The 1,153,433-nt window shown below is 46.2% G+C and overlaps 1 protein-coding gene and 1 pseudogene across 4 annotated transcripts; both read right to left on the bottom strand.

The window, feature by feature from the left end:
- Positions 1-316,672: 316,672 nt before the first annotated feature.
- AKAP1 (A-kinase anchoring protein 1) lies at positions 316,673-852,966 on the bottom strand. Of its 4 annotated transcripts, XM_078679726.1 has the most exons (12): positions 852,830-852,946; positions 750,561-751,043; positions 718,396-721,367; positions 654,248-654,384; positions 616,804-616,930; positions 605,011-605,132; positions 522,687-522,864; positions 514,945-515,095; positions 409,016-409,083; positions 408,316-408,389; positions 318,519-318,584; positions 316,673-317,967 (listed from the first exon to the last, which is right to left on the bottom strand). In XM_078679726.1, exons 3-12 carry the CDS (start codon positions 721,343-721,345, stop codon positions 317,905-317,907), a joined length of 3,936 nt encoding a protein of 1,311 aa, XP_078535852.1. In that variant the 5' UTR covers positions 721,346-721,367; positions 750,561-751,043; positions 852,830-852,946; the 3' UTR covers positions 316,673-317,904. The 4 variants fall into 4 exon arrangements, with proteins under 4 accessions (XP_078535852.1, XP_078535848.1, XP_078535849.1 ...); XM_078679722.1 differs by lacking the exon at positions 750,561-751,043 and having other exon boundaries at positions 852,830-852,966; XM_078679723.1 differs by lacking the exon at positions 750,561-751,043 and having other exon boundaries at positions 852,727-852,946.
- On the bottom strand, positions 435,633-435,918 carry LOC144824495 (large ribosomal subunit protein eL37-like; annotated as a pseudogene).
- Positions 852,967-1,153,433: the final 300,467 nt, after the last annotated feature.

Here is a 1,153,433-nt window from a genome sequence, read left to right as displayed (position 1 = left end):
GACCGTTACCTGCTTCAATAAATGGCGAAATTATAAGTCTAAGGCGTGCCAACTGGGTGGGAGCCAGGCCAAAGGATAAAAATGGTGATGTTATTATCATCAATTTTAAGGATCATAGGGCCGTGAGGCACATTGGGGATTGGTTCGATGCTAGTAGCAGCGATTCCATCTCCACACACCTTCTTTCCTATTTTTATCCCTATGCACCCCCAAAAAGTTTTAATAACTGGGGCAGGGACAGGCAGCTTATTAAGAAGCCAGTCCATCAACGACGGGGTTTTGGAAATGTAAGTCCATGGGATAGGGTTGGGCCTGGGGGAGCACAGTCTATGCAAGGTAGCTCTGGTTATGCAAGTGATCAAGGCCCCTCTTTCTATACTCAGGGGCCGGAGGACTTTTACTTCAGAAATGATTATCAGGTCTATCAACATCCTCCTCCCAGTAATCTTTACCCACGATACCTGGGACTCACCCCTATGCAAGGTAGACCATGGAATAATAGAGGACAGTTGCCACATAGGTACAATCTACCGATCCAAAACCGTTACCAGATTTTTTCTGGTTTAGATGGGGTGGATTGACAGCAAGCTCAGATTCCCATCGAATCTGTGGCTGGGAAAAAGCCCTCTCTCCCAGCTTCTCTAGTTGCCACTAGGGGTGGGGTTCCCCCTAACACCATTGAGGTCCTCATTGAATCAACTCAAGAACCTCCCATATTAAATAAGTCTTGCACTCCCGACAGGTTGACACCTTGTGACAGTGTTTTCCGGGAGCAGATGCAGTCTAACATAGGTGATAATAATGGGAGTAGAGAAAAGACAGGTAATGGTTCTATACAGGTGAAGAGTGACCTTTGTCAACTGCTTTTCTGGAACGTAGCTGGGCTGAGGCAAAAAATCACAAACCCAGCTTGGGAGTCTGTAATAAGCGGTCAGGATATAATGGCTCTGCAAGAAACATGGACCCAGGACCCAATCCATGTAAATGGCTATAGGACCATTTTTACCCCAGCAATTGGAGGTCATTTTGGAAGGGCAAAGGGGGGTTTGACTACGTTTGTTTCAAACCATCTTAAAATTAAACAGGTCCAATGTCTCTACATTCTAAATATTTCCAGCTCATAGTTCTTAGAGATCTCAAAGGAGCAAAGGTGATTATTATCAATTTCTATAACAATGTCCCGAGGGAAGATATTGTGGTTGAGATGAAGCAGCTCAAGGAAGTAGTTCAGTCAGAGGTATATAAAAACGACAGAGATCTGGTAATTTTATGGGGGGGGGGATTTTAACTGTTCACTCTGTTCCAAAGGGAGTCAGGGCCTATGTGGCCTAATGACAGAGAGAGATATGAACCTGACCCATTTCGACCATACTTTAATGGGGGATCTGCTTAACGAAATATTATTCATGTTTGACTTAGGGTTTGCAAATGAAATAGCGTTAAAACCCACACCCTTTGTCCCGACCTTTGTTGGTAGAGGTTTGGAGTCAACCATTGACTTCATTATCGCCTCCGGTAATCTTAATCATAGGGTTGTGGGGGTCACAAATATCCTATTGCCCATAAGTGATCATCTCCCACAATGCCTCAAGGTAGTAGAACTATTCCCAGACCCATCCACGGCCGCGCCACCTGATGAGGCAGCGGTTGATGTGGTTCTTGGGAGACAAAACGGGTATACACTTAACTGGAGCAAAGTAATCCCCACAACATTCTTTAAGGAACTCTGGGAGGCGTGCTCTACTAGCTTTTTGACCTGTTTGGGACAGAATTCTAGTAGTGATCAAATAATTGAGCACTTTGGTATTATAGCTACAAACATAAAGAGTAGCCTAAGGGTGGAGTCTAAGCGTAGAGGTATGGGCTCCAAGAGTTGGTTCGATAATGTATGCACTAGGGCGCTGAAAAATCTAAAACATGCAGTGCACAGAAACCCCAGGGACATAGGCGAAATAAGAACATGTAGGTCTGCATACAACCAGGCCCTTAAAGTAAGGAAAATAACGTTGAATAAGGAGGCATTAGATTCACTCTGCGAGGCTTCAAAAACCAAAAATCCCGCCGTATTTTGGAAAGTAATTAACACCCCTTTCCCTTACGAAACTCATACGGCGCGAATTGAGATCGCAATAAATGAGGATAATTGGGTGGATCCTTTCTCCAATCTTTACAAGGCTCAGGATGATACCCGTAGTGGAGGTCCTCAGACCAGCTTGGACTTACAACCAGGTCCAAACTTGGTTGTTACACTTGATGAGGTAATGCTTGCCTTAAGAGCTACTAAAGGAGGAAAGGCAGCTGGGCCTGATGGGATCCCTGCAGACCTATTTAAAGTAAATCCCGAAATCTGGGGCCCAATGTTGGTACAACTTTTTAACGCGGCATTTGCGAGGGGCTTAAAAGATTCTTGGTTCACCTCTGTCATTGTCCCTATTTACAAGAAGGGGGACAGAAACAGCTGTGCCTGTTATAGGCCAATCTCCCTTCTTGATTCCTCAATAAAGATCTTGGGATGAATAGTGTTGGCAAGACTCCAAAGCTGGGCGGAGGAAAACGAAGTCTTGAGCGACTTGCAATATGGTTTTCAAAAAGGGATTGGCTCAATCGAGCAAGGCCTAAATTTGATGTTACTGCAACATAAATATATAAGGATTAAGTCGGAACGCTTGTATTTTACCTTTGTGGATCTTTCATCTGCGTTCGACTGTGTGTCACACGCTAAATTGTGGGCAGTAATGAAAAGTTTGGGAGTGGATAACATCATTATCTCTTTCCTGAGGGAACTTTATAGTGGAGCCACAGCTTCTGTTCGCTACGGTAGAGGGGGCGAATGCTCCAGACAATTTAGTGTGGGTCGAGGAGTGCGTCAAGGTTGTGTACTAGCACCTTTTCTCTTCCTCCTCTACATTAATGGGCTTGAGCATCATCTGCTGCATGAGTGCAGGGATATGCCCAGGGTGGGGAGAAGGGCAATCCCTGCGCTCATGTACGCGGATGATGCTGTGCTTATGGCACGTACACCTCAAGCTCTGCAAAAACTAGTAGTAAGCTTTGAGAACTTTATGTTGAACCTAGACTTGCAAGTAAATTGTAGTAAAACTTTTACAATGAACTGTGGTCCTAAATCAGGTAAACCGATGAGACGGATGTTTTTAAATAATGTTCCATTAGACAATACCTCAACCTTTTCTTACCTGGGCATTCTATTCCATGAATCAGGTTCTTGGACAAGTGCAATTAAGGCGAGAACTCTTTTATTTATGAAAACGATCATGGCTTTAAAGAATTTTGTTAGAAAATTGGGCAGAAAGCCGATAAAAGAAATGTTAACCATTTATAAAGCAACATGCTTATCTGTGGCTATGTATGGCTCAGGCTTGTGGGGGTATGCAAATGTTGATCCAATTCAGGTGGTGGAAAATAAATTTATGAGGGAAGTCCTTGCAGTACCACAGTGTGTTGCCACATTTAATTGTCACGCTGAACTTGCTCAACCCCACATAACAGACATTATTAAAATCCAACCTATCCTGTTGTGGCACAGGGTATGGACTACAAATGAATGTGTCACGAATCGGGCCATATTACAGGATACCCTCAGCTTGGACCACGTGGAGAGATCACAGTGGCTGGGATATGTTAAGTGCTTCCTGACTGACATTGGGTGCTATTCTTATTATTCGGATCCATCTACAATGGACAGCATCTCAAGGAGCACTTTGAAAGCCCTCTGCCTGGACCATCTTGAGGATAAGAGGAGGAGAGTTGAAACTTTGAAACATTCAGTATACGCACACCTCCTTACTCTGTGGAATTTTAGTTTGTGTACTAAACATCATCTACGCCATCTTGCCGATTCACGTATGAACATACACGACAGCCATTTTAGGTACCATGGTCTCCCTGTTCACGATCGCCCGTCAGCACACTTCCCTGAACCTTGCAAGCCTTCCCCGCGCCTCCTGGCTGCCCCCGCGCTCACATGCACAAGTCATGAACCCCCCCCCATGACTCTGTCTCAGGGAATCACACCCCGCGCCTGACCAACACCTCCTTTCCGTCCATGAATACCCCTCCTTTGATGACCCCTTCCTCTGAGCCCGACTGCCTGTACAAACCGCTGGTCATCCCTTAGCCCGAGGATACAGTTTATTGCCCACTACTGTATGCACTCGCCTCTCCTGAAAGAGACCACTATTGATCATGACGTCCCCACCCCCTGAGATTCGATCAGGCGCACACATTCCAAAGGAATCGGCAGAACACTCAGCTGCGTGATAACCCCCTCCCAATCATATGAGGGGAAAGGGCTTCTACTGTTGTCATGTGTTGGAATGGGCCGGAACTGGGGGGGTGCCGGGGATGTCGTTCTCATACTTCACAATGCCCTTGTTGTAATAAAGAGCGTTCACATGTCTTAACCCAGGGGATAAAAGACCAGGTCTCAGAGAGGTTGAGAGAGCACCTCGAGACGATACCTTGTTGTCTGATCTGATGTGTTCTACTCCGACGGAATAAACTTGTTTCCTGTCTTCCTGTCTTCCTGTCTCCAGCGCCTGCCTCTTTATTGAATAACTTCGTATGGTATTAGAGGCGTTTTACGCCGGGCAAATTTAACTTAGGAAACATCTACTGAAAGCGCCTGACCATTTTGAAATTGATCTTTATCAATTGGCGTCCCAAACGCGGGGCCCATCAGCGACACGTGGATCCAGTGGGAGAGGTCCCGACGACAGAGTGAACAACTGCAACGATCGGGAGAGCTCCTGTCCGATAGACCCTCGTCTGACAGCCGATCATCTGAACTTCACTGATTCCGAGCTGACCTCTCCCGAGTGATCTACGGTCCTGACTGGGAACCACCAGGAGTGCCGCGATAGCAACAAGAGAATAGAGGACAATCGGGCGCTGGAAGCGGAAGACGAGAAACTGTCCATGCGGTCCGGGTAAGGTCGTGACACACGACAAATTGCGAAATTGATTGATTGATTGTTTGAAAATACTAGTATTACTTATTGACTGTTTCTGAGAAATTCTCTATTTGCAAACAAGTACAGAATCGCCATAATCTGTTTAGTCTTTGCAGATAGTGAAGGGTAGGCAACGCAAGCCTTTAACACGTCGTGCCTATTTTTCTCCTCATTGAGTGATTGATTGAATCGAGCATTGAATTGTTCGAAGTTGGTTCTCTTAAGGATCTTCTCTGCCTACAAACGGGGAAGAATAGGAATATTCTCTCTCCCTTTGCAGATAGTGAAGGGTAGGCAACGCAAGCCTTTAACACGTCGTGCCTATTTCATTCCTCATTGATTGATTGTTTGTCCAAACATTGACTGTTTGGAATTGGTTCTTTCTGGAGGTATTCTCTGTTTGCAAATAGCGTAGAATAGAATATTCTGTCCAGTCTTTGCAAATAGTGAAAAGATAGGTAGTGCAGGCTTTTGCCCCCCATTGTAATCCGTCATGCCTATCTTCTCCCCATTGGTTAATAGTTGGGTCAACCCGGACCGCTTATTAGAGATGAACCATCCAGCTCCACTGGAAGGCACCCCTAATAAGGACATGTTTACTAAGCAAGGACTAGTCGCTATAGCTTATAGTAAGTTATGGCATAAATATACAAAAAAGGATCCTGAAAGTCAGTGGCCACTGATAGGTTCTTTTGATGAAAATAAAATAAAAACACTAGAAGCAGCTGTAAAAATAAACAAGGCAACGCCCACTATGCTCGATAGTATTGGCATGTGGCGCAAAAAAGCAGAACATCGAAGGAAAAGAGAAGAAGCAAAAATAGTGAAAGAGTTACGAAAAGCAGCCCATCTGGCCGCAAAAGAACTAGATGAAGAAATAAGAAGAAGAGAGGAATTTAAACAAACGCAAGAATCAGGACTGGCAGGCCAATGTCCTGTCAGGACCACCTCTGCGCTCTACCCGGAGATGCCCTCCAAACAGCGGGCAAATGACGAGTTACTGCTCGGTCCTCCAATTATCTACATGCCTCCTCCTTATGCTCCCAGCCAGCCTCTAGCACAACACTCACCAGTTCAAAGTGCAGGTGTGGGTGACCCTAGCGCTAGTGCCCCGGCTTTTACGGCCTTCGCACCACCCGCATTGGTAACAACAGCAGATGAACATGAGACTAGCAGGCACCTAACAGCCAGACCAAATAGGTTGAGCAAAGATGAGTGGGATGGAATCGACAAGATAGCAAAAACATTGGTAGAACGGAAGGAGAGCGAAGAATATACGATGAATATGCACAATTCACATGCCGGTAGTCACAGACGGCATTTCATCTTACGGTTCAGCTACCACACCCTGAACGCGTATGAGGATAGGTACCGGAATAAAGGTCCTGCTAAATTGACGGCTCTATATAGAAGGGTCGATGTTGGAGATGGAACTGAGAGCGATGTGACGGACCTCTTCATGCAAACGCTTGAGGTCTTCCGCCACCTCGCGGAACAGAAACCAGAGGTCAAGATCACAGTCCCTGAGACGATTGAGTCCTCATTAGAAGCAGCCAACACGATGATGCCTATCAGAGAAGCCGCCCCCTATTGGGTTCCCCCAAGAGGTCAGGGAACAAACGATGATATCAACCACGCAGATGCAAAAGGGAGGGTTGTGTACAACTGGGTTTACCAACCATGGGATCGGCAAGATATTTTAACTTTTAGGCAAACCCTGCCCGATCTACGAAAGAACCCTACAGCATTTTATACAGAACTAGGCACAGCCTTGGGCTCAACCATAATGACTCTATCGGACATTGATTTGTTTTTCGGGTTGTGTCTGCCGGCTGATGTGTGGAAGCAAATCCGGAAAGCCGACCACACAGACCTGTTCGGACACACCTGGAAACAACTCGATGACCTAGATAGGCAGCGAGAGCCCGGAAAGAAACCTGTAAAAGACATACTGGAACTCCCCGACAAAATAGTACAGAAGCTAAAGACGTTCATCCCAGAAAAGAAGGTAGACTGGTCGTAGTCACGGCTTGTCGTCAGAAACCTCAGGAAGATGTATCAGAATATTTCTCCCGATTTGAAACAGTGTTCTCCGACTACAGTGGCCAAGACATGACCACCGCAACCGGACAACACCTATTCGTGCAAAACTACGTAAAAGGGCTATCGCAAGAGGTCTCCCAAAAGTTACAGACGAGTGAGAGTAGTTGGGGAGCCTCCAAACCTGCAGCTATCCTTCAGATGGCTCAGTATTATGAACACCAAAAGAACGAGAATGAGAGGGCGAATGAGAAAAAGAAAAAGGACTTAAAGGAACGAGTGATGATTGCTCAATTGCATGAAGTGACTACAGGAAGGGAACGATATAGGGGAAACTACCAGTCGAATGCCCCTAGGAATTCGGCCCCTAGAGACCGCAACCCCACACCTGGCGCTCCACGAACCGACCTCGATGAGAACCAGTGTGCATTTTGCAAAGAATTTGGGCATTGGAAGTCTCAATGCCTGGCCCTTCGGGAAATGATTAAAAATAAAGAAACAAGGGACATGACAAATGGCTCCAAAACTGGAGGGCAGGGACGAGGGCAGACCCGCGACACCACCAATGACCGATCTGGCAGACCAAACACATTTGACCGCCCCCGACAGAATCAGTGCCAACAGTCCGACTGCAACAATGCTCACGACTCTGCATAGGACTGCCAGGGGCAAGGGAGGGATCCAGTCGAGCTCTGTGTTGACCAGCAAGGTCCTTACGTCACTGCTAAGGTCCTGGGTACAAAGTCTCCATTTTTGGTAGACACTGGAGCGACACGTAGTGTATTATCAAAATGACTGATTCCAAGGGCACCCTTGTCTGGCTCACACATTACCTCGATAGGTTTCGATGGAACGCCCTCTACTAATCCCCTGTCTGTACCTATCTCCTTTGACCTAGGAAACAATCCCACTGACACAACATTTCTGCTCTCCTCCAACTCCCCTGACGCCATTATGGGTATTGATTTACTGAAACATTTCCGAGCTACTATTAGGTGTTCCCCGGATGGAGTCCGAGTCATCCTGTACGACAACCCGAGCATGTCCAGACCCTACCCCGCACGACATATGTACGCCATAACAGATGCTGACCTATCCTTGCTCGATACCCTACCCCTGTACCTATGGGCCAGAAACGACTCGGATGTAGGACGAATGATGATCGATCCTGTACACATAACGGTTCGACCAGATGCAATACTCCCGAAACTCCCACAGTACCGGATATCGCCCGAAGGCGAGAAGGCATTGGTAGCGATTATTCAGTCCTTGGTAGATGCAGGAGTGGTAGAGGAAGTGGTTAGTAATGTCTGCAATAGCCCTATCCTACCCATTGTTAAGAAGCAAGGTGAGGGAGATGAGAAAGCGTACCGCTTCATCATCGACCTGCGAGAAGTCAACAAAGTGGTGGTACCACAGTACCCCGTAGTCTCAGACATCGCCACCATCCTGACTCTCATCCCGTCCACTGCCACCACCTTCACCGTTATTGATCTTAAAAATGCATTTTTCTCTATCCCCATCCATCCAGACAGCCGTTATCTCTTCGGCTTCACTTTAAAAAACCGTTCATACCGATTTTGTAGAGCTCCCCAGGGCTACACTGAAAGTCCCAGCATTTACAGCCAGGCCCTCAAAAGACAGCTGGACGCCGTCCTGCTACCAGATGGAGTGGTGTTGATCCAATATGTTGACGATATCCTTTTGGCTGGCCGACACCACTCCACTTGCAATCACAGCCACTATCCAACTCTTGCACTTTCTTGCGGAGAATGGCCACAAAGTCTCCAAAAAGAAACTGCAGTTCTGCCAGCCCCAAGTAACATACCTAGGCCATCTCCTGTCCAAAGAAGGGAGGAAACTTACGCCCGACCGAATCCAAACCATCCTAGACACCCCCATTCCAAAAACACAAAAGCAAGTCCGTTCATTAGTGGGCCTTACTTCTTTCTGCCGACAATGGTTACCAAATTTCAGTCTCATTATAAAACCCCTACTTTCCCTGTTGGCCAAAGATGTTCCGTTCCCACTCCCGTGGACTCCCGAATGCCAAGCATCCTTTAAGGAGTTGCGGGATGCCCTTTGCTCGGCACCCGTTCTAGGAACACCAGATTACTCCAAGCCCTTCTCCCTCTTCACTCACGAAAGGGAGGGATGCGCATTGTCTGTTCTAACTCAGCCTATCGGCGCCAAACAACGCCCTTGTGCCTACTTCTCTGCCACTCTTGATCCAGTCGCCAGAGCTCTACCTACCTGCCTTCGAGCAGTAGCCGCTGCTGCTGTCTCTATCCGCCAGAGTGAGGGAATTGTGCTTTCAAACTCCCTCACGGTATTAATGCCCCATGCAGTTGACACCCTTTTGAACCAGACTAAGACTCAACACCTGACTGGCGCACGACTAACAGGGTACGAATTGACTCTACTTGCACCCCACATCACCCTGAAGAGATGCACGACATTGAACCCTGCGACACTGTTACCCTTGCCTGAAAATGACCCCGATGTGCCCCCTATACACGACTGTGTGACCCTCACGGACGAACAGACCAGGAGTAGAATTGACCTCCGAGACATTGCTTTCACAGATCCTGATGGAGAACTATGGGTAGATGGCTCTTGTATCAAACTCCCAGACAGCACCACCTCTGCTGCCTATGCGGTGACGACAGCTCGAACAGTTGTCGAAACAGCTCGCATCACACAACGATCTGCACAGGCAGCAGAGCTAATTGCCCTCACACGAGCATGTATCATAGCAGCAGGAACCACGGCAAACATTTACACGGACAGCCAGTATGCCTTCGGGGTGGTTCATCATTTTGGGCTCCTATGGAGGGAAAGGGGATTCCTGACGTCCCACGGTACGCCCATCCTTCACGGAGATTTAGTCTCCGCCCTGATTGAAGCAGTTCTTCTCCCCAAATGATTAGCAGTGATCAAATGCCAAGCACACAAGAAGGTGACAGACCTAGTCGGACAGGGAAACGCGCTGGCCGACACCACTGCCTGAACCACAGCTGAGAATAGGACAACGACACGCATGTATGTGACCAGGTCACAAGCAGAAAAATGGACCGACGCTAGGGAAACAATCAGGGACATCCAATCGGCCAGCACACCACACAAACTGACTGAGTGGGCGCGGGTGGGTCTAAGGGACGATGAGGACTGCTGGCGGACAAAAGACACGAACAAATGGTTGCTGCCTGATGCATACTTGATCCCCATACTGACCATGGCACACTCCCCTGCACACATAGGTTCTGCCCCCATGATTGAACTCATCTCCAGAGTCTGGCACAACAACAAGATCCCCGACTCAGCCAAACGCCTGGTCCAGCAGTGCCTTATCTGCCTACAACACAACCCCGGGAAAGGAACTGTGGTACCCCGGGGAGGGTTTGGGATCCCCGACCACCCCTTTGAGGTCCTCCAGATGGATTACATCCAATTAGAGAGGTGCCAAGGCTTGAAGTACGTATTGGTCATTGTATGTGCCTTCAACAAATGGGTGTAAGCCTATCCGACCCGTGATAACACTGCCATGACTACTGCCAAAGTACTACTGAAAGAGTTTTTCCCTCGCTACGGCCTTTGTCGAATTTTATGGAGCGACAATGGCCCCCACTTCATAGCTGAAGTTATCCAACTAATCCTGAAGGGGTTGGGGGTAAAACAAAGGTTCCATGCGGTCTTCCACCCCCAATCCGCTGGCCTGGTTGAACGACACAACGCTACACTGAAACTGAAACTGTCAAAAATAGTGGCCACCACAGGACTTAAGTGGCCAGATGCCCTTCCACTGGCATTACTATCGATGCGCTCCACTCCCACTAAGCACCACTTGACCCCCTACGAAGTTGTGTTTGGGCGGCCTATGAACCTCTGGACTGCCCCCAAACCGACCTCCATTCACGACGTCCCCGACGTCCTGCTGTCAGATTATTTATACAAGTTAACTAAAACATTGTCTGTCATTCATCAACAGGTGCAGCAGGCCATCCCCGATGCTTCCAGGGGTCCCGGTCACGATATCCAACCGGGTGACTACATCCTAGTCCGGAACTTTCAACGAGCGAAGAGTCTGGAACCCCGGTGGACGGGCCCCTGGCAAGTACTGATCACCACTCGGACGGCTCTTCGAGTGGAGGGGAAGAAGCACTGGCTGCACGCCCACCACTGCAAAAAGGTTTCCTCGACCCTGGCCACGACAGACAACGTCAGCACCCAAGAAGAGCTCCTGAACAAAGACCGACCATCACTGAACTGCTATCCTGATACCGAGGCACTTGAACTTGCAAAACACTCTGATCCCACTGTGCCATCTCGAGAAGGGTATTTCCTGCGTCGAAAGGAGGGAGCTTCGGCTAAGTAGGCCACTGACTAAGTTAAAAATCTCAGAACGGTGACCCAAAGCAACCAAGGGTTACCCGGAGAGAAGCTAAACAAAGTCTGTGGTTCTGCCTACTACCGAGCACCTTGAAGATGAAGATGATGGAAGCGCCAGATAAGAAGATGATGGAAGCGCCAGATAAGAAGACGTCGGAAGCAACAGGAAATACCCACTACAGGAACCCAAAGACTGACAATTTGCACAAATCAAAGACAATCGCTTTCTTCATTGTCTTCCTCTTTTGCCTCTTCCTCATGACTTCCTTCTGGATCTTGGAGGAAAGCACACCCGCTCACCAGATGTTGCCAACCACTGTCCATCCAACCACCATGAAAGAGCACCACCTGATCACCCTTTCACCTCAGCTCCGAGAAAGGCGTAGGGAGTTCTGGAACAATTCCTTCGTACAACTGTTGCACCAGCACAATCTTGCTGCAGATGCCACGAACTGCTGGATCTGTGGGTTGCTCCCACATGCTACCGGACACTCCATCCCCTTCATCCCTTCTCCTTTCTCAGTTCACGGCTCCTGCCTCACCTGGTTGATCCTCATGCAGGAAAGCCACAAGGACAACGCCGCTTCTGGTCAAACAGTGTCACACTTCTACTATGGGTTCTGGCTGAACAAAACAGGAAAGACGTCTGCTCCCTTTTGTCCTGCAATTTCAGGTTCAACCTTCCTCACGAACATCCCTGCCAAAGAAAGGGTCGAAATGCAAGTGCTCCACAATCCAGCCAGACCCACCTTCTCCCACCTGCGGAAACAAACGGCTGCCACCCTGACCGTGGCCCTGTCTGTCATCAATGTCACAGGACTCGTATGCCTCGAAGGACAAGGAACGCAGATGGTGGGTCACAGTTCTTGTCGCATCACCAAAACATTGGTCTCAGCTGACCCCCCCTCCTTTGTTGCTTCCCCGAATATGTACTTTGTTTGTGGCACCAAAGCTTACACTTGGCTCCCAAGAGGCTGGAGGGGTACGTGCTACATCGCCTTCATTCTTCCTCCCACGTATGTGGCTTCAGCCAACCACCACCGGCAAAAGCGCGCCGGAGATGTTGAACAAGCCGACTCTACCGGAGCACAGTTCCTGGATGCAGCAAAGGGACTTGTTCCTCTGTGGGGACCAATGGCAAATAGCCGCGCTATCCGACACCTGACTCAGGCATTAGAAACAACCATTAACATCACCGCTGGCATCCTCGCCAACAACACGGCTGAGCTTCAGGCCGTCCGCCTGGTGGCTCTTCAAAACCGTCTTGTTCTAGATGTGGTTCTGGCCGACCGCGGAGGAGCATGCCGCATCATCGGCTCCAGCTGTTGCACCTACGTGCCAGATAACTCACCTTCAGTCTACAAAGCAATCGAACACCTCCACAGACTGTCCTCAGAGGTTTACCAGGAGCAGGAAGGATGGTCACTTGGAGGCTGATTCTGGAACACTTTGAAGAACTGGGGATGGAGATTGTTCACGTTTTTATTGATACCAATCATGATACTGTGTGGGTGTTGCCTAGGTATTCAATGTTTACCACCTTTATGTGCACTCATTTCCAACTGTATGTGCCCAAAGACTTTGAACTTTAAACCTGAGCACATGAGTCCCCTATACGAGATAGAGGTGCGTGGTCTCATGGGGATCGATCCGAACTGACAAGCTGGCGAAACATGTTAAAGGGAGGACTGTGGAATTTTAGTTCGTGTACTAAACATCATCTACGCCATCTTGCCGATTCACGTATGAACATACACGACAGCCATTTTAGGTACCATGGTCTCCCTGTTCACGATCGCCCGTCAGCACACTTCCCTGAACCTTGCAAGCCTTCCCCGCGCCTCCTGGCTGCCCCCGCGCTCACATGCACAAGTCATGAACCCCCCCCATGACTCTGTCTCAGGGAATCACACCCCGCGCCTGACCAACACCTCCTTTCCGTCCATGAATACCCCTCCTTTGATGACCCCTTCCTCTGAGCCCGACTGCCTGTACAAACCGCTGGTCATCCCTTAGCCCGAGGATACAGTTTATTGCCCACTACTGTATGCACTCGCCTCTCCTGAAAGAGACCACTATTGATCATGACGTCCCCACCCCCTGAGATTCGATCAGGCGCACACATTCCAAAGGAATCGGCAGAACACTCAGCTGCGTGATAACCCCCTCCCAATCATATGAGGGGAAAGGGCTTCTACTGTTGTCATGTGTTGGAATGGGCCGGAACTGGGGGGGTGCCGGGGATGTCGTTCTCATACTTCACAATGCCCTTGTTGTAATAAAGAGCGTTCACATGTCTTAACCCAGGGGATAAAAGACCAGGTCTCAGAGAGGTTGAGAGAGCACCTCGAGATGATACCTTGTTGTCTGATCTGATGTGTTCTACTCCGACGGAATAAACTTGTTTCCTGTCTTCCTGTCTCCAGCGCCTGCCTCTTTATTGAATAACTTCGTATGGTATTAGAGGCGTTTTACGCCGGGCAAATTTAACTTAGGAAACATCTACTGAAAGCGCCTGACCATTTTGAAATTGATCTTTATCAACTCTATGTGAGACTAAGTCTGTACAGCCATACCTATCTCTGCCCATGACAAACTATGACCGCTTTCTTTTAACTCGTTTTAGATTTTGTATATTTTTTAGATTGGTGTCCTTTCCCAGTATGAATTCATGGAATCGTATATTGCCCACCTGCCCATGTGATGGCAACTCACAACAATCAGATATCCACATCCTTTTCTTCTGCAGATTTTATAGTGCCTCTCGTAGTGAAATCATTGTCCCTTTTTAAAAAAATATGAATTTAACCAGATGCCACCCAGCTTTTTTAGAGGTCCAGAGAATGTATACGGTTTTAACTGTAACTGTGGTTTTAAAATTTTTAAAAAGTGTTTCTAAATTACGGAAACAAACGGTTTTGGAAATGGTATAAACCATTTCCTACTGAATAACTGTCTACTGATCTCCCTGACTGAACACCCATTGAGAGTTGTAATCATTGTAACCTGTCTTTTTTATGTCTGTTACTTTTATGGTTATTTGTTTTTAACCGAATAAAGTACTTTGAATGAATGAATGAACAACACAGATACACCCAGATAGACAGTGAAAATGGCCTTGAGCACATGCGCACAGCTATTTTTATTGGCAGGGTCACATGTCCTGCCCTCAGGGAGTGGCTGTGGCATGCTGACAACTAGACCTGTGATCAGCAGATCACTACAGGGAAGACCTGGGACATGTAGCGTTGTTGTCCCCCCCCGCCCCCGGTATGCGTAAGTGGAGTGGGCTGGCCTGGCGTATGCCAGTCCAGCATAGGGTTGTGAACAATGACTCCGGGACTCTAGGCGTGGTTCCGTCCAGGGCTGGACAAGGAAGTAACTAATGCGTGTGTCCCTTAACATGAGCAACATGGACATAAGGGGGAATCACTGACCCTACCTTCATCCATACTTTCACACTTGAATGATCATAGACATGACACATCTGTGTGAATATGAATGTTTCATGCACATTTAGTGGAGTGATGTAGCTGGAGCAGTACAGGGCCATGCAAACCCCACTTTACATTGTTGCCCCGTGGAGGGCCAGCCAGAGTCCTTTAGGGAATGACAAGTTCATCGGAAGAGGAAGAGTTCAGTCCGCAGTCTGATTGCTGTGCCATTGGTATCCAAACAGAATATGGCAGTCCATGTCGAGGTCTAAGGTAAGTGCCGCAGAGTGTATCGGGGGACAGTGGAAGGTGATGATGCAGAGGGCAGAACCAAGCAGAAACAGGCCATATGGCGGAGACGAATGCTACTGCTTCCTTCTTACCAGTAAGGCACATTCATCCTCATCTTCGTCCTCTGCTGTTTCATGTGCCTCACATGTGGGTGGTGGTGTTCTGTCACCAGCACTGTGTGGCAGTGACACATCAGGGACCGGAGGTGAAATGTCTGCCACACTATGTGGCACTGACACCTCAGGTGGCGGAGATGTGGATGGAGTGGTAGCAGCAGCATTCATCCGCGCCAGGCCTTGTAACAGCACTGACTTGATGAGGGTCTGCAGGGCATGGAAGAACCCAGCTACCTCTCGCTGGTGTGCAGCCGTGGCAGCCACTCTTTCTGCCTGCGTCAGCTCCATGTTCTCCATGATCCTCCGCATGTGTCCCAACTCCCGGGTGACATCGCTGGAGCCACTCTGACTAGACAGTTGTTCTTGTCTCAGAGTCAGGACTCCAGCGATGTCAGCCATGGATCGTTGGAGAGCATGGAGCGGACTGTGGGTGTCCATTAGGGACTGTAAGTGGTCTCTGATGTGACAGACACCACATATGGCATCTAGTTTGGCTGCCATGAGGTCGGACCCAACCGCACTTGATCAGCCATCTTCTCCTGGCACCCCAACACACGACATTGGAAGGCCATGTGTTGTTCGTGGGCGTCCAGGGAGGCAGCCAGGGTGGTGGGTGCTGCCTGCTGTGTGGTCTGTACAGGGAGGGTCTCCTCGATGCAGCTGGGTTGCCCTGCTCCTGGAGGTGGGGTGCAGAGGCTGTCCATGAGCTGTTGGAGGGCGTCGGGGTCGAAGGTGGCGAGGTCCTCTTCGTCATCAGTGAAGCGTTGTTGGGTCTGCTCTGCAGGAGGTGTTGATTCTCCCTCTGCAATGTGAAGGGGAGATGCAGTTTATCATTGTGTTCACATGTATGTTGATGCATTGTACATGTTTACATACAGACTGCATGACAGTGTACATTGTGTTGACTGTTTGGAAGGAGCTACCTATTTGATGCGGGACAGTGGACATTTCGACAACATCACAGATGTGTGTTTGTACTTGTACATTATCAACTCACATTTCCCTGCCATGCCAAATGTGATTGGCCAGTTTCTACACACAAGCGGCACCAGTTGTGTCCTCTGTTCTGTTGTGAACTTGTTGTGGTTTGTACCACATTGTTGTCAATGCTCATGTGCTCTGCATGTTATGTGTGTGTGCTGCATTTTGGGAGAGTCACCCCTGCAGCTCTTATTTTGCTGCCCTTTATTCCTTTCATGTGGTGTGCCTTTGACTTCTGTGCTTATACAGTGCTGAGATGTTGCAGACTTGGGTACATTGGGCTCTTGGTGGGAGTTGGGAGTCTGGGGCATGGTTTGTGTGCAGATGTGTTGCTGACGTCAGGGGTTGTTTGTGCACGTGGATGTGTCAGTGTGTGTATCAGATCCATTCTGGAGCCACTGTCGCAATTTTGCGACATTTTCCTGAGACCAATCGTACAAAAATCTCCATCATACCTCAAAGACAAGAAGGATGTCCTGTGCCACCTGCGAGATCTGAAAGTCAACAACAATGAGCATCTCTTCATAACTATGGACATCGAGGCGCTCTATATGAGCATCCCACAAAGAAGCACCCTGGCAGTCGTCGAACAAATCTTTTAAAACCAAGGCTGGATTTTCATGACCCCGAGGCATTTCATTATGGAGTGTGCAGAGATGGCACTGACTGAAAACGTTTTCGAATTTGATGAGGTCATGTACCACCAGATCAAGGGCACGTCCATGGGCAGCACCTTCACCCCGAGCATGGTGTGCCTCTATGTACTCAAAGATCAGTTGAGGAGAATGGATCACTTGAAACTACGATACCAGGGTTTTTTATGGTTCTAGGCGACCCTTATAAAAAACCCTCCTACAGGCACGTAGGTGGTGTGTTGATATATCTTGGTTCCCTGCCAATTTACGTTGCGTGAGTGCATCATCATAGGGTTTTTTGTTGTTGTATGCAAACCGCCACCCGGAAGTAACCACTGGATGCGTAGTAGTGTCCAGAGACCAAAAATTGCTAATAAAATAGTGAGTTTAAAAATTCTTTGAATCATCACAAAAAAAGGTATTCTATTGGAAGAGAACGTTTCAAGAATTATTAAAAAACGATGCTGTGTAGATTTGGATCATGTTACTGGATCCTCTATATAAAGAAATAGGCCGACATGTTTCAGCCCCACTGTGCCCAGCCGGGTCTATGGGGCTTTCTTCAGGACAGGAATGACATTTTAAAAAATTTACTCACACAAGTTGTGTAGCACCTTTAGGTGGTTCAGTACTCCACTCTCATTAAGTTGAGGTCAGTAGTACCTGTAATTATAAACAGAAACAACAACACTTAGATATCTATTTATCTATTGACCCTATCTTTAGGTTGTAGCTTTATTTATACATTAGTAGCTATTAGCTGTCTTTTATTAGATATCTAGGGGGAACTAGGATGGTTCTACTGAGGACTGTAAGTTTATCTCATCTCTAATTTACATATTCAGAACATTCCTTGATCGTGAATTTGTCTTATCAGTGCTTTCACTATCGCGTTTTACACGCCGATTGTAAACCCAGGGATTATTGGTGTACAGATGGAATTGTACTATGATAACATGCATGGTTCCTTTTATATCTGATAGTCGTTTTATCTACAGTATAGCGTGACTACTACGTAGCATTTCTAGTCCGTTTTGACTATGAACTATGAAGGTGTGCGTGTTAATAAATGGTGCCTGAACTAACATTCAATAATTCTAATGCACATATAATTCTCTTGTAAAGCGTTTTAATTAGGAAAAAACTTGTGACGCGTTTCAGTTTAAAAAGGCATTGTATGGAGGGGAAAATGTCTGCAATGTTAATGCTCTTGCGCTTGAATACAAACATAACGCTTGTTTGTTATGATTTCAATATAGTTAGGCTGCCAGTACCTCAGAATCTGTGGTAATCTCTTTCCTCGGGGGACTAGAGAAAGTCTCTCTGTATCCTGTGGTACAGAAGAGAATATTAGTAGCCGGTCTTACTTGTATTTGACGATTGTATCACTCTCTGCGTTCTTTCCTTACCAGCAATGTGGAACTTCTCGCTTGTGCTGTCTCTGCCCCCGGAAGTCAGGAGGGAGACTTCGCTAGTCCTTTTTCTATCATAAATGCCGATGACAACAGAAAAAAACTATACAATTACTTCTATAGTCTTTTTTCAAGTGAAAAGTCACAAATGTTACATTTATTCACAAATGTTAAAGTTTAATGTATATAAGGTGCTAGTGTTTGGAGAATCACTAATTGTGAAAAAACGATAGAGAGTGTATTTTTGGTTACTCTGCACATTGTGATGATTTTGGTGCTGAAAAAAGACTATAGAAGTAATTGTATAGTCTTTTGTCTGTTGTCATCGGCATTTACGATAGAAAAATAAATAGCGAAGTCTCCCTCCTGACTTCCAGGGGCAGAGACAGCACAAGCGAGAAGTTCCGCATTGCTGATAAGGAAAGAACGCCGAGAGTGGTATGATCGTCAATACAAGTAAGACCGGCTACTAATATTCTCTTCTGTACCTCAGGAGACAGAGAGACTTTCTCTAGTCCCCCGAGGAAAGAGATTACCACAGATTCTGAGGTACTGGCAGGCTAACTGTATTGAAATCGTAACGAACAAGCATTATGTTTGTATTCGAGTGCGAGCGCATTAACATTGCAGACATTTTCACCTCCATACAATGCCTTTTTTAAACTGAAACGCGTCACAAGTTTTTTCCTAATTGAAACACTTTACAAGAGAAATATATGTGCATTAGAATTATTGAATGTTAGTACAGGCACCATTTATTAACATGTACACCTTCATAGTTCATAGTAGAAACGGACTAGAAATGCTACGTAGTAGTCACGCTATACTGTAGATAAAATGACTATCAGATACAAAGGAACCATGCATGTTATCAGAGTACAATTCCATCGGTACAGCAATAATCCCTGGGTTTACAATCGACGTGTAAAACGCTATAGCGAAAGCACTGCTAAGACAAATTCACGATCAAGGAATGTTCTGAATATGTAAATTAGAGATGAGATAAACTTACAGTCCTCAGTAGAACCATCCTAGTTCCCCCCTAGATATCTAATGAAAGGCAGCTAATAGCTACTAATGTATGAATCAAGCTACAACCTAAAGATAGGGTCAATAGATAAATAGATATCTATGTGTTGGTGTTATTTATTTTTTCAATTACAGGTACTACTGACCTCAACTTAATGGGAGCTGAGTACTGAACCACCTCTAGGTGCTACACAACTTGTGTGAGTACATTTTTTAAAATTTCATTCTGGTCCTGAAGAAAGCCCCATAGACCCGGCTGGGCACAGTGGGGCTGAAACATGTCGGCCTATTTATTTGTAGAGAGGATCCAGTAACATGATCCAAATCTACACAACATAGTTTTTTAATAATTCTTGAATCGTTCTCTTCCAATAAAATACCTTTTTTGTGATGATTCAAAGAATTTTTTAACTCACTATTTTATGAGCACTTTTTTGGTCTCTGGACACTACTATGCATCCAGTGGTTACCTCCGGGTGGAGGTTTGCATACAACAACAAAAAACCCTATGATGATGCACTCACTCAACGTAAATTGGCGAAGAACCAAGATATACCGCCACACCACCTACGTGCGTGTATGAGTTTTTTTTTATGAGGGTCACCTAGAACCATAAAAAACCCTGGTATCGTAGTTTCAAGTGATCCATTCCCCTCAACTGATCTTTGAATATATAGCCTGGAAGTTGAATGGATCCATACTTCTACCTCCCTCACTTTGATTGATAGAGTGCCTCTATGTACACCAATTTGAAGAAGACCATATCTTCAATCCAAACAACCCCTATGCACCACAACTGAAGACCTGGAAGCGTTACATAGATTATTTTCATCGTATGTCATGGGACACCAGAAGAAGCCACAGCAGTTGTCCAGTGGGTTGATAGTAAAGACGAACACCTTAACTTCACTCCTACTAATGAGAAAAACCACACTATCTTCGTAGACCTGTATATTACTCTGACAAATGAAGGGATCGCCACAAAAGTACACAACAAACCTACTGATAGGAATAGCTTACTCCTGTACGAAAGCTATCACCTGAGGGCTCTGCGCCAGAACCTGCCAGTGGGACAATTCCTCCGGTGGGAGATCCTTCTCCCACCTCTCCGCCAAGACATGGAACACCCTCCCACTGAGCCTACGACAGACCCAAGACCTGCTCACTTTCAGGATACTCAAGACCTGGCTGTTCGATCAGTAGCCCACCTCCCCAGCGCCTTGAAAGCCTCGCAGGTATGTAGTGCACTTTACAAATGATTGATTGATTCCTTAGGATCCGGAGAAACTGCTCTGACATAGAAATGTTTAAGGAACAGGCAGTACAGCTCAAAACCAAATTTCTGGAACAACACTATCCAAAGAAAAAGATCAGGAAGCCAAGAAAAGGGCAAGAAATAACAACCGGGAAGCCCTGCTGGACACAACACCCAAAGAGAAACCAGAGAGGATGGTATGCGTAACAACATATACCCCTGTATCAAACAGTCGAAAACATTATAAGGAAGAAATGGTCAATTTTGAAAAGTGGACAGAGACAATGGGAACTCACCCACTTCGCTTTCAAGAGAATTAGAAATCTCCGTGATGATTTGGTACATTCTAAGATTGAGCACCATGTAGAAGGGACCCAGACCACACTCTGGAACTAACCAAATCCAACAGGACATTTCCCTTGTGGAAACTGTGTAACCTGTGCATTGACCTAGACCACTAAAGAAGTCGACATCAGTACAAACAACCCGTGGAAACTGAAGGATTTCAGCATCTGCAATACCAAGAATATAGTTTACCTAATAACATGCCCATGCAATGTCAGGTACATGGGGATGACCACGAGGACAGTAAAGACACGTATCAACGAGCACCGAAGCACTATCATTTGCGGGAAAACAAATACCAAACTAACTAAACATTTCTTAAATCTCAACCATAAAGAATGTGATCTACAATGGGTAGTCCTGGAAGTGATGAAAAAACAAAAAATAGACATCACAAGGAATTTACATATCAGGGAACAACGCTGGGTATATCGCTTACGCATCCGGGACATTAGTCTAAATGATTAAATCCCATGGTTGCAGATGGCACGATAGCACCAACCGTATAGTGCACCCTACACCATTACAATGCTTACATTATATGCAACCATCAGCATGTTATGATTAATCACAGATCTGAAAGCTAGTAACCTCACATCCCACGGTTACCACCCCACGGCAAATAAAACACTTACTCCCTAATAGGGTATTTAATCCACCAGACAGTGTAGTCCACATCGTTGCTGTGCCCACATTATGTATTAACATCAGCACATTCTGCAAGCTAGTGCACCCCCGCCCTACGGGTACCACCCACCTTGTGAATAGAATTGCTGCACACTCCTATGACACCTTTCTTATTTAAAGGCATGGAATTTGTAAATACCCTTTTCAAGTCATGGTAACTAGTGACTGCAGTTCCGTTTAAATCACAGAACTCAAGGGTGCCCTACCTGCGCAGGGCTACATTAATAGTGACCCTGCACATCATCATGGCACGATCTTATCTGTGAGAGTGCTGCATTCGAATAAGTATCCGTGTCTGACTGGAAATATTAAACACCAGTCCCGTCAGCACCACGGGATATTAGAACACTTCCTGTGACTACTTTTCACATAAAGTAATGAGTCCTTCTAAACCTGATACGAGTGACAGGGGACCAGGCATTGCCTGACCTTGTCCAGCATCTAATACGTACATTTACTTAGCGTCTGGCGGCACTACCATGACTCCGCCCGACCACACCCACCTATCGGTCAACTTCAGTGCGAACTCAATACGAGAGTGATCTCAGCCGGAAGCTACCTACACATACTTCCACTGAGGCGATCGGAGTCAGGCTTATCATAAGCTCAGTGATACGGGGACACCGGCTCTAACTGGGGAGCCCACCAAGAACACCCATAGTCAGGAGGACAGGAAACAAAAACAAGTCTGGTAGCGGGGACACTGGATCCCACCCAGGTGATACCAATATAACCTAAATTGGCACCAATTACCTACGATGGAGTACTATATAAGACCCCGCCAAGCCCACTTTCATTCATCGACGGGGAGGTGGAGCGGACACAGCTAGGTTTCTCTATGGAAGACGCACCCAGAGACAGTAAGAGTATGAATGTTGGTGTGTGTGGATGCGTTTGAAACACAGAAGGAGGGTACTCCTTTGTTTCTTCAAAATCCTTTGTTAAAGTAAACCTGCATTCATGTTTAAGCCTGATGGAACATCAACTGGTTTTGTTTTTCCCTACTTTCCCAGACTGACACTAGAGGGGCCTTCCCCCACACCTCCTATGGAGAAAGTAGTTTAAAGTCCTTGGGTAAGTGGTGAGAGACATTTTCTCTCTCAGTTTTTGATGAGTGCACACACGTATGAATGACACGTGTCATGCACTTTCAAAACCATGCACGCTAAGCAGTATAGTGATGGATGGTTACTTGCTCAAAAAACAATGAAAACCTACATATTATGTCTATGTTTGTCTTTTCATTTTTCTACAGGCTAGACTTTGAGTCCCATATTAGTGGGGTGAGCGACAATCCACACCCCACCAAGTGGATGATCTTCATTATTTATAAAGACAGAGCCCATTATATATATATATATATATATATATATATATATATATATATATATATATATATACATATATATATATATTTTAAGAAAGGTATATATATTAAGAAAGGTCTGGATGAATGCCGCGTACCCTGTTGGGACATTAGCCAGAAACATCTTGACCATATATGTCACGGTGAAGGGGTAATTATTTCCCCAAGTCACCGCTCACTTCTTTTAATACCATACAGTTGCACAATTTATTAAAATGAGTCTGACAACTGTAATGGTTTTTAGATCACTTTCACTATCCATGGGCCCTCACTTAGTTTAGAAGTGTATCCCTGTTATCAGGTGTATGCCCGCCCTCTATCAAACCAAGTTTTTAGAGGGCGAGGACGGCCTATGATGAAGCCTGACCCCAGGCGGTGTATGAGGCCAGTCATCACTTTTTGTAAGATGCCCCCGCCAATCACGCATCTCTGAGCACCTGTAGATCACTTCACTAGGAGCAGCCCCACATGTGCTTAACAATGTGTCAGAGTGTGACCTGCTCCTTTACGGATGTGGTCCACACTCAGCCACCTCAGTGTTGTGGCGTGCAACATTTCATGATATATTGATTGCAGCAATGCTATTCGTCATGCAGTGTCACTTGCATTGTCAGTGTTGCTCACAGACATGCCACATTGCTGGGTTTAGCACATGTGCATGGGTTAGTTGTGAGATTGGTAGTGTGTGGGAAGGGCCCCCTCTAGGCACATAGTCGACGGGAGCTTACTTGCTGTTTCTAGGTGTGCTGCAGTGTGGACACCATTTCCTCCATCTCATCCAGCTCCTCCTGTGGCGCTGGACTCCCACCTCCAGTCTGCATTGCTGCCTTCTGGTTGTTGGCGAGTTTCTCTTTGGTTTTGCGCTTCACATAATTCCAGCGCCTCTTGACTTCTTCCATTGTCCTCCTCAGCACTCCGACTGCATTCAACTGGTCCACGATGGACTGCGATATTCCATTTTTTGTTGCCAATGGCACAGTGGAGGTGACGAACTGTAGTTGATGGTGTTCTATCAGGATCCTGTTTTCCTGCAGACTGAACTGCGTCTTCCTCTTCCTCTTGTCCTTGCCCTTCCCTGATCCCGAAGTCCCAGGCTGGTCCTCCGTGGGGCTTGTGCGGTTCCGGTTGTCCTCTGTACTTGCTATGGCTTCCTCCATTGTGCTTCGCAGTTATTTTGGTTTTGTTTGTGGGTTCTTTTCTACTTTTATAGTGATTTTTCCCACCTGACGTGTGTGAATTGCAGGCCTGGCGAAGATTATCACAGATTTTTTTATCGCGGTTGGGCCCATCGCAAATCTTTTCACTTTGGGGTTTAGATTTTTATCGCCGTCCCGGTGACTTTATCGTGGACATTTAACGCGTTATCTGGAAACTAACGCATGTTACCGCTGTGTTGTGAATAGGACGTTAACACAGAGTTATTGTCCCACAATAGGCGGCAATATGAAACATTGAGTTAACCGATTTTGGTGATGATTATCGCACGTTCTTGAGAATATTCCCCTCTGTAGATCAATGTCAGTGAGAGACAAAGTGTTCCTCTATCTCACTCCAACTCCGTCTAATTTGTATTTAGAACCCCTTGTGGCTATCCTCAGGAAGTCTGGGTTTCGTTATCATCAATATACAGTTCTATTTTATAATTTCATTGCCAAATGGTCTTGAAAAGATCTATTTTATGACTGTGCCCCTGAATGACACTTCTTTACTCTGCATCACCCTGGAAAACATCCAAAGATGGATGACTACTCAGTTCGAAATGTAACCCTCCAAAACAGAATTTCTGGTAAACTTCCCAGAAAAATGCCAAACTGCCCACCCAAGTGTGAACTGAAATGTTCTCTCCTGGATTGTAATCTGGCACTTTTAGATAATGCCTAGTCCCTGGATATTCACCCTTTGCAGCAGGCTAAATCTAAAAATGTCAAGGTCTGCTCTGGCCAAGAGTGAACGTTATCACCCCAGGCTGCTTTGGAGTATCGGGCAGTCTCACCCACATCAGGACCATAAGACTTTAGTTCAGGCACTTGTTATTTTCAGACTGGATTATGGGCCTTTGCTTCTCACTACCCTGCCAAAAGTTCACCTAGCACCCTATAAACTTTGCTATGGGCGGCGCTTGCTTTGTTTCAGGATGCAAGAAAACTGACCACATTGATCCTCTACTTGTAACAATCCAGTGGGTTCCATTTGAAGCAGGAACACAATTTAAATTTCTGCATCACTCACAAAAGCCCTACACGTATCCACATCTTCCTGTTTACCATATAACTTAAATTGACGATTTACAGGGCTTGAGATATGCAGAATTTCTCCTTCTTGAGCCACCTTCATTCAAACAAGAGAAGTGAATGAACAAATCCGTCTCACTAACCTTGTGCCACTCGTCGAAAAGTGCTTTGACGCCTCGTCAGGGTTAGTAAGTTCTTTATATATCCATTTATAATTACAATTTACAATTACAGCAAGGCCAGAAGAATTTGGGGTTCACTTCCATCAGCTATAAGTACCACTCCTTATCTTGCAGCTTTCAAACATAATCTTACCATCCTCCTGTTCCACGCACACTTTGAGTGAGACTGAGAGCATGATCTACCCTTCTAATACCTAAGGCCGTTCACCTAATTCCGCAGATGGGCCACATCAGGAACCTCCCCACCTTGCTGTCCCAACTCAAGGTTTTCCACTTTTCTCTATTTTCCTTCTGAGAGCCTTTTTTGGTTTACTTCTTCTTTTCTCTAGGTTCTTATTGTGTCTTTTTGGGAAGACTTTTACCAGTGGTGCACTTTAAAGCACATTGGCCTAATACAATAGTGCAAAACTGAACTTGCTTTTAATCCATGATAGAGATTATCCACTAAAGGAATGTGGTGTACATTCATGATAAAATGGTGTATTTTGGGGTACACACATGCATGAACCAACATCAATAACGAATCTCACTCTAGCCTTTTGGGCAAGTGCAGTGCTTTAAATGGGCAGGGATTGCCCGGTCCAGAGTATACGAACCTCTTTAGTTGGAAAGGGAAAGTACCTGTACTTCTCAGCACTTCTGTAATGCATTTAAGGGGAGACTACCGCCACTTCTCAGGAGCAAATGGGTACTTTAAATAATGACTACCCGCACTTCGATATTTCCATATAAAGGACGGTGCAAACCCTGTTGGGTTGCCCTTCTGCCAGATAGGTCAGCCCAAGCCTCAACTCAGGAGCTGCACTGGCCCCCAAACCCGTTCTGTGCAAACTTTTAAATTCTGCCTGTGGGTATGTGAGGCCTGGTCGATTAGTGGTCGCTCAATGTAATAGCATCAACCATTTATGTGACACATTCCACAAATTATACTGTTGGTTGATACTTCAATAACACCTAATACTTTTACCAAGTACGGTGGTACTACCCGCGGCCGGTAGTAGGTGTAACTGCAGGGCGGTGACGTGGGGAGGGGGAGGTACAGGGTGGGGGGTAGTAATGTATGGATTACGGACTTTAACAGGTAAGTAAACATATAAATAAATAAAACAAATTTTGTTGTGTGCACTGCATCACCAAATGCGATGCAGTGCACGCAACAAAATTCGTTTTATTTATTTATATGTTTACTTACCTGTTAAAGTCCGTAATCCATACATTACTACCTCCCACCCTGCCCCTTCCCCTCCCCACGTCACCACCCTGCATTTACACCTACTACCGGCTACGGCTAGGGTGGTACTTATTTTCTCAGCATCGGCAGGATTTATTGGCCCTACCATGATTGCTCCTGCTGAATTACAGACTAAACATGAATCTAAGAAGTAGGCTGGCAATGCACTCCGCAATCCATGTTAACTTCCCAGTCTTCCAACCACAAAACACTGTAACTGCTCCATTTCTGGGTTACATCTCGTCTGGCCACTATTATAACTATGTTACAGAATAGATAGGTGTATTTGTCCAATTCTTGTTTTCCCCAGATGCCAAGCATTATTAATTTGGGCATGAGTTCCAACGGTGTGTTTACAGCCGCGGTTGGCAGTAGGAGTTCCTGCAGGGCGGTGACGTGGGGAGGGGGAGGGGCAGGGTGGTGGGTAGTAATGTATGGATTACGGAGTTTAACAGGTAAGTAAACATATAAATAAATAAAACGAATTTCGTTGCGCGCACTGCATCGCATTTGGTGATGCAGTGCGCGCAACGAAATTCGTTTTATTTATTTTTATGTTTACTTACCTGTTAAGGTCCGTAATCCATACATTACTACCCCCCAACCTGCCCCTCCCCCTCCCCACGTCACCGCCCTGCAGGAACTCCTACTGCCGACCGCGGCTGTGTGTTTAGGACCTCAGAAACCCTAGTCCGAACACTGGTCCAAAAGGATCTCCACTTGGTACACTCCCACAGTGGGTGCAGTAACATACCCCGGTGTGTTAATCCCCTCGAGCCTCTGTCGATGGTCATCTATTCAAAGCGAAAAACTGCATCCTTGTGAAATATGCCCTATGGTGTATTTTGAGCTGGATAAGCCTAAATTTTGCCCTTGTCGCCACCTCCCCGGGGTAACAGCATGCTTCCCCCCATTCACCATCTTTCAATCTGCCCAGATCACCCTCTCATCTGTCTATTAGCTAGTAAAGTGTTAGATATTGCTAATATGGAGTGTCTGTGCAATGGGGCACATCGCATCCTAAACTCTAGGGGGCTCTACTCGTGGATCTCCTCAGTCTGGCCTATGCAGCCACCGAGGAGGTATCTGATGTGCACGTATTGCAATTACTGGCTCTCCGCTAGCTCACCTAACTATAACATCACTTTAACTTTTTTTTTCAGTGAGTTTCACATTTTTTTAATGTAAAGTAAGATATTGTAACCATACTTAACTATAACATCACTTTAACGTGTGTGTGTGTGTGTGTGTGTGTGTGTGTGTGTGTGTCTGCGTCTGTGTCTGTGTCTGTGTGTGAGTGTGTGTGTGTGTGTCTGTGCTTCTGTCTGTCTATCTGTCTCCTTTGGGTGTTCTCCTCACGAACACCAGATCCAGCGGTAACACTTATCCGGGTCAGTTGTTCAATATTTATTTAATTATTTTGTTCTCATTCAAGGCATGTTACACAGTCCTTTTTCCATCTATAAGAATGGACAGGCGTGATTCTGCGAATTGCCTTCTATATATATATATATATATATATATATATATATATATATATATATATATATATATATATATATATATATATATATATATATATATATAACCTACTGGTGGTCTATAGTGGGTAGTTATAGTTAGGTCTGCTTTTCCATAGCTGGAGCGTTTTTTTGTTTGCCCCATTTGATGAATCTTCACAAAACTTTCTAAAAAAAAAGATCATTCACCTCAACTCCTTCCTGGAAAGTTTTGGAGTGATCTGTCCAGTGGGGAGCTGAGAAAAAGGGGTGGGGGGGGGCACAAAATGTAAAATCTCCATGTATTTTCCAGATTTCTTTAGATATGGCCACAGCAAAAATGGCTGAATGGATTTGCACCAAATTTGGCAGGAAGACCTTGGTCAGCAGATTGTGATTTTGGATATTTTATGTAACTCCGTTCAGTCATTTTTTTGATATATTAGGGGTAAAAAATAATTGTATATTTTGGCAGTTGGGCTTGCAAGAGTCCTGGAAGCGTCCCGCAAGAGTGCAAAATAAAAAATAGAGCCCAGTGATTGTCAGAGAGGCCTGTTTTACCTGTGAGCCTTCATCCTTTTGTGGGAGCGAGAGGCTCCTGCGAGTCCCACGAATGCTCTGATTGGCTGGCTGTTGGAATGTTAGAAATGAAATGGATGCTGTTTACTCTGAAAAATTGGAGGTGTTGTGGAAATTAAATTAAAAACTATATATAGGGGGGCAGCAGAAAAAAGCATGCTGTTCCCCTGCATTTAGAATGGATTGTCTAAGGGATGACTACTGTGAAGAAAATAAATGTATATTGCGGGATCGTGAATAGTAAAAAAAAGAGTACATGAGTTCTCCATATACTCCATGAGTAAGAATATATATTGTGGTGGTTGTTTTTGAAACGAAGTGTGTAACATATAAGTACTGTGATGAGTAGATGGTAAATTCTTATTTTTATAAAAGGTTACGATTTTGCCAGACTCTTGTGGGTTTGTCAACAGTAGAAAGGAGTAGATCTTTGAATAAACCGTAATATGCACACTTGCTACTGTGGGAAGGATGCTTACTGGAGATACTGTTTATCAAAGTGTACTGTTTACACCCATCTGCTTTGTAAGAGTTGTGAGTAGAGTATAGTCTCTTCCCACACCCTACTATGCACACCCGTTTTCAGATAGATGGGTGTTAGTAGGGAGGACAGTCCCTGAACAGAGCATAGTATGCACAACTGTAATCCAAGAGAGAGGTCTCAGTGGAGAGTCCGGTCTCTCTCCACACTGCCTAGTGTGCACACCTGTTATCTGAGACAGAGGTCTTACAGAAGAGGTCAGTTCAGGTACAAGGCCTAATACGTATACCTGTCATGTGAGAGAGAGGTCTGACAGGAGAGGCTAGTCCATGTGCACACCCTAATAAGATCAGCTATCATTTGAGAGGTCTGACAGGAAATGGTAGTCCCTCTCCACTCACTAATATGCACACTGTCATCTGAGAGAGATGTCTGTAGTTCTAGAGGCACTCCCATGTAATGAAACCACGTTATGACCTTTGACTTCCATTATTTTAATTGACTTTTGGTGTTTTACTTTACCCTAGCCTGAATGTACAAAATCATGTTTCCTGCATGTGCACTTTTACTTGAAGATTTCTTTTGTGTCTTCTTGTAGCTGCAGAGGGGGAGAGCTTTCACAGAGTAGAACAGCCTTGCCAGGAACAGAACGTGCATTTGAAAACATGAGAGAGAGAGGTGTGGAATGTACTTCTTGGTCTCGAAGTGCAGTGTTATAAGCAGTGGTTCTCAAATGTGCATTATGTTGTACATTGGGATGTGAAGTGTGTGATGCTATAGGCAGTGGTGCACAAATGTGCAGTGTGTTTTACATTAGGAAGTATTATGAAGTTCTTACTATTGGCTTTGACATGCCCTCATGCCATCTTGAATTCTGTCAGCTAGCTTGAGATTTTGCGCACACAGGCAGCCCCCCAGATTACTGAAGTTGTTTCTGCTATTCACATTCAAAGTTGTTTGTAGCTGTACTTTTGGATATTGTTGACTGTACTGCTGGAGACTTTCGTAGCTGGAGAACTCTTTTGCCTTTGGAATGCCTGCATGGAGAGTGACCAACTCCAGTAAGTTTCCTTGGCGCAGATGAGGGCCTCTCAGAACCTTCTATTGTGTTTTGAGATTATAAAGCTGGGGTTTGTTGATTTAGAGACTGGGATTTTTTAGAGTCTGAATGGGAAGGGACACCTCTACTTCAGCAGCAGCTCCCAGTTTTGCTGAGTGCCTTGACCCGGCTGTAAATCCCTTAATCTGGAAAGGGTCAAGATGAAGTTTGCAGCTGGTGATGTGTTTTATTTTTGATTATTGACATTGTAATGTGTGAGGGTGTTTGAGTGCACATTCAAGTCTGCGGTGGTTATAATCATCTGAGGGGTTTTCATTGTGATGTGTGTCGGTGTGCACATTCAACTCTTCAGTGGTTGTAATCATCTGATGTATTTAGTGTATTATATCTTCCTGGTATCATGCAGCGGACGACGATATTATTATCTGCTTGTATTTCATTCCATATTATAACAGTTTAATTTGCCGAATTAATAAGTGTGATATTATAGCTTGCACATATATATACATATATATCTCTATATACATTTGAATGTTGTTCATTTGACATCTGGGAAAGCCTTTTTGCATAAAGAAAAACTTCATGCCTTACTCTGAGAACAGTCTTTTAATGTGTTTCATTTTTATAAAAGTGAAATACCTTTCCTGGTGTTGTTTTGTTTTTATTGCTTCATAGTGTTTGAGCCTCCGTGTGGGAGGGTGGTATTTTCTATTATTTGGCAGGGCGAAGCAATACCGATGTCTCAGAGTAGAGGCCAGTGTCTCTCCACACACCCTACTATGCACACCGATCATCTGAGAGAGAGGATGGGAAGGAGATGGTAGTCCTTGTACACATCTAACTACACACACCCATCTTCTAAGAGAGAGAGGTATGACAGTAGATGCCAGTCCATGTACACACCTTAATACGAACACCCGCCATCTGAGAGATCGGTCTGACAGGAGAGCCAAGGGCATGTACACATTCTAATATGCAAAAGAGATGTCTCAACAGAAGCTTTTTTTATAAATCTAGGTGATATATTTTTTCCCTACAATTATATAATGGATTGCATTTCATAAACGAAAGCGCCTGTTCGTATTCTGGTGTATATACATTTTACTTACGACATCAGGATATATTCAGTGCACATGCAAACTCCATTATAAAAAGTACAAGAGGCGAGAGAGAACTGCCTCACTCAAACAGCATGCAAGGGATTGCCTCCCTGGCTCCCTCAAGCGCTCGCACACTCTTGTTAGAGGGTCGCAGGAGCAGCTGGATAGGATGGGCTTCTCTGGCTCTTGTAAGAGTCTCACAAGTGATTTTAAGAACAAAAGAAGAGAAACAGAACAAAACAAAATACATGATAAAAGTAGAGAGTAGCTCTCAAAAGACCTGTGTTAGTTAACAGTTTAGAGGCTCTCATGAGAGTAATAAAGCCTTAAAAATAAGCTGCTGGTATCATGGGTCCATAAGAGAATTACAAAGAACTCAGCACATACACATTCATTATTGAAATATTGAATATTTATCTGTTTAATTCTCACACATACTCACACAATATTTTCCAAACATTTTGCAAAGTTTATTGTTTGCAAACATTTTTTGAGCTCTCCCTAGAGGGAGGACTAGGGCTGCGAGCTACCTGACGAGCAGCATTGAGTCTCTGCTGTACCAGCGCTGTTGAATTGTGCTTTTAGATCGCGATTTTAGAATTTATGCATTTTTATTCTGAGGGGGGCTTTTATTCTCAGAGTTAAGTGGGAATTGTTTTTTAGGAACTCTAACACCCCTACACACGCTATACTCTTCGGTGACAGCCTCGCCCAGCCATTTTACTTCCCGGTTGAGGCGGCGGCGGTGCGCCATCTTGGGTGTGGGCTGGGGCTGCGCTCTAGTAGCGCCGGCCTCCCGCCCTCCCAGACTACTTAGCAGGGCTTCTCCAGCTGCTCGCTGCCTGATAGAGCTCTCCCTAGAGGGAGGACTAGGGCTGCGAGCTACCTGACGAGCAGCATTGAGTCTCTGCTGTACCAGCGCTGTTGAATTGTGCTTTTAGATCGCGATTTTAGAATTTATGCATTTTTATTCTGAGGGGGGCTTTTATTCTCAGAGTTAAGTGGGAATTGTTTTTTAGGAACTCTAACACCCCTACACACGCTATACTCTTCGGTGACAACCTCGCCCAGCCGTTTTACTTCCCGGTTGAGGTGGCGGCGGTGCGCCATCTTGGGTGTGGGCTGGGGCTGCGCTCTAGTAGCGCCGGCCTCCCGCCCTCCCAGACTACTTAGCAGGGCTTCTCCAGCTGCTCGCTGCCTGATAGAGCTCTCCCTAGAGGGAGGACTAGGGCTGCGAGCTACCTGACGAGCAGCATTGAGTCTCTGCTGTACCAGCGCTGTTGAATTGTGCTTTTAGATCGCGATTTTTGAATTTATGCATTTTTATTCTGAGGGGGGCTTTTATTCTCAGAGTTAAGTGGGAATTGTTTTTTAGGAACTCTAACACCCCTACACACGCTATACTCTTCGGTGACAGCCTCGCCCAGCCGTTTTACTTCCCGGTTGAGGCGGCGGCGGTGCGCCATCTTGGGTGTGGGCTGGTGCTGCGCTCTAGTAGCGCCGGCCTCCCGCCCTCCCAGATTACTTAGCAGGGCTTCTCCAGCGGCTCGCTGCCTGATAGAGCTCTCCCTAGAGGGAGGACTAGGGCTGCGAGCTACCTGACGAGCAGCATTGAGTCTCTGCTGTACCAGCGCTGTTGAATTGTGCTTTTAGATCGCGATTTTAGAATTTATGCATTTTTATTCTGAGGGGGGCTTTTATTCTCAGAGTTAAGTGGGAATTGTTTTTTAGGAACTCTAACACCCCTACACACGCTATACTCTTCGGTGACAGCCTCGCCCAGCCGTTTTACTTCCCGGTTGAGGTGGCGGCGGTGCACCATCTTGGGTGTGGGCTGGGGCTGCGCTCTAGTAGCGCCGGCCTCCCGCCCTCCCAGACTACTTAGCAGGGCTTCTCCAGCTGCTCGCTGCCTGATAGAGCTCTCCCTAGAGGGAGGACTAGGGCTGCGAGCTACCTGACGAGCAGCATTGAGTCTCTGCTGTACCAGCGCTGTTGAATTGTGCTTTTAGATCGCGATTTTAGAATTTATGCATTTTTATTCTGAGGGGGGCTTTTATTCTCAGAGTTAAGTGGGAATTGTTTTTTAGGAACTCTAACACCCCTACACACGCTATACTCTTCGGTGACAGCCTCGCCCAGCCGTTTTACTTCCCGGTTGAGGCGGCGGCGGTGCGCCATCTTGGGTGTGGGCTGGGGCTGCGCTCTAGTAGCGCCGGCCTCCCGCCCTCCCAGACTACTTAGCAGGGCTTCTCCAGCTGCTCGCTGCCTGATAGAGCTCTCCCTAGAGGGAGGACTAGGGCTGCGAGCTACCTGACGAGCAGCATTGAGTCTCTGCTGTACCAGCGCTGTTGAATTGTGCTTTTAGATCGCGATTTTAGAATTTATGCATTTTTATTCTGAGGGGGGCTTTTATTCTCAGAGTTAAGTGGGAATTGTTTTTTAGGAACTCTAACACCCCTACACACGCTATACTCTTCGGTGACAGCCTCGCCCAGCCGTTTTACTTCCCGGTTGAGGCGGCGGCGGTGCGCCATCTTGGGTGTGGGCTGGGGCTGCGCTCTAGTAGCGCCGGCCTCCCGCCCTCCCAGACTACTTAGCAGGGCTTCTCCAGCTGCTCGCTGCCTGATAGAGCTCTCCCTAGAGGGAGGACTAGGGCTGCGAGCTAACTGACGAGCAGCATTGAGTCTCTGCTGTACCAGCGCTGTTGAATTGTGCTTTTAGATCGCTATTTTAGAATTTATGCATTTTTATTCTGAGGGGGGCTTTTATTCTCAGAGTTAAGTGGGAATTGTTTTTTAGGAACTCTAACACCCCTACACACGCTATACTCTTCGGTGACAGCCTCGCCCAGCCGTTTTACTTCCCGGTTGAGGCGGCGGCGGTGCGCCATCTTGGGTGTGGGCTGGGGCTGCGCTCTAGTAGCGCCGGCCTCACACCCTCCTCTCCACCTATAATATGTGTGTAGGGAGCAGACGGCGCAGCGGGCTGGCGCAGCGGGCGCGCCGGACGCGCGCCGAAGCCGCGCCAAAGCCAAGCCCGTCTGCGCCCATCCGCGGCCGACCGGGGCCAGGGGCCCTGACCCCTACATCTCTGGCGTGCCACGGGAAGTCCTACACAAGTAAGAGGCTGCGAGACCTCTGCCCCCCTCCACTCACGGCCTGCTGCCACCTGATGGAGCCACTTGACCTGGGTCCATGTCCACATTGTACATTCAATGGGAGGTGTTTATCGCCGGTTGTCCCTGACCCTAAAGCGATTATTGTTAATGGGGGGCTCCTAAACTGTAGATCCTTCAGTAAACATTCCCTCCAACTGTGGGATCTCTTACAAGATGAGGCCCTGAATTTATTATTTTTAACAGAAACCTGGTTGGGAGAACATTCGATCCAGACATAGTGAATACAATTCCGCCAGGTTACACCCTCCATAGACTCGATAGAGAAAAGGGAAGGGGAGGTGGTATTGCCATCATTGTCAAACACCCTTTTGAGTGTGCTTTAAAACCAGTAAAAATTGATAACAGCGAAGCCGGTGAATTTAACATCAAGTTGACCCAACACGAGGCAATTTCGGGCATCCTAATATATAGACCTCCTGGTTCTCTGGGCAACTTCCGAAGTAGCTTATTGGAAGGGGTCACTCAGACTGCGATCAAACACAATAAAGTACTGGTGTTGGGGGATCTGAATTTACATCTAGAGGATCCTCTACAGAAGGAGGCAGAGGATGTCCGTCTAGTTCTACAAGAATTACAACTGGACTTGCTAAGTGTTGCTGCCACACATGAGAGGGGTCATTGTTTGGACCCCATCTTCGCCAGTTGGGACATGATAAAGGCACTTACCCCCTGTCAGCTCCCTTGGACCGACCACTTCTTGGTCCCTTTCCAATGCTCTTACCAGCCATATAGGGCCGCTGAGAATGGGATTAAGAATGTCATGAGACGTAAATGGAGACAATATTCTCAAGAGAACTTCATATGCGCCATCCAGAAAGCGCAACCACCGCTTGCCACGAACAGTGATCAGGCCAATAATGAATTTAATCAGCTTGTGACTGTCACCCTGGATGAGATAGTTCCCATGAGTAAGGGTAAAACCAGAGAAGGTAGACAACGCACTGCCCCGTGGTTTACTCCGGAACTCCAGCAAATCAAGTCTAATTGTAAAAAACTTGAAAGGAGCTGGAGAAGGAACCCGAGCGAACTGGGTAAAAACAATTATAGCTTAGCACACAGAAGCTATCAGTACGCGGTGCGTAGAGCTAAAGCCAAATATTTCCAGACACGCATTGAGGCCGCCGAGAGCTCCTCACGCGAACTGTTCAAAATATACAAGGAAATATCATTAGTCTCCAGCTCTAACACCCCCCTAAGGGCTACCGTGGAGGGGTGCAATAGAGTTGCTAACTTCTTCTCCAACAAAGTCAAAACCATTTATGCCTCCTTCACCCGACAACCAGGAAAGGGCACAGACTTTAGAGCAGGCGGTTCGCCGATGGCTCCTGACTCGTCGTTGCAAACTTTCGAGGTACCTGCCGCTGACAGGCTAATAAATATCTGTCGCAGCGTGAAGTCCGGTTCCCCCAACGACCCGGCACCGGCCTGGGTCATCTCAGAGGGTCTTGTAGCCCTGGAACCATATATCAGACATGTCTTACAGACCTCCTTTTCCACTCAACGAGTCCCGGAGGAGTGGAAAAAGGCCATAGTACTGCCAATAAGGAAAAAACCGAATGTAAGCATCGAGGTGCTGGAAAACCTCCGACCTATTTCCTTATTGCCATATGTGGCGAAAGTTGCTGAGAAGTTGGTCAACGCTCAGCTCATTGAGTACCTGGAGAGCGGGAACCTACTTCATCCCTCACAATCTGGATTTAGGGCAGGCTACTCAACTGAGACAGCCCTCCTACGTGCTACTGAGACTTTAAGAGCAGGGGCGGATGCAGGACATACAATGGCCCTGATCATGCTCGACCTCAGCGCGGCTTTTGACACCGTAGCGCATTCCATCCTGCTACGGTGTCTGAATGAAGCTGGGGTCGCTGGTCCCGCGCTGTACTGGTTACAATCGTTTCTCACAGAAAGATGTTTCCAGGTACAGCAAGGGACATGTCGTTCGGTAGAGATGCCACTAGACCAGGGAGTGCCGCAGGGCTCAGCTCTGAGCCCTACTCTTTTTAATCTTTACATGGCCTACCTGGCGAAGGTGGTACAATCATTCGGAGTGGAATTGGTATCATATGCCGACGACACCCAGTTGTTGATTTCTCTATCGCAGAACACCACCAACACCCCCACCAACTTTAAGTCCTGTATGCAGGCGCTAGCTGAGTGGATGGACTCCCACTGCCTAAAACTCAATGGCTCTAAGACAGAGGTGCTGGTAGTGGGGGGAAAAAGCAAAAGCTGGTCAGCCGAGTGGTGGCCTTCGTGTCTTGGCCCTACTCCTGTACCGTGTGAAGAGGCTAAGAATCTAGGAGTTTGGATCAACCCCTCCCTCTCCTGTGATGGCCACATAAGGCGTCTTGTGGGCAAATGTTTTGGAGTATTGAAGACCCTAAACAAAACCCTAGACCTCCTACCCATAGCGGCCAGAAGGACACTGACGCAGGCATTGGTGACCTATCGGATGGACTATGGAAACATCTTGTTCCTAGGGTCCAACGAGGGCTGCCTTGGTCGCCTGCAAGTTATCCAGAATTACGCCGCTAGACTGGTGCTAAGAAGACCCAGGAGAGCAAATTCTCAGAAGGCTCTGGATGCGCTTCACTGGCTGCCTGTGAAGAAACGCGTGCTGTTCAAATGCCTCCTCTTCTGTCACCGAATTGTCTGGGGCAGGTCGCCTGCCTACCTTAGGGACTTAGTCAGCCGCTACGAACCAACAAGGACCCTCCGGTCGGTGGGTACCGGGCTGCTGACAATTCCTAGGATAAGGAAGGCCAGAATGGGTGGACGATCTTTTGCTTTCCAAGCAGCTCAACATTGGAACAAACTCCCTCCTGCTCTGAGACTGGAGAGCAGCGAAGCGATGTTTAGGGAAAAGCTAAAAACACAACTTTACACTGAGTAGGGACACAGGCTCATATTGGTGATCGTTTAGGAGCTCTTAGCGCGGGGACACGCCGAGATGGCGTTACTGGGCGCTTTATAAGCTCTTTATTATTATTATTATTATTATTTGCATACTCTGTTATATTACAAAAAAACATTATTTTTACAAAATAATGTCTGAGCACTATATACATATATATATTACAGTATCATTCTACCATTCATGGAGAGACATAAATAATTCATTTATTTTATAAAAACCCTAGAAATTCACAGAAAATCAAAGGTTAAAGTAACATTATAGTTAGGTGATGAAATCATCCAAGCTTCGTTTTCCAGCACATTGCTGTATAAATTGCAATGGCCTTATACATAGCATAGTTCACTTTAACAATCAATCACAGATATATGGGAAACCCCCATAGAGTACGGTGTTCAGTCTATATGCAACTGCTCAGAGAAAACCAAAACAGTGAATGCCAGTTCCACAATAATGCCCTTCTGAGGACAGCATGTATCTGTATCGAACCCCTGACACCACTGAACCTACATTAAGAAATGAGGTTCAGATCAGTAGAGAACTGAGAATTGTAAACAGTGTTTACACTATGGAGAGAGTTCATTCTATACCACGATGTTTGCAATCAGTGAAACTCTAATGAGAAATATACCACAGAGTATTCAAAATAATCTACTAAGAATAGTGTACATTCTATGCAACAGTTGTCAAAAAAGACATTATTTGATAAAAATAACAGTGCTCTGAAGGTGCTAAAGATCATAAGACCTGCATCCTCTATACTGTGGTGTAAAACCATACAGATAGCCCTTCTTGTGCTGCAAAACATGCATGCGTATCTAGGTTAGTACCTGGTGCACACACTCTTCCATGTTAAGTATAAATTATTATGCTGACATGATTCTCACTAATAATGCCAGGTTGCTTACAAAAGTTAGGTTCTACTATGTAGAATTTTCTCCCGTCTGGGAACTGTTTCTGCAGAACCAAAAAGATCTGTGGAGCATAATCAATACAAGTCATTATCACCTGCATGCAGAGTTACTCTTGAATGCAAACATTTATAACATATTCAATACCTTTACGTGCATTAGGAGCCCAAGCATTTTGTAAACACTTAGAAACAAGCAGTACAGGAAGACATAGAATTTATAAGGTTGTTACTCGCCACTATGTAAACTGTAAAAAAAAAAGCACACTCATTGAATGATATCATCAGTGATGTTATAAATGATGTACAAGAACATGTAATGAGTGATGTCGTATGTGAGGTCATAAGCAGTGCATGGCGGGGCAAAGGCTATAGTTAATGCTGCTAACTATAACTGGTGAATTTCTGTGGGTTTTTTTTGCTTTCGTTCAAAACATTAATGCTGTCACTGACAAATTCACCTAACGATAGCGTTACTTTAACCTTTGTTTTTTCGGTACATTTCTGTGTTTTTTTAAATCCATGAACAGATCTTTTTTCACACCTATTTCACTGAAAAAAACACTGGTTATAGAAGGTTCAGATTTGACACACACAAAACCACAGACATACAGCAGTTATAGGTATGACTATCTCAAGAAGCTATTACTTGTGCCCTAAGTAACTGAACTCGCCCTCCCACCATGCTGTTTTCTCATCAAAAATGTCACTGTAAATGTTCCAGTGATATTATCAATGAAGAGATGCAATATGTGGGGTAATTAGCAGTTCATAGCAAGGTTTGTGTTTACCTTAGAGCACAAGTTATAGTTACTTTAAGATAACCAGAACTGTTTTATTTCTATGGTTTAGTGTCCGTAAAATCTGAACCTAACTATAACATCCTTGTAACCTTTGTTTTTTAGTGAATTTCACTTGTTTTTAAATATAAATTGTACTACTATTTGACTCATAAGTTAAATTTACTAATATACATTTTCACAAGTTTATAAACACATTATTCACACATTTATTCTTATTATATATTTAAAAATTAAAAATGTAAAATGAATGTAAGGTACCTTATATAGTCTTTCTATAAATGCAATACACCAAGTCTTTCTTTAAAAAACAATTCATTTTATGGATTTGTGGATCCGTTGCGAATCCTTGGACAAATAAGGGGCCTGTCAGTTACATTGCACACATTCAATGCCAAAACAACAACATATTTATGCAATTTCTATGGTGTATCACTGCCTGTTTGTGGGAGTGGGAGTAACTGTGTGGGTGTGTGAGTGGCTATATTGGTGTGTGAGTGGGTGTGTAAGTGACTGTGTGGGTGTGGCTGTGTGAGTGGTGTGGGTCTGTGAGTGGCTGTATGAGTGGGTGAATAGATGTGTCAATCAATCAAGGGGTTTATAAAGTGTGCTACTCACCCGTGAGGGTCTCAAGGTGCTGTGAGTGGCTGTATGGGTGTGTGAGTGTGTAAGTGGGTATGTGATTATGTGCGAGTGGCCATGTGGATCTGTGAGTGGTTTAGTGGGTCTGTGAGTGGGTGTGTGAGTGGCTATATGGGTGTATGAGTTGGTGTGTGAATGGTTGTGTGGGTGTAAAAGTGGTTGTGTGAGTGGCTGTGTTGGCCTGTGAGTGGGTGTGAGTGGGTTTGTGGGTCTGTGAGTAGGGGTGTGAGTGGCTGGATGGGTGTGTGAATGTGGGAGTGAGTGTTGGAGTAGGTGCATAGGTCTGTGAGTGGGTGTATGTGTTGTTTTTAATGGGTGTCTAGATCTACCTGAATCCATAAGAATCAGTGAGGATCCGAGCGGATCCTCACATGCCTAAAAAACATTTTGGACAATTTCTTGCCCATGTGGGTTCCCTCACATACCCCTCTATCAGTCCCATGGGGTCAGGGTAACTATTTGCCCTGACCCCTTGTATCACTTTTACATTTTTCCCCCGGCAACCGTGTCCAGATGCACGAAATGGCAGTCACAACTTTCCTCTCAGGTTGCGGCGAGTCCATAAAAGCACTGCTGTTGGCACATGGATCCGCGGCGGATCCACATTACTAGATATACAAAAATCTTTTTACTTTAATAACTCCAAAACTACTGAACAGATTTAGACCAAATTACAAAAAGCACTCTTTCTGGACCACGACCCAGCTTTCTGCCAAATTTGGTGTAATTCCTTTCAACGGTTCCGGCTGTAGTCATGTCTAAAATCCCTTTTGGAAATTGCACCTGGAAAACATGTTTTGAGACCCCGTTTTTCTTTGTTGCCACTTGACGAATCAACTCAAAACTTTCAGGCCAACACCTGAAGTGACTGGAACACTAGTGTTGAACATTTCGTGAAGAATTGTCAAACAGCACCAAGGTTATTAGCAAAAAAAAAACTTTTTCCAATGGAAACTAGGTCCTAACTTTAAATACTTACTGGCAGAAGGTAAAAGAAATATATATATAAATATACACACACACACACACACACACACAATAGATAGATAGATAGATAGATAGATAGATAGATAGATAGATAGATAGATAGATAGATAGATAGATAGATAGATAGATAGAGAGGCACATACATACATAGACAGAGGGTTAACTTACCGTAGCTATAATTAACTTGCATGGTAAAGGCAGGCGTGGTAAAGGCATGTGTGTGGTAAGGGCATGGGTGGTACAACTGCCTAAATGTAATAACAGTACAATTGGTGATAAAATACTTTTCCACCAGACAACATACTTGGTTGCTGTGATATTCTGCATTACCACCAACAGTGTGGAATTACTGCTGTGGTGTACTGGTAGGCAGTGGAAGATATTTTTTGTTGCCAGTAAATAATAAATACCATGTGGAGCTATTTCTTGCTGCAAATCAAAACATGGGTTATGTGTTTTACCCTCTGAAGATGAGATGAGCCACTTCATTTGGGAAGTAATTTTCAGCACTTTTGGTTGGTATTTTGCTCTGTAATGCGGATGACTGCAATTCATGAAGTACAGCAGCAGTAATACCCCGGTTACCTACCAGGAATCTCCATTGCTCCGAGTATTGTCTTCTCGACACATGAGTTATGAAGTGAACTTCAGCGCCACACCAGAACCCTCCAAAGCAATTTACGTTCTATCCCTCCCATCCCTCCCCAACATGGCCGACCACCATTACCCTTGACACAGTACAAGAGGAGGTATGACCCACCCCTCTTCCTGTAGAACTACCAAGCCCCGAAAGCAACCACATGAAGTCAATAGTAAAACAGGGAGGGCAGGATGGGAACTCATTTGGTGAGTAAGACAATACTCAGAGTAATGAAGATAACCGGTAAGTAACCGGGGTATTACCTCCTCGTAAGTCTTCCTCCCCACTAGAGTTGCGAAATGAGCATATACTCAAGGCAAGTGGCTTCATGGGCACCCCCAAGAAACCACAGGCCAAAGGATGATGCAGACACTAAGTTTTAATCCAAACAATACAGAGGAAAAAAAACAAGCAAACGCCCAAAGAAGGTGCGTCATTCAAGAGTAAGAAGCGCCAGCCAGGAGAACAGCCTCAGTGAAACTCCCCGCTGCAAGACCACCCAACACCACTCGATAGTGGTCCATGAATATGTGAGGGGATGCCCACGGAGCGGCCCTACAGATATCCTCAGCCCAGGAGACAGACACCCCAGGTAGACCGACCCTGAAACTGGCCCGAGAACTCTGATCCCTGGGAACCATAGGCCAGAAGGATCGTCTGCTTAATCCACCTAATCAAGGTGGAGAGAGAAGGATTATGACCCGATCTCATGAGGCCAAAAGTGACAAACAGACTTTCACAGTTGCAAAAAGGCAAAGTCCACTCCAAATAAACCAACACCGCTCACCGGACATCCAGCACGGAGAGACCAGTGTCCATCCCGGACTGGAGCGGACCGGAGCAAAAGTTGACAGAATAACCTCCCTGGAACAGTTGATAACCAAAGGGACTTGCGGCAGGAATTTAGGATCGGGTAAAAAGGACAACCCGATCCGGTAAGACACACACAAAAAGGAGGAGACCGCAAAAAAGAACCCCAGCTCCCCAATCTGACCAGCCTATGCAATGGCCACCAGAAACACTACCTTCATAGTCAAGAATTTAACCTCCACAGACCCCAAGGGTTCAAAGTGAGCCCCCTAAAGGGCCTGCAACGGGAGATCGAGGAAGGGACAGGACAAGCCACCCTAGGACGTTGAAGAAATCAACCGGGCCACCAAAGGATCCAGTCCTTCCAACTGAGGTCTGCGGAATGTCCGCAAGGCCACAAACTGAACCCGAAGAGTAGAATGAGCCAGGCCCAAGGCAAAACCATCTGAGAGGAAAGCTAGCACCCTCATCAAGTCCACTGAAGCAGAGTCAATCAATCAGTACATTTGTAGAGCGCGCTACTCACCCGAGGGTCTCAAGGCGCTGGGGGGGGGAGGGAGTGCCACTACTGCTTGAAGAGCCAAGTCTTGAGGTGTTTCCTGAATGTGAGGTGTTCCTGGGTCAGTCGTAGGTGGGCGGGGGAGTTCCACGTCTTGGCCGCCAGGTAGGAGAATGATCTTTCTCCAGTGGTGGTTCTGCGGATCCATGGGACGGTGGCGAGGGCGAGGCTGGCAGAGTGGAGTTTGCGTGCTGGAGTGTAGAACGTGAGGCGGTTGTTGAGGTATTCGGGACCTATGTCATGGAGTGCTTTGTGTGCGTGGGTGAGGAGCCCGAACGTGATTCTTTTGTTGATGGGGAGCCAGTGCAGGTCTCTCAGGTGGGCTGATATGTGGCTGTGGCAGGGGATGTCGAGGATGAGTCGTGCGGATGCGTTCTGTATGCGTTGGAGTCTTTTCTGAATTTTGACTGTGGTTCCTGCGTATAGGGCGTTTCCGTAGTCTAGCCGGCTGGTGACGAGGGCATGGGTGACCATCTTTCTAGTTCCGATAGGGATCCACCGGAAGATCTTACGGAGCATGCGCAGGGTATTGAAGCATGAAGATGAGATGGCGTTGACTTGCTTGGTCATCATGAGAGAGGAGTCCAGGATGAATCCCAGGTTGCGTGCATGGTCAGTGAGTGTCTGTGTGGTGCCCAGTTCTGTGGGCCACCAGGAGTCGTCCCAGGCGGATGGGGATGGCCCGAGGATGAGGACTTCCGTCTTGTCTGAGTTCAGTTTCAGACAGCTGAGTTTCATCCATTCAGCGACGTTTTTCATTCCTTCCTTGAGGTTGAGTTTGGCGGTGGCTGGGTCTTTGGTGAGGGAGAGTATCAGCTGGGTGTCGTCGGCGTATGAGATGATGTTGAGGTTGTGTTTGCGTGCGATGGTGGCGAGGGGGCTCATGTAGATATTGAAGAGGGTTGGGCTGAGCGATGAGCCTTGGGGTACGCCGCAGATCTCGGTGGCTGCGGAGCGGAAGGGAGGGAGGCGGACTCTCTGGGTTCTGTCGGAGAAGAACGAGGTGATCCAGTCCAGGGCTTTACCTTGGATCCCGGTGTTGTGGAGGCGGGTTATTAGGGTGCGATGGCAGACTGTATCAATGGCGGCTGAGAGGTCTAGGAGGATGAGGGCGGTTGTTTCCCCATTGTCAAGCAGGGTCCTGATGTCGTTGTGACCTCGAATACTTCCCCTACCACACCAGGCTGCTCAGACTCTACCCTACATACTGAATCAAGCCATCCGAATCCTTGTAACACATGTTATTGGTGGTGATGAGGACTCTTGTTTTAAAAGATTTTCCCACATGCACCCCAACCAGTGCACTCCACCCAAAAAGTGCCCCCCTGTAACCCTGAGGAGCACTCAAAATTCCCCTTGGCCTAAAGAAGCCATTGGAGTGTGCTGTAGGGTCTCCATTTCTCATATCTTCTGTATAAGTCATGGGAACTCACTGAGAAAATAGGGGCCCTGGACCAATAAATTGTACTGCATCATATAGCATCTTATAGCACCCCTTCTAGTGCTTCTTTCTCCTCCTCTCTCCCCTTCATTCCATTATAGCACTTACTTACTCCATTCTAGGATCTTATTTTTATAGGTCTTGGCATATTGTGTTAGGTATATACCCTACCACCTTGCTGTAACAAGGCTTTGGTCTCCTCACACTGTGAATGAAATGCATTCTGTTATCCCACATGATCTTCAGTGTCGCTGGGAATTTCAGCTGTGCAGTCGAACTCCCTAAATTTAGCCATATTGGACACCATACTCCACTCTCTCTCTTCTGTTGCTTAACCCACATCTGACCTAATGGAGAATGAGAGTGCCACTAAACATAGATTACAGGGTTTTGGAAATAATCGCCTGCTTCACCTGGAAAGAGCAAAAGTTCACCAAAATGTTTCTGGGCTTCACTCTATTCTGTCTTATTCTAAACGGCTCTCTATGTACCCTTTGTATTTCAACACCCAGATCTTCATGGAATGCCCACTCAAATGAGCCCTAATTAACCAGCTTGATAACAAATGCCTTAATGTGTGAGTCTTCAGCTCCTTGTGGGATGTTCATGATCCTGATATTGTTGAGCCTTGCCTGATTTTCTAGTATCTCTAAAATCGTTTATGTCGATTTATTCTGCAGTTTAAGCTTCTCTAGCCCATGGGAGTTCCTTTCCACGTCTACTGTCATCTTTGCCATTGCGCCCTCTGAGGTTGTAGTTCTTAAAGCGAACTCATCGTTTTTATCTGAGAGTCTCTGGCACATATCCCAAATCTCTCTCTGGTTACACTCTGATACATCAAATCTAAGTTTTACTTCTTTGGCAAGGTCCAATAGTCGTCTCTCAGTTTCACTTCTATACTCCATGACTTGGGGCATCTGAAATTATTCAGGACTAATTAAAGGAATTTAAGACAGAACCTGAGGAATTGGAGCCTGCACAGAGTCAAAGACATTCTCATGACTTCCTGCTGCTGACAGAGGGGTCAACTCGTGGGGCAATACCTGCATTTCTGCTTCTAAGTTCACCTGAGTTATTAAAGCCGGCCTACCTTTTGTCTCTGACCCGACCGACCTGGCTTCCTTTTCTAAACTATAAAACCTATTGGCTGCTGCAATTGTTCAAACCTCGCTGTTACCCTGGGGTGCTCATGAGGTTGACTTATCATGGCTAACGGGGCCAATCACTGGGTTTAAAATTGGTAAATAAGGCATATATTATGTTTTTTTCTGGGATACTTGAAAAAAAGAGCGTAGGGAAGGAGTCGGCTTCTGAAGTTTCGCTACCGTGGGGGTTTAATAGGTCTAGCAGCTTTCGATTTTTGATTCTTATTCAATATGCATACTTCCTCGACTTCTTAATCTACCCAATAACTGTCCCTCTCTCATTTCCCTTTGGGTCAAGAGGCTTGCTGTACACTGCTTTCTTGCATTTTATTGGAGTCACCAGGGAGAGGGTGTGTCCATACACCAGACCTAAACCGACATCCCCCTTGTAATTTGGTAAAGCCTTGCCCTCCACCTTATGTCCACTCAGAGAGTACATAAAGCTTCCTCAAGAGTTTAGAAAGTTTTATAATGGGCGCCTGCAACGCCTGCTTGTCCCACTAAAGCAATAGAAAGGCACAGTGGAACTGAGTCTCCGCCAGCCAAGACACTTGCCTGGGATAAAGAGGCGGCAGCTTTGTCTTCTGCACCAAAAGAAGCTCTGCGCTGCCCAACTACCCTTGTACTGCACTCCAACCTGGAGCTGCATCGCTGACTTGTACTGGCGCTATCTCTAGCACCCCGAAAGGAAATCCTCCACACTACCCAAAGATCCCTTCACAGGCTTGCGACGGCTATAACGACTAGGGGTCGCATGCTCACGTTTGAACCCATCCACTTTTTGGCTAGGTGGGGGTCAAAATTTTCAAAGGAAAGTGATCAGTTACCATATCTTGTTAAGGTGAGTAAAGTGGGTCAGGAGGGGAAATAGAGCGGTTGGGTTCCGTAGTGAGGAGAATGGGACTCACTCACATCCACGGCCGTGATTAAGCCCTCTGCCATGTTTCTCCCCAGGCTGCTGGGGGCACCGATCAATGATGGACTATAACATAGTGACGTGCAATGAAAGGGGCAATCGGTTCTCTTATTTAAAGCGAAGAGGCAAACACATCACTCTGTTGCAAGAAATGCACTTTATGGCCCAGGAAGCCACTCGGCTCCAAAGAAGATGGTGTGCCCGGTTTATTCCACTGGGTTTTCTGCCTATGTAAGGGGAGCATTAATTTGGATGAGGGCAGGTACCCCATTCCAACTTCTTTTTGTATGGATGGCTTGATGGATCCTCCACTGTCTTTATTTGCATTTATGCCCCTCACAAGGACCAGGCCTCATACTGGGCCTCTTTATCCTCACCTATGGTGCAGTAGGCTGATTCACCTTGGAGAGTGGGAGGGAACTTTAACTGTGTATTAGATAGCACACTTGTTAGATTTTTCCCCCTTTCCTGCAAGCCCACCAATATTTAGTGGTAATACCATAGCACACTGGCTTACACATCAGACCCTCACAGATGCATGGCGGCATCGCAACCTCACCCACAGTTTATTCTTTCTCCTCCCTCTCATGATTTACACGCATAACTAGACAGGAGTTAATGCTCCACCCAATTAAGGGGCACATGTACGACCGCCAGATTTTGCGAGTGACTAATTGCGACTTCTTGTGACTCGCAATTAGAAAGTCACAAAATGCAATGTATCAATGTGTCTCAGATACATTTAGCGATTCTAATGAGGTCACAATTGACCTACCTCATCAATATTCATGAGGTAGTTCGCAATTTGTGTTCCACTGGGAAACACTAAAGACACAGGCATGGTAACCTGCGGGGGCAGCATACCAACATGTCTGTGTTTTAAATAAACCAACATTGTTTATTTTAAATGCAGCATGTTTACCTTAAAGGAAAAGGGGATCCGTTTAAAAAATAAAAATACAATGTTTCATTTTCCCTTTTTAGGAGCTCCTGGCACCATTGCCTGCTCCCTGAGTGTTTTCATCACACAAGCAGATTATTTCAGTCAAAATATATCCGATCATAGTCTATTGCAAGTGACCCTTAGCTGGGCCGACTTTCTGCACTTGTCCCAACTTGGCGCATGCAGGCCGAGATGCTAGAAGATGTGGCGTACTGCTTCTTGCTGTGCATGGTGATTGTAGATTTCTTATCACTGAAACTGGATGCAGCCTCCTCTACAGCCACAGAGTTGGAGGCTGTTAAAGCCTTTCTCAGGGGCAGTGCTAAGGTCCCTAGGTAGGTTTGCGGTACAAGCTGGAGATGCAATTTAGCAGTATCGAAGATTCTATTGCTCCCCTTGCGAAGGAGCAATTAGAGACAGGACACACAAATCCTCGCCTACTACAGGCAAGCATCCATCACAGGGAGCTTCTAAAGCAGCTCCGCTGTATTCATGTAAAGGCATACATGGAGCATACACACTCAGGTGGATAAGCCTGGCACCCTAGTGGCTGGGCTGGTTTGATAGGACCCAACCCAACACCCATCATGCCCAGCAGAGCAGGCCCAGACTCTTTCCTCACATTACAGGAGATCCACTCGCCCCTTCGTAACTCACTAACACGGCCTTTATGTCTAGCCTAATTCCACAATGGTCTCCTCAGTGGGCCGCTATCTAAGCAGTGTACTCCTACCAAGCATTATTTCTGAGCCGCGTCAGTCCCTGAATGCACCCATTCCTGTAAAAGAGAATAAGGAAGCTGTACGCTTGTTGGCCACCAGGAAAACTCTAGCCTTTACAATTTTATAGTACCTTTACTGATATACTAGTACCCACCTAGGAACGTTTTACAACACTGCTGTCGACTAGGGGATCCTTCCTGCCTTGTCACGAAAAGGTGGCACTGGTGTCCATCCCTAAACCAGGCAAGGATACTTGAGACTTGGGTCATATGTACAAAGGAATTGCGCCACCGCAGTCACTTTTTTTCAACACTCCAGTGGCGCCGTGTCCTGCACAATATATACAAAGCGGCATTTAGCTACTTCGTACGGCTCAATGCCGCTTTGTATGTATGGTACGCTTTGATACTGGTATCTGCATGCACCCATTTCTTTTTGACGCTGCAAATATTGATTTTTTATGTTCAGGAAGTGACACCTTCTTGCACATAAACAATCATCCCTACAACGCTGGAACCCTTGCACTATGGTGCAAGGGTGTCTTTGTTCCCGCAAGCCAGCTATTTTTAGTGCCAGCACTAGGGGCAAACACAGCAGTACACCGTATTCTTGTAAATACAGAGCATTCTTGCATTTTGGAAATGATGCAGTGCTGCACTGCAAAATTTGCTGCAGCCACGAATTGTGACATTTCCTTGTACATACGCCCCTTAGCTTCCTATCGGCTCCTGGCACACAGGTTGGCCTGTTTCCATCTTACTTGATCCATTGAGAACAAAACGGTTTTGTGCCAGGGTGCAGTACATCCTTAAATATCCGCTGTTTGTTCCGGGTCATTGAGTTCGCCCCACAGGCTTACACCAGATTTGCATTCCATATATTGGACCTGGAATAGACCTTTTATTCGTTAGACTGGACATATCCCTTTAGCCTTCTCCCCGTTTTATCTTTGGTGATCATCTAGCTTGGCTTATCCAACTACACTAAACGCACTCTACAGGTGCGGGTGCGGATTGGTTAGTATGTATCAGGCGCACTCCAAAATCAAAGTGGCACGTGTCAAGGCTGTCTACTCTCTCCCCTTCTCTTCGCTTTGGTGATGGAGCCTGTTGCGATATGGCTGAGCTGAATTGGAGTAGTTTGGGGTATTACTCTTGAGAACAGGACACATGTTGTCTCTCTCTATACGGACGACATGCTGCTATACTTGTGTGACGTCACCAAGAGCTGCCAGCACATAATGCTAACCCTGAGGATGTTTCATGCGGTCTCGGGCTTGATGTCAACTGCCACAAGTAATGCCTCTTTCCTCTCTGCCATCAAGCCCTAGAGATGCAGCTGTCTATAGGACAATCAGTAGTGAACTGGCAGCTCCACGCTTTTCGTTACCTAGGATTACATATTTATCATTCACCGGTACTTACTTGATGGAAACATCATGCATGCAATTATGGCCATTCGCGGATGGATTACCTTTTGGATCACTCTACCATTGCCTCTAACAGGTAGGATTGCATTGTCTAAAATGATCATGCTACCCCGTTTACTTAATCATTTTGCAAACCTCCCTCTTTATTAACCAGATAGGTTATTGAAGATAGAGGTAAAAAGGTCCCAATCCCTTACTAGCCATAAAATGAGCTAGAGCCTTTGTGGTTACGTGCCCTGGACAGGGGAAAAACTCTGACCCCCTAGTGTAAGTAAGGTCATAGGTCCCTTTTCCCTCGCGGCTGTTTTTCACTAGCACGGATATAGTGAACACATCATTAAAAAAGCCACACAAATGAACCAACTTATTATTGGAATTTTCCACAAAACATATAGACACAAATCTTGCCCAGACAATCCTGTTCTGGACCTTCCTAACCAGATAGGTTCTTCTGTCACTTAAACTTGATGCTGGTCGAGCTAATATGGACTAGAGGCCAACACCGGGCTGAATTCCTGGAACGAATTAGGTTGCTTGAATGTAGGGCTGAAATGATGAGGGCAGGTCGTGTGCGCAACTTACATTTTTTATAGGGGTCCTGGAGGGGAGAAAGGGCACTGATCCTGTGGCTTTCATAGATGACTGGATTAGAACCTGCCTTGGGGTCAGAAGGGCTAACCGACTTTTTTGCAGTTGATAGAGCCAATCGGATATCAATTGCCTTCCTACACAAGAAGATCCACCCAAAACGTTCGTAGTGAAGATGCTTCACTTTAGAGACCAGGACCCTGTTTTGAGGAAAGCAAGGGAAAAGGGACCTATGGCCTTTGAAAACTCCAGAGTAATGATCTTCCCTGACTATATTGCAGTAACTCAACAGCAATGTAACTCTTTCTGGGTGCTCAAGATCAAGCTCTACAAGCTCGAAATCTGAACGTTTTTCAGAAAAGGCAACAGTACTAATAGATGCATATAAGGCAGAAGAGTACCAGATTAAGGACATTTCTCGGCCACTGCATTTGGGAGGTATAAGAGGTCCCATATCTAAAGGAGCGAGCGAAAAAAGATATGTAAACAATTTGTGTTTGTATTGTGAAATTGCAGAATATTTTAAAAAGAGTGTAGAAGCAAATCCAAAACTTAAGAGTCAGGGAGCAGTGACACTACCTGTTGATAGGCTGTGGCCATGGGAAAAGAAGATTCTTTGACAATAAATGGACTATGCCTGGGTGGAGTTCACGGGGTTCCGCTATGCAGAACTCCGCAAAGTGACCAAAAAACTTCACTGCGCTACGTGGAGTTCTGCAAGAGACAGAGTGCGTTAGGTTGCGCCGGTTGCGCTGATTTTTAGCACTGGGTGTTTTTTTTCGGACCTGGGAAATCAGCGCAAGTAGCACCACGCACAGAGTAAGAGGCGCTGCTTCTTTTCAGCCATTCGAGTTGATGTTCTACTCAAGCAGCAGCTTCCTCAACGAAAACAGAAGGTTTCTCAGCGCGAGTGGTCACAGCCATTTGCGACTGCTTGCACTGCGAGCGCAAGCGAGGAAGAAACACTGCTCCACTATGCGGGTTGAATTTCACGCCCAGGCCTAGAATGGACCTGCCTTGTTGACTGAAGAAAGTAAGTCAGTTTTAAAAAGGGTTATGTACACAATACAGTCAGTTGTGGCTCTCATGATAATTCTCATGAAAATGGTTTTGCTAGAAGAACTAGAAAAGGTGATTTCAGGACTTAGATTATGTAGCTTCAGGTTATTGTAGGTATTACTTGGTCTTTGCGAATTTCAGTAACAAATGAAAAGATTTCTGAGGCTAATAAGGCAGTGGGTGCTTCTAACAGATCTTCAGTTTTGGTGAGATTCCATACACATATGATTTCTCTTGTTTGTTTTGGAAATCAACAAGAGCCAGTTTGTTTTTATTTCATTGATTCCCTCTCAATTTAAAATTATTTGGGGTTTTGACAATTTTTATAGGAGTGATTGGTTAACCAGCTTTCTGAAACTGTAAGACCCTTTGTCAAGTTACGAAGAAAGAAGTTGCTTTTGTTTGTTCAAAAGAAACAAATTAATTGGTTTGTTATTTGAAGGGAGTGATTCAGTTCTTCAACATCCTAATGTGGGGCACCCTTTCATAGTTGATACCGGTGCTTGTTATCATGTGATGGGAGATGCTTCGTCTCAGAGAAAGCCAAATGCTGGCCAGGTTCACCCAGTTAAATACTTTTCTAAGACTTCTTGCCAGCAGAATTAAATTGCACCATCACTGAAAAGGAACTTTCGGCAATTAAAAATCCTTTGAAGAATGGAAGTGTCATTTATTAGGGGCAAAACATTCATAGAAGTGTGCAGAAATCACAGAAATCTGCAGTTTTAAAAAAATCGGCCTGAGCCTTTATGCCTAGACAACTCAATAAGGTGGGATTTGGTTTTCTCCGATTATGATATAGCAGTAAATTATAGACTAGGTCTAATGAATGAGAAGGCTGATGCCATGTGAAAATATCAGTCAGAGAAAGAAAATTAAGATTCGCAATTGATCTTGTCTCCTAAGGGTTTATGAGACAATTTCACTACTTTGATTATTGTAAATACATTTTTGACCGTAGTACATATAGAACATCAATTTATAGATAAATATGCTTGGCTAAAGGAGCAGGATTTGGTGGCTCAGTGGACTAAATCATCTGCGTTTGATCACATGTTTACAGGTTCCCATCACAGTGAGTTAACCTAGCCTTTCATCTATTAATATTGAGAACATGAGTATCATTTACCCCCAGATTCATCATGCTCATGTTTTGCGAGTCCTTAATAGCGATTTTTAAGGAATCGCTATTAAAGACTCGCAAAACGGGATTCATGTAGAAATCGCTATATATTTTGCGATTTCTACTGCTTCCTTATTTGCGATTCGCTAATTGCTAATCATAAATAAGGAATAGCTTCCCCATTCATTCCTTTGGGCCTAAAGGCCCATAGGAATGAATGGGGAGTAATTCCTTATTTGCGATTAGCAATTAGCGAATCGCAAATAAGGAAGCGATTTCAAGGGTGCCTGGGTGTCCAAAGAACACCCTGTAGCACCCCTGAAATGGTAATGTACACTGGTGTTGCACACACACATGTCCAAAGGACATGTGTGTGTGTAACATACAACTTAGAAAAATGCAGTAAAGTGCATTTTTCTAAGTTTTCGCTATTTACCATGTAGTCAGACTTCGCGGTAAATAGCGGCACCAGATTGCGAATTCGCAAATTTAAAACGGTTCATGAATTGCATTTAGGGAATTTCAAATTGAGATTCCTTAAATGCAATTATTCGCAAGTTAGCGATTTCTAAAACTGCGATTATTGCATTTGGGATGATGAATCCCAAATGCAAAAATAGCGCTCGCAAAGGGCCAGATTCTCAGAATCTGGCCCTTTGCGAGCCGTTTTGGGCTTGATGAATCTGGCTGTAAGTCTGGTAATAATAAACATTTAGTACTCAGTGCTTAGATGCCCCAAGGTGTGAACATGTGCTACGCATATATGCATATGACTTATTTTACCTTGATAGACCTGATAGAACTGTATATTTATCAATCATAAAAGTAATTAAGAGATCAGGCTAGGGACTTGCCTCATGACTACAAGGTGGCTGGGTAATCCAGAATCACTAAGACTTTGTCAGGAGTGAGAAGGTATTTTTGGTTACAAAGTTTAAGAATTACCCCCATGTGTCAGACTGGATCTGGAGAATTTTTTCTTAGCAGTACAACTGTGCGTCGGTGGGTGTCGTCGGTCGACTTTGTGTTTGTGGTCGGTGTCGTGGTCGCCGGCATGATGTTTCGATGTCTACTTAGATGCCACCCCTGCATGCTGACGTGAGTTGTGACACGACTTTCCACGCCAGAAGCGCAGAGCCATGAAAGACACTGACCACTGGTGCGGAACAACTAGGGGCCTGCAAGGGAGTCCCTAACCCTAAAAGTCAGTTCGCAGAGCAAGGAGGATGGGTGTGGTGGTAAGGAAGTTATAATTAACATATGTCTCTTACAGATACATCGTTACTGAAGGTAAGTAACTTGTTCATCTGTAAGAGACAGTTAGTTATAGATCCCTTACATCAGAATAGATACCCAGCAATACCAAAGCTAGAGGAGGGTCTGCAAACCAAGTTCACACCAGAAAGTCCTGGAGGACTGAACGGGCAAAATAGCCATCCCTCCGGACTTGTCTGTCCAGGTAGTAATGTCTGGTGAACGTGTGCAAGGATGCCTACGTGACTGCCTGACAGATATCAAGAAGTGGGTCTCTACATGCCAATGCAGTGGTTGCTGCCACAGCTCTTGTGGACTGAGCACGTAGCCCCACTGGTGGTTCCTTTATTGCTAAAGCATAACAGATTTTAATACAACCCATCAAGAGATGGTGCCATTTTGAACAGCCTGGCCTTTCTTGACACCTACATAGCCAACGAAGAGTCGATCATCCCCCGGAAATCTTTTGTGCGGTCAAGGTAGAAGGATAGTGCACGTTGGAGTCTCTCTTCCTCCTTGGAAGGGTATGGAGGTGAGAAAAAGGTGGGCAAAGTGATTGTTGACTCCTAGACCTCTGGTCCAGGTCAGCACTCTCCCCGGCAGCTCTGTGTGTTAGGACAGCGTCATGAGCCCTCCTGCAGCAAGGTGTTTGTGCCTGCAGCTCACACCCAGCGGTACCTTTCCTTCAGTGCCCTGTGTGGTTTTTTGCCTCTAGTGCCCCTTTTTAATTTAATTTACCTCTGCCTCCATTTGTATTGTACACTTTTATCTTGTATTGTTTAGTGCCCGGCTACTTGGGCTTCGTGTTGTATCTCTCCCCTTCTCCCCTCTACCGCCACTGTTCCCTGTGGCCCACTCCCGTCTCAGCCCTGTTTCCCACCTCCATATGTACTGTCCCGCCCCCCTCCCCTACTTAATATCGCCGCTGCGGGGGAGCACTTGTGACTCCTAGACCTCTGGTCCAGGCCAGCGCTCTCCCCGGCAGCTCCGCATGTTAGGGCAGCGTCCTCAGCCCTCCTGCAGCCTGGTGTTCATGCCTGCAGCTCGCACCCAGAGGTACCTTTCCTTCAGTGCCCCTTGTGTTTTTGTGCCTCTAGTGCCCCTTTTTAATTTAATTTACCTCTGCCTCCATTTGTATTGTACACTTTTATCTTGTATTGTTTAGTGCCCTGCTACTTGGGCTTCGTGTTGTATCTCTCCCCTTCTCCCCTCTACCGCCACTGTTCCCTGTGGCCCACCCCCGTCTCAGCCCTGTTTCCCGCCTCCCTACCTACTGTCCCGCCCCCCTCCCCTACTTAATGGTGGCCGCTGTGGGGAAGCGCGTGTGACTCCCAGACCTCTGTTCCTGATCAGCACTCTCCCCAGCAGCTCCACGTGCAAGGGCAGCGTCCTGAGCCCTCCTGACGCCTGGTGTTCGCACCTGCAGCTCGCACCAAGTGGTACCTTTACTTCAGTGCCCCTAGTCGATTTTTGCCTCCAGTGCCCCTTTTTAATTTAATGTATCTCTGCCTCCATTTGTATTGTACACTTTTATCTTGTATTGTTTAGTGCCCTGCTACTTGGGCTTCGTGTTGTATCTCTCCCCTTCTCCCCTCTACCGCCACTGTTCCCTGTGGCTCACCCCCGTCTCAGCCCTGTTACCCGCCTCCCTACCTACTGTCCCGCCCCCCCTCCTCTACTTAATGGCAGCTGCTGCGGGGAACACGTGTGACTCCTAGACCTCTGGTCCAGGTCAGCACTCTCCCTGGTAGCTCCGCGTGTTAGGGCAGCGTCCTGAGCCCTCCTGACGCCTGGTGTTCGCATCTGCAGCTCGCAACCAGCGGGGCCTTTACTTCAGTGCCCCATGTGTTTTTTTTACCTCTAGTGCCCCTTTTTAATTGAATTTATCTCTGCCTCTATTTGTATTGTACACTTTTATCTTGTAATGTTTAGTGCCCTGCTACTTGGGCTTCATGTTGTATCTCTCCACTTCTTCCCTCTACCGCCACTGTACCCTGCAGCCCGCCCCCATCTCAGCCCTGTTTCCCGCCTCCCTACCTGCTGTCCCACCCCCCTTCCTCTACTTAATGGCGGCTGCTGTGGGGGAGTGCGTTTCACTCCTAGACCTCTGGTCCAGGTCAGCACTCTCCCCGGCAGCTCCGCGTGTTAGGGCAGCGTCCTGAGCCCTCCTGACGCCTGGTGTTCGCATCTGCAGCTCGCACCCAGCGGTACCTTTACTTCAGTGCCCCATGTGGTTTTTTGCCTCTAGTGCCCCTTTTTAATTGAATTTATCTCTGCGACCATTTGTATTGTACACTTTTATCTTGTAATGTTTAGTGCCCTGCTACTTGGGCTTCATGTTGTATCTCTCCCCTTCTTCCCTCTACCGCCACTGTTCCCTGCGGCCCGCCCCCGTCTCAGCCCTGTTTCCCGCCTCCCTGCCTGCTGTCCCGCCCCCTTCCCCTACTTAATGGCGGCTGCTGTGGGGGAGCGCGTGTGACTCCTAGACCTCTGGTCCAGGTCAGCACTCTCCCCGGCAGCTCCGCGTGTTAGGACAGCGTCCTGAGCCCTCCTGACGCCTGGTGTTCGCGTCTGCAGCTCGCACCCAGCGGTACCTTTACTTCAGTGCCCCCTGTGTTTTTTTGCCTCTAGTGCCCCTTTTTAATTGAATTTATCTCTGCCTCTATTTGTATTGTACACTTTTATCTTGTATTGTTTAGTGCCCTGCTACTTGGGCTTCATGTTGTATCTCTCCCCTTCTCCTCTCTACCTCCACTGTTCCCTGCCGCCCGCATCCATCTCAGCCCTGTTTCCCGCCTCCCAACGTACTGTCCCGACCCCCTCCCCTACTTAATATCGCCGCTGCGGGGGAGCGCGTGTGACTCCTAGACCTCTGGTCCAGGCCAGTGCTCTCCCCGGCAGCTCGCATGTTAGGGCAGCGTCCTCAGCCCTCCTGCAGCCTGGTGTTCATGCCTGCAGCTCGCACCCAGAGGTACCTTTCCTTCAGTGCCCCGTGTGGTTTTTTGCCTCTAGTGCTCCTTTTTAATTAAATTTATCTCTGCCTCCATTTGTATTGTACAGTTTTATTTTGTATTGTTTAGTGCCCTGCTACTTGGGCTTAGTGTTGTATCTCTCCCCTTCTCCTCTCACGCCACTGTTCCCGGCCGAAAGAGCTCGCATAAGGAAAGCCCATCTGCGACCATCCGTGACCGGACCGCGACCAGCGCCAGGACCCCTGGCCCCCACAAACACCACGACGCCAGGCGCCGCTACGACACCAACCTCCTCCACGCACTCAACACCAGCCGATCTGCCGGCTGCTTCCAGGCCACCCCGAGGCACTCCCATAGACCATTAACCTGCCAATACTGCAACTTCACCAGCCAGCATACACCAGCACATCCTACACCCCCACCAAAGCAGGCAACAACCACCTCAGATGCATACTGCTCAACACCCGCTCCGTCCAAAGGCACGCCGTTGAAATCTGGGACCTGCTTGACTCATCCTCCCCAGATGTCGCTTTCAAGACAGAGGCCTGATGAACACCTCATCGGCGCCCGTCGTTGCCATAGCCATCCCGGATGGTTACAAGGTTACACGCAGGGACCACACAGACCAACAGACCGGGAGGAGGAATCGCCATCGTCCACAGAAACACCCTCAGAATCTCAACCAACACCAAAGACACCCTCAGCACCGCCGAACACCTGCACTTCCAGATCCACATCAATCCCAACACCACCCTCAGAGGAACCCTCGTGTACAGACCCCTGGACCCCGGCCACAGTTCATAGACTCCATCACAGACGTCATCAGCTCGCACGGCCTGGCCTCCTCGGAGACCTGAACTTCCACCTCAAGAACACCAACAACAGCAACTTCACTGCACTTCTGGACAACCTCGCCAACCTCTGCTTCAAACAGCTCATCATGACACTCACCCACTCCGCCGGACACACGCTCGACCCGATTTTCTCCACCAGCAGCCATGTCACCTTCAGCCACACCACTGAACTCCACTGGACCGACCACCGCTGCATCCACTTCTCCTACATGAAAACCACCACACACAACCACCAGCAAAGAATCCCCCACCGCAGCTGGAACAAGGACACCGAAGAACAGCTAATCACCACCCTCGCCCAAGACCCACCAACCGACCATACTGACACCGACACAGCCACCCGCAACCTCAGGCAATAGATCGTCGACTGCGCCAGCACTCTCGCCCCTGTCAAGAAACCCTCAAACAGACGCATCGAAAGAAGAGCCATCTGGTTCAAGGCAGACCTCCAGACATCGAAGCACACCTGCCGAAGACTAGTGAAGAAAAACCGCCATGAGCAAACACCGGGCAACCATGCAGCCCTCAAGAACGCAAGCCGCAGACATCACAATCTCATTTGAATGGCCAAAAGGACCTCCTTCAAGGAACGCATCGACAACAACGCACACGACCGCAAAGAGCTCTTCAACATCGTGAAGGAACTTGCCAACCCCAGCTCCAGCTCCAACGACATCCTGCCGTCACAAGACCTCTGTGACTCTCTAGCAACCTTCTTCCACCGCAAGATCGCAGACATACGTGACAGCTTCACTCCCAGGCCTCTCCCACAGCCGCCGACACCCCAGACTCACCGCCCCCCCAGTCACCCCAGACTCACTGCCCCCCAGTCACACCAGCCGCACCGCCCCCCCAGTCACACCAGCTGCCTGGCCTCCTGGAGCCATGTCAACGACAAAGACACCATCAAGACCATGAACACCATCCACTCCGGATCACCATCAGACCCCTGCCCCCATCACATCTTCAACAAAGCGAGCTCCATCATCGCACCCCAACTCCGTAACATCTTCAACATTTCCTTCAAGATCACCACCTTCCCAGAAAGCTGGAAACACGCAGAGGTAAACACCCTACTCAAGAAACACAAGGCAGATCCAAAGGACCTCAAGAACTTCCAACCTATCTCCCTGCTTCCGTTCCCGGCGTAAGTCATCGAGAACATCGTCAACAGACAACTGACCCAATTCCTTAAAGAGAACAACCCCCTGGACTAGACCCAATCCGGATTCCGCAGCAACTACAGCACTGAAACTGCCCTCATAGCTGCCACCGACAACATCAGGGCCCTGCTGGACAACAGCAAAACCACGGCCCTCATCTGCCTGGACCTCTCGGCCACCTTAGATACCGTCTGCCACCACACCCTTCGCACACGCCTCTATAATGCAGGGATCCACAACAAAGCCCTGGACTGGATCACCTCCTTCCTCACCTACAGACCCCAGACAGAGAGTACGCCTCCCCCATTCCGATCCGAAGTCACCAAGATCACCTGCGGCGTACCCCAAGGATCATCCCTCAGCCCAACCCTCTTCAACCTCTACATGACACCGCTTGCCAACATCGTCCGATTGCACGACCTCAACATAGTCTCATACGCCAACGACACCCAGCTGATCCTCTCCCTCACCAAAGACCCCTCCACCGCCAAAACCAACTTCTACGAAGGGATGAAGGCCGTCGCCGAATGGAGGAAGAGCAGTCGCCTGAAACTTAACTTGGACAAGATGGAGGTCCTCATTCTCGGCTCCACCCCCTCCGCCTGGGACGACTACTGGTGGCCGGACTCGCTGGGAATGGCGCCGACACCCACCGACCACGCACGCAACCTGGGGTTCATCCTGGACTCCTCTCTCTCAATGACCCAACAAGTCAACGCCATCTTTTCCTCCTGCTTTACGCTCTCCGCATGCTTCGCAAGATCTACAGATGGATCCCCACCGGAACCAGAAGAACGGTCACTCAGGCCCTCGTCACCAGCAGACTGGACTACGGCAACACCCTCTATGCAGGAACCACAGCTAAACTCCAGAAGAGACTCCAACGCATACAGAACGCCTCCGCACGCCTGATCCTCGACAGCCCCCGCCACAGCCACATCACCGCCCACCTGAGGAACCTGCACTGGCTCCCCATCAACAAGAGGATCACCTTCAAGCTCCTCACCCACGCTCACAAAGCACTCCACGACACCGGACCAGCATACCTCAACAAGCGACTCACCTTCTACACCCCCAACTGCCAGCTCCGCTCCGCTGATCTCACCCTCGCCACTGTCCCACGCATCCACTGAACAACCACTGGTGGCAGATCCTGCTCCCACCTCGCCTCCAAGACATGGAACACCCTCCCCATCCACCTACGACAGACTCATGACCTGCTGGCCTTTAGGAGACTCCTCAAGACCTGGCTGTTCGATCAGTAGCTGCTCCCCCCTCAGCGCCTTGAGACTCACGGGTGTGTTGCGCGCTTTACAAATGTTTGATTGATTGATTGATTGATTTGTCCTATGTGAAATGGTGTAACCACTTAAGGAAGGAACGAGGGCCTTGTCCTAAGTACCACTTTGTTTGGATGCACAGAGAAGAAAGGGGGCTTAGAAGAAAGAGCTTGAAGCTCACTCAACCTGTGAGCAGAGGTGATGGCAGCAAGGAAGGCAGTTTACAAAGTGAGGCGCCTGATAGGACAGTTATGAAGGAGCTTGAAGGGAGCGCAAATGAGATAAGTAAGAACAAACTTCAAGTCACACTGGGGCATTACAAAAGGAGATGGAAGAAAGAGATGAGTAATGCCCTTAAAAAAATCTATTGACAATAGGGGACTTGAACATGGAAGGCTGAACGGGCAGCGGAAGGAAGGAAGGAAGAGATCGCCGCAAGATAGCCTTTAGGAGTGCCCAGAGCAGAGCCCTGCTAGGCCAAAGAAAGTATATACAAGAGGATATCTGAAAGAGGGGCAGAAAGGGGATCCATAGCCTTTGCTGGGCACCATGCCACAAACTTGTATCTACAGGCGTATACCGATTTAGTGGAGGGACACCTGGCTGCCAAAATGGCATTACAGACTTTGGGTGGAAGGCCAAAAGCTTTCAACTGTTGCCGTTCAATCTCCACGCAAGGAGGTGGAGGCTGGACAGGTTCGGATGTAGAACCCTCCCCCTCTAGATGGAGCAGTCTGAATGGAGGATCGATGGCCATGCTCAGGAGCTCTAGGTACAGGACTTTTATGCCGAGTCCGGAGCCACAAGAATAACTTGGGCCTGGTCATGCTTGATCTTCTTCAGCACTCTGGGCAGAAGTGGTACAGGTGGAAAGGTGAACAGGAGGTCACCGTTCCACTGACAACGAAAGGCGTCGCCAGGTGAGTGCTGCCTTGGAAACTCCAACGCGCAGAATTTCTGACATTGCGCGTTCTCTTTGGTGGTGAACAGATCTAACCAAGGCTCTCCCCACAGCTGACAATGACCTCGGAGTGAAGACGCCATTTGTGATCTACCAGGCACCGACGACTGAGTTCATCCGCCCTGGTGTTCCGAGAATCTGCCAAGTGTTGAACCATCAGGGTCCAGCCCTGATGTTCCACCCATGTCTAGAGGCGAAGAGCCTCTTGACAGAGGGTCCACAACCCCACCCTGACCTGTTTGTTGCAGTACCACATGGCGGTGGTGTTGTCCGTCAACACTTGTACCACTTTCCCCTTGAGAGAGGGAAGGAATGCCTTGTTTGAGGCAGCTCCAGCAGGTTGATATGGAGCCCGGACTTCGCCAGCGACCAGATTCCTCTGATCTCTGCCTCTCCCAGATGGCTGCCCCATCTCAGGAGTGACGCATCTGTCACTACTGTGAGGTCTGGTTGGGGAAGGGAGAGGGATAAGGATCTGCCTCTGACCCAAGCTCGGTTCATTAACCACCACTGCAATTGTTGTGCATTTTCCTCCGAGATCTGGACGTAGTCAGAAAGGTTCCCCTGATGCTGCTGCGGAACTTCATGTCCCACTGCAGAGCCCGCATAAGCCATCTGCCATGATCCACTAGCAGGATGCAGGAGGCCATTAGGCCCAGCAGCCTCCGGGTTGATCTCACCAAAATCCAGGATAGAGGCTGAAACATCGATATCAGAGCCCGAATATCCTGGACTTGCTGGTTCGGGAGGATAGACCCGAAACTGCACTGTGTCCAGAACAGCTCTGATGAAAGGGAGTGTCTGAGAGGGAGTCAGATGTGACTGCGATACGTTGATAGTGAACCCGAGCGAATGCAGGAGGTCTGCCGTAGTCTGGAGGTGGTAGAAGACAGCCTGGGGCGAGCCCGCCTTCAACAGCCAGTCGTTGAGATAGGGAAAGACTGCAACCCGTGATCTGCGCAGATGAGCTGCGAGCAGCACCATCACCTTTTTGAACACCCGAGAGGCATTGGTAAGGCCAAAGGGGAACATGGTGAACTGAAAATGGTAGTGTCTACTATGAACCGTAGGTAGCGCCTGTGGGCTGGCAGGATGGGGATGTGGATATAGGCATCCTGCAAGTCCAGTGCCACCATCCAGTCTCCAGGGTTCGGGGCAGACTGGAGCCAATGTGAGCATTCTGAACTTCTCCTTCCAGAGGAAGCAATTTAGGGCCCTGAGGTCTAGAACAGGACATCACCCGAAAAGCCAGATGTCCTCAACCAGGCGTAGCACCGAAGGGCTATCAACATAGCAATTGTTCTGCCCAGTGAGTCAGTGGTATCCAGTCCACATCTAATTGTGAATTTGGTTGCGTCCCTCCCATCCACCACTGCCTGGTAGAGAATGGCTCAGGCCTCCTCCAGGTACTGAGGCAGCACCTGCGCAACTGAGTCCCAGATTGTATGGGAGTTTCTGCCCAAGAGGCACACGGTATTGACAGACCACATTGCGGAAGGAAGAGAACATGTGCTTCCCAAGGTGACCCAGCTTCTTGGATTCCTATCTGGGGGAGCAGAAGGGAGTGCATCCTTGAACGAAGAGGCTTGGACCACCAAGCTCTCGGGGGAAGGGTGTTGGGTGAGGAAAATTGGGTCACCCAGAGTTGGGCAATGCTGGCAGGTGATCATCCTTTCTACAGGAGCCCCTATGCTGGGCTTGGAACAGGTGCCCAAAAGGACATCAGTGAGGACTGAAGAGCAGAAGGGGTTCAGAGGAGGATGCCGCAGGCTGAAGCACCTCTGTAAGGAAGTTAGTCCTGACCGCCACTGAAGGAAGCTCAAGGCCCAAGACCTCGGTCGCCTTTCTCACCACCACAGCATATGACACTCCCTCCTCCATAGCCACGGTAAGGGGAGAAAGCATGCCAGGGTCTGGAGAAGTGTCCAGACCACTGGCGTCACCCAGGTCCTCTCTCCAGTCCGGCTCTTCTAACTGGTCTGCTACAGGGTCCAGTGACCCCCTCCAGTCCTCAGCACCACCTTCAGTGTGATAGGGAACACCAGGGATGAACAGGGGGACAAATGTACCCTCCAGCATCAGCTCTGATGTCGGCTGATGTCGGTCCAGCTCCGGGTCTATCTTTGGGATGGGGACATGGTCGGCATCAGGATCGATGGAAGGTCGAGTAAGATTGACCGGCATCGGTCCGGACCCAGGCCTGGATCCGCGCGGCCCTCCAGCATCAGAGCCACCGGCATCGTAAGCCAGACCCCCGACTGGCTCCGCGGGACCTAAAGGCGCGCCAGTGAAGTCGGGCATCCCAAATATGCAGTGAAGGGCTTCGTAAAATGTACCAAGTTGGGCAGGGGTTGACCAGGCTCTGGAAACAGGGGGGGCACAGAGTCATCCCTGAATCAGGCACCGGATGCGGCGTCTTTGAGTGACTATGCTCCCGGTCCTGAGTCACATCAGCCAACTGATGAGGATAGGTGAAGAGCGCTAGTGCTTCTTCGCCTTCTTCTTCTTGGACTTACCCAAAGACCTCGAATGCTTGGAGTGCAAAGAGGTGTGGTGGGTCCACGAACAGTCTCGAGACCTTCCTCTCGAATGAGACCAGGAGCGGGAACAGATGCAGAGATGACCACTGGGCCTCCAGTCGCATTCGGGACCACTCCCACAAAGACGTAGGATTCATGGCCCGGCAGTCGGAGCACGACTTTGGGTCGTGGTCTTGCTCCGGAAACCAAAGGCACACGAGGTGTGGGTCCGTCACAGACATCAATTTGTGACAGGCGTCGCAAAGCTTAAAGCCTGTCTTGTGTCGGGACATCCCTACGAGCACCAGGAGTCAAAAGACTCTGAAAAGAGGTCGACAAAACATCAAAAAAGTTTAGTCAAAAAGTGACTAGGGGTAGCTCTCGCCGGATCTGCACTACGCTGGCGCATATAATAAAAGAACTGATGTCAGCACGCAGGGGTGGCGTCTAAGTAGACACTGCAATGTCATCCCAGAGACCACGATGCCTATGACGGACGCGGAGTCAACCAATGTCACCTACCGTCATGCGGGAGTACTGCTAAGAAAAAATTCTTCAGATCCAGTCTGACGCCTGGGGGTAATTCTAAGGTAAGGAATCTATTACTAACAGTCTCTTTCTGATCTTAGGTTTGTTGATACTGTTGCCCTTTTGGTTTAGACTGTGCCATGTGGTGTCAATATATTTTTATTGCTGAGTTACCCAAGAACCAAGGATCTACAGTATTTCTGGTGACTGTTTCTTTTGACTAAAATGGGTTATTTTATATCTGTGGCAAATTGGCATCGCCCATGGGTTCTGCCCATTTAGTCCTCCAGGAGTTTTCGCAAAGGAGTACCCACTTTTTGGACTTTTACTGTGAGCAAGTCACACTACCTCAGTCTCACTCACAATAAATTCATATTAATTGGACTGAGCATGTTAACCACCAGTGTCTGCCTTTCAAGATTAGGCCACTGATATGCTGCTAGGTTAAAAGACTCTGGGCTAGGTACACATGAACACGTGTGACACAAGTGTGCAAATGTGAGCGGGCTGCACATGTGAGACTACCATTGTGCGCACCCCGAAATGTGTGCAGAGGTAGCCTGTCGCAGAAAAGACTCTGTGGTAGGTCTTATATTATAAGTAAAAGACACACAGTTGATGGACGGAATGCAGAACAAATCAAAACATTCAACCCCAGTCAAGAGATCTGGGTTAAATCCATAATTCTTTTGCTCTCCATGCCACCGCAGTTTAGACCTAGCCATATGCAAATCAGCATTGACCATGTGCCTCATGGGAACAGTCTAGCCCGAACTGCCAAGCCAGGTCCTCCCTGGACCAGAAACAAACATCCTAGGACTAGGTTTGGGGTTTCACCCCTCATCAGCCAGAATAGCTTGAATCCAGTGGCCCAGTCGTGGGTCCTGTGCTCTCCATGGCACTGGAGTCAAGCTATCCTGGCTGATAAGGGGTGAAACCCCGAAACCGGTCATAGGATTCTTGTTTCCAGTCCACAGAGGACCTGACCAGGCAGTTTAGGCTGGACTGTTCCCATTGGACTCAGGGTCAAGACTGATTTGCATATGGCTGGGTACATGATTTAGGCCCAGATCTCTGTACTCAGGTGTATTGGGGTGAATGTATGATATTGTTCTGCATTCTGTCCATCAATTGTTCTTTTTGCATTTATATTATAAATGGGCATACATAATATAGGTCTGCAGTGTTTTTACTTTATTGTACATTATATGCAAAATCTGTCCTAAAGTATAAGGTACCAATATGGGGATAAAAATGCAATCTGAGTTGGAATCTGCAGTCCCCAATATACTACATCTACACATTATGGCATATTAAGACTTGTCTGGGGGTGTGTGAAATTTGTATAATTTTCTTTTGCTTAATTAAGAGAAATTAATGCAAACGTATGCAAAATTAATGCATAATTATGCAAAACTGCATGTAATAACATGAAATGTAAATCCGTCATTTTGTACCATATTTTAGTGCAAAATGCATCCTTGTGTCAATTTTTACCTAACCATAACTTCGGTCGTTTTTTGGTTTTAATTAATAGGTGTGACTTCACTTTAACTCTAGTAATGCGAATGTGCATTTATTAGCACAGTTGCCCTAAATATCAAAAATATATTCATACCATGGCAGTGAAAATAAACCATAAATGAGCGGATAGGAGGAGGGCCGTCATTAACGTACAAAGATTTCGAGGTCTGGGTTGATAATGCATTATTAAGCCAGACCTGTTAGCAATGCCAATGCGTGTCTCTTTTAGTTGTGTGATATATCCACACCTTTCGGAATTGTTCCTACCTGTAGCCTAGGACTGATCAACAAGCCTGCCTTTCCCTTAGTAAATTTGTTTTCCACAATACAAAACGCTCAAATCTGGTAGAACCTGTACATTTTTAAAATGGCAAGAAAAAAGTCTAACACTTGATTATCCAATGGCATTTCATAAAGAATTGCAATGTAAGTGACAGAATTTGTGGGTTTCCTGCTAGTGAAGGTATGATTGATTTCAAGCCCACCCAACACCTTTTTCAAATGCCACTTTCTCAAAAAATAAGGGCCTCATTTACAAGGTTTTGGCGCAGGACAGCGCCGCAAGGAATCTTGCTGCACTACCCTGCGTCAAAAGAGATATAGTGAATTCCTGTCCTATCCTCCTGCACTGGCGCATAAATGGCTGCCACAGGCCAATGCAGGCACCCAGGAGCCATGGTGCAAGGCTTTCTGCATTGTGATTGTTTTTGTACAGGAAGGGAAACCATCCAGCATAAGAACAATCAATGGCGGCGATTTCCTCTTTCTATGTGTGCTTTAGAATGCAGCATACATAGAAAGAGGAAAAAACAAGGAGTAATATTGTTATTTATACTCGTTGCGCCTCCCCACACCACCCCTGGGAGGCGTAAGATTTTGATTCATTCCTAGGTTTACAAAATCTCATGAATCTGGGAATGTGTCAAATGCCATGAGTGTTACATGGGAACACACACCGTAATGCCCATGGTATGCCACCCTATCGCAGGGTGAGGCAACAGAGCGCATTGCGCTAAGTTAACTCAGTCCATATTTACCCGGCCATTAAAAGCCACTCAGGGTGGCTTTAGGTGGCTTTTTAGATGCGGCCCTGCAGTGTACGCCGCTGGACCGTCACTAAAAGTGATGTTCCGGTGGCACACAATGGTTTGTAAATTAGTCCCTTACTGAATAGATTTATACCAGACTACAAAAAAAGCACACTTTGAACTTTCACACTAAGTTTGTTATAAAAAATTTTAACAGCTTTTCTGTAATGGAAGCTGAATGGGAAACACTTTACTTTTTTCTGCATGAGCGTATCTTCACAATACTTGTCTTGCTGAAACTCAGCTAGATACACTAAGTGGGTGCCAAATTTCATGCAGGCTCATCAAATGGCAACAAAGTTCCAGGCTAAGCAAAAAATGTTTTAATGGAAAGTGCACTGAATTATATCTACAGTCACTTTTGCCAACTGTAATTAGTTTGTCAGTAAAAAAGTTGCAAGAGAGTTAAGGTTAACAAATAAATGTATAGTGGTTTCGCTATTGAAACTAACAAGATCATTTGTTATGTGTATTTGGAAAGTGCATTATTACCCACATGGGTATTCTGTTACTGAGCTTGAGACAGTTGGCTTTTATCCAGTTAATGACTTTGTTCATAAAGGCGGTGACTTTGTTTCTTGTATTGAGGGTCTTGTCCGAGAGGGATAGTATGAGTTGCGTGCCGCCGGCATGAGAGAGGATTCTGATATTAATTTTAGGGTTTTTTAGGGAGAAATTGTGCAGTGCACTGAATGTTTTTAGGAATCATTGTCACATATGCAGTTTTGCAGAATTGGAGGTGCTAGCATTAACTAAAGCATTTCTTTGAGAGACATTTAAAAGATGTTGCAATGAGACAGTAAAGACTCGCACATTAGCACTGGGACCGTCCAGCTGAGAGGTTCATACCCAATCCAGTTGGAGCAGAAGCAATATTTGACCCTAATAAATAGATACAATAGCCATTTCTATGATTCTGCTTTAGTACTTTGGGGACAAATTGCTTCTTTGTATATTTATATAGTACACAACTTATGAATGAATGAAGTAAACAAGATTTATATAGATAGCGCGCAGCTACTCCTAGGAGTGTCCCGGAGTGTATCCTGGTTCTGAAGCTGGAGCTGTATGGGCCAAGCTAGTCTTCAGTTTCTCTTGGATTTCAAAAACTGAGGAGGAAACTCTGATATGGAGGGGGAGGTTGCTTCAGGCTTTAGGAGCAAGGGAGGAGAAAGTACCACCGCTGAGTCTAGTTCTGCTTATGTAGGGGATGTGTGCAAGTAGGAGTCCAGCTGAGTGGAGGAGTCTGGTAGACTTGAGGACGTTTATGTGGTTGTTGAGGTATGTGAGGCTAATGTTGTTTAAGGCTTTGTATGTGTGTGTCAGGAGTTTAAAGAGTTATCGTTTGTGGATTGGGAGCCAGTGGAGAACTTTAAGGTAAGTGGAGATTTAAGTGCGGGGTGGGAGGTTGAGGGTGAGCCTGACGGCTGAGTTTTGTATGGTCTGGAGTATTCTGGTTGGTTGAGTGTGGATTCCATCATACAAATGCATTGCTGTAGTCCAGCTAGCTGTTGATGAGGTCTTGGGTGAATGTTCTGAGAGTGTTGGTGGGAAGGCATTTGAAAATCTTTTTGAGCATCTTGAGTGTGTGTAAGTAGGAGACAGACAGCATTCCCTTGGCTGGTCATGGTGTGTTGGTTGTTGATTACTATTCCGAGGTTCTTTGTGTAGGTTGATGGGATTGGTGTTAGTCCGAGTTTGGTTGACCACCAGGTAGATTCCCAGAGTGAGATGTTTTGCCGGCGATTACTACTCCCATCTTGTCTGTGTTGAGCGTAAGCCAGTTGATTTTCATCCATTTGGTGACTTCAGTCATGCAGGCGGAGAAATTGGTCAGAATGCTTGGCGTATTGTTGGAGAGGAAGAGCGTGAGCTGGGTGTTGTCAGCATAGGATATGATGTTGATTCTATGGGTGTGAGTGATGCTGGACAGAAGGGTCATGTAAGCATTGACCAAAGTTTGACTGGGTGAGAATCCTTGTGGAACAGCGCCTGAGGTGAACGGGCCAGGCTGACCAACTGAGTGTGTCCTATCAGGAAGGAGCAAATCCAGCGAAGAGTGGACCTCTGATGCCGGCTTCATACAGCTGTTGGATAAAGAATGGAGAAAGATCCATTGGGATGAGGGCTGCACTGTAACCATTTTCCATGATCATCCAGATGTCATCCGTGGCAGTAATGAGGGAGGTCTCTGTATCTGGTTGGGCCTGAATCTAGATTGAGAGGTGTTGAGGAGGTTGTTGTCAGGGAGGTGGGTGGCTAGGCATTTGCTTATCATTTAGTCCATGACTTTTGCTGAGTAGGGTATGAGGGTGATTGGCCAATAGTTGAGTAGTGTCTTCGGGTCTGCAGACAGTTTCTTTAGGAGGGAAGAGTACTGTGGTGTATTTCCAGACATCCAGGAAGTGGCTCTGATTATTGAGTCATCCATGACTGTGGTGTGGGCTGCGCTGATAGGGTCCAGTCCTTTTAAGAGGATATAGTGAGGGCAGGGGTACGGGGGTTTTCCCGAGTGTGTGGACTGCATGGTCTTAGAGTTTCTTGAGTGGTAATGGTGGGCCAGGTGGTCAGATTGGTCCTTTGGGTATTGGTAGAGATGGACAGGAGGGCTGAAAGGGTGGAAGGGTCTTGTTGGGGCTCCAAGTTTTCGTAGGCAATGAAACTGAAGTTGACAGGAAGGAGTTGAACATTGAGGACATGACCACTTGTCATTTTGCTTCCATTAACAAAACTCAGGCTGTACTGATGTAGCAGAGATACCTGTCTGATTTGAAAGACTGATCCAGAGTAAAAGTAGACATCTTAGGCTCCCTAAGAATCAACAATCTGAATGAAGAACTCATATAGTGTACTGTTGAGCCAGCATCACTCCAAATATTTAACTCTGTATATTACTTCATTAGCTTATGTGTCGGTAGCTATCTCCTTTGCCGCAAACGTCTGTTTTATCTTGGTTTACACTGTTGTACTGTTTGCTTGAAAATGTCAATAAAACCAGGAAAAAATAGTGCCAATGTTGGACTTTGAGGAAGTTATGTAAAAGCTCCTGCAAAAGCATATAGATTACCACCAGGTATATTGGTTTTAGATTAAGGGCAGGGAAGGTTTGTCGGGTGCCCAGAGGAGACTTTCCATTACCTAAACAGTATAAGAACGTCAGCATCTGGTGTTATTTGTGTGTATAGTTTGAGCGGGGGGAAATGGTTTGAAACTGCATCTGGTGACATGTCATTTGAAGTTTCCTATACCTGCAATAAGGCAAGTGCAATTTACGTATTTGGGATCTTGAGCAATGTTTTGCAGGGTTTTGAATAAGGCCTTTGAATAAGTTTGAGGGCTGTGATGGGATTGAGCCATCTTGGTGGTGCCAAATTTGTGCCTGGCACCAACGAGTGTGTGGGGGAGACTCCTGCACACAGCCTAATAAATGGGTTAAAATTGACCAGAGTCAACCCTTCCCACTGTTTCAGTAGTACCTGTTTGCCTTACTGCAAACAGGCCCAAAATGCCATGTGTCAGGGTATTTTCAAAATGGTAAAAGTCTTCAGCCACACTAAACTTCAGATCTGAATGATGGGTGTGTGCTGGGAGTGTTCAGAGGTATTATAGTGTCCTCCCACATATAATACTATAATTAATTAGGCACTGTACCCACTCAAATCCAGAGATGAAGTCTGGTAGGAAAAACAGCAAGGTCTGTCCTCACCCAGACTAAGAGATTCACAAGAATTGTCTTGGCATCCTCCTGTTCTAGACACATTCAGATCCTGAGAGGTCATTTCATAGAGCTTTTATTCCTGTGCACTTCAACAAAGATTTCCCCAGATGGCCAGACCCCTCCTCTCTCGTATTACTAGCACAGAGCTATTGGAACCGGAGTAGACCAATTTGACAGATACAATGGAAGAATATCTTTGAAGGTGGTGGGAATGTTATCTTTGCTCAAGCCAAGATAAATCTGTTTCTTAAAAATTTCTCAGATGGAACTGTATTTACAAGAAATCTGGGTTGATTTTGAGCAGGAGGCTGAATGACCAGTGACGGCTGAACTCCCAATGCTTGCACGTGAGCTTTGGGATGCGTAGAACAATGCCTTACACTTTTCAGATATTAAGTAGTGTGTGGAAGACAGAAGCACCTCCCCCAAAAAGACAGGTAGGCACAGTTTGCCTACCAAATTGTATTAATTAGGCCTGGGCAAAGCACTACGCTACGCTCGCATAGCTTGCGAAGTTTGCGCTACTTCGCTCTATGCGAACTGCACGTAGCAGAGTGCAAACACGCGAAGCGTAGCGGTGATTTTTTGCTTGCTCGCGGTCAAGTTGCTGATTGCGAGCATGGAAAATAAACCTCCCGGCGAGATTCTCAACGCGGGGAGGTCAGGTTTCTCATTGCGAGTGGTCGCGTATGCTAGCGACCGCTCGCGATGAGAAACTACCAGCCCGCGTTGCGAAAGCTGCTGCTCGAGTAAAAATCTACTCGAGCGGCAGAAAACTACAGGTTGCACTGTGCAAGATGCCGTTTTCAATGATTGCACAGTGCCGGATGCTTGTCTGCAGTGTGCAATAATTGCAAACGGCATCAGGCACAGTGCGAACATGCTACTACGCAGTTCGCATAGTGCTACGCGTAGTGCGAAGTGCACTTTGCATAGCTTCGTGAAGCGCTACTTCGCTAACTACGCCCAGCCCTAAATCATATATGAGGGGTGTAGTCACCTGCTGATGGTCTCCGTTATCTCTGTTGTCGTCTAGCCCTGCCTAGCCTTGCCTTGCCTGACAGACCCGACCAGCCGATCGCGGAGCGCCGAGCAGCCTCACACACCACGGACCCAGCGGAGGAGGAGAGCGCCGGTCCGTTTGGAGGAGGACGCCTATCAGAAATACACCGGTGAGCCCGGATTCCCCTCAAGCCACTCTAGCCCCCCCGGACACGCAGCGCGTGACATACGCGTAGTATAGTGAGGGGGCGGAGTAGGTCTGGGGATTGCCTGGGGACCGACGGTGCGTCGCAGCAAACGACGTGTAGCCACCCAGGAGCGAACTGGGAGCCTCAAGGGGGCGAGAACATTAGCATCCTGCACCCCGGACAACCGGAGCGGAGTGCGGGGCAGTGCAGGGGCAGCGTGGGGCGCAGTTTGGGAGAGCACCCTAGTCACCCCTGGCTGCATTGGAAAGTACAATACCAGGCACCCGTGAGCACCTATCTGGTATTAGGCAGCTTCCAAACCCCACGGAACCACAAGCGGACAGTCTGGTGAATAGGAGGCCCAGAAACCACCAGAGATACTGCTGTAAGGGGGGAAGAAGAGAGGGAGCATCAGAGGAAACGTAAAAACTGTGAACTTTGAAAATTAAAACGTGAGTGGAGAACCAGGCGAGGAAAAAGCTAAAAGACACCGCAAGAGAGGATAACAGAGGCGGCAGGCAGGCTAACCGGTGGGCATAAGGCACAACAGAGGTAAGTGTAAAGTTACAGCTACTCCTTTTTTTAAACTTTTAAATCTGAGAAACGACCGCACGAAACGAGAAATAGCTGCATTACATATTAGGCAACCTAATCGAGAAATGAGACCGAAAAAAGGGCAAACCATGCGCAAAGAAGATAGCCCAGAGAAGAGCAAAATAACAGAGGCCTCATTATCTGTGGAAGAGAGCCAAGAAAGCCAGGCCTCACATATAGAGAATAATAAAGGGCGGCGCAAGAAAAGGAAAGTCAAAAGGGTAAATAAAAACGCCAAACAGGCTAAAAAGGATGGGGACCAAACAAATTCTAAACAGAAAGACAATACGCTAACCTCCAAAGCTATAAAGGATTTTGTAGGGAAACACTACAAACCTTTAGAGCCAGTAATAAGACCGGACCCTGAGGAAGATACGGAAGAACTTGGTGCGGAAGGAGTAGGAAGGTTAGAAGCAGGAGTGGGGAATCCCGAGATGGAAGTAGGAACGGAGGATTCCGTATTAATAAACCTGACGCTCCAGAGCCAAAATACCCACATCCCAGCTCCCCGGCTCTCATCGTCACCAAAACTTTTTTCATTACAGTCACTGGGAAACGAGGAACCAAGGGGTAATGGAACACAGAGCCAGAGCCTAATCTGGGGCGGGGAGCCAGCCCATTCCCCTCAACAATATGGTACCAAAAATGTAATCCAACAACAAGAATCTACAAGAACAGGTCATCATACAAACCCAGGTAGAGACCACTCACAGGACCCGGAGTGTTCCGCAACATCCACTCCTTCATTGGTGGACCTGATATTGATACTACAAAAGACGTTACAAGGAATCCTTGAAGTAACCCTATCAAATAATGGAGTATTGAAAGCCCAGAAATCGAACCTAAAAAGGATCGAAGTGGAACTAGTGGGGATAAAGAACCAAATGCCGAGGATGCAAAGCACTTCTGTCACTGAACATTCGATTGATGAAAGGGTAGAGATGGAACTGGTGGAGGTATCCGCGGGAAGTCCAGTAGGATCCCCACATCCAACAAACCAAAAGACATCAAACGACTCTATGGAAGCATCTGAAAATGTATACATCTCCAGACGCCCAATGTTGATAAAAAGGCGCGGGGTGTTTACAGGGGCCCCCCATAAGTGTAGGGGTAGAAAGAAGAGAGAACAAGCCTTAAAAGTAAAGAAAAATGGGAGGACAGCAGGGAGGGAAGCACAGGCACAGGCAGACCTAAAATCAACAGCCCAGATAGATGCACCAAATAGACCAAGGCAAAAGGAGTATAACCCAAGAACGACCCCGATAAACCCAAGAAAAAATGGGAGAACAAAGGTCATAAAAGAGAAGCCATTAACACCCTGTGTTACGAAACAGAAAGTAAGAGTAGCCTTAGGACATCCTAATAGGGGTAATAGAGCTATAAGCCCTCTAGTCCAGGTAATTCCAAGAACGGGAAATATCGGGCGGCGATCAGAGGGTCCAAAGGCAAGACAGCCCCAATATGACACCCCTAAAAAAGTTCAAGAGAAAGATAAAAGTAAATGGGTGTATTTGGACCATATACAGTCGGGGGAAAGGGGTAGTACGAATGGGAGTACGAACAGGAAAAGGAACCCCCTGAACAGAGCACAGATCCTGAAAGTCTTTGCAGAATGTAGTAGCCTTAGTGGGATCAGTACAAGCGATCTCCGGCAAGTTGGCTTTGTAGAGACCAGAAATGGTAAAGAAATAACAAAAGTATCATTACATTCAGTCATGGTAAAAATGGCAATTCTCAAAGCAACTAGCGAGATAAACCACCTGGGAATAAGAATAATCCCGGAGAGGGAAGTAAAAGCCCCCAATGACAATACCTTCCTAAAACATCATGCAGGTTTAGGGAGAAGACAGGTGAGATTATATAAAGACGAGGAAGGGAACCAAAGCTGTCTGAATATAGAAATAGACAATACAGGAAACGAAGTCCCATGGGGTAATTGGTCACACTGCAGCAGCCCAAGGTTCGATCTAAACAGGAGTCATACGGAGGCCGAGGGAGATGAGGGAGGTATGAGTGAGATAGATTAGGATGAGGGGGTGTCGCAAAGTCTAGGTCTCCTGTCATGGAATGTAAACGGGCTAGGCAATGAGAAAAAGAGAGAAACTATAAAGGAGATAGTAAATAAAGTGGACATTGCCTGCTTACAAGAGACCTGGTCATGTGACGAAACCCCGTTTAATGAAGGATACCTACAACTAAACTGCCCGGCCAAGAAAAAGAACTTTGGTCGTCCGTCGGGTGGTTTAATGACTTTGATTTCAACGAAAGTGCTCAGAGAAGTAAAACTGATAAAAATGAAATGTAAATGGGTTCAGACTAGCAGAATAGAATTATTGTCAGTGGACAAGAAGTATAAAATGCTGACTATAATGAATGTATACATGCAGTGGGAGAATGGGGCAGAGTATGAGAAGGAGATGAAGCTGTTTAAAGAAGATGTAGATTCTGTTGCAGAAAAATATGTATTGGATACCGTGATAATAATGGGGGATTTCAATCATAAACTTAACCCAAAAAAGGCGGATATCTGGAACAGAGAAATGCTAGAGGTGTTTGGTATAAACCCAGCAAGGTTCCCAGTAGGGGAGATATCAAAACATGAAGCAGCTCTGGTATACTTCCTAGGAGGCAGGGGTTTCCAATGCCTGAATGGAAGAATGAAGAACGACTGCCCAGCAGGGAAAACTTTTAAAGTAGGCTCCCAGAACTGCCCAATTGATTATATGTTTTTACATGCCTGGAACTTCCCCCAAGTACAGGAATTTAGGTTGGAACAAAAAGAGATTAGCGACCACATCCTTCTATATCTAAAAATACAAGGGGGAAGAAGCCCACCCAGAGATAAAGTGATCACCCAGGAGGTGGAGTACCCTAGACGTGTGACGACACGACTCACGGAGGAATATCAGGCAAAACTGCTAGCTATGCAAATTAAAATAAAGCCGGAAAATCTTGAGAACAAAACCATGAACTGGTTCATAGGTAAACTAGAGGAAGTTGTCTGTTGTTTAAGAATTGAATTGAAAAGGGTCAATAATACAAGTCGTAAACCACCCGGTAGAGTAAAATGGTTTTCAGTAGAGTGTCAAGCCAAAAAACGAGAGATCCGGGCAGCACAAAGAAAACAAAAAAAGAACTTTAGCCAGGAGAGACAAGATCAGGTAACCCGTTTAAAAAGAGAGTATAAAAAGATGGTAAATGACGCTAAAAGGGCATTTAAAGAGAAATGCTGGTCAAACCTGCTGGAAGCGATTGAGGATAAAAACCTAAGACAATTTTGGAAATTGGTAAAGGCAGCATTTAGCCCCCCAGAAGGGGAACTAAAATGTGTAGTTAGTGAGGCCGATTGGGAAAAGTATATAAGGGAATTGTATGGGGCAAGACCCACCACAAACCAGGTAGTGACAAATAAATGGCAGGAAATATCAGCAGACCTAAAAGCTAAATTTAGCGTAAAACAAGTAGAAGATACAATAAGAGAGCTGAATTTATCCAGAGCAGCAGGTCCGGACAACCTCCCAGCAATAATTTTAAAGTCAGACATAAACTGGTGGGCAAGATTCTTTGCTCAGATGTTTGGTACAATACTAACAGAAGGCAAAATGCCAGCCAACTGGAAGGGGGCTATAATTAGGCCCATCCATAAAAAAGGTAGCATGGAGGCACCTCAAAACTACCGCCTGATTAACCTCCTTGATATAGGAGAGAAAGTTTTCTCTAAAATTGTATTGAAGCAACTCAACATATGGGTAAAAGAGCGCCAGATTGTCCCTACAGAGCAAGGAGGTTTCAGGGAAGGGCACTCGACTATAGACCATGGGTTTGCACTGTGGGCATTGGCGAAGAAGTCAACGGAACAAAATGGCAAGTTGTGCTGTTGTTTCGTCGACTTCCGAGCCGCATTTGACTCGGTTGATCGCGCGTGCCTATGGGAAGCATTACTTAAAGTAAACATCCCGAGTGACCTCCTGACAATAATAAAGGAACTACATAATGAGAACTGGGCGCAAGTCATCAAGGATACGGAGGGCTCCTTAACGCAAAAAATACCCATCAGAAACGGCCTAAGACAGGGGTGTGTGTTAGCGCCGCAGTTATTCTCCTTATTCCTGTCAGACCTCCCAGCGCATCTAGAGGTCGAAGGTAGTGCAAGTCCCAGAATGAACGGAAACAAGGTGGCCTGCCTACTGTATGCAGACGACCTTGTTATTGTAGATCAGACAGAAATAGGCCTCCAGCGTAAGCTCAATGCCTTCAACGCATACTGTGCTAATAAATTTCTTATTGTCAACCTGGATAAAACTAAAGTACTTTGCTTTGGGAAAAAATTAACCAGATTCAATTGGTACCTAGGGGAGCTCAAACTGGAGACGGTGAATGAGTATCGCTACCTAGGTATTTGGTTCGACAAAAGCCTAAAATGGGATATGCATTGGGATACACAAAAAGCCAAAGCACACACATCGATATGTGGTCTAAAAATGTTCAACAGGGATTACGGTGAGATGTCGCACAGACCAATGCTAAGGGCCTTTGAGGCAATGATACCTCCCCAGGTGCTGTATGGGGCAGAAATCCTTTATTTGAGCGGTAAAGGAGCCTGGGACTTGGTGGAGGGTAAATGCCTCAAAGGTCTCCTCTCTCTCCCACAATCTGCGATGGTGCAAGCCATAAGAAGGGAAATAGGCACAAAGTCCTGGGAGACATTAACTCAAATGGCAATACTTAGACTTTGGAAACGTCTGGAAGACCCCGAGGGACAAAAAGTAGCACAATGGTGCAAGAAGGAAATCCAAACGAGTAACCTAAAATGGGCAAAAATGTGCAGGGAAAGAGTTACGCAAATCTGTAAAAAACTAAAGGTAGAGGTAAACCAGGAAACTCATCAACTCCTTTGTACTAGGAGTGAGTTGAAATCAAAGGGGAAGGAAATATCGGGATTGTCCGATATGGAATATCTAGCGAAAAAGAAATCAATAACATATATGATGGGCGCATGGCTAAATGAAAACTGGTTCCCCTACCTAGACATCCTACCCAACCGCGGACTTAGGCAGGAGATCTTAAGGCTGAGGGTTGGTCTAAACCCATTGTTAACAAATAAAGATCTGAAAAATAAATTGTTAGACAAAAATGGATGCTGTAAATGTAATCTGGGGTGCAAAGGAGACCTGGTACACATCCTACTTGATTGTCTGTTTTTACTGGAACAGCGGAAACTGTGGTTACGTCCCGTGTTCCTAAAATATGATATAAGCTCTAGAGCGCAGGCAGCCAACCTGTTAACTGAAATACCCACTATCGACATTGCGATTGCTCTTGGGAAATATATAAAAGCAGCATTAAGTGAGCTAAGGAATCGGGAATAACAGGTACATTCTAAAGCACTTTAAATCAATGAAACTAGCCTAGCTGAAGGAAGTAGCATGGGTTTTTTATTTTTTTTTTTTTCTTTCTCTCTTTTATTCACAACTGTGGAATGTTAACTAAAATGCAATTTTAAGGGCGTCGATAAAGGATGAAGCGTGTGTAAGAGTTTTAACTAATATGTGATGGATTTTATTGGGACAATGTTTTAAATGATTTGAGCTCATTGTTTTAACTTTTTGATACTCGCTTGCACTTGTTTAAATGACTAAGGTCATAATAAACATACCTTTTGACTTGATATATGAATTTATTAGTCAAAGACGTTTGGTGGTTCATGGGGCTTTGTTTGTTGAATTGTCAGATTCAACACAAGAGACCACATTGAGCCTGCCTCCAACCACTTTCGCTGATAAAATTATGTTGGTTACCATTCTAAAAGGAAGACAGTTTATCTGGTTCAGCAGGGATCAAGCATGCTTTATTACCCAGTAATACACAACTTTAAATATTATTGACTTTCCTACAAGTTCTAGCTAAGATAGACCGTTAACCTTTAGCCGATCCACATATGCCATAGCTGACTTTCATTGTCACTGGTCACTCAACAGAGCGGATTGGCGCAACAGGATTAAAGTTTAAATTTTGTTTACTTTCGGGGGTAATCCATTGCATCGGTTTCCTGCTTTCTTCTGCTGTGAGAGCCAGGGGCAAGACAAACAGAATAATTTCAGTAATATGGTCAGTCGACAGGGGCCCCAAAGATGGTTATTCTCCCGTCCTGTTAATTTTTTAATTGATTTCAGAACCGCTTGCCTTAACCGCATCGCTGCGGCGGCTATTCCGCCGCAGCGCTAAGGGGGCGGGGCGGCCGCATGCTGGTGATGGAACCGCTACGTCATCAGCCCGGTTGGGCTGTGCTCATGACGGAGCGGTTTCGTCATGGCCCCGCCCGCTCAATAGAACGCGCCGCGCAGGCGTGAAATCAGCGCTGCGCAGGCGCGGCGGCCGGGCCATGACGGGACCGCTCCGTCATTAGCACAGCGCCACCGCAGCTGATGATGGAGCGGTTCCGTGCCCTGTTCCCTGGCGCCAAAGGCCTCCAGCGATCACACGGGACCCAGTATCACCCCGATGCCAGCAGCTGGTGGTCGCAGGGCACCGCTGCCTCCAGGCCCCCTCCAGACATCGAGGCATCAATTCACGGGGAAGTCCAAGTCCAACCTCCCCTCCCCGCCGGTGGGCCACAAGCTTCACAGCGGTCCCGCCTCGCCATTAGCACTGTCTGTGCGGGATGGAGCGCCTCTCCCTTCAGACGTCCCTGATGCCGCTCTCCAGCTCAATTCGCCAGGTAATCAACCCCTTCAAAAGGTGTGGGCCGACCGGGGGGGGGGGTCTTCCACCCCGTTATCTTGAGCCCTATTTTCACTATTACCAGTACAATAGTGCTTGCACAATTCCATCCTTGTTATCCAGCTATCCATCTAAATTCAGACATCCCAGGTTGCATACTGTGCACAAGCCCGCATCTTCAGTGCCTCTTCTTCGTAAGTATAATGACATCAGAAACAAATAAAGTAGGACTACATGACTTGTGTGTGACCACCTGAGTCCCATTCACTCTTGACAATGTATTAATTCCTTTAAATATTTATTGAGTGTTTTTGAAATAAATATTTTATATTACTGTATTCATTTAAACTATAATTGTTTGACATTTTGAGCAATATTGTAAATATGTTCCGGGCATGTGATTCGAACAGTGGTGTGCACTTGTATAGAGTTTCCCATTTTCTTTGAATAAAATGTATTCATTTTTATTGCAATACCTATATTTACTAGCTTTCTTGTAATACATATATTTACTAGCTTTCTTATTTTAAAAAAGATCTTAATTTTTTAAGTATATTAAATCTGTTTATTAGACTTCATTGAGTTTAATTTAATCAATTCCTGTGTTTGTGGTTTTTCAGATTAACATTTAATCAGATTGACATTTCCTTAAAAATGCTTTTCGTAGAGGATTTTTGTTTTTGAGGTTTTCTTCACATTGTTATTTCATCAGAATGATAGTATACCATATCTTCACATAATTGAGCGATATAATAAGTACAGTCAACCAACAACCCAATTTCTCACACACAATTCGGAAAGCACTTATGCACTTCTCACATACTAGCAGTTTTGTTTTACTGGCAGCTCTTGAAATATGACCACATCACTGCTGTCCTGATGTAACTAGCACGAAAGGAGTTAAAGATTATTACATTATGATGCAGTAACACTACACAGACCAGTTGTCACTCTTAACGCATGATGACGGTGTCTTTGACTCTGTCCCTGTACAGCATTCTGCTGCCTTTTGGCTAAGTTTGCACTATATAAATAACACATACATACACAATGCTTATTTACATTTTGTGCTAAGGGTCTGCTCCAAACATACTTGAAATTTTACCAGTATAATATTTTAGTTTGGGGGAAGAGGGGTGATTTGCAAAATGGGATATGCACTTAATTTTCAATAACACTTTTTATTTAGTTATTTCATATGTGAAGATCTCAATCAAAGTTACAATAAGGTTGAATTGCACAAAGAGTAACAAATCCATTGACCACAAGAGCAATATCCTACGTGCAGCATAGAAATATTAGGAAGTAAAGCATTTCAGGGTATTAGAAAGTTTAGGGGCTCAAATGTTCCAGTTAAACAAGTCATGTTGGACACTCGATCAGCCCAATGAAGTAGAAGGCCAACATGACTCAGGATTCAAAAGAAAACAGGGACACAGAAATGGGAACAATTAGGAGGAGTCCATAAGGCACTTGTTTAACTGGGAACTTTGCCTATCTTTGGGCGGATGTGATTATCTGGGTGCTTGTTTACTTGGCTGAAATTTGATTAGATATCTGTCCTGGACTATGATGTGGAGAAACCAGACCATCTTAGAGAGGGTGATGGGATGAATCAATAAAAGTACCAGTCTATAGCATCCACTTTGCAAACACACTTCAACTCAAATTCAAAAGTTCATTCACAGAGGCTATTCATGCGAATGCCATTGCCCAGTCCATCAAATAGCCCCAGTCTCTTCTGCCTCCTGCAGTGCCATATTGTGCTCAAATTAGACTGAAATCTAAAGCATGGAAGGTAGTGTTCCCCATGCTTGCTAGGACTGGAGTGGTGGGTGGGGGTTGAGGTATCAGAGGTGGAATCCCCAGTGCCGGGCACTGCCCGCACCAGACTCCCATGTTTACAAACCAACCCGTTCCAAGTTTAACAGGCTCCTGTGACACTATGCTTGCAACCCCTGCTCCCAGTCATCTCAGAAACTAGACACTTATATTTTTTTTGTATCCTGTGATTCCTTCTGCAGCACACAAGGATTCCTGATTGTGCAACACAGTTGCCCTTGCATTGTGATGTATTGCATCTAAGGCAATCACTATCGCTGCCGCAAATCAGGAAGGACCTCAAGACCTGGATTTTCGACAACCGCAGATCCCCTACCCTCACTCAGAGCCTTAAGACCTTTATGGGTAGGTAGTAAAGTTTTATAAGAAACCTGATTGATTGGTTTAAGCTACGAAGTAGAATACAGCAAAGAGGGCATTTCAGCGGGTTATTAATCACCAGGCCTAAGTAGGCAGCGAGTTGAATTCCTAGCTGTGACTATGTAATAACCATGAATTTCAATTGCCAGCTTTCACTGGGGTAAGCCATTTACTGAATCTGTATCTACATCCTAAGCAGAGGATCCACCGCCTTCAGGCCATGCATTTTTAATCCACGCTCCTCCTAACTTAAAAATCCTGATACAGCTGCTTTCATTTGTAGACTCTCATATACACAAGCTTCTGCTGCACTGAGCTGACCCTTTATGACAAGACATGCTTTTGTACCCTTGCAGCAACCGGAATCAGCACATGCTGAGGGTTAGAGGGCAATCTGAGTTACTTAGACTTGAGGGGAAGAGAGATACATGAGGTAAAGGGATGGGTTAGCAATGCAATTTCCTTATAGATAAATCAGTTTTTCAAAGACATCTTCTAGTCCACCAAGCAGTTTGTGGATATACACATTTTTAGGGCTCGCCCCTAGTGATGCAGTGCGCAGCAAGAGCCCTTTTGTGGAGGGTTCCAAAACGACCCAGGAATCGCACATGCTTGTGCGTGTGTGATTCCTTTTGGTCCACGGTATTGGCATTTGCGGTCGTCTTTTTTTAGAAAGACAGCACGCAATAGGCCAAAGGCGGTCGCGTTGCTCCGCCCATGGCCTGTTGGTGTCTGTTACCCGCAGGCCGACATCTGTTTTCAATTATCATGCCCAGACACGGGCGCGATAATTGAAAACTGATCGCTCGCTGTGGCGCGCACACCACTCCCATGTTTTAAGTACGCGAAAGTAGTTATCTTTCCTATTTATATTCTAATGCGCTGGCTAGCAATTCAGAACCCAGTACTGGAGTTGCGAGGCTCTTGCACCCCCCCCCCTTCTTTTGGCGGGATCTGTAAGTGCTCATCACATTCAAATGTCGCTCTTTCGTAACTTGCCCCTGTCAGCTGCAAAGCCTTTCCCGCGTCTCCTTTGATCTCCCAATCCGAGGTCTCTTGTAAACCCAAGAATGCTCCTGCATCACTGCCGCATCACCGGGATTTGCTCTGAGCTCTGGTCGCCATTTCAAGGAAGACATGGCGGTTATTTTGGGGCCGCGTGCCTCGTGAAAGCGGTTGAAGTGTGTGCTCGGCTATGCGCCACACGCCGCGCTCTGCGGGATTTCACCGTTTAGGAAAAGAGGGAATGAGCTTCCTTGATATTGTTTAGTCAGGTGTATGAACCAGGTCAAAGAAGAAGCCGAGGGTCCTTCGAGCCAAGCAGACGTCAACGAACAGGAAACATCCCTTCGCCAGCGGCATGACAAACAAAATGTGCTCAGTATGTATTCAACATTGTTGATGTTTGAATAATCACATTTCACTGCGCCCTCCTGAAATAAGGTAGCGAGCTTGTGTTGCCTTTGTTCTCAGCAATAGTCTTTCAATTTATCACTAAATCTGTGCTTTGAATGGTTCTTCTCAGGGCGGCAGCTGCCTTGTGGTGGGTTCCACTCATCCAGGTCCACGGACATGTCCAGAGGGGAAGTTGCCAAGGTGAGGGTCGGTAGATTTTACTCTCGGACTTCCTTTTTACAAGCTTCTCTTAGCTCATAGTATAGCGGTCCAATGACACTCTGAGTTTGGTTGCACTTGTCAGCCAAGGACTTGGAACCAGTCTCGAATGCTACAAGGTCATAAGGTTTCCCTGTGCTGCAAGGTCATCATATTTGGCAATGAAAGAGATTAGTTTGGAGTAACTGGGTAACAGAGTTGATGAGTCCCGGTCAGCCATTTTCCCAGACCATGGTGCTGCCACTTGACGCTGAGTTCATCCTTGTATTTTTAAAGTCCTGACTCTCCTGGGACATAGGTCATTGAAGACAGTAAGGGCTTATCCTTGTTTTTTTTTAGTTAGACTCTACCAGGCATAGGGGATTAAAGACTGCTAAGGCTCATCCCAGTGTTTTCAAAGTCTTGATTGTGCCAGGCACATGGTATTGAAGAAAGCAAGGACTCACTCAGCACAATCTTATTTCTGTTTTCTTGCAATTGAAGTTGTGTGGTGTTGCCTGTCCTGCCACTTGCAAATCACATTTTCGATAGGCATAAAGTCCATGACTAAGTAGGATTTTTAGCTGCTAGAGTGCAGCAGTAACCAGAATTGGTAGGTGGTGTAGACGTGTTATGCTGTGACTTTTTTCAGTATGACCACTAGCTGTTTTGGTGGGTTGAGACCCCCCACCCCCTAACCCCATATAATTGCTTATGACTGCCTACGCCCTTGCATTCTTCCGAGCTCGATGGACTGATTTGGGCAATAACATCAGTAATTAAAGCACTGAACAGTAAATCCCTTTCTCTTCTCCTTTCCTCCCTATGCCATTCCTCCCTTTGCCATTCCTCCCTTTCTTCCCTTTTGTCATTCCTCCCTTTCCTTTCATGATACTTTTTTCTTGAAGTCTCTTGTGTCTATAAAAACACGGTAGCTTGTCTTTACGGTCATAGGTCGTCTTTGCTTGCATCTCTCCTCTCGAAGATGGGTTTGATGACTACTAATCCAGCATATGTTAAGGTACCTCAAGTATTTTGTCAAATTCTGTGTTTCCAAACACTAGCGGTTGTTACTGTACTCTCGTGGGCTAATGAAAAGGCAGCGGGAGTAACAACACAACACAACCATTAATTCTTCTTGACAAACACTGTGGGTTGCATAATAATGATGCAATATATGCACATCGTATGCAAAGACACTGGAAGAAACTGCTTTGATCATGAAAATTATCTGTATAAAAAAGTTTGCACTTACTTTCCAAAAATCAGCCTTCAGCGCTCGTGTGTGGGGGTCACTCTAAAGGTGGTGGTGACCAGTGGTCGCTGCAAGCTGATCTCCGTGACAGGGTCCATAAGCAAAGGGCATAGGGTGTTTCTGCTGCTGTTTTATTACATCTCACGCATACATGATTAAGGAGAGAGCTTTGAGAATGAGCACCACTGACACTCAACATGGATGCAGTTTCAACCCGTGTGTGATTTTGGGATACCAGCAGGGTGTTCTTAGAGCAGGAACTTTTCTGTAGAGCCAGTGCTTAATTTGAGCCGGTGGGGGCACTGGCACTTATTTTTGGGAACCTGCACTTTTTTTTCATCTATAGTTAATTACAGAGAGCAAGAGAGTGAAAAATGCACAAGTCAAAAAGACGGATGAAGAAAAAGAACAAAAACATTCCAAAGGGAGAAATCAAGAGTGAACTAAAGGGGCGAGAGCCCTTTTGTGGAGGGTTCCAAAACTGACCCTGGAATCCCACACGCGGGTAAATTCTACTCTTCCTTCTTCCAAATTTCCTGTTTGTTTTCCTGTCTTTGTGACATGATGCTATCTTGCTTGGGCTTTGGCCTTCGGAGATCTGCAGCAGTCTTGCTACCTGAGACATTGTGATGACAATTCTCTGTGCACAAACAAGAGGTGTGGGCACCAGGTTCAATGTCAGGACATCCTGAAGCTAGAGTGGGGGTTTTGCCCTAGCTGCATAGGCTACAGCAAGCTCTCATGGACAGATGAAGAACAAGCATTTGCAATACAATCATTCTCGCATTATTAAAGTTTGAGCTATTGGTGTTGCATTATTTAGCAATGCCAATAGCTCAAACTTTAATAATGTGAGACCTATTGCAGTGCAAATGCTTGTTAGTTAGAGGAACAATCGCTCAGGAAGCAAATGAAGTTGCGCAAACGTTTTAAAAAAAAATTCTGGAAGAAGAATTGGTAGATTGATAAAATAAACGTAATAAGAAGAACCCGGAGCATAAAGGTACGCCTAAGTAAATATTAACGAAGAAGACAAAATTACTAGAGATAATTGCAGTCATTTCAAGTAAATTCATTTTCTGTGGGTGAAGAAGGAAATATGAACGTGAGGGAAATAAGGAAACGTGTTAGGCCTCCAGAGATGCTGGCTAGAACATTTGAAAATTACTAATTTGTTGGCATAATAATTCTTTTATTACAGAACCTATTAGTAACGCAATTGGGTGAAAAGGAATCGCACACATGGCAGCACTCCTGAATAAATAAGCAGATTTCAGCAGATGGCTTTAGCAGAGTCATCTTTTGACTAAAAATGACACAGTACAGGCAGATAAAGAGCCTACATCATCAATCAACATCGATCAAAGTATTTACTGAAATTAGACATCGGACTAGAGGTTAGGTGCACAAAGATCAGTTCCGTTTTATTCAATGAATAAGATTCCATCTTCGGTTAACACCGCAGAGCGTCAGAGTATGCCATTAGCAGTCACGCTCATAGATGAAAAAAAGGACACGTGTCAACGGGAGCTGGTCATTCTTGCTGCTAAGGTGACGAGAAATATAATTTCCTGGGAATTTCACAACCACATTTCAAGCGCTCTATAAACAAGCAAGAGCAGGTATACTGCTGAATCAAAAGGGGAAATATAGATTAACGTCGCAGGGTTGCCACATTTCTTCTTTTGTATCTGTCTTTAACTTAAGACTTTAGTAACAGCAGTGCAACCTTTAGCGGTGATCTGCTCATCTGGTGATGCTCAAGGCGCATATAAAGACAAAGCATAATCAGATGACCTTTTGGTACTGAAATAAACCAGCATGGTTAGTACCGGTTATGCTGCTATCGGCTGAAAACGCTGGTGCTAATACAGGAAACAAATTGAATGAAAACAAAATGAAAGTTATGTGCTAGTACTGTGAAGAAATGGAGTCTTAAAAATATATTCAAGTATAACAATGACAATCGTTGAGAAACATCCAGAAATTGATAGTGGAAAGAGAAGCCAATAACATAATAGGTAGATTAAAGCAGTTAATGATTAGTCTAAACTGATAATGCTGTTTGCAAATTTGTAAGAAGTAGATCTTGATGCTTGAAGTCAGATTAACTACATATTATCTGTAACAATAAAAATCACAAAATCAGGGAAAAGCGCAGCTCAGTAACGGCTAAGTGTCCCACTACTAGGCCACATGAATTTTGCAACAAATTAATTTGAGGAATAAGATTACTTGCTTAAGATACTAGCCCGTAGGCAATGGACCAGATACCAGCTGTTCACTATCTGGCTGAAGAGTTGAGTCCAGTTCCTAACTCATCACTCTGTGTGATCATAGATTCAATCCTCTCCCTAGGCCCCGAAGGGGGCAAGGTCATGAAAAGTAAAAAGGAACATTTTACATGTTAAGATAAAATAGGTTTTAATTGCACAATTACTTAGAATCATTGCAATTATTTTCATTAAAAAGTCACATTAAGTATCATTTTGTAAAAACAAGTATTGCTTTATAATCCAATTTCTCGTCAGATCCACAGTATTAAAATCTCAGTCCAAAGTTTTAAAACGTCGCCTGTGCTCATATTTAGGGTGTTTAAGATTCTTAGGAGGGTTCAGATTTTACCAAAGTTGTTGCCACGGTCACAAATTTCATAAAGCAAGCAGCCAGTTGTACTGAGTCACCTCTCGTGCACTCTCCTAGTGCCTCTTTGCAGGTCCGAACGTTTAAGATGCTCTGTGTATTAAAAATATGTGCCAATTTGTTACTGGGCTATTTATGAATGTCCAGATAGGACTCTTGAAAGTGTGCCCCCAGGCCTATTTGGCTTTCAGACAGTAGAATACAAACCTGCCTTTTAGTAGCCATTGCTGTATTGTCAACCTGAATTCCATAAGGATTTGGGCATGAGAAGTAGAGATTGGCAGCAAGAACACTCTGCGATAGCAGGCGGACTGTGCTCTGTCCAGCTTGGTTAACATTTTATCTTTGATCATTGCACTATAGGCCACAGCTAGTAAAATGTTTGTGCCCATTACCTTGAGAAGGGGGGGTAAATCTGGTGTACTCATGGATTTTCTCACTCTGCAAAATGCCCCCTCTAGGGAGTTTTCTACCCCCTGCTAGGTGGTGATGTGTGCAGCTAGTCGTCTCCTATGGTCGAGCCAGACTCAGATACTTGTATGTGGTCACTACCTCAATGGGTTTCCCCTCCATGTGTCAAAATCTTTTTCTGGCAAGTTTGTCTAGTGACTATCATCACCTTTGTTTTTACTGTATTTATTTTCAGACAGTTTACCTTACAGTAAGATGTCAAAGCGGTCAAGAGCCTCTGGAGCTCCACCGGGGTTTGATCCAACAATATTGTGCCATCCACATACTTCATGGATTGGATTTTGGTTTCAGAGAATTTTGGGGGAAATGCTCTATCATGAGCTAAATGCTCTGGGAAGTCTGCCAGGTACAAATTGAAGAGTACCAGGGCCAAAATGCACCCTTGTTTTAGTCTTTTGTTGATTTTAGTTTTGTTAGTAGTGGCCGATCCAGAGGTGACTCTTATTTTCACCCAAGTGTCTGAATATAAGGTGATATTCGCTTTTAGTAGAGTTTGGGGGATGCCACAGTTGTTTAACTTAACCCAAAGTCTTGGGCGGGATACACTATAACCTCGCCATGCGGGTTGAAAGTCAGTGTTTCCTTAATACAGGGCCCTCCCTTTATTTGCTAGCGTGTCCTCTATCATATGGGATATGCAGATCAGGTTATCTTCAATGTGGCAGCTCTTTTGGAAACCTGTTTGCCTGTAAGGGGGATCAGCTGTCGCTTTTCCACCCAAACCATCAGCTCTTGGTGTAAAATACTTGCATAGCACTTCCCCTCAACATCTAGCAGGGCGATCAGTAGATAATTTTCATGGCTTGTCCGGGAGCCTTTTTTGTGAATCAGGACTAAGAGTGAACCTCGCCATGTTTCTGGAATGCTTCCTCCCAATAGACATTCCCAGAACAAGGGTGCCATGATTGTGCCCCTTTTTGCACTGCCCCTTTGTCAACCATTGAGATGCCATTTAGGCCGGGCGCACCACCTGATGGCATTTCTTTACTGATATATGCTACTTGGGCTGATGTTATTTTAGCAGTTTCGCTATCTCCCTTATCTGGTTTCAGGTTCATTAGTTTGTTGTTTCTTTTCCTTGTGTTGTTTCTTTCACCGTTATCACTGGTGGATTCCATAATAAAGTGCTTGGATGTAAGTTTCCCAGGCAGTAGTTGCAATGTTTGAAACCGTTGGCAATTGGTTTGGCTTGAAGCATTTATTCATCCAGATCCAAAATCTTCTTTGGACCTTTGGTTTAAAATTTTGTGTGGGTTTTCCCAACATTAATCTTCAATCTTCCTCTTATAGGCGTATCTAGCTTTGATGTATTTCTGATGCGTTGCCGTGAACTTTGTACATTATTTTATGTTTTCACATTTGTCTTTGATGATCCTGCACATTAAATTTGTTTGGTGATCCAGGGTCACAAAATGGGTGTTTAAATCGGTCTTCATGAGTTTTGCATTGAAATCTCCCATTATTATCCACAAGTCACCTGGAAACTGCGCTGAGAGTTCCCTCATAGCTGGGAGCATGCTACTTGACATTGCTTCCAGTTTTACCCTACCCTGATAGAGATAAATGCAGCCTAAGAGCACTGTAATTGTTTACTGGTTTGTTTTGCCTGATTTTGTAATCGATGCTTTAATCTCATCGCTGCTTGAGAGTTTCCCCTGCTGTGCTGAATAGCAATAAAAACGGGTGTGGTCATGACGAGCTCAGCTCGTCATAAGCACACGAGCACTGTGCTGCATGATGAGCTGAGCTCGTCATGAGCATGGAAGGGGTTAAGGAATATGTAATCGCCGTGACCTTTGCTCAGTAGTGTGACTTGTGCTGCAAAGATATTTTTCACAATAATTGAACCCCCTCCCCCGAGGCGTGGCCCCTTGCTTAAGAGGCTGTTGTGTTTGATTTGTAAGCTGTAAAAATCTGAACAAGGTTTTCATTGCAGGGCTAAGGTTTCTTGTAGCGAGATGAGATCAAAGCTCCTCAGTTGGTGTATCAATAACGTTTTAGCTTCATTGTTGTTTAACCCACATATGTTCCAGGAGCAGATTTTTAGATTAGGGATGACAGTCTCTTTTGTGTTGTTATACGCTGGCTAGTTAGCGAAGGGGACCGAGGGCCCCTGTGGGCCAGGTCCAGTCTTGCAAATTCTTCAGTTTGATAATGCATTGGCGTGTGCCCCCTACTTTGCCCATTATGAGTTGTAAGGATCCTGGTGGCGTAGTTCTCAACCCTTCTCTGGCACCAAGTAAGATGGAACTTGCTATGGACCTTATTATGTTTTTTAGGATTGCTGGGTATTTCCGTGGCCACCTGTGGGTGGTCAGACCACTACTTGATTAGCCTCCAGATCTCCCTAGCTAGCCGATCCACGCACCCTCCCCCAAATGGAAAATGGCGCGTAGTTGGAACAAAATTGAGGAAAAGAGCCTGGGGGACACTCTGCGAGGCGACTCACCATGGAATACTTGACCAGAGGGTCTCGAAGACAGGCGTGAATCCATCTACAACCAACTGGTAGTAGCCATCAACAGGCTGGCGTCAGCCCATAAAGTAAGAGTGGAAAACAAGGGGAAGGGAGCTCCCTGGTTCACGGAAAAGCTAAGGGGACTGAAACGCACCCTCCATCAGTACGGAAGACAATGGTGCAAAGCCTATGAGCTGCAGGCGCTCACAGAGTATAGGTCCATACTTACCACCTACAAAAAATCTATCATTAGAAGATAGGATGAATTCTATGAATGTAGGATTATGGAGGCAGACAAACAAAAAGACACCTTCAAAATTCTGAAGGTGCTTAGCCAAAAGCAGATGCAAGAAGCTCCCACCAGCTAGGAACACTGTAACAGGTTCCTGACCTTCGTCCTAGACAAAGTAAAAGACATCCTAGCAGACATACATAATACCCGAATTAATCAGCATACCTTGGCCAGGACAGAGCTACACAGTGACATGGTAGAATCGATCACCTCCTTCCCAAAGCTGGACCATGAGTCTCTGCTCAACATTGCGACCAGAATCAAGTCAGGCTCACCCGCTGACCCTTGCCCACCAAGGATTTATAACCTAGTCCTCCCTGCGATAGAAACAGGGAAGGCCCCCAGGAATTTTAAGGAAGCCAGAGTAATCTTCCTATTCAAAAAGATGGGAGCAGACACCACCAACATGGCTAAAATTATGGAACACCACGTCCTTAAAACTTTATTGATGTTTATGGAAGAACATCAAGTACTTGGGGACAGGCAAGCATACTTTAGAGCCCACCACAGCACCGAGCTGGTCTTGCTGTCAGTACTCGACGAAATGAGGCTTACAGCTGACAGCAAGAAGCTGTGTGCGCTGGTCCTCTAAGACCTGTCGGCGGCGTTCGACACAGTCAACCACTGTCAACTCTTTTTTTTTTTGTAAACAGATTTTTATTGATTTTTCAATGTGACATCATGGGAAAAACAGCCCAGAGGGCACAACAAATGATCAAGCAATTCAATTAAAGTCCAGTACATGTGTCCCACCCCACTCTTTTGGTAAGGTCCTGCTTCCCTTCTCAGCGTCAAACCTCCCATAGGCTGGGCAACAGGTATGTCTGCTCACTGGACCACCTCCCCTCCCCATGTCTGGTTGCGTATGATTGCCCCCAGAGCGCCTCCCATAATGAACATCCCAATGGCATGCCTCGTGCGAATGCCACCTGTAAAGAGGATTCAGTACAAATGAAATTGAATTCCAAAGACATATTATTACACCACCTACTGCCCGCTTTCCCCGCACCCCCTCTTCCCAACCTCTCAGGAAACGCCCACCATGCCCCCACTCCCTCAATCATGCCGCTCCCTCAAGAAAATATCCGTTCATGGCCACCTAGTCCATCCACCATGTCCCATTTCCCTCACATCCCGGACGTCAACCACTGTCAACTCTTGACAAGAATCCGGGACATTGGCATCTGTGGGACGATACATCAATGGACTGCCTCCTTCCTGTCAGATTGTACCCTAAGAATTCAGATGGGTGATTGTGTGTCCGACAGGGGGTCGATAATCTGCGGAGTCCCTCAAGGGTCAGCACTGTCCCCACTTGTTTAACATCTATCTCAGACCGCTAGTGAGGCACTTGGCCCAGATGGACTGCCAGTTGTTTAACCTCCCTTACGACACAAATTATTTTACAAATTGACAACACCCCACAAGCCCACACACATGTGCAAGACACACAGACATGGGGTAAACTGGATGACGGCCAACTCACTTCAGGCCAACCCAGATAAAACAGAGGTACTGGCCATCACTACGGACAGCAACCAGTGAACCGACCCACTCTGGCCACAGGAACTGGGAGACACACCGCCTACAGACCCAGTGGTAAACAGCCTGGGTATTAGAATAGATGTCAAACTCTCACTGACCAACCAAGTGTCCACCGTGATCGGGACCAGTGTGGGCCTGCTAAGGCAGTTAAGGAAACTATCATCCATCCTCTCGTTTTCAACCATGCGGACAGTGGTGACTGCATTGATCATGTCATGACTAGATTTCTGGTAATGCACTTTACTTTGGGCTACCGGACAAGTTGCTAGGCAAACTACAGTTCGTGACAAATGATGCTGCCAGTCTGATCTTCAAGCTCCCCAGATGCACACGGGCCACTCCCCTGCTGCAAAACCGTCACTGGCTCCCCATCAAACAGAGGGCTAGATTCAAGGGCCTTTGTATCACCCACAAGGCCCTGTATGGACAGGCCCCCAAGATTCATCGAAGAGCGCCTGGGGAAATACGTCCCTGGCCGCACCCTTTGGTCATCCATGGGTGGCCAACTCACCTGCCCATGGTTTAACTACACGACTAAAGGAGGGCGAGCCTTTTCTGTCCTCCTCCCACGACTTTGGAATATGTTGCCGGGCCACCTCTGGTTCGAAAAAGCCCTTCTTCCGTTCAGGAAGAAACTGAAGACCCTCCTCTTCACTGAGGCCTGGGCATAATGCAGATCAATCAGGGGTTAACATTCACTTGTGTGGACTGTGGCTATTCTCTCTCAGCGCTTAAAGACCCACCGGTATTAAGCACTTTACAAATCACAATTAACATTAACATTTATGTCGCCAGGGTCTGGGGCACAGAGGGCCACACTATTGATTTTCCCTAAACTTGACAGGTGTGAACAAAGCTTTAGAACATTCCCTTTGTTGAGAGTGTCCCATTTCCCTTGTGAAATGTACTCAGGATATAATAACACCTTTAGATCTTCTGGATTCGCTTTTGTCTTCTCATTTTGCCATGTCTTGTCTTGTTGTACTGGCTGTCTTTCCAATGGGCCATTTTCATCTGCTCTATAAACTGGGACTGGACTTCTGGGGTTATATGCTTCTTCTCGTGGTTGGTTGGTCGGTGCTTGTGGGGATAGTTGGTCTCCCTCTATCTTATTTTGGGGTTGTTGTGCATTGCTCCAGCTTTCCCAAGAGGCATTGGTGCCATATGGTTTTGGTTTATTCAAATTAAGTTGCCTGATTTTACTTGGGTTGCTGCCACTTGGGTGTCTATTTTGGGTTTTTTGCAGGCCTAGGCGTAATTAGCAGGTCGCTCCCCATGCCGCGTGTCTCCCCAGGTGCCTGAGTGCTGCCGAGGGCTCGCCGCTGGTGTTCCCCCGGTTCCTCTCTCTGTCCTGTGTTGTTTCCCGTAATCTGCTATTGGTGACTGTATTCAGCTTTGTGGTCTGCTTAACTGTATTTAGATTTGTTTTCGCTTTACTGTATTTAGCTTTGTTTTCTGCTTAACTGTATTCAGCTTTGTTTCTGCTTTACCGTATTTTTCAGGCGCTCCCTTCGCGCCCCTTCCTTCCGTGCCCCCTCTACCCCCGCTTCCAGCCGCTGCTCCTTCGTGGCCCCGCCCCCTTCTTTTCTTCTGTAGCCCCGCCCTCGCCCATTGGCCACCCCGCTACCGCCTCCCAGCTGCCCCTCCCTCCCACTTCCCCTCTTATGGAGGCCGCGCAGCGAAGGTGAGCGTGACCTGACCCCAGGTCGCTCCCCACGCCGCGCGTCTCCCCAGGTGACCTAGTGCTGCCGAAGGCTCGCCGCTGGTGTGCCCCCGGTTCCTCTCTCTGTCCTGTGTTCTTCCCCGTAATCTGTTATTGGTGACTGTATTTAACTTTGTGGTCTGCTTAACTGTATTTAGCTTTGTTTTCCGCTTTACTGTATTTAGCTTTGTTTTGTGCTTAACTGTATTCAGCTTTGTTTCTGCTTAACTGTATTCAGCTTTGTTTCTGCTTTACCGTATTTTTCAGGTGCTCCCTTTGCGCCCCTTCCCTCCATGCCCCCTCCCCCCCGCTTCCAGCCGCTGCTCCCTCGCGGCCCCGCCCCCTTCTTTTCTTCTGTATCCCCGCCCTCGCCCATTGGTCGCCCCGCTCTCGCCTCCCAGCTGCCCCTCCCTCCCACTTCGCCTCTTCTGGAGGCCGCGCAGCGAAGGTGAGCGTGACCTGACCCCAGGACGCTCCCCACGCCACGCGTCTCCCCAGGTGCCCGAGTGCTGCCGAGGGCTCGCCGCTGGTGTGCTCCTGGTTCCTCTCTCTGTCCTGTGTTCTTCCCCATAATCTGCTATTGGTGACTGTATTTAGCTTTGTGGTCTGCTTAACTGTATTTAGCTTTGTTTTCCGCTTTACTGTATTTAGCTTTGTTTTCTGCTTAACTGTATTCAGCTTTGTTTCTGCTTTACCGTATTTTTCAGGCGCTCTCTTCGTGCCCCTTCCCTCCGTGCCTCCCCCCGCCCCCCGCTTCCAGCCGCTGCTCCCTCGTGGCCCCGCCCCCTTCTTTTCTTCTGTATCCCCGCCCTCGCCCATTGGCTGCCCGGCTCCCGCCTCCCAGCTGCCCCTCCCTCCCACTTCGCCTCTTATGGAGACCGCGCAGCGGCCGCGCCGCTGGCGCGCCAAAGGCAAGCCCATCTGCGCCCGTCCGCGCCTGGACCGCGCTCAGCGCCAGAACCCCTGGACCCCGTGCCCTCCGCAACACCAGAGTGTACTACGACCCCAGCACCCTCCACGCACTCAACACCAAACGAGACCACCCCTGCTACCAGGCCACCCCGAAGCACACCCAAGGGCCCTTCACCTGCCGGACCTTCAGATTCACAAGCATCCATCCCGCCAAACCACCAACCAGAGAGCCCAACCACCTCCGTTGCATCCTGCTCAACACTCGCTCCGCACGCAAACACGCCATCGAACTCTGGGACCTCCTAGACTCCACCACCCCGACGTCGCCTTCCTGACGGAGACCTGGCTGACCGCCACCTCAGCACCAGACATCGCCATAGCCATCCCACAGGGCTACAAAATCTCCCGCAGAGACCGCACGAACAGGGGAGGAGGGGGAATCGCCATCATCCACAAAGACACCATCAAAATCTCGACCAACACCGACAACACCCTCACCTCCGCTGAGCACATGCACTTCCAGATCCACACCGACCCCAACACCACCCTCAGAGGAACACTCGTCTGCAGACCTCCCGGACCTCGACCACAGTTCAGCGACACCATCGCCGACCTCATCAGCACCCACGCCCTCGCCTCCATGGACTACATCCTCTTCGGAGATTTGAACTTCCAGCTCGAGAACAACAATGACGCCAACTCCACCACCCTGATCGACAACCTCGCCAACCTCTTACTCAAGCAGCTTGTGACGGAACCCACCCACACCGCCGGACACACGCTGGACCCCATTTTTTTCCACCAGCCCCCACGTCTCCTTCAACCACACCACCGAACCCCACTGGACCGACGACAGATGCGTCCACTTCACCTTCAGGAAATCCACCACTCATCACCGCACCCAACAGCTGCCACGTCACTGCTGGGGCAAGATCACCAAGGACCAACTGACCACCACCCTCGCCCTGAAACCACCCGCCGACCCCACCGACCCAGACACCGCCGCTACCAACCTCCAACAGTGGATCAACGACTGTGCAGACACCCTCGCCCCTCTCAAAACTTCCATAACCTACCACACCAACAAAAAAGCCACCTGGTTCACCGAAGACCTCCGGATCTCCAAGCGCACCTGTAGGAAGATGAAGAAGAAATGGCTCCACGACCAAACACCAGACAGCCACACAGCCCACAAGAACGCCACCCGCAGACACCACCAACTCATCAAGACCACCTAGAGAACCACCTTCAAGGACCGCTTAGACAACAACGCACACAACACCAAAGAGCTCTTCAGCATCGTGAAAGAACTCTCCAACCCCAGCGCCAACACCAACGACATCCCACCATCACAAGGCCTGTGTGACTCCCTGGCCGCCTTCTTTTACCGCAAGATCACCGACATCCACAACAGCTTCAACTCCCACACCCCTGCACCCACCACCCCTGCGACCACCACCCGCACTAGCCGCCTGACCACCTGGTCCAACGTCAGCGACGAAGACACCATCAAAATCATGAACTCCATCCACTCCGGATCCCCCTCTGACCCCTGCCTTCACCATGTCTTCAACAAAGCCAGCACAACCATTGCGCCCCACCTCCGAAAAACAATCAACAGCTCCTTCGAGACAGCAACCTTCCCGGAAAGCTGGAAGCACGCCGAGATCAACGCCCTCCCGAAGAAGCCCAAGGCGGACCCTAAGGACCTCAAGAACTTCCGGCCCATCTCCCTGCTCCCGTTCCCAGCAAAAGTGACAGAGAAGATTGTCAACAAACAGCTAACCCGCTACCTCAAAGACAACAACATCCTGGACCCTCCCAATCCGGTTTTCGCAGCAACCACAGTACCGAGACCGCCCTCATTGCCGCCACTGACGACATCAGGATCCTGATGGACAAAGGAGAAACAGCCGCTCTCATCCTCCTGGACCTATCAGCAGCCTTTGACACAGTCTGCCACCGCACCCTATCAGCACGCCTCCATGACGCCGGAATTCAAGAGAAGGCCCTGACCTGGACCACATCCGTCCTCTCCGGCAGAACCCAGAGCGTCCACCTCCCACCCTTCCACTCCAAGACTACCGAGATCATCTGCGGCGTCCCACATGGATCCTCCCTCAGCCCGACGCTGTTCAATATCTACATGGCACCGCTCGCCCACGTCGCACAACAACATAACCTCAACATCATCTCCTACGCCGACGACACCCAGCTGATCATATCCTTCACGAAGACCCCCACACCGCCAAAGCCAACCTCCACAGAGGAATGAAGGCGGTAGCCGACTGGATGAAGGACAGCAGACTGAAGTTGAACTCAGACAAGACGGAAGTGCTCATTCTCAGACCCTTCCCTTCAGCCTGGGACGGCTCCTGGTGGCCCACATCACTAGGCACAGCCCCGGAACCCAGAGACCACGCACGCAACCTAGGGGTCATCCTCGACTCCACCCTCTCCATGACCAGGCAAGTTAACGCGGTCTCCGCATCCTGCTTCAACACCCTCCGCATGCTCCGCAAGATCTTCAAATGGATCCCTCCCGACACAAGAAAAACCGTCACCCAGGCCCTCATCACCAGCAGGCTCGACTACGGGAACGCCCTCTACTCAGGAACAACAACCAAGCTCCAGAGACGACTCCAACGAATCCAGAAAGCCTCGGCACGACTGATCCACGACATCCCCCGACACAGCCACATCACACCCCACCTGAGAGGCCTGCACTGGCTCCCAGTCAACAAGAGGATCACCTTCAAACTCCTCATCCACGCACACAAAGCCCTACACAACGCCGGACCCACATATCTCAACAACCGTCTCAGCTTCCACACCCCCACCCGAAACCTCTGCTCAGCCAACCTCGCCCTCGCCACAGTTCCTCGTATCCGGAAGACCAACGCCGGCGGCAGATCCTTCTCATACCTCGCCACCAAGACCTGGAACGCTCTCCCCACCAGCCTACGACAGACACAGGACCTGCTGGCCTTCAGAAGACTCCTCAAGACATGGCTCTTGGACCAGTAGCGGCACCCCCGTGCCCCCCCTGCCCCTTGAGACCTTCACGGGTATGTAGCGCGCTTTACAAATGCAGTGTTTTATTGATTTATTTACGTGGAACTCCACAAAGTGACAAAAAACACTATGCGGTGTTCCCCAAGTGGCCGAGTTGCAGTAAGAACTGCAGTTCGTGCTGACCTTCCTGCCGCTCGGGTAGAAATTCTACCCGATCAGCAGCTCGCGCTCGCCAACTTACCACTCGCGACCTGGGAAAAAACTCTGCTGCACTACGCGGAGCGGAGTTTTCTGCACTACGCGAGCTCTGCGGAGCACAAAGTGCAGAAAACTCCATAAACTCCGCAAATGAATCGGAGTTCACTTCCCAGCCCTAGTTTTTTGCCTTTCCCTCCTGTGTCAAGTAACTACGTGAATCTTGGTAAGTGTTGCATTCATTTAGGTTACTGCCTTCTGCCCGTAATCAGTATGAGGTTGGGCTTGTGGCCACCCTCTCAGCGTTTCTGAGATACTTCGTGACTTAGCGGCATTTTCTTCAGTTTCCTGTGAGGAATTTCGTCCATACATTTTGGGTTTGGAATTACTTTTTCCCACCCCTTTCCTTCACTGGATGCTTTTGCTCTATCTTCTGCATTGTTTGCCACAGGTATGGCTCTTTCCTATTCTGATTTACCTCGTCCTAATATTATGCATTTTTGCCGTTCTACTATTGAACTTTGTGTTTCCCCATCTTGCTCTATCTCTCTTCCACTGCGGTTTAGACTTGTGCAGAGATCTGTTTACTCTTTACATTCCTTGTTTTCATTTTGGAGCCAATGTAGAAGGGGTCCTTCTTTGCCTTTCATGCTCTTGTTCAATTTTTTTCTTATTCTTCTTATTATATATTGTTCATTGTTTGTTTTCTTTTGTTTGGTGTCAATTTCTTGCTTGTGACAACGTGGCCCACTCGAGCTCCTCCTCTTTGCCTTTAGTCTTCTGTTGTGGTGAAACGGGGGTCTCTTGGGTGGTTGTCTGGATTTTTCTCCGAGTTTCTCCTACGTTGTCTCCGCTATTTCCTGGCTTCAGGTGTGAGATCTCTGTTTTTAACTTTGGCATGTTTCATATGAGTTTTGTTGTTGCTGTGGAGCGGAGTTGATTCTGTATGGCCGTCTATTGCCTCCATCTTCAGGTCCTCAATTACGAAGCTCATGATGTACTGTAGTGTTTCCAATGTCTTTAGTACTGGGCTACAGTGACATACCTCATGCTTTTGGGTCAGCTCAGCTGTGCCCTGTGCTCTGTGTATCAAGGAGTTCAATCGATCTAGTTTGCCGTCTATTCCAGAGATTAGACTGGCCACCTTGGCCATTGTGCCCAGAGCCGTTTTGGTGGTTGTTAAAAGGTTATCGATCTTGAGAGCAGATAAGACAGAGATCTCTTCCCCCCTCATTGTTCCTGTTATGGGGGCCTCATTGCCCTGGATGACAAAACATGGGTTCAAAAGATTTGAGCTCCAGCCTGCTAGTGAACATCGTCCTCCTTGTTGTTCATCTTATTCCTTATGATGGCGCATGGTTGATTTGCTATTATGTCCTATATTGTTTCTTGGCAGTGCTGGGTAAGAATTCTCAATTAAGGTATCGGTTGTACTGGTCTTCGTTTGGATATGGCTTGTCGCCTTCTATATTTTTTTTTAACCTGTTGGTTGGGAGTGTCTTGGCAAAGTACAGCTGAATTTGGCCTCAGCCCGGTCTGATATTCTTGACTGATCATTCCTGATTGGTCACTTTTTGGTTCTATTACCTTGATGCTGCTCGTTGAGCTGCTCATCATGGATGATTAAACCCATATTGGTGATAAATTATTTATCTGGAGATCCTTGTGGTTCTAGGGCCATCTGAGGATGTTGAATATCCCCTATATATTCCTTGTTGTTGGAAACTCTAGCTGTGTCTTTAGTTGGTGCCCCCTTTAAAGTTTCCTTCGGTCTGCTTTTCCCCATTTTCCTTGCTGTTGTTCCTTGGTCCAGTGTTGCTGCTATTATCCCATTCCCTAAGATGATTACTTCATGGGACAATGGTATTGGTGGGGGTTCTTGTTTGCGCCTCCCTCCTTTGTGGGTGACTAATGGGCTCTTTGTTTCTGGGGGAACTATCTAAAGGCTGTACTTCCTGTTGTTTCTTGCTTGTTGAGGTCAGATAGAACCTGATGTCTCTGCTATCGGTTTTTAGCTGGGGTCAAGAGTGTTACTGATGACTGCTCCGCCTGTTTTCTGTCATGTGGCCACGTTAGCGGTTTTCCCCATCTTCTTCTGAGGGGAAATAACATCTTGTCTTTTTGAGGTCTTGTGCAGGCACTGATCTGATTGAAGCTGAATCTGCGTAGAGGTTTGTGTGCTCATAGTTTCTTTTCTTTTAATGAGGTTTTTCTTTTTCTTTTAATTTACCTCTGCTATCTAATTTAGGGGTTGTCTCCTCTATCTCCACAGAGAGTAAGGGCAAGCACCCTACTAAGTTCCTGTACCAGAGTAGTCCGAGTACCCTGTAGTGTTTGGTATCCCCTGAATTGTTTTCCAGGCAGGGCGTGTGGTGTGAAGAATGGGGAGGGTCAAAGGCTACACCCTTCCCCAGCGGCTGTGGTGGTGGACCCCTGAAAACACCCTGAGGCCAGACAGAGGGGGACCCACTGGCCAGAGCATACTTACGTTGCCTCATTCCGTCAAACAATTGCCAGCTATTTAATACTACTAACCAGCCAAGTGAGAACCAGCCCCAGAAAAGGTCAGCTTGAGGCAGAAAGAATAAGAAGAGGCTTACATTTATTCATGCTATGCTCTTGCGCTTGGGTATTAGGTTTTCCGTAATCACCGCAATTGATTTTGTGAACACTCAAAGGGTACTGATAAGGCCAAAGGGGAGCAGAGCAAATTACAAATGCTACTGGCCCAGGTGTGGAACTGCAGGATGGGTACATGAAAGTTGGTATCCTGCGGGGCCAAAGATACTATGCAGTTGCTTGAATCTATGGCTGAAAGAACCTGGGCCAGTGTGATCATCCTGAATTTGTCCTGCCGCAAAAAGGTGCTTAGCGGGTGGAGATCTAGAATAGGACAAAGACCTCTGACCTTCTTCATCACATGGAAATATTGGGCATAATAGAAAGCCACTATTTCCTTGAAGCAGGATGGACTGGTGCTCCTCTGAAAGATGTTCTGATATGGGAAGACAATGTGGTGGGTTGAATAGAAATGGCAGAGTATAGATTTGTTTGACGATCTGAACCCACCTGTTGGATGTTTATTTTGCCACCCTTGAAGGAAATATCTGATAATTAAGTATTTTGGAGGCTGCTGTCGTGGTGGTGGAGGCGAGATTCATCGAAAGGCATGTCTATCAGAGAAGCAAGCATGTCCCAAGAGAAGCCCGTTGATCTCATCTGAGAGGGCCAACAAAACACCACGTTAGTTACAACTGCTTGGCACCAGCAGTTGGCAGTGTCCAATCCAGAACAGATTACATCGTTTGAGGCATCCTGACACCCTAGAAGCTTTGAGTCAGATTTGACCGAAATGGTCTCCCAACTATGTCCCATAACGTAAAGATATATCTATCCAGGAAACAGCCCCACACACACAACCACAGGAAACAGCTGGCATTAACTGACTGGAGGGCTGTACTAGCTAAAAAGAACATCTGCTTCCCAAATGTCTCAAGCTGTTTTGACTCTCTGCCTGGTGGACTCATGTAGAATGAATTGGGGTTCAACCTGCAGGTGGAAGCCTAAACCACCAAGCCGTCATGTGGAGGATGCCGTATTGAGAAATTAGGGTCACATGGTGCTGGCCTGTGGCATCTGGCAACCTGCCTATTTTCTAGCAGACTGGAACAAATCTTAGACCTGTTCTTCATAAGAGTTTCAAAGACCGGGCTTCCTTGATTGAAGTAAAGGCTTGGATGAAGTTTGTCCAGGTTGCAAAACGTCTGTCAGTATGTTAGACAGTTGTAAATGCAATAACGGAGTGGCCTGTCTTATTACCACAGCAAAGGAGGCACTCTGTTCTGATAAAGATTCAGGGGGAGCACACAATCCAGTGTCTTGTGATGTATCCAACCCACAAGCCTCATAAAAGTCCATAAATACATTATCATCATCATAGTGTTGGAGGAAAACCATTCCCATCACCTCCCAATATAATCTCCAAAGGCTGGGTGGCTCTGATCAGAGTCCAAACTGAGCAGATGTTGGAGTTCTAGAGTGCGGCTCCAAGGGAATGGCATGGTTCTGTCTGAGTCAGAATGAACTGGAGCCGAGTGCTTCTCTGTGGCTTTGGAATGCAAACTCAGTCAGGGATGAGATGAATTTGACTCAGCGTCAGATAGGATTATAGGAATGCAGTCTTCATCCTACACTGTTGGCGTCAGGGTCAGCATCAATGCCACAGGAATTGGTGTGGATTTCGCTGCCAGCTTGGAAGTTGGCTCTGGTGTGAGAGCAGAACATGAAGTGGGTTTAGAAGATACAGAGTGGTGGGCAGACCTGCTGGTGGTAACCTAGACTGGAGGCCTCAGTGGATCCTTAGGAGCCAAAGGCATGTCAAAGAGAGTGGGAAGAGTGGCAAACATTTTCATCATGGTCTCCCTAAAGACCTCAATCTGTTGCAATGTCCCTGATGGATGCATCAGGATCAGTTGCAGGATTGGCTCCTCGATAGTGGACTGGGAGCGAAATCGTGAGACATCCCACGTCCTCGCAATTTCTCAGATTGAGTGGTGGGACTGGGACAAATCCTGCTTGTCCCTCCTAGGCTTTACCTTCGACTTACCAGAAGACTTGGACTCAGACAGGGACCTGTAGAGGGAACGAGCTCGAGAACTTCAAGTACAATTGGCACTTCAGAGATGTCTTCTGTGCTGCGACTGCCTTTAGATTCATAAGGGCACATTCCTTGTAGGACTTGGAGTGATGCACTGAACCCAAATACCAAGGGTACATGCTGTGGGACTCTGTCATAAACATTTTTTTGTGGCAGTCTGTACCAGGCTTAAACCCTGTAGTTTTAGAAAGGTACTTAGTTCCCTTGCTCACTGGGAAAAATAATTTTGTAAGAAACACTCATTGACTGACAAGGAAAAAGTAGGGCACAAACTTCAAATCCTCATACAAAGGCACAGAAGGAAAGTAACTGACATTTATGCGCATGGGTGGCAATTATATATGGCTTCTTCATCCTTTCCGGGGTGTAACGAAGTCAACGCATAGCTGCAAGGTGGCACCTGTTATGTTGGTGGGTTCATCCACCATGTTAACACATAGAGGTGTGTTCATGGTTTTGTCCCTTCCAGTCTGGACGGAATAGTTGAGACCATGACGTAGGGACCAAAGGAAATAAATAGCCTTGGGGGTCATGACCCGAGGCAGTGAAAACCAAGCACCAAGTCCTGTAGTTATTTGCCAAATGCAGACTGCATGCCCACCTTGCGTCTACGGGCCGCTTTTTATTAGGTGAGCGTGCAACAACTGGCGACAAAGCGAACTTAACACGCCACCTGACCTTACCCTCTGCCTCATCTTGAAATGATGGGCCTCCACTGCTTTTCCTCGCTCAGTGGTATCAGCCTCTCTGGGTTGGCTGTGCAGTGCTGCCGGTGTGGTGCTGGGTTGCTGGTGTGATCGATATGCTTCCTTGACATGTGTATCCAGCCGTCTGTTCTCCTGCTCTGGCTTGCATGAGGTCCACATGCACACGCCTAGGTGTGTCACTCTGCCCTTCCTCAATCTTTCTCCGACAAGGTCTCGCTGCTTGTGGCCTGCCGCCCTGATGCTGCTAGGGGCATATACTGCTCATGTGGCTGGCTGCGGTGTCCGGTGAGTCTCCCTTCCTACCACGAGTCACACAGGAGGTGTGGGATTTTCAGTACTCCTCCTCTGCCGGGCTGTAGACGGTCCGTGTGGGTCTGATGACTGCCTGCACTGGTTGGGCTCCCCTAGTGGCCATTCGTGTCTCTGCAGCTGCTCTGCAGCCCTCCAATTATTCTACTAAGCGAGCATTGCTTGCAGCTCGCTTAAAGCAAAGATGAAGACAAGGATAAAAAAAAGTAAATAAATAACTTAATAAATACAAGCAACTACAAACAAACAAAACACGCATTTGCAATGCAATAGGTCTCACATTAATTAAGTTTGAGCTATTGGCATTGCTAATATTGCAACACCAATTGCAACAAAAGTCTATAAATTGTAGGCCAAAAAAAGTGTATTTATTTTTGTAGCAATGGTGGCATGCTGCGCTTTAGATGAAAATGTTTAAAAGTAAAGTGCGGCATACTGCGATTGCTACAATAGTTAATTGTGGATGCGTTAACAATTGATGTGTGCACTGATGGCTGGTGGTGTGTGTGCCTGTAGAAATTGTGCACTGATGGCTGGTGGTGTGTGTGCCTGGTGGAAGTGTGCACTGCCGGCTGGTGGTGTGTGTGGCTGGTGAAAGCGTGCACTGATGGCTGGTGGTGTAAGTGTGCGCCTGGGGAAAGCGTGCACTGACGGCTGGTGGTGTGTGTGCCTGGTGAAAGCGTGCACTGATGGCTGGTAGTGTGTGTGTGCCAGGTGAAAGTGTGCACCGACGTCTCATGGTGTGTGCCTGGTGGAAGTGTGCACTGGCGGCTGGTGGTGTTTGTGCCCGGTGAAAGCGTGCACTGATGGTTGGAGGTGTTTGTGCCCGGTGAAAGTGTGCATTGACGACTGATGTTGTCTGTGCCTGGTGAAAGTGTGCACTGATGGTGTGGTTGTGTGTGTGGTTGTGTGTGTGGTTGTGTGTGTGGTTGTGTGTGTGGTTGTATATGTGGTTGTGTGTGTGGTTGTGTGTGTGGTTGTGTGTGTGTGTGTGTGGGTGTGGGTGTGGTTGTGTGTGTGGTTGTGTGTGTGTGTGGTTGTGTGTGTGGTTGTGTGTGTGGTTGTGTGTGTGGTTGTAGTTGTGGTTGTGTTGTGGTTGTGTATGTGGTTGTGTGTGCGCTTGTGGTTGGGTGTTGTCGTGTGTGTGTGGTTGTGTGTGATTGTGTGTGTGTTGGTGTGTGTGGTTGTGTAGGTTTATGTGTGTGTGGTTGTGTGTGGTTGTGTGTGGTTGTGGTTGTGTGGTTGTGTGTATGTGTGGTTGTGGGTGTGGTTGTGCATGTGTGGTGGTGTGTGTGGTTGTGCATGTGTGGTGGTGTGTGTGGTTGTGCATGTGTGGTGGTGTGTGTGTGGTTGTGTGTGTATGTGGTTGGCTGTGTGTGTGGTTGGGTGTGTGTGTGGTTGGTATGGTTATGTGTGTGGTTGCGGATGTGTGTGTGGTTGTGTCTGTGGTTGTGGTTGTGTGTGTGGGGTTGTGTGTGTGTGTGTGGTTGTACGTGTGGTTGTGTGTGTGTGGTTGTGTGTGTGGGGTTGTGTGTGTGTGGTTGTGTGTGTGGGGTTATGTGTGTGGGGTTGTATGTGTGGTTGTATGTGTGTATGTGGTTGTGTATGTGGTTGTGTGTGTGGTTGTATGTGTGTGTGGTTGTGTGTGGTTGTGGTTGTTTGGGTTGTGGTTGTATGTGTGCTTGTGCTTGTGATTGGGTGGGGTTGTGTGTGCGTGGTTGTGTGTGTGGTTGTGTGTGGTTGTGTGTGTGGTGTGTGTGGTTGTGTGTATGTGTGGTTGTGGGTGTGGTTGTGCATGTGTGGTTGTGCATGTGTGGTTGTGTGTGTGGTGTGTGTGTGGTGTATGTGTGGTTGGGCGTATGTGTGGTTGGGTGTGTGTGTGGTTGGTGTGGGTGTGTGTGGTTGTAGTTGTGTGGTTTTGTGTGTGGTTGTGTCTGTGTGGTTGTGTATGTGTGGTCGTGTGTGTGGTTGTGTGTGTGGGGTTGTATGCGTGGTTGTATGTGTGTGTGGTTGTGTGTGTGGTTGTATGTGTGTGGTTGTATGTGTGTGGTTGTGTGTGTGTGGTTGTGTGTGTGTGGTTGTGTGTGGTGTGTGGTTGTGTGTGTGTGTGTGGGTGTGTGTGGTTGTGTGTGGTTGTGGTTGTGTGGTTGTGTGTATGTGTGGTTGTGGGTGTGGTTGTGCATGTGTGGTGGTGTGTGTGTGGGTGTGTGTGTATGTGGTTGGCTGTGTGTGTGGTTGGGTGTGTGTGTGGTTGGTGTGGTTGTGTGTGTGGTTGGTATGGTTATGTGTGTGGTTGCGGTTGTGTGTGTGGTTGTGTCTGTGGTTGTGTGTGGTTGTGTGTGTGTGTGGTTGTATGTGTGGTTGTGTGTGTGGTTGTGTGTGGGGTTGTGTGTGTGTGGTTGTGTGTGTGGGGTTATGTGTGTGGGGTTGTATGTGTGTATGTGGTTGTGTATGTGGTTGTGTGTGTGTGTGGTTGTGTGTGTGGTTGTATGTGTGTGTGGTTGTGTGTGGTTGTGGTTGTTTGTGTTGTAGTTGTATGTGTGCTTGTGTGTGTGCTTGTGATTGGGTGTTGTTGTGTGCGCGTGGTTGTGTGTGTGGTTGTGTGTGGTTGTGTGTGTGGTGTGTGTGGTTGTTTGTGTTTATGTGAGTGTGGTTGTGTGTATGTGTGGTTGTGCATGTGTGGTTGAGTGTGTGGTGTGTGTGTGTGGTTGGGCATGTGTGTGGTTGGGTATGTGTGTGGTTGGTGTGGTTGTGTGTGGTTTTGTGTGTGGTTGTGTGGTTTTGTGTGTGGTTGTGTCTGTGTGGTTGTGTATGTGTGGTTGTGTGTGTGGTTGTGTGTGTGGGGTTGTATGCGTGGTTGTATGTGTGTGTGGTTGTGTGTGTGGTTGTATGTGTGTGGTTGTATGTGTGTGGTTGTGTGTGTGTGGTTGTGTGGTTGTGTGTGTGTGTGTGATTGTGTGTGTGTGTGTGGTTCCATGTGTCTGGGTGGTTGTGTGTGTGGTTGTGGTTGTGTGTGTTTATGTGTGTGTGGTTGTGTGTGGTTGTGTGTGGTTGTGGGCGTGGTTGTGCATGTGTGGTTGTGGGTGTGGTTGTGCATGTGTGGTTGTATGTGTGGTCTGTGTGTGGTTGTGTGTGTGTGTGGTTGTGTGTGTGGTTGGGTGTGTGTGTGTGGTTGTGTGTGGTTGTATGTGTGGTTGCGGTCGTGTGGTTTTGTGTGTGGTTGTGTCTGTGGTTGTGTGTGGTTGTGTGTGTGGTTGTGTGTGTGTGGTTGTATGCGTGGTTGTATGCGTGGTTGTATGTGTGGTTGTGGTTGTGTATGTGTGTGTGGTTGTGGTTGTGTATGTGTGTGTGGTTGTGTGTGTGGTTCTGTGTGTGTGTGGTTCTGTGTGTGTGCGTGGTTGTGTGTGTGCGTGGTTGTGTGTGTGTGTGGTTCCATGTGTCTGTGTGGTTGTGTGTGTGGTTGTGTGTGTGGTTGTGTGTGGTTGTGGTTGTGTGTGTTGTGTTTGCAGTTGTGTGTGTGGTTGTGTGTGTGCTTGTGTATGTGCTTGTGGTTGTGTGGTTTTGTGTGTGTGAGGTTGTGTGTGTGTAGTTGTGTGTGTGGTTGTGTGTGTGTGTGGTTGTGTGTGTGGTTGGGTGTGGTTGTATGTGTGGTTGTGTGTGTTTGTATTTGTTTGTGTGTGTGGAGTGTGGTTGTGGGGTTGTGTGTGTGGTTGTGGGGTTGTGTGTGTGTGTGGATGTGTTTGTGCTTGTGTGTGTTGTGTTTGTGGTTGTATGTGTGGTTGTGTGTGTGGTTGTGTGTGTGTGTGGTTGTGTGTGTGGTTTTGTGTGTGGTTGTAGTTGTGGTTGTGTTGTGGTTGTGTATATGGTTGTGAGTGCGCTTGTGGTTGGATGTGGTCGTGTGTGTGTGGTTGTGTGTGTGGTTGTGTGTGATTGTGTGTGTGTTGGTGTGTGTGGTTGTGTAGGTTTATGTGTGTGTGGTTGTGTGTGTGATTGTGTGTGGTTGTGGTTGTGTGGTTGTGTGTATGTGTGGTTGTGGGTGTGGTTGTGCATGTGTGGTGTGTGTGTGGTTGTGTGTGTATGTGGTTGGCTGTGTGTGTGGTTGGGTGTGTGTGTGGTTGGTGTGGTTGTGTGTGTGGTTGGTATGGTTATGTGTGTGGTTGCGGTTGTGTGTGTGGTTGTGTCTGTGGTTGTGTGTGGTTGTGTGTGTGGGGTTGTGTGTGTGTGTGTGTGGTTGTACGTGTGGTTGTGTGTGGGGTTGTGTGTGGGGTTGTGTGTGTGTGGGGTTGTGTGTGTGTGGTTGTGTGTGTGGGGTTATGTGTGTGGGGTTGTATGTGTGGTTGTATGTGGTTGTGTATGTGGTTGTGTGTGTGTGTGTGTGGTTGTGTGTGTGGTTGTATGTGTGTGTGGTTGTGTGTGGTTGTTTGTGTTGTGGTTGTATGTGTGCTTGTGTGTGTGCTTGTGTGTGTGCTTGTGATTGGGTGTGGTTGTGTGTGTGGTTGTGTGTGGTTGTGTGTGTGGTTGTTTGTGTTTATGTGAGTGTGGTTGTGTGGTTGTGTGTATGTGTGTATGTGTGATTGTGGGTGTGATTGTGGGTGTGGTTGTGCATGTGTGGTTGTGTGTGTGGTGTGTGTGTGTGGTGTGTGTGTGGTGTGTGTGTGGTTGGGTGTGTGTGTGGTTGGGTGTGTGTGTGGTTGGCTGTGTGTGTGGTTGGGTGTGTGTGTGGTTGGTGTGGTTGTGTGTGTGGTTGGTATGGTTATGTGTGTGGTTGTGGTTGTGTGTGTGGTTGTGTCTGTGGTTGTGGTTGTGTGTGTGGGGTTGTGTGTGTGTGTGTGGTTGTGTTGGAAAGGCGATCCCAGGGGAGGCAGAAGATGTCTGACTGCCCGCCCCGAGACTCACCTCTCTCTATGAAATAGGCCGAGCGCCGTAGGGAGGCCTCCTTGGCAAGGCTCCTCTCCTACAATCGTACCAGCTGAGCAATCACACTACTACAGACGGACACCACACGACGGGATATTCACAAGTATCTTTATATACGAAATGAAGGCACGTTCTTAGCAGGTTAGCAGGCAGGGATCGAGGGATCCTTAAAGTCGTGGTTTCGGGACTAGTGGGGTAGCGGGACAGTCTTGGCACCGACTAGTGCGCGGATAGTTCAGGGGGTCAGGCCGCGACAGCGTCAGCAGGGCCTCGAAGGTGGTTCCGCTTGGTCGGGCCGCGACAGCGTCAGCAGGGCCTCGAAGGTGGTTCAGCTTGGTCAGGCCGCGACAGCGTCAGCAAGGCCTCGGAGGTGGTCCAGCGTGGTCAGGCCGCGACAGCGTCAGCAGGGCCTCGAAGATGGTTCAGCTCGGTCAGGCCGCGACAGCGTCAGCAGGGCCTCGAAGGTGGTTCAGCGTGGTCAGGCCGTGACAGAGTCAGCAGGGCCTCGAAGGTAGTTCAGCGTGGTCAGGCCGCGACAGCGTCAGCAGGCCCTCGAAGATGGTTCCGGTGCATGAGTTCGGATCAGGATCAGCCGCGACAAGGTCAGCAGGGCTTCGACTCCAAGATACAACTGGAGTCCTAATCCAGGGCTGGCCCAGATATAGGACTGGAGTCCTTTGATGTCCGGACCCTCGCGCCTGGGGGTCAGAGGGGCCGGGATGAAGGTGTCCAGACACCCAGCAGGGGGGTGGAGCCAGGGCCCAGGGAGGCTGGAGGGCGATCGATACCAGGCGTCCAGGGATGGCTGGAGGCCCATCGAAACTCCCCTCCTCCGGGATCCGCCAAGTGGCCACTCTTCCACCTGGGAGGATCTTGGTGCCTCGATGTCGGGGCTTCGCTGGGGCCGGGGACAGGGATGGCTGCGGCCACGTGCTCGGGACGTGATGGGCCCAAGATGGAGTCGGGCCGGAAGGGTGGCCTGGCATTGTCGCCAGACCGGCAGTGTTGGCGAGCAGGGTCCGCTGGGGTCCCAGGGGGGAAGAGCCGTGGGTCTCGTCAATGGTTCGTGTTCAGGGGGGTCGACGGCGGGTCGACGTAGGCCGATGTCGTCCCGGGCCCGCCATGCGGGGGGGGTAGGCCACGCCACGAGGCCGGGTCCAACACACGTCCCCTCCAGCTGAAGGCGGGGAGAGTCACCCATCTTCCTGGGTATTCTCCTCGTCGAAGCGGAAGAAGCGGGACAGGCCGTCAGCGTTGGCGTGGTCGTTGCCAGGGCGATGCTCCACAGTGAAGTTCATCCCTTGGAGGGAGATGGACCATCGCAGCAGCTTCGGGTTTTCGCCACGCATCTGCATCAGCCACCGCAGGGGCCGGTGGTCAGTCTGGACCCGGAAGTGGGTGCCGAAGAGGTAGGGCCTGAGTTTCTTGAGGGCCCACACGACGGCGAAGGCCTCTCTCTCAATGGTGCTCCATCGCTGCTCTCTGGCCAGCAGCCGCCGGCTGATGAAGGCCACAGGATGGTCAATCCCCTCGGGGTCAATCTGAGATAGGACCGCCCCAATGCCGTGCTCCGAGGCGTCGGTCTGGACTACGAACTCCCGGCTGTAGTCAGGGGCTTGGAGCACAGGGGCGGTGCACATGGCTGTTTTCAAAGTCTCGAAGGCCACCTGACACGCGGGTGTCCATGGTACTTTCTGTGGCCGGTTCTTCGAGGTCAGTTCAGTGAGGGGACCCACAATGCTCCCATAGTTCTTTATAAAGCGCCGATAATATCCAGTGAGCCCCAGGAAGGCTCGGACGGCTGTCTTGCTGACCGGGGGCTCCCAGGCCATGATGGCGTCAATCTTGGGTTGGAGGGGAGCCACGTGGCCGCTCCCCACTTGGTGTTCCAGGTAGGTCACGGACCCTTAACCTATTTGGCACTTGCTGGCTTTTATTGTTAGTCCGGCCCGTCGGAGGGCCGTCAGGACCTCCCAGAGGTGCTTCAGGTGCTCGGCCCAGTGGAGGCTGTACACTGCAATGTCGTCTAGATAAGCGGCGCTGAATTCTTCTAGCCCCGCCAGCACTTTGTTCACCAGCCTCTGGAAAGTTGCTGGGGCGTTTTTCATGCCGAAGGGCATCACCTTGAATTGGAAGTGGCCATCGGGTGTGGAGAAGGCCGATCGCTCCTGGGCGCCAGGGGTGAGGCCGATCTGCCAGTACCCGGCTGTGAGGTCGAAAGTACTGAGGTACTTGGCGGCTCCCAGGCGGTCGATTAGTTCATCGGCCCGGGGGATGGGATGTGCGTCGGTTCTGGTAACAGCGTTTAGTCCCCGATAGTCGACACAAAACCTGAGTTCTGGAGGGGTGCCAGGTGCGGCGGCTTTGGGGACCAGGACAACTGGGCTGGCCCAGGGACTGTCAGAGAGTTCGACCACCCCCAGGGCCAGCATTTTGGTAACTTCTGTCTGGATGCAGGCCCGAACTTGGTCGGGAACTCGGTAGGCCCGGTGTCGCACTGGGTGGCTGTCCCCGGTGTCGACAACGTGGACACACCACTGGGTAACCCCGGGGGTGAGGGAGAACAGGTCCGTAAATTGTTCCAACAGCTCTTGGCAGTCTCGGCGCTGTGCGGGGGTCAGGTCGGAGGAGAGAGAGATTCCCTCGACGGAGCCGTCTTGCTCAGCGCACCTTAGGAGGTCGGGCAGGGGCTCGGAGTCGTCTTCAGCCCCATCATCGGTAGCTAGCAGCAGGCTCAGTTCTGTGCGGGCAAAATGAGGTTTGAGCCGGTTGGCGTGCAGGACCCGGAGGGGGTTTCGGGGTGACTCCATGTCCACGGGGCTCTTGCGCTCGATCACTTTGAAGGGGCCCGACCATTTCTCCTGGAGGGCACAAGGTTCGACCGGGGACATGACCCAGACCTGCTGGCCGGGCTCGAACTCGATGGATGAAGCGTTCTGGTCATACCAGCGTTTCATGTCTTCCTGGCTGGCCTCAAGGTTGGCCTCGGCAAGGGCCCGGAATTTCCGAGTCTGGCTTCTGAGGGTCAGGAGATACCAGTAGACATCCGGGGGGGCGTCTTGGACTGTAGTTTCCCAGCCTTCTTTGACCAGGCTGAGGGGACCGCGGACAGGGTGCCCGTACAAGAGTTCGAAGGGGCTAAATCCCAGGGATTTCTGTGGTACCTCCCGATAGGCGAACAGGAGGCAGGGCAGCAGGACGTCCCATTTGCGGCGGAGGGGTTCTTCTAGGCCCTGGATCATCCCCTTGAGTGTTCGGTTAAACCGCTCCACAAGTCCATTCCCCTGGGGGTGATACGGGGTGGTGAACTTATATGTGACCCCGCACTGTTGCCACAGGGACCGCATATACTTCGATATAAAGTTTGTGCCCCGATCACTCACGACTTCTCGGGGGAACCCCACTCTGGAGAAGATCCCCATCAGTACTCGGCCCACCACGGGAGCCGTTATGGTGCGTAGGGGGATGGCTTCGGGATAGCGGGTGGCATGGTCCACCAGGACGAGGATGAAGCGATGCCCTTGGGAGGTTCGGGGGTCCAGGGGCCCCACGATGTCGATCCCCACTCGCTCGAAGGGAGTGGTCACCACTGGAAAGGGTTGGAGCGGGGCCTTCACCTTCCCCCCGCTCTTTCCGCTGGCTTGGCATGTCGGGCAGGTGCGGCAGTGGTTATGCACATCGTTGCGCATTTTTGGCCAGTAAAAATGGGTCACCAGGCGGCTGTAAGTTTTGTCCTGCCCCAGGTGCCCGGCGAGGGGCACATCGTGTGCCAGGTTCAAGAGAAAGTCTCTGAATCGTAGGGGGACCACCAACACTCGGCTGGCCCCCAGCTCGGCAATTTTCTGTTCACTGTATAGGTTGCCGTGGTCCCAGTATATCCAGTGGGACCCTGAGGTGTCCCCGGCAGCTTGGGCTGTGGCTTGCTGTCGGGTCCCCTCGAGGGAGGGGCAGGCCTTCTGTTCCTGCCGGAATTGTTCTCGGGTGGGACCACCCTCCTGGCGCCATTGGGCTAGTTCGGGTATGTCGCTGAGTTCGGCGCTGCCTTCTCGGTCATGCTCTGATGGTTCGGGCTCGGATTCTTCATTGACTGCGGGAGGTGGTGGCGCGGGCCACTCCGGCTCTTCAGTCGAGGTGGCCTCGGGTGCCGCCGGAGCCCGGGCAGTCATAGATCGGGTCGTAGCGCAGACCCACTCTGGTAGTCCCATCATCCCTAGATGTTCTCTCCGCTCGACTTGGGCCCAGGGAGAGCTCTCGAGGTCGTTTCCGAGGAGGCAGTCCACGAGGGCGTCGTCCCGGACGGTCACCTTGAGGGTGCCCGACACCCCCCCACTCGAAGGGGATTCGGGCCATCTGACACAGAGTCTCGGAGTTGTCAGCGGCCCTCACGGGGCATCGCACGTGGGGTATGATCTGGTCGGGGGTCACCAAGTGGCAGCAGACGGCCGTCACACTGGCTCCCGTGTCTCGGAGGGCTTCGGTCCGTCGTCCATTGATGTGGACCCACTGACGGTATTTTTGAGTGTTGCTCGGTAGAGGGGCTTGGGGGACCATGCCTCTTTCGCCCAGGCAGGCTAGGGCCATGGCGGCCAGTTCATACTCGGTCTGATCTTCATCGTAGACCTCTTCGCCTTCTTCTCCCTCTTCCCCCAGGGCTGCAGCAGCGAACTGGCGGGTCGGAGGCCCGGTGGTGCCGGGACGCTGGTTCATGGGACAGAGGGGGTCACTGGCATAGTGACCGGGCCGCTGGCATCTGTGCAAGTAATGTTCGGGCGGGGCCCCGGTCGTGCTGGAGGGGGTCCTCTTCTGGTCAGGGTTGGCGAATGTTTATTCTGGGGGGACCCCCGAGGCGGGCTCCGGCCCGGGCCGCCGGGAAGTCTCGGCTACTGTTCTGGCCTCCTCCGCCGCCACGCTGGCGGGGGTGCCCCTGGCCGTTCCGTCCCGTTTCTCCTATCGGGGTCCGGGGGACTCGGGTGCTCACCCATCGATCAGCCTCGACGGCGAGTTTTCGGGGCTCGGTCAGCTTGCTGTCGAGGAGATGCTGACTGAGCTCGACAAAGCAGTTGTTGGAGAGGTGCTCCCAAACGATGAGGTCGAACAGCTGCTCGTAGGTGGACACTTTGCTGCCCTTTATCCATCCTTCCAGGGCCCGACTATAAAAGTTTACGTATTCCACCCATGTGGTACCGGGGATTTTTTTGCAGTCTCTGAACCTCTGTCGGTACATCTCGGGGGTGAGGCCGTACCGGGTGAGCAGGGCGTCCTTCATGTGGTCATAGGAGGACATCACTTCCTCGGCCAGTTCGAGCAGGGTGTCCCTCCCTTCGCTGACAAATCTCCCCCATAAGCCGGCACCCCAATCTTTTCGCGGGATGCGGTGCGCGGTCATGGCAACTTCATACGCCTTGAACCATTGCTGGATATCGTCATTCTTGTAGTATTCCTTGACGATATCTTTGGGAATATGGACCTTCGGGTCGGCAGGAGGTGGAGGGTTCCGGGTTATCGCGGCGCCAGCCTCTTCGGTCTTGGACTTGATTTCTAGTTCTTTGAGGCCGCGCTCGTGTTCGTACGTGAGCTTTTTTTCTTCCAATTCCCTTTGTCTCCGCCTCTCCTCCAGATCTCCTTCTAATCGTAGTTGCTCAATGGCCATTTTCTTTTCTGCTAATTGAAGTTCTCCATCCAGCCGGAGTCGGGCGAGCTCTAGTTCATGGAGCCGACTCCTCTCTCGCTCCCGAGCGTCTTCGTGGGAGAGGCCCGGTTCTCGGTTGGTGGTTCTTTCTTCCACGGGGGCTATGACCGTACTCAGGGGTACTTCTAGGACAATGTCATCGTTAGCCTGGGGTGGGGTCGCTCTGGTCTCCACCCACGTTTGCAGCACGTTTTTGAAATCGTCTTTTGTGTTTAGTCCGGTGGTAGCGATACCCAGGGCTTTGCAGAATTGTTTGAGTTCTTTATGGGTGTACTCCTCTAATCGTTCCTTCTGGAATTCTGTGGTCGTTCCGGCTTCTTTAGTAGTCATCGTGGTTGTGGGTCTCTGTTAGTAGTGGCGAATTACTCGCTGTACGATTTGCGCGGGCTCGGATCCCGTCGCTTGCCACCAAAGTTGGAAAGGCGATCCCAGGGGAGGCAGAAAATGTCCGACTGCCCGCCCCGAGACTCACCTCTCTCTATGGAATAGGCCGAGCGCCGTAGGGAGGCCTCCTTGGCGAGGCTCCTCTCCTACAATCGTACCAGCTGAGCAATCACACTACTACAGACGGACACCACACGACGGGATATTCACAAGTATCTTTATATACGAAATGAAGGCACGTTCTTAGCAGGTTAGCAGGCAGGGATCGAGGGATCCTTAAAGTCGTGGTTTCGGGACTAGTGGGGTAGCGGGACAGTCTTGGCACCGACTAGTGCGTGGATAGTTCAAGGGGTCAGGCCGCGACAGCGTCAGCAGGGCCTCGAAGGTGGTTCAGCTTGGTCAGGCCGCGACAGCGTCAGCAGGGCCTCGAAGGTGGTCCAGCGTGGTCAGGCCGCGACAGCGTCAGCAGGGCCTCGAAGATGGATCAGCTCGGTCAGGCCGCGACAGCGTCAGCAGGGCCTCGAAGGTGGTTCAGCGTGGTCAGGCCGCGACAGCGTCAGCAGGGCCTCGAAGGTGGTTCAGCGTGGTCAGGCCGCGACAGCGTCAGCAGGGCCTCGAAGATGGTTCCGGTGCATGAGTTCGAGTCAGGATCAGCCGCGACAAGGTCAGCAGGGCTTCGACTCCAACATACAACTGGAGTCCTAATCCAGGGCTGGCCCAGATATAGGACTGGAGTCCTTTGATGGCTGGACACTCGCGCCTGGGGGTCAGAGGGGCCGGGATGAAGGTGTCCAGACACCCAGCAGGGGGGTGGAGCCAGGGCCCAGGGAGGCTGGAGGGCGATCGATACCAGGCGTCCAGGGATGGCTGGAGGCCCATCGAAACTCCCCTCCTCCGGGATCCGCCAAGTGGCCACTCTTCCACCTGGGAGGATCTTGGTGCCTCGATGTCGGGGCTTCGCTGGGGCCGGGGACAGGGATGGCTGCGGCCACGTGCTCGGGACGTGATGGGCCCAAGATGGAGTCGGGCCGGAAGGGTGGCCTGGCATTGTCGCCAGACCGGCAGTGTTGGCGAGCAGGGTCCGCTGGGGTCCCAGGGGGGAAGAGCCGTGGGTCTCGTCAATGGTTCGTGTTCAGGGGGGTCGACGGCGGGTCGACGTAGGCCGATGTCGTCCCGGGCCCGCCATGCGGGGGGGGTAGGCCACGCCACGAGGCCGGGTCCAACACACGTCCCCTCCAGCTGAAGGCGGGGAGAGTCACCCATCTTCCTGGGTATTCTCCTCGTCGAAGCGGAAGAAGCGGGACAGGCCGTCAGCGTTGGCGTGGTCGTTGCCAGGGCGATGCTCCACAGTGAAGTTCATCCCTTGGAGGGAGATGGACCATCGCAGCAGCTTCGGGTTTTCGCCACGCATCTGCATCAGCCACCGCAGGGGCCGGTGGTCAGTCTGGACCCGGAAGTGGGTGCCGAAGAGGTAGGGCCTGAGTTTCTTGAGGGCCCACACGACGGCGAAGGCCTCTCTCTCAATGGTGCTCCATCGCTGCTCTCTGGCCAGCAGCCGCCGGCTGATGAAGGCCACAGGATGGTCAATCCCCTCGGGGTCAATCTGAGATAGGACGGCCCCAATGCCGTGCTCCGAGGCGTCGGTCTGGACTACGAACTCCCGGCTGTAGTCAGGGGCTTGGAGCACAGGGGCGGTGCACATGGCTGTTTTCAAAGTCTCGAAGGCCACCTGACACGCGGGTGTCCATGGTACTTTCTGTGGCCGGTTCTTCGAGGTCAGTTCAGTGAGGGGACCCACAATGCTCCCATAGTTCTTTATAAAGCGCCGATAATATCCAGTGAGCCCCAGGAAGGCTCGGACGGCTGTCTTGCTGACCGGGGGCTCCCAGGCCATGATGGCGTCAATCTTGGGTTGGAGGGGAGCCACGTGGCCGCTCCCCACTTGGTGTTCCAGGTAGGTCACGGACCCTTAACCTATTTGGCACTTGCTGGCTTTTATTGTTAGTCCGGCCCGTCGGAGGGCCGTCAGGACCTCCCAGAGGTGCTTCAGGTGCTCGGCCCAGTGGAGGCTGTACACTGCAATGTCGTCTAGATAAGCGGCGCTGAATTCTTCTAGCCCCGCCAGCACTTTGTTCACCAGCCTCTGGAAAGTTGCTGGGGCGTTTTTCATGCCGAAGGGCATCACCTTGAATTGGAAGTGGCCATCGGGTGTGGAGAAGGCCGATCGCTCCTGGGCGCCAGGGGTGAGGCCGATCTGCCAGTACCCGGCTGTGAGGTCGAAAGTACTGAGGTACTTGGCGGCTCCCAGGCGGTCGATTAGTTCATCGGCCCGGGGGATGGGATGTGCGTCGGTTCTGGTAACAGCGTTTAGTCCCCGATAGTCGACACAAAACCTGAGTTCTGGAGGGGTGCCAGGTGCGGCGGCTTTGGGGACCAGGACAACTGGGCTGGCCCAGGGACTGTCAGAGAGTTCGACCACCCCCAGGGCCAGCATTTTGGTAACTTCTGTCTGGATGCAGGCCCGAACTTGGTCGGGAACTCGGTAGGCCCGGTGTCGCACTGGGTGGCTGTCCCCGGTGTCGACAACGTGGACACACCACTGGGTAACCCCGGGGGTGAGGGAGAACAGGTCCGTAAATTGTTCCAACAGCTCTTGGCAGTCTCGGCGCTGTGCGGGGGTCAGGTCGGAGGAGAGAGAGATTCCCTCGACGGAGCCGTCTTGCTCAGCGCACCTTAGGAGGTCGGGCAGGGGCTCGGAGTCGTCTTCAGCCCCATCATCGGTAGCTAGCAGCAGGCTCAGTTCTGTGCGGGCAAAATGAGGTTTGAGCCGGCTGGCGTGCAGGACCCGGAGGGGGTTTCGGGGTGACTCCATGTCCACGGGGCTCTTGCGCTCGATCACTTTGAAGGGGCCCGACCATTTCTCCTGGAGGGCACAAGGTTCGACCGGGGACATGACCCAGACCTGCTGGCCGGGCTCGAACTCGATGGATGAAGCGTTCTGGTCATACCAGCGTTTCATGTCTTCCTGGCTGGCCTCAAGGTTGGCCTCGGCAAGGGCCCGGAATTTCCGAGTCTGGCTTCTGAGGGTCAGGAGATACCAGTAGACATCCGGGGGGGCGTCTTGGACTGTAGTTTCCCAGCCTTCTTTGACCAGGCTGAGGGGACCGCGGACAGGGTGCCCGTACAAGAGTTCGAAGGGGCTAAATCCCAGGGATTTCTGTGGTACCTCCCGATAGGCGAACAGGAGGCAGGGCAGCAGGACGTCCCATTTGCGGCGGAGGGGTTCTTCTAGGCCCTGGATCATCCCCTTGAGTGTTCGGTTAAACCGCTCCACAAGTCCATTCCCCTGGGGGTGATACGGGGTGGTGAACTTATATGTGACCCCGCACTGTTGCCACAGGGACCGCATATACTTCGATATAAAGTTTGTGCCCCGATCACTCACGACTTCTCGGGGGAACCCCACTCTGGAGAAGATCCCCATCAGTACTCGGCCCACCACGGGAGCCGTTATGGTGCGTAGGGGGATGGCTTCGGGATAGCGGGTGGCATGGTCCACCAGGACGAGGATGAAGCGATGCCCTTGGGAGGTTCGGGGGTCCAGGGGCCCCACGATGTCGATCCCCACTCGCTCGAAGGGAGTGGTCACCACTGGAAAGGGTTGGAGCGGGGCCTTCACCTTCCCCCCGCTCTTTCCGCTGGCTTGGCATGTCGGGCAGGTGCGGCAGTGGTTATGCACATCGTTGCGCATTTTTGGCCAGTAAAAATGGGTCACCAGGCGGCTGTAAGTTTTGTCCTGCCCCAGGTGCCCGGCGAGGGGCACATCGTGTGCCAGGTTCAAGAGAAAGTCTCTGAATCGTAGGGGGACCACCAACACTCGGCTGGCCCCCAGCTCGGCAATTTTCTGTTCACTGTATAGGTTGCCGTGGTCCCAGTATATCCAGTGGGACCCTGAGGTGTCCCCGGCAGCTTGGGCTGTGGCTTGCTGTCGGGTCCCCTCGAGGGAGGGGCAGGCCTTCTGTTCCTGCCGGAATTGTTCTCGGGTGGGACCACCCTCCTGGCGCCATTGGGCTAGTTCGGGTATGTCGCTGAGTTCGGCGCTGCCTTCTCGGTCATGCTCTGATGGTTCGGGCTCGGATTCTTCATTGACTGCGGGAGGTGGTGGCGCGGGCCACTCCGGCTCTTCAGTCGAGGTGGCCTCGGGTGCCGCCGGAGCCCGGGCAGTCATAGATCGGGTCGTAGCGCAGACCCACTCTGGTAGTCCCATCATCCCTAGATGTTCTCTCCGCTCGACTTGGGCCCAGGGAGAGCTCTCGAGGTCGTTTCCGAGGAGGCAGTCCACGAGGGCGTCGTCCCGGACGGTCACCTTGAGGGTGCCCGACACCCCCCCACTCGAAGGGGATTCGGGCCATCTGACACAGAGTCTCGGAGTTGTCAGCGGCCCTCACGGGGCATCGCACGTGGGGTATGATCTGGTCGGGGGTCACCAAGTGGCAGCAGACGGCCGTCACACTGGCTCCCGTGTCTCGGAGGGCTTCGGTCCGTCGTCCATTGATGTGGACCCACTGACGGTATTTTTGAGTGTTGCTCGGTAGAGGGGCTTGGGGGACCATGCCTCTTTCGCCCAGGCAGGCTAGGGCCATGGCGGCCAGTTCATACTCGGTCTGATCTTCATCGTAGACCTCTTCGCCTTCTTCTCCCTCTTCCCCCAGGGCTGCAGCAGCGAACTGGCGGGTCGGAGGCCCGGTGGTGCCGGGACGCTGGTTCATGGGACAGAGGGGGTCACTGGCATAGTGACCGGGCCGCTGGCATCTGTGCAAGTAATGTTCGGGCGGGGCCCCGGTCGTGCTGGAGGGGGTCCTCTTCTGGTCAGGGTTGGCGAATGTTTATTCTGGGGGGACCCCCGAGGCGGGCTCCGGCCCGGGCCGCCGGGAAGTCTCGGCTACTGTTCTGGCCTCCTCCGCCGCCACGCTGGCGGGGGTGCCCCTGGCCGTTCCGTCCCGTTTCTCCTATCGGGGTCCGGGGGACTCGGGTGCTCACCCATCGATCAGCCTCGACGGCGAGTTTTCGGGGCTCGGTCAGCTTGCTGTCGAGGAGATGCTGACTGAGCTCGACAAAGCAGTTGTTGGAGAGGTGCTCCCAAACGATGAGGTCGAACAGCTGCTCGTAGGTGGACACTTTGCTGCCCTTTATCCATCCTTCCAGGGCCCGACTATAAAAGTTTACGTATTCCACCCATGTGGTACCGGGGATTTTTTTGCAGTCTCTGAACCTCTGTCGGTACATCTCGGGGGTGAGGCCGTACCGGGTGAGCAGGGCGTCCTTCATGTGGTCATAGGAGGACATCACTTCCTCGGCCAGTTCGAGCAGGGTGTCCCTCCCTTCGCTGACAAATCTCCCCCATAAGCCGGCACCCCAATCTTTTCGCGGGATGCGGTGCGCGGTCATGGCAACTTCATACGCCTTGAACCATTGCTGGATATCGTCATTCTTGTAGTATTCCTTGACGATATCTTTGGGAATATGGACCTTCGGGTCGGCAGGAGGTGGAGGGTTCCGGGTTATCGCGGCGCCAGCCTCTTCGGTCTTGGACTTGATTTCTAGTTCTTTGAGGCCGCGCTCGTGTTCGTACGTGAGCTTTTTTTCTTCCAATTCCCTTTGTCTCCGCCTCTCCTCCAGATCTCCTTCTAATCGTAGTTGCTCAATGGCCATTTTCTTTTCTGCTAATTGAAGTTCTCCATCCAGCCGGAGTCGGGCGAGCTCTAGTTCATGGAGCCGACTCCTCTCTCGCTCCCGGGCGTCTTCGTGGGAGAGGCCCGGTTCTCGGTTGGTGGTTCTTTCTTCCACGGGGGCTATGACCGTACTCAGGGGTACTTCTAGGACAATGTCATCGTTAGCCTGGGGTGGGGTCGCTCTGGTCTCCACCCACGTTTGCAGCACGTTTTTGAAATCGTCTTTTGTGTTTAGTCCGGTGGTAGCGATACCCAGGGCTTTGCAGAATTGTTTGAGTTCTTTATGGGTGTACTCCTCTAATCGTTCCTTCTGGAATTCTGTGGTCGTTCCGGCTTCTTTAGTAGTCATCGTGGTTGTGGGTCTCTGTTAGTAGTGGCGAATTACTCGCTGTACGATTTGCGCGGGCTCGGATCCCGTCGCTTGCCACCAAAGTTGGAAAGGCGATCCCAGGGGAGGCAGAAAATGTCCGACTGCCCGCCCCGAGACTCACCTCTCTCTATGGAATAGGCCGAGCGCCGTAGGGAGGCCTCCTTGGCGAGGCTCCTCTCCTACAATCGTACCAGCTGAGCAATCACACTACTACAGACGGACACCACACGACGGGATATTCACAAGTATCTTTATATACGAAATGAAGGCACGTTCTTAGCAGGTTAGCAGGCAGGGATCGAGGGATCCTTAAAGTCGTGGTTTCGAGACTAGTGGGGTAGCGGGACAGTCTTGGCACCGACTAGTGCGTGGATAGTTCAAGGGGTCAGGCCGCGACAGCGTCAGCAGGGCCTCGAAGGTGGTTCAGCTTGGTCAGGCCGCGACAGCGTCAGCAGGGCCTCGAAGGTGGTCCAGCGTGGTCAGGCCGCGACAGCGTCAGCAGGGCCTCGAAGATGGATCAGCTCGGTCAGGCCGCGACAGCGTCAGCAGGGCCTCGAAGGTGGTTCAGCGTGGTCAGGCCGCGACAGCGTCAGCAGGGCCTCGAAGGTGGTTCAGCGTGGTCAGGCCGCGACAGCGTCAGCAGGGCCTCGAAGATGGTTCCGGTGCATGAGTTCGAGTCAGGATCAGCCGCGACAAGGTCAGCAGGGCTTCGACTCCAAGATACAACTGGAGTCCTAATCCAGGGCTGGCCCAGATATAGGACTGGAGTCCTTTGATGTCTGGACACTCGCGCCTGGGGGTCAGAGGGGCCGGGATGAAGGTGTCCAGACACCCAGCAGGGGGGTGGAGCCAGGGCCCAGGGAGGCTGGAGGGCGATCGATACCAGGCGTCTGGGGATGGCTGGAGGCCCATCGAAACTCCCCTCCTCCGGGATCCGCCAAGTGGACACTCTACCACCTGGGAGGATCTTGGTGCCTCGATGTCGGGGCTTCGCTGGGGCCGGGGCCAGGGATGGCTGCGGCCACGTGCTCGGGACGTGATGGGCCCAAGATGGAGTCGGGCCGGAAGGGTGGCCTGGCATGGTCGCCAGACCGGCAGTGTTGGCGAGCAGGGTCCACTGGGGTCCCAGGGGGGAAGAGCCATGGGTCTCGTCGATGGTTCGTGTTCAGGGGGGTCGACGGCGGGTCGACGGAGCCCGATGTCATCCCGGGCCTGCCATGCGGGGGGGTAGGACCACGCCACGAGGCCGGGTCCAACAGGTTCTACGTGTGGTTGTGTGTGTGGGGTTGTGTGTGTGTGGGGTTGTGTGTGTGTGGGGTTGTGTGTGTGTGGTTGTGTGTGTGGGGTTATGTGTGTGGGGTTATGTGTGTGGGGTTGTATGTGTGGTTGTATGTGTGTATGTGGTTGTGTATGTGGTTGTGTGTGTGTGTGGTTGTGTGTGTGGTTGTATGTGTGTGTGTGTGGTTGTGTGTGGTTGTGGTTGTGTGTGGTTGTGTGTGTGCTTGTGATTGGGTGTGGTTGTGTGTGCGTGGTTGTGTGTGTGGTTGTGTGTGGATGTGTGTGGTTGTGTGTGGATGTGTGTGGTTGTTTGTGTTTATGTGAGTGTGGTTGTGTGTATGTGTGGTTGTGCATGTGTGGTTGAGTGTGTGGTGTGTGTGTGGTGTGTGTGTGGTTGGGTGTGTGTGTGGTTGGTGTGGTTGTGTGTGGTTGTGTATGTGTGGTTGTGTGTGTGGTTGTGTGTGTGGGGTTGTATGCGTGGTTGTATGTGTGTGTGGTTGTGTGTGTGGTTGTATGTGTGTGGTTGTATGTGTGTGGTTGTGTGTGTGTGGTTGTGTGTGTGTGGTTGTGTGTGTGTGTGTGTGGTTGTGTGTGTGTGTGGTTCCGTGTGTCTGGGTGGTTGTGTGTGTGGTTGTGGTTGTGTGTGTTTATGTGTGTGTGGTTGTGTGTGGGTGTGTGGTTGTGTGTATGTGTGGTTGTGGGTGTGGTTGTGCATGTGTGGTTGTGGGTGTGGTTGTGCATGTGTGGTTGTATGTGTGGTCTGTGTGTGGTTGTGTGTGTGTGGTTGTGTGTGTGGTTGGGTGTGTGTGTGGTTGTATGTGTGGTTGCGGTCGTGTGGTTTTGTGTGTGGTTGTGTCTGTGGTTGTGTGTGTGTGGTTGTGTGGTTGTGGTTGTGTGTGTGTGGTTGTATGCGTGGTTGTATGCGTGGTTGTATGTGTGGTTGTGGTTGTGTATGTGTGTGTGGTTGTGGTTATGTGGTTGTGTGTGTGGTTCTGTGTGTGTGTGGTTCTGTGTGTGTGCATGGTTGTGTGTGTGTGTGGTTCCATGTGTCTGTGTGGTTGTGTGTGTGTGTGTGTGTGTGGTTGTGTGTGTGGTTGTGTGTGGTTGTGGTTGTGTGTGTGGTTGTGTCTGTGGTTGTGTGTGGTTGTGTGTGTGGTTGTGTGGTTGTGTGTGTTGTGTGGTTGTGTGTGTGTGGTTGTGTGTGTGTGGTTGTATGCGTGGTTGTATGCGTGGTTATATGTGTGGTTGTGGTTGTGTATGTGTGTGTGGTTGTGGTTATGTGGTTGTGTGTGTGTGGTTCTGTGTGTGTGTGGTTCTGTGTGTGTGTGTGGTTGTGTGTGTGTGTGGTTCCATGTGTCTGTGTGGTTGTGTGTGTGTGTGTGGTTGTGTGTGTGGTTGTGGTTGTGTGTGTGGTTGTGTGTGGTTGTGGTTGTGTGTGTTGTGTTTGCGGTTGTGTGTGTGCTTATGTATGTGCTTGTGGTTGTGTGCGGTTTTGTGTGTGTGAGGTTGTGTGTGTGTAGTTGTGTGTGTGGTTGTGTGTGTGTGTGTGTGGTTGTGTGTGTGGTTGGGTGTGGTTGTATGTGTGGTTGTGTGTGTTTGTATGTGTTTGTGTGTGTGGTGTGTGGTTGTGGGGTTGTATGTGTGGTTGTGGTTGTGTATGTGTGTGTGGTTGTGGTTATGTGTGTGTGGTTCTGTGTGTGTGTGTGGTTCTGTGTGTGTGCATGGTTGTGTGTGTGTGTGGTTCCATGTGTCTGTGTGGTTGTGTGTGTGTGGTTGTGTGTGTGGTTGTGGTTGTGTGTGTGGTTGTGGTTGTGTGTGTGGTTGTGTCTGTGGTTGTGTGTGGTTGTGTGTGGTTGTGTGTGTGGTTGTGTGGTTGTGTGTGGTTGTGTGTGTGTGGTTGTATGCATGGTTGTATGTGTGGTTGTGGTTGTGTATGTGTTTGTGGTTGTGGTTATGTGGTTGTGTGTGTGGTTCTGTGTGTGTGTGGTTCTGTGTATGTGCGTGGTTGTGTGTGTGTGTGGTTGTGTGTGTGGTTGTGGTTGTGTGTGGGGTTGTGTGTGGTTGTGTGTGTTGTGTTTGTGGTTGTGTGTGTGCTTATGTATGTGCTTGTGGTTGTGTGCGGTTTTGTGTGTGTGAGGTTGTGTGTGTGTAGTTGTGTGTGTGGTTGTGTGTGTGTGTGGTTGTGTGTGTGGTTGGGTGTGGTTGTATGTGTGGTTGTGTGTGTTTGTATGTATGTGTTTGTGTGTGTGGTGTGTGGTTGTGGGGTTGTGTGTGTGGTTGTGGGGTTGTGTGTGTGGATGTGTTTGTGCTTGTGTGTGTTGTGTTGTGTTTGTGGTTGTACATGTGGTTGTGTGTGTGGTTGTGTGTGTGGGGTTGTGGGTGTGTGGGGTTGTGTGTGTGGTTGTGTGTGTGGGGTTATGTGTATGGGGTTGTATGTGTGGTTGTATGTGTGTATGTGGTTGTGTTTGTGGTTGTGTGTGTGTGTGGTTGTGTGTGTGTGTGGTTGTGTGTGTGGTTGTATGTGTGTGTGGTTGTTGTTGTTTGTGTTGTGGTTGTATGTGTGCTTGTGTGTGTGCTTGTCATTGGGTGTGGTTGTGTGTGCGTGGTTGTGTGTGTGGTTGTGTGTGGTTGTGTGTGGTTGTGTGTGTGGTGTGTGTGGTTGTTTGTGTTTAAGTGAGTGTGGTTGTGTGGTTGTGTGTATGTGTGGTTGTGGGTGTGGTTGTGCATGTGTGGTTGTGCATGTGTGGTTGTGTGTATGGTGTGTGGTGGTTGGGTGTGTGGTGGTTGGGTGTGTGTGTGGTTGGGTATGTGTGTGGTTGATGTGGTTGTGTGTGGTTGTGTGTGTGGTTGTGGTTGTGTGGTTGTGGTTGTGTGGTGTTGTCTGTGTGTATGTGGGGTTGTGTGTGTGGTTGTGTGTGTGGGGTTGTATGCGTGGTTGTATGTGTGTGTGGTTGTGTGTGTGGTTGTGTGTGTGGTTGTGTGTGTGGTTGTATGTGTGTGGTTGTGTGTGTGGTTGTGTGTGTGTGTGGTTGTGTGTCTGGGTGGTTTTGTGTGTGGTTGTGGTTGTGTGTGTTTATGTGTGTGTGGTTGTGTGTGGGTGTGTGGTTGTGTGTATGTGTGGTTGTGGGTGTGGTTGTCCATGTGTGGTTGTGGGTGTGTTTGTGCATGTGTGGTTGTATGTGAGGTCTGTGTGTGGTTGTGTGTGTGTGTGGTTGTGTGTGTGTGTGTGGTTGTGTGTGGTTGTATGTGTGGTTGTGGTCGTGTAGTTTTGTGTGTGGTTGTGTGTGGTTGTGTGTGGTTGTGTGTATGGTTGTTTGGTTGTGTGGTTGTGTGTGTGTGGTTGTGTGTGTGTGGTTGTATGCGTGGTTGTATGCGTGGTTGTATGTGTGGTTGTGGTTGTGTGTGTATGTGTGTGTGGTTGTGTGTGTGGTTGTGTGGTTGTGTGTGTGGTTCTGTGTGTGTGTGTGATTCTGTGTGTGTGCGTGGTTGTGTGTGTGTGTGTGGTTCCATGTATCTGTGTGGTTGTGTGTGTGGTTGTGTGTGTGGTTGTGTGTGTGGTTGTGGTTGTGTGTGTGGTTGTGTGTGGTTGTGGTTGTGTGTGTTGTGTTGTGTTTGCGGGTGTGTGTGTGGTTGTGTGTGTGCTTGTGTGTGTGCTTGTGGTTGTGTGCGGTTTTGTGTGTGTGAGGTTGTGTGTGTGGTTGTGTGTGTGGTTGTGTGTGGTTGTGTGTGTGGTTGGGTATGGTTGTATGTGTGGTTGTGTGTGTTTGTATGTGTTTGTGTGTGTGGTGTGTGGTTGTGGGGTTGTGTGTGTGGTTGTGTGGTTGTGTGTGTGTGTGTGTGGATGTGTTTGTGCTTGTGTGTGTTGTGTGTGTGGTTGTGTATGTGGGGTTGTGTGTGTGTGGTTGTGTGTGTGGGGTTGTATGTGTGGTTGTATGTGTGTATGTGGTTGTGTATGTGGTTGTGTGTGTGTGTGGTTGTGTGTGGTTGTATGTGTGTGTGGTTGTGTGTGTGTGTGTGGTTGTGTGTGTGTGTGTGGTTGTGTGTGGTTGTGGTTGTTTGTGTTGTGGTTGTATGTGTGCTTGTGTGTGTGCTTGTGATTGGGTGTGGTTGTGTGTGTGGTTGTGTGTGGTTGTGTGTGGTTGTGTGTGGTTGTGTGTGGTTGTGTGTGTGGTGTGTGTGGTTGTTTGTGTTTATGTGAGTGTGGTTGTGTGGTTGTGTGTATGTGTGGTTGTGGGTGTGGTTGTGCATGTGTGGTTGTGTGTGTGGTGTGTGTGTGGTGTGTGTGGTTGGGCGTGTGTGTGGTTGGGTGTGTGTGTGGTTGATGTGGTTGTGTGTGTGGTTGTGGTTGTGTGGTTTTGTGTGTGGTTGTGTCTGTGTGGTTGTGTATGTGTGGTTGTGTGTGTGGTTGTGTGTGGGGTTGTATGCGTGGTTGTATGTGTGTGTGATTGTGTGTGTGGTTGTATGTGTGTGGTTGTGTGTGTGTGGTTGTGTGTGTGTGGTTGTGTGTGTGTGTGGTTGTGTGTGTGTGTGTGTGGTTCCGTGTCTCTGGGTGGTTGTGTGTGTGGTTGTGGTTTTGTGTGTTTATGTGTGTGTGGTTGTGTGTGGGTGTGTGGTTGTGTGTGGTTGTGTGTATGTCAGTCAGTCAGTCAGTCAAAATACTTTATTTCGATAAATCTATATCATAAAAAGACAATAGCACTATACAAAAATTTACATATACTAACATACATAATTTATACAAGATAAAATCACAATTGATATACACAGTAAGAAATATGTGCGAAAGTTATTTTAAAATTATTACCCTTTAGAAATACATTAAAAATACATTAAAAAAGAGGTCAGTTAAAAAGAACACAAAGTAACAGACATTATTGGTTCCCATATTTCAATATCAATCATCAAACAATCCCGTAATGTAAACATAGTACTCGGATTCATCCATTATAAAACAACATTATAGGAGTTATTGGTCATCTTCCTATTCTTAATCCTAGCGGCTCCCACTAAGAAACTGGCAACATGAAACATAATCCTAGGGGTCTGCAGTAATTGTAGAAACAAAAGTGCTGGCTTTACTTGTATAAACCCAGCCTCCTTTAGTATAGGGATCAGATATTTCGCCCTTATAGCCGAGTAGTGACCACAGAACATTAAAAAGTGCATTGTATTCTGGATAGAAAAGTTGTCACAAGAACACGGCATTGCATTTTCAGGGGTACTCCAAGATGGAAAATTACCAAGGTTCAGATGAATCAAGTTAAGACGGAATCGAGTTAAAAGGAACCGGTGATATGGTCGATTCACAATGGTTAAATACAATTCAGGGCCTTCTTGGGTGCTCATAATGATATTAGCCCTCACCGTAGGTTTTTTTAGTTCCATTTGTTCCTTCTCCATACTTAGCATTTCTCCCATTGTACCCTTAATCAGAGCAATGTCCTTTGTTGTTATAGACTCTGGGGATGAAAAAAGCTCTGGTCTCCCTAATTTAGCAAAACTGCCTTTAATGTATGCTAGCCACAAAATTTTGTTAGATCTATCTAGCTGTAAGCAGTCTCTCAAAATAATATGATTAAGGGGAATTTCCTGATTCAACCAGATCTTCAACCATGCTAGTAGAGGGGCCATTTTTATCATGTCTGAAATAAAGCCTACACCAAGTTCAGTGTGAATTGTATATGATGGGGTAGACTGTGGTACAGAGAGAATAGCTCTTAAAAATGTATTCTCTGTGGTCTGTATACTATCCAGGGAACAATATCCCCAAATTGAGCTACCATATGTGGCCATCGCAAGGCATTTTGCTTTATAGATTTTCATTAATGTTGCTATTGGCCTTGCTCCCAATTTTTTCAAGAAGCCCTGTAGAGTGGAAGATGTTCTTGCAAGGGAGATATTTCTGTTTTTTAACTGTGGTCCCCAGTTCCCTCTCTCATCAAAATTGATCCCTAAATATGGGAAAGTGGCTACTCTACAGAGTTCTTCTTTACCACAGGTAAATGTTTTTAGGTTCTTATTCTTTGTGCTCCTACCCATTATCATGATTTGTGACTTCTTGACATTTATCTTAAGGTCCAGAGAACCCATAAAATTCTCAAATACATCCAGGAGGCGTTGTAACCCAACCCCGGTCCGCGAAAGCAAGACCGCATCATCCGCGTATAGGAGAACTGGAATTCCAAGTTTTCCTACATGCGGGATGTCAAGGGAAGCCTCTTTTAATGCTGGTTCCAGGGCATTTATATAAATAGTAAATAGGAGGGGTGCCAGAATGCACCCCTGCCTAACACCCCTTTCGGAGTTAAAATGACTAGTGCAACGGCCATCCGAGGTAGCCCTGACGGACGCTAAAAGCCCAGAATGTAAATCTGCCAGGAGATTAACTAAAGCCTTGTCCAGACCCATATCAAGTAGGATTTGCCACAACTTTGATCGGTTAACAAGATCAAAGGCTGACGAGAGGTCCATGAACCCCAGGTACATGGACCCCTCCTTGGCCCTGGAATATTTATCCACTAGTAGGTGCAAATTGAGGCCTTGGTCTAGCTTGCTCCTCTTTGATCTAAATCCATACTGGACATTTGATAGGACCCCTTTCTCGTTCACCCATTCATTCAGTTTGGATAAAATAACCCGTCCCAGTATTTTCACAGAGGAATCGATTAGAGAAATGGGTCTATAACAGGAGGGGTCTTGCCTGTTACCCTTTTTATAGACCGGAATGATAATAGATTTTTTCCACGACGCCGGAATATTGTCATGGGATAAAGCATTGAAAACATTACATAAGATTTTTGACCAAAATTTTGGGGCACATTTAAAAACATCGGCCGGGACCCCATCGGGGCCAGGTGCCTTGTTTTTCAGGGTCAGGTCTATTGCCCTTTCCACTTCTGCAGCCTCAAAGGTTACAGCAGTGCCCTCGTTATTATACATGATGGCCTCAATTTGCGAGTCATTACTAGTATCTGAATAAGTTTTACTAAAATGTTGAATCCAAACCTCGTCTGTAATGTTTGCCTCGAGAGGGGAATTCTCCTCCCCCGAAAATAGTGGTTGATTTATAATTTTCCAAAATAAACCACTATTTTTTAGGGTATCTGGGTCAAGTAGTTGAGCCCAAGCTTCGTCTTTCAACTCCTTTTTTCTATCTAGGATGTTTTTTTTATATATGCTCCTTAAGCTAGCTATATGAGCACGATTTTTTGGCGTAGCCTTCAGGGCTTTAAGTAAGTCTCCACGTGCTTTGGAGCATTTTCTATCGAACCACCTTTTGCCTTGAAGCGGCTTCTGACTTATACCAGCCTGTAGGCTATGATTAATTTCAATGCAAATGTTATCAAAAGCAGGAATAACATCTTTATTTTGTATCCGATTAGCTAGGCATGTTGCCACTTCATCCTCAACCTTATTCAGTACCTCTTGCAAGAATGTTTCAGGGACTATATTTGTCCATTTTAGCCTGCGCCCTTGATCTTTGACGGACACATTTAGTCCCCCCCTATGAGTCACCGTTTTCAATTAAAGTAAGTCTGTGTACTTTAGTTCCATTAAAACCGGATTATGATCACTAAAAACCGAAACCTCTGTGTTATAGTTTAAAACCTTGCACAACATAAAAGAAGACATAAAGATATAGTCAATAATAGTGCCATCGTCTTTACCCTTGAATGTAGGGGACCTCATTTTACCATCCCCGCAACCTGACTCATATAGGTTCCATCTGGCAAGGAAGTTTTCTAAATATTCCCCCCGTCTAGTGTGTTCCAGATGGATAAACGAGAAGAGGGGCGGAACTTCTTCCTCGCGGCTAATACATGGTAGGGTGCAGGGGTGGATGTTAAAGTCCCCAAGAAATATTATTTCGAAAGTATTTACATTTACACTGTAGGCTGACAAGAATTTGTCCAATACATCCAGATTATGACCTGTACACTCATTAGCGTTTGAATTATAAAAGTTTATAAAAAGAATCTTGGCCTTATCCTGAGTAGAAAGTTCAACAATTAGACAATTATCACAACCTGAGTTACACTGTGTTATTTTGCCTTTTACATCTAGTTGAAGTAAGATTAATAAGCCGTCCTTGGCTCTTCCTGCAGCACTACTAGTTGCAGGAATGCAAAAGAGACTATAACCATCCAAAGAAAAGCTGTTAGCTTGATCCCATCTCTCTTGTAAAGCAATAATGTCAAACGTTTTTAGTGTATTAAGCCACTCAATATTTCCAACTTTGGCCTTAATACCAGCAATGTTCCAGGTTACAATTTTGAAGGTGGGTGTGGGGGACTGAGCTGCAAACCTGGGTTCGAATGGAAGTCAATCATTTTCCTCCAATGAGGATAAAGGGGTATAGCGATTAAATAGTGGTAAGACTTGATCAAATTGGTTATACGTGCTAGCCAGCTGGTAACAGTAGGGATCCCCTGTGTTTTGATGTTGATGAACATTTGCCACTGAACAGGCAACTCCCCTTCTGTATCCGTTGACTGGACGCTTATGCTGATGTAGTTGTGGACGTTGGGTATTATCAAGATGGTTATAGAAAACCCCAAGAGGCCTAGCACATACAAGATTATCCACTGTGGGTAAGGAGGCTGCTCTAAGGAGGACTGTGGCAACATGTTGGGGGTGCTTACAATTTACAATAATGCAATCCCCTCTTGTGTTCTTTATAGTGTTACCAATCCAGCTGACTCTTCGAGTAGAAATTATGTCATTTGAAAAAGCAGAAGGAAATCCACAATTCCTATTTAACCATGCTAGTGTTTTGTTTTTTAGAGCAGCATGGGTTTCTAACCTAGAATCAGTAAGGCAAGAATCAACCTCAGGGACATTTATTAAAACAACTGTGTATGGGACGCACTCCGGTGGGAGGTTAACTATATTTCTTCTCCTAGGCATACTTCTCCCACCCTTGTCTCCCCCAGCTGTAATATTCTGGCTACCAGTATTTGATGGAGATGGATGAACTACTGGAGCTGGCAATGATGGTAAGTTGATGGGTGGTGCCTTCTGTGGTTGAGTAGCTGGTGGGTTTTGTGCGGTGACCGTTGGCCCATTTCCCCCTATGCCAGCAGTACTCGCGACCCCTATTGCATTATTAGTGGGACTCTTATGTTAGACCGGGTTATATGTGATTCTAGGAGGCCCCCTAGTCTAGAAACCTCTTGGGTAACCTGGTCTAACTTAACAACAAGAGGTCTGATCATGAGTTCTAATTTTGACTCAATGATACTTGCCAAAAGCTCAATATGAGCAGGGGGCAAATTATTCAGCTCAGCGTTATTTGTGGGTTCTGATACACTTCCAGATCTAGTTGATATAGTCCCTGTCTTTTTTGACTTCCGTCCCACCACCCACTTGACAGGTGCCTTCCTACATGCCCGCACAGCTCTCCGGACAGGCGATTGTGCTGGTGAAGGCATAGAAGAGGGTGTCGGGGTCACACACAGGATAGAATCGGTTATGACTTCCCGCTCTTCCTGTGTCACTGCTATGGATACGTCATTGATGTCAGTAACAATAGGGTCTTCAATACAGCTATCCGCCTGATCTGTGGGAGCTGAGGGCGCAATCGAACTTATAGGTGAGGCTACTGGCCTTACCCTATTTAATGAGAGTCGCCTCTCCTTGTTAAGCTTACTAACCACCTTCACAAGATAATTATCCATTGTCCTGATCTCATTCATTGCCGATGTTTTTACTGATCTCACTTTCGACATTTAAAAGCTGCTTCAGCTAACAGACTCAAAGATAAAGGCTCAACCAGGAAGTTCATATAGTACAATATCGTTGATAGGACCAAGGAACAATACAATATAATACGTGTTATATTATCTCACAGTTTTTGTAGAATCCGGGAGAAAGGAGCCAAAGTCCGTGGCCCAGCCCAGCCTCCTCTGGCCTCTGACGGCCGCAGACGGCCCCGCCCTTGTCCTGGGCTTCTCCCGGGCACGCCCGCGCGCGTCCCGTGGGACGAGGAACCAAGGGAGCCTTTATGCGCCTCCAGGCGCTTCCAGGTCGCGTCAGCGGCGTCCTTGCCGCGATGGGGCTGCTGGGGATTGTAGTGCAGAGAGGCCTGGCGGAGCTAAGCCCGGCCCACAAGCACCACACCGGAGAACAGGAGATCGGCGGAGCCAAGCCCGGCCAGGGAAACACAGTGGAGCCAAGCCCGGCCGTCAGCAGCACTCCAGGTCAGCAAAAGAAATGGCTCCCCCCAGACTCCACACCAAGGGAGCCTTTATGCGCCTCCAGGTGCTTCCAGGTCGCGTCAGCGGCGTCCTTGCCACGATGGGGCTGCTGGGAATTGTAGTGCAGAGAGGCCCGGCGGAGCCCAGCCCGGCCGGACCACGAGCGGAGCTAAGCCCGGCCCACAAGCACCACACCGGAGAACAGGAGATCGGCGGAGCCAAGCCCAGCCAGGGAAACACAGCGGAGCCAAGCCCGGCCATCAGCAGCACTCCAGGTCAGCTAAAGAAATGGTTGTGTGTATGTGTGGTTGTGGGTGTGGTTTATTTATTTATTTATTTGCTGGTTTTTATAGCGCTATGAATAGACTCCCATAGGAGTATCTCCGCGCTTGTGACAGCAGGCCTGAGAAACTATAGAGGTGGCAGAGAAATTGAATTTTGATTTTATTCGTTCAAGACAGAATCCGAATAAACGGGAATTAGCTAAAATAAGCTAAACAAAAACGTTTTTAGATTCTTTCTAAAAAGAAGATGGTTGGAGCATTGTCTCAATGACAGTGGGAGCATATTCCAGTAATTGGGACCCACCACAGACAAAGCCCTACCGCCAAGCCTGGTTTTACTGATCTTAGGTACATTTAATAGCAACAGTTCGCTGGACCTAAGGGTACGGACAGGAACATATGGGACAACTTTTTTTGACAGATATTCAGGTCCTAGTTCATAAAGACCTTTATGAATAGTACAGCAGGTCTTGAACTTCACTCGTAGACGTATGGGCAGCCAGTGAAGTTTACGTAATAGAGGTTTAGATGGAGATCTGGGGGGTGCATTAAGCACCAACCTGGCTGCTGTATTCTGCACTACCTGCAGACGGTCTAGAACCTCTTCATTAGCGCCTGCTAACAGACCATTGCAGTAATCAAGACGGCTGATCACTAGAGTCTGAACTAGAGTTCTTCTGTGGGAGTCAGGGAGGAAAGGGAATATCCTACGGAGGAGACCTATCACGTGGAAACAAGATCCCACAGTGATGTTGACATGCTGTTTCATGGTCAACTCCGGCTCCAGACGTACCCCCAAGTTCTTGATTACTGATTTGGGTTCAGGGACTGGGCCTAGTTCCAGAGGCCACCAATCAGGGGACCATTGGACCCTGGCTTTACCGAAGAGCATCACCTCGGTCTTCCCAACATTACATTGAAGAAAGTTGGAGGACATCCATCGCGCTACTGCCTTCATCCCATCGGAGAAAGATTGTATAATCTCCGAAGTAAGTTGTTTAAAGGGGAAGAGTAGCTGCGTATCGTCAGCGTAGGACACTGGGCAGAAGCCAAAGGCTCTGGTTATTTCTGCCAAGGGAGCCACATAGGTATTAAACAGGGTCGGGCTTAAACACGATCCCTGTGGGACCCCCTTGGTGATCTTAACCTCCTCAGACCTAAATTCACCCATGGTGACGCTTTGGGTGCGGTTGAAGAGGAAGCTTTTAATCCAGTCCAGTGCCTTACCGCCGATGCCACTCACAGACAGTTGTTCGATCAAGATGTTGTGTGAGATGGTATCGAACGCTGCCGATAAGTCAAGTAGCACCAGGACAACGGAATAACCATTGTCCTGGTACATACGTAGGTCGTCCGTTATCGACAGCAGGGCCGTTTCGGTGCTGTATTTTGGCCTGAAACCTGACTGTGATGGATCAAGGCTGTCTGATTGCTCAAGGTAGTTGGAAAGATGTTTATTGGTGTGTTTCTCAATAATTTTCCCTAAAAATGGTAGCAGGGAAATCGGCCTGAGGTTAGACATGTTGGTCCAGGGGAAAGAAATATTTTTCCTAATTGGTCTAACTAAGGCAGTTTTCCATTGCTGAGGGACATTAGCTGTTTTAATTGAGAGATTCACCAGTCTCTGAATATCAGGACCAAGTGTTGTCCCTGAAGGACCCATAAGCCTAGCTGGAAGTGAGTCGGCCGGGCTCCCACTTTTGATGTCCGTAAGCAGCTTCTGAACCTCTTGTAAGGAGATTTCAGGGAAATCATTAAATGTGTGAGAATTGGTAGGCACAGTAGGTGCCGAAGTTTGATGAGCCTGGCCAGTCGTGGCAGGGATAAGTGCCTCTATTTTATCATAAATGGCATTGATTTTTTCAGTGAAAAAGTTTGAGATATTATCACAAAGGTGTTGTGACGCCATGTCTGCACTTTCACATGCTACAGGTTTTAGAAAAGTGTTAACAATCTGGTACAGAACTTTAGAATCGTTGCCAGCTGCCTCCAACTGTGAAGTAACATGGTTCTTGCGTGCAGATCGTATAGCCTTATGATATATGCTTAAGGCCTTATGATAATTAGTTTTATCTTCGTTCAAGTGGGATTTTCTCCATGTTTTTTCTGTCTTTCGGGCCTTTCCTTTGAGGCTACGTAGTTCTTCCGAGAACCAGACCTCTTATTTCCTTGCAGGTCGCTTTTTAAAGGTTTTTATCGGGGCAGTTTTTTGTACCGCTGTATTAATGGCTAGATCCCATTTTGAGAGAGCGGTATTTATATCATCTGTAGGCAAAATAAGAGGAGGAAGATAATTCTGTTCAAAATTGGTGTTAGTGATTTTGTGCCATTGCCTACGTTTAGATGGGATTTGGACAGGGGGGATGGAACAAACACCCTTCTCAGGCATAGTGAACTCAAGTACAAAGTGGTCTGTCCAGTGGTACTGTTTGGGGGCGTAGCATACAATACCAGAAAAATTAGATATTATCATATCTAAAGTGTGCCCTGCTTGATGTGTGGGTCCATAGTTACATTGTTTTAGTCCCATTAAGGATAAGTCAGTTAGAAAGGATTGTACCTCACTATTATTTACTTCCTCGCTATGGATGTTAAAATCCCCGAGCAGCAAAAAATCTTTATCTGGGCGCACATGAGGAGCTAATGCTTCCACTAACTGTTTTGAGGTGCTTTTTATGGAGCCTGGGGGACGATAAACCAAAGCTCCTTTCATACTGTGTTTGGCTGAAGAACTGATCCTAAAGATCATCATTTCAAAAGCCGTGTTGCACCATTGATCAAGAACCGAAACTGAGATATCTTTAAATACAATAGCTATTCCCCCACCGACTTTTTGGGGTCTGTCCATTCTGATTATCTTGTAACCCTCCGGTATACCAAGGGTGATGGCTGGAGTAGAGTGGGGTTTAAGCCATGTCTCCGTTAGGAAACACAAAACAGGTTTATGAGTAGAGATAAGATCCCAGACTTCAATATAGTGCTTTGCTAAGGATCTTATATTGCAAAGTAAGTTCTTTCCTCCCTGAACTATAACAGTAGGAATATTAGCAGTATGTTTTTGGGGGGATGTATCTTTTTCTATTTAAATTGAAAATGGCAAATGGTTGTGGATGTGTGGTTGTGTGTGTGGTCAGTGTGTGGTTGTGTATGTGTGTGGCTGTGTGTGTGGTTGTGTGTGGTTGTGTGTGTGTGGTTGTGTGTGTGTGGTTGTGTGTGTGTGTGTGTGTGGTTGGGTGTGGTTGTGTGCTGTTGTGTGTGTGGTTGTTTGGTTGTGTGGTTGTGTGTGTGTGGTTGTATGCGTGTTTGTATGTGTGGTTGTATTTGTGGTTGTGTATGTGGTTGTGTGTGTGGTTGTGTGGTTGTGTGTGTGTGGTTGTGTGTGTGTGTGGTTGTATGCGTGTTTGTATGCATGGTTGTATTTGTGATTGTGTATGTGGTTGTGTGTGTGGTTGTGTGTGTGTGGTTGTGTGGTTGTGTGTGTGTGGTTGTGTGGTTGTGTGTGTGTGGTTCTGTGTGTGTGTGGCTCTGTGTGTGTGCGTGGTTATGTGTGTGTGTGGTTCCATGTGTCTTTGTGGTTGTGTGTGTGGTTGTGTGTGTGGTTGTGTGTGTTGTGGTTGTGTGTGTGGTTGTGTGTGCTTGTGTGTGTGCTTGTGGTTGTGTGTGGTTTTGTGTGCGAGGTGTGTGTGTGTGTAGTTGTGTGTGTGGTTGTGTGGTTGTGTGTGTGGTTGGGTGTGGTTGTATGTGTGGTTGTGTGTGTGTGTGTGTGTGTGTGGTGTGTGGTTGTGGGGTTGTGTGTGTGGTTGTGTGTGTGTGTATGTGTTTGTGCTTGTGTGTGTTGTGTTTGTGGTTGTGTGTGGTTGTGTGTGGTTGTGTGTACTTGTGTGTGTGCTTGTGTGTGGTTGTATGTGTGTGTCTGTGGTGGTGTGTGTGTCTGTGGTGGTGTGTGTGTCTGTGGTGGTGTGTGTGGTTGTGTGTTTGTGTGGTTGGGTGTGGCTGTGCTTGTGGTTGTGTAGAATCAGAATCAGAATAAGCTTTATTCGATATTACAAAGAAATATCATACAAGCATACAATAACGGAATAAAATTAAAACAATACATTTAATCAATTTCATTCAAATAAATGAGTACGGAAGAGTAAATGTAAAGAAAGAAATGATTATCATTTAAGAAGGAGAATCAGAAGGACCAGTGTCAAATTAATAAAAGATTAAAAAAAGGTCTAAAAAGAGCAGTATATTTAGTTAGGACCTTGCAAAGATATCCTAAATTTGATCGACATGGGAATTTTCGAACAAAAGCTTATCTCAATAACACTCCCTGATAGCAAGGCCAATCTAATAAAAACCAAATACAGCATTACAAGCAACCAAATACAGTAAGGCAGGATCCCAAACATAATTAGTTCTTTTCCACCCCAGGGTAGAGATGGTAACATAGGAGTTAAAGTTAGTTATTACGAATCCAAGTGTTTCCCAAAAGGATTATGATGTATTTTATGAGTCCGACCATGTAAGGTATGATTTCAGAAAAGGGGGAAAACAAGGAATTGAGGGATAGAAGTCATATAAGTCCCATATAGATATTGGGCCGTCTCTCTCTTGTGGCGGCCAGGTTTTCAAGTAAGGGACAATGTTTCTGGCTCTGAATCTCACGAGTACCAGGTCCCCAGGAACATCCTTAGGAAGAGAACCCAACCAGTCCACCCTCCTGACGCTTCTTATTGCTCCATATAAGTGACGAGGCAGTGGCCTATTTTTTGACAGCCAAAATTTGGTTTTGTTAACTAAGTCATGTTGACTCTCAATTTTTCCAGGTGGAAGAGCAGGGACGCCCGCAAGAATGCACACATATGGGGCCGCTTCCGGTGGTAAATGGATAGAGTTAGCCTTGTCATGAACTACTGTAGGTGCCGTCAACTGGGGAAAGGAGACATTTAGAGGGTGTTTAGTTACTTTTTGCCCTACTGTACTAGGGCTAGTTAATTGTATTTGGCAGCTTTTGTCCCGCACAGATGGTTTAGAGCCTTCATGAGTAGGAGGTGACTTTGGGCGGTTGAATGTGTCACAGCATTTGTCAGCCGACAGGTTTAACTTGATGGCTGACTCTATTCCAGTGAGCCTATCCCCTAAAAAGTTAATTTTTTCCAACAACGGAGCTATCAGAGAACTAAGCAGTTGTTCAATGAGCGGTAATATATGCAGGTGTGGAGGAGGGGGTAAGGGATCTGGGAGCTCAACAATCGGTGGAATCATAGGAGAGTTAACAATGAGTGAGCTTGGGGACAGTGTTTGAATCCTTTTCACAGATGAGACCTGAGGGGATGAAAGTATGGACTTATCTGATTGTATGATATCGCTTTTGAGCGGAAGGGGAGTTTCTGATATAGCATAGGTGGTTTGACATAGGAGATTTAGCTCGTTTAACCAAGAGAACTTTTGCTCAGTTCCTGCTACGCTGGCTGAGTAATCCACTTTTGAAGTCATGATGATAAGGGGATATAGACAGATGGGTGAGAAAAGGTCTTTACCTTCTAGATGAGATACGATGTGGCAGCCAAGGGGGGGTGGCCCGACCCGTCCTTATCCGGCCTTTGAGGGCCTAAGAGGGCCCGCCCTTTGCCCGGGCTTCTCCCGCGCGCGACTCGCGGGGCGAGTGGGCGCTCGGTGATTTGTAGCGCCTCCAGGCGCTATGCTGACGCTTGTCAGCCGCGCCGCCCCCGAGTTTGCTGAGGCTGCTGGGGATTGTAGGCTGTGGGGAAGTCTCCCGGTGCTCCCCGTCTCCCTCTGCCCTGCCGTTTCCCTCACGGCGTGGTGCGGCGTCAGGAGCCGATGCCCCTTCTCCGAGTGAAAGTTTTTCACAATAGGTCCCCCTGGGCTCACGGGCGCTCGGTGATTTGTAGCGCCTCCAGGCGCTATGCTGACGCTTGTCAGCCGCGCCGCCCCCGAGTTTGCTGAGGCTGCTGGGGATTGTAGGCTGTGGGGAAGTCTCCCGGTGCTCCCCGTCTCCCTCTGCCCTGCCGTTTCCCTCACGGCATGGTGCGGCGTCAGGAGCCGATGCCCCTTCTCCGAGTGAAAGTTTTTCACAATAGGTCCCCCTGGGCTCACGGGCGCTCGGTGATTTGTAGCGCCTCCAGGCGCTATGCTGACGCTTGTCAGCCGCGCCGCCCCCGAGTTTGCTGAGGCTGCTGGGGATTGTAGGCTGTGGGGAAGTCTCCCGGTGCTCCCCGTCTCCCTCTGCCCTGCCGTTTCCCTCACGGCGTGGTGCGGCGTCAGGAGCCGATGCCCCTTCTCCGAGTGAAAGTTTTTCACAATAGGTCCCCCTGGGCTCACGGGCGCTCGGTGATTTGTAGCGCCTCCAGGCGCTATGCTGACGCTTGTCAGCCGCGCCGCCCCCGAGTTTGCTGAGGCTGCTGGGGATTGTAGGCTGTGGGGAAGTCTCCCGGTGCTCCCCGTCTCCCTCTGCCCTGCCGTTTCCCTCACGGCGTGGTGCGGCGTCAGGAGCCGATGCCCCTTCTCCGAGTGAAAGTTTTTCACAATAGGTCCCCCTATGGTTGTGTTTGTGATTGTGTGTGTGGTTGTGTGTGTTGTGTCTGTGGCTGTGTGTGTGTGTGGTTGTGTGTGTGGTTGTGTGTGTGTGGTTGTGTGTGTGTGGTTGTGTGTGTGTGGTTGTATGTGTGGCTGTGTGTGTGGTTGTGTGTGTGATTGTGTGTATGGTTGTGTGTGCAAAGATTAAAATAGCATGGAGCACTCCTAGAAATTCGCTTATATTAAGTATTTGAAGAACATTCCTGCATGATCCTCGGTTCCAGGTGTTACTTCCTGGTGAAATTATCCTTTAAAATGATTCCCCAAGGGAGAATATTCTGGCTGTAAAAGAAAAGGAATGTTATCCATATGTTGGTCTTGAGATACCACTAGAAAGGATCAAGTTCACGCTTATTTTGGAAGCCAGGATCCTTCAAACCAAAGATATAAAAGCAACGTTTGAGTCTTTGCATAGCTAAATCCCATATACAGAATGGTAAACCAAAAAAAATACTTTAACCTGTTGTCAGAGTAATACTCAACGGGTAGTCCGTAGGTATAGATGAAAGCATTATGCTCACACCTCCTTCGTCACAAACTGAAGAACCAGGCCTTTAAGGGCCTAGCGGCGCAGGGCATGCCTAAATCTCCGAGTTCACCTGCTTTGTCATACAGAGACACGGGACACTCTGTTAAGCGTAGACAACAGGATTTATTAGCTGCAGCTATGCATAGTGATCCTAGAAGTACACCAATGGTATGTTCTCGGGAGACTGCCCCTTTACTCCGGGGCTCACAGTCTTTTATATTCTTTTACATTTGCCTAAGAACACTCCCAATGCGAAAAATTTAAACCAATGAAAAGATATGTTTTTGGGGAAAAACAAGACGTCACATGATTAGATTTGCCACCCCCTAGACCATGTTTTGACTAACCCCACAGGTGATTTAATAATGGTGTCCCTGAGTTAATCAACAGTGATAGACATGTTTGTGTATTGCAAAAGAAGTCAATTTGCAAAGCAGGATAAAGCGGGAAGAAGGACAATAAAAACCAACAAATGGCCTGAAACAAGGATTAGTGTGTCGAGACAAGAATACTGAAGGCCAACAGACGGTTTGGATAAGGATTAGTGAGTCGGACTAGTTCCTGGAATCGACTTTACCTCAGGATAGAGGGGTTATTTGATACGTGGCAGTATGAAGGGCAAGAGTTTTCTGTCTGCCAAGCTGCCTGAGTGAGGGCAACACAAAATGGCGGTGAAATACAAAATGGAGTCGGAATCGAATTTCCTCAAAACCAGGACTAGAACATGATCTGCTATGCGGCCAGGGTGGCTGTGTCGAATCCCATTTGAAAATGATGCCTTCGGCAGTCAAAGAATGAACAAGGCTTACTCTCTAAATAGAGATTTTTCAGTTTCTCTAACTTGATATTGTTTGTGAATTTTTCCCCGATGCTTGTGAATTAAAGGCACACGAAGTGCAATAGTCACGTATCCTAGGTGGTCAAACGTAAGTCCAGGATGGCCAGATCCACACCAGATTTTCTCAATTTTCACATACAATAAATGTAAATGTAATGAATCTGAAGGTAACTCAGCTACAGGTTTTTTTTAAAAACTGGGATGGATACACGGATGTACTCACTCCATCCTATCATGACCCCTTTCCAGAAACATGGGAAGTATTCACCTGGAGGCGGGTTGGCAGATAATTCACTGACATTAGTGGCTCTCCCACATATGGATTTAAAGCGCCTGCTAAAAGTTGGCGCTGTAACAGAGCGATAACTACTTTCATCAGTGTCAGTCTTCTGGAATATGGACGTATGGAGCGAGAATGAGATCTCGGCGCTTCCTAATTCACATTGCAGCTTGACTGGGCAAGAACAAGGCTACCATCCAGTGTTACTCAAGCAGCTGACAGCATATTAGAGGCATAAAACTCGAGAAATGTTCTCCATATTTCCGGTCTTAACATCGCGCATGTGTTTCACAGTGCATACAGATGTCCCATCAGACGCAGGCAGCAGCGAGAATGTCTTCCTCGTAGGTGACTGCTGGGGCTGGCATGCCAAGCAGTCATCTTCAAGAGGGCACAGCTTAAAACACAGCCCCCTCTTTAAAGAACACCCTCGGAGCTGGACCAGGGCTGGCGGGTGCTGCAGTACCCCAAGATAACCACAAAGGAAATCACTTTGAAAATGGACAATAGAGGACTTTGCACTTTGTCCTACAACATATATTGTTTTTCAAAGACAGGGTGTCAAATGTCAGAGGCTTCTTTTCATCCGCTGCTGATAATTCCTTTAACAGTGTTTGTTTTCCTTTCTTGGACTCAAAAAGTAGAGCATGTTGTATCTTGCACTCCTGCTGATGCACAGGAGGGCGAAACTGAAGGCTATATGTAGTGTTGCACTGTTTTTTAGCATCGATATAAATAAAAACATTTGTTTGGAAACCAAGCGGATCTTTTCAACTATCTAAACAAGCCAAGCCACGAAAGGGAAAGAAAGTGATCGGACGGAGGCAGAGGGGAAAGCAACTTAATGACCCGTGACGGAGGAGACAGATGGCGGCTGCGCACGTGCACGCACGTGCACTCAAGCTTCAGGCCAGCAAAACTCTGGTAGGTAGCACTTTTTTTTGCCCTTTACTAAATTTCGAGCAAGCAGCGCATGTGCTGCTCTAGGCTCAACCTAAAAAAGGGAAGAGGACATTGTAGACGCAAGAGTAAAAGGAACATTTTTGAGGTTGGGTGCTGCTCGAGGCCCACCACCGGCTATCCGGGAACATTTCACTGACATTAACCCAAAGTCTGGTTTGCCTCTGTTGGTTCAGGGAGAAGAATGAGGGATGTGCGTCACATCTAGAGCACTTACATCCACGATCCTGAGCCGCCACCATGACAGCTATACCGCCTGTAGAGCCATTTCTGATTTATGGTCCCACATTCGCCCATGCAGCAAGATGAAGAGACTAGGTAGAATGTTTGGAGACCTACTTTGCAGCTATTTACCTGGATGTGGACAGGCGATGCCCCATGCTTCTACATCTGTGTGGACCTGCCATACATAAACAGGGAAAGTCAGTTGCTGAAGCGGGACCTCCTCACACATACGTCATGCTCAGACAGGCGTTAACTGCCTATTTCGGACCCCTCGTAATCCTGAGGATGAACGTTTCCTACTACGTTAAGCCAGGCAAATACCAGATGAATCAGTTGATAGCTTCTATGCCTGCCTGCAGGAGCTACCGAGCACCTGCATCCTCCCAGATGAAAATGATGAAATCCAAGCTTGATTCATTCAGGGTAGTTGACAAAGCTCAGGGGAAATATCTTCCAAGTCCCGGGAATGCCCATGTTGGACATGTTAACCTTGGGTAGGTGCAAGGTGCGAGAGGCTCAAATGGAAGAGGCACTGTGAGAAGTTGGCCTGGTATATGGTGTTCACTATTCTAGTGATCACTTTGCACCAGTCCAAACAACCCTTATGGTGATGGTTGTAAGTCAACCTTATAGACCAGCTATCCTAGTGGTAGCGTGGACAGAACAGTCTTAGGCTAAAAGACTCTTGAGGGCGTGTAAAGCCAGCTGTTTTACCATATGTAACCCCTTGAAAGTCAAATGAAAGGACACCACACAGGATATATATAAAATATATATGTATTTATTTACTAACACTCCTCTGAACTCTTTATGAGATCAGAGGCCGAAGCACATAACAAGATACTTAGTCAGAATACGTTAAGTTGCCCAATTTACGGTTAGGCCCTAGGGGCGAAGCAAACCATATATTAAGAAAGTGGTATAAGTACCACGTCACGAGAAAAGGAAAGGCCTAGGGCCTAGGGAATCGCTGGGGCTACACTATCTGAACAATAGTTTAGGAGTAGGAGGCCCACAGGCGGTGCGTGCAGTGTCTTTACACAAACGCGTGAGTCAATGCAAAGTCAATGGGAACTTAGAAGTTAGATTTAGAAGGATTTAGGACAATTCTGGTTTAGCTAGGAGGAAACAACTAAAGACTTAGACACTTGGATAGTCAATACCCTTGGGAGCACCGAAGTACTCGCGTTACCTTACCCACGGACGGCGGGTGCATAGGTGTGAAGATGTGTCGGGTTGGGTCGTTGAATCCTATGGAGCCTTGAAGAAAGATGCTGCAGGCGACCAGGAGGAAGATGTCCGGGTGGATCCAAGGGTGGATCGAGGATGAAGAGGACCTGAAAGCAGAGGGGACAGAGTCTGGGTCACTAGTCAGTGACCGGTTGGAACCAGGAAGGAACCAGACAACGTTGAGGAGCAATCAGGTGCTGTCTTGAAGCTTGTCTTGGCAGCCACGTGGACCAGGAGGCGTCGACGATAACCAGGTGCTGGAGACGGGCTGTCCCACGAAGGATCTCGGAGATGGAGGGGTCGACTTCCGGACTGGAGTCGAAAAGCCTTGGCGAAGGCAACCTACACAGGATACAACAAAGGCTTCTGGTGCAGACCAGCAAGGTCTGAGGTGCCTCACCTTTGCAGGGAAGCAAGGGCCAGTTCGGAGCAACCAGACCAGCTGGGTGGTTCAAATGGATTGTCGTCACAGAGGCTACTAGCCAATGGGCCAGCAACCGGACAACGCGTCGAGCAGAACAAAAGCAGAAGGGCCCCACGCAGAACTCGTGGAGTGTGGGGGGCTGATCTTCGTCACAGTTTGAGCTCGGGATCAGGGCTTCTCAATCCCCAGTGTACAGCTTTGAGGGTACCTCAGGAGCTGCACAGGTAGCAAGTTGCAAGCTCTTCAAGATGTCCGGTCCCACGTGTCTCGCCGCTTCCACGGATCTCAGCTATGCTGCAGTCTTGAAGAGAAGGTCAGAGAGGTCTGGAAGTCTGGGTCTTGTCAGGCTCTGTGCTCAGGTTCCGGCGGGAACGTAGACAAAGCAAGCTGTTGATTTGCTGGATGGTGCCTGGTTGCCCAGGGTGGTCACTCCTTGGCCACAAGGGAGATTCTTCAGTCTTCAGCTTCAGCAGAATGTCGAAGGTCCAGAGTTTCGTTTCAAGTTTACAGTTCAGGATTAATCTAAAGTCTCAGGACTCAGCTCCTACCTTTATACAACTAAAAGGGGCTAGATTACTTTCTAGGTCCCTCCTATGGGTGGGACCAGGAAGGGGGGTGGTTACACCCCCTTTCCTTTGTCCAATTTCGCGCCAGAGCTGGGGCTGGAGTGCCCCAGCAACCGGTTTGAACCGGGGTATGCATGGAGCACCTAGGGTGCTCCAGTCAGTGTCTCATTCTATTCAGCCCTCCCTATCCCAATACACAAAGTTCTGTCTGGGGTGGTGCTCGCACCTCCCCAGGCAGGAAACCTATTGTCCAAACCTCCGTGACTGGAAAGTCTCCCAGCAGCAGGAGGTCAGACTTGTGTCAGTGGCAGCAGCGTCCATTTTGTGACACTGGGGCTCTGGTTAACTTTTAACCGGGATAGTCAGCAACAACATGTCTTCTCCCTCTACAAGGGTGAAATGATACCCCCGTCGCCAGAATTGGCAAGGGGGTAGTATTCCAAAGCGTATGACACCTTACACGCCATGTTTGGATAAAGCCAAACCAAAGTTAGCATTAACGGCAAGAATTATAATGCACTTAAGAGTATATGGTATTGCGATATCATAGAACAGCTATAAGGACATGGTTCCGAAAGCTGCAGATAGGCTCAGCTCATGCTAGAGCACCATCTCACACATAACCAAGCACTCTGCCTCCAGGATTGTTAAGGCCTGCCATAGGAGTGACTTATAGGTTACTGTGTCTCTATATATAAGGGTAAATATAGGAATACTATACCTAAGCAAAGGGTGATTACAGGACCTTGCCCCAGCTGAGGGATCAGCCAGTTGTGTCAGTTTGGATGGCCAGCCATGGGTGGCATAATACATTCTGCAGCCCCTGGTAGGCCTTGGTTGCATCTATGCCCTGGGCACCTATGGTACACTTGTACAGGGGCTGATAAGGTGAACCAATTCCCAATTGTGGATGTACCTATAGTACATGGTGTAAATTTAGAGAAAGTGCATCTGGGCTGTGGGTCTGATCAGCAGGCCCACAGCCACATCTAAGTCAAAAACCAGAGAAGCAAAAGCAAAAAGTGGGGGTGACCATAGGAAGCAGACCCTACTCTCCTACACAACCCCCCCCCAAACTTAGGGACATTAAACTAACCTTGACCAGTTAAGTCTTCATGTTCTAAGTGGAAATATCTGGAGAGACCATCTGCATTTGCATGGTCAGTCTCAGGTCTATTTTCCACTGTAAAGTCCATCCCCTGGAGGGAAATGGACCACCTAAGAAGCTTGGGGTTTTCACCCTTCATCTGATTTAGCCATAGGAGGGGCTTGTGGTCAGTCTGAATCTTGAAGTGAGTGCCAAACAAGTATAGCCTCAGGTTCTTCAGGACCCAAACCACAGCAAAAGCCTCCCTCTCTATAGCTGACCAACGTTTCTCTCTAGGGGTCAGCCTTCTGCTTATGAAAGCAATGGGCTGGTCTTGACCATCTATATTCAGTTGTGAAAGTACAGCTCCCACACCCAACTCAGAAGCATCTGTTTGGACTATGAACTCTTTGGAGTAATCCGGACTTTTCAGAATAGGTGCAGTACACATGGCCTGCTTCAGGTCATCAAATGCCTTTTGACAACTAACTGTTCACTGAACTTTCTTTGGCATCTTTTTGGAAGTTAAGTCATTCAGTGGTGTCACAATGGACCCATAGTTTTTAACAAACTTCCTGTAGTACCCAGACAGGCCCAAGAAAGCTCTGACCTGTGTCTGGTTGATTGGAGGAGTCCAGTCTTTGATGGTCTGGATCTTGCTCTCCAGTGGTTGAACCTGACCCCCACCTACCAGGTGGCCCAGGTACACAACCTTGCTCTGCCCTATCTGGCACTTAGTCGCCTTGATAGTGAGGCCTGCCTTCTGCAGGGCCTCCAAAACATTCCTCAGGTAGACCAGGTGATCCTCCCAGGTGGAGCTAAAGACAGCAATATCATCTAGATAAGCTGCACAATAGTCATCCAGTCCTGTGAGAACTTGATTCACTAACCTTTGGAAAGTGACAGGTGCATTCTTCAAACCAAAGGGCATTACCATAAATTGATAATGTCCTCCTGGGGTCGAAAATGCTGTCTTGGCTTTTGCATCCTCAGCTAGTCTGATTTGCCAGTAGACTGCTGTCAGGTCAAATGTGCTCAAGAACTTGGCAGAAGCCAATCTATCAATGAGCCATCTGCCCTGGGGATGGGGTGGGCATCTGTCCTAGTGACAGCATTGAGACCTCTGTAGTCCACACAAAACCTCATCTCTCTCTTACCATCTTGTGTGTGGGGTTTTGGCACCAGGACTACTGGACTGGCCCAAGGGCTCTCTGAGGGCTCAATAACTCCCAGCTCCAACATCTTTTGGACCTCTGTCCTAATGCAGTCCCTGACATGGTCAGGTTGCCTGTAGATTTTACTCTTGAGAGGCAGACTGTCACCAGTGTCCACCTCATGGGTGCACCAGCTTGTCTGACTTGGGGGTCAGGAAAAACAGATGTCTGAAGGACTGAAGAACTTGCCAGCAGTCCTGTTGCTGACGTTCAGAGAGGCTGTCACCAAAGACTACACAATCTACTGAACCATCATCAGGGTTCTGAGTAAGCAGGTCTGGGAGAGGGTCACTCTCTTCCTCCTGCCCCTCATCTGTAGCCATGAGCAAGCCCATGTCTGCCCTGTCGACAAATGCTTTGAGTCTGTTGACATGAAGCACCCTGTGGGGGCTTCTGGGAGTTCCACGGTCCACCAAGTAGGTGACTTCTCCCTTCTGTTCAACTATTGTGTGGGGCCCAGACCATTTGTCCTGGAGTGCTGCTGGGGCCACTGGCTCCAACACCCACACTTTCTGTCATGGCTGGTACACAGTCAGCATAGCCTTTTGGTCATGCCAAGCTTTCTGAAGTTCGTGGCTAGCCTCAAGGTTTTTAGAAGCCTTCTCCATATACTCAGCCATCCTGGAGCGGAGACCAAGTACATAGTCCACTATGTCATGCTTAGGCTTTTTAAGAGGTAACTCCCATCCTTCCTACACAAGACATAGGGGTCCCCTTACAGGATGCCCAAACAAAATCTCAAAAGGGCTGTAGCCAACCCCCTTTTGTGGGACCTCTCTGTAAGCAAACAGAAGGCAGGGTAAAAGGATATCCCATCTTCGCCTCAGCTTTTCTGGTAACCCTTTTATCATCCCTTTGAGGGTCTTGTTGAATCTCTCCACAAGCCCATTGCACTGTGGGTGATAGGGGGTGGTGAACTTATAGTTGACACCACACTCCTTCCACATTGCAGTTAGATATCCTGACATGAAGTTTGCACCTCTGTCAGAGACAACCTTCTTTGGAAGCCCCACTCTGGAGACAACTCCAAGTAGGGCCCTTGCCACAACAGGAGCTGTTGTGGTCCTCAGGGGAATAGCTTCTGGATACCTGGTGGCATGATCCACTACCACTAGTATAAATCTGTGACCAGCTGCTGTTTGGGGGTCCATTGGTCCAACAATGTCTATCCCCACTCTCTCAAAGGGTACCCCACCACAGGTAGTGGTATGAGGGGGGCCTTTGTTGTGCCACCTGATTTGCCACTGGCTTGACAGGTAAAACAGGAGCGCCAAAACTCCTTGGTATCTTCTTACATATGGGGCCAGTGAAAGTGAAGGACAAGCCTGTCCCAAGTCTTGTTCTGGCCCAGGTGTCCTGCTAAAGGAATATCATGGGCCAAGGTAAGAAGGAAGCCCCTGAATTGCAGAGGTATAACCAACCTCCTGGAAGCACCAGGTTTGGGGTCTCTAGCCTCTGAATAAAGGAGCCCATCATCCCAATACACTTTATGGGTACCTTGAACATTCCCAGCAGCCTCAGCAGCAGCCTGCTGTCTGAGGGGTTCAAGAGAGGAACAGTCTAATTGTGCCTGCCTCAGATCTGCCCTTGAAGGTCCCGCTGTCCCAAGAAACTCAACCTGGTCAGGCTCAAGCTCTTCTAGGACAGTTCCCTCTTGGGTCTCAGAATCATCCTCCTGGGAGGGCTGATCCTCAACCTGAGGCAGGGGGGAAGGCACTGCCTTAACCCTCTTGCTCGTTCTCTTGGGTGGGGTCTGGTCTATTGTTCCAATATCCAGCACCTGTTCAGGTAAGCACTTTTTGGCCAGTGACCTGGTCACAGCAAGGACATGTGCTGATATTCCCAGCATTTCTGCATGGGTCCTATACTCCACCTCAGACCAGACTGAGGTTTCAAGATCGTTTCCTAACAGACACTCTACAGGAAGGTCTGAACTCACTACAACTCTTTTGAGGCTAGTTACTCCTCCCCAGGAGAAGTTAACAACTACCACACTATGGGAGGTAGTGGCATTGCTAGCGTTGGTCACTAGGTACTTCTCACCTAGTATGACCTGTTCAGGGTCCACAAAGTTAGGTGTCACCATGGTGACACTGGCATATGTGTCCCTGTAGGCCTGAGCCATCTTATCATTAATAAAAGGCGTCTGCCTGTACTTGCTCAGATTACTGGGACTTACAGTAGAGGACATTGCTATGTCCCCATCACAGACAAGAACAGCCTGAGTTGGTACTCTGGCTAGGCCAGAGTCCACCTCAGTTCCCAGGGTCAACCCTACTACACCCTTTTGCTGGGAACCACCAATAACAGCTGGACTAGGGGGAACAGTTGCCTTAGGGGCAATGGTGGTTGGTGCTGTGCCCTTCTTGGTGCACTCACTAAACCAGTGAGAGACTGATTTACAGTATCCACACCAGGGCTTCTTTGGGCCTTCTTGTTTCTGTGTTGTTCTTTTTGGAGCCACCCTTCCCCTGTGCCTTTTGGGGGCCTGGTGAAGACTTCTGGTCTTTTGGTTTCTTCTCATTACCCTTCTGGTCTGCTTTTTTCTGATCACCGCCCTGGTTCTGGTTTTTCTGCTTAATCCTGGTTCTGACCCATTTGTCTGCCTTCTTTCCCTATTCTTGGGGAGAGGTCAGATCAGAGTCAATCAGGTACTGCTGCAATAACTGGTTTTGACAGTTGTTAAGGATTTGCTCTCTCGTGATCAAATTATACAACCCTGTATAGTCCTTAACTTGACTTCCCAATAACCAGCCTTCCAGAGCCTTAGTGGCACAATCAACAAAATCAGTCCAGTCCTGAGTCTGTGTCTTCTGGGTAACTCTGAACAACAACCTATATTGTTAAGTGGTTAGGCCAAACCCATCAATCAGAGCCCTCTTCAGGACAGAGTAGTTGTTAGCATCCCCATCACTAACTGTGAGGAGCTTATCTCTACCTTTTTCTGAAAAGGAGAGCCATAAGATTGCTGCCCACTGACTTTGGGGTACCTGCTGTACTTTGCAGGCCCTCTCCAAAGCAGTTATCCATTTGTGGATGTCATCCCCTTCTTTGTAGGGGGGCACAATCTTGCTTAGGTTTCTATTCTCATAGGACCTATCTTTATCCTTAGGGATATTGCTGCCACCAGTGGGTTCTAACCCACTCTCTCTGTGTTCTCTAGGACGAGCAAGCTTCTCTTTGGCCAAGGCAACTTCAAGCTCTTGCCTATCAATCCTCAGAGCAGCCTCTCTCATTCTGGCCTCATGTTCTCTTCTCTGAGGATAGGTCATCTCTCTCTGAGTAGGGCCATGAGAGCCATTTGAAGCATGAGATTGGAGAGATTCCCTTGAGTGGGATCTTCCTCTCCTCTGCCTCTGGTTAAGCCCACTTGGGGGTCTGTGTGGGGGCTGCCCACACTGACTCCCATGCATGCTTAGGTTAGCCTGGCTAAGTCTTCTGACTGGGACCTGGCTGTCTACCTCAAGATCAGAATCTTCCTCCACTACCTCCTCTTCTTCTTCTGGTTCAATAGTATCATCTGTGGAGGGAAGGACTTCATCTGCACTACCTGAAGCACCTGAGTTAGGTGTCTGTTAAGCATCATACTCTTCTAAGAGCTCAACCAGGAATCTGAGGGTAGGGTTTGAACCCTGTTTTAGCCTTCTGGAAGTACACAGTTGTCTCAATTCTTGGAAAGCTAAGGCTTCATATCTCGAAGCAGTCCTCAAGGGATCTGACTCTGCAGGCAGGGAACCACTGGGGTTCACCGTCTGAGACATGGTTTCTAGTGAGGTGTGGTGTTGCACCTACCTACACTAGTTGGCCTGGTATATGGTGTTCACTATTCTAGTGATCACTTTGCACCAGTCCAAACAACCCTTATGGTGATGGTTGTAAGTCAACCTTATAGACCAGCTATCCTAGTGGTAGCGTGGACAGAACAGTCTTAGGCTAAAAGATTCTTGAAGGCGTGTAAAGCCAGCTGTTTTACCCTATGTAACCCCTTGAATGTCAAATGAAAGGACACCACACAGGATATATATAAAATATGTATGTATTTATTTACTAACACTCCTCTGTACTCTTTATGAGATCAGAGGCCAAAGGACATAACAAGATACTTAGTCAGAATATGTTAAGTTGCACAATTTACGGTTAGGCCCTAGGGGCGAAGCAAACCATATATTAAGAAAGTGGTATAAGTACCATGTCACGAGACAAGGAAAGGCCTAGGGCCTAGGGAATCACTGGGGCTACACTATCTGAACAATAGCTTAGGAGTAAGGGGCCCACAGGTGGCGCGTGCAGTGTCTTTACACACACGCGTGAGTCAATGCAAAGTCAATGGGAACTTAGAAGTTAGATTTAGAAGGATTTAGGACACTTCCGGTTTAACTAGGAGGAAACAACTAAAGACTTAGACACTTGGATAGTCAATACCCTTGGGAGCACCGAAGTACTCGCGTTACCTCACCCACGGACGGCGGGTGCATAGGTGTGAAGATGTGTCGGGTTTCGTCGTTGAATCCTATGGAGCCTTGAAGAAAGATGCTGCAGGCGACCAGGAGGAAAGTGTTCGGGTGGATTCAAGGGTGGATCGAGGATGAAGAGGACCTGAAAGCAGAGGGGACGGAGTCTGGGTCACTAGCCAGTGACTGGGTGGAACCAGGAAGAAACCAGATGACGCTGAGGAGCAATCAGGTGCTGTCTTGAAGCTTGTCTTGGCAGCCACGTGGACCAGGAGGCGTCGACGATGACCAGGTGCTGGAGACAGGCTGTCCCGCGAAGGATCTCGGAGATGGAGGGGTCGACTTCCGGATTGGAGTCGACAAGCCTTGGCAAAGGCAACCCATGCAGGATACAACAAAGGCTTCTGGTGCAGACCAGCAAGGTCTGAGGTGCCTCACCTTTGCAGGGAAGCAAGGGCCAGTCTGGAACAACCAGACCAACCAGGTGGTTCAAATGGATTGTCGTCACAGAGGCTACTTGCCAACGGGCGAGCAACCGGACAACGCGTAGAGCAGAACAAAAGCAGAAGGGCCCGACGCAGAACTCGTGGAGTGTGGGGGGCTGATCTTCGTCGCAGATGGAGCTCGGGATCGGGGCTTCTCAATCCCCAGTGCACAGCTTCGAGGGTACCTCAGGAGCTGCACAGGTAGCAAGTTGCAGGCTTTTCAAGATGTCCGGTCCGACGTGTCTCGTCGCACCCACGGATCTCAGCTATGCTGCAGTCGTGAAGAGCGGGTCAGAGAGGTCTGGAAGTCTGGGTCTTGTCAGGCTCTGTGCTCGGGTTCCGGCGGGAACGTAGACAAAGCAAGCCGTTGATTTGCTGGATGGTGCCTGGTTGCCCAGGGTGGTCACTCCTTGGCCACAAGGGAGATTCTTCAGTCTTCAGCTTCAGCAGAATGTCGAAGGTCCAGAGTTTCGTTTCAAGTTTACAGTTAAGGGTTAATCTAAAGTCTCAGGACTCAGCTCCTACCTTTATACAACTAAAAGGGGCTGGATTACTTTCTAGGTCCCTCCTATGGGTGGGACCAGGAAGCGGGGTGGTTACACCCCCTTTCCTTTGTCCAGTTTCGCTCCAGAGCTGGGGCTGGAGTGCCCCAGCAACCGGTTTGAACCGGGGTATGCATGGAGCACCTAGGGTGCTCCAGGCAGTGTCTCATTCTATTCAGCCCTCCCTGTCCCAATACACAAAGTTCTGTCTGGGGTGGTGCTCGCACCTCCCCAGGCAGGAAACCTATTGTCCAAACCTCCGTGACTGGAAGGACTGCCAGCAGCAGGAGGTCAGACTTGTGTCGGTGGCAGCAGAGTCCATTTTGTGATGCTGGGGCTCTGGTTAACTTTTAACCGGGATAGTCAGCAACAACATGTCTTCTCCCTCTAGAAGGGTGAAATGCTACCCCCGTCGCCAGAATTGGAGAGGGGGTAGTATTCCAAAGCATATGACACCTTACACAACATGTTTGGATAAAGCCAAACCAAAGTTAGCATTAAGTTCAAGGATTATAATGCACTTAAGAGTATATGGTATGGCGATATCATAGAACAGCTATAAGGACATGGTTCCGAAAGCTGCAGACAGGCTCAGCTCATGCTAGAGCACCATCTCACATATAACCAAGCACTCTGCCTCCAGGATTGTTAAGGCCTGCCACAGGAGTGACTTATAGGTTACTGTGTGTCTATATATAAGGGTAGATATAGGAATACTATACCTAAGCAAGGGTTATTACACGACCTTGTCCCAGCTGAGGGATCAGCCAGTTGTGTCAGTTTGGATGGCAAGCCAGGGGTGGCATAATACATGCTGCAGCCCCTGGTAGGCCTTGGTTGCACCTATGCCCTGGGCACCTATGGTACACTTGTACAGGGGCTGATAAGGTGAACCAATTCCCAATTGTGGATGTACCTAGAGTACATGGTGTAAATTTAGAGAGAGTGCATCTGGGATGTGGGTCTGATCAGCAGGCCCACAGCCACATCTAAGTCAAAAACCAGAGAAGCAAAAGCAAAAACTGGGGGTGACCATAGGAAGCAGACCCTACTCTCCTACAGGCACTACAGCACCAGTTCAAAACAGAACCAGTCAATGCAGTCACTTTAGGAAACCCTGACAAGAAGAAATCCCGTACCAAGACAAATACCGCATCTAAGACTTGCTATGGATGCGTAGGTTCCTACTCACATCAAGGGGCTTGTCCGGCACAAGAGAAGCGATGCTCAGCATGTAACAAGCTGAACCATTTCACCAAGGTCTATCATTCGTTGGCACCCCCAAAATGTCAGAAGCACAAACTGGTTAATGCCCTACACACACCAGATGCCCCAGAGGATGAAGGGGATGTGGACGATGATGACGTTAAAGGTGCCATTCAAGTAATACATGCCATGCAACCTGATGGACGCCCCCAAAACATATTCTGAGATGCAGTGTTCTCTTGGGTGGTCACCTAGTACAGTCGCTGGTTGACACTGGGGCTTCCATCAACATAATGGCCTAGTCCTTGATGCACACACTTCCTGTACCAACCACTACAAAGGTGTTGACCCATGGATCCACTTCTCCTCTTCCTCTAGTGGGGGTATTTACAACCGACATTGGTCATGAATCTTGCTTGACTCGTGCTAAAGAGGGAGCGAGATGTTACTGAGTTGCCGAACACCTTCAACTCGTTTTCACTTTCAGCATACATCAGGAAAATGTAGAGGATCTGGTAACTCTGTTTTCATCATTGTTTGAGGGCATATGATGCCTCACAGACTGTTTAATATGCCTACACATTGATAAATCAATCCAGCTGGTGGCCTTGAAACATCGGAGGTAAATCAATCCAGCCGGGGGCCTTGAAACTTCGTAGGATGGCCTTCCACCTCAGGCAAAAGCTGGAGGAAGAATTGATCAAGCTGGAACAGGTGGATATCATTGAGAAGGTTGAAGGCCCGACGCAGTGGGTGTCCCCAATTGTTGTAGCTCGCAAACCTAAACAGCCAGGAGAAGTCAGAATATGTGTGTATATACACCTACCTAATTTGGCTATCAAATGGGACAACACTTAACACCCACCATTGACGATATTGTGTCCAAAGTCAGTGGATCACACTGGTTCTCAAAGATGGACTTTAAGGGCTGGCTATCACCAGCTGATGTTGGACCCAGAATCTTGAGTGATCACCACATTCTCCACTTATGTGGGGTTGCGAAGGTACAAGCGTCTCATTTTTGGAATCTCTAGTGCAGCTGAAGTCTTTCAGGACACCATTCGAAGTGTACTGGCTGGCCTAGGTGGCATCCTTAACATCAGTGAGGACATTCTGGTCCAAGCTTCGACACTTGAACTACACCTTGATCTGTTGAGAGCACCTTACAATGCCTCAAAGAAATGGTCTAACCCTTCATTTAGAAAATTTTTCTTTTCTCCCAAAAGAAATATTTTTTTTAGTTATCGTTTCTCCCAAGAAGGGTTATTACCGGACCCTGCCAAAGTCCAGGACATACAAGCCACCCCCGCTCTCCCCACTGTGAATGGAGTCCGCAATCTCACAGACCTCACTGTCCCCTTGCTAGAGCGGACAATAGTCAACAGGAGGGAGTATTCCAGGTCACAAAATGAGCTTTGTTGGCTGATACGACTTTAGTTTACTTTGACCTCGCCAAAGACTCTTAGCCATCTGTTGATGCCAGTCCCGCAGGTCTCGGAGTAGTACTATCCCAGAAACAGACCAACGGGGAGTGGGCTCCTGTGGCCTATGCCAGCCGAGCGCTGACGGAGACTGAGCAACGCTATTCTCATATAGAGAAAGTAGCCATTGCCATGCACTAGGATACCGTATTTCATCTATATCTGTATGGTCATCCTTTCGTGGTGCACACTGACCACAAACCCCTCATCCTTTTGTTCATGGGAATCTTCATCCAAAGCCCCACCTCAGATTGAAAAATGGATTTTACAATGGCAAGACTATAATTTCACAGTGCTTTATCGCCCAGGTGCTCAGACCCTGCGGACTGCCTCTCCAGGCATTCCAGGCCTGTGACGGAAGATGTGGAAAAATATGTGCGTTTTGTCGTGGAACGCTCCCGACCACTCCCCATCTCCCTGGAGGAGATCGTCAAAGCCACACTGACTAATAAGTGTCTCCAGCTGGGCATCTCGGCTGTGCGATATGGAAGGTGGTGCACCTTACTGAACAAGACCACATTCCTTTCGGACGATGCGAGGTTGATGTTAACCTTGTTGCACAATGTTCACATGGAGCTAGTGGTGTTCCCAGAAGGCTGTCTCATGAGGGGTCCCCATCTGGTGATTCCGGCGACCTTGCAATGATGAGTGGTGGACCTCACTCACTTGGTCCATCAAGGAGTCGTAAAGACCAAATCGCGGCTGCAATGCAAGGTTTGGTTTCTTAATCTGGATATCCTTGTGGAGTAGACGGTGCGTTATTACTCTCTATGCCAGGCTGATGGCCCTTCAGAATCACCTGCACCTATTATCACGGAAGACATCCCACCGTTTCCCTCGCGACAAGCCAGCGCTGACTTTGGTAGCCTGCCTGATGGTCGACACGTTAGTGATTATCAATGATTTTTCAAAGTTCCCCGAAGTTAAGTTCATGGAGTCCCCTCCACCCCTCTCTTATTTCTCTCTCTGGTGATCACTACTGCTGAGATTGTACTCTAAATTTTGTTTTCTTTCATTTGTGGGTAAAGGAGGAGGAATGTTATGTTGATGATGTTGGTGAGTTCAACTAATGTTAACACGTAGAGGAGTGTTCGTGAATTGGTCCCTTCCCGTCCGGTCGGAATAGCTGAGACTGTGAGGCAGGGACCGAAGGAAATAAATAGCCTTGGGGGTCAAGACCCAAGGCAGTGAAAACCAAGCACCACGTCCTGTAGTTACTTGCCAATAGCAGGCTGCTGCATGCCCATCTTGTGTCTACACGCCGCTTTACAATAGGTGAGCGCGCTACAGCACCTACCACCTCACGAGCAATGGAGTTAGAATCTTTTGGAATTGGGATCCAGTCTAGAACCTGGGGTATTCTAAAGCTGAGGAATCTGCAGTTATAAGTATCCACAAGAAAATACGGTTTCGCTTGATAACGTAAACTATTGAAATTTCACCACTAGATGGCAGCAGAGATTCATTAACGCTGAAACTATTCTCCATCACAGTTCCCTGCTACAAATGGCGGTGTCGCAGATAGCAGCTCTTTGCTGAGAATGCTGTATTCCACCGAACACAGTCGGCGATGTTGTGTGAGGCCCGAGGCCCTTCGGTGCGCCTGCCGCTGCGTCCTGTGGGACACCCAAGCGGAGCAGCTGCCGTGGAGCTCACCGGATAAGGCTGAAGCTGATGTTCTCAGTTCTGTTGGTTCCACGGTCCCTGCTGAAAGATCTTACCAGCAGACTGGGCTCATGTGTCAGCGAGCGCTCCTCACATTCCAGCACTATTACGAAACAAGTGATATCAGATAGGCGCAGGTGCTTTCGGTGCTGGGCACCAGCACTTAATTGTCAACAGCAGTGCTTGTGACAGTCTGCCACAAGGAGGCGCTGTCTGGCTAATTTAGAAATGACCACAACAACAGTTAATTATTAATTCAATATACATTAATAATGACTATTACCTGTCACCCTACCCATTCTTATAGCCTTGGGCGCCTGGAATAGTCCGAAGTGTCACACTTGTATAAGTGTGATTGTTAGTTGTGTTGGTACTATCACTGGCAGCGCTGGTAGGGGCAATGGGCGGTACAAGCTGCAGTGGCCTCCTGTCGAGAACCCTGGCACTTATTTGGTTACAAATTAAGCACTGATGGGAGTCAAGGGCGAGTGGGGGACGAAGGAATCAAGTAGGGAAAAAAGATTCTGCTTTAAAAATGGTATCAATTCATCGGTGCCTGAGCCACAGAACGAAAAGCTCCGCCCTCTTGAGTATAACAGGTTAAGTTCTGAAGCCATGTTGCTACTAACACTGCTAGACTTACATGAAGGCGACGAAAGGGTGACCGTCCGTAATTGGGACCTCACATCCGTTGTCCGTGATGATCCCTTTTACGGACGCATTTTGTCCGTAATTTTGGCCTTTGGGGAACCAGCACTGTTCCCCTGTGAGAATCCTCAATGCCCTGATGGGGCCGCCTTGCACTCCTCTGAGCGCAAGAGCAGCCCAACCCCGCCCATTTTCATTCTGTATGCAGGCTGATTACCACATACAGAATGACAGTCTGGCTGGTAAAGCATGTGGTGGGCCTCCTCGGGCATCCTGTCAAAAGCAAGAAATGTAGGAAAACGCCCATGCTGCTATGAGAGAATCCAGTTAATCAAAATAAGGCGGTGAAAGAAGTAAAAAAAAAAGTTATAGTTCTTTCACAGTCTCATCAATTTAAAACTGATGCATGTTATATTCAAGGAAGCTATGGTTGCTGCTTTTTTATTTTATGCCACTAACAACCCTTGAGAAAGCCTATAGTGCTGGCTTGTTTTAGGTGTAACATTACTTGCTGTATTATATATCCGAATGCAATGACAGAAGCAGAAAAATACCAGTCGGGCGGATAATTATGCTAAGCACAGATGTTTAGCTTAGATGTTTTAAGCTATGCCCTTAATTACATCGAACAACCCCTTTGGAGAGACCCCACACAGTTTTGTCATCCCACTTAAAGCCTTGGAAACAACACCATACCACAGTCACCTCACGTCCTGGCACTGTGCATCATGTATGACTCATGACTTCCAATGTTTCTGGTTGACTATGTGCAGGGGCAGGGCCGTACTGGCTACCGGGCGTTTTGGTGTGCTGCAGAGCTAGGGGCTGATTTCACTGTGGTGGGGGCTGATTTTGTTGATGGGGACCTGCGTGTGCTCCTAAATAAACAAAGCAAAACAAATGATTTTAAGCACACGCAGGTCCTCGTCATCAAAATCAGCCACCAGCTTGGCAGCACACCAAAACGCCCGGTAGCCAGTCTGGCTCTGTGCATGGGCATCTTGAACCCCTCCCTTTGCTTTAGGAACTACAGCGAGGGGTGAGTTCCTGATTGATGGGTCTCTTCTTTTTGCAACTCTGCAGACAAAGGCTCAGCTCACAATTAACCCCTTGCATGCTGCCGCGATCCTGCGCGGCAAAATCGCGAGTGGGCAGGTTCATGACGGCCCCCAGCCGTCATCAGCACACAAACGCCGTAGTGCATGACGGATGGGGGCTCTCATCAGCATGCAAGGAGTTAATGTGAAAAGGTGGGTGAGAGTAAGTGAAGTGATGGGTGGATGGCTGGATGGATTACTGAAAGGGAGAATGGATGAATGAAAGCGTGAATGGATGATAAGAGAAAGAATGGGTGGATGAATGAGTGAAATGATGGACGGATAGATTGATGAATTGATAAGTGAAAGGGTGAATGGATGGACAGATGTGTGAAATGGTGGATGTAAGGATGGATGAGTGAGTGAAAGGGAGGGTACATGGGCAAAAGGTTGGATAGATGAGTGAAGGAGTGAAAGGGTGGATGGATGAGAGAAAAGATGGATGGATGATTGAAAGGATAGATGAGTGATAGGGTCAATGGATGGATTCATGAGTGGATAAGTAGATGAATGGTTGGGTGGATGGCTAAGTGAAAGTCAATGGAGAGAGAAAGGGAGGATGGATGTGTGAATGACTGAAAGGGTGAATGTGTGGAAGGATGTGTGACTGGGTGGATGGATGAGTAAGTGAAAGGGTGGCTGGATGGGTGAAATGGTGGAAGAGTGGATGGATGAGTTTGCGGATAGATAGGGTGAAAAAGATGGATGGATGGATAATGGATGGAGGAGTAAAAGGGTGGATGGATGAGTGAAATGATGGATGGAAAGGTATTTGATGGATAGGTTTGCAAATGGTTGAATATGTTTGGATCTGTATTAGCTGCATCTTATGCTTGCCACTTTACATCTAACAATGTCTAACGGAGCAGATCTTCCCGACCATTTCTCTCACCAAACATGCCTGCTCAGGACCATGAATTGTAAACAAAATATCAGACTGGACAACCCAGTGCTATAACCATATATATATAGATAATTATCATATGAAATACCACAAGAAGACCTGCACAGTTGATCAAAGCTGTGTGCATTCTGAAAAACCGTGAAGCACACGATTGTTTCAACCTAATATAAACTTATTTTGACTAGTGCCTAAATGGTTGTCTATTTACTTACTTACATACTACTGTGCAACCTCCTCTGATGGGTCTGTAAAACTTACCTTTTGTCCAGAAGTTTTTTTCCTGAATTTTTGCCCTGAATTTTGACCCTTTATCCTGAGTTTTTACACTCACTGTCCTGAATTTGCACCCATGCCAGTTGGTCACCCTAAGGCGAGGAGCTGCACGACAGGAGCACAGAGGGCGTGAGGCGATGCGCAGGTGCCAGTCAAGTGGAACGGGGACTCCTGCTATAACCTGGAACCAACATCACTTCACTGGTTGAACAAGTACCGGCACTGGGGAACATAAGCCTGCTCAGAGCTTTAGGGGTGTACTCGTAAACGTGGATGCAGATTTATATAAAGATGACAGATGGAGGGCGCTGCTCTGCCAGGTGCAAAGTCCTCCATATTAATCTGTGTTGCTGCGAGGCAGCCTTCATCATGTGAGGGACACGGAGTCCAAACGGGACTCATTTGACAGGGTGGAGATGACCTGGGGAGGGAGTGGAAACAACTGTGTCTAAGGGGGATTACACTGCTTCTTAATTCAACTTATGATGTGTGACATTGAAGTGTTTTGGTGGAGGTGAGGGGGAAAGAGAAGGGGACAGAGAGAGTCTGACATTCCGGCCTCAGAGCGAGGGAGCAACTGGCCTGATACAGAATGACTCACAAGTGACAGAGACTGACCTGGGAGAGACAGGCAGTAAGACTGGCTTAAGAGGGAAAGCTAGACATGGCCTGAGAGACACTTGCTTGAGGGGGACAGAGATGGGCCTGCCTGAGACAGGTGACTAAGAGTGTGTGTGTGTATGTCCACTGGGGTACGGGGGTGTAATAAATGTGAGTGAGTCTGTGATTCACGAGGGCCTTCCATGACACACTGTAAGCTTTGATAGAAATCTAATTCTAGCTGTCTCCAGGAAACATTGCCCAGTCCTTAACATTTTTTTGGCCATTCTTGCACGTTCCTTTGGTATATTGTCAGAGTTGTTGACTTAACAGTTGATTGCAGTTGCAAAATGTGGCCCTGCGCCATGGTACCCAATCTTGTTCTTTAAATAATAATTAGATCTCTGGTATAACTGTGATGAAAATCCATTCCGTGCGACTGGCTTCCTCGGTATTTGATGATGTTAAATGGAGATGAACGGCAGAATCTGTCTGTGAAATCCCCTGCACTGTCTTTTGTAAACACTGGCAATCCCATATCTTCGGAAACGTTTTGGGGCCCAAAATGTCTAAACACTGATAAGTACTGATCTCCAGAAGTTGGTATAACACGGACAAAAACCCACTGGAATTCCCAACCAATAAATAATGAAAACAGGAAACTGTAGAAATGGTTGAATCTACCTTTTCTTGCAGGGCACATTTTCGTCTGCCAAAAAATATGTACTTTGCCGTCTCACATTCGGCTGGGAGTGCCATTAAGTTATCAATATGCCACTGAGATCATGTGATGACTGCCACCTGCCAGGATGTGATGTGTAATCTGTTACTTGCATCAAAGCGGTCTTTCTTACTGTGTGCACTAACCTTTGTGCTCACAATGCAATGGAAGAAATGCTCTTTCTGTCTCTCACTACCTCCACCAATGTATATGTCATGTCCTTGTAGCCGGACTGCCGATACACCACACACGGGACACAGGTGAGTACATGCAATCTTCTTTATTATATTTGCAGCAGCGAGCCTCAGCACGTCCCGTCCCCTTGGTCAGTACTCTTGTCTGTGTCCCCTTCCTGTCCCCTAACAGGATGTGGTGTCCAGTGACCTGGTCACCTCCCTCATGACCCACAGGGTCCTAGTGTCCCGTCCTGTCCAGTCGCCCATCTGTCAGGTCACTACACCTCCCCCCTTGTCGCAAACAAATCTTTGGTACATACAACAAATCTTTGGTACATTTCACTAGACATTGTCACCCCCTTTTATGTTGACAGTATTTGCTGATGCTACTGGAGAGGTAGAGAGAGAGAGAGAGAGAGAGAGAGAGAGAGAGAGAGAGAGAGAGAGAGAGAGAGAGAGAGAGAGAGAGAGAGAGAGAGAGAGAGAGAGAGAGAGGTAGAGAGGTAGAGAGGTAGAGAGGTAGAGAGGTAGAGAGGTAGAGAGGTAGAGAGGTAGAGAGGTAGAGAGGTAGAGAGGTAGAGAGAGAGAGAGAGAGAGAGAGAGAGAGAGAGAGAGATAGACATTGATATACGGAAAAGTGTGTCCACAGGTCTCCGTTTCCTTGCATCTCCTCAATCAGTCTCTTGGGCTTCTTGCCTTCTCTTTTTGGTCTTTGTTCTATTAAATCCTCTTGTGCTGTTTCCCCTTTGGCGTCTTTCTTCAGCCCATGTTTCGGCCGCTCCTCTTCTTTTGTCTTCCATTCTCTAGAGTACGACCCATTCCTGGTGATGTGGTATTGTCCTGCTGACACCGTTATCATTTGCCCTTTCACTTCCGTTACCGTCAGTGGGTCTTTTGCGAAAGTGCTGTCTGACTTCCGTTGTTGTCTTTGTCGGACTAGCGCGGTGTCTCCTTCTTTCACTTTCGCATCTGTTGCAGGTCTCTTCCGATCAGCATACGCCTTCATTCTTGCTTTCGCTTCTTTGTCTCTTTCAGCTATGTCTTTTTGTTCTACCCTTTCCACTTCTTTCACTTGGGGCAACCTCGTTCTACTTGATCGCCCCGACACCAGCTCCGCAGGGCATCTTCTTGTGGGGCTGTGAGCGGTGTTTCGACAGTCTCTCAGCACCTGACATAGTGCTTGTCCAATTGAGATCTGTGTTAGCTTGTTGCTCTGTATTGCCTTTTTGATCGTTCCCATAGATCGTTCGGCCATTCTGTTTGCTTGCGGCCACAGAGACGCTATTCGTCGATCGTTGATCCCAATGTACTCCATGAACCTTTTGCATTCGTCACTAGAGAATGGTTGTCTGTTTGTTGTGTCTACGGTGACACCCATGCTGCCAATATGTCATCCAGAGCCGGCAAAGTTGCGTTAGCTGATATTGATGCCACTTGTCTCACTATGGGGAATATGGATAATTCATCTATTACTACCAGTAGGTAATTTCCTGCTTTCAAATGCCCGTAGAAATCAGCTGCCAGCTCTGTCCATGCTGCTTTTGGAAATGCGGACATTTGCAGTGGCTCCTGCTTTGATATTTGGCAGATGTGACAGTGCATCACACTTTCTTCTCCCGTGTTGTCAAGTCCCGGGAACCATACTTTTTCCCGCACCATTTTTTTTGTTGCCACAGTCCCTCTATGTGACTCATGTGCCAATTCTGCTGTCCTTCTTCTCAGCGTCCGTGGTATTACTATCCTGGTGCCTCTCATCACTATTCCGTTCTCGGTTTCTGATGGTTCTTCGCTGATCTTTTTGAACGCCAACAGCTCTTCTTTCAATACTTTTTCCCCCCCAGCTGCTGCTGTTGTTGTTGTGCTTCCACCTTTGCTGTTTGGTCACCTTCATTATGGTCTGCATGGTGATGTCTTGTTTTGTCTCTTGTTCTAGTTCCTTTATTGTTATCGTTGCCGGTGTGTTATGCTTTAGTGCAAAGTTTAGATGTTCCTCCGCCATGGTTGTCGCTTGGGACACTTGTGGTAGGGTTTGCTTTGACATATCGTCTGCTGTGTTGTGTTCCTTCCCCGGCTTGTGTATCATTTTGAAGTTATAATCCATCAGCCTTGTCCCCCACTTCTCTATCCTGAGCGGTCTCTTTCCGTTTGGGTGTCCGTATGTTGTCATCAGTGCTTGGTGATCTGTTATGATTGTGAACAGCTTTCTGTGGATGACCATGTGGTAGCGTTCACACGCCCACCATGCCGCCAAGCTCTCTTTTTTCGGTTGGGAGTATCTCGGCTGTGAGTATCCTTCTACGTTTGATAGACTTTTGCTCCCATATGCCACCATGTGTCTTGGGGAATCTTTTCCTGGTTTGTGTTGTGCCAATATTGCTCCCGGTCCCACTGGGCTGGCATTTACAGTCAGTTCAGTGCGCTGCTTGGGGTATTGTTAGAAAGGCGAACCCGGGGGAGGCAGAAGGTGTCTGACTGACCACCACTAGGTCTACCCCTCCTTCAGAGAAGGGACCGAGCGATGTCGAGAGGCCTCCGACGGGAGGGCCCTCTCCTAGAATCGTACAGCAGAGTAACCACACCACTACAAATATACACCACACGTAGATAGAGTTTTCAATCTTTATCGGGCAATAAGTATCGTTTCAATATATACAGCAGATCCCGACATCTGGAAAGTCTCGTGGCAAGGGGCAAGGTAGCGGGACAGTCTTATAGATGGTCGGTTGCAAGGAGACCCTACGCACAGCCCTCAATCCTCGAGCTGGGGGGTTCCGGAAGGTTGGGCCGCGGCAGCGCCAGCAGGCTCCAAGATGGTTCAGCGAGTGTGGACCGCGGCAGCGCCAGCAGGTCCCAAGATGGTTCAGCGAGTGTGGACCGCGGCAGCGCCAGCAGGTTCCAAGATGATTCAGCGAGTGTGGACCGCGGCAGCGCCAGCAGGTTCCAAGATGATTCAGCGAGTGTGGACCGCGGCAGCGCCAGCAGGTTCCAAGATGGTTCAGCGATTGTGGACCGCGGCAGCGCCAGCAGGTTCTGAGATGGTTCAGCGAGTGTGGACCGCGGCAGCGCCAGCAGGCTCCAAGATGGTTACAGCAAAGATGGACCGCGGCAGCGCCAGCAGGCTCAAAGGTGGTTACAGCGAAGATGGACCGCGGCAGCGGCAGCAGGTTCCAGGTAGAGCAGCAAGGGGAGTTCGTGTCAGGGTCAGCCGCGACAGCGTCAGCAGGGCTTCTCGACTCCGGGATACAACTGCCGTCCTACTCCGGGGCTGGCCCAGATATAGGTCTGGAGTCCTTTGATGTCCGGACCCTCTCGCCTGGGGGTCAGAGGGGCCGGGATGATGGTGTCCAGACACCGAGCAGGGGGTGGGGCCAGCACTCAGGGAGGCCGGAGGTCGATCGAAACCAGGCATCCGGGGACGGTTGGAGAGCCATCGAAACTCCCCTCTCCTCGTCTCTGGTTGAGTGGCCACTCTACCACCCGGAGGGTTCTTGGTGCCTCGATGGCGGGCTCGCTGGGGCCGTGGCCGCGGCTGGTCCGGGACCACGTGTCTGTGACGTGATGGGCCCAAGATGGCGTCGGGCCTGGAATGTGGGTCCGGGGTGGGCACCGGACCGGTAATGCTGGGGCGGCCCGAGTGTGCCGTGTCAGTGGTTGTGGGCCGCCGGGTGGCGGATCTGGTGGTTTGGAGGGCGTGCAGAGGTGTGCCCGAGGCCGACCCGGGCTGGATGGAGGGCCGATGTCGTCCGGGGCCCGCCATGTGGGAGGGGTAGGACCACGCCACGAGGCCGGGTCCAACAGGTATTCTTTTAGGATGCTTCTTTTCTCTGGCATGGCCATGGGACCCATTGTTTGAGCTGTGATGATGCTCAGCAAACATGGCGCCGCGATGTCGCCCTTCAGCACATGAATGTCCTCTTTGATCTTTTGGTCTTCGTGTGTCGGCTCTTCTGTTAATTTCCCCATGTTTGTCACTTGTTTCCGTGACCCCCAAGTGAGAATCTCAACTCGGGACAGTCTCGACGTCTGCTTTCTCTTCATCTTTTCGTATTCCGATATACACATGATGTTACATGTTGCACCGCTGTCCAAAACAAACTTTGTTTTGTGTGATCCTACTCCTATGGTCACGTGCTCTGTCTTTTTCATTTTGCTTTTGTCCACCAGGCACCCTCTTTTTCCTTTTTCACCTTCATCCGTTGACTCTGTGGTAACATCCGTCATAAGATAGAGTCGTTCAGTCCTTTCTTCTTCTTCTTCTTCTTCCGATTCTAGTGATGAGCTCCTTGTTCCTGTTTCAACATGTCTATTTGTTGACACTTGCAATCCCCATAGTCTTCCTCTGTCGTTCCTGAGCTGCACCCCTTGGCGTGCGCTGGCATATTCAGTTCTCCCGTTCCATTTCTTGCATGTCTGGCCAAATGTTAGGCATGGGCCTCGATGTGGAAATTCAAATCCACACCTGTAGCATGTTCCTTCATGGTGTTTCCTCGTGGCCTGTTTATTCCTGTCTTTTTTCCAGCTGCCCGCGCGATCTTGTTCCATTCGTTTGTCTGTTCCTCGCTCCATTTCCTTAGCGTGTGCTGTCGCTCTTGCCTCCGCTCTTGCTAGCGACGGGATCTTCTCTAGTGACGTTGGTTCTTTAATTCCTACTTGTGGCTCAGACAACTTGAAGGGTGGCGGTCTTCTGTATTGTGCACTTTGTCTTTCTGGTTTAGTTTCTGCCATCTCTTCTATTCTATGTGCTCTTCCTGGCACTCTTCTATTCTAGGTGCTCTTCCTGGCACTCCTTTGTTGTTTCCCGTGCTCTTCCTGGCACTCTTCTGTTCTCTGTGCTCTTCTTGGCACTCTTTGTTTTTTTCCTGTGCTATCTCTTCTTTTCTGTGCTCTTCCTGGCACTCTTTCGTGTGCTCTTCCTGGCACTCTTTTGTTGTTTCCCGTGCTCTTCCTGGCACTCTTCTGTTCTCCGTGCTCTTCCAGGCACTCTTTTGTTGTTTCTCGTGCTCTTCCTGCTACTCTTCTATTCTAGGTGCTCTTCCTGGCACTCTTTTGTTGTTTCCCGTGCTCTTCCTGGCACTCTTCTGTTCTCCGTGCTCTTCCAGGCACTCTTTTGTTGTTTCTCGTGCTCTTCCTGCTACTCTTCTATTCTAGGTGCTCTTCCTGGCACTCTTTTGTTGCTTCCTGTGCTCTTCCTGGCACTCTTCTGACCTTTTTCTCTTTGTTGTTTCTCCTTTTTAATTTATTTTTTTATTGCATTTGCCTGTGCTTTATTGCTCCATTGGTGCTTAAGTCGGCACTTTTTGGCCTTTCTCTGAACCTTTCTTTAGCTTCTCTTGCTCTGATTTCAGTCATTTTTTTTTTATTTGTTTTTATTGCAGATTTAAGAACAACACATCAATGCAGTACAACCTCTATCCCCCCTCAGTATATGGTATTATGTTGTCTCCAGATCGTACACGGCCCTTCAGCCCACATCCCGGAGGCCGGGCGGCGCAGCAGCGAATTTCTGCATAAAATCGTCAAGAGTGTTACAGAAGGGTTTCCGGCCATCAATACAACGAAGTATCTGCTTTTTTATTCACCCCCCCAACAACTCCCTATCTCCTCCCCAACCATCCCCAACTGGGATCGTCCCCCCCCCCTGATGGCCACTCTCGGACCCAATGAATCTATGCAGAATGTCTTCGCTAGTATCCTCCCAGGATGGCCACCCATCAGCCCTCATCACTCAGTTCCCCCGGGAAGTCCCCACTCAGTGACCTCGTCCCTCTCTTGCGGGCGCCAACTACGTCCCTCGTCGACGGGTCCTAGACCATCCCTATCAGGGAGATATAAGAACACCCTTATGTCCCTCCCCCCCTCCCCCCGCTGTTGTTGATGTGGGTTGCAACTGTGGTTCACGACAGGATGGCCCGCTATCAGTAAGTATGAAGCCTACATGTTCCTGATTTCATGGACCCCCTTGTGCAAGAAGTCTTTCATCCTCATCTTCCGTCAAACAGTCACGCAACGCCTGTACAATCATCTCCCATGCTCTAGCACTCTCTAGGCTCTTCTCATTACCCGTTCTGGTGGCTTGTCGCATTCTCAGCACACTTTCGCACGTAGACCATTTCAACAACTCGTTTGTCCATCTCCTGAGAGAAGGGCCCTCCTTGGATTTCCAGCGCCATGTGATCTCTCTGTGGGCCAGCATGAGCCCCAGATCGATAAACTTGCTCATGATTTTCGTTTTCGCCGTGTGGGGAAACCAAAGCAGCAGGCATGCCGCCATATCAAACTCCACTTCTCTATCCGTGATCTCATTCAGAAGCTCACCCACCTCCGGTCAGTATGTGCCCAGCCGTGAGCAATCCCACAACATATGGTCCAGCTCAACTCCAGCCGTCGAGCACCTTGGACATGCCGCCTCCTGCACCTGAAAATGTCATCGGAGTTTCCCCGGGGTCAGATAGGCTCTATGCAGTATGAAAAAGTGCACCTGCTGGAACCTGGCGTTTCTACTACCCTTCCACGTCCGCTCCAGTATGTGGCCCCAGTCCGTATCTGGAATGGGCCTGCCTACACTGTCCTCCCATTTTGCCTTCAGCAGCGAGAGTGGTTCTAGCCCCTCATGCAGCATCCGCGATTGGAAACAAGTGACCGCCTTAATCATGCCCGCCGCCATCACCACATACTGGCACGCCATAGTCGTGGCCGGCTCCCTTAGTCCAACCTTCCAGTGTTTTTGCATTGCAGCAGAGATCGCCGCGTGCAGGAGATAACCCCCGTCCGAGAGACCAAAGTTTTCCTGCAACACCCCAAACGGGACCATCTGCCCTTCCGCATAAAGATCTCCTACCACCTGCAAACCCAACTCCTCCCACTCCAACAGCGGTGACCAGTCGCCTCCATGAGGCAGGGCTGTCAGCATCCCCAGGGGGATCTCCGGAGCGTAAGGTTGCGTCACCCGCGCCCTCTTCAGGCTCCTATGCCAGCACGACCGGAGGGCTCTCTCCTCCAAGGTGAGCTCTCGCAAGCCAAGTTTCTGTTGCATAATGATATATGACAAGACGTGTCTCCGGATACCCCTCCCCCGGTCCTGGTCTGGGCCTCTGAATTCACGCGCGACGTTTTGAGTCAGAACCTGGAGCTGGGCCACCAGGTAATACAATTCGAAGTCGGGCACCGCCATCCCCCCCTCAGGTTTGGGCCTGGTCATATTATGCAACGCCACCCTGCGTCTGCCATGTCCCCAAAGAAAATCAATGATCATTGATCTCAGGTCTCTAAAGGTCCGCTGAGGGATCCAGATCGGCAACGTTCTAAAATAATATAGCAGTCGCGGTAGAGCGACCATTTTTAACAAGGCCACTCGACCCTGGACCGATAGAGGGAGGGAGGCCCAAAAGGACATGCATCCCCTCAATCCCCTGATGCAGCGACCTATGTTACCTTCCAGGAGACTCGCGGCATCATGATAAATTCTGACTCCTAGGTACGTAAAACACCTGTCTTCCCAGGCCACTTCTACCGTCAGAGGGGGGTAAAGCACATCTGTTCGTAGTGGAAAAACACATGTCTTAGCCCGGTTCACCTTAAGTCCCGACAGGCCGCCGAAAGCTGATAACATCTCCATGGCTCCACTAAGAGCCGCCCCTGTGTCCTCCAGATACAACAGCAGATCATCCTCATATAACGAGATGTGGTGAATATCCTCATTACAACTAATCCCTTTAAATGAAGCTCCCGCTCTAGCCCGAGCCGCCAGTGGTTCCATCGCAAGAGCGAACAGAAGAGGGGACAGCGAGCATCCCTGCCTCGTACCCCTGCGTACCGGATAAGCAGGCGATATGACCGACCCCAATCTTACCCTAGCAGTGGCAGCCGAGTACAGAACTTTCGTCCAGCGCCCAAAGCCTCCACCGAGCCCGAACTTCTCTAAAACCATAGCTAGATAACACCATTCAAGGCTGTTGAAAGCTTTCTCAATATCCACCGAGAGTACGGCCGAAGCATGGTCCGAACTCAAGGCGCCATCCAGAACGCGGATCAGCCGGCGGGTGTTAATGGTCGTGTTCCTGGTAGGAACGAACCCCGCTTGATCTTCATGCACCAGCACGGTCATGTGTGGCAGCAGCCTGGTGGCCAGGATACGGCTCAAGGTCTTGTAATCAACAGTCAGCATTGAGAGGGGTCTATACGACGTCACATCCAGCGCATCCCTACCAGGCTTCAACAGTGGCACCATCAGTGCCTCCCTCATGGAGCCAGGAAGGCGCCCCAGAGTCTCAGCCTCCGAATACACCGCCAACAGCCTGGGTGCCAACACATCCATATACTTCACATAAAACTCAATGGGGAGGCCGTCCACCCCCGGTGTCTTATTCCTAGCCATCTTTTGGATAGCCCCTCGAATCTCCGTTATAGTGACCGGACCGCCCAAGGCCTTCGCCGTTTCGTCATCTAGCACCGGTAGCTGCACGGTGCGTAAATATTCGCCTATTAATGCAGATTCCGCTTCCAATTGGGTATCATAAAGGCCCATATAGTATCTCTGAAAGCGCGTCAATATGGCCGCTTGTGAGTGGACCACCTCCCCCGTCTCAGTTCTGATACCCATAATAGGGTGCGCCGGGTTAGCTAGTTTCGCAAGCAGCGTGCCCACTTTATCTCTCTCCGCATGCGCCTTAGTGATATACAGCTTGTAGTCATAGCATCTCAAGCGCTCTGTTTCTCTCGCCACCAGTTCTTTCGCTTCCAGCAGCTGGCCCTGTAGGTCCGGCCTTTCAGGCCTACGTCGTTCAAGTTCTCTCAGCACACATTCCGCCTTTTCCAGATCCGCCAGAACCGTTGTCCTCACATTCGAGAAGCTACCCATACAGACCCCCCTCACCACCACTTTCATCGCATCCCATTCTACCGATCTCGTGGCTGCTGACCCCCCATTCTCATCGAAGTAAAGCGTCACGCCCTGGAGGATCCCGTCACTAAACACTGGGTCTTCGAGCGTATCAGGCCTGAGCCTCCAAGTCGGGATCGCCGACCTAGTCTCCTGCCACAGCATCGCTATCAATAAGGGGTTGTGGTCGGAGATGGTCCTAGCAAGGTACTCAGTGCGCGAGACCATGGCAGCCAGGGAACCGCTACACAAGACGAAGTCAATTCTGACGTGCAGAGCGTGCAGTGCTGAGAAAAAGGAGTAATCCCTAACATTAGGATGCTGTGCCCTCCATACATCTATCAGGCCCCACCTCTCCTGCCAGTCCTTCCTATGCGCTGCTAGCCTACGCACCGGGGAGTCTGCCAAAGGCGGGTGCGACCTATCCCACGCCACATCAGTGATCGAGTTAAAATCCCCTCCCAGTACAATGGGGCCTGTCAGGAAGTGGGCCAGCGAGCCTGTAAGAGCATCAAAAAATCGGGCCTGGTCGACATTGGGGGCATAAACACTACATAGGACCACCTCCCTACCATAGAGCCTCCCTTCCACCACCACAAACCTACCCTCTGGGTCCACCAATTGACTCGTGACTTGGAATGGGATCCCCGCTCTGACCCATATCAGCACCCCTCTCGCAAACGCCGAGTAGGAGGTGCCAAACACTTGTCCCCTCCATCTCCTTTGCAGTGCACCACATTCCAGTTTGGTCAAATGAGTTTCCTGCAACAGTGCTATTTGGATGCCCCTCCTCACCAGATAAGCGTGCACCTTGTACCTCTTTGACATTGTCCTGAGTCCACGAACATTCCATGTGAGGCACTTCAGATCAGGTAACGACCCCATCGCAGCCACCCCCTCCCCACTTCAATAGCATAACATTACTCCCCACACCAGCACAGCAGTACCCCAACCCCAAAACACCCCAACAAACGAACCCAACCCCACTCCCCAGGACAGGACCTAACAACACTGCTGTCGCCCCCATCCAAACCTTTAACTTATCGCACTATGCACTAACCTGTGGTAGTCACCACAGAAAGCCTTAAGGGCAATGAGGGTGTGTCCCGAGCCGACCTGGGGCACGCCCAGCCCTCACTCCACGCCCTTGATCCCACATAACAGTTACAACAGAGTACCTGCTAGTCGCCAAGCCTCAGGAATTGCCTGCCCCAATATAGAGCCAGTACGTTGTCCCAAAACTATTCATTGAACAAGCCATCCGCTGTCTGTGGTGTGGCCGCCGGCCCCGCAGAACTGTCAACCTCCGAAAGTTCTCCCCCAGACCTCTTCTCTCCATCCTCCGAGCCCGACCCCTCCGACAACGTCTCCTGTTGCGACCCCGTGATAATTGCCGTTGCCGCCAGAGCTCCCTTGAGGTCAGCAGCCATCAGGTCCGTTTCCAGTGTCCTCTTCAGTTGGTTGCGTTTGCGGATGCGTTGAGACTTTCGAACCCGGACTGGTCTCTGCTTCTCCTTTCCTCCCCTAGTCTGGCGGTCCGTGCCCGCTCGGTATAGCTCCAGCCAGGACCATGCTTCATCCGGGGAGTGGAAAAATTGGGTCGTGCCATCAATGATCACCCTTAGTCGAGCCGGAAAGAGCAGTGAATACTGTATCCCCTCTTCTCGGAGCTCCTTCTTCACCGCCAGGAAGGTTGCTCTGCTCCTTTGGACTTCCTGGGTGTAATCCGGGAAAATCGTCACCGAGCTATCATCCACCTTGAAGGGCCCCGTAGCCCGTGCTCTTTGTATCAATAGGTCACGGTCTTTGAAATGCAGGAGCCTAACTACCATCGGCCTGGGGGGTCGGCCCTGCATGGGCGGGCGGGCCGGGACCCTATGTGCCCTTTCAATCGAAAAGAACTGAGATAGCCCGTCCGGGGCAACCACCGATTTGAACCATTGTTCCATATATGCCACTGCATCGTCCCCTTCGACTTTTTCCGGCAGGCCTACCACCCGTACGTTGTTCCGGCGGTTCCGGCCTTCGGAATCTTCCGCCCATTTCTCCAGCGTCGCCAGTCGGGCAAGTATATCGGACAATGTATGCTCCGCAGTGACCACCGCTGGTTTTAACTCTTGGAGCAGCTGTTCGTTCTCCTTCACCCTATCAGAAAGTTTGGCATGGTCTGCCTTCAGGAGGCCCAGTCCCGTAGCCACCTGAGCGATATCCTGATGCAGAGTTTCTTTGGTCGCAGTAATCGCTTCCAATATGCTGTCCAGGTGTGTGTTCAGTCTACGTTCCTGTGCAGAAGTATCTGGGCTCTCCTGGGGCGTGCTATCCACGGCCGACACCGTCGACCGGTCCTGTTGCCGCTCTGCTCCCGCTGCGCCCCCGATGGCGGCCATCCCGGACACCAGGCGTGGGGTCCTAGTAGGTCTCCAGGCGTGTTAATCGATTGTAACACCCAATCGCCAGGTAGAGACAGTTCCTGGGCCCTCTGGATCACCTACACGGGTTCCCCGGGCCGCTGCCCCAACTCCGGCGTGCTGTCCGCTCACAGCTGGGGGGCTCAGCGCCAGAGTCCAAAATGGCCGGCCTCCTTCTAATCCAATCGATAATGGCCCACCCAGCTCCGCCTGTTCCCGGGGACCCCACCTGGCGTCCCGCACCGCTCCGTGCCAGGGTCGGTCTGCCTGTCTCCCCGCGGTAGGCGCCTGGCTGTCTCCTCCTCGGTGTGTGTTCGGCAGTAGGGCAAGGAGCGGGGAGAACAAGCTCGGGGTCCCCTTGAGACCGGTGAGAAGCCGCCTCCAACCAATCCCCTACGCCGTGCAGAGGTCCTCAATCACCAATTGCTGCGGTCGCTAATGCCAGCCGGGTTTTCTCATCCCGTGCGCAGCGCTATGGCATCCCCGCTCCGGCAGCAGCCTGCAATCGCCGGTTGTCGTAGGGACTAGTGGCGCCCACCGGGGCTCCCCCTGCGCCACTGCTTCTAAGCTCTTCTGGTCCCTGGGGCTCCACACCGGTCCGCGCCAGTCCCCAGCGCAGCCCCTCCAGGAGCGTAGTCGCGGCCACCAGCGCCCAGGCGCCGCCTCCAACCCCGCATGCAAAGCCGCCGGGCAGCTCCACTCACAGAGAGCCTCTGTAGTCTGCGGTGGGGGGGGATGGGCTTCCCGGTCTCCGATCCACAGCACGGACGAGAGCCCTCACTTCCTCCTTCGCCGTCAGCCGCTTCCAGGGATCCGGCTCGTTCACCGCGGGTACCGTCAAGCAGCCGTCCCTGCTTCACAGCAGCCTTCCATCGCCGCGCTCTTCCGAGCCGCCTCCACCAGTCCGGGTAGCCGCCATCTTTGCTCTTTGTCCTCGGCTCCACGGGACCACTGCGTCGGCTCCCTGTTTAACTGCGGGCCATCTGCTCGCCCCCCGGAGTGCTCCGAGGTCGGACCGGTGCGACAAGTTATCTGTCAAGTTTTCGCCGACCCTGGAGCGAGGAATCACAGGAGAAATACGGGATCCGGCACGGAGCTACAGGCTCACGTCGCCATCCCTGTCGGCGCCCAAGCCACGCCCCCTTGCTCTGATTTCAGTCTTAACACCTTTCCTTCTTTTTCTTCTTTTGCCTGACTCTGGTATGGCTGCTCTATCGTTTCCAATGCCCTTCTCTTTTGATGTCTTCTTTAAAATGGCCGCCGCTCTTCTCGCGAGATTTCGCGCTCGAAATCTCGCTCTCGCCTGACTTTAAAATGGCCACCCACCACACTCTCGCCTCCTATTGGTCCAGCCGCCTGGATCTAAAATGGCCGCCGAGACTCTCAGCCTCTCGCGAGAGCTCGCACGTCTAATTTCGAAGCTTCGCGCTTACCGCAGATGTTTCTTTACTTGCTTCAGAGGCGGTCGGGTGGGCTCCGATATCGCTCCTCTCCCGTTTCTTCTTTGAACAGCTTATCCAGGGTGGGCACCTGGTTACTCCTGATGGCAAGGTCAGCATGCGAACGTCGATCCACGCGTCGATCTACACGTCGATCTGCGCGTCGGCTCGTTTCCCTTCGTCGCCAGTTGTCATGTCCTTGTAGCCGGACTGCCGATACACCACACACGGGACACAGGTGAGTACATGCAATCTTCTTTATTATATTTGCAGCAGCGAGCCTCAGCACGTCCCGTCCCCTTGGTCAGTCCTCTTGTCTGTGTGTCCTTCCTGTCCCCTAACAGGATGTGGTGTCCGGTGACCTGGTCACCTCCCTCATGACCCACAGGGTCCTAGTGTCCCCTCCTGTCCAGTCGCCCATCTGTCAGGTCACTACAGCATACATACACAGGGATATGTGCAAATCAAAGAACAGTTCGCCAGAACCAAGATCGCCCCTCCCGCCTTATCAGCCGTTCATCTGGAATCCAATATGGAAAAGAAATATTGCGTGCGCAACTACTGCACCCGCTGTTTCAAGAGGTGCGACACCTAAAGGGTCAGAGAAGTTCAACCAATGTATGTGAAGTGCACTGCACAGTTATTATTACAATTAATCCAATTCCATTTTGTGTTGTTCAAAGTATTCTTTATATTTTGAAAGAAGCAGGACAGCCTACACGTTTTGTTCACTACATGTAGTTCCTATTACTTTACGAAACCGATCAGTGAGACATCGAACAGCACTTATCAAGGTCGCCTATCCTTTTCTTACAACAATGATAAGGCAAAGCATTCGCCCTCAAAATATGGGGTATTATTGAATAGGAATTAATCACATATATTGGAATTCCTTACTGATTATACATATACCTTCAGGGATAATAGTCAAGCCCAGATGAAGTTCACATGTAGTGAACGAAACGCATTGGCTGTCCTGCTTCTTTCGAAAAATAAAACAACATAAGACGGAATTGGATTAATATTTGTGAATAATAACTGTGCGGTGCACTTCACATACATTGGTAATACACAGGAATATGACAACCAGTAGCAGAAACAGGAAAAGAGGACTGAGTTTAGAGGGAACACAGGACTCCACCACTGACTCATCAATTCTGCTGTTCAGGTGTGTAGCGGACCTCTACAAAACAAGAGATACCTTAAGTAATGTACCATTGTAGTGCCAATGCATTTGTGTATTTAACGGCGGCGCAAATTCTCCCACAGTGCGAGAGAATTAATGGGTGGGCGGGGCTGCATCGGCCTACAGACGTGCGCAGCACCAGCGAGGTAGTGCTTGCGACGGCCGTTGGCCAACGCGAGCACAGAACGGGTTATCACAAAATGTGCATTATTAATGGTGTGAGGAGCAACTAATTTACACTCAAATTTACATGTATATGATTTCAAAACAAAATTCCTATACACGTTAGAGTGTGTTTTCCTGACTTATGTTAATCAGCCCTCCCTCAATTAGGTCTCAACGCCATCTTGGTCAAAATGAATATCAACGTATTATATTTGTTCTTTGTTTGTGGTGCTGCTACAGGTAGTTAAGCAAGACATATTTTGCGAGCCAGATGCCGTGCGAGCAGAGGAGAGGAGAGGCTACGGTTGTGGTTGGGCGTGAGCGCTGATCAAAGCGCTGTGAGAACGCTGCCGCCCCCCCCCTCCGCCGCCACCGCCGCCGCCAGAGAAGCCGGAGTTCAGAGAGCAGCTGCCAGGACAGCAGGCGAACAGGGTCACGGCCCCGATTCCGATGAGTCGTTTGGGATGATGTCTGGAAACGGCATTGGGAGCAGGGACCAGGAGGAGTAACGGAAGCTGCCGGCTGCTGGCTGTCGGTCCCGGTACCCCGGGCTGGTCCCCCGAGCCTGTGGATCTGCTCTAACTCTCAACGGTAGTGCAGCAAACATTAAATCGCCGACTACAAAGCCCCATCCCTGCCTCATTCCTTGCTCATATCTTGCCCTCACACGCAATCTCTTAGCCTGAGCCAGCACCTCTACCTGCTGTAGTGTGAGGGGGTTGGCGCCGGAGTCCTTTTGAGTCTCAGCGTTTGTGCAGCCCTGCGGCTTGGACGAGATAAGGGACACGGTTGAACAATTGAACACAGTGGCTGTGGATGGTGGTGATCTGTACACTGGCACTCATTAGCTTTGAACATGCACACAAGAGCCCCTTCAAACCGCAAAAACTACTAACCTTCAGAGTTGCCGTACGGTAGAATTGTGTGCTGGGAGGAATACGGTGACTCAGGACTCAGGGCTACTGAAGTACAAGACCCTGAGGACCTGGGAGGAGTTATATCGATCCCCCTCAGTAGCCGGTGCAGCAGCAATAAACATTTATTTCTCTGGCGACAGGAGCTGAAAACGCTTCCCCCTAGCCCCTCCAGACTCGGCCCCAGACGGGGGTCGGTGCGCGGTTCTCGAACCCGCCACCGAATCGCCCAGGAACCGGGTGAGGCGAGGTGGTGTATTCTTGCTGAGAGAGAACGCAGGTCGTGATTGTTGCCGTAACTGGCACTGAAGTCTAAGGCCCCCTTGTATGCGCCAGCTTTCCCTTTCTTACGCTGGTCTCAGTGGGAGCTGTGAGGAGTCCCGAATTGTTTTATAAAATTGTATAAACATACAAGAAACGGACTTAGGGAACCGGAATCGGGCGCCAGTGCCGTTGTTGCAGGAGCGGCACATCGGGCACGGCCCCCGAAGCCTAAACTTCCTGACTGCATCAACTGGAAACAGGCCGGAGCTGCTCCTCTTTCGCGAGTCAAAAGTAGGGAGCAGAACGGGATAACCTATAAAGATTTCGCCCTGTTAAGACCCCTAAGTAACAACTTGCCAACTCCAAAAGATCTACTACAGTGTAATGGCTTACAAGAAACTCAGATCTAGAACCATCTTCATGAAAAGAATGGGAACAGATGAGGCAATTAGAAAAAGCACCAACAAGGCCGTAAGAAATGGAAAGACAACAGTAACCCCTGGAATCAGAAAGTACTTTACAAAACTAATCTCAGATGAACAGGAGCAAAAAGTAAAAGATCAAACAAACATGGAAATAGTAGATATTTCTGAGGATGGAAAAGGTGCAATATATCTAACTCAAGATCAAACCCATACAAATTCTGAAGCAGAGCAAAAAAGTACCCTAAATAACCAGGAGGACTCACTTTCAGATTTAACGACAACTGGACTACAAACATCGGATTTTTTTAAGATACAACAGTCCCCCGAGTGCTATTTCATTTGCCTAGATACTAACATTAAGAACGGAGTATTTCAAATGGGATTACAAACGGAGACCGATAACATACAGAAGAGCACTCCACAAAAATCTCCGGATATAGAGGGTCTCCTCGAAAATTCACCAGATCTCTCTATCTTCAATACTACTGGTTTGATCAACAACCAAACTCCAGTATCCAAGTCATTGTTTACCTTGCAAACTATTCTGGAATCAGTTCTTAATAATTTAGGCAACATATTGGAGAACTCTGACCAAACACTTGACGTACAAATAGGAATTTTAAAATTTCTAGTCGAGGAAAAAAAGAAGAAAGAACAATTCAGGTCAACAAAAATAACAGGAACTTGTGGCAAATGTAAAGGGGAAATTGGTGATAACTTAACAATCAAAATCAACAACGAGCCATTTCCCCTGAAGAAAGAAATTGCAACACAAAGCGGAAGGAAATCATCCGGGGAAATTGTGGGTAAGCAGGGAGATACCATCACATATTCCCCTAGAAACTTATTTAAAGAGGGAAATTATCCCGAACCACACCAACACTCTGTGGCTTACTACACAATTTTTACAAAAAACAAAACTAAAACTAATATGATCAGTCCTGCAATTGACCCTGAAATAAACGTCAATACCGGTCTAAACAGCGAGGATGCACAGAACTTGGAAAACACAAAAAAGAAACAACGGCAAAGAAAGATAAAAAAGAGAAAGACGATAAGAAGATTTAAAAGGAAGAAGGCTAAGAAAATCAAATTTCAGAACAAGACTCCTCTACCAAGTGCTTCATCAGAACATGAAGGAACGCCAGAACTGTCCCTTACACCGAGGATAAAGCACCAGAAGTCACAGGAGAAAACCGGAAACAAAAATCTCTATCAACAGTCTACATTAAATCCAAAGGCTACTAAATTTTCATATGGTCCTGTAAGTCCAACATTAAGCGGGACCTCTAAAGGACTTTCAGAATCGCAGAGAAAAGGATTACAACTAGAGGAGATAAGATCCAACTATCTACAAATCACAGAGCTATTCCCTACTGATGAAGCTCCACTCAATCGTGGTCGAATCATTAATCTTTTACAACAGATTCAGCCGCTACAATCCTTAATGCGAAATGAAATTAACCTAGTAATGTTCCCAGATAAAGCCAAAACAAAAACTGTTTAGAATTCTGGTCTCCAGTCTTACCAGGAATTATCTTAAAGGAGAGTGAGACTCTCCACAAACGTGGTTACGACTTGATCCCAGTACAAAAAAATGAAGTTCACAATATGATGCATCCGCTTGAAGGATCTCAAAAAACGCACCAACTTATAAACAAAAAGACCTATTCCTTAGACCACTCTGCAGAAAATATTTATATCTCCATAAAGAATGGCGAAAGGGAAATCTGGAGTAAAAACACCCTTAACAAGGAAGTAACTACAAGGGATCAGTCATGGAATTGGATCGCTGAGACCCTGAATAATAATAAACAAACTAAGGATACCAAATCTCCTGTTTAGCACAGGTCTAGTGATATCCTCCTGGAATACAGCGGGAAAAACTAAAGAAAAAATGGAAGAATTAATAAAAAATTCACCCGCTATTGTGGCCTTACAAGAAACATGGACTACACAAAACTTTTATCAGGAAAGATATATTACATATGATATCCGTGCTTTGCGGGTTGAGCGAGGTCATGCGAAGGGTGGGATAGCGATCCTACTAAGTGAAGAGTATAACTGGGCCCAAGAAATAGTCCCAACGAAATCACGTGATTATCAATGTATCAAGATCAAGTGCGGGATAAACCCTTTAGATCTCTTAAAAAACCTATTAATATTTAATGTATACATTCCTCCTGGAGCAAAAATTGATGGTCTGTTAATAGAAATTTTGGAAGACATCGAACAAATCATCGAAAGTCAAGATTATCCATCATTTCTTATTATGGGTGACCTTAATGGAAAACTATCCAATGAGGAAATAAAAAAATGGGCCAATTGGTACAAAGAAGAGGCGCTGGAAATTTCCGTACCGTTATTTCCTATAGGGAACAAGGCGGATAAAAGAGGAAATATTTTACTAGCATCACTTCCAATGTTAAATGGAATCTTGCTAAATGGGAATGTGGAAGGCGACATTCCCGCCTCAAACACGAGACAGGGAAATAACAGCTCCTCAATTCTAGATTATATGATATGTAGCCTTGACTTGTTTGGGTTCGCTTCACAACTCCAAATTAATTTCGTCCATGGAAGCGATCATGCCAGTCTGCTGTTACGCACAGAATGGAAAATATATCTATGTCCAACTAGCCACATCATGTACAAGCACAGTACAGTTATGGTAAACCATAAGCAAAGGCGGATTCATTGGAACTCAACGACACTTGATAAGATAACTACCCTAATAGACACTAACCAGCTTCTTCAAACAATGCATTCTACAAACCCAATAACTAATTTTGAAATGATCATTAATAAACTAACGAAAAAATTGCAGGAAAAGTTGAAGCAATCGAGACCTATAAAGACCCAAAACAAAAATTCAAAGCTAACCACCAGTACAAAGCTTCTAAATAAACTGATAAGAGCACAGTTCCTAGAAGGTTCATCGTCTAGACAGGTAGAAATTAATAAATTAAAGAACCAACGCAGGAGGGAAAAACAAAAACATAAGAGAACAGCCCAAGATAAAAACTGGGTGGATCTGTAGATAGCAGCAAAGCATTACAACCAACGTGTCTATTGGTCCATAATCTCCAAAGAAACAGGCACAAAAAAGCACTACAAGCTATCCCGGTTCCCCCAAAAGAATGGAAAACTTATCTCGCTAATCTATATAAATTAAATACCACCTCAGAAGTGGCCTATACGTTCTCAAGTAACCCAGAAATTAAATCTTTAAATAGTAGAACATCTACCCCCTTTTCCATCGAGATGCATATAAGAAAAGCGAGATCAACAGGAGCTACAGGCCCTGACCAAATTCCAATCAAGGTCCTCCAGTCCGACCCCAAAGGATGGAGCAGGATGCTTTCCCCCCTTTTTAACTACATCTTTAGCACTGGGGAAATCCCGAAGTCTTGGAAGGGGAGCATCATTATTCCTATACACAAAAAGGGATCAAGACTCCAACCTGGTAACTATAGACAAATAGCTCTTCTGGATGCCACAGGAAAGATCTTTACGGCAGAGGTCCTGGACCGACTTAAAAACTGGGCCTTTTCATCTGGACTCATCCCTCTATACCAGGCATGCTTTAGGCCAAAGCATTCAGTCACGGACAATATCGCAGTGCTGCAAACCATCCTAGACAAATATGTGTCAATTAAATCCCAGATTGTCTATGCAGCCATTATCGATTTTTCGACCGCGTTTGATAGCGTGGACAGAGGAATGCTTTGGAAAAAACTTAGTAAAATGGGTATCCCAGATCAACTATTACGAATATTAATCTCTCTGCACACAGACACCTGGTGCCAGGTTCAAATGGGGAGGGAAAAGGGCCTAACTAGCCCTATCCCGACCCCTAATGGCCTCAAACAAGGATGTCTTCTCGCCCCCCTATTGTTTTCACTCTATCTTAGTGACATGCCTCAATGTTTCCAGCAAGTACGTCATTTTCCACCAAAGATAGCCTCCCATAATATACATACACTGTTATATGCAGATGATATGATCATTTTAGACCTAACCCCATTTGGTCTACAAAACAATCTTCAGGCACTGCATAAATACACGGAGGAAAACTACTTAATCCCTAACATCACTAAAACAAAAATAGTCTCGTTTTCGGGGAGGAAAAAGAGCCCGAAATATTGCTGGACCCTTGGGGGAGAAAAGGTGGAAGAGGTGAAGGAATATACCTATCTAGGCAGAATTTTCTCCAACACTCTACAAAATCTGCCACAGATTGTGAATTTGATCAGGAAATCTGATGTGAAATGAAATGAAATGAAATGAAAAATTACACTTGTATAGCGCATAACTGCCCTGAGGCCTCGCAGCGCTTGATGACTAAATTGCTTAGCGCAGGCTCAAAGCAGATCAGTAGGATTTGGCGAACAAGTGCGTTTTCAGAGCTTTTCTGAAAGACAAAAGATTACTGTTTCCACGAATGGAGAGGGGTAGGGCGTTCCAGAGTCTGGCCGCCGAATGGGAAAAGGAGCGGCCGCCCCAGCGGGCTCTCTTAATTTTAAGAGAGGTAGCCAGCTGCAGGGTGCCAGAGCGAAGGGGGCGAGATGGAACATAAGGCGTAACCATGGAATGCAGAATCGCTGGGCCTACTCGATGAAAGGATTTGTGCAAAATACACATAGCCTTAAATTGCACTCTGGCAGCAATTGGGAGCCAATGGAGCTCTTTCAAGGCCTTCTTTGCTGACTGCCGACGAGGCAAGTTGAACAGTAAGCGGGCCGCACTATTTTGGGTGACCTGAAGCCTCTGTGTCACCGAGGCCGGGGCTCCCAAATAGAGAGCGTTCCCATAATCCAGGCGGGAGAGTATCAGGGCCTGGACCATGATCCTCCTCGCCTGGAAAGGGAGCAGGGGAAGTACCTTGCGGAGCATCCTCATTAATCCAAAGCAGGTGGCAGCAGTCTTGGTGGCCTGGACCGAGAAGTCAAGTGCGGTGTCGAGCCAGATCCCGAGGCTCTTTATCTGGGGCCTTGGGGCAGGAGGAACGCCTAGACATGGTGGCCAGATGGATGCAAGAGCAGACGGAGGAGGATTGCCAAGAAGAATAATGTCTGTCTTCTCCCCGTTAAGTTTCAGACAGGAAGCTTGCATCCACCTGGCAACAGCCTCTAGACAGGGGCCTAAGGTGTTGGATGATCCTTCTGAGTGGTCTAAAGAGACCACCAGCTGTGTATCATCCGCGTAGGTGACAATACGCACACCAAAGGGATGGACTATCCTGTCTAGAGGTTCCATGTAGGCATTAAAAAGGGTCAGACTCAGGGAGGAGCCCTGAGGGACCCCGCACCTGAGAGGATGTTTGGGAGAGGCTACCTCACCCTCAAAGACCTGAAAGAATCGCTCACTCAAAAAGGATGCCAACCATTCCAGGGCCGCGCCGACACGCCCATGCCAGCCAGTCGATGTAATAGCATGGCATGGTTTACCATGTCGAACGCGGCACTAAGGTCCAATAAGATGATGGCCACCTTTCCTCCTCGATCCAGTACGGCTCTTGCTTCTTCCGTTACCGCTAGAAGAGCGGTTTCGGTTCCGTGTTGCGGACGAAATCCTGTCTGGGAGGCACGCAGCAGACCATTAGATTCCAAATAGTCAGTTAGGATGTTATTAACGTGCCTCTCCAGCAGTTTACTCAGCCACGGGAGTAACGAAATAGGGCGATAGTTGGCCAAGTTACTCTGGTCCAGGGTGGGCTTTTTCAGCAATGCCCTCACCATAGCACACTTCCAGGAAGGTGGAACAGATTTGGAAGCAATGGAAGTGTTTAGAGTTTCTAAGATGACCGGGCGGATAACGTCCAGGACCTTAACAAGGATCTGGGGGGGTGCTGGGTCGTTGGGCGACCCAGAGGTGACCTTAGAGATTAATCTATCTAGACCACAGGCATCGAGGAGCGGAATTATGTCCAACCTGCAAGGAGCCAGGGAGTCAGATATTTTGTGTGTAGCAGAGCCTGCATCGTCCTTGGAATTACTAAAAGAGGAGTATATGGTCTGAATTTTTTCCGAAAAGAAAAACGGCCAACTCATTGCAACGGTCTTGTGCGCCTTCAGCGGAGGGACGCTCAGCAAGAGGTGAGATGAGGGACTTTGCTATCTTAAAAATTTCCCTGGGCGTGTTGGCTGCTGCATTAATTTTCCCTTCGTAGAAGAGAGCTTGTGCCCTCTTGATCTCTGATTTATAAAGCTTTATTGTGTACACGCGGGAGCTCTTTTAAGGTTATACGCAGCCTCGGGACACAGGCACTTCTCTTCCCTGCTTAAGGTGTACAGTGTCAAGATACCACCAGTACTATCATATGCCCTGGAATATATTCGTATAAAACAATGGAGCTTCCTAGACCGAAAAGAAGGGAAAATACTACGGAGATTAATGAAGGTGTCTCAGGCTGTCCCAGTACAAGCTCTCCGCCTCGAGTTTTCACTAACCAGCTCTTATTCCCGAGGAACCGCTAATATCATCAGGTGGGCGTACAATCTCCTACATGCGGAGGAAGGAACACTCAGATCCCTGCTCAAAACTGAGACCTTTGACCGAGACTCGTCTAAACATGTATTTTCTAAGAACATGTCAATAGCTTTTAAGCTAGCAAAGACTAACACCAATTTGCTGCTAGCTTGGATACCAGCCCAGTTGAGGCTCTTTTTAAAACATTACACTTCAAGATTTAGCTTTGAACTAGACTCCGCGCATTGCTCTAAACTAAATGTATATAAGAATTTTATTGAATTAATAACATTTCAGAAACCACAGCAGTATATCGCTTTTAATCTAAATCATGGTGTTAGGAGAGCGATTGTTCTGCTCCGGTTTGACATATTACCAGTCAAAACCGTAACATCTAAATGGCACTTAAAGGAAAGCTCTATATGTAACTTGTGTAATGGCGGAGAGCAGGATTTAGAGCATTTAATGTTTTATGCCCAAATCCAAAAGTGGTAATGGCAAGGAAAAAGTTTTTGCAATCTATATATGTCAAATGTAGAATTAACTCAGCAAAGGAACGGATCATTTTATGCAAATTTCCCCCAAATGAATTTGTCTGTCATAAATTTTACAAATTTTTAAAACCAATTTTAACTTTGTATTAACATGAGAAATTTTAAATGGCGCAAAAACTTAATTTTATGTTTAAAATATTTGTGGTCCTCAGTTGAGTATCAAAGCAAATAAAAATAAATAAAACCTGTAAACTTGTAATGTAACGGTTGGTCAAAAACATTCATTCGCGATGTTTATCTAACTATTTTGTTTCGACATCTCTGGACTACATTAGGTAAGAAAGACTTAATCAATATTCCTGTAGTGAGCTAATGCTAAAATGGTAGAACTGTATGACGATTTTAAAACCTGTATTCTGATTTGATGAAAATGCATTTCTTTGCACACATCATAACATGCAGTCCTATGTTTCCTCTATGGAGGAAATGGCTATATAAACCCTTGAATTGAGGGGGTGGGTGGCAGATCTTTTTGAGTCTCTACTAGGGCTATTTCCCAATTTCTTACTGATTTCTACACAATTTGGACATAGCATTTCTGTGATTTGTCATTATTTTGCATTATTCTGCGTTGATGGCCCTAATGGCAATTGACTTCTATGTAACCCAGCAGGCTCCGCATTTCTATTATTCTGTATTGTACTTTTGTGTAATAAACCTTCATAATTTTCCTAAATTCTGCTCTGGAACTCAGTTTTTTAATCAGCCCTTTCTTATTTGACTGTATTTTAGTGATGCTGTTTAGTACCTTTTCTCTTGGACACTCTGCCTCCAGAAATCCCTATTCACTCCACTCCTAGGTGTGCCACTGAGGTGTAAGAATTAGGGGTACAGTGCAACCATACTAGCCTTTACTGCAACATCTATGTGTAACCAATTTACTGTATTTTAATGTCTAACTTTTGATTCCTGAAAACTAAACGCAAAAAGAATAAGCACCTCAAATATGTATCCACTGACACTTCTCTCAATGAATTGAAAAAATATCTAAAGTTTCAGTCACTATGCACTCTTATGTGGAAGACGAGTAATAATGTCCACTTGATGTCTGTTGAACAGCAATGTAAACAACCATGCTAACATTCTATCGTCAGGGGCGGCTTCTCCGTTTGAGAGGAGGAGCATCACCCCACAAACAAAAGCCCCAGGTCAGAGCTGAAAAATAGAATGGTAATAACGTTTATTACCAATTTATTTTTCAGCAACTGACCCGTCCAGAACAGAGGGTCAGGAGGGGCTGGGCCATTGCTGCTGAGTGGCAGCAGGGAGCTTTGTGCGCTCGAGTTTAAAATGCGCATGTCTCTTTAGCCGGCCGTCTTGTGACGGCCAGGCATGCACTTTTTAAACATCTCTGACCAAGCAGGGTTAGAGAAAGCAAAGGCCTCCAGTGCTCTTGTGGGCACTGATAGAGGCTGCTCCCACTAATCCTAGTGCTGCTTTCATGCTGAATGGGAGCAGCACCATGATTGGCTTGGGAGTCGGAAGCCTGCCTGCCTGCCTCGAGAGAAGGATCGAGGAGGACGTCACGCTTATAGAAAAGTGAAGTGCCTTTTATTTTTTTATGTGCCCACCACCCTCGTGAGATGCTAGCTGCCATGGTCTATGGTTCTCTAACCATAACAATTCATATATGCAAACTAGAACTTTAATATCATACGCATGACATTCACATATGCATGCAAAACATAGTCTAAAGGTCTGTTTATTGGTAGAACATTACATGGGGTCTACTAGTAGAGCATTACATTGAAATCCCTGCTCAAACACGTGTTTGCACAGGGATCACAAATGCAAGTGATGCAATGTTTATCCCACCCAATAATTATCAGTAGTGATAAAGATTGAATCCTTTGTTTAATTTTAGTAGGTCAAACCTGTCCGAATTTAACAACTGGAATAGCCCCAGCATTTATTAGGGCATTCAAATGTTGATGCAATTAGCATGTTATTACCCAGAAACGCTGAATATGTGATAATTCATACAGCCAATAAATACCATAACCTCAGCGTAAAACTTTTATCAAATGCAATAATCATCACACTAAACAGGGCCTACTTTTAGTAAGGCTGCAAAAACCCATCCTGTTCTGTCACAGGAATAACTTTAGAAAGAGGTAACAACCTCCACTCTTAGGAGAACTCATATAAATATTTAGGAAGTATTTCAAAGATCACCTTCATTAACACCATGACTTTATGAATATTTCTCTGGATTCTCAGCATCTATAGGCAGCAGCAGGTGTTGATAAGGAAATGTGAGATCTGTTTACCGAGGTCATGGTCGAAACAACATTATATCCTGACTGCCTAGTAAAGCTGCCAAGAGGGAAGTTGTAACCTGATATTAAAGATGGCTACTGTCACTCCACAACACAGGGGGGGGGTTCATGACCTTGAGGGACTTGTAATTCACATTTAGAATGCTGCTGCTAGCCCCTTCTCTACTTGTACACAAAGTCCTGCCAAACTTGTGTTCTACTGCATCTGGATCTTGATAGACGACACGGACTACGAGGACATTTCTGTGTCAGAGTCTGAAAGCAAATGATGAGAACGAGATGGTGTTGGATGTATTGGTGTGTCACTGTCCTTCACTCCTTGTTATGGGAGTGAGGAAAGCCCTGACCTCTTCTGAGATGACCTCAAAACTGAGCCTACACTTTTTGTGTTCAGCTGGGCTGTGCAAAGATCAGCCCTGTGTCCAGGTGTACGTAAATGGCAGATTTCTGTACGTCTTTTGATTCATCAGGGCACATGTGGGACCTCAGGAAGAGAGTCAGGTCCCACACCTCACTCTCTTTCTGCAAATGTGGAAGCCGTGTCCGTAGTGGAAGCTAAGGACCCACTAAGCTTTGATCTCAACTTAAGCGCTGAAGGTCTGCTCACCGTTGAGACTCCTCTGGAGTTGCACCTTCTTTTCGACGTCAAACTGGGTCAGGCACCATACTTTTACTCTGCTTAGACTGCACATTTTTCAGAGGTGCTTCCTCAGCCAAGCCATAGTGTTCTTTTTGATGCCAGTCCTTGATTTGAAGTGGAGACTCTCCTGGGAGATCCCAATGAGGGCTGATCCTCAAAGGGCTTATGATCAGGGTCTGTCTGAGATCAGAGGTCCTATGGCTGGTCCTCAGTGCAGATGCCTGGAACCCAAAGTGTCATCTTTGTACTTAATTCAGGCTTCACTGGAGGGTGCTGGAGAACATTGCTCCCCTAAGTTGGATTCTGTTGGAAGATGTGTAATTGGGCTAATTTCTCCTGGGATGCCACGTTCCCACATGGGTGCCCAGAGTGCTATCACACTCTAATCTCCGATGTCTTCAGCAACTGCGCTGTTGGGGATTTCGTAGAATGTTGGTGCTGCATGATGGCATCTTGTGCCAGCCTTCAATTCCCTTCAGGGCTAAATAGTCTCTGCAACAAAAAGCGGTGCTCACTGACAGGTGTCTCTGTAGACAGAGGCTTGCAGACGGCGGTCTGGGCATGAAAACTTATTATGGCAAGTAGGGGAGTTATTTTTTACATAGTGTTTTTCATAGTCCCCACAAATCTGTACAGTATGGCGGGTCAAGGGGCAAATCAACAAGGTATGTGCCATGACTATGGGCTAGATAATACATCAACAATTAATATGGAGAGTGGCATGTGTAAGGAGATTATTACCACTGTGAAAATGTGTGATTCCTGTCTTGATCTGAATTCTATTTTAGAATGTATAAGTTGTAATCAATTAGTAACTCTGCTGTGAGGGCTTCGCACAAATGGGGCACCCGGTCCTAACTGGCTACCTAATGCCTTGTTTCCTGCCAATGCTGACATGTCGGCTGATATCCTGCACAAATTGTATAATGAAGTACTGACATTGGAAATTGTGCCAGCATCATGGCAAGGTAGTATATTGCAGCATATATATAAAAGCGGTCCGGTTAACAATCCCGCTAACTATCGTTTAATCTCGTTAACGGATGTTAATGCTAAAGTTTTTGCCTCAAGTCTATTGGGAAAATTGGAAAAATGGGCTGCGCTGGAAAATATCATTCAGTTTAGCCAAACTGGCTTTCGGAAGGGCCAATCTACCACTACCAATCTGTTGGCACTAGCTTTACTTGCAGAGCGGGCTGTCTTAAAAAAACAATTTTATTTATAGCCTTTATTGATCTAAAGGCAGCTTTTGTTTCAGTGCCTGGGAATCTGTTATGGAAAAAATTGCTTGGCTGGGTATCCCAGGGAAATTGTTGAGGGCTATTATTCTTCTGTATACGGATACCTGGGTCCAAGTCAGGTTGGGTGATGGTACTTCTTTATCAAGGAAGATTAGTACATCTAACGGCCTAAAGCAAGGATGTGTTCTTGCCCTCTGCCTTTTTAATCTATTCTTATCAGATCTCACTCAGCATTTAGACTCTGTAAATGCTCACGCACCAAGGTTGGGGAAGAGCAAATTAGTTACCTCCAATATGCTGATGACACTATTCTTCTGAGCCCCACACCTATTGGTCTCCATCGACTTATAAATGCTTTTGATGACTATATATCTTAAAAAATAGCCTCAAATTGAATGTTAAAAAGACTAATATCATGAAAATTGGACCTGCTAAACAGAGGTTTAATATTTGGAGAACCAGATCAGGACCAATTGAAGCTGATAAAACAAACAGATACTTAGGGGTGGTGTTCGACAACAGAGACTCTTTTAAATTTCATTTTAAAGACCTAAGGGCAAAAACGGTGGTCCTAATTCATGCTTTGAATTTTTTTTTAATTGTTGAATTGTCAATCGTATGATTATATCCTTAAAGTCATGAAAGCCAAGTTAGAACCTACTCTTTTATATGGCTCACTCATTATAAGGGGAAAAGATGCAAAACGTCTGGATTTACTGGTGGTCAAGGCTTTTAAATCAACTTTTCGGATCCCCAGATCAGTAGGGCATGCAGGAATAAGACTGGAGTTTGGTCTCCAAATGCAGAGCCTGGTGGCAGCAGGAGCTTTTTTGAAATGTATGTTCTCTATGTTTTCTTCTGCCCCTGCCTCACTAGCAAACTACTGTTGGATTGAAATAAATACGTCTGCTTACACTTATAAATGGAGATCTCACATTTTAGCATGCTTAAGGGACATTGGTCTGCAAATAGCACTTCAGGAACTGATAATGCCCAACTATAAGTTGAGCTAAAAAAAACAAATTAAAGTTGAATCGTTTAAGTTGGATAAAACCACATTAGCAGGGACAAATCATGTATGGTATGCGATTAACTCATACCAGTCATTACGTATTCAGACCTATCTGACAGCATATTTCTCTGCTAAATAAAAAAATAGCTTTCTAAATCTATGGATTGGAATAAATCCGACAAAAGAGTGTATGCAGCCCTGGATTGAGCAGTGGGCAGATACCAACTGCAGTTTATTCTGATGGCCACAAGAATCATTAATTCATATAGTATGTGTGTGCCCTAAATTGATTACCATTCGGCATATTTTTTTTAAAACCCTATTTTTGAAGTTTGGGGTTAGATCAGCACACCAGGCACTTATTAGGTCTCTATCTGGTGGGTCGATTCTGCGGTTATGCCGGCTGATAAAATTTTTACATGCAGCTAAGAAATATTTGGTATCGCCAGTTTGATTGTATTAAATATGCACCACTTGAACTTAAGAGATCCTCTGCGCAGATTGATGCCCAGTGGAACAAAGTGTATAGTCTATTAGGATATTAATCAAGCAATGTTCTTATTAAAACTAATAATAATAATAATAATAATAATAATAATAATAATAATCCACATTTGTAAAGCGCACAATCACCCGTAAGGGTCTCTAGGCGCTGGGGGCCGTCGGGAAGATTAAGCAAGCTATTGCCCAGAGTCACATGGTGCTGGGCTAACCTGCTGCCGGTGCTGGGGATCGAACCGTGATCCCCAGATTCCGGAGTCAGTCGCCCTGGCCGCGGCGCCACACCTCTTCCACCTTGGGTCAGTCACAAATGATGCATTTTATTATTGTCCCTGAACCAAGGAACTACTTATTACCGCACGTTGGCATTTTTACACGCAACATGTACAATATCTTTGCTATAGTAACTATTGACGTTTGAACAAAAAAAAGTTGATTCCTCAATGAAATTATTATTTATTGCATGATTTATATCACTTGAATTTAAGAGGTCCTCTGCACAGTTTGATACAGAGTAGAACAAAGTGTATATGCTACTAGGGTAATATCTAAGCAGCGTAATTACAGAGACTATATTGGGACAGATTTAATTAATGCACTTTATTATTGTCCTTGAACTAAGAAACTACTCATTTTGGCACATTAGCACTTTAACCCGCACTAGGTGCTATAGTAATCATTGATATTTTTAAAAACAATTGTGTCTTCAATGGAATTTCTATTTATTGAATGATCTGGTCCATGTTTGATTTTATGATATATTTATGAATGTATTAATACAATTGTTAACAATATCTGCAGTACAGAAGCTTTCTGTGTTTATATATTATGTGATTGTGTAGATGTTTTGATTGCAATGATTTTTATTAGTCACGCAATAAAGAATTTAACACTAGTCCCCCCAATGAGTCACTCTCATATGACCTTGCTCCAGGTTCTTCAGCGCGATCAGTTCTGTAAGTGCCAGTGGCAAAGCCATTGAAGTGAGCTATGGCTCTCCAGTGTCAAACATTTCACTTGAGGTGCAGCATTGAACGGTGCGCATCTCAGCAGATGACAAAAACATCTGAGGTAAAGTCTGCGTCCAGGTGCATTGTGGGTGACAGGGAAGGTGTCACAAGTCACCTCGTACCGGAAAGCACTTTTTCAAAGATAACTTGTAGCGTTGTAAGCTCAACATTAGACAGCAGGAGTGTGTAAAGAATGCGATCTACCACAACACATGCAGCAATCTAAGAGTAATATGCAGCCATCTTGAATTCCATATGGTCCTTAAAACACAGCTCTTTGATGCACCTGGATACCCTGTTGGATGATTAGTGCACTAGACAAATCAACATAACATATAAACACTATGTTAAAATCATTTAATGGCAGATATCCATATGTGCAAAGTGTCCACTCCCACAGTATACCGCAACACTTAATCTTTAAGTGCAGTGACACATGTTTAGAGCACAATTCCAATCCTCATGCACCTCAATGGCCCCATCTACATAATCATTTGACAAACACCCACTTCAACCCTGGCACTCCAAAATGATACCCAGGATCCTAATGCAAACCTAAGCGCTGTGAGAGCCTGTACGGTTATAAAGTGCTATATACAGAATGCAATATTTAATATCATTGAAATTTGCACATACCTATCAGCATTACTGGGCTGGTGAGGGGCAGCGTATCTTAGGAACTGAAGAGACAATATTAAAATGTAAATGAAGATGCATAAAATTAAAGATTTTAAGCCACAAAAACAAAGTTTCAAAGCAGCTGTTGGAAGTCCACCTTTTCTGCGTGGTCACCCCAGATTTTGCACCTTTTGCTGGACCCTATATCTTTGCTAGCTTTAGAAGTCTGTGTACTTTACCCCTGCTAATCAGTAATAAAGTGCATGTGTTCCACCTTTAAACATGGTCATATTGACATATACCTAAATGACATTTGTAATTTACCTAGAATCCCTAGTATACCCAGGGCTTGGAAGATCAATGCCACCAGTGGGCTGCAGCACCCACCGTGCCATCCACTAGAGTGGCAGTAAAAAACATGGCTTTAGGACTGCCAGTGTACCAAAACAACAGTCCCTTGCATACGCCAACAGTATATATTATGTATCATTGACAATAATAAAAAACTATTTTTCCTCCAGTTTAATCTTGGGATCCTTAGCCAACATGTGTTTCGTCGCGCTTAATTGATGTGCGCAGCGACTTCTTCAGGGCTAAGAAACAAACAAGTGTATAGAAGTTGGGAGTAAAAGATATCCATCACTAACATCAGATGTCCGTTACCATTTGTGACAGTATGTCTATCGCAGAGAGCAGCTCAAGTATAGTCCTCGAGCCTGTGGAAACCCATGCTGTTTTACTAAAACATTTCAGCATTGCTGTCTCTGGACAAATTTGTGTAGTTAAAAGATGATCGCTATTACAATCAAAAATTATCAAATGAAAAAAGCCCCCCCTGCTGTTTTACTTAAATCACTTTAGAAGAGTCACTGCTAAATGTTCGGAGATTGGATGTCACCAGAAACAGGCTTATTTTAATTTACCTACAATTTTTGTTTGGAATTGCGATCATCTTTTAAATGCACAAATCTGTGGCACGTGCAGATTAAGGGTCTGATTACGATCCTGGCAGATGGGATACTCCGTCACAAATGTGACTTATATCCCGTCTGCATTATTACAAGTTCCATTATATCCTATGGAAATTGTAATATGGAGGACGGGATGTCCGTCAGGATTATGATGGAGTATTTCATGTGCCAAGATCACAATCAGGCACTTCGTGATTTGCCCACAATCACAGGATGATGCACTGATGCCAAGAATTGAACCGGGATTCCCAGCTCTCGAGTAGGCAGCACTGGCGCTGCGCCACATCCTGTCCCCTAAATCGATAAGGGCATATCCAAGCACAGCGCACCCAATGTCTTTGGACAGGTAAGTAACACTCCTGTGTTTAATAGATAGTTCACCAATGGCTGCCAATGTTGATCAAATTTATAGCACCTTTATTTAGTTCCCATATCAGTTTTTCCATGGACAGGAAGATCCATGGTTTCTCTGGCCACACCTGGGCGGTCGGATTCAATGCAGGGACTTTCATCTTTGGGCTGTAGTGTAGTTCCTATCATCCCAATAGGCTCTGCGCATTGGAATAATATCTTCAATAGTATAGACGTAGGACAGAGGTTAACTAGGTCTTCTACTGTCGATATTAGACTTAAAGTTTAGTGTTTGCCAGCTAGCTCAGAGTTCACTAGAAACTTTCTCGAATAGACAAGGAGGAGTTTAACTTCCCTGGATAGACAAGAAGGGATTTAGTTTCTGACAACCATAGAACATGACAACTTTGCTCTCCCCTAATCAAGAGTGTATCTCTAGAGTCGTGTGAAAACAAAAGACAACTTATTTTACTCAGTCAGTTCAGTGCATTCTTAGTTTCACCAGATTGTAGAGAAAAGGAAGAGACAGGCGTGTTCAATAAAAAGATGTCATTTATTGATCAGTCTCTTTTCTCATACAAGAGAAATGAATCGCTATTATTGCAATACTTAGAGTTAAGTAAAGTGCATACAGTAATAACAGAATTATAAAATAATACTGTAAAAGCATTGATATGGTTTCTTGGCCATATGATACTTAAAATGGATAAAATAGATACATACATATATACATTGACTAATCGTACTCAACTGGTGCTTCTAACTACACCTACCCCAATGTACCTGACCTAAGCCTAATACGTGGCGGGAGTAGATAAGTAGCAGTTTAAGTTAAGTTTGTTTTGCCAAGGGTCTGCTTCAAGAATTCTCTACAAAGGATGATTCAGTTCAGTACCTGGGATTTAGAAGGCTGGAGGGCTGGTATCTCTATCTCAGGTCTTGATATTCCAGCTGCCTGCGAGGGCTGCTTGGAAGCGCCGGAGCTGGATTTCTCGGCAGGAGAAAAGGCAGCGTCTCTCTCTCAGCGCGTCAGAAAGGAGGGGCAGCGTCTGTGGGCTTCGCTGTCAGCTGGGCTCCTCGGCAAGTCTCGCTGCTCCAATCTTGTCACCACTTCGTGTGTTTGCTTAAAGCAATGTCGGTATTATTTATACCTGAAAGGTGCCGGGATTGACGTAAGGATGGACATAAATACGTCAATAAGGATGTCATACGAACTTGATCGTTCGCACATTCTTTACTGAAGTTCTCGGCTAAATCAAAACAATGGCTGTGGGGATTTCCCAGATCGTGGTAGGTTTGATTTGTTTTGAGAACACCGTATGCCTATTAGGGGGCTGGAGGAATAGTGCTTGCCTAATGATGGCATGCGCTATGACCTAATCAGATAACGGGCTTCTGTGCCGTTGTGTGGCTAATCAGATAACGGATTTCTGTGCAGTTGAATGGCTGCTAGTTAATTATTAACCAGACAAGGGTCAGAAACAGGGGGATCGATACAGTACCCATAATAAATACACCACACCCACTCCACGTAGTCTATGTCCATATTTACAAGTCTAGGCATAGTAACCATACTAGTAGTGCATGTGTATACCGAACCACCCCAAAATACAATCATTTGCATAATGAAATTTGGAAATGCGAAATACACGAAAAGATGAGTATAATTACTATATGCACTTCAAGCAGTATAATAAATGCTAAATCTAAACGCATATTTTGAAATAAGCATGAATGAAATGCGGAAATTACACATGAAATGGCTCTTAATACAGAAGAAAAAGTCGAGACCATCTCATCACAAATTCATAATACTCGTGAATATGCTAGAGGGTAGCTAAAGTGTCTTGAGTAGCTAAATATAGAAACTTTGTTCTCTAAGAATAGTCTTACTTTAAGCAGAAGATAAGTGTCCCAAAAAATCGTAAATATTTTGGAATGGAAAGGGAAAAATGTCTCGCTCTCTGTAAAAACTGGTGAGAAAATTTCTTATTGCTTAATTTTCAAAGTTGAAGGCCAAATTCAGGGTGTAGGGAACGCCGTGTGCTAGTTTGTTCAAAGTCATTCTTTCTGCTCTGGTGAAAACATCATATTGTTGAGACTTTCGAAAAAACTGTCAACTGCTTCTTGTGAAAGTTCCACTAACTCGGGTAAATTTTGTAACATGCGTTCATGAGCATGATTGCCTTCATTGATGTTTCGATCAGCATAGCTGACAGAAGGTTGTACCTGATCGATGCTGCTTTCATCTTGTACTTCACAACTCTTCAATCGTAGTGGTGAAGTCTCCACGAATGCCGTCATCAGGATTGGTAGCCGCTGGGGACAGCACAATGCATGAGCCGTTACCGGACCCAACAAAGTCTCTGCGTCCATTGGCACATCTGATTGTAGTGTCAGACAGGTGTCCAACACGCATTCTTCGCCGCATAGCAAGCACCTTAATACAGGCATAACACAACTTTGCCACATCGGTCTGAATGAAAGAAACCAAGTCATGTTCAAATCTCGTAGCCGTGCTAGTCCAAGGACTTTAGTTATGCGGTCCCGGTAGCCAATAGCTCGGATTGTTTCTTCCATTATCGCTGGTGTCTTGTCTGTGACGTGGTTTGCCATAGCGAAGTAACAGGATCAAAAATAGGATGCCTGCCCCTAGTCCCAAAAGGAGAGGAAGTCCGCCAAAGATGGAATGGACAATTTCAGGAAAAATACCCAGGATGGCTTTGAATGGGGTTAAAGCTCCTGAAAACACTGTCTTAAATACACTCGCGATTCCGCTTGTATCAGAAATATTTAAGATTTCGCTCAGTATTTCTGCGAAATGTATGGGGGAATTGGTTGATAACAGTGAATGAATCTAAGCAGTTGTCCTTGCAACTTGGAGATCATACGTTTCTTTTGATGACGTTAACATGGTTGGTGTCTGTAGGAGCACTGTCTTCATTCTGCTTAAAGTATCAATTCGAATAGAAGAAATTTTCAAACTGGGCCACAACCTTGCCTCCCTGTCTCGGGCATCGTTCGGGAACAATACTCGTTCACAGCACATGACCTTCCTAGTCACGGTTATGAGATAAGGTTTTCCGGGCAGCAGACTGCAACATCTGCGATCTACAATTAGAATGTAACTCCCATTCAAGAGTCTCTAAAAGAATGGTTCTATTTGTGTTGCAGGTGTGCCTAGCTGGTGACATGAAAGGTTATTTGAGTTCCCTTCACATGCTCCATGTAAACTAATACCCTGACACAAAAGTGTACCGCTTAGTGACCTTTCACAATTATTGCCACTAAGGAACACACTTTGTCCTTTATTACTAACACATGCGTGTGTGTATAGGGCAAGTTCCATGTTGACTTAATGTATCCTTTACCCAACCTTTCATACTGGCCTGCCTGTATATATTTTTGGCAGTATTGAAACTGGAAAGTTGTTATCGGAATATTTATTATCCCATGTATTATCCATTCAATGACAGGTCGTTCTGACATTGTCAATGGTAATCTCTCAAGTTTTTCAATGCTCAGAATTGTATAGTCCTAGAGCAAAAGGAGTTAGGTCCTGGGTCGTGCAGGGGGCTGGACCATTAATTATAATATAAACATACAATTTGACCCCCACACCTGTGCTTGGAACTCGTTATTTAGAGAAAAACAATAATCAGGACAATTTCTGATTATGTAGGCTTATTTATTTTAGCCCTTGCTTTTTTTCAAAGGTATTTCAAATTTAAGAGTTTTGATATGTACAAGAAAAACACTACACAAATAGTCATAAACCAAAAATTTTTGACAATTCCACATTCTTTTACAAATACACAAAGTCATACAATACAAAACATTTTTTTGCACGTTATTTACAGTGATAATGTATCTTAAGGTGGTGAAAAAACAACAAAAAGTATTTATACTAATAACACATATCAATCATGAAACAATACAGTGATTCTAATGAGAAAAAGATTTTTTACAAGAAGGCGAATGGATATAAATAAATTAATATTATATCGCAATCATTTCTTCGTATTTTTTAAGAGGGGCCTTCTTACTGCCGACGCGTTTCAACCGGTTAATTAAATCAACACGGTCTCATCAGGGCGTTTTCACTTTGTTCCTTGATCTGAAGGAATTTTGTGCAAAAAAAGGAAAAAAGAGAAAAACGTCTTATTCGTGTTCTATTCTTTCAAGACCATTTGTCTGTTTCTAAAGTGTGTCTGTGACACTAGTATACCTTATGCACGAGTGTAGCTGGATCCTGCCGGTTCAGCAGCTCCCTTTTTCCTATTTTATGTTGATTCCTATGTAAAAAGAGTAGTATTTCAGTAAAGCGTTTGGTGCCTGAAAGGTGCCTGTACTGATGTTTTAACACATATCAGTTTCCTACCTGTGGGCAGGGCCGTGTGTCCTTGATCGGAAGTCCTATTGTTCTTAAAGTCTTTTAGTCTGGGTCCAGTGTGGTTATTAATATGCGCGCCTGGGCGCCCCTACATAAAAGGAGAGCATAGTTTTGTACTTCTGTGCAAAATCTAGTGCTGTCATACTTTTTAATGAAAAGGGGGAATTTTAAAGTACCTTGTGGGGAGAGCGAGCGGCCCTCGCTCAGCGAGTGTTTCTATTTTTCAGATGCCCACACCGTTCAGCTTCAATCTGCTGAATAAAAAAGCGGGGCTCATTACTACATGTTTCTGCTCGCATAGCTTTTCAGAAAAACGTGGTATCAGGCGACTGATTCTTACCTTTAGGTAAAACAAAGAATGAATCAAAGTCCAAGGATCTCACAGCGCTCTGTGCTTCTCTGTGCAGCTAGCGTTTTGCAACAGCCTCCATGTTGCTGTGGGCGTTGCATATAGGTTTGGTCACATGACCCGAGGATTCTGGGACATGTAGTTTTTGCATAACTTTTTAACTTTTGAGGGAATGCATTTATGAGGGATATCCACCACCCACATTACTCGCGCAGAGCACCATTTCATCGTTAATCTTGCTTGTCAGACTGGTGTGACTCAAAACATGAATCGCAGGAAAAAACAATTACAGTCTAGAGACCTCCGACAATGTATTAAGCCCACTTTGTGTGCTATTGAATTTTAATATCAAGTATGCTTCTTTAGTAAGGAGCATTTTCTCAATGTCAGGCGGGCACCTGCTTTGGTTGATGCTATATAGCACTGTCCATTTAAACTCTGTTTCGCGGTGGTTAGTCTCTGTAAAATGCTGGACCATGGGTGCATTTGCCACTTTATTTTTCAGTCTTGATCTGTGCTGGGTGATGCGAGTGTTTACTTGTTGGCAAGTCTTGCCTATATAAATTTTGTCACAGGGACATACAATCGCATACACCACATTGCGAGACCGACAATTGGTAAATCCGACATTTTTCCATTTGATGTTATGGTGGGTGAAATCGCTGCCTTCTATCGTTGTGTCACATGAAACACAATTGCCACATCTATGATGGCCAATGATTGGTTTCAGACCCCATTGCGCCAACAGGTCACTCTTGGGTTTTTGTATTCGCACATCTGCGCGAACCAGTTGTTGGCCTATACTTTGGTTCTTTTTGTAGGCGAATATAGGCCTGGGAAATGGGCATTCCAAGTCCTCCAACAAATGCCAATTTTGGAGGATCATTTGTCTCACTTTATGAGTGTCTGGGCCAAAAGTGGTAACACAGACCATCTTGTCTGGTTCAGATTTTTTCTTGTCTTGTGTTAACAAACACTCCCTCGGTGTATATCTAGCTCTTTTGTAGGAGTGCTTGAGCAGCTTTTTGGGATAGCCTCTGTTGGTCCTTTCCCCACAAAATGTTTGAGCATGTCGGTCATAGTCAGTTACCTCCGAGCAGTTCCTTCTGATTCTAAGGAGCTGTCCATAAGGGAGGTTTGCCCGGAGGTTTCTGGGATGTGCACTTCCATGGTGGAGAATCGTATTTTTATCGGTTTTCTTTTTGAAAAGTGACGCTTTTAAATGACCACCTTCATCAGAGATTTCCACATCCAAGAAAGTCATCCTGTTGTTACTTGATTCAATAGAGAATTTTATGTCATGATGTTTATTGTTCAACCAGTGGTGAAATTCCATTAATTGAGTGTGGCTCCCCTGCCACAGGAGCCACACGTCATCAATGTATCTCAACCACTGTTTGATGTGCTTCTTGAAAGGATTATTATTTTCAACAAATTTATGTTCGTATTCTGCCATATACAGTACTGCCATTTCCGGCGCATAGGGACATCCCATGGCCGTACCCTTGATTTGAATAAAAAACTCATCGTTGAAGCGGAAGTAATTTTTCTTTAACGTTAGTTCCGCTAGTTTGAGAATGTAAGCTGTTGGTACACGATGGGGCCTTTCTCTAGTCTCTAAATACATTTCCATAACCTCCAAGGCTTCCTCTTGGGGGATTTGAGTATAAAGGGACGTGACGTCCATTGTCACCATAATCTCAGTTTGGGCATTAAATTCTGTGCCTTCCACTTTGATTAAAAAATCGGTGGTATCTTTGAGGTACGAGTTGACTTTACTTACAAATGGCTTCAAAAAATAGTCCACGTATTTGGAGATCGGCTCTAGGCATGAGTCGCACCCCGAGACGATTGGTCGTCCTGGGGGATCATCTAACCTCTTGTGGATCTTTGGCAAGAAGTATAAGATGGGTGTCCTGGGGCATTTTTTGACCAAAAATTCTGCCTCCTTTGGTCCCACATAGCCATTGTCCACCCCTGTCTGAACCAGTTCCGTTATCGTGCCTTGAATTTGCCTTAATGGGTCTTCCTGGAGTTTTCTATACCACACCTGATTGTATACCTGAGTAGCACCCTCCGCTAGATATTTGTCACGTGGCCAAATAACCACGGCCCCGCCTTTATCGGCGGGTTTAATTATAATTGACAAGTCCTCTCTCAGATTTTTTATTGCCACTTTCTGTCCTTTGCTGATGTTCTGCCTAACATATTTTTTGTCTTTTTCCAATTTATTTAAAGAGGATAAAAGGACCTGTTCAAATGCAATTACCTGTTTGGGGATGTTATGACTGGGGCAAAAAGTTGATTTATTCCTCAGGCCTGTCGTTTCCTTTTCGATACTGGGTGGTTGATTTGCAAAAAATGCTTTGAGTCGTATTTTGCGACAAAAAGCTATTGCCTCCATTTTAATTGTTTTTTGTTGTTCAGCAAAGGACAGAAAGTGGCAATAAAAAATCTGAGAGAGGACTTGTCAATTATAATTAAACCCGCCGATAAAGGCGGGGCCGTGGTTATTTGGCCACGTGACAAATATCTAGCGGAGGGTGCTACTCAGGTATACAATCAGGTGTGGTATAGAAAACTCCAGGAAGACCCATTAAGGCAAATTCAAGGCACGATAACGGAACTGGTTCAGACAGGGGTGGACAATGGCTATGTGGGACCAAAGGAGGCAGAATTTTTGGTCAAAAAATGCCCCAGGACACCCATCTTATACTTCTTGCCAAAGATCCACAAGAGGTTAGATGATCCCCCAGGACGACCAATCGTCTCGGGGTGCGACTCATGCCTAGAGCCGATCTCCAAATACGTGGACTATTTTTTGAAGCCATTTGTAAGTAAAGTCAACTCGTACCTCAAAGATACCACCGATTTTTTAATCAAAGTGGAAGGCACAGAATTTAATGCCCAAACTGAGATTATGGTGACAATGGACGTCACGTCCCTTTATACTCAAATCCCCCAAGAGGAAGCCTTGGAGGTTATGGAAATGTATTTAGAGACTAGAGAAAGGCCCCATCGTGTACCAACAGCTTACATTCTCAAACTAGCGGAACTAACGTTAAAGAAAAATTACTTCCGCTTCAACGATGAGTTTTTTATTCAAATCAAGGGTACGGCCATGGGATGTCCCTATGCGCCGGAAATGGCAGTACTGTATATGGCAGAATACGAACATAAATTTGTTGAAAATAATAATCCTTTCAAGAAGCACATCAAACAGTGGTTGAGATACATTGATGACGTGTGGCTCCTGTGGCAGGGGAGCCACACTCAATTAATGGAATTTCACCACTGGTTGAACAATAAACATCATGACATAAAATTCTCTATTGAATCAAGTAACAACAGGATGACTTTCTTGGATGTGGAAATCTCTGATGAAGGTGGTCATTTAAAAGCGTCACTTTTCAAAAAGAAAACCGATAAAAATACGATTCTCCACCATGGAAGTGCACATCCCAGAAACCTCCGGGCAAACCTCCCTTATGGACAGCTCCTTAGAATCAGAAGGAACTGCTCGGAGGTAACTGACTATGACCGACATGCTCAAACATTTTGTGGGGAAAGGACCAACAGAGGCTATCCCAAAAAGCTGCTCAAGCACTCCTACAAAAGAGCTAGATATACACCGAGGGAGTGTTTGTTAACACAAGACAAGAAAAAATCTGAACCAGACAAGATGGTCTGTGTTACCACTTTTGGCCCAGACACTCATAAAGTGAGACAAATGATCCTCCAAAATTGGCATTTGTTGGAGGACTTGGAATGCCCATTTCCCAGGCCTATATTCGCCTACAAAAAGAACCAAAGTATAGGCCAACAACTGGTTCGCGCAGATGTGCGAATACAAAAACCCAAGAGTGACCTGTTGGCGCAATGGGGTCTGAAACCAATCATTGGCCATCATAGATGTGGCAATTGTGTTTCATGTGACACAACGATAGAAGGCAGCGATTTCACCCACCATAACATCAAATGGAAAAATGTCGGATTTACCAATTGTCGGTCTCGCAATGTGGTGTATGCGATTGTATGTCCCTGTGACAAAATTTATATAGGCAAGACTTGCCAACAAGTAAACACTCGCATCACCCAGCACAGATCAAGACTGAAAAATAAAGTGGCAAATGCACCCATGGTCCAGCATTTTACAGAGACTAACCACCGCGAAACAGAGTTTAAATGGACAGTGCTATATAGCATCAACCAAAGCAGGTGCCCGCCTGACATTGAGAAAATGCTCCTTACTAAAGAAGCATACTTGATATTAAAATTCAATAGCACACAAAGTGGGCTTAATACATTGTCGGAGGTCTCTAGACTGTAATTGTTTTTTCCTGCGATTCATGTTTTGAGTCACACCAGTCTGACAAGCAAGATTAACGATGAAATGGTGCTCTGCGCGAGTAATGTGGGTGGTGGATATCCCTCATAAATGCATTCCCTCAAAAGTTAAAAAGTTATGCAAAAACTACATGTCCCAGAATCCTCGGGTCATGTGACCAAACCTATATGCAACGCCCACAGCAACATGGAGGCTGTTGCAAAACGCTAGCTGCACAGAGAAGCACAGAGCGCTGTGAGATCCTTGGACTTTGATTCATTCTTTGTTTTACCTAAAGGTAAGAATCAGTCGCCTGATACCACGTTTTTCTGAAAAGCTATGCGAGCAGAAACATGTAGTAATGAGCCCCGCTTTTTTATTCAGCAGATTGAAGCTGAACGGTGTGGGCATCTGAAAAATAGAAACACTCGCTGAGCGAGGGCCGCTCGCTCTCCCCACAAGGTACTTTAAAATTCCCCCTTTTCATTAAAAAGTATGACAGCACTAGATTTTGCACAGAAGTACAAAACTATGCTCTCCTTTTATGTAGGGGCGCCCAGGCGCGCATATTAATAACCACACTGGACCCAGACTAAAAGACTTTAAGAACAATAGGACTTCCGATCAAGGACACACGGCCCTGCCCACAGGTAGGAAACTGATATGTGTTAAAACATCAGTACAGGCACCTTTCAGGCACCAAACGCTTTACTGAAATACTACTCTTTTTACATAGGAATCAACATAAAATAGGAAAAAGGGAGCTGCTGAACCGGCAGGATCCAGCTACACTCGTGCATAAGGTATACTAGTGTCACAGACACACTTTAGAAACAGACAAATGGTCTTGAAAGAATAGAACACGAATAAGACGTTTTTCTCTTTTTTCCTTTTTTTGCACAAAATTCCTTCAGATCAAGGAACAAAGTGAAAACGCCCTGATGAGACCGTGTTGATTTAATTAACCGGTTGAAACGCGTCGGCAGTAAGAAGGCCCCTCTTAAAAAATACGAAGAAATGATTGCGATATAATATTAATTTATTTATATCCATTCGCCTTCTTGTAAAAAATCTTTTTCTCATTAGAATCACTGTATTGTTTCATGATTGATATGTGTTATTAGTATAAATACTTTTTGTTGTTTTTTCACCACCTTAAGATACATTATCACTGTAAATAACGTGCAAAAAAATGTTTTGTATTGTATGACTTTGTGTATTTGTAAAAGAATGTGGAATTGTCAAAAAATTTTGGTTTATGACTATTTGTGTAGTGTTTTTCTTGTACATATCAAAACTCTTAAATTTGAAATACCTTTGAAAAAAAGCAAGGGCTAAAATAAATAAGCCTACATAATCAGAAATTGTCCTGATTATTGTTTTTCTCTAAATAACGAGTTCCAAGCACAGGTGTGGGGGTCAAATTGTATGTTTATATCAGAATTGTATAGTCAGCACCCTTCTGTGCCAAACTGATTTGTTTATCAGTAAGGTTAAAGATATTAAATAGTGACGTTGTGTTGATTAAACGCCAAGGCACATAGCCTGAACGCAGATTTTGTAACGTCCAGCCAAGCTGTACAATAGAACGCAATTGGGACTGACCGTGTTGTAACATCAGTAAGTCTTGCGAAATTATATCGATTGCTGAAGATACAATACTGTCCAGTGAATATATTCTGGAGGACAGAGTCATTAACCCATTGTCCACAACAGAAAGTGATTTTTCCAAATTAATACGGTCAATTTCCCGTATTTTTTCTGCTGTCTCAATTTGAGTTACTTTCCAAACTTCATTGTAAGCTGCATATATAGAGGCCGATATAAAACGTTTTTGACGCTGTTTGCGTGGTCCCATAATGAAATCACGCAAGTCAGCACCTTCTTGAAGTAAAGTTAGGTGTTGCTTAATTTCTGCCAGTGTGGATGTTTGTAGCCATTGAAGGCAGAGCTTGCCCACACTGTAAGTAGTTACTATCCCTGGATGTTGTCTTTGGGAATATCTAGGGTCTGGCCTGGTCAATTTGAACCCCTGTATTTTGTTCAGGAATCTGTCTTGACAGTTATTTGTGTCTGTGGGCCAGATCAACCATTGTTTCCAATCAGGATGTGTTCTGTTTTGGTTTAAAATATGGTTTACGTCTATCTCAGCATCTATAGAGCTATTACTGTGCGTTGTTGGCTTTGGAATAGACGGTTTGTTTAAGTCTTTGATTTTGGCTAAGCCAAGACAGGTAGTTTGTTGAATAGTGTCATTCAAAAATATAATTTGTTCTGGGATCATGCAGGCTCTGAACAATGATTCTATACCTTGTACTTGCCAATCTTTTGTACCCCAAACAGTTTTTGTTTCAATGTTACTGTTCCAGAAATCAAAACCAAATGTATTCATTTGCTCAAAAAGTGAATCTGAATATATCAATTTTGTGTTGGTAAGCATGGTCTTCATACTTGTCTTATTTGACAATTTGAAATAAAATGTTTCTGCATTACTTGTGTTAAACCCTGAAAAGTATGAATATTTATCATAAAATGTTTTGGAACTACCCTTTGGTGGAGTAGCACAATGTTCCCATTGGTTATAATTTAAAACATTTCTAGGTTGTGCAGATTTATGGAGATAATGGTTACCATAGTGGTTATAGCAGAACATTTGATCATAATTAGATGAACCCTGCAAATAATCATGTTCTGTAAATTTAGCAGACATTACTAGGTCAGACATCATATCATTAATACTTTCAAAGTCCCAATCATCAGCAAATGTGCTTGGTTTTACAAAGTCACTTAACGAGATCTTAAATTGGTGTGGATACTTCAGGATTTCAACCGGGCCATAGATTTCATAATCAGTATTGTCCCATGCTACACCGCCTGGTATAGGGTTGGCTGTGAAGTTCACTGAAGAAAGTTCTCTTTTCTTGACGTGTGAAGTTGTGTGTGGTTTAAGGACCAAGTTGATTTTCTGGCTTGCTGTGTCCATTTTAGCATATTTTCCCTCAATGAAATGTCCCAAGCATAGTACCATGACGAGCCAAAGTATGAGGATAAATGCACCTAATGTCACCCAAATTTCAATCCATGGAGAAGTCAGATAGGTTCTCTTTAGTTGATGAAAAAGTTCCTTTGCTTTGTCTTTAAAAGTTTTTGTTGATGGCTGTACTTCTGGTTCGCATTGTTCTTCTGAAAAATCATCGAAGTTGATGAAGTAGCCGGATGCTGTTCTGTCAATTGTTCCAATTGCTTCTGGATTACTTTTTGCTTTTGGCTTTTGCTTTGTTTCATTAGAAAACTCTGTAGTTACATCATCGTAGGTTGTTGTTTCTTGATGAAAAGCTTTGATTTGGGTTTTAAGAGGTTCAAGTTCCATTGCTTTGTTGCATAGTCCTTGTTGTTTCACTGTAGATTTTCCAAATGTGATCAATCTTTCAGTTTGAACCTCTGTGGATGTAGCAAACTTTGGTGTTCTGCTACTTCTTGGGAGTCCACTTGGCCTACTATTTGTTATCGGTCACATGATTGTGGTTTAACCAGGTCGATGGATATGACTCGGTTCTCCTTTTTACCAGCAAGGGGCGGTAGTACTACTGATCTTGTCCCGTTGATAGACAAGACAGGAACTGCTTTTCTATAAGAAGGCCCAAATTCCTTCTTTACCGCGATCTTTTCTCTGACCAGATCCCCGACTTTTGGAATCCAGACAGGCCTTGCTGGGACAGGTGTTTTATCTTCAGTGGTTGCTGGCTGCTGTTTCATTTATGTTGCTCAGGTCTTTTCTTGTTTCATTTAAGTCCTGTAAAATAGCCAAGCGATCTTTGATATCAAAGCATTTTTCTTTAACCACTGAAGTCTGACTATCTAAGTCCTGGATTAACATTCTAGTCCCAAACAATAGTTCGTACGGACTGAGTCCTTTCAGAGAATTTCTTGGCAGGTTATTTAGACTACGTTGGACACTTATTAAATGTTTGACCCACCCAGCTCCCGAACCTAATACCTTTGCTGTTATAGATTGCTTTATGCCTTGGTTTTTTCTTTACACCATCCCGTGTCCCTCAGGAAGGAAGTGAGAAGAGTCCCGCAATGCAATGTTCATTCTGGCCAGGCACCCCCCATAAGCTGTTTTTAGAGCTAGAGTGAAGATTTTGGTCAGAACGTAACATGCTTCTTGCGTATATGCCATTATAGACTCGCAAATCTTTTATAACAGTTCTGGCGTCAGCCGAAAGTTGGGGTCTACATTATAAGTGAAAATAGTCTCTTCATGTTAATACGACGCATTTTCATACTGGGTTCTGTTTTTTTGTTGATTTGATACCTTCTGGAGTGAAACGCCATGGTAGTAAACCGTTTCTCTCGCCACTGCGATCCCTGATGCAGTCTGGGCAGTTTTTTACAAAAATGTGACGATGCAGGCTCATGCCTGGCCACCAGTACACTGATTGTAATTCTTCCAGAGAATCTTTTAGCTTAAGGTGTCTGAGACCCTCACCCATATGTGCTTCTGCTATTAACAAGCCTCTCCTGTCCATGTTTGGAATTACTCTATCCCCCACTCCAGGGATTCTAGCAAAAGGAACGGAGTTTGCATCGATTATGTATGTATAATTGAGTGGATAATTGATCGGTAGTGCAGAGCAGTCGCCTTTTGATGACGTTTTTACTGCCAGCACAGTTTCACCGTCAATGTATTTTACTGCACGCTTTTTTGTAGCTACGGAAGCCGATTTAGTTGCTACCGCTGTGGCTGTCTCAGCCAATGAATTCCCTGCAACGTGAACGCCATCACGCTGATGACTCAGTGAGTGTATCACGTGAGTTTTCGGTAGTTCTTTCTGTAAAAGAACTACTTGTTCCCAAAGCACTTTTTGCTTTATTGTTGCACCTGTGTCATCTTTGTAACCGTTTTGAATCCATTTCTGTAAATCGTTATTGTATGATTTGACGCAGTAATACGAATCGCACACTATAAGTGTCGGGAATTCGCGATCGGCATTATCTAGCGCCATTTTTAACGCTATTAGTTCAGTTTGTTGTTCTGAATTATTTTCCACTGAGTGTGTTTTTGTAAGTAGAGGTCTTAATTTACCTCCGCGCCACACTTCTTTTACAATTTCGCATGTGGCGTTGTAAGCCAGCTCTCCCCAAACTGAGGGTTGAGCATGTCCGTCTGTATATATTACACAGGCGTACTGTCGCAAAGGCAGAATATCGATCGGCAGAGGGTATTCTCTCTCATATTCTAGATATTTTAATTCTTTCATTTCCGGGTCAAAATAGTATTTTACTTTGTCTGTAGCAACAGAATTTACCCATCGTATCCATTCTGGATTCAGTGCCGTTGTCGGTAAATTACATGGTGTTGTTAATGCCTCAAAAGCTGATTCTGCTGTTCTGACTGTAACCTGTCTACCGTCGGCTTGGTATTTCTCTTTTGCTACAGCTGTTTGAACCGCATGAACAATGTTTTCCTTAATGCTGAACCTTTTTTCAGCTTCTGTGTACAAATGTGATTTGTATGCTATTGGTACCTTCTCTCCCTCATTAGAGGTCAGGTATGTGAATCCGCATCTTCCTGGGATGACTCGAATCACAAGGTTGCGTGTGTTGTCACGTGTTTGTAATTTTGTTTTAACTAACATATCTGTTTGTAAAGATCTCAAAATTTCTGTGTGTTTTTGAGTCCAATTGATTCTTTTAAAATCTGGTTTTATAAGGTCATAGAGAGGTTTAACTCTCTCTGCATAATTTATAATGTAAGTTCTTCCGAAATTTAGGAAACCTAGAATTGATTGTACGTTTTTTATTGTTCTAGGTGCTTGGATTACAGCACATTTCTCTAGGAAATTGTCAGCCAGGCTTTTGCCTTCACTTGATAGTTCATATCCTAAAAACAGGACAGTTAGATGGGCAATTCTTGACTTTTTAAAGTTGAATTTGTAACCCTCTGCTGCGAACCCAAGTATTATGGTGTTCACTCTCTTCAAGTGAGTATCCAAGTCATCATCTGTTAGATAGATGTCATCGACATAAGATAATGCCTCATCATCATATATTTGTAGTAACTCTGTTACTCTTGCTGAGAATAATCCTGGGCTATTCTTAAACCCCTGGGGCAAACGACAGAAATTTTTTTGCGCGCCATTTATTGAGAACACGGTCAAATATCTGCTCTCTGGTGCTATATTTTGACAGAAGAATCCATTAGAGATGTCTAATGTTGTTTTGTATTTTTTGCGCACTATGTTATTCATTAATGCAGCATTATGCGAGTTTTGTACTGCAAAGGTTTTGCAACATGAGTTAAGGTGTCTGTAGTCCAAAACAAGACGATATGAATTGTCTGGTTTGGAGACAGGAAACAAAGGATTATTCATTTGTGAGGTGCAAGTTTCAATCACCCCCTGGTATTCAAGTTGATCTAGGATCTCTTTTACCCGTTTTCTAGCTTCTTGCTTAATTGGGTACTGCCTCTGAGCAGTAGGTTGTGATTTTAACTGGATTTTGTGGGGAGGAGAGTCCTCATCCCATCCCACATGGTTTTTATATAATGCAGGAGCTTGGGCTACTGCCCACTTTCTTGCAAGTGTATATTTTTTATGAATTGGAATATGATTTGAGAAGGCAGGCATAATTATTTCTTCGCCATGAGGGCACTCCCTGACAAACTCTGGTGGCCAGTCTCTTTCAGCTAGAAGGATATCATAGCCCTTGGAGAGATTATCCCAAAAGAGACCCCTTATTTTTCTAGTCTTATCCCCCTCTATACGCAATGTTATTTCATATATTTTATGAGGTTTGCTAACTCTGGTATCTGCAGTTTCCACCTGAATGTATTCATTCGTGTCCACTGTCTCCAGATGATTCATAAGGATCTTGCGAGGTATGCTCACTTCTGCTGCGCTGTCTAGCATTGTCTGAGCCCATTCTCCGTTTTTCAGCTGTGTCCTCAGTATTCTCGGCATGGTTGATTACTTTAATACTGGCTACCTTCTTTTTTGGAAACTGTAATTTTTTATTTTGATGAGCAGGTTCCTTGTCTTTGGACTTGACGTGCTCTTCCCTGTGTTCTGACCGTCCTCTTCTTTCCGATTTCTGCAAGGAAGTCTGAAAAGATCGAGAGGGACGTGTATCAATATCTTGATATCTATCAGGTTTTTTTATATTATCCCTATTTCTAAGGTTGTATTTTTTCTCAGAGGGCTCCCTTTGGGGAGACTTGTGTCCTTGGTCCGGAGATCTTTCTCTCCGCCGAGGAGACCTTCCTCTGGACTGGAATCTTTTTTCTTTAGGAGTGGATTGTTTATTTCCATCCCAGCTCTTTTTTTGAGTTTAGATTATTTTTAATAAATATTTTTTCAGGTTTTTCAATAAGTTGGGGTTTTACAGGTATTCCACCCAAACTATCTCTTCCTAGTTCTTCATAGGATTTTTCTATGATTCTGGCAATTTCAAATGGTTGGTCTGCTATATCTGTCTCTTTCAACCTCTGGCGGATCGCCACATTTGCTGCTTCTCCCTTTATATTGGCTAGTAATATTGCCGAGACCTGCTTGAAGTCTTTTAGTAATTTCATACCAAGAGTTAAAGCAGGTTCTGGACCGTATTCATCTTGAATTTGTTTTAGCACATCTGGTATTACTGACATGGATGGAACACCATGTGTTTTTGTGTAAATGGAAGCAAAGACTGTACCCCAAGTGTCACAGTCCTCCACATGTGGTGCGATTCCCATTGGAAGACAGATAGTCAGAATCCGGTGTTTCTCAACCGGGGTGGTATCTGGAAATACCGCCTCTATTTGAGTGATTTTTTGTGCTAACCAGAATAGAATTTGTTCCCGTTTTGCGGGTACTTTACCTAGACAGGACTGTATGTTCTGTGGTGTAATTTTATTTGTGTTCCCCTGGTGAGGGATCAGCTGTGGAATTTTAATAGCTGGTAGGACTGTTGAAGTCTGCATTACATATTGGACTAATTGTCTGTGTATTTTAATTAGTTGTTTTAGCTGTGCTTAAAAGTTCTGGTGCAGACATTTCTTCAATGTCTGGATGTGGTGTGTATCCGGATAGGACCGGCCACGTTGCTCCTGGTCTACCTAGTGGACCGAGCCTGGTGATGTGATTATTATGTTTTAGGGCGCCATTAAAACAGAGCAGGTGCTATTGGTATTTGAGTGGTATTTCCACCTCCTCGAAAGGAGTGTACTCATTTGGAGGTTCCTCTATTTTGTAATAGTGGAAGTCCTTTGTTACAGCGTTTGCTGCTGGAAATTTTATCCATGAATAGAATACCTCTGTCTGCCGATATTCATGTGCCTCGATTACGAATATGACTGTACCACCTCTCGGTGTCAGACCATTTTCTATAAGTTTTAAAGTTATAGATTTCCTTATGTTGACCGGGATGAGTATTGCCTCCGGGTCTTGCTGTAGGAGACTATTGTCAGCTGCTATGAATTCAGCTGCTATTCTAGCTGTCTCCCTTTCTTCTTCAGTTTCTGACATTCTAATGTCAAGAAAATTATTTTATTTATTTGCAGATCAGGTTTCTATGGAAACAAAGATTAGATGCACAATATTTTGGAACAGTGTATCCTTCAACGTTGAATAAACCAAGAACCATACATAGGAGTCTCCTCCTACTAAGTTTGGCGGATTTAACCTTTCACCCACTCCAGACGTCTTTCGAGTATTATGGGGAAAAGGGGTCTGTGTGAAAAAGCACGACTGAGTTACTCTAATGTCTTACGTTAGATTTATCGCCTATCCAAACCGTTGGGCGCCATGTAGTGTAGTTCCTATCATCCCAATAGGCTCTGCGCATTGGAATAATATCTTCAATAGTATAGACGTAGGACAGAGGTTAACTAGGTCTTCTACTGTCGATATTAGACTTAAAGTTTAGTGTTTGCCAGCTAGCTCAGAGTTCACTAGAAACTTTCTCGAATAGACAAGGAGGAGTTTAACTTCCCTGGATAGACAAGAAGGGATTTAGTTTCTGACAACCATAGAACATGACAACTTTGCTCTCCCCTAATCAAGAGTGTATCTCTAGAGTCGTGTGAAAACAAAAGACAACTTATTTTACTCAGTCAGTTCAGTGCATTCTTAGTTTCACCAGATTGTAGAGAAAAGGAAGAGACAGGCGTGTTCAATAAAAAGATGTTATTTATTGATCAGTCTCTTTTCTCATACAAGAGAAATGAATCGCTATTATTGCAATACTTAGAGTTAAGTAAAGTGCATACAGTAATAACAGAATTATAAAATAATACTGTAAAAGCATTGATATGGTTTCTTGGCCATATGATACTTAAAATGGATAAAATAGATACATACATATATACATTGACTAATCGTACTCAACTGGTGCTTCTAACTACACCTACCCCAATGTACCTGACCTAAGCCTAATACGTGGCGGGAGTAGATAAGTAGCAGTTTAAGTTAAGTTTGTTTTGCCAAGGGTCTGCTTCAAGAATTCTCTACAAAGGATGATTCAGTTCAGTACCTGGGATTTAGAAGGCTGGAGGGCTGGTATCTCTATCTCAGGTCTTGATATTCCAGCTGCCTGCGAGGGCTGCTTGGAAGCGCCGGAGCTGGATTTCTCGGCAGGAGAAAAGGCAGCGTCTCTCTCTCAGCGCGTCAGAAAGGAGGGGCAGCGTCTGTGGGCTTCGCTGTCAGCTGGGCTCCTCGGCAAGTCTCACTGCTCCAATCTTGTCACCACCTCGTGTGTTTGCTTAAAGCAATGTCGGTATTATTTATACCTGAAAGGTGCCGGGATTGACGTAAGGATGGACATAAATACGTCAATAAGGATGTCATACGAACTTGATCGTTCGCACATTCTTTACTGAAGTTCTCGGCTAAATCAAAACAATGGCTGTGGGGATTTCCCAGATCGTGGTAGGTTTGATTTGTTTTGAGAACACCGTTTGCCTATTAGGGGGCTGGAGGAATAGTGCTTGCCTAATGATGGCATGCGCTATGACCTAATCAGATAACGGGCTTCTGTGCCGTTGTGTGGCTAATCAAATAACGGATTTCTGTGCAGTTGAATGGCTGCTAGTTAATTATTAACCAGACAAGGGTCAGAAACAGGGGGATCGATACAGTACCCATAATAAATACACCACAGGGCAAGCAGTTGCTTAGCCCCAAATAACATTTTAGTTAGAAGCCCACAACCAGATAAGGAAGGGTTAATAATCTAAAAAAAACTTTTTTGTCAAAACCTCACTTTAAATATTAACAAGTCACCACTATGTAAGCCTTGTTGCCCACAAGGCAGGGTGCATGTTATCTGAATGAAAGAAACGTAGAAATTTAATGTTAACATATCCTTACAGTGACTAGCACCCAAAATGTATTTTCCACTTTAGCTGGCCTAGCTGCCCCATGTAGAAATTCAGTGGCATATTCACCAGGCCCCTGTGCCACAGAGCGTCACTTTTTTTGACGCTTCAAATGCGCGTGTGCCGACCCATATTAACAAGGCCACGCCAAGCCACCCAGTATGGCTTTTTTCATGGCTTTGTAAATGTGGCCCCCTTTCATGCATTATTCTGCGTGAAAGTGGCTAGGAAGCCAATTGTGCACCAGCACAAAGGACAGCAGAGGAATGTGTCGTATTGCTGTAAATACGATGCATCCCTACACTTTCCTAATGATTTAGCTTGGAGCAGCAAGATGGATTGTAGTGCTGTGCTTGGTTATTTTCTAGTAAATATGCCCCTCAGAGTACAGATTAGAATCAAAATATTGTATTTTAGGAAAGTGAAGTTTGATTTTTAATAAATATAAAGAAAAGTACATTTTAGAAAATACCCTTTTCCTGCCTAAAGTTCCAGGGGGCTAAGTTTGCATTTATTCTCCCACTTCTGCCAGCCAGTAATTAGCATTTGGATAGGTGTGAAAAAAGCTTCAAATGTTTCGTGGGAGCTTAAAATAGGCTGACATGACTTGGCAAGGATGACTCCTCTGAACATCATCGAATATGTAGGCAATGAGCATCATTTGTGACACAACATTTGTTTGTGTGTTGAAGCCTACTTGACAGGTCTGATGGGTTTAAATATGATGTTTTGAGGCACACTGGAAAGGAAGGGAAACAGGATGTCAAACAATTCTTGTGCATCTACGGAGTGGTTGTTGGAAAACCCTACTTTTATTCTATCAGACTTGTGGCTCTGGATTTATTGCGAGTTATGTGGCTGCCACAAACTGGATTTTAGTGCTAGGCGCTAGGGAGCCAATTCCATGCCTTACATCCTAGGACTTAGAAGGATTTACCACCTCTGGCCTGTAGAGAGGTGTCTTGAGAAGATTTGTGTGGGAGACTCTCAGAGTGCTTGTGGTTGTGTGATGAGTGAATCTGGCAGTCATGCATTTAGGACCAGATTCTCTGAAATCTCTGAAGACCAGCAGAAGGATTTTAAAGAGGATTCTTTTGTGTACCGGTAACCAGTGTACAGTTTTTAGAGCAGCGGAGGCCAAACTCCTTCTATGGAGTTTTAGCAAATGTCAGGCTGCTGCATGTTGCACAATTTGGAACTTATGAAGAGTGAGTTTTGATGCTCCTACATAAAGGTTGTTACAGTAGGCGAGTCTGGAAGTGATGAGAGCGAAAGCGGCTGTTTTCCTGGTGGCTAGTTGGAGAAGGACGAAAAGTTTTGTGAGATTTGATTGTCGAAACACATTCCTGTCACGCAAGAACTTGAGGCTAGAACAAGAGGGAGGTATCCAATTTAATTACTAAGCTTCTTGTCACATCAACCATGACAAGTGGTGGGGGCGCAGCGATTGGCCACCATTGAGTTGGGGAGAAGGGATTGGCATTGCCAAATAATAGGATCTGTGGTTTATCTGTGCTGCATTTCAGATGATTTGATTGCATCCACAGGATAACTTCAGTGAGACAGTTTTTGAAGTTTAATTCTGACCCCCAGAATTGTTTATCCAGGGAAATAATTAGCTGTGTGCCCGCATAAGATGTCTGTCAATGCCAAATGAAGCTATCAGGGAGATTAGGGGTCCCTTGTATATATTGAATAGTGCAGGGCTAAGCGATGAGCCCAGTAGAACACCTGATGCTACTGATCTTTCTGCAGAGGAAAATGGTCCAACTGTGACTGTTTGTCTACGGCCAGTTAGGAAAGATTTGACCCAAGCTAGGGCTTTATGGGAAACCCACAATCCTTGATAAGCTGCAGGAGTATGGTAATGAGCACGGCGAAGAGATCCAGTAAAATCAACACTGCACTGTTTCCCATGTCCAAGGTCAATTTTATGGTATCAGAGACTTCCAATAGGTCTGATTCTGTGGAATGTTTTGGGCAAAATCCAGATTGGCGAGGGTGTAGTGGATTGGAATGTTGAAGAAAGAAGATTAGTTGGGCATTAACAAACTTTTTAAGCATTTTGCTGAATGCAGGATGTAATGAAATGGGACGGAGGTTAGATAGTGTGGAAGGGTCTGAACTGTTACTTCATTGGTTAGGGCAATGCCAAGAGTCATTCCCACCTTCTAACTCATGCCAGGCATAAATGTGGCACCTCCAGCCATCCATTTCAGAACAGTTCTTGGACCTGTGGAAGGTCAAGAGAACACTGTTGGACTTGAGGAAGAACAGAAGAGGGCTGGACCTGCTTCCTCAAGGACGACGGATAAAGATTTGGACTCGAAGGGTCAGTTTGTTAACCTTTTGTTAAAGCTACAGGGACACAACAAGCTACAATAAGTCTTGTCCTGCAACTGCCCAGCTGACCAATGGTACCTGGACTGTACCCTGCTTTGGCTTCTTTCTGACACCCTGCGTATCTCTAAGTGCCTCCCCTTTACAAGTGTATTCCTATGGTGGACTGGAACCTTAAAGGACTAAAGTCAGAAGGTAAAAACTTTCACCAGGATGAACCTGGTTGGTGCATCCTACTTACGCTTGATCGCAGTCAGGATCAAATTGTCAATGGTCACAGTAGACAGCGACCTAGGTGCAATCATTGGCAGTGGATGCTTCTAGACTCTATTCCTACTTAAAACGTCAGAAATTTACATCTTCCGTTTTCCTTATTGGATGTTTCTCATTTTGGTGTCATTTTGTCTATTATACTTTTTTCTACTTTTTCTAAATCATGTTCGGGTTTTTATTGTTTTGCATTTTGACTTTAATACGGTTTTGGTACTGCATGAATACTTTGCACATTGCCTTGAAGTTAAGACTGTCTCCTCTGTGTCATGGCTCACAGAGAGTAGAGCTCAGGTTCATTTAGTGACTTTAGTGGTTCACCCTGACAAGGGATGTGATCATTACTTGAGGAGGGTAGTCACCCATCCTGTTTTATAATCCAATTTCTTACAGTCCAAATCACCCTGTTCCTATATTTTGAACTCAGACAATACTCCAACGGAGGTTCATCTCATGTGTAAAACGTATGAATTTGCTTACAGAACTCCTGAAATAAATTTGCATGAGTGAACAAAAGATGGAAGGAAGAGATGCTGAAAATGGGGGCAAGCATCTGGAAAGAACCGTAGTAATGAATGACCACCACAACAGCACCAATAGAAACACAAGGAAGCATGTTTTACATTTCAAAGGCGTGCCAGTACACCAGCTCAGAAGAACATATTCAACACGTCCTAAACAAAGAAATGCTCCAGAAGCAAGAATGACTGGAGTTCAATAGATGTTCAGTACATGCCTAAATCATTTACAGTTCTGGAAAGCAATAAAACACCATTTACAATGCCAAATTGGTGCACCATTACCATAGTTTGAACACTTAAAATATTTGGGTGCAATAACTGGATATCTGCCTTATCCCACAAAGGAAAACTAATTATATACAGCGCTAGAAATGAAGCAGAAACACTTAGAAACATGTCTAGGAAAGCTAACTCTACTGTAGTTGAGAGAAGGATTTAGCAACGTCATAATAACAGAAATGTATTATATTATACAATTAGAACAAGGTGACAAAAATCTTCATGTAGCTGTAGATAAAGCCCAACTAGGAGAATAATTATAGTCATGTTCCGCTTCTTGGTTGACCAGTGTGTAGTACCAAATGGAAGCAAATACTAATACTTCGAAAACCAACAACATTGACCGTCTCAGAAGACAACACATTATCCTACCTATCTGAGCAAATGAAGGATGCATTCCAGACCAATGAGATTACAGTGGGTGAAGGAACAAAATAATGAATACTTACGAACAGGGAGAAGGGTGAGTGTTACACCTGACTTCCTTAGAGTGGTCTTTCCCACAACTTTTTGCCTTGCTCCTCCACTTTTTTTGCCTCGTTTTTGCTGGTATTAGGACTCTGCGCACTTTGCCACTGCTAACCATGAATAAACAAAGTACTGCAATAGTGTAATAGGCAGACAGGGATTGGGGATCGTATAGCTGCCTATATCAACATAGTCAGAAGAATTGAATGGGTTGGGCACACGGAAAAAAACACAAGGGAGGAATTATGTTGTTGTTCACTTTGATCAGACAGATTGTGCTACACATTTATGTCAAGTCTCACAGATTAATCCTGCTGAGGCAGGAATTGGGATTTTACCCATAAGTTACTTTTACCCACCAAATACCCCTGAGAGACCCTTTGTAAAGTTGTCAGGGTTACAGGTGAGTCAGCAAGTTGGGATTGATTCTATACAAGTGGAGAATAGATTTGAATTATTAAGTAGCCTCAAATGTAATGACTGACTTACCCTGATACTAATGTACCTGTGATACAGGGGAGTGTAGATGGATTGCTGCCCAGCCATTCACCCGTAATACCACATAAAAGGAGCACCTTTTTAAAATGTTTTGAGTTGTAATATTGCTGGCCTGGCCCATAAGCAATCTGATGGTTGAACCAGTTACTGTATAACCATATTGTGGATCTATAAGACACTTGGAATACAGGTACAACTTTTTATTTGGGTAAGTACACTTCCTTTTTTTTCCCCAGGACATCCCTTCTTCTAGGGGTAGAGCAGCGGGTGGCCTACTCACATGGATTTCCCTTGATATTCCCTGTAAAGTTTCTAAAGCCAATACAGGCTGACAGTTTTTATTGGAGGTTCACCTGACATTCACAACATCGCCCAGTTTATTACAATTACATTTTTACAATTCCTAACTGCAGAATACCCCTTCCAATCATATATTTGCTCTGAACAAGTTTCTTGACAGATATTTGAAAAAGGAGTTTAATATTCATGTATGTTCTCCACCTTGTTTAGTCGGAGAGGAGACACCTCTAGATGTTTTTTTTTTATTTTTAGCACGCAAAACAAGGGGATCTACATAGCAGCATTATGGCTGACAATCTGGTACTCTCTAACCATACAAAGGTGAGGAAGAACTCGCAGAAGCCACTCCTACCTTTATTGGACAAACTCCATTATTGATCACATATTGATTTCTGCCAACTTAGTCTACTTCATCAAATATTAGGCCATCTGGAGTCAAATAATGACCACAACCCACTTTAATTATTTGCTGAATGGAGTCAGGGGAAATACATCTGGTCTAGAACAGGTTGTGAGGTGTTGGACCCCAAACCAGTAGCTTACGGTCATAGATTGAAGTGGTCAAAGGTTGCGTCACAGACCTTATTGGGAAACTTAACTCTCAGGTGTGATCAGGACATTTGCATTTGTTCAGAGGCCATTACTGACTCCGATGGATTGTTACTTACATTCCACGGGTAAGTTCATTCCTTCCATCTGTAAGTTAATCTACGAGAGCATAACCATTATGGGCGGGAAATCTAGGACCTCGAAATGTAGATGGTTTGGCCACAATTGCACAAAGTCTCACCAAAACTTGCTCTTAAGAAAATCCCACGAAACAGCAAGGAAGCTGCCCTATGTGGAAAGGCTTACAAGATTGCACTTGTCAAAATGCTATTAGTAAAGAAGCATGAGATCAACTTCTTCAGGTCTATACTTTTCAAAATAGTGCCAGATTTTGGGAGATAGTAAACTATGCATATTTTACAGGTACCACCATTTGTTTGTTGGAGACTTGGGTAGATCATTTTCAGGCGGCATATGGCTATGACTCTGCTGATATATCAGACTCTGCAGTGAAGGTTATGTATGGTAAATCTAACTTAGTTTTCCACGAAGAAGAGCTAACTGAGGCAATAGTGTGCATGTCTAAAAACAAAGTGCCCGGCCCAATGGTGTACCCGCCAATTTTGTTTTAAAACAGATTCTGCTTAAATGGGCAAAACAGTTGACTAATGTTTTAAATTAATCAGTAATAGAAAGCATCTCTCAATTATGGTCTAGGTCAATCATAATTCCTGTGTTCTAAAAAAGAGAAAGAAATGACCCACACTGCTATAGACCAATATCACATGGGAAGAGTCATTCTCGCTAAGTTTTCATGGTTGGAGGAAAATAAAGTTTTGTCCGATTTACAGTATGGTTTTAGAGCGGCAGAAGCACCCTGGACCAAGGCCTGAACTTGCAGTTGATTATAGGGAAATACACTATCCCAAAGGGGGCCAATTACATCTAGCCTTTATAAGCCTTGCGTCGACTTTCAACAAGGTCAATAGAAGTGGACTGTGGTCTATTTTTCTTACCATGGGTCTTGACAAGGATGTAGTGTATTTTTGTCCACGGACTTTATAAAGGTCTGTCCACAGTAGTTGGATATAATCAGGCTGGGAACATCACTGCACCATTTCAGGTCTCCCGGGGACTCAGACAGGGATGTATACTGTCCACCCTCTTATTTACATTTAATATTAATGATTTGGGGAAGACCCTATGTAGAGCCTGTAAAGCCATCCCCTACCGGGTTCCCATTTCATTCCCACTCACATGTATGCTGACGATGCAGTGTTGTTAGCAAGGACTGCGGTGGGTCTGCACCATCTGCTCAATTCATTTCGTAGTTTTATTAATAATTTGGACCTGTGTACAACGTTAGTAAATCACACCCCATGCTTGGTACCTGGAGTAAACATATCCTGGAAGGGGCGCAAGATTTCTAGTGTAAAAGCCTTCCCTTACCTCATGCCCCCCACACCTCTTACTAAGAGCTAAATGGAATGCTATGGCCAGGGCAGTAGCCGTGGTGTTTGACTTTGCCAGCCACTAGGCGGTCAAGCCTATCAGTGCACTGATTAATATCTATTCTACTAAATGTTGTGCTGTGGTATCTTGTGGGCTATAAAAAGGCATCTGAGTTACAAGTAACCAGGAATAGGTTTTTGAGATGTCTAATTTTGGTACCTCAACATGTGGCCTCTTTTGTTGTGCAGGACGAGTTAGGGGGTCTGATATATTTCTGATGTGTTAACCCTACAACCCTTACTCAGATGGGTTTCAGTATAGCTTAGTCCAGAATTGGAGCTGAACAAGGCAATCCAGAAGGACTGTATGCATCTGGATAAGGCTGGTCGTTTTCCTTGAATTAGTTTCATCAGATCAGCCTTTATATCTCCATAGTGCAAGCATTTAGGGAGAGAATGGAGCTATGTAACCCCTCCATGTGAGCTTATGTTATCACAAACTCTTGTGGGTACATAGATCCCTTCCTCACAGTAATTACAAACCCTCACCATTGCTTACTATTAACAAGATTTAGGATGAACCTGTTGCATTGGATTTTGGCTGAGCTGGTGGGCTGGAATAAAGTTGAAAATTTGCCTTAGTGCAGTTGGGACTGTTCTTCTGATCAAGATACAATACATTTTGTTTTATTCTGTCTGTGAATATTGTAGTACTCTCTGTAACCAATTTATTTTGCCACTTTTGAGAGAAAAGAATTCTCACAAGCAAGACCTGCCTTCAATTTCTTACAGATGCTGCAGAAATGAATACATTTGCCTGAATGTTGCCAATTTTCTAGTAGGTGCCATTAGAGCCAAAAAGAGAAGAGGTTGATAGAGATTTTATGGGATGATTGTTCATGTGTTTAAGAAGGCGGCGTGCTTTCTTAATTTTTTTTCATGACTAGTATGATTTTTAAAGGATTTTATCGATCATTCAGTATTTATGTATCACATTGCGGATTATAATGTGTTGTACGCACCTTTTATGGTTTTAAGTAACAGAATAAAGATTATTTTAACTGACTGACTTTGTCCCAGTCTAGTGCAACCAGATATCCCTGATAGCGATTTTTGCTTCTTAGTGCTATTCTACCTAAAAACTTTGAAATTCAGTATCTCCAGTTCTACCAACTGGATTTTTGTCGTTTGGGTCTTGCTTAATTTGTTAAATTAGGCTCTAGTCTATTGGTATAACCTGGTGTGGAATCTTTTTGTGTGGTGTTTTCACTGCTTTACTATTTGATGTGTTGAACAACTACTTTACATATTGTCTCTAAAGTTAAGCCTGACTACTCTGTGCCAAGCTATCAGACAAAGGTTGATTTAGGGTTTGTCTGCTTCTTACCCTAACTAGGATTGTAGTTGCTGCTCGACGCAGGCTCATATCCCAGTCAACCACCAACCCAAGTTCTAACAGTGAGTACCAGATTTCTGAGTCCCCTTTGTTTAGCACTGGTGAACGTGTCAGACAAAAGGCCTGAAACAATGGATGTAACTCAGGGGATCAGCGTGGTTGCTGAAAGGTGGTTAATAAAGACAGTTTTTAAAGGCCAGAACATAGTAGTTGAGGTTTTATGCTGTCATTTCTTTGAGCTAGTGTGACAAGATATCAAAGGGTAAAAAAAGGTGCATGGTTCAGTCTAAAAGTAGGAACAGAAAACAAGACATTGACTTGCTGATAGGTCTATGTCAAGGCTATTCCTTAGGTTTTGGATGGAGGTTCTAGCAAGGTGGGAGCCATGTAGATTAAACTCACCGTGGTAGGTGGATGGTAACCATACTAAACACTGTTGCCGAGAGGGATACAAGAGATATTGTCAAAGTTTGTAGTAACTAGGGAATGGTAGAGGAGGTGAATTACATTTGGCTGGTAAATCAAGAAATTCATGCTGGAGCCACAAGTGAGATGTGGGTAAAGAAGAGTCGTGTTCTAGTTCTATACCCATTTTGCTGTTTGTACTCCATAGATGGGACTAAGAAATGACTTTGTAAACATGGTTGACTTGCTTTACACTGATACCTTCACCCGAGTCCGGAAAGGCAATGTTTGTGACCCCTTTAGAATAAGTAGCGGTCCGGGACAGGGATGTCCCCCTCTCATCTCTGTTTTTTGCCATTGCCATAGAATCACTTGGTTCCTTATTTAGGGAACGGTACATGTGAGCATTTCTCCTATCATTACATCACCAGCGATGGTTCCTTTTACGGGGCAGAAGGGCATTGACCCAGTACTTTCAAGCACAACCCACGTGGTAATAAAATACATCAGTCTTGACTGTGAATTCTAATTTCTGGTGCATTTAAAAACTCACACTTATTGGGGCTTCATACTGAGGTAGGGTTGTGCTGCAATTACTTGTATTGGAAATCCCATCATGAAGGGAGGGGGCATAACTGTTGCCATGGAGAGCTGTAGCGCTCTGTAGCTAAAGTGCACATGGCAGACTGATTGGCCTCTGGACGTGGTCAGCCTGACATACGTATTTCAGGCTTCGAAGCTCTAAATGCACTCTGCCTGGAAGGCAGGGACTTGGCCAGCTGACGCAACGCTCCATTTCTTCAGCCGGGCGCTGTGTTGCCTTGTCCATCCAATCCCCGCGCAGCTCTCTTGTTATTTAATATAATAAATATCATAACTGCTACGTCGCATTGGCACTTTGGCACACAGGAACCTCCACGTTCTGGCAGAAGAGCCAGATAGGGCAGGGGCGGAAAGTGTGAACAACATGGGCAATTGTAATGCCGCTTTATTTGAAAGAGCTCGATTGGCCATTTTCTAGTATCCTTTTCTGGGCTTCCTTCAGGATGTATGTAGGAAGATACGGACTACAGTAGCCCGTTCTGAGAGCAGAGCTGTGCTAGTGCCGGGTGCCTCGCCAACGTGTGCCACCACTGTGTACTTGTCTGCAGTGTGCGTCACCTTGTAGAAAAGCAAGCAACGCCGGCACACATTGGCGGGGCATCCGGCACTAGCACAGCTCTGCTCTCAGTACGGGCTACTGTTGTCCGTATTTTCCTACATACAGCCTGAAGGAAGCCCAGAAAAGGATACAAGTACACAGTGGTGTTATTGTATATAACACCACTGTGTACTTGTCTGCAGTGTGCGTCACCTTGTAGAAAAGCAAGCAACGCCGGCACACGTTGGCGGGGCATCCGGCACTAGCACAGCTCTGCTCTCAGTACGGGCTACTGTTGTCCGTATTTTCCTACATACAGCCTGAAGGAAGCCCAGAAAAGGATACAAGTACACAGTGGTGTTATTGTATATAACACCACTGTGTACTTGTCTGCAGTGTGCTTCACCTTGTAGAAAAGCAAGCAACGCCGTGTTGTCAGATTGAAAAGGGGGGGCCCTCGGCCCCACCGCACGCATGGCGGCGCGGCGATCGTCGCCCCCCCTTTCCCCTTTGTGATCATTCGGCGGTGGGGGCGTGCCCTGGGGGTGCGGCCCACCGCCGATTGGCCGGCGGCCTTCCTGACCCGGATCCAGTTTAGTGGGTCCGGGTCAGGGGGGGCGGGCGATAGGAGGGGCCGACCGGCCCCTCGGGAATAAGAAGTAGGGAGCGCCCAGGAGACCCCCTTGTCCCTGGACGCTCCCTCGCTGAACGTTGTGCCCCGCGTTCGGGGCTTCTTTGTTTTTTAACATTTTCCCGCTTTGTTTTTCAGGTCCTAACATAGGAAATACGCGAAGGATCTCCCGCGTCGTGTTCGAGCGCCCAGGAGATACGGAGGGCAGCGCGGGGCTCCTTTGTTGCTTTAAAATTTTCCCGCTTTGTTTACAGGTGCTGGCGCCGGAAATACGCGAGGGATCACCCGGGTCGGAGCGCCCAGGAGATACGGAGGGCGTCTCTGTCGTGTGCGCGAACGAGCGTTTGCTTAACCGACTTGTGTGAGCAGGGGGAGGCACCAGGCACAGAGCATCGCTTCACCGGGTGCCGCGAGTGGAGACCGGTAGTAGGTTGGTGGCGAGGCGGCCCATCTCCAAGGACTGCAAGGTATCGTGGGGGGGGTGGGAGCGATTGGGATCCAGAGAAGGGAGAACGTGCACTTAGGTAAGCGCCGGCCTGGGACAGAGTCTTATATGCTGAAAGAAAGTAGCGTTCTGTAGGGCATCGTGTACAGGCAATGTTGGCGCGCATTGGATAACGTAAGGCGGAGAGAGCGCGTGCTACAGAGGGAGGTTAAGCAGGGTTGACCAGGGCAGCACCTGGGTGGGAGAGCCCTGTCGAACTTTACAGTTATGAGAAAGGAATCGTTCTAACAACTGCGTCACGGTGTTGATTATGTGATATATGTTCATTAAATTCCGGGTCATTTCTTTGCCTAAAAAACGATTTATTGATTAAGTCGGTCCATAGGGTGCATCTATCTGATTGTTTCAGGCAACACCGCAGTGTTTGGGTAGAATTCATTGTACCAGGTGGGACACTAAGTGTGCAATTTACTGAAAAGAAGGTGATGTTTTGGAAAGTTTTGTTTTTTCAATGATGTAATGTGGGTTCCTCAATAATATAATGTGGTGATTTTTTACTCTTTGAGTAATTTGGTGTACATATCCCTACAGTTCTGGAGATTGAGGGCGGGATTGTAATGCCCTAGGACGGAGTGGTATTGGTGAATCTCATTTATTCACGTGATAACAAAATAATTTTAATTCTAGGCAATTGTACGACATTATTGACATCCGGCACAGGAAGGGGTGTCGACCGGAGCCGCGGACTGATATCGCAGGCAAGGACAAAGGACTGGTCGGTAAGAGGGGTACGGGGGGCTAGAATTTCATCGCTCCTGGTGGCCGCCGGGTGGGTCTACATTAGGTTTACTCACCCCCTTACATAAGCGGACAAGCCGCTAGTGTTGCGGTCGCCGTTGCATGGTGCTGACAGCCCCCTGGTGACCCTCCACCTGAAAGGTACAAATAGTTGACCTGTTGTAATATTGAGAGAGTAGGCTGCGGTTGTTTGGGGGTAGCATCATGCCAGGACCGCGGGGTGGTAAAAGGGGGTCCAACATGGAGGCTATGATGCGGGCCATGATGCGGGAGATGAGTGAAATTAAGCAACAGCTAGGAAAAGTTAATGAGCTGGAAGCAAGGTTTAATGAGAGAGATGGTGAGGCCCCGGGCCCATCCGGTAGGCCGATCCGCAAGAGGGTGGCACCAGTGCCAAGGGGGGATTTTGTCACCCCACCCGGGAAACCTAAGTCCAAGAGATCCAGGGACGCTGCCCCCATCCCGGGGCCAGTAGAACCGGTACCTGCCGCACCGCCGGCGGACGTCCCGCCCCCGCAGATACCTATCCCTACACCCCTTGCCCCCGTGGTGCCGGTGCCGACAGGTCAACCAGTAGACGCTGGGCCTGCTCCGATACCGGTGCCCACAATTCCGGGCACAGGCGTGCCACACCCGGCGCCCGCCCTGCCAACTGCACCAGTACCACCGGGAATAACCCCAGTGGTACCTGTTGTCCCGGGGGGTAATGTAGAGTCCATGCCCCCTGAATTGTTATCCCAGATAACTGCTTTGATGCCGTGGCTCCAAAAAGGGGGAGCTTTCCCGAATTCTGCAGACCATGCAGCAGAGGCGGCGAAGTTTGTGGAAAAGATCAGATCGGCAGCGGTCGCCGACAGTGTTGCCTTGCCAATATCTTCTCCCCTTGCAGGTCCAAGTGTTCCCCAGCTGGACGGAGTTAAAGGGCAGCCGCCCCCGGGGCCCGCACTTGGTAAGGAAGTGGCATTGCCACTCTTAGGGGACGGTGTTCTACCTTCTAGGAGCGAGAATTTGGCTCAGCATGTGTCATTAGCTGTGAAAGAGATGATTTGGGCGGATAAATACGTGTACATTTATTCGTTGTTGTTAGATAATAGGGAAATGGAGCAGGCAAAGGCACTAAAAGAGTGGATGCTTCCAAGCGAATGGAGGGCGCAGTGTACTAGGTTTAGGGTTGAGGAAACTCTCAACAACTGGATGCAAGCATGGGCTGTATTCACTGCAATTAAAGCTGAACGTCCTCCAGATTTACAGGCAGCATTGGCATGCTACTCGAGCAGGATTGTGGGGTGGAGTGGACAGTACTCTGGGGAAGCATGGAAGGGTTATGATGTCAATTTCAGGAAGGCATTGGAATTCAATAGATCATTGCCATGGGACACGGTAGATTCCATGGCTTGGCACAAACAGTTCTCTGATACTGCACCTCCCCCTCAGTTCGGGGCGGTCAAAGTGTTCACCAGACCGCAACAGCCCTTTCGGCCCCCCCAAACGAGCGAGGTACCTGGGAAGTTTAGGGCAGGTGGGCCAGAGAAAAAAGGGGTGTGCTGGGATTTTAATAGGCGCACCTGCACAAGGGCCGCGTGTAAGTTTAGACATGCATGTTCCTCGTGTGGGCACCCCTCCCATCCAGAAACTGCCTGCAGGTCCAAGCAGGGAAACACGGGTCAGAGGGGTAGGGGAAAGCCACTATAAAACAGACAGGTTAAGCCCCCCCACTCCAGTGGATGTGGTGGCAATGATTCCATGGTTGAACAGATACCCGGACCACACATCAGCCACCCTACTACAGGAAGGTTTTTCTAATGGCTTCAGGATCCCGGCCGCGGGATACACAGGTAGTGCGCACTGTAGAAACCAATTGTCAGTCAAGCATAATCCGGCGGTGGTGGCAGCCAAAATTGACAAGGAGCTGTCATTGGGCAGGATATCTGGCCCTTTCTCTGAAGTGCCAGTACCCAATTTTGTGTGTTCCCCACTAGGAGTTGTCCCCAAAAAAGAGAAAGGACAATTCAGATTGATCCATAACCTGTCAACACCCAGGGGGGCGTCACTGAATGATGCCATTGACGAGGGTATTTGTAGTGTTAAATACGCCTCCTTTGATCAGGCTGTTAACCTATTACAGGCCACGGGACCCGGGGCGCTGATGGCAAAATCAGACATAGAATCAGCCTTTCGCCTCCTTCCAGTCCACCCAGCGGATCAGCATCTGTTAGGTTTCACTTTTGGGAATATGTTTTACATGGACAAATGCATGCCTATGGGTTGTTCTATATCTTGCGCTTACTTTGAGATGTTTAGTTCCTTTCTTGAATGGGCCATGAGACAAGTGACGGGCCATCAGGGGGTCATGCATTATTTAGATGATTTCCTCTTCCTCGGTAAAGCGGGATCTCAGGAGTGTGCACTGGCATTGCAGGAATTTTGCGTGCTCATGCGGGCTTTTGGGGTCCCGCTTGCGCCCGGGAAGACAGTTGGCCCGACCACCTGCTTAGAATTCCTCGGCATTGAGATTGACTCACTAGAAGGATGTTTTAGATTACCTAGGGACAAAGTGGACAAATTCAAGTCAGCTCTGCATTTATGCCTCCGCAAGGAGAAGGTCACTCTACAGCAGCTACAGGAGGTGGTAGGCCAGTTGAATTTCGCACTGAGAATCATCCCCATGGCTCGCCCTTTCTCTCGCTCCATCGCTCAAGCGATGAAGGGGCTGAAGGAAAAGCACCACCGCACTCGCCTATCGGCTGAAATTCGCCAGGATATGCTTATTTGGATGGCATTCCTGGAGGATTTTAACGGTAGGGTGGTCTGGCCCGGCCCGCTCACAACATCAGCGGAGTTGGGCCTATGGACTGATGCGGCCGGTAGTGTGGGCTTTGGCGCCATCCTAGGGAACAGGTGGGTCGCTCAACAGTGGCCGGAGGAATGGAAGACATGGGGGCTGACCAGCAACATTGGCTTCCTTGAACTCTTCCCGATATGGGTGGCACTGATGGTCTGGCCCGAACACCTATGTAACCAATCAGTGGTGTTTTGGTCAGATAACATGACAGTGGTAGAATGTATCAACTAGCAGGGGGCACGGTGTCCTTTCATACTTCGTCTGGTCAAAGAAATTGTTCTGCAGTGCCTTAAGCTGAATGCTAATTTTAGGGCCAAACATGTCCCTGGTGTTCTAAACAATGCGGCTGACTCCCTCTCTCGCTTCAAAATGCAGGTTTTCAGGGAGCATCTTCCCACAGCAGACCCCTCGCCCGCACACTTCCCACCAGTACTTTGGCAGATTGGTGCCCCAGATTACAGGACCTCGTGGTCGCTAGCCTAGCCCCCAGGACGAAGACGGCTTACGAAGGGGCGTTTCTGTCTTATTGTTCTTTCTTGGGGCCACAATGGGAAGCGCTTTGGGCGGAGGAGGATGGCTTTGCAGCCTATTTAGAATGGATGCATAGGGAGGGGCGCTCGGTGGCAGCTGCAAACAGACATAGGGCAGCGGTGTCATTCTTCGCTCAAGCTAGGGGCTTCCGGGATCCCACTAATACCTTTATGATACGTAAGGCTTTAAGGGGATGGCGCCGTATGCAGGGACACCAGAAGGATAAGAGAAAGCCCATTGGATTGGCCCGGCTGACAGCCTTACTGGGCACGCTGGAGACTGTTTGTAGTTCAGAGTGGGAGGTGCTTCTTTTTAGGGCGGCATTCTCTTTGGCGTTCTATGGGGCGCTGAGGATTAGTGAACTTGTGGCAGGTTCCAAGTCGGACCTACTGGGCGGCTTGCAAAAGGCTGGTGTGACGATAAGGGGGGACACCATGTGGGTAATTATCCAGAAGTCAAAGACCGACCAGGAGGCTAGGGGTCACACCATAGTTCTGCAACGGGCCCCCGCCAACCCATGCTGCCCGGTGAGGCACGTAGAAATATTACACGGAAGGTTGTTAGGCTCAGAGGGCAGGGCATTGCTCTGTCACGCCGACGGGAGCCCCTTGACCAGGTATCAATTCAGGAAAGTATTGGAGATGGGGGTTAGGAAAGCAGGTCTTGACCCTAAAGATTTTGGCTCTCATTCCTTCAGGATTGGGGCAGCAACTGAGGCGGTGGCAGGGGGCCTCCCAGTGGAAAGAGTGAAGACAATTGGGAGATGGTCTTCAGACTGCTATAAACGTTATGTTCGGATTGACATGCTATGATTACACGTCACTCACGCCTGGTTTCTTTCCGCTCTCTTACAGTTTCTCAGACCTGTTACGCAGGGGAGGAATTTGTCGTCGGGCACCGGGAACATACATCAACACGGAGCGGCGACCAGGAAACAATGAAGAAAAATGTCTGGATTGTTGGTCATTCATATGTGAAGCGAGCGGAATGTGTCTTTATGTCAGGTGACAAGAGGAAAAGGGCGGCACAATTAGGGTTGGACATCACGTTCTTTGGCAGAGGGGGGTTGTGTCTTCACGAGTTTAGGGGATTTTTCCAAGGGCTTTTAGCACGCCAGCAATCTCCACCGTCAGTGGTGATACTTCACCTTGGGGAGAATGATTTGGCAACACTGGGTAGGCGCATTCTGATTGAGGAGATTCTTTCAACGGTGGGTTGGATGGCCAAGACCTGCCCCGGTTGCACATTAGTATGGTCACAACTCATACCTCGATTACAGTGGCGGGGGGGACATTCGGTCAGGGCGTTGAATCACTCGGTAAAGAGGATCAACACACGGTTGGATAGGTTGTTTCGGGCCCCCTTGTTACAGTCGATACCTCATGGGTGCATCTGGGGCGACAAGTATTACTTGAAAGACGGAGTTCATTTAACAGAGGAGGGTAATGTCCTATGGTCTGATAATATCTGGGCCTGGCTAGAGGGTTTTGAATGCAGGAGGGTGTCCTTAGGCAGGGGCTAGAGGGGGGAGGCCAGATCGTCGGTTAACAATGCTGGCCTGTGGCGGTAAGGTCATTATCGGTGAGCACATATTTGAGGTCTGAGGGGGCGGGCATCATCCTATGGAGGTTCCCGCCCAGGGGGAGGGGCCTGCGGGCCACTCCCAGAACTCCAGGGGCAAGGTAATAGGCAAAGGAGCGCGGGTAGGAGTAGTTCACGCTTTCCTTAGGCTGGTAGCCACCCCGCGCGCGTGGACTCATGACGCCACCGGCGCAGAGTAAGGGCCCTCCTTTAGTGGGTAAATGGAGTTTAGGGCGTAGACCGGGCAATTCCCGGGGTAACACTGCGCATGCGCACACCTAAGGGGGGAGGCGCAGCTTGTAGGACCTGACACCGGTAGTGACCCTGCCATATGGCCAGAAATGTACAAAAATCAAGTTTAGGATGTTTAGTCTAAGTTAGGAAACAACATGTATTAGAGTTTTGTTAAGGTCAGGCTCTCAAACTTGTTGATAAGAACTGTATAACTAAATGTCCTGCTGATTTTTGTATTCATTGTTGATTATGCAATTAAAACCTTTTTTAATTTCATACTTTAATAAATACGGCCGGGCGACTAGCGCCCGCCTTCCAAAAAGTAAAGACGTCTCGTGTCCACGTTCCTGGGTGTGGGGTGCCGGATTGGGGGGGAGGGGGCAGCTAGTCGCTGACCATGTGAAAAGGGGGGGCCCTCGGCCCCACCGCACGCATGGCGGCGCGGCGATCGTCGCCCCCCCTTTCCCCTTTGTGATCATTCGGCGGTGGGGGCGTGCCCTGGGGGTGCGGCCCACCGCCGATTGGCCGGCGGCCTTCCTGACCCGGATCCAGTTTAGTGGGTCCGGGTCAGGGGCGGCGGGCGATAGGAGGGGCCGACCGGCCCCTCGGGAATAAGAAGTAGGGAGCGCCCAGGAGACCCCCTTGTCCCTGGACGCTCCCTCGCTGAACGTTGTGCCCCGCGTTCGGGGCTTCTTTGTTTTCCCACCCACCATCCCTTGGAACAAAAGTCTTGTAGCAGTTTTATGTCTGGTTGAATGGTAAGTTTTAAAGGTACGGTCCACAGGAGATATGGATCTGTTGGTGTATTTTGTGATGGGTTTGTGTAGGAATTTTTTCCCCTTTCTAGCGAAACATGTATGAAGTGAATTGTATCTGATGCCATGTGTCTTTAGGCCTTTTTTCCCTTTGTAGCTATACGCTGATACTGTTAATTTTTAGCCAGTGTAGCTGTCCTTTAGAATTTTTTCCCATAGGTCGTCGTATTTATTAGGTATGGGGCATGCGGTAAGGTCATTATCGGTGAGCACATATTTGAGGTCTGAGGGGGCGGGCATCATCCTATGGAGGTTCCCGCCCAGGGGGAGGGGCCTGCGGGCCACTCCCAGAACTCCAGGGGCAAGGTAATAGGCAAAGGAGCGCGGGTAGGAGTAGTTCACGCTTTCCTTAGGCTGGTAGCCACCCCGCGCGCGTGGACTCATGACGCCACCGGCGCAGAGTAAGGGCCCTCCTTTAGTGGGTAAATGGAGTTTAGGGCGTAGACCGGGCAATTCCCGGGGTAACACTGCGCATGGGCACACCTAAGGGGGGAGGCGCAGCTTGTAGGACCTGACACCGGTAGTGACCCTGCCATATGGCCAGAAATGTACAAAAATCAAGTTTAGGATGTTTAGTCTAAGTTAGGAAACAACATGTATTAGAGTTTTGTTAAGGTCAGGCTCTCAAACTTGTTGATAAGAACTGTATAACTAAATGTCCTGCTGATTTTTGTATTCATTGTTGATTATGCAATTAAAACCTTTTTTAATTTCATACTTTAATAAATACGGCCGGGCGACTAGCGCCCGCCTTCCAAAAAGTAAAGACGTCTCGTGTCCACGTTCCTGGGTGTGGGGTGCCGGATTGGGGGGGAGGCGGCAGCTAGTCGCTGACCATGTGAATGGCCGAATCATGAGATGAGTGTGCGCGCTGCAAATAATTAAACACCAGCTGAGTCGGAGTGCCTTTTAAGAAAGAAAAAAAAACTGTGTGTGTAACTGGCACCGTGAGAAATCCAACTCAACATGTTCAAACGTTTTCACCAGTTGCTTCATGGAAAATTAGTCTACGGTATGGGCATGTTATGGAGCGCGTGACAGAAAGGAAGCAAAAATAATGTGCAACACCAATAACAAAACGTTTATAGCTGGCCTAATTTCAGGATTTCTTTCTTTACCTGAGGCATTTGGAGCCAAGAGAAAGATACAAAAAACAAAAGTGCTCAATGTTGAAGTAAACGAGATGAGATAAAGTGTTCATTTCAATTTAGAGACAAGTAGAGCCTTTATGCATTACAATCTAGGGTTGTGTACATTTTAAAGAATCAGCATGTGGCAATATTATTCTGGGTACAGCTAGCATTAGACCATGTGGTAAAGATTTGAAAAGCACAGCTTTTTTGTAAGTGCAACACATTTTGGTGTAGTGCAGTACGGGCATTCTACTCCCAAAAGGATTGAAACATTTTTCTCTCATAATAGCGCACACACAATCATTTCATTTGACAGTCCCAGCCACTAATTAGCATGGACTGCGACACAAAACTTAAATTCACTCCAATATCAGTCATAAAGAGTCATTATCAACAAAAAGTGCTGACTTTAAATAATATTGGTATGACCGCAGGAGAACCGTAAAATTCAAAGAAATATTAAAGTATTACCTTGATATTTGTGTGTAAAGTGCCTCTGCATGCATTTTCCTGCCAGAGTAATGCCAAGACCATGTCCTTTTTTATTTTACATTACCTTAAGCAATGCTGCCTAGTTCATGAACTAGTTAGTTTTCTCTAGATTAAAAATTTTCTTTTTGCCACAGTGACCAACTGCTCACTCACAGACGTCTGTAACCACATCAGAAACAGTATTGTACTGTCTCTACCAGTGTATGGCATACTCTCTATAGCTAAACTGGTACGCAATTAATGTGTAAGTCTAAGGACACTATCCTATGCATGTAGTAACTGGGTAAATGATGACAAAAGACTAAATGTTATCCATTATTTGTTTAAATAAATAGCAATTACAATTTGCTTCTCACCTCTTCAGAATCATGTTTTGGGATTATGTTAGTGTTTAGCCCATCTGCATACGTTTGCCTGCCTAGTAAATGTGGAGACAGTGGGCATCATTACGATGGCCGTCAGACGAGCAGCCGAGTGCCATTACCTCGGGCAGATATTCGACCGACTACATGTAGGTGGTTCCAACTGCCCAATTACAATGCGTCCGCCGTGCAGGCATTCGGAAAACTGCTCTTTTCCATTGCAGCTTGTGCTGCGGTCCTAGAAAAGGGCTGCAGCCTAAGCAACAGTAGAAAAGGGCAATTTTCAAACATCCATGCACCGTGTGCCAGGCACCATATGATACCTGCTACACGGTGCATGGATGTTGGGGGGGGGCACCATATGTGGCCCACCGGTCCATAGCGGAGGCCCATGGGGGACGGGCACCCTGCTAAGGGCCCCAAAGTCTCATTCCGTCTGCCTTCACCTGGCGGTCGGACCGCCATATAAAGAAGGCAGAGGGAAGAGGGTAATCGTAATCCCTACGGCAGTACCTCCGCACCAATTGTAGGGAATCCGCTCTGACCGACGACATGACAGGCTCCTTGAGCCTGTGGGAGATGGTTGTCGGTTCCTCCGCCTGCTGCACTCCGATCGACCGCATCATTATGCAGCGGTCGGACCGCAGCCTGAGATGTCAGACAGACCGCCCAACATCATAATTGGGCCTAGTATCCTCCCCACTTTCAAACCCCTCCTGTGGAAGGTATGCTAAATCGTCCCAACCCTTTCCTTAGGGTACTTAAGGGATTACCTGGGGGTGGTTCCATAGATTCGTCATGGGACAAGATTCAGATCTGAAACTAGTTCATCTTCAACAGTCTAGGCACTATGGACTTCGCTGGCCTTCACTTTAAGAACTGAGACTGCATCTGGGAAGACTCCTGCAGCTCCTGGTTCCATCGTCCTGTTAGTCTTCTGCGTCGTCTGTGCCTGGGCTCCGTATGGGTTCTTCTACAGGCCAGTGGACATCCAAGACACCTGAAGGAATCTCCCTTGAAGTGAAGGCGCCACTTCCCTGCATCTGCAGGCACCGCAACAAAGCTGTCCGGTCTGCTGTTCCTGCTCTCCAACGGACTCTGAAAGTTTCAGCAACACAGGTGGTGGTACTGCAACTCCCTCGAGGCCTGCATTGTCTTCACAGCAAGTGTGACACCAGTATCCCTCGTCCGAACAGCTGGAGCAGTATCCATGTGCACTGCGTTGACTTGTCATTGACAAGGCTTGACTTTCTTCACCAGAGATTTTCGTCCTCTAAGAAGCTACAGCCTCAAGCATCTCCTGCAGCCAAGATATTCGCCTGCACTCCATCCTCTGCTCCGTGGGCCTTCATCTTTTGGTGAGCTGCCCGAGGTCCTCTTGAGACTCCTGTGCCTTCAGCCCGTGCGTCCTCTTGAGAGTCTTCTTTGGCCCCAGTCTGCTCCCCTGCTAGTACGGGGCCTACTCTGACTTACCTGCTCCTGGTGAGTCGTTTGGAGCTTGCTGGTCCCGACACTGCACCTTTTGCTAATACTACATTTGTTGCTGTTGCCAATGATTGTTGGTGCTCCTGCCACCGACCCTGTTGAGGTTCCTTAATTTTGACTCCATTTTACATTTGTCATCATTTTATGTTGCCTTTACACAGGCTGCATGGTTCACGAAGTGTTTTTGCCCTTTGGACTGCAACGTGTTGAAAACTCCCTCTGTCCTTGTTTTGAAACTCATCTCAGACACCAGCTGGCTTAACTAATTCTTGTCTGGACCACCTAATCCCTGTATCAACTATCTGTTAGCTTTTAGCATTCTTCTCGTGCTGTATCTTATCTTTTGGCCTTCGCTATTCTCTCCCTGTGTTTTCCTATTCCACAACCTTTTCCTTTGAAGCACGCAAACATGTTCTGCCATTACTGATTGACCTATAGGTGCTGTCATAGATTGACTTATCGGGTTGGGCAAGAGCACGACTCAAGAGGATGTTCTGGTTACATGATGCCTTGTTTTTAACATTTGCCTATTCGCTAATATTTGGCAGATCTTGTATGACCATATTAGGTATTTTGCATGCTTGCAAAAGCTAGGACTGTCCCTTTCTTTTATGCTGAGTTTGTAACCCTAAGCATATAAAAGGCCTCTGTGTTCTGTACTCTTTAGACTGCCTCATTCAGTTGCTACGGTTTCTGTGTGACGTAGCCTCACTTAATTAAGTTTAACAAAGATGTCTTCTCATATTTCAGCTTCTGTGCCAAGTTCTTTATTATCAAGTACCCCTGAGAATGAAGATTTCAGTTTCTTCAAATGGCGCCCAACAACGTGGCCGTCATCAGAGAAGTGACTTTCTGAAGGAGTGATCTTGTCAGGAGACTAAAATTTACTAAGGAGGACAGGACGGGACTCTACTACTCTGTGCACAAGGATTCTGGAGATTCTTTGTCTTTGCAGCCCGGTATATTTCTGATCTTCCTGATTTTGATCCTCCACATGATGTCACTCCTGACTGAGAACCTTTTTGGCGTGAGTATTCTAAAAAAAAAAAAAAAGGACCGTTAGGTCATTTAGAACTTGCCAGTTAGAATTTGAATAACGTTTTGATTGGTAAGAGTAAGGTAGTTTAGTAACGCTTACTGTAGCTTTGGAATCTTTGGAATTTGTGTTGGCCAACTTTGGATATGTATTTGATATGCAAATTGCAATTTGTGTGGACAGGCAATGAGGAGATTTTTCTCTATCTGGTTTTTGTTGAAACGGTGCACGTATGAAAAATACATTAAGCACTACTTTTGATAATAATACTTGCATATTCGGCAGTATTTTTGGAATGCCTGTTTTCAAGCTCACATTGAAGAATGTGTTTTTATATGAAGTAAATTAGCCGGCTCCCCTAAAAAGGGAATACTTAAATAGGTTTAAGTATACAAACATATTTCTTCCTTGGTGATTCTGTAATCCCCAGGGAATTAAAATATGACAAAATACAAACAAGGATCCTTTGTTCTGTGCATTTTTTTTGTTGATATGTAGAACGATTTTTGGTGTTCTGCTAGCCAAAGCTAGTGAATTGAGTGTATTTTCACTTCTTGGACATACATCAGTCTGCTGGGCTGTTTTTGAAGTCTTTTAGAACACTATTGAAAAGCGCTTCTTGTAAATATGACTTACAACTAGTATTTGCAAATGGTTTGGTTTAAGTACAGTCTGTGGGCTGTCCTTGGTTTCTGTCCTGAGTATTGATTTGTGGGTTAAATGTGTGTTTACATGTCTATGTGGTTTTCCCATTAGTGCAATTTCTGTAAGTGAATAGCGAAAGCGCTATTCACGAAATAAGGCTAAAGCGCGCCGTATTGTGTGTCCTAAATGTTTGACCCTTTCTGTTTATGTCTGAAATGAGCTCAATGTTTGTTCGTGGGTTTCTTGATGTTTTCAGTCTATTAAGAAAAATGTCTAAATGCTTAAAAACAAAAATTACAAATTCACATTCACTAGTAATGAAAAAAGGCCTCAAAAACGAAAATTTTGTGTTATGTAGAAAAATAAACTTATAGCATTTTTTTACTTACACACATTGTATTAGATATTACCAGGCAAACACTTCAGCTGAAGTAAAATTTTTGCTGAACTCAGACGCATTGATATGTCTTCGTTTGAAAAAAGACTGCCACGGTGCTCATGTTAAAACTGAGTGGAGAGCTTTTATTACCTCTGAGCAAAAAGCTGCTGTCTTTGCAGGTCACAGAATAAACAGGAGTATTTACTCAGCCAGGACTTTGCCCTTAGCTAAACACGGGTGAATCTTTGCATTTCAGAATAGTGTTTAAAAAAAAAAAAGGTTACAAACTAAGGTTCATTTTTTTGTAGTACAGGAAGACATTTCAATTAAGGGTTTTCCTCTCTTTAAACATTTTTGTACGCATATTCTTGGCTTTGTTGCTAAATAAAATTGTCCTTTTTAGAAAAAAAAATGTGCCGCCAAATTCTGTCATGTTTCAAATTAGGGTTCTGTGCTTAGACTTATAAATGAATGCGTCTAAAATGATAGGCAAGGGATGCAGCTTGCTTCTATATGTGAAATTATCAAAAATGATTGGATTTATTAAAAATAATTATTAATTATGAAAAATAATTATTAAAAATAAGTGCTACAAAATTTGTTTTTTACTATTCATAAAGCTGAATGCTCATACTGTGTCCTCCTAGCATTATAATTTAATTTAAGTTGTGTTGCACTGCATAATGAGGACATTAGCATATGAAATTTCACTTAGCGCAGGCGTAAAAAAACTCATTTTTCTAAGGATTTACATGAGATATGTCTAATGTCTAATCTCTGTAATGTGTAAAGAACATTCGGAGGATGATTAATATGTAACATAATTGTAGGATATTTATTTTTAAGTGCCCCAAATATCAAAGTCGAATTTGGGTATTCTTGCCATTTAAAATAGCTTTAAAGTGCCTTAGGCTTCAGTAAATGCATACATTTAGGTATAACACAAATTTGTAGGTTGTTCCAATTTGGGGTTGCTTTTAATGGCTCAGTGAGCCAATGTGCCTGGTGCAGAGGTTTGAGTTAAATATCAGGGTTTAAGGTTTTAACTCTAAGCTGGACCTACTTAAACGTTCATCTATTTAAGGTTGATGAGCTGAGTACTGTTGCACAGGGTAGTAACACACATTTGTTCTAAAACTGGTATGTTATGTTATTATGTTCTGCGAATTATTCACAGTAACTGTTTTAGTAATCCAAGTATAGAAATAAATTGTAACCCCTAACAAGAGTAATATATATAACAGGTGTTTTAAATAGAGTGAATTATTGCAGGTTAGGAGGAATTAGGAAGGCCTTTTTTCTTTGACAAACTTCTTAGTGAGCAGAAGCTGGGGGCTAGGACAGCTGCAGAGGCTGGCTCGAGTCGCGCTGCGTTGTTATCTTTAGTTTCCCTGTAAACAATGGAAGCAGGCTGTCATGTCGACATCTGTAACATCGTAAATTAGGGCCTTGTCTCTGCGAAGTACAGAATGATCTTGCTAAAAGGGCCTCTAAAAGGAGGGTTTCTGGTTTGTCCATAAGAACATCAATAAAATTAAAGAACTTAATTCCAAAGGGAAAATATGAAAAAGGGTTTGTTTTTTTGAAAGTCTCAACATCATGCTAAATGTTCTGCAAAAATGATACATTTGTATCTCTGCTCTAAAAAAAATAATAATAATAATGTCCGCTAGTTGCTTTATTTTGACAGAAAATGAGGTATTGCATTAAGTCTTACACTGAAAATAAGAGGAAGCTCTTTATTAAAATTTTGAAGGCTACATGCCTAAGTGAGAACGATTTGTCAATAAAGAATTATTTTTCACAGTGGAAATTGTGGCGCAAAGGTTAACATGGAATGTCAGTGAAAAAATGTTACTCCTAGAAAAGTTAAAATGGCTTAATGTTGCAAGCTGACTGACAAGATGGTAACAGTTAAGTAATGGAAATTTATTTTTGTGTCTGTTAATGTGTATCATGCTTTGTCTTCTGATTACAAGTTATAGAGGATATTTGTTTGTTATGAGAAATGTCTCTCTTTTGTGTGTTGTGTATTTATTTATTTTTTTGCTTCTGCCCGCAGATCATTCATGGATTGTTCTGGGTGATTTTAAGGCTGACAAGACACGTGAGTTTGGTTGGTTGAAAAGAGATGTGTTTTTGCGTAACTCCTTTGGAAAGGAATGTTCTGGTGGTTTTCATGTTTCTGTATTTGGTCTTGATGGTCCTGTATGTCAGAAGTGACAGTAGATTGTATTGCCAGCCGATCACGACTGACTAGTGATCAGCTGTCAAAAGGAGGGTAAGGAAAGTAAGCAGGCCTGAATAATAGGTTTTGGGCTGCACGTTCACAGTGCATAAAGTACATATGCTATTATTTGTGCGTCACCGCTCATTCACATATGCTTGATATACAGCAAGTATATTTGATGGCTTGACATGTCCGTTTTGTGCGTTTTTATTTTATGCATGTTTTTGTTTTATGTTGTTGCTTTAGATACTATTACAAGTTCACCTGTGTTGTGAAGGGTTCTACATGACGATGTGTATCGCTGCACAACAGTTGGGTGAATTTGCACAAAATTTCACAGATATGATATTTTTTCATCCTGTGAGCAAGACAGACAACACTTCACCAGTGCATGTCTATTTTCGCTATATAGTATTGAAGTAAAATAAAAGAGATATACAGGAAACAAGGTTTCACCTACAGTTAGTCACGATACTGCCCCCTTTCCTGTAAGGAACAGGCAGCCCTAAATTTATGTATGCGGATTGGACGTAAGGATAAATTATAGATCTGTGACTTTTGTGCATGGTGACCTAATTTTTATATTACATTAGTCAGTTTTGTTCTGCTTCCTGAATAGTGTATGGCTTTGCACCATAAAGGAAACAAGGTTTAATTTTTTTCCCCTGAAAAAGGAACTGGAACATTAGCTGAGATTACCGTATATGGTGTAGAGGCCAGCGGTAGAGCTAACGTTCGTGAACTATTTTGATTTTTATGTATCACCCCCACTCTTGGTGTTGTGTCACATGCCTGACTATCACCCAAGTAATTTCTTGTTCTTCCTATAGATTTTTCTTTCGTCACTTCTCCCCTGATTGATGTTGCATCGTGCCTAGTAATTGGGGATTTTTGCTGTGTCCTAGTCCCATTTTCCCTTTTCCATATTCCTTTCACCAGTTAGCCTTCTTTTATTATTATTATTATTGTATTAGGTTCACACTTCCAGATTGCAGTAATGTACCAGAGACCCCCATATTATGTATAACTCCCTTTTGTATAACCAGACTGGTTTTTAAGAATTTTCTTTAGGCCTACCTCGATGTTTTCCAGTCTTACCGTCATGGTAATGATGGACTGGTTAACTGACTCAATGCTATTATAAGACAAGTTTCCACATTTTGATCATTAGCCTGTGTATTGCACAGTGCACATGATGCACAGTTATTAAAAGGGAGGTATCTACATGTCCCTGATAATCTGTATCATGTGATTTCTCTTTTGAGATGTTCTAGATAAGGAATTTAGGAACACCTAAACTTAATCATTGAGAGAAAAAATATGTTTACCCCATTAGACGATGTCACCATGCGTGAGGACATCCATTCAGATAGAATTCCAATGTCGCTATCTACCCTTAGATGGTAGAGGATATGCTCTTACATGGAAAACCAATTGAAGAGGCTAGAGGCACTGTTTTGCCTACTGCCTTTGTCTTTGTATTGCCTTTGAGAATGACAGTGTGTTCTAGACCAGAATTGTCTCATGGCGTATGGCCACTCCCTCGCAGATTGCAGGCCACCTGCTTGCAATCTTCTTGTTAAAAACAAACTGTTTTTGTACTAAATTGAAGGAAACTAACAAATGTGTCCCATTTCCTACGTCACTAGGTTCTGCGAGATTAAGTCATAATAACCTGCGGACCTTTGATGAAAAGCTAATTCCCATCAGTGACAGTCTCAGCACCCAGAAAAGCAGCAAGGCTGGACAGCGATCGCCAGCGCGCCATCAATGATATCTCCAAAGCATCGTACTTGCTCCATCAGACGGCATTGGACATCACAGAACCAGTTTCAGTGCAAAAGAGCAAAAGAGAAGGATCCCTGTTGCTTCGAGACTTCAGTTTTTCACCTGTCATGTGCTGGTAACCTCTGACAGTATGCCGTCCATTGAGCCCCTTGGCCTGAGTTTTGGCCACACACCCCTTTTCTTTGCTCCAACGGAAAGGCAGTGCACCGGAGGATCCAAGATTGGAAAAAGGCACTACATTGTGGTACCTATGATTAAATGAAAGAGCAGCCCGAGCATCCTCTGACACTGAAATGCGAGTGTTGGAGCCTCAAAGTGCTGCTAGTGTGAAAGTCTGTTGCTCTTTCCTGATTAATAGTACTTGGGTCTGCATGAGATGATCTATGCCCATGATCAATGAAGAGCACACTATCTGTAGTGCCTGCCGCAGAGGAGAGATATTGGTGCACTGCCTTGAGACATTGAGACTTTCAAATAAGCTGCGAGTGTTTGCCAGGAGGGCACGCCAACGGATACTGAGAAGGACCATTTTCATGAAAGGCCTGAATGAAGAGGCCTATGCGGAAGAAAACAACAGAAGCGGATTTGATGGACAATATAAGCCTGCCAGAGAGGCTTGGACGGACTCTGGGTATTTCCCGTGCGATTGCATAAAAGGGGTGTTAGGAGACTGATTTTTGTTGTTTTGCTGGCATTGTTTTAAAGTAGTATTCTGTTTAGTAAAAGCAGAATAAAGTCCATTCCCTGTGGAAGAGTATCCCTTTTCATCTGAGAGCTTTGATAAGGATCGCCACTGTTTCACCTGAGTATATAATACGTTTCTGAAATACAGAGGAGCCCTAAAAATTTTACTAGATAATTTTAGGATTTGCTTTTGCTTAGTGTTGTGAAAATTATAATTTTGTTTGTAATAGTGGTCGTTACTTTCTCCTGTTGTCTATATGTTAATTATGACCCAATGCCTTGTTCTCTTTGTATTCCGGCTCATACCCTTAATGAAATGTTTAGAATGGAAAATGCTTACCTAGCAATGAATTAGGATTTGTCTGTGTCATGACAAAAGGAGGGTCTGAGGTTCCTTAATTTTGACTCCATTTTACATTTGTCATCATTTTATGTTGCCTTTAGAAGTGTTTTTGCCCTTTGGACTGCAACGTGTTGAAAACTCCCTCTGTCCTTGTTTTGAAACTCATCTCAGACACCAGCTGGCCTAACTAATTCTTGTCTGGTCCACCTAATCCCTGTATCAACTATCTGTTAGCCTTTAGCATTCTTCTCGTGCTGTATCTTATCTTTTGGCCTTCGCTATTCTCTCCCTGTGTTTTCCTATTCCACAACCTTTTACTTTGAAGCACGCAAACATGTTCTGCCATTACTAATTGACCTATAGGTGCTGTCATAGATTGACTTATCGGGTTGGGCATGAGCACGACTCAAGGGGATGTTCTGGTTACATGATGCCTTGTTTTTAACGTTTGCCTATTCGCTAATATTTGGCAGATCTTGTATGACCATATTAGGTATTTTGCATGCTTGCAAAAGCTAGGACTGCCCCTTTCTTTTATGCTGAGTTTGTAACCCTAAGCATATAAAAGGCCTCTGTGTTCTGTACTCTTTAGACTGCCTCATTCAGTTGCTACGGCTTCTGTGTGACGTAGCCTCACTTAATTAAGTTTAATAAAGATGTCTTTTCATATTTCAGCTTCTGTGCCAAGTTCTTTATTATCAAGTACCCCTGAGAATGAAGATTTCAGTTTCTTCACTGTGGCTCTTGACATTGGAAAGGTAACTGCATGCTTGCGCGCATTGCTGCTGTAATTTTATTGCACAGCGCTGCCTATTTTAAAAATTTTCGTTTTTATACTTATCTCTGCCTAAATTGTATTTTCCTCTGTTCTACAGTGTCATTTGTGTGCCCCCACACTTGCACTATAATCGGGCCCCCCACCGCGTTTTGAGCGGACTTTTCACTTTCTTACCTGGGTGTTTGGTGCCTGGTCGCCATCTTGGTGGTGGCGAGCGTGGAGTGTGTTTGAGCGCTCTAGCGCTTCATAGGAGCACAGGTCAGAGACTATTTAATGCTCGCTCTACCCGCGCAGCGGTGACGCGCAGCGGTAGCGCCGGACTCGCGCCGGAGTCAAGCCAGAGTCCTGCCCGTCTGCGCCCGTCAGCGTCCCGGAGGCGGGCGGAGCGGCGGGTGGGACTCTACCATCAGGGATGTGTCCCCCTGGGACCCCCGTTTTGCGCTATTCCCCTAGCGAACTTCGCACTTTCCATCCTCATGTCTCTGGCTGTCGCACTGTTTTTCCCGGTCGATATCATGGGAAGTCCCGTTGCCCGGGTTGTGGCTGGTACCCGACCCGCTCGCTCACCTTACGGTCGAGCAATGACACCTTCAGGATGGGCTTCGGATGCATGCTATTAAACACCAGGTCAGCATGCAAACATGCGCAGGACATCTACGAGCTTCTCGACATAGAGAAGCCACTATGCCTCATGCTTACTGAGACATGGTGGACCGACTCTTCTAACCCTGACGTTGCTATGGCAATCCCGCCTGATTATAACATCTTCAGAAAGGATAGAGCCAAGGGAAGGGGGGGTGGAGTGGCGTTAGTGGTCCGGAAAGGAACCCCCTGTGCGATCCTGCCAGCTATTGACATTCGAGGCTCTGAGACCCTAGCCTTCTCTATCACTCTATCGCCCCACCAATCCTTTAAGGGACTGCTCATATACAGGCCACCTGGTGCACCCGGCACCTTCTTTGAAGATCTGGATTTGGTGCTGGTTGAGTTGGCCCTGAAAGCTGAACATTTCGTCGTGGCTGGCGATCTCAACTTTCGGTTGGATGATCCATCCGATCCGGCTGCTACCAAACTCTCTGAGGCGCTAACCCCTCTGGGACTTATCCCTTACCTTCGGGAGCCTACGCATGAGAAGGGGCATACCCTTGACCAAGTTTTCTCGTCTGTACCTCTTGAGGGTATAGAGGTTACTCCTGTCCTTTGGTCAGACCACTTCCTTGCCAAATTTGTGATCAAGGGCATAGGTAAGTCAGTGCCTACCCCGGCACATCAACAGGGTCGTGTCCATAGGGCATTCCATCAAGTAACCCCAGAGATGCTGGCGCAAGCAGCTGTGGCCTATCCCTGTCTCCTTTCAGGCGATCTAGACAGGGATTTGCAGACCATGCAGGACTGGTTTTTGGACAGGCTAAACGATCTTGCCCCGGAAGTAACATCTCGCCCGACACCGAAACGGGTCTCCGCGCCTTGGTTTACCGCTGCACTGTCGGCTACGCGGCAGCAGTGCAAGGTAGCCGAAAGAGCTTGGCGGGCACAATATGACACTGTTGCCAAGCTGACCTATAAAACGGTGGTAAAGGCTTATCACCGGGACATTCGCCTGGAAAAAAAAGCGTATCTAGCCAGGAGAATTGACGCTGCTTCCAACTCCTGCAAGGAGATATTCTCCATCGTGAGAGAATTCACCTCACCTTGGTCGAACACTTCGGACCAAAAACCATCTGGTACCTGGGCTGCGGATCTTGCTGACTTCTTTACGAGCAAAATCCAACGCATCCAGGAGTCATTCCTGGTACCAACGTCTGTGGGTCAAATTGAACGTGACATCATCACACTGCCACAGGCGGGGCCTAGGGCGACGTTGAGTGTGTTTCCTCCAATCTCTGCTCCGGACTCCCTGGCTCTAATGGGCAATTTAAAATCGGGTTCTCCCCTTGACCCATGCCCGGCTAAATTTCTAGCGAAAGTCGCGGATGTGATCAACCCGTTGGCTAATCCGCTTTTGAATCTTTCGTTGAGGCTAGGTGAGGTCCCGCAAACCTGGAAGCAGGCGATGGTGATTCCCTTGCTTAAAAAATCTGGCCTAGACCCGAAGGCCCCAGTCAATTATAGGCCCATCTCCCTGCTGCCGGCCCTCATGAAGATTCTGGAAAAGCACGTTCAAGGCGTGCTTTCCAATTTCCTTGAATCTAATGAGATCTTGCACGCCACCCAATCGGGCTTTCGTCCCCATCTTAGCACGGAGACTGCGCTCCTGGAGGTTTCGGAAACCATTAAGGGGGTTCTGGACTCTGGGGGCAAAGTCATGCTGGTGATGTTAGACCTGTCGGCGGCTTTCGACACCGTTCCCCATGATGGTCTTCTCGCAAGACTTCGCGAGATAGGCATACGGGGGACGGTGTTCGACTGGTTTTCCTCCTTTCTTGCCGACCGCCGGCAAACGATCTGGGCCCCGCCTGATTCCGCCGTGATGCCGCCTCTGGGAGTCGGGGTCCCTCAGGGCTCTATTTTGAGCCCGACCCTCTTTAACATCATTATGACCCCGTTGGCGGCACTGGTGGAGTCGCATGGTGCCCAGATCGTATCTTATGCGGATGACACCCAGCTCCTCTTCTCTTGTACGAGAGGAGGCGACTTTGATGGGGAGAGTATTCGGGATTGCCTTGGGGCTGTTTTTCATTGGTTCCATCTAAACAGCCTTAAGTGCAATTCCGACAAGTCCGAAGTACTTTTCTTTGGGTGTGACATCGAACCTGACTGGCAGACTTGGTGGCCACGGGATATGTTCCCTCCATCCTGCTCCTCTCAGGTTGCAAAGAATTTAGGGGTGAAGTTGGATAACAGGTTAACCCTGAAATCTCAGATCCTGGGGGTGTCGGGTATGTGCTTTGGCATCCTCAGGATGCTGCGGAGGTTCCTTCCTTTGTTATCCGTGGAACATAGGACGCTGACAGTTCAGGCTCTGATTGGGTCCAGGTTGGATTATTCCAACATTCTCTACCTGGGCCTTCCAGAGTACTTGCTGCAGCGCCTTCAAGTGGTGCAGAACGCCGCGGCCAGGGCAATCTTCGGCCTTAGTAGGCGCTCCAGTGCCTCGGGCTTGCTGGCAACGTTACATTGGCTGCCCATCCGCAAGAGGATCGCCTTTAAGGCTCTTACCTTGGTCTATAAAGCTCTTCACAAGGGGGGAGCTAAGTACCTCCAAAAGAGACTGGTCTTCTATCATCCGACCAGGTCTCTGAGGTCAGAAGCCCTGCACCTTGCTGTTGTCCCTCGGGTAAAGAAAGCGCGCCTTGGCGGGCGCTCTTTTGGATTGCTGGCATCTCAGCTATGGAACTCCTTGCCGCTGGCCCTGCGGGGAGCCACTAGCTTGCTGGCTTTTAGGAAAGGCCTTAAAACGTGGCTTTTTACTCAGTAGCCGCTCTCTCTTGAACTCCTGGCTTACTGTTCTTTTAGTCTTTCATTTGGTGTTATGTTATTATGTTACAGCTTGTTTGCCTTCTCCAAGAAAAGCGCCGGGACACTCTTTTTGAGTAGCCGTGCGCTATAAAAATGAATAAATAACATAACATAACATAACATAACATTCAGTGTGGGACAGCTTTTAAATGGCTCCTAGTCTTCCACAGCATCACCTGGTCTGCACAGCTGCAACTTCACGGGCACCTCTCAACTTTACTGCATCTCCGACACCCGTGGGCATTCGACTTCCTTGCCTCCTGGTCACTATTGAGTGGCATAGACTCTGTCCCCTCTGCTTGCAGGTACCGCTCATCTTGAAACCACCTTTGGGTTCTACTGGACTCTTTCACCTTCTTCACCAGCGGCATCTTCACTGAAATCCTCCATTGTGGTCTACACCGGTTTCCAACGTCACTTCGTTTCACTTGTGGGTTTGGTAAGTTTTCCTAGATGGCCGCTGAGCCTGTGGCCAAAAACCCAGGTGACCCCCCCTTGCAAAACCAGGTTGTTTTGTAATAGGTCATTGTGATGGCTCCACAATACGTTTTGGGCAGTTTCCTGTCCCGGGCATTAGGCATACCCACACAAGTGAGGTACCATTTTTAGGCTTTGGGGAATGCGGTGTGGGTGGAATATTGTGGATCCACACAGGTTCCAGAACTTTCCATCACAGAAATGTGAGGAAAATGTGTTTTCTTTTACAAAGTTTGCGGTTTGCAAGGGATTCTGGATAACAAAACCTGGTGAGAGCCAGACCAGTCACCCCATCCTGGATTCCCCTGTGTGTCTATTTTTCAAAAATGTATATGGTTTCTAGGTTTCCCTAGGTGCCGGCAGAGCTAGGATTCAAAATCTACAGCTTGGCACTTTGTTAAAAAAAGGGTTAGTTTGCACTGTAAAAATGTGGTGTGCCCACATTGCGTTTTGAGCCATTTCCTGTTGTAGGCAATAGCTCTACCCACACAAGTGAGGTACCATTTTTATTGGAAGACTTTGAGGAATGCAGGGTAGGTAGAATTTTGTGGATCCACACAGATTCCAGAACTTTCCGTCACAGAAATGTGAGGAAAATGTTTTTTTTTTTTACCAAGTTTGAAGTTTGCAATGGATTCTGAGTAACAGAACCTGGCGAGAACCAGACAAGTCACCCCATCCTTGATGCCCCTGGGTGTCTAGTTTAAAAAAAATCTATAGGTTTGCTAGGTTTCCCTTGGTGCCGGCAGAGCTAGGGTTCAAAATCTACAGCTAGGCACTTTGGAAAAAAGGGTCAGTTTTCACTGTAAAAATGTGGTGTGTCCACCTTGCGTTTTGGGCCGTTTCCTGTCGCGGGAACTAGGCCAACCCACACAAGTGAGGTACCATTTTTATCGGGAGACTTAGGAGAACTCAGAATTGTAGGGCCACTGTTATTACCTATTGACTTTCTATGCATTTCTGCCTTCCTAATGTAGTCAATGTGTAAAAAGAAGTCCTACAATTCACAGGCTAGATTTGGTAACCACAATTTCGGAGATGTGCATATATCTCCTGTTCTAAACTCTATATTTTATTACAATTTTGGAAAAACATAGTTGTCTTTGATACTCTTTTCATTTTACCAAATTAATTGCTATATACTCGGTACACAATGAAAAACCACTTCAAGACGCTGCTCAGTTATTGGCTCTGGGTTACTCAGGTTCTTTTTAAACGTGCAAGTCCTATATATTCCCACAACCAGAGGGTCCAGCAGATGTAACGGTATATTGATTTCAAACATCTGTCATAATTAGAAGTTACAGGTGAAAACGTTGGCACAAAAGTCTGTTTTTTAACTCATTTTCAATTTGTCTGATTTTCAACTGTCAGTTGCTATAACGAAACCTTGAAGGATCTACACAAATGACCTCTTGCTGAATTCAGAACTGTATCTACTTTTCAGAAATGTATAGCATTCCGGGATCTATTATTGCTTTCATACACATTTCTACCACAAACTGGAAGGAGCTTGAAAGCGGAAAAAGGTGCAAAAATAGGCTATGTCCCAATGAAATGCCAAATCTGTGTACAACATTTTGGTTTTCTGACAAACGTCTGCTTGTCCCTAAAAGCTGGGAAGATGATGATTTCAGCACCACAAACCCCTTTTTGATACCATTTGCAAGAGGAAAAAACAGACTCTTTCTTCTGCAACACTTTGCCCCCATTTCCCACCCCCCCCAAAAAAAGGTTTGGTGTACTTTGGCTAATTTCTGGGTCCTCCCCAGGGGAATCTACAAACCCTGGGTACCTTTAAAATCCCTTTGATGTTGGAAGAAAAGGACGCAGATTTGGTGTGGATACCTTATGTGGACAAAATGTTACAGGGGCCTATGAGCGAACTACCCCAAATAGCCATAAAAAAGGCTTAGCACAGGGGGAGAAAAGGCCTAGCAGCAAAAGGGTTAAGAGAAAGTGAAGCACATGTGAGTTTACTGCAAGAAATTATTCTATTAAGACAAGAATGTAAAGCTGTCATGTTAAATCAAAGATGAGTGAAGCAAGTTGTTGCCACTAATCAAGAGTACTGTACTAAATATGTAGCTGTTATTAGGGTACGTACATGAGTTGAGATAGTATACTTTAAGTCTGACAAGTGTGGGAGATAGTGCACTATAAGTCTCAGAAGGGAGGTGGTTGGGTAATTGCTGAGATTAAAGGAAAGCTCAGCAAAACTTTGTTACACTGGTTGCCCACTATGGCTTCAATGTTACCTGCCTAATGCAACTTTTTACTATCTATTAGAATTTAGATCATGTATAATTATAGGGTGAGATTTTAATATTCTACTAAAAACAGTTTAGGCAGATCATCAGATCGATTCAAGTTCAACTCCCCGAAAGCACTGGCTTACTTGTTGTCCATGATAGAGAACCTAATTGTATGTGATGTATGGCAGAGGAAAGAGAATAAGCATACTCTCTTATTAATGCAAGGAGATAGACAAGGTACAGAAGATAAAACACATTCCTATGCATTTATTGCATCATGCGGCCATATATCTGCAAATTAAACTGCTAGGTTAGAATACAAATACGAGATAAACTCTTGATAGAAAACTCCTTCTTTAGTTAGAGGTGGTGTTGGAGGCACAAAGAAAACCTAAAGATTTTTTCAGTTTAAATCTAGGGTCAGCACAAATTAATGTCGTTTGGAATGCATATAATTCCTTTTTGAGAGGGATACTGCAAAATATATCAGTAGCCCTGAATTAAAAATAGAAACAGGATATGGTGCAATTAGAGAGAGATTGCCAGTTGCCTCACTTGAAAATAAAAAGTAATAGATGTCAGATAATCTCTAAAGGACCTTGAGTTTAAATTTAGAATAAAATGGAGGAGAAGGTGAGACAGCAGTGGAAGGTAAGCAAGATTAGGAATTTGGAGTACATAGAAATGTGTGGAAAGCTGCTGGCAAGGCAGGTCAACATGGATAGAAACAGGAATTAGATTAAGGAGATAGTTGACAAAATAAACAAAATTGCATTTGGTGGGATAATTAGAGTATTGAAGAAATATTTGTTCACATTTTTACAAGAAGTATATTCAGAAGACACTAATCCGAACAGAGAAAAGTTAGAAAGTTGGTTAAAAGATAGACAGGTACCTAGGTTTACCTTCAAACAACAGCAATTTCGGAGTGGAGAAATACCAGGTACAAAAATATTAGTAGCAATTAAGAAACTTAAGAGAGGGAAAGCAGTGGGAACAGATGGGATCCCCTGTGAATTATATATCCAAATAAGGAAAAAAGTGATCTCTATCTGTCGAAGACTATTTAACTTTATTCTTCTGGAAGGCTCGCCTCCACCACCATCATGGAGAGAGGCAACTCTCTCTTTGATATTGAAGCCTGATAAAAACCCCAACGAGTGCCAATCATAGCGCCCTTAAAAACTGCTAAATTGCAATTACAAGATTTTTTTTAGCATTTTAGTTAATCACTTAAACAAGGTGGTGGGTAATACATGAAGATCAAAGGGCTTTTGCCTGAGAGGTATTTGGAGGAGTCAACACATATGTTTATTGGTATGACTGATTAAGCAACTGCAGATTCTGCCCCCTTAGCTACATTAACCCTAGATGCGTCTTAGGGTGCTGACCGAGTAAATTTGGAGTATTTAATGATTGTTCTAGATCACTTTGGAATAGGGGAAACATTCTGAAGAGTACTGCTGATGATAAATAGTTCCCCTAGGGCGAGTGTACTAATGAATGATAGTTTAACCTCAACAGTGCTTGTGACTTCATCCAAGAAATATTGGCCTCAATAAACAACTAGAATCTTTTTTAGATGCACTTCATTCTGAGCTCACAGCCCAGGTCAGATTTGGAGCCAACGAAGATCTTCTGAACCTTTTAACCTAGAACAGGGGTGTGTCTTGGCCCCTATTTTATTTATTTGATATATTAATAATCAATCATTTTTGATCAAGTCTTGGCAGGTTATTCCGACAGTGCGTTCTAGGTTGATCCCAGTTCTGCTGTATGGTGATGACGAAGTCCAATGGGCTGAAAATATTAGTGAATGTGTTTTAAGAGTTTTATGGGTGACCTTGATCTTATGACACATTTTAATAAACCTCTGTAGGAGGCTAGCTTAGTAAATGGTGCTCACTTATGTAAGTGTAGCACCCTGCACTAATCCAGACGGCCCATATGGTGATTTTAGTGGTCTTAGACAACCGTGGAAAGCTCTTTAAGTGGTAGCTGTGGAGAGCAGCCTTCAGGCTTAGTCCAGAAGGAGTGTAAAGCAGCTTCTTTTACGAGTACTTAATCTTATACTGTAAGTTAAGTTTCTAAAAACTAGACACCCGGGGGAAGTACAGGGAGGTATGGTTTGTGTGGAACCCCCAATATTTTTCTACCCAGAATCCACGGCAAACCTCAAATTTAGCTGAAACAAATCACCTTTTTCTCACATTTCTGTGTGGGACAGTTGTGGGATCACTGGGCTGACACAAATTTCCTACCACCCAGCATTCCCCCAGTTCTCCCAATAAAAATGGTACCTTACTCTTGTGGGTGGCCCAAGTACCCGCGACAGGCAAGGGTCCAAAGATTATTGAGGAGACATCAAAATTACCTATCACAAAACAACCTGGTTTTGCAAGGGGGGGGGAGGGAGAGGTCACCTGGGTTTTTGGCCCTGGGCTCAGTGGCCATCTAGGGAAACCTACCAAACTCACAAATGTTTGAAAACTAGACACCCGGGGGAGTCCAGGGAGGTAAGGCTTGCGTGGACGCCCAATGTTGTCCTACCCAGAATCCCCTGCAAACCTCAAAGCTGATATAATCCCTTTTTTCTCAAATTTCTGTGTGGGAAAGTTGTGGGATCACGGGCTGTCACAAATTTCCTACCACCCAGAAGTCCCCTAGGTCTCCCGATAAAAATGATACCTCACTCGTGTGGGTGGCCCAAGTACCTGCGACAGGCAAGGGCCCAAAATGTATTGAGGAGACTTCAAAATCACCTATCACAAAACGACCTGGTTTTGCAAGGGGAGCACCTGTGTTTTTGGCCCTGGGCTCGGTGGCCATCTAGGGAAACCTACCAAACCCACATATTTCTGAAACCTAGACACCCAGGGGAGTCCATGGAGGGATGGCTTGCATGGATCCCCTGTTTTTCTACCCAGAATCCCCTGCAAAACTCAAATTTAGCTAAAATATCACTTTTTTCTTACATTTCTGTGTGAAAGTTGTGGGATCACAGGGCTGACACAAATTTCTTAACACCCAGAGATTCCCCAGGTCCCCCGATAAAAAACAGTACCTCACTCATGTGGGTGGCCCAAGTACCCGCGACAGGCAAGCGCCCAAAACGTATTGAGGAGACATCAAAATTACTTATCACAAAATCGCCTTGTTTTGCAAGGGTTGTCACCTGGGTGTTTGACCCCATGCTTGGCGGCCATCTAGGGAAACCTACTAAACCACAAATTTCTAAAAAATAATAGACACCCCGAGGAGTCCAGGGAGGTATGGCTTGCATGGACCCCAACATTTTCCTACCCAGAATCCCCTGCAAACCTCAAATTTAGCTGACAAATCACTTTCTTTCTCAAATTTCTTTGTGGGAAAGTTGTCGAATCACCGGGCTGACACAAATTTCCTACCACCCAGCGTTCCCCCAGGTCTCCCGATAACAATGATAACTCACTCGGGTGGGTGGCCCAAGTAGCCGCGACAGGCGCTAAGTGGGTGGATCCCTGCTTGGGGGTCGCCCTCCTGGGATGATCCTCAAGCAGGGATCCACTACGGAGGAGTTCCATAGGAAAAGGGAGATTCCCTTTCCAACGATACTTCTCCTGACTTTATACATGCTCAGGGGGCTGAGATAGCCCCCTGAGCACATAGAAAGCAAAAGGGAAATGAGCCTCTTGGCTCATTTCAGTTTCGGTTTCACTGAAATTATGTCAGCTTGACATGCGCGCTGATTGTCATTTCAGTGAAACAAAACAAACAGCCTCAGGAGCCCCTGAGGCTGTTGGAGGGGAAAGGGAATCCCTCTGGTGCCCGCACCAGAGGGATTCCCTGTGCCCTGTGATCGGACGGCTGGGGGCCGTCCGACGCACCAAAGGTGTTAAGTGTTTCAAAATCGATCTTTGTTTTAGACATGCAAACCATTCACATTCCAGCTTAGTATAGACAATACTGACAAGGCTTTATTTCATTATCAGTACTCATATTTGCGGCTTAAAACTAATCTGTTCTGGGGCATGCCTGACTTCAACTCATCACTATTTGACAACTTTAAAAAATATATATATTTTTTTTCCCCACGTGCTCCCTACCTTTTTTTATACCACCCTTGGGCACCCTGCCGAATCTTTTTATAGAAATAAACTATGCCCTTTTCAGTTCTTCCTTTTGGGATTTTCATAATTCCAAGCCTTTATTCTAAATGTTTCCTCCCACCTGATCTAATGTGCAGTATGAATAAGTCAATTTCTCCCGTTTCAGTGGCACCTACACATCAAAAACGTATGACACACAACAACCTAGTAATCAAGCTGAACCAGAGATAAAACCATGCTATCATACACAACTCGTACTCTAAAAAGAACCGATAACAGGTTAATAAAAAAGTTAAAAAAATTCAGACAATACAGCTATATGTTTCAAAATAAAAAGTATTAATTATGATTTAAGAATGCTGGTTTGGGAAGAAAAAACACAAGCAAAACAAACACTCTAGGCTAAAACATTGTACACAAGTAAGAAGAACAACTCAAGATATTTCTGAAAACTGATAGACAGTCAAGAGATAGCAAAATGCCATTATTGTCTTAATTAAATGAACCTGTCTGGATAGAATTTTAACAACGCACCTTAATAGTAACCTGGTAATTTCACAAAATGATAACACGTTTAATGGGGGGTGTGGCTACGGAGCCGATGGGTTCAGACACGTGAGCTCGGAGCTCCGCGCCTAACCCCGATTTTCATCCTGTGGTGGGGGCTTCCCGACCCCCCCCCCCCGAGCCTCTCACTTGTTGCCAGAGGGAGTCCTGAGGTGCAGGAACCCCGAAGTGTGGCCGCCGGCAGCGCGGACGGTTGTCCTGGGCGCCTTGCAGACTCCGCTGACGCTGCAGCGGACTCTCCCCTAAGATGGCGCCCTGACCACGACCCGAGTGACCGAAATCGGGTTTCGCGGAGGCCGGCGAGGGCAACTGTGGTGATCGGCTGGGTTATGGACTCTGGAAGATCCGTGGGCTGGCAGCGGACCTAGCGGCTGGAGCGCTGGGGCTCCGAGAGGTGGAGGCGGCGACCCGAGGTGCCTGGGGCGGTCATTTTTAGGTGGCTTCTTTGAACTGAGCCCCAATGTCCGGGACCTGCTGGATCCGGGCAGGATTGGCTGTTCTTACTGCCCCGGAGCTGATGGCGGTGAGCGGCCCACACATTGCAGCCTGACCTGGAGTTGCTACGCAGCGCTGACAAGTGCTGGAGGAGCTGAGGGAGGCTGCACTTCTGGCGGATTCAGCTGGGGACGAGCTGGGGCCCCGACGGGAGGTTGGTGACACCGGGCTTGGCGGCCCACGGCGACCATTTGGCGTCCAGTTGCCCCCTGCTTGTACACTGTGGGCCTGCTGCTCCGAGGTGAGAGGCGGGCGATCCGGTGCCCAGGCGTTACAGATGGCACTGTGAGGGGAGCTTCGGGCTGGTGGTTGAGTGCCCCCGCCCTGCGCCTATTGGTTGAAAGCACCTGGCTTCCTACGAGAGGAAGCCCATGAGACGAAGGCGGGTGAACCACGACGACCCTGGTGGATCTGGCCCGGATTTGCGGTTCTGGAGTTCCCGACCTAGCTGTTGGGGGGCTTGAAGCACTAAGGTGGGGGTGACGCAGGAGTAAGGGGCTCCGCCATTGTTGCGGACCACTGGAGCCAAGGAGGTTCGGATGAGCAGAACTTGGTGACCCCTCTCAATAACATTATCCTCTGAATCCACGGCGGGGGTGCTGCCGGTTGGTGATGCTGCGATGACTTCTGGGAGTTGACCTTGCGGACCCTGTGGGAGCTGCTTGTTGTTCCTTTAAGACTACCGGCGAAGTGAATTAGTCTTACACCCAGTGGGGTTTGGTGCTGGCCGCCTCAGGGAGTTGTAGCTAGCCCTGTGGTGCCACTCTGTACTTGCTGGGACTGTCTGGACCTCCCCACCATGGGTAAGCCACGGGGTCGCCAGGAAGGTGACCCAGCTCCATCGGACACGGAGTCCCCTCCTGTGGAGAATAAGACGGAACAGGAATTACCATTGAACTCGGGCCTCCAGACGCAACTGGATAGGATTTTGACTGCCATTGCGGATACTCGAGCGGCCCTCCAGCAGGATATTGCGCAGGATACCACTGGGCTTGGCTTCTTGTGGGCAGATCATTCAAAGCTTGTGGACCGCGTGAAGCAGGCTGAAGACACATTACAGGAGGTCGGCCCTGCTCAGTCTGCGCTGTCGGCCTCCGTGGCGGGGGTCTTGGATCGTATTGCTGTGCTGGAGCGGCGCGCTGAGGAGGCGGAAGGTAGGAACAGGCGCAACAACATCCGCGTGGTGGGGCTACCGGAGAAAGTGGAGGGATCAGACATGGTGGCGTACTTGGAGGAGTGGTTGCGTTCTCTCGTTGCACCTGAGGGCCTGTCGAACTTTTACACCCTGGAACGGGCACACCGGGTTCCTGCTACGCCGCCGCCGCCGCCGCCGCTGCAGGGCTGCCCCCCCCCACGCCCTGTGGTCGCGCACCTATTGCATTTTAGAGACCGGGACTTCCCTTTTGCGTAGGGCTCGCAGCGATGGCCCATTTCAAGTGGATAATAGTAATGTCACCTTGTTCCCGGACTATTCATTCGATACGCAACAGTGCCGCATGTCGTTTCAGGCAGTAAAGAAGGAACTACGTATGGAGGGGATTCAATACTCCGTTTTTTCCCCGGCTAAGTTGCGTATTGTGTTGGATGGTAACTCATTTTTGCGACACGCCGGAGGCGGCCTAGGAATGGCTGGAATCCTACAGGGCGGGGACGGATGGCCAGGAGGCGGAGGCGCGTGAATTGACTAGAGACTCGCAGCCTCGCAGGTCGCAGCGCCTGAGGCGCCGCAAGCGTGGTCTGTGGAAGCTGTCAACCTCACAGACTGCCGTGGAGCGTAAGGAGGCACTGGATGCGGTGGTGGCTATCTCTGGTGAGCTGTTGCATGCCACACCGGAAGTCTCCGAGCATGGCAGCGGAAAGGACCATTCGGAGGGAGAGTCCTCGGGGTCGGATGAACAGAGACTGCCACCGGCAACCCCTGGGACAGCGGATGAACTTTTGGATGAGCTGGTGGGACGGGACCTTGCTTTTGGATTGGATTAGATTGTTGGTAGCTATGGAATGGCTGTGTGGCGGGGTGACTGAGTGTGGGGGACGTTGTTTGGTTGGATTTGTATGGGTTGACTGTCGCGGCGGATGTGTTGAGTGAGAGGAGGGCTTGGGGGGAGGAAGTGTTTTTTGGGGATTGGGGGGGCGGACGATAAGAGCATATTTGTGTTTGTTGCATTCGTGTCTTTGGCTCCTGCCGCGCTCCCACCGGATGGTATTGTTTAGTTTGCCTTGACCTTGCATGATGTGTGCAGTTGGGGTGGTTTGGATGGGTTTTGCTCTGTTGGTGCCTGTTCTTGGGGGGTGGTGGGGGGAAGATGGGAGAGGGGGGATCGTTTGGGGCTGAGAATAGTTGTTTTTGGTTGTTTTTTTTTTTGCTGACGTGCCTTGATGTTGGTCTGGTATTGCCACTGATTGGTTATTGGACTGTATGTGTCCGTGTTTGGCGTTCGAGGGGGAGGGTGGCCTCGGATGAGAATTTTTTGGGACATTATGGGGCAGGCTCCTGATGTTAAGTGTATAACCTGGAACGTTAGGGGGATGCACTCTATGCAGCGTAGATACAAGATCCATTCCTATTTAGTTCGTAGGGGAATACAGATCGCCTTTTTGCAGGAAACGCATCTCACAAAGTCAGAGGGGTAAGCGCTACAGCGGAGGTGGCGCGGGCAGCTTTACTATACAACATATTCGGCCTTTGCGCGTGGCGCTTTGATATGGGTTTGGGCTGGGGTCCTTTTTCAGATGTTGGACCTTTTGGTTGATCCTGGGGGCCGCTACGTCGCGGTCCGGGGCCGATTGTATGGTCGTGAGGTGACACTTTGCAGTGTTTATGCCCCTAATGTTGAATAGGCCCAGTTTCTGGAGACGATGTCCTCTGCCCTAGCCGGCTATCTTACGACGCCCACCCTGATGGGAGGCGACTTAAACTCTGTAGTTGACGTGGCCGTGGATAGGACGCATCCTCCGTTGCCTTCAGCACCGATTAATAAGTTGGCTGGGATTCGCGCCCGGTGGCAGGATAATTGGGGATTTGTTGATATCTGGACAGCACACCACCCGGTAGATAGGGACTATTCTTATTATTCGGCTCTACATGACCTGCATGGTCGACTTGATGCCATTCTGTGTAGTGCTGGCCTGGCCTCATTGGCGGTTAGCAGTGAATATTTGACACGCACCGTCTCAGATCATAACCCCCTCTTAGTGTCCTTTTGTTGGACGGCGGAGAGGCCCAAGATTCCTTGTTGGCGGTTGCACCCCGAGATGTTGGAAGATCAGGTGTTCTTTGCGGACCTGGGGGAGGGGGTGGAAAGATATTTTGCTGACAATACGGGTACTGCGTCGACGGCGGCGGTGGAGCGGGACACCTTTAAGGTGGTGGTCCGCGGAGTTTGTATAGCTAAATGGGAGGGGGTGCGGACATTGCTTCTACGCGAGATAGACACGGCGGATCTTGCGTGAGGCTGAGAGGGCTCACTCAGACGGCACTGGATCGCGGGATGGAGTGCTAGTTCAGAAGGAGGTGGTGGCCGGGATTGTCGAACGGCACCGGTGTTTCGATTATAGGTTGTTTGTATCCCGAGCCCACGCGAAGCGGGACAAGGTGGGTAACTTGTTGGCCTGGCTTGCGAACCCTGTACCCCGTTGTATGCCCATATTGGCACTGACCTCCCCTGCTGGACGGGTAGAGTATGATCTGCAGCGGATTAAAGGTTTATTCAGTTCCTTCTATGAGGGCCTATATGCCAGCCAGTTGGAACCAGATAAGACGGGTTCCAGAGCATTCTTGGAAGGCTTGGAGCTCCCTTCTGCAGGTGAGGAGGAGGCAGAGCCGTTAGGGTAGGAGATTACGTTGGCAGAGATCCGGTGCGCAATCAAGCAAATGGCGCGGAATAAAACGCCAGGGAGCGATGGACTTCCTATCGAATTTTACTTGACTTATATCGACCAGCTAGCACCGCGACTGTTAGTACTGTATCGGGAAGCTAGGAAAGCGGGGAGATTGCCGGATTTGACTAGAGAGGCCATAATTGTGCCTCTACTTAAACCAGGGAAACCGGCGAGTGATCCGGCCTCATATAGGCCTCTTTCCATGCTTACCACGGATTATAAGATATTGAGCCGGGTGCTTGCCACTATGCTCCTCCCATTGATGACACGATTAGTGCACGCTGATCAAGCGGGCTTTATTCCAACGCGCAATACCGCTGGTAGTGTCCGAAGGATACTTGATATCCTGGATGGGGGGTGCGAAGAGAGGGGGTCCGCTTTGATCCTTTCAGTGGATATCGCAAAGGCGTTCGATAGCTTGGAGTGGCCTTATTTGTATTCGTTGATGACAGCGTTTGGGCTCGGAGCTGGTTACATTGGTTGGACTCAGATTTTGTATTCGTCTCCTACGGCTCGGGTTCGGGTGGGGAGAATTATCTCTTACTCCTTCCCAGTTGGTCAGGGAACTCGGCAGGGCTGCCCACTCTCCCCGTTATCGTTTGCCCTGGCGATAGAAGCGTTGGCGGCTCGCGCGCGGCTGGGGGAGGCTTATCGGGGCCTTTGGCTCCGGGGCCGAGAAAATCATATCTCGCTATACGCGGATGACCTTCTTATGTTCTTGGTGGATGCCGGTGATGCCCTGAAGGGGGCACGGAGTCTGCTTGATGGATTTGGAGCAGTGTCGGGCCTGCGGGTTAATTGGATGAAGACTTGTGTTTTTCCGGTATCACGGGAGTGTACTCCGACGCCGTTGCCGGCTGACTTGATGTGGGAGCCACATTGCTTACCGTATTTAGGCACGCGAATATATCATACACAAGTAGACCTTTTTGATGGTAATATTGGTAGGGCGATGACAGGGCTGAGGGGCAGTATGCGGTTTTGGGAGTCACTCCCTCTGTCGGTCATGGGACGAGTTGCATTGCTGAAAATGGTGGCGCTCCCTCGCTTTTTGTATTTTTTTAGGACTCTCCCGTTGCGAATTCCAGCGGCATTCTTTCGCCAAATCAGATCGGCAATGAGTGCCTTTATTTGGGGTCAAGTCGACGGCGTGTGGTCTTGGACACCCTAATGAGAGCACGTGAGGAGGGGGGTCTAGTGGAGTGGAGTGGTGTGGCTCACTGGTTAGAGGCGGCAGACCCAGGAGCAGAAGTCGGCCGGGACCAGGGTTCAATTCCCAACGCGGCAGGGTCGTGGACTTGGGTCAGCGGACTCGATAATTCTTGCTTTGGTGCCTACTCTAATCAGGGGTTCCACTCGGCAACTCTGGGCATTAGCTTGCCTAATCTCCACAACGGCCCCACCAACGCCGGGGATGCCTGGCTCCACCTTGGGGACTCCCAGCAGGGACCATCCCACAGGGAAAGCCAGGACGGGTTCCCCAGCGTTATACAGCGCCAGGAAACCTACGGGTAGCAGTGCGCTTTACAAGCTCAAACATTAATTAATTAATTAGCCGCTCCGGATTTTGAATTGTATTACCTGGCGGCACAGTTTCAGGTCCTGACCCAGGCAGTGGCGCTGGAATTTCGGGGGCCGGTAGGAGAGACAGTGCCTGACGTGCAGGGGCATGTTTTGTCTTTTATTGTATTACAGCAGAAGTTGAGGTTAGCGGACTTGACACTGGCGGAAGGCAACCTGCGTTATTGCTGGAAGCGTTATCATAGTAGAATGGGGATGCACTGTCCTTATGCGCCTGAGATACCTGTAGGCATGTGTACAGCATTACCGCACGGGGGTGACTGGTCGGGTTTGGCGGATTGGGAGGAGCTGGGTTTGCAAATGGTGGGCAACTTGTTTGCTGAGGGTACGTTACTGCCATTTGATGTGCTGCACGACACTTTTGGTCTCCCGCGCGGGCACTTCCTGTTACATGCGGCCTTGAGTGCGGCCCTCCAGAAATATTGGGGTACAGGTTTGTCTGAACCCCTGGTTGGCGGTGTGTGCCAGTACATGGTGATGGCGGCAGGCACGCACAAGGCGATTACGTGTCAGTATAAACGTATGTCGGGAGACGGCCTTGTCCCATTGCATAAGCTGCGCGAGCAGTGGACAGAGGACCTGGGGAGGGAGATCCCAGATACTGCTTGGTCGCAGATCCTTCGTAGGGCATGGAAGGGCACTAGGAACGCTCGGTTTCAATTGATCCATTTTGTTTGTCTTGCATAGGGCGTATTTTACACCTGCTAAAATTAACCAGTATTTCCAGGTTACTACGGCGAGGTGTCCCCGTTGTAGGGTAGAGGGTGCGGACCTGTGCCATATGCTGTGGGCTTGCCTACAGCTGACCACCTATTGGGCGGAGGTACTTGGGGCACTAGGTAAGGTAACAGAGCGGCAGCTAGAAAGGGATATGGGGGGGTGTCTTTTGCACTGGTTTCCGCATACTACTAAGAACAAGATAACTAGTAAATTCCTAGACTTGGGCCTTATATTGGGCAAACAGGAGATAACATCGCATTGGAAGGCAGTGACTGGCCCTAGCTATCTTAGATGGAAGGCTGCACTACTACTGTGGGCAGGGGGGTGAGAGTTCCCTTAGGACGCAGCAGGCGCACAGATCTCATAATGACAAGGCGCTGGAGGCGGCGAGGGAGTGGGAGACCCTGGTGCTAGGACTCCGAAGTTTGGACACTGATGGGGACTCGGACTCTGGTTCTTCGGCAGGGGAGGGAGGGTCCTAGCCTGCACTTTTAGCATTAGGAGGTGAGAGCGAGTAGAGGATCCCTTTAGCATGACGGGTGGTGCGAATTATTGCAATTGAGAGTGTGATGACCCCTGTACCTACTATTTTTTCCTTTTTTTCCCCTTCCTTTCCTTTTGATATAAGGCTACGTCAGTTGAAGGGGTGGGGGGGAGTTAAGGTGCATTAGGGGACATGGACGGAGTTCGATTGGAGCAGATGTGGCGGGGGGGGATTTTGTGTCTGATGGTTATGTAGATCGGGGAGTATTGGAGGGAACATTAATGTGGGATCGACTGTTGTTGCCTCCGGGAAGGATTGTTGGGTCTACTCTGATGGCTATATGGTGATTTATGCTCTGTCCAGTTGTACCATTTGTGCGGGTTATTTATTTGTTTTTATAACAATAAAAAGATTTAACAACAAAAAAATGATAACACGTTTAATGGTATAGGAATGAAAAAAAAGTATTTGGGAAAGCAAACTAGATATACCTGAAAATCAAGGATGTAAACTTATTCATAAACTAAAAGATGGTGCCCCAGACCCTAAAGGGATTCCATTTGCCTTATACAAAGAAAATCCTGCTCTTTGGGCAGAATATATTACGAAAGTATTCAAGAATGCCATTGAGTCATCATCAGTACCAGAAGCATGAGAGGGCACGTTAATATCACCTATATACAAGAAAGGAGACTGGGCCCTCCCCGGTAATTATCAATTAATTACTTTACAAGACACAGATGCCAAACTTTTTGCAGGAGTCCTACTATCGAGACTATCTACATGGGCTACTGAGAAGCAATAAATAACACCTAATCATACTGGTTTTATTCAAGGCCTGGAAACTTCAACAAATAGATTAGTCCTGTCAGTTCTAATAGACAAATACCTACTAAAGTAGCAACCATTATATCTGTGTTTTGTCGACGTTAGATCGGCCTTCGATTGTGTACACAGGCAGCAACTTTGGGAAAAGCTGAAGATGCAAGGAACACCATGTTCCCTTCTGAAACCGATCTAATTACTATATTCAAGTACTTGGGTTAGAGTACAACTAGGTCATGGTTCATGTGTCTCCAAAAATAAATTCAACAATCATGGGCTTAAAGCAAGTGTGTGCACTCACCCCTTGCCTTTTTAACTTGTTTTTATCAGATCTATCACAAGCCATGGATGAGGAAACGCTTATCCAACGAAATTAGCTGGTAGTCATATATCAATATATATATATATATGCAGACAGTGTTATCCTATTAAGTCAAACAAAAGTAGGGTTACAACTTCTGATTAATAGGATATCAAGTTACTCCTTAGCAAATGGCATGGTTCTAAATGAGACTAAGACAAAAATAATGGAAGTTAGCAAAAACACAGTGACAAAGTATAAGCACAAATTATATCTTCAAGGCTGGCAATTAGAGCAAGTAAAAACATATAAATATTTGGGAGTACTTTTTGATGACAAAGGATCATTCCACCCACACAAGGCTGATATGTAAAGGAGAACCAACTCTTTGTTGACAGCATTTCAAACTTTGCAAAAGTCTTTAGGGGGACCTAGTTATCTCCTGCTTCTAAAAGTGGTATCTGCAAAATTATTAGCAGGTCTGACATATGGTAGTGAAGCAGTGTGCGGTAAAGATGCTATAACCATTAATAATGCAGTGACTAAAAATCTTCAAATCACTTTGATACCCTCCACATAATGCATCATCTGTTCAAATTAGATTGGAATTTGGGCTACCAAATCAGCTAATTGCTAGGAAAGGCCCATTTATAAAAGTGTGGAAAAGAATTAAAATAGATAACTCTAACCAATTGTGCAAATTGTTATGGGAGAATATACAAACAAACCAGAAATCTCAATTTTGGAAGTATTTACAAGTTGCCCTAGATGAATACACAGCACATGCAATTTGGAATATGCCTATAACTACAGGATCTTTAAAAAAACAATTATTAATATAACATGTATCGTTTCATAAAGATAAAGAATCCCTTGTAAAAAAACACGTGCATGGGCACTAATGAATGAGTACAAATCTATCAAGGCACACTCATATTTAGAAACACCTTGATCCTTCAAGCTGAAAAATACTTCTTTTAAAACACGATTTGGCCTTTTCCCAGAATCATGTCACGCAATGCCACGGCTGCGTACAACAGAACGAATACCCTGCAGATTATGTAAAACAGGAGAAGAGAACATTATCCATTTGCTTTGCATATGTTAAAATTGAAGGAAGAATGAAGAACAACACTTAAGTGGCATTTTAATACCCGAGGAATTCGGACTTGCAGACAAGCACTGATAAGGTCTATAATCAAACAACATAGTTTTGAACTCTGCATTTGTAACATTTATACTAATGATAAAAAAGAAATAACCCCGATGATTTGATCGAAGAGAATGCATAGGACGTATTTAACAGTTAATCTGTACAATACGTTTTGCATTACTCAGATTTGCAATACTTTAAAATGTGTAATGAGTATTTTTAATCCTAAAAGTACGTTTTTACCCTAAATGTATCTGTTATATGAATTATCATTTTTATCTATTGTGAAAATGTAAATATTCAAAGAATAACAAATTATACTTCTGTGGAACGTGAAATAGTGGATCTAACAGAAAAGCTAATATCCTGAGCCTGGAGGTTCTTTTCTTTTAAAGCAGAATCATGAATATTTTCCTTTGCAGCGTATGACAAAAAACTTACCAGCATTTTTGAATTTTTTTCACACAGGGTTTTACCCTGTATACCCTGCTTTACCACTATATATTGTCTGAATCTCCTGCATGAGTTAAATTGAGGTGGCAATTGCTTTTTTACAAATATTCTCTATTGAAGAGCTCCAAGTCACTCCCTTCTCCCTGTGCGTAGCATTTAAAATTCTAATGTTATTCCGCTTTGTGTTATTCTCAAGCTTTTTAAGATTGTCTGAGAACTCTTTCCCATTCTGTTTCAACCAGTGAATTAATCTTGTATTGCAGCCAACCTCCACATTAAGCTCCTGGATGGTGTTTCTTCAAGTACTTCTATGCATTGGGTTAGTCAATCTATTTTTTCTTTTAACTTAGTGCAGGCTTCGTGAATTTCTTTTTTATTCATCTCAGAGATGTTCTTAGTTTCTGTTGATCAATTCACTTTCGTTTACTGCACCCTTTGTAGACCTTTTGAACCTCCACTCCAGTCATTCATAACTTCAAGTAATTTCTGCATGTTCCATTGGACATATTTCCATGCCTTTTTCTGAGCCTGAGGCTGCTTCATCTCCAAGATATTGTACTATGAGGTGATCAAACCTATTTGCTGTAGATATTTCTTGGGAGATAGACACACACTCCACCCTTTCCCCTACCTCAGCATCGATGTTTACTGTACTCACTGGCTCCTTACCCATATCACTGTAGCCCTCCATACTGCTTAAAGGATGGAGTAACGTGCTTTTTATAGCCTGCTTAGTTGATTTATCCTCCAAAGCCCGCCCTCCCTTTGATGGTACTTTCCCTATGGGGCACTTTTAGAAGTTTCAAGTTCGGCTTGGTTGTGGTTAGTATGTAGACCCCCTGCAATGGTTTGCAGATCTTAAAGCATATCTTCTCACTGCAAGCTCACTTCCTCCCCTTAGTGGCTTGGTTGTTTATTAGCCTGTACTACCCTTAGTGGACTTGTTCCTCCCACAGGTCTGGTAGCTGCTGCCCCCTTCTGCTGCTGGCACCTCTGGCCCGGAGGTCAGTAGTTTGAGGCTCTCCTCCACCCGCAGGTTCCTGCCTGAAACTCATCCCTGGTGGTCCAGTGGTAGAGCGTCACCGCCCTGCTGCTGACAGCCCTCTATTTTGCTGTTTTCTGTCCCTCTCTCCGTTTCTTGTCTTCTTTCTGCCTCTGCCCTTGGTTTTTCTTTCCTCTTGCTTTCTTTTGCTTTTATGCGCTTTTCCCATTTTATTCCCTTTCTGCTGCCCTCTCCCTCGTTGCCACTGCAAACTCCCGCAGCGCTGCCCACCCCCTCTGAACTTTTCCCGCTCTGTTTTCCACCTCCCAGCTGTCCAGCCCCCCACAGCACTACTTAATGGCGGCCAAAGGCGTACTAAAAGGCAAGCCCGCCTGCGCCCGTCCATGCCCAGCGCCAGGGACCCTGCCTCACAGACCCCTTACCGCTTCTACACCAGCACCCTCCTCGCCCTCAACCAGGAACAAAACTTCGACTGCCATCTAGCATCACCAATAACCCATGGAACAATTGCCTGCAGGAACTAAAACCACAACTTCAGCCACACCTTCATACCAGCTCCCCTCTCCACTCAGCCAAAAGACAGTGCACCTGTCCACCTCAACTGCATCCTTAACGGACGGTCCCTCCACAAACACCACAGGAATCTGGGACCTCCACGATGCCATCTATCCGGACACTGCTTTCCTCACAGAAACTTGGACAAATCCCTGCTCCAGACCAGACTTTGCAATTGCCATCCTGTCGGCTCCAAGATCACCTGCAAGTACCACCCCAACCACCAGGAGGAGGCATCACCATCATCCACAGAAGCACGCTCCGACTGACCACGCACTCCAACGACCCAACAAAGACCATGGAACACCTCCACTTCCAGATCTGGACCAACCCCAATACCACATTCTGCTGCACACTCATCTACAGGCCCCCCAGGCCCCCAACCAACATTCATCAACGCCACCACAGACGTCATTGCACGCCAAGGCCTCGATTCCACTGACTACATCCTAGTCGGAGACTTCAACTTCCACCAGGACAACATTAGCAATCAGAACACCGCCCTCCTTCAGGAGAACCTCCCCAACATCGGGCTCAAGCAAGTAGTCACCGCACCAACCCACACACCCGGACACACACGCGACCCAGTCTTCTCTGCCAGCAGGAATGCCCACACCACGAACTCTCCTGGACCGACCACCACTGTGTACACTTCACCTTCGACACACCCACTGCACACCATCATCATCATCGCCCCCTCACCCAGCCACAGCTGGACAAAGGCAACCAAACTATACCTTGTCAACTCCCTAAGCGCAACCACTCCGCTAACACCCACAGACGCAAACACCGCAGCACACAACCTCCATTAATGGATCTCCAACTGCGCTGACACACTGGCACCCTCAAGAGAAAACCAGGTAAACAACGCTCCAAGGCAGCCAGCTGGCTCACACCTGCCCTCCAAGAGTCCAGACGCACCTGCAGATGCCACAAGAAGAGAGGGAGGAGCAACAAAACCCCGGAAACTCACGCAACCTTTAAATCCACAGTGAACACACAGAACCTTCTCCTGAAACCCACCAGGAAAATGGCCCTCCAAAACAGAATCAACTCCAAAGTACACAACAGCAAAGGACTCTTCGCCATCGTCAAGGAGTTTGCCAGGCCCAACAGCGAGACCACAGACGCTCACTCCTCCCAAGACCTCTGTGATAAACTAGACACCTTTTTCCACCACAAGATCAGTAAGATTTACGAAAGCTTCGACACCCTAGACCCTCCCGCCACCATCTCCCACAACCAGGCATACCCTCAACAGAACATGCTTTGCTGGACCCAGCTCACAACAGAGAACGCGCTCAAGACCATGAACAGCATCCACTCAGGGGCCCGACAGGCCCATGCCCGCACCACATCTACCACAGAGCAGCCGCTGCCATCGCCCCCCAGCTCCACCACACCACCAACTGCTCCATCGAATCTGCCACCTTTCCCAATGACTAGAAACATGCCAAGATCAACCCCATACTGAAGAAGCCATCCTCAGACCTGTTAGACCTCAAGAACTTCAGGCCGACTTCCTTCCTAAATGAACCACATCCTGGACTCCTCTCAATCCAGCTTCTTAAGCAACCACAGCACAGAGACTGCCCTGCTCAGCACCACAGGCTACATCAACTCCCTCCGTGACCGGAATGAGACCGTAGTCCTCATCCTACTAGACCATTGGCCGCTTTGGACCCGGTCTCCAACCACACCCTAAATCACCAGACTCCACGAAGCCGAGATACGAGACAAGGCTCTGGACTGGATCCACTCCTTCCTCAGCGGCCAGACCCAGCAAGTCATATTACCACCTATCCTCTCAGAGGTCAGCTGTGGAGTCCCCTAGGGTTCCTCCCTGAGCCCCACCCTATTCATCATCTACATGGCCCCACTCACAGCCATCATCATAGGCCACAGACTCAACATCCTCTCCTATGCTGATGACACCCAGCTGATCCGCTCCCTCATCAATGAACCGACCACCAGAACCAACTTCCACAGTGGAATGAAGGCCCTCGCAACATGGATGAAAGACAGCTGTCTCGAGCTCAACATGGACAAGACCGATGTTCTCATCCTGGGACCCACCACATCAGCCTGGGATGACTCCTGGAAGCCAGCCATGCTGGTCGCTCCTCCCAACCCGGCAGACCACGCATGCAACCTTGCCATCATACTGGACTCTTTGCTCTCAATGAACCACCAAATCAACACAGTTTCCTGAGCCTGCTTCCACATGCTCCGCCTCCTCCGAAAGACGTTCAGATGGATTCCCACCGAATCCAGAAGGACGGTCACCCACACACTCATATGACGCAAGGGGACTAGACTACGGCAAAGCACTCTAATGCGGCGCCACCCAGAAACAGCTCAAGAAAGTTCAAAATATCGCTGCCAGACTGATCCTTGACATCCCCCGCCGGCAGCTACATCACGCAACACCTCCGACAACTCCAGTGACTCCCAGTCAACAAGCCAGCCACCCTCAAGCTCCTCACTCATGCCTACAAGGCCCTACATGACGAAGGAACAGATTACCAGAACCACTGCCTCACCTTCCACGTACCCAAAAACTCTGATCCTCCCAACTCGCCCTCACCTCCATCCCCAGGATCTACAAGACCAGAACCAGAGGAAGATTGTTCTCCTACCTCGCTGCCAAGACTTGGAACACCCTGCCCCTGCATTTCAGGCAATCAGCATCACTGACCCAATTCAGGAAGGACCTCCAGACCTGGCTCTTCGAATGTTCCTCTCCAGAATCAGTCTAGCATCCCCCCACCCCACCCTACAACCAGCGCCTTGAGACCATCACGGGTGAGTAGTCGCGCTTTACAAGCCCTTGATTGATTCTGGAAGTTCCACAACTCCTCAAAATATTTCACTGGATTTAGAGTACTTTATCTGCCCCAAGATACTATTACCTTCTTCAGCACCCCCCTCGGCTGCAAGATGGTGGCTGTCTGAATGCCTCCCTTCTCCTTCCTCTCCGTCATGTTAGCTGAACTCAATATTGGGCTCTTCGCGCCCTCCTCTCTCAGCATGGGAGCTTTGCCGACTCTGAAGGCACTGCAGCATTTCGACAGATGCAACACAGCTTGGCATTCTCTGCATAGCTCCCACAACCAACTCAGCCCAGGCACCAGCATATACAAACTTTAAAGGGGTTCAGATGACTTAATGGATAACAAACATTGACCACAACAAAAGGATGTACATTGGAGGGGGGTGGGGGTTGAGTAGTGTTAACTCCGGAGAATATGTAATCTAACACTGGATTACAACCCCAACCAAAGAAAGAAGGAACAGCAATGTCCGTGCAATCCTCCGATTCAAAGGCATTAACTAAATACCTTTGAATAACATCTTAAAACGGTTCACCCGCAGGTCAGACAGTGACTCAAAAATATAAATGCAACTAGAATTGTCAAGTAAAAAAGTGATTGTACATAGTTTGTCATCTAAATCACTGCATAACATTAAATTAGTAGCAGTTACTTCTAGCTTAGCTGACGAGAACAGGCTATCAAAGTAAATAAATTAAAATTGCAGTTACCAATCGGATTATGAACATCGTTATAAAATTTAGATGAATTCAATTTTACAAAAAACATTTCACTGTGATGTACATCAATTTGACATACAAGACAAAGTAGCTTTACTGTATACCAGGTCGCTAATTTTCCCTTGGCTCTGGCTGAGTTAGAAGGGGCTGTGGAATTAGAGGAACATACAAACCCATCACAAATAATCTCCGAGACACCCCAAGCCTGAAGATAGCAATGAAGATAGGTGGAAACTGAGACTTGCAGAAAGAAAATGGAGACACCACCCATCATCCCCCCAGCTGAAAACTCAGAAAAATCAGAAACGAGTACAACAAAAGGATCCTCAACTCTAAAAAGGATTTTTTTTAGATCGGACCTGGACAACGCCAAAAATAGAACACAGAAATTATTTGAGATGTTAAAGCAACAATCCAATAAGTTGGCCAAATCTGCCCAAGAAACTACTAAAACTCAATTGAGCTGCGAGGAATTCTCAACATTCTTCACTGACAAGGCAAACACACTAGAAAGAGAGCTCAGAATGGCAGCCGATAACCTCTCCAGCCAACTACCACCAGAGAACTATGCTCCCACGACAAACAATCATGATAGATCGAAAAACAATTTACAATGGGCAACCTTCAAGTTATATGACCAGAATAATACTGCCAAAACTCTCACGGATATCAAACCTAATAATCACTACAATGAAACCCTCCCCTCTAAATGCCTAAAAAGAATCAACCATATCGTCGTCCCAATATGGACAAAAATAATAATGCCCAAAACATATTATAACATGGATGAGAACAATAAAAACATATGCATTTCCTATGTCATATTCAATTATTAGTTCTTATTAGTTCTTATATGACTATTTTTGTAGTAGATACACGAAGAAATCCCCATTGCATGTATATACATTTTTATGATGTAGCTCTTAGACAAAGGATAACATATACTTTCAGGGAAAAGGTTTTTCCCCTTTCACTTTTCCCTGAAAGTATATGTTATCCTTTGTCTAAGAGCTACATCATAAAAATGTATATACCTGCAATGGGGATTTCTTCGTGTATCTACTACAAAAATAGTTATGTTTTTATTGTTCTCATCCATGTTATAATATGTTTTGGGCATTATTATATGCATTAAACATTAGGCGGTACATCATGCAACTTGAATTATTTACTGGCGTTAGAAATTTGGCAAACTGTATTTAACATAAATGAACTGCTTCAGTATTTAGAGAATAAACAGTAAATTATGTTTACAATGTCGTCCACAGCACCATGATGGTAAAGTCCTGATGAAGACACAGTCTACGTGTCGAAACGCGTTGACAGGAAACCATCCACTATTTATATTGTATTTTTTTAATTTTTTATCTATGTATACATATGCAACGATGCAATGATGTTTTATCAAATCTTATCAATGAGGTAATGATTTTATCAAATGATGTTTTGATTGTATGGAATTAAAATGCACTTTATATCCTAAAGCAGTTGGATGCCATTATTAATTATGTTTTGTTTTGCCTTTTGAATTGTGCCAGTAGCCACTTAGCGTGCCTGGGTGTGTTAGTTTACATACATTGTTTACCCTGACCCAGGAGCTTGATCCATATCAGGGTGTCCTGGTTTTTTTCACATAGTGAGGCCTTAAAAGTGTCATTACACTGGTTAACTAGCAACCATCTGAAACTAAATGCACACAAAACGGAATTCCTGTAAATATCACCACCACAGAACCCCACAGAAGTGAAGGAATGGACCAAACTGATCACAGTGCAAAACTGCACCCCTACTGTAGTTGACTCAACTAAATCACTGGAAATCACACTTGATAAGAACCTAGACATGAAAGCCCACATCAAATCAATGGCAAAAAGTGCCCAGTTTCACCTGAACTATATTAGAAAAATGAAACCACTCATTTCTACAGCGGATATCAAATTGGCAGTCCAGTCCTTAGTTATTTCAAGGATTGAATATGGATGTACAACTCTAGTAGGTCTATCAAAAATGTCGACAGCACCACTAAAAGTATGTCTCCTTGCGGCCTCAATACTGGATCTAGAAAATACGACCATATCTCCCCATACTTGAAAGCATTAAACTGGTTACCATACAAAGCCAGGAATCAACTTAAACTGGCATTTACTACCCACAAAGCGCTCCACTACAAAACACCCAGATACTTAGCCCAGAAAATGGACATATCAGGGGGATGCAGACCAGCCATGAGTGCCAGTGAGCTGTTGCTGAAACCACCCATCTTTCAGAAGAAGAAAACGTATGACAGAGCTTTCTCTGGAGCAGCCCCCAGAATCTGAAACTCCCTCCCTCCAAACATTAGAAAAATTCCACAGGGCAACATTCAAGTGGGAAGCGAAGATCTTCCTAATGAGCACCTTCCTTCCTTAGGCAAGACTGCTCATCATCAGCATTGTGATCAATAGCCAAACGTCAATCGAGAATTGTTTTTGATGTAGAACTCATGGAAAAGACACATCGGAACCATTTGTATAGCAATACTGTTACACCTTGTACATTAAACAGTTCCTAAAATTGTTATTACTGAAATGGCTAAGAAAGACATGTACCGGAATATTATATATATTATTGCTGCTATACACGCTGTATTCCAAAAATGTACCTCACGCAAATGTGAAGCGCTCTGATACATAAGGGTCACGTTCGCGCTTTATAAAACTCTATAAATAAAATAAAAAGCCTCATGGAACAGTAAAGAATCGAATTCATTAATAAATCCTACTTAGTCATTTGAGCTTAATTACAAATGAATGCCAGCGGTATACCTACTTAATAGTGATAGATTGCCGTAGGAACAATTAATGTGAGGAAAAAAAAAGAGGCTTTTCACACTTTACAGCTAGTTAACATAATGGGATTTATGAACAATACAGCCGATTGATTAAAAAAAAAACAGTGGCAGCCCCTAAATTAAACTAGAGTTGCCTTCCGCATTCACCGGTTGGGACAACAATTTAATTGAGCAAAATCTACTCCTTACAATGAATCCAATACAGTCACCAGGTGAAGAATTCATAGAGGGGACAATCCAGGCCACTCTTCTGACAAGTAAAATTTGATAAACATTGACTATGATAAAAATTAATATATTGGATAACCAATGCACAACCTTATTTTTAAGTTGCTCCGAATCCTCAGATGTCTTGAATTGCAAAGGTGGCACACTCTCTAAAATACACATAAAGGGAAAAGCAGCAGGTGGCAAATTAAGAGTTGTTGAAGTATTCCCCACAAATTAAGTTTGACCCTTTGGGTGGCCTCAGTTTCCGGCCAGTCTGTCGAGTATGTGCACAGGGGAAACTGAGAGACTCATGTGTCTCAGTAGATTAAGGATAATTGAGGGCAAAATTTTGGAAGTCAGTCCAACCTCTGGGCTGGCAGAGTAAACCCTCAACTCAGTGGGTTACATATCAGATGGCAAGAGATGAGGAGCATGTGTTGGAATCGAAGGTGGAACAATCACATTCCGAAGAGTGCAGACCTGATCTCTAACTGGATTCAGAGGAGTAAACCAGATGTATTAAAAGGAACAGAATTCAAAACTGCCGGACTTAAAACTATGTCTAGACACTTCTCAATGTTTTAACCCACTCAACAATGGGTGAAATTACTTTTTTCAACCATTTCACCCTAGTTCAGATAAGTTTTTTGAGAACGATGTGGAGAAGGAAGAGCAGAAGTAGCCAGGGATATGCTAACAAATGTATAACATTTATTAAATGGAATCGCTGTTTTCCTTTGAGGATTACTAGCCGGGCCTGGAGGAGTGCGGGATTATTCAAAGAAGAGGCAGAAATCAGCAGGTCAACAGATTTTAGTGTAGACAATTCATGATCTGTAATACACCGATTGATTTGCTGCAATCCACCATTGTCGTCTGAGTAAACTAATCAATATAAAGGAGATGTTCTGCTAATTCAATCTCTTTAGATAGCACCCTTGACCCTTTCCAGAAAGACATTGATGGAAGAGCCCTTGGCTCGAACGGAAGAGTTAGAGGTACGACTGACAGTGGTCTTGTGCTAACCCATCTAGTCATTCTTCAAAGGGTAGCAGAGCCGAGTATCTTCCGGGCTTTGAATTGAGCAGACAGGCCTGCTGAGGGGGGAAGCGTGTTGTTCTGCATGCATGCTGGCCCCTCTTGGTCCAGCTTTGTACACACAGAGGGTTATGGACTAAGCGGTCCTACCCTTGGTAGAATCTGGAGTATTTAAACCAGAATAAATGTGGACAAAATGATTGAGCAAATCTGGTGAATTGCACCTTCCTTAATTTGTTAGTGACTCAAACTGGAAGTTCAAATCAATTCATTCAAGTAATACAGTGTGAACTCCTGCTGATTCAAAGTATGGTCACTGCTTAAACTCCGTAAAACACAAGATGTATATCACCTCGGGGACTGCTGCATTCAAAGTCCTTCATATCTGAGACACTGAATCACCGAATCACCTACTTCCTTCCAGCGATACACAGACCACCGCCACCTGCACCCACAGGTTGCCAAAGATATGTTGGTAAAAACACAGCCACTGAGAGCTTTAGATTTTCTGCACTAATCCATAATATTTGCAAGCCCCCCTCAACCTATCGGTGGGAAGACATCGACACCGCTCTGCTGCAGGCTCTACCTCTCCTGACTCCCAGAGAGGCGAGCTCAGTAGAGGCGGCTGTTGTCCCCTGGAACAAAGGGACCAGGCGAGCCAGGCTTACACAAACAGGGCTTTATGTGGGCCGGGTCCTGACTCAGGCCAGTGCTCAGAACCGACAGTTCCTAAAAGCAGTTGCCGAGACAGGTCACTATCAGGCTCTCCATTTTTGCCCTCACCGTCCAGATGAAAAACATATCTTAACTCAGCAGCAGTACCACTCTTCTCTGTCTTTGATTTAACTTCGAAGAGACTCAATGTAGTTCTTTCCGTCTCATCATTTCAGCACTCAAGCATTTTTAATATTCTATACAACGAAGCCATAGTTGTTGCTTTATTTTTTATTATGCCACTAACAACCATTGACAAAGCCAATAGCCGTGGCTTGTTATAATGTTACTTGTTTAATTTCCTCTCTTCGGGAAAGGAAAGTCGTGACATACAATTATGCAGATGACCTTCAACTAGTTTGACATTAACCCCCATCCATCTTCCGTGTCTCATTTTCAAGACACCATGATTGAGTGATGAATGAAAAAAACAACTGCAAACCCATGGAATTCCAACTTCTGGCCATCTACGTTAGGCAACACTCCCCGTCCCGGCTAGCTCAGCCAAGAGTTTATGTATAGTGGTAAGCAATGATCTATCAATGAAAGCGCAGATCAGCTCGGTGGTTTCTGCTGGGTTTTTTCAACTATGCAGAATTAAGAAGATTAGCAGATTTCTGTCTCAGGAGGCTCTGGCCTTGGTCATCTCCCGACTGGACTATTCCAACTCTCTTTATGTTGGTATCCCTGCCTAACAACTTAAATGCCTCCAGCTAGTCCAGAATCAGGCTGCCAGATTGATCTTCCATCAACCTAAATGGCACCGTATCCGGCACCTGATGAAAAGCCTTCATTGGCTACCTGTGGCTATGTGTGGCCTTTTTAAGGTGGGATGCACGATCTTTAAAGCTCTTCATGGTAATAGCCCAGCTTTTATTTCATCTAAGATCCTAGGTTACATCCTCACTCGTAAACTATGATCTTCCCATCTGAACCTGTTAGTCACCTCCACCTTTAATCGCAAGAAACATGGAGGTTCTCGATTTATAGTTTTGGGCACCTCCTATGCATCGTTAAGAAAACAGCTGAAGACATGGCTGTTTTCCCAAGCATATGATAACTAGGTCTCTTTTCTCTATTGCTGCTTTACGTCTCCCTCAGTGCCAAGAAACCGTTGGAGAACGAGCGCTTGATAAGTTCCTTATAACATAACATTATATATCTGGAACCAATGACAGAAACCGCAAAATACCAGTCGGGCAGCATGCTATGCTAAGCACACATTTTTAAGCCACACCCTTAATTACATCAGTCACACTAATTTAGAGACTCCCACCCATTTTTAAATCCCACTTCAAGCCCTGTTTACAACCCCAGCCGATCAGTGGCACCTAAGACTTCCCCCAGCAGCAACAGCATCCAACTGAAGGGGCAGAAGAGCTGAGAAAGGCAATGAAAGAACAAGCGGAGGAGGGCCAGGAACTAACTGGGACCCCGCAGTGACGGATCACCCAAAAAGTACAGGTCCAAGGACCATCAGGGTCTGGGCAGTGATCTGGCCATGACGAGGCCACACCCCTGCTCAGCGCTCCAGCCTTTGAGAAAGATGAAGCAAAACTGGAACCAGGAAGGCGTTCTGGGTCCTGCACGACCTGTGGCCAGGCACCAGCAAAACAGAGAAACCGCACGAGAGGGTTGTGCACATCATACTCGGCTGATGACATTTTGCATTTTCATAAGCATCCCAGCACGAATCATGGATTTATTCTACAAGACAGAATACAAGTTGGAGACTTTTCTGGACCCCAAACCAACTGGGGTAAATCGGATAGGTTCCCATTACGGATTCCACCAGTAAACCCTTTTGAATAGCACTCTAAATTAGAGGGAAGATGCTGTTCGATATTTAGGCATGAAGATTAGCAGACAGTGTGAGCAGACTCTCAGAGATAATTAAGGGGCCTGCTGTAGATAAGCTGGCCACCCAAGTAAAGTAATGGAATTAATTACCCCTTTCCATAGTTGATTACATAACACTCATCAAAATGCTGATGCTACCTAAATTTATTTACCTCTGCCATTATCATAAATCCACCTGGTAAACATATGTTTGCTAGAGTGGTTTTTCTGACAAGATTGGTTTGGGGTGGGGACAGATCCTGTGCTTCGATCGGGCCAAACAGGTAGAACTATGATCAGGGCAGGTTTGTGGACCCAATCTTGAGTGAGAAATATTTGCAGTACAGTCCCACTTCACAAATCACTGGATCAACCCACGGAGCACTGCTCCTCATCTGCTAAAATGAGAGGGAGCAGACTGAGATAAGATCACTGGATAGGTTGCCTTAAGGTAGGTGGATTCATAGAAACAGTTAAAGACACAGATTGGAATATATGTCGGTCGCCAGGAAGTCACGTACGCACTCTATTCACCAGAACTACCCTTTGCTAACTGCATTGGGCCAGTCACTGGACAGGTTGGTGAAGTTCACCCTTGGTCGTTTGTCTTTGTTGAAGCTAGATGCACTATTCTTGGAAGGCCTGTTCCTCACTCTGGGACAATATTGTTGCTGTGGTGAAACCAATACCTTAGATATACTAATCTTTTATAGGCTGTCAGGCCGTCGTGGCATGCTGAAAGTCTTGCCCCTCTGAGCCCAAGCGCTTTGCCCCATTGACAAATGCTTTTATCCCCCACAATGAGGCTGGGCAGTCTTAAAGCTTTACAAACTATATGGGGGGGGGGGGGTTTACATCCTCCTGATCATAGTGTTAAAACAAGCGAGGAGGCTAGAAGGCAATCTTGATTGAGGTATGTGTGAGGAGCGGTTTATTATATGGTATTCGTCAGAACCCCTTTCAGAGGGCCAAAAGGCACACAGGGGCATCTAGGCACAAGTGAGGTGGTAGAGGCTGCTTGATGTCCCGAGGACTGCCCTACTAAGACTCCTGAGCAACTGGGCCAAGTACCCCTTTACTGCACTTGACTCTAGGTGGTAGCTGTGGACGAGCAGTCAAAGGCTACTTCAGGATGGAAGAATCAATAAGGGTTAGTGAACACGACTCCTAACTTAAAGTGCACTCAGTACACTAAGTCATGTGAATAAGTTACTGTCCAGTCAAATACTTGGCTTTTATATGAAAAATAAGTATTTTATTTCGAATTCTACTGTAGGAAGCTGGCTCTGTATATACCATATAAGATATAGTGTGCACAGTCGAGGGAGTCCGCAGAGGCTAAATTAGGTAAGTACTAACAGCTCTCTTTGTGGTAGTGTGGGCGAGCAGTTAGGCTTATCCAGAGGGTGTGTTAAGCATTTATTGTATTCATTCAATCAAGACTGATGCACACCCTTAGACACTGAATCCAGACCAATTGGATAAGTATAGAAAATAGGTATACTTTTATTTTCTTTCTATAACCAAGCAGGACTTTCTAGGTAGGTAAGATGTACTTGGAATGCAGGATTTCACAAAGAAATGCAGTTATGATTGAATTTTGCAATAGTTACAGTTTGGTATTGATTCAGAAAGCAGTTTGTATTATACAATAAATACTTTTAGAATACTTTTTAGTTATTTTTATATTAGTGGAGGTGGTATGCCTAGATACCACTCTTAAGGATCTCACAATACAAGGTAAGTAAGACTTTTTATACCTTGCAGTTTAGTTATAGTTTGTTTTTTATTCAGAAAGCAGTTTGCATTATACAATAATTAGCTTTTAGAATAAGTTTCAGATACTTTTAGATTACTTTGAGTACTAGGGGTGGTATGCCTAGATACGATCCTTAAAGCGCTCACAATACAAGGCAAGTAAGACTGTGGTATCCTGTTTAACTATTTATGAGTAGGTCCTTACTGTGTATGTGTTTAGAATGTTGGTTTGTGGAGTGCCGTGGTTAATGAACGCCAAGGAGTCCGTTACTCGTTGAATCTCTTATGGATGAGACATTTCTGTATACCTGGCACTTCAATAAAGAAACTAATCTCTTCGTGCATGGTTTGGAGTGTACTTCACACTGGAGAGGAGCTGGAGGATATCGAATAGGAACATCATCCTACGAGCGTCAAAGAAGAATCTAGGCTAACCCTGTTGAGCAACCACAATTCTACAGGAAACGCCTCAACATATTTTTCGGAGATACGAATGTTTATAAGGTTCTGTTCAGACATTGTGTAACCCCTGAAGTACTCAGCTTCATTAAGCTACTATGTGTGATCAATTGAGCTCTTGTTTTTAAATAACTGTTCCTAACCCCGTGAGCGTCATATGAATCTCTCACTGCTTTCAGTGGGGCCGCAAGAGCACAACGCTTCAGTACACTTCAAAGATTATGGGCATTCGAATTCAAACACATGCGAACATTTCTCACGGAGCTTGGTAGAAGCCTTCAACGCTGCTTCTTCTTACAAGAAAAGAACATCTGACGTATGACATCACGTTCTACGTCAGTAACGACGTCGGACATCTCTTTCGACGTCAGTCACAAAGCATCACATTTTGAAGCTAGGCACTGTGTATTTCTGTATTCTTGGTTTCACTGACAACACCTGTGTCTCTTGCGCGCGGCGTCTTTTCCTGCGTAATGTTGTGCAACTTGACACAACGGTCCGCATCATGGGAGACGTGTAACTCGAATACATAAGGACCTTGGTCTTGGCTCTGTAGTGTTTTTTTTTCTCTTTTAGGTAATTTTTTTACTTTGTTCTAATTAACACACTGGAGTGCTCGGGTATCGCGCACCGGTGAAGCATACGGTCTATGATGTTCGTTCTACTTAATCCTGGAGTGCTTGGGTGTCGTGCACCGGTGAAACATACAGTCTCGGGTGTGGCATCGCACACAGGGGAGTCATACAGTTTATGATCTGACATTCCTTTAAACTGTCACACATCTTCTTCATTCCCAGTTAATTGGAACTGCAAACCTCAGCAGTTTTGTTCATCATAATAATTATTATGTACACATTTGACAACACATTCTGACACAGTTTCCACACCTGCATTTTGGTATTGTTATCCTTACTTTGACTTTTGCAGTAGCCATGCTGAATGTTACACCACTACCATTTTTTCTATCTTCCACTGGTGAACCAAACAGTAGTTGGTCAAAATGGAGAAAAGTGTTCTTATGCACAAGTTTGTGTAGTGTCCTTAAGTGCATAAAGAAAATAAATCGGCCTCGTTAATGCACAGTTTGGTGCCAGAGGCCAAGAAGTATTTGAGAATCATTCTGCACTTAGTGAGAGTGAGTCTGATGATCTGAATGAGTTTGACATAAGTTTGAAAAAACTAGACACATTGTTTTTTTTTTAAAGACAAACGTGTAGAATAGGTCTTTCTAGAGAGTGAGAGTGAGTGTTTGATGAATTACATTGTGGACAGGTGTGAGAAGTTGGCCTGGTATATAATGTTCACTATTCTAGTGAACACCTTGCACCAGTCCAAACAACCCTTATGGTGATGGTTGTAAGTCAACCTTATAGACCAGCTATCCTAGTGGTAGCGTGGACAGAACAGTCTTAGGCTAAAGAGACTCTTGAGGGCATGTAAAGCCAGCTGTTTTACCATATGTAACCCCTTGAATATCAAATGAAAGGACACCACACAGGATATATATAAAATATATATGTATTTATTTACTAACACACTCCTCTGAACTCTTTATGAGATCAGAGGCAAAAGCACATAACAAGATACTTAGTCAGAATACGTTAAGTTGCACAATTTACGGTTAGGCCCTAGGGGCAAAGCAAACCATATATTAAGAAAGTGGTATAACCGCATGCGTGCGGCATGATTTCCCCCCGTACGCTGGATTTTCCGCATTCGCATGTTACGTGACGAGCTGGGCTCGTCATGAGCGTGCCAGGAGGCTACCTCATGACGAGCCCAGCTCGTCATGAGCGTCGAAGGGGTTAAGTACCACGTCACGAGAAAAGGGAAGGCCTAGGGCATTGCTGGGGCTACACTATCTGAACCTTAGTTTAGAAGTAGGAGGCCCACAGGCGGCACGTGCAGTGGCTTTACACAGACGTGTGAGTCAATGCAAAGTCAATGGGAACTTAGAAGTTAGATTTAGAAGGATTTAGGTCACTTCCGGTTTAGCTAGGAGGAAACAACTAAAAACCTAGACTCTTGGATAGTCAAAACCTTTGGGAGCACCGAAGTACTCGCGTTACCTCACCCACAGACGGCGGGTGCATAGGTGTGAAGATGTGTCAGGTTTCGAGGTTGAGTCCTATGGAGCCTTTGAAGAAAGATGCTGCAGGCGACCAGGTGGACGATGTCCGGGTGGATCCAAGGGTGGATCGAAGATTAAAAGGACCTGAAAGCAGAGGGGACAGAGTCTGAGTCACTAGCCAGTGACCGGGTGGAACCAGGAAGGAACCAGACGACGTCGAGGAGCAATCAGGTGCTGTCGTGAAGCTCGTCTCTTTAGCCACGCGGACCAGGAGGCGTCGACGATGACCAGGTGCTGGAGAAGAGCTGTCCCACGAAGGTGCTCACAGATGGAGGGGTCGACTTCCGGATTGGAGTCAACGAGCCTTGGAAAAGGCAACCCACACAGGATTCAAAGAAGGCTTCTGGTGCAGACCAGCAAGGTCTGAGGTGCCTCACCTTTGTAGGGAGGCAAGGGCCAGTCTGGAGCAACCAGACCAGCGATGTGATTCAAAAGGATTGTCGTCACAGAAAACTACTAGCCAACGGGCCAGCAACCGGACAACGCGTCGAGCAGAACACAAGCAGAAGGGCCCCACGCAGAACTCGTGGAGAGTGGAGGGCTGATCTTCGGTGCAGGTGGAGCTCGGGTTCGGGGTTTCTCAGTCCCCAGTGCACATCTTCAATGATGCCTCAGGAGCTGCACAGTTCGCAAGTTGCAGGCTTTCCAAGATGTCCGGTCCCACGTGTCTCGTCGCCTCCACGGATCTCAGCTATGCTGCAGTCGTGAAGAGAGGGTCAGAGAGGTCTGGAAGTATGGGTCTTGTCAGGCTCTGTGCTCAGGTACCGGCGGGAACGTCGACAAAGCAAGCCGTTGATTTGCTGGATGGTGCCTGGTTGCCAAGGGTGGTCACTCCTTGGCCACAAGAGAGATTCTTCAGTCTTCAGCATCAGCAGAATGTCAAAGGTCCAGAGTTTCGTGTCAAGTTTTGGTTCAGGATTAATCTAAAGTCTCAGGACTCAGCTCCTACTTTTATACAACTAAAATGGGCTGGATTACTTTCTAGGTCCCTCCTATGGGTGGGGCCAGGAAGTGGGGTGGCTACACCCCCTCTCCTTTGTCCAGTTTCGTGCCAGAGCTGGGGCTGGAGTGCCCCAGCAACCGGTTTGAACTGCGGTATGCATGGAGCACCTAGTGTGCTTCAGGCTCATTCTATTCAGCCCTCCCTGCCCCAATACACAAAGTCCTGTCTGGGGTGGTGCTCGCACCTCCCCAGGCAGGAAACCTATTGTCCAAGCCTCCCTGACTGGAAGGACTCCCAGCAGCAGGAGGTCAGACTTGTGTCTGTGGCAGCAGCATCCATTTTGTGATGCTGGGGCTCTGGTTAACTTTAACCGGGTACAGTAGTTTCAACATGTCTTCTCCCTCTAGAATGGTGGAATGCTACCCCCGTTGCCAGAATTGGCGAGGGGGTAGTATTCCAAAGCGTATGACACCTTACACGACATGTTTGGATAAAGCCAAACCAAAGTTAGCATTTAACCGTGAGGTTCATAATGCACTTAAGAGTATATGGTATGGCAATATCATAGAACAGTTCCGGAAGCTGCAGACAGGCTCAGCTCATGCTAGAGCACCATCTCACACATAACCAAGTACTCTGGTTACTATGTGTCTATATATAAGGTAGGTATAGGGATACTATACCTAAGCAAGGGGTGATTACACAACCTTGCCCCAGCTGAGTGATCAGCCAGTTGTGTCAATTTAGGTGGCCAGCCAGGGGTGGCATAATATATGCTGCAGCCCCTGGTAGGCCTTGGGTGCACCTATGCCCTGGGTACCTATGGTACACTTATATAGGGCCTCACAAGGGTGACCCAATATCCAATTTGGTAGGTACCTACAGTACATGGAGTCCATTTTACAGAGAGAGCAGATAGCCTGGGGTCCTGAATAGCAGGATCCCAGGCCAACTAAGTCGAAAACCAGCTAAACACTAGGCAAAAAGTTGGGGGTAACCATAGTCAGGTATCCACCTTCCTACAACACGTGGTACTACAGATCGGACAGAAGAAGTGTCAGAGTCCCATTGATGATGGCAAAGTAAATGAAAATAGTATCAGAATGCTATTTGATTTGGGGCAATAATTTCTCTAGTCCCAAAAGACTTTTATGATAAAACTTTGAAAGAGAAAGTAAAAGTTTTCAAACCAGACATCAAACGCTTAGCGTATGGTGGGCAACCTATAACATTGTTTGGTTACTTTTTGGGAGATCTAGATTGTAAAGGGAGATTAACAGCAGGTTACATTTCTTGCAGAGGCAATAGTGTTGTCAGTTGGATACATCAGGATGACCTGGGTGTGTTTTTAGTTCCTAGTGGTGATCCCTGTATAGTTCTCAAAAACATATGTAGTCACAAGCCTTCTGTGGATGTCACTCTTCTGATCCCAATGTTACTGATGGTAAGTTTGACTTGCGTCGTGTATTTTAACAGGTGTTCAGTGAGAATTTAGGGTGTCTCTCAGAATATACTAATAAGATCACACAATAGTGGTGCTACTTTGGTAACGTGTAAGATACGTGGTGTACCTTTAGCCTAGAGGGAACCCATGCGCGCTGAGCTTAAGAAATTAAAGGATGAAGGCACTATTGGAGAGGCCTAAGCGACTGAATGGCTCGCTCCAGTAGTCCATGCACGCAGTTACAGAAGGGAGACTATGTGCAGATCGCAGAGCTCTCAACCATGCAGTTGTCGCTGATAGATATCCTCTCCCGAACATTGCCGAGATGTTAACACAATTAGAAGGTGCTATTTTTTCAACATTAGATCTCAAAGCCGCATATCACCAGATTAGACTTGATGACAAATCCACAGATTTGACGGCTTTCATTACTCAATTTGGGATATACAAATTCAACAGGTTACCACACGGCTTAAATTCTACTGCCTCAGGGTTCCAGCATGCAATGGAGCACGTCTTGGGAGGACAGTCCAGAGTTCAAATTTATTAAGATGTCTTGTTATATGGTTCGTCTCAGCAAGAACGCAATAACAGGTTAAGATCTGTCTTAGAAAGGTTTAGTGTTCGAGGTCTCACTTTAAGAGAAAATAAATGCAGGTTTAATCTTTCTGAAATAGAGTATCTAGGTCCAAACTAACCAAAGGTAGAGTTAAGACTAAAGATCAACTTGTAAAAACCATTGAAGATCTTCCTGTACCTAGATCAAGAGATGATGGTCACTTTTTTAGGTATGACTGAATACTATAAGTTTGAACCTCAGTTTGCTAGCCGTACCTTTGTGTTGAGGGCTCTGCTAAAAAAAAAAAAAAAAAAAAAAAAAAGGAGTAAACTTTCAGTGAAGCTAAATTTGTTGATATTAAGAAAGCCCTTAGTCATGCGCCCTCGCTACAGAGTTTTGATACCTCTGCTCTAACCATTTTGATAAACGGCACGAGTTCCAAAGGTTTAGGGGCGGTTCTCAAACAAGTGACTGACTGTAAGGAGGAGACCATCATGTTCTTATTCAGGGCACTTGTTGGCCCTAAAATACAATACTCTGAAATTGAAAAGGAGACCTTGTGCATTTTTTGGGCAATCAGGAAATTAGAGAAATTTCTCTGGGGGAGTTCCTTTGTTGTCAGGTCCAGTCACAATCCCTTGAAGGATGTATTTTGCAAAAAGGCTTGGATTCCATCTCTTAAGTTTGTAGGTGGGTGGTAGCCTTACAAGATTATTGTTTTGTGGTACTATACACCAGGTACTGAAAATGGAGTTGCAGGTTGCCTCTCAGCTGGTTACCAAACAGTCGGACTGTGAGATCAATGACCCTGAGGAGTAGTGGGAAGATGATTATAAGGTGTGTGAGGACATGGAGGAGGCCGTCAGTGAAGAGGAATGGAGAAAGGTAATGAAATCTGATGTTGAGATTTGTGGTGTTTATAACATGATGACCAAGGGATGGTGTGGACTGAAAGATGTAAGTAAGAATGTTCGCAAGTACTGGAATGTACTGAATGAGTTGTCAGTGAGTGTGGGCTTGCTAAACTCAGTCCCCCTGTATCACTCAGAACGAAAATAATCCAGTTAGGACATCAAGGCATCTCAAAGACCAAAGAGAGGATCAGGTTACACTTCTAGTGGACGGACATAGATGTTCAGGTTGAGCGGGTGGTGAGAGATTGCATGGAGTGCAATGTGTGTGATAACGTGTGGAAGACGAGAGAACAACACATGGTGATGAGAGAAATTCCCAAACGAAGTTGGCAGGAGGAGGCATTAGGCATTTTGGGGCCGGTCACTTACAGAACATGTCAGTGATATGTTCTTGTTTTGATGGATATGTTCTCCAAGTGGCCGGAGGTACAGGTTACACAGAGCATTGAGACAAAAGATGTAAACGTTTTTGGACGGCATTTTCAGTAGAGAGCGGCTACCTGATTGCTTGTTAACAGACAATGGTGTTCAACTGGTCTGAAAAGAAATGGATGAATTTTTAATGAAGATAGGGATCAGACACAAGCGTTGCTCACTCTACCTTCCCGAGACTAACGGTATGGTGGAGAGATTCAGTAGAGTCTTAAGGAACCTATCCAAATTGCAAAGTCCCAGTGCAAAGAATGGAAAGTTGAGATTTTGGAGAGTGTGAAGGTATACTGACTGACACCTGACTCAGTCACAGGGAAAATGCTCTTTGAATTGTTCAGGGGCAGAAGGCCCAAAAGACAGATGATCCTAAGGTAGAAACGTGGAAAGTGGCACAAGACTTAAAGACCATCAAAAGAAAAGAGAATTTTGACATAAGACATGCTACTTAAAAAACTAATCTGTGCGTGGGTGATGGTGAGTGAGATATCCGCAGAAATTTGGAGCTCATAATTATTCACCGCCTTTTTAAGTAGTGAAATTGTTTCAGAATGCTGTTAAGCTAGATGACATCCGAATTTGGAATCTTAGCAGGACTGCAGTGGTTCGCCCAGGAGTACAAGCTAAGAGAGGTTCCCCTGATGAGACACCAGATTTGTGGTCATCACTGTGTACGAGCTCATGTCATAGGCTGATGTGCATTTGAGTTTAAAAAAATGTTTTTATATAATTTGGTATAGTTTACTATTCTATCGTAAACTTGCGAGTCTTTCACCTGTAATATGCTAGACTTTTGTTTGTTGAGGGGGGGAAAGGGAGATGTGTGGTATCCTGTTTAACTATTTATGAGTAGGTCAATAGAACTGTGTATGTACTTAAAATGTTGGCTTGTTGGAGTACTGTGGTTACGGAACTCCTAGGAGTCAGTTACTCTTGTAGCACAAGTTACTTACCTTCGGTAACGATACATCTGTAAGAAACATTAGTTAGTGTTAGATTCCTTACCTTAGAGTATCCCCAGGCGTCAGACTGGATCCGGAAAGTTTTCGTCAACAGTACCCCTGCGCGTAGCTAGGCGTCGTCTGTGGCTCCGCATCCGGGATCGGCGGGATGACGTCTGAGTACTTCGACAACGCCCTCGAGCGCTGAGGTCAGTTCTGTACATAGCTTTCCGCGCCAGTAATGCAGAGCCATGATAGAAACAGACACTGGTGCCATGATCTCGTGCCCTGAAAGGGATGTCCTTAACCCTAGATATCGGTTCGCAGAATGGGGAGGATGGGTGGGGCGGTAAGGAATCTAACACTAATGTTTCTTACAGATATATCGTTACCGAAGGTAAGTAACTTGTGCATCTGAGAGAAACACGTTAGTGTTAGATTCCTTACCTTAGAATAGATACCCCAGCAATACCAACCCCGGTGGTGGGTCTGCGAACCAAGATCACACCAGAAAGTCCTGGAGAACAGAACGGCCGAAAAAGCCATCTCTCTGGACTTGGCTGTCCAGGCAGTAGTGCCTAGCAAACACGTGCAGCGAGGCCCACGTAGCTGCCTGACAGATGTCCTGCAAGAGGACCCCCCCCAACCCAGGGCATTAGTAGCCACCATGGCCCGAGTGGAATGGGCGCGCAGCCCAACAGGAGCCTCCTTTTTCGCCAAAGAGTAACAGACCTTGATGCACCAGACGACCCACCGAGAGATGGTCCGCTTGTGCACCGACCGTCCCTTCTTAGCGCCCACGTAACCAACAAAGAGTTGGTCGTCCACCCGGAACTGGTGTGTGTGTGTGTGTGTGATCTAGATAGAAGGAGAGCGCACAATTTGGGTCCAGACGGTGGAGCCTCTCTTCCTCCTTCCAAGGATGCAGAGGCGGAAAGAAGGTGGGTAAGGTGATGGACTGCCCGATGTGAAAGGCTGTGACTACCTTGGGCAGGAAAGAAGGACGAGTCCTCAGAACAACTTTGTCCGGATGGAAAGAGAGGAAAGGAGGTTTTGAAGATAGAGCCTGGAGCTCACTCACTCTCCTGGCAGAGGTGATGGCAACCAGGAATGCAGTTTTAAGAGTCGACGAAGAGGACAGTTATGAAGTGGCTCAAAGGGAGCGCACATCAGATATGTCAGAACAAGATTCAAGTCCCACTGAGGCATCACGAAGGGAACAGGAGGAAACATGTGTGTGATGCTTTCAAGAATCTATTTACAACAGGGGACTTGAAAAGAGAAGGCTGATCAGGAAGGCTTAAGGCGGCTGAAATGGCCAATAGGTAGCCCTTAAGAGTGCCCAGAGAAGAGCCCTGCTGGGCAAGAGACAGAAGGAAGAGGAGAACCTCTGAAAGGGGGGGGCAGAGGGGATCCACAGTCTTTGCTGTGCACCATGCCACAAATGTGTTCCACCTGCAGGCGTATACCGATTTTGTTGAGGGACGCCTGGCTGCCAGAATCACATCAGAGTTCAAGAATCAAGTCAAATGGCCTCAACTGTCGCCACTCAATCTCCACGCATGTAGGTGGAGACTGGACAGGTTCGGGTGGAGGACCGTCCCCTGCTGCGGCGACAGAAGGTCCTCCTGAGGAGGCAGACGAAGCGGGATCAACTGACATGCTGAGTAGCTCGGGATACCAGTATCTTCGTGCCCAGTCCGGAGCCACAAGGATGACTTGGGCCCGGTCTCGCCTGATCTTCAGCACTCTGGGCAGAAGTGGTATAGGTGGAAAGGCGTACAACAGACCGCAACTCCACTCGCGACGAAAAGCGTCTCCGAGCGAGTGCCGCCTTGGAAATTCCAACGTGCAGAACTGATGACATTGCACGTTCTCTTCGGTGGCGAATAGATCTAACCAAGGCTCTCCTTACTGCTGAAAGAGGCCTTGCGCCACGTCAGAGTTCAGACGCCATTCGTGATCCATCATGCACCTGCGGCTGAGTTCGTCCGCCCTGGCGTTCAGGGAACCTGCCAGGTGTTGAACCACCAGGGTAACGCCCTGGTGTTCCAGCCATGTCCAGATAAACCCGAAACTGCGCAGAGTCCAGAACCGCTCCGATGAAAAGGAGCTTCTGAGAGGGGCACAGGTGTGACTTCGGCCCATTGATGGAGAACCCCAGCGAGTGGTGGAGGTCGGCCGTAGTCTGGAGGTGGGAGACGACTGTTTGGGGCGAGCCCGCCTTCAACAACCAATCGTCAAGATAGGGGAAGACTGAAACCCCTAATCTGCGCAGATGAGCTACGACCACCGCCATCACTTTCGTGAACACCCGTGGGGCGCTGGTAAGGCCGACGGGGAGCACGGTAAACTGAAAGTGCTTGTGGCCTACCGTGCACGGCAGGTAACGGCGGTGGGCCGGCAGGACGGGGATGTGGAAATATGCGTCCTGCAAGTCCAATGCTACCATCCAGTCTTCTGGGTCCAGGGCAGCTAGGACCTGAGCCAAAGTCAGCATCTTGAACTTCTCCTTCCGGAGGAAGCCATTGACGCTCCGTAGGTCCAAGATAGGGCGTAGGCCTCCTTTGCCCTTCTTGGGTACCCGAAAGTAGTGGGAATAGCAACCACGTCCTACTTCTGGCCCAGGAAAGCGTTCAATGGCCCCCGTGGCCAAGAGGGCCTTAACTTCCTCCTGCAGAAGTTGCAAGTGATCCCCCAACATGCGGTTGTACTGCGGTGGCATGGCTGGAAGGGTCGCCTCGAAGGGGAGGGAGAAGCCCCTCTGGACGATTTGCAGCACCCACCTGTCCGACGTGATGGTACGCCAGTGGGGGAGGTGATGGGGGATCCTGCCCCCAACTGGTGACTAATGGGCCTGAAATGCCAGACTAGGAAGGCTTAGAGGCAGATGCTGCAGGGGCGGGTGTGGACTGACCCTGCCGGTGTCCCCCGGCAACGCCATGGCGGTAACCACGTCCACGTTGAGCGTGGGTCTGCGGCCTGTGGCTGGCTGGACATATGGGGATGCCCTTCCCTGGTCACGAAAGGAGCGAAAAGCAGAAGTTTGCTGGCGTTAGCCTAGGCCCAAGGACTTGGCCGTAGCCATGGAGTCCTTGAAATGCTCCAGCGCACTGTCCGCCTTGTCGCCAAAGAGGCGACAGCCATCAAAGGGCATGACAATGAGGGAGGCCTGGACATCCCCTGAAAAGTTAGCAGATCTCAACCAGGCGTGGTGGTCGTTGCAATTGCCCTACCCAGCAAGTCTGTGGTGTGCTGTCGAGTCCACACCGTATTGAGTAGCGTGCTGCATCCCGCCCTTCCGCCAGGGCTTGGGTGAGCTTTGCCCGGGCCTCCTCCGGGCACTGTGGCAGCACCTCCGCAACCGTATCCCACAGAGAGTGGGTGTAACGGCCTAAAAGGCAGGCGTTGTTGACAGACCGCAGCCCCAAACTCAGGGAGGAGAACAGTTTCTTGTAGTTGAGCTTATATAGCGCACAGCTACCCGAAGTGGATGTCCCGGCGCTTGCTTAGGGAACCCTTCCTGGTATTCCCCTGTGAGATAGCGGGTATCCACAAGGTGAAAGTCAGGCATCCCGCCGCGAGAGGCCGTTGTGGAGATTAAGCAAGCTATTGCCCAGAGTCGCAGAGTGTGAACCCGTGAGTCGAGGAGGCACCGGGGCGAGAATTATCGAGTCCGTGGAATTTTTAGCCCAAGACCCGCCGAGGCGGGGAATTGAACCCTGGTCCAGGACCGATCTCAGCTTCCGGGTCTGCTGCCTCTAACCCCTGAGCCACACTTCACACTTTCTTCACTAACTGATCGAACCTTTTGGATTCCCGATCCGGAGGATCGGTCGGGAATGCGGTCTGGGATGTAGAGGCCTGGATCACCAGGCTCTTGGGGGTGGGGTGAAGACAGGAAGCTAGGGTCACCCGGAGCCGGGCGGTGTCGTCGGGCCACGTTCCGATCCACAGGGAGGCCTATGGAGGGCTTGGACCAGGTGCCCAACAGAACGTCGGTGAGGGCTTCGTTGAACAGCAGTAGAGGCTCCGAGGAGCTTGCCTGCGGTTTGAGCACATCAGTGAGGCGGTTAGTCCTCACGGCCATGACAGGGAGATCATGAGCCAAGGCCTTGGCCGCCCTGTTCAACACCACACTGTAAGCAGCCCCCTCCTCCGAAGCCATGGAGGGAGGAGAAACGAATCCAGTGTCAGGCGAAGTGTCCAGACCACTGGTTTCCCCTAGCTCGTCTGCCCAGTCCTGGCTCAAATGGCACTGCAGTGCCAGAGGATCCTCCAACCCCTCCCAGTCCCCCTCGTCATCCATCTCCTGATAGTCAGGGTAAAATGATGGAGCCGGGTCATAGGTGAATTGCTCACCCATCGGCGCCGGTCCGACACCGGACCCGGACTGGTGACGGCGTTGTCCGGGGAATGCGTCTTGGGCGACACCCTCTGGGTCGGCGCCAGCGGAGGAGTCGTAAGGTCGACTGGCGATGACCCAAATACAAGCCTGGATCCTGACGGGCCCTGCGGCGTCAGGACTGGAGTCGACGACAGTGCCAAAGCACGCGACGGCGCCGGGCCGGAGCCGCCAGCCCGCTAGGGCTCCCAGAAGGACCCGCGGGGCCCGAAGGCACCTTGACAGGGTCCGACGGAGGGAAGTGAATCCTCATGGCCACGAGGAAGTCACGTATCTCCTTCGGCGTCGCGTGCAGTCCAGGGACCGGCAGGTGTGGAGCTGGGCGTGGCGCTTGCGGTTCCCGCGGAGCAGTGTGGGCGGTGTTGCCCGAATCCCCGGCCGCTTCGCGCGAGCGTCGATGAGAGTCAGAAGAGCGATGAGGCCTCTTCGACTTTTTTCGAGTGGCTCGACTTACCCGAGGACTTGGAGCCTGACGAGTGGCGGTGATACGTCGAGCGGCGATGACTGCGGCTCCACGACCAGTCCCTCGACTACCTCCTAGACCGGGACCTCGAGCGGTGCCGACTGCCGGAGCTGGAGCCGCTTACGGGACTGCTCCCGTCTAGCCTTCGAGGTCAAGGGCCAGCAGTCGGGGCACGACTTGTCATCGTGGTCGGTCCGAGACAGTAAAGGCAGTCCTCGCAAGGTTTAAACCCAAGCATCCCTACCGGCACCACGAGTCGAAGGTCGATTCGAGAAGTGATCAAAATAGTTTTTAAAAAAAGTTAGTAAAAAAATGATCTGAGCTTGCTGGCGCGGAAAAAAAGAACTGACATCAGCGCGCAAGGGCGGCGTATAAGTACTTCGAAAACGTCATCCCGGCAATCACGATGCTGACGACTGACGCGGAGCCACAGATGACACCTAGCGACGCGCAGGGGTACTGCTGACGAAAACTTTCCGGATCCAGTCTGACGCCTGGGGATATTCTAAGGTAAGGAATCTAACACCAACGTGTTTTTTTCAGATTAAAGAAACAAATCTCTGTGTGCATAGATTGGCGTGTACTTCTTCACAAATACTTTTTATACTTTGAAGTTTAGTTAGGTTTTCTCCATACAAACCTTAGTCTACCACTTTTTAGGCCCAAAATCTCATAATATGAGTTTCTAAGGGAGAAAAAGTATTAGCAGTTTCTCAGGTAAGTACACGACTTTCGAGTGGGCGTTTGGGGGGTTAGGACCAATGTTCCCAAAGGTCTAGCTGGGCACTCAAGTTGCCCTAGCGGCACTGGGGCAGCCAGGTGCAGAGTGCAGGGGCCCAATGTAAGTCAATAGGGATAAGAAGGGCCTTTGGTTCAGGGCTGCTGATGAGCAGGCCACTAGGGTGTGGGAGCAGAGCTCCTGGAGTTAAGGTCAGGACTGCAGGGGCCAACGACCAGTACAGGAGTTGCACCACCAGCAGCACTGGGAAGGTTGGTGCAGGGTGCCAATAAGATGTCGGGATCCAGTGCTTTTCAATGGAGACCTTCAGGTCAGAGAAGTTGCTGCAGGCTCGGGCAAGGAGGCATCTTGAAGGCCTCCTTGTGGTATTGGGCCACTAACTCAAGCTGTGGGGGTCGGGTGCAGAATTGCGGAGTCACCTGACTCCAGATTCTGGTCTTGGATTCTTTCTTGAGCAAATCCGGTGCTCACCGGAAACAGAGTCCGTAAGGTGAGAGAAGGGCAGGTCCTCCGGGCTTTAGGTTGCTGGATAAGTGGTTTCTTCACTGTAAGCAGGTTGGAGTCAGGACGGGCTGGTAGGGCTCGGGCAAAATCACTAGGTGTCCTCTTGTTTCTAGATCAGCACAGCTCTTTGGTCCTTCTTTCTTCTTTGAATCGGAAGATGCAAGGTTCAGGGTTGCCCCTAAATACTAGATTAAGGGGTATTTAAAGGGGTGTGCAGGTCAAGACCAATGAGTCCAAAATTGTGGGTACAAAAGAAAGTTTTGAGAAAGAACATAGGCCCTGTGAACCTGAATGGCTGGGAGCGAGGTCCAGTGGGAGCCCTACCGCGAGGACTGCTGGTGTGAGGAGACTGCTGTGTACAAATAGGGCTGGTGCCCTGTGCAGGAGTGATGCAGTGACCTCCGCATGCCAGGAGAGGGCTGTTAAGCATCAAGTGCCCTGCGGGGAGTGCCAAGCCATACCATATGCCAGAGGAGGCCACCATAGAAGTGACTGTGCTGACAAAGCGCCAAAACGTTTGTGAACATTAGCTGCGATCCAGTATGTCAGAAGGAGCCACCATGGTATCGGTGATTGCACAGGACAACGCCACGCCTTGCCAGAAGCCTCGTATGCTGAGGGGCAGTCGGTACTAAGAAGTTTGCAAGGGATTATGGGTAAAAGGATCTGATGAGTCATAAGTTGCCCCAACCTGTATTCCCCCAGGTGTCTAGTTTTCAAATATGTGTAAATTTGCTAAGTTTACCTAGGTGCCAACTGAGCTAAGGCCCACAATCCACAGCTATCCACTTTGCAAAAAAAAAAGTGTCAGTTTTGAGTGGAAAAATGTGATGCATCTACGTTGCATCTTGGCCCGTTTGCTGTACTGGGCACTATGCCTACCCCACACAAGTGAGGTATTATTTTTATTGGTAGACATGTGGGAGCATAAAATAGAACATTTGGTATTACCAATCAGATTTTGCTGCATTTGTGCCTTCCGTAAGCCAGTGTGTAAGTAGAAGACATTTTGAAAATACCCTCTAAATCATACGCTAGTACGTGAAGCCACAAATTAAGAGATGTACAAATAACCACTGCTCCTAAACTCAATATCTTGAGCACATTTTAGAAAAGCATAGGTTTCCTTGATACCCAATTTCCACTCTACATATTCCACCACATGAATTGGTTGATACACTGTACACAATGAAAAACCATTATACAGTGCAACTCAGTTGTTGGCTCCGGGTACTTTTCGTTCTTGGAGAACCTGCAAACCCTATATATCCCTGCAACCAGAAGGGTCTAGTGGACCAAATGGTATATTGCTTTTGCAAATCAGCCATCGTGACAAAAAGTTACAGTTGAAAAGGTAAAAAAATGGCTATTTGTTTCCTACTCATTTTCAATATTTCTTTATTTCAACAGTTTGCTTCTTCGGGAAAGCCTGGAGGGAACTAAACCTATGCGCCCATGCTAAATCCAGAATTTTGCCTACATTCCAAAAATCTATAGCTTTCCTGGATCACCCATAGGCTTCACATTGGTTCCTACCACGAACTGGAAGTAGGTTGAGAGCACGAAAGTTAGGAAAAATGGGCTACCTCTGAAAAATGCCCAAACTGTGTTGAAATGTTTTCTTTTTTTATCAGCTCTGCATTTCTCTGGAAGACCGTGATTTTACCACACCAAGCCGTTCGTTGATCCCATTTTTTTGGGGGGAAAAACCAGACATCTTGAGCATTTTTTTCCCCTCCCAAAAAAACAAAATGTTGCTATATTTTGCCTATTTTCTCAGTCGCCACAGGAATCCACAACTGTGGGTACCTGTAGAATTCTCTGGATGTTGGGGAAAAATAAAGGACACAAATTTGGCGTGTATAATTGGGTAGAAACAGTTATGGAGCCCTAAGCACAAACTACCCCAAACTGCCAAAAAAAGGCTGAGGACCGGGAGGGAAAATGCACGCCAGTTAAGGGCGTAAGTGAGGTAAGTGTCACTATAAAAAGTGATCTTCTATGACTGGAACTGCTTGTCAATAAGAGTGTAGTAGCGGAAACAGAGGTGGTCTAAGTCTTGTTAGCACAACATTGAGCTACCATATGGCGGGAGGGGGGGGGCTTGAAGCTGTAGGAGGAATAGTCCCTCAACGATTTTATGAGCTCTTAAACAAATGCGTTTCCTATTTTGCATGTATGCTACCACAACAGCTAAATGTACCCAAATACAAGTTTATGATAGTCCTGCTTTTTGCAGGTGCAGTAGGCAATACATGATAGCCTAGTCTGATGCATTTAGAGATTCCACCTGTTTTGTTGAACAGTACTGGACACATTTTTTAAATGTGGCTGCGAAGCACATCTACATGGTGGGCTTGCACGCCTTGCATATGATTTGGGCCTCCCAAGACTTACAGTGTAGGGGGTTTGCTATTGCACAGAGGACAACGAGGAGACCAGGACAGGAGGAGGGCAGCCTGGGCACGGCGGAGAACACCAGGCCCAGGTAAGTCCTGTAGTATAAAGCAGGTGGCAGTTTGGGGTCAGAAACACTCCAGGTCTCCTGCGTGCATCGAAGGGTGGAGCGGAGCGGAATCCCAGAGTTTTTCGGAAACTCCGTGGAATTCCGCGTAATGGTACTCCGCCAACTCCGTCCACCCCTGCTTATTACTGTCCTCACAGTTAAGAGATAGTATGTCTGAAAAAGATTTACTAGCATTTAAAATGCCATCAACCTCTTAGTTTGGGTTGGCCTTGCCTGTGATTAATACCACTACCAGAAAAGGTTGGATTGTTGGGGTCTAGGTAGGACTATTTTGCATTAACAGTGAACCCAAAACTTGTGTGATAGAGACATTGCCTCCAGAGTGTGTGACATGCATTGCTATTGGCTACTGCTCTCTAACAGATAACATTCCGATATGGAAAGACATGAGTGACACAGCAGCACAGATATGCTGCTACCACTGCTAGACACTTCTTGAACGGTACAATTTCGAATTAGTAGTGATACCACTTACAACAAAGTGGAGGTAGTAGTGATGTGCCAGATGTATGGTGTTGTAGAAGTAGGAATCATTGAGGATCACCATTGTAATTGTAAGCATACTTATAGAGCGCAGCAGTCACCCAAAGGGTATCCTGGCGCTTCGATCATGTGATCTGTGCAGGGCAAGTGTTGATTCCCTGTAGGGTTGTGATCTTGAAGTGCACCAACATGACCTAGTGAGACACCTGAAGTCAAGAAAAGCTTACCGGGTACAGACTTTCCTGGAATGAAAAAGTCGAGGTGATGCACTCTTTGTACTGTTTGGTGGGGGGGAGCCAGTTTGATGGCGCCCTTGCTTACAAGACCCTGCACTTTTTCTCTTAACAGTCACTGCGTCTCTGATTTGACTGTGTGCTGACGGGGTGGTATGTTTTGTGGTGTACAATTCTAAGCCATATCCCAGCTGAAAAAGACAGGACCCACTTGTCTCAGGTTATGCCCTCCAATGTCGGAAGAACAACCGGATTCTCCTGACAGGAGTTGTGTTATTAAGGCATTTGGAGGGCAAGTCACTGGAAGTTAAGGTGCCCTTTGCTTTTGTAACTAGGTCAACTGTACGTTATGTATTTCCTATCTGAAAGGATTGCTGCAGTTTGAATCCTGAGCGCTGGGTTGTAGCCGCAGCCTTAGCCCCTCTTGTTTGCTGCCTAGGATACCCAGTTTTGAGGGAATAGGATGCAACAGCTTTAGTTGCTATCTTTATTGATCTTCTCAAGCATAGTATCTACTCGGAGGCCAAAGGTGTTCCCACTGAATTGCACATTAACGAGATGCTGTTGGACCTCAACGTGAAAGCCCAAAATGCATGACAGAGTATAACTCCTTAGTTTACCTCCATGGAGGCTATGTCAGATGCATTGAGTGTGCATTGAATATTGGTATTTGATATCATCTTGTCTCCTTGGTCTTTCAGTATGCCTCTGGCAGGTGTTTTACCAGTTACTCAGTTTATGTCCAGAGACAGGAATCATAGCAGGAAAGCAGCACTACAGAGTTGGCAATTTCCACCTGGTTTGCGCTCTCATAAGCGCGCTTACTAGCAGCATCTATCTTGTTGCTTTCCTTGTCGAGACATGAAGCATCTCGAGTAGCCGGAGCAGGAAACATCCTAAACCACGCAGTCAGAACAGCGCGTGGCTGAACAATTCAGGTGTAACCACGGACGTCTAAACCAAACATATGCCTTTACCATCAAGCATATGCGCGGTTTAGATGTCCGTGGTAGTTGGCGCTCTAGTCAGTGGGTGGAGGAGATCTGGGCGGAGGGTCAGAAGTGAGCTGGCGAGTAGGAGAACTAGGCAGAGGGGAGCTGGTATGATTTGTTTTGACTGGAAGGTCGTTTTCAGGGTGGGGGGCTGGATAGTTGGGACAGGGGATATTTTCTTGGCTGGGCAGGTCAGGGGTAGTTTTGTGGACTGGGGGTGGGTCAGTGGTAGTTTTGTGGGCGGGGTGGGTCGGGGTTAGTTTTCTTGGCTGGGGTTATTTTCTTGGCTGGGGGGGTCGGAGGTAGTTTTCTGGGGTGGGTCTGGGTAGTTGAGGGCTCAGGGTGGGATCCTGGGATGTTTTTTAAATATGGGGTCATGGTTTAAGGGTTTAAGGTGGGAAGAGTCAGTTTTATGGCTCAGGGTGGGGGTGCTGGGTGGTTTTTTTCAGGTCTGGAGTTAAGGGTTTAGGGGTCAGGGTGGGATGTTTTTTTAGGTCTGGGGTCAAAAATGTAGGGCTCCGGATGGAGGAGGGTAGGGGTTTGATTCTGAGTAGATTTTCAAGGCTTGGGCTGGGTTTGGGGCTCCGGGCACAGGGTGGGAGGGCTGGGGGATTTGTGTTTTAGGGCTGGGATCCGCTTGGATATGTTCGGGCAAGGGGGTTGGGCTACTTTTAGAGCTGGGGTAGAACTCTGGGCATAGGACTGGGTTTTAGGACTCAGAACGGGGGCTAGGGCATAATCTTAACCATGCATATAGGACTCAGGGCAGGGGCTAGTGCATCATTTTAATCACGCACAGGATTTTATCAATCATGCCATTACAACTAAATGAGTTGCAAAAGGCATGAGTGGTAAAGGCATGCATGGTTAGGACGCAGTCGTTAAGGCAGGCATAGTTAGGGAATTTGTGATTCCGATATTCAACCGCTGGAGTACATACCCTCTACTGACCATGTGGGCAACTGGGGAATTTGGTGGCTTATGTCCTCAAATATATAGGTGGTCATCAGAGGTGGTTTTATTTTTTAACTCTTCCCTCTGGTCACCACTCATAACTTGAAAAGTTACTTAAAATTCTCAGTGACACATCTGATCATGCTTTTAAGCATGGGTAGAAACAGCACCTCCCAATTGTGGACAGCTTTCCACAATCCCACCCCAAAATAAATCTTGCACTAAATGAGGTTAGACTATCGGCCCTCTATATTAAAGCGTGGTATGCTGTAGTTTCATAAAAAATCAACGCCTTAACCAGTTATGGCTTCAGGATGCTGTTTTTCTGTTCCACATTATAATCTCCATCCCAAAGTGGTGCAGGATCAAAGTAGGGGTCTTGAGGGTAATAGTAGTTACTATGATCTGCGTCTGAGTGATTGGAATGGACTGTCTCCAGAAGAGACTGCTATGGTGGCTGCGTTGATGGTGGTGGTGCAGGCTGGGCAGTTACGATGGCAGAAGTGGTACAGGGATTGTGGTCTTGCCCCTGTTCTTTTTGAAGATGGGATAAAACCTCAACTGCTCTGAAACTCACTCCTAAAAATCTAACTATATGTTCTTCCAAGAGAATGCCTCTAAGGTTTGTGACTCTTGTGGATGTGTGTTCAGGGAGGGGTGTGTGTTCAAGGGAGGACAAGCATTGTCTGGAAGGAGAGGTGGGGATGTAGATCTTTTGTTGATTGACATAAGGCACCACCGGCAGCTCGTGACTGGTGACTGTTCACTCACCTCATATCTCGGCTTTAAACCTTTTCACAAAGGTGGCTTCAGTGGTAGCTTTCAGATGGTCTTAGAGATTCATTTAGATTCCAAAAATGTCCTGTCTTTGGCTCCGGGGGAGGAGGGGTTTGGGTCAACTGAAGAGGAGGAGTATAGTCCTTGGCTCCAGGCCCTCTGGAGCTAATCTATTGTCCGTTCTTAGAGCTTCACAGTCCTCTTGGAATTTAAGGTAACCAAACTCTTTAAGATCTAAAGTGCCAAATCGCCAGGTTCAATTCTTTGAGCTTTGGGTGTCTGTGCTGATCCAGATGCCAAGTTAAGCCTGGTCAGATCCATTATTTTTCACTTGAATCGAAACCCAAGTTAGTGCAACTAGAATGAGGGTCTTGAAAGTCAAAATCATTTTCTTCAGTACATATGGGATCAGTGGTAGTGGAGGAAAAGCGTAAGGATCTCTGACCAATTCTAAGTAATGCACTACCCATAGGCTGTAGGTACCTGAAGGTGAAGCTTTGGCTTTTTGCATTTGACAGTGGCAAAGAGATCAATTGTGGTTCTGCCCCATCTTTGAAAGTACAGTTAAAGTACTTTGGGATTCATTTTCCATTTGTGGACTTGTTGATGTGTTGTCCTTAAGGGGTCCGTAAAGTCCCACAAGTGTTCTGCTAAGAGGTGGATGTGACTGAAATTGGAACAAAGCCTAATCTTTTTGGCTAGTGTTAACAATTGGGGCGAGTGAGCACCCTTCTCCCCCCCCCCCCGCTTTTAGATGTAACACAAGGACTCGTGCTGCCTGTTTTTATTTAAATAAGGGTGTAAAATGAACTGCAAACCAAATAGATTGCGATGAGCACCATGTAGTTACTGTGGCAACTCTGTTGATACGGTGTCTAGGTACCCTGAACAATTATGTTGTTAAGGTGTGCTAGATGAACAAAGTGTCTGTGGTAATGGTCACTTGTGCTTGATGTTTAGAAATGGCCAGACCATAACAAGTTCCTTTTGTTCGACCGGTTTATGTTCTGTCAAGCACTGGTCATCACCAAAACTAGGTCTTTCAACTGACCCTCTGATTGGGACCCTTGTATTGCCAGACACCAGAATAATGGGCGCATATGTAGTATTGCAAGAGGTACAATTGTCATACATGAGGACATCATTCCCCAAGTTATTTACTTTTGGTAACGCTCTTTCTGATGAATACTCTAACAGCACATTACTAGTCTTGTGAATTTTCCCCCGGCACCAGACTGCATCGGGAAAACTGAAAAGCAGTGCTCCTGTGCTCTGTAAGGTGGAGTCTTGTGACTCCACGTCGAGCCATTCAGCTCCAGTAAGGACGCAGCTCGAGACTAGGTTGTCTCGAAAAAGGGTAGTATATAGAAGTTGGACTAAAGGGGCCTGCAGTTTACCCACTAGTCGTGTAGATGTTATCACAACTGCATAGACTGTTTTAAGGTTGAGTAGGTGAAATTGCCAACTGCGTATTGGTAGAAAAGGGGTAAAAAGTAGAAACCTGAGGACCAGATTTAAGTCAGACTGTGGTACCACAAAGGACTAAGGTGAAAACATAATGTAAACCTTTCAGAATACACATTGCAACCGGTGATTTGATTAAGGACGGCACACATACAAAGGCTGAAAGTGCAAACAGATTACCTTTACCTGTGCCCAGATTAGAACATGCTGGACTAAAGCAAAGGACACCATATCCAACAGTTTTGCCTGCAATGGGTTCAACTGAAGGGTACTGCATTAAGCTTGTCCCAGTGTCCACAGTTTTTGTTGAAGGACACCTGGCTGCTAAGATGACAACTACCCTGGGAAGAAAGTAAAAGAGCATCAACTGTCAATCCCCACACATGGAGGTGCAGGCTGTACAGGCTTGGGTGCAGGACCCTACACTGCTTTTGCAACAAGAGGTGCTCCCAGAGTGAAAACCCGATCTGAGAATGGATGCTGAAGCCCAGATGCTCCGAGTATCAAACTTTTGGCCCAATCTGGAGCCACTAGAATAACTTGGCCCGACTGTTCCTGACCTTCAGAATTCTGGGTAGAAGAGTTAGCAGTGAACAGGCATATAGGAGAGTCTGGTGTTCCACTTTAGGCAGAATAAGTCTTAGAGCACCTTCTTAGGAACGCCAGCATGCAAAAATGATGACATTGCATGTCCTTGGTGGAAAAGAGATTGAGACAGGATTTCCTCATTGTTGGCAGACGCGCTGTGCCACCTCTGGGTGTAACAGTCATTCGTGGTTCACTAGGCACTGCGGGCTAACTTAATGTGAACTAGAGTTTAAAGATACTACCAGGTGGCATACCATCAGAAATACCCAGATGATTCAGCCTGCTCCAGAATGGAAAGACTTGGCACAGAACCCTAAACCGCCCTGCTTGTTGCAGTACCACATGGCAGTGGTGTTGCATGTGAGACTGCACCAGCAGTCTCTTGATTGAGGGCAAGGCGGCCTTCAAAGTCAAATCCGGCATCCTGATGTGGAGTCAGGTCTCTGCTGGACACCAGAGTCTTCTGATCAACTCTCTCAGATGACCTCCCCAAACTAGTAGCAACACATCCATTATCACTTTGGGTAGTTTAGGGAGGGGAGTCTGCCACTGGTCCAACTGCAGTTGAGCAGCCACCATTTCAGGTCTTTTGCAGCCTCTTCCGAAACCTGGATAGAATCAGACATGTCCATGGTACTAAACACACAGACTTGAGGTCCCACCACAAAGCTTAGATGTGCAATCTAGCATTGTCAGCAAGCAAAAAGCAAGAGGCTAGTAGGCCCAAAAGCCATCCCCACCAAGACCTAGGACATAACATGAAACATCAGAATCGTAGCCCCAATGTCTTGGACTCGTTGATCCAGAGGAAAGGCCCAAAAGCACACAAAATTTAGGATGGCTCTGATGAAGGTGAGCCCATGTGGAAAACATCAGGTAGGACTATAGCAGGTTGATTGAGAACCCCAAAGAGGAGGTGTGCTGTTGACTTGAGGTAGTCTGTGACTATCTGCTGCAAGCCTGCTTTTACTACCCAGTCATCAAGGTAGGGGAAAACCAGTACCCCCATCTTTCAAAGATAAGCAGCAACCACTGCCGTTACATTTATAAACACCTGGGGGCCACTGGTAAGGCCAAAAGGGAGCACAGAAAAAGTGCTCATAGCCCACTGTGAATCGCAGGTACCGTCTGTGAGCTTGCAGGACAGAGATGTGAAAATAAGGGTTCTGCAGGCCAAGTGCCCCATCCAGTCTCCAAGATCCAGGGCACAGAGAACCTGTACCAGCGTGAGCGTTATGAATTTTTCTTTGCACAGAAAGGCATTGAGAGGGTGAGGATCATGGATATGGCAGAGCCCTTAGTCCTTCAGAAATAGGAAACTAGCAGGAATAACACTCAGTCTCTAGCTCCAAGGCAGATTCCTTCTCTGTAACTATAAGAGCCTGTACCTCCTGGTATAAAATGGACATGTGGCCCTGTGACCTGTCTAAAGTAGGTGCGGTGGGTTGAAAAGAAATGACCGGGCATAGCCTGGTTGAATAATCTACAGGGCCCATTTGTCGGATGTGATTTGTTGCCACCCCTGCATGATGTGCCAGATCCTGCTGTATCTCACTGTGCTGGTATGGACGCACTAAATGAGGTTGTAGGTTGTGGCTGGAGGGGCAGAAAAGTGGGATGAATGCTGCCCTTGGTGGCCAGGTTGTCGTCTGTTGGGACCATGTCCTAACCTCAAAGGACAGGGATGCCCGTCGAGCGAGCAGTGGAGCCTCAAGTTGCTGACAGATCAAGTTCCCTGTCATATCATTGAAATGGACAAAATTGTAGGAGGGTGGGGGGAGGAGGGGTCTGACTAACAGGAGCCGAAAGGTCTAAGGAGCGTCCATGGCCCAGCTCTGCTTAAAATGCAATGGGGCATATCAGCCTTCTGACACATGGAAGCCATCAAAAGACGTCCATCAGGACACCTGACTGTCACCGGAGAAGCCAGTGGAACTCGTACAGCCTTTGCATCGAAGTACCACACAGGTTCCTATAGCTCTGCCCGGACAATTCATGGTGTCTGGGCCATAGGGCATGACAAAATGTGACTACATCACAACCATCCTGAACAGTTTGGCCCAGAGAAGTCCTTAAGTGTTCGGGAAACTGACAAGGTCTCACCCACCATGTCACAAAGTGTGTGGGTATAGCTGCCTAATAAACAGTTTGCACTGACTTACTTGAAGGCGAGGCTGGCTGTAAACATACACTTTCGGAATATGTCCACTAGTTTTCCCAGGTCAGGGGGCGTGGTAACAAAGATGTTGACTAACGGTGGACGTCTGGACCACCAGACTTTTAAGTGTTGGGTGATGTGTGAGCAAGTCCATGTCTTTTGGAGCAAGCTTAGGGTGGCTGAGGTACAAGAACATAGTTCTGAGCAAGTGCTAATAAGGGTGTCCGTGAGTGCTTCATTGAAGAGCTTAGAGGGTCGGTGCCTGGCCAGGCTGCAGAACCTCTGTCAACATAAGGGGGAGGTGTAGATCAAGGGCCTCAGCAGCCCTCATTACTGTAGAAAATGAAGTGCTTTCCTCAGATGGTGGCCGCAGGAGGAAACTAGTTCAGTTTCAGTTGAGGTGTCTAGTCCACTGGAATCCTATAGCTCCATGTACCACTTATTAGAGGGGGGAAATCTTTCCTCATCCCTACCACCATTGTATCACTATTGTCTGTGTGAGTCTGCGCGACTGGAGAATGGTCTCTTAGTAAGATGGGTTCATCAGAGGCTGGGGCACATCAAGACCTGGATACGGGCGAGGTTGAGACTAAGCCAGCTTGCAGTTGGACACCACTAAAAGTTGCGGATCTTTCTTTGGCATTGATCCTCTAGGAGCTGCACACATTTCAGTGCCGGTCCAGATGCCGGCACAGAACCCCAAAACAAATTCAAGAGGGCCATACTCCACTGAGTGCAAATCTGCCAGAGGTTACTCAACTAGTAGTCCCTGCAGATCCTTGAGGCCCAAAGGCACCCCAAAGGGAGCTGGACACATGTCAATAATATACCCAAAAGGCCTCCCTCTCCTGCAATGTTGCAGATGGAACTTGAGGAGCATTAGTACCAGAGATGGCTCATCCGTGGGAAAGGAGTAAAACCTGGAGGCATGGTGATGGCCACATGCATTCTCTGGAGAGAAGAGCGGCACATAAGGGCAGAGTCCCCCTAGGACTTCTTATGTTTCTTTACGTAGTGAAGAAAGGAGGAGACAACCTCCAGATTCATGTCTTAAGGTGTGGAAAGAAAGTGACAGTCAGTGCACAGGAGTGGCATTTATATAAGGCTCAGTTTCTAAAGTCCCAAGCAAAATGGTGTTAACAAGGAGTTCCAGATCACCACATACCATGGCACAGGAGCACTGATTTTCAGTTTTCCAATTTCCAGTCCTAGCGCGTGAGAGAATTCCCAAGAAGTGGAATCTGTGTTTAAAAATATACACCAGGAAGTTTTATTACGGTCCTTGCAGTAAGACTATCTGGAAAAGAGGCAGCCACTTTTGAAATGCCATTACTCTTGTTTTAGGTAGACATGCCCTTCGTTGTTTAATAAAACTCCTAGCAAATGTGTGTGCAGGGGTTGAAGATGCAACTTTCTCATTAACAGTGAAGCCTAGCCTGCGCAACAGCGATACTAATGTATGCGTGCATGCTTGGTTGTCAACTGTTGTCAGCTTCTGCTCTTAATCAGCCAATTGTCTAAGTATCGAACACATAAGGAATATGCTACTTACCAGTATGCATCTGTTCTTGGCATGTAGGGCTGCTAACATTCATATCGTGTGCATAGATCGCCGCCTAGTGTTGGGTCCGGATGATTGCACTTTGTTGTCCTGGGAGAGTCTTCGAAGTATCACCAGATAGGTGACTCCTCCCCTGGACTACAGTGCGCATGGGCATCTTCTCCATCCTCAGATTGTTTTTCGCCATTGTGGCAAAGATTGAGTATAGTAAATAAGAGACGGCCATGCAAAAGAGAATCCTGCAGCTGCAACAGGCACTGGGGAGGAGGGTCTCCGATATGAATGTCAGCAGCCCTACATGCCAAGAACAGATGCATACTGGTAAGTAGCATATTCCGTTCGAGGCATGTGGGTTGCTGAATTCATATATTGTGCATAGACTGTATAGCAGTATCTCCTCTAGCGGTGGTTACCTGTACCAGCTGCAGCAGTCTGAAAAAGAGTTTTAAGGACAGCCTGGCCTACCGCAGCTTGCTGCTTTGACTGCACGTCTTCACAATATTGTTTAGTGAAAGTGTGTATGGTAGACCATGTAGCTGCTCTACATATGTCTTCAAGGGAAATATTCCCTAGGAAAGCCATGGATGCCCCCATTTTACGCGTAGAGTGAGCTTTTGGGGGAACAGTTAAAGTGCGTTTAGCTTTTTGATAACATATTTGGATGCACTTAACTATCCATCTGGCTATTCCTGACTTTGAGATGGGATTACCTTTATGTTGTGGTGAAAAAGCAAAAAACAGTTGCTTTGTTTTACGAAATGATTTAGTCCTGTCCACATAATATAGCAGAGCTCTCTTTACATCTAGTGTGTGTAGGGCTCTTTCAGCCACTGACTGTGGGTTTTGAAAGAAGACTGGCAATTCTATGGATTGGTTGATATGGAAAGTGGATATGACTTCTGGCATGAACTTAGGGTTAGTCCGAAGTACTAGCTTATTAGCATGTATTTGCATAAAAGTTTCTTGGATGGTTAGTGCCTGTAGCTCACTTACTCGCCTGAGGGAGGTAATGGCAATTTGAAATGCCACCTTCCATGTTAGAAATTGTAACTCACATGAGTGGAGTGGTTCGAAAGGAGGTCCCATAAGTCTGGTAAGCACTATATTTAAGTTCCAGACTGGTGAAGGTGGGTGCTTTGGAGGGATTATCCTTTTAAGACCTTCCATAAAAGCTTTGATTGGTGGTACCCTAAACAGAGACAGATGTTGTCTGTTTTGGAGATATGCTGCAATAGCAGCAAGATGTAGTCTTATAGAAGAGTATGCTAGATTGCATCTTTGAAGGTGCAAGAGGTAACAGATAATGTTTTGGATGGATGCATCTAATGGATTGATTTGGTTACTGTTGCAGTAAATTACAAATCTTTTCCATTTAGCTGCATAGCATGCTCTAGTAGTTGGCCGTCTTGCCTCCTTGATAATGTTCATGCAATCAGGAGGTAAGTTAAGGTATCCGAACTCTAAGACCTCAGGAGCCAGATGGCTAGGTTCATCTGATTGGGATCTGGGTGCCTGATTTCTCCATGGTTCCGAGTTAAAAGATGGGGCGCGAGGCGCAGTCTTTGGTGGGGGACTACCGAGAGTTTCAGGAACGTTGTGTACCATGGTTGTCTCGGCCATGTGGGAGCAACCAGGATCATTGTGAGTGACTGCTGACGTAGTTTGCGTGCCACTAGTGGAATCAGTGGAGCTGGTGGAAAAGCATACACAAATCTGCCTGACCAGTTCATCCATATCGCATTGCCCTGTGACTGTGGGAACCTGGCGGCAAAGTACTGGCATTTTGAGTTTTCGTTTGTGGCAAACAGATCTATTTCTGGCTGACCCCATTTTAGGAAGAATGGTTGTAGAACCGGAGGGTGAATCTCCCATTCGTGTAGCTGTTGACTGTCTGCTTAGCAGATCCGCTACTTGATTGTCTTTTCCTGGCAGGTGTTCTGCTAGTAGAAAAATGTTTTTGGGAATTGCCCATTTCCATATGTTCTGTGCTAAGTGGGACAGTTGTGGAGAGTGTGTCCCACCTTGTTTCTGAATGTAGTACATGTCTGTCATGTTGTCTGTCCGGATCAACACAGCCTTGTTGCACAGGTAGTTTTGGAATGCTTTTAGTAATAGAAATATTGCTAGCAACTCTAATTGGTTGATATGCAGTCTCCTTTGTTTGATTGTCCAGAACCCTTGGACTGTGTATTGTACTAAATGGGCTCCCCAACCTGTCAGTGATGCGTCCGCTGTTAGTACTACTTGTGGAACCGGCTCTTGGAACAGTCGCCCCTTGGAAAGGTTTTGTGGGTTCCACCACTGCAGAGAGTTGCGAGTGCGACTGTCCACCAACACTAGGTCTTTAATTTGTCCCTGAGCTTGGTTCCACTGCCGTGCTAGGCATTCCTGTAGTGGAACCATTTCAAGTCGGGCAAGGGAAACTATGAATATACAGGAGGCCATCATTCCTATTAGTTGCATGAATACTCGAGCTGGCAAAGAGTGTTGTGGCTGGAATTTCGGATATTGGCTATCCTTGATTGATTTGGATATGCCTTCGCTAGAGAGGTATTTATTGTAGCCCCCAGATATTCTTGTATGTGGGAGGGTTGTAGATGTGATTTTGGGTAGTTCATTGAAAAACCCAGGCTGTGTAGCAGCTGGAGTGTCTGAGACATATAGCTTGCACACTGCGCGTACGAGTTTGCTTTTATGAGCCAATCGTCCAGGTATGGAAACACGTGGATGTGTTGCCGTCTGAGGTGTGCAGCTACTACTGCTAAACATTTTGTGAACACTCTTGGGGCCGTGGTTACCCCGAAGGGGAGAACCTTGAAATGATAATGTTGACCTTCTATTGTGAACCTGAGGTATTTCCTGTGAGCTGGATGTATAGGTATGCGAAAATATGCGTCCTTGAGGTCTAATGTTGCTAGGAAGTCGCCTTGCTGGAGTAATGGGAGAACTTGTTTCAGAGTGATCATATGGAAGTGCTCTGAGTATGTATTGATTTAGAGGTCTGAGGTCTAATACTGGTCTGAGGGAGCCGGCCTTTTTGGGAATAAGGAAGTATAGCGAGTATAATCCTGTTCCTTGGAGTTGAAAAGGTACTGGTTCTATGGCTCCCTTTTCTAGCATGGACTTGACCTCTTGCTGTAGCAGGGTGATATGTTCTTCGGACATAGGACGTTGTCTGGGAGGTATGTTGGGTGGAGTAGAAGTGAGTTCCAGGCAATAACCATACTGGATAATTTGTCTCACCCACCTGTCTGTGGTAATTGCATTCCAGACTGCTAGGAACAGATTGACTCTGCCTCAGACTGGTGTTAAATGGTCTGGAGGGAGTGTGATGAAGTCACTGTTTGGTGGCAGTGGAGATTCTGGTGTTATTGCCGCCACGGCCTCTGCCCTTGTTGTTATTGCCCCTGGAACCTCCCCTGTTGGAGACCTTATTGAAGGAGCTTTGAGTGTTGCTTTTGTATGTAGAGGAAGTCTGTGAAGTGTTGCCTCTTGCAGCGCCTCTGTAAGAGGACCGACGAAAGGAACCTCTATGTTGTTGAAACTGCAGCACGCCCATAGATTTTGCAGTATCTTTCTTCATTTTGTCTAAAATGGTATCTACTGCCGGACCAAAAAGGAAGTCTTGATTAACTGGTTGGTTAAGGATGGTGGATTGCACCTCGTTTTTAAAACCAGAGATGCGTAGCCACGCGTGTCTGCGTAGTAACACACTAGTGTTAACTAACCTGGCTGCTGTGTGCGCTGCGTCAAGTGCACATTTAATGGAAGCATTAGTTATAAACTTGCCTTCCTGTATGAGGTCGCTAGCTTGAGCTTTGAAAGGTTCTGGCATGTGTTGCAGCAAACTTTCAAGCTGGTCGTAGTGCGCCCTATCATAGCGCACTAGGAGAGCCTGTGTGTTTGCGATTCTCCATGAATTAGCAGCTTGTGAGGCCACTCTTTTGCCTGAGGCCTCCAATATTTTAAACTCTGTCAGGAGGTGGAGCGTCTCCTGTCGTATGCGAGTTGGCTCTTTTGCGAGTGTTTGCTACTACCAGTGAGTCTAAAGGCAATTGTGATTTAATGTAAGTAGGGTCTGTAGGGGCCGCCTTATATTTTTTCTCAACCCTGGGATTGAGCACCCGTGCCCTGGCTGGATCCTTGAATATGTCTGGCGTGTGTTTTAGTACCCCTTTTAGCATAGGAAGTGTCCTGACATTTTTCTCGGCGGTTGGAAAAGTGTCAAATAGAAAATCTTCTATTGGGTCAGTGTGCATGTCGACCTTGTGGTATTTTGCTGCTCTGTCTAGCAGTTGGTTAAACATAATGGTGTCGTCAGTAGGCGGTATGGGGAGGTGTCAGGGATGGGTTGTGTGTCATATGGATCATTTTGATCACCCCATGTGTCATCCTGAGGCTGTGGATCCTCTGGGTCATTAAAATCTTCCGGAGGATCTTCCCCCATGTTGTCCTCATCATTGTATTCTGAGTGTGTAGGAGAGTAGGGCACAAAAGGCATATTACGATAGAAATAAGGAGGAGTAAAAGGCCTAGAGGGAGATGTCCCTAAGTCCTTTTTTAGGGCTCGGACTCCTCCCCACTGTAAGTGGGAGGAGTTAGAGAACTAATGTTAAAGGAGAAAAAAAAGAAGTATCTCCTAGGGCTTTGGCCGAGAGAAATTCCACACATTCCTTAGCGTGTTCTGTCATCTGGCCAGTGATTCGTCTTCGTTGTGTTGTCGTTTTAATAGGCTTGAAGTGATAGGGTAAATGTAGTTTTGTTCCGCCATTTTGGGCATATTTCGTTCGTGCTCGCGCAAAGAAGTACATTAATTATAATTAGGAGCTGTCAGGGTGCCTCCGTAAGTGAATCCAGATGGCCGGGCGCGTTCACCATTCAGCCTTACTGTTCGGCTATGCGGTCACTAGATGGCGCTGTGGCGAACAAGCTCGAAGTTGCTGTTCGAGGAAGTGAAGGCGACGTGGATGTGTGAGCGAGGATGAGAGAAGCGTTTGTTTCCCCTGTTACCACCCATCCACGGATGGGTGTAATGTCGTGATCCGCTGGAGAGGTCAGCAGGGGGACGTCTGCCGGCTCTTATGGGCTGGATCAAGGTTTGTAAATTTTTATATTTTTTTGCTGTAAAGTGCCTTGATGGCTGTGTAGCGTAAAAAAACCTAAGCGCAAATTTTAAATATTTGCTATTAACAAGATGCCTCATTGTGCTTTCACCGTGCTATGTCACTTGTCTGCGCCCATTTATTAGGACTGAGGCCTACTTACCTCAATGTCAACACAATGAGGCGTGTGTACACTCGGAAGGCTGGATGTACACAAACACCTCGCTTGTGCCCCCGGCCACGCCTGGCAGGAGTAGCCTGCTTTGCCCAGCCGGGTCCACATACCGTGCCCGGCCAGCCAGACACCACGCCCGCCGGCCCAGAGGGTTTTCTCCATTAGGCAGAGCAGCCGGGAAGGCCGAAGAGAGGCCCCTTCTGTGCACACAGATGGATGTCTGCTCTCCGGAGGCGCTGAAAGGGCTGGGTAACCGAGAGCAGGTCTCACACCCGAGGATTAACACGAGAACCTCACACCTCCAGGCTAAATATACTCAGAACCACGCGCCACCCTTGGTATGGAGCGCGAGGCCCGCCACACGACGGAGTGCGCGGGGGCAACCAAGCCACAGCTCCACTGTGCTCAAGATCACACGAGGAGCTCCCCCGAGCTGAGGGTGACCCCTCGCGGTCCGAAAAGGAGCTGGGAAACCAGGTTCGAGTCTCGGCGGCAACGGCTCACCAGCCTGTGATTCTGGGAAAATCACTTCCTCTCCCCGTGCATCCAAAAATGAACGTGTAAGCGCCCCAATACCTTTGGGTCGAGTTCGCGCTATATAAAACTGCAAAAAACATAGAGATAAAAAAAGAGCAGACTAGATTGAAAATTGCAATTCGAATAACGACGCAAGACTGGTTCAAGGTCTGCACACCAAAAAGAGTCCGAGGTCGGCCATAAATACCAACATTAATGAAGTGTGTGGTGTACAAGGTATGCCAGTGCTTCTTGGCGTAGGCATGTGCACTGCACCACTGCAAGGTGACACTTCCCATATAATTTTTATCGGGCACCCCTAAAGTTAACATGTGCATAGAATATGTGTTTAGTATATCCAACACCTGCACTTCGATCTGGGGGTGAACCCCTTCCATTTGGGATAGGCCGGGTGTGACGGATCAGGGAGAACGAATACTCACACCTGCAGGTTACAGCTCATGCTTTTCGTACAGTTTTCCCTGCTCACTATTCTGCTGGAGTGTCTAGAAGTGAAACACGCCCATGACTACTGAACGTATGAGAGAGGTACTTGCATTTCACTGGTGTGATGGGTCCGCGGCCTCACGCATGCACCTCGGGGGTCTGTGTTGGAACCCAGGGTCGCAGGCTGAATCTGCGTGAATTCACCCTGCCTTTCATCCTTATGAGGTCGATAAGAAGAGTACATTGAGCTGAACACCACGCCCTGTACAATGACACATGATATGTTAAAGTTGCAGTGTGTGTGGGGGGGGCGGGGTAAGGGGAGATTAAGTGATTTGCCCAGAATCACAGGATGTTGAGCCGAATACCATTTTCTACTATAGGTAGGCGCATACCTCTGTTGCAGCAAGAACCTTCAATCATTTAAAATGCGATGCGATGCCCAGTGCAAGTTGAGTCACAAGTAATATATAGGCTATCGGATAGTCTGTGTTTCATTGATAAAATCACATCGACACATTATTTATATATTAATAATACAAGGTTGAATTTAAGTCTGTGGAGATACATGCCTATCACACAGCTCGCGTGCCATGGACACTCTCTTCAGATTCCCCCTCACAAGCAATGTACCCACACGTGTCATTACACCAGTATTGGGGGGGGGGGGGGGTTGTTACACAAAAGCATATGTTACCTGCAGGGGAATGGGCGTGTCAGTCAGAGTGAGTATGTCTTGCAAAGTAAGTGAACATGGCAGTATTCGAACAGCACCGCCCCGTGCCCCATACAATTTGAGTTTTACTTCTTTCAAGGACAGGAGTAAATTAGTATGTAGAACACAACAAGGAATGACTGACTACCCCACACTGTATGGTGATCTCGAGGAAGCGGGTTCCCTTCTCTTTGCAAAGTGTTCGGACATTTCTAAAATGCCCGCGATACTCCTTCGACAAAGAAAAGCGAAGCATTTGCAAAAGAATTCCAGAAGTACTCCTGGAAACCACGACATGACAACCTTCAGCGCCTGGTCACGAGTAGGAAGCGCTATATAAAAATACACGTGAAATCTTCCCACAAGCGCCCCGCTACCCTCTGAGAATTTTAATCTCCTACAAACACAGGAGTAAATATACAGGAGTACTTTTTTTTTTTAACCACAAATCGAAGCCTGCAGATCTACAGCGGGGTACACATTCCTGCGTTGTCTGTACAGAATTGAAACATTCCTCTGCGGTGCGGGGCTCTGCCAGCACAAGCGTTGGCATGCGGCGGCCAATCGAAAACAGAAATGTTATACACGGCATAATGACAGCTCCATTCCGCGCAATTAGCTGCTCTCTAAACTGAAAGAAAAATGTCAACAAGAGGCGCATACTTGAACTGTGCTGTCAGGGTTAAAAGGGCGCCATGATGGTTCCGCGTCTCCCGGGCTGATGGCTTCAAGCCAACACCCAGTTACAAAACCAGCACATGTCGATGCGGCTGATAAGGGATGCCAGAGGTCTCAGCGCCTGGAAAACAATAACGGACCGGTGCGCTACTGACGACGAATCCCGCGTCAGACAACTCAAGTTTCCAGGTCCAATGAACGACTATCTCTGTCAAATCAGATGTCTCTATGTTGGAAAAAAAAAGTCAGATGTCTCTGCGTTTTGTTTTGTTTTTGCAGTTTTTATTTGCAGTTTTCTATAGCGCTGATTCGACCCGTAGGTATTGTAGCGCTTTATACGAGCACCAGCTACTTTACCCAAGAACACATTAGGGACACAGCCTGCTTTTCTGTACAGCGTTGTCTTGCGACAACGCCACGCCACAGTGGTAGTGAGTCTACAAACACATAGAGGCAGATTTACAAGCTCCCTGCGCCACTTTTGCGTCACTTTTTGGGAAAAGTGGCGCAAGGGGCTTGTAAATAAGCCCGTGGGTATACCTAGGCCGTCTCTTCCGGAGAGTTGAGGTCTGTGAGCGAAGACCTCTGTGTCTCCTGAAAGAAACACGATCCAGGAAGGCACACACACCTCCAGCCAGCAGTGCACGCTTCCACCAAGCGCACACACCACCATCCATCAGTGAACAATTTCTACAGGCACACACACCAACAGCCATCAGTGCACACATCAATTGTTAACGCATCCACAATAAACTATTGTAGCAATCGCAGTATGGTGCACTTCACTTTTAAACAAATTCATCTAAAGCGCAGCATGCCACCATTGATACAATTCCAATCCAACCCACATATTTCTACTACACACCACATGCATACACTCCATAACACATGGATAAAAGACATTGCCATTTACAATGCCATTACCTCTAACTCAAATAAATCCGAGACCTATTGCTGACCTATTTGTAACTCCAATCCAGGAATAAACCACCTGCTCCTGTGAAACTGGGCTCAGTAAAACCTCTTTGAAGGTAGGCTGATGCTCCAAGAGAAGACTTTGACAATAAAAGATGAATGTGACATTTGTTCAATACTGCCCTTTAATGCACTAAAATAAAGCATCTTACATGAAATAACTCAACAAATGCTCAAATATGTGATTAATGACATCGCCACAAAGCAAGGCCTCTTTAATGAATATGATTAAGAGATATCTAGGTCAGATAGACTCAAAACACAACTTCTAGTGAGCCAGAAGAACTCCACCAACACATTGGCATTTACAATGCCATTAGCTCAAACTCAAATAAATCCGAGCCCGATTGCATTTCTAATGCTTGTCTTTCGTGGTACAGGGCAAGTAGTGTCTGTGTCCAATGGTCTCTTTTTCCGGTAATAGATGGTTACTTTGCCGGTTTCAGGATTTATGTATAGTTTTGATTGTTCCTCCGATTCGGGATCAGGGTGGAAGAGTTCTCCTTCCACTGTCCGTGGCGCCGATGTTTTTGGCTTACTGACTTGCTTGTGACCTTTTGGCTCCAGGGCCTTTGGTTCTGGTGTCTTTTTAGGCTCGACTGTCGGTTTGGGGGTCAGTAACCTTTTTCGGTTCACCGTCTTTTGTCGGTTTGGCAGTCTTTTTTGGTTCGGCGACTTTTTTTGGGTCGATCCTCTTTTTAGGCTCGATGCCTTTTTAAGGGTCAGTGTCTTTGGTCGAGTCGATGCCTCTTTTCGGTTCGACTGTCTTTGGTTTAGTTGCACTCTTTTTAGGATCGGGTGCTGTTTTCGGATCGATGACCTGTTTAGGGTCGAGGCTTTTCTTTGGATCGATAGTATAAGGTTCGATCACCTTATTGGGATGTTGTGGTTCAACCCCTTTCTTCGGCTCGACACCCTTTGGCTGGTCGACCTTTTTTTGTTCGACGACCTTTGGCTCGACGGCCTTTTTTTGAGTCGGTGACCTTTGGTTTGACAACCCTTTTGGGTTCGAGGACCTTCTTGGGGGGGATGTTTACTTGGTCCTGGGCTTTCGGAAGGCTTCGATTTGGACTTCTGAGCCGACCCGCTGGCGGGGCTTCTGAAGGTGTTTTTCGATCTCGGCTAAGGCCCTTAGGCGATGCTTCGACTGGGGCCTTCGGTTTCGGGATAAGCGGCATTGGGGGCTGTGTACTCACGATTTGCCCCGGTGGGATCTCGTCGTCTAAGTCAGACTGGTCTTCGACTAACTATCTCTAGGTCCAAGTCCGCCGCTTCTGGGAGGTCGGGTTCATCGAAGATGTTCTCCGGTTCCGGTGCCGACCGCTGCATCTCTTGCCTAGCGGCCCGTCGAATCCGGATGGTCTTCGAACGGAATTGGACACACGCTGTGCAGTTTTGTTTGTTGTGCTCCGGTGATAAGCACTTGTTGCATAATGCGTGCTTGTCAGTATGCAGGAATTTGGAGTGGCATTGTGGGCACCTTGTGAATGGGCTCCTTTCCATCGACAGCAGACCCACGTGGCGTCGAAAAGGCCCAACAGCCCGCGTCGACGACCGGATCAAGATGGAGAGGTTGGTCGAGTCAAGCAGTACCGAACGAGAACAACACCGACGAAGTCGAAGGCCTTTTGGCCTTTAAAAGTAGTTAGTTTCGGTTTCCGAAGTTGGAGTAACGGAATAACATCCGAACCCAATGGTGGAAAAAAATAATCTGAGGATGGAGAAGATGCCCAGGTGCACTGTAGTCCAGGGGAGGAGTCACCTATCTCGTGATACTTCGAAGACTCTTCCAGGACAACAAAGTGCAATCATCTGGACCCAACACTAGGCGGTGATCTATGCATAAGATATGAATTCAGCAGCCCACATGCCTCGAACATGGTGTTATGGTGCAGATGAGTTGCCCCGCTACTGGTAAGCATCTGGTGAATACCCTTAGGGCTGCTGTGGCCCTGAAAGGTATAACTTTAAATTGGTTGTGTTGTCCATTTACCGCAATGTGCTGGTAGCAGGGATGCACCGAATGTGTGAGGATGTGAAAGTTGGTGACCTGTAGGTGGAGGGTCGCTATGTGGTCTACTGATTAGAGCCGCAAAATTACATCCAGCAGGGTGGCCATTTTGAATCGCTACAACCATTAGTTTAGGTGAAGTGGCCTGAGGTCTAGGACAGGTTTCTTTCTTGGTAAGGAGCAGTAGTAGGACGTCCTCGCTCAGTAGAGCTTTTACTTTCCATTACAATTGCCATAGGTTTTATTGGGTATCGACTAGGTGGAATGTCGGTGGTGTGGAGCTCTAGTCGATACTCCACCACACTACTGAGGTTAATTTCATATAGACGCAGAAGAAATACCCCTATTCTGCCCTGGCAGCTGTATTTTGATGACTGGGGATGGAGGGTGAATCAATAATGGTAGAGGTGCTCCTACAAGAGCCCACTCTACCTCTCCCACAGAGCTACCTGTTCCACAGGGTTTGGACCAGTGTCCCTCACGAAACTGCAACCATTGCTGGTATATCAGTCATTGTAGTGAGATAGGTTTGTTTGTCCCTCTAGTTTGCTTCTTACGAAAAACAGACCTGGGTGTTTGTATCTGCAGGGCAACCACAGTTTTAGCAATATCCATGACCTTTTAATTTTTTCAGGCATCCGAAAAGATGACCCGTTAAAGGGAACATTCAAGTCAAGTCTAAATTTATATAGCGCACTACTCACCCAGAGGGTCTCAAGGCGCTTGAGGGAGGGTGGGAGCTTTACTTGTCAAATATCCAAGTTTTAAGTTGTTTTCTGAAGGAGAGGTGGTTCTGTGTGAGGCGGAGGTGGGTGGGGAGGGAATTCCAGGTCTTGGCCGCTAAGTAGGAGAAGGATCTTCCTCCCGTGGTGGATCTTTGGATGCGTGGAATTACGGCGAGGGCTTGATTGGATGATCGAAGGTGGCGGGTGGGGGAGTAGAAGGACAAGCGCGTGTTGAGGTATTCGGGTTCTAGGTCGTAGAGGGCTTTGTGTGCGTGGGTGAGGAGGCGAAAGGTTATTCTCTTGTTGACGGGGAGCCAGTGAAGGTCTCTTAGGTGACCGGAAATGTGAGCTTGGCGGGGGATGTCTAGGATGAGTCTGGCTGAGGTGTTTTTGATGCGTTGGAGTTTTTTCTGTAGTTTGGCTCTGGTTCCGGCGTAAAGGGTGTTTCCGTAGTCTAGTCGGCTTGTAATCAGTGCATGGGTGACCGTCTTTCTTGTTTTGGTGGGGATCCAGCGGAAGATTTTGTTGAGCATTCGTAGGATGTTGAAGCATGATGATGAGACGGCGTGGACTTGTCTGGTCATCGAGAGGGAGGAGTCTAGGATGAAGCCCAGGTTACGTGCGTAGTCTGTTGGTATGGGTGCGGTTCCCAGGGCCGGTGGCCACCATGAGTCGTCCCATGCGGAGGGGGATGATCCTAAGATGAGGACTTCCGTTTTGTCTGAGTTAAGTTTTAGACGGCTGTTCTTCATCCACTCGGCTACTTCTTTCATCCCTTCGTATAGGTTGGTTTTGGCGGTGTTTGGGTCTTTGGAGAGGGAGAGGATCAGCTGGGTGTCGTCTGCGTAGGAGATAATGTTGAGGTTATGTTGACGCGCGAGGGATGCGAGGGGACTCATGTATACGTTGAAGAGGGTGGGACTGAGTGAGGAACCTTGGGGTACGCCGCAGATGACTTCAGTGGCCACTGATATGAAAGGTGGGAGGCGAACTCTCTGGGTTCTTCCGGCGAGGAACGAGATTATCCAGTCTAATGCTTTTCCTTGTATTCCGACGTTGCTGAGGCGCTGTATGAGGGTGCTATGACAGACCGTGTCGAAGGCTGCGGAGAGGTCGAGTAGGATGAGGGCAGCGGTTTCTCCGTTGTCCAGTAGAGTTCGAATGTAGTCTGTTGCTGCGATGAGGGCGGTCTCGGTGCTGTGTTTGGCTTGGAAGCCGGACTGTGAAGGGTCGAGGGATTTGTTGCATTCGAGGAAGGCGGCGAGTTGACTGTTGACAGCTTTCTCAATGACTTTGGCAGGAAAATGGAGGAGCGAAATGGGGCGGTAGTTTTTAAGTTCAGTGGGGTCCGCTGTAGGTTTCTTCAAGAGGGCGCTGAGTTCGGCATGTTTCCAGCTTTCCGGGAAGGTGGCAGAGTTAAGGGAGCAGTTGATGACGTCTCGGAGATGGGGTGCGATAATGGAGTCTGCTTTGTTGAAAATGTGGTGGGGACATGGGTCGGTTGGCGATCCTGAGTGAATGGTGTTCATCAGGCAGATGGTGTCTTCCGTGGTGATTGGGTTCCAGGCGTAAAGGTTGTTGGAGGGGGGTTTTGGTTCGGAGGTTGGTGGGGTGGGCTGGTCTCCAAAGCCGTTATGTATGTCGGCGATTTTGTTGTGGAAGAACGAGGCAAGAGAGCCGCAGAGGTCTTGGGATGGAGTGATGTCGTTGGTGCCGGCGGAGGGGTTGGTAAACTCTTTGACGATGTTGAATAGTTCTTTACTGTTGTGGGCGTTGTTGTCGAGTCGATCCTTGAATACTGATTTCTTGGTGGATCGTATCAGTTGGTGGTGTTTGCGGGAGGCGTTCTTGAACGCGGCCAGGTTGTCAGTGGATGGGTTTTTACGCCAGGCTTTCTCGAGGGTGCGACAGATCTTCTTGGATTTCTTAAGGGCATCATTAAACCAGGGGCCTTTTTTGCTGCCTCGTTTGATTTGGTGGTTTTTCAGGGGTGCTAATTCGTCAGCACTGTGGGTGATCCATTGTGTGAGGTTGGTGGCTGCTTGGTTTGGGTTCGATGATTTTGCAGGAGGGTTTTGGTGAAGCGATGTGAAGAGCTGTTCGGTGGTAATTTTATTCCAGTTTCTCCGGGGAATAGGTTGTGGGTGGTTGTGGTCTTTTTGTAGTTGAAGTGAACGCAGCTGTGGTCCGTCCAATGGAGGGCTGTGGTGTGATTAAAGGAGATGTGCTTGCTGGAGGTGAAGATTGGGTCGAGCGTGTGCCCGGCCAGGTGGGTGGGGGTGTCGACAAGTTGTTTGAGTCCGAGATTGGCGAGGTTGTCTAGAAGGGTGGTGGTGTTGCTGTCGTTGTTCTTTTCCAGGTGGAAGTTGAGGTCTCCCAGTAGAATGTAGTCCTCAGAGGGGAGGGCGTGAGGGCTGATGAAGTCAGTGATGTCTTCGCTGAATTGTGTGCGGGGTCCTGGTGGCCTGTAGATGAGGGTGCCTCTGAGAGTGGTCTTAGGGTCGGTGTGGATCTGGAAGTGAAGGTGTTCAGCGGTTGAGAGGTTGTCGTCGGAACTGGTCGTGATGCGGATGGTGTTCTTATGGACGATGCCTCCTCCTGTTTGGTTGATGCGGTCCTTTCGGATGATTTTGTAACCGTCCGGGATGGCTATGGCGATGTCAGGCGCTGAAGAGGCGTTCATCCAGGTTTCAGTAAGAAAGGCGACGTGCGGCGATGTGTCGAGTAGGTTCCAGAGTTCAATGGCGTGTCTGTGGACCGAGCGGGTGTTGAGTAGGATGCACTTCAGGTGGTTAGTGTCGGAGTTCTGTTTGGAGTCTTTGGATTTGGTGTGGGACCTGATGCAGTCGAGCTTGCAGGAGTGGCAGGTGAAGGGTCCATGGGTGTGTCCTGGGGTGGCTTGGTAGCAGTTGGGAGTCGGCCGGGGTTAAGTGCCGAGAGGGTAGCGGAGTCGTACGTAATGCGGGCGGAGAGGAGTTTGCGGGGGCCAGGGGGTCTGGCGCTGGGCGCGGGCCAGGCGCGGACGGGCTTACCTTTGGCGCGCATAGGGCGCGCTCGCTGCGCGTGAACGCTGCGTGCAAATGCGCCTGTCATAAGTGGATAGTGGAGGGGGCGGAGCGAGGGAGGAGCAGCTGGGAGGCGGGAGCGGGGTGGAGAGCCGGGCAGGGAGGCACAACAACAAACAACAAAATCGCAGCAAGCCAAGAGCCTAACAGGACGAGATTGGGGCAAAACTTAGATAATGGCTAAGAAATGGCCAGTGGCACCGGCAGAATCAGGTACAAATGAGCAACTCTGGCAAAGGCAGCAAAGCACAACCGAATGTCTATCAATGCGCACCTCAGCAACACAGCGCTACGATATAAATGCAATCAGCGCTACGATATAAATGCGATCAGCAATCAGGCACAATTGTAAGCAGGAGCAATGCGAGTAATGCGCTATGGCTTTAAATTGCGCTCTGGGAGTATAGCGCTACAATACCAGTCGGGGCCTGGAGCAGCGTGAGGAGCGACCGCTTCTGATGCGCTCAGGACAGTCACAGCACTTGTACAGGAGGGTCGAGCCTAAACTTTCAGTGGGAGGGAGGAGCAGCTGGGAGGCGGGAGCGGGGTGGAGCAGCGTGAGGAGCGACTGCTTCTGATGGGCTCAGGACGGTCATTCAAGGTGTGTTGCCAAAGTCTGTCAAACTTGGGGATCAACTGCATAATCCTCCAAGGGGCCATCACCATCCCTCAGTGCAGGGGCTCTAAATGTGGGCCCCGTTTATCTTAAGGACTGTCGTGATTCAAACCGGTTTGAAAAAAGTGGACAGATCATTGAGGTGACAGAGGAGGTAGCAGCATGTGCGGTTGTGGTGGAGGTTGGGGCACGAGAAGTGGAAATAGAGGTGGAGGATGAGTGCTAATGTACCCACATGATTTTGGAGTTGGATAGAATTGTTACTTTGAGACCTGCTCCTCCGTAGTGAGCTTCCTCCTTTCGTTGGGTGGTGCGTTAAGTTTCACTTGATGGGGTGGCCACATGCAAGGCCGTAAATAGATTATACCCTGCTTGCCTTCTTAACTCCAATCTCTGTGGCAAGATCTTTAACCATCACTGGCATCAGTTTCAGAGTCGGCTTTAGGGAGGGTGGCTTGCTGGAGACTCTGGGCGGACACAGCGTTGATGGGTTTGAAGACCAGGACCCTTAGCCAAAGGCTTATCAAGAGCGGATTGGATTTCTCAGGAATAAAAGGTCTTGGAATCATAGGACGGACTTGAAGGTTGGTGCTTTTTGTGGCTGGTCTTGAGACTAATGCCCAACTCCCTGCTGAGCGGCAGTGAGCCTCAAATTGAGGCAGATTTTGCGGTCGATCCCAGGACAGACAGCAAGGAATAGTGGTTCTGGGAGTGGTCTCTGTCCTGGAGCAAGGAGTCTCCTCCAGAGTAGCAGGCTATTCCTCAGCGTCACAGCACCAGTGATAAAGTTTCTCAGCTCGTCGCAAATAGCAGTTGACAAGTCATTGATATCTGGGCCTTGCATCTGTTACTGGGTCTAATGATCCTCTTTCCGAAGGCATATGGTTGTTTTATTTTTGAACACTTTAAAGCTGTGAAACACCTCCAAGAGGAGTATTATAAGAGGAGCAAAGAACAAATCGCAGAAGAAAGATCAGGTCTAATGCCAAAATAAGATGTGCATAAATGCTGCTGAAATTCCCCTTAAAGAGGTAAACAAAAGCACCTCCCCCTGCTCTAACTCCCTCGCCATGCCTGGCTTAGAGGGTCTAGGTGCAAGCTTGAGGTTCAACAACATTTTGCGATTGTTACATTTGACGGGGAGAATATTTTTTGCCCACAAGGAGAGGAGATTGCTATAAAATGAAACAAAGCATGGAGGCTTCTAAAGCTGGAGGTGCCCTGCAGACACAAACTCTTAGGTCTGTTTTTTGTAAGAAGCCAACAAGAAGGGCCACCAAACCTGCCATCTCACTACAATGACCGAGATGCCAGTAGCAATAGAACTCTATGTTGTCTTGGAGGAGGCAAAGGTTGCAGACTCTGATCGAATTACACATCAGGCAGAACTTAAATGGTTGTTTACTCCATAACCCTCCCCTCAGGTGCCCTGGTCATATGACCCAAGCAGACACAGTAATAGAAGGTATTTTCTGATTCATCAAGTTGATCGAGGTGGGGAGCCAAAATGATCATGGATAATCATACAGTCCCAAAGCTCCAGATGCACGTCTTAACTCTATGGCAAAAAAAAAAAAAATCAATCTGAGGTGACGTCATCTTTGTCATGGTGCACTTTGGGCTAAGGGAGGAGTCACATGATCGAGACCAAAACGGTCTTTAAAGATAAACCTGCAAATGTCTGCATCAAAGTCTAGGACTCAGGAGTATGCAGAGCATGCGATCTACAGTAGCACAATACAAACACTAACTTGTATCGTCCCTCGCCACCACTAATAAATACTGCTAGGTGAATGCAGGTGTGAGAAACCATGACAGGCTTGAGAAAAGTGGCTAATTGGAGGATTCTTGGTCATAATACCAACTACACATCCTTGTTTATGTTGCTGTCAATAGCAAAGTCCAAAGACAAAGGAGGATTCCTCAACCCACCACTGCAAAAAAGGCTAACAGATAGCCAACACCAGTTCTGTATAGGCTTTACTCTGGCAGATGTCATGATACAGATTTACATTAAAGTACCAGGACTTCACTTCATGTCACACAGGCATGATTTAATTATTGCTCCATGAAATCACACATCCCTTACCTCTATCTCTGGAGAAGCACCTTTGGTTAATTCAGGTGGTTAAAAAGCTAATTTGTGGGAGCTGGAACAGGTTTTTGACACCTGCAAATAAAGGTTAATTGGTTTAACGCTGCTCTTAAAGTCCGAACAAGCCATGTTTGCCACAAAGGATTAAGATGAGCTCTATATCAGAACCTGGAATCAGTTTCAAAATTGCAGGATCTTTGGGAGGCTTTGAATGTTTTTCACTTCTAATCTTGCATTGCTCTGCTTGACCGCTCTTCATATTCCTTTGATTTGTCTCTTTTTCGCAGGCAGAGATTCAAAGAAGCAAATTTGCACTTTAGCAACTGAACTGTGTTTTTGTGAAATGTATGATTAGGTTTCATTTGTTACTGGCAGCCTTTTCGTTTAATAACGTTCTTCCTTCCCTGCCCCAAATAGACTGCAGGAGCTCAGCAACGCAAATTTAGTCAAGACTTTGCTCAGTGCATTTACAGATGAAGGTGCACTGTTGCACCCAAAAGATCCACTCCTGGAACCAATGGAACAGGTAAAGATATTGTATGCATCAGATAGACAGTGCAATTGCTTACCAGTTGTGATTTATTGCCACTAATTTTCTGTCACACACAGAAAATGATCTGAAAACATGTAGATTACAGACTTTTTACAGATAAGTTAAATTTTCATTGGACATTTTAAAAAAATCTGTATTTGGTACCAGATCAAAAAAACAAAATATATTTTTTAATTTAATCAGAAAGAACGTCACTGCAATATTAGTTTCAGTTTTTGTTACTTTTTACAGTACTGTACAGCAAAGTAGCAAAAAATTCATTGATTACAATTAATCATACAATCAACAAAATATAAAATAAAAAGGGAGCGGGGAGTGAAGAAACCAAATCTGAAATGTACATAGCGATCTGTCATCTGCAAAGAGCTTGACGCCGAACAAGTATTGCTACTCTATGCACGCCAAATTTTTCCTATCAAAAAGATATTTGGTGTGAAATGTTCCCTTTCTATACTGCAGTTTCTTTTACAAAATATTACAGTGATTTGATGTATATTTACACACGGTTTTGCACAGATAGAAAAATCATTATAAATTACAATAAGGCTTGGCAATCAAGGATTTTTACAAATGTTACAGTAATATGGTTACTTACTGTATGCCTAGTGTCAGGATTCGTGGCTTAGACCACGGTTCAAGTACACTAAACTAAAATACAGAAAGCAATATGCGCCTTGGTAAGTGCCATGAGCACAAAAACACGTGATCTGTCTTTACAAAGCAAAAGATCAGACAAATGCTGGATGTGCAGTTGGAAACCATAAAAATCTCCAAAGAAAAAAGGCCTGCTTTTGAAGTCATATTAATAATTTGTTTTTAAATTGTTACATTAGAGAAAAAACTCATTTAAACATACTTCAGATCTGAGCCAGCTCTAGATGCTAAAGTGGCTCTAGCCAGTACCAGCAACTGCTGTTTGCCTGACGCAACATTTGCTCCACTTACAGTGGTAATATTCCCTTCGTTTGCCTTTTCCCCCACTACAACTAAGGGAAAGCTACATATAATTAAAGCTCTAGTTTATGGCTTGTTTTGCATAGTGTCTGCCTTTGACAGGGATGAGGTACACATTTCATATTTTAAAGTGACATGCAAACAGGATTAGCAGGGAAAAAGAAAATCCTCAAACGAAACATTTTGAAAATGTGTAGACACGTTCTCCCATCAAGTGCCAAGCCTAACATCAATACAGTGCAAAAGTGATTTAAGAAAATGATCGCCTTAGACATCAACAACTTCTTTAGTAACCATCTATCCACTGAGCAAACCCTCTTTCCACCAGGGTTCGGTTTATCGATACCACCTAAGGAAAAAGTAAAACAAGTATAAATCAGAGTGCACATACAAAGCTTTATAAAATCTTACCCCAAATGAAAGGAAGAAGTACGATGGAAAGGAAGAAGTGAGAAATGGAATAGAGCTGGGCTGGAGAGGAAGGAGGAAAAGGGTGGGTGGGTTCCAAGTTCAGTGGCATAAAGTAAGCACATCTGGGGAATGGAGAATGTGGAAAGGAAGAATTGGAATGTCACAGACATCTGCCTAGTGATCAGCTCAGGTAGAAGCAAGTTTGCGTGGCTTGAGTGCAGGGCAGAAACTCAAATTACGAGTAAATAATTAATATAACCAATACGAAATATATATGTACAAAAAAAAGCATGCACATTAATCAAAACCTTAATCTAGTTGTGTCTATGGTCCTCTGGCAATAAACTAATTAATCTTCTGCAGCAGACTTTCTATTGAACTCTGTATAAAGGGTAAATAAAGACTGCAGCTTTGCATACATGCTTGTAACCTCCAGTGTACAACCCTAAATGATAAATACATGAACAAATGAACTGTTAATTTACATACCTCTTCCCCCAGCATACTCCATAGTTGAATCAGAGGCAGGCCAGTTGCACCATCATAATTTGTAACCTGCAGGTTTAGAATAAATTACATTAGCTTTACTTCACAAACATTGTACAGGTGTTTTGGTAAGTAGCTTGTATATTCATGCTAGCAATATAGTAAGCCCATGGTGAATCACAAGAATGAGACTACTGCGGGGAAAACCTGCAGACTGACACAGACTAACATACGAGTACGGAAGAGAAGGCACAGCAAAAATATCACTTGAGAACTTGATATGCTCATCAAACGGCTCAATTATATTACAAATACCATCTGCAGAAAAAGTGGAGCAAACAATTCTACAAATAAAGAGGTCTTTAAATAGTCTGTTGATGCACTAGCCATCTTCTGGGTGACAGACCTCAAAACAAGAGTGAACAGAAGCTGAAAACAAAGTACATTACACTCGTGATGCACTTTACAGGCAACTGCTTCGACCTAAACCTAAATTGCTTCTCCAGTATTGCATTCAATGGGGAATTCAAAGCCCTGATCAAAGTTAGTCTTAATAACTGAGGACCTCATACAAGCCCTCACGAATCTCTCCCATCCATGGAAATGTTATAATGGATGATATTAACTTAAGAAACCAGTTACTTACATGTATTCATGGATTTGTAACTTTAAGCTCTCCTATATTCATGTGCTTTTCACAATTCAGCTGTCTAGTGGTATGGCAATGAAAAACAAGCTACTTACCTTCGGTAACGCTATAGCTGTAATAAACATAGGTTAGTTATAGATTCCTTACATTAGAATATCCCCCAGGCATCAGACCGGATCTGGAAATGTTTTAGTCAGCAGTACCCCTGCGCATCGGTAGGTGTCGTCGGTCAACTCTGCGTCCGTAGTGGACGCGTTCAAGTCGCGGAAGTTATAGACGCCGCCCTCGCGCGCTTACATCAGTTCTGTACACGACTTTCCGCACCACAAATACAGAGCCATGCAAGACACTGACCACTGGTGCACAAACCCAGTGCCCTGATAGGGTGTCCATAGCCCTAGAAATCAGTTCGCAGAACGGGGAGGATGGGTGGGGCGGTAAGGAATCTATAATAAACTAATGTTTTACAGATATATCGTTACCGAAGGTAAGTAACTTGTTCATCTGAAAGAAACAGTGAGTTATATATGCCTTACCTTAGAATAGATACTCCAGCAATATCAACCCCGGAGGTGGGTCTGCAAACCAAGATCACATCAGAAAGTCCTGGAGAACAGAACGTCCGAAGAAGCCGTCTCTCTGGACTTGGCTGTCCAGACGCACAAGTTACTACTTGTGTAACAATATATCTGTAAGAGACATTAGTTAGTGATAGATTCCTTACCTTAGAATATCCCCAGGCGTCAGACTGGATCCGGACATTTTTGCGTAGCAGTACCCTTGCGCATCGGTAGGCGTCGTCTGCGGCTCCGCGTCAGTCGGCGTCGTGGGCGCCGTGATGACGTCGGAGTACTTAGACGCCGCCTCCGCGTGCTGACGTCAGTTCTTAGACACAGCTTTTCCGCGCCAGAAGCGCTGAGCCATGTTAAAAACCAACACTGGTGCCATTGAAACTAGGTCCATGAAAGGGGATGACCTTAACCCTAGATATCGGTTCGCAGAACGGGGAGGATGGGTGGGTCGGTAAGGAATCTATCACTAACTAATGTCTCTTACAGATATATCGTTACACAAGTAGTAACTTGTGCATCTGAAAGAGACACGTTAGTGATAGATTCCTTACCTTAGAATAGAAACCCCAGCAATACCAACCCCGGTGGTGGGTCTGCGAATCAATAATCACATCAGAAAGTCCTGGAGGACGGAACGGCCAAAGAAGCCATCCCTCCAGACTTGACTGTCCAGGCAATAGTGTCTTGCAAACTTGTGCAGCGAGGCCCACGTAGCTGCCTGGCAAATGTCCTGCAAGGGCACTCCCCGGCCCAGGGCAGTTGTAGTCGCCGTGGCCAGAGTGGAATGAGCCCGTAATCCAACAGGGGGCTCCTTTTTAGCCAAGGAGTAACATGGCTGGATACACAAGATGATCCACCGAGAGATGGTCCGCTTGTGCACCGCCTTTCCCTTCTTAGCGCCCACGTAACCAACAAAGAGTTGGTCATCCACGCGGAACTGGCGTGTGCGATCCAGATAGAAAGAGAGCGCACGTTTTGGGTCCAGACGCTGGAGCCGCTCTTCCTCTTTAGAGGGATGCGGTGGCGGAAAGAAGGTAGGCACGGTGATAGACTGCCCGATGTGGAAGGCCGTGACAACCTTGGGCAGGAACGATGGCCTAGTCCGCAACACAACCTTGTCCGGATGGACAGAAAGGAAAGGGGGTTTAGATGAAAGAGCCTGGAGCTCACTCACTCTCCTGGCAGAGGTGATGGCAACCAGGAAAGCAGTCTTCAGAGTAAGAAGGCGGAGAGGGCAGTTATGAAGTGGCTCAAAGGGAGCGCACATCAGAAATGTAAGAACAAGGTTCAAGTCCCACTGAGGCATCACAAACGGAACAGGAGGGAACGTGTGTGTGTGTGATGCCCTTCAAAAACCTATTTACAATTGGGGACTTGAACAAAGAAGGTTGATCAGGCAGCCTCAGAAAGGCTGAAAGGGCAGAAAGGTAGCCCTTGATAGTGCCCAGAGCAGAGCCCTGCTGGGCAAGAGAAAGAAGGAAGAGAAGAACCTCAGAAAGAGGGGCAGAAAGTGGATCCACAGCCTTTGCTGTGCACCATGCCACAAACTTATTCCACCTGCAGGCGTATACCGATTTTGTGGAGGGAGGCCTGGCTGCCAGAATGACATTACAGACTTCAGGAGGCAAGTCAAATGGCCTCAACTGTCGCCGCTCAATCTCCAAGCATGGAGGAAGAGACTGGACAGGTTCGGGTGGGGGACCGTCCCCTGCTGCTGCGACAGAAGGTCCTCCTGAAGAGGCAGACGAACCGGGGGATCGACTGACATACTGAGTAGCTCGGGATACCAGTACCTTCGTGCCCAGTCCGGAGCCACAAGGATGACTTGAGCCCGGTCGCGCTTGATCTTTTTCAGCATTCTGGGCAGAAGTGGTATCGGCGGAAAGGCGTACAACAGACCGCAGCTCCACTCGCAACGAAAAGCGTCGCCTAGCGAGTGCCGCCTTGGAAATTCCAACGCGCAGAACTGATGACCTTGCGCGTTCTCTTCGGTGGCGAATAGATCTAACCAAGGCTCTCCCCACTGCTGAAAGAGGCCTTGTGCCACGTCCGAGTTCAGACGCCATTCGTGATCCATCATGCACAGCCCTGGCGTTCAGAGAACCTGCCAGGTGTTGAACCACCAGGGTCATGCCCTGATGTTCCAGCCACTGCCAGAGGCGCAGAGCCTCCTGGCAAAGGGTTCACGACCCCACCGGCCCTGTTTGTTGCAGTACCACATGGCGGTGGTGTTGTCCGTGAACACCTGCACTACACTCCCCCGGACAGAGGGAAGGAATGCCTTCAGTGCTAGACGAATAGCCCGCAGCTCCAAAAGGTTGATATGGAGCCGGGACTCCACCGGAGACCAGCGGCCTCTGATCTCCGCCTCTCCCATGTGGCCTCCCCAGCCCTGGAGGGACGCGTCCGTCACAACTACGTGCTCCGGTTAGGGAAGGGAGAGGGATCTGCCGCTGACCCAATCGCGGTCCGTGAGCCACCACTGCAGCTGTCTCGCAGTGCCCTCCGAAATCAGGACATGATCGAATGGTTGCCCTGATGCTGGGCCCACTGAAACTTCAGGTCCCACTGCAGAGCCCGCATCCGCCACCGGGCGTGATGCACCAGAAGGATGCAGGAGGCCAGAAGCCGCAGCGTCAACCTGACCGAGACCCGGGATAAAGGCTGAAAGAGTGGAATCAGAGCCTGAATATCCCGAACCCGCTGCTCGGGAGGATAAACCCAAAACTGCGCTGAGTCGAGAACCGCTCCGATGAAGAGGAGCCTGTGAGAGGGGCACAGGTGTGACTTTGGCACATTGATGGAGAACGCCAGCTGGTGCAGGAGGTCTGCCGTCGTCTGGAGGTGACTGACGACTGTCTGGGGCGAGCCCGCCTTCAACGTCAAGTCGTCGAGGTAGGGGAAGACTGAAACCCCTAACCTGGGCAGATGAGCTGCCACCACCGCCATCACCTTTGTGAACACCTGTGGAGCGCTGGTAAGGCCGAAGGGGAGCACGGTAAACAAAGTGCTCGTGGCCAACCGTGATCTGCAGGTAGCGCCGGTGGGCCGGCAGGACGGGGATGTGGAAATAAGCGTCCTGCAAGTCCAACGCTACCATCCAGTCTCCTGGGTCCTGGGCAGCTAATCAATCAATCAATCAGGTCATTTGTAAAGCGCACTACTCACCCGTAGGGTCTCAAGGCGCTGGGAGGGGGGGGTGCCGCTACTGCTCGAACAGCCAAGTCTTGAGCTTCTTCCTGAAGGAGAGGTGGTCTTGGGTCAGGCGCAGATTGGTGGGAAGTGAGTTCCAGGTCTTGGCGGCCAGGTAGGAGAAGGACCTTCCTCCTGTTCTCTCTCTTCGGATGCGGGGGACGGCGGCGAGGGCGTGGTTGGTTGATCTGAGGAGGCGGAGCGGACCTGCGCGGGAGCACGAAGTGACGCCACCATAACAAGACCTAAGCCAGTGTCAGCATTTTGAACTTCTCCTTCCAGAGGAAGCCGTTGACGTTCAGTAGGTCCAAGATAGGGCGGAGGCCCCCTTTGCCCTTCTTGGGTACCAGAAAGTAGTGGGAGTAACAACCACACCCTACTTCTGGCCCAGGAACGCGCTTGATGGCCCCCTTGGCCAAGAGGGCCGGCAACCTCCTCCTGCAGAAGCCGCAAATGATCCCCTCATACGCGGTGGTATTGCGGTGGCATGGCTGGAGGGGTCGTCTTGAAGGGGAGGGAGTAGCCCCTTCGGACGATTTGCAGCACCCACCTGTCCGTAGTGACATTGTGCCAGTGGAGGAGGTGATGGCGAACCCTGCCCCCCACTGGCGACACATGGGCCTGAAAGCACGGACTAGGAGGGCTTTGAGGTGGATGCCGCGGGGGAAGGTGTGGACTGACCTCGCCATTGTCCCCGACCGCCGCCACGGCGGTTTCCACGGCCGCCACCGCGTTGGGTATGACCGTGTGGTGCGTGGCTGGCAGCACGTGTGGGTACACCCCTTCCGTGGCCACAAAAGGAGTGAAAGGCAGCCGATTGCTGGCACGGGGCTGAGAGGCCCAAGGACTTGGCCGTAGCCCTGGAGTCCTTAAAGCGCATGGTCTGCCTTGTCGCCCAAAAAGGCGACGGCCATCAAACGGCATGTCCATGGGTGTATTCTGGACATCAGCCGAGAAGTTGGCGGATCTCAACCAGGCGTGGCGACGAATCGCCACAGTCATTGCCATCACTCTGCCCAGTGAGTCGGTGGTATCCAGTCCACACCGAATAGAATAACGTGCCGCATCTCGGCCTTCCACAAGGGCTTGGCCGAGTTTAGCCCGTACCTTCAACAGGCATTCTGGCAGCTCGTCCGTGACCATATCCCACAGAGACTGGGTGTAGCGGCCCAAGAGGCATGCGGTGTTGGAAGACCGCAGTCCTAAACTTAGGGAGGAGAATACCTTCTTGCCGTATTGTTCATACCTCTTGGATTCCCTGTCAGGCGGAGCCGACAGGAATGCGGTCTGGGAATTGGAGGCCTGGATCACCAGGCTCTCAGGGGTGGGGTGGGGTGGGTGGACAGGAAACCAGGGTTGCCCGGGGCCGGGCGGTGGCGTCTGGCCACGTTCCTATCTACAGGCGAACCTGTAGCGGGCCTGGACAAAGTGCCCAAAAGAACGTCGGTCAAGGCCTCATTAAACGGCAGCAGAGGCTCAGCCGAGCTTAACTGCGGTTTAAGGACCTCAGTGTGGAGGTTAATCCTCACGGTCGTGACGGGGAGTTCAAGGCCTTGGCCGCCCGCGTCAGCACCACACTATAGGTAGCCCCCTCCTCCGTAGCCACGGTAGGAGGGGAGACAAAGCCAGTGTCTGGTGATGTGTCCAGACCACTGGCATCCCCAAGTCCACCTGTCCAGTCCTCCTGGGACTGACACTCCTGTGTCAGAGGGTCCTCAGACCCCTCCCAATCCTCATCACCCATCTCCTGGTACCCAGGGGTGTCAAATGATGGGGCCGGCTCATGAAAGGTGAACTCTCCGAACGGCGTCTGAAGGGGCGCCGCGCCAGAGCCGGATCGAGGGAGGCCTCGGGGACGGCGCCGCCCGAAGACGGCGCCGGGGGTGACACCTGAAGGACCGGCGCCGGGGAGGTCGTTAGGTCCACCGGCGACGACCCGGATACGGATCCAGTGGGGCCCTGCGGCACCGGGCCCGAAGGCGCCGAGGCCGAAGCCCTCGACGGCGCCGAGGCCGAAGCCCCCGACCCGCTAGGGCCCCCAGACGGGTCCGCTGGGCCCGAAGGCACTGCAGAGCCCATCGGAGAAGAGACCTCATGGCCATGAGGAACCACTCGATCTCCGGCGTCGCGCGTGGCCCAAGGACTGGTATGGGGCCGGACGCGACGCCTGTGACTCCAACGGAGCCACGTGGGCGGTGTCAACCGGAACCCCGGCCGCGTCGGGGGGAGTCGGAAGAGCGATGACGTCTCTTCGACTTCTTGTGCTTACCTGACTACTTCGACCCAGAGGAGTGATGTCGACTCCCGGAGCTACGATGGCTCCGCTCCCGGTCCCTCGACCTCCGTCCGGACATCTCTCGGCACGGGGCCGACTGCCGGAGTTCGAGTCGCTTGCGGGACCGCTCCCGCCTAGCTTTCGAAGTCAGGGCCCAGCAGATGGAACAGGTCTTGTCGTCGTGGTCGACGCTGAGACAGTGGAGACACCGATGGTGAAGGTCGGTGACCGACATCAGTCGGTCGCAATCCTCACAGGGCTTAAAACCTGGCATCCCTACCGGCACCATTCAAAGACTCGAAAAAGAATGATCAAAAAGTTTAGTAAAAAAAGACTAAGGTACCACTTTTTCCGGATCTGCGCTGCTGGCGCGGAAAAAAGAAGAACGGACGCCAGCACGCGGAGGCGGCTCTAAGTACTCCGATGACGTCATCACGGCGCCCACGACGGACGCGGAGCCGCAGACGACGCCTACCGACACGCAAGGGTACTGCTACGCAAAAATTTCCGGATCCAGTCTGACGTCTGGGGATATTCTAAGGTAAGGAATCTATCACTAACATGTCTTTCAGATAGTAATGTCTCGTAGACAGGTGCAGCGATGCCCACGTGGCTGCCTGACAGATGTCATTTAGGGGGACTCCCTGTCCCAAAGAAGTAGCATCTGTCATCTCCCTGGTAGATTGGGCACTCAGCCCCACAGGAGGCTCCTTAGCCAAAGAGTAACAGGCTTTGATGCACAGAACGACCCACCTGGAGATGGTCCGTTTGTGCACGGCCCGACCTTTCTTAGTGCCCACGTAACCAACACATTTTATTTATTTTAGAGGTTTTATAAAGCGCTAGCTTGACCCAGGGGTATCAGAGCACTTTACAGAATTAAGAGCAAGGCAACAATCAATGGAACAGGTTACATACGAAATGGCAAAGGAAATGAAAGAACAGCACAGATTTTGGAGCAAGGCAATAAACTTAAGATCAATAGTTACATACGCTTAAAAATAAGGGACGTGGGGGGCGTGGCTTGGACGCCGGTGAAAATGGCGGCGTGATTCTGTCCTCCTCCAGGCAGCAACGTCCCTTCGTATCCAAAGGGCTGTAATTCGACCGCCTCTCCTGATCCAAGGAGGATAGTGATGTCGGAGCCCCATCCCCGGTGACTCTGAAAGTTTGAGTCAATTCCGAGCCCGGGAAGAGGAGAAAAACAGTCTTTGTCCTGGCCGCCGTACACTGCGGAGCGGATCGGAGCTCGGACCCGCCTACATCCTCGAGGCCTCCCGGAGCCTCCCGGATCAACTGCCTTGCCCTACCGATGTGCGAGAAATGCTGTTAAAGAGGTGATGATCGCAGGAGGGTATACTTCAGCGGCTGAATCGTGAGTACATCGCGATCATAGAAGAGGTATATTTCGACAAATGTAAGTCGAAAACGGCGCGAAAATTGCCGTTTAAAATGGTGGTTGGAGTACACGCATAGAATACCCTGCGCCCTCCGCGCTACTAATAGCAGGCTCATATGACACTTTACACGCAGTTTATGCTCCCTATGCTGCTTATCATGTGTACACGCTCTGCACTAAGCGTAGCGCTGACTTCAAAGATATGACGAAAACGAGTGAAAACGAGTAAATATCTAACCATTACACGTTGTGCGCTGTACCGCTACATCACCAGCGAGCTACCCTCGATGTAGGATCTAGATTGGCCACAAGAACACTGGAGATCTATGATCAGTGTATATTTCTGCCCTATATGCAATTTTGACAGGGCTTTCAACAGTAGCCTGCAAGGAAAAGACGCGACGTGAGATGCTCAAAATGGCGGCTCCTAAAGCTGTCCCTCAGTGTGGGGACATGCACCTTGGATGTCTGTAATGTATACATAACCTCCTCGTAAACATAGCGCAAATCACTATTCACGAATCCCCACTAGACAGACATAATTGCGCGCTATGATACTCACTATGATCATCACTTGAAGGAGCTCAGTCAATTTACGCGCTATCCGACACTGACGCACCACGACCAAATTGCAGCGTTGTGAGCTTTGTAACCCCAAAGTAATAAGGAAACAAGCGTTCATCTGTAGATAATACCCTACGCTGCACGCAGACGGGGGCTCCTACTGCAGTACTTCCAGACCTGCAGCACTTCCAGACCTGACCAACCAGTAAATATTAAGGCACTGGCAACTCCCACCGACCAGCTTCAAAATGGGAGACAAAGACAATGGAAAAACTTCCAAACGCCTAAAATCTGACCCACCGACACCAGTCAAGGGGAAAAAAGAAATAGCCTAAGCAATGGAGACTATCTTGAGCCGACTGGAGGAAGTTAGAGACCTAGCTAAATCCACCAAAGAAGAAGTTGTTGCAGTTCGACAAGACATCAAGGACATTAATTCGAGGCTGATGGAATCCGAAAATAGGATAAGCAAACTGGAAGACTCTGAAAAAACAACCTGTGGAGCCATCAAGAAACTCACCCTGTGCTCGGACCACCTTGTGAGGAAAGTTGCGGAATTGGAAGATAGAAATGGGAGAGGGAATATGAGAATTTTTGGAATACCGGAAAAAGCGTAAGAATCACTAGGATCGTGCATAGCCTTCCTTGAGCAGTGGTTTACACAGGCTACAAACCTAACTTTCACTCAGCCATTAGAGTTCGATAGGGCACATAGGGTGCCGGAGCGAATCACCAGAGACCAGAAAGGCCCGAGAGCGATAGTGTGCAAGCCGCTAAGATATCAACATACAGAGCAGATACTTACCTTCGTCCGTAAAAATAACCATGTACTATGGAAAGGTCATAAAATCTTTATCTCGCAGGATTTTAGCAAAGAAATTATGGACGTTAGGAAGGCTTTCCTCGCTATGAGACCACAACTGAAGTCACTTGGACACATGTATGGTTTTATTGGACCGACCAAGTTCAAAGTAACAATACAGGGTGTAACCCATGTGTTCTCTGAACCACAAAAGCTACGACACCTGCTATTCAACCAAGGGGACGGTAACATGGAAGTTTCCCCTTCAGATCAGATGAACGCCTCTACATCAGGTTTAGGATGAGCTTTGATTAACCTATAATAATAGTCTTCGCTCTAACTGTGCTTTACATGCTCCACCTTGTGACCTTTAACTTGTTAGATAAGTTGACTTGATCTGGTTGTCTGGTTGTACGGCTCTACTTGTTATTTGTGGTTATTTGTGGTTTACACACTTTGCTACCTGCACTGTGATCCATCTAGACGCAATGTTAGTAGCTCTTCTCACGATCCGAATGTAATAGTATAGTTCATCTGAAACATATTTCAGAAATTAGTTGGGATTATTATGCTAGTATTAATATGCTAGCGTTAATATGTTAGTGTTCTTAGGCCCTGATACTTGCATAATCTGCATAATGTGTTACTTGCATAAACTGTTACTTGCATAAACTGTTACTTGCATAAACTGTTACTTCTTAGGCTCTGTTACTTACATGATATAACTTTGTTTGTAGTCGTCAGTTATTCCTGACGCACCTCATTCCCACTGATACAGTCATTGTGGTGACCTTGGATGGGTTCACCATTGTACCACTATTGTTATATCTAGTTACCTACGTTACTGTTATACCTCCAACCTGAGGTATGTTTTACAGCTCTTATGATCAATATTTCTGAGTAAGCTGCTTGGAGGCGGCCTCGCGGTCATTCCCGAGTCGCCATGTTTTTTCTACTATTGGGGTGGGAGGTGAGGGATGCGGGAAAGGGTAGAGGGTGGATGGAAGGGGTGAGGGAGGGATTTGTTCTTGCAGTTTGTATGTTTTGCTTTGTTTTCTCTAATTTGTGTATTATTTTGCAACCGAATGTGCCTCTTGAGATCAATGCCGCTCTTACTGACACTAATATTATGCCCTACGTAATGCTATACTATCTATGTCCAGACCCACGTGCAATCTCTAATACTAATACAGCTAATAGCAGTAAGTTAGGATGTTACACACGTGACAGATGATGGCTACTACTTTAGACACTCCCATAGGGACGACAACCATAAATAACCTTAAACTACTCTCGCTAAATGTGAAGGGGTTGAACCAACCGGTTAAGCGACAAAAGGTACTTGATTATCTCCGTAGGCAACAAGGAGACATAGCCCTACTACAAGAAACAAAGCTAGAGGCAAAACACCTTCATGTCCTACGTAATAAATTCTTTACCGAAGTGGTAGGCTCCGGAGCTCTATCTAAGAAAAACGGGGTAGCGATATTATTAGCTAGGAAGGCCAATGTGGAAGTGATATCCTCCTCGGCAGACGCGAACGGTAGATGGGTCTGGGTGAAATTAATCAAAGACGACACTGAATTCTACATTACAACGGTCTATGCCCCCAACACACATGAACCCTCCTTCTGGTTAGAACTCACAAAACAGATTGACACTATTCCAGACTCATCAGTTCATATACTAGCAGGTGACTTCAACCTCCCGTTTGACCCCGCCCTAGATAGGGATTCTAAGTGCACCTTCCGACCAGGCAAAGCCCTTAAGGAATTCACTAAGCTATGTAGTAGGTTTCACATGTTAGACACATGGCGTATACAAAACCCCGACGGTAGAGACTATTCTTTCTACTCCCCACCTCATGACTCGTTCTCGAGAATTGATTACATATTCATAACTGGGAACGCTGCAGCCAGGATAGAAGACACGAACATTGCACCAAGACTCGTCTCTGACCACTCTTGCATCTCACTTACTTTATCAAATATTAAACCTCTAAACCGCCAGTCAATGTGGCGCCTCAATGACGCCATTCTGAATGATGAGAAGCATAGAGAAACTATAGAATGCGCCCTCAAAGACTTCTTAACAATTAATAAAAAGGATGACACCTCTGACCTAATCCGATGGGAAGCTCTAAAGACCACCATAAGGGGACTAATTATAAAGATTTCATCAGTAATAAACAAAAACCATAATGCCGCCCTTTTAAAACTGGAAAAGGACATCTCAATGCTCCAAAATGAATATCTAAATAGCAGAAGTGCAAAAGTGCTGACTGAACTGACCAACCAAAAATATGCCTATAATAAACTAGTGAGTGAAAGGGCCGGTGTTTGGTTAGACAGGAAAAAACGCTTTAAAATCTGTGAATCTAATAAGGCGGGGAAAGGACTAGCAGCCTACCTAAAATTTAAAATTCAAAAGAACACGATCAATTCCCTACTAGATGACAAAGGCACCCCCAACTCGGACCCTAATAAAATTTCAGATTTATTCAGAGACTTTTATGAGAAGCTGTACGCCAAGAATATAAATGTTGAGAAAGGAAAAGTGGGAGATTACCTCTCCAAATGCGCGCTACCAACACTTACCCCCTCAGAAAAAGAGTCCCTAAACAAACCGATATCTGAGGCAGAAGTGGTAGGTGCAATTAAATCCCTTAAAAGTGGGAAAGCCCCTGGCCCTGATGGGTTCACTGCAAAATTTTATAAATGTTTCACACAAACACTCACGGAACCAATTATGAATGTGTTCCACGAGATTAGTTTTACAGGAGAGGTAAAGGAACGATGGCCGAGGCAGTGATTGCTGTGATACCCAAAGAAGGGAAGGATTCTTAACTCCCCAAAAACTACAGACCCATCTCGTTAATAAACTTGGATTGTAAGCTTTTGGCGTCAATCCTTGCAAAACGTATCCAGAAAGTACTGCCATCTTTAATCCACCCCTCACAAACCGGTTTTCTGAGAAATAGATTGTCAAGTGACAATACCAGAACCCTAGCGCACGTAATAGAAAAAGCTAAGCTTCTCTCCACGCCCACTACTGCGATAACACTTGACGCAGAAAAAGCGTTTGACAAGGTAGATTGGGCATATCTAGAAGCAGTTCTACATAAATTCGAGTTAGGTCCTCTCTTTACTAAATTGGTTATGTCGCTATATGCATGTCCCACTGCTAGAGTGAGGGCTGGTGGAGCTCTCTCCTCACCTTTTAAATTGGAACAAGGGACCAGGCAGGGATGCCCCTTGTCCCCATCCCTATTCCTCCTGGCAATTGAACCCTTCCTGTACCAGATCCAAGAGAACGCTGACATCCCAGGAATTCCATTTAATGAATGCATCATCAAGCTCACGGCTTATGCTGATGACGTCTTAGTCCTAAGCGAACAGGCTGATAGAGCTATACCTGCCCTACTCTCCACGATTGAGGAGTTCTCTGGTGTGTCAGGGTATTCCCTGAATAAGGACAAAACTGAGGTGAAAATGCTAAACAACATGAGTGACAGTGACATTCTAGGCGACTCTGGGCTTACCTGGCAACCGAAGACCTTCAAATACCTTGGCCTGGAGTTTGAGAAAGATCTAATCATGACATTAAAAATCAACGAAGATATACTCTTCAAGAAAGTTCACAAGCTCCTTGAGGGTTGGTCTCCGAAATTCCTATCATGGTGGGGTAGAGCGGAAACACTAAAGATGATGGTCACCCCCTTGATCAATTATATGGCAAGCATGCTCCCTATGACCTTTACAGAGGACTTTCTACATAAAATAGACAAATTATTTAGCAACTTCCTATGGAAAGGGAAAAAACCCAGAATCTCTATGAAAAACCTACAACTCCCCAAACATAAAGGTGGGTTAGGATTACCCAATTTCAGGAACTATCAAACCGCTTTTCTGTGTAAACAAGGGGCCTCCTGGTTCAATGAGGCGCCAGACTACACGCCCTTGTGGATCAATATTGAAAAGGCTATCATGGGCAAAGGCCCTCTAGCGGCTGTACTCAGCATGGACCTGTCTCACCTCACGCATTCTAAGTATATCATGCTCAATACCAAAAGAGCTCTTCTTAGACTAGACCTAACACATAAATCTGGCCTGCAAGTAAAGAAATCGGCTTCCTCATCCCTATGGTATAACCCACTCAAAGATTAATGGCTCCCCCCCCTTATTGGAAACAGTGGTCAGACAAAGGAATAAATGTGATATTGGATCTCTACGACGGGCACATGCCGTTGCCCTTCTCAACGATTCAATCTAAACATTCCCTTCAACCAATTGACTTCTATGCCTTCCTAAAACTAAAGTAGAGCTGTGTCCACGCGCTCGTTCACACTTTCGACACCTTGGTTAAAATCGACACTCACTCACTTACAATCCTCTGGGCACTTTGTTTCCAAAGTTTACAGACTGCTCGCGCCGACACTGAACAAATCACTGAGACGTAACGAACTTAAATGGCAAGCAGAACCTAACAATACTGGAATAGCTATTAACTGGGATAAGATCCATGCCTCTGCCCTCACACAAAGTATCACCAATTCTCTCGCAAACCAAATATATGATAATCAATAGAGTGTTCTGGACCCCCCAAAAATTATTTAAACTTAATCTAAGAGATACCCCTACCTGCTGGAACTGCTCCCTAGCTGATGGTGACCTGCCGCACATGCTATTCCATTGTCCTATGTTACATAAATACTGGTCCAACGTCTTTGACCATATTGAACGCATATTCTGCATCAAACCGACGAGAGAATTCATTTACTTAATTCTGGGGGCCATTGATCCATGGGTAGTAAGAGACCACGATCGCCAACTCCTTGACCTGCTACTCACCCTGGCGTGCAAGGTTGTCCTCTGCCACTGGAAGACCGCCTCAGAGGTCTCCTTCGCTGCTTCGAAGGAGTGGCTATCTTGTATTAGGGGAATAGATAATCCTACCCTACACTCTTCCCCTTGGCGTGTTACCAGCAAAAAACTCTGGACCTCACTGGATGCATCGTCCTTCTACTTTGACCAGCCGTAATATGCCCTTTAACTAACTGCCAGGCGCCTACTGACGCCCGACAAGCAGCTACTCGGAGATGAGTCACTATTGGCACGCAGTTATTCTATAGTAGGCCAGCAATCTACCGTATATTGTCATTAAGATCCTGTATTTTATCTGTTGATCCTCATTGTGTTACACAAGCCATATCATAAAAATAGGATACATGAGCACGACGGTTGTTTATACATTGTATGTTTTGATAACCAATTGTTAATCAAATCCACACTGAGACCAATGTGATGCTGTATTATATCATTGTATTGCGAAGCTATAATTGGGTTGTTACAAGCACTCCTAATCCATTTACTATGTACAATGTCATCTCAAGCATCAACGCCACCCTCATATTTTTTCCTCTATCGTCAGGAAGGTGTGGCTCTGGATCTAACTCTGTGTTCATTTATTTTCCTTTGACCTCAGCAAGGTAATGACATGACTGCTTGTATTATTGATTCACATTTGCTTTCCTTGTTTTTGCTTTGTTTGCTTTCTTCTTGTCTAATAAAAATGATTTGAACACAAAAAAAAATAAGGGAAGTGTAACCGAGAAGGAACACATAAAATCAGTACAAAGAACGACTTGTAGGGACATGGGGATGAAGTTGCTGAAAATGAGGTCCAAACAATTAACAATTTAGGTGACAGTGTTGGCTCGGCAAGAGCCAGCGGAAACAGAGCGATGAACAGACAAATTACAGAAATTAGGTTAGGTCAAAAATAAATGGGGTTAGATTCAGGGGCTCCAGTATTTATTGAGGAGATGGCCTTTCAGGTCTCTTTTGAAGCCTGGGTAGGAAGGGTTGCATCGAAGGTCCTTCGGAAGGGCGTTCCAAATGCAGGGACCAATGCCTAAGAAAGAGCAAGTCTGGGTAGAGTTCTTTTTCAGTAACGAGGGTACAAGAAGAAGAGCACTGGAGCTTCTCATTGGTTTGGCACATCCTGCTCTTGTGAGTTTGTTGTTTAAATAGTCAGGGGATTGAGAGTGAAGTGCTTTGTGGTTGTCGCAGGCAGTCTTGTAGATGCATCTACCTTCAATGGGGAGCCAGTTGAGGGACTTGAGTGCGGGCCTGATGTGTTCATGCCGTTGACAGTCGGTTATGAGACGGGCAGCCATGTTGAGTACTGATCTAAGGGGAGCGAGGTGAATTTTCGGGGTTCTAGTGAGAATAGCATTCCTATAGTCAAGTTTAGATAGGACTAGCGATTAAACAACCCCTTTGAAGTCGTCAGAAGGGGTGAAAGGTTAGATTTATTTTGAGGTGTTTAAGTGTGAAAAGCGCTCCTTTGGCTGATGTTTTGATATGGTCCTTAAGAGACAGATCTTTGTCCAGGGTGAAGACTAGGGATAGCAGATAATTGAGGGCTTTGAGGTCAGTGATCCAGCTTTTAATAGGGAGGTGGTTACTTTTGGGGGAGAATAGAATGATTTCAGTTTTGTTAGGGTTCAGTTTTAGATGGTTAGAGTAAAACCAAGATTGAAGGAGAGCGCGCGTTTTGGATCCAGACGGTGGAGCCTCTCTTCCACTTTTCAAGGATGCAGAGGTGGAAAGAAGGTAGGCAAAGTAATGGTTTGGCCAATATGAAAAGTGACCACCTTTGGAAGAAAGGAAGGTCGAGTTCCAAGGACGACCTTGTCCGGATGAACAGCCAGAAAGGGAGGCTTGGCAAACCGAGCTTGTAGCTTACTCACCCTGTGCGCATAAGTGATGGCCACCAGAAAAGCAGCTGTGAGAGTTAAGAGCCCGAGGGGACAGTTATGCAGCGGCTCGAAGGGAGCACACATAACATAGGCTAACACTAAGTCCAAGTCCCACTGAGGCATTACGAAGGGAACAGTAGGAAACAGATGAGTAATGACCGTAAGAAAGAAATTTACAACATGGGACTTGAAAAGAGAAGGCTGATCAGGAAGCCTTAGAAAGACTGAAATGGCCGAGAGGGAGCTCTTTAGAGTGCCCAGAGCAGAGCCCTGCTGGGCCAAAGAAAGAAGGAACAAGAGAACCTCAGAAAGAGTGGCAGAAAGGGGATCCACAGCCTTTGCTGTGCACCATGCCACAAATCGTTTCCATCTGCAGGCGTATGCCGTCTTAGTGGAGGGACACCTGGCTGCCAAGATTACATCACAGAATTCGGGAGGCAAGTCAAATGACGTCAACTGCCGCCGCTCAATCTCCACGCAAGGAGATGGAGGCTGGACAGGTTCAGGTGGAGGACCGTCCCTTGCTGCTACGACAAAAGATCAGAGGGGCGCTGGTAAGGCCAAAGGGGAGCATGGTAAACTGAAAATGCTTGTGGCCTACCATGAACCGCAGGTAAGGCCGGTGAAGCGGCAGGACGGAGATGTGAAAATAAGCTTCCTGCAAGTCCAACTCTACCATCCAGTCTCTAGGGTCGAGGGCAGTCAAGACCTGAGCCAGGGTCAACATTTTGAACTTCTCCTTCCAGAGGAAACGGTTGACATCCATGTGATCCAGGATAGGACGCAGGCCCGTGTCCTTCTTGGGCACCAGAAAGTAGAGGGAATAACAACCACGGCCTACTTCTGGGGCAGGAACGCGCTCGATGGGAATCATCCTGGACTCAGAGCTCAAAATGGACCGCCAGATCAACTCTGTCTCGTCCTCCTGCTTCCACACCCTCCACCTCCTACGTAAGACCTTCAAATGGATCCCCCTCGAACACAGAAAGACCGTCACTCACGCCCAGGTCACCAGCAGGCTCGACTACGGCAACACACTATGCCAGAATAAACAAAAACCTCACCCGCAAGCTACAGAACATCCAAAACGCTGCCGCAAGACTGGTCCTCAATCTGCAAAGCCACTGCCACGTCTCCCAGCACCTGAGCACACTACTGGCTCCCCATCGAAGCTAGAGTCACCTTCAACATGTTAACCCATGCTCACAAGGCCCTCAACGACACCGGACCAGCATACCTGAACAGCCGACTCAAATTCCATGCACCCCAAAGGACCCTACGATCAACCCAGCTTTCCTACACCATTGTCCCCCGCACCAGAAAGACCAGATCGGGAGGCCGCTCCTTCTCCTTCTGCGCGGCCAGAGCCTGATCGACCTTCCTCTCCACCTCAAACAGATAAGATCGCTCCCCATCTTCACAAGAAACTTCAAAACCTGGCTCTTCGACAGACCCCCTCCTTGATGGACTGGAATCTGTGAACCACCCCTACACCCCCAGTGCCTTGAGACCCTTACGGGTGATTGGGGGAGGGGTGGACTGGCCCACCCGCTGGCTCCCAGAACCAAGTCGGTGGTACTGGGGGCCAGCTGAGGTTGAACAGCTCAGCTGAGGTTGAACAGCTTGTGCTGGCCTGTAGCTCTGAAAGGAACGTGTTTGGGCACCCCTTATCAGAGAATGAAAGGGGCGAAAAAGAGACCGTGCAGGAAACGTGGTGGAGAGGGCCAAGTACATAGCCTGAGTCCTTGAAGCGCTCTAGCGCATTGTCTGCCTTGTCGCCGAACAGGCGACGGACATCAAAGGGCATGTCCATCAAGATGTTCTGGACATCCCCAGAAAAGTCAGTCGTTCTCAACCAGGTGTGACGGAAATGCATCACTGACGTTGAAATGGTCCTACCAGTGAGTCGGCAGTGTCCAGTCCACAGCGGATGGTGAACTTTGCTACGTCTCTCCCCTCTCCTCCGGACACTGAGACAGCACTTGAGCCACTGTATCCCACACAGAGTAGGAATAACTGCCCAAGAGGCATGCAGTGTTCACCGACCGCAGCCCTAAGCTAGAGGAAGAAAACAACTTCTTCCCAAACTTTGGTTCCCTGTCCGGTGTTGCAGTAGGGAATGCGCTTTTGAACGCGGAGGCTTGGACTACCAAGCTCTCGGGACAGGGGTGTTGGGAGAGGAAAGTGGGGTCGCCCGGGGCCGGGCTGTGGGCAACCATCCTATCCACAGGAGCCCCTGTGGTGGGCCTGGACCAGGTGCACAAAAGGATGTCCATGAGGGCTTCATTAAATGGCAGCCGGGGCTCAGAAGAGCTTGCTGCTGATTGAAGCACCTCTGTCAGGAGGTTAGTCCTGACTGCCACAGTAGGTAGATTGAGGTGAACGGCCTCGGCCGCCCTACACATTACCCCTGCGTAAGACGCTCCCTCCTCCGTAGCCACGGTAGAAGGAGACAACATGCCAAAGTCTGGTGAGGTGTCCAGTCCACTGGCATCCCCAGGTTCCTCTCTCCAGTCTGGATCATATTCCAGCTGAGCAGTGAGAGGGTCCTCAGAACCCTCCCAATCTTCCACACCCTGCTCTGGCTGCCAAACTGGCTGAAAATGGCCAGGGTGACATACAGGCACAAGTTCACCCATCGGCGCCGGATCCCGCGTCAGTACGGCTCCGTATTCACATCAGGTTGGAAGCAGAGGTCGATGCCGGCTGGAGGTCCGGCCGACGTCAGCTGCGGAAGTGGTGCCGGTGGAATCAGCGGCAGAGGTGTTAAGACGTCGACCGACACAGATCCAGGCCTGAATCGAAGGGGGTCCTGTGGATCCGCCAGCGTCAAAGGCCTAGGGTCCCCAGCCGAGTTCGCGGGGCCCGAAGGAGCATCAGCGGAGTCAGGCTGCCCAAAGATGGCTGGCATGCATCACTTCGTAGAACTGACAAAGCTGGGCAGGGGTCGCTCCCAGTCCCGGGAAGGGATGGCAGGCCGGAGTCGACCCTGTAGGCTCCGCTCGCGGAGCTGTGGGAGTGGCACCACCCGCACCCTTCATCACGTCGACCGACGACGAGTGGAAGTCTAAAAGCAACGATGCTTCTTATACTTTTTTGTGCTTTGACTTACCTCAGCCAGAGTGCGAAGACTTCGACGAGGAGTGAAGATGATGGCTCCGCGATTGGTCCGGTGACCTCCCATGCGACAGGGACCTCGAACGACGCGGAGCCGACTGCCGGGCCTCGAGGAGCTTTCGGGACCGCTCGCGCAAAGACTTCAGGGCCATGTTTCAGCAGTCTGAGCACGACTTGGGGTCATGGTCGCGCTCCAGGCAGTAGAGGCACACGCGGGGCGGATCAGTCGCCGACAGCAGTCGAGTATAGGAAACGCAGGCCTTGAAACCGAGCATTCCTCGTGTACCAGGAGTCCATGAGACTCGAAAAGTCGCAAAAAGTCAGTCAAAAAATTACTGGGGGTTCCTCTCTCTCCGGATCTGCGACTGCTGAAGCGGAAAAAGAAAACGGACGTCAGTGTGCAAGGGTGGCGTCTAAGTAACCTCTGCAACGTCATCCCGAAAACCACGAAGCCTAATGTGGAGTCGACAGAAGTCACCTAAAGACACGCAGGGGTAATGCCGATATAATTTCCGGATCCAGTCTGACACCTGGGAATATTCTAAGGTAAGGAATCTATAACTAACGCACAAGTTACTTACCTTCGGTAACGATATATCTGTAAGAAACCGTAGTTAGTATTAAACCTGGCTGTTTCCCAAAAACAACTTTAACTTGTGCACTCCACTCTGCTCTACCTCACTCTGTTCCGCCCCTTTTGAGCCACCAGCGCCAGGATGCCTGCAAGTTGACAGTGCGCTTAATAAGTCATATAAATAAATAAAATAATAAATTCCTTACCTTAGAATATCCCCAGGCGTCAGACTGGATCCAGAATGTTTTGCGTAGCCGTACCCATGTGCGTCGGTAGGCATCATCCGCAGCTCCGCGTCCAGTGTCGTGATGACGTCGTCGGAGTACTTAGACGCCGCCTCCGCGCTCTGACGTCAGTTCTTATACACAGCTTTTCTGCGCCAGAAACGCAGAGCCATGATAAAAACCAACACTGGTGCCATGAAACTAGGGCCCTGAAAGGGGATGACCTTAACCCTAGATATCGGTTCGCAGAACGGGGAGGATGGGTGGGGCGGTAAGGAATCTAATACTAACTACTGTTTCTTACAGTAGTATCGTTACCGAAGGTAAGTAACTTGTGCATCTGAAAGAAACAGATTAGTATTACATTCCTTACCTTAGAATAGATACCCCAGCAATACCAACCCCAGTGGTGGGTCTTCGAACCAATGATCACACCAGAAAGTCCTGGAGTACGGAACGGCCAAAGAAGCCATCCCTCCGGACTTGGCTGTCCAGGCAGTAGTGTCTTGCGAACATATGCAGCGAGGCCCACGTAGCTGCCTGACAGATGTCCTGCAAGGGGACTCCTCGGCCCAGGACAATAGTGGCCGCCGCGGCCCGAGTGGAATGGGCCCTCAGCCCAACAGGAGGCTCCTTTTTAGCCAAAGAGTAGCATGCCTTGATGCACAACACGACCCACCGAGAGATGGTCCGTTTGTGCACCGCCCGCCCCTTCTTTGCGGCCACGTAACCAACAAAGAGTTGGTCATCCACCCGGAACTGGCGTGTTCGATCCAGATAGAATGGCAGCGCACGTTTTGGGTCCAGACGGTGGAGCTGCTCTTCCTCTTTAGAGGAATGCGGAGGCGGAAAGAAGGTGGGCAATGTGATGGACTGCCCGATGTGAAAGGCTGTGACTACCTTGGGCAGGAAAGAGGGTCTTGTCCGCAACACAACCTTGTTGGGATGGACAGAAAGGAAAGGAGGTTTAGAGGAAAGAGCCTGGAGCTCACTCACTCTCCTGGCAGAGGTGCTGGCAACCAGGAAAGCAGTCTTCAGAGTAAGAAGGCGAAGAGGACAGTTAGGAAGCGGCTCAAAGGGAGCGCACATCAGGTAAGTCAAAACCAGATTCAAGTCCCACTGGGGCATCACGAAAGGAACAGGGGGAAACATATGAGTGATGCAATTCAAGAATCTGTTAACAATCGGGGACTTGAACAAAAAAGGCTGATCAGGTAGCCTCAAGAAAGCGGAAAGGGCAGAAAGGTAGCCCTTGATAGTGCCCAGAGCAGAGCCCTGCTGGGCAAGAGAAAGAAGGAAGAGGAGAACCTCAGAAAAGGGAGCAGAGAGTGGATCCACAGTCTTTGCTCTGCACCATGCCACAAATCTGTTCCACCTGCAGGCGTATACAGACTTTGTGGAGGGACGCCTGGCTGCCAGAATCACATTACAAACTTCAGGAGGCACGTCAAATGGCCTCAACTGTTGCCACTCAATCTCCAAGCATGGAGGTGGGGACTGGACAGGTTTGGGTGGAGGACCGTCCCCTGTTGCTGCGACAGAAGGTCCTCCTGAAGAGGCAGACGAATCGGGGGATCGACAGACATGCTGAGTAGCTCGGGATACCAGTATCTTCGTGCCCAGTCCGGAGCCACAAGGATAACTTGGGCCCGGTCGCGTCTGATCTTCTTCAGCACTCTGGGCAGAAGTGGTATAGGCGGAAAGGCGTACAACAGACCGCAGCTCCACTCACGACGAAAAGCGTCTCCGAGTGAGTGCCGCCTTGGAAATTCCAACGCGCAGAACTGATGACATTGCGCTTTCTCTTCTGTGGCTAATAGATCTAACCAAGGCTCTCCCCACTGCTGAAAGGCCTTGCACCACGTCCGAGTTCAGACGCCATTCGTGATCCATCATACATGAGTTTGTCCGCCCTGGCGTTCAGGGAACCTGCCAGGTGTTGAACCACCAGGGTCGCGCCCTGATGTTCCAGCCACTGCCAGAGGCGCAGAGCATCCTGGCATAGGGTCCACAACCCCACCCCGCCCTGTTTGTTGCAATACCACATGGCGGTGTTGTTGTTCGTGAATACCTGCACTACACTCCCCCGGACAGAGGGGAAGAATGCCTTCAGTGCAAGCCGGATCGCCCGCAGCTCCAGAAGGTTGATGTGGAGCCAGGACTCCACCTCTTCCATGTGGCCTCCCCAGCCCTGGAGCAACGCGTCCGTCACAACTACGTGCTCCGGTTGGGGTAGGGAGAGGGATCTGTCGCTGACCCAATCGCGGTCCGTGAGCCACCACTGCAAATGTCTTGCAGTGCCCTCCGAGATCAAGACATGGTCAAGTCAAGTCAAGTTAAAATTTGTATAGCGCACTACTCACCCAGAGGGTCTCAAGGCGCTTGAGGGAGGGGGGTACGTTATATATCAAATATCCAAGTTTTGAGTTGTTTTCTGAAGGAGAGGTGGTTCTGTGTAAGGCGGAGGTGGGAGGGGAGAGAATTCCAGGTTTTGGCCGCTAAGTAGGAGAAAGATCTTCCTCCCGTGGTGGATCTTTGGATGCGTGGAATCGCGGCGAGGGCTTGATTGGACGATCGGAGTTGGCGGGTGGGGGTGTAGAAGGTCAGGCGCGTGTTGAGGTATTTGGGTCCTAGGTCGTAGAGGGCTTTGTGTGCGTGGGTGAGGAGACGGAACGTAATTCTCTTGTTGACGGGGAGCCAGTGGAGGTCTCTTAGGTGACCGAATATGTGATTTTGGCGGGGGATGTCAAGGATGAGTCTGGCGGAGGCGTTCTGAATGCGTTGGAGTTTTTTCTGCAATTTGGTCGTGGTTCCGGCGTAGAGGGTGTTTCCGTAGTCCAGTCGGCTTGTGACAAGTGCGTGTGTGACCGTCTTTCTTGTTTCTGTGGGGATCCAGCGGAAGATATTTTTTAGCATGCATAGGATGTTAAAGCATGATGATGAGACGGCGTAGACTTGTCTGGTCATCGAGAGGGAGGAGTCTAGAATGAATCCCAGGTTGCGTGCATGGTCTGTTGGTTTGGGTGCGCTGCCCAGGGCTGGTGGCCACCATGAGTCGTCCCAGGCAGAGCGGGATGATCCTAGGATGAGGACTTCCGTCTTGTCTAAATTAAGCTTTAAACGGCTGTTCTTCATCCACTCGGCTACGTCTTTCATTCCTTCGTGTAGGTTGGTTTTGGCGGTGTTTGGGTCTTTGGTGAGGGAGAGGATCAGCTGTGTGACGTCAGCGTAGGAGATGATGTTGAGGTTGAGGTTGTGTTGGCGCGCGATGGATGCGAGGGGGCTCATGTAGACGTTGAAGAGGGTGGGGCTGAACGATGATCCTTGTGGTACGCCGCAGATGACTTCAGTGGCCTCTGATCTGAAAGGGGGAGGCGGATTCTCTGGGTTCTTCCGGTGAGGAACGAGATGATCCAGTCCAATGCTTTTCCTTGTATCCCGATGTTGCTGAGGCGTTTTATGAGGGTGCTATGGCAGACCGTGTCGAATGCTGCGGAGAGGTCCAGTAGGATGAGGGCAGCTGTTTCTCAGTTGTCAAGAAGTGTTCGAATGTCGTCTGTGGCTGCGATGAGGGCGGTCTCGGTGCTGTGTTTGGCTCGGAAGCCAGACTGTGATGGGTCGAGGGAGCCGTTAGACTCGAGGAAGGCGGCGAGCTGACTGTTGACGGTTTTCTCAATGACTTTGGCAGGGAATGGGAGGAGCGAAATGGGGCGGTAGTTCTTAAGTTCGGTGGGGTCTGATGTGGGTTTTTTTCAGGAGGGCGCTGAGTTCGGCGTGTTTCCAGCTTTCCGGGAAGGTGGCGGTGTTGAGGGAGCAGTTGATAGTATCTCGGAGATGGGATGCGATGATGGAGTCGGCTTTGTTGAAGATGTGGTGGTTCATGGGTCGGTTGGCGATCCGGAGTGGATGGAGTTCATCAAGCGGATGGTGTCTTCAGTGCTGATTGGGTTCCAGGCGCAAAGGTTGGTGGTGGGGGGGTTTCTGTTCAGGGGTAGGTGGGGTGGGCTGGTCGCCGAAGCGGTTATGTATGTCAGCGATTTTGCTGTGGAAGAACGAGGCTAGAGAGTTGCAGAGGTCTTGGGAGGGAGTGATGTCGTTGGTGCCGGCGTTGGGATTGGTAAACTCTTTGACGATGTTGAAGAGTTCCTTGCTGTTGTGGGCGTTGTTGTCGAGGCGATCCTTGAATGCTGATTTCTTGGTGGATCGGATCAGCTGGTGGTGTTTGCGGGTGGCGTTCTTGAGGGCGGTCATGTTGTCTGTGGTTGGGTTTATTCGCCAGGCTCTCTCGAGGGTGCGACAGATCTTTTTGGAATTCTTAAGTTCGTCATTAAACCAGGGGGCTTTTTTGATACCTGGCTTGTTATGATTGTTTTTCAAGGGTGCTAATTCGTCAGCGCTGTGGGTGATCCATTGTGTGAGGTTGATGGCTGCTTGATTTGGGTCTGATTTAGCAGGAGGGTTTTGGTGAAGCGATGTGGTGAGCTGGTCGGTGGTAATTTTGTTCCAATTTCTACGGGGGATTTGTTGTGGGTCATTTTTCTGTAAATGAAGTAGACGCAGTAGTGGTCCGTCCAATGGAGTCCTGTGGCGTGATTGAAGGAGATGTGCTTGCTGGAGGAGAAGATTGGGTCGAGTGTGTGTCCGGCGTAGTGGGTGGGGGTGTTTACTAGTTGTTTGAGTCAGAGATTGGCTAGGTTGTCCAGAAGGGTGGTGGTGTTGCTGTCGTCATTATTTTCCAGGTGAAAGTTGAGGTCCCCTAGGAGAATGTAGTCCTCGGAGGGGAGGGCGTGTGGGCTGATGAAGTCGGTGATGTCTTCGCTGAATTGTGCGCGGGGTCCTGGTGGTCTGTAGATGAGGGTGCCTCTGAGTGTGGTCTTAGGGTCGGTGTGAATCTGGAAGTGAAGGTGTTCGGCGGCTTCGAGGTTGTTGTCAGAACTGGTTGTGATGCGGATGGTGTTCTTCAGGACGATGGCGATGCCTCCTCCTGTTTGGTTGATGCGGTCCTTTCGAATGATCTTGTAACCGTCCGGGATGGCTATAGCGATGTCGGGCGTTGATGAGGCGTTCATCCAGGTTTCTGTAAGAAAAGCGACGTCCGGCGTAGTGGAGTCGAGTAGGTTCCATAGTTCAGTGGCGTGTTTGTGGACAGAGCGGGTGTTGAGAAGGATGCACTTCAGCTGGTTAGTGTCGGAGCTCTGTTTGGCGTTAGTGGATTTAGTGTGGGTCCTGGTGCAGGCGAATTTGCAGGAGTGGCAGGTGAAGGGTCCATGGGTATGTCCAGGGGCGGCTAGGTGGCAGTCTGGGAGACGGCCGGAGTTGAGTGCAGAGAGGGTTGTGGCGTCGTATGTTATGCGGGTGGAGTGGACTTTGCGAGGACCAGGGGGTCTGGCATTGAAAGCAGTCCAGGCGTGGACGGGCGTAGACGGGCTTACCTTTGGCGCGCCCGCTGCGCGCAAATGCATCGGTCATACGTGGAGTGTGGAGGGGGATGGAGCGAGGGAGGAGCAGCTGGGAGGCGGGAGCGGGGTGAAGAGATGAGCTAGGAGACACAACAACAAGATGGCAGCAAAAACAAAAGCGAAAACAGGACGAGATTGGGGCACAATCAGAAATATCGCAATGAAATGGGCAGTGGCACCGGCACAATCAGGCACAGACAATTAATATTAACAATGCGAGCAATTCAATTAATAATAGCAGCAGTGAACAGTATAGCGCTAATGCGAGTAATGCACAATTAAATATAAGCGGCAGTGAGCGGTATAGCGCTACGATATAGATAGCTGGATCCCGGAAGAATGGACCAGACACTACCCAAGAGAAGGAATGGTAGGGTTAAGGCAGAGCCTCCCCCCCCTGCCTCAGGTTGAGGATCAGCCCTCTCAGGAGGCTGACCCAGAGACCCCAGAAGGAACTGTCCTAGAAGAGCTTGAACCTGATCAGGTTGAGTTTCTTGGGACAGGGGGACCTTCCAGGGCAGACTTGAGGCAGGCCCAATTAGACTGTTCCTCTCTTGAACCCCTCAGACAGCAGGCTGCTGCTGAGGCTGCAGGGAATGCTACAGGTGCCCATAAGGTATATTGGGAAAATGGACTCCTATACTCTGAGGCAAGAGACCCCAAGCCTGGTGCTACCAGGAGGCTGGTCATCCCCTTGTCTCTTAGAGGTTTCCTTCTCACCTTAACCCATGAGATTCCCCTTGCAGGTCACTTAGGCCAGAACAAGACTTGGGACAGGCTTGCACCACACTTTCACTGGCCTCATATGTCTGAAGACACTAAAGAGTTTTGTCGCTCATGTATCACCTGCCAAGCCAGTGGCAAATCAGGTGGCACAACAAAGGCCCCCCTTATACCACTACCTGTGGTGGGGGTACCCTTTGAAAGAGTGGGGATAGACATTGTTGGACCAATGGATCCCCCAACAGCATCTGGGCACAGATTTATACTGGTGATAGTGGATCATGCCACCAGGTATCCAGAAGCTATTCCCCTTAGGACCACTACAGCTCATGTTGTGGCCAGGGCCCTACTTGGAGTTTTCTCCAGAGTGGGGTTTCCTAAGGAGGTTGTCTCTGACAGAGGTGCAAACTTCATGTCAGGATACTTGACTGCTATGTGGAAGGAGTGTGAAGTAAATTACAAATTTACCACACCCTATCACCCACAGTGCAATGGGCTTGTTGAGAGATTCAACAAGACCCTCAAAGGGATGATAAAAGGGTTACCTGAAAAGCTCAGGCGAAGATGGGACATCCTTTTACCCTGCCTCCTGTTTGCTTACAGAGAGGTCCCACAGAAGGGGGTTGGCTACAGTCCTTTTGAGCTTCTGTTTGGGCATCCTGTAAGAGGACCCATATGTCTTGTGAAGGAAGGATGGGAGTTACCTCTCAAAAAGCCTAAGCTTGACATAGTGGACTATGTACTTGGTCTCCGCTCCAGGATGGCAGAGTACATGGAGAAGGCATCCAAAAACCTTGAGGCCAGCCAAGAACTTCAAAAAGCTTGGCATGACCAAAAGGCTGTCCTAACTGTGTATCATACAGGACAGAAGGTGTGGGTGTTGGAGCCAGTGGCCCCAGCAGCTCTCCAAGACAAGTGGTCTGGACCCCATACCATCATTGAGCAAAAGGGAGAAGTCACCTACTTGGTAGACATGGGAACTCCCAGGAGCCCTCACAGGGTGCTTCATGTAAACAGGCTCAAGGCATTTGTCAACAGGGAGAACATGGGCTTGCTCATGGCCACAGATGAGGGGCAGGAGGAAGAGAGTGACCCTCTCCCAGACCTGCTCACTCAGAACCCTGATGATGGGTCAGTAGTTGGTGTAGTCTTTTCTGACAGCCTCTCTGAACATCAACAAGAGGATTGTAAACAGGTTCTTCAATCCTTTAGACAAATGTTCTCACTGACCCCAGTCAGACAAACTAGTGCACCCATGAGGTGGACACTGGTGACAGTCTGCCTGTCAAGAGTAAAATCTACAGGCAACCTGACCACGTCAGGGACTGCATAAAGAAAGAAGTTCAAAAGATGTTGGAATTAGGAGTCATTGAACCCTCAGAGAGCCCTTGGGCTAGTCTTGTAGTTCTAGTGCCAAAACCTCACACCCAGGATGGTAAGAGAGAGATGAGGTTTTGTGTAGACTACAGGTGTCTCAATGCTGTCAGTAAGACAGATGCCCATCCAATACCTAGGGCAGATGAACTGATAGACAAGTTGGCTTCTGCAACTTTCTTAAGTACATTTGACCTAACAGTTGGTTATTGGCAGATCAGGTTAGCTGAGGATGCCAAGGCCAAAACAGCATTTTCTACCCCAGGAGGTCATTACCAATTTGTGGTGATGCCCTTTGGTTTGAAAAATGCACCTGCCACTTTTCAAAGGTTGGTGAACCAAGTTCTCACTGGGTTGGATGACTTCTGTGTAGCATATCTAGATGATATTGCTGTCTTTAGCTCCACCTGGGAGGATCACCTGATCCACCTGAGGAAAGTTTTGGAGGCCCTGCAAAAGGCAGGCCTCACTATCAAGGCTACTAAGTGGCAGATAGGGCAGACTCAGGTAGTGTACCTGGGCCACCTTGTGGGTGGAGGCCAGGTCCAACCATTGGAGAGCAAGATACAGGCCATAAAGGACTGGGCTCCTCCAACCACCCAGACACAGGTCAGAGCTTTCTTGGGCCTGTCTGGTTACTATAGCAAGTTTGTCAAAAATTATGGGTCCATTGTCACACCACTTAATGACTTGACAAGCAAGAAAATGCCAAAGAAAGTTCAGTGGACAGTTAGCTGTCAGAAGGCATTTGATGACCTAAAGCAGGCCATGTGTACTGCACCTATTCTCAAGAGTCCTGACTACTCCAAAACCTTCATTGTCCAAACAGATGCATCTGAGTTGGGTGTGGGAGCTGTTCTATCTCAACTGAATATTGATGGTCATGACCAGTCCATTGCTTTTATAAGCAGAAGGCTGACCCCTAGAGATAAACGTTGGTCAGCTATTGAGAGGGAGGCCTTTGCTGTGGTTTGGGCCCTGAAGAAGTTGAGGCCATACTTGCTTGGAACTCACTTCAAGATTCAGACCGACCATAAGTCCCTCTTATGGCTAAATCAGATGAAGGGTGAAAACCCCAAACTGCTTAGGTGGTCCATTTCCCTACAGGGGATGAACTTTACAGTGGAGCACAGACCAGGGACTGACCATGACAATGCAGATGGTCTCTCCAGGTATTTCCACTTAGAACAGGAAGACTCACCTGGTCAAGGTTAGTTTAATGTCCCTAAGTTTGGGGGGGGGGGGGTTATGTAGGAGAGTGGGGTCTGCAATCCTATGGTCACCCCAGATTTTTGCTTTTTGCTTCACTGGTTTACGACTTACCCTGGCTGTGGGCCTGCTAATCAGACCCACAGCCTAGCTGTTCTCTCTCTAAATTGACAACGATGTACTTTAGGTGCATTTACCAATTGGTACTGGGCCACCTTATCAGTCCCTGTACAGTATACCTTAGGTATCCAGGGCATAGGTGTACCCAGGGCCTACCAGGGGCTGAAGCATGTATTATGCCATCCCTGGCTGGCCATCTAAAACTGACACAACTGGCTGCACGACAGCTGGGGCAAGGTGGTGTAATCACCCTTTGCTGTAGATATAGTATACCTATATCTAACCCTAAAATGGACACATATATTCCTATCAGTCACGCCTATGGAAGGCCTTATCAATCCTGAAGGCAGAGTACTTGGAATTACGTGAGATGGTGCTCTGGCATGAGCTGAGCCCGTTTGCAGCTTGCGGAACCAAGTCCTAATAGCTGCTCCATGATAACGCTATACCATATACTCTTAAGTGCATTATCAACCTCGCGGTTAAATGCTAACTCTGGTATAACATTATCAAGACATGTCGAGTAAGGTGTCATACGAATTGGAATACTACCCCCTCGCCAATTCTGGCGACGGGGGTAGCATTCCACCCTTCTAGAGGGGCACGACATGTATGTAACTGTGAACCCTGGTTAAAGTTAACTCGAGCCTTGGCATCACAAAATGGATGCTGCCACCACAGACACAAGTCTGACCTCCTGCTGCTGGGAGTCCTTCCAGCGAGGGAGGCTTGGACAAAGGGTTTCCTGCCTTGGGAGGTGCTAGCACCACCCCAGACAGGATTTTGTGTATTGAGGTAGGGAGGCCTCAAAGGAATGAGACATGCCTGGGGCACACAAGGTGCCCTGTGCATACACCGGTTCAAACCAGTTGCTGGGGCACACCAGCCCCAGCTCTGGCGGGAAACCGGACAAAGGATAGGGGGTGTAACCACCCCCCTTCCTGGTCCCACCCAGGGGAGGGACCTAGTCAGCAGTGCAGCCCCCTTTAGCAGAATAAAGGTAGGAGCTGGTCCCATTCCAAATTAGATTAATCCTGAACTACTCTACAAGAAGAAACTCTGGACTTCGACGTTCTGCTCCACAGAAGACTGGAGAAATCTCCCTTGTGGGCAAGGAGTGTCCACCCTGCATCTGCAGGCACCATCAAGCGTCCAGCGGCTTCACTTTGTCGTCTTCCCTCGAGGATGCAGACTTCAGAGCCCGACGAGACCCGGATTCCCAGACCTCTCCGACCTCAACTCACATCTACAGCAAAGCTGAGACCCGTGGGTGCGACGAGACACGTGGGACCAGCCATCTTGAACGAACCTGCACTTCGCTTCCAGCACGACTCCAGAGGTAAACTCGACCAAGTGCTTTGGGGACTGAGAAGCCCCAGCCCCGAGCAGCCCCTGCACCGAAGATCAGCCCTTCAGCATCCACGAGATCTGCGTGGGGCCCTTCTGCTTGTCTGCTGCTCGACGCGTTGTCTGGTCACTTGCCGGCTGGCTAGTGGCCTCCTAGACGACAAACCTTTGAATCTTCAATGCTGGTCTGGTTGCTCCAGACTGGCCCTTGCTCCCTTCCAAAAGAGGGGCACCCCGGACTCTCCTAGTCCGCACAAGACGTCTTTTCCCTTCACGGCGTGGGTTGCCTTTGCCAAGGCCTGTTGACTCCAATCCCGGATCCAACACCGCCGACAGCGAGAGCCTGCGTGGGACAGCTCGTGCCTCCATCCTGGTCTTCGAAGACACCCCTTGGTCCACGTGGCTGCAGAGTCAAGTGTCCACACTTCACCTGATCGCGACGACAGCACCTGGTTCCTTCCTGGTTCCACACCGGTCACTGGCTAGTGACTTTGAACACTGTCCCCTCTGCTTTCAGGTCCTCTTCTTCACCGATCCACCCTTGGATCGCACTGGACATCTTCCTCCTGGTCGCCTGCAGCATCTTTTCTTTCAGGCTCCATTGACTTCAACGCGAGAACCCGACACACTTTGGCACCTATGCACCCGCAGCCCGTGGGTGAGGTAACGAGAGCATTTCGGTGCTCAAGGGTAGTCTAACTGTCCTAGTGTCCAATTCCACAGTCGTTGCTGTCCTACCTAGTCAGGATTGTCCATACTTACCTTTTACTTGAACTGTACTGTCCATAGACGTTGTTACGCATCTTGCGTGTGAGTTCACACTCTGCACACGCGTTCCGTGGGCCTCCTATTACTTACCTAGAGTAAGTGTAGCGTGGTCCCATCGATCCTACAGCCTCTGTACAGCTCCATTCCTTTTATCGACTCACATTCCACTTACTTAGTATATGGTTTGTCGTGCCCCTAGGGCACCATTGTAATTTTGTGCAACTTGTCGTATTTTTCGTAAGAGATTGTCATGTGCTTAGCCCTCTGACCTCATAAAGAGTTCAGAGGTGTTGTTATTAATAAATATACCGTTTATTTTCATAACAACCTGTGTGGTGTCCTTTCGTCTGGTATTCAAGGGGTTATATTGTGGTAAAACAGCTGGCTTCACATGCCAAAAGAGTTTAGCCTAAGACTGCTTTGTCCATGCTACCATTAGGATAGCTGGTCTATAAGGTTGACTTACAACCAATCACCATAAGGGTTGTTTGGACTGATACAAGGTGATCACTAGAACTAGTGAGCATCACATATCAGGCCAACTTCTCACAGTGGTCTCATCTGTTACAGCCAGTAGATCTCACAAAATACACTATTGTTTGCTACCATGGTTTGTTCAACCACTGCTGAATGGGTTCTGTATGCAATCTTGTGTTTGGAATAGGGTGAATGTAATAGGCATCAGTCTCCATTTTATTATCATTCTCACCGTCAGACTGAGACGCCTGGAAAAGGCAAGGCAGTTTCAAGATTGCCTGCACTCTCTGAGGCCAGTTAGGCCGCTGCCATGTTCAAATCCTCGCCCAGGATATATATTCATTGTCTCTGGTATAGGAGAACAAAGTCAGTAATTCACAAAGAACCCTAGTTAGTTGGTTTAAAAGAGCTACCACCCTCTGCCAGTTGACTGGCATTGCTGGAATGTGTTTGCCTTTGTCATCACCTTTGGTTTTTCTTTGCCTTTACCTGCCATTTGTCCAAATAGGCATATATATGTATTGTTTGTCTACTTAGAGGTGTTGCACCCACTGCTAGTGACTGGGTCAAGACCCTGGATGCAATACACATTGCAATGGCCATGAACCTCAGTCACGAAACTGAGAAATCTACTGTGAGCAGCAGATACATCAATGTGAAAGCAGACTTCTTTCAAATCTACAGCCGCCAGGTAGTCTACCTTCTCCAGTAAAGTTAATACCTCTTGCACAGTTGGCATCTAAAAATCTCACGTTTTTATTAAACTGTTTACGGACCTCAGATCTAGAGCACGTTGCATAGTCCGGTCCTGCTTTAGGACTAGAAAGTATAAAGAGTACCCATTAGGTTCGTCTCCTTTAGGAGAACTATATATTGTATATTTCTCCTACATTTTTGGTACCAGTTTGCCACCATGGAGTCACTTAGATGAGGCACGGGCAGATCCTCTGAAATTGCTGCCCCTGGTCTTTTCTCTGCCTCGAACAAAAGTCTTTGACTGATGTTGCTGCTGCCATTGTGTAGGTTTTTACAAACGTACTCTCTGCTGTCTCCAAGAGTTGCAAAGTGTTCTTTCTTGGACCCTTCCTTTCAGTTGCAGCTCACCTTTTTATGGAGGGTTTGTAAACATTCAGGGCCCACATGGTGTTTTCGGTCTCATTCACCTTCTGTATTGCACCATAAGAGTGATTCTGTGTCTGGGCCAAATAGATTGCTTTTATTGAGAGGCATGTCCATTTCATTTGCTTGTACCTCTGACTTAAATCCATGATGAGCAGCAATGCACATTTTTTCTACACTGAGCCTGTAGCAAGCTACAAGCTCGCTGAGATTGTCTAAACAAAAGGTGACTTAAGGCAAGATTTCACTGCTTTTCCCTTATTTATATCTGCTCTGGCCCTATTTGGATACTCTTCCAGAAGGTAGGACACAAGGTGATCCCAATGCTGGTGTGCATATCTGTTGAGGAGGGTGTTGGGACTTGTGATAAGCCACAGGGTGGCAGTTCTCGCTATCTTCTACCAGCAGTCTTCTGTCTACTGCATTTCCAGTCTGGTGGGATTGCTTCAGGTGTACCTCTATGTATTTGAGGTCTTATGAGGATGGCATGTACTAATGTTCTGGGAATTAAGGCTTCTGGTGTTGCAGGCTGAGTAAAAAACCTTTACCTTGCTGAAGAATACTTTGAAGCATGAATAAAAATGCATTCTTCTTATAAACAGGGTGGAATGTTTCTAATAGGACGTTTCATCCTTTTCAACCTCTAACTGTCATTCAAAATGGTCGGCCACCCTTTTAAAAACTCTGGGATACAGGGCTATGTCCTCTGGAGGGGGGATGGCCTTGAGCACTGTATATCCACTTCCTCCTTGGGTCTCTGCCTAAACATCTTCCCACAATGTCTCCTTGTCGTGTATGTTGAAAGCTAGAACCTCTGTCAGTGAGTGATTAGTGGTATTCTTTCTCCGCTATTTCTACCACCCCTTCACCCTCCTGTGGTGTTTTCTTTGTGCCAGTTGTAGAGGACTCCTACCCCAATTTAATCACAAAGGCTTCAGTATGTTGTGAGGAGACCACCTTCTTCATGAGTTGTTCAGTCTCGACCTCCAGTGGTCTCTTCCTCTTGATGCTGAAGGTCGGTTTCTTCATATAGAACTTTCAAGGGTTCCTGTCCGGCCTTCAATGTCAAGCTCGATTTGCTTTGGAAGTCGAGCCAACATCTTTCCATAAATCCTTACCAATTTATTTTTTTTTGCCCGGTTGTATTAAGAGCCTATACTCTCCTTTGACTGTAGGTTTTCTTTGGCATCAAAGGTTTTAAGTTTGTGTGCCTTGAAGGCTTTGGTGTTTTCGGTGCCAATGCTGAAAGCCTTTTCTTTTGATGGTTCCAATATTTTTTAAATATGGGAAACACTAACCTTCGGATATACTTTCATACAATCGTCTCCAACCTCCGGAATAACTTCGAGACCGGAGTCTTGTGTTCTCCCCAAACCACCTCAGCTTCAACAGAGATGCCTATCTCTTCAATTGACGGAAAACGTCTTATCTGCTTTTCCAGCTCAGCCATGTCTCCACCAGGTCAATGAGCTTACAACACCTTATCTCTATGAACCAAAGTCTTGGGCGTAAAAAACAAACAGGTGAAATAATCCTCTGACCGTAGATCTCTAGGGAGGCAGAAGATGCAAACTGAATGTTAGTCATTAAGAGCAAACTTCCTATAACAAAATGTAAATATAGTGCTCTTAATCCGCAATGACGTTGAGGAACATCAGGACCTGACCTACTACCCTTCTTAGATTGTGTGGAATCAGCCCCATAAAAATATCCCTGAAAACCTCACACCAGCATTGATCACTGCTACTCTCTTGACCACTTCGAAGTTCTTTTGAGGTCTCGTCAGAGGACTTCACTGAATTCCACAGGCATGTTCCCTGCATACCCCTTAACACAAGAGCAGAAAAAACATTCTGAAATGGTAGGCACACTGAGGTGCACTGTGGACGTATGAGTGACAGCCTATGTTAACACTCACAGCACTGAAAGGTTTTACACTAGACTGCGTAATTGTTCAAAGCATGTGAATCTGGAAGAGATTTCAAGCTACAAAACTACTATATACAGGGAAGAATCCTGCTGCATGAGATGGAGGTCAACCTACTCGCACTGGAATGTGTCCATCAAATTGCAAGTTTGCTCACATTTATAGAACCCTCACACAGCTTTCACTGTTTTCAAAAGCAAGTGCAAATCTTCAAAACACCGAATCACAATGGAAAGTTCAGAAAACACAAAGATCTGGTGTGGACATGAAGACTGAAAGTTCTGTTTACCACTAACCCTGCAGCTAGATTACCTCAGTGAGTTTAGTCCCTCTGCATACTGGTCTCAAACTCTAGCCGACAAAGTAGATAACCTTGCGCATAGGAAATCATTCAACTGGAAAGCTCAACACATCTCTATTTCTTTTTTTAAAAAAGATTTTGGGTACCTCAAATAAGTTGAATAGTAGTAATGTTGGATTTGTAATAGACTCAAGTCTTGTTCTGATGATTCAGGACACTTAGCTGTTGAAGCCTCTACATTTTATTTCTGTCATTTTCTTCACTTACAGGACCCAAGAAGTCTTAACATCTTCTGGTGGACTGAAATTCTGGTTAACATTTAAATGTAATGTATTCTACTCAACACTCAGTCCCTCCGTACTAAATGTACTTACACTTACCCTCTTGTTATTAGAAGGGGACACTGAACATGCTAGAGACAGTGTGACAATGCTGCTAGAAGGAGAATTAAGTACTACAACAAAAGATGTCAAAAACAAATATGATAAATATTCATTGACCTGTAAACTATTTTGGCATACTGCATGCAGGATTTTATGTCAAATCCTCTTGCCAAAGTGTGATTAACTGTGCATAGGCCTCACTATTTTAAATAGGTGCCAGTTAGACATATTGATACCCAGTGAGAGAAAGAGGTTGAAGGAACCCATTCATTATTTACCTATTGGCCTTTGTGAGCGTAATAGATGCAGAAAGTCTCAGGAATTACCATGGACCAGCAATCAACTATCCGTTAACACTGCCTTATTGCTACACTAATGCAATCTATCTCATTAAATGAACTGGCACCTACAGGGTACACACAAACTAAAATCAAATACATACAAAATAAGTAACTTAATGGGACCAAATGGTTTCTTAGAAAATGTCCTTCATTTTTAGATATAATAATCAAGATGAGAAGCCAGACTGTTCTCAACAGCGATAGCTCCTTGCCCTAGAAAGAAAACTGCTTTGTAGTTTGATCAGGAATGCAAGGTAGCATGCCGTAAAATGGGTAAAGAACTGTGAAATTTCAATGATGTTGGAAATTTGAGAAGATATAACCCCTTCGCTGCAGGGCCGCTCCCCCCCCCCCCCCCCGGCCGCTCCCCCCCCCCCCCCCCCCCCGTGCTAAGAGATTTTTGGCTAATTAAGGTAGTGCGCGCTTAGGGAAAAACGGGCTACAAATGAAAGCGTCTGGGTTTTTCTCCTGCAAATGTTATCAAAAAAGGGTTTGTGGGGTTGAAGTCACCATTCTTACAGCTTTTAGGAAATTACAGACTTTTGTCAGAAGACAAACATTTTTTACACAGTGTTGGCATTTTTCTGGGACCTAGCCTATTTTAGCTATTTTATGTGCTTTCAACCTCCTTCCAGTTAATGGTAAAAATGAGTGTAAAAGCAATAATGGATCCTGGAAAGCTATACATTTCAGAAAAGTAGACAACTTTCTGAATTTAGCAAGGCGTCATTTGTGTAGATTCATCAAGGTTTCCTTATAGAAACTAAGAGTTAAATATTAGAAAATTTTTAAATTAGTTGAAAAAAACTGCCTTTTGTGTCAACGTTTTCACCTGTAACTTCTTGTAATTATGAGAGTTCTTTGAAAGCGATATACCGTTACATCCACTGGGCCTTCCTGGATGTGGGATATAGGACTTGTAGGTTCACCAAGAACCCGACGAACCCAGAGTCAAAAACTGAGCAGCAATTTGCAATGGCTTTTTATTAGGTACCGGGTATATAGCAATTCTTGTGGGAAAATGTATACATGGAAAAATCGGTATGAAAGACACCTATGTATTTCTGAAATGGGAACAAATTATAGAGTTTAGAAACAGTACATATTTGCACATTTTCGAAATTGGGAATACTCCTACTAGCATGAGAATTATCGGTCATTTTTCAAAACCACTTTTTACACAATGTCTTTCATTTGGAAGGCAGAAATGCATCAGAAATCAATAGGTAATAGCAGTTGCTTTACAAATATGAATTACCCTGAGTCTCCCGATAAAAATTGGTACCTCACTTGTGTGGGTAGGCATAGTGCCCACGACAGAAAATGGCTCAAAACCCAATGTGAACACACCACATTTTCACAATGAAAATGTACCCTTTTTTTGCGAAGTGTCTAGGTGTAGTTTTTTTAACACTAGCTCTGCCGGCACCTAGGGACACCTTGCAAACCTATACATTATTTAACACTAGACATCCAGGGGAATCCAGTATGGGATGACTTGACTGCCTCCCACCAGGTTCTGTTACCCAGAATCCCTTGCAAACCTAATTGTCAAAAAACCCACATTTCTGTGGTGTAAAGTTCTGGAATCTGCGTGGATCCACAAATTTCCACCCACCCCGCGTTCCCCAAAGTTTTCCAAGAAAAATGGTACCTCACTTGTGTGGGTCGGACTAGTGCCCGCGACAGGAAAAATAAAAAATTACCCTTTTTTTGGCAAAGTGCCTAGCTGTAGTTTTTTAACCCTAGCTCTGCCGGCACCTATGGAAACCTAGCAAAGCTATACATGTTTGAAAACTAGACACCCAGGGGAATCCAGGATGGGGTGACCTGACTGCCTCCCACCAGGCTCTGTTACCCAGAATCCCTTGCAAGCCTAAACAATTGTAAAACAAAAACAAAACACATTTCCCCCACATTTCTGTGGTGGAAAGTTCTTGAATCTGCATGGATCCACACATTTCCTCCCAACCAGCCTTTCTCCAGGTCTCCCAATAAAAATGGGACCTCACTTGCATAGGTGGGTAAAGGAACCGCAACAGGCAATGGCCCAAAACCTATTGAGGTGACATCAAAATTACCTATCACAAACCAACCTGGTCCCATGAGTTTTTGGCCCGGGGCTCAGCAGCCATTTAGGGAAACCTACTTAACCCACACATTTCTTGAAACTAGACACCCAGGGGGTTCAGCGAGGTATGGCTTGTGTGGGTCCCTCATCATTCACCTACCCAGAATCCCCTGCAAACCTTACATTTCGCAGACAAATTCACTTTTTTCTCAAATTTGTGTGGGAAAGTTCTGGAATCTGCGTGGATCTAAAATTTCCTCCCACCCAGCGTTCCCCCCAGGTCTCCTGAGAAAAATGGTACCTCACTTGTGTGGGTAGGCATAGTGGCTGCAACAGGAAATGGCCCAAATCTACCCAGAATTTCTGACGTTTTTTGGGCACATTTTAATTAGGGTGGGGCTGCCCAAAAAGGGCATGCCAATGCCCCCACCCTAATTACAAATTACCCAACAAATCCCTGGCATCTAGTGGCCTTTTTGCCCCCCACCCCCCAACCCCGGGGGCGGTGGGGGTTAGGAGGGCAGGTCGGGGGCTACTGCAGTGGGCAGGACGGTTTTTATTTTTGCAGGGGTGGGGGCATGGGCATGCACATTTTTGGAGCCCCCACCATAATTCAAATTTGCCCCCAAAAAATTCCTGGCTCCCTTCCCCCTCTCCTCCCCCCCCCCAACCGGGGCAGATTGTGGGCTAATGGCCTCATCTGCCCCCCTAGGGGGAGGAGAAAGTCCCCAGGGAGTTTTTTGGGCAAATTTTAATTACGGTGGGGCTGCCCAAAACGGGCATGCCAATGACCCCACCATAGTTAAAATTTGCCCCAAAAATCCCTGGCGTCTATTGCCCTTTTTGCCCCCATCTGCCTCGGGGGGGCGGGGGCAAAAAGACAAAATTACACTAAAACAATTTGGGAGGAGCAAAAGCCCTTGACCAAGGGTCCGCTCCCCCCTCCCTGGTGTCTAGTGGGTGGATCCCTGCTTGGGGAGGGCTGGATCACACCTGTATGCATTATGTTACAGCAGCCCCAGCTGATGAGGGCTGGACCACTTGTCGTGTTGGATTGCGGCGACCGGGCCCTGCCTCTCACTTGTGAGTCAATGTAGGGGGCCCGGACGGAAGAGAGTAACAGGGTGGTGTTCTGCTTGCCTTTACCAGACCGGGGGATCAACCTGGGGAGTCCCATCCTAATCAGTCTGTGAAATCTGATTTCACCCACTCCTTGTGGAATGACCATCTTAGCTGTTTCTTTGTCGCTCAGGTCCACTACTGTTTCCGACAAAGGGTCAGAGGCCATTCTGGAGGATCACTCTTTCTTGTCCTGGCACAAAGACCTCACCTCTCAAGATGGCGCCCAACTAGCTTATCTGAAATAGACACAAGACTGGTTCTGCAACTCAGGCACTAAAAGGAAAGCAGGGCTATGGGAATTTAACCACTTAATCAAAAGAAAGGTAGTACTATTCTAGGATGCATCTATGGAGAAGCCATCTCGTAATGGTGCCTCCTCCCTTGCTCATACCAGCCCTAGATTCTTCTTCTAAAATGCACAATCTGCCTACTGCACCATCTCCCATTTAAGTCCCATGCTAATTTTTCCAGGGACTAGACCCCAAAAAGATGATTAATCAAAGGATAATTCTAATCATGGAAATGACTTCATTCTGATTGAACCACAACCCTGTGCTACTCAAATACGGCAGCCCTTCCTATGGTAGTCCTCTGCAAATTTCATCCTCAAACTCAAAACGTTACGCTTCGCACACCATTTGCCTCCTTTTTCCAACATGGCTCCAAATAACACCTGCCCAACAACAACCTGCTGTCACAGTGGGCCTTAATACTTTTAAAATTGTCTACCCCCCTAATCTATCTAAAAACGCTGCCACGACTTCAAACATTACTTACTTAAATGACACCCCCGAAACGTTAATTTATGATGCATACTTTTGCACTTCAAAAGGTGTTGTGGTTAACGACCTAATCTTTTTCACCAACAGAAGAGCCCAATGGAGAAGAGTGTTAACCTCCTTGCTCTGATCCAAACCAATAACGAAAACTCCTCACGGTTTACGAATAAGCGTTATACCCTCAAGACTTCAAAGCAGATTGCTCAATATCCCTCTGCAAACAATGGAAATATCTGTATTCAAGCATCAATTTGACAAAATCTTTATGAGGTTCAAAAATAGATTACATAGCTCTGTACCATCTACAGCAGCAAACCGAAGCCTCGCCGCTGCGCCAATACCTCACTCGACATCCACCATCCAGAAAATGCTACTTACCAGTATGCATCTGTTCTTGGCATGTAGAGCTACAGTTACACACTACGCATAGATGGCCACCTAGTGTTGGGCCCAGATGTTAGCAGTTTGTTTTGTTGTACAAAAGTCTTTGGAAGTCACGGGATAGGTGACTCCTCTTTTGGATGATACTACACATGGGCATCGGCTCCATCCCCAGATTGTTTTTCGCCATTAGGAAAGTGATGGAGCTGTACAAGAGGTAGTGATGTCCATGTGATTTGTATCTAATTAAGATTATACTGGAACAGATAAAGGTAGCCGGGGAGGCGGGAGGGCGTGTGTAACTCTGCAGCTCTACATGCCGGTTTCTGGCATTACAGCCGTCTTCGGCCGGGCTATAGGAGTGGAAGGGTATGCTCAGACATGAGTCCCTTGCTCACTGCACCATCAGGATTCAAGCAAGCCGGGCCGAAGACGGCTGCAATGCCAGAAACCGGTCCCCGGAAGCTTGTTTCCTTTCCAGTAAAGAATTGGCTTGGTAGTTTGGTCTGCCCTGTTCCCATGATGCACTGGGCCAGGGACAGACTAATTTGCATATAGCCAGGTTCTGAACTGGGATGGTGAAGTGAGCTAAAAAAACGGTGATGGATCAAGCCCTGATCTGTTGACTGGGTAGGAGTGTTCTGATTAACTCAGATACTCTGTCCATCACCACCCCCTTTTTGAAAATATTTTGGCCACCATAAGTGTGGAAGGGTATACTCAGATGTGAGTCCCTTGCTCACTGCACCATCAGGATTCAAGCAAGCCGGGCCGAAGACGGCTTTAATGCCAGAAACCGGTCCCCGGAAGCTTGTTTCCTTTCCAGTAAAAAATTGGCTTGGTAGTTTGGTCTGCCCTGTTCCCATGATGCACTGGGCCAGGGACAGACTAATTTGCATGTAGCCAGGTTCTGAACTGGGATGGTGCAGTGAGCTAAAAAACGGTGATGGATCAAGCCCTGATCTTTTCACTGGGTATGAGTGTTCTGCTTAATTCAGATGCTCTGTCCATCACCACCCCCTTTTCTGAATCGTTTTGGCCACTATAGGAGTGGAAGGGTATGCTCAGACATGAGTCCCTTGCTCACTGCACCATCAGGATTCAAGCAAGCCGGGCCGAAGACGGCTGCAATGCCAGAAACCGGTCCCCGGAAGCTTGTTTCCTTTCCAGTAAAGAATTGGCTTGGTAGTTTGGTCTGCCCTGTTCCCATGATGCACTGGGCCAGGGACAGACTAATTTGCATGTAGCCAGGTTCTGAACTGGGATGGTGCAGTGAGCTAAAAAACGGTGATGGATCAAGCCCTGATCTTTTGACTGGGTATGAGTGTTCTGCTTAATTCAGATGCTCTGTCCATCACCACCCCCTTTTCTGAATCACTGATAGTAGTAGTCAGTGTTGGCTTTATGTTACCTAACCTCGTTATAATGTCAGCAACACGGCACGCACACTTGGCACTGCAGATCTCATGTGTGATCTAATCTGTAGGGCTGCTCTGTCTCGTCATCCTTCACACAGTAGCAGTGCTGCCCGGGACCGGGATATTATCATCTCAGACGATGGGCAGAGGCCTGTAGGTGATCATGCTCCTGGGCAAAGCCATGTGTTTGAACACTGTCTGTCCAAGCCCAAGAGCAGATTCCTCACTCTGCACCCCTGTGATCCCCAAGTATGGCCCCAGTTAAAAGATTATTACAGCTATTGCCTGGCTCAACCCGTCGTGACTGTCATGCCTGGACAGCATCAGTGTGCACACTGTCCAAGTGTAATGTACAAGTAGTGTTCACTTTAAACTGCATAAAAAATACAGAGCACACACTTCAAAATGAAAGACAAGTGAAACTTAACTATTCAGAAGACAATATATTTATTTACATTACGAACACTTAACCTTTTCCATTATGAAATGTTTATCACATCCATCATAATACATGAAAGACTAAGAAGAAACTTGGCATTTTCTTTTGTTTTCTATTTTGTTTTACATCTGACTGCAATATTATGTCATTCCGAATGTTGTGTAGTGTTACATGAGCTTCAGTCAAGTGCTCGCGAACTGCAGAGCTGCCCTGTTCTTACTAGCGTTTCTCTGTACCTTCAGTTAACGTTTTCAATAACAATAATGTGCACTCTGGTATTGTTGTTAGCATGGAAGCTGAGACTTCCAACCAGTAACTAGTGGCCTGTTGGGGACAGGGCTCTCTGTGTCATGTTGGTTAGTGTCCTTCCATTTCTGGTGTCTAGCAGCACTTAAGATCTTTTTAGAGTTTCTTGTTGCTCAGATGGGTCTAATTTCTAATATTTATATGTTTCCCTCGTCTTCGTTGCATGATTTTGCTCGCGAGAAAGTGTCACTCATAGTAATTGAAATGTCACTCCTAATTACACTAAAATTATGAATATGTCACACATAGCAATCTCAAACCTTGGCAGCTATGTAAAGTCTTTGCTTCAATCTACACAAAAACACACGGTGTTCGGTCTATGGCGGTAATACCAGACATCCTAAGACAGATTCAAAATGAATACGGACCAGAACCTGCCTTAAATCTTGGTATGAAGTTACTAAAAGATTTCAAACAGGTATCGGCTATACTATTAGCTAACATCAAAGGTGCAGCAGCATCCGTGGCAATCCGCAAAATATTAAAAGAAACAGATATTACTGAGCAATCATATGAACTTGCCAGAATTATTGAAAAATCCTATGAAGTACTAGGTAGAGATAGTTTGGGTGGGAAACCAGTAAAACCCCAACTAACTGAAAATCCTGAAATTTTTTTTATTAAAAATAATCTCACTACTGCTAAAAAGTAGTGGGAAAACGCCAAACAAGACACTTCCTAAAGAGAAGCGTTCTCAGTCCAGAGGAAGGTCCCCTCAACAGGAGCCCTCTGAAAAGAGGTATTACCTCAGAAATAGGGATAATTTGAGAAAACTTGATAGATATCACGATATTGATACACGTTCCTCTCGTACCTTTCAGACTTCCTCGCAGAAATCCGAAAGAGGACGATCATAACAAAAAGAAGAACGCAGGAAGTCCAAAGACGAACAGTACGTTCCAAAAAATAAGAAAACTCAATTCACCAAGAAGAAGGTAGCAAGTCTAAAGATCAGACATGCCGAGGATCTTGAGGACACAACTCAAGAACGGGGAGTGGGCCCAGACAATGCTAGACAGCGCAGCATACGTCATCATAGCTCGCAAGATCTTGAAGGATCATCTGGAGACAGTGGACTTGAATGAATGCATTCAAGTTGAAACAGCCGACACCAGGGTTAGTGCACCACATAAGTTTTATGAAGTGACACTCCGGATGGAGGGGGACATAACTAGAAAAATTAAAGCACTCTTTTTGGAGAAGCTATCTAAAGATTATGACATTCTTTTAGCGGAACAAGACTGGCCACCTGAATTTGTCAGGGAGTGCCCACATGGCGAAGAGATAATTATGCCAGCCTTCTCAAATCGCATTCCAATTCATAAAAAATACACATATGCCAGAAAATGGGCTGTAGCCCAGGCTCCAGCATTATACAATAATCACGTAGGATGGGATGAGGAACCTCCTCATCATAAAATCCAGTTAAAAAAAATCAATCTACTGCACAAAGGCAGTATCCAGTTAAGCAAGAAGCTAAAAAACGGTCAGGGAAATCTTAGATCAACTTGAATACCAAGGGGTGATTGAAACATGCACCTCATCTATGAACAATCCTTTGTTTCCTGTCTCCAAGCCAGACAATACATATCATCTAGTTTTGGACTACAGACACTTAGACTCTTGTTGCAAAACTTTTGCAGTACAAAATGCACACAGTGCAGCACTGATGAATAACATCGTGCGGAAAAAATATAAAATTACATTAGATATTTCTAACGGTTTCTTCTGTCAAAACATTGCACCAGAAAGTAGGTACTTGACCGCTTTCTCAATAATGGGGACACAGCGACAATTTTGCAGTCTCCCCCAGGGATTCAAGAATAGTCCAAGTTATTTTCAGCCAGAGTAACAGAGTTACTACAAACGTATGATGAGGCATTATCTTATGTCAATGACCTCTTACAGACGATGATTTGGACGTACACTTCAAAAGAGTGAACACCATAATACTTGGGTTCGCTTCTGAGGGGTACAAATTCAATTTTAAGAAATAACGAATTGCCCACCTCAACGTCCTATTCTTAGGATACGAGTTATCATGTGAAGGCAAAAGCCTGGCAGCCGACTTTCTAGAGAAATGTGCGCTGCTTCAACCTCCAAAAAACGACGAAAAACGTAGTCAATTCTAGGTTTCCTCAATTTTGGAAGAACTTATGTTCTAAATTACGCAGAAAGGGTTAAACCTCTCTACGAACTAATAAAACCTGATTTCAAATCAACTAATTGGACTCAAGAACACACAAATTTTGCGTTCAGTGCAGACATGTTAGCAAAAACATAATTACAGACACTGGAGGAGAGATACGCGGATCGACAGGCACACAGGTACCATATGATTTGAACATTGCTAACGCGGCTGACGCTTCTCATCTGTGCACAATTTATCTACTTAATGAAGTAGTTCCACTTTCACCTACTGTGGTAGACGATTTCTTTGCCAGCCTAGACGATTTGATGTTTTCTCCCGACACCGAGAATAACTTTTGAAATCTGCACACAGCGCTCCATGAACTCTGAATTTGGCCTTCACTTTTCATAACAATCCTTCCAAAGCTTTGGAACTATTTTTCTACGGCTAATTTTGACTTTTTCCCCAAAAATCTTGAAAAATGTTTTGTTTGTTTTTTGGCACAAAGTAATCTTCTTAAAGTAGAACTATTCTTAGAGAACATGAATTCTTTAAATACTTCCTAGAGACAATATTGGACCTTGTCCTCAAAACCAGAACAGTATATTATTTCTGCTATGGAATGGTCTCCATCTTTTATTCTGTAACTTAGAGCCATTTCATAAATGTCATTACATGATTCATTCAGTTAGCTTTGCCAACATCATAATTCATGTTTTGAATGACGCTTATTGCTTTTAAATGCGTACTGTACAAATGCTCACTTTTCGTGTGCAACCTTAACAAATGCATTTTGTGTATTTTGGGTGGGATTGTAAACACATGCTTTAGATATGTTTTAGTGCTTATAATTTAGTAATGTTAAACATAATAAAGTGGAGTGGGTGTTGTGTATGAATTTAGGACCCTAGTGTCACTTTCCCGATTCAAGCCCATATATAGGTATAAAACACCCTATCCTCATATAGGCATAGAAATCATAACCATATTTAGACTTAGCCTATGCAGTCCAAATATGGCATGGCTACTTTCACTAGTTCAGAAAATCCACAACGATTTCTTGGAAAAAACGCCTTCAGCATTCAGGGACTTACCCTTGCTTGAATATTGATTTATCCAAGAACTCATGGAGTTTTCAAAGAACTGAGTCTTTGATGATGTCATGTCCAATCTTACCTCCAACTTGGCACCTTCAAGGTATAAATATGCCCACACTTGCCCAGGCAAACACGGTGGTTTGGAGCAGTTCGACTATCTACCTACACGACACAGCTCGCCACAGCAAGTGCGGAAGGAAGCCGACCCTCCAGCAGAAGCACTGAGAGAGACGCTGTTCTTTTCTCTTGCCGACAAATCCAGCCGAAGTGTTTTCAAGCTACTCTTGTGGGTTGTTGGGAAATCGAGTCCTGAGAGAGAGATACCAGACCTCCTTCATTCTAAAACGAAGGTACGGCGCTGATTAGACCCTTAGAGAATTCTTGGATAGATTCTTGACAAAGAATACTGAAACTAAGCTACACCTCACTTACTTCTTCCCTTGTACTAGACCTAGGTTAGGTACACCGGGGTAGGCGTATTTTAGAAGCACCAGTTGAGTACCTTTAGTCTTTATTTATTAATGTATGTATTCTATGTATTTTATGGCTTAGAAACCATACCATGCTTTTACAGTATTATTTTATAATACTCTTCGTACTGTACGCATTGTACTTTGCAACCAGTATTACGATTGTAGCAGTTCATTTCCTCTGCATGAGAAAGAAGACTGTCCAATAAATCCTTTTATTGAAAACGCCAGTCTCTCTATTTCTCTGCACCTCTGGTGAAACGAAGCATGCACGATTGACTGAGTGAAATAACTATCTATTGTTTCCGCGACTCTGAAGATACGTTTTTATCTCGGGAAACAAAGTTGTCATGTTTATGCGATTGTCAGAGACTAATCCTTTGTTTATTCGAGAAAGTTTCTAGTGACCTCAGCTAGCTGCCACTCACAATTAAGTCTAGTATATTCGCTAGAGACCTAGTAGACCTGAGTCCTACGTCAAATCGATAGGATATATAATTCCAATGCGCAGAGCCTATTGGGAATATAGGAACTACACTACACCCTTAGTCATTGTGTCCATGGATGAATATTGTTCACAGTAACGTTTAAAAAAAATTAATTGGGTTGTCAAAAAACTTCCATTTTGCTCCTCTTGGTTGTTATGCGTCATTTTTTATTTTCGTTCAATGGAGAACGGGAGCCCCCTTGCAATTTTTAAGTTGACAAGGTGCTAGCGTGCACCCACGCTCGTCTGACAGTTGCTGGAGAAAGACAGAGCCTCTAAAAAGGACACCACTGGTAATCCAGCACACTGCACAGCCCCTCCCCCCTGCCTCTGTTACGTTAGTGCTGGCCCTGAGGCCTGACTGTCGCGCTCAGACACTCAGGATGGGAGGAGACCCACCACATGCCGTGCCTCTTCAGTTTGGCCCATTGTCCTACTGCACATGACAATGAGCCAGCTAGGCTTTGTACTTGGTCTTACTGACCTCTGCTCTAATTCTGCAGCATTCTTTGGAGTTGAGCGCCAGTGGCCAAGTTGGTCCAGGCAAATGTGAGGTTATTGACAGCCGGGAAAAAACAGCCCACCTACTGGCCTTCGTCACAGGGCCCTCTGGAAATGGCCATTTGCCCGCCCTGCCAACTCAACACCGTGGGTCCGTCTGTGTCCACACAGACACGCCATAGCCCGGCCGATAAAACACCTGTGATGGAGGCCAGACAAGGGAGTCCCTGGCCTTTCTTTCCACTCAAAGCTTCATTTACATAGCGCTCTTTACAGATTGTGCTGTCTCAGGGTGCCCCTGGCTGCTGAAAATCCACATTTTCACATGAATGTAGGTACTGATCCGACCACACCTCCCTCCAAGTCCTCGTGCCAGTGCAGTCCTGATGGCAAAGAGCCAGCTGCTGGTTATGCACACAGGCTCAGACATGTCCACAGCCCCTCCATATGATGCCCCTGTGCACCTGTCATTCAGGAACCAGGAGCTCCAAACCCAGGCGCTAACGTGCACTACACTGAAGTGATGAATCAGATGAAACGCGTTGACCACTTGAGAATTATGTGGGATCACGGCTGGTCCTAAACAATATGGTAAGAGTGATTGGGGGCTTTAAGAGTTTCAGCATACATGCCCCAATAATAATAAATGCAAGAAGGAATGCAGTCAGCTCCTACCTCTGACGTACCATGGAAGCACGGCTGCACGCTCGCACACTGCTGAAGCAGGTACTACATAACATTAATGGATGCTGTGTTTACAAAGAGGACTTGGAGTTTATCTGGGATATTGGGTGACCGGGTGATTTCTAGCAAGTCCCTGAAATAGATGGTAGCCTCTGGCCCGTTAAGGTGGAGGGCCTTGCCACTCAATAGTTGGAGACATTTGATAAGACATGCAAACACCCCCACCCCGCACCCTGTCCCATCACAAGACAAAGGCCGGCTGCAAAATGCCCCCATTACAAACAACGACCCTTTGATATTTTATTTGCAGGTGGTGCCAGGGTATGGGGTGGTGAAGCAAAGCGGAAACGCCAACACAAGCGGCTCACACCTTGACCAGTCTGCGCGATCCTTAACTCAGGCCTCAACTGCTTCTGAGCTTAGGAAACAGAGGCTGAGGGAGGGGACAGCAGGCTGAGGATGTCTCTTTAAAAATAAAAATTAAAAAAATGGACAATGAACCTGCACGAAATTAACCCGCGCATCCTCAGATTGCAGACCGATGAGCTTGTTGACCAGGGTATGCAGGGAAACTGTTGACAATAGAAATGACAGCGGCATTCATACCAACCAGCACTTGCACCAAACTACCACACCACCACCCCGCCTAATCTCATACCCACAGCATTCCTGCACTCCAACACAGACCACCTCAATCGCACCCACACCATCTCCCCACACGCCTACCTCCAGCACTACATGCCCACTAACACCTACAGAGTTCCCACATTCCACAAGGACAGCCACACACACACAAGCTCCCCACACTCCCACATCCAACTCCACGCACACACTGACTTACAGCGTTCTCACATTTTCATCCATGCGCACATCTACTCCTACACCACCTCCCTAAACGTACTCCCCTTTTCAATCCCACATCCAGCTTGTACACCATCCTTACACAGATGCATACCACCCCATCCCACAATTACACAAATACAGCTAGGACAGTGTCTCAGGCGCAGTCAATGCGAGGTGCCTCTCTGATAGCATTGCAAGGAGAGGTGCTACTTACAGACACCGCTCAGAGCACAAGAGGTGCAACTTATGGACACTACTCTCACAACAAGAGATGCCGGTCACTGACACCACATAGACAGAGGCATCTCAGAATGAGGCCGAACTGAAATGCCATCTACAGCCCCGGTTGTACGCGACCACAGTCAAGTTTTGAAACTCACACCACATCCACCTCTTCGCGAGCACCTTTGTGGCAGTCATTTATTCATACGTGTCTGTGGGAGGAACGAGCTGCAGTGCAGTAGGCATCAGACCAATGCTTTTACTCTTAGAATTGGTAGTTAAGCATCTTCTGTAGGGCCTCTGTTGAGGGATTCCTTGGCTTGGTGTAGCATAGATGGTTGCACGAAATGTCTTCCAGAAGCAAGCAAAAATAAAAGCATAGCGTTCCATAAACAGCGCTAAAACACGGTTTGTTATTTTTTTATGGTGCGAAAACAAGTAACCACTGAAAAGCACTTGTGTTTTTGAGGTATTGAAATCACTGGAAAACACTGAAAAAACACCACCAGAATTTACCAAAAATATAAACTGAAAACCAGAAGGCCTACATATTTGTATGCATTTAGCAATCCACCTAGCGATCCCTGATTTTGATATGGGGTTGCCTTTATGTGGCGGTGAAAAGGACACAAAAAGTGGTTTTGTTTTATGAAAAGTTTGTGTCCTTTCGATATAGAACAGTAATGCTCTTTTGACATCTAAGGTGGGTAGAGCTCTTTCTGCGACAGTTTGAGGCTGCGAGAAATATACGGGCAGCTCAACTGATTGATTTAGATGGAATGGCGAAATAACTTCATGAAGGAATTTAGGATTAGTACGAAGAACCACTTTGTTATGATGCATTTGCAGACAGGGTTCTTGAATGGTAAATGCTTGTAGTTCACTAACCATTCTGAGAGAAGTAATTGCTACTAGGAAAGCTACTTTCCAGGTTAGGAATTGCAATTCACATTTATGTAATGGTTCAAAGGGAGGACCCATTAATCGTGTAAGAATAATGTTTAAGTTCCACACTGGTGCAGGTGGCGTTCTGGGAGGAATTATTCTTTTGAGTCATTCCATGAAAGCTTTTATAGCTGGTGCTCTAAAAAGAGATAGATGTTGTCTATTTTGTAAGTATGCTGCAATGGCAGCAAAGTGTAGTCTGATAGACGTATAGGCTAAATTACATTTTCGAAGGTGTAATAGATATCCTATGATGTGTTGAATAGACACGTCTAAGTGATGTATTTGGTTGTTTTGGCAGTATATGACAAAGCGTTTCCACTTAGCAGCATAACATGCTCTAGTAGTGGGACGTCTAGCTTCTTTAATAATGTTCACACATTCTGGAGGAAGGTTGAGGTAACCAAACTATGACCTCAGGAGAAGGTTGAGGTAACCAAACTATGACCTCAGATCGCTAGGTTGAGCTGAGCTGGGTCCGGGTGTCTGATCTCTCCATGGTTCGGCGTTAATAGGCGTGGAGATCGGTGTGGTACTGCAGACATCTGCAACAGCGTGGTGTACCACAGTTGTCTAGCCCAAGTTGGAGCGACTAGAATGAGCGTCAGGGAATGTTGTTGAAGTTTGCTTACCACTAACGGAAGTAGGTGGAGAGGAGGAAAAGCCTACGCAAATAGTTTTGACCAGTTCATCCATATCGCATTGCCTTTGGACAATGGGTGTGGGTATCTGGCGGCAAAGCTTGGGCATTTTGCGTTTTCGTGGGTGGCAAAGAGGTCTATCTGAGGTTGTCCACACATTTGAAAGAACGGATGAAGAACTTGCGGATGAAGTTCCCACTTGTGGATCTGCCATAGTGTTTTGTATTCCTGGGACGTGTTGGGCTAAGAGGAAAATCTTTAGTGGTATAGCCCATCTCCATATCTGCTGTGCTAACTGAGAAAGCTGCAGAGAGTGTGTTCCCCCTTGTTTGTTTATGCAGTACATAGCTGTCATATTGTCTGTGCGGTCTAAGACAGCTATGCCTGACACTTGAATTTGAAAGGCTTTTAGGGCTAGAAACACAGCTAGCAACTCCAAATGATTGATGTGGAGTAACTTCTGTTGCGGTGTCCACCTGCCTTGCATGGTGTAATGCAGTAGGTGAGTTCCCCAGCCGGAGAGCGATGCGTCCGCTGTCATGACTATTTGAGGAACTGGGTCTAGAAACGGTCACCCATTGGAAAGGTTTTTGTTTGTTCCATTATTGCAGAGAACGATGAGTCCGACCGTCTACCAACACTAGGTCTGTTAGTTGACCTTGAGCCTGGTTCCATTGGCGTACTTGGCACTCTTGAAGTGGACGCATTTGCAGTCTTGTGTGAGGTACTACAAATATGCAAGATGCCATCATTCCTATGAGCTGCATGAACACTCGAGCTGGTAGCGAGTGTTGCGGTTTGAATGTTGTTAGGAGAGTTTGTACACTTGTTATCCTGGCTAGAGAGGGATAAGCTAGTGTTTATTGTAGCGCTGAGACACTGTTGTATGTGCGAGGGTTGCAGATGCAAGTTGGTGTGATTTACTGTGAATCCCAAGTTGTGAAGCAGTTGAATAGTAGCGCGAGTGTTGTACACACTAGCTGTATGAGCTGGCTTTTATGAGCCAATCATCTAGATATGGGAAGACATGAATATGTTGTATTCTTAAGTGTGCTGCTACTACTGCTAGGCATTTGGTAAACACCCGTGGCGCTGTTGTGACTCCAAATGGGAGCACTTTGAACTGGTAGTGCTGCCAGTCTAGCACAAATCTGAGATATTTTCTGTGCGCTGTGTGGATGGGAATATGGAAGTAGGAGTCCTTGAGATCGAGAGTGACCAGGAAGTCGTTTAGTACCATAAGGGAAGGAGTTGTTGGTGTGACCATGTGAAAATGGTACGACTGTATGTAAATGTTTAGAGGTCGGAGGTCTAGGATGGGTCTTAAAGATCCGTCCTTCTTTGGTATTAGGAAATATAGGGAGTATACTCTTTTGTTTTTCTGATGCTCTGGAACTATTTCTAATGCATTTTTCAGCAGAAGGGATAGTACCTCCTGTCTGAGCAGTGTTAAATATTCTTGTGACATTGGATGTTGCTTGGGTGGTATGTTTGGGGGGTGGATGTTAGTTCTAGACAGTAACCTGACTGAATTATTTGGAGCACCCACCTGTCTGATGTGATGTTTTCCCAAGCTGGCAGGTATTGTTGAAGTCTTCCCCCGACAGGAGTGGAAGGGGAAGGGAGTCATTGGGCAGGGGTAGAGGCAGAGCAGGATTTGTTATTTTTACCTCTGCCTTTGTTATTGTTACCCCTGTAACCACCCCTTTGGTAGCCCTTGCTGTAAGTGGACTGTGTAGGGGCTTTGTACGAGGTAGAAGCTGTGTCCGAAAAGTATCTCTTGGTGGCACCTCGATATGATGAGCGACGAAATGAACGTCTGGGAGCCTGCTACTGCAGGGCTCCCATAGATTTGGCGGTATCTGTATCCTTTTTCATTTTTTCAAGTGATACATCTACGTTAGGTCCGAATAGGTGTTGCTCATCAAAGGGTTGATTAAGAATGGCACTTTGTACTTCAGGTTTGAACCCTGATATGCGTAGCCAGGCATGTCTACGTAATAAGACGCTGGTGTTGACTGCCCTAGAGGCAGTATCTGCTGCATCCAGTGCACACCGAATAGAGGTGTTTGTAATGGTTTTCCCCTCTTCATTTGCTCTATCCTTGTACTTATCAGGGAGGTGCCACATTGATGATTCTAATTCGTCATAACGTGCCCTGTCATATCTGGCTAATAATGCCTGTGTATTGGCGATACGCCACATGTTTGCTGCTTGAGACGCCCTTCTTATCCCTGATGCGTCAAGTAGCTTAGAATCTTTATCTGGTGGTGGAGCTTCACCTGATGTTTGTGAGTTTGCTCTCTTGCGTGAATTGGAAACTACAAGTGAGTCTAGTGGTACAGGACCTTTAATATATGCTGTATCTGAGGGAGCAGCTTTATATTTTTTCTCTATGTGCGGGTTAATGGCCAGAGTTCTGACTGGGTCTTTGAAGACTTCAGGAGCCTGCTTAATCACTCCTTTAAGCATTGGTAAAATGGATGAGGACCTTTGTGCACTATCAAAGGTATCCATTAAGAAGTCTTCATCTACGTCTACCCCATGATATTGCGCAGCCCTGTGAACTAATTGATTGAAAACCGTTGTGTCTTCTGGTGGGGAAGGCCTTGACGGGTATTTGTCATCCTGAGGCACATTTGGGAGATCTGGAGTGTTTTAATCATCCCACGGGTCAGGTGATCCTGTACGAGTAGCTGGGTCAGGCAGGTTACCCCCCCCCCCCCATGTCATCGGAGCTATCATCCCTGTTGTCATCGTCTGGTATGATAGAGGATGCTGGGGAATGTTGTGGTATGGGAGGATGTGGTGATGGTACAGGTGAAAGAGAAGGGGAAGGCAGTCTTAAGGGAGAGGTAGCCATGTCCTTCTTTGAATGCGGAGCTGGAGCTGGTGTGTCCAGTGGTCGCTTTTTTGAAGCCAAAATCAGCTGTCCAGTGATTGGATCTTTAGCTAGAGTCTTTTGAGCAGGGTCTGGATAAAGTAAGTCCTCTGCAGGAGGCTGATCTTTTGGTGCGGAGGAACGTTTTGGCACCGAAGCGGTTTGTTTTGGTTTTTTGGCAATGTCTTTAATCGGAGAAGCAGGTGTCTTTTTCGGCTCCGAAGCTTTTTTTGGTTCCGATAGTTTTTGCGAAGGCAGACTCGAGCCCGAGTCGCCTGAAGGTTTCATTAGCTTCTTAGCCGGGCCCGAAGGTGGGGCAGTAGAAGCAGTGTGTCGGTGTGCACCCAAGCCCGAGGGCGAGGGTGTGACTGGGGCATTCTTTGGGTGTGTCGAGGAAGGGTCTGGTTCGACGGTCTTACTTACGACCCGCTGTGCTCGAGTGATGTCCTCGACTTCGGAGTCTTCTGCCTCGGAATTGCTGTTGATATTGTGTTGTTCTGGAACGTTGACGCCTTCCTCGAATATATCGTCCGGAATCGAAGCTAAAGATTGAGCCATTTTTCACCTCGCTCTTTGGTCCCGGATATTCTTCTTGGAGCGGAAAGAGGCACAAGCGGAACAGTCTCTGGCCTCGTGCTCCGGGGAGAGGCAAAGGTTACACACTTCATGAAGGTCAGTGTGGGGAAACTTCGACCCACATTGAGGACACTTTTTAAATGGCATCCTTCCAATGAGCTGGAGTAGAGGCCTAGTTAGGCCCGAAGGCCGTCGACGACAACCGGAATTTAAGTTTTCGGTGTTGAAGAGCAGCGTCGACAGGAAAATCGTTCAAAACTTAATTTCTGTAAGTTGGTGAGGATTGTGCGCTGAAGGAAATCGGTTCCAACACGGAGCGCTGGAAACACATCCGTGCCCGGTGGCGGAAAAAAACAATCTGGGGATGGAGCCGATGCACATGCGCAGTATCATCCAAAGGAGGAGTCACCTATCCAGTGACTTCCAAAGACTTTTCTACAACAAAACAAACTGCAAACATCCGGGCCCAACACAAGGTGGCCATCTATGCATAGTGTGTAATCTGCAGCTCATATGCCTCAAACAGTGTTTTTCTCTCATTGTGGAGGGTTTGTCCATTGCTATCCTTTCCGAATATACTGGATTCTTTGTTAAAATTGTATAATTGAGGAGGGCGAGCCATCCCGTTATTCCTCCTCCTCCTCCTCCCTCTCTACTTTTGATAGTACTCTTAGAGCATCCACCCTACTGTTAATCCAGGGAAACCATACTGGAAATCACATCCCAATCACCCATCCAGGCCCCACAGAATTACTGACCATCTAACGGAGGCTGTCTTCTACTTACGTACAATTCCTTCCGTTATAGCTCACCACATGCCTCATTCAAGATCCAGACTATTCCCTCCAACACACAGAGAACCCAGTGTCAATCTCAGAACTATGAACAAGGAGAACTTACTTCCTGTCTCCACCTTAGACGTCAAAACCGTAGCAACTAAATCCCACATCAAATCGATGCTCCCTAACTGCAGATGAGAGGTAAAGCACAGCTGATATTGCCGACCTCATACTTACACAAACTGGACCTGCTGATCCTAACCAAAACTTTGCTCAACAATGACTCCTCACCAATTCTGGGCATCTTAGTTCCCCCCAAATATGGCATAATCAGACTGGATAAACCGGTTAAAGTAGGGGGGAGTCATTACAAGCATCTTTCACTCCGCTCTCACCACGAGACGCATACAAACAGCACCGATGCCTACCGGCGAACACTAGGGTTTTGAAATCTCGTGTTTGTTTGATTTTTTGGAGGAGTTTTATATAGCGCTGATCTGACCGGTGGGTATCGGAGCGCATTACATCAATTACAGGGCATGTTGAAACACAAATACAATGATGCGGACAACCCCAAAATACAAATACTTAAAAGTCACAGTGCCAGAGAGAACTGGATAGAGGTCTGGTTGGCGTAGAGTCAAGGCAGAGTGAGGAGTCGATTACAGCGCTCCAACAGCTCCTATCGGTTCACTAGGGATCGATCGAGGATCAGGATTTTGAGCTGGCTTTAGAAATTAGTAAAGGAGGGATTAGTTATGATGTGGGGAGGAATAGAGTTCCATATTTAGAGCGCGTTTCCGGCAAATGATTTGGCTGCGGTTTTTTGTTTACGAGCTTTCAGTGGTATGAGTAGAAGGGTGTTTGAGCTTCTGAGGTTCCTGTTCAGTCCTGCTTTTTTAGTTTGGCTGCTGGGTATTCGGGTTTGCCGGTGTGTAGGGCTTTGTGAGTGAGACAGGCTGTTCTGAAGTTAACCCGCATTTCTACTGGGAGCCATTTGAATTCTCTGAGTGCCTGTGAGATGTGCTCATATTTCCTGAGTCTAGTGACCATTCTGGGAGCCGCGTTGAGAGTAGTTTTAAGAGGAGCAAGATGCGCTTTTGGAATTCCTATGAGGACTGCATTACCGTAATCTAGTCTTGACAGCACCAATGATTGAGTGGCTTGTTTGAGATCATTGGGTGGGATGAAAGATTTTATTTTGTTCAATAACTTCAGGTTGAGGAAGGCGTTCTTAGCCGAGTTCTTAATATGTTTGGTCATGTCCAGTTTCGGGTTTAGCGTGATGCCTAGTGATTTAACAGAGTCCGCCAGGGTAAGGTTTCCATTGAGAGCAACCATAGATTTTAGCCAATCTACCATTTGGGGGTTCTCTGCTTGGTTTGATATGAGTAGTAATTCAGTTTTGTTGGGATTCAATTTTAGGTGATTGCTTGCCAACCAGAGTTGAACTTCCTTCAGTATGCCGTTGAGTCTTTGAATGTCCTTCGCAGAGGAGATTTCCAAGTAGATCTGCGTATCGCCAACATACCGATGGAAGGGTATGTTAGCTTTTTTGAGTAGGGTGGTGAGGGGTTGCATGTAGATGTTGAATAGTTGAGGGGAGAGCACTGACCCTTGAGGAACTCCCCTGTTGACTGGGTGCAGGTCAGACTCGAAGTTATTGATTTTGATTCTCTGGGAGCGGTTGTGCAAGAAGGAGGAGAATCATTTGAGGACTATCTCATCAAGCCCCGCCCTTTCTTGCAGAGCCTTGGTGAGAAGTTTGTGATCTACCGTGTCGAATGCAGCCGATAGGTCGAGGAGAATAAGGAGACAGCATTGATCTGAGTTCAGAGATTTGTGGATGTCGAGGATCGCGGATTGTGTGCTGCAGCCTTTCCTGAAGCCAGATTGATGGGAGTCAAGAAAGATGATACTGTCCATGTGTTGCGTTAGTTTTTGTAGACCACATCTTTCTAAGATTTTGGATAGAAGAGGGAGGTTGGAGACCGGTCTGAAGTGGTTCAGATCGGACATATCTAGATCAGGTTTTTTCAGCAGTGGGGTGACTTGAGACAGTCTGGGACGATTCCGCTTTTTAGGGGTTTATAATCTTGCCCCAGAGTGGGGCTAAGGCGCATTTCAGTTTTTTGGTCATTTGCGCAGGTAGAGGGTCTAAGACGTGCGCGGAGGGCTTGGGGTATGAGATCAAGTTGATCATCTCAGCTTCAGGAATGGGGTGGAAGATTAACCAGGGTTTGGTGTGGGGTAAGAGAGCGGTGCCATGTGATCCAGCCGTGCTGCTATTTCCATGATGTCGATGTAGTCCTTGTGAATGATAGCTACACCTCCACCTCGATCTTTCCTATCTTTGTTTACGATAGTAAAACCAGGGGGCACGAGCATATCTAGGCACGGTGGTGAGATCTCATTTAGCCAAGTCTCTGTGACAAACGCAATGTCTATGCCTTGAGAGAGGATGGCTCCTGCTAATTCTGTTGCATATTTAGTGGCTGATCTGCAATTGATGAGCATGCAGTTGGTGGAGGACCCTGATTTGTTGATATTGTTTCCAGGAGGGGCCCTGGGTATGGAGGTGAGGAGGGGCGGGGATATGGAGATGAGGAGGGGCGGTGATATGGAGGTGAGGAGGGGCGGGGGTCTGGGGGTTTTTGTGTAGGGGGGAGAGAGTCTCCTCTGACGCCAGTGATTACTTGAATTTTAGAGTTGGGGAGGCGAGTTGTATGTGGAGGCTAGAACTGCTGCTTCTTCAGACATTGTAGCTATGGTTCTAGTAAGCCTGCGTGTCTGGGTCTCGTCCTCCTTTCTTGGTAGACTATGTCTGGGAAGCCGGGGCTATGGTTCTTGTGCGACTCAGTAGCAAGGTCTCTGCGTCAGTTCTAGTGGGACATTAACTGGGTCACGTGGGTGGTTGAGGCCCCTATCAGGTGTTTAGGAAGGTTAAGGTTGTTGGTCAGAGTAGGAGACCTAGGTCGGGGTTGCTGGGGTTTTTGGGATTTATCGAGGTTGGATATGATTTAATTTAGGCCGAGTAATATTATTTCTAACTGACTTTCTAAGAGGGTCAGACGGTGCGCCATGTTTTCCGGAGCTGGGGAGATGACAGCTGGGTTAGGGCCTTCTTGTGGTGAGGGGGGCCGCACTGAGTTAAGTTGTCTTTTGCTGTTTGTGTCTCTTGCCGTTTGTGTTTTGCTGCCTCTCTTTTCAACCCTCGCTGAGGGATACCAAGGGTTGTGACGGGAATTCAGCCTCGGGATTTCTGCAGGGGTGGCATAGTGATCGGGGGACGTGAATTCTACAGGCGTGACAAAGGTCGGAGGCCAGAGCGTGCGGTGTAAGTGTTCCTGCCGGAGCGACTGAGGGGGTGGTTGGGTCTGATGTCCGTCACAGGGTAAGGGGACGCGCTTCGCGGGGGCGCAGGAGTGCGTAAAGGCTCAAGAGGGGAGTGCAAGGGGACTGGGAATTAATGTTTGCTCCATCTAGAGGGACAGGTTGTCCGGGGAAGGGAGTTGGGCCAAGGAAGGTCGGAGTTTGTGGAGATGGGCGGTTCGGAGTGTAGGGAACAGGGAGTCAAAGGCCTCTAAGTTCTCATTGCTTGCCTGTATCAGGATTGTGGCATTTGAGTGAATGGTCACTGAAGTGTTCCCATTCCTATTTGAGTGGTTAGGGAGAGAGGTCATCAGTTTGCAGCTGTGTGAGGTCGTTTTCATTTTGGAAATTCGAAGTTGCGATCTTAGCGTGGTGTTCCAGTTTTCCAGACAAAACAGTCGGCAGACTCCACACAATTTATCACCCTCCTCCCCGGGTGATAATCTTTTTGTCGAACAAATAATGGAGACCATTTCCTCTAACTCGGAAAAACACCATAACCATATCTTTCATGGGGATTTCAATTGACACTGTAACAATACAAACGATCCACTACTCTGCGGTTTCAAGGCTTTCCTCTCCACCTAAACTTATCCCAGTCCTGCAACAAACCTATCCACAACAAAGGCGCGAACCTTGACTTAATCATCATCAGAGACAACCTTATACAACTAGATGACTAATCACCTTGTGACTGGTAAGACCACCCCCTAATCTCCTTTCTCATCTTGGAAAGGGTGCTGATCAGACAGGGTCAACTCAGTAAAAGCAAACAATGGGCAAGAGATCTAAGGAACATCAACGTTCATGATCTTATCCACATTAGCAACAGCCTCCTTCCACTGCTCCCTAATATGACTAACCTTGATGACCGTACCTAACTTTGCATCTATTCTGACGAATTTGGTTGATGGACTCGCTCAAAAACAGCTAAAAAGGATTCCCAGCAAACAATCCAATCCATGGTTTAATTGCTTCCTTAACAATAAAAGACGCAAACTAATGGTGGCAGAGAGATCATGGAGAAACTACCTCCATAACAAAACTCAAGCAGATGGTGAAGACAGGAAGTGCTTATCACAAACACATCTGTTGCACCAAAGTCAATCACTTTCAAATACAACTTGACAATGCCAAACAAGCAAACCACTCAACCAACCAGCACTTTTCATCTAACACTCTCTACACACTGCAGAGACAAAACAAGAAAAATTGAGCTACAACTCACTATACAAAATACACATTTTCCGACCCAATCCCTCTCCATGTTTACCCTTGATGAGTTCCCCTCTCTCAGGATACAAGGATTATAATCCAAAAATTAATGCGTCGTGGAATACCTTCTCACTACCAGATGATGAACTATTCAAAATTATAACCTCCCTGAAACCTTCAAATCATTTCAATGATCCGCTGTCCGCCAAATGCTTCAAAGAGCTTTGGATCCTCTGTGCTCCCATTCTGGTCTAAGATGGTCTACGAATCTCTCATGCACGGCCTGATTCCAGACACTGTTTCTAATGCAGGGCGCAAAAAGTCACCCATGCTTAAGAGTGCAAATAGTCACCCATATACTTAACAAGAAAAAGAAATATGAACAGGAAAAGGAAAAACCTGCGCTAAGGAAAGTGAGGAGAAAATTATTTTTTGTCCTCTAATGCCCTCACACACCCCAAGGAGTGTCACGCTTCATCATTGGGCAGCTGCTCCTTGTAGGGCCGGCGCTGCAATTCCATACGGGTCACTTTATCGGAGATCTTTTCAAGGACTGCTGGATGGTGCATGTGGGTGTGTGGGGTGGTGGGTCCAATGTGGGTAAAATAAGGAAAAGTGTGCGTGCAAATTACTAAATATGTTAAAAAGGAGTCAACATGCAGCAACAATGTAAATGTTGTACCCTTCGCAGTTCAAAAAACGCTAAATAAAACATTACTCTAAAGACACACTATGCCCGGGTGTCAAAGGTCATAGGGCAACACGTTTTGTACTGGTCTCGCTCAAAAAAAGGTCAGTTGAGTTTCTTCAGGACCAAGAATGGTTATAACAAGTGAGGTGCATGTGGTACAGTGCCAAAAAATTGTTTTAAAAAACTTAAATACCCTCTATCTCAGTCAGGGCGGAACAGCTACCTGTATACCCTCCATGTAGCAACAGCTGTGAATTGAAAGCCGCTCCTGATTGATACCTAATCCTGTTGACACTCCTAATGACAAGGACAATGGATGCCCGCAATTGGCCGAGCGGTTAATGCGCCGGCTCCTTCTTCAGCACCTACCCCGCCATCGCATTTGCCAGTTACTGGCAAATTCGTCAGAATAGATGCAAAGTTAGGTACGGTCATCAAGGTTAGTCATATTAGGGAGCAGCGGAAGGAGGTTGCTCCTTGTAGGGCCAGCGCTGCAATTCCCCACGGCCCCCCCGAAAGGGTAACTTTATCGGAGATCTTTTCAAGGACTGCTGGATGGTGCATGTGGGTGTGTGGGGTGGTGGGCCCAATGAGGGTAAAAAAGGAAAAGTGTGTGTGCAAATTACTAAATATGTTAAAAAGGAGTCAACATGCAGCAACAATGTAAATGTTGTACCCTTCGCAGTTCAAAAAAAGGCTAAGTTAACTTACCTGTAATCCTAGTTCTCTTCCAGAGGTACCCTCATCAAAGTCATAAGCACAGAATATTCCCGCCCATGTGCGGGGACCCCAGAAATAATATAAAAATTATATATGGAAATCACATATATACAGCTCTACATATATGTATGTACATATATATACTTTTTTCTCATACCAATGCAGCTCCCAATAGGAGGCTACACAATGGAATTAGAAAGGAACTTCTCACGAAGAAGCGCGCTCAATCACACATGGAACCAATTGTTCCTATCATTTTCAAAACGGATTGTAATCCAAGACATGAATCGACTTTGTGGATGATTTAAACGTTTATTTTAGTTTTTCTGATAATCAATGCGTTCATCTTATGTTGTTAAATTCATTTCCCAATCTTCAAAATAACACCCAATGCATTTCGGGTCAAAGACTTGGGCCGAAATTTATAACCCAAAAAATTGCCACCTTCTTCCCAAATACAAAAAAACACGTCAACATCATCACAGGAGAGTGTAGTATCAGACTCTGAGATGACACAATCCAGGAGACAGGTTCAACAGCTCAAAAACGACAACAAATGAGTACAACCAAACAGGTGTCTTTTTTGGAGACCAGCCCAGCAGCAAACGCTCCCCCTCACGCATCAGACGGGGACAAGGAAACAGAGGAAGAAATCGCAAGAAGAACGAGGAGCCAAATGGCGAAAACAACTTAATTATCAACATTTCTTCAACCTCATTGACTCCTGCACAAGAAAGATTGTTAAATAAGGGCACGATATTTGTTCCAACTTACAGATCATCGTTGGGTGAAACGGAAATAGCTTTGTTTAAATTTTTCCGCTCTTTAAAATTGAGGTTCTTCTTTAAGGATATATCAACAACAACCAGTGAAGACAGTTGGGATAAGGATTTTAAGCCCAAGAGCACATTTTGTGCTCCAACATCTCATAAGACCATTGAAGCCTTTGAAAGGTCTGTGCTCGCGGACGTACAGAAAATTCCATTTTCTAAACCTGCTAACACTAACTTATCTACCAAAGAGTGGAATACTTTATAAAATCTCAGTCACAACAAAAATGTAACATTTCAAAAAGCCGATAAGGGAGGTGCCCTCATCGTGATGGACACTGATTTTTATATCAACAGTGTGAATAATCACGTCGCCAATCAGAACATTTATCTACCTTTGGAACAAGATCCCACACAAGAATATGAAGCCATTCTACAGAAAATAATTGATCATGCTAAAGAAATGAACTGGATCAGTGATAAAACCAAAAGATTTTTTGAAGTGAAATACCCAAGAAGACCGCGACTGTACATGTTGCCAAAAATACATAAGGATCCTGTAAATCCTCCATTCAGACCCATAGTCTCGGCTTGTGGCTCCATCTCGGAACCGATAGAGATTCGTTGACAAATTTCTACAGCCCATCGTTCAAAAGAGTGATACATATATCAAGGATACAACAGCTTTCTTGAAACTATTAAAGTCGATTGAATTCAAAGAAGATTCCACCTACCTATTGTGTACTATAGACGTAGTATCTTTATACACATCGATCCCACACAGTGAGGGGATTGAAGCACTGGAATGGAGCTTATTGCAAAGTGATCTGGATGAACCACAACAGGTATTCATTTTGGAATTAATGAAATTTGCTTTGTTTTACAGTTATTTTGAATGGCAGGCCAGATTTTTCAACCAGTGCAACGGCACATCGATGGGCTTTGGGGGGGCGCCCTCATATGCTAATATTTACATGCACAAATTTGAACACGATCATATTTTGGAATGATTTAGTAGTATTCAAGCGCTATATTGACGACATTTCTGTTCTGGAAAGGGGAAAGGAGTGTCTTATTAAACAACATTGAGCGGTTGAACACAAATAATGAAAGGATCAAATTCACGCATACTGTCGATGAATCATCTATAACTTTTCTGGATGTAAAAGTCTCTTTGCACAACAACAAATTGAGTACCAAAGTGCACATAAAACAAACTGATCGGAACTCATGTTTACTATTCCAGAGCCTTCATACGGAGACATTAAAAAAGCATCTGCCGACATCTCAATATACTAGACTGAAGCGTATAACCAGCAATGAATCCGACCTAAATACATCATTTGAGATTCAGACTCAGAAATATCGTACAAGAGGGTATCCAGAAACCATTCTAAATGAATCCTTAAATAGAGTGAAAGCAAAATCCAGGGAGACATTACTCGAGACAAATGTTCTACGCAACACTAATAAAACTATGTGTGTTAAAATACTCCACGGAATCAACACGAATCTTGAACCAACAATTGCGAGAGAACCAGACTTGAGTGAGTTATACAATGACAGAATCACATTTGCATATCAAAGATCACGGAATTTAAAAGAGATCTTGAATGGGCCTAGTAAAGCAAAAACATCATATAAAGGTATGTCCAGATGCCAAAATTGTGTTCATTGTGGAAATATAATCATAGGCAATCAGTTTACACATCCCATGAAAGGATGTCAAATTGACTTACAGTATTCAGCCACATGTGATACTAAGAACATCATATATGCGATAAAGTGTCCTTGTGGCAAGGTTTATGTGGGCCAAACTGAACGGAAATTAAAAGTGCGCATCACAGAGCATAAAAGTAATATCAGACTTTCAAACACAAAATCTACAGTTGCAAGCCACTGGATTCAATCACGTCACCAAATCTCACAATTAAGATGCACGATTCTCGAGGTGTTAAAACTACGCCATGACATGGATCCCAATAAACAGACTACAAAGAGTTTTTTTGGATTAAAAGACTAAATACCCTACAACCTGTGGGGATGAACGACAGGATCGAATATACTTGTTTCTTATAAAAGCATTTGATCATATTTCGCATTGGGGCAGTGACTGTTTTTTCCCCCGAAGTACCTTTTTGTGAATCAGATTACGTATTTGTTGATGTCATGTAACATTATACGAATTGCCGTGTTTAAATCATGTTGCATTATGCAGATTATACACATCAGATATTCGCCGCGTATTGCAAGGTTTTTTGTAATTAGGTGAATGAAAATGGTTAATATCCTCTTTTTCTTTTTTGTTTACATTTCATGAAATTGTTCGTATTGCATTTATTGAATTTAGACACATCGACATGGTAGTATACGTAGTGAAGCCGCTTTACTCATGTCACATGCAAAGGTTACGGAAGATCATTGGCTAAACAGTCCAGTGAAGTCGGCACACTCGTGTCATGTGACCACCACCACATGGAAAGATTCTTGCACGCTATTGGTTAAAAAGACAGTGAAGCCGTTTGTTTATGGCTTCCGAAGCGTTCTCGGAGACGCTCTGTCCCTCTTCTTCAAGTAAGTGTTAGAGCAGGTTTTGAGATTGCAGGAGTGCGTTTCAAAGGTCTAACTTCAATAACGTGCACTTGTCCAGATGACACTTTGAACATCTAATGATGGATTTAAAGTACGATGTATGCTCGAACTTTTTTAAGCCATTCTTGCTATGGTTATGTTCTCGTTATACTGTGATAAAGCCTTCTACCTGAGTTTGTTAATGAGGGTTTAACCAGTTGACGTTATGCTATTCACAGGCTATGTCATGTCATATTACCAGGTTTATTTTGTGGAGAATTGATTGTTTTAAACGACTGCATTTATATGATGACATGGTACGATATTGAGTAGGTTACTAACCTGGTCCTGTATGATTTTCTTACAGACCCCTGAGGAAGGGTCCTTGTTTCTTTGACCCGAAATGCATTGGGTGTTATTTTGAAGATTGGGAAATTAATTTAACAACATAAGATGAACGCATTGATTATCAGAAAACCGAAAATAAACGTTTAAATCATCCACAAAGTCGATTCATGTTTTGGATTACAATCAGTTTTGAAAATGATAGGAACAATTGGTTCCATGTGTGATTGAGCGCGCTTCTTCGTGAGAAGTTCCTTTCTCACTCCACTTTCCTGTTGCTTCAAGGCACGGATTGACGACGTGCAACAGACGCAGCGCCAAACAGAACGTTTAACATTTTTTTTGAGGAATTACGTTGAATGAGTGCACAGGGATAACAGATGCACAATGGAATTACCCATATAAAGATTATTTGCAAACATATAAAAAACACCTGAGGGCAAGAAGCACTTGAACTCTGTTTTTTAATGAGCATAAAAACACTTGATTCATAAAAAGTGCAAATAAAGTAGACATCGTTAGCCTACAGGCTGCATTGTAAACCAAAATAGAAAATGAAAGCATTTTCAACAAACTGGCACCGTGCCTTTAAGGCAGCCATGAACCTCAGCTTCCCATCATGCCTCAGGGGTGACAGTTAGGTCAGTTGTTCTTTGCATAACCCTGAAAGTCAGGGCTCAACAATTTCCATCAACACTTGGATCGTGTCTCATTTACCTGGGGAGGCGGGTGCGTTGCTTATGATTTTGAGGAGGATACCCATGGAAGAGAACTAGAATTACAGGTAAGTAACTTATCCTTTTCCAGGGGATCCTCATCAATAGTCATAAGCACTGAAAAGAATAGCAAGCCCATCAATCACCTGCAGGTAAATGAGAAAAACATGACCCAACAAAACTGCAACAGCGAAATTCAGCTGTTGAACAGATTCCACAAGGAGGCCTGGCCTACTTGGGTGTCTGCTCTGGTGTCTGATTCTAGACAGTAGTGCCTGGTAAATGTATGGACGGACCTCCAGGTCGCCGCCTTACAAATCTCAGACATTGTCACATTATGAAGAAAGCTGTAGTAGCCACTTTTCCTCTGGTGTAATGTGCTTTGGGAGAAAACCCCAGGGTCTCCTGCGCAAATTGGTAAGCAAGTTTGATACATGAAACTATCCATCTGGAAATGGAACGTTTTCAAGCCGCAAGCCAGATCTGAACGACCCATAGTTGACAAACAGTTGATCAGATTTTCTTATAGATTTGGACCGATCTAGATAGAATTTTAAAACCCTTTTCAGTTCCAGAGAATGCAAGGCCCTCTCAGCTGGAGTGGAGGGATTGGGGAAAAAGGTGGGTAGAGAGATGGTCTGGTTCACATGGAAATCTGACACCACCTTAGGAAGAAAAGAGGGACATGTCCTCAACATCACCCTATTAGATGTGCTTGAATTTTGCTCACTCTGCGAGCGGACGTGATCGCTACCAAAAAGCAGCCTTCCAAGAAATATGTTGCAAGGTTGCTTTGTGAACGGGTTCGAAATGCGGACCCATCAATTTCGATAACACCATGTTTAGCTCCCAGGGAGGTGACAGAGGTCGTATCGGAGAGTAGAACTTCTTCAACAGCTTGTAATTGGAAGAAAAAAGGTTGAGAAGGTGAGCGTCTATAAGCAGTTATTGCTGCTAAATGCATCTTAATGGAATTAAATTTCAACCCTGCTTTCGCCAGATACAGTAGATAAGGGAGAATTACCTCTTCCTGACCCTTGATAGGATGACAATTGTTCTGCATACACCACATGTAAAAGCGCTTTCACTTGCATGCATAGGAATGCCTCGTGGAAGGAAGTCTTGCTTCTTTCAAAATGGACATGCAGTCCTGGGGCAGTCCTAGGTGGCCGTATTGTATGACCTCAGGAGCCATGCTGCCAAGTTCAGTGAAGGAAGGTTGGGATGATGAATCCTCCCGTTCATCTTGGATAGCAGGTCCGACCTGCACGGCAGCTTCCTGTGAGGACACTGACAGATGTAGAAGGTCCGGGTACCACCACTGTCTCAGCCAGTCTGGGGCAATGAGAATCAACCTAGTGTACAAATTAGCTAGCATGTTCACCACCTTCGGGATCAGTAGAAGGGGTGGAAAGGTGTACACAAATGCTCCTGAACAGTCTATCAAAAGGGCATTCCCTTTGGATCCCGGACGGTAGAACCGCGAGGCGAAGTCTGGGCATTTGGTGTTTGTCGTCCGCGAAGAGGTCTATGGTGGGACGACCCCATGACTGGAAAATGCCTTCTACGACTTAGTCGTTGAGACCCCAGTCCACTTTTTCTTCAAAATGACGGCTGAGAGCATCCGCTCTCACGTTCTGCTCTCCTGGCAGGTGGACTGCTGTGACTGACAGATTCCGAGCCAGGAGCCAATGCCATAGATTCTGAGCCTTTGTACTAACACTGATGTTGCCTGAATCGAGGGCAGGAAAGCTTTGAGGTCTAGATGGACTGCCCTCAACTCCAACATGTTGATGTGGTAGGAGCGCTCTTTGACAGACCACCAACCTCGAGTCTGAAGATGTCCCATGTGGGCCCCCCCCAACCTTGTAGCGAGGCATCTGTGATCAGTGTCTGGACAGGAGGAGGCTGATGGAACAGAATTCCGACTTGTAGATTTAGACTCTTCATCCACCAAGGTATGGACTCTCGAGCCGCGCTTGACAAAGTTATTTTGTCGTCCCAGCGAGCTGACTGCTGGTCCCACTTGTCGTCCAGATGCTGCTGAAGAGGACGCATTCGTAGTCTGGCATTTGGGACCAGAAAGATGCAGGATGCCATCAACCCTAACAGGGAGGCAATCCAACACACCGGCAACTTCTTGCTGAGCAGAACCAGTTGGCATTTCTGAGTGATGGAACACTGTCTCTCCTCCGAAGGAAACACTTTTCCTAGCTCGGAGTCTAACAGAGCTCCTACGAAATGTATTTTCTGTGTCGGTTGTGGGACTGATTTGCTGAAGTTGACTTGTAGACCTAGACGGCGACCTAGTTGCAGCTCAGGAAATGGGTTCTTACGCTGTCCAGAGAAGGACCCTTCAACAGCCAGTCGTCCAAGTACGGGTATACGAAGACACCCCTGCGGCACAGAGCGGCTGCCACCACCGCTATGCACTTCGTGAACACGATGAGTGCTGACTTCAACCCAAATGGTAGGCCTTTGAAATGATAATGAGCGGATCCTACCCGGAAATGTAGGAATTGCCTGTGACGCTGAGCAATCGGAACGTGGAAGTATGCATCTTGCAGATCCAACAAACACATCCAATCCCCCTTGCCTGAGATGTGGGTATATTTGATAAGCGCAAACATGCAAAACTTTTCCTTCATGTGTAGGTTGAGTGTCCGCAAGTCCAGAATGGGTCTGTACTCCGCTTTTTGGCCTTTTTTATTGACCAGAAAGTATCTGAAGTAAACTCCTTTACCTCTCTGAGAGATTGGTACCCTATTGATGGCTGATTTTTTGAGAAAAGTGGCCACCTCTTTTTGTAGGAGTTTCAACTGGTGACGTGATGTTGGCATTTGAGGACTTGAAGGAGGACAATGTTGAAAACGAAGGGAGTATCCATTCTGAAGCGTAGCTAACACCCACTGATCTCTTGTGATAGCTCGCCACTCTACGATATGCTGTGTGATGCTTCCCCCCACTGGAGTGGTAGACGGCGCTGGGGGAAGAGAGTATTCATTTGGATGGCGTCTTGTTGGAGTGGTTTCCCTGACGCTGATTTCCTCCACCTCTTGAGGAACGCTTGCCTCGGTATTGAGACTTTTGCTGCCCCTGTTGATCTTGAGTCTTTTGCCACTTAGGGGTTTGAACCCTCTGCTGAGAAGATCGATGATTGTAGGGGCGGAATCTTTTACGGAACTCTTTCTTCTTTTCCAGGCCAACGGCCTTAAGTGTGTCCAGTTCCGTTTTCATACGCTGCATTTCCTCGTCAGTGTGTGAACCAAACAAGGATGACCCAGAGAAAGGCAGGTTGAGGATACGTGATTGCGCTTCTGGTTTGAGTGCGGTGAGGCGCAACCAAGATGATCTCCTTGCACATATCCCATGAGCATATCCATGCGCCGATAGGGTAGCTCCATCAGCTGCAGCACTTATGATCCGATTGGAAACCTGGCTGCCCTCCGTAAGGATTTCTTCAAAATCCCTGCGATCCTCTTGGGGAAGCTTCTCAGAGAAACATTGCAGAGAATCCCACAGGGATCTATCGTAGCGTCCCAGGAGCGCTTCCGCGTTGGATACTTTCAGCAAGGAGGCCGAAGCGCCACACACCCTCCGTCCGGTGGTACAGTGGAGGAAGATGCAACGGCATGGGTCTTTCTCGCCGCCGCAATTATTACTGAATCCGGGGGAGGGTCGGCTCTGAGGAAGAGTGGATCATCCTCTGGTGAGCGATATTTTTTCAGAATCCTCGCTGGAGTGGAATGAATAGTCACTGGTGTGAGGAAAACTTCCACGACTGGTTCTATGACACCCGGAACCAAGGGAAGCAGAGGTTTAGCCGCTGTCTTGTGATGCAGGGTTTCAAAGATCACGGAAGACTTGCTTTGGTGAGCTGGCAAGGGGATACCCAGCTTAAGTGCCCCTCTGCCTAGAATGTCCTGGAATGTGTAGATGTCATCCACTGGAGAAATTCTCGACAGTGGACTGTCAGTCAGTGATGGAGAATAGTCTCTATGAGAATTATGAGAAGAAGGCAAGGAAGGAGTAGGAGATCTGCGTCCCTGCTCCTTGATCTGGACCTCCGTCTGCTTGAATGCACCGGGGTGCGTGTCCGCTCTCTGGGCCTCGAAGGGGACCGATCCCGATCGACTTGCTGGAACGAGCCAATGGAGACCTGTGTTGGCGACTGGGTACCCCCGCGCTGTGTCCTTATCAGGAGCCCAGTGATGTAAAGGTCTGTACCATCTAGGAGACAAAATGACTGAAGGCGACTTCTGCCCTTCTCTCCTCTCAGGAGAATGTGCCGGAGGAGATGGGCTTACCTCTTCATGCAATGGCCTTGCTGGTGAATGCCTTGACACTGTGCTGTCCGAAGACAAGATCACAACTTCCAGGGACCTGGATGTTGACCCTCGGTGTGAACCCTGAGAGCCTGAAGGGGATGACGATAGGCTCACTGGAGGAGAGGCCTCTCCTGAAGTGCACGGAGACATAGATCTGGAGTGTATGTGCTGCCTGGGACCTGGGCGGAGACATCTGCCTTGAGGAAGACCTCCTCTTCTTAGAAGGGGGGCTTGAACGTGTGGTAGAACGACCCCTAGACTTCGAACGCCTATCAGACGCCGATGTCGCCTCCTTTCTCGACGTCGTTTCATCAGACTTCTGTCTCGACGTCGACCGGTGATGGCCGGGTGACGGAGTTGTCAATCTCGACGTCGCTGTAATAGGCATCTTCTGTCTCAACGTCAAGGTATACTGCTGCCTCGACACCGAAGGGGTACAACATTTACATTGTTGCTGCATGTTGACTCCTTTTTAACATATTTAGTAATTTGCACACACACTTTTCCTTTTTTACCCAGATTGGACCCACCACCCCACACACCCACATGTACCATCAGGCAGTCCTTGAAAAAATCTCCAATAAATTGACCCTTTCGGGGGGCCTGTAGGGAATTGCAGCGCCGGCCCTACGAGGAGCAGCTGCCCAATGATGAAGCATGACACTCCTTGGAGTGTGTGAGGGCATTAGAGGACAAAAAATTGTCTTTTCACCTCACTTTCCTTACCTAAGGTTTTTCCTTTTCCTGTTAGCATTTCTTTTTCAGTATATGGGTGACTATTTGCACCTTAAGCATGGGTGCCTTTTTGCACCCTGCGTTAGGAACAGTGTCTGGAATCAGGCCCTGCATGAGAGATTCGTGGACAATCTTAGACCAGAATGGGAGTAAAGAGGATCCCAAGCTCTTTGAAGCACTTGGCAGGCAGCGGATCATTGAAATGATTTGAAGGTTTCAGGGAGGTTATAATTTTGAATAGTTCATCATCTGGTAGTGACAAGGTATTCCACGACACATTCTTTTTTGGATTATAATCCTTTGTTGGGTTATAAATTAATGCTTAAGGAGCATGGACGCTGGACCTTTAATAGCTCTTAGGTCCCCCCTCTTGCTGTGCCTGATTCCAGACAGCCTTGAATTAGGACAAGTCACCCCCATCCCAAAGAAGCTTAATGCAGTCTTATCTGATCCTAACAACTTCAGGCCAATCTCTAACAGCATGACCTTAGCCAAGCTACTCGAGAAATGCGTTCACAAACAACTCTCTAATCACATAGAAAAGTTTCACCTCCAGGACTAATTACAATCTGGTTTCAGATCTAGACAGAGTACCAATACTGCCCTATCACATCGTCAATGACGCCTTGAGATTACTTGACCGGAACATACTCTGCCTTCTTATAATTCTTGACACGGTCAAATATGACAACTTACTTTATCTCCTTGAAAAGAATGGGTTTGCACCATGCCTACACAATATAATGCAAAGAATCATAATCAACCACTTTCTATGTAACAGTACGCCAGTTACAATCGGAATGCCCCAAGGATCTGCACCCACGCTTTTTAACCTTCTCATGGAACCCCTCACCGAAATTCAAAACTGCGCAAGCATTCAATACCACATGTACGCAGACAACACTCAATTATACTTAAAATTCTCGCCACCGGTTGACATCAAAACTCTTAATTCTGCTCTTCTGAAAACTCAACATTGGCTAAATCACAATCATATTATGATCAATATGCTCAATATGGAATTCCTACCGATTGTGCCTCAAAATCACACAGCCCCCAATCAAGACTAGCTAAAACCTCAAACGACGCTCAACTGCACTCCTCATGTTGTGGATTCGGCTAAATCACTAGGCATAACCCAGGACAAACACCGATCTATGCAAAACCACATCAGTGAAACCACCATAAGAGCCAATTACCAACTCACCACATTAAGGGAACCCAAACCTTTCCTGCAGACAGATCACAAGCAGTTAGCAGTCGAATCCCTAGTCGTCTCTTGCCTAGACAACAGATTTGCAACCTTTGCTGGGCTACCTAAAGCCCCACTGCCCCCTCTCCCCCCAGAGCTACGTTGAACTTAGCGGCCACACTCATCACGCGATCACAAAAACACATCACATCAAATCTAACAACTTAATTGACTCACTCTCGAAGTAAGGATCCAATCCAAGACAGCCTGCCTGCAGGACAAGGCACTTCATTATAAAACTCCAATATACCTGAAAAAATACTTGAACTATCTGGTCTGAAACAGACCCTTAGAAGCTCAAACGCTACTACTGAAACCACAAATTCAAAAAGAAAACCTACAAACACGCTTGCTCTGGCCTCGCTCCAAGAATATGGAACACACGTCCCCTAGAAATCAGAACTAACCCCTCTACTGTCTCATTTAATAAAAGAAGTCAAAGGGTTGTTCCTGAAAAGTTGACTGCAACTATAGCCTTGAAGTCACCAAACTAACTTTTAGTTCATTTTTCATAGCTTGGATCCACCCTTTAATCATGCTTTGCTATGTTTCCTTATATCTATGATGATCACCCAATGCCTGTTTAACTTCTTTTATGGTTTGCATACATGTACAGCGCTCTCATGCCCGGTCAGGTCATGTTCTCGCTTTATAAAACTTTTCAAATAAATATGTTGGAGATTTACAACAGGGGATTTAAAGAGGGAGGGCTGACCTGGCAACTGCAGGAAAGCTGATGTGGCAGAAAGATAGCCCTTTAAAGTAACCAGCTTAGAACCCTGCTGGGCAAGGGAAATAAACTGAAGGACCTGAGAAAGGGGAGCAGAACGAGGGTCACTTTCTTTTCTGCACACTATGCCACAAACGCACCCCAGCGGAAGGTGTAAACAGTCTTAGTGAAGGGGCTCATGGATGTCAATATAGCACTGCTGACTTTGGGCGAAAGGTCGAAAGCTGTCAACTGTCATTGTTCAATCCGCCAATTCTGCATCCACTGGAACTTCAGGTCCTCCTGCACCGACAAAAGAAATTGACCTGGGTCTATGCAATAACAAACCGGTAAATTAAATGATATTAAATGATAACCTGTACTTGCAACGTAAAATACATAGGCATGACAACCAGGAAAGGGAGCACAAGAATAGGTGAGCACAGAAGTAACATCGGCTGCAGGCGCAATGCTACTAAAATGGCAGAACATTGCATAAACATTAGGTACTCCGTCAAAGACCTTAAAGGTCATCCTAGACCATGTTACCACAAAAATCAGACATCTAGAGAAAATCCTATTTGAGATGGAGCAGCTGTAGATCTCAAAAACGATGACATCCCATGGTGGAAATTTTTTATAAATCACAGCTGTATCGACCAACAAGTTTCTGACCCAACACCCATACTCAGTACACCTCCTCTAACAGTATCACCACCAGGCATAACCATATATGTGATTCACTTCCAATTAAGCCTCAGAGTCTTATTATCAGTGTACTCTTAGCAATCCACGTGCCTCAATCCATGTACATAAGACACCTATAACTGTATAAGCAGGTTGGACATTGATTCCGGACACGTGGCTCTTAGGAGACTTATTTATTTAATACCAAGGCACGTTTAAGGCGTGCTGGGAGCCGAAATGGTAGCCCCATCCCAAAAAACTGCAAAGTCCACTTGTCGTTGTTATGGACTGCCAGTGGCTGTCCATGATGATAAACTGGCAGACTAGGAGGGTTTGGAGGCTGCGTCTGCTGGAGGGTTGGTGGACTTACCAGACAGCTGGCTACCCGATTCACAGGGCTGTTAGGAACCGCACCCACCCAGCAGACAAAGCTTGCTCGACATGGTGGTTGGGTGGGTAAGGACATGGTTGAACGCCCCTTCTGTAGCCACGACAGGCGGAATGAGGGTAACGAGGGGCCATAGAAAGGCCCGAGGACCTTGCTGTAGTCCTGCTGTCCTTAAAGCCCTCCAGCTCCGAATCCACCTCATCTCCAAAGAGACGGGAGCCATCAAATGGTATGTCCATTAGTGATGACTGACCATCCCCAGCAAAGCTAGTAGTCTTCAAACAAGCGTGGTGTTGCAGGGCCACTGTCTAAGAAACCACTTTGCCTAGTGAGTCGGTGGTGTCAAGTCTACATCGAATGGTGAACTTCGCAGCATCCCTCCGGTAGGGAACAGCCTTGGCACACACAGCTCGGGCCGGCTTCAGGACTGTAGGCAGCATCTGTGCAGCTGTATCCCACAGAGCTTGGGAATAGTGGGTGAAAAGGCATGCTGTTTTCACAGACCGCAATGCAGAATGGCGCTAGAAAACATTTTGATGCCTAAATTGTCTAGTCTCTTGGATTTCCAATCCAGTGGGCCATTGGGAAATGGGCCAGGATTTACATATGAAGTGGAGGCTTTCTGGCATGGGGTGTTCCATGAGGAATTTTCGGTCCCCTGGAGCAGGGCGGTGGTAGTGGGAATTTGCCATGTTCACAGGAGCCCCTGTGCTGGGCTTGGACCAGGTACCAATCAGGACATCATTAAGTGCTTCATTGAATAGGAGGAGTGGTTCAACAGGGGACACTCCAGTCTGAAGTACTTGCCTCAAGACATTCTTAACTGCCATCAAGGGCAAGCGAAGGTCTAGGTCCTTAGCAGCCCTCTGAATGATGCTCCCTCCTCTGTACGAATGGTAGGGGGAAGAAAGCATGCCAGTATCTTGAGAAGTGTCCAGTCCACTGGCTTCACCAAGATCCTCGTACCAGTTCAAGGAGCCATAAGGCTGGTATTCTTCAGGGTCCAGAGAACCCTCCCATTCTTACCAGAGTCCTACCCCATAGGAAAATGGCTCAGGTGCCAGCCTGGACAGCATGGCTCGAGTCGGCATCAGAGTCGGTGTCGCTCTTCCAGTTCTGTGTCAGAGTCAGGTATGTAAAATGGGATGATGCTGTGGGGCGCCCTAGAAGCGTCTTCCTCGGAATAAGCGCTGGGGAATGTCAATATGGCATGACCAGCGCCGATTCGGGTCAATCTGAGCATCCCTGGGGTAGGACTGGTGCAGTAGCCACTGATGTGGATCAGGTAGGGGCCCCTCCTGAACCCAGAGGGACCAAAGGCGCTTCAGAGGGTTGGGCTGCCTCATAAAACTCAACTGGGTGGGGGTCACTCCGGCTCCCAGAAACTTGGGGAGTCTTGGGGCCGACCCAGGATTAACCATGAAGCTAGGCCTCGAGTGACACTCCCTTGTGGAGAAGTGTGGCTCAATGGTTAGAGCGGCAGACCCTGATGCAGAGGTCTGGCCCGGGACCAGGGTTCAATTCCCGCCTCGGCAGGTCTTGGGCTCAATTTCCTCGGACCTGATAATTCTCTCCTCGGTGCCTATTCTAATCATGGGTCCCACTCTGCAACTCTGGGCAATAGCTTGCTTAATCTCCACAACGGCCCCAACAGCGCTGGGATGCCTGGCTGCACCTGGGGGGTGCCCAGGAGTGGACATTTCACAGGGAAGCCAGGAGGGGTTCCTAAGTGGTATACGGACAGCGCCGGGACATTTCCAGCAGAGGCAGCTGTGCGCTTTACAAATGTTGGTATTATTATTATTATTATTATTATTATTATTATTGTCTCATCGGACGAGGTGAAGTTGAAGCACGCTTGGACTACACTTTCTTGTGTCGGGACTTACCCAAATGACACGACAACTTAAAAGTGCGACAAGCTTCTCGGACTCTGTGAAAGCTCCAGGGATCTTCCTTTCAAATGGGATGTGGATTGTTGTGACATCACACGTCGAGCCACCAGGAGCTTGAGGGATCGCTCCCTCAGGGCCTTCAGGTTCATAGCGCGGCAATCTGAGCAGGCCTTCGGGTCGTGGCCATGCTCGAGGCACCAGAGCACGCAAGGTGCAGGTCAGTCACTGACACTAAGTGGGACAGGCATCGCAGAGCTTTTAGACAGCCTTCTTAGATGACATTCATGCCACACCTGGAAGAAATTCCCCCCAAAAACTTTGAAAAAACAGCGAAAAAGGTTTGTCAAAAATTGACTAAGGGTAGCTCTTTGAGCTAACTGGCACGGAAAGAAAAGAAACTCCATCAGTGCGCTAGGGTGGCTCCTAAACAGGCACAATACACGTCACTTATGGCGCAGACAGTGCCGACATGCAGAGGTCCTTCCAAAAACTATTTTGGATCTAGTCTGATGCCTGGGAAGAATTCGAAGGTAAGGAATCTGCGGCTACAAGCCTTTATCAGATATCCTTGGCTACAGCCTGGAGGGCAGGCTCTGTGGTGTCTTAGGACTTAATCTTAGAGATATAAGGAAGCCAAGACAAAGGCCAGTAGTTAGTAGGCGTGATCATATCTAGAGATTTTAATTTTTTTAGCACAGTTGCTATGAATGCATAGATGGGTAGCATTTGCTAGAGATTTATTACGTGATTTATCACTTTAGGTGCCTTTAGATCCATAACCATGGTCAGGATATGACTCGTCTACATTTCGAGCGGTGCAGAGTTTTCTTCATATTTAGGGCTACAGACGTATCCTGGTCGGGCCCCCTTTGTTGTATTTCAAGACACTAATGTGGTGCACTTAAGAAACTGACCTACAGATTCACGATCTAAGAGGGACGCAACTGTTGCTTATATTTTTTCTTGAACCAAGGGCTACATTCAGTGGATTTCCTCGCAGGTGGTCACGATCAACACTCAATTCATAAATTTCACCTTGGTAGATCTGTTGGGAATGCCTGACCTAATAAATGAACACAAAAAAGGGGATATATCCTGAGCATATTCCAGAATGATTAGATACAGTTCATAATAAATGTAGACAGATGTTGTTTTGTCTTTTATTTCTTTATAGTGCTTCAAAACAGTCCTAACCGCCAACACGTGTTTCGTCTTTTTGTGGTGTAAGCCACAGACTTCCTCAGGGCAAATAACGCGAAAAGATCCAAAATATAAAGTAATGTCAAAATATCCAACATTGAGACAGTCTATTTAAGAGATTTCAAGAGTACTATTAACATCCTGATTAACGAGACGGTAGTGAAGATTATCCAGTCTCCTGTTTAACCCATATCCATCTGGTCACCGTAAAAGAGAAGAAATGTGCTCGGAGGGTACTCCTGCGGACGGATGATTGACTATTTCACAACTCTGCGCAATTGGTACCCAACCATCCCTTTCCTTTTGTACTAATAAATGAACACTGAGTTGACATCAGGTTATCATTCCTATTAGTCGCGTATCGTGGCTCTTCTGCATACAACATTGTCATTTTGCCTTGAGATAGTCTGAGTACAGATGAAACACGTGTTGGCTGCATTGTTTGCTGGGAATTTCTTTGAAACCAATAAAAATAATTTTTCTACGCAAGGTGCTCGTGGATTACCTTTTATGCCCTGCATAGTACTGGATTCATTTCACTCACCTCATGACTATATGGATGGATTGATTTAGACTGATGAACAAATGTCCTATATCTGTTTTGGATTTATTTAAACTAAGAAGGGAGTGCTGTAATAGATTTCTCTAGGATGTTAATATGCATGTTATCTTCTAATGTGCTGATAGCACCTTTTGGTAGTGGGTGTGTTAAGCTACCTTAGCACCCTGCTGTACTTTACAGCAAATCTAACTATTATTCATGCTTAGTATTGCTATTTCTTTCAACACTGTTCTTTTTGACGTGCGGTTCTTCCCTCCTAGGGAACACTACTACCTATCTTTGGACTGAGGATATGAGGAGGGACAAGGATCAGCCGGTGAGACATTTAATTGATAGCATAAAAGAATTGAGCATTTCAGTGTTTGAAGCCAGAAATTCTGATAGACATTAGGACCAGCTGTAGAATCAAGATCACTTACAAGAGAAATATAACAGGTGTTGTCCGATTTAAGAAGTTCAGATTTTCAAAATCTTATCTTTAAAGAAAATGGCTAAGTCTTCACGCAAGTCTTGAGTGTGAACTATGGTGCTGGAACAAATATCCCGATAGAGAACGCTCTTAAAAATGGAAAATAGCTCTCTGGAAGGTTTCTTCGCAACATTTTCTATAGCTCTTGCAAAAAGCTTTGCATGAGAGGATAAGAGGGGGCGCAATTGTTAGTGGCCATGTGATAAGCCACTTTCACTTCCATGACCTTCAAGATTTTTATAATACAATTATGCTCCACGCTCCTTAGAGTAGCAGGGTGCAGAAGGCTCAACTCTGAGATTTAGTAATCTGGATGGGGCACGGTTATCCCTGAAGTTAGTTAACCAATTATAAAAATCATGAATGTCTTCAGTTAGTGAGGTAGATTAGTTCAGTGTGGTTAAGAGTATGGCAGATGCTAATTTGTCATTATTAACCTTGTGCCTAAGTCTAGTCAACCTCTCCAGCATTGGAAATGCAGGGACATTTAACATTGTTGTAATTTGTGTGCTTCACTCAGTGTGATCACAACCTACAAGGAGGCTAAGTTTCTTCCAACACGGTACCAGCTTTCGACATAGGGTTGTTCTCTCAGCAGTCTAACTCTTTGACCATCGGAGCCCGTGAAGGGATACGAGCACCAACATAAAGCAGTTTGCTGGGTATCAAAGGTATGTCAAAGGCAACCCATCTGCACTTGTAACACAATCAGCACCATTACATCCAGTAGTTTGGCCCCAGAATTTGGGTACAATAATTCCTCGAGCAAACTACATGTGCAAAATAACATGAATGAAAACTGTAGTGTTTGCTTCCCATCTCTAATGATTTGGTCAGAGAAGAACCACTGGCCCCACTGTGGATCCACAGTGGGCACTGTTGTGGTGGACAAGACCGCTGTCACAACAAGGTTGATAGGAATGCTGGCTCGAACAGACCCCAACAACTTATACTGTTATGTTAGCTCCATACTGAAGTCTGGAACATTATCTACTATAAGCCTAACATATATATATATATATATATATATATTTTTATCAGAAACATGGCTAATTCAATTTTCTGTGCCTGAAGTTGCTCTTCTGGGGTCTATTGCCTTAAAAGCTCAAAAAGTGTTAACAAATTGGGCAGCGGGGTAGTCTTCATTAACAGGGACTACTTAATGTGTTCGATCATTTCGATTTTTCCTCTTTTGAACTTTGAACGCCTTGTGTTCTCCATTAAAGTACATACTACATTTATGCTTACAGGCTATTTGATGTACAGATCACCTTAAGCCAAAGCCAAATTTGTAGCCAATGTGGTTGAAAATGTGTCTCCTTTATTATTAAAGTCATCTTATTTCACACTGTTGGGAGATTTACATTTCCATGTGGACAACATAGTGGTAAAAATAGCTCTGCATTTACCAAGGCGCTCAAGGTATTAGGCCTTAAACAGGTGGGTTTTCAACCCACTCATAGGGCAGGTCACATTCCTCGATCCAATTTTTTTCTGTCACCTCTCATTTGGGTTCCCTTCCTTTAAAGCTAAAATGGACAGATAATTTTTTAGTTCCGTTCAGGGTAATTCTCTCTTTAGGCCTGTAGGCTTGACCATCCGCATTTTGAATGCATAGCTTTACTTCATAACCATTTTTCATTAATTAAATGTTGCCATATAAACTGGTGTATGGTCTGTACATAATGAAAAATCATTGTAAGTTACAGCTCAGTTGATGGGTCTAGGTAGCACGTGTTTTTGGAAAACCAACAAACAGATCCCTGTGACCATTAGAGTCTGATAGACATTTATAGATCACTTTTGGCAATCAGGCCAAAAAATTATAGATATAAACATTGTGACCTATTTACCTTTTCCTACTTATTTTCATTTGATTTTAACAATTAGTTTCTTAGGAAAAACCATGACCAATCCACACAAACGATCCCTCACTGAATTCTAAATGTTGTATACTTTTTAGAAATGTACAGCTCCCTAGGTTCACCCGTGGACTTCAAGCCTATTCCCGCCAGACAGTCAGTAGGTTGGAACCATCAAAAACTAGGAAAATTAGAGTATCTCTTAGAAAATTGCAAAACCCTTTGGTAAAAAAAGTATTTTTTTAGACTACTTTACCGGTTTTTAAATGCTAAGAAGAGAGTGGTCTCTTTTGTAGCTGGAATTAAAAAAAAAAATTTACCTTCTTGCACAGCACTTTTTTTGGGGGGGGAAAAAAACCACACAAAGGCTTGCTACATTTGTTATTTCTGCTTCCCCTCCAGGGAAATCCACAAACACTGGGTATTTGTAGAATTACCAACATGTGATGAAAAAAAGATGCAGCTTTGCCCTGGTTATATTTTGAGAAAGGTGGTTATTCAGGATTAAACACAAACTTCCCTCTAACACGTTGAAAAGTCTTCTTGCTTAAGAGGTTAAAGTAACGGAAAAATATTTAATAACATTGGTGCAATGTTTTTTAGATCTAAAGGGCGACCGGCTTTTCAGGAATTTCTGGGGTCATAGAATTTAGGATTCTGCTCCCAGTAAATTTAAGGTATTTCTGGTAAAATTAGAGTTGGCTTTTAAGGAAAATAGCCAATAGTTCCCAACACAAATTGTTTCTAGATGTCAGGTTGAGATAGAGAAGCCCATCCCTTAAATAGGCAAGTCCCAGGCTGATCGAATGCCCGCTGGCATACCTGAGCAAATGGGACAAAACGACTTCCCGACTAATGAAAGATTGAGGTTATGGGATAGATTTAGCTCACTTAATATTGGGGGATCCTACAGCCCCATGACATTTGGAGTAGTCCATTAGGCCACTGTGACATGGACAGAATTATGGTTGTCTAACACGAGACACCCGTCTAAAATCCCTTGGATGATCGCTTATAAGGAATACAACTTAAAATGTGCTCTGAATTATACACCACCTATCTTGGCTCAAAAACAGGTGATTCAAGACACCAATTCTAATAACTCTGGCTAATAATATGGAGACAGAAACCCAGCTGGGTGACATTTGGACCAGATCTTTTTGACATGTCCTTCTTGTATCATTACCAGTGCTGAGGGTTGGGGGAAGCGATCATTTAAAACTACCTTCAAATTCCACTTCTGTGAGGTAGCATTAGTCTTTGGAATACTCGGTCTGCAGATTCAAACAATAGTCAGAGTTCGCAACCATAATCATAAACTGCAACCCAAAAAATCACAACAATTTAAAAGTAAGTTTTTAAAATTCGACTTACTCAGAATGTGGTAATTCCAAGCAATTGTATCCTTTGATATAAAGATCTCCACAATAAGGTGCAATGATGCTGGCAGATTTTCGACTTTTAAATGCAGGTACACACATCAAAGACAATATTCTGGATTGGCTTCTTATATTGGCCAAATGAGCTGTATACCAGTGGACTTGTCATGCCACCGTCTACTATATTTGTTAAAGGTGGATCAAATGGACCAAATTTCCTCAAAAAAGCTATCAGTCAGCATATCACAATTATGAAGCTTTTTTGATGATAATCAGTCCATGTCCTCCATAAGTAAAAGGGAAGTGACCCATTAAAACTAGTAGTTTCCAAAAAAGTTAAGTGGTATAATGCCCCAGTGAAATCTGGTAAAAGCAATAAATCGCACAAATCACAGCCATGGTTTACAAGAGTACTTGAAATTTTAAGTACTAAGGTAACAGAACTGGAACACATGGCAAAAAATACAAATGAAATCAATTATATAGTAGTGAAGTCTCTGAGAAATCCCTATAAGCTGGCCATTGGTAAAGTTCAAAAGGAAGCTTCTCTAATTAAATAGCTACAAAGGCATTATTTCAAACGCTAAGAGAAACTATTATGTGGAACTATACCAAGGTTACGCAGATTATGCCCGATACTCACAGCATTCATCAAGAGAGCCATCCCAATTTAAGACACTGCCTCAATATTAGATTTGAAACCAACTTCTAGTGAGCAATATGGGCTTTGATTAAGATTTCAGAAGACTCCCTGGGAGAAAGTGACATTTATGAAGGCTTGAAATCTAATTTTTTGTCCGGAGACCCTTGTCCAATTCAATTATTTACAGAAGCCTTCTTGAAACAGTGAACGTTCATAACTAAAATTGTGTACCACTCATTCAGTTAAGTATCTATACCAAATCAGGAATAGGCCTGGATCTCTCCATTACAAAAAAGAAAAGGTGGTGAATCCAGATAATCCCATGAATTATAAACCAAAAACCAACATTCCATTGTTACTAAAAGTAATCAAAAAAGTTGCAACTGTGCAGTTGCAAGATCACAGAGGCAAACAGACAGATGAATAAAGGGTTTGTCCACAAAGGGGTATGGTCACAGCACTGATTAATGTCCAATCCTCCACTTTGTGACATTGTTAACTCTGGAGATACGGCCTTCTGATCGTGCTGAGCCATTCAGTTGGCTTGGACACCCTTACCCGATAAATTATACATGTAGGATGCAGAACGTTGTAAGAGTGTCATGGCTGGAGCTGTTTTAGATATTAGGATACAGTCTTTTCAACCTGATTGGAAAGCTAGAGTAGCAGTAGGACAATTTGCAAACAGTAACTCTGCAATGTTTAAGTGCCAAAGACAAATATTTCGGAAAACACTGAAGACGCATATTCTTAGGTAATTAGATGTCATTCTTCTCAGGCCTTGGGTGCACTCTGAATACATTGATGGATGAGTCAGTCTTATAAAATTTCTGATGTTCCAGATACTTGGATGCACATGCTATCGTAATTTGTGCTTTTGACAAACGTTTGTTAGAAGGATACACAACTGCAAGTGTGAGGAGACAGCTGTAGGGGTTATATTAAGTGCAGATAGAAGGCGCTCTACCTATGGTAAACGTTACGTTTCGTAGGAAAATGGTGTCTGTGGCGTGGTGCGTAAAGAGCGAACGGAATAACCCTAACCGTTCAGAGAAAATCAAAAGACCTTCATGAATAAAAAGGAGCAATGCTCTCGCAACCACAAGGCAGTGTAAACAGCATATAAACAGTAGTAACAATAAGGTAGAAAACAACAGCAGATCTTATATTTTCAAAATTTCCAAAGACGTTTATTGGATCCACATTCAGCCGACACGTGTTTCGTCGTGTTCAGAAGTGGAGTCAACACGACTCTTCAGGGCTGGTAAATAGACCCAGGCATCTATGGGTCGATGCCAGACGTTGGTATAGTCGAGCGTTGAGTCCTGTCTAAGGATTGATGGGTAGTCAATGTTTGAAAGATCCAAAGAAACTTAGTTCCGGGTTCGGAATACGATCACTTTTTCGGACGTGGGCGCTCACTGAGGCGCATTAAATAACAAGACAAAGAGACTAAACACGTGTTAGTGTCTAGCTTCTACCGGGAGGGGATCCAAAACGAGTCAAGGGCTGGAGTTTACTGGTTTCGTTTACCTTTAAGTGGTGCACTGTAGTTTGGAGTCCCTCCTCTGTGTGTTCCCGGTCGCCGTGTACACTGCCTTGTGGTTGCGAGAGCATTGCTCCTTTTTATTCATGAAGGACAACTGCAAGTGTGGCCAAAGTGCATAGTTTGGTTTGCAGGGCACACATTCACAATCTTTCAAATAGTTTTCCAGCCAGGCTAGAGCACACATTGCCCTTTGGCAGGCAATGTATTAAGAGGAGATTGCAGAACCAGTGTCCGTTCCATGTAGCGTCGTCTCATTATTGTGGGAGCAGCAACTGCACTTTTCAACTTAATTGTGGGGGAGTAGGGGGCGACATAAGAGAGGTGTATGTGAAGCATTACAAAAAAAAATGGGATGCACAATATGGAGTAGATTACAGTACACTAACCAAACCTGGACGTTCCAGCAATAAACAAGTGTGGTGTAGGCATGGAAGCACATGGGTCCTCGAATCCAGATCAGCACCTCACCCAGATTAGCACCTCACCCAGTAAAATGTTACGTTTGCAGCAGAGCCTCTATGGTCATCACAGGTACCATGAGGTTTTGGGGCCATGGGTATGATGGTACAGTAGAGGGGAGTGGATGCCAAATGCCTACATGCACTATTCAATACCACAGGGGAACTGATGGCAGCAAGAGACTTTCTTGGCACCTCGCAGTTTAGGTCTGGCACTCTATGGAATGCCAATTATGGCAAATTTTCTGCCAATCCCTGAATCGAGGAGTGGTCCCAACGCCTTAGAAAAAGCAATAGTCATGCCGCTTCTGAAAAAGCAAACCCTTGATCCCATGTCTCTAATTAATTATAGGCCAATATCTCTTATACCTTATCTGGTGAAAATCCTGGAACACTGTCAGCAAAACACGATTTCGTTTTCTAGAAACCAGTCATTTTTGGAGTACAAGCAATTTGGTTTCCGTCCAGGGCATGGAACTGAAACTGCTCTAATCATAGTCCTGGATTCACTTCGAATGCGAGTAGACAAGGGTCACACAGTGGTAATGATATTGCTAGATTGATCTGCTGTTTGATAAGTTCAGCCATGGCATTCTCCTGAATAGGATGTTCTCAACTGGAGTCGGGGTACGATGGCAAAGTGGCAGCAATTCTATCTGTCTAAAAGGCAGCTGTAGCTCTCCCCCTTTCTGCTCCAAAAACAGGGACATTAAATATTGCGTCCCACAAGGGTCTTCAATAAGTCCCATACTTTTTAAAATATCTATATGATCCCACTGATTTCACTCATCAAATCATACAAGACTAATCTAATTAATTACGCTGATGATACCCATGATACCCAATTGACCTTGCCATTGGAAGGAGATACCCAATTGACCTTGCCATTGGAAGGAGATCACTGCCACTGGACACATTCCACGGGTGCATCTAAAAGATTGCAGCTTGGCTTTAATCCAACACACTACAGTTTAATAATGACAAGACAGCCCAGCGTACAAAATTCAAACCCCTCTTCCTCCGAATTTCTGGTCCATGTCCTCAGACAAGTCTCTGGTGCCCTTAGAGACTGTTCGAAACCTAGATGTAACATTTGATAGTAAGCTTAACTTGAAAGCCCATGTTAACAAGACGGCTTGAATTTGTTTTTCCCTAATTAGACCATTGCGCATGATTCTCCAACTGCTTCTCATCTCATATGGAGCACTAGTGGTACGCAGTGTAATTTTGAGTCGGCTGGATTACTGTAATGCCCTGTTACTAGGAACCCTATAGTGCGTAATCAAGAGCCTTGAGAGAGTTCAAATAGCGGCAACCAAGCTGAACCTAAAATAGGCCAAGGTCTTCTGCATCCCAGTCTATGAAGGAGCTATATTAGCACCTGCTAACACAGAGTAATGTTTAAATCTCCCTGTATTGTTTTTAAGGCCCTTCACAACACTGGAACAATTCCCCTGCAGAATTGGCATGTCCCCAATAGGAACTTACGCTCGTCCTCATCCAATATGGCCAGTGTGCCCAGATTCAGAAGAACCAGACAAAAAGGGGTGGGGGGGAGCATTCATGATTGAAGCAGCTGGCCTATGAAACGAACTTCCAGCCAGCCTGAAACTGTGTTGATTTACCCTACTTTAGAAAATGAGAGTGTGGCTTAAGACTTGCTATTATCCCAATATAGCAGACCATCGGCACTCTGCATGGCACCCCAAGTCTTATTCTTGAGTAATACAGCACCAGGAAACCTGTTATGTGGCAGTGTGCTTTATAAGTAATTAAAATAAATAACAGTGCAACAGCAGAGTGTGATGGGTTACTGCGATCATGCACAAGCAGTACTGATTAAGATGGAATAGTAAGACAGCAACTAAGTACAGGAAGCTTATGAGCCGTCACGTAATAGTTGGTGTCATTCATAGCTTCAATTATTGGTTGATTAGTGAAGCGGTAACATTCCTTTATTTTTTCTTAACATACCAGGTTTAGTAGTCCTGACCATTAACATAGATGCACACAGGAAAGCTGGAATCAGGCACCTCCTCTTCTTGAGATTGTAGTAGCAAAGTCTTTCTCAGTCCTGGAGTATGTTCCACACTCCTTCAGGTGAGACTGCCCAAGTTGCCTCTGATAGGTCTTTCTCTTCACAGTTGAACAGAGGTTTTCCATGTCAAAGACCACACTGAATAAGCCAAAGGGACAAACATACCCAAAAGTGCTGGCCGTTGGGTTTTTCATGAAAGATTCAAAGTTGACTTAACATATCTGCAGGGTGCACTTTTAAAAGTGCATTTCCTTAATTTACTGTGCAGTTATATGGCAAGGAGCAAGCAAGGTTAACTCACTCCGATTTTGCAGTCAGGAGCCAGATGACATTGGCCCACTGAGGGGCTGTTGCTATGACCTAGATCCTTTAGCAGTGATGGACACAGGATGTAGTGCATGGGCATGCAAACTAGTTCTGTGTAAGAGTCAGGCTTTAGCCATGCCCCTTTAGCTGAAGGACTATAATAGATGTATAAGCTGGGAAGCAGACCAGCCTACTACTAAATCTTCCCCTATAGTCTCCCTAAAGCTTTAGGGGCTACAAACATATAGATGACCACAACGTAGAATACATAAGCAGACGTCAGGCACACAAGAAGCAATGGGGGAAGTTAGGACAGTCATAACATACTTGCGTACACAAGGATCTGCCCACTGTGAAGATACAGGTAAAAAGGCATGTACACCATTACTAAGAATTAGCTGCTACAACCTGTTAGTTTTGTCATGGCCTGATGAAAGGTAAGGTAGTTCGCATGATAAAAAGAGTACCAAAACTACACTGTGGAGCAAAGAACAAGTTACTTACATTCAGAAATTACCTCTCTGGTGTATACTTCAATTTCAGATTTCTCACCTTGTAAATAATCCCCAGGATGCCAGGCTTGTATCTGGAAACTTTCAGAGCAGTTCTCCTACATGCTACTAGGTAGTGTTGTGAGCCTCCATGCAAATGTAATTTCAATAAGACATGATGAGCAGAGCTGCACATAAGTGCCACCCAGCGCGCTGAGGTCAGTTGCTTTCTAGACTGTCTGGACCATCAAACACAGAGCCAATCAGCAAATTGGTATGACCAGTGTGCAGATTCTAGATTGTGACATTTTTAGATGTAAGAGTCCATTTCACAGAATGGTGAGGAATCAGGGTGGGTAAGAAATCTGCATTAGAGTATCCACCAGAAAGATTGTTAACAAAGGTAAGTAACTTGTTCTTCTGATGGATACTTCTAACCAGAGATTTCTCACCTCAGCATTACTTCCCAAGGTGGTGGGCCAGAACTGGCTTGAACCAAAAAACAGTGCAGGATCAAATGGGCAAAATATCCTTCAGCAGACCCAACTGTTGAGGCAGTAGTTCTTTATGAAGGTGTGTATCGAAGTCCACATGGATGCCTGACAGATGTCCAAGACAGGCAATCCGAATGTTTAAGCCCTGAAAGTAGCTTTTGCCCTGATGGAACAAGCTTGCAAGCCTTCAGATGGGCTGCTTTTCTCAAAATAATGTAGTAGAATTTGATGCAGATAACCATCCATTGGGAGAACGTCTGCTTTTGCACTACTTTGCTCCTTGCTGCGGAAACCCTACAACAAACTTATCTACTCAATGCTCCATGGTACGATCAATGTAGAAACTCTGCTCTTTTAGGATCCAAATGTGAAGCCTCTCTTCCTCTCTAGAGGGATGAGGTGTAGCAAAGAATGGCCTGTTCATCATGAAAAGGAGTAATCACTTTCAGTAGAAAGGTAGCTCTTGTCCACAAAACCAATTTATGAAGGCAGAAGGTGGTGTAAGGTGGATTTAAACAGAGAGCCTGAAGTTCACTCGCATGTCTAGCCAAAGTTATGGCTATGAGAAAGATGATCTTTAAAATCTCAAGAGACAACTGTGCGACCGCGCAAACATGGTGCACATCAAGAATCTGAGGACTAAATTCAAGTCCCACTGGGGCATCACAAAGGGTTGCAGTGGAAACAAATATTGCAAACCTTTTTTTAACCTCATCATAACTGGTGATATAAATAAAGACTGATACAGCATCCGCAAGAAGGCTGAAAAAGCAGATAAGAAGCACTTCACAGAGTCCAAGGCAAGTCCCTTTCTTGGCTAGAAACAGAACAAACCCAAAACCTAAGACAACTTTGCCTGGAAAGGGACAATTTGTCAGATGTAGCACCAATTCCAAAATTGTCCCAATGGCTGGCATAGTTATTTAGTTGGATGCTTCACCACAAAAATGATATCAATGACCTCGGGGTGCAGGTCGAAGGAGGTAAACTGTCACTGCTCAATTTCCAAGCATGGATATGCAGGCACAGGTGCAACAACCTGCCCTGCTGCAACAGAGTATCCTTCTGTGCTTGTTGCATTACCACTTGGCAGTGGTGTCGTCGGTGAGCACCTGCACCAGATTTCCTTTGGAAAGGAAGGTCTGCAACGCCAAGAGAATCACCCTCAACTCCATTAAGTTGATGTGGAGTTGACACTCCACCGGAGACCAGAGCCCTCTGATCTCAATATCTCCCAGATGGCCTCCCCAACCCAGTAGTGACCACCGTAAGCTCTGGGTGGGATAAGGAGAGGGGCATGTTACTGACCCAATCCTTGTCCAGTAGCCACCATGTCAGATCTTTTGCAGTCTCCGTCCAAATCTTGATACAATCAAACAATTTCTCCGATGATATTCCTACTAGAATATCAGGTCAGAATCTCCATGTACCACCTGGCTTGTGATACTAGCAGAATGCAGCAAGCCATCATTCCATGGAACCTCAAAGTCATCCTCACTGAGACCTAGGGCAGAGGCGAAAACATCAAGATAATAGCCCGAATATCCTAAGGATTCAAGTGTGACTCCGGCTAGCTGATAGTGAACCCAAACGATGTTAGGTTTGTCGTAGTCTGGAGGTGGTTGACGACTACCTCGGGCGAGCTTGCCTTGAACAGCCAGCCTTCAAGGTGGGGAAGACTGGTACCCCTGACCTCTAAAGATGTGGTGCAACCAGTAACACTTTTGTAAACACCCAAAGGGTACTGGTGAACTCAAATGGGAGCATAGCGAACAGAAAATGTGCCTGGTACCCCGTGAACTGCTGCTATTGCCTGTGGGCCTGTAGGACGTGGATGTGAATAGAACGCCCAACACCATCATCCAGTCTTCCAGGCATACTGGACCTGGGCTAGTGCGAGCATCATTAATTTATCCTTCTGCAGGAAGGCGATGGAGTAAATTTCTAAAATAGAAGGCCTCTGTACTTCATGTGCACTAGGATGTAGAGGGAGAAACACCCAGTTCTTACTTCTGAGGTCAGAAACCTCTCTATCACCACTTTGGCCAAAAGAGACAATAGTTACTCCCATAAGATAGACTGATGGTCCTCTGCCAAACACCCTGAAGGCAGTGGAAGGTGCAGAAGAATAGAAAGGACGCAGACAGTTTGAAGGACCCACTTGTCCATCGTGATCACCTGCCACCAACCCTGGAGGACAATGGATCCTGGCTCAGAGAGGACGGCTGTATGCCAACAAGGACTTACTAAATTGATTTTACTGTTGCAGCCGCGGGGTGGACTGAACCCTGCTCAGTCATGAAAGCGCTAAAAAGCTTGGTGAGCTGGAAGAGGGGTCTGATGTTGACAGACGGGGAAACCTCACCCATAGTCATGAAGAGGTACGAATTGCTAGTTAAACTGCTGTGTGGGTGCAGAAAGGCACAAGGAAACTGCTGTGGCCCTGGTCGCCTTAAACAACTACAAGGCAGAGCTTCTTCATCTGCAAAAAGTCAAGAACTGCCAAAAGGCATGTCTATTAAGATGCCTGGAAGTTTCCTAAGAAGTATCATCAAAAGCGCTTTATGTGAAATATAGCATAAAACATTCAATGGTGTTGTTACTATGGCAATTCAAAAACACATACAGTAATAGTCTATCCCTAAAGTTATGATGGTGCTATAGCGCCGAGAGATCCCCCTGGGGATGATTCATTGCGCTCTACAAATTCATAATAATAATAATAATAATAATAATAATAATACGACTACACTTTGCAGGTCAAACACCATTCAAAGTTACACTTCACAGATTTGCTTTTGTTTAGCAGCACCGTTTGAAAGATGCAATTTATTTTATGATTTGTGTCGGAAAATGTAGCCTGAAGCATCCTAGCATCTCCCTGAACAGCAATCTTCTGCCATCTCTAGCAACAAAACGAGAAAGAGGAGACAGGCGCAACGAGTTCACAAGCAACGTAGGAAGAAGCAAACGAGAAGCAACAAAAAAGTACCTGCACCTGAGTTTGAGCAACAGAAGGACACCATTAAAGGAAGTAATCAGTATCTGGTCCATGCTCCTTCCAAAGGAACAACACACGAAGAGGAAGTGAAGTCTGCATATGGTGACCAATGAGAAACAAGGAAATGAGTGACAAAGCCAATCAATGGCTAGTACGGGCAGGCTTAAAGACCAAAAACCCCTTGTAGAGCTTTTTGAATTTTTAGAACTAGATTGTCGCATGTGACAGGTCATGAGCTCTGCCTGCAAACAAGACCTAAAAATGTTTAAACCACTAAAATTCAGAACCTCTGAATACAGATTCAAGAAAATTATAAAGAGTCACTCATCAATGAATATGCACGTTATTTATTCTAATTTACCCTATAAATAGGTTCATAAAAATATTTAGAAGGTCAATGAGAAACAAGGGTTGTCTCAAAAGTTAAGACTAATTAGACCTGGTGGCCTACGCTAGGCACCTCCATCCTACATAAATTGACACTCAGATCAAAATAGGTTACCTGTGCAAGCAGGGCTGTACCTCTCGTCATTTCATTAACCGTCACATCAGCTTCAGAAGAGAAGTGATCCTCATCTGTTTAGAGAAAAACAAAGCACAAACAGTTAAACTAACTTAGATGAATTATTAAGGAGACTAATTTTTAGCGCTCAAGTTTACATAATTTACCTCAAATTAAGAGGGAGGGCTCCTTTAGTCTGCCCTAGTCTTGCAGCAGCATTTGACAGAATAGTGCAGTCTATATTTCGTTACATACAAATTTACATCTGTGAATACTGTACACTTCTGTATTAGGTGTCAATCCTGCTATAAAAAGGACAAATATGCTGAATAGAATTTAACTATCTACTACCACTTCCATTCCAGTCTTCAGCCTAGGTCAGGTAAAGTTTCCAAAGTCCTCCCTGGGGATGGGTTTCAACAATTTGCTCTTTTTCTGTAGCTTACAGCAAGCAGCAGGGTTACATGTAGGCAAATTGGTGCTACCAAGTCATACTACAAAAGGCAACTAACAAAATGTACTTGCATAACGCACAACTACATTCCTTATAAATATCAATTTGGGCAATTAAAATGTTATCGTAATTTAAGTACTTTCCAACCATGACACAAGCTATGTATAGAAGGTAAACTTGACTGCAGCTTTCAGACTAAGCTTAGATAATTTTTAAGAATGGTTATTTGATGAAGAAAACATTTACCTGGAAGGGGTATAACATTGTCCAATAAAACCTCCGATCCTTGGAAAGGTAGTGTTACAAAATCAGATCTGAAAGATAAAACAGTGACACAATCTATTGTAAAAAGGTTGCAAAAAGTTAGAACTTAAGCTAAAGGACAAACAATACTTCCCTCAAGCCATATTAATTTTCAAGATTCATTAAGGTTCCATGGCCAACTACAGTCTGTGCATAAAAACTGGGTGTCTCAGGGTAGCATGAAGGCTCAAAACATTGTGCAAATACCCACCAAACTATTGTGTCTATCCCTCGAGGAGTGAGGTACGAGTTACTTACCTTCTGTAACGATGTATCTGGTAGAAACGTTGTCTAGCCGCAGATTCCTCAACTATGAATATCCCCAGGCTTCAAACTGGATCCGGAATTTGTTTTGCAGCAGGACCTCTGCGTGCCGGGGAATGGCGCCACACAACCCCGTCCTGGCATCGTCCACGTATGTGACATCAGCGAGGTCATATAAGTCCCACCCGGCACGCAGACGTCAGTTTTCCTCGGAGAAACTTTTCTGCAGCACAACGCGGAGCCACCAACAAAAAACTGAGAAAGTATGGGAACAGTGTGCAAGGGGTGAAAAATCCGTGAATAAAGGAGGACGGTGCAAGTCACCATCGTAAAAGACAGAATTAGACACTGCCTACAAAGAAGTGAAAAGGCTGTGAGAAAGAGCCCCGCAAGCTAAGCGAAGACCCTTTCCCAAGTGCAACAAGGGAAGAATATCTTAACAGACAGAAATAGACTGTAATTACCATGTGAAACTGTGTCGTCCAGCAAGAACAGAGCACAGAGAGAACAGGCCACTGCAGGAAGGTATGAAAAGACTGGCGCTCCCCCTATGGTAATGGAGGTCTGAAACAGAGGTCAACAGATCCCCAAGAGACTACTGTACAGGAGACCAGAACCGTGAGTCTACAGAGAAGGCGGGTTGGAGGGAGGGCAGCAGGAGAAGAAAACAAAAAGAAGATTAATCTCCTGGTGAAGGTAAATCAAAAGGCACCATTTTACAGGAAAGAAACCCCTTGGAAGGAGTCAGCTGTATAAGGCAATTCTCAAAGGGACGTAACAATGTGAGCACCCGTGAGAGAAAAAAACAATGGTAACTGAAAGAGGCCAGTGGAGAACCCCACTTGGCAAGGTCCTCGCAGAACGGGGAGGCTGGGTGGGCGTTAAGGAATCTGTGGCTAGACAACATCTCTACCAGATATATCGTTACCGAAGGTAAGTAACTCGTACATCTGATAGAGACATCTAGCCGCAGATTCCTTAACTTAGAATAGATACCACAGCCATATCCCAAGGGGGAGGTCGGTCTGCAACAGAACAGAACGCGCCAAGCACTTGAGCCGACAACAGAGTGACGGAAAATGAGGGAGGCTGTGGCAGAACAGCCAGACAGCAAACAAACTAGCTTGGGAGAGCAAAAGATAACAGGATGCAAGACATCCCAAAAATGCCAGAATGGCCAGAACTTGTATAAGCACGAGAGGTAGAAACGGCACCAGCCATATACCAGAATAAAAGGAAGAAGGACCACTCTCAGCTTAATGGCGCACTATGTGAACACCTACCAAAAGTTGAGAAAAAACTTGGAGTTGCAACCACAGCCTACCAGGCTAGCCCACGGAAGGAATGCCGGAGAGGCTACAGCCAAGAATCAAAGGTCAAGCGGTAGAACTCAGCAATGTTTCTACAAGTGCAGGCAGAAACAAGAAACACGCCGAATGCACACCCAGTCCCAAAAGGGCGAACAGGGACGAACAGTAAACCTGAAGCACGCTGATGCGGCCACCACAGAATCATGCACGGAGCAAACAGCCACAGAGACCACAAGGTGGCGTAGCTAAAATAAGCATAAGACTGCCCGACCAGGCATCTTGAACAGTAAGGTGAGAACCAACACATGAAATACAGATATGCAGGGTGTAGACCTAGGACAACTGACATCAGAAAAGCCGTCCCGCATGCCCAGCTGATATATAGGGTGATACCTAATGAAGGAGCCAAATCCGAAGGAAGGGGCAGCAGAGGCACCAAAGTACCAAGGCGTAGAAACGGAGGAAGAATCTCAGAATTCTAGACCACACCCTCCGACTGGAAGGAAAGTAACCCTAGTCCAGAAATTGAGATATCGTTCGGTATCTGAACACCAAGAAGGGAGCAGTTTAAAACTGAGAAATCACCCCAGTAAGTGGAACGCAAAAAGGGACCTTATTGGCAATCCTGCATGCATCACTGATAGATATATATGTGTATAGATATATATATATATAGATATATATATCTATATATATATATATCTCAATCAAAGACAAGTGGCCACATTTAAAGCATGATAAACACCCTGAAAACCTCCCTAGGAGGAGAATGGGGCAAATAAGCAAGATGACCCATGCCGTATAGAAGATGGCGTCAAGGCACAACATTGAGCACCGTACAACCTCAGATAAGAGCAACAGGTGACAGAGCCCAAGGAATCTCTTAGGCCCAGTTGACAAAGCAGAGCTATATAATAGCATACAAGAACCCCACACGGAGTATGGGCACCCCAACAGGGAACACCTCTTAGGGCAAACCACAGTCAGAGGACCAGACAACAATCTGTGGAACACTGCCACAGTAGGCTGACAACTCAAGCATAATGCATCCAAAGGATGCTAAACGAAAGGGTAACTACCCCAGACCATGCGAAAAGAAGACCCGAGGCTTACTGTCAGCCTAAAACACAACGAATCTAAAGAATAATAAATGAAAAGGTACAACCCCAGAACAAACGCCTGAGGAATACAGGCCTAAGGGGGAGGGCAAAAGCCCGCAGGGAGGCACTGAACAGCCGATTCGGCGTGAGCATCAAACAACAAAACCCCATCAAAGGGTAAATCAACAAGTCACTCCCGGATATTCTCCGTGAAGACGCTATCCCGCAACCAAGCATGGCGCCGCAAGGCAACTGAACCAGCCATAGCCCGGCCTGAGGAATCCTCAGTATCCAAAGCCGAGCGGCAAGGTCACGGCCATTCCGGAGGGGATGAAGAAGGTCAACACAAGCACCCTCAGAGGTGGCAGAAAGCAAAGACTCTGCAGAGTCCGACAGGGCAGAGGTAGACCAAGCCAGGACACATACTGTATTTAGTGACCGAAGGGCAGCACTAGTGGAGGCAAAGATGTTCCGACCCCATCACTCAAGCCATCTGGACCCCCGGGAGGGAGGAAGCATTTGCCGGGGCAAGGAAGGGAAGGCAGTTTGCAAAACAAACCCCTGCACCTCACGATGCACAAATAAGCAAACTGGATCATGTGAAGGACAGTGGCGGTGCAAGACAGAATGAGCCACTGCATCACTAGAAGCCAGCCAAACCCAGGTACCCAAAAGGGCATCATAAAGAGAAGCTTCAAAGGGCAGAAGCGGCTCCACAATCCATGACCCACGGTGAAGGACATCAAGTAGAGGGTCCACAGACAAGGGTGCTGAGGGGGTTACATGTTCAAAATCCGAGTGGTTAAGGAGACTACTCAGAAAAGCTGCACCAGCCTCGGTAGCCCTCCGTGGAGGGGACAGCAGCTCATTTGTAGGAGAGGGCTGTAAGCTAACCCTCCCAAGACACTGAGGGTGCGACCAATGCTCGACTGAGGGGAGCCCCATGGACGAATGGGGGTCCTGATGGGGCTCTTGAGGAGGTGAGGAGCCTGCCAGGTTGGGGGGCTCCTGAGGAGGAGGGGATCCTGCCGGGTCTACATATTCTAAGGTGGGCACAGGCAAGAATACATCCGGTGTCGCGGGTGGTGAGGCCGACGCCAAACTCTCTCCAGACGCTTCCGGAGAACAACCCGGCGTCGACGCGGCACCAAAACGACTTTAGTCGGTGCCGATCGTGCCTCGTCTAGCGCTGACTCTACTCCATCTGCCGCCGAATCCACGACAAGCTCCCCTTCCAAAGAAGGAGATGGCGCCGACTCAGCCTCAACCACACCAGGCTCAGACTCCGAAGAAAGAAGAGGAGGCGGAGCCAGGGAGGCAAGTTTACGGCCCCGACCTCAGCTCCGAACAGGCGGCCACCTGCCCAGAAGGCCGAGGAGTGCTCAAAGCAAGGCTTTGAGCAACAGCAACCACCTGCGATGCCACAGGGAGCCCCACGGGAATATGCGCCACGGCAGGGGTGAAATGGGTTATAGAGGGGGACCCAGCCGGGTCGCACCCCGACTACGCCATATGGATCTTAGAGGGGGACCTAGCGGGGCCGTGCCCTGACACCACGTCTCCGCGTCCCTGGAGGGCAAGGGCTCATTTGGCGCTAGGGGCGAACCCACCTGCGAGTCCGTCGGGGACCCCGCAAGTAGCGGAGGCCCAGAGGAAGCCCCAGGGACAGGAGAGGACCCAAGGGAGGCCTGCAGGACCGCAGCATAGGCTTCCATCTGGGTCTGAGTCGCCCCTGCACCTGGATAAGGTGGATAGAGGAGGGGGGGGGGGGCGACTGTCGGGGGCACACGTCCGGAATGTTCCGGGAACTAGTGCCCCCGACGACAGATGAAAGTGAGGTCGAGGACCACGGCAACATGCGCCACGACTTACCAATAAGTGGTGAACAACGGCCCCAGGCCCCAGAGGACGATCGATGGCGGAACTGGAAAGTAGAGGGGCCTGCTGGCATTAGAAAGGCTGGGGGACGAGATAACTCCGACCGGGACAGCCGTGCCGAAAGAAGCTTCATCCGAAATTTCAACACAGACTACATGGGTAGGATTATATCCGACCAGGACACCCTTATTCTACGGTTAAACTGGAGACCCCCAAACTCCCCCGTTCCCACCTGGCGTCTACCACAGGACTGTTTATCAGACCAGGTCTTTCAACACGAACAGGGACAAAGCATCCAAGACTACTTCACTCATAATTGCAGGCACAGCATCCTCAACGTTAGTGGAGTGGGACACATTCAAAGTAGTAGCCCAGGGAGAATGCATTAAACAAATAATAGGGGTCAAACGGACGCTAGAACAAGCACTCACCAAAGCCGAGCAGCAACTTGCCACAGCTACCACGCGAGACGACTCATTTGCAGAAGGGGTGACACTAGTGGCCAAAGCCAAAACAGAATACCAAGTTGCCTGTGCAGATCTCCGCCGGTACAATTTTAAGACTTATGCAACCCGGATGCATAAAGAAAGGGAAAAAACGGGCACACTACTGGCATGGTTAGCCAAACAGGAAGCAGACGTGAAACCCATAACGGAAATAATTGACCCCCAAGGTAATCTAGTACGATCCCAGGACGAGATCCTCCAAGCGTTCCACCGCTATTATGCGGAGGTTTACAGTAGCCCAGCTCCGACCAAACAGGCCATAATCTATCGTTTCCGTGACGATCCCCACAGTTACGAAGGCAGATAGGACGGCACTAGATACTGAGATACAATCAAGCGACATCACCCAAGCCCTGCATGCCTTAGCTCGCAACATAGCACCGGGACTAGACGGGCTCCCCCTGGAGTATTACACAACCTTCACCCCCCTCGCACTAGAACAGGGAGAGTTGCTGAGATCCCTTCGGGAATCTTCCTAAAGCCAAATGGCGACCCGCAACAGATGGCCTCTTATCGCCCCATCACGCTCCTCTCAACCGACTGTAAACTCTTTGGGAAGATATTAGCGGACAGATACACAAATTATACAGCCTCTGGTCTACTCAGATGAATGTGGTTTAATCCCCTACAGGAACACATCCCAGAATATACGCCGAATATTCCACGTCCAAGACCAGGTAAGAGATGCGTTACTTACCTGTAACAGCAGTTATCCAGTATTGGTGTCTTTCATAGATTCACATGCCTGAATCATTCCCCGTCGTCGAGATGGGAGCCCCGGTAATAGAAAAGTAATGTCCTATAGACATACATAGAGAAAAATAGGCCTAAGGGCCTTGCCTTAGTAGCCTATCTATGTCCTTTTGTGAAAAGGACCAAATTCCAAAGGTAGCCAATCAGCTACCACCTCCCTCTAGAACCTTCCTGCCAGGAGCCTCAGTCTCTCAGATTTTCGTACGCACCAAGCTAGGTAGACGTAAGATATGCTCTGTAGTGAGAGATGAGTCCTTCCTGGGGAGGTGGGAGGGTTGCATGTGAATCTATGAAAGACACCAATACTGGATAACTGCTGTTACAGGTAAGTAACGCATCTCTTATCCAGTATTATGGGTGTCTTTCATAGATTCACATGCCTGAATCAGAATAGCAAGCAATACATTATGCACATATGCGATGGAATATAACAGTCTGAGATAATACATATCATGTGACTAGATACCATCAGTAATATAGAGAGTAAAGTAAATAAATGTGCATACCATTGCAGGACGGTGGGAAGTAGGAAGGCTCATCTTACTGGAAGAGATGGCGAAGTACAGCTTGGCCCACAGCTGCATCCTGCATCAGTTCCGTGTCCAGGCAGTAGTGTCTGGTAAAGGTGTGCGGCGATTTCCAGGTGGCCGCTCTGCAGATATCCAGAATCGGTACACCAGCGAATAGTGCTGCCGATGTGGACACAGCTCTCGTGGAATGTGCTCGGACTGAGGAATGTAATGGACGTCCGGCTTTGTCATGACAAAATGCAATTGTTGCCGATATCCATCTGGAAATGGATTGTTTGGAGAGTGGCATGCCTTTTCTCGGCCTGCTGAAGGCAACGAAAAGTTGTTTGGTCTTTCTGAAAGCTTTTGTTTTGTCCAGGTAAAATTTTAGACATCTCTTAATGTCCAAAGAGTGAAGAGATCTTTCCGCCACTGTGCCTGGGTTCGGGAAGAATGAGCGAAGCACAAGCGGTTCATTGAGATGGAAGTCCGAGGGGACTTTAGGAATGAAACGTGGGTTGGTTCTTAAGATGACTCTGTCTTCTCTAAATTGCAAGAAAGGATCCTGTATCGAAAGAGCTTGCAACTCACTGACTCTTCTGGCTGATGTTAGAGCTAAAAGAAGTGCAGTTTTCCAGGAAATGTATTTGAGTTCAGCCCTATGGATAGGTTCAAATGGATGTTTCATTAACTGATTGAGTACAATATTCAGATGCCACGTTGGTGGTATTCGTCTTGGTCTAGGGAAAGATCTGTAAAGCCCTTTAAGGAACTGTTTTATCAGTCTGTTGGACCATAGTGAAGGGCCTTTTGAAGACCTGGTGAAGCGAGAGATTGCTGCCAGGTGTACCCTGATGGAAGCATGCGCAAGACCTGTTTGGGCCAGATGCAGGAGATAAGGCAGTATCTGCTCTGGAGTGATTCTAAAAGGGTGTATATTGTTGTCTTTACACCAAATACAAAAGCGCTTCCATTTCAAGGAATAAGTTTTGTTCGTGCTAACTGCTCTTGCTTTAGCTAGGACTTCTTTGCACTCCTGCGGGATGTTTAGGTGACAGAATTCTCGGTACTCAGGAGCCAAGCCGATAATCTGAGAGATGTCAGATTCGGGTGGAGTATCTGGCCTTTGGACATCGAGAGTAGAGAAGGATGTTGAGGCAGTTGGATTGATGGACGGACTGAGAGGCGTCGGAGGTCCGCGAACCAATGTTGTCTCGGCCAGTATGGGGCCATGAGAATCAATGTGCAATGCTCCATTTTCATCTTCCGGATGACTCTGCTGATCAGGGGAAATGGCGGAAACGCGTACGCAAACACGTTGCGCCATGCGATGGAAAATGCATTTCCTAATGACCCCTGTTGGGGATGCCAACTTGCGAAGCTTTGGCATTTTTTGTTCTCCTTGGTGGCAAAGAGGTCTATTTGAGGTGTTCCCCATGCCGAGAAGATGTTGTCTAGAACTTGCTGGTTCAGTTCCCATTCGTGGGACATTGACCTCTGTCTGCTGAGAGCGTCTGCTATGACGTTGTCTTTTCCTGGGACATACTCCGATGTTAATGTGATGTTGTTGAGCAGTAGCCAGCTCCAAATTTTTTGTGATTCGCGAGACAGCGTCAGCGAGCGTGTCCCTCCCTGCTTGTTTAAGTAGTGCATTGTGGTCGTGTTGTCTGTCCTCACTAGCACTGCAGAATTTTTGATGCGAGGGAGGAATGCCTGTAGGGAGTGAAGGACTGCACGTAGTTCTAGGAGGTTGATATGCAGAGCCTTCTCTTGCTCCGACCATCTGCCGCTGATTTGTAAGTCTTGAAGGACTGCACCCCAGCCTTCGAGAGAAGCGTCCGTCGTTATGACGTGTGGAGTTTCTGGTAACAAGAACGTAAGACCTTTGGATAGGTTCTTGTGCTTCATCCACCAGCCCAGCGTCTCGGATATCTGTCGATTGACGACTATGTGATCCTCGAAGGAATCTGTACATTGGGTCCACTGTTTGGTCAGGGCCTCCTGAAGGGGGCGCATTCTGAGCCGACAGTGAGGGATGAGTAGAATGCAGGAAGACATCATCCCTAGAAGAGATTTGAAAATCCTTACTTTGATGGTTGGTTTTGAAGATATCGCGGTAGCTAGAGTCATCAGTTTGTTTTTTCTTTCCAGAGATGGGAAAGCTTTGGAGGAAATGGTGTTTATAGTGGCCCCCAGAAATGTTATTATCCTGGTGGGTTGTAAAGTAGATTTTTCGAAGTTGAGAGTCAAACCCAGGCTCCGGAAAATGTTGAGACAGGCGTTGGAAGACAGCTGTGCGTCCGTGAGAGACGGTGCTTTCACCAGCCAGTCGTCTAGGTAGGGGAAGACCTGGTGATTCTGTTGTCTCAGGTAAGCTGCCACAGGAGCCAGGCACTTTGTAAAAATGCGAGGTGCTGATTTGAGGCCAAATGGGAGGACACAAAATTGGTAATGGAGACCTGCTACTTCGAATCGTAGGAATTTTTTGTGTCGTTTGTGTATTGGGACATGGTAATATGCATCTTGCAGGTCCAAAGATGTCATAAAGTCTCCTTCCTCCAGGGAGCCTAAGATTTCCTGGATAGTCACCATACGAAACGATTGGCTTTTCAGGAAGGCATTGAGTGCCCTGAGATCTAGAATGGGCCTCCATTTCTTCTTTTTCTGTTGGATTAAAAAGAAGCGGGAATAAAATCCCTTTCCCTTTTGAGCTGATGGGACTCGCTCTATTGCTCCCTTTTTTATCATGGAAGAGATTTCCTGCAGTAGCAGACGAAGGTGTCTGTGATGATGTTTGTGAGGAGGGGTGAACGGTGGGATGGAGTTGAATTCCAAGGTGTGACCGTGTTGAATCAATTGTAGTACCCACCGATCCGTCGTAATCCTTTTCCAATTTTGGAGGAAATGTGTTAGCTTGCCACCAATTTTGAGCGGACCGGACGGTGGGGGGACTGGCTGCGGGAAATGGTCATTGTCTTCCGCCAGCCGTTTTCTTTTGCGATTTGCCTCTGAAGTTCGGTCTCCCGTAGGGGGTCTGACGACTTTGTTGTTGCTGTCGCTGTGGATATTGGGAGCGATTTTGATTATATGTGGATTTGCCTTGATAAGATCCTCTGTACGTGGATTGTCCTCGTCCTCTGTGCCCTCGAAAGGACTGGTTCCTGAATTGTAAAGTCCCGAGAGCCCTTGCAGTATCGGTGTCTTTCTTTATCGTCTGCAAGGCTTCATCTATTTTAGCACCAAATAGTAGTTGTCCGTCATAGGGCATATCTACAACTTTGGTTTGTACTTCCTGTCTGAAGGACGTCGCTTTGAGCCAACCTTGCCTGCGCAAAACTGCGGCACCTGCAAGCTGTCTGAAGCCTGTCATGGCGACATCGACAGCTGAGTCTATGATTTCTGATGCCGATATTTGACCTTCATGAAGGAGTGCCTGGACCTCATTTTTCAAGTCATCAGGCACGTGCGTGAGATATGGAGCAATATCTTCCCATAGTTGCCTATTGTATCTGCCCAGCAGAGCAATAGCGTTGGCCACTTTGACCGTCATGGCTGACGTTGTGGAGAAGCGTTTGCCTATGCCATCCAATTTCCTGCCCTCCTTGTCTGGTGGTGCTGAGAGTGGCGAGGATGGGTTTCTGGAGTTCTTCTGGGCGGCTTGAGTGACGACCGAATCAGGTTTTGGATGTGAATTAAAACAAGTGGCTGCCGTTGACGGAGCCCTATATTTTTTGTCCAGTCTAGGGACCACTATAGAAACAGATGCAGGTGTTTGCATGAGTTGTAGCCCCTGTTCCCAGATATGTTCTATTATGGGAATGGATCGTGCCTCCTTTCTTATGGGGTCTTTGAAGTCATACAAGAAACAATCTGTTACTTTTGTTTCCATTGCCATGTGAAATCTGGTGGCCGCTCTCTCTATTAAATTGTGGAATCCACCGATATCCACTGGTGGAGAGTCTGATGTGCTGGGTTCCGGTGTGGCCGGAGAATGAGCAACGTAATCCTCATCATCTCTGTTTTGAGAGAGGTCATCTCTAACCTCACCTTCCTCAGGAGGTTCGTCGTCATCATCAGAGGATTGTATGTTGTGAACCTGTTCAGTATCTTGAGGAATAACCAAAGGCGTTGGTCTTGCCCTTGGTGATCTTTGCTGTGTGGAAGATTCTTGAGAATTGCCATGTGATGGTGTCGCTGACGATTCTGGGAATCTCTTTTTATAGTCTGTGATCAGGAATTGAAGATCCTGAACTATCTCGGCCGGTAATACTATCATTGGAGTGACTTGAGTATGTACCTGAGCCTGAATAGTTTCTTCCGTAAATATAACATCATCTCCGTCATCGTCAGTACTCTGGCATTTGACGTTGAGATCTGACGGGCTAGTAGCTTGTTCGAAGTGGTCATCATCTGATTCGTCAGCTTGAAGTATGTGAGAAGGAAGCAGTGATTGAACCCTACTGGGTGATGTTAATTCGGGCGTAATAGGGAGTTTGGTGACCTTTTTTGATGGAATTAACTCCGCTTTTTTCCATGGCGTCGATGATGTCGTCGTCGACGAGGTCGTCGACGAGGTCGTCGACGGTATCGCCGTCGATCGCTTTTCAAGCGTCGAGTGTCCCTTCGCCGATGAAGCTGTCGTCGACGAGGCGGTCGTCGACGGAGTAGCCGTCGACGGTGCCTTAGCCGTCGACGGAGTTGGCGTCGACGGTACCTTCGCCGTCGTCGATGCGGTCGTCGACGGTGCCTTCGCCGTCGTCGTGGACGTCGACGGCAGTTTTGTCGTCGGCGTCGTAGTAGCCGTCGACGGTGTAGTTGTCGTCGGCGGTGCTCCTACCGTCGTCGGTGTCTTCGTCGACGATGCGGTGGACGTCGACTGAATTCTCGTCGACGATGTCGGTGTTTTCTGTTTTGTCAACGTCGACGGAGATGACGACGGAGTTTTGACAAACGATTGCTGTTTTTTAATAAGTACAATCGACGATATTGGCTTACCCGTCGTCGACGAGTGGGTGGTCGTCGTCGTTGAAGTCAAGGCTGACGATGCCACCGTCGTCGAGATCGTCGTCGTCGATGTGGAAACATAGTTCGTTTTTCTTGAAGATAATGTCATCGAAGTAGACGACGAGGACTGCGATGGCTTTCTGAAGGTTGCAGCATCCTTCACAGACGTATCAGATCTTGCCTCAGAAGACTTTGAAGTAGTCTTTTTGTGAGGGACGTCTGGATGGCCAGGGGAAGCCTCCCTTGGCCTTTTTAAGGACAGTTTTGAGGAAACTGAGGCCATTTCACTGCCCTCCGAGGAGAGCACCTCAACATCTCTGGTTTTTAGTCTGTTTAGCCAGAGGAGCAGTCTGCCTTCTCTATCCTTAAGGGTTTTGGTAGAGAATGTTCTACATACCCTGCAGTCCTTTACTGTGTGGTCAGGGTAGAGGCAGTAGAGGCAAGTCTCATGCTTGTCGTCGACGTGCAGTCTCTTCTTGCCACAAGAAGAACAAGCTCTGAATAGTCCTCTTTTCTGTTGTTCAGCCATATTTGAAGTAGAATCCAAGTTTTTGTGAAGAAAGTAAAGAATTTGAAGAAACCTGAGGAGAGCTCAGGTGGGGACTCCCTAGCACAACGTGCGGTAGAAAATCTGAGAGACTGAGGCTCCTGGCAGGAAGGTTCTAGAGGGAGGTGGTAGCTGATTGGCTACCTTTGGAATTTGGTCCTTTTCACAAAAGGACATAGATAGGCTACTAAGGCAAGGCCCTTAGGCCTATTTTTCTCTATGTATGTCTATAGGACATTACTTTTCTATTACCGGGGCTCCCATCTCGACGACGGGGAATGATTCAGGCATGTGAATCTATGAAAGACACCCATAATACTGGATAAGAGAGAGACATCCCCGGTCAGCCTGTCTCTCAGACCTCGAGAAGGCCGTTGATACCCTCATTTGGCAGTATCTCTTCTCGGTCCTGCAACGAGCAGGACTCAGTCCCATCCTCTTAGCGTACACACAACTCTCATCTCACCTTGCGTGTCCGCATAGGGCGGTACATCTTGGCGGAGTTCGCGGTACAGAGAGGCACGAGGCAAGGCTGCCCACTTTCGCCTCTACTCTTTGCCCTCGCGGTCGAACCCCTAGCTATACAATTGCAACAAGAAGGAGAACTCTGGGGCATTCCCATAGCAGACACCATACATAATGTCTCCATGTATGCCGATGACCTTTCACTATACATACGAGACATCACCGAGGATCTAACACCCATTTGGGTAACACTGACAGAATTTGCAGAAGTCTCTGGGCTAAAGGTGAATTGGGATAAATCCACAGTGTACCCACTACATCTGAACCTACCCCCTAGGGACATATGGTTAGGCAACCATAAGGTGGCCTGGAGCGCGGTAGCCCCCCGCTTCCTCGGGATCCGCCTCTACCATTGCCCGACCGACTTATTTGAGGGTAATCGCCGTAAGGCACTAGCCGGCATCAGATCGGCAATCGGATTCTGGAGGAGCCTCCCATTAGCCCCGATCGGTCGGATGGCTTTAGCTAAAATGATAATAGTTCCGCGGTTGCTATACTACTTCACGAACTTACCAGTAATCCATCAAGAACCTGCTTTCGTGACTTAGACTCACTTCTCAGTGCGCTAATCTGGGGATCTAACAGACATAGAATAGCATTGAAGAAACTACAATTACCCACCACGCAGGGAGGACTGGTTGCTCCATCCTTTGAATCCTATTTCCTAGCGGCACAACTACAGTGGTTATTCTACCGGACAGCAGGCAGGCACACAGACGAGACGCACACCATGACTGATCGGGTGCCCATTCCGGAACTCCACTGCTTATTATTACCCTGCACTAAACCAAGACGTACATATCCCTTACATTTAGCAGTGGCATGCAAATGTATGCAACGAGTACACCGCATGTCACCAGGGACACCCACATACTCCCCTTTGTTCCCGCTGGTTGGGTGGCCCAAACACAAAAACTATTACACAACTAACATGCTTACCACTTGGCCAGACTGTGGCATTACAGAGATGGAGTCCCTATTCGAGGACAGACCGCACAGACCGTTCCAACGCCTTATGGATGAATACGATCTCCCCCTGGCCAGTTCCTACTTCACCGCCAACTCCTCAAGAGTTACCGCCTGTATCATGACCTCTCGAGAGGAGAGCCAAACACACACCCGGTCATCCACACAGTCTTGCATATAGGAGTGGGGCGACACTTAACCACATGGCTCTATAAAGCCATACGAGAACTCACAAACAAACCCTTAGTGACCTTGCGAACCACTTGGGAAGAAGAAATTGGACGTCCACTACATGAGAAAGAATGGGAGAGGACTCTAGAATACCCCAAGAAGGTGTCTAGAAATGCACGTTTTAAAAATATACAATTCTACATCCTCCATAGAGCGTATCGGACGCCGGCACGCCTTCAAAACTTTTATCCAGACACAGTTCTTTTGCCTTAGATGCCAATCACAGGAAGTAGATTTCCATCTTATGGTCTGGAGTTGCCCCACAATTCGATCCTATTGGCCATACATTCCTGACTCCCTTAGAGACGTCACAGGGCTTACATACTTGAACACCTGGGAAGCCAGCGCACTAGGTTTTTTCCAGAAACAATACAAAGTGCACATTCAATTTATTTCACTAACCGTTTTACTGGCTAAGCGGAGTGTAGCCATGCACTGGCGATCCCCACTGGTCCCCTGCTCGAGGCATGGGTGGGAGCAATGCACAAATGGCCTGCAGCAGAGGAAGAAGCATTACGAGAGGAGGAGGTGAAAGGGATATGCAAGAACCCCATCTCCATGGAGTGGGTCCTATTACTGCACCGCTTAAAGCAATCGTCACCCGGTGAGGATCCGGGTGGCGGCACGCACACACCAACAGACCCACAATCACAAGTTCAGAACACAAATGCACGCACCGGATCTCCCCCGGAAGCACAATCATAATGCTGACTGTCAGTAGCACAACACACCACGTCACACAGGACGGCCAGATATCGGAGCCTAGACCGACCGATTTCCCCACACCTCCAACAGCACACAGATTTATTTATTTTGAAAGTTTTATAGAGCGCGAACCAGACCCTTGCGGATATCAGAGCGCTTTACAGGCAGTGAAAGATATACAACACAATACCAAATACAAATATACGTGTACATAGTGTGCATACATAAAACAAACGAGAGAGGTAGATCAAATCTGCATCCTACGTTGTGCAAACTAAGATACAGAGAAAGGTGCGGGCCTAGAGAGCATCCGTGTCATGTAGATTGTCTGTTTGCACCTATATAAGTCATGGTATCTTTCGGTGGTGATCATGTGAATTTTTACATGAGAATCGCCTTTACTTCCTTTTTGAACGATGCAGTAGTCTGGTTTCTGGGGGTAGTGTGTTCCAGATCCTAGGAGCCATACCTGAGAAGGAGCGTTTGTAAGTTTGAATTATTAAATCTGTGTGGCTTCAGTAATAGGCTTTCTGCACTTCTTGTGGATCTCTTCCCCCCAGAGATAGACAGTTTGAGAGAGATAGCTGGGTGTTTTATGGTGAATGGCTTTGTGGGTCATGCAGGCTATTGTTAGGTGAATTCTGGCTTCCCATGGTAGCCAATTCAAGGCTTAAGTCCGGGGAGATGTGGGACCGTGATGAGCCTGGCTGCTGCGTTGATGGTGGCTCTTAGTGGTGCTTTTGTAGCTTTGGGGAGGCCGCAAAGAGAGACACTTCCGTACTCTATCATGGGGATAACTAGAGCTTGAACTACCGTCTTGAGGTCGTTTTTTGGTAGGAAGGGTTTAAGTTTCCTTAGAATATTAATCTGGAAATTTGCTCCTTTTGTTGCGTTGCCAATATGTTTATGCATGTTGAGGATGCAATCAAGGGTTATACCCAGAGATTTAGCTGAGTCAATGATTGTTGGTTGAACGTTGAATGCCGTGAGGTGTTTGAACCAATCCTGGAGGAGTGGAATTTTGGAGGGTGGAGCTATAAGTAGGAATTCAGTTTTGAGTGCGTTAAGCTTGAGATGGTTCTCAGCTAGCCATGTTTGGGTGTACAGCAGTGTTTTGTTGAGTAGTTTGATATCTTCAGGAGTATGAATCTTCAGGTAGAGTTGCGTATGATCTGCGTACATGTGAAATTGGACGTTGGATGATTGCAGCAAGACAGTAAGAGGTTCCATAAATAGATTGAATAGTGTCGGGGATAATGCGGACCCTTGTGGGACTCCTATAGTTACTGGTACAGGTTTGGAGAAGGAGTTATTGACCTTGAATTTTTGGGTCCGGTTTTGAAGAAAGGAGGTAAACCAATTGAGCACTGAGCCCGATAGGCCCATTCTGAGATTCAGCAGGTCAATCAGGTTCTCGTGTTTGACCGTATCAAAGGCAGAGGAGAGGTCTAGTAAGATGAGTAGGCATGATCCATTCTGGTCGAGTATTTGTAACGAGTCATCGATAATGTGAGTCATGGCTGATTCGGTGCTATGCCCCGACACCACACGTGATGTCTTTACCCAGAAATTCCATGAACCATTCCCCAGTTTCTGTACCCTTGTTCTATATGGCACCCACTTAGCCCCAGATTGCAGTGTTGACAAAATGTCTATCGACCGAACTCATTTATGGATAGCACTATACTATGAAATATGAGATGAAACATGCAATCCAACTGAATGTATCCTCTCACTATTTGTCATTGTAAACAATAAATGCCAATAAAAATAAGATTATAAAAAAAGGAAAGTTTTATATTAGTACAACAAGGCTTTTCTGACTGGATTGAAAAATGAAGCAAACACAAGAAGATGATGGATGGAGAGCTGAAACATTTTAGACAATCACCCCCAGGCACAGATCTGGGTTAAATCCATCATCGTTCTTTAGCTCACTTCGCCACCTCAGTTAAGACCCAGCTGTATGCAAATCAGTCTTGACCCTGTGCCTCATGGGAACAGCCCATAGTCACCTTGCGTTTGCTTTTCTAGGTCTAAGTTGGGAGGGTATGCCAGACGTGGGTCCCTTGCTCACTTTGCCACTAGATTAAAGCTATCCTGGCTGATGAGGGGTGCGACCCCCGAAACCGGTCCCAGGATGCTTGTTTCCGGTTCAGGGAAGACCTGGCTTGGCAGTTCGAGCTGGACTGTTCCCATGAGCTGGGTCAGAACTGAGGTGGTGAGGTGAGCTAAAGAACAACGGTGGATTCAACCCAGATCTGTGACTGGGGCTAAGTGTCTGAAAAGTTTCAGCGCTTCCGTCCATCATCTACTTGTGTTTGCTTTGGATTGAAAAATGGCCAACGGACGGATGACTTGGTGTAGGCATGTAAAAAGCTGTGGTAAATTTACGGCAGACTTTCGAGGTCAGGGTGACTGTGGCTTAAAAAGTGAACATAACTTACGTGTATATCAGACCTCAATAAAAAATCTATATTGACTTTGAAATTCATCTAGCTGAGAAAATACTTTGTAGAATTACTAGACTAGCAGATGAGATGAGCACAGCATGACTACATTCTCAAACGTCAAACTCCTTCACACCTTTGTATTATTGTGAGGCAAAGGGATACTAAAAGAAATGTACAAGCATTTTGCATTTCAATAAAATTGCCTTCTACCATAGGAATCATTTTAAAATGTTCTTTCCAACTGACAATTGTCCTGCCACAACACACTTTTCAAAGCTAAATAACTTCAAAGTTTTTTATCCCTTTCAACGTTAGATCAGTAAATGTTATAGATATCTGTCTAAGCACATACTCCAAGTAACTAGTACAAACTATTCAGGTTATTCTGTCATTTATTTTAAAATAAAAAGATTCTTGTATCAAAAAAACAGAAGCCGGGTTTGCAGCATGGTCTAAAAAGGGGCGTGGGCTAGGAACACCTCGCTGCAACACAGCTCTGTGGCGCTTACTGGAGGTACCCGGTGGGCTACTTGGCCACCAGGGACCGGTAGGATTCAAGGGGACATAATAGGGATGTTCTAGTTAGAAATTAGCATTTATAAAACCTTGGAAATTAACTAAAAAAACATAGGATTGAGGCACATTATAATTAGGAATTTTCATTGAAAAAAACATTGAAATTCACTGAAAAATCCATAGGTTTCAGGGATGTCATAGTTCTAAATTAGCATTTAAAAAAACATTGAAATTTACTGAAAAAACCATAGGTTTGAGGGACGTTTTAGTTAGTTGGACATTTCAATCTTACAAAACCATAGAAATTCCGCTGTTATAGTTTGTTCAGCTAACTATAACAGCGCCCCCGCAATGCACTGTTGATGACGTCACATATTACATCATTCATGATATGGTCAGTGACATCACTGATGACTTCTCAAATGACATCACTGATTACATCATCCACGTGAAAATCTGATGCACCTCCTCACACTAATATAACCTTTGATACCCCCACTGTAAAATACAGACTACCATTTTCGAAACCATCGACACAACAATACCAGTTACTACATACACACACTGATTCCTGGGTCTACACACACATCCACTCATTTACCCATACAGTCACTCATACATGCAGTCACTCATCAATACAACACTATCATATGCACTCATTCACCTATACGGACACTAACACCACCACTCATCCAGAGTTACCCACACACCTAGTCAGTCATGCAAAGAATCAATCACACTTCTATTTACTCACGTATACAGTTATACACACACACATACCACATCACTTATTCATACAGAAACAAATGCATACTTACTCTTATACAATCACGGATACAAGTACACACTCACCCATACAGCCACTCACAATCACTGACTCTTACGTAGTCATTTATATACTCCAACTCACATACACTGCCATTAACATATGTAGTAACTCGGACACGTACCACTGAGACATCCATTCACTCACCAACACACCCATGCACACACTCACCCACACAGCTGTTTCCACATGCACTCTTGAACCAATAAACACAGTGAATCAACCACTCCAACATATATGCACAGAGTCGCACACCTCCCACCCACCCACATACACACACTGAGGAACCCATACAAATACTCAGGCAACCAACTGATAACCCATATCGACACTCATGAAGCTTCTGACCAACCCGTGCTGCAGATTATACAACAAAAGACAGACTGATGCAGACATTCACACAGTTTAGTCACTAACCCATGCATTCAGTAAGACATTTAATCACTTAATTAAACAGTCGGTCACACACCTACTAAATCTTCACTCCAGACACTTATACACACACTCATTCTTCAATACAGTTTGGCATAAATATAAAACCTATTTAAACTTTAAACAAACACAGTCGCTGGATGATGTCACCAGTGATGTCATTTGAGATATCAGTGATGTCACTGACAAAGTCATAAATGATGTAATATGTGACGTCATCAGCAGTGCAATGCGGGGGCGCGAGTTATAGATAGCTGAACTAACTATAATGGCGGAATATCCATGGTTTTGTAAGAGTGAAATGTCCAACTATAACGTGCCTGAACCCTATGGTTTTTTCAGGGAATATATTTTGAAATCCCATGAGCATGAAGCTTGTCACCGAGTTCATCTCCTCAAATAGATATGCAAGTCTTTCACTCTACTTCGATAAGAATTAGGATCTGCTGTTGCTTCTGACCTTATTAGAAAACAATGGTCCAAAGACTAATATTTTATAAAGTCACAATTTTGTCAACGCATTCATAATTTACGGGGTGAAGAATTCTCACAACTCAACAGCCATCAAACATTAAACAGTGGCGATTTATTCATTTTCTACCACTCTCATATGATATAAACCAACAATTATAGTACATATAGGTCATACTGATTGCCCCAAGGGGAGCGTGCAAAAATAGAGAGATGAAATAGTGCTCAGTGATAAGAGAAAGATAGAATTGTATAGATTGTGACATAAAAAACACACTTTTTGTTTGTTTGTACACTAGGGTTAATGAATATCCCTATATTCAAACCTGGCCATAATTCAATTTATACATGAGTTTGAATCATTTTGAAACCTATATATTTAGTCGTTAGAATGCACAAAGGAACGACAATATGTAGGTCCAGGTAAGTTATCAGAAGAGCGTCGACGTTTCGACTCGACTTCTGGCCTTGCGGTGAATTAAGCCTGGGCCGTGCGAGTCTTCAGCAGGACTAAGAACGGGCAACCATATATCGTTTGATGACCCCGGACGTTGACAGAGATCCTGTTCTATTTTTCCTTAATGCAATTTTCAATTAATGTAAGGTCCTCCTTGATGATTAAATGCCCTCGAGATGATTCACTCTTGAAATGTTCAATAAATTATCAAATCCTGTATAATTATACGCTGTATATTATATTTTCCATCCCAACAGATCGATACTTCACAGTTTCCAAAATCGATAGGGTAAGGCTAATTTCAATAGGAAGAGGTCGAGGCAATTGGTACTCTGTTTAATGGTTGCTTCTGACCTGACATCTGCCCAAGTCAGTTGAAGCATCCAAAACCCAAAGGGGATCTACCTTTGTGGTCTCTCTTAAGCTTGTGTGCAGAACTTGCGTGGGTGTTGAGAGGAAAGTAATTCTATATTGGGCACTCTGCCCAGCATGTATACTTTCCTGATGGCCCGGGCCTGACCAGTAAAGTGATCAGCAATTTCAAATCTTGAACGTCCAACAATCCTGGCGAGTGGAGTATTGGCGATGGCCCCAGCATGATCAGCTCATGCACTGACTGTGCAGTCAAACTGTTTATTCAAAATCCAGTTTGAGCTGGCTCAGGTGACGAAGGAATGGTTCCAAACAGGAGGTCCCATTCCATATTAGCAAGAAAACTGCCTACACATCAAATGACTGCTGGGCTACCACCGCCAAGTAAGGGCAGACTAATGGTGTCAGGAAGATGGAAAGGATGCCTTAAGTGAAGGCTCTCAGGTCCACAATGAACCCCGGACAGCCTTACACAAGCAATGGTTCATCTTGAGACATACGTATGAAAATCCAATAGACTACGATTCGACTATCATTCACTTGTGTAGGCACAGTTGTGACCCACAACCACCTATACATACATGTAGTTGAAATCTACCCATGTCTCAGACTTGGAGGACAAGTCATGAGGACTGTGCAGAATCTACATGGAGGGAGTCGGGAGACTTATCTTCATAGGGGCATGTGTAAAAATCCCCATACCAAACTACTCGTGCTGCCACCACTGGAAGTTCATGGCTACCCAGGATTGATGGGACAGTACTAACCATTCCAAAAAGAGTTGTATGTTGGGTGAGCGCAGCAGAGTTGTCTTAAAGTCCAGAGAACCATCAGTGGCTTAACATGACTGTCTAATTCATTGAAAGGAACAATTGCATAGGGCTGTCCAGAATACAAAAGATGGGAAAACAGTTACACAAAGCCATTAAAGAGACTTTCGTTCCAAACTCAAAGACAGAAAAGAGTAATGTGAGCACTAAAGAAATGCCACGGATGCACGCTCACACACCCATTAAGTTTGGTTCAATGATCAAAAGTGATGTCAGAGAAAAACAAGAAATGATGCTCTGGGAAATGCACTTTGGCTGCGAGTGGATGCATTAAATACCAGATTTGTGTTCAATTACACATGTTTGACCCCAAATCTTTAATTAGTAGCCCAAAACTGAATCAGACTGGTTATCTGAAACTGGTAGCTGATGTCAGCCTCACATCAATGCCTCCTCCCCCTCTCCCCCATCCCCCTCTCCCCACCAGTACTGAATGTTCCAAATACCAAGAGCAATAGGTAGCCTTTATTACCCCATTTCAAAAACAAAAGGTGTGCACTTCCACACTGAAGTGCAGAGATGTCTGCAGACTTACCAGCCTGAAATTAATCTCCAATTGAATATATGGAGTAAAGATATGTTCTGCAATGGTCACCTCAAAAATTTGCAAAAGCATTGCCATCATATAACACACATTGCTAGGTAGGAAATGTTTCACAATAGAGTTCAGAAAATGACAGCTAGACGCGAACACTGGCCTTGCATTGAGATGTAAATCAGTGCATGCGTATCACCATTACTCCTAATTAATTACAAATAGCCATTAACATTATCATCCTAATATATCAGATACTATTGCTTTGACCATGGATCAACTGCATCCAGACTTCATCATTCCTGCAAATCGATGGTATACCACATTAACTATTCAGGGAGTTCGTTTAGACTCATTCTGCAGTCTTACAGCCCCATGCTTAGAACAGGCTTTGCCTCGAAAATGGATAGATTTGGCACAAATAAATAAACCCAATTCCTTCAACACCCACTACAGACTGCTTAATCACGAGGATTAAAGAATAAAGAAAATGCACATCTCAACATGGCTGTCAGGTACAGACTTCAATCTGGTCAATAGTCACAGGAAATCACAAAAGCTAAAATCTAGAACAAGCATCCTTACTAGAAAACCCCATCCTTTACTTACATTCACAGGCTTCAGCACATTGTAGGGAATAATGTGCATCACCTATAATTAATGTCAAGAGCAACATAAACCAAAGGCCAAACTTTGTCAGGTAGGTTAAGATCTACATGTTAAAACAATCTAGAGTGGTGAATACTTGCCAACTAGGGAGAATTTCATATTATACAAATCTTAACTTCTATCAGTGGACATTTCTTTAATCCGCTTTTTAGAATGTATTTGCCGGTCATGGTAGTTGTAAGTCTTCAACAGTATGCCAACATAAGGAGTTCTCTTTTCAATAGTTCCAGAAGAGGCTGTTGGGCTCTCCTCCGAGGATAGGGTTCAAAGCACTCTTGATTCTGAAGCCAATGAGCTGCCTTTATTTTTTAGACATCTGAAGAGTTGCTGGTGAAATGAACGTGAGCTGAAAGTTCTTCAGTTCAAATGTAAGTAAGGAGCCAAAGTTTACAAGTATCCTGGGCCCTTGTCTCAGTATGGTTTGTGGGTTAAAAGTTTGATTTTATTCTTTCAATCCACAAAGAAGTTGATTACTTTCAGAGATAATTTAATGTGTTCTCTTATTTTTTTATAAAAGATTAGATATTGTTTGCTTGTCCGATTCCGAATCCTTTGCAGACGGCGTTTTTTATTTTGGCTGACTGTACAAAACATGAACAATGTACAAATCGTTCAGTGGTCCAATCACCAAGACATTTGTCTTCTTAATGTGATGTTGGGTCAGTAGAAGATTTTTCTAAATAGGGACCATGGGGGTTGCCACATTTGACAGCTGTGTTTATTGGAGGCGTGAATAGAAAGGTACCAAGAAACTTGCCTCTTCTACCTCCACTCCCTCCCCCAAAAAGAGGCAAGAGAGAGGAAGGGTCAGATCTGCTTTTCAAAGCATGGACAGCAAGAGGCTGAGACGCTCTCTGAAGACTGCTGCCATTCCTTCACAATAAAGTGCTATAATAATGACAGGGGTTCTGTGATTATTCAAGCTGTAAAGTCTTTGTAAAAAAGTATGATCTGTTTTAATAGGAAAATTAAGTCAAATGTGGAAAAGGATAAGGCTAGCGGTGAACTCATTGTATTGCAGTATTTATATAGCGTTTACTTCCTCTATCAGGGACATTGCTAGGGAATTAATATTAAGAGCCTCAGATTATCATTTGGATATATATTCATAAGTTGACTCGGCCCACTATACAAACAGCTTCATCTCAATCGCTGAGAGGTCATCAATTTATGCCTCGGCTTCTCTGGAATACAATCGTTTTAGACACGCTTAGCACCTTACATGCACTCAGATGTTCATGTCTGGACATCAGTATTCTAACTTCTCTTGCAGACTGTGGAGAGTGCACATCCAAGTAAGATATTTTGATTGCATAAGCTACAAATACATTAAATATAAATCAAAATATCCAAAAGTAATTCTCTTCAGGATTAGAATTATTTAACTACTAACTGGGAAGTTCTGAGTAGCAAGCCCAGGTGCAGAGAATGGAGTGGCACACAAAGTGTACATGCAGGCTGGTAGGATGGGGAGAATATCATTTTCTTGACCGAAACATATATATAGTTGATTGCTTTTTCAGTATTTCAAGTGTCTGTAAACACTTCAACTGAGACATAGGAGGAACACTAGCTTCCTGTAATAGGGCCCTGCCCACTGGGCTAGTAGTTATTCAGTGCCCAAGTGACGCTGACACATTGGAAGAAGACTGGACAGTCTTTGGTCATTAAAATCTCAGGCTGGTTGCAAATGCCCAGGAAACAATGTAGAGCTAATAGGTGCCATACAAGTATCACTCCAGTCCATGCTAGGGTGTAAAGACAAAAGCAGAGCCAGCCCCCTCAACTAACAAAAAGGTCCCGCAACGGTCACTTGACCCTCTTGGGTCTCACAGCTATCACATTACATAGACCTCAGTGCTTTAGCCTGTCCATGGCATTAAGGCAGGGCTTACCAGCACCTTATCCCCGCTCAAAACCGAATCAATAAGTCTAGTAAGACGTTTCTACAATCCATTAAACATTTGGGTGTAATTTTGTGCAAGTCTTATATTAAGGGAAGTGTGGATTTTGGTTAAAGCTCCTGGTCTTGTCCAATACCAGGCTAGAAACAAAGCAGACCAGGGACAAACATTCATACGATCTTCAAATTGCAAAGAGGAAGGCTGTTCTGATCTGGGGAGATTTTCTTTTTTTATTTCAGTATATCAGCACTAGTCTCTTTAGGTTTCATAAAAGTTAAGCACAACTACTAGCTTATCCAGGCATGTAGGTTCTTGTAGCTTTCCATTACTCAGTTCAATGATATACAGGAAAGCAACGAATGGCTACCTTTCACTAGACTTTGCATTAATTAATGTTTAATCAGAACTAGAATTCTTCTGTAGTGTTTGTTTTCTGATCAGTGTTATTAAAGGAAAAAGGGGAGAGATCTTTGCAGGCAGTAACTTCTCAGTAAATACTAGAAACAGTCTTAGACATATTGCATGGCTTTTGGCAATTAGTGAAGATAATTCCAGGTTGGTCACGAAAAGAGGTGCCGGTATCCATTACTTCGCAAATTTTGGTCGGATCCGATCATCGGAACAAAATCCTTCCTACGACAGTGTGCACAACAGAAGTCGAGGAATATTAAAGTCGTGGGGGCAGTGCATTCTCTCACAATGAACAAGCTGAAAAATGGAGGGCAAAGCCAGAATTTCAGAGCAGAAGGTTTGAAATGTATAGTTTTAAAGGTTATAAATACTGTACACAATCTGAAGAGGGAATTAAGCTATTCCAGTTTGCCACAGAGAGCAGGAGCACTGCTTTACCATAAAATTGGGATCTTTCATCTACCTATTAGAAAATTGCCTGCAAACCGAAAAATAAGCGGTGCACACAAGGTAAATCCCTGTGTGCCACAGGAGCAGTAATTAACCAATACACCATGTCTCTCAGAACAAACAGGTTCCTCAGGATGCATCTCAATATAGACATCATAGCTAATATCCCAAGACCGAGATATTCACTGGACTCATTGCTATAAGAAACTGTATGCAATATTGCCTCACTTTTAACATATTCAGAGAGGTTTAGCAGTGCTCCTCTAGTTAGTCTTGAGATATATACCAATTTCCCAATATTGAGATATTCAAAGAGCTCCCCATAATACCTCTTTAGTTTGACCAGCAGCAAGCATAAATACAGCACAAAGACTTGGAAGAGCTGTTGAGAAAAGTCATGGGAGAATAAATACATGCAACCAAATGGAAAGAGCTTGTTGGACATCCACTTTAATGCATCTCCTAAGCAAAGCTTACAGGCCCCAGCATCATGGTCGAAACCAACATTATACCTATGTTGATTGGATTAGAGACATCAAGTGCTTACAATTTTCTGGAGGCTTAAATTTGATTTGTCCATACTAAGACGACAAATCTCTAGAACAGAAAGATATGAGAAAGAATACTGGTTCACTGTAGATCTAATGTGCCTACAGGCTACGAAACAAGGAGCTAAAGCCAGACTTGAGTGGCACCATTATGAAGCAGGGACAGATGTGTGCTGCTTCACTCCAAAAGATCACTTAAGAATATGCATAGCACAATTTACAAGTATCAGTACGTCCCTAGTGAAATACACTGCAGTAGAATGGCTGTCTTTCTGCTTTTGTTCTGGGCCACATGAAAAATGTTTGAGAATGGCAGATAAGAAATGTTTAGGGGGCCTTCCACTTTCTCGCGCATCCTGACAGTGTAGCATCCAGTTAATCTAATGAGAAAAAAATTAAAAGTGTTTTATGCCTTGCCAAGTCATTATCTAAAGGTGCATAATGTTTGTAGACCACTTTTGGCATTCTAGTATATAAAAGGGGTGCAAGGTTTTTCTGAAGACTTGGAGGGAAGCACTGGGTACACTGTCCATCAGTGGTGGGCTGTGTTGAGCGATGGCATAGAAATATAATATTACTTACAGTAAGCATCTGTTCTTGGAATGTAGAGCTGTAGAATGACATGCTTTGCATACTCCTGCCATCTAGTGTTGAGTCCGGATGTTTGCAAGTTGTTTCTCTTCGAAGAATTCTTTCCAGTCACAAGCTAAGTGACTCCTCCTTTCGGTGCTAGTGGACATAGGCATCGACTCCATTGTTAGATTGTTTTCCAGCAGAGGGTGAGAATTGAGTTAGTAAGAGTAGAATACAGATGTCCATGCATATGTATGTAAAGTAAGAAACTGCAACGACTATAGGTATCCGTGGAGGCGGGTGGGTGCATGTGAATCTACAGCTCTACATGCCAAGAACAGATGCTTACTGAGTAAGTAATATTATCTGTTAGAGGCATGTGAGCTGTAGATCACATGCTTTGCATAGACTATATAGCAGTATACACCTGAAGCAGTGGATAACCTTAAGCTGTTGCAGTTGTTTGAAAAAGTGTTTTAAGTACTGCCTGGCCTTCATTAGCTTGCTGCCTTGATGACGCATCTAACAATAGTGCTTGGTGAATGTGTGCGGTGTAGACCATGTTGCTGCCTTACAGATGTCAGCTAAGTGCATATTTCTTAAGAAGGCCATAGTAGCCCCTATTTTGCAAGTGGAATGCGCTTTAGGGAGTATTATTAGAGTTCTTTGGCTTTAACATAACATGTTTGGACACATTTCACGCTTTACCTTGCTATGCCCGATTTAGATATAGGATTGCCTTTGTGTGATGACAGAAAAACGACAAAAAGCGGTTTTGTGTTATTCATGTGGTATATTTTATTTAAAAAAAATATTTATGAAGAACTGGATGCTGCAACTGCTGCCCTCTTCGGTTTTGTGCCCTCACGGAATTCATTCCTGAATCTACGGTAGACAACCTTCAAGTGTCTTATACGGCCGGTACCTGTGGTGTTGCGTCTTAGCCTTCACAATCCAGTTATACTTTCTCTTGCGCTTGGCAGGATATCCGCACTTGCCACAGGTACATTTCTTGAGATGGTACGCCTTTGAACCACAACGACGGCACAGTGTGTGCATCTTGTTTCGGAATTTGCCAAACGATGACGTTCTCTTTGTCATCTTGCCACAATGGCCGATATGATAGAGCGGTTTTGTGTTGCAAAATTCTTTAGTTCTTTCTACATAATATAGATCTCTTCTAACATCTAGTGTGTGTAGAGCTCGTTCTGCTACAGAATCAGGTTAGGGAAAGAACACAGGTAACTCAACTGATTGATATAAAAATCAGAAACTACTTTAGGAAGAAATTTGGGATTGGTTAGGAGAACCACTTTTGTGTCTTTGTGAAGCTGAAAGAAAGGCTCTTGAATAGTTAATGCCTGAAGTTCACCAACTCTTAGTGAAGTGATTGCAATGAGAAAAACAACCTTCCACAAGAGGAACTGTAATGAACAAATGTTCATTGGTTCAAAAGGGGGGCCCATTAGCCTAGTAAGGACTATGTTTAAGTTCCATACTGGCGCAGATTGGACTCTTGGTGGTATTCCTCTTTTTACTCCCACCATAAAGGCATTAATCACTGGTACTCTAAATAGAGATAGGTGTTGTCTGTTTTGAAAGTATGCAGCTACTGCTGCTAGATGCATTCAAATAGATGTATATGCTAGTCCAAATTGCTGTAAATGTAAAGATGGCACAATGTTTTGCACTGAAGCCTCAAGAGGATTGATATTGTTGCAATAGATGACAAATATTTTTAATGTTGCTGCATAACAAGCCCTAGTAGTAGGCTTTTTAGCCCCTTAGGATATTAATACAGTCTTGTGGTAATTGTACATAACCAAACTTGGACTTCAGGAGCCAAATCACTAGGTTGAGTTCTTTGGGATTTGGATGCCTGATTTCTCTATGGCTCTGAATGAGCAGACTGAAGTTGAGATGCAGCTTTTAGTGTAGAACTACTGAGAACTCCAGCAGAGTAGTGAACCAAGGCTGACATGCCCATGTGGAAGCTATGAGAATGAGTTTGAGGGATGTTTGTCTGAGCGTCCGAACTACTAAGGGAATGAGCGGGAGAGGCGGAAAAGCGTAAGCAAATATCCCGGACCAGTTCATCCATAGGGCATTGCCTTAGGAGAGCGGGTGTGGGAACCTGGAGGCGAAGCTTGGGCATTTTGTGTTTTGAGCCATGGCAAACAGGTCTATGTGAGGAAATCCCCTTTCCTGAAAATAAGGGAGGAGAATCTGGGGATGAAGTTCCCACTCCTTGATTTGCGGTCTCTGTCTGCTGAGGTCTGCAATCTGATTGTTTACTCCTAGAAGATGTTCCGCTAGGAGATACATTTTGTGGTGTATAGCCCATTTCCAAATGGTTTGTGCTGGGCGTGACAGTTGGAGAGAGTGTGTCCCGCCTTGTTTCTGTATATAGTACATCGCTGTCATGTTGTCCATGCTGACTATGACTGCTTTGCCTATGAGGTGAGTTTGAAATGGTCTTAGCACTAGAAATACAGCTAATAACTCTAGGTTATTTATATGGCGACTCTTGTACTTTAGACTCCATAACCCTTGGATTGCGAGATTCTGTAGGTGAGCGCCCCAACCAGTGAGCAATGCTTTTGCTGTTAGCACGGTCTGTGGACCAGGGTAGAGAAAGGGTCGCCCTTTGGATATATTTTGTGGTTTCCACCACTGCAGGGAGCAATGGGTGCTACCATCTACCAACACTAGATCGGTCAACTGACCCTGGGACTGGTTCCACTGACTTGCTAAGCATTCCTGAAGGGGATGTATGTGAAGTGTTGTGTGGAACAACTACAATGGAAGAAGCCATCATCCCTAGCAATTGCATGAATACTCTTGCTGGTAATGATTGGCTGGGTTGAAACCGATTGAGAAAGGACTGAATACTATGAATTCTGGCTGTATTGGGAGAGGCCAGACCTTTTTGAGCATTTATTGTGGCTCCCAGATAGGTTTGTGAGTTGGAAGGCTGTAAGTGAGACTTCAACGCATTCACTGTAAATCCTAGTCGGTGAAGTAAATGACTAGTGGTTTGAGTGTGTTGGAGACACATTTGGTAAGTGCTGGCTTTGATGAGCCAGTCATCCAGGTATGGGAAGACGTGGATGTTCAGCCTTCTCTGATGGGCTGCAACTACTGACAGGCATTTGGTAAACACCTTGGGAGCAGTGGCGACTCCAAACGGTAATACTTTGAATTGGTAATGGAGGCCCGCTATAATGAATCTGTGGTATTTTCGATGAGCGGGATGAATTGGAATATGGAAATATGCGTCCTTTAAGTCTAGAGAAGACAAAGAAGTGGAAGCACTTGTTGAAGTCTTACCATGTGGAAATGCTGTGACAGTATGTAGTGGTTTAGCTCTCTGAGGTCGAGAATAGGTCTCAAGGAGCTGTACTTTTTGGGAATTAGAAAATATAGGGAGTACACGCCTGACCCTTGATATTGTAACGGTACAGGCTCTATGGCTACTTTTAGAAAGAGACTGGACTTCCTGTTTGAGTAGGTGTGAATGATCTGGTGAAATTTTGTGAGAGCAATGTGGAATGTTTGGGGGATTGCCGGTAAGATCGAGGAAATAACCATAAAGGATAATTCCTAATACCCATTTGTCTGAGGTGATAGTTTGCCAAATAAGGGGAGAAATTATAGAAGACGTCCCCCAACAGGTGTTAAATGAGCAGGTGAAAGTGTAGGCAAGTCACTGCTCGTTAGGGGTGGGGGAATTACGTGGTGTGGAACCTTTGCCCCTACCTTTACCGCTGTTACCTCTGTACCCTCCTCTAAAGAAACCTCTTGTAGAGGAAGATTGATTGTTATCATTGTACGAAGCGGTATTATCTGAGGACATGGTTATTGACCCTCCACGATAGAAAGAGTGAGAAAAGGAGCCACAATCGGAAGGGGACTGCAGAGCTCTCATGGACTTGAATACTACTGTATCTTTTTTCATCTTTTCTAATGATTTATCTACTTAGGGCATAAAGAGATGCTCCTTGTCGAAAGGAATATTTAAAATAGACTGTTGGACTTCAGGTTTGAAACCAGAAACCCTGAAACATGCATGCCGCCTTAATATTCTGGTGTTGATCTCTCTAGCTGCGGTGTCCACAGCATCTAAAGCACATCTAATTGAGGATTTAGAGAGGAGCTTCCCTTCCTGCACTAAATCATGAGCTTTTGCTTTGTGCTCATCTGGAAGATATTGGAGCAGTTGCTCCATTTCATCCCAGTGTGCCCTATCATACCTAGCTAGGTGGTCTTGGGTGTTAGCAATGCGCCAATGATTTGCTGCTTGGGCAGCTAATCTTTTACCAGAGGCATCTAACATTTCGGCACTGAAGATTTCGGTTCCGAAGCAGTCTGATTTCGGTGTCTGCAACTTCGGCTCCGAATCGGTTTTCGGCTTCGAGCCTGAAGGTTGTGGCTCGGTGCCTTACTTTGAGTGACTATCTCAAGCCTGAAGGTTTAGTGATGTGTTTTGGTGCCGATCCGGAAGGTGGGGCATCAGAAACCTCTTATTGGTGCGGACAGTGGTCCGCGGGGGTGGAATCAAAACTTTTGCTTGGGCTGAATTAAAATTAAGTGAATGAAAAATGAATGAAATAAGGATTTCTAAAGAGCAGTACTACCCATAGGTGTCTAGGTGCTGACTTCCAGAGGATAGACCAATATAAGGAGAGCAACAGCCAACGAAATGCATGGTACAGGTAAGTGATAGTAGCTAGTTGTTAAAAAGCCAGGTCTTAAGGGCCTTGCAAAAGGTAAGCACATTTTTGTGGTCTTTAGCATTTGAGGCATTGAATTCCAGAGCTTGGCAGTGGCAACTGCAAAGCTCTTGCCTCCCTAGGTGGCTCTCCTGAATTTAGGTACAACCAGATTGGCCTGGGAGGAGGATATTAAAGTCCTGGAGAGGGTGTATTGTTGAAAGAGTTGTTTGATCGATTCAGGACCCACAAGATGAAGGGCCTTAAAAGCTATGCATAGGGATTTGAATATTACCCGCTTTCTGACCGGGAGCCAGTGAAGTGCAGGGAGAGCCTTGGAGACCGATTGATATTTCGGTATTCCTAAAAGCAATCTGCCCGCTGCATTTTGGACCATTTGGAGCTTGTCTAGAGCTTTCTTATGGACAGCCAGAAAAAGCCCATTGGAGTAGTCAATTTTTTATAAGACCAGAGCAGTGATCACTGCTTTACGTAGGTCTTGAGGGATGAAAGGAAAAATCTTCCTAAGTGATTTAAACATAAAGAAACATGACGAGGTGATGGCATTGGCATGTCCCACAAAGGAGAGTTTTTCATCAAGTTGAACTCCCAGATTTTTCACCTTATGCACAGTAATTGGAAGCACTCCCATTTCTTGAGGCCACCAGTTAGGGGACCAGAATGATGGCTGATTGTCAAACAGCAGCACTACAGTTTTATCTGAATTTAGCTTCAGACAATTGTTGGACATCCAACAGCCATTCTTTGACATGCAGTTGTGGAAACGTTCTGCTGTGCTGTCAGGGTTTTCTGAGACACTATAATTTGAGTATTGTCAGCAGAGGACACAACTGAGCACCCAAGACCCTTGATCAGAGAGGCTAATGGGGTAACATACAAATTAAAAAAAGGTGAGACTTCACGCTGACCCTCGTGGTACCCCACAGGGAAGAGTGAAAGAGGTGGATCTGTGACCGTTATATTCCATAAAGTGCGATCTGTCAGTGAGAAAGGATCTGAGGAGCTTGAGAGCGGTCTCTCAAACTCCTATCTCGAACAGGCGTTTGGTAAGAAGTTCATGACTGACAGTGTCGAACGCTGCCGAGATCTAACAAAATTAGGGCAACGTTCCCTCCTTATCTGAGGTTGTTCTGGTGTATTCAGCAGCTGTGATCAAGGCTGTCCCAGTGCTGTGTTGCCTTCTGAATCCAAACTGGGAGGGATCCAGTAGAATATGATCCTGGATGAATAGTGAAAGCTCTGTATTATGGCCTTCTCTATCAGCTTGGCCGGAAAGGGAAGACGGGAGATTGGCCTGTAACTGTTGGGGTTGTCTGCATCCAGATTTATTTTTTTAAAAGAAGAATTGATTTTGGGGAAGTAACCAAGGTGGAATATTTGGTTAAAGATCACTAAGAGGTGTCCAGTGACTATAGCAGGGGCTAGGTGTAAAACACTAGGAGGCCAAGTGTTCGACGACGACCCGGATTTGATTAAAAATGTTGGTTACTGACCAACTGTAAGAAGGGAAAACGGCAAAAGAGTGGTATTCCTAGATAGAGGGGGCACTAAGAAATCATTTTCCAAGGAGTTGGCTTCACTAATAGCACTTCCTACTTTGGGCTCATTGGAAACTGCTAACTGTGGGTTAATGTTCAAGCATTTGGATTTTGGGGTGTTCGGTACTCACGGGACGTTAACCTTGTAGCAAGTCTTCTTCTATCTCCGAGTCCAATTTGGGATTGAACACCAGTTCTTGTTCTTCCTCGGCCCCTTGTGCATCGAATTCGTGCTCGGATTCTTCACCTAAGATGTTCGACGTTTTGAGGCTGCATTTCGCGACATTGAGCCAGACTATCGCAAAGTATGTTTTTTTTATTTGTAAGATTTACACGTGTTGTAGTCTTGTTCATGTGCTCTGGAGGCAAGCACATGTTCCACACTTCTAGTGAGTCGGTGCGCGGATACTTCACGTAGCACAGAGGACAGAATTTGAATGGCGTCTGTTCCATCGACTGCAAAGGGCACCCGAAGGTTTCTGATCGAATTTGAGGTTTACCTCGCCGGATACGATACTCAGTGGGAACGTATTCAAAAGCAATTCCGAAGCGGGTAGAGTGGATTGCGCACCGAGGGAAACCCAAAGGAAGGTTTCAAACCAGAGTGCAGCAATACACATCCGAACCCGATGGTGGGAAAAAACAATCAATGGAGTTGATGCCCGTGCGCACCATCACCGAAAGGAGGAGTCACCTTACCTTGTGACTGGAAAGACTTCTTCGAAGAAAAACAACTTGTAAGCATCCGGACCCAACACTAGATGGCAGGAGTTTGCAAAGCATGTGATCTACAGCTCACAACCCTCAAACAGAGTTCTGTAATGTCACCGCTATCTGAAAAAGCAGAAGGCCAAAGAAGAAAGGCATTTGCAATGGCGAAGGGCACAACAAATAAGGCTTGAGCAGGAGATTAGATTGTCATACTGGTAACTTCACCCCTTCACAAACCAATTGGCACCCATTATCCCGCAGGTTTTTGCTGGATTCACCAGGATACTTCTAGTAAGCAAGCATGTATAGGTACTACAGACAACTCAGAGCGAAGCAAACGCCACAACACTCCAGTCTCCACAAAATCAGAAAACCTTCGGTGAACATCACACAATTGTAAATTTCTTATCTGCCATATTCAGACCCACTGTATTTGAATGTTTAATGGTACACAGCACTACCACGACCATTTAAATGTCAGTCCTCTTTTTTGAATAATCAAATTTAAGGATTCTGGTCACACTGCTTATTGGAATCTAAACCATTGTTTTAGATTTTTGTTTTAGGTGAGAATCTGCCCTAAAACATGTAAAATATAACCTTCAAAGATTAGTTTAATTCCAATACATAATGTGCTTGTTACTCTTGGATTTGATTACCCAAAAAGATCACTACCTTCAGTGAACCCTACTCAATAGACCCTTTGAACCAAAATGCAGTGGATGAATCCAGCTTTGAAAATGCCTTGCATGTCATAGGGCATCAACTGCAACAACAAAGTTATGGATGGAATGCCTGAATTAATCTCAGCCACTGGCAATCACTTGGGCTACATCCCACTCTATTGTTTTTCACCCACTATGCCACCTCAGTTTGAACACAGACATATGCAAATCAGTCGACCCTGGGAACAGTCCATACCTAATTCCCCCCTCAACCAGAACACAAGCATCCCAGGACAGGCTTTGCCCGGATTAGGGCTCATTAACAAGTAACAGATTGGTTCCTTTGCCACCGTAAGAATGGGACCCACATCTGGGCATACCAGTCACATTTAAGGCTTCAACTGCAACAATAAGATGATGAATGGAATATTTGAATCAATCTCCTCCAGTGGCAATAGCATAGCTTAGGGAAGTATCCAAATTCATCTTTTTTCGCCCACCAGGCCACCTCAGTTTGGACCCAGCCGTATGCAACTCAGTCTGGACCCTGCTCCAATTGGAACAGTCCAGACTTAATTACCAGGCCAGTTCCTCCCTGAACCGGAACACAAGCAACCCAGAACAGGTTTCACATTGATTATGGATTATTAGCCAGTTATCGCTTGGTTCCAGTGGCACTGTCTGCAGGAGACATATGTCTAGGCATAGCTGTCACTCTTGTGCATCAACTACAACAACAACAAGGTGATGGATGGAATGTTTGAATTATTCTAAGCCACTACCAATCGCTCGGACCACATCCCAAGCAATGTAGAAACTATTTTGTCACAACGGGTTTCATCTGGATGCAGCTCAAGTAATAGCCAGTGGCTGAGATTAAGGTCCCAGGACAGAGAATCCACCTCACGCTTTTTCCACCCCATTTGTAGGTATGTGTATGCAGTAGCATGAAGTCTGTGCAATGGATAACTAGAATTGCAAGCATTTCCATAAGTATTAACAGTTCACTTCAAGAGACGGGTAAGGACACAGGTACAGTAGCTTGAAAGGCGCCCACAAGTAAAGTAAGAATTCAAAACCGCTGAGCATAAGCAGTTTAGGTGGAATTATGCCTTAACCCCTTGGCTGTTGAGGCTTTACCACCCAGCCCGTCTACTTTCCCACCCTCCTCCTTTGCGGAGCAGTTTATTTGACGTTTCGGGCACTTAGGCCTTTACATTTTTTTTTCAACAAAAGTATCCAGGCCATACATGGATCCTTTTTTTCTCACATGTCCTCTGGATGCTAAACTTGTCCAGAGTTTGTTCCCTGGAGGGAACTGATAATGTAGCCAAATTATAGCAACCGTTTTTGTTTTTTTGAAAAATTGGAAAAGAGTTATCCGTAAGAAAGCATATAACAAATTGTTTGTTGTGAGTCGATCACCATCTTCCAGGGACAAGCAGAGTAGTAAAATAAAACTTTTTTTTTTACCACTTAATGCATTTTTTTCTAACAAGTAGTCATTTTTCCTTTTTTTGTGGTTTCGACCTACTTGCAGCTTGTGGTGGAAAGCGATGTGAATCCCATAGTTAAACACTGAAAGATATACAGTTCTGAAAGCTGGGCAAAATTCTGAATTCAGCAAGGGTTCATTTGTGTAGATTGCTCATCGGTTTCCAAAATAAACTAATCACAAAAAAAACGTAAGTGAGAAAAATAGCAAATGGTGAGGTTTTCCTTGATGGCAGATGTATAAAATGTATACACCACTTAGTCAGTCCCTTATGGTTACAGGGATATATAGTGATTGTTGGCTGTCCAAAACGCACAACACCCAGAGCAGACAACTGAGCTGCATTGTTTACCGCTATTTATATGATAAAATCTAACAAATGAAAAATGGGTATGAAGGAAACCTATGAATGCATGAAATGTTCACAAGATACTGAGTTTAGGAGTAGTGGGTATTCATACACTTCTGAATCTGAGGTTACTTAAACTATCATGTGCTTCAGAGGACAATTTACAAAATGATCTCTCGTACACTGGCTTCCATTTGAAAGCTAAAATGGAGAGAAATTGAATTCATGATAACACATGTTATAATATTCTCCTTTCCCACTCTTCTCCAGATAAAAATGCAATGACCCCACTTGTTGGATTTTGCATCCACAACACAAAAAGCACTAAAGAGGCATCAGCATTTCTTGTCAAAAAATGAACAGGTTTGGAAATGGAGGTAACGGAGGTATTTGGGTGCCACTAAAAACCTACCAAACCCAGATATTTTGAAAACTAGACGCCCAAAGGAGGTCACTACATTTTCATACCCACAATGCCCTGCAATCTCAGACTTTGACAAAAATTGCACATTTTCCTCACATTGCTGTTAGCGAAAGTTCGGAAATCTGTGAGAATTGCTACTGCTCAGTTTTCCCACACTTCTGCTGAAAACACTACAAACTTGCATGACTGGGGCACCATACAGGACCATGTTAGTCTCGCTTGAAATAAGAGAATGGATGATCTCTCAACTTAGTGGACTTTCATATGCAGACCCAGAAGCCCCACAGGATGTACCCTCATTTTGTGGAGGGCCCAACTCCAATTTTGCAGTTCTTAATTATAATCTGACATCGCCACCACAAGGTTTCACAAAGGTGGCAACCCATTTCGGGAACCTGGGATTCCAGATTTTCCCTACTTGGATGACTGACTTCTGAAGGCAAAAATGGCACGCCCACGTCTTCAGTCAACTGCATCCTTGATGTAAACTTGGGTTTCTCTGTCAATATGCCCAAATCTTACCTCAAGTCTTCTCCGCATCTCCTGTTTCTATAGGCAATATGGAGGGGGAGGGGCTGAACTGGCGTGGGGGGGCAGGAATAGAGGGGGCGGATATTGCTCAAGACCAAGATGGCCACATAGACAGAGCTCCGGCGAGCCATCTAACAATCCTTCACTTATCCGGCATTTGTGCAGAGTAATACCCCAATATTGAATCAGCAACAACATTGGAGAGTGCCGGGACCACAAAGAACTCAGTAGATCTCGCCGCGACCAACCACAAGAGCCGTAGTGGACGTTCTGCATGCAGGCCCAGCGAGAGACGGCAAGCGCCGGATCTGGGTCCGGCGATGGGTGGAGGATCGACCGGGAATACGGAGGCGCTCCCTCCCCTTCAAGAGCACCAGTGTTGAAGACACACACCGATTTCCTGCAGGTTCGGCCCCTTCCTCCCACCAAAAGACAAAACTGCACATACCCAGTGACGAAGTGAGTCGCGGGAAGACTGGGGGAACTGTGGAGACGCTGCCACACTTCAGCTGGGACTTACAGATCCTAGAGACCATTGCAAGGGAGAGATGTGAGGAGCGCACAGCCGACCTGAGGATCTGGCAGTGGTGGGATAGTGCCGGTCCCGGGAGAGACAGCGAGGACAGGTGAGCAGAGCAGAGAGAAGAGCTCGCCGGCCGACTCTGGACTGAACCCCCCTCTTCCCCCCCCCCCCCATCACTCTGCCTGCCCCGCAACTACAATAAGGCCCATCGTAGAGCATAGAGGCTGAGCGCAGAAATTTTGGGAGCCTTCACAACTGCGATCTCTGGAGGAATCCCCACAGCGGTACTCAGGTGAGGAGGCCTATTTGTTGGCAGCTGCGACCAGACGGCACCCGTGCTGCTTCAGGACGGAGTACCTGGACTCAGATAAAGTTGTGTCGTGCCTCTGCGAGCCTGCCGGGTGGCCGGCGGGGCCCCAGCTTCCACACGGGTCACTCATCCAAACTTAATCCCTGCCTACACACCCCACAGAACATGAACATGCAGGGGGGCCAGGCAGAGCAGGCCACCACAGCAAAAAAATCACCTGGGACCGGGCAGGGTGCTGAGTTCGTGGACGGCAGCAGGAGGGCAAGCGCAAAAGGCGACCCCGGTCCGAGGCGCGGACCTGTTACACGAGGCGCCCCCCCCAAAAACCACCAATATATAACTGCGGCTCGTGGCCCTGACTGGAGCGCCCCCTATTGCTGGTACCTACGAGTGGAGCGGCGGGTGGCTGGTGACCATCGCCACAATTGTCTGGGACTGCATTGGATGATTACTTGCAGTATTGCAGAGCCCCGGCAGCAAAAGCTGAAGCCTAAACAAGTAGACATTTGGAAGAACCTCTCTCGGGGTAGGGGTACTCTGGTCCTTTGCGAGGACTGGGACAACCGGGATATCGGCACATCGGGCAGAATAGGGAGGAGGACTGCGGTGCCCCCAGGAGAAAACAGGTTCGCCTGACCACCATTGAGGGGCTCGGGCTGTGCCTCTTGAGGAATCATCAAATACAGTTTGTGGAGCTACACACAAGAGGGACGCGCTGGCCCTTCCTAATATACGGACTCAAGATAAGACAGGAAGCAAGCAGAGGATCGCAGCGGCCATGGGAAAGGTGGACAAGCCACAGCATAAACTCCACTTTGAGCAGCGGATATCTAGGCTACAAGAGAATGACCCTGAAGACGTCATGAACCCGCATTCCGGAGAACCAGAGCCTGCCGAACGGGATATCCACACCATAATGGCTGCAATGCAAAAAAGCCTACAATAGAGCTTGTCAACAATCTATGGCAAACTTGACCGGTTAGCACTAGGAATGAACACCTTGACTGAACGCATGGACAAGCAGGCGGAGAGGCACGATATGACAGAGCGAAGGGTCACGGAGGTCAAAGAAGCTCAAACAGAGCTAAACTCGGAGCAAAAGCAAATGGGAAAACTGTTATTAACTCTGCAAGATAAAGCAAAAGACCTTGAAGCTCGCTCTTGCAGAAGTAACATTAGAATTAAGGGGCTGCCGGAGTCCACAAATGTAGGTAACATGGAACTATTCGTAGAGAAGCTATTGGAGACACTGCTGGGTCGCAGTACATTCTCACCAATGGTGCGACGACAATTTGCGCTGCTTAAGAAGCTACTGCAGGATCAAAATTTGGACTACGCTTGCTGTATCCAGTAAGACTACCAGTGAACAGACAGGGGCGCTCTCGCATTTTCACAGACCCTAAAACCTTGCACAAAGCTCTTAAGGACTGGGCAAAGGACAGACATAAAACCTCCCCGCTGATCCACAGAGAGGCTGCAGGAAGAGGCTTAGAAGACCAAGAATGACAGAGGAAACAACATTTTGGACAGATAAGAGCTTTATTTGTGGGGAAGCGGGCAATGTATTAATGATGTAATTTCAAGCAGGAACTGGCGCTAATATAGAGAGGCGAGACAGTATTCAGGGCACCCCAGGGGGCATTGAGCTGTATTACAACCATGTTTAAATGTTGGTAAGGTGCGCCAAGCTGAGCTTAGACTACAAATGAGGTTTCACGCTCTGATACGCTAGTGCTGAAATGTTAGCATAATGTACAAAAAACGCTAGATGTCGGCAGAACCGCGTGTGAGAAGAGCCAGGCCTCGGGCAACATCTGACCACGTGTGTAACACACAACCTGTAGTGTAGTTCCTATATTCCCAATAGTCTCTGCGCATTGGAATAATATATCCAATAGATGTGACGTAGGACTTATGTCTACTAGTTCTCTATTGAAATATATTCGACTTAATTGTGAGTGCCAGCTAGCTCAGAGGTCACTAGAAACTCTAAACTTCACAAGAAGGGATTTAGTTTCTGACAACCCCATATACATGACAACTTTGTTTCCCCAAGATAAAACTGATCTTCAGAGTTGTGAAAACAATAGATAGATATTTTACTCAGTCAATCGTGCATGCTTCGTTTCACCAGAGGTGCAGAGAAATAGATAGACTGGCGTTTTCAATAAAATGATTTTTTTTAACAGTCTTCTTTCTCAAGCATAAGAAATGAACTACAACAATCGTAAAACTGGTTGCAAAATATAGTGCATACAGTAAAAAGAGTAGAATAAAATACTGTAAGAGCATTGTATGGTTCCTAGACCATAGATAAATACATACATAAATAACAGAGGCTAAAATGTACTCAACTGGTGCTTCTAAAATACGCCTACCCGATGTACCTAAGCTTAGTACAAGGGAAGAGTGAGGTGTAGCAACAATTTAGTATTCTTTGCCAAGAATCTATCCAAGATTTCTCTTAGGGTCTAATCCGCTCCGTACCTAGGTTTAGAATGAAAAAGGTCAATCTCAGGACTCTATTTCCAAACAACCCGCGAGGGTAGGTTGGAAACACTGGAGCTGGATTTCTCGGTAGGAGAAAAGACAGCGTCTCTCTCAGTGCGCCTGCTGGAGGGCAAGTAGATAGTCTAACTGCTCCAAGCCACCGTGTGTTTGCTATGGCAAGTGTGGGCATATTTATACCTTGAAGGTACTGAGTTTGACGTAAAGGTGGACATAATAACGTCATCAAAGATTTTCAGCTCTTTGAAAAGTCCATGAGTTCTTGGACAAGTCAGTATTCGAGCAAGGGGAAGTCCCTAGCTGCTGAAGCAGTTTTCTCCAAGAAATCGTTGTAGATTTTCGGAACTAGTGGAAGTAGCCCTGCCGTATTTGGACTGCATGAGCTATGTCTAAATATGGTTATGATTCTTATGCCTATATAAGGATATGGTGATTTATACCACTATAATGGCATGAATCGGGAAAATTACAATAGGGTCCTAAAATGTTATACAACACCCACTCCACGTTATCATGTTCAGCTAAGTTCAAGCACTAAAACATATAGCACGTGTTTACAATCCAACACAAAAGTACATATAAAACGCATTTGAAATGGTTGCACACGAAAATATGAGCATTTGTACTGAACGCATTTAAAAGCAATGATTTCATTGTAAGCCTACAATATGATATTGGTAATGCTAACTGAATGAATCATGAAATTACATTTATGAAATGGCTCTTAGTTACAGAAAAAAAAGTCGAGACCATCCCATAGCAGAATATACAAGCTATTTTTGGTTTGTCGATTAGGTCAATATTGTTTCTAGTAAGTATTCAAAGAATTCTTGTTCTCTAAGAATAGTTTTACTTTAAGCAGATTGCTTTGTGCCAAAGTTCATTGTGTTTTGGAAAAAAAGTCAAATCAAATCGTAGAAAAATAGAGTTCCAAAGTTAGAAACTTTTGTTTTGAAAAAAGTGAAGGTCGAATTTCAGAGCTGAAAGAACACTGTGTGCTAACTTTAAAAGTTATTCTCGGTGTCAGGAGAAAACATTAAATCGTTAAGGCTGGCAAAGAAATCGTCTACCACTAGATGAAAGTTGAACCACTTCATTAAGAAGGTCAATTGTAGACAGATGTGAAGCAACACCGTCAGCGTCAGTCGCATTAGCAATGTTCGAAGTAGATGGTACCTGTGTGCCTGTTGGTCTGCGTATCTCACCTTCAGCTGGAATTGCCGGTGAGATCTTACTGAATGCCGTCATCAAGATTGGTAGCCGTTGGGGGCAACAATACATGAGCCGTTACCGGACCCAGTAAAGTGTCAACATCCGTTGGCATTGCCGATGGAAGTGTTAGACAGATATCCAACACGCATTCCTCTCCACAAAGCAGGCATCGTAGAATAGGTAAGTTGCAATCTTGCCAAATTGGTCTGAATGACCGGAAACATGTGTTATTAAGATCTCTCAAACAAGCCTAGCCAAGGATCTGTGTTATTTTTTCACGATACGTCATTGCCAGAAGAGCATTCTCCATGGTAATTTGGGTATCGCTGGTGGCCGGACTTGCCATAACGGAGCAGGAGGAATTAAAAATAGTATCCCTGCTACAAGTCCCAAGATGAGAGGCAGGCCACCGAACACAACGCACGAAGTTAGGAAAAATGCCCAGGACTGCTACAAAGGGTGCTAAAAGTCCCCAAAAAATCATCTTAAATACATGTACAATACCGCTGGTATCAGACATGTTTAAGATACGACCTAACATTTCTGTTAAATGTATGGGACAGTTTGTTGATAATGCATGTATCTCTGCAGAGGACCTTGCAACGTGCAGATCATACGGCTCTCTGGACGAGGTCAATGGCACCGTTTTTTGTAAAAGAATGGCTTTCATTCTGCTTAAAGTATCAATTTGCATAAAAGAGATGTTCAGCGGAGGCCATAGTGACGACTCCCTGTCTGTCTTAGTTTTTGGAAACAATACTTGCATACAACAAGTGACCCTGGCTGACGCACTAACCAGATATCTTGTCCCTGGCATCATTCCACAACAGCTGTGATCATTCAGCATTCTGTAGCTTCCATTGGAAAGCTGCCTAAAAATTGGATCTATATTTATTTATTTTGCATACTTGTATAGCGCTATCCTGTCACCCAAAGGGCATCCTGGCGCTTTGCCGAGGATGCACTGCTGCCGAGGAACCCAGCAGGTGGCATGATAAGTTGTTTGAAGAACCCTCACAGGCTCCATGTAAATTAATGCCTTGACACAGAAGTGTACCGCTTAACGTGGTTTTGCAATTTTTACCACTAAAAAATACCTCCTTTTCCCCACTCCAACATTTGTGTGTGTATGGTAAATCCCAGGTCGACTTTATGTACTCTTTACCCAACCTTTCATACAGGCCTGCTGGTATGTGTTTTAAGCAATAATGAAACAGGAAAATCTTCACTGGTATCGTGATGGTGCCATGTATTATCCATTCAACTGATGGTTTCTCAGAAAGGGTCAATGGTAATCTCTCCAGTTTTTCTATGCATAGCACCATATAGTCTGCTCCCCTCTGTGCCAAAGAGATTTGTTTATCTGTAAGGGTGTAAACAATGACGTGGTGTTGATTAGACGCCAAGGCACATAGCCAGAACAAAGGTTTTGTAACGTCCAGCCTAACAGCATTATAGAACGTAATTGAGACTGGCCATGTTGTAACATTAGCAAGTCCTGTTCCATTATGTCAATGGCAGAGGATACGATGCGGTCCAAATAATAAATTCTGGACGACAGAGTTGTTAACCCATTGTCAACCATAGAGAGCTTTCTCTAAATTAATACGATCAATTTCTCGTACTGCAGTTTCCATTTGCGTGACTTTCCATGCTTCATTGCGAGTAGCGTAAACACCGGCGTATATGAAACGTTTATGACTTGGTTTGCGAGGTCCAAGTAAGAATTCTCGTAAGTCAACGCCATCTTTAAGTAAAGTTCATTGTTTTATATCTGGGAGTGTGGATTTTTGTAGCCATTCACGGCACAGTTTCCCTACATTGTAAGATGTTATTATCCCTGGATGTGGTCTCTGGATATATCTTGGATCTGGCCTAGTTACTGTAAACCCTTGTGTCTTGTTCAGGACAGTTATTCGCGTCTGTGGGCCAGATTAACCATTTTTTCCATTCAGGATCACTTCTGTTTTGTTGTAAAATATAATTTACGTCTAACTCCTCATCTGTAGTTATATTACCATCAGGTGTGGTTTTTGGTATGGACGGTTTGTTTAATTCTTTTATCTTAGCCAGGCCAAAACAAGATGTTTGTTGAACAGTTTCATTTAAGAACATTATTTGTTCGGGGATGATGCAGGCTCGGAATAATGCTTCTAAACCTTGTACCTGCCAGTCTTTTGTGCCCCAGACAGTTTGTCTCAATGTTGTCTTTCCAAAAGTTATAGCCTAATGTGGACAATTGAGCATAAAAGGCCGCAGAATAAATGTGCTTACTATTTGTTAACATACTTTTCATGCCTGTCTTTTTAATATTTTTAAAGTAAAAGCTTTCTAGATTTGTGCCATTAAAACCTGTAAAGTATGGACATTTTGGAGGTGTTGGACAATGTTCCCATTGATTATAAGTTAAAACATTTCTAGGGTTTGCTGATTTGTGCAAATGATGACCAAAATGATTAAAACAATACATTTCTTCATAATTTGAAAGTCCCAATCATCAGAAAATGTACTTTGTGAAACAAAATCACTCAAGGAAACCTTATATTGATGTGGAATCTTCAGCAGCTCGACAGGGCCATAAATGTCATAATCAGTTCTATCCCAAGCTGTACCACCATGTAGAGGAACGACGGTGAGGTTCACGTATGACAGGTCTCTTTGTTCACGATGAGATGATTTGTGTGGTTTCAGGAGTAAGTTGACATTCTTACTTGCTGCATCCATTTTAATATGTTTTTCATCTATCAGCTGTCCCAAACTTAAAACAAGAATTAGCCATTAGGAGAAAAAGTACACCTAACCCAATCCAAAGTTCAACCCATGGTGAAATCATATATGTATTTGCAAGCTGGTGAAAAAGTTCTGTTACTTGTTCCTTGAAAGTTTTGTTTGTTGGCGTTGTTTCAGGTCCACAGGGATCTTCAGAAAAGGTAGTGAAGTTGATGAAATAGCCAGAGGCAGTTCTGTCAATAGTTGGTATTGCATCCGGATTATTTGAAAATCACTGAAGCTGCTTGTTCCCTCGACATGTTAGTGTAGTAAGTTGCTACATCATTGTAGACCGGAGTTTCTTGACAAACTGTCATTTGGGTTTCAAGAGGCACAAGTTCCATGGATTTGTTGCATAGTCCTTCTCACTGCAGATTCTTCAAAGGTGATGAGTCTTTCAGTTTGAACCTCTTGGATAGTAGCACGATTCGGTCACCTGCTACATCTTGGGAATCCACTGGACCTACTACTTATTATCGGCCACATGATGTGGGTTTACTAGGTCAATTGATATAGACTGGTTCTCCTTTCTTCCAGCAAGGGGAGGCAGTAACACTGTTCTTGATCCGTGGACTGCTAGTACAGGTGCTGGTTTTCTGTAAGAAGGCCCAAATTCCTTCTTATCCGCTATTTTCTCTCTGACCAGATCCCCAATCTTTGGAATCCAGACAGGTCTTGCTGGGACAGGTGGTTTTTCTTCAGTGGTCGTTGGCTTTTGTATGGTGTTGCTTAGACTTCTTCTTGTTTCATTTCAGTCCTGTAAAACAGCCAAACGATCTTTGATATCAACGGGTTTTTGTTCCACCACTGAAGTATGACGATCGAGGTTTTCAACCATCATTCTAGTACCAAAAAGGATTTCAAATGGCGTGATGCCACCCAGAGAATTTCTTGGCAGATTATTAAGACTACGTCGGACACTTATTAGATGTTTGACCCACCAGTCACCTAAACCTAATACCCTGGCTGTTCTAGATTGCTTTAGGTCAAGTTTTTTTCTTTCCACAAACGAATTTCCCTCAGGATGGAATGGACTTGAGTACTGCAATGCAACGCCCAAGCTTGGCCATGCCTCCTTGTAGGCTCAAGAGCGAAACGCAGGACTCTGGTCAGAATGTAGCGTGCTGATTGCGTATGTGCCGATAAAGACTCGCAAATCTTTTATAACAGTTCGGGCGTCAGCCGAGCGCTGAGGCCACATCCAAATGAATCTTGAGCATGAATCCACTGCAACCATGATATATTTATAGTTACCATCCCTTTGTAGGGGACCACAGTGGTCCAGATAAACACATGCTAATGGTTTATCTAAAATAAGAAGGGGCGTCTGCGCCAGGCGTTTCACTGTTGAAACTTTCATTTACTGGCAGATTTCACATTCCAAAACATAGTTTCGGGTCCGTTTCCTCATGCGCGGCCACCAGTATCGCTGTTTTAATAATGAAACTGTGGCAGAAACCCCTGCGTGTGCAGAGGCAAGCCCTTCATGTGCTGCTAAAATCAGTCCTGATCTGTTTTTTATATTTGGGATTACTCCATCACTCACTCCAGGGATTCGAGAAAAAGGAACATTATTTGCATCAGTTATATAGGAGTACTTGGGTGGAAAGCCTTTTGGTAATGTTTTACCACTATCTTTTATTGAAGCAGTAACAGCTTGCATTATTTCACTGTCTATTTTCGTTTTTGAGCGAGAGATTGCAGCTACAGAAGCCGTTTGCACAGCTTCCTTCGCGGCTTCATCAGCCAATGAATTCCCTTCAACGTGAACGCCATCACGCTGATGACTGTATGGATCATGCGAGTGTTCTTTCTGTAAAATAACTACTTGTTCCCAAAGCATTTTATGCTTTGTGCCACCTTTTGTGTCTTCAAAACCATTTTGAACCCAGTTCTGCAGATATTCCTTATAAGACTGGACGCAGTAATACGAATCGCACACTGAATGTGGGGAATTTGCGATCTGTATTTTCAAGCGCCATCTTGAAAGCCTGTAGTTCAGCTCGCTGAGCTGTACAGTCTCCTAGGGATTGAGTTTTTGTGACCATAGGTCTGAATTTACCATCGCGCCAGCGACCTTTAACAATCGCACACGCAGCACTATAAGCTTGTTTTCCCCCAATTGCGGGCTGTGCTGATCAGTCTGTATATATTATACAGCCGTAGTGCTCTAGAGGCAGAATTTCAGTGGGCAGAGGACATTCTTGTTCGTATTGGAGAAATTCTTGTGTCTTTAAGTACGGGTCAAAAACGTATTCAACGTCTGTCGCAGCAAGAGAATTAACCCATTGTATCCATCTCGGATGTCAAGCTTTCGCATTCTGAATGCTTGCCTTTGTCACTGCCTCCAAGGCACGTACAGGAGTAACGACTTTTATGCGTTTACCCTGTGCAAGGGCTCTCTCTCTTGCTACTGCAGTTTGAACCGCTGTCAGAATTTTTTCTGTTGAAGTGAATTACATTTCAGCTTTTGTGTAAAAGTGTGATTTATAAGCTATTGGTACCTTTTCACCTTCATTAAAGGTCAGGTATGTGAATCCGCATATCCCTGGGATGATTCGCATTACAAGGTTGATCTTATTTATGCGTGTCTGTAAACGTGTTGTTGCTAACATGTCTGTTTGCACTAAACGCAAAATTTATGTGTGTTTGAGTCCAATTAGTAGGTTTGAAATCAGGTTTGATTAATTCGTAGAGAGGGTTAACCCTTTCTGCGTAGTTTAGAATGTAAGTTCTTCCGAAATTCAGGAATCCTAGAACTGACTAAGTTTTTCAGCGTTTTTGGCGGTTGGAGCAGCGCACATTTCTCTAAAAAGTTTGCTGCCAGGCTTTTGCCTTCACTTGAAAGTTCATATCCTAAGAATAGGACGTTGAGGTGGGCAATTCTTGATTTTTTAAAGTTAAATTTATACCCTTCAGAGGCGAATCCAAGTATCATGGTGTTCACCATGTTCAAGTGCTTGTCCAAATCATCGTCTGTAAGATAGATGTCATCAACATAAGATAATGCCTCATCGTCGTACGTTTGTAGTAACTCTTACCCTGGCTGAAAATAACCCTGGAATATTCTTGAAGCCCTGTGGGAGACGACAGAAGTGACGCTGTGTCCCCATAATTGAGAAAGCGGTCAAGTACCTGCTTTCAGGTGCAATGCTTTGACAGAAAAAAACGATTGAAATATCTAATGTGGTTTTATATTTTTTGCGCACAATTTTATTCATCAGTGCTGCACTGTGTGCATTTTGTACTGCAAAGGTTTAGCAACAAGAGTTTAAATGTCTGTAGTCCAAAAATAGACGATATGTATTGTCTGGTTTGGACACAGGAAACAAAGGATTGTTCATGGACGAGGTGCATGTTTCAATCACCCCTTGGTATTCAAGTTGATCTTGGATCTCCCTGACCTGCTTTTTAGATTCTTGTTTAACTAGATACTGCTTCTGAGCAGCTGGTTGATTTTTTAACTGGATCTTGGGGTGAGGAGAATCCTCATACCAATCCACATGATTTTATATAACGCTGGTGCCTGGGCCACAGCCCATTTTCTGGCACAGGTATATTTTTTATGAATAGGAATAGGATTTGAGGAGGCTGGCATAATGATCTCTTCGCCATGTGGGCACTCCCTGACACATTCAGGTGGCCAGTCTTTTTCAGACAGAAGGATGTCATAAGCCTTAGATAGTTTTTCCCAAAAGAGTGCTTTTATTTTCCTAGTTATATCCCCCTCTATTCGGAGTGTTACTTCATATAACTTATGTACACTAACCCTGGTATCCGCAGTTTCAACCTGAATGCCATTCAGGTCCACTGTCTCCAGATGATCCTTCAGGATCTTGCGAGCTGTGGTAACCTCTGCTGAGCTGTCCAGCATTGCCTGGGCCTACTCCCCGTTCTTGAGTTGTGTCCTCAAGATCCTCGGCATGTCTGATTTTAAGACTTGCTACCTTCTTTTTGGTGAATTGAGTTTTCTTATTTTTCGGAACGTGTTGATCATCTTTGAACTTCACGCGTTCTTCCTTGTGTTCTGATCGTCCTCTTTTGGATTTCTGCGAGGAAGTCTGAAAGGTACGAGAGGAACGTGTATCAGTATTTTGATATCTATCAGGTTTTCTCAAGTTATCCCTGTTTCGGAGGTTATACCTCTTTTCAGAGGACTCCTTTTGAGGAGATCTAACTCTGGATTGAGAACGCTTCTCTTTAGGAAGTGTCTAACTAGTATTTTCCCACTTCTTTTTAGGAGCGGTGAGAGTGTTTTTAATAAAAACGTTTTCAGGATTTTCTGTTAGTTCAGGTTTTACTGGTTTCCCTCCCAAACTATCTCTTCCTAATTCTTCATAGAATTTTTCTATTATTCTGGCCAGTTCATATGGTTGTTCAGTTACATCAAGTTTTTAGCGGATTGCCACGGATGCTGCTTCACCTTTAATATGAGCTAATATTATAGCTGAGACCTGTTTGAAATCGTTCATCAATTTCATACCCAGATTTAAAGCAGGCTCTGCCGCGTATTAATTTTGAATCTGTTCCAGGACGTCTGGTATTACCGCCATGGACGGAACACCATGTGTTTTTGTGTAGATTGCAGCAAAGACTGTACCCCAAGTGTCACAGTGCTCTAGGTGTGGTGCGATCCCCATTGGTAAACAGATTATAAGAATCCTGTGTTTCTCATGAGGTGTACTATCGGGAAATACTGCCTCAATTTGAGTAATTTTCTGAGCTAACCAGAATGGAATTTGTTCCCTTTTTGTGGGTAATTTACCGATGACTGATTGTATAGTCTGCGGTGTAACTTTGTTTGTGTTCCCCTGATGAGGGGTGTGCTGTGGAATCCTTAAAGCAGGTTGGACTGTTAACGTCCGCATAACATATTGTACTGATTATCTATGGATTTTAATTAATTGTTTTAGCTGAGCTAATAGTTCTGGACCTGTGATTTGTTCAATGGCAGGATGTGGTGTATAGTTGGCTAGTACCGGCCATGGTGCTCCTGGTCTACCTAGTGGACCGAGCCTGGTAATGTGATTTTGATGTTGTAGGGCGCCGTTAAACCAGAGCTGATACTCTTGGTAAGTTAGTGGAATTTCAATGTCCTCGAAAGGAACGTATTCTGCTGGAGGTTCATCTATCTTGTAGAAGTGGAACACATGTGTTGTTGGATTTGCTTGTGGAAAGATAATACCCGTCTGCCGATATTTATGTGCCTCTATGACAAATTATCCTACCACTTTTTGTTGATAGGCCATTTTCTATAAGCTTTATAGCTATGGTTTTCTTACATATTCCGGGAAGATTATAGCATCCGCATCATCTTGTTGGAAACCTGTAGTGTCAAGACCTGGTTGGTTTGCCTTTACTGCAGTTCCATTTACCCTGGGATTATCTTCGTCTGTATCTGACATTCTGTTGAAAGTTTTGCAGAGCAAATTTCAAGGAAATAAAAATAAGGTGCACAATATTTTGGAACACTATCCTTCAACGTTGAACAAAACCAAAAAGTAATATATAGGATTTTTCGTCCTACTTAGTTATGGCGGATTTTATCCTTTAACCCACTCCAGACGTCTATTGGAGTATTTTACCGGATAAAGGGGTCTCTGTGAAAAGCACGACTGAGTTACTCTTGTATCTAGCGTTAAATTAGTGCCTTACCAAATGTTGGGCGCCATGTAGTGTTGTTCCTATAATCCCTATAGGCTTTGCCCATTGGAATAATATATCCTATAGATGTGACGTAGGACTTATGTCTACTAGGTCTCTATCGAAATATATTAGACTTAATTGCGAGTGCCAGCTAACCGCATAAACATGACAAGATAAAACTGATCTTCAGAGTTGTGGAAACAATGGATAGATATTTTACTCAATCATGCAGAGGTGCAGAGAAATAGATAGACGGGTGTTTTCAATAAAAGGATTTATTGAACAGTCTTCTTTCTCAAGCATAAGAAATGAACTGCTACAATCGTAAAACTGGTTGCAAAATATAATGCATATAGTAAAAAGAGTAGAATAAAATAATACTGTAAGAGCATTGTATGGTTCCTAGACCATAGATAAATACATACATACATCAATAACAAAGGCTAAAAAGTACTCAACTGGTGCTTCTAAAATACGCCTACCCCAGTGTACCTAACCTAAGCTTAGTACGTGGCAAGAAGTGAGGTGTAGCATAAATTTAGTATTCTTTGCCAAGAATCTATCCAATATTTCTCTTAGGGTCTAATCAGCTCCGTACCTTCGTTTAGAATGAAGGTCAATCTTAGAACTTGATTTTCCAACAACAGGGTAGCTTGGAAACACTGGAGCTGGATTTCTCGGCAGGAGAAAAGACAGCGTCTCTTTCAGTGCGTCTGCTGGAGTCGGCTTCCTCGGCACTTGCAGTAGCAGGGCGCGTCAGGCAAGTAGATAGTCGAACTGCTCCAAACCACTGTGTGTTTGCTATGGCAAGTGTGGGCATATTTATACCTTGAAGGTACCGAGTTTGACGTAAAGGTGGACATAATAACGTTGTCAAATAGTCTGTTCTTTGAAAACTCCATGAGTTCTTGGACTAGTCAGTATTCGAGCAAGTCCCTAGCTGCTGAAGCAGTTTTCTCCAAGAAATCGTTGTAGATTTTCGGAACTAGTGGAAGTAGCCCTGCCCTATTTGGACTGCATGAGCTATGTTTAAATATGGTTATGATTCTAATGCCTATATAAGGATATGGTGATTTATACCTATATAAGGGCATGAATCGGGAAAATTACAATAGGGTCCTAAAATGTTATACAACAAACCTGGATTATTTTCTTTTTGTTTATTGAAAGATGCTGATTTTGATAATGTTGTAGATGTTAATGGTTTGTTAAGGGAGTATCGCCAGCGCAAGGTTGGGGGTTGCATGTGGGGGGGGGGGGCCGAATCAAAAAACAAAATATAGGCTATATTCATAGAGCAATGAACACAGTACAGTATTTACATAGACTGCCTTGCTACATAACACGTACAAACACCCAAGCACTGGCAAGTTACGAAACATGGTATCCCTCCACTATGTATGGCTCAGTCATCAATTGGTAAGATCAATGCTTTGACCTGGAATGTCAGGGGCCTGAACGATTACAGAAAGTTGAGAAAAGTAATGGCCTATCTCACCAGGCACACCATTGATATAGTCCTCTTGCAGGAATCGCATTTCACACTCAGTCGCATGCTCCACTGCAGGGGATTGCAGGGCAAAGTTCATGCGGCAGGGTTCATGTCTCATGCCAGAGGCGTGATCACTTGGATTAAAAAAGGCAGGGCTACAACTGGAACCACTAGAAACAGACTTGGAGGGGAGATATGTCATCAGAGGGAAGGGGTTGGATCTGCTTATAATTAATATATAAGGCCCGAATAAGGATAACCCCAAATTCTCTGCAGCACTAATCGAGAAGATGCGGAATTACGGGACCGGTCCTCAGTTATGGGGTGGGGAATTCAACTGCGTATTAGACCCGCAACTAGACAGGTCGGGAGGCCCGGAAAGGCGCTCCACAGCAACGGCCCGAGTAATCACAATTGCGTCGACGCAGTTCGATCTACACGATGTCTGGAGAACGCGCTCTCCTGGTAAAGGGGGATATACATAAACTACTCTGCGTATCACAACTTACATACTAGAACGGACTACTGGATGGCCAATGGCAACATGTACACTCAGATTCGAGACTGTGTGGTGCCACCGCGCACCTTCACAGACCATTCTCTGGTACTGTTGACCTTAGAGAGCCCACGTAAGTTTATTCCACCCTTCACTTGGAGATTCCCCCATACTCATCACTTGACCCAGTCTTTAAATCAGAACTCTCGGAAGCGATTGTAACTTTCTTCGGACACAACATAGGGTCAGTGGATACCTTCTCGGTTGTGTATGAAACTTTTAAAGTCTACTTTCGAGGGATGGCTATGGCCAAGCAATCGGACGCTAAGACAACGATTATTTGACCTAGAGGGTAAGCTGAAGGCGCTTGAACGAAAGCTTCTCTCTGATGCCAATGAGCAAGTGCAGGAGGAATTTATAAGAATTGTTGAAAGAACACCACGAAACGGCGGACTCTGAACTGAAGCACTAAGACAAATACGCAACGGCCCGCACTTATGGAGAGGGTGAGAGGCCAGGCTCTGTTCTGTATTCCCTAAAAAAAAAACGCAGGGAAACATGGGTGTTAGTGATCAATGATGAGCAGGGAAAACCAGTCAGTGACCCAACATTAATAGTCAACAGGTTCTAACAGAATTATGTCACACTATACGCCTCCAGAACTAAGGGACTTGACGAAGAGATACTAGATTACCTTGCACACATTAAACTTCCCTGGCTGTCGAACACACACCGGGAATACCTCATGTGTCCACTGGAGAAGAGGAGATTATAGCAACATTGGTGGGAACGAGGGCTGGCAGCACTCCGGGTGCTGATGAATTAACTGTATCCTTTTATAAGGAATTCAAAGACAGACTTATTCCACACCTGAGCACGCTATTCGAAGAGGTGAGTTAAAGAGGCCAGATGACACCTTCCATGAGGGAGGCTCGAATCATTGCCATACTTAAGTCAAAATAAACCACCGGTGGAATGTGCATTGTACCGCCCTTTGTCATTGCTAAATGTCAATACAAAGCTATGCTCTAAAATACTTGCGAATCGCTTGACCCCACTTGTTCCGCTGTTGGTAGCACCGGGGCAAGCTGGGTTTGTTCCAAACAGAAATAGGACTTCTAGCCTGCGCAGTGTTTGGCGCAATCCAACTTGACTATGCAAGATGTGCGGGCAATCGCAGTTTTCCTGGATATGGAAAAGGCACTCGTCTGTCGAATGGACATTTATGACCCACGTTCTGACAAGACTTGGTCTAGGAGGCGTCTTTTTGCAAATGCTTGGAGTTCTTTACAATAGCCCAATAGCCCGAATCAAAATCGGTGACATGGCCACTAACATGATATGTATCGCTAGAGGCACTCGGCAGGGGGGGTCCGCTCTCCCCGATACTCTACACAATCGTAGCAGAGCCACTGGCCTGCGCAATGCGGGAATACCACAGCCAGAGGGGTATCCGCTTCTGGGGGTATGATCTAGTCCTATCCACGTATGCAGATGGTACGCTGCTCTACATAAGGGACCCGGAACAAAATCTGCCCCTGTGTTGTGCGAACTAGTCCAGTTTGGTGCAATGTCTGGCCTTAAAGTAAATTGGACCAAATCGATTATGTTCTCGATTACGCCCAGCACGAAAAAATTCACCCACAATTTCCCACTACAGTGGGCGGCGGACTCAGTGCAAGGTCTCAGGATACAGGTCCATACGGCCTCGGAGGAGGTCATTAGGAAAAACTATGGGTCGCCATCAGCAAATTGGAAACTGACAGAGTGCTGGATCCGACTGCCATTATTGCTAGCAAGCAGGGTTTAAATCATGAAGATGATTGTACTACCCCGATTCCTGTTTCTATTCACGAATATCCTGATGGTCCTCCCTAGCTCCCTCTTCAGAACGCTTATATCTTTCCTACTCAGACCCGCGCGGGCTGGTAAACATGCCCGGGTCAGGTGGGAAACTCACATTTTCAGATCATATGGGGGGTTAAGGCGTCCCAGACCTTAATCTATACTATAGGGCTGCGCAAATTGCACAAGTCCGCTATTGGATGCACAGGCCCACAGACACCACATATACAGATCGAGAGGATGGTGACAGAGCCACTACCCCTGCCTGCAATATAATTTGCTCCACCGGACCACAGAACCGGGTTCTTGGATTCAATCAATTCAACAGTACACGTTTGGCACCACCTCCTGATGCTACAAGCCTGAGCAATATTATACTCTCCGCTTACTCCCCTGGAGTGGTGTCGTTGGCTATTAGCATGTACAGACAGGGGTGTGACAGGCATTAAACAACACGATCATCATCAAGATTGGTGACATGTTTGCAGAGGGTACATTGAAAACTTGGGACAAAGTGGAAGTGCAAGACCATCAGGACTCGCCGCTCCACAGATTCCAATTCCAAAGGGTGAGGTAATCACTAAAGGAAATACTGGGCAACAACTTTGCCGAGCCACCAGATGTGGCTGCTCTCACATTTCTGATAAAAACGGAATCGCCGGTACATATTGTGTCCACATTGTATAAACTGGCTTAGGGTTATCGAGCTCACCATTACACCAAAGCATGAGAGGCCTGACAGACCGATTTAGGGAAAGAAATAGATGATGCAAAGTGGAAGTACAGCTGCAAGAGCACGAAACGTATCTCCCTAAATAGCCACAATAGGTTAATTCACTTCAAATTTCTCAAAAGAGTCCTACCGTCCCATTTCCTTGCTTAACGCTGAACCTAAGATCCTTGCCAAACTACTCTCACAGCGTTTGGCTCCCCATCTTGATACTTTGGTACACCCGGACCAATCGGGCTTTATGCCGATGCGTAACACCTCCCATAATTTACGCCGTCTACAGGCGGTACTGGCCCGCCGGGAGTACATATACGAGCCAGCAGTGCTTCTCTCCCTGGACGCCACTATGGCGTTCGACACCGTGGAGTGGCCTTATCTATTTGCCGTGCTCCGTCACATGGGATTCGGCCCCAAGTTCTGTGCGTGGATCGGCCTGCTCTATGCCGGACCCCTGGCCCAGATAGCGGTAAATGGCCACGTCTCCAGGGATTTCCCGCTTGGCCGTGGGACGCGGCAGGGTTGCCCATTATCCCCCTTGCTGTTCAGGCTGATCCTTGAGCCACTGGCAATCTGGATTCGGTGGGAACCATCCATCTAAGGTATCCGGTGGTCGCCGTCCTGGGAAGATAGGATATCTCTCTATGCGGACGATGTCCTTCTTTACCTCACCTCCCCCAAAAAGTCAATCCTAGAAATTCTGAATGTTTGTGAAAAGTTTGGGAGGGTTTCAGGATATAGAATTAATTGGGCCAAATCAGTCCTGTATGTTCTCGCCGGCAGCCCGCCTTCCCTCCCTGCGGACTGTCCGCTGCGTTACACTGATACCCCTTTTAAATATTTGGGAATCCAGGTGTCATCCAACCCTGACGAATTCCACGCCCTGAACTTGAGACCCCCACTGGAAAGGTTTACTCGGGATGTAAAGGTGTGGCGTTCCCTCACCCTCACCCTCCTTGGCAAGGCCGCACTGTTTAAAATTATGGCATTGCCTCGTTTCCTCTACCTACTCGAGAACACTCCGTTCCTGGTCCCCTCTTCCTACTTCAGAGCCATCGCAGCTGCGGTTTCTACTTTGTTGTGGGACGGGAAGCCGGCACGAATTGCACAATGCAAACTGGTAAAAGATTGGTATGATGGGGGCATATCACTCCCTGATATCGAATTATATTACTGGGCTGCCCACCTTAAGCAAATTAATTACTGGTTACACGCCCCGCAGACCGAGCCTGCCTTTATGGCAGACAGGCAGAATACCGAGTCCAGTGGCCTATTCCGAACCCTTTATAGTCGAGGCGTTCCGTCCGACCTTATCGGTCCGACCCGTCACACGGTCCAACTCTGGTATAAGGCGCATAGCCGCCTTCAGTGCGCAGACACTATCACGCAAATGACACCCCTCTGGGACTCACACAGACTAGGCTTCATGGGAAATAGCAAGGGATTCCGGGCATGGGACGCCATAGGCATTTCGGTAGTGGGAGATCTCTGGAGGAACAACAACATAGTAGACTTCACTTACTTACAAACCAAACACGAAATGGCCCAGTCGGAGTATTATAGATATATGCAGATCCGTCACTCACTTCTGTCGGTCATCCCGGTTGGTACAAAACTACAAGAATCCACTCCGTTGGAAGATAGGCTGCTAACGGACCATATGTCCCACAAAGCGACGTCCTACACCTATAGGAAGCTGGTCAACAACCTACCTGACATGCTATCCAAATTGCGCCTGACTTGGGTGGGAGACATGGGCGACCTTGATGACTCGGAATGGCAGGAGGCTCTCTCGTCCCCCCGAGAATCAGCGATCTCATCCAGACTTAAACTAGTTCAGTTGAAAATACTACACCGCACATACTACACCAGAACGGTCCTTTATAAAATAGGGAGGGCCTCCCACGAATATTGCCTCCATGGATGTGGAGAGAGAGGGACATTCTTCCATACCATTTGGGACTGTAGCCGGGTGGCCACGTACTGGGCAGGGGTGATGCGAACCATTTCTCAATCCACGAGTATTTCCTTAATGCCCAACCCGCGTCGCTCCCTGTTAAACATCTGGGATGCGGAGGATTTGACCCACCATCAACAAGATTGGGCCATACTGGGGATGTTGGTGGCAAAACGGAACATTGCTAGACTATGGGGATCTAGCGTACTTCCTACATTGCGAGACTGGTGTAAGGACATGGACGAAGCGATGGTGGCTGAGAAAGCGGTGTTTGTCCACCGGGGATGCCCCGAAAAATGGGGGCAAATCTGGGGGGCCTGGAACAAATTTAGGGGAGACATATGTGAGCCACCACGAGTTGAACCGGATGAGTGTCTTTCTGATTCACAGGTATGATCAAAGGTCTCCATACACTAACGTGGAACTCCTTTGGCTGTGAGGGACCCCGTCCGACTGCTTGTCGGGCTTCCTACTGTGGGATTTGGTTCTTGGTCACAACGTCAATATTGATACAGCTGCAGTCCTGGCAGTTATTTTGTCGCCTTCGAGGAACTGAACATGATTGCCGTGGTTTTATTTTTATTGTGGGGTTTGTTGTGTTTAAAAAAGAGAAAAATCTTAGACCTAAGTCATGTCGTATATTTACATTCTTCGCATCATGCACCACGATACTTCCATCCGCCGCCGGGCCCCCGGGTTGTCGGCTCCAAGGCTGTGTGCTCAGTATAATCTATATTGATTGTTTTACCGTTGCGGCCGGCCCTGGGGGTTGTTGGCCCTACATTGTGTATTCCTATGCATGTACAATAAAGGTCTTCAAAAAAAAAAAAAAAACATTTCTCAAAAGAGTGCACTACACCCCCGAGAGATTGCAAAGGTACGGGTTGCGAGACGCCGCTGACTGCAAGCGATGTGGCCCTAGCCCGGTGGATTATTTCCACCTCACATGGCTGTGCCTGGGTATAGCAGACTTTTGGGGTCGGAATTTTTAATACTCTTGAGGAAATCACTGAGGTAATATATCACTGAGGTAATATGGAAACCGACCCCATGCTTGCCCCACTGGGTTATTCCCTACACTTGCCAAAATCTATTAGAAGACTGGTCGATATGGGGCTGCTTATAGCTAGAAAAAGGATAGCAATGTGCTGGTCCCGTGGCCTGAGCCCTAGTGTTACCTGCTGGTTGAGCAACATGTTATACTGCAGCACACAGACTGAAAACTATATTGAGCTTCTTCCACCGCGCAGCCGCCTGAAACCTTTTGGAAACTGTACAGAACATATTTGTGGTTTCCAGGGGCAATGTAGAGAAGCTTGCCTGAGGCAAGATCGATGTACTGCCAACCCACTGCAGCAAGGCCCACCGTAGTTACGGATGCCTCTATTATACAGTGGAGGGCTAGAGGAGCTGGAGATGCAAGGCCTCTGGTTTCCAGAAGAGCAGTGTTTCTTCATCAATCAGCTCAAACTGGGGGCTATTTACAGTTGGTCAGTCCAGATCTTGAAAGACAAGAAGACAGATGTGCGGTATGTAAACCAACAAGGGGTAGTTGGGTAACAGTCTGTACCGAGGCACTCCAAGGCTCTGGCCCTGTGCACACAAGCATTGAATGTGGTTGGAGGTGCATTATCTGGCAGGCCTATTGAAAAACACTGCTGACAACCTCTTTCTAATGACGTTTGGCGTTTCCACTGGTAGGTAGTGAAAAGCATGCCATATATGGATCTCTTTGCAACTCTTCAATTCACATTGACCAACATTCTGTGCCATCCTGCAATAGGTGCAAGTAGCCTTTCTGTTGAAATACTTCTTTTTCACTGTGCCTTTTTCCAAACCCCCCCCCCCCCCCACCCCGATTCCTCAGGGGCTCCGGAAGAGAAGCAAAGACGAGAACCCAAGCCTTCTTACTAGCTATAGATTGGACAAGAAGGGTGTGGTACACAGACGAACATTTGTTACTTACCTGTAAACGGTGGTTCTCCAGTATTGGTGTCTTTCATAGATTCACATGCTTGAATATTCCCGGTCGTCGAAGTGGGAGCCCCACGGTAAATAAATTAGCAATATAACCCAACACTATATGTATATATGTATATAGAAACATAATTACATACATTCTAAAACCATAAATACTTATAAGTACCAAGGATAGCAGTAATACATAGGAATACATTAGAAGAAAAAAGCACTTTCCTAACATATCCAAGTCATTATGTTAGTCCAAACTACAGCCAATCAGGCGCAAGAACCCCTCTAGAACCTTCTCCTCAGAGCTCAGGCCCTCAGATTTTCATAGCACCAGAGTGACAAAAGAGTCTAAGAAGAGACGCGAGCCTCTGAGGGGAGGTGGGTGGGTCGCATGTGAATCTATGAAAGACACCAATACTGGAGAACCACCATTTACAGGTAAGTAACAAATGTTCTGCTCCAGTATTGGGGTGTCTTTCATAGATTCACATGCTTGAATGGAATAGTGAGCTGTAACAGCTGGCCGCAAGGCAAAAGAGCAGTGCATAAGCATACAATGCAATGAAATCACATAATGCTGCCAGACAGATAAATTACTCATACAGGCGGAGGAAGGGAAAGAGGCTCACCTTATTTAAAAAGATTGTGAAGCACCACTTGGCCCACTGCAGTATCAGCTTCGTTGATCGTCTCGAGGCAGTAGTGCTTCGTGAAAGTGTGCCTGCTGGACCACGTGGCTGCTCGGCATATTTGTTGAATCGGCACACCCGCTAACAGGGCAGTAGAGGAAGACATCGCCCTGGTGGAATGAGCCCGAACTGTCGATTGAAGAGGCTTGCCGGCCTTCTGATGACAAAATGAAATTGCTGAGGAAATCCAACGTGCAATAGTGGGCTTGGAAACAGAACGCCCCTTGCGCATGCGTCCGCAAGCAACGAACAGTTGATCAGACTTACGAAAAGGCGATGTCCTATCGATATATCTTTTAACGCCCAATGAATGCAAACGTTGCTCCGCTGGAGATTGAGGATTGGCGAAGAAAGTCTTTAAGAACACTGGTTCATTAAGGTGAAAATCAGTCGGCACCTTAGGCATGAATGCCAGATTGGTGCGAAGTACGACACAGTCTGATTTGAATTGAAGAAAAGGAGGCTGAATGGTAAAGGCATGGATATCACTCACACAACGTGAGGAGGTCAAGGCAAGAAGAAGGGCCACCTTCCAGGTCAAAAATTTCAAATCCGCTTAGTGAATGGGCTCAAAAAGGTGCCTTCATCAATTGCACCAAAACAACATTAAGATGCCAGGTAGGAGGACGCCGCCGAATGGGCGGGAACATCTTGAATAGTCCCTTGAAGAACTGTCGAATGACTCTGGAAGAGTAGAGAGAAGATCCATCCTGCAGGAAATGAGATTGCCGCTAGGAAGACCTTCAAAGTGGAGTGGGAAAGTCCTGATTGAGCCAACTGCAGAAAGAACGGCAGAAGCTGAGCAGGAGCGGAGTGCACGGGATGGATGTTGGCAGATGCACGCCAGTGACAGAACCTTTTCCACTTTAGCTTTTAAGTCTTTACTGTGGACGGAGCTCTCGCATTGGCAAGAACGTCTCTACATGCTGGCGAAATATTCAAGTGGGCAAATTCAAGGTGCTTAGGTTGCAGGCCGATAATTTGAGAATGAATATGCTACTTACCAGTATGCATCTGTTCTTGGCATGTAGGGCTGCTGACATTCATATCTATAGCATAGATCGCCGCCTAGTGTTGGGTCCGGATGATTGCACATTGTTGTCCTGGAAGAGTGTTCGAAGTATCACGAGATAGGTGGCTCCTCCCCTGGACTACAGTGCGCATGGGCATCGACTCCACCCCCAGATTGTTTTTAGCTATTGTGGCGAAGATGGAGTGTAACAGTGTGAGCGATGACCATGCTAAGAGTAAGTTTGAATTCTGCAGCCGCTACAGGCGCCAGGGAGGAGGGCGGGCGATATGAATGTCAGCAACCCTACACGCCAAGAACAGATGCATACTGGTAAGTAGCATATTCGGTTCGAGGCATGTGGGCTGCTGAATTCATATCTATAGCATAGAATATATAGCAGTCCCTCCATTAACGGCGGCCGCCTGTGCCAGCTGCAGACGTTTGAAAAAGTGTCTTAAGAACAGCCTGCCCCACAGCTGCCTGCTTGGAGTGCACATCTACACAGTAGTGTTTAGTAAATGTGTGTGGTGTAGACCATGTGGCTGCTCTACAAATGTCTTCCAAAGGGATATTACCAAGGATAGCCATGGAGGCCCCCAACTTGCGGGTGGAGTGGGCTCTGGGGGGGGACCGTTAAAGTGCGCTTAGCCTTGTGATAGCAAATTTGAATACACTTAACGATCCACCTGGCTATACCTGCTTTGGAAATGGGGTTGCCTTTGTGCTGGGCTGAAAAGGCAACAAAGAGTTGTTGTGTCTTCCTAAAATCCTTGGTCCTATCGATGTAGTACATCAAAGTTCGTTTGACGTCAAGAGTGTGGAGCATTCTTTCGGCTACAGTCTCTGGGTTTTGAAAGAACGCGTGCAGTTCAATGGTCTGATTGACATGGAACTGTGAAACCACCTTAGGAAGAAATTTAGGGTTAGTGCGCAGCACCACCCTGTTTGAGTGAATTTGTATGAATGGCTCTTGGATAGTGAGCGCTTGGAGCTCACTAACACGGCGCAGAGACGTAATGGCTATTAGAAAAGCCACTTTCCATGTTAAAAACTGAACCTCGCATGAATGCAGAGGCTCGGAAGGTGGGCCCATCAGCCTGGTGAGGACCACATTAAGGTTCCATACAGGAGCTGGCGGGGTCCTGGGAGGGATGACCCGTTTCAGTCCTTCTAGGAAGGCTTTAATGGCAGGCACTCTGAAAACGGAGAGATGCTGCCTGTTTTGGAGATAAGCTGCTATGGCGGATAAGTGTATCCGAATGGAAGCATATGCCAGCTTGCATTTGTAAAGATGTAACAAATAACAGATGATGTTGTGAGTGGATGCATCTAGCGGGTTGATGTGTTCTGTTCAGTAAATGACAAACCGCTTCCATTTTGCTGCATAGCAAGCTCTGGTGGTGGGCTTTCTTGCCTCCCGTATGATATCCATGCAGACGGGAGGCAAGTTAAGGTAGCCAAATTTTAAAACTTCAGGAGCCAAATCGCCAGGTTGAGCTGTTGCGGGTCTGGGTGCTGAATGTCGCCATGGCTCTGCGTCAAAAGTCTGGGCGTGAGGTGCAGCCTTTGATGCGGTACCACAGAGAGTTCTAGAAACGTGGTGTACCATGGTTGGCGTGCCCACATTGGAGCAACCAGGATGAGTGTCGTTGAGTGTTGCTTTAGCTTTCGTGCCACCAGCGGTATGAGAGGTGCTGGGGGAAAAGCGTACGCAAATTTGCCTGACCAGTTCATCCATATCGCATTGCCCTGCGACTGTGGGTGAGGGAACCTGGCGGCAAAGTGTTGGCATTTTGCGTTTTCCCTTGTGGCAAACAGGTCTATCTGTGGATGACCCCACTGCTGGAAGTACGGGTGGAGTACTGATGGATGTATCTCCCACTCGTGCATTTGGTGGCTGTACCTGCTGAGCAGATCCGCCATCTGATTGTCCTTGCCCGGGAGGTGTTCCGCCATGAGGAAGATGTTCCTCTGAATGGCCCACTTCCACATGCTCTGTACCAGATGAGACAACTGTGGAGAGTGTGTACCTCCCTGCTTCTGAATGTAGTACATGGCCGTCATGTTGTCCGTCCGGATCAACACGACCTTGTTGCACAGATGTACTTTGAATGCCTTCATTGCCATGAAGATTGCCATCAGCTCTAGGTGGTTGATGTGCATCTTCTTTTGCTGCGTAGTCCATAGTACCTGCACTGTGTAGTGGAGTACATGAGCTCCCCAACCCTGGAGAGATGCATCCGTTGTCAGGATAAGTTGTGGCACAGGCTCCAGGAACGGTCGGCCCTTGCAAAGGTTGCGTGGATTCCACCAATGCAGAGAGTTGTATGCCCGACCGGTCACCAACACTAGGTCCTTTAACTGTCCGTGAGCCCGATTCCACTGACGAGCCAAGCACTCTTGAAGCGGACGCATATGTAGCCTCGCGTGCGGGACTATGAAGATGCAGGAGGGCATCATGCCTATCAACTGCATGAACACTCTTGCTGGAAGAGTGTTGCGGTCTGAACTTTTGGATGAGCAACTGAATGCTGTTGATGCTCACAGAATTCGGCTGAGCCGTGGCCGCCAGAGTATCTATCGTCGCGCCCAGATACTGCCGCACATGGGCTGGCTGAAGGTGCGATTTGGGATAATTGAGTGAGAATCCCAGACTGTGAAGAAGGTGAATGGTGTGGGACATGTTGGCGGCGCACAGCTGGGCCGACTTCGCTTGGACAAGCCAGTCGTCCAGATAAGGGTAAACGTGAATGTTCAGCCTCCTGAGGTGCGCAGCCACTGTCGCCAGGCATATTGATAACACCCTGGGCGCCGTGGTCACTCCGAAAGGAAGGACCTTGAACTGATAATGCCGACCCTGAATCGTGAATCTGAGGTATTTTCTGTGTGATGGATGTAGTGGAATGTGAAAGTATGCATCCTTGAGATCCAAGGTTGCGAGGAAGTCTCCTTGGTTGAGCAACGGAAGAACTTGCTGCAGCGTCAGCATGTGAAAGTGTTCTGAGAGAATATACTGGTTTAGGGGTCTGAGGTCCAGAATGGGTCTGAGGGACCCGTCCTTCTTTGGGATTAAGAAGTACAGGGAATACACTCCTGTGCCTTCTTCCTCCACCAGCACGAGCTAGATTGCCCCTTTTTGCAGCATGACAAGTACCTCCTGCTGCAATAAGTGCAAATGCTCTGTGGACCTAGGACGGTGTTTTGGTGGCATGTTGGGTGGAGTGGACGTTAACTCTAGACAATAACCGAACTGGATAAGCTTCCTGACCCACCTGTCTGTGGTGATGGATTTCTAGACTGGCAGGAACTGCTGGAGCCTCCCCCGACAGGTGTTGTGTGGTCGGGGGGCAGGGGCAGGGCGTCACTGCTTGGTGGTGGCAGAGGTACGGGAGTTATTTCCACGGCCTCTGCCTTTGGCACTGTTGCCCCGATAGCCGCCTCTACTCTGCTTGGTGTAAGAGGACTGCACCACACTTTTAGCGTATTGCGTTTACTGGGACATCTGGCCTCTGGAAACACCTCTATTGCCTGAGCGACGAAAAGTACTGCCCTGAAACTGTTGGGACTGGAGAGCTCCCATGGACTTTGCAGTCTCTGTATCCTTTATTTTTTCCAGTGTGGCATCTACCTCAGGGCCAAACAACCTATCAGGGTTGACCAGCTGATTGAGGATGGTGGTTTGTATCTCCGGCTAGAATCCGGAGATTCTGAGCCATGCCTGACGTCTCAACATCACACTGGTGTTAATGGCCCTGGCCGCGGTGTCCGCCACGTCCAGTGCACATTTAATAGAAGCGTTGGAGATGAGCTTCCCCTCTTGAATGAGCATTTCCGCCGCCTCTTTATACGGATCGGGTAGATGTTGTAGCAGGGTCTCTAGTGTGTCATAGTGCGCCCTGTCATATCGGGCCAAGAGTGTCTGAGTGTTTGAGATACGCCAGATATTGGCTGCTTGAGCCGCCACCCTCTTCCCTGATGCCTCCAGCACTTTAGATTCCTTGTCTGGGGGAGGAGCATCACCAGTCGTTTGCGAATTCACCCTCTTCCGGGCATTAGAAACGACCAGAGAGTCCAATGGCAACTGGCCCTTGATGTAGGTCGGGTCGCCAGGTGCCGGTTTATATTTTTTTTCAATTCTAGGGTTGACCACCCTGGCCCGTGTGGGTTCTTTAAAGATGTCCGCAGCATGTTTGAGAACCCCTTTCAACATTGGGAGAGTTTTGACAGTTTTCTCTGCTGTGGAAAAGGTATCAAAAAGGAAGTCCACGTCAACAGGGTCAGCGTGCAGCTGGACGTCGTGGTTTGTAGCTGCCCTCTCAATGAGAGCATTAAATGCCGCAGAATCCTCAGTAGGAGAGGTTTTGACATTGTACACCTGAGTGTCCGGGGCAGTTTGTGGATCCCCTGGGTCCCATGCATCTGCCCAAGAGTCCTGGTGATCCTCAGGATCATTGGTGGCAGGAAAGTTATACTGTTCGTCATCACCTTCCCCAGCCTCCACATCTGAGTAAGTGGGTGAGGGTGTAGCAACTCTTGGAGTCTGTGTAGCAAGTGGCTCAACCAGAACCGGGGAATCCGTAGAAGGCTTCTTGCGCTTCAAAGGAATCGTGTAGGACTCCAAAGGCTGCGTCGCCGTGATCTTTTGTCTTGTAGAGGGTAAGTTTACCGGTGTCGGCATCGATAAAGTGTTCCGACTGCTCCTCCACCAAGGGTTGTCGATGCTTCAAGCTCACAATCTGCGTAGAAGGCTTCGACCCAGCAGACCCTTGCACGGGCGTGTTGGTGACCGACCTAGGTGCGAAGGCCTTCGGTGCCACCTTAGGCGGTAACGTAAACAGGAGCGGCGTCGAAGACGTTGGCGTCTTGGCAGCCTGCTTCGGGGTGGAAGCATCCTTCGGATCGACCGCGGAAGCCTTGGTCCTGATGCGTTGTAGTGAGTCCGACACCTGCTTCGTAAAGGAAGCGGACGGTTTCGTCGACGCGACAGACGTCCTCTGTCCACCAGCCTGTGAAGATTGGAGCGTCGATGTCTTGGTCTTCTCCGGCTGAGGCACAGGAGCAGCTTTCTTAGGTGTGCCGTGTCCTCCTTCCGCGCCGACGGCCTTCGGCCCCGACGACTTCGGGTCGGCGGCCTTGTTTCCCGGGGTTGGGGCCCCAGTCTTCGGCTCGACGCCCTTGTTCGAGTTTGTATCGACGCCCTTGACCGACTTTGGCTGGACGCCTTTGGTCGATTTCACCGGGTCGACAGCCTTCTTCGGCTTCGGCTGCCCCGACATAGCGGAAGACGAGGGGGCGGCCAGAGGGACAGACGTCTTCTGTTTCGTTGGCGTTTCCATCACTTTCGGTTTCGTCGACAGAGGGTTTCACTTTCGGTTTCGTTTTGACGACCGGCGGCTCCGCAGAAGTGTCCATAGCCGGACCCGTAGGCGAGGCCGTGGATTTGGGTGCAAGGTCTTGGGTAAGGCCGTGTGGCGATCCCGCGACCTGAGCCTTAGCGATTGTTCGAACGGGGCATAGCTCTTCGCCCGAGCTATCTTCCATGGCCCCATAGGCCTCATTGTCGTCTCCTACCTCGTCGACGACATCTTCTGCATTGAGCGCTTCGACGTCCGCGTCGTAGTCTATCTCCTCCGCAGGAGGTGAAATCTGCAGATGAACTTCTTGGTCGTCTGGTTCTTCTCTCTCGAAGATGTCCACCGGTGCCGGGGCCGACTGCTGGGCCTCCAGGCGCGCCACGCGCCGAAGTCGAATCGTTTTCTTCGATCGAAACCAGGAACAAGCCATACAGTTGGCTTCGTCGTGGTCCGGCGACAGGCACTTGTTGCACACCGGGTGGACGTCGATGTGGGGATACTTCGATCCACACACGGGACATTTCTTGAATGGGCTCCGTTCCATGATGTGTCGTTGGAAGCCTTGTTGCGTCGACTGGGCCTCGAGCACCAAAGAGTCACGCGACTCCTCGGGACGTCCGACTCAGGAACCGAGCCGGAACAGAGTTGGGCACCGAGCGCAGAAACAATACCAACGGTATAGGAAAAGGCCTTCAGGCCTTAAGAAAAGTCTATATCGATTCCGAACTGGAGATAACGAATATACATCCGAACCCAATGGCGGAAAAAAACAATCTGGGGATGGAGTCGATGCCCATGCGCACTGTAGTCCAGGGGAGGAGCCACCTATCTCGTGATACTTCGAAGACTCTTCCAGGACAACAATGTGCAATCATCCGGACCCAACACTAGGCGGCGATCTATGCTATAGATATGAATTCAGCAGCCCACATGCCTCGAACAGGAAGGGTCCGGATGACAGATCCGACCCTTGTCCATTGTGAGGAGATCCACTCGAGGATAAAGGAGGATGGGTTTGCACTGTGAGAGAAGCAGCAGTTACGAGAACCACGATGGTCGAGGCCATCTGGGAGCGATCAGGAGAATGCGGCACGACTGTCTCCGCATTTTCCACAACACTCGAGGAACCAGCTGAATCAGCAGAAAAGCGTAGGCGAATTGATTGCACCAGTCCATCAAAAGGGCATTCCCGCATGACCCTTGATGGGGAAGCCAACTTGCATAAGACAGGCATTTCCGGTTCACAGGGCTCACAAACAGATCCAGGTTCGGGCGACCCCACAACCGAAAGATGAAGTCCAGAGTTGATTGATGTAACTCCCACTCGTGGGTCGAGGACGCGGACCTGCTGAGGGAGTCTGCTAGGATATTGGAGATGCCTGGGAGGTGAACCGCTGTCAGGGTTATGTGGTGACGGAGCGCTCAGTCCCAGATGCTCGGTGCCAGCTGAGAAAGGAGCGGTGACCTGGTGCCATCCTGTTTGTTCACATAGTGCATACTGGTGGTATTATCTGTTTGAATGAGCACCGATTCTCCCTGGAGCAGAAGATGGAAAGACTTGAGCGCCAGGAAAATGGCCATGAGTTCCAGTCTGTTGATGTGCCAGGAACGTTGAGACAGGGTCCACTTGCCCTTTATGGATAGCCCCTGAAGATGTGCGCCCCAGCCTTCCAGGGAAGAATGCGTGGTAAGGATGAGCTCCGGAGCGACAGTTAGGAAAGAATTCCCGGCAGCGATGTTTGGCGGTTGGACCCACCATATGAGAGCGACCTCATCCGAGCGGTCACCAGAACCAGATCGTTGAAAGAACCGGTGACCTGACACCACTGCTTGTCCAATTCCTCCTGAATTGGGCGACTCTTAAGCCTGCAATTTGGGATCAGGGAGATGCAGGAGGACGCCATCCAGAGAAAGGATTTCAATACACGAACTGAAACGGACTCTTTTCAACGGATGAGAGCCACTAGGCGTAAATTCCGCAGATGATGCTCGTGAGACACGAATGACTTCGCCAGCGAAGAATTCAGAGTGGCGCCTAGAAAAGTGCTGCAGGGAGCTGGATCGACCTGAGACTTCTCGGTGTTGATGGACAGAGAGTGGAATAGAGTCAGACATAATTAAGTGTCCAGAGACGCCTGGTGACGAGATTGCGACTTGATGAGACAGTCGTCCAGGTAGGGAAAGATTTGAACGCCCTTCAAACGTAGATATGCCACCACAGGAGCCAGGACTTTCGTGAAGACGTGAGGGGCGGAGCGAAGGCTGAAAGACAGAACCTAGAATTGAAAGTCCCTGCACCCCACCCGAAAGCGTAAGTACTTCCGGTGTCTTGGAAGTATCGGCACGTGGAAATAAGTGTCCTGGAGATCGATGGTGGTCATGAACTGGAGAATTTCCACGAGCGTGAGCGTGAGCATGCGGAAGGATTGGCACTTCAGGTACTTGTTTAAGGCTCGTAAGTCGAGGATCGGACGCCATTCGCCGACTTCTTGAGATCAAGGAAAAAACAGGAATAGAATCCCATCCCCTTCTGAGACTTGGGAACCACTTCGATGGCACCTTTCTGAATCATGAGTCAAATCTGTTGGAAAAGCTCCTTGATGTGTGCCGGAGGTGGACCAGATGGAGGAGTGTTTGGAGGGAATTTGACAAACTCCCAAGCATGGCCCTTCGATACAATGTCCAGCACCCAACGGTCTGAGGTGATTGAAGACCAATTGGAAAAAAAGAGGGAGATTCAACCTCCAACTTTGAGCGGGGAAGGCAAGCCATTGCTTCTTAGAAGCGGAGCCTCTGTAAGAAGATTTTCCTCTGTAGGATTTTGAAGACTGTTGTCGATTGGACTGCTGCGAATGGGAGGAATACCTCTGATGTCCTTGGCCGTAGGAGCGATACTGGGTGGATCTGCCGCGAAAAGAAGGAGGTGCCGCGTCCGCATGCACCACGAAAAGGCTGTTTGCGGAACTGCAAAGTGCCCAGGGTCTTAAGTGCGTCGTCCACATGCTGGCCAAAGAGCGATTCACCGTCATAGGGCATGTCAAGGATCTTCGCCTGAAGCTCCTGGCGAAAAGAGGTGGAACGAAGCCAGCCCTGACGACGCAAAACGGTCGCCCCCGCCAGCTGACAAAAACCAGTGCATGCAATATCCACAGAGCAGTCGATTTCAGATGATGCTCTCTCTCCCTCCTGAAGAATCTTGAGCCTCTGCTCTGGAGGGCTCAGGAATGAGGTCGATAAAAGACCTATCCAACCACATTTGGCGGTCATAGCGCCCCAGAATGGCTAGAGAATTTGCAGCCCTCTCAGTGGTAGAAGCCATAGTGGAGAATTTTCGTGCAATGGCATCCAAACAACGTCCCTCACGTTCAGGAGGAGCGGTAATAGAAGAAGACCGATTCCTGGAACGACATTGTGCGGCCTGGGTAATGACGGAATCAGGTTTAGGTTGCGCTACCAGGCAGGCTGGAGAACCCTGGGGCGCCCTATATTTCTTCTCCAAACGAGGAAGAAGCACCGGGATAGAATTCGACGTCTGCATCAGTTACAGATGAAGTCAATGATAGGCACTGCCCGAACCCGTTTAAAAGGTTGACTCTTGAAGTCAGAGAAAACCGTCCTCATCTTTCAGAACCATAGGGGGCTTGAAGCGCAGTGCCGCTCGTTCCATAAGTTGATGAAAACCTGCTACATCCCCTGGACCCGAAGGTGGCGGCGATGGCGTCTGGATTTGATAATCATCCCAATCAGCCATGTGCCCATCATCATCATCATCATCAACTTCGCAGTCTTCCCGATCTGGGCGAACATCATCATCCTCGTAAGCAGTTGCATGAACCTGATTAGAGGTAGTAAGTGGTGCAGAAGATGCAGAAGTCTCTGGCATTCCAATAGAGGGAGGTGCCGCTGCTTTTGCAGGCACTGTAGGATGTGGAGACCCCTGGTGAGGAGGTGGAAATCGCCTATTGTAATCCTCCAGCATATATTGGAGATTCGAAATGAGGGAGAGCGGTATTTGCGCCATGGGAACCTGAGCAGAAGATTCCTACTCATGGTAGTAAGGATCTTCCTGATCGTCCTCATAGTCCTGACATTTTAAAACCAGTTCTGAAGGGCTTCAAACTGCCCGGAATCTATCATTACCTCCTCTTCAGAATCAGTCATGCTCCGAAGCAGTGGCAAAAAATGGTGATGGAGGTTGAGAGTGACGCGGAATGGGAAGCTGATCCAAAGGTACATGCCGACGGTGGTGCAGAGGGTCAAAAGCAGGAGCCCCTGAAGTTGATGAAAATGGCACCAGAGGTAGTGATGCGAAAGAAGATGTCGACGACGATAACACCGTCGACGGGACAACCACCGTCGCTGAAGATGCTGATGAAGCAGACAACGGCAAGACCACAGCCGTCGTCAAAGCAGTCGTGAATCCGGCGTTGAAGGAGCCGCTGTTGACGGAGCCTCCGTCGACGAACCAGTCGTCGATGGAGCCGTCATCAACGGAGAAACCGCCGATGAAGAGGCTCTCTTCGCAGAAGAGACTCACTTCTTCGATGTCGACAAGAAAATTGGAATCATCGACGAGGCAGACTTAAAGCTTACACACACCATCGTCGACACTGATGACATTGACACAGCGGCCATCGACGACCCGCTGGCACAAGTCGTTGTCACTGTCGTCGTCTGAGAGGAAGAGACGGCAGAGTGACCCCCTGACCCTGTTTGCAGGCCAGTTCACCCCCGCTGCTGCCGAACAGCTCCACCGGCCCTCTGCTAGCTCCTGCCTGAGCGCGAGTTCGCGCACGCTGTGTCACCTCTCGTGCTGCTCACCGCTCTGAGCTTGTACTGCTCCTGTGCTTTTTTCGTCTCCTTGGATTTTGCCCCTGTATTGCTGTGCCTTTTCTGCCTTCTCCGACCCCCTTTTTTGCCTCTCTGACACCCCCTTAGCTCTTCGGTTCCCCGCTTTCCAGCCGCTGCGGCCACGCCCCCTCGCTCCCGCCTCCCAGCTGCTCCTCCCTCCCTCCTTATATGGTGGCCGCTGCTCGGCCGCACAGCAGACGCGTGCAGCGGGCGCGACGCTAGCACGCCAAAGGCAAACCCGTCTGCGCCCGTCCGCGCACGGACCGCGCCCAGCGCCAGAACCCCTGGACCCTGGAGACACCTCTGCACCAGACTGCACTACGACGCCAGCACCCTCCACGCACTCAATCCCGGACGAGAAAACACCTGCTACCGGGCCACACCGAAGCGCACCCATGGGCCCTTCACCTGCCGGAACTGCAGCCTCACCAGCATCCAGCCCACCAAACCGCCAAGGAAAGATCCCAATCACAGCTCCGCTCGCAAACACGCCATCGAACTCTGGGACCTCCTCGACTCAACCGCCCCCGACGTTGCCTTCCTGACAGAGACCTGGCTGAACACCACTTCAGCACCCTATATCGCCATAGCCATCCCAGAAGGCTACAAGATCTCCAGCAGAGACCGCACCAACGGAGCGGGAGGGGGAATCGCCATCATCCACAAGGACACCCTCAGAGTCTCGACCAACACCGACGATACCCTCACCACTGAGCACATGCACTTCCAGATCCACACCGACCCCAACACCACCCTCAGAGGAACACTAGTCTACATACCACCCGGACCCCGACCACAGTTCAGCGACTCCATTGCCGACCACATCAGCACCCACGCCCTCGCCTCCACGGACTACATCCTCCTCGGGGACCTGAACTTCCACCTCGAGAACAACAACAACGCCAACTCCACCGCCCTGATCGACAACCTCGACAACCTCGGACTCAAACAGCTCGTGACGACACCCACCCACGCCGCTGGACACACACTAGACCCATCTTCTCCGCAAGTCCCCACGTCTCCTTCAACCACACCACCGAACCCCACTGGACAGACCACAGATGCGTCCACTTCACCTTCAGGACACCTACCACACACCACCGCACCCAACAGATGCCACGCCGCTGCTGGGGCAAGGTCACCGAGGGCCAACTGACCACCACCCTTGCCCTGGGACCACCCGCCGACCCCACAGACCCTGACACCGCCGCCATCAACCTCAAACAGTGGAGCAATGACTGCGCCGACACCCTCGCCCCACTCAAGACCTCTGCCACCAATCACACTAACAAGCAAGCCGCATGGTTCACGAAGGACCTCCGGACCTCCAAGCGCACCTGTCAGAAGCTGGAGAAGAGCTGGCTCCACGACCGAACACCAGACAGCTACACAGCCCACAGGAACGCCACCCGCAGACACCACCAACTCATCAGGAAGGAGAGAGGACCACCTTCAAGGACCGCCTAGACAGCAACGCACACAACAGCAAAGAGCTCTTCAACATCGTGAAAGAACTCTCCAACTCCAGCTCCAACACCAACGACATTCCACCATCACAAGACCTGTGCAACTCACTGGCCACCTTCTTTCACCGCAAGATCACCGACATCCACAACAGCTTCAACACCGTCACCCCCACATCCACCGCCGAGACCACCACCCTTGCGACCACCACCCGCACCAGTCGCCTGACCGCCTGGTCCAACGTCAGCGACGAAGACACCATCAAGACCATGAACTCCATCTACTCTGGATCCCCATCTGACCCATGCCCTCACCACGTTTTCAACAAAGCCAGCACAGCCATCGCACCCCATCTCCGGAAAACAATCGACATCTCCTTCGAGACAGCACCCTTCCCAAAGAGCTGGAAGCACGCCGAGATCAACGCCCTACTGAAGAAACCCAAGGCGGACCCCAACGACCTCAAGAACTTCCAGCCCATCTCCCTTTCCCATCAAAAGTCACGGAGAAGATCGTCAACAGACAGCTGAGCCGCCATCTCAAAGACAACAACATCCTGGACCCATCCCAGTCCGGCTTCCACAGCAACCACAGCACCGAGACCGCCTTTATCGCCACCACCGACATCAGGATCCTTATGGACAAAGGAGAAACAGCCGCCCTCATCCTTCTGAACCTATTAGCAGCCTTCGACACGGTCTGCCACCGCACCCTAACAGCACGCCTTCATGACGCTGGAATCTAAGAGAAGGCCCTGGCCTGGACCACATCCTTCCTCTCCGGCAGAACCCAGAGCGTCCGCCTCCCACCCTTCCGCTCCCAGACCACCGAGATCATCTGCGGCGTTCCACAGGGATCATCCCTCAGCCCGACGCTGTTCAATATCTACATGGCACCACTCACCCACGTCGCACGATAACATAGCCTCAACATCTCCTACGCCGCCGACACCCAGCTGATCATATCCCTCACCGAAGACCCCCACACCGCCAAAGCCAACCTCCACAGAGGAATGAAGGCCGTCGCCAAATGGATGAAGGACAGCAGGCTGAAGCTGAATTCAGACAAGATGGAGGTCCTCATCCTCGGCCCCACCCCCTCAGCCTGGGACGACTCCTGGTGGCCTACATTGCTAGGAACAGCCCCAGAACCCACCGACCACGCACGCAACCTGGGGGTCATCCTCTACTCCGCCCTCTCCATGACAAAGCAGGTCAACACCGTCTCCGCTTCCTGCTTCAACACCCTCCGAATGCTCCACAGGATCTTCAAATGGATCCCCTCCGACACGAGAAAAACCGTCACCCAGGCCCTCGTCACCAGCAGACTGGAGTACGGGAACGCCCTCTACGCAGGAACAACAACCAAGCTCCTGAGACCGCTGCAACGCATCCAGAACGCCTCGGCACGACTGATCCTCCACGTCCCCCGACGCAGCCACATCACACCCACCTGAGAGGCCTGCATTGGCTCCCCGTCAACAACAGGATCACCTTCAAACTCCTCACCCACGCACACAAAGCCCTACACAACGCCGGACCAGCATACCTCAATGACAGACTCAGCTTCTACACCCCCACCCGCAGCCTCCGCTCTGCCGACCTCACCCTCACCACAGTCCAAAGCATCCGGAAAACTACCACCGGCGGCAGATCCTTCTCCTACTGCGCCGCCAAGACCTGGAACACTCACCCTACCAGCCTACGACAGACCCAGGACCTGCTGGCCTTCAGGAGACTTCTCAAGACCTGGCTTTTCGATCAGTAGCAGCCCCCCCCGTCCTACCCTCCCAGAACCTTGGGACCCTCACTGGTATGTAGCACGCTTTACAAATGGAATGATTGATAGATTTCGTCATCGGAACGACCGTTGACGGTCCAGTCGAAGATTTTGCATGTTTTTCAAGGGAAACATGCGTAGAAGGAGCCGTGGACGCCTGAGAGAAATCGAGGACGCAGGAGTAGCAGGAAGAGGAGAAGACACAGCAGGATCCTTCTGGAAATCAAGCTTTTTTTTCAGGAATGGAGATGGCATATCCTGCACACTGCCACGATTTGAGGTGGCTCTAGACCCAACTGACGCAAGGCTTTCTGCATCAGAAAGGTGAATCCTTTGCCTTCAACCTCTGCAACCAAAGGAGGATACGCCCCTCCCTGTCCTTAAGGGTCTTGGTGGAAAAAGTCCTGCAAATTTTACATTTGCCTACCTCATGCTCTGGATAGAGGCAATAAGGAAAATGCTACTTACCAGTATGCATCTGTTCTTGGCATGTAGAGCTGCAGAGTCGTACAATTTTGCAATAGATCGCCACCTGGTGTTGGGCTCGGATGATTGCAGGTTGTTGTCTTCTTGGAAGAAGTCTTTGTGTCACGAGATAGGTAACTCCTCCCTTGGACAATCCTGCGCATGGTCATCGACTCTATCCTCATTCTTTTTCGCCATGATGGGAAATGATGGCGTTAGTAGAAGTAAAGAGAATAGGATGTCTATGCGTGTGTATCTAAGTAAGATGAGTACTGGAACGGATACAAGTCCCGGGGAGGTGGGAGGGCGTGTACGACTCTGCAGCTCTACATTCCAAGAACAGATGCATACTGGTAAGTAGCATTTTCCGTTCGAGGCAAATGAGCTGCAGATCGTACACTTTTGCATCGATTGCGCAGCAGTGTCTCCCCTGCAGTATTCTGAAACAGTGTTCTAAGGACAGCTTGGCCTACTGCAGCTTGCTGCTTGGCCTGCACATCAACACAATAGTGTTTAGTGAAGTGTGTATTGTAGAGCATGTTGCTGCCTTGCATATGTCCTCTAGTGGTATATTTCCTAAGAAAGCCATAGAGGCTCCTAGTTTGCGAGTGGAGTGTGCTCTAGGAGGAACTGGCAGAATACGTTTAGCTTTTTGATAGCATATTTGTATACACTTTACAATCCACCTGGCAATTCCCCCCTTAGAGATGGGGTTGCCTTTTTGTGGGGGAGAGAAAGATACAAATAAGTGTTTTGTCTTTCTGAAGGATTTAGTCCCGTGTAGTATAACAGGGCTCTTCTAACATCTAAGATGTGTAAAGCCCTTTCTGCAACAGAGTCTGGGTTTTGAAAAAAACACAGGTAGCTCTACTGACCACTTGGATGCTAAGGCACTTTTAGGCTTTTACTCTAATTTCCATTGAAATGAATGGGCACTCCATGACGAGTTACCCTTGTCATTAGCATCCAAGTGGTTAAGGTGAAAAGGAGTGATAACCTTAGGCAGGAATTTTGGATTAGGCCTGAGAACCACTTTGTTAGGATGTATTTGAAAAAATGGTTCTTGTATTGTGAATGCGTGTATTTCACTAACTCTTCTGAGAGAGATGATGCCAACAAAGAAAGCAGTTTTCCATGTTAGGAATTGCAATTCACACTTGTGTAAAGGCTCGAAAAGAGGTCCCATAAGGTACTCTGAAGAGAGCTAGATGTTGTCTATTCTGTAAATAGGCTGCAATTGCTGCCATATGCAGGCGTATGGAAGAATAAGCTAAATTGGACCTTTGCAGGTGTAGAAGGTAGCAAATGATATTTTGGATGGAAGCATCCAGTGGATCAATGTGATTATTGTTACAATATATTGTAAATCTTTTCCACTTAGCGGCATATCACGCTCTGGTAGTGGGTTTTCTAGCTTCTTTTATTATGTTCATACAGTCTGGTGGCAGGTTTAAGTAACCAAATGCTAAGACTTCAGGAGCCAGATCGCCAAATTCAGTTGGCTTGGTTCTGGATGTCTTATTTCTCCATGGTTCTGTGTTAACAGGTACGGCGTGAGCCGTAATTTTTGATGTGGAGCCAGTGAGAGATCTAGTAGTGTGGTGAACCACGACTGACGTGCCCATGTGGGAGTTGCTAGTATAAGTTTGAGAGACTGTTGTCTGAGTTTGCGCACTACTAGTGGAATGAGTGGGAGAGGCGGAAAAGCATACGCAAATCTGCCTGACCAGTTCATCCATATTGCATTCCCTTCCGACCGTGGGTGTGGAAACCTGGCGGCGAAGGTTGGGCATTTCGCATTCTTGTGGGTGGCAAACAGATCTATCTGTGGATGCCCCCACATTTGGAAGAATGGTTGAAGAACTTGTGGATGTATTTCCCATTCGTGAATCTGTTGTGATTGTCGACTCAACAGATCTGCTATCTGATTGTGAATTCCTGGAAGGTGTTCTACAGTTAGGTGCATGTTTTGAGGAATGGCCCATCTCCAAATGTTCTGCGCAAGCTGGGACAGTTGCAGAGAGCGAGTCCCCCCTGTTTTTGTATATAGTACATGGCTGTCATATTGTCTGTCCGGATTAAGACTGATTTGTTTTGTACTTGCAATTGAAACGTTTTGAGTGCTAGGAAAATTGCTAGCAGCTCTAGGTGGTTGATATGGAAAAAATTTTGTTGGTTGTTCCATTGTCTTTGTGTGGTATAGTGTAAGAGATGGGCTCCCCATCCTGTGAGGGATGCGTCTGTTGTGAGCACTATCTGTGGAACAGGCTCTAGGAACGGCCGTCCTCTTGTCAAGTTTTTGGTGTTCCACCATTGCAGAGCGCGATATGTACGGCTGTCTACCAACACCAGGTCTGCGAGCTGACCTTGAGCCGGATTCCACTGTTGTGCTAGACATTCTTGTAATGGGCGCATTTGCAGTCTTGCATGTGGAACTCTGAAGATGCAAGACGCCATCATGCATATTAGTCTCATGAACACTCTGGCTTGGAGAGACTGCTGATGTTGAAAAATGGAGACTAAGGTCTGAACGCTCTGTATCCTGGCTGGACTGGGATACGCTAGAGCTGTAGATGTGTCTATGGTAGCACCTAGATACTGATGAACGTGCGAAGGCTCTAGGTGCGACTTGGTGTAGTTTATGGTAAACCCCAAGTCGTGCAATGTCTGAATTGTTTGCTTTGTGTGTTGGACACATTGACTGAATGATTTTGCTTTTATGAGCCAATCGTCGAGATAAGGGAAGACATGCATCTGTTGTCTTCCAAGATGTGGCGCTACTACTGCTAAGCACTTTGTGAACACTCGTGGTGCTGTTGTGACCCCGAATGGAAGAACTTTGAACTGATAGTGCTGTCCTTGAATGATGAACCTTAGATACTTCCTGTGAGCAGGATGTATAGGAATGTGAAATTAGGCGTCCTTTAGGGCTAGTGTTGAAAGAAAAATCGCCTTGTTGTAGTAGTGGGAGTACCTGTTGCAGAGGGATCATGTGAAAATGATCTGATTGCATGTAATGGTTGAGGGGCCTGAGGTCAAGAATTGGTCGTAATGTCCCGTCCTCCTTGGGAATTAGAAAGTACAAGGAGTAAACTCCAGTTCCCTGTTCTTCTAAAGGAACTACTTGAATAGCATCCTTTTGTAGAAGTGCTAGAACTGCCTGTTGAAGCAGAGTCATATGGTCTATAGACATTGGACGCTGCCTGGGTGGTATGTTTGGGGGGGTTGCTGCGAGTTCTAGGCAGTAGCCATGTTGGATAATCTGTCTCACCCACTGTCTGTTGTGATGGAATTCCAGACAGGTAGGTACTGTTATAATCTGCCCCCCAGAGGAGTGGAATGCTGTAGGGGAAGCAGAGGGAAGTCACTGTTGGGGAGTGGAAGAGGAGCGTTTGTTATTACCTCTACCTCTTCCCTTGTTATTATTGCCTCTGTATCCTCCTCTAAAGTAGCCTTTGTTAGAGGAGGTCTGTGTGTGCGTTTTGAAAGATGATGTTGTATCTGCACCGGTTAGCTTAGAGCCTCCTCTATAAAAGGAGCGGCGAAAAGAACTTCTAGTCTGTGTGGATTGTAATGCACCCATAGACTTAGCTGTGTCTGTGTCTTTTTTCATCTTTTCTAGTGTGTTGTCTACTTCCGGCCCAAACAATTGGTTTTGATTGAAGACAGGTTCAAGATGGTAGTCTGTACCTCCGTTTTAAACCCTGAAATGCGTAGCCACGCATGTCGTCTGAGTATAACACTAGTATTGACTGCTCTGGATGCTGTGTCAGCTACATCTAGTGCACATTTAAATGAGGCATTGGATATTAATTTGCCTTCTTGTATGAGCTCTGTTGCCTGATCTTTGCATTGATCTGGGAGGTGCTCCATCAGTTTTTCTAATAGATCGTAATGAGCCCTGCCATAGCGTGAGAGCAGGGCTTGTGTATTTGCTATGCGCCATATATTTGTCGCCTGCGCAGCAATCCGTTTCCCTGACGCATCAATAACTTTAGATTTTTTTTCAGGTGGGGGCGTGTCACCAGAAGTCTGGGAATTAGCTCTTTTCCGTGCATTAGACACTACTAAAGAGTCTAGTGGCAGATGTTCCTTAATATAGACTGGATCAGATGGTGCTGGTCTATATTTCTTTTCTATTTTTGGATTTAACACCCTACAAGGTACCGGGTCTTTAAAAATTTCCAGAGCAGGTTTAATGACTCCTTTGATTATGGGTAGTATTTGCGTAGATCTTTGTGACTGCTCAAATGTATCAAGTAAAAAATCCTCGTCATGGCATCAGAGTGCATTGAAACCCCGTGGTAAAGGACAGCTCTATTTAACAGATGATTAAACCCAATACTATCTTCTGGAGGGGAAGGTTTTGTTGGGTAGGACGGAGGATCAGGAATGTCGGGCACATTGTGTGGTGGGAAGCCATATATATAGTCATCTCTAGGATATTCTGGATTGACATCTTCATCTACCGGGTATGCATGTGGCTCTGGTATGTCATTCCCCCCATCTAGATCATACTCTTCGTCAGTGTGGTGTGATGATGCAGGAGATTGAACAGGAGAAACTGTAGGTTCAATGTAAGGAGGGATAGGAGAGGAGAAGGTGAAGGAGAGGAAGGGTGCATTGGAGAAGTTGCACAATCCTTTTTGGCAGGAACCACAGGTAGAAGTGGTGTGTCTGCTGGTCTCTTCATGTGAGGAATAGCTTCCACATGTCCAGTTTTTGGATTGATATGGACTTTTCTTTGTTTAGGATCTGGTCTAAACAGTTCTTCTTCCTCTGCAACCTTCTTCGGCGTAGATTTTTTCGGTGCCGATAGGGGTTGTTTTGTGTTTTTTGCTGTAGGAGGCGTTATCAAGTACCGCTGCAAATTTTTCAGTGCCGAAGGTGGTTTCGGCTTGGGTGGCTTGTTAGAGGGTTTAGGTGTCTCTGAATCAGGCCTTGGAGTCTTTGGTACCGAGGTTGGAGATTTTGGAGTGCAGACGGGTCTCGTTGGCCTTGCGGCGTCAGACTCGATGCCTATCCATCTTTATTTTTTGGAACCGGAAGGTTTTGGAGTCGGAGCTCTTTTCGGATCCAGTAAAGTCTTCGGCTTCGGCACCGATGCATCTTTTGGTTTGGGTGCCGAAGGATCTTTGTCTTTGGGCACCAAAGGGCGTTTTGGCTTCGGTGTTGAAGAATCCTTCGGTGTCGAAGGATGTGTGTGCTTCGGTGCCAATGGAGGAGGTGGAATGGGCACATGTGGTTTTGTCGGTGCCGAGGCACCGGAAGGCGTAGTCGTTTTCCTCGGAGCCGAGCCCGAAGGCTGAGGGGATATTGCGGTCTCGACTGGGACCCATGGGCGGAGTGCTGACCATTGCCTTTGGTTTGGGTAGTGTCTGTTGTGCAGGGGCAAGAGTACTCATGGGTTGACGCGATGGAATCGAGTAGTCTGAGTCCTCTGCCTCCGATATGATCTGGAGATCAGGTGAGTCTTCCTCGGCGACGAGTGGAGCCTCGTCCTCGGAGATGTCTTCGAGTGGATCCTCGCCCTCGGAGAGGTCTTCTTCGACGATCTCCTCCTCGAAGATGGCCTCAGGTGATGATCTCATCTCGTGTCGACGTGCCCTCTGATCCCGAATGGTCTTCTTCGATCGGAAGGATGCACAAGCTGTGCAGGTCGACTCGTCGTGTTCCGGCGATAGACAGAGGTTGCAGACCTCGTGATGGTCGCTATGAGGGAATTTTGCTCGACATACCGGGCATCTCTTGAACGGAGTTCTGTCCATGAGGCGTAGCCCGTACGGCGCCGATAGGCCCAACGGCCCGCGTCGACGCACCGGAATGTAGCTGATGATGTCGAAAGTAGTCTATTCGTCGATAATGTTTGTATAAAGTTTTTTTCGCTTCGAAGTTGCTGGACAAGTCTTTTCTAGCAGGAGCGGAAAACTTTCATCCGAACCCAGTGGCAGAAAAAAACAATCTGAGGATGGAGTCGATAACAATGCGTAGTATTGTCCAAGGGAGGAGTCCCCTATCTTGTGACTACAAAGACTTCTTCCAAGAAGACAACAACCTGCAATCATCCGAGCCCAACACCAGGTAGCGGTATATTGCAAGAGTGTACGATATGCAGCTCATATGCCTCAAACATACACTTCTTGTGAGGGTCCTCAGAGAAGAGCCGCATCTTCCCACAAGAAGCATAAGGACGAAACAAAGACTTCTTACTTGAAGACATCTCAGAAAACAGAAGAAATCCACAAGGAAGTTGAAAACTGAGCAGAGCTCAGGGAGACTCCCTTCACACGACGTGCGGTAGAAAATCTGAGGGCTTGAGCCTCTGAGGAGAAGGTTCTAGAGGGGTGCTTGCACCTGATTGGCTGTAGTTTGGACTAACAATGACTTGGATATGTTAGGAAAGTGCTTTTTTCTTCTAATGTATTCCTATGTACTTCTGCTATTCTTGGTACTTATAAGTATTTATGGTTTTAGAATGTATATAATTATGTTTCTATATACATATAGTGTTGGGTTTTATTGCTAATTTATTTACTGTGGGGCTCCCACTTCGACGACGGGAAATATTCAAGCATGTGACTCTTCGAAAGACACCCAAATACTGGAGAACTTCTGAACCTTTTCCTGTGTACCTCAGTCAGTCTTCCTCCCAGGATGGATCTTTTCTCCCAGTCAGAGAGGCTTCCACTTAATCTCCAGAGTCTACACACTATACGTGGGGACTTTCAGTTTTAATAATGGAGATAGCTGTGATCTTTTCTGCCCATCGTTCTTCCAGCAAATCCGTTTACTGTGGGAGGTTGAACAGGTTTGTTGCTTGGTGTGCTGATAGCCAGATTAACCACATGACATGATCAAATTTGTGCCGTAGGAACAGTAAAGGGGAACCTAGCGATCATGTTAGCTCGCCTTCTGGATCAACAATCGCTTTGAAAGTCGCCACTTGGTTTGTGATTCTTTAAAAGTCTGACCGATATGTTTCCTCCCAATCTTTTTGTTATGCTGCAGTGGAATTTAAACCTAGTTCTTCCTTTTCCGAGGGGAGCTCAGTTCAAGCTCCTTCACAGGTGTCCATTAAGGCTTAACCACTAAAACCACGTTCTTTCCTAGTTGCCATTACTTCCACCAGGTTGGACAGTCAGTTGTAAGCATGGAACATCAGGGTTTTTTCACCACTTTGTATCCAGACAAGTTGGCCCTCAGAACCACGGCTGCTTTCCTCCCGAAGGTGGTGACATTTTCATCTGTCAATTGGCCATGCTTCCATCCTTTTCCCCACCTCAGCCTACAAAGGGGGAGAAGCAGCTGCTGCACTCAAAAGGAGTGGTGAGCTTTTATATATAGATCGACTGCACAAAGGAGTAATGTGAGAATGATCAGCTCCTCAGATCATATAGGTATCAGAAAAGGAAAAGCAGTGCAGAAAATTCTCATCTAGGTGGATTATTGTGTGCAATTAAAGCTGCTATGCCATGGCCCAAAAAGAACCACTGAAAAGCCACAGACCAAACTGACAGCCAAATCCTCCCCATCTATGTTGACTAGGGGAGTTCCAGTAAGGACATCTGCAAAACCTCTCGGTCATCCTGTCACACCTTCAGCAAGCACTATTGCCTAGATTTAGAAGTGAGGTGGGACAAGCATTTCGCCGGATCTGCAATACTGGACTTTCTCACATAACCATCCGTCAAGCCAATCCATTGCTTGAGAATCCATTTATGAAGAGAGAAATCTGTAAGTAAAAAAAAAAAAAGCTTTATACCTTCAATAACTATGTTCTTGGTACTCAATTTACCTGCAGTTTCCTGATCGATCACTCACACTGTCTCATATGATGGAAACACATGTGCCACCATAATAAAGTTCCAATTTTCTGGTGTTGCACACAAAACCTTATCTGATGTATTTTACATCCTACTGTTTCGGCAGAGTGCTGTGGAAAAAACATGGTTGGGAAATTGACTGGGGGTGCTTTTATGGGTTCGGCAAGGTTATTTCAGTGTGTCAAAGGAGCTGTCACCACCTGTCAGAGTGGAGCTATGGAAAAGGGAACATCTGACCTCCCAACAGTTTGAGATGGCTCAAAGGCTAACAACAAGTTGCTTTTCTGTGGTGGCTGGGAAGGAAGAGAATGGAGTGATTGCCTGGAGGTGGTACTATGCCTGTACACTTTCCACAGGCCCTGTACTGTCAAAGGAGATTCCGACATTGCTATTAAGCAAGGGCCATTTAGCGACGACTGAAATTGAGGCCTCTAATAAATCATCTAAACTTCACAAACCGTTTGAATTTCTTCCTCTGGGGCTGTAGACCAAGAGAGCGGGCTGTAGCAGAACTGGCTTTGAAGCGTCCCAAGTCTGACTAGGGCTTTTTCCCTCCAAACACTTTGATACCTTCACAGGAAAGCTGCATCATGGTTACTGCACATCTGGTGAAAAAAATAGGTTGTCAGCCAGGTAGGTCTCATGACAGCAATGGAAGTCCCCCATTGTTCAGACGACCGAGTATACCATAACCAGTCTGTACTGGATTACCTACCCTGAATGCTGCATGTCTGCCCCTGATCAAGGGTTTCTTGCAAAGGTTAGAGATCAGGATCCCTGCCAAGCCCCAAACCCTAGCAAACACATGGCATTGAGAGAATTCAAAGCCAGACTCGCGGTTGTACAGATCTTTTGGTCCAAGCCTTGATCCTTTTAGATTCACTATCAGCAGCTGTGGTAAGGCCAATTTCCAGGCATGAACTTAGATGGATACCTCAGTTACTAGGCACTCTGAAGGATGCTCCGAAATGAATGATGGATCACCCAGGGCAGGTCTATATCTTCAGGTGATTGACATGTTGACTTCAGGGGTGCAGGGCAGTTTGGTCCACAGACCAAATGGGTCTAGGAGAATCCCACTGAATGGCAGCATTGGCTCAGAAGTGTGGCTACAAGTCTATAGGACTTCAGAATGCTAGCCTTTGTTTTTGGAGCAGGCAAAGAAAACTCGAGAACCACTGCTGCTTTTCTAATAACTGAATGACATTGCTCCCGGAGACGGGGTCAGAAGCATCAAGGAAATCCAACTCAGGGGAATTATTGATACCACCAGACTATGCACACCCTTGAAATTCTTGCAATGACTCTTAAAGATCCTCTTGTCCAGAGTCGTGCTCAAAAGCTCATAAAGAGTATTGTTTTCTCTATACTCTCTCTACCATTTGGCATCATGCCTCCTTTCTGGACTAATGCATATGGCCAAATGTAGCAACCCCTGAATAGGAGTTGTCCCCTGTTGCACAGCGTATAGAAACAAAGCAATGTTTTAATCAAATCTTTTCACCAAATTTGAATGGCAAAGTCTTTTTAATACTAGTAGATTTTTATTCGAAGATCACTTATTTTCAATGATCCATTCTTTTCATTGTTGAATATTCTTACAACTTTTAACATTTGAGTAACTCATGATGTAAATAGGTCCAAAATCATATAGCCATCATCCCAATGCATTTCGGGCATTGATGTTGCCCTTCGTCAGGGGATCAATCTAGGGGAAAACACAAAAATGGAGGGCTCTTAAAGGGAAGAATCTCGAATGGGCTTAAAAATCAGCTAAGAGATGTTCATGCAGGTGCTAAAGAGCTCACACGACGTGACTGAATAAGAATGAAGGTGCAGTTTAACAATCATGCCATATAATAAAAAGTAAGTGAACGAGGGTGAGAAACGCGATGTATCAATCATCAATTGAGAATTTAAAACTGACAAATCACGTGACAATGTATTTGCGCGATAGACAAGAACCCGTACAGAAAACAAACATGAGTGCCAAACAATACGAGGCGGGTGAGAAGGGGACAGGCCCGGTGTATATGGAAAAGTGCAACGTTGAACATAAGTGGTGCAATTATCAAAACGTGATGTTACTCAAGTGAAGAAACAAGTTCTCACGCGTAGGCATATATGTGAAGAACTCAGCCTTCTGTCTGAAATGAACAGAGATTCCGTATGAGAAATTAATAACCACGCGCAGCACGCGTGAACATAATCTAAAAGTCCGCGAGAAAGCGGTACTTACAGTTGTGAAGTGTGTTACAGGAGGAAAAGGGTTCCTCGATGGTTAATCCGGTCGACTGGTGGGGAGCTCACGAACGGTGTTTGCTCAGGTTAACTGTGCGGCGTTAATAATGAAAGGTGGTAAACATAGAAAAGAGGCTGCTCGGCACAAAGGCGCGGGCGCCATCTTAAAGTGGTGTTCAGTGAAAAGATGACGAGTGGTGAGGGACCCTGAAGGGTGATCACAAGGGTGAAAAAATGAAAATTAATAAAGAAACACTCTGTTACAAAAATGAACATGGCAGAGTCCATGTAAGAAAATGTGCAAGGAAAGTGTAAATCATAAGTCTATAATAAACCTGAAAAATAAGATTGTTAAAGCACAGAATCTTGTTATACAATTATAGATAACATGAAAACTCTATCCTGTCATTGAGGCCGTGAGGTTGCATGGTGCGTAAGTAGCGAATCCAATAGATCTCTCTCTGAAGTAGTCTGTTTTTGATGTTCATGCCCTCTCTGGGTTGGATGGTCTCCAGTATCAGAAATTTTAGTTGAGCTACATTGTGTCTCTTTTCCAAAAAGTGACCGGCAACAGTAGATCGAAGATTACCAGTCCTGATGTTGCTTTTATGTTCCAGTATCCTGGTACGAATTTTTCTTTCTGTATGTCCCACGTAACAAGATCCACATGGACACTTTAACATATATATGACATTCGAAGTATTGCAGGTGGCACTCACTCTAAGTTTGATAGTTGTCCCTTTCTTAGGATGATTGAAAGTGTTGCCTCTTAAGACATTGTGGCAATTGCTGCAGTTATAACATGGTAGTAAGCCTGTGTATTGGCGAGGCGTGTCAAGTTCAGTAGGTTTAGTAAGTAGTTCTTTGAGGTTGTTGCCCCGAGTGTAAGCGAAAATAGGTTTGTTTTCAAATATTCCCATGAAATCAGCTTTGTTGCTAAGTAAAGGCCAATGTTTCAGTATCATGTTGCGAAAACGATTGCTTGAAGTGGAATATTTAGAAACCACTACTATTCTTTTGTTGCTCTCCTTTCGCTTCACGGTCAATAGCTCTTCTCTGTTAAAAGACTGGCATCTCATTTTAGCCGATCTCAAGATCTCTTCCGGGTATAATCTGTCTTTGAATCTTGTTAACATACTATCAATTTGTCAGTCCAACAAGTACCGACTTGCACCCACCTGGGTGATCCACTATTGAACTACAAGCACCAGAATCCAGAGGGGCGATCCGGAGGAGGGGCTAGCGGTGTGCGCTCCATTGCAGTGGTGTCTATTAATTGGCTCCCTTGAGCTTTGAGCCGACGGGCTCCTGGATGCTGCCCTGCGTGCCGGTTCGGGCATCGAGGCCATTGACGGTTGTTTGGCGGCCTTCTCCTCCACCCCTAACCATTTCTCTACTGATGAGGGAAGTTATCCCGAAACCCGAGCCATGTCTCGGGCGATACCGAAAAACCCGGGACATGTATCGGGTCTAGAGATTCATCAGTCCAACAAGTACCGACTTGCACCCACCTGGGTGATCCACTATTGAACTACAAGCACCAGAATCCCGAGGGGCGATCCGGAGGAGGGGCTAGCGGTGTGCGCTCCATTGCAGTGGTGTATACTATCAATTTGTTGGTCACACTGTTCCGGGGCTGATACTATGCGCTTGATTAAGTAACTGCGAAAAAGGTAGGTTGTTTTTAAGGCCCTTTTGATGGAAACGGTTATAATGCAATATGCTATTGCGGTCTGTGCTTTTGCGAAACAAGGTAGTGGAGAGTTTGCCTTCGTTGTATTGAATCTCCACATCCAAAAAATGTACGAGTCTTTGGTGCATTTCCCACGTGAATTGTATACGATAGTCTATCGTATTGAGGTGATATAAAAATTCGACCAGAATTTGACCTATATGTTGGTTTAGTATGTGTTGCTCTTCATAGTGTCTCATGAACAGGTTAGCGTACGCCGGAGCGGCGCAATTGCCCATGGAAGTCCCACATAGTTGTAGGTGCCATTTGTCATTCCACTTAAAGTAGCTGTGGTACAATGTAAACATCAGTAATTCCATCAGGAAAATTTGAAGATCAGCGTCAGTGGATGAATTGAGTAAAGTTTGCTCAATCGCTTCAATTCCAAGGTTGTGGGGTATGGATGTGTATAAGGATTGGACATCCACTGTACATAACCACAGTTCCTCTGTTTCAGTTATTTGAATCTGCAGGAGTTTGTACAAGAAATCAGAGGTATCTCTGATATAGGATCCGCTGGTAGTCACGTGTGTTTGTAAATGTTTGTCTAGGAATTTCCCGACAGGCTCATGGATGCTGCCCCTAGTTGACACAATGGGTCTAAATGGAGGTTTTCGGGCATCTTTATGGATTTTCAGCAGCATATAAAGGAAAGGTGCTTTGGGATTCTCTTCGATGAGGAACTTCCTGGCTCTCTCATTTATGGTGCCATTGTCTGCTGCTCTTTGCACGATGGTCAACAGTATAGATGCGTACTCTTTAGTGGGGTCTCCATCCAGTTCCACATAAGTGTTCATGTCTGATACATGTAAGGTAACTTGTTCTTGATAATAAGCACTGTCCATAATGACTAGGGCGCCGCCCTTGTCCGCGTTTTGACACGTGATAGATGGATTGTTAGCCAGTTTTCTCAAGATGTTTCGATCCTTCATGGTAAGGTTGTAATGTCTAGTGGTGGTTTGAAAAGGCAGTGTGGAAATCTCATGTTTGACTTGTTGTTCAAAAGTGTCAATGACTTTGTGGGTGATGGGAGCCATGAAAGTGCTGCGAGGACGTAATCCTAAAAGGATATCATCATCTGGTGTGGTGGTTTGAATTAGGTTTTCAAAATAATGTCTCAATCTGATGTTTCTCATTAGTTTGAAGAAACTTACTTCCAATTCTAGAGTATTGGTCATGGTAGTGGGAACAAAGGTTTGTCCTTTCTGTAGAGTGCAAACCTCATGTTGCGTTAATTGATAAGATGATATGTTGATTACAAGATTATTGAAATCCATTATTTTCTCCGGTTGCTCTTTTTCTTGACCTCCAGTGGAGTTTTTGATGTGTCTGCGGTTTTTGCCCCGCCTGGGTCGGCCTGCTCGCCTTGGCCTTCCTCTAAAAAATGAACCGCAGCTGTTGACGATGATGTTGTTAGTGAGGTTGTGCGTTCAGGTCTTTGTGGAGCTTGTGATCTAGCATCTCCGTCCGAAGATGAGGTGTCTGTTTCTGAATATGGGTTATAGGGACGATTTTGGCGTCGGTGGGCGTACACTTCTGCCCAAGTGTAAACCTCGCCGAGTTTATAGTCAATTGTGTTCCGTATGAATTTTCGTATCTTACGTTCTTGAATTTCTTGGGTGTGGTCATTAAGTTGAACGTTGACATCCTCTAGAACTGTGGTGAAATCGGTGGCTTCCATGTTGCTAGCTAACTCCGACTTAATAGTAGTTATCTGTGTAGTTAATTCTTCCAGTGCTTTAGATAGCTCCTCTATGATTAAAAGAATCAAGTCTAACGAGCACTTGTTAAGAATCGCATACCATTTCTCAACAAAGCGAGAGCTGTTTTTACATAGTAAAGGTTTGAGCGGGACCCTCAGGCCCCTCGGGATCCGCTGTGCACGATGGTATCTCACGAGCGTGGTTGCATGTAGTTTCGGATTAGACTCTTTTTTGAGTAGGTATAACAATTGTTTGATGTTACTCTCCTTGCTTCTTGTATTGGCCGGAGTCGAGGTATCTTCCTAATGCATATGACACCAGAGGATGGGACTCCAAAGCGACCAGCTCAAAAGTTGGTGACAACAGCGTCTGGTGTGAAGGAACTGGATGTTTGCAGTGTCTTCACTAGACTGGACTAGACATCAGAAAAGGCGGTGGGGGCTGATGGGGCATCAATGCAATTCAAAGTGGCAAAAAGGGAGTGGAAGGCACACGTGGGAATCCATACAGCATTCCCACAGGTTCACATGGGGCCCAAAGGCACTATTGCACACCTGTATACCTCAAACATGGCCTTGAGATCAGGCACTTGATCAGCTGCAGGCATCAGAAAGTCCTGGTACGGTTGAACAGGGAAGATGGGAGCTACTGCTTCTACATTCCTTGGCTCCGACCACAGAAAGCTTAGCCTTTCCTTCTTTAATGGCCTTTGGTGGCAAGCTCTGGTATGACTTACATAATTTGAAGTCCCAGTCAGAGCCTAAAGATCACAGACCGATGTCATCGGGGTTGGTGATTGACATTTTCACCTCACATTCGAAGCAGGGCTTAAACAGTGACCTCTTCAGAAGATTTATATTCTTGAAATTTGAAGACGTTTTTAAAGGAGAATTGGGGCCAGGAAAAACAGAAAATGACATTGGTACAATAGTGGGGGCCCTATCTGGACTTGATGTGACATGGACATCACTTAGAGTTTCTGGACCAGTCTAGGGCCAAGAGAATTCCCGAGGTGAGGAATCTGTAGGTTGAAGCAGTAAAAGAAGAATGCTGGTGTCCAAAGTTATGCTCAGAAGTGCCTGTCTGTTGCTATTAAATGTCGGTGCCTCTGATACCCAAGCAGAGTGGTCTTAAATCCGCTTCATGCCTTTTTAATCCTGTACCAGGTAGTTAATTTCTCTTCATTTCACTCTTAGTGGTGCCAGCTTTTTCCTTTTTTTTTGACAATAGATTTTGAGCAGTGTTCATATAAAGCACAGAACATCGATATATAAGCTGCCAGCTGGTAGCATATGAGGATCAATACAACATTCAAACCAACAACCCCCCACATCCCGCCACTCCCCTCCCTTGCACCGCACTTCCCACTTGGAGCATTTACTTATTTATTATAATGTTTAAACAAACAGGCTTATCTCCGCGCCAGCCAATCCACAAATTAGATTGGAAAGTCATGAAATGGTGAGTCGGTCTATAAGGTCCTGCTTTGTTGACGTTGGAAAGATGGAAAGGTCAATGGCCCGGTAGTTGGCCCATGCAGTCCAGATCTTCCCGTGCTTCTGCGGGCATCCAAGAGCCTGAAACACCGCCACCTCCGCAGACTTACATTTATCTAATGCGGATTTCCAGGCTGCCAACCCCCGGGGGAGAAGAGGACTTCCACTGTTGAGCTATGTCGCGCTTGGCCAATGTAAGTCCTAAAAATAGTAAATGTCTTTAATATATGTTCCCACCAATATCGTCTGTGCTGTGGAGAAGAGTTAGTCAAGGGTCTGCTGGGAGGTCCCAGCCTAGCACTCGCCCTAAGCAGGACAGTACTCCCGACTAAAAATGTTGTAGCGCCGTACAGCCCAGACAGTGTGCAAAAAGGATCTGTCTTCCGACTGGCATCTGAGGCAGCTGGGGGATGGAATAGCCCCTATCTCCCAGAGACGGAGGCAGGTGTAGTACACCTGATGAAGATGTTTAAGCTGGATCAGTCGATATCTAGAGGACACCACTGAACCCCTGGGGCTGGCGAGGGCCTCAGTCCAGTCGTCGTCTGAGAGGGTCGGTACATCTGCCTTCCACGCTGCCCTCGTCGGGTGTAGGTTTGTCTTGGAATGTGTGGTCAGTGTCTGATAGAGTTGGCGGATTTTATGTCCTCCCGGATCACCCATCAACAGTCTACCCTCCAGTGGGTGAAATTCTGGTAGTGTTGTAAGGTTTTTAATCAGAGGAGACCTAGCGTGCCGGGGCTGGAGGTATTTATGGAATTGGGACTTGTGTAGGTCAAACTCCTCCTGCAGCCTTTGGAAGAATTTAAGTGTGGGTCCGCGCATCAAATCACCCAGCGTCGAGATTCCTATAGTGTCCCAACGACAGAATCAGAGCAAAGTCGAGGCCGGTCGGAGGCACGTGCCCCGCCAGAGAGGAGTCTCGCACGTCAGCGTACCCCACCAACCCATGGACCTAGAGACGCATCTCCATATCTGGACCACCGTGCGACAGGCCGGGGGGGGGGGGGGAGGGCTTCCAGGGTGAGTTACTATACAGGAGATCCAGCAGTGGATATACCTACTGGAAGAGTCGCTACACCGTGTTAGCCGGATCACCTTGCGGGTTATACCACCAATCATTGATAACCAGTAGCTGGTACGCCCAGTCGTACATCCGCCACCGCAATGCCTCCGCAGTAAGTAGATTGGACGCAGGTCGCAAGAGCCACCCGAACCGCCCCCACATGAAGCTATTCCGGAGTGCATTCACTTGATGAAACCATGACGGCGGGATAGAATATGGGTAGTTTGAAGTCTGTATAGCAAGTGTTGCAAGGACACCATTTTAAAAATCGCGGACCTGCCGTATAAAGACAGTGGAAGATGGGACCAAATCATTGTCTCTTCCCAGACCACTGGGAGTAGAGCGGCAATGTTAAGCGACCAAGCCACAGTTGGGCATCTGGTGATATGAACACCAAGGTATTTAAATCCTTTATTTGCAATGACTAGCTGTGATGCACAGTCTTGGCATCCCTGGTTCACGCAAATAGGAAAAAGCGTAGACTTGGACGGGTTGGCGTGGAGCCCTGTCGTTTCGCCAAACACCCGTAGAATTTGCAGCTTTTTCCTTTTTTTGATGGTTTTTCCACCTCTCTTCCTCCTATTTGTGTGAGTTTTCCCTCTCTTGCTCTCGGTAAATGTTTGATAAGGAAAAATACATGCCTGTCACACAAATTAGTGCTATTGCTTCCAACCGGCAACCACTGGTTCAAATTAAGCAGGGGCACAAGTATCCATCAGAAGAATCTACTCCGGATGTCTAGAGGGCAGAATTACTGTATGTGTTCCCCCACCAACTGAATCTGCAGTAGGGGGCGAAAAACTGTTGGGCCTGTTCTGGGGTGGAGGCACAGTCTGATGCCTGGGCGGTCCACCTCCCACCCCCCTCCCCCTTTTTTTTTGACTGCTGTGCCCAGGGCATGGGTGTGACGTGAATGTGATGTCTTCTTAAGTGTGCTGCCATCACTGCTTGGTAAACACTCGTGGTGCTGTTGTGACTTCGAATGGGAGTACTTGGAATTGATAGTGCTGACCGTCCACTACAAATCTGAGATGCTTCCTGTGAGCGGTGTGAATGGGAATGTGGAAATAGACGTCCTTGATAACTAGGGTAGCAAGGAAGTCGTTTTGTGAAAGATGAGGAAGGACCTGCTGGATGTGGAAGTGGTCTGATTGGATGTATAGGTTTAGGGGTCTAAGGTCTAGCATAGGCCTTAGAGAGCCGTCCTTCTTTGGGATAAGACAATACAGGGAGTAAACTCCCTTGTTTTGTTGGTGCAGGGGAACTGGTTCTATTGCACTTTTTTGTAAGAGGGATATTACCTCCTGCTTTAGCAGTAACAAATTTTCTTGTGACATTGGACGCTGTTTGGGTGGTATGTTGGGGGGGGGGGGGGGTAGATGTTAGTTCGAGACAGTAACCTGATTGATTATTTGTCGGACCCACCTGTCTGATGTGATGTTGGTCCAGACAGGAAGGAATTGTTGCAGTCTACCCCCTACTGGAGTGGAACGGTGTGGGGGAAGTGGAGGGAAGTCATTGGGTAGGGGTGGAGGCAGAAAGGGAGTTGTTCGTTTTGCCTCTGCCTTTGTTATGGTTACCCCTGTAACCACCTCTTTGGTAGCCTCTAATGAAGGTGGATTGGGTAGAAGTTTTGTAAGAAGTGGGGGGCTATCTGAGGAGTAGCCTCTGGTGGTGCTTCTGTATGATGAGCGACGAAAGGAGCGTCTGGGAGCCTGCGCCTGCAAGGCTCCCATTCATTTAGCTGTGTGGGTATCCTTCACTTTCTCAAGGGATACGTTCACATTAGGGTAAAATAGGTGTTGCTCATCTAATGGTTTATTGAAATGGAACTCTGGACTTCGGGTTTGAAACCTGAAATGCGTAGCCAGGAATGCCTAGGCAAAAGGACACTGGTGTTAATTGCCCTTAAAGCAGTATCTGTATGAGTTCATTGGCCCTATTTTTATATTTGTCTGGGAGATGCTGCATTATGGATTCCAGTTAATCATAATGTGCTCTGTCGTACCTTGCCAACAGTGCTTTAGTAATGGCGATGTGCCATATGTTTGCTACCTGTGACGCCGTTTGTTTCCCAGAGGCGTCTAGGAGTTTATACTCCTTATCTGGTGGGGGGCCTCTCCTGATGTTTGAGAATTGGCCCTTTTTCACGTATTGGAGACTACAATGGAGTCTAGTGGTGCAGGGCCTTTAATGTAGACTGGATCCGTAGGGGCAGCCTTATACTTTTTCTCGATCCGGTGGTTGAGGACTCAAGCCCTGACTGGATCTTTAAATACCTCTGGTGCATGCTTAATGACCCCCCTTAAGCAATTGAGGTGGACTTTTGTGTGGTGTCAAAAGTGTCCATGAGAAAATCTTCCTCCACGGAGTCGGTGTGTAGGTCAACCCCATGGTATTGGGCATCTCTAGGCCTGGAAGGGTACAAGTCATCCTGTGGAACATTAGGGATGTCTTGGGTGCTGTAATCATCCCAGGGGTCAGGGGAGCCAGGAGGACTAGGATTCCCTAGTGGTTAATTGTCCACACCCCCCGCCCCTGTATCATCAGAGGTGTTATCCACATCATCTTCTGCTGGAGATGGGGATGGTGTAGGAGAGTGGTGTGTGGGGGCGGATGTGGTGGGGGAGAAGGTGGTGGAGGAGGAGAAGGGATCCTTCACAAGTTTTTTGAGTAGGATCTGGTGGAAATAGTTCTTCTGTAGAAGGTAGATCCTTCGGTGCCGAGGTCTTTGGTTCTGTAGGCTTTTGGCTTCGAACCAGGAACTTTTGCAGTCTGTGGAACTTGTTGTTTCCTCGGTTCCGAGGCCTTTTTTGGCTCCGAAGCATGGGAGTCGGGCCCTTTGGTGGTAGTTTTTTGGTCAGCTGCAAGTGTGTTCTGTGTGTTGGAGCCGGTGCCAGTCTTCGGCGCCAAGTGCTTGGATGTCGAATCAGCGGTCGGCATGGATGAGGAAGAGGATGGCTTCTTTTTCAGTGCCGGTAGGTGTGTCGGTACCAGGGGTAGGCTGACTCGAGCCCAAGTTGCCTGAAGGCTAAGTAGGCTTCTTTACCGGGCCCGAAGGCAGGGCATGGGAAGCGTTCTCTCGGTGTGCACCTGGGCCCGAATGCGAAGGTGTGACTGAAGCCTTTTTCGAGCGTGTCGAGTGAGGGTCGAGGTCGATGTATGTACTTACAACCTGCTGTGCTGGAGTGATGTCTTCGACGACTGAGTCTTCGGCGTCACAGACAAAGCCTTCTTCGACCCGCTCCTGTTCTGGCATGTCTACGCCCTCTTGGAAGATGTCTGGGATCGAAGAGGATGAGCGAGCCATGGTCCTTCACGCTCGTTGGTCCCGAATTGTCTTTTTGGAGCAGAAGGAGGCGCAAGATGAACAGTCCCTGGCCTTGTGCTCCGGTGAGAGGCAGAGATTGCACACCTCATGGAGATCAGTGTGGGAAAACTTCGACCCACATTGAGGACACTTCTTGAATGGCGTCCTTTCCATGAGCCAGAAGGTAAAGCCCAGGTAGGCCTGAAGGCCTTCGTCGACGACAAAAATAGAAGATTTCGAAGTTGTTGAGACTCGCGTCGATAGGGGAACGCGTTCGAGACAATACCGTCAAAAAGGGTGAAGGATTGCGCGCCGAAAGAAGAATAGATTCCAAACCGGAGTGCAGGAAACATATCCGAGCCCAACGGCGGAAAAAAACAATCCAAGGATGGAGCTGAGGCCCATGCCCAACGTGATCCAAAGGAGGAGTCACCTATCTTGTGACGTCCAAAGACTTTTTAGGACAAAAACAAGTGCAAACATCCGGGCCCAACACTAGATGGCGATCTATGCAACAGTGTGTAATCTGCAGCTAATATGCTTCGAACATAAGTTTTCTGGTGATTTCACAATACACATTTTCTTTTCCAGTAGGTTGGACAACCACTGTACTGTGAAGGTAGTGTGTTGGATGTCAACAGGTCATGTATCACACTAAAGGAGTTAAAGAACTTCCATAAACGCTTCAAAAAGGATTTTCTTTAAAAGGCAGATTTCGGTTTGCGTATGTGGCGGCTGTACTCTGTTGGAAGGTGTACATTATATCAGGCTTCTGTAAATGTAACATAACAAGACAATATGAGGTACTAATGTGATAAAAGGCTGAATTTAAAGGTTTAAATTGTACACCACAAATCTTTTTCATTTAGTCATTCCAGTGGACTTTCTGGCTTCTATATTTAGACTGGCATACACTTTTGTGGTAGATGCAAACACCCAAGTTCTAAGATTTCAGGTGCCAAATCGTAGGATTGAGTGATTTGAAGTTGGACTGCTGTAGTCTCCTGTGATGCCGTCTGAAGGGTCTGGTCACAGGTGTAATTTTCCATGAGGAAAAATGGACATCTTAAGAATTAGGGAGTTGCAAGGTTGGTGTAACCATGTATAGGCAATGAAAATTAGTTCAGCTGGTGCCTGAAGCATTTTTTGATTCTATATATGGAATCCATGTACTGAGAGGAAAGCAAAGCAAATATCCCTAACCAACTCATCCATACAGTGGTGCTGGTGCCTGGATGCAAAGTTTTGCCATTTTCCAATTGTTTGTGGCAGACAATGCTGGCATTACACTTGGAAGTACTGATTTCTAACATGGGAATTGATCTCCCACTCAAGTATCTGTAGATCGGCAAAACAGACATGCACCCCTGTGCGATGTTCCAACAGCATGTATATCTGATGTATGCAGTACATTGTGGTCAAGGCTGCCGGAATGAACAAAATGTTTTTCTGAAATTTCATTTGAAATGCACGCAGAGCTAACAGGTCCTTGTGCAGACTATTACACTGTACAGTAAGATATCTCATGTGCGTACCCCCAGCTTGTCATGGAAACATCTGTCCTAATGATCACCTGCATCTGGGCAGAGAAACAATCGCCCATGTAACAACTTTCTCATTCCACCACTGCAATCTGTGCTAAAGGCTGGCCTAGACCAACACTAGATCCTCTTATTTTCCATTAACTTGTGACTATGGCCCGTCTATGAATTATTGAAGAGGACGCTTTTATAATTGTGCATGAAGGACCAGCACAACACATGACCACATCATTTCTGTCATTAATCATCATTGCCACTGCCAGAAAATAAGACATCTGGTAAAGGGGAAGCAGTGTTTGAAATGTTACTTTTGATAGGCTTTCCCTATGAGTGAATGGTGTGTGGCTCCAAAGCTTTTTGTTTACAACAGTATCTGGAAGGCATTGCGATCTCCTCCTGCGGATGTCTATCGTACTTTGGGAGAAGGGTCATTAAGCAAGCAATATGCCACTGTATACTTGTTCCCTTAGCCTTTTTATGGGCAGCATGCACAGCAAAAGAATGGGGAGCTACATTACGGCAAAAATATAAATAGGGTACTGTGGGGCTGTTTTACATGTTCTCTGCACCATAAGTGTTCCCAATTTTTTTTACTGGGCCTTGGAAATACGCCTGGGACATTTAAGCATTGGGAGAGGGTGTGTACTAAGTTTCTTCTCTACAAGCATCCCTATAAGAAAGTCTTGTTTCTCAAAAAACAATTGAACCTTATGATGTGCTACAGCCCTAGTGCGGACTGCTTGATAGAAAGACACGTCATTTATTTATTATTTTTGCGATTTATAGAGCGCACAAATACCCGGGGGGGTGTCGGCGCTATGGACTGCAGTAGGTGGATCCTGTTAGAGAGCTTATTGATTAAACAACCAGGTTTTTAACATTCTTCTAAATGTGAGAAGAGATTGGCAGGATCTGATCTCCAGCGGGACCATGTTCCAAAGTTTAGCCGTGGTGACCACAAACCTTCTGTCACCCCAGGAGGCTGTTTTAGTGCGTGGCACCATTAGCAGAAGGGCAGTGGATGAACGGAGTGCCCGAAATGGGTGTGTGAAGTTTTAGGTGGTTAATTAAGAATTCGGGACCATTGTTGCGAGATGCTTTATAGGCAATGCAGAGTGTTTTGAACTTTATCTGGTTCTTTACTGACAACCAATGATAGTTCTTGACAACATGGGAGATGGGTTTAAACTTTGGTGTTCCTGATAGAATTCTAGCTGCTGCGTTCTGAACTGTCTGCAGCTTTTGGATAACCTGCTTTTGGGCGTTCGCGAACAGTCCGTTGCAGTAGTCTATGGAGGACATGACCAAGGTGCTGACTAAAGTTTTTCCAGCGTTCAGAGGGAGAAATGGCAGAAGTTTTTTGATCACGCGTAATCTGTGGAATGAAGCAGATGCCACTGAATTGGCATGGGAGACAAAGTTAAGCTTATCGTCAAAGGTGACGCCCAGATTCCAGAGCTTGGTTACTGGAGTAGGTGGGGGCCGATGGAGGACGGCCACCAGGTTTGTAACAGGCAAGGATGTAATTTACCAAAGATCATGACCTCTTTTTTCCGAATTTAATTTGAGGCAGTTGCTGGCCATCCAACTGCTGATGGCGAGCATGCCCTTCTGAAAATCAGCTGCAACCCTATCTCCATTGTTGTTCACTGCCAACACCAGTTGAGTGTCATCGGCTTAAGAGGTAAGGCCCATCCCATGAGCCTTGATGACTTTGGCTAGGTCCGACACATAAATATTGAAAAGTGTCGGACTCCGGGATGAGCCTTGGGGGGCATCGCATGGTAGGGATAGTTGGGCAGAGTGGAAATTGCCTAAATTAACCGACTGAGTGCGGTTGGTGAGAAAGGATTGCAACAGTTCTCTGGCCTTGTGTTGGATCCCTATTTTAGTGACACGGTCGATCAAGATGGTATGATCGACCGTGTCAAAGGGCGCTGAGAGGTCCAGCTGGATGAGTATTGCTGTTCCTCCCTGGTCAAGGATGATTCGGATATCCTCTGATGCCTTAATTAAGGTAGTCTTGGTACCATGGCCTCTGCGGAATCCGAATTGAGTGCCGTCTAAGAGATGGTGATCTTCTATGTACTTAGAAAGTTGAATGTTCATAAGTTTTTCCACAACTTTGGCTGGGAAAGGTAGACTGGCTACTGGCCTGTAGTTTTTTGTGTCAACTGGATCCAGGTTGGGTTTTTTTTAAGAGTGGTTTTAGAATAGTCTTTTTCCAGGTAGTGGGATAGATACCAGAAGTGAACATTACATTGAAAATGTTGGCTAAAGCAGCTGCCACCTGCTCAGCAACAGGAGTAAGTGCGTCCGATGGGCAGGGGTCATTAGCCGATCCTGACTTTATAGAGGTCATTGTGGTAAGGAATTCATCAGAGTTGGTGTTTTCAAATTGCTTCAGACAGTGAACTGGGTGACTATTGTTCAGAAATTGGTCGGCCAACTTGGCGTGTGACGCAAATTCAGCATAGATGTTGTTCACTTTATTGAAGAAATAGTCCGCCAAAGAATTACACAGTGATTGAGAAGGGGTTATGGGAACGGTGGGTGTGTGACCTGATAGTGTGGATACTACCTGGTAAAGCTTTTTATTAGTTTTTTGCTAGTTCGATTTGAGTGACATAGTATTTGCTTTTTTCCTCTATGATCAAACGTTTGTATTTGGCGAGCTTGTCTTTATAGAGAGATTTTTCTTCACTAGTGTAGGATTTGCGCCAATGCCTCTTGATTTCTGCAGACTTTCATTTGTTCCCTAAGGGATTCCGTGAACCACGGGGCTGACGGGGAAGTTCGATTTTTTGCTCGGGGTTAGCAAATTAAAGGCATTCTGCAGCCATTCGGTATAGTTGGCCACGGCCGTATTAGAGTCTGATGGGGCATCTGGTCGGGTAATGGACAGCTAGGATTTAAGGAGAAGATTATCTGTCTTTTTCCACGCTTTAACCGAATCTGGCTTGTTGGAGATAAGGGGGGGGGGGGGGGGGGGGAGACTTGCTGTAAATGGAAATACTGAAGATAACTGCCTGGTGGTCGGACCATACCTGGGGAAGTATTTGTTTAACAGATAGATTTCTAAGGTTAGTGAAAAGGCCATCCAGCGTGTGTCCCGCTATATGGGTGGCTTTAAGAACACGCTGTGATAAGCCTGCGGCTTCTAAGTCAGTCAGTAAAGATATAGGGTCCTTGTCTAGGTAATTTTCTAAGTGAAAATTAAAGTCGCCTAGGATGGAGATGGTATCCTCGGCTACTGCGGATTCCAAAAGGTTACCTAGGCCAGACAAACTCTGTTATGGAACCTGGGGGGCGGTATAGCAAGATCCCTTTAAAAGTTTGGGATGGTGTGAGCAGGGTCGAAAAATGCAGTGCTTCACAAATGGGAGACGGAATAGGGTCTATTTTAGTTATTAGATGGCTACGAAAAATTGCCAGCCCGCCTCCTTTTTTTGCGGTCTATCTTGCTTTAAGGCAGAATATCCCTCGGGAGTGGCTGCTACGATGTCTGGACCAGATGCAGAGTCTGTCAAGTTTTCTGTTATGAAAAGGACATCGATTTTGTGGTGAGTAAGTAGCTCTACTATCTCATCTTTGTGCTTGCCTAAGGAGCGCGCATTAATAAGAGCTACTGTAATATTTTCGTTTCCTTTTTTGTGCTGTAGGGCGGTAGCCTCAGGGATTGAGAGGATGGATGGTCTGAATGTGCAGTTTAAACAAGGTTTTATTGGCGTATCAGCCAGTGCCTCTAAAATTAGGTGTAAGCAGGCTTTATTGGCAGGTGGTCTTAAGTTAAGGAGTTCTCTGCCTGAGTAGTAAATATTCACTGGTTTCTGGCACACCGGGCCAGGGGGGGTGGCCCTGGGCACGGTCCAGGCGCGGACGGGCGCAGACGGGCTTGCCTTTGGCGCGCTGCCGGCGCGCTTGCATTTGGTTCATCCTAAACACTGGTGGGAGCGCAAAACTAGAGCGCTAACCACCCGGAAGTCTAGTATTGCCACTCCAGGGGGCCCTCTGAACAAACGGCAGAAGCCGCGTCGTACCGGGGCCGAGGAGTCTGAGGCGCTAAGATAGAGCACAAGAACGTTTTATTTTAAAAACAAAGTGATACAAACAAGGAGTGCGTTAAAAAATGCAACCGCACTTGCAGCTATCAGCAAGCCTGCTGTGTCCGCCAATGGTCATCTAACAAGCAAACCATTACAGGATAATATTCTCAAGATAAGTCACCAATTCTAACCTTGCCATGCATAAGGCCTAGCCCATCATGAGATGGCAAATTTCTAACATCAACCTTTTCCCATGGTCAGAATGAAAAGGTTGCACAGTGTGTGTTGGATAGGGCTATTATTTAGCATCTGTGTAATAGCCTTTTCACCAGTTCGGAAATGCCCCGAATACTTCCACAATTGCATCTTCAAATAAGAGTCTACATTAATGGGTGGATGATTTGGAGCCTTGAGGAGATTCAGTATCAGTATATAAAAAGAGTTCTGTATTGTAATTGGTTGGTCACTCTCTATAATGGGTACTCTTGACATTGAGTTGCACTTCAGAATCAAAGCAGACTTCAACACCAATGGTGTGTGAAAGTTCTCAGGCTTGGAGATCCTTCAGTGTTCAAATCCCCAAGGAGCCTTTTATGTTCTGTCTTCTGATGCGGTGGAGGCCTTTAAACAGTGGGTTGTGGTGATGGTTGAGCCTAGCAGACGGACATCTATCTGGTAGCAAATGCATATTGGGGACATGTTGAAAGCTTCCCTAGGAATGCATCCCACCACCCCCAATTGCTTACTATTGCCTTTGCATTTTGTAACTCGCTTTTCCTCGCTTTCTATTTGCTGGTTTTGCTTGTTGTAAGCTGTTCAGCATGTCTGACTGGCTCCTTTTATTCTTCCACAAGTACTCGGTTTCAAGGAACTTTTTCTTTTTTATGAGGCACTCCACAAGAGTACAAGTTTTTTCAGCTGTCTCCTTTGTATGCCAGTTCTGGAAGCAGTAAACAGCAGTATTTCTTTGAAAACGTTTCCTGCCTCATATCTTTCTGCTCGACTGAGTCTACTCGCCTCTAACACTACCAGTTCATCAATCGTGCGTACCTGTGAGGAACAACGTTCTGCCTAACTTATGGTCAGAGGTCTTTACCAATGGGATAACTTAAACAGCACTTAATAGATAGAGATCCACAGGTGCTTCGGCACCTGCTTGACGCCCAGCAACAGTACAGTGACCTGGCCAATAACTAAGCAAAGGCACAGGCACTTGCAACTCTGCACAGACTGTACGACGTCGGGGACAAATCTGGGAAGCTCCTGGCATGGCTGAGTCGAAGGGAGAGACGCACGGTGGATAGAGGGTGGGACCGATAGGCAGGGATAATTGCATAGGGGCGACACCCAGATAGCCCAGGCTTTTGCCTCCTACTTTCGGGATTTCTATGCGGCTCGAGACCTGGGAGACACAGATGACATAGCGGCCTATCTGGCCGAGATGTACACCCCAGTCTTAACTGAGGATGACAATGACACCCTTGAAGCCGCTATCACCGCTATGGAAATAAGGGAGGCAATAACTAGGCTTCGACCGGGGAAGGCCCCAGGCCCAAATGGGCTCCCAGCGGAATTCTTTTGAAGGAAGCAGATCTTTTAATACCACACCTTCTGGCACTGTATGGAGACGTAACCCAAGACGGTGAGCTCCCGCCGGACCTAAGAATGGCCACGATTGTGCAGATATATAAGCAGGGCAGGCCTTCAGACGCCTGCGAGTCGTATAGACCGATCTCTCTCCTCAATATGGAGGCCAAGCTATTGGCAGTGGATCTGGCACTCCGATTTAGTCAGGTGATTTCCAGATTAGTGCACCAGGACCAGACAGGATTCCTACCAGATAGGGCGACAAGGCAAAACCTCAGACGGACCCATAACTGGCTCATGGAGGTGAAGCAGAGGGAGGACCCACATATGTTCCTTTCATTAGATGCCGAGAAGGCATTTGATGCGGTCCATTGGCCCTTTCTGGAGGCAACACTGATCAAGTTTGGGGTCGGCCCCAACTTTCGAAGATGGGTGAGCCTACTATATACGGATCCCAGGGTTCGGAGGGGGACCCGCCAGGGATGCCCCCTGTCCCCGCTACTGTTCGCCCTCACAGTCGTAGCCTTACAGGTCACGCAGTCTGGATTTAAATATCTGGGGGTCTACCTGACAAACAAGTTTCCTATCAGAAAAATATACTTAGAGTAATTAAGAACTTTGCAGAAGACGCCCTCCGATGGAAGTCCCTACCTTTGACGATACTAGGCCGAGCGGCAATGTTCAAAATGATCACGTTGCCACGATTTCTGTATGCCCTACAGAAATAATTTTTCCCCTACCCCGACAGACGTTCGAGACAAATAATGCCGAATTGCGCGCCCTTCTCTGGGCTAGGGAAACAACCTAGAATAGCCCTAGCTACACTCCAACCAAATCAATATAATGGAGGAATCTCCCTGCCGGATGTGGAGGCCTATTAGGCTGAGTATCTCGCACCGATAAATGAATGGCTGCATGCACCGGCGGACCACCCGACCTATAGGCTAGAGAGGGCCACAATGATGCACCGCACTAGTCTGCACTATTTGTACGGGGGAACTGGGAGGCGACCGTTACTGCCGGCCACACAGCTTACCATAGATGTATGGGACAGGGCAACGAAGATGATGGGGTGGACACACAAACTGACTAAGCAGACACCAATTTGGACTTGTACGTGGCTTAAAGAAGTGCACAAGCTTGCCGGCTTTGGTGGGTGGGACGCCATAGGGATTTCAACGCTTGGAGACCTAGTGACAGGGGGAGAGCTTAGGATGTATGAGTCCCTGAAGGCGGAATATGGGCTAACCCAAGCGCAGTTCTTCGAATATGCGCAACTGCGTCATGCCTGGAAGGCCGAGGCGGCGCTAGCATCACAACTACCCGAGTATGCTCCCCTGGAGGGTCGACTGTTACAAGAACAGGGTCCCAATAAACTGGTATCCTTGACATATAAAACGTTGATTAATAATGCACCGGATGGGTTAGGGAAATTGAGGGCGACCTGGGAGCAGGACGTCGGCGATATGGACACCATAGACTGGGAGACGGCCCTGATGCACCACAGGGAGGTTGCGATCAAGACCAGATTACGTCTCATCCAATATAAAATACTGCACAGGGTCTATTACGACAGGATTAGAATGCACTGCATGGGGAGGGCTAGTGATCCTTGCGATGCGGATGCCCGCAGGGAAATTTTTTCCATACCCTGTGGGAATGCCCCACCATAAACACTTATTGGACACGTATCCTGGGTGAGCTAAGTAAAATCCTGGAGGTGACATTACCGATGGACCCTAAGTTTGTGTTACTGGGGATCACCACGGAAATAGATCTGACTCGCCCGCTCCTGATCTTTGCCCTGCTAGCCCTAGTGGTGGCACAGAGATTTGGCACATGATTGGGGAGCTCCATTGCCTCCAAAGGTGGGAGATTGGAGGAGAGGAATGGACATGTATATGGCGGCAGAGAGAGTGACAAACGCTAGGGGCTGCCCCCAAAAGTTTCACAAGGTCTGGGGGAAGTGGAGAAAGTACCATGGATTTGATGCAGGGCTGGGGACTGTCTGAGAAGCTCCTGGAAACATTGGCCACGACGTTGCCCTTGGTCCACTGCCTGTGGTTCAAGAAACTGGGCTTACAGATGTCCCCTTTGAAAGGGCATGTGGGGACCTGGTGCTCGACGGGCCAGGAATGGACAATGCTGAATTAATGCATGCAATTCTAATGAAATGGATGAGGGACGGGGGGGGGTGCTTGGTGAGCTGGACAACTAACTGATGTGCCAATTATTTGTAACTTGATTCAATTCAATTCAATTCAAATGATCTTTATTCGGATTTTGAATACATCCATAAAAGTACATACAGAATGAATACAATTAAAACAAGTTAAGACGTATGTTTAAAAAATTGTTATAAAATACAGATTTTAAGCAGCATATATGTCATAAAGTGCGAAGTACCAATATAAAGTGCAAAGTACGTAATAGGGAAAAAACATTAATCACTGGGGTACTTAATCACAAAGTTCTAAAAACAATCATTTATAGCAAAACACGTATGCAATTAAGTCTATGTTCAATTTCCAGTGAATTAATAAAATGCATAGAATAAAATGCAAAAAATGCGCCAGATTACATAAAACTATTGTCCATTATCCATGTTCCATACTTGCCCTCGATCTCACACAAGCTTTTATAAAACAGCTTAAAGTATGTATAACATCATCAAAATGTAACATTTGAAAAAATTTTAATGCCAGATTATGATCTCTGATGTTATATTTGCGAAGAATCGGAATTAAATATTTGCAAGTATACAGTTTGTAATAGCCACAGAAAAAGAGATAATGCAACAGACTTTGTTTTCCACCATGAGGACATGGGCAATCCCGCTCTTCGAGTCCAATGTTATAGCCAAGGGGGAAGCTAAGCAAATTAACTATGCTTCCATCCCGAAACCTAAACAGGAGACTCCGGTTCCACTTTCCCAGAGGTAGTGATAAGTATCTGTAAAAATTAACCAGGCTATCACCGCCTGGATCTATAATGCTCAGATATCTGATAACAGCAGGTTTGATAGATTCTGAACTCATGCGTTCCTCTTTATAGAGGACAAGCAATGCCTGTTTAATGTTATTCTTGTGGGCAGGTACAATAGAACTAGGGGAGCTAAATAAAGAACCATGCCCCACACTTTCCAGACTATTCTTAACTGCAGTTAACCAGGGAATATACTGTGATCTATCACTTAACAAGCAGTCGGATATTATACTGCGCGTTAGGGATGCTGCTGGATTTAACCATATTTTAATCCAAAAAAGAGCAGGCCTAGACCTAATAAAATCAGCAATATAAGGCAGCCCCAGTTCATTATGACAAATAAATGTAGGGGCGCTGAGGACTCCCCCCAACACCCTTCTACAGAATCGGTTTTCCTCCAACTGGAGAGCCTGTTACAGTAACCCCACACTTCTGCACCGTAAGTCCCCGTTGGCTGGCATGGAGTGCGATAAATGTTAAGCAGGGGTGTAACGACATCAGCCAATTTGGGTTGTCGGAGAGACAAAATTGAATTAATTGACTTACTAATTTTATTCCTAGCATGCGCAGCATGTGGCTGCCATGAGCCTGAATTGGAGAACAACAGCCCTAAATAAGGGAAACTATTTGTACATTGTAGAATATTATTACCAGATTTAATTGAAGTAATATTGTACTTTTTTGGACCGCAATTCATGATGAAAGATTTTTTTAAATTGGTATTTAAACCAAGATCTGACATAAAGGCTACAAACCCAGAGATCAAAATGCGTAAGGCATTCGGGGTACGCCCCATTAGTACTGCGTCGTCCGCATAAAGTAAGGTAGTAATGGGGGAGCCATTTATAATTGGGACATCCTTACAAATCCTACATAAAGTGCTACTCAATCCATTAATGTATAAAATAAAAAGCAGTGGGGCGAGTACGCAGCCCTGTCTAACTCCTCTGCTAATAAAAACATCATTGGACAGATCACCATCATTATTAATTCGTACTCTGGCTTTTAAGTCCCGATGCAGGTCAGAAAGAAAATACACCAGTGAGTCATCCAAACCATAATCGAGCAAAAGTGACCACAACCTAGAATGATTAACAAAATCAAACGCGGAACTCAAATCCATAAAACCTAAATAAAGAGGGGATTTTTTAACAATGATATATTTGGCCATAATTAAGTTTAAGTTTAGGCATTGTTCGACAGTTCCTACTTGGCTTCTAAAGCCCAATTGACTACAATGGAGAACATTATTTTCCTCTGCCCAGTTCCTTATCCGTTTAAAACTTGATTCAAAATGCCAATAAAAACAGTTACAAAATATATATATATGGTGGCATTTTCAGCTTTTACTACCGTAATGTGTTACCATGCAAGTGCTGAAAAAACAAGTCTTTATCGATGAAGCATATACACTGTGTTCTTTGTAATTCACATCTATATAAGATAACAGATTTTAATAGGGTGCGCTAAAAACAGTGCTAGGACACAGAGAACTTTCCACATGTATCTAAAACTACACAGTGATATATTTGAAAACAATAAAGGATGTATGCCCATAAACATTGAAATCGATAATTTAAAGAATCCCCCATAAGTTCCTTTTTTCAGCAATATTTATAGTGCAAGTCTCAACCAAACATTTTTATAGCACTTGCAACCTTAACCTCATAGCTGCTATGGAACGTCCAGCTCCAGTGCTGGACGTTCCATTGCGCAGGTGCAGTTCGAACGTTCAACGGCCGACAGCAGCACTAAGGAGGTAGTGGTGCCGTCGGCCTTTGAACGTGTGCAGCACTTAAGGGGTTAATGAGCCTATTTCTAAGCTTTCCTAATGTTTACAGATGAGACAAAAGGTAAAAGGATATTATGAGGCCTAAGATTCTATTGAATACTCCTTTGCACACCTACGGGACAGCAACTCAGATACAGCATATGACAGTACTGTCAAATCTGTGTCTCTTCCTGACACTAGAGGCATAATTTAGAGGGCAGTATGGAATGAAACTTTGTAAATAAATCCAGTCACAGTCCACATCATGCATATCCTTCACTTACAACCACCTTGCATCCACCAGTCCCTGTCCCCCAACCTGCTGGCATCAATGCAGTCCATGGCCGCACCAAAGACCATACTTTTTGGCCCCTAGGAAAATGTTTGCGAGTACTCATGGTGTACATCATCACTAACCATCATTGGCAATGCAAATAGGTCCCAAAGGCAAGACCTACTTACTTTCCCAATGCTTGTTCTTTGGAGGTGACCGCTCTAGTGGGGCACTGTGTTGAGGGGGCTGTACATTACAAGGAACTCAAGAATCTTTTTGAGGACTAGTATGGAGTTAATGAGTTTCCTTCAGAGTCCATTGTTATCAGTCTTTTACAGACTGATAAATCCTCTGGGTAGTCTTACTCCTGAAAATGGATTTCAATTGGAACACTGACGATCTTTTGACTACAGAGTCAAAGTTAACGGAGGACAAAGAAATAGGAATATGCTTTCCCTGGGCCTCTGTACTACCAGATTGTAATGTTCCAAGCCCAACACTAGAAGGAAAGGGTGCGCAAAGTGTATGCTCTACAATCACACATGCCACAAACCAAGAGTATCATTGTTATCGTAGTAAAGAGTGAAGTTAATCTTCCAACTTAAAATTTCACGAATTGATAGCCGTTCAGTAACATGTAGGCAATGAGGCTTTTATTGTCAATTAGTTTAAAGCAGGTACATCTATTATTGGTGCGAGCAAATGTGTGCCTGTACACTTTAGATGAATAATTTTGCAGCAGTAAGAGCAAATGCAACAACAACAATGCAAGGCAAATTTCAGTAAGGTGTTTTGATTACAGAGCTATACAGAAAACTTTATTACTTCTAATGAGAATATGCATTTAAGACTAATGGTTAATATGAGATACAATAACGTGAAATTAGTTAAAACGATAACTCAATTTCATAAGTAAATATCAAAATCAAATAGCCAACTAATCGTAGATTGTGATGGTCTAGCAACACATGCACCAGCATCAACTCATGACATAGGCTTCAAGTTCACTGGCTTTTAGTGACACAAAAATACCCACCTTATTTGTCGAAGGATGTCGACCTTAACCCTCTCATATCCACCATAGTCTACATATCTAATTTCCACCTCGTTGCTATCCTTGTAGAAGGACACCACTTGGGCACGCCACCATGCAGTATCATTGCCAGGAGCAGCACAGATCACCCCAACTGCAGCAACAAATAAATGGCAAAAAAGTTCAACTATTCAAAATTCAGCCAGTAAAAAGTACCTTTAAAGTCATTTGAAATTCTTCTTAGAAAATATTTTTTCTAAGACAAGCTTTATCATCAAAACCATAGCAGTTCATTAGTTGGGATTTTAAAAAATGAACCATCTGCCTGATCTTAAGTAACTACAAAATCAAGGCCATGAGCCAAGCATGAGGAATGTTGAGGGCAGAGTAAGAGCAATTAACTAGGAGACAGTAACATTATCACTTTGTATAGCACCGGTGATAACTCACACTCAATATCATATCCAGTTCTGCAGACAGAAGATGAGAAACACTGAAGGGAACGGCTACAATAAAGGTAATTGTTTACACAAAAGGTTGTATAATGAATAATAGCACACCACTCAGTCGGGATGAATGTAACCTCAATTTAGTGTGTGCGAAGCAGACTGGTGAAGTACACTATATTGGGTAAAAAATTAAAAACACTGTCACTTATGCGCTGCAAACTAGTGTCAATGGGAACAGCGCAGCGATGAAAGGTGGGCCAGCGGGTCAATATACCACTACAGAGGAACCAAAAGCACACTTAGAAGGGAGAGGATGTGGCCTCACGGCTGCAGCTGGCGACTTTGGAGCTAGGGAATCGGGTTCGAGCCTCACGTGATCCGAGTATCCTGTGATTCTAGGCAAATCACGTAATCTCCCCGTGCCTTCCCACGGAATGAATGCATCAGTTTGAACGCAACTGGTGCTCATGTAAAGCGCTCCAATACATTGGGGTCAAGTTTGTGCTATGTAAATCTGCAACAAAAAAAAGAAGGGGGCAAGAATACCCTGCACTTGGGTGCAATGTGTTTCTGTGTATTTTTGGCCAGTGGCCTATGTTAAACCTTCCAAGGGCAAACTGAATGCAAGACATTTTACATATGGCACAAAATCAGTTCATCTCCCAATGGCCTATTTGCCCCTGTATTTATGTGCTATGAAGCGCATGCGAAGGTGCTTTCATTTGAATGAGCTCAAGCCCTTATGCTATTAAGGTATGTCCCTTTTTATTACACAGGCACAAAATGTGGGCTGAGTGTTCCATATTCAACAAGGAGCTACACATGCGGTGTTAACGTGCACTTTCTGTAATCCATCACCAAAGGTTTTACAAGGGAGGACAAAAATCTAGGAGTAAGCCATTCAATGTCCAAATCTGATTTAATGTAAGAATGGGGAATATCTGTGCTTCAGAGTTGGTACGCAATAGGTGTTTTGAGTCGAGGGCATTGCAGTTTTAAACAATTATTTTCACAGAAGGGGGAGCAAACAGATGAAACCGCTTCAAAACAAACTGAAAAAACTTAATAAGCAAGACACAGTCACACATGAATAATAGTCATGAAAAATCAAAGTTCATGATGGATACCAATAAAGGATGCTAAAAACAAATAGGCAAAATAGGTAGCCTGGATGGACTTCTGGTCCTCGTTTATTGCGAATTTTTCTTTTTGATAATCAATTTTATTGAGTTTATGAGGGACCAACACGAGATAAACAATATCAGCCGCTTGTAAAAGACATTGCGCAAGACATTTACAGTAGAACAGCACATCAACGTAAATGAACCCATGGACAGAGAGTAAAATAAAAACTGCTGCACCCAATCCAGTCCTCGAGTGTCCATTAGGAGTGTCAATCTTCCACCACTCCAACCAATTTGCCCCACATTTCATGGAACTTCTTCGGACAGCCTCTGGATTCATACAGGGGTCGCTCCTGCGCGGCGCTCCAATCTATTCCTCTGCGCCAATGCCTTACAGTGGGGGCAACCGAACTCAACCAATTGGCCGCAATGTCCCTCTTGGCCACCATCAGAGCCGTGTTTAGAACGTTTTTCAGCTCTGGAACTGTCCAACCCTTCGAAGACACCCAGAAGAACATTCATGGGGTTGAGGGGTACCACCCAGCCCAGAACCTCAGTGAGTTCCCCCGTTAATGATTCCCAGTAGTGTGCGATTGCAGAGCAGAGCCATACCATGTGATAGAAGTCGGCCTGGGGGTGAGCAAAGCGGGGACAGGATGCGTCTGGTCAAAGTCCAGTACGATGGAGATGCAGCAGCATAAGATAGGCAGTGTGAAGGTAGTATATTTGAACTAGAAAGAGTTGTGCTGATGCTGTGACTGTTTTGAGAGCCATCAGAGCATCCCTCCAATCAGCATTGTCCAGGGACCCAAGCCAATCTGTCTGAGGTGTGATAGTGTGTTAGGGGTGTTATTGACAAGGTTCCAATATATACGAGAGATCCCTCCCCTCCCCAAGTTACCGGTCATAGTCTGGGCCTCGGGCGGGCTGTATTCAGGCAGAGAGGTGCCCTTCGATATGAGAATGGAGGGCATGACGCATCTGCAGGTTCCGATAGAATTGGGAAGTGTGAACTGAGTAACGGGTCTATAGTTGTTGGAATGTGCGTATGTGACTCCCACCCCAAACATCTCCAAGTAGCGAAATGACTAGGAGATCACATGATCTAAAACCCGAGATATTGGCCACCTCTGAGACACGTACCATACCACAGTGGGGTATGTTGAGTCAGTTTATCTGACCAATGGGTGTGTCGCAGCGACACCGCCAGGACAAGAGCACCTCACGAGTGACCTCCGGCAAAGTTAGAGGAATGGTGCACCCATATAACATCCCTTGAATGTTGGCCAAGCCCAGGGAGTCGAGCTCCAAGCAGTATGCCGGGTCAGACCAGCCACCGTTAAACCAGTCATGCACTGTGAGAAGCCGAGTCGCCAAAGAGTAAAGATAGAGATTCGTCATCCCCAAGCCGCCATTTTAGGGGGATTCCGACACTGGGCAAGGGCCAGCTGAAGGCTCCGACCTCCCCACAGGAACTTAGTGGCCATGCTGTCCAGCTCTCCGAACCACGACCTTGGGAAGGAGAGGTGTGTGTTCTGGAGCATAAAGGAATCTGGGCAGAATCATCATTTTAAATAGGGCTATCATGCCCATAGGGTTCAGTGGCAGAGTTTGCCACTTGAGGAGATCAGCCCGAGCCTTTTTCACTAATAGGGTGAGTTGAGGCACCAAGCAAGATCGGGGAGGAGGGCAACCAAGATTCCCAGATACTTGAAGGACTGTCGCCGAAGGGGTATCGATGACTGCCAATCAAAGCACTCATGAATGGTGGAGAGGGACCAGTACGGACTTAGAGTTCAGTCGAAGGCCGGAGGTTTGCTCGAACAGACGCAAGGCCCGGAGGCATCGGCGACCTGATGGGAGTTGGATCTGCTAGAAATAACAGGACATCGTCTGCATAGAGGGCAATTTTATCTTCCTCTACACCGGGCCACCGCCACCCCGTAAGGAGTTGATCAGAGGGGACAAGACAAGCAAAGTGCTCCACTGCCAGCGCAAAGAGGAAGAGCGAGAGAGGGCACCCCTGCCTCGTGCCTCTTCCAATGAGAAAGGGGCGTAGCAGGGCTCTGTTGACTAGTATCTGGGTTCTCGGCTTACAGTAAAGTGCCTTAACCAGGCCGAACAAAGGGGCCCCAAAACCCATCGCTACCAAGACAGCCTCCAGGTATTGCCAATCTACAGAATTGAATGCTTTCTCGAAATCTACGAGAAGGAGATACAAGTAGAGGGTCAATTGTTGTCGATTCGCTAGAGCAAGATGAAGATGTCTGAGGCAGTGCCGGGTGCCTCGGAAGGCATAAATCCGCACTGGTCAGGATGGAACTATTTGACCAGGTAGGGTTATATGCGATTGGCTAGGACGGAGGCGAATATTTCAACCTCTGTGTTAATGAGGTAGATGGGCCAGTAATCAGAGCAATGTTTCGAGGGAGGCTGGAACTTAATGATCACCACTATGGCGGCCATATCTGTCTCAGGGCGGAACGAGCCTTTATCAGACGCCTCCTGGTATACCTCCAGGAGGTGGGGGATCAGTGTGTCCCGGAAAAGACGCATAGAACTACTGCGGAAGTCTGTCCGGCCCAGGCGTCTTACCCGCAGCTATACGTGAAATTGCATCACTAACCTCCTCCGGGGTGACAGGAAGCCTCACTGAGTCACGGGAGGGAGTACTGCCCGTGGTGAAGGAGGTCTGAAAACAAGAGAGGGGGCAGCTGTGCTGAATAAAGAGTGGAGTAGTAGGAGGCGAAGCACCGGGCCACTGCAGCGGGGGCTCGCTGGATCGCGCCATCCAAGTCAACCACCACAGGGATAAGGTTGGCCATCGGATAAGTGGCAGGCGGTGAAGAAGTTTCCCATTTTTATCTCCCCACCCATAAACTCACGCAACGGAGGACCTCCACAACAATTTGGCAGCTTCTAGGGAGGCCTGTTTATTCTCGTCCCTCAGGAACGCCAATCTCCTATCTTGGTGGGTTTGAGCCTCGAGTAGCGCAGCCTGCGTCTCCAAGAGGGTGAGGTTGGAGTCCTGTTTCATACGTTTAGGCTTGAGGTGGCCTTTATCGAAGCCTTGGATGGTGGGCTTCCCATAAGGTGCCAGGAGAGGAAACCAACCCCTGATTAGTGGTAAAATAATGGCGGAGCTCGCTGCCCACCTGTTCCCTGAAGTCCTTGTCCTGGAGGAACCAGGCGTTCAGCTGCCAGATCGGGCGTGAGGAGGCAGGGAGGCTGCCTATCCACATCACCACCGGAGAGTGGTCCGATAGCCCTCTAGGAAGGATGGTGACATCTTGAATTGCTCAGCAATCCATGGCCGGTAATCGAGTCGCGCGTGTGTGGTGGGACACTGATATGTGGGTGTATAAGCGAGTTGTCGGGTGCCAGAGTCTCCAGGCGTCACCAAGACCTGCTCGCCCAATTTGACAGAAGGATAGACTGAGCGATTCTGGGAGAGGAAGAGGTCGTGTCAGTGTCAAGGTCTGGGTCCATTACTGCGTTGAAGTCACCACCAACGACTGTGATCCCTAGCGGCAGGGTGGCAACCGGTGGAGCTAGCGATTGAAGTGTAAAGGTCAGTGGGGTGGGGGGGGGGGAATAGACAGCGATCACGTTCAGAGGTCAGTACCCCAGGTTCCCCTCCAAAACGACGAAACAGCCCCTAGGGTCATGAATTACTTTGCTTACCACAAGGGGAAGACCACGCCGCACCAGGACGGCCACCCCCCGTGATCCCCTGCTGAAGCCAGAGTGCCAGATTCCGCCATAACTATAGTGCGCCAACAAAGGGCAGTGATTGCCTATCAGGTGGGTCTCCTGAAGTAGCAGTATGTCTACAGTGTGATGCTGGGCATACCGTAAGACGGCTGTACGCTTCACCTTATCAAGCAAGCCGTTAACATTCCACGACGTGAAGTGACGCATGTGCTGTGAAGGTATCATCCATGAGGAGAGTGAGAAAAGAACAGGACACCCAGCGTGGGTGACTGGTGTGGATGGAATGGTGCATGTGCGAGAGGAAGGGGAAGCAGTTCTACATGGCCAGGTCTGGCACGTCTGTCATGTAGCTGGGAATGTACGCTGGTATGGTACACAAGTAAAGGAACAAAGTCTATGGTGTAGCGCGGGGTGTAACGCAGGACCGCCGTGAGCTGGGTCTTATCCAACAAGCTATTAGCTTTCCAGGGCATTATGTGGAGTAGCGCCTTCTCTGGGGAACCGTCAAACAAGGAGAAAGCGGTGAAAGACAGAACCTCAAGCGTGGAAGGCCGATGTGGGTGCATTTCTACAGCGCTGGGTCGCGCGTTCTTTTCTTGCGGCTGGAGATGCATGCTAACATAATAAACTAATGAAACAACAAACACAAAACGAACATGAACAAAGGCCCCTCCCCCCCCCCCCCACCCTATACTTCATTAACAGCTTGGGGATGGGGAATCGAGGAGGACCCCTCCTCCTATCAGGATGTTCAGTGATAATGTTCAGCAGGCAATAAGGCAAAACAAGTTGAAGCACAGCCGAAGGGTTGCAGAAACTGGCCGGGACCAGAAGATCGTATTGGGCTCAGGACGGTCCCATGTGAAGAAGCGGGCTACGGGAGAGGTCCGTGTCCCCCAGATCCAACAGCGGTGAGCGAGGCATGGTAGCCCCAGGGTCCAAGCAGCTCGAAGCCCCAGGCGCAGTGCAAGTGTCTCCAGGGGGCGTTCCGGACGTTGGGTGATGAGTGACCTACTGGTGAGTCTGATCGGGCACGTCTCTGGCCTTGCCTCCTGCACAAGCGTTTACCTTGTGGTTGCAATGCAGGCATGGCTCGGTGAGAGCCTCCAGTGCCACCCCGAGGCGACGGACTCCGGGTGGCGCGTCTTGCGTGGTGCTCTTCCGTTACCCATGTCCAGGCCTCTTCAGGGGAATCAAAGAAGTGTCCTGTTCTGAAACACAACTCTGTGGCGGGCCAGGAAGAGGAGGTTTAGGGCACGCATCTTTTGTTTGACCTCGCCAAAGGAACATGATCGTCTGACCTTCATATTGGAGGCGTCGCTGTTTGCGGGCTTCGGTCAGAATGGAGTTCCGGTCCCTAAAGTGGAGGATAAGCAGTATCGGCCTATGGGGTGTACCCGGCTGCGGTTTGGGCGCAGGCATGTGGTGCGCCCGTTCAATTGCGAACCACTGGGAGAGGGAGCCTTTGGGCATCCATGAGCGTATCCAACGTTCGGTAAAGTCTGCTGCCCGGCCTGGCTCCGCTCCTTGCGGAAATCCCACCAGGTGGAGGTTGTTGCGCCAGGACTAGTTTTCAGCATCCTCGGCCAGTCATTGAAGCTCCTGAGTAAGAGTTCGGAGGCGACCAACCTGGTCTTTAAGTTGGTGGATATCAACCTCTACGGTAGAGAGACTGGATTCTGCTTCCTTAATCCGGGACGTAGCATTGCGGAGTTCTTGCCGCCGAGTATGGATGCCAGCCGCAAGTCAGGGCACGAAGGCCGCCGCCATGGGGGCAAGAACACCTCAGCAGCGCGGCTAGCTCTGAGCAGCGGCCCACAGGGAGTCCTGCGGCTGAAAATGTGTGACAGGAGTTGCGGAGATGAAGCAGCACCCAGGTACAAGGCTGGATGGCTGCAGGGACATGGGGAACTTGGACAGATTTCGGAGGGGTCCGGGAGCACTCTTAGAGCGCGTCCGCCATGTTGCACGCCAAGCCCCCTCGTTTCTTATTGTGAAATTTGAAGTTTCTATCAGTATTTTCTTTTCTGGACTCTTTACGCACAAAATAAAAAATTAGACAGGAGGCCATATTTACCAAATTTGCAATATGTGATGTATCTCAGTTAAAGTAAACTTTTTAAATTGTAAGGTCTATTCAAGAGCATTTAGAACAATTTATTGAGTCTGAACCGACATCATGCTATTAAACTGCAGAAACAAACTTGTGTAAATACAGTTGGACTTGGTGGCCTGTACCCACGCACATAATCAAATTGTTTCTAAACAGTAATCACCACAGACTCGGTTTGTTCAAGAAGCGTTCAACACAAATGTTACCCAAAAATAAAATGCTAATTTTATCCACAGGGGAATGACAAAAACTTAAGAATCCAATTCTGGTTAAAAGTAGTAACCCAAAACCTCTGCAGAAGATTCATTAACAACAATAACCCTTTATGAACTGTTAGATACTTACCTTCCACTGGGGTTGGTAAAACTGGAATTCCAGGCTGGGAATAACACAAAAACATCTGCTGGTCTAAACTGCGTAAAGCATGAAAGGTAGGATGTGTATGTTGCTGCACAAACATATGTCCAGCATTGACAACGTTCACTACAATAACCTCCACGGTGACACCATCTGGGAGCATGAGCTAAAAAAAAAAAGCAATTGTTAACTTTGATATAACCAGAACTAAACGTCAAAGGTTAAGACACAACTTCACCTGTTTAACCTAATGTAAAATAGGCAGGCACTGAGTGGTGAAAACTGTACAATTACAATTTTTAGAAGACTTTTTGAAGATGGTCAGAGCTTGCACATTACAAGAGACCATAAGCAAGTAGCTTATCCATTTTAGGTATGTACATTGTACACTACAAAATTCAGGAATACATGCCCACAAAGCAAAGCGAAAAAGCATGACTGGGTGAGTTACCCGCACATGAAATTGGGAAAGGAAAATGCTACTTACCAGTATGCATCTGTTCTTGACATGTAGAGCTGCAGAGAAGTACACTTTGCATTTAATGGCCATCTGGTGTTGGGCTCGGATGCTTGCACCTTGTTGTCTTGGAAGAAGTCTTTTGTAGTCCCGAGATAGGTGACTCCTCCCTTGGACGATAGTGCGCATGGGCATCCACTCCATCCTTCGATTGTTTTTCGCCATGATAGGAAATGATGGATGAAATAGAAAAGATGTCCATGAGAATGTATCTAAGATAATACTGGAACAGATACAGGTCTGGGGTGGTGGGTGGGCGTGTACTACTCTGCAGCTCTACATGCCAGGAACAGATGCATACTGCTAAGTAGCATTTTCCGTTCGAGGCATGAGCTGCAGATAGTACACTTTGCATTGACTGTGCAGCATTGTCTCCCCTAGCGGTGATCACCTGTATCTGTTGCAGTAGTTCGAAAAAGTGTTTTAAGAACACCTTGGCTTACAGAAGCTTGTTGCTTAGCCTGCACGTCAACACAATAGTGTTTAGTGAAGGTGTGTGGTGTAGACCATGTTGCTGCTTTACATAGGTCATCTAAAGGGATGTTTCCTAAGAATGCCATTGACGCCCCTAGTTTGCGGGTTGAGTGCGCTCTTGGGGGGATTTGTTAATATGCGTTTAGCCTTTTGGTAGCATATTTGAATACATTTTACTATCCACCTTGCAATCCAAGGTTTGGAGATGGAGTTTCTTTTATGAGGTTGTGAGAAGGCTACAAACAGTTTTGTTTTTCGAAAGGGTTTTGTTCTGTCAATGTAATAAAGTAGTGCTCTTTTGACGTCTAGGGTATGAAGAGCTCTTTCTACTACAGAGTTTGGGTTTTGAAAAAACACTGGTAACTCCACTGATTGGTTAAGATGAAATGCAGAGATGACTTTGGGAAGGAATTTAGGATTTGTTTTGAGAATCACTTTGTTAGGATGTATTTGTAAGATTGGTTCTTGTATTGTTAAAGCCTGGATCTCACTTACTCTTCTGAGAGATGTAATGGCGACAAGGAAAGCTACTTTCCATGTGAGGAACTGAAGTTCACATTTATGTAGTGGTTCAAATGGGGGACCCATTAGTCTGGTAAGAACAATATTTAAATTGCACATTGGAGAGGGTGGTAATCTGGGTGGAATTATTCTTTTGAGTCCCTCCATAAAGGCTTTAATCGCAGGTACTCTAAAAAGTGACACGTCTATTTTGTAAATAAGCAACAAGTGCTGCTAGGTGTAATCGTATGGATGAATATGCTAGATTACATCTTTGCAAGTGTAGCAGATAGAAAATTATGTTTTGGATAGAAGCATCCAACGGATTGGTTTGATTGTTATTGCAGTAGATAACACATCTTTTCCATTTTGCAGGGTAAAAGGCTCTAGTAGTAGAGAGTCTGGCTTCCTTAATGCTGTTCATGCAGTCCGGCGGAAGGTTAAGATAACCGAACTCTAGGACTTCAGGATACAGATCGTTGATTTGGATCGGGGTGCCTTATTTCTTCATGGTTCTGCGTTAGCAGTGTTGGGGAGAGACATAGTTTTTGATGTGGAACTTCTGAGAGTTCCAGTAGTGTTGTGAACCATGGTTGGCATGCCCATGTGGGAGCCACCAGGATCATTTTGAGAGACTGTTGCCTGAGCTTGCGTACTACTAGTGGAATCATTGGGAGTGGCGGAAAAGCGTACGCAAATCTGCCTGACCAGTTCATCCATATTGCATTGCCCTTGGACAATGGTGAGAGAACCTGGCGGCGAAGGTTGGGCATTTTGAGTTTGTGTGTGTGGCGAACAGATCTATGTCTGGTTGACCCCACATTTGGAAAAATGGTAGAAGAAATTGAGGGTGACGTTCCCATTTGTGTATCTGCTGTGTCTGCCGACTTAGCAGATCCGCCATCGGATTGTGAACTCCTGTAAGATGTTCAGCAAGCAGGTATATGTTTTGTGGAATGGCCCATCTCCAAATGTTCTGTGCGAGTTAGGAGAGCTGCAGAGAATATGTGCCTCCTTGTTTCTGAATGTAATACATGGCTGTCATGTAGCCCATCCGGACTAGGACAATTTTGTTTTGTAGATGTACTTGGAATGATTTTAATGCTAGAAAGATTGCTAGCAATTCCAGGTGATTGATATGGAGCACCTTTTGTTGAGTGGTCCATTTCCCTTGAACTGTATTAGGAGATGGGCTCCCCAACGGGTGAGTAATGAGTCTGTTGTCAGCACTATCTGTGGAACTGGTTCGGGGAACGGCCGCCCTTTGGACAGGTTTTGTGTGTTCCACCACTGCAGAGAGCAATGTGTGCAGCTGTTCACCAACACCGGATCTGTTAGTTGCCCTTGAGCCTGGTTCCACTGATGTGCTAGACATTCCTGTAAGGGACGCATTTGAAGTCTTGCATGAGGTACGATAAAGATGCAAGAGGCCATCATTCCTAGGAGTTGCATCAATACCCTTGCTGGAAGGGAGCACTGTGGCTGAAATTTGATGACTAAGGACTGGGATATGCCAGAGCCTTGGAGGTATCTATTGTTGCTCCTAGATACTGATGTATGTGAGAGGGTTGAAGATGTGACTTGGTGTAGTTTACTGTGAATCCCAAGTCGTGTAGCAACTGGATGGTTTGATAAGAATGATGAACACACTGGTTGAATGACTTTGCTTTTATTAGCCAGTCGTTGAGATACGGGAAGACATGGATTTGTGGTCTTAAGTGTGCTGCTACCACCGCAAGACATTCTGTAAACACTCTGGGTGCGGTGGTCACCCCGAATGGGAGGACTTTGAACTGGTAGTGTTGTCCGTCCACTACGAACCTTAGATACTTCCAGTGAGCATGATGTATGGGAATGTGGAAGTAGGCGTCCTTGAGATCTAGTGTGGCAAGGAAGTCGCCTTGTCGCAGCAGTGGGAGCCCTTGTTGGAGAGTGATCATATGAAAATGATCTGACTTTATAGATAGATTGAGGGGTCTGAGGTCGAGTATTGGTCTTAGAGTTCCGTCCTTTTTGGGGATTAGGAAATACAGCGAGTAAACCCTGTTCCTTGGTGTATTAAGGGAACTGGTTCTATTGCTTGTTTTTGAAGCAGTGAGAGAACTTCTTGTTTTAAGAGTGTGAGATGTTCTGTGTACATTGGACGCTGCTTGGGTGGTACGGTGGTTTGGTTTGCTGTAGGTTCTAGGCAGTAACCATACTAGATAATTTGTCTTACCCACTTGTCTGTTGTAATGGAGTTCCAGACAGGTAGAAACTGTGATAATCATCCCCCGACTGGAGTGGAATGGTCTGGGGGAGTGGAGGGAAGTCATTGTTTATTAGCGGGGGAGGTGTGAGTGCTATTGGTACATCGGCCTCTGCCCTTGCTGTTTTTTCCCCTATATCCTCCTCTAAATTATCCTTTATTGGGGGATGTTTGAGGAGTGTTTTTGAAAGAAGAGGCGTTATCTTTTTTAATGTTTTTGGATGCTCCTCTATAAAAGGAGCGACAAAAGGAACTATGTGTGGATGGAGACTGTAATGCTCCCATTAATTTAGCAGACTGTCTTTTTTCATTTTTTCGAGAGTGGTATCTACAGCCAGTCCAAAAAGTTGTTGGTGATTGAACGCCTGGTTGAGGATAGTTGTTTGGACCTCCTGTTTAAAGCCTGAAATGCGTATCCAGGCATGACGTCTGAGTAGCACACTAGTGTTAATGGACCTAGAGGCTGTGTCGGCTACATCAAGGGCACACTTGATTGAGGAGTTCGTTATTAATTTGCCTTCCTGAATTAGGTCATTTGTCTGAGTTTTGTATTGATCGGGTAAATGTTGTAATAGGGTTTCTAATTGGCCGTAGCGAGCCCTATCATACCTAGAAAGTAGTGCTTGGGTGTTGGCTATGCACCAGTGATTGGCTGCTTGAGCAGCAACTCTTTTGCCAGAGGAATCTAGCAATTTGGATTCTTTGTCCGGAGGTGGTGCATTACCGGAGGTTTGTGAGTTGGCGCGTTTTCTAGCATTGGATACTACAAGTGTGTCTAGGGGTAGTTGTCCTCTGATGTATACAGGGTCATCGGGGCGGGTTTATATTTTTTATCAATTCTAGGATTGAGAATCCTAGCTCTCACTGGGTCCTTAAATATTTCAGGGGCATGTTTAATGACTCCTTTAACCATTGGCATCATCTGTACAGTTTTTTGTGACTTCAAAGGGGTCTAGAAGGAAATCCTCTTCTGCAGTGTGAAACGCCATGGTAAACAACAGCCGTATTAACAACCTGTTCAAAACCGATATCATCTGGGGGAGATGGTTTTGTTTGGTATGACTGGGGATCTGGGAGGTCTGGAGGATCTATTGGGCCATTAAGGTCGTCCCAAATCGGGATCATTATCAGGTCAGAGAAAGAGTCATTGTTGCCATCCCTCTCCCCCAAATCATATTTATGTGGTGGTGAATGTGGTGGAAATGGTATAGGCTGGGGAGAGGTATCAGGTTTAGGGAGAAGAACAGGATTAGAAGGAAGAACAGGAGAAGGTCTTAAGAGGTGAAGTAGCACAGCCTTTTTTTTACAGGCACTGCAGGAGTGTCTGGTGTGTCCAGCTTCCTCTTCTTGTGTGGCACAGTAGTCACATGTCCTGTTTTGGGGTTAATATACAGTTTTTTCTGTTTAGGATCCACAGGATCTGGTTGAAAAAGTTCCTCCTCTTAGCTAACCGGTTTCAGCACCGATTTCTTCGGGTCCGAGCGAGGTTTCGATTTTTGCTCAGAGTCTTTAAAGGGTTCTTTTTAGAGACTATGGAGATGGGAATCTTTTTCGGTTCGGAAGGTTTTGGCTCAGGTGAAGCGCGGTTCGCACCACCGATGGCTAGTGGCGCTGTCGCATGATTTCACCGCCTCAGCTGTCATGGTTCTGGGCTGCGGCTCTAGGGGCGCTGTCACATCTCGTGGCAGGCACTCGTACAGCGCAGTATCATCTCCTCACAAAATCTGTGGCAAAATGAACTAAGTCTCTGGCAAAACGTGCTATGCTAGTTCTTTATCTCGATACTGGTGGAAATGCAATAAGGGGTGTACACAGATGGCTTAGTGTCAAGGGACTTCTTGTGTACTGCTTCTTTACTTGCGCTATTTTATCTCATGCGCAAAGTTTTATTTCACTTGCACCATTTTGTTTCATGTGCTAGGTTTTATTTTGTTTGTGCTAATTATTGCAGAGTTCCTTCCTAGCTGCTCTTCTAATACAGGGATTTAGCCACGCCCACACACGCCACTTCAAGAACGTCACCCTCCTCAACAGCGGCTTCTCGCTATAAAAGGAAGCCAGGCCCGCCCGCACATGCTCGCTATTCTTCCGTTCCTGCCATCGGATAGGGTGTTGTGAACTGAAGCGATCACCAAAGCAGTTTCAAGCCACACAGAGGTTTTCAGCTGGCAGCTAAAAGCGGACTTCAGAGGGCTCTTCTCTTCTCAAACTCTGATAGGAGAGCTTCAGTTTTTATTTTGTACTAAGTAAAGACCAAATTAGAACTAAAGACATTCCGATTTTGTTTTAAAGGCATAAATACAGCATTGCTTATTTAACCTCTGATCTGAAAAGTCTCCGGATTTCTAAGAATGACTATTTGAATATTCTGAACTGAACTGGAATAATCTTGTATAAAGCTGCGAGGCAGGTCCCGCATTTCATCATAATTGCCAATCTAAGAACCAATCAAAAAAAGCAAAGGAACTGTATTAGAGAAAATGCAGTAGTAGAAAACAAAGGGGAGTATAACTTTTTCCTTAGATCAAAGAATACTAGAGTTAGGTCTGGGAATGATTTCTGTATATGTCTATTAACAATTACTTTGTATTTACTTTATAGCCTACCATTCTACTATAAATCCCCAAAAAGGAAAAAGGCAAAGATACAGGTGGTTATTTAACTAGCTTATACACATTATCTGTTCCTAGTTTTAAGGTTGCATTAAGTAACAAGTTTGAAAACTTATTTTGCAGGTCTCTTTACCAGCTGTTACCTACCAAACACCCTTTCCCCCACCTGGCCACTCCAATCATCTGTGTCATTAAGACATTCAGATTTGGAGCTGCCTGGAGGTGGATCAATTCTAGCATCGTGCAAACCCTGAAGAAACGTAAACCTTCTGACAGCGGCTCTCTTGCTGGCAACGGTGCATGCGGAATTTTCGGTGACATTCCTTGCATTTTGCCCGCCGTTGCCTGCTTGCCTTCACCGCCAATGGAGACTTACGCCCTTCTTTGAGGGTCTGTAGAGTTTGGCTCGTGACTATAGGACGCTCGGTTCGCGAGTCGGTGTGTGTTTTTTCCTGACACCCAGTGGATGTATTTAGCTTAATCTGGCATTATGTTTTCAGGCTGAATTGGGGCCTGGAGGGGCACGTCCCAGGACTGTTTTGTCTGTTTCTTCTCCATGCACAAATGTTGGTGTGTCCCTGAGATTCTTGCGGATCCTCATTTAATTAGGGTTCTACCCTTTAAATTGCACTGGTCCCCAGCAGATTGATTCCCAGTCAATAGACCTTAGGGGGTTCCACTGTTTTTTTCTTGGGCTTTACTCAGTGGTGTTTTGGGCATTTTATCATGTCCCAACAAGGAGACAATAACTGGGAGGAGGATCCCATTGACCAATTGTTGGGGAATGACGCTTTCTACGACGCGGTGGATTCCTCTATCTACCGTGCCGTTGAAGAGGTTATGGGCCCAAGTAGGAGGAGCGTCTTTGCCAGAAACTGGAGCAGTTCTGTGCTCAGTGGACACTTCCTGCACCCTCTACCCAGCAGGCGGCGCCTAATAGTGACCCAGTACCTGTAAAGCATCCCAGGCTAGACAGTGTGGATCAGGATGCCTTTGAGCGTCTGCGTAAAGCCTTCATGGCCCATAAAGTTCCGCAGCCCACTCCTGTAATCCCTTCTCCCCATGTAGCACTCACTGATCCACCCAGTCCCGCTCAGGACACGGGTGATGATGACAATGGGGATATGGATGACTAGCCAGGACCTTCCAGGCCATCGTGTCCAGCCTCTTGGCTCCCCCCTCTCGCCCCTTGGATACTCAGGCTCCTTTCAGGAGGTTCGGATATGTTAGACCACGAACTCCTGATGCATCCACAGTCCTTGGAATGGACGCCTTCTGTTAAGGGGGCTGTTATGTGGCCAGTAGGATCCATACACCAATTGGCAAGGAGGCTCGCAGTTGCCTACGATCTGAATGCCCTCGCCCCTCCCTAGATGGGAAAGTCGCGCAAACGCCTGAGCTCGACCCGAGAATGGCAACTTTTCTCGCTAAGTTTATCAAGGACCCCTAGAAAGGGATAGATCATTACTGGAGGGTGTGCCAGGATACACTCCTGGACGCCCTCGGTCCCATGACTATGATATTGGACATGGCGGAGAATGCCAAAACTTCGGGTGCCCGGATTTCGCCTGAGGCCCGCTCTGGGTGGGCCCAGAGAGCGATAGCCTTCTTAGGAAACGCGAAGTGCGCGCTTTCCACGGAACGCAGGAGGACCTTTCTGATTTAAGTGGACCCAAAGTTAGGAGATTTGGCGGATTCGGAAGCTGGAGCGGTTGCTCAGGGAGGGTTGGAGAACCGTTCATAAAATAATTAGGAACGTTTGTTAATACTTTCACCTCCTTAGATAGAGCCCAATCGTCTATCAAGAAGGTTTTTTCCTCGTGTTTTCCATGGGGCCGGTCGAGGAAGGGGCCGCTTGACTGGCCAGGCCCCCAACTCCAACTATGCCAAGGGGCTAGGCTCCAGACAAGGGCAGTACCAAACGCAGGCACGGTAGTCCAAATTTTACCCGTCCCATGGCAGACGTTCCAGGGGCATAGGTTTCCACGGCGGGGACAATGCCGCTAATACCGGTAAGTGTTTCTTCCCTTTCAGTAGTGAGAGTGGGGGGTCGTTTGGACAGCTTTCTGAGGGTGTGGAGGTCGCTCACATCCGGTGCCTGGGTCTTGCAGACTGTGCTGGGGTTTCAGATATCTTTCTTCGGCGAACCCAGGCAGGCTTTCCCACCCAACCCCATTCGGTTTTCCTGGTCAGAAGAGGTCCCGTAGACACAGAAATCTCCGCTCTCTTAGACAAAGGTGCTATTTGCCGCAAAGTCTTAGATCCTCGCGGGTTCCTCAGCAACATGCTCGTGGTGGACAAGACTGACGGGGGCAGCGTCCTGTTCTCAATCTGCGCAATTTCAACGAGCGGCTGGTGTACCGCCATTTCAAGATGGAAGGTATACACCTCCTCCGGGATGTGCTCAGGCCAGCAGATTGAATGGCCCGGTTGGATTTAAAAGTGCTTACTTAGGCATCCCTATTTTCCCTTCACACAGAAAGATTCTGCAGTTCCTCTGGCACGGTCAGGCATACCACTTCAACACTCTCCCTTTCGGGCTCGCCTCCGCCGCTTGGTGCTTCATCAAGGTTCTCAAACCAGTGGTGGAATACCTCAGGGCGAGAGGCACACGCCTCATCGTTTACTTGGACAATATGCTCTTGCTGGCCCAAGATCTGGGAACGCTTCGGGATCAGCTTCAGCAGGCCGTAACTCAGTTAGAGAGCTTAGGCTTAGTCATAAATACCAAGAAGTCCCTCTTAGTGCCAGCTCAGCAAGTCACTTTTTTAGGTTTCGTGGTAGACTCCACGAAGGAGACTCTTCCTTCCCGGAGGTGGCAAAAATTTGTCACGAACTCAGGAGGACTTTGGTTAAGGGCACGGTTCCCCTGCGGCAGATAGCACACATCATAGGGTTGTAGTCAGCCGCGATCCAGGCTATCTTCCCAGGGCCCCTTCACTATCGGGCCTTGCAGTAACTCAAGGTCAAGCACTTACGGAAAGGACTCCCATACTCCCATCCTGTCTCCCTTACAGGGAAGGCTATAGAAGAGATACGTTGGTGGCTCTCCCACATGGAAGCATGGAACGGGAGAACGATCTTTGGATCCGCCCCAGACCTGATCATAGAGTCAGACGCGAGCAGGTCGGGCTGGGGAGCCTGGTGCAGGGATTTCTCCACAGGTGGGTCGTGGTCACCAGAGGAACAAGAGCTTCATATCAACTGCCTAGAACTTTTGGCAGGCTCTTTCGCCGTGCATTGTTGGACCAAGGAAAGGGTCCAGTCTTGCGTACTTTTAAATATGGACAACATCTCGGCGGTCAGGTATATAAACCACCTAGGAGGTACTCGTTCAAAGGTGCTTTCGGACCTGACAGCGAATCTCTGGCAGTTTTGCCTCGACCATCGGGTCTCGTTGATGGCGGAGTATCTCCCAGGTCGGGAGAATCTAGTGGCCGACTGGCAGTCACGGCATTTCAGGGTTTCCAGTCTGTGGAAGTTGCATCCGGACATTTCTCAGGTGCAGGACCTTTGGGGTCCTTTATCTGTGGATCCTTTTGCTTCCAGGTTGGATCACCAGCTTCCACGCTTCTTCAGCTGGAGGCCAGATCCCCTGGCAGCAGCCCCGAAGAGTTCCTGCAAGATTCGACGCAGGAGGAACTGTATGCGTTCCCTCCTTTCGCCATGATCACAAGGGTGTCTGCCCAGTTCCGGCGACAACAGGCCAGCATGGTCCTCATCACGCCCATTTGGTGGTCTCAAGTGTGGTTTCCAGTTCTTCAAGAACTTTCTTGGGATTCTCCAATCCCACTTCCCCACTTTCCAGAGCTTCTGCTCAACCCGGAAGGGGTTCCTCATCAGATGGTTTTCGAAGGCGCTCTCCACCTCATGGCGTGGAGGATTACAGGGGACGATGGTCATTACCGGGCCTTTCGAAGTTTGCTGAGAGCCTCTTGTCCAGGGCCTGGTCAGATAGTACTGTCAATCGTTATCATTCGGCCTGGACGCGATGGTGTCGGTGTGTGCGACGGGGTTGTGTTCCCGTGGGTGCCGATGGGGTCCACATTTTAAATTTTTTAGCACACCTAGCTTGGCAGGGTCGCGCTTAGAGGTCGGTTAACACCTTCTGTTTGGCAAGCTCAGTGGGGCATTCCCCACTGGATTGTAAAACAGTGGGAGAACATCCCTTCGTTTGTAGGCTCTTGAGAGGTCTCAGTTTATCACTTCCGCCGGAACCCAGGTACGCGGAGCTCTGGGATGTCAACAGGGTGCTTAATCGGTTCTTTAATGGCAGCACAACAAATTTCTTTCCCGTAAGGAACTTTCTGCTAAGGTGGCAATGCTGCTGTGTTTGATTTCATTCCGCAGGGTTTAGGACGTTCGTTCGCTGGACATCACAGGCAGAATTTTCTCTCCTTCTGGAGTTTTTTTCACTGTTAGTCGCAGGACTAAGACGCGTACACTGCTTTCCCAGACTCTCCTGAGCTTTGTGCTGTGCGTTGTCTCAAGGCGTATGAGGAGATGTCTGAGGAACTCTGCCCTCCTGGAGAGCGTTAGCTCTTAATTGCGCTTAAAAAGTCACACAAGGCAGTTTCTTCACCCACTATCGCACTTTGGCTGCGTTGGGTTATGCAAGAGACAGGCATTAGCCTACAACAGTTTGGGGCTCACTTGGCAAGAAGCGCTATGGCTTCGAAGGCCTTTTCACTGGGAGCCCGTTTAGAGGACAATATGAATGCGGCAGACTGTTCCTCAGATTCAACTTTCAAAAGATTCTAATTTAAAACGGTCATTGATTTGGCCCATTTGGTGGTAGGTAAGCTTTGAAGCAGCATAATCCGGAGCCTCTAGTCCAGACATAGAATGAAAAATGTCCTAGCTAACATAATGGAAAGTTTCAATTCAATTAAGAACTCTGAGGCGAGTATTATCCCACCGCAGATCACTGCGAGATTTCCCACCCTGTAGGGATTAAGTATGAGTTTTTCGATGAATGGTAATTTTCTCTGCTGTATTGTTTTGCTTTTCCTTAATGCAGTATTCTGATTGTGTTTAAACCTGTTCAGGGTTATGTTAGGTTCACATATTCTGCTACTTCCCAGTTTTGGCTTTGTATCCTCTGGTTGCTGTCTTGCTTGACTTCTCTTGATTGATATCCTCATGTGTTCTTTGGTTTTTTCCAGTAACAGATTCCGGAATATAGGACACTTGAACTGGAAGACAGAGCTTCGACGCAAAGAAAGGAGGAGCAGGGCAGCACGGACGGACTAGGGAGGGTCCCGGACTGCGATTGGCCATAATGGACTGAGGGATATGTTGTCCCTTCTTTGTTTTGTTTCTGACCATATTTTCCCAGGGGAGGTTGGGAATTGTGGTCTAAGTTTAAGTTTTGAAATGGCTGCTGTGCAATAAAGAATGGAAAGTGTCCACATAATCCTCGCCTCCGAGTCCTTAATAGAATTGAAACTTTCCGTTACGTTAGCTAAAACATTTTCATTAAGCGTGATGTTTATTATTTCAGATGTAAAATTGCAATGCAAGCACGCCATAGGTGGTTGAATGATACACCAAGAAGCAGATAATATAGGGAGAGAATAATACTACTCAAGGCAGCCCCACAACCCATATAATTTAATCGAGGGCTGGCGCGAACAAGCCTAGTGTGATTCTCCTGAGGCACAGCCGGGAGACAGTGTGTTGTGGCGAGGTTTGCGAACTATTGCACATTAACGTTTTTAACTAAAGAAGACTGTTGAGTTTAAGCCAACAGCTTGTTTTTAATTTTCTTAACATTCTCCACCTCTTTAAAACCTCCCGCATTCCTGATTACCGGCACAGGTTAGTCCGGCGTGGGAACTCGGGCCGACATCTTGAGGGAGACGAGAGGTCAGCGGGCTAGGCTTTGGATCCCTGATGGGATTTAAACGCAATCTGGCGCGCAGTGGACGCGCACAGCGGGAGCGCCGAAGGCGCCCCGAAGGCAAGCCAGTCTGTGCCCGTCCGCGATCGAACCGCGATCAGCACCAGCCCCCCTGTTCCGGGGAGCACAGGTTTTCAATCTAAAATATGCGGTCTGGCATTAATGAAGCTTAATTCTTACAACACACCTGCATGCTTTTGTATCTGCCCCGATGCGCAGCCTCAGGAGCTCTACAAAACTTGCCCAGGTTGTAGGAGCACAATTCCAAAGCTGTTGTTTCATACCCTAGAGACGGTGAGACATCAACCAGCAAAGGTGGGGTTTAACACACTCTGTTAACTGGAAATGTGCCCTGATGACGGTCAGATCATTGATTAAACATAGCACAGAAAGAGCTCTATTTATAGAAGGGAAAGACATTAAAATAGCGTTTATTACGGAATCCTGGACTGATAATGCATCGGGTCCGGGCCTGATCAAGGCGACTCCGGCGGACTTTGTTTTTTCTACTCTGAACAGGACAAAGGGAAGAGGGGGGACTAGCCGTGATCTACCACGCGTCCATTATCTCCTCCTTTAGTCCGGGTGAGGAGGAGGGCTGCGAGGCATTAGACTTCTCCTTCAGTCTGACTCCCCAGTACACCTTCCAAGGTTCACTTGTTTATAGACCACCAGGCCCCCGAGCCCGCTTCATAGAGAAGGTGGGCAAAATTGTGGAAACGGGCATTACGGCCGGCTCCTATATTATATATGGGGACTTTAATTTTCATTTGGAAATCACAGCAGACCCAGGCACAGCCAAATTGCTAGATTTAATGAAATGTAGCAATTTAGAGCAACGGGTGATAGATGAGACTCCCCAGGCTGGACACATATTGGATGCTATTTTTTCCAATAATCCATATTTATGTATGACGGATATTATTCCACTACTTTGGTCAGACCACAAAGCTGTGGTATTTAATCTTAACATTCCTGAGTGCCACCCGCATAAACCAGTGAATAAAAAGAAATTGGAGAAAAGAGAGTAGAAGAGAGTAGTGGTTGAGGTTAAGTCCATAACTACGTCCCCAGCAAACTTAGAATTGACGACAGGTTCCTACAATTGTTGGTTAGTAAATGTAGGGAACAAACTTGCTCCTCTAAAAAAGTTCTATCCCACTAGAAGGCAACCTTCCTCCCCTTGGTATACACAGGAACTGAGGGAGCAGGAGGTGAGTTGTAAATATCTGGAGAGAAGATGGAGAACGGAGTACAAGCTTAGTGATCAGGAGGAATACAAACAAGCTCTCGTCATATATAAACAGCAGATCGATCAGGCTAAGCGACTATTTTTCTCTTTGAAGATTAATAAAGCTACTAACTCTGCCAGGGAACTATTCAAAACAGTCACCAGTCTGGCTAATCCAGCGCTATTTCAATTACACCTAGTCAATGGTTATGCGAAACTCTAGCTAGCTTATTTTACACGAAGGTGAACACCATCTTTTCCGCTTTCACCAATGTAATCCCAAAAACCTTGGCGGACCAAGCTGATAATCAGCAGCCAGAAAAGAAAGGGTCGCTGGAGGAGTTTGTTCAACTCACCACCACAGAAACTACTAATCTTCTGATGCAGGTGAAATCAGGCTCCCCATTGGATCCCTGTTCGATTGCGATCTTAAAGCTAGCAGCAGAGCCCGTCGCTCAAGCCTTGATACCCATTTTTAATACGATGTATAGAGAAGGCCATTATCCAATGGACTGGCAAAAACTTCCATCATGCCCCTATTAAAGAAACCTAACCTTGATATTAAAGATCCTAATACTTTCAGGCCAATATCCAGACTTCTGATACCAGCGAAAATTGTAGAGAGAGACAAAGACCCAGCTCAGCTAATTTCTGGAATCCACACATGCTCTGGATCAAACGCAGTATGGGTTTCGAAGGGGCCACAGTACGGAAGCAGCACTTTTAAAATCTACCGAAGAGGTTCGGACTGTTTTAGATCAGGGCGGTAAGGCAGCTCTGATTATGCTAGATCTCTCCGCAGCATTTGACACGGTCCATCACGTTTTGTTGATGGACCGGCTGCGGGAGATCGGTATACGCGGGGCAGCATGGAGCCTGCTGAAATCATTCATGATGAATAGGAGTCAGCAGGTGGCGCTGGGAGAATTTGTATCCAACCTGTTTGCACTACCTTGTGGGGTCCCGCAGGGGTCCTCACTGAGTCCGACGTTATATATATATAGTTATATATATATATATATATATAGTTATATATATATATATATAGTTATATATATATATATATATAGTTATATATATATATATATATAGTTATATATATATATATATAGTTATATATATATATATATATAGTTATATATATATATATATAGTTATATATATATATATATATATAGTTATATATATATATATATATATAGTTATATATATATATATATATATAGTTATATATATATATATATATATATAGTTATATATATATATATATATATATAGTTATATATATATATATATATATAGTTATATATATATATATATATATATATAGTTATATATATATATATATATATATAGTTATATATATATATATATAGTTATATATATATATATATAGTTATATATATATATATAGTTATATATATATATATATATATAGTTATATATATATATATAGTTATATATATATATATATATATAGTTATATATATATATAGTTATATATATATATATATATATATATAGTTATATATATATATATATAGTTATATATATATATATATATATAGTTATATATATATATATATATATAGTTATATATATATATATATATATATAGTTATATATATATATATATATATAGTTATATATATATATATATAGTTATATATATATATATATATATATATAGTTATATATATATATATATAGTTATATATATATATATATATAGTTATATATATAGTTATATATAGTTATATATATATATATATAGTTATATATATATATATATAGTTATATATAGTTATATATATAGTTATATATAGTTATATATATATATATATAGTTATATATATATATATATAGTTATATATATATATATATAGTTATATATATATATATATAGTTATATATATATATATATAGTTATATATATATATATAGATAGTTATATATATATATATAGATAGTTATATATATATAGATAGTTATATATATATATATAGTTATATATATATATATAGTTATATATATATATATAGTTATATATATATATATAGTTATATATATATATATAGTTATATATATATATAGTTATATATATATATAGTTATATATATATATAGTTATATATATATATAGTTATATATATATATATATATAGTTATATATATATATATATATATAGTTATATATATATATATAGTTATATATATATATATATATATAGTTATATATATATATATATATAGTTATATATATATATATATATATATATATATAGTTATATATATATATCCTCATTGGCGCCCCTTATTCGATCATTTGGTTTTAGATTGACCACATATGCGGATGATATGCAAATTGTGGTGTCTCTACTTCCATCAGAGGCAAAAGGTGCGGCCCACTGTTTTAAAGAGTGTATGACTGCCGTAGGGTCCTGGTGGCCAGATACTCTTGGTGTCCTCCCCGCACCAAACAGGAAGGTTAAAAACCTAGGTGTATGGGTGGACCATAAGCTCAATTTTAAAGATCAGCTAAATGCAGTGACCTCGGCCACGTCCAATGTGCTCAGGTCCTGCAAGAAAATCCTGTCATATCTACCGACAGATTGCCGAAAAACAGTTATCACCTCCCTCACCATGTCACGGCTAGACTACTGCAATAGTCTCTATTTTATTTATTATAATCAGCCACAGCAAGGTAAAGTTCTTCCATTTGGTACTTAAACATATTAAAAACCAACACTACACAGTTTCGGTACATTATTATGGCAATACATTAGGCTCAAGCCCGTTACCCCATCTGGCACCTACATCGGTCTTCCTAAGGGTCATCCTCCAGTCCATCTATCTGGTCCTGCCAAGGTTCACAGATGTTGCCCCTGAATGCATTCCATGCCCCCCCAGATCTTGCTCCATTTCTTGGGACAGCCACGATTAGTCAACACTGTTTTTTTTGTTTGTTATCATTGCCATGTCCATGTCATTACACCATGCGGTGAGTGTCGGTACCTCTGCCGCCCCCCATTTCTGCGCAATATTGCACTTAGAAACCATGAACCCTAGAGTGGCCCAGTCTTGCATAGGATGAGTAAGGTCATTTGGCTCCCATATATTTAACAAATCTCTTTTGGGCTCCGTCAGCAGTGACACCTCCCCCACTTGTGATACTGTTCTCAACACCTGTACCCAGTAGTTAATGATCTTCAAGCACTGCTACGAAGTATGGTAAAACTTCCCCTCCTCCCCACATCTTCGTAGGGAGTATGGATGTGGCGCTCTACCTATTGTGTGTATGGACATCTAGTAAAATAGACTCGGTGTAATATTTTGAGTTGCACTAGCCTAAGGCGTGAGGGTATACTTACGGGTGACTACGCGCTTTATAAAATTTATTAATAATAATAATAATAATATACCCACCTCCCTTGGTGAGGCAAGCGCCTCCTGCCAATCCAAGTCTACGACATTACCAACGTCGCGGGACCACTTCTCTCCGAGCGCCGTCATTGGGTCTGGGAGGTTATTAATGAACTTCCGATAAGTAAATGTAGTGGCCTGCTTGGGCATGTACTCCGTCAACAACCTGCCCTCGAGAGGCGAGGCTTCCTTGACTACAGTACCTGGTTGCAGGGCCGCTGTCAGTGCATGTTTTATCTGTGTGTATCGAAACAGTTCAGTGGGTGCTATCTCATATTGCTGCTGGAGGCGCTCAAATGTCATTGCCTCTCCTTTGTACATAATGTCCCCCACCGTGGAGATACCAATTGCGTCCCACCTAGCAAAGCCTTTGCTGTTCCTAAGCCGACCCAACTTTGTCGCGTCCCACAGAGGGGTAAGTTGAGTTATACTCCCCTGCCAACCCAGTTTAACCTGCGCCGCATGCCATATTGCTACTGTCTGCTTCGTTGGTCCAATGAGAGCTTTGGCTCGCTTCTTGTCACAGAGATGAGACAACATTATCTGCACCCAGAGCCACCCTGTCTGCCCTAAATGCTGGATCTACTTGAAGGGTGTGTATCCATTGATTGATCACCTTTAACTGTGCCGCCCAGTAGTATAGCTGTAGGTTTTGGAGCGCTATCCCTCCGTCCCCAGAGCAGGTTGGTGACATGAGCTTCTATTGCCCTAAAGTAGCCCGTGGGTAACGGGAACGGAGTGTTTTCCAGCACGTATAGAAAACGGGGCAGTGCCATCATTTTATACCATGCCGCCTTCCCTAATAGTGTAAGCAGCAATGCCCCCCAGTGTGTTGTGTCACGTCGAAGGTGCTCCAGCGGGGGTAGTAAATTATATTTATAGAAGTCATCAGAATTGGCTGAGATATGGAGCCCTAAATATTTGAACCTGCCATCCGAAATAACGAGTGGGCAATCTTTGGGGAGTTGTGGCAGTGGGCCGTGTAGTAGGTGCAGTATAGATTTGGACCAGTTTATGGTATAACCGGATGCCCGACCGAAGAGTTCACAGACATTCAGAAGTACCTGTATAGAGCGCTTGGGACAAGTCATTGTCATATAGCTACTATATATCTTTATAATGCGTTAAGTTAGCATAGGCACATTACATGGTTAAACGCCATTTTTCCTTTTGCTGCTTCTGCACACGACACTTAATTGTTGATTTTGCTTTCAACCTAGTAGTTCGTTGTGGTTTACATGAGAATAATATGTTATTACTCTGATATCAGCTTTGCTTAATAAACTATGTCTGTACAGAGAGTGCTGAAGCTTCAGGAACAACAAGATACTGAATTGTTATGAGGTCTGATCTTCGCGCCTTCATAGACATAACATAAGTGCAGCTTCTGCCAATTTTGGCTTTTAGGCGGGTTTTATATTGCTTTGCTACACACACACAAATACACACTTGATGCTGTTCGCATACAGAGAGAGCTGGTGTATGCTGATGTGATCCCTTCATTCTAGGACACTGAGGTATGGGCCCGCCCTAATTCAACCCAAAGAGACCTTCTTAGCTATTAATATAATATGCGAGTTAGGGAGGGTGAGAAATAAGTGTTGTTAACCCTTATTAATTTACAGCATGGTAACATGCTGTCACCGTTCGGTTTCTATGGACTAGTAACTATGCTTGTAGCTTTGTTGTTGATAATATGTTTACTTGTATTATCTAAGATACTGCGCCTGAGAAGACGGCATTAGTAAATAAACATTTCAAATGCTCACGTGTTCTTCTTTACTCCATGTTCTGGTTTGTAATGATTGTATAACGAAAGAGTGCTCATGTGTTCCACGTAACCTGAGGTTGGTGAGTTCATGTTCTGGTTTGTCTAAACATTGGGAGTTTGTTATGACCAATGAGACACTGTAGCTAGCTCGGTAAGGGGTTTGTTGGGTACTAAGGTGAGTTTTGGGTCACCCTAATTCGCTGAGGTTCCAATCCTCTGTGCACAGTTCTGTGGGAGAACAGAAACCCTGCTACAATATATAGCAGGACATCATCCGCGTACAACGAGATGCGGTCTTCCCAGTCTTGCGTCTACCTGATTCCCCGTATCATTGGTTCCCAACTAATCCATGCCGCTAATGGCTCAATTACCACTGCGAAAAGCAATGTGGACAGCCCTGACGGGTGCCCCGTGCCAAGGGGAAATCCTCAGAGATGTGCCCATTACCTGTCACGTGAGTCACCAGTTTGGTGTAGAGCAGACGGACCCATGCACAGAATTTAGGGCCAAAGCCCAGATGATGAAGCACTGCAAATAGAAACGGCCATTCCACTATATCAAATGCCATTCTTGCATCCAATGAGAGTAACACCGCCAGTTCCCTGAGATACTGGATGTGTGCCATCACTCCGTATAGACGCCTCAAATTTAGGGCCGTATTCCTACCTGGCATGAAGCCCGATTGGTCCGATGCATCAGGGTTGCAAGGTGCGGCGTTAATCTAATCGCTAGCCGTTTTGCAAGAATTTTGGCCTCCGCATTAAAGAAATTGGGCGATATGAGTTGCATTCGTCGGCCGGCTTGCCCGGTTTGGGTATTGCAACTATCGTGGCCATTCTCTGGTCCAATGGTAATTCCCCCATCTGAAGCAGTCGTTATACATATGCAACAGGTGAGGGGTAATGGTTCCCGCCACTTTCTTATACAGTTCAATGGGGATACCATTGTGACCCGCTGCTTTGCCGGACTGTAATGACCCCAACCCCACCTGTATTTCTTCCACCGTGAGATCAGCTTCCAGTGCAAGAGCTGCTTCCAGAGCTAGCCCGGGCATGGCAATATCTTTGATGTAAGTTAGTGCTTCTTCTACGGACATCACAGATGTCTATGTGTATACCTGTTGGAAATGTTGCGCCAATGCCTGTGCTATGACATGCGGGTCTGTCGTGCTTTTCCCTTCTGCCGTTCGAATCCTCGCCACCCATCTGTCACTCAGTTCCCTTTAATCTAGTCATGCTAAGAGCTTCCCAGCTTTGTCCCCAATCTCGTATATCTTGTGTCTGGTAGCCGTTATCCTGGACCTGGTCAAATCTTCAAGATATTTTTATGCTGCTGTTGTATAAGATGCAGTTTCTGGGTTGTCACCGGTGTGGGGTCATTGTTGTGCTGGGTCTCAGCTTCTCGCAGTGCCAGCTCTATGTCTTGTAAGTCGCGCTGTTTCTCTAGCTTATGCCGCGTGACAGAGACCATGGCCTGCCCCCTGATGACTGTTTTATACGCCTCCCAAAGAATAGTTGGGGAGTCCACTGATGCAGCATTCTCCTGAAATATTGCTTCGTTGTCGTGAGGACAGCTTTTCTAATTTTGGGGACCTGTATGTATCCTGGGTATATGGGATAAATGCGTCTCCTAACCTTACGATAATGTGTGTATGATAATGCCACCGGGGAATGGTTGGAGATACCTCTAAGTTTTAGCTCTATGTTGTCTACATTTTGTAAGCATTTCACAGAAGCTAAAAAGTAATCAATCCGGGATAGGCTGTTATGCACCCAGAATAAAAGGTGTACTGCTGTGCCGTGGGGTGGTGCCATCTCCACACATCCGTAAGCCTGAGTGCCTCCATAAAGCTCCCAAGCCTTGACATGCCGGGCATATTGTTGTAAATTAATCTAGGACCCTAGTGTAAATTTTTCCGATTCATGCCCTTGTATAGGTATACATTATCCAATCCTTATATAGGCATAGAAATCATTACCATATTTAGATTGAGCCTATGCAGCCCAAATACGGCATGGCTACTTCCACTACGTTCCAAGAATCAACAACGATTTCTTAGAAAAACCCGCCTTCAGCAGCTAGGGACATCCCCTTGCCTGAATACTAATTTATCTAGGAAATCATGGAGTTTTCAAAAAACTGAGTCTTTGATGACGTTATTAAGTCCAATCACACATCAAACTCGGCACCTTCAAAGTATAAATATGCCTAGATTTGCCCAGACAAACACACGGTGGTTTGGAGCAGATCGACGAACTACTTGCCCGACGCCCTGCAGCAGCAAGTGCCGAAGGAAGCCGACCCTCCAGCTGACGCACTGAGAGAGACTGTCTTTTCTCCTGCCGAGAAATCCAGCTCCAGTGTTTCCAGGCTACCCTTGCGAGTTGCTGGGAAATCGAGTCCTGAGAGAGAGATACAAGACCTCCTTCATTCTAAACCAAGGTACGGAGCTGATTAGACCCTTAGAGAATTCTTGATTAGATTCTTGGCAGAAAATACTAAACTTAAACTACTCCTCACTTACTTCTTCCCTTGTGCTAGGCTTAGGTCAGGTACACCGGGGTAGGCGTATTTTAGAAGCACCAGTTGAGTACTTTTAGCCATCATTTTATCACTGTATGTGTTTATAGGTTTTAAGGCAATTTATGGCTTAGAAACAATATCATGCTTTTACAGTACTACTTTATAATACTGTTCCTATTATATGCCTTGTACTTTATTACCAGTATTACGATTGTAGCAGTACATTTCTTATGCTTGAGAAAGAAGACTGTTCAATAAATACTTTATTGAAAACCCCCGTCTCTCTATTTTCTCAGCACCTCTGGTGAAAGAAGCATGCAAGATTGACTGAGTAAAATAGCCATCTATTGTTTCCGCGACTCTAGAGATTGATTTCTTCTTCTTCTTGGGAAACAAAGTTGTCATGTTTATGCGGTTGTCTGAAACTAATCCCTTCTTGTGAATTCGGGAAAGTTTCTAGTAACCTCTGAGTTAGCTGGCACTCACAATTAAGTCTAATATATAGGATAGAGACCTAGTCTACTTCAGTTCTACGTCTAAACTATAGTATATGTTATTCCAATGCGCAGAGCCTATTGGGAATATAGGAACTACACTACATGGCGCCCAAAATTGGTAAGGTGATAATTTAACGCTAGATACTAGAGTAACTCAGTCGTGCTTTTCACACAGACCCCTTTTTCTCGTAAAACCTCCAATAGACGTCTGGAGTGGGTGAAAGGATAATATCCGCCAAAACTGAGTAGGACGAAAAATCCTATGTATTAGTTTTTGGTTTGTTCAACGTTGAAGGATACAGTGTTCCAAAATATTGTGCGCCTAATCTTTGTCTCCTTGAAACTTGTTGTGCAAACTTTCAGTCAATGAAATGACAGTGACGAAGAATTAGCTAGAGTTTCAGCTCAAGCAGTTCTAGATGACAGAAATAGGCTACAGAATGACCCGGATGCTATACTCATCCCAGTAAACGTAAGGAAAACTAACATTCAAACTCATAAATAACAGGGTATCATCGAGAGGTGGTAAAGTAATATTTGTTATAGAGGCACATAAATATCGGCAAACAGAGGTATTCTATTCATGGATTCACTTTCCTCCAGCAGATGGAGGAACACACGAGTTTCACTACTACAAGGTAGAGGAACCTCCGGAGGAATATGTTCCTTACGAGGACATTGAGATTCCATTAACTTACCAAGAGCATCAGCTCTGGTTTAAAGGCGCCCTAAAACATGAAAATCACTTTACCAGGCTCGGTCCACTAGCTAGACCAGGAGCTACATGGCCGGTACTAGCCAGCTATACACCACATCCTGACATAGAAAATATGACAGGTCGAGAACTGTTAGCTCAGCTGAAACAGTTAATCAAAATACATCGACAATTGGTTCAATATGTTATGCGGACCTTAACAGTGCAACCTACTGTAAGGATTCCACAGCACACCCCTCACCAGGGGAACACAAACAAAGTTACACCACAGACTATACAATCAGTCATTGGTAAATTGCCTGCCAAACAGGAACAAATTCTGTTTTGGTTAGCACAAAAAATTACTCAAATTGAGTCGGTATTCCCTGATAGTACACCTCATGAGAAACACAGAATGCGGACACTCTGTTTACCAATGGGGATAGCACCACATGTGGAGGACTGCGACACTTGGGGTACAGTCTTTGCTTCAATCTACACAAAAACACATGGTGTACCGTCCATGGCGGTAATACCAGACGTTCTGAGACAGATTCAAAATGAATACGGTCCAGAACCAGCCTTCAATCTATGTATGAAATTACTGAAAGATTTCAAACAGGTCTCTGCTATACTATTAGCCAACATCAAAGGTGAAACGGCTTCTATGGCAATCCGCCAGAAGTTAAAAGAAACAGATATAACAGACCAACCATATGAGCTTGCAAGAATTATTGAAAAATCATATGAAGAGCTAGGAAGAGATAGTTTGGGTGCGAAACCAGTAAAACCTGAATTAACAGAAAATCCTGAAAAGGTGTTTATTAAAAATAATCTCACTACTCCTAAGAAGAAGTGGGAAAATACTACACAGACACTTCCTAAAGAGAAACATTCTCAGTCCAGAGGAAGATCTCCCCAAAGGGGAGGTAGGTCTCCCAAACGGGAGTCCTCTGAAACAAGCATTTGCAATGCAATAGCTCTCGCATTCATTAAGTTTGAGCTATTGGCATTGCTAAATTTTGCAACACCAATTGCAACAAAAGTCTATAAATTGTAGGCCAAATTTTTTTTATTTTTTTTGTAGCAATGGTGGCATGCTGCGCTTTAGATGAATATGTTTAAAAGTAATAGTGCCTCATACTGCGATTGCTACAATAGTTATTGTGGATGCGTTAACAATTGATGTGTGCACTGATGGCTGGTGGTGTGTGTGCCTGTAGAAATTGTGCCCTTATGGCTGGTAGTGTGTGCGCCTGGTGGAAGTGTGCACTGCCGGCTGGTGGTGTGTGTGCCTGGTGAAAGTGTGCACTGACGGCTGATGCTATGTGTGTGCCTGGTGAAAGCGTGCACTGACGGCTGGTGGTGTGTGTGTGCCTGGTGAAAGCATGCACTGACTGCTAGTGGTATGTGTGGGCCTTGCGAAAGCGTGCACGGATGGCTGGTGGTGTGTGTGTGTGTGTGCCTGGTGGAAGCGTGCACTGATGGCTGGTGGTGTTTGTGCCCGGTGGAAGCGTGCACTGATGGTGGTGGTGTATGTGGCAGGCGAAAGTGTGCACTAACTGTGGGGTTGTGTGTGGGGTTGTGTGTGTATGTAGTTGTGTGTGTGTGTGTGGTTGTGTGTGTGTGGTTGTGTGTGTGTGGTTGTGTGTGTGTGGTTGTGTGTGGTTGTGTGTGTGTGGTTGTGTGTGTTTGTGTGCGGTTGTGTGTGGTTGTGTGTGTGGTTGGGTGTGTGGTTGGGTGTGTGGTTGTGTGTGTGGTTGGGTGTGTGGTTGTGTGTGTTGTTGCTCATATGACAGCGGAGTTACGTGATATAGCCACCTATGAAAAATGTAATAAATGCGCAGGCACATTGGCCCCTGTTGCAGTACTTGCTTGGACACGGCCCACTTAAAGCAGTAAGTAGAGTGTAATGCTAACAACAATTAAGCATATAGAAAGCATACGCAAATAATAGTAGCTGTTTGCACATAAATAATTAACAGCAAAATAAAGCGTTACTAAAAGTAATAATAATAACTGGCTACTGATTAGGGGCATATTTCTAGCATAGAGCAAACGTTTCCGACTTTAAAGTTTACAGAAGGCTAGTTCTAGTCACAGCGTTACACGTAAGCTTGAAATCAGTCTTTAACATAGTGTACCGTTCAGAGCCACCGTGATCAAAAGAAAGCAATAATTACGCAGTAAAAAGTCCTCCGCGACAGTGTTGTAATCCCTCAAAAATGCCGGGGCACACATTACATTTCAGAGGCAGCGTGCTCAAAACACCAATGCCAAGGTAATTTAAAAATACAGAAAGCCTTTCAGTGGCTCTGCATCGCTGCAGCTCATATGACAGCCGAGTCACGTAATATGGCCACCAATTACAAAGGTAATAAATGCGAAGGCCCATTGGCCCCTTTTGTGGTACCTGCTTGGACCCGGCCCACTTAAAGCTGTAGAAAAGTGTAATGTTAACAACAATTAAGCATATAGAAAGCATACGTACATAATAGTAGCTGTTCTCACAAATATTTCACTGCAAAATAAAGCGTTACTGTGTTACTATTGAAAACGGTCTAGTCGTTATGGGCAAATTTGTAGGATTAGGCGAACGTTTCCAGAAGCTCGTTTTAGTCACAGCGCTACACGTAAACTCAAAATCGAACGTGGTTTTGGGTGGCCAAAAGCAGACTGAAAGTCTGCGATAATGTGATGTTTAGGAGTGAAAATCTACACTTTAGAAAGGAAACAAGGGCAGGCTAATGAAGCGCTCACAAGCAGAGGAAGACAGATTGAAATCTATTCGTAGGCAGCATCTGTGGGATGCAAATCAAGCACAGCAAGCTGCTAAAGTTGTGTTCACACCGAGGCACGCCAACAACTATTTTAAATAAACTCACTTGATGTACAGCTCGCAAATGCTATTAATCACAATAACTCTTTAGCCAAATTTAGTTATACATTTCATCCTAACTTACTGGGTAAATATTTTTAATAAAAAAAAAAAACTCTTTAGCACAAATTAAGCAGCACAATATCATTCAATGATTAAAATCACCACCGCCCCCAGCATCACCAGCTTGTGATTAAGTGGACGGTTAAATATACATAGAGAGGGAGGGGGGCATGGCTAGCAGCCAACGATGGCGGCCGCAGCTTAGGAGGGCTCCCGTGAGGAGGCGGCTTCCCACTACAATCCGTCGTACTAATCCTGATTTTCAAAGTGCTTAAAGGTGTGGATCGGACCCGGAGGCCGTGCAGCACCCGATGGTTTGATTTTGAGACGGCGAGGACCCTGAACCGGCGCGACATCGCTTGGCTGAGATCAGCGAGAGGTGGGGCCTACCGCTCTCCTGGAGACAGCGGAGTTGAGTAAACTAAGAACCTGGCCGGAAATAGACCTTTGGCGGCGGCGACTGGCCGGAAGTGCCGGAATCCGAGACACACTGCCGGGACACTTTGCAAACATCTCCCGACGGCATAGGTGGGGCCCCGGGACACTCAGTGGCAGTGAGTTCTTGAGTGACCACGCTTTGGGGTGCCGCCGACAACGCCCAGCGCCGGGCGGCCAGACCCGCCATCTTGGGCACAGCACACAAGCCCGTTCCAGGGTTTTTCCGATAGCCACCCCCGCGGAACCGCCCGCCAGGGCAGAGCGATAAAGACCTGCGGTGGCGGGGAGCCTCCGGACGACTGCTACGGTGCCGGTCGCCTAACGTGACCACTCACAGTCGACAACACGAACACGCAGCACCGGCCTTTCTTGGTTCAATCACGGACCTGCACGGATCTGAGAAGCCCGCACGACCGCAACCATGTCCAACAGAGGCCCCAGACAAAGTGCTACCCAGGCCAAACTCGCTTACGAGAAGCATACTCCCCCCCCAGGAACAGCGCAAGAATGTGGGGAAACCATCGGAGTCTGAGGGGGCGAAGAAAGCCACGTTGGAGGACGTTCTGGCGGCGCTGGCTCAGGTACAGGCGACGGTGGGAGCGACGGCCACGGAGGTCACCCTGATACGGGCTGACCTCCAGAAAATGAACGAAAGGGTAAAACAGGTGGAGGTGGTCACTAAATCGCTAGTCGAAGATGTGTCCGAGTTGCAAACGGCGATGGAACGGCTGCAGGCGGACAACAAACTGCTCAGAGACAAGCTGGATGACCAAGAAGGGCGCTCCCGGCGCAATAACGTTCGTATTTTGGGAGTGCCGGAATCTGAAGACAAAGGAGCCTTGGACCTGTATGTGGAGGAATTACTCAAAACCAGACTCCAACCTAAAGGCCTTTCAAACTTTTTTTCGGTAGAACGGGCCCACAGGGTGCAAACCGAAAACAGGCGGTCCGCCTAGACCAATATTGGCGCGACTTTTCAATTTCAGAGACCGCGACGCCATTTTACAGGCCGCAAGGGTGGCGCCGCCGATCCAAATACAGAACTCGAGACTCGCCTTCTTCCCGGACTACACAGCAGAGGTCTCTAGGAAGCGCAGAACGTTCCTGGAGGTCAAGAAAACTTTGAGGGAAAAGGAACTGCCATATTCCATGATCTTTCCGGCCCGGCTGAGAGTGGTGGCAGACAAAAAAGTATGGTTCTTCGATTCTCCAGAATCGGCCCGGGACTGGCTTGAGGGGTGGCATACGGTGGGCCGGCAGCGGAGGAGACACAGGTCTACCCAAGATCGCGGAGGCGACAGCAGAGCTGGCTCACAGACTTCAGGGCGTGGTGGAGCAGAGAACTCTCCGTCCCGTGGTTTCGCGGGGGCTGGTGGTGACGAATGAACCCCATACTCCAACCTTCAAGGACAGGGCAATCGCTGATCTTTTGGACACTGTTTGATAGCTGCAATTGGACTCTGGCACGGACACACCAAAGGCACGCAGGGATGCCGCCTGCTCGGGGAGATGCTCTCCCCCCTACAAGCAAGTACTCTGGTTGCGGGATGGGTCAAGCACTCTGCTCAGTTGGGGAGGCGGGCAGTTGGAAGTCCGTTAGGCAGGGTAGCAGGGAGGGGGGTGGGGGGGGGGGGGGTAATTTTGTTACAGTTAGGAATGTCTATAAATAGTCGAAGACAATGCTTAACTTTCAGTATGAGTCAATGCGAGATGGGTGGGATTGACTGATCATAAACCTCCGTGATGTCCCTCAGCCCTTTGCTGTGCACCGGCATAGCCGCCGCACCCGCTCCACCCCTTGGCCACTACACCATGGAACCCATAATACCTAATGGCTGCTAATTCGGTCCCAGCTGGGTGGGAGGTGAACCCCGAGTCACAATGCCCTCCCTTACGGTTGCTGTCTTGGAATGTGAGAGGTCTTGGGGACAGGGTCAAAAGAGGGTTAGTGCTGACTGCTATCAAAAGACTGAAACCCACCATAGCACTACTGCAAGAAACACATCTGGTAGGGGGGGGCTACCAAGGCCTTGGATAGACGAGGATATAAAATGTTAGTTCACTCTGCGTTTACGTCCGGTTCCAGGGGGACCGGCATTCTGTTACAGAAAAACTCACGTTTCATCCCCTTAATTACTAAAACTGATGACCAAGGCTGCTTTGCGGCCCTGCAGGGGCAGTGGGAGGGGAAGCTTCTCAAATTAGTGTCTGTGTATATACCACCAGCGTTGCACTCGGTTCACCTCCCGAAACTAGGTGACTTTCTTCTGACTCTCCCCGAGGGTGAGATTATCCTGGGGGGGGACTTTAATGAAGTTCTGGACACACAACTTGATAGATGCCCCCCTCCGGTTCGGGCGGGGTCCCCTACCTTCAGCGGTTCGTAACGGCCTTGGGGCTGACTGACATTTGGAGGCATTTACACCCTGGTACACAACAGTACACTTACCTCTCAGCCGTGCACGGCAGTCTGTCCCGCATTGACCACTTCATGACACTGGGAGAGGGTCTCCAACTTATAGATGATATGACGATTCATCCCCGTGGGATTTCAGACCATTCGCCACTCACGCTAACACTTTCTTCGCAAGCACGTTCACGCAGACGCATTTACCCCATTCACGCTGCCTACCTCAGGGTTCCCCAGGTTCGCAAGGCCCTTAAGAATACAACACAGCAATTCTTCCGGGAAAACGTACACTCAGTACGTTCCCCGGAGACGCTGTGGGAAGCCTATAAAACGGTCCTGCGGGGACAGGCCATTAACTCCATCACGGGTTATAAAAAACAGTTGTCGCAGGAATTGGTTAAGTTGGAAATGGGTTTACAGGATCGGACAGCGGCCCATGAGCTGCACCCCTCCCCACTTACCCTGCAAGCACTTACCCTTCAACAACAACTATATGACGATCACCTGCGTACCCAAGTGAAAGGGCATATAGCCGACACCCGCAATAGGGTCTATGAGATGGGCGAAAAAGCGGGGAAAATGCTGGCATGGCTTGATAAACGGGAGGGTAGCTCCAGGGGGATCCAACGCTTGAAGGACGAACATGGGGTGATACACACAGACCCAAGAAGCATCGCGGAGTTACTTGCGACCCATTTTGAACGGGTGTACACCCCGGAACGCGTGATCACTCCCGAGATGGCCACCGACATCCTAGCTCCGATCGAGGTCCAAGCTTTGTCCCCGGAAGCGTCACAGGAGTTAGAAATGGACATCACCTCCGAGGAGGTTCAGCTGGCGATTCGGGCACTGAACCCGGGCAAAGCAATGGGACCCAACGGCATACCCATTGAATGGTACCAGGCGGTGCCGGAGTCCCTCGGTGACCATCTACTGGGGATGTTTAGAGAATGCCTGGAGGGGGGTTCCCTTCCGCCAGACCAGAGAGTGGCGACCATAGTAACTATCCCTAAACCGGGCAAACCACCTGATGAGTGCTCCTCTTACCGCCCCATATCCTTGCTAAATGCCGAAGTTAAGGTTTTGGCTAAACTCCTAGCGACTAGACTCCTGCCCCATTTGTCGTCAATTATTCACCCGGACCAATCCGGGTTCATGCCCCACAGGAACACAGCGCTCAATCTGCGGAGGCTGCACGGTGTGCTGGCCAGAGCGGATTCTATCGAAGAATCAGCGGTGATTTTGGCACTGGACGCTAAGATGGCGTTTGACCTCGTAGAATGGGCGTACCTTTTTGAAGCCCTGAAGCGCTTGGGATTCGGGCCCCGCTTTATTGCGTGGGTCAAGCTGCTGTACTCTGACCCTACGGCACACGTGGTAGCTAATGGACATATCTCGCGCACGTTCCCGCTGGGAAGGGGCACACGACAGGGTTGTCCCTTGTCACCCCTGCTGTTCGCGATCGCCTTGGAACCCCTGGCGACCCTTATACGGACCTCGCCTCTCCTTAAGGGCATATCATGGCGTGGGGGAGGGGAGGACCGCCTGTCGCTGTACGCAGACGACATGTTGGTTTATCTAACAAACCCCGAGCGCGGTGTACCGGCTTTGTTACACATTTGTGACACACACGGCAGAGTTTCCGGCTATACGCTGAATTGGACTACGTCGGAATTATATGTTTTGCAGGGGCAGGCTCCGAGCCTCGGCGAGGCGTGCCCTCTGGTGATAGCAGACTCGTCGTTTAAATACCTGGGCATTCACGTCACTAGGGATCCAGCGGAATTCATGAATAAAAATCTGAAGTCCCACCTGGATAGATTTAAACGGGATGTGCAGTTTTGGTCGGGCCTTCCGTTGACGCTCCTGAGTAGGGCCGCACTTTATAAAATGATGGCGTTGCCACGGTTTTTATATGTCCTCGAAAATACACCCTATCCCGTGGCCCCTAGTTTTTTCCAGAAAGTGGCAGCGCTGGTTTCTACCCTTCTTTGGGGGAACCTCCCTGCGCGCATTGCGCAATCCAAGTTGCACAGAGGCTGGTACGACGGTGGTATTGCCCTCCCTAACCTACGACTGTACTACTGGGCCGCACACCTCAAGCCCATCAATCAGTGGATTCACGCGCCTCAAACTGAACCAGCGTTCCGGGCGGACAGGGAACAACTGGGCGCGACAAATCTGCTGGGACCACTATACGATCGACGCAAAGTTCGTGCCCTACTGGGGCCCACTAGACTGACGGTACAGGTGTGGCATACTGCGACGGCGGAGCTGGGGTGGAGGGGGAAGATTACCGGAATTACCCCGCTGTGGGATTCCCGGATGTTGGGCAATATGAGAAACAGTAAGGGTTTCGAACACTGGGACACTATAGGGATCTCCACTGTGGGAGATCTCTGGGAGAGGAACGAGGTGATACCCTTTACCAGGCTGAAGGAACTCTATGACCTTGGCGACAGGGAACTTTATAGGTACATCCAGATACAACATGCACTGCTCGCAGCCCTTCCCCCCCGGCACCACACTGCCTGAGTCCTCGCCATTGGAAGACCGCCTCCTTACGGAGTTTATGGTGGAACGGGCGACATCACTCACATACCGCAAATTGCTCAATAACTTCCCTGATCCAACGCTCCTGTTGAAGGCGAAATGGGAGGGTGATACTGGTGATATGGACGAGCATGAGTGGAATGAGGCACTTGGGTCCCCTAAGGAAGTGGGCATCTCGGCCCGAATGCGGCTAGTACAACTCAAAATACTACACAGGGTCTATTACACTAGGACCATGCTACACCGCATCCACAGAATACCTCATCCTTACTGTCTTTGTGGGTGCGGGGAGGAAGGAACATTTTTTCACACCATATGGGAATGTCCCACGATTCGTGAATACTGGAAACAGATACTTCGCACACTCTCACAAACATTGAACCAGTCATTGTTACCAGACCCAAAAAGGTGCTTGTTAAACGTATGGGAACCTACTGACCTGTCCAGACACGAACAGCTCTGGGTCACGGTCGGATTAATGGTGGCAAAACGAGACATTGCACAGCGCTGGGGGGCGGCGGACGTGCCGACCAAGTCACAATGGTGTCTAAATATGGATGGTGTGATGATAACTGAGAGGGCGGTTTATTCTAGCCGGGCCTGCCCAGCAAAGTGGAACAAAATATGGACAAAATGGAATGTGTACAGGGGGGACATTTGTGACCCTTTGCAGGAAGATGATTTAGAGGGCTCCGACGAGAACGAGGAGGAGGGGTGAAGCGAAGTGAAATTGGCAGGGAGAGGGGTGGCCGGGGATGGGGTGCGGAATCTCCTATTAGACTTCATCACCTGGGGGGTGGGTCACGGATGTAAGGTAACATAGGGTGGGACTCACTTGCATAACAGGGTGGGAGACTAGTGTAGACCTCTCGCGGCAGGTACATGTAACTCGAATTGTGTTGATTCATGCAGGAACGTAATGATAATTCCTAACGGTTAAAGTTAATTTTTGTTGTTTTACAAAAGAAAAAAAAAAGGTGACAGAAAAATACAATCAAAAACCTCATCCAGCGTCGATAAGTATGTTTGACAAGCACTTTTATTTTGCAGCGACTTTACTTAGATCTACATTACAACTGTTGATTCCATTGACTCTCAGGGACGCTGCATTCTGCACCATAAAATGTGTTAGCGGCCGGCCCGCAGGGTTGTAGGCGATCCGCTGTGTAATGTACAAGTGCAATAAAGGTTTTTAAAAAAAAAAAAAAAAAATACATAGAGAGCCTTATTGACAGATATCTTGCTGGCAACAGCCCCTGTATGCACCAAAATAAAGCACTGCGGTTTTAACATGTCGGAGGCATATGGCATAAAAAAACAACACTAATTACAACGCTTATGCTAAAATGCAATGTTCACTATAGTATACCACCTACGTAGCATTTTGCTACTTCTATTAGTGCACAGAAGCAGATTTAAGTCATAGCCTGGCTTTTATAAAAAAAAGTTCACGTTTGCTTTGTATAATGTAACTAGTGGATGTGTAAAACAGTGCAAACGTGTAGGGCTAAGTTGGCGCTAGATACTATGGGCCAAATAGAAATAATAAAATAAAAACAAAATGCAGGAAAGGTAACATATATTTATTCTTCGCATATGCCAGTGAAAAAGGAGAGCACAATTAGCACCAATTGCACACCTGCATAAATCCGGTCCACTTCAAACCCTAAGTAAACTGTAGTGCTAATAATAATTAAGCACATACAAAACATACACAAATAAAGCAAACGCTTTCAAAAAACCAATAAGGCTAATTGTCGATATTAGCATACTATGCCGCCAAAGTTGCATGTTTCTACTCCGGTCACCGCAGCCACATATATATAACAGGAATAAAAGCATACTTAAATTCAACCATGACTATTGGCTTTGGCAATAGTTGAGCCTATACAAATACATGTGAAATAATTAAACATTTACTCTACAAATTGTCAAAAAGCTTTGGTTCTTAAAGCCAAATATGTAGCATAAAAAACAAGCCAATAGGCGGGACGGGCCAATTGCGGACGGGCTGAAGAAAATGGTGATGGGAAGGCAACCTGATAACATATTGCTGGGGTAGCAGGCTGACAACAGAGGGCGGGCGGGAAGGACTGAAAAGCAAGCCACAATGGAGGGCAGGCGGTAGATAGTCGGGAAGCAAGCTGACAACGGATACGGGCGAAGTAAGCTGACAGGATGGGCTGGGGCAGCATGCTGACAGCAGATGAAGGGGCGGCGTGCTAACAGAGGTCGGGCAGGAGGGACAGCAAGCTGAAATCCGAGGGTGGGGGGATAGAGAAACACATGGACAATGGAGGGTTGGTCGGGGCTGGGGAAGTAAATGGACAAGGAGGTGGTGGGGAAGCTTTAACTACTAGGGACCCGCAACGGGAAGGAGGCAAGAAAAGCAATTGGGAGTGTGCGCGAAAGAACACGGTGTGGGAAGAAGTACATGAAGGAGGCAGCTGCAGAATACATGCACTCTCATCGAGTGCTACAACAAATAGAAGACAAGGTATTACCCGTGAAAGGAAACCCGGGGACCTACCTGTGAGCTTTAGGTCTGCAGTCCGGATTAGAACGGAAGCCAGGCAACTTGTTTTGGGACGGGGGCGGGGCCGCAAACAGGAAGCGGACGGGAGCCCCGCGCTTCTGTAGTCAGCCGGAAGATTTGCCTGTGAACTAGCGGAGCTCCCGTGGTCGTGGAGAGCCCCGCCTGTTATCAAGACTGACCCGCAGGCTGCCGAGGGAGACAGGAACACACGAAAAGACCCCGGTAAGTGTGGGGGGAGATGGTGCGTGCGCGTATGTGTATGTGCGTGTGTCTGCGTGTCTGCGTGTGTCTGCCTGTGTGCGTGTGTCTGTCTGCGTGTGTGTGTCTATCTGCGTGTGTGTGTCTGTCTGCGTGTGTGTGTCTGTCTGCGTGTGTGTGTCTGTCTGCGTGTGTGTGTCTATCTATGTGTGCGCGCGCCTGTATATGTGTGCATGCAGAGGGGTGGGGGCTGGCTGTGTCTGTGTGCCATTAATGCATGCGAGCAGAGAGACGCGAAAGCAGGGGCTGGGAGTTCATCTGCGCAGGCGCGGCTCAGACGCACGCTCCCACGGTCAAAACTGAGACTGCAAAAGCGCGCGTCTGAGTCGTGTCCCACATTCCCAAAAACGGATCACAATAGTTGTCAAAGCACTGCAATCAATGCTTCACATTGAATGCAGGTCGTGCTTCGACCTAAAAAGGAATAACCTTAGAAATAGGGATACTTTAAGAAAACATGATAGATATCAAGATACTGATGCTTGTTCCTCCCGTACCTTTCAGACTTCCTCGTAGAAATCCGAGAGGAAAGGACGATCAGAACAGAAAGAGGAACGCGTGAAGTCCAAAGAAGAACAGCACGTTCCAAAAAAATAAGAAAACTCAATTCACCAAAAAGAAGGTGGCAAGCATAAAGAGCAGACATGCAGAGGATCTTGAGGACACAACTCAAGTTCAAGTAAGCTTTATTCGGCTTTTGAATTTAAAACCATAAAAGCAGCAGAGAAAAGATACAAACATACAAAGAACTAGTCCAGCAAATCAAAGCATAGTTAAAAGAAAAACAGACTGTTTAGGACAAGCTAAAACAGTTTGACGAATCAACTATTCAAGATCCTAATCCAAAATACACAGAATCCTCCTTTATCATCAGGTATGATAGTAATTTGGTGCACCGGGGCCAGGATAAAAGTCATGCAGATCCCAGATACGGATGGAGCCATCTCCAACTTTGTGTTGGGTAGAACGTAAAAAGGGGGCAATGTTTCTGTCTTTAAACTTAATTAAAATCAGATCTCCTGGAACATTTTTGGGCAGAGAACCAAGCCACCCCACCCTCCTGACGCTCAATATCCCGTCTAAAACAGATGGTAAATGTCTATGGTTTTTAAGCCAGAAAATGGCTTTATTCATTAGGTCCTGCTGTAGTTCACGTTTACCCGGGGTGAGTTCAGGGACCCCAGAAAGCACGGTAACGTATGGCGCGGCTTCCGGGGGTAGGTCCATTTGATGCCTTCTTTCCAAGGGTCTGTGAGGGGTATGTTTTAGATTAAGAGGAGCGTTGCGACCACTTAGAGTGGGTGGTATAGGAGGGGGGTCACAAGTGGGAAGTATGCTGGAAGCATTGTTCATAGGCCTTTCATGGATGTTAGTAAGGGTAGAGCATGTGGATATCATGGTGTTGGCATTTGGTGGGAGGGACCTTATTACAGTGTTTTCGATCCTGGTCAGCCTCTCCCCCAGATCATTAATTTTTACGACCAGTGGTGATAGAGCACTGTTTAACATTCGTTCAATTTGGGCCAGCAGGGTCAAATGAAGGGGGGATAGGGGGTCATTTGATCGAGTCTCCGCTTTATCCGCAGTTAGGGAGACAGGGTTTGGGGCGGATAAATGGGGGCTGCAGAAAGTTGGTTCGGGGATGCGGGAGGTGTGAAATTTACTTGTTCATTGTCTCTGACCACTATAGGGGGAGTTAATAAATCCTGGGCATAGTTTGTACCGCACATGGCATTCAATTCTTCCCAGATTGACATCGTGGTTGGTAGACAGGATACCGAGGGCAACAATGTACAGATCAAAGCAATAGAGGGGGAAAGGTTAGCATCTGACTGTACCTCCTCCTGTAGTAAAACCAAGTGTAGTGGCCCGTCCCGTCCTCCTCTGGCCTCTGAGGGCCACAGAGGGCCCGCCCTTTGCCCGGGCTTCGCCCGGCACAGTCCCGCGCGCGTCCCGCTACGCAGAGGGAGCCTCGTCCTTTTTCTGCGCCTCCGGGCGCGTAGCTACCGGAAATGCCCCTCACAGGCTGCTGGGAGCTGTAGTCTGCCGGCGGCCGTGCAGGTGGAAAGCAACGGCGGCGTGCAGCACTCACAGCATGTGGGCCCCAGCAGCAGCAGCAGCGACGGAGTGTGCCCGGTGAGTCCCGGTGAGTCCCTCCTGTTCCGTGACCCGTGGCTCTGGTCCTGGACTGGACTGTGTCAAGAACGGGGAGTGTGCCCAGACAATGCTAGACAGCGCAGCAGAAGTCACCATAGTTCGCAGGATCCTGATGGATTATCTGGAGACAGTGGACTTGAATGAATGCATTCAGGTTGAAACTGCCGACACCAGGGTTAGTGTACCCCACAAGTTATATGAAGTAACACTCCGGATGGAGGGGGACATAACTAGAAAAATAAGAGCACTCTTTTGGGAGAAGCTCTCTAAGGGCTATGAGTTTCTTCTAGCTGAACAAGACTGGCCACCTGAATTTGTTAGGAAGTGCACACATGGCGAGGAAGTAATTATGCCAGCCAGGAGGAGGAGGAGCCAAGATGGCGACTGAGACGGACGTGTAGGCTCCCGGCTCCGCAAGCCTTTGTTTCCCGCAACGATATCCTGACCTTCATCCTGTGATAGCGCTGCAGCGGGACGACTATGAGAGTGCGCTGTTGTGGTTCGCGTTCCTCCGGTGTCCCTGCCTGCCCGATAGCCGGAGATATCGACGAGACTGTTTGGCGGCCTTTGTAGCCCTGGAGCCGGGACCTGTGCTACCGTACGCCGCCGGAGGCTGCGGGGGTGACGACGGACGGTCGAGCCGGGGCGGAGCTGGCACCTTGGGACACGCTGCCTGCTGTGGGGGAAATAGATAGACCCTTCTGCTAACTGTGCACATCGGCTAAGTGGGAGTTCATTCTGTTCCTTTCTCCTTGTGGAACGCTGAAGGTGAGCTGTGCTATGCTGACAACATTCTGGCGCTTGCCTGGCTACCGCGGATCACCCCCGAGTTTGCCCCCGTCTTGAGCCGCAAAGGGGATGACTCTCACTGTTGGTTGCCCATTATTAGCGTGTCCGGACAAAATCGGCAGCTTTCACTCCAGCCTCTCGGTGCCGGTTTCGCCCCCACGTTCCTGTGAATCCCCTGACGGGGTGGCAATGGCGGCTGGCTCCTTGGTTGTGAGGGTGAGTGTCACATCGATTCCAGCTTTTGTCGCCCTGCATGGATTTGAGCGGTGTGTTAGACCGTGTGTCACGTCTCGTACCATGGAGTTGTTGGAACAGCAGCCTGTGTTAACTTATGGATCTGTTCTTGCCGCTCTTGCCGATTTGCGATCTGAATGGGGAGAGTGCTACCGAGTGCTGAGTAGGAAGCTTGATAATGCTACGCTCGCTCTGGGATGTGCGCCTCTAGCCTGCTTTCAACGATGCGCTGAGCTGCCTCCGCTGATTTCTGACTGGGCTACAGTGCTGCCACACGAGTGCAGAGAGGAGCGGTCTTTTGGCTGTGTTGGTGCTTACGGACTGCCGTCCGCCTACCTCAGCGGTGCTACAATGTTTCCCTCTCTACTGAAGCCTGCGCCCTCACCCGTGATATCGCTACTTTTGTTTCTGACGCCGCTAGTACAGCTACTGATTCCCTTTGTTGCCCTCGTCTCGCAAGCTTGGCTATCCCTACAATGTACTGCACATCATCGGGCGAATCTGGAGACACCCCTCCTTTGGGTCAATGGAACTATTTGTGACTGGCGATGTCCATTTTGTTTTGGTGCACACCTCCTCGGCCGAGTGCGGCCATTTTGTTCCTTTGTTCTGTCTGGGGCGGGTCCTCTTCTGGAGCTATGCTTAGGGGGACGCCCACGAACTGGCCAGGGCTAGGAGATTCCTCCTTACAACTTGTGCTTGATTCGCCGGTGGGGACTCGGTTTGGAGCGCTTCCACAGCGTGTACTGCTGTGATATGTGATGTTTCTCCCCATTCTATCCTGTGCTTGATTCATTTTGTTGTTGTTTTCACAAATGGGGTAGAGTTCAAATGTATTGCGGGGGAGTCCGGGAGAATTTAGATTTGGCCCTCCTCCGGTCTTCTGTGGTTTCCTTTTTCTTTTCTTTCTTGCTTTAGTTTCTATATTTCGGGTTCTTTATCGGGCGACAGGCACACTGCGGGGGGGGGGGGGGGGGGGTAGGCCGTAGCCTCTGCATGCGTGTAGGGTGGGGGGTAGGGGGTGGGGATTTTTATTTTTTCCGTTTGTTTCTATGGGCCTTATTTTTCTTCTCTCTCTCACACTCTTTTCTTCTCTTGTTTCTAATCTGGGTCCGTGGGTTGGTTTGGTACGAGGTGGGTAACGGTAGACATGGTGTATAATGGTGGTTTGATAATCCTGTTGCATATATCCTTGTGCCGCCATGCTGTTTGGGGGGATTCTACTGTTTGTTGATATTTACTCCACTCATGTTGTAGGGGGATTGTACGGACTCTCCTTATCTTTGTTTATTATAATTAAAAACGCTTATATTGGGGGGTAAAATCCTTAAAATTAACCTTCATTGCTCCTGTTTCTCAGTAACACGGTGGTGTCCAGTGTAACCCTGCTTGACGGTCAATTTGTATCGAGGTGCTACTGAGTCACCGCATTGTTTGCAAAAGTGCTTCAACTGATATCGTGGCCGGCCGGATGGTTGTGTGGCCCGTATTTGTTTTTCTGCTATCGCACAATAAAGGTTTTCAAAAATAAAAAAAAATTTAAAAAAAATTATGCCAGCCTTCTCAAATCACATTACTATTCATAAGAAATACACCTATGCCAGAAAATGGGCTGTGGCCCAAGCTCCAGCATTATATAAAAATCATGCAGGATGGGAGGAGGACTCTCCTCACCATAAAATCAAGTTAAAATATCAACCTACTGCACAGAGGCAGTATCCAGTCAAGCAAGAAGCTACAAAACAAGTCAGGGAGATTTTAAATCAACTTGTATACCAAGGGGTGATTGAAACATGCACCTCGTCAATGAACAATCCTTAGTTTCCGGTCTCCAAGCCAGACAATTCATATCGTCTAGTTTTGGATTACAGACATCTAAACTCCTGTTGCAAAGTATTTGCAGTACAAAATGCACACAATGCAGCACTGATGAATAACATCGTGTGGAAAAAATATAAAACCACATTAGACATTTCAAATGGGTTTTTCCGTCAAAACATTGCACCTGACAGCAGGCATCTGACCGCTTTCTCAATTATGGGGACACAGCGACAATTTTGCTGTCTCCCCCAGGGATTCAAGAATAGTCCAGGATTATTTTCAGCCAGAGTAACAGAGTTACTACATACGTACGATGATGAGGCATTATCAGATGTCGATGACATCTATCTTACAGATGACGATTTGGACAGGCACTTGAAAAGCGTGGACACAGTAATACTTGGGTTCGCCTCTGAGGGCTACAAATTACATTTTAAGAAATCACCAATTGCCCACCACAACGTCCTATTTCAATGCTACGAGTTATCAAGTGAGGGCAAAAGCCTGGCAGCAAACTTTCTAGAGAAATGTGCGCTGCTCCAACCTCCAAAGACGCTGAAGAACTTACAGTCAATTCTAGGTTTCCTGAATTTTGTAAGAACGTATGTTCTAAACTACGCCGAAAGGGTTAAACCTCTCTAAGAACTAATCAAACCTGATTTCAAATCAACTCATTGGACTCAAACACACACAGAAAGTTTGCGTTCAGTGCAAACAGACATGTTAGCAAAAACAAAATTAGAGACACACACGACAATGTGCGCAACCTTGTGATCCGAATCATCCCAGGGAGATGCGGATTCACGTACCTGACTTTTAATGAAGGTGAAAAGGTACCAATAGCATACAAATCACACTTGTACACACAAGCGGAAGTAAAATTCACTTCTACAGAGAAAATTCTGACGGCGGTTCAAACTGCAGTAGCAAAGAAGAGAGCTCTAGCGCAGGGTAAAAGCATAATGATCGTTGCACCTGCACCTGCCTTAGAGGCAGTGACAAAAGCAAGCATTCCGAGATTGATACAATGGGTTAACTCTCTTGCTGCAACAGACATTGAATACGTGTTTGACCCCTACTTAAAAACACAAGAATTCCTACAATACGAGTACGAACGTCCTCTCTCAACTGAGATTCTGCCTCTAGAACATTACGGATGTATAATCTATACAGACAGATCAGCACAGCCCGCAATTGGGGGTAAACTAGCCTATAAGTGCTGTGTGCGCGATTGTTAAAGGTCGCTGGCGCAAAGGTAAATTTAGACCTATGGTCACTAAAACTCAAACACTCGGAGACTGTGCAACTCAGCGAGCTGAACTACAGGCTTTCAAGATGGCGCTTGAAAATACTGATTGCAAATTCCCCGCACTAAAAGGGTGTGATTCGTATTACTGCATACAATCTTACAATGAGTATCTACAGAACTGGGTTCAAAATGGTTTCAAAGACGCAAAAGGTGGCACAATTAAGCATAAAACGCTTTGGGAACAAGTAGTTCTTTTGCAAAAAGAACTACAAAAGACTCACGTGATTCATACACTGAGTCATCAGCGCAATGGCGTTCATGTTGCAGGGAATTCATTGGCTGATGAAGCCGCGAAGGCAGCTGTGCAAACGGCTTCCGTAGCTGCGATCACTCGGTCAAAAACAAAAATAGACAGCGAAATAATGCAAGCTGTCACTGCTTCAGTTAAAGACAGTGGTAAGACACTCCCGAAAGGCTTTCCAGTAAAGTACTCATATATAACTGATGCGAATAATGTTACTTTGGCTCGAATCCCTAGAGTGGGGGATAGGGCAATTCAGACATGGAACTTGGGTTAGGACTGATCTTAGCAGCACACGAAGGACTGGCCTCTGCACAAGCAGGAGTTTCCGTCACAGTATTATTATTAAAACAAAGATATTGGTGGCCGCGCATGAGAAAACAAACTAGAAATTATGTTCTAGAATGTGAAATCTGCCAAAAAATAAAAGTTTCAACAGTGAAACGACCTGCACAGACGCCCCTTCTTATTTCAGATAAACCACTAGCATGCGTTTACCTGGACCACTGTGGTCCCTTAACAAGGGATGGCAACTATAAATATATCTTGGTCGCAGTGGATTCCTGCACAAGATTTATTTGGATGTGGCCCCAGCGCTCGGCTGACGCCAGAACGGTTATAAAGGATTTGCGAGTCTTTATCGGCACATACGCAATCGGCACGCTACACTCTGACCAGGGTCCTGCGTTTAGCTCTCGAGCTTACAAGGAGGCCATGGTTAGCTTGGGCGTTGCATTGCGGTATTCTAGTCCCTTCCATCCTGAGGGGAAAGAAAAAAACGTGACATAAAGCAATTCATAACAGCTAAGGTATTAGGTTCGGGTGATGTGTGGGTCAAACATCTAATAAGTGTCCAACGTAGTCTTAATAATCTGCCAAGAAATTCTCTGGTTGGAATCACTCCATATAAATTACTGTTTGGTACTAGAATGATAATCGAAGACCTCGATTGTCAAACTTTAGTGGTGAAATCAAAAACCCTTTGATGTCAAAAATAGTTTGACTGTTTAACAGGACTTAAACGAAACAAGAAGTCTAAGTAACGCAACACAAAAGCAAACATCCACTGAAGAAAAACCACCTGTCCCAGCAGGACCTGTCTGGATTCCAAAGATTGGGGATCTAGTCAGAGAGAAGATCGTGGTGAAGAAGGATTTTGGGCCTTCTTACAGAAAAGCAGTACCTATCTTGGCAATCCAAGGAACAATATCTGTAGTACTACCGCCCCCTTGCTGGTAAAAGGGAGAACAGAGTTGTATCCATCGACCTGGTCAAACCACAACATGTGGCCAATAATAAGTAGTAGGCCCAATGGACTCCCAAGATGTAGCAGAAGACCAAATCTCGCCACTATCCAAGAGGTTAAAAAAAAAAAACCTGTGATTCTGGGCAAATCACTTAATCTCCCCGTGCCTAAAATGAAAGTGTGTCCTCATGTAACGTAACTGGTGCTATGTAAAGCACTCTGATAACTGATTCGGTTCTAGTTCGCGCTATATAAAACTCTGCAAAAAAAAAAAAAACTGAAAGACTGATCACCTTTGATAAACCTGCAGTAAGAAATGAAGGACTATGCAACAAAGCCATGGAACTCGTGCCTCTTGAGACCCAAATAACAGTTCGTCAAGAAACACCTGTCTACAATGATGTAGCCTCTGACTATACAAATATGACAAAGGAAGAAGCAACTCCAAAGATTAATAACAATCCTGATGCAATTCCAACAATTGACAGAACTGTCTCTGGCTATTTCATCAACTTTGATACATTTTCTGGGGATCCCAGTGAACCCGAAGATACGCCAGCAAATAAAACTTTCAAAGAAAAAATAAAAGAACGCTCATCAACTTGAGAAAATATATCTGGTTTCACCATGGATTGAATTTTGGATTGTGTTAGGTGTACTTTTCCTCCTGCTCTGGCTCATTCTGGTTTTAAGCTTGGGAAAAATTATAGATGGAAAATATAATACAATGGACACAGCAAGTCAGATAATCAACTTGGTCCTGAAACCTCATAAATCTTCCCATCGTGAAAGAAGAGATCTGTCATCAGTGAACATCACAGCCGTTCCTATACCTGGTGGTATAGCATGGGACAGAGCTGAGTATGACATCTATGGCCCGGTAGAGCTGCTGAAGATTCCGCACCAGTTCAAGATCTCTTTAAGTGATTATGTATCACCAAGCACATTTTCTGATGATTGGGACTTTGAGACTAATATGATGTCAGATTTAGAGAGGTCAGCTAAATTTACTGAACATGAATACTTACAAGGTTGTTTTAATCATTATGGTCACCATTATTTGCATAAATCTGCAAGCTCTAGGAATGTTTTTACATATAATCAATGGGAACATTGTCCAACGCCGCCAAATGCCAGCTCAAAAACGTTCTATGAAAAGTCTCCATACTTCACAGGGTTTAATATTACAAATCCAGAAACGTTTTATTTAAAAAATGTAAATAAGACAGGCATGAAAACAATGTTGACCAATACTAAACAAATTTATTCTGCAAACTTTTATGCTCAGCTGTCTACATTAGGTTTTGACTTCTGGAAAGACAACATTGAGACAAAAACTGTCTGGAGCACGAAAGACTGGCAGGTGCAAGGTTTAGAAGCCCTGTTCAGAGCCTGCATTATACCAGAACAAATAACGTTTTTAAATGACACTGTTTAGCTAACTTCTTGTCTTGGCCTGGCTAAGATAAAAGATTTAAATAATCAGTCTATACCTAAACCCACATCTGACAGTGATGATACTACAGAAGAGGAGGTAGACGTACCCTATATTTTAAAACAGAACTAATCCCGATTGGAAAAAATTGTTAATCTGGCCCACAGACACTAATAACTGTCAAGATAGATTCCTGAACAAAACACAAGGGTTCACAGTGAATAGGCCAGATCCAAGATTCTCCCAGAGACAACATCCAGGGATAGTTACTACATATAGTGTAGGAAAGCTCTGCCTTGAGTGGCTACAGAAATCTACACTTCCAGAAATCAAACAAAACTTATCTTTACTTAAAGAAGGCAATGATTTGCAAGATTTCATAATGGGGCCTCGCAAACCACGTCAAAAACTTTTCAAATACGCCGGTATATACGCTGCGTACAACTAAGCTTGGAAAATAACGCAAATGGAAACTGCAGAAAGAATACGAGAAATTGATCGTATTAATTTGGAGAAATCTCTTTCTGTAGTGGACAATGGGTTAACAATTCTGTCCTCCAGAATATATTCTTTGGACAGCATTGTATCATCTGCAATTGACATAATAGAGCAAGACTTGCTAATGTTACAACATGGCTAGTCTCAATTACGTTCTATGATGCAGCTAGGCTGGATGTTACAACATCTTCGTTCAGACTACGTGCCATGGCGTCTAATCAACACAACGTCATTGTTTTCTGTATTTAACCTTACAGATAAACAAATATCTTTGGCACAAAAAGGAGCAGACTATACGGTGCTGAGCATTGAAAAACTGGAAAGATTACCATTGACAGTTTCTGAGAAGCCTGTCATTGAATGGATAATACATGGCACCATTACGATACCAGTGACGATTTTCCAATTTGAGTATTGTCTACAGCATATACCAGCGGGCCTGTATGGAAGGTTGGATAAAGAATACATTAAGTCGACCTGGACTTTACCATACACACACAAATGTTTGCATAAGGGAAAGGAGGTATTCCTTAGGGGTAAAAATTGAAAGAACTCACTAAGCGGTACACTTTTGTGCCAAGGTAATAATTTACACGGAGCCTGTGACGGTTCAGCAAATAACCTCTCTTGCCACCTGCACGGGACTCCCTCCACAGTGATAGAACCAATTTTCAGGCAGCTATCCAATGGCAGCTACGTTATGCTCAATGACCACAGCTGTTGTGGCATGTTGCAACGAAATACTTATCTCGTTAGTGTGTCATCCAGGGTCACTTGTTGCATGCAAGTATTGTATCCAAAGAGGAAGACAGACAGGGAGACAGAATTATGGCCTTCACTGAATATCTCTTCTATATGAATTGATACTTTAAGCACAATGAAAGTCATTCTTTTGCAAAACCATGTGCCACTGACCTCGTCTAGAGAAACGTATGATCTGCAAGTTGCAAGGACATCTGCAGAGATACATGCATTATTATCAACAAACTGCCCAGTACATTTCGCAGAAATGTTAAGTCAAATCTTAAACATGTCTGATACCAGCGGCATCGCACATGTATTCAAGCCGATTTTTTCGGGACTGTTAACACCATTTGAAGCAGTCCTCTGCATTTTTCCAAATTTCGTGCACTCTATGTTTGGCGGCCTGCCTCTCATCTTGGGACTCGTAGCAGTAATTCTATTTTTATTCCTTCTGCTCCGATATGGCAAGTCCGGTCACCGACGATACCCAGACTACAATGGAAGGAACCCTCCTTGCCATGAGGTATCGTGAGAGAATTACACAGATTCTTGGCTTGGCTCGTTTAAAAGATCTGAACACAACCTGGTTTCTATCGTTCCGACCAATCTGGCAAGATTGCATCTTACCTGTTCTACGATGCCTGCTTTGCGGAGAAGAATACGAGTTGGACATTTGTCTTACACTTCCATCAGTCCTGCCATCGGATGTTGACGCATTGCTAGGTCCGGTAACAACTCATGCATCGTGTTGCCCCCAACGGCTGCCAATTCTGATGACGGCATTCATTGAGGTCTCACCGGCAAGACTAACTGAGGGGGTGAGATACGACAAACTTCAGGCACACAGGTACCGCTTACTGCAGACATTACTAATGCATCAAACGCTGACGGCAATGATCCTCATCTATGCACATTTGATTTGTTAACTGAAGTTGGTCCACTTTCACCTACTAAGATGGACAGTTTCTTTGCCAGCCTAGACGATCTGATGTTTTCTCCTGACACCGAGAATAGCTTTTGATTCATGCACACAGCGTTCCCTGAACTCTGAAATTTGTCCTTCATGGTTTAAAAACAAACCTTCTAACTTGAGAACTTTTCTGTGATAAAAACTCAAACTTTTTCCAAAATGGAACCTCTTGGCACAGAGTAATCTGCTTAAAGTAAAACTATTCTTAGAGAACAAGATTTCTTTTGAAAACTTCCTGAATGACAATATTTGGCCCGATCATCATAAGCAGAATATTATGCTATGCTCTCGAAAAATTTTCTGTAAACTTCAGAGACATTTCATGAATGCAATTTTATACTGTAAAAATGACAGAATGAATTCCCCACACTAGGCTTCGTGTCTATAGAGAACTGTTTGTACATACAAGTCTATGCCCGTTACATTTCAACAAGCCTTTTCAAATATAAATTGTATTTTGTATTATGGGTGGGATTGTTAACATTAGCTTTAGATATGTTCAGTGCTTATACGTTTAGTTTTATTGAACTTGAAATCGTGGAGTGGGTGTTGTAAATGAATCTAGGACCCTAGTGTAAATTTTTCCGATTCATGCCCCTATATAGGTATACATTATCCAATCCTTATATAGGCATATAAATCATTACCATATTTAGACTGAGCCTATGCAGCCCAATACAGCATGGCTACTTCCACTACGTTCCAAGAATCAACAACGATTTCTTAGAAAAACCCGCCTTCAGCAGCTAGGGACATCCCCTTGCCTGAATACTAATTTATCTAGGAAATCATGGAGTTTTCGAAGATCTGAGTCTTTGATGACGTTATTAAGTCCAATCACAAATCAAACTCGGCACCTTCAAAGTATAAATATGCCTAGATTTGCCCAGACAAACACACGGTGGTTTGGAGCAGATCGACTAACTACTTGCCCGACGCCCAGCAGCAGCAAGTGCCAAAGGAAGCCGACCCTCCAGCTGACGCACTGAGAGACTCTGTCTTTTCTCCTGACGAGGAATCCAGCTCCAGTGTTTCCAGGCTACCCTTGCGGGTTGTTGGGGAATCGAGTCCTGAGAGAGAGATACAAGACCTCCTTCATTCTAAACCAAGGTACGGAGCTGATTAGACCCTTAGAGAATTCTTGATTAGATTATTGGCAGAAAACAATAAACTTAAACTACTCCTCACTTACTTCTTCCCTTGTGCTAGGCTTAGGTCAGGTACACCGGGGTAGGCGTATTTTAGAAGCACCAGTGGAGTGCTTTTAGCCATCATTTTATCACTGTATGTGTTTATACGTTTTAAGGCAATTTATGGCTTAGAAACCATATCATGCTTTTACAGTACTGCTTTATAATACTGTTCGTAATATGCCTTGTACTTTATTACCAGTGTTACGATCGAAGCAGTACATTTATTATGCTTGAGAAAGAAGACTGTTCAATAAATACTTTATTGAAAACCCCCGTCTCTCTATTTTCTCAGCACCTCTGGTGAAAGAAGCATGCACGATTGACTGAGTAAAATAGCCATCTATTGTTTCCGCGACTCTAGAGATTGATTTCTTATTCTTGGGAACAAAGTTGTCATGTCTATGCGGTTGTCAGAAACTAATCCCTTCTTGTGAATTTGAGAGCGTTTCTAGTAACCTCTGAGCTAGCTGGCACTCACAATTAAGTCTAATATATTCGATAGAGACCTAGTCGACTTCAGTCCTACGTCTAAACTATAGTATATGTTATTCCAATGCGCAGAGCCTATTTGGAATATAGGAACTACACTACAATATGTGCCTTCGCTGGATGGCAATCCAGGGTGCTATCCATGATTGCATTAAGGTCCCCCCGATCATCAGTTCGCCTTCTGGAAGGTCAGCAGAAACTTACTTAACGCTGGGAGTGTCACTGCATGCAGGGCAGAGGGAATGTATACTATAAAAACTATAGACTATACAAACTATATTCAGAGATCACCCTTCCCATTGGCTATTATGGCCGCGAATCGGCCTTGGTCGTCCGTTTGTGTTAAGCACCCTCAGTGGGGATTGTTTTTTATTTAACATACCCACCCCCCGTGAGCCAGATGAAAACTGAGTGCACTACCATTTTGAACCCCAATCTATCCATTGCCTTACATGCCGTACCAGTAAGGTTCGTTGCTTGTAGCAGGGCCACCGATGGTAAATATCGTTTTAAGCATTGCAAAACCAAACCTCTTTTTATTTTGACGCCCAGACCATGTACGCTCCATGTGAGCATGGACAGGGGTGCCATGCTCACTTGGGTGAGTTGCTAGATCCGGGGTTGCTGGAGTGTGTGCCGCCATGTAAAATAATACTTGTATGATGAAGTATGGAGTAACATGTGTACCGTGGTTGCCGGAAGAAAAGGTGATAAGTTCCCGTGCCTGTGAACCTTGCCGACAACTAACACAATGAACCAACATCGTTGCAATAACAAAACTTCCCCCGCTCCCCTCCCCCATATCTTCCATACTGTATGAACATACCATCTCCACCCTTCCTCCCCACCCGCCCTCCTCCATAACCCCAACCCTTCCGGACTTAAAAAGTGGAATTCTGCGAAGTGTACAGCATGGTATTGATTTCGGTGCCTTTGTGTGTGTACCTCATACATTGGATGCACATTTGACCTGTGTGTCATACCTGCTTCCACACCGAGGTCAGTTCCTGACCAATTCCGTAGTGTTCGTTCTGACATTCCCCTGTGTACAGCCCATGAAACATAAAAAAAACAAAAAATCAACAGTGCAAACTTACCCCCCCTAATCTCCCCCCTCCCTGCCAGACGGATCCCCAACCATCCGCCATCCCAGCTCAGCAGAGTGCTTCAATCCCATCAACAGTACAGGGGGCAGGGGGGATGGTGGGGGGGGGGATGAGGTCTGGAGTTCCGCAGTCCATCCCCACCTCAAGAACTATTCTAGAAACTGTCACGCTGTATCTCATTGTCCAGTTTCAATGTTCCGGTCAATGGCCCTTCATCGCCGACCTTGAGGAGTCTATCTTATGAGTCCCAAGTACTGGTGTAGTTTTTCCTATTGCTTATGGTTGCATCATGTCGCTATCCGCTTGTGTTCGTCTAGCACCCATCCATAGTAGTTCCACTCTTCAGTCCTCATTATCAACTTGCTGTGTGCAGACCTACTCCTGTTCCTGTCTGTGGTACGCTGAGTATTCCATTTCCCAGCGTTGTTGCTGCCTTCTCCCTGTCCGCCCGGATCCTCCGACTCGCCGCCATCCCTCGAGCCAGTCATTTGCTTCCTCTGGTGAATCAAAGAACCACGTCTTTCCGTCCACCACCACACGTAGCTTTGCTGGAAACAACATAGAGTAAGCTGGCTCCTTGCGTCTGAGTTCTTTCTTGACTTCGAGGAAGCTTTTGCAACGTTTAGACACTGCCGCTGTATAGTCTGGAAAGAAAGATCACCGAGTTGTGAACACGGAGTGGCGGGGCCACCCTAGCCATTCGCAAGATGGCGTCCTGGTCACAGAAGTTAAAAATACGGGCCAAGACTTGTCTGGGGGGCACTTGTCTGGGGGGCGCTCCAGGTTTTGGCTTACCCCCGGGTACTCTGTGCACCCTTTCTACGGAGAAAAAGTTGGAAAGTCCTCTGGGCTGGAGTCTGGATTTGACAAACTCCTCAACATAGAGATCCATGGCTGGGTTCCCTTCACTCTCAAGAATTCCTGTAATTCTTACGTTATTCCGTCAGGAGCGTCCTTCCTGGTCGTCCAGTTTTTCTGGCATGAGTTTGTTTTCTGCTTCCAGGCGGCAGACCTTATTAAGCAGCATGGTGGTATCCTTTGATAATGATTTAGTGACTTGCTCAACCTCCGGGACTCTAGCTGTCATTTTCTGAAAGTCCGCCCTTATGAACGATACATCAGTTGAAATAGTTCCCACCGTCGACTGAACCTTGGTGAGGGCTGACCTAATATCTTCTAGTGTCACTTTCGCCGCTCCTTCTTGGACGGGGACTTTTTCCCCAGCGTTTGTACGCTCGGGCAGTGCACTTGTCCAGTTTGACTTGCGTTCGAGGACCGCTGCCTCCCATCTCGGTCTATAGCCACGCCACGCCTGCCGGTTTTCCCGCTGTGCCGCTAACTTCGGATCTGTGAGGCCCTTGACCTTTGCTTGCGCGTTTATACCAGTGTTACCTTCTGTGCAGTGTGCCTTCCTTCTGTCTCCGAAGGCCACCACCCAACAAGCCGATCACCAACCGTTGCTCAATCCCCGGGGTGTAGAGTAGACCCATCCACTATACCAATTAGTGTCTCCTTGTCCGGTCACCCTTGCCCCAGGTCACAGTGTGATGTGTTACAGTATTGGACAGTCCCCACGCAGGCTGCAGAGACTCACTGCGCCGTGGTTTGTCCCTCATGCCACTTCGTCGCCAGTTAGGTGTTTGTGTTATCGCCACGGGGTATGCGGCTGCCCCTTTTCACTCCGATCTGCCACCTGCCTGTACCCAGGGTCTTAATTATCGTCCCTTCTTGCTTATAGCCTCCGCTGTCAAAACAGACAACAAAAGTAATATGAAATGCTGGACAAAGAAACTGCTCACAGAAACAGAGAAATATTAGAAGAAAAAAAAACTAAATTTAAATCTTTATTTCAGGCTTCGAGGATACCATTCGGAATAAGAATGTGGCTAACTTAAGGAACACAACTTCAAGTTAAAGCTAGATAAAAGTTTCATGATGTGAGGTAATAGTTTAAGAGCAGACACATTGATTTAGCCAGATGGCAAAGGTGCCTTGGCGAAAAAAGGCAATTATCTGGATCGCAGAGTGTCACAGTATCTCACTGTTGTGGGGAAAAGCTTAGATGCATTGAAGAGGACGATTCCAGCTGGAGGATCATTTGTATGGGCACATGCTTACCGAGGCAGAAGGCAAACTCAAGCCTTCAGTTTGATGACTAAAATGGTAAAAACTGCCCCTTTTCCAAACCGTTCCTCTCACGCTCAGTTCTCAAGGTGGTGGAAAGGACAGGGGCACTGCCGTGGAGGCAATCAAGTAGGAAGACCCTCCAACTGAAAGGAGACTAAGTGGTATAGGCATTACAAGGCACACCAATAAACGTGCCACGCTCTACAATACAGCCCTCATTGAACAGTGCCGTGTCAGACTAGTGCACGGAGAATACAAGTTACTATGGTGAAATTCTGTTAAGTGCCCAGGTCTCTTCATTAAACTGTTCAATTATAAATAGTAAAACAGATATGGGATATTCGGGAGGAAGTTTTTCTGGGTAAGAGAAAGCAAAAGGTAATTCCAGGGATCTAGATAAAATTACTGATGGGAGAGAGAACTTAATTACTGCCAATATTCTTCCACCCACACATCCTAGACCTACACAACCACCTGCTCCAGTAACTCCTCACCAAGATGATCCTGGTCTTGATCCGGACATACCAGGCCTCCCCTTAGGTTGAAGTCACGTTAAGGTCTCGCCATAAGCAATACTGTTCCATGTCACACAGAAGTTTTCATACAAGAGAGAATGGTTCCACATCCTGATCGAAGCCCACAAAGTCCTACCATAGATCTTTGAATGATACTCATACTATCCTAACTGACTCTCCTCCAGCAAGGATATCTCCAGTGGATGATTTGGAATATGCTACTTACCAGTATGCATCTGTTCTTGGCATGTAGAGCTGCTGATATTCATATCTGTGCATAGATCGCCGCCTAGTGTTGTGTCCGGATGATTGCACTTTGTTGTCCTGGAAGAGTCTTCGAAGTATCACGTGATAGGTGACTCCTCCCCTGGAATAGAGCGCGCATGGTCATCTTCTCCATCCTCAGATTGTTTTTCGCCATTGTGGCAGAGATGGAGATAGGAAAGTAAGAGATGTCCATGCAAAAGAACATGCTGCAGCTGCGACAGGCACGGGGGAGGAGGGCGTGCGATATGAATGTCAGCAGCCCTACATGCCAAGAAAAGATGCATACTGGTAAGTAGCATATTCCGTTCGAGGCATGTGGGCTGCTGAATTCATATCTGTGCATAGACTGTATAAAAGTATCTCCTTGAATTGGTAGTGTTGACCCTCTATTGTGAACCTGAGGTATTTCCTGTGAGCCGGATGGATGGGTATGTGAAAATACGCATCCTTGAGGTCCAGTGTTGCTAGGAAGTCTCCTTGTTTTAGCAACGGGAGCACTTGCTGTAGAGTGATCATATGGAAGTGCTCCGAAAGTATGTATTGATTTAGGGGTCTCAGGTCTAATATTGGTCTGAGGGAACCGTCCTTCTTGGGAATAAGGTAGTATAGGGAGTATACTCCTGTCCCTTGGTGTTGGAAAGGGACTGGCTCTATGGCCCCCTTTTCCAGCATGCATTTCACCTCTTGTTGTAACAGGGTGATATGTTCTTTGGACATAGGACGGTGTCTGGGTGGTATGTTTGGTGGAGTAGAAGTGAGTTCTAGGCAATAACCATACTGGATAATTTGTCTTACCCACCTGTCTGTGGTAATTGCGTTCCAGACAGGTAGGAACTGTTGGAGTCTGCCTCCGACCGGTGTTGGGTGGTCTGGAGGTAGCGTGATGAAGTCACTGTTTGGTGGCAGTGGAGGCTCTGGTGTTATTGCCGCCACGTCCTCCTTCCTTGCTATTGTTGCTCATATAACCTCCTCTGTTGGAGTTCTTGTTAAAGGAGCCTTGGGTGTTGCCTTTATATGTGGATGAGGTCTGTGAAGTATTGCCTCGTGTAGCTGCTCTGTATGAGGAGCGTCGAAAGGAACCCCTGTGTTGCTGAAACTGTAATGCACCCATTGATTTTGCAGTTTCTGTGTCTTTCTTCTTTTTATCTAAAATGGTGTCTACTGCAGGGCCAAAAAGGAAGTCTTGGTTGACTGGCTGGTTAAGAATGGTGGACTGCACCTCGTTCTTAAAGCACGAAAAACGCAGCCATGCGTGTCGTTGCAGTAAAACGCTAGTGTTAATAGACCTGGCTGCAGTGTCGGCTGCGTCAAGCGTACATTTGATGGAGGAGTTTGTAATACATTTTCCCTCCTGTATGAGGTCATTAGCTTGGGCTTTAAAAGGCTCAGGCAGGTGTTGCATTAAGCCTTCAAGCTGATCATAGTGTGCCCTGTCGTAATGAGATAGCAGAGCTTGTGTGTTTGTAATTCTCCATGAATTGGAGGTCTGTGATGCTACCCTTTTTCCAGAGGCCTCTAGTATTTTGGACTCTTTATCAGGAGGAGGAGCCTCCCCTGTTTGAGAGTTGGCCCTTTTGCGTGCATTAGCCACTACTAGTGAGTCTAAGGGTAACTGACCTCTGATATAGGTAGGGTCTGTAGGGGCTGCTCTATATTTCTTTTCAATCCTGGGATTGATGATGCATGCTCTGGCTGTATCTTTAAATATATCAGGCGCGTGTTTTAACACTCCTTTTAACATGGGAAGTGTTCTTACATTTTTCACGGAAGTAGGGAAAGTGTCAAATAAGAAGTCTTCGTCTACAGGGTCATTGTGCATGTCTACGTTGTGGAACTGCACTGCCCTGTCTATCAGTTGGTTGAAGACAATAGTGTTGTCAGTAGGTGACGGCTTTGTTGGGTATGAGGGGACGTCAGGGATGGAATGCGTGTCATATGGGTCGGTTGGCTCTTCCCATGGTTCATTTTGGGGGTTAGGATCCTGTGGATAATAATAATCATGCGGAGGATCTTCCCCGGTGTCGCCCTCATCGTCCCCATGGTGAGAAGGAGAGTAAGGAGCAAAAGGAGTAGTAGGCATAGTGGGATAGAAATGAATGAAGGGTCTAGAGGGAGAAGTCCCAAATTCCTTTTTCTTCAGAGGAATGGGGAAAGAGGGTTTGTGTCCAGTGGTCTCTTTTTCCTGTGTAGGATTGTGACTTTACCAGTGTCAGGATTAATATATATCTTTGCCTGGTCGTCTGATGGATCCACTGTCAGTGGTTGTGTCCTTGGCTTTTTTGGCGTAGTCCGTTTTGGATCGACTATCGCCTTCTATATCGACGACTTTTTGGTCTTTTTCGGCTCGGACCCTTCCTTCGGGTGGACGAGTGATTTCGGATCGACAGAGTTTTTCGGTTCGACACGCTTCTTGTGCTCGACAGGTTTTTTCGGTTGACTGTCCTTTGCCGAGTCGATGGTTTCTTTTGGGTCGACCGGTCTTTTTGGAGCACTTTACTTTGGTTCGATAGCCTTCTCCGTCTGGGTTACAGGCTTCGATGCAGCACCCTTTACGTCAGCAACCTTATTTGGTTCAGCGACCTTCGGCACAGCAGTCTTTTGTGGGTCGGCGGCCTTTCTCGGGTCGGCGCCCTTCGGCTCTGTGGGCTTCTTTGGCTCGACGGCCTATTTATGTTCGGCGCCTTTAGGCTTGACGGCCTTCAATGGATCGGCGCCCTTTGGGTCGACGGCCTTCTTCGGCTCGACACCCTTAGGCTGTACAGGCTTTTTCAGTTCGACGCCCTTCGGGTCGACGACCTTCTTGTGTTCGGGAACCTTCTTTGGAGTCACGTTACTTGGCCCTGGGGTTTCTGAAGGCTTTATCTTTGGTTTCTGAGCCGAGCCGGACGGCGGGGCTGGCGAATGTTTCTTTGGATCTTGGCTAAGGCCTTTTGGCGATGCCTCGACCGGAGCCTTCGGTAACGGGCTAATCGGTGTCGGTGGCAGTGTACTCACGATTTGCCCCGGTGGGATCTTGTCGGAGTCCGAGTAGTCCTCGACGGTGACGATCTCTAGGTCCGAATCGGGAGCTTCCGGTAGTTCTTGGTCATCATCGAAGATGTTGTCTGGTTCTGGTGCCTGACGCTGCATCTCTTGCCTAGCGGCCTGTCGAATCCGGATGGTTTTCTTCGACCGGAATTGGGCACAGGCTGGGCAGGTTTCTTCTTTATGGTCTGGTGAGAGGCACTTGTTGCATACTGAGTGTTTGTCAGTATGGGGGAACTTGGAGCGGCATTGTGGGCACCTTTTGAACGGGCTCCTTTCCATCGGCAGCAGGCCCACGTGGCGTCGAAAAGGCCCGACGGCCCGCGCCAACTACCGGTTCGAGATGGAAAGTTCGATCGAGTTAATAATTACCGAGCGAGAACAATACCGTCGAAGTCTAAGGCCTTTTGACCTTTAGAAAGTTTTGTTTTCGATTTCGAAGTTGGAGCATAGGAATAACATCCAAACCCAATGGCGGAAAAAAACAATCTGAGGATGGAGAAGATGCCCATGCACACTCTAGGCCAGGGGAGGAGTCACCTATCTCGTGATACTTCGAAGACTATTCCAGGACAACAAAGTGCAATCATCATCAACACTAGGAGGCGATCTATGCACAGATATGAATTCAGCAGCCCCCATGCCGCGAACACATTTTTTCCATGAGGTTCTTTTAAGTGGTCGCAACAAATGAAATATCCCCCTTCCAGCAACTTAAGCCTTGAAGTCCAATTTTTGAGACACTGCATCAACACTAGATCTCAAGGGCATTACATTTTGTTCCTAGTCTTATTGGGCATGCCATGGAGCAGTTTCAGATTCCAGCCTCTGTCAAGGCAACTCTGTCTCGTCTATAGAAATGCACACCAGTGGGTGGAAAGATGGCGTGCGCAAGCTCGGACGTGTGCGCTGGCTGCTCCTGGGCGCTCACACCCGCAAGCTATTGAAATGCAGTCTTGGCGACAGTAATGGAAGCGGAGTAAAGCTACTCACCAGGGTTATACCCTGATGGTTTTTCCCTGAATACTGGTTTACACGGTATGCTGAGCACTGAGGTGGCGGTGATATCGGCAAGGCTGCACTGCTTGCACTCTAGCTACTGGAGGGCTTCGTTGAGCCGGTTCTGGGTTCGCTGCTTGACCCAGAGACGCTACGGAAGACGGAGAGGAGATGTTCCCTTGGCGGCAACAATGCCTCAAGACTGCGAGAAGGAGGGCTTGCCCTCAGACGGATTCTACGGGGGATGGAACTGGAGCTGGGGGGCTCAAGACTCTGGTCAGCACTCCCACCGGCTGTAAAAACTCTAAAGTCGATACAGCCACTAAGGTACAAAATGCAGTGGAAAATGCAGGTAAGCGAACTAGCCCCTCGCTGTTTACTGCCAATAAAGGGAAAGGCATGTCAGAAAAACAATGGGAGGATGATAAAGACACGGTCCTCAATAGAAATGGAAATACCAGTGTTAATGATGGACTCTTAGCTCGATCTATGCATGTTACTGAGGGCATTCTGGGATCAGGCGGTATACAGGCTACACCTGCAAGAACACCCCTAATATCGATTCCCTGGAGTCAAGCTACATTTTAAAGCTGCCAATAGAGTCTGGGGATTATTTTTACACTTTATCAGATCACTCAAATTCATTAAACGACGATGTAGAGTCGATATTTAAGGCTCATGTTGACGGTGGTAGGGTCCACAGTAGCGCACATCCAGAGGATACGGGTGATTTATCGGATGCTAGCCCCTATACGGTTTGTAAAAAAACGGATAATAGAGCTGGTGATAAACGGCCTGATGGCAGCAACAGGGGCAATGCTAATGGTGGTAGGACTCTACAGTGGGACTATTCTCGCCCAGGGGACATTGGAAGGGATGAAAGACGTCGCCGAATGGATGAAGAACAGCCGCCTGAAACTGAACTCAGACAAGACGGAAGTCCTCATCCTGGGATCATCGCTCTCCGCCTGGGACGATTCCTGGTGGCCCCCTGCCCTGGGCTCCACTCCCAAGCCAACGGACCACGCACACAACCTAGGCTTCATCCTGGACTCCTCCCTCTCGATGACCAGACAAGTCAACGCCGTCTCCTCGTCGTGCTTCAGCACCCTGCGCATGCTCCGTAAGATCTTCCGTTGGATCCCCACAGAGACCAGGAAGACTGTCACCCAGGCACTCGTCACCAGCCGACTGGACTACGGCAACACCCTCTATGCCGGAACCACAGCCAAACTGCAGAAAAGACTCCAACGCATCCAAAACGCCTCAGCACGACTCGTCCTGGACATCCCCCGACACAGCCACATCTCCGGCCACCTGAGTGACCTGCACTGGCTCCCAGCCAGCAAGAGGAGCACATTCAGGCTCCTCACCCACGCACACAAGGCTCTCCACGGCCTGGGCCCCAAGTACCTCAACGACCGCCTGACCTTCTATACGCCCACCCGCCAGCTACGATCGACCAGCCTCGCCCTCGCCGCCGTACCACGCATACGCAGAGCCACCACCGGAGGAAGATCCTTCTCCTACCTGGCAGCCAAGACTTGGAACTCCCTCCCCATCCACCTTCGGCTGACCCAGGACCATCTTTCCTTCAGGAAGCAACTCAAGACCTGGCTGTTCGTGCAGTAACGTATCTCCCCCCCCCCCCCCCAAGCGCCTTGAGACCCTTCCGGGTGAGTAGCGCGCTATACAAATGTCATGATTGATTGATTGATTGTGCACAGTGATGGCTTTGATAAAGAAAGCATACCTATACCATCTGAAGAAATTTTCCTAGCCCTGATCTACCAATCCATTAAGTCTCAGAGAGGAGACACTGGTAGAGAGCCAGAGAGTGCAGAATTCATGTAGGAAGTTACAGAAGTCAGTGCGACGCATAGCTAAAACCTGTACTGAGTTTACATCTAGATTTAATGAAGCGGAAACTCGCATTTCATGTCTTGAAGATGAACTGATAGCACAGAAAGCCCTGACTGAATCTCTACGATCTATGAAAGATGATACACAATGGAAAATAGACAACTTGTAAAATCGCTCCCACCGGAATAATCTTAGAGCCTTGCAGATTCCTGAGGACCGGGAAGGACAGGATCCTCGCAAGTTATTATTGACTTGTTTAAAGAGGCTTGTGACCAGAGCGTGTGTGACCGTCTTTCTTGTTTCGGTGGGGATCCAACGGAAGATTTTTTTGAGCATGCGTAGGATGTTGAAGCATGATGAGACGGCATTGACTTGTCAGGTCATTGAGAGGGAGGAGTCCAGGATTAAGCCCAGGTTACGTGTGTGGTCCGTAGGTATGGGTGCGGTTCCCAGGGACGGTGGCCACCAAGAGTCGTCCCAGGCAGAGGGGGATGACCCTAAGATGAGGACTTCCGTTTTGTCCGAGTTAAGTTTAAGACGGCTGTTCTTCATCCACTCGGCTACTTCTTTCATTCCTTCATGTAAATTGGTTTTGGCGGTGTTTGGGTCTTTGGTGAGGGAGAGGATCAGCTGGGTGTCGTCTGCGTAAGATGATGTTGAGGTTGTGTTGGCGTGCGATGGATGCGAGGGGACTCATGTATACATTGAAGAGGGTGGGACTGAGTGATGATCCTTGTGGTACGCCGCAGATGACTTCGGTGGCCTTTGATTTAAAAGGGGGGAGGCGGACTCTCTGGGTTCTTCCGGCGAGGAATGAGATGATCCAGTCCAATGCTTTTCCTTGTATTCCGACGTTGCTGAGGCGTTGTATGAGGGTGCTATGACAGACTGTGTCGAAGGCTGCGGAGAGGTCAAGTAAGATGAGAGCGACTGTTTCTCAGTTGTCCAGTAGTGTTCGGATGTCGTCTGTTGCTGCGATGAGGGCGGTTTCGGTGCTGTGTTTGGCTCGGAATCCGGACTGTAAAGGGTCGAGGGATTTGTTGGATTCGAGGAAGGCGGCGAGCTGAGTATTGACGGCTTTCTCAATTACTTTGACGGGGAATGGGAGGAGTGAGATGGGGCGGTAGTTCTTAAGTTCCGTGGGTTTCTTCAGAAGGGCGCTGAGTTCGCCATGTTTCCAGTTTTCCGGGAAGGTAGCGGAGTTGAAGGAGCAGTTGATGACATCGCGGAGGTGGGGTGCGATGATGGAGTCTGCTTTGTTGAAAATGTGGTGGGGAAGGGGTCGGTTGGCGATCCTGAGTGGATGGAGTTCATCAGGCGGATGGTGTCTTCGGTGGTGATTGGGTTCCAGGCGCAGAGGTTGCTAGAGTGCGGTTTTGGTTCAGGGGTAGGTGGAGTGGACTGGTCTTCGGACTGGTTTTCAAAGCCGTTATGTATTTCGGCGATTTTGTTGTGGAAGAATGAGGATAGAGAGTCGCAGAGGTCTTGGGAGGGAGTGATGTCGTTGGTGCCGGCGGTGGGGTTAGTAAATTCTTTGACGATGTTGAATAGTTCCTTGCTGTTTTGGGCATTGTTTTCTAGTCGATCCTTGAATGCTGATTTCTTGGTGGATCTGATCAGTTGGTGGTGTTTGCGGGTGGCGTTCTTGAAGGTGGTTAGGTTGTCAGTGGTTAGGTTTTTTCTCCAGGTTTTCTAGAGAGTACGACAGAGCTTCTCGGATTTCTTAAGGTCATCGTTGAACCAGGGGGCTTTTTTGCTACCTTGCTTGATTAGATGGTTTTTCAGGGGTGCAAGTTCGTCGGCTCTGTGGGTGATCCATTGTGTGAGGTTAGTGGCTGCTTGGTTTGGGTCCGATTTGGCAGGGGGGTTTTGGTGAAGCGATGTGAAGAGCTGATCGGTGGTGATTTTGTTCCAATTTCTTCGAGGAATAGGTTGTGGGGGGTTGTGGGTCGTGGTCTTTTTGTAGTTGAAGTGAACGCAGCTGTGGTCCGCCCAATGGAGAGCTGTGGTGTGATCGAAGGAGATGTGCTTGCTGGAGGTGAAGATAGGGTCGAGCGTGTGTCCGGCAAGGTGGGAGGGGGTGTCAACAAGTTGTTTGAGACCGAGATTGGCCAGATTGTCTAGGAGGGTGGTGGTGTTGCTGTCATTTTTCTTTTCCAGGTGGAAGTTGAAGTCTCCCAGTAGAATGTAGTTCTCTGAGGGGAGGGCATGTGGGCTGATGAAGTCAGTGATGTCTTCGCTGAATTGTGTGCGGGGTCCTGGTGGTCTGTAGATGAGGGTGCCTCTGAGTGTGGTTTTGGGGTCGGTGTGAATCTGGAAGTGAAGGTGTTCGGCGGAAGTGAGGTTATCGTCGGAACTGGTCGTGATGCGGATGGTGTTCCTATGAACGATAGCGATGCCTCCTCCTGTTTGGTTGGTGCGATCTTTTCGGATGATCTTGTAGGCGTCCGGGACGGCTATGGCGATGTTGGGTGCTGATGAGGCGTTCATCCATGTTTCTGTAAGGAAGGCGACGTCCGGCGATGTGGTGTCGAGTAGGTTCCAGAGTTCAATGGAGTGTCTGTGGACCGAGCGGGTGTTGAGCAGGATGAACTTTAGGTGGTTAGTGTCGGAGCTCTGTTTGTAGTTTGTGGATTTGGTGTGGGTCCGGATGCAGTCAAACTTGCAGGAGTGGCAGGTGAAGGGTCCATGGGTGTGTCCAGGCGCGGCTAGATGGCAATTTAGGAGTCGGCCGGGGTTAAGGGCTGAGAGGGTTGCGGTGTCGTATGTGATGCGGGAGGAATGGGATTTGCGGGGGGCAGGGGGTCTGGCGCTGGGCGCGGTCCAGGCGTGGACGGGCGTAGACGGGCTTACCTTTGGCGCACCTGCGGCACGCATAGAGCGCGTACGCTGCGCGCAAAAGCATCTGTCATATGTGGATGGTGGAAGGGGAGGGGCGAGGGAGGAGCAACTGGGAGGTGGGAGCGGGGTGGAGATCCGGGCAGGGTGGCACAACAACAACACCAAATGGCAGCAAGCCAAAGCGAAACAGGATTGGGTCACAAATGGCGTAAACGCGATGCAAATGGCAATGGCACCGGCACAATCAGGCAGAAATCAATTTTACAGGCAGCGCAATTTAAAAATATAGTTAAAGCGCACTTTGTCAATCTAGCGCTACGATATTAAAATGAAATCAAATTACTAAACAATCAGGCAATCTAGCGCTACAATGTACTTGTGATAATCAAACAGGCAATGGCAGAAGTGGGAGCGAGGCGAGGTAGCAGGCAGCAGTCTGGCGGTATGGCGCTACGATACCAGGTGGCAGGCAGAGCGGGGAGCAGCGTGAGGAGCGACCGCTTCTGTTGGGAACAGGACGGTCACCTGGGACTTCCTTTGGGGAATATTGCAACGGATGGAGTTTGGTCAGGGGTTTATTCAGGCTATACAGGTACTATATTGAACCCCTGTGGCCAGGATTTGATCCATGGGGCTCGTGTCGGAACCAATAAAAATATCTAGAGGTAATCAACAGGGGTGTCCTTGTTCCCCTTTGTTGTTTGCCCTATATATTAATCCCTTTGTAAATATGCTGGAAAAGAGCACCTTGATCAAACCACTTAGTGTTCAGGGAGTTCACTACTCTGTCCTCGCATAGGCTGACATAGCAATTGTTACATCGGACCCTGTCACGGCTATGCCTGAGGTGGAATACCTGGCATATGAGTTTGGAGATATCTCTGGTTAGAAGCTGAATATATTGTAAACTCCGACCTGTGCACAACAATATTATAGCTAATGACTCTAGAGTGGTATCTAGGGATTACTATTCAGGCATGTTTGAAAGACCTGGTTGAGGTCAATTTGGGGCTATTTTCGGTAGTGTAAAACAATCTCTAGAGAGATGGGATTGTTTACATTTCTCGTTGGTTGGTAGAGCTAGCATTCTCAAAATGAACATACTTTCCAGGGTTTTGTACTTTTTTAGATCAGTCCCTCTAAGTATCTCGCGGTCAATTACAACACTTACAGGCAATGTGTGCTAAATTTCTCTGAGCTCCGGGAAAACCACATAGAGCTCCATGATCTATGACTCTCCCAAGAGAGAGGGGTGGGTGGTCAATGCCCGATTTTACATTTTATTACTACGCCCGTCTTTTATCTAATTTCGGATACTATTGACAGGAGAGGAGCTGAGCAACTTCGCAGAGGCCCCCTCAATATATCAGATGATACTGGGAGCAGAGGTCAAGAACTGTTTGTTTAAAAAGCTAGATGGTAGTTACTATAAAAGAACGCGCTTAAGGGCTGTTTTTAAGGTATGGAAATTATCCATACAATTTTTCGCACAGAGGGGTTAACTTTTATACACCTACTAATGCCACGGGGATACTTCCGTTGATTTTCTTGGACCACGTGGCAGATAGCTGGAGAAGTAAAGGTATCTTACAAATTGGTAACTTCTATGAGGCAAGGGGGCTATACTCTTCCTTCTTTGACCCAACGACTAAATATCATTTACCAAAGAATCAGTTTTTAAAATTTTTACAGATTTGGGATTTCCTGGGTAAACAGACCACTGTGTTGACACCGCATAAACTTATAGAGGCTATTAAGCACCAGAAAAAATTAGGGGTTCTATACAAAATTCTTGTAACTTCTAGGACTGATGATCTGGAGAAACATGATCTTAAGTGGGCTAATTGTTTGGGAGAACCGACTGTCTCCCTGGAGAAGGCAATTGCCATTGCGGGTGAAGTTTTTTTATCCATGAATCTTAAGGCTCAACACTATAAAACCATGTTCAATCTTTACCACACCACAGCGAAGCAGTTGTAATGGGGGGGGTGTCGGAACGAAGGTAAATGTTTTCCGTGTGGTGTTGATAATGCAGATAGACTCCTTATATATCTTATTTTGTGCTAAACTGGCTCCATATATAGAACACATGGAGAAGTTCTTGACAGAAGTTACCAGTGTGGCCATTAAAATCTCGGCCTCTCTGATGCTACTCGGGATTGGTGAAGATTTGGAGCAAGGGAGCCCCATGTTAAAGTATTGGCATTTGCTCTTTATGGCCATGGCTGTAGCACGGTTATGCGTAGCTTCTTCATGGTTGCAGTCCGAAGCCCCATCCTTTGAAATGTGGCGTGCCTGGATTTATAGCATATTTAATTTGGAGTTTAGTTTGTATTCAGTTAAAGGACCCAAGAAACACAAATTGGGTAAACAGACTGTATCCAGGCATCCCCAAACAACCCCATTTGCCTCTCTCTTGCCAGTGGTCGCCATCAGGAAACCTCCACGCCCGATCCTGCAGCCTTTCTTCTGAACCAAAGATCTCCCTTGGAATCAACAGGGCTCCCAATGTTTTTTTGGCACCTTGCAAAAAAAAAAAAAAAAAAAGAAAACCTGTGCCGCTGGTGGTGCAGCTCATGTGAGCTTTTTTGGACCCTGTAGTATGGATCTTAATCCCAGGAGCTTTGCTCCCAGAACAGAGTTGCCATTTTGTGAGCAGCCCCTAAGATTGACCGCCTAGCGCTATTGGCTAAGATTGGGCCTTTACACTCTGCATCCGGCCAACCTAGTGCCGCTGGTGGTGCAACTCGGTGCCTCCTTGAACCATGGGGAACCTTGGTTATAACCCAAGACACCCAGCATTTTAAGTCGTTTACTTACCGGCAAAACAATAAAAAAAATTGCCCAAAGGAACAGTCTCCTCATAGACTTGAACTTCTGTGGCATAGAAGACGAACCCAAGAACTCTCGATGGATCCGGACTGAGCAAGTTGATAATGTGGTGGGAGACAGGGCAAAGATCGAGGTACCCTGACGTCCGTGCAACGTCTCCTGACGAGAGTGGCGAGAAGAAAGTCATGTGTGGACATGTGTTTTGTCTTCTTGTGCTTATCTGAGGATTTGGAGCGGGATAACAACCTCGCTCGTGCACAGCCTCCGAACCGAGAACACGTTTACAACTTTGACTTACAAGCATTCTTACGGTGCTTGGCAGTGTAGAGATTGGCATCACAGCCCCGACTGGACTTCGGTTTCATCCAAACACATTTGATGGATGACTTTAGGTCATGCAAGGAGCCGAGACACCAGAAACAGACCTCTGATGATGGAAATCCTTGCAGGGTTAGAACCAGGTCATTTTAGAGAAACACTGGAAACATTTTGGTCAGGGGACAAAAATCAAGGGAGTGAGTGCCGGAACCACATTGGAAAGCTCAGAAAGAAAAACTAAAGCTAGCGCACGGAGGTGGCAGTTATATTGTGGCATGGACCGGGACGGACATGAAGTGGAGACACATAGGTATGCTACCTACCAGGACGCAGGTAATGGCAAAGATACATTTCCAGATCCAGTCTGGTTTCTGACAGTATTCTGCATATTCTGGATATGTAGCGTTGTACTTGGACTTTGAAAGTGGTTTGTCTTTGATGAAAGATTTTTGAGTTACAAGATGCACTGCGACTCCTCCCTTAGTTGGCAATGTGCCTGAGGACCAACTCCATGTTCAATACCTCTTCTCTCAGTGGGTGAAAGTAGTATGGAGTGGGGAGTAAAGAAAGTATGGCTAACATCTGCATTCGTAAAGGAGGTTATTCAGTAAAAGAGGCAATCAGTGGTAAGAGCCACATGCCTTCGGGGAAGAGGGCGGGTGCATGTTAATCTATAGCACTGTACACTACCAGCAGAAGCTTAAATGTTAATCAACATTTTCCGTTCATAGTTTGTGTTGCTGTAGATACACAAAAAACACGAAAAAACCACACCACCACTTTCACAACCAAATGGCAGATCCGCGATGCGAGTCAAAACCACACGATAAGCCGCGGTAGCAGCAGGTATTTAACACCTGCCTCCAGCAGGTGTAAAGCCGGACGACTACCAGCAGTAGGCAACGGAGCCCCGCACACAGCCACAACCGAAGAACAAACACCACCATTGAGCTACTCATTATGCAGCTCGGAGCCCCAAGAGGGCCACAACACCCACCGACACCACTCCCAGGACCCGGACCCCCCCAACCCACCCCCCCAAACCCTCCCCCGTCCCCCCCACACCCTCCGGATCACCACAGAGGTAGCGCAGAGTAAGACAGCCGACCTACCGAAAATGCACCGGTCTCACAGACCTAACGCACGAGGAAGTCATTGTCCACTACAGGCTCAAAAGGACAACCATCATCCGCATCATGAGGCACAGCGCCCACAGGTTGACGGTCTCAACACAGTGGAGAACCAACATCCCTCCGCAGACAAAGCTGCTGGCTGTGCTGCACCTGTTGGCCTCTGGTGTCTTCCAACCAACAACCGCAAGAGTCGGAGGGGTCTCACAGCCAGCCCTATCAAAGTTCATCCATCCCACCTGTCCTGGATGCCATCCTCAGATTCATACCCCAGTACTTTCACTTCCCCTACACCGCGCAGGCACAGCAGGAGACCAAGCAAGGATTCTACGCCATAGCTGGATTCCAGGCCGTGTTGGGGGCAATAGACTGCACAGATGTCCCACTTGTGCCCCCTGCGGGGACTGCACACCACTACCGTAACAGAAAGCACACGCATTTCATCAATGTGCAGGCAATAGTGGACCACAGGGGACTCTTCACCAATGTCGTCGCAAACTTCCCTGGCAGTGTGCACGATTCCTACATCTTCCTCAAAGCCACCATCACACAACGCATAACTGTGGGAATGCACACGTGACCAAACCACATACAACATGGCAATCAACATGCCCACCTACCAGACACAACACTACTGCATGGTGAACCTGGGCTACCCCTGCACACCATACAGCTATATCATGGCACCACAGCCACACAACCATGTGCGAAGGATGCAAGTGACCTGTGAATAAGAATGTACACGACAAGTGAGGCATGGATGTGCAGGACAGACATGGGTATGCAAACCACATATGTCCATGCAGACCACAACTGTTGGTGACTGGAGAGTAGTGAACAGTGGACGCAACCATGTCACACCAGGCCAGGGCTCAGATAGTGGAATGTCGCTTGCTGCGTCCCCCCCGTATGCATGAGCATAGTGGGTGGTCCCCGAGTACGCCAAGGCTGTGCAGGGGTGTGGACAAAAACCCAGTGGCACAGTGCCTGGTTCTCTCCCGGAAAGGCAGTCACCGACAGGGCGGTGCCTCGCAGTCCGCCACAAGGCCGAGCCATGAGCAGCGGGGCCTGTGACCATGTGTGACTGCTGCACCACAGGACGCAGATACCCAGACCCAGCTCCCACAAGGCCGCACTGCTCACCTGCCGACACCGTCATGTGTCAAAGAGGGCCCACCACGTGCCGGGTCAAGTTCCAAGCCCCAGTCCTGCAACCTCTGCAGCCTCCGCAGACCAATCGCTGGCCCCCACGACGCTGGCCCACTCATTCCTCACTGACATACTCCACCGGCGTCCACTTCCTCGCAGTTGGTCCCACATGTGGAACTGTGTCCTGAGTCCTGAATGGCAGGTGCCCCAAGTCTATGGCGGCGTGAGGCATAATTCCATATGGCAGGCCAACAACACGTGGTGCCACTAACCCTGTTCAATGCAAGCCGGCGACAAGTGGTGCCACTAACCCTATTCAACGCAAGCCGGTGACACCTGGTGCCACTAACCCTGTGTCCCGTGAGTGACTGTCAGCCTCCTGCGGAACATTGTTGGTGTCTGAGCCTGTGACCTGGGGGTTGTCATCATCAACGGGCAGGTACGGACTTGGTGTCTGGCATGAGTGTGGCATTCATGTCCTTCATGTTGCCGGACACATAGGCAGGTGCCCTCTGCATCATGTCCTTGGGGTCCACCGAGACACTCCGCGACAAGCTCCTTTTACCTCTACGGAAACCTGCTCTGCCCAACCTGCTACCCCAGTCTCCCGCAGGTCAGCTTCCCATGGTGGTGGGTTCATGTCGGCCGCTGTGCACGCAGGGCCACGAACCCTGTGTGACTCAAGTCATCCCCCCCTTGTTGTTCTGACATTGCATTTCTGAATGCGTGATGACTGTTGAAGTTGTTGCCAGCACCAGCTACTCCGAGGGCTGGCTTACACTCACCCCACACACAGCCAGCACAGGCGCCACTGTATTATTGGCCCTGCCATCACATGCTGCTGAACCAAGTATTGACGCTTTTCTCCCTGCACTGTCACAGATGATCAAGGATATGCACTCCGCCCTTGGATGATGACACCCCTCTGAGACCAGAGCACACCTGCCCAGAGGCAGTACAATGCGGCCCACATACGCACCAGGGGCATCATTTGGCGTGTTAAAGTCACGTTTCAGGTGCCTGGACAGCACAGGTGGAAAGCCCGACATAGTGTGCAAGATGATCATTGCATGTTGAGTATTGCACTACATCTGTGTACGCACCAATGCCTCATGGATCCCAGTTCCAGAAGGACCGGACGATGATGGGGACGATTGGGTAGGTGGCCCACATCCCACTGCAGCTGCGGTAGGAATAGCCCGTAGGAACACCATCATTGACAATTACTTCTCATGAGCACGTGACATTGTGGCCGTCCCTGGCAATCATGGGACAGTACAAAATGCCCAAAACGCAGCATGTGTGAATAAAACATTTGCAGGTTACAGGTTGTACTTGTACATGGTCATGTCACAGTTTCCTTCTGTGCCAGATGTGATTTGCAAGGTCGTGCAGATTTACGGCACCAGTTGTGTCCTGGGTTCAATGTCGAGGTGCACTTCTACTTATGCGAGTATTCTGCACCGTGGTTGATTTTCTCCTGCGGCTCAGATTTGTCAGCTACTGGTCCCTTTCATGCGGTGTGCCTGTCAGTTCTGTGCTTCCACGGTGCTGAGATGTTGCAGACTTTGGTAACTTGTGCTATTTGTCGAGTTGTGACTCTTGGGCATGGTTTGTACACAGATGTTCTGTTGACGTCAGGGGTTGTTTGTGCAGGTGGTTGTGTCAGAGTGTGACCTGCTACTTTCCGGTTGTGGTCTGCACTCCGCCACCTCAGTGTCGTGCCATGTACATTGCAATGGTGATTGGACTGCAGCCATGCTACTAGTCATGTGGTGTCTCTTCAAGAGGGTGGTAATGCACTCGCAAAAGGGAAGGGGTCCCTGTCCCCTTTGCAAATGCAGGGGAATTTGTTATTTTTTTAGGGGCAAGCAGTGGTTCCAGGGACCACTGCCGGCTCTCAAAAAATTAAACTAAAATGTTTAATTTTTCTTTTTTAAACAAATCCAGTTTTCCTTTAAGTAAAACGGGCCGCATTTTTAAAAAAAAGCTGCTTTATTGAAAAGCAGTCCCAGACATGGAGGTCTGCTGAGCCCAGCAGTCCACCATCCCTGGGAGGGCCTGCCATTCCCAATGGGGTCGCAAATTGAGAGTGGTTCATTCATATTCATGAGCCTCGCATTTTGCGACCCCATTGGGAATTTCAATCAGTGTCTCTGAGCGCAAATTGCAAGTCACAGTTTAGAATGGTCGTACATCTGGCCCTTAGTATTTTAAAATCTAAATTTAACATTGACAATGGCATGTAAGCATCACATTCCGTGGGGTTCCTACCAGGTTTCAGAAGTGGGACAATCAATGCTTCTCTGGAGGATCCCGGAAGTTTGCCTTCCTGTAGGGTTGCCTCATATTTCCTCCGATCTGGGTGCCGATTCTTTGGCATACACCGCGTATAGCTCTACGGGGATCCTATCCCTCCCAGGCGTTTTACCTTTAGTAAGATCCTTCTCTCCTGTGTATTAATGGGGGCTCCTACGCTCTCAGCCTCCTCTGAATCCAAAGCAGAAAGTGACATTGCATTCAAGTACTCCTACACCATGCTATATAGCATGGTGTAGACTTCTAGGAATCTTCTGTTAATGTCCTCCTGTTTATACAATACATGCTCTTCCAAGTCCTCCACTGTCAAGACCGGGGTACCCCTCCGAGCTGGATTGGCAAGCCAAGCCAGCAGGGGATCGTTTCTGTCCCTCTCCGCATGCGTGCGCTCCATGTACTTCTTGTAATAGAAACTGCACAGGCTCTCGGTTTGTTTGGCTACTTCCTCCTTAGCACCCAATAAGTCAGTAACAAACTCTAGACTCCCAGCTCTACGTTTCTCTAGCTCTCGCAATGCCCTGTCTGCCGTCTCAAGGTCAGCTTGTAAAGTGCGTCTCACTCCTATGGAGGTCGCCATGCATTTGCCCATTAACACCACCTTAAAGGCGTCCCATGCCATCAGTACAGATATAGTCGTGCTCGCAAATAACTTCCTATGCACTACCTTCTCTCCTCTCGGAAAACCGGATCTTCAAGTGACTTGGGTTTGAATTTCCACGTTGGTAACATCGGACGCATCTGTCCCCACCTTAAGTGGAGTAGTTGGATTATGATCGGATAGGGTAGGGTACATGTTAAAATATTTCACTGCTTGGATCTGAGCATGTATATCCGGGGAACACAAAAAGGTATTGAGCCTAACATGTAAGTCGTGGACCGACGAGTAGAAAGAATAATCTCTGCCCTCTGGATTAAGCCACCCCCAGGAGTCGACCATGTCCCATCTGTCTAGCCACCCCGGAAATGCCCTGGACACTTTAGTTACAGGAGAGTCTCTCACGGTGGGTGCGACCGATCCCTCTGAGGGTCCGCAATACAGTTAAAGTGCCCCCCTCCCTAACAATAAGAGACCCTGGTAGATATATTGCCAAAACACCAGTGAGCTTGGATAAGAACCTCCCTAGCTCTATGTTGGGACCATAGATACTCACAATTGTTATGTCACGACCATCTAGCCTGCCCCTTATCTCCACATATCGCCCCTCGGGGTCTACTGCCTCCCCTGTACATTGAAATGGGACCCCAGCTCTGACCCAAATCAAAACTCCTCTAGCAAAGGAGGAGTACGATGAGTAATGTAATTGACCCATCCATCTTTGCCGGAGCTCCTCTCCCTCGCGCCCAGTCAAATGGGACTCTTGTAGTAGTGCAATATGGTCTCCCCTTCTATTTAAGGAGGACTGAATTTTATACCGTCTTGACATAGTATTCATTGCTCTTATATTCCAGGAACTTATCTTATGATGCACACTGATTGCTACACACCAAACATAAGTGTTTCACATTAAGATCTGTCGGTCCACTGTCCCCAGACTCTGCCAGCAGGGGTGGGGACGGATCCACACTTTATCAATGACTGGACTGTGAAATCTGCAACCCCCCCCCCCCTTTAAACATAAATGCATAACAATCCCAACTCCCATTCCCATGGACAAGCAGGCAAACGCCCCTCATGCAAACTTTCAAAAACATTATCAAACAATGTAAGGGGTGGAGTAGGCCCACCAGGTCCCAGAACTAGGTTTACTGAATCATGGTACAAAACACTGGAACCATTCGTCACCATTACTCATCTCATCATGCAAGGAGATTTTAACTATCATCTCGAAAACAAACCGGACAATGACTCAGTACACCTCCTAGAACTATTGTCATCTCTGGGACTTGCGCAACTTGTTAAATCCACCCACCCACACCGGTGGCCATACCATAACCAGCATTTTCACCAACCATAATAATCTAGTGATCGAGAATGTTCGCTTAGCTGGGTGGATCAATGACTGATTGAGTTCAAAGTCTGTCCTACACTCCTCATCACTGTGATGGAAAGCATCACCCCTGGGTGCATTTGATGTTGGTGATTGAACAAACTTTCAGCCCCCAAATGGGACGCTGCCTTGGCCTCAGCCAGGTCCGGGAGGCACAGACTGTTCATCCCATGGTGGAGGGGATCCGCAACTTGATGAATGAAGCCCTTGACACTGCTGCCCCTTTTAAAAAGTGAGTCTTCAGAAGAGCTAAACCAGCAGCACCATGCTTCTCAGAAGAACTTCTAGCTCTCAGAAGGGAGTGCCGTAGACAGGGACATAGATGGAACATGGACCCTTGTGCTAGAGAAAAAGCGAAGCAGAAATCTGTTACAGAAGTACAAACTTGCCATCTTCCAAGCCAAATCCTACTTCCTCACCAAAAAGATCCGCACAGCAGACAATTCCTCGAGCATGCTATTCAAGGCCATTAAGGAGATCTGAGCCACTAGGGACACAGCTGCTGTGCGACTCAAGACTTCTGTGACAGAATAGCCACTTCTTTCCATGACAAGGTCCTTAAAATCTTTCAGGAGATCAGTTATACAGAAATTGAAGAACCGGATGTTGAGGAGGTCATTCAGAATCACAGAACGTATGCTCCTTTCGCTATTAACCCCTTCGATGCGGATGACAAAGCCAGCTCGTCATGCGCGTTACCTGCGCTACGCGGATGACGAGCTGGCTTTGTCACAAACCGCGCATTTTTAAAAATTCCAGCGTACAGCAGGAAAACGCGGTAGCGGTTAACGACTTCCTACAGATCACTGTACAACAAACCCACAACCTCCTTATGGGCCTTAAATCCGGCTCACCTTCGGACCCCTGTATGCCCCTCACACAAGCTGGTTCTCAACCCCGATGCAGACTTCCTGTGTAGGGTGTTTAATAACGTTCTCCTATCCGGCAGCTACCCGGATACCTGGAAGGAGGCTATGGTTCCTCAACTCCTCTAAATAAATCTAACGCTGAATCCATTGTAACTGAAGAACTTTTGCCCCATCTCCCTTCTCCACCCCCGCAAAAATCTTTGAGTAATTAATCAACATTGAGTTGATGAATTATGCTGAATCACAAGAGATCCTAGACCAATCTCAAAATGGTTTCCGCGCGGATCACAGCACAGAATCCGCCCTCATTGCTGCCACTGACCACATCCGCATGCAGGTAGATCTGGGTGGATCGGCGGTGCTGATTATGCTTGATCTGTCGGCTGCTTTCGATACTGTTTCTCTGATACGTATGGGTTAACGCTTGCAGGAAGTGGGAGTTTCTGGAAAGGTCTTGCAGCTTCTCCACTCCTTTATGACAGGGAGAACGAACATAGTTAGCTTCGGAAGTTTCAGAGCTAAGGCTTTTAGCCTACCTTGTGGGGTTCCCCAGGGTTCATCGCAAAGCCCCACCCTCATTAATATTTACGTGACCCCTCTAGCTGAGTTGGTGAGCTCTTTTGGGTTCCAGGTGATCTATGCGAACGATATGCAAATCATTGTTTCCATCTCCAATGATTTGCAATTGGTCGCAGAAAATTTAACCACTGCATGGCAGCACTATTGGCTGGATGAAGAACAATTACCTTAAGATTAACGCGAGAAAACTGAGATTCTAGTCTTTGATCCGCAGAATTCTATCTGTTCGAACGCCTGGTGGCCGGCAGACCGTGGTCCTCTCCCGGTCCCGGCTAGGACAGTTAAAAACCTGGGGGTCACTTTTGATGAAGGTCTGACCTTTGATGCTTAGGTCAGCCTCACTGCTAGCACCTGTTTCTACATCTTGAAAACCCTCAGAAAGATGCTTCTGTATATTCCATCTGAACTGCATCGGACCACCAGCACCACCAGCACCATCACCACCATCACCACCATCACTGCACTAGTCACTTTCCGGCTTGATTACTGCAATGCAGTGTACCTCAACATCAAGTGGGCTCCCTGAGCAGGCTTCGGGTAATGCAGAACGCGGCAGCCAGGCTGATCCTCAATATTCCTAAGCATCAATCAGCTAGGGAGGGGATCCGCCTACTGCATTGGCTCCCCATTAGGAAGCGCATCTCCTTCAAAGTCCTTAGTACGGTCTATAAGGCCTTGCACAGCAAAAGCTAGCCACAGCTGAAAACCATGTTCCAATGGTCCACCCCCGGGAGGACCCAGGGATCCTCTTACCAGAGAAAAATGATCTCTCCTAAATTCCACAGGGGCAGAAGGGGCAGACACTCCTCTGTGGCGGCCGCCAAACTCTGGAATATCCTGCCCCCCTGCATTTCTATTGCGGAATCTTTTGAGATGTTTAGAAAGCTGCTGAAGACTGCTTTTTTCAACATAGTTGGCAGATCCGTGCCTATCTTTTTCTCTCTATCCACTCAGCACCTAGACACCCACAGGTATCAGTGCGCTTTATTAAATTTTTGTCCTTTCCTATTCTATAATGTGCATTATTCTTTCCTGAGTGGGAAAGGCTTTGCCCAGTTCTGTGAGGAGACGTGCACCTATAGAGACCAACGATTTGGCCGGAATAATGGATGATTTTTCCAGATTGATGCGAAGACTTAGAGGCTGGAAGAGAATCCGGCAGGCTCTCGTTGAAATTTCTCCCGCTTGGAAAGAAAGCATTTATGAGCCAATTGTCCGGGTATGGGAATACTTTGGGACCTGAAAGTCTTAAGAAGGCTGCTATCGGTGCCATGCACTTTGTGAACACCGTGGAAGCGGGCTTTAAACCACAAGGGAGCACTTTGAATTGATCATGGCGCCCTGCCACCTTGAACCTGAGAAATTTTAGATGTTGAGGGTGAATGGGAATATGAAAATAGGCTTCGAGGAGAGAGACATCAGAAAATTCCATTTCTCCATTAGAAGAAGAATCTCCTCGAGAGAGCACCCTGAAAGATTGACTATGAACTTGTTCAAAATTTTAAGGTCCATGACCTGCCTCCATTTCCCATTTTTTCATATGATGAGAAAGAAGTGGGAAGAAAACACCCGGTTGTGCTTAAGGGGTACTTCCTCTATGGCTTGCTTGAGAAGAAGTGACTGTTTCCTTCTTGAGATCTGGAAGGTGAAGGAGCAGAACTTTGCGAGGTGGAACATTTGGAGGATGCTGAATGAATTCCAGTGTGTTGCCATGTTGGAAAATATCTAGATCCCATCTGTCTGAATAAATGGAATTCCATTTCAGGAAGGATGCGGAGAAGACGTGATCTTGTTCTGGGACTATGGTAGCAGGGGCCTGATGATCTTCATTGTCTCCTAACAGAGTCTTGGGACTTTCCAGCAGATTGCTGCCTCTTGCGTCCAGCCGGTCTCGAATAAGTCTGAACGGTTTTGGGATGAAAAGACTGGTTGTATGGCGGATAGGTAGTCTGTGGATATGGTTGGTACCGCTCCTGAAATTTGTCGGCAGGATAAGAATTGCCCTGGACCTCTGGCCCAAAAGGACTTAGAGGCGCTGCTGGAGATTGCCTAAGGCTTTGACTGTATTCGTGTCCTCCTTGAAAGATTGTAACTCCTCATCTATGAGCTTACCAAATAAGCACCCCCATTAAAAGACATATCTAAGTCCTTGGCCTGAACCTCAGGACAAAAGGTGATTGCCTTTAACCATCCCTGGCAACGCAGGACCGCCGCTCCTGCCATCTGTCGAAATGCTGTGGTTAAACGTCCATAGCTATCTCAATCAGCTCTGAAGATGCTCTTTCTCCCTCCAAAAGAATATCTTTTGCCGCTTTCTTTTTATTATCCGTTAGATACTCAAACAGTGTTGAGATGTCCGACCACATCTGCTGGTCATCTACCCAAAATGGCCATGGCATTAGAGGCTCTAATGGAGGTAGCAACCAAAGCCGAGAACCTCTTCCCAATATTGTTGAGGCGACGACCTTCCTTATCCGGTGGGGCAGTGCAGGGAGATGCTGGATTCTTGGCTCTTCTCTGTGCTGCTTGCATGATCACAGAGTCTGACCTCGGGTGACCAATGAGGCATGCAGGAGAGTCATCAAGAGCCTTATATTTTTTGTCCAGTTTTGGAATAACCGCTGGAACGGAGGCAGCTGTCAACATCAACTTTGGCATTTCTTGCCATAGAAAGCAATAGGGGCTATGTAGTCATCCCATTCATCATGGGCATCTGTGTCTGTTTGAATCTCACCTTCTTCAATCTGAACATCCAGAGTACCCTCCGTGATGACTATAGGAGGAGGAAGGGTCTTCTCCCTTGTGGATTTGGGAGTACTTTGCCCCGGAAGAATAGTGGGTACCTCTTGAGGAGGTAAAGGCCTCTGAGGAGCATTTGTGTCCAGTAAACGCTTGTAATAATCGTTAAGCATGTGCCGGAGATCAGACACCAGAGACATTGGAACGTTCATTGATGGTTCCCTGAAATGATGATGCCGTTCCTCTGTCATCGTAAAGATAGTGTTTCTGGAAGGAATCTTGCCTCTGCATGATGGATGTGCCTCTTTCCTCAAATGAAAATTCCCCTGCCAGATAAGATGGATCATTGCCTTCAAGGTCATCATCAGAATCTTGGCACTTGACCCTTAACTGTAACAGACTGTATGCAGGGCCAAACATGCCTTCATCCTCCGACCCTTGGAGGTCCAGAAGGCGAGCAGGAGGTAAAGGAGATATCTTTGAGTAATCCTGAATTTGCCTGTGCTGAAGGAGACTGATTCTTTCCTCCGTCGACAGTCGCATTAACAGTGGAACCATCGATGCAATAGTCTGTGTACAGTCGACAGTGCATGGACAGCTTTCATCTGTGGGGACGTCGTCGCTGGTACTGTCGACGTACCGCTAATCAACAGTGAAATTCTCACCGACTGTGAAGGCCTAGTCGGCGGCGACTTTGCTGTTACTTTCGTCGAAGCTCCTGTTGACGTCTTAACCGTCGTCGTAGACTAAGCGGTCTATGGTGCAGGAACCTCTGTTTTTCTTGAGAAGAGTTAAATCTTCGACCCCGTCGACAGCTGAGAAAATTGGTCCCTGAGAGGAGTCCGAGGCAGATGCAGGAGCTGTAGAGGGTTTTGAAGACTGAGATTTCCTGGGGTGTTTTGGTTAAGATTTGTCCTGGAATTTAGATCTCTTAGAGTCTCCATGATGTAAAGAGGGACTGCAATCCTGTCTTTTCTTTGAGGAAGAATGGGCCTTTTCCTCAGGTTCAGACTCCAAATCTTAAGCAGTCTTTTTCTTCTGTTGCCAGAGTAACAGCCTACCCTCCCTATCTGTGAGTGTTTTAGCTGAAAAAGTGCAGCAATATTTGCATTCCATGGGTTCGTGGGCAGGGTAGAGGCAATACAGACACTGTTTGTGAGGGTCTTCAGAGAATAGCCTACACTTCCCACAGGTCTTGCAGGGCCTAAACTGTCCTTTTTTAGGCTATGGCATCTCAAAAGCAGGAAGATCAAAAGTATAAAGTCCAAGAAATATGTTGAGAGCAGCTAAAGCGGAGACTGAAGGTCAAAAGTTGAGAAGAAAATACTGCAACTGAGTAGCTCAGGGAGACTCCCAATCACTTGAAGTGCGGTAAGAAATCGGAGGTATGGTGGCTCTGTGGGGAAAGGGAATTCTGAGGTCTCAGCTATGACTGGCTGAAGTTTGGATGTTCTAAAATGAGGCTGACAAGTTATTTAAGTGAGTTTTCTGTTCAATGGAGGTCTATAGTAAGGTTGTATTACTGCTATTTCTTATGTTACCGTGGGACTCCCACCATGACAACTGGGAAGTTTCAAGCATGTGAATCTACAAAAGATCCAATACTGGAGAATAGCCTTGTTGAAGCAGAGGGATGACACCCTGCACCGTGGAAGCTTTCAGAGACAATGTTTTGCCGTTTATGGGTCTGAGGGAGCTGCCCCTCTTAGGAATAAGGAACTAAATAGCAAATACCCTTGCACTGTTGCTGAGGGGTACAGATCTCTGGTCCCTTTTTGTAGGAGCACTTGTACCTCTTGCTTCAGAAGGGTGAGATGGTCACTGCAGAAGGTGTGGGTTGGGATGTTATGTAGGTAGCAGCAGTGGTGAACCTGCCAACACCCACTTGTCTGATGTGATTACCTGCTAACGGGGAAAGAAATTCTGCTGTCTCTTTCAAATAGGTGTTGTGTGTTTGGTAGGGAGGAAAAGAAGAGTCAATGTTTTGAGGTAGAGGCACATTTGCCCCTGCCCCTGGTATTGTAGCCCTACAAGCACCGCGGTGTACCATTGTCCACCTACTGGTGGTATAACTGCTGTTTCTGGTATGAGGGTGGTAGGGCCTGGGTTTGTGGCTTTGTAGCCTTCCCTGTATCATTGTCTCTGAAGGGACGCCTTAGGAATCTGAAGGACACTCATGGCTTTTGCAGTGTCCGTTTAAATTCATTTGTTACATCTGACATGAGGTGGTGGAAGTGGAACATAGAGAAGGCTGGTGCCCCTGTCCTTGTGTTTCTTATGCTAGGAGCTGGAGGGGACTCCAAAACCAACTGTTACTCAAAAGTTAGTGCTGTGGAAGAGGGGGCTTTATGGAGATTTTCCCAATTTGGGGAGGAATGAAAAGTGACTTTTGCCTTGTATCAAACTCCATCCACAGTCTGTGTAAAATAGATGGCTCTGAGGCGTGCCCACCTTCTTACTCATTGATACAGGAGACTCTTTAAGTGGAAGGTAAGGCAGGCCTGACTGTCATCGGGAGGGGAGTTAAAATTAAAGCTACTTGTCGACTGACTAGGGACAATCTCAGGCTACCAGTTTTACTTCAGACATTTATAAACTCATTGCACTTTCCAAGCAAGTAGGATGAAGGCAAACACAAAGGGGAGGGAAAGATGGGTCTAGAGCTTTCTTTTCATAGACCAGAGATTTGACACACAGTATGACAAATACAATTTGCGATGTAACAGCCACTGAGACAGCATATGCTTCTGCTGGTTGTAAATTCTGATCAGGCTCCTCAAACGGGGTTCAGAAACATTATAGCTGGTGGAGAGGCTGTGATGGTGAAGGCACTCATGGTTTTTTGAGTACAGAGATTCAGAGACAAACTAATTTCAAATGTAAATTAGATCAACTGGTCCTTAAGGTCATCCTGAGAGGCACTAAATTGCTACTAACTTTCCTCCAAAGTAAGTACACAAATGGGTAAAGTGTCAACCACAGAAGTGCCAACCACAGAAGGGTCACTACACAAAGTCTGGATAATTATTTAAACTGAACAGAAATTCAGGTACTTGGCAACCTATTCATGCATTGCCATTCAGTTATTACTGGTACATGGATGAGGCTTTACAGAGAAAAATCACCAACTCAGAAGCTCCCTTTCACTCTCAGCAGGTCTATCATACCAGACTCCCATTTTCTGTACTTCCTCCCCACCCAATTTCTTGCATATTAAATTCAAAAACCCTTTTTACAGCCATTAAACTTTTTTTCATACATCCTCATGTGTCACACCTCCGGGCCCCATATATATTGTGTGTGCCATGTCTTTGAACCACCACCTAATTTTCCCAGTTCTAAAAGTTTCCAATAATTCTGTATATACTAATTTACTCCCTAGCTTTGTTGTACTACCACTCTTGTACACGGTCATCCCTACTCTCACACACACTTCTACAGGCCCACACTTCCTTTACAGTTTAAAAAACACATTTGAATTTCGAAACCATCTTATACTTCAGTCATTGAACTTATCTGAAAAGTCCTCACTTCACCTCTAAACTAGTTCATTTGCCAATGTTTTCGTCACCCGACAAACCTCATGTGCTTCAAAACTCTAGCCCCACTCAACCTTGATAAAAAAAATAAGGACCTTCCAAATAGCTCAAAACATTTGCTATCTCTAAGGCTACTGTCTGGACACTGGAGAATCAGTGGAATGAAAAAAATAGGACAGATTCCCTGGACCTTATGATAACAGGACAGTAAAGAAAGCAGAGACCCAAAACCCCTAAAGCACAGAAGCTCCAAGTTCTAGGTAGGGAAGAAATATAGGGCTGGAAAAAAGAGGAGTATGAAAGGGAAACAGTTTCTGAAGCAAAACATTCATGTAGCTGCTAAAGAGTTTAGGATTAAAAAGTAAAAGACAAAAGAAGGGCATAATTGCAACAAAAACAGCCAACTAAGGCTGGTTAGGGCATGGACAGGTGCCAGAAAAATGGTAATTTGAGTGGCAATTGAAGGTTGATAGTACATGTATAACAACTAAGGATAAACAATGTTTCTTATAAAATTACCAAAGAAACGTTATTTAACTGAAAAATATAAGCAAGTACATACCTGGGAAATGTATTTCCCTGCGTGAAGTTTTTGGGGAAAGCAGACTCCCTTCTCTCAGCATTCTTGGGTTACAGGGATTTGAAAGACCCATGCATTCAACCTCCAATTTTCACAAAAATTTAGCCAATTTAAAAAAAGATCTTTTATGGGACAAACCTTGCTTTAGTCTAAAGCATGGAAGTGGGAAAAATAAATACACCTGGCTGCATTTTTGTCTAGAATGCATAAGGCAGGATCTGATGTAAAGCTTAAGTTGATACAGAGGTTAATGTGGATGCCCCTGGGAATACGGTTTAAACTGTGTTCATGTGACAATGATTAGAGGAGGAAATTAATGGCTATTAGAGGTGACATTTCATTTATTAATTTAGTGATCCACTGGAAAGCAATTTTAGAGAAAATCTATGAATTAGCAGCAAATAGAATATTTAAAGATCGGGATCACAGATTATAAGCATTAATGATGGGGAAAACTGATTTCAAACAAAAAACTGATATTCTTTACCAGTTACAGACGTCATAGAGCTTACCATCGATGAAAGAGGTTTTTCAGGTGTCATAATACTTCTAGAAATTTTCAGAAAATGTAATGTGGCTAACTTAGAATTCTATGACAGTGTGAAACTGTAAATGTGTAATAAACATAACTAGAATTATTCAAACAAACTTTTAATGCTGGCAATTTTTCCAAGTGAGTGCACGTCAATCCTGCATGTTAAAAATGACTCAAATTAAAAAATACAAAAAAGAAAACTTAATGGAAGAAAAAGGATAAATTTAAGTAAAATAACTGTCTACACCATTATTTACTGGGCATGAGTTACTATTCCCTCCAAATGAGTCAGCATGCAGACAATGCTGCAAGAGATTTAGATGCAGTGTATGGGATGACAACCTTCACAGTTCACAATCGATCCATCTGCAATCACGATTGACGAGAGTACAGGGGAGGAAATCAATTAATAATAGGCATTTGACAAGTGGAAAGGGTTAGATCTGCTTTTACAGACTACAAACTGAAGAAAGGCTACATGTAGTCCAGCCCACTTCAATTATGAGACTGTGGAGTTTATCATCATAATCATGGATTTGCCGCCTTTGCCACGTAATGTATCATCTGCTGCTTAATTAAGCGATTTTAACTAACAAATTTTTCTAGCTGAGATGGATTAAAAGTTACTAAAGACGCAGCTATATGTGTTGCTGCACAGTGCTAGGCCCTACTCTAAGGCATACTGCTCAGCTTTGTTGCTTATTGCTGTATTTGAGTGTCAAACTGGTATTAATGAGGTGAGACCTTTGCACAGATAGTGTCCACATGTGTAACAAATAACAAAATAATGAGGTAATACAATCACAAAATGTGCTACATAATTTGCCTTCACTTGCTGCATAATTTAGTAAACATTGCCACATGATTAGATCCTCCCCGTCACATAATTCCAGTGAACCTGCGTATAGTTATTTGATAGTATCAAAATTATTACTGCTAAAAAAATATTCAGATTGGATATTATTCCAGATATATAATGCAATTCTATAGTAAATACCAAGGCAATACATGTGTGCGTGTATATATGGAAGGGAACAATTGCAAAAGGAGTTTAGAAATAATTACACTGATTACTTACCTGCAACAATAGTTTTGCATTTTGAAACTGCTCTATAATCATATGCTGTTCATTATCCCACCATCTAGTGGTTGGGTCCCAAAGACTTTACTTTGTCTTTTTTATATTAGGGGGTGTGAGAGGTTATTCTGACCGCTTATGACATCAATTCAAAACCTGGATTACTTCAGATTTCTTTATAGTATTATTAAACCAACTACATTACCATGTGCATATATTATATAGCTGGATCAATCCACTGTTAAGATAAAAGTAAAGCATGGGTGTTTTCAAAAAAAGTTTAACCTTCTGACCCATTTGGGTCTCTATTTTCTGGTGTACAGCCACACCACATATCTCACAAAATGTGTGTTCTGTTGAGCAAGTAGCTGCAAAGCATAGAATTAATGAAGACATCAGCCAAGTCTGCCAATATTGCCCATTCACTTTGTGGAAGATGCTCTTGGTCTCTGATTAAAGGTATTTCCCACTCCAGAACAGCAAATATGAAAGATCTGCACAATCCATCTTGCTATGGTTCATTGAGCTATTGCAAGATCCTTGCCTTATGCTGTACATGTCACAAAAAACGTCTGTCCTACTTAAATTATCTAGTTTCTTGTAAATATTAAATAATTGCTCATCTTAAATATAATGCATGGGATGCTCTCCCTGCTTATGTTCTCAGCCATTGAAGAAAACATTGGCAGCTGAATAGATTAATTTTCATATAATGTCACTCTGCCTTTGAGATAAATTGGGAGTTGATTTTCATACAATCCTGACGGCCCTGTGCATTTGTAGGCATGGTTCTAGGATGAGTAAGTCCTATATCTTACTAACCCTGCATTAAGGGATAGCTATAAAAAAGCAGCCTTTAAAGTTAGGTGTTAAAGATCTGCTTTATGCATGGTCTTGGTAGCTACAATAATGGTATGTTTTGGCTCCACCAAGATCTATGGAGTGACCTTGATGGACAAACTCTTTGCACCTTCTACAACTCTTTTGAACACTGTTCTGGAAACCAGTTTTTATATGAATTTCCAATTGTGTATTGTGCAGTTGTAAAGACAAGTAGTAAGTGTCAGAGAAGAGGCAGGCATAGAAGAGGAGGTGAAAGAATATGATTCTGATATCTTTGGGGATAACTAAATCCTACCGATGACCCTTATCAGGAGGAAGTTATGTGGCAGAATGTGGATAATAACTCATCTTATAAGTGGGTAGATTCTTATTCTTTAAAGCACACACTACCAGAACACTTGTCTCTGCTCCATGTTTATTGAAGAGAGCCACTGACACCAGCCACATTAATTATAGGGAACGAAGTGGAGGAGTCCTACTTCCTTATTGGAAGCTCTGCACCTGATACAACATAAAAAAGTCTCTTCTTCCCAGCATAATTAATAATGTCAAGATGGCATTCAAAGGACAAAACTCTGAAGATGGTAACGCTAAGTGGAGAAAAATATAAGATCTCACCTCAAACCCGCCGATTTTCCACTGGTGACAGCCTTTAAGAGAGCCAGTCCACTGCCCATCACAGGGCCATAGCGGGATTTTTGGCAAAACGGATTAAACAGAGGACTACTGAGGATCTTTTCTTAAAAAATTTTGGATGTTCAACTTTTGCATTGAAATGTTTATCGTTGCGACTTGAGTGTAAGATTGATGAACCGGTTTAAGCTTGAGAAAACCCTGGCGCCATCTGCCACATAGGGCGAAACACGTGTCGGTAGACATGGCCATGGCTGAGTGGGCTAAAGAATGGTGATGGATTAAACCCAGATCAGTTGACTGGGGGTGATTGTTTGATTTGCTCAAACGCTCCGTCCATCATCCCCTTTTGTATCGCTTCGTTCGCCCTAAGTGTGGCAGGGTATGCTCAGACGTGAGTCCCTTGCTCACTTGGCCACTGGATTCAAGATAGCCTGGCTGATGAAGATTATGAATCCGAAACCGGTCCCAGGATGCTTGTTTCCGGTCCATGGAAGACATGGCTTGGCAGTTCGGGCTGGACTGTTCCCATGAGGCACAGGGTCAGACTGATTTGCATATGGCCATGTCTGAAATGGGGTGGCTGAGTGGGCTAAAGAATGGTGATGGATTAAACCCAGATCAGTTGACTGGGGGTGAGTGTTTGCTTTGCTCAAACGCTCCGTCCATCATCCCCTTTTGTATCACTTCAGGTAATGGGGTTGACTAAATCCTAGAGGGATTCCTCGATTATCACCTACACACATGCTAGGTACACTTAGGTACATCCAGTTAGGGAGGCATCATAGGAGTACACATCTTTTATCATGTGTTTTATATACTTGAAAGTATTCATGTTTATATAGTAAGATGGTAGTACTATACCATCCATTTAGCTTTATAGCACTGTTAATCATTTATATTTTATTCTGTCTAACGATTGTTGTAGCACATCTATTCTACACCAGAACAACTGTTCAATAAACGCTTATTGAAAAAGCCCAGCCGGTTTATTCTGTGTATCTCTCTGAGATAGACTAAGTAAGCACGAGTGACTGAGCGAAAGGTAGTAAATTGTTTCCACAGTCCTGAAGGATCAGGGTGGTCATGTTCGATGGTTGCCAGGAACTATTCTCTCCTTAGTAAGCACTGTGAGCTAGTTGGTACAAAAGGCCAACATTCCCGGTGGGGGTGATCAGAATTAGTCTGAAAACATTCCTACAATGTTGTCTTGACGAGCAGATCCTGTATACTTTTTATATGAGTTACACTACAAGAAACAGGGTTTATAGAATTGCCCCAAGTATACATTCTCAACCCTCTTACAGTCAGCCTAATTAGAAAAACATGGCCACTTCAGTTTTTGGTGATTCTATCCCAGTTTCTCCATGCCTTTACTTGGTATAATCACATCATTCATAATTCAAGTCTGAACAGCCTCCTCCAAACCGCATCACCTCACCTCTACTCTGACTGTCAAGACAAACCCTTGTTGCAGATTCGAAACCCACCTGCTGAAATGAAAATCTAAAGATAGCAACTATATTTTGGAGCAGTAGTCTTACATTTGACCTCACATGGGGGTCAACGAAGGACTCCACCTCTGACGTGCAAAAAAACAAAAGCAACCTGCTGGATGGCGGAATAAGGCACATCAAGTTAATCTACAATATGTTCATAGTGCAAAGGATAGATTTATTAAAAATAGTTAATTTTTCCCTAAACAATTTAACAGGTGTTTAGGTCACTAGCATCAAATCAAGACAAAGAACAATGAACACTAAATACAGAAAGTCTCACAATTACCCAAGAGGTCATAGGAAGAGACGGTAAAGCCAGTGGAGGGGGAGCATAAATGTTGGTTAAATTAAGTTCTTTAAACTTCTTTCCAATCTGGTTCAGGGCTTTGTCTACCTGCAGCTGGGAACCTGTGGAAAAAGCAAATTAGTGAGTAGAGACACTTATGCAAAAAGATTACAAAAAGTTAAAAAGGTGCAGTAGGCTACCACATAGATCAGCTACTTTAAAAGTATTGACTAGGGAACATCCATTAAGGTGGCATCCTAAACGGCTATTGGAGCCTTTCACCTTCTCACCACTAAATGTGGCAAGTTACTTAAAATGGTTTACAATCACAGTTTTATTATGGAAAAACTCAAGCAGTCCCTATGGTTGGGTCATCGGACAGTGAAAAAAGCCAGACTGCAATTTTCTAAAAATAAATATGCATTTCTAATGTGTATGCACAATAGTTGGACATCGGATTTAGGATATGGACACTTAATTACCAAGCAAATATAGTGTGGTGTGGAAAATCCTACTTAATTCTCTGTGTAGATGAAACTTTACCTATCATATTTGATTACCACACAAACATGTATAGCTCTCTCCTCTCATAGCACCGGCTATAAAGATGTAAAACTATCACAATAGACTTTATATATACACACACACACACACACACACACACACGAGTTAATTTAAAATAACAGAAAAAAAGAGGCTGCTTAACAGCCATGTAAATGTAGGCTCAAACATCAAATGCAACACTCTTGGTCCCAACCTTTGATTTAACTGAATTTCACAAATGGCCTACCGAGTGACAGCATATATTATTGTACCATTATGAACAATGTCTATAGCAGGATCAGTGTTAAAATGTCTAGATGTGGTGCAAAGTACTTTATTAATACAAATATGGTGACTTAATAAACATTACATTTGGTGTGTGAGTTAATGTTTGAATGGCAGACGTGCAACTAATAGTTTTGCGGAGCCAACCCTAACTAAGTATTGTAAGGGGGAGGTGGTCAGTTTTATTTAGTAGACATAACTAAATCTATAGTGTAAGTGAAATGAGCAGTTTTGTAAACATATATGAAGGTGTTATGATTAAAGCGAACTATAACTTCATACTAACTATATTGTTTAGGATGGGAAGGTAAAAGTGTTTTACTGGTGGTTGTGCTATATGTGGAGAGTGTGCAGTAGGTGAGGTGCTGAATGAATGCATGTTTTGGCATGGCCTTGAGCTATGTGTAGCTATGTGTAGTGGGGGGTTGACTGCAGACCCACCCTGCAGCTAACCATTGCTGAACACATCCTTCAATCGTATATAATGCTAGTGTGCCTAGGTTGAGAATGTCTTTTTGAACATCGCACTTCCAACGGTGAGAAAGTATTTGTTGTTCCCCCGACTTTTCCTGGGAGGAAGGTTCTCCGGGTTCCCTTATTCATCAATCAACACCTTTCCCAAGGATCTGGGCAAAGAAGGGTGTAGGGGGTGGCCGGAGCTGCACCGGTCCTCCTTCACCCTCATTCTTTTGAGCACAGAGGAGGAACAGGACTGCCACCCCAAGAAGACCTGCTAGCAGATGCTGATAAGACCCTAGGACAGCGGCTAGTTAGCATGCCCAGTCACAAAAGTGAAAAGGAATCCCTCCCCCCAATTCATGCCAAGACCATGCCTGGGCCATTGACGTTTAGTAGTTTGTCGGCCCAGCGATTATCACAGCTGCTTTAAACCATGAAGGGTCACTAATGCAAGTACTACTGAAGATCATTCACACCATTCAATATTATGGAGATTCATGTTTATTACTGTAGGACACCACTGACTGTCTTTACTATTAGGCACCTTAACGATTTACTAATAAGGGTCACAGAAGTACTGCTTTGCAACCCAGATGTCTAAGCGCATGAGCCACTGATGCTTATTAATTCCTGGGGTCATGGACACTTGTTACTGACTAGGTCTAGGAAGCCATATCACTTACCAATCACATGTATTTCTTACTGCTTGGGACCAGCAATGATCACAATGAGGCTCATTACTGTTACAGGATATTAATATTCATTACTCCCTGTCCACACTGCCTGAAGCATTTCATTTTCATTACTGCAAGAGACAATTCTGGTGTATTACATCTAATGTCAATTCAGGCTAATTAATGTATACCACTATTATAGCTCCTTACATTCTATGGCTATTCATTTTTAGATCAAGCCTGGGCAGAGCACAGCCTGCTCTGCGAGGCATGCTGGATTGAGGTATGGAATAAAGCTCCACCCATTTCCCGCCCATCTTTTCAATTGGGTTCTGTTCCAGTCATTTCAAAATCTTTGCTTTTCATTCATGAATAGGCCTACTAGTCTCTCCTTGGTACCGCCTTGTCTGAATTTTTTAACATCCCATAAGGACTGGTCTTTTTACTTGTGGTGTTACAAGGTCTGCTTTATCTAGTTGGTGAGCACTATTTCCTTTAATGAACTTCCCCTTTTCCACAAACGCCGTTGCAGCACGCTGCCCACTTTAATTTTGTTATTATTAATTTATTTATTTTTTAATTAGCAGCGCGGTCTGCTTTTAGTTTAGTGGCCGCACTTATTTAATTTCGAGCTTTATTTAATTTACGGCTGGGGGTGAGGCCATTATGAAAGTAGTCTCACATTTGCGAGAGTTTGAGCAATCCGCATTAGAAATAACATTTTCTATTCTATGCTTTTAAAAACACAAATAAAAGGCATTATCATTTACAATGTCAATAGCTTAAACTATCGCAAATGCGAGACCTATTGCATTGCAAATGATTGTTATAAATTCTAGGGGTCATTCGGTAACCTTCCAGACAGGGCCCACTGATTTCCTGAGCAAGAAAGCCATAAATAGCCCTTAACGCACATGTACAGTAAATTTAATTCCTGGCATGGGCCACTGAATCACATCAGGGACAGAGTGACATCAATCCCACAAGTTGTTACATTCAAGATGGAAAAATTACGGTTTACGCATTTTATTAACTTTAAAGTAAGATGCAAGGGACAAGCTTACACTTTACAATACAAGACACACAAAACTTTATAGAATGGAAATTAAAACTTTCATCAGAACATGCTCCTTTTGGTTAAAACACACTTCAAGAAGCTAGCAACTGTGTGGCATACACAGTGGTCATAGAATTGTAGCAGGTAAAATAGGGCGGCTTTACACTCAGAAAATGTATGTCTACGTAATAGGGGTAATAAAAATTTCCTTGTGTACGGGGCAAGTAAAATAGACAAAAAAGAAAGTTTAAAATGGTTTGGCTTGAATGCTCATCACATGGACAAACACAAATGGAATCCGAAGAATACTGGCCAAGGGGAAAACAAATTTGTCAACGGAAGGAGACTAACCTGAACCTTGCCAGCAGTGTTCTCTCATACACATTAATCAGGTATAAGAAGTATTGGGCAGTAGTTGGCACCTTTTGAATGATGCAATAATCTCGGACTGCTGGTTTAGCCACTTCCGTTAGTTCCCTAGTAGCTTGTTTATGCTTTAAAAAACAGTCCTGGACCCATTTTCGGTCTTTCTTCACAATTGTCTCAGGGTGCTCAAACAGGTGTGCACATCCCAGCACAGAGAAACTCACTTTGATATACTTTAACCACGGGATGGCCGAATCATGCTCACAAGATAAACAATCTCTAATGACTGCCTGATTAAGTTCGGCTTCTTTCTTACACCAAATAGAACACCAAAGAGCCAACGGTGCGGCATTGATCGGTCTTGAACATATGCAAGCCTAACTCTAAATGAACTGAAAAATGTGGGGTGGAGGGACACCTAGTAACCGGTAACAGAATCTATTCTCTTCCATCTGCACTGCAAGGGCATCCCTATATCCCCAAATACCCATTCCATGTGACAAAATTGGCAAGCATTTCCGTTTATAGATCTCCTGTACTGTGCTCAGTAGGTTAGATTACTGCAACTCCTTACTGTTGGAGTCTCCAAGCTATCTCATGGATAGACTCCAGAGAATACAGTCTGCAGATGCAAAATTAGCCCTGGGGTGGCCAACAAGATCTTCTTCTTGAAGGGCTTTGGCTCTGCTGCACTGGCTCCCAGTGAGACAGAGGGTGCAATTCAAGTCTCTCTGTCTGGCCTTTAAAGCTCTTCATGGGTTGGGCCCTGCTCATTTACAAAGGAAGTTCTTGTGGCATGCGCCGGTCTGCAATCTACGCTCCTCCTCGGCCAGGTTGGTGACCATATTTTGGTTTAGGAGATCTAGAGCAGGAGGTAGATTGTTTGGCATGGCCACGGCGAAACTTTAGAATTCTCTTCCGATTGAACTGAGGTAGGCCACCGACCTTGCATTTAGAAGGCACTTGAAAACTTGGCTTTTCCCAAAGCCCTAGCCTGTTATCAGTTTGCCCCTTCTTCGATACGAGTCTGTCAGCGCCAGGATGCCTTTCTGAGGTGAAAGTGCGCTTTAGAAGTGAAATAAATTAATAAAATATCAGCGCAATGGGTTTTTTGCCGATGAACATGGCAAGCGAGGAAGTATTACCAACAGCGTGGGTTAAAGCTCATTGTCCTATTTTTAGTACAGGTAGACAAAGCACAGTCCCAGGAAAGGAACTAACCCCATCTAATATTTTGCCAGCAATATTGAGGGTGCACTTTTTTGTATTTCTGGGTCCGCAAACCATAGGAAAGGTTTTCTTTAAATTAATCTCCAAGCCCAGCTCTTTCATGAAACTGACATAACTAAAAAATAAGCCTCTTGAGGCCGTTGCCCGCCTTGCCAGGAGTACCGCATCGTCAGCATATAGGAGTGCTGGAACAGGCTTTTTCTCCACACAAGGCACGTCTGCCCTAACTGATACCAGAGTTCAGATCATTTGTGAAGAGGAGAAAAAGAATTGGAGCAAGCACGCATCCTTGGCGCACCCCCCGCATAATAGTGAACAATTCTATGTATTCACCAGAACTACCATACCTAACTGTAGCTGTAAGGTCATGGAGAAGTCTTAAAAATTAAACTATACCCTTGTCGACGCCCGTATTCTCTCAAATGGACCACAGCTCTGTTCTAGAAAGGCACTTGACAAGTCCATAAACACCAAGTGGGCGGGGACTCCTTTAGCATACTTGTATTTGGCCACAATTAAGAGAAGGTTGAGGCACTGTTCAATGGTCCCAAGCCCCTTTCTGTACCCATACTGACTTGGGGCAAATATTTTTATTTGTCCAGTCGAGTAAACGATCCAGGACTACCCTCCCAAAAAATTTGGCTGTGGAGTCCAGGAGGGATATTGGGCGATAAGATTTAACTTTGTGCACATTAAATTTTTTTAAAGATAGGGACTATTATAGATGAACGCCAAGACTTTGGCATGCCCATGCTACAAACAGAGTTAAATACAGAAGTAAGAACAGGAGTCCAGAACCCTGGGTCCTCCCTAAACAGGTCAAGCGGGACACCATCCGGTCCTGGACCCTTCTTGCACCCACTATCAATAATCGCTTTCAGACCCTCTTCCTCACTACACTCAAGGTTTAAATCTAGTGGGACCAGTGGCTGAAGTACATAGTCGGCCCCACCGTCAGGGGAGTACATCGAAGAAAAATGCACCAGCCAGGCCTCCCCGGGATGTGAACCGTTAATTTATCCTTTATGGAGGAGATAGACGTATCGCACAGCTTTCCATAAGGCCTGTGGGTCTTTTAGTTGGCCAGTCCTATTTCTCCTCCTTAATGGCCTGTTTCCTTCCCTTTACTGCTTGCTGGTAGATTTTCCTGCGAGCTGTAATGGCGCTCTGATCTCTAGGGGATTGCTTCAAGGTCCTACGTAGGCAAATATTAGCTGATCTACATTCTTTATCAAACCATGATTTAACTTGGCGACATGGCTGTGCATTAGAGATAGACAGCTTCTCTTTTATCCACAGCGTAAGGTTTGTAAACTGAGTTAGGATAATGGCTGTGTTACAATTTGCCAAGCTGCAGCTATTTACCAATGCCGTGCTTTTACAAACTACCTGGGTCATGATGTGCTTCAAGTTCATAGTACGCCAGACCAATTTGCGCCCTGCATCCTTTATGTTTAAAACCTGGGACGATAGTAGCTTAGACTTATGATTTGTAAATCAGGTCAATATTTGCACAGTGAACGGATTATTGTCGCTGTAGATCTGGGCTATGACCTCACTGTTTTTAGTGATTGAGGAAATGCTCCTAAAAGTGAATATATAATATATAGTGCTCCCTGCCCCCCTCCCTATAAAAAAATGGAATGTCGCAGCCAGAGGGGTTATTGATCATATTGCCCAGGCCTGTTCAGCCAGTAAGGGAAATAGGACCCCCCCCCCCTAGTGTACATCCTATTGCAAGCTGCATCATAAAGGGTTCGAGAACAGTTTGTAATAGAGGTGGTAAAAACCCTAATTTAGTGTTGAAATCCCCCCGTCACCAACAAATTCAGGAGACGTTCTGCCCGAGCCTCTTTTTCCACCAGCAAATAAATTACGGCAAAGAGGCCCTGGAAATTACCATCGCCCTTGCTGGAGAAATTGTTATAAAAATTCACCATTTACATTGTGAATTTATTATTCCACTCAAGGCAAAAAGACTTGCGCCTCCCCCTGGTCCAAGGAAAGGGAAGCGATAGAACAACCAATATTTACTTTAAACCAAGCTGTCAACTCCCCTTTAGATCTTCCCACTGGATACGGTGTTGCAGGCAAACTAAAACAAGTAAAACCCTCAAAAGCTGTCTCTCGTCCCATGTTTCCTGCATAAAGACTATATCATGCTTCAAGATAAAAAAAATCAAGTCTTCGTTCAAAATTTTGGAAGCTAGTCCTACCACATTCCAGCTTAGAAATTGAATACAAGCATGACCTAAACCACCTTCTACCATTGGAACAACTGCTTCTGGACCTTTTGGGAGATTAGTCTGGGCTGCGTTGGTAATCAATTGTACAGCAGGAATAGGCCTAAGAGATACACCAGCCTCAGCCGAGGAGCCAGAGCATTTGCACTCCTCGCACTCCTCACTTGGCAATCAATCACTGTCCTCCAGCCGACCCAACACCGTGAATCTGTTATTAAGCAGTACAATCAGTTGGGAGAGTTCAGAGGGAAGCCTAGGAGGAAAGAGTTTTGTGGCAGCTAACCCATCGACGTTACAGTGCGAGGCGGAAAAGTGCCTATAGAAATAACCAAGTGGCAGAATCTTAACGGAACTGGTTTTCATCAGTCCGACGCTAGCTTGTCTCAGGATCTCCATTACAACCAAAGGGTTACGAAAGTTGACCACAATATCATACCCCTTGTACCCTTCTCCCAACCTGACAACCCCTCCCATACGTCTTGTCAACAATAGCGTTTTAGATCTGTCCCCGTGGCCAGGCACGTTCGTGTTCAACCAGTTAATAGTTTTGTTCAGAAGGCCCCCTTTTGTTTTCCAGGTTGCCAACTGAGAGTCTGGGAACGTTCGCCAGAAAAATAACAGGGAGCAGAGGCGGGAGGTAAGTGAATCACAGGAAGCATGTCTGTGCTGGAATCACATATTACAGGTGGCTGGACAGCTTGATTATCCCTAATGGGGTGTGCTTCATGGATCCTGGATGTTCTGGTAGGAGCTGGCCCAAAATCAAAATCAGGGATTGGGTTATCAACTGCCCCTGCACCCCTGTGATTGGAAGAATAATTTATAATGGGGGGGATAAGGGTGCACTGAGTTTCCGGAGAACAAGTGAATGCCCTTAAGGCTGGTCGCATTGCTAGATTGGCTTCCAATTGAAATTGAGTGGTATTTTTATAGCGCATGGCTACCCGGAGGCCTCCCTGCGCTTAAAGTTAGCAAAGGCAGATGGTCAGAGCACATTAAGGGACCAGCAGTGTTTTGAGGGATCTACGCAAGGAGAGATGGTTGGGTTCGGCGCAAAGATAGGGAGGGAGAGAGTTCCAGTGTTTAACAGCGAGCACAGAAAATTGACGGCCATCAATTCTGGTTATTTTTTACTTTGGGAATGGAAGCTAGATTCAGAGATTCGGATCGGAGGGCTCGGTTGGGCTGGTAGTGCTGGACGACATTTCTAAGGATGGGGGGACCTAGGTTGTGAAATGATTTATGAGCAATGCAAAGTGATTTGAACTGGATTCTCTGCTCGACCGGAAGCCAACGGAGGGATTTGAGCGCGGGTCTTGCAGACTGCATCTTAGGTATATCAAGTAATAATCTCACAGCCCGATTGTGGATGGTCTGGAGCCTCGAGATGGTAGAGGCGGGAGTGCACAAATAGAGCGCGTTTGCGTAGTCCAACCTGGACAAGACAAGTACTTGTACCATGATCATCCTTGCCCTGATTGGCAGAAGTGGAAGAATTTTACGTGAGATTTGGAGGAGGCCGTAACAAGTGGCGGCAGTCTTCCACGCCTGAGATGTGAAAGATAGGTCCTGATCCAGCCAGACACCCAAGCTCTTGACTTGGGACTTAGGGGTGGGGGCCGGACCCAGGACAGCGGGCCAGATCTCACTTGTATCAAGTGGGGAACGATTTCCTAAAACCATAATTTCCGTTTTCTCCCCATTTAATTTCAGGAATGAGTCCCTCATCCAGGTAGCTATTTCTTGTAGGCAGGAATAGAGGTTGGGGGGGTTACTGTCGTTATTGTTGAATCCAATCACAAGCTGGGTGTCATCAGCGTATGTGATAATATGGATTCCAAAGGGGAGAACTGTTTCGGCAAGGGAGTGGGTGTAAACATTAAAAAGGGTAGGGCTTAAGGAGGAGCCCTGGGGTACTCCGCATTGGAGAGGTGAACTTTTGGAAGATGTTTCATTGTGGAACACTTGAAATGATCTGTTCTCTAAGAACGACTGGAACCAAGCCAGAGCGGCGCCAGAGATACCTATACTGCTCAACCTTTGAATTAGGATATGGTGATTGACAGTATCGAATGACGCGCTTAGATAGGGCGATAAATTATGTGGCACAGTTTGACATCCAATAGCTTGCCTATGCGACAACTAAGCTAGGCCAAGATGTTCTCTGTGGCAACAGATACTGTCACAAGTACCTCCTCGTCATTACAGGGCCTATTTCAGAGGGCCTTTTTCACTTTTGCAGCGGGATATCCATTTTTTGTAATTTTAACGTATTTCCTTCTGCGCTTAGGTGCTGGGCTACTCTCTGGGTCAGACTCACGGTGTGGATTGCTATACACCATGCCAGTAACACTACGCTCAATGGCAATGGACTCCATTCCCTTTCCTTTTGCTGTAGGCACAGCCCGCAAGCAGGCCATCATAGCGTTAGTACATAGCCCTCTCTTCCCTGAGCCAGCCGACCGGCCTGAAGACGAACTAGGCTTACTCAACCAGGCGAGTTCAGCTGACTTGGAGCATTAGGGTGTTGCAGAGGTACTGCTAGGACAAGATACTTGGGTATAAGGGAGAGGTGTCACTCTACCACCCTTATTTCATTAGTGACCCTACCCACAGCCCAGGTTAAATATCTATCAATGGGGGAGAGAGTACTCGGCTGTGGCAGCACGCCCATGCTGGAGTACAGCAAGTAACAGTTCAAAATATAGGGAGCGACCAGGCACCTCGGACTTCCAAGCAAATGCACACAGAGGGACAAAAAGCAAAACCTTTGATGGTAGAACTAAACGTAAGTGCCCTTGTTCATGCTCTTAGGATATCGGAGGTCAAGTCTCAGGAGGGTGGCACACCTAAGCCTCTACGGGCTAAGACTGGGGCCGTGTCGGGCACACAGCAGGAAGCCTTGATGCTTTTTGCGAGGCTCCGGCGCTGAATACAATCCCTCACGGCCCTTCCTTAGGGGCTGGGACAGCAGGTTTCAGGGTCACGCACAGCAGGTTTCAGCGTCCAAGCTCTTCACATATTATAATAGTTGCCCCCACGAAGGGCCACTCAGGCCAGAATCTGCATGTATTTTCCCATTGCATTATATGGGGCATCCAGCCCCTGCCTTGCGCTGCAATGATCAGGCCGCCGCACTTGAGCAACCGTTTAGCGGCAGGCCTACCTCGTCACAGCTATATTCTCAGGGAGGGGCTCAGGATCTCCCCTTAGCTGCCCATCGCTGCAGGTAGCACTACCCAACGCTGGAGCCGCGGCCTCGGCACCCACATTGACGAGCTGGAACCGGATCGAGCTGCGCCCGCCCCAGGCGGTGTCTCGTCGAATCACAACAACAGTCAATAGAAGACCTACAACTGTAGAGACTGACCAGACACTGAAAGCAATGCTGAGAAGCTGTAGTGCTGCTGTAAATACCTCCAAAAACACTGCAAACTCACTCCTACCAGCGCCCTCATGTGCGACGATTTTGGATAATTTAAACAGGAGACACACAGCACGAATGACTAGCAGGACACTGTACATGCTTGTATATGATGACCATAGATGTAAAAACTTGAAGCTTACCCTCTCTACTTTGCTGACCACACCCCTTTCTTTAGACGCTGCTCAGTGTACCCTGAATACAGTGAGCAGCATCTTAAGAGAGTGGCACGGCCACTGTGAAAGTGGTCTCGCATTTGCGAGAGTTTGGGCTATCAGCATTAGAAATGACAATACCTTGTATATATGTGTTGCTTTTAAAAACACAAATAAAAGAGTGTCATTTACAATGCCTATAGCTTACACTCTCGCAAATGCGAGACCTATTGCATTGAAAATGCTTGGTATTAATTCTAGGGGTCATTCGGGAACCTTACAGACAGAGCCCACTGATTTCCAGAGCATGGAGCCATACATAGCCCTTAATACACATGTACAGAAAGTGTCATTTCTGGCAGGAGCCATTGAATCGCATAGGGGACAGAGTGACACCAATCCCACAAGTTGTTTCATTCACGTTGGAAGAATTAAGGTTTACACATTTTAAAGAATACCTATATTATATTTAAAACAACGTTTTGTTTCTAAATGTCCAGTTGAACTATGTTTAAATGACATTGGTTTTGTTTGACTTTATTTATGTGAGATAGGTATACTATGCGAATAATCTAGCCCGAACTGCCAAGCCAGGTCATCCCGGGACTAGAAACAAGCATCCTAGGACCGGTTTCTGGGTTTCACCTCTCATCAGCCAGGCTATCTTGACTCCAGTGGTATGGAGAGCACGGGACCCACATTTCAGCATATCCGTGCCACTCTGGTTGGTTGACTTGCAAAAAAAAAAAAAAAACACAATTGATGGATAGAATGCTGAACATACTTTTCCCCCCAGTACAGAGATCTAGGCCTAACTCCATCACTGTGTTTGCTTTGCTCACCCTAAGTTGGCAGGGTATGCCCAGACGTGGTCCCTTGCTCACTTTGCCACTGGATTCAAGCTAACTTGGCTGATGAGGGGTGTTACCCCGAAACCTTTCCCAGGATGCTTGTTTCCGGTACAGACTGTTCCCATGAGGCACAGGGTCATGACGGATTTGCATATGGCTGGGTCCAAACTGGAGTGGCGAAGTGAGCTAAAGAACGATGATGAACTTAACCCCGATCTGTGACTGGGGTGAGTTTCTGAAAAGTTTCATCACTCCGTCCATCATCTCCTTGCGTTAGCTCATGTCTATTAGCGGCACATTTCCAGTTGTTTTGGGAAAGTACTTCTTTACTACAATGTATGAAATACGTAGATATTTACTCCCTAATAAATGTGTTGGGACAGTGAGATTAAACTGAACTTCAGCAATCGTGCAAAAGATCCAAACTTAGTTTCACGCAATTATCAGTGTTCTGGGAGGTCCTAGAGAGACAATTTAACATTAAGAAACCGCTTAAAACCACTCACCTTCTATGTGACATATTTGGAATTCCTGTGTATAAGGTAGAGTTGAAATGTATATTTTGGCACCAGATGTCTGCTTAAGGAAGCTCACATAACGTCCCTGCTTGCCAATTAACCGTCCAACCAAATGCTGCAAAATTAAGAGGATGAGTAGTTTAATTGGAAATACAATTTAGTATACAGCACCACATTTATGACACATCTACTTGCACGTGATGGAAAATCGTTCAATAACTTATAGAAAATTTGTGGTTACAGGTGGACTTACTGATGCAGAATCTACAGGGAAAAAACATTTAAAATGCTTACAGCAAGCACTCTAAATAGGACCTCAGCATAAGAATGGAAGAAAAAAGCACTGTTAGCGAGCCAGCAATTCATACTTTATAGAGGAAATTTTAATGGGAGCACTCCACCTTTCACCAAATCTCAGTGACCGAAGCAGTCTGTGTAGAAACCTGCCGCCACCAGCATAAAAAGGTGACTTAACAGCTGTACTGAAGACCATGTTTAAAGAGGAAAGAACAGGCAGCTATCTCTTAAAGGGGAAATGATACTTTATCAGAGAGCAGCACTACAGACAAAAGACTGCTCAAATCTGTGCGAACAGATGCTGGGTTCTATGTCAAACATTTCTGATACCAACTGTTATGTTATGCAGATCTGTAGAGAGCACGACCACCCAGAAGGCTGTCTTGCTACTGAGCAGGCGTGAATCTAGGCACCCCTAGGGGCTAGTGGGACTACTCGAAAAGCCAGGTCTTCAGCTTCTTGCGGAATTCAAGAAATTAGGAAGAGGCTCTTATATGTAGTGGCAGGTTGTTCCAAGCTTTAAGAGTTATGTAGAAGACTACTTCCAGATCTGTTTTTCCATATGCATGGAAATTGTGCAAGTAGAAGTAAGGACAAGTGGAGGTGTCTAGGTTTGTGAAAGCAGATGAGATTGTTGAGATATGGTGAGCCAGTGTTACCTAGTTGAAAGCGTGGGTGAGGAATTGAATTGTACTCATTTGTGAATGGAGGACCAGTGGAGTTCATTCAGGTGTGGTGTGTGTGTATACAGAACAATTCAGAAAACATAATTATTCCACTTGAAGCATTGATACTGAAGTATCTAAGAAAGTTTTGACTGAAGAAACATTGCTTGGTTCCATTTTAATTGCTTGCAATGATGAATTGTCTGAGATTAAAGGACCTTTCCCAATGAGCTATGTCCAGCCCCGGTGTCGGAATAAGCATACAGGCAAAACATCCACTCAAGTGTTTTGAGACAAATATGCAGCCTGTTTTCCTCCCCCAAAAAAATGCATTTAAGTGGAACATCAAGGCAAACCATTACCAATACAACAATGCAGTATACTCTCCTCCGCAACATTTTCAGTCCTTGAGTTGGTAACAGTTTAAGATGTAATGGAAAGAGTTGCCAGCTTAAAGCCCCAGGGATCCATTGATGACATCTGCTCTGCTCTCTAGTAAAATAATGTATTGAAACAATGGCTGAAGACCTTGCAAGCATAACAAATGCATCTCTGCTTAGACGCTTCTACCTAAAGATTATTAATAAAAGCTGTGGTATTACTGCCATAAAAAAAAAATAAAGAAAAACACACAAAAGTTTACACTAAATGCCAATTCTAGACCTATCTCAACTCTTCCATTTGCAGCAAAACTTATAAAATCCACAGCGGCAAAAAGTGACAAAAACTATATTGAGGAAGGCAACCTTTTATAATTAGGCTTCCCCCTTCTGAGGGGCCACAACAGGCATTAAAGGCATCAGGGAGAAGTATCTTGAACTTCCAATACTACAAAATAACTCAGATTCTACCAAAACTGTCAATGGAATTCAATGTGTTGGCTCATAAGTTGTTGTCCAGCACCTAAAAGTAATTCAACAAAAATTTGACCTGGCTCAGTTTTTTTTCTACAAGAGCAAACTCAATATGCTAAACTAGGCAAGGACTTTTTTGAATCCTCAAGTCTAAAATGCAGAGCGCCAAAGGGTTTGACATAATCACAGGATGTTTTATTGATCCATATATGTAAACTCACTTGCACACCTGATCAAAAGACAGGGACATTAGATGTCAACTGTACTCAGATGACCCGCTACTACTGGACGATATCCACTATAATGCCACTGACCTCAGGCTAGCAGACTGTCTTAGTGCAATAAAATGTTAGATGCATAGAAACGTAACAGCAGCAAAACAGGCGCTCTGGATTCTAAGCAATTATCTGTTTCTTCAAAGCAGAGTAGTCTACCAATCCTGGTTCAGCTGACATGGAACCTAGGAATCTTGATGGTTTCAGAAATATCCTTTACCCCACGGGTGCAGGTGATGATTAAGCCCACCAACTATCATGTGCATGCTACAGGTTTTGCCCATTGCTGTTTACTGAGCACTGTAGAGTACTAATTAAAATGGCTGTCATGTCTATCTAAGATTGGTGTACCAAATCAAAACCTGCGTAATTTAACAGAAAGATGCTGTTGGGACAAACGGTTTGCTTTGTATTGACATAGTCATCCATTGATTAGCCACAGAAAATCAGGATGCTAGCAGAAGCTCTGACTTCGCAGTTGCATTTTTAAAAGCAGCAATGAGCCAACGGATTGTACTATATTGCTTTAGCTCACCCTTCTGAAGGGGACTGCCCAATCTCTAGAATAAATTAGGGTTTCCAACTCCTGAAGGACAAGCTACTTACATTCGGTAACACCTTATCTGGTAGAGACATGATCTAGCTGCAGATTCCTTATCTTAGAACATTCCAGGCTTCAGGCTGGATCTGGAAACTTTTCCTCAAACAATACTCTTGCACGCCGGTAGGTGGCATTGGTCAGTTCTGTACAAAGTCGTCAGCGCCATCTGCCCCAGAAGCGCAGTCCGCGTCACCTATATAGGCGCCACCTCAGTGCGCTGATGTCAGTTACTTTACACGCCATGAGCGCTAAGCCATGAAGTGCACTGATAGTGACGTGTGCAGAACTAGGGCCCAAAAAAAGGGACCAGCCCTGACCATAACAACCAGTCCGAAGTACGGGGAGGATGGGTGAGTCAGTAAGGAATCTGCGGCTAGATCATGTCTCTACCAGATAAGGCGTTTCCAAAGGTAAGTAACTTGTCCATCTGACAAACATCTAGCCGTAGCGGAGGTATCTATCCTAAGCTAACAAATCAATACCATCCCTGAAGGGACTGCGGACAAGGTTAGAGCAGGAAGTGCTGCAGGACAGAACGGCCAAAAAGGTTGTCCCTGCGAGCTAAACTGTCCAGGTAGTAGTGTTTGGAAAATGTGTGCAGGGATGCCCTTGTTGTAATAAGAGGCCCTAGTGCGAAGCACCAACTTATCAGGGAAGATGGTCAGGTAAGGAGGCCTGGATGACAGAGCCTGCAAATCGCTAACCCTCCTGGCAGAAGTTATTGCCACTAGAAAGGCTGTTTTGATGGTAAGCAGTCAGATAGGGCAATTGTGCAGAGGTTCAAATGGAGCACACATGAAGGTGAGAACCAAATTAAGGTCCCACTGAGGCATGATGAATGGGGAAGGTGGGAACACAAGTACAAGCCCCTAAGAAATGTGTTTACAATAGGGGATTTAAATAAAAAAGGGTTAGTCTGGCAGCCTCAAGAAGACAGACCAGGCCAAAAGGTACCCTTTAAGAGTGCCCAGAGCAGAGCCCTGCTGGACAAGGGTCAAATAAAGAGAAGGACTTGAGAAAGGGAAGCTGAAAGAGTCAGACCTTTCTGTACAATAATTTACACATTTCTGCCACCAGCAGCCTTACACTGTCTTTGTAAAGGGACACCCGGCTGCCAAAAATCACATCACAGACTTCGGGAAGAAGGTCGTATGCGGTCAACTACCACCGCTCAATTTCCAGGCCTGAAAGTGCAGAGTTGACAGGTTTGGGTGGAGGACCAATCCCTGCTTCTGTGACAGAAGATCCTTCTGAAAGGGCAACCTGATCGGTGGATCGATGCAGTTGGGGAAGCTCTGGATACCAGATTCTCTGTGACCAGTCTGGAGGCCCAAAAATGACTTTGGCTCAGTCGCTCCTGATCTTCTAGAGCACTCTGGACAGGAGTGGTATTGGCGAAAAGGCCTTCAGGAGGCCTGAATTCCACTCGAGATCAAGTGTCGCAGAGGAAACTCCAGCGCACAAAGCTGCTGACATTGCGCATTCTTGCAGGAGGCAAACCAATCTATACAAGGCTCTCCTCACTTCTGAAAGAGTCATTGCGTCACTTACGAATGGAGATGCCATTCGTGATCTGCTGGGTATCGACGGCTGAGTTTGGCCACCCAGTCAATCAGAGAACCTGCCAGGTGCTAATCCACAATGGAGATACCCTGTTCCAGCCAACTCCAAAGTAGGGGGGCTTCTTGACAAAGGGTCTAGGACTCCACCCCGCCCGGTTTGTTGTAGTACCACATGGCCATGGTGCTGTCCGTGAAAACCTGAACCAGCTGCCCCTTGATGGTAGGTAGAAAAGCTTTCAACACCAAGCGAATCACTCGGAGTGCCAGCAAGTTCATGTGGAGTCTGGATTCCGCAGAAGACCAGAGTTCTCTGATCTCTAACTTCCCCAGATGGCCGCCCCATCCCAGGAGTGAGGCATCTGTCACTAACGTGTGACCTTGGAGACCAATCATAGCAGGTCAATCCAAGATTTGAACCATGTCGGAGAGATTCCCCCGATGCTGCACTCATTGGAACTTCAGGTCTCAGAGCAGAGCCTGCATATGCCATCTGACATGTTTCACTAGCAGGATGCTGGAGTCCATGAGGCTCAGCAGCCTTAGAGTCAGTCTCATCGAAATTCAGGATACAGGTTTGACCATCAGTATCAGCATGAATATCCTCGACTCGCTGCATGGTAGGATAGGCCCGAATTTGCACTACCGCAATTAACTTGGATTACACCCGAAGGCCTGGTAAGACCAAAAGGGAAGCACAGTGAACTTTAAGTGCTTTGGGCCTACCATGAACCGCAAGTAAGGCCAATGAGCAGACAGGACAGGAATTTGAAAGTAGGTGCCCTGCAAGTCCAACGCTATTAATCAGTCCCCGGGGTCTAGGGCACAACAGAGGAGGGGAAGGCGTAGGCAAGCAACAACAGAGGTGGGGAAGGCGTGGCAAGCAACAACAGAGGTGGGGAAGGCGTGGGCAACAACAACAGAGGTGGGGAAGGCGTGGGCAACAACAACAGAGGTGGGGAAGGCGTGGGCAACAACAACAGAGGTGGGGAAGGCGTGGGCAACAACAACAGAGGTGGGGAAGGCGTGGGCAACAACAACAGAGGTGGGGAAGGCGTGGGCAACAACAACAGAGGTGGGGAAGGCGTGGGCAAGCAAAAACAGTGGAGGGGAAGGCGTGGGCAAGCAACAACAGTGGAGGGGAAGGCGTGGGCAAGCAACAACAGTGGAGGGGAAGGCGTGGGCAAGCAACAGTGGAGGGGAAGGCGTGGGCAAGCAACAACAGTGGAGGGGAAGGCGTGGGCAAGCAACAACAGTGGAGGGGAAGGCGTGGGCAAGCAACAACAGTGGAGGGGAAGGCGTGGGCAAGCAACAACAGTGGAGGGGAGGGCGTGGGCAAGCAACAACAGTGGAGGGGAGGGCGTGGGCAAGCAACAACAGTGGAGGGGAGGGCGTGGGCAAGCAACAACAGTGGAGGGGAAGGCGTGGGCATGCAACAACAGAGGTGGGGAAGGCGTGGGCAAGCAACAACAGAGGTGGGGAAGGCGTGGGCAAGCAACAACAGAGGTGGGGAAGGCGTGGGCAAGCAACAACAGAGGTGGGGAAGGCGTGGGCAAGCAACAGACTAGGGGAAGGCGTGGGCAAGCAACAGACTAGGGGAAGGCGTGGGCAAGCAACAGACTAGGGGAAGGCGTGGGCAAGCAACAGACTAGGGGAAGGCGTGGGCAAGCAACAGACTAGGGGAAGGCGTGGGCAAGCAACAGACTAGGGGAAGGCGTGGGCAAGCAACAGACTAGGGGAAGGCGTGGGCAAGCAACAGACTAGGGGAAGGCGTGGGCAAGCAACAGACTAGGGGAAGGCGTGGGCAAGCAACAGACTAGGGGAAGGCGTGGGCAAGCAACAGACTAGGGGAAGGCGTGGGCAAGCAACAGACTAGGGGAAGGCGTGGGCAAGCAACAGACTAGGGGAAGGCGTGGGCAAGCAACAGACTAGGGGAAGGCGTGGGCAAGCAACAGACTAGGGGAAGGCGTGGGCAAGCAACAGACTAGGGGAAGGCGTGGGCAAGCAACAGACTAGGGGAAGGCGTGGGCAAGCAACAGACTAGGGGAAGGCGTGGGCAAGCAACAGACTAGGGGAAGGCGTGGGCAAGCAACAGACTAGGGGAAGGCGTGGGCAAGCAACAGACTAGGGGAAGGCGTGGGCCAGCAACAGAGGAGGGGAAGGCGTGGGCCAGCAACAGAGGAGGGGAAGGCGTGGGCCAGCAACTACAGAGGAGGGGAAGGCGTGGGCCAGCAACTACAGAGGAGGGGAAGGCGTGGGCCAGCAACTACAGAGGAGGGGAAGGCGTGGGCCAGCAACTACAGAGGAGGGGAAGGCGTGGGCCAGCAACTACAGAGGAGGGGAAGGCGTGGGCCAGCAACTACAGAGGAGGGGAAGGCGTGGGCAAGCAACTACAGAGGAGGGGAAGGCGTGGGCAAGCAACTACAGAGGAGGGGAAGGCGTGGGCAAGCAACTACAGAGGAGGGGAAGGCGTGGGCAAGCAACTACAGAGGAGGGGAAGGCGTGGGCAAGCAACTACAAAGGAGGGGAAGGCGTGGGCAAGCAACTACAAAGGAGGGGAAGGCGTGGGCAAGCAACTACAAAGGAGGGGAAGGCGTGGGCAAGGAACTACAAAGGAGGGGAAGGCGTGGGCAAGCAACTACAAAGGAGGGGAAGGCGTGGGCAAGCAACTACAAAGGAGGGGAAGGCGTGGGCAAGCAACTACAAAGGAGGGGAAGGCGTGGGCAAGCAACTACAAAGGAGGGGAAGGCGTGGGCAAGCAACTACAAAGGAGGGGAAGGCGTGGGCAAGCAACTACAAAGGAGGGGAAGGCGTGGGCAAGCAACTACAAAGGAGGGGAAGGCGTGGGCAAGCAACTACAAAGGAGGGGAAGGCGTGGGCAAGCAACTACAAAGGAGGGGAAGGCGTGGGCAAGCAACTACAAAGGAGGGGAAGGCGTGGGCAAGCAACTACAAAGGAGGGGAAGGCGTGGGCAAGCAACTACAAAGGAGGGGAAGGCGTGGGCAAGCAACTACAAAGGAGGGGAAGGCGTGGGCAAGCAACAGACATGGGGAAGGCGTGGGCAAGCAACAGACATGGGGAAGGCGTGGGCAAGCAACAGACATGGGGAAGGCGTGGGCAAGCAACAGACTAGGGGAAGGCGTGGGCAAGCAACAGACTAGGGGAAGGCGTGGGCAAGCAACAGACTAGGGGAAGGCGTGGGAGAGCAACAGACTAGGGGGAAGGCGTGGGCAAGCAACAGACTAGGGGGAAGGCGTGGGCAAGCAACAGACTAGGGGGAAGGCGTTGGCAAGCAACAGAGGAGGGGAAGGCATGGGCAAGCAACAGAGGAGGGGAGGGCGTGGGCAAGCAACAGAGGAGGGGAGGGCGTGGGCAAGCAACAGATGGGGAGGGCGTGGGCAAGCAACAGATGGGGAGGGCGTGGGCAAGCAACAGATGGGGAGGGCATGGGCAAGCAACAGAGTAGGGGAGGGCGTGGGCAAGCAACAGAGTAGGGGAGGGCGTGGGCAAGCAACTACAGAGAGGAAGGCGTGGGCAAGCAACAACAGAGGAGGGGAAGGCGGGGTCAAGCAACAACAGAGGAGGGGAAGGCGGGGGCAAGCAACAACAGAGGAGGGGAAGGCGTGGGCAAGCAACAGAGGAGGGGAAGGCGTGGGCAAGCAACAGAGGAGGGGAAGGCGTGGGAAAGCAACAGAGGAGGGGAAGGCGTGGGAAAGCAACAACAGAGGAGGGGAAGGCGTGGGCAAGCAAGAACAGAGGGGAAGGCGTGGGCAAGCAACAGCAGAGGGGAAGGCGTGGGCAAGCAACAGCAGAGGGGAAGGCGTGGGCAAGCAACAGCAGAGGAGGGGGAAGGCGTGGGCAAGCAACAACAAAGGGGGGAAGGTGTGGGCAAGCAACAACAGATATGGGGCAGGCATGGGCATGCAACAGATGAGGGGCAGGCATGGGCAAGCAACAACAGAGGAGGAGCAGGGTGGGCTGGGAAGGGAAAGGCAGAACCACACTGACAAGAGGGGACATGGGGAACATGAGCACTTGTGGGGAACAAGTCTGTGGGTGAGAGTGACACAGAGGGGTTGGCACAGGAGGTAAAAATGTCCCAAATGTTTCGATAAAAAGGAGTGTTTTAACAAAAAGAAAAGGTAGCTCCCACAAGGCAGGTAGTCGAAGGACACAAGTACTTGGTCATGTACTATGAGTGTGTCAAACAGGAAGTGAAACCAGCATGCACTGACCAAAGTGATGAAGACAACTAATGGTAAGCAATGGGCAGGCTCTAAGCACACTACCAAAATGTCTTGCATGCAATAGTGCATGTGCTCTCTCAGGCCCAACCTAAAAACCACCAGTGAACAAAAGGCTTGAATGCGTTAACACTTGCCATTTTGATGAATAATATTTATGAGATAGTTACATTTCAATCTAACCACATTTTCCCTTACACTATATCCCCAACTTGTATGCTATATAGATTGTTGACATTTAAGTGAATGGTCACTGGTGAACCTATGGTTGAAACGTTTTTATTAAACATTCTGATATATTATTAAACCATACGATCTCACATTAAGAATTTGCAATACTTTCCCCACAAAATCTTACAGAATGCAGTAGAAATTAAATCGATTTGGGACAGTGCTCTGCCACATTTAAATTAGTTGGTCGAAATAACCAGATGGGGTAGCCGCTAGGGAAGGAGAACACATCTAAACAACAATCTGTTCTTCTCAATAACATCCTTAGCCACGCAAATCCCCTCTTCAGGGGATGCAGGGGGTTGCACAGTGCCTGAGCGCTAATCTCATCTCAAATCTGTCATCACGTGTCGTCTGCTAGCAAATTCTCGAAAGTAAAAAAATAAATTAAAAAAATGCCGGTTTAACCTAGGAAATCCTATTTTCCCCACAATAGTCGACCCCAACATTTATGGGATATCCGAATGAAGCCACTATTCCCTTTGCTTCTGGGCCAGAGTTTCCGAAACTGTGGGTCGCGATCACTGGTGAATGCTAAAGTCCAAACAATAAATAAAGATGCCTCTAAATTCTGTATTTATCTGGTCACATTTGATGCACTTCAAAGGCAGGGGTCAAATGTCAAGCTATATCTTCGGACAAATTGCTGCATTTTTTTTTATTAACATGAGATTGTTGTTTACAAACTTCTCAGCTTGCAGTCAGTGAATGAAAGGTAAGAAATGCATTACTTACCTGTAACTGCAGTTATCCAGTATTGGTATCTTTCATAGATTCACATGCCTGAATCATTCCCCGTCGTCGGGGTGGGAGTCCCCAGTATATAAAATAGTAATGTCCTAAAGATAGATAGATATAGATATATATATATATAGATATAGATATATATAGATATATATAGATATATATATATATATATATATATATATATATATATATATATATATATATATATATATATATACACACACACACACACACACACACACATATATACACTAATAGGCCAGAGGCCTCACATTAGTAACCTGAGTCCTTTTGTAAAAAAGGACCAAACTTTGGCCAGGAGCCAATCAGCTACTACCACCCTCTAGAACCTTCCTGGAAGGAGCCCTAGTCCCTCAGATTTTTGTAAGCACAGTGCTAAGTAGTACCTACTGAGAGAACCAAGGTGAGCCCTTCCAGGGGAGGCGGGTGGGTTGCATGTGAATCTATGAAAGATACCAATACTGGATAACTGCAGTTACAGGTAAGCAACGCATTTCTTATCCAGTATTATGGGTATCTTTCATAGATTCACATGCCTGAATCAGAGTAGCGAGTAGTAAGCAGCACATTTCGCATAACATAGTATGTAGAACACATGATAATAACTTATCAGTAGTGTAACAAACGAAACTGCAAGCATAAGCAGGATATGAAATGTGCAAACAGTAAAATGGAAAGGTGGGATGAAAGGAAGAAGGCTCACCTCTAATGGAATAGATGACGGAGCACCGCCTGTCCCACTGCTGCATCCTTCATAAGTTCAGAATCCAAGCAGTAGTGCTTGGTGAACGTATGTGGTGTTTTCCATGTCGCCGCTCTGCAAATGTCGACAATGGGCACCCCAGAAAAGAGCGCCATGGAGGTGGAAACCGCTCTAGTGGAGTGAGCCTGAACCTTGGTGGGCAGAGGATGACCCGCTTTTAGGTGGCAGAAGGCGATAGCTGCAGAGATCCATCTTGAAATGCTCTGCTTAGTCAATGGTAGGCCCTTCCTGGGCCTGCTGAAGGCAATAAATAATTGGTTGGATTTGCGAAATTGTGCCGTTCTATGAAGGTAGAATTTCAGACATCTCTTCAGATCAAAGGAATGTAGAGATCTTTCCGCCATTGAAGATGGATTAGGGAAGAAAGACCTCAGGACAATAGGTTCGTTTAGATGAAAAGCAGACGGAACCTTTGGTATGAATTTGGGGTTAGTCCTTAGGATGACTCTGTCCTGCTTGAACTGAAGGAACTGGTCCTGAATACAGAAAGCCTGTAGCTCGCTCACCCTCTTTACTGACGTGAGAGCTAGCAAGAGGGCTGTCTTCCATGACAAATATTTGAGATCCGTTTTATGTATCGGTTCAAAGGGGTATTTCATCAACTGCGCCAGGACAATGTTGAGCTGCCATGTAGGTGGTAAAGGTCTCACTGGAGGATAAGACCTGAATAAGCTCTTCAGAAACTGCTTGATCAGTCTATTGGACCATAGAGAAACACCAGACGAAGAGCGTCTGAATCGAGATATGGCTGCCAGGTGGACCTTGATTGAGGCATGGGCCAATCCAGAGGTAGCTAGATGGAGCAGGTAGGGCAGCAGTTATGATGGAGATGACGAGAACGGGTGCAGTTTGTTAGCTTTAAACCATAAACAGAATCTCTTCCACTTAATGGAATATGTCTTATTGGTACTCTCAGCCCGGGCCCGGGCCAGGACGACCCTGCAGTCCTGAGGGATATCTAAGTCCTGGAACTCTCTGAACTCAGGAGACAAGCCGATAATCCGAGAGATGTCAGATCTGGATGCTGGACTTGCCCCTGGTTCATGGTGAGAAGATGAGGGTAAGGCTTGAAAGGAATCGGAGGCTCCAGCGATAGAAGGTGGAGTTCTGTAAACCAGTGTTGGCGTGGCCACGCTGGGGCTACCAGTATCAAGGTGCAATGCTCCGCTTTCAGCTTCCGGAGGACCCTGGGGATCAGGGGAAATGGCGGAAAAGCATAGGCAAAGGCGTTGCACCATGTCATCGAAAATGCATCCCCTAGAGACCCTGTCTGGGGAAGCCAGCTTGCGTAGTATTGGCATTTTGCGTTGATCCTTGTCGCTAACAGATCCACATTTGGTTTGCCCCATTGGGAGAACACTGCGTCGAGGGCCTGTTGGCCGAGTTCCCACTCGTGGCAGATGGTCCGTTGCCTGCTTAGAGAGTCCGCCAGGGTGTTGTCCACTCCTGGGACGTACTCTGCCCTGAGCGAGATGTTGTGTTGGAGTAGCCACTTCCAAATTCGCTGCGATTCTAGAGACAACGTCATGGATCGGGTTCCCCCTTGCTTGTTTAAGTAGTGCATTGTGGTGGTGTTGTCCGTCCTCACAAGCACCGGGGAGTTTCTGATTCTGGGCAGGAAAGCTCGGAGAGCCAGGTACACTGCCCTTAGCTCTAGGAGATTGATGTGGAGCACCTTCTCGGCTGGCGACCACTGACCATGTATTTGAAGTTCCTGTAGGAACGCACCCCACCCGTCCAGTGATGCATCTGTTGTAATCACGTGTGGGGAGATTGGAAGGAGGAATGGAAGGCCTTGGTTCAGGTTTTTTATTTGAAGCCACCAGTTCAGTGCCTTCACCATGAACGGGGTGATCCTGAGTCGATCGTCGAAGGATCCCGTACTTTGAGCCCACTGAGCTGATAACGCCTCCTGTAAGGGATGCATACGGAGGCGGCAGTGTGGGATTAGGAGGATGCTGGAGGACATCATTCCTAGCAGTGACTTGAAAAGTCGCACTTTGATGGATTTTTTTAGCTGAATGTGTGTTGCCAGCGACCTCAGTTTGGCCTGACGTTCCAGTGATGGAAAGGCCTTTTCTTGATGTGTGTCCAGAATTGATCCCAGGAAAGTGAGGCGTTGAGAGGGATGCAGTGCTGACTTTTCCTGATTGAGTAAGTCCTAGACTCTCGAATAGCTGAAGACAGGCGTTCGAAGACCTGTTCGCGCCTTCTAGAGTGGGGGACTTGATGAGTCAAGTCGTCCAGGTAGGGGAATACCTGGTGATGTTGCTGGCGTAGGTAGGCTGCCACTGGGGATAGGCATTTTGTAAAAATGCGTGGCGCCGACTTTAGGCCGAATGGCAACACTCTGAACTGATAATGTCTGTTCGCCACTGTGAACCTTAAGAACCGGCGGTGACTTTTGTGAATGAGTATATGGAAATAGGCGTCCTGGAGGTCTAAGGACACCATGAAATCCCTGGAATTGAGCAGTTGTAACACCTCTTGAATGGATACCATACGGAACGATTGCTTCTTGAGGTATGTGTTGAGGTTCCGTAGATCCAGTATAGGTCTCCATTTCTTCTCCTTTTTTCGTATCACAAAGAACCTTGAGTAGAATCCTTTCCCCCTCTGACCTCTGGGAACTCTTTCCACGGCTCCCTTTTGAAGCATTAGTGAGAGTTCCGCTTGAAGAAGATGAAGATTCCTTTGTGGCATGGGACATGAAGGGTTCGAAGGGGGAGTGTCCACAAACTCCAAAGTATGCCCAAATCGAACCAGTTGGAGCACCCAACGATCCGTAGTTATTTTCTGCCAATTGTGGAGGAAGTTGGAAATTTTCCCTCCAACTACGTAACATGGAGAAGAAACGGAGGCCTGTATGAGAAAGAAGTCACTGTCTTCTAGGGGGTTCTTTCTTCCCCCCCTCTCCCTCAAAAGGAGGACTTATTGTAAGAAGACTGGCCTTGTTGCTGCCTCTGCTGGTACTGAGGTCTGTATTGCTGGGACGAGCCAAAGGAGGATTTGTACCCCTGGTATCCACATCTTGTCTGCTGGCCTCTCCCTCTGGAGCCTCGAAAGGAAGTATTCTTGTACTGGAGTGTTCCGAGGGATCTTGCGGTCTCGGTATCTTTCTTGATACCCTGGAGCATCTCGTCTATATGCTTTCCGAAGAGAAGCTCGCCGTCAAACGGCATGTCCAGTACCTTGGCTTGGACTTCCGGCCGGAACGATGTATGTTTCAGCCAGCCTTGGCGCCTAAGGACAGCCGCGGCGCCTAAGGACAGCCGCCCCCGCCAGCTGGCGAAATCCTGTTGAAGCGATATCCATCGCCACGTCGATAATTTCTGAGGCGGAGCGCTCTCCTTCAAGGAGAATTTTCTTGACCTCGTCTTTCTGCTCCTCTGACAGTGAGCCTAGGTATGGGGCTACATCTGCCCACACCTGGCGATTGTAGCGTCCCAAGAGCGCAAGCGCGTTTGCCGCTCTGACGTTAATGGCCGACATCGACGAGAATCTCTTCCCGATGTTATCGAGTTTACGGCCTTCCTTGTCCGGAGGCGCAGTCAGTGCAGCAGCCGGATTGTTGGATTTCCGCTGCGCGGCCTGTGTTATCACGGAGTCCGGTTTAGGTTGGCCTGTAAGGCATGACTGTGTCTTGTCCGGGGCCTTGTATTTTTTATCAAGTCTGGCAGGCACTGGAATGAGAGAAGAGGGGTTCTGCATTATCTTAACTCCCTGGTCCCAGATATGGTCGATAATTGGTATTGACCTGACCGTCTTCTTGAATGGCTCCTTGAAGTCGTAAAAGAAGCAGTCCTGAGGTTGTGTGGTCATTTCTATCTTGAATCTTGCTGCTGCACGCTCTAGAATATTGTGAAACCCCCCGATGTCTTCGGGGGGGGGGGGGGGGGGGGGGGAGGGGGGGGGGGGGGTCCGCCTGAGCCTGGTCAGGGGAAGCTGGATGTGAGATGACTTATTCGTTCCACTCGTCATCCTGTATTTCTCCCTCCTCCTGTTGACCCTCCTCGTCTTCTTCCACAGCCTCCTCTTCGTCCGAAGATTGTTGCGGAGGCAGAGACACAGGATCTGGGGTAATCACCAGTGGAGGTGGTCTATGGCGAGGAGGAGGAGCTGACGACACCGCTTGAGGTGGCACCACTGGAGGTGTCGGAGTAGGTGGGAACCGCTGTTTGTAATCCGCTATAAGGAATTGGAGGTCTGTGACAATTGAAGCCGGGAGGCACACCATAGGCTGTGCAGGAGGAGGCGAATGGTATTCTTCCTGATATGGAATTTCTTCCTGATCCATATCTTCGTTGTCCGAGCTCTCATGTACTTTAACGAGCAGCTGTGATGGGCTTGTTGCGGTTGAGAACATAGCGCCATCTTCATAGTCCTCAGTCTCCAATAAATTAGCCGGCGGCAGTGGCTGGACTCTGCTAGGAGACGTTGCCTCTGGCATCAGCGCATGCGACGACATCCTGAAGTGTGTATAGATACACTTCAGCTTGGGAGATCCTTCCGTCGACGGGGTGGTCGTCGACGGTGAGAAACTGGCGGCCACCGTAGACTTCTCTGCCATTTGTACCAACGACGATGTCGTAGACGGTATAGTCGTCGACGGTAATTTCTTCGTCGACGGCAGTGTTGACGTCTTCGTTGACTGAACGGTCGTCGACGGTCTCGTCGTAGACGGCTTCGTCGACGCTGGTGTCAACGGCTTCGTCGACGCTGGTGTCGACGTCGACGGCTTCGTCGATGACTTCGTCGACGAGGTTATCGTCGACGGTGCTTTCGTCGACGACGGAGGCTTTGGCTTCGTCGACGAAGGAGCTGTCGACGACGGCGACGTCGACGACCTTTTAACGGGAATTATAGACGTAATAGACCTACCAGACGATGACGAAGTTGAAGTAGAGGTCGTCATGGTGGTGAAGGCAGAAGCTGTCGACGTAGAGATGGTGACTGTCGACGCTGTCACAGGCATGGCAGAAGACACTAGGCCAGGCTTTTTGAAGGTGGTTTCCGGAGGAGAAATCTTCACTGCCATGGTCTTAGGTCGACCCTCTGAAGACTTGGGCGTCTTCTTTTGAGAAGGCAAAGTAGACGGACCTGGAGACGTCTGTCTGGGCCTTTTAGAAGAGGAGTGTGAGCTCCTAAAGGAACACTCGCTCTCACCTGAAGAGGCTATCTGATCCTTGTCCTTCAGTCTCTGAAGCCATAGAAGCAGGCGTCCCTCTCTGTCTTTAAGAGTCTTGACAGAGAAAGTGCGGCAGACCTTGCCATCCTTGGCAGAGTGGTCAGGGTAGAGACAGTAGAGGCAGTCTTCATGTTTGTCATCTACATGCAGTCTCAGCTTCTTACACGAGGCGCAAGGTCTGAATAGCCCCTTCTTAGCAGTGGTAGACATAGGAGACTCTAGTTCTCCTTACAGGAGTAAATAAAGAGAGACAAATATGGATAAGATCCAGAAAAACCAGAAACCTGAGCAGAGCTCAGTGGAGACTCCCTTAGCACGACGTGCGGTAGAAAATCTGAGGGACTAGGGCTCCTTCCAGGAAGGTTCTAGAGGGTGGTAGTAGCTGATTGGCTCCTGGCCAAAGTTTGGTCCTTTTTTACAAAAGGACTCAGATAGGTTACTAATGTGAGGCCTCGGGCCTATTAGTGTGTGTGTATATATATATATATATATATATATATATATATATATATATATATATATATATATATCTATCTATCTATCTATCTATCTATCTTTAGGACATTACTGTTTTATATACCGGGGACTCCCACCCCGACGACGGGGAATGATTCAGGCATGTGAATCTATGAAAGATACCCATAATACTTGATGAGGCAACCTTGCTTGGGTACAGGGAGTGTGAAAGGAAAGGCTCTAGCACGTCATTTTTTTTATACAATACCTGTAAATGACTGCACATATTCAGCAGTTACAAATTACAAAAAAAAAAGTGCTTTGTTTTGCTTCCTAAGTATGATGGAAACAGATTTAAATTGGATCAAAGCAAATAAGACACGTTACTTGATGAAGCAGAAATGAAAAAAAATTGATTGGACCCCTATTTCCACACATCATTTGTGTGCACTACAATTTTATCAGTTAAACTATGTATGCAAATCAAATGTATTGGTCTTTTCAATTAAAAATGTGCTGACTGTCAATGAAAGTGCTTTACCACACGATGCTTTAGTGACATTAAAAAAATAATAATTTGATTCACATACATTAAAGCTAGGGAGTCTCCAGTTTCTTGTACTAAAATTGTTCAAAGATCTAAAAAATTTGAAAAGCACTGTGCTAGGGTTTCTTCACCACTAAAGTGCTCTTTTGCCAGAACGTATCTTGGCCTTAAGTCTGGGGGTTTCTCCCTCATTCAGGTTTTCCTCTCTTTCCATTATCCACTTTATTTTTTCTCCACCTAATTGTCTCTTATTCGTTACACTTTGGTGCGGTGGTGGGGAGTGAAGGATTGCCTCGCCCAAAGCACACTTCAAGTTACAATTCGTTTGCATCATTGATCTTACCAATAATGCACAGCTGAAACACTCTGGAGCTTCTAGACAGAAGCAAACAAGCACTGGTAAAAACCAACAGGTCTAGTTTCTGAATGAAAAGGCGAGATCTAAAAGTACTAATCTAGTATTGGAATATTCACGTTAGAGCAATGTTGGCAGCAGTGTAAGGTGCTATCAAACAGCTAAAACCTGTTTTAGCCCCCCCAGAAGCAAATAAAATAATGCATTTGGCTTTTGACAAAAAATCAACGATTTTGTAAAATGTGACAAGTTGAAAACTTTTACATAATGATGCCAATATATCCGTATATGATCACACATATCTATATTAACAGAAATTACTTCAGATTCTCATTTTCAACATACGTGATGCCATGAATGAACTACCTATTTACAACAAGCATTTGCAATGCAATAGGTCTCGCATTTACGCGAGTTTAACCCCTTCGGGGCTGATGACGAGCTGGGCTCGTCATGGCGTAGCCTCCTCGCACGCTGATGATGAGCCCAGCTCGTCATGAGCCCCACCCTCGGGGGAAGCGCCAGCGCTCCCCCCGAGTCTGCCCGATTGTGTTCGTTTCTGCGGGGATGGCAGGGGAAGACCTTCCCCTGCCTCCCCCCGCCCTCGTCATCAATGACGTCAGCGCGCGAGGCGCGCTGACGTCACCGGAGGTTCCTTTTGTTTACCGACGCGCAGGGAAGCCATTTGCTTCCTGCGCGTCGTGTTTGAAACAGGTTCGTTTTGTGGCTGGGGCGGGGGAGATTGCGTTTAAACTTCTAACGAGGGAAAGGAAAGGCTTTTCCTTTCCCTCGATGGCACTTTAGAGGTTTCCTGCTGCACGATCGTGCAGCAGGAATGTTAGGGATTTTTTTTTTTTTTGTTTATTGATCAATTTCGTAGTTCGGGGAGCGGCCCCTTGGGGAAGGGTCGCTTCCCTTGTTGGGGGAACATTATCTCTGAAGTCTTCTCTTGGCTGCAATGTTGTTGAAAGGCCGTTTTTTGTACAAAAATGCTGATGGGGGTCATTTATAAAGTAAAATGATAGTGCTCATTGTAATGAAGGATGCAAGTGCCTCTGTCCTTCATTACTTATACTGATGTGTGTTTCTGAAGTGGCTAAAAAACACACCTGTCCTGCGTAGGCAAAGCTCACTAGTGTTTTTGGGCTCATGAATGTTTATTTGTGTTTGTGCTGCAATTCGAACACATGCTTTGCCTCCAGTGACCATGTGTGTGTTACTATGCCATCGCTGCAATGTGCGAAGGGGTCCCTTGAGTGAGCTGTCCATCATAGTGGGAAGTTTACAAATGTTTTTGGGCTGATGATTGTTTTCCTGAGTTTGTGCTGCAACTCGAGCGCCATCTTTGTCTCCAGTGACCATGTGTGCGTTACTATGCAATTGCACAGATGTGCGCAGGGGTCCCTTGTGTAATCTGTCCATCATACAAAAAGAAATGGCCGCTGAAGGGGAACTCTAGGGAAGAGCTCCGGGGCTAGGGATCTCCAAGTCTGGACTAAATCCCTGAACAACCCCTAAGCACGACCTAGGACTAAGCGGAACAACTGCTCGTTGTTCTGAGCCAACTAACAGCAAAAACGAACACAGATATCGCAAGACGCTGAAAAGAATCCGGTACCTGGTCAGTGGACGAGGCTGACTCCCCTCCATGGACTCCTCGGATGACGGACCCTTCACGTTGCGGACCACCAGCTACGGAGCGATCAGGGAGAACCCTCAACCGACATTCCCTTGGATGTGAGCGGACCGGAGGGCTCTGTGGAATAATCGGCGGCGGCTCCGGTGCACACAGACTGACCCCCGCGGAAGGCGAAGCTGGGAAGCATCGATGCCCGAAAGGAAAGGTAGGAGCGCCTGCACCCCCCAGCGCGGCCCCTACTAGCGGGCAACTCCACGAGACCGCAAGTCCCCGAGATCAAGCATGGGAATAAACGGGGGATTCCGCAATTAAGGCGGAACGAGAAGCGGCCCGCCTGTCCTTAAAATGGCGGCCGCATAGGACCACGATAACAAATCGAACTCGCCAACCACCATCCGCGAGGCACAGATATAGAAATAGGACTGGCGTGCCAAGGAAGATAGACACCCTGACCCTGCCGAACCGACAATGAAAAGGGACCAACCAAATTATTAATCTGAAACTGAAAAAGGACTGGCACCGGGAATCAAGCTAAGAAATAGTAAGAGAGAAAGGACTAAGGGAAATAATAAAAGACTAATAAGGGACTAATCAACCCCTAGAAGAAGAGTGGAAAGAAAGAAAGGACCAAGGAAAGAAAAAAGGTCTAAACAACCTCAAGAGAAAAAGAGAAAGAATCCTCCCTCCTCTCAGGAAATCATCGGGGATAGCCTCGGCTGGCACCTGATCACTGGCTACTTACCTCCAGACAACCAGCTCTCACAATTAGCGATAGTTAATTAATTGATAAATTAATTTAATTAATTACTATTGATGGCATCATAATATCTACAAAGAACGGATTTGATGTGAATAAACAACAGAACTAATAAGGACCGATCAACTAGAAGATCTAACACAAAACAGTAGCTTGGAAGTCACTGTCACCTCCTATAGCTTCCACACCTATAAAGGTATTATAACAATGAACAAAATATAGAACAAAGAAACTATACCTTACACCTCGAAACCAGGGTACCGAGTGACCATCACCCCCAGGGGATTTCTAGGCACTGAGTTAACACCACCCCCAGGGGGATTTCAAGATCTCTAGATCCTCCTGGTTATACTAGCTGGGAACTACTCAGTTCAAAACAGTCAATAGGCCTCCGCAGACCCTCAACGTTAAGCGAAAATGGAGGGAAGATACCAAGGATCGACTGGCTGCAATGCAAAGAGCATAGTCTACCCCTCAATGCTATCCAAAAATGCTGCCAAAAAATTCAAGCACAACACATTGAGAAAATACCCGGACACGCTGTTCTCTGACCCATATTTTGATATAGTCAAAGGCATCAAGATGAACGACCTTATATTCTATACAAACAAAACAGCCAAATGGCGTAACGCCCTGACTGAAATGCTGTTCACTAAAACTATAAAAAACATACCATATGGCACAAAAATAACGACCGCATTAACTAAAAGTAGTAAGACAGAATTATGCATTACTATATACAAAACGGGAATAGTGCTGATACAAGCAACCAACAGAGAACTTGAGAAATTTGAGATAACTTTCCAAAACCTAAAGGAATACATAGATGGACTAAGCTACCAACAAAACTGGACACATCCAGATGACACACCTGAAAACAAAGACTCCAATACTAGAGACACTAATCATAAGGACGACCAGAACAACCATATCGCTAACACCGAAGATTCAACCGAAAACGCGTTGGTAATAACAGAGAATGAGATAGAAAGGACAGCGCTGTCCACTAACCCTGGAATCAAAGAGAAGAACCACGCCCCAAGGAAAGAGCCGTTGCAGCTAACGCATAACTCCACCGCACTTCAAGAGTGTACCCCAGCCCCAAGCAAGTCCCGCTATGAAATTAACGAAATGAACAAGGTAGATGATATCGACCCTCCCCATCCTCCCTCGGAGATGAAACCTGAGTCTCTTAGTTCACTATCCACAAAAACACCGCTTACATCCCATAACATAAGAAGTAATGGGGACACCTCTTATAGAGCCAGAAATCACAACCAAACTAAGGACTCTGAGAAAAGACTTATGGCAATGAGAACAGATCATTCACGGAGAAGAGCAAAATGCAACACCCATCTAGCCAGGTCTATATCACATAAAAAATCATCCCGAACACAGAAAGAAGTCAAGGAGCTCCAGAAACTCGTAGGTAACCTGGCACAAAATTCGATGAACGTCTCACAGACAATTGGAAAAATCTGGGAGATGGCGTTAAGTACGCATTCCAAGGTCTCACACATCCAGAATCTGATAATCAGACACAACAGACCTAACAGGATTAAGCCCTTGGCAAATGAAGAAACTCTGGCATTACTCCGATCCTATGAACAACCTGACTGGAATAGGGAGGAGAATATCAAAGTAGTACCCACTGACTCTAATAGAACATCCAGAAAGAATGACAGGAAAGCAATTCACCAAAATCTACAACATATTCAGCTAATCGCACCCGAATCTGATAATGGAAAAAACATTAAGTCACAGAAACCCCTAAATTGTCTACTACTTAACTGTCGTTCAGCAACTAAACATGCATCAGACATAGCTGCCCTCATCATGAATAAGGAAATCGACCTGGCCATCCTCACGGAAACATGGCTCAACGAATCATCTTCCCCCACCATGGATCTCTTAATACCACCACATTATAACATCGTCAGGTTAGACAGACCAAGGAATGTGGGAGGAGGCATAGCTTGCATTCATCGCTCAGAGATCAAGGTCTGCCAATTCCAATCTGACCCCCTAGAATCATGTGAATACCTTGGTATTAATGTAAGAACACCAAATAATCAAAGCTGCAACCTGCATGCATTCTACCACCCACCAGGAGAGAATGCTAAGTTCACAGAGCAACTGATGGAGATCATAACGACCAACTCCAATTCGGATGCCAATAACATATACCTAGGCGACTTTAACCTACATTGGGAGGACGGCAATGACAAACTGATCAACTCGCTTAAGGACTTCCTCAGTGAGCTAAAACTTATACAAGCATGCAACCAACCCACTCACTCACAAGGAGCGACCTTAGACTGGATCATCTCAAGAAACGATGAGGCATCAATCCTCGCTATAGACCCCTGTGATTGGTCTGACCATCACGCCATAACATTCGCGATACCTACAATGAAAAAGGGCAGGACAGTGCAACCTCGCAAGCTCAAGAAACTGATCCGAGACACAAAAGAGGCCAATATTGAACTACTGGTTGAAAGGTGTGAAAAAGATCTGAAGCCTCCCAACAATAAGCAAAATGTCAATGAGCTGACGGATCACTACGTAACCTCGATCGGTAATATCGTAAATGACACCATGCCCCAAAAACTGAAAAAAGTCGCAGAGAAACCAAAAAATCCCTGGTTTAATGAGTCATTGAACGAAGACAGGCGCAAACTGAGAATGGCCGAAAGGAAATGGAGACAACATCCCTCCCCCCCGGAGCTGATAGCCCTCAGGAAAACAAGAAAAGAATATAACAAAAAGATAATCAACTCCAAAAAAGAATTTTTCAGAGCTGAATTGGACAGTGCCATAAACAGACCACGAAAACTCTTCGAGATTCTAAAACAACAGTCAAACAAACTCGCCAAAACGGCTCAAGAGAATACAAAAACTCCCATAAGCTGCGAGGAATTCTCCTCATTTTTCACGGAAAAATCCAAGCTGCTAGAAGTTGAACTCTCAAATGCAGCAACTAACCTGATGACCCTTCCTCCACCTAAAATTGAGGCCAATGGCTTAACAGAGGGTCCCCAAACAAAAAACAAGGCAACATGGGATACATTTGAACTATACGACCAGGGAAAGATCGCCAAAACGCTGGCGGAACTCAGACCAAACAACCACTATCAAGACCCTCTACCGGGAAAGTGTATAAGAGAAATCAGCCACACTCTAGTTCCAATCTGGACCGAGATAATAAATGCCTCACTTGCACAAGGGACTCTCCCTGACTGCCTAAAAACAGGGCAGGTAGTGCCCATCATCAAAAAACCGGCAGCTGATGCAACAGACCCGAACAACTATCGCCCAGTGACCAACATCCCTCTACTGGCCAAACTCATTGAAAAATGCGTGCAGGGCCAACTAAGCCAACATATAGCGAAATTCTCGCTACTTGACGATTGCCAATCAGGATTCAGAACAGGACACAGTACTGAAACTGCGATCCTGCACATTGTCGATGACGCCTTACAAGCCCTAGACCGTAACCAAACATGCCTACTGATCCTCCTAGACTTGTCATCAGCATTTGACACGGTAAAGCACGAAGTACTAATGACCAGGCTACAAGACAGGATGGGTCTGTCCGGAAACGTACTGAAATGGTTCAATTCCTACCTACAGAATAGGACTCAGCGATTCCTGGTTAATCAAGCAATCTCTTCCCCGAGCCCCAATGCAATCGGGGTCCCACAAGGCTCAACGCTATCCCCAGATCTATTCAATCTGTATGTAGAACCTCTCACGGAGATTCTTCACAAATCACAGATATCCTATCATATGTATGCAGATGACACGCAATTATACATAAAGATCGCCTCCCTTGAGGACATTGACCTAATGAACAAGACACTAAAGGAAGCTTTACGATGGTTAACGATGAACCATCTGAAATTAAACGCCCAGAAAACAGAATTCCTGCTAATTTCACCGACAAGGAGCCAAGCTGAAGTTAAGGAATGGACTAAAATGGTGACGGCTCTAAATTGCGCCCCGACCCTAGTGAACTCAGCCAAATCACTAGGAATTACGCTAGATGAAAACCTTGACATGAAAGACCATATTAATTCAATGGCCAAGAGCGCCCGCTTCCACTTGAATTATTTAAGAAAATTGAAACCCTTTATCTCAGAGACTGATCTAAAACTGGCTATCCAATCACTAGTTATCTCTAGGATCGAATACGGCTGCACCACACTAGCTGGCCTACCGAAAACATCCACAGCACCATTAAAAGCCTGCCTCAACGCAGCGGCAAGACTCATTACGGGAACAAAGAAATTCGATCATATTTCTCCTCACCTGAAAGCACTAAACTGGCTACCTTACGAGGCCAGAATTCAAATGAAGATGGCCTGTATTACACCTAAAGCAGTTCACCACAACACCCCTATATACCTAGCCAAGAAACTTAAGTTATCAGGAGGTAACAGAACAACTAGAAGCGCAAGAGAGTTGCTATTGCGACCAGCCTTTTTCCACAAGAAAAAGACCTACAACCGAGCATTCTCTGGAGCTGCCCCCAGAATCTGGAACTCAATCCCACCAAACATCAGGAAGATACAAAATACATTAACATTCAAACGGGAACTTAAGAACCACTTGATGAGTAAATACCCGACTTAGAGAAACCTACGGAGTACTAAGATGACCATTTACGCTAACAGAGGATTGTCCTCTTTATGAAAACTGGAAGATCAATACCTGACAATTGACTGTTGCCATGCTCAAGCAGAGGCTTGACACATTACTACTACCTAATATACCTGTAAACTTATTACTATATCTCTCAGACAAAACTATATAACCTCTACCTCACTCTATGTATTCATCCTTATTATTCTCTATATGCACTGGAATGCCATATAACCCTACCTCATTGAGCTTGGTTTGATACCTGGTCACTAGCCAAGCCTTACTAACAATCTAAGGCCAATTGCACATACACTGGAATTTATATATCTAATCACGCCCACACATTTTATTGCCTTCTACCTCATATCGATTTTTGTTGTTATTAATGCTATTATAATGGATATATGTTTGACATTAGGAATTTGTATAGCTAATTACGTCCATACATTATACTGCCTCTACCTCATATATATTTTGTTTGTTTATACTGTTATGATAATGCTATATGTCATTCTTTGCCTGTTAAGCGCTCTGATACCCACGGGTCTTGTCCGCGCTATATAAAACTCTATAAATAAATAAAATAAATAAATAGTGGAAAGGTCAAAATTTTTTGGGGCTGATGAATGTGTTTCTGATTTTGTGCTGCAACTCGATCACCTGCTTTGTCACTAGTGACCTTTGTGTGTGTTATTATGCCATTGCACCGATGTGCGCAGGGGTCCCTTGAGTGAGCTGTCCATCGTAGTGGGAAGCTCACAAATGTTTTTGGGCTGATGATTGTTTTCCTGAATTTGTGCTGCAACTCGAGCGCCATCTTTGTCTGCAGTGTCCAAGTGTGCTTTACTATGCAATCACACAGATGTGCGCAGGGGTCCCTTGTGTGAGCTGTCCATCGTAGTGGGAAGCTCAGAAATGTTTTTGGGCTGATGATTGTTTTCCTGAATTTGTGCTGCAACTCGAGCGCCATCTTTGTCTGCAGTGTCCAAGTGTGCTTTACTATGTAATCACACAGATGTGCGCAGGGGTCCCTTGTGTGAGCTGTCCATCATAGTGGGAAGGTCACAAATGTTTTTGGGCTGATGATTGTTTTCCTGAATTTGTGCTGCAACTCGAGCGCTTGCTTTGTCTCCAGTGTCCGTGTGTGTTACTATGCCATCGCACCAATGTGTGCACAGGTCCCTTGAGTGAGCTGTCCATCATAGTGGGTAAATTTAGGAAAGATGGTGCACTCCGCTAGTTGGTGGGCGTTGCCAAACGGGGATCTTCTGTGTGAGTTCACATGCCTCTTATGTGTATAAATGGTCAGAGACTGATGAGAGCAGCAGATGGGGAGAAAGAAGCTCCTGGTCATAGGAACTTTTTTAGGATTGCGCTTGTGAAAATCAAGGATGCAAGTGCCTCTGTCCAGCATCGCAGTTAACCACAGTAATTCTGTTGTCCCCCTCCCCATGAGAATCCCTGATGACGTCAGCGCACACAGCACGCGCCAACATCTTCAGGGATTCCCAGGCGGTCGGGAAGCCATTTGCTTCCTGCGCCTGGAGGTGTTAGGTTGGTTTTGAGATATTTGGGGGGGTTTGCAAAGAGGCATCAGGGGAGAGGTAAGTGAATTTCCTCTCTTCTGATGTCTCTTTGCAGGGCATTTCTGGCTCACGTCGCGCACAGCATTGCGATTGTGCGGTGGAAATGCCCCCACTAGCACCAGGGATTTTATTTTAGATTGTAGGAAGTGACCCATTGGGCAAGGGTCGCTTTCAGGTGGGTCGGATTTTAAATTTAGATTTTCTGGCCTCCCCCCCCGGTGGGCAAATCAACCCGTACTTTTGTCCGTTTTGCCCTTTTTGATGGCCCATCTGTGTGGATGTGATTTTGGGGGTAAATTTGTGTATTGTTTATTCATTTGTTATGTTGTTTGTGAAATGTAGTATTAAATTATTTTTTTTCTTCTTTGTTTTTGATCCAGGCTTTTGCTGTTTGTATTGGTGTAGGTTGTGGTTCGGTTAATGCTGGTTTTGCAGCTTGTGTAGTTGCATGTGCTTGGTAAGTAAATGTTTTTTGTACTATTTTTCCTAGATAAATGTGTTTTTATGAAAAGTGAAGTTATTGCTGTTTGTGTGGCTTTGTGTTTCTTGATTGTTAACTTTTTTTTGTATTGCTGCTTGATGTGTACTTTGTCTAATCTATACTTTTTTTTTCTTTCCAGTGGGATTTCCTTTCTTTTTGCTGTGTTTCAGCAGAGTAGGTGCTGGTGAGTCTTCTTATATTTGGTTAGATTTGAATTGTTTTTGAGTGTATTGATTTTTGTGTGAAGACTCTACCTTGTTTACTTCTTACTTTGCACAGTGTAGGTTGTTGTTCACTTGTGTGTGTAGTCTTCTTGATTTGTAAGGATAATGGCTGCTCGCAGGATTACTGCTAAGCAGGTTGTTAGTTTGCTTTTTGAGTCTTCCTCTGACCATGGTCCAGACACTGACTCCGATTCGGAGCATGAGGTAGGTGCAGAAGATTCAGGCAGTGAGTTTTCTCTTCGCATGGTATCATCGGATGATGATTCTTCTTCTAGTGCTGATGAAGTGCCTCTGGTAGAGAGGGACATTGATGTGCCGGTAGAGAGGCAAGAGCCATGTGAGCGGCAGCCTAGGTCCTCAAGGATTCCCTTTTTTTCTCGTCGGGAACAGGCAAGTGTGGTAAAGGCTGCGCCCAAAAGGTTTCACATTGCTGTGGTGCGCCAAAGGTTATCTGGTGCTGCTAGTCTTCCTGTTGTAGAGCAGCATGAGGCATCTGGTGCTGCTAGTCTTTCTGTTGTTGTTGAGCAGCAAGTGGCATCTGGGGATGCGAGTTCTTCTGTTGGTGAAGAGATGCAAAATGTATCTGGGGATGCTAGTATTCCTGTTGGTGTAGTGATGCAAGAGGCATCTGGGGATGCTAGTGTTCCCGTTGATGTAGTGCAGCAAGAGGCATCTGGCCTGCAGGCTAGGGTGGCTTCTTCTCCTCATGTTAGTGATGACGTCTGGGTTGCCCCTGGCATGGTGCAGCCGGAATTGCCAGACTTCACTGGTGTTCCAGGGTGTAGAGTGAATACTGACAATTTTTTGCCAATTCAATTTTTTCAGTTGTTTTTTGACGATGAGTTTTTGCAGGAGATTGTGGAGCAAACTAATTTGTATGCAGAGCAGTATTTGAGGGACCACAGTGCCAGCCTGAAGCCCCATTCTAGAGCTACCCATTGGTCTCCCACATATGTTGAAGAGATGAAGAAGTTTTTGGGATTAACTTTTTTGATGGGCTTGCTAAGGAAGCCATCAATGTCTTCTTATTGGTCCACTAGTCCCTTGATGGCAACATCTATATTTCCAGCAGTTATGACTCGTGATCGATATATGCTTCTTCTTCGCATGATGCATTTTGTTGATAATGATTTAGCGTTGCCACGCGATCACCCTGATTGTGACCGTCTTTTTAAGATTCGGCCTGTCCTTGATCACTTTGTTGATCGTTTTCCTGAGATGTTTGCACCTGGAAGAGAAATAGCTGTGGACGAGTCTTTGGTATTCTTCAAGGGCCGCTTGGTTTTTAGGCAATACATTCCTAGTAAGAGGGCACGCTATGGCATCAAACTGTATATGCTGTGTGACAGTGAGACTGGATATGTTTATAATTTCAGGGTGTACACTGGTAAGGATTCCAGCATTAACACTTCTGCTTGTCCGTCCACTTTTGGAGTGACTGAGAAAATTGTGTGGGAACTAGGTAGACGATTATTTAACAAAGGCCACCATTTATATGTAGATAACTTCTACACTAGTGTGCGTTTGTTCAAGGAGTTGGCCAAAGTGGGCACTGTTGCATGTGGCACGATGCGCAGTAACCGGAAAGGTTTCCCAATAGAACTTGTTTGCAAAAGGCTTGTACGGGGACAGTCTACTGCATTGCGATGTGGGAAGCTTTTAGCTGTGAAGTTTTCAGACAGGAGAGATGTTTACATGCTGACTACTATCCATGACAAAAGCACTGAAGCTCTGCCAGTTCGGGGTGAGACTGCTGAAGTGCGTAAACCTGTGTGCATTTTAGACTATAATAGGCACATGGGTGGTGTTGACAGAGTAGATCAGAGGTTGGAACCTTATGCTGCTCTTCGAAAGGCTTACGTTTGGTACAAGAAGTTGGCTATCCATCTTTTCCACTTGGCATCCTTTAATGCTTTTGTTGTTTTCCAGAAATCTTGTCCTGAGTCAAAGATGCCTTTTGTTAAGTTTCAGGAGACTATAATAGGCAGCCTTGTACTAGTGGAACAGGCAAGTGTGCCAAGATTTGGAGTGGTGGAGGAAGTGGCTAGACTGAAAGATCGCCACTTTCCAGAATATATTCCTCCCACAACTGCAAAAGACAATCCCACTAAAAGATGTAGAGTCTGTTGGCGAAGAGAAGTGCGGAGGGAGTCTCGTATGCACTGTCCTGACTGTCCTTCAAATCCTGGATTGTGTGTGCCAGCTTGTTTTAAATCGTACCACACACAAAAGAAGTTTTGGGAGTTTCATTGAGCTTGTAAGTGTACTGTCTGGTCTGTTTTCTGTAATATTTTTTAGTTTGCTTTTAGGTTTGCATTAGTGCAAAACATTTAGTTTTTGAATTTGTGTTAGCAGATTTGTAGGTTTCTACATTTGATTTGTGGTATTTCTTTAAAAAATTCTAATTTCGATGGTGGTGTGTGCAGGATTGTGCTTGGATTGTTGGTGTGCGTGGACTGGCGCTTGGCTGGTGGTGTGCGTGGTCTGGTGCTTGGCTGGCATAGTGCATGGATTGGAGTTGTGCTGGGGGGGTGAGTGGATTTTTGCTTGGCTGGCGGAGTGCATGGTTAGGTGCTTGGCTGGTGGTGTGAGTGGATGGCGCTTGGCTGGTGGTGTGCGTGGTCTGGTGCTTGGCTGGCATAGTGCATGGATTGGAGTTGTGCTGGGGGGGTGAGTGGATTTTTGCTTGGCTGGCGGAGTGCATGGTTAGGTGCTTGGCTGGTGGTGTGAGTGGATGGCGCTTGGCTGGTGGTGTGCGTGGTCTGGTGCTTGGCTGGCATAGTGCATGGATTGGAGTTGTGCTGGGGGGGTGAGTGGATTTTTGCTTGGCTGGCGGAGTGCATGGTTAGGTGCTTGGCTGGTGGTGTGAGTGGATGGCGCTTGGCTGGTGGTGTGCGTGGTCTGGTGCTTGGCTGGCATAGTGCATGGATTGGAGTTGTGCTGGGGGGGTGCGTGGATTTTTGCTTGGCTGGCGGAGTGTATGGTTAGGTGCTTGGCTGGCGGTGTGAGTGGAGTGGTGCTTGGCTGGCGGTGTGTGTGGAGTGGTGCTTGGCTGGCGGCGTGTGTGGAGTGGTGCTTGGATGGTGTTGTGTTTGTGGAGTGGCGCTTGGCTGGTGGTGTGCGTGGAGTGATGCTTGGCTGGTGGTGTGTGTGGAGTGGTAGTTGGCTGTCGGTGTGCGCTGAGTGGTGTTTGGCTGGCAGTGTGCATGGTCTGGTGCTTGGATGGTGGTGTGGGTGGACTGGCGCTCGGCAGGCGGTGTGTGAGTAGTTACTTTCTGTTGGTCAATACACACACTGCTAGTTGAGTGACACTCCACACAGTCCATCATTTTGTGTAGTTGCAGTGTCAGAAATGTGGCCGTGTGAAAGTGATGGGCCCTTGAATGGCGCTGTTTGCTGGTGTGAGTGTTGAAATTTGATGGGTCCGCGGCTGGCGGTGTGAATGTTTTGTATGTGTCACGCGTACGAAAGGTGTATGAATGGCCTGTAAAGAGGTTGGTGCCTTGACGTGGCTTTACAGCTCACGAGCTGTGAGTCAGTGGTTCAGTTTATCATACTTTCAATTATACGCAGTGTATTTCATTTTTGATGAAATTACTTGCGTATCCAATTGTATGTACTGAATCATCACTCACCCTCGTGCCAAATCCAACCAGTATGTGTGTGTGCTTGCGGATTAGATGGGTGTGCAGTAATTGTTTTTTTTCTCTTTCTGCAGTAGGGTGTACCTTGCCCCTTTTTGTGATTGTTGTTATGTGTTGCTTTTCCATTCGGATGGTGTCAATGGTCTGTTTTGTATCAGGTATGAAAGGTGCGTGAATGGCCTGTAAAACGGTTGGTGCCTTGTCGTGGCTTTACAGCTCACGAGTTGCGAGTCACTGGTTCAGTTGTTATGCATTTATTTATTGACAGAGCATTTCATTTTTTTGAAATATCTTGTTAATAAAATTTTATGTACTGAACCATCACTCGCCCTCGTGCCAAATCCAACCTGTATGTGTGTGTCTTTGAGGAATAGATAGCTGTGCTTGAATGTTTGACTTTTGAGTAACTCTGTTAAGGTGTGGTATCCTTTTACTCGGGAGAACAAGGGGAACGCAGGGTAGAAGGATTTTTTTGCCGGCACGGCGATCCCACGCCAAAATGTTTGGAAAAGTGCTATTTTTACCTATTTTTAAGGTTTGCAAAGAGTTCTGGGTAGGAAAACATTGGGGGACCCACACATGCCATACCTCCCTGGACTCTCCCGGGTGTCTAGTTTTCAGAACTGTTTGGGTTTGCTACTTTCCAAAGAATACCACCCAGCCCCGGGCCAAAAACTCAGGTGCCCCCCCCCCCCAAATCAAAGTTATATTGCTTCAGGGTATTTTATATTCACCACTGTTAGATTTGGACCTTTTCCTGTTGCAGCCACTATGGCTATCCACGCAAGTGAGGTACCGTTTTTTTGGGAGACCTGGGGGAACGCTGGGTGGGAGGTAATTTGTGTGAGACCAGTGATGCCACGCTTTCCCAGACTACAACGTGTGAAAAAATTGATTTTTTTTCTGCTAAAATTGAGGTTTGCAAGGGATTCTGGGTAAAGGAACGTTGGAGGATCCACGCAAGCCATACCTCCTTGGAAGCCCCCGGGTGTCTACTTTTCAGAAATGTGTGGGTTTGGTAGGTTTCCCTAGATGGCTGTCTCGCACGGGGCCAGAAACCCAGGTAACCCCTCTTGCAAAAGCTGGTGAATTTAACAATGGTGAAAATGTTAAGTCCACCAGCTTTTGCAAGAGGGGTTACCTGGGTTTTTGGCCCCGTGCGAGACAGCCATCTAGGGAAACCTACCAATCCCACACATTTCTGAAAAGTAGACACCCGGGGGCTTCCAAGGAGGTATGGCTTGCGTGGATCCTCCAACGTTCCTTTACCCAGAATCCCTTGCAAACCTCATTTTTTGCTTGGAAAAAATCAGTTTTTTCACACGTTTAGTGTGGGAAAGCGTGGCATCACTGGGCTCACACAAATTAACTCCCACCCAGCGTTCCCCAAGGTCTCCCTATAAAAATGGTACCTCACTTGCGTGGGTAGGCATAGCGGCTGCTTTAGGAAAAGGCCCAATTCATACTGTGGAGACCAAAAAATTACCTTCAGCCAAATAATCTTATTTTTTGAGGGGGTCACCTGAGCTTTTGGCCCGGGGCTTGGCAGGCATCTTTGGAAACTACCAAACCCAAACAGTTCTGAGAACTAGACACCCGGGGGAGTCCAGGGAGGTATGGCATGCGTGGGTCCCCCAATGTTTTCCTACCCAGAAACCCCTGCAAACCTGAAATTTTGGTCCAAAAACCCACTTTTCCATACTTTTTTGGGTGGGATCTCGCTGCCGGAACAAATGTCCTACCACCCAGCGTTTCCCTTGTTCTCCCGAGTAAAATGATACCTCACTTGTGTGGGTGGGCCAAAGGCATGTGACTCAGGCTGGGGTGCTTAATTTGTAAAACTTAAATATGACTAAAAACTACTTTTTTCAAAATTCATTTTTGGCGTGTTCAGCTTTGGGGCACCCACACAAGTGAGGTATCCTTTTACTCGGGAGAACAAGGGGAACGCAGGGTGGTAGGACTTTTTTGCCGGCACGGCGATCCCACGCCAAAATGTTTGGAAAAGTGCTATTTTTACCTATTTTTAAGGTTTGCAAAGAGTTCTGGGTAGGAAAACATTGGGGGACCCACACATGCCATACCTCCCTGGACTCTCCCGGGTGTCTAGTTTTCAGAACTGTTTGGGTTTGCTACTTTGCAAAGAATACCACCGAGCCCCGGGCCACAAACTCAGATGCCCCCCCCCCCCCCAAAATCAAGGTAGTTTTGCAATGAGGTAATGTAAATTCACCACCGTACGATTTGAACCGTTTCCTGTTGCAGCCACTATGTCTATCCACGCAAGTGAGGTACCATTTTTTTCGGGAGACCTGGGGGCACGCTGGGTGGGTGGAAATTTGTTGATCCACACAGATTCCAGAACTTTCGACCACAGAAATGTGAGGAAAATGTGTTTTTTTGGTCAAAATTTTATGTTTTCAAGGGATTCTGGGTAACTAAACCTGGGGGTAGGCGGACGAGTCACCCCATCCTGAATTGCCCTGGGTGTCTAGTTTTCGAAAATGTATAGGTTTGCTAGGTTTCCCTAGGTGCTGGCAGAGCTACTGCGCAAAAACAAAAGGTAGTCTTTTTGTCCGAATCGTGCTAAATTTCACTGGGAAATTGAGGTGCGACCATGCTGCGTTTTGCGCTGTTTCATGTCGCAGCCACTATGCCTAACCACGCAAGTGAGGTACCATTTTTTTCGGGAGACCTGGGGGCACGCTGGGTGAGTGGAAATTTGTTGATCCACGCAGATTCCAGAACTTTCCACCACAGAAATGTGAGGAAAATGTGTTTTTTTGGTCAAATTTTTATGTTTGCAAGGGATTCTGGGTGACAAAACCTGGGGGTAGGCAGACGAGTCACCCCATCCTGAATTGCCCTCGGTGTCTAGTTTTCAAAAATGTATAGGTTTGCTAGGTTTCCCTAGGTGCTGGCAGAGCTACGGCGCAAAAACAAAAGGTAGTCTTTTTGTCTGAATCGTGCTAAATTTCACTGGGAAATTGAGGTGCGACCATGCTGCGTTTTGCGCCGTTTCATGTCGCAGCCACTATGCCTACCCACGCAAGTGAGGTACCATTTTTTTCGGGAGAACTGGGGGCACGCTGGGTGGGTGGAAATTTGTTGATCCACGCAGATTCCAGAACTTTCCACCACAGAAATGTGAGGAAAATGTGTTTTTTTGGTCCAATTTTTATGTTTGCAAGGGATTCTGGGTAACAAAACCTGGGGGTAGGCAGACGAGTCACCCCATCCTGAATTGCCCTGGGTGTCTAGTTTTCAAAAATGTATAGGTTTGCTAGGTTTCCCTAGGTGCTGGCAGAGCTACGGCGCAAAAACAAAAGGTAGTCTTTTTGTCCGAATTGTGCTAAATTTCACTGGGAAATTGAGGTGCGACCATGCTGCGTTTTGCGCTGTTTCATGTCGCAGCCACTATGCCTACCCACGCAAGTGAGGTACCATTTTTTTCGGGAGACCTGGGGGCACGCTGGGTGGGTGGAAATTTGTTGATCCACGCAGATTCCAGAACTTTCCACCACAGAAATGTGAGGAAAATGTGTTTTTTTGGTCAAATTTATATGTTTGCAAGGGATTCTGGGTAACAAAACCTGGGGGTAGGCAGACGAGTCACCCCATCCTGAATTGCCCTGGGTGTCTAGTTTTCAAAAATGTATAGGTTTGCTAGGTTACCCTAGGTGCTGGCAGAGCTACGGCGCAAAAACAAAAGGTAGTCTTTTTGTCCGAATCGTGCTAAATTTGACTGGGAAATTGAGGTGCGACCACGTTGCATTTTGTGCCGTTTCCTGTCGTAGGCACAAGGCCGACCCACACAAGTGAGGTACTGTTTTTATCGGGAGACCTGGGGGAACGCTGGGTGGGTGGAAATTTGTTGATCCACGCAGATTCCAGAACTTATCACCACAGAAATGTGAGGAAAATGTGTTTATTTTGTCAAAATCTTAGCTTTGCAAGGGATTCTGGGTAACAAAACCTGGTGGTAGGCAGTCGAGTCACCCCATCCTGAATTCCCCTGGGTGTCTACTTTTCAAAAATATATAGGTTTGCTAGGTTTCCCTAGGTGCCGGCAGAGCTAGGGTGCAAAAACTACAGGTAGGCACTTTGCCAAAAAAGGGTAAATTTGTAACTGCTAAATTTAGGTGTGACCACGTTGCATTTTGCGCCGTTTCCTGTCGCAGGCACAAGGCCGACCCACACAAGTGAGGTACCGTTTTTATCGGGACACTTGGGGTAATTCAGATTTGTAAATCAACTGTTATTACCAATCGAGCTTTCATGCATTTCTCCCTTTGAATGAAAGACATTGTGTAAAAAAAAAATCTTTATGAAAAATGACCAATATTCTCATGCTAGTATGAGTATTCCCAACTTTGAAAATGTGCAATTATATACTGTTTCTGAAGTCTATAATTTGTACCCAATTCAGAAATACATAGGTGTCTTTCATACAGATTATTCCATGTATACATTTTCCAAGACAAAGTGCACTATACCCAGTAAATGAAAAAATACCATTGCAAGTTGCTGCTCAGTTTTTGGATCTGGGTTCGTCGGGTTCTTGGTGAAACTACAAGTCCTATATATCCCCACAACCAGGAAGGTCTAACGAATGTAACGGTATATTGCTTTCCAAGAGCTGTCGAAATTAGAAAAAGTTATAGGTGAAAACGTTGAGACAAAAGGCTGTTTTTTTCAACAAAATTTCAAATATTCCAATATCTAACTGTTAGTTTCTATAACAAAACCTTCATGGATTTAGACAAATGACCCCTTTCTGAATTCAGAATTTTGTCTACTTTTCGAAAATGTAAAGCTTTCCAGGATCCATTATTGCTTTCAAACTCATTTCTACCATTAACTGGAAGGAGGTGGAAAGCTCTAAAAATAGCAAAAATAGGCTATGTCCCAGAAAAATGCCAAAACTGAGTGAAAAATTTCGGTTCTCTGACAAAAGTCTGTAATTCCCTGAAAGCTGAGAAAATGGAGATTTCAGCCCCACAAACCCTTTTGTGATACCATTTTCAGGGAAAAACCCAGAGGCTTTCATTTGCAGCCCGTTTTTCCCATTTTTCTGAAAAAAACAAAAAAAATCACTATATTTTGGTTAATTTATGGGACCCCTCCAAGGGAATCCACAAACCCTGGGCGCCTTTAGAATCCACATGATGTTGGAAGAAAAGGACGCAAATTTGGCGTGGATACCTTATGTGGTCAAAAAGTTACAAGGGCCTAAGCGCGCACTACTCCAAAACGCCAAAAAAAGCCTCAGCACAGGAGGGGAAAAGGCCTAGCAGCGAAGGGGTTAAGCTATTGGCATTGCAAATGACAATGCCTTTTATTTATGTTTTAAAAACAAAAATAAAAGGCATTTTTATTTGCAATGTCAATAGCTCAAACTCTTGTAAAAGCGAGACCCATTGCATGGCAAATGCTTGTTTTAGGAGGGTAAGCGGGAAGGGAACAGAGTAGGCATGCGTCCAAGTGCGTGCCAGCTGAGGGGGTGGGGGGTAGTGACTCTAGTCTTGACTGCCCATTATATATTTTGGTCACCTAGTTTTATTTTTAAGAATGAAGTTAGTACTGTATTTTCAGCATGTTTTGGGGAGCAACCAGTTTTGTCCCACGTGGGAACTGGAGCACAGGACGATAACAAAAAGCTACAAGATGTAGAAAGCACAACAGCGGAAATTTAGAATCGAGGGGTTATCCATCTTCCTGTGCAAATATTTTCCTCTGAGTAAAGCGCTTGTACCAGAAGCTCTCAGTTCTTTTATCAGCTGCAGGTCGGGAACAGTCTTGTCACGGACCCTTATCTGTGGGTTGTGACGTCCCCTAAAGTTTTACCGAGGACATAAGGGTTGCCCCCACACCCAGAGAATGAAGGTCAGGTGATAGGATGGATTAATCCTGGGTTCATTGAAATTAACAGGTCCTCGCTTTTTTTACCAGTGTGATGTGCTATTTCACATCAGACCCCAGAGGAGACACTGCTGAGCTAACTCTCTACTCGCATAGTTTGTAACAAGAAAAGTGGCACAAATTCCAATCTCATTTGTAATGTAGCACTAGTGTGTCAAAACAAAATCACTAGTATGCATGCTGGTGATATGCTGAAAACATGCCGATTGTCTAAAAAGCAAAATAAATTGGAAGAGAAAACATCAAGTGCCTAAGGAAATCAAAGACGGCCCGTCATGTTTGAGACGTTGACATGGTGATAATACGGAAAAACTGTGCTTGCATCATAAACGTCGTGTTGCAGCGTAAGTGTACATAAAGATACATCTACGTGACAAGCTATTAAAAATAAAGTGAGTCACTAATCAAGTGCACCTCTGAAGTTTGTGCATGAAGAGGTAGAAAAAAGTGCTCAAAAAAAGTGTGAAGGCTAGACGGCAGAAGTGGTTATCATTAAGTAAACGTACTTACTGGAATTCACATGCACTTGCTCATGTTGTCGTGAGATGGTCCATGAAAGAAGCTAAAATACAAACTTAGACGGAATATTTAGGAAAGGCTAAACAGCCTTAAGACTACACGTGTCGGTGGATGTACTGTGACCAACGCTAAACAAGCCCCTTGTATGGCAGTGCGCGGGGAGCCTCTTGGGCAAACAAAGGGCCGGTGTCATTGGGCTCTGTGGTCACATCAAGAGCTGCTATTCGGTGCACAGAGAGTTGGGAGGAAGGGGGGTAAAAGCGAGGAGCACTGCGAGACTAGCATAGATAGGGATGAGGGCTGGGGTGCGGGTGGTGTGAGAGGGGCTGGGTCTTGATGGAGGGGGTAGGGAGGGAATGCGTCAAGGAACACACGGGGCTTCCCTCGCTGACATCTCGTGCCTCAGGCAGATGAAAACGTGACTGCGGGAGCTCCGGCCCTGGAATAAAAGCTGGGAAGAGAGGAAGCGTTATTTCACGGGCTCAAGCCGCAGGGGGAGGGAGACCCTACTACTGCGGCTGCGCGCCTTCGCACAGCTCGTCGCTTTTTGCCCTGCTGCCTCCCGGACAGAGCGCGTGTATGATGCGCCACACCGGGTGAGTTTGCACGTTTCCTCTTGGCGGGGGCGGGGCTTGGTCATGCCAGGGAGCCGGTCTTAGAGGCGCGTGTATGGTGCGCGTTGACGGGCTGTGGAGCCCACGGCAGAAGGGGGAGGGAAAGTGGAAGTTACTCCACGAGGCTTGCAAGGGAGACAGGAGATGGGTACAGCGCGTGAGTGTACGTGGTGAACGCGCGCGTTCACCGATCCGAGCTGCAGCCTGCACGTGCCCATCTCCTGTCTCCCTTGCAAGCCCTTGAAAGCAGAGTCGACGACTATAGGTCTCGCACTGCGACAGTGCTTCGAGCTGCATCACAGGTACGAGACCTAAAAAGGCATGTCAAATGTCTGAAACAAATCTTGTATCATTTACTGCACCAGATGCTAATCATTCATCGAAACAATTAAGTCATCTGTGTACCTTTGCACCCTGCAATAAAACTGACTTCCCTTTTCTAGTTGTAGAGTTCACAAATTAACATATCTAATAAGGGCACACTCCGGATATTGTAAGCGTTCATTTGGAATTTTTGCTCCCACAAAAACAACCAGTCATGGTAGCTTCAAACTAACAGTAACAGAAGTAAATCTGTACAGTTACACATTTTCTTTTACCTTTGGCACCTCCATCTCCCAGACAGTGAGATCGGACTTTTTGGACTCCAGCCCCGGCTTGGGTTCATGGTGGCTTTCCGTTGTTTTTCCCAGAGGACAGCCGCTGTCCACAGAATCCATGCTATTCACATCCGAGCCTATAAAATTTATAACATAACATTTTTAGTGATCATCTAGAGCAGATTCCCTATTTAAATTACATATCGGCCAGTCGAGCATGGCAAAGTATGTACATCTCAACGGCCCTGAAACTTGATTACACCCAATGGACAAATGTTAAAAGTACACGAGTTTACAAAACCCTGAACAGCAAATCTCAAAAATAGGTCTTAAATGTCGACCAAGGTAAAACAAAAAAAAAAGACAAGCTGCCACGGGTCCTCCGGCTCTTCCATATTCTAATACTTAGTTAATAAAACTCGAAACACGATATTAAACTATCATTATCTAAATGCTTCAGATACCTATCATTTCTGTGCAGTGTTTCATTACTGAGCTGTATCCAGTGCTGTATTGGGAGCTTGAAACAATCTATTTGGATAATCGTTAAGCAATACGACTCAGCTAACCTTTACATCACATATCAACAGTGTAAAACATTTATAGGTGTAAATCCGCCCCAGGCAAGACTGGACTACTCCTTGAGCTGAAGCCGCTGAAAATTGGTGGGACAATTAGGGTAGACTGACAACAGTGACCTGTTGGCGAATTAAGTTACTATGACAAGTTGACTAGACACCACATTTACATCTCGGAACTATAACTAGTTACCAGTGGCATGCACAGAAACAAAAACTCTAAACATAGTATTAGCATTTTTAGTGCAAATTGTGTAATAGAGAAGCCTTTCCCTCTCGTCAATAGCAAAATAGACGTGAAAATGTATTGACTGGGTGCAAAATGAAATTAACATGCCGAACAAAAACTAGGAATCAAACAAAATAATTTACCATCCCAATTAAACTTCTTAGCTCAATCAACACAGCCAGAAATTAATATGCTGAAGCAACCAGTGAACAAGAATTCAAACAGTACGAGGAACTTGGCTGCACAAACTTTAGGTCGGTATCTGTATAAAGGAGACTCCGAAAGGGTGCCGAGCACAGTGCTATTTACAGCACTACACGGTCTAGCAGCGTCACAGAAGCAAATGTTTACTTGGTTATGTTATACGGCTGTTTTAGCAACACTGCACTCACGCGCTTCCCTCAGCCTACCATGCCATTCATAGTTTCTACTGGCAACAGGGACAGACCTTTTCATAGGCAAGCAAAACTAATGCCCAAACCTTTACGCAGGTATACCTTACAATCATGCAAATGCCAATACAACCTAATTACATTATCTAGAAAACAGTAACACGAGATTGAGAGCTCAAATTTAGGGCAGGGGCCATTACCATCTAAGAGGTTGTGCTTGCTAAACGGCAATGCCAGTAGGGCTGGTCCTAAAGCCTAAAGTGGGGTGGCTTGTTTCTCGCTAGCTCAAGTGCGCCCACAGCAGTTGCTTATAATGCCGATCTGTCTGCCCATCTGAGTGCGTGAATATCTTCTCGCACTCCACACCCCCACTGCCTTGGACTGGGCCTGTTATTGATGTGTCAGTTGAAGACTTTATTGTTCGATTAAATAAAATCTTTACAATAGAAAAACACTGACTTCTTCTCCACCATTTCATCCGAAGCAGATCCTCCTCGATATCTGAGAGGACCCTACCTAACACCTGCTACACTCATCCCACCCATTCAATCACAGCGCACAATGACCATTCCCCAGCTGCATGTGGTAGCCCCTATCCGGCTGCCTCCCTTATATACCACACCACTCCCTGACGTGAACCCCACAACAAACCTCCCGGTTCAGCCTCTCACATTGACCCCTAATGAAGTTATCCCCAAGCAATTGGAAAACATGATCAAGCAAACAGACCCTACCGGTAGATCGCCCTCCATAACCGATCATACACCCACACCTAATGAAGGTATCCCCAAGTAATTGGAGAATGTGATCATGCAAACAGACCCTACTGGTAGATCGCCCTCCGTAACCGATCATACACCCACACCTAATGAAGGTATCCCCAAGTAATTGGAGAATGTGATCATGCAAACAGACCCTACTGGTAGATCGCCCTCCATAACCGATCATACACCCACACCTCATGAAGGTATCCCCAAGTCATTGGAGAATGTGATCATGCAAACAGACCCTACTGGTAGATCGGCCTCCATAACCGATCATACACCCACACCTAATGAAGGTATCCCCAAGTAATTGGAGAATGTGATCATACAAACAGACCCTACCGGCAGATCGCCCTCCATAACTGATCATACACACACACTTGCAACCTACTTTCCCAACTCCGTCTGGTTCACTCAACTCAAGGAGTTAGCCACAGGCCTATCCCATCTCAAGGGCGAGAAGCACATACTTTCGACTATCACTAAAGAACTTCTAAACATACACAGTGTCACCAATGACACCGTGAACCAAATCAGTCTCCAAACAAGAAATTACATCCCCACAAATTAACACGCAGAGATCACTAGTCAGAATAACCAAATCAGTGACCAACCTAGTGGATACATACCCAAGTTCTTACACCCCAAAAACACCAATCTAGGGAATTTACCTTCTCCATCTTGGCCTAGGAGGGGAAGGGATGAACTATCGGACAGACAGACTACCTCCTAACATTTTATGCCCGGGCAACTGATAGTAAGTCGCAATGTGGAACTATCCAATCCATTGTAACCAATCCCTTCAGAACAGCCTCTCAACAACAGATCAGTAAATAGAGATAACCTCGCAAATATCAACATAGAGCAGATTAGCCTAACCCAATCTATTAACAAGATGAAGTGTAGGCTCATTAATTGCAGATCTGCTAGCAAACATGCTCCGGACATATTCCACCTCATTCTAGAGAATGATTTAGATATTATCGCCCTTACAGAAACATGGCTAAACAGTTCCTCCTCTCCCATCCTTGACTTACTGGATACTCCTACCGACGACCTAATCCGCCTTGACAGAAACGGGAAACTCGGGGGAGGGGTAGTCTGCATTTATCGTAACTTAATCTCAGTCAAGCAAACAGACTCCATCGGACTATCCTCCTGCGAATTAACTCTGTATTAATATCTCTGATGATAAGAACATCGCCAGCAAGCTTCACATATTCTATCACCCCCCCGACGAGCTAATGGCGGTCATTGCATCCAACGTCAACTCATAAGTTCCTCAAGTTTTCTTGCGTGACTTTAATCTCCACTGGAACAGTGCAAACGATCATGGAGTAGGCTGTCTTAAAGAGTTTTTTTCAGAACAGGAGCTATCTCAAATCTGCGACAGCCAAACTCACAACAAGGGAGAGACACTGGACCTCATCAATGCAAAAATGAACATCGTCCTACTAGAATCCATCACCCCATACGACTGGACTGATCATCATTGCATCCTATTCTCCATCAATATCGAAGTAACTCAAAAAAGGGGCCAACCCTCAAAAACAAAACAATGGAAAAGGAACCCCATCACCTTGGTAAACCGATGCAACTCCGCCCTGACCCACACGAATGACATGACTGATGTACATGACCTCACAACCTTCTACAATTCCACTTTGCTTGAAATTCTGGATTCTACAGTGCCCCTCCAAGAAAAAAACTTCTCCTCCAAAACTTCCACACCTTGGTTCAAGAACTCAGAGCGACGCCAACCTAGAGTTGGGGAGCGACTATGGAAATCAGAACCCACTAATAACCTTGATCCCCTTAGAACAGGGGTCTTCAAACTGTGGGGTGCGACCCCCAGGGGGGCCGTGGAGTGATACAAAGGTGGTGGCGCATTCCCAGTCACATTCCTGCACAGGCCCAAGGGCTTCAGCTCCCCTCTTCCCCGTTGTATGTCTCAGCCCGGGCTGCTGCAGTGCAACTCGAGCTGCTGGGGGCTCAAGCTGGGCAGTGTCTGGGGTCTTCAGCACGTCCGAGTTTTTCACAGGTCTTTAAAGACCCTTTGCATATTTACATGCCTTTATAAACTGGTTACAGAGGCTTAGTTTTTTCTGGTTTCAGTACCCCTAGGCCCCCACTGTCTATTCCTTACATTTGTATTTTACATTTACTGCTGTACTGTGAATGCATTTCATGAAAAGGAATAGAAAGTAGGGTTGCCGAAGGAAAAAGGCCTGCAGTGTGTTGTTTAAAGAGCCTGCAAAGACCTCCTCTTGACACTAAATAGACTTAAAAATAAAAAAAGTATGTATTCATTCGTTATTTGACTTGTGTGTGTTTGTTCTCTTTAATTATCAGTCATGGATCATTGAGGCAGCCCTAGAACACAATTAAAAGTTCTTTCTATTTATATTTACAGTTCCAATTACGCACAGATAAGTACTGAAAATACAGCTTTAGTTGACTGCTTATTTTTGTACCGACTGGGCCATCAAAATATTGAGCAGGAAACCCTAACCATAGGACTGGAATTGTGTTGCAGGATCAGCATATTATTTATTTATCATTTATTATTTCCTCCACCCTCGATCCCAGATTAATGCCATAATAGCAACAGTTTAACTTGTATCTTAAACCCTACACCGCCGTCAATAATATGCTGAGTTACTTTAAGTGTCTGGGAATGCACTCTTCATTCAGAGAACTCACTTCTCATTCTCGCCCTTCACTTTCACACTCACCCTGCACTCGCACTGATCACCATGCACTCACACCATTCACCCGCTCACCCTGCACTCACAGTGATCACTCTGCACTCACAATGCACTTGTGCTGTTCACCCTATACCTCACCCTGCTGTCACACAAGCACACTACTCACCCTGCACTCATGTGACTTTACTCACCTGTCCCCCTCACTGCTCAAACTGCAACTCACTCAACAAGCCCATCACAAATCATACATTCATTCATCCTATTCTGAACTTACATCCGCACCCAAATTCATACCGCCACCTCACTCATCCTGCAGTCACTCCTCTTACCCCCACTCACACACTGTTGCATCACTCACCGTGCACTCACATGGGCACCCACGTCACCCACACAGTGCAGAAGGCTAATGTGCCTGCTACAAAGAATATGTACCATGCAGATCCCAGAAAGGAGTGTGAGTAAACTAGGAGAAGCGCTATAAAAAAATTAAATGTTTGGCAGAAAGATGCTATAGAGTGATGAGGTGCATTGTTGGGGAGTGGTAGTGAGGGAATTCATGGAGAAGGAGAAAACGGGGGTGGGGCACCAAAAAAGACAGTTGCACCTTGTGTGACCAGTGATAGGGCCATCCCTGGCTGGGAGTGTTAGCCCCCTCCGAAGTTCTGATCTAGTGGCTCCACTGATTCTGCCTATTATTATTTGCATTTGTAGGAGGCTACTGTTACCAAAAGATGTCCTGGGGATAATAACCATCTGCTGCATGAAGGCAAATGAGAAACGCATGAAGGCAAATGAGAAACGCACAGAAGGAGAAGGAGAACCAGCCAAATGGGGTAACCTACAGAGTATAGAGAAAGGTTTTTATATCTTCCTAAAGGATAATAGATTCTTGGTGGAGCGAAGCAAAGGAGGATGCAAGTTCCATAACTGCGCGGCCTGCACCAAAACAGCAAGACCGACAATTCATGCCTTCTTGAATTAGGGAACAATAAGCAGAGTGCCACAGGCAGAGAGGACTATACGTGTCCAACCCGTATGCTTGGTGAGGAGAGAGGACAGCAAGGGAGTGAGAGAATTCGATTGAAGAGGGCAGTGATTAGAAAAAATGTGAAGTGCCGAAGAGAAGTGTGGACACGCAAGAAGTGAGTGTGAGCCAAAGGTGAGGGCTTCTGTCAGAACAAAGGGGAGATATGAAAGATGAATGGGGGGAGAGGTGTAAGATGCAAATGGACAAAAATTTGAAGAGAGATGCGGTGAATGAGAAGTGCTGAGGGGCACGGGAGGTGACGGGCCAGACAGGCCATGAGATAAATGTTAGAGACTGTTAGAGATGAGGGCAGTGAAAAGACAGAATGGCAAGAGGTGATTAAAGGTGAAGTGAAAGGTTGAATGGAGAGAGTTCAGAAGTTGTAAAAAGGGGTGAAAGAAAATGGCCTGCAAATGGGAGAGGAGAGAGGGATGGAAGGGAGGGGGTGAGAGGAAAGCTGCATGGGTAAACTGCTTAACTGCACAAAACCGCCAGGGTTTTAAGGGACCCCTGCCTCTCCCAGCCGGGGCGAGGTGAGCTTCTAATGTGGCAGCACGTATTCCTGCGGAGTGGAAGGCCCTTCACAAAGGTTGACTAGAAATCTTTCTGATGTTAACTGCTGTATTTTGGTTATAAGCTGGTGCTGATGGGGTGAAATCTTTCCTCAGTGTTACTGTGTGCAAAAAATGTCAAAATAATGAAGCAATGCTATCCCAAAAAACGCTGCATCACATAACATACTTTACATTTTCTTCCCACACAATTTAGTCAAGTCTGTTGCGTAATTTGGTCCTCACCTGCCTCATAATTCTAGTAGCCCTGTCTACAGGTTTAAAATTTTTTGTCAGGAAGAGGGTCCTTGCGCCTCAAAATGTTGACAGGGGGGTCTCGGCATCCAAAAGTTTGAAGACCTCTGCCTTAGAAGGTTAAGGAACTCATACAACAGGAAGATTCTTAAGGCAAAGGCAGACTTTTTCAGAACAAAGCTGAACCAAGCAATCAAACGTCCCAAAAAATTCTTTGAAATCGTCAAACAACAAGCATGCAGCACGACTAACTCTAGGGAACTAAACGACCTGGCTACATCTACCTGTGATGTGCTTGCCAATTTCTTCTGCGAAAAGACTAAGGCCACCGAGCTAGACATCCAATCCAAGAAGGCTCTACCACAATTTATGGTCCAAGATACTAATTGTGGCGCACACCTCAAAGTTCATTCTAATATTCTAAGGGAAGTCACAAAAAATAATGCCTCTTGGCATACCTTCTCGCCAATCTTGCAACAAATAATCGATAACACTCTTCAAGTAATCAAAACCTCCAATCACTTCGCTGACCCCCTGCCTCCTGCCCTATTCAAAATGTTAAAAACAACTATCCTACCGCTATGGGCTGAAATTGTAAACGCCTCTATGAGACAAGGCGCCATTCCGGACTGTCTTAAAATAGGGCAGGTCACACCTATACTAAAGAAAGCTGACGTCACCCCATCTCATCTCAACAACTACCTCCCTATATCCAACATCCCCACTTTGGCGAAACTGTTGGAGAAATGTGTACACATTTAATTATGCAACCATATTGAGAATTACAACCTCTTAGACGGTGACCAATCTGGCTTCCGTCAAGGTCACAGCACTGAATCTGCTCGCACTCACATTATGGACATACTAAAAATGCTTGACCGCAATGAGTCATGCCTGATGATACTTCTTGACTTATCATTCCCCTTCGATTCGGTCAAGCATGACAACCTTTTGTCCCTACTGGAACGAAGGATGAGCCTCTCGGGCACAGTGTTGTAATGGTTCTCCTCCTTCCTAAATAACAGAACATAAAGAATCAAGATTAAGAACTCACGCTCGCAATCCTCCATGGTAACCCTGGGTGTCCCTCAGGGATCAGCCTTATCACCCATTCTTTTCAACCTACTAATGGAACCTTTGGCGAACGCACTGAAATCAGCGAACATTCTATATCAGCTGTATGCGGACGACACCCAACTGTATTTGAAAATCTCCACTTCAGAAGATTATTTCCCTCAATGTTATTCTATTGAACACGCAAAGTTGGCTCACTAACAACCACCTCATGCTGAATACCAAAAAAACGGAATTCATTGTCATCTCTCCACCGAATCACACAACTAAGACAGACCTATGGTTAAAACACCTAACCTCCTTTGGCTGTGCTCACCTCATCATTGACTCAGCAAAATTCCTAGGAATCACCATAGACAAACACTTGAATATGCAGTCGCACATCTCTAATGCCACCAAGGGAGTCAATCACAAGCTGAGTATACTAAGGAAACTCAAACGCTTCCTCCCTCAGGCTGACCTAAAAATGGCAGTGCAAGCCCTAGTGCTACCAAGACTGGACTATAGAAGCACCACTCTTTGCGGGTCTCCCCAAATACAAGCTGGCTCCGCTGAGGGCATCACTTAATGCTGCGGCTAGGATGGTATCAGGAATTAAAAGAAACAGCCACATCTCTCCGACCATGAAAGCCCTAAATTTGCTGCCTTGCGAGGCTAGAATACACCTAAATATTGCCTGCATGACCCAAAAAGCTCTACATAACAATAAACCCAGTTACTTAGCTCTAAAGCTAGAAAGGTCGGGAGGTTGCAGACAACTTCGTAGTGCGAGTACTTTACTTCTGAAACCACAATCCTTCCATAAGAGGAGAACTGGTTGCAGAGCTTTCTCAGGGATTGCACCAAAGATTTGGAACTCCTTACCTCCTGTGGTGCGTGGAATCTCTTCCTTTACCGCATTCAAAATAGAAGTAAAAGTACTACTAATGAACAAATTCAATTCATAAGTCTTAATTCTAGGCTGACATCGAGTCACCTATAAGAGCCGCACATCATTGCCTACCTCTGGTAGAATGAATGTACGAGTTACTTACCTTCGGTTACGATGTATCTGGTAGAGACGATTCTAGCCACAGATTCCTTCACATAGAATTATCCCCAGGCATGAGACTGGATCCAGAAACTTTTTTGCCACACCATCCCTGCCCGCTGGGGCCGTGCCCCATCACGCGACTCCGCCCAGGCGTCGTCTGCTTACGTGATGTCAGCGAGGTCACAAGACCCGCCCCGGTGCATCTACGTCAATTTTCTTCGAAGAACTTTTCTGCACCACAACGCGGAACCACCAGATAAACTGTGGAAGCATGGGAACAGTGTGCGAAGAGCAGAAAAATTGGAAAGAAACGGTGACTAACACCATCACACAGAGTAGTGTCAACACCGCAGAATCCAAAGGCAGGTAAAGAAGAAAAAACAAGCAGGAGCCTGCGCAGTAACCCTGCCAGCACAGACAGCCACCCATCTCTGTGCCCCGGAAGCAAAGAACATGCATAAAAGTCATAGCACACGTAGTAAACCTACCACCCCTATCCCGAGAAAGGAATGGGATCAGTCCCAAGACGGACAAGGACAACAAACCTCCAAGCCACCCCAACAAAGAGACAACCACCCACAAGGGACAAGGGCAAGGTATGGCCAGATGACCCTTAATCAGAGGATAGTAATAGAGGAAGGGAGGGGATGGAGGACAGGGATAGAAAGCAATCCCCCCTAAACCTGGAGTAGCCAGAGCATCAGGGCACTGGATCACAGGAACCCCATCCTCCAAAGAACCAAAGGAGGAATGAACCGCCCCAGAAGGAGCCACCCATCAACAACAAAGAAGGCACTCACATGAGACACAGCCCCGCACCGGGAGGCGACTACCGAAGACCAAACCAAGGGTCCTGGCAGAATAGGGGAGGAAGGGCTGGCCGTGAAGGAATCTGCGGCTAGAATCATCTCTGCCAGATACATTGTTACCAAAGGTAAGTAACTCGTACATCTGAGAGACTACTAGCCGCAGATTTCTTCACATAGAATAAATACCCTAGCAATACGCCCTGGGAAGGAGGAACTGCCAAAGGACCCCACCAGTCAATGCAGAACTGAGGGTCCCACAGGGGACCAGATCTGTGGACCAGGTAGAACCTGGCCCCTGCCAGGCAATGTGAACCCCAAAAGCAAATGATGCGGATGCGAAGATCGCTCGGCAACTCATGTGGCGGTGCCAGGGAAGATTCAACCTCCGACTCGCCCTCAGACGAGGCAGTGGCCAGTGAGGAGGGATGAGAGGTGCCGGAGAGGGACAAGGGGTCATCACCTGGCCTCGACCCTGAGCGGGACGAGGAGAGTCCACCGACCCCAGGGGCTCCGCACGGTCCAGCTGCTGCCAGCGCCGTAGCAGCGCCACCTCGGCCTTAAACAGGACCACCTTGTCAGAGTACCGAGAGGGGCTCGGGGATGCGACCCGAGCCCCGGCGACCTCCCACGACAACACAGGGACTCCCGCAGGAGTTTGCGGCGAGGCAGAGGCTCCGTGGCCTGAAGGAGGTGCACCAGAGTAGCCGCACCCCAACAGCACCACATCCTCCAAACCTGGATCCGAACCAGTCTGCGCCGGGGCCAGAGCCACCAGCGGTGCCGCAGAGGGCCCTGCTCAGGGCGAGGGATACGCGACGCCCCAGGAGGGGAAGGAGGAGATGCCAGTGAGGCCTGCAAAGCCGCCAAGTATGTCTCCATTTGGACTCTCGACGCCTCAACACCGGGAAATGGTGGATAGGACGACACAGGGCTGGATCACCCGCAGAGAGTCCATGCCCCCGGTAGTCCAGGAACCAGCCCCCAGGGACAAACTGCGACACCCACCGGGCAGCGACGCTCACGTGACATCGAAGGGCGAGGACGATGACCACGGCCATATCTGAAGCCGTCCGACGAAGCAGACCGAGGGGAGGACGTCGACATGGAGAGACGCGCCGAGAGAAGTTTCATTCGTCGCTTCCGCTGCGACTTTGACTTCAACTGTTGGCATGCCTTACAATCAGCGTTGCAGTGATCCTCCCCCCAAACACCACATACAAATGAGGTGAGGGTCCGGAGACATAAGACGCCCACAAAACATGCAAATGTTGAAGCCCGAAGGCATTCGCACACTGTTCCAGCAAAAAGAAACGGAAGAAAAAGGGTCCCTAAACAGGCCCGTAGCAAGGAACGGATCCGCGTTGCACGCGGAAAAGGAACAAACTGACGTAGGCACACCGGGGTGGGTTTAATGTGACCTCGCGGACGTCACATACGCGGACGACTCCTAGGCGGAGTCTCGTGATGTCACCCCGTCCCCGACGCGCAGGGATGAAGTTTCCGGATCTAGTCTCACACCTGGGGATCATTCTACATGAAGGAATCTGCGGCTAGTAGTCTATCAGATAAGATTATTATATGTGTGATTATTACCACAGACACTTAATGCTCAATAACTGCATTTAGCGAAAGGCTTAGTTGGCTCCACTATATTTTCCATAAACTTCATACCCAAGGTGAATCGAAGGAGTATATTATATGTATGTTTATTAGCACAACCTAGCACAACCACCTAATGCTCAATAACCGTTTATTGTGCAATGTCCTGCTGATTCCGGGTCACCTATGTTTGTTATCTATGTATTATATTTTCTCTTTTGTACATGTTGACACATTTCAAATCCTTGTATACTACATCATCCGCTTATGTTTTATACTGTATAGTGTAAATCGCTCTGATACCCTCGTGGGTCACGTTTGTGCTATATAAAACGTTAATAAATAAACTGATAAAATGTTATAAAAAGTAATTCCGTGATAGAAAGTTCAAATGTTTGACGGTGCAAAATTACATAAAGCCAAGAGGGTTTCGGATTTAATTTTTCATAATTTTCCAAATGCAATGCATTTTTTGAATGAAATGTGTGCCAATTGACACAGAATAGCTTCGTTAACTAAAAAGGATCCTTTCCGTTACAACACAGCAAAAGAAATGGACAAGGCACAAGTCCAAAAAAAGTCAAGACTATCGAATCCACTCACTTTAGGGCTCTATTTGAGAGGAGGATAGCCCTGCATGGAAAAGAAAAAAAAAACTCTAGGGTCTCAACGGAACTCCGAGCCATGAAGTGAGTAGCCAGTATGCCACGCAAGGCTGCTAACAAATTGGTCCAGAAAAAAGGTGACAACTGATTGCATATTGAGTGGAGAGCGACCCGATGCAATGAGATGGGAATTTGGTTACTGGCACTCTCACTGTGTTAACCTTTTTGCCACTCTTGTGACAAACTTAGTGAACCGGATATTGAGAATCTGGTTCTCTGGGTTCATGACTGCTAAAATTGCTTGATGGCAAGAGCCAACATCAAGTTTGTTCCATTCGCCCCGTAACAGCATCCTTCGATCATTGAGAATGGCAGGGCAGCAACATTCTCTATCATTTACAAAATACACCCACACACCCTGCACATTGTACTTTTTTGAACGGCGCCAATCTGGTAAGTGGTGCAAAAAAGGCCATTCTCCCATCCTGAGAGCCAAAAATCTTTTTTTCCATACTACTGCATAGGTACACTATAAATATGGCACTGTGGTCGTTGGCTTGAACACCGATAGAACCATCCAGGCTTGTTCACTTTTTGCCAGTTGAGCCCTATCAGTGCCAGTTGTGCCACATCAGTGAAAAGACCAGGACCAAACTATTTTTTAAATGACATTTTTTGAGGGCCTGCTGGAAAAGGTTAATTTCCTAGATTTCAATCACGTTCAACATTTGCAGTGAGTGTTCTAGGTGGCAGGGGTGTTTTCGTCCCAGTTGGCTAGTTGATATTTCTTGCCACAGCATAGCCTCCAGGCATCCTTTGCTTGAGATGCACAGTTTATTGCAAAGCTTCATAAAAGTGCTGACCCCAACCCCTCGATGGTCTAAAAGGCCAATTCAAGTCTTATCTGAGCTGGGGATGAGGATTTTGGTAGGCTCCATACTCGTTTGAAGATTGTTATTATCTTGATCACCGGACAAGAGTCTTTCCACAGCATAATCTCCTGGCGATAAGATAAATAATTGGAGGTTTAAGCTTTCATGAAAGTTAGTAGAGGGGAAAGACTTGGGCCGGATAACTGCCTTGCAAGCTTCGTTCGTACTACCTCGATTGACGGGGCCTTTGCCCCGACCACTTCCTTCCTTCTGTTCAGAGAAGGTACCCCTTGAGTCCATATCAACCCCCATCTATTTTTAAGTGGCTGTGCTTTCAACGCTTTTACCAGTGAATTGCCACCCTCCACTTTGCAGCTTCCTTTTCCTAAAGGTAATTGTCTTTGATAAATGTAATTCCAGCTAGTTGCAGGTTGAGTAGAGGAACAGCTGGTCGAGAAGCCTCTGCAAGCCGACCCTTCTGTGGCTAAGCAAGATACGGTCTGCATATAGCACGTAGCGGACGCAGGTACAGTCCAGTTTTGGAGCGTGAGAATCAACATCGTCAAATAACTGGGGCAGATAACAGATGAAAAGGTTCAAAAGAAGGGGTGCCAACACCCTTGTTTTACACCACAGGATGTTTGTATTTTCCTTGAGATGTGGGATCCGTCTTCCTATACGGATCCAAGTGTTAGAATGGAGCTGGATTATGGCCTTTAGGAGGGCAGAATAGATCCCCCCATTTCTACAGTTTAGGCCATAGAAGACCCCTTGGCACGCGGTTAAATACCTCCCTGAAGATGACAAAGTAACAACGGAGTGGCATTTCGAAGCCAATGCTTTCTCCATCAGTACTGATAGTGCTAACAGGTTTGTTGTAGTTCCTGATTCTGCCACAAAGCCGGTCTGGTTGAAGGGTAAAAGGTGGTATTCTGTGGCCTAAGACGACAGGTCTTCGAGCAGCAGCATGGCGTAATATTTGGAATAAACGTCCAAAAGGGTTATCATCCTATAGTTTTTTGGGTCAGATCTCATGCCCCCTTTGAAGATTGCATAAAATTCCTCCCTGAGCACTCTAATAACCAATACAAATTAAGTAATTGTTGTAATCAGTAATCCAGGTATTTGTAAGATAAGGTTTAACCAAGAAATAATATGAGCTTGTATCAGTTCATTTGTCTCCTCACCAATATTTCACTTGTTCAATCAATCCATGTAGTTGATCAAAAAAATGTTTCTCTTGATTCTCCTCAATTTTCCGTTGTCATGCAATACGTTTTTATTTCAATGTTGTTCAAAAGTCAACCCAAAATGATCAGTTGCAAACAGCAGCCAACGTTTTTCGGCAGACATTAATATATGTCAAATGACTTCGTCCGGGACCAAAATTCGAATTCTAAATTAACCAGTCCTCAAAGACAGTTAAAGGATCATTCCTAAGTCCACTAAATTCGTTGAGCTAATATAATCACCAAAAGGAACATTATATATCCAAATCACCGGTAAAAAAAGGGGGAGTTGGGGTTCATCCAAATTTATCCTGTAAATATGCCACCAATAACCTTTGATAATTTTTCTGTGTTTTCAGATGTCCAAAGTCATTCCCCAATCCTCAGATATCTTGAGATGACCTCCAGCAAAAAAGTTCGTCAATTATAAAAAGCTCTCCCGTAAACTCATATTATCATGTAATCGAGTGTATAATAATAATCCCTCAGAGTTGTTCATTTGCGTTCCTCTATCAAAATACATTGTCAATCACAAAAAGGCTCTCCCGTAAACTCCTAGTATCATGAAGTCAAAAGCTCACAAGTATGTGACCGAGAGCAACATAATGATCTATCCGTGTGTTCGTTTGAAGATTGGATGGATGATGGCTCCACGTCTGCACTCTGGAATATGCTGACAAAACCAACAGTCGGAGAATAGGAGTGCCAGATGTTTGACCCACAACTCTATATCCAACTTGTACAGAGCCTGAAGGCAGTTTGGCCGGGGGCCCCATCTGCCTGGCCATTGCTTATAGATCATGCCATTCGAGTTATCAGTACTTCGGGTGCCTTTGATGCCTGAAACAAAAGCTCTTGCAGCTAGTGCAGGGTTTCAGTATTGGTTGCGACTTGTGTCTGGGCGGCCGTGTGTTAGTTGCTCTGGTGTTCCAGGGTGCATTATGCCCAAGGGGAGCTGCGGGTAGTTGGGAGTGGCCGAGAGGGTTTAGCGGATCGGTTACTCTTCATTTTTGGTCACTCTGGAATGATCTGTTAAGAATGATACCCATTCATTTTCGCACATATTAGCACTACTTTGCCCTCTTGGGCCTTGTGTCCTCTTATTCACAAAAGACCAGAATACCTTTGGATTAGGGTTTTTACTTGCGTTGACTAATTGTGACCAAAACTGGTCAGATCTTTTTTATTTATCTCAGAATATGGCTTGCCTGAATGCGATCTGGGCTTGCTTATAGTTGATGTATAGCTGCGCATCCCCCGGGTGCTTCCAGGCAGGTCTTATAGCTGAATTGCGTAAGCTTTTACATTTTTGGGTCACTGCAGAAGTGTATAATAGATTCCAGACTGTAGTTTTGCGTGAAGTGGACGGGAATTTGAGTAATTGACTTGAAAAAGACTCCCATGCTGCAGTGGGCAAAATATTGACAGAGCTCCTTGCACCTAGCCGGCCTCTGCACTTTATCAATATAGTCTGTGTAGGAGTCTGTCCATTTTAACCTTTTGAGGTTCTCAGTATAGATTCCACTTGTAAAACTGATGCGTGCTGGGCAACACTGGAAGACAAAGTAATTAACCAATGGTCGCTCTATCCTCATGCCACAATAGTCTACGTTTCTATCAAACAACATTTAGTTGGTACACAAGGTGTAAGCTAAAAATGATTGAGTATGACCATTTGTTCATGTCCAGTTTTGGGGTTGATCCAGGGAAAAACGGCCATTCAGTGTTGTATAACCCTAACGGCTGAATTGTAGGACCATGTAATCTCCTAGTTTGCTATATCTGTTGCTGGTGGGCTTTATTTGATCCAGAATATATTGTTTACCCCACCAGGGATGTATCGTCGAGCTCTTCTGAGGCATCTTGAAAAAGCTTTGTGTCGAAGTCACCTCAAATTAGGCAGTGTATACTTCCATGTTCACTTGTTAGGTTACACATGATCCGGATCAGATGTTTCAATTTAGCCCTTTTCTCCCTAGCGTTTGCTGAGATGTATATATTAATCAGGAGCATTTGTTTGATGGAGTTGAGGCTCCTGATCCAGGAGATCCAGTCTTCTTCGAATGCAAGCTGGTCGATGTTTGTGTTTAGCTTGCAGGCAATATATATCGAGAGACCACCCGAGTCTACCGTACGTATTGAGTCTTAAGGCGGGGTTCCGGAATTCCAAATGCCCATTGATTAAGATACTGGTCTCCGACCATGTTCCTGGAGGAGTATGACCTCATAGTTGTTTTTAAACTTTAATGTATCCGGTAATTGGAATTTCAAAGTAAAGTCGTTAATATTCCAGGAGCATACTGTGAGGTAAGGTGAGTGCTATTTCAATCATGGGTGCCCCCAGAAAGTGCTACTGGCAGCAAGGCCCTGTCGGCCCATGACTGAATTCTCTGTTGCAAGTTGATTGTTTCCTATATGGACTCAACCTTGTGTCTATTTTAGTATTGAGAAGGGTAGCTTACCAGAGAGGCAGGGGGAGCCAGGGATTTTGAGTACCGACTGGTACCATGTTATATTTTAATGGCTTAGCTGATGTTGGGACTTCAAATCCTGTTGCTAGGGGGTTCAAAGCAGAAACTGTCTGAGTCTTTTTCTTGCTCTACTAAGGGCTGAAGTTGTGATTTCTTTGGTGTGGCTTCCCATCTGCGCCCGTAAGATTGCCTGGGCTCATTGTGGTAACATGGTGCAGATATCACGCTGTTTGTCACCACAACTGGAGGTTTTGGAGACAGTTGTTGTAGCAGAGAAAGACTGCTGTTGGTACTGGCTGTGCTTGTCGAGCCAAATCGCTGATTACTTTTAAGTCTTAAAAGATAATTGGCGATTGTGATTTGTGTCACAGAACTGCACTTACTAAGCTTTTTCTGTAAAAAAAATTCCCCCTTTGCTCAACTGTTGTTTTTGTGGTGGATTATTTATTGTATCGTTCTCTGGGCTAATGCACGATAAGTCCCCATTGTCCACTGGGGGTGTTGTGTTTGACATGGTCTGCAGATCAGCCCTTGGCACCATTCGGTCCCTGTGCTCTAATGCAGCTTGATTATCGGGCAGTGGATCAGCCGCTGAGGTGACCATTTGCGGAGCATGTGTAGTCACAACAGAATTCATGTTGCCTTTGTTGATTCCTCGTTTCACAAAATGCTTTTTAGAGACCGTCGGCACAGCTAAGGAAGTTGAATGAGAATGCTGGTGTTGAAGTGGGTCCTGACTGGATGCTGGTGATTTCTTAATGTCTGTTAGAACTGTAATAAGGAACTGAGGAAGAAAGGACAGACTGTCAATTATTGGGGAACAGCAACATACTGTGTGTACCAGTTTAGTGCTGGATTGTGCATTTGTGATCAGTTTGTTAAAGGCTTCCAGTTTGTGATCAATCCCTGCAGTGTCAACAAGTGTGTTTAAAAGGTCGACTTGGAGGTCAAGTGTGTCCGAATTATAGTTTAGCGCAGTTCCTGTGGATTGGAGTATTTGCAAAAGTTGGGGCCAAAGTGCATTAGGCTCCATCACAGCCGAGTCGCGGCCTTCATGTGGATCTGGGATCCTATTAAAATCTGCCTGAAAAAAGGATAGGTCCAGTAGGGAGCTGTCGTTAAGCTCACCATGCGTTGTTTCAGGGTGGTCGTGACTAACAGGGTCTGAAAGAGTTGTTGGGGGTCAGTAATTTGATATTTACCTGGTGAAGACCTGGTCCATTGCGCTGCTTCGCGGCAGAGGATATTCTTGCTCCCAGCTGGCTCAGTGGTATTAATTTGTTTATTAGACTTGTGGAGCGGGATAGCTTCGAGTTGGAGTGAGAATCCTCACTTGATAGGGTGATTGGGGAGGAACCTTGTATGTTGTGAGTTTGTAGAGTAAGTGACTCGTGTAGACTTTAATCATTTAACTGAGGAGTTGGTCTTGACTTGAGGTTTTTTGGTGTGGAATGTTCTTCTGTTTTTAAGAGACCATTTAGGTGTGGGCGGGGTCCTGCCCATTGGGTTTCTGGTAGATCATGCCCTGTACTCTTATTTGCACCTCCTTTCAGACGTGGTCAAGCGGAGTGAGTGAGCGATGCAGTCATTTCACTTTGGCCATTTGGTGCTGTATGTTTTGTGCCACTTTTCTTAAAGTAATCTCTCAGGGTCCTCTTTGGTGAATCGACTGCTGTTGTACCGTGCCTGTCTGGTCTTGTCTTGGATTTTTAGTTCGACCAATGAGGTTAAGGTTCCTACTGCTGTCTCCACAACTGTTGTACAGCCAAGAGTACAAGAGTCCTGTTCTGAGAGCTGGGGTAAGGAGGCTAAATGCCCGGGGGGAAAATTATGTTGCACTGAGGTAGGGGATGTTAAAACCACCCCAGTGTCCGTGGTGAATTCTGAACTGGATTTCTTGCGGTGTTTACTGATTCTTTGAGTAATCTTCTTGACCTCATCGTGTAGTAATTGTAACTGTACCTTGAGCTGGTTGCACCTGCTTCCCCCACTTTCTCTTGCTTGGGGCTCTTGGTGCTCACAAATGTTGACGACAGGGGGCAGGAGAGGGCACTCCGCAGACCCATTCGCCCTCGATGCTGCCCTTGGTGCTACCGTTGATACTGCCTTTATGGTAGGATAGATCTTGATAAAATAGATCTTCAAATCAGTGGACTGTGGGAGTCATGAAGGTGACTAATTGGGGTTTGGGCATGTCTTGAGTGATTGTCTCCTTAGTGAGGTTATACCCAGGTGTGGAACAATGGTGTAGTTTGTATCTGGGGGGCCTGTCTCCCTTGAATCTCTGGACTATGGAGAACCAGATTGACCCAGTGGAGCCTACCTGCTGTCCTCTGGCCTTCTGGTGCTCCTGCTGTGGTCCTTCAGAAGTTCCCAGGCAGTTTATGGGGGCCGGTCCAGATTGTAGACAAGTAAGCACCCCCTTTTATTCCTTGGCTCTTTAGCCCCTTGCTGCTCCTCTGGGCTTGCTGAATTGCGAGGGCGGCGGGGGAGGAGTTGGCTGGTCTGGCGGATGGAACAGATACAGGTGTGCGGTGCCTCCAACCGCCACGCGGGAGAGGGTTGGGAGTGCAGGGGGGGGGGGACCAATCCGACTCAAAAGCCGCACCAGCCTAACGTTGGCCACCTCCGCAAAATCAGGTGAGGCTAAGGCTCTAGCTGTTAGAACACCCACCCTGCCTCCTGTAGACTCCCATAGTTGTTGCCCAGTGACTGCAGTCTCAGTCTCCTGCGGTGTACCTGCTCTGAGGCTGCTCTCCGGTAACAGGAGCAGGGGGGATCTGCGGCGGTACCTTCCTCCCTCGCGCCCCCCTCAGACCCAGACTCCGAGAACACTGCACTCTGCATCTCAGTACAGCACACAGACAGTCATTTCCGCTTCCTACAACCGAACTACCTAGTGCATATTGAGGTCCCTTATTAAACGCCATTTGCAACAAACCTCACCAATAAGAAGTTCTAGTAGATAATCCTGATAGCACAGTTATTTACCACCCAAATCCCTTTCCAGCAGAGTACAATGGAACTGAATGAATGTGCTTTAAAATACACTACTTGCCACAAATTCCACTGAAAGTGTACCGCCCTAGTTCGACTAAAGCAGTTTCAATTGGTATATACAAGGTAAATGTGAAATGTACTTGTGCTGAATGAACAAGAGGGATTTCAGGTAGGCAAGAAAAACAGACGAGGGTTTATGCTATTTCATACTAAGGTCGGCAAAACAAAAGGGCACGCTTTGCAGCTGCGCTGTCAACCTCCAGGTAGCCTTTAATTCTGTGGACTGAGGAACCCTTTCTTTAAAAAAAAAAAAAATGTATTGAAAATTGGCTAGCATCAACAGTAATATGATACAGCAAATGAATTATGATGACATGTAGTAGCAACATTCTTAAGTCATGAAAGTGAGGCATAGTACAACGAACTGTGGTGCACAAGTTACTACTTGTGTAACGATATATCTGTAAGACATTAGTTAGTATTAGATTCCTTACCTTAGAATATCCCCAGGCGTCAGACTGGATCCGGAAATTTTTGCGTAGCAGTACCCTTGCGCGTCGGTAGGCGTCGTCTGCGGCTCCGCGTCCGTCGTCGGCGTCGTGATGACGTCGGAGTACTTAGACGCCGCCTCCGCGTGCTGACGTCAGTTCTTAGACACAGCTTTTCCGCGCCAGAAACGCAGAGCCATGTTAAAAACCAACACTGGTGCCATTGAAACTAGGGCCCTGAAAGGGGACAACCCTAACCCTAGATATTGGTTCGCAGAACGGGGAGGATGGGTGGATCGGTAAGGTATCTAATACTAATATTTATTATTATTATTTTGAAATTTTGAAATCATTGCCAATCTCCTAAACTCATCCCTCGATTTCGCCACTGTCCCAGCCTTATGGAAGCATGCCATGGTGACACCCCTTTTGAAAAAGCCAACTGCAAACCCAGAAATACTGGCCAATTATAGACCTATATCTCTGCTTCCAGCTTTTTCTAAATGTCTTGAGAGACACGTACACTCTACTTTAGCCACTTTTGCAGAAGAAAATTCCCTACTCCATCCTTCGCAATCTGGCTTCAGGGCTGGTTTCTCGACTGAAACCGCCCTGTTAGGTGTCACCGAACACATTAGAAAACTTCTTGACCAAGGCCAGACGGTCGCACTTGTGTTGTTGGACCTAAGTGCGGCGTTCGACACCATCTCTCATGAAACGCTTATTAAAGAGCTATTTACAAATGGTGTAAGAGGAAAGGCTCTGGATTGGATCAAATCCTTCCTGGCAAATAGAACCTTTCAGATCGCTTCTGCACAAGCCGTGTCAGACACCCTACCTGCATCACATGGAGTGCCTCAGGGGTCCATCCTGAGCCCTCTGTTTTTTAATATCTATCTTAAACCTCTGGCAGAACTTGTTGAAAAGTTAGGTCTAACGCTTATGAACTATGCCGACGACACCCAAATCATTTTCTCCCTATCTGAATCTTGTCCCCACTCTCCGTCGTTACTCAAGGAAGGACTATTAAAAATATTGAACTGGATGACAACTAACCAGTTAAAACTGAACGGCGACAAGACGGAAATTCTGATTTTGGGTAAGGATCCAGTTCTCTGGAACCCTGCACATTGGCCGGACCAGATGGGCACTTTTCCTACCCCGGTGTCCCATGCTCGAAATCTGGGCTTTATATTGGACAATGCCTTATCCATGGACAAACAGGCCAGTAAAGTAACCGGCCTTTGTCTCACCATAGCCAAATGGTTGAGGAAGATCCTGTGGATGTTGCCAGTGTCAACGCAAAAGACCGTAGTCAATGCCCTTATTACATCAAGGCTTGACTACGGCAACATCCTCTATCTGGGCGCAAACAAATCTGTGATCGGACGACTACAGGTAGCGCAAAACGCTGCGGTCAGACTCCTTTGCAATATTCCGAAGAACTCTGGAGTCTCGAACCATCGTCGGAATCTTCATTGGCTCAGGATAGAGAGCAGAATCCGCTTTAAGACCCTGAACTACATGTTCAGAATAAAAGCAGGAATAGCACCAAAATATCTCCAATCTCTTGCCTGCCTCTATACGCCCAAGAGAAACCTCCGGTCACAGACAGCAGCCTGTTTCTGCATACCTAGGTTTAAACGTGCAAGAACAGGTGGCAGATCTTTTGCCTATCTGGGACCCTCCCTGTGGAACACGCTTCCCCCCGGTATCCGGAAGGAGGAAAACTACTGTAGGTTCAGAAAGCTTGTAAAGACCTGGCTGTATGAACAATAACCACTTAACAGTCACCTCCTTCTCTGTCCTCAATCTAGCTGTGTCTAGGCGCCGGGAAACCCTTTTTGGGTAGCTGTTGCGCCCTATAAATTGATAAAATAAAAAATAATAAAATATGCGGTGGCGGGAAGAAGGTTGGCAAGGCGATAGACTGCCCGATGTGGAAGGCCGTGACAACCTTGGGCAGGAAAGAAGGTTTGGTACGCAGCACCACTTTGTACGGATGGACAGAAAGGAAAGGTGGAGTACAAGAAAGGGCCTGGAGCTCACTCACTCTCCTGGCAGAGGTGATGGCAACCAGGAAAGCAGTCTTCAAAGTCAGAAGGCGAAGAGGACAGTTGTGAAGTGGCTCAAAGGGAGCGCACATCAGAAAGGTAAGAACCAGGTTCAAGTCCCACTGAGGCATCACAAACGGAACAGGAGGAAACGTGTGTGGGATGCCCTTAAGAAATCTGTTAACAATAGGGGACTTGAACAAAGAAGGTTGATCAGGCAGCCTGAGAAAGGCTGAAAGGGCAGAAAGGTAGCCCTTGATAGTGCCCAGAGCAGAGCCCTGCTGGGCAAGAGAAAGAAGGAAGAGAAGGACCTCAGAAAGAGGGGCATTGAGGGGATCCACAGCCTTTGCTGTGCACCATGCCACAAATCTGTTCCACCTGCAGGCGTATACCGACTTTGTGGAGGGACGCCAGGCTGCCAGAATGATGTTACAAACTTCAGGAGGCAAGTCAAATGGCCTCAACTGTCGCCGCTCAATCTCCAAGCATGGAGGTGGAGACTGGACAGGTTCGGGTGGAGGACCGTCCCCTGCTGCTGCGACAGAAGGTCCTCCTGAAGAGGCAGACGAACCGGGGGATCGACTGACATACTGAGTAGCTCTGGATACCAGTACCTTCTCGCCCAGTCCGGAGCCACAAGGATGACGTGGGCCCGGTCGCGCTTGATCTTCTTCAGCACTCTGGGCAGAAGTGGTATAGGCGGAAAGGCGTACAACAGACCGCAACTCAACTCGCGACGAAAAGCGTCTCCAAGCGAGTGCCACTTTGGAAATTCCAATGCGCAGAACTGATGACATTGCGCGTTCTCTTCTGTGGCGAATAGAACTAACCAAGGCTCTCCCCATCGCTGAAAGAGGCCTTGCGCCACGTCCGAGTGCAGACGCCATTCGTGATCCATCATGCACCGACGGCTGAGCTCGTCCGCCCTGGTGTTCAGAGAAACTGCCAGGTGTTGAGCCACCAGTGTCACGCCCTGGCGTTCCAGCCATTGCCAAAGGCGAAGAGCCTCTTGACAAAGGATCAACGACCCCACCCTGCCTTGTTTGTTGCAGTACCACATGGCGGTGGTGTTGTCCGTGAACACCTGCACTACACTCCCCCGGACAGAGGGGAGGAATGCCTTCAGTGCTAGACGAATCGCCCTGAGCTCCAACAGGTTGATGTGGAGCCGGGTCTCCGCCGGAGACCAGAGGCCTCTGATCTCCGCCTCTTCCATGTGGCCTCCCCAGCCCTGGAGGGACGCGTCAGTCACAACTACGTGCTCCGGTTGGGGAAGGGAGAGGGATCTGCCGCTGACCCAATCGCGGTCCGTAAGCCACCACTGCAGCTGTCTCACAGTGCCCTCCGAGATCAGGACGTGGTCTGATAGGTTGCCCTGATGCTGGGCCCACTGAAACCGCAGGTCCCACTGCAGAGCCCGCATCCGCCACCTGGCGTGATGCACCAGTAGGATGCAGGAGGCCATCAGCCCCAGAAGCCGCAGCATCAACCTGACCGAAACCCGGGATAGCGGCTGAAAGATGGGAATCTGAGCCTGAATATCCCGGACCCGCTGTTCGGGCGGATAAACCAGAACCGCTCCGATGATGAGGAGCTTCTGAGAGAGGCACAGGTGTGACTTCGGCACATTGATGGAGAACCCCAGTTGGTGCAGGAGGTCTGCCGTCGTCTGGAGGTGGCTTACGACTGTCTGGGGCGAGCCCACCTTCAACAACCAGTCGTCGAGACAGGGGAAGACAAACCCCTAACCTGCACAGATGAGCTGCGACCACCGCCATCACCTTTGTGAACACCCGTGGGGCGCTGGTAAGGCCGAAGGGGAGCACGGTAAATTGAAAGTGCTCGTGGCCAACCATGAACCGCAGGTAGCGCCGGTGGGCAGGCAGGACGGGGATATGAAAGTAAGCGTCCTGCAAGTCCAACGCTACCATCCAGTCTCCTGGGTCCAGGGCAGCCAGGACCTGAGCCAGTGTCAGCATCTTGAACTTCTCCTTCCGGAGGAAGCCGTTGACGTTCCTTAGGTCCAAGATAGGGCGTAGGCCCCCTTTGCCCTTCTTGGGTACCAGAAAGTAGTGGGAGTAGCAACCACACCCTACTTCTGGCCCAGGAACGCGCTCGATGGCCCCCTTGGCCAAGAGGGCCGTAACTTCCTCCTGCAGAAGTCGCAAATGATCCCCCAATACACGGTGGTTCTACGGTGGCATGGCTGGAGGAGTCGCCTCGAAGGGGAGGGAGTAGCCCTTTCGGACGATTTGCAGCACCCACCTGTCCGATGTGACAGTGCGCCAGTGGAGGTGATGGCGAACCCTGCCCCCCACTGGCGTCACATGGGCCTGAAAGCACGGACTAGGAGGGTTTTGAGGCGGATGCTGCGGGGGAAGGTGTGGACTGACCTCGCCGCTGCCCCCGACCGCCCGGACGGCAGTTCCCACGGCCGCCACCGCGTTGAGTATTGCCCTGCGGAGCGTGGATGGCGGCGCGTGTGGGCGCACCCCTTCCATGGCCACGAAAGGAGTGAAAGGCAGCCGATTGCTGGCGCTGGCCCGAGAGGCCCAAGGACTTGGCCGTAGCCCTGGAGTTCTTACAGCGCTCAAGCGCATGGTCTGCCTTGTCGCCAAAGAGGCGACGGCCATCGAACGGCATGTCCATGAGTGTGCTCTGGACATCTGCCGAGAAGTTGGCGGACCTCAGCCAGGCGTGGCGTCGGACCGCCACCATCGTTGCCATCGCTCTACCTAGCGAGTCGGTGGTATCCAGCCCACACCTGATGGAATACTTGGCTGCATCCCGGCCCTCCACAAGGGCTTGGCCGAGTTTGGCCCGTACCTCCAACGGACACTCTGGCAGCACTTCCGCGACCTTATCCCACACAGAGTGGGTGTAACGTCCCAAGAGGCAGGCGGTGTTGGAAGACCGCAGGCCTAGACTAAGGGATGAGAAGATCTTCTTCCCATACTGGTCATACCTCTTGGATTCCCTGTCCGGCGGGGCCGACGGGAATGCGGTCTGGGAATTGGAGGCCTGGATGACCAGGCTCTCGGGGGTAGGGTGGAAGGACAGGAAACATGGGTCACTCGGGGCTGGGCGGTGGAGTCTGGCCACGTTCCTATCTACGGGCGAACCCGTAGCGGGCTTGGACCAAGTGCCCAGAAGAACGTCGGTCAAGGCCTCATTAAAGGGCAGCAGAGGCTCGGCCGAGCTTGACTGCGGTTTAAGGACCTCAGTGAGGAGGTTAGTCCTCACGACCGCGACGGGGAGCTCAAGGCCCAAGGCCTTGGCAGCCCTCATCAGCACCACACTATATGTTGCCCCCTCCTCCGAAGCCACGGTAGGAGGGGAGACAAAACCAGTGTCTGGAGAGGTGTCCAGGCCACTGGCCTCCCCCAGGTCTCCTGTCCAGTCCGCATGAGACTGACACTCTCTGGTCAGATGGTCTTCAGACCCCTCCCAGTCCTCTTCATCACCCATCTCCTGAAATTCAGGGTTCTCAACCAATGGGGCCTGTTCATAAAAGTGAAATTCACCAAACGACGTCTGGAGCGGTGCCCATCGGGGCCGTTCCGACGGCTGAACAGGAACGAAGGCAGGACTGGGGCCGGCGCCGCCCGAGGACGGCGCCGGAGGCGACACCTGAGGGTCCGACGCCGGGGAGGTCGTCAGATCCACCGGCGACGAACCAGATCCCGAAGGAGGACCAGCGGCGTCCTGCGGCGCCGGGCCCGAAGGCGCCGTCGGAACAACTGGACCCCTCGGCGCCGGGCCCGAAGGCGCCGGCGGCGTCGGGATAACGGGGGCCTGCGGAGCCGGGCCCGAAGGCGTCGGCGGCGTCGGGGCCGAAGCACCCGACGGCGTCGGGGCCGGAGCCGCCGACCCGCCATGGCCCCCAGACGGGTCCGCTGGGCCCGGAGGCGCCGCGGAGCCAGTCGGAGGAGAGAGTTCCCTCATGGCCATGAGGAAGCGCTCAACCTCCTCCGGCGTCGCGTTCAGCCCAGGGACCGGAGGGTGTGGAGCTGCACGCGGCGCCCGCGACTCCGACGGAGCCGCGTGGGCGGTGTCACCCGAACCCCCGGCCGCATCGTGCGAGCGTCGGGGGGGAGTCCGACGAGCGATGACGTCGCTTGGACTTCTTGTGCCTCTTACCTGACGACTACTTCGACCCGGAGGAGTGCGGCCTACTCTCGGAGCTGTGGTGGCTCCAAGCCCGCGACCTGTCCCTCAACCTCCCATGGGATCGGGACCTCTCACGGCGCGGGACCGACTGCCGGAGTTCGAGGCGCCTACGGGACCGCTCCCGTCTGGCTTTCGAGGAGAGGGCCCGGCAGTCGGAGCAGGCCTTGTCGTCGTGGTCGACGCCCAAACAAGATAAACACACACGGTGAGGATCCGTGACCGACACCAGACGGTCGCAATCGTCACAGTGCTTGAAGCCGGGCATCCCTCCGGCACCGTTCGGAGTCGAGAGACTTCGAAAAGCAATCAAAAATGATCAAAAAAGTTAGTAAAAAAATGACTAGGGTTACTGCTTTTTCCAGATCTGCGCTTGCTGGCGCGGAAAAAAGAAGAACTGACGTCAGCACGCGGAGGCGGCGTCTAAGTACTCCGACGACGTCATCACGGCGCCCACGACGCAGACGACGGACGCGGAGCCGCAGACGACGCCCACCGACGGCCAAGGGTACTGCTACGCAAAAATTTCCGGATCCAGTCTGACGCCTGGGGATATTCTAAGGTAAGGAATCTAATACTAACGTGTCTCTTTCAGATATACACTTTATCCATCCCACTGTGTCCCCCGGGTGGCGTGTAATGCGGCTGGGCCCACCCTGTCATATCCAGGCTAGTCACTGTCTACGGATTCCTCATCCGGCGGAAGAGGTTCTCAGATTTCTCCCAGATGGTGGTTCCATTTACCCGACATTTTCGTCTATTTTTTGGGGCAGCCTCTGTGTACGTACACAGATTTCTCAGTCACCATCGCGCGGTCCATCTCTCGACACCATTGTTGGGGAGAGTTCTGACCCCCAGCACTTAGCTATATTTCGTTTTGCTAAGGTCGTCCCTAGTGTTACCCAGTCTTGGTCAGCGTGATTCAAATCCGTGGGTTCCAATATGTAAAGTAAACGGCGCTGCGGGGTGAATGGGAATGCTACTTTAGTAACTTGGGACATTGTGCGTATGACCTCAGTCCAATAAAGGGTGAACTGCGACCAGTCCCAGAGCGTATGCCAGAATGTGCCCTCAGTGCCACAGTGTCAGAGGGAAAATGGATTGTCCGCCTTAACTATCTTATAAAGCAAGGTTCTTGTATAATAGATACGGTGTAGGATTTTCAATTGGAACAACTAGGATTTTCAATTGGAACAACCTACGGGTGGATGGGATTGCTACTTCCCTTGGGGATATCAAGGCTGTCTGCCAGTCGTCTTCGTCTAGGTCTCCCACCTCTGCCTCCCACTTCTGTTTCAGAGCCTCTGTGGGGTGTCATTTATTGTTAATCATTTTTCGATAAGTTAAGAAGATAGCTTTAGTCTGAAGGTGATCTGTGAGCAATCTGTCCTCTAAAAGAGAGGATTTGGGTAACTGCGTGTCCACCGGAATTGCAGCTAGTAAGGCATGTCGGATCTGGGAGTATCTATAAGCTTCAGTGGGAGCGAATTTGTCTGTGTCTTGGAGCTGAGTAAAGGGTACGTCTCTTTTTTCCCCGACAGGTCTCCCAGTCTAGATATCCCTTTTAGGTCCCATTGTCGGAAACCCTTCGTGTTCCGCAGCCTCCCGAGTTTCCTGGTATCCCACAGTGGGAGGCACCCTTTTAAGTGCATGCATGCAAGACTCCATTGGAATGTTTAAAATTACAAAATAACTCCATTCAAAGGAGGGTTCTAAAGCTTTTAAAACTAACATGGTAGGAACCAACACAAGACTGCTACTGGTAGGAGGGCTCCTACTGCTACTCTGTCGTCTTTGTTCTGCAAAGACTCTGCAACCTTCGTGCCGTGCACCCTCCAGGGTCACAAGGACTCTGTACATGAATGACAGCAAGAGGGAATCACCCTTGGTCTGAAGAAGTCACTCCCCTGCAGCCTCAGGCACCTCAATGAGCGTCTTGTGGATCAGTGCCACGGACTCTCTTTAAGGCTCTACAGCACAGGTGGTACTTTGGTGACTATCCCGAGGCTTGACCGGTCTCCTGTGCAATTTGGAAGATTACAATCCCTCGTGGAGCTGCTGGAACTGAACCCTGTGCACCACGTCTGTTTGCTGTTACCAAGACTTGATAGCTCTACAATCCGAAGGCTCCAAGAAGCCCCTGCCTCAAGCATCACACTTCTGCAAAAACTACAACCACACTGCATTTCCCTCGATGTGGGCCTACATCTATGCTGTGCTGCTGAGGCCTCCCTGCGACTCCATGTGCCTGCTGCAAGAGGTTCCCTTCAGGGTCTTCCGTCTATTCCTGCTGGCTCCCCGGCTCGCTGAGGGATGTTAATGATATTCATAAAGCGCTGCGTTTACCCGGGGTGCTCTGGCGCTAGTTACATCTCCTTTAGGCAAGAAACTGAAGAAAATTTTATTGGGCGGAGCCAGGTTTTTAAGCTTTTCCTGGCTGGCTCCAACTTACCTGTGGTGGGTGAGTTCCCTGGACCTTGCTGGTTCTCCTTTCTGCAACTCTTCCTGCAACGCGTCTACTGCATTTGCCAAGGCTTGTGGGGGGTCCTGCTGGCCACTGATCCTCTGGCAAATCGACAGTTGTGAGGCAGCTTTTGGATGGCTCCTGTGATCCAACATCCTCACCTGGTCTCCAAAGCTACAATTCCAAGACCTCCATCCTACCTTGAAGTGCCCCCGAGAAAGATGGGCATTCTGCGTAGGTTATTGTGCCGGAAGAGAGTCAGCGTCTTCGGCGAATCAGTGGAGTTTCGCTGTGTGCATAAGAAGTCGTGAGACCTGCAATTTTAAGTTGGTGACATCCACCGTGGAAAGGGAGGTCTCGGCCTCAGTGAGTTCTGCTTGTGGCATTGTGCAGGCCTTGACGTAGAACAGCCACACGCACATCACTGATCTTGGTCTCCACTGAAGATTGGGAGGCGAAAATGGCTTGTCGGATTGTGGCCAAGTCCCCCTCTGGTGATGGCGGCCTATCCACAACACCAGTGTCTGCTTGGCTCTGTGTCGTATTGGTCCGTCCTAGTCTGGGAGGCCGCTGGTCAGTTGGGTTTGTCTTTGCCCATGGTGGCGATGGACAGAGGCATCATGAAAGAACTCTGAACGGGAAACAGCTCGCTTGCTGCGAAAATGAAGCAGCACGAGTAGGCAGGCCCGGTGAGCTGGAGCGCCTGGTCAGCTCAATCTACGGGTAGGCATGGCAGACACGGAAGGAGGCAGGCGAGGTCCTCAGGATATGGGTTGGATACAGGGCAGCACACTGCATTCAGACTGTCAGCCAGACGAGTTGAAACAGGGACAGCAGCTGAGCATATTATGTTTCCCTCCTCCAGGTGGATTGTAATGCGTATGTCACTCTGACATCCAGAGACAAAAAATAAAGGGTTGGGGGGGGCCAGAGGTCAGATGTACTACCATAGAGCTGCTATGCCACTTAGCGTAGCCAGGAACCAGGCATCATATCACCATGGAGGCTGGGCCCACAGCCCCCTAAGAACGCGTTCTCTAATCAAGGCAGGTGAACTGTGCAGCAACTTACATGGGCAGTGTATAAGTGGGTGACTCCTTGTTGCATCGGCTGGAGAGAGTGCCTGACCGTTCAAGAGGTGACAGTCACAGTTTTAACAATCTTCGCCTTACTTAAAAAAAGGCCAAGAAATAAATGTGACAAAAATGTAAAACTTGAAGCCTTAAACAGGCTATATTGCCAATCGCATTTAATGTATACAAAAAAGAAACAAGCATTGGAAATGCAATAGGTCTCGGATTTATTTGAGTTGGAGCTAATGGCATTGTAAATGGCAATGTCTTTTCGCTATGTGTTATGGAGTGTGCGCATGTGGTGTGTAGTGGAATTATGTGGGTTAGATTTGAATAGGAGCAATGGTGGCATGCGGCGCTTTAGATGAATAGGTTTAAAAGTAAAGTGTGCCATACTGGAATTGCTACAATAGTTAATTGTGGATGTGTTAACAGTTGATGTGTGCACTGATGGCTGGTGGTGTGTGTGCCTGTAGAAACTGTGCACTGATGGCTGGTGGTGTGTGCGCCTGGTGGAAGCGTGCTCTGCCGGCTGGAGGTGTGTGCGCCTGGTAAAAGCGTGCTCTGCCGGCTGGTGTGTGCGCCTGGTAAAAGCGTGCTCTGCCGGCTGGAGGTGTGTGCGCCTGGTAAAAGCGTGCTCTGCCAGCTGGAGGTGTGTGCGCCTGGTAAAAGCGTGCTCTGCCAGCTGGAGGTGTGTGCGCCTGGTAAAAGCGTGCTCTGCCGGCTGGAGGTGTGTGGCCTGGTAAAAGCGTGCTCTGCCGGCTGGAGGTGTGTGCGCCTGGTAAAAGCGTGCTCTGCCGGCTGGAGGTGTGTGCACCTGGTAAAAGCGTGCTCTGCCGGCTGGAGGTGTGTGCACCTGGTAAAAGCGTGCTCTGCCGGCTGAAGGTGTGCGCGCCTGGTAAAAGCGTGCTCTGCCGGCTGAAGGTGTGCGCGCCTGGTAAAAGCGTGCTCTGCCGGCTGGAGGTGTGTGCGCCTGGTAAAAGCGTGCTCTGCCGGCTGGATGTGTGTGCGCCTGGTAAAAGCGTGCTCTGCCGGCTGGAGGTGTGTGCGCCTGGTAAAAGCGTGCTCTTCTGGCTGGAGGTGTGTGCGCCTGGTAAAAGCGTGCTCTGCCGGCTGGAGGTGTGTGTGCCTGGTAAAAGCGTGCTCTGCCGGCTGGAGGTGTGTGCGCCTGGTAAAAGCGTCCTCTGCCGGCTGGAGGTGTGCGCGCCTGGTAAAAGCGTGCTCTGCCGGCTGGAGGTGTGTGCGCCTGGTAAAAGCGTGCTCTGCCGGCTGGAGGTGTGTGCGCCTGGTAAAAGCGTGCTCTGCCGGCTGGAGGTGTGTGCGCCTGGTAAAAGCGTACTCTACCGGCTGAAGGTGTGTGCGCCTGGTAAAAACATGCTCCGACGGCTGGTGGTGTTTGTGCCAGGTGAAAGTGTGCATTGACGGTGTGGTTGTGTCTGTTGAAAGTGTGCACGGACGGTGTGGTTGTGTGTGTGGGTGGGTGGTGGTGAGTGTGGTCTTGTATTCGCTGGTCTTGTGCGCGTGTGGTCTTATGTGTGTGTGGTGGACTTCGTTCGAGTTTTCGTACCCTGCACACCCACCCACTGCCCACCCACCCACTGCCCCTGCACACCCACCCACTGCCCCTACACACCCACCCACTGCCCCTACACACCCACCCACTGCCCCTACACACCCACCCACTGCCCCTACACACCCACCCACTGCCCCTACACACCCACCCACTGCCCCGCCCACTGCTCACCCTGCCCTGCACACTCACACACCGTTCGCCCTGCACACTCGCACACCGTTCGCCCTGCACACTCGCACACCGTTCGCCCTGCACACTCGCACACCGTTCGCCCTGCACACTCGCACACCGTTCGCCCTGCACACTCGCACACCGTTCGCCCTGCACACTCGCACACCGTTCGCCCTGCACACTCGCACACCGTTCGCCCTGCACACTCGCACACCGTTCGCCCTGCACACTCGCACACCGTTCGCCCTGCACACTCACACACCGTTCGCCCTGCACACTCACACACCGTTCGCCCTGCACACTCACACACCGTTCGCCCTGCACACTCACACACCGTTCGCCCTGCACACTCACACACCGTTCGCCCTGCACACTCACACACCGTTCGCCCTGCACACTCACACACCGTTCGCCCTGCACACTCACACACCGTTCGCCCTGCACACTCACACACCGTTCGCCCTACACACACACACACACACACACACACACAGCTCACCCTGCACACACACACACACTGCTCACCCTGCACACACACACACACTGCTCACCCTGCACGCTCACACACTGCTCACCCTGCATGCTCACACACTGCTCACCCTGCATGCTCACACACTGCTCACCCTGCATGCTCACACACTGCTCACCCTGCATGCTCACACACTGCTCACCCTGCATGCTCACACACTGCTCACCCTGCATGCTCACACACTGCTCACCCTGCATGCTCACACACTGCTCACCCTGCATGCTCACACACTGCTCACCCTGCATGCTCACACACTGCTCACCCTACACACACACTGCTCACCCTACACACACACACACACTGCTCACCCTACGTAATGCAAAAAGACCTAGCTCTGCCCTTTGGCCTGTGTTGTAATCGTACAGTAGGTTGTGAGTAGTTGCGCTTGATTGGTTGGGGCGTCCCCTCCTTCCTGCTCCCTTAACTGGGGGTGAATGTATGATTTATTCAGCATTCCGTCCATAATTTGCTTGCGTTGCCTTTTGACCTAGGCCTCTTTCTGGACCGGATCTGACGTGCGGACCGGCAGCAATTTTCCCTCCCACCCGACACTATATATTTAGGCTTGGGGTTTAGAATCCTAAAGTCACCCCTAGGTAGCAGGGGGTCCTCCAAAGCAAACTCCCCAGGACAGCACTAAGGGGTAAGGTTCTGCAGTTCTGAGCCAACCAGAGGGTGTACACACCAGCTTCTGGGTTAGGGAACAGTTAGATCATTGCGGTTGGTCATAGGGAAGCTACTCCTGCCCCCTTCCTCGCAGCCCCTTAGGGAGCTTGGTGTTCGGGGGCTGTGTCCATAATGAGGACAAGGGTACAGTGGCATGGGACCGCCCCGCAGGGATGCGGGTGGTTGCACCTGTGTGATCCGGTGGCTTTCGGTATTGCAAGATGGCCCTTGGTGCGGAGGGTGCACTTCGGATTTAGACAACTCTTTTTCTTGTCCCCAAATGTAGCTTGCACATAATCTATAGCCACTTATGGGAGATGTCTTCATTCCTCACGTTCCTTTTCTAATCGAATTTTGGTGACTGTTTTTTGTCTCCAAGTGTAGTTTCACTTTGAATTTTGATGACTTTCTTCACAAGTGTGATATGCTAATGTTGAATAAAACTCATCCACAAAAAACAGGTTATCTCTTTAGTTTTGTTGGTGCCTCGTTTGGGTGGTGTTGGGGTCCCGGCCAGACTTGGGGTTTATGGGTCCTATAAAATTGTGCTGTACACCAAAGTTGTAGGTATCTGTGCCATACTGTCTATGCAGTATTGCAGTTCACTGCCGGTGATGTAGTACATTGGCGTTGCCTGTGCGTTAAACTGCCTGTGCAGGAATGCAGTGCACCGACGGTATATATGCCCTAAGCTATCTGTGCAGTAATGCAGAGCAATGAAGGCGCCCACGAAGTTGTGCTGTGCATCGCAGTTGTCTGTGCCGCATGCTGCCTATGCAGTAATGAAGTGCACTGGAGATATCCGTGCCATAAACTGCTTGTGCAGTTAGTAGTGCCGTGCACTATGGGTGACTTTTCTGCAGTAGTGAGTGCACTGGAGATACCAGTGCCCTCCTCTGTGCAGTAATGCAGTGCAATGTTAGTGCCTGTGCTACAGGAATATAGTACACCGAAATTGTATGTGCACTAATGGAGGGCTCTGGTGTTATCTGTGCCATGAGCCAAGAGCACTGAAAATATGTAATTTCGTGGACAGCGCCACTGCAGTGGTCTTGCTGCATGTACCACTTAATCCATCGTCTGCCATATAATTTGCAGACTTAACTAAACAAAATGTGTTTAGCTCAAACGGATCAACGTTTCTAGAAACGTGGTGTGATTCCAGTTTCCACACAGTGTAAGGTCCTACAAAGGTTGACTGACCCCCTTTCAGTTGTTTATGGCTGAATTTGGGTGTTAAGCCGGTACTAAAGAGGTGAAACATTTGCCTAGACAGTGTTGAAAGTGTAATTTAAATGACAATATAATGACGTAATACTATCACAAAACGTGCCCCGTTATGCTGCATAATTTGCTTTCTCGTGCCAGATATTTTGTTCAACCCTGCTGTAGTCCTCCCCTGTCGCACAATTCCAGTGGTCTTGTCCTAAATTGTATTTACAGTAATGCCAGTGCCTTTTCTCCAGTAGTGCAGCAGAGTAATCGTGCTCGATGCTGCCTGCTCATTAATGCTGTGCACTGGAGGTGTCGTGCCGTAGGCTGTCTGTTCAGTCATGCAGTGCACTGGAAGTGCCGTCCCCCAGGCAGCCTTTGCAGTAATGTAGTGCACTCAAAGTGTCATGCAGTAAGCTCTCTGTGCAGGTATGCAATACTGTACACCGGAGGGGACGTTCGTAGGCTGCCTGAATGTGCAGTAGACTGGAGGTACCTGCTCAATAAAGCTGTTCACTGGAGACTTCTGCGTAGTAGTGCAGTGCACTGGCGGTGTTGTGCTCAAGCTGCCTGATTGTGTAGTAATGCCGTTCACTGGCGGCATCTGCACAGTAGTGATGTGCACTGGCGTTGTCACACCCAAGCTGCCTGACTGTGCAGTAATGCAGTGCACTTTAGGTATCTGCATAGTAGTGCAGTGCACTGAAGGTGTCGCACCCAGGCTGAATGACTGTGCGGATGCAGTGCACTGGAGGTATCTGCACAGTAGTGCAGTGCAATGGAGGTGTGTCCAGGCTGCCTGATTGTGCAGTAAAGCAGTGCACTGGTGGTATCTGCACAGTATTCCAGTGCACTGGAGGTGTCGCGCCCAAGATGCCCGACTATGCAGATGCGGTGCACTGGAGGTATCTGCACAGTAATGCAGTGCAGGTGTCATGCCCAGGATGCCTGACTGTGCAGTAATGCAGCTTACTGGAGGTATCTGCACAGTAGTGCAGCGCACTGGAGGTGTTGTGCCGCAGGCTACCTGACTGCAGTAATGCAGTGCACTGGCGGTATCTGCACAGTAGTGCAGCGCACTGGAGGTATCTGCACAGTAGTGCAGCGCACTGGAGGTATCTGCACAGTAGTGCAGCGCACTGGAGGTGTTGTGCCGCAGGCTACCTGACTGCAGTAATGCAGTGCACTGGCGGTATCTGCACAGTAGTGCAGCGCACTGGAGGTATCTGCACAGTAGTGCAGCGCACTGGAGGTATCTGCACAGTAGTGCAGCGCACTGGAGGTGTCGTGCCGCAGGCCATCTGACTGCAGTAGTGCAGTGCACTGGGGGTATCTGCACAGTAGTACAGTGCTGGTGCCGGGCCCCGGGCTGCCTGACTGAGCAGTAATGCAGCGCACTGGAGCTATCTGCGCCCTTGGAAGCGCCTGAGCCCGGGCTCCGGCCGCACAGTGACTCGGGCTCAGCCTGCTGCCCCCGGCCGTGACCCGACGGGTCATGGGATAGCCGAGGGCCCCGGAGCCCCCATCAGGTGCAGGGCCGGCATTCTATCGAGCTGGGAAACGGTTTTCCATCAGGGACCAGCGTGGGGCTCCCGGGGGCCCTTTGTGCGCAGTAATTGGTTAAAGGTATATGGCAGCTTCGATTACTGTAATTACCGTCAGAGGCCGCTGAAAGAATTCAGTTGGGATTTGCGGGGCCAGTGGACGGGGTCTGCCGCCACCCAGGCAGGGAGCAGAGGGGCGCGGCTCACCCCTGCAGGGATCGCGGGATGGATGGATGCACCCGGGGACGTTACACAGACCCGGCCAGGAGGAGGCCGATGCACCAGGGGAAGTTTCACAGACCCGGCCAGGAGGAGGCTGGAGTGGTAGGTACAGGCCCCGTGCCACACCGCTGACTGTGCCATGCAGACCCAGTACCATCCCTCCAGGTGTTCCCAGGGAGGGGGGTAAGCCCCGGTACCATGTCATGTATGAAGGGGTGGGGGAGAGGGAGCCCTACTGACCCAGTCAGACCCTTAGAGGGTAAACAACCCCTGCAGAGGTAGGCATAGGCCACTATGGGTGCCATAGAGACCCATCCTGCAGAGGTAGGCAGAGGCCCCCAACCATGCCCCCTTGGGTGCCATGCACACCCATCGTGCCCCTCACTAGGAAAGGAGACCATGTCCTGCAGGAATCCCGGGGTAGGAGGATGCACAGGCGGACTATGGTATCATAAATCCCCGGTCCCAGGCCCAAGAGTCACAAATAGTAGTAATCACAGGCCCATCCCCTCACGAGGGAGTTAAGGGTGAATGAGGTTTCCAACCGAATACATGGCCCCTGGAAGCTGCTGGCACCCAGAGGTCCAGACCAGCCAGGGTGGGGGTGTATGGTCCGGAAGTAAAACGACCAGGTTACACTAAAGCGGTAGGGACCAGCATGTCCGCCAGTCCCGGGGTGGGACTAGTGCACAGCCCCCACCTTGCACGTGATGGGGATGGCAGCAGGGGGGCAATGGAGATAGGACGGTGCGCTCAACACCATCTACCTACATGGGTACGTCTACAGAGGCCCAGCCTGCTCTGTACCCTGGGAACGGGAGCACTGCCCCGGAAGAGGTAACTAGCACGAGGACTCTACCCGGGTAACAGGCTTAAGGGAGTCTGTCAATCACGGGGTCTCCGGACCCATGAATGTACGACTGAGGCACTGATATATGCGATGAAGGGCCTAACTGAACAATTCATCCACCGGTCCATCCGCCCGTCCATCTATCTAGCCACCCCCGGCAGAATGTGCTGAGTGGCCGTAGTTCTCCCATATCTCACAGGTCTTCATTGGGATTGGGCTGCATTGAGCCCATCTAAGGGTTGGGGTCCCAGGAGGTTTGGGGGCCAGGGCCCCTCTGCACCGCACGGCTGGTGGGCCTCCACACGACGCTGTGCTGCAGGGAGAGTCCAGGCTCTGCCAAGCTACCGTCTGACCCTGGACGCTGGGTTGCGAGTCACCGCACTTACGCATCTGGGGCCGACTGGCGGCCTTTTGAGTGACATTCCAATGGAGTCGCCCTCACTGCCGCTGTCTACACTCTTTAGGAAACAGCCGCCTCCCGTTTCACTGCGGGCACAGGTATATACCCGCAGGGGTGTTTTACTGTGCCTTCCTGGGCTGCACTTTAAACATTGTCCTGTGCAAAACCAGCTCTTTCGAGATTCAGTGACGTGCAACAGACGCTGCATGAGACTCGCCCCTTTTTGACTTTCGCAGAAATGTGATGGGCTGAGGCCGAAGTGCGAGCCTGGACTGGAGCCCAGGGCCTCGGCGAGTGGTGCGCTCGCGAGCCACTGCCAGCATATGCTTTGAATTATCGCGGCGATAATTCAAAACATATGGCCTATTGCGTGTTCTGTTTAAAAGCAGCACGCACCCGAAGGCCAATGAGAATGGACCTTGGAAATAACACGCACAAATGCGTGGAATTTCCAGGTCCATTTTCAAATCCCCTCGGAAAAGGACTCGCTGCATGACACTGCTGCGCAGTGTATGTCAAGCCCGAGCCCTAAAAATGCATACAGCCTTTAAAAGTCCTCGTCACAACCCTGTTACTATGAAATACAGTGCAAGGCTCGTGGGTCCATAGGGTCTGTATCTCGCTAACTCTGCGTACAGAGGTTATAGCGACCAAGAAGGAAGACTTCCAGGGCTCGTTTTGAAGAGACCTTATGAATGGGTTTGAAGGGAGGACCCAATAGGCAAAAAAGGATCCCATGGTGGGGGTTGTCCCCTGAGAGGAGGCCAGATCTTAATGGTCTCAACGAAATCCTTGACTATAGGGATTCTGAAAAAGGTCATTTGTGAAGGACATGAACGCTAGGCCATGATTCCTGCAAGATGCACTATAATAGACGAAAATTGCAGTTTTTCTTTAACCAAATAAAAGGAAGTTAAGAAGAACTGCCTCTTCTTGGTAAGTAGATAAATGGTTCTGAGCACACCAGAACCACAATCTCTTCCATTTGAAAGAACACTAAGTTCTAGTAGATTTAGTTTTGGCTTCTCTCAAAACCTGCATACACTCCCGAGGGAGGTTCAAGTGACCCTAATGTACGAGTTCAGGAGTCGAGCTACCAGGCACAATGAACGAATGCTGGGTTGTAGAAGAGGTGTAGGAGGTCTGGGAACCACCATAGCCGGGACCATTCCGAAGCAATGAGAACCATTCTGGCCTTCGAGCGAGACAGCTTGGTGATCACAGTTGGCAGTAGGTGTACTGGAGGAAAGATGTATAGAAATTTGCCAGACCAGGCAATCCATAGGGTATTCACAAACGTGCAGGTTGCTAAAACCTCGAGGGAAGGCTTGGGTATTTAATGTTTCTCGGTCTGTGAAAATATCTATTTGAGAGAAATCCCCAGACGCAGAAGAGGTTGTGAAGGACGTAGTTTAATTCTCTTATCAGGCTCTCTTTAATGGTTCTACTGAGCATGTCCACTTGAGCATTTTGGATTCCCAGAATATGGACCACTGTGATCCTGAGATCTCTGGATATTAATAATTTCCAGATTGTACCTCTATAGAGGAGGTATCTGGAATTTCTTCCTCCCTGCTTGTTTAGATATTGCACAGTAGATGTATTGTCCATCTGGACAAGGAGTAAGTTAGTCTTAAAGAACGGGAGGAAAGCCTTCAAGGCTAAATGTTACTGCTTTCAATTCCGGAAGATTAATGTGGTAGGACTGTTCTTTCGGTGACCACAAGCCTTGAATCCAGAGCTGATCCATGAGAACGCCTCGACCCAATAGGGAGACATCGGTCACTATGAGTGGAGTTGAAGGAACCTCATACCTTTCAGAATGTTCTCCAATCTACACATCCAGTTGAACAAATGTATTGTGTGAGTTGTTAGGATCAATCTGTCTTCCAATCTTCCTAAAAGTTGCTCCCAATGATCTTCCAGGCACTGTTGCAGAGGTCTCATATAGAGCAATTCATTCGGGACCAGAAAATGCATGATGCCATTGATCCTATGAGAGCGGATACGAATGGATTTTGGGTTTAAATGGCATATTCAAGCAAGAAATCGGAGGTTAGCCAATACATTTTTGGCAGAGACGTCCAGAATCCAGTTTGCGTTTTTCAATTGATTAGTGCATTTGTACAGCGCATGAATGTCCGAGGGCGTCTTGGCACTATAGTTGGAGGAAAGACTCTTGTCTATTTGGGATCTAGAACTTTGAAAACTCCCTCTAGAGCTTCACGCTGTTAGCAACATGACAATGATTAAAAAGAGTCTGAAAACTTGGCTATTTCTCCAGGTGTGAAACAACCAGATTTACTTTGCTTTCTGAATTGTGCTGGGCGCAGGGTCACTCTTCGGAGTTGCTCCATCATCATCATCTTGATCTCTTCAGATTGAAACATTACTGAAAGGTAGGCAATTGGCTCTTCTCCGAAAAACACTCATTTGCCCAGGGTCCAAGCTCATTACCAGGTAGTGAAGGAATTGAACTGGCAGAGGGACAGATTTTTCGTTATTTAAATGTAGTCCCAGACGGTCACAACAGTCATTTGGTAATTTTGGATTGCTTGTTGGTAATAAGATGCCTTGATGAGCCAGTCATCTAGATTAGATAGATTAGATAGATGGACATTTCCATTTTCATGATGTGAGCTGCAACCATCCCCATGCATTTGGGAAAGTTAGTGGTGCAGACTTCAGACAAAAAGGGAGAAATTTGTATTGGTAGTTGTCACAAAGCACGCTGGGGGTACAGCGAGAACACTGAAGAGACCAACTATACTGCTTTCCTGGAATTGATAGGCAGTGAACTACAGCTCCCATGAGGCCGAGGTGCGCGTGCCGTCTGACGTCATGACGCACGTTGTTGCCTTTATATCGCTTCCCGGTTCCTGGAACAGGTGCCGCTAATTCGTGATCCTGACCCTGAACACACGAACAGGAGACCGGTATGGGTGCGTTTAGCACCAAATCGTTGTTGCCTTAAATCTTCTTGTTTTGTGGCTTCGCTTTCTTCCTCGAGCAGAAGTCGGTACCAAGCGACCCTGTTGGACGAGTCGTCATTAGACTCTTGCGGGGTTGTTGCTGGTGCCTCCGGTGAGCTTTTAACACCTTCAATGCTATGGAGATTTTTCTCCTGTGCTGAAGATCAATATTTCCCATTGTTCATGACAAGGTCAGCTCGTCATAAGCACAGGTCCAGTGTACTGCATGACGAGCTGACTTTGTCATTAGCATAGAAGTGGTTAAGCACCAGAATGCTCTGATCTCGCCATTTCTAGGATCCCAGAACCGTGGTGGGTTTTCTAGCTATCGTAAGCCCGTTGGATGAGCGGATGCTCGTGCGGGGTTGCATACTATTCACCTTGTTGTGGGGCTAGTTGGAGTACAGCTAGTACCTTGCTATTGTGGGACTACAGCGCGGCTGTGCCTACGTCCTTACCTTGACTCCTGATTAACTTTGATGCACTTGTACCTTTTGCCCCTGGATTCGTATGATGATTTAATACATCCAGGGGCGTGGCTTGGACGCCGATGCAGGCGCAGGCGGTGGTGTGAGCGCTGGGCTCCGCTCACGAACCCCGGTATTCTCCTGAAAACGGATCCCCTTGCCCGCCCCCCCCCCCCAAGCACCACCGGGGGGCGGCATGGCAGAGGGGAGCTGGCCCCGAGCGATCCGGACTTACCAGGCGGCGAAACCCGATATTATGGAGGGGTTCCTCGGGCTGCGCTGAGTGCAATCGGCACCTATGCAGCACAACGAGCGCCGCGGACGGGCGCCTTGGACTGTCCCATGGGGCACGCCGCCCTTGGTATCGGAGCGCACCGGAGGCCAGAGGAGAGCACGGATCACAGCGTGGGTGCTGCACCGCACCGGTTGGGCCCCCCCCCCCGAGGCTGCATTGGAGGAGGATCGCCGGGCTGGGCTGCGGATACTGGGACCGGCGTCCGGGCCCCGAACGGTGGAGCGAATCGGCCCGGAGTGTGGGGCACTGTTGGTGGTGGCTCCTGCTCGGCAGCGCTGGTGCGGGGGGGCGGCCCGCGCCGGATGGTACTTCAGGGCCAGCGCGCCTGTGATCACTCCGCACAGGACGGGAGTGCCCAGGCGGTTGCCGAATGGGCCCAGTCCTACTCTTGCTCTACGCCAGCGAGCCAGAGGCAATTGGGGCGGAGGCCGAAACGCGGGGCACCCCGAGGCCTGTATGCTAGTCGGAATTATGCCGGAGGGCGCAGAGAGGTGGTTACTGGAGCTGTGGATGACAGAGGTGGATGAACAGTCCTGGGGTTCTGCTAGTGGCGCACTGAGGCGAGGATAGAGGCGAACGACTCGATACTCTTACTGCCAACATCGGAGCAAGTAAGGCGGCCTGACCTGGAGCCACTGAGGGTGAGTTTAACGGAGATGGGCCCGCAAAGTGGGTAGAGGGGAGGCCCACTGCCTGGAGATACTGGCCACTACCTCATAACGTGGGCTCACAATTGAAGCAGGCCTAAAGAACAACTAGCCTCACGAGGGCTGGGAAGGAGCTATTGGACGGCATTGCGGCGCGGAGGCTGAGACCACTGCGATACATGGGACCTGGCGTGGGCCTGGGTGCTGCCACGCTTTGAGCCGCGGAGGGACCACCAGGCTTGGGAGCACGTTGCACTGGATAATCCTGTTCTGGGTTGGCCTGCCCGGGCCTACGCAGATGGCACAGTGAACAGAAGGTACTGCCTGGCGGCGGCGATATGGGCCGTACCGGTGGAAGACGAGCTGAGCACCCAATAGGAGCCCTGGAGGGTCTTCTGGTCTGGGGTCTGGATCCAGTGCCCACCCAATACGTACAGTGTGATTAGGCTCTGCAGGCCCTTCGTGTGAGTTCGGCCTACCGACGCCATGGGTAAGCCCCGAGGGAAGAAGGAAGAAGATCACCAGCCCTCTGACGCCCAATCCCCGTCTCAATCTAAACAGGATACGCAAGACCTGGCACAAGAACCTGGATTGCAGCAACAGCTGGTAAGGATCCTATCAGCCATTGCGGACTCACGTACTGCCCTACAGCAGGACATTGCACAAGTGGCAACGGGGCTGGGCAGTGCTGCAGAAGCGTGCGGAGGATGCAGAAGGAAGGAACAGGCGGAACAACATTCGAGTGGTGCGCCTGCCAGAGAAAACAGAGGGCTCAGACATGGTGCAATACCTGGAGGACTGGCTGAGAACGGAGGTGGCCCCTGAGGGCTTGTCCACCTTCTACACTCTAGAGCGTGCGCACCGCGTCCCTGCTAGACCCCCACAACAGGGATGCCCTCCTCGACCAGTGGTGGCGCGCCTGTTGCACTTTAGAGACGGGGACTTGCTTCTTCAGAAGGCTCGTACAGATGGCCCCTACCAGGTCGGCAATAGTAAAGTCACTCTATTCCCGGATTATTCTTTTGAGGCGTCGAGCGACCTTCCAAGCAGTCAAGAAGGAACTGCGAGCAGAGGGGAATCAATACTCCCTGTTATTCCCAGCCAAACTTCGCACAATACTGGATGGAAAAACCTGCTTTCATGATACACCGGAGGACGCGTGGACATGGCTGGAATCTTATCGTGCTGGAAGGGATGGACCAGAACGAGAGGCACGGGCACTGGCTTAGGACTCGCTGCCCCGAAGATCACAGCGTATAAGGCGCCGGCTGCGGAAACCATCGACCTCACAAACTGAGTTGGAGCACAAGGGAGCATTAGCGGCGTTGTCGGCGATTTCTGGGGACTTATTGCTGACTTCACCGAGAGGCTCAGACCCGGAGAATGACAAGGGCACTTCGGAGGCGGACACTTAAGCATCAGACAGTGTGCATTTGCCGCTGGTCACACCAGGAACGGCGGACGGCCTGATGAATGAGACTGTATTATGCGAGGAGTGTGCATTTGCCGCTGGTCACACCAGGAACGGCGGACGGCCTGATGAATGAGACTGTATTATGCGAGGGAGGGGGGCTTGATCTGGTCAGCTGCGGAAAGAGTGCATGGGGGAAAAGTGAATGTTGTGAGCTCCCTAAGGGAATAAGTTTGCATTATGATGAAGGGGGACCCTGGGCTTGGCTCAATGTGGACAATACGGACTAATGCTTAGGCCATTGTGATACGTGGAATTATGCTTGGGGAGTACTGGGGGAGGATGGGTTATTGGGGGGTTCCTGGGGCGGAAGCTGGGTGTTGCACCGATTACCTACTTGTTGCTTGCTAGGCTCTTTCCAGCCCCCACCGGATGGTCCCCAGTTAGTTGGCCTTACTACAGTTTAAGGCAATTGCTGGGTTAGTTTGGATGGGATTCACTACGTTAGTGCCTGTTCTTGGGGGGGGGGGGGGAGGGGGGGGGTGATGTGGGTGGGGAGGGATTGTTGGGGGAAGGGAATGGTTTGAGTGTGAAATGGTACCCACCGGTGCGGCTAGGGGGGGGGGGGGGGAACAGGAGGTCCCCATGTTTTTTGTATCGATACTATGGGTCCATTACCGGATGTGAAATGATATAAAGTCCACGTTATGTCCTGTCATTTGTGGTCTTGCAGCAAAGATTCGGGCTGCTGGTTTATCGACTGCAGAAAGCGCCCTAAGGCATTGCTGGAAACGATACCACAATAGAATTGGGGTGCAACGACCTTATGCCCCAGAAATACCGCTGGGCATGTGCACTACCCTACCGCATGGTGGGGATTGGTCTGCCCTTGCGGATTGAGAAACACTGGGCCTACAGACGGTGGGGGAGCTGTTTGGAGACGGGGTACTATTGCCCTATGGTACATTGCAGGAGACTTTTGGCCTCCTGCGAGGTCACTTCTTAATACATGCGTCCCTGGTTGCCGCCATCCAGAAACACTGGGGCACTGGCCTTTCGGAACCGCCAACAAGCGAGGCGTCAATATGATGTGATGGCAGCGGGCACGTATATGGCGGTCACTTGCTTGTATAAACGTATGCTAGGTGAGGGGCTGGTACCGTTGCAGTGTTAGAAGGTGGTTCTGACACTATGGGCCGCCCGGATTTTTTCGCTTTTTGAGCACCTAATTGTTGAGGTTTTACTGTGGGGGAGCCTCATAATCTGGGACTCACCCACAGTGAACTCATAATGAAGGAGACTGCATGGAGATTTTACGGGTGTCCCCCTGGCTGACTAGGCCGCTGCGCAGCAGCTGGAGTATGGGGCACCGTGCTGGTTACATGCAGACAGGTGTACATGCGTGTGCACACGTGTAGGGGCTGCGCAGGGGAGATTCCTAGCGTGCGCAGTCCAGGAGCAGCTACAGAGTGAATGGCGTGGCCAGCTTATGCAGAATTGGGCGGTGACATGGAATAGGCTTTATACCCTGGGAAGGAACATGCCAGGGAACCTCAGTGTGTTTTACTGTGTTTTTACTTCATTATTTCCCTATGGGGATGTGGGGCCCATGGCTAAAATGACTTCCACAAGCCTACAGATTCCAGACACGCACGAATGTCTAGTGTAGCAGATGTGAAAATGAGTATTCTGCAAAGTCCAAAGTCATATTTGTACTGCTTTTGGGTCGTCCAGAAATGTCATATTTCTCTGTGTGCCTGGCTGGGGTATGGCAATGGCAGGTTAGATTAATGACCTTTCTTCCCAGAGCAAGATCTTCCCTCCAAGGAGAAAAGATAGGTGGAGCTAAAGCCAATCCATCAACTGCTGCCGCTGGGTGCCAGGCACCAGTTTGCACCCAGGAGAGAAGGCAGTGAAGGGGGAAGGAGTTGGGTTTCAGAGGCCATGTGGCCAGAGACACTGGACGACTCCTTTTTGAACAACCCAGAGGCTGGACAAGGAGGGAGGGGGCAGGGAAGTGATGTGTCCCTGTGTGATAGGACACACACAGACTTCCTGCCAGCCCCCTACTCAACTTTTAAAAAGTACTTGCACAGGAAGAGAAGCTCTCTCTGGGGTGTGGTCTGCGGAGGCGAAAGGTGCTGGAGCCTGGCGCAATGGGCAGTTGGGAGGAAACCCCCAATTGCCCCCCAGGCCCCTAACAGCGCCAAAAGAAGAGCCCAGGATCGTGGCACAGAAGAGGAGGCCTCTGCGCAGGGAGAAGAGAGGCGCAGGGAGCACGTGAAAACCGCTCCCTGCAGAATGCACCCTCTTGGAGAACCAGAGGACGAAGGAGAGTGCTCCCAGTGGCTGGGGGACGCCACCAGGAGCGAGAAGACGCGAAAATGGAGCAGATAGGACCCCCAGGGGATGAGATATGGCCCCCGGAAGGTAGGCGACCTTTGACCCCTAAGAAGACCGACGACGAAGCGCGTGGGGCTCTGCCGCCGGTCTCAGAGATGCCCCCGGGGTGGGTCAGGTCCCGGGGGCTGCCCCTCAAAAGTAGTAAAGCCGGGGTGCGCCGTCGCGCACCCGGTGAAGATGCCCCCGCGGGGTGCCAGGAGCCCACCCTGGCCCCCGCTGAACGGGAGGCTGGGGGGGGGGGCGTCGTGCCCCCCCGCAAACATGGGTCCAAGGGGCCTGGGACCCCATCCCTGGGCCGCAAAGCGAAGCCGTGGAGCGCCGTCGCGCCCCCCCCCGCGCGCGATGAAGGCAGAAGGCGGGGCCCAGGACCCCATCTCCGGGCCCGAGGTGCCAGGATGAGGGGAGCACCGTTGCGCGCCGTCTCCCCTCAGCACAGCAAAGTCCCACCCCAAGTGTCTTGGGGATTCCAAGGAATCAATCCCTCCAGGGCTCGTCTGGCAGTTAACACCTTCTGGGATGGAACTTTTGTTCTTCAGCTAAGGGTGTTGTGGATAATTGCATCAAGGAGTGAAGGGCTGAGGTGGGGGTGTCTAGAAGGGCATCCCCTAGAGGTGTAATTGCACTGAACTGCGATTATTATTAATGGTTATTTCTTGTAGAGGGATTGAATTTCACCTGGTTAATGTGAAGTGCTGGTGCAAGGTGATGTCATAAGAAAAATGGATTTAAGTGGCTAGACATTCCTGCTAGTGTGTCTGACGGTAGATACCTGTGATTTTATCTGTGATGCCTTTAGGGCTTGTAATTGCAATGCATTCTAATAATATCCAAATGTGCGGAATACTGTCATTCTAAAGTGTGCGTAAACATGTATTCTTGCTGCTGCGCTTAGGTGAAGACCCCAGACTGTTAACCCTTAAGATGAAGAGGTGAATACTGTATGGTCAGTAGGAGATGCTCAGTCAGGGTCATGTGTCACCAAGGCAGGTGAATCCCTGTTTAATGCTTGTTGAGGTAATGGGAGGGGGACGCCACTGGGATGGTGTCAGTGCGCAGGGCCCTCGCTCCAGGATAGGTTCAACTAATTGCATTTGGGGGCAAGATGATGTGCATACATGGGAGTGGTGGTACTAGACCCCACCCCCCCTGCGGGAGGGGTGGAGATGTTATGCAATGTCACAAAGTAATTCCAACAGCTTATGTATATTTGTAAATTGGCGTATAGTATTGAGTGGTGTGTGTATTTAATAAATGTACTCTTACTTTTATAAAGCAAAGTACAGACTGGACAATCAATTATTGAGTGTTATTTTTGCGCACCTGCAAATGGCGATTACTAGCCCACACCACCTCCCTTATGTAAGCCTCAGACTGCTCTGCAACGCTAACCTCTGAGAGTCAGGCGCTGCCCTACGGTGTTTGGTTCCCAGTGAAGGACAAATGTGTCATGTTATTTGTGCAGGCCTCACAGATGCTGCCTCGTTTTCCAACATGCAGAAACTACGCGAGCAGTGGGCGATGGATATAGCTAAAGAGATACCAGACGCGGCCTGGTCGCAAATACTTAAAAGCGCATGGAAGGGTATCAGAAATGCCAGATTCCAATTGATCCCATTTTTTATTCTGCACAGGGCATATCTTACGCCGGCAAAAATCAACCAATATTTCCATGTTAATACGGCACTTTGCCCCCGATGTAGACTAGAGGACGCGGACCTACTACACATGCTGTGGGACTGCCCGCAGTTGGGTACATACTGGGAGGAGATAACCACTTTACTCTGTAGTGTAACGGGGCGACAGATTACTCCGGATAAGGGGACTTAGGATTGTTACTTGCTAAGAGGGTAATCACATCCCACTGGAAAGCCGCGGCGGGGCCTAGCTACCTTAGATGAAAGACTGCATTACTTATGTGGGCAAACAGCGAGAGCGCAGTTAGTCTGCAACAGGCCCACAGGTCCCATAATGACAAGGCATTGGAGGCGGCGCGGGCATGGTAGGCCCTTGTAATAGAGCTGAAGGCGACAGATCTAGAAACTGATTCAGAGACGAGTGAGTTAACTGTAGATGGGGACCAGTAGGATAGTTACCTTGATGCTGAGGAGCAAGCGCGGGAGGCGATCCCCGGCTTCCATAATAAGTCAGAATGTTTGATAATGCTGCTAGAATAGTGTCACCTGTGGAACCCATAGAATTCGATTTGTCATTCGATTACACTTAGCTTTAAGACTGCAGCGACTGCACTCTCTCACTATATAACTCTCACTATATAACTCTCTCTCTATCTCTCTATCTCTCACTATCACTATCTCCATCTCTCCATCTCTCTATCACTATCTCCATCTCTCCATCTCTCTATCACTATCTCCATCTCTCCATCTCTCTATCACTATCTCCATCTCTCCATCTCTCTATCACTATCTCCATCTCTCCATCTCTCACTATCACTATCTCCATCTCTCCATCTCTCTATCACTATCTCCATCTCTCCATCTCTCACTATCACTATCTCCATCTCTCCATCTCTCACTATCACTATCTCCATCTCTCCATCTCTCACTATCACTATCTCCATCTCTCCATCTCTCACTATCACTATCTCCATCTCTCTATCTCTCACTATCACTATCACTATCACTATCACTATCACTATCACTATCTCCATCTCTCTATCTCTACCTCTCACTATCACTATCACTATCACTATCACTATCTCTACCTCTCACTATCACTATCTCTACCTCTCACTCTCACTATCACTATCTCTATCTCTACCTCTACCTCTCACTATCACTATCACTATCACTATCTCTACCTCTCACTCTCACTATCACTATCTCTACCTCTACCTCTCACTATCACTATCACTATCACTATCACTATCTCTACCTCTACCTCTCACTATCACTATCACTATCACTATCACTATCTCTATCTCTACCTCTCACTATCACTATCTCCACCTCACTATCTCCACCTCACTATCTCCACCTCACTATCTCCACCTCACTATCTCCACCTCACTATCTCCACCTCACTATCTCCACCTCACTATCTCCACCTCACTATCTCCACCTCACTATCTCCACCTCACTATCTCCACCTCACTATCTCCACCTCACTATCTCCACCTCACTATCTCCACCTCACTATCTCCACCTCACTATCTCCACCTCACTATCTCCACCTCACTATCTCCACCTCACTATCTCCACCTCACTATCTCCACCTCACTATCTCCACCTCACTATCTCCACCTCACTATCTCCACCTCACTATCTCCACCTCACTATCTCCACCTCACTATCTCCACCTCACTATCTCCACCTCACTATCTCCACCTCACTATCTCCACCTCACTATCTCCACCTCACTATCTCCACCTCACTATCTCCACCTCACTATCTCCACCTCACTATCTCCACCTCACTATCTCCACCTCACTATCTCCACCTCACTATCTCCACCTCACTATCTCCACCTCACTATCTCCACCTCACTATCTCCACCTCACTATCTCCACCTCACTATCTCCACCTCACTATCTCCACCTCACTATCTCCACCTCACTATCTCCACCTCACTATCTCCACCTCACTATCTCCACCTCACTATCTCCACCTCACTATCTCCACCTCACTATCTCCACCTCACTATCTCCACCTCACTATCTCCACCTCACTATCTCCACCTCACTATCTCCACCTCACTATCTCCACCTCACTATCTCCACCTCACTATCTCCACCTCACTATCTCCACCTCACTATCTCCACCTCACTATCTCCACCTCACTATCTCCACCTCACTATCTCCACCTCACTATCTCCACCTCACTATCTCCACCTCACTATCTCCACCTCACTATCTCCACCTCACTATCTCCACCTCACTATCTCCACCTCACTATCTCCACCTCACTATCTCCACCTCACTATCTCCACCTCACTATCTCCACCTCACTATCTCCACCTCACTATCTCCACCTCACTATCTCCACCATCTCACTATCTCTCTATCTATTTATCTATCTATCTATCGGGTGATACTTATATTTGTGCGCTTCTCGTTTCAGATCTCCCTCCCTGCTGATCCCTTCCTTTACTTCCCTCACCTGATCACTCTATTGAGTCTGTGGAATTACTCAGACCTTAGGGCTATCAGGAGGTGGACCCATTGAACATCATACGTCCCCGAGGATTCAAGGACCTGCCAGTAGTGTTCTCTTCCTATTGTAAAGCTCAGGAATTTCCAATGTTTCGTGGCTATCAGGATGTGAAAATAGCCATCTTGAAGATCTATTCAGCATTTCCAGTCCCCCTGATGAAGTTGAGAGAAGATTTAATGAACATCCAACATTCTAAACTTTTTTTTGTGAACCCATTTGTTTGCTTTCTTACAGGTCTAAAACGGGTCTGAACTTGTTTTTCGATCTCTTGTTCACACTAAAGTAACAAATACATAATCATTCCTTTAAGAGGAATTTGAATGTTAATCACCACGTGTTTTTATAGGAGGATGCCATCGTTTTTCCCCAAAGGAAATGGGAGAATTTATTTGGTGGTATGGCTGCTGGGGGAGACAAATCTCAGATAGTATCCATTCTCTCCAATATTTAGTATCCATTTTTCGTTGGTAATATTTCTCCACTCTTCCGGGAAAATGATATGCTTCTCTCTACCACAGAGGGTCATGTAAGATAGGGAAGAAGGCACTTCTTGTTTGCCACCTGTTTTTAGTAGCCTGGGCAGGTGTTTATGGACCTTTGTCTGTGTTGTTCTCTGTTGTGGCTCTTGTTGTCCGTGACCACTGAGGAGCTTGAACCCTTGGATGGTTGTTGTAGGCCCAGTAGAAATATTTCCTATACGCTCTTCTCTACTCAAGTCTGACCATTCGAAGAGTCAAGCCTAGTCTTCATGCACAACATCACATCATGGGTATGAGAGACGAAAAATAATCTCAAAAAGGAAGGTTTTAAATGAGGTGCTGAGCCCTGTGAGCGCAAGCCAAGAGGAGCAGTGAATTGCTAGACCATGGCAGTTCCATGTTATGCTAGTGTTGCAGGTATTATTATTATTAGGTTTTTGTAAAGCGCGTAGTCACCCGTGAGTATCCCAGCGCTAAGATCCAAACAGGCCAGAGGGTAGACCGGGGGGAAGGAGGGGGAAGGAAGGAGATATGGGGAACAGGTGCGTTTTCAGCCGCTTCCTAAATCGGAGATAGTCTGGTTCCGTCCTGAGTTCACGGGGGAGGGAGTTCCAGAGACGGGCTGTGTTGACAGAGAAACGCCGTCCGCCCGTGCGCACCTTCTTCACTCTGGGGATAGTGATGAGGTATTCATGGTCTGAACGGAGGGATCTAAGGGCTTTGTAGGGCCTGATGAATTTTTTTAGGATAGGGGGTCCTTTGTCCTGTAAGAGTTTATGTGATGGACAGAGAGCCTTGAACGTCACTCTCTCTCTCACAGGGAGCCAGTGGAGCTGTTTCAGGACTGGTTTAGCGGAGGATCTGGCCGGGGTATTAGTGAGAATCCGTGCCGCGGCATTCTGGATTCTTTGCAGTTTGTTAAGGGTTGCCTCGGGAGCGCCTAGATAGATGGTATTGCTATAATCTAGCCTTGATAGAATGAGGCCTTGGATTAGTAATTTCTGGGAGATAAGAGGAAGTAAGGGCAGAATCTTCCTAATAGCTTTGAGGAGCCCGAAGCAGGTCCCAGCGATTTTTTTGGCTTGAGTCTTAAAGGTCAGGTCTTTTTCAAGCCATATTCCCAAGCTTTTAATCTCAGACTTGGGGGCTGGGGGTTCACCCAAGCAGGGGGGCCAGATGTTCTGCGGGAGAGAGAGCCCTTTCTGGCCAAGGAGGAGAATATCCGTCTTTGAACCGTTAAGTTTCAGAGACGACCTATTCATCCATCCTTGAATTTCTGCAAGACAGTTGTAGAGGTCTGATGGTTCTTGGTTTGGGTGAGATAAAGACACCACTAGTTGTGTATCATGAGCATAGCTGATGATTCTCACTCCGAACGGGGTGACAACCTTCTCCAATGGGGACATGTAGACATTGAATAATGTCGGGCTTAATGATGAGCCCTGGGGCACACCACATTGAAGGGGGGTTTCGGGGGAACGGGTGTCATTCTCCCAGACCTGAAAGGAGCGGTGGCCAAGGAATGATTTGAACCAGGTCAGAGCCGTGCCCTCAACACCAATGTTCTTGAGTCGCTGGATCAGGACCCGATGGTTAACGGTGTCAAAGGCCGCGCTGAGGTCCAGGAGGATCACTGCCACTGATCCTCCTGCATCTAACAGGGCTCTGGCCTCCTCCACTGCTGCGAGTAGGGTGATGTCGGTGCCCTGCCCTGGGCGGAATCCAGTTTGTGAACATCTGAGCAGGTTGTTGGTCTCCAGATATTGCGACAGCTTTTTGTTAACTAGTTTTTCCGCGATTTTGCTGGTACCGGGGAGGAGAGAGATTGGCCTGTAATTGGCCAGCTCCGAGGGGTCCAGAGAAGGTTTTTTCAGTAGCGCCTTCACAACCGCCGCCTTCCAGCCGGGAGGAACTATACCCTGGAGCAGTGAGGCATTGATAAGGTGAGTGAGTGGGGGGGCGATGGTGGGGGCCACTTTCTTGAGGATGCGTAAAGGGACCGGGTCCCTGGGGGATCCGCTTTTGATAGAGTCTAGTGTGGCTAAGACCTCTTCGATGGTGACTGGCCCAAGAGAGCTTAAGTGGGGAGCGGTATGGTTTAAGTTAGTGCCGACTTCCTCAGCAATGCACAAGTCGACGGCCGGAAGAGAAGCAAGGATTTTCTGAATCTTCTCGAAGAATTTGACCAGTTTGAGGCATTTCTCTTCGTCTGCCTTGGAGTCAGGCGGGTATTTTGGTGCAGAGTCTGGGACTTTAAGTAATTGTTTTAGAATGGTGAAGGTTTCTTTAGCGGAGCAGGAGAAATTTGCTATTCTTTCCTGAAAGAATGTACTCTTAGTGTTGCGCAGAGCGATTTTATAGTTTTTTAAGCAGGTACGGAATGCATCTTTTTTGGCAGTTGATTTATCTTTCCTCCAGGAGCGCTCCGTTCTTTTGCACTCCTTCCGAAGGAGGTTAAGCTCGGCAGTGTACCAAGGAGCAGGGGTCACTCTTTTAATTCGCCTAAGGGTGGTGGTTTTGGGAAGGAGTTTGTCCAGTGATGTGGTGAGCCAAGAATTGAACTGGTTGTCGGCAGTGGCTGGGTCAGATCGGGGAGGGAGAAGAAGCCCCGAGAATGGAAGCCCATTCATCAGGCGAGAGTTTATGCCATCGTCTGTCTGTGACCCGAGTTTTGATCTGTTGGGTGGGTGGGATGGAAAGGTGCCAAGAGATGGATTTTAAAAAGTGGTCTGTCCAGGGAAGGGGAAGAGGGGGGCCGGAAGTGAGGTTTGCTATGGTGGTGAATACGGGGTCCAGGAGGTATCCTTTGTCATGGGTGGGTTCAGAATTAACTAATCGGATGTCAAATGACGTGAGGTCACGAAGAAGTTCGGACACGATCGGGTCCCTGGAGTCTAAAAGATGGAGGTTGAGGTCTCCCACGATGAGAAAGTTGGGAGAGGTAGTCGCTATCTGGGTGACAGTATCCACAAGAGCACTTGGGAATTTTCCTGGGGTTCCCGGCGGGCGGTATATCAGCAGCCCCGATAAGGAGTGCAGGGGGGATATTTGCAATGTAAAATGGCAGCTTTCGCAATCGTCGATGTTGGCGTCAATTGATCTGCATGAAAAAGGTTCTCTGTAGATTATGGCCAGGCCACCTCCTCTGCCGAGGGGTCTGTTTTGGGATTGAATTTGGTAGCCCGGGGGTAGGGCATCAATGATATCAGACTCAGACCAGGAGGTAAGCCACGTTTCCGTGAGGAACAAGACGTCAAAGCCATGGTCCCGAATCAGAAGATTGATTTCATGGGAGTGTTTAGGAAGGGACCGGCAGTTGAGAAGGCCAAGCTGTATGCCGTGATCTCCTGAAATGGTGGTGGAGGCCGGATTGCACAGATCACAGTTGATGAAAGGTCTTCCTCCCAGATGGAGATAGTTGCATGCAGGATTTTTCGACGGGTTGAGTGCGAGAAGCCCATCTCTAGTGTAGATAAGTCGGCTGTCGGGAGATTTGGGCAGAGTAACTGGGCCTGGGTCCGGCTGGGCCCGGACGGGCCCAGACGGGCTTGCCATAGGCGCGCCTTCGGCGCGCAAACGGCGCGCAGACGGCGCGCCCGCTGCGCCCGTCCGCTGCGCGTATGTGAGATGCACATGTTTTTATAGGCGGAGTGTGGGGGGGCGTGGCCTCGTAGGAAGTGGGCGTGTCCAGAAGACAGGCTCGCTCGCTAATGGCGGCAAATAAAATTACAAGCCCGCCGCAGCGTTAAGATCGGCTGCGCGGGTGTCGCAGGGTGAAGCTAAGTGTCCCACCAGAGTATGAGCGAGGGGAGGCTGGTAAGATTTTAAAACAGTACACAAATAATAATATTTAAAAATACAGATTTTACGAACAGAGCTCTCGGCTGTGCCTCAGGCATGAAGGATCAGCTGCAGCACTGATAATCTGTTTGAATAATATTCAAATCAAGGGGGGGGGTTGGAAGGAGCTGTGATCCATTCAGCTTCCTGCTAGTCAGTTCGAATCAAAAGGAATCGATCACTTGTACCTGTAACCAGGGTCCAGTGAGTTCTATCCGTCAGTACTAGTAGGAGTACTTAAAAAACTCTCATTAACGTAGGCAGGTCTCGTGGCTGTTTATCTTGATGATCCGCCTTTGTTAGATACGTGACAACATCACCCTCGGGTCTCTTTCTGTACGCTTTCTCCACCTGGAGGGAACCACTGGTTTTTACAGTAGTGATCCGGAATTGAGGGCTAGTGGGGGGTGCTCAAGTGAGGTGTGGTAGGGGTTAGGCTCTGGAGTACTCTCAGATGGGAATTTACAAGATTTCATGCGTGAAAGCCATTCCGCTGTCTTCTCCTGTGAAGGAATGGGATATCGACATCAAAGTTCTTGATGCTGACCTATGTCTCGATATCAAAGTGCATCTCTACTTTGATGGTACTCTCCTCCTCGACATCATGTATGTTCTCAATGTCAAGCCTAGCCCAGACAGCATGCATGTAGGTGCTGTACCTCTTCGATGTCTATGCCCTCGCCGAACGAGGACTTTGTCATGAAAACCCTGTGTGGGTCTCTTTTTGCCATTTTTCTGCAAAATTATTGGCATTTCGCAAAAGGATGGCATTTTGTAAAACAATATAGATATTTTCCATCAAATAAATATCAGAAAATAGTCTTAGTCCTAAGGAACGTCAAGGGAATCACTTTTGAAAGAGTTTCTGACGAAAACAAATGAAGAGAAAAGGCCTTAAAAAGGCAGACCTCTGCTCCAGGTTCGTGTCAACATTCCAATCACCCTAAGGCAATCGCAGCACAGCTTGACCAACCAATCGGAGTCAAAGAAGTGATTACAGCAATTGCAGACCTTCAATTGCACAAGTCCCAGGGCCCAGATGGGTTCACGACGCAATTTTATAAATTGTTTTGTCCAGAGTTGGCACCGCTTTTAACTAGTTTATTTAACTCTTTCCTTGCGACGGGCTCCCTAACGGACTCTATGATTGAAGCCTCGATATCCGTAATACTCAAACCACCGAAAGATCCAACGGAGTGGTGGGTCCTACCGCCCCATATCTCTGCTGAATCTAGATACAAAAATATTACCTGGATATCTAGATGCACGGCTGAACCTCCTGATGGCGTGCCTGATAGATCCGGACCAGGCTGGTTTCATCCCCAAACGACAAGGGGGAGAGGAAACAAAAAGACTGCTCCACCTCATGGACTTCATACGCAGGATGCACAGAGAAGCACCATTTCGATCCATCAACGTCAAAAAAGCGTTTGAACGCGTGAGTTGGTCCTACCTCTTGGACATATTACGCCACTTTGGGGAGGGTTTTATTAAATAGGTTAGTTGCATATATCATGTACAAAAAGCCGTCTGAGTCAGAGCATCCTCCGACGGTTCCCCAGTGTATGGGGCACCCGCCAAAGCTGTCCATTAGCCCCTCTCCTCTTTGACTTGTACCTAGAACCTTTCGCACTAAAAATTGTGATAACCCACAGATCAGTCGTTTATTTTCCCGGGATGTCACAAGTTATTGCTACTAATTAATCTTGATGCATAGTTGCAGCACTCATACTGAAGTAAGCTTATGCTCAACTAGTTCATTAAATATTCTTTGAAACCAGGGCATCATCGGTTAAAGAATAAGCCAGATTTGTCTGGACATTGGTCAATAATTTGTTCAAAGAAATCAACATGTCTATCGGAAGGCTACACTTATTTCCTCTGTGTCCAATACCTCACTAAGTATTGGAATCCTTGTGGTTTGCCTACAGCCTCTGCTTTTGGTGGACTGAATTGTGAGAAAGTCTTATAGCCCTCAGCCAGAGCAAAACTTCAACAAATAATAATCAAAATAAAGAAAAGAAAATCGACTCTTCCCAATATTGGTTGCTGTTACTTCCATAATTTTCAGAAAGCTCAGGTTGCACCGCAAGACTGCCTATTAGTAGCTTGTTCAGAAAGAAATTGTTTATGTACAAATGTGGATCTTGAAAGACAAATAGTCGCAGCATTCTGACATTAGCTTTTTTGACTCAGCCGTTTTAAGGTCTACAATTATTCTTATGTCTTCCCTAGTGTACCCTGAAGACAGTCGCTAGGAAAACACTAAACCATTTACCTGAAAATAGAGACACTGGGGAATGGAAAACAAATAATTGTTTACTAGACCCTCTATGGTCCGGACTCCTCAATTAAAAAGGATTCAGATAGTGGGAAAAGAAGAATTTACGTTAACAAAATGATTAAGATAATGTGAGCAGATATACAATATATTATTGAAGAAAATAGTTTGAAAAATAAGAATAAATTACCAAGACCTACATATAAATGGCCTTATGAACCTTTAATCACATAAGAATTCCTTCTTACGAAGTATCCAGAATTTGAAATTAATAGTATTACTATTTAAATTACAGAATTTCTGAAGTGGAGACAAAATAACTAACATTCTACAACATTCAATTTGGCTGAAATGTTTTAATGTGAGAACATTGCTTGTGTTAAAGTTTTTTTTAGGTACAGGTTTGTGTGACAAACATTGAGAATTTATACTTTTTATGTTGGATAAGTTAAAAAGTGTAATATAAGGATAGGAAGTGTGTTTATTAACATGATTTAGTTGTGTCACATTTTGGTAAAACTGCTATGTTATTCTCTCCCCACAAGCTCCATGGAAAGGGAAGACAACTAAAGTCATTTTTTTGTTATAATGACAAGAATACAAAGGGTTTTTTATAGCGAAACTACTAGTGTACTTGGTAGTTTGAAAATGTCACGGTTTCTTCGGCTGTGTTTCTGTGGCCTAGTTTAGATTCACACATTCATGAATAACTTTTGTTAAATGTTGCAAGATCTGTTAAAAATATCTCACTGCAAAGCAAGATGCGTACATAGAAAGTGGGATAGTGCTATAATATAATGCCATTGATTTGAATTTCTATGATTTTCAAAGGAAATGCTACATGGGATTATACCATGCTGAATCTGTGCTGTAGTTCATTTTCTAAGCGAGAATTGTGTACAATAACCCCTAGATTTTAGGGATAAGAGATTTTTCTTTTTGTCTATTGGGGATGTTGTCCGACCTTTTCTTGATTTTGCTGCTCATTTGGGACTTTTTACTATTTTGCAGTAACTCCGCTCTGAGTCTTCATGGCATTTAATTTATAGCTCTTGATTTGGAGATTTCTGTAATAAAACCCTTTAACTTTTTCCTGATCTAGAACTCTGTTATTGAGTGGTCCCAGAGTATTATTTTTAATACTCTACTGCACTCATGTTGGGTGGAAGGGGTGTGCTTTTAAGCAAGATCAACCCGGAGTGGAACATCTTGAAGTAAATGGTGGTGTTGGAAATATTTTGGGGAGTCATTGTTGGGGTTCAGCCCAAAATATTAGGTAACAGGGATCCACTAAGACACGTGTACCTGAAGAATGAAAGTTCTGGCTTTTCCTCCAGGGTAACATACGTGATACCAAGATGGGCCCAGATTAGTCAGACAGCTGAGCTATGAAAAAAAACAAGATAACTATCCCACGAAAGAAATTATCATGGTACATGTATTAAAAAAAGTACACAAATATGCGCCAAAATTCCACAAGGTTGAATGACTCAAATAATGTAAACAAGATTTAAAGTGTGTTACATGTTGAAAGAACAATATCACTGGATAAACCTTCATTGACACTAATATTGTTAGCCAGAAATACCACTTAAGCCTGAAGTTTCATTCCCTTTATCTTGATATCTATGTTCAATAGTGTTCCAATAGGAAGGTCTTCCATTTGGTGTCTTGCCATCTTGAAAAGAAGTGTAAAAAATATACCACTTCACAGGACTTTAAATTGTGCTACCTTTTTTGTCACTGCAGCAGTCTACAAGCTTTCTTTTCTTATGTGAGAAATGGTGATTCTAGAATTTATTGGGTAGAAGTGAGACTTCTGTTTGCAGGCATTTGTTTATGAATGTGGTGGTGGACAGAGCATGAGTAGCAGTGTGTTTAGGGCAATAACAGCAGGGCATGGTTCCTACCCAACCCTTGCTTAAAGCTTTTTATGTGAAACACACTTATTTACACTTATTTACTGTTACAGGCAGTGAAATAGGCATATAATATATCTGTATCCACATATACAACCTGAGCATGGATGTGTAACATTGTTTTTCACTGATCTCACAGTTTCTGATCACAGAACCCTTATTATCCGCAACCAGCTAAAACCCTCAGGTGTTGGGTAGTCTAAGCCCCCTGCTTAAATCAAGCTTTTAATCTGTTCATGGTTACCCTTGTATCCCTCTTAATTCCATACACTCATCCCACATTTTGGAATGTTTATGTGGACAATTTTTAACATGTACTATTTCTAACATATTATAACAAACTTGTTATGGGGATCTCCATTTTGTGTCTGTAATAAGAGCTACTTATGTTTAATATAGTGACCACATCAGACAAGATTACATAGTGACCATATGTAGGATTACTAGCAGTGATCACCTCAGACAATCAGGCAAGGTTGTTAGCAGTAATATAAAAAATGCTTTGTCAATGTAAAATGCCACTACATCGGTAATACACAACAGCCATAGCTGCAATGACCCTGGCACCCAGTTAATTATATTACTAATACATTTCCCTACTGCTGCATGATGTATCACTCACTTTAAATTTGTTTGGGGAAATTAAACCTTTTTTCTTCAAACATCAGCTCATGAATTCTGAATGGCCACACATTTTAGTCTTGTTGGACAGGCCACATGAAGGGCTCGCTCCCTCCCCGCAGGACAGGGCCCGGGCCACCGTCAGCACCATTGCCCGGCCCAGCCGCCATCTTGGACACGGCACCACGCGGCCGCGCGGCCTCAGCCCGACCCCAACCCTGGGCCTGGCCAGGCCCCGACATCCCGGCACCACCCTCCACCCAGGAGGTGAACGGACCACTTGGCAGGTCAATGGGAGTAAGAAGTGTCGATGGCTCTCCCCCGCCAGGTGCCGAGCACCCCCAGCCTCCTCGGGCGCTGGCTCCACCCCCCTGCTGGGTGTCTGGACTCCCTCATCCCAGACCTCCCGACCTCCAAGAGCGAGGGTCCGGACATCAAAGGGCGCCAGACCTATAACTGGGGCCGCCCCAGGACAGGAAGGCAGTTGTATCCTGGAGTCGAGAGACACCGCGACGAACTCATCCTTGACGGACTGCTGGCGCTGCCACAGCCCTGCCTTGTGAACTATTGTCCTGCCTGCTGGCGCTGCCGCGGCCCTCTGCAACCTTCATCCTCGTGGGACCTGCTGGCGCTGCCGCGGCCCTCTGCAACCTTCATCCTCGTGGGACCTGCTGGCGCTGCCGCGGCCCGTTGTAACCTTCATCCTCGTGGGACCTGCTGGCGCTGCCGCGGCCCGTTGCAACCTGCATTCTCGTGGGACCTGCTGGCGCTGCCGCGGCCCGTTGTAACCTTCATCCTCGTTGGGACCTGCTGGCGCTGCCGCGGCCCGTTGCTACCTACGACCTCTTCGGGACCTGCCGGCGCTGCCGCGGTCTGACCCATCCGACCACCGAGCTCGAGGATTGTGAGCTAACACCGTTACACCTCCGTACCCGTGGGTACCAAGACTGTCCCGCTACCCCCTTCCCCTACTAGAGACTAGAATTGAGAGGATCATCGTGTCCTGATCGCCTTGTATCGTACCACTCTACTACCAGAAGTGCCTATAAAAGGTGTTACCCTGATCTTTGTGTGGTGTCCATCTGTGGGGGGGAAGTTACCTGTCTGTGCGATCACTGTGCTCGGCCGACCCTCCAGGTCCCCGTCTAACAAGTCTCAAATACACACTTTTAAATTTAGGTATGAATATATTATTAACCAAGCAAAAACTTCTAATTTAGTAGGCTGGGTGTACACACAAGAGCCACTAACAGATAAAATGGAGGAGATCTACAAGTAGCTAACAAACTAATCATTGGAGAAGCCTGATCTACTGCCCACGTGTTCGGTCAGGTGGCTCTTCTTGCCTCCATCTTATGGTAATGTCTCGCTTCTCCACCTCCAAACTCGGACGCAGCAAAGTTACATTGGAGTCCATATCTATGGATGGATGGATTAGGATAAATATGGGGTCTCTAACTACCGTCGTATTACATCTTGCCAGAGTGGTTTCACCCAAACACTCAAACAGTGTGCATGACTTCCCCAATGTGATTATGGCACCTCAAGCAATCAAAGGACTCCATCTGGTCTCCATAACATAACCACATTTGTGACATGCATGTCCGGTGGAGGTTTTTCAGTTGGATAAGCCTAAATTGACCAGCTATGGCAGCCTCTCTCTGGGCCCCTGTAGCCTCTTGCCAATCCTCCGGAGTGAGTTCATAAACATCCCTTTGCCAGGCCTATCTCAGTGACTCAAACATGTCTGGAGAATTGATGGCCATGGACTGGTAACTCTTGGACCTCTTTCTTCGTTCCATCTCCTCCATCAGTATTTTAGTTTGCAAAGGGCTCAAATCAAGGAGCAGTAAGATTTTTAATGTAGCGGTTCAGATCATGCTTGAAATGTCTTTAAAGAACTACCTTCTTGTATAGATCGTCATAACATTTTAGGTCTGTAAATAGGAGTGTGTGTGCCACCGATCAAATCCACTATTCCCCTCCCCCAGCTTAGATCTACCAATATCCCATCCTCCAAATCTCTGCCCAGAACCAACCTTAGGCAACATTTTACCCATACACAGAGGTGAGGGGGTATCTCGTCAGTATGCTTGTGCAATCCCATATTACTCAATATTTTATGCTATATCTGGTACTGCAGTATTTGTGGCTAAGGAAATGTGGGGTCTACTCTACTACCATGAAGAAAAAAGTAAGGAAAAAAAGTAGCCCAACATCCATCCCTATGTGCCATCCGTCAGTTCGAAATGTGGTTTATTTATTAAGACCAGATGAGTAGCTCAATAGTATGCTTTAATCTCAGCTACACCTATTGCTCCATCAAAGTGAGATTTATAACATTTCTCCCTCCATGGCTATGCAGGTGCACCTCCATTTTCAAGGAGTATGGAGCTGTTGGCTCTAGGTACTTTAGAGGTGCTGTGGGTGTTTTGGTGAAGCTGAACACTTGAGGCAGTGTGCCAGTAGCAAATATGCTGATAGGATCGATCAGGATGTGTGGAACTATGATGGGTTAGACGTTTTGTATCGTTTTCCATCCAAGAAAGCATATGCATTGCAGAATCTCTACATTAGAATATGGGCTGTTCCACATGCTTCCCAACAAATTACATTTGATACATAGATCAAATCAATTTCGTATAGCACGGGTGTACTGCCGTTTTCATGCAGCAATTAACTTCTACTACTGGTCTTAATTCCAACGGCACTCATAGTAACGACCTTTGAAGGGTTTCACCGAGTTGCAAGAATCAAACATTTAAGGGACAGGGCTAATAGATCTGAGCAGCAAGTGTAAGTCAATGAACTGTTACTGGCTAACCCATGTTCTCACTGGCATTATTTGAAGTCTGCATAAAAGAGAGAAAATCATGAAACAAGATTAGAAGTGCCTACTGACTCTTTAATTTAACCGGACAAGGGAAACCCAAAAGGATTAGAGCTAGGGTCCTTGGGCAGTAAGCTATTGTACAGAACAGAGGACCCTAGTGATTAAGGATCAAGCGAATAATAGACATATACTGAATAGTATATATGACCTCTGTCCAGCCGGACAGGTATTTATTTTTCAATTTTTCTGTTATATTTATGAATATAGCACTTATACAAAAGTGGGCACAGCCTGTGACCCACAGAGGACAAGACAAAACAGGTGACAAAACAATTATGTAAAAACGCACAAAAGCGGTCTGTACTATTATTCACTTTTACAGACTAGGATTCATTCATAGCAACCCATTGTTTTACACAATTCGTAAGTTCAAACAAACATATGGTGCAGTAGAGTCGACGACGTTTCGATGCAGTTAGAGAATACATGCATCATCATCAGGACAAAAAGTAATATGTCGTGTTTGTCTTTAGAGTTATTTTTCAAGTTACATTACCCCTATGGCAATTTACATAACGTTGAAACCACATTTAGAAAGGGAGAAAAGATGGGGGAAAAAACATAAACAAAAGAATATTCATTAAAACTTGACTAGGCATGTATACATTTTCAATTCAAAGAACCTACAGTGGAATTCTTAGTGCTGTGGTGAGGTAGTGCGGAGTAATGACTGGTTGTGGCACATGCTTGTGACCATACAACAAAGAGACCGTGACAGTGTCCAGTGTATTCCGGGATTTGAAAAAGCGGCGCAGTGAAAATAAAAGTGTAAGTTTCAACTTCGGCGCGTTAAGTTCTGGTGCATGCAAATAGCAGCGTATTTAAATGTTTCCTGACGGACTGCGCAGTGAGGATGGCAAGTGTTTTTAACATGCAGCGCAGTGTATTGAACTAAATTCAGGGTTAACGATAGGCGGTGAAGGTGACCATTTGAATCCCCATTGGAGTCAGAGTATCTATAGAAAGGGGGGGCGGTCTATAGTTTCTTATTTTACCTCATGGAAGCATAATTTCGTTATTGCAATCCAGGGGGAATCAATACAGAAATGCATCTGTGGAGAATCGTAAAATACCCGTTAGGTTAAGTCCGCGTTAAAGGCGCGAGTAGTGCGCAAGGAAAGCAAACCTGCATACTCACAACAGCATCGCCCATAAGAGGAATAATGCGGGAAACTACGGGTGAGAAATACTGAAATTAGTCGAAGATATTTACGGGCAGAGAGGGGCGGCTGATTACCAATCCGGAACTTACTTAGAATGGTGGATTGATGCTCGTTCTAGCGGCGGTCCAATAATCCATAATAAAAATCCTAGGGAGAAAAGGGGTGTACATGAGCTAGACGGTCGGGGCCAGCCTTGGCTGGAATGTGGAGATTGCTGGAGCGATACTCACAATTCAGTTGTGCATGATAGCCGGGCGGTGGGGTTCTGGCGGTGATCGCTGCCGGGAAGAGGGAGGAAACTGGTAGTTATAGTCAAGGAAGGACTTGACGCGGAAGTGCAGTGGCTAAGGCGGCCATCTTACAGTGGTGAATGTGAAACAACCCAAGTGTGGTGGAGTGCTCAGTGAACTATTCAGGGGATATCATAATCTACAATCTGACTCTTTAAGGCAAAGGATTGTGAACTATGCAAAAAAGGTTAGTAAGACTCGGTCATATTTAAAAACACGTGTGGCAAGCGCATCAGAGCTTTTTTACTGTTCAAAACTGAGTGAACATTAAAATGCACATATGCTACAGGTAGACAAAGCGAATATGGTCAAACAAATGGCAAATAGCAGGGCCGGACCCGCAGCATTTTAGAACGTAAAAGTTAATGAGATGTGCACTTTCTCTCTGTGCTTTAGGTAGGTTTGCGCTATGCAAATACGGCATGCATATGTTCCCAAACAACTGCAGCCCTTGCACCGCGTTGTGCCTTAGAACCAATCACATTATGTAAAACCTAAGTAAGGCATACAATAAGTAACACAGGTGCGCAGAGATTTTGCACTGGTATCATTTCAAAATAGGCTACCTGGGCAGTACAAAAAACCCTACAGGACAAACATTCTCATATCAGCATACAACCGCATTAGAGGTATTAATACTAACATAAGTAAATATGTATTTCTAAAGTACACGTTCGTCCATTGAAGCATCATGCCACTAAATAACAGACAATTGATATCCAATGCACTGCCACTCAGGTTAGATCGTTGAAAGATGAAAGGATTGATAAACTTACTCAAATTTGAACTGGTGACCTCGCAGTCGAACACTAATTCCTGAAGAGGGTTTATTAGTCCAGTGAGGCAAAATATCCAGGTTAACACTATTCTCCAATACCTCACTGGCTATGGGAGCATGCAATCACATTCAGACTGGCGAGTAACTAATTTATAGATTTTTGGGTGCATTGGATCAGGAACACACCTTGCACGTAGGCCCCGTGCTTGACCAGATGTGTTCCTCTTTTTGCAACTTCATAACATTTCCATATAACTTTTAGGCATCTACTATAATAGACAAATTAGGATTTCTTTCAAAAAAAGGTCAACCTTCAGAAGCTGTTTTTGTCTATGCACAACTTTACTACCAAATTAGACAGGCACAGAATATAGATGTGTAGGCCCCTTTACCTGTGCTCTTGCCCAGACACCTTCAACACAACCCGATTAAGTTCTTCTACTGCCCTATATTGTCTTCTCGTCCAGAGCCCAGTGTAAAATCAAAGGAGTGCCACAATTCAATCATCGCAGGCTCTTAAGAGTGCCTAACATGCTTCACATGTCAAAATATCTGGTCACTGCTGGCTGATTCCAACTCAGCAAGCAGACCAAAAGGAACAGTTCTACCCTTAACACAATATTTCAAGTTATCGATCATTTTCAGCTCTTTCCGAAACATTTATTCCCAAGTACCAAGTTTGTGTAAAAGTCTCAACTCATCTGGAGGAAATATGTCCACTCACTGCAATACTCAGTCAGAATGTCACCTTTAAAAAAATCATGGGGGATGTCTAGGTTCTCCAAGACATTATAAATGGAGCTTCTAGAATATAGTGATCATACCAATCCAAACGTATCTTATCTTCCCAAACATTTAAATTGCACAATTTGGAATATAATAAAGTGAATTAACAGCATTGGACCCGTACCTCCTGAATGATCCGCTTCAATTTCAGAGGACCAATGTCCATCATGCTTCACGGCAGGAGAATTTTTCAGTTCCTCCTTGCTGTGTGGCACATTGTCTTGCAATTTTGAGGACACTGCTTTGACTGGTATGATGCTTAGTTCTGTGCTGGTGTCGCCAATTTCTGATGAATCAAATTGTGGTGCAGTGGAGACCATGCTTGATAGAGTAGTGCTGTGCAAAGGCTCCTCTGTAATTAATCCATCTTCTGATGTACAAGCACTGCAACCCGAATCCTCAGCTGTGATGCTGGCATCTTCAAATGATACCCCGAAGTGAGAAACCACACTAACATTTGGTTCATGGCAGTCACTGGGCACAGAACTTTTTGGTTTATTTTCTTTCGAAGTGATTTTGTCAGGGCATGATAATGGCAACATTTTTGATGCATTTATACCACTGGAATCATCACCCAGACTTTTCTCTGAAAGCAGAGGAAACTCCACTGCAGTTTTACATTTGGAAATAGTATTTTGCATGTTGGATTCCAAATTATTTACAATTCCTGATATGGGAGCAGGTAAAGCAACATCATTATCTAACGCTACAGAACCACCAACTTGATTTTCTAAAACATGACAACTCATTCCAGACACATTAACTACTGTGCCAGACAGGATCTCCCTTGTAGCTGCTAAAATTACTTGTGAAACAATTCTCATTGCCAACTGTTCAATGGGGCCAGCGGCTAGTTGTGTGTGATCGGTTTCATTTTCTTTTTGGAAATCATCTGCCACTGTGTCTGTGCCTGCTAAGTGTTGGGGTTTTTCCAGACATTGAGAAAAAGCAGTTATCTGGCAAACATTTTCATCTGTTAGTAATTGGCTAGAGTCCACATAACTATTCATGAGCATGCCGACCACTATGGACTCTTCCACATTATCAGCAGAAGAAAGTGTATGGATATTAAGTCCCACATCAATAGCAGCTATGTTGGAGTATTTTCCTGAAAAGTGATTTTTACTAAGCCCGCTCAGAGGAATTTGGTCTACTACACTGACGGTGTTGCCTTCCACAGTTTGAAAAGATTCTTCTTCGACTGAAGACGCTAAGGGATGCTTGTGTGACATTACAGGAAATGGTTCATGCAAGTCTAAATTTTTCTCAAAAATAACATTATGGGCTGCATCAGTGGACAGATTTGTTTTAGTCAATTCAGCCGGATGAAGGTTTGCTTCAGAAACGAGTGGTGTTTGGGGACATAGCTCTGCAGTCACAGGGGCAGTGAAATTAGTTGATTGAACATCTCCCCCAAGAACCAAGTTGTTTCGGATGTCTGCAGAGGTAATTTGAGCATTTACTTCAAGTTGAATTATTTCTTTTTCTGCTAGAACACATTTTTCACTCACTTCCTCCTTGGTGCTTGTTTCAATACACTCGGTGGACCTTACAGCTTTCTCTGTTTCAGTGTGTTTAGCTTCATTTACAGTATTAATTTCCGCAAATCCAATAGAAAGGGCTGGGTTTACTTCAATGATGGAATGAGCAACTATACTGGGAGGTGTAATTTCATTCATTTGAGCAGACTGATCATGTTTTTCTTCATCTGTATGGTGTTCTTCATCCACAGAAGCAATGTCAATGGTTTCAGTGGACTGAAGTGCTTTTTCATGGAATAGGATTAAGGCATTGTTATAAGTTAAGGCCCCAACATTATTTTCAGCAGTGCAAACCTCTTCCTTCTGTAGCACAGGTTGCAGATTACAATTGTCAAAGATGATGTCTGTGGCTTCCGGAGGGTGACCAGCTTTTTCCTGAAATAGAACAATTTGTTCAAATGCATCCAGAGATGGACTTGCGATACGTTCAGCTTCTTGAAGTAGATTTGTCTCAAGTGTTATCAGGTGGCCAGCATCCTTATTTGAAGCAAGATCTCCATAGTGAATGCTTTGAACTGCTTCTTCCCAAAGATGAATAATGCTGGCATCATTATTCAACTTGATAACTTCACTAACATCTGAATGCTTCACCTTGTCCATTACATTTTCAGTGACCGTAACAGTATCAGTAGAGACAAAGGTTTTAAGATCCATGCACTTAATATTTTCCTCAATTATGCTTTCAACTGGAACATTATTGGAGCAACATGTTTGAGAAGGAGTGTTCCCCACAGCAGAAGTTTGGGCATCTTGTTCTAGAGGAAAAATCTCAGTGTATCCATTTGATTGAATTTCTGCTTCATGAACAAGTACTTGCTTGTCCTCAGCACCTTCAAATGTAATGGTCACGTCATCTTTTCCTATCGATGACAGTTGCTTCTGTTCAGTAGGTAACACAGGCATTGTTTCAAGAACAGTCATCTGCCCAATTTTTCCACTTATCTTATAATCCTCAGTATTCGAAGAACAGGCTTCCGGATATTTGAGAATACAAGCATCCTCCATATCTTTACACACCACCATTTCTTCTTTTGACCCAGTCTCTGAAGAACAATCAAGTTCCTGAGTGGATTTTAAGTTGGCAAATTCCAATGGGCTGAATAGGAGAGTCGCTTGGAAATGTGACTTTTCTTCCACATCACCAATTATACTGTTGGATAAGTTACTTCCAAAGGACTGTTCTGTTAATGAACTTTTGTCTCCAATTTCGGACACACTTGTTTTTTCAACATTTTCAAAAGTTGAAGATTCAGACAGCAATCCAATTTGTGAGGACCTGGAATGGGAAAGGCATTTTTGAGGAATTTCTTCTCGGTTCCACTGCAAGAGATGTGCTGTTGAAGTAATTATTTCTTCGGGAGAAATACATTCTTTCTGATTATTATCTGCATGTTGATCATGTGCAGGGGCTCCTGAACAGCCCGGTTGATTGGTTATTCGATTTTTTTTCCGTGAAAAGAACCACCACCAACCAATAATTGCCAGGACTCCAGATAAGGTGTAGGGGAATATTCCACGGAACTGCAGAGCCATTTTAAATCTTCAAGCTTTAATTCTAAACAAACAAAAACAAACATATCAATTAAATAGATAAAGTCATTCTAAATTGCCAGTAAAGTACACACCACAATAAAGGTTACCAATTCAAAAATGTAGTTGTCGTTAATCACTCACATCTATTACAAACATTAACAGGCAAAATAACTGGTTACGACTGAGTAGCTTTTTTTGCAATGGTTATTGAATCAAAAAAAATACCTTGATCTGGATGAACAAGTATTTTTAAAACCAATGCCCAAGAACAAGGTTTCCTACACTGATGCTTTACCAGGTGATAAGAGGTAGGATAGATTTATGGGGCTTGACCGGGTATGTTATACAACAGTGTATGGAGCACGATTCTACTCAAGGGTTTCCTTGCACCAAGCACAATGGAAACAGTAACCTGGTTATAGAAGACATTCAATGGATGAGAATAAAGCCCTCCCACTACATCCCACCCCGTCCCCCGAATAGATGTTCAGATTGTAAGGCTCACCTTTCAGAGTTATTGATTACACAAAGATGTTGGGATTTCCTACGGTGAAGAGGGCTTAAGAAAATGGGTGTTTAGAGTGTACCCCAGAATTACACAACCCATTCTTTTGCTCCCAAGTTTTATATAACGCAAACTTGACCCGAAATTGGGTATCGGAGTGCTTTACATAAGCACCAGTTGCGTTTCATGAGGAAACATCCATTTTTGTTAGGCACGGGGAGATTACGTGATTTGCCCAGAATCACAGGATGTTGAGCGTAATTGCCGAGATTTTAACTTGGTTCCCCAGATTTGCGGTTGACTGCCCTAGCCCTTAAGTTACATAGGCTTAAACTAGGCTCCCCTTTATAGGAAGCCAGTGTAATGGGACCCCGGCATGTATGAGATATAATTTGTGGCTCCCTAGGTCAGACATGTTTCCACCTTCTGCGCCTTTTGCAGTTTAGAGAGGAATGCCTCGGAAGATCCAAAAACAACAGTACCATAATCCAATGTGGCTGTCATAATTACAATTTTTGCTGCAATTGTTGTATCCTTCATGGGCAAGTAGGATGTGAAGAGCCAAAGCATGCATGCAACATCTTGAGGCGAGTACCTTGGCTTGTGGTTGGAGGAGAAATTTACACTAATCGAAACCCTGGATTGTTCACTGGAGGATGCCAACAGTGGGATTCCAATATAACTTTGACCTGTACCACTATAACCGGTCTGTTTCAGACAATATTTGCCCATCTCAAGTCAAGTTAAGCTACAAGTACATGAATGCAAGGCACCAATACAGTTCTTGGCTAATAAAAGCAAATAAGTCAGACAACTTTATAAGTAACACTGACGGGGGAGAAGTTATAAACTACAATGACAAAGCGAGGCATGACCAACAAATTCACAGATAGGACCGGAGGAGAGGATCATGCTATCATTTCTTCATTTATTTCTCCAGCTGCCTTTAAGGCTTCAACAAAAACCGAAATACATTTCCCAAGAGACAATGGGAAAGAAAACATTCAACCAATCAGAATGAAACAGTCCATATAGTCCATCATCCGTTTTCCTGCCCCCCCCTTTCTTTGCTGCTTCTGTAGATGTTCAGATAAGTCTCTTGCTTCTCCTTTTATTATTGGTATATTCGCTTTGTTTGATGCTTATTTACTAAGATTTACGTTTTGCTTTGACTGTTGCTGTCGCGGGAACTTGCTCCTTACACAGTAATTCATTTGATCTTTTGTTCATTTCAGGCAGTTATCATAATATGTGTTACATTCTTCCACTCACTAGAAGGCACCTGTGACTTTCACAAGCGAGAGATACACATTTTCAAAATGATTAGCAGTGATCAGTGTAGTAGTTTCCACAGATAAGTTCTGAGGAGAGGAACACCGTACTACACTTCTTCACTGCCTAAACCACTTGAGTCCGACACCCAAAGGGTCGGTATTGGAACAGAATACCTTTTATAGACAGCTTTTTTTCTAATGCCCTACACCAGGGTCTGTAAAATTTGGTGTTTTAAGACACTGGGAAATTAACCCATAGATTAAATTGGGTGTTGCGTCCTGCATGGGCTAGACTTTTTTCCTTGTTTACTGGTTGGACTGCAGTTGTTAAAATGAGCATTCAGGTCTCATAAGAGCCTGAGAAAGAGGGAAGAGCTGTAGCTGATTTACCTTGGGCTGATTGTTTCTCTGAAGCGGTTGATGCGCCAACCTATAAAGCTCTGGCACATGTGATGACAAATCCCCTGTAGATAAAAGATTAGTGCATAAATGCAAAGAAATCTTATTTCCAATGGAGCATGTTCCTGGAACATCTTGCACTTCATCACAAGGGCATCTTGGCAAATCTTCGCCTAAGAAAGCAGCTGCTAAAAGTAAACATTAGCAGGGAATTGATCTTAAAGCATTGCTAAATACAAAGAAAACCATATTTGACACAGGAACTACTGTTGGGGACCAGGCTTTTGAAACTAGTAAATTTGGTCATACTTTTCATCTCAGTCACAGTCCAGATCCTATTGATGGGGAGGATTACCCTCCTGATCCAGATGGGGACAACAGACAAAAGTCCTTTGAGTCCTTCACCTACCTTTCCTGCTAGGGGGGAAAATACTGATGTTTAGGCTCAGCCTTCCACAACCGACATGTTGTATCCGGATTATTTTTTCCATTCGCACTCCTCAGAATAGACTGCAGGAGATAAAAGTAGCTACTTACATAGGGGGAAGATTGTGTAAACCTCTGGATAAGGAAGTTTGAAACTTCCTTACAGCGGAATGTTCACGTCCCTCTTTGGATGGAACGTTGGCACTCCTGAAATTGATGCTCATATGCCACCCGTTTTAGCTAAATATATTTGTGACCCAAAAAAAAAGGAATTGACCATTCCTGGCAGTCATGCAAAGAGAAACTTCTTGCCATCACAGGACCTCTTGGTTTCATCCCATCTTTTGGCTTTGAAAAAGCACACTCACTGGCGTTGCCACCGATTTTTGTCCACAGTGCTCAGCATCAAAGTGAAAAAGTTCAAAAATGCTGATGCCGCACTGACTTACCACGTGAAGCCATGTGTGTGCATGCATCACAATTCATGCATCCTATTGCAACATGCATTTTCATTCCAACATGGCAGAAATTTTAAAGCTGTAAATTAAAAAACATGTGCAAAAGCACATTAAAAGAAAGAAGCAGCTGGCAATCACGCAAAAAAACAAGAATAGCTTACAATAATATAATTAAAAGTGTAAAATAATCTTTATTCGGTCAACAACAAGACCATAAAAGCACATTTTAAAAACAAGAACAAACAGATCACACAATTCAGATTCACATCATCAATGAAGGCAGATTCAGAGCTGCTCGAGCCGCTCAGCATGCACTTATCAATGTTCCGAAACACCAAGACCCTTCAACATAATATTCAAAAGGGGATTAGTAAAGATGTTTAGTAGTACTCAAAGCAAATGAAGAAGTAAAGATCAGCAGCATTATATAGAAAGGAGGGGATATCTATTGAGTGCTCTCAGATTGTATCAAAGACTCTGACAGAGACACGAAGGAAGAGTGCTGGATAACATGAGCAACAGTCAAAGAAGTGTCCTGTTCGATACCTGAGAGAACATTATAGCAACAGTTTACATTCAGCTGACATTGCAATGTTGACGCTGCCCCAAAGAGAACTAATTACTTACACTGTACTGACATTGTCCCACCCCCAACAGACAGGTGACCGCTGCCCCACCCCCAACAATGGTGGCTCGTACCTGGCTTGCTGCTGGCTGGCGTTCCTGGTGATTCTTACCAAAATCAAGAGTGTTTTTTTCCGCGAGGCAGGCTTTCGTTCCTTGGTGTAAGCTCTGGCGGTGTGAGTTTCCCGGGAGTGTTCCTGCTCCGGTTTGGCATTTGTAACCGCGAGGTTTTCGGCGGCCGCAGGGGGAGCTGACTGGTGCGGCCCCGGATCGCTTCCAGGAAGGTGAGGAGACGAGTGCTTTCCTGAATAGGAATTCTGAGCGATCGGAGGCCACGAGCGAGTAATCAAGAATCTGCCAGATACTTGCCAGGAATTTAAAGACGCATACACTCGAGAGGCATCAGCAGGGGAAAAGCCTTATAAAGTCTTATAAACATGACAGGGAAAAGTAAATAGGATAAAAAGGTGCAAGATTCAAGGACGAAGCAGACAGACAGACATTGGGAGACCCCCACGAGTTGGTATTGCAGAAAGGGGAGAAGAGAGTAAAGGCGATTAAGGCGAAGCAAGGTGGCAATGGGGCAAGGAGAGGGGGACATTGAAGACCTACCTGGAGGGTCGAATTTGCCGCGACGCTCACTGCTGGGGTCCTGACGCTGTTTGTTTCCCTCTGGCTAGAGCTCTGCGGACGAAGCCCGGGCAAAGGGCCCAGCCCTGAAGAGACTGGACTGGGCAACGGACTATGGTTGGAAAGTAAATACCTCTTTTACTTCAGATTTAGGCGTGCATAAGTTTATTTTGCGTGACTCTAATTAGGCTTAAATTCCATAGTTTCCTCGTCCTGTAACCCACTAGTGTGTCTGGCTAGTTGTGCTTTTGGAGGTGTTCAATTAGGTAGATAGTAGTTATTCAATATTGTTAATCGCCTGGTTTACATCTCAATCACGCTGTGTAACTATGTCTAATTGTAAAAACATCACCAAAGGCCCTGGAGTATCTACACTTGACAATTACCTAGTAAAAGTAGTCTCTAAGATTAATAGTGATCGGAGAGCTTCACTAGGGAAATCTGGCTCCTCAGGGCTTTTGCTCCCTAGCACCCTCTCCGATACAACAGTGACCCCCCCCCCCCCCCCCCCGAGGCTAATGCTGACTCAGGAAGCAGGGGAATGGTAGTGACAGACGTCCAGGTACACCCACCCCCAACAGAACTAATTCCTGATATTGTTGCTAGCCCAGTTGGTTCACCCGGGCCAGATGAGAACCGCTCCAAATCAGTAAGAGCAGTCAGGGCCTGCAGGAAAGTGCCAACTAAACGGGGTGGTGGGAAGCCAAGAAAAGTATTAGAGAGTAAGTTATCCCCTCGCAAAAATAAAGGAAAACATGGGGGACCTGAATCGCCGGAAACTGCTGTAGGCTGTAGTACCAACATGGAACAATTTGAACTCTTACTGGGTGCTTTTGAGGCTAAACTAGAGACAAAAATGGTAGAAATCATTACCCCACTGTTGCATAAAATAGATGCACTCACCTCAGAAGTTGATAGACTGATGGCTCTTGTTAAAACTCAGCCTTCTCCAGTAGAAGTGGGTAGGTCTGCAGATAAAGCCCCTGTTGAGGGGCAGCATCAGGATGGAAATAGCCCTGTACCTTTATTGCAATGAGTAGAAATTCTACCTATAGAGAGTCCCACACAAATTCAGACACCCTTAGTTAATCAAGGGCCCTCTGGCTACAAAAAACCTGATCCCATTGCTACAAAGTTAAATGTGAACCAAAATCCCAGAATCGACCTCCCCCCTGAGGCGGCGCCCTTTGTGTGTATATTTTCAGGGGTTCCTGAACTTAAACAAGGGAAAACAGAAGGCTATCAAGAGTTAAAAAACAAAGTAGCCTTCTGGCTTTCCAAGAATAGACCCTGTTGGACAGGCCACATGAAGGGCCGCTCTCCCCCGGTCCAACCAGGCCCGAGCCCAGCCACGCAAGTACCACACACCACCATTGCACGTCCACCGTCCCCGCAGGGACCCCTACACTCGAACCTGTTGACCGCGTAGGCCGACCCACTACCGGCCTACGCGCCCATCCTGGGCGCCATCTTGGACACTCCACCACGAGGCCGCCTGGCCCCCGATCGACCTCAACCCTGGGCCTGGCCAGGCCTCAGACATTCCGGCACCAACATCCACCCAGGAGGTGAGCGGGCTACTTGGTCAGTCAATGGGAGCAAGAGGTGTCGATGGCTCTCCCCCGCCAAGTGCGGCTCGCCCATCGCCTCCCCGGGCGCTGGCTCCACCCCCCTGCTGGGTGTCTGGACTCCCTCATCCCGGACCTCCCGACCTCCAAGTGCGAGGGTCCGGACATCAAAGCACACCAGCCCTATAACTGGGGCAGCTCCAGAGCAGGACGGGAGTTGTATCTTGGAGTCGAGAGACGCAAAGAAGAACTCATCCTGGACGGACTACTGGCGCTGCCGTAGCTCTGTCTTGTGCACCCTCGTCTTGCCTGCTGGCGCTGCCGCGGCTTTGGGAACCACCCTATCCTTCATCGTCGTCGGGACCTGCTGGCGTGGCCGCGGACCGTTTGTAACCACCACCTTCATCGGGACCTGCTGGCTCTGCCGCGGACCGTCGTCTTCCTTCATCCATCTCGGGACCTGCTGGCTCCGCCGCGGCCCGTTCATCTACACCACCGAGCTCGAGGATTGAGAGCTATTTCCATCTTTTTGGTAACAAGACTGTCCCGCTACCCTTTTCCCAAACAGAGACCAGAATAGAGGGGACCCCTGAGTCCAGACCTCCTTGTACCATTCTACCGTACTTGAAGAATTGCCTATAAAGTATCGTTGAACTTTATCCTTGTGTGGTGTCCGTCTGTGGGGGGGAAGTTACTTGTCTGTACGATTCACTGGAGACGGCTCTCCCCGGAGACCTCTCCCCTTATCCTCGGCCGACCCTCCCGGTCCGTCTAACATTGGTGGCCAGCGGCGGGATCCGAATCACCGCATAAACCGTACAGAGAGTAGCTCACCCCACGGCGAATCACGATGTCAACTAAAGACAGCGGATCAACGGAGAAATTCCAGATGGAGAAATTGGACGAGTACAGCCATCGTGAACTTAAACAGTTCTGTATCGAATTAGGTATCGCTACCACCGGACTGAATACCAAAGATGACTTTAAGCAGGCCCTAGAATCTTGGGCAGAAACCGGGGCTGCCGGAACCCCCGATCAAAACATCGCAGCACAAACCCCCATGGCCCCTGAAGAGCGAAGAACGGGTCTCTCGCCAGACGAGATCCAGGAACGAGAAAGAACCCGACTACACGAGCTAGAAATGGCCCGGCTCAAAATGGACGTTGAACTGAAGTTGGCCGAACAGAAAATCAACTTAGAGCACCTGCGTCTCCGAGAAGAAAGAGAGGAGAAACAGAGACAAAGGGAGCTCGAGGAAAAGAAACTGGCATATGAACATGAGCGGAAACTAGCTGAAATCGACCTACGCAAACAGAATAAAGAAGCAGGGGTGTCCGAGCAACCCCACACTCCAGGGGCAACAGAGAAGAAGGTACACATCCCCAAGGATGTCGTTCGAGAATACTTCCGAGAGGACGACATCCAGCAATGGTTTAAGGCCTATGAAATCGCTATGACTGCACACCGGATCGATAGAAGCGATTGGGGGGCCGGTCTGTGGGGGAGATTCCTCAATGAGGGCCGCGACGCCCTGCTGCAACTCCCGGACCACCAGATGACCTCCTATGACCATATGAAAGCTGCACTCCTCACCCGCTATGGCCTCACACCCGAGATGTACCGTCAGAGGTTCCGAGACTGCACCCGCATCCCGGGTACAACTTGGGTGGACTATGTCAATTACTTTAGCCGAGCCTTCGAGGGCTGGATCAAAGGAAGCAAGGTCACAACCTACGAACAACTGTTCAATCTTATGGTATGGGAGCATCTGTCGAACAATTGCTTCATTGAACTTCGCCAGCACCTCCTCGACAGCAAGTTAACGGATCCCCGGCAGCTCGCAGCCGAAGCTGACCGGTGGGAGATCACCAGAGTGGGTCGAAATGGGTCCTACGAACAGAACCGGAACAACAATGGTCAGCACCGTCCCCGAGGAGGAGGAGGCCAAGGACGCGGAAGAAGCAACGCTCCGGTCACCCCCACTACCAGCACCACCCCCCCGGCCAACCGGGGCAGCACCCCAGCGCGACCGGGATATCGAGCCAATGTTACCTGCCATCGATGCCAACGAGTCGGACACTATGCAAACGACCCAAACTGCCCCCAGTACCAGAGCCCAAGACCCCGCCAAGTAGCCGCTGCTGCTCTGGGGGAGGAACAAATCTCAGAGGAACAAGAAGAATATGAACAGGAACACCAAGAATGGGAGCCAGCCGCCATGGCTCTCGCCTGCCTAGGGGGGAGAGACATGGTCCCGCGGGTCCCCCTACCCGCTAATACCCAGAAGTACAGCCAATGGGTGGGCATCAATGGACGCCGGGCTGAAGCCCTTCGTGACACTGGGGCCAGTGTAACAGCCGTACGCTGTCACCTGGTGACCCCCGAACAATACTTACCAAACATTCTCTGCCCTGTACGTTCAGCCGATAACTCAGAAAGTCTGTGTCGGATGGCCTGCGTCCCCTTCGAATGGGGAGGGGTCTCCGGCATGTTGAAGGTGACGGTCCGAGATGATGCCCCCGTAGACTGCCTCCTGGGTAATGACCTGGAAAGCTCTCCATGGGCAGCAGTCGAACGAAAAGAGCACCTGGGGATGTTGGGCGTCCCGGACTGGGCGTGCGTCACCACCCGGTCCATGACCGCCCGTGCCAACCCCCGCCCAGAGGAACCCGAATGGCCGGCGCCGCCGCCTCCGGTCGCCCCCGCCGAAACCACCGACCGTGACGTCCCCCCCGAACCAGCTCAACCTCCAGACCTCGCTAACCCCGACCAGTGGCCTCAAGAGGGGGGGCCCACGCAAGAACAATTTCGCCAAGAACAAAAGACCTGTCCCTCCCTCGAGGGACTCCGCCAGCAAGCGCTAGCCCAAAGCGCAGGGGATACCTCCGGAACTCACTGGGTCTACTGGGACAATGATCTGCTGTACAGTGAGCAAAGAATCGCGGAGCTGGGGGCCAGCCGAGTCCTAGTGGTACCCCTCTGTTTTAGAGACTTTCTGCTAAACCTGGCCCACGATGTCCCCCTGGCAGGACACCTGGGTCAAGACAAAACCTATAGCCGCCTGGTGACCCACTTCTTCTGGCCCAAAATGAGGGACAATGTACACCAGCATTGCCGATCTTGCCCCACGTGCCAAGCCAGTGGAAAGAGCGGCCGCAAACTGAAAGCCCCCCTGCAACCTTTTCCCGTGGTCACCACCCCGTTCGAGAGGGTCGGAATCGATATCGTAGGGCCCCTGGACCCGCGCACAAAACAAGGCCATCGATTCATCCTGGTGCTAGTGGACCACGCCACCCGCTACCCGGAGGCTGTTCCCCTGCGGACTGTGACAGCCCCGGTAGTCGGCCGGGCTCTGATGGGGATCTTCTCCCGGGTGGGCTTCCCCCGGGAGGTCGTCAGTGACAGAGGCACGAACTTTATTTCGAAATATATGAAGTCTCTCTGGCAACAGTGCGGGGTTACCTACCGGTTCACGACCCCCTATCACCCTCAAGGAAACGGACTCGTTGAGCGGTTCAACCGCACGCTCAAAGGGATGATCGGGGGGTTGGAAGAGCCCCTCCGTCGCCAGTGGGATGTGCTGCTGCCGTGCCTCCTCTTCGCCTATCGAGAGGTTCCCCAGAAGTCCCTGGGCTTCAGCCCATTTGAACTGCTATATGGACACCCCGTGCGGGGGCCGCTCAGCCTAGTCAAGGAAGGCTGGGAGATGCCCCCTCTAAAGAACCCACCAGATGTTTTCCGCTACCTCCTAACCCTCCGCAACCAGACCCGGCGATTCCGAGAACTAGCAAAAGCCAACCTAGAGGCCAGTCAAGAGGACATGAAAAGGTGGTATGACCGGAATGCCTCCTCCATCGAATTTGAACCTGGGCAACAGGTATGGGTGATGTCCCCCACCGAACCCTGCGCCCTACAAGACAAGTGGACAGGGCCCTTCAAAGTGGTCGAGCGCAAGGGTCCGGCTACCTATCTCATCGACTTGGAATCTTCCCGGAACCCCCTCCGGGTCCTCCACGCTAACAGACTGAAACCGCACTTTGTACGGACAGAACTCAGCCTCCTGATGGCCACAGACAATGGGGCTGAAGAGGACTCCGAGCCCCTCCCTGACCTCCTACGGACTCGGGAGAAAGACGGCTCCGTAGATGGGGTCCGACTCTCAGAGGCCCTCACCCGAGAGCAACGCCAGGAGTGCCGAGTTCTCCTGTCACAATTCGCCAGCCTGTTCTCCCTCACCCCAGGTGTCACTTCCTGGTGTACGCACGATGTGGACACGGGGGACAGCCCCCCTATCCGCCACCGGGCCTACCGCGTGCCAGATCGGGTACGGGCCTGCATCCAGGAAGAAGTAGCCAAAATGCTCACGCTCGGGGTCATCGAGCCCTCAGACAGCCCCTGGGCCAGCCCTGTAGTACTGGTCCCCAAAGCCGCTGCCCCCGGCACCACCCCAGAACTCCGGTTCTGCGTCGACTACCGGGGCTTGAATGCGGTCACCAGGACAGACGCACATCCCATCCCCCGGGCAGATGAACTAATCGACCGCATGGGAGCTGCCCGCTACCTCAGTATCTTCGACCTGACGGCGGGCTACTGGCAAATCGGCCTCACACCCCGGGCACAAGAACGTTCTGCCTTTTCCACTCCCGATGGCCATTACCATTTCACAGTCATGCCCTTCGGCATGAAGAATGCCCCAGCAACATTCCAACGGCTCGTCAATCAGGTCCTGGCAGGGCTCGAAGGATTCAGCGCCGCCTACCTAGACGACATCGCTGTATACAGCAACCATTGGTCCGAGCACCTCCACCACCTCCGAGCAGTGCTGCAAGCCCTTCAGCGAGCTGGCCTCACGATCAAGGCCAGCAAGTGTCAAATTGGGCAAGGGTCTGTAACCTACCTCGGGCACCAGGTGGGAAGCGGCCTGGTGGCCCCTCTGCAGCTAAAAATTGCCGCCATCCAGTCCTGGCAGCCCCCCATCACCCAGACCGAGGTACGAGCCTTCCTGGGCCTCACGGGCTATTACCGAAGGTTCGTGAAAGACTATGGTACTATCGTGAGGCCCCTCACAGAACTCACGTCAAAAAATCAGCCCCAGAAAGTCAACTGGACCCCAGAGTGTCAAGCTGCATTTGAACAATTGAAAGCCGCCATGTGCTCCGCCCCTGTGCTCCAGGCCCCCGACTATAGCCGGGAGTTCATCGTCCAGACGGATGCCTCCGACCATGGCATTGGGGCAGTCCTGTCTCAAGTGAACACCGAAGGCCGTGATCAACCGGTGGCCTTCATCAGCCGGCGACTCCTACCACGGGAACAACGCTGGAGCACCATAGAGAGGGAGGCCTTCGCGGTGGTATGGGCCCTCAAGAAGCTCCAGCCCTACCTTTTTGGCACACACTTTCGGGTACAGACCGACCACCGACCCCTGCAGTGGCTGATGCAGATGCGGGGGGAAAACCCGAAGTTACTACGCTGGTCCATCTCCCTACAAGGGATGGACTTCACAGTTGAACACCGGCCTGGGCCAGATCACGCCAACGCAGATGGCCTGTCCCGGTTCTTCCGCCTCGACGAGAAGAGTCCCCAAGAGGATGGGTAACTCTCCCCGCCTTCAGCTGGGGGGGACGCATGTTGGACAGGCCACATGAAGGGCCGCTCTCCCCCGGTCCAACCAGGCCCGAGCCCAGCCACGCAAGTACCACACACCACCATTGCACGTCCACCGTCCCCGCAGGGACCCCTACACTCGAACCTGTTGACCGCGTAGGCCGACCCACTACCGGCCTACGCGCCCATCCTGGGCGCCATCTTGGACACTCCACCACGAGGCCGCCTGGCCCCCGATCGACCTCAACCCTGGGCCTGGCCAGGCCTCAGACATTCCGGCACCAACATCCACCCAGGAGGTGAGCGGGCTACTTGGTCAGTCAATGGGAGCAAGAGGTGTCGATGGCTCTCCCCCGCCAAGTGCGGCTCGCCCATCGCCTCCCCGGGCGCTGGCTCCACCCCCCTGCTGGGTGTCTGGACTCCCTCATCCCGGACCTCCCGACCTCCAAGTGCGAGGGTCCGGACATCAAAGCACACCAGCCCTATAACTGGGGCAGCTCCAGAGCAGGACGGGAGTTGTATCTTGGAGTCGAGAGACGCAAAGAAGAACTCATCCTGGACGGACTACTGGCGCTGCCGTAGCTCTGTCTTGTGCACCCTCGTCTTGCCTGCTGGCGCTGCCGCGGCTTTGGGAACCACCCTATCCTTCATCGTCGTCGGGACCTGCTGGCGTGGCCGCGGACCGTTTGTAACCACCACCTTCATCGGGACCTGCTGGCTCTGCCGCGGACCGTCGTCTTCCTTCATCCATCTCGGGACCTGCTGGCTCCGCCGCGGCCCGTTCATCTACACCACCGAGCTCGAGGATTGAGAGCTATTTCCATCTTTTTGGTAACAAGACTGTCCCGCTACCCTTTTCCCAAACAGAGACCAGAATAGAGGGGACCCCTGAGTCCAGACCTCCTTGTACCATTCTACCGTACTTGAAGAATTGCCTATAAAGTATCGTTGAACTTTATCCTTGTGTGGTGTCCGTCTGTGGGGGGGAAGTTACTTGTCTGTACGATTCACTGGAGACGGCTCTCCCCGGAGACCTCTCCCCTTATCCTCGGCCGACCCTCCCGGTCCGTCTAACAGACCCCTTCCTCCTTCCATAGTTGGCCGTATCCTAAATGTTCGAAGGGTGGGGTGGCTTGGCCGCAGGACTAAAGATATATCAGGCAATCTTGTTATCGTTAACTTTAGGAGTACCCAAGTAATTCCATTTCTCAGAGGCTGGCGTCCACAAGTTGGTGATGGCCCTATTGTAACGTGGGGACTCTCTGACTTTTTTCCTAAAGCCCGCCCTAGCATTAATGTGACACCTTTGCTACCCAGGCCTATCAATATCGCTCTCCGGGGCCGGACAAACCTGCTAAGCGTTGAGTCTTTGATCTCCGCTGGGAGATATGCTCCATTGTCTTATCTTGATGGAAATGATTGACTCATTGCTGGGCAGGTTCTATGTAATACAGGGGAAAAGAGGGGTTTTGCACCAGCTGATATAGGTCCGGAGGTTATATCCATTGCTCAGTGTTCTGAACCTAGTATTAGTGTTAGTACAACAACGGCACAAGATAATATCTCATCCATTCCCCCAGTTACTGCGCCAGCCCAGCTCGCGGTAATAAACCCCCATTTGTTGGACTCCGCCTACACTAAGTGTGTAGGTTGGAACATAGCTGGGCTTGAGTCCCGTTTGTGCATCCCTGATTGGATGGGTGGATTTTATAGATCAAGGGGATGTTTGGTCCTTTCAAGAAACATGGGCACTTTTGCCGGTGTTCTGGGTGGGGTTTCTAAATTTTAGTAAACCCGCTACAAAAGGACAAAAAGGGCGCCCCGTTGGAGGGCTGACAACTTGGGTTCGCCAATGTGAAGGTGTATGGGCTGAAGAAGTTGCCATAGACAGTCCAGATATATTAATAATTAGGATTAGATCTTCCAAAGGTTTAAATATCCTTTTAGTTAATATTTATGTTAGGGGCCTCCAGGGTGGAAGGGTTTCACCAACCCTTCTCCTCCTGGACGACTTCCTCTCTAATGTAACTGAAGAGGGGTATAAGGTCGTGTTGGGGGATTTTAATACATGCTTTGAGCCCCTGGGTATTGAAGATGGTTCCCTTACAGAGGAAGACGACATGTCGTGGGGAATTCCACAGCTCGAGTTACCACCGATTGGGAAATGATCTTGCTCCGCCACATTTATCAAGGGGTTGTGCCTAGATCAGGGCCTGAGAGCAACTAACGGTAGGGTAAGATCAGACAGGAAGGGTAGGCACACATTCAACAACGGCAGACACAGCAGTCGCATCGACTACATTTTAGTCGATGTGCAGCTGTGGGTTGCAGTTGTTGACATGGAAATCATTGAACGCCCCGAAAGTGATCATGACCCGCTTGTATTGGCTTTAAGGGACTTTAGCTTTCAAAGGACCAAGAGTTGTGAGTCAAACGTAGTCCCAGCTGAGGTTACCCTAAGTAACGATATGAGAAGGGTGCGCTGGCCTAAAATTGCTGTGGATGAAGGGGCGAGAAAGGAGATTAGAACTTTAGTGTCCAGCTCTTTGGAGCTTTTGAATAATTGTGGGTCGCAGGACGAGATTAATGCAAGTCTTACAAGTATACATACCGATTTGTTTCTGGGCCTCAAAAAGCTGTTTATTAAGATTATCCCTAAACAGGTCAGGAAGATGAAGCCTAGAGTAGTCGCATGGTATGATGAGTGTCGACGGACACAAGGGGACTTGTTTTTAGCTATCAAATCTAAAAACCATGGTCGAATTAGGTCCTGTAGAAAAGTTTACAATGAAGCTAAACATAAGGCTAAAACTAATTGGGATGAGGACCGGTGGTTAACCTTGACCGAAGCTTGTGGTTATCGAAATATGCAACAGTTTTGGCACCTACTAAAATGGGGGAAATGCCAGGATGATCACCCTAGCCCAGCACATGTTGGTCAACAACAGTGGGTAAGCTTCTTTGAGGAACAATTCAGGAGTAACAATGTTGTTTTGGTTGATCTCCCATGCTCCGTTTCTGAGGAATCACGCACGTTTTCTATCTCCGAGGTTAGAAATATTATGAAAACAATCCCGAGAGGTAAAGCACCTGGCCCAGATTGCATTCCGGCTGATGTATTTCTGCAGGATCAGGATCTCTGGGCCCCTTATATCTTCCATCTGGTAAATGCACTTGCTTCTGGAGCGAAGGTCCCAGATTCCTGGTACGGGGCAGAAATTCTACCAATTTATAAGAAAGGCGATCGCTCGGTTCCCTCAAACTACCGACCGATCAGCCTCATCGATGCGGTGCAAAAAATAACAGCCCGCCTCGTATTAGGTAGGATCCAGGAATGCATTAATGATTTTGATATTCTCACACCTCTGCAGGCAGGTTTCCGGTCCCATGTGAGCACTCTTGACCAAGCATTCCGTTTTGTGCTCCTATATTGGAAGACAGTTGTTTTTGGGAAGGGCAAGCTATACGCGGCCTTTGTGGACCTAAGGTCCGCATTTGACCTTGTTCCTAGGTCCAAGCTGTGGGACTGCCTATTGAAACTGGGAATGCCTGCTGTTCTTGTGCGACTTTTAGTGAATTTACATGCCCACACTTTTGCACAAGTACGTTGGGGTAAGCCTGGGGAGGTTACGGATAGATTTCCAGTTGCCAAAGGTGTTAGACAAGGGTGTGTTTTGGCCCCTACTTTGTTTTCCCTATTTATTAATGGGGTCACCAATTATTTTGTGAACCACCCCACGGATGCTCCTACACTGGCGGGGATGAAAGTACCCCTGCTCATGTTTGCGGACGACACCCTGTTAATATCCAAGACGAGGCAGGGTCTCCAGCAGGCCCTGTCAAGATTTGAGTTGTTTTGCCGCGAGCATGAGCTGGAGGTTAACGTATCCAAAACATAGTTTATGGTGCTGAGAGGAACATCTCCAACTGCTGCCAGGGTTACCACCCTCGAGCAGACTACGTTATTCACATATTCAGGTGTCACTTTTAGTGAAAACCTTAGTTGGAAACCGCAAGTCGAGCTCTTGGCACAAAAACATGCGCAAATAGGAGGAGCCCTCCTCAAAGAACATAAAAGTTCTTCCACCCGGCCAATGTCCCCGCTCATGAAAATCTATGGCACAAAAATGTTGCCCTCTGTTCTGTATGGAGCAGAGTTCTGGGGCTTCAGTAATCTGGATCCCCTAAAGATAGCCCAAAATAAATTTCTCAGGGCGGCGATTGGACTACCGAAATCAACTCCGCGCATCCCGCTCTTGTACGACCTAGGGTGCCAACCAGTGGAAGACCTAGCGAGATTCAGACCCCTAGCATTTTGGCGGCGCTTGTGGACCACACCAGAGCTACTGCTCTACGCCAAAGCATGTCTAGAGGTAAGGGATTTCCTGGGCTCTGACAATATAGGATGGTTCAAAGGGGTAAGATCTACTCTGTGCGCGATGGGGCTTGGTGAATTATGGCACAACCCTGACTCGGCCACCTTTCCTCCCAAAAAAAGAGCTGAGAAATCTATACTGGGAATGGGTTGTTGGTAAAAGACACTCGGAAATGACAGGAAGTTCCCTTACAACGACATTTGTTCTTCTGAAGGATGTCTCGTCCTTTGAAAAGTACTGGGATGTCATCACCAAGCCCCTGGATCGCAAACTTTTCCATCAACTGAGAGTTGGCTCGTTACCACTGAGGTGCCTAACTACATCATGGGGTAAGGGAGGGCCAGAGCACTGCCCACTGTGTATTAGGCAGGGTGAAAGTGTGTGTCATTTTCTCTTTGTATGCCCCCTGTATGTTGCCCCTAGAAAAAAGTGGCTACGTCCACTATGTAGAAGTCTGGGCACTCGTTCAGCATCTACAGCCTGTAGAATCCTAAAATCTGATCTATCGCCCTTGATAGTAATAGGGGTTGCAAAATATCTTGGTTGGGCTTGGATTCTACGCTTGAGGTTGATTAACTCGCATCAAGGTCCCAGTTAAATAGGCTACAAGGTCCCAATTAGACTGACATCTTGTATTAACTGTTTTTTTATTATGTTTAACTTTTAACTCTGCAAATGAAGTCGTGTATAAATGATTTAATTCGGTCTTAGTACATGTTTTTAACTTCATATTAAGTTATTTTTTTAAACAACTATCCGTGCACTTTAGAAATTGAGACAGAATGTTGGATGTGTAGCATGTCTTTTAAGATGAACAATCGAATAAAGACTTCTTTTGACTTGACTTGACTAAAATCCAAGTCATCATTGCCCTTCCATATCATCATAGCTGGGTCATGCAACATCTTTTTCCCTAAGCTCCTCACCAGAGAAATAGAATTCAACACTGCATAGCAGTTTGTTGGGAACTCGCAACGTTGTAGAACCAACAAAGGTTCTTGATCTATTTTAGAATGTATGCCGGCTAAAACTGGGCATAAAAACCAGGCTCTATTCCTCTTTAGTAGGGTTGGCTGTCTCTTGGTCTCGCATCTTACCTCTTCTTTCGGCATCTCCACTAGCCCCTGTTTCTTTGTTCTTGGGGGTGGGCTCTCTGGGGTGTTATTTAGGAACGTTGTTTACTGTAATATTGTCTGTAGTTTAATGTTACCGCCGCGGCTGCCTAGATTATATTGTTGCCATAGCCTATCCCTGACTGCCATTGGGGTGCGTCCCCCTCGTCTTTTCTGTATATCTCTCCTGTAAGGTGTTGTGTCCTTGCTGTTGCAGCCCCTACTCCTCTTCAAAATTTAAAAATGAAAACCTCGTATCCTGTGTTGCGAGCCTCACAACCGCGCCTGGTGTACTTTAACATATCCTGTTTGCTGATTGACCTGAAATTTCTCCTGTTTTTATTGAATGTTTTGCGGCCGGCCATGATGGTTGTGGGCCTGCGCATGTATCTCCCTGTTTTTTTTTAATAAAGGTTTTCAAAAAAAAAAAAAAAACCAGGCTCTAAAATCAGAATAAAAAGTGCAAAATAAAGCGTGCAGTGGACCGTATAGACACTCTGTCGCACAAGAGGCAGGGTAATGATGCGAACCAAAGTCCCAGCAGAGTGAAAAGCCACCAAGAAGTGAATCAGGTTTACTCAAAGGCAAGTCAAAAAAAATCTATGTTCTGGTGCCTTTATCCATGATAGATGGGGCTCCATGCCTTTGTAAGTTGACAATGGAATATATGAATTGAGTGTTAACATGTCTAGCAATTACTCAAATCTCATCTGGTCTCTATAAGCATAATGTGTCCTTTACCAAGTCCTTTGTGCGTAATCTCATCTAGCTTATCTTCGCAAAGACACTAGATAATCCTAGGTCTTTAAGAGTGTTTTTATGTACGTAATCCATGGGATAGCATACATGTTAGTCTGTTTCAGATAATTTGCCACTAATCCCAGAGTGAAACTTAAATCCAGATTCACAACAAGATGGGTGGCAGGCCCACCAGAACATCTAGGCAATCTAGGTCCATGTCATTGCGAGTCAAAAACTTAAAGTAGCTCTGGGTAGTCCAAAAGGCTTGGTTAAAAATGCATTTTCTGCTGCCCAAGAGTTCTTTAGAGATGTATGCACCCATACTCATGCACCAAATGTGCCCGCTGACAGGCATTTACTCCTGTATAGCACAGTCAGTTCAATGGGTAGGTTTATGTCCTACATTTTTTGCAAATCCAAACAGTGATTCACATACCACCTCCATCAACTGGGACTTCTGAGTAATTAAGCGGTCTCATCTCAGATTAGCGCTAAATAGGGTGCCCAAATAGCTCAAATTTATTGGGTTTTTTTTTATCGGTGCAAGTCCACTAAAATCTTCTTTGAACAGGTGGGTCTTCGGCCGATATGTTAAAATATAGGATTTGCCATTATTTACTTTAAGTTCCATCTCCTGCATAAAGCTATAAAAACCCATATTTAAGTGCTTGCAGACCATTAGCCGTGCAGGCCAAGAGGACGGCATCGTCCGCGTGTAGTAAAACAGGACTAGACACAAACCAATCATCGGGACGTCAGGAGTACAGTTTAAGAAAAGGATTCAAGGGAGTGAATATAACAAAAAAATAAAAAATGCACCAGGTTGCAACCTTGTCCCACTTCACGTGTAACTTGAATTGGGGGAGGGTTGAGTCTGTCCGCCTGTCTGAGAATAACAAACTTCCATATTTGTGTCTTAATTGTAGCCGTTTAGTGCCATTCCAGCATGTCCCATAATGTCCCACAGGTTGTTTCTGTCCACTAAGTCAAAGGCACAGGAAAGGTCCATGAAGGTCATATGTATGGCCTCTCTCCTGGCCTTGACATATTTACCCAGCATTAGAGAAAAATGTAAAGCTTGCTTACTAGTGCCCATTCCTGGGCGGAATCCATATTACACTTTAGTGAAGGAGGAATTTTCACTCACCAAGGCTTCCAACTTCCCTAAAATGACCCTACCAAAGATTTTCCCCCAAGTCAAGCAGTGCAATTGAGCGGTAATTAGAAGGAACATTCTTGTCTCCTTTTTTAGGGCTTGTGGCGTTAGCCGCGCGAAGCGCGGTCTCGCCAGAGACCCTATTGTCAGCGAGTCTGCTTTCCAGGAGAGGGGACAGGAGCTGGCCGCGCGCTCCGAATTGAGCGAGCCACGCACACGTGAACGCGCTCGCTGTGCCCAGCTCCTGTCTCCTCTCCTGGAAAGCTGTACCACACAGCCACACCTCCCCCTGCACGCATGCGCGCACACACACACGGGCGCACCTACACACAAGCACACGTACCAACGCATACAGACACCCCCCGCCGTCGCACACACACACACACACACACACACACACACACACACACACACCAGCGCACCATACACACATGCGCACCCCCCTCCCCCCAAGCCCCACTTACCGCCACTCCGGACTAATGCATCCTCCGCGGGGCTCTTCCTCGGGCATGGGAGCCCCGCGTCACCAGCACTGCTTTTCTGGCCAGCCACTCCGTGGGCGCGGGCTTCCGAAGACGGAAGTCCCGCCCCACGGCAAGTTTCGTTTTTGGCCACAGTTTGGTTTTTGCTTACGCCTTACGCCGCATATAATGCTGCTCCTTGTCGGAACCACTGGATCAGTGTCAAACAGGGGATCTGGAGCCATGTCGGGGCTCTACTACTACGAGAGGCGGGAACCGGAGCAAGAAGTCTACCTGCTGAGGATCGTGGACCAGCATCGCTGCGCCCAGATTATGGCTGAGTGGCTGTTACAAGTTGTGTTTTTTTATTCCTTCCGTCGCTGCTGTAGCCTTTGGCTTTCCCTTTTGTTGTTGGACTTGACCCGGCGAGCGCGCATGCAAACCCCTGGTCCCCACCGGTTTACGCACAGCTATGTTTTCTTTCTTTCAGGAATTGGTAGAATTAGCGTCTTTCTCTTTAGTTTTAGCCATTTGTAATGTTCTGGGTTCTTATCTTCCACGGCGATACCTTTTCATCATAACGCGCTCCACCAAGTGAGCCTGTCTGCCATGCCTGGTCCCTTGCTGTTAGCGAGGATGCCCGCGAGTGACCGAAGCAACTCAGGGGGTGTCGGGCAGCTGCTACCGGGGTGCTTGCATCTCTGGCTCAATCTCTATTCTAATTGGACGTCTCCAGAGTCCAGTGGTGGCTGTCACTCTGCTGTTATTGACATCAGAGGGTTGGGGATGGCCACCCTTTTATCCGCGTGTGATTTACGTGTACCGCCACTAATTTGGCAGGGACATTACAGAATATATTTAGAAGTGGAGCCAATTATATATTTTCTGTGCCAAAGTAGCCCTAAAAAATATTCAGTCTGCAAATCTGCTCTGTGTGGTTAGTCACTTTCAATATTAAGTAGCCTTTTGGCTTGCACTCAGCTGGAGCTCTCTGCGGGGACTGTCTGCTCAAATGTTTGCATGGAAAGCGGGTTTTCCTCTGCCCTCAAGACCAATATCTATGGAAATGAAGGTTTCAAAATCCATTACCGCAGACGGCACTTACACGCGCCTGTACCACCAGAATCTCGGTGCACACGAATATCAAAAAGCCCGAAAAAATCTTAGAAGCTCAAAAATATGATTTAAAGTTAAACACTGCAGAAACCTAGCTGTTAATTCTTTAGAAAACCCCGAAACACTTTATTGAAAGGAGTTTCTCAAATTATATTGCATGTCTGATCTTGTTCTTTCGGTTTCCGTCTACCAACCTAAGAATACATTCCTACATTTTTCTGCACTATACTTTGTGGAGGGAATCTCTACAGAAAGCAGCTGCTATCACCACAGCCTCCTGGGGGGAGGGGGTTGTCTTTGAGGTGAGGCTGTCTAACATTAACATCCTGGCCTTACAGCTCATGTATATAGTAGCCCCCCCCCTTACTTTCAGTTAAATCACCGGACTCTGGTGCTCACTCTTCGGTGTGGTTCACATCTTAGCAAAAGCACCTTAGAAAGCAGCGCATCTTCATATTAGCAGAGAGTTGTAATGAAAAGGTACTTGGTGCAATAATATTTGGCACTTTCTAATTTCGTTTTTTTTTTTTTAAACCTGCTATACTGTTTTCCCTCCTCTTTGATAGAACGCTGGATACTTTTTAAAGGCTTAGTCTGTTATCTAATATGTAGTGATGTTCTTGAAATATAAAAGGTCACCCTCAGTTATAAAAAAAAAAAATAGCTTCCATTATGTTTTTGAGAGTGAGCACTGTTGGGTAAGAAAACTAGTTTCTAGGTGCTTCTAAAGGAGCAGGATAACGGAGGGTTTGGGAACAATAACGCACCTAAGTGAATTTTTGGTACATTTTGAAAGGCAGGGAGTTCCAAACCTAAGCAGCATGAGACCCACTGAAGACAGCCTGCCCGGGCGCGATAAAGTAGCTTTCCACAAAAAACATCTCCAGCAGGTAGTCTGGAAGGGTGCACTTTGGAGGAGCACTCATTCTGCCCAGCCTGCTCCTGACGTCATCACGGCCCTGCAAGGGGAATTTTGTAGGTTAGTTCTTCCTCCACTGGACATAAAAAATTAAACAAATGTACACAGGGTGCATGGGTGGAGGTTGAGGGCTGGAGCCGAAGCGCGGTCTCGCCAGAGACCCTATTGTGAGCGAGTCTACTTTCCAGGAGAGGGGACAGGAGCTGGCCGCGCGCTCGGAATTGAGCGGGCCACTGTCAGTTTGCTTTACAAAATCCTCTTTACATTCGGAGAAAGAAAAGTAAACTCGACACTCCACGTTAAAACAACAAGTACCAACTTTCCAAAAAAGTCTGACATTTGACCATCTTTTAAAGCGCATCAAATGTGACAAGATAAAAAAAATTGTAAAAGCATTTTATTGCTCACTTATTTCCTGAATTCCAGCATGTTTATTTTGAGGGTACTGCATCACCCTTACTATGTGCACGCTGCACAATGCTTCACTCTTTACCCTCACACCTCCTCACCCTCAAACACCCTCACCCTCAAACCCTCTCACCCACTCTCAAACTTACACACCCTCACTCACCCTTACACCCTCACACGCCCTCACACCCTCACACGCCCTCACACGCCCTCACCCTCACCCCCCTCACCCTCACACACCCCCCTCACCCCCTCACACCCCTCACCCCCTCACACCCCTACACCTCACACCCACCACACCCTCACACCCCCACACCCCCACACCCTCACGCACCCTCACGCACCCTCACGCCCCCTCACGCACCCTCACTCAACATATGACAGTTTGCAAGTCTTTATACACCAATTCAGATTTTTCGGAAAATTTAAGCAACGCATTGTCATACACAATGCCAATAACTCAAACTTTAATGCTGCGAGCCCTATTGCATTGTAAATGCTTGTTATTTATAAAGGCTGTGACTGACTGCCCCCATGTCTCGATCGGTCCCTGTTTTTTTGTCTGCATTACTCCGCGTCAGATAAAAAAAATCTGATGCAGCAGAGACTTCCATGTGAAGCCGTATGTGTGCATGCATCACATAGCATGCAGAAGCATACATCCCAATGCGACAGGCATTTATTTGTATTTCTGCATTCCAACAGACTTATTTTGAAACTGTAAATTAAAATATTTGCAAAAACACATTAAAAGAAAGGAACAGCTGTCGAGCCACAAAAAAAGGCTTACACTAATAATATATATGTATACAACAAATACTTTTAGAAAAAGTGGGGCAGCACATTGAGGCAACAGTTCACAATCCAATACCCGAGATACTAAAGTTATAAATTTGGGTATTGCTGCGTTAATTCTAAAATGCACACCCATTTAGTTTCTGAATGGTCGGAGGGAGTGTGGGCTAGGGTGACCGAGGTCTGTATTCTGGTTGTATTTACAGTTCATGTAGTTCAATCTATTCCCAGTTCTTGGTTAGATATTGCGTCTCGAGAAGTGGTAATGGAGATAAGGGATAGATGATGCCTGAGATTTTTTGAGACATTCTCTTGTTGCCTCTGTACTTCGCCTCTTCATTCTAAGGTACCCAGATCACTAAAGCTTTATAGAATGATTTGCTGAGCCGTTTTCTTTGCTTTCTCAGGGAACTCATTTGGAGAACATTTCAATATTAGAACAGAACAACAGAGTGGTGGAGAAACACTAAAGTGAGGAGGATGTGCTGGTTAGCGAGAGACTCATTGCAAATCGCATCACTGACACAAAAACAATGAGTTCCTTTCTTAATAAGGGTTTTATATCCTAAATATCACACGCTACTTAAACTGTATGGTATTCTGCAAAGAGCAGTACCTTCACAATCATTCAAATGAGTAAGGCAGTGGTAAGTGTAACCTGAACACAATTTCTCAACCTAAGCAACTCTAGAGATTATAAATGTCCATATCAATAATAGCTCTTTCAAACTGATGTAATTTTCTGTGTCTTCTTTATTTGATCCAAAGTAAATTCTTAATTTCAGTCAGTCACTGGGTAAAAATAACCAAAGATTTCTTCAATACAAATAGCCAACTGATCTTGCAAACACGTGTTTCGTCTGGCTTTCCAGCCAATAGACTTCGTCAGGCAATAGTATTTATTTCAAATTGGATAAGGGAAATTAGGTTCCAAATACAAACTCCTCGATATAAATAGTCAGAAAATATCTCGCATGCATCACATCAATCCTGACCAGGTATCCCGACCATTTTGACCCAAGGCTCAACTAGAAGGAAGTTTTCTTCTAGTTGGTTAATTGCAATTCTCTAAGTTCAGTTATTCTCGTAACGTATAACCGGTGTGCAGAGTATCGGAATATCTTGGAGGCACATTCTTATGTCGGCGTCTACTTTGGATCAAATAAAGAAGACACAGAAAATGACATCAGTTTGAAAGAGCTATTATTGATATGGACATTTATAATCTCTAGAGTTGCTCAGGTTGAGAAATTGTGTTGATGTTTGTTGGCAGAGTTCTATCTGCCTATTGTTACAACCCACGGCAGGAGTTGTATCTCTACCTTATAGCATTTTGCTAGGTGTACATATAAAGAAAATATTGATCTACACTGTTTAGCGCATTGTTCCCTACTGCCAAATTTTTGTATAGTTTAAGTGTAACCTGATCAATGGTTAAGTATAAAGTGTGTATGTATGTAAGTATGTATATAACAGTTTTGCAATGAAAGCTTTAGAAAGGTCATCGCTGAAAAGATTATGCTTTACAGCTTCCTCTGCTGACAATCCAGCATTGAAAACACATTTACTAAACTTCAATACCATGAGACTCCAGTTAAGAGCTAAAAGTCACATGAAATACATCAACCAATGATCAGCTTCCACGTATATGTTTTTGTCTGCCGGCTCTTAATCCTTTTGAGTGAAGTTACGAAATATAAACATGTAATCCAAACTTTGATAACATTCACTATTGCTTCAGAACCGTTCTTAAAAATAAACATACTGCAATTATCAATTATATAAAAAATGTGCGGCCTCATATAAAGTCACCAATATACGAAACAAACTCTTTCACAGGGCAGAATATAACGGATATAAATAAACTCATCTGTCTAGAACATTACTAGGAACTCATCCAAAGTATTCTGGGTGGGATAATTTGAAGCCTCCATGTCCTTAATAAACTCTTAACTTTCTGTTGAGAAAATTAGGAAATTCCAGATTCTATTCAGGACTAGAGAAAAGGATTACATTTGTTAAAAAATAACTACTGATGTTGGTACATCTGAAAACAATTTAAAATAGAACTCTGCAAAAGTAGACTCTGAGGGCCAATCTGCAGCTCTTACATCTTCCACGTAAAGTTAGAGGTAATAAGGTTTTGTTCTTTTCCTCCGCTATAAAAGGGAGCCTCATCATCGCTTTTATCTATCCAGCACCTGATTATTCTACTCAACGCAAGTCATGGTGGGGTACTACCCTAGAAGAAAAGTACTTCTAAAACGTTAATATTTGACCAAACCTTTTCCAAACTCATCTCGCCACATACAACCACGGATTCCCAGGGAAGCCAAGATTAATCTAGTGTTGTACGTAATTCTACTTCTATAAAACAAGAACATTATGATGTGTACATTCTACCATCAAAATCAAGAGTCCAGACACCCAAGAACCTCTTGCGCAAAATGAAACCGTAATATAGTTGGCAGAGAACGGTTTCCTTGACAAGTCTTAATTATGTGTGGTTCAGAAAGGATTCATAATCTAATGCCCTTGAGAGGCCTGCACCCAAATGAGTGCTCATCGACAGGTGAGTTAAATGAAAGGGAGATGTCACGCCTCTCAATAGCTACATGAGAATAATAAGGCCCCAAACGATTAATCACTATTGTAGGACTCTGCGGTAGATAGAAGGTCCAGTAATTTAGAAAACAGATTTGAGAACTCGATAAGGAAGTCAATATGATACTATCTGCTAATCTTTAGACTTGAGCCATCACCCTCTGGATTAATCGCTAATAAAGGGAAAGTACAATTCTGATGCCACCTTCAATCCTGGAGTAAAGCATTCATTGCCGGAGGTTTTGGGTATGGCCTCCAGCTGCATAATCCACCTCGCATGGACCTCAGAGGGACATGATTCTCTGAGGCTTCATCTGAGCTGTTTTTTCCATTCACTGCGGTCCCCGAGAGATCTGGAGAGTCCCCAGTAGGTACTATGCATCACTGATATTCTTTGAAGTCTAGGCAATAATGCAAAAGGTCTTTGGCTTTGTCAACATAAAGGGTGGACTGTCTGCTACTGACAAGTATTTAGTTGAAAAAAATTCCAGTTTTTCAAGGCTTCCCTGAACCTTGAATAGTGTAAATGGGGGTGCATCGCTAAACAAATTTTACTCCACAAGCTAGCTCCTCGTCCAACTTGGTGTAGCTTGTCGGGCATGCTTCAAACATTTTCCTAATACTAGACCAGAGAGCATAGAAATGTGGCATCAGGAACTTGGGTGCAATTCCGTGATTATTGTATACATCATATAAAAAGCCTTAAATGTGATGTACATCTCCACAGGTATCCAATGTAACTTTCACAAATGATAGATACTAGCACACATTTCTTGAATTTGAAGACTATTCTAACTAGCTCATTTTGTATAATTTGCAAGCATTTGATATTCTCCTTGACTGGGGAGTCCATTGATGTGCTGGACCACTGAGTTACTGTCCATTTAAGAGGATACAGCACAAGTGCATACAGGCCAAGTTCTTAATCAAACAGAGGCCACAAGCAATTCTAGGCAGTGTATGAAAGTTTCAATTCTGTTCAGTTCCACTCACAAGAGATCCTAGCAGATGGCACACCAGTCTAACTTGCGGGCATATGATTCCATCACATATGGTGAAAAGCCAAATATCACTGTGCTATTCGGGCATCAATGTGGTATAACCACCACTGGACCTTCTGCCCTGCTTCTGCGAACAGGCTCACAAGAAAAAACTCACTAATATAACAGGCCTTTGCTTGGATTAATACTTTTTAGTACTTTAAGGCTCTGTAATAAAGAGGACGCAAAATAATGACTAGGCTAAATTAATATTTGTGAATGTCAATCTTGGACAAGAAACTACTTCAACTTCCTTCACTGGAGTTGAAGGGTCACTAAGACAATACTTGAACCCCAAAAGTTCCATATACCTCAGCTTGGGCACTGAACAGTTGATGGAGATCTTTGGTCTTGAAGGAGAGACACTGCCACATGAAGATGGTGCAGGAGAAGAGATGTAGTCTGGGACATGAGCATAACGTAACCGTAGTACAATACTCATTTGGAGGAATAAAACAACTGGACTCCCCATCTTGGTAAAACACCAAGAAAGCAAAGCGATGGCATTGAAACATTCCGTCACTGGAACTGAGAATTTGTCTACAGGCAGAAAGAATTGCAATTTAGAAGTTATGGACCATCCATTCTGCTCCTTTTACATACCACAGACTTATTTCCTCTGTCTTTAAGTACATTGAGCTATTGAATTCTTCCAAGGTGATCACAAGTCAAAGGCACACGTTTTGTTTTTTTAAACGCAAAAATATTGTTCAGGAAAGACCAACAGGCTAAGACATTTCCATCAAAACACAAGAGATGGACGGAATGTTGCACATTGCCAAACATTCACCCCCAGTCACAGATCTGGGTTTAATCCATCGTTATTTTGCTCACCACGCCACCCCAGTTCAGACATGACCATATGCAAATCAGTCTTGACCCTGTGCCTCACGGGAACAGTCCGGCCAGAACTGCCGAGCCATGTCTTCCCTGGACCGGAATCAAGCATCCTAGGACCGGTTTCTGGCTACCAGGCTTCATTCATCAGCCAGGATAGCTTGACTCCAGTGGTGGAGTGAGCACGGGACCCACGTCTGGGCATACCCTTCCACATAGGGCGAACAGCAAAACACACAAGATGATGGACGGAATGTTGCACATTGGCAAAACATTCATAGCAGCCAGCTTACTTTCCCAAATGTTTACGACTTTGTTTTATCCGCTTGGAAGGGGGAGGCAATTTTGTTGAGAACCCTTAAACCACTACTAGTACCCAGCAGTCTACTCAAAAGATGCCTAATGGGAAGCAATTTCCCCAACTTGGTCTCCCAATCTAATGTAAATGTCAATGTCAAATGTCAAAGGTTCTTATATAGCGCCTTATCACCGCAAGGTCTCAAGGCGCTTGCTTTGGGAACCCGTCCTGGCTTTTCCCTGTGAGATAACCCCTACTGGGCATCCCCAAGGTGAAAGCAAGGCATCCCGCCGCGGGGGGGCCGTAGTGGAGATTAAGCAAGCTATTGCCCAGAGTTGCAGAGTGTGAACCCGTGATTCGAGTAGCCACCGAAGGGAGTATTATCGAGTCTGTGGACATTTGGGCTCAAGATCGTGCCGCGTCAGGAATTGAACCCTGGTCTGACCTCTGCTTCAGGGTCTGCCTCCTCTAACCAGTGAGCCACACTTCTCCCAATCTAACATAGAAAGAAGGTATAAGGTACAGCTGTATTGCATTTGGTAGGTGTAAATACTGCTTCCTCTACTGTACTTTCAGCAGCCTCCTGGAGCTAGTTAGAAAGAAAGCAGCAGATTGTTGATATGCCCAGCTTGATCTCTTCTGGAACCCTGAGCAGACTGCACTCCCATCACAGCCTGTCCCATTTAAAATGTTCTGACTGAAGACCTTAAGACATTTTGGGGCATCTAGGTGAGAAGATTCTCACAAATGTACCTTGTGCTTTAAAAAAAAAAAAGTTATCCAAAGAGGAAGCTTTTCACGACCTGATCTGCCTCCACAAAAAGATAGATCAATACCTCTGCCAATATAACAATTTATAGTGCCAACAAGGGATACCACACTCTGCTCATTGAGATAATCTGTTAATATGTCTGGGGCCATAATGAGAACTGTTTGGCTGTCGCATCTATAATCTCATACTAGGACCTGCCAGGTACAAACGTTTCTCTTAGCAGGCCCTGCATGGCTTATCTATACATTTCTTGGTATCACTATACGCTTGGGTCAATGTATGACATTACCACAACTTTTCACTTCTGGGACGGTCTTGGGCACTCCTGCAAGTCCCTTGTTAAACATTTGCCTTTAGAAAATTTGCTCATCAGAATTTACTTTGGTAGACTCGGTCCATCAAGACGACTTAGAACCTATGATAACTTACAAACAAAAATATACCACCACCTTGACTGGTAATTCTGGGCTTTAGAGCCCAAAGGACTCTCAGACATGGAACTCCTTTCACTCTTTAGTCTAGAGGACTGCACGCTTCAAGGTCATTGGGAATTTGACTAGCTACACAAGTCATCTCTTTCTTTATCAACATGCAGGACTGATGAGCCCCTCACCAGGGGGAACAACTGGAAGTAGTGGTTTTTGGGCCTTAGGCTTCCATATTTTAAAGGCGCCTGAGCGAACGGTACAGTACATTTCTGTTTTGGGTTTGGTGCAAAACAGCCTTGAAGTAGCTCAGCTGGTCTTGCGGATGAAGCATCATCTTCCCTCCATGTAAAGGGGTGTCAATGCAGATATATTTCCACAAGTTTCAAAACTGCCTGCTACACTAACTCCTGTAGTGTAACCAGCTGGCTAAAAAGAAAGGCTGTGTCCAACACAGGAAGAAACTTCATTTTTCTCCATCACCACATCTCAAGAAGGTGGTACCCCTTCACCAGACATCAAAACCAAGGTACTGTAAGAGCTATCAAGATATTATTCATGTATGCAGCTCTGGAATAACAGGCCAACTTAATAACAGAGTCTAGAAAGCCCAGCAATTAAGGCATAGATTGCTGAGACTCATGATGTTTAAGTGCAATTTACTCACCCCTATCATTTAATGGGGTCTTTCACACAGGATAGGATGTAATGGGTCCAATTAATGGTGGATGCAACAAAGGATCCATGGAGCAAAGGTGTTCAGTAATGAGATATCACCAAATCTGTGCGGTTATTGGAAGGTTCCATATGAATAATTATTTTCTGTGAATTACGGCAGCTCCGTTCATGCAACTCACTGCAGCAGCGGACAGAGGAGGTGAGCAGAACTAGGAATGATTTTAGAAGTACAGGATTGACAGCTTCCATCCAGCAGCAGAAATGTGTTGGTCTCACATTGTCAACCAAATAATACTGTGCATGTCTGGGAAACCTGTAAGGAGAATACCTCCCCTACTGAAGGCTACCACGATTGCAGGCGTTTGAAGCCCAAGCGCCACCTCAGCTCTTGAAAACACCACCCCAGCATCATCAACAGAGAGGATTCAGTGGAAAAAGTCCGCAGGGCGAAACTCTGAAGCATGCTGTGCAACTGTATGGGAAAAAAGTTAACAGGCTAAATTAAAATATTACTTACAGCTTGAGGAACAACATTGACAATAATTACTAACGTAACAGAAGCAACTGGCAAATAATTAAGCAATATACCGTTCATTTACTTTAATCAAACAGAAATAAAAATTGAGGCAAGAAATATATGCATGTCAAAAAGGAAGAGGACAAGGAGACAGCGGACAAAGGACTTATGATGGAAGGAAGTTCATGTTTTTCAGGGCACTTGTGATTTTTACTCTACACCTCATGGGTACCGAATATTATTAGCTGTCGTAATATATGCATAAAAACCTCCAATACAGAAATAGAGTCTCTAAGCAAGACTCTTAAAGATGAGAAAAGCAATACTAAAAACAAGTATTGGCAAAGCCAATAGGTTTCGCCTATACAAGATCTCTTGGCTTTGTCAATGCTTGTATTGCTACTGTTTTGAAGTATTCAGGGAATATTGACTTTCGGATTATGCATTTAAAAGCTTTTCTATTAATTAGGAGGTTTTTTACTTTTTGGAAATGAGGGCTGGGTAAATCAACAGATAGCGGGATGAGGAAGTGGTGTTTTAAAAGCAGAGGGGTTGTTAAAATCAATGGCAGCGGGTGGTGGGTTAAAACAACCAATGCATGTCGAAGGCAGAGCTGCAGAACTTGGAACCGGGTAAAAGCCCCACAGAGCTGCGTTGCAGAGAGGTGTAAAAAGGGGCGTGGCCTCAACACCTCTCTGCAAGACAGCTCCCTGGCGCATACTGGAGGTACCTGGTGGGCTAGTTGGCCCCCTGGAACCCTAAGGATTGAAGAGGAATTAATTTCCCAATTTAAAGCGTGCCACAGGGTGTCTTTGCACAGTGGTAAAGGGAGGGGGCAGGGACAGAGGTTACATGTGCAAACACGCCCTGTGGTGCGTTTTAAGTTGGGGAATTAAGTCCCCTTCAATCCTGAGGGCCCTTGGGGGCCAACTAGGCCACCAGGTACCTCCAGTAAGCGCCACAGGCCTGCGTTGCAGAGAGGTGGTTCAGCAACGCCCCTTTTTACACCTCTGTGCAACGCAGCTTTGTAGCGCATACGGGAGGTACCTAGTGGGCTAGTTGGACCCCAAGGACCCTCAGGATTCAAGGGGACTTAATCTCCCAACTTAAAGAGGCCACAGGGCGGGTTTGCACACATCACCTCAGCTAACCCCCCCCCCCCTCCCTTAACCACTGGGCAAACGCGCCCCGTGGCACGTATTAGGAGGTCGTTTTAACCACCCTGCCCTATTATGTACTAGGGCCTTACAGAGGATGTCATGCTAATCACAGGAGTACCCCAACGCATAGTGTTCCCTAGTGTATGTAGGGGTTTTCACTGTATTCTAAGTGTCTTAGCATTGCACTGGCTCTAGGCCTGGTTAGTCAGAGTCAGTTACCACCAATACCTGTCTGAACAAGCATTTACAATGCAACGGTCTCACCTTTGCAAATGTTAGAGCTATTGGCATTGTAAATGACAACATTTTTATGTGTTGGTTTTAAAAACAGATAAATAAATAGCAGTCATTTACAATGCCAATTGTTTAATCTCTCGCAAATGCCACACACACAGCGCCCCCCACACACACACACACACAGAGCGCCCCCACACACACACACACACACACAGAGCGCCCCCCACACACACACAGCGCCCCCACACACACACAGAGCGCCCCCCCACACACACACAGTGCGCCACACACACACAGAGCGCCCCCCCCACACACACAGAGCGCCCCCCCACACACACACACACACAGAGCGCCCCCCCCACACACACACAGCGCGCCCCCCCCACACACAGCGCCCCATACACACACACACACACACACACACAGCGCCACACACACACAGTGTCTCACACACACACAGTGTCTGACACACACACACACAGTGTCTGACACACACACACACACAGTGTCTGACACACACACACACACACACAGTGTCTGACACACACACACACACAGTGTCTGACACACACACACACACACACAGTGTCTGACACACACACACAGTGTCTGACACACACACACAGTGTCTGACACACACACACAGTGTCTGACACACACACACAGTGTCTGACACACACACACAGTGTCTGACACACACAGTGTCTGACACACACACAGTGTCTGACACACACACACAGTGTCTGACACACACACACAGTGTCTGACACACACACACAGTGTCTGACACACACACACAGTGTCTGACACACACACACACAGTGTCTGACACACACACACAGTGTCTGACACACACACACAGTGTCTGACACACACACACAGTGTCTGACACACACACACAGTGTCTGACACACACACACAGTGTCTGACACACACACACAGTGTCTGACACACACACAGTGTCTGACACACACACAGTGTCTGACACACACACACAGTGTCTGACACACACACACAGTGTCTGACACACACACAGTGTCTGACACACACACAGTGTCTGACACACACACAGTGACACACACAGTGTCTGACACACACAGTGTCTGACACACACACAGTGACACACACAGTGTCTGACACACACACACAGTGTCTGACACACACACACAGTGTCTGACACACACACACAGTGTCTGACACACACACACAGTGTCTGACACACACACACAGTGTCTGACACACACACACAGTGTCTGACACACACACACAGTGTCTGACACACACACACAGTGTCTGACACACACACACACAGTGTCTGACACACACACACACACAGTGTCTGACACACACACACACACAGTGTCTGACACACACACACACAGTGTCTGACACACACACAGTGTCTGACACACACACACACAGTGTCTGACACACACACACACACACAGTGTCTGACACACAGACACACACACACAGAGCGCCCCACACACACACACACACACAGCGCCCCCACACACACACACACACAGCGCCCCCACACACACAGAGCGCCCCCACACACACACAGAGCGCCCCCCCACACACACACAGTGCGCCACACACACACACACAGCGCCCCCACACACACACACACAGCGCCCCATACACACACACACACGGAGCGCCACACACACACACACACACAGCGCCCCACACACACACAGTGTCTCACACAGTGTCCGTCACACACACACACAGTGTCTCACACAGTGTCCGTCACACACACACACAGTGTCCGTCACACACACACACAGTGTCTGACACACACACACAGTGTCTGACACACACGCACAGTGTCTGACACACACGCACAGTGTCTGACACACAGTGTCTGACACACACACACAGTGTCTGACACACACACACAGTGTCTGACACACACAGTGTCTGACACACACACACACAGTGTCTGACACACACACACACACACACACAGTGTCTGACACACACACAGTGTCTGACACACACACAGTGTCTGACACACACACAGTGTCTGACACACACACAGTGTCTGACACACACACACAGTGTCTGACACACACACACAGTGTCTGACACACACACACAGTGTCTGACACACACACACAGTGTCTGACACACACACACAGTGTCTGACACACACACACAGTGTCTGACACACACACACAGTGTCTGACACACAGTGTCTGACACACACACAGTGTCTGACACACACACAGTGTCTGACACACACACAGTGTCTGACACACACACACAGTGTCTGACACACACACAGTGTCTGACACACACACACAGTGTCTGACACACACACACAGTGTCTGACACACACACACAGTGTCTGACACACACACACAGTGTCTGACACACACACACAGTGTCTGACACACACACACAGTGTCTGACACACACACACACAGTGTCTGACACACACACACACAGTGTCTGACACACACACACAGTGTCTGACACACACACACACAGTCTGACACACACACACAGTGTCTGACACACACACACAGTGTCTGACACACACAGTGTCTGACACACACACAGTGTCTGACACACACACACAGTGTCTGACACACACACAGTGTCTGACACACACACAGTGTCTGACACACACACAGTGTCTGACACACACACAGTGTCTGACACACACAGTGTCTGACACACACACACACACAGTGTCTGACACACACACACACACACAGAGCGCCACACACACACACACACACACACAGAGCGCCCCCCCACACACACACACACACAGAGCGCCCCCCCACACACACACAGTGCGCCACACACACACAGAGCGCCCCCCACACACACACACACAGAGCGCCCCCCCCACACACACACAGCGCCCCCCCCACACACACAGCGCGCCCCCCCCACACACACACACACACACAGCGCCCCCATACACACACACAGCGCCCCATACACACACACACACAGAGCGCCACACACACACACACAGAGCGCCACACACAGAGCGCCCCACACACACACACAGTGTCTCACACAGTGTCCGTCACACACAAACACAGTGTCTCACACAGTGTCCGTCACACACAAACACAGTGTCCGTCACACACACACACACACACACACACAGTGTCTCACACAGTGTCCGTCACACACACACACACACACACAGTGTCTCACACAGTGTCCGTCACACACACACAGTGTCTGACACACACACACAGACAGTGTCTGACACACACACACACAGACAGTGTCTGACACACACACACACAGACAGTGTGACACACACGCACAGTGTCTGACACACACACACAGTGTCTGACACACACACACAGACAGTGTCTGACACACACACACACAGACAGTGTCTGACACACACACACAGACAGTGTCTGACACACACACACACAGACAGTGTCTGACACACACGCACAGTGTCTGACACACACACACAGTGTCTGACACACACACACACACAGTGTCTGACACACACACACACACAGTGTCTGACACACACACACACAGTGTCTGACACACACAGACAGTGTCTGACACACACACACACAGACAGTGTCTGACACACACACACAGACAGTGTCTGACACACACACACACAGACAGTGTCTGACACACACAGACAGTGTCTGACACACACGCACAGTGTCTGACACACACACACAGTGTCTGACACACACACACAGACAGTGTCTGACACACACACACACAGACAGTGTCTGACACACACACACAGACAGTGTCTGACACACACACACACAGACAGTGTCTGACACACACGCACAGTGTCTGACACACACACAGTGTCTGACACACACACACAGTGTCTGACACACACGCACAGTGTCTGACACACACGCACAGTGTCTGACACACAGTGTCTGACACACACACACAGTGTCTGACACACACACACAGTGTCTGACACACACACACAGTGTCTGACACACGGACAGTGTCTGACACACACACACAGTGTCTGACACACGGACAGTGTCTGACACACACACACACAGACAGTGTCTGACACACACGCACAGTGTCTGACACACACGCACAGTGTCTGACACACACGCACAGTGTCTGACACACACGCACAGTGTCTGACACACACGCACAGTGTCTGACACACACGCAGTGTCTGACACACACGCACAGTGTCTGACACACAGTGTCTGACACACACACACAGTGTCTGACACACACACACACAGACAGTGTCTGACACACACACACAGTGTCTGACACACACGCACAGTGTCTGACACACACGCACAGTGTCTGACACACACGCACAGTGTCTGACACACACGCACAGTGTCTGACACACACGCACAGTGTCTGACACACACGCACAGTGTCTGACACACACGCACAGTGTCTGACACACACGCACAGTGTCTGACACACACACACAGTGTCTGACACACACACACAGTGTCTGACACACACACACAGTGTCTGACACACACACACAGTGTCTGACACACACACACAGTGTCTGACACACACACACAGTGTCTGACACACACACACAGTGTCTGACACACACACAGTGTCTGACACACACACAGTGTCTGACACACAGTGTCTGACACACACACACAGTGTCAGACACACACACAGTGTCAGACACACACACAGTGTCAGACACACACACAGTGTCAGACACACACACAGTGTCAGACACACACAGTGTCAGACACACACACAGTGTCAGACACACACACAGTGTCAGACACACACACAGTGTCAGACACACACACAGTGTCAGACACACACACAGTGTCAGACACACACACAGTGTCTGACACACACACACACACAGTGTCTGACACACACACACAGTGTCTGACACACACACACAGTGTCTGACACACACACACACAGTGTCTGACACACACACACACAGTGTCTGACACACACACACACAGTGTCTGACACACACACACAGTGTCTGACACACACACACACAGTGTCTGACACACACACACAGTGTCTGACACACACACAGTGTCTGACACACACACAGTGTCTGACACACACACAGTGTCTGACACACACACAGTGTCTGACACACACACAGTGTCTGACACACACACAGTGTCTGACACACACACAGTGTCTGACACACACACAGTGTCTGACACACACACAGTGTCTGACACACACACAGTGTCTGACACACACACAGTGTCTGACACACACACAGTGTCTGACACACACACAGTGTCTGACACACACACAGTGTCTGACACACACACAGTGTCTGACACACACACAGTGTCTGACACACACACAGTGTCTGACACACACACAGTGTCTGACACACACACACAGTGTCTGACACACACACACAGTGTCTGACACACACGCACAGTGTCTGACACACACGCACAGTGTCTGACACACACGCACAGTGTCTGACACACACGCACAGTGTCTGACACACACGCACAGTGTCTGACACACACGCACAGTGTCTGACACACACGCACAGTGTCTGACACACACACACACAGTGTCTGACACACACACACAGTGTCTGACACACACACAGTGTCTGACACACACACAGTGTCTGACACACACACAGTGTCTGACACACACACACACAGTGTCTGACACACACACACACAGTGTCTGACACACACACACAGTGTCTGACACACACAGTGTCTGACACACACAGTGTCTGACACACACAGTGTCTGACACACACACAGTGTCTGACACACACAGTGTCTGACACACACACAGTGTCTGACACACACACAGTGTCTGACACACACACAGTGTCTGACACACACACAGTGTCTGACACACACAGTGTCTGACACACACAGTGTCTGACACACACACAGTGTCTGACACACACACAGTGTCTGACACACACACAGTGTCTGACACACACACAGTGTCTGACACACACACAGTGTCTGACACACACACAGTGTCTGACACACACACAGTGTCTGACACACACACACAGTGTCTGACACACACACACAGTGTCTGACACACACACACAGTGTCTGACACACACACACAGTGTCTGACACACACACACAGTGTCTGACACACACACACAGTGTCTGACACACACACACAGTGTCTGACACACACACAGTGTCTGACACACACACACAGTGTCTGACACACACACACAGTGTCTGACACACACACACAGTGTCTGACACACACACACAGTGTCTGACACACACACACAGTGTCTGACACACACACACAGTGTCTGACACACACACAGTGTCTGACACACACACAGTGTCTGACACACACACACAGTGTCTGACACACACACAGTGTCTGACACACACACAGTGTCTGACACACACACACACACAGTGTCTGTGACACACACACACAGAGCGACACACACACACACAGAGCGCCACACACACACACACACAGAGCGCCCCCCCACACACACACACACAGAGCGCCCCCCCACACACACACAGTGCGCCACACACACACAGAGCGCCCCCCACACACACACAGAGCGCCCCCCACACACACACACAGCGCCCCCCCACACACACACAGCGCCCCCCCCACACACACAGCGCGCCCCCCCCACACACACACACACACACAGCGCCCCCATACACACACACAGCGCCCCATACACACACACACAGAGCGCCACACACACACACAGAGCGCCACACACAGAGCGCCCCACACACACAGCGCCCCCACACACACACAGTGTCTCACACAGTGTCCGTCACACACAAACACAGTGTCTCACACAGTGTCCGTCACACACAAACACAGTGTCTCACACAGTGTCCGTCACACACACACACACACACAGTGTCTCACACAGTGTCCGTCACACACACACACACAGTGTCTCACACAGTGTCTGACACACACACAGTGTCCGACACACACACACAGACAGTGTCCGACACACACACACAGACAGTGTCCGACACACACACACAGACAGTGTCTGACACACACACACACAGACAGTGTCTGACACACACACACACAGACAGTGTCTGACACACACACACACAGACAGTGTCTGACACACACACACACAGACAGTGTCTGACACACACACACAGTGTCTGACACACACACACAGTGTCTGACACACACACACAGTGTCTGACACACACACACAGTGTCTGACACACACACACACAGTGTCTGACACACACACACACAGTGTCTGACACACACACACACAGTGTCTGACACACACACACAGTGTCTGACACACACACACAGTGTCTGACACACACACACAGTGTCTGACACACAGTGTCAGACACACACAGTGTCACACACACAGTGTCTGACACACAGTGTCTGACACACACAGTGTCACACACACAGTGTCACACACACACAGTGTCACACACACACAGTGTCACACACACACAGTGTCACACACACACAGTGTCTGACACACACACACACACACACAGTGTCTGACACACACACACACACAGTGTCTGACACACACACACAGTGTCTGACACACACACACACAGTGTCTGACACACACACACAGTGTCTGACACACACACACAGTGTCTGACACACACACACACACAGTGTCTGACACACACACACAGTGTCTGACACACACACACACAGTGTCTGACACACACACACACAGTGTCTGACACACACACACACACACAGTGTCTGACACACACACAGTGTCTGACACACACACACACACAGTGTCTGACACACACACACACAGTGTCTGACACACACACACAGTGTCTGACACACACACACACAGTGTCTGACACACACACACAGTGTCTGACACACACACAGGGTCTGACACACACACACACACAGTGTCTGACACACACACACAGTGTCTGACACACACACACACAGTGTCTGACACACACACACAGTGTCTGACACACACACAGTGTCAGACACACACACACAGTGTCAGACACACACACACAGTGTCAGACACACACACACAGTGTCAGACACACACACACAGTGTCAGACACACACACACACAGTGTCAGACACACACACACAGTGTCAGACACACACACACAGTGTCAGACACACACACACAGTGTCAGACACACACACACAGTGTCAGACACACACACACACAGTGTCAGACACACACACACAGTGTCAGACACACACACAGTGTCAGACACACACACACAGTGTCAGACACACACACACACACACACACACACACACAGTGTCAGACACACACACAGTGTCAGACACACACACAGTGTCAGACACACACACAGTGTCAGACACACACACAGTGTCACACACACAGTGTCAGACACACACACAGTGTCAGACACACACACACACACAGTGTCAGACACACACACACAGTGTCAGACACACACACAGTGTCAGACACACACACACAGTGTCTGACACACACGCACAGTGTCTGACACACACACACACAGTGTCAGACACACACACACAGTGTCAGACACACACACACAGTGTCAGACACACACACACACACACACACACACACACACAGTGTCAGACACACACACAGTGTCAGACACACACACAGTGTCAGACACACACACAGTGTCAGACACACACACAGTGTCAGACACACACACACAGTGTCAGACACACACACACAGTGTCAGACACACACACACAGTGTCAGACACACACACACAGTGTCAGACACACACACACAGTGTCAGACACACACACACAGTGTCAGACACACACACACAGTGTCAGACACACACACACAGTGTCAGACACACACACACAGTGTCAGACACACACACAGTGTCAGACACACACACACACACAGTGTCAGACACACACACACACACAGTGTCAGACACACACACACACACAGTGTCAGACACACACACACACACAGTGTCAGACACACACAGTGTCAGACACACACAGTGTCAGACACACACACACAGTGTCAGACACACACACACAGTGTCAGACACACACACACAGTGTCAGACACACACACACAGTGTCAGACACACACACACAGTGTCAGACACACACACTCACACACACACAGTGTCAGACACACACAGTGTCAGACACACACACACACACAGTGTCTGTCAGACACACAGTGTCAGACACACACAGTGTCAGACACACACAGTGTCAGACACACACAGTGTCAGACACACACACAGTGTCTGACACACACACACACAGTGTCAGACACACACACACACAGTGTCAGACACACACACACACAGTGTCAGACACACACACACACACACACACACACAGTGTCAGACACACACACAGTGTCAGACACACACACACACACAGTGTCAGACACACACACACACAGTGTCAGACACACACACACAGTGTCAGACACACACACACAGTGTCAGACACACACACACTCACACACACACACACACAGTGTCAGACACACACAGTGTCAGACACACACACACACACAGTGTCTGTCAGACACACACAGTGTCAGACACACACAGTGTCAGACACACAGTGTCAGACACACACAGTGTCACACACACACACAGTGTCTGACACACACACACACAGTGTCTGACACACACACACACAGTGTCTGACACACACACACACACAGTGTCAGACACACACACACACACACACACACACAGTGTCAGACACACACACAGTGTCAGACACACACACAGTGTCAGACACACACACAGTGTCAGACACACACAGTGTCAGACACACACACAGTGTCTGACACACACACACAGTGTCAGACACACACACACACAGTGTCAGACACACACACACACAGTGTCTGACACACACACACACACAGTGTCAGACACACACACAGTGTCAGACACACACACACACAGTGTCTGACACACACACACACACACACACAGTGTCAGACACACACACAGTGTCAGACACACACAGTGTCTGACACACACAGTGTCTGACACACACACACACACACAGTGTCAGACACACACACACAGTGTCAGACACACACACACAGTGTCAGACACACACACACAGTGTCAGACACACACACACAGTGTCAGACACACACACACACACACACACACACAGTGTCAGACACACACACAGTGTCAGACACACACACACACAGTGTCAGACACACACACACACAGTGTCAGACACACACACAGTGTCAGACACACACACACAGTGTCAGACACACACACACAGTGTCAGACACACACACACAGTGTCAGACACACACACACACACACACACACACAGTGTCAGACACACACACAGTGTCAGACACACACACACAGTGTCAGACACACACACACAGTGTCTGACACACACAGTGTCTGACACACACAGTGTCTGACACACACAGTGTCTGACACACACAGTGTCTGACACACACAGTGTCTGACACACACAGTGTCTGACACACACACACACAGTGTCTGACACACACAGTGTCTGACACACACACACACAGTGTCTGACACACACAGTGTCTGACACACACACACAGTGTCTGACACACTGTCTGACACACACACACACACAGTGTCTGACACACACACAGTGTCTGACACACAGTGTCTGACACACACACAGTGTCTGACACACAGTGTCTGACACACACACAGTGTCTGACACAGTGTCTGACACACACACACACAGTGTCTGACACACACACACACAGTGTCTGACACACACACACAGTGTCAGACACACACACACACAGTGTCAGACACACAGTGTCTGACACACACACACAGTGTCAGACACACAGTGTCTGACACACACACACAGTGTCAGACACACAGTGTCTGACACACACACACAGTGTCAGACACACAGTGTCTGACACACACACACAGTGTCAGACACACAGTGTCTGACACACACACACAGTGTCAGACACAGTGTCTGACACACACACACAGTGTCAGACACACAGTGTCTGACACACACACACAGTGTCAGACACACAGTGTCTGACACACACACACAGTGTCAGACACACAGTGTCTGACACACACACACAGTGTCAGACACACAGTGTCTGACACACACACACAGTGTCAGACACACAGTGTCTGACACACACACACACAGTGTCTGACACACACACACAGTGTCTGACACACACACACACAGTGTCTGACACACACACACAGTGTCTGACACACACACACAGTGTCTGACACACACACACACAGTGTCTGACACACACACACACAGTGTCTGACACACACACACACAGTGTCTGACACACACACACACAGTGTCTGACACACACACACACAGTGTCTGACACACACACACACAGTGTCTGACACACACACACAGTGTCTGACACACACAGTGTCAAACACAGTGTCTGACACACACACACAGTGTCTGACACACACACACAGTGTCTGACACACACACACACACAGTGTCAGACACACACACACACACAGTGTCAGACACACACACACACACAGTGTCAGACACACACACACAGTGTCAGACACACACACACACACACAGTGTCAGACACACACACACACACACGTGTCAGACACACACACACACACAGTGTCAGACACACACACACACACAGTGTCAGACACACAGTGTCAGACACACACAGTGTCAGACACACACAGTGTCTGACACACACACACACAGTGTCTGACACACACACACAGTGTCTGACAGACACACACAGTGTCAGACACACACAGTGTCAGACACACACAGTGTCAGACACACACAGTGTCAGACACACACAGTGTCAGACACACACAGTGTCAGACACACACAGTGTCAGACACACACAGTGTCAGACACACACAGTGTCAGACACACACAGTGTCAGACACACACAGTGTCAGACACACACAGTGTCAGACACACACAGTGTCAGACACACACAGTGTCAGACACACACAGTGTCAGACACACACACACACAGTGTCTGACACACACACACACAGTGTCTGACACACACACACAGTGTCTGACACACACACACAGTGTCTGACACACACAGTGTCTGACACACACAGTGTCTGACACACACACAGTGTCTGACACACACACAGTGTCTGACACACACACAGTGTCTGACACACACACAGTGTCTGACACACACACAGTGTCTGACACACAGTGTCTGACACACACAGTGTCTGACACACAGTGTCTGACACACACAGTGTCTGACACACACAGTGTCTGACACACACAGTGTCTGACACACACAGTGTCTGACACACACAGTGTCTGACACACACACACACAGTGTCTGACACACACACACACAGTGTCTGACACACCACAGTGTCTGACACACACACACAGTGTCTGACACACACACACAGTGTCTGACACACACACACAGTGTCTGACACACACACACAGTGTCTGACACACACACACAGTGTCTGACACACACACACAGTGTCTGACACACACACACAGTGTCTGACACACACACACAGTGTCTGACACACACACACAGTGTCTGACACACACACACAGTGTCTGACACACACACAGTGTCTGACACACACACACAGTGTCTGACACACACACAGTGTCTGACACACACACACAGTGTCTGACACACACACAGTGTCTGACACACACACACAGTGTCTGACACACACACACAGTGTCTGACACACACACACACAGTGTCTGACACACACACACAGTGTCTGACACACACACAGTGTCTGACACACACACACACAGTGTCTGACACACACACACACAGTGTCTGACACACACACACACAGTGTCTGACACACACACACAGTGTCTGACACACACACACAGTGTCTGACACACACACACAGTGTCTGACACACACACACAGTGTCTGACACACACACACAGTGTCTGACACACACACACAGTGTCTGACACACACACACAGTGTCTGACACACACACACAGTGTCTGACACACACACACAGTGTCTGACACACACACACAGTGTCTGACACACACACACGGTGTTGACACACACACACAGTGTCTGACACACACACACACAGTGTCTGACACACACACACACACAGTGTCTGTCACACACACACACAGTGTCTGACACACAGTGTCTGACACACACACAGTGTCTGACACACACACAGTGTCTGACACACACAGTGTCTGACACACACAGTGTCTGACACACACAGTGTCTGACACACACACACAGTGTCTGACACACACACACAGTGTCTGACACACACACACAGTGTCTGACACACACACACAGTGTCTGACACACACACACACAGTGTCTGACACACACACACACAGTGTCTGACACACACACACACAGTGTCTGACACACACACACACAGTGTCTGACACACACACACACACACAGTGTCTGACACACACACACACACAGTGTCTGACACACACACACACACACAGTGTCTGACACACACACACACACAGTGTCTGACACACACACACACACAGTGTCTGACACACACACACACAGTGTCTGACACACACACACACACAGTGTCTGACACACACACACACACAGTGTCTGACACACACACACACACACAGTGTCTGACACACACAGTGTCTGACACACACAGTGTCTGACACACAGTGTCTGACACACACAGTGTCTGACACACACAGTGTCTGACACACACAGTGTCTGACACACACAGTGTCTGACACACACACACACAGTGTCTGACACACACACACACAGTGTCTGACACACACACACACAGTGTCTGACACACACAGTGTCTGACACACACACACAGTGTCTGACACACACACACAGTGTCTGACACACACACACAGTGTCTGACACACACACACAGTGTCTGACACACACACACAGTGTCTGACACACACACACAGTGTCTGACACACACACACAGTGTCTGACACACACACACAGTGTCTGACACACACACACAGTGTCTGACACACACACACAGTGTCTGACACACACACACAGTGTCTGACACACACACACAGTGTCTGACACACACACACAGTGTCTGACACACACACACAGTGTCTGACACACACACACAGTGTCTGACACACACACACAGTGTCTGACACACACACACACAGTGTCTGACACACACACACACAGTGTCTGACACACACACACACAGTGTCTGACACACACACACAGTGTCTGACACACACACACAGTGTCTGACACACACACACAGTGTCTGACACACACACAGTGTCTGACACACACACACAGTGTCTGACACACACAGTGTCTGACACACACACACAGTGTCTGACACACACACACAGTGTCTGACACACACACACAGTGTCTGACACACACACACAGTGTCTGACACACACACACAGTGTCTGACACACACACACACAGTGTCTGACACACACACACACAGTGTCTGTCACACACACACACAGTGTCTGACACACAGTGTCTGACACACACACACAGTGTCTGACACACACAGTGTCTGACACACACAGTGTCTGACACACAGTGTCTGACACACACACACAGTGTCTGACACACACACACAGTGTCTGACACACACACACAGTGTCTGACACACACACACAGTGTCTGACACACACACACACAGTGTCTGACACACACACACACAGTGTCTGACACACACACACAGTGTCTGACACACACACACACACACAGTGTCTGACACACACACACACACACAGTGTCTGACACACACACACACACACAGTGTCTGACACACACACACACACAGTGTCTGACACACACACACACACAGTGTCTGACACACACACACACACAGTGTCTGACACACACACACACACAGTGTCTGACACACACACACAGTGTCTGACACACACACACACACAGTGTCTGACACACACACACAGTGTCTGACACACACACACACACACAGTGTCTGACACACACACACACACACAGTGTCTGACACACACACACACACAGTGTCTGTCACACACACACACAGTGTCTGACACACACAGTGTCTGACACACACAGTGTCTGACACACACAGTGTCCGACACACACAGTGTCCGACACACACAGTGTCTGACACACACACACAGTGTCTGACACACACACACAGTGTCTGACACACAGTGTCTGACACACACACACACAGTGTCTGACACACACACACACAGTGTCTGACACACACACAGTGTCTGACACACACACACAGTGTCTGACACACACACAGTGTCTGACACACACACACACACACAGTGTCTGACACACACACACACACACACAGTGTCACACACACACACACACACACACACACACACACACACAGTGTCTGACACACACACACACACAGTGTCTGACACACACACACACACACACAGTGTCTGACACACACAGTGTCTGACACACACAGTGTCTGACACACACAGTGTCTGACACACACAGTGTCTGACACACACAGTGTCTGACACACACAGTGTCTGACACACACAGTGTCTGACACACACACACAGTGTCTGACACACACACACAGTGTCTGACACACACACACACAGTGTCTGACACACACACACACAGTGTCTGACACACACACACACAGTGTCTGACACACACACACACAGTGTCTGACACACACACACACAGTGTCTGACACACACACACACAGTGTCTGACACACACACACACAGTGTCTGACACACACACACACAGTGTCTGACACACACACACACAGTGTCTGACACACACACACACAGTGTCTGACACACACACACACAGTGTCTGACACACACAGTCTGACACACACACACACACAGTGTCTGACACACACACACACACAGTGTCTGACACACACACACACACAGTGTCTGACACACACACACACAGTGTCTGACACACACACACACAGTGTCTGACACACACACACACACAGTGTCTGACACACACACACACAGTGTCTGACACACACACACAGTGTCTGACACACACACACAGTGTCTGACACACACACACACAGTGTCTGACACACACACACACAGTGTCTGACACACACACACACACAGTGTCTGACACACACACACACACAGTGTCTGACACACACACACACACAGTGTCTGACACACACACACACACAGTGTCTGACACACACACACACAGTGTCTGACACACACACACACAGTGTCTGACACACACACACACAGTGTCTGACACACACACACACAGTGTCTGACACACACACACACAGTGTCTGACACACACACACACACAGTGTCTGACACACACAGTGTCTGTCACACACACACAGTGTCTGTCACACACACACAGTGTCTGTCACACACACACAGTGTCTGTCACACACACACAGTGTCTGTCACACACACACAGTGTCTGTCACACACACACAGTGTCTGTCACACACACACAGTGTCTGTCACACACACACAGTGTCTGTCACACACACACACAGTGTCTGTCACACACACACAGTGTCTGTCACACACACACAGTGTCACACACAGTGTCACACACAGTGTCTGTCACACACAGTGTCTGTCACACACAGTGTCTGTCACACACAGTGTCTGTCACACACAGTGTCTGTCACACACAGTGTCTGTCACACACAGTGTCTGTCACACACAGTGTCTGTCACACACAGTGTCTGTCACACACAGTGTCTGTCACACACAGTGTCTGTCACACACAGTGTCTGTCACACACAGTGTCTGTCACACACAGTGTCTGTCACACACACACACACACACACAGTGTCTGTCACACACAGTGTCTGTCTCTCATGCCTAATGCATCGTTGACTGTACGAGGGGTGGGGTAGGTCAGCGCCCACACATGCAGGTTTGCCCCGGTGGTAGCAGAGTCACTGCGGTGTGGGACAGAAAGCTAAGCAGGCCAATAACTCGATAAGTGTCATGGACGCAGTGTGGGGCGCTCGCCATTTGTCTCTAAGCCCCATCCTTTTCAGATTGGGGGGCGTTTTTCTAGGATGTAAACCATCAAAAACACACCCCCCAGTCTTAAAAGAACGGGGCTTACAGACAAATGGTTCTTCTTTCTATCTAAGCCACGTCCTTTTCAGACTGGGGGTGTGTTTTTGACTGAAAATGTCACTAGGTAGAAAAAATGTCAAAAACACGCCCCCCCCAATCTGAAAGAGACAGGGCTTAGATGGAAAGAATGACGTCACTGAGACCTCTTCTCCAATGGCTGGCCGCCGTTTAGGAGGCCAGCCAATGGAGAAGAGGGGCGGGGCTTAACCTCGCTACTCAGACATTCAATCTCGCCAGCGAGACTGCGCAAGTGTGCAGCCTACGCTAGCTGAGACCTAAAAAGTTGTGGGTACAGGATGATTTTGCAACAAGGCCTTTTTATGCTCCTCTGTTGGTTCTTTCTGCAGGTCTTGCTTCTTCCTGCACTTTTCTTCGTCTTGGCGACTTCTGTTGCATCTTTCTGCATTTCTTTTGCTTTTTTCTGTGCGTTTTTTCTTCTTTCTTCACATGTCCAACCTCTGTAGGCATAGTTAGAAACTAGCATTTAAAAAACCTTTGAAATTCACTGAATAAAGCATAGGTTTCAGGCACGTTATAGTTAGAAATTAGCATTTAAAAAACCTTAGAAATTCACTGAAAAAAAATATAGGTTTCAGGGGTGTTATAGTTAACTGGACATTTTACTCCGACAAAACCATAGAAATTCTATGTCAGGACTGGAGGCGAGGATTATGCCTTTGTTAGAACTGGGGGTCTCTAGTTGGCAGGGGTGAGTACCACTGTCCAAATAGGGACCCTTGCTTCTAGTCAGGGTAAGTAGGAAACACACTTTAGATAACCTCTGCTCACCCCCTTGGTAGCTTGGCACAAGCAGTCAGGCTTATGAAGGGCAATGAGTAAAGTATTTGTACCAAAACTCACAGTAACACAGTGAAAACACAACAAACTGACTCCACAACAGTTTAGAAAAATAAAGGTATTTAATCTAAACTACACAAGACCAAAACGACAAAAATCCAACATACACAGTTCAAGAATATCGTTGCAAAAGAGTTCTTAATGTTCTTAAGGTTAGCGATAAAATTATCCAAAGTTGCGTCACATTTTAGCCATAGTACCTTTGTTAGCGATAAAAAGTTCCAAGCACAGAAGCTGTAGCGGTGAAAAACAAGCGATGCGTTGCTCCCGAGACCCTGGGGAGGCGTTAGCGACAGCCCCACTGCAGCAGCAGGCGTGTTGCGACGAATCCTGTCTGTATGGGGAGGAAGGCCACTTGTATGGATTCCAGTGGGTAGGTTCAGTAGGAAGTTTTCTCCCGCAAAGGCAGGATGCGATGATTCTCAGGTGTTGCGACGATCTCCTGGGCAACGATGCGCGGTCCAGCGGCGATCTTTCGCTCACAGCTCCTCGATGGCTCTACGACGATTCCCGCAGCGACGTGACGCGATGATTTCACCCAGCAATGACGGGCTCTGCAACGATGTTCGCAGCGGCGGAAATCTTCCTGCTAACGAAGGGTGCGGCATCTTCAGGCAGCGGCGAGAGGTGCTGCGACGATCTCGGTCTTCGTACCGGCGGGAATTTTCTCGCTCGGCCGGGATTGCGTTAAATTTTCTGTAGCAAAGTCTTTAAAAGCTTGATTTCCAGCTACCCCAACACAGGTACGACTTCCAGAGGCACCACACACATGGGCCAAGCACTCCAGGAAGGACAGAACTCTCAGCAGAGCTCAGGGAAGCTGGGGTGAAGTCCTTTTGGTCCAGGGACTTCAAAACAGGGAGACAGCTCTTCTCAGGCCCTTGGAGATTCCTTCAAGCAAGGGGACACAGCACAAAGCAAAGTACTTCCCATCTCCTTGGCAGCAAAGCAACAGCAGGTCAGCCCAGCAGAGCAACAGCAGGACAGTCTTCCTTCTTCAGTTAAAGCTTTCTCCTTGGCAGAGGCTCCTTCTTGATTCCAGGATGATCTAATTTTCTGTCGTCAAAGGTCCTGCACTTATACCCCTAAAAGTCTTTGTTCTCTTTGTGCAAGTGGGCCCTGAGCCCGGTCTGAACCACTTCTGGGTGTTTCTTGAGCACTTTGTTTTTCTGGCTTCTCCTTTCCTTTCAGAGTGAGGGGCAGGGTAGTCAGCCGCCCAGCAGGAGGTGGAGCCAGCATTGTGGAAGGCAGGCACAGCCCTATTCAGGCCCAGGTGCTATCTCCTCCCACCACTCAAGTTGCAAATACAGTCATTCAGCCCAGGGCTGACCCAGCCAGCCTCCCCAGCCCCCGACACTCTCAAACCAGACCGTCAATTCACAAACAGTCCAAGGCACACAGAAAGGTCAGACATGAGAACAGCTACTTTCTAAAAGTGCTGTTCTCAAACACAGGATTTAAAAACAACCTTTCCTAAAAGATGTGTTATTAAATTCTGAGTTCAGGGATACCAAACTTGTATGTCCTATCTTGTTCCTATGAGAATATATGCTGGTAAATTTTAACAAAGGAAGGAGAGAGAGAGACTATATGGATTCGTTCTCCCTGGGTAACGTTTACAAAACAAGAGGAATCCATAAAATTAAGGGTTGACGATGTCCCTACTGTGGTTGGGAGCACGTCTGGTGTTTTTAGGTACCCCTCACACACCAACAGGCCCCTTGGTGTCATGCTTCATCATCGGGGTCATCGTATCCCTCTACGGGATACGGCGTGCTGCGACCAGCGAATACGCGGGAGCACTCTTATGTCTATGTGTGGTGTATAGTGAGGGTTATTTAATCATATAGTGAGTGAGTGTGGTGGTGGGGTCGGGATAGTGAGTGGAGATTTAAAAAGGACCTGACTCGTGGGTGGACTCAAAAACTTTAATGGTTCCCCGAGTTGGTACTATTAAAAAAAAAAAAAAAGGTTATTAGAGGATGAGCGTAGTATTATGTGCGCTGCCTCTGGGTGTGTGTCAACATGTTTCGATGTAAAAACATCTTCAGGACAGGGTTACACAAAATACCCACCTTACTCACGTTTCTCTAATTTGTGTATATACAAAAAAGTGATATTTATTAGTGAAGGTCTATTATTGTACCTAAACTTTAGCCGCTATTTTGCAGACCTGTAGAGAGAAAGGATAAAAAAAAAAATTCTGGTAGTCCTTGCTTTCAAAAAAGACCATGGGTTAAATACATCCGTGGTATTGGTCATGCAGAAAAAGTGCGGTTTTTTATAAAAATGTTGTTGAAAACAAACATGGCACGAAGTGTTAATTCTACACAACTATTTTTAGCGTGCCTATTGTGAAAAATACTATTTCCAAAATATTCGAAAAATATTCGAAAAAAGGAGGACACATACAAAACGAACACACATACAACATAAAGCACACACTCTAGAATCGGGCCATGTTTAGTGCCACCCGTATTTTGCAAAGGTGGTAAGGTAACTGTGCTGTAAACAGTGAGCCAGCTAAAACATACTGTAAAAATGGGAGTTCAATGCTCCATGAGACCGTGTCTAACGTAGGGGTTACCCGGGCTTCCTTACTGCCTGTGAACATGAAAAAAAGAAAAGATATATACATCCTGCTGTTTATGCTGTTTGGTACTTACAATGCCGTCTGGAAATGTCCGTTTCATTCAGTTACTCACGGGTCTATGAGGAGAATCCCTCTTCGCTGCCCCTTACGCCGGCTCCGTCGTATCTAAGAATGCGTCTTAGACGAGCCTTTTTATGTGCCCAGGTTTATCTTAATTAGTGGCCGGTGCGTAAGTATTTAGTCAATTACTCACCGTGGAGCCCATATTAGGTCTACCGGTGATCAGCCTGTTGATTGCCGGGCGGCCGCGCGATTGTCTTACGCGCATGCGCATAACGGAGGCCTCACCGTGTCCCACGAGAGGGTGCGGCTCTGTCTCTGCGCATGCGCAATGCCTCAAAACCCGCGATGCGATGTTGCTGATGCTCTAAGAGGCTTGCTGTTTACATCGTGAGAGTCCGTCTCCGTTGAGCGCATGCGCATTGCAAAAACCTGGAAGAACTGAGGGATTCAGTAGGGTCTTGAGCAAGTACTGTGTAGTTGCATCTGTCCGATAGGAGTCTCAGGCATTCCTGGTTGTATGCCTCAGTTGTTTGCGTAAAATCAAGTTGCAGGTTTTCTTTAAGGACAAAGAGAGTGTCCCAGAGACAGACACAGGTTTAAGACCTGTATCATCCTTTACACCACCAGATGCCCTGCTTCCCATCGAAGTATTAACCTTCGAGAAGGCGGTAATGAGCGACTTGAAGAATTTGAATTCGACAGCACGACCAGTTTTCCATAACACCAGCAAGGAGGAACAATTGGCAATACGTGAACTGACCGAAAACCAGGCCATAACCATAAAACCCGCTGATAAGGGCGGAGCAATTGTTATGCAAACAACTGAGGCATACAACCAGGAATGCCTGAGACTCCTATCGGACAGACGCAACTACACAGTACTTGCTCAAGACCCTACTGAATCCCTCAGGAGAACCATTGGTGGAATGATTGAAGAGGCTTTGACACATGACTGGCTGTCCAAGAAAGAGTCTGAATTCTTAATACAGAGCCATCCACGGACCCCCCAGTTTTACTGCATACCCAAAATCCACAAAAACATAGACAACCCACCCGGGAGACCCATTGTCTCGGGTATCGGTTCAATCCTCGAACCACTCTCAAAATTCTCAGATGCATTCTTACGACCACTAATTCAGGCCACAGATACCTATCTGAAAGATACAAAAGCTGTCTTACAATTACTCCAAGACCTACCATTTGATCCAAACCACCAACTACTACTCAGCCTGGATGTGGAGAGTTTGTACACCAGCCTCCCCCATGACGAAACCCTGGCCATAATTGAGGAAGTTCTGTACAGTGCAAGCTGGCGGTACCACACCCCAAGAGGAGTGGTAATGGAGTGCATTGCACTAGCTCTGACTAAAAACTTTTTCGAGTTTAATGGCACCATATACCTCCAAAGTCATGGAACGAGCATGGGGAGCACATTTGCGCCGAGTCTGGCGGGACTGTATGTGCACCATATGGAAACCAACAAAATCCTGACCCCACGGAACCCTTACAGAAATAATATACTCACCTGGAAGCGATACATCGATGACATTTTCATCATCTGGGAAGGCGACATAGAAACCGGGACTAGTTTCATGGAATGGTTAAACACCCAAGATCGCTTCCTAAAATTCACCCATTCAGTTTCTAAAGAAGAACTGGTTTTCCTTGACCTCAACATTTACCATCGGAATGGAGGTTTGGAAACTACCACACATTTTAAACCCACGGCCAGGAATTGTCTACTACAGTATGACAGTTTTCATCCGCGACACATCCGGATGAACCTCCCCTATGGTCAGTTCCTAAGGCTCAGGAGAAATTGCACACAGATGGACAGCTACAAATCACAGGCTAAGGACCTAAAAATGAAACTGCAAGCCAGGAAGTACCCGGACAGAGTAATCAACACAGCAATGAAGAGAGCCAAAAACAACAACAGAGAGGCTCTCCTTGAAAACAAGGTGGTAACCAATGAGAAACCGACCAGGCCAATATGTATCACCACATTTAACACCCATTCAAATGAGGTGTCCAAAATAGTGAAACACTTCAGTGGGGTTTTTAGAAATTCAGATTACTCCAGCGCACTGCCTAGGATATACGTTACAGGGTGTTGATTGACAATCAGACATGTAGTGCGTAAAGAGCAGGCGGAAAAACACCCTTAACCGTCTAAAAAGTCAAGGGACTAGACAATGTATATACAAGTGTGCTCTCGCTACTACAACAAGGTATCACAAACAGTGCAATGACTGAAAAATATATGAGGAAACAGAAGCAGAATCTTTGGTGTGTTCTTGATACAGCAAGAAGATGATTTATTCTCTCCAGACTCAGGAGATGTAATGCAAAGCCGACACGTGTTTCGTCGTGTACTGTTGAGTCAACACGACTCTTCAGGGCTGATGATACAAGAATAACATACATAAAGTCAGTACTGCCGTTGTTATATACTGCAAATGGTGACAAGGTGCAGCCAACATGCAGTAGTGCCGTACGTGTGGGTTCGCACGTGATAGTATTGTGTAGTGGTGACGTCAACACATTAGTACATGTGTCACTCCAAGGCTGTGAGTGGTTGCCATTGGGTGGTGGTGCATAGACATGAAGTTTCGTGACATAACGCTTTGGTGTGTGATCGTATTTAACACAAACACAGAGATCTTGCATTCCGAGGGTTCATGCAGTAGTGGATCAGTCTGAAAAAAACTAGGTGAGCCTATGTGAGGGGGTGTGGGTGAGGGACCATAACGGTAACATGACGTGGTTGACCGGTGTTGTTTTCATCCGTGTTGTTTAGGGGTACGCAAGGAGTTCTGTTATTGCGCCCATTAAAAACGTGTGGTTGGATAAGATAGGACACATCACTCTCTCTCGCCATTATGGATTATTTACCTTGAGGAATGGTACGTTCGTGGTATTTAGTAATAGGTCTGGGCTGATATCCGTGTACTGGACGGTACTTGCCGGAGAGAGACTAGAGGGGAGAGTATGTACAAAAAGGGAATCATTGGGAAAAGCATTCTAAGGTAGGGGAAAAAAGAAAACACCTACTCAGTAGAATAGATGGCGGACAAAAAAAGTGCGGTATTTCTTACCACGAGTCTAAATGTGACTACATAGAAACGGTCTGTCCCTATATGATAGTCACGTGGAAGGTATTGATTACTTAGCAATCTGTATTCAAGAAAGTCAAAAATCTTCGTGTTTGTCCAATCTGTGTAAAAGGGGGATCACAGAAAGAAGAATAAAGAAACAGAGTCAAATAAATGCGCGAGTTAGCGCAACGTTATAAAGAGACATATTGCATTGTTACATAAAGAAATGGGGCTATAGAGCACTCCGTTAAGGAGAAAATACTAGACTCCTGGTGTATCAGGTCTTTAACACTTGAAGCGCATAATAGCGTATTCTCACATGAGGACATATTGCTTCTTAAGAAGAGATAAGAAATATAGGACTAAATTAAGAAGGTACCTGACTCCTGGTGTGTCAGGAGGTGAGCCGGGAGGGGATCCGTCTGTTACTTGACTAGCTCGAGACGAGTACGTCTCTCAAAAAGGCGGTGCGCTATAAAAAGGGAAACAAGAGCGCGGGTTAGCTCTGAGAAAGCCCAGTACTATGGGCTTCAGAAACCGCGATGGTGATAACGGGAGTTAGTTGCCGCTTACCTCTGTTTTGGAATCCCTCCTCCTGTGGTTCCCGGTTGCCGTCTCTCTGTACGGACACGTGACCAGGTGGGAGGGATTACTTTATAGACAAAGGTAGAAATCGAAGATGACCACGTAGTCAGTGGTGTGGATGAAAGGGTTCGCCATCTTTAAATGGCAGAAGTGCATCAGAAAATATATCAAAAATATGCACTCAGTTCTGTGCTGAAGTCGTTTTAATTAGGATGTACGAGAAAGTCGTTTCAAAAAGGAACTCATAATGTCTTAGCCTGCCTAGAATGAGGGGGTTCGCATAGTTGGAAACGGGAGGCGCGTGAAGGTGGTTGGTGCGCAAGTGATTGTTCGGGTTCCAAGACCCAAGCGGGGTAAAAAACGTAAAATTCAGTGACCTAAGTAATTACGTGTGAAAGTGCCCCCCCGCACCTCTCGTTAGTGAGCATAACATTTTTTAACAACGGGTTCAAAAACACATTGCAATTAGTTTCTTAAACATTATGATCATTATACAATATTAGACCTAGGTATTGGTCAGAGGTATCACATGGTATAATCGCTTATGAGATCATGTATTCACATATTATACATCGTAGTTATCTTCTTTGATATCATAGTACATGGTAGGTGTATCTAGAAATGTCTGTATGTGACACTGTGAGTTCCTCGCTGACCGTGCATTAAAGGTTCACTAAGTCTATGTAGAAGAAGGGTCCCCCAGACGGCTGCCTAGTCGCCTAAGAAGAATTGAAGCTCAGGGTCGTAGTTGAGCCCCTGTTCCACGCATCTAAGACGCATGATCCAGGTCGCCTCCCTACGTCTAAGCTTCAATTCGCGGTTGCCCCCTCTAATGTCGAGGGGAATTACATCTATGCCGAAAACACGTACTTTGATATCATCTACCAGTGGTTGACATTCAGCAACGTGTAGGGCCACAGGGTACTTGGGGTCTCTCCTCTGTATAGCTCTGATATGTTCAGAAATTCTTTCCTTGAATGTCCTGATGGTGCTGCCTACATAGATCTTTCCACACTGGCATTCAATTATGTATACCACAAATTTAGTCAAACACGTGATGTTGTGTCTAATCTTGTAGATAGCTCCATCAGGGCCTTTGAAAGTCTTGGTACCATGTTTGCCCCAAATACACATGGAGCAAAACCCACATTTGTGGAAACCAAGACCTCGTGTGGATAGCCAGTCCTGAACCGGTGTGTTGTGGGGGACTGTAGGGCTTCCCTTTTTATAGCGCACCGCCTTTTTGAGAGACGTACTCGTCTCGAGCTAGTCAAGTAACAGACGGATCCCCTCCCGGCTCACCTCCTGACACACCAGGAGTCAGGTACCTTCTTAATTTAGTCCTATATTTCTTATCTCTTCTTAAGAAGCAATATGTCCTCATGTGAGAATACGCTATTATGCGCTTCAAGTGTTAAAGACCTGATACACCAGGAGTCTAGTATTTTCTCCTTAACGGAGTGCTCTATAGCCCCATTTCTTTATGTAACAATGCAATATGTCTCTTTATAACGTTGCGCTAACTCGCGCATTTATTTGACTCTGTTTCTTTATTCTTCTTTCTGTGATCCCCCTTTTACACAGATTGGACAAACACGAAGATTTTTGACTTTCTTGAATACAGATTGCTAAGTAATCAATACCTTCCACGTGACTATCATATAGGGACAGACCGTTTCTATGTAGTCACATTTAGACTCGTGGTAAGAAATACCGCACTTTTTTTGTCCGCCATCTATTCTACTGAGTAGGTGTTTTCTTTTTTCCCCTACCTTAGAATGCTTTTCCCAATGATTCCCTTTTTGTACATACTCTCCCCTCTAGTCTCTCTCCGGCAAGTACCGTCCAGTACACGGATATCAGCCCAGACCTATTACTAAATACCACGAACGTACCATTCCTCAAGGTAAATAATCCATAATGGCGAGAGAGAGTGATGTGTCCTATCTTATCCAACCACACGTTTTTAATGGGCGCAATAACAGAACTCCTTGCGTACCCCTAAACAACACGGATGAAAACAACACCGGTCAACCACGTCATGTTACCGTTATGGTCCCTCACCCACACCCCCTCACATAGGCTCACCTAGTTTTTTTCAGACTGATCCACTACTGCATGAACCCTCGGAATGCAAGATCTCTGTGTTTGTGTTAAATACGATCACACACCAAAGCGTTATGTCACGAAACTTCATGTCTATGCACCACCACCCAATGGCAACCACTCACAGCCTTGGAGTGACACATGTACTAATGTGTTGACGTCACCACTACACAATACTATCACGTGCGAACCCACACGTACGGCACTACTGCATGTTGGCTGCACCTTGTCACCATTTGCAGTATATAACAACGGCAGTACTGACTTTATGTATGTTATTCTTGTATCATCAGCCCTGAAGAGTCGTGTTGACTCAACAGTACACGACGAAACACGTGTCGGCTTTGCATTACATCTCCTGAGTCTGGAGAGAATAAATCATCTTCTTGCTGTATCAAGAACACACCAAAGATTCTGCTTCTGTTTCCTCATATATTTTTCAGTCATTGCACTGTTTGTGATACCTTGTTGTAGTAGCGAGAGCACACTTGTATGTCCAAAATAGTGAACAAACATTGGCGCATCCTGAATTGCGGTGAGCTGGAGATAGAAAAACTAATGTTCTCCCACAGACGCGGGAAGAACTTAAAGGATATCCTTGTACATACACGCCCCAGATCTTCTCCACAACACCAATCTTCTGTACATGGGACACAGGGTCATTTCCCATGTGGCAACTGTGCCAGCTGTCACCTGACAAAAAGGAGCACACAACTTACCTTCTCCAATGGCACAAAATGGGACCAGAGGAGGTTGACAAACTGCAACAGCAAAAACGTTGTCTACATGATTACATGCCCCTGCCGTTTGGAATACATTGGCATGACAACGAGAGCAATAAAAACGAGACTCAATGAACATAAGAGCAATATACGGTGTAAAAAAAGCACCACCAAAATGGCCAACCACTTCCTGGAGATGGGACACTGTGTCAATGACATCCACTGGACCATCATTGAACAGTTACCTTCAGAACATGGCCTTTTTGAGAAGGAACAGCGTTGGGTGTTCCGTCTGGAGACCCACATATCAGGCCTCAACGATGATATACCTTGGGGGCAATTAAGAAACTGAATGTACATTGAGACACCTCTAAAAATAATCCATCCAGGGACCGTGCAGTAAACTACCTACACCTTGCTTGCCTGACATGCAAAAAAGAAGGAACATGAGCGGGATGAAATGAGCATGCAGAGAACAGGATTTAATAACAGGGGCCGAAATGCTGTCCCACTTTAATATTTTTAATATAAATTGGTGAATCGAAGGGTTTGAAATCAATTCTTCCAGGTTTTTGCAATGCGCATGCGCTCAACGGAGACGGACTCTCACGATGTAAACAGCAAGCCTCTTAGAGCATCAGCAACATCGCATCGCGGGTTTTGAGGCATTGCGCATGCGCAGAGACAGAGCCGCACCCTCTCGTGGGACACGGTGAGGCCTCCGTTATGCGCATGCGCGTAAGAGAATCGCGCGGCCGCCATGCAAACAACAGGCTGATCACCGGTAGACCTAATATGGGCTCCACGGCGAGTAATTGACTAAATACTTACGCACCGGCCACTAATTAAGATAAACCTGGGCGTGTACCCAGCACATAAAAAGGCTCGTCTAAGACGCATTCTTAGATACGACGGAGCCGGCGTAAGGGGCAGCGAAGAGGGATTCTCCTCATAGACCCGTGAGTAACTGAATGAAACGGACATTTCCAGACGGCATTGTAAGTACCAAACAGCAGGATGTATATATCTTTTCCTTTTTCCATGTTCACAGGCAGCAAGGAAGCCCGGGTAACCCCTACGTTAGACACGGTCTCATGGAGCATTGAACTCCCATTTTTACAGTATGTTTTAGCTGGCTCACTGTTTACAGCACAGTTACCTTACCACCTTTGCAAAATACGGGTGGCACTAAACATGACCCGATTCTAGAGTGTGTGCTTTATGTTGTATGTGTGTTCGTTTTGTATGTGTCCTCTTTTTTCGAATATTTTTCGAATATTTTGGAAATAGTATTTTTCACAATAGGCACACTAAAAATAGTTGTGTAGAATTAACACTTCGTGCCATGTTTGTTTTCAACAACATTTTTATTAAAAAAACGCACTTTTTCTGCATGACCAATAAATACCACGGATGTATTTAACCCATGGTCTTTTTTGAAAGCAAGGAGTACCAGAAATTTTTTTTTTATCCTTTCTCTCTACAGGTCTGCAAAATAGCGGCTAAAGTTTAGGTACAATAATAGACCTTCACTAATAAATATCACTTTTTTGTATATACACAAATTAGAGAAACGTGAGTAAGGTGGGGATTTTGTGTAACCCTGTCCTGAAGAAGATGTTTTTACATCGAAACATGTTGACACACCCAGAGGCAGCGCACATAATACTACGCTCATCCTCTAATAACCTTTTTTTTTTTTTTTTTAATAGTACCAACTCGGGGAACCATTAAAGTTTGAGTCCACCCACGAGTCAGGTCCTTTTTAAATCTCCACTCACTATCCCGACCCCACCACCACACTCACTCACTATATGATTAAATAACCCTCACTATACACCACACAGACATAAGAGTGCTCCCGCGTATTCGCTGGTCGCAGCACGCCGTATCCCGTAGAGGGATACGATGACCCCGATGATGAAGCATGACACCAAGGGGCCTGTTGGTGTGTGAGGGGTACCTAAAAACACCAGACGTGCTCCCAACCACAGTAGGGACATCGTCAACCCTTAATTTTATGGATTCCTCTTGTTTTGTAAAAGATATGCTGGAAGCCACTGTAGCCAGCATCCCCCATGATAGCCTATGGAGCAAGATAGCCTTGCAGCAGTGAAAAACGAAAATGGCTGTAATTCACTACCAGAGCATGTCACCTGCACAAGTACATGCTCTACCTTTCACACACTGCACCCTGCCCAAGGGGGTACCTTGGGCCTTCCATAGGGGTGACAATGTTCACAGAAAGGGAAGGGTTAGGCCTGGTCAGTGGGGACACTGACCAGGAGGACATGGCAGTTCACAGACTGCCCACAGGCCCTGCGGTGGCAGGCCTGAGACACCATTTTAAGGCTACTAATGTGGGTGGCACAATACGTGCTGCAGGCCCACTAGTAGCATTTGTCATCACCAGCCCTGGCACACCCAGTGCACTTTACTAGGGACTTCTTGGTGATACAAATATGCCAATCATGTATATCCAATCACATTAACAATTTACACAGGGAGCACTTACACTCTGACACTGATCAGCAGTGGCAGAGTGTCCAAAGCATCTAAACCAGCAAAAACGAAATCCAGCACAGTATCAAAAATACAGGAGGTAGAGGCAGAAAGATAGGGGGAAACCACGCCAAGGATGCCAGGTCTAACACGTGTCCCCTCCAGCTGAAAGTGGGGAGAACTGCCCACCCTCTTGGGAGTTCTCTTCACTAAGGAGGAAAAACCTGGACAGACCATCAGCATTGGCGTGTTCTGTGCCAGGGCGGTGTTCCACCGTGAAGTCCATTCCCTGTAGGGAGATGGACCACCTCAACAGTTTTGGGTTCCCATCTGAGGGGCCTGTGGTCTGTCTGAACATTTTGGAAATTGACCTGGGCTCAGCGGGGATTGCCGCAGGAAGCTTGAACCTTTCCTTGGCTCCGCTGGTGTTGACGCCAGTCCCCTTGCCGCTGCAGCCACCGGACTACAACCCCCACAGGCCCTCGCGAGAGGAAGTCGCGGACGCCCTGTCCCGCCCCCGGAGAGGCTCTAAAGACAGCCAGAGCCCCCGCGTCGCGGGACACGGGCGGGCAGAGGGCGGGCCGTCTGTGGCCGTCCGGGGCTGTTCAAGGCTAGGCTGGGCAACCCCTCTTGGTTGTTGCAATACCGATCACCTAGTGACAGGAGACTTTTATTTATGACTATATTTTAAAGGTTGTGTCTATACGCCTCTGGTGCCACTGAGCAGACTAATACATTACTTCTTGCGACCAACAGTATACACCTTACTTATAAGTCTCTGGGATTATTCATCAGCACTCAAAAATGTCAAACACAAATCTATTATGGATAATTATTTAGTAAAAGTTGTGAATAAGATTAACAACGACCGTAGAAAGTCGTTAGGTCGGGAGAACCTACCAGACTTACCTCCCACATCTCCCATAGCCACTATTGTACCGACTGCGGATTTCAACTGGGATCTGGATGTTATACCAACGGAAATACCAGCAGCACCAGCCCCCATCCAGGATTCCCCTGAAGTACTTGATGACATACCTCCACGGCGTTCTCCGGCTCTGCGAACAGTGAGGGCTTGTAGAAAAGTACTAACTAAGCGCGGGGGAAACAATAACAGGAGGAAAGTTGAACCTGTACTTAAAAACACTGTCTGTGACAATGAGTCTTTGACTAAGAATAGTGCTGCCAATTTTAACACTGAGCAATTCGACGTATTAGTTAGTCTTATAGAGGGAAAGTTTGAGACAATTGTTAGACCATTAGTGGACAAACTAGACCTACTAACAGCTGAAGTATCTAGATTAGGTAGCCTTTTAGATGCGCACATTGGTAAGAATGACAGCTCTAGGACCAAAGAGAGGGGTGAATTACTGAATGACATTGCCCCGAAGTCACTTGATGGGAGGCATAGTTTAAATAAAATAGTTTTACCTGGTCCACCAGTGGGTTGTAGGACTGCGCAGGTATCAGCGGCGCCAGTAAGTACGATTGGAGTTTCGGCTGCCAAGAAAAGTCGCTTTATCAACCTCCCACCTGATTGTGCACCCTATGTAGTTGTTCTATCCAATGCTCCTCCTCTAGATCTTAGTCAGTCTCAAACCCCCCAGGAATCACATGACTCACTTAAAAACAAAACGGTCTCATGGCTGCACAGGCAATGTGGGTTCCCAACCAATTACTCGGATCATATACTAACAACTAGAAGGGTAAATTGGATCGGTAACTCAAGAAAGTCCTGTAGGGGTGATTGTGTCATTGTTAACTTTAAATACCCCCAACATGCCGCAACTGTTTTGCTCAGAGCAGCCTCTTTAACCCCGAATGAGAATGATCTACTCGTACGCCCTTTGGGATATTTTTATAATCATCTTAGTAAGACGCCCCATGTCATCAATAGAGATAGACCCTTTACTTCCAATCATGGCCCAGTTTTTGAGTCACCAACACAGAATAGATACCAAGCTCTGAGCTCTTTGGATCAGAATGATTGACATCCAAAGGCCAGTAGGCCTCAGTTGAGTATAACTATAAATGCCCATGAAAAATACCCAAGTAGGACTAGTATAGATTTGGAACAAACTTGGGTTAGCACCTCTATAGCGATTGACAGCAGGCCGGAATCTGCTCCTGCTATAGAGGGGGGGGGGGGCAAATAATGAGCAATTAGCATATGGTGAGGACCCTAATATTGGTCTGACTAAGGCTGAATTCTGTGTGGATGGTGTCAACCATAATACGGTCCAAGCTGAACTCAATAACTGTACCATAGGGGGCACTTCTATTGTCAGCTGGAATATAGCTGGTTGGGCTTCTAAAGGGAATAAATTGGGGTGGGAGGACATGGTTAGGGCGCATGATATTTTATGTCTTCAAGAAACGTGGTGCGTTACAAAACCCAGTTTTGACGGGTATGTCTGTTACAGTTTAGAAGCTTCAGAGTCGCGGCACGGTAGAGCTATGTGGTTCTGAAAATCTGGACCCTGTTGTTATCCTGATATCGAGGTCCAATACCCGTGTCACAAAATATCAACGTACCATGACGAATTTGGTATCGACGAACCGATAATGATTAGGACATCATTCCTATGCATTTACATCGTGATCGAGACATGCTAACACCCCCGAATCGTAGTTTCCGTCCCGACCCCTTAGACTCCATTTTGTGAACGACATCCATCTTACGTCTTGCCCTCATGATAAGTCAATTAAAGGTCGAGCTTGATCTAAAAGGACACGTCCACCTTCCCTGACTTCCCCCTGACCTGTCCCAACTGACTCCATTGCCTTTAGCCAAACCTGTTTGGGCAGCCCCTCGCCCAGTGGCCAAGTACGATAGCATCAATACATAACATTCCTCAAACCATTCACTACATACAGACCATGCTTTCTACAAACATGCACCTGTCCATACTCATTGTTTATGGCCAGTTTTATGACTGGGTGGTACCTTCCTTTATTGATGTTTCATCGATATCTGAGGGGAGTTCCGGGTCTGGCTGGGTAATCTATCACGAACTGGACATCTATAATGTGGGCTTGCTTACATGACTTCGCTCTTTGTATTATTATAGAAATATGTTTACAGCCGTATCATAAACTCAAGAATTCTTGCTTGCAGCTATTATTTCTGTATATAAGGAGAAGGCTGGTTCTGTAAAAACGAACAGTCTCCTGAGAACACATGACCCGTCTTGTCGTGCTTCTAGGACACCTGTTACTTGGTAGCTATCAATAAAACTTGATCTCTGACTGCGACTAGAAGACTCCGTGTTTCTGTGGTCCGAAACAAGGGGAACTCAGAGGTCATCGGGTGTTATCCCCTGGCACCACCGGGTTCCTAAAAACCCGGCACCTCAGTTGGCGCCCAACTCGGGGCGGTATCAAGCGGCGACGGTCCAAGCCAGATGTTCGTGAGGAGCTTCGTGTGAAAATTCCGGAGGACGGCCAGCCACTTCAGCGACCCCTGTATGTCGACGTGGTTCCGAAGGTCTTTGCTGCGAGGTTCCCCGCGTCCCGACGGCTACGAAGGACTGCTGCCCTGACTATCGCCTTGTTTTGGACCCAGTGATCCTTGGTAGAGCGAAACAATAGACGAGTCTTCTAGCGACGTCACAGATCTTCAAATACTTCAGTTAAGTATAAGTGGAGCGTCTCCCAGTCCTTAGTTTGTCCTTAGTTTTTGGTATCCTTGAGATACGACTTGATTTGGTACTTGCAAGCCCCAAAGCCGAAGGACTCGTGTTTTCACGAGAAATATCGTAATAGATAATCTTTTGAAGTTTGAAGCTAGACTAGTGAGAGAAGATGCCTGGTTTTAGCAGACTTGGAAACTTGTTTTGTCTTGGTTATAGTAAGGACTCCCGATTAGAGGATTCCTGTCCGGTTCCTCCGATTGGAACTCCAACGTATGAGCTCTATGTGAAGCATGGCGTAGGTCCTATCGCATATAATGAAGTGTGGATAAAATACACCCGTAAGGATGGTGTTTTAAAATGGCCCCAATATGGTAGTTTCGACTCAGAAATTTTAGATAATCTAGAGGTCAAATTGTTCAAGAAGAAAGCCCGGCCGGCGATGTTTGACTCTTTCCGCTTATGGCGTAAAGAGGCCAAACAAAAGGAAATTAAATTAGAAAAGAAAAATAAGAGAGAAAGAGGTATTTCAGTAATGCAAGCCGCGATAAAATTTAAAGACAATGAAGAAGAACAAATAAGTGAGCAGTTGCACAGGCAACGTAAAATGGCAATAGATAAATGCTATCCTGTTTTACAACATCCTCAGAAAGAAGTAATAAAAGAGCGTGAAAAAGATCCATTAATGGCACATCTGCTAAGTTCGCCACCGCCCTATGCACAAAATGCCACAGCACCTCCGCAATCTTTAGTTGCACCTCTGGTAGCTGTTATGCCGGCTCCTTTACAGCACTCACCAGCTGCTCTTCAACTGGCTTCTATTTCTCTGGTTCAGCCTCCTCAAGGCTCACCGATTACATCTATTTCTCCTACTGTTCCTCCTACAACTCCGCCTAGCACACCTTCTATTTCTTCTGATACTCGCTCTACGAATGCTTCTGTTCCTACTTTGCGTGACTCTGTTCTGCCACCAGTTATTCCTCCGCTTTCACCTTTCGTCTGGCATAAAATGGCCAGCATTGCTACTAACATTCCTTCACCACTTTTTCGGTCGTCTAAAACGACCCCTAATACGGGACCAAGACAATTACGAAGCCAAATGCCTGATTATCAAGAGAGGGAATCACTGAATAAGTTAGCACGGAATTGGGCTATGGATACAGCGAGATATGATGTAGAGTGTCGTGAACGTCTTCCGTCAATGGGATGAACCGACGCAAAGATATGTTTTTGAACAGATGTGTGTTTTTCTGTGTGAAGATTTGGAAGATAATGGTCAAGAGAGCAACGCTCGAGAGTTGTGCAATGTACGATTTAAATTTGGGGAAGGCATGATCATAGGTCCCGATGTCGAAAAAGCAGTTGGGATATTATTATCATATCGAAGTACGGGTGGTAATTCTGGGTCATCTGAATGTGGTACGTCTAGTAGGGAGAGAGCGAGACAGTACCCCATGAGAGAGGTTCCTCCGGTTTGGAGGGAAGGTGATGCGAATGCAGTACCGCCAATTCTGCCCCATTTCCAGCGTGTATGGGTACATGTCCCCTGGAAAAGATCGGAAGTGTTGGCACTCAAGCAGTCACTACCTGACCCTCGTAAAAACCCGACTGGGTATTATAAGGAGTTATCGCAAACTGCAAGCTCATGTATAATGAATTTAGCGGATGTAGACATGTTGTTTGGGAACGTTGTTCCACATCCTTTATGGAGCAAAATCCGTCATACGGATCACGATCAGGAACTAGGTGACTCGTGGGCAAACATTGCGACTACAGATGCTAGACAAGTCGGTGGTTTTAAACCTGAGCCGTTAATAGCTGAACTTCCCGGTAGGATTATAGCGTACATGAAAACAATAATGCCTGAAGTGCGTGTAAACTGGGACAAGCTATCCGCATGTAAGCAAAAGAAAGATGAGAATGTGTCTGACTTCTTCACGAGATTTGAGGAAACTTTCACCGATCATAGTGGTCAAGATATGGCTACCGAGGGTGGCCAAAGATTGTTTGTAGACAAGTTCGTACATAATTTGCTTCCTGAACTACGTAACAAACTGAAAGATTCGGAGAGTGCTTGGGCTGTCTCTACGTCGGCGCAGATTTTAGCTACAGCCCAGTACTATGAAAATAGGCGTAAAGACGAGCTAGATAAAGCAGATAAGAAGACGAAAGATTTGAAAACTAAAGTTCTTCTCCAGCAAGCTTATCCGCCTCGCACGGCTAGTCAGCCCAATTATCAACAACAGCAGTATTCGAGAAACGCGCAAGGAAACGAGTTTTCCCATCTGCGTTCTACGTATGGCCCGAATCAATGTGCGTATTGCAAGGAAGAGGGTCATTTTAAAGGTAATTGTCCGGCCCTTGCGCGACGTTTAAACGGTTCTTCAGGTGTAAGGGGAAGAGGTGTTCAGCATGCCCCTAGAGGTAGGGGCCGTGGAAATCGCACTCAGAATACGACTTCTTATCCGCCTCAGAATTCGATGAACAGCTTTGACCAACAGAATAATGCGTCGTCCAGGTCAGCTCAGTACTATGCTGACGACTATTACACCGAACACAAAAATGAGGGTAATGATTGCTAGGACAGCCATGGACAAAGAGAGGGAGTTGTTTCAGTTCCAGTAGATCAGAATGGACCTTATGTCGAGGTGATTACCTCAGGAGTGTCAGAGCCATTTCTGCTGGATACTGGTGCTACAAAAAGTTCTATTATGCACTCGAAACTTCCTGGCGCACCTTTGTCTGGCGAAATGAATGTCTCAGTAGGTTTCTCTGGCGCCCCTGTTAGAAACCCGATCTGTAGTCCTATATCCCTTTCTGTTGGCCCATGCGAATTAGAAGCACCCCTCATTTTGAAGACAGGTTGCGGTGAAAACTGGTTAGGTTTGGATTTACTAAAAAGGTTGTATGCGACTTTGTACTGTTCCCCCTTGGGAGTACAACTCACTTTAGGCAAGAAGGTCGTTTCTCAAATGTATTTGTCAAAGGAAAATACTCCAACTGAATTGTTATCACTTCCTGATATACTTTGGGCTAATGGTTCTAATGATGTAGGTCGTTTGGAGATAGCACCGTATGTCATAACTTTGAAAGCCAACGTTAGGTTGCCACGTATTCCCCAATATAAGATATCTGGTGAATGTGAAAGAGCGTTATTGACGATTGTTTATGACCTGATTGATAAAGACGTCATCGAACAAACAACAGGAAATGTTTGTAACAGTCCAGTTTTGCCCGTCTTAAAACGTACTGATCCTTCACAACCGCCTGTATACAGGTTCGTGATCGACCTCAGAGAAGTGAATAAGGTAGTTATCCCACAGTTTCCAGTTGTCCCCGACATTACTGCTTTATTGACAATGGTTCCAGCTTCAGCAAATTGGTTCTCGTGATCGACTTGAAGAAACGCTTTCTTCAGCATCCCGATTGCCGAGGAGAGTAGAGATCTTTTCGGTTTCAATTTAGGAGGACGAAGCTTCCGCTTCAAGTGCGCTCCTCAAGGCTACTGCGAAAGCCCATCGATATTCAGTCAGGCCCTGAAAACACAACTGGACACCATTGTTCTACCAGATGGGTCAACTCTGATTCAGTATGTCGACGATCTGCTGATCGCCGCAGACACTGAAGAAATTTGCAAACAAGCTCCACTGTCATTGTTGCGTCACTTATGTGACATGAAGCACAAAGTCTCTCTTTCCAAACTACAATTTTGCCGACAAGAAGTAACCTACCTAGGTCACATCTTATCGAAGGAGGGAAGGAGACTGACGCCAGAAAGAATACAGGCAATTGCAGAACTGAGTGCCCCAAAGACACAGAGAGAGGTTCGAGCCTTCTTGGGCATTACATCGTACTGTAGACAATGGATACCGAATTTCTCACTACTAGCTAAACCCTTGCTGGCGCTACTCTGTAAAGACACGCCCAATCCTATGCCCTGGTCTGAAGATTGTCAGACGAGTTTCCACGAGTTGCGTGATGCATTGTGTTCGGCTCCTGTGTTGGGAAACCCCAACTACAGTAAGCCTTTTACATTATACGTCCATGAGAAGGAAGATTGTGCATTATCAGTCTTAACACAACACTTTGGGGACAAACAGCGCCCATGCGCGTATTTTTCGGCAACTCTAGACCCTGTGGCTAAAGCCCTACCAAGTTGTCTGAGGGCTACCGCAGCAGCAGCTGTCTGCATTCGACAGTCTGCTGGATTAGTCATGAATAATACTCTGATCGTTATGGTTCCACATGCAGTAGACATTTTGCTAAACAGGACAAAGACACAACATCTTACTAGCGCTCGACTATCGAGTTACGAACTTACACTGTTAGCAAGTCACATCCACATAAAGAGGTGTGATACACTGAACCCCGCAACGTTATTACCCATTCCGACAGAAACAGACAAGATTGATAACCATGACTGCTGCTTTAGGACAGAAGAAGAGACAAAAGGGAGAGTAGACTTACAGGACACTCCCCTTCTTAAATGCAACGATACTTTATGGGTTGATGGTTCATGTTTCAAGCTGCCGAATGGTGATACGACTGCCGCATATGCCGTAACGACATTACACACAATTATAGAGACCGCGCGCATTTCCCATAATTCTGCACAAGCGGCAGAACTTATTGCACTTACCAGAGCATGTGTGTTAGCAAAAGGAAAGCGAGTGAATGTCTACACTGACAGCCAGTACGCCTTTGGTGTGGCTCACAGTTTTGGGAGATTGTGGCGAGAACGTGGTTTCCTTACATCACATGGTGCAAAGATACAACATGGTCAGCTAGTTAATGAACTCCTTGAGTCACTGACCTTGCCCCTACAAGTTGCCGTTATGAAATGCAGTGCACACAAAAAGATTCAGGATGATGTTGGCCGCGGGAATGCATTTGCAGACGAGGTTGCGAAAGAGACTGCAAGGAACACAATGAGTCGGATGTATGTTGCGGGTCCCGCTAGATGGATTGCTGATGTGGGAATGTGTGAAGACACCATTGAAAGCGTGAAATCCATACAAGCCAAGGCAACTGAGAAAGAGTTGAATGAGTGGAGGGAAAGTAAGGGTAGACTAGATGCGAATGGTTGTTGGGTCGAATTTTTGGAACACCAGCGATGGCTATTACCTAATGCATACGTACTTGCAGTAGTAACGATGGCTCACGGCATTGCGCACATCAGTTCGAAAGGAATATGTAAACTATTGGCCCCAGTATGGCAGAATAGCAATATCCCAAAATATGCAGAGAATGTGGTCAGAAACTGTATGATATATCTAAAACACAATCCCGGTAGGGGAACTCCAACTCCAGCTGGTCATTTTGCGCCTCCAACGTATCCGTTCGAGGTTTTGCAGCTCGATTTCATCCACATGGAGAGGTGCAACAATCTAAAGTATGTGCTCGTTGTTGTTTGCGCCTTTTCCAGGTGGGTGGAAGCGTACCCCCTTAAGGACAATACCGCCTTGACAACTGCCAAAGCCCTTGTCAGAGTTCTTCCCTAGATTTGGTATGCCTAGAATTGTCTGGAGTGATAATGGAAGTGAATTCATAGGACGCGTGATGAAGAGAGTGTGTGAGTGTCTAGGCATACACCAGAAGTTCCACGCTGCAAATCACCCCCAATCAGCTGGATTAGTAGAGTGCTACAATGGCACGTTGAAACTCAAGCTAGCCAAGATCCAAGCCAGTACAGGTCTTAAATGGCCTGACGCCTTGCCCCTAGCACTCTTGTAAACGAGAATGACTGTCCATTCCAGATTAGGACTTAGCCCTCACGAGATAGTGTTTGGCCGCCCAGCCAACGTCTGGGGCGTGCCAAGACCAAAGAAACTCCGCGAAATAGAACACCCCATACTGCTTGACTATTTGTGCGAATTGACAGCTAAATTGCGTGTTTTACACCAACAGGTTCACAGTTCCTCTCCGCCAGCCTCTGACGATCCAGGTCACTCCATCAAACCCGGCACGTGGGTCCTGGTGCGGAACTTCCAGCGCACAAACAACGGACAGCCGAGGTGGACCGGACCATACCTGGTACTTCTTTCTACAAGGTCCGCTGTTCGGGTGGAAGGCAAAAAGAACTGGGTGCACGGGCCCCATTGTAAACGGGTCCCTCTGCCCCTTCCATACGACCGGTGGGTCAATAAAGGACTTGCCGACTCTGAAACAGAAACCATACCTCGTTTCATCCCTTTCAGCGATGCACGTTTAAAAGAGACTGGCGCCGAAAAGGAGAGTGATCGTATTTTGCAAGGACTTGTGCCACCGTCTATGCAGTTGGACACTACCGAACCTGAGACATTGTTTGAAGACCCTTCCGTACCTGGGAAACGACGGTACAACCTGAGATCTAACCCCAGAGACTAATAAAAGAGCAAACTAATGTGATTTCTTTTCCCCTAAGAACTATTTTTTTGATTTTTCAGCTCTCGTCCCAGGGAACTTGCTCATTTTTTATTTTCGAACCGCCATCCGGTTCTGCTGCTAGGGTCGCGGTTGAAGTCTGGGGAGTGCAACTGGGGACGTTTAGGTCAACGGTTCTGATTGGTCCAAGGGAGTTACCCCGGACTGAACAGAGCGCACTCCCTGGGAGAACCAACCTACCACTGCGGGCAGCAAGTAGAGGATGGAGTTTCCAAGGGTAGAGAGACCTGCCAGATTCACGAACTTTGAAAGACAATTGTGTACAATACTGTCCAGAAGAAGATTTTTAATAATATGTGTTTTAATGCTGTGTAGCATAGTAATGTTCTTGACTGGTTATGCTCTATTCGTATTTCAAGTTTCCTTATTCCAAAATGACACCCGGTCAACGCCTCCTCCCACTCTCCCTCCACACTCCTTTCACCATCTACCTGAACACGAGTCTGCCAGAAGACTCAAATTTGTAAATAACTCATTTATTCAACTCCTACACCAACTCCAGTCCATAATGAACACATCAAACTGTTGGATATGCGGACTCATGCCGCACACGACCGATAAGGGTATCCCATACTTCATCCTGCCATTCAGTTATTATGGTTCTCTGTGGGCTTTCCAGACCATGTTCCTGTTCGCCCTAGAACCATACCCAACCGGTTCCATTGAAAGCGATTCTAACAACAAGGCACTAGTGGCAGGGATAAGAAACAGGAGTAGAGAGTTCGACACATATTTAACGATCCCCAAAGAGTAACTCACTCCATACACTCGTTGGAACGTAACTAAATATGGGGTTTACCTGAGTAAGAGCCAGACAGCAAAGAAATCCCGCCCAGTTTGGATAGTACCCCACCGAGGTCACCTATGTTTACAAGGTATTGGTAGGGATCCCAAAGCACAATTAGGAAAGAGCATATGCACGGAAACATATGTGTTCGCTTCTCGAACTTCCCCTATACTCTTAGCAGCCAAAGGCACGTATTTAGTCTGCCACGACCAAGCATATACATGGTTGCCCCCTGACTTCTCAGGCACGTGTTTCATCTCATTTCTGCTGCCTCCCACCTACACGGCCCGAGCAGATTACCATCGGACAAGGACAGCTAGAGGTGTCGTGAGTAAAGACGACACCGCGGGTCAGGAATTCGCTGACTTCGCAAAGGGTTTTCTGCCATTTTGGAGGCCTATGGTGAACAGCAGGAATATTCGCCAGTTATCTAGGATAGTCGAATCCGCCGTGATTACAACGGCCGGAGCACTTGGCAATTTGACGACCGAGCTTCAGTCGGATCGACTTATGACCCTTCAGAACCGAGTTGCCCTAGATATCATACTCGCCGATCGTGGTGGTGTGTGTAGAGTGATCCAATCTAGTTGTTGCATTTTCATCCCTGATAACGCACCCAGGCCATCTCTAAGTTACACGAGATATCTGGTTCCCTTCACGTAGAAAAAGGAGATTGGTCCTTGCTAGGGTGGTTCTGGGGACTGATCACTGCCTGGGGATGGAAAACACTGATCTTCATTGGGATGATCTTAGCACTTCTGTTTATGTTCTGCCTATGTGTACAGTGCGCTCCTGCACTCTGTGGCCTCTGTGCTACTTCAGGTGTACGGAAGCCTGTGTCAAGGGACGAACTGAGCAACAGAATGATGTTACAGCAGCATCTCCAAGAATTCCTTCATACAGATTTGGACTCAGATTAACATGAATTATTGCCTTACATAAGGGCAAAAGGAGGGTCTGTGGTTCTGAAAATCTGGACCCGGTTGTTATCCTGATATCGAGGTCCAATACCCGTGTCACAAAATATCAACGTACCATGACGAATTTGGTATCGACGAACCGATGATGATTAGGACATCATTCCTATGCATTTACATCATGATCGAGACATGCTAACACCCCCGAATCGTAGTTTCCGTCCCGACCCCTTAGACTCCATTTTGTGAACGACATCCATCTTACGTCTTGCCCTCATGATAAGTCAATTAAAGGTCGAGCTTGATCTAAAAGGAAACGTCCACCTTCCCTGACTTCCCCCTGACCTGTCCCAACTGACTCCATTGCCTTTAGCCAAACCTGTTTGGGCAGCCCCTCGCCCAGTGGCCAAGTACGATAGCATCAATACATAACATTCCTCAAACCATTCACTACATACAGACCATGCTTTCTACAAACATGCACCTGTCCATACTCATTGTTTATGGCCAGTTTTATGACTGGGTGGTACCTTCCTTTATTGATGTTTCATCGATATCTGAGGGGAGTTCCGGGTCTGGCTGGGTAATCTATCACGAACTGGACATCTATAATGTGGGCTTGCTTACATGACTTCGCTCTTTGTATTATTATAGAAATATGTTTACAGCCGTATCATAAACTCAAGAATTCTTGCTTGCAGCTATTATTTCTGTATATAAGGAGAAGGCTGGTTCTGTAAAAACGAACAGTCTCCTGAGAACACATGACCCGTCTTGTCGTGCTTCTAGGACACCTGTTACTTGGTAGCTATCAATAAAACTTGATCTCTGACTGCGACTAGAAGACTCCATGTTTCTGTGGTCCGAAACAAGGGGAACTCAGAGGTCTTCGGGTGTTATTCCCTGGCACCACCGGGTTCCTAAAAACCCGGCACCTCAGCTAAGGGAGGCTTGCTCTTCCTTTTGTCCGTGGAACTGTCGCTGACAGTTGTAAAACATATAACAGTTGGAACCCAATCCCAAATTTACGGGTACAAATGAAGGAAGGCCCAGAGGTGCTTTTAATAAATTTCTATAACAATATTTTTAATAACTTACGGCACAAAGTTATAGAAGAATTGGAAAGTGCCCTCATGAAGCTTGTAGCAGAAGCAAAATGTACTTTTATTTATATTTGGTTAGGCGATTTTAATTGCCCAATTTGTCCATTGTCATTTTCTAGGGCATGAGGGGTGCAAAGTAACAGTGGCGAGATTACACCCCACTTCCCACACAATGTCTAAGGGGAGGCAATAATAGCATTATGACAGCTTATGATTTAGAGTTATTGCAGCCTGTTAAAGACGCTAGTGGCCATACCATCCCTACCTTTATTGGGAGGAACTCCAATTCATATATTGATCATATCATGGTCTCATCTAGCATAGCACCATACTGTTTGACAACGGTTACTGCGTGACCCACTCTAAGTTACCATAACCGCATTTCAATGAGAATAGAAATCTGGAAGTGTAGGAATCAGCGGGCGTCAAGAACCTTAATTAATATTGAGCCCCATAGGTCAAATGGGACTATGTTAAGGTGGGAAGGGGAAAAATCTGCAACAGTAGTGCCTATAATAATATCCAAAACTTTGGCAGATATTAATGTCATTTTGACATCTGATAGTGCGCCTGTCTCCATTGTAAATAATTTTGTTACTATTAATAAAATTATTAATACAATATTTACGGGAAATAGGCCAGGCTCGACCGGCCATGGTAAGGGTTGGTTTGACCATGTCTGAACAGCCCTCCTTTCCCAATTGAAACAGGCTCTAGCCCTCAGACCTAGGGATAAGATGCAAGTCACCCTCCTGAGAAATGATTATAAAATGGCACTTTCCAAAAGGAAGAGGGAATTGCAGCAAGAAGCGTGGGACAGTTTAATGCAGGCGGCAGAAACTTCTGATAGCTGCCTGTTCTGGTCCACAGTTAACTCCCCCTTTCTTAAAGATGATAAACCCCCCCCAACTTTCTTCTAATGTCAGTAGTGAGGCATGGGTCTCCCGTTTCTCAGCCACATTTCAAGCTAGTGGCCCGAACAATATAGAGCAAAGCTATTGGCCTATAGCCCCATTAGACATCACCTTCGGAGAGGTTGAATATAGTATTAAAGCTAGTAAGAGGGGCAAGGCACAGGGGCACGATGGAGTCCCCATTGATGTTTATAAGGCTCTTCCTCTGCTGTGGGGACCGATACTTACCTTGGTTCTCAATGCAGCTGTAACAGCCCGGATTCCACCTACATGGGGAGACTCGATTATTGTCCCTATTTACAAAAAGGGGGCCAAGACAGCAGCATGTAATGATCGACCGATCAGTTTGCTCGACTCATCGGTGAAAATCATGAGTAGAGTGCTGTTGACTAGGCTGGAAAACTGGGCTGATGAGAAGGGGATCCTTGTGAACTCCCAATATGGCTTCAGAAAGGGCAGTGGGACACTAGATCAATGCCTGAATTTGGAACTTTTGATTGGCAAGTATACCAAGGCTAAGCCTGGTAATTTATATCTCTGCTTTGCCGATTTAAGCAGTGCATTTGATCTGGTCAACCACTCGCTTTTATGGCCTGTTTTGTTAGAGCTCGGGGCACCAAAGGAAATCATCTTCTTTTTAGCAAGATTATATGACAAGATTCAAGCCTGTGTGCGCTATGGGGCTAGTGGGGAGTGCACCCCAAACTTTAGCGTAAAGCGCGGAATCAGACATGGCTGTGTCCTCGCCCCCGTTGTTTAGAGGTGTGGCGCCGCGGCCAGGGCGACTGACGCTGGAATCTGGGGACCAGGGTTCGATCCCGGGCTCTGGCGGCAGGTTAGCCCAGCACCATGCGACTCTGGGCAATAGCTTGCTTAATCTTCCCGACGGCCCCTAGCGCCTAGAGACCCTAACGGGTGATTGTGCGCTATACAAATGTGGATTATTATTATTATTATTATTACCCTGTTTATTAACGGTGTAGACTCTGCCCTGAAAACAGTTAAGGCCGATGCTCCCAGGTTGCCGGGTCTAGTGTGCCAGTTCTGCTTTATGCAGATGACGCTGTGCTCCTTTCACGGACCCCCAATGGTTTACAGCGACTGATGGATTGGTTTTCTGACTTTATAAGGGAGAGGAAGCTGCTGCTTAACAAGAGTAAAACCCATACTATGATGTGCGGGGCTAGACCTAGTAAAACTCATGCCTTTTTTATAGAAGGGGTGAAAGTGCAGCAGGTGGAAAAATGTTGTTGCCTGGGTGTTCTCATGCGATGGTAGTTGGTCTCAGGATTTATTGAGCGTTCGATCAAAGATGGTAAAAAGCGCCTAGGGAATATTCAAATTCGCCTCTAAACTAGGTGATAGGTGAATTAGGGATATGATACAGATTTACAAGGCAAGGAGTGTCTCTACTGCATTATATGGGGCAGGGCTGTGGAGTTACACCAATGTAGGTTCTTTGCAAAGGGAAGAAAACATCTTCCTTAAAAAACTTTTGTGCTTACCTACCTCAGCCCCAACTGACTTAATTCACAGGGAAGTAGGGGTTGTTTATTTAGGTGACCTCATTCTGTTAAGGCCTTTAATGCTTTGGCAAGCGATTTGGCGCAAGGATGAGAGCGTTTAATCAACTTTTTTATCAAGGACTGTCTCAACCTGGATAATTGCACCAAGATACCTTGGCTTAAGTATGCTGTGGACAGTTTTCAGGCTATTTATGGGCTCAACATATTGGTAGATCCTTGTTCCGCTGGAAACATCGCTAAACTAGATATGAAAAATATTTTTATGTTGTACAGAACCCAAAAACGTCTAGCCGCGAATGGTTGCCTTACCACAGTTCAACTTTATTATAAGTATATTGAAAGTGAAGGCTACCAGCAGTACTTGAGCCTGGTAACTAGACCAGCCCATAGATTTGTTTTAACTAGACTTAGATTTGGAGCGGCTCACATTTTGGTGGCCTTCCCCCAGCAAAAAAAGCCCCCTGTTGGCCCTTGCCCTTGTGATGGGCACTCGAAACAAAGCACCCTGCACTTTATGCTAATTTGCACCCTATTTTTGAACGTTAGGGTTATTTATTTGGAACCATTGTTCCTAAAGTATGGTATTGATAATGTGGATGATGCCATGAAGTTGATTTACAATATGAACTCACCGGACAAATGTTTTTATATTGCCACTTTTATATGTAAATCTATTCAGTCTAGAAAAAGCATGATATTTTAAACATTCGTCTATTTTATCCTATATTTTCTGTATTGTATTATATTTTGCTTGTGTGCTTTTATGGTCATTGTTTATCATGTACCCAATAAAGCTTCATGAAATGAAATAAGTCCCAAACAGGTAGGGCCTCAGCTTCTTCAGAGCCCAGACCACAGCAAAAGCTTCCCTTTCAATTGCACTCCACCTCTGTTCCCTGGGGAGTAGCCTCCTACTAATGAAAGCTACAGGCTGATACCAGCCCTCCTCAGTGATCTGAGAGAGTACTGCACCCACACCATGCTCTGAGCATCTGTCTGCACTATGAACACACTGTATAAGTCAGGTGCCTTGAGAACCGGTGCTGTGCACATGGCAGTCTTCAGGGCATCAAAAGCAGTCTGGCAGGCTTCGGCCCAATTCACTTTTCTGGGCTGCTTCTTGGAAGTCAGCTCTGTCAAGGGGGCAACGATGGTGCCATATCCCTTAACAAACAGTCTGTAATACCCGGTGAGACCTAAAAAGATTCTCCCCTCTGTCTGGGTCTACGGGGGCTCCCAAGCCAGAATGGTATCAATCTTTGCCCATAGGGGCACCACCTGGCCGGTCCCTGCCTGGTGTCCCAAGTACACCACAGATCCTTGCCCTATCTGGCACTTGCTGGCCTTGATAGTGAGGCCTGCCCTTTGCAGAGCCTGCAACACTTCAGAGGTGTTGCAAATGTTCCTCCCACGTTGAGCTGACCACAGCAATGTCATCCAGGTATGCGGCGCTGAATTCCTCCAGCCCGGTCAGTACCTGGTTAACCAGTCTCTGGAAGGTGGCAGGGGCATACTATAACCCAAAGGGCATGACTCGGAACTGCCCCTCTGGCGTTGAGAATGCAGACCTCTTTGGCCACATCAGTGAAGGCAATCTGCAAGTACCCAGAAGTTAAATCAAACGTACTGAGGTACCGGGCAGCCTCCCAACCGATCGACGAGCTCATCAGCTCTGGGGATGGGGTGTGTGTCAGTCTTGGTGACCGCATTGAGCTCACACAGAACCTGAGTTCTGGAGTGGCACCGGGCGCAGCAGCTTTTGGGACCAAGACCACTGGGCTAGCCCAGGGGCTGCTGGAGGGCTCAATTACCCCTAGCAACAACATCTTGGAAACCTCTTCCCTGATGCTAGCCCTGACCTGGTCAGCAACCCTGTAAAATTGCTGTTTCACAGGCAGACTATCTCCAGTGTCCACATCATGGACGCACCAATTGGTGACATCTGGGGTCAGGGAGAACAGGGAGGAAAACTGACCCAACACCTGGCGACAGTCCCTCTGCTCTTCTGGGGTTAGGGTGGGCGAGAGGACCACACCATCCACTGACCAGTCTTGCTCCTTAGCTGCCAGGACAGGGAGAGGATCACTATCCTCTATCCCTCCAGCATCTGTAGCCATGAGCATTGTCACTTCAAACCGCTCAAAGGGTGGTTTGAGGCGGTTCACATTCAAGACTCAGGGGTTGCCTGGGAGTCATCAAGTTAACCAGGTAGGTTACTTCGCTCTTGCACTCCACCACCTCATATGGCCCAGTCCACTTGTCCTGGAGCGCACAAGGCTCCACAGGCGCCATCATTCACACTTTCTGCCCAGGCTGAAATTCGACCAGAGTGGTATTCTGGTCGTACCATCTTTTAATTTCTTCCTGGCTAGCTTCCACGTTCTCCTGAGCGAGCTTCCTGAAGCGTTGCGTCTGGCCAGCATATAGCTGAACACATCCTGGGGGGGTTTTCTCACGGGATTTCTCCCACCCCTCCTTCGCCAGTATGAGAGGTCCTCTAACAGGGTGGCCATACAGGAGTTCAAAGGGACTGAACCCTAAGGACTTCTGAGGCACCTCCCTGTAGGCAAACAACAGGCATGGTAACAAGACGTCCCAATTCTGTCTCATGGGCTCTGCTAGGCCCATAATCCTACCTTTCAGGGTGCAGTTGAACCTTTCACCCAACCCATTTCCTTGAGGGTGGTAAACTTATAAGTTACTCCACACTCCTCCCACAGAGACTTCATGTACCTAGAGATGAAGTTGGTACCCCGGTCGGAGACCACCTCTCGGGGGAACCTCACACGGGAAAAGATCCCCATCAATGCACAGCCCACCATGGGTGCTGTAATTGTCCTGAGAGGGACTGATTCCGGTTACCGGGTGGCATGGTCCACCAAGACCAGGATAAACCTGTTGCCTAAGGCGTCCTTGGGGTCCAGGGGCCCCACAATGTCGATGCCCACCCGCTCGAAAGGGGTGCTCACCACAGGAAAGGGTTGGAGGGGTGCCTTGGACATCACTCCAGTCTTGCCACTGGTCTGACATTTTTGGCAAGATCTGCAAAAGGAACCAACGTGCTTCCTCATCTGGGGCCAGTGGAAGTGGGTGACAAGCCTGTTTGGGGTCTTGTCTTGCCCCAGATATCCTGCGAGAGGCACGTCATGAGCCAGACCCATTAGGAAGTTCCTGAAGCGCGCGGGTACCACCAGCACACGGGCTGCAGCGGGCTCAGCAAACTTAGGCTCGCTATATAACAAGTCATCTTCCCAGTAGATGTGATCTGTGGACGCTCCACCTGCTTCCTGGTCTGCAGCCTGTTGCCGCATACCAACGAGAGAAGGGCACTCTTTCTGCTTCTTGCAGAATTCCTCCCTGGAGGGCCCACCTTCTTGCTGCCAATGGGTCAGCTCAGGCAGGTCGCCCAGTTCGGCCACCTGTTCCCCTGGTGGTTCCAGGGCACCCCCCTCAGGTTCTGCTCCTTCCTGGACCGTGGGAACGACTGGGGCTGGTTTCCTGTGCCCTCTGCCTCTTCCTCGCTTGGCAGGTCTCTGGGTCACTGTTTCAGGCTCCAGTTCTGCTAAATCACCCCTACTGGCTGCCATAGCACACGTGGTCACACAGATCCACGCAGGCAAACCCAAACTCTCCAAATGAGTTCTGTGTTCTACATCCTTCCATGGAGAACTCTCCAGGTCATTACCTAGCAGACAGTCTACAGGCAAGGCATCACTGACAACAACTTCCAAGAGACCAGAGACCCCTCCCTATTCAAAGGGAACACGTGCCACTTTGCAGAGGCGCACTGAGCCATCAGCTGCAACTACCGGGCGAAGTACATTGGGGAAACAGTGCTCTTCAGACACCCACTGATAACTCACGGATGTCACGCTGGCTCCTGTGTCTCTCAGAGCCTCTATCTCCCTCCCATTGATGATCACCTTCTGCCCATATTTTAGTGTTAGGGGGCAGTAAGGTTTCCTGGACCATCTCTTGGTCTCCTAGAGAGACAAGGGTCATAACTGCTAGTTCTCCTTCACCACTAGAATTCACATCTCCTCCCAAAACTACACTTGCTAACCATGGGGCGGGAGCACCAGCGGGTGCTAGGGGTTTCTTGGGGCACCTGTTGATAACATGTCCCACCTCATAGCAGTGAAAGCAGGTAGGGTGACCTCTGTTTTCCAATCTGGCCCTAGGGGGCCATGGCTGCTTGGGTCTGGGGGATTGGGACTCCTTTCCCTGGGAACTATTTTGGGGCCCTTGAGAACTCCTTTTGGTTACCCTTGTCCCCACCACTCTTCTGCTGGGGACCCTGCCCACCTTTGGCTGTGGTACCCACAATTCCTCTGTGGACCCTGGTACTGGTCCAGCGGTCTGCCTCCTTAGCAAGCTCAATGGGGTCTGTCAGCTTTCTGTCTAAAAGATGCTGGTGCAGCTCTGGAACACAAAAACTACTCAAGTGCTCCTAACTAATTAAACGCATCCCCTTATAATCAGTTACTTTGCTGCCCTTCATCCAACCTTCCAGTGCATGTGAGTACAAATTCACACATTCCATCCAAGTCTCAGACTGGGATGTGGAATTCCTATAGCCCGACGCCCAGGACATATTGTTTGGGATCAAGGGCAACAAGTTTTAATGTGTATTTTGTCCTTGGAACAAGTAGGCCGAACCCCCTGCAGCACAAACCCTTTGGCTGCCAGTGTGCAGTACCACACTATGGATCAAGGAAGGGCACTGCCTGTAATTAAGTTAATATTTGTGTGCATGTGTTAATGCTGTTCAAACTTGTATTTATGGGTCATTAATTGAGTCTTTATTTTTACGGTGAACGCTACTGACAGTGGTTCCTGTATGAAAATGTGTACACGGTTTCAAAATTTAGCAACATGAGGCTATGCATGATGCTCACAGAATGCTCTCTAATTAGATGCAAATATTTGCACACGCTCGAAAGCAAGATTAATGTTTCTTTGCTTTCAATATAAAATGTTCCTAAAAAATGAAAGTAGGGAAAAAACATTTTGCTAAACCACTGTACAATTTCAGGTACCATTTCTTTGCAGCATCATTTAGTAAAATGTGTTGATGCATGCTAGTATTTCCCAAAAATATTTATATTGGAAAATGTGTGTAACCAGTTGCAATAAGATTATGGGAAACAAAAATAAACAAGTCTTGGCAAAGCCAGTAGGCCTGACATTGGTGGCCAGCTTTTTAGTTTTGGCAATGCGTGACTTGTTTTGGCATGGCTTTTGTAAAACTTTATTGATGTGAGAGCTGCCAGGCCCTCACCATTATAACAAACATTGGCAAATGCAAAAATAGTTTTTGGTCTCAAAAAAGCACACACTGCCAAATTAGTTACTGGCACTGAACAAACCTACTTTGTGTACCGATATGCTCCTTGCGAAAGAGCAGAATGCTGGAGGGAGAGGGAGAGCGAGAGAATTTTAATAAACACAAAAGGTCATGGTTAACGCCAGACCATATTAGGGGGCCAATTATTAAAGAAAATCTCACAAGTGCACCTTTGGTATATGGCTTTCGTGAATTCACAAGAATTTACATTAGTAGGGCAAGAAATTGTACTTCTACAAAATATTTGTGAACTGCATTTTAGCATGAGCAAATATGCATGTGCAGATTTTCTCATGTGAAAACCTGGATGTTTGAAAGTTAATTTTCTCTCCAACTACTTTTTTCTCCAACTCTGAAAGAAGGTTTACGTCTGCCACTCAAGAGTAAATTTCCAACATTTATCAGTATGGGAAAGATTAGAGAAGATTTGTTGAAAACCCTTAAAACATGCAGGTTAGTAAGTTTGCACAGACTCAAAAGGGCATTCCAACCCTGGAACTACTGCTTACCACCATCTTCAGTCCCAGTATGTAGATCTGCGGAAACGTGGCGACATAAAATGATTACTAGTATTCAAACACTATGGTATATGCCCTGGCATAATCAGAGAGGCTATATAAGAGCTTTTATATAATGAGATTTCTGCCATAATTTGTGGCAGCACTACATGGTACCAAAGGGACAAGTGGATTTTGTTACAGGACAAGTAGATTTATAAAGCAATCTGCCCCATGGACAAGTAGATATTTTAATAAATTCCACACTCCTGCTCAGACTCATTGAGGGAGTTTCTAAACTGCAGTCTATACTGCTCTGGAGTTCGGCCATACCTGAAACATAAGGCCTCCTTCATATTGGGGTGGGTCATGGCACCTGCCATCTCCAAGGGCTCTAGAGCACTCCTCCCAGAAGCCTCAAAATGTTTCCACAGGCCCGCCCCCCAATGTTGTTCAGGCACACCATTCATTCTCAATGCAAATTTCATAAGAAGTAAACCAGGCATAAATATCCTCACTCCTATTGTAATTCTGTACCAGATCCTTAGGAATATATACTTAACCCCCCTGTGCGCTGCCACCATTTGAACTGGCATCCACCTCCTTGGCTTTAAGATACAGTTCTCTCATGCTCAACTCATGAGCCAAAAGCAATTTCTTTTCCTCCAGGCCACGGGCATTTTTACTCTCCACCGCCGCTCTTTCCCTCTCAGCTCTTTGATTCTCTTTTTCCATTTCCAATTGCTTCATTTTCAATTTCAGGACCTCCAAGTCATGGTCCCTTACTCTTTGATTTTCTTCTAACTCTTCTTGAGTGAAACTCTTACTGGAATGGTTACTGTAAGCCCTTGAGCCTACTCTGCTCACAGGCAGATCTGTGATTTGAAACCCATTCCCTGTACTTGCAGCAGCATTTCCCTCTTGTGCCTACCAATGGGCCTTCAAGATTCTCTGCAGCTCCTCTTTCCTGGCGCCGCTTTTTGTGGGGGCACCCAAACTCTTGGCAGAATCTCTTAAGATCTTTTGCTTTGTAGGAATACAAATCCTCAATGACAAACTCCAATTCTACTTCTGCCTCCTCACGTAGTGCCTTTCCGTTCACAGACATGATGCTTTGAAGAGTTACTCAAAAATAGAACCCACATTTTTTTTTAAAGTAGTATGCGGTGGCACAGAAGCTGTAGCGGTGAAAAACAAGTGATGCGTTGCTCCTGAGACCCTGGGGAGTAGTTAGCGACAGCCCCGCTGCAGCAGCGGGCGTGTTGCGACGAATCCGGTCAGTATGGAGAGGAAGGCCAGTTGTATGGATTCTGGTGCGTAGGTTCTGTAGGAAGTTTTCTCCCGCAAAGGCACGATGCGATGATTCTCGGGTGTTGCGACGATCTCCGGGGCAACGATGCGTGCTCCAGCGGCGATCTTTCTCTAGCATCTGCTCGATGCAATGGCTCTGTGACGATTCCCGCAGCGACGGGATGTGATGATTTCACCTAGCGATGACAGGCTCTGCGGTGATGTTCGCAGCGGCGGAAATCATCCCGCTAACGAAGGGTGCGACTTCTTCAGGCAGCAGCGACAGGCGCTGTGACGTTCTCGGTCTTCGTGGCGGCGGGAATTGTCTCGCTCGGCATTGCATTAAATTTTCTGTAGCAAAGTATTTAAAAGCTTGATTTCCAGCTTCCCAATACAGGTATAATTTCCAGAGGCACCACACATGGGCCAAGCACTCCAGGAAGGACAGAACTCTCTCAGCAGAGCTCAGGGAAGCTGGGGGTGAAGTCCTTTTGTTCCTGGGACTTCAAAACAGGGAGACAGCTCTTCTCAGGCCCTTGGAGATTCCTTCAAGCAAGGGGACACAGCACAAAGCAAAGTCCTTCCCCTCTCCTTGGCAGCAAAGCAACAGCAGGTCAGTCCAGCAGAGCAACAGCAGGATAGTCTTCCTTCTTCAGTTTCAGCTTTCTCCTTGGCAGAGGTTCCTTCTTGATTCCAAGATGATCTAATTTTCTGTCGTCAGGGGTCCTGTACTTATACCCCTAAAAGTCTTTGTTCTCTTTGTGCAAGTAGGCCCTGAACCCGGTCAGAACCAGTTCTGGGTGTTCCTTGAGCACTTTGTTTTTCTGGCTTCTCCTTTCCTTTCAGAGTGAGGGGCAGGGTCGTCAGACGCCCAGCAGGAGGTGGAGCCAGCATTGTGGATGGCAGGCACAGCCTTATTCAGGCCCAGGTGCTATCCCCTCCCACCACTCAAGTTGCAAATGCAGTCATTCAGCCCAGGGTGACCCAGCCAGCCTCCTGGGGGCTCCCCAGCCCCAGTCACTCTCAAACCAAACAGTCAATTCACGAACAGGCCAAGGCACACAACACAGAAAGGTCAGACAAGAGAACAGCTACTTTCTAAAAGTGCTGTTCTCAAACACAGGATTTAAAAACAACCTTTCCTAAAAGATGTGTTATTAAATTCTGAGTTCAGGGATACCAAACTTGTATGTCCTATCTTGTTCCTATGAGAGGATATGCTGGTAGCCACTGTAGCCAGCATCCCACATGATAGCCTATGGAGCAAGATAGCCTTGCAGCAGTGAAAAACGAAAATGGCTGTATTTCACTACCAGAGCATGTCACCTGCACAAGTACTTGCTCTACCTTTCACATACACTGCACCCTGCCCAAGGGGGTACCTTGGGCCTTCCATAGGGGTGACAATGTGCACAGAAAGGGAAGGGTTAGGCCTGGTCAGTGGGGACACTGACCAGGAGGACATGGCAGTTCACAGACTGCACACAGGCCCTGCGGTGGCAGGCCTGAGACACCATTTTAGGGCTACTCATGTGAGTGGCACAATCCGTGCTGCAGGCCCACTAGTAGCATTTGTCATCACCAGCCCTGGCACACCCAGTGCACTTTACTAGGGACTTCTTGGTGATACAAATATGCCAATCATGTATATCCAATCACAATAACAATTTACACCGGGAGCACTTACACTCTGGCACTGATCAGCAGTGGCAGAGTGTCCAAAGCATCTAAAGCAGCAAAAACTAAATCCAGCACAGCATCAAAAATACAGGAGGTAGAGGCAAAAAGATGGGGGGAAACCATGCCAAGGATGCCAGGTCTAACAGCCTTCTTTCATCACTTTATTCCATAGAAGCGAAGTGTATAACAAGTGTCAAGAATTCCCGTTATGCGGGGGGGAGGAAACCGGTGACCAGCGAAGACGGACTACAAATCCCAGGATGCTTAGCGGTTGAGAGGTTATGTAAACGGGAGAGCCGTTACATAACTCTAGGAAACACGCCCTATAAAGGGAGGAACCTGGAGGTACACCGCTGTCGGATATTGTGTTTTCACCAAAGTACCTGATTCGTGAAGAGCTGCGTTCCGGAGTGGTGCTCCAGTCCGGCAAGAACGGAGGTAGGTCGAGTCAATCTCCCTGGGCCGTGTCTTGTCCAAAAGTAACCTGTTCCTGACCCGGAAGCTCTACCGGACTACCTTTGAGCTTCGCCTTGACTCGGCTGAGTTTAGGCGCATTGGTGCTTGCGCTGGTAGGAGTCGTAACTCCCAGCCCGACCCGAGATACAGGGACAACCAGCTGTAACGCACACCGGGAGGTGTTTGCCGCGTTACAGACTAGGAAGTCCACAGGATCGATCGAGCGGCTGCTCTCGGTCCCGTTATCTTACTTTGCTTTGGGTATCGGTGACGCATCACCAGGAGGTGACGACGCGTCCCGGTACAGTAAGAGGAAGAGGTTGAGCGGCTGCTCCCTACAGGTAGAGACCCCGGCTGGGTGTTTCCCTGACTCCTCTGTTCTACCCATCCATCTACGTGCCCACCACAGCCTATCGATTGGCATTGTCGGCCATTGCACACCTGCCCTCTGTTGGCGTACGCTGGGAGCAGCGTATTTGCAGAGGACGGTTAGGACCATCCGTGCTGTGGGTTGGCAACGTAGAACGTCTGGAGGATTCCAGTGACTATCTTTGTTTACTCATTGTATTAGTTATACCTTCATTAAAATAACTAAACCATACCCAAGTGGGTGCGTCCTCATTTTCGTGTCTGTTAAACGATCCTGAGACGTCCAGGGCGTTACAACAAGAGACTACATTTCCCATGAACATAAGGGAAAGAGTAGTCCAACAAAAAATACATGGTAACAACTAATCATCTCACAGGAGCCCAATGTCCAATCAGGAGCCAGCCAGTCAGTCCAACGTAGTCCACCAACAGTGTACTCTCTTAGTCTTTCTTCGCCGCTACGCAGCAATATAAGTACTCTTCAGTTCTCTGTTTCTGTCTAGTACTTGTATAAATTGTTAGAGCGTGTAACTTTACGATTGCTTCTGTAGCGTGCTCGCTGCTTGTGCGATTATGTGGATATTTGCTTTTTGGTCATCAACAATGTTTTCAGCCTGTTTCATGTGGTAAAAGTAGCGGTTCTCTTTGTGATGTTGTGCAGCACTACCGGTTAAATTTCCTGCTCACGTGGTTCACCGCGTCTACTTCAGAAAACGTTTTTCTATTTACCTGGTGTTTCTCTCACGTGGTTCACCGCGGTTTCCTCAAAGCGTCCCCCTGCGTGTGGGCGGCGGGGCGGTGCGGCTCAGTGCTGGCCTTGCTTGCTACCGGGTCCTCACGCAGTCAGAGGGCGCAGGAGTCTGTGCAGACACGCTGCAACGTTTGATCTCTCTTCAGAGAGATTCAAAAGTCGTGCGTGACCTGTATGGGAGCCGCTGATCTAGGGTGAACGCCGGCAACGGTTGTAGGCAGCGGGGGCTTTTATAAAAGTCGCACTGTTTATTTGCTTCACGCTCAGTCCCCAAGCCCAGCAGTTAAAGGGAGCAGCGTCTGTACGATTATTGGAACGCCTCAGGGGCCTAGTATTGAGGTAGGCACTTCGTGCAAGGGACTTCCCAGACCAGCTTTTCCCTGCGACAAGGGAGGTTTTTCTTACAATCGACTGGCCAGCCTTAGTCCCTCGGGCTTGAACCCGGTCTACTGCAGTTCCTTCCGCGCAAAAATAACTACAGGCTGAGACCCAGCCCTAATTAAGACTTTTCCCTGTTGAACCTAGTAGGGAACCCGTTACTGTTGCACTACTCGTGCACCTTCTCCTCATGGATTATTACTAGGATTACTAGGAGGAGGAAGACCCCATCACAGACATGCCCTGGGGGGACGCCTTTTATGAGGCTGGAGATACCTCAATCTACAGGGTAGTTGATCAAGCCATCTCTCCATTAGAGGATAAGCTCTCCAACCAGATTCAGCAGGCATTTGCCCAACTCACTCAGCAACTTTATTCCACCCCCCAAATTCCAGCTGCTGCTCCTCCTGACCCACTGGGTCCTCCGCCACCTAAGCGCTCCTGCGAGGCTGGTGTGGATGGCGACGTATTCAATCGCTTTAGACAGGCGTTCCTGGCTAGTCGCCCAGCAGTTACCGCTGGAGTGCCCCCCAAGGTGCCAGTGCTTTCCCCGGGGGACCAGGTTCCCCCTTCTGCTGAGCTAGCTTCTCAATTCTTCCTGGTACTTCCCAGACTCCCCCGAGCATCAGACGCCCCCTAGAAAAGGAAGCTCGTAACTGCCTTCGGGCGGAGTGCCCCCGTCCCACCTTGGAGGGTAAGGTCTCCCTTACACCCGAGATAGATCCCCAGATGGGCACCTTCCGCCAAAAGTTTAGCAGAGACCCTAAGAAGGGGATAGATAGGTCCTGGAGGGCGTGCCAGGATAAACTCCTGGACGCCCTCGGCCCCATTACAAAGATATTAGATATGGCAGAGGAGGCAAAGGAATCTGGTTTCATCATTTCTCCTGAAACCTTATCTGGATGGGCACAGCGATTTATTTTCATTGTGCCCTTTCCACCGAGCGGCGCTGGTCCCTTCTTATTAAAATGGACCCAAAGTTAGGTGACCTGGCGGATTCAGAGGCGGGCGCTATTGCCTAAGGTGGCCTGTTTGGCGAGCCCTTTGTGAAGGAGCTCTGCAAGTTTGTCAACACCTTTACGTCGCTAGACCGAGCCCAGTCCACAATTAAAAAGGTGTTTCCCCGTGTTTTTTGCGGGGCTGGCAGAGGCAGGGGCCGCTAGGCTGGTCGTCAGCAGCGCCAGGCCAACCAAAGAGGCTCTGGACAGTACAAAGACAAATCCAGGTTCGGCACCTTTTATCCCACCCGTAGACAGCGGGGAAAAGGGAACGGATTCAGAGTTGAAAAGACAACCTCTAGTCCACGTGAGACTTCTCCCTTAGACATAGGGGGGCTGTTGGCAGGTTTTTTCCAAACAGACTAAGGGTGTACGGCCGGACACGGACTGCTGGGGTTGCCTTTCACACTTCTACTGGGTCTCATCACAGTACCCGAAATACTGGACCTTTCTTGCTTCCCGATCTGACTAAGGAAAAGATTACTACTTTACTAATGGTTTTACGACGACACACTTAAGATCTGGACCTTTTTTCTTTGTCGGACTGGCAATCACAACACAGATCTGAACTTTTTTTCTGTGAATTCTCTGTTAGCAACTTTACAATGTGTCTGAAATCTGAGTTTTAAATCAAAAAGAAAACTCGAATTGGGAGAATCACAAATTGATAGATTGTATCTGCTGCCCAGCAAATAACCAACCTCAATGTTCAGTGCCCAGGACAGAAGAAAACAAGAGGGTCTGCAGCACTAGGAATAAGCTTCTTTAGTTTGTCCGCTATTAGTTTTGACAAAGGATTGTCAATAGCTCAAGATTTCTGAAATCAACATAAGAGCAACTTTGCAGGCTCCAATGACACTATAATACAAAGCCTTGAGGAAGTCACAGTGGTGACGAAACGCGCGTTGGCTGTTAGTGCTACAAAGACAAGGAACTGGATTTCTATTTACATCATAGAATCTATCCTTTGTAAAAGTCAAGACTGTTTGTAAAACAATCCATATGTTTCTGAGGAAATAAATCGCTGTTTTGTATGTATAATTCCTGTGACAGAACGTTTCTCATTATTTTTTTGGTGCCTTTATTGCTGTAACAATTTCTCTGCAAACTGCATATGAAATATTTAGAGTGCCGGGGTTCTGTCTCTTGTGTATTTTGAACGAGTCACTCTGTGTCTTGTTCCAAATGATACTCTGGGAAGTGGGTTATACCCTGAGTGGCACCTACTAGAATTGAGATATAAAGTAAAATTACTTAAATTGTAACTGTATCGGATTACATTTTTTGAAGTGCGACATTATATCCACCACTACCTTGTGTGATTTCTTTCTTTTTCCAAACTTGGTTGACCATCACTCACGATGCCTGGGTTCTGCAGACGGCGAGGGGTTTCCACTTAGAGTTACAGGGGGACCCGGTATAAAGAGCACCTCTCTGTCACATTCAGTTTTCCGCACAGGATGCCCTCCTGGTAGACGAGGAAGTGTCTTCTCTCCTCAAGAAAGGCGCTATCACCCTTACTTCTCCACCCACCGGGGGCTTCTTAAGCAATATATTTCTGGTCGTCAAGACCGATGGCGGCAAGAGACCTGTGATAAACTTGAGCAAGTTCAACCAGTGGTTGGTTTACCGCCACTTCAAGATGGAGGGAATCCATCTTCTCAGGGACATTCTCCGTCCGTTGGATTGGATGGTCAGGCTGGACCTCAAGGATGCTTATCTGGTGGTTCCGATTGGGATGAATTGGCAACTCTAAGAAGGACCCAAATTAAAACGGCTCTACATGGTCTTCAAATGACCAAATATCTTAAGGCCAAAGCAGCACCACCAGGCTTAATAGTCAGGAATGAACCTTTCGTTTTTACACACGATGGAGCGTTCAAAAAAGACTGGTCTTTGATCTCCTGGCATTGTACCAGAGACTGGCTAGTCATTATAAAAACGGTGACCAGACTAACTCAGGAACTCAAAATTGATGTACAGAAATTGGAGGTCCAAATTAAGAGCTACCAAACCCCCGACAGCATTGAAAAAAAGACTAGACGAACTCAACCAGGAAATGACGGAGTTCGAATTAACACTCAAGAAGAGCAAGTACAAGAAACTTAAGAAAGACACCGATGCGTTCAGCCATGAACGGGTTTACCCATATATCAAGATGGATTATGTGTCTAAAAAGAACTACAGTGACCAGAGTACAGACACTGATCTCTCCGACACTGGTTCTAATGATTCGGGTTCCAGTAGAAACAGTAACCCCGGCAATAGAGGTGGTGGAGCGCGTTTCCAGAGACCGCATGCACCAGGGGAAGAGGATGGGCACCCTACCAAGCCCCTCCTGGGTACATGCATTAACCTCCGGTACCACCATACATGGGGAATCCGTATCAACAATGGAACCAGAACCCACCCCCAGATTCCAGCTACTATGGCCCACCGCCTTTTTTAGGTCAGCGTCGCGGTCCACGGAGAGGCAGAAATCGAAAGGGCAACCAGGTTCACTGAAACCAGAATCCAGAAGCACCGCCACGTGTATCAACACGGAGCATGACAGCGTCAACAAGCCGGGGCACTTAGGAGTCAACCTGTCTGACCTCCAACTCACTGAATCTCAATGCCAGGTTCTGGAAAAAGGCTTAGGATTCGTCCCCACGAACAGAATGGACAAATTTAAGATCTGTCAAGAAATGAAAGAATTCAGACGCAAACTTAAACTTAAAGCCTTCTTTAAGGACACCAATGAAAATGGGGTCACTGACATCGACCCAACAAACACAGGCTTGAGGAAGAAGTGCACTTTCACTCCTCTTGACTTTAGCATACCAGTGGAGTTACTAGCCTTCGAGAGGTCATGGAGGAGCTAGTAAACTTACCACCCACTGACAATGCGACATTTCAGAACACCTCACAAAAAAAAGAGGCCCTACAGGTATTAGCAAACAACATGATATCGTCATAAAACCAGCTGATAAGGGCGGCAAAATTGTCATCCAAACCCAGTCTAACTATGACAGGGAATGCCGCAAATTACTAGACAGGAGAAACTATGAGATACTACGGGATGATCCAACTGAAGAAAGCCGTATCCGCATTCTCATGATGATTGAAGAGGTTACAGCCCATGATTGGATATCTAAAAAAAAAAGAGGCAGATTTCCTCATTCAAAACAACTTTACAACACCATATTTCTACACTATACCAAAGATTCACAAAGAGGCAGCATATCCGCCAAGGCGCCCGATTGTGTCTGGTATCGGTTCTATATTAGAACCCCTCTCAGATTCGCGGACGCGTTCTTGAGACCAATAGTACAAGCAACCAACACCTATCTTAAAGACACCAAGGCGGTACTCCAATTGATCGAAGAAATACCATTCGACCCCGAGCGTGACCTATTACTCGGGTTGGACGTAGAAAGCCTTTACACTAGTCTTCCTCATCGTGAAACACTTGAGATAATCGAGGAGGTACTGTTCTCAACACCCTGGCAGTACCAGACCCAGAGACAAGTAGTTTTGGAATGCATCAGTTTGGCATTAAAAAACAATTTCTTACTCTACGAGGGCACTCATTTACAAAAACATGGGACCAGCATGGGGAGCACATTTGCTCCCAGTCTGGCTGGTCTCTATGTCCACCATCTGGAGACCACAAGAATTCTCCAACAGAACCCCTACCGTGACCATGTGGTTACATGGAAACGCTACATCGATGATGTGCTTGTGATCTGGAGGGGTGACATTCATTCTGTTAAAAAGGTCATGATCCGGCTCAACCAGCAAGATCGGTTTCTAAAATTCACCCATACAGTATCTAATCAAAACCTGGTCTTTTTAGACCTTAACATTTATCCGAATCAAGGTAGATTAAAGACCAGCACCCACTTCAAACCAACCTCCAAGAACTGTCTCCTACTATATAACAGCTTCCACCCAAGACACCTGCGGGATAACCTCCCCTACGGACAATTTCTTCGCCTCAGGCGAAACTGTTCTGACATCGCAGAGTTCAAAAGCCAAGCAGCTGACCTTGAACGAAAACTACTGAACAGAAACTATCCGGAGAAAATTGTCAAGAAGGGCCTGAAAAGGGCCCGAAATAACAATAGGGATGCCCTATTGGAACCCACAACACCTAAAGAACAAGATATCCGCCCCATTTGTTTAACTACATTCAACACTAACTCTAAAAAAAATCTCAAAGATAGTAAACAAACATTGGAAAATCCTGAACTGTGGCTCCTTGAATTTTGCAAAACCAATGTTTTCCCACAGAAGGGGTAGAAACCTGAGACACATTTTGGTCCATAGCGGACCAAGAACCACGAGAGACAGCGGCCCTCCCAAATTAACAGCTGTGAATTGTCACCATCCTTGTGGCTCATGCAAACTTACCAGTAAAAGCAAAACTATCAAATTCTCCAATGGTACTACCTGGGAACAACGTGCTTTTACGAACCCCAACAGCAGAAATGTGGTCTACCTTATCACCTGCCCATGTGCCAAGGAATATATAGGCATGACCTTAATACCTGTCAAAATACGCATCGGCGAACAAAGCAGCAACATACGTTGCAAAAAACCACAACTAAGATGGCCAGCCATTATTTAACCATGGGCCACAGTATTCGAGATCTTCGCTGGACAGTGATTGAATCCATCAGGTCCGAAAAAAACCTCCTAGAGAAAGAACAACGTTGGGTGTTCCGTTTAGGGACACACATCACAGGGTTGAATGAGGATATACCCTGGGCACAACTGAGCCAGTGACAGCCCTCATTTGACGTCTGTATATTCTCATATATGCATACCTTCATCCCCAGGGGGCACTAGGGATACTGGACTGCCTCCTTTTGAACATTTACTACCCCATTGAATAACTGTCTGCACACTGCATGCTTTTGAAGGGTTATAATATCTGTCTTTCCCTTCTGTACATGATCTCCTACCCCGCAGTACAAACGTACGTCTGCATGCCACATAAACTTGTTGCATGCAGTATGCTGATTGAGATCTCGGTATGCTTGGCTTATATTAAAATACATTCCCTGTCTGAAGGCAATGTCTAAGCCTCGTACTGGGTAGACGGGCCTTCGATACCAAATAGAAAACTGCCCCGCGCATGTGCACAATGGGGGCGTGGTGGCCTTACTTATTGCCTGACTTATTTTATAGCGCAGCCACACTGTACATCTCTACGGCACCATTGTTACTAAACCGCGTCCTAAGGAGCGTTTGTTGTGCGATTACAACCTCGTGGAGAACCCGGTTTTTCCAATATGGTCGCTGCGCGCTGCCGCATTTAATAACACAGACCGGTCTAGTTTTCTACTAACCTCGTGGCCTCTTCCCACCGAGACAGGTGCAATCAATGGTGCAATCAATGGTCCAATTCTATGGAGTATAAAAAAGCATCCTCCGTTCCACCCACTCACACCACGGAAGCCGGGAACGAGGGAGGATGCGAGGATTTCTCAACTAGTAGCGAGTACGGCATAGCCGCGTTAGGGAGCCCAGAACCTTCACTTTGAGTATTGCTCACTCAATCTGGTACTGAACTTTGGCATTCCCTTTACCAACAGATGGAAGTTACATTTACCCCTCTTCCAGATAGGCTCATGGGGCATTTACTCCTACTTATTCCAGTATGTATGGAGTAGAATATATAATTCAACCATGAGCATTTCTTTTGCAGCTCACCACTGTTTATGCTGATCTTCACGACAGAGTGTGTGTTTCATGTTATGTGTGTGTTCTGTCATGTAGTGTCTTCTTTTTTTTTTTTTTTAACAGGTCACAGCACCATAGTGTGTCTTAAAATTAGAGACTCGCTTAAATTGAAAAGTCACCATATATGTCACCATGGTTTTCCTTCCACAGGTGACATATGAACACGCATTGGGAAGCACGCGGAAAGTATTTATGTGCGCTCATTTTTATTTTGCAGGCTCACGAATCAGAAATATTGATAGGGATGTAACTTTAATCCCATACCACATAGGTATTAGACTTTTTTCACCTGTATATACACATTGCACATATTGATGGCAACCTTAGTGAGTGACAGAGGGATCTGACCCCGTCCTGACGAAGAGGCAGGCAGCCTCGAAACATGTTGACATTACCAGGAGAACTAGTTCAGGGTTAGCTTTGGTTTCTCCGACGCACCAATTTTAACGATACCAGCCTATGACCAATAAAGAATTTTTGTTTTCATAAGGCCAGGTATTCTTTTAATCTCACTTTTCCCATTCACCCCTGACCCTACTTGCACTCACTCAAATACACCTCACATAGCACTTACAATATAATATCTAAGTGCTCCTGCGTAGTCGCTAGTCGTAGCACGCCCAGTCCCGCAGCGGGGCGGGAAGACCCCGATGATGAAGCATGACACCAAGGGCCCTTTAGGTGTGTGAGGGGTATTTTAACAAATACTGTGTATGGCTGTCATATTTTGGCTCACAGGAAACCTCTTAGATGTGGATCTTGTGGTTTATATATACCATTGACTGGAGGAGGGTGCATCCACCAGAGTCCTTTCTAGCACTACCTCTTCACTCCCCGATTTGATTTTTTGGTTCTGATTTTGCGCCACATGGTCGGTTTCTCCAATTCATCTGGGGACACCACACGTACGAGTTCAAGTCACTCCCTTTCGATCTCTCTTCAGCTCCTTAGTGTTTAACCAAGGTCCTCAGACCGGTTGTGGAGTACCTACAGTCCAGGGGAGTCAGAATGATTGTGTACCTGGACGACCTACTCTTGATGGTGTCTTGCCCCCGTCGCCTGACGCAACAGCTTCAGATGGCAGTGTCCCTTCTTCAAAGTTTGTGGTTTGTCATAAACAAGAAGAAATCTCTTTTACAACCTTCCCAGAGCATTACATTCTTGGGATTCGTCAGACTCCACGTCATCCACTTTCAGTCTTCCGGGCAGGAAGATATCCAAGATCCGGCACGGGTTGCGTCGTGTTCTCACCAAGCAACAGATTTCTCTCCGCCAGTTGGCTCGGGTCGTGGGTCTCCGATCTGCCTCGATCCAAGCCATCAGGTTACTTTTTACGCAAGGGGTATCCGTATACTCACAAAGTCACCTTATCTGCGGAGGTAAGATCCGAAATTCAATGGTGGTTAGACCACATGGAGGCATGGAACGGAAGAGCGATTTTCGGTTCTGCTCCGGACATGGGGATAGAGTCGGATGCAAGCCGGCTCGGTTGGGGTGCCAGGTGCGGAGACCTCTCAACAGGAGGTTTGTGATCGCCCGACAAACAGAAGTTACACAAATTGCTTAGAACTTCTGGAGGGAACCTTTGCAGTACGTTGCTGGACCAAGGATTCAGTGCACTCCTCTGTGCTTCTGAAGATTGACAACGTTTCGGCGGTCCGTTACGTGAATCATCCGGGGGGCACCAGATCGAAAGTACTCTTGAATCTGGCAGCAAGTTTTTGTCAATACTGCCTCGACAACCAGGTCTCCGTCATGGCGGAGTATCTCCCGGGCTGGGACAATTTGGAAGCAGATTTCCAATCGCGTCACTTCCAGGATGCCAGCCTTTGGCACTTGGACCAGTCAGTGTTCGAGATGCTGAACGTTCTTTGGGGCCCCTTTTCGGTGGACCTCTTTGCATCCAGGCTGGACCACCAGATTCGGCGGTTCTTCAGCTGGGGGCCGGACCCTCTGGCAGCGGCCACAGATGCTTTCCTCCAGAATTGTGGGGAGCTGGGCTACGTGTTCCCTCCGTTTGCGATGATCACGAGGGCAACGGCGCAAGTTTGCAGGCAAGCGGTGAACCTGACCATGATCACCCTGCTGTGGAAGTCTCATGTGTGATTTCCAGTTCTTCTGGAAATGTCTTGGGATTTTCCAATCCTACTCCCCCAATTTCCGACCCTCCTAATGAAGAAATGACAGAAGAGTTTCGTCCTCCAGGAGAGAGGCAACTCCTCATTTCGCTTCGGAAACCCTTTAAAGCGGTTTCCTCACCCACCATTGCCAGATGGGTTTGCTGGGTGATGCAGGAAGCAGGTATAAGCCTTAGCCAGTTTGGGGCGCATTCCACAAGTGGAGCGATGGCCTTGAAGGCCTTCAGCCTAGGAGCGCGTTTAGAGGATATACTCAACGATTGGTCATCAGTCTCCACTTTTAAACGGTTTTACTTCAAAGGGATTCTGAATATGGCTCATTTGGTTGTGGGCAAGCTTTAAACAAGCATAATCCTCGCCTCCAGTCCCGACACAGAATGAAAAATTTCCTAGCTAATGTAACCGAAAGTTTCAATTCTATTAAGGACTCTGAGGCGCGGATTATACCGCCCTTCGCTCCTGGAGGAGACCCCTCCCCGTACTACAGTAAATAGTGGGTTTACCATTCAGATAACAATTTGAGCTCAGTTGTTGCTATGTATGGTGTTCTCTTACGCGAGCTATCGCAGTGGTTCCTCCAGTAACATGTTCTTCTTATCCTCAGGCTCGGATACGCACAAACAGGATTCCTGAAGAGCTGAGGGTGGCTGCCTACGCACTCCGAAAGAGGAAAAGAGGACATTGTTGATGGACTATGTTGGGCTGACTGGCCCCTGAATGGACATTGGGCGCCTGTGAGATGATTGGTTGTATTTTTTGTTGGACTAATCTTTCCCTTATTTTCATGGGAAATGTAGTCTCTTGTTATACACTTTGCTGCTATGGAATAAAGTGAAGAAAGATATAATCCTCGCCTCCGAGTCTTTAATAGAATTGAAACTTTCCGTTACGTTAGCTAGGGAATTTTTCATTCCTCCATTATAGTTAGTTCTGCCAACTATAACTCGCGCGCCTGCAATGCACTGCTGATGTCACATCTTACATCATTCATGACATGGTCAGTGACATCACTGATGACATCATCCAGTGAATGTGGTTTTGTTTGAAATTTAAATATGTATTATATATATACCAATCTGTATTGAAGATTGAGTGGATATATAACTGTCTGGATGGAGGATTTAGTAGCTGTCTGACTGTTTAAGTGAGTAATTAAAAGTGTCTCACTAAATACATAGGTTAGTAACTAAACTATGTGAATGTGTGCATCACTGTCTCTGTTTTTTAACCTGCTGCATCAGTTGGTCACTAACTACATGAGTGTCTATATTAGTTAGCGGAGTATTTGTATGGGAGACTGAGTGTGTGTGTGTGGTTGGGTGGGGGGTGCAACTATGCATAGATGTAGGAGTGGTTGATTGACTAGGTGTATGGGGTTAAGAGTGCATGTGGAAACCGTTGTTTGGGTGTGTATTTATGTGTTGGTGAGCAAATTTATGTCTCGCTGGTACATCTCCAACAAAGTACAAAAATAAAAAGGCATTCTGTGGGAGAGTTGGTGTATATAAATAAGTATATGTAAAAGTCAGTGAATGTCAAAGTAACTGGATGGATGAGTAATTGTAATAGTGATTTGTTTTAACATAGTAACTGAGTTCCTATGTGTATGAATAAATGAGGTGTGTATAACTGTAGGTGAGTAACTAAGTGTGATTGATTCTTTTCATGAGTGAGTAGGATGACTGCAAAACCGACTAGGATAACTGCTGATGTGTCAATGTCTATAAAAGGTATACGAGTGCATTTGGTAGGGTTCTATTGATCAGTGACTGCATGTATAAGTGATTCTGTGGGTGAATGGGTAGTTGTGTGTGTAGACTTAGGAATAAGTGAGTGGGTATGTAGTAACTGGTATTGGTGTGTCAATGGTTTCAAATATGGTACTCTGTATTTTACAGTGAGTGATCAAAGGTTATACTAGTGAGTGATGAGGCGTATCAGATTGTCACGTGGATCATGTCATCAGTGATATCAGTGTTGTCATTTGAGATGTCCTCAGTGATGTCACTGACCATGTCATGAATGATGTAATATGTGACATCAGCAGTGCATTGCAGGCGCGCAAGTTATAGTTAGCAGAACTAACTAAAACTGAGGAATTTCTATGGTTTTGTATGAGTGAAATGTCCAGCTAACTAACACCCCTGAAACCTTTGGTTTTTTTCAGTGAATTTCTAAGGGTTATTAAATGCTAATTTCTAACTATAATGTGCCGGAAACCTATGGTTTTTTAGGTCTTGCAGAGGCGTGGCAGCAAAGCTGCCCGGCCTCTGCAACAGATTTTATTCTAAAAAGGAGACTGTAAGCCCCGCCCCTCCTTTCCATTGTTTCGCATCAGCGTTTATTGTAAACGCTGGCTGCCCAATGGAAAGGAGTGTATTTGGGTGCCACCCTGTCTGTTTTTCGGACAGCCCCTCCCGACACCGTGGCCTGATTTACGGCTGTGGTAAAGAACCTTTATTATATGCTTGTTAATTTTAACAAGCAGATAAGAACATTTTTCACCACAGCTGTGAAACAGGCGCAGGGGGCACGGGGAGTGGAGCTCTCCCACGGCCGGGCTCTCCCTCCCAGCGTCTGCCGGCAGACACTGTAGCAGGGGAGAGCATCTCCCCGCCCTCCCACTTTCAGCCTCTTCCTAGTGTTTGCTGCAGAGGTTGTGGAGGCTTCACACATGAGGCTCCAGCTTTGATATCAGAGCGGGCTCTAATGGGCTCATCGCAGAGGGGCAGTCATTTACGGCACGCCTGCAATTGATGCCTGCATAAAGCAGCCCTCACAACGTCTCAAAGAGAGATTCGCCTCAAACGAAAAAAAAAAAAATATATCAAAAACAAATCACGGGGAGGGAAAAAACGCGAGAAACTCCACAATGGCAACTGCTTTACCACCTTAGCGCAGGGTGCCAGGTAATACGCTAAACTGCAGATAAGAGCGCGAGCGGGTCCTTTAATTAGGCAAGCCATTGAGAGAACTGGAGGCCCTGGTAAACTGATGTTAATGCGGGGAACATATTTGACACATGAAGATGTTCCACCAACGCCTACGTCATGTGAGTAACTCCAAAGAGGTTAACTGCCCATGAACGCAATGTGCTTCCAGTGCCATTCACAGAGTACCTCGGTGAGCTGCTCTCACACGGGTGACTCCAGGCTCTACAATGTTTCACTTTACTACTGAAGGTTTTGGCTGCCGGGGGTGCCGCTGTCCGGCGGGCAGTGGGTTGGGCAGTGAGGAGAAGAACGCATAGGTGTCTGAGGTTGCACCCATTTGGGCGTCGGGGCATCTGAGGGAGTTAGGGAGCTGCTTCAGTTCACCGGGGATGGAGGGTTGCTGGCCTGGTGTATTGTGGACAGGTTGTGGCTTTGGGAGTGTGCGGGGCATCTTTGGACAGTCATGTGCTTTCAACCGAAGGGTTGCCGCCCCCCCGGTAAAGGATTGCTGGGGGAGCGGGGATTTGTTGGCGCCGTGGATCTGGCGAGGTCGCAGTGTGAGTGGGGTAGGAGGGAGAAGGGGCGTGCATGCGGGAGCGGTGGGGGGGCACTGGCTTGTGCGCCTAGGGAAGAGGCAGCATTTGGTTTGGTCACGGGGTGAGAGGGAGGGGGCCGTCCGAAGGGATTTTCTCAGATTGGGAGAGCAGTGAGGGCTGGCTATGGCCTTTGGGGCGGTGGGGCGAGTTGGGTCGGTGCGGGGTTGGCAGGGGCTGCTCTGCCAGGCACTGCAGGGAGCGCAGAATACGTGTGATTTATGGTGGTATGGGGAGAGGGGCAACAATCTAATAATGCTCGGTTTCCGTCCCTACTCAAATCAAATCCTTAAATAGTTTGTAAGAAATTGTTGCCTTTCTCGGTCCGTGGGAAGAACACAATCTGCCATCAGTATAGCACAGCAGCGCATGTAAACAAGGGTGCAACTTTTCAAATATGCACTCATTCCCAAAAATAAGCATCGCCCCGCTGCTCTCTGGTGACGGATTGGCATGTCACAAGATAAATACCCATAGGGAAATACATGTCCTAAAAAACTATACAATTGACTCGCATCACTTTCAGTGCTCAATCCCTAAAGAAAAAGAGGTTGTACGTTTGTACTACACACAATTACTATTTCACTAGTGGAAATGTACAGTCTAAAACTCTTGAATGTATTTCACTTGTTTTCTTTAAACCTATTTCCCCCTTACTTTGAGTTACGTTTAATAGATGCTGCTCTCTTCTGTGATGGACTATGAAAGGCAAGCAGTGTTTTTTAGCCACAGGATGCCCAAAATAGAAAAGAAAACATGGTATCCTAAAAGTAAAGTGTGTTCGGATTCAAGTGGCTCAGGAGATTAGCCATAAGGAATGGAGGGCGATCAGCCTCACCAGTCCTGCGAAAGATAAACTCTTACAATGACTGCGATGACCTTTCCCTGCTTCAAAGCAGTGAAGGAGATAAAGCATTGAGATTCACCAACATGACAAGTGGAATCACTCTTATTTATGTGTTTGTTGCTCCTAATTGTCAAAATCTCGTCAGTCTCAGACAACACGTTTCAAGAGATAATTTCACCTAAAATTCGCCGAATCTTTTAAAATCACAAAAAAGTAGTTAAATCACATGGCAAGGCATCCTTCAGGGGAAAATGTGGGTCTCTCTGCATAGGGTGACCCAATATCCCGCATTTTCCAGGATGGTTCCAGTTTTTCACCATACGTCCGGGCAGATTCCAGTAAATTTCATGCATGCCCCTGTTTTTAGAGAGGGTGGACTGAACCCAGAGGGAAGCTAGTTTTCATGGGCTCCAGTACTTGATTTGTTAGCAGCAATGATCAGGAAGCAAGTTAAATAACAGATGGTGCTGTGTGTAGATTTGCATTTATCTTTTGTCTGGGCACAGGTCCTAAAAAAAAAAAAACAAGCATTAAAAATGCAATAGGTCTCGCCTTTCATTAAGTTCAAGCCATTTGCTTAGCTATACAATGCCATTAGCAAAGCAAATGGCCTTAACTTAATCAAAGGCAAGACCTATTGCATTTTCAATGCTTCTTTATATTATATATACATATATACATATACATATATATACATATATACATATACATATATACACACACACACACACATACATACACACATACACACATACACACATACACACATACACACATACACACATACACACATACACACATACTGAAAAACCCATAGGTTTCAGGCACGTTATAGTTAGAAGTTATATATATTACCTACTGGCGGTCACCAGGAATAATATATGTAGTCCAGCATGCAGTTAGACCACTATGGCGTTATAACACCCCCCTGCATCACTTACCTGAAAAGCCTACAGAATTCTGGGCTATTAGTTCGCTACATATTCGTGAGCTACCAGCAGTGAGCAGACACACCTGTGTTGGGGGCGGAGCTGCCGTTGTCCAACCACAACGAAACAAGACTTTTAAATAAATCGGGATGGAGATGCTTCCTGAATACTGCTTGGCACTGAGGAAGGCCGTCAGGCAGAAATGCATTTGCCTTAGGTTTCCCAGTATTCCCCTGCGTGGCCTCTGCTCTGTCCAAGGAAGGAGTTCTGTGTGATATAAATCACACATTGAACAAGCACTGGCGTTGCCAATAGGTCTCGCATTAGGAAAGTGTGGGCTATTGGTATTGTAAATGACAATTATTTTTTTAATATGTGTTGGCACTGAAAATATATAAATTAATAGCATTGTTATTTACAAAGCCAATAGCTTACACTTTCCTAATGAATTATTCAAATTATAAACATGAGCCTTGTGGCAAGAACGCCTCCTGCCGGTAGATTTAAGACTGGTGTTAGTCTCTAAAATGTCCTCCTCTTAATCTACAAATGTAAAACTTGAAAAGAAATAAGTAAACAAAATAGAGAAGAAGTACCTGAAGGACGGAGCACATAAAACAAAATAATGAAGACATGAATTATAATGGACTAACCCTGCACCACGAAGAAACTCAAGGCTCGTTTTGATATTTCATTACATAGCTTCATGTTTTTTTTATTAATTGTTGATACAAAACTCCAGCCACAAGGAAAATATAGCATTGCCCAAAGTAGGAGTGAAAGTTAACAGTGAAAACGAGAGATTGTTGATAAGCAGAGTGCTAAACACATGTAGAGAGCATTCCGTATATTTTGAAAGTAAAAAACGCTGTGAAAGCCGTGGAAAACTAGATGTGCGGGCCGGCCAGCAGTGAATAATTAGGGGAGAGAGAGGGGAGGTGCTGGGGAACAGACATGGCCGTGAAGCAGGGGGCACCCTTTGAAGTCACGGCCTGCGGCCGTGAATAAGTGAGGGCGGGGGGCGGGGCAGCAGAAGCCTTTGATGAGGCAAATGCTGCAGGCAAAGCAGGCTGGGGAGGGGGAAAGTTTATGGCCCAAAAGCGCGTGCCTGTGGCCACGTGAACTCGAAGAAAACTGCATGGAAAACCCCGTGGTTTCACGAGTATTTTGAGCACTTGAATTCTCGCTCCCTCAATGCGCTTGCGCCCATTGATAGGTCGCGAGACCTAAAAACCATAGGTTTCAGGGGTGTTCTAGTTAGCTGGACATTTCACTCATACAAAACCATTGAAATTCCTACGTTATAGTTAGTTGTACTAACTGTAACTCTCGGGCACGCAATCCACTGGTGATGTTACATATTACATTCATAACATGGTCAGTGACATCACTGATGACATCATCCAGTGAATGTGGTTTGGTTTATTATATATATATATATATATATATACACATATATACACACACATACACACACCAATCTGCATTGAAAAATCAGTGGATGTATAAATATCTGGATAGAGGTTTTAGTAGCAGTGTGATTGACTGTTTACTTGACTAATTTATAGTGTCACTAAATATATTGGATAGTGACTAAACTGTGTGAATATCTGTATTACTTTGTCAGTTGTTGTGTAAACTACTGCACCAGTTGGTTACTAGCTACGTGAAAGTCTATATTAGTTATTGATTAGTTAACTGATTATTTGTATGGGAGAGTTTATGTATGTGTGGTTCGGTGGGGGATCTGTGACTGCTCAAAGATATGTGAATAGTAAATTCAGTACGTATATGAGGTTAAGACTACGTGTTATAATAGTTGTTTGGGTGAATGAATATCTTTATGGCTGTGGTGATGAGCAAATACATTTCTCAATGGTATATGTTCAACAAAGTAAAAGGCAGTGTGTATGTGACAGTTTTTGTATATAAATAAGTATACATAAAACTCACTCATTGATTGCATGAGTGACTGTATAGATAACTGTATACTTGTAATAGTGATTTCATAACACACTGTATGAGTTACTATCTATATGAATATATAAAGTGCTAAAGCGAGTATAAATGTAAATAGGATACATTGCAAAAGTGAATTGGATGACTGCAAAAGTGAGTAGGATGTGTGGTGGTGTGTTATGTTGATATAGGTGTATAAGTATATTTGATAGTGTTCTATTGATCATTGACAACATCTATGAGTGAATCTATAGGTAATTGATTAGACATGTGTGTAGATCTAGGAATCACTGAGTGGGTTTTTAGATACTTGTGTCAATAGATTCAAATATGGTAATCAGTATTTTACAGTGAGTGATGAAAGGTTATACTAGTGTATGATGAGGTGTATCGGATTGTCACGTGGATGATATCAGTAATGTCATCAGTAATGTCATCAGTAATGTCATCAGTAATGTCATCAGTAATGTCATCAGTAATGTCATCAGTAATGTCATCAGTAATGTCATCAGTAATGTCATCAGTAATGTCATCAGTAATGTCATCAGTAATGTCATCAGTAATGTCATCAGTAATGTCATCAGTAATGTCATCAGTAATGTCATCAGTAATGTCATCAGTAATGTCATCAGTAATGTCATCAGTAATGTCATCAGTAATGTCATCAGTAATGTCATCAGTAATGTCATCAGTAATGTCATCAGTAATGTCATCAGTAATGTCACTGACCATGTCATGAATGATGTAATGTGACATCCCCAGTGGATTACGGGCGCAAGAGTTACAGTTAGTGCAACTAACTATAACGGAGAATGTCAATGGTTTTGTATGAGTGATATGTCCAGCTAACTAGAAGACCCCTGAAACCTATGTTTTTTTCAATGAATTTATAAGGTTTTTAAATGATAATTCCTAACAATAACCTGCCTGAAACCTATGTTTTTTTCAGTGAATTTCAAAGGTTTTTTAAATGATATTTCCCAATTATAATGTTCATTAAGCATATCTGTTTTTTCTTTTTTTAATTATCATCCCAATCTCAACCAAGTAAAAACTGCAAATATCACCACTCTTCCATGGATTCCCTCGCAAACAAAATCGCCACAAACCAGACGATAGCTCCACTTACCAGTAACAAATTAAAATCAACATTTAACTGGTGTAAGTAGGTCGACTATCTACTGCGTGAATTACACCCAACTCGCACCCATATTTAAAGACGAATATGTGATAGCGGTACTAATTATCCACTACCAACACCCAACAAAATCCCAACACCTAGCGAAACCACCCCTCCTGACCCCTCCTCCTCTACTACCTCAGAGGCAGCGCAAAACAGGACAACGAACATTCCCAAAGTAATATATCCCTTCAACAGCACACTAACTCCATGTTCAGAGATGTGGCAATCAACTATGTATAAGGGAAGGAACTCGCACATCAACAATAATGTACACAATCCTAACACTACCGGTGATATGCTATACACAACTCACTATACACACCAAAACCTTTTCCGTGTGTAGAAATACTATTATTACGTGTAGTGTACTGCACAGTGGACGCAACCATCTCAGACACTAGGGAATATCTTGGTCATGTAGCTGTGTTGCCTCTCTCCTCTCCACCCCCCCCCTCCCCGAAGCAGAAGCGGAGTGGGCTGGTCCAACGTACGCAACTCCAGCGTAAGGCTATAAATAATCAGCCTACGCCTTGGGCGTGGTTCACTTCTGTAAAGAGAAAAGAGTCTGCCACAGCAAAGGTCCTCACCCTGCCACTTGGCTGCCGCCATGACCACGTGACTCCTCGATACAGGCCCATTGCGAACTCCGCGCCACAGCACCGCAGACTTATGTCTGCGTCGACTACTGCCTTCCATCTACACTGCGGACAGCAGGGTTCACAACTTGAATTCCGCTTTGGATCTACACTACGGACAGCATTAAATTAAACCTTTCTTTATTTAATGCAGAGACAATTGTACTCCATGTCCTCAGATTTTGTTAAACGATGCGACAAAAAAACATTCGTCAATGTCTGTGCCAACTACTGCCTTCGATCTACTTTGTGAGGGCTCACGATACAGGTGGAATGGCGATTGCACATGACGCATTCCAGTAGGCAATAGACATTGTACCAGTGCGACCCGCCCTAACCACGAATCATCACAGGGTGCGCACACGCAGAGTTCTTCAGGTACCACTAATTTACTGCACCACAAGTCATCTCCCCGTGGCCTTATTAAGGCAGAATTCACTAGGCAAAAAATATTGCTCCCAGTGAGGCCCCCCTGACCATGCATAATCGCAGGCTACATAAAAGCTCAGCGCCAAAGATACTACTAACTCAGTGCACCATAAATCGCAAAGAAGAGTGAACAGTTTTATGCCCAGTCAGGCATACTATCACTTTTAAATATAATTTATGCAGAATTCAATTAACAAAAGACATTACTCCAATTACTGTGCCTCCCCACTCCCCCGACCACACATCATCGCAGTCTCCACAGAACCTTGTTGTTTCAGGTGTCTCTAACTCAGTGCACCACTTCTCGCTGGCTGCACACACGCTAAATTACCAATACTGTGCAGCTCTATTCAACCCCACGTGGCCGTGGGCTCTTGCTAACTGCGGTCATCAGAGCTCACAATTAAATAGACTTGAGCATTATTTGCAGAGTACAATACCAAACTAAGTATAACACCTATCAAACCTATACAATATTCCTTTAGTACGCTCCCTTCAAAAATTTCTATCGCTTGTAGATTTAGTTGAATAATAAAATTCACGCTGGTGCAAAGGCACACTTAATGACAGTGTACACTGCGGACAGCAAAGGTCACAATTTGAACCTCACTTTTTCTTCATTGGAAACCTGAATTTCTTTTTTGGAGACAAAAATGGCTACACCACTGGAAGAATCATCTGGTTCTGATAATTTGGTTACTGCAGAATTGATAACCATTGATGGTACTTTGTTCCCCCCCCTCAAAGTACATGCAGTCCAGTATGCAACAGTCAATGCTTTGAAAGCAGCCCGTTCAGACCACGCATCATCGCAGGGTGAGCACACGCTAAACACCAGACGTACCACTAACTCAGTACACCATAAATAATCGGCACAAGGCTTTATTAAGGCAAAATTCAGTAGTCAAAAAACATTAACCCCAGTGCGGCCTGCCCAGACCACGCATCATCACAGGTTACGTACACGCTCAGTCCCAAAGATACTACTAACTCAGTGCACCATAAATCATCACCACATGGCCGTATTCTGGCAGAATTCAACTGACTCTTCATTCATTATTTATAGAGTGCAGTACCAAACAAAGTATAACGTCCCTCAAACCTACACAATATCCCTTTAGTAGCCTTCCTTCAAAAACTTTTTATATCAGTCCTAGGTTTAGTTGAAAAACAAAATTGACGCTGCAAGTGCAAAGGCACGCTCAATGGTAGTCTACACTGCGGACAGCACAAGTCACAACTTGAACTATAATGTCCCTGAAAATACATATTTCGACAATGTATTCCATACATATTTAATCTTTTATTTCAATCGTGATTACAGATGATACAGTCCAGTAGGCAACACACTGAGCACCATACGTATCACTAACTCAGTGCACCATAAATATCGCCATGTGGCCTTATTAAGGCAAAATTCGCTAGCCAAAAGACAAAGCTTTCACAGCCCTGTATTACTACAGCTACAACACTCCACTGAATGTACAACAAACATTCATATTCACAGAAACGCGTCATGTCCACCATCTTTTATGTGTGAAACTTTGGATGAATATAGGGTCAGTGTTACCCCGTACCTTCCAATGTTGGACATGTTGTGGGACTTTTCAGGCATTATGACACATTTGTGTTTAAGACCCGGGTGACGGCAGCACTACAACAGGGACACCCGAATGAGTTGATTTCTCATATAGCTCACAACGGAACCACGCCCATAGCTCCGGAGTCATAGTTCACAGCCTCGTGCAGCACTGGCATTCGCCAAGCCAGCCCACTCCGCTTATGCTACCAGGAAAACACAACACCGCTACATGGCACAGATTTCCATTGTAGTGATTTCTTACTTCCAGGTCTAGTTGTCAGAACGGCACACACACACTCCCTCCCTCATGGCTGGTATACACCCATCCAGCACATGCGTCACTACACACGTGACCCTACCAATAAAAAAGACAGAGCGCACGTGCTCTACGCCATTTTAGAGTTGCTTCCATCGCAAGGGCTATGATGGCCCGTTCTAGTGGTTCGAAAGCCTCATGTAGGCCTGAACTAACGAACGGGGGCCCACTACCACCCGAGTTGCTTCTTTCCTCACTAAGTTAGTGGTACCGCAAGGACTGAGCAGGTGAGGAACCTGCGATGAAGATAGGTGCACAAGTATGTCCTTTGCCATAGTGATATCAAGACTCAGCACCAAATCTGAGACTTAATGGTGGCAGAGCAGGACTGCATGATGTAGAACATACCCTGTCCGCGAAAAGGCGAGCAGTGAGGCCTGGGTGCGCAGCAGAGGGAGTAGATGGGGGGTAGCAGACTGGATACAAAAAGGCGACTTAGCGATTTAGGCGTACGCAGTCCTACATACTGTATCTTATTGCATTTGTATTTTTTTTCCCAATTGCAGGAAAGTTTTTAGTCTGTCAAATGTCTGTCGCTCGTGATGATTGAAACCACGTGTATCACTGCGCACCACCTGCTTTCACAACCGGATGGAAAACATTACTACTCTACTTATTCTGAGGAAAAGTGTTCTTCTGATCGGCATCATTTGTATCGGGACTCCATTGTTTTTTTCATTGCCATCTTGTGTCAAACACTTCCACAAAACCCACCTGGTCGTTTCTGCTGATGCCTGAGGAAAATCTAACTAACACGACAACAGCAATCTTGCAGCCTGCATTTCTGCCCAGGAACTGTCACACACCCAACGCCCCCTGTTCTTTGCAGTTCACCAGAAAGCCACGAGACACTCACACCCTGTGTAAATTATTTGTTTTCCATCTCCTGCTCCCAGCTTGGTAAACATCCTTGACACCGTGATCAAGTTATCTGGACAATGGTCTGACTGCTGGGTCTTGATCAGGGTAATTAAACAATGACTTGAAAGACCCAGCTTTGATCAAGCTGAGTGGACAAAGACCTGAAAGACTGAGCCTTGATCAAGCCAAGTGAACAATGATTTGTGTACCAAGCCTTGGCCAGGTCACCATCTACAAACATCGTCTGGATATGGTTATCAACTGCAATCACTGCCTTGATTGAACAATGAACTAACAGCCAAATGACTGAGATGAAAAAGTATAAAAGGCTTGTAAGCTGCAGAGTGAAGCAGCAGCCTCCTCTGTCTTGTCTCTGGCTAGCTTGGGACTCTGTTCCATAGCCAGGGCTATTGAATAAATCTGGGTTCCTCCTGCAGATGAAGGTTCCTGTGTCTCCTTTTACTAAGTATGGAAGGTATGGAAGACTTGTGCAGTTCCCCCGCCGCCGAGACCCAGTAAGTGGGTTTAACCGGTTCTTCATTCTTCATAAATCGAAGCCCATTAAACAAGTTGGAACTGTACAAATAGTTGTATTTTAAATGCGGGAGGGAAGGTGAGTGAAAGGGCGATGTTATTCTACTCCACATTAAGATAGTGACAATTACCAATCATAACATCTTTCTTTTACTACCTTTCAGATCTAGAGCTTCAGGGTGCACTATGTCCCTGCACGTGGTGGAAGACACACCGGTGACAGAAAGGTGAGCTGCGAATATTCTTTTCAGTCACTCTTACTTCCTCTCTCCTTTGATAAAGAAATGGCACACAATCTTATCTTCCTTTTTATCTAACAGGTTGTGTTTCACAAATTGGTGTGCCCCCCCCACCAAACCCCCAAAGCTCAACGTTTGAGGATTCTGCGCTAATGCGTGGCCATCGTAACAATGCCTGAGAAGGCTGATTCAACACGTGGTACACCCTCTTTGAATCACGCCAATGGCACATGGTGAGCAAAGAAGCTTGTTTCCGAAGCAACAAGAAGTCACCTGTGGGCGGAGAGAGAGTGGGTAGTGTGCAGCAGCTGGACTGAATGTACAATTACTTCCGGGCAGTGAGAATGGATAGGTTGGAACAGCCTGAGTGCGCAAGAAAAGGCACTCACTTCCGGACTCTGGGAGTCAATGGGGTGCAACAGTCTGGGTACGCAGTAATGAGAACTCACCGCTATGCAGTGGGAGTGCATGGGTATAGTACTCTGGGAGAAAAAGAGTACACAGATACCACCTTGCAGTGAAAGTTGATGTAATACAGTATCCTGAGTGTCCAAAAGCATAAATCAGAAACATACTTGTGCAGTTGTATGTACTCTGCTATTACTAACTCTATACTATCTTTCAGATCACTAAACTTGATGGTGCACTATGAACCAGCATGTGCTTCGACACACAACAGCCAAAAAGGTGAGCTACAAAGATTTTCTCCACTAATAACACAACCTCTCCTGCTCCATCTATTACTTTCTCTCTCTCACACTTTCAATCTCGTTTTTTTTTCTCTTTCTCTCTCTCCCTCTCACATTGTTTCTCTTTCTCTTTTCAAGTTATGGACGCTGCTGTCCACTCTGCAGATAAATAAATCAAGGCTGAATTTAATACAGCCTGCAGTGTACAAACAAAGCAGACTTCAAGTTGTGAACTCTGTTCGACACAGTGTTTACAAAAGGTAAGCAGAGCGGCCTAGATACACAATGTCTCCAATTAAATGCGTTGCAAATGAACGATATTGTCCTGCATAATGACATGATCTCTCACCTAATTCGGTCTCATCTCGGAATCACTTTAAAGACCTGACGGACCATACTGTAGATCTGACGCACTAGGCACTTCCCTACAGACACCTCTTCAACGCGGGCCTATGAGAGGGGTGGGATGTATCAGGCACACTGCAGACATACAAATAACCAAATATTGCCAAGTGTTATGTTAATTTGTGAACTTTGACCTCATTCAGTCACATCGAGCTAATTTTAAACACTTATTTTCATTTTTGTTTTGTAGGTTACCTACCCTCCTACCATTGGAGTCCATATCACATTTTGTTTATTATATTGTTATGTTAAAGTTATGCTTCTAGTTATTTATTTTTGTTGTAATAAAAGTTTTTTTTAAAGTGTATACGTCTTCTTTTTCTGACAACATTTCACTATTATTTAGTGTGATAACCAGATGCTTAACAATTAAAGTAGAAATGCGGTTTATAACTAGAAGTATAATAATGAGGCTAACTCTTTACCAGAGTCTGTAGCTGCGATTAACGGTTTCTATGGAAATTTTTAAAAACTCCAGCAGTTACTGTTTGGATTAGCAACACTGTGTGGTGAACTTGTGACTGTGTGCTCAACTGAAGTGTTCTATGAACTGTTACTATGGTAACAGGCAGTAAGCAGTTTGGGGTAGGGTTGTAATGTACTGGCTATACAGAAACCGTTATGTTTACCCAGAATCCTCTACATGACAGAAAGGAAAGCTAAGACAGAACACTGTGTAGCAGATTTACAAGTCCCTTGCACCACTTTTGCGTTACTTTTCTCATGTTAAAAGTGATGCAATAGTGATGCAAGGAACTTGTAAATCTGCCCCTATGCACATTACAAGCAAAAGAAGAACACAACTCTTCTAATTCTTTATCGATCACAATTAGACAGTGTTGCTTCACGACTCATAATGCACTTTACTAAATACTTCGTGCCTATTTGACTGGGAGACGGGATTAGTGACATTAGAAAACTTAGGGGCATATTTAGAAGGACGATGTTAAAATTGTCGCCGCTTTAACGGCAGCAAACTACAACTAAAACGGTGATAATGGACTTCAAAATCCTTTCTGATCTTACCGGAAGATTTTTTCAACGTTGCTGTTTGCTATGAGAGAGTGAGAGCCGAGGCTCTCGCCTTGCCATAGCAAACTTGGGAGCATATTATCGTGGACAGCGTTAACATGTTCTGGTGTAAACCTGGGCTTCTATTGGAATTTTCATGAATTCTCACAAAGCCTATTATTAAGCCATTATGGCCGCTTTCACAACACTTTCCTAACGCTAAAGCTACGATAATTTTAACGCTGTCCTTGTAAAATATGCCCTCAGTATCGCGAGAAATCCAGCGATAAGTTATGTTCGCAAGTGCAAAGCTTATAAATATAAGACTGTGGACTTAACATATCAATCCACCTCGCATATTAAACATGCTTAAGTCTACTTCAGAATAGATGTTAGGATCCGACAAACCGCAATTAGCGAGACTTTTGCTATTGGTCCTCAAATCCAGGGCCGCCTTGTAAATACAACGCTGTTGTCATACCTCCCTCTTCCTTTTTATATTGTCATAGGAACACCTACCTTGCCACTGAGAACGCCTACATTGCAACTCATTGGAGATACGAGGCGAGCCCTTAGCAAACTGGCTGCTAACATGCATTAATGCATCTTAGCATCGCATAGTAAATAGGGCGATATAATTTTCACCGCATTTTTGGCTTTTTAGGTCGAGCTATTATATCCCGCAGGGATTAATAGCTCGAACCTATAGCAGGGGAAACAAACTCTTGAACAAGCGGATTCCTCCCAATGCATGTGATCTATTGAAGCGTGAAGCTTCGCCAGCGTGCGCTTGGCCTCACTCACATAGCCTTGCACCCATTTGCTCCCAAGGAATCCCTTCCGCTCCCCCCACACCTCACAAACCACCATTTGTCGCACGCATCAGACCCGCCACAGAAAGAGCTTCAGACTTCAAAGGAATGCTCTCCCCCGCCCCCCTCTGCGCAATGCCAGTTTTGTGTTTCTTGTTTTAAAACGGCTTTCCGTCCGTTTCACGGCGCATACATTCCCTTTTGCCTCACTCCTCGACACCCCAGCTGCTTTGCCATCCCCTCCCTTCCTGCTGGAATTCACCCCTCCCTTCTCGCACAGTCCTTGTTTAAATTGCACCGCTCCTTACAGAGCGCCCCTCTCCCACCTACCGAATGCGTCTCTTTATCGCTCTCTTTATATGCCCGGCTCCGGTCTGTCAGCCTATCCCCTTTGAAGTAGGGTTCTAACATCTTCCAAACGCTATGAACTGGTTTTAAATAGGTGCTCTTTAAACTCAACAAAAGCCTAAATATCAGTTATTTCACGATTCGCTTTTCTTTTAACCAGTCATGTATTCTGCAGGGCGACATCTCCAGAGCGTCGGCGCTCTTGAACACGAACACACCGAGATACAAAGTGACTGACAGGCTTCCTCTTATCCGTCTTCTGTAAAGGCAAAAACATACATTTTATTGGCAGCTGTTCTCAATGTTATCGGCCCTAGGGCGATATCCGGGCTTCTCGCGGAATCTGACACAAGCCTCCCTTGACACCATCTTCGCTTTCTTTATTGTGGCTCGCTTTATTATCACAATATATTCACAGGCGTGAAATTGTTTTCAGCACGGTTAACAAGCATTCCCAGCCCTCTAAATTTACAAGCACTAAATGTGAAGCATTAATTAACATCATCTGCTGTGATCCAGGTAGATTTAAATCTTTCTGTGACCAGTTCATTAAGTTGTATTTTTTTCCCGAGGCATTGTGCAGGGTTAGTCGGACAGTTCTAGTAAAAAGTTCAATCTTACACACTTTGTGAGGCGTTTGGTTAGAATCCGAGTGCAGCCAGCAGCTACTGGGCACTTCCTTCTAGTCCGTCTTCTTCCCAGTCCACACTAAGCGAGACGCCGCTCTCCATATGCAGACATAGAATACCTGTTTAAACAATACCAAAAAATACAAATATGGCTTCCTTACAACTTCCAGTCTGGGAGCTATAAAGAGAAAGGAATAATACACTCCCTGTTTCAATTTTCTGCACAGCAAGATTGCATATAGCAAGCAGGTATGAGTTTGTATTGATATTTACTTAAATGTTGTTTGCCCTACAATCGGCAATTCACGTTTTGCTGTAGTGAGCCTCATTGGGGGAAAACAACTTTGATAAGTGATACTTAATTTTGGCTTTGCTAAGCAGGCAAGATCAGAGCGATCGCCTGTTCTAGAAGTGATCTGTTTTAGGGGCTGAGGTCTTGGAAAGAATTGGGATACACCTACAAAAATTAAGGTGGTGCCACATGCCTGCTCTGACTCTTTATGCGCATCCACAGGCTACAGTTGTAGAATGCCGGCGTTGCAAGCGTCTCAGGGCTATGATACTTGGTTGCCTGCAATGAATATGTTTACCTTTCTTACATCACCATTTCCCTCTCTGTGTTTCCGATGTCAGTCTACAGTTCTCTCGGTCTCTTTTTTCAGCTTCTCTTTCTCGTTTCTTTCTAGCCCTTCTAGCCGGTCCCTTTTTTCCGACTCTTCTTTTTCCTTAGTCTTTAGGGTCCCGTTCCGTTTTTTAGGCACTTGTGTTTACGTCACGCTCTTCTTTTCATCTTTTCCTTCTTATCACTTTCTTTTCTATATTTCTCCTCTCCTTTTCCTTGATTCTTTTAGTCTCCTTTCATGTCCTTTGATTCTTTCAGTCTCTCTATTTCAGAATTGTTAACTTCTCCGCCTCTCTAGCCCTTCTCTCCCGTAGTGTTACACCTATTTTAATTTCAGTCTTGCGTGTTCTCTGTGTGGAACATATGCGGTCTACTTTTCCTCAGCTTTTTCTCGGGTGTCTCTGCTTTCAGCGACCACCCTCCCTTCATCCTGTTCCCTGACCCCTCCTCCTTCCTTAGCAGCTCGTTCCTGGAGAGAATGACTCACACCTGTTTTTCCCTAGTCTAAAAGTAAGGAAGCTCAAGTTACTTAGCGTCTCAACACTCAGTAGCGGGTCCGTTACACATATTTAAGGCACTTCTACTTTCCTGTTATTTTTTTCATTCAGTAGTGCTTCTGAAACATAATTGCTTCTGTCAGTCCACCGCAGAGAACGTTTTACTACGTCAGAAGACCACTAACTGGGAACAAATATATTGAGTAAAATATCACATCCTTGGTATTTAAAAAAATATATACGAAGTACCACCTTGGTGCATATTTCTATTGTAAATGCACATTGTATCTCGGCAAAGACTGAAATTTCGGGTGGCGTGTAGTGCGCGAGATAGGACAGTCATTCAAAAACCATGACTGTCCAGGCAAATCATGGTGTCCGGTTTCCCTATTTACCACTTGTTTAATGTTGTCGTTGATGCATCTTTTACTCTACTCTGGTGGCAGACATGGCAATTTTTTTTAAAGCTTTTCTTCTTTGTAACTTTGTGCTACTGTTCTCTTTTAGTGATCACGTTTGCATTTATATGAGAGTTGACAGACCCTTGGGAGCTCATCTCATGCTATAAAGTGAACAAGCAACGAGCACGCATTAAATAGATTAATCCCTGAACTCGCTGATTAATGCTACTTGACCAGCTGGTTATGTAGGAGTATTTTTTGTCTGTGTAAAGATGGTTCGTTCCAAATTAAGAAAAAAAAAAAAAAGACCGAAAACAACACTGTGGCAATATGTGAAACTGCTATCTACCTATGCATCGATCGCCCTACCCCTATCTATCTATCGATCGCCCTCCCCCTATCGATCGCCCTCCCCCTATCGATCGCCCTCCCCCTATCGATCGCCCTCCCCCTATCGATCGCATCACCAAAGCATCACTCAGGGGCACCACAACATCACTATTCGCTACCACAGCATCACTGAACGCCACAGCATCACTCATCGCCACCACAACATCACTCGTCGCCACCACAACATCACTCGTCGCCACCACAGCATCACTCGTCGCCACCACAGCATCAATCTGTGCAACCATTCTACAACTGGTTCAAATATGTTAAAAAAGGCAACAGGTTATAGGGCGCACAGCTAATAATTTAGGCTATATTCAATTGACACATAGTTCCTCTTGCTACTAGGCAGAATAGGGAGGTTACCTGTCTCCCTAGCTAATACACTGTTCCCAGGTATTTAAATAATTCAAAAAGTTTTCTGCCGAGCAAAAAAAATAATATATTAGATAGCAACACTCTCAAAGACCTTAGTCACAATGTACATATATTGTCCATTAAGTCCAATAGCTAATTAGACACCAGAATCCAATATAGATTGGATTCTGGAGTCGATTTTATTATGTAGGTTCAATCAAGTGTCCAAAGTTCACCTATTACTCTTATAGGCGCGGTACCGGTAACTTTGTATTAACTCTAACAAAATCTGGGGATCTTACTCTTATATGACTCGTGTTTATAGTATAATTATCCACTTCTAATCGTGTATCAAAATCTAGTAAGAGTATCTATCTTCTCTTACATCTTCCTGTCTGCTCGAGTACCGGCGTTTCTTCCGAGCGCCATCTTGATTAAGTAAATATTTAGCAAGTGTGTACCGCGTGTACACACTTGCTAAATATTTACTTAATCAAGATGGCGCTCGGAATTTTGTTAGAGTTAATACAAAGTTACCGGTACCGCGCCTATAAGAGTAATAGGTGAACTTTGGACACTTGATTGAACCTACATAATAAAATCGAAAATTAACTTTTAAGAAACGGATGGAACACATTATTGAATTGAAAACTGAAACTTATAGAAAGCCCTGATGAAGTTGTTTTAAACAACGAAACACGTGTCGGCTGACCTGCTTACAAGGCTGATCTGACTACTGAAAATATTGAAATTGATGAATTGAACCGTGAGAAAAATAAATACGGACCAATCTATATTGGATTCTGGTGTCTAATTAGCTATTGGACTTAATGGACAATATATGTACATTGTGACTAAGGTCTTTGAGAGTGTTGCTATCTAATATATTATTTTTTTTGCTCGGCAGAAAACTTTTTGGTTCAAATATGTTCTCTCAATGTTTCAAGCTTTATTACAAATGTCACAAAAATATGTTATTAGACTTCTTTTCTTCATCACACTTGAATTTTCATACACTGAACGTAATCTTCACAAAAGTTATTTACAAAAGTTCAAGCTATTGCCATTATAAATTACAATAACTTATTTAGGTATTTTTTTTTTATATATTTTTTTTATTTTAACAGTAAGACAAGAGTAGGCATTACAGATATCAGGTGTCAAACAGGGACAGGCGGGGTAAATATTCATACAAAAACCATCGTAAGGAACACGTGGCCCATCACGATTACGCACATTAGAAAGGAGAAATAAACAGTCTATTATACGATCCAAAACAATCCCACCCGCGTGACCCCGTCCTCAATGATACAGGATAATTAAAACCAGTGTAGACACCCGGACAATAAAGAATCCGTGGAGAGTAAACAGCCCACCTCTCATAGAAAGGAAAAAGGAAGACAAAAGGGCCATAGAACAAAACAAAGGCAAAATAAAAAACCCTCCTCTAACCCCCCACCCTGCACCCCTGCAATGGCTACAGCCTAACCCCACTGACAGCGTGCCTGTCGCCCAAGAACTACCCTAAAAGAAGGGGAAAAGAGAGAAAGTGGAGGAGGAGAAAGCAAACACACTCCCGGTCTCCCGTACCCCCCCGCCAACAGCGACCTCCCCGAGACGTGGTAAAACCAATAGTCAGCAAACTATACGAACCAGTCGGGGGAGTATAGTCAATAACCACCCAACTCCCGTCACAGTATGGGCACCACCCCGGCATTGCATAAAACTATTATATGAGATCTAAACGATCAAGTTCAGCCCTGGCCAGTACAATCTTTCATGAGAGTCTTCTTCACTCGAGCCGCCATCTTGATGGAAAAGGCAAAGCGTTCATAAAAGTTCATATCAGTGCAGTAGGATCGAATACCGGATAAAAGTTCACGAATCGAACGAGAAAAGATGTCCAAGAACAGCGAGTATCTCGAACAGTCACTGAGGAACTTGTTACCACACAGAAGACCGTCCATAGATGTGTTAGGTGGCAGCAGAATCGAGTAGGAGACGCTGGCGATAAGCACTGGCTGGCTTGTTGTTGACTGGGGACCGCCAAGGCTCATTAAATCCGGGATCTGCACGGGTACCTCGATTTCAAACGTTCGGTGCACCGCTGGTACCACAGCTAGCTGGAAACTTAACGCAGAGTCGTCCTCCGGTTCCAGGATACCGTTCACTCTCACAATCAGTGTCCAGAACACAGCGATGGTATGCGAATGGAGCGCCCCAATGGCGGCCATAACTGCCTGCAGCGATGGCGTACCTTCCGTCCGCTCCATCCCCTCTCAGTAGGCGACAGAGCAGGACTAGAACCCCGGAGGCCGGCTACTCCGGGGTAACAGGCCACACAAATCTGATGTTGAACAGTGGGCGCTCCTCGTCTAGCAGAACACACCTTCGCCGACAGCGAGGGCCCCAGCCCGTCGACCCCGGGAGGGCAGCAAGGTCTTCGGGCACCGGACCCCCACCCCGGCAGCCGGCGTGACACGCTGGTGTGTCCTCGGTGTAGGTCATGCACAGGATCGTCACCAACAATCAACAATTCACGGCACACTCCGGGAGACCGGGCTCAGTCCAGGTCTCACGGCCGATGTTGATCAATTCCAACCCGGATAGGCTAGAAATCGAGGCCCCGGCTTCCACACGGTGTTAGGCCGAGAATGGAAACACGGCGTATCTTCGTCAGCCGATGAGGTAGAAAACTCGGGATTGCGCCATGAGAAGCAGAAAAACTTCATGAACAAGGAAATCTGGTGGAAGTTCAGGATGAAAGGCAGGATATTCGAGCTGCTGGCGGAGGTCAGCGGAGCCGGGAGCTTACGCGGCCATCTTGATTGCTAGCGTAGCTCCTCCTCCTATTTAGGTATTAAAAAAATTAAAAGCCATTGTTATTTGTAACATCAATATATCTAAGTCACGTAAATACAACACATTGCATTACAAATGCTATAGGTGTCACATTTGCTAAAGTTAAAACTATTGGCATTGTAAATGACAGCTATTAATTTTGCTAAATTTTCAAAACCAACACAAATAAAAAATGTCATTTACAATACCAATAGCTCAAACTTTCCTAATGCGAGACCTATTGCATTGCAAATGCTTTTAAAAATTGCGGCGATATGGCACTTGTTAATATGCCCTCAAGTTTGCTATGACAGAGCAGGAACCTCAAACTCCCGCCCTGCCATAGCAAACAGCTGTGTCCTGGGGGTAGTCACCCCGAGACACAGCAGGAGCCACTCCTGGGGGGTGGTGTTCCCCTAAGGCTTTCGACTGCTCCTGAATGCAGACCACACGGCCCCCCTCCCAACATATAAAAAGCCCTGGAGGGCACCGAAGAATGGCGGTACCCGGGCTACAGGGTCCCCCGGAACCACCATCAAATGTAATATTTTAGACCCCGGGATTTGGCCCTCCCAGGTAGCTAATTTTTAAACAGGCACAGGAGCCCACGCTTTATTTTTATTTTGGCAGATCCATACACCCAGAGCACATTTCTCCGTTTTTTCAACCCAAAACAAATTTGGGGGGGGAACCCCTAAGCATGTGTAGAGGGTCAAAATATTTCTTACCTGCCCTCTTTATACAATTTGAACACTTGTTCCACTAATTTCTAGACCCTCCCTTCTACCGAGGCACAAAATGTCTGCCAACACTTCCTGGTTTCAAATGTTGACAACCACTTGACAGCCAATTAGCATTCTCCGCGTGATCGGGACGGTGCGCCCATAGTTATTTTATTTATTTATTTATAGCATTTGTAGAGCGCTTCTGCAACCCTACGGGCATCCTGGCGCTGTGTATATATTGCTGAAAATACTGTGCATCAGAGGAGGGGGATAGTATAAAGTTCTGGTGAGATTAAACTTTGGGGAAGAGCCATGTTTTCACCTTTTTACGGAAAGCCATCAGTTCGTCTGTTTTCCTGATGTCGATAGGCAATTTGTTCCACAGATGGGCTGCGGCTATGCTGAAAGCTCTGCCACCATAAGTGGCTTTCCTGATCCTGGGTATGCTTATCAGGTTGGAGGATGAGGAACGGAGGGACCGTGTGGGTATATACCATTTGAATTTCTTTTGAAGTGGTCGGGGGCCCATTCCGTGTACTGCCCTGAAGACAATGCAGAGGGATTTAAAGCAGATCCTTTGATGTACAGGTAGCCAGTGAAGATCGGCTAGAGCGAGGGTGGTAGAGGATCTTCGCTCTCGGGAGAGTGCCAGCTTCGCTGCTGCCGCCTGGATGCTTTGCAATCTGGAGATCAAATAGGTCGGGGATTCCAGAAGCAGAGCATTACAGTAATCCAGGCGGCTGAGAATGGTGCTCCTAACTATGGTGGTTCTGACCTGCGCTGGTAAGAGGGGTAGCAGCTTTCGCAGTCCTCTCATTAAAGCAAAGCAGCTACTCATCTGCTTGTTGACATTGGTCTCTAAGCTTAGACAGTCGTTAAAGCTGACTCCGAGATTTTTCACTGATTTCACTGGGGCTAATGACTCCCCCAGGTCCAAGGGCCAGAAATCGGTGGGTAGACTTCTGGTAATTCTGCCAACTGCGCAGTGCATTATTTCCGTTTTATCACTATTAAATTGTAGTGAGTTCTGGTTTAGCCAGAGTGTCATTTCTGCCATACAGGTATGGAAAGCCGTGAGTGAGTTGGCCTGGGCACCATCAAGGGGAATCATCAGCTGCGTGTCGTCCGCATAGTTGATCACGCTAATACCGTGGGCCTTGATAATGCCCAACAGGGGTTGCATATATATATTAAAAAGTATCGGACTGATTGCGGACCCTTGTGGGACGCCATGTGGGACTTTAACAAATTCCGACTGATATGGGGGGATGGCTACTGCCTGCCATCTGTCTTTTAAATAGGAGTGAAACCAATCCATGCAAGATGCACGGATCTACCGAGGCCATAGATAGATATACTTTTAATTTTCTCAGGAACTACTGAACGGATTTACACCATATAAGCAAAAGGCGCGAGTCTGAACCAAGGACTACCACTTTGCCAAATTTGGTGTAATTCCGTTCAGCCGTTCGTGCTGTAGCGGCGATGAACGGTTCCTATGGAAAATTGCATGGAGAAAACACATTTTGGGAACCCCCCTTTTTTCTCATCCCCCGCTTCACAAATCACCCCAAGAATTTCAGGATAGGAGCGGACCGGAGCGCCCCACCAGTTTTGAAACTTTCGTGAAGATTAGTCAACCGGCGCCAAAGTTATTCCTAATAGAATGTTGCGGATTTCCTATGGAAAATAGGTCCTAACTATAACTACCTACTGGTGACCGCCAGTAGGAGAGATATATAGATATATATCGTTTTTAAGGTCTCACTTGAGACAGCTTGAGACATTTAGTAAGTGGCTTTTAAAAGTGCCACCAGAGGCTTTTGGTGGCCTAAAGCTTACGTGAGTGTGCACGCGCGCAGCCGCCATCTGTCTTTGTCATGGCTCATTAAGACTTCCAGCACCGTTGCACGCTTTATGGCCACCTTATCTTTTAGTATTGTGTTTCAAACTAAATGAAGCTCAAGTACCTCTATCCCTTTTGTTCCAGGGACTGCAAGACTTAGACAGGATGAATGCCCATATATATATATATATAAGTGTAACTGCACTGGATATGGTGAGCAGGAAGCAAAGGATTTGGTCCATAACATTTTAATAACATAAGGAGTTGTTGTAAAGTGTATTTTAATCTACTTATCTGTCATCTATATTCTCATACTTTCCAGCTTGACTGTATTTAGAATGTTATAGATGTCATAGAATACTTGCTAGAGATGAGTCTTCACTTGGTGAAGTAAGGCTGAGCATCCAGGAGGACAGCTCCTGGTGGGGCTAACTTAATTACTTATTTAACCATTTAACTACCATCTTGGTTCACCTGTACCATCTGTAACTTCAGCTACAATAAATAACAACTTGGAACTACACCCTGACTCCATGAAGATTATTACAGGAGTGAAGCGCAATTACCTTTAATTGTTTGGGCAAGATACCTCATTATAAGAGTAAAGAAATAGTTTCAAGGTAATCAACAATTACTGCAGGATCACCGAATCTCAAAGTTATGCAAACTTCATTGAAGAAGTATTTACTACAAGTAGCAGTATCAATTTTAGTTTTGTCACAATTGCACCTACGATGAACTGCCTACATTAAGCATGCTTGAAGGAATTTATTTTTATGAAGTTAGCGGTTCAAGTTCCTATTCCAACACAGTCTTTGTCATCAATACACTTGAACATCAGGTAGGGGAGAGAAAAGATAATATTCTGAAAGCTTGACATCCAATTGTTTAGCCATTAGGACAGGGAAAGTTCCAGGCTTGCTGCTAAATAATGGAGCCACATGACTAGCCCAGCAGTTTCTCATTATACCTTAAGTCTTTTCAAACGTTTTAGGACTATATATGAGAATCAGCATGATATTACTAGATACTATCGTACTAATTTCTTAGGACTGAAAACAGAAGAACTGAAAGAGAAAGATGATGGTGCTGGTCTGCATGAAGTAGCCAGGTGATTTGAGAAAACTATAGCTCCTAAACTAAGAAATATTACTCTAACTCCAAATATCGCCATCCGTCACACTCAATAGGGAAAATAATTTACTTTACTGCACGGATATCCCAAAAAGATCTTAACATTTGCCAATATGCAATGTGCCGTAAAATTGTGAATATCCTCTGGAAATGCAATTCTGAGGTAAGCAAGTTCAGTGGCCCCAAGTAGAAAAATAATGAAGGAATTGCAATTTTAAAAGGGCGTAGCATTCAGGAAGTAAAAAATGTGACCTCGCTGAGAAAACATTCTTAAACAAGCATTAACAAAGCCAACAGGTCTGACTTTTACAAGTGTGTAATATGTTTTTGCAAACACACGGAAGAGACTAAAACAAATTGGCAATCAATATTTATACAAATAAAGGAGCTACCCAGCTACCTATGTGCATGGAGATGGACTCCTCTATAAGTAGTTGTGCACATGATCAGTTCAAAGGCCACCACTATGTGCAAGACAGCGGAGTGAGCTGACAGCAGCAAGCTGTAAAAGGTGGTAGCAAAATGACACTTCAGGAGATCAAAGGCTGAGGACAGGGGGAGGGAGGATAGAGAGCGAGTCACAAAAAGTCAGAGAGAAAGGCTGACATTAAGTTGAAGTAGTCTTTATGCCAGCCCTGACCACATGTTTTCCTAACAAAAATAGTAAAATTTAAAATTAACAGTATATGCCAAAATAGGAAATCATTCAAACAATCGGGCAACCCAATATTCCCTTATGAGCTTCTGGTATCTAACTACAGTATGATAAACTGCTGACAAGGGAGCCATTCAATACAACAGATGTGAAAGATACGACATTACAGGGCTCGAAAAATGGTACGAGTCCTGCAGGTCTAGTACCTTGAAAAATCTCCGACATAACTGTAACCTACTTACCTCCATCTCTGAAAGCAGAGCAAATGTGACAAGATAAGATTTAAAGCCATCTTTAGTTCTCATTTGCTTTGTGAGCAATAACATTTCTTTAAATCTTGTTATTTGGTCACATTTGCTCCCTTTTCAAAGACGGAGGACAAAAGTTAGTTTGTTTTCCTACGCGCCAGAAAGGGCGAGTAGGACCTAAAAATACCTAGTCCTCATTAATTCTACCTCGCAAATGAGAGCGGATCTCTCGAGCGCTGCATTAGAATGCCCAATCAGTGGCATCAAAAACGAATTTGAATCAGATAGCACAGTATATAACAAAATTGGACCATGAATCCCAAATAAAAAGAAAGATAATTAAATCAGAAAAAACAGGTATTCATAAACTGAAAACAATTGGGTCCAATATAAATGATATCCAGATTTACATTGACAATGCCTTATCCTACTATAAATACATTGTTCAATGATTCCATCTGTCAATGTATAAGTAACGCACTCTCAAGCCAAGCAATGCAAATGTCAGTCTTTTTTGCAAGACAAAACTGTGGAGAGTAGGGCTTGTCGACATTTCGATCTGAATTAGTATCATCTACGAGACCATCCTCAGGATCAGTATTTTATTAGAAGATTCATAGATGACCCCAGAGGAACAAATTAAAAATTTGAAAAATAACAATATCAAATGTTACAAAGAAGTATACCTGTCTGAGATATAATTCACCTGCCGTGATAATAGTGGAAACCCATCACCTATTGTTAAAAACCTAATCCAGTTAGGACAAGCATTTGCAATGCAATCGGTCTCGTCTTTGGGACCTTATATGTATTTAGCTATGCAGCACATTAGCCTTGGTGCTGAACCATCTACTGTTCTTTAACATGGAAGGAAAGTAAGCACCAAACTGCGTGACACACCAGGTATGGGAACACATGGAGCGAAAGATTGACTTTCAGCTGGAAATGGTATAGCCCAAAGCTCTGTTCTGAACCTCTTCTATGCTCATGACGAGCTCAGCTCGTCATGAGGCACAGTGCAGCTGCACTCATGACGAGCTGAGCTTGTCACGGCCGTTGGAACGTTGCGCGCGGGGCTAATTACCCCGCTGTGCTGAACGTTCGAAAAACGGGTGCGGTTGTGATGAGCTACACTCGTCATGAGTGCAGCTGCACTGTGCCTCATGACGAGCCAAGCTCGTCACAAGCACAGCAGCGCCACGCAACCCCCCCCCCCCCCGCAGCAAAGGGGTTAATATAAAATCAGGGCCTGCGGTGGTCATATCACTGAAAATACAAGATTTGGAAACAAATTGTCTGCGGGTGCTCATGGAAGATAATTTCTATGGACTGTAATCTAGAGAATGCTAAAGTGATTATGGTATTTTACTGACCTCTGCTGGTCGTTTTCTATCAAGAAAGTTAAATAGAGGCAGTTGCAGAAAAATTTTAAAGAACGTCCCTCAGCAGAAAGCAATTTGGGTATTTTACGGAACTCTGCTGGTCATTTTCTGTCAAAGTAGTTAAATAGGGGCAAATGAACAAAACAAAAAAGTCCCTAAGCGGAAGCAGACAAGTTCTAGGGCTGATCTTCAGAGCCCACAAAGTACATACACATATAAGTAGATAATAAGTAGATACTAAAGTATATACAAGAGGTCTTGAATGCTCGACCTAAAAAACAAAGAAGTGAAACCACTAACTGGATAAACCAAAATTCAAACCAGTGTTCTACAGTTAAAGTCTTAAAAATATGAAACTGCATGCAACCATAAAGTGTTGCAGATTCACCTGGTACGTTTGCAAATTAAGGATCGGATAAGAAAAAGGAGGCAGGGTCTCTAAAAAAACGAAATCAAAGCATTAAAAAGAGGCCCGCTTATAAGGCAGAGCAATTATTGCAGTGGTGTAGCACATCAACTCACTTCTTCAATATTAATCATTAGAAATCACTTTAGTGATTGGCGACCCTGTAGAAACATGAACACAATCAAATGCCACTATGACGCTGTGTAAGACAAAATAGTCAGGATACAAGGGCATCAATGAGAAGAACTTAATTCAAACAGCAGCAACCATGCAATGGTTGTAATTCTCACAATGAAAACTGGAGTGTACAGCTTTCCTGGATTAACACGACTTGTGTGGGAATTCAAACTAATGAGATAAGCATGTATGGCGCCAGTAAGAGGATCATAATTACTAAACAGCATATTCTGTGGCAACAATCCTCAGGGATATCAATATCAGTGAACCTTAGGATGGCTTATAAACAGCAATGCTCAAAAGAATAATGGCTAAAAATGTGTTCAATAATCATGACAACTACTATTGCTGTACAACACTACAGTGACACTAGTTTATGATACTGCAACCGCTAGACTGTATGTAGTGCAGGGCCTATCTCGGAAGACAAATGTGTCTGTGAGACTTTTTGTTATAACTTAGATGAATACAGAAACAGAAAGAAAATGGAAAAAGGGGGGCACGGGGAGTCTGTCATTACAGTTGATGTTGCACAACCATAAGCCCACATTCAAGGTAGTGGCAATCTACATGGTCTATTCGCATCACACCTGTTTAATCTCAAGTCTGTAATTCCAAAATAACAAAAGAACAGTTACCATACAATTAGAGTTAGTATCCCTGTGACATGCATAATTATGTACTGAAGGCGACATTACCTCAATGTTAACTTGCGTATGTGTAGTAGTGGAGAGACTACTAAGGTGGTCATATGTGCAAAGAGCAAAATTGTGTATAGGCTTTCTAAGGTTCTTATCATTAATTCAATTTTACATGTCAGCTCTCAAAACATCAGCAATATTTTGGTAATGATCAGAAAAGTGTCAATGATTAAAAAGTAACCATATTTAATATAACATAACATGTGGTGCACAATGCTGTTGGAATTTATATAAGGACGAGTTTTGAAATGGGAATATACTCAAACATATTAACGGGATTAATATGCTGAGGAACAAACCAATCATAGTAATGCAAACAATACTATCAACTTAAATTAATGCATTAATTAAATTTATATTAAGTGTTTGATGAGATTTCACAAAAAGTTAGAAATTGAAATAGGGACCACAACTGTTACCCATATGGAGTGACAGGTAATTTCTGTGTTGGGGAGGGTGGCTGTGCTGTTACGTGGGTAAATTGATGCATCAGTTGCGCCCATTCTAGTGCTTTCATATGCCTCTCACCTCTTTATCTCAGAGCCTCCTCAGCTGCCCTCCATTTTTTCATTGCCCCTACCCATGCTGCCTCGGGGGGGGGGCCACCTGGGGCAAGCCAGTGCATGGCAATCCCTTTCTTAGCTAGGAGAATAGCTAGGGAAGCAAATCGGTATGATACCTTCTCGGCCTTCCGCTTGCGGAACACCCCAGGGGCACTGGCTTCCCATAAGGACAGGGTCCAATTATTCGTAACCTCCTGGAGTGTATGGTGTACCTGGTTCCAATATTGTTGGACGATTTGGCAATCCCAAAACATGTGTTTGAAGTCAGCTTCAGGGGTCGGACATCGGGGGCAGGCGAAGTGTGTGTCAGTATAGAACCGGTGGAGACGTTGTGGGTGAGGTATGCTCTATGGAGTATATTGAATTTAATGTTTCGGAAACTTGCGTTTCTGAAGACTTTCTTTGGATACTCTAGGGCTTTTTCCCACTCTGTCATTGAACACCCGACATACTTCGTCCTCCCATGTCTGTCGTAATGTGTCCAGGGGACGGAGAGTGAGCTTTCGGACTGCCTTGTATAACCATGTGACCAGGTGCCTACCCACTCCCATATGTAGAATGGTGTGTATTACCGGGTGTATTGGGGGTTCGCCCTCCTGCGCGTTCCAGAACGGGTGGCTACTGTCTATTAGCTGTTTGTGTAGTAAAAATTGCCCTGGAGGTAGGTCGTAGAGGTCCGTCAATTGGGCATACGTCAGTTGTCCGTCATCAAAAAGGGACGCCATGTCTGTGATAGAGTAGTCAGTCCAAACCTGGAGGGCGCGAGTGGTGTAATACATGTCATTGGGGGAAGCCCACAAGCGGAAGTAGCGGTGAGTACGGGGGTTTCCCTTTGGACGTGCAGTGGACCCTCAGGATACATGTGCATGCAACTGTATAAGTAGGACCAACTTTTCCCATAGAAGAACCATTTTTAGGTCATGGCCTGCGTAGGCTGCGCTTGCGCAGTCTTGCTGCCGAGATTTTATGTTTTTTAGTATGGAGGGTAAACGAGCTAGCTCTTCTCCATTGGCTGGCTTCCTAAACAGCAGCCAGCCATTGGAGAAGAGCTTTGTCCCTCACTTTAAGCCCCGTCCTTTTCGGATTGAGGGGCGTGTTTTTGCTGTCCTTTCTATCTGTGACGTCTTCAGTCACTCAACAAACAACACGCCCCCCCCCCCCCCAGTCGGAAAAGGACGGGGCTTACATCATCAGTGTGCAGCACGGTGGTTGGTTCCTGCCCCCAGGGATTGCGGCAGCATCATCAGCCTGCCGCGCTGGGATTGGCTCCCGCCTGCAAGGACTCCCACTACATCATCGTGGGGCTGCGCAGGGATTGGTCCCAGCCTCTGAGGGCTCTCCCTCGCTCCCATGTTCTCATGCTCCAGCAGGTTGGGGATACTCATCTCGGCGTACCCGATGTCGTAGCACAGAGCCATGTTCCAGGAGATGGCGTGCAACTGGAAGAGGCGCTAGGCATGTCCACGTAGAGCCCCTTGGAAGGCCCCAGAGAGAGCAAGAGCATCGGACCTGGCAGACACCATGGGCACCTGGGACCGGCTGAGCGCATCGTGCGTCAGTGCGGCTTGAAAATAGATGAAATGCGCAGATCTGGAGAGGACCCGTCCCCTCACTTGAACCCAAGACTCCCCCTGTCCCGAGCTGGTATTGTTTTTTTAGGGTGAGGGGCCCGGCTAATCTCCTCTCATTAGGCCGCAGCCCCCGGAGCACCGCTGGCCGGAACAATGGCCAGCTGATGTGTCAGTGTGTGGGGGCATGGTGGGCCCAGCAGGTGTGGTAATGAGGACGTGGAGGGGGTGATTAGCTCTCTCCTCGGCGATAGGCATTTCATCGGTGCAGCCCTTCCCAGACAAGAGACACTTTCTGCGAGTGAGAGATGAAGGTGAGGGGCAGCGGCTGTGGAGGGCAGAGTAACAGCCTGCAGGGGGGGAAGGCAGGGTGCAGAGGGATGCTGCAGCTTGGGCTCGGTGAGTGGACAGGGTGCCAAGGAGTAGCCTGGTGTCCTGGCCCGGTGAGTGGACGGGGTGCAGGCGGTAAGAAGACGCAGGCAGCCACCGTGCATGATAAGACAAGACATCATGGTGTCCTGGTCCTTGGGCCTAACTTCACTGTGCATGTCCTGTGCAAGGGGCCAGTCTACAGCCAGCATGGGGGTAGGGGTGCAAGGAGGCGTCATCACAGCCCGTGATGTCGAGGAAGGGTGCCTGCCTGCAGGGTGTCTGATGGGGTGCAGGGATGTCATGTCACAGCCCGCAGGGTGTATGGATCGTGGATGGAGGGCGGGTAAGCACATCGTAATGTTCTGTGGCGGGTACAGGGTCTTTGGATGGATTGAAAGCGGCACAGCCTAATATTCCAGGAGCTTGTTTGTTTATCCAATAGCTTTGGTGCCGTTAGATGAATCATCATGAAATGCTCAAACTAGTACACAAATTAGTTAAACTGCTGTCTGAAAAATTTAGGGGCGATTTGTCAAGCGGAGGCTGAGGGGGTCTCAAACGCTTTTTCCCATGCAATATCTATGGGGATTTTGCAGTTTTTAGACACTGCTACAATCCAAATCGCTGAATGGAATTACACCAAATTTCATAGAAAGCCAGATATTGGTACAAAAAAAGCACTTTTTGTTACTTGCTTTAAATCTGTTCAGTAGTTTTGGAGTTATTAAAGAATAAAGAAATGTGTATATCTAGGGACACAAATCCATTGCAGAGCTACTCGAGCGGATTCAGACAAAAAAGCATGGCCTTGATAGAGCGCCCGACTGCGACTCTCCCTGAGCGCACCCACCCACCACCCCTCTGAGCTAGAGGGTCTGAGCGAGTCAGAATGAATGCATATATATTTGTTTTATTTTACTGTCAAACGTACATACCCGCCGCAAAGAGTAAGGCTGGGAGCCCTGGGCTAATCTTTTGATGCACATCACTTATGTTTATGTTTCAAATTGCTAGAAGAGGTACAATAAAAAGTAGCAAGCAGACTATTTGCAGAACGTACACTATAGCTCACCTTCTTTCATCAATGTATGCATTCAGTTTCCTAGTTGAACAGTGCTTCTCTCTACAAATTATTTTGAGTAGCAGCTGATTAAGTAAATACCTGGTCATTCAAAAATGTAGTAAAGAGAAAAACAAAAATGCAAATATCACTACTGAGAAATACACTAACGACCTTGGATACTAAGGGACATTAGGCAGGAGAGATCGGTATGCGCTCAGGTGCCTGGCACGTCTTACTCTAGAGAGTCCCTGTGGAAAACTGCCATGCATGATCTACAATTCAAGACAAGGACATTTCTCGTTCTTGAAAACACGGGTCAATCATGCATACGACGCAATGGTACTATACTGATAGATTACGTAGGTGCTAAATTTCAATAGGGTTCCACTTCTAAACGTCTTTGTATCTCGAAAGAAACATAGCCAAGAACCCACATCACACGAAAAAGAATTTGCAGTGACATTTAGTTATCGGGTTTGTATGCCTCTAATGGAAACAAGCCGCACGCTGCAGAGGAATCACATTTCAAATATATAAATTCGTCACCATCACCAGGATAAGCGAATACCGAGTTAATGAGGGTATCGCCTCTGAGTGATCAAAACACTGACCTGGCTTGTTCATCTTATTGCAAGGTTCCTTTCCGCCCGAGCTGCTTTGGCCTAAAAGCATTCACCAATGTAGCAGTCCTCACAAACCCCAAGCCAGGATGAGTGACACTTCTATTCTAAAGTTACATCCAGCGCACTGCCCCCTGGGAGGCATTCTATCATGACCTACCGACGCTTAAAATAAGGACCCAAGTATAGTATTCTTACGATGGAGGCCGGCTCCTGTCTAAACGCATTTCCGTACACACGCCTTGGCTTTGTTGTGCTGTGTTACCTGTGTGTAAGGCGATAGCGCGACGGGTGACCTTTGAAACCGAAAACCAGCTAAAAGGCTGGGCGACCTTGTGGTACAACTGCAGGTCATTCGCTTGCAGAACGTAGTCTTTTACTGAATTAAAACGATCGCCAGATAAAAGTAACCAGTGTCCACGGAAGTGATCCGTCGCTGGGAAGAAAAAAATAATCATATTCCTTTGAAAGAATGTATAACAAAAAAAAGCAACTCTGGTTTAAATTCGAAGAAAGGTTATCGATCGGAAAAAAATACCAACACTCTTGACCATTTATCTGTTGCAACAATTTATCAGAATGTGAGTAAAAAACTAAAAAACTGGTCAAACAGTAGTGCATGCCGCCGCGAACCAGCCAACTGCTACAAAACCACCAGAGGCCAAAAAGTCACCGTGGAAAGTTTGATGTGGAAGTACACAGGTCTAAATGTCATGCACGCAAGAAGCTCCTGTGATTTATGTCATAATAAAACACTACACGAAATACGAAAACTTTCGTGTCACACGATTGTGGCACGACGCCGATAATTCTACTTTATCCCTCCCCCTTACAACTGGGAGTTTCAATAAAGTTCACACGCAAAGCTTTCATTCTGCAGGTTGCCACGCGTTTCTAATCGAATGTACGAATGACCTTCAGGCAATAAAATTATCACACCTTATAGACACGCGGTCCGACTAATGGCTAGTACCACCACACTTCAACAGCATAGCTCCAGCCAGCAATCAAAATACTGAACTATTATTAAAAATCGCATCGTGCTGGAGATCCTATGTCTCTTGTGTGTTGGAATTACAACGCTCTTTATATTGCGCGTGCAGGGCATCTTCCCAGGGGGAGGCGGGTTCAACTCCAAAACCCAATGTATTTTATATACCGGTCACCTTGCAAAGGAGCAAGCCTGTAATAACAATAAACCCACCCCGCGTGCTACATCCGTGTTGCCCGATCTATCCTGTGCAAGGGGAAATAAAGTTGTAGAATACAACAACTTGCTAACAATCACGCCCCCACCATCACGAGAAAACACACTAGAAAAAAGCAGTCAACTGCGCGAGGTTTGAGTGTGGAATTCTCAGTCACAAAAACATACCCAGGAGTGGCTCACGGAAAGTCAAAACGGTAGTGTCAAGCTAAGAGTCTACGCTGTGTAGCCTATTTACACCATTTGGATTGTCTCTTGCTTTAAATACTACAAGAGAATATCGAATTTTGCACCGGCTATTTGCTTTACCTTAAGTTTACAATACACAATTCAGCTGGTGTGTCCTGCCTCCTGCTCAGGTATCAGTTACAAGAAACGTGTGGGTAGTTGATAGACCGTATACATATATACACATGCGGACAAGACTTGCATCTCTAGTTATAATACATTTAAAGGAGCACTGGCTAGTGGTGATAGCAGGTCACAAAGCATGGTATACATTAACCAGTGAACAGACTAGTAATAATCACTTTTCACTCATACTGTCGGTTATGTTCATAATATTGACTATACACCAAAACAACTAGAAAGCCAAGTACTAGTCACAAATTAGGGCGCCGAGACAGCTAAAAGTTGAATGAGAGAGCAGGCGCACCAGACAGCAAAGCTGAGACAAAATAGGAGGGACAGCGTGACTGAAAGACAGTCTAAGACAGGCCTGACACACACGCCAAATAAGGTATTATCACGCCTTGACAGACACAACAAAAGTAACACAGAAAGATTTTACCATAAAGACTGAGAGATGGACACAGGGACAAACAAGCTACGTTACATTCGGGTAGAAAAGGACGCGTTCAAGGTGAGACTGCAAGCAATACGAAAGAGACAAGCGAGTGAGAGGCGGACACGCAGGCGTGTCTGAAATGCAAACACGCGCAGACAGGTGTCTACGGTCACACGCATCGCTACACTCACTTCTCGGTCTCGCCACGCCGCATTCCGCAGAGAGGCTGCAATCACGGGATACGTATACTACATTTCTTTCTCCCCCTCTCCCTCCTGTCCGCTGTGCACTCACTGTGTGTCCGTCGGTCCCCTGTCGTCTCTCCCACGTGCAGCCTGCAGAGCATACACCGCCTGGCCCAACACATTCAACACCACAAGCCGCAGCACACGGCCCTGCGTCACCGCACTCAACATCGCGAGACCAACGAGGTCCTACACTCGCCTAGCGCGAGAATATGAAAACAAGCTCCATTTCAACATGACGCCATTCCATTTTGAAATGGTGCTGGATCTGACGCATTGGCGAGTCCAAAACTAAAAACAAACGTTGATACAACTGGTATAACATGCAAACACCTATCGAGCTGATTTAATCATGTCTGCTATAATACATTGAAACAACACTACAATGTAAAACATGTTGAAGCTAGTTTATTGTTTCGAATTGCTGCCATATAATACTAACTACATGTATGTTTTCAATGGCATTAAATGTAATTCTGTGAATATTTGCGGAATGCTTGTGGCGATAACTGCTCTCATATTCATGGCCGTGAAGTCTAGTGTGCTGATGATGGTAATCTGTTTTCTGGCGTCCCACTCCAAATATGTAAGAAGCCCGAATAAGAATGGATCGTGGCGACGTTTATGTGCGTGATTGTGGCCGCCATCTTTAAACTTCCCACACAGGGATATTTTTCACAAGCAGACCTGCAGCGATCAAACTATTATTTTCGAGGAAAGAAAATATCAGTTTTCTGGCATTAGATATATTTTTCTTGAAAACTATTTCAACATACAACCCATTCTATTAATGTCAATTATATACGTGAACCAACATATTATCTTGGTTCACTGCTGTTGCTGCGATGGATCAGAACACCAACTCCTCGAATATTCCACCAACTTTCCTTAAGAAGCGACTGCTGGAAGTTTTACGTGAAATGTGAACATTTTTACTTCTTGATCAATGACTCGTTTCTTTAACCCCTACAGCCAGCAACCAATTTGCTAATGTTTTTCCTTTTGTCGCACGTCCGCAAACCTAGGGAAAAGCAAATGTAATGTAGCGTTGATGTGATGAATATAGATTTTTACTACCATCTCAGTGAGGTGCTGTGGCGGTTCATATTTAACTAAACTTGGAAGAATAAAAACCTGCGTTGCTTTGAGCAAAACTGCGAAGTTGGGTAAGGCTGACCACTTTATTAATATAGCCCACTGAGCTAGCTTAGCCAGTAATTAAGGTAGGTCAATTGAGCGAAGCTTCCTCAGCAAAATATCAAGTTCTATCCAAGTCCCAGCTTCAATATGACCAGGAAGTTTACATGGAGGAGAATGTTAAAAGGAGTTGAATGTACAACTGACTGCAATATAAGAACATTAACACAGTTCCACCGCCACTATACGTTTCCAAAACTTCCAAACCCTATACCATCTGTGCCGGGTTCAGCCTGTCTGCCTATATACATGTCATACATGCCAAGATACCCGAATCGGGCTCGAGACTCACGATTTTGAAGCAAAAAATGGTTTCATTATGGCTGTCTCCCGAGTCCCGACTGAATTTGCCTCTGTTTAAATAGAAGTCAATGGGGAAAATACATTCTTCTGATTATTATATTTAAAATCTCCCATTTCCTCTTATAAAATGTCGGCAAACGTGATATGTATGCCAAACATTTAGCCCACAGAGCAAATTTGTTTCGAGGTTCTACCATTGATTTTCTTATGCAGGAATTGGAAAAAGTTTGATGCTTTGATAACGTGGCCTCAAGAGCTGGGAAACCAGCAACAACCTCAACAGAACTAACAAACGTAGGAGTAAACATGGTCTCCATCCTTATATTGTTACTAGGCGATGCATGTGGCATTTATTAATGAGTCTCATCTTCAGTTATGAGATGCTTACGAATAATTCAGCATGGAGTGGAAAAACTGCTTCTTTTTGCGTGGTCCCCTCCATATTTTGATGACTGGCATTGCAGGATTTTGAATTCTGCTCACTAGTTTACTGTTTTCTAAGCCCCAGTATATGTGCTCAGACCCTTAAACATGGCAGAATTAGCTACATTCTAATTGAACTCCTAAACCTGCCATATAGTATATTGTGCAGGAATTTGACCAACGTCATGAAAAATGTAAATGTCAACTGTGAACTGCAGCACATGCTGTGCCACCCACTAGGCTGGCAAAGAAAACAGAGCTTCAGGTCTACCTGTGAAGCTTGACTCCTTCAGCTTTGAAATCTGCTGAGAAAACAGCAAAAATAAAAAATAAATGACCGGAAAGAACCCTACTTTTAAATATTAAATACGTCACCCTAAGTCATGGATACTCACAAACTTTCTCTCGGGGGCCAAATTTACAGTGTGGTTTGTGGCCGAGGGTTGCACTGGTGGGGGCGGGGTCAGTGGGGGAGGGGCTAGAGCAACAAAAAAAACTGTGACCATGAGGTTGAACACATGCCCCTGCAGCGGACGCCTTTGTCCACTGAGCCACCAGACCCCGCATACACACCTCTTTCTATCTCCCTCATTCTCTCTGTCGCCCTCCCTCTCTCCATCCCTCCCTCTCTCTGACTGACTCTCTCTCTCTCTCTCTCTCTCTCTCTCTCTCTCTCCCTCTGTCTCCCGCCCTTTCTCTCTCTGTCTCCCGCCCTTTCTCTCTCTGTCTCCCGCCCTTTCGCTCTGTCTCCAACCCTTTCTCTCTCTGTCTCCCCCTCTCTGTCTCCCTCAATGTCTCTCTCTCTATCTCCCTCCCTCTCTCTCTGTCTCCCTCCCACTGTCTGTCTGTCCCTCCCTTCCTCTGTCTCCCTCCCTCTGTCTGCCTCCCTCTGTCTCCCTCCCTCTGTCTCCCTACTGCTGTCTCCCTACTGCTGTCTCCCTCCCGCTGTCTCCCTCCGGCTGTTCCCCTCCTACTTATGCTGTCTGTCTCCCTCTGTCTGACTCCCTCCCTCTGTCTGTCTCCCTCTGTCTGTCTCCCTCTGTCTGTCTCCCTCCCTCTGTCTCCCTCTGTCTGTCTCCCACCCTCTGTCTGTCTCTCCCTCTGTCTATCTTCCTCCCTCTGTCTGTCTCCCTCCCTCCCTCTGTCTGTTTCCCTCCCTCTGTCTGTCTCCCTTCCCTTCTGTCTTCCTCTGTCTGTCTCCCTCTCGCTGTCTGTCTCCCTCTGTCTGACTCCCTCCCTCTGACTCCCTCCCTCTGATTCCCTCCCTCTGAGTCCCTACCTCTGTCTGTCTCCCTCTGTCTGTCTGTCTCCCTCTGTCTGTCTGTCTCCCTCTGTCGTCTGTCTCCCTCTGTCTGTCTCCCTCCCTCTGTCTGTCTCCCTCTGTCTGCCTGTTTCCCATGTCTGCCTCCCTCTGTCTGTCTCCCTCTGTCTGTCTGTCTCCCTCTGTCGTCTGTCTCCCTCTCTGTCTGTCTGTCTCCCTCTCTGTCTTCCTCTGTCTGTCTCTCTCTGTCTCTTTCCCTCTACCTCTCTCTCCTTCTCTCTCCATCTCCATCTCTCTGCCTGTTTGTCCCTGTCTCTGTCTGTCCCTGACCCTGTCTGTCCCTGTCCCTATCGGTCCCCATCTGTCCCTGTCCCAGTCTGTCCCTGTCTGTCCCTGTCCCGGTCTGTCCCTGTCCCTTGTCTGTCCCTGTCCCTGTCCCCATCTGTCGCTGTCTGTCCCTGTCCCCGTCTGTCCCTGTCATGGTTTTTCCCTGTCCCTTGTCTGTCCCTGTCCCCGTCGGTCCCTCTCTGTCCCTGTCCCCATCTGTCCCTGTCCCTGTCTCTGTCTGTCCCTGTCCCGGTCTGTCCCTGTCCCCGTCTGTCTCGGTCCCTGTCCCCGTCTGTCCCTGTCCCTGTCTGTCCCTGTCTGTCTCGGTCCCTGTCCCCGTCTGTCCCTGTCCTCGTCTGTCCCTGTCCCCGTCTGTCCATGTCCCTGTCTATCCATGTCCCCTTCTATCCCTGTCTGTCTTGGTCCCTGTCCCCGTCTGTCCTCGTCTGTGTCTGTCCCTGTCTCTGTCTGTCCCTGTCTATGTCTGTCTGTCCCTGTCCCCGTCTGTCCCGGTCTGTGTCTGTCTGTCCCTGTCTGTTCCTGTCCCCGTCTGTCCCTGTGTCTGTCCCCGTCTGTCCCTGTCTCTGTCTGTCCCTGTCCCCGTCTTTCCCTGTCGCCGTCATTCCCTGTCCCTGTCTCTGTCTGTCTGTCACTGTCCCTGTCTCTGTCTGTCCCTGTCCTCGTTTGTCCCTGTCCCCGTTTGTCCCTTATCCCGTCTGTCCATGTCCCCATCTGCCTGTGTCCCCGTCTGTCCCTGTCTGTCCCTGTCCCTGTCTGGCTCTGCCCCTGTCTGTCCCTGTCTCCCTCCTGTGTATCTGTCTGTCTCTGTCTGCCTCTATCTGTCTGCCCCTGTCCCTCTCCCTCTCTCTGCCTCTATCTGTCTCTGCCTGTTCCTGTCTCTGTCTCTATCTCTGTCTGTCTCTATCTCTGTCTGTCTCTGCCTCTATCTGTGTAACCTCACTACCTGCAGTCCTCTGTCACCTCACCTGGCTCTCAGTCCCTGCTGTCCCTGTCTGTTCCTGTCCCCGTCTGTCCCTGTGTCTGTCCCCGTCTGTCCCTGTCTCTGTCTGTCCCTGTCCCCGTCTTTCCCTGTCGCCGTCATTCCCTGTCTCTGTCTGTCTGTCACTGTCCCTGTCTGTCCCTGTCTCTGTCTGTCCCTGTCCCCGTTTGTCCCTGTCCCCGTTTGTCCCTTATCCCGTCTGTCCATGTCCCCATCTGCCTGTGTCCCCGTCTGTCCCTGTCTGTCCCTGTCTGTCTCTGCCCCTGTCTGTCCCTGTCTCCCTCATGTGTATCTGTCTGTCTCTGTCTGCCTCTATCTGTCTGCCCCTGTCCCTCTCCCTCTCTCTGCCTCTATCTGTCTCTGTCTGTTCCTGTCTCCGTCTCTATCTCGGTCTGTCTCTATCTCGGTCTGTCTCTCTCTCTGTCTGTCTCTGCCTCTATCTGTGTAACCTCACTACCTGCAGCCCTCTGTCACCTCACCTGGCTCTCAGTCCCTGCTGTCCTCTGTCACCCTCTGTCACCTCACCCCTTGTGTGTGTCAGCCGGGCTGAGACAGCTTCCCGGGCAGACCCACAGCCGCACCCCAGTACTGCACAGGTCTTTAAAAGACCATTTACGTGTTAATGAGGCCTTGTTGTAGTTCACACCTTCTTAGCGCCCTGCAGCTTCACTCTGACTATCGCCCGGCCCCCATAGAGCAGTCTCTCTGAGTCGGCGCTGCTGCGGCTTTGTTTCCTGACACTTAAAATAACATTTAAAAAAACACAGTTGCGATGTCTGCAAGGTCCACGGGCCGTCTAGGAAGGCTTGCCGGGCCGCTGGCAGCCTGCGGGCCGTACTTTGAGTACCCGTGCCCTAAGTAGACCTTTTAGCTCACAACATAGGGTGCCTAATATTTGAAAGAAGTTCATGATAGAATGTAATGTTGGCATGTACTTACAGTGACTAACCCCCAAATGCAATTTTCTCCCTGTAGGCCTGTAGCTATTCTATGAGAAAACTAAAGTTTCCGTTATGTTTGAGACAAGCTACCAGATTATTTCAAATACTATGTTTCTTGTTTATTAAAAACCCAACTCAGTGGTGAAGTGGATTTTTAATAACTATTTAGAAAAAGTGAGTTTTAAAAGGCTAGACTTTGTCTGCCTGAACCTCCAATAGGCTAATTCGCATTAATCTGCCAGTAGCTGGCCTGATAGTGCTTCCCCTTAAGGGGCTGTGAAAACTGCTCCCAGAACAAAAACAATAATTTAGGCCTTTTAGTAGGAAGACCGGGGTGTGAGGTATGTGACACTTATCAAATCAGGAAAGGCAGCAGGGGAGGTTTCAAAACTTCATGACCTTGAAAAGGATCAGGATGAGGATTGCCCATTCATAGTTAACTATAAAGGGTGACCTGGGAAAAAGAGGCCTTTTGCGCCCTGGAATATTTCTCAGCAATTTGGGACCAGCCCAGAAGGAGGAGGAGCTGGTCTCAGAAACAGTTTGTTTAGCTGAGGAAGAGGAGGCTGTTCATTTCCTTAAACACACCAATGGCTGTCATACAAGCCACCTCCAAAAGAAGGCTGTGCAATCTTGGATTTTATTTAGAATAGTGCACTGTAATGTCCTTTAGGCTAGTCCTGTCATGTATGCCCCCTGTTCACATACATTGTCCCATCCACATGACAATAACGGTTCTGAATAGGTGACCTTTTACCTAGTAGTTTGCTCCTGTTTCTTCAACATCAAGCTGTACGTATTTTATCATAATCCCTGTACCTGACATACATAAAGTCCTCAAGCGCTGCATATTTATTCTGTATAAGAATCAGCACTTGATCACATTGTTTGGAAAACATTTATTATTGTTTTAAAAACATTTTATGATTGTTTTCAAAACATATCGATTCTAGAAGAAACCCTGGAGTGCCCACTCTAGTATATAAGGCCCTTATTCCCACCTGCAAATTAGAGGAGAATTCCTTCCACGCTAACACCGGGTCCTGCATGCTGAATCTTGGAGAAGCGGTCTGACATCCCTTGCTGGGAGTCATCCTCGGAGCAGAGACGGGGTCCTTCATTCTCTACCATCAGGTGAGGGGGTTGGTTCTTCCTTAGGCAATTCTTAGCTATATACGTATATATATCTATACACATATACATGCTACACCTACATAGCTAGGGTAGGTACATTTAGGCAAATTATGTAGGGCGCGCATTATAGGGGTATGCAAGTGATACTGTTTTATCTGAACTGTATATGTTCATCTTCTTAGCACTATGGTAGAAATGTATATACTTTCACTATATTAGTACTTGCAATTTCTTTCGTATGCTTCTGTATCCTGATTGTCGCAGCAAATATGTTTTACACAAGACTGATCTGGACCAATAAAAAATTATTGAAATGTCCTAACGGCCATCCTGTTTATTTTCTTAGACTAAGCAAGCATAAGTGACAGAGCGAAAATTACTGTACTGTTTTCCATGATCCCTGAGTAATCGGGGTTGTCATGTTCAGTGGTTACCATAAACTACCTACACCACTGTAAGATACAGGGGGTGGTAGAGGCACTGTAGAGCTTTCTGGTCTAACGGTGGACCTATCCTGTGGGGGGGTCTGGAAGTGGTTTGGACACCAAGCCCTCAGTTTAGGCCATCCGAAACACGCAGTTCCTGGAGGTTCCTAGGAACTATAAGACAGCACTGTGTGATAGTTTGCAGTAAAGTAAACAGGATGGCCTGCAAAAGTGGGAATGGTTGCAGTGGAAACATTTTCCTCATTGGTTTGAGAGTGTCCAGGAGTCACCCCACCCACTGGCTAGTTTAAATCCTACAAAGCTGGCAGCTCGCCCACAGCTCATCAGAACACTCTGGACCTGTATAAGAACAGAAGACTGGACTTGCAGTTTGAGACTCGTAGAGCTGGATTTGCTCCCACTTGTACCCGGGATGAAGACGTGGGGTCTAATGGTCAGTTGGCTGACGTTTTGTGTGACTGTTGGTTCACAACAAGCTTCAAGAAGTCCTTTTCCTGCACCTCTACGGGAGTGAGTCCTGGCCTCTTAACTGCTGTCCCTGAAGTCCTGGGAGGCTTAGAAGTGACCAAGATGAGCTGCTCTAGAAACCCTGAAAAGTTGGGACTCAGAACATTATTGGAGCTCCAGAGCTTTAGTCCGACTTTGGGAACAAAGGCCTCGATTTTGAGAGGACTTTGTCAGACACAGCACCAGGCTTGCCCCGCTAAATGAATTAAAACTCCATTAAAAAAATGATGTCCAGATGTAGGACAATTGAGCAGACAAAATAATGAAGAGTATCTGCTTAGAACTTCCGTGGCCACAAAATTTGAATTTCTCCCTCTCTGGGCTTTTCTTTGGCGGGGACAAACCCACTTGGGTATCAGACCTTTACTGTATTTCAGTCATACTAAAACCGTGCCTTGGTCCTGGTCATCAGCTTGCCCCACTGGATGGATTTAAACTCCATAAAAAAAGACTGTGTCTAGAGGTCGGAATCTTGACAAGGTAAAGGCACGAAAAGCATCTCCCTAGAACCTTTGCGCCCACAAAATTTGAATTCTTTTTCTCTGAGCTTTTCTTTGACCGGGACAAATCCATTAAGGGTATCCGACCTATGCTGTATTACAGTCAGCCTAACATGATGCCTAAGTCCTGGTCACCCTTGATTAAATTCAAATGTATTATTAAGAATGTTCGATTCATTAAAATCATTACATCAGAAACACCCCACCCCCTAGTTATTCCTAAAAACCTCAGTGCACAGTCTTTAAATGTTGTTTGTGCATTTCCTTTGTGGCACAGAGTCTCCTTATGGTCCATGGTGAGATGGTCACCCAAGGAATCGGGCTTGTTAATCTCACAGAACCTGACCTTTCTTTTCCTGGTAGTCTTAATAATGCAGGGCAGTTCCCAGATCTTATTATTTAAAATACATTAAAAATCCAGTTTATAAAGAAGGCCACCTGATAAGACTTTGCTTAAGATTGCACAATTCCTATTGCTGCACCTGGCCCAAACTAGTAAAGTGCATAGCCGGTCCAGAAACAACGTTCTCTAATTATCTCCAGAGTAAAGTGCTTAGTTCATCAGGATGAGGTCCAGTATCAGTATATCTTCCTTGTTCCTTTACATTTATTGAGAAAACTTATGTTGCAGGGCTGTATTTGCTGCTGTCAGTATTGTACTGCAACCGCTTTCATAAATCGTAGAAAACAGTCTGAGAACTGACACAATTCTCCTTTTAGACAACAGAGAATTGTGTCCATGCATGATCTAATATTCAAAGCAAGGAAAATTAGGCGTAAACAAAACCGCCTCAGGGTTTTTACCCTTTTGCAAATGCACATTGTTAGAAATTCAGTTGTTGGTTGACTAGGGTGTAAACCGTAGTCAAACAGCAACCACAGTTCTAGTCAGAGTAAGTGTTAACTTGCAAGGAGGAGGGGTTATGCTACCCAGGGTTCTCCATCCTAATAACGGGGGAGTTTTCAAGAGTTCCAGATGTCCTGAATGGGAGGGCCCCTAACCCATTGAAACAAGGGATTTGGTTTAGGAAGGTCGACAGAGCTGGAGTAAATCTTCTGGTTTTAATGAAATTCCCAATGGAAAAAGAAATATAGGTAATTGATTTGAATATTGTAGATTCTGTTTAATGCTGTTCTTGCAAAGGCAGGAACAAATGTGAAAAAGGACAGCTGACCTGTGTTTCGCCCATAAAGGCGTGCAGGCCTGGAGCTTTTTCAAGGTTGTTGATAGGGGTGTGTTCAAGCCAGAGTGAAGTGAGGGGCATGTATCTGGTCTTCCCCTTAAACTGGGTTGGATCCCAGTAGAAAAGTGCCTCCATTTTAAAACCTTGTGTATTACTCATAAGTTTCTGTCCTGCCAGAGGGCCCCAATCTTGTCTAATCTTTTATCGCGGTACCAACCCTCCTGCTGTCTTCGCTCAGCCGATCTTAATCTGGCCACTGTCCCGCGTTTTAGGAGAGCCAGAGCTTGAGGCCACTCCTTTCATGCCAAGGCCCCTGTTATGTGTAATTCACTATCTCTCCCTATTAGAGACATTAAACATCATCTGCACTTCAAGAAATCCCTGAAGACATGGCTCTTTTCCATCTAATGCTTGCTCTTTCTGTTAGGCTGCCAATTACAGTTCTTTCATCTATGAGGTCTACCGCTGGGAAGCCCTGTTTGTTGGGGCAGCTATGCACATTGTTAATCCCTTTAACATAACATAACATATTATAGTCCCAGAGTGAGATTAGGTGCAAGATTGGAAGTCAGAAAATGATTCTGTACAAGACAAAGTTCAAAATAAAAAAAGTTTAAGGAAGTTTGAGGCGGACAGACAGGGTACCCAACCCACAAAGTGTTGGAATAATGTGACAGGTTGTGTATAAGCCAAGGCGAAGTGCCACAAATAGAAATAATATATAATGCAGGAACAAGAGATGGACCAACGCGGTGACGTCGTGGGTCCAGATGTGAGCCAATTGCAATAAATTATGTCAAACCAGGTTTAGAGGAATACATTTGAAAAAACATAAAATTTACCCAAAATGGGAATACAAAAACACATGGAATTAAAACATGATGGGTATGGTTTGAAAATACACTCATAATATATAACAAAAAAACAAATAGTGAGGATGTGGTTAGTAACATTAGTGTCATTTTGTAATGTTCACATACGCGTTCCCGAAAGTACAGGTTCACATATAGATTTCAAAAGTTCAAAAGGAGCAGAAGTATTATCGAGTATCAAGAAAAGATATTGAAGTTGTCAGGATGATTGCCGGAAAAAGAGCCACAGGGGTGAAAGAGGTTCATAAAAAGTATTTTCATTGCTAGTCGTGATCACTGGGCGATAAAAGTAAGCCTGTGATTAAGAAGATATACCACTTATGCTAACCCATTTGAGGGGTCGTACTTAGTGTGACCAAAGCCTGAGGACAAGTGTGCTCTTTTGTTAATAATTTCTGACATTAAGGTATGTTCAGAAGTGATGGAGTAAGTGTCAGGCAAACCCTAAATTAACCTTTGCTCACTCCTGGTAGTATAGCACACAACGGTTAGCCTTAACATAGAAGCAGTGTTTAAAGCATTTGTGCAACACTTCAAACAGTAAAACAGTGAAAACACCACACAAAAAGATACCACGCCAAGTTAGAAGTATAGTTGTGACTTTAATAAATAAACAAGACCAAAATGACACCAATCCAATAAGTAGAACTTCAGATATTGATTTGTAAAGGTTTTTAAGTAAAACTGGAGCTAGGAAGCGTAAAGCTCTAAAATGGAATGTCAACATCAAGGATGTTGTTGACGGGGCATGAGATGAAAAGACAAGTGTCGAGGGAGGATGCGTTGTGCAGTCAATGCAATGTATCGGCTCCAGTGAGCGGGGAAGCTACGATGTGGAGTTGTGTCGTAAAGACTGTCGAAAATGGGGATGCAAGGACCATGCACAGAGAAGAGTGTTGTACAGTGGTGGTTACGAAGGAGATGCATCGAGTCTGATCCCTGCAGCGATGCACCGGGTCGGATCCACGCAGTGGTAGTAATGCGTTGGTTCAACAGAAGATGCATTGTTTGATTCCGCAGGAGAGATCACCTTAGGCCTACTTCCAAGGGTTCAGGACTGGGGTGACACCATTTGTCAGGGCAGACTCACAGATGGCAGAGGCCAGGTGCAGGAGCTGGGTGATTGTAAGTCTTTTATGTTCATGAGACTTCACATCATTTGGCCAGCCAGCCAGCACATGGAGTCACTCTGAACTCAAGTGATGTAGGTCCAGTTTTTCTCATCCAGGCACGGGAACAGCAGGCAGCAGGGCAGCACAGCAAGATATGGTTTCGGCACAGCAGCAGTCCAGCAGAGTGACATTCCTTCAGTAGCACAGCAGTCATTCTTCCTGGCAGAGTAGTCACAGGTCCAGAAGTGTACTGTACTGGTGGTGTCAGATGTGCAGTACTTATAACCAGTTGGGCCTTTGAATTGGAGGAGACTTCGAAGGCAGGCCTTTGACTTGCACAGAGGTCCTGCCCTTCCTGCCACCAGAATCACTACAAGGGAGTATGCAACCCATTATGTGGGGGCAGAACACAGCCTATTCAGTTGGAAATGAGGCTGGGTCCAACTTCTCACTCCCATCCTCCCAGTGTAGCCTATCAAGTCACACCTAAGCTCGCATTGTATACAGCTGTCTAGAGGAATACACAAAGCCCTGCTGTCACCCACTCCAGACGGGGAACAACCTTTACAACAAAGGTTTTACAACGCGGTACTGTTACCACGCAACTTTTACAACGCAAGTCGTTACAACGACTTGCGCTGGGGGGCGCTCCAGGATAGTAAATAGTTTCATTTACTATCCAACTCCTTCCCTACTATCCACGGGGACTGGAGTTGGAATAGTAAATTAAAATATTTACTATCCAGCACCCCCCAATGCAAGTCGTTGTAACGACTTGCATTGTAAAAGTTGCGTAGTAACGGCACGTGTTGTAAAAGTACGCATTGTAACGTTGTACATCCACTCCAGACAGGTGATCAGAGACAGGCAGCAGGCACCAAGTGGCTAAAGTAAGAAAATGGCAACTTTCTAAAAGTATATAATCACAGAACAAGGGAACCCTTATAGTCAGAAGTGACCAAGGGTAGTAGTAAGTTATTAGAGACTGCGGTCCCTTTCAAGAGAGATACATAAACATAACCGCAAAACTTCAATCAGGATTGGGTCTATTACTATCCAAATGGACGGTATTATGATTTATTTAACAAACAAAATAAAACATAGAACAATACATTAACATAAAGTGAGCAGGAAGTGACTGGGTTTCTGGAAATCAACACATTTCCTTACCTCAGGCATTTAACTTAAAAGTGACATTTAGTGAGATAAGAAATAACAATAGTCACACTAGAAGGATGTGGTTGTCGACGACGTTTCGATCTCCAACAACGGTTATTGGATCAGCATCAGGACTAGTGATGACGTTTCGATCCTCAACAACGGTTATGGGGTCATCATCAGGACTAGTGAATCAGAATGCCTGAAAAGTTGCTATAGGTACAGGTAGTGGCACATAATTCTGAAGGGAAAGTAATGGTGTCCCATGCAAGGTTACTGGTTAGAGCGCAGACTGCAAAATTCCGGGAAGAATGCAGGATAAGGTTGTAGGGGAGAACAATGTCTCAACCTCACCTTATACCATAATTGTAAGGCGTATCGCTGGAAGGGCGTGATAGCATGCTTGGCGCTCGGGAGATAAGGATCTTAAACCTGCCGCGCTGCAGAATAGGAATTATTCTGGTAAATGAGAGGCTTGGGGTAGATAAGGATCTCGTACCTGCCGTGCTGCAGAGTAGGAATTAATCGGGTGAATGAGAGGCCTAGACAGTGGCTGCGAGGATCTCGGTCCGTAAGTGCCTATTTTGATTGTTAAATAAATCATAATACAGTCCATTTGGATAGTAATAGACCCAATCCTGATTGAAGTTTTGTGGTTATGATTATGTACCTCCCCTGAAAGGGACCGCTGTCTCTAATAACCAACTTTCTAGAAATGGCATTTTCAGAATTGTGATTACATTTCTGACTCCACCATAAATTAGGATTTTAAATTAGGATTCCAGAGACACCAGACCTGGGGATCTTATGTCTTCCCAGTTGGAAATTACACTTATAGAATGTAATAAGGTAATCCTAATGTTATCCTATGGGAGCGATAGGCCTGGCAGTAGTGAAAAATGACTTTAAGAGTTTTCCACTATCAGGACATGTAAAACTTAAAAGTACACGTCCTGCCTTTTAGATGACTGATAAGTATCAAAAGTGAAGACTTGGGCCTGGCAAAAGGTTTATTTTGCAAGGTCGACATGGCTGTGGAAAACTGCACACACAGGCTCTCCTGAGACATGGTAAGTGGTTGGCACAACAGTGCTTCGGGCCCACTAGTAGCATTTAATTTATAGGCCCTGGGCACTTGTAGTGCATTTTACAAGGGACTTAGAAGTAAATTAAATATGCCAATTGGGTATGAGCCAATGTTACCATGTTTTAGAAGAGAGAGGACCTGCACTTTAGTACTGGTTAACAGTGGTAAAGTGCTCACAGTCCTAATACCAGCAAAAACGAGGTCAGAAAAGTAGAGGAGGAAGGCAAAAGGTTTCAGGGTGACCCTGCAAAAAGGGCCATTTCTAAAACACATGCAGCAGGGATCCCACCAAATTAGTACATAATCTACATTGATTGCTTGTTTCTCCATTCCGGCATCAGTACCAGTAACATCTTAGTGGTATCAAACCACGACACAGCCTCATAAATGTATATGTTCAGCTGTTGGGAAGAGGCAGACTTACATAGATTGTCAGGGAGCCCAGAGTGTAGAGGTCTGTTGCCCCATTGCTGTGTGCCTTGTTCTTTAAGTTCCATAAGTCTTGATCTACTGATAGTCGTTTTGCTTTCTTCAATAAAAGTTTTGCTATAACTTTATTCAGTAGATGTGTATTGATGAGATTTTCCACATTCAACAGTTTGATGGACTTTGTTAAAAGAGATCCCCATTCAAAGTTTGTCTCTTGTGTTTTCTTCCAGAAAAGTTGTTTCATTATACTGAGTTCCACTGACTTTAATTTTAAGTAATAGGATATAAATTTGGCGAGTAACACCAGATCTTGTTTGGGGAGGTTAAATTCCAGCCTGATTTGTGCTTGGCTGGTGCAATTTGGAAGTGCAAACAGGCAACGACATTGTGCACATTGCTGTTTGTCCAGGAATTCAAATAGTTGATCTTCTGATATTATGGCTCCCTCTTTACATCCAACAACTGTAAATAATGCTACAAGGTTTAGGCAAGACAAATAATTTTTAATAAAATGTCGGGGGCGGGGGGCTGACTCTTCTAGCAATATGCAGAGTGAAGATGCGTGGGCTCTAAGAAGGGGTGAAAGAACAACAAAGCCTCATTAACAAGTAAATGGTCTTTTAAAAACCTGTGAAGTACTCAGTGGTGCTGTGTGCGTGCCTGGGAAGCTGTCTCAACCCAGGCTGCCACACACGACTGGGGGTTGGGGGGGGCTTGAAGCCCTTTGAGCCCAGTGGGCGTCTGGCACCTGCCTGGGACTGACCAGAGTACTTTCCAAGTCTGCCATATAAAGGTTAAATAGCTGAGGATCAAGAATACATCCTTATTTGAGGCCTTTATTTGTAGCAATTTTCTCCGAGGTAATCCATTTAGTTGATAATTTAATCTTCACCCAAATCTCGCTATTCAGCGACTCAACTTTGCCAAAGCCTGCCTCTTGGTTCGTTGTCAAAGGCATTCTTAAAGTTGATGAATGTCGCAGATCGCATTGAGTGGCGTAGATATTTGGTTGAGAAGCATCATCTCTTAAACAAGGCAGAGTGAGCAACTAATCCTCAATATTACTGTTTATTTGAAACCCAAATTGGAACCCAGGGAACAGCTGTTTCTTAGTGGCCCACGCTTTCACCTCCTCACTTGGTTTTTTTTGTTGCAGATTTATGCAGCGCGAACTCGACCCATAGGTATTGGAGCGCTTTACATGAGTACCAGTTACGTTATATAAGGAATCATTCATATTTTGGTAGGCGCGGGGAGATTAAGTGATTTTCCCAGAATCACAGGATGCTGAGGCGATGCTAAGGCTCAAACCCGGTACAACAGCTCTAACGTCGGCATCTCTAGCCATGAGGTCACACTTAACTGGGCATAGAATTTCCCCTTTGTGTTTAGCAGTGCTATTGTGCGATAATTTCTTGGGGCATGCCGGCTTCCCTTCTTGTACATTGGAACCAAGATAGACCCACGCTAGCTTTCAGGTACCGTCCCAGTGTGGAAAAAACCCCTCATAGACGGACGTTACGATTGGCTCCCATGATGAATGTTCTGTTTTTGGTTTTTTTTTAAACAGATTTTATTTGTCAGGGGTCACATATGATGCAAATCTCCGAAACCCGGAGTTTCTGCACACATTAATATACCAGCAGTACAATCCTAGACATTTTACATCAAAACAACCAACACCCCCCAACTGTGCCAATGCTGCCACCTAATTACATAGAATCTGTGCATTGCATGCCAAGTCCAATGAAACACTCCCTGCTCCCCATCCAGGAGCCACTTGTCAAATATCCGGTAGGTCGGTCCGCTCAGGCGGCGGGTCCAGGTCCAGACCACGATAGTCCGCCCATCGCTTCCATATCTTAAAATGTTTACGGGGGCATCCCCTGGCTACGAATACAGGCTGCTTAAGTCCCATACAAAAGTCCATCCCATTCTTCCAAGCAGGCAGCGGCGGGGCCTGGGGCGCCTTCCACGCCTTAGCAATGTCTCTCTTTGCCAATGTTAGTCCGAGCACCAGCAAATGGCGCTTATATCTATTGTCCCCTATCCCCTCCATCACGTGCAGCAGGGCTAATTTCGGTGTGCGCAGGAGCACCCACGCCAGAACCTCAGACAAACAAATGAACACCCCACTCCAGAATCTTTGCAGAGCCGAACACTCCCACCCAGTATGGAAAAGCGTGCCCTCCTCTACACCACAGCGGAGGCAGTCAGGAGAAGTAATCAAGCCCGCCTTCCAAAGGCGCATCCGGGTGAAATATGTGCGGTGCAAGTATTTGAATTGAATCAGTCGCAAGCGCGTGGATATGGCCGCTCCCCTCGGACTAGCCAGGGCCTCAGCCCAATCCTCCTCCTCCAAGTCCCCCACGTCCCCGCCCCACGCTGCAGGTCTGTGGAGGAGTGGTGCACCAATGTCTGGTAAATACGTGAGATCTTCTTGTCTGGGAGGTCTCCCTTGAACACCTTGGCCTCTATCGGGCTGAATTCGGGAAGGGACCCTAGGTCTGTCAGGTAAGGCAGCAGCACGTGTCTGAACTGGAGGTATTTAAAAAATTGGGAACGTGGCATCCCGTACTCGTTTTGTAAATTCTGAAAGGACTTCAGGGTACAGCCCATCATGACATCTCCCAACGAGGAGATCCCTATCGCATCCCAACCTCCAAAGCCCCGCAGGGCATTCAGATCGGGAAACCGACCATTGCGCCACAAAGGAGTCTCCTGGGTCTGTACATTCCACCACCCCATCCTACCCAGAGCGCGCCTCCAGCCAGAAAAAACCACCTGTGTGGCGGATGTGAGGCGTCGCCGAAGCGGTGCAGAATATAGCAGGGCGTGAACGGACGCGGAACCCATCAGGTGTCGCTCCACCGCGTAGGCCGGGTCGCCCCGGTCCCCATACCACCATTCGTTGAGTACCAACAAATGCGACGCCTGATAGTACAAAAGAATATCGGACGTAGCAAGCCCCCCCGAGTAAGTAGATAGAAAGCACATACGCAAAGCAACCCGTGCAATTCCCCCCTCTCAAAGGAACCCACCCAGCCCAGAATTGACCTGCCGGAACCAATGAGGCGAAATCTGAAAGGGATGATTCTGTAGCTGGTACAGTAGACGGGGAAGTGTCACCATTTTGAAGATCGCCGATCTGCCATAGATCGTTAGGGGCATGCGGGACCAGACCTTCAGATCCTCGCGCGTGCGTTCCCACACTGCAGTGAGGTTGCGATCTCGGGAGGCAGTCGCTTCTTCCGACAGGTAGACCCCTAAATACTTAACCCCTCCGGTCGCCAACTGTAACCCGGAAGCCCATGTGCCCACCCGTTTCTGTCCACCCAGCACCCACAGTGTCGACTTGGCCGGGTTCATGTACAGACCAGAGGTTTCACCGAAGATCTCTAAGATACGAAGCAAGCGTGGCCCGAACGATCTAGATCCGTAATAAAAAATAAGACATCGTCCGCATAAAGAGCTATTTCATCGGTGAGACCCGGTGCCCACCGGAAACCCTTGAGCTGGGCGTCTATGCGAACCCACGCCGACAAGGGCTCCATGGCCAGCACGAAGAGATAGGTGGAAAGGGGGCATCCCTGCCGAGTGCCCCTCCGGACCGGGAAGGAGTGCAATATCGCTCCCCCCACTCGTACCGACGCCGTAAGGTCAGTGTATAATAACTGTAGGTAAGACATGAATTGTGGACCAAAATTCAGGCGCCGCAAGAGGGCGAATAAGTATACCCAGCTCAGGGAATCAAATGCCCTGTCCATGTCAGCTAGGAACAGCGCCGCCTGCTCCCCCAGTCTCCCACAGGCCGAGATTGCAACGTGGGCGCGTCATATATTGTGGCGAGTCGCTCTCCGCGGCATAAATCCCGCCTGATCGGGATGAACCAAGCTAGAAATATGGGGTTTGAGCCTGTTGGCCATGGCCTTGGCAAAAACCTTGGCCTCCGTATTGAGTAAGGAGATAGGGCGGTAAGATGCATGATTTTCGGGGGGTCGAACTGGCTTCAAAAGGACCACCACCTCTGCATGTCTCCAGTCCGGGGGGAGCAATCCCACCTCACCCGCCTCCTCAATTACCGGGTGAAAGTGCGGCCCGAGCTGCACGTGGAACCGCCTTAAAAACTCGGACGGAAAGCCATTAGGACCGGGAGCCTTACCGGGGCGCAGTTCCCCCAAGGCCGAACCCAGCTCGTCATCCGACAGCGGCCTGTCCAATAGCTCTCTCACGTCATCCATGACCGACCGTGGGGGTAGATCGTCGATAAACCGCTGGATTACGTCCTCCGCCCGACACTCCCTAGGCGCATATAACTCCTCATAATATGCGGCAAAGCTCTCCGCAATGACCGAAGGCTCAGTAACAGGCAACCCCTCTGAATCAACCAACCGGGGCAACGGCTGGGCATGTAGCATGCCCTGGCAAAGGCGGTGTAACATCTTACTTGACTTGTCGCCCCACTGGTACACCCGGCTACGTGTGGCCAGCCAATCCTGCCTTCCATCAAAACCGAGGTGTATTGCTGCTGAGCCAGCGCCAGCTGCCGTCTTGCCGGTCCGCTGCTTACCTCCCGACCCCTCCGCTCCAGCGCCTCTATGGCCGCCTCCCGCAGCACCAGATCACGTCGTCGCTCACTACGCGCCGCTGCGCACCAAGAAATATCTACAAACCCGTATCGTGGGCTTCATTGCCTCCCAGAGGGCGGCCGAGGAATCCACGGAACCTACATTCAAGACAAAGTTTTCATTTATTTCTTTGGACAAATGCTCCCTGTACTCCTCTTTCAGCAAGTGCCACCCGACATCCGCCACCTGAAAGGCTGTCTGCCGGGACCTATACGAAAGGTGAGGGCAATCGGTGAGTGGTCAGAAAGGGCTCTCGGCAGAATTGCAGCAGACTCTATCCTATGTGTCAGTCCCCTGGGCACAAAGATATAATCAAGCCTGTAAAATGAGTCATGCACTGTCGAATAATATGTGAACTCCCTACGCAAGCCGTGCATATGTTTCCATGTGTCCGTCCAGTCCAGTCCTGTCGCCAGGGCACGCAGTTTTGTGGGAGGGCCCCCCACCCCAGCAGTCGCATCACCCCGCCACCTATCACAACACAGGTCCATCACATCATTCCAGTCCCCCCCAATCACAGCTAGGGCATCAGATATGTCTCCCCAAAGAGCCAGGAGCCGCTCCACAAGAGACCACTGCAAGGGCGCGCGGAGCGTAAATGCTTCCCAGTGTTACCCTGTCTCCCCCTATTCTACCCTGGACAATCACATATCCACCCTGAGTGTCGGCCCAAAGTCTATCATGTATGTAGGAGACCCTGCGGTGAATTAGTATCGCTACCCCTCTTGACCCCCTGGTTAACCCGGAATGGTATACATGGTGGAACCCATAACGTTGCAAACATAGCGTCTTCGTGCCTAGCATGTGGGTCTCCAGGAGTAGAAGAACATCCGCCCGGCCCTTTTGGCATACTGAAGCACTGCTCCCCGTTTCACCTTATCCAGCTCCCCCTCACATTCTAGCTAAGGATGCGTAAGGAGCCAGGGGCTACCCGTACCGTCCCCCCCAGTATCAGACATAGCGAATCAACTCTATATAAACTAGTAGTGTTTCTACGACTCAGCACACAGAGAATAAGGCATAAAGGCAGCATCAAGATAAGCACAAACAGTCCCCAAAACCCCACCCACTGTACAGCCCCCCCGCCACCCCCTATCCTGCAACTCCCGAACATGGAAGCACCTGTCGCGGCCAGAGTGTAGCCAAGACCCCAACGGGGGAACAAAGGCCACCCCTTCCAACAGATCCCCAAACAGTACCCCATAACCCTAGGGCATCACTCTCTCCCACCCAGTCCTGTAAGGCAAGGCTCCCAGCCCGAAGGAACTGGCCCACCTAGACATCTACCCAAAACAGAATGTAAATCACCCCGCCGGACCGCGGAGCCAAAGGGAGAGCTGCACCTGGATCGCGATCCTCTGTTTCGTCGCCGCTGACTCCTGAGGCTGTCTCGAGCTATCCCGCTGGAGGAAGAATCAGATTCCCTCCCCGGAGGCGTATTGACACGCAGCTTGACAGTTTCGTCCGTCCATTTGAACACTTCCTGCGGGGAGTCGAAGAATAACGTGCGGGACTGGAAGATGACTCTCAGCCGGGCCGGGTACAACAGAGCGTACAGGAGCTTAAGGCCTCGGAGCCGCGCCTTAGCAGCCAGGAAGGATTGTCGCTGCTGTTGCACAAGGCACGTATAGTCCGGAAAAATGAGTATGTTAGCGTTATTGCACGTTAGGGAGGCCTTAATCCGCGCCTGACGCAGGATAGTGTCCCGTCTGAGTAATTGAGAAATTTGGTGATGATGGGCCTCGGGCGCGCCCCTGGTGGGGGCTTCTGCGTCAGGGCCCTGTGGGCCCGCTCCACCACAAAGCAGCAAGACAGCACCTCCGGGGGAAGCCAGCCCTCCAGCCACTGGGTCAGGAAACGTTCCACGCTGTCCCCCTCGCAGCCCTCCGGAAAATCCACGAAGCGAAGGTTGTTCCGCCGAGCCCGCCCTTCAGCATCCTCAACGCGCAGGGCAAGGACTTTCTGCAAGCGTTCCATATCCGCCATCTTCTGCTTCAGGATAGACACATCGTCCTCCACCTCCGAGATGCAAGTTTCTGGGCCCGTGATGCGTTCAACTGCGTTCCTCAAGTCATGGCGGAGCAGCATCACGTCCGAGCCCACCGCGCCAATTTTAGCATCAAGCATATCCCTGGACTGGGTGATGGCAGCCAGGAGGGCAGCATTATCAGGTGACTGGCCCTGCGACCCTGCCGACCCAGCGGCGCTCCCGGCCTCCGTGAACTTGTCCATAGGCCCCTGCTTATTCTGTCCACCCCCGGCGCGGTCCTGCGTCATCTCAGCAATCCTCGGCACAGTCTCAAACACGTGGGACCGGCAGCCGCTCCCCACGCCGTGAACAGCAGGACGATGTGACCACGAGCGGGCCCAGCGCGCCGCCGCCGCTCTCTTTGCTCAGACACCCCTATGCACCAGTCGAGGGCCCCTCAGTTCGCAGCCTCCCTCGTGGCCCGATCCGACCACCGACCCTCCCGATGAACCTGTATAGCGGCTGCCCATAGATCTCAGCCAGGGAGGGGGAAAAGAAAGAGGAGGGAGGTGGGGGGGCCCCTGCCGCACTCTCCACCCCCCCACAGGTCCATTCCAGTTCACCGTGCTCTCAGGGCCAGCGCCAACAGCCTCAGCAGCTCCAGGCTGTGCCGCCGCACCGCCACATCCAGGGCCACGAAGAAAAAGGAAGTGGGGGAGGCCCCCGATCAGGTCCCCGCCGTCACCGTCCCAGAGGCAGCTAATGCTGGGCCGACACCGGCGCCGCCTGTCTCTCAAGGCGCCCGGCGCGTAGCGCAAAATGGCGGCCGCACCCCCGATGACGGACCCAGCGTCCCGATCGCGGCCAGTCCCCTGGCACCAGACACGCCAGCAGCACCTCCCGATGTTCTGTCAGGCCGGGGAGGGTGGTGGAGGGGGCGTCCGCCCGCCAAGCGCCAACTCTGTGGGTGTGTTGCGTCGGCCTGGCCGCTCCACCACTGCCGTGCAGGTCTATAGGCGTTCTGGCCCGGCCGCTCACCAGAGGCCCCGGCTCGCTCTCCGCCCGCGTCGCGGCAGGCCTCTCTCAGCACCTGGGTGATTTTGCTCCACAAAAGCACCGGAGCACAGCCTTTACAGACACCGGAGGATCGCCAAAAGGCAGGCGACCTCGACGGTGCTCAGCTTTGCCCTGAAGATGTCCATGGGCAGGATATTACGGCAGGATATCTACAGGGCAGGTCGGAGCTCTCACCTCACAAGACCGCCATGCTCGCTGGCCAAGCCACGCCCCCTCATGAATGTTCTGTTTTAAGGAGGGCGGCTGCCAAGCAGTTTGGCCCTGGAGTGCCTTCCCCTCTTAACTTGCTTAACCCCTTCTATGCGTCAGACGCGCGGGAGCTGTCCGACGTATAAGTGCTCATGTGAGTCCGACTGCTCCCGTGCGTCCGACGCCATGGCACAGGGAATCCCTCTGGTGCAGGCACTAGAGGTATTCTCTTTTCCCCACCAACAGCCTCAAGAGCTGGGGAAGAGCTTCCTCAGCTCCTGAGGCTGTATTTTAGGTTTCCATGAAATGACGATCAGCGCGGACTTCAGTGAAACCAAATCTAAAATGATCCTAGAGCCTCATTTCAGTTTCGCTTTCTACGTGCTCAGGGGGCTATCTGTAGAAAGTCAGGAGAGGTAGTGTTGGAAAGGGGAGAATCTCCCCATTCCAGTGGTACCCCTCCCTAGTGGATCCCTGCTTGGGGATTGCCACAGGAGGGTGATCCCCAAGCATGGATCCACCCACTAGGTACCAGGGAGGGGGGAGCAGCCCCTTGGGGCACGGGCCTTTGCTCCCCCCATATAATTTGGGTGAGTTCAGAAAGCCCACTAGACACCTGACTTTTTTCCCCTTTGAATTTAGGGGTGGAAGCTGCCCAAGATGGGCATGCTAATACCCCCCCCCACAAAATTCCAGTCTTTCTGCCCCCCCCCCTGGGGGGGGGTAACTGCGCGCAAAAGCCCCCAACCTGCCCTCCGGGGGGGGGGCAGAAAGCCCACTAAATACCAGGGATTTTTCTTTCCACTGCAATTAGGTGTGGGGGCTGCCCAAAATGGGCATGCCAATGCCCCCCAAATCCAACAGTATTTCTGCCCCCCCCGGTAGGCAGGTGGAGCAAAAGTCTCTGATCTGCCCCCCGTACGTAGAGGTGGGGGCTGCCCAAAATGGGCATGCCAGTGCCTCCACCCCGTCCCCCCAAAACATTGACACAGCCTTTCTGCCGGGAGGCAGATGGGGGCAATAATCCCTAGTCTGCCTGCCCCTCCCCCCGGGGGCAGGCAGAAAGCCCACTAGGAGCCAGGTTTTTGTTGTTTTATTTATATGTAGGGGAGATTCGTTGGCGGTATGTGTGAATGGCATTTGGCTCACGGTGTGCGTGGATGGCGCTTGGCTGGTGGTGTGTGTGGATGGTTGTGGGCGTGTACTGACTCTTGGCTGGTGGTGTGGCTTGCATGGATCCCCCAGTTGTTTTACCCAGAATCCCCCTCAAATTTACTTACAAGGTCACATTTTCCTCACATTTCTGTGTGGGTAAGTTGTAGGATCACCAGTGCAGGCACACATTTCCTACTACCCAGCATTCCCCCTGGTCTCCCGAGAAAAATGATACCTCACTTGTGTGGAAGCCCAAAGTAGCGTAAGCCGAAAAGCCTATCAACCAACTGCCCTTATAGGCCCGCTTTGGGCCCCCCTCAATGTCTACACATTTTTCGCCCTTCCATGTCATCGGCACTTGGCCCATCCACACAAGTAAGGTATCACTTTTATCGAGAGACTGAGGAGAATGTGGGGTAGTAGGAAATTTGTGCTGTGCGTTGATCCAACAACTTTCCCACACAGATATTAGAGGAAATTTGACTTTTTAGCTAAATCTAAGGTTTGCAGCGATTTTTTGGAAGGAAAATGTTGGGGGATCAACGCAAGCCACACCTCCCTGGACACCCACGGGTGTCTAGTTTTCAGAAATGTCTGGGTTTGTTAGGTTCCCCTAGATGTCTTCAAACCCGGGACCAAAAACACAGGTGACCATCTATCTATCACAAAACTACTACTGGTTTTTCAAGGGAGTCACATGCGTTTTTGGTCCCGGACTCAGCGGCCATTTAAGGAAAGCTAACAAACCCACACATTTATAAAAACTAGACAACTGGGGGAGTCCAGTGAGGTATGGCTTGCGTGGACCCTCCAATATTTTCCTACCAAAAATCCCCCGCAAACCTCAAATTTAGCTGAAAAAAATAACTTTTTTATCAAATTTCTGTATGGGAAAGTTGTGGGATAACTGGGCTGACAGAAATGTCCTACCACCCAGCGTTCCCCCAGGTCTCCCAATAAAAATGGTACCTTACTTGTATGGGTGGTCCAAGTACTCGCGACAGGCAAGGTCCCAAAACATATTAAGCAGACATCAAAATTTCCTATCACAAAACGAGCTGGTTTTGCAAGGGGGGTCACCTGGGTTTGTGGGCCCCGGCATGGCAGAAGTTTGAGAAAAAAGTGATTTTTTTCAGATAAATTTGAGGTTTGCAGGGGATTCTGACTGGCTCACACACTCTCTTGATACTCTCATTCCAGCCAGGGTGTCCCAGAGCCACAATATCTAGTTTAGTCCTTGGTACAATGGCAAGCTGACCTCACTCCGGAAATTCTGCAAAAGGCTGGAATGGGCCTGGAGGCAGGATTACGACCCAGTTTTGAAAATACAACACTTGTGCAGCCATTAAGAACTACCATAAAGCCATCCAGGAAAGAGCTTCTTACTGTGCTTATGAGATTACAAATAGCAGTAACCCTGCTAAATGTGTCTTCTCTCTGCTTAAAGACCTTAAATCCTTGGGGCAACCTAAAGCTACCCCTCTCTCCTCTAATCAGCAATGCAAGACCCTCGCTGTAACAGAACATCTACGGGGCACGTTAGATGCCGGTCACACCTCAGCCTTAATCTTATTGGACCTAAGCGCTGCATTTGATACAGTGTCCCATCAGATTCTGTTGCAGCCCCTGTCCTGGGCTGGTTCTCCTCCTTTTTAGCGGAACGTACCTTCCAAGCCCCCCCCCCCCCTTCTGCTCCCAGGCTAATGCTGTCCACCAAGGGGTTCCACAGGGCTCGGCCCTGAGTCCAACCCTTTTTAACATCTACATCCCACCCTTGGCGGCAGTAGCCAGGAACAGAGGATTAACCTGATTATCCTATGCGGATGACACAGAGCTGATGGTAAGACTATCCCATGACTCTGCAGGATGCACTTACGTTTAAGAAAGATCTCACAGACATTGCTGATTGGATGACCACCAATTGCCTCCAACTTAATGCAAGCAAATCTGAGATCTTGTTGGTGGGTAAAGACATTCATCTGTGAAGCGAGCATTTGTGGCCATCCACTCTGGGTTTCCCGCCTGCCCCAAAACAGACATTCAAAAATCTGAGAGTTTGGGTGGACTCCGCTCTCACTTTCCATGCCCAAACTAAAGCAGTAGCCGGGATATGCGTTGGGCTCCTACGGGGGCTCAAACCATCCGCCAGGTGTTCTTCCAGGCTACAATACTATCCAGACTGGACTACGCTAGCTCCCTATACCTTGGGGCCAACAGAGTGCAAATACTTCGCCTACAAAGGGCACAACATGCAGCGGTTCAGACTCTCTGTGACAGGGCCAGTAGGAATAGGCAACCAGTGGGTCTTTGTTAACTTCTTATTTATTGTTTGGTTCAGGAAATCAGTACATGACTTCTTCCGTTCTAATGTTCGGCGTGGGGAACGGCTCCGATCACGTCTTCGGGATTCGGGTCTTGGGGAGACGACTCGACGAATTCTCTCTTGAGTCCGTCTGGGAGGCTCTTCTTTCGTCTCCGTCTTTGCACTCGGAACAAGTGAGATAAGAGAGTATGGTATCAGTGTATGGTGCTGTACATCAGGTTTAGGGATAAGGGAGTGAGGGTACACACCACCCGTGCTCAGGTTACTACAAACCCGTGAATACGTGAAAGTCGGTGCTCAGGAGGGGGAAGTAACACCGGGACCAGAGATACCCAGGTCAGTTACTACTACTGCCCTTCCGCCCGGCCAAACCCCTGATTCTGTCCCGTACCTGGGAAAGCCACACACCTCCCCTGGGTGTATGGCTGGGCGAGTCGCGAGGTCGTTGGCCTCCTGGCTTTCCTCCCGGTTGGATCCTCGGTCTTCCTCCGTCAGGTTCTTTCTCGTGTCTTCTCCAGGCGTCCTCTTCGGTTTCGCTCCTCGTCTCCGCGTCGCTCTCCTCGCCAACTCTTTCTCTCCGGGTGAACAAGCACACTCCTGATTGGCGGCTACCTGTATAAGACGGTTCCGCCTCCTGAGGTAGCTCCGCCCACTCTTCGTCTGTTTTAGAGTTAAAGGGCCAGTGTATTGACGTATTGTCCGGATCTTGAATCTCGACATTGATGTTCTGTAAGGAGCAGAGAGAAGGGGAGGGGGTGGGTGAACGATCACGTACTGTTACTGGGTCTACAATAGGGTTATATGGCAGACCCACGTTGTTACACTCTCCTCGGCCTGCCAAGAACCTGTCCACTACTGACTCTATCCTCAGACTGCATTGGTTCCAGTGGAGAAACGTATCCAATTTAAAACTCTTTGTATCGCCCATAGAATTATGAATCTTCAAGCTCCAGCTATTCTGGCCAGTCTCCTTGTGCCCTATATACCTACCCGCCAGCTGCGTTCTATGAGCCAGCATCTGGCGGCCGTCCCCCGGGTTAAGAGAGTACGGGCAGGAGGGCGCTCCTTCCACGTTCTCGCTTTGAAGCTCTGGAACTCTACTATTTCCGTAAAGCCATTAAAACATATCTTTTTCCAGCATAACTGGCCTCGTGTGTGTCAACCAGTCTGCCTATGACAGTTGCAGTTTAGCACCGGGACATCCCGTTGCTGGGGCAGTTGTGCGCTTTATAATTTTTTTTATTTTTTGACAATAAATTTTATTGATTTTTGAGAGAGCAAAAAATGAACAGCACAAGACATTTATCCAGTAGTCCATGGCATTTCCGCATCCGCTTGCCTTAATTGCATACAAATAAACGTTTCAAATCACAACCACAGCAAATAAACATTGCATTTGTGTACACAGGTAGACATTGGTTCAGTTAATCTATTTGGTTATACTTGGGGGTTTAGAATGCGCCCATGCAGCGGCAATGTCACGCTTGGCTACCGTGATGGCTGTCCCAAGGAATAGCCTGTCTGCTTGGTAACCATCTAGGCTGTCCATTACTCCCAGGATGAGACGGTTGGGATCGTGGGGAACCTGCCAGCCTAGGACTTGTGTGAGTGCGGACTCTATTGCTACCCAGTACGTGGTTAAAGCTAGGGCAGGTCCAGATCATGTGGTAAAAATCGGCCAGGTCTTGGCCGCAACGCGTGCAGTCCGGAGAGGGACGTAACCCTGTCTTGTACAGGCGCTCTGAGTGACGTAGGCGGCGTGCAAGTAGTATAGTTGGATTAGGCAGTATCTGGCTGAGGTTGTGATGGTTTTGGGGGTCATAAGGGCATCTCGCCAGTCCTCTTCCTCCAGGGGGCCCAGCCATCCCTCCCGCCTGTTCCTGAGCGGATCAAATGTTGTTAGGCCGTTATTAATAAGGGTGTGATATATCCGGGATACCCCTCCCCTCCCCAGGTTCCCCATCATGACCAGAGCTTCCAATGGGCAAAATTTGGGGAGAGACGTGCCTGTTGAGATGTGTGCACTGTAGGCATGACGTAGCTGAAGGTATCTGTAACATTATGAGGCATGAAGGGTGTATCTACCCTGCAGGTCTTGGAACCGCCCAATGTGGTCGCCCACCCATACATCGCCCAGCAGTGATATGCCAATGCAAACCCATTGTTTGAACCCTGTCAGTGCCGCCACCTCTTTTAACCACAAGCCCTTCCAGAGAGGTGTTTGCTGTCCCAGCGTGTGTGTCTTAGGGCCGGGCGCCAAGACCACTCTGATTATTGGTGGAATTGCTTTAGGTATTGGGCTTCCGTATAGGTACACTTGGATTTGAGAGAACTCCATATCCTTGAGCTCCATTTTGTAGGCTGGGTCAGTCCAGCCCCAGGTGAACCAGTCATGGCATACGAGAAGTCGGTGGCTATGTAGTATAGGAGGAGATCCGTCATCCCCATGTGGGATCCTACATCAGGCAAGAGCGATGCATGGTCTCGCTCCTCCCCACAGAAACCTTGTGGTCTTGCTGTCTATCTCCTTAAACCAGCTACGTGGGAAATGGAAAGTGGTATTCTGCATTATGTATAAGAAGGGTGGAAGGATCATCATTTTGAACAGAGCCACTCTCTCTAGTGGGTTGAGTAGTAGGGTTTGCCCACGTTTGAGATCCTCTTTGGCTTTTTTGACCAGTGGAGCAGTGGAGTAATGTTCAATGCCCATTCCAAGTCAGGAAGTAGAGCAATCCAGTTCCCTAATTATGTGAATGACTGTCGCCTGATGGGGATGGTTGATTGCCAGTCAAAGCATTCCCTGGAGAGGTGGAGGGGCACCAAGGTTTACTTTGCCGGGTTGAGCCGGAGGCCCGAGATATTTTTAAATGTTTGGAGGGCCCAGAGGCATCTAGGACCAGAGCTGGATGGGTCTGCCAGGAAGAGCAGGACGCCATCCGCGTACTATGCGATTTTATCGGTGTGGTGGCTCCCCCAAGCCCAGCCTTGGATCAAGCTGTCTGACCGATATAAGGCATGCCAAGGGCTCCATTGCCAATGCAAATAGGTGGGGTGAGAGGGGACAGCCCTGTCTTGTGCCTCTTTGAATCGGGAACACCTCCGAAAGGGCTTCATTGGTGAGCTCTCTAGCTCTGGGGTTAGAGTAGTAGTTTTTCAAAATCGACAAGGAGGAGTGTAGGGTGTAAGGAGTTGAGGGTGTGTAAGAGCCAGATGGAGGCGCCTTAGGTAGTGCCTAGTGCTGCACGCTGGCATGAAGCCGCATTGGTCCGGGTGAACCAATTTGTGAAGAAGTGGACAGAGGCGTTGGGCCAGGATCGTGGCATATATCTTAATCTCGGTGTTGATTAATGAAATTGGACGATAATCCACGCAAGTTGGGGAGGGTGGTTGGGTCTTGGGGATGACAACAATGGTCGCCGCGTCTGTCTCAGGGGGAAAGAAACCGGCCTCTGCAACCTTTTGGTAGAGGTCAGAAAGATGGGGACCAGTAAGTCCCAGTAAGCAGCATAGTATTCCTGTGTGGAAGCCATCTGGCCGGGTGTTTTCCCGGCCTTCAACGAGGAGATTGCGTTGTGTATTTCTTCTGGAGTAAAGGGGAGGTATAAGCCTGCCGCCTCATCCTCCATGTGGCGGGGGAGTCGGATCTTTGATTGGCTCAGCATGTCTGGGAGGGAAGCTTCTGGTTTACGAGCAGAATACAAGTAGGTGTAGTAGTCAGCAAACGCCAGTGCAATTGCGGGTGATGTGTGTTGGATGGTCCCCGAGGCCTCTCAGACTTCGGGAACCATTTGGTTGGCCAGGGGATAGGAAACCAGTCTGTCTAGCAGCCTCCCATTCTTACCGCCCCATCCGTACACTCGGGCCATGGAGGAATGCAACAGCATCTTGGCCGACTACAGGGAGATCTGTTTGATCTCTTCGCGAATGGCGGCGAGTTGCCTGTCTTGTTGAACGTCTGGGGTCCCATTTGGGGCCATTTCCAACCGTGTTGCTAGTGCCTAAAGAAGGGACAGGCGGCATTTTTGCACCGGTCGCAGTGCTTGAACCTGGCCTCTGGCTACTCCACGGATAGTGGCTTTACTTGCCTCCCAGAGGGTGCTCGGGGAGGGGACCGATCCCTGATTAGCAAGGAAGTATTGGCGCAACTCCTCCCCTATCGCTTTCTTGACCTCCTTGTCTTGCAGGAACCAGGTGTTCCATCACCACACTGGCCGATGCATGTCAGAGGTTCCACCTAAGTGTAAAGATAGTGCTGAGTGATCTGACATTCCCCGGGGGAGAATGGCAATGTTCAATTCTCTTTGGCATTTGGGGGCAAGCATGAGGATCAAGTCAATTCGTGAATGTGTGTGGTGGGCCGCCAAGGTGTGGGTGTACTGAAAACCTCGGGGTTCCTGACCCTCCAAACATCGCATAGGCTTAGGGGAGCTGGCCAATTGGCCAATTTCTTTGCGTGCGCTAACCTAGCAGGGAAGGGTGTGCCAGTCATGTCAAGCGTTGGTTGCATAACTGCATTAAAGTTGCCCCCGGGGGGCGCTAGGTGGCGTACTTGCAGAATGGCCGCCATGCTGTGAGGCTCCCGCAGTCCGGAACGAAATCCGTCATTTATCCTGAGTAACCGGCTACTTTGCTTACATTGTGCCCGATCCCGTCACAGATGAAGAGGTGCTGAGGGGAACGATATGCGATATGCCCCCCTACTGAGCCTGCAGGTCCGGCTAGAGCGGCTGCTGTGTTCCGGCGGCCGGAGGTGACTGCGGACGTGGTGCCCAGAGGTGGCTGCAGATATTACGAGAGCCCCGGGGATTTCACGCGCCTTACAGGGCCGTACCCTCGTCTTTCCTGCGCCGCTAGGACACGATACGCGGTGAGTTTAGTAAAGCCCCGCGTCTCCTTGAAGCTACCTCTGCCAGGCGAACCTGTTGTCTGGCCCCAAACAAATACACTACTGGCCGGTGCTCGGCTGCGAGGTACATATAGCGGGCCGTTTGCCATAGTTCCTCACGCAAAATGGCGGCGGCCATGTCATAGCACTGGTAACGCCGGGCGGGACGAGTACACTGTGCCTAATCGGGCGGTTACGTGCTGGCAGACGCCCACCCAACAAGCCCCGAGACCCCACTGCATCGGGGCGACGGCATGCCACAGAGACATTGGGAAGAAGGGCAGGTTTGAATGCAGATTCGGACGCCGGCTGAGGAAGCTGCAACGTTGATGGAAGAAAGCACGTGCAAGGTGCTGTAGCTGCGAAGCGGTGCAGAGCGGTCAGATCAGCTGTGTCTTCTGCGGCCTCCACTCGGTGGCGAGCGCATTCAAATCTGCGAAATATACAGGAGTCAGGGCTGGGGCGTGGGCAGTGAGGGACATTGCTTTGTTTGAACCCGCCATCAGGGGCCTGCTACATGTATTGCTCCATATCACTGCTGTAATACCTGCACCGCATCTACTGAAAGCGACACAGTAGGACCACTGCTATTGACCGCTTGCTGGTGTTTGGCTGTGTATTGGACCTTATTAAATCACGGCACACCACGGCATGGGGAAGCCGGACACCCGCCAACCGCGGCTCACGTTCGAATCCAAAAAGGGCCCTAAGCCAGGGTCAGCGGCGCAAGATGGCGGCGACCAAGAGGTGATGGGTGGTAGCTCACAGCAGTCAACTGCAGATATGCAGACTATACTTGCAGAGATGCGACAAGGTTTCGCCACGATTGTGGATAAGGTGGATACGCTAACTAGCCGCATTGACACCATTGCTGGCAGGCTAGACACGCACGACACCAGGTTGAAGGAGGCTGAACAACGTATTTCTGATACGGAAGATGTCAAGGTCCAATTGCGCTACGCCGTTACCCTAATGGAACATCTAATGCGCGTTATTGACGCTAAAAACAAAGATATTGAAGCCCGCAGCAGGCGCAATAACGTACGCATACTGGGAATTCCGGAAAGTACGAACACTGGTAGGATGGAGCAATATGTTGAGCGTCTTTTTAAATCAGTCACCGAGGAGGGAATGCTTTCCACCCAATTTATAGTGGAGAGGGCACATCGTTCCTTAGGCCCAAGGCCCCGGCCTGGCACCACTCCTAGGCCTATTATTGCCCGGCTCCTTAATTATCGAGATAGGGATACTGTCCTGAAACTGGCCAGAGAGAAGAAACAGCTCTCCTTTGAGGGTGTATCCTTTGCCGTCTTCCCTGATTTCACCATGAAAGTGCAAGAAGAGAGAAAGAAGTTCAACGGGGTCAAGCAGAAACTCAGACAGGCGCAAGTGGACTATGCGCTCCTCTATCCGGCGAGGCTTTGCATAACACACCAGGGGAGGCAGACCATCCACACAAACCCGCAATCTGTGGAAAAATTCCTAAAGATGCTATGGCGGCGTAACCTGCAAGCAGAGAACTTAGAAGCGGAGGATGTGGCGCCACTTTCTGACGTTGAATGACTCACTAGGTCATAATGTTTGTAGCAGGTTTGAAAGGGGGGTAATGCTTGAAAAGGGGAGGCTTATCCCTATTACGCTTTTTGTATGTATCATTTAGCTGGGTGCCCTTATTTGGGTGCCCCAGGCCCATGTCTTGGTTTGCTGACGTTTTCCCTTATTTGCCTGCTTTGAGACCTTTGTGTTACGCATTGAAGTGATGTATTTCCGGACACCCCTGTCTTTTTCACTGGAGGCTGGCATTCTTACCGGTCCCCAGGTCAGAGATAGGTTTATCTCTGTGCCACCTGGGACACAGGGTCCCCATGGGTGAACCCCTTTTGCAATTTGCATTGTTGTTCTGTGGGCAGGGAGGGGGGTGGGGTGACATGTTTGGGATGTTTCAGTGGGTTGGGAAGGGGGGAGTTGAGGTTCGGTTTGTGCAAGACTAATGTGACTGTATGTTGTGTGAAGAAGAAGTGTGCATACCTATTGGTAACAGAGGCTGCTGATCAAGGCGAAATTACAGGGTGGAGGTCGCTCCTCCTATTCAGACTACTTGTGTATTGTATGAAGGCATGGCAAATCCCGGCCTAGACTCAAAGCTACGAATCCTAACACGGAATGTTAGAGGGCTCGGAGATGCTAGAAAGAATAGGCGCATACTGGCATACGCAGATAGACATCAGATACAGGTCTTATTGTTGCAGGAGACACACTTACATCCTCATTCTCGCTCCACTTTTGCAGGCAAGTGGGCTGCAGTCCGACTCTTCTCTTCCTACTCCTCTTACGCCAGGGGGACGGCAATACTGATTAAAAAAGATGTACCATTCACGCCCATTGGACAGGCTCTTGACACCTCTGGGAGATACATCAGTCTGTGGGGCAGACTGGGGCATGAAACCATCACCATAGTAAACTGTTATGGCCCAAATGTAGATACACCAGAGTTTTATACTGTACTATGGGGCAAGATACTTGATGCAGGATCTTCCCACATTGTTTGGGGGGGGGACTTCAACGTGACTCTAGATCCTACACTAGATAGGGCTGATGGGAAAGCCCACTATAATGGGAAAGCGAGAGAGGCGCTACAGGGCATCTTAGATGAGGGAGGGCTGGTGGATGGTTGGAGATACCTATATCCTGGACGTCGTGAAGGCACACACTACACGTCATACACAGGCACTTGGGCACGCTTTGATTATTGTCTGTTTTCTAAAGGGTTGACGACCGGGCTAGTAGGAGTGACGCATCTAGCTCGTACCTACTCTGATCATTGTTCGGTACTGGTCACACTGTAAATGCCGGGGTATGATAAGCCACAGCGGACGTGGCGCCTTCAGCCCACAGCCCTACTGGATGCTGTTTTTCGAGAGGAGCTTAGACAGGAAAATTAAAGATTTCTTCCCACACAATAAAGACTCGGTGGACAGTGGAGAGGTCATATGGGAGGCCTTTAAAGTCACGATTCAAGGTTGCTGCATAGCCAAGGGTTGTGGGGTCTTGAGAGATATTCAGAGAACATTAAGCAGGCTGGAGGACGAGCTAAGACAACTGGAACATGACATGCAACATGGGGAGGTGGTGCAGGCAGTAACGCCATCATGAGTGATTTCAGGGTGAAGCTATCGGAATATGAGCAGGTAGCTGAACGGAGCTCCGGAGCCATTACTGGGTGGCGCGTAAATATGGAGAGGGAGAGAGACCTGGAAAACTCCTCTCAACGATTACGCGTAGTCAGCGGGGTAATGCGAGCATATTGGAAATTGCAGGCCCAACGGGAGAGAAATGTAGGAATAGCGTTGAGATACTTGATACATTCACTGTGCATTACAAACAACTATATACCACCTGTACTCCGGGCATCGCAGATTTGGAAGGTTTCGTAGGGGAGTTAGCCTTATGTTGGCTTAGTGATGTTCACAGACAGTTCTTAGAAGCCCCCTTGGAGCTAGATGAGATACATGATGCCATAATGTCCTCACAGAGTGGTAAGGCACCAGGACTGGATGGGCTACTCCCCCCATCCATGAGAGAAGTAGTGATCACCTCCTTCTCCCGGCAAGAATCCTGAGGCATGTGATTCCTACCGCCCTCTATCGCTGATGAATTATGACGCTAAGATATTGGCCAAGGTGTTGGTGACCAGATTGTCGTTACTGATGACCAAGGTCATTCTCCCTGATCAATCAGGTTTTGTCCCGGGTAGAGCCACCACTCACAACCTGTGCACTATTTTCTCTCTTATCCAGACAATAGCTCCGGAGCTGCCGGTTGCGGCAGTATTCCTTGATGCCTCAAAGGCTTTTGATTCGGTGGAATGGAGCTTCCTCTTCGCAGTGCTGCAAACAATGGGTTTCCCGACCGTTTATTTAGCCTGGTTACAATTATTATAAACCCAGCCCACTGCTAAAGTCCTCATTAATGGCCATCTCTCCTCCTCCATTTCCCTCACTAGGGGTACTCGCCAGGGGTGTCCGTTGTCCCCACTACTTTTTGCGATTGTGGTGGAACCCTTGGCCTGTAGAATTCGCCAAGTGCACCGTGAGAGTGCTTTCCGATGCTTCCAGTGCCAGATATCGATCTCGCTATATGTGGATGATATCACCCTTTATGTTAAAGACCCGCAACAGCACCTGAATGCCTTGTTGCGTGAATTTTTGGTGTTTGGGAGATTGTCTGGGATCACCATCAATTGGGGCAAGTCCCTCTTCTTTCCGCTTACCACAGCCGTGGCGTAGTTCTCCCTGGACTTCCATTTGGAGTGGTGCCACTCGGATCTAAGATACTTGGGGATCCAGATCTCCAGAGATCGGGAGGAAACCCTGCGATTAAATTATGGTACTGCAGTTACAAAGCTTGAGACCACTGTATCTCGCTGGATATCCATGCCCCTTTCGATGGCAGGCAGAGCTTCGCTCATTAAAATGGCGATACACCCTCGTTTTTTGTACCTCTTCCTCAATGTCCCATACTACCCGGGAGCCTTCTTCTTTAAGACACTAAGGTCAGAGCTGATTCAATTAGTCTGGGGTGGGAGACAACCGCGCCTGAGATGGGAGGTCATGACACAGCCCTACGATAAGGGGGGGTTCGACATACCAGATTTTGAGGTATACTATCTGAACACTCAGGCACACTATGCCTATCATTGGATGGTCCCTACGCCATTCATGCCCCAGTTAGCCATGGAGGATTGGATTTCTCGTCCCTATCCCCTAAATGGTATATTGCAAGGTACTGTAAAATTACTTGAGACGCCCCCCACCACGGTCTCATGCACGAAAGATGCCTGGAAGCGCATTGCCCATACCATACGAGCCCCGATGATATACGCCTCGCGTATGCCACTCACATTCCACCCGAGACTAGATCTCCTACGGGAAACAGGATTCCAGAACATGTGCAAGCGTATGCAGATCCACACATGGACGGGGAGTTTCATTCTAAGGAACTTTTCTTCAAAGATACCACTTACACACCGCTTGAACTATTTTACTATGTGAGGCTGCGCCAAGGCATGCGTGATATTCTGCCAGACTTCCCCCAAGAGCCCGAGAGCTTAGCCCCATTAAACGTCGTATTACATTCCACTGATGGCACACACCTAGGGTCGATACTATACAATAGCATTAGGACACAAAGTCCAGCTGTGAGCTGTCCAGCCAGGCAGCGATGGGATACGGATATAGGTGAGACCATCACAGATGAGCAATGGCATTACTGCTGTGAATTAACACACGATGTCTCGTCTAGTTGTAGATTCAAGGTCATTCACTACAAATTTTTGCAGAGGGTATATTATACACCTGAAAGGAAATTTAGGTTTCAACTCTCAGACAATGACAGATGTGAGAGGTGCCGGTGCCCTGGGGCGGGCTTCTACCATTTGGCCTGGGAATGTCCCGCGGTGGAACAATACTGGACACAAATACACTCAGCACTGGTGGAAATGATAGGTGCTGCATTTGACAAAGACTCATTGATCATGCTGCTAGGCTACACGATGCAGATTCCTATGGGTGCTAGGAAGTTCCTAAACATAGCCCTATTACTGGCAAAGAGAAGGCTCGCCTGTAGGTGGGGTCGTGGGAGGGCCCCCAAGTTTAAGGAATGGCTACAGGACATCACTCATTGTCAAGAACAAAATTCTATATATGCAGAAACGCAGCCGATCAAATCCAGGCCTACGGACATTTGGGGACCACTGCAGGTCTATCTTTTGGGTGCTACATCGGATAACCTTGACACCCCTGACAGAGAAGGCTCGGATGCCTGAGGAGGGGAGAGTCCTGGCTCGGCTCGCTGTAGTGGACAAATGGTGAGGGACTTATATATGTACATATCCTGTGGTATGGAGAAAATGATGATGATGTATTGCATATGATCGCGTATGTTGCTTAGATCTACTTTTCCTTTGAACCTCTGATGTAATTGATGTCTCACATTATTGTCTGATTGGTATACATAGTGGCTTGTTTCGAATATGGCACACGGGAATGTGTATAGTGAATGTATGTGCTTGCAACAGAAACTAATCAAAAATAAAGTTAAAAAAAAAAAAGTTGCCCCCTATCACCGTCTGTCCCAGGGGGAGAACAGAGAGAGTATCAGTGAGGTGCCGCAAATAGGAGGTTAGCGTACCAGGCGGGACAGCTATGGATGCCAAGTTGAGGGTGTTTCCTCGCCAGCGCTCCAGACACGGTCACAAACCAGCCCTGGGGGTCTGTAGTAATGTGGTTGGGAGTGAAAGGGAGGACCAGTCGTAGCAGGATTGAAACCCTTCGCGAGCCTCGTTCGAAACCAGAGTGCCACACCCTGCCAAAACCATATCGCGCGAGGAAGGGAAACTGGGTCCCCAGGAGATGGGTTTCCTGGAGCAGGAGTATATCGGGGCGTGTCGTTGGGCGAATTTTAGGGCTGCCGCTCTTTTGATGCTGTCCAGTAATCCATTCACATTCCAGGATAGAATGTGGAGGGATTTACTTTTGGTGAGTGTCTGCACCATGGCTGATGAGTGGAATAAATGGGTCAAGGGGCACTTGGCCCCTAAGGGGCTGATACATTTCAGTGTGAACGTGTAGTTGCGGTCCGTGCCCTGTGATGTGCGGTGTTCTCGTGCCAATGTGGTGGGCAAGTGTCAAGGTGCTGTGAACAGTAAAGAAAAGAAACGATGACCAAACCAAGCATAAACCTAAACAAAGGACAACAGTCCTAACCCTCCCCGCCCTACCTCCCCCCAACCTATACTTTCGGAACTGAAGCATCTGTTGCCCTGAAAATTAGAAAATTACAGGCTAAACTTAAATGCTTAGCAGGGAGTTGCGTGGTGGACCCCTCCATAATATCGGATGCAATATAGCATTGGCATGTGTCTCTGAGTTCTGTACTTCTGTGGGACATATCCCCCCCATCTCGCCCGGTCGGGACCTTTCAGGTCTGTGTTTCTACGAATCTTGGTGAGTCTCTAGATCGCGGGGCTTCTGGAGAGATCTGAGTCCTTGGACGCCGGGTCCAAGGACGGGTTCAATTTGGGGTATAGTTCATCCGCGGAGCCATCCCAACGTCTTTCTTAGTAGACTGAAGGGTCAGTGGTAGTTTTGGGACCATGGGCAACCAAGCTGGGGGACCCCGATGCCTCCGTGCGTGCCCCCCGGCCCCTGCGTTGACTGTAAGCGCCTCCTTCGCTACTTAGGGAAGAGCGGGCTGTTTGTTTGTGATCTGGACAGCCCATTCAAGGATGCAGAGCAGACCTGGAGGGGTCGTTCCTCAGTCAACCAAATCCAGGCAGACTGCGGGGACTCGAAGAAGTGAATTGTATTTTGAAAGACAACTCGGAGATGGGACGGGAAGAGGAGTCTGTATTGGAAGGCCTAGATTGCGAAGCTTCTGTTTGACCTTTGTGTATGAGCGCTGTTGGGTCTGAACTTCTTTGGTATAGTCTGGAAAAATCATGATGGTTTGATTCTGGAACTTCAGGGTGCCCTGAGCCCGGGCAGCACTCAAGATAGCGTCTCTATCTTTAAAGTTAAAATCCTGGGGATGATGGGATGGTGTGGGGCGCTGGGAGGTAGTTTAGGGGCAAGAGAGCGGTGGGCACGTTCCATAGCAAACCATGCCGATAATGCGTCTTTGGGCATCCATGAGTTCAGCCAGGTTTCTACGAAGGCTGCTGTTTGGGCCTGCTCGACCCCTCCGAGAACCCCACCAGGCGGAGGTTGTTACAGCGTGACCGATTTTCAGCATCCTCAGCCCTTCTGTGCAGTTCCTTAGTATCTGTTTGTAGGTTTGTTACTTGCTCCTTCAGCTGGCTGACTTCAACCTCAACTGTGGAGATGCGGGATTTCGCCTCCGAGATACAAGCCGCGGAGTTGCGCAAGTCTTGGCGAATGAGGGCTACGTCTACCCAGACCTCTCCAATCTTGTTCTCTACTGAGGCCTGGGACACGCTGATGGCTTGCAGAATTGTCGCTAGATCAGTCCCTGGGAGGGAGGAGCTCCAGACTGCTTGCTCCACCGGACCTGGTTCGCTTGTGGTATACTGGTCCATTTTAGTTAGGGTATGGGTAGTGGATGACTTGGGGTCCAGTCCTCCCCCATCTTAGCTGTTGAAAGGGGGTTGTATCTGTTTGGGTGCAAAAAAACAGGCGGGGAAAAGTCTACAGCCCCTCCCCAGGAGGCGGTGTGGAGTAGCATAGCACTCGGTCCTCTGGCCGGTTCCCACAGCTGCAAGAGCCTCCCAAACATGGCTCCAGGAGATGAGACAGGGCTGTGAACGTCGCTGGCAGGGTCGGGCCGAGGGGTGAGCGCAGCCCAACGTCTCAGCCAGGCAAACTGGCCGAGGGATGTTGGTTGACTAGACGGAGCCTGGTTGGGGAAAGCGCAGGGGAACCCCGGATCAGGCCCACCGCCCCCAGCTGCGGGGTGTTGTCAGTAGGGGTTCCTGGGAAGTCTCAGGAAGATCGCGAAGGGATGTTGTGCAGCATGCAGGCCGGGGAGGGCACCCCCAGCATCAAGGACAGGCGTGGGATCCAGAGTCTGCGGGGGCTTCACGGTCCTTCCATCCTCTTCAGACCGTCCCCAGGGCCCGACTCTGCCTGCCTGGACACCACTGGCCGGAGTAGTGCACGTATTTGGTTCCAGCTACACCCATCAGGGCCCAGGCTGTGCAGTCCCTTGTCCATGGAGAGCCGGCTGCAAGCAGGAGCACGGCATGTAGTGCAGTCTCTTCTGGTGTCTGATGTAGTGTGAGGCCCAGTCTGGATATCTGGTGGTCATCCCCTCTAGGACAGCCAGATCTAAAGCGCCACAAGACCATTAGAGTAGGCCAAGTCCTTGTTTTTATCCCTCTTTCAAAGGGTCAGGGGACCGTATTCGGGGCCAGTCGAGGGTGCCTCTCAGGCTCCACTGCAGGCGGGGCGCCGTGAACACGGCGAAGCAGGCGAGCCGCTCGAGGTGTGCAAACACCTCCTGGGGCTTCTACAAGTCCCCCCCATCAGAGGACTCCCAGGGGGGGCGCAGGGCCAGACGGATGTAGTGGCGCCCCAGGGGATGATTCAGGATCCAGCAGTCCCGCAGTTTCAGTTAGGCAGCGCGAGGGCCTGCCTCCGGATGGCCTGCGGCCTCGCTGGGTTCCAGCTCGCGCCAGGCCCGCACAGCTGGTCCCTCAAGGAATGCGGTACAAAAGGGGGTGGTGATGGACGGAGCATCTGAACCAATCAAACACTCACACCCAGTCAACAGATCTGGGTTTAATCCATCACTGTTCTTTAGCCCACTCTGCCACCCCAGTTCAGACATGGCCATATGCAAATCAGTCTGACCCTGTGCCTCATGGGAACAGTCCAGCCCGAACTGCCAAGCCATGCCTTCCCTGGACCGGAAACAAGCTTCCTAGGACCGGTTTCTGGCATCCCAGATGTCTTCAGCCAGGCTTGCTTGAATCTAGTGGCAAAGTGAGCAAGGAACTCACGTCTGAGCATACCCTGCCAACTTATGGCGAACAAAGCAGTACAAAAGGGGTTGGTAATGGACGGAGCATCTGAACCAATAAAACACTCACACCCTGTCAACAGATCTGGGTTTAATCCATCACCGTTCTTTAGCCCACTCTACCACCCCAGTGCAGACATGGCCATATGCAAATCAGTCTGGCCCTGTGCCTCATGGCAGCAGTCCAGCCCGAACTGCCAAGCCATGCCTTCCCTGGACCAGAAACAAGCTTCCTAGGACCGGTTTCCAGCATTTCAGCCGTCTTCAACCAGGCTTGCTTGAATTCAGTGGCAAAGTGAGCAAGGGACTCACGTCTGAGCATACCCTGCCAACTTATGGCGAACAAAGCGGTACAAAAGGGGGTGGTGATGGACAGAGCATCTGAACCAATCAAACACTCACACCCAGTCAACAGATCTGGGTTTAATCCATCACCGTTCTTTAGCCCACTCTGCCACTCCAGTTCAGACATGGCCATATGCAAATCAGTCTGACCCTGTGCCTAATGGGAACAGTCCAGCCTGAACTGCCAAGCCATGCCTTCCCTGGACCGGAAACAAGCTTCCGAGGACCGGTTTCTGGCATTTCAGCCGTCTTCAGCCAGGCTTGCTTGAATCCAGTGGCAAAGTGAGCAAGGGACTCGCGTCTGAGCATACCCTGCCAACTTATGGCGAACAAAGCGGTACAAAAGGGGGTGGTGATGGACGGAGCATCTGAACCAATCAAACACTCACACCCAGTCAACAGATCTGGGTTTAATCCATCACCGTTCTTGAGCCCATTCTGCCACCCCAGTTCAGACATGGTCCCTCAAGGAAAAGTGGGGAGATCAGCCGTGGCAGCTTGCACCCCCAAGCCGCAAGTCCTGCCGAGCGCCGTTAGGGGGTAAGACTCCAGGCAGTCGTTAGCGCACAGCCACGACCGGCAAACCGTGGTGTGCCTAGGGCCCCCACAGCGATCTCGGACCCGCAGAGGAGAGGCAGCAAGGGTCAGGCTGCCCCAAACGTCCTCAGGGGCCGATGGACCTAGCCCCGAGCATCCGCCAGTCTCCAACCCCGACGGGTGGATCGTCTCCGCTATGGGCCTCTAGCGAATTTCCTGGGGGCGGACGAGGTATTCCCCACGTCAGTATGCTGCTGTGCGGCCGCGGGCCGGAGGACTCCGGTCGGCGGTAGACGGGCGCCACAGGGATTTCAAGTGGCCCAAAATGCTGGCGCCACAACGGCGGGTCCATCTCTGCCACTGGATCGTAAGTAAAACTGCCAATGGCTGTGGTTTATAGAGCGGATGACGGAGGGGTCCAGAGCACTCTTAGAATGCGACCTCCATCTTGACGCTTCAAGCCACGCCTCAGCTTTATAAAATGTATGACATCACATTCTGGGTAGGAAAACATTGAGGGGTCCACGCAAGCCATACCTCCCTGGACTCCCCTGGGTGTCTAGTTTTCAGAAATGTGTGGGTTTGGTAAGTTTCTCTAGATGGCCGCCAAGCCTGAGGCCAGAAACCCAGGTGATCCCCCCCTTGCAAAATCAGTTTGTTTTGTGGTAGGTACTTTTGATGTCTCCTCAATACGTTTTGGGCCCTTGCCTGTCGCGGGTTCTTGGGCCACCCACACAAGTGAGGTATCATTTATATCGGGAGACCTGGGGGAATGTGGGGAGGGTGGAACTTTATGGATCCACGCAGATTCCAGAACTTTCCATCACAGAAATGTGAGGAAAATGTGTTTATTTTTTACAAGTATGAGGTTTGCAGGGGATGCTGGGTAACAGAACCTGGTGAGAACCACACAAGTCACCCCCTCCTGGATTCCCCTGGGTGTCTAGTTAATTTTTGTTATAGGTTTGCTAGGTTTCCTTAGGTGCCGGCACAGCTAGGATTCAAAACCTACAGCTAGGCACTTTGTCAAAAAAGGGTCCGTTTTCACTGTAAAAATGTGGTGTATCCACATTGCGTTTTGGGCGTTTCCTGTTGCGGGCACTAGGCCTACCCACACAAGTGAGGTACCATTTTTAGCGGAAGACTTTGGAGACCACAAGGTGAGTGGAATTTTGAAGATCCACACAGATTCTAGAACTTTCCATCACAGGAATGTGAGGAAGATGTGTTTTTGATTTACAAAGTTTGAGGTTTGCAGGGGAATCTGGGTAACAGGACCTGGTGAGAGCAACACAAGCCTCCCCATCCTGGATTCCTCTGGGTGTCTAGTTTAAAAAAATGTATAGGTTTGCTAGGTTTCCCTAGATGCCGGCAGAGCTAGGGTTTAAAATTTATAGCTAGGCACTTTGCCAAAAAAGGGTCAGTTTTCACAGTAAAAATGTGGTGTGTCCACGTTGCGTTTTGGACAATTTCCTGTCACGGGCACTAGGCCTACCCACACAAGTGAGGTACCATTTTGTATCAGGAGACTTAGGGTAACACAGAATTGTAGAGCAACTGTTATTACCTATTGACTTTAGATGCATTTCTGCCTTCCAAATAAAAGGCAATGTGTAAAAAAGAAGACACTTTGAAAAATGTCCGATAATTCTCATGCTAGTATGGGTACTCCAATTTCAGAAATACATAGGTGTATTTCATCCCGATTTTTCACTATATATATTTTCCCATATTCATTGCTAAATATCCAGTACATAATAAAAAACCATTGCAAGACACTGCTCAGTTATTGGCTCTGGGTTTGTCGGGTTCATGGTGAACCTACAAGTCCTATATATCCCCACAGCTAGAAAGGTCCAGCAAATGTAACGGTATATTGCTTTTAAACATCTGTCATAATTAGAAGAAGTTACAGATGAAAACGTTGGCACAAATGGCTGTGTTTTCAACTCATTTTCAATTTTTCCTATTTTCAACTGTTAGTTTCTATAAAGAAACCTTGAAGGATCTACACAAATGACCCCTTGCCGAATTCAGAATTGTATCTATTTTTCTTAAATGTGTAGCTTTTCAGGATCCATTATTGCTTTCATACCCATTTCTACCATTAACTGGAAGAAGGTTAAAAGCACAAAAACATCAAAAATAGGCTATGTCCTAGTTAAATGCCAAAACAGTAAAAAGTTTGGGTTTCTGACAAAAGTCTGTCAGTCTCTGAAAGCTGGTAAAATTGTAATTTCCGCCACATTAACCATTTTGTGATACCATTTGCAGGAAAAAAAACAGACACTTTCATTTGCAACACTTTTTTCCTATTTTTCCAAAAATAACCAAAATTGTGCTGTATTTTGGCTAATTTCTGGGTCCAGTCCAGGGGAATCCACTAACCCTGGGTACCTTTAGAATCCCCATAATTTTGGAAGAAAAGGACGCAAATTTGGCATGGATACCTTATGTGGTCAAAAGGTTACAGGGGCCTAAGCTCGAACTACACCAAATAGGCAAAAAAAGGCTTAGTACATCGGGGTGAGGGAGGGGGGAGGGGGAGGAAAGGCCTAGCAGCGAAGGGGTTACGTGGATCTCTCATAGGCCTGGACATTATGCTTCACGAGGCCTGTAACGGTTCAGTTGCAAATGTATCCTGGCATTTGAAAGGGTCCCCAGCTGCCGTGATTATTCCGGTGTTCAAGTTGCTTTCAAATGGGAGTTACTTGATGCTGAATGATCTATGTTGTTGTGGGATGCTTCTGGGCATCACATATCTTGTCACTGTAGACTCCAGGGTTACTTGTTGTTGGCAAGTTTTGTTTCCACTGATCAACACAGTCAGGGAAGGTGCCGTTATGGCCTTCGTTGAATGTTTCCTTTATACGGTTTGATACTCTGAGCTGAATGCAAGCTATGTTTTTACAGAAAACCATTCCCTTAACCTCCATCCAATAGACTTTTGATCTCCAGGTCGCAAGGTCCTGAGCTGAGATACTGGCACTAGTACGAACAAACTGCCCTTTCTGTTTCACAGAAATGGTAGAAAGTATCTTTAACTTGTCTGTTACGACGGGTATAGTACACCTATTTAAGACCATAGGTTTTGGACTGTTAAGGACCTTTCAGACAATCTTCGAAGTTACTCCCAACTTCATACACTCCGTGCTTGGAAGCATTTTTGGAGGGTTACCGCTGATCCTGTTCCTAATAGCAGGTATTCTGATTGTCATTTTTCTGCTACGCAATGGATGTCCCAGTCACCAAGGAGGCCAATACCGTTATCGCATGGTACTCTATCTAGGCACACCTCGCCTTCGCGAACTAAGTGAAGTTCCTGTCATTTAGACCAGTCTGGATCAACTGTATTCTGCCTCTCCTCCGATACCTGTTCTGCGGACACGAATACATGTTGGACCTCTAACACTTCCATCGGTTGCGCCACCGGACGTGGATGCTGTACTGGACCCGATAACAGCACATGTACTGCTGTGTCCTCAGCGTATTTCCATGTTGATGTCAGCATTCTTAGAGCCACCGCAGGATGCTTCAGCTCATGTTGGAACGGATACCGGCTCATCCACTCAGGCCTTGGATATCACACAGGCTACCCCAGCAGTGGCTGCGGAAAATACAGAGGAACATATGTGCTCGATTGACCTGATCTGTGAGGTGTTGCAGGGACTGTTGTCTGCGATTGCAGGTAACAGTGATGTTGCGTCGCCCGGCCAGGACACATAAACATTTGGCTCATCGTGTTCTGGGAAAAATTCGGCCTTTTTCAAAACAACCAACATTTTGAATTTTAAACAATAGACACTTTTGCTGAGCTGTATGGCTTTCAGTCACTCATAGGTGTTCGAACTATATACACAAAAATATTTTAGTAAAGACTTCTTTCACTTGAATTATTATCTTATCAATTTTTTTAAATTACTATTCACATTTTTACATTTTAAATGCTATTTTCATGTATTTATTGATTCTTTGCATACTATGCCTACAAATATGTTAGAATTTTAGTATGTTGTCCAGTCAAATGAGGAGTGGGTGTTATGTTTCATATAGGTACCCCAACATAGGCTCAGGCAGTCACCTAACCTTTCACCTTTATTCCCCTACCATTACACTACATAACAGTTCTTGGGACTGACCTTTTAGCTAGTTATGGTACTGCTTACCGCACGTGGGGTTTTCCCTGATAACTAGCCTCATCCATTATGCATGAGGATTCTTGGAAACTCAGCAGGACTACCATCTCCTGCATAATAACTATGTATAAGGGTCATTCCTTTCTTCATCCTAAGTCCGAAATGACACAGCAAGGTAGAACCCCTGAGGGTACCACTTTTGGTATATAAACACCATATCTTGCTGGGGTAGGCAGAGAAGATAAGGACTGCTGAAACACTGACGCGAGACACTGAGGTTTGTGCATGCAGACACTCCAGCCCGCAGTGGTCTGACATCCCTCGCGGGGTGTCCATCTCGAGACCAAGACGGGGTCCCAAAGTCTCTCACTTCAGGTAATGGGGTTGACTTTATCCTAGAGGGATTCTTGGCTCCACATCTACATACATGCTAGGTACACTTAGGTACATCTAGTTAGGGACGCATCGTAGGAGCACGCATTTTACTGTCTTGTATTTTTATACCTGTCTGTATTCATCTTTTTAGCACTATGGTAGAAATCTACCATCCTTTTACTCTGCTGGTGCTTATAATAATTTATATCTGTTTCTGTCTAAAGGTTGTTTCAGCACACCTATTTTACACTAGAATGATGCTGGTTCAATAAGTGCTTATTGAAAACGTCTCCACAGTTTATTCTGTATAGCTCTCTGAGACAAAGTGAGCACGAGTGACTGAGCGAAAAGTATTGCACTGTTTCCACAATCCCTGATGGACAGAGTTGTCATGTTCGATAGTTGCCAAGAACTATTCTCTCCTTGATAAGAGGGGTTTTGAGTGGCACTGTGAGCTAGTTGGTACAAAGGCGAACATACTCGGTGCGGGTGTCTGGAATTAGTCTGAACACCAATCCCACAGTCTATGCGCGCAGATCCTATATAGGTTTATAGGAACTACACAACACTATTAACCATGAAAGTGGGGAGAGAGGTGGTATAATGGTCAGAGCTGTAGACTTCGGAGCTGGGGTACCAGGTTTGAGTTTCAAGGTCGGCTCAACATCCTGTGATTCTGGGCAAATCACTTAATCTCCCCGTAAATGAATGTGTACTTAACCCCTTTGATGCTTCTGTCGGCCAACAGCCGTCGTGAGCACTACCTCCATAGTGCTTATCTCCATAGTGCTTACCTTCATAGTGCTGCACACATCCGTTGGCTGATGCGGCCCCGCCCACCTAATTAAACTGCCGCACTGCAGCGGAATTCGCGCCATGGTTAAGCGGTTAACTGGTGTTTATCAAAGGCACCTGTGTTGATTAAGTCCGGGTGGGATGGGTATGCTCAGACATGAGTCCCATGCTCTCCACACCACTGGAGTCAAGCTATCCAGGCTGATGAAGGCTGATAGCCAGAAACCGGTCCTTGGATGCTTGATTCCGGTCCAGGAAAGACATGGCTTGGTAGTTCGGGCTGGACTGTTCCCATGAGGCACAGGGTCATGGCTGATTTGCATATGGCCATGTCTGACCTGGGGTGGTGTGGAGTGCAAAAAAATGATGGATTTAGGTCCAGATCTCTGTACAGGGGTGAATGTATGACATTGTTCTGCATTCTGTCCATCAATTGTTGTTTTTACCTGTGTTGATTAAGTGCATGTGCTAAGCACCGGACACCACGGGCTCAATTTAAGGACGTGAATATCTCAATACAAGGACATCAGAGAATGGTGCAAGTCATTATAGAGGTGCATCTTGAGAGCCCTGTAAAGTTTCGGCATTGGGGTATAAGCTTGAGGTATTGAGAGGTCTGTAGAGCTCACGCCACTGGAATTGCAGTGGATGCAGAGATGCATTATGAGAGCTTGATCGATATTTATTACTTGAGCACCTTCGCACGATAAAGCTCACATAGAGGCACATTGTAAGAGTACTGGGGATATCGCATCTCTTTGATAGCAGCATGTGGCACATCATGACAGAAGTACATTTAAGAGCTCTGTTGAATGCATAAGCAGCGAGATGGTAATGCATGGTGCAAGTCATGCCATATGTATGTCCTAGTGCTAGGATATCAGCGCAAGGGGTGCAAATCAGAGTATAAATGTTTTTAGTGAAGCACCTAATGACCCTATAGATGGACAGCTGTAGCTGGAAAGTGCTGCCATAGGTGTGTTTGTTATTGCCTCTGCAGATCAAGCTGTTACCTAACATGGGCCCGTGCACACTGTGTCACTGGAACTAAGCTGTACCTTGGTGATGAGCCCTTAAGTAGGGCAAAACCGGTCCTGGGTTGCTTGTGTTCTGGTTCAAGGAGGACCTGGCTTGGCAGTTCGGTCTGAATTTTTCCTATTGGAGCAAGGTTGAAACTGATTTGCATATAGCTGGGTCCAAACTGAGGTGGCATGGTGTGCAAAATACTGATGGATTGGGATGTTGCCCCGAAGGATTATCAGAGGTTCAGAGTAATTCAAGCATTCCATTACTCTCTGTTTGTTTTTGTATACTTTTGTTTTGTATACTTTGTTTTGTATACTTATTTTTACCTGACGTTAGGCACCGCCAGACGCCCCAGGCTGCAGATCACACTGCTCCTGTACTTATTCTTCTTGGTGACTCACATATCCCACAGTGACTCACTAATCTAATCACTGCTCCTATATTATCCGCCTCCTGGCACCAGCAGCTCCAGCACCCTGGGAGCACTGCTGTGCTTGCATGAGAGTGGTCCAATGAAGGAATAAAAGGCTATATTTTGACATCAGCCTCACAGGTTGCCGCAATGCACACAACCCTTTTGGCTGCAACCTGGTGGCCACCTATACTCTCTGGTCATGGCTTTCTGGATCTCTTTCTCAGCAGCACTGTACCTCCAGCAGTATGTCTTCTTCACTAATTGTCATGTGTACTTTGGTTTACCGCCAGCTGCAGGCCAGTGTCATTCCATGTCACCCAGTTTGAGAGACAGGCGTACATATGTAATGTCCGCTTCTCCCCTTAAATGAGGCGCAGACACTCGGGATGCAAAACGTGATTTCTAAATTCCAGAGCGGGAGCGCAATCGCTCCAAAACTCACAGTCCGCTATCACTAAATCCTGCCGCCTATCCCATCAGGCTTAGCGGTGTCATGTGATGCAGAAGACTAGACTGCGACACCACACATCTTCCCCCTTAACAACAACAAAGTAGGTAACTAAACACTACATGTAAACTTTACATATACAACGTATTACTGACAATGCATCTACAGATGAGGTGCCTCGACGGAGGCGCCATAGAAGGAATGAATGAATATTGGACTTGTAAAGCGAGAAACTTAGCCCAAGGGCATCAAGGCGCTATAAGCGGAGCATGAAGGTGCAGACAAGGAAACATGCTCATACCGAAGACTGTGAAAAGAGCCAGGTCTTTAAAGCTTTACGGAAGAGAGAATGAGACGCCTGACTCAAAAGCTCTTCTGGGAGGCAGTTCCACAGTTTAGCAGCAGCAGAGGAAAAAGCTCTTCCTCCCCATTTAACCTTCTTAAATCTCGGTACTAGAAGCAGGTTTTTATCTGCGGACCAAAGCGGCCTGCTAGGAACATAGCGGTGTACAATAGCCTTTATCGCCTCAGGACCTGAACCGTGGTAGGCATTGTGAGTCAAACACAAATCCTTAAATACGATCTACGATCCATGGGCATGAAACAACCTAATGGAGGCTGAGACTGAATGATATTTTGGTAAATTCATCACCAGCCTGGCTGCAGCATTTTGCACCATCTGCAGACGTCGCACTATGCCCTTGTTAATGCCGAAATATAGGGCTTACAATAGTTGAATCTGGACGTTACCGGGGCAATGACGGCCTGCTTACGTGCCTCAAAAGAGAGAAAATGGGCGATTTTTCTCAGGATCCTCATGATCCCGAAACAAGTAGAGACTGTCATACCAACCTGCAAGCTTAGGGACAGTAATTGTCCACAGTGACCCCAAGGTTTTTCCCATGGAAAATCGGGCAGGGACAGACGCAAAGCGCGTCCTGCCACCAGTCACTGGACCAAATCTCCTGTTTACTCCCAAAAATCAGGACCTCTGTCTTTTCTCAATCCAGGAGGAGACTGCCTGCATACAGTTACTAAAGTTAAGGGCTGTATCCGTCACACTATGCGAAATCAACACCATTATTTGGGTGTCGTCCGCATAGAACAGCACCTCTAGCCCATAAGATCTCACAACCTTTGCAAGAGGAGCGACATAGATATTAAAAAGGGTTGGGCTCAGAGAGGAGCCCTGAGGAACACCGCAATGCAAAGGTTTAGGGGCTGAAAAGAATTGACCAAGCTTCACCATCTGAGCCCGCTCACTAAGAAAGGAAGCAAGAAGCCCCAAGGCCGAGTCCCCGATACCTATCTCTCTGAGGCGATCAATCAGCCTACAAGGAGACAGAGTATCAAAGGCTGCTGTGAGGTCAGGCAGAACAAGCAGGGTAGTGTGCCCTGAGTCCACTTGAGTCTGGAAGTTATCAAAAACAGCCGTCAATGCTGTTTCCGTACTATGGCGGCTTCTGAACCCATATTGAGAGCCATCGAGTAGGTGGTGTTCTTTTAGATAGGTGCTAAGATGAGAGTTTAGGTAGGATTCCAGAATCTTAGCTGGAACCAGAAGTAAGGAGATTGGCCGGTAGTTCTTCAGTTCACCCGGATCGAGAGAGGGCTTCTTCAAAAGCGGCTTTACTACGGCCGTTTTCCACAGGGTAGGATATTGCCCATCTGAGATAGCAAGATTAAGAACATCAGTCAGATGGGGAATGATGATGTCACGGCCAGTTTTTAACTCTTTGAGAGGACATGGATCCAGAGGGGAACCTGATTTCACCCGTTCTAACAACCATTCAGTGACCTCAGCGGACATACAGGGAAACGTGAGAAGACTGGGAGATCCCTCCGTAATGGCTACTGGTCACAGAGAATAAGGGCGGACAGGACATATAAGGAGGGGGGGGAGAGGGAGAGAGAGAGAGAGAGAGATTGAATCACTGTGCAGTGGTTACTAGGTAGTAAAGAAGGATAGAGGATGGAGGGAGTGGTCACATGTCAAACTCGCTGTACCTCTTGGGTAACACCACTGCCCTGCCCATGTGGGTGTGCGTGAGGGGAACCCTTGGCTCATGTGCTTCCCCTGTGTGGGATCTGACCTCCCTGGTGCTCCCCGCCCGGCCCCTGTCATTTGAGGTGAAAGTTCCTTTCGTGATGTCTGGGTTGTGAGTGTCGTTGGTTTCCTGGGGTGGAGTATGCTGAGTGGAAATTGTTCTTCTCTCCTGTGGTACCAGCATCACCCCCTGTCTCCCTCATCGTACCATTCCTCTGTGTATTGGTGACCAACCCGTGTACATCATTGGCAGGTTCCCACCCAGTATATCCGGTGCTGGCGGCAGGAAGGTCCTTGAAGGTCCTTGCTACAGAACTCTGGGACCTACTCGACACTGCGTCACCTGACATCGCCTTCCTTACTGAAACTTGGATGAACACATCATCTGCACCCGACATCGCCATAGCCATACCGGACGCTTACAAGATTATCCGAAAAGACCGCACCATTCAAACAGGAGGTGGCATCGCCATCATCCACAGGAACACCATCAAAATCACAACCAGCTCCGACGACAATCTTGCAACCGCCGAACATCTCCACTTTCAGATCCACACCGACCCCAGGACCACACTTAGAGGCACCCTAATCTACAGGCCTCCAGGTACCCGCACTCAATTCAGCGATGACATCACGGACTTCGTCAGCCCACATGCCCTCGCCTCCGAGAACTACATTCTTTTAGGAGACCTCAACTACCACCTTGATAACAAACACGACAACAACACCTCCACCCTTCTGACCAACCTGGCCAATCTCGGACTCAAACAACTTGTTGACACCCCCACCCATGTCGCCGGTCACACGCTTGACCCTATCTTCACCTCCAGCAAGCAAATCTCCTTCGACCGCAATACAGCTCTCCACTGGACGGATCACAGCTGTGCTCACTTCAGCTACAAAACAACCTTAACCCACAACCGTCCACAACCTATTCCTCGGAGAAACTGGAACAAAATCACCTCCGACCAACTCCTCACATCACTCAACCAAAACCCCCCCACCCTCTCAATGGACCCAAACCAAGCGGCCACCAACCTCAAGCAATGGATCACCCACAGTGCTGACGAATTAGCACCCCTGAAAAAGCACCAGATGAAATCAACCAGCAAAAAAGCTCCCTGGTTCAATGACGAACTTAAAAAATCAAAGAAGCTATGCCGCACCCTGGAGAAGATATGGAGAAAAACCCAACCTCCGACAACTTGGCCTCCCTCAAGACAGCCACCCGCAAACACCACCAACTGATTCGATCCGCCAAGAAATCAGCATTCAAGGATCGTCTCGACAACAACACCCATAACAGCAAGGAACTCTTCAACATCGTCAAAGAATTCACCAACCCCACCGCAGCATCTAACGACATCACTCCCTCCCAAGACCTCTGCGACGCGTTGTCCTCCTTCTTCCACGACAAAATTGCCGACAGCCACAACAGCTTCGAGAATTCTCCCAGCGATCAACTCTCCCCACCCCCCTCAGATCCTACTCCGCCAACTAACAACCTCAGCGCCTGGAACTCAATCACCACTGAAGACACCATTCGCCTCATGAACTCAATCCACTCTGGCTCGCCTACCGACCCATGCCCCCACCACATCTTCAACAAAGCTGACTCCATCATCGCACCCCATCTCCGTGATGTCATCAACTGCTCGTTCAACTCCGCCACCTTTCCAGAAAGCTGGAAACACGCCGAACTCAGCGCCCTTCTGAAGAAACCCACAGCAGACCCCTCTGAACTTAAAAACTACCGACCCATATCCCTCCTCCCATTCCCGGCCAAAGTCATCGAGAAAGCCGTCAACAGCCAGCTCGCCGCCTTCCTTGAATCCAACAACTCCCTTGATCCATCTCAATCCGGGTTTCGAGCCAAACACAGCACCGAAACCGCCCTCATTGCAGCGACTGACGACATCCGAACACTCCTGGACAACGGAGAAACAGTGGCCCTCATCCTACTCGACCTATCCGCCGCTTTCGACACAGTCTGCCACAGCACCCTTATTCATCGCCTCAACAACATCGGCATACAAGGAAAAGCCTTGAACTGGATCATCTCATTCCTCGCTGGGAGAACTCAAAGAGTCCGACTTCCCCCATTCTACTCAGAAGCCACCGAAGTCATCTGCGGCGTTCCACAAGGATCATCACTCAGTCCCACCCTCTTCAACGTCTACATATTTAATTTAATTTAATTTAATTGCGGGTTTATATAGCGCTAGGAATCGACTCCCGGAGGAGTATCTCCACGCATCGACCGCTGGGGAACCCGTCCTGGCTCACCCTGAGAGATGGTCCCTGATGGGTATCTCTAAGGTGCGACCAAGCATCCCCGGCGGTCTGGGGGGCCGTTGTGAAGATGAGGCAAGCTGATGCCCAGAGTTGCCGAGTGTGGTTTCTGACTAGAGTAGGCACCGAGGCGAGAATTATCGAGTCCGCTGACCCTGGTCCACGACCCTGCCGCGTCGGGAATCGAACCCTGGTCCCGGGCCGTTCTCTGCTTACGGGTCTGCCGCCTCTAACCAGTGAGCCACACTTCTCCACATGAGTCCTCTCGCCTCCATCGCGCACCAACACAACCTCAACATCATCTCTTACGCCGACGACACCCAGTTAATCCTTTCCCTCACCAAAGACCCCAACACCGCCAAAAGCAATCTTCACGAAGGCATGAAAGAAGTAGCAGAATGGATGAAACTTAGCCGCCTAAAACTCAACTCAGACAAAACGGAGGTGCTCATCCTAGGATCTTCCCCCTCAGCTTGGGACGACTCTTGGTGGCCTTCCGCGCTGGGCACAGCACCCACACCCACAGACCACGCACGTAACCTCGGCTTCATCCTAGACTCCTCTCTCTCGATGTCCAGACAAGTCAACGCAGTAACGTCCTCCTGCTTCAACGTACTTCGCATTCTCAAAAAAATCTTCCGCTGGATCCCCCTCGAAACAAGAAAGACTGTCACCCACGCTCTGGTCACGAGTCGACTGGATTATGGTAACACACTATACGCCGGAATCACAGCAAAATGACAGAAAAAACTCCAGCGCATCCAAAACGCGTCAGCGAGACTCATATTAGACATCCCTCGCCAAGATCACATCACCGGACATCTAAAAGACCTCCACTGGCTTCCCGTCAACAAAAGAATTACTTTCCGCCTTCTCACCCACGCACACAAAGCCCTCTACAATCTAGGACCTGAATGCCTCAACACTCGACTGTCCTTCTACAAACCCACCCGCCAACTAAGATCGTCCAATCAAGCCCTCGCCGCAGTCCCGCGCATCCGAAAATCCACCATGGGTGGCAGATCCTTCTCTTTCCTAGCTGTCAAGACCTGGAACTCACTCCCCACCCACCTCCGCCTTACTCAGAACCACATCTCCTTCAGAAAAGAACTTAAAACCTGGCTATTCGACAAATAATTAACATAATGAAATAAGGAACCCCTTCCCCTAGCGCCTTGAGACCCTCTGGGTGAGTAGTGCGCTATACAAATGCCCGAACTTGAACTTGAAATTGAACTTGTTCCATCCGATGACTCTGTTACATTTGGCCATTCTGCTTTGCGACCACACCTTGCCATCACTCAACAACCAGTGACCTCTGACCCTGCTCGCAGGCAGGTCGCTCCCCATGCTGCTGCATGGCCCTGCCTGCATTGTTTTTGCCTAATCTTGTATTTTTCCCATGTGCCTAACTTGCTTTCTTGCCCAGACTTGTTTTTATTCCCCTGTGCCTGTACTTGCTTTCTTGCCCAGACTTGATTTTATTCCCCTGTGTCTGTACTTGCTTTCTTGCCCAGACTTGTTTTTATTCCCCTGTGCCTAACTTGCTTTCTTGCCCGGACTTGTTTTTATTCCCCTGTGCCTGTACTTGCTTTCCTGCCCAGACGTGATTTTATTCCCCTGTGCCTGTACTTACTTTCTTGTCCAGACTTGTTTTTATTCCCCTGTACCTGCTTTCTTGCCCAGACTTGTTTTTATTCCCCTGTGTCTGTACTTGCTTTCTTGCCCAGACTTGTATTTATTCCTCTGTGCCTGCACTTGTTTTCTTGCCTAAACTTGTTTTTCCTTCCTGTGCCCAGTTCTCCCTTGACCCCGCCCGTTGTTCGTGCCGCTGCGTCCCTGTGGCCCTGCCCCCCTGCAATCCCATTTGCCACCCTGCTCCCGCTTCCCAGCTGCTCCTCCCTCCCACATCCCCTCATAAGGAGGCCGCTTTCGCACCTGAGGCAAGCCCGTCTGCACCCGTCCGCGCCTGGACCGCGCCAAGACCCCTGGACCCGCGAACGCCACAACGCCCGACACCGCTACGATGCCAGTACCCTCCATGCACTCAACACTGGACGATCACACACCTGCTTCCTGGCTGCCCCGAAGCACACCCACAGAGCTTTCACCTGCCGGAACTGCAGCTTCACAAGATTCCGCCCCAACATGCTGCCGCCCAGGAAAGAACCTAACCACCTCAGATGCATCCTTCTTAGCACCCGCTCTGCCCGCAAACACGCCGTTGAACTGTGGGACTTACTCAACTCAACCTCCCCAGACGTCGCCTTCCTGACGGAGACCTGCCTGAACCCCGCCTCGGCACCCGACATAGCCATAGCTTTCCCGGAAGGATACAAGATCACACGCATAGACCACACCAATGGAGCAGGAGGAGGAATCACCATCGTCCACTGGAACACTCTCAGAGTCTCGACCAACACCGACCACACCCTCAGCACTGCCGAACACCTGCACTTCCAGATCCACACCGACCCCAACACCACCCTCAGAGGAACCCTCATCTACAGATCCCCCCGACCCGACCACAGTTCAGTGACTCCAATGCCGATTTCGGACTACATCCTCCTTGGGGACCTGAACTTCCACCTCGAGAACAACAACGACACCAACTATACCACCCTGATCGACAACCCAGCCAACCTCGGACTCAGACAACTCGTCACAACACCCACTCACTCCACCGGTCACATTCTTGACCCCATCTTCTCCGCAGGACCCCACGTCTCCTTCAACCACACTACTGAACTCCACTGGACCGACCATCGCTGCATCCACTTCACATTCAAGAAACCCACCACGCACCACCGCACCCAACAGATGCCTGCTGCTGGAGCAAAGTCACGAAGACCAGCTAACCACCAGCCTCGCCCAGAGCCCACCTGCCGACCCCACCGACCCCACCGCCCACAACCTCAGACAGTGTATCAACGACTGCGCCAACACCCTTGCCCCGATCAAGAAACCCTCCAACAGTCACACCAACAAGAACGTCAGTTGGTTCACTGAAGACCTCCGGGAATCCAAGGAAACCTGCTGAAAGCTGGAGAAGATCTGGCTCTGTGAATGAACACCGGACAGCCACACAGCCCACAAGAACGCCACCCACAGACACCATCACCTCATCAGATCCGCCAAAAGGGCCTCCTGCAAAAACCGCTTAGACAACAACCCGCACAACAGCAAAGAGCTCTTCAACATCATGAAGGAACTCTCCAACCCCAGCTCCAACACCAACGACGTCCGACCCTCGCAAGACCTGTGCGACTCGCTGGCCACCTTCTTCCACTGCAAGATCGCAGACATCCACGACAGCTTCAACGCCACGACCGTCCTGACAACCCCTGAGACCTCAGCCCCCTCGACCACCATCCGCACCACCCGTCTGCTCTCCTGGACCTACATCAACAACAACGTCACCATCAAGATCATGAACACCATCCACTCCGGATCTCCATCAGACCCATGCCCACACCACATCTTCAACAAAGCCTGCACATCCATCGCACCCCATCTCCGGAAAGTCATCAACACCTCCTTCAAGACAGCAACCTTCCCGGAGAGCTGGAAGCATGTCGAGATCAACGTCTTACTCAAGAAACCCAAGGCAGACCCCAAGAACCTCAAGAACTTCCGGCCCATCTCCCTGCTCCCGTTCCTGGCAAAGGTCATCGAGAAGACCATCAACGAACAACTGACCCGCTACCTTGAGGAGAACAACATCCTGGACCCTTCCCAGTCCGGGTTCCGCAGCAACCACAGCACCGAGACTGGCCTTATCGCTGCCACCGATGACATCAAGTCCCTGCTGGACAACGGAGTAACTGCGACCTTCATCCTCCTGGACCTGTCAGCCACCTTCGACACGATCTGCGACCACATACTACGAACATGCCTCCACAACGTCGGGATCCAAGAGAAGGCTCTAGACTGGACCACCTCCTTCCTCTCCGGCAGAACACAGAGCGTTCGCTTTCCCCCCTTCCGCTCCGAAGCCACCAAGATCATCTGCGGCTCATCCCTCAGCCCAACTCTGTTTAACATCTACATGGCACCGCTCGCCCACATTGCCCTGCCCGTCGGTACGACCTCAACATCATCTCCTACACCGATGACACCCAGCTGATCCTCTCCCTCACCAAGGACCACCACACCGCCAAAACCAACCTTCACGAACGAATGAAGACCGTCGCTGAATGGATAAGGAACAGCCGACTGAAGCTGAACTCGGACAAGACTTAGGTCCTCATCCTCAGATCCACTCCTACAGCCTGGGACGACTCCTGGTGGCCGACCAGACTGGGAACCGCTCCAACACCCACCGACCATGGACACAACCTAGGGGTCATCCTCGACTCCACCCTCTCCATGACTAAACAGGTCAACGCCGTCTCCTCCTCCTGCTTCGACACCCTCCGCATGCTCCACAGGATCTACAAGTGGATCCCCACTGAAACGTGAAGAACGGTCACCCAGGCCCTCGTCAGCAGCAGGTTGGACTACAGAAACGCCCTCTAGGCAGGAGCCTCGGCCAAACTCCTGAGACAGCTCCAACGCATCCATAACTCCTCAGCACGCCTGATCCTCGACATCCCTCGCCGCAGCCACATCACACCCCACCTGAGAGACCTGCACTGGCTCACGGTCAACAAGAGGATAACCTTCAAGCTCCTCACCCACGCACACAAGGCACTCCACAACACTGGACCAACGTACCTCAACAGACGACTCGGGCTCTACACCCCCACTCGCCAGCTCCGCTCCACCGACCTCGCCCTCGCCACAGTCCCTTGCATTCGAAGAGTGACCTTCGGCTGCAGATCATTCTCCCACCTCGCCCCCAAGACCTGGAACACCCTCCCCATCCACCTACGGCAGACCCAAGACCTACTGACCTTCAGAAAACTCCTCAAGACCTGGCTTTTCGAGCAATAGCAGCATTCCCCACCCCAGCGCCTTGAGACCCTCACGGGTGAGTAGTGCGCTGTATAAATGATATAATTGATTGATTGATTGAAGGTGGAGCGAGAATAAAGTTATTTGACTTGTAGAGGCTTGCTGAACTTGCTGTCTCCCTTCTTGCCAAGAATGCCAAGTTTCACCCTGACCCAATCCCCCGTTGCTAGGGACACCTCTTGCACTCCGTGCCTCCCATCATAGTTGTCTTTGTATATTTTCTGTGCCTTCTCCAGGTTGCTTATGGCTCTGATGTTGACCATTTGCTCTGCAGCCTCAGGTTCATCCAAACGTTGTTGTCACTTGTGAACGGTTCTCTTACCCGCAGGATCTCGAACGGGCTGTATCCAGTTCTGGTGGGCGTGATGCGGTAAGCCCCTTACCATGTTTCTAATTTCTGTTTCCCAGCTTTTACCCACACTGATGGCTGCTTGAACTGAACCCCTGATCACCCGGTTAAACCGTTCACCAAGGCCATTACCTGCGGGGTGATACACTGGGGTATGTTTAGCTGTTATGCCATTCCTTCTGATGAATGCATTCCACTTCTCCGAAGTGAATTGGGGGCCATTGTCACACGTAATGATTTTTGGGATTCCTTCCCCCAGAAATGTATTGGTGAGAAAGGCAATGACTGCATCCGTGTCTACCTTCTTACACACTTCTACCTCTGGCCACTTGGAGTACCTGTCGACTTGGACTATCACATATTTGGGTATCCCTCAAGAGTCCAGAATAGGGCCCATAATGTCAATCGACAATGCTTCCCAGGGGTTGTTGGGAGTGGTGAATTTGTAGTGTAGTTCCTATATTCCCAATAGGCTCTGCGCATTGGAATAATATAAACAGCAGTGTAGACGTAGGACTGAGGTCATCTAGGTCTCTACTGACTATATTAGACTTAATTAGTTTTGCCAGCTAGCTCAAAGGTCACTAGAAACTTTCTTGAATGTTCAGGAAAGAGTTAACTCTCCTGATTTAGACAAGAAGGGATTAGCTTCTGACAACCGCATAAACATTACAACTTTGCTCCCTCAGAATAAAGAGTATCTCTAGAGTCGTGTGAAAACAATAGACAACTTTTTCACTCAGTCAATCGTGCATGCTTAATTTCACTAGAGATATATCACACAAAAAAATGCCACCCCACCTTACTTGTAAGCTCTTACTGATAAGCAACACATAAATCTTAATTAGACATGTGCGGTATATTTATTTACCTCTTCTTCAAGTGCTTTTCAAAAACAATCTTTAGTTGTATGTCAGAGTAAAAAAACACAACATATATAATATATATAAACAACAATTTGACAATCAAAGAAGAAAAAACATTACTACATAAACAATACAATCACTATATACAATCACTATACACAACAACACATATATTTCTACTTCCACTTGTTCCAAAGGGCAAGTCACAATCCCTTGCCTAAATGACCATAAATGAATTGAAGTATATGGAACAATAATGGAAAAAAACACAGTTAGAAGGAGATGTCAAGACTCATTAGTTCTGTAATTCAGTGATTATTATTAAAGAATTTTCAAACTCCTTTTTTGCCGACGCGTTTCGAACTCCATACAGCTGTTATGGGTTCTCTTCAGGGCCTTGTCACTTCTATCTGCATGTGTGTAAGGAAAAAGAACACTCTTTCAGTGTCTACTTCTATAGCCTCATATTAACATTCGGCTTGTACCTTCTTTAAGGTCCATATTACCTTCACTGTAGCCAGCTGAAGTAATCCTATCTCTGGGGTTGGATCTTTCGAGCTGCAATCTACGGGACATGCAAAGATCCCATTTAGTCTCAGCTCCCACTGATCACCCTACAGTTACTTTCAACAAGAACACTGCAAGACATACCTTTAATTTCGTTTTGGGGTCCGTGTATAGGCGTCTCCCTATGGTGCGGGGTTGTTTTGGACCTAGGGGGAATGCAAGATTAAGTTACCACTAGGGGACATAGGTGAAGTCTTCACCCCTAATCGTTATCCCTTTCTCACATTTATACCTTATGGCGGACACCGCGGGCCTCGGGGACGGCTTAGCTTCGTTTCATATTCTGCCTCACGGAAAGTCTGTTCCACCGTGCGCACCGCGCACTTGATTCCGTGTGTTTTCTCTGTTTACAAATATGCCCCACACACTCGCAGTCCTGATACTTCACTCTGACTCAGGGCGCTGTTCAAACGAGAATCAAAAGGCAAGTTTTAGTCACCCTGCGTGCGAGTCAGACGCTGAAAGCGTCTGTGTGCCCCCGTCCCAGCTCACCTTGTTTACAGCAACCTTCACTCGTCAGTCCTCCGGTAACTGTGGAGGGCGGCGGCTGAAGTGTCTGGTTGCTTTAGACGGTCACATGACCGTTTGCATTCTGGGATCTGTAGTTTTGATGTTTGGGGACAGTACTGTGTGTTTTCATTCACGGAGAGAAACGTTAGTGGAGCCCCACATAACTCTCTCGTTACAGTCTTGCCACCTCAGAGAGGGCATTCAACCCATTTTGAGTGCTGTTAAATTTCAAAATGAGGTACGCCTCTTTTTTGAGGAGTGTATCCTCAATGTCAATGGGACCCTTGTTTCCTGGTTGCAATATAGTGCATAAAACGGTCCATTTGAAATCCATTTCGCTATGGTTTGAATCCAAGAAATGTTGGACCATAGGAGCGCTTACGACCTTTTTTTTAATTCTTGACCTGTGTTGGGTGATTCGACTATTGACCTGCTGCGTCGTTTTCCCGATGTACATTTTTTGACAGGCGCACACAACTGCATAGACCACATTTCGTGTCTTGCAGTTCGAGAAGCCGGTGCTTTTACATTTCACTCCCCTATGTTCAAACTCCGACCCTTCAATTGTGGAGTCGCACGATATGCAATTTCCACACTTGTGGTGCCCCTCTATTGGTTTAAGCCCCCATTTTGAGAGTAAGTCGCTCTTTGGTTTGGGGGTTAGTACGTCCGCTCTTATTACACATTGGCCAATGCTCCTGTTTTTCTTATAAGCGAACAAAGGTCGCGGAAACGAGCAGTCGAGTTCCTCTAACAGGTGCCAGTTTTTTAGGACCATTTGCTGTATTTTATGGGTATCTGGTCCAAAGGTCGTGACACAGACCAACCTGTCCATGTCTTGTTTCATCTTTCTTTCGAGTAAGCACTCCCGAGGGGTGTAGTGTGCCCTTTTCTTGGAATGACTTAACAGTTTCTTGGGGTACCCACGATTCTTCATTTCTTCACAAAACCTAGTTGCATGTTTCTCATACTCGGGCATTTCGGAACAGTTTCTTCGTATCCGAAGAAGCTGCCCATAGGGCAGATTGTCCTTCAAGCTTCTAGGATGTGCACTCCGGTGGTGCAAGATAGTGTTTTTGTCCGTTTTCTTCCGAAATAGAGACGACATCAAATGCCCATCAGAGCATTTCATTTCGATGTCTAAGAATGTCATTCTCTCATTACTGGACTCCAATGAGAACTTAATGTCTCGGTGCCTCTCGTTGATCCACAGGTGAAAGTCCATCAACTCGGCGTGGCTCCCCTGCCACAGGAGCCACACGTCGTCGATGTACCTTACCCATTGCTTGATATGTCTACTGTAAGGGTTATTGGAGTAAATGAATCTATTTTCGTACTCCGCCATGTACAGTATGGCCATCTCCGGTGCATAGGGACAGCCATGGCCGTACCCTTAATCTGCATATAGAATTTGTCATTAAACCTGAAATAGTTTTTCTTTAGTGTTATTTCGGCTAATTGCAAAATGGACGAGGTAGGGACTTGGTGCGGCCTAACTCTCTTTTCAAGATAGAGTTCAAGCACCTCCAGTGCCTCATCTTGAGGAATTTGGGTGTACAATGACGTAACGTCCATTGTCACCATCAAATCCGTTATTGGGTCAAATTGCATTCCCTCAATTTTTAGGAGAAAGTCGGTGGTGTCTTTCAAATATGATTTGACACCACTGACAAAAGGCTTCAGAAAGAAGTCTATGTATTTTGAAAGGGATTCCAAACAAGACCCGCACCCCGAGACAATTGGTCGTCCTGGGGGTTCCTCCGGATTCTTGTGAATCTTGGGTAGAAAGTATAGGATGGGCGTTCTTGGGTATTTCTTTATCAAGAATTCACTCTCTTTTTGCCCCACAAAACCACCCTCTACACCACTTTTTATGATCTCACAGATTTGTCCTTGGATCGCCCGGACTGGGTCTTCAGGGAGTTCCCTGTACCACTCAGCATTCGTCACCTGTGTTGCCCCTTCTTTAAGATATTTTTCTTTGGACCAAATCACCACTGCTCCACCTTTATCAGCAGGTTTGATAACGACCGAAGGGTCGTCTTTCAAATTTTTGATGGCTATGCGTTGGCCTTTCGTGATGTTCTGTTTTACATATTTCTTACCTTTCTCTAGTTTGTTAATAGACGAAAGCATAATCTGTTCGAATGCCACAACCTGCTTAGGAATATTATGATAGGGGATGAAGGTAGACTTGTTCCTCAAGCCTGTCACTTCTGTGTTAGTGACAGGTGGTTTATTTGCAAAGAATGCCCTTAAGCGAATTTTTCTGCAAAAGGCAATCGTATCCAACTTGAGTCTGGTGAAATCAGTGTTCTGGCTGGGAACAAATTTCAAGCCCAGATTGAGGACAGATTCCTCGTCTCTGGTGAGTACCTTCGAGGAAAGGTTTACTATTGAGGATGGTGTTGGTTCTATGACTTGTAAAAGTTTCTGCGGGTGCGCATTTCCCATTGGGGTTTGAACCGAGTTTTTGGCTGTTGGCCCTTTTCTAAAAAAGGCCCCTTCTTGTTTGGGTTATTCCCTCTGTCCTCTGCCCCTGATGAATTTGAGGAAGAGGATGTGTCAGAGAAAGTTTTAAATCTATTTCTCGATCGTCCCTGAAAATTGTATAGGGCTCCACGTGACTCCGTCTGGGTGTAATAATCCTCCTTGAGGAATGGGTAGGCCTTTTCTAATGTGAACGCTTTTGAGTCCCTCTCGTATTGGGCAGATTTGGAATTAATAGTAATGTCTTTGAACGTTTGGATGTCTTTTTCAATTTTTTCAAGCAGTGTTTTTGCATCGGTAACCGCTGGGCTTTCCTGGAGGCTCTTTGTGAGAACCTCAATTTCCTCTAGTTCCTTAGCACACAGTCTCTGAGCTATTTCAATAGTGTGGACCATTAGGTCCCGGCTACACTTGGTATTGATGCAACTAAAACCCTTTTTGTATTCGCTATCCTCCGTGAATATAACAGGGACATTCTTCACCTGAAGGCCCCATGGGATAGTACCACCCCTGAGGTGTTTCAGGAGAAAGTGTCCATGAAGTTCCGTGCGGATCTGTTTTTTCTTAAGTCTGATAAGTTTATCCGACTCGTTCTGTTGTTGAGCGGAGGAGCTCAATGTTATGTTACCAAAAGCGGATGAGGCTATTAGATTCTGAATGTGTGATTCTGAAAAGGACAGTGTGTCTCTCTCCGACATTCCCTCGGACGGACCCAGGGGTCCCTCCGCGTTTCTTATTATCAGTAGTTTGGGGCACAATTTACAATACCCGTGTTCTACTCTCGCGAGTAAGCACCCGCCCTTAACTTTTTAGTGTAAAGGAGTTAGGCCCATAAAACTGTAGGGTTGGCTGGACCATATAAATACATATATCACACAAAAAAATGCCACCCCACCTTACTTGTAAGCTCTTACTGATAAGCAACACATAAATCTTAATTAGACATGTGCGGTATATTTATTTACCTCTTCTTCAAGTGCTTTTCAAAAACAATCTTTAGTTGTATGTCAGAGTAAAAAAACACAACATATATAATATATATAAACAACAATTTGACAATCAAAGAAGAAAAAACATTACTACATAAACAATACAATCACTATATACAATCACTATACACAACAACACATATATTTCTACTTCCACTTGTTCCAAAGGGCAAGTCACAATCCCTTGCCTAAATGACCATAAATGAATTGAAGTATATGGAACAATAATGGAAAAAAACACAGTTAGAAGGAGATGTCAAGACTCATTAGTTCTGTAATTCAGTGATTATTATTAAAGAATTTTCAAACTCCTTTTTTGCCGACGCGTTTCGAACTCCATACAGCTGTTATGGGTTCTCTTCAGGGCCTTGTCACTTCTATCTGCATGTGTGTAAGGAAAAAGAACACTCTTTCAGTGTCTACTTCTATAGCCTCATATTAACATTCGGCTTGTACCTTCTTTAAGGTCCATATTACCTTCACTGTAGCCAGCTGAAGTAATCCTATCTCTGGGGTTGGATCTTTCGAGCTGCAATCTACGGGACATGCAAAGATCCCATTTAGTCTCAGCTCCCACTGATCACCCTACAGTTACTTTCAACAAGAACACTGCAAGACATACCTTTAATTTCGTTTTGGGGTCCGTGTATAGGCGTCTCCCTATGGTGCGGGGTTGTTTTGGACCTAGGGGGAATGCAAGATTAAGTTACCACTAGGGGACATAGGTGAAGTCTTCACCCCTAATCGTTATCCCTTTCTCACATTTATACCTTATGGCGGACACCGCGGGCCTCGGGGACGGCTTAGCTTCGTTTCATATTCTGCCTCACGGAAAGTCTGTTCCACCGTGCGCACCGCGCACTTGATTCCGTGTGTTTTCTCTGTTTACAAATATGCCCCACACACTCGCAGTCCTGATACTTCACTCTGACTCAGGGCGCTGTTCAAACGAGAATCAAAAGGCAAGTTTTAGTCACCCTGCGTGCGAGTCAGACGCTGAAAGCGTCTGTGTGCCCCCGTCCCAGCTCACCTTGTTTACAGCAACCTTCACTCGTCAGTCCTCCGGTAACTGTGGAGGGCGGCGGCTGAAGTGTCTGGTTGCTTTAGACGGTCACATGACCGTTTGCATTCTGGGATCTGTAGTTTTGATGTTTGGGGACAGTACTGTGTGTTTTCATTCACGGAGAGAAACGTTAGTGGAGCCCCACATAACTCTCTCGTTACAGTCTTGCCACCTCAGAGAGGGCATTCAACCCATTTTGAGTGCTGTTAAATTTCAAAATGAGGTACGCCTCTTTTTTGAGGAGTGTATCCTCAATGTCAATGGGACCCTTGTTTCCTGGTTGCAATATAGTGCATAAAACGGTCCATTTGAAATCCATTTCGCTATGGTTTGAATCCAAGAAATGTTGGACCATAGGAGCGCTTACAACCTTTTTTTTAATTCTTGACCTGTGTTGGGTGATTCGACTATTGACCTGCTGCGTCGTTTTCCCGATGTACATTTTTTGACAGGCGCACACAACTGCATAGACCACATTTCGTGTCTTGCAGTTCGAGAAGCCGGTGCTTTTACATTTCACTCCCCTATGTTCAAACTCCGACCCTTCAATTGTGGAGTCGCACGATATGCAATTTCCACACTTGTGGTGCCCCTCTATTGGTTTAAGCCCCCATTTTGAGAGTAAGTCGCTCTTTGGTTTGGGGGTTAGTACGTCCGCTCTTATTACACATTGGCCAATGCTCCTGTTTTTCTTATAAGCGAACAAAGGTCGCGGAAACGAGCAGTCGAGTTCCTCTAACAGGTGCCAGTTTTTTAGGACCATTTGCTGTATTTTATGGGTATCTGGTCCAAAGGTCGTGACACAGACCAACCTGTCCATGTCTTGTTTCATCTTTCTTTCGAGTAAGCACTCCCGAGGGGTGTAGTGTGCCCTTTTCTTGGAATGACTTAACAGTTTCTTGGGGTACCCACGATTCTTCATTTCTTCACAAAACCTAGTTGCATGTTTCTCATACTCGGGCATTTCGGAACAGTTTCTTCGTATCCGAAGAAGCTGCCCATAGGGCAGATTGTCCTTCAAGCTTCTAGGATGTGCACTCCGGTGGTGCAAGATAGTGTTTTTGTCCGTTTTCTTCCGAAATAGAGACGACATCAAATGCCCATCAGAGCATTTCATTTCGATGTCTAAGAATGTCATTCTCTCATTACTGGACTCCAATGAGAACTTAATGTCTCGGTGCCTCTCGTTGATCCACAGGTGAAAGTCCATCAACTCGGCGTGGCTCCCCTGCCACAGGAGCCACACGTCGTCGATGTACCTTACCCATTGCTTGATATGTCTACTGTAAGGGTTATTGGAGTAAATGAATCTATTTTCGTACTCCGCCATGTACAGTATGGCCATCTCCGGTGCATAGGGACAGCCCATGGCCGTACCCTTAATCTGCATATAGAATTTGTCATTAAACCTGAAATAGTTTTTCTTTAGTGTTATTTCGGCTAATTGCAAAATGGACGAGGTAGGGACTTGGTGCGGCCTAACTCTCTTTTCAAGATAGAGTTCAAGCACCTCCAGTGCCTCATCTTGAGGAATTTGGGTGTACAATGACGTAACGTCCATTGTCACCATCAAATCCGTTATTGGGTCAAATTGCATTCCCTCAATTTTTAGGAGAAAGTCGGTGGTGTCTTTCAAATATGATTTGACACCACTGACAAAAGGCTTCAGAAAGAAGTCTATGTATTTTGAAAGGGATTCCAAACAAGACCCGCACCCCGAGACAATTGGTCGTCCTGGGGGTTCCTCCGGATTCTTGTGAATCTTGGGTAGAAAGTATAGGATGGGCGTTCTTGGGTATTTCTTTATCAAGAATTCACTCTCTTTTTGCCCCACAAAACCACCCTCTACACCACTTTTTATGATCTCACAGATTTGTCCTTGGATCGCCCGGACTGGGTCTTCAGGGAGTTCCCTGTACCACTCAGCATTCGTCACCTGTGTTGCCCCTTCTTTAAGATATTTTTCTTTGGACCAAATCACCACTGCTCCACCTTTATCAGCAGGTTTGATAACGACCGAAGGGTCGTCTTTCAAATTTTTGATGGCTATGCGTTGGCCTTTCGTGATGTTCTGTTTTACATATTTCTTACCTTTCTCTAGTTTGTTAATAGACGAAAGCATAATCTGTTCGAATGCCACAACCTGCTTAGGAATATTATGATAGGGGATGAAGGTAGACTTGTTCCTCAAGCCTGTCACTTCTGTGTTAGTGACAGGTGGTTTATTTGCAAAGAATGCCCTTAAGCGAATTTTTCTGCAAAAGGCAATCGTATCCAACTTGAGTCTGGTGAAATCAGTGTTCTGGCTGGGAACAAATTTCAAGCCCAGATTGAGGACAGATTCCTCGTCTCTGGTGAGTACCTTCGAGGAAAGGTTTACTATTGAGGATGGTGTTGGTTCTATGACTTGTAAAAGTTTCTGCGGGTGCGCATTTCCCATTGGGGTTTGAACCGAGTTTTTGGCTGTTGGCCCTTTTCTAAAAAAGGCCCCTTCTTGTTTGGGTTATTCCCTCTGTCCTCTGCCCCTGATGAATTTGAGGAAGAGGATGTGTCAGAGAAAGTTTTAAATCTATTTCTCGATCGTCCCTGAAAATTGTATAGGGCTCCACGTGACTCCGTCTGGGTGTAATAATCCTCCTTGAGGAATGGGTAGGCCTTTTCTAATGTGAACGCTTTTGAGTCCCTCTCGTATTGGGCAGATTTGGAATTAATAGTAATGTCTTTGAACGTTTGGATGTCTTTTTCAATTTTTTCAAGCAGTGTTTTTGCATCGGTAACCGCTGGGCTTTCCTGGAGGTTCTTTGTGAGAACCTCAATTTCCTCTAGTTCCTTAGCACACAGTCTCTGAGCTATTTCAATAGTGTGGACCATTAGGTCCCGGCTACACTTGGTATTGATGCAACTAAAACCCTTTTTGTATTCGCTATCCTCCGTGAATATAACAGGGACATTCTTCACCTGAAGGCCCCATGGGATAGTACCACCCCTGAGGTGTTTCAGGAGAAAGTGTCCATGAAGTTCCGTGCGGATCTGTTTTTTCTTAAGTCTGATAAGTTTATCCGACTCGTTCTGTTGTTGAGCGGAGGAGCTCAATGTTATGTTACCAAAAGCGGATGAGGCTATTAGATTCTGAATGTGTGATTCTGAAAAGGACAGTGTGTCTCTCTCCGACATTCCCTCGGACGGACCCAGGGGTCCCTCCGCGTTTCTTATTATCAGTAGTTTGGGGCACAATTTACAATACCCGTGTTCTACTCTCGCGAGTAAGCACCCGCCCTTAACTTTTTAGTGTAAAGGAGTTAGGCCCATAAAACTGTAGGGTTGGCTGGACCATATAAATACATATATCACACAAAAAAATGCCACCCCACCTTACTTGTAAGCTCTTACTGATAAGCAACACATAAATCTTAATTAGACATGTGCGGTATATTTATTTACCTCTTCTTCAAGTGCTTTTCAAAAACAATCTTTAGTTGTATGTCAGAGTAAAAAAACACAACATATATAATATATATAAACAACAATTTGACAATCAAAGAAGAAAAAACATTACTACATAAACAATACAATCACTATATACAATCACTATACACAACAACACATATATTTCTACTTCCACTTGTTCCAAAGGGCAAGTCACAATCCCTTGCCTAAATGACCATAAATGAATTGAAGTATATGGAACAATAATGGAAAAAAACACAGTTAGAAGGAGATGTCAAGACTCATTAGTTCTGTAATTCAGTGATTATTATTAAAGAATTTTCAAACTCCTTTTTTGCCGACGCGTTTCGAACTCCATACAGCTGTTATGGGTTCTCTTCAGGGCCTTGTCACTTCTATCTGCATGTGTGTAAGGAAAAAGAACACTCTTTCAGTGTCTACTTCTATAGCCTCATATTAACATTCGGCTTGTACCTTCTTTAAGGTCCATATTACCTTCACTGTAGCCAGCTGAAGTAATCCTATCTCTGGGGTTGGATCTTTCGAGCTGCAATCTACGGGACATGCAAAGATCCCATTTAGTCTCAGCTCCCACTGATCACCCTACAGTTACTTTCAACAAGAACACTGCAAGACATACCTTTAATTTCGTTTTGGGGTCCGTGTATAGGCGTCTCCCTATGGTGCGGGGTTGTTTTGGACCTAGGGGGAATGCAAGATTAAGTTACCACTAGGGGACATAGGTGAAGTCTTCACCCCTAATCGTTATCCCTTTCTCACATTTATACCTTATGGCGGACACCGCGGGCCTCGGGGACGGCTTAGCTTCGTTTCATATTCTGCCTCACGGAAAGTCTGTTCCACCGTGCGCACCGCGCACTTGATTCCGTGTGTTTTCTCTGTTTACAAATATGCCCCACACACTCGCAGTCCTGATACTTCACTCTGACTCAGGGCGCTGTTCAAACGAGAATCAAAAGGCAAGTTTTAGTCACCCTGCGTGCGAGTCAGACGCTGAAAGCGTCTGTGTGCCCCCGTCCCAGCTCACCTTGTTTACAGCAACCTTCACTCGTCAGTCCTCCGGTAACTGTGGAGGGCGGCGGCTGAAGTGTCTGGTTGCTTTAGACGGTCACATGACCGTTTGCATTCTGGGATCTGTAGTTTTGATGTTTGGGGACAGTACTGTGTGTTTTCATTCACGGAGAGAAACGTTAGTGGAGCCCCACATAACTCTCTCGTTACAGTCTTGCCACCTCAGAGAGGGCATTCAACCCATTTTGAGTGCTGTTAAATTTCAAAATGAGGTACGCCTCTTTTTTGAGGAGTGTATCCTCAATGTCAATGGGACCCTTGTTTCCTGGTTGCAATATAGTGCATAAAACGGTCCATTTGAAATCCATTTCGCTATGGTTTGAATCCAAGAAATGTTGGACCATAGGAGCGCTTACGACCTTTTTTTTAATTCTTGACCTGTGTTGGGTTATTCGACTATTGACCTGCTGCGTCCTTTTCCCGATGTACATTTTTTGACAAGCGCACACAACTGCATAGACCACATTTCGTGTCTTGCAGTTCGAGAAGCCGGTGCTTTTACATTTCACTCCCCTATGTTCAAACTCCGACCCTTCAATTGTGGAGTCGCACGATATGCAATTTCCACACTTGTGGTGCCCCTCTATTGGTTTAAGCCCCCATTTTGAGAGTAAGTCGCTCTTTGGTTTGGGGGTTAGTACGTCCGCTCTTATTACACATTGGCCAATGCTCCTGTTTTTCTTATAAGCGAACAAAGGTCGCGGAAACGAGCAGTCGAGTTCCTCTAACAGGTGCCAGTTTTTTAGGACCATTTGCCGTATTTTATGGGTATCTGGTCCAAAGGTCGTGACACAGACCAACCTGTCCATGTCTTGTTTCATCTTTCTTTCGAGTAAGCACTCCCGAGGGGTGTAGTGTGCCCTTTTCTTGGAATGACTTAACAGTTTCTTGGGGTACCCACGATTCTTCATTTCTTCACAAAACCTAGTTGCATGTTTCTCATACTCGGGCATTTCGGAACAGTTTCTTCGTATCCGAAGAAGCTGCCCATAGGGCAGATTGTCCTTCAAGCTTCTAGGATGTGCACTCCGGTGGTGCAAGATAGTGTTTTTGTCCGTTTTCTTCCGAAATAGAGACGACATCAAATGCCCATCAGAGCATTTCATTTCGATGTCTAAGAATGTCATTCTCTCATTACTGGACTCCAATGAGAACTTAATGCCTCGGTGCCTCTCGTTGATCCACAGGTGAAAGTCCATCAACTCGGCGTGGCTCCCCTGCCACAGGAGCCACACGTCGTCGATGTACCTTACCCATTGCTTGATATGTCTACTGTAAGGGTTATTGGAGTAAATAAATCTATTTTCGTACTCCGCCATGTACAGTATGGCCATCTCCGGCGCATAGGGACAGCCCATGGCCGTACCCTTAATCTGCATATAGAATTTGTCATTAAACCTGAAATAGTTTTTCTTTAGTGTTATTTCGGCTAATTGCAAAATGAACGAGGTAGGGACTTGGTGCGGCCTAACTCTCTTTTCAAGATAGAGTTCAAGCACCTCCAGTGCCTCATCTTGAGGAATTTGGGTGTACAATGACGTAACGTCCATTGTCACCATCAAATCCGTTATTGGGTCAAATTGCATTCCCTCAATTTTTAGGAGAAAGTCGGTGGTGTCTTTCAAATATGATTTGACACCACTGACAAAAGGCTTCAGAAAGAAGTCTATGTATTTTGAAAGGGATTCCAAACAAGACTCGCACCCCGAGACAATTGGTCGTCCTGGGGGTTCCTCCGGATTCTTGTGAATCTTGGGTAGAAAGTATAGGATGGGCGTTCTTGGGTATTTCTTTATCAAGAATTCACTCTCTTTTTGCCCCACAAAACCACCCTCTACACCACTTTTTATGATCTCACAGATTTGTCCTTGGATCGCCCGGACTGGGTCTTCAGGGAGTTCCCTGTACCACTCAGCATTCGTCACCTGTGTTGCCCCTTCTTTAAGATATTTTTCTTTGGACCAAATCACCACTTTTATCAGCAGGTTTGATAACGACCGAAGGGTCGTCTTTCAAATTTTTGATGGCTATGCGTTGGCCTTTCGTGATGTTCTGTTTTACATATTTCTTACCTTTCTCTAGTTTGTTAATAGACGAAAGCATAATCTGTTCGAATGCCACAACCTGCTTAGGAATATTATGATAGGGGATGAAGGTAGACTTGTTCCTCAAGCCTGTCACTTCTGTGTTAGTGACAGGTGGCTTATTTGCAAAGAATGCCCTTAAGCGACTTTTTCTGCAAAAGGCAATCGTATCCAACTTGAGTCTGGTGAAATCAGTGTTCTGGCTGGGAACAAATTTCAAGCCCAGATTGAGGACAGATTCCTCGTCTCTGGTGAGTACCTTCGAGGAAAGGTTTACTATTGAGGATGGTGTTGGTTCTATGACTTGTAAAAGTTTCTGCGGGTGCGCATTTCCCATTGGGGTTTGAACCGAGTTTTTGGCTGTTGGCCCTTTTCTAAAAAAGGCCCCTTCTTGTTTGGGTTATTCCCTCTGTCCTCTGCCCCTGATGAATTTGAGGAAGAGGATGTGTCAGAGAAAGTTTTAAATCTATTTCTCGATCGTCCCTGAAAATTGTATAGGGCTCCACGTGACTCCGTCTGGGTGTAATAATCCTCCTTGAGGAATGGGTAGGCCTTTTCTAATGTGAACGCTTTTGAGTCCCTCTCGTATTGGGCAGATTTGGAATTAATAGTAATGTCTTTGAACGTTTGGATGTCTTTTTCAATTTTTTCAAGCAGTGTTTTTGCATCAGTAACCGCTGGGCTTTCCTGGAGGCTCTTTGTGAGAACCTCAATTTCCTCTAGTTCCTTAGCACACAGTCTCTGAGCTGTTTCAATAGTGTGGACCATTAGGTCCCGGCTACACTTGGTATTGATGCAACTAAAACCTTTTTTGTATTCGCTATCCTCCGTGAATATAACAGGGACATTCTTCACCTGAAGGCCCCATGGGATGGTACCACCCCTGAGGTGTTTCAGGAGAAAGTGTCCATGAAGTTCCGTGCGGATCTGTTTTTTCTTAAGTCTGATAAGTTTATCCGACTCGTTCTGTTGTTGAGCGGAGGAGCTCAATGTTATGTTACCAAAAAAAAAAAAAAAAAAATTATTTCACCAGAGTGCAGAGAAATAGAGAGACGGGCGTTTTCAATAAAAGGTGTTATTTATTGAGCAGACTTCTTTCTCCAGCAAGAGAAATTAATTGCCACAATTGCAATACTGATCATAAAGTAAAGTGCGTACAGTAAAAGGAGTATTATGAAATAATACTGTAAAAGCATTGATATGGTTTCTTAGCCATATGATACTTTAAAACGGATAAAAGATATACATACATAAAAACATTGACTAACGTACTCAACTGGTGCTTCTAATATACGCCTAACCCGGTGTACCTGACCTAAACCTAATACGTGGGAAGGAGTAAGTAAGTTGCAGTTTAAGTTAAGTGGGTTTTTTGCCACGAATCTGAAATCTCTTAAGGGTTTAGTCAGCTCCGTACCTTGGTTCTAGAATGAAGGAGGTCTTGTATCTTGTGTCTCAGGACTCGATCTCCCAGCAACCCGCAAGGATTGACTGGAAACACCGGAGCTGGATTTCTCGGCAAGAGAAAAGACAGCGTCTCTCTCAGTGCGTCAAAGGGAGGGTCGGCTTCCTTCAGCTCTCGCATCAGCTGGGCGTCGGGTAAGTAGATAGCCGCTCTGCTCCAAACCTCCGTGTGTTTGCTTAAGGCAACGTTGGTATATTTATACCTGAAAGGTGCCGTGTTTGACGTAAGGTTGGACATAAAACGGCACTAAGAACTAACAGTTCTTTCTGGACTCCAGGAGTTCTTGTGCAAATCAAAACAAAAGCAGGGGGAATTTCTGGGCTGCTGGAGGCTTGGTTTGTTTAAAGAACGCATTGTACTTTCTAGGAGTCTATGGGAGTAGCCTTGCCGTATTTGGACTGCATGGGCTATGACTAGATATGGACATGATTCCTATGCCTTTATAAGGATATGCTTTGTTATAACCACATAAGGGCATGAATCGGGGATATCTAATTAGGGTCCTAGATAGATTCACAACAAATTCACCCATAGGAGGCCTCAGCAAGGTCACTGACTTGTCTGCGATGGCGCAGTGCTCACATGCTCTCATGTACATCTCCACATGGTTGTCAATGGCAGGCCACCAGTATGACTGTTTTATGCCCCTCTTTGACTTCATGATTCCCAGGTGACCCTCATGCATGATGCTGAGGATGCGATCCCTCAACTGTCTAGGGGGCATGACTTTGTCTCCTCTTAGTAAAAATATGGCATCGTCACTGAGTGACAATTCGTCATGCACCTCCCAAAATTTCCTGAGGTCGTCTCCCATGTGCCTCTTCTCAGACCATCCTTGTGTAACAAACGTCTTCACTTGAGGGAGTTGAGGATCTTCATCGTAGGCTGTCTCCCAATCCTAGGCACTGATGACGTTCTCTTGGTCCATCGTGAATGCTACAGAGTACTCGTCCCATTCCGTGTGTGTTAGTGCCCCTTCCGTGGCCACAGATCGGCTGAGGTAATCCGCCACCTTGTTCTTAGACCCTGGTAGGTCCTCAACGTCGTAGATGAAATCCAACAGTCTGAGGGTCATCTTGGCGATGCAAGGGGTAGCACTGGCATTTCGGCTGGACGTGAGGACTTTAATCAATGGGTTATGATCCGTTCTGAGGATAAAGCGGGAGCCCCAGAGGTACTGCCAGAATTTCTCCATGGCCCAAATGGAAGCCAGCATTTCCTTCTCGATGACGCTGAACTTCTCTTCGTTAGGGGCAAGTGAACGGAATGCAAAGCTTATGGTGGTTTCCGTGCCATCAGTGAACAGTTGGGACAGGACAGCCCCTAAACCCTCCTCACTGGTGTCATTCGTCAATATGCTGGGAGCCGAATTGTCGTATCCGGGCAGGGGGACAGCATCACAAATGTCCTGCTTGATGCTCTCGAAATCCTCATTGGACTCCGGCGTCCAGCTGAATGTGTTCCTCTCCTTTAAGATTTGGCACAAATGGTGTGTTTTAGTTGCAAAATTCCGAACAAATTTTCTGTAGAATTCTGCTAATCCCAGAAATGAGCGTACCTCATCCTTGCTTCGTGGCCTGGGTGCAGACATAATGGCCTACACATTGGCTTTCTTCAGAGAAATCCCTTTGTCACTAATCTCGTGCCCCAAATATGTGATGGTGCTTAAACCAAATCTGCATTTCCCTAGTTCCGCCGTGACGCTGTTCGCAGACAGTTTCCGTAACACTGCTTTTAGTTTGCCTTTGTGCTCCATTTTGTGTTTCCCCATGACAAGTATGTTGTCTTGGACGTATGAAACGCCGCTGATATCCTTGAATAACTAGCGCATGAGTTTTTGGAAAAACGCGGCTGCTGATGCCAGGCTGAATGGCATTCGCCGGAATCTGGAGCAGCCGAAGGGAGTGATGAAGGACGTCAACTTCCGGCATGCAGGATGGAGCGATATTTGATGAAACGCCGCTGTGAGGTCTATCGTGGAGAACCAATTGACTCCTTTGGTTTGAGCCAGTATGCACTAATTCTGGGCAATGGAAATCTGTCCACGATTATGTTCGGTAGGTTCGATTATGCCATTTTCCTCCAGGCACTTCAATTCAAGTTGCACTGCTTATCTGCAGTTGAAGGGAATATTCCGGACTTTATGGCTGACTGTTGCGGCACCTTCCTTGAGTAAAACTTTGTGCGTGAACTTGGAAAGCTTCCAAATGTTCCCGCCAAATACTAAAGGAAACTCTTCTTTCAGTTTTTCCTCTTGGGACAGAGGTGGGTTATTGGGTATGGGTGCTTGCGTTGCTCCACTGGGCTTGAGCTGGATGCCCAATACTCCTTGGTCAGCCCACCACAGAACAGAAGGTCCCTTTTCTGCAACATACAGTTTGCCTAAGAAGTCCCTCCCTTTGAACTAAAATTTAAGCTGCCGGAACCCAACCATGGGGATTTTCTCTCCTGTGAAGATGACTGGCTGTACATCAGTGGGGTGTAGATGACTCCCTATAGTGTCAACAAAGTCCCTTTCCCATACAATCCTTTGGATTATAGTGTATGGGGAACCAGAATCCCCTACCATGGATACCGGCACAACCCCACTGGTCAACACAGGAGGGCTTTTTACTGCGGTTGCAATCGATACCCATGACATGATCATCAATGCATAAAACACAATCATCATCAACATCGTCCACCCCACCCTCAGCATCTGATTCATACATGACATATTTGACCACGGAATTGCTGGGCTTCCTTCTGCAGACTTTACCAAAGTGTCCCACAACACCGCAAAAGGAGAATTTTACATGGAACACAGGCATCTTCTGTGGGCCATGTGCGAATGACTACCACATCTGTAGCAACTACCTCGTAACTCACTAGGGCTTTTGTTGTATCCTGCAAATTTCTATTCTGTCTGTTCCCCGCACCGGGAGCAGGTTTGTCGCTTGAAACCTTTTTGTCACTCACTTTGCACACAGTGGGTTTATTCTCACTTTCCCTCTTAGCCACCACCGCACATCTTTTTGACAATTCTGCTGTCCTCACAATCGTGATGATTTCATTGAGGGGGGCATCTCCACTGACCCACAATTTCTCCTGTACATTAGTGATGACTGTGAGCATTATTATTTGATCTCGGACTAGATCGTCATGAAGGTGGCCAAATTTGCAATTCACTGCCAGTTTTTTAAGTGCCGCCACATAGTCCTCCACTGTATCCGTGTCATTTTGTTTCCTTTGAAAAAAAATTGGATCAGTCTATGGCAGTGCACACAACTGGTTGTTAATGACTGTCAAAGTCTCCCAATGTGTGCTGAAATACATCGGTATCATCCGGGCCCCTGGGTTTTTTGACCATGCCCTCATACACCCTCAAACCTTCCGGCCCCAGATTATTCAGTAACATTTTCTTCCTGCGTTTACATGAGAACTCCTCTTCCCCTTCATCCTCCAGGGCAGACAGGTAATTGAGGAAGTCCCCTTTCCAGTCGGCCTATTTCATGGCAGGCTCTCCAGGCTTCGGCAGGAACGGGAACGGGTTTGTCAAGGAGAAGGTTTGGGTGCACATCGTGGCTGGCTGTTTGGCGCAGGAGTAAAAGACCACAGAAGGGATGAGTCACGGCGATCCGCCATCAGCAACTGCAGGAGGTGGCGGTGCACAATGAATAGAGACAGTCCCAGTACCCTCAGGAAGGCTTTGCAGAGGGTTTGGGAATGAAAGGCAGTGTGCCTGTCACATGGAGAACCTTCATGCAGGACTCGCAGCAGGCTGGTAGCACGGGGTCAGCAGCTCGAAGGAGCAAGGGCAGGAGCACCTGCAGGCAGTAATTTCTATAGCTGTACTGTGGCGGGAACGGTAAGTGGCCAGGGTACTCAGCAGGCAAGATGAATGGAGCGGCACAACACATGCATAAAGGAGGACGACACTTTGCGCACCCCTGTGGGACTGGAGAATAAGGTGGACACCGTAATGGAGCTGTAAGCAGTCCTCACAGGCTGAGGACACTCGAGGCTGGTGTAGGCACGCTGAGGGGAACCTGGGGAATCCCACACGGCCGGCCGCTGCGCAGCTGCACCCCTCATGCTTAGCGGTAAAAAAATCGTTGCTAAGCATCGTTAGGGATAAATATCGCGTAACTTTGGTAATATGCCCCAACGTCTGTTAACGTTCGATTCGAAGGAAATCAGGAAGTGTTGAAAAACATTGTCTGCGCCATCTTGCCTTTTTTCAAATGCCACACTTTTGTCGTGCACGGCAGTCATTTTAGATGCCTTGACCAGACCCACTCTGTGCACGCTGTCGATCCTTAGCCTGGCTCCCCACCCTCGCAAGCATCTCCCCCAGGCAGTGGTCACCCCCGCTCTCTGTCTTATGCATGGGTAATAAACCACCCCCCATCTGCGCTGCTCTTCCCTGAGAATCACACCCTGTGCCCGCCCGACACCTCCCTTTCGCCCTATTCACTACCGCACCCTCTGACACTCCTTTTCCTCTGTGTCCGATTGTCCAGGCCGGTCCTAGGGTATCAGCTAGCCCTGCAGATGTAGTTTATGGCCCCAGCTGTAAAGAATCACACCTCTTCAAAGGAGTTATAGTAGATCAAGGCCCACACTCGATGAGATCCGTCACAGCAGACGCGTTCCTATTATCTGAAAACCATCCTGTATTGTGATTGGGGAGGGGACCGAGCCTGAAGCGGAAGATTCCAGGGATGACTCTTTGTACATCAAAGTTTTTACAATTATGTGTCACATTAAAAATATATAGCACTCCAACAAAGTAGTAAGATTATAAAACTTTAATAACTTATAAATATATACAAGAAAACAAAAACAGTAATAACATATAAACATTTTTAGGGAAAAACAACGAAGTAGCGGTCGGCTGTGCGAATAGTCCCAACGCAGCACAACGTCCAGATTTCTGGCGTGGGGCGTCGCGGGGGGTGGGTCATCAGTAGCAAACTGTTGTGCGAATAGTTCCAAGGCAGCAGAACGATGGCACCAAGGTGATGTCCAGTAAGTTGCCGCACTGGTTTTGGTTTCCTACAATGCTGCTCCGAATAACGGCGTGGGGCGCCCCGGGGGAGGCGGCGTGAACGGGCCTCTCCAGGTGGAGTCTCGTCTGTTGTAGTGGGGCGCCCCTTTACCGTTTCAGTTGCCATTCCGTCCGCTTTTGGTCCACTGTGTCAAAAGCCGCAATTCAGTTGAGTTGCGCCCACTCTTGCGGTGCAGCGATAGGCGGCTGTCACAGGACTCTCAAAATGGCGGCAGGCTGTTTCCTTTTTGGGCCTGGTCCACTGAAATGGCCCTGGGACACCTTGGAAATCGGACGCTTGTCTGCTAGGTCTTGGACCCCATTCTCGAAAGCGTCCCCTCCGCCTTGAGGATTCATCAAAAGTTTTGGGGGCCCCCGACTCCTGTAGGCTTCTGGTGGGGAGCGGCTGCCATGATTGCTCGCGGAATGACCACGACGGAGCTACGAGATGGTGGTGCTCTCATGCTGACGCCAGCTTCAGTCTGAAACATCCAGAAACAAGGTGGGGCTTTCATCGTTTGGGAAAAAAAAAAGTTTTCATCCAATGAAAAGTGTTGTTTTTAGGTCATATGATCAAGCCTTCCATCATTAGGAAACCAAAAGTAAAATGAACCAATGAAAAGTTTTATAAACAAGTCACATGACCTGTTATGCGGCATAGGGTATAAAATGCGGAGAAAATACGTTGGCACGTGAGGCGGCGTCAGTAGCGGACCGATGTGCGAATAGGCCGAAGGCAACACAACGCGCCAAGATCCGGATGGCACCGAGGTGGTGTCCAGCAAGTTGCAGCACTGGTGTGGCCATCCTACAATGCTGAAAGTCGGCGTGGGGCGCCCCGTTGGCCTGTGAGTTTGCGTCAGTAGCGGACCGATGTGCGAATAGGCCGAAGGCAGCACAACGCGCCAAGATCCGGATGGCACCGAGGTGGTGTCTAGTAAGTTGCCGCACTGGTGTGGCCATCCTACAATGTTGAAAGTCGGCGTGGGGCGCCCCGTTGGCCTGTGAGATGGCGTCAGTAGCGGACCGATGTGCGAATGGGGCCAAAGGCAGCGCAACAATATTTTCTGACTAGAAGACACCACAAGGCGCTGAGATGCCAAGATTCGGATGGCACCGAGGTGGTGTCTAGCAAGTTGTGGTACTGGTGTGGCCATCCTACAATGGTAAAAGTCGGCGTGGGGCGCCCCGTTGGCCTGTGAGATGGCGTCAGTAGCGGACCGATGTGCGAATGGGGCCAAAGGCAGCGCAACAATATTTTCTGTATGGAAGATACCACTAGGCGTTGAGATGCCAAGATCCGGATGGCACCGAGGTGATGTCTAGCAAGTTGCTGTACTGGTGTGGTCATCCTACAATGCTGAAACTCGGCATGGGGCGCCCCATTAGCCTGTGAGATGGCGTCAGTAGCGGACCGATGTGTGAATGGGGCAAAGGTAGCGCAAGAATATTTTCTGAATAGAAGACACCACAAGGCGCTGAGATGCCAAGATCCGGATGGCACCGAGGTGGTGTCTAGCAAGTTGTGGCACTGGTGTGGCCATCCTACAATGGTAAAAGTCGGCGTGGGGCGCCCTGTTGGCCTGTGAGATGGTGTCAGTAGCGGACCGATGTGCGAATGGGGCCAAAGGCAGCGCAACAATATTTTCTGACTAGAAGACACCAAAAGGCGCTGAGATGCCAAGATCCGGATGGCACCGAGGTGATGTCTAGCAAGTTGCTGTACTGGTGTGGCCATCCTACAATGCTGAAACTCGGCGTGGGGCGCTCCATTAGCCTGTGAGATGGCGTCAGTAGCGGACCGATGTGCGAATGGGGCCAAAGGCAGCGCAACAATATTTTCTGAATAGAAGACACCACAAGGCGCTGAGATGCCAAGATCCGGATGGCACCGAGGTGGTGTCTAGTAAGGTGCACTGGTGTGGCCATCCTACAATGCTGAAAGTCGGCGTGGGGTGCCCCGTTGGCCTGTGAGATGGCGGCAGTAGCGGACCGATGTGCGAATGGGGCCAAAGGCAGCGCAACAATATTTTTGGAATAGAAGAGACCACAAGGCGCTGAGATTCGGTTAGCACCGAGGTGGTGTCTAGCAAGCTATGCAGCTGAGTTGCGTGCGCACTTGCGGCGAATAGGTCGAAGGCAGCACAACAATGTTTTCTGAATAGAAGACACCACAAGGCGCTGAGATTCGGTTACCACCGAGGTGATGTCTAGCAAGTTGCCGCACTGGTGTGGCCATCCTACAATACTGCTCCGAATAACGGCGTGGGGTGCCCGAAGGGGGGGGGGCGGCGTGAACGGGCCTTCCTAGGTGGAGGCTCGTCTGCTGTAGTGGGGCGCCCCTTTACCGTTTCAGTTGCCATTCAGCTGAGTTTCGGCTGCTCTTGATGGTACAGCGACAGGCGGCTGCAACGGGACTCTCAAAATGGCGGCCTGTTCTTTGGATTTGGGCCTGGTCCACTAAAATGGCCCTGGGACACCTTAGAACTCGGACGCTCGATTTTTTTTTCCTTTCCTGTACATGCAAAAAAAGGTAAATGCCTGGTACGTTACACGCTTCATCTGCCACGATGAACTCTCCAGAGGAACCGAAAAAAAATATAGTTATGGTAACTATACCATGCATCGTCATATGGAGAGGTGGCACCAATTAATTATAGTGCTGCATAAAAGAGAGATTTGGAGGAGAACCCCTGACCTGCTAGTACATTCATCAAAGAAGTGGCACTGACAGCATCAGAGGCAAGGGAAACGGTCCCAAATATTTAGAAGAACTTTGGAAAGATTAAAATGACATGTTTAGATTGTGGCAAATTAATTTCATGTGGACAGATGAGTGTTACTCTAATAAATACAGCATATGAAGATCATCATAGTCGATGGTTGGTAGAGACATTTTGACTATATCCTGGACCTGCCCGTCCTCGCCCAAAATGGCGCCGGAATAAATGGGACTCGTAACTCCTTGTTGTGTACTGGTTGCAGAACCTTGAAATCACGAGATATGTATGCAGTTTTGAAGCACATGGCGGGCGGGGACGAGAATTGATTGAATATTTCGACATCCCTATTGATATTAAGTTCTGATGTGTTATTGATTACTGTACTATTGAAAGTTCGAATTAACGTCACCCATGGTACTTGCCCGCAAATGTATATCTAGATAATTTTATTGTAACTGGCCCTGTCGTATTTTAATTATAAAATGTAAGTCCACCGATTCCGTAACTGTTAGACACCTTAGTTCTTGCAACCTAATGGCCCGCCCGTTACGTTCCTCTACAGTGTAAATGTCTACTCATCATATACGATTACAGTTTGCTCCGTGGCCGGCCCACGTGGTTATAGGCTCGTATTTGTATAATGAAATTTTCACAATAAAGGTTTTTAAAAGAAAACATGGTAGTAGTATATACATTGGTAAAGTTTTTAATAATAGTCACTGTTTTAGAATCATTAAAAGGCAAGTGAAATAAAGCAGACCAATTACATGAAGGGTAAAAGGTATAATACGAAGGAACGCAGTAAAGATAAATGGTCAAGGGCTGTTGTGTTTTATACTCCTGCAACATAAAGTGATCGATAAGAATCTCATATTCAGGCGTATCGGCGACTAAGACAGCAGGTCGACCCTCTTTTGCTCAACGGGTCGGTCATGGGACGAAGAAACGCTCTTTTTCTCGAAAAAAGAATATATTTTACTTGCAGGACAGTTGTAAATTTTCCGGGAAAGTACATTAGCCTGGAACATTATAACATATATTTAAGAAAAAATAATGTTCGGAAGTAATAAAAAGCGTAATTTTTAGGTCATATGACCAAGCCTTTCATCATTAGAATAAGAAAAGTAAAATGAACCAATGAAAAGTTTTATTAACAAGTCACATGACTTGTTATGCTTACGTTACGCGCTGCGCGCCCCGGATGACTTCCGGATGCGCTAACGCGGCGCGTCATATGACGCATTACGCGACAACGCAGGTCCAGAATATAGTCAAAATGTCTCCACCAACCAGCGGTCGGAACACAACCCCTTTCAGCAGGCTAAATAGTTCTGTTAAATGACAACAGAAGGGACAGGCAACAAGAACCATCAGTCAAAGAGGGGAGGGCTAGTTCTTCTCTACCGGGTTACATTGGGGCGCTACCGGAACTGATCGAATTGGTAGTCTACAGTGTTTCTGGATGTTTCAGACTGAAGCTGGGGTTAGCATGAGAGCAGCACCATTTCGTAGCTCCGTCGTGGCCATTCCGCAACCAATCATGGCAGCCGCTCTTTATCGTTATTTTGGGCGGGGTGGGTGGCGGAGCCGAGCTGTTTTGCAGCCATCATTGTGTGGAGTTCAGTTCATCTCACTAGTTTTGTATTTGTCATGAGGGGTTGTTCCTAATGTTTCTATTTTAGCGAGGTCAAAAAGAGATCCCATTAGTGGCCTACTGATTTTGCTAGATTCCTTTTCTTTTTTTTTTACACGATTTTTCGTTATCTGCAAAGACTAAACAGAGTATTGCGACTCTGTGTTTGTTTGTAAATAGAGAATGAACCAAAGAGAACCAATTCTAAAACAGTAAATACTTGGATAACAATCAATCAAATGGAGAGAGAAGCAGGCACGACGTATTACAACGGGGGCAAAGGCCTGCGTTAACTACCCTTCACTATGTGCAAAGAGAGAGTACTCCTAATAGAAATGAGGGGGGGGGGGGGCACCATTCAAAGCAGATCAGTGTGCATAAACACGAAAATTTTTCACTTACCACGTACTTGACATTCGACAGCTTATGATATTTGCTATTAAAAAACCATTGAAATTCACTGAAAAAACCATAGGTTATAGACCATATATAGTTAGGAATTAGCATTTACAAAACCTTGAAAATTCACTGAAAAAACCATAGATAGTTAGGAATTAGCATTTAAAAAACCTTATTTTACTCACACAAAACCATTGAAATTCCATATATAGTTAGTTGCACTAACTATATATCGCGCACCCGCAATCCACTGCTGATGATGTCACATATTACATCATTCATGACATGGTCAGTGACATCACTGATGACATCACTGATGACATCTCAAATGACATCACTGATGACATCACTGATGACATCTCAAATGACATCACTGATAACATCTCAAATGACATCACTGATGACATCTCAAATGACATCACTGATGACATCACTGATGACATCTCATTTGACATCAATGACCACATCACTGATGATATCATTCATGTGACAATACAATGCATCTCCTCACACTTTAATATAACCTCTGTTACACCCAGTGTTAAATACAGAGTATCATTTTTGAAACCATTGACACACCAATACTAGTTACTACATACGCACTCAGTGATTCCTATGTTTACACACACATTCACTCATTTACCCATACAATCATTCATACATACAATCACTCATCTTTACAACACTATCATATGCACTCATACACCTATACAGACTCTCACACTCTGTCACTCATCCATGGAGTTACTCACACACCTAGTCAGTCCTGTAAATAATCAATCACACTTCCATTTTCTAATCTATACAGTTAAACATAGAGCACCTTACATTTTGAAACATATACTAACACATACTTACTCTCTTATACAATCATTGATACAAGTACACATTGATCTGCACAGAGTCACACACCTCCCAGCCAGCCACACACACACTCAGTCTCCCATACAAATACTTGGGCAATCAATCAATAACCCATATAGTTACTCATATAGCTACTGACCAACACATGCAGCAGTTTACAGAACAACAGACATAATGATGCACAAATTAAGACAGTTTAGTCACTAACCCATGCACTCAGTGAGACACATTTAATCACTCACTCATACAGTCAGTCACGCACCTACTAAATCCTTCATCCAGACACTTCTACATCTACTCATTCTTCAATATGTAAAACATATTTAAACTTTTCAGAAACACACAGTCACTGGATGATGTCATCAGTGATGTCATTTGAGATGTCATCAGTGATGTCATCAGTGATGTCACTGACCATGTCATGAATGATGTAATATGTGACATCATCAGCAGTGGATTGCGGGTGCGCGATATATAGTTAGTGCAACTAACTATATATGGAATTTCAATGGTTTTGTGTGAGTAAAATAAGGTTTTTTAAATGCTAATTCCTAACTATATATGGTCTATAACCTATGGTTTTTTCAGTGAATATATATATATATATCCAACGCTATTTCTGTAGTTTACTCTTTTCAACGAGTTGCTTGTGAGCTACTAATTGCCCTGCAACTACCTGTGAATAGGCCTCCTGTGTGCAACCTACCATACTGAATTTGAAACGTTTGCTTAATTGAATTAATAAAGATATACCAAAATTGAAAAGGCTCTAATTGACATGGAATGTGTATATTTTCAGAACTTATAAGCTAAATTTCCAAAATATGTTAGTTATTACAACATTATTACTCTGGAGACAGGGGCATTGCAGCTATGACTGTTATGCATTACCCTTGCTGAGGCATTCCAAATTTACAAAGCCATTTTTACATTACTCCTGGCAGTCCTGCTTAATGCAATTGAGGTGATCACTGCTGGTATTCCTGCATATGATGGACACTAATGTAAACTTGCTGGATGTAGTCACTATTACAACTCTAACAATATCAGAAACTCCGGATGATTTTCATTCAACATAAGTAGCTTTTACTACAGAAAGGGATTTATTCTGACATTCAATAAGAGCGTGTGACAACGCAAGACATCAAATGCCAGCTTGTTGTATCTGTTTCTTTATGAGATAACAAATCAAATGACATCTACTGTCAGAAGGTGGTGCTGAGAATATTCTGAAACATCCAGTGTCAGAAAGCGTCTGTGGGCATACCATAAAAATAAAAACGTTTCTGGCGAGAAATCTCAAACTCAGAACTTGTTAAAGTTATTGGTAGACTAAACATTTTACGCATTTCATCACAAATAAAGTATGATTTGGGTTCTAGGAAAATGAAAAGTGACTAAATACATGGTGGTCGGTCGGTAGGCTACAGTACTGCATCCTGTGACCTCTTTCCAGATCCAGACACAGATAAGGAAAGGAAGCAGAGTGTAAAAGGGGTGGGTGGGCAGAGTGGAGGTTTGTGTGTAATAACAAAAGAATTAGTGAGAAAGAGATGGATGATGATATGGGGGAGGGAACACGATTAGTGGTCAGAGGCATAGGTATGAAGCAAGCACACTGGAATGAGTAGGTAAGGTGCAATGATTTTGTGCCACTAGTTATGGAGACATGGGGTTAGTAGAACAAGCATTGGTATAGCCAATAGGTCTCGCATTTGGGACCTTATAAGTGTTTAGCCATGCAACAGTTGATGTTGTTGCACCAAGGATATTCTGCTGCATAACTAAATACTTATAGGGTCCAGAAAGTGAGACCTATTGGCTATGCCAATGCTTGATCGTTTTTGTTGCTGTTTTGTTTAAGTTGCCAGATCTACAATAGCTGGATATGGTTTTTGCTAACAGTTCTTTGCATCAAATGAACTTGTTTTCATTGCTCTGAATGTTGTTTCAATTCTGGTTGTAGGAAGCAGCCATTTCCGGGGGCGTGGGGGCTACCTAGCTGTGCGCTTGAGAAAAATGAGAATGCAAATGAGAAAAAGCCTGGTGCAGGCGCAATTTACAAGTGTGGAGTGAGTGAGCCCCAGGCAGCATGACTAACTCACACAGAAGTTCATGCTCTGCACCTTCATACTCAGCATGGTTTAAGGAAACTCAACCCACTCCCTCCCAGGCATTGAACACATATTTACCAAGAAACTCTGAGAAGAGCCTGCCTGCTGCACTGACGGCTGGTGGTGTGTGTGCCTGGTGAAAGCGTGCACTGATGGCTGGTGGTGTGTGTGTCCGGTGAAAGCGTGTACTGACGGCTGGTGGTGTGTGTGCCTGGTGGAAGGGTGCACTGACGGCTGGTGGTGTGTGTGCCCAGTGGAAGAGTGCACTGATGGCTGGTGGTGTGTGTGCCTGGTGGAAGCAGGAGCATTCACAGCATAGAAGACACAAATGAAACTGACGAAGAGGGAGGGGGGTGCGAGAAGAGGAGCATTCACAGCTATAGAAGACACAAATGAAACTGACGGAGAGGGAGGGGGAGAAGGGAGGGGGGAGTGCAGGCAAAGGAGCATGATTCACAGGGATAGAAGACACAAATGAAGCTGACCAGGAGGGAGGGGGAAAAGGGAGGGGGTAGTGCAAGCAGAGGAGCCTGATTACAGCAATAAAAACACAGATGGCAGGTGTGCACGTGCTCATGCACGTGAACGCAAGCTGGAGGCCAGCAAAAGCCTGTGGTGGCACTTTTAAAAGCCACTTACTAAATGTCTCAAAGAGACAGCGCATGCGCTCTCTCAGGCGAGACCTAAAAAGGGCACACACCGGACCAAATAGCAACGATTCTAACAGGGATGCCCAGTAGGATCTGAGGTGAGAAGACACTGAAAGGAGTCACATCAACTGATTAGTACTGGCAATAGTTGGTACATGTACTCTGCATATATGTTGTGAGACCCAGTGGTGCTGGAACAATTTTCAGAGTGGGGGTGGTGTTATATCACTGAAGTCATGGGATTGTGAAAAATCTAAGCGTCACATAAAGAACAAATGTAGCAAATGCCTAACAGAAATGAATGTGCCCGTCTGTAGCGTAACTGTTGCTCATGTAAAGCACTTTGATACCTTCTGGTCTAGTTTGCGCTGTATATACCTCCCCAAAAAAATGACAAAAAATGAACTACGCCCATTCAGCAGGAGAATGGGAAGGCTGTACTATGTAGATAGAGGTAAATTTTGGAGCACACTGTCGCAAATATATTACTCAAGCATAGTGTGGTAGCTTTCGTTTGAAGGAAGCACATTTGCAATTGAAATTGCCATTAAATGTGCACAAACATGCAGTTGTACTGGTAAAACTATGCAGCGCACAAAAGATAATGTGTGGAAATTTGGTTTCAGAAAATATTTATCATTTGAGCATCATCAAGTATAGTGTCCTGATTTGTGTTGATCCTATTAAAAAGTTTGTTTCCATCATAATTCCTAATTACAAAAAATGTGCGTTATTTGTACTTTACAAACTGCTGATATATTTTGGAATATTTGTACAGTTCATTTACAGGTATTTACATTTTGATGTGTGTTAAACAAATTGACATCACATTGCTGATCCTTTCACACTCCCTGTACCAAGTGAGATCGTCAGATAGTTAAGTTTACAAATGCCTCTTAATTTGCAGCCAGTGATAGAAAAGTAGAAATCCAATCTCCATGTTAAAATAATATATAATCTGACATTGGACCTCTATTTTTGAACGTTCATGAAATGAAACAAGATAAAAAAAAGCTTCTCTATTGCTCATTCACCTTCTGAACCTCAGCATGATTGTTTTGGTGTACTGCAGCACCCCCAGAGCCCGTACTCCCGGCAGCTATGGTGAGACCTTGTTTTGTGGAAGAGAATTTCTCAAGACAATCAGAGGTTACTGGGCCCCCGTTGTAACATTCGCTGTCTATTACCTCTGCTGTCCAGGTCCACCTTTCTATTAGACCTGAAACTAATTACAACCCTTGAGCAGTTGGCTCTCAGGATAGTGAGAGAGAGCAACCCAATGCTTATGCAAGAGGTAATAAGGATAAGACTTTGAGAACTCAGTAAGTCATTTAAGCGCCTCAATATCTCTTAAAAAATCAATTTCTATTTAGTGCTTTACTTTTAGAAAAATAAAACACAAACTCTCTAGCCTGTTTCCTAGCTAGAAATGTGAGTTCAATATCACTTAGGCGCCAAGCACTGGACTCTTCACAAAGTTAGTACAGTTGGTTGTACTTTCAGATGCAAATCACAAATACTGGTGCCATGGATCCTGATAAATAAATAAAAACACGCTCACTCGGTTCTCTTCCGAAACAGCTCAAGGGCCACACAATACGTTATAATAGGATTAAAGGATCCTACCTTCATGTGTTGTACTGAATAGGATATTGGCACATCCTACACATATCTTTTCAATCTAACAGGTGTCAGCAATCAGCAAGTTAGGAAATTGGAATTTCTCATACACACACTCACACAACATAACTTTTCTATACTTATGAGGACTGGCCATTGACCGTAATGAAGTGTGTAATTACTATTCTAGCTCCACGCACGCTTTGATAGTAGGGTAGTGTGGGAGGGATGGGCGGAAACAGAAGCGTTGAGGCCGGATATGGGTAATAGTGGAGTGCTTTATTGTTCAAATGATTGAATAAAGAGAAAGAAAAAAATAGATATATATATCTCTTGGGGGGTGGGTGGAATGAGAACACAACGTCAGTTCAGTAAGGAAATGATGAAACAGAAATAGACTCTTCTTGGTCCTGTCTTTTCCTCCCAGTATTTTACTGTTTCCACTTGCTTCTTTCCTTTAGTTGCCTTGTCACGCTGGAGGGGTCCCCGGAGGCTTGTTGAGGAAGTAAGCAATAAATAACAGGGATACGGTAAGTATAAATGTAAGGGGATGGTTTTCTCTACACTTTACCACAACCGGGTGGGAAGAGCGTTCATGCATAAATGAGAGAGGGACGTAGACTAAGAAGAAATCAACAACAACAAAAAAAAAGAGAAGAGAAAAAAAAGAACTGTCTGTGCGCAGAGTTTGTTATGGGGTCAGTTCTAGGGAAGGGTTGTCACGGATGCGAGAAGGGTTGGGTTTCCCTTTTTTTAGATCATGCCCAGAGAGAGAGGTATCCACAAGGTTGTGCCCAGAACAAAGCAGGGAAATGACGGGGCAGCCATGTGAGAAAGGGCTATCTCTCTATCACTCCCACCCTCCGTCGACTGAAACGTCCACGTACCGTGTTTGGCCGCAACTCTCCTGAGTTGCGCGGCTCTCTCTGCGTCCTTCGGCAACCACCACTCCTAACTCTATACGTCTGGGGTTTCTTCTACTCCAGTTTCTTCTTGGCAGGCGTCCGTCTTGATCCTGTCCTTTCCGGTAAGGCTGCCCATCTTTGCTTGTCCCTCAGCGTTCGTTCCCCTTGCGTCTTACTCCTTCCTCATTCTCGTCGGGGAGTTTTTGTCTGGATTTTCCTTTTCCTCTATGTCTGCTGATTGGCCCGCTGGTCGCTCTGTCGGGAACTCGGATTGGTCTGACCACCGGGGAGTGGGGCTTCGATCTTGTTAGGTTGAAACATAGTCCTTCCTTAGTGTTTCTTTCTTTCTTGCAGGTCCGTTTAGCCACGGGAAGAACAAGCATTTGCAATGCAATAGGTCTCGCATTAGGAAAGTTTGAGCTATTGGTATTGTAAATGACACATTCTTTATTTCTGTGTTGGTTTTGAAAATAGCAAAATTAATAGCTTTGTCATTTAAAATGCCAATAGTGACACCTATAGCATTTGTAATGCAATATTTGTTGTATTTATGTGACTTAGATGTATTGATATTACAAATAACAATGGCTTTTAATTTTTTTAAATAATTAATACTTAAATAAATAAAAGTTATTGTAATTTATAATGGCAATAGCGTAAACTTTTGTGAAGATTATGTTCAGTGTATTTGATTGTGACTAAAATCCAAGAACAGAAGTGAAATATTAACATCTTTGTGTGACATTTGTAGTAAAGCTTGAAACATTGATAGAACATATTTGAACCAGTTGTTGTTGAATGGTTGCACAGATTGATGCTGTGGTGGCGCTGAGTGATGTTGTGGTGGCGACGAGTGATGCTGTGGTGTTCAGTGATGCTGTGGTGTTCAGTGATGCTGTGGTAGCGCATAGTGAAGTTGTGGTGCCCCTGAGTGATGCTGTGGTGGTGCTGAGTGATGCTGACGTGATGCGATAGATAGAGTGAGGGCGATAGATAGATAGACAGATAGATAGAGTGAGGGCGATAGATAGATAGATAGAGTGAGGGCGATAGATAGTTAGACTGAGGGCGATAGATAGATAGATAGATAGAGTGAGGGCGACAGATGGAGTGAGGGCGATAGATAGAGTGAGGGCGATAGATAGCGTGAGGGCGATAGATAGCGTGAGGGCGATAGATAGAGTGAGGGCGATAGATAGAGTGAGGGAGGGCGATAGATAGATAGATGGAGTAATTATGTGGCGTGTAATTTTGTGGCACTGAGTGGTATTTGCAGTGTATGTTGCGTGGAGCGCAGTGTAAATATGTAGCATATAATTATGTGGCACTGAGTGGTATTGGGAGTGTATGTTGCATTGAGTGCAGTGTAATAAGATGGCATGTAATTATGTGGCACTGAGTTTTATTTGGAGTGTATGTTGCGTTGAGCGCAGTGTAATTATGTAGCATGTAAATATGCGGCACTAAGTGGTATTATGAGGAGTGTATGTTGTATCCAGTAGAGTGTAATTGTGTGGCGTGTAATTATGTGGCACTGAGTGGTATTGTTTGGAGTGTATGTTGCATTGTAATTATGTAACATATAATTATGGGGCACTGAGTGGTATTGTGTGAAGTGTGTTTTGCATTCAGTAGAGTGTAATTATGTGTTGTGTAATTATTTGGAGTGTATGTTGCATTGAGTGCAGTGTAATTATGTGGCGTGTAACTATGTGGCACTGAGTGGTATTTGGAGTGTATGTTGCATTGAGTAGAGTGTAATTATGTTGCGTGTAATTACGTGGAACTGTGTGGTATTTGGAATGTATGTTGCGTTGAGCGCAGTGCAATTATGTGGTATGTAATTATGTGGCACTGAGTGGTATTGTCTGGAGTGTGTGTTGCATTCAGTAGAGTGTAATTGTGTGGTGTGTAATTATGTGGCACTGAGTGGTATTGTTTGGAGCGTATGTTGCATTGAGAGCAGCGTAATTATGTAGCATATAACTATGTGGCACTGAGTGGTATTGTGTGAAGTGTGTGTTGCGTTCGGTAGAGTGTAATTATGTGGCATGTAATTATGTGGCACTGAGTGGTATTTGGAGTGTATGTTGCGTTGAGCGCAGTGTAATTATGTAGCATATAATTATGTGGCACTGAGTGGTATTATGTGGAGTGTATGTTGTATTCAGTAGAGTGTAATTGTGTGGTGTGTAATTATGTGGCACTGAGTTGTATTCTTTGGAGTGCATGTTGCATTGAGAGCAGTGTAATTATGTGGCATGTAATTATGTGCCACTGAGTGGTAGTTGGAGTGTATGTTGCATTGAGTGCAGTGTAAATATGTGGCGTGTAATTATGTGGGACTGAGTGGTATTCGGAGTGCATGTTGCATTGTAATTATGTAGCATATAATTATGTGGCACTGAGTGGTATTGTGTGGAGTGTGTGTTGCATTCAGTAGAGTGTAATTCTAAGGCACTGAGTGGTATTTGAAGTGTATGTTGCGTTGAGCGCAGTGTAATTATGTAGCATATAATTACGTGGTACTGAGTGGTATTGTGTGGAGTGTATGTTGTATTCAGTAGAATGTAATTATATGGCACTGAGTGGTATTGTTTGGAGTGTATGTTGCATTGAGTGCAGTGTAATTGTGTAGCATATAATTTGTGGCACTGAGTGGTATTGTGTGGAGTGTGTGTTGCATTGAGATCAGTGTAATTATGTAGCATATAATTTTGTAGGACTGAGTGGTATTGTATGGAGTGTGTGTTGCATTCAGTAGAGTGTAATTACGTGGCATGTAATTATGTGGCACTGAGTGGTATTTGGAGTGTATGTTGCGTTGAACGCAGTGTAATTATGTAGCATATCATTATGTGGCACTGAGTGGTATTATGTGGAGTGTATGTTGTATTCAGTAGAGTGTAATTGTGTGGTGTGTAATTATGTGGCACTGAGTTGTATTGTTTGGAGTGTATGTTGCATTAAGAGCTTTGTAATTATGTAGCATATAATTATGTTGCACTGAGTGGTATTGTGTGAAGTGTGTATTGCATTCAGTAGAGTGTAATTATGTGGCATGTAATTATGTGCCACTGAGTGGTATTTGGAGTGTGTGTCATTGAGTGCAGTGTAATTATGTGGCGTGTAATTATGTGGGACTGAGTGGTATTTGAAGTGCATGTTGCATTGTAATTATGTAGCATATAATTATGAAACACTGAGTGGTATTGTGTGGAGTATGTGTTGCATTCAGTAGAGTGTAATTATGTGGCACTGAGTGGTATTTGGAGTGTATGTTGCATTGAGCGCAGTGTAATTATGTAAAATATAATTACGTGGCACTGAGTGGTATTGTGTGGAGTGTATGTTGTATTCAGTAGAGTGTAATTATATGGCACTGAGTGGTATTATTTGGAGTGTATGTTGCATTGAGTGCAGTTTAATTATGTAGCATATAATTATGTGGCACGGAGTGGTATTGTGTGGAGTGTGTGTTGCATTGAGAGCAGTGTAATTATGTAGCATATAATTATGTGGCACTGAGTGGTATTGTTTGGAGTGTGTGTTGCATTCAGTAGAGTGTAATTACGTGGCATGTAATTATGTGGCACTGAGTGGTATTGTGTGGAGTGTATGTTGCTTTGAGCACAGTGTAATTATGTAGCATATAATTATGTGGCACTGAGTGTTATTATGTGGAGTGTATGTTGTATTCAATAAAGTGTAATTGTGTGGTGTGTAATTATGTGGCACTGAGTGGTATTGTTTGGAGTGTATGTTGCATTGAGAGCATTGGAAATATGTATCATATAATTATGTGGCACTGACTGGTATTGTTTTGCATTCAGTAGAGTGTAATTATGTGGCATATAATTATGTGGCACTGAGTGGTATTTGGAGTGTATTTTGCATTGAGTGCAGTGTAATTATGTGGCATGTAACTATGTGGCACTGAGTGGTATTTGGAGTATATGTTGCAATGAGTAGAGTGTAATTATGTTGCGTGTAATAATGTGGCACTGAGTGGTATTATGAGGAGTGTATGTTGCGTTGATTGCAGTATAATTATGTACCATATAATTATGTTGCACTGAGTGGTATTGTTTGGAGTTGTTTGTTGTATTTAGTAGAGTGTAATTTTGTGGCGTGTAATTATGTGGCACTGAGTGGTATTGTTTGGAGTGTATGTTGCATTGAGTGCAGTGTAATTAAGTAGCATATATTTATGTGGCACTGAGTGGTATTGTGTGGAGTGTGTGTTGCATTCAGTAATAATAATAATAATAATAATAATCTTTATTTGGATATAAAATAACATCCTTAAAAGAAGTGCCAACAGCAATACACATTGTAAAAGCAAAAATAACATCAATGATCAACTTTAAGTGGATAAAAGTTCCCACATTGCATTGTGCAGTTCCCTATTGAACAAACCAAGTGACGTTTAAAAATGACTTTTTTTTTAAAAGAAGAAAAAAGATACGGAGGTTGTTATACAGTGATTTACCGTGTTGAACTTGTAGGCCAACCCGCCGTTAATAAATAATTACAAATGTAAAAAAAGAGATCAGATACAATAGCAACAGCAGGTCAATAGCAGCAAGTCATGATAGTGCAAAGGTAAATAAAATCAAATTACAGATGATACAACTTGGTTTAGGCTGCTCCCAACACAAGGGGAGCATGCAAAAAGTTGCGGTATGCAAAGCGTATAAACAGTATAAGGGCGATATTTAAAGCTGTGTTTTCTGGGCATAAGGCCGCAATGATTGCCTGTCTGCAGGACCGGATTCCCAACCTATTCCACTCCACTTTCAATTTACGTCTGCGCTGTGCCATGAGTGCTGGGCAAAGACAAACCACGTGCTCCAGAGTTTCAGCCGTCCTGCCGCACCCTCTGCACCATATTTCATCTGACGTGCGACGCCAGCCTGGCAGATCTTTTAAAAATTGCCAGTCACCAAGTCTGATGGCCATAAAACTGAGTTTTAGGTGCAGGGAGTAGGTGCAGGACAGATAGGTTGCAGGAGCTAAACGCCAGTACGAGTTCATAATGGCCCAGGCGTGTCTGCGTTTGCCAAGGTGATTTTTATCCATGATGAGGGAACTTATTCGGACGCTTTTCTTAATGGTGGATTTAAATACTGTAATACTGGGGTTGAGATCCCATAGGTCACCCACAGGGAGTTCTTGAATGGACTCCTTAAAGAGGCGCCCATACGTGCCCCCTGGGTTTTTCACAAAGATGTCTTGCCAAACTAGTGACTCCAATGAGCCTGTGTCTGCTTGTCTGAATTTGTGGCAGAGATTTAGAAATGTGCCAATGCTGGAGGCTTCATAGTTTAATAAACCAAATTCTAGTCTAATCTGGGCAGCAGAGGCATTTTTGGGCAAACAAAGTACTTTTTTATAAATTTTAGTCACGCGTTGGTTTAAATTCAGGTTCAGTTTACCCCTGAAAATCTCATTACCATATGACAGTGTCGGGCCTATTTTTGCTCTCATGACCTCTAAGGAAGTGTGTTGCATTCAGTAGAGTGTAATTATGTGGCGTGTAATTATGTGGCACTGAGTGGTGTTTGAAGTGTATGTTGCATTGAGTTCAGTGTAATTATGTGGCGTGTAATTATGTGGCAGTGAGTGGTATTTGGAGTGTATGTAGCATTGATTGCAGTGTAATTATATGGCGTATAATTATGTGGCACAGAGTGGTATTTGGAGTGTATGTAGCATTGATTGCAGTGTAATTATATGGCGTATAATTATGTGGCACAGAGTGGTATTTGGAGTGTATGTTGCATTGAGTTCAGTGTAATTATGTGGCGTGTAACTATGTGGCAGAGAGTGGTATTTGGAGTGTATGTTTCATTGCGTGTAATGTAATTATGTGGCGTGTAATTATGTGGCACTGAGTTGTATTTGGAGTGTATGTTGAATTGAGTTCAGTGTAATTATGTGGCGTGTAACTATGTGGCAGAGAGTGGTATTTGGAGTGTATGTTTCATTGCGTGTAATGTAATTATGTGGCGTGTAATTATGTGGCACTGAGTCGTATTTGGAGTGTATGTTGAATTGAGTGCAGTGTAATGATGTGTTGTATAATTATGTGTCACTGAGTGGTATTTGGAGTGTATGTTGCATTGAGTGCAGTGTAAATATGTGACATGTTATTATGTGGCACTGAGTGGTATTTGGAGTGTATGTTGCGTTGAGGGCAGTGTAATTATGTAGCATATAATTATGTGGCACTGAGTGGTATTGTCTGAAGTGTATGCTGTATGCAGTAGAATGTAATTATGTGGCCTGAATTATGTGGCACTGAGTGTTATTGTTCGGAGTGTACGTTGCATTGAGTGTAGTGTAATTATGTAGCATATAAAGATGTCGGTATCAAGGGGAGTAAGGCCCAATGGACCAGGCTCTGGCTGGGCCGTTTATAAATGTGTAGCAGGGAAGTCGGCCAGGACCTGTGTTACTTTGACGTTTCTGAGTTTGACGCTATACCAAACTATTGCTTTTCATTTGATTTGGTACTTTATTTATACATTTTTCTTTAACTTTTTGTTAAAGACTTCCCCCCAGATTCATCATTGTCCTCTTTTGCGAGTCCTTAATAGCGATTATTAAGGAATCGCTATTAAAGACTCGCAAAACGGGATGCATGTAGAAATCGCAATTAATTTTGCGATTTCTACTGCTTCCTTATTTGCGATTAGCTAATTGCTAATCGCAAATAAGGAATGGCTTTCCCATTCATTCCTATGGGCCTCAAGGCCCATAGGAATGAATGGGGAGTCATTCCTTATTTGCGATTAGCGAATCGCAAATAAGGAAGCGATTACAAGGGTGCCAGGGTGTTCAAAGGACACCCTGTAGCACCCCATAAATGCAAATATACACGGGTGTCGCGCACACACATGTCCAAAGGACATGTGTGTGTGTGTAACATACAACTTAGAAAAATGCACTAAAGTGCATTTTTCTAAGTTATCGCTATTTACCACGAAGTTACACTTCGCGGTAAATAGCGGCCCCATATTGCGAATTCGCAATTTTTAAAAGGTTCATGAATAGCATTTAAGGCATCTGTAATTGAGATTCCTTAAATGCGATTCTTCGCAATTTAGCGAGTTCTGTAATTGCGATTTTTGCATTTGGGATGATGAATCCCAAATGCAAAAATAGCGCTCGCAAAGGGCCGGATTCTCAGAATCTGGCCCTGTGCGAGTCGATTTTACTTTGATGAATCTGGCCGTTTGTCACATATTTGAAACAGAAAGAGACAATAAAGTCAATATACAGAAAATTCTTATGTACATGTGAAAAACATTAAACAACACACTTGTGTTCTGGCTACACAATATAAATAAACATTGATATGGAAAAAATCATTAGTGTGAGAGATCATAAAAAAAAATCTTTTCAAGTCTTGAAACGCGTTGGCTTTATTAGGATTCATGATATGAACATGGAGGAATTATGAATTAAGTTTTTGTCTATATTTAGAGAAGTCCCATGTATTAGGCACTAATGTTTTCCCCGTGTTTTCTTATTCTTTCTTAATTGAAATAGAATATTTATGAAATAATATCAATATGTAAAATAGGATTTTGTCTTAGATACAATAGACAATATAAGACTTCTAAGATAATAGGATGTCTTTTTGATGATCTCTCACACTAATGATTTTTTTCACATCAATGTTTATTTATATTGTGTAGCCAGAACACAATTGTGTTGTTTAATGTTTTTCACATGTACATAAGTATTTTCTGTATATTGACTTTATTGTCTCTTTCTGTTTCAAATGTGTGACAAAGTCTTTAAAAAACAAGTTAAAGAAAAAAGTATAAATAAAGTACCAGATCAAATGAAAAGAAATAGTTTGGTCTAGCGTTAAACTAAGAAACGTCAAAATAACACAGGTCCTGGCCGACTTCCCTGCTACGTATATAATTATATGGCACTGAGTGGTATTGTGTGGAGTGTGTGTTGCATTCAGTTGAGTGCAATTATGTTGAGTGCAATTATGTGGCCTGTAATTATATGGCAATGAGTGGTATTTAGAGTGTATGTTGCATTGAGTGCAGTGTAATAATATGGCGTGTAATTATGTGGCACTGAGTGGTATTTGGAGTGTATGTTGCATTGAGTGCAGTGTAATTATGTGGTGTGTAATTATGTGGCACTGAGTGGTATTTGGAGTGTATTTTGCGTTGAGCGCAGTGTAATTTTGTAGCATATAATTATGTGGCACTGAGTGGTATTGTCTGGAGTGTATGTTGTATTCAGTAGAGTGTAATTGTGTGGCGTATAATTATGTGGCACAGAGTGGTATCGTTTGAAGTGTATGTTGCATTGAGTGCAGTGTAATTATGTAGCATATAATTATGTGGCACTGAGTGGTATTGTGTGGAGTTTGTGTTGCTTTCAATAGAGTGTATTTATGTTGCTTGTAATTATGTGGCACTGAGTTATATTTGGAGTGTATGTTGCATTGAGTGCAGTGTAATTATGTTATGTTATGTTATGTTATGTTATGTTACATTTTATTTTTATAGCGCACAGCGACTCAAAAAGAGTATCCTGGCGCTTTCACAGCGAGACCTACAGTAGGTAACACAACACGACAACAAAGCAGAACGAAGATGTGATAAACAGAAAAAGAAACCTATAAAGTAAACAGCCAGGTTTTAAGACCTTTCCTGAAAGCCAGTAAACTCGTGGCACCACGAAGTGTCAGTGGCAGAGCATTCCACAGCTGGGGGGGCACGCAGACCAAAGGAGCGACCCCCAATGCGGGCTTTTTGAATACGCGGTACAACTGCCAGCAGCTGTGACTCTGATCTAAGTGCCCGTGCCGGTTGATAAAAGGACACTCTCCTTTGGAGGTACTTCGCACCTCCATAATGTAGGGCCTTATAGGTCAGAGTCAGCGTCTTAAAGATAATGCGCTTACGAATAGGCAGCCAGTGCAAGGCCTGCAAGAGGCATGACGCCCTAGCTCGCCTATTAAGACCATAAATGGCTCTCGCCGCCGCATTTTGTGTCACCTGAAGGCGCTGTAGCAGATACTCCGGCAGGCCCAGGTATAGGACGTTGGCATAGTCCAACCTGGACCCGATCAGAGCCTGCACAGTCAGTTTCCGGTGTTCTTCCAATAACAGGGGTAGAAACTTTCTTAATACCTTCAGGAGACCAAAGCAGGTGCCCGTCACTCCCAGAATCTGGGCTCTCATTGACAGACCCTTGTCCATCTTGACACCCAGATTCTTGGCCACTGCAGATGGGGCAGAAGGGGGAGACATGTCTATAGGCCACCAGTCATGCCAGTCAGGCTCAGACGTACACCCGAAGAAGAGCACCTCAGATTTCTCGGGGTTGCACTTGAGGCCACCCAGATTAAACCATCTGAAAACAGCCCCAAGGCACTCCCGGATGCTCTCCCCATTAAAATCTCCTCCCCTCTCACAGGAGAAGAGGAGCTGAGTGTCGTCAGCATAGGACACGATCCGGGCCCCGCAAGACTCCGCCAGAGCCGCCAAAGGGGTCATGAAGATGTTAAATAGGGTCGGGCTCAAAATAGAGCCCTGAGGGACCCCAACACCCAATGGCGGCATCACAGCAGAATCCGGCGTGGTCCAGACCGTTTGTCGGCGGTCGGCTAGAAATGAAGAAAACCAGCTGAGCACCGTCCCCCTGAGGCCTATCTCGAAAAGTCTCGAGAGCAGGCGTTCATGGGGGACGGTGTCAAATGCCGCCGACAGGTCCAACATGACCAGCATGGCCCTGCCTCCGGAGTCCAAAACTCCTTTGATGTCTTCTGACACCTCCAGAAGTGCGGTCTCGGTACTGAGACTAGGGCGGAAGCCTGACTGGGACGGATGCAAGAGCTCATGCCCTTCCAAAAAATTGGAGAGCACCATTTGAATGTGCTTCTCCAAGACTTTCATCAAGGCAGGCAGGAGTGAAATTGGTCGATAATTGACCAATGCCTCCGGATCAAGACCAGGCTTTTTCAATAAGGGGATCACCATAGCCTGCTTCCAGGCTAATGGGACCAGGCCCTGGCTCAATGAAAGGTTGAGCAGCGGGTTGACCAGAGGATTTAGGACTTCCGCCATTCTCGCAAGAAACTTTGCCGGACAAGGGTCCAAGGGCGAGCCAGATTTAAGAGCGCCCAAGAGTCCTAACGACTCAGCGGCCGACAGGGGGGGAAAAGCTGCCAACAGTGGGCCAGATGAGGCGGCAAGGTGGAGGTCCTCCCTTATCCAGGTTGCACCCGCAGGCGCCACCAGGTGAAGGGAATCCTGGATAAGCCTAATCTTGTCCGTGAAGAACTTGGCAAGGTCCGCCGCCCAAGACTTAGGGGGCATATCATGGACGACATTCGAGCGAGGGGCTGTAAATTACCTCACTATGGAAAAGATTTCCTTGCAGGAGTTAGCGGCAGCCTCAATTCTCCCCGCAAGGTAAACCCTTTTTCCAGCACGAATGTCCCGTTGGTAGGCCTTCACCGCAGATCTATACAGCAGTTTAGCCTCCGGATCGTATTGGGCACGCCAAGCTCTTTCCGCCGCCCTACAGGACTGCCGGGCCGACGCCAGTGTCGCCGTAAACCACGGGGCCGAAACCCGTTTCATCGTGGAACGGGGGGCGATCACTGGGGCAAGATCATTAAGTCTATCCATTAACCAGCCCTGCAGGGCTTCCAGGTCCTTCTCAAGATCCCCCGTGCACAAGCACGGGTGCTCAAGAGCCGCCTGCGCTAGCATTGCTGGTGTTACCGAGTGGTAGGCCCGGTGGGCGCGTCGCTGTTGCTGAGACCCCATATTGACAGGTCTCATCACACCCTTGACCAAAAATTTGGCCAACCAATGATCGGACCACAACACCGGAATTATCTCCTTCACCTCAAGGGGGGAGGTCGAAAAAACCTGATCCAAGGTGTGCCCCTTCACATGGGTGGGCCCCACGAGAAATGGCGTTAAACCCAAGGGGGCGGTGGCCTCCAGGAGTTTGATGGTATCCGGGTCTGATGGTATATCCATATGAAGGTTAAAGTCTCCGGCAACAATACACTGAGCAGCTTTCAACGCCAGCCCAGATAGGACAGGCTCCAAATCTTCGAGAAAAGTGCCCAAAGGGCCAGGTGGTCTGTACACCAACAAACCCTTAAAGGAGTGGTGAGGGGCCAGGGAGATGGAGAAAGCAAGGGACTCAGAGCCCCGGATGTCATCAATCGGCAAGATGGAGCAAACCACGCTTTCCTGCACCACCAGGGCCACTCCTCCACCTCTACCCCTGGGTCTATCCTGCCTGTAAATACTGTAGCCAGGAGGGATAGCCGCAGCCACATCAGGGTTGGAAAACTCCCCCAGCCACGTCTCAGTTAACATGAGACAGAGGGGCCTCTCCAACTCTAAAAGGTCGAAAATCTCCTGCGCATGTCTAGCGAGAGATCTGGTGTTAAGCAGCATGCACAGGTGGCCAGCATGCACGTTAGGTGTACTCGGGACAGAGGACACAGCACGGCTCGGACGCCAGCCGCAACCAGGACAGCAGCACTTACCCAGATACCGACCAGGATAGACGGTCCGGCAGCCTCCATGAGGGGGGGGACAAGGGCAAAGAGAGCGGAGCTCACCAGATGTATAGTGAAGCCAAGACGACTCTCTACCGGAGTCAGAAGATGGAAGAGGCCTGGCCGCCGCCCCGCCCGCCTCCGGGACGCTGACGGGCGCAGACGGACTGGACTCTGGCGTGACTCCGGCGGTGATCCGGCGTACCCGCTGCGCGTGACCGTGTGGCATATAATTATGTGGCACTGAGTGGTTTTTGGAGTGTATGTTGCATGGAGTGCAGTGTAATTATGTGGCGTGTAACTATGTGGCAGTGAGTGGTATTTGGAGTGTATATTGCATTGAGTGCAGTGTAATTATGTGGCATGTAATAATGTGGAACTGAGTGGTATTTGGAAAGTGTGTTGCATTGAGTGCAGTGTGATTATGTGGCCTGTAATTGTGTGGAACTGAGTGGTATTTGGAGTGTATGTTGCATTGAGTGCAGTGTAAATATGTGGCGTATAATTATGTGGCACTGAGTCATAATTGGAGTGTATGTTGCATTGAGTGCAGTGTAATTATGTGGCATGAAAGTATGTGGCACTGAGTGGTATTGTCTTGAGTGTTTGTTGTATTGAGTAGAGTGTAATTTTTTGGCATGTAACTATGTGGCACTGAGTGGTATTGTTTGTAGTGTATGTTGCATTGAGTGCAGTGTTAATATGTAGCATATAATTATGTGGCACTGAGTGGTATCGTGTCGAGTGTGTGTTGCATTCAGTAGAGTATAATTATGTGGCATGTAATTATGTGGCACTGCGTGGTATTTGGAGTGTACGTTGCATTGAGTGCAGTGTAAATATGTGGCACTGAGTGGTATTTGGAGTGTATGTTGCATTGAGTGTGGTGTAATTATGTAACGTGTAATTATGTGGCACTGAGTAGTCTTTGGAGTGTATATTGCATTGAGTGCAGTGTAGTTATGTGGCGTGTAATTATGTGGCACTGAGTAGTCTTTGGAGTGTATATTGCATTGAGTGCAGTGTAGTTATGTGGCGTGTAATTATGTGGCACTGAGTGGAATTTGGAGTGTATGCTACATTGAGTGCAGTGTAATTATGTGGCATGTAATGTGGCACTGAGTGGTATTTGGAGTGTATGTTGCATTGAGTGCAGTGTAATTATGGGGCGTGTAAATATGTGGCACTAAGTGGTATTTGGAGTGTATGTTGCGTTGAGCACAGTGTAATTATGTAGCATATAATAATGTGGCACTGAGCGGTATTGTGTGGAGTGTATGTTGTATTCGGTAGAGTGTAATTGTGTTGCGTGTAATTATGTGGCAATGAGTGGTATTGTTTGAAGTGTATGTAGCATTGAGTGCAGTGTAATTATGGAGCATATAATTATGTGGCACTGAGCGGTATTGTGTGGAGTGTATGTTGTATTCGGTAGAGTGTAATTGTGTGGCGTGTAATTATGTGGCAATGAGTGGTATTGTTTGGAGTGTATGTAGCATTGAGTGCAGTGTAATTATGTGGCGTATAATTATGTGGCACAGAGTGGTATTTGGAGTGTATGTTGCATTGAGTGCAGTGTAATTATGTGGTATGTAACTATGTGGCAGTGAGTGGTATTTGGAGTGTATGTTGCATTGAATGCAGTGTACTTATGTGGCGTGTAACTATGTGACAGTGAGTGGTATTTGGAGTGTATGTTGCATTGGGTGCAGTGTAATTATGTGGTGTGTAATTATGTGGCACTGAGTGGTATTTGGAGTGTAAGTTGCATTGAGTGCAGTGTAATTATGTGGCGTGTTATTATGTGGCACTGAGTGGTATTTGGAGTGTATGTTGCATTGAGTGCAGTGTAATTATGTATCATATAATTATGTGGCACTTAGTGGTATTTTGTGGAGAGTGTGTTGCATTCAGTAGAGTGTAATTATGTGGCGTGTAATTATGTGGCACTGAGTGGTATTTGGAGTGTATGTTGCATTGAGTGCAGTGTAATTATGTGGCGTGTAACTATGTGGCACTGAGTGGTATTTGTAGTGTATGTTGCATTGAGTGCAGTGTAATTATGTGGCATGTAATTATGTGGAACTGAGTGGTATTTGGAGTGTATGTTGCGTTGAGCACAGTGTAATTATGTAGCATATAATTATGTGGCACTGAGCCGTATTGTGTGGAGTGTATGTTGTATTCGGTAGAGTGTAATTGTGTGGCGTGTAATTATGTGGCAATGAGTGGTATTGTTTGAAGTGTATGTAGCATTGAGTGCAGTGTAATTATGGAGCATATAATTATGTGGCACTGAGCGGTATTGTGTGGAGTGTATGTTGTATTCGGTAGAGTGTAATTGTGTGGCGTGTAATTATGTGGCAATGAGTGGTATTGTTTGGAGTGTATGTAGCATTGAGCGCAGTGTAATTATGTGGCGTATAATTATGTGGCACAGAGTGGTATTTGGAGTGTATGTTGCATTGAGTGCAGTGTAATTATGTGGCATGTAACTATGTGGCAGTGAGTGGTATTTGGAGAGTATATTGCATTGAATGCAGTGTACTTATGTGGCATGTAACTATGTGACAGTGAGTGGTATGTGGAGTGTATGTTGCATTGGGTGCAGTGTAATTATGTGGTGTGTAATTATGTGGCACTGAGTGGTATTTGGAGTGTAAGTTGCATTGAGTGCAGTGTAATTATGTGGCGTGTTATTATGTGGCACTGAGTGGTATTTGGAGTGTATCCTGCATTGAGTGCAGTCTAATTATGTGGTGTGTAATTATGTGGCACTGAGTGGTATTTGGAGTGTATGTTGCATTGAGTGCAGTGTAATTATGTGGCGTGTAATTATGTGGCACTAAGTGGTATTTGGAGTGTTTTTTGCATTGAGCGCAGTGTAATTTTGTAGCATATAATTATGTGACACTGAGTGGTATTGTCTGGAGTGTATGTTGTGTTCAGTAGAGTGTAATTATGTGGCGTGTAATTATGTGGCACTGAGTCGTATTGTTTGGAATGTATGTTGCATTGAGTGCAGTGTAATTATGTATCATATAAATATGTGGCACTTAGTGGTAATGTGTTTAGAGTGTGTTGCATTCAGTAGAGTGTAATTATGTGGCGTGTAATTATGTGGCACTGAGTGGTATTTGGAGTGTATGTTGCATTGAGTGCAGTGTAATTATGTGGCGTATAACTATGTGGCACTGAGTGGTATTTGTAGTGTATGTTGCGTTGAGTGCAGTGTAATTATGTGGCATGTAATTATGTGGAACTGAGTGGTATTTGGAGTGTATGTTGCATTCAGTGTAGTGTAATTATGTGGTGTGTAATTATGTGGCACTGAGTGGTATTTGGAGTGTATGTTGCATTGAGTGCAGTGTAATTATGTGGCGTGTAAGTATGTGGCACTGAGTGGTATTTGGAGTATAGGTTGCATTGAGTGCAGTGTAATTTTGTGGGATGTAATTATGTGGCACTGAGTGGTACTTGGAGTGTATGTTGCGTTGAGTGCAGTGTAATTATGTACCATATAAATATGTTGCACTGAGTGGTATTGTTTGGAGTGTTTGTTGTATTTAGTAGAGTGTAATGTTGTGGCGTGTAACTATGTGGCACTGAGTGGTATTGTTTGGAGTGTATGTTGCATTGAGTGCAGTGTAATTAAGTAGCATATAATTATGTGGCACTGAGTGGTATTGTGTGGAGTGTGTGTTGCATTCAGTTGAGTGTAATTATGTGGCGTGTAATTATGTGGCACTGAGTGGTATTTGGAGTGTATTTTGCATTGAGTTCAGTGTAATTATGTGGCGTGTAGTTTTGTGGCAGTGAGTGGTATTTGGAGTGTATGTAGCATTGAGTGCAGTGTAATTATATGGCATATAATCATGTGGCACAGAGTGGTATTTGGAGTGTATGTTGCATTGAGTTCAGTGTAATTATGTGGCGTGTAACTATATGGCAGAGAGTGGTATTTGGAGTGTATGTTTAATTGCGTGTAATGTAATTATGTGGCATGTAATTATGTGGCACTGAGTTGTATTTGGAGTGTATGTTGAATTGAGTGCCCTTTAATGATGTGTTGTGTAATTATGTGTCACTGAGTGGTATTTGGAGTGTATGTTGCATTGAGTGCAGTGTAAATATGTGGCATGTTATTATGTGGCACTGAGTGGTATTTGGAGTGTATGTTGCGTTGAGGGCAGTGTAATTATGTAGCATATAATTATGTGGCACTGAGTGGTATTGTCTGGAGTGTATGTTGTATGCAGTAGAATGTAATTATGTGGCCTGTAATTATGTGACACTGAGTGTTATTGTTTGCAGTGTACATTGCATTGAGTGCAGTGTAATTATGTAGCATATAATTATGTCGGTATCAAGGGGAGTAAGGCCCAATGGACCAGGCTCTGGCTGGGCCGTTTATAAATGTGTAACAGGGACGTCGGCCAGGACCTGTGTTATTTTGACGTTTCTGAGTTTAACGCTATACCAAACTATTGCTTTTCATATGATTTGGTACTTTATTTATACATTTTTCTTAAACTTTTTTTAAAGACTTTCCCCCAGATTCATCATTGTCCTCTTTTGCGAGTCCTTAATAGCGATTATTTAGGAATCGCTATTAAAGACTCGCAAAACGGGATGCATGTAGAAATCGCAATTAATTTTGCGATTTCTACTGCTTATTTGTGATTAGCTAATTGCGATTAGCTAATTGCTAATCGCAAATAAGGAATGGCTTTCCCATTCATTCCTTTGGGTCTCAAGGCCCATAGGAATGAATGGGGAGTCATTCCTTATTTGCGATTAGCAATTAGCGAATCGCAAATAAGGAAGCGGTTTCAAGGGTGGCAGGGTGTCCAAAGGACACCCTGTAGCACCCCTGAAATGCAAATATACACAGGTGTTGCGAACACACATGTCCAAAGGACATGTGTGTGTGTAACATACAACTTAGAAAAATGCACTAAAGTGCATTTTTCTAAGTTTTCGCAATTTACCACGAAGTTACACTTCGCAGTAAATAGCGGCCCCATATTGCGAATTTGCAATTTTTAAAAGGTTCATGAATAGCATTTAAGGAATCTCTATTTGAGATTCCTTAAATGCGATTCTTCGCAATTTAGCGAGTTCTGTAATTGCGATTTTTGCATTTAGGATGATGAATCCCAAATGCAAAAATAGCGCTCGTAAAGGGCCGGATTCTCAGAATCTGGCCCTTTGCGAGCCGATTTTACTTTGATGAATCTGGCCGTTTGTCACATATTTGAAACAGAAAGAGACAAAGTCAATATACAGAAAATTCTTATGTACATGTGAAAAACATTAAACAACACAATTGTGTTCTGGCTACACAATATAAATAAACATTGATATGGAAAAAATCATTAGTGTGAGAGATCATAAAAAAAACATCATTTCAAGTCTTTAAACGCGTTGGCTTTATTAGGATTCATGATATGAACATCGAGGAATTATGAATTAAGTTTTTGTCTATATTTAGAGAAGTCCCATGTATTAGGCACTAATGTTTTCCCCGTGTTTTCTTATTCTTTCATAATTGAAATAGAATATTTATGAAATAATATCAATATGTAAAATAGGGTTTTGTCTTAGATACAATAGACAATATAAGACTTCTAAGATAATAGGATGTCTTTTTGATTATCTCTCACACTAATGATTTTTTTCACATCAATGTTTATTTATATTGTGTAGCCAGAACACAATTGTGTTGTTTAATGTTTTTCACATGTACATAAGTATTTTCTGTATATTGACTTTATTGTCTCTTTCTGTTTCAAATGTGTGACAAAGTCTTTAATAAAAAACAAGTTAAAGAAAAAAGTATAAATAAAGTACCAGATCAAATGAAAAGAAATAGTTTGGTCTAGCGTTTACCTCAGAAACGTCAAAATAACACAGGTCCTGGCCGACTTCCCTGCTATGTATATAATGATATGGCACTGAGTGGTATTGTGTGGAGTGTGTGTTGCATTCAGTTGAGTGCATTTATGTTGAGTGCAATTATGTGGTGTGTAATTATATGGCAATGAGTGGTATTTAGATTGTATGTTGCATTGAGTGCAGTGTAATAATATGGCGTGTAATTATGTGCACTGAGTAGTATTTGGAGTGTATGTTGCATTGAGTGCAGTGTAATTATGTGGCGTGTAATTATGTGTCACTGAGTGGTATTTGGAGTGTATTTTGCATTGAGCGCAGTGTAATTTTGTAGCACATAATTATGTGGCACTGAGTCGTATTGTCTGGAGTGTATGTTGTATTCAGTAGAGTGTAATTGTGTGGCGTATAATTATGTGGCACTGAGTGGTATTGTTTGAAGTGTATGTTGCATTGAGTGCAGTGTAATTATGTAGCATATAATTATGTGGCACTGAGTGGTATTTGGAGTGTATGTTGCATGGAGTGCAGTGTAATTATGTGGCATGTAACTATGTGGCAGTGAGTGGTATTTGGAGTGTATATTGCATTGAGTGCAGTGTAATTATGTGGCAAGTAATTATGTGGCACTGAGTGGTATTTGGAAAGTGTGTTGCATTGAGTGCAGTGTGATTATGTGGCCTGTAATTATGTGGAACTGAGTGGTATTTGGAGTGTATGTTGCATTGAGTGCAGTGTAAATATGTGGCGTATAATTATGTGGCACTGAGTCATAATTGGAGTGTATGTTGCATTGAGTGCAGTGTAATTATGTGGCGTGAATGTATGTGGCACTAAGTGGTATTGTCTTGAGTGTTTGTTGTATTGAGTAGAGTGTAATTTTGTGGCATGTAACTATGTGGCACTGAGTGGTATTGTTTGTAGTGTATGTTGCATTGAGTGCAGTGTTAATATGTAGCATATAATTATGTGGCACTGAGTGGTATCGTGTCGAGTGTGTGTTGCATTCAGTAGAGTGTAATTATGTGGCATGTAATTATGTTGCACTGCGTGGTATTTAAAGTGTATGTTGCATTGAGTGCAGTGTAATTATGTGGCACTGAGTGGTATTTGGAGTGTATGTTGCATTGAGTGTGGTGTAATTATGTAACTTGTAATTATGTGGCACTGAGTAGTCTTTGGAGTGTATGTTATATTGAGTGCAGTGTAACTATGTGGCGTGTAATTATGTGGCACTGAGTGGTATTTGGAGTGTATGCTACATTGAGTGCAGTGTAATTATGTGGCATGTAATGTGGCACTGAGTGGTATTTGGAGTGTATGTTGCATTGAGTGCAGTGTAATTATGTGGCTTGTAATTATGTGGCACTGAGTGGTATTTGGAGTATATGTTGCATTGAGTGCAGTGTAATTTTGTGGGATGTAATTACGTGGCACTGAGTGGTACTTGGAGTGTATGTTACGTTGGAGTGCAGTGTAATTATGTACCATATAATTATGTTGCACTGAGTGGTATTGTTTAGAGTGTTTGTTGTATTTAGTAGAGTGTAATTTTGTGGCGTGTAATTATGTGGCACTGAGTGGTATTGTGTGGAGTATGTGTTGCATTCAGTAGAGTGTAATTATGTGGCATGTAATTATGTGGCACTGAGTGGTATTTGGAGTGTATGTTGCATTGAGTTCAGTGTAATTATGTGGCGTGTAATTATGTGGCAGTGAGTGGTATTTGGAGTGTATGTAGCATTGAGTGCAGTGTAATTATATGGCATATAATTATGTGGCACAGAGTGGTATTTGGAGTGTATGTTGCATTGAGTTCAGTGTAATTATGTGGCGTGTAACTATGTGGCAGAGAGTGGTATTTGGAGTGTATGTTTCATTGCGTGTAATGTAATTATGTGGCATGTAATTATGTGGCACTGAGTCGTATTTGGAGTGTATGTTGAATTGAGTGCAGTGTAATGATGTGTTGTGTAATTATGTGTCAGTGAGTGGTATTTGGAGTGTATGTTGCATTGAGTGCAGTGTAAATATGTGGCATGTTATTATGTGGCACTGAGTGGTATTTGGAGTGTATGTTGCGTTGAGGGCAGTGTAATTATGTAGCATATAATTATGTGGCACTGAGTGGTATTGTCTGGAGTGTATGTTGTATGCAGTAGAATGTAATTATGTGGCCTGTAATTATGTGGCCTGTAATTATGTGGCACTGAGTGTTATTGTTTGGAGTGTATGTTGAATTGAGTGCAGTGTAATGATGTGTTGTGCAATTATGTGTCACTGAGTGGTATTTGGAGTGTATGTTGCATTGAGTGCAGTGTAAATATGTGGCATGTTATTATGTGGCACTGAGTGGTATTTGGAGTTTATGTTGCGTTGAGGGCAGTGTAATTATGTAGCATATAATTATGTGGCACTGAGTGGTATTGTCTGGAGTGTATGTTGTATGCAGTAGAATGTAATTATGTGGCCTGTAATTATGTGGCACTGAGTGTTATTGTTTGGAGTGTATGTTGCATTGAGTGTAGTGTAATTATGTGGCGGGAAAGTATGTGGCACTAAGTGGTATTGTCTTGAGTGTTTGTTGTATTGAGTAGAGTGTAATTTTGTGGCATGTAACTATGTGGCACTGAGTGGTATTGTTTGTAGTGTATGTTGCATTGAGTGCAGTGTTAATATGTAGCATATCATTATGTGGCACTGAGTGGTATCGTGTCAAGTGTGTGTTGCATTCAGTAGAGTGTAATTATGTGGCATGTATTTATGTTGCACTGCGTGGTATTTAAAGTGTATGTTGCATTGAGTGCAGTGTAATTATGTGGCACTGAGTGGTATTTGGACTGTATGTTGCATTGAGTGTGGTGTAATTATGTAACTTGTAATTATGTGGCACTGAGTAGTCTTTGGAGTGTATGTTGCATTGAGTGCAGTGTAACTATGTGGCGTGTAATTATGTGGCACTGAGTGGTATTTGGAGTGTATGCTACATTGAGTGCAGTGTAATTATGTGGCATGTAATGTGGCACTGAGTGGTATTTGGAGTGTATGTTGCATTGAGTGCAGTGTAATTATGGGGCGTGTAAATATGTGGCACTAAGTGGTATTTGGAGTGTATGTTGCGTTGAGCACAGTGTAATTATGTAGCATATAATTATGTGGCACTAAGCGGTATTGTGTGGAGTGTATGTTGTATTCGGTAGAGTGTAATTGTGTGGCGTGTAATTATGCGGCAATGAGTGGTAATGTTTGGAGTGTATGTAGCATTGAGTGCAGTGTAATTATGTAGCATGTAATTATGTGGTACTGAGCGGTATTGTGTGGAGTGTATGTTGTATTCGGTAGAGTGTAATTGTGTGGCGTGTAATTATGTGGCAATGAGTGGTATTGTTTGGAGTGTATGTAGCATTGAGTGCAGTGTAATTATGTGGCGTATAATTATGTGGCACAGAGTGGTATTTGGAATGTATGTTGCATTGAGTGCAGTGTACTTATGTGGCGTGTAACTATGTGGCACTGAGTGGTATTTGGAGTGTATGTTGCATTGAGTGCAGTGTAATTATGTGGCATGTAATTATGTGGAACTGAGTGGTATTTGGAGTGTATGTTGCATTGAGTGCAGTGTAATTATGTGGCTTGTTATTATGTGGCACTGAGTGGTATTTGGAGTATATGTTGCATTGAGTGCAGTGTAATTTTGTGGGATGTAATTATGTGGCACTGAGTGGTACTTGGAGTGTATGTTACGTTGGAGTGCAGTGTAATTATGTACCATATAATTATGTTGCACTGAGTGGTATTGTTTAGAGTGTTTGTTGTATTTAGTAGAGTGTAATTTTGTGGCGTGTAATTATGTGGCACTGAGTGGTATTGTTTGGAGTGTATGTTGCATTGAGTGCAGTGTAGTTAAGTAGCATATAATTATGTGGCACTGAGTGGTATTGTGTGGAGTATGTGTTGCATTCAGTAGAGTGTAATTATGTGGCATGTAATTATGTGGCACTGAGTGGTATTTGGAGTGTATGTTGCATTGAGTTCAGTGTATCTATGTGGCGTGTAATTATGTGGCAGTGAGTGGTATTTGGAGTGTATGTAGCATTGAGTGCAGTGTAATTATATGGCATATAATTATGTGGCACAGAGTGGTATTTGGAGTGTATGTTGCATTGAGTTCAGTGTAATTATGTGGCGTGTAACTATGTGGCAGAGAGTGGTATTTGGAGTGTATGTTTCATTGCGTGTAATGTAATTATGTGGCATGTAATTATGTGGCACTGAGTCGTATTTGGAGTGTATGTTGAATTGAGTGCAGTGTAATGATGTGTTGTGTAATTATGTGTCAGTGAGTGGTATTTGGAGTGTATGTTGCATTGAGTGCAGTGTAAATATGTGGCATGTTATTATGTGGCACTGAGTGGTATTTGGAGTGTATGTTGCGTTGAGGGCAGTGTAATTATGTAGCATATAATTATGTGGCACTGAGTGGTATTGTCTGGAGTGTATGTTGTATGCAGTAGAATGTAATTATGTGGCCTGTAATTATGTGGCCTGTAATTATGTGGCACTGAGTGTTATTGTTTGGAGTGTATGTTGAATTGAGTGCAGTGTAATGATGTGTTGTGTAATTATGTGTCACTGAGTGGTATTTGGAGTGTATGTTGCATTGAGTGCAGTGTAAATATGTGGCATGTTATTATGTGGCACTGAGTGGTATTTGGAGTGTATGTTGCGTTGAGGGCAGTGTAATTATGTAGCATATAATTATGTGGCACTGAGTGGTATCGTGTCGAGTGTGTGTTGCATTCAGTAGAGTGTAATTATGTGGCATGTAATTATGTTGCACTGCGTGGTATTTAAAGTGTATGTTGCATTGAGTGCAGTGTAATTATGTGGCACTGAGTGGTATTTGGAGTGTATGTTGCATTGAGTGTGGTGTAATTATGTAACTTGTAATTATGTGGCACTGAGTAGTCTTTGGAGTGTATGTTATATTGAGTGCAGTGTAACTATGTGGCGTGTAATTATGTGGCACTGAGTGGTATTTGGAGTGTATGCTACATTGAGTGCAGTGTAATTATGTGGCATGTAATGTGGCACTGAGTGGTATTTGGAGTGTATGTTGCATTGAGTGCAGTGTAATTATGTGGCTTGTAATTATGTGGCACTGAGTGGTATTTGGAGTATATGTTGCATTGAGTGCAGTGTAATTTTGTGGGATGTAATTACGTGGCACTGAGTGGTACTTGGAGTGTATGTTACGTTGGAGTGCAGTGTAATTATGTACCATATAATTATGTTGCACTGAGTGGTATTGTTTAGAGTGTTTGTTGTATTTAGTAGAGTGTAATTTTGTGGCGTGTAATTATGTGGCACTGAGTGGTATTGTGTGGAGTATGTGTTGCATTCAGTAGAGTGTAATTATGTGGCATGTAATTATGTGGCACTGAGTGGTATTTGGAGTGTATGTTGCATTGAGTTCAGTGTAATTATGTGGCGTGTAATTATGTGGCAGTGAGTGGTATTTGGAGTGTATGTAGCATTGAGTGCAGTGTAATTATATGGCATATAATTATGTGGCACAGAGTGGTATTTGGAGTGTATGTTGCATTGAGTTCAGTGTAAATATGTGGCGTGTAACTATGTGGCAGAGAGTGGTATTTGGAGTGTATGTTTCATTGCGTGTAATGTAATTATGTGGCATGTAATTATGTGGCACTGACTCGTATTTGGAGTGTATGTTGAATTGAGTGCAGTGTAATGATGTGTTGTGTAATTATGTGTCAGTGAGTGGTATTTGGAGTGTATGTTGCATTGAGTGCAGTGTAAATATGTGGCATGTTATTATGTGGCACTGAGTGGTATTTGGAGTGTATGTTGCGTTGAGGGCAGTGTAATTATGTAGCATATAATTATGTGGCACTGAGTGGTATTGTCTGGAGTGTATGTTGTATGCAGTAGAATGTAATTATGTGGCCTGTAATTATGTGGCCTGTAATTATGTGGCACTGAGTGTTATTGTTTGGAGTGTATGTTGAATTGAGTGCAGTGTAATGATGTGTTGTGTAATTATGTGTCACTGAGTGGTATTTGGAGTGTATGTTGCATTGAGTGCAGTGTAAATATGTGGCATGTTATTATGTGGCACTGAGTGGTATTTGGAGTGTATGTTGCGTTGAGGGCAGTGTAATTATGTAGCATATAATTATGTGGCACTGAGTGGTATTGTCTGGAGTGTATGTTGTATGCAGTAGAATGTAATTATGTGGCCTGTAATTATGTGGCACTGAGTGTTATTGTTTGGAGTGTATGTTGCATTGAGTGCAGTGTAATTATGTGGCGTGAAAGTATGTGGCACTAAGTGGTATTGTCTTGAGTGTTTGTTGTATTGAGTAGAGTGTAATTTTGTGGCATGTAACTATGTGGCACTGAGTGGTATTGTTTGTAGTGTATGTTGCATTGAGTGCAGTGTTAATATGTAGCATATAATTATGTGGCACTGAGTGGTATCGTGTCAAGTGTGTGTTGCATTCAGTAGAGTGTAATTATGTGGCATGTATTTATGTTGCACTGCGTGGTATTTAAAGTGTATGTTGCATTGAGTGCAGTGTAATTATGTGGCACTGAGTGGTATTTGGACTGTATGTTGCATTGAGTGTGGTGTAATTATGTAACTTGTAATTATGTGGCACTGAGTAGTCTTTGGAGTGTATGTTGCATTGAGTGCAGTGTAACTATGTGGCGTGTAATTATGTGGCACTGAGTGGTATTTGGAGTGTATGTTGCATTGAGTGCAGTGTAATTATGGGGCGTGTAAATATGTGGCACTAAGTGGTATTTGGAGTGTATGTTGCGTTGAGCACAGTGTAATTATGTAGCATATAATTATGTGGCACTAAGCGGTATTGTGTGGAGTGTATGTTGTATTCGGTAGAGTGTAATTGTGTGGCGTGTAATTATGTGGCAATGAGTGGTAATGTTTGGAGTGTATGTAGCATTGAGTGCAGTGTAATTATGTAGCATGTAATTATGTGGTACTGAGCGGTATTGTGTGGAGTGTATGTTGTATTCGGTAGAGTGTAATTGTGTGGCGTGTAATTATGTGGCAATGAGTGGTATTGTTTGGAGTGTATGTAGCATTGAGTGCAGTGTAATTATGTGGCGTATAATTATGTGGCACAGAGTGGTATTTGGAATGTATGTTGCATTGAGTGCAGTGTACTTATGTGGCGTGTAACTATGTGGCACTGAGTGGTATTTGGAGTGTATGTTGCATTGAGTGCAGTGTAATTATGTGGCATGTAATTATGTGGAACTGAGTGGTATTTGGAGTGTATGTTGCATTGAGTGCAGTGTAATTATGTGGCTTGTTATTATGTGGCACTGAGTGGTATTTGGAGTATATGTTGCATTGAGTGCAGTGTAATTTTGTGGGATGTAATTATGTGGCACTGAGTGGTACTTGGAGTGTATGTTACGTTGGAGTGCAGTGTAATTATGTACCATATAATTATGTTGCACTGAGTGGTATTGTTTAGAGTGTTTGTTGTATTTAGTAGAGTGTAATTTTGTGGCGTGTAATTATGTGGCACTGAGTGGTATTGTTTGGGGTGTATGTTGCATTGAGTGCAGTGTAGTTAAGTAGCATATAATTATGTGCCACTGAGTGGTATTGTGTGGAGTATGTGTTGCATTCAGTAGAGTGTAATTATGTGGCATGTAATTATGTGGCACTGAGTGGTATTTGGAGTGTATGTTGCATTGAGTTCAGTGTATCTATGTGGCGTGTAATTATGTGGCAGTGAGTGGTATTTGGAGTGTATGTAGCATTGAGTGCAGTGTAATTATATGGCATATAATTATGTGGCACAGAGTGGTATTTGGAGTGTATGTTGCATTGAGTTCAGTGTAATTATGTGGCGTGTAACTATGTGGCAGAGAGTGGTATTTGGAGTGTATGTTTCATTGCGTGTAATGTAATTATGTGGCATGTAATTATGTGGCACTGAGTCGTATTTGGAGTGTATGTTGAATTGAGTGTAGTGTAATGATGTGTTGTGTAATTATGTGTCACTGAGTGGTATTTCGAGTGTATGTTGCATTGAGTGCAGTGTAAATATGTGGCATGTTATTATGTGGCACTGAGTGGTATTTGGAGTGTGTGTTGCGTTGAGGGCAGTGTAATTATGTAGCATATAATTATGTGGCACTGAGTGGTATTGTCTGGAGTGTATGTTGTATGCAGTAGAATGTAATTATGTGGCCTGTAATTATGTGGCACTGAGTGTTATTGTTTGGAGTGTACGTTGCATTGAGTGCAGTGTAATTATGTAGCATATAATTATGTCGGTATCAAGGGGAGTAAGGCCCAATGGACCAGGCTCTGGCTGGGCCGTTTATAAATGTGTAGCAGGGAAGTCAGCCAGGACCTGTGTTATTTTGACGTTTCTGAGTTTAACGCTATACCAAAACGGGATGCATGTAGAAATCGCAATTAATTTTGCGATTTCTACTGCTTCCTTATTTGCGATTAGCTAATTGCTAATCGCAAATAAGGAATGGCTTTCTCATTCATTCCTTTGGGCCTCAAGGCCCATAGGAATGAATGGGGAGTCATTCCTTATTTGCGATTAGCAATGAGCGAATCGCAAATAAGGAAGCGGTTTCAAGGGTGCCAGGGTGTCCAAAGGACACCCTGTAGCACCCCTGAAATGCAAATATACACAGGTGTTGCGAACACACATGTCCAAAGGACATGTGTGTGTGTGTAACATACAACTTAGAAAAATGCACTAAAGTGCATTTTTCTAAGTTTTTCGCTATTTACCACGAAGTTACACTTCGCGGTAAATAGCGGCCCCATATTGCGAATTTGCAATTTTTAAAAGGTTCATGAATAGCATTTAAGGAATCTCTATTTGAGATTCCTTAAATGCGATTCTTCGCAATTTAGAAAGTTCTGTAATTGCGATTTTTGCATTTGGGATGATTCCCAAATGCAAAAATAGCGCTCGCAAAGGGCCGGATTCTCAGAATCTGGCCCTTTGCGAGCCGATTTTACTTTGATGAATCTGGCCGTTTGTCACATATTTGAAACAGAAAGAGACAATAAAGTCAATATACAGAAAATTCTTATGTACATGTGAAAAACATTAAACAACACACTTGTGTTCTGGCTACACAATATAAATAAACATTTATATGGAAAAAATCATTAGTGTGAAAGATCATAAAAAAACATCTTTTCAAGTCTTGAAACGCGTTGGCTTTATTAGGATTCATGATATGAACATGGAGGAATTATGAATTAAGTTTTTGTCTATATTTAGAGAAGTCCCATGTATTAGGCACTAATGTTTTCCCCGTGTTTTCTTATTCTTTCATAATTGAAATAGAATATTTATGAAATAATATCAATATGTAAAATAGGATTTTGTCTTAGATACAATAGACAATATAAGACTTCTAAGATAATAGGATGTTTTTTATGATGATCTCTCAAACTAATGATTTTTTTCACTTCAATGTTTATTTATATTGTGTAGCCAGAGCACAATTGTGTTCTTTAATGTTTTTCACATGTACATAAGTATTTTCTGTATATTGACTTTATTGTCTCTTTCTGTTTCAAATGTGTGACAAAGTCTTTAAAAAACAAGTTAAAGAAAAAAGTATAAATAAAGTACCAGATCAAATGAAAAGAAATAGTTTGGTCTGCCGACTTCCCTGCTACGCATATAATTATATGGCACTTACTGGTATTGTGTGGAGTGTATTTTGCATTCAGTTGAGTGCAATTATGTTGAGTGCAATTATGTGGCGTGTAATTATATGGCAATGAGTGGTATTTAGAGTGTATTTTGCATTGAGAGCAGTGTAATTATGTGGCGTGTAATTATGTGGCACTGAGTGGTATTTGGAGTGTATTTTGCATTGAGCGCAGTGTAATGTTGTAGCATATAATTATGTGGCACTGAGTGGTATTGTCTGGAGTGAATGTTGTATTCAGTAGAGTGTAATTGTGTGGCGTATAATTATGTGGCACTGAGTGGTATTGTTTGAAGTGTATGTTGCATTGAGTGCAGTGTAATTATGTAGCATATAATTATGTGGCACTGAGTGGTATTGTGTGGAGTTTGTGTTGCATTCAGTAAAGTGTAATTATGTTGCGTGTAATTATGTGGCACTGAGTGATATTTGGAGTGTATGTTGCATTGAGTGCAGTGTAATTATGCGGCATATAATTATGTGGCACTGAGTGGTATTTGGAGTGTATGTTGCATTGAGTGCAGTGTAATTATGTGGCGTGTAACTTTGTGGCAGTGAGTCGTATTTGGAGTGTATATTGCATTGAGTGCAGTGTAATTATGTGGCATGTAATTATGTGGCACTGAGTAGTATTTGGAAAGTGTGTTGCATTGAGTGCAGTGTAATTATGTGGCCTGTAATTATGTGGAACTGAGTGGTATTTGGAGTGTATGTTGCATTGAGTGCAGTGTAATTATGTGGCGTGTAAGTATGTGGCACTGAGTGGTATTGTCTTGAGTGTTTGTTGTATTGAGTAGAGTGTCATTTTGTGGCATGTAACTATGTGGCACTGAGTGGTATTGTTTGTAGTGTATGTTGCATTGAGTGCAGTGTTAATATGTAGCATATAATTATGTGGCACTGAGTGGTATCGTGTCGAGTGTGTGTTGCATTCAGTAGAGTGTAATTATGTGGCATGTAATTATGTGGCACTGCGTGGTATTTGGATGTATGTTGCATTGAGTGCAGTGTAATTATGTGGCACTGAGTGGTATTTGGAGTGTATGTTGCATTGAGTGCAGTGTAATTATGTAACGTGTAATTATGTGGCACTGAGTGGTCTTTGGAGTGTATGTTGCATTGAGTGCAGTGTAATTATGTGGCGTGTAATTATGTGACACTGAGTGGTATTTGGAGTGTATGCTACATTGAGTGCAGTGTAATTATGTGGCATGTAATGTGGCACTGAGTGGTATTTGGAGTGCATGTTGCATTGAGTGCAGTGTAATTATGGGGCGTGTAAATATGTGGCACTAAGTGGTATTTGGAGTGTATATTGCGTTGAGCACAGTGTAATTATGTAGCATATAATTATGTTGCACTGAGCGGTATTGTGTGGAGTGTATGTTGTATTCGGTAGAGTGTAATTGTGTGGTGTGTAATTATGTGGCAATGAGCGGTAATGTTTGGAGTGTATGTAGCATTGAGTGCAGTGTAATTATGTAGCATGTAATTATGTGGCACTGAGCGGTATTGTGTGGAGTGTATGTTGTATTCGGTAGAGTGTAATTGTGTGGCGTGTAATTATGTGGCAATGAGTGGTATTGTTTGGAGTGTATGTAGCATTGAGTGCAGTGTAATTATGTGGCGTATAATTATGTGGCACAGAGTGGTATTTGGAGTGTATGTTGCATTGAGTGCAGTGTAATTATGTGGCATGTAACTATGTGGCAGTGAGTGGTATTTGGAGTGTATGTTGCATTGAGTGCAGTGCACTTATGTGGCATGTAACTATGTGACAGTGAGTGGTATTTGGAGTGTATGTTGCATTGGGTGCAGTGTAATTATGTGGCGTGTAATTATGTGGCACTGAGTGGTATTTGGAGTGTAAGTTGCATTGAGTGCAGTGTAATTATGTGGCGTGTTATTATGTGGCACTGAGTGGTATTTGGAGTGTATGTTGCATTGAGTGCAGTGTAATTATGTGGTGTGTAATTATGTGGCACTGAGTGGTATTTGGAGTGTATGTTGCATTGAGTGCTGTGTAATTATGTGGCGTGTAATATGTGGCACCGTGTGGTATTTGAAGTGTATTTTGCATTGAGCGCAGTGTAATTTTGTAGCATATAATTATGTACCACTGAGTCGTATTGTTTGGAGTGAATGTTGCATTGAGTGCAGTGTAATTATGTAGCATATAATTATGTGGCACTTAGTGGTATTGTGTGGAGAGTGTGTTGCATTCAGTAGAGTGTAATTATGTGGCGTGTAATTATGTGGCACTGAGTAGTATTTGGAGTGTATGTTGTATTGAGTGCAGTGTAATTATGTGGCACTGAGTGGTATTTGGAGTGTATGTTGCATTGAGTGCAGTGTAATTATGTGGCATGTAATTATGTGGAACTGAGTGGTATTTGGAGTGTATGTTGCATTGAGTGTAGTGTAAATATGTGGCATGTAATTATGTGGCACTGAGTGGTATTTGGAGTGTGTGTTGCATTGAGTGCAGTGTAATTATGTGGCTTGGTATTATGTGGCATTGAGTGGTATTTGGAGTATATGGTGCTTTGAGTGCAGTGTAATTTTGTGGGATGTAATTATGTGGCACTGAGTGGTATTTGGAGTGTATGCTACATTGAGTGCAGTGTAATTATGTGGCATGTAATGTGGCACTGAGTGGTATTTGGAGTGCATGTTGCATTGAGTGCAGTGTAATTATGGGGCGTGTAAATATGTGGCACTAAGTGGTATTTGGAGTGTATATTGCGTTGAGCACAGTGTAATTATGTAGCATATAATTATGTTGCACTGAGCGGTATTGTGTGGAGTGTATGTTGTATTCGGTAGAGTGTAATTGTGTGGTGTGTAATTATGTGGCAATGAGCGGTAATGTTTGGAGTGTATGTAGCATTGAGTGCAGTGTAATTATGTAGCATGTAATTATGTGGCACTGAGCGGTATTGTGTGGAGTGTATGTTGTATTCGGTAGAGTGTAATTGTGTGGCGTGTAATTATGTGGCAATGAGTGGTATTGTTTGGAGTGTATGTAGCATTGAGTGCAGTGTAATTATGTGGCGTATAATTATGTGGCACAGAGTGGTATTTGGAGTGTATGTTGCATTGAGTGCAGTGTAATTATGTGGCATGTAACTATGTGGCAGTGAGTGGTATTTGGAGTGTATGTTGCATTGAGTGCAGTGCACTTATGTGGCATGTAACTATGTGACAGTGAGTGGTATTTGGAGTGTATGTTGCATTGGGTGCAGTGTAATTATGTGGCGTGTAATTATGTGGCACTGAGTGGTATTTGGAGTGTAAGTTGCATTGAGTGCAGTGTAATTATGTGGCGTGTTATTATGTGGCACTGAGTGGTATTTGGAGTGTATGTTGCATTGAGTGCAGTGTAATTATGTGGTGTGTAATTATGTGGCACTGAGTGGTATTTGGAGTGTATGTTGCATTGAGTGCTGTGTAATTATGTGGCGTGTAATATGTGGCACCGTGTGGTATTTGAAGTGTATTTTGCATTGAGCGCAGTGTAATTTTGTAGCATATAATTATGTACCACTGAGTCGTATTGTTTGGAGTGAATGTTGCATTGAGTGCAGTGTAATTATGTAGCATATAATTATGTGGCACTTAGTGGTATTGTGTGGAGAGTGTGTTGCATTCAGTAGAGTGTAATTATGTGGCGTGTAATTATGTGGCACTGAGTAGTATTTGGAGTGTATGTTGTATTGAGTGCAGTGTAATTATGTGGCGTGTAACTATGTGGCACTGAGTGGTATTTGGAGTGTATGTTGCATTGAGTGCAGTGTAATTATGTGGCATGTAATTATGTGGAACTGAGTGGTATTTGGAGTGTATGTTGCATTGAGTGTAGTGTAAATATGTGGCATGTAATTATGTGGCACTGAGTGGTATTTGGAGTGTGTGTTGCATTGAGTGCAGTGTAATTATGTGGCTTGGTATTATGTGGCATTGAGTGGTATTTGGAGTATATGGTGCTTTGAGTGCAGTGTAATTTTGTGGGATGTAATTATGTGGCACTGAGTGGTACTTGGAGTGTATGTTACGTTGAGTGCAGTGTAATTATGTACCATATAATTATGTTGCACTGAGTGGTATTGTTTGGAGTGTTTGTTGGATTTAGTAGAATGTACTTTTGTGGCGTGTAATTATGTGGCACTGATTGGTATTGTTTGGAGTGTATGTTGCATTGAGTGCAGTGTAATTGAGTAGCATATAATTATGTGGCACTGAGTGGTATTGTGTGGAGTGTGTGTTGCATTCAGTAGAGTGTAATTATGTGGCATGTAATTATGTGGCACTGAGTGGTATTTGGAGTGTATGTTGCATTGAGTTCAGTGTAATTATGTGGCAGTGAGTGGTATTTGGAGTGTATGTTGAATTGAGTGCAGTGTAATGATGTGTTGTGTAATTATGTGTCACTGAGTGGTATTTGGAGTGTATGTTGCATTGAGTGCAGTGTAAATATGTGGCATGTTATTATGTGGCACTGAGTGGTATTTGGAGTGTATGTTGCGTTGAGGGCAGTGTAATTATGTAGCATATAATTATGTGGCACTGAGTGGTATTGTCTGGAGTGTATGTTGTATGCAGTAGAATGTAATTGTGTGGCCTGTAATTATGTGGCCCTGAGTGTTATTGTTTGGAGTGTACGTTGCATTGAGTGCAGTGTAATTATGTAGCATATAATTATGTCGGTATCAAGGCGAGTAAGGCCCAATGGACCAGGCTCTGGCTGGGCCGTTTATAAATGTGTAGCAGGGAAGTCAGCCAGGACCTGTGTTATTTTGACATTTCTGAGTTTAACGCTATACCAAACTATTGCTTTTCATATGATTTGGTACTTTATTTATACATTTTTCTTTAACTTTTTTTTAAAGACTTTCCCCCAGATTCTTCATTGTCCTCTTTTGCGAGTCCTTAATAGCAATTATTAAGGAATCGCTATTAAAGACTCGCAAAACGGGATGCATGTAGAAATCGCAATTAATTTTGCGATTTCTACTGCTTCCTTATTTGCGATTAGCTAATTGCTAATCGCAAATAAGGAATGGCTTTCCCATTCGTTCCTTTGGGCCTCAAGGCCCATAGGAATGAATGGGGAGTCATTCCTTATTTGCGATTAGCAATTAGCGAATCGCAAATAAGGAAGCGATTTCAAGGGTGCCAGGCTGTCCAAAGGACACCCTGTAGCACCCCTGAAATGCAAATATACACAGGTGTTGCACACACACATGTCCAAAGGACATATGTGTGTGTAACATACAACTTAGAAAAATGCACTAAAGTGCATTTTTCTAAGTTTTCGCTATTTACCACGAAGTTACACTTCGCGGTAAATAGCGGCCCCATATTGCGAATTTGCAATTTTTAAAAGGTTCATGAATAGCATTTAAGGAATCTCTATTTGAGATTCCTTAAATGCGATTCTTCGTAATTTAGCGAGTTCTGTAATTGCGATTTTTGCATTTGGGATGATGAATCCCAAATGCAAAAATAGCGCTCGCAAAAGGCCGGATTCTGAGAATCTGGCCCTTTGTGAGTCGATTTTACTTTGATGAATCTGGCCGTTTGTCACATATTTGAAACAGAAAGAGACAATAAAGTCAATATACAGAAAATTCTTATGTACATGTGAAAAACATTAAACAACACACTTGTGTTCTGGCTACAGAATATAAATAAACATTGATATGAAAAAAATCATTAGTGTGAAAGATCATAAAAAAACATCTTTTCAAGTCTTGAAACGCGTTGGCTTTATTAGGATTCATGACATGAACATGGAGGAATTATGAATTAAGTTTTTGTCTATATTTAGAGAAGTCCCATGTATTAGGCACTAATGTTTTCCTCGTGTTTTCTTATTCTTTCATAATTGAAATAGAATATTTATGAAATAATATCAATATGTAAAATAGGATTTTGTCTTAGATACAATAGACAATATAAGACTTCTAAGATAATAGGATGTTTTTTTTGATGATCTCTCACACTAATGATTTTTTTTCACATCAATGTTTATTTATATTGTGTAGCCAGAACCCAATTGTGTAGTTTAATGTTTTTCACATGTACATAAGTATTTTCTGTATATTGACTTTATTGTCTCTTTCTGTTTCAAATGTGTGACAAAGTCTTTAAAAAAACAAGTTAAAGAAAAAAGTATAAATAAAGTACCAGATCAAATGAAAAGAAATAGTTTGGTCTAGCGTTAAACTCAGAAACGGCAAAAAAGACACAGGTCATGGCCGACTTCCCTGCTACGCATATAATTATATGGCACTGAGTGGTATTGTGTGGAGTGTGTGTTGCATTCAGTTGAGTGCAATTATGTTGAGTGCAATTATGAGGCGTGTAATTATATGGCAATGAGTGGTATTTAGAGTGTATGTTGCATTGAGTGCAGTGTAATCATATGGCGTGTAGTTATTTGGCACAGAGTGGTATTTGGAGTGTATGTTGCATTGAGTGCAGTGTCATTCTGTGGTGTGTAATTATGTGGCACTCAGTGGTATTTGGAGTGTATGTTGCATTGAGTGCAGTGTAATTATGTGGCGTGTAATTATGTGGCACTGAGTGGTATTTGGAGTGTATTTTGCATTGAGCGCAGTGTAATTTTGTAGCATATAATTATGTGGCACTGAGTGGTATTGTCTGGAGTGTATGTTGTATTCAGTAGATTGTAATTGTGTGGCGTATAATTATGTGGCACTGAGTGGTATTGTTTGAAGTGTATGTTGCATTGAGTGCAGTGTAATTATGTAGCATATAATTATGTGGCACTGAGTGGTATTGTGTGGAGTTTGTGTTGCATTCAGTAAAGTGTAATTATGTTGCGTGTAATTATGTGGCACTGTGTGATATTTGGAGTGTATGTTGCATTGAGTGCAGTGTAATTATGTGGCATATAATTATGTGGCACTGAGTGGTATTTGGAGTGTATGTTGCATTGAGTGCAGTGTAATTATGTGGCGTGTAACTATGTGGCAGAGAGTGGTATTTGGAGTGTATGTTTCATTGCGTGTAATGTAATTATGTGGCGTGTAAATATGTGGCACTGAGTCGTATTTGGAGTGTATGTTGAATTGAGTGCAGTGTAATGATGTGTTGTGTAATTATGTGTCACTGAGTGGTATTTGGAGTGTATGTTGCATTGAGTGCAGTGTCATTATGTGGTGTGTAATTATGTGGCACTGAGTGGTATTTGAGTGTATGTTGCATTGAGTGCAGTGTAATTATGTGGCACTGAGTGGTATTTGGAGTGTATTTTGCATTGAGCGCAGTGTAATTATGTGGTGTGTAATTATGTGGCACTGAGTGGTATTTGGAGTGTATTTTGCATTGAGCACAGTGTAATTTTGTAGCATATAATTATGTGGCACTGAGTGGTATTGTCTGGAGTGTATGTTGTATTCAGTAGATTGTAATTGTGTGGCGTATAATTATGTGGCACTGAGTGGTATTGATTGAAGTGTATGTTGCATTGAGTGCAGTGTAATTATGTAGCATATAATTATGTGGCACTGACTGGTATTGTGTGGAGTTTGTGTTGCATTCAGTAAAGTATAATTATGTTGCGTGTAATTATGTGGCACTGAGTGATATTTGGAGTGTATGTTGCACGGAGTGCAGTGTAATTATGTGGCATATAATTATGTGGCACTGAGTGGTATTTGGAGTGTATGTTGCATTGAGTGCAGTGTAATTATGTGGCATGTAACTATGTGGCAGTGACTGGTATTTGGAGTGTATATTGCATTGAGTGCAGTGTAATTATGTGGCATGTAATTATGTGGCACTGAGTAGTATTTGGAAAGTGTGTTGCATTGAGTGCAGTGTAATTATGTGGCCTGTAATTATGTTGAACTGAGTGGTATTTGGAGTGTATGTTGCATTGAGTGCAGTGTAATTATGTGGCATGTAATTATGTGGAACTGAGTGGTATTTGGAGTGTATGTTGCATTGAGTGCAGTGTAATTATGTGGCATGTAAGTATGTGGCACTGAGTGCTATTGTCTTGAGTGTTTGTTGTATTGGGTAGAGTGTAATTTTGTGGCATGTAACTATGTGGCACTGAGTGGTATTGTTTGTAGTGTATGTTGCATTGAGTGCAGTGTTAATATGTAGCATATAATTATGTGGCACTGAGTGGTATCGTGTCGAGTGTGTGTTGCATTCAGTAGAGTGTAATTATGTGGCATGTAATTATGTGGCACTGCGTGGTATTTGGGTGTATGTCGCATTGAGTGCAGTGTAATTATGTGGCACTGAGTGGTATTTGGAGTGTATGCTACATTGAGTGCAGTGTAATTATGTGGAATGTAATGTGGCACTGAGCGGTATTTGGAGTGTATGTTGCATTGAGTGCAGTGTAATTATGGGGCGTGTACATATGTGGCACTAAGTGGTATTTGGAGTGTATGTTGCGTTGAGCACAGTGTAATTATGTAGCATGTAATTATGTGGCACTGAGCGGTATTGTGTGGAGTGTATGTTGTATTCGGTAGAGTGTAATTGTGTGGTGTGTAATTATGTGGCTATGAGCGGTATTGTTTGGAGTGTATGTAGCATTGAGTGCAGTGTAATTATGTAGCATATAATTATGTGGCACTGAGCGGTATTGTGTGGAGTGTATGTTGTGTTCGGTAGAGTGTAATTGTGTGACGTGTAATTATGTGGCAATGAGTGGTATTGTTTGGAGTGTATGTAGCATTGAGTGCAGTGTAATTATGTGGCGTATAATTATGTGGCACAGCGTGGTATTTGGAGTGTATGTTGCATTAAGTGCAGTGTAATTATGTGGCATGTAACTATGTGGCAGTGAGTGGTATTTGGAGTGTATGTCGCATTGAGTGCAGTGCATTTATGTGGCATGTAACTATGTGACAGTGAGTGGTATTTGGAGTGTATGTTGCATTGGGTACAGTGTAATTATGTGGCGTGTAATTGTGTGGCACTGAGTGGTATTTGGAGTGTATGTTGCATTGAGTGCAGTGTAATTATGTGGTGTGTAATTATGTGGCACCAAGTGGTATTTGAAGTGTATTTTGCATTGAGCGCAGTGTAATTTTGTAGCATATAATTATGTGGCACTGAGTGGTATTGTCTGGAGTGTATGTTGTATTCAGTAGAGTGTAATTATGTGGCGTGTAATTATGTGCACTGAGTCATATTGTTTGGAGTGATTGTTGCATTGAGTGCAGTGTAATTATGTAGCATATAATTATGTGGCACTTAGTGGTATTGTGTGGAGAGTGTGTTGCATTCAGTAGAGTGTAATTATGTGGCGTGTAATTATGTGGCACTGAGTGGTATTTGGAGTGTATGTTGCATTGAGTGCAGTGTAATTATGTGGCATGTAATTATGTGGCACTGAGTGGTATTTGGAGTATATGTTGAATTGAGTGCAGTGTAATTTTGTGGGATGTAATTATGTGGCACTGAGTGGTACTTGGAGTGTATGTTATGTTGAGTGCAGTGTAATTATGTACCATATAATTATGTTGCACTGAGTGGTATTGTTTTGAGTGTATGTTGCATTGAGTGCAGTGTAATTGAGTAGCATATAATTATGTGGCACTGAGTGGTATTGTGTGGAGTGTGTGTTGCATTCAGTAGAGTGTAATTATGTGGCATGTAATTATGTGGCACTGAGTGGTATTTGGAGTGTATGTTGTATTGAGTTTAGTGTAATTATGTGGCAGTGAGTGGTATTTGGAGTGTATGTAGCATTGAGTGCAGTGTAATTATATGGCATATAATTATATGGCACAGAGTGGTATTTGGAGTGTATGTTGCATTGAGTTCAGTGTAATTATGTTGCGTGTAACTATGTGGCAAAGAGTGGTATTTGGAGTGTATGTTTCATTGTGTGTAATGTAATTATGTGGCGTGTAGGTATGTGGCACTGAGTCGTATTTGGAGTGTATGTTGAATTGAGTGCAGTGTAATGATGTGTTGTGTAATTATGTGTCACTGAGTGGTATTTGGAGTGTATGTTGCATTGAGTGCAGTGTAAATATGTGGCATGTTATTATGTGGCACTGAGTGGTATTTGGAGTGTATGTTGCGTTGAGGGCAGTGTAATTATGTAGCATATAATTATGTGGCACTAAGTGGTATTGTCTGAAGTGTATGTTGTATGCAGTAGAATGTAATTATGTGGCCTGTAATTATGTGGCCCTGAGTGTTATTGTTTGGAGTGTACGTTGCATTGAGTGCAGTGTAATTATGTAGCATATAATTATGTCGGTATCAAGGGGAGTAAGGCCCAATGGACCAGGCTCTGGCTGGGCCGTTTATAAATGTGTAGCAGGGAAGTCGGCCAGGACCTGTGTTATTTTGACGTTTCTGAGTTTAACGGTATACCAAACTATTGCTTTTCATATGATTTGGTACTTTATTTATACATTTTTCTTAAGACTTTCCCCCAGATTCATCATTGTCCTCTTTTGCGAGTCCTTAATAGCGATTATTAAGGAATCGCTATTAAAGACTCGCAAAGCGGGATGCATGTAGAAATCGCAATTCATTTTGCGATTTCTACTGCTTCCTTATTTGCGATTAGCTAATTGCTAATCGCAAATAAGGAATGGCTTTCCCATTCATTCCTTTGGGCCTCAAGGCCCATAGGAATGAATGGGGAGTCATTCCTTATTTGCGATTAGCAATTAGCGAATCGCAAATAAGGAAGCGATTTCAAGGGTGCCAGGGTGTCCAAAGGACACCCAGTAGCACCCCTGAAATGCAAATATACACAGGTGTTGCGAACACACATGTCCAAAGGACATGTGTGTGTGTAACATACAACTTAGAAAAATGCACTAAAGTGCATTTTTTTAAGTTTTCGCTATTTACCACGAAGTTACACTTCGCGGTAAATAGCGGCCCCATATTGTGAATTTGCAATTTTTCAAAGGTTCATGAATAGCATTTAAGGAATCTCTATTTGAGATTCCTTAAATGCGATTCTTCGCAATTTAGCGAGTTCTGTAATTGCGATTTTTGCATTTGGGATGATGAATCCCAAATTCAAAAATAGCGCTCGCAAAGGGCCGGATTCTGAGAATATGGCCCTTTGGGAGCCGATTTTACTTTGATGAATCTGGCCGTTTGTCACATGTTTGAAACAGAAAGAGACAATAAAGTCAATATACAGAAAATTCTTATGTACATGTGAAAAACATTAAACAACACACTTGTGTTCTGGCTACACAATATAAATAAACATTGATATGGAAAAAATCATTAGTGTGAAAGATCATAAAAAAACATCTTTTCAAGTCTTGAAATGCGTTGGCTTTATTAGGATTCATGATATGAACATGAAGGAATTATGAATTAAGTGTTTGTCTATATTTAGAGAAGTCCCATATATTAGGCACTAATGGTTTCCTCGTGTTTTCTTATTCTTTCATAATTGAAATAGAATATTTATGAAACAATATCAATATGTAAAATAGGATTTTGTCTTAGATACAATAGACAATATCAGACTTCTAAGATAATAGGATGTTTTTTTTGATGATCTCTCACACTAATGATTTTTTTCACATCAATGTTTATTTATATTGTGTAGCCAGAACACAATTGTGTTGTTTAATGTTTTTCACATGTACATAAGTATTTTCTGTATATTGACTTTATTGTCTCTTTCTGTTTCAAATGTGTGACAAAATCTTTAAAAAACAAGTTGAAGAAAAAAGTATAAATAAAGTACCAGATCAAATGAAAAGAAATAGTTTGGTCTAGTGTTAAACTCAGAAACGTCAAAATAACACAGGTCCTGGCCGACTTCCCTGCTACGCATATAAATATGTGGCACTAAGTGGTATTTGGAGTGTATGTTGCGTTGAGCAGAGTGTAATTATGTAGCATATAATTATGTGGCACTGAGCGGTATTGTGTGGAGTGTATGTTGTATTCGGTAGATTGTAATTGTGTGGCGTGTATTTATGTGGCAATGAGTGGAATTGTTTGGAGTGTATGTAGCATTGAGTGCAGTGTAATTATGTAACATATAATTATGTGGCACTGAGCGGTATTGTGTGGAGTGTATGTTGTATTCGGTAGAGTGTAATTGTGTGGCGTGTAATTATGTGGCAATGAGTGGTATTGTTTGGAGTGTATGTAGCATTGAGTGCAGTGTAATTATGTGGTGTATAATTATGTGGCACAGAGTGGTATTTGGAGTGTATGTTGCATTGAGTGCAGTGTAATTATGTGGCATGTAACTATGTGGCAGTGAGTGGTATTTGGAGTGTATGTTGCATTGAGTGCAGTGCACGTACGTGGCATGTAACTATGTGACCGTGAGTGGTATTTGGAGTGTATGTTGCATTGGGTGCAGTGTAATTATGTGGCGTGTAATTATGTGGCACTGAGTGGTATTTGGAGTGTATGTTGCATTGAGTGCAGTGTAATTATGTGGCATATAATTATGTGGCACAGAGTGGTATTTGGAGTGTATGTTGCATTGAGTGCAGTGTAATTATGTGGCGTGTAATTATGTGGCACTGAGTGGTATTTGGAGTGTATGTTGCATTGAGTGCAGTGTAATTATGTGGCATATAATTATGTGGCACTGAGTGGTATTGTGTGGAGTGTATGTTGTATTCGGTAGAGTGTAATTGTGTGGCGTGTAATTATGTGGCAATGAGTGGTATTGTTTGGAGTGTATGTAGCATTGAGTGCAGTGTAATTATGTAGCATATAATTATGTGGCACTGAGTGGTATTTGGAGTGTATGTTGCATTGAGTGCAGTGTAATTATGTGGCATGTAATTATGTGGCTGTGACTGGTATTTGGAGTGTATATTGCATTGAATGCAGTGTAATTATGTGGCATGTAATTATGTGGCACTGAGTAGTATTTGGAAAGTGTGTTGCATTGAGTGCAGTGTAATTATGTGGCGTGTAAGTATGTGGCACTGAGTGGTATTGTCTTGAGTGTTTGTTGTATTGAGTAGAGTGTAATTTTGTGGCATGTAACTATGTGGCACTGAGTGGTATTGTTTGTAGTGTATGTTGCATTGAGTGCAGTGTTAATATGTAGCATATAATTATGTGGCACTGAGTGGTATCGTGTCGAGTGTGTGTTGCATTCAGTGTAATTATGTGGCATGTAATTATGTGGCACTGCATGGTATTTGGGTGTATGTTGCATTGAGTGCAGTGTAATTATGTGGCACTGAGTGGTATTTGGAGTGTATGCTACATTGAGTGCAGTGTAATTATGTGGCATGTAATGTGGCACTGAGTGGTATTTGGAGTGTATGTTGCATTGAGTGCAGTGTAATTATGGGGCATGTAAATATGTGGCACTAAGTGGTATTTGGAGTGTATGTTGCGTTGAGCACAGTGTAATTAAGTAGCATATATTCATGTGGCACTGAGCGGTATTGTGTGGAGTGTATGTTGTATTCGGTAGAGTGTAATTGTGTGGTGTGTAATTATGTGGCAATGAGCGGTATTGTTTGGAGTGTATATAGCATTGAGTGCAGTGTAATTATGTAGCATATAATTATGTGGCACTGAGCGGTATTGTGTGGAGTGTATGTTGTATTCGGTAGAGTGTAATTGTGTGGCGTGTAATTATGCGGCAATGAGTGGTATTGTTTGGAGTGTATGTAGCATTGAGTGCAGTGTAATTATGTGGCGTATAATTATGTGGCACAGAGTGGTATTTGGAGTGTATGTTGCATTGAGTGCAGTGTAATTATGTGGCATGTAACTATGTGGCAGTGAGTGGGATTTGGAGTGTATGTTGCATTGAGTGCAGTGCACTTATGTGGCATGTAACTATGTGACAGTGAGTGGTATTTGGAGTGTATGTTGCATTGAGTGCAGTGTAATTATGTGGCGTGTAATTATGTGGCACCGAGTGGTATTTGAAGTGTATTTTGCATTGAGCGCAGTGTCATTTTGTAGCATATAATTATGTGGCACTGAGTGGTATTGTCTGGAGTGTATGTTGTATTCAGTAGAGTGTAATTATGTGGCGTGTAATTATGTGCACTGAGTCGTATTGTTTGGAGTGAATGTTGCATTGAGTGCAGTGTAATTATGTAGCATATAATTATGTGGCACTTAGTGGTATTGTGTGGAGAGTGTGTTGCATTCAGTAGAGTGTAATTATGTGGCATGTAATTATGTGGCACTGAGTGGTATTTGGAGTGTATGTTGCATTGAGTGCAGTGTAATTATGTGGCATGTAATTATGTGGAACTGAGTGGTATTTGGAGTGTATGTTGCATTGAGTGTAGTGTAATTATGTGGCGTGTAATTATGTGGCACTGAGTGGTATTTGGAGTGTGTGTTGCATTGAGTGCAGTGTAATTATGTGGTTTGTAATTATGTGGCACTGAGTGGTATTTGGAGTATATGTTGCATTGAGTGCAGTGTAATTTTGTGGGATGTAATTATGTGGCACTGAGTGGTACTTGGAGTGTATGTTGCATTGAGTGCAGTGTAATTATGTGGCATGTAATTATGTGGAACTGAGTGGTATTTGGAGTGTATGTTGCATTGAGTGTAGTGTAATTATGTGGCGTGTAATTATGTGGCACTGAGTGGTATTTGGAGTGTGTGTTGCATTGAGTGCAGTGTAATTATGTGGTTTGTAATTATGTGGCACTGAGTGGTATTTGGAGTATATGTTGCATTGAGTGCAGTGTAAGTATGTACCATATAATTAAGTTGCACTGAGTGGTATTGTTTGGAGTGTTTGTTGTATTTAGTAGAGTGTAATTTTGTGGCGTGTAATTATGTGGCACTGAGTGGTATTTGGAGTGTATGTTGCATTGAGTTCAGTGTAATTATGTGGCAGTGAGTGGTATTTGGAGTGTATGTAGCATTGAGTGCAGTGTAATTATATGGCATAAAATTATGTGGCACAGAGTGGTATTTGGAGTGTATGTTGCATTGAGTTCAGAGTAATTATGTGGCGTGTAACTATGTGGCAGAGAGTGGTATTTGGAGTGTATGTTTCATTGCGTGTAATGTAATTATGTGGCGTGCAATTATGTGGCACTGAGTCGTATTTGGAGTGTATGTTGAATTGAGTGCAGTGTAATGATGTGTTGTGTAATTATGTGTCACTGAGTGGTATTTGGAGTGTATGTTGCATTGAGTGCAGTGTAAATATGTGGCATGTTATTATGTGGCACTGAGTGGTATTTGGAGTGTATGTTGCGTTGAGGGCAGTGTAATTATGTAGCATATAATTATGTGGCACTGAGTGGTATTGTCTGGAGTGTATGTTGTGTGCAGTAGAATGTAATTATGTGGCCTGTAATTATGTGGCCCTGAGTGGTATTGTTTGGAGTGTACGTTGCATTGAGTGCAGTGTAATTATGTAGCATATAATTATGTCGGTATCAAGGGGAGTAAGGCCCAATGGACCAGGCTCTGGCTGGGCCGTTTATAAATGTGTAGCAGGGAAGTCGGCCAGGACCTGTGTTATTTTGACGTTTCTGAGTTTAACGCTATACCAAACTATTGCTTTTCATATGTTTGGTACTTTATTTATACATTTTTCTTTAACTTTTTTTTAAAGACTTTCCCCCAGATTCATCATTGTCCTTTTTTGCGAGTCCTTAATAGCGATTATTAAGTAATCACTATTAAAGACTCGCAAAACGGGATGCATGTAGAAATCGCAATTCATTTTGCGATTTCTACTGCTTCCTTATTTGCGATTAGCTAATTGCTAATCGCAAATAAGGAATGGCTTTCCCATTCATTCCTTTGGGCGTCAAGGCCCATAGGAATGAATGGGGAGTCATTCCTTATTTGCGATTAGCAATTAGCGAATCGCAAATAAGGAAGCGATTTCAAGGGTGCCAGGGTGTCCAGTGTAATTATGTGGCCTGTAATTATGTGGAACTGAGTGGTATTTGGAGTGTATGTTGCATTAAGTGCAGTGTAATTATGTGGCGTGTAAGTAAGTGGCACTGAGTGGTATTGTCTTGAGTGTTTGTTGTATTGAGTAGAGTGTAATTTTGTGGCATGTAACTATGTGGCACTGAGTGGTATTGTTTGTAGTGTATGTTGCATTGAGTGCAGTGTTAATATGTAGCATATAATTATGTGGCACTGAGTGGTATCGTGTCGAGTGTGTGTTGAATTCAGTAGAGTGTAATTATGTGGCATGTAATTATGTGGCACTGCGTGGTATTTGGGTGTATGATGCATTGAATGCAGTGTAATTATGTGGCACTGAGTGGTATTTGGAGAGTATATTGCATTAAGTGCGGTGTAATTATGTAACGTATAATTATGTGGCACTGAGTGGTCTTTGGAGTGTATGTTGCATTGAGTGCAGTGTAATTATGTGGCGTGTAATTATGTGGCACTGAGTGGTATTTGGAGTGTATGCTACATTGAGTGCAGTGTAATTATGTGGCATGTAATGTGGCACTGAGTGGTATTTGGAGTGTATGTAGCATTGAGTGCAGTGTAATTATGTAGCATATAATTATGTGGCACTGAGTGGTATTTGGAGTGTATGTTGCATTGAGTGCAGTGTAATTATGTGGCATGTAATTATGTGGCTGTGACTGGTATTTGGAGTGTATATTGCATTGAATGCAGTGTAATTATGTGGCATGTAATTATGTGGCACTGAGTAGTATTTGGAAAGTGTGTTGCATTGAGTGCAGTGTAATTATGTGGCGTGTAAGTATGTGGCACTGAGTGGTATTGTCTTGAGTGTTTGTTGTATTGAGTAGAGTGTAATTTTGTGGCATGTAACTATGTGGCACTGAGTGGTATTGTTTGTAGTGTATGTTGCATTGAGTGCAGTGTTAATATGTAGCATATAATTATGTGGCACTGAGTGGTATCGTGTCGAGTGTGTGTTGCATTCAGTGTAATTATGTGGCATGTAATTATGTGGCACTGCATGGTATTTGGGTGTATGTTGCATTGAGTGCAGTGTAATTATGTGGCACTGAGTGGTATTTGGAGTGTATGCTACATTGAGTGCAGTGTAATTATGTGGCATGTAATGTGGCACTGAGTGGTATTTGGAGTGTATGTTGCATTGAGTGCAGTGTAATTATGGGGCGTGTAAATATGTGGCACTAAGTGGTATTTGGAGTGTATGTTGCGTTGAGCACAGTGTAATTATGTAGCATATAATTATGTGGCACTGAGCGGTATTGTGTGGAGTGTATGTTGTATTCGGTAGAGTGTAATTGTGTGGTGTGTAATTATGTGGCAATGAGTGGTATTGTTTGGAGTGTATGTAGCATGGAGTGCAGTGTAATTATGTAGCATATAATTATGTGGCACTGAGCGGTATTGTGTGGAGTGTATGTTGTATTCGGTAGAGTGTAATTGTGTGGCGTGTAATTATGTGGCAATGAGTGGTATTGTTTGGAGTGTATGTAGCATTGAGGGCAGTGTAATTATGTGGCGTATAACTATGTGGCACAGCGTGGTATTTGGAGTGTATGTTGCATTGAGTGCAGTGTAATTATGTGGCATGTAACTATGTGGCAGTGAGTGGTATTTGGAGTGTATGTTGCATTGAGTGCAGTGCACTTATGTGGCATGTAACTATGTGACAGTGAGTGGTATTTGGAGTGTATGTTGCATTGGGTGCAGTGTAATTATGTGGCGTGTAATTATGTGGCACTGAGTGGTATTTGGAGTGTATGTTGCATTGAGTGCAGTGTAATTATGTGGTGTGTAATTATGTGGCACCGAGTGGTATTTGAAGTGTATTTTGCATTGAGCGCAGTGTAATTTTGTAGCATATAATTATGTGGCACTGAGTGGTATTGTCTGGAGTGTATGTTTTATTCAGTAGAGTGTAATTATGTGGCGTGTAATTATGTGCACTGAGTCATATTGTTTGGAGTGAATGTTGCATTGAGTGCAGTGTAATTATGTAGCATATAATTATGTGGCACTTAGTGGTATTGTGTGGAGAGTGTGTTGCATTCAGTAGAGTGTGATTTAATTCTGTGGCGTGTAATTATGTGGCACTGAGTGGTATTTGGAGTGTATGTTGCATTGAGTGCAGTGTAATTATGTGGCATGTAATTATGTGGAACTGAGTGGTATTTGGAGTGTATGTTGCATTGAGTGTAGTGTAATTATGTGGCGTGTAATTATGTGGCACTGAGTGGTATTTGGAGTGTATGTTGAATTGAGTGCAGTGTAATTATGTGGCTTGTAATTATGTGGCACTGAGTGGTATTTGGAGTATATGTTGAATTGAGTGCAGTGTAATTTTGTGGGATGTAATTATGTGGCACTGAGTGGTACTTGGAGTGTATGTTACGTTGAGTGCAGTGTAATTATGTACCATATAATTATGTTGCACTGAGTGGTATTGTTTGGAGTGTTTGTTGTATTTAGTAGAGTATAATTTTGTGGCGTGTAATTATGTGGCACTGAGTGGTATTGTTTGGAGTGTATGTTGCATTGAGTGCAGTGTAATTGAGTAGCATATACTTATGTGGCACTGAGTGGTATTGTGTGGAGTGTGTGTTGCATTCAGTAGAGTGTAATTATGTGGCATGTAATTATGTGGCACTGAGTGGTATTTGGAGTGTATGTTGTATTGAGTTCAGTGTAATTATGTGGCAGTGAGTGGTATTTGGAGTGTATTTAGCATTGAGTGCAGTGTAATTATATGGCATATAATTATATGGCACAGAGTGGTATTTGGAGTGTATGTTGCATTGAGTTCAGTGTAATTATGTGGCTTGTAACTATGTGGCAGAGAGTGGTAGTTGGAGTGTATGTTTCATTGCGTGTAATGTAATTATGTGGCATGTAGTTATGTGGCACTGAGTCGTTTTTGGAGTGTATGTTGAATTGAGTGCAGTGTAATGATGTGTTGTGTAATTATGTGTCACTGAGTGGTATTTGGAGTGTATGTTGCATTGAGTGCAGTGTAAATATGTGGCATGTTATTATGTGGCACTGAGTGGTGTTTGGAGTGTATGTTGCGTTGAGGGCAGTGTAATTATGTAGCATATAATTATGTGGCACTAAGTGGTATTGTCTGGAGTGTATGTTGTATGCAGTAGAATGTAATTATGTGGCCTGTAATTATGTGGCCCTGAGTGTTATTGTTTGGAGTGTACGTTGCATTGAGTGCAGTGTAATTATGTAGCATATAATTATGTCGGTATCAAGGGGAGTAAGGCCCAATGGACCAGGCTCTGGCTGGGCCGTTTATAAATGTGTAGCAGGGAAGTCGGCCAGGACCTGTGTTATTTTGACGTTTCTGAGTTTAACGCTATACCAAACTATTGCTTTTCATATGATTTGGTACTTTATTTATACATTTTTCTTTAACTTTTTTTTAAAGACTCTCCCCCAGATTCATCATTGTCCTCTTTTGCGAGTCCTTAATAACGATTATTAAGGAATCGCTATTAAAGACTCGCAAAACGGGATGCATGTAGAAATCGCAATTCATTTTGCGATTTCTACTGCTTCCTTATTTGCGATTAGCTAATTGCTAATCGCAAATAAGGAATGGCTTTCCCATTCATTCCTTTGGGCCTCAAGGCCCATAGGAATGAATGGGGAGTCATTCCTTATTTGCGATTAGCAATTAGCGAATCGCAAATAAGGAAGCGATTTCAAGGGTGCCAGGGTGTCCAGAGGACACCCTGTAGCACCCCTGAAATGCAAATATACACAGGTGTTGCGAACACACATGTCCAAAGGACATGTGTGTGTGTAACATACAACTTAGAAACATGCACTAAAGTGCATTTTTTTAAGTTTTCGCTATTTACCACGAAGTTACACTTCGCGGTAAATAGCGGCCCCATATTGCGAATTTGCAATTTTTAAAAGGTTCATGAATAGCATTTAAGGAATCTCTATTTGAGATTCCTTAAATGCGATTCTTCGCAATTTAGCGAGTTCTGTAATTGCGATTTTTGCATTTGGGATGATGAATCCCAAATTCAAAAATAGCGCTCGCAAAGGGCCGGATTCTGAGAATCTGGCCCTTTGGGAGCCGATTTTACTTTGATGAATCTGGCCGTTTGTCACATATTTGAAACAGAAAGAGACAATAAAGTCAATATACAGAAAATTCTTATGTACATGTGAAAAACATTAAACAACACACTTGTGTTCTGGCTACACAATATAAATAAACATTGATATGGAAAAAATCATTAGTGTGAAAGATCATAAAAAAACATCTTTTCAAGTCTTGAAACGCGTTGGCTTTATTAGGATTCATGATATGAACATGGAGGAATTATGAATTAAGTGTTTGTCTATATTTAGAGAAGTCCCATGTATTAGGCACTAATGGTTTCCTCGTGTTTTCTTATTCTTTCATAATTGAAATAGAATATTTATGAAATAATATCAATATGTAAAATAGGATTTTGTCTTAGATACAATAGACAATATAAGACTTCTAAGATAATAGAATGTTTTTTTTGATGATCTCTCACACTAATGATTTTTTTCACATCAATGTTTATTTATATTGTGTAGCCAGAACACAATTGTGTTGTTTAATGTTTTTCACATGTACATAAGTATTTTCTGTATATTGACTTTATTGTCTCTTTCTGTTTCAAATGTGTGACAAAGTCTTTAAAAAACAAGTTAAAGAAAAAAGTATAAATAAAGTACCAGATCAAATGAAAAGAAATACTTTGGTCTAGTGTTAAACTCAGAAACGTCAAAATAACACAGGTCCTGGCCGACTTCCCTGCTACGCATATAAATATGTGGCACTAAGTGGTATTTGGAGTGTATGTTGCATTGAGCAGAGTGTAATTATGTAGCATATAATTATGTGGCACTGAGCGGTATTGTGTGGAGTGTATGTTGTATTCGGTAGAGTGTAATTGTGTGGCATGTATTTATGTGGCAATGAGTGGAATTGTTTGGAGTGTATGTAGCATTGAGTGCAGTGTAATTATGTAGCATATAATTATGTGGCACTGAGCGGTATTGTGTGGAGTGTATGTTGTATTCGGTAGAGTGTAATTGTGTGGCGTGTAATTATGTGGCAATGAGTGGTATTGTTTGGAGTGTATGTAGCATTGAGTGCAGTGTAATTATGTGGCGTATAATTATGTGGCACAGAGTGGTATTTGGAGTGTATGTTGCATTGAGTGCAGTGTAATTATGTGGCATGTAACTATGTGGCAGTGAGTGGTATTTGGAGTGTATGTTGCATTGAGTGCAGTGCACGTATGTGGCATGTAACTATGTGACCGTGAGTGGTATTTGGAGTGTATGTTGCATTGGGTGCAGTGTAATTATGTGGCGTGTAATTATGTGGCACTGAGTGGTATTTGGAGTGTATGTTGCATTGAGTGCAGTGTAATTATGTGGCATATAATTATGTGGCACTGAGTGGTATTTGGAGTGTATGTTGCATTGAGTGCAGTGTAATTTTGTGGCGTGTAACTATGTGGCAGTGAGTGGTATTTGGAGTGTATATTGCATTGAGTGCAGTGTAATTATGTGGCATGTAATTATGTGGCACTGAGTGGTATTTGGAGTGTATGTTGCATTGAGTGCAGTGTAATTATGTGGCCTGTAATTATGTGGCACCGAGTGGTATTTGAAGTGTATTTTGCATTGAGCGCAGTGTAATTTTGTAACATATAATTATGTGGCACTGAGTGGTATTGTCTGGAGTGTATGTTGTATTCAGTAGAGTGTAATTATGTGGCGTGTAATTATGTGCACTGAGTCGTATTGTTTGGAGTGAATGTTGCATTGAGTGCAGTGTAATTATGTAGCATATAATTATGTGGCACTTAGTGGTATTGTGTGGAGAGTGTGTTGCATTCAGTAGAGTGTAATTATGTGGCGTGTAATTATGTGGCACTGAGTGGTATTTGGAGTGTATGTTGCATTGAGTGCAGTGTAATTATGTGGCATGTAATTATGTGGAACTGAGTGGTATTTGGAGTGTATGTTGCATTGAGTGCAGTGTAATTTTGTGGGATGTAATTATGTGGCACTGAGTGGTACTTGGAGTGTATGTTACGTTGAGTGCAGTGTAATTATGTACCATATAATTATGTTGCACTGAGTGGTATTCTTTGGAGTGTTTGTTGTATTTAGTAGAGTGTAATTTTGTGGCGTGTAATTATGTGGCACTGAGTGGTATTTGGAGTGTATGTTGCATTGATTTCAGTGTAATTATGTGGCAGTGAGTGGTATTTGGAGTGTATGTAGCATTGAGTGCAATGTAATCATATGGCATATAATTATGTGGCACAGAGTGGTATTTGGAGTGTATGTTGCATTGCGTGCAGTGTAATGATGTGTTGTGTAATTATGTGTCACTGAGTGGTATTTGGAGTGTATGTTGCATTGAGTGCAGTGTAAATATGTGGCAGTGAGTGGTATTTGGAGTGTATGTTGCGTTGAGGGCAGTGTAATTATGTAGCATATAATTATGTGGCACTGAGTGGTATTGTCTGGAGTGTATGTTGTATGCAGTAGAATGTAATTATGTGGCCTGTAATTATGTGGCCCTGAGTGGTATTGTTTGGAGTGTACGTTGCATTGAGTGCAGTGTAATTATGTAGCATATAATTATGTCGGTATCAAGGGGAGTAAGGCCCAATGGACCAGGCTCTGGCTGGGCCGTTTATAAATGTGTAGCAGGGAAGTCGGCGAGGCCCTGTGTTATTTTGACGTTTCTGAGTTTAACACTATACCAAACTATTGCTTTTCATATGATTTGGCACTTTATTTATACATTTTTCTTTAACTTTTTTTTAAAGACTTTCCCCCAGATTCATCATTGTCCTTTTTTGCGAGTCCTTAATAGCGATTATTAAGTAATCACTATTAAAGACTCGCAAAACGGGATGCATGTAGAAATCGCAATTCATTTTGCGATTTCTACTGCTTCCTTATTTGCGATTAGCTAATTGCTAATCGCAAATAAGGAATGGCTTTCCCATTCATTCCTTCGGGCCTCAAGGCCCATAGGAATGAATGGGGAGTCATTCCTTATTTGCGATTAGCAATTAGCGAATCGCAAATAAGGAAGCGATTTCAAGGGTGCCAGGGTGTCCAGTGTAATTATGTGGCCTGTAATTATGTGGAACTGAGTGGTATTTGGAGTGTATGTTGCATTAAGTGCAGTGTAATTATGTGGCGTGTAAGTATGTGGCACTGAGTGGTATTGTCTTGAGTGTTTGTTGTATTGAGTAGATTGTAATTTTGTGGCATGTAACTATGTGGCACTGAGTGGTATTGTTTGTAGTGTATGTTGCATTGAGTGCAGTGTTAATATGTAGCATATAATTATGTGGCACTGAGTGGTATCGTGTCGAGTGTGTGTTGCATTGAGTAGAGTGTAATTATGTGGCACTGCGTGGTATTTGGGTGTATGTTGCTTTGAGTGCAGTGTAATTATGTGGCACTGAGTGGTATTTGGAGAGTATGTTGCATTAAGTGCGGTGTAATTATGTAACGTGTAATTATGTGGCACTGAGTGGTCTTTGAAGTGTATGTTGCATTGAGTGCAGTGTAATTATGTGGCGTGTAATTATGTGGCACTGAGTGGTATTTGGAGTGTATGCTACATTGAGTGCAGTGTAATTATGTGGCATGTAATGTGGCACTGAGTGGTATTTGGAGTGTATGTTGCATTGAGTGCAGTGTAATTATGGGGCATGTAAATATGTGGCACTAAGTGGTATTTGGAGTGTATGTTGCGTTGAGCACAGTGTAATTAAGTAGCATATATTCATGTGGCACTGAGCGGTATTGTGTGGAGTGTATGTTGTATTCGGTAGAGTGTAATTGTGTGGTGTGTAATTATGTGGCAATGAGCGGTATTGTTTGGAGTGTATATAGCATTGAGTGCAGTGTAATTATGTAGCATATAATTATGTGGCACTGAGCGGTATTGTGTGGAGTGTATGTTGTATTCGGTAGAGTGTAATTGTGTGGCGTGTAATTATGCGGCAATGAGTGGTATTGTTTGGAGTGTATGTAGCATTGAGTGCAGTGTAATTATGTGGCGTATAATTATGTGGCACAGAGTGGTATTTGGAGTGTATGTTGCATTGAGTGCAGTGTAATTATGTGGCATGTAACTATGTGGCAGTGAGTGGGATTTGGAGTGTATGTTGCATTGAGTGCAGTGCACTTATGTGGCATGTAACTATGTGACAGTGAGTGGTATTTGGAGTGTATGTTGCATTGAGTGCAGTGTAATTATGTGGCGTGTAATTATGTGGCACCGAGTGGTATTTGAAGTGTATTTTGCATTGAGCGCAGTGTCATTTTGTAGCATATAATTATGTGGCACTGAGTGGTATTGTCTGGAGTGTATGTTGTATTCAGTAGAGTGTAATTATGTGGCGTGTAATTATGTGCACTGAGTCGTATTGTTTGGAGTGAATGTTGCATTGAGTGCAGTGTAATTATGTAGCATATAATTATGTGGCACTTAGTGGTATTGTGTGGAGAGTGTGTTGCATTCAGTAGAGTGTAATTATGTGGCATGTAATTATGTGGCACTGAGTGGTATTTGGAGTGTATGTTGCATTGAGTGCAGTGTAATTATGTGGCATGTAATTATGTGGAACTGAGTGGTATTTGGAGTGTATGTTGCATTGAGTGTAGTGTAATTATGTGGCGTGTAATTATGTGGCACTGAGTGGTATTTGGAGTGTGTGTTGCATTGAGTGCAGTGTAATTATGTGGTTTGTAATTATGTGGCACTGAGTGGTATTTGGAGTATATGTTGCATTGAGTGCAGTGTAATTTTGTGGGATGTAATTATGTGGCACTGAGTGGTACTTGGAGTGTATGTTGCATTGAGTGCAGTGTAATTATGTGGCATGTAATTATGTGGAACTGAGTGGTATTTGGAGTGTATGTTGCATTGAGTGTAGTGTAATTATGTGGCGTGTAATTATGTGGCACTGAGTGGTATTTGGAGTGTGTGTTGCATTGAGTGCAGTGTAATTATGTGGTTTGTAATTATGTGGCACTGAGTGGTATTTGGAGTATATGTTGCATTGAGTGCAGTGTAAGTATGTACCATATAATTAAGTTGCACTGAGTGGTATTGTTTGGAGTGTTTGTTGTATTTAGTAGAGTGTAATTTTGTGGCGTGTAATTATGTGGCACTGAGTGGTATTTGGAGTGTATGTTGCATTGAGTTCAGTGTAATTATGTGGCAGTGAGTGGTATTTGGAGTGTATGTAGCATTGAGTGCAGTGTAATTATATGGCATAAAATTATGTGGCACAGAGTGGTATTTGGAGTGTATGTTGCATTGAGTTCAGAGTAATTATGTGGCGTGTAACTATGTGGCAGAGAGTGGTATTTGGAGTGTATGTTTCATTGCGTGTAATGTAATTATGTGGCGTGCAATTATGTGGCACTGAGTCGTATTTGGAGTGTATGTTGAATTGAGTGCAGTGTAATGATGTGTTGTGTAATTATGTGTCACTGAGTGGTATTTGGAGTGTATGTTGCATTGAGTGCAGTGTAAATATGTGGCATGTTATTATGTGGCACTGAGTGGTATTTGGAGTGTATGTTGCGTTGAGGGCAGTGTAATTATGTAGCATATAATTATGTGGCACTGAGTGGTATTGTCTGGAGTGTATGTTGTGTGCAGTAGAATGTAATTATGTGGCCTGTAATTATGTGGCCCTGAGTGGTATTGTTTGGAGTGTACGTTGCATTGAGTGCAGTGTAATTATGTAGCATATAATTATGTCGGTATCAAGGGGAGTAAGGCCCAATGGACCAGGCTCTGGCTGGGCCGTTTATAAATGTGTAGCAGGGAAGTCGGCCAGGACCTGTGTTATTTTGACGTTTCTGAGTTTAACGCTATACCAAACTATTGCTTTTCATATGTTTGGTACTTTATTTATACATTTTTCTTTAACTTTTTTTTAAAGACTTTCCCCCAGATTCATCATTGTCCTTTTTTGCGAGTCCTTAATAGCGATTATTAAGTAATCACTATTAAAGACTCGCAAAACGGGATGCATGTAGAAATCGCAATTCATTTTGCGATTTCTACTGCTTCCTTATTTGCGATTAGCTAATTGCTAATCGCAAATAAGGAATGGCTTTCCCATTCATTCCTTTGGGCGTCAAGGCCCATAGGAATGAATGGGGAGTCATTCCTTATTTGCGATTAGCAATTAGCGAATCGCAAATAAGGAAGCGATTTCAAGGGTGCCAGGGTGTCCAGTGTAATTATGTGGCCTGTAATTATGTGGAACTGAGTGGTATTTGGAGTGTATGTTGCATTAAGTGCAGTGTAATTATGTGGCGTGTAAGTAAGTGGCACTGAGTGGTATTGTCTTGAGTGTTTGTTGTATTGAGTAGAGTGTAATTTTGTGGCATGTAACTATGTGGCACTGAGTGGTATTGTTTGTAGTGTATGTTGCATTGAGTGCAGTGTTAATATGTAGCATATAATTATGTGGCACTGAGTGGTATCGTGTCGAGTGTGTGTTGAATTCAGTAGAGTGTAATTATGTGGCATGTAATTATGTGGCACTGCGTGGTATTTGGGTGTATGATGCATTGAATGCAGTGTAATTATGTGGCACTGAGTGGTATTTGGAGAGTATATTGCATTAAGTGCGGTGTAATTATGTAACGTATAATTATGTGGCACTGAGTGGTCTTTGGAGTGTATGTTGCATTGAGTGCAGTGTAATTATGTGGCGTGTAATTATGTGGCACTGAGTGGTATTTGGAGTGTATGCTACATTGAGTGCAGTGTAATTATGTGGCATGTAATGTGGCACTGAGTGGTATTTGGAGTGTATGTTGCATTGAGTGCAGTGTAATTATGGGGCATGTAAATATGTGGCACTAAGTGGTATTTGGAGTGTATGTTGCGTTGAGCACAGTGTAATTATATAGCATATATTCATGTGGCACTGAGCGGTATTGTGTGGAGTGTATGTTGTATTCTGTGGTAAATAAATAAATAATACCTCTATTTTTGAATGAATAAATGAATAACAGATAGCTCAATAAATAAGAGTCAAGATTCGAGGTAGTAGGAGTTTGCAGGTTTAATACAGCATAAAGGACAGGAACAGGACAACCTGCACAGGAATAGGATGACAGGGCCCGGCAGCTGCCGGGGCTGGATCTGGGATGAGCGCGCTAACTTTAATAACAGTACACAAGCATATATACTAAAACAGTTGCATTACAGTGAATACAATAGGCGGAGCAGTGGGTGTGGTCAATAGCAGTCGCGAAAGATAAGGGTGAAAGTGGGTGTAACAAGAGGCGTATACATAGACATGTGATGTAAGAGTATGTCATAAATGGGGCGGAAACATGGAGGGGGCTACCTAAGGAGCCGGGACCTCTAACCTAATGGTGCGCGCAAACTGACAATGACGTGTTACTAGGAGAAGCTGGGGCTATGAACTCTGTGCTAGGAGCAGAGACTGAAGTCTGGAGAGTCAGGGCGACATGTGCCTAAACAATATCTAGTATCTGATGTTTAGAGAACATGTTGATAGAATCCAAAAGTTATCGGGGTAAAGGCTAACAGACTCTAAGACTGATGCATGCATTATTCTACATGTAGTGCGTGATGAAGAATATTAAATGACCATTAAATACAGTATTTCTCTTACATGGAGACGTAAAGGCTAGACGATGACGGAAACTATTGATGCGATTCAGTAGCTTAAGAATGCAGAGAAGGAGGGCTGGACTGATAACTAGAATCATAACATACTCTTGGCAGACTCAGAGGCAGAGCCAGGCTGAGCCGGGCACTGTGAGGCAGGAAGTAAGTGAAGGGTCGAGGATACAGGTGGGGGCTGTATCGCTCCTCAGCGAGGGTTCAGGAGACAGAAGCTGAATCTGGTGTCCGGGCCCATTTGAGGCCTAGAAAACGGGGACTTTACAATGAAATAACGTGCACACTGAGAAACGTGGCAACGTAACTTTACATAGGCCTAATATTCGTAGTATTCACGAGAACTGGAAACTGGCATACTAGAGATGGACACAACTATAATTGCATCTTAAATCGAACATGGGGAATACATGTGCATATTAATCATGCACACATAACATAAGATGGAGGACACGTAGGGACACAGAACATGGCAAAATTTACTTTTCCACATTCCCTCCTTGTCACTACGTTTCCATCAGGAAACATCAATATTCATGATACCATCTATCATTTCATACAGTATCATTTGCTCGTCTCGAATTTTCTTGGAAAGGGATTTAGAACGGGACTTGGGACTAGGAATACAAGAGGTAGCACAAATGCCGCAAATCGCGGGGCCACATTGTAAACAGAGGCAGCAACTGAATATGATCGCTACTGCAATACCTAGAAAGGACAATACTTTCCATCCCCAGGCGGAAATTATATTCCAGAACCAACCGGACCATGTCCAGGTGCCTGGATCTTGGTGTAACATATGGGCAATATTATGGAGTCTGGTTATAGCTGAATAAACAGACGGCGCGTTATTAGGAATGAAAATGCAGCAACTAGATCCGATGACTCTACAGGCCCCGCCCCTATCGGCCAGTATGACGTCAAGGACGAGACGATTCTGGAGCACGACAATTCTCATAAAGGATTGCTCCTCGGTTAAATTACCTAGAGCAGAAGTAGTCTCAATCACTACTGCTTCGAGGGTTCTGGTTAATCTACGTATCAGTTTACTATTCACGACAGTACCTAAGTAGGGGAAGACACCTTTATTGATATCTATGTATTGCTCTAGAGCAGTTTCAGTATAATCGACAATCGGGAGATCTCTCTTGTGTCTAGTATGTACTAGGTGGGAATTCCTATGATAGTCAGGTGGGGCTAGAAAAACTGGTGGCAGTAGGAAGGCAATGTAACAGGTTCCCTCCCAATCGAGGGGCAGACGAACATATGCGGTTTGACCACAAACAAAATAGGAATGACGTGAAGCTTTGAAAATAGATTTCCTACTGTCACTATACTTGATAATAGTAGTACAATCACTATGTCCTACATGTACGGAACCATTCTTTCGGACACATAATTCGCCTTTGACTGGTAGTACTGACATAGCAGGTAAGTCGGGAGTAGAATCAGACTGAACATTCAGGACCATGAAATTCGAAGAATAATTACCTAAGTTATAAACTTCATTCTCTAGATCTAACCCTGTTCTGTGGGGAAGACCTTGCTTGTCTGGAAAACATGTACTGTTAAGAAAAGACATATCATTTGAGGACGACGTTAACGTGGACCATGCTCCACACGAACCATTATGTGAAAATGGATAAGGAAAGAGTGGCAGAACTCCCTTCGGTGTCTGGAAAGGGGGGAGTCGACCACACACCCAACAATTAGTGGCATTGCTGGTCTGATGTGAATAATGTAACATGCGGATAAAGGAATTATTACGCATAGCAAGACGATAAGAGAGTTCATGAGGAGGCAGATCACTAAACGTATGCTCTACTGTAGCAATAGAAGACGTATTTACATGAGGAGCTGGAAAATACAAATAAAATGCATAACCTGTGCAGGTAAACATAAGGCTGAAAAACAATATGAAACTTAGAAAAACGATACATCGGATTGAGTTTTGACTAACTCTCTCACTATGGGGGTCTATTTTATACATGTCAGAAACCGGTCTAACCGTTTCACCTAGGGGAGGACTTAGACAATCAAACTGGCTGACTTATTTTACTAGACCTTAATTTATTCTTATACTCCTGCTGCGGAGTTTTCTCTAACAGGGAGGGATTCGTATCATAGTCTTTTGCGGGACAGTCCTTAAGAATAGTACTTTGGCAGTCTTTCAAATCCTCGGAAATGTTCTTGATAACAGACTTCAATCCAAAAAATCTTTTCACATGTGACAAATGGACCCAGCCCTTCCTGCCTTCCAGCTTGACGGCAGTACGGGTGGCCAGGAGGACCTGTTTGGGTTCTTTCCAGCGAGGCTCCAGCGGACTTGAACGATCAAAGTTCCTCACAAGAACCATGCATCCGGGAACGATTTCATGCGGTGCCACCTCGGTATTGTCTGGAAATGCGGCAGCAACCTGTGAACGACAAGAGTTGAGGGCAGACATCAAGGAAGCTAGGTAATCTGTCAGCATATTACTTGAAACATCGGTAATACTTCGAGGTCTAGGTGTACCTCACATGTTAGGGGGGCGGCCGAATACGACCTCGTACGGGGACAGACCTGATCTGGAATGTGCGACCATGCGCATATAAAACAGAGCAACTGGCAGAGCTACTAGCCAGTCCACACCTTTCTCTTTACATACTTTTGCAATTCGAATTTTCAGGGTCTGATTATGTCTCTCTACGAGACCGGCTGCTTCAGGATGGCGTACACAATGGAACTTCCACTGGTACCCTAACAACAGGGAAATATGTTTCATAAGCTCGGATGAGAATGGTTGGCCGTTATCAGAATATACGACTCTAGGGAGTCCGTAGCGGGGGAAGAATTCACGAACCAACTGCTTGGCAGTGGTTGTGGCTGTGTAATCTGGGACTGGATATGCCTCTGTCCACCTGGACAAAGCGCATACAACTACAAGGACATACTTGAAACCTCGACATCGCTCCATCTGAATATAATCCATTTGGAGGACTTCAAAAGGGTGGTCAGGGGGCTGGAATCCACCTTGTTCCACCGGGACACTTTTACCTGGATTAAACTGGCAACATATCATACAGGTACGGACTTTCTGCTTGGCTGCAGCTCGTAAATGCTTGTTGAACCAAATGTTCTAACATAGCTTTTTCTCCTAAATGTGCTGGACTATGTGCGGTATTGATAATGACTTGAACCATAGAATCGGGGAGAAACCATGTGGCTTTACCCTTCGTTACCCATCCCTGATCTGTCTGGACCCCCCCTTGTTCGGACCATTTCTTGATTTCATCGGGAGTAGCATGTAACTGGATATCTATGACATCTTGAGTAGGGTCCTTAACTGTCATACAGGTAGTCGGATCTGGAGTGTGTGTCGGTGTCTTATTAACTGGAATGTCTGGTGTCTGAGCTGTAAGCTTGGCTGTGCGATCTGCTAGATCATTACCTTGAGAAATAGTGTCAGTAACTTTCGTATGTGCTTTGCACTTCATGATAGCAATAGATGTCGGTAAGTGTATGGCATCTAACAGAGCTTGAATAAGGAGACCATGCTGAATCTTGGTTCCATGAGAAGTCATGAAACCTCTCTCCTGCCAGAGCACTCCGAAGTCGTGTACGACTCCAAATGCGTAACGTGAATCTGTGTAAACATTAACTTTCAGGTTCTTAGCGTGTATGCAGGCTTGAGTCAGAGCAACTAGCTCTGCTGCTTGAGCAGACAGGGTGTCAATACGGTGTGTTTCTATAACTTCAGTGTCTGTAGTCACTGCATACGCGGCTACTAATTCTCCTGTACTTGTTCTCATACATGAACCATCCACATAAAGTGTCAGGTCGGGATCTGGTAATGGAATGTCTGTCAGATCTTGTCTTGGCTTTGTCATAGTGTTAACTATTTCCACACAGTCATGTGTGGCAGGATTTAAAGTAACTGATGGTAACAGTGTAGCAGGATTTAGAACGTTGCAGCGTCTGATTTCTATGTGTGGCTGGAACAGTGTCAATTCATAACCTGTTAAACGTGCAATTGTCAAGTGCTGAGTCTGTGTTCGGTTTAAAAGAACTTCCACAGAGTGTGGAACTTGTACTGTCAAGGAATGCCCTAATACTATGGAATCACTTTGTCTGATAGCTAGAGCTGTGGCTGCAACTGACTTGAGGCACGCAGGCAGAGCCTGGGCTACAGGATCTAGTGTGCTCGAAAAATAAGCACAGGGCTTGTATTGTCCTGCTTGATCTTGTGTGAGAACAGATAATGCTGTACCTTCACGTTCAGTGACGAAAAGTGTAAAAGGCTTACTGTAGTTCGGTGTAGCTAGAACTGGAGCTTGGCATAGAGCTGTCTTTAACTCATTGAAACTAAATGTATGTTCAGATGTCCAAGGGAGGACAGTCGATACGGCTGCCTCCTGTGTCGTTAACTGTATCAGTGGCTTGGCTAGAAATGCATACTGAGGAATCCATTGTCTGCAGTAAGAAGTGAGGCCGATAAAAGCACGTACCTCCTTCTGTGTCTTGGGCTGAGGAAGACTCGCTATTAACTGGATACGGTCTGGTGTCAACTGCCTACCCCTCTTGGACAGCAAGTGGCCTAAATAGATCACTTGCTGGACACAGAATTGAAGCTTTGAAGGGGACACCTTGTGCCCCATCTCGGCAAGGAAATACAAGACTGTAAGGGATGCTCGCTCGCAAGCACGTTCAGAACGGGCTGTGATCAGTAGATCATCGACATACTGGAGCAGGGCAGTGTCAGTTCGCATGTGAATGTTGTCTAGTTGTCTCTTAAGTGCTTGACTGTAAATACTTGGACTTTCTGTGAAACCTTGAGGAGCTCGTGTGAACATATAGCTCCTTCCATTTAAACAAAATCCGAAAAGAAACTGGCTGTCTGGATGAATGGGGACACTAAAAAACGCGTTCTTGAGGTCTATGATTGTAAAAAATGTGGCTTCAGAATCAATGGCTGTCAATAGGGATGAAATATCTGGGACAACTGGGTACTGGGGAATAATACATTTATTGAGTTCTCGAAGGTCAATCACTAATCGATATACTGGGGGTGCATTTGGATCAGTACGTTTCATGACTGGAATGATCAGAGAATTACATACATTGGAGTCAGTTTCTACAACTACTCCTTGAGCCATGAGCTCGTCAATGATTTTGGATAAGGCTGCTACAGCCTCAGGTGGCAATCTGTACTGTCTGATTCGTGGCAGGACTACACCTGGCTTGAGAGTCACACGATGGGGTGTGATTTGCATATAACCAACATCAGTTGGACCTTGCGCCCATAGATGCTGCGGAACATTGGACAATCTCGGATCAAAATCTCGTAATACATAGTGACCCTTGAAGTCACGTAGGAACAATCGTATTCCCTCTGGGGAGCAGCAAATAACTGCACCTAATTCTTTCAGTGTTTTAATACCTAACAGATTTTCTGGACATGACTTCGTAAGTAACAGATCAGTAGTGCGGGACAATGGACCTACTTCTAGAATAACTGGCTTAGATATCTCGTTTACAATAGGCTTTCCTGAAAATCCAAGGGAAACATTTCTAGAGCCTGAGAGCGGAGCCCCTGGAACTTCGGCGTGACTGATGGTCGTCCTACTTGCCCCTGTATCAATCAAAAACTTTCTGTCTTTCCCTAGTACTTGACTATGAACATAGGGACCCTCTTGATCTACAGGTATCTCGATGAGAGGCAAGCCTACCTCCCTCTCTAGGCTGTTTCATGAATATGGCTGATACTCTGGATACTCGGACTGTGCATACTGGTACATCTGCTGTGTAACATGCTGTGTTGCAGCGATAGGCTGCGGTGCTGGAACTGTCTGTTGTGCATTCTGTGGCTGAGAAGTCTGTGAAACTTGTTCTTGTCTAGGCGGACGTGGTCTTTCTTTAGTTTTACCGGTAGCTATATTATGTTTCAGAACTGCACACTCGTTTATAAAATGACCTGGCTGTTTACAATAATTGCAGGCCCCTTTAACGGGAACTGCAGAATGACTGGCTTGATTCGTACCCCTCTTCTGACTGTCTTGAGGAACAGATTGTGCAACTAGTACTTTCATTTTCGTGTCTTTCATACGTTTTCTCTCGTGATCTTGCTCTTCTCTGATTCTATTCTGGTGGTATTGAAGCATCTGTAACATCTGAGACGGAGTATTAGCTTGCCATGTACTTTCGACTTTCAAAACTCGATTCTTAACTTGTGGACTTGAATTCTCGACTAATTTAGTAACAAAAAGATGAGGGTATGACTCGCTACTCGTCTTGAGGCCACTGTTTATAATAAAACATTTCTCAAATCTAGAATAAAAATCACTAGTGTCTTCGTCTTGTTTCTGTTTACAGGCTGAGATTGCATCCCAGTCTTCCTTTTTAGTGGCTAATAACCTTGGCAAAACTTGTATTAACAGTTCTGGTAATTCTTTACATTTCTCTCCTAGACCGGTACCTGGTACTCGTATCTTATCTTCAGCTTCGAGAACTGCCCAATCGATCTTTTTCTCTCCCACCTCCCATTCTTTTTCCTTGAGTTTCTCGTATACCCCTGCGGGCAACAGGACCTTTAACATTTTAATAATATCTGGATACGTGTATTCTCCCATACGGAGCATGTCTTTTAATTCTCGGTGGAACCCTGCTGGATCTTTGTCGTGACAAGGAATTAATTTCTTCATCTCTAAGAGTTCCATCTTTGTAATCGGGGTGTAAACAAACACTCGTTGCATTTCACCATCTGTTGTCCTGACTGGGTGTACCTCTCGTAACGGGTTCTGTCTATCTATGTAAAAGGGTTTACTTTCTGGGGGTGAGACATGAACAAAATGCGGGTTCAGAAACGTTCGGTATTTGTGGCGCTGTTCTAGAATGACACTAATTAAATCGGTACCTAGACCTTTCCACCTATACTGGAGTAACTCGTTCAGGACATCATGTAACGGACCTGGATCAGAATGTTGACCCTCATACAGAGTAATGAGGTGCTGGATCATATACATACCCACCAGTCGTTGCTCGGCTGGGGGCAATTTCAGAAACATTTGTGCCACTATTTCGTCTGGAAAAGTGGTAGAATCAGTAATCCATCGGACTGCTGATCGGACTAGTTCTTGTTCATGCATAGTACTTAATTCACTATAACCGATTCGTGACTTCAAAATGTGATCGGTAGCTTGAAATACTTGTTCTAGAGAACCTTGTTCTGGTGCTGGATGATGAAAAACTGTCTTGTGTTCTAGGCATAAATGGCGATCTGGAAATCTAGATTTTCCTACATACGCTATTCTGGCGGGATTCTCGTCCTCTACCTCTTCAGTAGAAGAGTCATTTTCTTTCTCGCTTACTTGTGCTTCTTTGCGTTGTTCGTGTAACTTTAGTATTTCTTTACGAATTTTCTTGTACATACTCTCTATACTACTGATAGTCTTGTGCTTACCCTCGGCTATATTATCACTCCACCTTGTCAGGATTCTCATTTCGGCCGGATCTTTAGTCGGGTAGTCTTGTTCTCTTATTAGACAATTAATCAGAAACTTTAATATCATGAGCTGGATCTCAGCTTTCCTTTGAGACATAGCTTCGCCAATACTTTCTGGATCATCCCCTGTACGGATGAAACGATATATTCTGTCTAGATCTCCTTTCATGTCAGGTAGGGTGTCCAAATACCCGGTCACCCGTCTTACACGGATGGAATATATTACTGTACTATCATCACCTGCAACTGGATCATAACGGCATTCAGTAAGAGCTCGTCGGATGTCTGCAACGGACTTATATTTGGGCGTACGCTGTAACGCACATTCATGTAACTCGGCCAACGTTCTACGTTGGTGTGGTGGCGGGGTACCAGGAGGACCTCCTCCTGCGGCCCCTAAACCGGAATCGTCGACTGATACTCGTCGTACTGGTGCGGTGGGAAATTGTAATGTAGGCTGGACCGGGGGTACCGTAGCGGGTACTGCAAAGGGTGCCCCGGTGTCTGGGGGAGCAGGAATTGCCTGATTTACAGGGACTGGCGGAACAGGATTTGCATATTCCGGGACTGTGTCGTCCAAATAGGACGAGATGAAAATATCAGCTGCGGTCGGTTTGTGACGTAGCTTAGTCGGAACTAATGGTGGCGGAAAATTACTGGATGCCTCCGGGGTCGCTTTTGGCAAGCCCTCGGCAAGAAGAGGATACATACCCTTAATAAGGGCATGCCTCTGTCTGTCTGACTGTTCGGTTTTGACTCGTTCACCTATCTCGATTAATTCCCTTTCTTGGGCTCGTTCTAAAGATTCTCTACTTAATTCTGACTTTCTGATTTCTTTTTCGGTTCTCTTATGAGATTCTTTGCGCCATAACTCGATGGCATCTTTCTGTGACTGTCTGGCTTTCTTTTTCCATAATGTTTCTTCTACTCGCATGATGCACTCGGCATCCCACGTACCTGATACGGGCCATCTATGCTTTTCCTCTAACTGTTTGGTATACTCTACCCATAAATCTAGATATAATATGGCACTTATGCCATGCTTTTGATACATAAAATGACCTGGACTGTCCCTAGGCGGGACAGGAACTGCTGCTTCTAGCAGACCTTTTCTGGTTTTTAACTGACGTAGTTTAGAAAATAAGGGCATGACTGAACTGTAACCTAGACACAATACGCAATTACAATACACAATGAACACGATAATTACTCCACATTCATACCACGACATTACAATACATGAAAAACATTTAAAATAACAGTTCGAACAGAATACTACCTTGTTTACTGAAAACAGAATACATGAATTTTCTCGAGAAACAGAACTGACTAGAACAGAAACTAGATGTACTGCTAAAACAGTACGAAACTCACCGGTCTTATAAAGAGACACGTTAGGACCCGCATCCACCAAAGTGGACACTTCGTTTTGGGTCTGTGTACCACCAACCCACGGACCAGAGTCAATTAGATTGACCCTGTCTAGATACTACCCCAGCAATGGTACTCACCGGGCAGCAAGAACGGAAGGCCTCAGACTGGACTGGACTGCTTCGACGCCGGACGGACGAACTTCGGACTTCTGTTACGGGTGGGCCTCCGGATACCTCGGACCTTGGACTCTCGGCTTGGGCTCTGGTCGGGACTCGCCGCGTTCCTCCACCGCCTCGTCTGGATGCTGGACCGCCACCTCCGTCTCCTCCGTGGGCCTGAGGGATACTTGAAGCAGAAATATCTGCCGGTGCGCAGAAGAGTTCCGTCACGGCTGCAGAGGGTCAGGGGGCCGGCGTGGCTTCACCGGCGCGTGGGGAAAGGGCAAGTCCCTGTTCGGGCGCCATTATGTGGTAAATAAATAAATAATACCTCTATTTTTGAATGAATAAATGAATAACAGATAGCTCAATAAATAAGAGTCAAGATTCGAGGTAGTAGGAGTTTGCAGGTTTAATACAGCATAAAGGACAGGAACAGGACAACCTGCACAGGAATAGGATGACAGGGCCCGGCAGCTGCCGGGGCTGGATCTGGGATGAGCGCGCTAACTTTAATAACAGTACACAAGCATATATACTAAAACAGTTGCATTACAGTGAATACAATAGGCGGAGCAGTGGGTGTGGTCAATAGCAGTCGCGAAAGATAAGGGTGAAAGTGGGTGTAACAAGAGGCGTATACATAGACATGTGATGTAAACGTAACAGAGTATGTCATAAATGGGGCGGAAACATGGAGGGGGCTACCTAAGGAGCCGGGACCTCTAACCTAATGGTGCGCGCAAACTGACAATGACGTGTTACTAGGAGAAGCTGGGGCTATGAACTCTGTGCTAGGAGCAGAGACTGAAGTCTGGAGAGTCAGGGCGACATGTGCCTAAACAATATCTAGTATCTGATGTTCAGAGAACATGTTGATAGAATCCAACAGTTATCGGGGTAAAGGCTAACAGACTCTAAGACTGATGCATGCATTATTCTACATGTAGTGCGTGATGAAGAATATTAAATGACCATTAAATACAGTATTTCTCTTACATGGAGACGTAAAGGCTAGACGATGACGGAAACTATTGATGCGATTCAGTAGCTTAAGAATGCAGAGAAGGAGGGCTGGACTGATAACTAGAATCATAACATACTCTTGGCAGACTCAGAGGCAGAGCCAGGCTGAGCCGGGTACTGTGAGGCAGGAAGTAAGTGAAGGGTCGAGGATACAGGTGGGGGCTGTATCGCTCCTCAGCGAGGGTTCAGGAGACAGAAGCTGAATCTGGTGTCCGGGCCCATTTTAGGCCTAGAAAATGGGGACTTTACAATGAAATAACGTGCACACTGAGAAACGTGGCAACGTAACTTTACATAGGCCTAATATTCGTAGTATTCACGAGAACTGGAAACTGGCATACTAGAGATGGACACAACTATAATTGCATCTTAAATCGAACATGGGGAATACATGTGCATATTAATCATGCACACATAACATAAGATGGAGGACACGTAGGGACACAGAACATGGCAAAATTTACTTTTCCACAATTCGGTAGAGTGTAATTGTGTGGTGTGTAATTATGTGGCAATGAGCGGTATTGTTTGGAGTGTATGTAGCATTGAGTGCAGTGTAATTATGTAGCATATAATTATGTGGCACTGAGCGGTATTGTGTGGAGTGTATGTTGTATTCGGTAGAGTGTAATTGTGTGGCGTGTAATTATGCGGCAATGAGTGGTATTTGGAGTGTATGTTGCATTGAGTGCAGTGTAATTATGTGGCATGTAACTATGTGGCAGTGAGTGGTATTTGGAGTGTATGTTGCATTGAGTGCAGTGCACTTATGTGGCATGTAACTATGTGACAGTGAGTGGTATTTGGAGTGTATGTTGCATTGGGTGCAGTGTAATTATGTGGCGTGTAATTATGTGGCACGGAGTGGTATTTGGACTGTATGTTGCATTGAGTGCAGTGTAATTATGTGGCGTGTAATTATGTGGCACCGAGTGGTATTTGAAGTGTATTATGCATTGAGCGCAGTGTAATTTTGTAGCATATAATTATGTGGCACTGAGTGGTATTGTCTGGAGTGTATGTTGTATTCAGTAGAGTGTAATTATGTGGCGTGTAATTATGTGCACTGAGTCGTATTGTTTGGAGTGAATGTTGCATTGAGTGCAGTGTAATTATGTAGCATATAATTATGTGGCACTTAGTGGTATTGTGTGGAGAGTGTGTTGCATTCAGTAGAGTGTAATTATGTGGCGTGTAATTATGTGGCACTGAGTGGTATTTGGAGTGTATGTTGCATTGAGTGCAGTGTAATTATGTGGCATGTAATTATGTGGAACTGAGTGGTATTTGGAGTGTATGTTGCATTGAGTGTAGTGTAATTATGTGGCGTGTAATTATGTGGCACTGAGTGGTATTTGGTGTGTATGTTGCATTGAGTGCAGTGTAATTATGTGGCTTGTAATTATGTGGCACTGAGTGGTATTTGGAGTATATGTTGCATTGAGTGCAGTGTAATTTTGTGGGATGTAATTATGTGGCACTGAGTGGTACTTGGAGTATATGTTACATTGAGTGCAGTGTAATTATGTACCATATAATTATGTTGCACTGAGTGGTATTGTTTGGAGTGTTTGTTGTATTTAGTAAAATGTAATTTTGTGGCGTGTAATTATGTGGCACTGAGTGGTATTGTTTGGAGTGTATGTTGCATTGAGTGCAGTGTAATTGAGTAGCATATATTATGTGGCACTGAGTGGTATTGTGTGGAGTGTGTGTTGCATTCAGTAGAGTGTAATTATGTGGCATGTAATTATGTGGCACTGAGTGGTATTTGGAGTGTATGTTGCATTGAGTTCAGTGTAATTATGTGGCAGTGAGTGGTATTTGGAGTGTATGTAGCAATGAGTGCAGTGTAATTATATGGCATATAATTATATGGCACAGAGTGGTATTTGGAGTGTATGTTGCATTGAGTTCAGTGTAATTATGTGGCGTGTAACTATGTGGCAGAGAGTGGTATTTGGAGTGTATGTTTCATTGCGTGTAATGTAATTATGTGGCGTGTAGTTATGTGGCACTGAGTCGTATTTGGAGTGTATGTTGCATTGAGTGCAGTGTAATTATGTGGTTTGTAATTATGTGGCACTGAGTGGTATTTGGAGTATATGTTGCATTGAGTGCAGTGTAATTTTGTGGGATGTAATTATGTGGCACTGAGTGGTACTTGGAGTCTATGTTACGTTGAGTGCAGTGTAATTATGTACCATATAATTATGTTGCACTGAGTGGTATTGTTTGGAGTGTTTGTTGTATTTAGTAGAGTGTAATTTTGTGGCGTGTAATTATGTGGCACTGAGTGGTATTTGGAGTGTATGTTGCATTGAGTTCAGTGTAATTATGTGGCAGTGAGTGGTATTTGGAGTGTATGTAGCATTGAGTGCAGTGTAATTATATGGCATATAATTATGTGGCACAGAGTGGTATTTGGAGTGTATGTTGCATTGAGTTCAGTGTAATTATGTGGCGTGTAACTATGTGGCAGAGAGTGGTATTTGGAGTGTATGTTTCATTGCGTGTAATGTAATTATGTGGCGTGCAATTATGTGGCACTGAGTCGTATTTGGAGTGTATGTTGAATTGAGTGCAGTGTAATGATGTGTTGTGTAATTATGTGTCACTGAGTGGTATTTGGAGTGTATGTTGCATTGAGTGCAGTGTAAATATGTGGCATGTTATTATGTGGCACTGAGTGGTATTTGGAGTGTATGTTGCGTTGAGGGCAGTGTAATTATGTAGCATATAATTATGTGGCACTGAGTGGTATTGTCTGGAGTGTATGTTGTATGCAGTAGAATGTAATTATGTGGCCTGTAATTATGTGGCCCTGAGTGGTATTTGGAGTGTATGTTGCATTGAGTGCAGTGTAATTATGGGGCATGTAAATATGTGGCACTAAGTGGTATTTGGAGTGTATGTTGCGTTGAGCACAGTGTAATTATGTAGCATATATTCATGTGGCACTGAGCGGTATTGTGTGGAGTGTATGTTGTATTCGGTAGAGTGTAATTGTGTGGTGTGTATTTATGTGGCAATGAGCGGTATTGTTTGGAGTGTATGTAGCATTGAGTGCAGTGTAATTATGTAGCATATAATTATGTGGCACTGAGCGGTATTGTGTGGAGTGTATGTTGTATTCGGTAGAGTGTAATTGTGTGGCGTGTAATTATGCGGCAATGAGTGGTATTGTTTGGAGTGTATGTAGCATTGAGTGCAGTGTAATTATGTGGCGTATAATTATGTGGCACAGAGTGGTATTTGGAGTGTATGTTGCATTGAGTGCAGTGTAATTATGTGGCATGTAACTATGTGGCAGTGAGTGGTATTTGGAGTGTATGTTGCATTGAGTGCAGTGCACTTATGTGGCATGTAACTATGTGACAGTGAGTGGTATTTGGAGTGTATGTTGCATTGGGTGCAGTGTAATTATGTGGCGTGTAATTATGTGGCACTGAGTGGTATTTGGAGTGTATGTTGCATTGAGTGCAGTGTAATTATGTGGCGTGTAATTATGTGGCACCGAGTGGTATTTGAAGTGTATTTTGCATTGAGCGCAGTGTAATTTTGTAGCATATAATTATGTGGCACTGAGTGGTATTGTCTGGAGTGTATGTTGTATTCAGTAGAGTGTAATTATGTGGCGTGTAATTATGTGCACTGAGTCGTATTGTTTGGAGTGAATGTTGCATTGAGTGCAGTGTAATTATGTAGCATATAATTATGTGGCACTTAGTGGTATTGTGTGGAGAGTGTGTTGCATTCAGTAGAGTGTAATTATGTGGCGTGTAATTATGTGGCACTGAGTGGTATTTGGAGTGTATGTTGCATTGAGTGTAGTGTAATTATGTGTAGTGTAATTATGTGGCACTGAGTGGTATTTGGAGTGTATGTTGCATTGAGTGTAGTGTAATTATGTGGCGTGTAATTATGTGGCACTGAGTGGTATTTGGAGTGTATGTTGCATTGAGTGCAGTGTAATTATGTGGCTAGTAATTATGTGGCACTGAGTGGTATTTGGAGTATATGTTGCATTGAGTGCAGTGTAATTTTGTGGGATGTAATTATGTGGCACTGAGTGGTACTTGGAGTGTATGTTACGTTGAGTGCAGTGTAATTATGTACCATATAATTATGTTGCACTGAGTGGTATTGTTTGGAGTGTTTGATGTATTTAGTAGAGTGTAATTTTGTGGCGTGTAATTATGTGGCACTGAGTGGTATTGTTTGGAGTGTATGTTGCATTGAGTGCAGTGTAGTTGAGTAGCATATAATTATGTGGCACTGAGTGGTATTGTGTGGAGTGTGTGTTGCATTCAGTAGAGTGTAATTATGTGGCATGTAATTATATGGCACAGAGTGGTATTTGGAGTGTATGTTGCATTGAGTTCAGTGTAATTATGTGGCGTGTAACTATGTGGCAGAGAGTGGTATTTGGAGTGTATGTTTCATTGCGTGTAATGTAATGATGTGGCGTGTAGTTATGTGGCACTGAGTCGTATTTGGAGTGTATGTTGAATTGAGTGCAGTGTAATGATATGTTGTGTAATTATGTGTCCCTGAGTGGTATTTGGAGTGTATGTCGCATTGAGTGCAGTGTAAATATGTGGCATGTTATTATGTGGCACTGAGTGGTATTTGGAGTGTATGTTGCATTGAGTGCAGTGTAATTATGTGGCCTGTAATTATGTGGAACTGAGTGGTATTTGGAGCGTATGTTGCATTGAGTGCAGTGTAATTATGTGGAGTGTAAGTATGTGGCACTGAGTGGTATTGTTTGTAGTGTATGTTGCATTGAGTGCAGTGTTAATATGTAGCATATAATTAGGTGGCACTGAGTGATATCGTGTCGAGTGTGTGTTGCATTCAGTAGAGTGTAATTATATGGCATGTAATTATGTGGCACTGCGTGGTATTTGGATGTATGTTGCATTGAGTGCAGTGTAATTATGTGGCACTGAGTCGTATTTGGAGTGTATGTTGCATTGAGTGCGGTGTAATTATGTAACGTGTAATTATGTGGCACTGAGTGGTCTTTGGAGTGTATGTTGCATTGAGTGCAGTGTAATTATGTGGCGTGTAATTATGTGGCACTGAGTGGTATTTGGAGTGTATGCTACATTGAGTGCAGTGTAATTATGTGGCATGTAATGTGGCACTGAGTGGTATTTGGAGTGTATGTTGCATTGAGTGCAGTGTAATTATGGGGCGTGTAAATATGTGGCACTAAGTGTTATTTGGAGTGTATGTTGCGTTGAGCACAGTGTAATTATGTAGCATATAATTATGTGGCACTGAGCGGTATTGTGTGGAGTGTATGTTGTATTCGGTAGAGTGTAATTGTGTGGCGTGTAATTATGTGGCACTGAGTGGTATTTGGAGTGTATGTTGCATTGAGTGTAGTGTAATTATGTGTAGTGTAATTATGTGGCACTGAGTGGTATTTGGAGTGTATGTTGCATTGAGTGTAGTGTAATTATGTGGCGTGTAATTATGTGGCACTGAGTGGTATTTGGAGTGTATGTTGCATTGAGTGCAGTGTAATTATGTGGCTAGTAATTATGTGGCACTGAGTGGTATTTGGAGTATATGTTGCATTGAGTGCAGTGTAATTTTGTGGGATGTAATTATGTGGCACTGAGTGGTACTTGGAGTGTATGTTACGTTGAGTGCAGTGTAATTATGTACCATATAATTATGTTGCACTGAGTGGTATTGTTTGGAGTGTTTGATGTATTTAGTAGAGTGTAATTTTGTGGCGTGTAATTATGTGGCACTGAGTGGTATTGTTTGGAGTGTATGTTGCATTGAGTGCAGTGTAGTTGAGTAGCATATAATTATGTGGCACTGAGTGGTATTGTGTGGAGTGTGTGTTGCATTCAGTAGAGTGTAATTATGTGGCATGTAATTATATGGCACAGAGTGGTATTTGGAGTGTATGTTGCATTGAGTTCAGTGTAATTATGTGGCGTGTAACTATGTGGCAGAGAGTGGTATTTGGAGTGTATGTTTCATTGCGTGTAATGTAATGATGTGGCGTGTAGTTATGTGGCACTGAGTCGTATTTGGAGTGTATGTTGAATTGAGTGCAGTGTAATGATATGTTGTGTAATTATGTGTCCCTGAGTGGTATTTGGAGTGTATGTCGCATTGAGTGCAGTGTAAATATGTGGCATGTTATTATGTGGCACTGAGTGGTATTTGGAGTGTATGTTGCATTGAGTGCAGTGTAATTATGTGGCCTGTAATTATGTGGAACTGAGTGGTATTTGGAGCGTATGTTGCATTGAGTGCAGTGTAATTATGTGGCGTGTAAGTATGTGGCACTGAGTGGTATTGTTTGTAGTGTATGTTGCATTGAGTGCAGTGTTAATATGTAGCATATAATTAGGTGGCACTGAGTGATATCGTGTCGAGTGTGTGTTGCATTCAGTAGAGTGTAATTATGTGGCATGTAATTATGTGGCACTGCGTGGTATTTGGATGTATGTTGCATTGAGTGCAGTGTAATTATGTGGCACTGAGTCGTATTTGGAGTGTATGTTGCATTGAGTGCGGTGTAATTATGTAACGTGTAATTATGTGGCACTGAGTGGTCTTTGGAGTGTATGTTGCATTGAGTGCAGTGTAATTATGTGGCGTGTAATTATGTGGCACTGAGTGGTATTTGGAGTGTATGCTACATTGAGTGCAGTGTAATTATGTGGCATGTAATGTGGCACTGAGTGGTATTTGGAGTGTATGTTGCATTGAGTGCAGTGTAATTATGGGGCGTGTAAATATGTGGCACTAAGTGTTATTTGGAGTGTATGTTGCGTTGAGCACAGTGTAATTATGTAGCATATAATTATGTGGCACTGAGCGGTATTGTGTGGAGTGTATGTTGTATTCGGTAGAGTGTAATTGTGTGGCGTGTAATTATGTGGCAATGAGTGGTATTGTTTGGAGTGTATGTAGCATTGAGTGCAGTGTAATTATGTAGCATATAATTATGTGGCACTGAGCGGTATTGTGTGGAGTGTATGTTGTATTCGGTAGAGTGTAATTGTGTGGCGTGTAATTATGTGGCAATGAGTGGTATTGTTTGGAGTGTATGTAGCATTGAGTGCAGTGTAACTATGTGGCGTATAATTATGAGGCACAGAGTGGTATTTAAAGGGTATGTTGCATTGAGTGCAGTGTAATTATGTAGCATGTAACTATGTGGCAGTGAGTGGTATTTGGAGTGTATGTTGCATTGAGTGCAGTGCACTTATGTGGCATGTAACTATGTGACAGTGAGTGGTATTTGGAGTGTATGTTGCATTGGGTGCAATGTAATTATGTGGCGTGTAATTATGTGGCACTGAGTGGTATTTGGAGTGTAAGTTGCATTGAGTGCAGTGTAATTATGTGGCATGTTATTATGTGGCACTGAGTGGTATTTGGAGTGTATGTTGCATTGAGTGCAGTGTAATTATGTGGTGTGTAATGATGTGGCACTGTGTGGTATTTGGAGTGTATGTTGTATTCAGTAGAGTGTAATTATGTGGCGTGTAATTATGTGGCACTGAGTGGTATTTGGAGTGTATGTTGCATTGAGTGTAGTGTAATTATGTGGCGTGTAATTATGTGGCACTGAGTGGTATTTGGAGTGTATGTTGCATTGAGTGTAGTGTAATTATGTGGCGTGTAATTATGTGGCACTGAGTGGTATTTGGAGTGTATGTTGCATTGAGTGCAGTGTAATTATGTGGCTAGTAATTATGTGGCACTGAGTGGTATTTGGAGTATATGTTGCATTGAGTGCAGTGTAATTTTGTGGGATGTAATTTTGTGGCACTGAGTGGTACTTGGAGTGTATGTTACGTTGAGTGCAGTGTAATTATGTACCATATAATTATGTTGCACTGAGTGGTATTGTTTGGAGTGTTTGATGTATTTAGTAGAGTGTAATTTTGTAGCATATAATTATGTGGCACTGAGTGGTATTGTCTGGAGTGTATGTTGTATTCAGTAGAGTGTAATTATGTGGCGTGTAATTATGTGCACTGAGTCGTATTGTTTGGAGTGAATGTTGCATTGAATGCAGTGTAATTATGTAGCATATAATTATATGGCACTTAGTGGTATTGTGTGGAGAGTGTGTTGCATTCAGTAGAGTGTAATTATGTGGCGTGTAATTATGTGGCACTGAGTGGTATTTGGAGTGTATGTTGCATTGAGTGCAGTGTAATTATGTGGCATGTAATTATGTGGAACTGAGTGGTATTTGGAGTGTATGTTGCATTGAGTGTAGTGTAATTATGTGGCGTGTAATTATGTGGCACTGAGTGGTATTTGGAGTGTATGTTGCATTGAGTGCAGTGTAATTATGTGGCTTGTAATTATGTGGCACTGAGTGGTATTTGGAGTATATGTTGCATTGAGTGCAGTGTAATTTTGTGGGATGTAATTATGTGGCACTGAGTGGTACTTGGAGTGTATGTTACGTTGAGTGCAGTGTAATTATGTACCATATAATTATGTTGCACTGAGTGGTATTGTTTGGAGTGTTTGTTGTATTTAGTAGAGTGTAATTTTGTGGCGTGTAATTATGTGGCACTGAGTGGTATTTGGAGTGTATGTTGCATTGATTTCAGTGTAATTATGTGGCAGTGAGTGGTATTTGGAGTGTATGTAGCATTGAGTGCAGTGTAAATATATGGCATATAATTCTGTGGCACAGAGTGGTATTTGGAGTGTATGTTGCGTTGAGTGCAGTGTAATGATGTGTTGTGTAATTATGTGTCACTGAGTGGTATTTGGAGTGTATGTTGCATTGAGTGCAGTGTAAATATGTGGCATGTTATTATGTGGCAGTGAGTGGTATTTGGAGTGTATGTTGCGTTGAGGGCAGTGTAATTATGTAGCATATAATTATGTGGCACTGAGTGGTATTGTCTGGAGTGTATGTTGTATGCAGTAGAATGTAATTATGTGGCCTGTAATTATGTGGCCCTGAGTGGTATTGTTTGGAGTGTACGTTGCATTGAGTGCAGTGTAATTATGTAGCATATAATTATGTCGGTTTCAAGGGGAGTAAGGCCCAATGGACCAGGCTCTGGCTGGGCCGTTTATAAATGTGTAGCAGGGAAGTCGGCCAGGACCTGTGTTATTTTGACGTTTCTGAGTTTAACACTATACCAAACTATTGCTTTTCATATGATTTGGTACTTTATTTATACATTTTTCTTTAACTTTTTTTTTAAAGACTTTTCCCCAGATTCATCATTGTCCTTTTTTGCGAGTTCTTAATAGCGATTATTAAGTAATCACTATTAAAGACTCGCAAAACGGGATGCATGTAGAAATCGCAATTCATTTTGCGATTTCTACTGCTTCCTTATTTGCGATTAGCTAATTGCTAATCGCAAATAAGGAATGTCTTTCCCATTCATTCCTTTGGGCCTCAAGGCCCATAGGAATGAATGGGGAGTCATTCCTTATTTGCGATTAGCAATTAGCGAATCGCAAATAAGGAAGCGATTTCAAGGGTGCCAGGGTGTCCAGTGTAATTATGTGGCCTGTAATTATGTGGAACTGAGTGGTATTTGGAGTGTATGTTGCATTAAGTGCAGTGTAATTATGTGGCGTGTAAGTATGTGGCACTGAGTGGTATTGTCTTGAGTGTTTGTTGTATTGAGTAGAGTGTAATTTTGTGGCATGTAACTATGTGGCACTGAGTGGTATTGTTTGTAGTGTATGTTGCATTGAGTGCAGTGTTAATATGTAGCATATAATTATGTGGCACTGAGTGGTATCGTGTCGAGTGTGTGTTGCATTCAGTAGAGTGTAATTATGTGGCATGTAATTATGTGGCACTGCGTGGTATTTGGGTGTATGTTGCATTGAGTGCAGTGTAATTATGTGGCACTGAGTGGTATTTGGAGAGTATGTTGCATTAAGTGCGGTGTAATTATGTAACGTGTAATTATGTGGCACTGAGTGGTCTTTGGAGTGTATGTTGCATTGAGTGCAGTGTAATTATGTGGCGTGTAATTATGTGGCACTGAGTGGTATTTGGAGTGTATGCTACATTGAGTGCAGTGTAATTATGTGGCATGTAATGTGGCACTGAGTGGTATTTGGAGTGTATGTTGCATTGAGTGCAGTGTAATTATGGGGCATGTAAATATGTGGCACTGAGTGGTATTTGGAGTGTATGTTGCATTGAGCACAGTGTAATTATGTAGCATATATTCATGTGGCACTGAGCGGTATTGTGTGGAGTGTATGTTGTATTCGGTAGAGTGTAATTGTGTGGTGTGTAATTATGTGGCAATGAGCGGTATTGTTTGGAGTTTATATAGCATTGAGTGCAGTGTAATTATGTAGCATATAATTATGTGGCACTGAGCGGTATTGTGTGGAGTGTATGTTGTATTCGGTAGAGTGTAAATGTGTGGCGTGTAATTATGCGGCAATGAGTGGTATTGTTTGGAGTGTATGTAGCATTGAGTGCAGTGTAATTATGTGGCGTATAATTATGTGGCACAGAGTGGTATTTGGAGTGTATGTTGCATTGAGTGCAGTGTAATTATGTGGCATGTAACTATGTGGCAGTGAGTGGGATTTGGAGTGTATGTTGCATTGAGTGCAGTGCACTTATGTGGCATGTAACTATGTGACAGTGAGTGGTATTTGGAGTGTATGTTGCATTGGGTGCAGTGTAATTATGTGGCGTGTAATTATGTGGCACTGAGTGGTATTTGGAGTGTATATTGCATTGAGTGCAGTGTAATTATGTGGCGTGTAATTATGTGGCACCGAGTGGTATTTGAAGTGTATTTTGCAGTGAGCGCAGTGTAATTTTGTAGCATATAATTATGTGGCACTGAGTGGTATTGTCTGGAGTGTATGTAGTATTCAGTAGAGTGTAATTATGTGGCGTGTAATTATGTGCACTGAGTCGTATTGTTTGGAGTGAATGTTGCATTGAGTGCAGTGTAATTATGTAGCATATAATTATGTGGCACTTAGTGGTATTGTGTGGAGAGTGTGTTGCATTCAGTAGAGTGTAATTATGTGGCGTGTAATTATGTGGCACTGAGTGGTATTTGGAGTGTATGTTGCATTGAGTGCAGTGTAATTATGTGGCATGTAATTATGTGGAACTGAGTGGAATTTGGAGTGTATGTTGCATTGAGTGTAGTGTAATTATGTGGCGTGTAATTATGTGGCACTGAGTGGTATTTGGAGTGTGTGTTGCATTGAGTGCAGTGTAATTATGTGGCGTGTAACTATGTGGCAGAGAGTGGTATTTGGAGTGTATGTTTCATTGCGTGTAGTGTAATTATGTGGCGTGCAATTATGTGGCACTGAGTCGTATTTGGAGTGTATGTTGAATTGAGTGCAGTGTAATGATGTGTTGTGTAATTATGTGTCACTGAGTGGTATTTGGAGTGTATGTTGCATTGAGTGCAGTGTAAATATGTGGCATGTTATTATGTGGCACTGAGTGGTATTTGGAGTGTATGTTGCGTTGAGGGCAGTGTAATTATGTAGCATATAATTATGTGGCACTGAGTGGTATTGTCTGGAGTGTATGTTGTATGCAGTAGAATGTAATTATGTGGCCTGTAATTATGTGGCCCTGAGTGGTATTGTTTGGAGTGTACGTTGCATTGAGTGCAGTGTAATTATGTAGCATATAATTATGTCGGTATCAAGGGGAGTAAGGCCCAATGGACCAGGCTCTGGCTGGGCCGTTTATAAATGTGTAGCAGGGAAGTCGGCCAGGACCTGTGTTATTTTGACGTTTCTGAGTTTAACGCTATACCAAACTATTGCTTTTCATATGTTTGGTACTTTATTTATACATTTTTCTTTAACTTTTTTTTAAAGACTTTCCCCCAGATTCATCATTGTCCTTTTTTGCGAGTCCTTAATAGCGATTATTAAGTAATCACTATTAAAGACTCGCAAAACGGGATGCATGTAGAAATCGCAATTCATTTTGCGATTTCTACTGCTTCCTTATTTGCGATTAGCTAATTGCTAATCGCAAATAAGGAATGGCTTTCCCATTCATTCCTTTGGGCCTCAAGGCCCATAGGAATGAATGGGGAGTCATTCCTTATTTGCGATTAGCAATTAGCGAATCGCAAATAAGGAAGCGATTTCAAGGGTGCCAGGGTGTCCAGTGTAATTATGTGGCCTGTAATTATGTGGAACTGAGTGGTATTTGGAGTGTATATTGCATTAAGTGCAGTGTAATTATGTGGCGTGTAAGTATGTGGCACTGAGTGGTATTGTCTTGAGTGTTTGTTGTATTGAGTAGAGTGTAATTTTGTGGCATGTAACTATGTGGCACTGAGTGGTATTGTTTGTAGTGTATGTTGCATTGAGTGCAGTGTTAATATGTAGCATATAATTATGTGGCACTGAGTGGTATCGTGTCGAGTGTGTGTTGCATTCAGTAGAGTGTAATTATGTGGCATGTAATTATGTGGCACTGCGTGGTATTTGGGTGTATGTTGCATTGAGTGCAGTGTAATTATGTGGCACTGAGTGGTATTTGGAGAGTATGTTGCATTAAGTGCGGTGTAATTATGTAACATGTAATTATGTGGCACTGAGTGGTCTTTGGAGTGTATGTTGCATTGAGTGCAGTGTAATTATGTGGTTTGTAATTATGTGGCACTGAGTGGTATTTGGAGTATATGTTGCATTGAGTGCAGTGTAATTTTGTGGGATGTAATTATGTGGCACTGAGTGGTACTTGGAGTCTATGTTACGTTGAGGGCAGTGTAATTATGTAGCATATAATTATGTGGCACTGAGTGGTATTGTCTGGAGTGTATGTTGTATGCAGTAGAATGTAATTATGTGGCCTGTAATTATGTGGCCCTGAGTGGTATTGTTCGGAGTGTACGTTGCATTGAGTGCAGTGTAATTATGTAGCATATAATTATGTCGGTATCAAGGGGAGTAAGGCCCAATGGACCAGGCTCTGGATGGGCCGTTTATAAATGTGTAGCAGGGAAGTCGGCCAGGACCTGTGTTATTTTGACGTTTCTGAGTTTAACGCTATACCAAACTATTGCTTTTCATATGATTTGGTACTTTATTTATACATTTTTCTTTAACTTTTTTTTAAAGACTTTCCCCCCAGATTCATCATTGTCCTTTTTTGCGAGTCCTTAATAGTGATTATTAAGTAATCACTATTAAAGACTCGCAAAACGGGATGCATGTAGAAATCGCAATTCATTTTGCGATTTCTACTGCTTCCTTATTTGCGATTAGCTAATTGCTAATCGCAAATAAGGAATGGCTTTCCCATTCATTCCTTTGGGCCTTGTGTGGTGTGTATTTATGTGGCAATGAGCGGTATTGTTTGGAGTGTATGTAGCATTGAGTGCAGTGTAATTATGTAGCATATAATTATGTGGCACTGAGCGGTATTGTGTGGAGTATATGTTGTATTCGGTAGAGTGTAATTGTGTGGCGTGTAATTATGCGGCAATGAGTGGTATTGTTTGGAGTGTATGTAGCATTGAGTGCAGTGTAATTATGTGGCGTATAATTATGTGGCACAGAGTGGTATTTGGAGTGTATGTTGCATTGAGTGCAGTGCACTTATGTGGCATGTAACTATGTGACAGTGAGTGGTATTTGGAGTGTATGTTGCATTGGGTGCAGTGTAATTATGTGGCGTGTAATTATGTGGCACTAAGTGGTATTTGGAGTGTATGTTGCATTGAGTGCAGTGTAATTATGTGGCGTGTAATTATGTGGCACCGAGTGGTATTTGAAGTGTATTTTGCATTGAGCGCAGTGTAATTTTGTAGCATATAATTATGTGGCACTGAGTGGTATTGCCTGGAGTGTATGTTGTATTCAGTAGAGTGTAATTATGTGGCGTGTAATTATGTGCACTGAGTCGTATTGTTTGGAGTGAATGTTGCATTGAGTGCAGTGTAATTATGTAGCATATAATTATGTGGCACTTAGTGGTATTGTGTGGAGAGTGTGTTGCATTCAGTAGAGTGTAATTTTGTGGCGTGTAATTATGTGGCACTGAGTGGTATTGTTTGGAGTGTATGTTGCATTGAGTGCAGTGTAATTGAGTAGCATATATTATGTGGCACTGAGTGGTATTGTGTGGAGTGTGTGTTGCATTCAGTAGAGTGTAATTATGTGGCATGTAATTATGTGGCACTGAGTGGTATTTGGAGTGTATGTTGCATTGAGTTCAGTGTAATTATGTGGCAGTGAGTGGTATTTTGAGTGTATGTAGCATTGAGTGCAGTGTAATTATATGGCATATAATTATATGGCACAGAGTGGTATTTGGAGTGTATGTTGCATTGAGTTCAGTGTAATTATGTGGCGTGTAACTATGTGGCAGAGAGTGGTATTTGGAGTGTATGTTTCATTGCGTGTAATGTAATTATGTGGCGTGTAGTTATGTGGCACTGAGTCGTATTTGGAGTGTATGTTGAATTGAGTGCAGTGTAATGATGTGTTGTGTAATTATGTGTCACTGAGTGGTATTTGGAGTGTATGTCGCATTGAGTGCAGTGTAAATATGTGGCATGTTATTATGTGGCACTGAGTGGTATTTGGAGTGTACGTTGCATTGAGTGCAGTGTAATTATGTAGCATATAATTATGTCGGTATCAAGGGGAGTAAGGCCCAATGGACCAGGCTCTGGCTGGGCAGTTTATAAATGTGTAGCAGGGAAGTCGGCCAGTACCTGTGTTATTTTGACGTTTCTAAGTTTAACGCTATACCAAACTATTGCTTTTCATATGATTTGGTACTTTATTTATACATTTTTCTTTAACTTTTTTAAAGACTTTCCCCCAGATTAATCATTGTCCTTTTTTGCGAGTCCTTAATAGCGATTATTAAGTAATCACTATTAAAGACTCGCAAAACGGGATGCATGTAGAAATCGCAATTCATTTTGCGATTTCTACTGCTTCCTTATTTGCGATTAGCTAATTGCTAATCGCAAATAAGGAATGGCTTTCCCATTCATTCCTTTGGGCCTCAAGGCCCATAGGAATGAATGGGGAGTCATTCCTTATTTGCGATTAGCAATTAGCGAATCGCAAATAAGGAAGCGGTTTCAAGGGTGCCAGGGTGTCCAGTGTAATTATGTGGTCTGTAATTATGTGGAACTGAGTGGTATTTGGAGTGTATGTTGCATTGAGTGCAGTGTAATTATGTGGCGTGTAAGTATGTGGCACTGAGTGGTATTGTCTTGAGTGTTTGTTGTATTGAGTATAGTGTAATTTTGTGGCATGTAACTATGTGGCACTGAGTGGTATTGTTTGTAGTGTATGTTGCATTGAGTGCAGTGTTAATATGTAGCATATAATTATGTGGCACTGAGTGGTATCGTGTCGAGTGTGTGTTGCATTCAGTAGAGTGTAATTATGTGGCATGTAATTATGTGGCACTGCGTGGTATTTGGGTGTATGTTGCATTGAGTGCAGTGTAATTATGTGGCACTGAGTGGTATTTGGAGAGTATGTTGCATTAAGTGCGGTGTAATTATGTAACATGTAATTATGTGGCACTGAGTGGTCTTTGGAGTGTATGTTGCATTGAGTGCAGTGTAATTATGTGGTTTGTAATTATGTGGCACTGAGTGGTATTTGGAGTATATGTTGCATTGAGTGCAGTGTAATTTTGTGGGATGTAATTATGTGGCACTGAGTGGTACTTGGAGTCTATGTTACGTTGAGGGCAGTGTAATTATGTAGCATATAATTATGTGGCACTGAGTGGTATTGTCTGGAGTGTATGTTGTATGCAGTAGAATGTAATTATGTGGCCTGTAATTATGTGGCCCTGAGTGGTATTGTTCGGAGTGTACGTTGCATTGAGTGCAGTGTAATTATGTAGCATATAATTATGTCGGTATCAAGGGGAGTAAGGCCCAATGGACCAGGCTCTGGATGGGCCGTTTATAAATGTGTAGCAGGGAAGTCGGCCAGGACCTGTGTTATTTTGACGTTTCTGAGTTTAACGCTATACCAAACTATTGCTTTTCATATGATTTGGTACTTTATTTGTACATTTTTCTTTAACTTTTTTTTAAAGACTTTCCCCCCAGATTCATCATTGTCCTTTTTTGCGAGTCCTTAATAGTGATTATTAAGTAATCACTATTAAAGACTCGCAAAACGGGATGCATGTAGAAATCGCAATTCATTTTGCGATTTCTACTGCTTCCTTATTTGCGATTAGCTAATTGCTAATCGCAAATAAGGAATGGCTTTCCCATTCATTCCTTTGGGCCTTGTGTGGTGTGTATTTATGTGGCAATGAGCGGTATTGTTTGGAGTGTATGTAGCATTGAGTGCAGTGTAATTATGTAGCATATAATTATGTGGCACTGAGCGGTATTGTGTGGAGTGTATGTTGTATTCGGTAGAGTGTAATTGTGTGGCGTGTAATTATGCGGCAATGAGTGGTATTGTTTGGAGTGTATGTAGCATTGAGTGCAGTGTAATTATGTGGCGTATAATTATGTGGCACAGAGTGGTATTTGGAGTGTATGTTGCATTGAGTGCAGTGCACTTATGTGGCATGTAACTATGTGACAGTGAGTGGTATTTGGAGTGTATGTTGCATTGGGTGCAGTGTAATTATGTGGCGTGTAATTATGTGGCACTAAGTGGTATTTGGAGTGTATGTTGCATTGAGTGCAGTGTAATTATGTGGCGTGTAATTATGTGGCACCGAGTGGTATTTGAAGTGTATTTTGCATTGAGCGCAGTGTAATTTTGTAGCATATAATTATGTGGCACTGAGTGGTATTGTCTGGAGTGTATGTTGTATTCAGTAGAGTGTAATTATGTGGCGTGTAATTATGTGCACTGAGTCGTATTGTTTGGAGTGAATGTTGCATTGAGTGCAGTGTAATTATGTAGCATATAATTATGTGGCACTTAGTGGTATTGTGTGGAGAGTGTGTTGCATTCAGTAGAGTGTAATTTTGTGGCGTGTAATTATGTGGCACTGAGTGGTATTGTTTGGAGTGTATGTTGCATTGAGTGCAGTGTAATTGAGTAGCATATATTATGTGGCACTGAGTGGTATTGTGTGGAGTGTGTGTTGCATTCAGTAGAGTGTAATTATGTGGCATGTAATTATGTGGCACTGAGTGGTATTTGGAGTGTATGTTGCATTGAGTTCAGTGTAATTATGTGGCAGTGAGTGGTATTTGGAGTGTATGTAGCATTGAGTTCAGTGTAATTATGTGGCGTGTAACTATGTGGCAGAGAGTGGTATTTGGAGTGTATGTTTCATTGCGTGTAATGTAATTATGTGGCGTGTAGTTATGTGGCACTGAGTCGTATTTGGAGTGTATGTTGAATTGAGTGCAGTGTAATGATGTGTTGTGTAATTATGTGTCACTGAGTGGTATTTGGAGTGTATGTCGCATTGAGTGCAGTGTAAATATGTGGCATGTTATTATGTGGCACTGAGTGGTATTTGGAGTGTACGTTGCATTGAGTGCAGTGTAATTATGTAGCATATAATTATGTCGGTATCAAGGGGAGTAAGGCCCAATGGACCAGGCTCTGGCTGGGCAGTTTATAAATGTGTAGCAGGGAAGTCGGCCAGTACCTGTGTTATTTTGACGTTTCTAAGTTTAACGCTATACCAAACTATTGCTTTTCATATGATTTGGTACTTTATTTATACATTTTTCTTTAACTTTTTTAAAGACTTTCCCCCAGATTAATCATTGTCCTTTTTTGCGAGTCCTTAATAGCGATTATTAAGTAATCACTATTAAAGACTCGCAAAACGGGATGCATGTAGAAATCGCAATTCATTTTGCGATTTCTACTGCTTCCTTATTTGCGATTAGCTAATTGCTAATCGCAAATAAGGAATGGCTTTCCCATTCATTCCTTTGGGCCTCAAGGCCCATAGGAATGAATGGGGAGTCATTCCTTATTTGCGATTAGCAATTAGCGAATCGCAAATAAGGAAGCGGTTTCAAGGGTGCCAGGGTGTCCAGTGTAATTATGTGGTCTGTAATTATGTGGAACTGAGTGGTATTTGGAGTGTATGTTGCATTGAGTGCAGTGTAATTATGTGGCGTGTAAGTATGTGGCACTGAGTGGTATTGTCTTGAGTGTTTGTTGTATTGAGTATAGTGTAATTTTGTGGCATGTAACTATGTGGCACTGAGTGGTATTGTTTGTAGTGTATGTTGCATTGAGTGCAGTGTTAATATGTAGCATATAATTATGTGGCACTGAGTGGTATCGTGTCGAGTGTGTGTTGCATTCAGTAGAGTGTAATTATGTGGCATGTAATTATGTGGCACTGCGTGGTATTTGGGTGTATGTTGCATTGAGTGCAGTGTAATTATGTGGCACTGAGTGGTATTTGGAGAGTATGTTGCATTAAGTGCGGTGTAATTATGTAACGTGTAATTATGTGGCACTGAGTGGTCTTTGGAGTGTATGTTGCATTGAGTGCAGTGTAATTATGTGGCGTGTAATTATGTGGCACTGAGTGGTATTTGGAGTGTATGCTACATTGAGTGCAGTGTAATTATGTGGCATGTAATGTGGCACTGAGTGGTATCTGGAGTGTATGTTGCATTGAGTGCAGTGTAATTATGGGGCATGTAAATATGTGGCACTAAGTGGTATTTGGAGTGTATGTTGCGTTGAGCACAGTGTAATTATGTAGCATATAATTATGTGGCACTGAGCGGTATTGTGTGGAGTGTATGTTGTATTCGGTAGAGTGTAATTGTGTGGTGTGTAATTATGTGGCAATGAGCGGTATTGTTTGGAGTGTATGTAGCATTGAGTGCAGTGTAATTATGTAGCATATAATTATGTGGCACTGAGTGGTATTGTGTGGAGTGTATGTTGTATTCGGTAGAGTGTAATTGTGTGGCGTGTAATTATGTGGCAATGAGTGGTATTGTTTGGAGTGTATGTAGCATTGAGTGCAGTGTAACTATGTCGCGTATAATTATGTGGCACAGAGTGGTATTTAAAGGGTATGTTGCATTGAGTGCAGTGTAATTATGTGGCATGTAACTATGTGGCAGTGAGTGGTATTTGGAGTGTATGTTGCATTGAGTGCAGTGCATTTATGTGGCATGTAACTATGTGACAGTGAGTGGTATTTGGAGTGTATGTTGCATTGGGTGCAATGTAATTATGTGGTGTGTAATTATGTGGCACTGAGTGGTATTTGGAGTGTAAGTTGCATTGAGTGCAGTGTAAATATGTGGCGTGTTATTATGTGGCACTGAGTGGTATTTGGAGTGTATGTTGCATTGAGTGCAGTGTAATTATGTGGTGTGTAATGATGTGCCACTGCGTGGTATTTGGAGTGTATGTTGCATTGAGTTCAGTGTAATTATGTGGCAGTGAGTGGTATTTGGAGTGTATGTTGCATTGAGTTCAGTGTAATTATGTGGCGTGTAACTATGTGGCAGAGAGTGGTATTTGGAGTGTATGTTTCATTGCGTGTAATGTAATTATGTGGCGTGTAATTATGTGGCACTGAGTCGTATTTGGAGTGTATGTTGAATTGAGTGCAGTGTAATGATGTGTTGTGTAATTATGTGTCACTGAGTGGTATTTGGAGTGTATGTTGCATTGAGTGCAGTGTAAATATGTGGCATGTTATTATGTGGCACTGAGTGGTATTTGGAGTGTATGTTGCGTTGCGGTCAGTGTAATTATGTAGCATATAATTATGTGGTACTGAGTGGTATTGTCTGGAGTGTATGTTGTATGCAGTAGAATGTAATTATGTGGCCTGTAACTATGTGGCTCTGAGTGGTATTGTTTGGAGTGTACGTTGCATTGAGTGCAGTGTAATTATGTAGCATATAATTATGTCGGTATCAAGGGGAGTAAGGCCCAATGGACCAGGCTCTGGCTGGGCCGTTTATAAATGTGTAGCAGGGAAGTCGGCCAGGACCTGTGTTATTTTGACGTTTCTGAGTTTAACCCTATACCAAACTATTGCTTTTCATATGATTTGGTACTTTATTTATAAATTTGTCTTTAACTTTTTTTAAAGACTTTCCCCTAGATTCATCATTGTCCTTTTTTGCGAGTCCTTAATAGCGAATATTAAGGAATCACTATTAAAGACTCGCAAAACGGGATGCATGTAGAAATCGCAATTCATTTTGCGATTTCTACTGCTTCCTTATTTGCGATTAGCTAATTGCTAATCGCAAATAAGGAATGGCTTTCCCATTCATTCCTTTGGGCCTCAAGGCCCATAGGAATGAATGGGGAGTCATTCCTTATTTGCGATTAGCAATGAGCGAATCGCAAATAAGGAAGCGGTTTCAAGGGTGCCAGGGTGTCCAAAGGACACCCTGTAGCACCCCTGAAATGCAAATATACACAGGTGTTGCGAACACACATGTCCAAAGGACATGTGTGTGTGTGTAACATACAACTTAGAAAAATGCACTAAAGTGCATTTTTCTAAGTTTTTCGCTATTTACCACGAAGTTACACTTCGCGGTAAATAGCGGCCCCATATTGCGTATTTGCAATTTTTAAAAGGTTCATGAATAGCATTTAAGGAATCTCTATTTGAGATTCCTTAAATGCGATTCTTCCACAATTTAGCGAGTTCTGTAATTGTGATTTTTGCATTTGGGATGATGAATCCCAAATGCAAAAATAGCGCTCGCAACGGGCTGGATTCTGAGTATCTGGCTCTTTGGGAGCCGATTTTACTTTGATGAATCTGGCCGTTTGTCACATATTTGAAACAGAAAGAGACAATAAAGTCAATATACAGAAAATTCTTATGTACATGTGAAAAACATTAAACAACACACTTGTGTTCTGGCTACACAATATAAATAAACATTGATATGGAAAAAATCATTAGTGTGAAAGATCATAAAAAAACATCTTTTCAAGTCTTGAAACGCGTTGGCTTTATTAGGATTCATGATATGAACATGGAGGAATTATGAATTAAGTTTTTGTCTATATTTAGAGAAGTCCCATGTAAGAGGCACTAATGTTTTCCTCGTGTTTTCTTATTCTTTCATAATTGAAATAGAATATTTATGAAATAATATCAATATGTAAAATAGGATTTTGTCTTAGATACAATAGACAATATAAGACTTCTAAGATAATAGGATGTTTTTTTGATGATCCCTCACACTAATGATTTTTTTCACATCAATGTTTATTTATATTGTGTAGCCAGAACACAATTGTGTTGTTTAATGTTTTTCACATGTACATAAGTATTTTCTGTATATTGACTTTGTCTTTTTCTGTTTCAAATGTGTGACAAAGTCTTTAAAAAACAAGTTAAAGAAAAAAGTATAAATAAAGTACCAGATAAAATGAAAAGAAATAGTTTGGTCTAGCGATAAACTCAGAAACGTCAAAATAACACAGGTCCTGGCCGACTTCCCTGCTACGCATATAATTATATGGCACTGAGTGGTATTGTGTGGAGTGTGTGTTGCATTCAGTTGAGTGCAATTATGTTGAGTGCAATTATGTGGCGTGTAATTATATGGCAATGAGTGGTATTTAGAGTGTATGTTGCATTGAGTGCAGTGTAATAATATGGCGTGTAGTTATTTTGCACTGAGTGGTATTTGGAGTGTAGGTTGCATTGAGTGCAGTGTCATTATGTGGTGTGTAATTATGTGGTACTCAGTGGTATTTGGAGTGTATGTTGCATTGAGTGCAGTGTAATTATGTGGCGTGTAATTATGTGGCACTGAGTGGTATTTGGAGTGTATTTTGCATTGAGCGCAGTGTAATTATGTGGCGTGTAATTATGTGGCACTGAGTGGTATTTGGAGTGTATTTTGCATTGAGCGCAGTGTAATTTTGTAGCATATAATTATGTGGCACTGAGTGGTATTGTCTGGAGTGTATGTTGTATTCAGTAGATTGTAATTGTGTGGCGTATAATTATGTGGCACTGAGTGGTATTGTGTGGAGTTTGTGTTGCATTCAGTAAAGTGTAATTATGTTGCGTGTAATTATGTGGCACTGAGTGATATTTGGAGTGTATGTTGCATTGAGTGCAGTGTAATTATGTGGCATACAATTATGTGGCACTGAGTGGTATTTGGAGTGTATGTTGCATTGAGTGCAGTGTAATTATGTGGCGTGTAACTATGTGGCAGAGAGTGGTATTTGGAGTGTATGTTTCATTGCGTGTAATGTAATTATGTGGCGTGTAATTATGTGGCACAGAGTCGTATTTGGAGTGTATGTTGAATTGAGTGCAGTGTAATGATGTGTTGTGTAATTATGTGTCACTGAGTGGTATTTGGAGTGTATGTTGCATTGAGTGCTGTTTCATTATGTGGTGTGTAATTATGTGGCACTGAGTGGTATTTGGAGTGTATGTTGCATTGAGTGCAGTGTAATTATGTGGCACTGAGTGGTATTTGGAGTGTATTTTGCATTGAGCGCAGTGTAATTTTGTAGCATATAATTATGTGGCACTGAGTGGTATTTTCTGGAGTGTATGTTGTATTCAGTAGAGTGTAATTGTGTGGCGTATAATTATGTGGCACTGAGTGGTATTGATTGAAGTGTTGCATTGAATGCAGTGTAATTATGTAGCATATAATTATGTGGCACTGACTGGTATTGTGTGGAGTTTGTGTTGCATTCAGTAAAGTAAAGTTATGTTGCGTGTAATTATGTGGCACTGAGTGATATTTGGAGTGTATGTTGCATGGAGTGCAGTGTAATTATGTGGCATATAATTATGTGGCACTGAGTGGTATTTGGAGTGTATGTTGCATTGAGTGCAGTGTAATTATGTGGCATGTAACTATGTGGCAGTGACTGGTATTTGGAGTGTATATTGCATTGAGTGCAGTGTAATTATGTGGCATGTAATTATGTGGCACTGAGTAGTATTTGGAAAGTGTGTTGCATTGAGTGCAGTGTAATTATGTGGCCTGTAATTATGTGGAACTGAGTGGTATTTGGAGTGTATGTTGCATTGAGTGCAGTGTAATTATGTGGCATGTAACTATGTGGCAGTGACTGGTATATGGAGTGTATATTGCATTGAGTGCAGTGTAATTATGTGGCATATAATTATGTGGAACTGAGTGGTATTTGGAGTGTATGTTGCATTGAGTGCAGTGTAAATATGTGGCGTATAATTATGTGGCACTGAGTCGTATTTGGAGTGTATGTTGCATTGAGTGCAGTGTAATTATGTGGCGTGTAAGTATGTGGCACTGAATGGTTTTGTCTTGAGTGTTTGATGTATTGAGTAGAGTGTAATTTTGTGGCATGTAATTATGTGGCACTGAGTGGTATTGTTTGGAGGGTATGTTGCATTGAGTGCAGTGTAATTAAGTAGCATATAATTATGTGGCACTGAGTGGTATTGTGTGGAGTGTGTGTTGCATTCAGTAGAGTATAATTATGTGGCGTGTAATTATGTGGCACTGAGTGGTATTTGGAGTGTATGTTGCATTGAGTGCAGTGTAATCATGTGGAGTGTACTTATGTGGCAGTGAGTGGTATTTGGAGTGTATGTTGCATTGAGTGCAGTGTAATTTTGTGGGATGTAATTATGTGGCACTGAGTCGTATTTGGAGTGTATGTTGAATTGAGTGCAGTGTAATGATGTGTTGTGTAATTATGTGTCACTGAGTGGTATTTGGAGTGTATGTTGCATTGAGTGCAGTGTAAATATGTGGCATGTTATTATGTGGCACTGCGTGGTATTTGGATGTATGTTGCATTGAGCGCAGTGTAATTATGTGGCACTGAGTGGTATTTGGAGTGTATGTTGCATTGAGTGCGGTGTAATTATGTAACGTGTAATTATGTGGCACTGAGTGGTCTTTGGAGTGTATGTTGCATTGAGTGCAGTGTAATTATGTGGCGTGTAATTATGTGGCACTGAGTGGTATTTGGAGTGTATGCTACATTGAGTGCAGTGTAATTATGTGGCATGTAATGTGGCACTGAATGGTATTTGGAGTGTATGTTGCATTGAGTGCAGTGTAATTATGGGGCGTGTAAATATGTAGCACTAAGTGGTATTTGGAGTGTATGTTGCGTTGACAGAGTATAATTATGTAGCATATAATTATGTGGCACTGAGCGGTATTGTGTGGAGTGTATGTTGTATTCGGTAGAGTGTAATTGTGTGGCGTGTATTTATGTGGCAATGAGTGGAATTGTTTGGAGTGTATGTAGCATTGAGTGCAGTGTAAATATGTAGCATATAATTATGTGGCACTGAGCAGTATTGTATGGAGTGAATGTTGTATTTGGTAAAGTGTAATTGTGTGGCGTGTAATTATGTGGCAATGAGTGGAATTGTTTGGAGTGTATGTAGCATTGAGTGCAGTGTAATTATGTAGCATATAATTATGTGGCACTGAGCGGTATTGTGTGGAGTGTATGTTGTATTCGGTAGAGTGTAATTGTGTGGTATGTAATTATGTGGCAATGAGTGGTATTGTTTGGAGTGTATGTAGCATTGATTGCAGTGTAATTATGTAGCATATAATTATGTGGCACAGGGTGGTATTTAAAGGGTATGTTACATTGAGTGCAGTGCACTTATGTGGCATGTAACTATGTGACAGTGAGTGGTATTTGGAGTGTATGTTGCATTGGGTGCAATGTAATTATGTGGCGTGTAATTATGTGGCACTGAGTGGTATTTGGAGTGTAAGTTGCATTGAGTGCAGTGTAATTATGTGGCGTGTTATTATGTGGCACTGAGTCGTATTTGGAGTGTATGTTGCATTGAGTGCAGTGTAATTATGTGGCGTGTAATTATGTGGCACCGAGTGGTATTTGAAGTGTATTTTGCATTGAGCGCAGTGTAATTTTGTAGCATATAATTATGTGGCACTGAGTGGTATTGTCTGGAGTGTATGTTGTATTCAGTAGAGTGTAATTATGTGGCGTGTTAATTATGTGCACTGAGTTGTATTGTTTGGAGTGAATGTTGCATTGAGTGCAGTGTAATTATGTAGCATATAATTATGTGGCACTTAGTGGTATTGTGTGGAGAGTGTGTTGCATTCAGTAGAGTGTAATTATGTGGCGTATAATTATGTGGCACTGAGTGGTATTTGGAGTGTATGTTGCATTGAGTGCAGTGTAATTATGTGGCATGTAATTATGTGGAACTGAGTGGTATTTGGAGTGTATGTTGCATTGAGTGTAGTGTAATTATGTGGCGTGTAATTATGTGGCACTGAGTGGTATTTGGAGTGTATGTTGCATTGAGTGCAGTGTAATTATGTGGCTTGTAATTATGTGGCACTGAGTGGTATTTGGAGTATATGTTGCATTGAGTGCAGTATAATTTTGTGGGATGTAATTATGTGGCACTGAGTGGTATTTGGAGTGTATGTTACGTTGAGTGCAGTGTAATTATGTACCATATAATTATGTTGCACTGAGTGGTATTGTTTGGAGTGTTTGTTGTATTTAGTAGAGTGTAATTTTGTGGCGTGTAATTATGTGGCACTGAGTGGTATTTGGAGTGTATGTTGCATTGAGTTCAGTGTAATTATGTGGCAGTGAGTGGTATTTGGAGTGTATGTAGCATTGAGTGCAGTGTAATTATATGGCATATAATTATGTGGCACAGAGTGGTATTTGGAGTGTATGTTGCATTGAGTTCAGTGTAATTATGTGGCGTGTAACTATGTGGCAGAGAGTGGTATTTGGAGTGTATGTTGAATTGAGTGCAGTGTAATGATGTGTTGTGTAATTATGTGTCACTGAGTGGTATTTGGAGTGTATATTGCGTTGAGGGCAGTGTAATTATGTAGCATATAATTTTGTGGCACTGAGTGGTATTGTCTGGAGTGTATGTTGTATGCAGTAGAATGTAATTATGTGGCCTGTAATTATGTGGACCTGATTGGTATTGTTTGGAGTGTATGTTGCATTGAGTGCAGTGTAATTATGTAGCATATAAGTATGTCGGTATCAAGCGGAGTAAGGCCCAATGGACCAGGCTCTGGCTGGGCCGTTTATAAATGTGTAGCAGGGAAGTCGGCCAGGACCTGTGTTATTTTGACGTTTTTGAGTTTAACGCTATACCAAACTATTGCTTTTCATATGATTTGGTACTTTATTTATAAATTTTTCTTTAACTTTAATTTAAAGACTTTCCCCCAGATTCATCATTGTCTTTTTTTGCGAGTCCTTAATAGCGAATATTAAGGAATCACTATTAAAGACTCGCAAAACGGGATGCATGTAGAAATCGCAATTCATTTTGCGATTTCTACTGCTTCCTTATTTGCGATTAGCTAATTGCTAATCGCAAATAAGGAATGGCTTTCCCATTCATTCCTTTGGGCCTCAAGGCCCATAGGAATGAATGGGGAGTCATTCCTTATTTGCGATTTGCAATTAGCGAATCGCAAATAAGGAAGCGATTTCAAGGGTGCCAGGGTGTCCAAAGGACACCCTGTAGCACCCCTGAAATGCAAATATACACAGGGGTTGCGAACACACATGTCCAAAGGACATGTGTGTGTGTAACATACAACTTAGAAAAATGCACTAAAGTGCATTTTTCTAAGTTTTCGCTATTTACCACGAAGTTACACTTCGCGGTAAATAGCGGCCCCATATTGCGAATTTGCAATTTTTAAAAGGTTCATGAATAGCATTTAAGGAATCTCTATTTGAGATTCCTTAAATGCGATTCTTCCGCAATTTAGCGAGTTCTGTAATTGTGATTTTTGCATTTGGGATGATGAATCCCAAATGCAAAAATAGAGCTCGCAACGGGCTGGATTCTGAGTATCTGGCCCTTTGGGAGCCGATTTTACTTTGATGAATCTGGCCGTCTGTCACATATTTGAAACAGAAAGAGACAATAAAGTCAATATACAGAAAATTCTTATGTACATGTGAAAAACATTAAACAACACACTTGTGTTCTGGCTACACAATATAAATAAACATTGATATGGAAAAAATCATTAGTGTGAAAGATCATAAAAAAACATCTTTTCAAGTCTTGAAACGCGTTGGCTTTATTAGGATTCATGATATGAACATGGAGGAATTATGAATTAAGTTTTTGTCTATATTTAGAGAAGTCCCATGTAAGAGGCACTAATGTTTTCCTCGTGTTTTCTTATTCTTTCATAATTGAAATAGAATATTTATGAAATAATATCAATATGTAAAATAGGATTTTGTCTTAGATACAATAGACAATATATAAGACTTCTAAGATAATAGGATGTTTTTTTGATGATCTCTCACACTAATGATTTTTTTCACATCAATGTTTATTTATATTGTGTAGCCAGAACACAATTGTGTTGTTTAATGTTTTTCACATGTACATAAGTATTTTCTGTATATTGACTTTGTCTTTTTCTGTTTCAAATGTGTGACAAAGTCTTTAAAAAACAAGTCAATGAAAAAAGTATAAATAAAGTACCAGATGAAATGAAAAGAAATATTTTTGGTCTAGCGTTAAACTCAGAAACGTCAAAATAACACAGGTCCTGGCCGACTTCCCTGCTACGCATATAATTATATGGCACTGAGTGGTATTGTGTGGAGTGTGTGTTGCATTCAGTTGAGTGCAATTATGTTGAGTGCAATTATGTGGCGTGTAATTATATGGCGTTGAGTGGTATTTAGAGTGTATGTTGCATTGAGTGCAGTGTAATAATATGGCGTGTAGTTATTTGGCACTGAGTGGTATTTGGAGTGTATGTTGCATTGAGTGCAGTGTCATTATGTGGTGTGTAATTATGTGGCACTCAGTGGTATTTGGAGTGTATGTTGCATTGAGTGCAGTGTAATTATGTGGCGTGTAATTATGTGGCACTGAGTGGTATTTGGAGTGTATTTTGCATTGAGCGCAGTGTAATTATGTGGCGTGTAATTATGTGGCACTGAGTGGTATTTGGAGTGTATTTTGCATTGAGCGCAGTGTAATTTTGTAGCATATAATTATGTGGCACTGAGTGGTATTGTCTGGAGTGTATGTTGTATTCAGTAGATTGTAATTGTGTGGCGTATAATTATGTGGCACTGAGTGGTATTGTTTGAAGTGTATGTTGCATTGAGTGCAGTGTAATTATGTAGCATATAATTATGTGGCACTGAGTGGTATTGTGTGGAGTTTGTGTTGCATTCAGTAAAGTGTAATTATGTTGCGTGTAATTATGTGGCACTGAGTGATATTTGGAGTGTATGTTGCATTGAGTGCAGTGTAATTATGTGGCATATAATTATGTGGCACTGAGTGGTATTTGGAGTGTATGTTGCATTGAGTGCAGTGTAATTATGTGGCGTGTAACTATGTGGCAGAGAGTGGTATTTGGAGTGTATGTTTCATTGCGTGTAATGTAATTATGTGGCGTGTAATTATGTGGCACTGAGTCGTATTTGGAGTGTATGTTGAATTGAGTGCAGTGTAATGATGTGTTGTGTAATTATGTGTCACTGAGTGGTATTTGGAGTGTATGTTGCATTGAGTGCAGTTTCATTATGTGGTGTGTAATTATGTGGCACTGAGTGGTATTTGGAGTGTATGTTGCATTGAGTGCAGTGTAATTATGTGGCACTGAGTGGTATTTGGAGTGTATTTTGCATTGAGCGCAGTGTCATTATGTGGTGTGTAATTATGTGGCTCTGAGTGGTATTTGCAGTGTATTTTGCATTGAGCGCAGTGTAATTTTGTAGCATATAATTATGTGGCACTGAGTGGTATTGTCTGGAGTGTATGTTGTATTCAGTAGAGTGTAATTGTGTGGCGTATAATTATGTGGCACTGAGTGGTATTGATTGAAGTGTATGTTGCATTGAATGCAGTGTAATTATGTAGCATATAATTATGTGGCACTGACTGGTATTGTGTGGAGTTTGTGTTGCATTCAGTAAAGTAAAATTATGTTGCATGTAATTATGTGGCACTGAGTGATATTTGGAGTGTATGTTGCATGGAGTGCAGTGTAATTATGTGGCATGTAACTATGTGGCAGTGACTGGTGTTTGGAGTGTATATTGCATTGAGTGCAGTGTAATTATGTGGCATGTAATTATGTGGCACTGAGTAGTATTTGGAAAGTGTGTTGCATTGAGTGCAGTGTAATTATGTGGCCTGTAATTATGTGGAACTGAGTGGTATTTGGAGTGTATGTTGCATTGAGTGCAGTGTAATTATGTGGCATGTAACTATGTGGCAGTGACTGGTATATGGAGTGTATATTGCATTGAGTGCAGTGTAATTATGTGGCATATAATTATGTGGAACTGAGTGGTATTTGGAGTGTATGTTGCATTGAGTGCAGTGTAAATATGTGGCGTATAATTATGTGGCACTGAGTCGTATTTGGAGTGTATGTTGAATTGAGTGCAGTGTAATTATGTGGCGTGTAAGTATGTGGCACTGAATGGTTTTGTCTTGAGTGTTTGATGTATTGAGTAGAGTGTAATTTTGTGGCATGTAATTATGTGGCACTGAGTGGTATTGTTTGGAGTGTATGTTGCATTGAGTGCAGTGTTATTAAGTAGCATATAATTATGTGGCACTGAGTGGTATTGTGTGGAGTGTGTGTTGCATTCAGTAGAGTATAATTATGTGGCGTGTAATTATGTGGCACTGAGTGGTATTTGGAGTGTATGTTGCATTGAGTGCAGTGTAATCATGTGGCGTGTAATTATGTGGCAGTGAGTGGTATTTGGAGTGTATGTAGCATTGAGTGCAGTGTAATTATATCGCGTATAATTATGTGGCACAGAGTGGTATTTGGAGTGTATGTTGCATTGAGTTCAGTGTAATTATGTGGCATGTAACTATGTGGCAGTGAGTGGTATTTGGAGTGTATGTTGCATTGAGTGCAGTGTAATTTTGTGGGATGTAATTATGTGGCACTGAGTCGTATTTGGAGTGTATGTTGAATTGAGTGCAGTGTAATGATGTGTTGTGTAATTATGTGTCACTGAGTGGTATTTGGAGTGTATGTTACATTGAGTGCAGTGTAAATATGTGGCATGTTATTATGTGGCACTGCGTGGTATTTGGATGTATGTTGCATTGAGCACAGTGTAATTATGTGGCACTGAGTGGTATTTGGAGTGTATGTTGCATTGAGTGCGGTGTAATTATGTAACGTGTAATTATGTGGCACTGAGTGGTCTTTGGAGTGTATGTTGCATTGAGTGCAGTGTAATTATGTGGCGTGTAATTATTTGGCACTGAGTGGTATTTGGAGTGTATGCTACATTGAGTGCAGTGTAATTATGTGGCATGTAATGTGGCACTGAATGGTATTTGGAGTGTATGTTGCATTGAGTGCAGTGTAATTATGGGGCGTGTAAATATGTAGCACTAAGTGGTATTTGGAGTGTATGTTGCGTTGAGCAGAGTGTAATTATGTAGCATATAATTATGTGGCACTGAGCGGTATTGTGTGGAGTGTATTTTGTATTCGGTAGAGTGTAATTGTGTGGCGTGTATTTATGTGGCAATGAGTGGAATTGTTTGGAGTGTATGTAGCATTGAGTGCAGTGTAATTATGTAGCATATAGTTATGTGGCACTGAGCGGTATTGTATGGAGTGTGTGTTGTATTTGGTAGAGTGTAATTGTGTGGCGTGTAATTATGTGGCAATGAGTGGTATTGTTTGGAGTGTATGTAGCATTGAGTGCAGTGTAATTATGTGGCATGTAACTATGTGGCAGTGAGTGGTATTTGGAGTGTATGTTGCATTGAGTGTAGTGCACTTATGTGGCATGTAACTATGTGACCGTGAGTGGTATTTGGAGTGTATGTTGCATTGGGTGCAGTGTAATTATGTGGCGTGTAATTATGTGGCACTGAGTGGTATTTGGAGTGTAAGTTGCATTGAGTGCAGTGTAATTATGTGGCATGTTAATATGTGGCACTGAGTGGTATTTGGAGTGTATGTTGCATTGAGTGCGGTGTAATTATGTGGTGTGTAATTATGTTGCACTGAGTGGTATTTGGAATGTATGTTGCATTGAGTGCAGTGTAATTATGTGGTGTGTAATTATGTGGCACTGAGTGGTATTGTCTGGAGTGTATGTTGTATTCAGTAGAGTGTAATTATGTGGCGTGTAATTATGTGGCACTGAGTCGTATTGTTTGGAGTGTATTTTGCATTGAGCGCAGTGTAATTTTGTAGCATATAATTATGTGGCACTGAGTGGTATTGTCTGGAGTGTATGTTGTATTCAGTAGATTGTAATTGTGTGGCGTATAATTATGTGGCACTGAGTGGTATTGTTTGAAGTGTATGTTGCATTAAGTGCAGTGTAATTATGTACCATATAATTATGTGGCACTGAGTGGTATTGTGTGGAGTTTGTGTTGCATTCAGTAAAGTGTAATTATGTTGCGTGTAATTATGTGGCACTGAGTGATATTTGGAGTGTATGTTGCATTGAGTGCAGTGTAAATATGTGGCATATAATTATGTGGCACTGAGTGGTATTAGGAGTGTATGTTGCATCGAGTGCAGTGTAAATATGTGGCATGTAACTATGTGGCAGTGAGTGGTATTTGGAGTGTATATTGCATTGAGTGCAGTGTAATTATGTGGCAGGTAATTATGTGGCACTGAGTGGTATTTGGAAAGTGTGTTGCATTGAGTGCAGTGTAATTATGTGGCCTGTTATTATGTGGAACTGAGTGGTATTTGGAGTGTATGTTGCATTGAGTGCAGTGTAATTATGTGGCATGTAAGTATGTGGCACTGGGTGGTATTGTCTTGAGTGTGTGTTATATTGAGTAGAATGTAATTTTGTGGCATGTAACTATGTGGCACTGAGTGGTATTGTTTGTAGTGTATGTTGCATTGAGTACAGTGTTAATATGTAGCATATAATTATGTGGCACTGAGTGGTATCGTGTCGAGTGTCTGTTGCATTTAGTAGAGTGTAATTATGTGGCATGTAATTATGTGGCACAGCGTGGTATTTGGATGTATGTTGCATTGAGTGCAGTGTAATTATGTGGCACTGAGTGGTATTTGGAGTGTATGTTGCATTGAGTGCGGTGTAATTATGTAACGTGTAATTATGTGGCACTGAGTGGTCTTTGGAGTGTATGTTGCATTGAGTGCAGTGTAATTATGTGGTGTGTAATTATGTGGCACTGAGTGGTATTTGGAGTGTATGCTACATTGAGTGCAGTGTAATTATGTGGCATGTAATGTGGCACTGAGTGGTATTTGGAGTGTATGTTGCATTGAGTGCAGTGTAATTATGGGGCATGTAAATATGTGGCACTAAGTGGTATTTGGAATGTATGTTGCGTTGAGCAGAGTGTAATTATGTAGCATATAATTATGTGGCACTGAGCGGTATTGTGTGGAGTGTATGTTGTATTCGGTAGAGTGTAATTGTGTTACGTGTATTTATGTGGCAATGAGTGGAATTGTTTGGAGTGTATGTAGCATTGAGTGCAGTGTAATTATGTAGCATATAATTATGTGGCACTGAGCGGTATTGTGTGGAGTGTATGTTGCATTGAGTGCAGTGCACTTATGTGGCATGTAACTATGTGACCGTGAGTGGTATTTGGAGTGTATGTTGCATTGGGTGCAGTGTAATTATGTGGCGTGTAATTATGTGGCACTGAGTGGTATTTGGAGTGTAAGTTGCATTGAGTGCAGTGTAATTATGTGGCATGTTAATATGTGGCACTGAGTGGTATTTGGAGTGTATGTTGCATTGAGTGCGGTGTAATTATGTGGTGTGTAATTATGTTGCACTGAGTGGTATTTGGAATGTATGTTGCATTCAGTGCAGTGTAATTATGTGGCGTGTAATTATGTGGCACTGAGTGGTATTGTCTGGAGTGTATGTTGTATTCAGTAGAGTGTAATTATGTGGCGTGTATTTATGTGGCACTGAGTCGTATTGTTTGGAGTGTATTTTGCATTGAGCGCAGTGTAATTTTGTAGCATATAATTATGTGGCACTGAGTGGTATTGTCTGGAGTGTATGTTGTATTCAGTAGATTGTAATTGTGTGGCGTATAATTATGTGGCACTGAGTGGTATTGTTTGAAGTGTATGTTGCATTAAGTGCAGTGTAATTATGTACCATATAATTATGTGGCACTGAGTGGTATTGTGTGGAGTTTGTGTTGCATTCAGTAAAGTGTAATTATGTTGCGTGTAATTATGTGGCACTGAGTGATATTTGGAGTGTATGTTGCATTGAGTGCAGTGTAAATATGTGGCATATAATTATGTGGCACTGAGTGGTATTAGGAGTGTATGTTGCATCGAGTGCAGTGTAAATATGTGGCATGTAACTATGTGGCAGTGAGTGGTATTTGGAGTGTATATTGCATTGAGTGCAGTGTAATTATGTGGCAGGTAATTATGTGGCACTGAGTGGTATTTGGAAAGTGTGTTGCATTGAGTGCAGTGTAATTATGTGGCCTGTTATTATGTGGAACTGAGTGGTATTTGGAGTGTATGTTGCATTGAGTGCAGTGTAATTATGTGGCGTGTAAGTATGTGGCACTGAGTGGTATTGTCTTGAGTGTGTGTTATATTGAGTAGAATGTAATTTTGTGGCATGTAACTATGTGGCACTGAGTGGTATTGTTTGTAGTGTATGTTGCATTGAGTGCAGTGTTAATATGTAGCATATAATTATGTGGCACTGAGTGGTATCGTGTCGAGTGTGTGTTGCATTTAGTAGAGTGTAATTATGTGGCATGTAATTATGTGGCACAGCGTGGTATTTGGATGTATGTTGCATTGAGTGCAGTGTAATTATGTGGCACTGAGTGGTATTTGGAGTGTATGTTGCATTGAGTGCGGTGTAATTATGTAACGTGTAATTATGTGGCACTGAGTGGTCTTTGGAGTGTATGTTGCATTGAGTGCAGTGTAATTATGTGGTGTGTAATTATGTGGCACTGAGTGGTATTTGGAGTGTATGCTACATTGAGTGCAGTGTAATTATGTGGCATGTAATGTGGCACTGAGTGGTATTTGGAGTGTATGTTGCATTGAGTGCAGTGTAATTATGGGGCATGTAAATATGTGGCACTAAGTGGTATTTGGAATGTATGTTGCGTTGAGCAGAGTGTAATTATGTAGCATATAATTATGTGGCACTGAGCAGTATTGTGTGGAGTGTATGTTGTATTCGGTAGAGTGTAATTGTGTTGCGTGTATTTATGTGGCAATGAGTGGAATTGTTTGGAGTGTATGTAGCATTGAGTGCAGTGTAATTATGTAGCATATAATTATGTGGCACTGAGCGGTATTGTGTGGAGTGTATGTTGCATTGAGTGCAGTGCACTTATGTGGCATGTAACTATGTGACCGTGAGTGGTATTTGGAGTGTCTGTCGCATTGGGTGCAGTGTAATTATGTGGCGTGTAATTATGTGGCACTGAGTGGTATTTGGAGTGTAAGTTGCATTGAGTGCAGTGTAATTATGTGGCATGTTAATATGTGGCACTGAGTGGTATTTGGAGTGTATGTTGCATTGAGTGCGGTGTAATTATGTGGTGTGTAATTATGTTGCACTGAGTGGTATTTGGAATGTATGTTGCATTGAGTGCAGTGTAATTATGTGGCGTGTAATTATGTGGCACTGAGTGGTATTGTCTGGAGTGTATGTTGTATTCAGTAGAGTGTAATTATGTGGCGTGTAATTATGTGGCACTGAGTCGTATTGTTTGGAGTGTATTTTGCATTGAGCGCAGTGTAATTTTGTAGCATATAATTATGTGGCACTGAGTGGTATTGTCTGGAGTGTATGTTGTATTCAGTAGATTGTAATTGTGTGGCGTATAATTATGTGGCACTGAGTGGTATTGTTTGAAGTGTATGTTGCATTAAGTGCAGTGTAATTATGTACCATATAATTATGTGGCACTGAGTGGTATTGTGTGGAGTTTGTGTTGCATTCAGTAAAGTGTAATTATGTTGCATGTAATTATGTGGCACTGAGTGATATTTGGAGTGTATGTTGCATTGAGTGCAGTGTAAATATGTGGCATATAATTATGTGGCACTGAGTGGTATTAGGAGTGTATGTTGCATCGAGTGCAGTGTAAATATGTGGCATGTAACTATGTGGCAGTGAGTGGTATTTGGAGTGTATATTGCATTGAGTGCAGTGTAATTATGTGGCAGGTAATTATGTGGCACTGAGTGGTATTTGGAAAGTGTGTTGCATTGAGTGCAGTGTAATTATGTGGCCTGTTATTATGTGGAACTGAGTGGTATTTGGAGTGTATGTTGCATTGAGTGCAGTGTAATTATGTGGCGTGTAAGTATGTGGCACTGAGTGGTATTGTCTTGAGTGTGTGTTATATTGAGTAGAATGTAATTTTGTGGCTTGTAACTATGTGGCACTGAGTGGTATTGTTTGTAGTGTATGTTGCATTGAGTGCAGTGTTAATATGTAGCATATAATTATGTGGCACTGAGTGGTATCGTGTCGAGTGTGTGTTGCATTTAGTAGAGTGTAATTATGTGGCATGTAATTATGTGGCACAGCGTGGTATTTGGATGTATGTTGCATTGAGTGCAGTGTAATTATGTGGCACTGAGTGGTATTTGGAGTGTATGTTGCATTGAGTGCAGTGTAATTATGGGGCATGTAAATATGTGGCACTAAGTGGTATTTGGAATGTATGTTGCGTTGAGCAGAGTGTAATTATGTAGCATATAATTATGTGGCACTGAGCGGTATTGTGTGGAGTGTATGTTGTATTCGGTAGAGTGTAATTGTGTTGCGTGTATTTATGTGGCAATGAGTGGAATTGTTTGGAGTGTATGTAGCATTGAGTGCAGTGTAATTATGTAGCATATAATTATGTGGCACTGAGCGGTATTGTGTGGAGTGTATGTTGTATTCGGTAGAGTGTAATTGTGTGGCGTGTAATTATGTGGCAATGAGTGGTATTGTTTGGAGTGTATGTAGCATTGAGTGCAGTGTAATTATGTGGCATATAATTATGTGGCACAGAGTGGTATTTGGAGTGTATGTTGCATTGATTGCAGTGTAATTATGTGGCATGTAACTATGTGGCAGTGAGTGGTATTTGGAGTGTATGTTGCATTGAGTGCAGTGCACTTATGTGGCATGTAACTATGTGACCGTGAGTGGTATTTGGAGTGTATGCTGCATTGGGTGCAGTGTAATTATGTGGCGTGTAATTATGTGGCACTGAGTGGTATTTGGAGTGTAAGTTGCATTGAGTGCAGTGTAATTATGTGGCGTGTTATTATGTGGCACTGATTGGTATTTGGAGTGTATGTTGCATTGAGTGCAGTGTAATTATGTGGTGTGTAATTATGTTGCACTGAGTGGTATTTGGAATGTATGTTGCATTGATTGAAGTGTAATTATGTGGCATGTAACTATGTGGCAGTGAGTGGTATTTGGAGTGTATGTTGCATTGAGTGCAGTGTAATTATGTGGCGTGTAACTATGTGGCACTGAGTGGTATTTGGAGTGTATGTTACATTGAGTGCAGTGTAATTATGTGGCGTGTAATTATGTGGCACTGAGTGGTATTTGGAGTGTATGTTGTATTGAGGGCAGTGTAATTATGTGGCGTGTTATTATGTGGCACTGAATGGTATTTGGAGTGTATGTTGCATGAGTGCAGTGTAATTATGTGGCATGTAATTATATGGCACAGAGTGGTATTTGGAGTGTATGTTGCATTGAGTGCAGTGTAATTATGTGGCGTGTAATTATGTGGCACTGAGTGGTATTTAGAGTATATGTTGCTTTGAGTGCAGTGTAATCATGTAGCATATAATTATGTGGCACTGAGTTGTATTGTCTGTAGCGTATGTTGTATTCTGTGGTGTGTAATTATGTGGTACTGAGTCGTATTGTTTGGAGTGTATGTTGCATTGAGTGCAGTGTAATTATGTAGCATATATAGGTATGTGGCACTGAGTGGTATTGTGTGGAGTGTGTGTTGCATTCAGTAGAGAGTAATTATGTGGCGTGTAATTATGTGGCACTGAGTGGTATTTGGAGTGCATGTTGCATTGAGTGCAGTGTAATTATGTGGCGTGTAACTATGTGGCACTGAGTCGTATTTGGAGTGTATGTTGCATTTAGTGCAGTGTAATTATGTGGCGTGTAATTATGTGGAACTGAGTGGTATTTGGAGTGTATGTTGCATTGAGTGCAGTGTAATTATGTGGCGTGTAATTATGTGGCACTGAGTGGTATTTGGAGTGTATGTTGCATTGAGTGCAGTGTAATTATGTGGCGTGTAATTATGTGGCACTAAGTGGTATTTGGAGTGTATGTTGCATTGAGTGCAGTGTAATTATGTGGCGTGTAATTATGTGGCACTGAGTGGTACTTGGAGTGTATGTTGCGTTGAGCGCAGTGTAATTATGTAACATTTAGTTATGTCTTACTGAGTGGTATTGTTTCGAGTGTTTGTTGTATTCAGTAGATTGTAATATTGTGGCGTGTAATTATGTGGCACTGAGTGGTATTGTTTGGAGTGTATTTTGCATTGAGTGCAGTGTAATTATGTAGCATACAATTATGTGGCACTGAGTGGTATTGTGTGGGGTGTGTGTTGCATTCAGTAGAGTGTAATTATGTGTCACTGAGTGGTATTTGGAGTGTATGTTGCATTGAGTGCAGTGTAATTATGTGGTGTGTAATTATGTGGCACTGAGTGGTATTTGGAGTGTATGTTGCATTAAGGGTGCAGAGTGTGTGAGGGTGTAGAGTGTGTGAGGGTGCAGAGTATGTGAGGGTGCAGAGTGTGAGGGTGCAGTGTGTGAGGGTGTAGAGTATGTGGCCTAAAGTGGTATGAGGGCGCAGTGTGTGTGGCCCAAAGTAGTGTGAGGGCGCAGTGTGCGTGGCCTAAAGTAGTGTGAGGGCGCAGTGTGTGAGGCCTAAAGTAGTGTGAGGGCGCAGTGTGTGTGGCATAAAGTAGTGTGTGTCATAGTGTGTGTGGACTAAAGCAGTGTGAGGGCTTAGTGTGTCTGGCCTAAAGTAGTGTTTGTGCGCAGTGTGTGAGTGCGCAGAGTGTGTGGCCTAAAGTAGGGTGAGGAAATAGGGGCAGTTTCTCTAGTCTAGAAAGACATGTGGACATCCTGGGATATTTATATTTTACAGCGTAACCGTCAACCGCAGACAGTACATCGTAGCAAATGAAGGGCAACATATCAAGAATACAACTGAGGAGGGAGCACTGGGTATTGAGAGGTGGAGGGCTAATGGTTATTGATCACTTTCGCGGCCAGTTTGATGTTCAAAGCGGCCGCGAAAGTGATCAGCAGGCGGACAAATGGTGCGCGCTCCCGGCGCACATGCACTGTACCTGATCCGCCACAAAATTACACTCTACTGAATTACACTCAGTGTGTCTGGCCTAAAGTAGTGTGGGTGTGCAGTGTGCGAGTGTGCAGTGTGTGAGTGCGCAGTGTGTGAGTGCGCAGAGTGTGTGGCCTAAAGTAGTGTGAGGAAATAGGGGCAGTTTCTCTAGTCTAGAAAGACATTTGGACATCTTGGGATATTCATATTTTACAGCGTAACCGTCAACCGCAGACAGTACATCGTAGCAAATGAAGGGCAACATATCAAGAATACAGCTGAGGAGGGAGCACTGGTTATTGAGAGGTGGAGGGCTACTTAGTGTAGAGTAGAAATGGTGCGAGTAATGTAGCCTCCGAGCAGAAAATAACTCCGATGGAACACAATACCAACAAGCAAATCAGTAAAGGGCTTGGGATGGCAAATGGTGATTGATCACTTTCGCGGCCGCTTTGATGTTCTCAGTGGCCGCGCAGCTCACTAAGAACATCAAAGCGGCCGCGAAAGTGATCAGCAGGTGGAAAAATGGTACGCGCTCCCGGCGCACATGCACTGTACCTGATCTGCACTTTAGGAGCATTTTTTAAAGCCCCACCAAATATCTCCTAAAAAGGACCGTGACGTTGGTTAAGGGGGTAAGTTGGGTCTTAATATCGGGACTTGGGGCGCTTTCTCACAGGTATGTTACAAAAAGCACTAAAGCAAGACTGCACTTTTACGATACACTCACTCCAAGGTACCTAAACACACTACTGGGACTGGTCCTCATAAAGATAGTCCTTGTTTGGTTCTGCCAAGGTTCACCCACGCTATGAGGAGACCAAACCGGTCCCTACAGTGTGACTTACATAAAAAAACAACAACAAAAAACAAACACACACTCACACGTTTCACCAGTCTTTATTTATTTATTTATTTCTATCATTTATAGAGCGCTTGAATCACCCCAGCTGGGGTATCTCCATGCTAAGGACGTGAAGACGTATTGACAAGGAACTAGAAAAGTGATGTTTTGAGTTTTTTCTGGAGGTCAGATAGTTAGTGCATTGTCTGATGTCCAAGGGTAGTTGGTTCCAGATTTGAGGGGCTAGGTGAGAGAACGCTTTGCCTCCTAGTCTGGTTTATTTTATGCGTGGAACGGTGAGAAGACCTTTCCTGTTTGAGCGAAGGGTACGTGAAGGGGTTTGTCTGACCAGTTTATCCGCCAGGTATGCTGGTCCCATCTGATTAAGGCCTTTGAACACCAGACAGCATATTCTGAATTGAATTCTTTTACGTATGGGTAACCAGTGTAGTTTGTGGAGAAGGGGGAGTGAGGGGGTGCGGTTGGGAGCACTGGTTACTAGGCGAGCTGCTGTGTTCTGTACCACTTGTAAACTTCTCAGGGAGGTTTCCTTAGCAGAGAGCAGCAGAGCATTGCTGAAATCTAGTCTGCTGAGTACCAGGGTGTGTACCAGGGTTTTGCATGTGGGAGAGGGGAGGAAGTGGAAGACTTTGCGGAGCAGGCTGAGTGCATGGAAGCAAGCCCATTTGGTTGCGATTATGTGTTCATCCAGGTTGAGTTTACTATCTATTAGGACTCCGAGGTTCTTGACCACTGTCTTTGGGGTAGGTGCAGGACCTAGTTCCTCTGGCCACCTGCTGGGTGACCAGCTGGTTGTTGCGTGTTTGAATAGCATTATTACTTTTTTATCTGAGTTTAACTGCAGGAAGTTGCTACTTATACATGATGGTATCGTTTTCATGCCCTCTACAAAGTTGTTTTCGATGTTGGGGGTGTTTTTGTCAAAGGTGAGGAGGAGTTGAGTATCGTCCGCATAGGAAATGGGGGTAAACCCAATATTTCTTAGGAGTGCTGCTAGAGGGGCGACATAGACGTTGAATAATAAGGGGCTGAGGCAGGAACCCTGAGGTACGCCCTTGGATACCGTGGTGGTCCTAGATTTAAAGGGACCAAGGTTTACCGTCTGGGTTCTTCCCTTGAGAAAGTCCGTCAGCCAGTTTAGGGCCGTTTCCTCAATTCCTATGGTTCGTAATCTTTCCAGTAGAATCTGGTGTGAGATGGTGTCGAACGCTGCAGACAGGTCGAGCATTATGAGGATTACTGCTCGGCCAGAGTCCGCATGCATTCTGATGTCATCCATGACATTGACCAGGGCTGATTCTGTGGTGTACCTAGGATGAAATCCTAACTGTGAGTGATCAAGGCAGTTGAAGGATTTAATTAATATAGAAAGGTGTGTATTATTATGTGTTCCAACAGTTTGCTGTGGAGAGGGAGAAGTGAGATGGGTCTATAGTTAGAGATCACGTCAGGGGGCAGTTTGGTGTTTTTCCTAATGGGCATAATCTGGGCGGCTTTCCATTCCGTGAGGAGCTTGCCTTCTATGATTGAGCTATTTAAAATAGAGCAGAGAGTTGCTGCCAGCTCCACTGCAAGACTTCTGGAGATTTTAGCTGGAATATGGTCTTTGGGGGATCCTGATTTAGAAGCTTTTAATAGGGATTCTGTTTCTTGGATGGCGAGCAGAGGGAATTCTTAAGGTAAAAGGGCTGGGTGGGGCTGGGGCAGGATCAGTACTTGAGATTTCGCATGTGTTTGCGGTGGAGGAGGTTATCTTATTGTAGATATTGTCAATCTTTTGTGAGAGGTAACCAGCAATATTGTCGCAGAGAGACTGGGTTGGTGCATCCGGGCGGTTTTTATGTTTTTATGGTAAGACTCTAAGGCAGTTTTATACTTTTCTTTGTCTAGGGGTGCTTGCGTTCGACGCCATTGCCGCTCAATCTTTTTACATTGACTTTTCTCTGTCCGAAGGGCTGCAGAGTACCATGGGGTCTGGGGACGCTTGGGAGCCGCGGATGATCTTTTTAGTGGGATGAGGGTGTCTATGGTAGATTTAACTGTGTCCTGAAAGATCGTCAAGCGTCTCTCTACTGTGTCTGTAGTGGCATAGTGAGGGGGAATGAAGACGTCACAGAAAAGTGTGGGTGTTAATTTGTGCCACTGTCTGTAGTCACGCATTGTTGGTGTTTCTTTAACTATGTGCTCAGGGGCACCCAGTAGACTGAATTCGATGATGGAGTGGTCTGACCACATCAGGAAGCTAGTGGTTTTGTATAGTGAAAACTAGGTCCAGGGTGTGGCCCGCGATGTGCATGGGTGCATCATTGGTTTTAGTAAGCCCTAGTGTCGCCAACTCGGACAGAAGAGTGGAGGCCTCATGGTCCTTTGGATTCTCGCTGTGGGCATTAAAGTATCCCTGAAGAAGGAATCTATTGGACGATATCACATGAGGGGCAATCATATTTAAGAGGTGAATGATGGAGTCGGAGAGAGGTCTGGGGGCGGTATACGAGGGCTCCTTTCCAGCTCATCTATGAGTGGAGATCTATTCTAAATACTAACATTTCAACTGTGTTGCTGTTAAATTGGTCTAGTATTGTAGCTTTTATCTGGTCTCTGCATATGATGGCTACCCCACCTCCTGCCTTGCATGGTCTGTCTAGTTTTAGGATACGGTATACGTCAGGTAGGGCAATGGCGATGGCTAGGGTGGAGGAGGGTTTCATCCATGTTTCAGTTAGGAAACTGATGTCTGGGAGAGAGGAAGAAAGCAAATCCCAGATATTAATTGCGTGTTTTGGGAGTGAGCGAACATTGGCCAAGAAGCAATTCCATATTGATCTCCCCTCACCAGATTTGCGAGGGTGGGTTTTGTTTTAAGAGTCGATAGGTTGTACGAGGGTTATACTCTGGAAACCGCAATTTATACATTCTGAGGGACCTTCTACCGTTGTTGGAAATATGTCTGTGCAAGAGAGAACACCCTTACACGTAGCGGAGCGTTGTGTGTGGTCCCTGATGTATAATAACTCCTGCTTAGTGTATTTGGTCTGTGGGTCGGGACTGATTACTTGACTTACGGTAAAACCGGCAGGGATTATTGCTCCCGGGGACGGTCTGGCATGGATGGGCGCAGACGGGCTTGCCTTTGGCGTGCCGGCGGCGCACCCGGTGCATTTTGGCCAGGGCATGCGTTTTTGTAGTTCCAGGCGGTAGCCAGCTGACCTGGAAACTATGCGTCACTTCCGGGTGGTGCAGCACTCCCTCCACTCAAGCAGAACAATCCGCGGTGGATCGGAGAGGCACCCCTCTGTGTGACCTTTGCTCAGTGCAGCAAACAGTGAGTACAAAGAAATTGTGACTTTTAATATGAGCGTGAGTTAAAAAACAAGTTCTGCTGTTTTAAAAATGCAATCGTGCTGCTTGTTAAAAATGCTAAGGTAGCCTGCATGCTGGGGAAAAGGAAAGCAGAATGTGGCGCCCTTTACTGTCAGGGACTGTCCGGGACTATGTGGGGAACACAGTCAGGGACTTGGACAAGGACTGGGAACTGGGTAGAAGACGTACACAGAAAGGAGGAGTACAGTGCTGCCCAGGATCATACAGGGAGTCAGAGGAGAAAAAGGGATCCAAAGGGGAAGCCTGTACAAGTGACCAAGATGGGTAAGACTCAGAAAGGAAGGGCACTCACAAGGCAATTTAGCATTCAGACTAACTACACCCAGGACGGACGTGCAAGACATATATATAATACAACATTAACAATAAAGGGGGGATGGGGTAAAGCACTCAGGAGCTCCACATGGTAAGACTGAAGCTCAGTAGGTTTCTTTCCCGCAATCGCTGTTACAGATACTGACTGCAAATACCCACATGTAGGATATGCATGCAAAGGCAGAGTATGTGGAGCTTATACCTATGGTGATGTTATAAATGTAACTCAAAGACAATACTCACAGTGAGCAAGAAACACCACCTAGGTAGTCAGCTGTGCCCACGGATCCTGGCGATCAAACAGGAACACGCAAGGCAGTAACAGCAAGAGGGTAGAACTAAACACAAGCACAATAGACAAGGAGCTAGCAAGGAGGAGTGCTTAACAGGAAAGGAAGGAAATGACAGGGCACACTTGGCAGAAAGCAGGTAACAAACATACAAGGTAACAGAAGTAAGACCGCAGAATAGAAAGGCAGCAAACTAGAACTGGAACCAAGGAAATGGGAAGCAAGGCAGGGACTGGAAACGGATAGACAGAAGGGGAGGCTACAAGGGTATACTAGAATAGTGCAGGTTAAGGAATCAAGAAAACAAAGTAGCATAGAAGGCAGTGCTGGGGCAGGAACAAGAAGTGAGCTAAGGCTCAGGAGTCAAGGCATCACTGCAGACAGTGCTGGTTCAGGAACAGGGAACTACCAAAGCTTCAGGAGTCAAGGTAGCACTACAGGCAGTGCTAGTTCAGGAACAGGGAAATGACTAGAGCTCAGGAAACAAGGTAGCACTGCAAGCAGTGCTAATTCAGGAGAAGGGAAACTGCTGCAGTTCAGGAACAAGGAATACTAAGGCTCAGGGGTCAGGGTAGCACTGCAGCCAGTGCTAATTCAGGAACAGGGAAAACAGCAGCAGGTCAGGAACAAGGCATAATTAAAGCTCAGGAAACACTGGAAACAAGAATAGCAAAAGCTCTGGGAACTCTGGAAACAAGGATTGGTCTCACCGGTAAACAGTTACAATGACCAACCTTTGCCTGAAGGGAGCTGGGGCTTAAAAGAGCTCACAGTAATCACATGCATCAGGTGTGAGCAGGCTAGCAGCAGCAATTCACAGGTGAGCTGAATTCCTCCACCCATCCTTGGCCTGCAGGGGTGGAGACAAAGCAGTGAGCAGGGAATTCTGGGTAATGGAGTTTCAGGCATGAGTAGGCTGGCTTTAAGTCTAAGCAGGCTGGCTTTCAGAAAACCCGGCATGGATTGGGAATGGATGTCAGTTTTCAATAAGTGTCCAAATGGCTGGAAGTCAAGATATGCATGCAGGGGAGGGTCTGGAAGCTTATTAGAAGACTGGAAAGTCCCATTATGTGGCCTCCTGGTGGTGGGTATGGGAGAACAGGGAGCGAATAGTGACATTTACCAGGCGCTCCTGCTGAGTGTAGCTTGTGCCGTCGAGATTCAGAGTTACCAAGTGCCTGCCTCTAGAGCGTCCGCTGCGCGTTGGCCAGGGCTTGCGATTTTGTAGTTCCAGGCAACTAGCCAGCTGACCTGGAAACTATGCGTCACTTCCGGGTGGTGCAACACTCCCTCCACTCAAGCGGAACTCGCTGTTCGCTGCTCAGTGCAGCGAACAGCGAGTACAAAGAAATTGTGACTTTTAATAGGAGCGTGAGTTAAAAAAAAAGTGCTGCTGTTTTAAAAATGCAATAGTGCTGCTTGTTAAAAATGCTAAAGTAGCGTGCGTGCTGAGGAAAAGGTAAGCAAAATGTGGAGCCCTTTACCAGTGTTGAAAATGGCAATGTATATGCACATAAGCGGCGTTCATTTGTGTTCACTGTACCCCTTGTTGTAAGCAGAACGGATATCGCGAAACACTGACTGTGTTATCCCGCCAGCATAGACCCATGCACACACGTACACGACAGCCATTTTAGGCACCATGGCCTCTCTGCCCGTTTGTTAAACCCCCGGCACCCCTCCCCGCACGCACTGCTCATGCATCGGCCATAAAACCCTCTCCCTCTGCGTGACCCTGCTCTAGAAGTAACACTCCTGCTTGACCCACACCCCCCCACACCCCCCCATTTCCTCCCAAGAACACCCTTCCCCTCAGCTGACGAGCCCCCCCAGCTGCGCTTGGCCTTTCGACCCGGTCCCAAGTCCTAAGACCAAGCCTCGTGGATGTACACCCCCCCCCTTTTCCTGCCCAGCATAACAAAACCGTGATACACCAACCGAAGTGCCCGATCTTATCGCCTGCCCAACCTTTGATCTGATCATCCCCTCCTGCCCTCGTGTCCTGTAGGAATGTCCGGCTGAGAGATCACAATCTCTTGTTACATTTAGGAGGGGAGGATGACATCTGAGCGACTGGCATGGGAATAGGCTTGAAGCTGGGATTCCAAGCATGCTTTTTCCTACTTCAAAGCGTCTTTATTGCAATAAGGAATGTTTGTGCATCATAAACATGTGTATAAAAGACGAAGCCTCAGAGAAACTTGTTAGAGCACCTCCTGAAGACACTGCGAGTGTCCGAAATGACAGGCTCTCCTCATGAGAAATAAAACTCTGTTCTTGTTTTCCTGCTTCCAGCGCCCGTCTCTTTATTTGGTAATTGTTCAAGATGGGAACTAAGAGGCGTCCTGCGCCAGCAGCCTGGGCATCAGGTGCGTTATGGGCTGACTTTTCCACACCAGGCGCTCCTGCTGAGTGTAGCTTGTGCCGTCAAGATTCAGAGTTACCAAGTGCCTGCCTCTAGCACGTCCGCTCTTTGCCATTATTGCTTTCTTCTCTTTTAGGTCCATTGGATTTCTCATCCCCTAACTTCCTATTTGTTCCTCTGTTCCTACTTGTTGGTGGAATTTCCTTGGCCTGTGTTTGTTGTCCACATTGCAGGTCTTATCATGTGGTGCTAAGGTTCTAGGGGGTTTCATGGTACTACGTGGGGTTAGTCACAGCTGATAAGTGAACCCCTATTCTTTAATTGACTGATATTATTGACCTTCTGCGCAACATACTATAACAGATTTGTCCACTTCCGTGTGCACTGATTGCCATACGAAACATGACGAAGGCCCATCTCAAATGCAGAACTGACAGCATCTTGTACCAGTTCATGACAAAGTGTGCCTTCCTACTCTTTCTTTGTTTTTCCCCTTCCTTTTCCATGGAGTCTGCACTGGAGAGCCACCTAGTGCTTCCGGGGCACTCATTATTGGCAGGGTGGGTTATGCATTAACTGCTAGATTCATCAAAGACCCGTTTTGCGAGTCTTTAATAGCGATTCATAAGGAATCGCTATTAAGGACTTGCAAAACGGGATTCATGTAGGAATTGCAAAAAATATTGTGATTCCTACATGTTCCTTATTTGCGATTAGCAAATTGCTAATCGCAAATAAGGAATAACTCCCCATGCATTCCTATGGGCCTGCAGGCCCATAGGAATGAATGGGGAGTTATTCCTTATTTGTGATTAGCAATTTGCTAATCGCAAATAAGAAAGCGATTTCAAGGGTGCAGGGGTGTTCAAAGGACACCCTGTAGCACCCCTGAAATGTGAATTTACACTGATGTTGTGCACACACATGTCCAAAGGACATGTGTGGGTGTGTAACATGCAACTTAGAAAAATGCATTTAAATGCATTTTTCTAAGTTTTCGCTATTTACCACGAGGTTTGACTTCGTGGTAAATAGCGGTCCTAAATTGCGAATTCGCAATTTTTAAATGTTTCATGAATAGCATTTAAGGAATCTCTAATAGAGATTCCTTAAATGCTAATCCTCGCAAATTTGCGAATTCTTTATTAGCGATTTTTGCATTTGGGATAATGAATCCCAAATGCAAAAATTGCACTCGCAAAGGGCCAGATTCTCAGAATCTGGCCCTTTTGCAAGCGCATTTCGCTTGATGAATCTGGCTGTAAGTCTGCCTGCTAGTTCACTCACATACATATTCAACTGATTTTGACCCTCCTTCAAGCCTCACATGAGTAAAAATAAATCCTTCAGCTTAACCTGCTTTTCTTCTATTTTTGTATCTCATCTTACATTTGTGACGCCCAATGCAACATCAGTTCATACTTTTATTCATTTCAATATGATTTATTCAACAATAAATTTACATATCAGCTCAGCTTAGACAGTAATAGAAAAAAACGGTAGTGGTGCTTCCCATATGGGAAAAAACGCACTTTCACTTGTTATATATTAGGAGAAATGATCATAGGCTTATAATATAGGATAGAACATCAAGTGTAGACGGAGTGCTACATGGACCACTGTCACTCACTACCAGGGGTGACTGTTGCCAATCTAAAAGGTCGGCAAGTCTGTACACATAAGGAAAAAGGGTCAAAAGAAGCACAATCCTAAGCCCAAGTGTAAGTAAGTGACTTGTTAATCACGACAGTTTGTGTAGCAAGAAATAACACAAATCCAATTCCAAGCATCACAGAGTCTTCATTCTTGGACAGGATAACGCAACCAAAAGTTCATATATATTTATTGTTCCATTTATTGAAGAAGCGTCATTTAAAATAGTCAGAGCATCCACAGAAACAGCCAACACGTGTTTTGTCGGTACAACAAATCCGTACCCAGACTTTCTCAAGGCTAAATAGAAAATTGAAAATGTAATAAATCGAGGCCTTGTATGTAGGACAAGACTTGAAATCTGATATCTTTGAGCCTATATTTAATATATTGATGATGAGCACTGGAGAACAGTCTTCTAAGAGGTAATGTACACTCAAAAATAGTTGTCTTGAAAAGATGAGGTCCCAACACGTCCAATAAAGACAACTAAGTTGTCATTATGGACTAGTTATGATCCACAAACATATCAAGTAGTCATAGTCTAAATAGACGCTGTATAGTATTAAAACTAAAATGATTGAGTGATGCAAGCCCCGACAAGAGAAGAAATACCAATCGCAAGTGAAGGACTGGCGTCAGTGTAAACGCGTTATGTAGTCGCGTGGGGAGAGCCAAGCCACAGAGTATCTAAGGGCTGAAGACGAGCAAGTGGTTCCGTATGATAACGCGACCAGTCGTGCTTATGATTGTGCTTCTCTTGACCCTTTTTCCTTATGTGTTCAGCTTAGACAGTAGCTGTGCGTCCTGAGAGAAAGAGATTTCAGATCTATATTGCCCTTGCAGAGCACTGTTTGGAATTCAGTACTGTACGGATATGACAGTACTATAGCGCAAACCTAGCCATAAGGCAGCAGATCACTGACATTGGTCAAAGACAAGCATAAAGGCAATGAGCAAGAGCAGAGGAAGGTGATGTGGATGGTTAATGCATTGTGATGTAATGTCCTTTAAACAGGTGAGTGTTCAACTCTTTCCTAAATTAGAGCAGCATTGGGTTGATCCTGATTGATACGGCGATGTTGGTCCAGATGCCGAGTGCATAGATGGAAAATACTTACACTTCTTAGTCTGCATCCTGATGGTGTTGTGGCTATGAATATGCCGAGATCTACCAGAGCTGGTCTGTAAAATAAGAGGAGGTGCTCGTCATGATAGCTTTGTGAATTATGCAGCTGTTTTTGAAGATGATGTTGGCTGGCAAGGGAGCCAATGGAGTCCATGTCTGGATGCTGTCTGCTTGTTGATGCACCATTAAAAAGGCACTGCACACTGTGTGTATTTATAGAGGGATACTTGATTATAACTCTAACTTCAATAAAATAGATGCAGCACCAGATCCTATAAGACACCCACGATTGAGTATTGAAGACTAAGTACATAATATGGATCTAGAATTGGTGCTTATTTGAAATGCAAAAGTCCTGAACCCATTCGTATGGTATGCAAGTCACTGGAGTTTGGGCCGGATCAAGGTGGACGTTTGAGAGACCTATTTTATTTGGAAAACGGTCTTGCACTGGGCATAGTTCTAAATACTCAGTTGTGCAGCAGCCATACCATAGATTTCTAGATAATCATATACTCAATACTACTGTATTTACAAAAATGTATCTTTTTTATTTCTTTTTCATTTTGCTTTTTATGACCAATGTCAAATATTATAAAAAACACATACATACATATAATCAATGATCATTTACTTAAAAAATACATCAAAATCTTTTTCTATATACATATAACCACGGAAATGACAGTGAGGTGTGGTCTACCTGTAAGGTACCAATAGCTTACATTCAGACAAATAGATCATCACAGTTGTTTTCAATATCTATAAATAATATTAAATGTAATTCAATCAATTGATGATTGTTGCACATCTTGTCTACACTTATTATATAAAAAATAACACTGGTTACAGATCGTTATGGCCACCAACCCGTTTCGGGTTTAAGCCTTTCTCAGGGTGTTCACACCGGTGGTATACTAAAAATGGAAAAAGATTTAGTTTGAAAACCTTTCTATGATACAGCTGCAATAAGCACTAACTCAATTAACATATTTCATACAATATTATCAACCCCTCCCCCCGCATATGTGAGGCTTCTTGGATTCAAAGGTTTCATTTCCGCCATAAACTACACTCTCAGCCAGACATACACACATTTTCTACACACTATAGCATCACACAAGTGAGATTTTTAATTTAAATGTTTTGGATTCCTGTCTTCTCTTCTTTCTTGTCAAACTAACTACATAAGACAATATTTTATTCCAAAATTACTAGAAGCATAACAAGGATACGATTGTTTCTGTTATTCCCTATCTATTTGCTTCTGGACCGGGCATCAACTGTTTATTATCGAAAATTACAGTCTCTAACTACAAACCCATATAATATTGTTGTCCAATGGATCTCTAACTCACAGGATTTCAGAGTATCTCACTAGCAAGATTTCTAAATGTCTAGTGGAATATATTATCTTCTTACCAGAATGGTATAGTTTATCTACTCTTTTCTCTACGGATCTTGTATCTGTTTGGTTAAAACACTCGACTTGATCAGGGCACTTGATGTCCATACATATCTATAGTTATTTAAAAGCTGTCAAGAGAGTGAGGTCGATGTCCAATGTCCAGTATTTGTCAAGAGTAGGAGCACATAGTGGTAAAGGACCACTGTGGTGGCTATCGTGGGGTCGTGGAAGGGATTCAGCCCCTGGTGTTCCATTCAGCTGGTCCCCATTTTTATCTTTCCCCAATGTGTTCTCAGGGGCCCCTAGGGTAATCGGCGTGTTGCTGTCGGTGGCCTCCTTTTTTCCCCGTCGCCAACTCTGGGTTCACAGCGCCAGCTCGCTCCCCTTGATTACTTCGGAGCCAGACAGCCCACAGTTCACAGCTGCTCTCCTTTTGCAGCCCAGTCAGGCCGTGACGCCTGCCACAGCCGCCAACTTCTATTTCAACGGGTCAGGCACTGAGGGTACCTCAGTGCATGCCAGCGAGTTGCTCCTCATACTACTCCTCCAATATCAGGGGACAAATGCCTCACCAGCAGGGTTTTTCAGTTGCAGCTCCCCAACCAGTGACATCAAAAGGGGTGCTGGGCTCTGTTCACCAGGGAAGCCTCTGGTCAGACGCCATCTTAAAGTCAGGCGCAGCCTCCCGCCATCGGCTCATCTCAAGGACACTCACCAATGCCCAGAAGGTGCACAGATCGGTGTGGGTTGATCTTCTTGAGATGACTCAATGCTCCATGCTGCCCCCAACTCATAGCCCGCTCACCTCCATGAGACTCCGCTGCCGCTGGGGTGCCTCAGTCTCTCATCGGGCCGCAAAGCAGCCGCAGAACTCCACCTGACTCCTGGAGCAGAATTACGGGGGACGGGGTGGCAAGCCTCGTCCGGCTCTCCCTGGTCCCTCGGCGGCTCTTGTCACATTGTCTCCGGCTCCGTTGATGGCCGTCTGGGACCGGCTGTGCCTGCGCTCAATCAGGTCGTCTCTTGGTCTTTCTCGGCTGCAGTCCACGGTCCGCGGTCCACGCCGCCATCTCCTGAGATAGTTAGAGCAGCCTCACAGGAGATTCCCAACAAAGTCTGCCAACCAAAAGTGGCCAGAAGAGCTCATCCACACTGGAACACTGGTCACGGCTCACAAAGGAGGTGAAGTGAGGCAGTGTTCATGTCTTAAAGATGGTTCCTGTGGCCAAACACTAGGAGGTTAGCATTAATGTAAAAGCACAATAATTTGCAACAGCTGATGATGTTAAGACTTCCTGGTGCTGGATGTCGTGGGTAGGAATGAACATTTAAATGGGCTTTACCTTATGATCTGACAACTGTGTTCACATCTTGTCTACACTAAAAGGTCCTTACAGATCTAGGGGCACAGGAAGGGTAAATAAATGAGATCAATAATTAATTTAAAAAATGCACAATTACGACCAATTTAAAACAGAGATTAGGGGACAATCCGCTTTTCTCTCCAACCCCCCCCCAAATGCTAGTTGCGTTTGGAAGTGAGGGTATCTTATTAACTCATGCCCTCGCAATGCACTTAATTACTGTACATTTTACACTACTCATGACATCTTCTATGACATCATTGATTCATTGATAATTTCACTGCAACATTTGCAGTGAAATTATTGATGAGAAAACTGAGCATTATGAGGGCGCGAGTTATAGTTACCTTCGTGCATGAGTTATTGTTATTTAAGATAACTATAACTATAACTGCTGAATTTATATTGTTTTGTGTGTGTAAAATCTGAACTAAACTATAAAAGCCTTGTAACCTTTTGTTTTTTTGTGAATTTCTAAGGCCTTTTAATTCTATTTCCAAACTATAAAGTCCTTGTAACCTTTGCTTTTTTCGCGAACACACATACATATATATATATATATATATATATATATATATATATATATGGATATATTTTAACACACAAGGATTGCCCCTTAGAGAATGGCCACAGGGAAAGAATCTCTCGTGCGCTGTGGATTGCAGCACATGTGCCATTCAGCGTCTCTCACACCAAACAGCTCGACGCGTTTCAAACCGAAGTCCTTGTTCACGAGCCACAATGAAACAGAGCAACAACAGCTGTAGGATACACCGCTTTATTTAAATGATAGTTCCGCCCATGTGGGCGTGTCACTTAGGCGCTGTGCCTACTGGTACTTGCAGTGCTCCTTTAAAGTATTGTCCAAGTGGATGCTGATGCGTGCTAAATTCATTCCATTAAGACACCTCAGTGGGCTGGGGAAACACTGGATGTTGCATGGGCTGCTTATATGAACTCCAACAGTCCGAGTCTTTATCCCTCTTAGTCGGCATCCAGAAGTCTAGACACCGCAGATCCGCACCGCGGCGGGCCATTCTCGCGACCGGGCCGGCCGCATTCAATTTAACACACAAGGATTGCCCCTTAGAGAATGGCCACAGGGAAAGAATCTCTCGTGCGCTGTGGATTGCAGCACATGTGCCATTCAGCGTCTCTCACACCAAACAGCTTGACGCGTTTCAAACCGAAGTCCTTGTTCACGAGCCACAATGAAACAGAGCAACAACAGCTGTAGGATACACCGCTTTATTTAAATGATAGTTCCGCCCATGTGGGCGTGTCACTTAGGCGCTGTGCCTACTGGTACTTGCAGTGCTCCTTTAAAGTATTGTCCAAGTGGATGCTGATGCGTGCTAAATTCATTCCATTAAGACACCTCAGTGGGCTGGGGAAACACTGGATGTTGCATGGGCTGCTTATATGAACTCCAACAGTCCGAGTCTTTATCCCTCTTAGTCGGCATCCAGAAGTCTAGACACCGCAGATCCGCACCGCGGCGGGCCATTCTCGCGACCGGGCCGGCCGCATTCAATTTAACACACAAGGATTGCCCCTTAGAGAATGGCCACAGGGAAAGAATCTCTCGTGCGCTGTGGATTGCAGCACATGTGCCATTCAGCGTCTCTCACACCAAACAGCTCGACGCGTTTCAAACCGAAGTCCTTGTTCACGAGCCACAATGAAACAGAGCAACAACAGCTGTAGGATACACCGCTTTATTTAAATGATAGTTCCGCCCATGTGGGCGTGTCACTTAGGCGCTGTGCCTACTGGTACTTGCAGTGCTCCTTTAAAGTATTGTCCAAGTGGATGCTGATGCGTGCTAAATTAATTCCATTAAGACACCTCAGTGGGCTGGGGAAACACTGGATGTTGCATGGGCTGCTTATATGAACTCCAACAGTCCGAGTCTTTATCCCTCTTAGTCGGCATCCAGAAGTCTAGACACCGCAGATCCGCACCGCGGCGGGCCATTCTCGCGACCGGGCCGGCCGCATTCAATTTAACACACAAGGATTGCCCCTTAGAGAATGGCCACAGGGAAAGAATCTCTCGTGCGCTGTGGATTGCAGCACATGTGCCATTCAGCGTCTCTCACACCAAACAGCTCGACGCGTTTCAAACCGAAGTCCTTGTTCACGAGCCACAATGAAACAGAGCAACAACAGCTGTAGGATACACCGCTTTATTTAAATGATAGTTCCGCCCATGTGGGCGTGTCACTTAGGCGCTGTGCCTACTGGTACTTGCAGTGCTCCTTTAAAGTATTGTCCAAGTGGATGCTGATGCGTGCTAAATTCATTCCATTAAGACACCTCAGTGGGCTGGGGAAACACTGGATGTTGCATGGGCTGCTTATATGAACTCCAACAGTCCGAGTCTTTATCCCTCTTAGTCGGCATCCAGAAGTCTAGACACCGCAGATCCGCACCGCGGCGGGCCATTCTCACGACCGGGCCGGCCGCATTCAATTTAACACACAAGGATTGCCCCTTAGAGAATGGCCACAGGGAAAGAATCTCTCGTGCGCTGTGGATTGCAGCACATGTGCCATTCAGCGTCTCTCACACCAAACAGCTCGACGCGTTTCAAACCGAAGTCCTTGTTCACGAGCCACAATGAAACAGAGCAACAACAGCTGTAGGATACACCGCTTTATTTAAATGATAGTTCCGCCCATGTGGGCGTGTCACTTAGGCGCTGTGCCTACTGGTACTTGCAGTGCTCCTTTAAAGTATTGTCCAAGTGGATGCTGATGCGTGCTAAATTCATTCCATTAAGACACCTCAGTGGGCTGGGGAAACACTGGATGTTGCATGGGCTGCTTATATGAACTCCAACAGTCCGAGTCTTTATCCCTCTTAGTCGGCATCCAGAAGTCTAGACACCGCAGATCCGCACCGCGGCGGGCCATTCTCGCGACCGGGCCGGCCGCATTCAATTTAACACACAAGGATTGCCCCTTAGAGAATGGCCACAGGGAAAGAATCTCTCGTGCGCTGTGGATTGCAGCACATGTGCCATTCAGCGTCTCTCACACCAAACAGCTCGACGCGTTTCAAACCGAAGTCCTTGTTCACGAGCCACAATGAAACAGAGCAACAACAGCTGTAGGATACACCGCTTTATTTAAATGATAGTTCCGCCCATGTGGGCGTGTCACTTAGGCGCTGTGCCTACTGGTACTTGCAGTGCTCCTTTAAAGTATTGTCCAAGTGGATGCTGATGCGTGCTAAATTCATTCCATTAAGACACCTCAGTGGGCTGGGGAAACACTGGATGTTGCATGGGCTGCTTATATGAACTCCAACAGTCCGAGTCTTTATCCCTCTTAGTCGGCATCCAGAAGTCTAGACACCGCAGATCCGCACCGCGGCGGGCCATTCTCGCGACCGGGCCGGCCGCATTCAATTTAACACACAAGGATTGCCCCTTAGAGAATGGCCACAGGGAAAGAATCTCTCGTGCGCTGTGGATTGCAGCACATGTGCCATTCAGCGTCTCTCACACCAAACAGCTCGACGCGTTTCAAACCGAAGTCCTTGTTCACGAGCCACAATGAAACAGAGCAACAACAGCTGTAGGATACACCGCTTTATTTAAATGATAGTTCCGCCCATGTGGGCGTGTCACTTAGGCGCTGTGCCTACTGGTACTTGCAGTGCTCCTTTAAAGTATTGTCCAAGTGGATGCTGATGCGTGCTAAATTCATTCCATTAAGACACCTCAGTGGGCTGGGGAATCACTGGATGTTGCATGGGCTGCTTATATGAACTCCAACAGTCCGAGTCTTTATCCCTCTTAGTCGGCGGAACTATCATTTAAATAAAGCGGTGTATCCTACAGCTGTTGTTGCTCTGTTTCATTGTGGCTCGTGAACAAGGACTTCGGTTTGAAACGCGTCGAGCTGTTTGGTGTGAGAGACGCTGAATGGCACATGTGCTGCAATCCACAGCGCACAAGAGATTCTTTCCCTGTGGCCATTCTCTAAGGGGCAATCCTTGTGTGTTAAAATATATGGATATATATACACACACATATATATATATATATATATATATATATACATATATATATATATATATATATATCCACACACATACTACTGCCAAAAAAAAGAAGAGGGTATGCACACAAAGTCTGCGGGATCCATTAATATCTTTATTGTGTTGGGCCTCCCTTGGCCCAGCAATTAAGAGACGTGTTTTGGCAGATCAACTGCTTTTATCAATCTACAACCCGCCATGTTGGTGCTTCATTTAAATACCAAAAAGCAATAAACATAGATAATGTACTTCATCGTTGTTTGCAGTCTGTCCCAATGAAAATGTACTCCATTATTTCACAAGGTGCAGGTGTGCATAACATAAATCAAACAACATGCCAGCCTTGAATGCAAAAATACAAACATAAGTATTGTTTTTTTCGCTGGCATGATAAGTCATACTAGTGATATTCACCAATTTCAGCTTCGCTTTGATGTAAAATAGGGACTGGATTATCAGGAACTGCAACAGCAGAATCCATTTCCTATGCTCCTTTGTCCACAAATACAGCACTAAAATACAGATAAATTACGCAGTCTGTGTTCCTTTAATGTCCAGGAGCTCAACAATTTTACTGAATTGCTCCTTATTGGCTGACAGGTAGTATACGTTAAGCTGGCATTTTGCCCATACAGTTCTCTGTGAACACTGGCCATACTACCAGTCCCTTAATCCATCAGTGAATTCCACCTCGGTCATTGCAATCCGCCACCATTAGCATCAGTCATAGCTGTTTTGCGAAGTCGGGGGAGGCCTGCCCATAAATGACGGAACTCATCTGTCCATAGACCTCACCATATAAGCGATACTTCCACAGTGCCCAGTCACCAAATTGCAGTTGGGCTTTTGAATAAGGTTACCGGTCCGTAGCAGGAAGACTTGGTACCCACGCTGCAAATTACGACCACCTCCACACAATATTCTAGCCTTAAATGCAAAAACACAAACACATTAATATTTTTCTTTTCGTTGGCTGTCTTGCTTTCTCTTCAAAATGCCTGAGCAAGACTTCAAAACACCAGGATACAACATGAACACTCTTCAAAATAGGACTCTACACTTTCTGGAATACTAAAATGCAAAATAAATAGAGCTCAACACTCATTTGCCAAATAAAGCGAAATATTTATTGTAGCAAGTTCCCATTTAATAAATGGCAATAATACACATGTAAAATACTTATAATTATATATTTACACATGAATAAATGCATAGAAAGATAACTGCATGTACACAAGCGTGAGTAATTAAAACTTGGATTACTTCACCGTCTGTCTGTTTTGCAGATCGGAGGCGAGAGGAGACACGGTAGGTGCACTCGCAATAGTGAAGTGTGAAAGAGCCGCAATCCCTACCTCGTCAACGCCGCGCCTTCCCTCAAGATCCCGAGCTTCGCCATCTGATTCTGTGGCGTCCATGACAACCCGCACTCTACCCCTCTCTCCTTCCTTACAGGAACCAATCGCGACGAGCGGAATCCCGGAAGGACTATCCAGTGACCCCGGAAGTACCTCCCACAACCTAGAGGCGGAGCGCAGAAAAGCCAGAACCAAAGAGGACAGGGTGTTCAAGCAAGTGGACTCGTGGCAGGAGACAGCGTGTGAAGAACCGGAGGAGAAGAGCGGTGACGAAGAAGGAGACGAAGTCTGGACCGAGGACTGGTGGAGTCCGTTGGAGGAGGCTGGAGAGCGGCCGTAACTCACAGGAGAGTTACGGCGGGGCATGTGAGTACCGAACCCGTGCATGAGAGCATAGTAGTAGTGTATATAGTAGTCACGCCCACACCTTGCACCCGTCACTGTAGAGATATTGTATATAGCACCCGTTTTATCCGTCACGATCACGCCTGTACAGAAGACCCCTGCACTCGCCCGTCACACTATCACCCTTCCGCCCTCCTAGTCTTCCTCTTTCCGATTCTTGATCCCTCCCCTGCCTTCCTCATGTTCCTTTCCTCTCCCACACCCCCTGGTGTTGGTAGAAAGCAACGCCTGCTTCTTGTTAGCCGGACTAACTGCCCCTCTTTCTCTCTCCTTTCCATACCTCCGAGGAACCACCATCCCGAGCGGCCAGCCGACGAGAGCGCTTCGGAGGAAGACCACTACCCGACATCTGGCCAAGCACCTCTTCGGACATCTCCCTCCGGTGTATCTCCGTTCCAGTCCCTTTTGTACTTTACCTATATTCTGTACCTTGACAATAAACCCGGCTCAGACATAGCCCACTATATCCGGCCTCCCCGCTTGTTATTCCGGCCTGCCTACACCCCACGATCACATGAAGATAGAGATCGACACATCTGATTGACTTAGATATTTGATCAACTAACCGGTAAGCATACTTTCCCATACACTATGTGTATGAGAGTACCTGTGTGTGCGGGTCATTTATTTAAGTATGGTATAGAGAGTTCAGTTAGTTTTGTTAGTCCCATAGGGAGGCGGTTGTCATTTTTGGAATCTTATTTCACTAGGAAAAGATTGACCACCACAAGAGTGAAGTGAGTATTGTACGAACTACGCATGTAGGGTAGAATAGGCCTACTGATATGGAGAGAACAGCTTTTGATAAACTTTGGTTTTCTATTGATGCATCCCACTCTAGGGGAGTTCATTTTGATCTTTAGACCCTACCAGGCGCCATTGAGGTGCAGCTATAAGTTTGTCAGCGATAAGATCGTGACAGAACTAGAGGCTGTGAGTAGGAAGGATTCTCCTTTTTTGCGATTGTGTTGGAGTATTTTTCTTTTGCACAACACACTTGTGAATACTGCACTTGTTTGTTTCACTATTTGTAGTTGGTGGGGGGCCTTTGGTGTGCTACTACAGAATTCACCTTGTCTCGTGTTGAGTACACACACAGGATATGTGCTATGCACTATGTCACGACCCTACCTTTTGTACTCTTAATTAATTTTTTTCACTACGGTGCATGGATATTGGGGTTTTTCACGGCATGCTTTACCCAAATAAGAGACGAGATATGTGTTTGAATGAATATATTTATGTATGTTTATTTATTTGTATGGTTTACCCTAACATTGTTCCTTTGCCCTCGTCCGGAGGAGGCAGTTAAGTTCACAGAGGCTAAAATGCGTCCGCATCGACGATACTTCTATGGAGGAGTCCTGTATATAACTTAAAAATATTTTTTTATAATTATACATTGTGTGACACTAGAGAGCTGAAATAGAGTTGTGTTGCCTCTGCGCACAAATGTTTGGGCTACCTTCAGTGTACTGCCCTTAATAAATAGGCAGACACTAAATAGATTTTAGGATATTGGCAACATTATGTTGTGTTCATTTATATTTTGATGTATGTATTGTTTTTGTGTATTATGTATAACTGTTTATTATCTTCAGTTGAAGATTGGTCCCATTATGTATGTGTACCCCATTTCAACTTTGGTCATTTAAAATTGTAGGATTGATTGAACTACTAGTGAGGGTACTAGAATGTTCCCTACACTTTAATTAAAATTGCATATCTGTTCCTCCATATCATTGTTCTTTTATATGATTGCATCATCCTGCCAGCACGACTGGGGAACCCTTTGACAGTCTCAGCAGGAGATCTCAGCCGAGAAAGGGCTCTAGGCAGTGCGTCCACTCCTAGAAGAGTTCCTGTCAAAGCGCCAGGAGGTCTTGGTCTTCATATTCTTTACTAACATGGAGAGCAACTTCTAGAATCTCCCTCTCCCTTCATCTGCAATGTAGGTGCTGGCTACACTCTCTGAGTCAAGGTCACTCAATGGAGCTGGCCTGGGTCCGGTGAGAGCTGAGGTAGGATTCTTCACTTTCACATCCTTGAACACTGTACGCCTCCCACATTGTCTTTTTTCTAACAGCTTATCTCTCTCGCTTGCTCGGTTAAGTGAGAAACAAACAATTATTTGTGTGTGCTTGCATATGCAGCTGAAAGGCAGGGTCAGACAGGCACAAGATGAAATCATACTCATAAAATCTAGTTAAAGCAAAATGGAGTCAATGGTCAACACACAATTATAAAGATCTCGTTTCACCAATGAAACTCGGAGCCAAGTTAGGGTTAACAGGTATTTATTCCCAGGAGCGCTGGGAATTCATGACTCTCCTTGAGCCGGCGGGCGCCACACAAGATGGCCGCCTTCCGGTTCCTGTTCGGGCTTTCCGGTTCCGGCGCTAGTCAGGAATAACTAGACCGTCATCACATATCTCCCCCCTTTATACAACTGACAAAAAAAGAATTGGGAACAAAATCTTACTTAGTGTACACATTAAAGTCCTTGAATCTCTTGGGAGTTCTCACGATTCTTCCTGCTCTCGTTCTAACCCCTCCTTCCTCCTTTCCGCCTCCTAGTGCGTCAGGGATGGCGAACTTGCCTCTTGTTTCAGCTCCTTCTCCTTTTCCATCATGCCTCTCTTCATCACTTCCTTTCCTGCTTGCACTACCTCCTTTTTCTCTCTCTCTGTTGCTCCCGTCGTGCTCGTTCTCTTTCTCCTCTACTTGCTGTACCTCTTCTTCTACCTGCTCATGTCTCCTTCCTCGACATTCCTCACTCACCATCTCTTCATCTCCTTCCACGTTTTCATCCTGTTCCGTTCCCCACCTCAGGATTTTGCTACACTTCGCCATTCTGTCCTGCGACCATACCTTGCCACCACTGAGTAATGCTGATCTAGCATATGGCTCTAAAACCTGCAGGGGCGGTGTGAACTTGCTCTCTCCTTTCCTCCTCAATGTCGCTACCTTCACTCTTACCCAGTCACCTTTCTCTAGTGACACTCCTTGCACATTACGTCTCTTGTTGAAATGTTCAGTGTACGTCTCCTGTGCTTTCTCCAGGTTCATCCTCACTATTGCCGGTGACCATTAGCTCTGCAATACCATTTGCCTCCATGCGATGTTGTCCTTGGTGAACGGCTCTCTACCCCTCAATACCTTAAAGGGGCTGTAACCTGTGCTGCCTGGTGTGATGCGGTAGGCCCATAGCATCTTGGGCAACTCCTTCTCCCAATCTAGCCCATCACTTATGGCTGCTTGGACTGTCCCCATTATCACCCGATTGAAACGTTCCACCTGTCCATTCCCAGCTGGGTGGTATATGGGAGTGTGTTTGACCTCTATCCCATTCCTGGACGTGAAGGCCTCCCATTTAGCTGAGATGAACTGTGGCCCATTGTCGCATGTTATGATCTTAGGGATCCCTTCCTTTATAAATATGGCGTTCAGGAACTTTATCACCGCTTCGGAGTCCACCGTGTCCTTCACTTCTACCTCCGGCCACTTGGAGTACCTGTCAATTAATACTATTGCGTACTTCTGTGTTCCTTCAATGTTCAAGATGGGTCCTATGATGTCAATGGACACCATTTCCCACGGTCCTCCAGGTACGGGGAACTTCCCTAACTGTGGCCTCAGCATGGTCTGGGATTTGTCCGCTTTGGAGCAGGAGTCACACTGTCTCACATGCCTTTCCACTTGGGCGTCAATCGCTGGCCACCAGTACGCTTCTCTCGCTAGGGCTTTGGTCTTCGTGATCCGTTGGTGTCCTTCATGCAAGAGCGCCATCAAGTGTTCTATGAGTCCCCGGGGGGGATGACTTTGTCTCCTCGGAGCAGGAACAGGGGGTCCTCCCCAAGCGACAGCTCATCTCTCACCTCCCAGTACCTCCTCAAGTTCTCTTTCAGGTGCCTCTTCTCCGGCCACCCATGGATGACATATCCTTTGATCACCTCCAAGTCCTCATCTTGACTGTAGGCATCTGCCCATTCCTGCGCACTGATCACTTGGTCCATATCCTGTACAGTCGCCACCATGTAGCCTTCCCATCCCGGTGTCTCCTGTTCATCCGCTCCCTCCTTGGCCGCCGCCCTACTCAGGAAGTCGGCTACTTTGTTCTGAGGCCCCGGTATGTACTCCACTTCGTACACGAAGTCTAATAGTCTTAGTGTCATTTTTGCTATTCTCGGGGTGGCATGCCCATGGCCATTAGATGTCAGGACCTTTATCAGGGGTTTATGGTCCGTGCGGACCAAGAACTTGCCTCCCCACAGGTATTGTCTGAAGCGTTCCATCGCCCACACCACGGCTAGCATCTCTTTTTCGATGACACTGAACTTCTCCTCGTTTGGTGCCAGGGATCTGGATGCAAAGCTGACTGTCGATAGTTTTCCATTGTTTGATCTTTGCATTAATACTGCCCCCAGGCCCCGGTCGCTGGCATCGGTGGTAAGTATGGATTCCGCAGCCGGGTCAAATCCTTCAAGCGGTATGGCTTCGCCCATTACTTCTTTAAGGTCTCAAATTCCTCCTGCTCTTCTTTATTCCACTTGAACCCGTTTCTCTCCTTCAGCAATTGGCGTAGGCAGTGCGTCTTGGTGGCAAAGTTGGGGATGAATTTACTATAGAATTCGGCCATGCCCAGGAATGACCTGACGTCTTCTTTCTTTCCCGGGGCAGGTGTGTCCATTATCGCCTCCAAGTTAGCTCTCTTTGGCTCTATCCCTTTCTCGCTAACTTCATGACCCAGGTAGGTAACTGACGGTACACCAAATTTGCACTTTGACCACTCCGCGGTGAGACCATTTTCTTGTAGTGTACGTAGCACGGTGTGTAGTTTCTCATTGTGCTCCTGTTTGGATTTTCCCATTACGAGGATATCATCTTGGAAAAATTGAATTCCTTCCACCTTTTGAAAGAGTCTGTGCATCAGCTTTTGAAAGACTGCAGCAGCAGATGCCAATCCAAACGGCATTCTCATGAATTTGTAACACCCAAAAGGTGTTATGAAGGACGTGAGATGGTTACTGGAGGGATGAAGTTTTACCTGATGGTAGGCTGATGATAGGTCCACCGTCGAGAACCATTTAATCCCTTTTGTCTTGGCTAGCATCTCGTTTATGCGTGGGAGTGGAAATTTGTCTATAGGAATGTTTTTGTTAAGCTCTACACACAGCCTCACTTTCCCATTGGGCTTTTGAGCTACGACTAAGGGCGATAACCATTACGCGCTCTCTATGGCTGTATCACCCCACTTTTCTCCAATCTGTCGAGTTCTTCTTGTACTGCCTCTCTGCAACGGAAGGGGATGTTTCGGACCTTGTGGATGACCGGTTTTGCTCCTTCTTTCAACCGTATCATGTGCTTAAACTTGGCCAGTTCTCCTATTTGTCCACTGAACACTTTCGGATATTTTCTTTGCCAGGCCTCTTCCTCCCGTTCTTCTTCCATTTTCATCAGCAACACTTTTTCTTTGCCTCCTGGATTCAGCTGGATCCCCAGCGCGCCTTGATCCTTCCAGCTGAGCACTGAAGGTCCCCTTTCGGCTACATACAGTTTGCAGTTGGCTTGACGTCCCTTGAATTCGAATAGCAATGGGCAAAAGCTCAGCATGGGTATTTTCTGTCCGGTGTAGGTGACTGGTCTCACATCCATGGGACGTAATTCTTCCTTTACAGTCATCTTGAACTTCTCTTCCCACACTTGTCTTTGAACAATCGTGATGGGGGCTCCTGAGTCTGCTATTATCTCCATCGGCACTCCTCCCATGTGCATGTTGAGCCTTGGTTTGTCCGACTCTTTGCATCCCACGTCCAGGACTTGGGCGTCGATGTAGAGGACTTCCTCAAGGTCTTCTTCCTCCGCTTGTGTTACGTCGTCTTCAAGGCCCCCTTGGTCTATGTATTTGACGGTGGCTCCCTTGGATTTCCGACGGCACACCTTCTCATAATGGCCGAATACACCGCAGAACGCACACTTCGCCCTGAACGCTGGACATACCTTGTCGTTGCCCATATGCGAGGCGCTTCCACATCTGTAGCAGCTTGGTCTTCTTCCTCTTCCTGTCTTCTGGGGTGCTCCCCCTGCCTGTTGGCTTTTCCTGGTATCTAGGCCTCTGGGTGATTCTCGTTGCCTGGGTTTGTCTCCTTTGTTGTGCATCATGACTCTACAGACCGTTTGCGTGCCTCCAGTGTCCTTCCTGGCTGCTTGTGCACATCATTTGGACATCTCGGCCTTCTTCACCAGGGCCCATACCTCCTTCAGAGGAGCGTCACAGTTCACCCACAGTTTTTCTTGAATATGCGTGCTCGACGTGTGCATTATGATTTGATCCCTTACCAGCTCGTCGTGGAGGGTACCAAACTTACACGTCAGGGCTAGCTTCTGCAGCACCGCCACGTATTCATCGACCGTCTCTCCGCTTTCCTGTTTTCTCTGGAAAAAATTGTGTCTGTCAATTGCCACACACACCACCGGCCTGTAGTGCGCATCCAGGTCCTCTATGGCATGTCTAAATACATCCGTATCAGCCGCGTCCCTTGGACCTTTGACTATGGTGTCAAACACTCTCAGCCCCTCTGGGCCCAGATTGTGTAATAGTATCTTCCTTCTCCTCGGGTTCGTGTAAGCGACTTCACTTTCATCTTCTAATGCCTCCAAGTAATTTAGGAAGTATCGCTTCCAATCTTCCCATGGCATTGTGGGTTCTCCTCTTTTAGGAAGGAAAGGCACCATGTGGGTGAGGGAAGCGGACGGTGTCGCCATCCTTCTGTCGCCCCTCGGGCCCGCCTGGGTGGGAACACTGCGGTTGGGCGGGCTGCCTGGTGCTTGTCTGGCGTCTCCGTCCTCCTCGCTGTTCTCTCTGCTGTCTGCACCTCCTGTAGCGCCCTCTGTCACCGAGTTCGCCCGCGGTCCACTCCTGTCCCCTGTGCGTGACCCCTCGCTCCGCTCCTGCTCATCCGCCAGCGTGCCGTGGCAGGGGTTGTGGGTGGGTGCTGGGCTGTACTCCCCCCGCTGTTCCGCTTATGGTGTAGGGCTTTCCGCGGTGTACCGGCTCTGCATCCGGAAGTCTCTTTGCCCGCCTTCCCGCCTCAGGCCGCCTCTAGGTCGGATAGTGTGCCTGTTGTCAAGGGCGGTGCGGCGTGGGACTTCCCTCGTGTTGAGGGGCGCTGTGGTTACTTGCGTGTCGTTGGGCCGTTGTACCTTCACTCGCCCACTGCCGCGCTCCGGGTTTGGCGCCTGTAGCCCCGTGTTGGTGTTTTTCGTTTGCTTTATTTATTATTTTACTTTCAGTTTTTTTCGTTTGTTGGAGGTCTGCTCATCTCTGGCTCTGGTCCCGCCTCGTCGCCATTATAAAGATCTTGTTTCACCAATGAAACTCGGAGCCAAGTTAGGGTTAATAGGTATTTATTCCCCGGAGCGCCGGGAATTCGTGACTCTCCTTGAGCCGGCGGCGCCACACAAGATGGCCGCCTTCCGGTTCCTGTTCGAGCTTTCCGGTTCCGGCGCTAGTCAGGAATAACTAGACCGTCACCACAACAATCTCACATTATATAAATGCCTGTAGCATTACAGTCCACTCCTTGACAAGTGACTAATAATTAGCATAACCTATAGGCGTAAAAGTCATAGTTCTATGATGAAATGAAGATACAAAGTTAGGCACACATTGCATACAGCAACAAATAGATATCAAATTATAAATTATAATGAAATGACACTTAAAATATAACAAAATTGCCCAAAATTAGGCAACCATCCAAAATAACCAATCCCACCACCCCTTGTCCACATCCTGCTTTATTCCCTTGACTAATTCATGCAAGGCATTAGGATGCGAATGGATGTATGTGGAATAGCCAGATAAATTGAAATAACATACACCCTCAAAACCTGCACAGCCATGGTTATGTTTTAAAAGCAAATATTCAATAGCAGCTCTATTTTATAAATCGGCTTTTCTTGTTCCCTGAACATCTAGTAGCAATTCAACTAAATCATTAGAAGTTTCATTTATATTTTTCACCTTTATACATGCAAGCTTGCTCATTATCCTAGTATAGTGCACAGTTAACACAGGAATGCCTACAATAGATGTAGCTAGACGAATATATTCAGTTTTGGATAACAAGGTCATCTCAGAATCACAGTCTTTAGGCAACTGAAGGAGTAGTTTCTGTCCTGTAACTCCAGTTCTGTAGTAGGGGTATCTATGTTATAGTCATAATCTAGTGAATAGTCCCGCCCATGTGCGTGGACCCCGGAGCAATCAAAAATAATCTCTTACAGTGTCAAAAAATGCAGAAATGCATAGACACTTAAGAGAGAATTTAAAGACAGATAATGCAGCCAAAAAAGGCTACACTGTCCAGTACTTCAACTAGAAATTCCACCACAAAATCCACAAAACAGCAAAGCCTGTACAGATTTCCCTTGCTTAACAGCAAAATCCCTCAGGAATGATAGAGAGAAGAACCTGGACAGACAAGCCCCATAGGCTGCCATTATGTGGCTTAAATAGGATACTGTGCCTTTAAGGAACCTTCCAGAACCTTCTCCCAGTATCCCAGAATGCATAGCAGGTCCAACTTCGTTTCAGTTCTTTTTGAAGGCGTAAAAAACGCCAGACCTGTAGCATTATGTACCTGAACAAATCTCCACCGGGGAGGAGGGAGGGCGCTTATGACTATAACAGAGATACCCCTACTACAGAACTGGAGTTGCAGGACAGAAACTACTCCTTCTGTAGTAGGGGATCTCTGTGTATAGTCATAATCTAGTGAATAGAATGGCAAGCCCATCCCCACATCAAGCGGCGGTGGAGAATATGAAATTACGCCACTATTGTGCGAACAAATTCCGCAGCGAAGCCTGCCCAACCTGAGCGTCTGCCCTGGCATCAGTGTCCAGGCAGTAATGCTTAGCAAAGGTATGGACCGACTTCCAAGTGGCCGCCTTGCAGATCTCTGCAAAGGGAACATTACGAAGCATAGCTGTCGTGGCAGCTTTGCCTCTGGTGGAATGAGCCTTAGGTTTACCCCCTAAGGTCTTATTAGCTTTGCAGTAACACAATTGTATGCAGGACACAATCCACCTCGAGATGTACTGTTTAGAGGTAGCAAGACCTGTCCTGACTGAGCCATAATTAATGAACAATTGGTCTGACCTACGAATATCTTTAGTCTTATCAAGATAAAACTTCAACACCCTCCTCACATCCAGGGAATGTAAAGACCTTTCCGCTGGAGATGACGGATTCTGAAAGAACGTAGGCAAAGTGATAGTCTGATTGATATGAAAATCAGAAACGACCTTGGGAAGAAATTTAGGGTGAGTACGCATAACAACCTTAGCAGCATGAAATACAGTATAAGGTTCTTGGCAACACAACGCCTGAATCTCACTCACCCTGTGGGCCGATGTAATGGCCACGAGGAACGCCGCCTTCCAGGACAGGTGCTGCAACGAAGCCTTATGAATGGGTTCAAAAGGCTCCTTCATCAATCTGGACAGCACCACATTCAAGTCCCACGAAGGCGAAGGAAGCCTGACAGGAGGGAACACTTTCTTCAAGCCTTCCAAAAAATCTTTGATCACAGGGATCTGGAAGAAGGAAGTCTGTGAAGGGCCTTTCCTGTAGGCAGTCAAAGCAGCCAGATGAACCTTAATGGAATGGACATTAAGGCCCGACTGCGCCAGATGTAGCAGATATGGAAGGATGACATCTTCCTTGCATGTCGTAGGGTCATAGTTCTTAGACTTGCACCAGATGCAAAACCTCTTCCACTTGTAAGCATAAGAAGTCCTAGTGGAAGGTCGCTTAGCCTCCTTCAGTATGTCCATACAATCCTCTGGGAGATTCAGATGGCCATATTGCACTATTTCAGGAGCCATGCCGCCAAACTCAAAGACGAGAGGTTGGGGTGAACCATCCGCCCCCGAACTTTGTGAGAAGGTCCGGCCTGCACGGCAGCTTCATGTGAGGAAGGAGAGAGCGGTGAAGCAGGTCCGTGAACCACCACTGTCTGGGCCATTCCGGGGCAATCAGAATCATTCTCGCCCTGGATTGGGACAGCTTGATGAGAACCGCCGGAATCAGGGGAATTGGTGGAAAAGCGTACAGAAAGCTGTTCGACCAGTTGATCCATAACGCGTTCCCCAGCGTCCCCGGCTGGTAGTACCTGGAGGCGAAGCCTCGGCATTTGCTGTTTTCGGCGGTGGCGAACAGATCCACGTCTGGAGTACCCCACCTTGCGAAGACTTCTCCTAGTACTTCGTCGTTTATGACCCATTCGTGGTTTTCCTGAATGAGTCTGCTCAGTTCGTCTGCCTGAACATTCTGCACACCTGGCAGATGGGTGGCCGTTATCGACAGTCCTCGAGCCAGAAGCCAGTGCCAGATCGTCTGCGCCTCCTGCGACAGAGTGCGCGATCTCGAGCCCCCCTGCTTGTTGAGGTAATACATTGTTGTCGTGTTGTCTGTCTGAACAAGCAGAGAGTTGGTCTGAAAGGACGGGTGAAAAGCCTTCAGTGCCAAGTGCACAGCCCTGAGTTCCAGGAAATTGATGTGGTACGTGGACTCCATCTGGGACCACGTCCCTTGAATTTGTAGGTCTCCGGAGTGCGCTCCCCAGCCCTGGAGAGAAGCATCCGTCACGATAGTCTGTGTGGGAATGTCCTTGTGGAAGGGAACCCCTCTGAGGAGATTCTCCTTCGAGCACCACCACTTCAGAGACTGAAGAGCATGCAGAGACAGGCGTATCTTGTCGTCCCAAGATCCTCTCCTCTGGTCCCATTGATCCTCCAAGCACTCCTGCAGCGGTCTCATGTGCAGCCGCGCATGTGGCGTCAGGAAGATACACGAGGCCATCGATCCCAGCAGAGAAGACACCGTCCTCACTGTCGTGGACGGAGTAGACATGAGAGCCTGAGCCTTCCGAAGGAGTGATAAACGTCGCTCTTCCGAAGGAGACACGCTTGCTGACAGCGTATTGATGGAGGCTCCCAAGTACTGGATGCGCTGGACCGGAATCGGGACCGACTTGGACATGTTGATGTGCAACCCCAGCTTGTTCACGAGAACGCACGTCTTCTGGAAGTGTGCTTGAGCTTCCGAGAAGGAGGAGGCCTTGATCAACCAATCGTCCAGGTACGGGTAGACAAACACCTTGTTCTTCCGCAGGTGTGCCGCTACCACACATTTCGAGAATGTCCTGGGTGCAGACTTCAGCCCGAAGGGCAGCACCGTGTACTGATAGTGATTGGTGCCGACCTGAAAGCGCAGAAACTTCCTGTGTTTGCATGCAATTGGCACGTGGAAGTATGCGTCCTGTAGATCTATGGCACACATCCAATCTCCTCGTTGCAACTGAGGGTAGATCTGATGCAACGACAGCATGCGAAACTTCTCTCTGCGAATCCACTTGTTTGCCTGTCGCAAATCCAGAATGGGCCTGAACTCGTTCTTGTCCTTCTTGCGGACAAGAAAGAACCGAGAGTAAAGACCTCTTCCCCTTTGAGACAGAGGTACGTCTTCTATCGCCCTTTTCCTTAGCAGAATGTCTGCCTCCACCTTAAGCTCGCGCAGTTGATACTGCGAGCTGACGGGAGGAATCGATGGGGGAGGGCTGGTGAAACGCAGACTGTATCCATTGCAAACAATATTCAGCACCCACTTGTCCTGAGTAATTTTTCTCCACTCTGCCAGGAAAAATTGAACGCTTCCCCCCACCGGAGCGGGTAACGGACGAGGGGGAAGTAACTGCTCAGGGTCGAGACCCGGCCGGGCCCTTGGAAGCGGTAGAGGACTGCTGTCTACCTCTACCCCCCTGGCGTTTCTGGAAGGGCCTCCTGTACTGCTGCTGCTGTGGCTGCTGCTGATGTTGTCCGGCAGACTGCCCCCTTCCACGACCCTGCGACCCGAACCGCCGTTGGAACTGGCGGTAGGGTTTCTTCTCTTTGGGCTTCTCCAAGCCCACCGCCGTCAGGGTCTCTGCCTCGGCCTTCATCCTGGCCATCTCGTCATCCGCGTGTTTTCCGAAGAGTGTATCTCCGGAAAACGGGAGATTCGCTACACACTGTTGTGCTTCTGGCTTAAGAGACGTCAACCGGAGCCAAGCATGGCGCCTCTGGTTAATCCCGTGGCAGTATCCGTGCGCAGACAGCAAGGAGATATCCGCCGCGGCGCTAATGGCCTGGTTAGAGACCAGCATCCCCTCCTGGACGATCTCCATGAAGTCCTCTTTGCGGTCTCGAGGAACGAGGTCCGCAAACTGCTCCATTGAGTCCCACAGTGCACGGTCGTATCGTCCCAACAACGCCGAGTCACTGGCAGCCTTCATTGACGAGGAGGATGTACCACACGCTTTTCGCCCAGCAGAGTAGATCCAGCGGCTCTCCTTGTCCGGAGGCACCGTGGATGCAGGGGAGGTGGCATGAAGCTTCCGGGCCGCCGTCACAATGACCGAATCCGGCGCCGGGTCCTTTCTCAAGAAGGCTGGGTCCGAGTCCGGAGCTCTGTATTTCTTGAGGAGCCTGGAAGGCGCAGACTTCACAACCGCCGGCGTCAGGATAAGCTGTTCAGCCGGCTCGAGGAGCCCCGGCACCAAAGGCAGTAGGGGGCGAGACATGTGTTTCTTGTGTAACGTCTCAAAGATGACAGAAGTCGAAGGTGTAGGCGCTTCAACTTTGATCCCCAACTTCGACGCTCCGCGCAGGAGAACCTCTTGGAATGTGCCGATATCGTCTATCGGGGACACCCTAGTCTCTGGCGAATCAGACAGCGTGGGCGAGTAAGAACGGGTCCCAGATGAGCGAGACCTGGACCGACGCCTCCTATGGCGATGCCTGGATCTCGATGAAGATCCGCGTCCACTCCTAGACTTGTCCCGTCTCCCCGAGCGAGACCTCGATCTCTTGGGCCTGGGACGGTCCGCCGGCCTCCCCGGTTCCGGAGTCCTAGGCTTCGGCTTCGATTTAGGAGTCTTCTTCGGCGGCGGCGGAAACTTGGGCATCGACACCGCCCGCGGTGGAACCGGGGGTGGGGGAGTCACTGGAAGCGGGGCCTGCGGAGCCGGTCGAGCAGGCAATGGAGGGGGGGTCGGAGCCTTCGGAGGCGGACCCCTTGGTAAAAGAGGCCGAGAAGGAGGCGCTGAAGGCTTCTTCGGGGTATATACCTTCTTTTTGACCTCCAGACGCCGAAGATCGGTGCCCAGACGGCGAGCCTGGGTCCCTAGACGTCGAGCGGCCCTTCGGCGTCGACCGTTTCTCACTCCTCGACGTCGAACGGTGTCGACGTCTCGACGTCGACCCCGACCAGATGGACGAGCCACGGAATCTCGACGACGGGCGATGGTGCCTCGACGGCGACCTCGACCTCTTCGTACGTCTCGGCGTTGACCTCTTGGATCGTCTCGACGTCGACCTCTTGGAACGTCTAGACGTTGAGTGTCTCGACGTCGACGTCTTCGGCGCCGGAGACTTCTCCCGTCTCGACGGCGGTCTCGACGACGAGGATCCCCTCGACGACGATGTCCTTGACGGCGAACGGCGGTGTCGCCTCGACGGCGAGCGCTGACGCCGGGTCCTCCGATGTCGACCCCTCGACGCCGACGGCGACGACGAGGAGATCGACACCGGCTTCGACGGAGGCCGGAACACGTCCCTCGACGTCGACGGGCGACGTTTTCTCAACCCAGAGCCCTGGGGAGACCGGGAACTGGCCGTGGACCTCCCTCTCGACGTCGTGGTCATCGCAACTGACCCAGACGGAGATCTTGGGCGCGGGCTGGACTTCCTGCCCCTGGGGAGCCCCCCAAAGGCCTCAGCATGGGCAGAAGGAGCCCCTCCTGACCCACCTCGTGCCTTCAATCTTCTTTCTTCAAGTCCCTGAAGTCTGATTTTTCTCCTGTCCTTCAGGGTCCTTCCAGAGAAGCCTCTACAGATCACACAGTCCTCAGGGATGTGGGAAGAGGGAAGGCAGAGGATACAGACCTCATGGGGGTCTGACTTGGCCTTCTTCCTGGAGCACTCCGGGCATTTGTCAAATAATGCTGGCATTATGGACAATAAAGAAGTGCAGGAACCCAAGAAGAAAGTCACTAAAGTACTTTAAAAGCACCAAAAATCGAATTTAGTGTAAAAACACCAACAAAACCCTTGAAAAGGGAGAGCTCAATGCTCCAGGGTCCTGCTTGCAGGAGCCGGAAAAAAGAACTGAAACTAAGTTGGACCTGCTATGCATTCTGGGATACTGGGAGAAGGTTCTGGGAGGTTCCTTAAAGGCACAGTATCCTATTTAAGCCACATAATGGCAGCCTATGGGGCTTGTCTGTCCAGGTTCTTCTCTCTATCATTCCTGAGGGATTTTGCTGTTAAGCAAGGGAAATCTGTACAGGCTTTGCTGTTTTGTGGATTTTGTGGTGGAATTTCTAGTTGAAGTACTGGACAGTGTAGCCTTTTTTGGCTGCATTATCTGTCTTTAAATTCTCTCTTAAGTGTCTATGCATTTCTGCATTTTTTGACACTGTAAGAGATTATTTTTGATTGCTCCGGGGTCCACGCAAATGGGCGGGACTATTCACTAGATTATGACTATAACAGAGATTCCCCTACTACAGAAATGTGTCTCTAACATAGCTCGAACGTAAAGCTGAATGCAAAGGAAACATCATAAGCCCTAATTGTGTTAAGGCACATGGTCCACCAGTTAGGTTAGCTGGAATACAGGTGTATGACTTTTTTTGCCACACGAAAAGAGCCATCCCTTGGGTAATTTAACATGCCTACAATGACTAACAACAGACATTATGTGTTTACAAGACATATTGTTATTTACAGTGGTAAAGATACAATAGCTCCGTAACTGATACAAGGTACGTTGCTCTCTAGAGATGTCACTTATAGAACCATCAAGCTTTAGCTGCTGGCACTTGCCTATTTTAGCAGGATCACATGTAAGGTTGGAACAGGTGTCACCAACAGATATATTAAATGTTATGATCTGTCATGTTTTTCAACAGCTTTTCAGTTACCTCAGGGCAAAACTTACAGTAGTCATAGAGAGAGAGGTGGGTTCTGACATTACTCTCCTCCACCACCTATTCAGTATTGGTAGTATTAAAGATATGTAAGAGAACATTAACAGGAGTAGGCATAGCAACCAGACTAGTGGAGATAACATCGAGGGTGCTCTTTATGTTTCACATTCAGAAATGGGATAGGTTGAGCACATCTTGTGCCTAGTAAATCCACATGGTCTCCGGCTGCTATAATAATGTCGTCATTTGATACAAGCGGTTGAGTCCCTTGGCTGTGGGCATCCCTGGACCATCCTGGTCTCCTCCGGACATGCATGAACACAGTCCAAACAGTGCAATCAGGACATAAACATGCCATGATCTAAAAGAACAGAGAACAAACAAGTAGTACTCATTCTATAAATAGCATTTATCAGCAGGCACATGTTCCCATTTCTCCTCACCAGGTCTCATTACAACTAGGATGTTGTATTTTGATGTAGCTATAATTTCAGCTGGTGCAGGGGTATTATCTGGGAATTCAATACATACTTTGGCTGCTGAGTTCTTATCACTGAAGTTACACCCTCCCTTTCCTCGTTCAGCAAGACGGGCTGGGGTTGTCCCCTTCCTAACGATTCCTCCATAAACTGGCATGATGAAAATCTGAGCAACTTGATCTCTAGGTTGCACTACTAAATCAGTGTCTCCACTGTTCAACAGTATCACATGGAAAGGCTATCAAGTAGCCAGAGTAAGTATCCACCACTGTACATGCATACTGATAAACCCGACTAATTGACATTAGCCCAATGTAGTCGATCTGCCATATCTGTCCTGGGAACTTTCCCCTACCTAGCTGGCCTCTCCCCACCTGTTGGACTGGTCTGTGTTGTGTATAGTGACAAATGGGACATTACATAATCGCAGTTTTGATAAAATCTAGAGGAATATGCATCCCTCTATTCTCTGCCCGCCTGTTAGTCTCTCCCAGGTGTCCACATTTTTGGTGTGCCCACTTAGCCATTCCTACCAAATCAGAATACTGTGTTGCAACCTCAGGCTCCAAAATATTGGCTTTTTTTATCTGCAAAGGAATTACACTACCTTTATAATAAGTCTGTTGGGCAGTGGGCATAAACGTGATATACAGTAACTGTGCTTTGTGGTAAAGTTTCTCAGATCTCTTGCCACAGCTCCTTACATTACACCTCTTTTGAATGTTTCATCCAGTCATCCATTTATGGGCATGCCATGTGGGCAGCCAGGTAGCTAACCCATTAGCAGTAGACCATGTTTCTGTACAAATTAAGTGCTTTCCAGATCCAGATAAATCTTGTTTAAAAGCTTGATACACATCATTCAGTTCAACTGGCTATTTTTTCCCTCCCCAGTAGTAGTTAACAATTCATTGGTCATAGGATTGTATGATACTACTTTCTAATTACTCTTAGCCCCCACATATCTAGCTGAGTCATCAGTAAACCATACATGTCTTTTATCTACTGAATACAATGCTTGACACAGTTCACCCCACTTCACAGGGGACTCCTGTTTCTCATGCGCATCCTGTAACACCTCAGTATCTAACACTGGGGCCTGCACTACCTGCTCATGCAACACTGCAGTACCTTTGGGACCTACTAGGGCCCTGTCTTGTATGTACCACTTGCACTTGATTATACAGGCTTCCTGCGCATGCCCTATTTTATGAGTCTTGGAGGAACTCATCACCCATAGCATTATAGGAATCTAAGGTCTCAAAATCACATCCAATGATGTACTCAAGAATGGGCACTATCAAAACAGTGTATTCTCTTTTTGGGAGACTCCCAATTCTCATATAGACTGAAGTTTGTACTGTAGGTGTTTCCTTTCCACCCAAATCTGTTACTGTAAAATACTGTCCATTGAACTTTTTGGGATTTCCAGTATTAAAGAGGCCTCCGCTCCAGTATCCACTGAGACGTACACATTTTGTATGTTCCCATTCTTTCAATAAATCTCAACTCTAACATGGGGTCTGTTATCCTTACGAGCGTACCCCTGCATTGGAGCTTGACCACTTCCTCAATCTAATTTTGTCCTGCGCTCATGTCAAATCTGGATAAACTCTCTGATAATCTTGAGTAAACTCCTCATCTCTGCCTCCACTGCTGCTCCTGTTCTTATCTGCCCAGTCACAACTCATATCCTCCCCCCCATCAGACAGAGCTCTCTCTCTCTCGTTCCCTGCAGGACCCTCTCTCTCTCTCCCTGTTATTCTCCACTCTGGCCTCCTTCACCTCTGACTCCACCTGTTTCTAATTCACCTGCTTATTATCCTTCTTATTCACCTTTCTACTCCCTTCCTTTCTATCCAGCCCTTGCCTCCGAAACATCACCCACATACTCTTGGCATTAATGCCATCAATTACTTCCCTCGACACCATGTCTTTCAACAATGCTATAAGCATGTCTCTCCTGGACACTCTTATTATTATCGGTACGAGTTTTAGATCGGGAGGGTCTCTCAGTCTTGTTCCAATCCCCCAATTCACCCAATTCGCTTAGTGCCTCAAACACCTGAGATAAGAGATTGCCTGTTTGATCAATAAGCAACATCATTATAACATGTTTGTAGGCTGGGGGAGCTAAACAAATTATCTTATTTTGCACTGATTTCAGTTAGCAATCCATTAATCAAATCATCAGGAGTACGCATAAGAATTGTAATCTTCCTTACATCCTCTTTCATTCTCTGCATTGCATCCCTCAGTGTAAGCCAGGGCTTATCAGTTGGTGGCCAGTCTGACTCACTTCAAGTAAACATCTGTAAAGTGGTCTGCACATTTCCCTGAATATTCCTAAACTCACCTTGCACAACAAGATCATTGCTTAGCATACAAAACTTTGCTGCAGCTCCATAATCTTGATGGAGCATAATGGTGTTCTGAAAATTGTAGGGGTGCATCTTAATCACTGTTGTTCCGTACCCATATATATTCCTATGTTGTATTAAGGTTTGATCATTAGAAGTGTTTAGTAATAACACGTGAAAGTATAAATGGTAAGTAAAGTGTCTCGTTATGTAGAAGAGATGATTTATTCTTATGTTAATAATACCGTAATACGTACAATTTGATGCCATTTGCCTAACGAAAATTGTTTATATGTGATGACGTGTGTGTTTAAATGTGCACCATATTAAAGTTGCACATAGACTTGATGAAGTTGCATTTAACGTGTAGGGCTACAGAAGATGTTTGCAGCTAACGTGCATTAATGTGCTTTGTAATGTAATGATGCAGAAAGGCCTAAATGAAATGTTCACTTACATGTGTATTTGAAAGGCCTGTGTATTTCATCCTTATGTTAGCTGATTTCTGTAGGCCTGAAATGTATTTTCCCTAAGGTGTTGAAGAAATGTCATGTGCATGTTGGATTTGTTTAGTTCTCACGTTTCTGTTGCAGGTGGAGAAAGTCATTATTGTTCGTTAGAATAACATCTTTTGTTTAGGATAATTAGGCTCAGGAGGATGTGATACATTTTGCTGGAGAAAGCTGATAATTGGGAGCTGGTGTTCTTTCTCATTGAGGGTGGCTTGGGAATCAATGTTATCGAGCCAGGAGCTGGAAGCATCAACACCGCATGGAAAATCACCTATGAGAAATGCCCAGCAAGGTGAGTTGATCTGTGGGTGTGTTCTATGTTCTTTTGTTTTGTATTAGGGATAGCATCCGGGGGGGGGGGGGAGTCAGGAAAAGGGGCGAGAAGATCGAAGGAGACAGATGGAGCATCTTAGAACGAGCTCTGTAGCTTTGGCTACTTGACCTATACAACGGGAGTGTACTTCTTAGGAAGTCTTCACACGCTAACACCTTTTTCCTGACCTTGCCTGGGAAACGCTAGGTAGGGATGACACGATAGTGTTAGTGTAGGGACAGACTAATGCTTTTTCTTTAACCACACCAGATTAAGACCGAACTTAAAGTGGGGGCAATAATTGCCTGTGTTATGCTTCTGGAGATTGTTATTCTGTTTATGACCCATTGTATAAAATTGGCCCATAGGTTTGGATTTGTATTAGTTCCTATGTACTTTTACAACCTCGTAATGAGGTGCTTGTACATCCAGTTGTTTTTGGCTTTGTAATAAACCCACTAAATTGGAATCTGGAGTTTGTGGTTCTTCAGAGACACAGCCCTTGTAAATGGTGATCTTGTTTAATGTTTGGTTTCTCCCCTCCACACTTCTCAGCAGACAACAAAGATCCATTGACCTTGGGTTCCATAGTAAATTTTGTAGAGGAACTCAACCCTATTTCAATTGGTAGCCAGAGGATGGTTGTCTCTGCAGTCAGGGGAGAAGTTAGGGGAAAGTTAGCCATAGTGTCCTAAAAAAATATAAGCCCAGAGAATGAGAGGTCAGAGGATTGAAGGCAGAGGATGATGGACTTTGACGGAGACCGACAGAGAGTAACAGTGCAGCAGGAACAGCAGTTCACGGTGGAGTTAGTATCAATAGGGATGTGTGTGTTAGATTGCAGTGATTATTTGATTGAGTAATGTCTTGCAGAGTTGGGTTGAGAGGTGAGTGATTGTGATTTCGGGCCGAACATGCGCGGTTCAAGTGATACGATTTGTTTTGTTTGATGTCAGGGTCGATTAGTAGCCTAAGATCCCACCATCCATGCAATCAATGTTTCATCCGACCTCTGTCAGAATCTCTCTATGATATCACTAAACTCCTGCTGGGTGAAATCCTCCAAGGAGTTCAGCACCAGCTGTGGATGTTGCTGTAACTTTCACCGGTATATTGGATGTGTCCGGATGGTCTTCAGACCCTATGGCTCATTCTGACTAATATCTTGAAAACCCTCTCTCCCAGACTCTGATGAAAATTCTGACAAATCCCATATGTTACCATCCCACTCCTCTGGGTCAAATTTAAACCAGGCTTAGCAATAGCCACATGCGCCTTTCTCTTGTTAACCCTTCCTCTTTGCTTTTTCCATTTATATTGTGCTACACAAATCGCTGCCCTTTCAACAACAAGCTGATAAGTTTCCTACTTATCTTGCAATAATTTATTCTGACATTACAGAAGTAATCTTGGCTTCCACTAGTTGTTTTTCCATTGCTTTATGTTTGTATCATATCTGAATACATTTTTCATGCATTTTCCTATAAGCATTTAAGTGGATCCAGCCTCTTTGACCCAAAGTAACAAAACTTGTTCCCTATTTTACACTGGCATGTTCAGTCATACCATCAATATTCACCCATTTCAGCTACTTCATTTTGATGTAAATAGGGACGGGATTATCAGGAACTGCAATGTCAGAATCCATTTCCTATGCTCCACATGTGTGTATACAACTATATATATATATACATATATATATTCTCCAGAGTGTCTCTCTCTCTCTCTCTCTCTCTCTCTCTCTCTCTCTCTCTCTCTCTCTCTCTCTCTCTATATATATATATATATATATATAATGAGAATTGTCCGTTCTCTATTACAATGAAATTAACGTGATAAATGCTGTTTTTGTTATGGCGCCCGTCGACATTGATGAAGGCTGATGCCGAAACGCGTTTGTTGAAAGAAATTCATCGCAATAAAGTCCAAAGAAGGATTTAACCTAATGAGAGTGCTGGTCCTAATTTATGCAAGTAAGGAGCTGCAGATTAAGCGGTTTGCCACTTCTGGACCGAGCATTCGCTCACGAGTGCGGACACCGAGGCAAGGGACACGGAGCAGTAGTAGACGTGAAAGGCATCCGCACCACTGCACTACCGAAAGAAATGCCCCTGAGGTACAAACAACAGAAGCACTCCGTCGGGTAAGGAGATGACGGTTTCTATTTTAAATGCAGCAGAGAGAGTTAGGACGCGAATTGACATAATATCCAAATATACAGTGAGACGGCGCGCCGTGAAGTTGCAAATGATATATTCAAAGCACGCCCAGGGGTGGGCTCCCGAGGTGAAGGCTCAACTCTTAATACAGGACAGCAAAGCCTGAGAAATAAATATCAACAGTTAGAAAGACTGCACGAGCGCGAGATTAGGAAGTAGTGGGAGGCCACTTCTCTACAGAACTATATTGAAGTCAACAGGGTACCCAGGGGCCTGAGAATATACACGGTCCCTGCATACGAGAATCCGGACCTTGGACTCTTGAATGAGTGGGCTGAATATACGGCACAATCGCCAGAGGATATGCTAAAGATATTAGTACGATTTGCGTGGAGAGACCGTGAAAAAGCATTGAAGGAAATCGAAGAACTGGAGAAGAATATACTGGAAACTGCGACAGCAGTAAACATCAGGCGGAAAAAGAGATAATCAACAAGCATTGAAAATGCAATAGGTCTCGCAGCATTAGAGTTAGTGCTTTTAGAATTGTTTATGGGTTTTTTTGTAAATCTTTAGCATTTTTGTTTCCTGTAGCCAATGCTAAAGAATTTCAAAAAAAAAAAGCCATAAACATTTCTAAAAGCTCTGAAATGCAGTCTGAAATGCTGGATATATATTCAGTACAGATACACTATATTGTTAATGAAGACATAGGATATAATATGTTGTACTGTATACACACAATTAGATGGGAACGTGCTGTGTGTGTCAGCGATTGAAAGAGACTGCACTCAGAGTTGCTGTGCGCATCAGCGAAAAGATTGCAGAGTAGACACGCAATACTTGTACTAAAGTGTTGTGCGATTGTACTGTAGGCACGCAATTTAAAATCCAGCTAAACGCGTCAGCAGAGTTGCTGTGCGCATCAGCGAGTGAACTGTAAACTAGACACGCAGTTTTAAAATCAAGATGTGCGTATCAGCGAAAAGATTGCAGGGTAGACGACCAAATACTTGTACAAAAGTGCTCTGCGTGTCAGCGAAAGAACGTAAAAGTCTGCACTGGGCACTGCTGTGCGAGTCTGCAAGAAAGCATGGAGCTGCTGTGCGCATCAGTGAGAGGTTGTGTGAGGGTGAGTGGGTGTGTGAGGGGTGGGAGGTTGTGTGAGGGTGGGAAGGGGTGTGAGGGTGAGAGGGGGTGTGAGGGTGAGAGGGGGTGAGAGTGTGTGTGAGGGTGAGAGGGTGAGAGAGGGTGAGGGTGTGTGAGGGTTGAGGGTGTGTGAGGGTGAGGGTAAGGGTGAGGGGGTGTGAGGGTAAGGGTGAGGGGGTGTGAAGGTGAGGGGGTGAGAGGGTGTGTGAGAGTGAGAGGGTAAGAGGGTGAGAGGGTGTGTGAGGGTGAGAGGGTAAGTGAGGGTGAGAGGGTGGGTGTGGGGTGAGAGGTTGTGTGAAGGTGAGTGGGTTTGTGAGGGGTGAGAGGTTGTGTGAGGGTGAGAGGGGGTGTGAGGGTGAGAGGGGGTGTGAGGGTGAGAGGGGTGAGTGTGTGAGGGTGAGAGAGGGTGAGGGGGTGTGAGGGTGAGCATAAGGGTGAGGGGGTGTGAGGGTAAGGGTAAGGGGGTGTGAGGGTGAGGGGGTGTGAGGGTAAGGGTGAGGGGGTGTGAGGGTGAAACTGAGGGGGCCGTAAACACCCACAATGTGCATGAACATTTTCAATTTCTTCCCCTCGGTTTCACATATTTTTAAATGTATACTGGGCTGATCCAGGTGTAAAAAGTGCTGAACGGCGAAAAGCTCGTGTGAAATCCCTGCGTTTTTTAGAAAGTTATGGAGTGGAAGGAAATATTGACTTTGGATGGTAATGAGGAAGGAAAAAAGCGTTGTTTTATATGTAACCTACGCGCACACCTACACATTTGAAGGATACGGTCTGGCACTCAATAAATATTGTTACTTTCCATTTTTGGAGGTGTTAGTCTATTACATCGAGATTTAAGACTTTTTATTTGTATAGGGCCCTGTGGCCATATTTTATATCAATTTTCCTTTTCAACGCACGTTCATTCAAGCAGGAAAAAACGACCACCAAGGGAGGGTAGTTCATTTATTAATTATGTATTTATTTATTTATGGCTCTTGTGTCACAGAAGCCTTGAATCCCCAGCAACGAAACCAATGAACGGATGGGGAGGAGTTTTAACATTAATCCTCCCCTGAGCAGGTGCTCTGCACCCCAGTGGATAGAGTTTCCAATCGGTGGAAGACTTCAGTTTGCAGAACGCAACTTTTCATAATACCCAGTTCATGCAAGTGCCTAGAGGTTTGCAATGTTAATAATACAGCACCTCTTAACATCGTCCATTTAACACAAGCTCCTAGTGGCCGTTCAGGTTGCAGTGTCAATAACTCGGCGCTTCTCACAGCACCCAGCTCAAGCAAGCGCCTAGAGGTCCTTCAGCTTGTTTTGCTGATAACTCTGCATATGGAATGGCCTCTAGGCGCTTGTATGAACAAGGTTCTGGTGAGACGTGCTGATGTATTAGCACCACAGTCTTGTGGTACTGTAGGCGCGTGTGTGATGCTGAGAAGTAATTATTAGCGCTGCATAGTGAATGGCCTCTAGGCGCCTGTATGAATGGTGCTGGGGAGAAGGGCTGATTTATTAGCAGTGTAGTCTCAACCCGCCGTAGGCATTAGTATGGTAAGCGTATGAAGTACCGAATTATTAGGACTGCATATCGTAAGGCCTCTTAGCGCTCGTGTGAAACACGAGCTACGAGAGGCACCGATTAATTAGCCCTGAAACTGAATGTCCGCTACGGGCAGGGGTAAATTGTGTGTAGGTGATAGGTAGAGACGTGTTTACCAGGCAGAAGCACTGAATGATAGGGAATCTGAAAGGCCTCTAGGAACATGTAAAAAAAATCGGTTGTGGTGACGAGAAGTGCTCAGTTACCAGCAATGCAAACAGAATGAACTCTAGGCGCTTGTTTGAACTGGGCGCTGTGCGATATATCAGATTGTTACCAAGATAATTTGAACGTGCTTCCTAGATCACATAAGGATGACAGGCTGAGGGAACACAACAGTAGCCAAGCCTGTGGCCACGGGGCCACACACGTCCCTGCACTGGGGCAGCAAGTAGTCCGGTCATCTGCCCGACCCAAAGGAATGTGCCTGTGGAGCAGAGGTCTTCATCTGTGAGCTGGAGGGGTAACGAAGGGGGGTGAGGCTGTGGCAAAGAGGAGGGGCAGGCGGGTGGTAGGGTTGGGGTTTCTAATGGCACGGCTTTCGTAGTCACTTAACACCTCTCTCTAAACAAAGAAGTGAGGCAGGGGAGCCCAGGTACAAAAGCCTTCAAGGCAGCGCTGGGAGGGGGCTGGGCACGAAGGAAGGAGAAATGCGAGTCGGGGCCTGGCGGCCGTGAAGTGCAGTGGGCGGGGAAGCAGATCCCTTTGAAGCTCCCATCACTGTACAGCGGCCACAGGGTCTGTCAGAAGGCCAATTTGAGCCTGCGACACTGCTTGATGGGCTCGGTGAATGTAAAGTATTTCATGATTGCATAATGGATCTTGTGACTGCACAAGGCCCCCGCACCAGGGTAAGCCGCTTTAACTGTAGAACGGTCTCCGTCGCTGTAGAAATGCCCATTTCAGATAAGACCTACTCCCCGTGGCTATAAAAATGATCCCTGAACATGTATAACGCTGCCCGGAATGTCCTAAACCTCCCCTCAAAACGCATGAAGGCTGGGTCGCTGTTTTAAATCTAGCATGACTGCATAGATAGGGTGGTGTTTGTAAAACAGCTCACATGTTTATAGAACACCAAGGTAGACTACATAATGGCCTCCGTAATTGTGTAGAACATTGTCACTACATACTGGGCCTTGTGACTGTATAAAAACCATCATGCCTATACAACAGTGACAGTGCAACTGCACGTATGGCTACAGAAACCCCCTTGTATTTGAATACAGAACATTTTCAGTATCTGAAGACCCTAATGACTCTAGTGCGTCCTAATGCATCTATTCACACACACTTGATTGTGTTACATGTTAAAAGAAATTTGCATAGCGTCACACTGTCATTACTATGGGCACGCAACTTTGTTAGCCAGGGTATAAAGTCTTCGATGCCCGTATAATTGCGTATTCTTTTCAGATTACATAACACCTTTACCCTTACAGTAACACATTTTGACGCATGGAACCCCCATGACCGCACAAATGCATCATTTTTTAAATGAAGATCCTCAAAATGCCCAACTTACTGGTAACGGCCACAGTGACTGTATAAAGGCTTTATCTCAATTAACTACATATCGGGCTCCATAACAGTGGAAAGACACTTTTCACTGTGTACGCAACTTTGTACTTGCTCAAATACACTCGTTGTCATGTAACAAATATTGTCAACAAGGAGGAGGCGCTGCATGAGGTTTATCATGGGTCTGGGAAAGGGGTCTCTGTATGTGTGAGGAAGCCTGAAGAGGAGACGGAGGGAGGGAACTAGGGTGAGAGGTGACTGAGGAGAACAAGCTCTCGGCATTGCGTGGCGGGAGGGGGCGGGGGGAACGTCGAGGGCAGGCAGGATGACTCAGGGGAGGGGGCGGAGCGGGGCAGAGCGGCATGTGGGTGTGAAGAAGCCGGGCCTTTGAAGTGAAGCTAAGCTTCACTTCAAAGGTGTCGGAGGAATGCGGGCGGCTGTGCACGCGCTTTTAAGCTCAATGCACATGCGCATTGAGCTTAAAAGTCACGGGCACTGCAAGGAATCGCCACGATTCCTTGCAAGTTAGATAAAGAGTCGATGAGCCCCTATAGTCTCGCTTGCTCGATGCGCATGCGCATCGACAGGCGAGACCTAAAAAGTGATTGAACACTTATGAAAAGAAGATACAAGAGAGAAAACAGCAGACAGTTGAAAGGGACGCCAGGGATTACGAACTAGGCAGAATACTAACCTTTGCCAGGAGATGCAATGCCCCTAGACGCGATCTGAAACTAAAGAAACGACCAGTCGCAGAACAACAAGATACCTCGGAGTCGGAGGTAACCAGTGCGGAGCAATTAGAGGAAGAAGGGGAAGCAGCAATCAGGGCACCCCACGCCAAGCCCCTTAATTTTTTTCTTCTTGGTCAGTCAAAGAGTACATTGTTCACTTTATAGATATACATAATTCCACATTTCCATGCATGACAGGGTTTCCATGTTAACGTGTATACATTTCGTCACCTACATTGTCTGCTAGTTTACATACCACATCTTGAAACAAAGGGAGAAGATTGACTTAATGCACCATGAAACAGGTAAGAGGTAGAAACAAATTTGACATCCAATACACAGTATCTGCATAATCTCCGTTCATTGCAACGTAATGGGGTACAACAGCCTATGTTATATGATAAATATGTACTCCGTAATGTTCACAATCAGTCCGCTGCTTGCGTGGAACTGGGGTATTGCACTAGCGGATCCCAAAAGTCTTGAGGTGGAGAGGACTATGGTAGTTCCTCTGCATATGTTTCCAACTGTGCTTTACAATACGTCATATCTTTACATTTCAGTACATGCTTGCTTCCCCATTTCATTGCTATTCATCGTTTAGCCAGCAGCAGTGCCACCGCCAGAAATGTACGTCTGCAAGCCAGTTTGATCTTATGAATACCCAAAAGACATACCAGGGGTACATTGGGGATCTGCTCAGATAATAAAATAGTAAGAGTGTTGGTTACTTCCAGCCAATAGGGAGGGAGCTTTGGGCATGACCAGGCCATGTGTAAAAAGTCTGCATTGGAGGCGCTACATATGTGACATTGGTCATCTGCTCGTAATCTGTATTTATGCAGCTGTACAGTCGTGTAATATACCTGGTGTAGGAACTTAAAATGTATAATTTTCAGGTTGCAATTTGACGTAATTGCAACTGCATGCGACTATAGTCCCTGTCCACTTTGGCAATGGCGTTGCCTCCCATCGTATTAGGGGTCTATTTAGGGAGTGTAACTGTTCGCGTTGATACTCAGTGTATAATTTTGTAACTAAACATTGCCGCGTTGTGGATGTCAATAGGACCTGCAGTGTATTATAGGTCAGTGGTTTCTTCCGGGAATGATGGGTATAAAGCTTTAACCGCTATTCGTAGTCGCGAGTTTGCAAAGGTTTTTAAGGGGGTACAGTGTGTGCTTAAGGCCTCATCATATCGTGATTTACACTTTCCGTTCGGAAAAACATCTCCCAATGTATGGAGTCCCATCTCATGTAGCAAATGTAACATTTTGTGTTCCTGTATCACCATAAGTTGTGGGTGATGACACAGAGGCAGTGCAGGTGCATATGTTTGGAGCTTAGGCGCATATTTCGTTGGTGTGTGCCATGCTCTCGAGGTGCAGACTGCTGGGTGTATCTCCGTGTTTGGAGCGCTCTGTCTAGGCGTTGAGATAAGTGTAAGTAAGGGAGTAGGGCGCATGCTCTCATACTCTACTGCTATATGCGGTATGTTCCCATAGGGTTTAGTCAGTTCCCTCCAGACTGCCCTGGCGTGTTTTTCCACCCATGTCAGCCGAAGCATAGCTGTACGCAGTTTGGTGAACAGTGCCCGTGAAATCCATATAGGTATATTCATAAATAAATAAAGAAACATTGGCAATAACACCATTTTCAGTAATGCGATTCTATCAGAGAGCGACAGAGGTAGCCGCATCCATCTGTCTATTTGATCTTCTAGTATTGTTATTGCTTTGTTTTCATGTAGCACTAGCTCTGGATCTCGGTGTATCGAGACACCTAAGTATTTTACTGGCTCTGTCTACCATTGCAGTGGATAATCAAGTGTTGGTTTGGTTATCGCCGGGGTGCGCGGAATCACCACTGATTTGTCCCAGTTAATACTAAGGCCAGAAAAACATTCAAACCTAATATATTATCAGATTCATTTATTTAAAATATTAACCAGGTGTCTAGTGTATAGAACCATATCGTCCGCGTAAAGCGATATACTTACAGGGCATGATTGGACTTGCAATGCTGTATATGCATGTCTTTGTCGTATCTTACATGCTAGTGACTACAGTGCTTGCGCAAAAAGAAGCGGCAACAGTGGACAGCCCTGTCTCGTCCCTCAATATATGTTAATGGGTTCAGATGTATTGGCATTTATTCTGAGCCATGCACATGGTTCTGTATATAATAATGTTATTTTCTTAATTGGATTTTTTAAACTATTTATTGGAATTTTTTATATATATGTTATACGCATACATTAGCATGCTTTTATCTAAAATGTTAGCCTTTGCTTTGCCCAATAACCATGTTTTCGTCCAGTATCGTATCGTTTTTTTAAGCTGTCCCAATGATTGTACTTACAACCGCAAATACCCTGTTGAGATTGCTGTACCCCTGTATATGATAATTGTTTTATTTTTGTTGTGCTTTTATGGCTTTTAGCCGAAATAAAGTTTAATTGACTTGACTTGAATAATGTTATCCATCTCAAAAACGGCTCTGGGAATCCCATTAGTTGCAAAACGTTGAACATATAAGGCCATTCCACAGAGTTGAACGCCTTTGCTGTGTCCTGCAACGCTGCAGCAGCCGGCAGTTCCGGGTTTTAGTGGTGGAACTTAGCAAATATGGTTCTCAAATTTTGTGTTGTTGAAAGTGACGTGAACCTGCCTGATCCGGCAAAACCAGCTTCTGCATTAATGGCTTTACGCCAAACCCCTTTTCACAAGGAGTTCAACTTAATCGGGCAGACGTGGTTGAGGGGGGAGACCCCCCGAAAGCAAAAGAAGAGAGAAGGGTCGTCAAAAGCACCAGTGACCTGGGAACAAAGATCAGGAACAGGAGGGGCAGGAACACCAAAAAGTGAAAGCAAGCCTTACAATTGTTAATCTTACAGCGAGAATACTAACTACAGCTGAAGAATCAGTTTTAAAATTAGGTTTGTCTTTCTGCCCAACAGAGTAGTTCGAATATACTCAGTTTCAGATTGACTTATTTAAGTATATCAGAAGGATGAAATTATACACATTTTTCAAAATTAGGAATCCATGGCAGACGGCGACAACAAGGGGCAACACTGACATAAATTATGGCAATCAATTGACAAAAGGAGACCTGGACACCCTAGCGATCCTGGAAGACTTAGGGGTGGATGATGGCACACCGGCTTTAAGAGAGAAGGACCATCAAGACAGAACTGAGGACTTGGGGATAATCCAAATGTGTGACTGAGCCCGTCTAAACCTCCCTCAAAATTCTACCCACAGATGCCAGTGGATGCTATAGACATTTTCTCAGACAATGTTAATAAAAACCTTTTAACATTAAGGACCAGAGAAAACAAAGGTAAAGAAATGGAATCTCACTTAAAGAATGACAAATCGATGGGGCGCTAGAGGGCGCCGGACAAGATGGCCGCACTTGCGTGAGGCTCTGTCAGGACCACACAATATCCGTTCATTTATTCTGCTTACTTCGCAACCTGCACCCTGTAATAGAGCTGGGGGGGCCCCGCTGACATCGGGGGCCTGCTGCATACCCTTTGGCCGGAATCTGAGGCTGTCCTGAGTGCGATTGGAGAGGAGCGCAGCGAGCCGGGAACCTGCCGCCTGCAACGCTCGCACCTCGTGGACCCGGATTGCCGCTGCTGGCTGACTTGGGCACCCGCTGGATCCTGACGCTGCCGGCCGGCGGAGACGGGGACTGGCACCGGCGGATGCGGGGCGGAGCGGAGCCGTCCCTCGGTGTGTCACCGGAGAAGCGCCGGAGCAGAGAGCGGCCTGGACCCGGCTCCGCCGGAGTTGGTGAGTGGGGCGGGGCGCTACGCAAGCCCGGGGCTGCGGAGGTGGCGCTGGGCCTGCCGAGGCCGCGCCGCGCGAGCCGATTTCGGTGGGGGCAGGGGAAGGGGGCAGGCGGAGCAGTAAAGCGGAGAGGGGCCACCACTGAATGCAGCGCCTGCACCCTGGACAACAAATGGGCGCTAGTTTGGCCGCCTCTACACTGATACCTTCCATGACCATGTTGGATGCTTGAGAGATCTATGGGGAGCCCGCCAATTCACTTTTCCACGCAGCAGGCTTCAGGCTATCGGTCCCTGAGTGGGGTGCAGTGTCCCGCTGCTTTGGAGGGGAGCGTTGAGAGTATCTAGACTCGATTGGGGTGCTGGTTCCTGTTGGGAGTGGTGACCTTGCCCGAACTTCGGACAGGTACATTACAGTGGGCTGAAGCTGCGGAGCCCGCCTGATAGTTGCAACGGACCCACTCGGCTGGCACGTGTGATCTGCTAACTTGTGTACTTGGTAGTGCTGAGTGCTCTGCGACCATGGGCCGAACAGACAGAAGCCAGCCAAAAATCACATTCGAGGCGAAAAAAACTGCACTCTCGTCCTCCCAGGCTCCGGTGGACGCTGACCAGGGGGGGGCCGAGGGGGGCGCCCCGACTCTGGAATCCACGTTAGTAGCCATGCAGAAAACCCTACAATCCATCGAGGGCACCATGGAGTCAGTCAATCACCGTCTCGATCAAATGGCGACGCAATTTGACCGCCAAAATGAGCGCATGGGGGAGGTGGAGCAGAGAGTCTCTGCCACGGAGGACGGCCTGGCCACTGTCTCATCTAAAGTATTCAGCATGGAGAGGGTGCTGGCGGTCATACAGGCGAAGAACGAGGAGTTGGAAGGGAGGTCCAGGAGGAATAACGTAAGGGTCACGGGCCTGCCGGAATCCACGAATGTAGGACGCATGGAGGACTATATGGAAAGGATGCTCATTGACATATTTGGAGCAGATCAGTTGTCTAGAGTCTTTATAGTGGAGCGCGCCCATCGTTCGCTGGCCAAACGTCCGCCACCTGGGGCTCCACCGCGGCCGATAGTAGCCAGAATTCTGAACTATAGGGACAGGGACACTATACTTCGGCTCGCCAGGGAGAAAGGGGCCATTGAATATCAGGGCAACAGGCTAGAGTTCTACCCCGACTTCACCATGGCGGTGCAAACAGCCCGTAAAGAATTCGCCCCGGTGAAACAACTGCTGAGGACCAATGACGTTGCGTACGCCATGTTGTATCCTGCGCGCCTGAGGATAGGGCCACCGTCGGACAACAAGATCTTCTCCTCCCCCAAAGCAGCAATGGACTACGCCAAAAAATTGAAAAAGCGCGCCAAGGAACCGGACGGGAGACAGGCGGCTGAGGACGAGGGGCTGGAAGAGGCCGCGTGAGCTGTGTCTGGACTGAATGACTGCGACAGGGGCGCTGCTGCGGGGCGCTGTGCTGAGATCTCCCCTGTGGTCTGTCGTCTGCTTATTTTCTAACAATGTTGAGCGACCCACTGAGGCCTGGAGAATCTCAGAGCGCGAACATGTACATTGCGGAATGAGGGAGGAGCTGGCGGATGGCATTTTTACATCTGCTGTGGACATACGGTTTGCTGGCTCGGTCCCCACTGCACAAGACTGAAAGCTTGTTCGGGCGGTGGGCACGGGGGGGGGACTGGTAATGGGGCTGCCTGTGCTCTTGGTTATGTTTATAGCGCTGCTGGTTGTGGCCGAGTCCGGGGTTTTTCTGGCAATATACTGCAAATGTTTGCCTTACCACTGGGTGTTTTGCTTACGATATCAGGGTTGCAAGGTTGGAGGTGTTCTTATTTAGAGTGGTCCACGCTCCCGTCACTTCTTGGCGGGGGAAGTGTGCCTCTACGCCCCCCGATATGGGAGATCCCCACACACTGTTGGTTGACTCGTTGAGGGTTGGGCGGTGTTGGGTTTTGGGATGGCTTTGGCAAATTGGGTGCGCTGAAGTGGGTGGTGGGATGGGGGACGGGGATTTGAGGGATGTTGGGGGATTGTTTTCTTTTCTGGTCTGGGATGAGGGATCTGTGATGCTGGTAATGTATGTTCGAATCCATTGTATGGGGGTCGGCCTTCTCAATGAATATATTCCTGTTGCTAGTGGTTTGCGGGGTGCAGAGGTGAGGCCCTCGGGGTGGACAGGGGGGCTGCTCTACTGGCTTATGGGCGGCTTACAGAACGGGAGATATGGATAGGGGAGGTGAGGTCACATGCGTAACTTGGAATGTACGGGGTCTTAATAGGCCACAAAAGACAAGACAAATGCTTGCATTTTTGAATCGACATGGCGCACAAGTGGTGTTCCTGCAGGAGACACACCTTCAGGGCAGGGCGGCTGAAATGGTGGGCAGACAATGGGCGGGGGTGCGCTTGGCCACTAAGTACTCTTCCTATGCTCGGGGGGTGATGATTTTGATCAAGAGAAATATACCCTTTGAAGTGGTACATGAGGAAATAGACCAGGAAGGAAGGTTTATTATTGTGCAGGGCAAATTGTGTGGTACGCTGATTACTTTGCTTAATGTATATGGTCCAAATGTTGACGATCCTGATTTCTATGTTATGCTCTGGAACAAACTTTATATGCTTGCTCCGTCAGCTATCGTATGCGGGGGGGATTGGAATGTCACGCTGGATTCGGAGCTGGACAAGAAACATGATAGACCTGTTGTGCACAAGAGGGCGGCGGAAGCGGTGTGCGAAGGTATGGCTGAGCTGCAATTGCTGGATGTATGGAGACTGCGAAATCCGACTGTGAGAGTGGGTACTTGTTACACATCGGCACACGACACGTGGTCGAGACTGGACTTCTGGCTGGTGACTAGGGATGTGAGTGGATGGGTGGTGGAGGCTGCTCATTTGCCTCGCACTATATCAGATCATGCACCTACTACACTGGTATTGCGGATCCCATCGCATGCTCCGCCCCCTTTCACTTGGAGACTCTCTCCCGGGATCCTGACCGATCAGGTGCTTTCCGAACGCCTGGGGCAAATAGTGGAGGATTTCTTTGTTGATAACGTTGGGTCTGTTGAAGATATAGGTACGGTGTGGGAGGCCTTTAAGGTGACGGTGAGAGGTGCATGTATAGGTTTACGATCAGGGGTACTCACGTCCATCAGGGACTCCATGTCCAGGCTAGAAAGGGAGTTATTATCACTTGAGCGACGGTTGGAAGAGGGAGCGGAGGGCACGATACTTGCAGATATAAGGCTGAAGGTCACTGAGTACAATGAGTTGGCGGAGCAAGAGGTGAAATTCATGGCTAAGCATGCTACTGCTAGATACTATGGAGAAGGGGGCAGGCCGGGAAAGGGACTGGCGGATCGCATCAGAGAGCCGTGGGCGCGTCACTGCACGGTACAAGAGATCGAGGACCAAGGGGGAGTAGTGACTAATACTGAAGGCATCTTGGCCTGCTTCTCGAAGCATTATGCGCAACTCTATGAGCGAAGGGACACGGCTGATGAGGAGGAGGTGAACCGTTACCTAGAGGGTGTTGCCTTGGTGTGGCTCTCCAGAGGTCAGCAAGAATTCCTAATGCAACATATTACGGAGGCTGAGTTTAGGGATGCTATTGCGGCACTTCCGAATGGGAAGGCAGCCGGCACGGATGGCCTGCCATCCGAATTTTATAAAAAATATGCTGATATCCTGATTCCGCAGCTGGCGCAGGTCTTGGAGGAGGCGATTGAGCGCGGGCGACTCCCAGCGACCATGAGAGAGGCGCTCTTGGTGGCACTGCCCAAACCTGGGAAACCACCAGATAAATGCGATTCATATCGTCCCCTATCGCTTATGAATACGGATGTCAAAATCATTGCCAAAGTCTTGGCTACAAGACTGCGTCTCCTCCTGCCGGTCATGGTACTACCGGACCAATCAGGATTCATCCCTCTCAGGTCCACGTCGCATAATCTGCGGACCCTTTTCGCCGTATTACACCTGCTTAAGCCGGACCTCCCTGCAGCTGCAGTCCTGTTGGATGCGGCTAAGGCCTTCGATTCGGTGGCATGGAAATATATGATAACTGTCCTTCACCGGATGGGGGTGCCTTTTTTCTTCACTTCCCTCATTGCTCTATTGTACACTGCGCCGACTGCGAGAGTCAGGGTCAACGGGCATGTCTCCTCGTCGTTCCCGATCCAGAGGGGGACAAGGCAGGGGTGTCCTCTATCGCCGCTACTATTTGCCATCATGATGGAACCTTTGGCCTGTATTCTGCGGCAAAGATACGCGGAAGCAACGTTAAAATTCCCCCTCAGAACGCTGGCAGTGTCGATGTATGCGGACGACATGGTCCTATATGTAAGAGACCCGGGGCTTCATCTCGAAAATCTGCTCCGAGAATTCATTAAGTTTGGTCGGCACTCCGGGTTGACTATCAATTGGGACAAATCGGTGATACTCCCACTCACGGATGCGACTAGCCAGATACCGCTGGAATTCCCTCTGGAGTGGGCAACGGAGTCAGTTCGCTACCTGGGTGTCTGGGTGCATAGGGATTGCCAGGAGGTCATAAGGGCTAACTACGGGGTCGCCATATCTAAGTTGGAGGATCAGGTGGCGAGATGGACTCGGCTCCCTCTAACGCTTGCCGATCGCACCTCTTTAATTAAAATGGTGGTTCTACCGAAGTTTCTTTATCTATTCGTAAATATCCCTGTACAGATGAAGTCGCATTTTTTCGCGAGACTGAAGTCTCTTCTGATCTCGCTCACCTGGGCCGGCAAGAAACCACGTGTGACCTGGGACGTCATGATCAAGCCGCATGCACTGGGTGGGTTCGCCTTACCGGACATGAAGCTGTACTATCTATGCGCGCAAGCGCAATTTGCTAGTTATTGGATACAGGCTCCGCCGTATACACCACATGTGGCGCTTGAAGCTAGTGCAGTCTTGCCGTATCCGCTTAGGGCGATGATAACTAACAAACATTCGATATTTGAGAAAGGGGAGATCGATACTGTGCGGCGCACGGCATCCGCCTGGGAGGAACTTGGTAGACGAGCTGCCAGATTGCCACTATATGCTCCGGCTATGCCTCTGTTGTACCACTCCGATATTTCAGTGACCAGTGAACCCGGGGGATTACAGGTTTTGAGGGAAGTTGGAGTTCAGACCATGGGGGATCTCTTCCCAGGGGCGTCCTTTCTTTCTTTACTAGACATGACAGCAGGCCCCACCAACGCCACTATGGCTACCTTTGTTTATGCACGATTGAGGGCAGCAGTACGAGATTTATTTCCATCATATCCGGCGGAACCGGCGACGCTTGGGGCATTACAGCTGCTCTACACAGCCAAAGATAGAACTAAATTACTCTCTAGACTTTATAAGGCTGCGCAGGAGGATGAGGGAGGAGGGGCGGTCTTGGCCAGGGCGCGCTGGGATAGGAGCCTTCCAGACCCTCTGAGCGATGATGAATGGGAAGAATGCTGTAGCATGACTGGGGGGTGCGTGATTAATGGCAACTTTCGCCTTCTGCACTTTAAATTTCTGCACCAATGGTATTACACACCGGTCCAGCTGGTCAGATATGGGCTCCGGGCTGGTGCCCAATGTGTTCGATGTGGAGCTGACGACGCCGATTTTATACACCTGGCATGGGGTTGTCCGCGTGTGTATGATTTTTGGAAGGAGGTAACCGAAAGACTGACTGTTATGATCTCTAGCGAGGTAAAATTGGATGTGCGTCTCTGCCTCTTGGGCATCGCTTCTGGGGTACCAGCCCAATCGAGACGGCTTGTGGTCCTGGCTTTGCAGTTGGCTAAAAGAAGAGTTGCGGTTGGTTGGGGGGGGAGACGGGCGCCTGATGTACAGCTGTGGCTGAAAGACATGGCCTACTGTAGAGACCAATTGCACTGCTATTATGAGGGGCTGCCAGAGAGATCACGTCCGAAGGAGGTGTGGGGGCCGTTTACGCTCTACGTGCTGTCATTGGATGACTCTGATAGCGAAAGGAATGAGACAGTTGAGGTGCCGAGGGGGGTCCAGGAGTCTGATTGAATGCGGCCACACTCTGTGTGAGACGTCCCTACTATGTGGGATGCATGACTGGAGATGCCACCTGGGACTCTCGCCTTTGCCCTGAGTAATGTCGGAAATTTGCTGGCCCTTGTTGCTCCGTACTAATGTGCGTGCTGAAACAGAAACTGTGAGATATTGCCCAACTCGTTCATATACTTTCTGTACCCTGTTGAACCGGTTGACATATGTTCCACACACTGACTTGATTTGGTATCTTCGTTGAGACCAGGATGGAGAAGGGAGGGTGGGTGTTGGGGTTGGATGTTGGTTACCTTTAGTTCTACAAAAATGGGAAAAGACCGAGATCACATAAGGGCTATACGGCCGGAATTGATAGTGCACCTTGGACAACGTTTCTGGAACATTTGTGGTGCCTTCACGGGCTTAGCATACAGTGCATATGCGTTTAAACTGAGCTGACACGATGTATTGCTCGCCCTGTCTACTCTGTGGTGCTCTGATTGCGGCCGGCCCTATCAGTGGGTTGTAGGCACACCGCTGTGTAAATGTATAATGTACAATAAAGGTCTACCAAAAAAAAAAAAAAAAAAAAAAAAAGAATGACAAATCGATCATAGGGAAGCCATCTGACAAAGGTGGGAATATAGTTTTGGAGTCTAGAGAAAATTACTGCAAAGAGGCTTTTCGACAACTGGATGAACGAGAAAACTACATACTAGCCATTGAAACGGACTATATGCTAAGTATACAGTCATTTGAAAATATTATTCAGAAGTGGTTCTGTAAAGGTATTCTATCAAGAAGATGAATTCAACTACCTGCAGAATAAACATCCCCGGATCCCTACTTTTTACCACCTTCCAAAAATCCATAAGAACACCACCAGTCCACCAGGGAGGCCAATAGCCTCTTCAATCGGAGGCCTGACTGAGAATTTATCAAGATATGTGGATCATTTCATATCTCCCCTAGTGTTACAATTGTCATTATACACACGCGACAAATCCAGGGGATTGAGTGGAAAACAGACTTCATGTGGAGAAGTGTGGCTCAATGGTTAGAGCGGCAGACCCTGATGCAGAGATCTGGCCCGGGACCAGGGTTCAATTCCTGCCTCGGTTGGTCTCGGCAGATCTTGGGCTCATAATTCCTCGGACCTGATTTCTCGCCTCGGTGCCTACTCTAAGCATGGGTCCCACGCTGCAACTCTGGGCAATAGCTTGCTTAATCTCCACAACGGCCCCCTACAGCGCTAGGGATGCCTGGTTGCACCCTGGGGATGCCCAGGAGTGGACATTTCACGGGGAAAAACCAGGAAGGGTTCCCTAGCGGTATGAGTACAGCGCCAGGACACTCCGGAGTATCAGTGCGCTTTACAAATACGCCTACATTTACATTTACATTTACTTCATCATGATTACCTTAGACATATCCAGCTTATACACAAGCATCAGGCATACGGATGGACTAGAGGCGGTGAAATACTTTCTTAAAGGACGTCCCCAAAGGTTCCTCGAGCATAACAACATGTTAATTGAATTCATCACATTCTGCCTAAATAACAATATTTTTCTCTTCCAGGACCAGAGGTATGGGCAGATACAAGGGAGAGCGATGTGCACCTGCTTCGCTCCCAGCTACGCAAATGTATTCGTGGGCTGGTGGGAGAATTAGGTGGCCTGGGCTGACACAATGGATGAATGGAGGGAAAGAAATAGTTTGTTGGAGGAAATTTATTGACAACCTCTTCATAATATGGAGAGGATGTATGGAATAGGTGAATCAATACATCTCCTCCATCAACAACAATAAGCTGAATTCACAATTCACAGGAGAACTGAGTACAACACAGGTCAATTTCCTAGATTTGAGGGTATTTATCGAACAAAACGTAATACACGCAGCCCTCTACAGAAAGAAAACAGCAGGTAATGCAGTTCTACATGGAAAGAGCAGTCATCCTCTGAATTTGATCCACAGTGTTCCGTATGGGGAATTGATGCGGATCAAGAGGAACAGCTCAGGAGAGGAAGACTACACACAGGCAGCAAAAGAGTGCTTCCAACGCCTTAGAGCTAGGGTATATTCGCAGCAAACCTTGAGAAAAGCGGAACAAAAGGCAGCAGGGAAAGAAAGGAGAGAACTACTACAACAAGACAGTATACAGAGGACAGGGGGAAGAACAGACAAGTTCAGAATGATCACTGGCTAATCTAATGCAGCTCAGAAGATTAGAACTATTCTACACAGAAATTGGAGGATTTTGAAGTCTAATACTATAATAGGGCAAGATCTACCATTGGAACATTCAGGAGATTGAGGTACATAAGAGATCAGTTGGTGGAAGGTCACCTAGAAGCTAGAAGATCAGAATCAGGCTTACAAAGCCTACATGACTCTTTTCCCTTTGGGAAATTCAGGGCTAGTGTCACGAGTAAAAGCTTTACCACGTACAAGATAAGTAACATTGGCAAGGAGATACACAACTAAATTTATGACGCATAGTACCAAATATGTGGTATATTGCCTGGTCTGTCCATGTGATCTACACTACGTGGGCAGCACTATAAATCAAGTGAAGATGAGGATTGTGGAACACCAGAGATCCACAACAAGTGTAGACACTAATTATCCAGTTGCACACCACTTTGCGACTCACCTTGAGAGTATTAGGTCACTTTTACAGTACTTTTGTCTAGACCAAGTTCCGAAGAACATAAGAGGGGGCAATAGAGAAAGGTGCTTGAGGAGACTTAAATCGCACTTTATTATTGATTTACAAAGTCCCCAGGAAGTGTGAATAGCGGGGAAGAGTTAGCAGTCCATTTATGATACTGAAAGGAGTAGCCTTCATCTGTGATTAGGGTTAGGCAAGGACAACATGTAAGGCGCAGAATAGCAATAGAATCAAAGGGAGGATTTCATCTGTGGATATAATGTTTACATCAAGGAATAGAGCAGCCTATTCAAGGCAGGGTATTGGTAGAGAAATAAGCCCATTCAGGGCATAATCAAGACACCCATTAATTTTGGGAACCTCGAGATGAAATTAGAGGTTGGACGGAATAATGCCGCCAAAATTGTATATAATTGTATAATAACTTGCTATAATAAGCATGAAATGATTTGTTTGATCTGCTTGGTTTAGAAACTGAAATCATTTGTTCTCATTGCTCTGAGCATGTCTATGATGTTACAATAGACAGGCTATGCATGATTTGAAAGCAGGGTGGATGGTAAATCAAAGACCATTAAGAAGTGGAAATGAAATAAATGAAACAAGTAATACTCAACTTTTATACACAGCCCCCAATATGGAGTGTCAGACTAATAGTGAAATTGAGAATAGGAACTTAATTGCCCCAAAACCCGTGGAGCTTACAGTGAACGTGGATATGCCTATTGACTGTAATGATATTCTAGGAGCAGAAACCACGACACATGAGGGGTATACCCTTACAACCTGGAATATTGCAGGTCTAGGTAAAAAATTAGCTATGTCCTTTTGGCAAGATTTTATTTTTTATGGTAGTGACTTAATCTGCCTACAAGAAACCTGAAGAACAGAACATGTTTATTTATTTATTTATTTATTCCATTTGTATGGCGCAACAGCTACCCTGAGGGTTTCCCGGCGCCTTGGATCAAAACATTCCAGAGGGTCATAGATTCATAGTATCATTCTTGGTTGAAAAGCCATGCCTTGACACCTTTCCTAAATTTCATATAGTTAGGTTAAAGGCGCAGATTGAGCGGGATTGAGTTCCATAGTCCAGGCGCCAAGTCTCCAAAGGAGCGTCCTCCTAGTCTTGCTCACCTGAATCTAGGGACATCAAATCTCTCCTGATGGATAGATCGGAGGTTCCGGATCGGGATGTATTTATGGACCAGTTTGCACAGATAAGCTGGTGCTTCTCCTATGTTTATTTTGTACATAAAACATAGCGCCTTAAATTTAACTCTGTTGCCCATCTTGAGCCAATGTAAGTTACGTAGGTGTTCCGATACATGAGCTCGCCTAGGTAGATGGAGAAGTATCCTGGCTGCCGCATTTTGCACGACCTGAAGTCGGCGTATAATTTCCTTGTTGGCCCCCAAGAACAAGATGTTACCGTAGTCCAGCCTTGACCCAATCAATGCTTGCACTCCAGTTCTCTGTGCCCCTTCCGGGAGTTGCCACAAGATTTTTCTCAACCATTTGATAATGGCGAAGCAGACTGACGCTGTTTTAGTGACCTGGGTACACATTGTCAATTTGTCATCTATTATTACTCCTAAATTACGAGCTGACGTGACTGCTCTCGGGAGAGGCCCCATTTCAGTAGGCCAATGAACTGGACCCCAAAGATCTTTCTGGTCCCCGAATATGAGCAGTTCGGTTTTGTCTCCATTCAGTTTTAATTTCTTGGAGTACATCCATTGCGCCATGCTCTGTAATCGAGAGTGAAGGGAGGAGGGAGCCTTATTATCGGTAGATGACAAGGAGAACACCAGTTGTGTGTCGTCTGCGTATGAAAAGATTGTCAGACCAAATCTGTCCGCTATGCACGCTAGAGGGGCAATATAAATATTAAATAACAGGAGGCTCAGGATTGACCCTTGAGGAACTCCATGTGGGGAAGTTAAGATCTCGGAGGTGTTATTTTTAGAAAATACCTGATAAGACCTGTCTGCTAAGAAACTTTGTAGTCACCTCAGTGCTGTACCCTTTATCCCTATTTCCTCTAGGGTTTCCAATAGTGTTTCATGGGATATCGTGTCAAATGCGGCACTCAAATCTTAAAGAATGAGTGACGCCGTGCCCCCATTGTCTAACGTTAGACGGATAGCTTTTGTGACTCCCAGTAGGGTGGATTCGGTCGAATGCCCTGCTCTGAATCCAGACTGAGATGGATGTAGTAACTAGTTGGTGGTTATGTATTCCCCCAATTGCTTGTTTACATGTTTTTCTAAACTTTTTGAAAACAAAGGGAGCAGTGATACCGGTCTAAAGTTCGACAGTATCTCTGGATTGCTATTTGCTTTTTTCAACAGCGGTACTACCATCGCGTGTTTCCATACAGCCGGCAGTATCGCTTCCTCTAGTGATGCGTTTAGCAGTACTCTAATGACGTTAAGTATGTCGGGGTCAAGTTGTATAAAGATGCCAGCTGGAATGGGATCATTTGGGGAACCAGATTTGATGCTGTTAAGAGTTTCTGCAAATGACTGTTGGTCTAAGGGTTGCCAGCTCGACAGTTGATTCCAGGGACGGTCTATCCTTACCCTGGAACTCGGGATTAGATTCGGGGAGAGATGTGAGACCTCATCACTACCGAGGGATAAGTGAATGTTCGCTATTTTGTCATTAAAATATTGCGCAAGGCCATTACACTGTGATGTAGACAGCGTTGGCGGTTCTGGTTGATGCGCGGCCCCCGCTAGATCCTTTAGAACATTAAATAGGGTTCCAGAATTGTTTTGTGCTTCTAGAATAGTACTTTTTGTATAGTCACCTTTAGTTATTTTACATAACAGATGGTATGCCTTCAAAGCTTGTTTGTAAGTTTCCTTCTTTTCCACATCATAGTCTTTCCTCCAATTTCTCTCAAGTTTTTTACAATTACAGGTAATGCAGGCTCACAAATAAGGCCCTCAAAGTTTGCAAAGATCGGGTCTAATTGATGGCCCGCTGTATGCATGGGGCCTGAGTTGCATAAATGTACATTAAGGGCTTCCAAGTCAGTTCGTAAATTCTGAACCAATGGGCATGTATGGTCCTCGCAGTGTAAATTCAAATCTCCTAAAATCGTAAAGATGGATCCTTCTAATAGCAAGGGAGTAATAAATTCAGGAAAGGCTGCCACCCAATCTCTGGCGGCCCCAGGAGGGCGATATACCAGGATTCCGGTAAAAGTGGATTGAGGAGATAGAGAAAGTTTAAAAAGTCCGGCTTCACAGTTGGCAAGTGATAGATCTTCCCATTTGCACAAGTATTCTTTTTTATAAATGATGCCTATGCCCCCGGTTTGGTTTATCTTATCTCTTCTGACTAGGAGATAGTTTGATGGTAGGGCTATAGCAATATCGGGACCCGAACCGGCGTTTAGCCAAGTTTCGGTTAGAAACAAAGCGTCAGGTTTGACATCCATTAAAATATTAAATATATCCTCCTTATGTTTCGAGAGGGATCTGCAGTTAATGGTAATAAATGTGAAGTGTCTGGTTACCTCATCATTAATCGTAATCGTACCTTTCCTAGCCCAGGCGTTCTCGCCGGTTATTCCTAATGCTGAATGGGAAAAGGCGAAGTTGCAGTCGTTACATCGAGGCATGCGGTGTTCCATATTCGGGAGATTGCAGTGTTGGATCCCCACGGATCTTAGGGATAGCAGCTCACTCCGTGAATATTTGACTAAAAATGCATTTGGGGCAGGGGGTTGACCCCTGGTCCCGGGCGGTCGCGGACGGGCGCAGACGGGCTTGCCTTTGGCGCGCCCGCTGCGCGAACAACACATTGCCGGTTTTTATGTAAATAGGCAGCGTTCCCGTCCCCCCGACCTCTCCCCCGGAAGAATGTCCCTGTCCTGCCTTACTCCCTCCACATCAAGCGGGAAAACCCGTGGTGGACCGGGGAGCGGGCGGACAGGACTGCGGGTGACTGGAGGATCTAGGTGGCAGTGAGTACAATTTAAAATACAAAGCTTTAAAATAGTGCGGCTAAAATCGGTGTTTCATTGAAATGCAGGCAAATTCATTCAACTGTGCAAAATAGCAAATGTCGCAATCACACCACTATTATGGCACCTGAGGAACGAATGATCCAGCGAGTGCTTCCTTCCTCCTCGCTTTTATCCTGGTGATTGGCAGCGCTCCCGCCCCCGACCTCTCCCCCGGAAGAATGTCCCTGTCCCGCCTTACTCCCTCCACATCAAGCGGGAAAACCCGTGGTGGACCGGGGAGCGGGCGGGCAGGACTGCGGGTGACTGGAGGATCTAGGTGGCAGTGAGTACAATTTAAAATACAAAGCTTTAAAATAGTGCGGCTAAAATCGGCGTTTCATTAAAATGCAGGCAAATTCATTCAACTGTGCAAAATAGCAAATGTCGCATTCACACCACTATTATGGCACCTGGGGAACGAATGATCCAGCGAGTGCTTTCTTCCTCCTCGCTTTTATCCTGATGATTGGCAGCGCTCCCGCCCCGACCTCTCCCCGGAAGAATGTCCCTGTCCCGCCTTACTCCCTCCACATCAAGCGGGAAAACCCGTGGTGGACCGGGGAGCGGGCGGACAGGACTGCGGGTGACTGGAGGATCTAGGTGGCAGTGAGTACAATTTAAAATACAAAGCTTTAAAATAGTGCGGCTAAAATCGGCGTTTCATTAAAATGCAGGCAAATTCATTCAACTGTGCAAAATAGCAAATGTCGCAATCACACCACTATTATGGCACCTGGGGAACGAATGATCCAGCGAGTGCTTCCTTCCTCCTCGCTTTTATCCTGATGATTGGCAGCGCTCCCGCCCCCGACCTCTCCCCGTAAGAATGTCCCTGTCCCGCCTTACTCCCTCCACATCAAGCGGGAAAACCCGTGGTGGACCGGGGAGTGGGCGGACAGGACTGCGGGTGACTGGAGGATCTAGGTGGCAGTGAGTACAATTTAAAATGCAAAGCTTTAAAATAGTGCGGCTAAAATCGGCGTTTCATTAAAATTCATTCAACATGTTGCAGTGGAAGGTTACACATCCTATTGCTTAAATGCCATATCCTCCCCATCAGGCAGAGCCAAGGGTGGACTAATGATGCTTATATCCAACAAATTGATTGGGTGTAGAATTATACTTTATTCACCCATTGGTAATCATAGCCAAGTTTCACGATTATCTTTCCCAAGGGGCAAGGATATGGTTTTAATTAACCATTATAATAATAAGTTTGATTAAGATAGGGGAGTACTATTAGACCCTTTAGAAAAAGAGATAGATAGGGTACTGAATTTTTCGAGCAAACTCGCAGTTATTTTGTGGGCAGGCGATTTTAATATTCGAGTCTGTCCTACAATTAAAAATAATTCTTGTGGATTTATGAAGGCCCACACTACTGCAGTTGGGACTGATGATGACATGCTACATTTCCCACATTGTGGATATGGAATGGCCCTTAATATACTAATGGCAAAGTTTGACTTGGAGTTGTTAGACTGTTCCAAGAAAATGGGCAACGTAAAATGCCCAACATTTACTGGGGTGAATGGGAACAGTAACATAGACCATATTTTAATGTCGAAGAATAGTTTTTATACTGACCTTTGGATACTAGAACAGGAGGTTAGTGACCACAATAGTATCTCCATAGTTTTATTAGACTGGGGTAATAAATTGTCTAATAATGCTGACAGAATTCTAGATATACTCCCCGTTAGACCTAACAGGATGAGATTAAAGTGGGATGGTGTGGATCCACGGAAGATCCAAATGGAAGTTGTCAGCAAATGTAGAGAATGCATTGACTATTGCCTTACTGAGGAGGTTACCCCCGAAACATTACAAACCTCTTTGTCTGAGATAAATAATGTAATTAAGAGTGTACTAACCAGAAATACCAAAGGCAAGAAACAAGATGGGACGAGGTGGTTTGATTCAAAATGTGCCCAGGCATTACACAAACTTAAACTGGCGCTGGGGACCAAACCCCGTAACCAAATTCTTGTCCATGAGCTTCGAAGTAAGAGACGCAATCAGAGGCCTGGGGAAAATTAAATATGGCAGCTGAAACTAACAACAGTAAACTTTTTTGGGAAACTGTAAATAGTCCATTTTTAAAAGATAAACATATTCCTGAACTGACGTCCTATGTAAATTGTACTGAATGGATTGATCACTTTTCTAATATTTTTAATCCAGATAAGGCACTTTTAACTTCTTTTGTAAATGATGATTTTACGTGGCCCACACTACCTTTGGTTTTTTTTTTTAAAGAACTTTATTCGTGAGTGTATATTTCCAGCATAATATACATTTATCATAAGCATGACATACTTCACGGTTTTCATTTTTCTCCCAACCTACAGAGATCATTCAGAGCTTTAACCATTTGCATTTAAGACTCAGTGTCGCTTCCAATAACAATAGACCTTGTGAACTTCAGATATTGTCCCCCTCCACCCCATACCCTCCCCAACTAACCCTCCCCCACCCATCCAACTCCGGTGCTTAAGGCCTCCTGTCTAATCGATCCGCGCTCCCCAGCGCTGTTTTCTCTCTACCAGGATTTGCAATGAATCATTCTCCAACCAACCCCCACACATCTCAGTGCCTTTCTCGTGTTATCATAGTTCCTCCAGGTCTCAGTACGCTTAAGTGTCCTTGGACTGGGGCTGGTCAATGTCTTCCAATGCTAGAGGGAAAACAACTACGGGTTGGCTCTGATCAGCAAGGCTGAGCCGGACTAGCAATAAACAAAAGTGGGGTGCCAGTGCTGATATGAATAATTTAAATAAACAGTTAACCAAACAGAACTCGAAAAATTATTCAAGAACGGGAGTTACTACTTAATAGCTTTTTATTTTCACATTTTAGAAAGAAAACAACTTATATTTTTAAATCATCGGAAGGAACATATTCAAAAAGGACACACAAAAATAGGGAAACTGGGTACTAATCATCAATCATTCAATGCTACAGACATATCACAGGCATTCAAGGAACATTCAAACCACTTGGGCAGGGGATTACAAAAACATACGATACAATTTTTTTAAAAATATGTACAGTCTCTACTTTAGAAGAAACATAAAGCCACAGTCTGCGACCACAGTTTTACAATAGTAACAAAAGAAAAAAGAATTTTTCAATTGTACATTCTTATCAGGTAAATTCAATCTTCAAAAAAATGATTATCAGTAATGTACAGGCGGCGTGAAAAAGTTAATTAAATAATCCAGCCACTCTTGCAGACACTGTGTGGCAAAAGCCTACGCGTTTCGAATCCCACTGATTCTCTTGGGATTCTCTTCAGGGCCTCGTGTAGTATCTGAACAGACAGAGAAGAAAAAATAAAAGATAAAAAAACAGAAAAGCAGATCAGGACACAATTTTAATCGTAAAAGATTTCAAGACCAAACATCAGGAAACCTGGCTACAAGTGCCCAAACACATCCTCCACAGCTTACCGCTAAATGAACGGTGAAATCAATAATCTGTATCTGATACAGATTATTGATTTCACCGTTCATTTTCATGCTTTCTACAAACCTGGCGCTTTCACTTAGCGGTAAGCTGTGGAGGATGTGGGGTGTCAAAGAGATGTTCACATGGTTATAGTTTTGGTCTATTCCAATGACATGCACCTGTATATGGGATGAAGAGGTTCAAATATGACTAGTTAGGAAACAGAAGGTGGTAAGACTCTGGATACTGGCTGGAAGTGTACGAGTTTTTCATCACATAAATATGAGAAACATAGCTTTGTTTGACTAAACTTTGATGTTCACAGGGAATTCTGAGGAGGAAACGTTGCTGAGGTCCACACAAGCCACACCACCCTGGGTCTCTAAGTGTCAGAAATGACCAAGGTTTGTAGGGCCCCCACGTGGCTGGCTGGCAGAGATCCCAAATAGGGCTGCCATTCACCATGGCAAGTGAGAGGAAACATAGATTTCGTTAAGCATTGTTTTGACATATGAGCTGGAAGAGAGGGGGTAAAACCCCCAATTCTACCTCCTGTGGATTCAAACATTCTGCATTGTGCCAGGGGCTTGAAACCAATATCAAGATGCTCTAGTACTCCATCCTTTTTTTCACCTCTTTCTCCTGGTACGTCCCCTGTGGACAAATTGGGTTGGTTACCATCTACCTGGCCAACCCAAAGGGTCAGAAAGCCCACCAGAAAATCAGGAAAAAATGCGAGAAACATAACAGTGTACTGGGTTTGTCTATCCTGGTACTATATTGCATCCCCACTCTTGGGCACTAAACGGTATTTCTGCCACCCAGAAGAGGAAGAATGGGGACGGTAATCCCCTCTCTGCCAGCCACTATGCCAAAACTATGCCCAAAAGAATGTAAATGTTATCTCGCTTGCTATGGGGATCAGGAACCTCTAGGCTACAAGTGGCAGAAGGACGGTTGGTGTGGAGTGCCGCCTGATGCCTGGACAGGCTGGCCTCTGCTCCACCTTTCTTTTTCTTTTTTTTTTTTTTAATAGCATCAAGGGAGAGGGCGGCAGTTTGGAGAAATCTTCCAATCGCCCTTCCAGAGAGGCAGAAAGACTGTTGGGGTTTTAGGTGTGGCGGCTCTAGATCAATGCAAAAAGAACAATTGATGGACAGAATGCAGAACAATGTCATACATTCACCCCTGTACAGAGATCTGGGCCTAAATCCATTGGTTTTTTGCTCACCGTGCCATTCCAGTTTGGACCCAGTTATATGCAATTTCGCCTAAGCCCATTTTAAAAAAAAATCAATCACTAGCATCCATTGGTCTTTCTGCCCCCCGGGTGGAGGGCGGGAGGAGGGGGTGTAGGGAGGGGGGGAGATTGGGGTAAATCTTAATCTACCAAAATTCCCCTCTTTCAGGGTTGGGAGAATCAGAAAAATGGTGGGATCATGACCCAATGCTATGGCAGCAACAGGGTTGTCTCATCGGGTGTGGAGGCATACCCCCATCTGCCCCCCAGAAAGTCTGGTGGAGGTACCTGATGCCCTGCTGAGTGCAGGCACCTTAGTACTGATTAAGCTGTGTATTTAATGTACTTCCTATTTGGAGCTGGTGATGCAGAGAGGGGTATGCTTGAGACAGTGAACAATATATATTGTAATTAAACATCTGTATCACCAAATAATACTTGATGAAAGATGCACAATAAATTTAAAGCTGATCAAAACAGGGTGCCCCCAAAGTATGCCTTGCCCGTCCCTGGGTATACCCCCAGTCTGCCTCCCAAAAGGTCAGATAGCCCACTAGACACCAGGTTTTAATAAAAAATAAATAGAATGGGGTCATCTGGTCTTGGCATTAGGCTGTACCCCACCTCTAGAGACCTAACAGTCTTTTTTCCCATCTGAGAAGGTAAAATGGGGTTTACTCAATCTACTGTCTCCAAGCAGACAGAAAGGCCTCTAGACATCAGGGGCTGTATTATACAAAGTGCCTTGGGGGTGCAATGGGCATCTGTACCACCAGGGCACTTAGCCATTGCAAAACAGGCTGCAGACACTTCTGAAATACTGATAGTGCTGGCGCACATGTAGAGCCACTGCTATCTTGAGAGGGCCTTCCTTCATATGCATGGGGCGTTGACCAATGCAAATGAAGTGATCTCTTTGCCCTGCACCCAAGTTGTGAAAGGATGTGCAAGCAAAGGCAAAGAGGCTGTCAGGAGATGCACTGACAGTGTGCCACGAAAAGGTGGCGCACTGTCAGTGTGTTCGCTGTGTGTGGCCCTCTGGAGGAACAAAGAGGGCCCCATAGACCCTCCCCACATAGCTCCATGCAGATAGGTGCTACTGCATAGAGTGCGAAAGAGAGGTAGAATTACCCCTCTCTACCATAGAGTTCACTCTGCATCAGAGGTCCGCATTCTAGTCTTTAGACCTCTGATGCTTCAAAATGGCAGCTGGGCAGTGGTCGCGCAGCGGGCGCGCCAAAGACAAGCCCATCTGCGCCCGAACAGGACCATAGTCAGCGGCCACGAATCCTCTATACTGGGAACCAGCTATGTGAACTCAGGCCTTATCCCAAACGATGCTGCAAAAGGGGCTGGCAATTTGATAGCGGGTCTGAGGGAGTGCAAGTATGCAATCACTGCAACTTTGAGATAAAAGTACTGGTTGTCCTTAATTCGGATGTTCGTAGCTCTTGCTCTGAGAACATGGCCTGGAAACTAGGCCTCATCAACAGTCGGTCCCTCCCTAAACATAAAACCGAAATTCGTCTGCTACTAGAGGAGGCAGATCTTAACGACTTGTTCATCATTGACAGCTGGTTCAATGACAGCTCCACCCCAGATAGCTTAATGGCCCTTCCCCCTGGGTATCAAATCTACAAACTGGATCACATAGGAAAGATGGGTGGCGATATTGCCATCCTGATAAAAGACAAATTTAAATGCGACATTAACCCTCTTACCATTCTTGCTGTGAAAGCTCCTTTTCGCCATCATACACCTTCTCAGGGCTATTAATATATATTAATATATAGGCCCCCGGGCTTCTATTGGGACTTTCTAGACAGTCTGATTGGCACCCTGGCCAGCTTGATGGTGAAGAAAGCCCACATCACCATCTTAGGAGTTCTAAACTTTCACCTTGAGGATCATAATCTCCCTAATGTTAAGAGGCTGTTGCTAGATCTCGAGGGGCTACAACTATCCCAGCTGATAAAGTGTGCCACTCACATCAAGCGACACATACACTAATCTCGAATAACCCAAAAACATCAGCATCTTCCCCAGTACCTATGCTTCGGTCAGACCATTATTTTATCCTGTTTGCACTTTGCAATAGGGGACCTGATGGAGCAAGGTTTCATATGTAAAGAAACTTGCTTGGATTAAGTCCTCTCAAAATAACATATAACTTATTTATCAACATGTTTTGTATAACTAATAACTGCACCACACGGCATTTAAAGTATCTAGGGGAAGCTCGCCTATGTGCTTTTACTAACAGTAGCCCGAGTGTTTAAAAATGGCAGCCGAAAACGCGGGAACTCTTCTGCGCATGCGTCCGCCACATCCACTTGGTGTGATGCATCTTTCGCTTGGTGGGAAATCTTTGCAGCTGCGCACTAGTATTAAAGAAGGCCGCTGCATGTCTCACACATTTATGCACCTGCTACTGCTTGAACTAAACTTTGATCGTTCTGCTTAACTATTAATGCTATAGTTAAAATAAAGTAATGGGAATAGAGTAGAAATAAGTGGTATACAGTGCATTCATTTAGTGTCGCATTCTAATGTGTCTTTCTTTGACTTTATCATTAGCTCGTATTTGAGCCTGAAGAATAACTTGTAACGCCATTTTGAAAACTGCACCGCACATGAGTCAAAGTATCGAGAGTCCTCAAGCAGTGGCATTGAACTAAAGCCAATGACAGTCTTGCCTGCGATGTGCCTGGGAACCTGACCCCACGAACTTCCAAGAGGTAGAGACCAGAAAATGTTGTTATACTTTGTATACCATATTGCTACAATAATGCTGGGTGGAATAAAATTATGGGCAGGAACATTGATCCACGTTATTGAATGGAAATGATCTCATACTAGTATGGTGTGATGACCTCAACTCACCTTTCTGACCAATCAAATCAAGGAAGTACACGAATTCGCAACAATGGGGGGTGGTACATTGCCCTGGAAAATGGTATAACTAAGGTAGGCTTAGCTAGTTAGATTGTCCGACTTGTCACAGACCTGTCACTGACCCAATGTATGCTGAAGGAGATTGAGAGCAGAGGTGCTAGTTGAGCACTCTGTCAGAAGAATCGGGAATTCCTGAGGGAGAAGAATCGATGACCCAGTCGTGGTCCGAGTGTTAGCCGCAGAGAGAGAGAGGGGTGTGACGCTGGCGTTGCACTTAGCTGAGGTCCTATCCTGATCTGAACCTATCCTATCCTGCTCCGCACCTGTTCCGTCCTGTTGGCAGCAGATTTTTCGGCAGCCCTGTTTCATTGCTCCAGCCCGTGGCCATGTTGGTCTTCACACCATTCTAGGTAAATATAATCTGTGTGGTATGTCATTGTACTGTTTCCCTTTCTCACCCTTCCCAGGTATCAATGTCTAAAAGAGATTTTGCGATATTCATCCAAATTATTTCTTTAATTATATTCTTGCTTGAAAAGGCTTTAACGGCACTTGTATGGACTCTGACATTTAAGACTATGCATAGATAAAGTGTTTAAAACTTTCCCAAGTCTGTGGTTATTTTTATGAAGGTGAATGTTAATCGCTACCTTTTGATCCCTTAGGACTTAATGCACAGGTGACAAGGATTGGTAAGTCAAAGGTGTAAATCAAAGTCCTAAAGAGAAATAAAATCCTGATAGGCAGTATAAGGTAAAACAGGATTACCTGTTCAAAGTGTGTATGTTTATGGGCCCAGGTGAGTATGATAAAACTGAGCTGGTAATCCTGCGCGCCATCAGTATTCTTTTGGTAGCAGAGTAGTGGTTAGGGTTTAGTTAAGATATGTAGTTAGTTGTGTATTTTGATTTTGTATTGATTTCATGTATTAACCACATCACTGCTCTATGAATTCGCCCTCTGTGCTGAAGGTCAATAGAAACGGGTGTGGTCATGACGAGCTCAGCTCGTCATGAGCACAGGAGCACTGTACTGCATGACGAGCTGAGCTCGTCATGAGCATGGAAGGGGTTAACCAAAACCAGTTTGTATTGTTTTATGTTGTCTGGAAGCCCCGGGGATATTGAATAGCGGGTGGCAAATGGAAGCCACACTGCAGTGAGGTTACTTGCCTGATGAAGTAAGTGCGTAAAGTTAGGTCGAACTTGAAGCACTAGTTAGGGATTTCTTGTGTAAAAGTGAGAATTAGTGACAGCAAAGAGTTCACTGGTAAAACTTTAGCCTTGTATCACCTAGAAAGGGTAAGTCTGAAGGAGTAACAGGTTCTTTGATGCTTGTGTGAAGAGTAAGCGGAAGAGATATTACTTGTAGTCAGTGAAGGGTAAACGGAAGGGTTTTACTTGCAGTGGAAGAAATAGTCTTTCCTTTGAATTTAGTCAATCAGGCACAGTAGCGAATGTTTCTATGTTATTAATAAATGAAAAGTACATTCAAAATTGAAAAGAATTACGTTTTCGTATTACCATGCAAAGGAGGAAGTCTGTCGCGGGTGCTGCACTGACGGGCAGAGGGTGCCGCGATGTTATTGGTTGAGGCAGCGGGTGTGTAGCTGAGGTACTATTGTAAAGGAGGGGTGAGTGCAGAAGCGTGAGAACTAGTCTCACGGGAAAAGCCGCCCACCATTGGTTGAATTTATTTGAAAATTAAATGTTAATTGGTAATTGAAAATAAGAAACGCGCTAGTATTGGAAAAACATTTAAGTAAACAATTGAGTATAACTGCAAATTAAATTTATCGGCACAAATTATATGTGGCATTCAGATCCAGTAGTTTTAGGAAATCGACCCAATAGGAGTTACTTAGGGTTTGCACGAGAACAGCACATAAGAGAAAGACCTTATATCATGTACGGAGAAAAGAGAAAAATTTCGTTTTTTCAGAAAATAAAGAATTATTTCAGAAAGGATAACATCATTAAGACAAGAGAAGGGATGATTATTATCCACCACCAAATAAGCCTGCATCCTACATGATGATAGAAAGGGGCTACCACACCTGTGTATGGTTAGAAAATTAGATAGAGTACACTAAGGACGAGGGTATATTGGCATTTCCAGAAAATGTACCTTTAATGGTAGGATTTTGTACAATTTAAGAACTTGCATGAATTAATTAGATCCCAGACCTAGATTAACGCAGTATGAAGCATTAGAAGAATGGGAAACTGAGGCTTTTGAGTGAGATAGACCCAGAAGTGACAGAAATTGAAGTAAATTCTATCCCAGATTTCCCTGAGAGACAAGAGATAAGCAAATGAAACAATGGAGACACAGTCCATGTCAGTGGAAGGATTGTATTCTGTATTGACCACAGAAGAACCCTCAGGAAGTAAAAGTACAGAGAAAACGAAAAATGTAATTACTAATAGGGGTGATTCAGAAGATGATTATCTTGAGGATTTATTATTAAAGAATCCACCGCCTTATCAGCAAGAAACAAGCAGAGTTAACCCTAGTGCTCCATTCTTAAAGCCACCATTGATTACGCAGGTTATACATTAGACCACATTAGAAAAGGTACTACAAGAAAAAGAAAGGGAAGCAATAAATAAACAGAGAAGTGAGTTAATTCAGAAAATTACCCAACTGAATACAAGTCCTGAAGCCCTTACAATAACGGTAACTATAGGTCCTGTTGTTCCCTTGTATGGAGATAAACAGCCCCGTCCTAAAACTCCTGTTCTGACTACACCAGTAGTGCAACTTAGAAAAGAAAATATCATAATTGATGAGCAGGCAAGTTACTGTGAGTCAGTGATTTCCCTGATTGATTTACCTAAACGAGAACCTGTGGGTGGTTCTTTTAGAAAAATTACTCCTGGGGGCTCTAGAGAAGTACAGATGGAAAGGTATACAGGAACAAGAAGTGCCACTGAAGTGACCCCAGAAGAGCTAGAGAGGTGGTCCCAAGAAATAGAGAAGCCAAAATCACAGCCAAAAGTATTGGATATTTTTAAATTAAGGGTCGAGCTAAAAGAAATGATTGCTGGAAATGTGGGATTGGAAAGATTAAATACATTCAGTGAAGAAGAGTTGTTATTCATTTGCAGAAGTATCCCTCAAAATACAAAAATGTTTCATGAGAAATTAATGAATTTGGCTTCTGACATGGGAATTGATATTGGTAAATCTAAAGTATTGCAGAAACCTTACAGAGCTGAATTTTCTGACAAAGATCTAGAAAACATGAATGTGTCAGGACGAAAATTGCAAATAAAAGAATTATTGTCGTTGTTGAAAAAATTGGGAGACCTAGAATGATGGAAAGCTAGATGGACAAAGAAAAAGGAAGAAGCTCAGGCAAATCGAACTACATCCAAGTATTTAATGAAAGAAACAGAAATGGTTGAAAGATTATGCCCAGTGAGAGAAGTGCCAGGAGGAGAGTATGTACATGTTCTCTGGACTCGACAGGATATTTTATCATTCACAAAAGACTTTCCAAAACTTAGAGAGAAACCCGTAGAATGGTACAGGCAAGTCGAAAGGTTTGTAAAAGTCTCAAAGGTATTGTTAAAAGATTTGATTTAGATGGGGTTATTCGACAAAGATGAATCAGTGCATGCATATTATGAACGCCTTTTACAAGTATTTGACCGTCCTGACGCTTTCAGAAGCGGTCGCTCCCTCCGCCCCCAGCTCCTGCCTGGTATCGTTGACTGCGCTCCTGTGGTTTTACCAATCGCATTATTACTGCTGCCTCCTACATAGCATAGCGCTGTAGTGCGAGTGCCATTGTAGACTATTAAAAACATTTGTAGCGCTTTTGAGATTATCTAACATGGTGCTTTGACTCGCGCTCTCAGAAACTGGTGCGATATTTGTGCAGCTTTGTTTATTGTGCATTGCCTGTTTGTGAGCAGATTATCGTCGCGCTAGCAAGACACACTGTCTCAGCCTTTGTTGATTATCTGCGCCCCAGCCTACCTCTAGTTTTGTTTCTCGCTGCCACCTTAGTTGTTGTTGTGGTGCCTCAGAGCCCGCCCTCCACAGCCTGCCCCGCCTCCCAGCTGACCCTCCCTCCCACGGACTGCACAGCCCGCTCCCACACCCGTAAGCGCTGTGACCGTCCTGACGCTTTCAGAAGCGGTCGCTCCCTCCGCCCCCAGCTCCTGCCTGGTATCGTTGACTGCGCTCCTGTGGTTTTACCAATCGCATTATTACTGCTGCCTCCTACATAGCATAGCGCTGTAGTGCGAGTGCCATTGTAGACTATTAAAAACATTTGTAGCGCTTTTGAGATTATCTAACACGGTGCTTTGACTCGCGCTCTCATAAACTGGTGCGATATTTGTGCAGCTTTGTTTATTGTGCATTGCCTGTTTGTGAGCAGATTATCGTCGCGCTAGCAAGACACACTGTCTCAGCCTTTGTTGATTATCTGTGCCCCAGCCTACCTCTAGTTTCGTTTCTCGCTGCCATCTTAGTTGTTGTTGTGGTGCCTCAGAGCCCGTCCTCCACAGCCCGCCCCGCCTCCCAGCTGACCCTCCCTCGCCCCTCCCCCTCCACTATCCATATATATGACAGATGCCTTTGCGCGCAGCGTCCACGCGCAGCGGTCGCGCCGAAGGTGCGCCAAAGGTAAGCCCGTCTACGCCCGTCCGCGCCTGGACCGCGCCCAGCGCCATACCCCCTGTCCCCCACAAACCGCACTCTTAACGCATTACGTTTGACGCCGCCACCCTCCTAGCCCTTAACCCCGGACGCACACCACAATGCTACGAGGCTGCCCCAGGACGTACCCACGGTCCCTTCGCCTGCCACTCCTGCAAGTTCGCCTGCATCAAGACCCACACCAAATCCACTTCCTCCAAACACAGCTCCGACTCTAACCACCTGAAATACATCCTGCTAAACACCCGCTCGATCCACAAACACGCCACAGAACTCTGGGACCTACTCGATTCTACGTCACCAGACATCGCCTTCCTTACAGAAACCTGGATGAACGCATCATCAGCACCAGACATCGCCATAGCCATCCCGGACGCTTACAAGATCATCCGAAAAGACCGTACCAACCAAACAGGAGGCGGCATCGCCATCGTCCATAAGAACACCATCAGAATCATGACCAGCTTCGACGACTACCTTGCAACCGCCGAACACCTCCACTTCCAGGTCCACACCGACCCCAGGACCACACTTAGAGGCACCCTTATCTACAGACCACCAGGAACCCATAAACAATTCAGTGAAGACATCACCGACTTCATCAGCCCACATGCCCTCTCCTCCGAGAACTACATTCTACTGGGAGACTTCAACTTCCACCTAGAAAAGAAAAACGACTGCAACACCACCACCCTTCTGGACAACCTGGCCAATCTCGGACTCAAACAACTTGTTGACACCCCCACACACTTGGCCGGACACACGCTCGACCCTATCTTCACCTCCAGCAAACACATCTCCTTCAATCTTACCACAGCTCTCCATTGGACGGACCACAGCTGTGTCCACTTCAGCTACAAAACGACCACGACTCACAACCCCCCACAACCTGCTCCTCGAAGAAACTGGAACAAAATCACCACCGACCAACTCCTCACATCGCTCAACCATAACCCTCCAGCCCTCTCATCGGACCCAAACGAAGCTGCCACCAAACTCAAACAATGGATCACTCACAGCGCTGACGAATTAGCCCCCCTAAAAAACCACCAGATCAAACAAGGTAGCAAAAAGGCCCGCTGGTTCAACGATGACCTTAAGAATTCCAAGAAACTATGCCGTACTCTCGAAAAAACATGGAGAAAAAACCCAACCACTGACAACCTGACCACCTTCAAGGCAGCCACCCGCAAACACCACCAATTGATCCGATCCACCAAGAAATCAGCATTCAAGGATCAACTCGACAACAACGCCCACAACAGCAAGGAACTATTCAACATCGTCAAAGAATGTACCAACCCCACCGCAGCCTCAAACAACATTACTCCCTCCCAAGACCTCTGCGACTCATTATCCTCTTTCTTCTACAACAAAATCGCAGACATACATAACAGCTTTGTGAACATTTCGAAAGAACAGCCCACCCCACCCACTCCCAAACCCGAACCGCTCTCTAACAACCTTAGCGCCTGGAACCCAATCACCACTGATGACACCATCCGCCTAATGAACTCCATCCATTCAGGTTCGCCAACCGACCCCTGTCCCCACCACATCTTCAACAAAGCAGATTCCACCATCGCACCCCATCTCCGTGATGTCATCAACTGCTCCTTCAACTCCGCCACCTTCCCTGAAAGCTGGAAACACGCCGAACTCAGTGCCCTCCTGAAGAAACCCACAGCTGACCCCTCTGAACTTAAGAACTACCACCCCATTTCCCTCCTCCCATTCCCTGCCAAAGTCATTGAGAAAGCCGTTAATAGCCAGCTCGCCGCCTTCCTTGAATCCAACAACTCCCTCGACCCCTCACAGTCCGGCTTTAGAACCAAACACAGCACCGAAATCGCCCTCATTGCAGCAACAGATGACATCCGAACGCTTCTGGACAACGGAGAAACAGTTGCCCTCATCCTACTCGACCTCTCCGCCGCCTTCGACACAGTCTGTCATAGCACCCTCATACAACGCCTCAGAAACGTCGGAATACAAGGAAAAGCCTTGGACTGGATCATCTCGTTCCTCACAGGGAGAACCCAGAGAGTCCGTCTCCCCCCATTCAAATCAGAGGCCACCAAAGTCATCTGCGGAGTCCCACAAGGATCATCACTCAGTCCCACCCTCTTCAACGTTTACATGAGTCCCCTCGCATCCATCGCGCGACAACACAACCTCAACATCATCTCCTACGCTGACGACACCCAGCTGATCCTTTCCCTCACCAAAGACCCTAACACCGCCAAAACCAATCTTCATGAATGCATGAAAGAAGTAGCCGAATGGATGAAAAACAGGCGCCTAAAACTTAACTCAGACAAAATGGAAGTTCTCATCCTAGGATCCTCACCCTCTGCCTGGGACGACTCTTGGTGGCCATCGGCCCTGGGCACAGCACCCATACCTACTGACCACGCACGCAACCTGGGCTTCATCCTAGACTCCTCCCTCTCGATGACCAGACAAGTTAACGCCGTCTCATCCTCTTGCTTCAACGTACTCCGTATGCTCAAAAAAATCTTCCGTTGGATCCCCACCGAAACAAGAAAGACAGTCACCCACGTACTGGTCACTAGCCGACTGGACTATGGAAACACCCTCTACGCAGGAACCACAACCAAATTACAGAAAAAACTCCAACGCATCCAAAACGCATCTGCCAGACTCGTATTGGACATCCCTCGCCAAGCTCACTTCACCGGCCACCTGAAAGACCTCCACTGGCTTCCCGTCAACAAGAGAATAACGTTCCGTCTCCTCACCCACGCTCACAAGGCCCTATACAAACTAGGACCCGAATGCCTCAACACACTACTGTCCTTCTACACACCCACCCGCCAACTAAGATCCTCCAACCAAGCGCTTGCCGCAGTTCCGCGCATCCACAGATCCACCATGGGAGGAAGATCATTCTCCTACCTGGCGGCCAAGACCTGGAACTCTCTCCCCACTCACCTCCGCCTCACACAGAACCACATTTTCTTCAGAAAGGAACTTAAAACTTGGCTATTCGATAAATAATACACCCCCTCCCTCAAGCGCCTTGAGACCCTATGGGTGAGTAGTGCGCTATACAAATTTCTGAACTTGAACTTGAAGTATTTAAACAGTACAGTGGGTTGGAGAACATTGATACCAAAGATATGACACATTTTATTTATCATTTTGTGTCACGTTTGAGGCCAGAAATTTCGCAAATGATTAAAGATCATAAAATATGCTGGCAGGCAAAGCCTGTTGATGAGATTCTCAAGTATGCTAAATATTGTGGAGACAAAATTGACAATAAACGAAAGAATTTAGAAGAAAAAGTAATGTGGGCACAGGTAAAATTAGCAGAGCAACAGGAACCCCAGTTAAGTCAGCAGAGAAATAATTAAGGGAAAGGAGAAGGTCAAGGAGAAGGAAGTGGGGGCAGACCAAGGGAAAGAATGAACAGGGAAGAGGCAAAGAAAAAGTTTCCCTGTCACGGGTGAGGGAAATTGGGGCATTGGAAGAAGGAGTGTAAGGCTGTACAAAGTAATAATGTCCAAAATGAAAATTTAAATCCACAGACGCAGATTGAGGTGCCAAGGAAGCAACAGCAACAGTTAATACAAAACCAGTTACCACTTGCCCCTATGCCAGATTTTGGAAGTCAAGCCAAATACAGTGTGGATACCACAAATTGGGAGGAAAGTGGCAAGAAAAACATAGTGATTCCACAGTTTCTTTTGCAAGACACATTTTTCGAGGAAGATAGTTACTGACGGTGCCTGAGAGGGGGGAAGAGGGATGCGTACTTGGTGCATCCTTGCCGGTAGATCAGTCAGGTCCATACATTGAGGGAAAAGTTGAAGGAAATTATGTTACCTTTTTGTTGGATACTGGTGCTACCCGTTCTACTGTGAGAACAGCAGACATCCCAAACCTACCCCTCTTGGGAGAAGCAATCCAAGTAGTGGGTGTTTCTAATAAACAAATTAGGACCCCTGTTACAGAACCCATGGAAGTACGAATTGGCAATTTTAAAGAAATGCATGCGTTTGTCGTATGTGACTCTAGTCCAGTAAACTTATTAGGTAGGGACTTGTTGTGCAAAATGAATTGCACAATCTTTTGCACCCCAAGTGGTGTTGAAATTCAGACTCCAGATGAGGATGGAATCTATAAATTAATGTTAGCTAAACAGGAAGCTGAAATGAAAAAGATTACCATAAAAGATTTACCAAAAGAGCTGCAGAATACTGTAAATCCTGATGAGTGGGATTTTACCGGAAAAGAAGTAGGATTAATGGCAAATGTAGACCTGATAAAAGTGACAGTGAAAGAAGGTGAAGTCTACTCAAATACTCGACAGTAAAAAATTAGCCCAGAAATAAAAGCAGGGGTTGCAACAGAAATAGAGCATTTGGTTGAGCAAGGCATTCTGAAACAAATAATGAGCAGTCCATGTAATTCACCTATAATTGGCATAAAGAAACAGAGCGGAAAATATAGGGTCATGCAAGACCTTCACAAAATAAACAAAATTGTTGTTCCATGTTGCCCATTAGTGCCAAATCCGGCAGTGAATTTGTATCAGATACTGTGGGGTGCTGGATGGTTCACTGTAATTGATTTATTCCATACCCTTTTCTCTATTCCATTGCATCCAGACAGTAAATTGTTATTCTCGTTTAAGTTTGACGAGCAGGTCTATGTCTGGAATCGTGTTCCTCAAGGGTACCCTGAAAGTCCATCGATTTTTAATCAGATTCTGAAAAAAAGTCTTGAATCTTTGGTACTGCCCAGACAATCTGTTCTGGTGCAGTATATTGATGACCTATGGTCTCGTCCAAAACTCGAGATGACTGCATTATTGACACAATTGCATTACTGATTCATTTGGCTGAAGGAGGACATAAAGTGTCACCTGAAAAGCTACAATTTTGCACCACATTGGTAAAATATTTGGGGCACCAGATAGAGAGAGGTGTCAGAAGAGTAACACCAGAAAGAATCAAAATAATTAAACACATGAATCTGCCTCAAACACAAAAAGGAAATCAGGATGTTTCTTAGAGTTGTAGGTTACTGCAGACAGTGGATTGTGGGATTTAAAGTCCTAGCTAAACCATTGATACAGACGACAAAGAAACGAACAAAAGATCCAGTAGAATGGGATGAAGAGAGCATGACTGCTTTACTAAAATTATGAAACTGCTTGTGTTCAGCTCCAGCATTAGGGATGCCTGATTATTCAAAAGAATTTGCCCTATTCTGTGATGCACAAGACAATTGTGCACTTTCAGTTCTGACCCAAACTCATGGCCTAATGCGAAGTCCTGTGGCATACTTTTCTGCTACACTGGATCCAGTGGATTCTGCGTTGCCAGGATGTCTGAAAGCGGTAGCTGCAACATGCATGAGTCTTGAACAAAGTGAGTCTATCATAATGGGACATTCTGTAACTGTGTATGTTCCAAATGCAGTTGTGATTCTGTTAATCAGAACACACACTCAGTACCTAACTCCTAGTCGGCTGACAAAGTATGAGCGAGTTATTCTAGGTGCAGAAAATGTGACAATTGCCAGATGTACTGTCCTGAACCCAGCAACATTATTACCTAATTCGCATTTTGAAGAGGTAAAAGAAGAATTCGAACATGATTGTGCCAACCTCACAGAATACTGTACTAAACCACGCCCAGACATACAGGAAGAGCCACTGAAAAATTCAGAGTATGAGCTATTTGTATATGGCTCATGTTTGCGACATGAAGAAGGAGGTTTGAGTGCTGCTTATGCTGTGCGCACATTGAGTGGTATAGTCGAAGCATCCTATTTGCCAGGAGTCAAGTCTGCACAAGGAGCTGAATTGATTGCTTTAATAAAAGCTTGCAAAATTGGGAAAAGCTGGAAAATAACCATATACATTGATAGCCAGTATGGTTACGGGGTTGTGCATGACTTTGGCCAACTCTGGGTGCAAAGGGATTTCATGACTTCTTCGGGTACTCCTATTAAAAATTGACATTTTGTAAAAGAATAGCTTGAAGCGATTCCATTGCCAAAAGAAGTGGCTGTGGTCAAGTGTGCTGCTCACCAATCTGGAAATGACAAAGTGACAGCAGGTAACCGTTATGCTGACCAAGTAGCCCAACATTGTGGCAAATATCAAATGACAGTGAACAAGAAAATCCATGCATGTGGAATCAGCTGCCAACTTATGTTGCTTGAAGGAGTAAGAACGTGGGAGGAAGTGAGAGATTTACAAAATGAAGCAGAACAAAAAGAAAAGGAAAAATGGGGGAAAATAGGTTGTCAGAGAAGGGCTGAAGATGGTGTCATTGTTTACTTGGATGGGAGACCTGTGTTACAAGACTGTATGCTTGCTCCTATGGCTAGGATGTACCACGGGGAAACACACATAGGTATAAACGCAATGATAAGATTGTTCAGACAAACTTGGTTCAATGCGAAGTTCAGAAATGTAGCAGAGAGTCTTTGCCAACGATGCTTAATTTGTCAATGAATGAATCCTGGTAGGAAAACTGTAGTTTGCCCCGGGAAGATTGGAAAGGCAGAAGGCCCATTTATAAGACTACAAATTGATTTCATTCAATTACCTGCTTGTCGAGGATTAAAATATGTCCTTGTCATTGTCTGCCTGTTTTCAAAATGAGTGGAGGCCTACCCCACCTGGAGGAATTATAGTTTAACTGTAGCCAAACTCCTGTTGAGAGAGCTCATTCCTAGGTTCAGTTTTCCAGTAACGATTGAATCAGACCGAGGGTCTCATTTTAATAATGAAATAATTTGTCTAATCTGTGAAGCATTCCAAATTGAGCACAATCTGCACTGTGCATACCGCCCAGAGGCTTCTGGAGTGGTAGAACACATGAATGGCACAATCAAATCAAGATTGGGAAAGATGTATGAATCTACCCGATTGGAGTGGCCTGATGCTTTACCTCTTGTTCTGATGGGACTCTGAAGCATTCCAGACAAAAACACAAGGCTTGAGTCCCCATGAGATACTCATGGGAAGAGCAATGAGGCAAGCGTGGGTACCAGGACACAAGCTGATAAATATAACTGATGATTTGGTATTGGAGTACTGCAAAGAGCTGGCTTATCAAGTGCGTTCTCTCTCTCACCAGGTTGGGAAAGACGCTGTTGCCAGACAATCAACTCCAGCACATGACCTGAATCCAGGTGATTGGGTAGTGATAAAGGAACACACCCGAGAATCTTGCCTAGCACCACGGTGGGGAGAGCCACACCAAGTAATATAGGTTACCACCACAGCTGTAAAGAGCAAGGGAATTCCAAACTGGATTCACAACAGTCACACTAAAAGGGTAACAGAACCAGACGAAGTAGAGGCTGAAGGTTGTACAGCTGAAGGGTCCCAAGAAATAGATCCTGAAGTAGCTGATGAGGAACAACCGAGCACCAGTCAGGACGAATGGATTCCACTAGTCCACACACCTGAAGATATTGTGAGAACAAGAAGTCAAACATATCTAGATAGACAAATTAATAGTGAGGATGAGACAGGAATAGAAGAACGTACTCAGATTACAGAAATCAAAATCAATAGTAATTCTGAGGAGGATCAGATAAGGAAAGATCAATATTCTCAGGCATACGAAACACCCACCAGAACTCCTGAGTCTGAGGAGGGACAGACAGGTATTAAAGCAAAGGCTCAGGCCGAAGACAGTCAAGAAATTAATAGAACTGAGCAGGACCAGATGGGTGCAGAAAAACATGTTTAGGAACAAGAAGGCAAACAAAGTCAAATTCAAATTCAGCAAACTCCTGAACAAGGTCAGATTAATATAGAAGAACCCATCCAGGCAGAAACAACAGAAATAATAAGCCCTGGACAAGGTCAGATAGAGAGGAATTCAGAAGACGACAAAGAACAAAATGTGCCACAACCGAATGAAAACAAAAGAGCATCTGAAGAAAATCAAAGCACAGTGCCAGCTAAGAGACTCCGAAAAGGTGATACGTGGCCTGGTTTTAGCAAAAGATTAAAATTTCGCCTTAAAACAATAAATGAAGAACCTGAACAAGTGGACGAAGTAACAAGCCAGTCTGGACCTTCCACTGAGAAATCAAAAAGGAGAAGTCCACAATTGAAAAGACTGAATAATACATTCAAGGGTCCTGAATGGACTTACGTAAACCTTGAGGATTTTGAAAAGTTGGAAATCAGTGATGATGAATTAATTGCTGATCAGATTGATGAGGAAGTGAGACCAACCTGAAGGAAAATTCACAGTTTATAGTCTGTGTAAAAGTTACAAAGAGGGGTTGAGTCTCCTTAGTCAGAAACGGCTGATTATAGTGTTGTTGGAAACCCAAAAAGAAATTGTATAAAAACATGCTGCAAGATGTGCATATGTAGTATATTGTTAGTACTCATTGCATGGTTAGGACTGACAATAGCCATACCTTATATAATGAGTGTGAATTGACAAAATGACACTAGTACACACGCAAAGGTAGATAACCTTAAACAAAACAGAGTAGAATTAGAAGCACCAGGTGAGATAGAATTACACTATAGTAAAGTTAAAACAAAAGAGATTTAAATGCATTTGCTAACCTTTTAGTACATTATGTAGAAACTATGGAAGTCAGCGATTGTTATGTGTGCATGAAATTGCCCACATCAGTAGCAGAAGGGGTCACCTATCACCATATACCCCTGACATATGGTATCTCATGTAGTATTTTAGCTAGTCTATTTTACAAAACTGGAAAGTTACAGTATTATTATTCTAATTTAGATGTAGTTTTTAGGTCTCGCGACCTGTCAATGCGCATGCGCATTGAGCGGAGCGAGACTATAGGGGCTTAAACAGACTTTAACTAACTGGCGATTTGATGCTGTGGCCGTGCGCTTTTAGGTCAATGCGCAAGCGCATTGACCTAAAATGCGCGTGCACAGCATCAAATCGCCAGCCATCTGTTCCCCAGCAGCTCTTCCCGCTCCACCCCACAAGCTTCCCCCAGCGTGCGCTCTGCCTGAGCCGCACTCCTCCCACACCTTTGAAGTGAAGCTTAGCTTCACTTCAAAGGCCCCTGCTGCTTCACACTATTCACTCTCCCTCATCGCCGCTCTCCCCGCTCCGCCCCCTGCTGCCACCGTGTCGCATTTCTCCTCCCCCCTCCCCACAGCAATGCCCTCCGTCTTGTTTTTAATTGCACGCTTTCACTTTTAACAATAGCGGCCGTCTCCATACCACCCAGTCCCGCCCTCCAAAGCTTCCATGTTGCTTCCGGACTATAGCGTTAACTGAGCAATGCTTGTTTTCATTCTGTGTTCTCATCTGCCCCCTTACATCCCCTGTACTCATACCGCTCCTTGCCCTGTTTTTGTTATCACTCCTGTGTGCTCATTTGCCACTAATTGCCGCTCTACATCCCTCTGTTCTAAGCCCTCTCCTTACCCGTGTTCCACTCCTATGTGCACACATCTGCCTCCCCAGCATCCTTCTGTTCTTATCCCCTTCTTGCCCTGTATTATAATCACTCCTTCCTGTGTTCTACTCTGAGCTCATCTGCCCACCTGTAGTCATCCCTCTTTTTGCCCTGTGTTTTCTTCACCCCTTCCTGTCCCCTGTGTTACACCCTGTGTTTTCATCTGCACCTCCTCGACTCCCCTGCTACCCTCTGTTCTCCTTTCCTGGTGTTTTTATCGCCCTTTGTTGCCCCATGTGTTCCACTTCTCTTTGCACACATCTGCCACCCTCGGTTTTCGCCCTCTATCCGTTGTTTTCATCACCACTTCCTGTCCCATGTTTTCCACTCTTTGTGATCTTCTGCCACTACTCGCTGCACCCCCCCCCGCCCCGTTCTCATCCCTGTCCTTGCCCTGTGTTATCATCAGCCCTCTCCTTGTCCTGCGTTTTCGTCACTCCTTCCTTTCCCCAGTTTTCCATTGTGTGCTCATCTGCCACTCCTTGGTGCTCCTGCACCCCTCGGATTTCACCCCTCTCTTTTTCCTGTATTTTCATAACCCCTTCTTGTCCCGTGTGCTCATCTGCCACTCTAGTCATCCTTCTTCTTGTCCAGTGTTTATCACCCCTTCTTGTCCCGTTTTCCACTTTGTGTGCTTGTCTACCACTCCTCGCTGCCCCTGCACCCCTCTGTTATCAATCCTCTCCTTGCCATGTATTTTCATCACCCCTTCCTGCCTTCCTGTGCCCCTGCACCCCTCTGTTCTCATTCCTCTCCTTGCCATGTATTTTCATCACCCCTTCCTGACCCGTTTTCCACTCTGTGTGTTAGACTACCCATCCAAACGTCATAGGCAGCACCTCTCCGAGACCTACTCCATTAATTATTACCTCTACTATCTTCTTATGCACTCAGTCACTCACCTCAGAGCATTTGTCAATAACAGATCTTGCACTATCCTAGGACATTGCATATTGCTCAGAGAAATTAGCTGGTACCTCCACATCCAACAAGCATTAAAAACACAATAGGTTTCGCCTTTCATTAAGTTAAAGTCATTTGCTTTGCTATACAATACCATTAGCAAGGCAAATGGCTTTAACTTAATCAAAGGCGAGACCTATTGCATTTTCAATGCTTGTTTTCTGAGGTTCCTTTATGTAAAAATATGAACCCTGTCCTTAGTACTAGAGATTCAACACAGTTTATGGGCGAATATTTTCTAACAATGAAAGCAGATATAGCTGAAGCACACAGAGATAACTTAACATGCAAGTTACATGAAGAAGAGAAGATTTTTTTAATTTAGTTGAGAAAAGGAGACAGGATTTCCATAGAATAGCCACTGGACCGAAACGTAAAATTCCTAAATGGGCTGAAAGTAATGAATTAACCGCAACTGGCAAGACTCATGCTACTATGTTACTGGATTTCGAAAAGAAAGGGAAAATCTGTCTCCATAGAGAAAAAACGGATTATTATAATATGTTCATTGGTTCCAGTGAATGTGAACACAATTTCCTAGTAATTGGGGGTTGGGGTCTAAAAGGGAGAACTGATGCAGTGTTTCCTGGAATTTATTACATTTGCGGAAACAAGGCGTATTATAGATTGCCTGATCATTGGTATGGGAGTTGCTATTTTGGAATAGTATTCCCAAAGGTACATCATGTAAAAAGAATCATTGAAAGTGATGAAGAAAATATTGGACTAACACGAAATAAAAGAGCTAGTTTTGCTGAAATTGTAGGTGATATATTTAGTGCATTGATACCTTCAGTGGGAGTGGTTCTGAATACTCAAAGAATTTATAAATTGTCAACAGTGGTGGATCGCTTATCGACAGACACTGCTGGAGGATTTTTGATGATCAATACCAAATTAGTCGCGATAAGATCAATGTTTTTTCAAAATCGACTTGCTCTTGATAGATTATTGCCAAAAGAGGGCTGAGCCTGTAGAATGTTGAAAAGTGCAACATTGTTGCACGTATATTCCTGATAAAAGTGTTGAAATTGGGAAGTATGCTAAAAATATTACACATTTGGAGGAAGACTTGAAACCACTGGAGGTTGATGGTGCATAGAAGAGACTAACTAATGGTCTCTCCTCAGTAGGTAGTTGGTTTTCTAACGTAGGAAAAAGTATTGTAGGTACAATACTGATCCCAATAATGGGATTAGCCCTATTGATTTTAGTAATAATGATTTGGTGTAAATGCTGCAGAAACAGAAAGATGTATGCAGTAAACGGGAAAGGAAAAAAGAGGAATTTTGATGAAATTGAGCTTGAAGAAATGAAAGGGGATTTATATAAGAAAATGAAAGGTCTCCAAAAGAATAAAGAAAGAAGACATTCTAGAGTAATTGAAGAGATAGAATTGGGAACATGTTAAAGTTGCCATCTGGTTCTGTAGTTATTGATGGTATAGAATACCATCAAAGAGGGATTGATGGAGCAAAGTTTCATACGTAAAGAAACTTGCTTGGATTCAGCCCTCTCCAAAAAACTTATTTATCAACATGTTTTGTATTACTAATAATTGCACCACACGACATTTATAGAATCTAGGGGAAGCTCGCCTATGTGCTTTTACTAACAGTAACCAGAGTGTCTAAAAATGGTCGCCGAACTCGCGGGAACTCTTCTGCGCATGTTTCTGCCACATCCACGTGGTGTGACGCATCTTTTGCTTGGTGGGAAATCTTTGCAGCTGCGCACTAGTATTAAAGATGGCCGCTTCATGTCTCTCACATTCATGCACCTGCTACTGCTTGTGCTGAACTTTGTGGGTTCTGCTTAACTATTAATGCTATAGTTAAAATAAAGTAATGGGAATAGAGTAGAAATAAGTGGTATACTGTGCATTCATTTATTTGCGCATTCTAGTGTGTCTTTCTTTGACTTTATCATTAGCTCGTATTTGGGCCTGAAGAGTAACTTGTAACGCCATTTTGAAAACTGCACCGCACATCAGTCAAAGTATCAAGAGTCCTCGAGCAGTGGCATTGAAGTAATGCCAATGACAGTCTTGCCTGCGAAGCGCCTGGGAACCTGACCTCGCGAACTTCCAAGAGGAAGAGACTAGAATATTTTGTTATACTTTGTATATCATATTGCTACAATAATGCATGGGAAAGTAAATTATGGCAGGAACATTGATCCACGTTATTGAATGGAAATGATCTCATACTGGTATAGTGTGATGACCTCTCCTCGCCTTGTTGACCAATCAAATCAAGGAAATACACGAATTTGCAAAAATGGGGGGGTGGTACATTGCCCTGGAAAATTGTATAACTGAGGTGGGCTTAGCTAGTTAGATTGCCTGAATTGTCACAGACCTGTCACTGACCCAACGTATGCTGAAGGAGATCAAGAACAGAGGTGCTAGTCGAGCACTCTGTCAGAAGAATCGGGAATTACTGAGGGAGAAGAATCAATGAACCAGTCGGGGTCCGAGTGTTAGCCGCAGAGAGAGAGAGGGGTGTGACGCTGGCGTTGCACTTAGCTGAGGTCCTGTCCTGATCTGAATAAGGAAGAGGTGTAGTGCCGCGGCCAGGGCGACTGACTCCGGAATCTGGGGACCACGGTTCAATCCCCGGCTCCGGCGGCAGGTTAGCCCAGCACCATGTGACTCTGGGCAATAGCTTGCTTAATCTTCCCGACGGCCCCCAGCGCCTAGAGACCCTAACGGGTGATTGTGCGCTTTACAAATGTGGATATTATTATTATTATTTATCTGCACCTATCCTGTCCTGATCTGCACCTTTTCCGTCCTGTTGGCACCAAATTTTTCGGGAGCCCTGTTTCTTTGCTCCAGCCCTTGGTCAGGGTTGGTCTTCACACCATTCTAGGTAAATATAATCTGTGAGGTATGTCATTGTACTGTTTCCCTTTCTCACCCTTCCCAGGTATCAATGTCTAAAAGAAATTTTGCGATATTCCTACAAATTATTTCTTTAATTATATTCTTACTTGAAAAGGCCTTAACGGCACTTGTATGTACTCTGACATTTAAGACTTTGCATAGATAAAGTGTTTAAAAGTTTCCAGAGTCTTTGGTTATTTTTATGAAGGTAAATGTTAATCACTACCTATTATGCTAACACCTTTTGATCCCCTAGGACTTAATGCACAGGTGACAAGGATTGGTAAGTCAAAGGTGTAAATCAAAGTCATAAAGAAAAATAAAATCCTGATAGGCAGTATAAGGTAAAGCAGGATTACCTGTTCAAAGTGTGTATGTTAATGGGCCCCGGTGAGTATGATAAAACTGAGCTGGTAATCCCGCTTGCCATCAGACCCAGAAAGGAAAACCATCAACCTTCGATTATCCTGAAAATGAAGTACTGGTCTAAGCTTAACTTAGACACATGGGGGTATCGCTTAGCCTCATCGGCTCCCAAGATTCAGGGAAAGGTTGAAGAAGCTTATTCTAGCTGGGAAAGCTGGATCACACATTAATTGGACATGTTGGCCCCTAAAACTACTCCCAAGCCAAAAGTTACGTCTAAAAAGGCACCATGGTTCAACACACAACTAGCGTTCCTAAGAAAAAACTGCAAAAAAATTAAAAAGGGAAGAACTATGATAAACAACTTAAAACTAGGTACAAGGCAGCCATCAGACTTTACCACAACAGTATTAAAGATGCTCAGGCAAAATATTTTGAGCAAAAGATTAGCCAAGCTCAGAATTCATCTAAGGAACTATTTAAAGTGGTCAAATCTTTAACTTCCCTAACTCCTGATAACCACATCGTTCGGGGGCAGAAAGACGGTGCCAATATTTTAGAGGGGTGGGGCATTATAGTGGCATGTATGGCAGTCCCCACCCCTAAATGTGTTATAAAAATAAATCCATGGTGTGTAGTGTGCTTTCTGCCCCCGGGGTGGTAGATTGGGGGCTACTGACCCCATCTGTGCCCCCGGGGTGGGGGGCGGGGGGCAGACAGACTGATCTTTTCCTGAATTTAATGGGGGAGCCAATGCCTTTGCCCAAGAGGCAGTTCCCCCTTCCCTGGTGTCTAGTGGGTGGATCCCTGCTTGGGAATCACACTCCTGTGTCGATCCCAAAGCAGGGATCCACTAGGGAAGGGTACCATTGGAAAGGGAAGATTCTCCTCTTTCTAATGATGCCTCTCCCATTTGCCTACATGCTCGGGGGGCTGAGATGCCTCCTGAGCACGTAGGCAATGAAACTGAAATGAGCCGATAAGCTCATTTCAGTTTTGGTTTCAGTGTAATAACGTCTGTCGTCACTACACTGAACCAAAAAAAAGCCTCAGGCAGCTGGGGAAGCTCTTCCCGAGCTTCAGAAGCTCAAAGGTAAAAAAGAAATCCCTCTGCTTTTCACAGCAGAGGGATTTCTTACGGCTGTGCCGAGGATGTAATGGTTACGTCCTTGGCACAGCAGCACTGCTGCCGAGGGCTTATCTGTTACATCCTTGGCAGGGAAGGGATTAAAAAAAAAAAACCCTGCCGTGCTTGACCACCAAGATGCCGCCAGTCCCAGAAGCATAAGAGTCGACACCACCGAAATCCAGGAATCCAGGTTGAAAGATTGGGACCATAGCCTGAATGCCTTGGACTCTCTTTCCCAAGGAAAAAGCATGAAACCGATCCGTGTCCAGAATGGCTCTAATGAAGGGGAGCATCTGAGGAAAAACTCAGGTGTGCCTTTGGCACATTTACAGTGAGATCCAAAGAGGAAGGCATTGAGTGTGTGAAGGTCTAGTATAGGCTGTAGATCTCCTCCCTTCTTGGGCATCAGAAAGTGGCTGGCATAACAGCAATATCCTAGTTCTGGCACCAGCATCCTCTTGCCAGCCCCTTTGACAAATGGGCTTGTACTTCCTGCCGTAAAATGAAGAGAAGGTGCCCCGTCAGTTGCTGAGGGGACGGTAGAAGGTGGGGTAAAGAGAAAAAAAAGGGTAAAGGGAATCCTTTGTGAACAATCTGCAGGCTTCACCTTTCTGACGTGATTGCTTGCCAACACGGTAAAAATTGGTGGAATTTGTCTCCCACCTCGTGGCTGTATCCCTGCGAGGGCACGTTGAAGTGGTTTGGCAGGTGGGGCCACAGGGGGAGCAGTAGGCTGGGCAGCGTGCTGACCTTTGCCGTGGGGGAGGTGAGCACTACAGCATCTACAGTGAAATTCCTGTGGAGGCTGGATGGAGTGGCGGTAAGGGACGCTGCAGCCATAGCTGCTAAAGCAATGGTGGAACTGTTGCAGTTGGCGAGGTAGTGAAGAAAGGCCCAGAGAGTCAACAGTAGCCCTGCTCTCCTTAGAGAGGAATCTGCATTCCCCTTGAATGGCGAATCCCATCAAAGGGCATATCCATCTAGGAGGACTGAATGTCGCCCAACCACCCAGTCGATCGAAGCCACAAATGGCAACAATGGTGCCTATGATCCACCTGATGGAATTGGTGTGTCCAAGCCACAATGAATAGTGCATTTCGTAGCATTACGACCATCCTAAATCACCTGAGAGAATACAGGATGAAGGTCTTCGGCACACCAGGGAGGACCTCAGCCAAAAGGGTGTGTAAATAGAGTCCCAACAAACAGTTGGCGCTAACAGATCAGAAGGCCAAGCAGTGGAGGATGAGACATCTTTGTTGAATGTTTCCACTTGCTTAGATTCCCTGTCGGGGTGGAGGTGTGGAGGAAAATGTGTTGGGATTAGAGCAGCTGGTGGAAGCTTGCCCCACAAGGCTGGTTGCTAGAAGCAAGGCGCTGGTGCCTTGCAATGTGTCTATTGACTGAGAGGCCAGATCAAGGCCACAAAAAGATATCTGTCAATGCTGGAGGGGCCAGAGAAAGCCCCAATAAGAAATCTGTCAATGCCTGATTGGCCAGAGCAAGCCCACAAAAAGATATCTGTCAATGCCTTTGTAAAGGGAATAATGGGCTCGGAAGATGTTAACTCTGGGCAAGACATTCGTTTTCACATCCAATGTGAGGAGCGGGTGGTCAAGTACTTAGGCCGCCCTATGCGTTACTATAGCATAGGAGATGGATTCTGTGGCTGGACCAAGGGGAGAAAAAAGATCTGTCTCCAGGGAGGTATTGAGGCCACCAGCCTCCTGTAAATCCTCGTACCAATTATCATCTTGGCAGAGCTGAGTGAACTCATCACCTAGGTCATAATCATCGTCTACCAAAGAGGCAATGGAGAGAATCTTGTCTGGGCTGCTGCATGTCAAGGGTGGGGAGTAGTGGCTTGGGCGGATTCAGGCGTGATGCTGTTGAGGTCCGACCAGCATCAGAAAAGACAATGAGGCCTGTGTCTTCAGGCAGTGAAGTCAGCATCGGTGTCAACATGCTTGGGGCCAGCATGGTTTGTGGCACTGGCAGTGGAGGTGGAGGTGGAACAACAGCAGAGGCTAAGTAAGCCTGGGCTGTCCAGCTAGTGCAAAGGACAATCCTTATGGGGCTATCCAAGGTGGAAGGCCCCTCTGCTCTAGGGGTAGTTGGCAGAGATCCAAAGAGCCAGAACATGGCTGCGTCTACTCATCAATCTGATATGGCGTGGCTAAGGGTCAGAAACTCAGGTTGTGTCAGAACCAGCAGTTGATTTGGCTCTGAAGTTAGACAACTTTGAGAGTGAGATCAATAAGTGCAACCCTGCCCGCGTTCAGCTGAATGAGAGTGGTGCAAGGGTGCAGGATCCCGCTTCAACTGCTTTCACTTTTTATGCTTGAGGACCTTTAGCGCAACCAAGAGTGAAGTTTGGACGCAGAGTGGGATTTGGAACCCTCCTGTCGTAGAGTCTTCTTATGCTTGGTGACTATAGGTTTCACCGTGCATTCCCTGCTGGCCTTCAGGTTCATCAACATGCAGTCCCCACAGGCCTTGGAGTCATGGCTCAACCCCAAGCACATCTGATGGGGATCTGTCACAGACATTTGTTTGTGACAGTCCCTCAAAGGTAAAAAAGAAATCCCTCTGCTTTTCACAGCAGAGGGATTTCTTACGGCTGTGCCGAGGATGTAATGGTTACGTCCTTGGCACAGCAGTACTGCTGCTGAGGGCTTAACCATTACATCCTCGGCACGGAAGGGGATAAAAAAAAAACTGCCGTGCTTGACCAGCAAGATGCCGCCAGTCCCAACAGCAGAGTCGACATCACTGAAATCCAGGAATCCAGGTTGAAAGATTGGGATCATAGCCTGAATGCCCTGGACTCTCTTTCCCAGGGAAAAAGCATGAAACCGATCCATGTCCAGGATGGCTCCAATGAAGGGGAGTATCTGAGGAAAAATCAGGTGTGACTTTGGTACATTCACAGTGAGCCCCAAAGATGACAAAATGTTCGCTGTTATCTGGAGCTAGTTGACAACTGCCTGGCGCAAGTCTGCCTGCAACAGCCAGTTGTTGAGATAGGGGGAAAATGGCCCCCCTGACCTCCGACAACCACCCCAATCACTTTTGTGAACATCTTTGGGGTGCTGAGGAGCACAGCAAACTGAAAATTCCTCTTTCCCATCACACACTGCAGGTAATGTCAGTGAGTTGGCAGGATGGGAATAAGGAAATAGGTGTTGTGCAGGTCCAACGCTACCATCCAGGCTCCAGGGTCGAAGGCAGTCATGATCTGGGCCAGGGTGAGCATTTTGAACTTATCCTTCTGGAGGAAGGCATTGAGTGTGTGAAGGTATAGTATAGGCTGTAGACCTCCTTCCTTCCTGGGCATCAGAAAGTGGCTGGCATAACAGCAACATCCTACTTCTGGCACCAGCATCCTCTTGCCAGCCCCTTTGACAAATGGGCTTGTACTTCCTGACGTAAAATGAAGAGAAGGTGCCCCGTCAGTCGCTGAGGGGACGGTAGAAGGTGGGGTGGAGAGAAAAAAAAGGGTAAAGCGTATCCTTTGTGAACAATCTGCAGGCTTCACCTTTCTGACGTGATTGCTTGCCAACCCGGTAAAAATCGGTAGAATTTGTCTCCCATCTGGTGGCTGTATCCCTGCGAGGGCACGTTGAAGTGGTTTGGCAGGTGGGGCCGCAGGGGGAGCAGTAGGCTGGGCAGCGTGCTGACCTTTGCCGTGGGGGAGGTGAGCACTACAGCATCTACAGTGAAATTCCTGTGGAGGCTGGATGGAGTGGCGGTAAGGGACGCTTCAGCCTTAGCTGCTAAAGAAATGGTGGAACTGTTGCAGTTGGCGAGGTAGGGAAGAAAGGCCCAGAGAGTCAACAGTAGCCCTGCTCTCCTTAGAGAGGAATCTGCATTCCCCCTGAACGGTGAGTCCCATCAAAGGGCATATCCATCTAGGAGGACTGAATGTCGCCGAACCACCCAGTCGATCTAAGCCACAAATGGCAACAATGGTGCCTATGATCCACCTGATGGAATTGGTGTGTCCAAGCCACAATGAATAGTGAATTTCGTAGCATCACGACCATCCTAAATCACCTGAGAGAATACAGGATGAAGGTCTTCGGCACACCAGGGAGGACCTCAGCCAAAATGGCGTGTAAATAGAGTCCCAACAAACAGTTGGCGCTAACAGATCAGAGGGCCAAGCAGTAGAGGATGAGACATCTTTGTTGAATGTTTCCATTTGCTTAGATTCCCTGTTGGGGTGGAGGTGTGGAGGAAAATGTGTTGGAATTAGAGCAGCTGGTGGAAGCTTGCCCCACAAGGCTGGTTGCTAGAAGCAAGGCGCTGGTGCCTTGCAATGTGTCTGTTGACTGAGAGGCCAGATCAAGGCCACAAAAAGATATCTGTCAATGCTGGAGGGGCCAGAGAAAGCCCCAATAAGAAATCTGTCAATGCCTGATTGGCCAGAGCAAGCCCCCAAAAAGATATCTGTCAATGCCTTTTTAAAGGGAATAATGGGCTCGGAAGATGTTAACTCTGCACAAGACATTCGTTTTCACATCCAAGGTGAGGAGCGGGTGGTCAAGTACTTAGGCCGCCCTATGCGTTACCAAAGCATAGGAGGTGGATTCTGTGGCTGGACCAAGGGGAGAAAAAAGACCTGTCTCCAGGGAGGTATTGAGGCCACCAACCTCCTGTAAATCCTCGTACCAATTATCATCTTGGCAGGGCTGAGTGAACTTATCACCTAGGTCATAATCATCGTCTACCAAAGAGGCAATGGAGAGAATCCTGTCTAGGCTGCTGCATGTAAAGGGTGGGGAGTAGTGGCTTGGGCGGATTCAGGCGTGATGCTGCTGAGGTCCGACCAGCATCAGAAAAGACAATGAGGCCTGTGTCTTCAGGCAGTAAAGTCAGCATCAGTGTCAACATGCTTGGGGCCAGCATGGTTTGTGGCACTGGCAGTGGAGGTGGAGGTGGAACAACAGCAGAGGCTAAGTAAGACTGGGGTGTCCAGCTAGTGCAAAGGACAATCCTTATGGGGCTATCCAAGGTGGAAGGCCCCTCTGCTCTAGGGGTAGTTGGCAGAGATCCAAAGAGCCAGAACATGGCTACGTTTAATCATCAATCTGATATGGCGTGGCTGAGGGTCAGAAACTCAGGTTGTGTCAGAACCAGCAGTAGATATGGCTCTGAAGTTAGACAACTTTGAGAGTGAGATCAATAAGTGCAACCCTGCCCGCGTTCAGCTGAATGAGAGTGGTGCAAGGGTGCAGGATCCCGCTTCAACTGCTTTCACTTTTTATGCTTGAGGACCTTTAGCGCAACCAAGAGTGAAGTTTAAACGCAGAGTGGGATTTGGAACTCTCCTGTCGTAGAGTCTTCTTATGCTTGGTGACTATAAGTTTCACCTTGCATTCCCTGCTGGCCTTCAGGTTCGTCAACATGCAGTCCCCACAGGCCTTGGAGTGATGGCTCAACCACAAGCACATCTGATGGGGATCTGAAGCAGGATCTTCTTTTTACAAATAAAATATTCACCTTGCTATGGGTGTCATCTCGTGTGGTCTGTACCTGTTTGTCCGTGATCTGCGCCCTGTCAGGATTCCTGTGTGTATATATATACATATATATATATATATATATAAATATATATATATATATATATATATATGCAAAAAAGAAGGAGAGAACTCTGGGTAGGTCTCAGTTTAGGTAGAAAGCAGCTCCTGTTAGAGCACTCTCAACACCAGCGACACTCTAGATCTGCTCACCTCAAATGTCTGTTTTTCTATCAAAGTTTTTAAGCATAGGATTAGACAGTGCTATCCATGCCGAGATAGAAAATGACAAAGTCTTTCGCCATTTAAACAGCAAAGTCTTTAAGCATAGGACTAGTACAGTGCAGTCCTTGTCGAGCTGTCAAATAACAAAAGCCATTTATCAGTCCAGGCACAATATTACAGCTTTGAATTGGTAAAATACCAACTCAAGCCAACCTGAAATGAATAAAAGCAACCCCTGACACAGTGTTTCGCTCTAATTAGAGCTCTTCAGAGAGGTATAGCTTTGTCCAGACACAAGGGAGCACCCAGTATTAAGTCAAAACAAAACCCTTTCAGGCATAGAGTGACGCATAAATTATGCAAAAAAGAAGGAGAGAACTCTGGGTAGGTCTCAGTTTAGGTGGAAAGCAGCTCCTGTTAGAGCACTCTCAACACCAGCGACACTCTAGATCTGCTCACCTCAAATGTCTGTTTTTCTATCAAAGTTTTTAAGCATAGGATTAGACAGTGCTATCCATGCCGAGATAGAAAATGACAAAGTCTTTCGCCATTTAAACAGCAAAGTCTTTAAGCATAGGACTAGTACAGTGCAGTCCTTGCCGAGCTGTCAAATAACAAAAGCCATTTATCACTCCAGGCACAATATTACAGCTTTGAATTGGTAAAATACCAACTCAAGCCAACCTGAAATGAATAAAAGCAACCCCTGACAGTGTTTCGCTCTAATTAGAGCTCTTCAGAGAGGTATAGCTTTGTCCAGACACAAGGGAGCACCCAGTATTAAGTCAAAACAAAACCCTTTCAGGCATAGAGTGACGCATAAATTATGCAAAAAAGAAGGAGAGAACTCTGGGTAGGTCTCAGTTTAGGTGGAAAGCAGCTCCTGTTAGAGCACTCTCAACACCAGCGACACTCTAGATCTGCTCACCTCAAATGTCTGTTTTTCTATCAAAGTTTTTAAGCATAGGATTAGACAGTGCTATCCATGCCGAGATAGAAAATGACAAAGTCTTTCGCCATTTAAACAGCAAAGTCTTTAAGCATAGGACTAGTACAGTGCAGTCCTTGCCGAGCTGTCAAATAACAAAAGCCATTTATCACTCCAGGCACAATATTACAGCTTTGAATTGGTAAAATACCAACTCAAGCCAACCTAAAATGAATAAAAGGAACCCCTGACACAGTGTTTCGCTCTAATTAGAGCTCTTCAGAGAGGTATAGCTTTGTCCAGACACAAGGGAGCACCCAGTATTAAGTCAAAACAAAACCCTTTCAGGCATAGAGTGACGCATAAATTTTGCAAAAAAGAAGGAGAGAACTCTGGGTAGGTCTCAGTTTAGGTGGAAAGCAGCTCCTGTTAGAGCACTCTCAACACCAGCGACACTCTAGATCTGCTCACCTCAAATGTCTGTTTTTCTATCAAAGTTTTTAAGCATAGGATTAGACAGTGCTATCCATGCCGAGATAGAAAATGACAAAGTCTTTCGCCATTTAAACAGCAAAGTCTTTAAGCATAGGACTAGTACAGTGCAGTCCTTGCCGAGCTGTCAAATAACAAAAGCCATTTATCACTCCAGGCACAATATTACAGCTTTGAATTGGTAAAATACCAACTCAAGCCAACCTGAAATGAATAAAAGCCACCCCTGACACAGTGTTTCCCTCTAATTAGAGCTCTTCAGAGAGGTATAGCTTTGTCCAGACACAAGGGAGCACCCAGTATTAAGTCAAAACAAAACCCTTTCAGGCATAGAGTGACGCATAAATTATGCAAAAAAGAAGGAGAGAACTCTGGGTAGGTCTCAGTTTAGGTGGAAAGCAGCTCCTGTTAGAGCACTCTCAACACCAGCGACACTCTAGATCTGCTCACCTCAAATGTCTGTTTTTCTATCAAAGTTTTTAAGCATAGGATTAGACAGTGCTATCCATGCCGAGATAGAAAATGACAAAGTCTTTCGCCATTTAAACAGCAAAGTCTTTAAGCATAGGACTAGTACAGTGCAGTCCTTGCCGAGCTGTCAAATAACAAAAGCCATTTATCACTCCAGGCACAATATTACAGCTTTGAATTGGTAAAATACCAACTCAAGCCAACCTGAAATGAATAAAAGCAACCCCTGACACAGTGTTTCGCTCTAATTAGAGCTCTTCAGAGAGGTATAGCTTTGTCCAGACACAAGGGAGCACCCAGTATTAAGTCAAAACAAAACCCTTTCAGGCATAGAGTGACGCATAAATTATGCAAAAAAGAAGGAGAGAACTCTGGGTAGGTCTCAGTTTAGGTGGAAAGCAGCTCCTGTTAGAGCACTCTCAACACCAGCAACACTCTAGATCTGCTCACCTCAAATGTCTGTTTTTCTATCAAAGTTTTTAAGCATAGGATTAGACAGTGCTATCCATGCCGAGATAGAAAATGACAAAGTCTTTCGCCATTTAAACAGCAAAGTCTTTAAGCATAGGACTAGTACAGTGCAGTCCTTGCCGAGCTGTCAAATAACAAAAGCCATTTATCACTCCAGGCACAATCTTACAGCTTTGAATTGGTAAAATACCAACTCAAGCCAACCTGAAATGAATAAAAGCTACCCCTGACACAGTGTTTCGCTCTAATTAGAGCTCTTCAGAGAGGTATAGCTTTGTCCAGACACAAGGGAGCACCCAGTATTAAGTCAAAACAAAACCCTTTCAGGCATAGAGTGACGCATAAATTATGCAAAAAAGAAGGAGAGAACTCTGGGTAGGTCTCAGTTTAGTTGGAAAGCAGCTCCTGTTAGAGCACTCTCAACACCAGCGACACTCTAGATCTGCTCACCTCAAATGTCTGTTTTTCTATCAAAGTTTTTAAGCATAGGATTAGACAGTGCTATCCATGCCGAGATAGAAAATGACAAAGTCTTTCGCCATTTAAACAGCAAAGTCTTTGAGCATAGGACTAGTACAGTGCAGTCCTTGCCGAGCTGTCAAATAACAAAAGCCATTTATCACTCCAGGCACAATATTACAGCTTTGAATTGGTAAAATACCAACTCAAGCCAACCTGAAATGAATAAAAGCAACCCCTGACACAGTGTTTCGCTCTAATTAGAGCTCTTCAGAGAGGTATAGCTTTTTCCAGACACAAGGGAGCACCCAGTATTAAGTCAAAACAAAACCCTTTCAGGCATAGAGTGACGCATAAATTATGCAAAAAAGAAGGAGAGAACTCTGGGTAGGTCTCAGTTTAGGTGGAAAGCAGCTCCTGTTAGAGCACTCTCAACACCAGCGACACTCTAGATCTGCTCACCTCAAATGTCTGTTTTTCTATCAAAGTTTTTAAGCATAGGATTAGACGGTGCTATCCATGCCGAGATAGAAAATGACAAAGTCTTTCGCCATTTAAACAGCAAAGTCTTTAAGCATAGGACTAGTACAGTGCAGTCCTTGCCGAGCTGTCAAATAACAAAAGCCATTTATCACTCCAGGCACAATCTTACAGCTTTGAATTGGTAAAATACCAACTCAAGCCAACCTGAAATGAATAAAAGCAACCCCTGACACAGTGTTTCGCTCTAATTAGAGCTCTTCAGAGAGGTATAGCTTTGTCCAGACACAAGGGAGCACCCAGTATTAAGTCAAAACAAAACCCTTTCAGGCATAGAGTGACGCATAAATTATGCAAAAAAGAAGGAGAGAACTCTGGGTAGGTCTCAGTTTAGGTGGAAAGCAGCTCCTGTTAGAGCACTCTCAACACCAGCGACACTCTAGATCTGCTCACCTCAAATGTCTGTTTTTCTATCAAAGTTTTTAAGCATAGGATTAGACAGTGCTATCCATGGCGAGATAGAAAATGACAAAGTCTTTCGCCATTTAAACAGCAAAGTCTTTAAGCATAGGACTAGTACAGTGCAGTCCTTGCCGAGCTGTCAAATAACAAAAGCCATTTATCACTCCAGGCACAATCTTACAGCTTTGAATTGGTAAAATACCAACTCAAGCCAACCTGAAATGAATAAAAGCTACCCCTGACACAGTGTTTCGCTCTAATTAGAGCTCTTCAGAGAGGTATAGCTTTGTCCAGACACAAGGGAGCACCCAGTATTAAGTCAAAACAAAACCCTTTCAGGCATAGAGTGACGCATAAATGATGCAAAAAAGAAGGAGAGAACTCTGGGTAGGTCTCAGTTTAGGTGGAAAGCAGCTCCTGTTAGAGCACTCTCAACACCAGCGACACTCTAGATCTGCTCACCTCAAATGTCTGTTTTTCTATCAAAGTTTTTAAGCATAGGATTAGACAGTGCTATCCATGCCGAGATAGAAAATGACAAAGTCTTTCGCCATTTAAACAGCAAAGTCTTTAAGCATAGGACTAGTACAGTGCAGTCCTTGCCGAGCTGTCAAATAACAAAAGCCATTTATCACTCCAGGCACAATATTACAGCTTTGAATTGGTAAAATACCAACTCAAGCCAACCTGAAATGAATAAAAGCAACCCCTGACACAGTGTTTCGCTCTAATTAGAGCTCTTCAGAGAGGTATAGCTTTTTCCAGACACAAGGGAGCACCCAGTATTAAGTCAAAACAAAACCCTTTCAGGCATAGAGTGACGCATAAATTATGCAAAAAAGAAGGAGAGAACTCTGGGTAGGTCTCAGTTTAGGTGGAAAGCAGCTCCTGTTAGAGCACTCTCAACACCAGCGACACTCTAGATCTGCTCACCTCAAATGTCTGTTTTTCTATCAAAGTTTTTAAGCATAGGATTAGACAGTGCTATCCATGCCGAGATAGAAAATGACAAAGTCTTTCGCCATTTAAACAGCAAAGTCTTTAAGCATAGGACTAATACAGTGCAGTCCTTGCCGAGCTGTCAAATAACAAAAGCCATTTATCAAAAGTATATATATTCACTGAAAAAAGCATAGGTTTCAGCCACGTTATAGTTAGGAATTAGCATTTTAGAAACCTTAGAAATGCTAATTCCTAACTATAACGTGGCTGAAACCTATGGTTTATTCAGTGAATTTCAAAGGTTTTGTAAATGATAATTTTAAAATGTACTAATTATTATATTTCTTTCATTTTATAGTAATTTCCTACATTTCTATTATAAATACTTATATTTATTTTATTTTTAAAGTTACATTTCATATTTTTAATTTAAAATAATAACAAAAGTAAATTCAAAAAGAATACACTGCTAGTGAAACTGCCTGGGTGAATTTGTAAGTGTTTGTTAGGGGCAGATTTACAACACCCTTGTGCCTCTTTTACACCGCGGTTGCATCACTTTTCTGATGAAGCGGTGGTGCAAAAGATGCGCCATGGTATGTGGTATTTAGAATGTGACGTATCTGGGAGGTGAGTCACATTGTAAATCCCTGTACCAGAGAGAGACATTCCTACATGGGGGGAGGGGGGAGTTCTGGCGCAGGAACACCTCCTAAAAGTGGCTGACTAAAATCTACAAGATTTCACTTTGTCACTTTTGGGCTCATGCTGTGTCAAAACCCTGCACTACCTTGAAGCAGATGTAAGGATTGACACAGCAGTCTGAGCATAGGGCCCCCAGAGCATTGATGCAGATGCATTGCACTTGCAACATAACTCAAACAATGCACCACCTTTACAGCACAGATACATCACATATATGTGCCATTTTTGTCCCATGCTACACCGCATTGTAAATACGGCGCATCCATGGTGGTGGTGTCACGGGCACAATAACTGAAATATTCCTGGGGATATGCCAGTTATTGTATATGTACCCATTAGTGTTTTAATCTAGTGAATTGATTACTACATACCGATGAATGAGTCACTGCAAAACTAAAACACCAGTGACAGAGTGTTTGGTGGAAGTGTAAGGCTACAAACTCGTAAATTGAACGTATAAAAGACAAATTTGCAAGTACATAGAAGACTGCATACATAGTCTATAAGGGTTTGAAGCAGTCTATGCCCTAAGGCCTATTTTAATGCATGAGTACTTAGGTAGTGAGTGGAAGATTACAGTTCTGCAAGGAAAGAGCCTGATTGAATTTATAACAGCCTCAGTTTTACCACAGTATACAGATAAACACATACTGCTGAATGGCTCACTACAATATTGAAACAGTAGTGTGAGAATGTTTGCTGGAAGTGTAAGGATACACATTGAGGAATTGAACCTATAAAACATAAGTTTGCTGGTGAATTGAACAGTGCATGCACAGTCTATAGGGGTTTGAAACACTCTATGGACTAAGGCTTGTTTTAAACCATGAGTATCTAGATAGTGACTGGATCATTACAGTTCTGCAAAGAAAGTTCCTCACTAAATTTATTACAGCTTCAGTTCTACCACGGTACAATGGAAAAGAACATACTGCTGCCTGGCTCACTACAATACAAAAACAGCAGTGTCAGAGTGTTTGGAGGAAGTCTAAGGATACAGACTGGGGAATTGAAGGCATAAAGCACAAGTTTGCAGGTGCATACAAGACTGCATGTGTACTCCATACGGATTTTAAGCAATCCATACCCTCAGACCCACTTTGCATATTTTAAATCAATACAAACATTTAAAGAATATATAACTGAATCTATAGGTGCTTCACTTTTAGTATAATAAATACATTAGTAAATAGTGCTCAAACCTTTATTATTTAAAAAAAAAAATGTATTCTTGTAACATCTAATAATTTAACACACATTCCAATACAAGTTCATCAGATATGTCATTCAGATCAATTCCCTCGTTAGCAGTTTCTGAATTAATTTGTTCTAAAATTTCAACATAATTTAATGCTTCCATAAAATCTCCATCAAAGCTTTCGGCTTCGAAATTACACCTCATGTCTGCAGCACTAATTTCCCCTTCTTCACTCTCATTGCCTGTGACAGATACGATTAGTTCTTCAATTATACTCAAGGTAATATCCAAAATCTCCTCAGTATGAGGCTGTTCTCTTTCCATAATTTTTCCTTTATGTTCTTGCTCCTTGTATAAAAATATAAACAGTTAATTTTATCACTTTTCGTAATATATACAAAACTACCGTTTTCACCTATTTTGGCCTACAAAAAATACTATATAAATACTATTATCTAATAACATTCCATTAGTAGAGTTTTAGTCCTTTGCAAAGTTATATAAATATAATTACTTATAAAGATATCCTGTTCTTAGCTTTTCTTAAATTTTTAAACCAGTCACTCCTTATGACTATAGGAAAAGACTCAGGCTATTATAGTAAAATACACTACTAAAAAATGTAGAATATGTCTATTCACCTTACCCATTCCAAAATAGTAAATGTGTTTTAGTAAAATGCAAAAGATACTATTCATTGTCCAGAATAACACTGTATCTGTGTATATTTAGGCATCATTATCACACTACTTTTTGAATACTTCATGTGTTTTCTCTATATCTATTCCTCATCTATAACTTAGTCTAACCTTACTAATTACCAACCCCTTCGACTTTCGAACTAGCCTCTCCTCTAGTATTTATCTGCAACCTTGTAGCTTGCGGTTCTTTATTTTTCTCACTGCTTATAACCTATAATTACGTAACAGTCATTAACATAGGCCTCTCAGTTTATTGTCTAATTTTTATATTATTAATTTCCTTGTGTTCTTCTACTAACCTTTCTTTATGCAGTTGCTTGTTATCTATTCTGTCAATCCTTGAATATGTTGTGTTTTTCACTAATGTTCCTACTTAATTCAACAGTGTTTCTGGTATTCATTACTCAATGTGTTCCTTTCCCTTAAGAACTTGCTTATCACAAATATTATCGCTTCTTGTTTTAGGTTAGAGAAAATACATCAAGTGAATATATTCAATATTCCCTATAATGTCAGGTGAGTTTAGTCACTCAGTAACTTGTCATACGATTATTTTCCAAGAATATACCTTTGTGAACTATAAGGTATCACTTAGGTTTCTTGTATGGTTTCTTGTTTTCTCTGCTCTTCAGGTGCTGAACACGACTGACTCCGTCTGCCCTGAAGGAGCCGCGACGGGAAAATCAACCGCTGTGCAATGTGCAGGCTTCTTCCAACTCGGAAGCTGAATTCTAGTTGCGGGCACGATAACTAAGGTAAGTTTAACCGGGAACCTTCTTTAACTCTCTCACAAATATTTGTGCTTTCTCTTCAGGAATATCTATGAAGCAATAGAAAACGGGTCTGAACTCAGGAACGTCTTAGGTGAAGTGCGCACTCGTTAGGGAGCGCGCACCTCACCAAAGATTCCCCACAGGTGTGTGGTAAATGACTAGACCACCACTGTGTCTTTCCTCGAGGCGGCCATCTTAGAATTCCTCTGTTACACTAAAGCACTCCAAGTATGTTTTCTTGAGGATTCTTCATCTCTCCTGCAGCAGCTAGGGTTTAGATGAGTCATTATCGTATACACGGATTGATGAGGGGTTCTGACAGGTACACTCAGTATATCATTTTTCGAAATATCTTTAAAAGATACAAACCATCTTTACACACTTATCTTCTCCGTCCATGTTTTGTTACTTCAGCTCGGTTGAAGCACATTCTATTGACCATTTTTAACAGTTACTTGTACTTACCTTAAGCATAATAAATAATAAAACAATTATATATTATAAAATTACCATCTGTGGAAGACACAAAAAAATACAGTTACAATATATATTTTACAACACAAAATAATTTGTAAACCATTACATTTGCCTTTTTTGCTGTTCTCAGAATATATTGAATTTCACTAGAAACAGTGAGTTCAATAGCACTCATCACATAACAGCGGGCAAAAAAAAGAATCAATACGATTATTTAAAAAAAAAAAAATCAATATTCTCATTAACAATCTAAAAAATAGAAATAAAACATATCTGAAATGTTTTTTTCTAAGAGCAATTTCTTACGTAAATATGACACATCTCAAACAATCTTAACGAAACATTATGATTAATTTTCGTATACTGTAAATAATATTACTTACAAATATATGCTGACAAAATATATAACAACAAGTCCTTTATGGTTTCATTTACTTTTCCACACTGCCAAATAGTATGCGTCAAATTCTTAGTTTGGTAATTGCTCAATAGTAATCCTGAGCGTCTGCCTCCCTGCCTTCTGATCCAAAACCACCAACACCATTTGCTCCGTCTCCCAGTGCTCATCCCTCAGCCCGACACTATTCAACATCTACATGGCCACCCTCACACAAGTAGCCCACCATCACAACCTCAACATCATCTCCTACATTGACGACACCAAGCCCATCCTCTTCCTCACCAAGAATCCACAAACCACCAAAAGCAACCTCCACGACACAATGAAGGACATCACCAACCACATAAAGAGCAGCTCTCTAAACATGAAGTCGCACAAAATGAAAGTACTCATCCTCAGACCCATCCCCTCAGCCTTGCACGACTCCTGCTAGCTCATTACACTGTGGACAGTACCAACACCTACCAACCATGTCCACAACCTAGGATTCATCCTAAACTCCTCCCTCTTCATGTGTAAGCAAGTCTACACTTCTCCTCGTACTGCCATAACACCCTCCACATTCTCCGCAACATTTACAAGTGGATCCTTACCAAAAGAAGAACAGTGACACATCCCTCATCAGCAGCAGACTACACTGTGGCAAAACACTCTACACATGAATTCCAGAAAAACACCTACAACAACTACAACAAATACAAAAGACCACCACCTGACTGATTATGAATGTTCCCTGCTGCAGCCACATCACTCACCACCTAATACACCTACACTGCCTCAATATCAACAAGAGAATCACCTTCAACCTCCTCACCCTCACTTACAAAATACTCTACAACAGCAGACTAATGTACCTTAATAGCAGTAATCCTAAAAGGCCAAATTTTGAACTTAAAATATTGCCTTTAAAAATATTAGGTAAGAATTTGGTAACTCTTTAGGCAAACGTTGCTTAAAAACTAATCGACTATCATTACAATGTATCCAAACTTTCAGACATTTTAAATAAACAGTGTAATGTTTAGATGTTGTAGAAGGTCCATCGTGATAAAATAATTGCAACATCTACAAAAGTTCTTTCTGATATTGAAACTTGACCAGCTACAAAATTATGAAAGTTTCCAATTTTCTTCCATCAGCTCTACAACGTTGCAGCATTAAAATTACATACTGTCCATATCTTTGTATAAACAATGTTGATGACATTTCTGATTTACATTGGCTACACTCCATGTTTTGACTTGCTCCTCTAATTAGATTGTTAAAAGACACTGATTCAGTCAGGTAAAGTCAAATATATGAATCTTTCAGTGTCTATGTTAGTACTACATGTAAACAAACAATTTTGACAGTCATATTGCCAGTTATAAAAAAGGCCAAAAAGGTTTTCAATATCTATACCTTCATCTTCCAGTACACCAAGCAAAACATTAAAAATTCCTGACAATCTTGCTGAATATTCTGCGTAAGTTGACTAGAACCAGAACATATGTCCAAAACATTTCAAATATCAGAAACACTTTGTATTTTAATTTTATCACTACTACATTTCTCATAAACTGAAAACAACAATGAATAAAATCTTTCGTCCCGATTTTCAACAATTTGCTGTTGCAAACTTTCAAGAACAAAAACAACATTAACAACTACATTAGCATAGCAGTTGACACCACAACTATTTTCAAACCGATAACCAACATTCTCTTCAACACTGTCCTTTTTCTTTTTGCTTGCAGGCGCAACTTCATCTTGTTTTTTTTCTTTCTCTACAGTTTCACTACAGATATTCTCAAATCTTCTTTTTATACCTACCACACGCTTTTCAAATACTGGATATTGACCTAAATTGGGTGCATATTCTCTTCTTAACCTATTATACTCTTTCACACAATTTGCATCTGCACTAACCTTTGTCTCATCAAAATCAATCAAGTACAATCCAGATAAAGTTCTGACTCGAGACAAAGCAACATATGCCATACACTCTTTAAACACGGTACTTCCAATATTCACTAAAGCACTATTTACACTTAAACCATGAGATTTATGAATGGTCACCGCATATGCCACACAAAAAGGAAACTGTTTTCTGCATACATACAAATCTTTTACAAGCAAAAACCGAGATGAACAACGACTAAATTGTTGTACTTCAGCAATTTCATCAAATTTGATTTTCAAAAATTCAATCCCATCTCTATTTACATAATTAACAAAATCAACAATTTTAACCATTGCTCCATTTACTAAACCTTTTTCCACATTCAAATTACGTCATAAAATTACCCTACAGTTTACACATGCATACAAATTCTTTTCTAAACCAGCAGTTTTACTTATCGATTTCTCTAAAGAATCCAATTTCCTCTTCAACTTTTCAGTCAAAATAATAGTGATTCCTTCATGTTCTATTTTATCAATAGCTTCCAATTTTATAATTTCTTCATTTTCCAACTTTAACATTTCTTCATTGAATATAGAACATTCACGTAGTTTTGGCAATAAGCAGATTACAGATTTTTTTTCTGCAATTTTCATGTATATTTTCTCTGGGACAATATTTTCATTTGGAAACAAATTGGAAAGTAATCGTCCCTGTATTGCTTGTTTGCCATGTTCAGTCATTTTTCCAATTCTTATATCTTGAAGAATAGTTCCATAATCAGCATCATTTGCCTGTCTCATATTTGTAATAAGTTCCTTATACTCAAAATATGACCAAATGTTTACATTTCCTATGCTCCCTAAAGACTTTCTGGTATCTTCATGCGACAGTGTTTTAAACACTGGCTGTCCTTTTACAGGAGTAAGTTGTAGAAGATCTCCAAAAACTATGACGTGTTTTCCTCCGAATAATACGCCATACTCTGTTTTAAGAATTTGCTGCATCCTTAAATGCACAAAAGCAAGCATTAAGTTTGATACCATGCTTACCTCATCAATAATGAGAAGTTTCATTTTCCTCAAGACTCTTGAAACTTCACAAGAAGCTTCTCCAGATAGCTTGTGGTATTCTAATTTATTTTCATGCTCTACTGGTAGCATTAATAAATGATGTAAAGTAATTCCTTTAATATTGTGGGCTGCTAATCCAGTTGGAGCAGTGACAACACAAGACAAATGCGACTCAGTTGTTTTCTGTAGAAACATTGTAATTACTTTAATTAAAAAACTTTTGCCTGTTCCAGCTTGTCTACTCACATACATTCGGATAGGTTCAAATGATGAGCAGGAGCACTCTATCTTCTCATGAAGTAATCCATGGTCAATCTGTTCTTTCACTTGCTCATATATTTCTTTCTGCTCAAGATTTAGTTGTTCTTCCAAGTTTCCTAAGTTAGTTACATCTTCTTGACCTTGATACATTGCTGTTTCCATCTCTTCCATAGCAGTTGCTGCTTCATTTAGAACAATTGCTTCTCCTAGTGGGTCCTGACTCAATGAAGCAGAAGTTTGACTGTCTTGAGAACTGTCTCTAGCAATCTCAGCTGCAATTCTACCTTCTTGCTCAATTTTGTCATTCAACATTTTCACATAATTAGCAAAAACAAGACATTCTATAGTATCTTTAGTTGCATTGAAGGAATCTTCATAGCTCTCGAAATCTCCAAGTAATTACAATTCTGAACGCCATGGCTTGAAAAGTTGCAAAAGAGCTAAATAGTAAAATTCCCTTTTGTCAGGTGTTTCGCAGCTCAGTTTACGGTGATTAATCAAATGTCCTTTTCTTTCTTTCACCAGACATCCTTCAGAACCAATAACGGCATATATACCATTATTAATGTTTTCCGTAATATTCCGTTTAAAAATATAGTTTTGCAGCACTTCATGGAGACAAATGTTCTCAAGATGATGACTTCTATTTGGATAATATGTATCGAACATATTTGTTTTCACAATATCTGTACTTTCTGGCTCTTTTTCAGCTAAATATTCAATTTCTTGTACAGATTTAAGAACTCGGTTTCATGTTGCAGCAAGACCTAGACTCACGCAAATGATTCTTCTAGATTTGGAATATAGACTTGCAGATGATAACCGATCCGAGCATTCATACACTCCAATTTCTCGATGAGATAACATCTTCAAACTGTAAGTATATAACTTCTTACTTAGACTCTTCTCGTGGGAAATCTCTTCCCACATTTCCTTCAATTCCGTCTTTTCTGATTTTGTTATGTAGGATGTTACATATCGAGCAACAGCAATGGAATTGTCCGCAACATATTGAATATCCATATTAGCATTCCACATGGACAAAATGACTGGGCTATAGTCATTTATATATTTTGACTCTTCATTTCTTCTTAAGTTGTAGGTATTTTTTGGAGACTTTCTTGTGATAGTATGTCGCAAAGATGACAAAACTGTTCACTCTTCCTTTTGATATTACAGGTCGTGGAAATGCAAAACGGCATTTGGTGTAGAATTTGTCCTTAGATTTGTACTTTCAACGACAGTATTTCCCACAATGATAGCTTTGGAATCGTAAGACTTGTTATCTTAAGTCATTATCTTGTGTACTTTTGGGTATATCACATGTAGCATATTCTTCAATAAAAGACAACACAGTATCATCTGAGTCTGTCCCAATTTGGGAGCATCTTTGATCGATATTAGCATGTGTATGTGAGGAGCACCTCTTGCTTGATACTCCTTTCTCCAAAAAAAGTCCAGAACCTCTCCAAGAGGAGGATTTTTTTTATTGGTGATAAAAGATATCATAGCTTCACATCCATGATTGAAATACCTGCATACATTAACTGGATCCAAAGAGCACAATTCTCCAGGTGTCTTGTATTCAATATTTAGTATATTTGGATTTGCCTCTCGAAGAAATTAAAGTAAATCATCCCAAGCATATTCAGCACAGCTTAGAGTAAGGAACCATGTAGGAGTTCCTAAGTTCCTTAGCATACATTTCAGTTCTCCATGACGATGGTACCAGTACTCATTAGTACCACGCTGACACGCCATGAGATTAATTAGCTGAGATTCCAAAACATGATCTTTCTGCAGTACTTTATTCATAAATTCCTTTGCTGAAACATTTTGCAGATGTACACCTGTTTTCAATATATGGTTTACTGCATAAGAAAGTCCAGACAAATCACTCTCAAATAAAAGATGAAACAAATACGGAATACATTGTCGGAATCTTGGATCCTCAGCATATAATCTTGATGTCCGGTATTCAGATGCAGGAATCTGCACAGGCCGGTCATCATATCGTCCTCCTTTTCCTGTGGGAAACAATTGAGGGAAATAACGAGCTTCCAAGCTTTTTTCCCATACACTAATGGGACTTCCTTTTGCTTCTTTCATTTGGAATAACACTATAGTATTCCCCATCACTTCTTTAGAATGCAGTGGATAAACATTGTAATGTTCATAGATTTCTTCAGTTCTGGACACATCCACTTTTTCAATTTGTCCACATGGCAAGTCACTATCTTCTTCTACAATTATTTCTTCTTCTCTCACATACACATTTCTGTAATATTGATTATTTTTTACCTGATACAACGTTGCCTTTTTCACTTTCCTAACATCCACCAATTCTTGCCAGATTTTCTAACTCTTAGTAGGAACGCCATTAACAAGAATAACTAAAGGTTCATCCTCTACATTTTCTACACCAATTGTTTCAATATTTTTCTTTAAATCTAGAGGCAAATATACAACTCTTCCCTTTAATCCTCTCTGTAAATCAGAAGGAGGGAATTTTCCTGTCTTAGGCTCCATACGAACAATAGCCTGAAATGGATGCACACATGGAATAAGAATAAACTCATAGGTATTTAAACCGATCAGTTCAGAAGGAATATTTACCAACTCAAGATTATTATGCACAGCTCTAGCAGGCATTTTGTTCTCGTCTAATTTGTTATAACAATATTTACAAATACGCTGATCAGAACCCAAATTAAAACAATTCTCTACCAAAAAATAAGTTGCAAAATCCTTCCACTCATAATTATTTTCCTTTTCACTTTTTAAATACAGATCAACAGTCCTGGTCTGATTTTTATAATGAGTTTGTCAACAACATACACAACAAAAATGTGGCCTTTCACCTGAAATCACCTTAAACTTTGTAACTTCTTGCTCAAAATTTTCTGTACTACAATGTTGTACATTCTCTTCTACATTTCCTTCTATTAATATCTAAATTTCTGCACTGTCTTCCTCAGGACCAAAATAACTAACCTCAATTTCATCACAAATGTTCTTTACACTTGATACAGATTCATGCAAAAGAGCACTGTTCAACTTTTTTAACATTAGAGCTGGACTTTTTGCATAATACAATCTTATGACTAATTTCCTCATTTCAGAATGATGTACTGCTAACATCCTGAAATGGTGTAAAACACTTCAACATACTTTTTTAGAAAGACAAGCCAGAGAATGACCTTGCAAACCAGTATTTTCTCTCACTCTGCAAGGGTCTAATCCTTGCAACATCTTAATATTTTGTTTAACACTTTTCTTAGTATAGTTATGTAAGAAATTGCGTAAAAAATCAATAGATTCTTGCCGTACAGTGCAAATACTACTACAATTCCAAGTGTACACTGGAGCTTTAGGACGTCTCCCTAAAACTTCATCAGCTAACACCTCTTCTGCATTTCTAGGAACAATATTCTCTTTCAGGACAACCATGTCTAACCTCATAAGCACGACCACTAGTGTCAACTGCATGCAACAAATCATTACTCTGAAAATATCAATCAATCAATCAATCATAGGCATTTATACTGCGCACTACTCACCCGGAGGGTCTCAAGGCACTTGGGGGGGG

This window comes from Lissotriton helveticus, chromosome 3_1 (genome assembly GCF_964261635.1).
Source record: "Lissotriton helveticus chromosome 3_1, aLisHel1.1, whole genome shotgun sequence".
In the NCBI taxonomy this organism is placed as follows: Eukaryota; Metazoa; Chordata; class Amphibia; order Caudata; family Salamandridae; genus Lissotriton; species Lissotriton helveticus.
The sequence above is the reverse complement of the archived record's forward strand: the minus strand, read 5'-3'. Positions and strand labels throughout refer to the sequence as shown.

What these genes read in the sequence shown, in the direction of transcription:
- AKAP1 (XM_078679722.1), bottom strand. Translation starts at nt 721,345, where the DNA reads ATGGCTCTGCAGTTCCGTGGAATATTCCCCTACACCTTATCTGGAGTC. An exon ending in CCAAATATGTCACATAGAAG is followed by an intron (nt 605,133 to 616,803) that starts GTGAGTGGTTTT and finishes CTTTTTCCACAG; the next exon opens with GTTCCCAGCTGCAGGTAGAC. An exon ending in CAATGTTATACCCCTTCCAG is followed by an intron (nt 408,390 to 409,015) that starts GTAAATGTTTTC and finishes TTCTCTAAACAG; the next exon opens with ATGAGGATCACTTCTCTTCT.